This window comes from Bos javanicus, chromosome 4, assembly GCF_032452875.1.
Source record: "Bos javanicus breed banteng chromosome 4, ARS-OSU_banteng_1.0, whole genome shotgun sequence".
NCBI classification, from domain to species: Eukaryota; Metazoa; Chordata; class Mammalia; order Artiodactyla; family Bovidae; genus Bos; species Bos javanicus.
In genome coordinates this window covers 46,030,381-47,137,602 of record NC_083871.1, presented here as the reverse complement: position 1 = coordinate 47,137,602, position 1,107,222 = coordinate 46,030,381, and the positions used below count along the sequence as shown (strand labels likewise).

The following is a 1,107,222-nucleotide window of genomic DNA, read 5'->3' as shown; positions in this document are numbered from 1 at the left end:
TGGACGTGAGTCTGAGTGAACTCCGGGAGTTGGTGATGGACAGGGAGGCCTGGCGTGCTGCAATTCATGGGGTCACAAAGAGTTGGACACGACTGAGCGACTGATCTGATCTGATCTGAACTCTACATATTGCAAGTACATTCAGTACTTCTGCATTTATAAATTTACATTACCCCCCAGAAAAGAAGTGAGGCTAAACTTATGGTTTCTTCATTTTTGAAATACGTATGGCTCTTTGTGACAAGTTAAGTCTCCTGGCTGCATAAGCCGATTACCAGTTTGTATATGTCTCCTCTTAAACACCAGTGGGAAATAATGGTTCACGGCAGACTCTCAGAGCCGTTTTGAGACTCGGGGACAATTAATCCTAGGGACTTGGTTGACTGGGAGAAGTCATTGCCTTAGCATTTTGTTCTTAACACTTGGAGGCGAGTGACAGGATTCCTGAGGCAGATTAATGAAGCCTGGCAGCAACTTCATCCTTAACATAAAAGTATCTTTGGAAAAAAAAAAAAAATCTTTGTTTCCTAAATTTTTACCTGAAAGTAATAATAAATGATGAATATTTCTTATTATAATGTGAAAGCAGTCTATTTACTAATAGAAAAGTAAGCTCAGTAATCGTAGTCTGACCAACTGTTTTGTTCATGGTTTTATGTAGTAGATAATAACTAGACAGCTATGACACTAATAAAAATTGTTTTTTTCCTGGTTGATTCTTGAATCAACTGAAAAATTGGTAGCAGCTGCAACAGCCCATCCATACTTAAAAGTCTACCAGTTGTTCCAAGCTGTACAGACTAGCACAAACTGGTATGTATTGGCCCTGAGATGCATTTTGTGGCCAGTTTTGAACTAAAAAATAAGGGTATGGGTGTGGGTACATAATACAAAATAGAATATATGTAAATGCTACACTAACTTTTTATCTGTGCTAATGTGTGTACATGTGGTATTTTGAGACATAAAAGCAGTCTAGGAGCATTGTACTCTATGGTTAGCATGGGTGAAAATATAATTGAAGAATCTCAAAGCCATGGATGGCCAGGTTTTGCCCTTCATAAATTGAAGAGCGTACTTGCAAAACAAAGGATAATTGAAAGGTTTTTCTTTATTCAGTGAAATCTGCTTTCCTATTTTATGGGGCTACATTCCTGTAGGATAAAACTTCTGTTTTGAATGGCAAACTCCGTGGAAAGTCAAGGAAAAAGTATGGACGTTGTCTCCAGGGGAAAGAAAAGGGTAAAGCGTGTGTACACTCAATGCACACACACACATGTGCCAACTTTGCATACACTTTTCTGCACTTCAATGTAATATTCAGCTAAGACCCCCGACTCTGAATAAGTGCTTTCCAGACCTTAATGTGCATAGGAATCACCTGGTCTTGTTACAGTGCCCGATATTTCAGCAAGTCCAGGTAGATTCGCGTTTCTAACAAAGCTCCAGAGGTGCTTACGCTACTGGTCTGCACGCCACATTTGGGGAAGCAAGACCTGTGTGCTGGGCAGTACGGCAGCCACTTGCCACGTGTGGTTAATTTAAATTTAACTGAAAATAAAACGTAAAATTGAGTTTCCCAGTCACACTAGGCACAGTTCAAGAGCCCCATAGCCATATGTGTGGCTAGTAAGACAGCACTGCTCTGGATAACAAATCTGCCCCTCAAGATACACGGGAGGTACAACACCCAGTGATGCTAATGATGAAAGGCAAATGCTCAGGTAAATACATTCCCCAGGTGCAAGTGGGGTTACAGTGCTGCTAGATCCGGGGCTTACACTGATGGCTTAACCAGAAAAAAGTCTTAACTGCTGTCATTAAAAACTTTCCTTCTTGGCTGGCACACATTATAGCTTCTTATGAAAGCAGCAGCTACAGAAAGCAAGAAGGGTTGAAGGGTTCATATGATCTGTTGTCTTGAGGAGTACTTGATGACTGTTACAGCTTTTTCACCCATACTGAAGACTCCTGCCAAGTGACCAGTATATAAAAGGTGACAACAGAGAGCTGTAATGGGAGAAGTTATTCAGAGCCCTGTTCTCTGATACATACTTACCATCCCCAGAAAAGCTCTAAATGTTTTTCTAGAGCAACTCTACCCAATAGAAATACCGTGTGAGCTGCATGTGTAATTTAGAATGTTCTAATAATCACATTGGTTCTGTTTCAAAATACCGTGTACATTTTACACTTAACAACACATCTCAGTTTGGATTAGCCACATTTCAGTATTCAATAGCCACTTGTGGCCAGTGGCTACCATATTAGACAATAAGGTTTTGAAAGATCACTTCTTTATTGCATGACATTGGTATAGTGGTAAATTTGTCTTGAGTACTCAGGTTTAACTTGTAAAACTGGGAATATGTAAGTTTGGAGTAAGACTGGTTAAATGTGATTTTGAAATGCTTAATAGATGATTACATTTTATGGTGATTGGGAGTAAATATTTTTGCTATGGGAGCACATAACAAACATGACTGTTAATAGATGCGAAATATTTCAGGATGCTTGAAATTTTCCTTAAGCAGTTCTGATGACACAGTGTAATTTTCTCTCCTCTGAATAATGCAGAGCTAATCCCTAGTGCAACTTCTTTTTAGATTTTAGATTCCAAATATATGGAATGTGAATTGAGCTTTCAGGGACGAGAGTGAGGATTTTGTGACTGGTTAGCATATAAAGCGTGGGAACTCAGGTTGTTTGTACAGACGTGGTAAGGTGATTGAAGCAGGGCTGAAGTTTTTGCCTTGTTTTTGCTTATAGCTTTTGTTGGGATATATTTCATATATTGTACAGTTCAGTTATTTAAAGTATATAATTCAGGGGTTTTTAGTATATTCACAGTTGTGCAGCCATCCCCACAATCAATTTTACAATACTTCTATCACCCCAAAAAAGAAACCCCATACCCATCAGCAGTCACTTTCTATGCCCCGCCCCTGGCAACCACCATCCTGGCAAGAACTACTTTCAGTCTGTATAGATGTGTCTGTTCTGGTCATTTGTATAAATGAAATTATACAATATGTGATCTTTTGTAGCTGATTTCTTTCACTTACCTTGTGTATTCAAGTTTCATGCATGGTGTAGTAAATATCAGCACTTCATTCCACTTTGTTACTGTCATTCAGTCGCTAAGTCGTGTCTGACTTTTTGCAACCCCATGGACTGTGGCACACCAGCCTTTCCTGTCCTTCACCATCTCCCAGAGTTTGCACAAACTCATGTCCACTGAGTCGATGATGCCATCCAGCCATCTCGTCCTCTCTCCCCTTCTCCTCCTTTTGCTTTCAATCTTTCCCAACATTAGGGTGTTTTCCAATAAATCGACTCTTCAGATGACTAAAGTATTGGAACTTCATTGTCAGTCCCTCCAATGAATATTCAGGGTTGATTTCCTTTAGGATTGACTGGTTTGATCTCCCTGCTGTCCAAGGGACTCTAAAGAGTCATCTCCAGTACCAAAATTTGAAAGCATCAATTTTTTGGCTCTCAGCCTTCTTTGTGGTCCAACTCTCACATCTGTACCTGACTGCTGGAAAAACCGTAGCTTTGACTATATGGATCTTTGTTGGCAAAGTGATGTCTCTGCTTTTTAATACATTGTCTATGTTTGTCATAGCTTTTCTTCCAAGGAGGAAGTGTCTTTCGTGGCTGCAGTCACCATCTACAGTGATTTTGGAGTCCAAGAAAATAAAATCTCCCACTGTTTTCACTTTGGGACTGGATGCCATGATCTTAGTTTTTTGGATGTTGAGAGCCTTAAGCCAGCTTTTTCACTCTCCTTTTTCACCTTTGTCAAGAGGCTCTTTATTTCCTGTTTGCTTTCCGCCATTAGAGTGGGTATCATCTGTATATTTGAGGTTGTTGATATTTCTGCCAGCAGTCTTGATTCTGGCTTGTTATTTATCTAGCCCAGCATTTTGCATGATGTACTCTGCATGTAAATTAAATAAGCAGGTTGACAATATACAGCCTTGACATACTTCTTTCCCAACTTTGAACCAGTCTGTTGTTCAATGTCTGGTTCTAATTGTTGATTCTTGACCTGCACACAGGTTTCTCAGGAGGCAGGTAAGATGGTCTGGTATTCCCATCTCTAAGAATTTTCCACAGTTTGTTGTGATCCACAGAGTCAGAGGCTTTAGTGCAGTCAATGAAGCAGAAGTAGATGTTTTTCAGGAATTCTCTTTCTTTTTCTGTGATCCAATGATGTTGGAAATTTGATCTCTGGTTCCTCTGCCTTTTCTAAATCCAGCTTGAATATCTGGAAGTTCTCGGTTCACATACTATTGAAGCCTAGCTTGAAGGATTTTGAACATTACTTGCTAGCATGTGAAATAAGTGCAATTGTGCAGTAGTTTGAACATTCTTTGGCATTGCCCTTCTTTGGGACTGGAATGAAAGCTGACTTTTTCCAGTTCTGTGGCCACTTCTGAGTTTTCCAACATTGCTGGCATATTGCGTGCAGCACTATAGTATCATCTTCTAGGATTTTAAATAGCTCACCTGGAATTCCATCACTCCCACTAGCTTTGTTCATAGTAATATTTCTAAGGCCCATTTGATTTCACACTCTAGGATGTCTGGCTCTAAATGAGTGACCATACCATCATGGTTATCCAGGTCATTGAGACCTTTTTTGTATAGTTCTTCCTGTGTATTCTTTCCACTTCTTAATATCTTACACTTCTGTTGAGTCTTTGCCATTTCTGTCCTTTACTATTTCTTTGCATGAAATGTTCTCGGTACCTCCAGTTTTCTTGAAGAGATCTCTATTCTTTCCCTTTCTATTGTTTGCCTCTGTTTCTTTGCATTGTTCACTTAAGGCTTTCTTTCTTATCTCTCCTTGCTATTCTCTGGAACTCTGCATTCAGTTGGGTATATCTTTGCCTTTTGCTTTTCTTTCCACAGCTATTTATAAGGCCTCCTCAGACAACCATTTTGCCTTGTTGAATTTTTTGTTTCCTTTGGGATGGTTTTGGTCACCATCCCATTGTTGCATTGTTGCAAACTTCCATCCATAGTTCTTCAGGCAGTCTGTCTACCAGATGTAATCCCTTGAACCTATTCATCACTTCAACTGTATAATCATAAGGGATTTGATTTAGGTCATAACTGAATGGCCTAATGGTTTTCCCTACTTCCTTCAATTTAACCCTGAGTTTTGCAATACGGTGCTCATTATCTGAGCCACAGTGAGCTCCAGGTCTTGTTTTTGCTGACTGTATAGCATTTCTCAATCTTCGGCTGCAAAGAATATAATCAATCTGATTTTGACATTGACCATCTGGTGATGTCCTTGTGTAGAGTCTTCTCTTGTGTTGTTGGAAGAGGGTGTTTGCTATGACCTTGGCAAAACTGTTAGCCTTTGCCCTGCTTCATTTTGTACTCCAAGACCAAATTTGCCTGTTACTCCAGGTATCTCTTCCTACTTTTGCATTCCAGTCCCTTTTGATGAAAAGGACATCTTTTGGTGTTAGCTCTAGAAGGTCTGTAGGTCTTCACAGAACCTTTCAACTTCAACTTCTTCCACATCAGTAGTTGGGAAATAGATTTGTATTATTGTAATGGTAAATGGTTTGCCTTGAAAACAACTGAGATATTTCTGTTGTTTTTGAGATTGCACCCAATTACTGCATTTGGACTCTTGTTGACTGAGGGCTACTCCATTTCTTCTAATGGCTTCTTGCCCACAGTAATAGATATAATGGTCATCTGAATTAAATTTGCCCATTCCCATTCATTTTAGTTCACTGATTCCTAAAATGTCAATATTCACTCTTGCCATTTACTGCTTGACCATGTCCAGTTTACTTTGATTCATGGACCTAACATTCCAGGTTCCTATGCAATATTTATTGCTCTTTACAGCATCGGACTTTACTTTAGCCATCAGACACATCCACAACTGAGTGTCACTTCTGCTTTGATTCAGCCTCTTCATACTTTCTGGAACTATTTCTCCACACTTCCCCAGTAGCATATTGGACACCTGCCAACCTGTGAAGCTCATCTTCGGTTGTGATATCTTTCTGTCTTTTCATACTGTTCATGGGGTTCTTGAGGCAAGAATACTGAAGTGGTTTGACATTCCCTTCTCTAGTGGACCATGTTTTGTCAAAGCTCTCTACCATGACCCGTCTGTCTTGGGTGGTGCTACATGGCATTACTCATAACTTCATTGAGTTATGCAAGCCCCTTCACCAAGACAAGGCTGTGATCCATCATTCCTTTCTGTTGCCACATAATACTCCATGTGTGAATGTGCCACATTTTGTTTATCCATTCATCAATTGATGGATTTCTGCGTTGTTTCCATCTTTTAGCTGACATGAATAATGCTACTATAAACAGTTTTGTTCAAGTTTCTGTTATGATGTATGTTATTATTTCTTATGAATATATAGCTAGGAGTTGAATTGCCAGGTCATATAGGAGCTCTGTGTTTAATCTTTTGATAAATTGCCATACTGTTTTCCAAAACATCATTTTACACTCTCACCAGGAGTGTAAGAAGATTCTAGTTCTCCACATCCTCAGCAACACTTTTATCTGATTATGGCCACCCTAGTGGTTGTGAAGTTATATCTCATTGTGGTTTTGATTTGCATTTCCCTCATGACTAATTCTGGAGAAGGCAATGGCACCCCACTCCAGTACTCCTGCCTGGAAAATCCCATGGACGGAGGAGCCTGGTAGGCTGCAGTCCATGGGGTCGCTAAGAGTCGGACACGACTGAGCGACTTCACTTTCACTTTTCACTTTCATGCACTGGAGAGGGAATTGGCAACCCACTCCAGTATTCTTGCCTGGTGAATCCCAGGGACAGAGGAGCCTAGTGGGCTGCCGTCTATGGGGTCGCACGGAGTCGGACACGACTGAAGCGACTTAGCAGCAGTAGCAGCAGCATGACTAATTGGGCTTCCCAGGTGGCGCAGTGGAAAAGAATCCACCTGCCATTGCAGGAGATGCAAGAGACATGGGTTCAATCCCTGGGTTGGGAAGATCTCCTGGAGAAGGGAAGCCTATCCACTCCAGTTCTTGCCTGGAGAATTCCATGGACAGTGGAGCCTGACAGGCTACAGTCCCAAGGGGTGGCAGAGAGTTGAACAGAAATAGTTTTCAACATAGAAGATCTGATTTTAACCAAGACAAAATATTTCACTCTCAAAAACCTTAGTCTAGAAGACACAGTTACTTCATTTGACAAGGAAGCCATCATCCACTGACTTAACCCTTTGGAAAGATGATATTGCCTTAGTTGATTCTAATACTCTGTCTAATGATGTGGAGCTAAAGCCTGTCTTGTTTCTTTTCCTGGGCCATCTTGGCTTTTTAGAGCCAGGCCCTTGTGCTTTAGAGAGGAAGAAGTAATGATGTGAGTAAGTCCAAAAAGTAAAAACTCAAACTTAGACATTGCTTACTTTAAATATAACATAGCTTACTGATACCTCTAATTCTGTAAAGAAAATGTATGCATTATTCGTACCCCAGATATTTATTGCATTCCTGGTACAGGCATGCCTCATTTTACTGTATTTCACAGAAACTGTGTTTTTTACAAATTGAAGGTTTGTAGCAGCCCTATGTGGATCAAGTCTATTGGCGTCATTTTTCCTACAGCATATACTCATTTCATAGCTCTGTCACATTTTGGTCATTCTTACAATATTTCAATTTTTTTCATTATTATATTTGTTATGGTGATCTGTGACCTTGATGTTACTCTTGTAATTGTTTTGGGATGCCATAGACTACAACCATGTAATATACATGTTATATATATGTAACATGTTATATATTTATATATAATATAACATGCTTATAATACATGTTATATGTGTTCTGATTGCTCCACTGCCAGCTGTTCCCCCATCTCCCTCCCTCTCCTCAGCCTCCCTATTCCCTGAGACACAACTATTGAAATTAGGCCAGTTAATAACCCTACTATGGCTTCTAAGTGTTCAAGTGAAAGGAAGAGTCATATGTCTCACTTTAAATCAAAAGCTGGAATCAAATAAACAGCAAGGAAAATATGTTTAAAGTCGAAAGCTAGGCCTTCTGTGCCAAACAGCTAGCCAAGTTGTAAATGCAAAGAAATTTGAATGAAATTAAAAGTGCTACTTCAGTGAACATGTGAATGATTAGAAAGGGAAACAACCTTATTGCTAATAGATAAAGTTTTAGAGATGTGGCTAGAAGATGAAGCCAGCCACAACATTGTCCTAAGCCAAGTCTAATCCAGACCAAGGTGCTAACTGTCTCTTTGAAGACTGTGAGAGGTGAGGAAGCTTCAGAAGAAAACTGAACCTAGCAGAGGTTGGTTCATGAAGTTTAAGGAACGATGCTGTCTCCATAGCATAGAATTTCAAGGTAAAGCAACAAATCTTAATGTAGAAGTTCCAGCCATTTTCCGGATCACGCTCAGGTAATTAATGAAGTTGGCTACATTACGCAACAGATTTTCAGTATAGACAAAAACAGCCTTTTGTTGGAAGAAGATACCATCTAGAACTGTCAGCTATGAGAGAGGCGAAGCCATTGCCTAGTTTCAAAAGACAGGATGAAGACTCTTGTTAAGGGCTAATGCAGCTGGTGTCCCTAAGTTGAAACCAGTGTTCTTTTACCATTCCAAAAACTCCTAAGGCTCTTAAAAACTATGCTCAGTCTACTCTGCCTGTGCTGTATAAGTGGAACAACAAAGCCCGCATGGTAGCACATCTGTTTACAGCGTGGTTTACTGAATATGTGAAGCACACTGTGGAGACTTAACTGCTCAGAAAAAAAAAGATTCCTTTCCATAGTTAGGAAGCTTGGGATGGACATGCACACATGACTGTATTTAAAATGGGTAACCAGTAAGGACTTAACTGCATTGCACAGGGAACTCTGTTTAGTTTCACGTGGCAGCCTGGATAGGAGTGGAATTTAGGGGAGAATGCTACATGTATATGTATGGCTGAGTCCCCTTGTTCACCCAAAACTATCACGTTGATAGCTTATACCCCAATACAAAATTTTTTTTTTTTTAAAGATTCCTTTCAAAATATTACTATGTATTTACAAAACACTTGGTTATCCAAGAGCTCTGATGTAGATATGTGGCAAATTTAAAAGTTGTTTTCATGCTTGCTAACAGAACATCCATTCTATGTTCAAGGAATAATTTCAACTTTTAAGTCTTATTATTGAAGAAATACATTTTGTAAGGCCCTAACTAATATAGGTTGTGATTCCTCTGATGGATCTGGCCAAAATAAATTGAAAGCCTTCTAGAAAGGATTCACCATTCTCGGTGCCATTGAGAACATTCTTGATTGGTGGGGATAACCAAAATATCAGCATTCACAGGAATTTGGAAGAAATTGATTCCAACACTCAGGGATAATTTTAGGAGGGCTCAAGACTTTATAATGGAGAAGTAATTGCAAACATGGTAGAAGTAACAGGAGAGCTAGAATTAGAAGTGGAGGTGGAAGATGTGGTTGAATTGCTGCAATCATGATGAAACTTCTAACAGTTGAGTTGCTTCTTATGGATGAAAAAAGAAAGTAATTTCTTGAGAATGGAGTCTATTCCTAGCAAGGAGTAGACTGAGAAGATTGTTGAAGATTATTGAGAGGATTGTTAAAATAATAACAAAGGATTTAGAATATTATATAAACTTAGACAATTAAACTGGTGGCTCAGACGGTAAAGAATCTGCCTACAATGCGGGAAATTTGTGTTTGATCCCTGGGTTGGGAAAATCCCCTGAAGAAGGAAATGGCAACCTGCTCCAGTATTATTGCCTGGAAAATTCCATGGACAGAGGAGTCCACCGGGCTACAGTTTGTGGCATCGCAGAGTCTCGTGCATGACTGAGCGACCAACACTTCGACTTTTTGAAGGTTTGAGAGGAATGACTCCAATTTTGAAAGAAGTTCTTCTGTGGGTAAAATGCCATTAAACACCACTTGCAGACTACAGAGAGATGGTTCACAAAAGGAAGAGTCAATGTGGCAGACTTCATTGTCGTCGTCTTTTTTTTTTCTTTTTTTTTTCATTGTCGTCTTATTTTAAGAAATTGCCATAGCCACCCTTGCCTTTAGCAACCACCAGTCTGATCAGCAGCATCAACATCCAGACAGGACCTTCCACCAGCAAAAAGATTATCTAAAGACTCAGATGATGGTTAGCATTCTTTAGCAATAAAGTATTTTTCTAATTAAGGTATTTACTTTTTTTTTAAGATATGATGCTATTGTATACTTAATAGTACAACACTTTTATATGCACTGGGAAGCCAAAAAACTCATGTGACTCATTTATTGCAATATTTGCTTAATTGCGATGATCTGGAATGGAACCCACAGTATCTCTGAGTATGCCTGTTTATGGAAAGCACTGTGTTCGTTTACCTTTAAGGAGACCTTGGCCTTCAAGGAGCTCTTGAAATTAGTTTGTCCAGGACTTCCTTCCTGTGCATATACCAACTGATGGTAGGAGAAAAACTGCCGTGCATCCTAGTCCAAAAGCATGCTAGAAAGGGAAGCCTGACTGCATAATAAAACTGGAAAATTAATCAGAAAATGGACATTAAGTAGATAGTCTAGAAACTGGAGATGAATGTGAAGTTTGTAACATTAGACACATGAATAATGTATTTCTCTTACAAACTAGTATATATGAAGTAAGCAGCAAAGATACACTGCATAGCACAAGGAATTATACCAGTTATTGTGAAATAACCTGTAATGCAGTGTAATCGCAGTGATGTTGGATCACTATGCTGTACTGAAACTGACAAAATATTGTAAATAAACTACACTTCAATTTTTAAAAATTGAGCGAGTAAAAGAATATATTTCTCCTTAGATGAGCAGTTTCCTAATTTTTTGATCAGCAAAGACATAATTTTAAAGACATAACTACACAGATCGGCTGTGTTAAGAAAACCAGAGAATTTGTGGTCCAGTAAAATACTAATGGCAAGGTTAATGTTAATACAAATAACTACAAATGATTTTTTCTTACAGCTCATCTTCTAAAGGCTTTCTAACAAAAACCATCAAAGCTAGTGTTGAAGAATTCACTGTGTATTTTTTTTTCAAAGAATGAGCTTTTGATTTCATTGCCTTTCTCGATTGTTTTCCTGTTTTTGGTTTCATGGATTTGTGCTCTGACTTTTCAATTGTTTTTCTCTCCTTGTTCTAGGCATAAATTGCTCTTTCTCTAGTTTCTTAAGATGGAAGCTTAGGTTATTGACTTTAGATTTTCTCTGAAATGCACATTTAATGTTATCTCCTACTAAGTACTGATTTTGGTACGTCCCACAAATTTTGAAAAGTTGTATTTTCACTTTCATTTAAGTTCAAAATATTTTTTTCTTCTGACTTCTATTTTTGACTGATATGTTATTTAAAGAATCTTGTTTAATCTCCAAATATTTGGAAATTTTCCTAAACAAAGCAAAAAGCCTGTGGACTGGGTGAAAATATTTGCAAATGACGCAATCAACAAGAGCTTAATTTCCAAAATATACATACAACTTAGTAACAAAAAAGCAAACAATTCCATCAAAAAATGAGCAGTAAACCTAAATGCACATTTCTCAGAAGATATACAGATGGCCAAAAGGCATATGAAAAGATGCTCAATATCATTAATTATTAGAGAAATGTAAATGAAAGCTATAATGAGTTTACCACCTCACAGTGGTCAGAATGGCCATCATTATAAAGTCTACAAATAAGTGCTAGAAAGGGTGTAGAGAAAAAGGAACTCTCCCACATTGCTGGTGGGAATGTAAATTGGTACAGCCTCTATGAAGGATAGTATGGACGACCCTCAAAAACCTAAAAGTAGAGTTGCAGTATGATCCAACAGTCCCACTCCTGGGCATATATCCAGACAGAATTATAATTCGAGAAGATACATGCACCCCTGTGTTCGTGGCAGGACTATTTGCAATAGCCAAGACATGGAAACAACCTAAATGTCCATCAACAGATGAACGGATAGAGAAGAAGCGGTACAGATACAACGGAATACTACTCAACCGTAAAAAAGAAGAGCAAACTGCCATTTGCAGCAACCTGAATGAAACTGGAGATTTTCACGCTAAGCGAAGTAAGTCGGAAAGAGAAAGATAAATATTATATCATTTTTATGTAGAATCTAAAATATGACACAGATGAGCTTATTTACGAAACAGAAACTAGACATAGAACAGACTTGTGATTGCTGGAGGCTTGGGGTGACTGGGGAGGGATAGATTGCGAGTTTGGGACTAACAGGTGCAAAATACTAGTAATATATATAGAATGGATAAACAAGATTCTGTTGTTACAGCACAGGAAACTATGTTCAATATCCTGTAGTAAACCATAAGGAAGACGAAATATATATATATAAGTTAAGCTGAATCACTGCCTCAACTGGAAATTACCACAATATTTTAAATCAAATATGTGCTGTGTTGTGCTTAGTCGCTCAGTCTTGTCCGACTCTTCATGACACCATGGACTGTAGCCCTCCAGGCTCTTCTGTCCATAGGGATTCTCCAGGCAAGAATACTGGAGTGGGTTGCTATGCCCTCCTTCAGGGGATCTTCCCAACCCTAGGATCTAATCCAGGTCTTCCGCATTGCAGGTTGATTCTTTATCATCTGAGCCACCAGGGAAGCCTAAGAATACTGGAGTGGATAGCCTATCCCTTCTCCACGATACACTACACTTCAATTTAAAAATATTTTGGAGTTTTCTAGCTATCTTTCTGTTCTTAATTTCTAGATTAATTCATTTTGAAGTGAGAATATACTTAGATTTTTCTTTTACTCTTCCAGTTCCTTCAGGTGTATCCTATGACCCATAATGTGGTTACTCTTGGTGAATGTTCATGTGAGCTTGAAAAGATATAGGAGCTCCTGGCATACAGTCATTCACTATATAGTAACATTTTCAGGCTCACTGATTCTTTGATTATGTCCACTCTACTGATGAGCTCATCAAAGGCAGTCTTCATTTCTGTTACAGTGATTTTTTAAATTTCTGGTATTTTTTTTTATTCTTTCTTAGTGTTTCTCTTTGCTTACATTACCAACCTGTTCTTGCATATTATCTACTTTTTTCATTAGAACCTTAATCATAATTATTTTAAATCCCAAGTTTGTGCCATATCTAAATCTAGTTCTGATGCTTGCCTTAAAGCTTAGTATGCCTTGTAAATCATTGTTGAAAGCCAAACATTGTGTATCAGTTAATAAGGACTGAAATCAATGTGTTCCGTGTGAAGTTTTATATTAATATTGCTAAGAGTTGGATTGTATTTCATATTTGCTGCAGCTGTAGGTGTCAGAGACTCATTTCCTCCAGTGTCCTTGTTTCTGTCTTCCCTGTTGTCTCTGTGATGGAATAGAATCTGCACCTCACCCCTCTTTCAACTGTAATCCACTGTTACAGCCGTGGCCCTGTTGACCTGGTAATGTATTGGCCAGAGAGGAAATGTTCTATCGTCCTATGTTTAAATCTCAGTCTTTTAATGGGCCCTGTGTCCCTAAACTTTCACAAGTGTTTCTCAGCATTTTTACCCCTAAGGTGAAAGAAGAAAGCTGTGGGGTGGTGTGTTAATTTGGGTAATTTCCCTTCCACCAAATCAGATAAGGCTCTGGTGAAGTCTTTTCTCCCTGCTGAATAGGTCTTTGTTAAGGAGAACGCTGGGCATATTTCAAAATGGTTACTTTTCCCCTCCCCCTGCCAGCAACACAAGTGTTTCTTCTTGGCTCTTCATAATGAGAACCTAGTGGGGTTCCTGGAAGTAAAACCCACTGAAGAATGGAGGCCTCTCTCAGAAACAGCCCCTCAGAGTTTTTCACTCTAATGTCACTATCCAGTTCGTCAGTGTAGCAATTCCTACTGGTTTATGGCTCCTGCAGCTTCTTTTTCAGGTAAACTGATCTTCGTCTGTGATTCACTCTGTTCTCCTCTCTCTCCAGATTCTGAGGTGACAGTTTGTCCTGCTGCCTCGACTGTCTGTTGACTTCAAATGAAGCCATTAAAGTCATCGATTTTTCAGTTTGTTCATCCTTTCTGTTTTAATGATGTGATAGACAGCTTCCAAACTCAGCGTATCAGAGCTGACTCTACAAGCCCGCCTGTCCATGTGTATTTTTTCAAATTAAACATTTATGTAATTAATCCCTCTTACTTGAAATAAATTTTTGCGATGCTGGTGCTTCTCAAACATCCAAACCACCTAAAATAACTTGTTAACAGTTTGCTGTGATTTGATTTTTTTCTCTGTTTAGTAAAGTGAACTCGTTCAGTCGTGTCTGACTCGTTGCGACCCTGTGGACTGTAGCCTGCCGGCTCCTCTGTCCATGGGATTCTCCAGGCAAGAATACTGGCGTGGGTTGCCATTTCTTTCTCCAGGGCATCTTCCCAACCCAGGGATCGAACCCAAGTCTCCCGCATGGCAGGCAGGTGCTTTATCCCATATGTGTGTATATACCATATGCCCCTATAGGTATGTACTCACATATATATGTACACCGTTTTTATGTGATGGTAATGTGTGCATCATATTATGCTACAACTTCTTTTTCCACTTAATATTCTCTGTACTTCCTTTTTCTTTAAAAGCTAAATTTATTTCAAATGAGGTTTATATTCAACTGAGAAAATTGGACTTTCCCTCAGGAGTCCTGAAATTTCATTTATATTATTAATATATATATTATATTTAGCATATATTAATACACTGTATTCATACTATATTAAAATGTGATTCTGATAAATACCAGAACATTTTAATTCATTTCTCACTGCTTTTAATACAAGTATTCAATTATTATGTTCCTAATTTCCAAGTAAAATAGCTCATATAATAAATAGAAAAAGCTGAACTAAGTTTTTCTATTTTCCATCTCCTAAGAGTCCAACAAATGTTTGAAAATAAATTTCTTTTTGTAGCTTTCCTTTCAAATATATTTCTGGTTTAATATGGCAGACTGAACACACATATATCTTCTTTCTCTCCCAAGGTCTCATTAAATTATGAAATTCTGGAAGAGAGTGAGCAGGTGGGATCACACTGATAGAGAAAAAGAAGAGAGAATTGCACCTAGTTCCACACACTGTATGTAATGAGGGAAATCCTGGCAGCTGGCTAGTTTGAGGTCAGTACACGAGCAGGGCTGGACCAGAAAGGCCTCTTTAGGACCATTCACTACCAAAGCATGCTTAGACTCGCAGGGAGATGTGGGTCCCTCCCCACTCATCTTCCATCATGTATTTATTCAACAAAGATTTGTTGAGCACATTGCAAAGCACTAGGCGCTGTTCCAAGTGTTTTTTCCTGAAGAAAGTGGGCAGATAGACCGAGGAGGGCACCCAGTGAAGTGCTTCAAGCCTGGGCGAAGGAGAGCGGAGCCCGAGCCTCAGAACTCCACGTCAAGCAGCTGTGGGTGGGGAGAAGGAAAGGCAGCTCAGAGGGAGAGAAACACGCTAAACCTGCTCCATTGCAAAGTACAGCCCTCCTTAATTAGGTGACTGTGGGCTTCCCCAGCCTGCCTGCTGCCTCTGCACCGGCACATCTGGTGAGGCAGGCTGGAAGGCAAGCCCTGCCACTTGCTTCCCTTGAGGGAGGCCAGCTAGGGAACAGAGAGCTCCACTACTAAAGAAACACACCCGCCACGGTCTAGGCTAAGCAAGGAGGCCTTTCTTTGTTCCTGCATCTGAGTGAATGTCAGGGCTCACCAGACGAGAGGAAAAGCAGCAGTAGCATGGAAGAGAAGGACCCAAACGAACTCACTGAAATAACAAGCCCTGTAGGAGACATAGATAACTCTAAAATCAGAAGAGACTTTCAAATTGTCCTAATTAGCATACTCAGAGGATAGTGCATCTATCACACACAGAGTCTGCCATGAAAGGGAATCAGTCAGACCACTGAAAGATTGATTGCCAAAATAACCTACTGGATCAGAAGAACGATAAAGTAGAAACCTGGAGGCTGAGTAACAGGAAGGATAAAGGAGAGGAAGCCTCTCAGAAACCAAAAAGCCTCCAAAGCAGATGGAGGATATGTTAATGTAAAGAAAGAGAGAACAAAGAGGGGAGAGGAGGTCCACACATTCCGATGACATTTCAGAAATTTTCCACAAAGGGAGGTGAAAAGCCATGACACCTGCAAAACATCCAGATCAGACCAATTTCAGATTTCTCATCATCAAATGGTAGAAGACACTGGAGCAATGTTTTCAAAATTTGGGGAGAAAAGGGTTGGACCATGAAATTTTTTTTTTTTTTAAGCTGGATTTATTTTTTTTATTTTTATTTTTAAACTTTACATAATTGTATTAGTTTTGCCAAATATCAAAATGAATCCATCACAGGTATACATGTGCTCCCCATCCTGAACCCTCCTCCCTCCTCCCTCCCCATACCATCCCTCTGGGTCGTCCCAGTGCACTAGCCCCAAGCATCCAGTATCGTGCATTGAACCTGGACTGGCATCTCGTTTCATACATGATATTTTACATGTTTCAATGCCATTCTCCCAAATCTTCCCACCCTCTCCCTCTCCCACAGAGTCCATAAGACTGTTCCATACATCAGTGTCTCTTTTGCTGTCTCGTACACAGGGTATATTCTGTATTTAGCTAAGACATACCAAATGTGGAAGCAAAATAAAGATATCTTAAAGCGTGAAAGTGAAGTTGCTCAGTCATGTCCTACTCTTTGCAACCCCGTGGACTGTAGCCCACCAAGCTTCTCCATCCATGGGATTCTCCAGGCAAGAATACTAGAGTGGGTTGCCATTTCCTTCTCCAGGGGATCTTCCCTACCCAAGGATCGAACCCAGGTCTCCTGCATTGCAGGCAGACTCTTTACCATCTGAGCCACAAGGGAAGCATCTTCAGGCATAGAGATATTCAAAAAGTCTGTATCCCTAATGAGAAATTTTTTGAAAAGATTCTCTAGCAACATCAAAATAAATCCAAAAGAAGAGGATGACATAGGTGTAGCAGAAAGAAATCAAAGTATAATACAAGACTCCATGGACTGCACAATCTTTGGAACTCTCCAAGCCAGAATACTGGAGTGGGTAGCCTTTCCCTTCTCCAGGGGATCTTCCCAACCCAGGGATTGAACCCAGGTCTCCTGCATTGCAGGCAGATTCTTTACCATCTGAGCCACAGGGAAGCATCTTCAGGCATAGAGATATTCAAAAAGTCTGTATCCCTAATGAGAAATTTTTTGAAAAAATTCTCTAGCAACATCAAAATCCAAAAGAAGAAGATGACATAGGTGTAGCAGAAAGAAATGAAAGTATAATACAATATGGTTAATGATAGAGAATATATTAGATATTGATATTAGATTCTTGTTTGATTGCTATTAGTATGTTAATGACATTGGGTTATAGTTTCCTTTTTTCCATTGGTTGGAATATACTATTTGCTTCTGTAATGATATTTGGATTTTCATAGCTTTTATGACACTACAATTTTCCACTTTTAGGATTTATTCATTCCTTCAACAATGTTTATTGAGCACCTATTTACCAGGACCTGTTCTTGGCATTGGGCATATTCAGGGGAACACAACAAAACTTCCCACGTGGGCTTACATTCTAGTGGGGAAACTTATAGATACTGTTAAGTCATAAATGCTGTTTTTTTGTTGTGTGCATGCTCAGTCGTGTCCAGCTGTCTGCAACCCTATGGACCATAGCCCACCAGGCTCCTCTGTCCATGGAATTCTCCAGGCAAGAATACTGAAGTGGGTTGCCATTTCCTCCTCCAGCAGGATCTTCCCAACCCAGGAATCAAGACCTGCGCCTCTTGTGTCTTCTTCACTGGCAGGTGGATTCTTTACCACTGCGCCACTTGGGAAGCCCTTGGTAAATGCTGTGAAGAAAATTAACTAGAGGAAGAGAACAGAGAGTGACTGGACTGAAGAAGGGTTGCTCTTTTAGATAAGTTAGTCAGGAGAGCCGGCATCTGAGCTAAGATCAAAATCCAGTGAAGGAGTGAGCCATGGAGAGCAAATGTCCAGGCCCTGAGGCAGAAACATAAAGGTATGGCTGCAGCAAAGAGGAAATTTAGCTCTAGGTTTAAATAGATAAACTAAATATTATGTCAACAAAGTAAAATAATAACAAAAAGATGAAAAAGAACAAGTATATCAACTTACTGATTTTCAGAGAAGGATCAGTAGATACAATCTGACATTGATCATTTAAGAAATAAATGACTTCATAAAATAAAGACAAAAAGGTAGCCACTAAGAGAAGGAGAAATAAAAGCAACTAGACCTATTGGAAGGTAAATGGGGAGAATCAGGGATTTGTCACAAGGGTAATAACTCACCATATATACTGGGAAGTAAAAAAGTCTAAAGTCTGATAATTCAGAATACAAAAGCAAAGGGACTTAACTATTATAATAACTAAAGAATCCAACAGAAACTATGAACAGTGGTTGTCTTTGTCTGTGTCCCTGAGCGTGAGGGAGCGCTTTCACTTTTCATTTTCTACCCTTCAGTACTACTTCAATTTTCTTCTGCCTTTTCTTTTTTTTTTTTTTACCTTGCATGTGCACTGTAATTTTAAAATAGTTTAAAAATAGTGCCAAATCTTTTGTGTTCCAAAAGCATTTAAAGAAACTTACAAATACACAAAAAGCGACAAAAATAATAGTAATAATTAGATGAATATGGGAAGGAGCGAAAATCATCATAGCAAGTTTGAAGCTAAGGTAACGTTAGTCTTTAAAAATTATTTAACATATGTAACAGATTTCTCATGGCTTAGCCATTAAGAGATTAATGCTCTGCTAACTATTTTTCGTATATTGAATATTTCTCTGTTAACTCCAGCAGAAAATTCCCTATTTTGGAGATGGTGACCCACTGGAGACATATGAGAGAATGAGCCAAATAATTCCAGCCAAAAGTCCTTGACCAATATAATATGTCATAATATGCTTTTCTAAATTTAATTTACCTGAAGAGAAGATGGACACTTGTGTGATGGACACAAAGGACCTCAAAAACTGAAGATGGTAACCAAGATTTGAATGTAGTCTGTCTTTTTTTAAAGTGGTTAACATTTTGTGTGTGGTTTATAAATTCTTAAAGATGACAACTTCAACACTTAAAAGAATAGAAATCTTTTCTTTTTTTTTTGACATTTATGACATGTTACTCAGCCAGCAGAGGGAGACAAGGCTATACAGCTTTTAGCAGCTACACTTTTTTTTTTTCTTTTTCTTTTTAAATTGAAGAGTAGTTGATTTACAGTATCATGTTAGTTTCAGGTGTACAGCACAGTGATTCAGGTATATATTCCTTTCCAGATTCTTTTCCCTTATAGGTTATTACAGAATATGGAGTATAGTTCTCTGCGCTGTACAGTGGTCCTTGTTGGTTATATGTTTTGATATGTAGTTGTGTTTAGTCACTCAGTTGTGTCTGACTCTTTGCAACCCCATGGACTGTAGCCTGCCAGGCTCCTCTGTCCAGGGGATTTTTCAGGTAAGATTACTGGATTGGGTTGCCATTTCCTTCTCCAGGGGATCTTCCTGGCCCAGGGATCGAACCCGTGTCTCCTGAATCTCCTGCATTGCAGGCAGATTCTTTACTGCTAAGCCACTGGGGAAGCCCATATATAGTAGTGTGCTTATGTTAATCCCAGCCTCCGAATTTATCCATCTCTCTACCTTCTTTCCCCTTTGATAACTGTAAGTTTGTTTTCTACATCTGTAATTCTCTCTCTCTCTTGTGAATAAGTTCATCTGTACCATTTTTATAGATTTCACATATAGGCAATTTCATATGAAGTTTGTCTTTCTCTGTCTGACTTGGTATGATCACCTCTAGGTCCATCCATGTTGCTGCAGATGGCATTATTTCATTCATTTTTATGGCTGAGTAATATTCTGTTGTGTGTGTGTATATATATATATATAACACATCTTTATCCATTTATCTGTCAATGGTCCTTTTAGGTGGCTTCCATATCTTGGCTATTGTAAATAATGCTGCTGTGAACATAGGGGTGCATGTATCTTTTCAAATTACGGTTTTTCTCCAAGTGTATCCCCAGAAGTGGGATAGCTGGATCATATGGTAGCTCTATTTTAAGTTTTTTAAGGGACCTCCATACTGTTCTCCATAGAGGCAGCACCAATTTACATTCCCACCAACCATGTTGAAGAGTTCCCTTTTCTCCACACCCTCTCCAGCGTTTATTTTTTAGATTTTTTTGTTGATGGACATTCTGACTGTAGTGCGTGGTACCTCATTGTAGCTTTTATTTGCATTTCTGTAATAATTAGTGATATTGAGCATCTTTTCATGTGCCTTTTGGCCTTCTGTATATCTTCTTTGGAGGAAGTGTCTATTTAGATTTTTCTACCCATTTTTTGATTGGGTTGTTTGGTTTTTTGTTCATTTTGAGCTGTTTGTATATTTTGGAGATTAATCCTTGGTTTGTTGTATTGTTTGCAAATATTTTCTCCCATTCTGTAGGTTGTCTTTTGATTTTGCTTATTGTTAACTTTGCTGTGTAGAAGCTTTTACATTTAATTAGGTCCCAGTTGTTGATTTGTGTGCTTATTTCCATTACTCTTGTAAATGGATCTAAAAAGTTAATGCTGCAATTTATGTCAGAGTCCTACCTGCATTTTCCTCAAGGAATTTTGTAGTATCCAGTCTTACTTTTAAGTCTTTAATACATTTTGAGTTTATTTTTTGCATGGTCTTAGAGAATGTTCTAATTTCATTTTTTTTATGTGTAGCAGCTATACTTTTCAACTAGCAAAAAGGATATCAGTCTATGATGAATCATCAGAATTCAGAAATGGTCTTAGAGACCATTTTCCAGATGAGGAAAATGAGACCCAGGGTAACATTGACTTGGGCCACAGTGAGCTCCCCTCTCATCTTCAACACCTTTCCAGCACTTTTCAGTGCTCTTTCCTCTACCTTGGCTTCTCAAAGTGGGCAGCAGTGCCCTCTCAGCATTCTGAAAACGTGTGAGGGCATTGTCAATTGTCACAATAACTGGGTGGTGCACCCCACTCCAGTACTCTTGCCTGGAAAATCCCATGGACGGAGGAGCCTGGTGGGCTGCAGTCCATGGGGTCGCTAAGAGTCGGACACGACTGAGCGACTTCACTTTCATTTTTCACTTTCATCCATTGGAGAAGGAAATGGCAACCCACTCCAGTGTTCTTGCCTGGAGAATCCCAGGGACTGGGGAGCCTGGTAGGCTGCCCTCTATGGGGTCGCACAGAGTCGGACATGACTCAGGCAACTTAGCAGCAGCAGCAGCAACTGGCATTTTAATGCATGGAGATTGCAAATACAAGATGTCTGCCATACAGGGACATTCACATTTAATGAAGTCTTGTCATTCACCCCGTATAACTTCCAAATGTCCTATCAAACGTAGGTTAAAAATCTGTTTATAATTATGTGACCTTAGAAATAAACTTCATTTTACGCATAAACACAAGTATTTTTTACACATTTTAAAATATACCCTGAATTTCCCAAGAAAACAGTTTTCATGTATATTCAAGGAAGATTTGACTGTGTTATGGTCTGATCCTTAGCAAGAATTTTTTACCCTTTCAACATATCACCTATGTCAGCACCATGCAGGATATTCAGTTCACTATACAACACACTTAAGTTACTCTGTAGTTATAACTGACCTCTGGTGGCTTAGCTGGTAAAGAATCCACCTGCAATGTGGGAGACCTGGGTTTGATCCCTGGGTTGGGAAGATCCCCACAAGAATGAAATAGCGACCCACTCCAGTACTCTGGCCTGGAGAATTCTATGGACTATATAGTCATGGAGTCGTGAAGAGTCCAACACAACTGAGCAACTTTCACTTTCACTTATAACTGATCATACTTACTTTGATATTACATTGAGATTCAACTGTCTGATTTATTTCATTAAGCTTTCTTGTATAATGTCTGAAATGCAAATGTATATCTCCTTTATTTCTGGTTTATAATATAGTTGGAACAGTCATTATCTTGATCCTTTATGAAATTATATTTGAGTAAAAATTATATGATCAATAAATTTCATTTATGGAAATATAAGAGACTCTGGTGATCCAGTGGTGAAGACTCTGCACGTCCACTGCAGGGGGCACAGGTTCTACCCCTGAGTAGGGGACTAGGATCCCTCATGGCATGCGGTGTGGCCAAAAAACAAAAGAAAAATGCAGGGAACTCCATGGGACTTCCCTGGAAATCCAGTGATTAGGCTTTGCAATTTCATTGCTAGGGATCTGGGTTAGATCCCTGGTCAGGGAACTAAGATCCCACAAGCCCCATGGTATGGCCAAAAAGAAATGCAAGTGACTCCAAATGGCTAAAACAGTCTTTTTTTTTTTTTTTTTAACAGTCTTGAAAAAGAAAATCAAAGTTGGAGGACTTATATTACTGATTTCAAAACATCCATAAAGATCAATGGAATAGAATAGAAAATCCAGAAATAAATCCATACATCTGTGGTCAATTCTTAGCATGGGTGTAGATCTTTATTATGTTGAATTAGGCAACAATTTCTTTGATAGGGCATCGAAAGCACAAGAATAAAAGAAAAAGTAGATAAATTAGACTTTGTCCAGATTTAAAACTTTTTGTGTTAAAGGGCACTATAAAGATAGTGAAACGACAACCCATAAAATGTTTGTAAATCATGCATCTGATAAGGGTCTGTTATCCAGAACATATAAAGAACTCTCACAACTCAACAACAAAGACAACCCAATTGAAAAATGGACAGGGAATTTGAAATGACATTTTTCCAAATACAGATGGCCAAAATGCACATGCAAAGATGCACGGGCATCATTGATCATTGGGAAAACACAAAGCAAATCCACAACGTGATAATACTTTACACCCACTAGAATGGCTATAGTTATAATAATAATGTAATTGCAAGTGTTGGCCCAAATGTGAAAAACATTTGAACTTTCATGTATTGCTGAGGGGAGGCTAGAATGGCATAACTACTATTTAAAGCGATTTGACACTTTTCAAACTGTTAAACACCAGAGTTACCATATGAGCCAAAAACTCCATTTCTAGCTATGTACCCAAGAAAAACGAAAACATTTCACACAAAAAATTGTACATTAATACTTAAAATAACAAAAAAGTGGAAACAACCTAAATTTTCATCAGTTAAATATCAGCTATATATGGAACATTATTCAGCCGTAAAAGGAGACGAAGTATTGGTGAACAAAAATGTGAAAATATTAGTCGCTCGGTCGTTTCCGACTCTTTGTGACCCCATGGACTGTAACCCACAAGTCTCCTCTATCCATGAAATTCTCCAGGCAAGAATACTGGAGTGGGTAGCCATTCCCTTTTTCAGGGAATCTTCCTGAACCAGGAATCAAACTTGGGTCCCCTGCATTGCAGGTGGATTCTTTGCCATCTGAGCCATAAGGGAAATACTGATACATGTTGCTATATGGGTGAACCTTGAAAACAATGCTAAGTGAAAGATTTGGGATATAAAATGTCACATATATGATTTCATGTATATGAGATGTCCATAATAGTCAAATCCATAGTGACTTAAAATATACTAGTGGTTTCCGGGAGCTGGGAGCTGATGGAATTTGGAAGTTACGGGGTTTCTTTTTGGCTTGATGGAAATACTCAGGTTTAGATAATGATAGTTGCACACCATTGTGAATATAATTGAAAAATACTGAGTTGTGCAGTTCAAAGGGTTAAAATGGCGAATTTTATTTTGTATGAATGTTATCTTTAAAACATTTTAATAATGATAACAAACTCTTTACAAATTATATTTTAATGGGAAACAACTATATTTTTCTAAGATACAAAGTACTAAGGGTATTGTTTTACATTTTGGCAAGCCTCTTTGATGTCTGGTCTAATAGAAAATAGTTAGATTTCATATCTGCTTTTACATTCATCCTGTTGCAATATATTGTTTTGGTTGAAGATTATCTGGCCTTAAACAAATGCAGTTAGAAAAGTGGGAGCTCACCTTTCAGAATGTTTAAAATTTTAATATTTAAACTTTAAAGGACTGACCAAATGTTAGTGAGAATCTGGAACTTCACAGTTCTCATACTCTTACTGGAGAGACTGTAAATTGGTAGAACCACTTTGGAAAACAATTTGGTGGTTTCTTAAAAGTTAGAGTCACTGCAGAGTGGCGCAGCAGAAGCATGCTGGGCTCATAACTCAGAGGTGGATGGATTGTAACCATTCTCTGCTATTGGTGTATTTGCTTCCCTTGTAGCTCAGTTAGTAAAGAATCTGACTGCAGTGCAGGAGACCCGGGTTTGATTCCTGGGTGGGGAAGATCCCCTGAAGGAAATGGCAACCCCCTCCAGTATTCTTGCCTGGAGAATCCCATGAACAGAGGAGCGTAGAGGCTACAGTCCATGGGTTCTGCAGGTAAAGGTATACCCCACCATATGACCCAGTAATCCCATCCCTATGTATTTATCAAAGAAAATTGAAAGCACAGTACCTACAAAATCTTTTGCATAAATATTTATAGCAGCTTTATTTGTAATAGCCCCAAACTAGAAACAGCCCAAATACCCATCTACAAGTGAATAGTTATACAAATTGCAATATAGCCATTCGACACAATTCTGCTCAGAAATGAACTGATGGTACATGCAACAATACTATGAATCTCAAAATAATTATGGGCCTTCCCAGGTGGAGCAATGGCAAAGAATCCACCCACCAACCAGGAGATGCAAGAGATGCAGATTTGATCCCTGGGTTGGGAAGAGAAGGAAATGGCAACCTACTCCATTGTTCTTGCCTGGAAAATTCCATGGACAGAAGAGCCTGGTGGGTTACAGTCCATGGGGTCACAAAGAGTCGGACATGACTGAGCGACTGAACACACACAGAAAATAATTATGCTGAGGGAAAGAAGCCAGACCAAAAAAGTATACATACTGTATGATTCCATTTTTAATAAATTTTAGAAAATGCAAACTAATCTGTAGAAAGCAGGTCAGTAGTTCCTTAATTTAAGAGTGGGAGTGTTTCAGGATATTGGGAAGGAGGGATTTACCAAGGAACATGAAAAAATTTTGGGAGGTGATGGATATATTCATCACCTTGGTTGTAGTAATAATTTTTCAGGTGAATAATATCTTAAAAGTTATCAAATTGATCATTAACATGTACAGTTTATTGGTAAGTCAGTTTCACCATAGTAAAGCTGTTATAAATAAATAAATGTTTACAAAAAGAATCAACCAAATATACACAGAGGTCTTGTTCAGATCCTGTTTCAAATCATTTGTAAAATGATGCTTAAGAAAAGGGGGAACATTTAAATCCTGACTAGGTATTAGACTATGTTAAGGAATTATTAATATTTTTTGTGTTTGATAATGGAGTTGTTATCTTAAAAAGTATCTTATCTCTTACAGATATATGTGAAGTATTTATGGATGAAATTATATAATATCTGGGATTTACTGAATTGGGGTAAATGATGGGTATGTATGAAGCAAGATTATCCAAATAACTAATATCGCATTTAAATGATGGTTACATTGGGGGTTTATTATACTGTTCTTCCTACAGATGTGAATGTTTGAGATTTTCCATGATAAATCATTTGATTTTCTAAAAGAAAGTTTATTTTAGTCATGCTCCAAAGTAGCGGAATGGACTCACTGGCTTCTAATCTTCCCATCCAAGAAAACATGCTTTTTCTATTAAATGATAATCTCTATCATAAAACTTTCTACTTCTCACTAGAAGCAAAAAATCGAAGTCTGAAGGACTCATGGGGTTTTTTGACCAATTACTCATAAATCTCTGTGCTGATCTACTGTTGGAAGCATTGCTTAAAAGATGAAAAAAAGAGCCAGTGGCATCAGATAAAAATGCTATTTTAAAACTTACTTCTTAACTCACCCAAAAATCTCACAGAAATGACCCTGTCACTGGAGAGAAAGTATCTTATCATTCTTATCTTTACTTTGAAACTCAAACAAAGCAAATTGCATTTTTATTCGGACTGGAAGAGAGCAGATGTGGTCTGATCTTTTCTGACTACATTGAAGTTTTCTGAATAAAAAACTGAGCCAACTGGAAACTATCTCTAGGGGGCAAACAAGATAAGCAATTATATCAAAGTATTATTTTCAAAAGTTTCAGGTATGACTCATACAAGTAGAGAATGACCAAATGGAAAAGTATTTCTTTTCACGTCATTAGTGAAGGAAAAACCAGAATGATATGGCTGGCTCAAAGAGTGTTTGAGGAACTACGTACCGTGAGGCCTTTCCAAAGGGAAATTTTAAGTCAGGGTGTTCGACTTTCACCTAGATGGATCTCCAGAGAATTAGGCTCTGTGAAAAAAGCCAATCCCAAAAGGTTACATACTATACAATTCTTTTAATATTCTTGAAATAACCAATTTACAAAAGTGGAGAATAGATTAACAGTTGCCAGGGGTTAAGAAGGAGGTGAGTGGAGGCCTGAGAAAGGTGATGTGACTATTATAAAATGACCACATGAATGAAGTGAGTCAAAAAAAGAAAGATAAATACCATATTCTAATGCAAATATACAGAATCTAGAAAAATGGTACTGAAGAATTTATTTACAGGGCAGCAATAGAGAAACAGACATAGGGAGTTGACTTATGGACATGGGGAGAGGGGAGGAGAGAGTGAGACGTATGGAAAGAGTAACATGGAAACTTATATTAAAATATGTAAAATAGATAGCCAAAGGGAATTTGCTGTATGGTTCAGGAAGCTCAAACAGGGGCTCTGTATCAACCTAGAAGGGTGGGATGGGGAGGGGAATGGAAGGGAGGTTCAAAAAGGAGGAGATATATGTATGTATGTATATATATATATACACACACGTATGGCTGATTCATGTTGAGGTTTGACAGAAAACAAAATTCTGTAAAGCAGTTATCCTTCAACTAAACAAAAAATGATCACATGAGGGAGATTGATCATGATGGAAATATTCTGCATCTTAACTCTATCCATGTCAATATCCTTGCCGTGATACTGTATTACAGGTCAGTGTTGCCACTGGAGAGGTGTTACCACTGGAGAGACTGGGTAAAGGATGCACGGCAGCTCCGTATTATTTGTTACAACTGCATGTTAACCTGAAATAATCTCAAAATTCAAAGTTTAATGTAAAAAAGATGGTTCTGTTAGATACAAAACTAGTTAATATCATATGACAATAAAATAATAACTTTGCTGTTATATTTTTACCAAATCAACTTTACCTTTACTGGACAAAAACCTGCAAGTTAACATGTAAATTCATAAAATCTAAGCCTTTGGTCAGTAGTGAATAGTGAAACAAAGGGACTTCCTTTAGAGAAGGGTCCACAGACTGTGGTCACCTGGCTAGTTTAGCTGCTGGTCTGATTTAGTGTAACCCGTGAGTTAAGAATGGCTTTTACATTTTTTAAAAAGGATTGTAAAAAACAAAAACAGACAAAAAAAACAAACCTAAAACCTGAATATTTGCTATCTGGCTCTATAGAGAAAAAGTCTACTGGCCCTTAGATTCCATAAATGATAATGAAATAACGCTTTGGTGAGCCTGTTAAACAGTACTTCGATGTGTCATTGAAAAGACATGCTGACCTCTCTATGCCTTATTTCCGGGTTTTGAACAATATTTTTTAACAATTAATACTAAAATTATATGAACCAGTTTGCATTCCTTCTGCCTTAATCACCATATTTTCAGAAAACCTTCACACTATTTTCTTTAAGTAATTCCTCATGTATTTCCTCAACTGAATTAATACTGATCTTCAAGCAGCTTCTCAGAACTCAATGTAGAGTAGTCTGTTCCTATTATAGCTTGCCCAAGTCAAGGGGAATCCATCCTTGATTATATTTTTGTAGTTGCCATTTTTTTATACAAATTATAATTTTAAAATGTTTACAAATTTTACCCCTCCCAACCTACCAGCTAATAAAAGGCTTATCCATTCCCACTGTTTTATTCGTTTTCAAGGATGAAGAACTTCAATTTCAAATGTCAGAAGAAAATGTATTTTTGTTCCATCCAAAATACTTCTCATTATAAATGTTTCTTTGGTTAAAGAACAGATGATATTTAGATATTTTATGTCATCAAACAAGTCCTCTATTAGACTAAGTTGGCTCTAATGTCTTGGTAGCCTTCTTAAGCAAACCTGCAGCTACTGCTGTCACTTTAGTCGTGTCCGACTCTGCGACCCCATGGATGGCAGCCCACCAGGCTCCCCTGTCCCTGGGATTCTCCAGGCAAGAACACTGGAGTGGGTTGCCATTTCCTTCTCCAATGCATGAAAGTAAAAAGTGAAAGTCAAGTCACTCAGTCATGTCTGACTCTTCGAGACCCCATGGACTGCAACCTACCAGGCTCCTCCGTCCATGGGATTTTCCAGGCAAGAGTACTGGAGTGGGGTGCTATTGCCTTCTCCATAAGCAAACCTAAGCCAGAGTAAATGCCTGTAAATGTCTCAAGCATAAGAAATCAAAACCTAAGAACAACCAACTACAAAGCCAATGAGGCTTTCCTGAAAAAGGCAATTGCTTAGTCAATCAAATAAGTTATTTGCTTTGCTTCCAGGCTGTTCTCTCAAAGTCTCTCCCCTAACTACTGTCACCAGAACACTTCTAACCACTGTTGGTTTGGCACTGCCAAGTATTTGCTAAGATGAACTCTTCGAAATGTTAATATAGCACAGTTTATCTTTTACATCTTTCATTCAGATATTCTCCGTTTATAGGTTTCTTTTTCATAAGTTTAATTAATAAAGACCACCACCTCATTCCTGTTTAAAATGTTTTATGCCTCTAAGAATTACACATTATGTATGTATTATTTATTATATATGCCTTACATGTACCTATGTATACTGTAAAATGTATGTGCCTCTAAGAGTTATAAACACTTCTATTTCAAACCAAAACCCACTATTCAAGTATGTAAAAAATTCAAGAGATCATTTTGGTATTCTTATACACACAGTAATTGTTTCCATGGAAGAGAGTTTTTTTTTGTTTGTTTGCTTTCATTTGTTTGTCCACTTTGCTTTTTGGCCATGCTGTGTGGCATGCAAGATCATAGTTCCTCCAACAGGGCTCCACCCCATGCCCCCTGCAGTGGAAGTGTAGAGTTTTAACCACTGGATCACCAAGTAAGTCCTTGGAAAACAGTTTATATTTTATTAATCTGAGCTTACTTCAGTTCTTCCTTTGAGCTTGCTTTTCTTTTTGCTTCAGTACACCATTTATAATTATTTCAGTAACAGTATAAGAATGAGAACATTTTTATGGTTTGAAAAGTTTTGTTTAGGAATAAAAAAACAGAAGTGCTATGTCACAAAGCATGTACATTTATGGAGCATATTACAAATAGGGAGTATGATGATCAGAATTCCATATATGATGAAGAAGTCAGGGAAATTATAACTATAAGAGAGCCCCAAACTCTAAATGTGTTTAACCTTTTTGACAGAAAGTCCTGGCAAGTGTTTTATGTAATGTCCTTTACTGTTAGGACAAATACCCTCACTAGCTGAATGGGTCATTGTTCTCAAGTCCTGTGGCACTTTAAGAATTTCACATCTTGTCTTTGAACTCTTAATTGCGTTGATACTGTTATTAATAATGTCCTCTTATTGACAGTTGCTATGTGTTAGGCACTGTGCTACGTGCCTTTCACATATTTAACTCCATTTTTTACAAAACCACAAAACCCCCAGGAGGCAAGTATTGTTAATCTCATGTTTCAGAGGACAAGACTGTAAGACCCAGAAATACTGAATTACTTGTCTACAGTCGGTGCTAGGGAGTGGCAGAGCTGGGACGGAAATCAGTTGGCCTTCTACTGGCCAAGGTTCAGACACAGTGTTGAATTCAATATGATTGTTTAAATGACACTTCCTTCCTAGTGTTAATTCCAACTACCATTTCTTTATAAATATACACTTATGCTATGAACTTATTAAATGAATAGTTAATATAGCACAGATTTTAAAATGAACACAGTCACAACTATTTGTAGAAACTTGTGTGAACTTATTTGCCCATTTTGATGAAAAGTTTAGGCTTAACTGCACACACATGCAAAAATCATCAGATTTGGCACTTTGTTCTTAAAAATCTCTTTTGAGCAATTAGTTTAATGACTTCAGACTATATACATAAAGATAGGACAAAAGAACAAGTCTTTGTGTTTTGGGCTCTAATAGATGATAAAATAGTTTAAATGCTTTATTTCATTTGAAAAATGACAGATTTGATATATTATAAACAATGAAATTTATAATAAATTTATACCATTTAAGCCATTTTGAAATACCCTAAACAAAAAAATACGTAAAATTCTTATCAGTTGCAGAGTGTTCTACTCAAATTTATTGATGAGAAAAATTAACACATATTCAGCATAAAAAGAATTTTTTATTGACATGTAATTGATTTGTAATATTGTGTTAGTTTCAGGTATAAAGCAAAGTGATTCAGTTATTTTTTTAGATTATACTTCAATATAGGTTATTATAAGGTATTGAATATGATTCCCTGGGCTATGTAGTAAATCCTATTGGTTGCTCATCTATTTTATGTAGTTTGTATCTGTTAAATCCTGCACTAGGAGTTTGTCTCCTCTTCTCTCCCTCTCCATTTTGGTAACCATAAGTTTGTTTTCTGTGCTTGTGAGTTTATTTCTGTTTTGTATATACACTCATTTTATTATTTTTTAGATTCCACATATAAGTGATATCATGTAGTGTTTGTCTGATTTACTTCACTAAGTATAATATTCTGTAGGTCCATCCATGTTGCTGCACATGGCAGTAGGATTGAGTAGTATTCAATTGTGGGGCTTCCCTGGTGGCTCAGATGGTAAAGAATCTGTCTGCAATGCAGGACACCTGGGTTCAGTCCCTGGGTTGGGAAGATCCCTTGGAGAAGGAAACGGCAACCCACTCCAGTCTTCTTGCCTGGGAAATCTCATGGACAGAGGAGCCTGGCAGGCTACAGCTCATGAGATCACAAAGAGTCAGACACGACTGAGTGACTAAGTTTTTCAGTTTCAGTAGTTCATTATATGTATGTACGTATCTTCTATCCATTCATCTGTCAATGGACATTTAGGTTGTTTCTCTGTCTTGGTTATTGTGAATAGTGCTGCTGTGAACATTGGGGTACATGTATCTTTTTGAATTAGAGTTTTTGTTTTTTCCAAATGTATATCCAGATTTGGGAATGCTGAATCAAATGGTAGCTCTATTTTTAATTTTTAAAAGAACCTCCAGCTGTTTTTCACAGTGGCTATAGCAATTTACATTAATCAGACTCTAAGCTGCAGAAATTTAAGACTCTCATAGATATATATCCTTTAGAAGACCTTTCTTATTTCTTACATTAGTTAATAAATATTTATTGATATTAGTTAATAAATATTATTTATTATTGGTTAATTGGGAAAATCCCCTGGAGAAGGAAATGGCTACCCACTCCAGTATTCTTACCTGGAGAATTCCATGAACAGAGGAGCTTGGTGGGCTACTGTCCATGGGGTTGCAAAGAGTTGGACATGACTGAGCATCTAACACATAATAACTATTTATTGCAGTTCATTTATTGCCAGGTCACACCAGTATATTTGAAATACATTAAGATAAAGAAAAAATATATATATAAAATTAATAATCGCTCTGAATGTGATATATAACTAGTTGTACTAATAGATTTGAAAGACAGAGCTGGAGAACACCACCTGAAATTTGTTTTTCCTCTCCTTATTTTCAGATCTTCTCAAAAACTCGAAAGACCTCTCCCATTATGGGGCCTATCTTCATGTCTTCTATATTCCTATATCCAAATTTCTGTCTTCTTGTAAGGACACCAGTCACTGGCTTAGGGTCCAGCCTAATCCAGTATGACCTCATCTTAACGACATCTGCAAAAACTGTTTGCAAATAAGGTCATGTTCACAGATATGGGGGTGAAGAGTAGGTTTGTTAAGATAGTAACATATCTTTGGGAGGACACAACTCAACCCACTCTAGGGCCCTCTCCTAGGCTCTTCTCTTTAGGTAATACCCCCAAATACTACACCTAGTGGTCTACAGTAGAGTGCTGGTTGCTTGGGATTTGAAAGTGAAAGTGAAAATTGCTCAGTTGTGTCCGACTCTTTGCGACCCCATGGACTGAGGCTTGCCTGGCTTCTCTGTCCATGGAATCCTTCAGGCAAAAATACTGGAGTGGGTAGCTATTCATTTCTCCAGGAGATCTCCCAACCCAGGTATTCAAGCCAGGTCTCCAGCGTTGCAGGCAGATTCTCTACTGTCTGAGCCACCAGGGAAGCTTGGGATTTGAATAAGTATTACACACTGTATTTATATTTATTTGTACATAAATGTAAAATTCAGCTCAGCCAATGTTTAGTGTGTGGATTTTTGACTCTGGCACCCTGTCGGTTCATAACCTCAGTCGTTCAGTGTCAAATATGCTGTTCTGAGGAGAGAAAGAGTTCCTTGACATGGAGGTATTGAGAGTGGTGCTATCAAACTTTAGACTGTTGGGCTAATTGCAGATTACATAAGCCTAGCTTCAAGATTTGTAGGTTTTATTATTTCGTTTAATGAAAGCAACCCTTACAAAATCAACCTTGGCTTTAAAAAGACTCCCCTAGGCTACTGATGCTCAACATGTGGTCTGGACACCCACAGAAGATCTGTAAGTCCCAGATACATAGCACTAAGGAAGCATGTGCCTTTCTCCACTCTCCATCTCTCCTGAGTTTATAGTGGAGTTTTCCAGAGGCTTTGTGACTTGTGATGACATCAGCACTCTGGTGCAAATAGAATGTGTACTTGTGGATTCTTGCATTTAAAATTTGCTGTTTTTATTTCCAGTACGATGAATATTAGTAGATATATTGTTGTTGTTGTTGTTGTTAAGTCACCAAGTCATGTCCGACTCTTTTCAACTCCATTGGCTGCAGCATGCTAGGCTTCCTTGTCCTTCACTATCTCCTGGAGTTCACTCAAATTCATGTCCATTGAGTCAGTGATGCTGTCTAACCATCTCATCCTCTGCTGCCCTCTTCTCCTTTTGTCTTCACTATTTCCCAGCATCAGGGTATTTTTCAGTGACACATCAGGTGGCCAAAGTGTTGGAGCTTCAAGCTTCAACATCAGTCCTTCCATTGACTATTCAGGGTTGATTTCCTTTAGGATTGACTGGTTGGAACGCCTTAGCCACACATTAAAAGAAAAGCTCAGTGTTTACAATTTTTAAGAGTAGGAAAGGGTCCTGAGACTGAAAAATCTGAGAAATTACAAATTGAAGATAACACTAATATGTGGGCAAAAACTAATAACAGACAAACTAATAAGTGTATATTTAGCACAAACTCTTAGAAAGCTACTTTACCAGATAAAAACAATGATCTACTCAGATTTAAGAACAGGGTTAAAAATAGAAAATTATGAGTACTATTTGAAATAAGCATTTCTATCCATTATCATTATTTGATAAACTTTTCCATATGTGTTTATTATATTTTAGACCTTCATGGGATACCCTTTTGGCTTTGATAATGATAAAAACCAAGTACCAAGCTAAAACTTAAGCACCAGGATGAAACGAAAGACGATATTTTTAGTAAAAATGAAAGTCTTTTCATTTTGTGACTAACAGACTTATTCTAAGCACCTGACATATTTTGACTCCTTTAATTTTCTCAGTAACCCATTGACATAAATACCATTATAATCCCCATTTCATACAAGAAGGAGGAGCTGTGGCACAGAAAAATTAAATTTCTTGCGCACAGAAAATAGTGGAGCCAGGATCCCAGCCCAGAGCAGCCTGGCACTCCTGTCTGTACTGAATGTCCTTGTGTGAGGCGGCCTTGTTGAGGATGCTGGCAAACAGAGAATAGGTACTGCTTGTGGAGTGAGTTTCCAGTGTGGACAGAGCTTATGCTTTTAGCAGAAGATGAAAATCTGAACTCCTTTTCACAAAATCTTTCAATATTTGGATGTAGATAGCAAAATCATTTTAACCATGCTTCATCACACACTGTGTGGGCCAAGAGAGCACGTCAGTGTGACAAGCTGGATATGGTCTTAGCACCCCCATGTGGCACCCCTGCCTCCTCCTTCCTCCTCTTCTCCTTCCAGCGAAGCTCATACCCCATGGCCTCTAGCCTAGGTGTTGCAGGGGACAGTAGTTTGAACATCTAATGCCTCTTTAAATGTTAATGGCTGATAATTTCTTAGTATACAACCCTCAAGTAAAGTATTTGTAATTTTTTTTTTTTTTTTGGCTGTGCTTTGTGCCATGTAGGTTCTTGAGTTCACTGACCAAGGATCTAACCCACATCCCCTGCACTGGAAGTGTGGAGTCTTAACCACTGGACCACCAGGGAAGTCTCAAGGGTGTGTAATTTTCAAGGTGGTTTTTTTTAAGGTGATAATATGAGGAATTTCAAACATATGCAAAAGAAAATTTTTGTTTTACTCCTGTGTACCCATTACCTAGCTTCAGTAATCTTATCCACTCATGGCCAGTTTTGTTTCACCTATATCCCTACCCACTCTTCATCTGCACCACTGGGGAATTTCTTAGCAAATCCAGACATTACATAATTTCACCTGGAAATTAAAAATGACTTATTGAGATTAAAAGCCTCAAAGAAATGATTTTCTAATGGTGAAATCTCTGTGCAATGGCAGAAGGATATTTGAACTAGAAGCCTTCAGTAAACCACCAAACTCTTAACCATTTAAGTAACTACCTCATATCTCTAAAAATAAAATAAGTTTGGTTCTTCAGAGAAACTATATTTTAGGAGGATTGTAGCTGAGATTGAAAAGGGAAAAGGCAGGTTGTTTATTTCATGCATAGGAGAACATAAAGACAAGCCCTTGAAGACAGAAGAAGACTAAATAGGAAAAAAAGGAAAGGTTGGGCGAAAACTCAAAATGGTTTTAATAAAGAGATTTGTTATCTCATATAGTGACAAACCTAGAGATAAGCAGTTTCAAGGTTTGTTAATTCAGTAGCTCAATCATGTTGTCAAAGGCCCAGGATCCTTCCCCACTTTCCCCTGCCATCCTTCGTATGTTCTCTTTTCATGAACTCCCTCTTAATTCCCCTAGTGGTTGCATCCTGCAGAAAGAAAAGGATTATTCCCTTTTTTAAAATTAATGAATTATTTGTTCGGCTGCATCAGGTCCTAGATGTAGCATGCAGGATATTTGTTGTGGCACATGGACTCTCCAGCTGCATCATATGAGGTTCAGAGCAAGTGGGGCTTCGGTAGTTACGACTCATAGGCTTTGTTGCCTCACAGCTTGCAGGATCTTAGTTCCCTGACCAGGGATCGAACCCATGCCCCCTGCATTGCAAGGCGGGTTCCTAACCACTGGACCACAAAGGAAAACCCAGAAAAGGGTTTATTCTTGTTTTGCCTTTTGTGGCAGATCCTTGGACTGGTTCTCTCAATATCCGTTTTACTTCTTTTCTCTTTGGAGAGTCTAGAAAGCTATAAGCTGTATTTTCCATATTCCTTGACAATAGAATTCTGGAAAGTCAGGTCCTGCCAACTAGATGAAGTAGAGAGAGGTAAAAGATGGGAATGAGAAGGAAGCCATTTCTTGTGGCTGAAATGACTGAGGCAGAGTTTACTGTGAATTCCCAAGTCTAATTGCCAGTTCTGTGAATGTGAGGTGCTTGATAACAGCTTTCTTTTCTTTGAATTGCAGCTACAGTGATGTGACGTTGAGCTAAAGTCCAGTGGCAGCCTCTTAGTCTGCTCTCCCACCCCTTTCAGTGACTGTCTAAGCACCTTATTCCCTGTATGAAATCTGTTTTTGTTTGATATATTTAGAGTAGTTTCTATTCTTAAACCAGTCACTGATTGATAAACATCTGTCTCTCTCTGTCTTTTTAAGGGCAAAAAAGCCATTCCCAAAAGCCCTCTAGAAAAGTTTCTTCATATTTCATTGAGAACTGGGTCACATGCCTCATTGAGGAGATCTTGGTCATGTGCTCACCCCTAAAGGACCACCATGATTGGTTTAGATCAGTGATTCCTAACATGCAGTCTGGGAAGCCCTCTTTAGGTAGTCCAAACTATTTTCATTTCTCGTATTTTTCTTTTCATTCTCATATTTCTTAGGAATGTGCAAAGGAGTCCTCCAGAGGCTCTGTGACTTAGGATGGCAATGGATTGAATGCACACACGGGTGTGAAAATCTCTCTTCTATTAAGTCAGACAGTAGAGAGATTTGCATAAATGTAAAATAGTGCCATTCTTCTAACTAAATATTTTATTTTGGAAAATAGTTACTTTTTCATTTAACATGTTATTTAAATGACCATATAGTGGATGTATTGTTACTTAAAGTCAATTGATACATAAATATTTTTCTGGTTTTAACTTCTAAAATGATGGGGCAGAATATAACACAAGATTTCTTTGAGGTTCTTAACCATCTTTAAGAGTGTCAAGAAATCCTGAAATCAAAAAGTTTGAGAACTACTAGCTTAGATCAGTTTAAATATTCTCAAATCATGGAGGGATGATGGATACAGAAACAAAAGCTAGAGCCCTGCGAGCATGGAGAAAAAAGAAAATGGTTTCCAGTTGAGCAATGATGTCTGCTACTGGAGGGAGTTGGTTTGGATCTGGGGTATATTACAGATGAGGAGAGACGTGTAAGAGTGACCCAAGAAAAAGCAGAACAAGTAAATTTTGGGACTGTCCTGGTGGTCTAGTGGTTAGGACTCTGTGCTTTCACTGCCAAGGGCCTAGGTTCAGTCCCTGGTTAGGGAACTAAGATCCCACAAGCTGCATGGGAAGGCCAAAAAAAGTAAACTTTTTCTTCTGTTATGTCTATATGAAGCAAGAAACAAGTTTCTAGAAGGCTGTGATTAGCAATGAGAAGTCTGAAGCAGGGGGAAAGACTGGCTATGGTGTTAGTAGCTATAAGTGTTAGTAGCATAGACTATTTGTAGTGAGGAAGGCTGATTATTAGGAGACTAGTTAACCACTGAGAGACTATATTAATAGTAATTTTGTACCTTAAGTGTGAAATATTTTTACCTTTCTTCCCTGGATTATGTGTTTTTTGAAACCACAATTTTATATAGTCAAAACAGCACAATATAAGGAAAAAACTGTTTAGAAGACATCTGCACTCCTAGGTGAAGACGCTGGGGAGTGGGTTCATAGGCCTCAGAGGCTCTAAGGTAGAATCCTAAACCAGGGCCCCAGAAAGCTGCTGAGGCCGAGAGAACCACCTTCTCCTCTGTCCAGGGTGCTGCACGGGACCGGGGAGGGGCCCCCAAACTGCTTTAGAGTATTACATGGCAGGACAATGCTCTATATCTGCAGATTGCCATTATATAATACAGCTACCGATCTGTGCTTTTAAAAGACTTAGGTCTATTCGTAGACCTTATCCTACTGAAAATATTCATAGTAAGCATTTTTTATTTGTTTGTTTTTAGTGCCTCAGCATAATTCATTTCCCGGACACTTCCAGCATCACTATCTTCTCTAGACTGATTTTAATGCTTGCCAGGAACTATAAGCAGATATGTTTGCTTTCGTGATATTCAGTTTATTTGTTTTCAGACAGCTTAGATGCCTCATTTCTAGTGGTGCTGTATGTGCATATACATAAATATGTGTCTGTCAACTCAATTTTCTCCTTGGAACTTTGGACTGGGTTGTAACAGCTTTGATTGCCTCCAGAAAGTTTTGCTACAGCTGGAGAGTTTGATGTGGCTATGAGAACTCTTATTCTCCAATTTCTCTCTTTGGCCTTAGGTTTAATGTTCTCTAGTTCTTTCACACATACAAAGAGGGCAGAGGCAGTCTCTTGTGATTCATGAAAAAAAAATTTTTTTTTTTTTGAGGAGCAACCAATGTAGAAAAAGAAGTATATGTTGACTAAAAAGAGTGTGTGTGTGCCCTAGCACTTCTTCCTACTGCAAAATGGGGACTCCAGGGTGTTTTCCAAAGCGAATAACCTGTTCTCTGATTCTCCAGACAACAACTGAAATAGTCATCATTTCAATTCAGTTTTAATACCAGCTACCCGGAGTCAATGCAGATCCCAAAGTTCAAGGGCTCAGTCCCACGAGACTGCTCCCCTCCCAGCTTCAGGCACTAGTCGCATATCCTGGAGAGACCGCCCTTGCTTCCGACTGGACTAGCTGTAAACTATGGCTTCCTATAACCCCCTCCTCAGATTTGATAATTTGCTGAAACAGTTCATAGAACTCAGGAAGGCATTTTATGGATTGGTTATAAAGGATATGACCCAAGAACACCTAAATAGAAGACATGCATAAGACTAGGAATTGGGTGGTGGGGTGCAGTTTCTGTGTCCTCTGTGGGCTTTTCATCTCCCAGCACCTTCACAGCCTGGAAGCTCAAGTCTCCTTCGAGAGTTTTATAGAACGGTTCTCCTCTCCTCCCTAGAGGTGAGAGATAGGGCTGAAATTTCCAGCTTTCTTATCATTTGTTCTTTGATGTCTGGCCTCATCCTGAAACAATCTAGGGACCCTAACCTAGGTTAGCCAGGCATATATAAAGGGGCTTATTATGAATAAAAAAAAGCACTCTTGTTACTCAGGAAATCTCAAAGGTTTTAGAAGCTCTGTGCCAGGGACAGGAATCAAAGACCAAATGTATTTCTTATTATATCAGTACCACCAGGATATACAGCTTTACCTATTTCACAGTATGGGTTTTTTAAAAATTTATTTTTATAGTGGACTTGAGCACTTCCCTGGTGATACAGTGGATAGGAATCTGCCTGCTAATGCAGGGAACACTGGTTTGATCCCTGGTCTGATTTCCCTGAAATCCCTGGGAGATTTCACATGGCGCAGAGCAACTAAGCCTGTGCACCATAACTACTGAAGCGTGTGCGCCTAGAGCCTGTGCCCCACAGCAAGGGAAACCACCACAGTGAGAAGCCAGTGAACTGCAACAACAAGTAGCCCCTGCTCGCTGCAACCAGAGAAAGCCCATGTGCAACAATGAAGATCCAGTGCAACCAAAAAAAAAAAAAAAAGGATTTGAAGGCATTCTTTTAGCCAGAAATTGATAATATATATTCCTAGCCTATTACTTTGTTCTTTGTGGCTGCTCAAAAAAAATTGTTAGACTGACTGACCTTACAGAGGCTTAGGTGCACTGGCAAAAAAACATGCTTCAAAGGAAGTCCAATGGGATGATACAGATACGCATCTGTGGTAGATTGTTGTAAAATGACCTTAATTAATCTTGCCTCTCTGAATTCTGAATTCATGCCCTAGTGTGGCTGCCTTTCACAATTAATCTGGCCATAAGTTCAGTCTCTCAGTTGTGTCAACTCTTTGTGACCCCATGGACTGCAGCACACCAGGCTTCCCTGTCCATCATCAACTCCTGAAGCTTGCTCAGATTCATGTCCATCGAGTCAGTGATGCCATCCAGCCATCTCATCCTGTCATCCCCTTCTTCTCCCAGCTGCAGTCTTTCCCAGAATCAGGGTCTTTTCCAGTGAATCACTTCTTCACATCAGGTGGCCAAAGTATTGGAGCTTCAGCTTCAGCATCAGTCCTTCCAATGAATATTCAGGACTGATTTCCTTTAAGATTTAGTAGTTTGATTTCCTTGCATTCCAAGGGGCTCCCAAGAGTCTTCTCCAATACCACAGTTCAAAAGCATCAATTCTTCGGCGCTCAGCTTTCTTTATGGTCCAACTCTCACATCCATACATGACTACTGGAAAAACCATAGCTTTGACTAGATGGACCTTTGTTGGCAAAGTAATGTCTCTGATTTTTAATATGCTGTCTAGGTTGGTCATAGCTTTTCTTCCAAGGAGCAAGTGTCTTTTAATTTCATGGCTACAGTCACCATCTGCAGTGATTTTGGAGCCTAAGAAAATCAAGTCTGTCACTGTTTGCATTGTTTCCTGTCTATTTGCCATGAAGTGATGGGACCAGATGCCATGATCTTAGTTTTTTGAATGTTGAGTTTTAAGCCAGTTTTTCACTGTCCTCTTTCACTTTCATAAAGAGGGTCTTTAGGTCCTTTTTGGTTTCTGTCATAAGGGTGGTATCATCTGCATGTCTGAGGTTATTGATATTTCTCCTAGCAATCTTGATTTGGCCATAGCAATCTTGAATCTGGCCATAGAAATTGCCTAAACCAATAGAATATTGTCAAAACAATGTCATGTGAGTTCTGGAGTCTACACAGCTTATGCTGTAACTCTCCTGGGACTTGCCATGTAAAGAAGCTCAGATAGAATAATTAAGATAATGAAGAAAGATAACCTGGGGACAGAAAGAGGTCTGAGTCTTCTAGTCCCTTCAAGGCCCCAGATATATAGATGGAGTCACCTTGGGCCTCCAGCTCTTGCTGACCTACCAGCTGGATGCAGTGGCATGAATAACCAAGATGAGATCAGACGAAGAACCACCCAGTAATAATAAATCATTGTTTTAAGCTGCTGATTTTGGGTGGTTTTGTAGCCATAGACAGCTGAGGCAACACCCAACTTGTGATGACCAGATTATTTAGATGTTAGGTGATGATAAATATAGCATTAGACAGGAGGGGAAAGAAGAGAGAAAGAATGAGAACTAAAGAAATGTCTGAGGAGTTGGAAACAGAAGGTACTTACATCACTTTGCATGATGACAACTTCTTCTCAGGTGACAAATAGTGTGTGAGAGGAGACATCCTTTTGCTATAAATCACTGCCCGTGATGAGTCAGAAGAACATGCCTTATATACCCAGAGAATAAGAGATATAATTGTCTATAATTCATAATTAGGTATATCTGCTTCCTCACCACTTTGTTAATCAGGTTATATTATTTATAACATCTGAGTGATGTCACCTTAACAATCCTGTATCATACAGAAACAAACTTGCACAACTGGAAACTGTGTGGTCAGAGAAAGCATGAGTATCTTATAAACAAGTGTATGTGTTGCCTTCCCTCCTCTTTCCCCTACCCTAATTTTTGTTGAGTGGTTTTAAGAGTACTGATGGTGGTCAGCTTCCTATGTTAATATCTTCTAGCAAGCATTTGCTTTTTCTCCAGGGTCTGCTCGAACCCTGAGTTCCCAGCAGGTGCTAGAAACCCATTGGTTCTTGAGAGCTCCACTTGTGAAAGTTTCAGGCAGGGTGTGCAGAAGCTGGTTGTTTGTATAGGTGGTTGTGTGGGGTTTGCGTAGGTGATTCTTACGACATCCCAGACGTTTGGGCATCCTGAAGTCTGAGTCACTCTAAGAATAAATCTCAAAGGGATTTAATTCAGTTTGAGATCACCACCAAAGATTCTTGAGAGAGGGTTTGATTGATAGAGTTGATGTGCAGGTGTGAGGCTGCCCATAAGCAGCCCCCCACCACTCTGGTGCTGCATCTGTTCCTGTGTCAAGTCATTTAAGCTGACTGTGAGGAGAAGAGCGGGTCTTGCAGGGCAAAGGAAGCAACCTGGGGAAACGGAGGCCTGTTTATCTACAGCTGCCCAGTGGAGTATGTGCTGGGGTGACTGAACATCCCTTAGATGGGACTGGCCTCAGTTTACATTGCTGTGTCACATTAGTCCACCTGTATAGGAAAACAGATATAAACTTCCTCTCATTATCTGTTCAACGTCATCTACTATGTGCCAGGCACTGATATGAAGGATACAAACTATGTTGTCAAGCAATAGAATCTCATTTTCTTTAGCACTGCAACATAAAACTTCTGAAGCTAAGATTAAATTAGAATAATGTGGAATTTATTGACTTCTAAATTTTAAAAGTTCTGAGGATTAGGTGTGAGATTCTGAGACTATCTTAGAATCAATGCAATTATTGGTACAACAACTTCAGAAAACATTCTGGCAGTACCTGCCAAAAGTGAACACACATCTACCCTGTGACTTAGCAATTCCATTTCATGTATATACACATTTCACCAAAAGACAGGTACAAGAATGGGCACAGCAGGACTACTCATAATAGCCAATCATCCATTGCTGGTAGAATCATGTGTCCATTAGAGAGAAGGCAGGAAGTATTTACTTTTGTATTGCTGCTGCTGCTGCTGCTAAGTCGCTTCAGTCGTGTCCAACTCTGTGCAACCCCATGGACGGCAGCCCACCAGGCTCTTCCGACCCTGGGATTCTCCAGGCAAGAACACTGGAGTGGGTTGCCATTTCCTTCTCCAATGCATGAAAGTCGAAAGTGAAAGAGAAATCGCTCAGTCATCTCCGACTGACTCTTCGTGACCCCATGGACTGCAGCCTACCAGGCTCCTCCATCCACGGGATTTTCCAGGCAAGAGTACTGGAGTGGGGTGACATTGTCTTCTCCGTTTTGTATTGCAGATTGGCTTAATAACAACAACAAAAAAATAAGTTATTGTCTGGTTGAAGAGATATTAGAGAACCAAAGTGTAAAGGGGAGACAGGTAACACAGTAATAATGCAGGAGTCAGGGTCCACCCCAAGGGCTGGGGAACAGAGTGCAGAGATAGGGTATTAGACTTCAGAAGCTTAGAGAAGGGAGCTGGGACCCAGATGTCTGAGGAAGGACTATGGCCTGGCACTGACTGTCCTTCTAAGGGGAGACAATGAAGCTGGTTTGAGAGCACCACAAAACTTTAGACTGGAAGCGACTGCTGCTATAAAGACTGTGCCAAGGGTGTCAGGAACAGCCAGCAAACCGAAAGGAGCAAGTCCCTTCTCGGTTCTCCAGCCTTCCAGTCTCACCCTCTAGCGCCCCCAACTGGCAGAACAAATGGGAATCCGCTGGCAGAGGAGAAATGTTAGCGTTTCTCCTCACAGCGCCCTCATTACAAAGCTGAGAATGGAAGGGTGAGTTTGGGTTTGCAACAGTAATTTAATCAATAGCACCAGTGGATTAAAAAAAAAAGTGGTGTATTCATAAAATGGAAGAATATACAACATTGAAAAGATTACTGAACACAACGCATGACTCAGTCTCACAATATAATATCGAGCAAAAGAGGCCAGATGCCAAAGAGTACCTAGTGTATGATTCCATTTCCTATAAAACTAAAAACCAGATAGCGTTAATCAGCAGTGTTAGAAGGTAGAATAGAGGTTACCTTGGTGGGAGCAGCGATTAAGGAGGGACAGTGGGGGCTTTCAAGCTCCTGGTATCGATCAATATTTTTAAACAATGCGTGTTCACTTTACTGTACTCTTGTGATTTATTAATATTTCGTATGTACATTATGTAATGATAAAAAGTTTAAAAAGCAAGTTCAATTAAACACTATAATAATGAGGATTATAAAGCTGCTTTTTAAAGGTAAAAGTATATTTTGTCTCCAGATAGAATGCCTAAACCTACTTGAAGGTGACAAATATACATTTTGAAGAGCTGATTATGAATTATGCTTGAACAGAATTTGTGTTTAACTGTGAGAAAAATTATATTCAGTTTATTTTTATAGTGGATTTTATATTGGATTTCTGAACCAGTTACAGTAAAGTGGAAAGCCCAATTCTTATATGCAGAGAGTTCAAGTATTTGAGAAATGAATATTCTGTCATGGCTTTATCCATGTCTAAAAGCTTGAAAGAAATGGAGCCCAGGCTTTGGGTAAGTTCAACATAGTTTGTTATTGCCAGGCCATTTAATCTATTTAGATATGTGTGGACATAGTGGCCATTATTCTAAATCCATCCTACCACAGCCCTGCACAAATCTTCAGGAGTCATTTTTTAGCTGGTTTATGTAAGAGTGACATACAGAAGGCATATTATTCATAGTAAGTTTATTACTATTGATGTTTTTCCCTAGACAATCTTTCTAGTCTACATTGCTTTTACTTTAGTCTGAATGTTGGACTGAAAGTTCCCTTTCATTTCTACTTTTTAGACAATATGAATGAGAGGTCTGGAAGGATTCTCAGTTGCAAATCAGAAACACCAAAGGAAAGAAGGAATGACCCCTTGTGGTGGTTTATAAATACGTACACACACTCTCCAATAATCCTCCCTATAAGAAGTGGCTTCATTTCCCTCCTCTAAGCCTGTGCTTTATTTGTTTTCAATAGATAGAATGTTGTAGAAATGGAGGATTGTGACTTCTGAGGATAGGTCATAAAAGGCATTGCAGTCTCTTCCTTGCTGTCTCTGGGGCCACTCCCTCTGGGGGAAGGCAGACACTCCAGCAGCCCCATGGAAAGATCCAGGTGGGGGGAGTAAGGCCTCTCTGAAACAGCCAGCAAGGACCTGAGGCCTCCTGCTGACAGCCATGTGAGTGAACCATCTTGGTGACAGATCTCTCAGCCTTCCTCAAGCCTCCAGATGACTGCAGCCCCAGATGACATCGTTTTCCAGCTAGACTGCTCCCAAGTTCCTGACTGCTCCCAAGTTCCTGGACCACAGAAATCGTGAGATGATAAATTCTTGTTGTTTTAAGTGGCTAAATTTGGGAGAGGTTTGGTATGCAGCAGTACATAAGTAATACACATTTTAATGTGCATATACATGTAAATAGCTAATTTTGTGGGGGGACACTTGTATCCTTCTCTAAGCATTTTATGTGCAATGACTCATTTAATCCTCACAACAAATGTATAAGGTAGGTAATATTACTCTCTGCATTTGCAGATCAGGAAACTGAGGCAACAAAGAAACTAAGAAACTTGTCCAAGATTACCCAGCTACTGGCAGAACTAGAATTTGAACTTTGACGGTTTGGCTCTATTCTGTACACTAATTTCTGTTATTATGGTGCTAGTACCATGGAGAAATATGCTGTAATGAAATAACAAGAGATAGGCTTAACCTTCATAATAGAAGCTATAGATTAAATATAAAGAAACTTTCCTAAAAATTGAAAAGTTTTGGGGAATTTTTAGAAGGAGGCTAGGTTCTCATCCACTAAAGGCCCCAAGATGAATTACTTGATCTCTCAAGTCTATTTACAATTCTATGACATACCCAATATACCTTCTAAGATATATCATGATTCAGTAACTCTCCCTGGAAATACTGAAGTTGGATTTATAGCATTTTTTTTTCTATAGTTGATAAAAATTAATATGATGTGTTCATATTGAATTCCATTGTGCTAGATGGGGGAGAATGCATATGTACTACCCTTTTCATTTATTTTGGACTGGTATAGAAACCTACATTTAGTTTTAATACTTTCCCTTTTAATTATAATATTCACATAATTAATTTGATTTATGTAGAAATGATGGTAGAAAAAATTAAACTCCTACTCTATTACTTTCTTTTTTTATTTCCTTCAAATGTCATTCTAAATTTTCATGCATCTCAAAGAAATTTTTAATTTCCAAATTGACAGAGGTTCATAATTTGTCATTCTTTAAGCATCTAGTATAGTATGTGTAAAGTTGTTCACTAATGATTAGGTTGGTGTATTTTAATTCAATAAACTCATAAATATTCTTGGTGGCAAATGTAGTTCTCTTCTAATTTATAGAAATAAAAAGATTGGCAAAATCACCTTTAAATCTTTAAATAAGTGTTACCTTCTCAGTGGGGACTTCCCTGGTGGCTCAGCAGTAAAGAATCTGCCTGTAGTGCAGGAGACCTGAGTTCGATGCCTGGGTCAGGAAGATCCCCTGGAGAAGGGAATGACAGCCCACTCCAGTTTTCTTGCCTGGAGAATCCTATGGACAGAGGAGCCTGGAGAGCTACAGTCCATAGGGTTGCAAAGAGTTGGACATGACTGAGTGACTAACACACACACACACACACCTTCTCAGTGAGATCCTTCCTAAACACCATCCCAACAGGTTACTGTTTTTTCTTGTCCTAGATGCTATTACCATCTAGTAAACAGAGTATATATTTTGCATATTTATTGGGTTTACTTTCTATCTTTTGGCTGTAGAATGTAAGCTTTATGAAGGCAGGATTTTTGTGTGTTTTCTATGCTGTCAATTTCATATCTAGAATAATGTCTATTATATAATAGGTGTTTGATAAGTATTTGTTGAATGAGTGTAAAAGATCCAGCAGATTGGGTATGTGTCTCCCAAATAATGTTCCTGATAATTGCCATCTATTGATTATTTGATTTTCATATTGATCTGGGAAGATTGGTATTGATATTATTACTGTTTTCCAGATGTTGTGATTAAATAACATACCCAAGGTTATGCAAAGTTAAGCCGCAGATTTGTTTGAACATTAAGCTGAGAAAGAAGCCAGTCACAAGGCCACATATGGTAGAATTGCATTTATATGATCTGTTCAGAATAGGCAAGTCTTTAGAGACAGAAAGGTGATTAGTGGTTGGTTAGAGCTTGGCATCACTGACTTGATGGACGTGAGTCTCAGTGAACTCCGGGAGTTGGTGATGGACAGGGAGGCCTGGCGTGCTGCAGTTCATGGGGTTGCAAAGAGTCGGACACGACTGAGCGACTGATCTAATCTGATCTGAGAGCTTGGGGCAAAGGGAGGTTGTGGGGAATGGGGAGTGACTGCTAACAGCTATGAAGATTCTTACAGGGGTGACAAAAATGCTTTAAAATCATTGTGGTCGTTGTGCAGTCATGTGAATATATTAAAAAACATTGAATTTTGTACTTTAAGTGGATGAATATATGATATGTGAATTATTTCTTAATAAAGCTGTTAAAAATAATAAAGTGGTTTCAAACTCAGATTTCTTTAGGAACCAAAACTGGAGAAAAGACTGGTTCTGAAGACCCAGTTAGGGATAGCACAAGGTTTCCTGGAACATTTTGTGCCAGAAAGTAAAGAGGTGCTCAGAAACTGACTGGAACATATCCAAAGACACTGAAATTTGAAAGTGTCTTCCCTGGTCAAATATGGGAAAATTCAAGAAGCAAAAATCAAAGAGACAGTAATTACTGTCAATACTGATACCAAAGACAAGAAACAAAAATTAAGACAAAAATAAACAGAAAACAAAGGGGTAGCAGGAGAAGTGAAAGCTCTTTCTTACATAAGCACGTCACCTAATTCCATAGATGGAAGGACAGGATTATAATATCATTATTCTCCAGCCATTATAGTAGTAATTGATTCAGGCAAACATCTTGGATAGATGCTAGGCCATGGAGTGAAGGATTCTTGGAAAAGGGTACTCACACAGTCCAAGTATTACCCCAGTTTTGTTTTTTTTCAAATGAGATGAAATTCACCAAACATGTTAATCATTTTACAGAGAACAATTCAGTGGCATTTAGTACATTTGCAATGTTTTACCACCATCACGTTTCCCTAACTCCAAAACATTTTCATCACTACAAAATAGAACCCCTTATCCATTGAGCAGTTGCTCCTTATTTCCCCTCCCCCCAGTCATGGACCATCACCAATCTCCTTTCTATGGATTGGCTTATTCTGAATGTTTCATATAAATGGAATAGAACACTAGATGGCCTTTTGAGTCTGGTTTCTTTTACTTGGCGTAAATGTTTTTGAGGTTCATCCACATTGTAGCATCTACCAGTACTTCGTTCCTTTTTATGGCTGAAAAATATTTCATTGTCTGTCAGTACCACAATTTGTTTACCCATTCATATACTGGTGGATATTTGGGTTGTTTCTAATCTTTTGGTCACTATGATTAGTGATGCTCTTAACATTTGTGTGCAAGGATTTGAATGCCTGTTTTCAATTCTTTTGGATATACAACTAGGAGTGGAACTGCTGATAATTGTATATTTAGGCTTTTGAGGAATTGGGAAACAATTTTCCACAGTGATTGCACCATTTTACATTCCCACCACTAATGTATGAGTATTCCAACATCTCTTTATCCTCACTAACACTTGTTTATCATTACAAAAAAATTATAGTCATGCTTGTAGATTTTGGTTTTGCTTTGCATCTGTCTAATGATGCTGTACATCATTTCATGTTGATGTATCATCTTTTCATGTACCCCTTAGCCATTTGTTAATCTTCTTTGGAGAAATGTCTAAGTCTCTTGCTCATTTTTCACATAGACTACTTTTTAAATACAAAGGAAAAAAATGTATCTTTACCATGGGGTAAAGATTACAATGTAACATCACCATTAATAGTATAGACATTGTATCTCTCTTGATGAAGTATACTGCTGCTGCTGCTAAGTCGCTCCAGTCATGTCCAACTCTGTGCGACCCCATAGACGGAGCCCACCAGGCTCCCCAAAATGAACTTAATATCATCTATTTAGTGTAGATGACAAAATTATTTAACTTGAATCTGATAGGGAGCAGATGAATACAAACTGAACAGCATTCTGCAAACAGTAGAATTCTCCAAAAAAGTGAATGTTATAAAAGCAAAAAACAAAACTAGGGATTATTCTAGACTACAGGAGCTTAAAAGGCATGGCAATTAAATGTAATGCATGATCTTTGATTGTATTCCAGATTGAGAAAAAGGTCCACTAAAAAGGACATTTTGGAGATTTGAATATTGGTGCTGTATGTTACTTATAACGGTAACTAAATTTTCTTGCAGTGATAATGGAATTATGATTACGTCGGAGAGTATCTTTATTCTTAGTAGATACTCATGGAAATATCTAGGGGAAAAGAGTAACAAAGTCTACAAAAAACTCAAATGATTTATCATAAACAACACACCCCCTCCACACAGGGAAAGCAAATCTGGGGAAATGTTCAAAATTGATGAATATGGGTTAATATGGATGTTCACGATATATTTTTCTCAACTTTTCTGTACTTTTGATATTTTTTAAAATAAAAAATCAAGAAAGTATTGTAAAAAGCTCTTTAAGTTCAAGCAGCGCTGTTCAGGTTGGTTTAAGGATCTCTAAAATACAACTAGCTCCTCTGATGAGTTAAGAATACAGTTGACAGAGTAAATGATCAGGATGAGTATCTTTCAAAAACATTTTGTTCCCAATCAAGTTGATTAGAGTCAGCTAGGCCTAAGTTTGAATCATTGTTGGGTAAACTCTTTAACCTCTTCAGGAGTCAGTTTCCTCTTAGTAAGGAATAACTCATTGGTGGCTTGTGTTAAAATTGTTATACACTTGGCATTTATTGAACTGGACTTTTAATTCCTGTGCAAAAGCTTAATCCTACTTAATCCTACTGTTTGCATCTTCTTCTTTGCACTCAAGCAATCCTGTGGGGTAGGTAAAGATGAGAAATAAAATGACTTTTCCAAGGTCACACAGCTAGTGAAAGACCCAGGTTTCTCAGCTCTTGGTCCTGTGCCCTTTCCACACCCGCCGGAGAGGAGGAAGTGGCGCTCATGGGGATGCAAGGATGTAGAGGAGCAAAGGGGGAGAAGAGGCCGCGTGAGGAAAGGTGGTGTGAGACTCGCGGAGGCGCCGGCCAGGGAAGAGCGCATGGAGAGACGTGTGGCGCGACCGGCCGGGGTGGGTAGGGGAGGCTGTGGTAGGAGGGGGAGGGTCGCGCGGGCCGGGTGCCCGGGAGAGGCAGGAGGCCTGGGCCAGCCGCGGGGGCGCAGAAGACGGAGGCCCGGGCGGCGGGCTGGGGCGGGGGAGGCGTGGGAGGGAGTGGCGGTGGTCGTGTGTGTGGGGTCACTTCCACACAGGTGGGCCAGTCGCGTGGGTGCGGGGTGCGCGGGCGAGACCGGCACGGGGGTCTCGACCCCACCGGGCGAGTGGGGGCGGGGGCGGGGGCGGGGCCGCCCGGGGGCGGGTTTTTCTGGGCCCCCCGCGGGAGCGGCGGCGGCGGCGGCGCAGGCGCGGTTCCCGCCTCCTCCCGGCCGGCGGAGCGAGTGAAGGCTGCAGCTCGGCTTGGCTCCCGCGTCGCTGCCGCCGGCGCCGCCGCCGCCGCGAAGCCCCCCGCCCCTCTGGCGCCGCGTCGGGATGAGTTCCCGGAAAGGTGAGTGGCCCACGGCGTCCCCTCCTCTCCGCCACGTGGCCCCACAGGCCGGCCTGCCCGACCGTTAATGTGTGTCTTCTTTCCTCAGTGCTGGCCATTCAGGCCCGAAAGCGGAGGCCGAAAAGGGAGAAACATCCGAAAAAGTGAGTCCACATAGCGCTAGTCCCCAGACGCCCGTCCCCGCCCTGTCGGGGGTTGCCTGCGACCGAGCAGGGGAAAGTTGCCCGGATTCCTGGAGCCGGCGGGCGGGCGGGCTGATCCCCCGGGACGCCGGCGCTCGCCTCCTGCGCGCCCCGCGGGCGGCCCGGGGGGAGGGGCGGGAGGGCGGGGGAGGGGCGCACGCAAGCCGGCCGGCGGAGCATCCCCGGACCCCAGGCCTCTCCGGCCTCCTGTCGCCGCGGCCGTCAGGGGCGGACGGGCGAGGAGGCGTGGGGCGTGCGCACCCTCCCCTTGCTCTCCTAGCTGGCCGGGGGGTCGCGAGCCTTCCAGGAAGGGGCGCTGGCGTCCGGCGCCGCGTCCGGGCGTGAGGCTGCGGCATTGCTCCCACCTGGGCGCCGGGGTGCTAGAGGAAGAGGAGCCGAGTGTGTGTATGTGTGAGTGTGTGTATGTATGTATATGCATGTTGCTCCTCTTCCTCCTCGGCCCCCGCCTCTCTGCCTTTTTGCTGAAAACCCGAGCTGGTTGTCAAGTGGTTTGCCTCGGGCGTGTTCCTGGCGCGAATTCAGCTTCGAGACCTGTGCGTTTCGGTGCTTGGATTCCCCCCCCCGAAACTTTCTGCCCGGGCCGAGCGTGACTTCGCTGAGCCGTGGCTGCGCCCGGGTCTTGGGCTGCGCGGGGCGGGTGGGCGTGTGCGCAGGCGGTCCCCGAAGCGGCTGCCCAGCCCCTCATTGTGCCGGGAGGAGATGAATAGGGTGGTGATATTTCAAACGTGCCAGCCGCCAGCCACCTCCAGCTTGGCCGCGGACCGGAGTGGGAGCGGCCGGCGCCCGGGAAGCCTTTCCTGGAGAGCTGCTCCGAGACCGCAGAGCGCCGCCGCGTCTCCTTTACCCCCCTAATTTTGAAAAATCTACTAGCGTTCAGAATTTTACTCCTCCTCTTAGATTTGTGGCTTCGCTCTTCCATTTGAACAAGAAATACTCTATGGTTTATTTGGTATTATAGGGATAGTCCGTGATCATCTTTAAATAAAATCACGAAGCATTTCTCGTTGGTTTGTTTTCTTTGGGGCACTAGCCTGCAGCGTCTTAGACTTTTCCCCTTCTCATACACTTTGGTGCCTGCCTAGCGAATTTCATAACCATTGGTGGCGTCTATGAAAGCTGCGTAAGTCATTACTAATGTGATGTATTATGATATTTACTTGAATGTATGTTCAGGATGTCACAAAATGTTTATCTGTATAATAAAGCCTTTCTTAAAAACAAGCACCCCGCCCTCAAGCCTACTACTAGAATGAGGGAAACATATTTATTAAGGGCTTAAATTGATGGGTAAAAATTGAATTCTTAAGATTTTAAATCGCAGTGGATATTTGATAGATTTAGGTACTTTAAAAATTAACGCTATCAATCAATCTTATATTTGAGGTTTCCTTTGGTAAATGATGGAAATTTAGCCCATAAGTAAGGAGAACTGTAGTGTTTTGGCTCTTGAGTTTTGGTCACAACTTTCAAATTTAAGCATTTCTTCCTACATAGCCATTTTGTTCAGAAAAGTTAAAAGGAGTTGGATAAAAGCGTGCCCTTAGTTTTGGGGATGGCTCTTTGTGTGAGGGTGTGTAGATGGATGTATGTGTATGTAGATCTGTTTGATTGAGGCAGTGTCATTTTTCACTTAATTCTTTGAATCATGGCAGTATTATTTTAAAGGAATCCTTGATATCATTGCTTTATTCATATATTCAACAAGTATTTGTACCACTTTCCTAGAATACATTGGTGGAGCTTTGAGCAAGAAAAGCAAAGTTTATGAAGATTTCTCTCTCCGGGGGCTTCAGAACCGATGACAAGATGATTCCGGATAATGCTGTGAAGATAGAAAGTGAAGATGGGGTGCATTAAGTACAGTGATAGATAACATTTGAAAACTGTGCCAGTCAATTTGCGGCTCCATTTTCATGTATCTATCCCTGGTGGTCATCCTGTGAGGCAGACACTGTAGTTATCACCACTTTACAGACGAAGCAGAGGCATAGCATGAGTAAGCAACATGTCCAGCTATTCAGTTCAGTCTAGGCAGACGGAGACCAGAGCTGACACTCAGTTCTCTGAGGAGGTGGCATTTGAACAGAATTTAGAATAAAGAGAAGATGGGAGTATGGCAAAGGCCCTGGGGAGGAATGGGCTAGGAATGTTGGAGGAACCCAAAGGTCTGAGTGGCTAGAGTGCTACTGGAGAGGATGGTGATTTGGGAGGAGTCGAAATGGGTAGGGCCTGGCCTTGTAGGCCCTTGATAGGCACACAGGAGTGGCAGTATCTGATTCCTATTAAAAAGTATACTGGCTGTTAATGTGGAGAGTGGATTATGAGTGGCGAGAAGAACTACACACTGAGAGCTTGCCTTCCATGGTAATAGGGGAGAACTCTGGTGCCTTGCTTGACTTGAAGTGGTGTGGGGGGAGAAGTGATGGTGGAGGGACTTCCAGGAGACTGGTAGCCTCAGAGGTTTTCCTCATTTTACAGACATCTCCGATAGAGAGTAAGGTCACACAGTTAGCTTAGTTTGAACCAAAATTCGGGTCTCCAGATGCCCAGTGTTTTTGGTTTTTACTTTGTTTTCCAGAGCGGGAGAGGGAGTATAGATCTAATTTTAAACTGTATTAGTATAGTGACTGGCACACTTGAATTTTATGACTATATAGGCCTGGCTTGATGCAATATGATCTACTTCTATCATTATCTGCTTGTATGTACAAGTGCCACTTCATTCATTTTAATTCAGTTCAGTTCTGTGAGTTTTTATGACTTGAACCACTTCCTGTAGGCTCCTTTTTTAGGATGCTAGTATTTGTAGTTGTGAGAAATGAGATTAAGATATTTCAACTGAGATTGTTAGCTTGTCAGATTGTCACTGATTTTAGTTTGCTGATTATTAATTGTGCTGCTTTGTGAGTAACAGGCAGCAGGGAAGAGCTACAGTGTCATTCAAGCACAAATCAAACCTTAAGAATTGGCTAAAACACATGTCTTGTGATAGATTTTAGCTTTGGGGCCTGAGCAACTGTATACAGTTTTTTAATTTAAAGAGTAAAAGAATTTTTTTCCTCATGTGCAACTTTTTCTTGAAACATAATTCACATACCATAAAATTCTATTTTTTAAAAATTTAGTTTTTCAAGTACGTAATTGTTTTTTAAAAATATATTTACAAAGTTGTGCAACTGTTATCTAATTCCAGAACATTTATGTCACCTCAAAAAAGAAACCCTGTAGTTGTTGCTTCCCATTCTCCCTTGCCCACAGCAGTCAATAATTTGTTTTCTGTTTCTATAAGCTTAGCTATTCTGGATGTTTCATATAAATAGAATCATCAATATATGATCTTCTGTCTGCTTGCTTTCTCTTAGCATAATATTTCTAAGGTTCATCTATGTTATAGCATGTATTGGTGTTTCATTCCTTTCTATTTCCAAGTAGCATTTTATTGTGTTGTTATACTGTGTTTTGGTTGAACATTTGTGTTTTAAACTTTTTTGGCTAAAATTTTTTTAACACATTTTTTTAAATTAAAACTTTTTATTTTGAAATAGTATGATTTGCAGGAAGTTGCAAAAACAGTACAGAGTTCCCAGTCTTCGCTTTGTCCATCTTTCCCCAGTGGTAATATAGTCTATAACCTAGAACATTGTCAAAACCAGAAAATTGACTTGGACACAGTACTGTTAACTCAGGTAAGGTTTTGCTGGTTTTTACATGCACTGTGTATGTGTGCAGTTCTGTCAAGTGTTATCACTCATGAAATCATCACCACGATTAGAATGTAGAACTGTTTTATCATCACAATGTAACTTCTCTTGTACTTTTTAGTAATCACACTCTCTCTTTAGCCCTAACCCCCCGTAGGCACTGGTCTGTTCATCACTGTAATTTTGCTACTTTGAGAAAATTGTATAAATGGAATCATATAATCTACAACTTAAAAAATTATTACTATTTTTTAAGTTAATGGAGAAGGCAATGGCACCCCACTCCAGTACTCTTGCCTGGAAAATCCCATGGATGGAGCAGCCTGGTGGGCTGCAGTCCATGGGGTCGCAAAGAGTCAGACATGACTGAGCGACTTCCCTTTCACTTTTCACTTTCATGCATTGGAGAAGGAAATGGCAACCCACTCCAGTGTTCTTGCCTGGAGAATCCCAGGGATGGGGGAGCCTGGTGGGCTGCTGTCTGTGGGGTCGCAGAGGGTTGGACACGACTGAAGCGACTTAGCAGCAGCAGCAGCATGTATTTTGGCTGCACTGTGGGGCATATGGGATCTTAGTTTGCTAACCAGAGATTGAACCTGTGTCCTTGCATTGGAAACATAGAGTCTTAATCACTGGACCACCAGGAAATCTGAGTATGTAACCTTTTGAAATTCACTTTTCTCAGACAGCATAGTGCCCTTTTGTCTCATCTTTGTTGCTGGTATATTGGTAACTTCTTTCTGTTGCTCTTGCTGAGTAGCATTTCACTGTATGACTGTACCACAGCTTGTTTATCCATTATTCATTCATCTGTTGAAGGACACATGGATAGTTTATAAATCTGCTAAACATTCCTGTACAGGTTTGTAATGTGAACATGTTTTTTCCACTTACGTAGGGTACAGAAGGCAATGGCACCCCACTCCAGTACTCTTGCCTGGAAAATCCCATGGACGGAGGGGCCTGGTAGGCTGCAGTCCATGGGGTTGCTAGGAGTCGGACATGACTGAGCGACTTCACTTTCACTTTTCACTTTCATCCAATGGAGAAGGAAATGGCAACCCACTCCAGTGTTCTTGCCTGGAGAATCCCAGGGACGGGGGAGCCTGGTGGGCTGCTGTCTGTGGGGTTGACAAAGTCGGACACGACTGAAGCGACTTAGCAGCAGCAATAGTGGCAGGGTACCCAAGAATATGATTGCTGGAGGACTTACTTTGCATTTTGACTTTCTAGCAAGTTAGCAACTTGGTCTCTTGGTGTCTGTCTGTCTGTCTGTCTCTGTCTCTCTCTGTCTCTCTCTCTCTCTTCTCCTCTCCCTGATATTTGTGATCTGTGTATATGGTATTGGTGATGGGATTCTGTATCCTTTGGGCTCTTAACTTTCTCTTGGCTGGTGGAGCTGGTTGGTTATCTATATTCTTACAGTATGTATGAGTTCTGACTGCCACAGAAAATGGTAGGCATGGGACTGGTGGCATTGGGTCAGTAAATCTCAGGTGAGGCAATTTAGGAATGCTGTCATACAAGTTTATGTCTTACTAGGTAAGCCTCAAGTGTACCCTGTGGTATAAACTCAAGCTCACAAGCCTATGACTTTGAAATTCCTCCTATGGAAGGAAATCACTTATTTTTGACTTCTTAACTTTATTATACTGTTGTGTATTTAACAATTATTTTTATATACCAACAAAGCTGTTCAATACAACAAATATATATGAAGCAGATACCTAGTGCTGCAGATACCTAGTGCTTGCCAGTGTGTTGGAAAGAATAAGATAAATCCCTATGCTAACTGGCAAGTAGGGGAGATTACCTGGGCAACAGACCATTGCAGAATGGTGTGATGAGTGCTGTAAGATTTAAGTACAATGGTGCTTTGATTGTTAAGGGACTTTGATTGTTAGGAAGAGACCTTGTTGGATTTTAACTTTATTGTTATTTTAATGAATAGCTTAATTTTAAATGATAAAATAATATGGTCATGGTAGAAAATTCAGGGAATTCCCTGGCGATCCTGCGGCTAGGACTTGGAGCTTCCATGCAGGGGGCACAGGTTCGATCCCGAGTCAGGAACTTGATCCTGCAAACTGTGTGGCGTGGCTAAAAAGGAAAAAAATGGTATAAAACTGTTTAAAGAAATAGACATCCATTGTAGTTCCACCAGTTATTTTGGTGTGTTATCTTTTTATATGTCCATATTTTTGTCTTTAAATAATTGAATTATATGTGTATATTTGATGCATTATCCTTTTATCTGTGCATATTTTTTCCAGCTTTATTATTATTAAGATATCATTGCCATATAATGTATGTAAGTTTAAGGTGTACAACATGATTTGGTGTATGTATATATTGTGAAATGATTTGTTGTTGTTTAGTTGCTAAGTCCTATATCCGACTCTTGGTGACTCTATGGCCTGTAGCCTGCCAGACTCCTCTGTCCATGGGATTTCTCAGGCAAGAATATTGCAGTGGGTTGCCATTTCCTTCTCCAGGGAATCTTCCCGACCCAGAGATTGAACCCTTGTTTCCTTCATTGGCAGGCAGATTCTTTTCTGCTGAGCCACCAGGGAAACCTCTGTGAAATGATTACCACGTTAAGATTAGTTAATACCTCCTCCATGCTCTCATATAATTACTTTTTTCTTCTGTGGTGATAACATTTAAGCTCTTTGCTCTTGACTTTCAAGTATATAATGCAGTACAGTTGATTATAGTTTGCTTATGCATATTTTTGTTTTTTCAAAATTGAGCTATAGCATATATACATTCATATGTGTATAGAAATGTAGTAAAGAGCTCTAATCTTCAGTGTATAGCTTGATGATTTTTACATTCATTTATATCTTTGTCACCAGCACTCAGATCAGAATGCAGACCCTTCCAGTACTCTGTGTGTGCTCAGTCTTGCAGTGGTGTCTGACTCTTTGTAACACCCTGTGCAGCCTGCCAGACTTCTCTGTCCTTGGAATTTTCCAGGCAAGAATATAGAAGTGGGTTCCATTTCCTACTCCAGGGGATCTTCAAGATCCAGGGATCGAGCCCACTATATGGTTCCTCAGACCTCTCCCCAGTTTATACCCTGCTGCCCAGAGGTAACCACTTCGTTGGTATGTGTCATTATTGGTTAGTTTTGCCTGTTCTTGAACTTCTTATAAGTGGAATATATGGTATATACTTCAGGTTCTAGCTGCTTTCATGCAACATTGTATCTGTGGGATTTGTCTGTATTGTTGCAAGTACCAGTTGTACCCTTAGTCTGTTGTTACTACTTTCTGATATTCCATTGAATGAATATACCACCATAATTTTTTTTCCTTCAGTTTGTAGTCATTATTAATAAAGCAGCTACAAGTATTCTTGTACACGTCCCTTTGTGGACGTTTGCAGTTGTTTCTCTTGGGGATATGTTCTAGCAGTGGGATTGCTAGGTTATAGAAGAGGTGTATGCTTAGTAGTACTTGCAAAGATATTTTCCCCAACTTCATGAAATAGTTCTGATTGAACTGCATTACATTCCCACCCACAATGTATGCAGTTTCAGTTGTTCCACGTCTTTGTAATATTTGATCGTGTCCTTTTTAATTTTAGCTATTCTGGGTGTGTACTGATGTCTCATTGAGGTTTTAACTTGTATTTGCCTGAGTGATGCTTTTGAACATCTTTTTGTATGTTTATTGGTCATTTGAATTTTCTGTTTTGTGAAGTGCCTGTTTGGTCTTTTGCCCATTTAAAAAAAATGGAATGTAAGCCTTATTTCTTACAGAAAATTATGAATTTTGTTGAGATCAGATTTACATACCATATAGTTCATCTGCTTAAAGTGTACAGTTCAGTAGTTTTTAGTAGATTTACAGAGAGTTGTATTAAACTGGATCTTGAAGAGCCAATAGAAATTTGCCAAGTAAATAGGAGGGGGCAGAGTGAGGGTCTTCCAAGCAGAAGCTTCGTTGCAGTTGATGTTAACATGTCGGGGTGTAAGTGGCATGCTTGAATTCCTGAAATACCAAGCAGGGAGGTAAGACTGGGGTGCAGGTGTGGTGAGTGCTGAGTGGGGTTCTTAGAAAGCTGTGTTCTACTCTAGCTGCTGTGTGGAGAATGGCTTAGAGGCAAGAGATCCATTAGGGGGCCATTGCAGGAGGCTTCAGGAGACTGGTAGGTATTCAGGGAGTAGAATTCACTGGATTTAATGTCTAATGTCAGAGGAGAGTGAGAGGAGACTGGAATGAACCCCAGGTTTCTGAATTAGCTAATTTGTGGATGATATTGCCATTCCTCAAGATAGAGAACGTGCAGCAGTTTTGGAAAAAGCTAATGATGGCTTTTGTTAGGCAGTTAGAGGTGTCTGGTTCACTTCCAGTTAGAGGTATTGGTCAGTGTTGACTGCTAGAGCACTGGGAGAGCTCCGGTTAGAAGTGGTAACTGGAGTTGTTGGTGGCAGCTGGCTGAAGGTGTTGAATGTGTAGAAAAGAAAGCCATAGGTAGGGTAAAGGAGGAGGCAGAAGGATAGGAGAGCCAGGAGAAAGCTGATTCAGTTACCAAGGACATTTCAAGAAGGGAGTGGTCAGTAGAGCACAATCTGCGAGGGGCAAAAAAAATTCAAGTGAGATGAACCCTAGTGTTGGCCTTTTGACTTTGGCAAGTAGGAAATTGTTAGAGCCCACAGCTGGAGCAGTCTCAGCACAGTGCGTTTGGACACAGTGACCTGTAGCCCCATGAGTGAATGAGATGACAGGGTAATCTTTTTTTTTTTTTTCTTTTTAAAGATTACTAGTTAAATAAGCTTTCTTTGTGTCGAGGAGAAAAGGTAAAGAGAAAGTGGTCCTTGAGAAGTGTTTTTTTCCCCCCTGCCAAATGTAAGCAAATGACTAGGAGCTAGTAGAAAATACTAACGAGGTATTTGGAGCAGAAGCCTTGAGTTGACAGGAGGGGATGGGATTAGAGCACAGGTCTGTTTTGTACAGAAGGAGGCTATCTTCTTCCTCTGAGAAGAGGAAGGCTGTAAGCTGCCTATTTTAAAAGCGTGCTCCTTAAAAAATAAATAAATAAAAGCATACTCCTAGACTTTGTTGGAATCTTACGTGGTGCATGATACAGGCACCATGCCATATTGTCTTTGGAAAATCCAAATAGAGAAGACCTCTGGCCCTAAGGTTGTGTACTCGTGGTAAATGTTCAGTAAAGTTTGGCTGCAGTTATTAGGATTTGGTTATCGGTGTCTTTTTTTTCAAAATGATTTGTCTCGTCATCCCAACTCTTTTGCAGCTCTCCATATATTAGTATTAAGGTGTTGACTTCTCTGTTCCTGCTTTAGTTCCCTATTCTAATTACTGTAATTCTGAGTACTTTTTAGGCTTTTGTAGGGCAAGGGCTCTCCCACATATCCCATATACACTTTGTCATTCTTGGTTTCAGAATTTTTTTGGCTGTTCTTGCATATTATTAAGATTATATTTCTAAGTTCCTCCTCCAGTTTATTTTTGCTGTTTAGTTTAAAATAATACTGAGTTCACTACCAGGGCCTGGGTTCCATCCCTGGTTGGGGAACTAAGATCCCTTATGGCAGAGCCAAAAAAAAAGAAGAAAAAGAAGACAAAAATGACTCATGTTGTCACCATTTAGCAGGATACTCACACATGAAAAATTGTTAATATTTTGGTATTTTTCTTTCTAGTTTTCTTTTAATCCTTGTTTCTTTTTTGTATTATAATTATCTCATATATGATTTTGTATCCTGTCACTGCTGTTTTGTCATTAATGTTTTTAATATTCTTAATATTTTCTCATGATCAATTATTAATGACAGTACTTAACTGCTTAATTTGTTTGAATATTTGTTGCTAGAAAATGTTTACTGTCAGGCATTATAATATTTCAGTGAACATCTTTGCATTTCAGATTTTCTTAGATTATATGGAATCTTAGAAATGGAAATATTAACTGAAAGATAGTGAACCTTTTTAAAACTCTTAATTTTGGAACATTCTTAAGAGTCACCAGGGCTGGAACTAGCTAATTATAGGATGTGAAGAGGAAAGCAATAAAAGAACAATGACAAAATTTGACTGAAGATGTTATACCTAATGAGGATTAAGAAGGTTGGGAGTTGTCTGGAGATGGGCAAGAGATTTCGTTTTTGGCACACTGTATTTGAAGTGACATCTATCCAAAGGGAAGTGCATTATGGGGGGTTGGTATACGGGTGGGAAGCTGGGACTTAGAATATACCTTTGAGGACAGTTGGGACAACAAGATCAGCTTACTGAAGAGAAGGGAACGGAGAGAAGAGGGCTGGAGCCTGAAACTTGGAGAATGCCACTGGACAAAATAAGACAAAGGAAGCTAAAGATCAGTTTAAAGAGGATAAATAAATGGGAGAAGGAAGTTTAAGGAAACCGAGATTTGAGAAGAGTTCATTACATTTGTTAATTTAGTTCATCATTGATGGCCTTTATATTTCAGAGGTGAGTATTTCTTCCTCCTGCCTCCATCTCTCCCTCCTTCCTTCTCTTCCTTTCTTACCTATCATTTTCTCATCGTCTGGCCCAGGTAGATAAAGTATTTTTTGTGTTGATGACTAAGGATTAAGAAATTTTTTTCTAGCTCTGTTTGTATCAAAGGTCTAATAGACCCCTAGATTTTTATTACCAAATCTTATATTCTCTCTCTTTTTTTTTTAAGTCATTACCTGGAGTTGCCAGGTTTTTAAGCTTGTACCCTGCCTTGATTCCAGGAGCACTGTTAGCCAAGGATAAAGGTAGCACAGCCTAATCTAGACTCCTGGTTTGTGTGGATAGCTATTAGCCATTTTTTTTCTTTCTTTCCTTTGTTTTGGTGTGGGTGCTCAATTTTGTTGTGTATGTCTCCAAGGGAACATTTCAGATTGTTTGTATTACAAAATTCTTCATGTACCTGACTATAAGACAGCTTTGGTTATAAGTCCCCTAATTCCCCAATGAGAAATTTTAAATTTTATACAACTTGGAAATAAAAATTTTATAGATATAGATGGAGTAGTTAAATGTTCACTTATGATATTTAATCTCTTAATTACAAATACATTTAAATTCACACATTATATTGGGTTGGCCAAAAAGTTCATTTGGATTTTTCTGAAACATCTTCCCCAATACATTAGTTTAGAAGTACCTCATGTTTCATGAAGTAGTTTTATTCAGACATTTCACATTTGTAACATCAGTGACTTATCATTAGAAATGGTTTTTCACTCACCACACAAAAAATGGAAATATATGTAGTGATGGCTGTGTTAATTAACTTGATTGTGGTAATCATTTCACAAAGATATGTATGTTGAATTATGTTGTACACTTTGAATATATACAATTTGATCAGTTATGTACCTCAGTAAAGCTGAAAAAAGTTATCAAAATTGTGAAACTGCAGAAGCTGAGTACTTGGTTATGGAGATTCACTACTGTCTTTATTTTTCTGTTTATAAAAATAAATTTAAAAAAAAATTTTTGAAAAGTGCTTTTTGAATCAGTTTTTTCCAGAACACATGATACATATTTTTAAAAACTTTCCCCCTAGTTTTATTGAGAAATAATTGACATAAATTTTTGTGTAACTCTAAGGTGTACAGCAGAACAGTTTGATATACATAATTGAGTAAATGATTACCACAGTAGATTTAGTTAACTTCCATCATGTCATATAGATAAAATAAAGAGAAAGAAAAAAAAATTCTCTTTAAAGAGAAAGGAAAAATATTCTCTTTGTGATGAGAGCTCTTAGGATCGCTCTCCACAGCTTTGCTGTATGCCATATAGTCACGCGTGCACATGATTAACTAGTCGTCATGTTGTACATTACTTCTCTGTACTTATTTATCTTATAACTGGAAGTTGGTACCTTTGACATCTTCCAGTTCACTCTCTCCCCATCCCTTGCCTCACAAATCTGATTTCTTTAAAAACTTTATTTCCTAGAACAATTAAAATTTATAGAAAAGCTGTGAAAGGTAGTACAGAGAGAGCACGTGGTATTTATGTCAGTCCAAACTGAGATGTATCATCCTTGAATCCATAGATGATACTATCACTGGATATTTTATCCACGTGTAACGAACTTTTTGCAAAACTCTGAGGCTTTTTGTTTTTCCTTCATTTATTGTTTGGAATTGCATTTGTTACCATTTAACGATTGATTTACTTTTCCAAAAAATTCTTAAAAAGATTTGTGTATGGCAAAGTCATGTCCGACTCTTTGCCACCCCATGGACTGCAGCACAGGACCAGGCTTCCCTATCCCTCCCTATCTCCCAGAGTTTGCTCAAACTCATGTCCATTGAATTGGTGTTGCCTTCCAACCATTTCATCCTCTGTTACTCTTTTCTTCTGATGCCCTCAATCTTTCCCAGCATCAAAGTCTTTTCCAGTGAGTTGGCTCTTTGCATCAGGTGGCCAGAGTATTGGAGCTTCAGCTTCACCATCAGTCCTTCCAATGAATATTCAGGGTAGATTTCCTTTAGGTTTGACTGGTTTGATCTCTTTGCTGTCCAAGGGACTCACGGTAGTCTTCTCTAGCACCACAGTTCAAAAGCATCAGTTTTTCGGCACTCAGTCTTCTTTATGGTCCAGCTCTCACATCTGTACATGACTACTGTAAAAATAACAGCTTTGATTATATGGACTTTGTCAGCAAAGTGATATCTCTGCTTTTTAATATGCTGTCTAGGTTTGTCATAGCGTTTCTTCCATGGAGCAAGCATGTTTTAATTTCATGGCTGCAGTCACTGCAGTGATTTTGGAGCCCAAGAAAATAAAGTCTGTCACTCTTGGCGTTTTTTCCCCCCATCTATTTGCCATGGACCAGATGCCATGATCTTAGTTTTTTGAATGTTGAGTTTTAAGCCAACTTTTCCAGTCTCCTCTTTCACCCTCATAAGAGGCTCTTTAGTTCCTACCTCACTCACTTTCTGCCATTAGAGTGGTATTATCAGCACATCTGAGTTTGTTGATATTTCTCCCAGCAATCTTGATTCCAGCTTGTGCTTCATCTAGCCTGACATTTTGCATGATGTACTACTCTGCAAAGAAATTAAATAAGCAGGGTGACAGTATACTGCCTTGACCTACTCCTTTCTCAATTTTGAACCAGTTCCATGTCTGTTTCTGTTAATTCTTGACCTGCATACAGTTTTCTCAGGAGGTAGGTAAGATGGTCTGGTATTCCCAACTCTTTAAGAATTTCCCACAGTTTGTAGTGATCCACAAGGTCAAAGGCTTTAGTGTAGTCAATGAAGCAGAAGTAGGTATTTTTCTGGAATTCCCTTGCTTTTTCTGTGATCCAAAGGATGTTGGCAATTTGATCTCTGGTTCCTCTGCCTTTCCAAATCCAGCTCATACATCTAGGAGTTCTCAGTTCGTGTACTGCTGAAGCCTAGCTTGAAGGATTTTTATAATTCCAAAAATATGTTGGAATTATTTGCCTGTTTTTAAATTGATTTTATTGGGTTGATGTCTCTAAGTCTCCCAAATTAGTATTGATTAAAGTGATTTCAGACAGTTCCCCAGTTGGTCATCAGTAAAGTGTGTTTTGTCCCTTCCCTCTCTTCTCGGTCTGACCAAGACTCATCTGAGTCAGGCTTCTCTAGGAATGATCATTATGTCACCCTCTGCCATCAAACCTAGCATTCCTATAATCCTGATTGTTCATTTCCTCTGGAAGATTCTTTTTTTTTTTTTTTTTTGCCTTATTATGTTAAAAATAAGATACTTGAGAGCAGTCTCTCTCTTTAAAGACTTTATAAGGACTAGAATCTAAGGCAACTACCTCTTTTTTTGAGGGATAATTTTTGTGAAAAGACCATGGTTTATACTTGGGCTTATATGATACTTTATGCCGAGTCCTTAGCCTTACTGGATAAATCCTACAAAATGTAGTTTTGTTCCTGATACTTGAATTCAGTTCAAAATTAATTGACCTATCAATTCCAGAGTGTGTGTTTTCCAGCTATTTTTTGGATATATTCTTAATGTAAATATTTTTAAGCTTTATAATTCTCAAGTTAGGGTCTTAGAATGTAGATCCTAAAAGGATAGGGACAAGAGGGACTATCTGTATGAGATTGTTGATTGCTTTAAACTTGGCTGTGTGTCCCACAAGAGCATAGAGTGTGGGTGCCGTGTCCCCTGTAGTACCTCAGTGTAGTGGATGTGCCCCTAGACAGCTGTGGGCACAGACTAGGCAGGGTGGGTGAAGGAGTAAAGACAGATTCCAACTCCAGGAAGCAGAAGTTTGAGATACGGGAGGGACAAGAAGGACAGTACACTGAGAAGTACGCCTGACTCTTGGGCCTCCCGTGGCTGGGGCTTCCTTTGCTCACCAGGTGCTGCTGTTGCTTCTGGCACAAGGAACAGAGCTTGCTGCCACTGTTTTGCTGTCAGTCAGCTGTTCCCACCGGTTACACAGGGAGTCTTCGGTTATTTTTACGTCTAGAGTATGCCAGTGAAAGTTTTTTTTCGGGAGATGGGTTGCATGATGTGTTTTATTCTAAAATAGGATGTACAGTAAGTCTCCTACATACGAACGTTCAAGTTGTGAACTTTCAAAGATGCGAACGTGTGTGCCATCAGTGTCAGATGTGAGTGAAATTGCAGCTTGCTGTTGGTCTTCTATTGCTGACGGTCCTTCAGCTCCACCATCTCCCACCTCCTCTCCCTCCTCCAGTCAGTTACTCTTCTTGCCTGTTCACTTGATGCCAGCCAGCCCCTGTATGCCAGCTGTTGTAGTGTACTACTGTACTTTCCAAGATTAAAAATGTTTGTTGTTCATTTATTTTTTGTGTATTAATATTATTTGTGTTGAGAATGTTATAAACCTCTTACAGTTGAGTACTGTGTAGCTGATTGGGTTGGTTGCGCACCAAGGCTAACTTTGGACTTAACGTGCTCTTGGAATGCAACTTGTATGTATGTATGTAGGGGGCTTTCTATAAGTGTTATTGTATCACTGATGTAAAATTGACTGTGTTCTTTTCACAACTGAAATGTATTGCCTTAGGTTGTGGATCTGAGAATGCAGCAAAATAGCCAGGACTTTAGAGAGCACCTGGACAAGTGTTTTTCAGTCTTTGTAGTAGGAGAACGTTTTTTGGGCTGAGAGCCATGCCATGCAGCTTGTGGGATCTTAGTTTCCTGGCCAGGGATTTAATCGATGCTTTTGAGAGTGGAAATGCAAAACTCTAACCACTGGACCACGAAGGAATTCCTGCAGAATGCTTTTAAAATAAAATTTTTACCTAGAACTCTATTATATGTAAAGTGGAAAAACTATCTCTTGGTCTTTCCCTCATATACTATAGTGCTTCTTCAAGGCAGCTTCTTGAAAAAGAGCTTAAAATTCTTCAGTCCTTTATTTCTTCTTTTGTCCTTCAGTGCATAAGTTCCAGTGAAGGAGTAGTGAGGGGGACTGAAGAAGCAGGTACTTAGTTAAGGTCACCTGTCTTTAGTTTCTGAGCCGGTTTAGTGCTGGTTAGGCTGCTAGATTCTGATTCACTGGCCTTCAACATTACCATATAGTCTGCAGAAAGCAAATCTTTTGGGACTAACACAGAAGGTAAAGTTTTTAGCCCCTAGAGATTGTTGCAAGAACCTTATTTTTATTTTTTAAAATACATATTTATTATTTATTTAATTACCTTGGTTGCACCGGGTCTCAGTCATAGCACGCAGGATCTTTCAGTTGCAGCATTTGGTGTGCTGGACCTTTAGTTGCATGTGGGACCTAATTCCCTGACCAGGGATCAAACCCAGACACCTTGCATTGGGAGTGCACAGTCTTAGCCACTGGGCCACCAGAGAAGTCCCCAGAAATCTATTATTTTCCAGTTCTAGATGCTGGAAGTTGAGATCAAGGTCTCAGCATGACCGAGCTCCTTCTGAAGTCTCTAGATGAGGGTCCTTCCTTGCCTCTTCCAACTTCCGTGGCATTCCTTGGCTTGGGGCTGCATCACCTAACCTCTGCCTCCATCATCACATGATGTTCTTCCTATGTGCCTGTGTCCAACTTTCTTTTTTTTAAATTTAATTTATTTGTTTTAATTGGAGGCTAATTACTTTACAATATTGTAGTGGTTTTTGCCATACATCGACATGAATCAGCCATGGCCGCACATGTGTTCCCCATCCAGAACCCCCCCCCCCCACTTCCCTCCCCATCCCATTGCACCAGCCCTGAACACCCTGTCTCATGCATCGAACCTGGTCCGACGACCCCCTTCACATATGATAACATACACGTTTCAGTGCTACCCTATCAAATCATCCCACCCTCGCCTTCTCCCAGAGTCCAAAAGACTGTTCTTTACATCTGTGTCTCTTTTGCTGTCTCACACAGAGGGTCATCGTTACCATCTTTCTAAATTCCATATATTTGTGTTACTATACTGGTATTGGTGTTTTTCTTTCTGGCTTACTTCACTCTGTATAATAGGCTCCAGTTTCATCCATCTCACCTTGAATGAGAACTGATTCAAATGGATTCTTTTTAATGGCTGATAATACTTCATTGTGTATATGTACCACAGGTTTCTTATCCATTCGTCTGCTGAGGGACATCTAGGTTGCTTCCATGTCCTGGCTATTATAAATAGTGCTGCAGTGAACATTGGGGTACACATGTCTCCTTCAGTTCTGGTTTCCTCGGTGTGTATGCCCAGCAGTGAGATTGCTGGGTCATATGGCAGTTCTATTTCCAGTTTTTTAAGAAATCTCCACACTGAAGAACCTTATTTTTAAATTCTTCCTTTTACTGTGAGAAAAACAAAGGTGAAAATACAGTTTTTTTCCTTTGAATGGAAACTGCTCTTAGCATGTGACATGGACGTGAGCTGTTTTATCATATGGATATATGGTAGGAGTGGGATAGAAATTTTAGTATACAGTAAGATAGTTTTCTATTTTTTAAGGGTTAGTTATGTTTTCTGTCTTAGTTTTAGAAACTTGATTTTTCAGTTCCTACAACACTAAGGCTTTCTGTATCCTTTATCTACGTAATAGACAGCCAGCACCCTGTAGGTTTAACAGTAATAGCAGATCTGTTCTCTTCCCCTTGACTCCACTGATGCCCACTACCTTCACTGTCTTTGCGATCAAGTTAAGGGACACCCGAGGATACGTTTACCTTTCAGAGGATCCTAGGGGGTATAATTTTACTCTTAAAGTTTGAATCCTGATACTTGGTGTAGGCAAAACCTGTCTTAGCTTAAAAGAGTCATAGTTTCCTCTTTTTCTGAAGTCTGGTTACTCTTTGAATATTCTTTGCTGAGGCTGATCCTGCTGTCAGAAGGAGGTGACTAGGGTTCAAGTTTTGAAGGCATCACTTTCCTCAGTGGTGTAAGATAAATTATTTAATTCTTCTAAGTCTTATAGTTTTCTTCTTAAAATAGAGCTGATAATATGTCTCAGAGAATAAATGTAAGGAATCAATAATTTAATTATATCTGTGTAGTACATAATAAACTGTAAGTAGCAGCTGTTAGTTATTTTATGGTGTTTCAGTTGTATTTTAGGGTTTTTTATAATAGGCAAAAAGAAAAGCTGTGGAATTAGTATAAAATTTTATTAAGCATCTAAATATGAACATGTCTTTAGTTATTTTGGCCAGCTTAATTTTTTTTCTCATTAATAATGCCTGCTAGTTATGGATAGGACATATGTTGTCTAAGGATAAGTCCTCAAGGTGAATTAGAGCAACAAAATTACCATTAGATCTAGAAATCATTGTTTGTAGCAGGTGATCTCTAGGTCTATAATTTGAAACTAGACTAAGGGAATGGGGGGGAGATTAAGACATGTGATAAAAGGAATGGGTAATCCTGGTAGTGGTTTTAAAAATTCATTTTTTATTTTTTAATTATGTTTAGGCTGAGTCTAGGGGCTTCTCTGGTGGTTCAGATGGTAAGGAATCTGCAATGTAGGAGACTCGGCTTTGATCCTTGAGTCAGGAAGATCCCCTAGAGAAGGGAATGGCAACCCCACTCCAGTATTCCTGCCTGGAGAATTCTCATGGACTGAGGAGCCTGGCGGGCTTTAGTCCATTGGGTCACAGAGTCAGACATGACTGAGCGACTGACACACACACAGGCTGAGTCCAAGAGGGTAATAAACATTTAGTATTTCTTGTTTTATGAGATAAAATTATTTTGGGCAAGATTGAAAAATTACTTCTTGTTCAAGGAATTCTAGTTTCCTGTTAGCTTATATTAGGAAATCAAAGTGAAGTTTTCCCACGAAAAGAATTCTTAATAAACTGAGTTGAGAACTTTGGCTAATAAAGGATTAAGGTGGCTGTCAGGCCTGAACCACAGTATGTATTGTTGTTAGCATAGGAAATGCTTCGCAGACTACCGGTCTCAGAGACTTCCCTTTCCCATACCTTGCCTCCCGTGTTTTCCACAAGACCAGAGAAATTACTCTGACTCTATAATCTGAAGTTTAAAAAATTTTGAAAATAAGCCCCATTCCTTATGTTTGATATAGTTGCAGTCTTAACACTGCATTATGGAAGAGCAGGCTGAACATGATTTATTATGTTTAATTTTTATCAACCTTAGATTGGGTTTTTGTATTTAGAATTTCCTTATTTTTAAAAATTGGGCTTTAAAATTTTTCAGCTATTTAGAATCCATTTATCCTCCCAGAAAGAGGCCTCAGTTTTGTGTGGGGTTTATCTCTTATGTTTTTTTGATTCACATACTTTGGGTCCTTTCCACATTTCCCAAGGATAGATCACAGCCTATTTCAGTTGTACAGTCTAGGGCCACAGTGAGACTGTCCATCCAGAGCTAACTCCAGGGCTTTGCTTTCTCCTATTGGCTTGACTGTTAGAGAATGTGAAATGGAGTTCTGAAGCCATTTTGTCACCAGGCAGATCTCAAAAATGAGCAGAGAACAGAGCCTAGCCAAGAAATGGAGAAAAAGTCAGTCCTGATGATGATGTTTAAACGTGTGCTGGAGCATGGACTGCCTGCTGGGCTTTTAGTTATTTGCTTAAGCCAGATTGAGTTGCATTTTCTGTTACTTAAGACTGAAAGAGCAACATTATTTCTAATGACCAAGGGATAGAACTGAATGTCCATCAGCTGATAAACAAAATGTAGTATTATATCCACACAGTAGTTTATCAATTAGTAATAAAATGACTGACGTCCTCTTACAACAACATAGATTTACCTTGACAACATTTTGCTAAATGAAAGAAGACAGTCATAAACATATTCCATTGACATGAAATGCCAGGCATAGGCAAATCCATAGAGTGTTTGCCTAGGGCTATGGGAAAAGGGAAATGATTGTTGATGGATATGCGTTTCTTTTGGGGGTGATGAAAATATTCTAAAACTGATCATGGTGATGGTTGTACAGCTCTGTACCAAAAGTCATTGAGTTGCATATTTTAAATGGGTGTGAATTATGTCTAATATGGCTATTTAAACAAAATTGAAAAACTGAAGTAATTCTAAAAGCTAACACTTATTATTCTCATTTTGCATATGAGGTACTGAGGCACAGAAAGCAGCAGGTCTGTTGTTGAGAGATGGTAGGTTGTAGAGCTGGGATTCAGAACCACTGGTCTGATTACCAAGGCCAAGCGTACAGTTGTGCTGTTCTGCCTTTTTCAAAGACAAGGCTCATCTGTATGGAACTTTGAAATTGGGAGTTGCTTAGCACTTAGTCAGTCTAACCTTTCATTTTACTGATGAGAAAATTAAACCTTGGATAATGCAATGACTTATAAGATTGCCAAGTAAATTAGTGGCAGCCTGGGATTTGTGACCTACCCAAAGAGACAGGCAAGTGAACAACCAACAGTGGCAGAAGGTGGAGGGGTTAGTGGCGAATCGAGATGCAGGCCTTGTGCACGTAAAATAAGGGAAGGGCCGTTTAGTTCGGATGACTGCACGAGGGGATCTTCATAATAAAGGCCGTGACGTTCTGAGAGGATTGCTGGTGTAAACAGATGTGTTAGGGAGAGAATGAGGGGCCCTAAATATACAGCGGGGTGCAGGTGGTTCCCAGTGGGAAAAATCATGAAGTGCTATCAAGGTAATGTGAGGGAATTCTGACTTGCTGTAAGCAGTGGGAACCATTGAAGATTTTTGGGAAGCTGAATAGCACGAACACATGCTTGAGAAAGATAATGGGCACCTTATGTAAAGGATGGGTTGAGGTGGGAGCAAAAAGTGAAGAGAGAAACTTCAGCAGGTTGTCGCCATGGTCTAGGTGCGAGAGGAGGGTGGTTGTGGTAGAAATGGAAAGGGGATGGATATGAGAGTCTGCACAGGTGGAGTCCCTGGGACTTGGCAGTTAATAGGAAGCAAGCTAGATTATAAGTTCTTGCGCGGGGGCAGTGTGGCCAGCTTGCAGTGTATCCCTGGCACCCAGCACAGTGTCTCATACATTTATTGAAAGCAGAAGGGGTAAGATTTTAATAAGACTTTGGACATCTTCTCTGACTTCATAGAGTTTGGTTTGTTAATAAATAGAGCAGGACTGGAGATGGGAAGAAGGGAAAAAAAGTATAAGGAATAACGGGAAATGCAAAAAATTCAGGTTTTGTTGAATTTGAAGTATTTGTGAGACATTCACGTGGAGCTGTTAAGCTGGGGAAACTGGGATCCTGACTCAAATGGGAGGGAGAGCTGCAGTAGGTTTTGGAGCATTTGCAAAAGGGTCACCATTGAGGCGATGAGAATGAATAGGAGAGAGCTTTGAGGATAACCTACATTTGGAAGGGGCAGGCAGAGGAGCAGCAGCAGTAGCAGAGACCAGAAGAGGACCCTGTTATTATTAGTTCCTTCTCTGGAAGCCAAAGGAAGGGACAGTTTTACGTGAGCTTTAGGTACAGCCCGGGAGTGAGTGAAGTAAATGAAGACCAGTGAAACAGGCTGTTGGACAACTTAGAGTAATGGAGGTGTTCCCTGCTGAGAATTGGTAACTTTTTAAAAAATCTAGAGAAAGCTGCTAGTAAAGGGCAGATAAAAGAAATAAGATTAGTAACAGTGCATATTTACTGAACTTTCACTGTGTATTGGGTACCATGGCAAGTGCTGGACCCATTTTTTGATTTAATCATAGTTGACTCTAAGAGGTAAGGTAATGGAAATATTATTGTAAAATGGAGTGTTTTAAAAATAATTTAAAAAATGATTATGTATCATGTTACAGATGGCCAAGTGAGCCTGAGAAATTGCTCTTAGTCCAGGTCACAAAGCTTCTTTTGACAGGTGACCTGCAGAGCCTACACTCTTTACTGTTAATTGTTTTTTTTAATTGAAGTATAGTTGAGTTTTCACCGGTAGTTTTGATAGCAAAGTGTTAGTCACACTTTGTTGAGAGACTTGTTTTCCTTCCTCTTTGTTTTATTTATTACTGTGTAACAAATTGTCTTAATTACCAAGATGTACACATTAAATATCTTAGAGTTTTTTGTTTGTCTGTTAAGCTTAGAGCCAGAAAAAAAAAACCCCAGCAAACCATGGTGTCTTAATACAACAAACATTTATTGCCTCGTAGTTTCTGAGGATTAGGAATTCAGAAGCAGCATAGCTGGGTGGTTCTGGCTCAGGTTTCAGTCATTTGAAGGCCTGGCTGGGGCTGGAGCAGCCGCTTCCAATCTGGCTTGCGATGGCTGTCGGCAGGAGGCCTTGCTTCTTTGCCATGTGGACCTCTCCTTGAGTGTCCTCGCATCATGTCAGCTGGCTGCATGCAGAGTGAGGAGTAGAGAGAACAAGGAGGGCCCTACAGTGCTCTTTATGACCTACTCTGGCAAGTCTCACACCTACCCTTGGAAGTCTCACACATGTCACTTCTGCCACATTTTATTTGTTAGAAGTGAGACAGTTGAAATTGGAACACAGTTAAAAATAAAAGCTATCAGAAAAAAAGGTGAGTTACTGAGGAGAGCCTTAGGTTCTGCTCTTTGAGGAGAGTTGTATTAAATAATTTGTGAACATATTTTTAGAGCTACCACACACATCAGGTATACTGCAGAGGAAAGGCCCTGGATGAGGAATAGGAAGACTTGGGTTCCAGCTAGTTCTGCTGATTGCTGCCGTGTCTGCTGACGACGTGATTTACTTTCCCTCCATGTCTGTCCGCTCTAGGGGAAAAAAGGGTGTAACACTGCAGTCTACTGCACAGCGTGTCCTAAAGGTGGTAGCAAGTAGATGGCTTCTGTGTACTTCAAAGTGGTGTGGGCGTCTGATCCCAGTCCTGCTGCTGGTGACTGTACAATCTTGAGCATGTTATTTAACCCATTGGTTCTCGTTTCCTTGTTTGTGAAACAGGAGATAGATTTGTATCTCCTGGGGCTACTCTGAGAGTTAAATGAGAGTTCATGTGACTTACTTAGCATGATGCCTGCATGTTTTAGGCCAGGTGTTACTTAATAAATAGTGACTTTAGGACTCTCTTGCTTGTGTGCATCCTCTCTTTCTTGGCCTTTACCCAGTACTTGGAACTTTCTCCTGGTTATTCATGAAGAATCTCTGTTTTATAGGGTATTAAAGTATGATTATAGTTTAAAGCTGCCATTATTATTGTCACTTTCATATATGTTTTTGGCAAGCTCAAGTGTGTTTCTTTAAATAAAACTCTTTTTAAGAATTTATCACCTGATTGTGCAGAACTGATTTGGTTAGAAAGTATTTCAAACTATTCTGCACCACATAGTGACTTAATAAAATTGTCAAGTAATTATAGTCTCATTAGTATTAACACATATCATTTGTGTGAACCAGTTTGAAACTGTTTTGGTTTTCTGAACTTTCTTTTTCTGAGAGACATTTCCAGTTGTGATGTAATTGCATCTTTTATGCATAATTGAGACCTTTGAGATGTCTTTGCTAGTGGTAAGTTAGGATTAATTGAGCAAATGATCACATAAGTTTTCTTAATAGTGGCTCATAAACTGTTGAAGATGATATACATATAACCTCTTACTGAAACTTTAGGTTTTATTATGTTAAAAAATATATATCGTAAACTATCTTAACCATTTAAAAAATATTTCTATATTAGTATGGCTGCACACATGGATCTTGAATCTTAGTTGTGGCATGTGGGATCTTGTTCTCTGACCAGGGATCAAACCTGAGCCCCTGCATTGGGAGTGCAGAGTCGTGGCTACTGGAACACCAGGGAAGTCCCCATTTTAATCATTTTTAATTGTACATACTGTTCAGTGGCATTAAGTACATTGGTATTGTTATGCAGTCATCACCACCATCCATCTCCAGAACATTTTCATTATTCCAAATTGAAACTCTGTACTTGTTAGAATCTGGGATTTTATTAAACATTTTTTAAACTAGATGCCATTATGAAAACCATCTGATTTTTAATTTTTTAAAATGACTGATGCAAGATTCATTGCACCTTCATTTGCTACAGTAGAAAATAACAAGTGGACACTACCTACATAGAGTAGCAGTGTATTTGTAGTAAAATATCTTTATGAAGGTCTTAGATAGCTCATTTGATATAGTAGACATTTTCAATAGCAGCAAAATATTATGGCTTTCTCTTTGAGATGATTGTAAATAATTTAATACATAACAGCATACAGAACTTTTGCTTTAAGTTCTCTTTGGAAAAAATTTGTATCACATTTGCTGTAGAACCAGTTTCCTATCACATGTAGGAAGTGTGGTTGAGGTGAAAAGCTGAAACCCTTTCTGCTAAATTCAGGAACAAGACAGGGATGCCCACTCTTACCTCTTCTATTTAACACCTTGGAATTCTTAGCCACAGCTGTAGAGAAGAAAGAGAAATAAAAGGTAGCCCAATTGTAAGGGAACAGGTAAAAATGTCACTATTTGCGATTGATAGTTACTTTCTATATAGAGAACCCTAAAATCTCCACACAAACACTAGAACTAATAAATGAATTCAGCAGAATAGCAGGATATGAGATTAATATACAGAAATCTGTTGTGTTTCTGTATACTAACAATGAAAGAGAAAGTAAAAAAAAAAAAAAATCCTGTTTAAAATATGCCGTGAAAACCACCCCAGAAACTTAGGAGTAAACAAACTTAGCCATAGAGATGGAAGATCTGTATGCTGAAAGTTGTAAATCACTGATAAAGGAAATTAAAGATGATTTAAAAAAATAGATATTTCATGCTCTTGAATTAAAAGAATATTGTTAAAATGGTATACTACCCAGAGCAGTCTACAGATTTCATGCAGTCCCTATCAAATTACCTTTGACATTATTCACAGAACTAGAAGAGATAATCCTAAAATTTATATGGAGTCACAGAAGAACCAGAAAGCAGTTCTGAGAAAAAAGATCAAAGCTGGAGGCATAACATTTCCAGATCTCAGACTATCCTTCAAAGCTGCAGTAGTCAAAACATTTTGGTATTGGCACAAAAACAGACAGTAGATCAGTGGAACAGAATAGAGCCCAGAAATAAACCTGTCCACACTCCTGTGGTCAATTAATTGTAGACAAAGAAGACAAGAATACACAATGGAGAAAAGACAGTTCCTTCACCTAGGGGTGTTGGGAAATGAAATTAGAACCCTTCTTTACTCCATGTACAAGGATAATCTCAAAGTGGTTGAAAGGCTTAAATACAGGACATGACACCATAAAACTCCTAGAAGAGAACATAGACAAAACATTTTCTGTAAATCATAGCAATGTTTTCTTAGGTCAGTCTCTCAAGGCAAAATAAATAAAAGTAATGATAAACAAATGGGACCTAATCAAACTTAAAAGCTTTTGCATAGCAAAGGAAACCATCAACAAAACAAAAAGTTAACTGATAGAGTGGGAGAAAATATTTGCGTGGTATGACCAAGATGTCATACCAAATGGTATATGACCAAAATACGTAAACAGCTCATACAACTCAATATTGAAAAAATAAATGGGCAGAAGATCTAAATAGACATTTCTCCAAAGAAGACATACAGATGGCCAATAGGCACATGACAGGATGCTCAGCATCATTAATTACTAGAGAAATGCAAATCAAAACCACAATGAAGTATCACCTCACACCAGTCAGAGTGACCACCATCAAAAAGTCTATATAAATAATAAATGCTGGAGAGGGTGTGGAGAAAAGAGAACCCTCCTGTAGTGTTGGTGGGAATGTAAATTGGTGTAGCCACTAAGGAAAACAGTATGGATGTTCTTTAAAAAGCTAAAAATAGAGCTGCTATATGATCCAGCAGTCCCACTCCTCAGTATATATTCAGAAAAGATGTAAACTGTTAATTCAAAAAGATATATGCACTCCAGTGTTCAGAGCAGCACTGTTCACAATAGCTAAGACAATGGAGGGTGTCTATGCCCCAACCCCTGAATTGTTCAAGGGTTAATTTAGTTTGTACATATTCACTCTTTTATTGTGATAAAAAACCACAGTGTAAAAATTTTCTCATCCTAACCATTTTGCCTGTACAGTCCAGGAGTGTTAACTCATTATTGACAGTGTTTTTTTTTTTTTTTTGCAATAACTAGTGCCTTTGGCCAGTGATTTGTTATGTAAGTGAATATTGAAACATCTCTGGTGAATAACATTTGGGTCACAAAAGACGCATTAATACATCTCTGGTCAATACTGTGTTAATAACTTAACAAGTTGTGTAAAATAACTCTAGAACTTTTTCATCTTGGCAAATGGAATTGTCTACTTACTAAACAGCAACTCCTCCTCACTCTATACTTCATTCAGTTCAGTTGCTCAGTCGTGTCCGACTCTTTGCGACCCCATGAACCGCAGCATGCCAGGCCTCCCTGTTCATCACCAACTCCCTGAGTGCACCCAAACCCATGGTAGCTGTCACCATTTACTTTCTGTTTCTGAAAGTTTGACAACTTCATTGTTATTCAGTGGCCAAGTTGTGTCTGACTCTTTGCAAACCCACAAACTGCAGCACGCCTGGCTTCCCTGTCCTTCACTATCTCCCTAAGTTTGCTCAGACTCATGTCCCTTGAGTCAGTGATGCCATCCAACCATCTCATCCTCTGTTGCCACCTCTCCTGTTGCCCTCAATCTTTCCCAGCATCAGGGTCTTTTTCAATGAGTCAGTTCTTTGCATCGGGTGGCCAGAGTACTTAATCTTCAGCTTCAGCTGAATATTCCAATGAATATTCAAGGTTGCTACTTTTTCTAAATGGTATCATGCAGTATTTCTCTTTTTGTGACTGGCTTATTTCACTTAGCATAATATCCTCAAGGTTCATCCATGTTCTAGCATGTGACAAGATTTTCTTCTTTTTAAAGTCTGAATAATATTCCAATGTAAAAAATAAATCCATTGTATTTATATATATATATTTAAGAGTTAGTCTATTTCATAGATAAGTAACTGAAAATTTTATATTAATTTTGTAGTTCTGGTGTGGTATGTAATACTTTATTTCTCCTTGTAGACTTTTCACTTTTTAGTAAGTCCTTGATTTTTAAGAAACAAAAAACTTGTGTCTACAAATGTGTTGTGCCATTTAAATCCTACAGTCAGCAAAGTGCTTATAAAATAATCAGCAAAAGACTTAAAGCTGCTTCATTGGTACAGTCACTATGGATAACAATATGGAGCTTACTTAAAAAGCTAAAAACAGAACTATCATATGATCCATTCATGGGCATCTATTCAGAGAAAACCATACTTGGAAAGGATACATGTGTACCCCAGTGTTCATTGCAGCACTGTTTACAATAGCTAAGTCATGGAAGCATCCTAAATGTCCGTTGACAGATGAATGGATAAAGAAGATATGGTACATACACAATGGAGTATCACTCAGCCATAAAAAAGAATGAAATAATACCATTTGCAGCAACATGGATGGACCTAGAGATTATCATACTGTTGCAAGAAGGGGGACCCCTTCCAGGGCCTGAAACTGGGTTCTTGTCTAACACTCGGAAATGAATTGTCCGAGGAGACACATGTACTGACAAAGCAAGAGATTTTATTGGGAAAGGGCACCCGGGTGGAGAGCAGTAGGGTAAGGGAACCCAGGAGAACTGCTCTGTCAAGTAACTCATAGTCTAGGGTTATGGTGATGGGATTAGTTTCCGGGTTGTCTTTAGCCAGTCATTCTGACTCAGAGGCCTTTCTGGTGGTGCATGCCTTGTTCAGCCAAGATGGATGCCAGAGAGAAGGATTCTGGGAGGTGGTCAGACGTGTGGCGTCTCCTTTTGACCTTTCCTAAGCTCTTCTGGTTGGTGGAGGCTTACTAATTCCGTGTTCCTTACCAGGTCCTCCTGTCTTAAAACAGCTCATGCAAATAGTAACTATGGTGCCTGGGCAGGGTGGGCAGTTTCAATCAGTGTACTTCCCCTAACAATACTAATTAAGTCAGACAGGTAAACACAAATATATGAAATCACTTATATGTGAAATAAAAAAAATGATACAGAAGAACTTATTTAGAAATCAGAGATAGTCACAGATGTAGAAAACTTAAGGGGGAAAAGGGAAGGGATTAAATTGGGAAACTTAGGACTGATACAAGTACAGTACTATACATAAAATAGATACTAAATACGGACCTACTTTATAGCACAGGGAACTGTACTTAATACTCTGTAATGATCTATATGGGAAAAGAATGTAAAAAAGAGTGGATATCTAGATATATAACTGATTTACTTTGCCATACAGCAGAAGCTTAACATTGTAAATTGACTATACTCGGAAAAAATTTAAAAAGAAAAAGGTTTAAAGCTGCTTAAATATTAAATGCACGTAGTTAGGCAATGGAGTCTGGCTTTTTTGTTTTTTACAATTCCATAGAGACTTAGAGTTCATTGAGTTTTCATGAAACAGTTATTTGAGTGCTGGCTATATTTCATGCTCTGGCCAAAGGTGACAGGAAGGAGCTGTTTTCCATTTGAAAGAGAATTGTGTGATAATCAGAGTGATATAGAGAATTCTTCACTTTCCAGAACAATGAAATGTTGTAGTTGAGAATGTTAAAGATGCAGTTGAGAGTGGTTTAAAGCTAATAAGGAGGCTGAAATAGTTATTAATGAGCTATTCATTTTTCCAGAATGTTGTAAAGCTTTTAGAACCCTGGTAAAAGCATTCAAGATGATTATTTTGCTTTATGAGTTCTCCTAGGAAGAAGGTTTTTTCCAGCTTTTAATACAGTAAATACTTGTATCAAAAGACTTACTTGGTACTTCCCACATGGTAGGTGGCAGGAAGTAAGCATTTTACACTTTCCTTTTGAAGGAAGGGAGAAGTTTCATTTTTATGTTTATTTTATGTTTATGAGGCAGGGAAATATGTAACAGGGCTGTCTGATAGAACTTTGTGTGATGGGTGATGGTAGAGATGTTCCGTATCTGTCTTGTCCAATATGGTGGCCACAAGCAAGCTCTTGAGCATTTGAGATACATAACTAGTTTGAGGAACTGAAGTTTTAATTTTGTTTCAGTTCTGTTCAGTTCATCAGTCGTGTCCGACTCTTTGCGACCCCATGAATTGCAGCATGCCAGGCCTCCCTGTCCATCACCAACTCTCGGAGTTTACCCAAACTCATGTCCAACAAGTTGGTGATGCCATCCAGCCATCTCATCCTCTGTCGTCCCCTTCTCCTCCTGCCCTCAATCCCTTCCAGCATCAGGGTCTTTTCTAATGAGTCAACTCTTCTCATGAGGCGGCCAAAGTATTGGAGTTTCAGCTTCAGCATCAGTCCTTCAGATGAACACCCAGGACTGATCTCCTTTAGGATGGACTGGTTGGATCTCCTTGCAGTCCCAGGGACTCCCAAGAGTCTTCTCCAGCACCACATTTCAAAAGCATGAATTCTTCAGTGCTGTGCTTTCTTCACAGTCCAACTCTCACATCCATACATGACCACAGGAAAAACCATAGCCTTGACTAGACGGACCTTTATTGGCAAAGTAATGTCTCTGCTTTTCAATATGTTATCTAGGTTGGTCATAACTTTCCTTCCAAGGAGTAAGCATCTTTTAATTTCATGGATGCAATCACCATCTGCAGTGATGTTGGAGCCCCCCAAAATAAAGTCTGACACTGTTTCCACTGTTTCCCCATCTATTCCCCATGAAGTGATGGGACCAGATGCCATGATCTTAGTTTTCTGAATGTTGAGCTTTAAGCCAACTTTTTCACTCTCCTCTTTCACTTTCATCAAGAGGCTTTTTAGTTCCTCTTCACTTTCTGCCATAAAGGTGGTGTCATCTGCAGATCTGAGGTTATTGATATTTCTGCCAGCAGTCTTGATTCCAGCTTATGCTTCTTCCAGCCCAGAGTTTCTCATGATGTACTCTGCATAGAAGTTAAATAAACAGGGTGACAATATACAGCCTTGATGTACTCCTTTTCCTATTTGGAACCAGTCTGTTGTTCCATGTCCAGTTCTAACTGTTGCTTCCTGACCTGCATACAAATTTCTCAAGAGACAGATCAGGTGGTCTGGTATTCCCATCTCTTTCAGAATTTTCCCACAGTTTATTGTGATCCACACAGTGAAAGGCTTTGGCATAGTCAATAAAGCAGAAATAGATGTTTTTCTGGAACTCTCTTGCTTTTTCCATGATCCAGCAGATGTTGGCAATTTGATCTCTGGTTCCTCTGCTTTTTCTAAAACCAGCTTGAACATCTGGAAGTTCACGGCTCACATATTGCTGAAGCCTGGCTTGGAGAATTTTGAGCATTACTTTACTAGCGTATGAAATGAGTGCAATTGTGCAGTAGTTTGAGCATTCTTTGGCATTGCCTTTCTTTGGGATTGAAATGAAAACGGACCTTTTCCAGTCCTGTGGCCACTGCTGAGTTTTCCAAATTTGCTGGCATATTGAGTACAGCACTTTCACAGCATCATCTTTTAGGATTTGAAGTAGCTCTATTGGAATTCCATCACCTCCACTAGCTTTGTTCGTAATGATGCTTTCTAGGCCCATTTGACTTCGCATTCCAAGATGTCTGGCTCTAGGTGAGTGATCACACCATTGTGATTATCTGGGTCGTGAAGCTCTTTTTTGTACAGTTCTGTGTATTCTTGCCCCCTCTTCTTTATATCTTCTGTTAGGTACATACCATTTCTGTCCTTTATCGAGCCCATCTTTGCGTGAAATGTTCCCTTGGTATCTCTAATTTTCTTGAAGAGATCTCTAGTCTTTCCCATTCTGTTGTTTTCCTCTATTTCTTTGCATGATCGCTGAGGAAGGCTTTCTTATCTCTCCTTGGTATTCTTATATTATATTCTTAATATAAGCATTCAGATGCTTATATCGTTCCTTTTCTCCTTTGCTTTTCGCTTCTCTTCTTTTCACAGCTATTTGTAAGGTCTCCTCAGACAGCCATTTTGCTTTTTTGCATTTCTTTTCCATGGGGATGGTCTTGATCCCTGTCTCCTGTACAGTGTCATGAACCTCTGTCCATAGTTCATCAGGCACTCTATCAGATCTAGTCCCTTAACTCTATTTCTGACTTCCACTGTATAATCATAAGGGATTTGATTTAGGTCATACCTGAATGGTCTAGTGGTTTTCCCTACTTTCTTCAATTTCAGTTTGAATTTGGCAAGAAGGAGTTCATGGTCTGAGCTACAGTCAGCTCCTGGTCTTGTTTTTGTTGACTGTATAGAGCTTCTCCATCTTTGACTGCAAAGAATATAATCAGTCTGATTTCAGTGTTGACCATCTGGTGATGTCCATGTGTAGAGTCTCTCTTGTGTTGTTGGAAGAGGGTGTTTGCTATGACCAGTGCGTTTTCTTGGCAGAACTCTTATTAGTCTTTGCCCTGCTTCATTCCGTATTCCAAGGCCAAATTTGCCTGTTACTTCAGGTGTTTCTTGACTTCCTCCTTTTGCATTCCATTCCCCTGTAATGAAAAGGACATTTTTTTTGGGTGTTAGTTCTAAAAGGTCTTGTAGGTCTTCATAAAACCATTCAACTTCAGCTTCTTCAGCGTTACTGGTTGGGGCATAGGCTTGGATTACTGTGATATTGAATGGTTTGCCTTGGAAATGAACTGAGATCATTCTGTAATTTTTGAGATTGCATCCAAGTACTGCATTTCCGAGTCTTTTGTTGACCATGATGGCTATTCCATTTCTTCTGAGGGATTCCTGCCCACAGTAGTAGATATATTGGTCATCTGAGTTAAATTCACCCATTCCAGTCCATTTTAGTTTGCTGATTCCTAGAATGTCTATGTTCACTCTTAATATAAACCTCCTATTTGACCACTTCCAATTTGCCTTGATTCATGGACCTAACGTTACAGGTTCCTATGCAGTATTGCCGTTTACAGCATCGGACCTTGCTTCTATCACCAGTCACATCCACAACTGGGTATTGTTTTTGCTTTGGTTCCAACCCTTCATTCTTTCTGGAGTTATTTCTCCACTGATCTCCAGTAGCATATTGGACACTTACTGACCTGGGGGGTTCCTCTTTCAGTATCCTATCATTTTGCTTTTTCATACTGTTCATGGGGTTCTCAAGGCAAGAAAACTGAAGTGGTTGGCCGTTCCCTTCTCCAGTGGACCACATTCTGTCAGACCTCTCCACCATGACCTGTCCATCTTGGGTGGCCCCACAGGACATGGCTTAGTTTCATTGAGTTAGACAAGGCTGTGGTCTGTGTGATCAGATTGGCTAGTTTTCTGTGATTATGGTTTCAGTGTGTCTGCCTTCTGATGCCCTCTTGCAACACCTACCGTCTTACTCGGGTTTCTCTTACCTTGGACATGCAAAGCACAGCAGCTGCTCCTTACCTTGGACGAGGTCGTCCCTCCTGACCTTGAATGTGGAGTAGCTCCTCTTGGCCCTCCTGAGCCCACACAGCCACCACTCCTTGGACGTGGGTTGCTCCTCTCGGCTGCCGCCCCTGACCTTGGACCTGGGGTAGCTAATTTTGTTTAATAATAGTTAAATGTTAAAATTCCCTCTCCAGGGAATTTTTCCCACCCAGGGATTGAACCTTCATTTTTTGTCAACTGCGTTGACAGGCTGGTTCTTTACCACTCATGCTACCTGGCACTACAGTTGGAGCTTAGCAAAAATACTTGCAAATAAAATTATTGGAATGCTGTAGTAATAAGGAATAATGGAAGGGTTGTACTATTGAGCCTTTAAGAGGGCCTAGGTAGGAGTCTGCTGGAGAAGGCAATGGCACCCCACTCCAGTACTCTTGCCTGGAAAATCCCATGGATGGAGGAGCCTGGTGGGCTGCAGTCCATGGGGTCTCGAGGAGTCGGACATGACTGAGCTACGTCACTTTCACTTTCCACTTTCATGCACTGGAGAAGGAAATGGCAACCCACTCCAGTGTTCTTGCCTGGAGAATCCCATGGATGGAGGAGCCTGGTGGGCTGTCGTCTATGGGTCTCACAGAGTCGGACATGACTGAAGCGACTTAGCAGCAGCAGCAGCAGCAGGTAGGAGTCTGCAAACTGTAGAAGTCTGGCTAAATACAGCCTGCCACCTGTGTTAGCATGGCCTGTCAGGTAAGATGGTTTTTATATTTTTAAGTGACTGAATAAATTCAGAAGAAAATTTTGTGACATATGGAAATTATATAAAATTTGATTTTCAGTGTCCACAAATAAAGTTTTATTGAAGCACAGTCACACACATTTGTTTTCATATTAAGTGTGTGCTTTTGTGCTATAACAAAGGCCATTTGCCTACAAAGTCTAAAATATTTGTCTGGTTCTTGCAGAAAGTTTGCCAGCCTCTGGTCAGAATGTTACTGAAAGATAGGGGAATATGAGACTGTAAGCTAAGTAGTTTTTTGAAAAGTAAGAGGCACATAACCCGTACTTAAAGCCTTAAATGGAAATACACTCATAGTGAGTCAACAAATGTGTATGAAGTGAGAGATGAATATGGGTTTTTTCTTCACAGAGCCTGAGTTCTGATAGAAAACTTGACAGGTGAATGCAAATTTCTGCAGGTTTTCTGGCCTTTACTTTCTCCTGTTAAAATTTAAGACTCTGGTACTGCTGAAATACTGTCTTCATCGTAATTCATCGTAAGTTTTATGCATGTTTGCTATTTGGCAGTAGCTCCTTTGAGTCACATGTGGCACCTAAGGCCTCCTCATAGGTTTCTACTTACCTGACTTAAGCATCTCTTACTGCTTCCTACGGAGAAGGCGATGGCACCCCACTCCAGTACTCTTGCCTGGAAAATCCCATGGATGGAGGAGCCTGGTAGGCTGCAGTCCATGGGGTCGCAAAGAGTCGGAAACAACTGAGCGACTTCACTTTCACTTTTCACTTTCATGCATTGGAAAAGGAAATAGCAACCCACTCCAGTGTTCTTGCCTTGAGAATCCCAGGGATGGGGGAGCCTGGTGGGCTGCCATCTGTGGGGTCACACAAAGTCGGACACGACTGAAGTGACTTAGCAGCAGCAACTGCTTCCTACAGGTATTTTTTTTTTAAATGAACTTGTGAACACATCTTGCCCTCAAGATTCTCCGAAAGTAATTCTAGGCTTAAAGAAATTATTTTTCAGTTCCTTAGCAAAGGCCTGTTCTTGTTCAGTCACAAACTCATGTCTCACCCATTGTGGCCACACAGACTGCTGCATGCCAGGCTTCCCTGTCCTTCACTATCTCCTGGAGTTTGCTTAAACTCATGTCTATTGATTCGGTATTGCCATCCCACCATCTCATCCTCTGTCACCCACTTCTCTTGCCCTCAATCTTTCCCAGCATCAAAATCGTTTCCAGTGAGTTGGTTCTTCGCATCAGGTGGCCAAATTGTTGGAGCTTCAGCACCAGTCCTTCCAATGAGTATTCAGAATTGATTACCTTTGGAATTGACTGGTTTGATCTCCTTGCAGTCCAAGGGACTCTCAAGAGTCTTCTCCAGTGCCACAGTTCAAAAGCATCAGTTGTCTAGGTTTGTCATAGGTTTTCTTCTGTGGACCAAGTGTCTTTTAATATCATGGCTGCAGTCACCATCTGCAGTGATTTTGGAGGCTAAGAAAATAGTCACGGTTTCCATTTTATCCCCCATCTATTTGGCATGAAGTAATGGGACTGCAACAGAGAGTTCCAGAAAAACATGTACTTCTGCTTTATTGACTATGCCAAAACCTTTGACTGTGTGGATCACCACAAATTGTGGAAAATTCTGAAAGAGGTGGGAATACCAGACTACCTGACCTGCCTCTTGAGAAATCTGTATGCAGATCAGGAAGCAAGAGTTAGAACTGGACATGGAAAAATAGACTGATTCCAAATAGGTAAAGGAGTACATCAAGGCTGACATCATATTGTCACCCTGCTTATTTAACTTATATGCAGAGTACATCATGAGAAACGCTGGGCTGGATGAATCACAAGCTGGAATCAAGATTGCTGGGAGAAATATCAATAACCTCAAATCTGCAGATGACACCACCCTTATGGCAGAAAGTGAAGAAGACTTAAGAGCCTCTTGATGAAAGTGAAAGAGGCTTAAAACTCAACATTCAGAAAATGAAGATCATGGCATCTTGTCCCATCACTTCATGGCAAATAGATGGGGAAACAGTGGAAACAATGACAGACTTTATTTTTGGGGGCTCCAAAATCACTGCAGATGGTGACCACAGCCATGAAATTAAAAGACTCGTGCTCCTTGGAAGAAAAGTTATTACCAACCTAGACAGCATATTAAGAAGCAGAGACATTACTTTGCCAACAAAGGTCCACCTGGTCAAAGCTTTGGTTTTCCAACAGTCATGTATGGATGTGAAAGTTGGACCATAAACAAGGCTGCTGTTGCTGCTGCTGCTGCTAAGTCGCTTCAGTCGTGTCTGACTCTATGCGACCCCACAGACAGCAGCCCACCAGGCTCCTCTGTCCCTGGGATTCTCCAGGCAAGAACACTGGAGTGGGTTGCCATTTCCTTCTGTAATGCAGGAAAGTGAAAAGTGAAAGTGAAGTCGCTCAGTCGTGCCCGACTCTTAGCGACCCCATGGACTGCAGCCTACCAGGCTCCTCCGTCCATGGGATTTTCCAGAGTGCCTAAGAATTGATGCTTTTGAACTGTGGCGCTGGAGAAGACTCTTGAGAGTCCCTTGGACTGCAAGGAGATCCAACCAGTCCATCCTAAAAGAATTCAGTCCTGAATATTCATTGGAAAGACTGGTGTTGAAGCTGAAATTCCAATACTTTGGCCTTCTGATGCGAAGAACTGAGTCATTGGAAAAGACCCTGATGCTTGGAAACATTGAAGGCAGGAGGAGAAGGGGATGACAGAGGATGAGATGGTTGGATGGCACCACCAAATCAATGGACATGAGTTTGAGTAAACTTCAAGAGTTGGCGATGGACAGGGAGGCCTGGTGTGCTGCAGTCCATGGGGTTGCAAGGAGTCGAACACGACTGAGTGACTGAACTGAACTGAATGGGACTGGATGCCATGATGTTAATTTTTTGAATGTTGAGTTTTAAGCCAGCTTTTCAGTCTTCTCTTTTACCTTTATCAAGAGACTCTTTAGTTCTTCTCTTTCTGCCATTAGGGTGGTGTCATCTGCATATCCGAGATTATTGATATTTCTCCCAGCAAGCACTTGCCATTCATCCAACTCAGCATTTCGCATGATGTACTCTGCACATAAGTTAAATAAGGAGGATGGCAGTATTCTGCCTTGACATACTCCTTTCCCAAAATTGAACCAGTCTGTTGTTCCATGTCCAGTTCTAACTGTTGCTTCTTGACCTGCACACAGATTACTTACTTACAATCAGATCAGATCAGTCGCTCAGTCATGTCCGACTCTTTGTGACCCCATGAATCGCAGCACACCAGGCCTCCCTGTCTATCACCAACTCCCGGAGTTCACTGAGACTCACATCCATCGGGTCAGTGATGCCATCCAGCCATCTCATCCTCTGTCATCCCCTTCTCCTCCTGCCCCCAATCCTTTCCAGCATCAGGGTCTTTTCTCATGAATCAACTCTTCGCATGAGGTGGCCAAAGTACTGGAGTTTCAGCTTTAGCATCATTCCTTCCAAAGAAATCCCAGGGCTGATCTCCTTCAGAATGGACTGGTTGGATCTCCTTGCAGTCCAAGGGACTCTCAAGAGTCTTCTCCAACACCACAGTTCAAAAGCATCAATTCTTCAGCGCTCAGCCTTCTTCACAGTCCAACTCTCACATCCATACATGACCACAGGAAAAACCATAGCCTTGACTAGACGAACCTTTGTTGGCAAAGTAATGTCTCTGCTTTTGAATATACTGTCTAGGTTGGTCATAACTTTCCTTCCAAGGAGTAAGCGTCTTTTAATTTCATGGCTGCAGTCACCATCTGTAGTGATTTTGGAGCCCAGAATAACAAAGTCTGACACTGTTTCCACTGTTTCCCCATCTATTTCCCATGAAGTGGTGGGACCGGATGCCATGATCTTCGTTTTCTGAATATTGAGCTTTAAGCTAACTTTTTCACTCTCCACTTTCACTTTCATCAAGAGGCTTTTGAGTTCCTCTTCACTTTCTGCCATAAGGGTGGTGTCATCTGCATATCTGAGGTTATTGATATTTCTCCCAGCAATCTTGATTCCAGCTTGTGTTTCTTCCAGTCCAGCGTTTCTCATGATGTACTCTGCATAGAAGTTAAATAAACAGGGTGACAATATACAGCCTTGACGAACTCCTTTTCCTATTTGGAACCAGTCTTTTGTTCCACGTCCAGTTCTAACTGTTGCTTCCTGACCTGCATACAAATTTCTCAAGAGGCAGATCAGGTGTTCTTGAATTCTCATCTCCTTCAGAATTTTCCACAGTTTATTGTGATCCACACAGTCAAAGGCTTTGGCATAGTCAATAAAGCAGAAATAGATGTTTTTCTGGAACTCTCTTTGTTTTTACATGATCCGGCGGATGTTGGCAATTTGATCTCTGGTTCCTCTGCCTTTTCTAAAACCAGCTTGAACATCAGGAAGTTCACGGCTCACATATTGCTGAAGCCTGGCTTGGAGAATTTTGAGCGTTACTTTACTAGCATGTGAGATGAGTGCAATTGTGCAGTAGTTTGAGCATTCTTTGGCAATGCCTTTCTTTGGGATTGAAATGAAAATGGACCTTTTCCAGTCCTGTGGCCACTGCTGAGTTTTCCAAATTTGCTGGCATATTGAGTGCAGCACTTTCACAGCATCATCTTTCAGGATTTGGAATAGGTCAACTGGAATTCCATCACTTCCACTAGGTTTGTTCGTAGTGATGCTTTCTAAGGCCCACTTGACTTCACATTCCAGGATGTCCGGCTCTAGGTCAGTGATCACACCATCATGATTATCTGGGTCGTGAAGATCTTTTTTGTACAGTTCTTCTGTGTATTCTTGCCACCTCTTCTTAATATATTCTGCTTCTGTTAGGTCCATGCCATTTCTGTCCTTTATCAAGCTCATCTTTGCATGAAATGTTCCTTTGGTATCTCTGATTTTCTTGAAGAGATCCCTAGTCTTCCCCATTCTGTTGTTTTCCTCTATTTCTTTGCATTGATCGCTGAAGAAGGCTTTCTTATCTCTTCTTGCTATTCTTTGGAACTCTGCATTCAGATGCTTATATCTTTCCTTTTCTCCTTTGCTTTTCACTTCTCTTCTTTCCACAGCTATTTGTAAGGCCTCCCCACACAGCCATTTTGCTTCTTTGCATTTCTTTTCCATGGGGATGGTCTTGGTCCCTGTCTCCTGTACAATGTCACGAACCTCATTCCATAGTTCATCAGGCACTCCATCTATCAGATCTAGGCCCTTGAATCTATTTCTGACTTCCACTGTATAATCATAAGGGATTTGATTTAGGTCATACCTGAATGGTCTAGTGGTTTTCCCTACTTTCTTCAATTTCAGTCTGAATTTGGCAAGAAGGAGTTCATGGTCTGAGCCACAGTCAGCTCCCAGTCTTGTTTTTGCTGACTGTATAGAACTTCTCCATCTTTGGCTGCAAAGAATATAATCAATCTGATTTTGGTGTTGACCATCTGGTGATGTCCATGTGTAGAGTCTTCTCTTGTGTTGTTGGAAGAGGGTGTTTTTTATGACCAGTGCATTTTTTTGGCAAAACTCTATTGGCCTTTGCCCTGCTTCATTTCGTATTCCAAGGCCAAATTTGCCTGTTACTCCAGGTGTTTCTTGACTTCCTCCTTTTGCATTCCAGTCCCCTATAATGAAAAGGACATCTTTTTTGGGTGTTAGTTCTAAAAGGTCTTGTAGGTCTTCATAGAACCATTCAACTTCAGCTTCTTCAGCGTTACTGTTTGGGGCATAGGCTTGGATTACTGTGATATTGAATACTTACTTACAATACTTACTCTATTTCTCAGGAGGCAGGTCAGGTGGTCTGGTATTCCCATCTCTTTAAGAATTTTCCACACTTTGTTGTGTTCCACACAGTCAAAGGCTTTAGCATAGTCAATAAAGCAGAAGTAGATGTTTTTTTGGAATTCCTTTGCTTTTTCTGTGATCCAGCAGATATTGGCAATTTGATCTCTGTTTCCTCTGCCTTTTCTAAATCCACCTTGTACCTCTGGAAGTTTTCGGTTCATGTATGGAAGCCTAGTTTGAAGGATTTTGAGCGTTACCTTGCTAGCGTGTGAAATAAGTGCAATTGTGGGGTAATTTGAACATTTTTGGCATTGCCCTTCTTTGGGATTGAAATGAAAACTGACCTTTTTCAGTCCTGTGGCCACTGCTGAGTTTTCCAAGTTTGGTGGCATATTCAGTGCAGCACTTTAACAGCATATCTTTTAGGATTTGAAATAGCTCAACTGCAATTCCATCAGCTCCTCTAGCTTTGTTTCAAATAATATGGAGAGCTCCAAAATAACTTTTGTTTATATGGATTATGTCTATCAGTACTTACTCTATTAAAATTTTAAATTGAGTTAAAAATTTATTTATAAGTAAGTTTATTGTTACTTAAAAATGATGGCACCATCGTCACATTAATAACATTTTAAAAAGAAAAGTAACTTTTCCAAAATAAACATTTACTGAGAAAAATGGCATTGTTTTACATTTTTTTACAAGACTCAATATTTGACTTAACAGAAGACGGTTGGATTCTCACATTTACTTCTTCTTTCGGTCTATTGTGCGGTACTGTTTGAAGTATATGTGAAGGAAATCTGGCCCTGGACAGATTTATTGTTAGAAAAAAAGTGTGTTTTTAGAGCCTTTCACAAAACTGTGGATATTTTTTGTTATCACACTGAAACTTGGCAAATGTTACAAAAGGTTGGTGGAAGAAAGATTGTATTGTGGAATCTGAACCCATGTTGATGGACTTAGCATAAGTCTTGTTACTTAAAAATGTTAATTTTTGTCATCAGCTACAAATACTTTTATCTTTTTTTCTTTAATTGGTAGGCTTGCTTCACTCACTTTTTAAGAAGATGTCTACCATACCCAAGTGTGAATAAGTACAGTTTGTATATGTGTTCTTTTAAGTAAAAATTATGTGTCATGAAAAAAGTAGCTTGTTTAGCTGACAACTCGGTGGTCAGAATGCTTTTTCTTGAGTGATAATAAATGATATCTTGAATGATAATATAATATGATATCATACTATTCTATGATAATATTTTTGTGAGCAGCAGTAGTTTTTGGTGTGTATTCTGTCACAGAATTTTAAAAGTATAAGGGTGAAGATTAAAACTATTTTTTTTACTTCTTCATTAAAGACCATCTTAAGTGAAAAGCCTTTTTTTAAAAAACAGTGTTGATGTTTACACTGACTAGTACAGGTAGGGCTTGTTGTGTTGATTCCTGCTAAGGCACTGGCATTTTTATCTACCACTGTTAGTGCACCATCAGTGGAAGAAAGCAAACAGCATTTTAGTAGTATTCTGAGGGCCCACAGGAGTCCCTTAAAATACATCATCTGAACATAATCAGGTTTGCTTCTTTCTAATTTATGTGTGTTTTGTTTGGGCCCTGCTTTGAGAACTGCTGTTGAACAATCTCACTCAGTATTTGAGACTCAGTTATTACTGAATTTTTCTGGAAATCTCAGTTTGATTTTTTTCTTCCTTCAGTATTTTGTTAGACTATTTAACACAATGTGATGATGTGAACTTCTTGAGAATATATACTTGGTGCATAATCCCTGGATCATAGTATATGACCAAAAAAATGCTTGTGGAATGATTGAGGTAGTTGACACAGATATTTAAGAGAACTTCTAACCTAGCCTGAAATCTTTACGAAAAGAAAAAATGGCCCTGCATACCTCTGTTTAGAATTCTTGAAGAAATGTTTTTGCTCATAGAACATTAAGTATTATTTACAGTGATGACCCACAGTTATACTACATAAAAGATAAAATTATACTTACTAGTCTGTGTGTGAGAATAGGACTTCCATTACTAGTTAATGCAGAAATGGATCAAAGGAGCAAGTTTGAATGTCTCTGTTGAAAACCCTTTTAAATTAGGAATAGAAAGACCCTTCCTTAAAATCATTTTAAAAGGGGACTTCTTGGCAGTCTAATGGTGAAGACTGTTCTTCCAAGGCAGGGAACGTGAGTTCCATCCCTGGTCAGGAAACTAAGATCCCACATGCCTCACGACATGGGCCCCCACTACCCTCCCCGAAAATAAAATAATCAGTCTTAACCTGATAGACTTGGTCTTATTAAATGTTGTAACTATACCATTCCCATTAAAATTAGGAAACAGATTGGGTTGACAACAGTTGCTTGGTGTTAATTCTGTTAGTGCAGTCAGATAAAGTACTAAACATACACAAATTAGAAATGAGCATAGTTTATTTATTTTCAGGTTATATTGTCCACTTGAAAAATTTGAGACCATTTTGAAAATTATAATCATCAAAAAGAGTTAAAGAAAATTAGCTGTTCTAAACAGAAAAAATCAAATTTTACAAGTATTTCAGGAGTAATTTATTGGACATATAATGAAAAACCCTATTTACAAAAGGATCTCAAAGTTATGATTTCTCTTTTGTAATTGAGGTCATTTATGCAGATAAATAATTTGGACAAGTTTTTTACTTAGAACATGGACATTTAATGTCAGTGCTTTTAGCTTGAGACTCTTAGGTGAGACCTGTTATTTGAATAAATTTGTTACAGAATTAAAAAAAAAAAAGTGTTAAGTCAACTCTTATTTCTACCTCATAATACTTTCAGATTAGTGCTTTGTTTATCTTAAAATATTTTTAGAACCTCCAATTAAAATAAATTTATATTAAAAAACATTTTTAGGTTTCAATTACAGGAATTACATTGAAAAGCATTTTCATAACATTTCTTTTTTAAAGTTTTTTTTTGGTTATGAGAAGTTTCAAACTTAGAATTTGAGCTAATAGCATATCAAATCCCAAGCATCTGTTAACCTAAATTAAAAAAATTACTAGTTTTGCTCAATTCTATTTTCCCCCCCTTTTGTGAATGTTTTAAAGCATAAATCAGATATATTATTTCACTCCTATATACTTCCATATGAATGCTGCCATAAGAAGATACTATAGACTGGGTGGCATGAACAGTAGACATTTATTTTCTCACATTTCTAGAGGATAGAAGTCTACGATGAGGGTACCAGCATGGCTGGGTTCTGGTGAGGGCCATCCTCCTGGTTTGCAGATGGCTTTCTTGCAGAATTCTCACTGCGGGAGAGAGAGTAAATTCTCAGATTTATCTTCTTTTAAGGGTACTAATCCTCTCATAAGAGCCGTATGCTCATGATCTCATCTGAACCTAATTATTTACCAAAGGCCTCATCTCCAAATACTGTCACAGTGTTGGTTTTGGGTTTCAGTGTATGAATTTTGGGTTGAGGAGATGGGACACAATTCAGTTCATAGCCGTGTCTATAAGACTTGTTTATGTTCTTATACATAATTCCAATGCTTTATCGTACCTAACCGAATTAATAAAAATCTTTGTTGTCATCTAAAACCCAATCTATATTCACCTTTCCACAGTTACTTAAAGGTTTTTTTTTTTTTTTTTTTTTTTACAGTGGATTTGTTAAAATTGGGATCCAGAAATAAGTCTATGTGTTCTGTTCTTATGCTTTTCAAATCTGGGTAACTAAAAGAATGATTTTAAAAGCAGTGCAGTGGGACAACTGACTTTTTATTCCATCAACAGTTGTGTAAAGAACACAATGAGGAAGGAGAAGGGGGAGGGACTGCTGTGGAGTAAAAGTTACTTAAAATGTAACAGAAATCAACCTAATATGTGAGCCCCCCTTTGGATCTTTATGTTAATAGCTCAGTTGTAAAAAGGTGGCAATATCATGAGTTCTCTAGCTCCAATAGTCTAGAAAATAGGAGCATATAAACATTTGAGTTCTGAAGAAGAAAAATTCTGAAAGTATCAATGTTTTAAATAAGCATTTTTGTAGTTCTCATAGGTTTATAACAGTCCTAACACACTAATGAAAATTTTATGTGAGGATATTGTTAAAAGCCAAGGTACTGTTAACTCATGATACAGCTTTAGAAATTTCTCCAAAGCTGAATTCATCACAGTAGTTTTATAAAATTTTACAAAGAACACTAAGATATTTTTGACTGTAGTGAATATTTGAGGTGAAATGACATTATCGGACAAGACTCAGCAACTTCACTTTCACTTTTCACTTTCCTGCATTGGAGAAGGCAACGGCAACCCACTCCAGTGTTCTTGCCTGGAGAATCCCAGGGATGGGGGAGCCTCATGGGCTGCCGTCTATGGGGTCGCACAGAGTCGGACAGGACTGAAGCGACTTAGCAGCAGCAGAGATTATCCAAATATGATTTTAACCAGTAGGTGGCAACAAATCAATATCTGAATTTAGTTTTAAAAAATTGTTAGAGAAATAGTTTGTCATTGACAAGGTACATTTGATTTTTCCCCACAAATATTTTGTGCTGATATCTTTAATATATGATTTTTAATTTTAAAAATTAATATAGATTTTATTTTATATGATATGCATAGTGCATTGTAAAGGTGTGATTGATTTTTGATAGTTGAATGATTATAGTTGCATTTAAAAACTGAGCAGTATTACAGTTACTTGGTTTATTACTTGATAGAAACCAGTAATCAATGATTTGAAGAATTATTTTTTTGCCTTGCATTTTTTAAAGTTTAATGATATTTAACTTAATGCAAATAAGTTTATGCTTTTAAGGAAAACTTTGTAGAACTCTGTGACAGAAAAAATTGGGGAAAATCAGTATTTTATTTATCAGTAAGGGTTATATTTCTGTGGTTATTGTAATGTAAATGCTCTAGATCTATTGGCATTTTTATCAGCTATACCTAACAGCATTGCATCAGAAAGTTTGACACATGATACAAGAGTTGTAGCATCCTGGTGAAGTTTTCCAGTGACTCAGTTCCTTATTTTGTTGATGGATATGTGTATATTTTCTTCTTCCTATTTCTCTCTTATAAAACTCTATGAAAATGGATTGGCAGGGTTACACCAGAAAGTTAACGGTGTAACTTTGCAAGTAGAAGAGGAGGTTGGGGTTCAAGAATTTGCTTTAAAGAGTTAACTTAGCTATTTTTTGTAATATTAGCAGTTGTTCATTCTGAAGAGGGAGAATGAATCTTTGTTAAAGTACTGTTGGTTTTTTTTCTGTGTCATTTGAATTAAAATAGACACAGTTGAATGTAAATAATTCTGATGAGAGCAACTAGTGATTATAAAATGTTAATTGTGATTTCATATTAAAAATGTAAAGATATATACATCTTGCATTTTGTCCATTGTATATATAAACTAAATGTCAGTATTTGATACTTGATAGAGTAAACATTTTGGGCTATTATTAAATCTATACTCATCTTTTTGATGTAAATTTAATGCATCATAATTTATATGGATAGACATTTGTAGAATTTTGGTAGTTTCTTATTTTATGAATGTAACTTCTGTACATATCTTTTGTGCAATTATCCTTTTTTTAAAAATTGAAGTATAGTTGATTTATAATGCTGTATTTTTGCTTTCCAGTGAAGTAATTCAGTTATATATACAGTCTTTTTAAAATATTCTTTTCTGTTATGGTTTATCATAGGATATTGAATATAATTCTCCATGCTATAAGTAGGACCTTGCTGCTTATCCATTCTATATATAGAAGCTTACATTTAAATTGTCTTTATAAAGGGTCAGGTAATGTATAATTCTGCTGATTGTGTGTATGTACTGCCCTTTCCCCATCCCTGGCAACTTTTGGCTTCATACTTGAGTTAATTTTGTTAGTTGGATAAATGCAGGTGGCCGTCAAGAATGTACTTTACTCACTTAATGATGTATTGTGTAGGAACTTGTGTGCTTCTTCATACTTTAAATGCCATCTTATGTAACTTACCTTTGTTTTGTTTTCTCATTCACGGTAACCCTGGGTTCTTGGCTGCCTGTGGCCTTTGCATTGCTGTTTTACCTACCCTTCATTTGGCTAGTTTATTTCTTTCTTTTAATATTAAAAAAAATTATTTGTGCTAGGTTTTAGTTGCAGCACTGGGATCTTCAATCTTGGTGTGTGGCATGTGGGATTTTTTAATTGCAGCATGTGAGGTCTGATTCCCTAATCAGGAATCTAACTCAGGGCCCCTATATTGGGCACAGTATCCCAGCCACTCAACCACCAGGGAAATCTCTTGGCTGGTTTCTTGTTCTTCCTCCTTGCATCAGCTTTGATGTGCTTTAAGAGAATTTTTTATAACCATTGCACCTACAGTGCCTCTTCAGTTGTGTTCTCTTGTAGCAGTGCGTCTTTTCCTCTGTAGTGTTTACAGGAAAATTCCATTGCTTTTTATGCTTTTTGCCCATCTGCCTACTAGACTTGAGCTCTGTGAGAACAAGGGCCTATGCAAACCCTATGTGCTCTATGCAAACCCTACAAAATTTCAGGGCCTACAGCACTGCTTGAAATGTTGTGTGCATTTAATAAATAGTTGTTGAATGAGTGAACTTGAAAGATTTAAGATTTACATGTCAGAACTCATTTAACTGTCTTCTGTTCTTTTGTATTAATGAATATTTCTCTCTAAAGTTAAGAGTATGCTCTCAGGATCAAAATTTTGTTTTATGAGTTATTCTTTATGTTTAGCTCTCTGACACATCTGGAAGTTATTGTAGAATGTCGTGTTAGGTATAATCCAGAGTGATAATGTAATACTCATTTGCTGTAAACTACACTTACTGTGCATTTCTTATTTTTAGTTACCGAGGACTTAAAATGTAAATCTGTAGAGAAACCATTTTAGTCCATTGATTAATATCTTTACTGTTTCAAGAGAAAAATCTATTTTTTGTTATTGATTTTTTTTTTTTTTTTTTGCCACGTGGCTTGGATTTTAATTCTCTCCCAGGAATTGAACCCAAGCCCTCTGCAGTGAAAGTGTGAAGTCCTAAGCCACTGGACCACCAGGGAATTCCCTAGAAAAATCTACTTTTAAGCTAATAGATTTTGAATTAGCATGGTAGCATGAATATATAATAATTACCATTTAAATTATTTACTTTTTATCAAACCCATCTAAATTTTACCATCAAAGGAGCAAGTTACAGAAAATATGTAGTTCCAGCCTGTGTTTCATGTAAGCTCTAAATTTATAGTATTGTCCTTTTCACATTTGGATAGGTTTCATGTTTTTAGGTTAAGTAGTACTTTGTATTTTATCTGTTCATACATCCTACAACTTTATTCTTTGCTCAGCTGTTGGAGAGTATGTTATAGACATATTAACTTCACCCCTAAGTAATTCAGCATGTCTCCTAAGAACAGAGACTTTTCCTTCAATTCAGTCACAACGCAAGTGTGACTCTCAGGAGATTTAGCCTTGGTAGTACAGCATTTTCATCTCATGTCTCTGTTGTGTGCTCAGTTGTGTCTGACTCTTTGCGACGTCATAGACCAGCCTGCCAGGCTCCTCTGCCCATGGGATTTCCTAGGCAAGAGTACTGGAGTGGGTTGCCATTTCCTGCTCCAGGGGATCTTCCCGACCCAGACCCACGTCTCCTGCACTGGCAGGTAGATTCTTTACTACTGAGCCACCAGGGCAGCCTCTGTGCGTGTGTGTGTACCCATAAAATTTAAATCCAAGATTACACATTGCGTTTAGTTGTCATGTTTCTTAGTTCTCCTTAATATAGAGTAGTACTTCTGAAATTCTCTATGATGAAGGACCAGTTTTTCCTTTTTTCCATTTTTTATGAACCTGTAAAATTGTAAAATATTTTTATTATATAATTGTATCTTATTATATGTATCTTTATAAAATACAGTAAAAAATTCTTAGGAAAATAAAATGAAAGAAATAAAGACTTAAAAATGTAACATTTTAAAAATTAGATTCTACTATGAAGTTGTTTTAAAAATCCCTGACCTGTAATTTTTTTTCTAAATGGTCATGAGAGTTTAAAGAAGTCCAGGCCAGTTGTTTTATAGGTGCATCTTTTCATTTAGATTTGAGTGGTTGTTTTGTCATGATAAAAATCAGATTAAATACTTTGACAATAATACAGCATAGAGGATTTTATATCCTTCTCAATGCCTCACAGATGGGGTACATAATTACTACAAATGTTAATAACCACTTGATTAAAATGGTATCTTCCAGATTTTTTGGTATTGTAGTGGTTTCTTTTCCCTTTTAAAATTAGTAAGATACTTTGAGACTGTTTGAATATCTGTTCTTTTATTTATACTGTGGCTTTAATATACCACGATGTTTCTTGCCTGATTCAGTCAGCTGTGGGTTGCAGGTGATAAATGTGTAATTGTTATTCTTTTACATTGACTAGTTGTCATTCTTTTGAAGAGAAGAGCTTTTTCTGGTCTAACAGAGTTTTTAAGCCACTGAGTAAGAGACAAGCCCTGTCTTTTTCTTTTCTGCAGGATGAATGTCTGACATGAAGATAGAATTGGATATTTGTATTGGACATCTCCTACTTCCCTTTCTTTATTTTTTCTATTATTGCTCTTTGTTCTGTTTGCTAGTGTTCTTTGTTTTCCCTGAACTCCCTGGTTCAGAACTGTATCTAGGTCTGTGAGGGCTCTATCTCCTTAAAATATCTACCTGTCTCCTTTTTTTTTCTCACTGTCAAAATTGATTTATTCAGTCTGCATTAATGCATGAGGTTTTGTTGTTTTCTTTAACTTTTCATATCTGTTTGTATTTTTTAAGAGATTTCTAATAAGGTGAGTGAATAGATTAGATGACTACTAGCCAGTGTGACATGGTGAAATATGAAGGAAAAAAAAAGAAAATTTGTAAGGGGTGGTTAATGCTGGGAAGCAGCCCATCCTGTGATCAATGTCATGTAGGCTCATTTCTGAGACTGGGACCCTAAGTCTTGCCTTTTTTGTTGTTAATACCTTTTACTACCGGACTGCAGATTAATTTAAAGCTCCTGACCCCTCACCCCTAATCTCCTATATGATCCCAGTCTATTTGTATGATGTCGTTACAAAGGTCCGTATAGTCAAAGCTATGGTTTTCCCAGTAGTCATGTATGGATGTGAGATTGAACCATAAAGAAAGCTGAGCGCTGAAGAATTGATGCTTTTGAACTGTGGTGTTGGAGAAGACTCTTGAGAGTCCCTTGGACAGCAAGGAGATCAAACCAGTCAATCCTAAAGGAGATCAGTCCTGAATATTGACTGGAAGGACTGATGCTGAACCTGAAGCTCCAGTGCTTTGTCTACCTGATGCAAAGAACTAACTCTCTGGAAAAGACCCTGATGCTGGGAGGGATTGAAAGTAGGAGGAGAAGGGGACGACAGGATGAGATGGTGGGATGGCATCACTGACTCAATGAACATGAGTTTGAGCAAGCTCTGGAAGGTGGTGATGGACAGGGAAGCCTGGGATGCTGCAGTCCATGGGGTCACAAAGAGGCGGACATGACTGAGCGACTGAACTGAGCCAAGAGGTAGATACAGATATTTGTGTGGCTCCTTTGGAAAGTAACAGTCTGTATATCTGGTGTCTTCTAGAAGAAACTCTTGTATGAGAGTTCTTTAAATTAACTCATCCAAATTTAGTACATCTGTCTTCCTCCTATTCAGCAAATATTAGGGACTTGGTATAAGTGGGCATTGCTTGGCACTGGGGGTACAATAATGGGCAAGCAGATGTGGCCTTACCCCCAGCATTGTGTATTCTAGTTGGGGAGTCAGATGAGTAAGACAGTTACACTTCTCAAATGAATGAAGAGTGATGGGAGTAGAATAAGATGCTATGGGAAAACTACCTGAATTCGGCATGGAAAAGGAGCATTTCTTGAAGACCAGGATGGTGGGGAGAGGTGACAAATCAGGACACTATGGTACTTCTGTGAACAACCAGATAGTAAGTATTTTTTACTTTTCTGGTCACATCTCTCTTGCAGCTACTTGACCCTGTGATTGTAGTGCAGAATTGGCCATAGACAGTGAAAAAAATGAATGAGTATGGTAATGTTTGAGTCAGACTTTATTTCTGGACAGTGTACTTTGAATTATGTTTAATTTTCAGGTGTAATGAAATATTCTTTTTATTTAATTCCCCCCCCCCACAACCATTTAAAAATGTAAAAACCAGCCATTAAAAAGAATACATTTGAATCAGTTCCAATGAGGTGAATGAAACTGGAGTCTATTATACAGAGTGAAGTAAGCCAGAAAGAAAAACACCAAGACAGTATACTAATGCATATATATGGAATTTAGAAAGATGGTAACGATAACCCTGTATGCAAGACAGCAAAAGAGACACAGATGTATAGAACAGTCTTTTGGACTCTGTGGGAGAGGGCAAGGGTGGGATGATTTGGGAGAATGGCATTGAAACATGTATATTATTATATATGAAACGAATCGCCAGTCCAGGTTCGATGCAGGATACAGGATGCTCGGGGCTGGTGCACTGGGATGACCCAGAGGGATGGGATGGGGAGGGAGGTGGGAGGGGGTTCAGGATGGGGAACACATGTACACCCATGGCGGATTCATGTTGATGTATGGCAAAACCAATACAATATTGTAAAGTAATTAGCCTCCAATTAAAGTAAATTTATATTAAAAAAAACTGGAAGTAAAAATTAAAATCAATAATTAACAACAAAAAAGGAAAAACCATTTTTAGCTCACATGTAAGAAAAACAGATGGTGGGCTGTAGGTTCCTAAATCCTGGAACATGGTGCTAAAAATCCTGTTATCAGTTCTATAAAAATGATGCTGTTATGTCATATATCTGTAGTCAGTGCATGTGTTAGTCTGTTAGTAAGATATACATTTGTAGGTAGGGTTGAAAACTATGGTATTTCTGCGCTTCTTGCTATTTTTTGAAACATTTCCATAATTCTTTAAGTTGAAAGTAAAGGATGTTGAGTATTAATGAAGGTACACATGCAGAGACACTTGCCTGGTATAATTAATAGTAAATTTAGAAGGCCCTGATTCCAGTCATGATCTTGTCAGTTATTGGCTTTGTAATGTTGAGCAGGTCATTACACTTTTCTGAGCCTTGTTTGTGAAAAAGAGAAGCTTAACACAGATACTGCTCAGAATTACTGTAAATAATAGCATACTTTAAAGCACCATGTAGTGTCAGTATCTTAAAATTACATAGCCATTTCTATTATCTTCACATACCATATAGATGTAAGATGACATTGTGATTGATTAGTTTATGTCATTAAGATGTGTTCTTGAAGAATTCAGGCATCATGCAGATATTCAGTGTCTGCTATGTGTTAGGTACTATTCTAGGTGTTTGAAGATACAACAGTAAACAGAAGTTGTTCTGTCCTTGTGGGTTATAAATCGATGTGATATAGTATCAGTCATAAGTGCTGTGAAGAAAGGGAAGGGGATAGGTAGGGATTGTGGGGATGGTGGATGAGGAAGAAACTGGGAAACTGCCTCTGGAAATGATGTTTGAACCAAGACCTTGTGGATTTGGAAAGTGGAGGAGCTTTCAAAGAGATAGAACATACAGTGTAAAGACCTGAGGTAAGAAAGAGTTTACTATATTTGAAAACCAGAATAAAGGCCAGCAAGCATAGATTAAATCAAGTGATGTAGGAAGGTAGGGTACAGATTTATAGGGCCTAGTGGACAAAGAAGAAGAGTTTGGATTTTATTCTGAGGTTAAAAAGCTATTGGAGGATTTTGAGCAATGGAGTGAAATAACCTAAGTCCATTTAAAAGTGATAAATCTCTCTTTCCCCTTTCTCCTCAGCAATTTTTTTGAACTAAAGCCATTAGGTAATGCATGGCAACATAGGTACTCACAGTGTGAGAAGGGGATATGGGAGGCTCTTGTGGCCCCTGAGAAGCTTGTGTGTGCTAAGTTGCTTCATTTGTGTCCAACTCTGCGACCCCATGGACTGTAGCCCGCCAGGCTCCTCTGTCCCTAGGATTCTCCAGGCAAGAATACTGGAGTGGATTGCTATTTCCTTCTCCAGGGGATCTTCCCAACCCAGGGATTGAACCTGTGTCTCTTACTTCTCTTGCATTGGCAAGCAGATTCTTTACCATTAGTGCCACCTCGGAAGCCTGAGCAGCTTATTTGGTCCCAATTGGGGTGAGAAGAGGGTGGCCTGGAACAGAGTGTCCATGTCAGAGGGCCTGACAGCTGTCACAAGAGTTAGAGGCCAAGCAGGGTGAAGACAGGATTTCTCCTACCTGGTGGCCTGATATGGGATGCCACAGCTCAGTCAAGGTTAGGATAGGGTGTTAAGGGAGAGCAGACTGGATGGGGAGTCCAGCCATTGCCTCCACCATGTATAAGGGGTGGCCTGGGATTAAGTCATAGTAGTTTTAATTTTCTGATCTTGATGATTTTATTGTATTTACATAGACCATCCTTGTTCTTAGCATTTGAGTATGATGGAACATCAACATTGGCAACTACCTCTGAGGTGGTTTGGGGAAAACATTTCTTTGTACTGTACTTTAGTGCAATTTTGTTGTTTCAAAACTGAAAAAGAGAAAAGAAAACCAAAACCCAGTAATGTCACTCTGGTCACTGTGTAGGATGCGGACTGTAGAGTGACAGGAGTGAAAGTGTGAAAACCAGGGAGGAGACTGTTGCAGTCTAGTCTGGGCAGATTGTGATAGCGGAGTGGACAGGTGATTTCAGTGGAGGAGGTGAGAATGGTCCGATGGCAGACTTCTTTTGAGGTGAAGCTAACTGGATTTGCTAATGAAGTATGGGATAAGAGTCAAGGATAGCTTCTTAGTTTTTCCTTGTGTGTGTGTGTGTGTGTGTTTGCTTAGTTTTCTTTAGGAGTGAGGATCTAGAAAAAGATGATGCCATTAAATAATGCAAGAATTCTTTTTTTTTAAAATGGGGTTTATGAAAGCAACTGATTTCTAGTCTTAGCTTATCCACTGAGAATGGTGTGTGAACTTAACTTCTGTCTTGACATTTCTGGTTCTCTGTTACTTCAATGTGGATAGCATAGTATAGAATGTTTACAGTGGGACCATTGGGCTACTTTAGCCATGGGAGGTCTTGATAATGGATTAATTGCTGACTTTTAAAGAGCTAGTTAAGCCTGCATGGGTCAAACTATAAAGAGGGAGACCTGGATTCAGTCCCTGGGTTGGGGAGATCACCTGGAGAAGGAAATGGCCCACTCCAGTACTCTTTTTTTTTTTTTTGAAGCTTGAACTTTTTAATTAAGAGAGAGAAGTAAAGGAGCAAAAGACACTAAGGGAAGGAGAGAGCATGGAAAGAATAGGGACTATAGGTGTGAGTGTGCAAAGAGCAGATAAATAACAATTCTTAGATTTTCCTACTTTTAAGTCAGGAGCAAAATCTATAAAATGACAAAATCTCTTTCTTGTTCTTTTGGGAGTGCAATCAGATGTCTATTTATGCTGATTAACATTATGAGTATCTTATATTTCACAAGGTCTCTAAAAGTCTTCTTTAATTCAAGGTAAGACATAAGAGACCCACAGCTATTCTTTTTTTTTTTTTTTCCCACTTGAAGTCAGTTTCTATTGGTTGTTTTTATTTTTTTATTTTTTCTTCAATCATGTAGTTTATTCTTTTTTTTTTTTTGCACATTTTTAATTTTTAATGTCAAGCTTAAAGAAAAGTTCCAAAAATAATACAAATAATATCCATATAACCTCTGCCCAGATTTTTTCACTTGTTCTTATCATTTCACCCCATTTCTTTATTATTTGTCTGCTCCCCACCCAAAAAGTTTTTTTCTAAACTCTTGGAAGGCCTGCTGCAGATATCATGGTTTTTATTCCCATGAAGTATCCCACATACTTCAGTACATATTTCTGAATTTCCTAAGAATAGGGATATTCGGTTAATAACTGTAATAGTGCAGTTGTCAACTTCAGTAATTTAACATGGATAAAATACTTTTATTAAATCTACTGTCTGTATTCTAATACTGTTAACTGACCCTCAGTGTCCTTTTTAGCACTTTTTCCTTCTAGTACAAGATCTAGTCCAGGATCAGATACTGCATTTCATTGTCATGTTGATAAAGTCTCTTTTAATCTGGAACACTATTACAGCCTTTCTTTGTTTTTTATGATATTACTTGTTAGGATTTGTCTTACATACTGCAGTGCTCCCATGTTGGGTGGATATATATTTATAATTGTTATATCTTCTTCTTGGATTGATCCTTTGATCATTATGTAGTGACCTTCTTTGTCTCTTTTCACAGCCTTTGTTTTAAAGTCTAATTTATCTGATACGAGTATTGTGACTCCTGCTTTCTTTTGGTCCCAATTTGCATGGAAAATCTTTTTCCAGCCCTTCACTTTCAGTCTGTATGTGTCCCCTGTTTTGAGGTGGGTCTCTTGTAGACAACATATGTAGGGGTCTTGTTTTTGTATCCATTCAGCCAGTCTTTGTCTTTTGGTTGGGGCATTCAACCCATTTACATTTAAGGTAATTACTAATAAGTATGATCCCGTTGCCATTTACTTTATTGTTTTGGGTTCGAGTTTATACACCATTTTTGTGTTTCCTGTCTAGAGAATATCCTTTAGTATTTGTTGTTCCAGTACTCTTGCCTGGAAAATCTCATGGATGGAGGAGCCTGGTAGGCTACAGTCCATGGGGTCGTAAAGAGTCGGACATGACTTAGTGACTTCACTTTCATTTTCAAAGAGCTTGTTAGTGATGAACTGAAATACTTTGTCTTTGAAACTATTTTGTTAAATATTTTTATCATTGACTTAGATAAAGACATAGATTACCTAATTGTTAAATTAGCACATGTAGGGATCTTGAGAGCTGCCCTTTGAGAGAAGATGCAGTTGTTACCCACCCCCAAGGCGACCACTAGTCTGCAGTTTTTCTCTATGAATTTACGTATTCTGGATGTTTTATGTAGTAGAATCATAAAATATGTGACCTTTGGAGTCTGGCTGCTTTCACTTTGCTTAATATTTCTAAGGTTCATCCCATTGTAGCATGAATGAGTCTTCATTCCTTTTTATTATTGAACAGTATTCCATTATTTGTATATGCCACAATTTGTTTATCCATCCATTGAAGGATATTTGGGTTGTTTCCACCTTTTGACTGTTACAAATAGTGCTGCTATTAATGTATGTATATATTTGAGTACTGCTTTTCACTTCTTTTGTTTATGTACCTAGGAGTGGAAATGTTGGGGTCATATTGTGATTCTATTTTTAATTTTATGAGGAACCATGGGCTTTTTCCCCCAGAGGGTATGCCATTTGACATTTCTTCCAGCAGTGTATGAGGGTTTCTCTACACATTCATCAAATGTCTGTGTAGTCAAGGCTATGGTCTTTCCAGTAGTCATGTACACATGTGAGAGCTGGACCATAAGGACAGCAGCGCACTAAAGAAGGCAGAGCACTTAAAAATGGATGCTTTCGAACTGTGGTCTTGTAGACGACTCTTGAGAGTCCCTTGGACAGCAAAGAGATCAAACCAGTCAACCTTAAAGGAAATCAATCCTAAGTACTCATTGGAAGGACTGATACTGAAGCTCCAGTACTTTGGCCACTTGATGGGAAGAGCCAACTCAATGGAAAAGACCCTGATGTTGGGAAAGATGGAAGACACGGAGGAGAAGAGGGCAACAGAGGATGAGATGGTTGGATGGTATCACCAATTCAATGGTCATGAACTTGGGCAAACTCAGAGTTGGCGAGGGACAGGGAAGCCTGGCATGCTGCAGTCCATGGGGTTGAGAAGAGTTGAACAGGACTTGGCAAGTTTACAACAACAACAACGTGCCAGGTACCCACGTTTGAATAACCATTGCTTGTCTATCAGTCAGTTCCCAGGAAAAGGGACTGTTTCTGCCCAAATATAAAACAATAAAACAACTGCCAAATATTTTTTATCTTGAAACATCCATTGATGCAGTGCAAGTGCTTTCTGTTTTATCAGACAGACTAGGTACTCAGCATTGAGATTTAATAAAGTTAATGTTTTACTCTTTCATTAACACTCCTAAGTGAAACTGGCATTGCCTTAACTGCAATCCAGTAAAGAATACAGTGACTCTTAGTGCATTTTGGGGTCACTGCCTTGGTTGGTGCAGTGGTATCAGTGCTTTTACCCATTGTTTTTACATTGTCAGTTGCAATTGTCAGTAGTGAAAAAGGCAGTTTCTTGGTATTGTTATGAAAATGGTTTTGATATTGTGGATTTCTTGGGATTTGTGAACTGCACTTTGAGAATTGCTGGAAGGGATGGACATTCCCACTATTGAATTGCTATGGCAGCTCTTTTTCCCAGAAAAAAGAGATCAGAGTTGAACTTTCAAGTATAACGGAGAAGTTGTTGCTTAATCACTCAGTCTTGTCCAACTCTTAGATTGTAGCCCTCTAGGCTCTTCTGTCCATGGGGTTTCCCAGGTTAGAGTACCGGAGTGAGTTACCGGTTCCTTTCTCCAAGGGGTCTTCCCTACCCAGGGATCGAACTGCAGTCTTCTGCCATTGACAGACGGATTCTTTCCTTCTGAGCCACTGAGGAAGAGGGGGAAACAAATCCTTACGGCTGTGCTGTTATTCATTCTTATTTAAGACTCTTGACTGCCCTATAATTCTAGATATTATTGTCACTTATTTGCAGGTGAGGTAACCAGATCCTGAGAGGTTAAATAGCTTGACCAATGTCATAAAACTAGTACATAGTGACTAATGAGCTGAAACTAAATTCTGGGTGAAATTGAAGTCCTTAGGCTCTTTCCTAAGCCAGACATGTCTCCAGATGGATGTCATGGATCCTGGAATGAGGAACAGTTTAATGAGAAGGTCAAGTTATCTGTTCCCCTATCCTTGTACCAGTTTCTTATCTCGTCATTAACCTTTTGCTGTTAATAATAATAGGAATCTTAATTAGAAAGATGCTCATGGAAACAAGTTATAATTAATGGTATTTGATCTCATTTGTAAGATTGGAATAAAAGCAAGGAATGAAATACTGCCAAAGCTAAAAGCCTGAAGCTTAGTTTATCTGGTCAGTTCTCTGGGTTTCAGAGTTATTTATACTGGTTTGCTCTTGAAGGACTTAACATGAAGGGAAAGTTGTACAAGTGAATATTGTGCTTTACCTAATTCTTGAGAGTGTCTTGATTAGTAAACTACTCAGGTAATGCTGCCTTCAGTTCTTTCTGAATAGTTATTTGAGAGGTAGATTTCGTTGCTTAAAGAGCCCTTTTGCTTCAAGTTAAAAGACACCTTTTTAAAGATTACCTGAAAGATGTCTTTTTATTTTTGCTTTGTGTACAAAGGCAGGAAGTTTCAGGATATCAGCTAGGAAGTACTTTCAGGAAACTTCTGGTAAGCAATGTCTATAATTTGAACACAGATGAGGAAAATGATGAAAGGGTCTCGGAATTACAGTACAGTATATTAGAATCATGCAAATACAGTTGGACTGGAGTTTTATTTGTGTGATCATCAAGAATATTTCTAGGCTTGCATAGGGATGAGAACACAGATGCATATTGTTTGGAATGCCGTAATACTACCAGAAACTGTAGGGGGGTTATCTGATCAAGTGGTTTTAGACCAGTAAAATTTTTTCTTGAATAGAAATTGTGGCTAGGAGTCTTACTTTTTAAAAATAAAAGGCAGATGATTGAAATGAGAGTTGTGGGTCTGAAATTCTGCTGCTTGTTTGGCAGGTTCTGTTTGTTGCTGCTGGGAACCATTGGTTAATAAACAACATTAACAGGGACTGAGTGTTCATTCTGGTCCAGGTACTGAAACACTTTACATGCATGATTTCACAGTTGGAAAGCTGCTCATCTAGCTCAGCTTCTGAATTTTATCTCTGAAGCAGCACGCCCACAGAGCTACTATGAGTTGCCCAGGGTCTGAAACTCTTTAGTTCCTCTGGGGTCTGAAACTAGTTTATAGTTATTGTTATTAAAATCCTTTTAGTCATTTTATCTAACAATATGTCTGTGTAGTGTGTTATTTTTCCAAATGTGAAACTAATACGTGTTCATTGCAAAAAAGCAAAAACAAACTACAAGAGTATAAAAGGGAAAAAAAATAGTTAACCTCAATATTTAGGGATTAATCATATTTTGGTGTTGATTTGTCTAGTCTCCTTTATAAGTTCTTACAAAATTAATATACCTATCATACCATCTTGTTATGAGTCTTTTATGGTTAACAATATATTCTAAGCATATTCTCTTTTTTCAAAATGTTCTTTGTGAGAATGATTACTTAGTGAAGTTTTACTAAAGTTGAGCAGTTTATTTAATGTTCCCAATATTGGACTTTTTCAATCTCCCCATTTTTGCTATTATATTCAATGCTTATTTAATAAGCCGCATATCATTTCTGGAGTACTAACTTCTAGATTTCAAATTACTGGATCATTTAAAATATATACTTTGAAATTTATTTTCATATTGATCTTTGGAAGGTGTTGCTAGTTTATACTTTCACAAGTCAAAAAATATTTTAACTCTTATGTTGGAGTGTAGTTTATTGACAGTGTTGTGTAAGTTTCAGTTGTACAGTAGTGATTCAGTCATACATACACATGTATCTATTCTTTTTCAAATTCTTTTCCCATTTAGGTTGTTACATAATATTGAGCAGAGTTCCCTGTGCTATACAGCAGGTCTTCCTTGGTTATCCATTTTAAAAAACAGTGTGTACACATCAGCCTCAAACTTCCCCAACTTTTCTTTCCCACATTCTTCCCCCTGGTAAACCATAAATTCAGTCTCTTAAGTCTGCTTCTGTTTTGTAGATAAGTTCATTTGTATCTTTTTTCATTTTTTTAGATTCTGCATATAAGAGATATCATATATTTCTCTTTGTCTGACTTCACTCACTGTGACAGTCTCTAGGTCCATCTGTGTTGTTGCAAATGGCATTATTTCATTCTTTTTTATGATTACGATTCCATTGTATATGTGGACCACATCTTTATCCATTCTTCTGTTGAAGGGCTCACAAGTCATTATTAAACTCCCATGAGTTCTAGACAGTGCCATTAAAACAAATGTCATTATTTAAATCTGCATTTGTTTGATTGTAAATGAGGCCAAACTTCCTTCTTTATTAGCTATTTCTGTTTTTTCATTTGTAAATTCCCAGTATTTTTACTTTGCCTGTCTTTCTATTTGGATGTTTTTTTTCTCTCTTAAAATATAAGAGTTCAAGAAACACATATTCTTTTGACTCGCTACTCTGCACCTCCCCACCCCCACAATATTTTAATTTTTCAGTGTGTGTGATGTCTGATTATCCCTTCTTTTATGATGTTGTCAGCTACTGATGACCATTGACACATCCATTAATTCGTTAGGTGTTCCAAAATGCTGATATTGTAGTTTCGTCGTTTTTCTCTTTTATTTCCTGGAGTATTTTGTAAAGAAAAGTGTCCTCATTTCAGCTGTTTGAATACATCATGTATGGTTGGTATAAGCAAGTAAATATACATGCTTGATTCTTTACTATTACTTAGCATTTTTGAAATAGTTGATTTTACTAGTTTCTTCCAAAAGGACTAAAAGGATTAAATCAGTAGGTTTAAATATGTTTGTGTATTATTATATTTATTAATGCATAAACTTCCATCTGTGGCCAGCAGGAGCTCCTTGAACACAGCTAATAAGAGACAGGGCTCTGCTTTCCACTTGCTCTGACCTCTGCTCTTGCTTTTCACTGGCCACATACAGTCTGTGGAGTTGAGCTGGATGTTCTGAGAGGCCTAGAAGAGAGGGGAGGCTCACTGAAGGTTCCTGGGGTTTAGAGTTAACTAACTTGTTGCTAATCAGCACAACAGATACATGCCAGGGATACAGTAGTGACCATGAATAATTAGTTTCAGATAAATGCTCTGGAGAATATGAAATAGGGTGACATGTTAGAGAATTTACTGGTTTAGGCATCAGTGAACGGAATAGTTTTTAGCTGTTGTGCACCTGGAGTCTGTAAGATAGAATCTTGCCTTTTATGACCCCAAAACAAACCATGGAGTCATTGAGTGGGGCTGTGCTACATGATTTTGAGTAGAGAAGGAACCATCTCCTGAAAGAGCAGTTGAAAATTGAGCTTAGAAATGTGTGTTTAAAGCTTTAAGGTGGATTTAAATTTATTAAGATTTGGGAGACTATGTACTTCTATTAATAATTCCTCAATAATTCCTCTAATTACATGTGGTAAAAGTAATTCTGTAGTTAAAATGGCAACCTGTCCTCCAGTGACACCTCAGGAGAGAAATCTCTTGACTGTAAAGTAAAAGCCTCCATATTTATAGTCTAAGTTTTGTAGTCTTTGAAGAACTAACTTTTTGACTTTCTTTCCTGAGGTAATGGCTGTTAGAATTTACTGGAGGCAAGGAGAGGGGCATGGTACTATCTTCTTTTAGGAAGGCACTTCAGTTACAAATTTGAACATGTTACCGTTTTGGTGGAAGCACTGTTCATTGAGCTTTTAAAAATCCGTACCATGATTCACTGTATGAAGCTGGATACATGCTACTTCTAACAAGGATTTCACTCTTCAAGGTAGCAAGATCATCATCAGTATCATGGATATACCTGAATGAGTAGACAAGGGCTCAATAAATATTTTAAGCAAGCTACTTTAACCTTGCTAAAGTAGATGATGAAGTTCACCCCTTTTCACTGTCTTTTTTTTTTTTTTTTTAAGATTATTTATTTATTTGGCTGCGTGGAGTCTTAGTTGCATCACCTGGGCTCTAGTTCCCTGACCAGGGATCGAACCCCAGCCCCCTGCATTGGGAGCTCAGAGGCTTAGCCACTGGGCCACCAGGGAAGTCCCTCACTGTCTCTTTTTGTTCATATTTTGCCCATTTAAAAGAAAACCAAAATTCTTGAACTTTTCATTCCTGCCTATCCCATGGGTATTACTCTCCTTCTCTTAAATTGTCTGGGGAAGGATAATCCGATGGATTGTTTTTACAGTATTAATGTTTTGGTTCTTATATTGGGGGTCCAGTCTTTGCCTTATGATTGTGCTGTTAACTTGCACACATGTATGTATTCTTTTGTATATTGCATATGTTGCATATTTTTAAAAGTATAAGCTGTTTATTTACAGTCTCCATATTCATCCATCTGCTTCTCCTGCCTTCCATTCTAGTTGTTTTCTATTTATTCGCAGTGTGTGGACCTACGCATGTAGATGACGCACACAGTATTATGTAATGGCGAGGTTAGCAAAGTCAGAAGGCCTTCCATCCGGAAGTTGAAGGTGGTGATGCTCTCTCTTTTGCCTGGAGTCGTTGTGAAGCGCACATGAGAAATTTTGCAAACTGTAAAGGGCCATACAGATGTAAGGACTTTGACGGTCCTATTGGTATAGCTGCAGCAAGGCTTTGACTTGGCTGGAGTAACACAAGTAGTAGACTTACTTGGTTGGCACATGAGAATGTTTGATTTTTTCAGCGATTGGAAGCTCTCTGAAATAAGACAGTGTACTCCTCTATCACTTGAGATTTTTCTTCTTGACTCCTGCTTGTCTTGTCTTGAGCTGTCACTGTGATTAGGTCCATGTGTCATGCCTGCGCACACACCCCGGTGTCCGAACGGGAGAACTTGTTTCCTTGAGGGTTGCCTTTTCCCAGACTTCCCCCTCCCTTTTTTTCTGTTTCTGTTGCTTCTCTCTGAGCTGCCTGATACCTGGTAGCTGGCCTTTTGTATTCCTTGGTCATTTAGAGATTTAGAGTGCTCTTGCTTTGCCTTGGTTGGGTGAACAGGGTGTCTCCTAATGTTTGGACTTTCCATTCTGTTTTTGTGGTAACTTACAGTTTCTTCATGTCCCTCCCTTGTCTTTCTCTTACTATCTCCCTTGCGTTTTCTTTTTTTAACCCTTTCTCCTAATATCACAGCTCATTAAACTTGACAGTAACTAGAACAGCTCCTGAACACAAGCACCAGTGGAAATAAAAAGGCTGAGGTTGTGTCTGGGCTGTGCAGTAGTTAGGGCCCTGGTTCTAGCACAGGGGTAACAGGCTAGAATAGAAAAGGAAAGTTGATAGGAAGGCAGAAGAACTTAATGGAGATGAGGAACAGCAGTGCAGTAAGTCTGTGGCATTGGACAAGATAGAACAGAGCAGCTGGTAGGTCAGTGAGGGTGGCCCCTAGGCTGTGGACACACGCCTGTGGGTGGGCCTGGTAGCGCCGGGGAGCACCAGGGTGCGCATGCTGCAGAGCTGCGCCCACACCGCCTGCACTCTGCTGTTCCCTCGAGTGGAAGGTAACTAGGATGTGTTAACCTAAAACTGATAACTCACAAAGGTGGAAATGGGGGAAAATCTCATTTGACTAGTGGAGTTTTGATTTCATTGTTTTATATGGCACTGTAAGTTCAAAAAAATAGCTTCTTAAACAAAACATCCGTATTGAAGTATAATTCACACACTATAAAATTAATCCATTATAAGTGTAATTTAGTACCTCACTGGGAGAAGGCAATGGCACCCCACTGCAGTACTCTTGACTGGAAAATCCCATGGACAGAGGAGCCTGGTAGGCTGCAGTCCATGGGGTCGAGAAGAGTCAGACACGACTGAGCGACTTCACTTTCACTTTTCACTTTCATGCATTGGAGGAGGAAATGGCAACTACTCCAGTGTTCTTGCCTGGACAATCCCAGTGACGGCAGGGCCTGGTGGGCTGCCGTCTTTGGGGTCGCACAGAGTCGGACACGACTGAAGCGACTTAGCAGCAGCAGCAGCAGTATCTCACCTAGTGCCACCATCACTATGGTCTAATTCCAGAACATTCTCATCATCCCATAAAGAAACCCATATCCGTTAGCAGTTGCTCCTCTCAGCTTCTGGCAACTACCAGTCTACTTTCTGTCTCTATGGATTTGCCTATTTTGGACAGACCATACAATATGTGACGTTTGTGTCTGGCTTCTTTCACTTAGGGTAGTGTTTTTAAGATTTGCCCACTTTGTAGCATGTATCAGTACTTTATTCCTTTAAAAATTTAAAAAACATTGCAAAAATACGCATAAGATTCTCCATCTTAACCATTTTAAAGTGTGAAGTTAAGTACATTCACTTTGGTGTATAACCAGTCTCTAGAATTATTTTCATCTTGCAAAACTGAAGCTCTGTACCTGTTAAACAACAATTCCCCATTCCCTCTCCCCAGACTCTGACAACCACTATTCTGCTTTTTGTTTCTATGAATTTGATTACTCCAGTTATCTGATATAGGGTAGAATCATACAGTATTTGACTATTTGTGACTGGCCTATTTCACTTAGCATAATGTCCTCAAGGTTCCATGTGGTAGCCTGTGTCAGACTTCATTCTTTCTTATGACTGAACAATATTCCATGGTATATGTACACACCACACTTTGTTGATGCAGACTTGGATTATTCATACTTTTTGTCTGTTGCAAATAGTGCTGCTATAAACATTTATGTACAAGGATTTGTTTGAGTAGCTGTTTTCAGGTCTTTGGGGGTATATACCTAGGAAAGGAATTTCTGGGTCATGGGATAATTCTGTGTTTAACTTTTTGAGGAACTGCCACACTGTTTTTTCATAGTGATTAAACCATTTTACATTCCCACCAGCAATGTATAGGAGTTCCAGTTTCTCCACATCTTTTATAACACTTATTTTCCCTATTTTTGATAGCTTAATAGGTGTGAAAGAATATCTTGCAGTTTTTATTTGCATTCTTCTAATGACTAGTGATGTTAATCATCTTTGCATATGCTCATTGCCCATTTTTATATCTGTTTTGCAGAAATGTCTGTTGCTCGTGTGTTAATTGGCTTGTCTTTGTTCTGAGTTGTAGGAGTTATTCTGGGTGGTAGACCCTTATCAGGTAGACGATTTGCAAATATTTTTTTTCCCATTTTATAGGTTGTCTTTTCACCTTCTTGATAATAATTCTTTGCACAAAATAGCTCTTCACTTCTGGAAGATGTTTTTTGTCAACTAAGACAGTTAGGCAGGGTTATGCTATGTACACAGCCAAAACTTTCCTAGTTTGTGGTATCTCTGGTGGAAAAGAATAAAAAGTGTTTCTCTTTCTATCCTGTGCTATGTGAAAAGGCTGAAGCAGTTGACATAAATATTGTGTGTTTGTGGAAAGTTGGGTTTGGCTTTTTAAACTGACACATAGTTTTTTTATGCTCCATTTCATTCCACAAAAGGTTTGAGAAAGCTTATAATGGATAAGACAAAATGGAGAAGTCTAAGCAGATAAAAATTAGAATCAAAGGAAAAGTAAGTAGATTAAAGACTGGACAGAAGAATGTCATTGGATATTTCTAGATGGAAAGAAAATGCATAGCAGTTGCTGTAGGATTATGGGTGATACGAAGTGTTTTTCACTGTATGTGATGGTTTTTATTTTTTCCCCATTTAGTATACATTAAAAGGGATAACGTTTTACTGCATTATTATTAAAATTCTGAACACATTTTTCAGACTTGCTGCCTTCTTTGCACTGATACATGATCCATCTTCATGGTTTTATCTGCTTCCTGCATTTGTGTTCAGTTCATCCCTCTTCCCTGAACTTCACTTGGCTTAACTGCTCAGGAACCACCACCACCACCACCACCACCTCAGCCCCCTCCCAAAATCCTGTCTCAGTCATGGACTCAGCAGGTCTCATGGACCCAGCAGGTCTGAGATGTTCCAGTTTTATTTTCCTAGCCTCACACTTTACATTTCTTTACATCCGAAGTGTCAAGCTGCAGCCTGGCCTCTCTGCCTCCCCCCGCCCCCACCATTTGGCTCAGTCCTTCTAGTCAAATAGCCCCGGGGAAGAAGACTTCCCTGACCTCTTGGACTATTTCTCTTGCAGACTCAGGAGTCTTTTCTCACTGCTTCATGCCCTCTACCTGCTCTGTTATTGCACTGACCACAGTGTTCATGGCATTATGTCTGTGTGCTTTTCCCTTCCACTGAATGAGGACATAGAGTGAGATTCAGTGCTTGTCCCTGTGCCTAGTAGAGTATGTGGTGCAAGGTTGGCACCATGGAACCATGCCTGTCTATTAAATGAATAAATAAGACCTACACTATCACGTGGAGAAGGAAATGGCAACCCACTCCAGTATTCTTCCCTAGAGAATCCTGTGGACAGAGGAGCCTGGTGGGCTGCTGTCCATGGGGTCGCACAGAGTTGGACACGACTGAAGTGACTTAGCATGCATGCATGCATTGGAGAAGGAAATGGCAACCCACTCCAGTGTTCTTGCCTGGAGAATCCCAGGGACAAAGGGGCCTGGTGGGCTGCCGACTGTGGGGTCACAGAGTTGGACATGACTGCAGGGACTTAGCAGCAACTCTATCATGAGGTGAAAAATGGTGCTTGTGGGTTGGATCACACCTGTAGATGTGTTCATGTGCCTGGCAATGCTTGGAAGCTTGAGATATTTCACATAAAAATTCCTTATTTCTGTATTCTGAAAAAATGAGACTTTCTGGCCACCCTGCATCTGCATTCTTTTATGATGGCTGTGCCCTAGACCTAGGTTGTGGTTTGTGCCCCTTTTAGATGGTCTGCCATAGTCCCACCCTGCTCATCTTACAGGAGGCCTGGCTGTCCCCTTAAGACATTTGAGCTTAGAGCTCTGATCTAGTGGATGGATGGATGCTATAGAACCAGATCTCTCTACATCTGTCTCTGGTTGGCCTGTTGGTAGAAGGTAGACAGCAGTTATTTTGAAGTTTTGGTCTTTGGCATGTTTCTTCAGTTTTATATTTCTTTGAGTTGGTTAAGGATACTGCCTAAAACTTTGATACATATATATACAACTAAAACAAAAGTGCTGATGAATTGAATTTCCAAGGACATTAGCAGAATAACTGTGCTAATGACACAAGCTTGAATAAAATGAAGTGTTTCGCTACTGGGAAAGTTTATCATTCTGAAGTTCCTAAATTCCTCTAGAACTTTTGATATGTAATCTGTACACTGCTCTATGGCTTTTTGGTTACACTTTTCTTACATTCAGGAAATATTTATGGATTTGCCTGGAAATATCTTTATGAAATTAGAGATGGAATTTTATTATTTATGTTTGGAATTTTAAGACATTAAGTAAATTGTTTTCTCTGTGACTATGCAAAATTTATGTGCAACTTTTGGGGAGATGTGGTCAATAATTCTCATTTTTTAATATATACTTTTATAGAGCTGTTAAGAAATGCTTCTTTTGTTTTCTAATATTTATTTATTTGGCTGCATTGGGTCTTAATTGTGGCACACGGAATCTTCTTTGCATCATGCGGCATCTTTCTATGTGGCACATGTACCCGCTGGTTGTGGCCTGTAGACTCAGTAGTCTTCCAATTTGCTTTGATTCATGGACCTGACATTCCAGGTTCCTATGCAATATTGCCCTTTATAGCATTGGACCTTGCTTCTATCACCAGTCACATCCACAACTGGGTATTGTTTTTGCTTTGGCTCCATCCTTCCATTCTTTCTGGAGTTATTTCTCCACTGATCTCCAGTAGCATATTGGGCACCTACCGACCCGGGGAGTTCCCTTTTCAGTATCTTATCATTTTGCCTTTTCATACTGTTCATGGGGTTCTCAAGGCAAGAAAACTGAAGTGGTTGGCCGTTCCCTTCTCCAGTGGACCACATTCTGTCAGAACTCTCCACTATAACCCTCCCGTCTTGGGTGGCCCCACAGGGCATGGCTTAGTTTCATTGAGTTAGACAAGGCTGTGGTCCATGTGATCAGATTGGCTAGTTTTCTGTGATTATGGATTCAGTGTGTCTGCCCTCTGATGCCCTCTCACAACACCTACGGTCTTACTTGGGTTTCTCTTACCTTGGTCGTAGGGTATCTTTTCACGGCTGCTCCAGCAAAGCTCAGCTGCTGCTCCTTACCTTGGACGAGGGGTATCTCCTCACGGCCACTCCTCCTGACCTTGAACGTGGAGTAGCTCGTCTCGGCCATCCTGCGCCCACATAGCTACCCCTCCATGGACGTGTGGTACCTCCTCTTGGTCGCCACCCCTGACCTTGGGCAAGGAGTAGCTCCTCTTGGCCGCGCTTCTGCTCGGTCCGTCACAGCCGGATTAGTCAGACGGTTTTCCAGGAGAAACTGTCTTCAAAGAGGATACATTGATGTGATATAATCCTTACTAAGGAATGTAGAAAAAAAAGTATGTCCTTTCCTCCTCCTTGAGAATTCCAGACCCCTATCTCCTCAAGAGCCCCATACCCCTCTCTGCTCCTTGGGAGGAGAGAAGAAGTCCTCCTGGACTTCTTATCAACCTGCCTAGGAATTGACTCTCAAAGTCATCTAGATTTCTGTGTTGCCTCACATTTACTGATATTTATTAAAGACTTCTGCGAGACACTGTGCTGTAGCATTGTACAGGTATGCCTTTGGTATTTATCCTCAAGAAGAGTCTTTTTAATAAAAGTATAATGTAAAAAATGAGATTTAGGGGCTGCCAGTGGCAGAGGGGCTGGGGTGGGCTGCAGTCAATGGGGTCACTAGGAGTCGGACACGACTGCGCGACTTCACTTTATTTTTTCACTTTCATGCATTGGAGAAGGAAATGGCAATCCACTCCAGTGTTCTTGCCTGGAGAATCCCAGGGACGGGCAAGCCTGGTGGGCTGCCGTCTATGGGGTCGCACAGAGTCGGACACGATTGAAGTGACTTAGCAGCAGCAGCAGCAGTGGGGCGGCTGAGGGGCAGGGTTGGGGCAAGAGTGGCCTCTCTGCCTCATTGTGCCCTAATGCCGCCTGGACACTGTGGTGGCTGCTGGCACCATTAAGATCTGGACTTTGGAGCACGTCTTTGACCACCCATGGGAAATCGTTACAACAGCTACAACACAGAAATACCCAAACCCTGTGAACCTGAGTGTGATTTGAGTTGATGTACTAGACAGACACATAGATCCTTCTGAAAAGTTGCATAGCCATGCACTTCTCAGCACAGAGTAGGGATTGCTTTCCATTGTGAAATTTATTATTGGTGCACCAAGAACCAAAACATATGTGCAAGAACATTCTGTAGTGGATGCCATAGAGAAAACAGTGGAACTTAACTCTGCAAATATTTCATTTACAAATAAGGTTTCAGTAGATGAGAGATTTACATACAAACCACATCCTTAAGCTCCAGAAAAAGCTATTTTGATTCAAGAAGCAATAATTACTGTGACAGGAGTCAGTCTTGGCAGTTACCTTGAAGAGCTGATGGCAAGTACGATATTGTCCAATGCTAATAAAGGCCAAGAAGCAATGGAGTGTTTAATACATAAATTAAATGCTGAAATTGAGGAATTGACAACTCTGGCAAGAGGAAGCATATGGACACCAATGGCGGCAGCAGCATTTGTGGAGAAATGATTATGAAAGTTGATATATGACACCTAGTTTCCCAGGTTTCTACAAACTGACAGTGTATTTATTTGTTATTTAAAAAAACACAACTCTATTTTAGGTGGAATTTTTTAAAAAATAAGCTGAAGAAAAGCTATGTGACTTGATCAAAACAAAGATGTGCAGGGATCAGTTGAAATTAGTTTTTTCTGAAATGACTGATTTTGAGGATTCATTATTTATGCTGAAATTTAACAATTTTTGAAAAGTATACTTGGAAATTGGTATTGGCAGATGAAACCTGCATAAGGGAGAATTTTAAAGCTTTTCATGCATTGGAACTCTACCTCACTCTGGACCAATCCCAGGAGTCCCTTCTGCATATGCATGACCGCTGTGCTGGGGTAAACTTGGAGAGCTTACCTGAGGGAACTCACTTTTAAAGGAGAAATTGTATCATTTTAAAAATGCATTAAAAAATAAAATAAAAATATATTAATTGTATAAAATAATTTGTTCTGCTCTGTTGCTGCTGCTGCTAAGTCACTTCAGTCGTGTCCGACTCTGTGTGACCCCATAGGCAGCAGCCACCAGGCTCCCCGTCCCTGGGATTCTCCAAGCAAGAACACTGGAGTGGGTTGCCATTTCCTTCTGCAATGCATGAAAGTGAAAAGTGAAAGGGAAGTCGCTCAGTTGTGTCCGACTCTTTGCGACCCCATGGACTGCAGCCCACCAGGCTCCTCCATCCATGGGATTTTCCAGGCAAAGTACTGGAGTGGGGTGCCATTGCCTTCCAGTGCCAACCCCATAGATGGGGGCTAATGGCCACCAAATTGCCATTGCCTTCTCCTAAACCACCATTAAAAATGACAGTGTTTTAATTTTGTGCTCGAATAACATTTTTGGAGTAAAAATAATCACAAAAGTAATGACTCCAACAAAAGTGAAGAAAAAAAGGTGAGATTTAAATAATATTTTGAAACAACAGAAGAAAAAAAATAGAATTACGCCTATTGGCAAATGTATGGCACTGCCAGTGAGTGCTATAAGCGGGTAGGAAGCTTTTCTCATCTTTTTGTTCTTATTGGTATTTGTAGGAGTCCTAAGTCACCAGCTTCATAGACTTAAGTTCTAAAATAAAGCACTTATTATACATTGGAAACTGATTCTTTATGCTTGGTTTTGATTTATCATTTGTTTATCCTTTTTAAAAGATCATAAAAATTTTTTTTTAACAATAAGACCTTCTTGCATGAAGAAAAGCCTGTTTGTATTCACCATGGCAGATGTAATGACATTTTTACTTCTAAAATTTTCAGTAGTAAGACTACTGTAGCACTAAGACTAATTGCTTCAGTTGATCCCCCTTTTCCCTACTAGGGAAATAATGCTTAACTCTGCCTCCAAGATAGTTCATGATCTCTTTTACATTTTATGGTCCAGCCCTTACACTAAAACCTCCTTTTGAGCTGAGACCCTTTGTTTCCAGGCCATGTCCAGTTGCACCTGCCTGATATTCAAATCTCTTTTTCCAGTAAGCATAGAGGGAAAAGGTTTATGTTCCTTTTTTCAGAGCTAGAATGGTATGATGATTTGATACCTGACCATTAATTTACATTTTGCATTTCTATAATCACATTGTGTTCCAGCATTTCTTTTTTCAGTATCATAACTGTTGATACATCGCCCCCTTTTTAGTATTATTTTCTTTTAAGTAAATGTTCCTGTCATAGTGTTTTAATTTTAATCCTGTGAAATTTCTGACTTTGTTCCTCATTTTCTTAAAAGTTGTTTTCTACTTAAGTTAGAGATGTATACAACATTAAAAATGCATCACAGCTAGAGACATTTGTAAATGAATGTTTTGGTTAAATGCTTTTCCAGCTGAAGGGTGGCATCTTGCCAGCCAGAGGGCGGCCGTTAGCCAGCAGTCTTTCTGCATGACTGTTTCTTTTTTTTTTTCTTTGTTCAGGCAGAGTAGTATCCTGCTTCTTTAAGGGTAGAAAACTCTTGTCCTCTTTTCTCCATGAGATTTTAAATCAATGTTTTTTGCTTGGTTTAAAAGAGTTGACCAGATGATTGTGGTGTGGTCTCCTGAGGTTAAAATTTCTAGCTAAACAGTTTGGTTCTAGCAATATGTCATATGTAATAATAATTATTCATAGTTGTTATGAGTTTCATTAATGTTTTGAAACTTTGGTATTTTTGGTAAATGTATTTGAAGACAGACTGAGAGTACAGAGATAGATGACTTTCTGTGGCCTGATGAAGTCCTTTAAAAGCCTAAAACACTGCCTCTTTTTCTCTCCCTGCAAGCTGAAATCTGTACTGAATTGCAAACTAAAGAAAAGAAATCCGGCACAGTTCTCATCATTGCCTCTGGCTCTTAAAACTAAATAATGTATGGATCTTGGCGAGAAGTATTCTGATTTTTTGGGGGCCCCTCTTTTGTTGGTTCTCAGCATGTTAAATGAACAGAAGAATGGATTAATAAAGCATAAGAATGAGGAAGAGAGCATATTTTATCTGGAAGAATCTTTTTGTTTTTAAATGTTATTTGTCTAATATAAACTGTATATGAATTCCTTTTCATGATCTTTTATATACCGCTGTAGTAATGTAACAGGCAACAGGATTTTTGATAAGTAAATATCCTGTATCTTCTCCAAGCCTTTAGAACCCCAGGGAACAGAGAACTTTATTAAAATAGATACTTGATCCTAAAGCATTTTGAACAATAGTTATTTGTTGCCACAGTGTAGATGCTTCTAGGGTTTAGACTAGAGTGATAGTTTATATTTTTCCTTTAGATCAGGAATCCGTGTTGTAGTTTGATTTTACAATCTTAGTGTCGGAAGGCTTTTAGTTTTTCTTTTAGCAAGGAGGTGTGTGGGTCTAGGTTGAGATCTGTAGGCCTCACATAGCAATTACTTATAGCTACTTGGGGCTAGGGCAGTCCTTAAGTGCCTAGAATGGGTTGCTGTGTGTATCACTGGTCTCCGGATTCCCACAGTCACAATATTGAAAAGGTAGAGCAAATATTTTAGTTTTTCAGTTTGTCAATTTTCTTACCATTAGTCATATTAGGATATTGCCTAATGGGAATGAAGGGTTAATACAAAAGTCTGTCTCAAGTCTTTGAGCAGGACATTTCTGTTTACTTTAGCATGCGTACATGCATATCCTGCCTTATTCCAAGAAAGAATTTAAGGTGGCACTTTCTTGTAGTTTTTATGATCTGAGTAAGTCTTACTTATAAATATGCTTGCCAGTCTCAAGTTGAAATGAATCTGGCTTCCAAATGGTGTGTACTTGTTCCAACAATGCTTCCATTGTACTGTAAAGTCTTCTTACACCTTTAGGGTTTGAATATGTTCTCTTGTCATAAATCTTTATCCTTTGATGTTAGAATCAATTTTTGGCATTGGCTGAAAGTCATTGAGTGCCAAGCCTGGTGAATAACCTGGATAGGCAGTCTGGGTTGTTAAAGCTTTTTGGTTTATTGTTTTTGACTCATGAACTATGAGCCAGAACAGTTTCAGGATGATGAAATGAGTTTCTGAGCCACAGTTAACTCGTTGTTACATCCAGCAGCCTTGAACAATGGGTCTAATTGACTCTTGGTCTTTGTGGGATGCGTCTACATTAGCAGTACCATTGGTATCAAATAAACAAGTTAACATTGTCCTCACTGTGATTTTGATATGAATGTTCTCTTGCATTGGAACTGTAGCAAAGTTTTCCATTGCAGATTTCATGTTTTCAGATTATAGTGAAAACTTTTATCATTAGCTCTAGTTATTTTCTTAAAAATGTCATTTGAAAAAGCTATTTGTGAAAGGTGCAAAATAGAGAACAACTTTTAACTTATAGTATAAATGTTTGAAACAGTCTTCACCAACTTTCTGTATCTTTATTTGCCACTGTCCGCTCACCACCAGCACCCCTCCCCAACTTTTCCTGTGTTCTGATTTTCCTGAGTAATTACCTAATTGGATGAATCAAATTATTACTTTGACAACATTTTATAGAAGATGAAACAGACTTATGGAAGATGTGACTGATTAGTTTGAGGAATCAGAGATACTAATGAGTCAAAATTCAAATCTCAGTTTTCTGATTCTGAATACCTTCCTTAACAATAACTTGAAAATTATGAGTTTTCTCCCTGTATTTCCATATATTTTACTTGTGGATTTAATGCCACACAAAGTTAAATGTTAAACTTTTTCTTAATGAGGTAATTTTAAATTTTATATTGACACGGAGCTAAACATGCATTAATCTCAACTGATTGTGTTTTGGCCTTGAAAATAATTGTTGCATATGAAAAAGTTACATCCCTCCTATGCCTGTGCCTTTGTTGTTTGCCAGAAAGTTATATTTTATAATCATATTTGTGTTTGTATAGAAACATTTGTTTGTAGCGGTGTTAGTCATGATGATGCTATGCAGCTGTAAAAGTCACATTTTAAATTTTACTACATGAAATAGTTATTGTTCTACTATTTTTTCTTATAAATTTGTACATTTAAATTAGACTGAAGCATAAAGTTTACTTGTTAAATACTGTAATTCAAGTATGATGGTATCCTCTTGTGCTTGTGAATTGAAGAAGTGATCATTTTTATTTTGGAAATGTTTTAGAACTGTATAAATATTTGTATGGTAGTCTTAAGTTTGGATTGCAGTAGCTTAGGTCACCTGCCACTGAATTCATTCCCTGGGGAATGTGATATGGACATTCACCTTGACACCTCTGTTGGTGTCAGCTTCATTGGAAACTGTGTGTGTTCAAGACCAGTGGGTCCCCAAATAAAAATTAGAATGCTTGTGGGAAAGGAGTTTCCTGTGACCTGCCACTGCCTGCTGATAAACATGAGTTTAATAGCTGTGCTCCAGGTTCTTATGAGCAACTGTCATGTTAAACTCTGACACACCCAAATGCTCGAAAGCTCAGAGGGAATGTTTATATGAAGGATTGTGTGTTGGATGTGCAGTCCGACCATCCTGTAGTATTCTACATTTTATGACTGTATTAAACTGAGCCATTTTGGTGACCTGCATTCCTGAAAAGCATTGTATCAAAGTGGGTTATGCTTCTTTCCGTATGAAGGGGCCGTTTCATCTCTCCTGGCTCATGATACAATATAATTTCTAATTTTTAAAGTTCCTCTTAAAGGAAAGTAACCACAGTGTACTGATTTTCCTTAACTAGAGATAGGTTAGCTGTCATAATCTTTTAGGTTCTGATTTTTAAAAAATGACAAGGTAAAGGATAATAGTAGAAAGAAAGCATTAAGTTTAGTTAAACTTAATGAAAAAATTATAGAGCATCAGAGTACCAAATCTCATATTTTAAATTTCGGAGGACTGAGACCTAACAAATTTCAGCATCTTTCCCCCAAACTAATGAGGGCTTGGGGTTCAACACAGGTTTCATGACTCCAAGTTCAGTCCTGAGGTTTATTACTGAGATTTTTTGAGTGAAGATGCTTGATACTTAGATTGTGAAAGGAGGAATAAGGACTAGAAGGGAGGGTCGGATGCTGCAGGAGTTGGGAAGAATGACAACTGAAAGTTACCTGTTAATCTGGTATCATTATCAGCAGCTTTTATTGGGTGCCTCCTGTGTCAGGGACCTTGTGTTTCAGTTCTTAGGAACAGAGAGAGGAGGACCTTGCCATCAAGGGTTTGTGCCAAGGGGAGGGAGAAGGAAGATGAACCTTTGCAAACATAAGAAATGATAGATATGGTCAGATGACCTCTCAGGTCTCCTTCACGTGTGTGTGTGTGTGTGTGTGTGTGTGTGTGTGTGTGTGTGTATGTGTTTTAATCTCGTCATGTGGCTTGTGGGATTTTAGTTTCCCAGCCAAGGATTGAACTCAGGCCACAACAATGAAAGTGTCAAGTCCTACCACTGGACTGCCAGGGAATTCCCTTAAAATCTATACTTCTTTTCTCCAGCTGCCAGTCTCTGGACTACTCTTCCAGAGTAGAAACTGTAGAGTGTGTTCTGATGTGTGGAGCATGTGGGATAGGATAGAAGAAAATGATATAGTTTCACTGAAGAAAGTGTTATTTATTCTGCAAATAATAAGTGTAATGGATATAGATGCAGTTTTATCCAGACAGCAGTTGACTTTACAAGATTTATTATTCTTCTCTATTCTTAATATCTGATATTATTTTACCAATATCTTTTTCAAAAAGGTTAATATGAAATTCTTAAAACAGGAGTTTTAGCCATCATGTTATTGTATGGGATCATAATGTATTATGTGGGAAATATGTATTTCCCATATGGAAACATGTATTATCATGTGTTATGTGGGAAATATTTCATTCAAAAAGTTATGTAGATAAAATGCTTTTCCAAATGGGATGAAACCTTTAGTTGAGGGTTGTGGGAAATTTAAACTTTACTTGGAAGAACTGTGCTCTTCCATCCGAACCCAGTAATAAGTTGTAAGAATGGGAAAGTCTGAGACAGTAGTAGCTCCACCTCCATCTGGCCCTGCAGAAGAGGGACATTGGAAGAACAAGGGCCTCCATTCCCAGGATCTGCAAAAGCAGTTGTGTTCTCAGGGCCACCAGTTCTGTTAGTGCAAGAAACAATCCTTTTAGAGACTTGGCATAGGATCCTTAAGTTCCAGTGGGCATTGGGGGAGGAGTCCCCGAGGGCCGGAGTAAGGACTGGGAACGGAGAGCAGATTAGTGTTACTGGTGATGTGCCTTGCCTGATTCTAACTGGGCTGAACAGGGTCTGGGAAGGTGGCAGTTCTAATTTGAACAGGTGCTGTTGCTGGTTCCTTGGTGGTAATGAAAGATCCCTGTGTGATGGAGGGTCAAGTGAAGGCCTCCTGAGGGAGGCAGGCTCTATTGGGTGCCTTTGTCTCCTCTCCTGCCTGTCTTGGGGAGAGTCAGTTGGAGGAGGGGCCAGGGCAACTTCTAAGCTGGGGGTTGTCAGCTTATTCTGAAGGCCTTTTTACTTAATGGTTTCACTTGCTTTCATTGGTGCAGAAACATTATACAGTAGTAGTGATTGGATAAATTTTTGTTGCTTTTTTGTTTAATGAGATTTTTAGCTTTTTAGTTCCCTAAAACATCCTGCCCAAAATGCTAGCATGCAGTGGTGTCTGCTATGAATACAAAGTGGTTAAGAAGAATTCCTCCCCCTACCCCATAGCTATTTCCTGAATAAGCCTTGTTCTTTCAAATCTTTGTATATTGCTTGTGGTATTTCCTCTTCCTAGAATGTTATTCTCTGCCTGGTGAACTATTGCTTAGTATAAATAACATCCCTCCTAGCTGTTAGCTGTTCAGTCCCTTCTCTTGCCATTGTGCATGAACTTATTACTCTTTTTTTAGCCTGCTAACTGTGTACTTTAGTGACTTGATTATGTTGTACTGTCTTGTTTACTGTTACATTCTTCGGCAAAACAGAGGTGTTTAAAGAACAGTTGTCAAAAAAATACTGTCTGTGATAAGTGCCAGAACATCGGATCAAGTAATAAAAAGAAAATAGTAATCAGTACTTAGCTTCACAGTGTGCAAAAAAATTAACTCAAAAGGGATTATAGGCTCAAATGTAAAACTATAGACTATTAGAAAAAACACTAGGTGAAAATCTTTGTGACTTGAATTAGGCAAAAATTTCTTTGATAGGATATCAGAAGCATGATCCATTAAAAAAAAAAGTTGGACTTCCATAAAAGTCTGCTTTTTAAAGAGCCTCTAAAGCTATCAGAAAGAGAAGCTACAAACTGACAGAAGTGAAGTGAAGTCACTCAGTTGTGTCTGACTCTTTGCGACCCCATGGACTGTAGCAGAAAATATTTGCAAATCGCATATCTGACAAAGAACTGTTACCCAGAATATATAAAGAATTTTGCAGACTCGTTTAAAGAATGAGCAAAAGAAAATGCTGACAATTAAAAAATGGACGAAAGATCTAACATTTTCCTAAAGAAGATAATATAGATGAGCCCATAAAAAGATGGTCTGTTTTATCAGTCATCAGGGAATGTAAATTACCATGAGGTACTTCTACACACGTTTGTTATGGTTCAAATACATAGAAACTGTGCCAAGTGCTGGAGAGGATGAGGAACCACTGGACCCCTTCACACATCAGACCATATGACTCACTCCTGGGTTTTACCCAAATGAAGTTAAAACTTATGTTCATACAAAAACATGCACGCAGGTTTTATAGCAGCTTTTCTTGGGTTTTGTTTACAAGTGCCAAAAATGGGAACTATTCAGTTTTCTCTCAACTGGTAAATGGATAAGCCAACTGTGGCACATTCCATGCAATGGAATATTGCTGAGCAATAAAAATAAATGAACTACTAAAAATAAATGAAATTGTTGCAACAAATGGATGGATCTAACATGTATTATGCTAAGTGAAGGAAGCCAGATTCAGAAACACACAGACTGTACAGTTGAATTTGTATTGGAAAGAGCAAGGTGCTGGGAGCTGTGGGTGGGGGGGTTGGATGGCAGGGAGTTTGGGGAGGGGGATTGCTCTGCACCATGAAACTCGAATGTATTTGGTTCGTGGGGCTGCTTACACAATTGTCTGTTTCTCACAGAACATCTGCAGAACTGAACACTTAAGGGTGAATTTTTCTGTATGTAAAATTTGCCTTAATAATGAAAACAGAAGTAATTGTACAGATGATTTAGTAAAGTTTTTGTTGACTCTAATAAAGCTTGATTAAACTTTGCAGGCTTGGATGCGATGACAATTTGCCAGAACGTGATAATCTCTGGAGGCCTCACAGGTGATTGCAGCAGGGACCTCTGCACCTAATGTTTTCCCGAAGTGCACAACTACAGAGGCAGGCCTTCGGATGTTGACACAGTGTGTGGGTGTGATGGTCCCTGTGTAGGGAAAGCCAGTGTCTTGAAAAATCCACGAATGTCGAATCAGAGACCGTGTAGTGGAGCTTATTAAGGAGAAGAAACTCCAGGATTAAGGAAAATGTGGCAAGACACAGCCCTGCATCCTCCCCCCTTGCCTTTCCCATAGTTGTTTACCACTGGGTGTGGTTTGTGGAGCAGCGCTTCATTCTGTTCAGTATGTTACTACTGAACTCCATATAAAACTAAAGATCTGTGATTGGCAATTGGTTTGCAGTTTTTAGGCATTCCATTTGTTTTTATTTTTTAGCTGTAAAGTAAAATTGGTTTATTTCATTTTGACAGTTTTGCCACACTTCTGAGTTATTGTTACTGAAGTCTCCCCAGAGTATTGCCCAGTGGATGGAGGAGGGGCTCAATAAGTATGCTTAGTTTCTACATTTTTTAAAGTTCGTTTATGACATTTGAAAGTGAAAGTGTTAGTTGATCAGTCGTGTCTGACTCTTTGTGACCCCATGGACTATAGCCTGCCAGGCTCCTCTGTCCATGGAGTTTTCAAGGCAAGAATACTGGAGTGGTTGCCATTCCCTTCTCCAGGGGATCTTCCTGACCCAGGGATTGAACCTGCATCTCCTGCATTGCAGGCAAATTCTTTACCGGCTTCACCTCTGAGCCGCTGGGACCCACCATAAATATTGTGACAACGCCCCCATTGCCCCCCTGCCCTGGCTATTGTGAGAATCGGCAGTATATATAGTAGTGGCTTCTGGAGCCAGGTTGCCTGGGTTTGTCTCTTCATGCTACCAATTGTTTACTAGCTGTGTGACCTTGGGCAAAGTTACTTACTTTCTCTGTGCCTCTGTTTCCTCATCAGTAAACAGGGATGATATTAATAATTACACTACTGACTCCATGGAGGGTTTATGTAGATGAAATAAGCTAATAATAAAGGGAACGTCCTCACAGCAGATAGCAGGCAGGGAGTTTGATGTCAGTGTTACGGCTGTTACTGTGGTTGTGCGTGCATGTTCAGTCATGTCTGACCCTTCTGCGACCCCACAGACTGTAGCCCGCCAGGCTTCTCTGTCCATAGGGTTTTCCAGGCAAGAATACTGGGTTGCCATTTCCTCCTCCAGGGGATCTTCCCGACTCAACGATCGAACCCGCATCTCCTATCCTTGCTGCATTGCACGCAGATTCTTTCCTGCTGAGCCACCAGGGAATCCTGTGGTTTTGTAGTTGTTATTATTTTTATTTTATGTTAGTGAATAGCCTTATAAGCCTTCTTTAAATGTTGAAATCCAAGAAAGACTATGATGCTATTTCTACTTTGACTTCCTGAAAGTAGGTTTAGTTCTTGTAAAGTCAGCTGAGTTAAATACCCCCCCCCTTTTTTTTATCCTTGTTTCCCTGAAATTCCTCTATCTTATATTTCATTTTATATTTGATTTTTAGTTAATATGCTTGATACATTTGGAATCTGCCTTCTGACAACTCTTATATAAATTGCAAATCATTTGCTACAGCATACCCTCTTCTGTGTTCAGAGGTTCAAAACCAGTTCATTGTCTTAAATATGCAACAAAACTAAATGTATCTCTTAAATTAGAAGCCAGGGTATTGTTTTTGTGGTGGTATTCAGTCGCTAAGTGGTGGCTGACTCTGCAACTCCATGGCTTGTAGCCTGCCAGGCTCCCCTGTCCATGGCTATGGTATAAATTGAGACTTGGAAACCTCATTAAATTTAGAGGACTGAATCCTATAAATCAGAAGAACATTGACTTGTTTGCTTCTCTGTGTACTATGTCACCTTTGTAAAATTGTGTCTTTTATGTAGAGAAGTGCTCTCAGCACAAAGCTGATTGTATTTGTCAGAGTATTTTGAAGGTGTTTGTTAAAAAGCACTTGTGGAACGGTTTGTGGAAATGGTTATGAGGTTTCAGATTATTCTTGTCTTCTTCAAATCCATTCTTAAGCAGGAAAAAATAAGACTTGTCTTTTAAACTTAATAGTAGCAAACTGGTTTGCTAAGACCTTTTTCCTTGTGGGGTTCTATTGGGTAGTTGTTCATTAGAGTTACTTTAAAAAACCATAAACTGATTCGCTAGCAGCATATATGTCCTCTGTACTGAGATTTGAGGTGACTCTCACAGCCCCTCTTCCTGCCTTGAGTAAGGCACCTTTCCAGCAGAGCCTGAACTGTATGGTTTCTCCTACCCAGTGCCTGGTAACCTCTGTTCTGTTTTCTGTCTTTCTTAATTTGCTTGTTCTAGGTATTTCATGTAAGTGGAATACATAATATTTGTCCTTCTTCTGTGTTTGGCTTTCTTCCCTTAGCATGTATTGAAGTTTCATCCATGCTGCAGCATGTGTCCAGTTTCATTCTTTTTTACAACTGAATAATATGCCATAAATTCAAAAATATAAATAATGTATCGAACCCAGCATATCTAAAACAGTATCATATCAACATGCAATCTGCATAAAAGTACTAATGAAATATTTTCCATTAACATGTCTGCTCAGATTTGCCACATTTCAGGTGCTTGGTAGCTAACCGTGGCTGGTGACTGCTGTATTGGACATCAGAGAACTAGATAAGGGAAGGATTACTTAAGATTGTTAAGCAGCACAAACTTTCTTTTAAAAAAAAATATTTGCTGAAAGGCAATATTAGAGATTTTAGTCATTAGCCAGGAGCGGGGGTGGGAAAGGGTTTTACAAAAATGATAAAGACCCAGACATAGCTATTCCTTTATTTCAAATCTCATACAACATAGGAACCTTTAGAGGGAAAAATAGTTCACTGTGAGATTTTTTTCACCAGAAGTCCTGGTCTCTTGACAGTATTTTTTTTATTTGATATTCACACTGTCCTAAATACAGTGCTAGTAAGCATCAGGTAATTAATGTTTTGAGTAGAAAAATTTGAATGGTGAGTTGAACTGGAACAGAAACTTGCAATGGGTGCTATCGGATTTAATGAAAACTCTTTTCCAAACTGGAATTTTTCCTTTCCAGGCCCATTTTTTGAACTTTGGAAATTGGGCCTGATTTATGTCAGTCACTCATTCTTCTAACTTGTTGGACTGTCAGGAACTAGGAGCACACAGATGAGGATATAGAGAGGAGATGCCCATCGGCAGCCATTTTGGATGTGGCTTTGTTGTATACTATGTCCCATGAAGGGCTTGGATTAGAAGCAGACCTTCAGCTACCTTTCAGAGGCCTTGACAGTATGAATGTAGTGCCTAAAATGAAAGACTCTGAGATAGCCAAGAAACAGTATATTTACCTCAGCATGAATGCTTTGGTATAGAATAATTTAAATGAGGTAAGGAATGTTTCAGCTGTGATGAGCATGTGGCTGTCAGCGATCACTCGTTCCTTTAAGCTTTGGTATCTGAGGTTTACCTGTATTGCAGAGGAGTAAATAAGAGAATATGTGGTGAGACTAATGGAAAAAACTAAGAAGTGAGTGACTAGGCAGTTGTTATAAGATAAACAAGTGTTTCACTTTTGTCCTGGCACATCTTTCAGTTATTGTTCTGGTTAAATAGGTCTTTTGAAGTTATAATATCTTTCATGTCTGTTTTGTATGAATTATGAATGTAAGTTTGTTGTTTAGTTGCTGAGTTGTGTCCAACTCCTTTGCAACCCCATGGACAGTAGCCTGCCAGGCTCCTCTGTCTGTGGAATTTTCCAAGCAAGAATATTGGTGAGTTGGACATTTCCTTCTCCAGGGGATCACCCCGACCCAGGGGTTGAACCCATGTCTTCTGCATTGGCAGGCAGTTTCTTTAGCACTGATCCACCTGAGAAGCCCGAATGAAAGTTTAGGAAACAATAAAATAGGCACCTGGATACCCACACCCTAACTCAAGAAATAGAATGCTGTGAGTCCAAGTCCTTGCCACCATTTTTGTAGTCTCAGTCCATATTTCAGAGTTAGACTTTAGAAGAAAGTTGGTTATTTTAGACAAGTTAAAATACATTGGTCAGTATATTTCACCAGAAATTGAGGAACTATTTGTTATTAAAATGGTTAATTATGTGTCTGGAAGGAGGTTATTTAGTTTTTTTTAAAGGCAAGAGTAGAATTTCTTGAAGCTCTCTTCTGAAGCCATTTCATACTTCCTCCTCTTGCTGTGGTTCTTTTGTGGAAAGGGCTTTTTGCTCTGTAATTGCACTGGCACTTGACTCTAGCTTCTTGAGCATATGCCTTCCTTCCTTCAATGGTCTAACAAAAGCATCTAATAATTCAGATGGCTCTACTTAAAAAAAATTTTTCTTTAATCTTAAACTATCATCTATGGGATTCTCTTTTTCTGCAGCCGTAGCATATCTTTCGTAAACACGGTTTATTCATTAGTTGAGACTTGTTCATTTCGGGATTGCTGAATTAATACCTATGTTTTTAGATAGGTTGCATTTTTAGTTCATCAATTTATTTCAGCAATTTTATTTTGTTTTAAGAGATTGTTCATGATAAAATTAGAAGGAACAGACTGAATTTAGTTTTTAAAACTAGTTTTAAATGGCCAATTTTGTACAACCTCCATGAGACTTCCCTTTCTTGTGATATAGCAGTATCAGAATAATTCAGCTGTTCTTTTTTCCCTTTCAGTATAACACTCTCAAAGTTCCAACAGAACATTTCTTTGACCTTGATTAAACTGTGAATTTTATTTGAAAGTGAAAATTGGCATTTTGGAGGCTATTTATAACGGTGTGATGGCAGTCTTTTTGCAGACTGTCCATTTGAAAGCTGTGTAACTACAAAAGAGATTTATTCGATATTTTAAATTGCATTTCCTTTGGTAATGCTTAACATTATTTAAGAAAATTATTTTTAATTATACAAGTAATACCTATAAAAAATCCAAGTTCAGATAATCCCCTCTGACTGCCATTCCTCATTCCCTGTCCCATCTCCAGAAGTGAGGAAGCACTTCTAATCATTTTGAGATCAATGTTCTCCCCCAACTTTATATATGTGTGTGTGTGTGTGTGTGTGTGTATGCGTATGCATATATGCCCCTGAGAACATAATACTTGTGTAATAAAAGAAGTATATTGTGTGCATTCTACAAGTCGTGGGCTTCTTTTAGTTTTGAGGATGGTTCAGTACATGCAGATCTGCCATGAGGCTTTCTGTTGTGAATGTGCCATGATTCTTTTAACAGTTGCGTTGCTGCATTACTTTCTGTTGAACACAGCTTCATGTTGAGTGTCTGTTTCTGTGTGGTTCTCCTAGGACACATGTGAATCTTTTTCTAGCTTAGATTTGTAGCAAGTGGAATTCCTAGATTATAACTATCTAGTATTCCCTACATGAAAGTTAATAAATAGAATATTTGTGGGCATGATTGAGTATTAATTGTGCTTCTGAAATGAATTGTGTATTTGTAATATTGGCATTTTAGTTAGATAGGGAGGATAAGGTCCAAGTATAAAACTAGTGATTCTCAACACTGGCTGTGCATTAGAATTGCCTCTTGACTTTTTAGGCATAGTCACCCCCAAGAAAATGATTTAGTAGGTCTTCAGAGCAGTACAAATAGCTCCTTGGCATGAAGAGGAAAGTTAAATACAAGACATACATCTGAGACTTTTCTTAGACTGCCCGTTACCTGGCCCCAATGTAGTACCTAAGTTACACCTAAGATGCAGTAAAATATAGTAGAAAAAATTTCATTTTCTTTAGACTCTTAATATAAGTTAACAACTCTTTCTTTCTCCAGACACTTAACATAGTGTATTAGTGTAATAAATGATTACTTTAATATTGATAGAAAAAGACCATTTTTTAGAGAGGAGAGGAATAGCAAGATTATAAACACGAAATCTGAATAGGACTGAAGTTGTAGGATTGTGGTACAGTTTTCATAAACATTATTAATAAAAAATGAATGTTTAAGCTTAATTTTTTTCTTTTTATTTTTTTAATTATGAAAATATTTACAGGACACTTTAAAAATATAGAACAAAGTGACATACAGTTCCACTATATATTGGAATTTTTTTTAAGTAGGTAAATTTTATAGTAGTAGTAGATAATAAAGTTTTTAGTTGAAGTTTTAATATCAAACTCTCAAAAATTAACAGAATGAATATACAGAAAAGTAGAAGGTTCTGCTGCTGCTGCTGCTAAGTCGCTTCAGTCGTGTCCGACTCTGTGCGACCCCACAGACGGCAGCCCACCAGGCTCCGCCATCCCTGGGATTCTCCAGGTTCAAGTAGACCTGAAAAGCAGCATGAACCAATTCAACATAATTAAGATTTATACAATTTTCACACAAAAATAGAATACAAATTCTCTTCAAGGTCCCACGGACTATAAACTGGGAGACTCTGAAACATATCTAGGGACATAAAACAAGGTGCAAAATTCATGTTTTTTAAGGCATTGAAATCATACAGAGTCTATTCTCTTATCACTATATAATTGTTAGAAATCAATATCAAAAGATATTTGAAAATAACCCACATATTTTAAAGTGCAATGTGACATCTACCAAGAGAGGTCTTTGAGTTAACCATTGAAAGCCTCCTGATTAGCTCTTTAATATGGTTGAGGGCCCAGACCCTATGCATAGGTCACCTCGGTCTGTATTTTCCTACTAGTTCACATACTAGCTCTGTGAACTGTGGTGAGTTAGTTAGCCTTTCTATACCTCAAGTTTCCCTTTCTGTAAAATGGGACACCGATAATATTTATTTTACAAATATATGGGATTATCAAGAGAATTATTACATATCTTAAAGCAAGCAGAAGAGTGCCTGATGCATTGCAGTTGGTATGAAATGTTAACTGTTATCGTTGTTGTTTTTCATTACAAATGCGATTCATACTAAAGTTTCAGTCTTCAGGCATTCATGTTCTAAGTGACCAGAAACGAACAGCTGAATACATAGCTGAAGATGATGAGGATGAAGTTCTTGTACTCTGGTGGATTGATTCAAAGTCGCTTTGATAGGACAAAGCTAAGATTCTTTGTGTGTCTTTGATAGGTTTAAGGCCCTGTCTGTTGCTTCTCGCATGTTAAATGGAGAACTAGTTCAGATTTCCTGTTCATATAATTGGTAGGAAATCCCACAGACAGCAAGACAAGAATAGAGTCTGTTTCACTGAGGTGTTTGTGGTATTTCCTAACATTTTGTAAAGCAGTGGAGCTTGGAAGTACACTTACTCTTGCTAACTTCTGTAAAGATTTTTATAGAACTAAAGGACGACTTACACTTGAGGTGAGAATTTTAGGATTAACAAACAACAGGAGTGATAATTGGCAACATTCCTTAGGGGGTACTGTGTGGGCATACAGACAAAAAATTTGTGAATTGTGGAGAATTGACAAGTCTTACAGGTACCTCCATGAAGTTTGGTATTTTTTCCTCAGCATGACGTAGATTGAAAAAACTTGTATTTTAATCTCATTCACCTGTTGGATGTCTTATTTTGGTTTTGGCTGTGTGGTTCTATATCTACCCTACATTTAGCCAGGACTTCTTTGTATGGCATGGAAGATGCTCCTGGGAACAGTCTACTGCCAGTATCCCTGGCTTCTTTCCTTACCAGTACGTACTTTACTCTTGCCAGGCACCAAAACAGTTTAGATGGCTAGTGTGATAGGGTTCTCTGTAGCTTTGTTTGTGCCATTTTCCTGTTCGGCGTGGACTTCTCTTCACCTGGCAAAGTTCTCCTAACCCCAGTCGCCAAGCCCAGCTGCCTTCTCTGACTGCTTGCTTTCCCCAGACACACTGCTTGTGTCCTGCTTGCAGGCTTGCTGCACACCTGTGCAAGTAGGCTTTTGGCTCTAGACTGTCTGGGTTGTCATCCTGACTTAGCCACACACTGGCTCTAGGATCTTTTTTTGTTGTTAAATTGAGATATTATTTAAGTCACCTTTCTAATCATTTAAAAGTGTACAACTCAAGGGCATGTATCATATTTATAATGTTATAAAATGTCTCCATTACCTAATTTTGAACATTTTCATCCCCCAGAAAGGAACCACTGTGTGTTAGCAGATACTCCCTATTTTCCCACCCCTCAGCCCCTAGAGTTTTCCCTCTGTAAATTTCCCTATTCTGGGTCTTTCATGTAAATGTAATCATACGTGTTTTGTGTCTGACTTGTTTCGCTCTCTGTGATGTTTTCAAGATTCATCCATGAGGTAGCACGTGTCAGTATTTCGTTCCCTTTATGTTTGGATATACCACATTTTGTTTATCCATTCATCTATTGAAGGATGTATGGGTTGTTTGCATTTTTTGGTTATTATGCATAACACTATTAAGAATATTTGTGTACAAGTGTTCTATGAACATGTTTCCTCTTGGGTTTACATGAAGGAGTGGGATTTTTTAGTCATATGGTAACTCTGTTTAACTTTTTGAAGACCAGATTGTTCTCCAAAGCAAAAGTACCATTTTACAGTCTTACCAATAACGCATGAAAACTCCAAGTTCTCCATATCCTCGCTAACACTTGTTATTGTCTTTATGATGATAGCCATCCTGGTGGTGATAAAGTGGTATTTCGTTGTTACTTTGGTTTGCATTTCCCTAATGACAAATAATGATGAACATCTTTTCATGTGCTTATTAGCCATTTGTATTTCCTCTTTCAAGAAATGTCTATTTAAATTCTTGGCTCAATTTTAAATTGGATTGTTGGGGTTTTAATTGCTGAGTTGTAAGAGTTGTTTGCATATTCTGGATGTTAATCCCTTATGAGATACATGATTTTTTCAACATTTACTCTCATACTGTGAAGAATTTGCTTCTCAATAGCGAAGTCAGCTGGGCCTTAGGAAGCATCACTGTGAACAAAGCTCTAGTGGAGGTGATGAAATTCAGTTTGAGCTATTTCAAATCCTAAAAGATGATGCTGTTAAAGTGCTGCATGCAATATGCCAGCAAATTTGGAAAATTCAGCAGTGGCCACAGGACTGGAAAAGGTCAGTTTTCATTCCAGTCCCAAAGAAAGGCAATGCCAAAGAATGTTCAAACTACTGCACAATTGCACTCATTTCACACACTAGCAAAGTAGTGCTCAAAATTCTCCAAGCCAGGCTTCACCAGTATGTGAACCGAGAACTTCCAGATGTTCAAACTGGATTTAGATAAAGCACAGGAACCAGAGATCAAATTGCCAACATACGCTGGATCATAGAAAAAGCAAGAGAATTCCAGAAAAACATCTACTTCTGCTTTATTGACTACACCAAAGCCTTTGATTGTGTGGTGGTTTAGTCGCTAGGTCATGTCTGACTCTTGTGATCCCATGGCCTGTAGACTGTCAGGCTCCTCTGTCCATAGGATTCTCCAGGCAAGAATACTGGAGTGGGTTGCCATTTCCTTCTCCAGGGGATCTTCCTGACCCAGGAATTGAACCCGGGTTTCCTGCATTGCAGGCAGATGATTTACCAACTGGATCACAGCTCTTCAAGAGATGGGAATTCCAGGCCACCTTATCTGCCTCCTGAGAAATCTGTATGCAGGTCAAGAAGCAACAGTTAGAACTGGACATGGGACAACGGACTGGTTCCAAATTGGGAAAGGAGTACATCAAGGCTGCATATTGTCACCCTGCTTTTTTAACTTATATACAGAGTACATCATGAGAAATGCTGGCCTGGATGAAGCACAAGCAGTTATCAAGATTGCTGGGAGAAATACCAATAGCCTCCGATACACAGATGACTCCACCTTTGTGGCAGAAAGAGAAGAGGAACTAAAGAGCCTCTTGATGAAGGTGAAAGAGGAGAGGGAAAAAGCTGGCTTAAAACTTGACATTCAAAAACTAAGATCGTGGCAAATGGTCCCATCGCATCATAGCAGATGGTCCTATAGCTAAATGGCAAATAGACCCATAGCTTCACGGCAAATAGACCCATAGCTTCATGGCAAATAGATGGGGAAACAATGGAAACAGTGACAGATTTTATTTTCTTGAGCTCCAGAATCCCTGCAGATGGTGACTACAGCCATGAAATTAAACGACGCTTGCTCCTTGGAAGAAAAGCTGTGACCAATACTAGACAGCATACTAAAAAGCAGAGACATTACTTTGCCAACAAAGGTCCATCTCGTTAAAGCTGTGGTTTTTGCAGTAGTCATGTATGGATATTAGAGTTGGACCATAAAGAAAGCTGAGCGCTGAAGAATTGATGCTTTTGAACTGTGGTGTTGGAGAAGCCTCTTGAGAGTCCCTTGGACTGTAAGGAGATCAAACTAGTCAATTCTAAAGGAAATAATCCCTGAATATTCATTGGAAGGACTGATGCTGAAGCTCCAATACTTTGGCCACCTGATGTGAAGAACTGACTCATTGCAAAAGACCCTGATGCTAGGAAAGATTGAAGGCAGGAGGAGAAGGGGACAAAGGATGAGATGGTTGGATGGCATCACCGACTCGATGGACATGAGTTTGAGCAAGCTCCAGGAGTTGAGGGACACGGAAGCCTGGTGTGCTGCAGTCCATGGGGTCACAAAGAGTCGGACATGACTGAGCGACTGAACTGATGACTCTCATTCTGTATATTATCCTTTTGTTTTCTTGATAGTATCTTTTGATGCACAAAAATTTTTAATTCTTATGTTCAATTCATCTATTTATTCTTCTGGGTTTTGTGTGTGTGTGTGTGTGCTTTTGGTATCATACTTAAGAAACTCAAGGCTAACCCAAAATCATCAAGGTTTACACCTATATTTCCTTCTAAAAGTTTTATAGTTTGAGCCTTTATATTTAGGTCTTTGTTGCAGTTTGGATCAATATTTTGTTTGTGGTGTGAGGCAGGAGAGCTTTATTGTTTTACATGTGGACATTCACTTTTCCAGCACCATCTTTAGAAGACTGTTCTTTCTCCCATTGAATGGCTTTGGCACTCTTGTCAGAAATCACTTGACTATAATGTGAGGGTTTATTTCTGGACTCTTAATTCTTTGGCATTGATCTGTATGTCTGTCTTTATGTTAGGTCCCCACTGTTTTGATTACAGTAGCTTTGTAGTAAGTTTTGAAATCTATAAGTGAGCCTTCCAACTTTGTTCAGTTTTTTTAAAGATTGTTGTGGTTATTCAGGGTCTCTTGCATTTCCATATGAATTTTAGGGTCAGCTTGTCCATTTCTCCAAAAAAGGCAGTTGGAATTTTGGTAGGGATTGTATGAATCTTTAAATCAATATAAGGAATATTGACACCATAACAGTAGTAAATCTTCCATTCCGTGAACACAGGATGTCTTCCCATTTATTTGGGTCTTCAATTTTTTTCAACAGTGTTTTGTAGTTTTCAGTGTGTAAGTCTCTCACCTTGTAGTTAATTTTTTTCCCCTAAATATTTAATTCTATCTCTGGCATCTTGAGCAAATTTCTTAAACTTTCAAATCTTCAGTTTTCATGCATATAAAATGAAAATATTGAGTACTACCACTGCATTTATTGTGAGGATTAAATGAGGTAATTCACATAAGAGGCTTAAATAAACCAGATTGTTCAAGCTAAATGTTAAGTATTGTGAACTCCGAGAGGAGGAATTTATGTTACATATTTTTGTGTTATATTTTTTCTTCCCCTTGCTCAGGTAGCAAATCACTAACTGTTGATACTTGAAGGAATGTAGAAGGGTGAGAAAATTGGACTATATCACAAATTTCAGTTCCTAAGTTTGAAGGTTAATGTTGGTTAGGAGTTAGGGACACTAATTCTTGCTTATACTCACATATTTTGATATGGCTTGTTTTCTTACACATTTCAATATGCCTTGCACGATAATCTTGTGACTTCTTGAGAGAGTGATTTGGTTTTTTTTAAGAAGTTAAGGGGACCTTGGCTTCTTTGGTGAACCCACAGTTCTTTATGTGCCAAAATTGTGAGTGAAATGAAACTATCTTAATATAGGACATTGTAAATCATTGTTTTAGAGAACTAAGTAGTTTCGGTTGTATATTAATATCTAGTATGGAAAACTATTTTTAAGTTAGAATTATAAAAAATGAAAGTGAAAATCATTCAGTCATGTCTCTCTCTTGTGACCCCATGGACTATACAGTCCATGGAATTCTCCAGGCCAGAATACTCCAGTCGGTAGTCATTCCCTTCTCCAGGGGATCTTCCCAACCCAGGGATCAAACCCAAGTTTCCCACATTGCAGGCAGATTCTTTACCATCTGAGCCACAAAGGAAGCCTGAGAATGCTGGAGTGGGTAGCCTATCCCTTCTCCAGTGGATATTCCCGAACCAGGAATCAAACTGGGGTTCCTGCATTGCAGGTGGATTCTTTACCAACTGAGCTATCAGGGAAGCCCTAGAATTATAAAAATACTTCCTTTTTCTGGGTACTATTCTGATATAATTTCTAAAATTCATATAATATACAGTTGATAATTATTTTCTAAGCATGTTATAAAATAGAGAAAACTTTAAACCTTAGCATCATGGCAAATAGAGCACTAGATCTCATCCTGAGTGTAAACATCTCAGTTATCTAAGAACTTGTGTTACTTCTTCTGTCTCCCCAACAGAGCAAGGGTAAGAGTTTAGTGGCTAGATTAACTGTTAATGATACTCTGCCATGGTGAGAAACTGGTAGACCGTTTTCAGGGATTAGTTTCATTACATTTCATTGCTAATAGGGGGTGAGGCTCACAGAATTAGGAATTTATTTAAAGATTCATGTTTTCACACTTTAATGCAGTTTTGTATTTCTGAAATACCTCAACATAAAAATAACAAATCAACAGAAAAAAAAACTGTGTGATGAACGGTGCTCAAAGTGTTAGGATGGTCTTGACCTGGTACAGAGATAGTCCTAGCATTGGTCTCTTCCCTCTGCCTTCTTGTTTGATGGCTTCCAGGGGGTGGGTGAGAATGGGAATCCAAATTTTAGAGATTGACCCACTTTTCTTGCTAGGATTTGGAAATCAGAAACAAATCTTTTCTTTTAAAGTAGTATTTCTTTTGGGTTATACATTGTACTCAGAATAGTAATTTTAAAAGTGATCGAAGGAAAAACATTTACTTTAGTAAGGGAAGTTTCTTGTAAGTGGCAGCAGAAGTTATCTTGAAAGTTTTAAACCAGAAACCTAACCAGCCTGAAATCACCTCCAGCCCCCTCCAATTCCTTCCCACCTCCCTGCCCCCGCACATACTCCCTCCTCACTCCATTGTAGAGTTTGAAGTGAACACATTGTTGTTGGTTGGCATTGTGCCGTATTCAGGATCATAAAGTAACCTTGTTTTGGAATTACAGCAGGAGAAAATTTGACGCCAGAAAAATAAGCAACAAGCTAACTTTTAGGGAAGAGAGTGAAATGGAGACTTCACCTTGAAAAATAAAATCAGTACACTTATTTAACCAAAGTTCAAGTTATGGTTGAAAAATATGTACTGAGTTTTAGAATGAAGACAGGATCAAGTGTTGATTGTTTTGGCATAAACATTTTCATTTTATGTTTAGTATATAGTTGATTCAGGGTGATTCCAAATCCGTGGATACTCAGGGCCAACTAAGGGACTTGAGCATCCATAAATTTTGTTACTAGCAGGGTGTAAGGCAGAGGAACCTGAGATCAAATTGCCAACATCCGCTGGATCATCGAAAAAGCAAGAGTTCCAGAAAAACATCTATTTCTGCTTTATTGATTATACCAAAGCCTTTGATGGTGTGGATCACAATAAACTGTGGAAAGTTCTGAAAGAGATGGAAATACCAGACCAACTGACCTGCCTGTTGAGAAACCTGCAGGTCAGGAAGCAACAGTTAGACCTGGACATGGAACAACAGACTGGTTCCAGATAGGAAAAGGAGTACAATAGGAAAAGGAGTGTATATTGCCACCCTGCTTATTTAACTTATATATGCAGTATATCATGAGAAACGCTGGGCTGGAAGAAGCACAAGCTGGAATCAAGATTGCCGGGAGAAATATCAACAACCTCAGATATGCAAATGACGCCACCCTTATGGCAGAAAGTGAAGAAGAACTAAAGAGCCTCTTGATGAAAGTGAAAGAGGAGAGTGAAAAAGTTGCCTTAAAGCTCAACATTCAGAAAACTAAGATCATGGCATCTGGTCCCATCATTTCATGGCAAATAGATGGGGACAGTGGCTGACTTTATTTTTTGGGCTCCAAAATCACTGCAGATGGTGATTGCAGCCATGAAATTAAAAGATCCTTACTCCTTGGAAGGAAAGTTATGACTAACCTAGACAGCATATTAAAAAGCAGAGATATTACTTTGTCAACAAAGGTCTGTCTCATCAAGGCTATGGTTTTTCCAGTGGTCATGTATGGATGTGAGAGTTGGACTATAAAGAAAGCTGAGCGCCGAAGAATTGATGCTTTTGAACTGTGGTGTTGGAGAAGGCTCTTGAGAGTCCCTTAGACAGCAAGGAGATCCAACCAGTCCATCCTAAAGGAGATCAGTCTTGGGTGTTCATTGGAAGGACTGATGTTGAAGCTGAAACGCCAATACTTTGGCCATCTGATGCGAAGAGCTGACTCATTTGAAAAGACCTAGATGCTGGGAAAGATTGAGGACAGGAGGAGAAGGGGACGACAGAGGATGAGATGGTTGGATGGCACCACCAACTCAATGGACATGAGTTTGGGTAAACTCCGGGGAGTTGGTGATGGACAGGGAAGCCTGGTGTGCCGCGGTTCATGGGGTCATAATAGAGTTGGACACAACTGAGTGACTGAAATGAATGGGGTGGGAGTCGGAGAACCAGTCACCCCTTATCCTGTGGATATCAGGGGATGACTGTAATAATATGATTGGGTATCTTATAAGTAATAATGGAATTGTAATGTTGGATATTTTTGCAGACTATTTAAGAGTATTATTATTTTCCCCTGGTAGTCTCTCAAAATCAAATAATTATCATTCTTGAGACACTTCAGTTCAGTTCAGTCTCTGTCGTGTCCAACTCTTCGCGACCCCATGAATCGCAGCACGCTAGGCCTCCCTGTCCGTCACCAACTCCCAGAGTTCACTCAAACTCATGTCCATCGAGTCAGTGATGCCATCCAGCCATCTCATCCTCTGTCGTCCCCTTCTCCTCCTGCCCCCAATCCCTCCCAGCATCAGAGTCTTTCCCAATGAGTCAACTCTTCGCATGAGGTGGCCAAAGTACTGTAGTTCCAGCTTTAGCATCATTCCTTCCAAAGAAATCCCAGGGCTGATCTCCTTCAGAATGGACTGGTTGGATCTCCTTGCAGTCCAAGGGACTCTCAAGAGTCTTCTCCAACACCACAGTTCAAAAGCATCAATTCTTCGGCGCTCAGCCTTCTTTACAGTCCAACTGTCACATCCATACATGACCACTGGAAAAACCATAGCCTTGACTAGACGGACCTTTGTTGGCAAACTTAGCACCAGTGAATCAACTTACCTTGATTATTCCTAACGATAACTAAACTTCTTAACTCATTTTATATTGTCATTTGTCAGTGGATTTGCCTGAGGTTCAAACTTTTTTTTTTGTATTGTCCCATCAGTTTTGTCTAAAATTGCATACTCTGTTGCCGATTTTCAGTGTTTACTTTGCTCTGGAGTTTCATTTTATAAATAAAATGAAAACACTTATCTTTTTTTTAAAGACTTATTGGAGAAGGGAAGGGCTACCCACTCCAGTAATCTGGCCTAGAGAATTCCACGTAAATAGTCCATGGGGTCACAGAGTCAGACACGACTGAGTGACTTTCACTTACTTACTGATTGATTTTGTTTTTTTGGCTGTGGTGTGTCTTCATTGTGGTGTATTCTCATTGTTGCAGGCTTCTCATTTGGGCTTCTCTTATTGCGTAGCACAGACTCTAGGCACACCACCAGCTCTAGTGCTTGGCTCAGTATTTGTTGCGTGCATGGACTTAGTTACTCCAGGCATGTGCGATCCTTCTGGACCAGGGATTGAACTGATGTCTCTTGCATTGCAAGGCAGATTCTTAACCACTGGACCACCAGGGAAGCCCTGATGGTTATTTTTGCTTGCACAACTTTTGCTTTTTTGTGCATTCTCATCACAAAGAAACCTGGAATAATAGGGACTCCTTTTTAGGCTAGACTGATCTTTCAGATGTTGGGCAGTTAATACTTGATGGACCTTCGTAGATGGCTCAGAGAGGCTGCTTCACTCCTTGCCCCTTTGAGAAGGGTATCTTGTGTGTCAGTCTCCTGAATTTTCAGTCAAGACCTCAGCACTTGGTCTTAGGTGGTACAGGGTTTGACACCTGAGCCAGAAAAGTGTCTGCAGGCCCTCTTGTGGACTTAAACAAAAGATACTCGCTTAAGTTGGAGACACCAAGAGAAGGCTATAAGTGTGCATCCCAAGGCAGTAGAATCTGCAAATGTGTGAAGTAAAGAGGAGAAGCAGTTAATTGGTAGTGAAGGAGAAATAGAATTAGAGTCAGAGGTGTTGACCACCAGAGTGGGAAGCCTTAAGGTGGAGAATAGTCCCTTTGAACACTTGGTACCGTAACTGGGTTTCAAAAGCTGCCCTGTTTTCTGAACAAGATTCTGAGACCTACTGAGGCTTTTTCTTCTTCTAGATTTATTCTTGCTGTATTATCCTATCATCTGAAGTAACCTGAGCACATACCTGTTTCTTGTAGCCTGAAAGTCCTCCAAACTTGACAAGTGGGAGGAAATTTAGTAAATCTGTTGGAATAACACCTGTGTTAAAAGGATGAAGGCCCTAGAGTTTAGGTAGAACTGTTTGTCCAATTGCGATGTCTTATTTAATTTCCATGTCATAAGAGTTAGGGGTCCTGTCTGAGCTCATGCTTGGTGTTGCGTGATCTTAAAGGACATGGTAGTGGATCGTCTCCATTACAGCCCTGTGTTACTCTTATGCTGCTGTTGCTCTTAAAATTCTAGGTGGATTCAGGACTGCTCTGTTTCTCTTAGGGTCTGAATCTTTGAAGCACCTCCTTTACTGTACTTTGTTTCAGTAGTACTTATCAGTCACCAATATTCCTTGTCAGGGATCTTAGGAATTGGTTCATCTCTGGACCCTAATTGTTCTATGAATCTTCACACTCATGGTATTGAATGGAAAATGAAGTATTAGAGATAGTAGGCCATTAGCTGAAGAGTTGAACTATTCATCTTTACAAGAAGTTTGAGTATGTTTTAAAGTGTGAGTGTAATAAGAATAAACATCATAAAGCAGGTCTGTAAGTTGGATAGAAGAGAATGAATGGGCAAAGTCTCAGTGAATTGGTTTTTCTTCTTTGTTATATATATTTAGTCATGAATAAGAAGAGTATGATATCATAGACCAACCAGTTTTACTCAGGAAAGTTGACTAATCGTGATGATTTTAATTTATTGGATGTATGAGAAAATTGTCTCCCCTAATGGCTCAGTGGTTAAGAATTCGCCTGCAGTGCAGGAGATGTAAGAGACATGGGTGGGTTTGATCCCGGGGTGGGAAAGATCCCCTGGAGGAGGGCAAGGCAACCCATTCCAGTATTCTTGCCTGGAGAATCCCAGAGACAGAGGAGCCTGGCGGGCTACAGTCCATGAGGTGGTAGAGTCAGATATGACCAAAGTGAGTTAGCACACACGCACACATGAGAAAATCACATTTAAGAAGTTGATTTAGAAGAAGGCTGGAATATTCTGCTTGGGTTGGTAGGTCCTTGGAAATTAGCGGTAGTTCTCAGAGACAGCAGTAATCCTTTGGAGAAGATGAAGAATGTTTTTGTTACCAGTTGTTTAACTTTTCACTCCTCAGATTCTTCTTTGTAGACTTCTGTGATTCAGTGGTGTGATGATCTCTGCAGACTCTCCTAGCTCTACTAAATTCTAGTTGCTGGAATCTCAGAGTAATTTTATCTGGAAATATTTATTTAAGAACTAGGAACTTAACTATATTTTAACTTTAAATTGAGTAGAACAGCTTAAGAATAGTATGAGAGTGTCAAGAAGTAAGTGTGAATTGAAGTGAAAATTCAGGTCTTTATCTCTAAGGAAGCTGTGGTCTCAGAGAGAGTGACCCAGTGTATGTATTTTAGTAATTCTGTAATGCAGGTACATGTGATAATGTAGAGGGGCAGAGGAGACAAACTGTATTTTGTCTGGGAAGATGTCAGGGAAGAGGTACCGTTTGGGCTGAGATGAGAAAAATGAGTTGGGGGGCTTCCCTGGTGGTTCAGTGGTTAAGACTGAGCTTCCACTGCAGAGGGCAAAGGTTCAATCCCTGGTTGGGGAACTAAGATCCCACATCCTCTGCAGCATGGCTAAAGAAAGAAAGAAAGAGTGAGTTGAGTGTTTAACAGAGTAGACAGTGGCATTCTAGGGAGAGGAAAGTGCATGAGAGAAGACTTGGTGGTATGAGAAAACATGATCCTTGGAGAATCACAGACTAGAGATCAATATTCTGGAGCATTATATATATATATATATATGTGTGTGTGTGTGTGTGTGTGTGTATGTATATAATATATATATAAGGAGAATGGTGGCAGTAATATTCCAAATGAAACACGGGTGCTAGTCTGGGATCCCTCAAAAATGTCTGTCTTAGTGGGGCAATGATGTTGCTGCTCACTGAGGTAAAGCCTGTAACAGGACACATTAGACTGGTTAAGTTAGATTTGTTTTGTTGTTGTTGTTGCTGGCTGCACTGCATGGCTTGTGGGGGTCCTAGTTCGTTGACTGAATTGAACCCAGGCCCTGGCAGTGAAAGCACTGAGTCCTAACCACTGGACCACCTGGGAATTCCCAGTGAGGTTAGTTGTAGACATTGTGTTCACAGCAAACCGGGGATCATCCATGTGAAAATGCCAAGTAGGCCTGGAAAGATATATAGTTCTAGGGTTCAGGAGACAGTATTGGGCTAGAAATTCAGATCTGGTCATCATCAATGCCTTGATAGTTATCCATGTCAGGGGTGTAGATAGAAGAGTCAGTGAGTGGAATCACCACCATTTAAGGTCCAGGTGAAAAAACGATCCAGCAAAGAACCCAGGGGAGAATCATAAGAACCCAAAAGCACTGAAAACAAAGCTTGCATTGTTCTATAATGTTGCTTAGAAATTAAAACAAACTTATGACTTAAAAAGAATCAACTTAATTATAATTTTCAATAATTTATTCACACTTCCAGATACTACTAGCTTAATTCTTTGTGAAATAAGCAAATGTGGCCATCTTTGTACTCACTGGCCTGAATGTATAAATGGAGATTGTGGATGGTTGAATATGTGTTTGCAAGGTTGTAAAACTGCTGCTTTGGAAGTACCAAGGAGGGATGGAGAAGAGAGTAATTTAAAATTGAGGGGATGGGCTGGATGTAAGGTTTCAAAATGTGAACTTATAAAAACAGACCAGATCTCTATGTCAATTCATAAACCAAAGTAAATTCTAGAAGGCAACATATTGGAGAAAATAGGATGACAATTTAAAATTTTTGGTGTGAGGAAAGTTTGTAAAGAGATTGGTGGAATTAATTGCAGAAAAATAAAGTGTAGGGTCTTGGATACTGTGAAATATCCAGTATGAATATAGAAAAACAACTAATTTGGGGGACAGATTTGCAGTACATGTGAGAATGTGTCCTGTGTGTGGTCATGGTGGTAGATGACTCAGGTGATCAGGGGTTCAAGACACTTGGGGAGGCCAAAGGCCATGGGACTTAGCCAGGAGTATTTGAAATCATATTGACATGAGCATCAAAGCCCCCAGGACTGTGTCGGATATTGTGGTGGAATGAACATAGGGATAGTCAGGCCCAAGAATGGTATTGATAAGGATTAGATAGGAGTGTTGAAGGAATGTGTGGCTCTCAGTGGATACAATGTTATCATGGTATTTGTGAACATTCCGGAACCTTTCAGTCCTTCTGGAGCTATAAACAAATCTGAAGGTTTGAAGAAAATGTGAAAATCATTTTGGAAGCCTTCTCATGAATTATTTGAAACTTTTTTGATTTGTAGTTTCCAAAATCACCAGCCAGAAACTGGTTTAGAGCTTTGACTTTCCTAATACATGTGTAAGATGGGGATATACTTCATTAGAGCTATGCAGTTTAATCTTGGAGACTTTGAGCTCAAGTGCACAGGAAGTGTGAACTTTCTGTCTTTGTGGAATGAAAAACTGCGACAACAAAAAATGCAAGTGTCACCCCATTCCTGCAGTGGCTAGTTGATAAACTGAGAATAATTCTCTAGGTATATAGGAAGGCAGAGATACAGGTTAAAATTTAATTTCCACTTATAATAGTACTGCAGTGATAGAAAGATGTATGTTATGGGTGGCAATAAGAAAGAGAAGGTGGATTAAAATTATAGAAAAGCTCTTTAAAGTGGGACAGACCTAGTCTACCTCATTATGTTATTCAGCAAATATTTATTTAGGATCCCATCCTTTTCTGGGCACTTCCTAGTAAATAGCAATAGGCAGAAATGGCTTATTACTTTGTGCCGAGCACAGCACTGTTTGCCTTTCATGAGCTTTGTCATTAAATCCTCACAGTAACGCTTCACATAGAATTATTATCCCCATTTTATAGGAGAGGAGATAGAGGCTTAGAGAGTTTTAAGTAATTTCCCCAAGGTCGTATCACTATTAAAAATGACGGAGGAGTCCGCTTTCAGATCCAAGGCTGCTTGGCGGTGGAGCCTGGAGCCTGAGTCTTAAATGTCTTTTTAAACGGGGCGTTACTGAGCGTTCACTATGGCACCAGGTGCCAGGCTCTGTAATCCACGTAAGAATCCTCAAGGTAAGTTTCGTTATCATCATCTTCAGTTTTACCGCTGTGCTGTGTGCTCTCCCCAGTGGTAGTTTGGCTGTAGCCTGTGGTAGATTTTATGCTCTCATCAGATATTCACGCCAGCTTTATAATGCCCATTGGATGAAGCTGTTAGCTTCAATTTGGAAAAACTATTTTAGCAGCATTGAGAGGGTATTTTTGTACAAATCCATTGTATTTTATGCAACTATTTATTTTCCTTTTTCCTTTACATCTCATATTCCTTGTATTTCTAGAATTAAGATTCTTAAAAAGAAAAAAATCGTTTTACCCTTTAAAAAAATCTGAAAACTATTGAGGTCTACTTTGAAATTTCATGACTGCCTGTAGATTTTGGTGGCACTGTGTTTTATGTTTGATATGTGAATTTTTAAGATTTTGAATAGGAAAACATTTACAAATAGGAAACCAGCTTTATATATATGAAATAGTCTGGGTAATAGGACCATGTCAATTTTTTTTCACATAAAATTATGTTCTTGGGTTAGTGGTTAGTATTTTAAAGGAAATGTGTTAGGTTTTCCCCCTTTTTCCTCTTTTATTTTTATCTGACTTTCCCTTTTAGTCTGTGATCTGTTTTTCCAAATCAATATGAGCAATGATCTTTTAATTAAATAGAATTGGTGCTTACATTTCTGTTGCAGATAGCATTGTCAGTCCTCTCCTAAAAGGACAAGTATATTATCTGCTCGGTAACTGGGTGTTGCTGTTCACTTGTGCTGTACTGCAAAGGAGGAGGGGAAATTAAGGTGTAAAACAGAAATGTTTTTCTAAAGAGTTAGGGAGTAGGTACTAAATGTATCTTTAATTAAAAGTCAATCAATAAATTTTAACAAAGATTAAAATATTTTAATCTAAAAATTTGGGTTCTGGTTTAATATTTCATTCTTAAGTGACAAAAATGATTCACTGAGCCATATTTTTCAGGGCTGGTGAAATAGAAGTAGCCAAGGGTTGCCTGTCTGTTCATTACAGTCTGTAACTTTATTATTCCAACTTCTCAAATTATCTAGTAAATTGAATCCAGTTGTTAGCACTTTTAGTTTGTATTTTAATTTGCCTCATTTAAAATCATCTTGGAGAGCCATGCTAGTTCTACCTTAAAAAAGAAAACACCCCTCTGCTTGGCAGAAATGGTACTTCCTGCTTTCATAAACAGTCATGTGCATAGTTTAGCAAGGCCTGATGCCTCTGGAGCTTTTTCCCTTTATAGCACCATTGAATCCCAGTCCTGACAGAAGTACTGCGAATCTTGTGGCCTCATTCTGAACAAAAGGGATTAGAGAAGAAAAATCTCTTGATATAAGGCTTGAAAGCAAGGGCAGGCAATCTTGGTTGTGAATATTTTCTGATTTTTCCAGAAATCAAGCAGAAGATTGAGCTGCTGATGTCAGTTAACTCTGAGAAGTCGTCCTCTTCAGAAAGGTACAGCTACATCTCTTGCATGAACAATTAATGGTGTAGCATTGCTAAGAAACAAATCAGGGCATATTGTTTTCTTGTCAAGTTTGCTATATAACGTATGGTACTGCATGCTGGTCATTGTGCTGTTTTGAAGGTGTGTATTGGGTAAGCTGTTCTGCTTTTACAAAAGGGGTAATTGATTTTTTTTTTTTAATAGTGAAGCCTAATCAGCTGCAGCATGCACACCATAACACAGCAGAGCGCTGGCTTATGTGTGACAGCTGTTGAAGGCTTTAAAAAATAATTTACTTAGCTAGAAAATAAACAAAAATCTTGCTTTCTTTAAGGAAATAGTACTAGGTTTTCTTCCTATGTTTTGAGGAAATTTTGCTACACAAAATTTCCAATATTGTTTGTAAGGTCTAGGTTAAAAATACTTAGCTTTTGGTTGTAATAAATATTTTCTTGTGTGGAAAGGGAGTGCCATTTGTAAATAGCTTAGGAATTGCAAACCCACATATTAGTCACATTCTGAAAGAGAGATACGATGCTTCTTCAAGTCTGTGCTAGGAAATGGAACAGTCACTGCATGCAGTAATGGTTCATGCCTGCAGGTAAGGACAAAATGACTCAGAAGTATTTTTAAAGCGATTATTTTATCTGTCAGTCAAATGATTATACCTGTAAGGAGATATTTCCATAAAATGTCTGTTTAACTTAATGAATAGAATTAAGATACATTTCTCTCAAGTCAGAAATGAGACTATAGTTGCCTATTTTTATATGTAAATGTGTGTTCACTTCTGTTTACCAAAGGTTTATACTACATAATATTTTAAATTGAAGTTCTTGGGCATACAATTGGTACTTACTTTTCTGTTGGTTACCTAATAGTTTATACCTAATGTTGATATTTTTATATTTAAGATGTGTTGATTTATCTCTTTCCTGGTTACTCTTCAGGGTTGTCTTTTTGTTCATATTTAATATTTAGGAAGATATTTTGGAGAAATAATTTGCTAGATAAAGAATGATGTAGGAAAAACACCAGAAAGAAAATAGGTGAAGAACCCAGCATGGTAAAATGAATTTAATTATAGTACACTAGTGTATGGAGGACATGATCTGATGGCAAAATGATGACATTAAATTGATTTATTAGTATAATTGGGTGAAAGGCCTCTGGCTTTAATTTAGGGAATTATAAATAAGGAAGATATTACTGCTTTCTTTAGAGGTTGAAGATAGAAAAATTTAGACACATTTGTGTTTATTTTTATGTAGCTTCTAACTTCTCGTTTGTGCCTAGCTATCCCATTTTAAGCGTTCTTTTTTGCTGACATAAAAAACAATCTTCAGCCTTGTGAATATTCTGCCAGTAAAATGGTGGTGATGGGAATGGGAGAGGATGGTGGTGTAAATAGTGATCGGACTGGGTGCCAACTGTAATGTTAGAGTTTTGTTACTAGGAAGAGCATTCTTAATGGCATGACAACAGTAATTATGTTGGCTTTTTGAGTATCATGTTTTCTCTATTGAGAAATTGAAGGTTGAACAGAATGGATGAGTATTACCAAGAAACAAGTTTGGAATGGGTGAGGCTTTTATGGTTAAAATATACTCTTATAAGGAAATATTCTAAAATATTTTGGTAAAGACATTTATTTATTTTAAAATTATTATTACTGTCTCACCTAAGGTCTTGTGGTTAAATCTGATGAAAGGGAGGATGAATGCAGACATGATTTTAAAGTTTAGAAATCAGCCACTGTGCTTATGACAGTTCTATACACATTTTTACCAGAGCTTGCTTGCTTTATTATTCTTTTGGGGGTTGTTCACACATAAATTTAGCAATTGTGATATGCTGACCTAATGGATATTAATGTAGTTTATGGATCAGCCAACACTTTGCTAACACAGAAGTTGTTTTACTAATGTAGGCATATTAAAAATAGAAATTACTCTTCCCCCCTCATTTAAAAAGTTATACAATGATAAATAGTCATTCGTTTTGTTTTGTTTTGTTTTTTTTATCTGGATGAATTTGAAAACCAAGAATCTGAAGTTTAAAAAAAAATTACGGCCTAATTATACTATATTCGGCCTACAAATTTAATATAGTATCCTGTAGCATTGCCACTACACTCTGCAGTTCCTTGTTCTCTAATCACCTAAATTTTTAACATATTTGACTGTTTTATTTTAAATTATTTATTTGAAGCATGGCATGAGTCTTAAAGATATTTGGAATTTACCTCTGGTCAGTATTTCCATGTATTTATTGGTTAAAAAAAGAATGAAGAAACCTTTTTTCTTTAAAGAGAGTTATCTTTTCTTACGATTGGTTTTTGTTTACTGTCTGCAGTGTAGCATGCTCTTTCAATGTTTGGGAGAATCAAGTGGAGGAATGATGTTTTAAGTACAAAATACAATAGGTACACAAACAGTGATGTGATGTTCCTAATAATCTTAACAGATCTCGATACACCTTGAAATTTATTTATTTATTTGTAACACCTTAAACAGAATGAGGGGGATCCATCCAATGTCATTTGGCCAGGGAGGTGTGGAGCACTTCTTTTCAGAATGGCTGACTCATAGGACAAAAACCAGTTGGGTGACAAAAGTTACAATTTATTTTTTGGTTTTATATGTTGGATAGAGAGGAAAAAAAAGTTAACTTACCTACTTAAAAAATTAAGGATGGAGAACACTATTGAATGAATAAAAAACCAAATGATCCTAATTATTGCCAGTTAAAAGGAACACATATGTGGCAAGAGTGCCCTTCTGCAGATTTTAGGAATAAACCTTACACTGAGTATTTTTCTTTTAATGGAGCTGCTGTTGCATAGATGAATTGTATTCAGCTTAAATATGATAGAGACAAGGGTCAGGCACAATTTTACTTCTTCATCTACTACTACTTCCTATTTTTAAAAAAAAACGTGTATTAATTTGATGCAAAAATTAAATTTTCAGATATTTGCTTCTTCTTGCGTTTTCCTAGCTAGAACACTCCAGGCAAGTGGAAATTTATGGGGTTACAGTTGGTGGGGAAGAAGAGGATGGTAATAATGATAATACCTAGGAAAAAATATAATGATCATTTATTCAACATTTGTAGATGATCATTTATTAAACATTTTCAGATACTAGTTCTAAGTGAGGAAAATGTGTGTGTGAAGGAGTGGGGTGCTGTTGGAAGGACTCTGATAAATCATTCCCAGAAAGGTCCTGAGTGAACAGAAAGCACTTTGCTCTACTACAAATTTTTTCATTCTATTACTGCTTCTTCAGTGGGCTCATGAACAAATTCAGACCATACTTAATACAGAAGAGTTGAGCCCAGAGTAATGAGAGCTATGATCCCCAGTCCATCTAGGCTGAGTTCAGAAAGAGTTGAGGAGGTAAGAGATAAGGGGCTTGAGAAGCTGAGAATCCGCATCCGCCATAAACATTGCCCACATCTGCTGTTATATGTGAATGAATGATGTGATTAATAAGGTTCACAGTCACTCAGAAATTAAAGGTGTGTCAGTGTGTAGGAAATGTAAATATCAGTGCCTTGTAGGAAATCCATTTGCTTTTCAGGAAATGGATACCGAAAGGACCATTTCTTGTTGTGTATGTGTTTCTTACTATTTTTCTTTTTTTGCTGTCAAAAGGGGTTTTTATATTGGAATAGATAAGTAGTATCCTAGATCTTTAGCATCCCACAAAGCTAGCACATACTTGGCAAGTTGCTGCTGCTGCTACTGCTGCTAAGTCGCTTCAGTCGTGTCCGACTCTGTGCGACCCCACAGACGGCAGCCCACCAGGCTCCCTTGTCCCTGGGATTCTCCAGGCAAGAACACTGGAGTGGGTTGCCATTTCCTTCTCCAATGCATGAAAGTGAAAAGTGAAAGTGAAGTCGCTCAGTCGTGTCCGACTCTTAGCGACCCCATGGACTACAGCCTACCAGGCCCCTCCGTCCATGGGATTTTCCAGGCAAGAGTACTGGAGTGGGTTGCCATTGCAAGTTGCTAGCTACCTTTTAAAGAAGAGAGAAGAGGGAGGGTATGGGGAGGGAGGAGGGGGGAGGGTTCAGGATGGGGAACACAGGTATACCTGTGGCGGATTCATTTCGATATTTGGCAAAACTAATACAATATTGTAAAATTTAAAAATAAAATTTAAAAAAAAAATAAAGAGAGAAAGGGAGAGGGAGAAAGTATCATAAAAATAATTATGCTGTGGCCTATATTCTACCAATGGTATGTAGACAGAGTTGGTAAGAGGTGGTGGAGATTGGTGTGTTGCTCCTCCATTCATATAAGGGCATTTGAAATACATATGGAACCCTTGCTGTATGGCATGTGGGATCTTAATTCCCTAACCAGGGATGGGACCCGTACCTGCTGCAATGGGAGTGTGAAGTCTAAAGCACTGGGCCACCAGAGAAGTTGCGAATTTGTGCTATTTTTGTGTATATATTTTAGTTCCTCTTCTTACTTTGGAGCCTATTCAGTGAAGAGAAAAAGGGCATATGATAATAATGCGTGGTTGCAGAAAGCAAAAAGAGAAGTCTGGAAGAATCAGGAGAATGGAAGGGAAAGAATAAATAAGGATCTCACCATATGAAGAGAGAAGAAAGTAAAGGATGTTCAGTGGAAAATGATCCAGGATCAAGGGGTCTTTTATTTGCTCTGATGTTGAGTTTATTTTTCTCCATGTTGCTGTGGTGAAGTAGTTGTGAGAGGAGAGCCAAATTTTATAAGATTCTCTCTTCGTTGAACCTATCCCCTTCCCATTCCAATACAGAGGGTAGTGGGCCTCAGTGATCACTATTTTTCCCCTTCGCACCTGTCACTCTGACATTCTTGGCTTTGTTTCTGTATTTGCAGGATAGGAGCATTTGAAACATTTTTCTTGAGTGTTGAGGTAACTGTGGCTTACTGGGTTGTCTTTTGTCTATTCTGTCTTTATGCTTGCTTCTGCTTTTATTTATTATTTAGTAATATTTAAATTGTAGTTGTATATGGGAAAGTGTACAGATCATTATCAAATTCAGTTTGATTTTTTTTCTTTCTTGCGTAGTTTATGTGTTGTATCTAAATCTTGGCCAAGTCCATGGTCACTAAGGTTTTCTTCTAGATTTGCATATAGAAATTTTCAGCTCTTAATATTTAAGTCTGTGATTAATTTTGGGCTTTAGTATTAAGGTAGAAGTTGCCATTGTTTCTGTGCATGACTAGTCAGTTGTTTCATCTCTTTTTGAGTAATATATGTATGTATGTATACACACACACACACACTCTGCATACTCTTTTGGTGTGTCTTCTCCCAGTGTTACGTATGTGAGATTCGTATGTGTTTTCCTGTGTAATTGTAATTGATGCAGTCTCATTGCTGTACAGTATTCAACATATGAATATACCTAACAGTAGATAAATAATCTGTTCTATTGATGAGCTTGTGGAATGTTTGCAGTTGATAGTTATTAGAATTAGTGCTACTGTGAGCATTTGTATACATGTCTTTTGGTGAATGAACCTTTGCATAGCATTTCTGTTGCGTGTATTCCTAGGAGTGCAGTTGCTGAACTTTGGTGGATATTGCCAACTTTCCGAAGCAAATGTGCCAATCTGCACTCCCACCAGCTGTGCTCCAGGTCTTTGCCAGCTGGCTTCTGTATATTCTTTCTCTCTTCCCTTCCCTTTCCCTTTCTCTCCTTACTTCCTATTTCTTTTACCATTCTGGTGGATGTGCCAGGGTGACCTAGAGTTTGAACCTTTTTGAAGAGGACTAGAGGCAGATAGGGGACTATTTCTGAGTTCCTAAGGTGGCTCAGTTGGTAAAGAATCTGACTGTAATGCAGGAGACCTGGGTTTGATCCCTGGGTTGGGAAGATTCCCTGGAGAAGGAAATGGCCACCCACTCCAGTATTCTTGCCTGGAAAATCCCATTGGTAGAGGAGCCTGGTGGACTACAGTCCATGGAGTTGCAAAGAGTCAGACACGACTGAGTGGCTAAATCACCAGCAAAGATATTTAGGAAGAAGATCAGAATGAGAAGTTTAGACCAAACATGAACCAGAGGATATAGCCATATGAGGTACTGCTCTCCCACTCATGACTTCTAGTCTTTTACCTGGGTGTTAGAGACCATAGGTATTAATATCAGTTTTCAGATTTGGTTTTAGTAACAAAATTTTTTCGTCAGCTGAACCTTCTTTGAAACCTTTCATGAAAAACATAAAAAAAGAAAAGTGTGAACAGGGAAGCAGGAAAGTGAGCAGAGCCCCACAGTTTTGACACTCAGCCACCCCAGCCCTGAGAACCCCTCCCTAGAGTTCTAGTCCCTGCTACTTTAAAACCCTTGATGGAGGTAGGCCCCATAGGTCTGATGAAGAAATTATGACATTTTTTATATGTTTTGGTCTAAGTGTAGTTGTTCCTAAATTATTTTTTTCATTTGTTACCTATTTAAACTTTGATTCTGTATTCTGATGCCTCTTGAGAAGGTTGCCATATTACAGCCATTTCAAACCTTCCAGAATGCAGATCTTCTCAGGTAGGTAACTCCACTTTACAGACTCTTCTGCTGTCTTCCTGTTGTTCTTGGCCTAAAGGTGAACCATTGAGCACTGGTACTCTTCAGCCTAGCCTCAGACTCCTCCACTTTGGGCATGTTCCTCCTGCCTTGCTATTTTGCACCTCCTAACCCTATCATCTCAAGGAAACCCTGTCTCGGTCAAAGTATGCCTATTATAAGCCATTACAGAACCGTGCATCTTTCCGTTGTAGAATTTGTCACAGATGCTGTTTGCCAACTGCGATTGTCAGTGACATTTGGTTTACTTACTGGTTTACTTACTATTAGCCCCAAATTATGATCTCAAATGCAGAAGTGCTCTCATCACAAAATATTTTTTATGTCATCATTTTCAGCTTATAAATTATGAACTTTGTGTGAAGGTTTTTTTTTTTTTTTTTGGTGTAGGGAGTTACCAATTTCTATGGTACTGACATAGATTAAGTCAATTATATATATATATGTGTGTGTGTGTGTGTGTGTGTGTGTATATATATATATCAGTTCAGTTCAGTCACTCAGTTGTGTCCTACTCTTTGCGACCCCATGAATTGCAGCAGGCCAGGCCTCCCTGTCCATCACGAACTCCTGGAGTTCACTCAGACTCACGTGCATCCAGTCAGTGATGCCATCCAGCCATCTCATCTTCTGCCATCCCCTTCTCCTCCTGCCCCCAATCCCTCCCAGCATCAGAGTCTTCTCCAATGAGTCAGCTCTTCGCATGAGGTGGCCAAAGTACTGGAGTTTCAGCTTTAGCATCATTCCTTCCAAAGAAATCCCAGGGCTGATCTCCTTCAGAATGGACTGGTTGGATCTCCTTGCAGTCCAAGGGACTCTCAAGAGTCCTCTCCAACACCACAGTTCAAAAGCATCAATTCTTCGGTGCTCAGCCTTCTTCACAGTCCTACTCTCACATCCATACATGACCACTGGAAAAACCATAGCCCTGACTAGACGGACCTTTGTTGGCAAAGTAATGTCTCTGCTTTTCAATATGCTATCTAGGCTGGTCATAACTTTTCTTCCAAGGAGTAAGCGTCTTTTAATTTCATGGCTGCAGTCACCATCTGCAGTGATTTTGGAGCCCCCCAAAATAAAGTCTGACAGTGTTTCCACTGTTTCCCCATCTATTCCCCATGAAGTGATGGGACCGGATGCCATGATCTTCGTTTTCTGAATGTTGAGCTTTAAGCCAACTTTTTCACTCTCCACTTTCACTTTCATCAAGAGGCTTTTTAGTTCCTCTTCACTTTCTGCCATAAGGGTGGTGTCATCTGCATATCTGAAGTTATTAATATATATAAAATCATATGATCAAGTATATGTGTGTGTTAAGTTGCTTCAGTCATGTCTGACTCTTTGCAACCTCATGGACTGTAACCCGCCAGGCTTCTCTATCTATCCATGGGATTCTCCAGGCAAGAATACTGCAGTGGATTTCCTTGTGAAGGCAATGGCACCCCACTCCAGTACTCTTGCTTGGAAAATCCCATGGACGGAGGAGCCTGTTATGCTTCAGTCCATGGGGTCGCTAAGCGTCAGACACGACTGAGCGACTTCACTTTCACTTTTCACTTTCATGCATTGGAGAAGGAAATGGCAGCCCACTCCAGTGTTCTTGCCTGGAGAATCCCAGGGACGGGGGAGCCTGGTGGGCTGCCATCTATGGGGTCGCACAGAGTCGGACACCACTGAAGTGACTTAGCATAGCATAAGCTAATTTAACTCTTAATGTCAGAGTTACAAATCTTAGCTTTTTCTATCACCAAAAAAATACAGTTTATTATTATATATATTTACATTTGTTTTAATGCAAAATAGAAATTAAAGTAAATCTGAACATGTTCCACTTGGTTCTGTACTGGTAACATCAAGCCATATAGCCTTTTGTTTCCAAATGTTAGTATTTCAAATGTCACCCTGGTGCTTTTTGTCATGGTTTACACTTCACCTTCTGCTGTTAACATCTTGTTTTTTTGTTTTTTTTAGTGGTTTACGGTGATAAAATACATAACATAAAAACACAAAATTTTATAATCCTTTTTAAATGCTAATTTTCTTTAAAAGGGAATCTTTGTACCCCTCCCACAATGGGTGAACCAGTATCAATTGCTTTTAAAAACAATTGCTGTTAAATTCTGTCTAGATTCTGTTGTCTGATAAAGCCTTCAGGCCTGAGCCATATGCTCTTTCTGTTTACAAGGGAAATTAAATTGGCGGTGTCATAAAAGAGCTTAAATATGTGTGAGTACCAAAGTGAGGCTTGCTCTTTGATATATTCTGATAAATTTAAAGAACCTTGGGAGAGGGGTCATTTTCTCAGTATGTGATTCAATACCTAGTCCAAAGTATCATCTCATCATTTTATGTACCAGCAGTGGCACTTCCTCTTCACTTTGGGAACTCCTCCCCCAAAATGGTAGTTCAGGGAAGTTTTTAACTAATGTGAGCTGCAATGACAATAATAAAAAGTAATTCTAAGCAATCATATTGCAGATTCCCTTTGAGGCAGAAATTAATGTGCCACTAGTTGGAAGAAATTAAGACTAACTTTGGTATAGATTACATTTGTCATGCATCCATTCTCAGTTCTTGGAATAGAACCTGATGCTGGGAATGATTGAGGGCAGGAGGAGAAGGGGGCAACAGAGGATGAGATGGTTAGATGGCATCATTGACTCAATGAACATGAGTTTGAGCAAACTCCAGGAGATACTGAAGAACAAGGAAGCCTGAGGTGCTGCAGTCCATGGAGTCACAAAGAGTTGGATACGACTGAGCAACTGAACAACATCATCATCATCAGGTCATCCAGCCAACATGGATCAGCAGCTGCCATGTGCTAGCCAGTCAGTTATTGGGAGACCAGGGAGCAGCAGTGGCAACACAAAAGCAGAAGAGATTTTGGTGGGTGGCTTACGCCAACATACCCTGGTTTTTGGGTGTGCAATGCTGAGTTACTGCATCATGAATGACTCTATGGTGGGAGGCCATTAGCACTCTTTGAAAGGATTATAAATAATCAATAGTTGCATTTTTAGGGAATGTATAGTAAGACTATAGCTGTGGTGAAGGGTTGCAAACACAATTGTCTACTGAAGGCCACTGTAAAGGAGCTATGAGGGCCTGGTGGGGACTTTAGCAAATTGACAACCACAGCCCCATCTAAAGAGATGGCACTGATCAGCTGTTGCTGATTGCTGCCATGTTAAAACACAGACCAAGTTGTGTGAGTTTCTGTGATTTTCAGGAAAAGTTGAAAATGTGGTTTTCATGTAAGGTGTCTCTTATTTTAATTGAGAGTGCGGATTAGAAAACAAAGCAGAAACTTGTATCAGTCTTTATTTATTTTTTTTTTAAAGAAACTATCTGTTTTCTAAATTCAGTTCATGGTAAACATTTTTTCTACTGTACTGTAGCACATGGATTTACAATTTGTGAGCCACAGACCTGTGCAGATTTATTTTCAAGGAATTTCAAATCATATGAGTACTAAGCATTATCTATAGAATATAAGTCAAACAATTGTCTTGTTAAGGGATATATTTATAGGTTTTCTTGACATTTCAAATACGCAGAAATACTGATGACCTCTCCTCCAATAACCACATGCTAATAAGATACCTCAAATTCCATGAGATATTAACTGATATAGAGTAGAAATGACCTCCAAAAGAGATGCATTTCTCTGATGGAACTTAAACTATAATAAGTAATAAGTAAACTTAAACTATAATAAGTAATCTGAAAATTACAGAGGTAGAACAGTGTTCTGTTTGAATGACTGTCACTTCATCCTTTCCTCCTTTTTCCTCTTTGCTTCCATCTCTCCCCACAAAAAGCATTTTAAAGCTAGTTAGACATAAGAGAAGGGTGTTTGATCCCTGGATTGGGAAGATCCTCTGGAGGAGGAAAAGGCAACCTACTCTAGTATTCTTGCCTGGAGAATCCTATGAACAGAGGGTCTCAGAGGACTCCTGGCGTGTGACAGTCCATGGGTCTTAAAGAGTCGGCCACAACTGAAGCGACTTAGCACGCACGCATGCAGAATACCTACAGTGCAATAGAAAAGGGTCAGAGAAAATACATGTCAGGATAGAAAGTTACGAGGGAGGAGATTCAGATACACACGCAGATATGTGGCGTTTTGCTGTGCAACTTCTGAAGGTGACTAACAGATTTGGCCTTATGTTTTCTAACAGGCAAACTAAAGGAAAAAACATAACATTGCTCTCATTACCTATAAAGAAAAATATACTAATTTATGCAGGAGAATCAAGCCTTAATTATGATTATTATCATCTAACAATCTTTCCCACATATCTCAGAAGATACACTTACTCATTTTAGAATATTCAGATTAAAAAGAAAACAAAGTACTGTGCTTTTATCATTAAAGGTCGGTTATTATTAATGTTTTTAAGGTTAACTTTTGTTTCAGCATAATGTATATCTATAAAATTCAAGCAGATGTATGTTAATAACATCACCAACAAGAAAAACCAGTGTTATACTGACAAATTATTTAGGAATTAACATTTTACACTTAACATATGCAGTTTTTCTTATGTTATGACAAACTTTTTTGCTTACACCCTCATTTGGGATTTTTGTATTAGTCTCTTTTTGAGTGTTTTATAGATGACTTTAGGCAATATGCTAGGCAGTGTCTACTTAGTAGTCTCTTTGCTCCTTGTCTCTTCCTTCTAGTAAAGTCAAATATTGTTGTGGTACCTTTGGTGTTTCTTCTGGTGTTTGTGAGTGATAGTGAAGTGAAGTCTGTATGATCGACTTTAACGAGATACAAGACTCAGTAGATTGTTGTATTCACTTCATTTCAGTTCAGTCGCTCAGTCGTGTCCGACTCTTTGCGACCTCATGAATCGCAGCACGCCAGGCCTCCCTGTCCATCACCAACTCCCGGAGTTCACTCAAACTCATGTCCATCGAGTCAGTGATGCCATCCAGCCATCTCATCCTCTGTTGTCCCCTTCTCCTCCTGCCCCCAATCCCTGCCAGCATCAGAGTCTTTTCCAATGAGTCAACTCTTCGCATGAGGTGGCCATAGTACTGGAGTTTCAGCTTCAACATCATTCCTTCCGAAGAACCCCAGGACTGATCTCCTTTAGAATGGACTGGTTGGACCTCCTTGCAGTCCAAGGGACTCTCAAGAGTCTTCTCCAACACCACAGTTCAAAAGCATCAATTCTTCGGCATTCAGCCCTCTTCACAGTTCAACTCTCACATCCATACATGACCACTGGAAAAACCATAGCCTTGACTAGATGGACCTTTGTTGGCAAAGTAATGTCTCTGTTTTTGAATATGCTGTCTAGGTTGGTCATAACTTTCCTTCCAAGGAGTAAGCGTCTTTTAATTTTATGGCTGCAGTCACCTTCTGCAGTGATTTTGGAGTCCCCCAAAAAACTTAGGCATTTATTAAATTCCTTGAGTGTACTTAGTATTCATGCTAATGAATCTTAACTTTGTAAGAGATTTCAGGAAGTTAAATGATCCAAACTTCTCGCTCCAGACAGATAACCTTCAACACAGATGGTTGGTTTTTCTCTCTTTATTTTTTTAAAAAATGTATAGGAATTAAGATTCTCTAACCTTCCTTGTTAAACCAGGGCCTTGTTGATGTGCAGTAAGTCTTCACTGACGATTGCATAATTTAATCATCTTTTTATTCAAGATCTTCCCTTAGACAAAATGCACTTTTCTTGGTGGAATTTGAATCTTTGGGGAGGAGTAAGGGTAAGGAGTATGCTTTGTACAGGAGTCCAAATCCTTAGTTTAGCCTAGAAGTAGCATGGGAGAAGTCAGAGTGAAATGAAATGTTGTGGGACCATCTGGGAGCTCTAAATATTTGCACATGGCTTGGAATGAGGTAGAAGAAAGGATGGGAAAATAGGTGAGAGAGAGATGTTGTACCCTGATGGAAATGACTCTTCTATGTAGCAGTAAGGGTTTTGACTTTTATGCTATAGTTTACAAGAATCATGGAAAAGTTTCAGTAACAGAGATGTTCTGCCCATGTTGAGAACAGATGCATGCTGCATAAGGCTAAAAGTAGGGTTTTTTAAGGAAGTTCAAAGAAACACATTTTATCTTCTAGGCTTGAAGGTTGTAGCATGTCCTGTAGAGTTGATAATTCATTTGTTCTGGAAATGGGTAAAAAAATTATAGCAGTGTTTTCCATTTGAGTGAGAGAGGGCAGATGAATTCCTTGATGCTGGGAGAATTACCAAGAGAGGCAGTCAGGACTTCCTGGTGGTCCAGTGGCTAAGAATTTGCACTCCCAATGCAGGGGCCCCAGTTTGATCCCTGTTCAGGGAACTTAGTGGAGTAGGAAATGGCAGCCCACTCCAGTATTCTTGCCTGGAGAATTCCATGGACAGAGGAGCCGGGAGGGCTATAGTCTATAGGGTTGCAAAGAGTCGGACATGACTGAAGTGACTTAGCACACACACACTCAGGGAACTAGATGCTACAACCAAGACTCAGTGCAGCCAAATAAATAAATAATTTTTTTTTAAAGCATAATCACGCATGTGTACCTGTGGCTGATTCCTGTCAACGTATGGCAAAAACCATCACAATGTTGTAATTATCCTCCAATTAAAATAAATTAATTAAAAAATAAAATAAGCAATGAGGTCCTACTGTATAGCACAGGAAACTATATTCAATATTTTGCAATAAATTATAAAGGTAGAGAAACTGAAAAAGCATCTAAAGTATATATATATGTATATAAAAGTATATATATGTTTATATATAAATATATATATAACTGAATCACTTTGCTGTGCAGTAGAAACTAACAGAACAATGCAAATCAACTATACCTCAGTTTTTAAAATTTCTTAATAAATGACCTAAAAAAATAAAAGCACACTCACACTCTGCTTTTTTTTTTTAAAGGCTATGAAATACATTTTTCTTCAAGGCTGTAAAAGGAGGTAATTCCGTATTTGTTTGGATGGGTAGATATGCTCTAAAGACAGATAGTTTGCCTGTTGGACTTTCAGTATTTTTTCTGTGTTATATATGGTTAATCATGATTGCAGGATACCCAATAATCATGAATATGAAATATTAAAATATAAAATGTTTGCCTCAAAATTTTCTGTCAACAGTTTGTGACAGAAGTCTTTGTATGGTGTATATATAAAACTTCACTTCTATAATTTATCTAAAATACACCAAGCCAGGCCTGTACAGTGGACTTTCTGTAGTGGTAGAAGGTTCTATAATGTGGTTATGCCTTACTGAGCATTTGATAAGTTGCTCTCATGACCAAAGAATAAATTTTAAATTTTATTTAATTTTAACTTAAAATTTATAACCACTGAATAATATTTTCAGATGGAAATGCCAGTGAACTCTGTTGTCTTAACCTTTCTTTTTTCATTTAGAAAAGATTATTATTTGCTTTATTATTTTTCTTTCCTGACCTCCGCTCTATCCCTTTCCATTTTCTTGTTATTTTGCTTTTTATCCTGACAATATTACAGTGTATGGGTAAAAGAATTTATTTCCTTTTCTTGAACTCAAATTGATAATACAAAGGCATTCACTAGTTATTTGTCGTTTGATAAAGGTGTTTCTTGGAGAAGGCAATGGCACCCCACTCCAGTACTCTTGCCTGGCAAATCCCATGGATGGAGGAGCCTGGTAGGCTGCAGTCCATGGGGTCGCTAAGAGTTGGACACGACTGAGCGACTTCACTTTCACTTTTCACTTTCCTGCATTGGAGAAGGAAATGGCAACCCACTCCAGTGTTCTTGCCTGGAGAATCCCAGGGACGGGGGAGCCTGGTGGGCTGCCATGTATGGGGTCGCACAGAGTCGGACACGACTGACGCGACTTAGCAAAGGTGTTTCTAGTGCCTCTTTCTCTTTTAAGGGCAGAAAAATATCACTTAATTATTTGCCATTGCACCACTTAACTAAATTTTAAATCCTCTTTTTAATGTTGTACTAACGTAACAGTGTTACGTTAGTACAAGTCTGTGTTCCATCTGATTTTATGGTTTAAGGTATCTAGCACATACACACATACACAGATTATTCTCAGATTGTTCTTGGCCTTGTTTTAGCCAGAATTTAAACGAAATCCAAAGACTTCTATAGCGGTCCAGTGGTTTAAAACTATACTTGCACTGCAGTGGGCATGGGTTCAGTCCCTGGTCTGGGAATCCCTACATGTTACCAGGCACTCCCTTCCCTCCTCCAGAATCTGTTCTTGCCCTCTTCAACAAGCCTTTTTGCCCCTCAGCAGTTTTGTATTGATTGTGATAGTACCCCCTGAATTCTGAATGAAAAAGGGTATTTTATTTTAGGGGTCAAGATAATCCTTTGCAGGATTATCTTGCAGTTTGCAGGAAGAGCCTTTGTTTAATGCAAGGCTGAAGAAAGTTTACAAAATTATACTTACAAAATTATACTCACATACAAAATTATACTCACTTATGAAAAAAAATTATACTCATTTATGGAAAAGGAAGTCTGATGGAATTAAATACAGAATTGTGGGAGAAAGTTTTTTTATTTTGTTGCTGAGCTCAGTCATTTTCTTAAGAGATTAAATGTTTGCTTTTATAATTTGACAGTCTGTGTTTGGATAAATGAAAGACTTCTCTAGCGGAATCCTTGGCTGCCTATGATGCAGTTCAACACTTTGGTCTGTTACATGTGATTTTCTCTTTAGTTTAGGACTGTCAATTTTTTCTGGGCTTTTGTAGATGAAGGAAGAGAGTGTATTGATTTATTCATTGCTACAGTGGTACCTTGGTATACTTCTGTTTCACTGTAGATGCAAGTATTTATTTCAAAGTGAACAAATCAAGAATTTGTGTTTGGGTATAATGAGCTGTGCAGTGTCCAGTTCATTCTCGCTCTGTTCCTCCACGGTCATGTGCCCCCAAGGAGCTTCTGCTGCTGTTGCTGCCCTGAGGTCAGCTATGTTCCCTGTGGCAATGTGGCCCCTATTTCACGGTCTCCTGACGTTAACCAGTTATTATCCCTTGTTTCTCAGAGTTACTATAAAGTATTTAATGACTGATGGCAAAGGTGGAACTGATTTTCATAGTAGTAAAACTTCCCTGCTGTTCACCCACCTGATTGTTTAATGGAATCACAGATTTTTGTGGAGAACATTAAAGGCTTTCTGATTCTTAGGACTAGATGCTATGAAGTATCTGTAGAAATATTTTCAGGTGAATGCAAATCAAGTGTTTTCCAAGAAATTCTTCAAATTTAATGTTTTAGAAGGGGATCCACAGAAGTTGACTTTTTCTAAAGATGAGGCTCGCTCTAGTTACCTGATGTGATTTGGTGCTTTTTGTAATTCTAAACTTTTAAATTCCCATGGCATCATTCAGTAGCATTGCTCCTTATATGCATGTAACTTAAAACCTCTATATCTACAAATGTGAAATTGTAGAGTGACTGACATCATGTCCCCCAGTAAGCCTAACACAGCCCATAGCAGTCTTTTTCTAGTCATACAGCACATCAGTGTTTCTTTTCTTGCACTTTTTGCATTTAAGTGCATGTTGTACAGAATAATGTATTTCAATTTAAACACTAGAATAACATTTAGCTCAATGATAGCCTCATGCTTTGAGAAGCACATAGACAACAAGAGCTCATATGAAGAGCTTGAAGATCTACTGTCATGTCTCATTTTATTCCAAGTCATAGGCTTATTGAAAGGAATGTTTGGAGCAATCATCACATTATCAAAAGTATTATTTTCTCTCTAACTTTAATGTATCATAGTTGAGATGATAAAGGTAGAAGTGTACTTATGAATGATGTGGCTCAGTTATAAGAATTTGTTTTTATTAACTAATCAAAAGCATTTAACTCATTTTTTGGACCAGGCTTATATGGCTGAATGTAATGATGAAAATTATCATAGCAAGAAGGGAAATTAGAGATCCAGTTTATCCTCCACCGTTATTTTCTGCATGAGAAAAGCCAGTGCCTGAAATAGTGAAGTGATTTATCTAAGAGTCCAGATAGGATTCTTGTAAACTTTCAGTGTTTATAAAGTTAAGAAATTTGGAGTCTTGGAACATTGCACAAGGCAATTGGTTTGCCTAGTTATCTTCTCTTAAGAAAACCAAGAATGATTATTTTAAATTATACTAGTACTGTTCTTTAATATCTGCTCAAGCCAGAGCATGGAAGAAGTAATATTAAATGCCTTTTGTTTTATAGCACATTTTCATATTCACTATTAATTCTTCAAGAAATCCTTACAGATGTATACTATAGATGGTTCTGTTCCCACTTCATATATAAGAAACCAGTATGTTATGGTTTAACAGTGTCATACCTCAGTTAAGTCAAAGAGGTCCTCTCAAAGCCATATTTTGCAGCTCCATCAACTGTGCTCATGTATTATCTGACAATTTTGAGTATTTTTTGGTAGTAGGTGTCCTGAGTCAGGTCGCATGCATTTAATAATTGAGTTTGTACTCATTTCTTTCTCCACTGACTTCAACATACAAGCAACCAAGAAGGAAAGAGATTAAGAGTGCCAACCTTTGCTTTGAAACAGAACAAATAGAACTAGGACACACAGACAGAATTCAGACTTTTGCTGTCTAGTACTCTAATGCTTGTCCTGATTTACTGTTGTGTGTCATAGTACTTCACACTCAACTACCTGATTCTAGAAGGCGTTTGAGCTACAAACCATTCACATAAAGGGAAAGTTTCCCTTATCTGGAAATGCTTCTCATCAGCAGATTTCACTCATATGGAGTCCCTTTTCTCCTGACAGTCCAAGGCAAGTGAAAGATTGTTGTCACTAACTGGCCACCTCTCAACACTAGTAAAATTTATAGTTAATGTATTCAGTATTCAAAATATCTGGCTCTGAAATAGATAGGCTTAATACAGAAGGTTTCTTTGGTTAGTGAAAAAGTTAGAAGAAAGAGAAGTGAAAGTGATCTGTCTCAGTTTCTTTTTTGATTTCTTCTTTATCCATATGCTGACCCTTCCTCAGAGTCTCTGTCCAAGGTCTGTGCTTTTCTTGGTGTTCTCTCTCTGAAGATGATTTCATCTCTCACGTTTCATTTCTCATGTTTCTATGGTGTTGAGTACCATCTGTGAGCAGACTTTTGAACATATACCTCCAGTTCTCCTTTCTGAGCTACAGACACATATATCCAGCTGCCTGCTTTATATCACTACCTAAAATCTACTGAAATGTCAAATTTAACCTACCCTATACCAAACTCATTATTTGTTAAATTTTTTCTCACTGTGCTGGTAGATAGGTTATATGGCCAATCTGTGCTTCACTTTTCTGTCTTGTAAAATGTATTTGTTGTTGTTGGTTAGTTGCTCAGTCACGTCACATGTCAGACTCTCTGCAAACCTGTGGACTGCAGCATGCTAGGCTTCCCTGTCCTTCACCATCTTCTGGAGCTTGCTCAAGCTCATGTCCATTGAGTCAGTGATGCCATCCAACCATCTCATCCTCTGTCTTCCCCTTCTCCTGCCTTCAATCTTTCCCAGCATCGGGGTCTTTTCCAATGAGTCAGCTCTTCAAATCAGGTGGCCAAAGTATTGGAGCTTCAGGTTCAGCATCAGTCCTTCCAATGAATATTCAGGATTGATTTTCTTTAGGATTGACTAGTTTGATCTCCTTGCAGTCCAGAGGACTCTCAAGAGTCTTCTCCGACACCACAGTTCAGAAGCATCAATTCTTAGGCACTCAGCCTTGTTTATGGTCCAACTCTCATCCATACTGTTCAGATCAGTTGCTCAGTCATGTCTGAGTCTTTGTGACGCCATGGACTGCAGCACACCAGACTCCCTGTCCATTTCCAACTCCCAGAGCTTGCTCAAACTCAAGTCTGTCGAATCAGTGATGCCATCCAACCATCTCATCCTCTGTTGTCCTCTTCCCCTTCTGCCTTCAATCTTTCACAGCATCGGGGTCTTTTCTGATGAGTCAGTTCTTTGCATCAGGTGGCCAAAGTTTTGGAGCTTCAGCATCAGTCCTTCCAGTGAACACCCAGGACTGATCTCCTTTAGAATGGACTGGTTGGATCTCCTTGCTGTCCAAGGGACTCTCAAGAGTCTTCTCCAACACCACAGTTCAAAAGCATCAATTCTTCAGTGCTCAGCTTTCTTTATAGTCCAACTCCATACATGACTATTGGAAAAACCATAGCTTTGACTATATACGGACCTTTGTTGGCAAAGTGGTATCTCTGCTTTTTAATATGCTGCCTAGATTTGTCATAGCTTATCTTCCAAGGAGTAAGCATCTTTTAATTTCATGTCTCAGTCACCATCTGTAGTGATTTTGGAGCCCAAGAAAATAAAGTCTGTCACTGTTTCCATTGTTTCCCCATTATTTGCCATGAAGTTTGACATTAGATGCCATGATCTTCGTTTTTTGAATGTTGAGTTTTAAGCCAACTTTTTCACTCTCCTCTTTCACCTTCAAGAGGCTCTTTAGTTCCTCTTCACTTTCTGCCATAAAGGTGGTGTCATCTATATTTCTGAGGTTATTGATATTTCTCCCAGCAATTTTGATTCCAGCTTGTGCTTCATCCAGCCCAGCATTTCAGATGATGAACTCTGCATATAAGTTAAATAAGCAGGGTAACAATATACAGCCTTGATGTACTCCTTTCCCAAGTTTGAACCAGTCTGTTCCATGTCCGGTTCTGTTGCTTCTTGTCCTGCATACAGGTTTCTCAGGAGGCAGGTCAGGTGGTCTGATAATTCCCATCTGTTTCAAAATTTTCCACAGTTTATTGAGATCCACACAGTCAAAGGCTTTAGGGTAGTCAATGAAGCAGAAGTAAATGTTTTCCTGGAATTCTCTTGCTTTTTCGATGATCCAGCGGTTGTTGGCAATTTGATCTCTGGTTCCTCTTCCTTTTCTAAATCCAGCTTGAATATCTGGAAGTTCTTGGTTCACGTACTGTTGAAGCCTAGCTTGGAGAATTTTGAGCATTCCTTTGCTAGCATGTGAATTGAGTGCAGTAGTTTGAACATTCTTTGGCCCTGCCTTTCTTTGAGATTGGAATGAAAACGGACCTTTTCCAGTCCTGTGGCCACTGCTGAGTTTTCCAAATTTGCTGGCATATTGAGTGCAGTACTTTAACAGCATCATCTTTTAGGATTTGAAAAGTATTTGTAGGGGAAGGGAAAGAATAAGTAATCCTTTTGTTTATGGTTGCCCTTAGGGCTTTTGGAGTTATGGATAAAAATTACCTTATCTCTCTGTAAGTTTGTAAGTGCATTGTAAATATCTTTGAAAGAAAGCAGAAGACAACAGGAAATTTTGAGAGGCCTCTACAAGGATAGAAGGAAGTCCCTTACCCCTAATGTTACTCTAGCAAATGGTGATGTTTTGCTTATGTGTGTATGTAAATTTCAAGCTTTTCTTTTAGCAGCTGCTGGAGCCACTGTCACCTCTGCTAGACTTCTTGCTCATGTTACTTCTTAACTGCCAGGCTCTACAACTCTGGGCCCCACTGTGACTAGGAAAGGCTCTTTTGGCTCTCTGCTATTATTTTGTCACTCTGCTAATTTTAATTTTTAAAAGGGAATGTTTGTAACTTTCTGTAGACTTAAAAGCCTCAGCATTACTATATCTCATTTACCTCACAGTTTACATCCATTTAGTCACTAGGTCCTGTCTGCTCCCCTGCGACTTTATTGCACTGCTCTCTCTTTTCAGCCATTCCTTGCCTCAGGCCTCAGATGCTGACCTTCTTTCTGACCTCTGCTGGCCTCTCCCCTTTGCACCACCTCCAGGATCACCTTCCTTGAGAGACTCTTCAGTATAGCTTAAGGTCTTTCACAGTCTGGTGCCCCTCATCTAGATTCTTAGTGGTCTGCCATCGTCGGTGCTTTCACCCCTTTATCTTCCTAATAGACTCTTCCTTTGCCTTGACCTCATGACCTTTTAGGCGTCATCTCTGCTTTGAGCTGCACTTCTCTCCTCCTGGAGAAGGAAATGGCGACCCACTCTAGTATTCTTGCCTGGAGAATCCCATGGACAGAAGAGCTTGGTGGGCTACAGTCCACAGGTCGCAAAGATTCGGACACAACTGAGCGACTTTACTTTACTTCTCTCCCCCTGAGGGCCCTTCTCCCTGTTTTTGTCCCTTAGTTTGCTGTTTGTATTTCTGTACTAGATGAGAGAGACAAGTTTTGTGTTCCTGGTACCACGAATGTCTTCTGACCCATATAGTAATAGACTTAAGTGTTTAATGTTTATTTGAATAAAGGTTTTAAAGTTTCTTTCCTAACTAGTAAGAAAGTTTTCTCTAAGAAAAAGTTATTTCTGTCTTTTTTATTAGAAAAAGCTGGTCAGTATCTTCTTGTTTCACTTTCTTCTAAAAAGCTTTGCTGAATGTTCTTTCTGTAGCTCTTTTACTCCACCTCCCTGTCCTTAGAGACCTCAAAGGCTCTCTTGCTGTCAGTCAGCTCTCCAGCAGCCTCTCTGGTATACCCTCTGCTTCTGGAAACACCTCCCTGATGTTGGGTATCCCGTGAGCTACGAGCTTTGGTGGCATACTCAGTTATTAATGTCAGAGTTGGGACTTGAACTTACGCTGCTGCTTTGTCTAGTGTTATTTCCTTTGTGTCTGACCGAAGGCAGCATCCAGAATAGTAGGCAAAGCTCCCTAGATTGGTTTGAGAAAACATTGTTTGGCTGGTTCTCACATTTAAGTTTAGGTGATCTGCTGCTGCTAAGTCGCCTCAGTCGTGTCCATCTCTGTGCAACCCCATAGAGGGCAGCCCACCGGGCTCCCCCATCCCTGGGATTCTCCAGGCAAGAGCACTGGAGTGGGTTGCCATTTCCTTCTCCAATGCATGAAAGTGAAAAGTGAAAGTGAAGTCGCTCAGTTGTGTCGGACTCTTAGCGACCCCATGGACTGCAGCTCACCAGGCTCCTCCGTCCATGGGATTTGCCAGGCAAGAGTACTGGAGTGGGGTGCCATTGCCTTCTCCGAGGTGATCTACTGAACTGCATATATTTATTGATAATGCTCTAGTTTATAGATAATTTGAAAAGTGAAATATAAAGTTTTATACCTTTTCTCAAATCCAGAATTTATTGAAATTCTTACCTTTGTTCACAGCCCTAAATTCATTGTTATTTAAGGTTGTTTTGCAAGTGATTTTAGATTAATTAATTTTTAATTTATATAGACAAGTGATTAAAATTAATTAATTTTAATCTTGCCCCCTTTGCTCCTTCTCACAGCCCTCTGCTATAAAGTGACTCAGTTAGACTTGGAGAATTAAGATTGGAATGTAAGGATGTCCAGACTTTTGAGTCTTGGCCGACCTTTCTTTTGATACCGGAAGAAATGAGATACTGAAATAAATGTGTATATTTGAAATGCTACTTTCTTGGCAAACTGAAAATCTTTCTAGCTTTCTTTTCTTATGTTCAAGTTATGGATGCAGTCAAGCCAAAGGTTACTACTCTTAAGGACCAAAGATTTGTCTTGCCTTAGAGATTCATTGGTGAGCCAAGTTGACTGTTCAGCAGTTAAGCTGGCTATTGCAGACCAGTCTAGGCCATCTCTTGAGTGGATGTAAGCTAAAAATAGATGATTCTTTTGGAATTGGCAAAGCACAAACTCTGGATTGTTTTTTGTTGCTTGTTTCAGATTGGACTTTGTGTGCCTATGAGTAGATCTTTGTGTATACATTACAAGCTAATAATGGTTATTTTGCTTTAATTACTGTGGAGTTTTATCTACGTTCCCCGACCCTACCTACCCACCCCATACTTTCCAGCTTCTTCCCCAGTGAGGCAGAGGAAGAGAGGATGTGTATCAGATAACTTAGAGCTCTAAAATGCAAGATGATGCTGTTGATTTTATAGATGAAGTAGCAGACCTAGAAATGCCTGTCATTCACCAGGTTGATAATGGCACAAGATGGAAGTGACAGTGGGAAACATTTCATTTTTTTATTTTAAAAATATACCAAACCTAATTTGGTCCTTGGAGTAAGGTTATCATACAAAGTTCAGAGTGGTCCTGAGGACTTTTTCTGGGGTGAAGATTTCCTTCTGCTATCTTTAAGCATTTCCTGTTATGTGTTTGACAGGGGAGGTAGTGGAGTAATTGATGATAATCCTTGAGAAGTTGTTGGTCATTTTGCTGAGAGAAATGAGGGGGCCTGTGAAGAGAGGAAGAGGAAAGTTGCCATGGTAACAAGAGATTCTGTCTGACTAGATCTTCATCCCAAATAGAATACTTCTTTCCTGTAAAGGAAGGGATCATCTTGTGTTAATGCGTTTATTCAGTTTCAGAACTGGAAAGCAGCATGGTATATTGAAAAGAGTTTATGGCCTTTACAGCAATGAACCAGAAAGTAAATCCTAGCTAGCTACCTAACTTCTTTAAGTCTTAGTTTTCCTAATCTTTATAATAAAGATGATAATGCCCACCTCACATGGAGTTGTAAGAATTTCAGGAGGTAATGTATACAAAATGGGTGCTCAGGAGGCAGTGGTTGGTGGTGTTTTAGGAAAGGAAAGGCTGCGTAGAGAAGTCGTCATGTTTTGGAATCAGGCCAGAGTTTTGGTACAGCTTGGATCAGTTGACTTACTGTTTACCTCCGGCAAGTAGGTAACCTTCTTTGGGCCCCAGTTTTTGTATCTGTATAAAGCAAATCTAATAATGCATATCAATTGTGTATTTATGAGCTTTAACTGAGATAATGTATATGAAGATAATGTGCATAATGTACATGAAGTTCAGGGCAAGATAGGAATTCAGTAAATGGTCTAGGAGCTGGTAGATGCCTCAGAACAGGAATGTCTAGATTTAGTCCCTCAGGATTTTTATATACTTCAATTTGCCACCATCAAATTTTGGTATCGGGATTAGAATTCTTCAGGAGCAAAATTTCAAAAGTAATACATGCCAGTTTTCCCATACAGTCTTTTCTTGATAGTTAATATTTTGTATTCTGACTGCATTTCTGTTTTCAGTTAGAGCCCTTGCATCTTCTTTCCTTTGAGCTCTTCCTTCCAGTTTGACAAAATGATTCTTGAACATTTAAAAAAACTGAGACAAAATAATAATAAAAATAAAGGTTACAGACCATGAACTAGAGTAGTGTTGCCAGAGATTACTTTTATTAAATACCTGAAACACTTAAGTAAATATTCAGTAAATATATCTGACAGAAATATTTGATAAATATTTTGGTAAATATCAAGTAAACATTTTCATTTGTAGTAAAGTCCTGCAACAAATCGTGAGCATATTTAAAATAAAACACATGGAGAAAATGTACTTGAGAAATTGCTGTTTCAAAGCAATATTCTCATCACCCAGAAATCTTTCCATTTTTGGAGACTATGGAGGTTCAAAGATCAGTTGTTAGTTTACCCTGTACTTTCTGAAACTACACTGTATGTTTAGGCTATTAAAGTTAAAACATTTTTTTCCCTTCTCCCTTCATTTGTCCCTGACTATAATTTCTGTTCAGGATATATAAACTAGAAATATTGTATGTTGCCTTGCATGGTTTTTATACCTTTTCTGTACTCTTGGGACTCAGTTTGAAGAAATGTTTTAAAGTATGTTCATTCGATACTGGTTCTAGATAAAATGATTATTTCACTAATTATCCATAAAAGGATAAAAATAGTAAGTTTACAGAAAATTTACTTTTGGCCTTTTAGATTTGTGCACAATGTATTTGATCTAGAGATTGAATTTACTGTAAGTAAAATATGATGCATGATGATGGGGAATGCAAGCACGATTGATTTTCAAAAGAACGCTTGTAGAAAAGAGGTAAGGCAGTAGCTTGTAGGTAAGGAGCAGTTACTGTCTAGATCAGAAAGCCAAAAGTGAAGGTGCTACAAAGCAAGATTCTGGTTTAAAGAGGGGAGAAAAAATTAAAAGCTCACTATCTCTGGTTTTCGTACTCTTAAACTAGTTCAGTTCAGTTCAGTTGCTCAGTTGTGTCCGACTCTTTGCGACCCCCTGAATTCGCAGCACGCCAGGCCTCCTTGTCCATCACCAACTCCCGGAGTTCACTCACACTCACGTCCATCGAGTCAGTGATGCCATCCAGCCATCTCATCCTCTGTCGTCCACTTCTCCTCCTGCCCCCAATCCCTCCCAGCATCAGAGTCTTTTCCAATGAGTCAACTCTTCGCATGAGGTGGCCAAAGTACTGGAGTTTCAGCTTTAGCATCATTCCTTCCAAAGAAATCCCAGGGCTGATCTTCAGAATGGACTGGTTGGATCTCCTTGCAGTCCAAGGGACTCTCAAGCGTCTTCTCCAACACCATAGTTCAAAAACATCAATTCTTTGGCGCTCAGCTTTCTTCACAGTCCTACTCTCACATCCATACATGACCACTGGAAAAACCACAGCCTTGACTAGATGGACTTTTGTTGGCGAAGTAATGTCTCTGCTTTTGAATATGTTATGTAGGTTGGTCATAACTTACCTTCCAAGGAGTAAGTGTCGTTTAACTTATCTGTATTTAAATCTGTATTCAGATACTTTATATTTTTCTCTTGCTTTATGTATAGAATAGTACTATTTCTATATCTGGTTCTAACTAGATTTTGTTAATCATGGTTTTATTTTCTGCTCTCATCCCATTACTTCTTATCATCTCCTAGGAGTCTGTTTGAAACAGTGTATTTTGATGTTCAGGCTCTTTCCTCCCTCTAGCTTTCTTAAGGCCTCTGACCCAATTATAGGAGGGAAAACCAGAAAGATGTGTTATTTTATTTTGGGTGTGAAAAACTGGATGTACTGCTTTAGTGGTGCCTTGATAATCAGGAAAGAAGTCTTATTCTGTATGTGTTTTTTATTGGGTGACTTCTTATGCAAAGATAAATTGTATCATTGTTTTTGCTAACTTAGGCAAGAGATCTATATTTTGTACTGTTTGATGCTAAGTATATTGTAGGTTTTTGTTTAAAAATTTTTTTTCATTAAAATTTTCAACTTGTTAGAACTTGGTTTTATCGTCATCATCATCATCATCATCTTTGTTGTTTTTGTTTTAGTTTTCTCTTTTTGACAAGTTATAAAAATAAGCTGTGCTGAGTAAGAAATAGTAATTCATAGCCTCTTTGGGACTGTTTCTTAAGTAAGGATTCCTAAACTGTACGCGCAACTATTCTGATATGAAGGGGCAGTGTACACTTGGATTGGCCAGGGATAACCCCAATTTATGTATGTTTTTTTGGCTAACTTATTAATAGAAGGAGGGAAAGAAGCCCTTTCACTCTGAGTGAATTGGATGATGAAATATGTGGTTGCCCTGCCCTGGCTTAATGACTTTAACAAATCTCCAGTGTGGTCACTGTGTCTGTGCTTTCTTCTCCGGGGTCAAGATGTCCACTTCCACTGAAATCTTGGAGAGGTGTGCTCTAAAATGATTGTGGTTGTTTGTGTCTATGTGGTGGGATTATGAATAGTGTCACTTTTTCCCCTGTACTTATTTCTCACTTCTAGCTGTCTACTAAACGAAAGTGAAAGTCGCTCCATCATGTCCAACTCTATGCGACCCCATGGACTATATATAATCCATGGAATTCTCCAGGCCAGAATACTGGAGTGAGTAGCCTTTCCCTTCGCCAGGGGATCTTCCCAACCCAGGGATCGAACCCAGGTCTCCTGCATTGCAGGTAGATTCTTTACCAGCTGAGCCACCAGGGAAGCCCAAGAATTCTGGAGTGGGTAGCCTATCCCTTCAGCAGATCTTCCCGACCCAGGAATCAAACTGGGGTCTCCTTCATTGCAGATGGATTCTTTACCAACTGATTATCAGGGAAGCCCACTAAATGAAATTATTTGTTATTAAAACCATAGCAAAACAACTGAACATGTTTTCAAAAATCATTTGTTTTTAACCCCCCAAAATGGAGACTGTGCAGTGGTGAAGCCTATCAGTCAAGCTTCTGAGTGCCAAGCGATACAAACTGGCTATTTTAAATAGAAATAGAATTGGAAGGGTTAAAGAAGGTGATGGAACAACAGAAAAGCTAGAGAACAGCTAACAGAGGCAGTAGATAACCTCATGCCACGGGCTCAGTCTTGGGATCCCATGGCTACTGGGCACACCATCACTGTAGCTGGACTCTTCCCACTTTGATTTTGCTGAGTCCTTGAGTAACTCTTTCAAAGTGGGAGTGTTACAAGCTGAACTTGTACCCTAGCCTCCAGGTAGCAGGAACAGACCACATCTCCCACTCCAGGAAGGGAAGGCAATGCTTTTTGGTGATTTCCGTTTGAGTTTTTTTTTTTTTTTTTTAACCATCAGCATGATGCTGATGATGAAAATAGTAATGATGATCTACTTATCTTGATATTTATTAGGAATTTAAATGAGACAGGCTGTACATTTAAAGGCAATCTGCTTTGACTTGAAAATGATTGTTAATTGCCACTAGTTGGAGTCGCAAGTAATGGTGCTTTGCTATTGTTTACCCTGCATAATTCAGCCCTTACTTAGAACCTTTTATCATTTCTTTGTCTGGTTGGAGGAGTTTGGAATACTAATTATTTTGACACAGGGGTTGATTTAGATACATGCCTTGCCTTTAACTCAGGGTTATTTTGCTTCTGAGTTGTGTCAAACTTAATAATATGGTAGCTTTTTAAGTGCTTTAATTGTCAGAATGTACTGCCGCTGTTATGGGCTGTTTATAAACACTTAAATGCATTTCTGTAAATCAGTCTAGACCTTAAATGTTTATAATGAACCTAAAACCAAGTGGGAAAAATAGAAACATCTTCTGTTTATTGCTCTGGCCATGTTTCCCTGGGTTCTTAAAGTTTGGCTTGGGATTTAATAGAGCACCCAAGTGGTAGACAGCATCTGTGTGACAGTTCTTCACTTATCAGAGTCAAGATATTCCAGTGTGCTGAGATTGTAGAATTTAGTAAATGTTTTATTAATAGACCTGCAGTAGGGAGTGGGAATATGTAGAATGTTATGACCAATAGTACTTGTTAGATTTTCTATTTTAATTTTCTCCTTTAAGTATTAGAATTGAAAAATAATTTGGCAGTCTACAAAATGGTATTTCAGAAAGTCACAGTTTTCAAATCAAATTTAATCAAATGCATACAATTTTTGTTTTTTGGAGTCATTTCTGTTTGCCGCTGAAATACCTTGGGCTTGTGGCGTCTCTTAGAAAGCCAATCATGCAGTGTTCTGGCAGCTCTTCATGCCCAGGGCCTGTTTTGGCAGAAACCTGACTTCAAATGGTATCATCTCCTATAATTTAAAGTGGATCCTCAAACCAATGTCTCTCCTCAGAGAAATTATGTCATTCATATTCTGCATCTTGCAGCATGATGTGAAAGAAACCATGTTCACAAACTGCTGTTTGATTCTCTCTCTATATTTGTGGAGGTGGTTCACTTAGCTGTTTTCATTTATTTGCAGTTTAATAATAAAAGTCTTGAAGAGATTGATCTTAGTTTCTTAAATTTGGTGTTTCGTACCTGGTGCCCATAAAAATCTTTCTTGGCTCCTGTTGATGTGTTTCGGTGCCCTGGTTGGCCCTCATTTCCTTTCTCTGGCATGTGAACTATATAGGTCATTAGTATAAGCAGTATCATATTATGGGATAGATGCTTGGTTTTTTGTGTCAAATGATTTTGGATTTTCTAATCTTGGACCTGTTGTTTAGTAACTGTGTGGTCTGGATTGAGTCTCTTAGATTATCAAATCTGTTTCCTCATCCTCATAGAATAGAAATAAAACTCACTTTCTCTTTTATAGAATACTGCTTTCCTGGTGGCTCAGTGTTAAAGAATCCACCTGCTTATGCAGGAAATGTGGGTTTGATCCCTGGATTGGGAAGATACTCTGGAGAAGGAAGTGGCAACCCACTCCGGTATTCTTGCCTGGGAAATCCCATGAACAGAGAAACTTGGTGGGCTACAGTTCATGGGGTTGGAAAAGAATCAGGCATGACTTAGCATCTAAACAGCAACATGAGAAGAAATGACATTACCTTTCAGAGAATCAGCCACTTAACAAATTATAATGCACCATTATTTTATGTGCCACTAAGAAAGAAAATTCATTGCCTATTAAACTGTGATATACCAATGGTTGCAAAAACGCATCCTGCTTCCAGAAATTATAAATGTAAAAAAGTAATGTGCATTAGAATCAATGAGAGATATTACCCATTCTCCTTAGTGATGTAAGAGTGGTATTTTAAAAACCACAAATCTTATGATGTCATTTCCCTGCTTGAAATTCCTCAGTGACACCTATAGCCTAAGGATAAAATCCAAACCCTTAACAGGATGAACAAGGCATGGCAAAATCTGGATCAAAGTGTGATGTCCAGACTAGCAGCATTGGCACCACCCAGGAACTTTTAAAAAATGCAGCAGCTCAGACTATCCCAATTCTGCGGAATCAGAAATTGCAGGACAGATCCCAGAAATATGTGCTTTAACAATCTAATCTCTTTAGGAACTTCTGATATATCCCACAGTTTGAGAACCACTAATCTAGGTCAAACTTATTTTAAGTTTCTCTTTTTCCCCTTCCTCTCATGTGCAGATAGAAGTTAATATAGAAACACTGTGACTGCTAGAATAGAAGGTGAGTATTCTTCTCAAGAAATGATCTCCCAGTGAAGAGCGCTTGCACTCATATGAGACGGGACTATCTCAATAACTGTTTTGAATAGATTCTTTGTAATGACATTATGAGTTGAAAAGATTTCAATCAGTGCTTAGTTTCAGATATTTTTAGAATTCAATGGTGGCAAGTAGTTGGAAAAAAAAAGCAAAGGCATTTAACACCAATTTTACAATTATTCCTCAGAGTTCCAAATACTGAGTGTCTTTCTAAGGCCTTTTAAAGATCACGTAAAAAAAGTAAAACAATAGCTGACTATAATGTGGAGATGATATGTGTATAAGATCAAATGGGATAGTTAACTGACCTGAATGAAATAATTATTTCTGACTTGGTATAGCAGTTCTGTGGCCATATCATATATACTTAAACAACTAAGGCAACTTAAAATGAAGATGCTATCTTTTGGAAAACTGACTTTATGAAGTGGCTTTTTTGCTGGAATACAGTAATGACCAACATGCATGTGAAACATTTGAATGAACTTGCTTCATGAGAGGAAATAAACCTTTCCGAGTAATAAATATTTATATGAATTAAAAACCATCAAATATTTAAAATAAATCATATACTTAAATATTCATTATTATTATAAGTAAATATTTGACTGTTCCATGTCTGTACCTGAAAGTTCACTTAAAATTTTCAGGGAGCAATTGCCAAATAATAGTGGTAGTTTCCAAAAAAAACTACATCATTTTCTCTGCCTGAAATGGTTCTACCACATGTTTCTCCTCATTTGGGGATTCTTGTGTTCTTTGAAACATGGGTACCATCATCTCCCCATATTGACTGGGCCTGTTTTCTTTCCCACCCCAAGGTTAGCAGAACCTTTCTTTTGCCTCCTGTAGCATCTGACACATGCTGTAGCGTCAGTGCACCTGTCTGCATTGCTTTGGTGCTTTCTGTAGCTTTTTTATTTATTCTGTTAATGTGTTTGTTATTTTAAGGCTGTGTCTGTATCTATAGAGTAACACATAACTAAGTGTAGTAAGCATGGACTTTGTAGACAGTCTTGGTTTGAAGGATGGCTTATTCATTATTTAGTTTTATAACTTGAGGATATTTAATTTTAGTCTCCAGATACTGAAACTAATAATTAGTTTGTTGAATTACAGTAAGGAGTGAAGGAAGTGGCACATGGGAGCCTTTACCAAATGCTTATTATTCAATTTTGTCACATCATAGGAACCTAGAATATATTTCTTAAATGATAGAGAGAGATTTTTTTTTTTTATAACTTAGACCTCACTGTCAATGGATAGATCAAAAAACAATAGTAATCCACGGATATAATTTAGCATATGTTTCAAAATTTTATTTATTAACGAATATTATTTGTATCATTTCAAACAGTATTAGTTTATTCTATCCCTTTGAAAAAATACCACCCACAGTCTTACCTTTCAGTGGCAACTACTGGTATATATGTTTATATCCTTTTCATGTCTACTTTTTATTTTCGCATAACTGAATTTGCTAAAATACAGTCTTATTTTACCTTTTATAACTGGAATAGGAAGTCTTCTTAAGGTGAATCTGTTTTAATTAAGGACCTAAATTTCACATAAAGGGTGAAAAAGGTTTCAGTTCAGTTCAGTCACTCAGTCGTGTCCGACTCTGCGACCCCATGAACTGCAGCACGCCAGGCTTCCCTGTCTATCACCAGCTCCCAGAACCCACTCAAAGTCATATTCATTGACTCTATGATGCCGTCCAACCATCTTATCCTCTGTTGTCCCCTTCTCCTGCTGCCTTCAATCTTTCCCAGCATCTGGGCCTTATTTTGATACAAAAGTAGTATAAGCTATTAAATTAATTTTACCTTATACTTAACAAATATATATTGTTGCATCTGTAGGTCAGTTCATAGAATGAACAAAGAATTACTCAAACATTATTTCTGTTGTAATATTCCCATTTCCGTCCCCCAATATACTTTTTACTTCCTATTTGAACTTTACAGGAATTATTAAGAGGGCCTTTATTTTGTCAAAGTAGTGGAGAGTTTCATCTCTTCTCCCAGTGATCTCTCCTAATTCTTGTATATACAAGTTTTCCTCATTTGAAGAGTCTTAATGCGTTATTTTTGTTGATCTTATCATCTGCAGGTGTTAGTTGGTTGACTAGGTTCTCATTTGTCTGGAACTTTGTTATTATTTATATCTGTTTTATTGTCACCATGAAGTCTTGTTTATTTTCAAGGTTTTTAGTTTCATTGAATTGTATCTGCATTCTGTTATCAAATGCTTAGTTTTCAGTGAAAGACTAATCTGTGCCTCCATTAGATAATTCTATGTTTGTTTGTTTTTTTAAAGTAGGGAGAGATACTTGAATTTAATTTATGACTTTGAGTATTTTTGTGTTACTTTTGCAAAGTCATTACAAATTTGTGATTGATGACAAATTTTTAAATACAGCTTTTTACATGGCCATTTTTGCTTTACTCCTGACTCTTTGTAAGCTTCATTAAAAAAAAAAAACACCTTATTTTTTAATGAATTCAGGTATACTGGATTCATATGGTCTTATGTTTGCTTCTATGAACAGTGATTCTTGATAGTAACTGGTATGTGCTTTTTTAATTTCAAAATGTTTGGATTGTTTTCTATGAATAAATTCCTAAGGCAGGATCACAAAATAAGTAAGGTAGGATTTTTCTTTTTGCTACATATACTGTGCAGCTTGCAGGATCTTAGTTTGCCAACCAGGAATTGAACCCTGGACCTTGCCACTAAAAGTGTGAAGCTTTGATTACTGGACTGCCACAGAATTCCCGGGATGGGACCATTTTAAAGGTTCTTGATACATATTGCCCAGTTATTTTAGTATTTCACATTGAGCAGCAGCATGTGAATTTCAGTACACTTTTATCTATATGCATTTTTTTTTTAAGAAAGCAAATTACAACAAATGTGAAAAGTAAATCAAGAGTATCCCATTGGTATATATGCCTTTTATAGGAAAGTAAATCCACTTTCTTGGTAAATTGTTTGGCGCATCCTGTGTTCTTCCATTCATTTTATTTAAGTGTTCCAGATTAATGCTGAAGTACAGGCAGGTATGTCATTTCCTTATTCCCCATTTTTTGCTTACTTGCTTTTCTACCAATTTCAGAGCCTAGCAGTGATCTCCAACATCCATCTCCACCATCTTTGCAGTTGAATTTATTCTGTCCCACGGATCCATGCTGCTGGCAGCCTGAAGCCCTGCATTTGCCCGTGTTCTCCTTACTGCTTTTCCTTTGCCTGAGGTGCTCCACCTCCATCTCTGCCAGAGCCATAACACATCCTTAAGGAGCCATTGTTTATTAAAGGAGTACATTTCTCTTATTAAAGAATTTCGTGGTTTTGGTCACTCATCCTTAGGTGCTCGGGTGGAGATTGAGCCCTGCAGCAACCAAACCAACGTGTCGGCTGTGTTCATTCCTAATCTAGTCTATTCAGGCTGGTACAGGGGCTCAGTCTTTCATTACAAAATGCCCTCCCCAAACCTGCCTGTATTCTGCCTTCAGGTCAGGAGCAGTTAAATCCTACATCCCATGAAGCCTTCCCAGATCACTAAGTCCTCACCATTTTCGTCAGAACCACTTTGTTCTTAAAATCTTTAGTGCAATTTTTATCTTGGCTCCGGGATTCAATCTCTGTGACACCAAATCTACTTTGACTTTTTTGTTACCACTTGTACTTGATAATATATTCAAATATTTTATCCTATATGTGCTTGACTGATATTTCTTGGCTCTTGGCCTCAGTACTTACCTCAGTAATCTTACCAGGACTTATTCCTTTTCTGTAATCATGGAACTTGACTCGAATTTTATTCCTGAATGAGGCAGTAGGAGAGAAATATCTCTGTCACAGCAAAGAGTTGTGATTAGGGCTTTATGTTTGATATAATAATGATGAGATATTTAGGTATCTGGATTTTTGTATGTTAGCCCAAAAAGAAGGACTCTTTAAAGTAACAGTCTCTTAAATTTTTGAGGTGTTTGTATTTGCTTGCTTTGTTGAGCTGACCTTGCTGCCGTTTTCTTGCTCTCTTGGGTATCTGCTTTTTAAACAACTGTTGGTGGGTTAGCGTCATTCCAGCTTCATTTCCGCCATGAAACGGCAGCAGAGACTGTTACTTCTGTGAACTGTAAGTTTAATATAAGCAGAAACTAAAGTATTTCTTTGTAAAGTACAGTGTTTCTATATAAAAAGGTACTGATGACAGTACATATTAGTTTGACTCCAAAGTAGAAGAATAAAAAGATGTTTTGGCATCATTTCTGCACCTTTACTTTGGACTCATCATTATATATCTAAAGAATTTTTATTGCATTTTTCATATTCCCTTTACAGATACTGGATTATCAGAAGTTTTTGTGAGAAACATTTTGAAGAGAAATATTTTCAGAAAGTTGATGTGCTTTTTGCAGCTTCAGATAGAAAATTTTAAAATGTTATTCAAAGATCTAAATCCAGACAGTGTATTTTTCTAGTAACAACCAGTCAGTTTTACACTTATAGTGAGTGAGCTTTATATATTTTTCGTCATCATTTTTCACCTATCAACTTAGGATATTCTGGCCACTATTCATACTTTTATTATTAAAATCTTCCTGTTTTAAGAATAGTCAGCTAAAAATAGCTTGTGGATCTGGAATTTTTACCCATGTCAGTTATTTCCTTCTCCCTCATTTCTCCGAGGGTCAAGGTAGGTTGTTAGACATTTGCTGCGATTTTTTTCTCCTTTTTTGTTAATAATATTTCTTTAAATGAAAGAGGAAAAACTACTTCTTTGGGCTCTCAGAACTGTTTTGTATTAGTACAGAACATTACATTTTCTGTGTAATTGAGTACAGTAAAGTATAGTAACTCAGTTTTTACTTCATCTTTCCTGACTGAATATACAACACAGAAGTGGGGACTGAAGTACTGTATTTTTAGGGCCTTTACTGCATTTACCTCTTTGAGAAAAGAAATGTGACAAAACAAACACATTAAAATTGAAAATGTTTTTCCTTAACAATACATTTTGTACTTTAAAAAGTTCTGTTTAGAGTTACTGGTTCAATTAATGGCAGTTGTTCTAGGTACACGTTTTCCTCTAACTAGTAAATGGATTTCCTGTGGTCTGTGGCGTATGGTGTTAGTTTGCTTGTTTGATAGCACATGAGGTAAGGGTATAAAATGACTTCAAAGGACTGTGGGTAGGAGGGCAGGATAGGCCTATTAAATACCCTTGTCAGACTTTTTATTTTTCTTAGTTCTTTTCCTTGATATGAGGGTTAAATCAAATAGGCCCCAGTTTTCTAGTAGTATTCTGTAAAATGGAGGATAATAATAATATCCATCATAGAGTTGTAAGAAGGATTGAGTGAAAGTACGTAAAGTGCTTAGGACAGTGGCTAGCACGCATTTAACTCTCCCTTGTTATTATTACATTTAATGCTATTTTTAGTTGATTGTTCCCTGTACAGAAGCTTTTTAGTTTGATGTAATCCCACTTGCCTGTGTTTGCTTTCATTGCCTGAGCTTCCAGTGTCATCTATGAAATCATTGCCATAACCAGTGTTATGAAACCTTTCCCTTATGTTTTCTTCTAGGAGTTTTATGTCTTATATTTAACTCTTTAAACCATTTTGAGGTGATTTTTGTGTATGGTGTAACATGAGGGTTCAATTTCATTCTTCTGAATGTGGATATTCAATTTTTTCAAGACCATTTGTTCAAGAGACTATCATTTAACAAGACAGCACTTTAGTTAGTGTTAGTCACTCAGCCATGTCTGACTCTTTGCGACCCCATGGACTAAAGCCTGCCAGGTTCCTCTGTCCATGGAATTCTCCAGACAAGAATACTGGAGTGGGTAACCATTCCCTTCTGCAGGGGATCGTCCCATCCCAGGGATTGAACTGGAATCTGCTGCATTGTAGGCAGATTCTTTACTTTCTGAGCCACCAAAGAAGACTGTATTTTATCCCATAGCAAAATAACTTTTGTTATTTTTTTTTTTTTTACTTGTAGTTTGGCCACAGAGGTTCATATTTTTCTGATACTTGCCTGGAATAGGAAGTGGAGAAATGGGTGAATCTGTTTGTTTTTTTCTTGCAGATGTCTGTGCATTTAGTAGTAGACAATAGGTAAATTTCTTGAGAACCCCTCTGGATGCAGTAAAATGAATCTAAATGGGAGGTGAATAACATATGTGATATGATGGTTACTGAGTTGTGAAAAAGAATTCTGGATTTTGAGGCACAGTTAATTTGGCTTTTGGAGTTTCAAGAATAGGAATAGTTGCATTATTGACAGAGATGAGAGTTTTTAACATTGGGAGGGGGAGCCATAGGATCTGCTGGAGTGTTGAGGAGCCTGAGGGTGGTTTTGCATTCTTCCAAATTCATAAACAGGTGTTTCTGAAAAGCTTTCTGTTTTCTGAAGCTAAGTATGAGCTTGGAACCCAGGGGAGGAAAAACAGAAGAAAAAGAGGCTCTCTATGTCTAATGTCCATTCAACAAATAAAACTTATCAGACGTGTACTGTAGCTTTTGATTATGTATCAGTGCTTTAGCTCTTCTGTATAGACTTGGGGTCTTTGTACCTTGAGATTTCCTTGGATGAGGTTGTAAAATAACAAAGATGTTTTAAGTCTGGGGACTCTGATGGAATAACTAGTGGGGGATTGTCTTCAAACTCAGAGATAAGGATTTGAGGAAGCATAGCTGGAAAATCCCATGGACGGAGGAGCCTGGTGGGCTGCAGTCCATGGGGTCTCGAGGAGTCGGGCACGACTGAGCGACGTCACTTTCACTTTTCACTTTCCTACATTGGAGAAGGAAATGGCAACCCACTCCAATGTTCTTGCCTGGAGAATCCAAGGGACGGCAGAGCCTGGTGGGCTGCCGTCTGTGGGGTCGCACAGAGTCGGACACGACTGAAGCGACTTAGCAGCAGCAGCAGCAGCCTCTTATTCCCTAATAAAGCATGAGGATAAAGCCCAATCAAATCCTGGGCCCAGATCCTTCTTGATTTTTGTCATGGCTCTGTGGCTTCTTATATAATTCACTTGACTTCACTGGTAGTCCCATCTCTCCCATTTTTGAGCCTGAAGTAACCCTTATGGTTAACCTTTTGTAGAAGCTTCCAGACTGCTTTTCAAGGCAGCTTGCCATTTTTCATTCATACATGCATTATAAGAGATTTCCACTTTCTCCACATCCTTGTCAACACTTGTTATTATCTTTATTATTATAACCATCCCATTGGGTGTGAAGTGGTATCTCACTGTGGCTTCTGTTTATATTTACCTGATGGCTGATGAGGTTTGATTGTCATTACTTATTGCCATGTGCTATTTGGTCAAACATATATCATCTTTGGAGAAATGTCTGTTAAGATTCTCACTTGTCTCACTTGTAAACTGCGTCATTTATCTATTTTATCACTGAGTTGTGAGAGTTTTGTATTTGCTTTCAGCTATTGGGTTTGAACCTAACATGCCTTTTTTGATTCTGGGAGAAAAAGGACCTGACAGCAGTTAATAGCCACAGTTCTCATTACTAAGATGTTTACAGTAATCTTAACATAAAAGGTAGAGAAAGCCAGAAATGAGGAATGACTTGGTCCTGAGTGCAGATGAAAGAAATCACTGTTCTCTTATCCTTATATCCCAACCGGTATATTCTTTTAATTTAACTCTAAACTTTCCATTCAATTCAGTCGCTCAGTCATGTCCGACTCTTTGCAACCCCATGAATCGCAGCACACCAGGCCTCCCTGTCCATCACCAACTCCCGGAGTTCACACAGACTCAGGTCCATCAAGTCAGTGATGCCATCCAGCCATCTCATCCTCTGTCGTCCCCTTCTCCTCCTGCCCCCAATCCCTCCCAGCATCAGAGTCTTTTCCAATGAGTCAACTCTTTGCATGAGGTGGCCAAAGTACTGGAGTTTCAGCTTTAGCATCATTCCTTCCAAAGAAATCCCAGGGCTGATCTCCTTTAGAATGGACTGATTGGATCTCCTTGCAGTCCAAGGGACTCTCAAGAGTCTTTTCCAACACCACAGTTCAAAAGCATCAATTCTTCAGTGCTCAGCTTTCTTCACAGTCCAACTCTTACATCCATACATGACCACTGGAAAAACCATAGCCTTGACTAGATGGACCTTTGTTATTTTCTTATTTTGATATTTTCTTATTTTTTTTTTTGATTTTGTAATTACAGTATAAAAAATGGTTGTGCAGTTTTTCACCAGATTTTCACCAGATTTAAGATGTTCTGAGTGAAAATGAAGGCTGTGGGTCATACTTGGAGTGATTTGGGGAGTAAGATGGCCATCATCTGTGAGAGAGGCTGGGGGGTGATTTGGAAGCCCTGCCACACTTATCCAGGATGTGACACGGGAACAACTTCAAGTGTGAGTTCTAAACAGGAAGTTACCAGGAAGATGAGCTTAAGTGCTGGTTGGCAGCTGGCTCTAGCCTGCTCCAGGGTTGGTAGCAGCAGTGATTCGCCATTGCAGATGGAGAGAAGCCAGCTGCTTCTCTTAAATAAAATCCATCATTTACTGATTTTATAGGCAAAAAAGCAAGGCATATTTTACTGACAGTTTTCGGATGATGGCAACATTCTAGGAAAGGGGGATCTGTTCAGTTGATACTTTAGCACCCTTTTTATGTTTAAGCTCATGTGTCTTTTGAGATTAGGACCTTTTCTCATGAAAAGGACTAACTTTGATTTGGCAAATAAACATTTGAAACTTTTGGGGGTCAGGGAAGATGTTCAAGTTCACTTTAAATAACAGCACAACATACATAGTTCATAAAATCAGGTATAATGGTAGGACATATTTTCACTGACAGTTTGCAGTTTGATTTGGAATTCTAAATGTTCCAAAATGGAAGATGGTAGCAAACTACAAGTAGATAACATTGACCAGATGATACTTGAGGGGTGTGTTTACTAGGTAAGTTAAAAGTGTGTTAAGATCTTTTGTGAGTAAAGGACAGAGATTCTGAATTCCTAGAAATAACTCGTTACAAAGCTATGCCTGTCCTTATGGAAAAAATGACAAAATATTCCTGAAGATGTAAAAGCGCTCTTGAACATGATGTGAACAAAGGATGGAATGATTTTATATTGTGTGGAAGCCATTTCTTCTGAAATAGCCTGTAAATTCGGTGAATGTGTGTAACTTGATAATCTCATCTAAAATAAACAATTGCTGGGACAATTGGTTATACATATGAAATGAACCAATACCAGAGCTTTACCTCACACATTAAAGGAAAACTCCAAGTGGGTAATTCTTTGACCTCTAGATTATACACTTTTAAGCAGGGAGTTTCATATTTTTTCTTTCGTGACCCAGTGTGTACCCAAACCTATCTTTGTATAACTGAAATGTTAAAAGAAGCAGTACTCTTATACCTAAATGCATATTTTCTACTTTATTTCTTTTTTAATAAAATACAGTCTGTGACCCAGTACATTGGTTTCATGAGTTGCTGAGTATAGCTTGACAGAAGTGACAGGCTGCCTTTGAGAAGCTCTTGTATGTGTGTACAGGGAGATGTGTGTGAAAATGTCAGAATGTTTATGATAATATACATCCTGGACATTCATTGAGAAAAGGACTCAATATACTGATAAATATTAAGATGACGTAATACTATATGACAGTTACAGTGAGAACTGGAGTTGGAGTTACCTCTATCAACATAGATAAATCTTGGAAAACAAACTGGGAAAAAACTGTAAAATGTTGTATCATACTGTTATTGGTACAAGCTGAGTCTTAATTTCCGGATAGCTGTTAACTGTCGAAGGACGAACTGAGGCGGGGGAGAGGTTGGGCTTCAGCTCTGTAGTAACTTGGTCATTCATTTAAAAAGATCTGAAGCAATTATGACTAAATGTCAAGGTTTGTTAATATGCAAGTGAGTGTACCTGTTTTGTTTTGTTTTGAATAATGGAATATAATAAATAAATATGAGGGAGACAAAAAGGAGCAAAGGGGTTGGATGAGGCTGGGGCCTTAAGCAAGGCCCAGATCGTCAGAGTTGTATTTATCATGTTAAGAATATTTTGCCTTATCTTGAGGGCAAAAGAATTTAAGAAAGAAATGAGATAACATTTGTGTTTTTGAAGACTTATTTTCACTAATGTGTAGGACATAAATTGGGTGAGTGGAGGTTGAGGGTAACATCATCGTAATTGAGTGTTGAGGTATTTGTGGTCTGAGCACAGCAGGGTGGTAGGAGTGGGAGGAAGGTCTGTAGATATCAAAGAGGCCAATTCATTGGTAGCCAATCACATTTAGGGGCAGGGGCTGAAGTTGAGGATAACTCTTAGGGTCTCTGTTCACCACTGTTGTATATAAATGGTGGTGATTGTGATTGTCCCTGGAAGGGGAAACAGAAAAGCTGAATCAGATTATAGGTGATACATGCAGAGAGGACTGGATAGTAAGTCAAATTTTTCTATGGGAAGGTGGTTATGCTAATCATTTTCAGCTTGAATTTCGAAAGAACTAGAACTAAAATTTTATAATTATAATTTTTATGTTCACACAGGTGTATTTTGGTTTTTGTTACATTGTTTGGTTTTGATTACCAAGGTAATTTTCTCTTTAAAGATGCATGCATGCTAAGTTGCTTTAGTCATGTCTAACTCTTTGTGACCCTGTGGACCGTAGCCCACCAGGCTCCTCTGTCCATGGGGACTCTCCAGGCAAGAACACTGGAGTGGGTTGCCATTTCCTCTTCCAGAGGATCCTCCCAACCCAGGATCAACCTGCTTCTCTCACGTCTCACTTTGGCAGGCTGCAGCTTTACCACTAGCGCCACCTGGAAAGCTTTCTTAAAGACGGAAGAGGGGGCCTTTTCATGAAGATGGCGCCGGAGGCGAAGAAGGAAGCCCCTGCCCCTCCTAAAGCTGAAGCCAAAGCAAAGGCTTTGAAGGCCAAGAAAGCAGTGTTGAAAGGTGTCCACAGCCACAAAAAAAAGAAGATCCAGATGAAGCCCACCTTCTGGCGGCCCAAAACACTGCGGCTCAGGAGGCAGCCCAAATATCCCCGGAAGAGCACCCCAGGAGAAACAAACTTGACTGCTATGCCACCATCAAATTCCTCTCACCACCAAGTCAGCCATGAGGAAAATGGAAGACAACAACACACTGGTATTCATTGTGGATGTCAAGACCAAAAAGCACCAAATTAAACAGGCTGTGGAGAAGCTCTATGACATTGATGTGGCTAAGGTCAATACTCTGATCAGGCCTGATGGAGAGAAGAAGGCATATGTTCGACTGGCTCCTGACTATGATGCTTTGGATGTTGCCAACAAAATTGGGATCATCTAAACTGAGTCCAGCTGGCTAATTCCAAATATAAAAGTTTTCACTTAAAAAAAAAAAAAAAGATGGAAGAGGGGAATTCCTTAGCTGTTGGATTCGACCCATGTTCAGTCCTTAGCTGGAGAACTAAGATTTCGCAAGTCGTGTGCCAAGCCCAGGGGAATAAAAAGATGGACCAAAAGGTGCTATGATTGTCTGACAAAGTACCAGCTTGAATAGTAATGGAGATACTAGAAATGATAATGGAAAATTGGGTTTGCATCATTATACAGTTTGTGTATGTTTATCGTACTTTCAGACGTACCATTGGGTATGGTTCTTTTTATCTGTTGGGTTTTTCCTTCATGATTTAGCATTCTTAAACATTATAAGAATTTTTAAAGTAATACCACTGTTTCTTAGGTTTATAATTTTAACTGTTTCAGTTGCAGCTGGTTCAGGAAGCCAGCTTTGTGTTTATTCTGTTATTACTTTATTGTCTTCCTTTCACATGAAAGAAATTTCGTAAAACCCAAAGTCAGCAATTCCACTGAACCCATAAATGGAAACCATTTTTCTGTTGGGGGCATGCTGGGATGCACCTGCTGGTGGAATAGAAACCTACTTTGTCTTTCTATATCCATCTTTATATGTTGGAGATGTTACTAAAAATCTTCAAAGATGAGACACCCTTGTGTGTTTCATCATCAGAGATTCTGTTCCCTTGTTTGTAAATCAGTGTATACCTAGCACAATGCATGGCATGTGCTGTGCTTAGTTTCTCAGTCATGTCTGACTCTTTGCAACCCCATGGACTGCAGCCCACCAGGCTCCTCTGTCCATGGGGATTCTCCAGGCAAGAATACTGGAGTGGGTTGCCATGCCCTCCTTCAGGGGATCTTCCCAACTCAGGGACTGAATCCAGGACTCCTGCGTTGCTGGCGGATTCTTTACCATCTGAGCCACCAGGGAAGCCCAAGGATACTGGAGTGGGTAGCCTATCCCTTCTCCAGGGGATCGTCCCGACTGAGGAATCGAACCAGGGTCTCCTGCATTGCAGGAGGATTCTTTACCAGCTGAGCTACCAGGGAAGTCTGCATGGCATGTAGTTGGTCTTTAATAAATACTTGTTGAATGAAAGTACCATCTTATTGAATGTTTGAATCTTTTACAGTTTGTTTTTAAAGTTCAGTTATTGCTTTGTAAAAATAAAGGCATCACTCCTGAAAGCATGTTTTTACTTAGAATAAGAACACAGAAGTGGTTCACAGTGAGCAGGATTATATGAGAGGTTTGGGTGTTCTGTGATGTAATTCATGGTAGAATGAGCCTTGTTTGTGCTGAGCCTTTCACTGGTCAGGCAGTCTTATAAAGTACAAGTAGGGTTTCCAGATAAAGACATTTTTATTTGTTTAAATTTACACGTATATTATCCAGAATTATATGGTAAATAATTTTATTACTTTGGGGCATTGAATTTATTTTAGAAAAGGGTTTAGATAAATAATATTAAAATTTGAAAATGGTGGCATATTTTTAAATTAAAGAAAGTAGATGTTTGAATAGTAGCTGTCTTCTTGAGCTATCTTCTATAGTAAGAACTCAGGGTTTTTTCTTCTTTATTTCAACTGTTTGAAATGCAGGTGAGAAAAAATACAGAGTATTGAAATCTTGTGATATGCAAGACACTGAACCAGAAATTGGATGGTGTGGAGAAGGTGGTGCCTGGGCATGGGAGAGGAAAATATGTCTGCAGGTGATTGAACTGCCTGAAGGCTGAGCTCTGTGGAGGAGTGCAGGTCCTTCCGCAGACTTGCCTGTTGAAGGGAGAGTGCATCTGCTGAGATAGAGTGAGTGAGGAAGCATGGCTTTTTAAGGCAGACTAGATGGTCTTGCGGAGAAGGCAATGGCACCCCACTCCAGTACTCTTGCCTGGAAAATCCCATGGACAGAGGAGCCTGGTGGGCTGCAGTCCATGGGGTCACTAAGAGTCGAACATGACTGAGCAACTTCCCTTTCACTTTTCACTTTCAAGCATTGGAGAAGGAAATGGCAACCCACTCCAGTGTTCTTGCCTGGAGAATCCCAGGGACAAGGGAGCCTGGTGGGCTGCCGTCTATGGGGTCGCACAGAGTTGGACACAACTGAAGCGACTTAGCAGCAGCAGCAGCAGCAGATGGTCTTGAGTCCTACTAGGAGATCCACTCGGGTAGGGAGGTATGCGAGGATGACAGACGCAGATTGGGAAGGAATGGGCTTCAGTTCCACCTTCTGCCTGGATTATTAAAATGTAGAAAGAAAGCCTGTGACTAACTGGTCAGCACCTTCCTAATCTCTTCAGAATAAGCTTTTTCATTTTTGCGTACATTAGTTCAAGTATAGTTGTTGCAGTTGATTTTTTTCTTTTTAAGCTGAAGCGATGTGCAGATTATTCTTGGAGTTATGGCTGTTGGGCCCATCTGGACAGGTAGAGTTAAGGTTGTGAAACCTATTTTTCTGGATGGAGAAGCCCTGGGTAGAGGTGGGTCTGGCCCCTCAGGTGTCTTTGTGCAGTCAGCATAGACTCAACAACTCCCTTATCCTTGGGTCATTTTGAACAAAGAATTGCATTAGTAGTGGAAATTTTATTCTGTGCTCTTTGTTCCTTTAAAAAAAGATTAGTTTAAAAATATTTATTTGAATAAATGTGAAAGCTTTTAGATAATGCCTGCTTCATAGCAGGAACTAGAGTTTAATTTGGCTTTTTCCTCAGTAAAATTATAGACTTCTCTTTTCTGTTTCCCGTGTAGTTTCAACAAAATAAAGTCAGCAGGGCCTTATCACTCTTGTTCATGATGAAGCAAATACACAATGATAACATATAAGGTAGGTCTGTTGGAAGTGTGTTTTAAGATTCATGTTATTATTCATTCTATTGCTGCATTTACACTAGAATACTTTCTCAAAAATGTAATTTATGAAGGAAAACATGTAAGGGATACTGCAGAATAATAGTGTTTAAAGAGTTAGCAGTACTCAGAGTAGATACTAAAAGCAGGTAAGAAAATAGAAGTTTTAAAATGGCAATTTCACTGTTAAAAACTGTTTTCTGCTTGAAATGCTTAAATTGTTGGGAATATTGTTTTCAGCTACTGTTTGATCAAATTTTACTTCATATTTTAAGTTTCAAGCTTTACTAATGATAGTGCCTTTTTTGTTTTGATAGCATGGATTGTTACTTATTAGAAAAGTTAATGAGCCATTGAATGAAAATGGTGTTTTCTTTGGTGTCTGGGTGTCTGTAGAGGAATATTTGTAGGAGCTCATCTTAAGCAGTTAAACTATCAGTAAAGATGTTGCCTAATGTTGGCGGTGTAACTTATACAGATTTTTGTATAGCAGTTTCTTAGTATGTTTGGTTTTTAAATGTGGAAAATCTTTGACCTGGTAAGTTACCTTGAGACTGTGTTTCAGGACAATAAACTATTGAAAGAGATTTTTTTTTAAGCTTGGTATCACAAGTCAGACTGTAAAAACTATAAGGATCCAAGAATGAGGAGAAACAAGTTGACTTTAAAGCATTCAGTGTATAAAACATTAATTTTATTGCCACATTTAAGCTCCACCTTTTGTCTGCTGATTTTAAAACAACCATTTAAGTGAAAGCTTATTTCACTTTTTCAGGATTTAAGTCATGTTATTTGAGTTCCTAAAATTCTCCCAAATAAGTAGTGATGGATAGACTAACTTGTATGCCTCTCAGTCAGGTGTACACCAGCTGAGAATTTTTGCCTGTTCTTGCCACCGGTTTGTAATTGAGTCCTTACTAAGATTCTTTGCTCATGAATTCCTAACACATAGAAATAGTATATCTGTTCAACAAAATTTCTTGTACTTTCAGTTCAGTTCAGTCGCTCAGTCGTGTCCGACTCTTAGCGACCCCGTGAATCGCAGCATGCCAGGCCTCCCTGTCCATCACCAACTCCCGGAGTTCACTCAGACTCACGTCCATCAAGTCAGTGATGCCATCCAGCCATCTCATCCTCTGTCGTCCCCTTCTCCTCCTGCCCCCAATCCCTCCCAGCATCAGAGTCTTTTCCAATGAGTCAACTCTTTGCATGAGGTGGCCAAAGTACTGGAGTTTCAGCTTTAGCATCATTCCTTCCAAAGAAATCCCAGGGCTGATCTTCAGAATGGACTGGTTGGATCTCCTTGCAGTCCAAGGGACTCTCAGGAGTCTTCTCCAACACCACAGTTCAAAAGCATCAATTCTTCGGTGCTCAGCCTTCTTCACAGTCCCACTCTCACATCCATACATGACCACAGGAAAAACCATAGCCTTGACTAGATGAACCTTTGTTGGCAAAGTAGTATCTCTGCTTTTGAATGTGCTATCTAGGTTGGTCATGACTTTCCTTCCAAGGAGTAAGCGTCTTTTAATTTCATGGCTACAGTCACCATCTGCAGTGATTTTGGAGCCCAGAAAAATAAAGTCTGACACTGTTTCCACTGTTTCCCCATCTATTTCCCATGAAGTGATGGGACCAACTGGTACTTTATTACTTACTGCATATTTGGGAAGAAGAAAGGAATAGTAAATATATTCTTTAATACAGAAAATTTTCATTCATTGAATCAATGTAAGATAATGAAATCAAAGTTTTAGATTATAGGCTTGATGAATTTATAAAGAAGTAGGCGTATACTTCTTCAATTTAGACTTTTAAAATTTATTTATTAATATTTTATTTTGGCTGTGCTGGTGGGCTCTTTTCTGGTTGTGGTGAGCAGGTGGGGCTACTCTAACTGCAGTGTGTGGGTGTCTCACTGCAGTGGCTTCCCTTGATGTGGAGCTCAGGCTCTTGGGTGCATGGGTTTCAGTAGTTGCGGCATGTGGGCTCAGAAGTTGCAGCTCCTGTGCTCTGGAGCACAGGCTCAGTTGCTCCGTGGCATTTGGGATCTTCGCAGATCAGGGATCAAACCCATGTCTCCTGAATTGGCAGGCGGATGCATTACCACTGAGCCTCCAGGAAAGCCCCCAATTTTGATTTTTTAGTCAGCTTATGTTATTTAATATCTCTTAGTAAAATGACACTTGCTAATAAGCACACAGGCACTAAAGCATAGCTCTTGTCCTCAGTCATCTATTCAAAGTCACACCTAATGAAGAGTCTTTGACACCCCCTGCCCCAGTAGTGGAAAGCCTAAAACAGACCTGGGTTATAGGAGCTGGATGTCCTTCATCCCAGTGTAGAGAGAATCCAGTGGCTGATATGTAAATGCTCATTAGTTTTTAAGTGAAGTATTTTTAAAACTAAATTCTGTTGTAATTGTATGTGGGCCTGGCCTGGATGTGGCTATTCAGTTTCTTCCATAAAGAATTCTCTTCACGCCTCTAAAGGGAGGCAGAGTGGAGTAAGGAGTCTGAGATTCTATTAATCATCAAATTGGTTTCTCATCACAGTACCTTACCATAACTTCTCCAAAATTCTGTAGCCAGATTACAGTCTTTGACCGCCCTGGGGTTAGGGTGAGCGGAGAGGGAGCTGTTGCTGTGTCCAGCTGCTCTGCGGATTCAGTAGCATACCTCCCACAACCTGGTGCTTCCCCAGCCCTTGGTTTTCATGCTCTGGTTCTAAGGAGGTTTCTGATCGATGTCTGTCACTTTTTGTTGTAGCTTTTGTTCTTCCTAGTTGTTACCTCTTCCATTCAGTTTGTTGTCTTTCTTGTTTCTTGATTTTTACTGTTTTGTTGTCTGTTATTTTCGACTTTCTTGTTTTTTTGTTTTTTACTAAGGGAAGGAGGGGAGAAAAATATGTTAATAATCAGTCATGTTAAAAGTCTGTTAGCTGTGCTTTTCTGTTTGAACTCTTAATTATTTATTTATATTTTGATGGAATTAACTAAAATTTGGTTTTACTTGAATGAAGTAGATGATTAAAACAGACTGTGATTAGTGTAATGACTTTTAAAGAGACATACATTTACTAGAATGGAGCATCCTATTCCTGAAATCTTTTGGAGCATCAGGAATTCTTATTTCTATCTGCCTTTCTTTGCCTGTGTCTGTTTGTATCTGCTTTCCTCACTTGTATTTGAGTCATAAGCACACTTGGATGTGTTGCCAGTAGACATCTGTTAGATATGGTAATGACTGCTTATAGCAGAAATTCTTAACCATGGGTGTGTGTCAGTCTCCTAGTGACATGGGCCGAGGCCACATTTGAGACCTGCGGAGTCAGAATCTCCTGTTCCTAGGCTTTTGTCTTTTGAAAAAGCTTCTATGTGATCATGGTATATAGTTCTAAGAACTACTATATATCTAAAGTAAAAATAGATTTAGTTTTGCATGGCATTTTATATCCTACTAGAAATAAACTCCATATTCTTAATTCAAGGGTGTTAAAATCTGGTCCCAACCTTTCTTTCTAGCACTTCTGCCCATATTCTGCTCTGGGGACCTTGTGTATCAGCAGAAGCAGACTTTCCTGTTGCCATGCCTGGGTCTCCTTCCTGAGAGTCCCCCTTGCCTCCAAAGCCCTCATAGGTCAGCCTCAGAGGCCACTTCTTTCCAAATTCCTTGGGACTAAACTAGCCAGAGAGAGCGTCTCTGCCTTTCTGGATATTTTCTTCTGTCACTGTATTCCTGAGCCATGACTGTGTTGAGGTAATTAAGGTTAGCAGGGTTTCTGAACCAGTGTCTGCCTTGTTTTGTGTTGTTATTTGTATGCTCTAATCTGGTAAACACCTGGTTCCACGCATGAAGACACATTCTACTCATTTTAGCAAGAAAAAAAAAGTTTGATAAATACTTCTTGAACAGATGTGAGGTATTTTCTCTGTAATTGGGTAGTCAAGCAGAATTTGGAACTAGAGGGTAGAATCAGAAAATTTATGACACGGGGAAGAAGAGAATATCACAGTCCCTGAGTTCTCTTTGAGTTGGTGGGATGCTTAGACTGGTGGAGTACCTTAGTTCCTGCCACATCAGTCTGATGAGATACCAGTTTGATGTTTTTCAAGCAGTCCTCAGTTGTGAGATAAACTTGAACTGGGATGGTACTGTGCCGTGTGAATACAAGGGAGAGTTATTTGTAACATTTGGTTTAATGGGTGCTCGGCTCAGCACCATCTTATATTTTGAATTTCTGTTCCACCTTAGGTAAGACTCTTATACATTCAACACTAAAGTTTTGTTCTCTTAATCTGTGCAGTACTGCCCTTGTAAAACAGTGAGTGGTTTAAAACTAGGCAATGAGTTTCCCATGTGTTCATATCTATGACTTGGAGGTTTGCAGAATTTCATATTTGGTAGTAAAGAGTATTTGACCTGAACCAATTGGGAGTGTAAAAAGAGCATAGGTTAAGAGTTAAGGTTAAGAAGTTAAGAGCATGGTGGGCTCACTAGGTTAAGCTCACTGGTGGCTATGATGATCTGTTTTGTTTTGTTTTCCTTTTAGTCAGCTTTATTAAGATGTAATTGACATTAAATAAGTTTCACCATTTTTAGGTATACAGTTCAATGACTGTTGTACATACACATGGTGTAACCACATTGATGAGGTAACATTTCATCAGCACCAAAAGTTCCCCTGAGTCCCTTTACAGTCGGTACCCTTTCCCCACTCCTTAGCCTCTGGTGACCATTGTTCTGCTTTTCATCACTAAAGGTTTGCCTTTTTAAAATGGAATCATATGCGTTATAGTTTGACTTCTTTCTTAGCAGAGTTCTTTTAAATTTATTCATGTTCTAGGATTTATTGTTCCTTGTTTAGTATTGTTGAGTGATTATTCCATTGTTTAGCAACAGTTTATCCTTTTTACTGGCATCTTTTGGTGAGCTTTAAACTGGCACATTATTTGTTTAAGGATTTATTTGACATCTAGTATCCAGACTGTAGAGAAGGATTCTTGCCTGAAAAATCCCATGGACAAAGGAGCCTAGTGGGCTACAGTCCATGGGGTTGCAGAGTCAGACACAAATGAGCGACTAAACAACAGAAGCAATCCAAACTACACATGAGCATAATTTTTCTTGCTTGTGAAAGTGAAAGTTGCTCAGTCGTAGATCATTAAAATCAAGTAGAAACAGACAAAAGGACTTGAAAGTAGTGTTTACAGTGGTTACATATGGAGTCTCTGAAAGTGGTCATTCCTGTAAGAATAACATTAATGTGCTTCAACATCTTTGAAGAACTATATACACAATTCCTATAGTAAGGTTGGCATTAATGCTAATTGAAACAACAGTCTTAAAAAATAAAGCCATTTATCTAAAGTTTAAGAATGTGGATGACTGAAATTATGAAGTTTCAGAGAGGCAGAATATTGCAAAATTCTCAGTCAGCCGTTGTAAATTGTTTTCCCTCTAGGGGAAACAACTTTAAGATGAGAACATTTCTGTTGTGTAGTCCACTGAAACTAGGTTACAAGACGGCCTGAGCACTGGGCTTAAGTTTGTACTTGTCAAAAAAAAAACCTATGTAGAACAAGTCATGTGTTACCAGAGAATGTTAGTATGCAGTTTGCTTACTTGTTAAAAAAATTCCATGTTAGACTCTTTTTTAAAAATCTAGATGTGTTTGTAGCAGCAGTACAACAAACTTTTGTCATTTTGCTGTGTAGAAGTATATGATAATTAACGAGGGATCCTTCTGAAACATCCTTAAATCTCATAACCAGTTATGATTATAAAATACATGAGTTTAGAAACAGAGGTTAAGAGGTAGACTGATGCTGACCTTTGCATTAGGATAGTCACAGATGAGCAGAGGGCCAGAGAGGTCTGGTCGCAGTATCATGCATGATATATCAGGGTCAGTCAGTTCAGTTCAGTCGCTCAATCGTGTCCGACTCTCTGCGACCCTATGAATCACAGCACGCCAGGCCTCCCTGTCCATCACCAACTCCCAGAGTTTACCCAAACTCATGTCCATCGAGTTGGTGATGCCATCCAGCCATCTCATCCTCTGTCGTCCCCTTCTCTTCCTGCCCCCAATCCCTCCCAGCATCAGAGTCTTTTCCAATGAGTCAACTCTTCGCATGAGGTGGCCAAAGTACTGGAGTTTCAGCTTTAGCATCATTCCTTCCAATGAACACCCAGGGCTGATCTCCTTTAGAATGGACTGGTTGGATCTCCTTGCAGTCCAAGGGACTCTCAGGAGTCTTCTCCAACACCACAGTTCAAAAGCATCAATTCTTTGGCGCTCAGCTTTCTTCACACTCCAACTCTCACATCCATACATGACCACTGGAAAAACCATAGCCTTGACTAGACGGACCTTTGTTGGCAAAATAATGTCTCTGCTTTTGAATGTGCTATCTATGTTGGTCATAACTTTCCTTCCAAGAAGCAAGTGTCATTTAATTTCATGGCTGCTATCACCATCAGGGTATACTTCCTTATTAGTCATAACTGGAGCTCTGAGGAAACTAGTTCATGGTATCCACATACCAGAAGGATGGGAACTGGACGTGAGGATTAACCTTCATTGACTGCCTACTACATGCACAGTTACCATACCAAAGAATTTATGTATCATCCCTTTTAATTATCTTAAACCTCTGACTTTCATTAGAGGCTCAGGGAAGTAGTCACTGACTTGAGTTCTTGTGGATTTTTAAGTGATGAAACTGGTTTTCACACCTAACCCACAGGCTTTCTATCAGAAAACTGTGTGTTATTTCTGGTGTGTTTCTACCAGAAAACTGTGTGTTGTTTGGACTTGGACTTTTATCCTAGCTCTCTAGCCCTAGACGGTTCACTTTGTTGTTCTTTAGTAAATTCTCCTGAGGCAGCAAGGATTGGGGAGGGGTGGAGTGGTGTTGGGGTCAGAGATTGGAACCACTTTCCCACTTTCCCAGCATCCTCTTTTCTCTTTCTTGTCTTTATAAATGAATAATTTATTTTGGTACGCATGTGTGTGATACCCAGTTGAAAAGGTATCAAAGGAGTTTAAGGAATATTTGAAAAGTTAATTCTTCTCCTTGACCATCAGTCATTGAGTTCCTTTTCCTGGAGAGAGCCATTATTGTCAGTTTGCTGTTGCTCCTACCAGAAATAGTCTGTTAACGGGAGGTGCGTGCTTTGTATCTGTAAAACAAACGTTACATGCCATACACAAATGTTCTGTGCCTTTGTATTCATCAGTGGCATATCTTCCATAGTAGAACATAGAGGACAGCCTCTTTTTTAGCATGTAACAACTTTTTTAGTCTACATACAGAATTGTGCAACCATCACCAGAACATTTTCATCATCCTTAAGAGTAATTCTGTATACTTGAGTAGTTACTTCCATTTCTTCAAATCCCCTCAACCATAAGCAGCTACTAACCTACTTTCTCTCTCTCCTAGGGATTGCATATAAATGGAATCATGCAATATAATCTTTTATGACTGGTTTCTTTCATTTACCATAATCTTTTCAAGGATCATCCATGTTGTATCATCTATCAGTACTTCCATTACTTTTTATTGCTGAGTAATATTCTGTTATATTACGATTTTCTTCTATTTATTCATTCATCAGTTAATAGATGTTAGATTGTTTCTGCTTTTGACTATTTTGAATAATGAGGCTAACAACATTTATCTGCAGGTTTTTTTTTTTTTTCTAATTTTATTTTATTTTTAAACTTTACATAATTGTATTAGTTTTGCCAAATATCAAAATGAATCCGCCACAGGTATACATGTGTTCCCCATCCCGAACCCTCCTCCCTCCTCCCTCCCCATACCATCCCTCTGGGCCGTCCAGTGCACCAGCCCCAAGCATCCAGCATCGTGCATCGAACAGGTTTTTCTTTTGAAGTACATTTTAGCCTCTCTTACATATATTTAAGAATAGAATTGCTGGGTCATATGGTAACTCTGTTCAACCTTTTGAGAAACTGCGTCTAGTTTTTCAAAATGGCTGTCTCATTTTCCTTTCTTATGAACAGTCTGTGAGGATTCTAATCTTTGCACATTCTTGCCATCCCTTGTTGCTGTCTTTTTGACTTGCTGTCCTAGTAGGTGTGAACTCATGTCTCGCTGTGGTCTGTGTATTTGGCTGCGCCAGGTCTTAGTTGTGACACTCTGGACCTTTGCTCTTTGTTGTGGTGTGAGGGGTGTTTATTTACAGCATGTGAACTCTTAGTTGTGGCATCATTGTGCTTTTGATTTTTGTTTTTCTGATGGCTAATGATGAACATCTTTTCTATGAGTTTTAAATAGTTTTAGCTCTTAATATCTGGTTCTGTGATCAACTATGAGTTAATTTTTTTTTTTTAATGGTGTGTGTTAGGAGTCCAAGTTTATTCTTTCGCATGTGGATATTCATTTTCTCATGACCATTTGTTTAAAAAAACACTTCTTTCCTTATTGAATGGTCTTGGCACCTTTGTTGAAAAATCATTTGACTGTAATCTGAGGGTTTATTTCTGAACTGTCTATTCCACAGAGTTGATTCCTGTACCTTTTTTGTAAGTTTTGAAATCAGGAAGCATGGGTTTTCCAGTATTATTCCTTTTCTATATTGTTTTGGCTCTTCTAGGTTGTTGCATTTCCATATTAATTTTAGGAATGGCTTGTCAATTTCTGCAAAGAAGCCAGCTGGTATTTTGATAGGCATTGGGTTGAATTTGTAAGTCAGTTTGGGGCATATTGTCATCTTAACAGTATTAAATCTTCAATCCATTAACAAGGGATTTTGTTCTATTTATTTGATGGTAGTGGTTTAGTTGCGAAGTCATGTCTGACTCTTCAGACCCCATGGACTGTAGCCCGTCAGGCTCCTCTATCCATGGGATTTTCCAGGCAAGAATACTGGAGGGGGTTGCCATTTCCTTCTCCAGGGGATTTTTCTGACCCAGGGATCATACCCAGGTCTCCTGCATTGTAGGCATATTCTTTACTGACTCAGCCACTAGGGAAGCCCAAGATCTGTTTATTTAGATCTTTAATTTCTTTCAGTGGTATTTTTTAGTTTTCATAGTATATGTTTTGAACTTCTTTTGTTAAATTTATTTCTATGTACAGTTTACCCTTAACACAGGTTTGAACTACTTGGGTCCACTTACATGTGGATTTCTTTTTTACAGTAGTACCCATGTATACGGAGGGCCAGCCATAAGTAATATTTGGATTTTCAATCTTGCCCCAGCCCTCTCTAATTGTTCAAGGGTCAACTGTATTTTTTTTCCCCATAGAAAGCAGAAAAAATAATTTACTCCAAAAAATGGCAGAAATAAATTCATTTTGAAAATATACTTTGGTATAATTCTGGTGAAACAGATTTTTTCCCTCTGAACATGTTCCCCTACTGGCTGTCCCACTGAAGTTTTATTGTCTTGTAATTTTTAAACATTTCTCTGATTCCCATGTAATGAGCTGGCAGTAGCCATCTTCAAATCCACAGGTTCCAAGGAGAGAGTATTGTTGGCTATTTTTCAGAAGAATAGCACTTTGTATTTCAAAAGACTATAAAAACATTTTATGGAGGCAGCACAGTTTAGGGTAAGTAGGCACATCTTTTATCAAAGTGTAAGAAAGGTGACAGGAAAAAATGCTGCAATGTAGAATAAGGCTTTCAAATGTGGTGGGAACCTTTTCAAGGCTGCTGATGGCTAAAACGGTCAAGTCAAGGAAAGTGGTCTGAGTATGAGGTGATTTTTAATGTAGAAGAGTTCTGTTTGTGATCTCAGTGACTGGTGTGCAGGTCTTCTTTCTCAAGGGCAATGATGCTTGAGGTACCATATGGTTCCATTTTTCAGTTGTGGTCCAAAGAGAGGGTTGAGTTGGGCCAGAATTGTAACCAGCCAAAAGAGATAGCAGCAAACCAAACAGGTCACCAAAATGGTGGTGATAACTCCCCAGCTGGGAATGCTCAGGTGGAACCAGGACACCAGGAAGCTGATGAAGCCACAGAATTCATTGATCACATTGAGAGGCACCGTGAAGCTGGTATCTGCCATGATTGCTGCCAGAGCTTTGTATATATATATATTTTTTGACACTATTGTGAATGAAATTTTCTTTATTTGCCTCATTCTTTATATTGTCTGCATGTGCCATAATCTATCATTAGGTTATTAACAAATCTCCCCTTGATGGATATTTAAGTCCCCAAACATTGCTATTTGTAGACATTGTCACTGTATTTGGTAAATTCCAATAAGGAGGTGTGCTGAGCTAAAGGATGCTCCAAAATATTGAAATCATCAAAAATGAATATGCTGTCCTTGTTTATAATTTTATGGTAAAACTTTCAGAAGTGGACTATATTAAAAAATGGTTCCAAATGCCTTTTCAGTTTTTTTTTTTTTTCTTTTTAACTTATTAAAAGTAATGATATGCTAGAGGAAGTTCATGCTGCTAAAGTATTGGCTAGAGCAGCCTGTCCAGTAGAACTTTCTGGGATGATGGAAATGTTCTATCATCTGCACTGTTCAGTAATGTAGCCACTAACTGTTGTGTGTAACTGTTGAACACTTAAACTGAGGGAAGAGTGACTGAAGAACTGAGTCTTAAATTTTAATTCTGCTTAATTTGGCTAGTGGCTATTGTGTCATATAATTGTAGTTGCTTTTAGATTTAAGCTTGCAGAAGGGACTCCCTGGTGATCCAGTGGTTAGGAATCCACCTGCCAGTACAGGGAATGTGGGTTTGATCCCTGGTCTGGGAAGATCCCACATGTCATGAAGCATCTAAGCCTATGCATGGGCCACTACTGCTGAGCCGCGAGCACCTAGAGCCTGTGCTTCACGACAAGAGAAGCTACGAAAATGAGAAGCCCAATTCAGCAACTAGAGAAAACCCAGGTGCAGCAGTGAAGATCCAGTGCAGCCAAAATTAATAAATACATAAAATAAATTACCAAAAACCCCTTACCAAAAAGAAAAAAAGCAACCTTGCGGAGGCGTGCAAGAGCCATGTCCAAAGTGGGACATCTTGCATTATTTCCTGAGTAGCATGAGGCAATCATTAGTGGTTCTAGTTAAGTTTCATCAATATGGATCTCAGTAAACAAGTTTTTTTTTGGAGGGGGAGGGGGAATGGTGTTTGCAGTTTACCTTATACCCAGCTGGCTTCATATTGCCTACAAACAGATTTAGATAGAAACATGTGGGTCCTTAGTTCGCTAGTTTTTATATGTGTATCTCATCTTGATGTAAAAGGTATACTTATACAAGGTAAAACTTGTGTATTCTCTAAAATCTGTTTTTAAATTTATGAATTTATCTCAGTGATTATGCCTTGGGTCACTGACTGAAGATCAGGAACCGGAGAAGGCTAGAATCTGTTGGTGGTTTGACTAACCTTGTATGTTAGCTCTCAACTAAAGCTCTGCTCTTGGCTCTTTAATTCCTCAGTTCTTCCTGGCACTCACACATGCTTAGAAAGGCTTTAGCTACCAACTGCTTGGGCTTCTGAGGTGGCTCAGTGGTAAAGAATCTACCTGCCTATGCAGGAGATGCAGGTTCAATCCCTGGGTCGGGAAGATCCCCTGGAGAAGGAAGTGGCAACCTACTCCAGTATTCTTGCCTAGGAGATCCCATGGACAGAAGAGCTTGGTGGGCTATAGCCCATGGGGTTGCAAAAAGTCGGATGCCACTGAGCATGTACACACCAGCTACTTAATCATGACCTCTGATTCTATTTACAGCCCAAACCTTTGTTTTTTAGCTATGCATATCAAATAGTCCACTGTATTTCTACAATGCTAGACATCTCACATGCTCCTCAAACTCTGATGAGATGAAACAGAAGTACACTTTCACTGAAAACCATTCCTCCTCCTCCTCCTGCTCTGTTCTCCATCCAAATTAATGGCACTCAATATGCCAGCAAATTTGGAAAACTCAGCAGTGGCCACAGGACTGGAAAAGGTCCGTTTTCATTCCAATCCCAAAAAAAGGCAATGTCAAAGAATGCTCAAACTACCGTACAATTGCACTCATCTTACATGCTAGTAAAGTAATGCTTAAAATTCTCCAAGCCAGGCTTCAGCAATACATGAACCATGAAATTCCAGATGTTCAAGCTGGTTTTAGAAAAGGCAGAGAAACCAGAGATCAAATTGCCAACATCCGCTGGATCATCGAAAAAGTAAGAGAGTTCCAGAAAAACATCTATTTCTGCTTTATTGACTATGCCAAAGCCTTTGACTATGTGAATCATAATAAACTGTGGAAAATTCTGAAAGAGATGGGAATACCAGACCACCTGACCTGCCTCTTGAGAAACCTGTATGCAGGACAGGAAGCAACAGTTAGAACTGGACATGAAACAACAGACTGGTTCCAAACAGGAAAAGGAGTACGTCAAGGTTGTATATTGTCACCTTGCTTATTTAACTTATATGCAGAGTACATCATGAGAAACGCTGGGCTGGAAGAAGCACAAGCTGGAATCAAGATTGCTGGGAGAAATCTCAATAACCTCAGATATACAGATGACACTACCCTTATGGCAGAAAGTGAAGAGGAACTAAAGACCCTCTTGATGAAAGTGAAAGAGGAGAGTGAAGAAGTTGGTTTAAAGCTCAGCATTCAGAAAACTAAGATCATGGCATCCGGTCCCATCACTTCATGGGAAATAGATGGGGAAACAGTGGCTGACTTTATTTTTCTGGGCTCCAAAATCACTGCGGATGGTGACTGCAGCCATGAAATTAAAAGACGCTTACTCCTTGGAAGGAAATTTATGACCAACCTAGACAGCATATTAAAAAGCAGAGACATTACTTTGCCAACAAAGGTCTGTCTAGTCAAGGCTATGGTTTTTCCAGTAGTTATGTATGGATGTGAGAGTTGGACTAGAAAGAAAGCTGAGTGCTGAAGAATTGATGTTTTTGAACTGTGGTGTTGGAGAAGACTCTTGGGAGTCCCTGGGACTGCAGGGAGATCCAACAAGTCCATTCTAAAGGAGATCAGTCCTGGGTGTTCATTGGAAGGACTGATGTTGAAGCTGAAACTCCAATACTTTGGCCCCCTGATGTGAAAAGCTGACTCATTTGAAAAGACCCTGATGTTGGGAGGGATTGAGGGCAGGAGGAGAAGGGGACGATAGAGGATGAGATGGCTGGATGGCATCACCAACTCTATGGATATGGGTTTGGGTGAACTCCCAGAGTTGGTGATGGACAGGGAGGCCTGGCGTGCTGCGGTTCATGGGGTCACAAAGAGTTGGACACGACTGAGCAACTGAACTATCTTATATCTTACTATGAGCAACCTAGGAGACAAACACTCACTTCCGGTTAGTGAATTACTAAGTTCTGAATTCAGGTTTTCAGCATCATCAACTCCTTGGATACCTCACTAGTTTTCCTGCTTCTGTTTTTTATCCTTTGTATCCATTCTGTATACCAATTCCATATATTCTTTGCAGAGAACAACTCTCTGGTCCTGAAATTGTGTTTCAGTGGCTCCTATTTGCCTTCAGGATAAAGCCCAAATTCCTTAGAACTGTAAATTTTTTTCTCTTGTCAGCTGACTGATGCTGAACCTTTATGCCTCTGATCACCCTGTTTCCTGGGCTGTGGCCACCCTCTTCCACCCTCTGTGCCTCATTCTGGTCTATATCTAAAATCACCCCCAACATGTAGATGTTTGTGGCTCAGCCCTCTGCCACCTCACCTTCCATGACAACACTGAGAGGAGCTAATTATGTTCCCATATCCACGTGTTTATAGGAATTTCTCTCCCTCTTGTTAGACCATGCATTCCCTCAATGCTGGGCTCCTTTGCACTCTGGTGTATGTCCTGGTACTTGCTGTATGCTTGTCTGAGTATTTGTGGAATCAGTGGATGCCATTTTTACATGCTTTTTGTGCTCTGGTTTAAAGTTTTCTCTTTCTGTACTTCAGTAGTAATAACATGTTCTGCCAGGCTCCACAACTTATATATACGGTGTTAATAAAGTGGATAAGAAGTATATAGCTCTGCCATACATATGTTGTCAGGTGGTCAAACGTTCAACTCATTTGTTATGTAAGGTGTAGTTTACTTTGATTAACATCTTCACTAACTGTGTTCTGTGTTCTAGAAGACAGTGTACCCTTAGATATAAAATCGTCTAAAATGTCTGACTTGATTGTTTCTGTTAGAATTGGGAACATAAAGTTTTGTTTTTTTTTAACCTTCCTGTGCCTCAAGGAGAACTAGTTCTCAATTCTTAATTCTTCTGATCATTTCAGTTACTTAAAAAAACAAACCCAACCCAGATCTCACTGTTGAGGCCAAAATCTGATAATTTAAAGTCAACTACTCTCTTACTTGGCAGCTCTGTTCATTTTCTATTGCTGCATAACAAATTACCACATTCTTAGCAGCTTGAAACAATACCTGTTTATCAGCTCACAGTTCTGTAAGTCAGAAGTTAGGGCTGCACACTGGACTGAAACCATGCTGTTGGCCAAGGCTGCTGTTCTCATTTGGGGATTCAAGCCCTCTTGTAAGATGTCTGGTATTGACAGATCTCATTTCTTTGCACTGAAGTCCTTGTTAGCCTTCTGGCTGTTGGCTGGGGACCATGCTCACTCCTAGAGGCCACTGGCAGTTTCTTCCAGTGTGGCCCTAATAGGCAGTTCATGACACATTTGCTCTTTTCCAGGCTAGCTCAAGCACATCCCTGACAGCTTCTGTGACCAGAGAACTCACTCTCCTTTAAAAAGGTTCATTTGATTAGATCAGGTCCACCCAGTGTAGCTGTCCTTTTGCCATATAACATAATTGAAAGAGTGATATCATATTCAAGGGCTGCCTACACCCAGAGGAACAGGGAATTACACAGGGTAAGGGGCTTTGGAGCTCATTTTAGAATTCTACCTACCACCACAGACACTTCACATTTAGGTTTAATTTACAGAAAGATTAGAAATTCTCTTTTCATTGGAGAGGAATACATGAAATCATTGTGGCTTTTTACCCCCTAGCTGTGTGACTTTACCCAGTGCTATAGCAGCTAGCCTTTTAAGATAAGCTATTTTGAGAGAAAGTGTATATTGATTGATTCTATCCTTAAGTAGAAGTGCCAGATTGCATGTTTCTCAGGCTGACAGTAGCCACCAAGAGAGGGAGAGTAAGAAGGAGGGTGGGAAGAAGAGAGTGAATTTTAAATCCGGGTGGTCAACATAAGAAAGAAAAAGAAATTTGACTTTATGTGAATGTCCCTAGAATAATACCTGAAGAAATTGGTTTGGAATTTCTTTTTTATGTTTTGGTTAATGATTAAATGAATTAATTTCTAAAACTGTGTCAGTTACCATTTAAGCTGATAACAAAGGAACGTACTTCTTTTTCTGCCAAATGTGAAGTTTACTAGTCTTTTTCTCTGCTGGAATAGAAAAGAAATAGCAGCTGGAAGGAAATCGAAACTCCTATCTGGTTTCCTTGGCAAAATAGAGCAGATGATGCATGCGTTTTGCTAGGGTGGTTCAGTGTTTTCCTCCTTTTTCTGGTAGAGCAAATGTACATGAAAAATATAATATGGTGTAGATGATAATCTTAGAATTCTATGTATTTATGTATGTATCTTTGTTTCTAATGTAATATTAAAAGAAAAATATTTTGTGTTTTTTTTTTTTTACTATTTTTATGATAGCCCTATTTGGAGTAATGATTAGGATATTTAGTTATATTGTATGTAGGGCAAAGTAAATATAGTTCTTTGTGAAAAGTATGAATGACAAATTGGGACTGTGCTTTCTAAATTTTTTATTCTGAAATCTCTGAATTGGTACATTCTTAAATTACTGGGGCTTCCCCAAATGCTCAGTGGGTAAAGAATCCGCCTGCAGTGCAGGAGACACAGGAGATGTGGGTTTGATCCCTGGGTTGGAAAGACCCCCTGGAGGAGAAAGTGGCAACCCAGTCCAGTATTCTTACCTGAAAAATCCTATGGACAGAGGAGCCTGGCAGGCTACAGTCCAAAGGGTTACAAAGAGTAGGACATGACTGAGCAACTAAGCAAGCAAAAATAACTTGGGCCTTATGTAAACTTCAGACTATTATTAAATAGATAGACTCTCAGACTACTTTTTATAGAACTGCATGTTACTTTTCACTGTAAATGTACTGGGCAGTTGTAAAAGAGACCTTGCATATAGATTGCTTAAATTTAAATGTCGATATTTCTGATTTTTCTTGGAAGTGTATGCTTTATTAAAGTATAAAGTGGATATTAAAAGGCATTATATAGTTCTGTAGGCTTCTGCTTTTTAAAAACCAGCTTTTTGAGGTATAATTCACATACCATATATCTTGAAGTATGCAGTTGAGTATTTGTTAGTATATTCACATGGTTGTGTAACCATCACCACATTAGAACATTTTCCTGCCTCCTAAAGAAGCCCTTGTACCTGTTAACAGTCTCCATTTCTCTTCTCTCTTTCCCTTGCTCCCAACCCTAAGCAACCATTAATTCACTCAGTCTCTATAAATTTGTCAGTTTTTCATTTAGTATAATGTTTTCAAGGGGCATCCATGTTGTAGTGTGTATTATCAGCACTTCATTTCTTTCTCTTGCTGAATAATATTATATTTTAAGGATATACAGTTTTATTTATCCATCTATCAGTTGATGCACATTTGGGTTGTTGCCACTTTTTGTCTATTATGAATAACACTTCTGTGAACATTTTTACACAAGATTTTGTGGGTCAAATGTTTTCATTCCTCTTGAGTATATACCTGTGAGTGGGATTGTTGGGTTTTAATGGGCTTCCCTTGTGGCTCAAAAGGTAAAGAATCTGCCTGCAATGCAGAAGACCTGAGTTCTATCCCTGGGTTGGGAAGATCTCTGGAAAAGGGAATGTCTACCCATTCCAGTATTCTTGCTTGGGAAATCCCATGGTCAGAGGAGCCTGGTGAGCTATATAGTCAATGGCATTGCAGGGAGTCAGATATGGCTGAGCAACTTTCACTTCTCTCATGGAAACTCTAAATTCAGCCTTCTTCAGAACTATCAGATATTCCAAAACAACTGGTGCTGTGTTACACTCCTGCTACAGCGTACGAGGGCTTCAGTTTCTTCATTCTTGACAGTACTTGTTACTGTGTTTTTTATTATTATTATTATTATTATTATTATAACCTTCAAGTAGGATGTGAAGTATTATCTCATTGGAGTTTTGAATTCCCTTGCTCAAATGATTAATGATGTTGAACACATTTTCATGTGCTTATTGGTCATTTGTATATCTTCTTTGGAGAATTATCTGTTCTATTTCTTTTCCTTAATTTTTAAATTTATCTTTTTAAAATTGCTTATGCTTTTAGTATCATGTCTAAGAAGCATTGCCTAGCCTTAGGTGATTGAGATTTACTCATTTTTTCCCACAAGTTATTCATTTTGAGTTAATATTATGTGTTTATGTGTGGTAGGCCTCACACAGGTATTTTTCTGTTGTTTTTTGTTTTGTTTTGTTTTTATATACAGATAATCATTTGTGTCAGGATCATTTGTTGAAAAGAGTATTTTTTCACCATTTAGTTTTGTTGGCACTGATGTTGAAAATATTAATGTCCTGTCCTATCTCTCCCCCACTGCATCTGACATGATTCTAATAATTTTTGGCCACTGCATGGATTGCAGAATCTTAGTTCCCCAACCAGGAACTGAACCCAGGGCATAGCACTGAAAACACTTAGTCCTAACCACTGGGCTGCCAGGGAACTCCCTAGTAATTCTGAATAATTTTTTCAGTTTGTGTTTTGAAATAATGTCTTGATGGTTATCAGTAGGATTAATGAAATTTTTTTTAATGTCACTTGATGTACTTCATGATTATGCACTTGATGAGATAATCTCTTGATTTTTTTTTTTTTTTTTTAACAGTTGAGATTTTAACCAAGCTTTTAAGTGTGGTAGAAACCACCAGAGACCACTTTGAAGAAGTCGGCCTTAAGAACAATATGGCATCATTCTCTCTTCTGTACAGTTGCTCTAAGACAAATGATTATGCCTTTTCTGTGTGGTAGGCAGTAACAAGGCTGGATGGGATGAGAAGGAGTCAGTGACTGGGCTGTAACATTTGGCAATTACAGTATATTGACCTTACTATGATGAACTGGGTAATTTGAGAATTGGTGGTTATTGGTGTGAAGCAGATTACTGGGAGACACCTTAGAAAGAAATTATTCACTGGCATGACCACTGCCAAGCCACTCCTCTGCTGTTGTTGAATCTGAGGGTCTAGACTAGTACCATCTAGTAGAAATGTAATGTGGGCCTCATTTGTAATTTAAAGAGTTCTAGAAGCCACATTAAAAAAATAAAAAGTAGCTGAATTTCATTTTAATAATTTATGTTTAAAACATTATTTTAACATGTAATAAGTATAAAATTATTCAAATATTTCACTTTTTGTACTAAATCTTGGATACTCAGTATGTATTTTACATTTAGAGCACATCTCAGTTAGGACAAGGCACAATTTAAGTGTTCAGCACCCACATGGGGCCAGAAGACAGCACAGTTCTAGATGTTTTGATGTGATAGCCGGTCAAGATATTACATGAACATTACTCAACTTCCTCTGTGTTTCAGGGTACCCTGACTCATCCCTTTAACTTGATAGGACTGGCTTTCGGGTAACTATCTGCCTGCTGTTCAATGTGACCCTCCCTGAGACCAGAGGGTCTGAGAATTTTGTTAAGTGATATGGCAGCTCACCAAATGGGTCATGAATAATTGAGAGACATATATTATGATAAAGATACCTAAGCCTCTCAAACTAGACAAAATGGGCCTGTGAAAAACTAGAATCTTGCCTCCTGTATCACAGATACAATGTACTCCATTGCAGTGCAGCTGTGTATAACAAATACTACTGATGAGAGGTGCTCACATGGGCATCATTTTGCCCCTGCATCCTTGGATTTGTCAGTGTCTGGACATGTTTTTTTTGATGATTTGAAAAAATGTTTTATTGGAATACAGTTGATTTACAATGTTGTGTTAGCTTTAGGTTTACAGCAAAGTGAACCAGTTATACATAAATTCACCCTTTTCTTTTTTTAGTTTCTTTTCCTTTGTAGGACATTGCAGAATATTGAGTAGAGTTTCCTGTACTATAGAGCAAGTTCTTGTTAGTTACTTATTTTATATGTAGTAGTGTGTGTATGTCGGAGAAGGCAGTGGCACCCCACTCCAGTACTTTTGCCTGGAAACCCCATGGACGGAGGAGCCTGGTGGGCTGCAGTCCATGGGGTTGCTGAGTCGGACACAACTGAAGCGACTTAGCAGCAGCAGCAGCGTGTGTATGTCAGTCCCAATCTCCCAGTGTATCTCCACCCTCCCCACATCCCCTGGTAACTGTAAGTTTGTTTTCTATATTCATGACTCTACTTCTGTTTTGTAAATTGTTTGATTTGTACCCTTTTTTTTTAGATTTCACGTATAAGTGGTATCATATGATATTTGTCTTTCTCTGACTGACTTCACTCAGTATGAAAATCTCTAGGTCTATCCACGTTGCTGCAAATGGCATTATTTCATTCCCTTTTTTTGGCTGAGTAATATTCCACTATATATATGTACCACATCTTCTTTATCCATTCCTCTGTTGATGGACATTTAGGATAGCTTTTTCTTGATGTGTTTTGACGATCACAACTGGCATGCAGTGGCTTGAGACCAGGCTGATAGCATTCCACAAAGTAGGAAGCAGCACCCACAACAGTGAGCTATCTGGCCCAAGTTTCAGTGGTGTTGAGCATAGCAGTACTCTGCCATCAGTGAAACAAGATCCTTCAGTTTTACTAATTGTTACATAGTCTCCACAGGTAACATGCAGTGTTGTTTTTTCTTTGTTCTGTTTTTTAAATTTAGAGAATCTCTTTCTTCTTTCATGTAAAATTTCTAAGGAAGAAGCAGTCAACTTGTAAAGTATTTCTGATTGAGCCAATTTGTCAGATAGATTCCACCCATGCCTCCTTTTCTCTAACCTCTGCACTTTGGGAAGTGGTGAAACTGGTGAAGTTCCTCTCCTACATCCCCTTCCTCAGACCTCTCTTCCCTGGAACCATTTTACTTTCACTAAAGAAAGTCATGTCTGTTAGAAAAGAAAATAAGCAGTTGCAAAGCTGCCAGAAGGATGGTTGCACTTCCATAAGGTCTCCTGGGGGTTTTTTTGGATGTTCTGTCAGAGATGTGGGTGTTTGGTTGTGATGACTTCCTTTCAGTGCTCCGTCATGAGGCACAGTTAACTCAGAATGCTATCACCACCATTGTCCTAATGTCTGTTACCCAGGGAGCTGTAACTTTGAGTCTTCTTAAATTCTAGCAAGTAAAAATCAGTGCTAGTCATTGTCAGATTATAAATGTTCCTTAGTTGTTCTGTCAAAGGTAATCATACTTGCCATTGTTGGCCTTTAAGGTTACTGTGGGGTGTGATCCCCACCCCATCCTTATGACTGCTGGTGTTTCTGTTGCCTTCCTTCATCTGCTGTGGCACTTTTGAGTTTTTGATGACAAACCACAGATGAGCTATAACAACCTTAGGTTGAAGGCAACGTAATAAAGGCTATTTGGGGCCTATCTTAGATTTGGCAAGAATTTAGGGTTTCAGCTTAAAAGAGGGCAGCTTCTCTGTCTCTGCCTCTTGCTAGCAGCTGGAATGAGCTTGCACCCTGTGATGGCTGACCTTCTCAAGCAGGTTTTCAGGGCTCTACACCCTAGGCTGAACCACGGTGAAGAGAGAGGATTTAGAGCCAGCCTTTCATTCTGCAAGGAGTAACCGTGTTCCAAAAGGTGCTTTTAGAAAGGGGGCATCAGTACTAGGCAGCCCCGCTCCCTCCAAAAAATGGCTGTTACCTGTTGGTGCCTGTGAAGTACTCCTTGCTCCCCAGACTAGAGGCCCTCTGCCTATCCCACTGAACCTGTTTCTGGGGACCAGTTTAACAGCCAAATCCCATTGTGCTTGTTACTTGGCATCAGTTCCTTCCCCACTTTATACCTGTAGAGCTATGGCCAGCTCAGGGAGAGCAATGGTGGTCCTGTTGTTAGGGTAGCTTGTAACTCAAGGGACATTCTGCATCCAGTTGAGTCTTGAGGTTCAAGATTTCCCATTGGGATATGGCTAGAAATTGCAGTTAAATTTTATAAGTGGAAACTTCATTTTATAGAGTTGCATTATGAATGCCTTATTTTTGAGCAAATTTAATATATTCTTGAGGTATTCTAGATACTTGAAAGGTTTACATCTGTAACCTCTTAAGTTTTTTGCTTCTTTTTAGTGTTATAGGTTTTCCTATCTTTTGTAAAGAGTATACTAAATATTTAGCTTTATGTGACAATCAGAAATGACCCATGGAAACTTTGCATTGATGTATGAATTGTATTTGTATTAGACTACATTCACATGTTTTCTTTGTTTAATTTCCAGTTTGGAACAATGTTCTTGTCTTGATAAGTAAGGTTGATAGATAACTGAATTGTTTAATGAAAATATCTATGTATCAGTTACAGTAAACATTAGTTGGCTTTTATGAGTTATCCAAGAATCCTAACCACATTTCTATGGTTTCAATGGGTAAATGAATTTTGATTTAAAAATGATGGATAATAAACTTTTTTTTTTTTTAATGTCCAGGATTGTTGTCCTCTTTTTTCTAATCTCTGGGAATGTGTTCTAACTAACAAGATTACATGTCATGGGGGGCTGATTGTCTTATTTCACTTACAATTCATGATATTAGTATATATCTAATTGAAGTATTGAAACTCTTGAGTGAAAATGTGCCTGCAAAAATATTCGTCGGCTAATAGGACAGCCAAGGGTAGCCCTCTTGTGATTTGAAACTTTACTTGAATTCACCTAAAATGAAATAACATTAATCAGCATCTCCTCTTAGTGTGTGAAAAGTTATATTGTTTTCCATATTAAGAAACTCTAAAGTGTGTTCATGACGCAGGATTTCCTTCTGAGTCAATAGGAATTCTCCCTCCTCTTGTTTCAGGCCGGAGCCTCAGCAGAAAGCTCCCTTGGTGCCTCCACCGCCGCCTCCGCCACCACCGCCGCCTCTGCCGGACCCTGCCCCACCAGAGCCAGAGGAGGAGATTCTGGGCTCAGACGATGAGGAGCAGGAGGACCCCGCAGACTACTGCAAAGGTGATGTGCTTGCCTTCCCCCCCGGGCCATCCCATGATTTGTTGGGGGTAAGGACAAAGGGAGTTAATGATGCAGACTACTTGATGTCAATATTGTTAAAAATTTTTTAGATTGTTTAGTATAAAATGATACCAGAAAATATGAGAGATATCAGAAGGAAAATTTTCTTAAGAGAGAGAAAGTGAAATACATAGGTGCACATACATATACTGAGTAATTTCAAGATTTAAATCTGCTGACAGAATTAAAGATGGTATACAGCAGGATACTTAAATATAAAAACAAAATAAGCCATCTGAGAAGAACATAGAAAATAGGTTGAGAACTGAAGAACTGATGCTTTTGAATTGTGGTGCTGGAGAAGACTCTTGAGAGTGCTTTGGACAGCAAGGAGATCCAACCAGTCAATCCTAAAGGAAATCAACCCTGAATATTTACTGGAAGGACTGATGCTGAAGCTCCAATACTTTGGCCACCTGATGTGAAGAGCTGGCTCATTTGAAAAGACCCTAGTACTGGGAAAGATTGAGGGTAAAAGGAGAAGGAAATGGCAGAGGATGAGATGGCTCGATAGCATCACCAACTCAATGGACATAAGTTTGCCAAACTCCGAGAGAGAGTGAAGGAAATGAGTGTGCTGCAGTCCATGGGATCACAGGGAGTCAGATCTGACTGAGTGACTGAACACCTACCACTACCAGACTCCTACTGGGGGAGCCAGTCTGTTGTTCATTACATTGGATATAAGTTTCCTGGCTGCCAAGACTATCAAGGAGCTCTTCCTTTCTCTGTATAGCATTGAGTTACATAGTATTTTGTCTGTGGAAAGAAAATCTGCCCGTTTGTTTATGGAGACAGGGTTTTCCTGGCACTGTACTCAACAAAAAACCTATTTTGTGGGTTCTGCCATTGTGTGACATAGTAGATTATGTTTTCAGCTGTGATTTCACAGGATGCATAGAAATTATTCAGGTGAAGTGTTCTTGTATTTATGTTTTGTAAAGACCAAGAGCATACAGCTAAACTGCTAAAAGGCAAGCATATTGTATGATGAATATTGAAAATAATTTGATCCAGACCTCATACTCTGTGTAGACTGGATCCCAAGAATCTAGTAGAAAGGAAAGGCAGTCCATTTGTTACTTACCTTTCTCTCTTGGACTTTAATTCTCTGTAACAGACAATTATCACAGTTTGAATTCTTAGCTTCTGAACAGTTAACAAGACATTTATTTGCTACAAATTATGGGAAATGTTAATCAGATTTTATATCTTAATGATGCTGCTAAGTCGCTTCAGTCGTGTCCGACTCTGTGCGACCCCATAGATGGCTTAAGGATAGATGGCTGGAAATACACACTGTTTAGGCCATAAAGTGTTAATGCCTCTCTGTCTCTCTTGTATCTTAGTATCAATTTAGCTAGTGATTTCAGGTCATTTGTGTGTTGGTTGAAGAATAGTGTACTTTTTAATTACCAGGAAGCGAAAGTTATCATTCTGCTATGAAACTTCAAGAAGGAATCTTCCTGTCTAACGTGATTTCTTCAGCGTTTTCTTTAGAAAATGAAATATTTATCTGTAGCATTTATATAACTAGTGATTATGACCCCACAGGTAAAGGTCTGTGCCTTCTAATATGGAAAAAAAGATGTTTTCCTTCCTCTCTCTTGTAATCTGCATTTCTTGGTTTGAAAATGAAGTTATATGAAGAGAAGATGTGGACAGCTGTCTTTAGATTGTGCTTCTTAGGCCAAAGTATCAGGCTGGTGTGAAAGAACTGTTCTCTGCAGAATGTTAGGCTCCACCCTACTGGAATGAGATCTGTTTGCCTCACACCTGGATCTTTTATGGTATAGATCATAACATGTTGTTTAAGATAACTGATAAACACTTTCAAGGAGCTGATGGAGTTGATTGGCAATGTCTGGGAAAAGAACTGTGGCTCGCCCCGCCCTGCCCCATCCATTAGAATAGATAACTTTCTCCCTGGAGGTGGATGAGTTTCAGTTACCAACATGGTGCTTTATCACCCATGAGTACTTTAGTATATTTTGCCGGCAGTCAAGTACGTTCTCCTGTGTTAACCACTACACACCTGTCAAGAAGTTAATGTTGATATACTTCTACCATTCAGTCCTCGGACCCCACTCAGGTTTTGCCAGTTGCCCAATAGTGTTGTTTATGTGAAACCAATCCATTGCAGAATCACATTATATTTATTTTGTTTTCTTCTTCCTTTGATCTGGAACAGTTCTTTAGTTTTTTTCTTGACTTTTATGACTTTGACATTTTTGAAGATGTGGGCCAATTATTTTGTATACTCTTTCTCAATTTGGAATAACAAAATAGTGTTGTTCTGTGAGAAGTGTTCTTCTCATTGCATCATATCAGATAGTACATGATTTTGATTTATACCAGTACTATTGATGTCAACCACTTGTTCAGGATGGTGTTTGCCAGATCGCTCTATTGTAAAATTGCTCTTTACCCCCTCATAGTTAATAAGCAGTCTGTTGAGAGTAACTTTGAAGCTGTGTAATATTCTTTTGTCAGAAAATTTATTTGCTTCTTCCTTTCCCTCTATCCTATCTCTCCTTCCCTCCCATCCATCCATCCATTTATCTGTCAGTTTGTGTATCTTAAATTTACTCACTCATGGGTTTTCTGTTTATTCAGTGGGTTATAGTCAGTTACTTTCCTTATTTGTCTTGATGCTTTGATTTTCTCAAATTGGCCATTAGAAGTCCCTTCAGGTTGATTATGTGTCCTTTTGAAAAGTACCTATCATTCTTTTTTTGTTCTATACATTATTTTTTCACTCAGTGTGTATTAGAAGTCACTCTGTAAACTACCTATGAAGCTGTGTCATTTGTTTCATTTAATGTTTTTTAAGTTTCGTGTAAACCCTTTTAACTAAAAAAATTTATACAGTTTTAAAGGTTATACTTTACAGTTATTTCAAAATTTTGGCTATATTCCTTGTGTTGTACAGTACATCCTTGAACCTGTCTTATATCCGGTAATTTGTACCTCCTAGTCCTACAGCTGTGTATCTTCCTCCACCCCAAGCCTGTAACCATTACTTTGTTCTCTGTATCTATGAGCCAGCTTCCTTTTGTTTTTTTAATTTGCTGGTTTATTTTTTAAGTTTCTCATATAAGTGATATCATTACAGTATTTATCTTTCTCTCTTATTTCAGTTAGCATGATGCCCTCCATGTCTGTCCATGTTTCTACAAATGGCAAAATTCCATTCATTTTAGTGGTTGTATAGTATTCCATTGTGTGTGTATGTGTGTGTGTATATATATATAAGACGCCATGTGTTCTTTATCCTTCTCTTGATGGAAAAAGTCCCTTTCATTCTTAAATCCTTTCTTATTTTCAAATAAGATGTATTCATCTTGTAATTTTCCTACTCCAGGCCTGGAATCAGCTTTCTCCACAATGCACCCTGGAGATAACAGTATTTAGAAAAGAAGATCTGAGCATTAGAATGAGACTATTACTTTTTGGGTGTCCCTGCTTCTCAGTCTCTTAGCACAGAGCTAAAGACACACACTTCCTTTAGATTTGTATTTCTGTTTTTATTTACAGATATATTAAAATCCATGAGTTTATTATATCTCATTTCCACTCTTAATACCAGAAGATTCAGCTCATTTTTCTCCTTAGCCTATCTGTAGTTTCTTTCTTTGGCAGTAAGAGATTTGGCTGTCATTGTCCTCATTATATTTACTTATTCAACTTCCTTGTATGTAAGAGTCACCAGTCATTGTCACTGCCATTTTGGACATGTCTGCCCTTTCCTTATTACCTAGCTTGTTCTTAGACATCCTTTGTTGCTTGGCACTATCTAATGGCTGTGTACTGATGTGTTCAGGAAGATGGAAGGAGAGAGCTGCCCTTCACAGTCTAAGGGTATGTTTTGCTTAGTCTGTGTATGTGGCTTCTCTCTCCTCTGTCACTTCACATCTTCACTTGTTTCCTTCATCTTCATTCTTAGAGAATCTCTGCCCTGCCAGCCACTTCTTAATAGTCCTGAAGTAAAAGAAAACATCAACAGAAACAAAACACACCACACCTTTTCTCTCTCTTTACAAAAGACGTTTTTGTTCATTATAGGAGTTATAAGTATTTTGGGGGTCATGGTGTGGAAAGTCACCTGGAATCCCACCACCCACCTTTTGCTGCAGTAAGCTTTTAAGTTCCTGCAATTTTGAATCATTTATGACCAACCAACTTGTATCTTAACTTTTTACCTTTTTTTAACCTCTTAAGGTAAAGATAAAGCTCTTTCCTTATTCAGAGCATGTGCAGTGTTCGTTGTTTTAACAAAAAAGCCACTGTTTAAAGGTCTGATGTCGCTAATGCATTATTCATTGCTCCCTTCTATTGTGCTTGGCAGTCTCTGTGGCCTGGGACTCTTTCCCTTTCTTCACAGCTAACATGTTCCTGCCCATGAGTCCCGGGGGAGTATGGACTTCAGCATCTGCAAAACTTGGGTCAAAACCTGGCCCTGTTGCTCTCCATTTCTGTATCCTTGGACAAATCCCTTTGTTCTAGGCTTGAGTGTCTTCATCTCTCCTATAATATCATCTGTCTGTATAATAAAATATGTAATGGTATCTATCACCTACGATTTTATGAGGAATAAAATGAGATAAATATGCTTCTGTGTATCAGGGCATGTTACCTGATACCTAGAGAGAGGATTGTTCTGAAGTACGAATTCTGTTTTTGCCAGTCCTTTTTTTGTTCAGTCATCCTCTTCTTGTGTGTATTACCATCTGTACTTACATACTGGCCCCTGAGTGGTCTTAACTGCCTTACTTGTGATGGACTTGCAAAGACAGTGGTCAGCACTGCTTCTTTCTCCCCTTGTTTTTTATCGGTTACCTTTGGTCAGTTGTCTGGGGCAGTAACTGTAGCAGCAGGCTGTGTGGTTTATTCTGGATTTTACTTCCAAGTTCAGAGGATAACAGGGGTCAGGTATGGAGTCAGCTTATAAGTAAACAGTTCCAGGAGGCCCTTGTGTAATACTTGCTCACTTTGTTTATTTATTTTTTTTAAACTTACAGCTTCCTTGTCAGTGCAAAACTTCCTCCTCTGGGGAGATTTTAGTCTAATGTGGGTTTTCAGAGCGTGACCTGTACCCCCTGCATCAGAATGTTCCTAGGCTGGACTCTGAATCTTGAGTTGGAATCCTTGGGAGTAGGACCTGGACTCTTAAGTATTTAACAAGTTCACTTAGTGATTTTTTCTGCACATTGAAGCTGAAGTTGGCTCACATGGGGCACATACCATTTGTCCAAAACTCCAAAGCTATAACTGCAAGAAGTGATCCTTCTCTTCACTTTACTCTGAATTACTGATTTACTGTGAAAGAGGAATTACTGCTTTGAACTACATTATCTTCTAAAATTTCCCCAGAACTCTGAGCACACATGTACTCCAAGGACTAGTAAATGGTGAAAGAAGGAACATTGCTTTGATATATCATGCTGCCTGCACCGACTGACTTCCTCAGAGATCCTGTTTTGTAGCTCTCCTAAATCATTTTTAGATTAAGTTGGCACATTCGTTATGCAGTTTGTCACTTAACATTATTTCTGGAGACATTGGTTTCAACATAGTTGTGGCCTGACTTGGTACTAAAACATGTCGTTTCCTTATTCCTTCTTCAAATCCCTGACACATCTTATTTAGGACCCTTGATCACCCATAGTAGTGCCCACGCCACCCCATCCCCCTTAGCACTCATGATGTGTGATTATACATTTATTTTTGTGTTTCTGATCTCCTTCTCCTCAATCTGACTGATTTCCTATAGTCAGGAGCAGTATGTTTTGTTAATCCCACTGCATTTGAACCATCTACTGTGCAGTAAGTGTTTTTGGTTGGGTGAAGAAATTGTCTCTGGTGTTAAGCTTCAACTAAGGGCAAGAGAGTACTGGTGTTACCTGTGTGTCTGAGAAGGCATGTCAGAGTGAGGAGGTTGACGTGCCATGGAGGACATACAAATCAGAGTATAGATCCTTCATTTCTGCTCTAAGTTGTCTTAAAATCATCCACGGTGCTTCAGAAAGCTTCAGTAGGGATTTGGGAATATCTTCTTCCAAACATAGGGTAAATAATATGAATAGTTGCCTGCTGAAAATGTGGACTGGCTTCCTTATATACAAACTCTCCTTACCATGTGTTTTTACTGTCCATTTGTGAACAGTTTAGGCTGGTTGAATGTTAGTAATTCTCAAAATTTAATGTTGGTTACAAGTTCATATTGGTCTTCTCTCCGCACAATCTGTGATTTATGACTATTTTATAGTTTTAAGGTTTGCTTGTTTTTTAAGGAAAAAAGGCAATATTCATTACACAAGTTGACTTAGAAATGGTGTCATTTAGCTGCAATATTTTATTGAAAGTGTAGTCTTTTTTTTTTCAGGCACAGCTTTATTGTTATTTTTTCTTTTGTTTTGAAATCAGTAAAGGAAACTGGGTTCTAGAAGCAGCAGTAATCTAATGCAGCAAGTTTGTGCATTTGTCTTTTTTGTTTATGTTTAAATACATCTAAATTATCACACTGTTGGCACACCTCATTTGTATGAAACTCTGCACCATACCTACTAATTGTAGTAAAGTTAGCCTCCCATGCCAGTTAAAAAACTACTCTGGAAGATAATTTTCACTGAAATCTAACCAACCTTGGTTAAGTGGACAGTGACAAGATTATAAATGATACAAAAAATAACATTTTAATATTTGGGCGTCAACTTAAAGAAATGGTTTGCCTATACAAATTTTTGTAATTTTTAATATGTTCTACCCTCGTATGGTCCTCAGAATTAAACCACAATGAGCAGAAGAGGAAAAAGAATGCCACTGAGTGCCAAGGCAGAACATCCTGACAGAAGTAATGAAGGTAGAGTCTATCCTAAATATCAAGTGCAGAATTTCATAGGGCCAACAGGTTAACAGTCTATATTTTTCACTTACACAGGTGAAGTGGATTTTGCAATTGTCACTTATGTTAAATGCACCAAATAAAGCTCCTAAAATTGATACTATAAGGCTCCACCTTAAGTTTTCCAGACGCAACTGTGCAGAAGTATAGTCTTTTTTATTTAATTTATTTTTTGCAGTAGGTCCTTGTTGATTGTCTGTTTTAAATATAGCAGTGTATACTTGTCAATCCCAAACTCCCAGTCTATCCCAACCCCTCACCCTTCTCCTCCATAACTATAAGTTCATTTTCTAAGTCTGTGAGTCCATTTCACAGATTTAATTAAACTTAATTAACTTAAGTTAATCTTTTTTAAGATTCCCTATATAAGTGACATCATAGGATATTTTTCTTTCTCTGTGTGATTTACTTCAGTTGGTAAGTCCAGGTCCATCCAAAAATGTAGTCTTTAGTTTCTGTTGTTTTTAAAAGTAAAAAATAAACTTTATTCATTCACAGTTCTTTTCCTTAAAACCACTAACGCTGCATACATACTGAATTCACCATGGTAGTCTGTGTTTTTAAAAACTACTTGGCTTAATTTGGCTTACTTGAAGCCTTGAGAAGAGATTCTGCGTATCTATATGAGGAAGGTAATATGCCTGTGAATTTTTTACATGAGGCTTCATTATATTCCTTTTGCGGAGACTGAGGTGATTCCAGCACTGTCAGGCCTGTTGCTGCTGTGAATCACTAATGATGTGGCTATTTATTGATCACTAAGCTTTAGTTGCATAACCAGGGAATTCTCTGAGGCTTTCCTATATGTATTGTATTTTACTACAGTGATTGGAAGGGTAAATGAGAAACAGCCTGTGTTTTCTAGGAGTTCAAGGCCTTATAGACTTCGCTAGTAGAATATAAGCTCCTTCACGGAAGAGTCTGTCTAGGTTCCCGTTCCATGAATAAATCAGAGGGAAAACAATCTGTGGTCTGCTGAATATGGAGTGATTGAATGGACCAGACTAAGAAACTACTGAAGTGCCTTTCTTTGTATTTTTTTGTGTGGTTAATTATAAGAGGAGGAAAAAGGAAAATTTGTGAGGATTTTAAAGGAATGAGGTTGTATTTGATTAGAGGTAAAAGAAAAGACTTCATAGAAAATGAAAAGGGGGCCTTTCCAGTTAAGAATAATTGAACTTTGTTGTTGAGGGTGGGCATTTCTCTGGTGTTTTCAGTGCCGAGGGTGCAGGTTAATCCCTGGTCAGGAAATGAGATCCCACAAGCTGCTGGACCAAAAAAAAGAACTCTTGTAGTGTGATCACCTCTCTTAAAAATGTGTTTAAGGATGAAATAGCTATACCAAAATGTCAGCAGTAGGTATGAGGTTAGTGTGGAGGCTTCTTTCTATACTTTTATGTCTAGTTGTTGTAGTACCGTCTGTTGAAAAAACACTTTTCTTTCTCCCTATGGAATTGCCTGGTGCCTTTGTAAATAAGTTTACCATATGTATTAGGGTCTATTTATGGACTCTTTTCTGTTCCATTCCACTTTTGGTCTGTTCATGCTCCTACTCTGTGCTGCCTTGATTTGTGTAGCTTTATATAGTAAGTCTTGAACTGGGTAGTGGATGCCCTCCAACTTTGTGCTTCTTTTCCAGAATAGGTTTTGACTTAACTAGTTCCTTTGCATTTATGTATAATTTCAGCCTCAGCTTATACAGTTAATTTAGATGTCTTTCTTTAATAGCATTGAATCTTCTTATCTATTGCAGAAGAGCATAACTTACCACCCCTAAAGTCTTTTTTGGCGTGTGGTTTATTTTGAGCTGAAAAGGGCCAAAAGACTCAGGAAGACACTTTTGATCTTGTGTGGCCTGTGCCTGCAGCGGCTTGGGTTCCCAGTCAGAGACTGAGACTGGGTCGCAGTGTTGAACACATCAAATCCTAGACTGGATTAATGGTGAGTGACAAGGGCTCTGGCTTTTCAGCTTTACTTGGAAGAATTTCCACAAAGATGGAAAGTAGTGAGGCAAGTAAAGTATTTCTTAGGAGGAAAAGAGTACAGTATGTGTGAATAGACACACGGGCAGACTGAGAGGCAGAAAGTCCCTGAGTTGTGCCCTCTTGGCAGTTTAAATCACTTTTCTGGTTATCATGGCAATCACCAACTGTCAAGGCCCCGAGGGTTGTGTTATTTAGCATGCTAATGTATTACAGTGAGTGTATAATGAGGCCTATGGTCTCCTGGAAGCCACACCTTCCATCCTCTTGAGGCTTGTTGGTTCTCACCAGTTCTTTTTTTTTTTTTTTTTCTTTCCTCTTTGCTGCTTCTGCCTGAAACTTAGATAAGAGTAATTGATTTCTAGAAAAATATTTTTAAAAAGGAAAAAAGAAGAGTAATTGGTTTCTATTTGGAGGAGGGACTGGGATATGATTCTGGGGCCATAGTCTTGGCAACATGTTTGTTTATGTCTTTAATTTCAGCGATTTTTTTTTTTTTCCCCCTAAGTTTTCAACGTGGAGGTCTTGTGCATATTTAATTTTGGGTTTTCTCTCTCTCTTTTTTTGAATGCTGTTGTTATTAGAAGTTGTTTTTTGATGGTGTGTAAAATGTAATTGAGTCATTGACCATGTGTCCTGTAACTGCTGAATTTGTTTGCTAATTCTATTGGCGTTCTATGTGCAGATTTTTTGTATTTTCTGCACAGTCATTTATCATTTCAACACAGATAGTTTTCTTTTCCTTAGCATTCATTATGTTTCTTTCTTTGCTTCATTGCTCCACACACAAAATTGAATAAAAGCGGTAGGACTGGACATCCTTATCTTGTTTCTGATCTTACAGTAAATGTGTCGACTTTAAAAAAATACATCTCTTTATTAGGTTATGATGAATCCCATGAATTTAAAAGTAAAATGAAAAGCATAAGGCTTACAAAGGAAAACAGTAGATGTCTTCACAACCTTGAAGTAGGGGGAGATTTTGTAGAGAGAATGCAGGAAGTGTTAAGGTTAAAACAATTAGAAATTGGATTTCATAAAAAATGAAACTGCCAGCTTCGGATTAGGAGAAAATAATTGCAATGTATGTAGTTGACAAAGACTAGTTGGAGACTATATCAGAAAACTTTCTGAAATTTTAGAGAACTGTTCTTTGTATTAATTAGGGCATATACATTTGTCAAATATTAGGAAATTGTATATCTAGATTGTAGGATTTCTCTCTCTAGCTTCTTTGTCTTTTATTTGTTTTCTGCATTGAGCGTATATTTCTTTGTAGGTAGAAAAAAAAATGTTTGCAGAAAAAAAACTTAGCAGTGAGGAACCATTGCAGATTTTGACCAGGAAAGTGCTGTATATACTTAAGGATGATTAATTTAAAATCTTAAATTACTTGATTTGGAGAGAGAGAAAAGGTATATAAAATAGAAGATAAAAGCAGAGCATTACAGAGATAGCATCTTTATCATTGATAAACTATTGGACATAGAGGGCAGCAATGTCCAACAGTTTCCATAATGTCTGCATAGCAGATCCCTAATGAAAATTCCAGACCCTAAGACTTGGGTGACATTCTCTGGTTGGCAATACTAGGTGTACATTGTCGTGTGTCATTAACACCGACACTGCGTATTGGGAGAGGACGCTTAGAAGCTCTGAATTTGAGACCCTCCTTGATTCTGCCCTCGGTGTCTCTTTCCTCGACTGACATTGATTTGTAACCCCTCTGCTGTAATAAATTGTAACCACAAGTATAACTGCCCTTAGTGTCTTTGGTGAGTTCTTGCCACATACTGCTAATTCCTGGAACTGAGCATGGTGTTGGGACCCTCCAAAGCTGCACCTGGTGCCAGTAGTGAGGGTGATTTTGGGGACCCCTCGACCCTGCATGTTCTGTCAGGCGTGAGGGTGCTCTTGTGAATGATTCTGAACCTTACACAAATATTATAGATTTCATAGGGAAACAAATGGTATAAGGAGTATTAAATGAATAAAAAAGATGTAGATAAGCTGTTCAGAGAGAAGCCTTTGAGAGATTCTGTGGGGCCAAGAGGAGAAAGAACAAGTGGGAGAACAGAGCAGTCAGGCAGGCAGGAGAGCAACTAAAGGGTTCTGTTCCCCTCGACGTGGGGCAGATTGGGGAGCTCTGAAGGTACAGCTGTTAATCTCAATGAAAATTTCATTCTTGGATATAGATGAGGGCTCGCTTGCATTTTGTACATGTCAGTGGCCCTTGTTCCCATGCGTCGGCCCACTGCATGGTCTGCCCCTCTGGATCCATTTGTCCCAGAAGAGGAGTTAGCACGTGGTTTGTTGCAATATTTGCCACTCCTGGTTCCTGTGGTGCTGCCAGCACCCTCTGTGAGGTGCTATGGTCTGTGTACTCAGTACCAGAACAGGACTGTGTGGGGCAGGCAGTGAGAGTGCCCAGCCTGGATGCCCGCATGCCTGTGCCCCTGCACTGCCCTTCGTGGGTCCTGCAGCTATCCCGCAGCTCAGCCGTCCCACAGCCCAGCTCTCCAGCAGCCTGCAGGCTGGTTCAGAAAGGGCCCATAGTCCATGAGATGGCTTCACTTCTACTCCTTCTGTGTCCCGTCCTCCCCCACCCCTTTATGGGCTCACTGGAGCACAAAATCCCTTCCTTTGTGCAGCTTCAAACTGAAGCATTCTTACCAATCATTTCTCCTAGTTTGACTCTTTAGGAGCTGTTCAATGATTTCCTAGGTGGACCCACATGTTTGATTCTTATGTGGTATCTAAGGTATAATTCTAAATATGTTTACAAACAGAACCTGGTAAGGGGGCAAGTTTTTCTCTTTCTTAAAATTTATTTTTACTGAGATATAATTGATATGTTGTGTAAGTTTTAAGGTGTACATTGTGTAGGATAAGGTGTTTATTTGATAGGTTTACATATTGCAAAATGATTACTACTATTCCTCTGTCATGAACTTCCCTGGTGGCTCAGATGGTAAAGAATTTGGCTGCAACGTGGGAGACCCAGGTTCGATCCCTGGGTTGGGAAGATCCCCTGGAGAAGGGAATGGCAACCCACTCCAGTATTCTTGGCTGGGAAAGTCCACGGACAGAGGAGCCTGGAGGGCTACAGTCTATGGCGTTGCAAAGAGACATGACTGAGCGACTAACACCTCTGTCATATCACATAATTATCATTTTACTTCTTTTTGTGATAGGAACGGTTAAGATCTTGTCTCTTAGCAGTACTGAAGTTTATAATACGTCATTGTTGTCTATATTTTCTCTTTTGTTTTCCATCTGAAACTAGGATAAAAAGGGACTGTGTTTCTGTTGTTGTTATTTAGTTGCTAAGTCATGTCCAACTCTTTGCGACCCCATGGGCTGCAGCACACCAGGCTTCCCTGTCCTTCACTATCTCTCGGAGTTTGCTGAAACTCAGGTCCATTGATGGTGATAGTATCCAGCCATCTAAAACTCTGTCACCCACTTCTCCTGCCCTCAGTCTTTCCCAACATCAAGGTCTTTTCCAATGAGCCATCTCTTCACATCAGGTGGCCAAAGTATTGAAACTTCATTATGAGTACTTCCAGCGAATATTCAGGGTTGATTTCTTTTAGGATTGACTGGTTTGATTTCCTTGCAGTCCAAGGGACTCTCAAGAGTCTTCTCCAGCACCACAATTCAAAAGCATCAATTCTTGGTGCTCAGCCTTCTTTATAGTCCAACCCTCACATCCATACATGACTACTGGAAAAACCATAGCTTTGACTAGATGGACCTTTGTTGGCAAGGTGATGTCTCTGATTTTTAATATGCTGTCTAGGTTTGGCATAGCTTTCCTTCTGAGGACCAAGTGTCTTTTAATTTCATGGCTGCAGTCACTGTCTGCAGTGATCTTGGAGCCCCAGAAAAGAAAATCTGTCACTGTTTCCACTATCTCCCCATGGAGGGACTGGATGCTATGATCTTTTTTGAATGTTAAGTTGTAAGCCAGCTTTTTCACTATCTTTCACCTTTATCTAGAGGCTCCTTAGTTCCTCTTTGCTTTCTGCCATTAGAATGGTATCTTCTGCATATCTTAGGCGGTTGATAATTCTCCCAGCAGTTTTGATTCCAGCTTGTGATTCATCCAGTCTGTGAAATACATTTCACAGGATGTATTCTGATGGAGAAGCTGTATACAGTCAACAAAAACAAGACCAGGAGCTGACTGTGGCTCAGATCATGAACTCCTTATTGCCAAATTCAGACTTAAATTGAAGAAAGTAGGGAAAACCACTAGACCATTCAGGTATGACCTAAATCAAATCCCTTAAGATTATACAGTGGAAGTCAGAAATAGATTTAAGGGACTAGATCTGATAGATAGAGTGCCTGATGAACTATGGACGGAGGTTCCTAACATTGTACAGGAGACAGGGATCAAGACCATTCCCATAGAAAAGAAATGCAAAAAAGCAAAATGGCTGTCTGAGGAGACCTTACAAACAGCTGTGAAAAGAAGAGAAGCGAAAAGCAAAGGAGAAAAGGAAAGAGATAAGCACCTGAATGCAGAGTTCCAAAGAATAACAAGAAGAGATAAGAAAGCCTTCCTCAGCAATCAATGCAAAAAAATAGAGGAAAACAACAGAATGGGAAAGACTAGGGATCTCTTCAAGAAAATTAGAGATACCAAGGGAACATTTCATGCAAAGATGGGCTCGATAAAGGACAGAAATGGTATGGACCTAACAGAAGCAGAAGATATTAAGAAGAGGTGGCAAGAATACACAGAAGAACTAGTCAAAAAAGATGTTCATGACCCAGATAATCACGATAGTGTGATCACTGACCTAGAGCCAGACATCCTGGAATGTGAAGTCAAGTGGGCCTTAGAAAGCATCACTACAAACAAAGCTAGTGGAGGTGATGGCATTCCAGTTGAGCTATTTCAAATACTGGAAGATGATGCTGTGAAAGTGCTGCACTCACTATGCCAGCAAATTTGGAAAACACAGCAGTGGCCACAGGACTGGAAAAGGTCTGTTTTCATTCCAATCCCAAAGAAAGGGAATGCCAAAGAATGCTCAAACTACTGCACAATTGCACTCATCTCACACGCTAGTAAACTAATGTTCAAAATTCTGCAAGCCAGGCTTCAGCAGTACATGAACCGTGAACTTTCAGATGTTCAAGCTGGTTTTAGAAAAGGCAGAGGAACCAGAGATCAAATTGCCAACATCCGCTGGATCATGGAAAAAGCAAGAGAGTTCCAGAAAAACATCTATTTCTGCTTTATTGACTATGCCAAAGCCTTTGACTGTGTGGATCACAATAAACTGTGGGAAAATTCTGAAAGAGATGGGAATACCAGACCACCTGATCTGCCTCTTGAGAAACCTATATGCAGGTCAGGAAGCAACAGTTAGAACTGGACATGGAACCACAGACTGGTTCCAAACAGGAAAAGGAGTACGTCAAGGCTGTATATTGTCACCCTGCTTATTTAACTTCTATGCAGAGTACATCATGAGAAATGCTGGGCTGGAAGAAGCACAAGCTGGAATCAAGATTGCCGGGAGAAATATCAATAACCTCAGATATGCAGATGACACCACCCTTATAGCAGAAAGTGAAGAGGAACTAAAAAGCCTCTTGATGGAAGTGAAGAGGAGTGAAAAAGTTGGCTTAAATGTTGAACTTTCAACATTCAGAAAACGAAGATCATAGCATCTGGTCCCATCACTTCATGGGAAATAGATGTGGAAACAGTGTCAGACTTTATTTTTCTGGGCTCCAAAATCACTGCAAATGGTGACTGCAGCCGTGAAATTAAAAGACGCTTACTCCTTGGAAGGAAAGTTATGACCAACCTAGATAGCGTATTGAAAAGCAGAGACATTACTTTGCCAACAAAGGTCCGTCTAGTCAAGGCTATGGTTTTTCCAGTGGTCATGTATGGATGTGAGAGTTGGACTGTAAAGAAGGGTGAGCGCCGAAGAATTGATGCTTTTGAACTGTGGTGTTGGAGAAGACTCTTGAGAGTCCCTTGGACTGCAAGGAGATCCAACCAGTCCATTCTGAAGGAGATCAGCCCTGGGATTTCTTTGGAAGGAATGATGCTAAAGCTGAAACTCTAGTACTTTGGCCACCTCATGCGAAGAGTTGACTCATGCTGGGAGGGATTAGGGGCAGGAGGGGAAGGGGACGACAGAGGATGAGATGGCTGGATGGCATCACTGGATGGACGTGAGTCTGAGTGAACTCTGGGAGTTGGTGATGGACAGGGAGGCCTGGCATGCTGTGATTCATGGGGTCTCAAAGAGTTGGATGCGACTGAACTGAACTGAACCAGATGTACATCAGTGTGCCTCCACTTAGCACTATTGTCTTTAAATGATATCTCCAGTAATCTCTTTGTTTTTATTTTACTCATTTGATTATTCATAAGACAGTCCATTTGTATTTATTATTTTTAAAATATTGTGTCCTTCATATTATTTTTGACCATTGAACTTCTAAAAACTTGCTTTTCTTCTTTTTGTGTTATGTGACCTTGTATTTGGTTTTTTTTAAAGAAGTTTTAGTTCTTTGATTATAATTTCTTAGCATCTTGACTATACTCTTTTTTGTCCTATTATGCTAAGTAAAATAATTTCACCTATTTTCCTTGTGTTGATCCTGTCAGCAGCCTACTTAGCTCTGTTTACTATACCGTCCATATTCACTGTGACCTATCTCATCAGGCTACCAAAATTCTTCCCTAGGGAAATAGTAATTTTTCCTGTATTGCCAGCACACTAAGATGGTGGTGTTCTTTCCAATACTGAGGCATAAAAGAGTATTTTCAAGAAGGAAGGATTTAATAATAGCAGTATTCAGTTAAGCCACAGTTTCAGGAAGATGAAGGCTAAGAGTCAATGAATTACTTGGGCTGGGGTCCATAGGGAACCATTAGTTGGGCCCAATGATAGGTCAAGGTAAGGACGCACTAGAGCGAGCATAACAGATTCTTTGGTGAAATTTAGCAGTGAAATTGAGAGAGAGGACTGTTGCTTGTAGGGGTTGAGGTCAGATATGGGCAGGAGAAAGTATACCTCAGAAAGGGTACCTGAGCAAGTTTCTAGGCAGAAGAGAAGATATTTGAGGAAATAAAAAGATATTTGAGATTCTTGAAGAGCCGAGAAGCACAGAATGAAATGAGTGATTTTTGGATGTGGTGGGTTAATCTTGGAAAGATTGAAGGCACATCTTTCTTGCTGAACAGTGGAGGAGGTTTCATATGGCTTTTGGGTTTAGGAGAATAAGGACAGCATAATGTGTTGTGTAATGCATTGCTCCAAAACTTGGCACACTGGGCCAGCTTTTAATTTTACTTATAAGTTTATGGATCAGGAATTTAGAAAGGGCAAAGCTGAAAGAGGTTTGTCTCTGCTTCATGAAATATGGGGCCTCAATTGACACATTCTCAAGGCTGGAGACTAGAATCATCTGAAAACCCATTATTTGCAAGTATTGCAAGACCAAGACTGCTGATGGGTGTGCCTCTCTGCATTTTTTCCACGTGGCTTGGCTTCCTTATAGCATGGCGGCTTTGGGGTGGTCTGTCATCTTATCTGGTATCTCAGTTTCAAAAGGAAATGTCTCCTTTTCAGAATGGAAGGTGTGTGTTGCTTTATGACTTAGCCTCAAAAATTGCACGTCCATTTCCATTATATTCTATTGGTTAAAAGCACATCAAAAGCCCATCCAGATCTACAAGGAGAATTAGAGTCTATTTCTTGTAGTAGAACTTCAAGTTTCCATAAGAGCCAGTGGTTTGAGAGATGCTGTTGTGACCTTCTTCGGAGAGTACAGTCTGCCAGAAGAATGCCATATGAAATTAGTAAAAGGATGTTGTGCACTTTACATTATGTACAGCTATATTTTGATATAATTACTTAACCATTTTTCCTAAGACGTAAATTCATCTAATAGGCTTTTTGTCTGGTGCAGATTATAAGATCTAAAGCCCACTGACTGTATCTAACTTGCTATGTTGGGTACTTACCGTAGGAATACGCACAAGCTGGTACATGAGTTAGGTTTTCTGATGATGATTAAACTGGAAAATGATAATTACTCTTGAATTGTAAAACTAGGTGGGGCTTTAGAATGAGGCTTGGAAAGCAGTTCTGTTTTTCATTTATATGTCAAAGCACTTTTACTTACTGCATTTGTAGTCACTCATCTATAAGACCCATGTTCTTTTCCTGTTTTTTAAATTCCTTTAGAAATAATAAGAATTTGGATAATTCACAATGAATTATTCTTCATTGTTTACAAGAGGTATGACGTACACCTGGGAACATGCCTGTAGTTGTGTGGATGAGTTAGATGTTGCTGTGTGCTGTGATTAAACCTGCTCATTCATGAACGGTAGAAGTATGAAATAACAATAGGTCTTAACTTATTGAAGGAACTTAGTCTTTCAGCTGTATTTTGATGTCTGAGTGTATAATTATGTCCTTTGCTTTTATATGGACAGGTAAGTGTTGTCAGTTCTTTTATTTTAAAAATATTTTTGTTCCTAAAAGAATGTTTTATTTTGTTTTTAGTTGTGAAAGAAATCTCAATATTTCTCAGGTATCTTCTGATTTCTAAACTCTACTTTTATCCAGTTCTCATTGCAAGATCCTTTGTCTTCCCAGTTCATAATTCAATATATTTTATTTTTGCTTATCCAGAACATAATTAAGAACTGAGAAATGAGCCCCAAGTCTTTGAGTTCACATGAAGTGTCCAAGTTCATGTACTAAGGCTCATGTTTACTGTGGAGGAAACCCCCTGTTAAGATCTCAAATAATGTCTGTTTACTCTTCCTCTGCCTACCAAGCAAGTAAAGATAAGGCTAAGAATAAGAAGGAAGACATTAAAGCTATGAAAATCATTGTAAAACCCGGTGAACATTGCAGCCTTAGCTTGTTTGATGTAGTGATAAATTTTTTTAGGCAGGTAGACTCATCAGGGGTTAAAAGTCAGATTATTATCAAGCTTTTGTACAGCAACATTTGGGCAAGAGGTCAGTGCAAGTAAATTTTATAATACCTTTATTGGAGCAATGGTTGATTCCTCTGTCAAAGATACATTGATAAGACAAATGGCTGTGACTGGCACTGTGTACTTAAACAATAGAAAGTATTGGCAATGGATACGAAGTGTGTCCATTAACTATCTTTAATTGTAAATTCTAAGATTTATAGAGTATTTATATACTCAGAATACCTTCAGTGAAATTGAACACTTAGTTGTATGTGTATGTTTGAGAAAAAAAGTCCGTAACTCAAATTAGAGAGTCAAGTAAATCTGTAGACTGGACCACTTGAAAACGGCCACTAGCAATCTGATCTGATGGTAACTCCTGTGCATTTTAAGAACTCCTGCCAATAACCCACCCACCCCACCTGCCCACCAGGGTGTATTTAAAATGCTTTTCTCTAAAGCCTTTTTCACTGGATTTAGAAATGATTCAGGACTGCTCTAGACTATAGAATGTAGAGATTGGGCTTTGAGATTCTGGCCTGACCCCCACGATGTGAATTGCATTTCCACTGTGAGCTCTGTTTTCTTTGAAGCTCTTTTCTGTCAATTTTCGGTGTATTTTTTTAAACATTTACTTATTGCTCTAAAGTTACAGTACTAAAAGGAGAAGAAATCTAGATTATTGATCATAAAAGCAGAAGGAATCCTTATTTTTATTTTATGCTGTTTAGAAGCAGATTCTAATTTTGCAAACATATGGAGCTGTTAGTGCACTTCTGCCCCTGAAATGTTTGTAGATCCCCTGATCGTTATGTTCAGCATCTTATGGACATTTTCATAGCTCAATATCTTTCTTACTAGTTCGTAAGAAAGATTTACTTACTTACTTACTTATTTACTTACTTACTACTATACATTTTGATTTTGCAGTGTGACAAATATAATTTTTCATATATGCCATTCTCTTGGTAGTGTTTTTATATGATACAATTTTACATTTAGATTATTAGTTCATTTTTCTCCCATCTAGTCTAAGAGAAAATTATATCTTTAAGGATATCCTGTCTTGTTAAATTGCTTTTCACAAATAATAAAAGTCTGGAATTGTACAACTGCTCTCATGGCTCTTCACAAAGACCATCAGTGTGTCTCTTCAAAAAATATGCCAAAATTTTGTTGATGTGGATCTGGTTCTCTCATGACGTTGCAGTCAAATCATGAGCTGGGGCTACTGTCAGCTGAAAGTTTGACAGTCCCAAAGGATCTACTTCGTTTCCCTGCTCTTGCCTGCTCAGGTGGTTATTGGGAGGCCTCACAGGGCTGGTCGCAGCAAAGTAGCCAGTTTGGCGGGGGTGGGGAGGGCACCCAGGGTGCCTAGCAGAGAAGCCACAGCCTTATCTCTTGGGAGGTGACATTAAACTTGACTGCTGAATGTCTTGATTCTCTTATAAGAATATTTCAATCTTTGGATAAGTCATTAATAAAAAGGTGAGTTAACTGTCATGTGGCCATTTTGTTTTATGTAGAAATATCAAATCATTGTGTTCTGCGCCTTGAACTAACATACTGTTGTAGATCAGTTATACTTCAATAAAAAGAGAAAAGATGAGTTAGTGTCTTTTCCTTCCTTTTTCACTTTGGGTCAGTTAGTTGTACCATCTTAAGTGCTATAGACAGTACTCTTAACACTGGCCTCAGTTCAGTTCAGTCGTGTGTGACTCTTTGCAGCCCCATGGACTTCAGCACGCCAGGCTTCCCTGTCCATCACCAACTCCCAGAACTTGCTCAGATTCATATCCATCGTATCAGTGATGCCATCCAACCATTCCATCCTTTGTCATCCCCTTCTCCTCCTGCCCTCAGTCTTTACCAGCATCAGGGTCTTTTCCAATGAGTCAGCTCTTCGCATCAGATGGCCAAAGTATTGGAGCTTCAGCTTCATCATCTGTCCTTCCAATGAATATTCAGGATTGATTTCCTTTAGGATTGACTGCTTTGATCTCCTTGCAGTCCAAGGGACTCTAAAGAGTCTTCTACAACACACTTTCAAGAGTCTTCTTAGATTCAAGGGATTAGATCTCATAGACAGAGCGTGGCCTCTGACTCACAATCTGTGTCATTAGTCACAGTGGGTTTGGGTAGTGGTGAAACAGTAGTCAACACTTATGGAGCACGTAATATGTGCCCAGATATGGTTTTGAGAAAGTGAGGTGTAGGGGCAAGTACCCAGAGAGATAATTTACTCAGTGTCACTTAATGAGTAAATGCTACTGCTGTGGTTCCAAGTCAGCATCCCTGAATTTAGGCACAAGTCTGTACAAGTAATTGATAAGGAGGCAAAGGCCTGAAATTATTTGTTGGCCTTTGTATTAACATTTCAAATGTTCAAGGTCTCTTATTCTGTTTACTGCAATCACCGTAGCTCAACTGCAAAAATTGTTTCTCCATCTGTCATATTTATCTTTTTAAGGTCATAGATAAATAAGGATCCTTTGTCTCTGGAACATTTGTCTCTGCTCTTGTTTTCCCTCTACAGCCCTCTCCCATTTATTAGTGTTACAGGAAATAGTTGATGTAATAACAGATTAATCTACATTCAAGAGTATTTAAATAAGTTTTCCCTATTGAATCTCCCCCAGTCAGAAGGGAGTTTAGCAGTTGTGTCATAGGCTTCATAATTGCTTATTTAGGGATAGATTTCTTGGGCTATTTTTTATACATTTACACATCCTGCTTTGTGTGTGTGTGTGTGTGTGTGTGTGTGTGTCCATGCCACTTTGTGGCATGAGGAGCCACGGGGTCTTATTCCCAGACAAGGGATAAGACACTGTGCCCCCTCGGTGGAAGCACAGTCTTAACCATTGAACTGCCAGGGAGTCCCTGCCTTTTTATATTCAGCATTATTATTAGTGTTTCTACTGAGGTTCATATAATCTCTACTTTACTTTAAATTACTAAGGAAAATAGTGTTTCCTAATTTCAACAAATTTTTAGTTGATATACCCTACAAACATATTTCTTAGAACTGTTATGTATGATATGACTGTCAAACATTAAGAAGTTTGTGTATGATATGATTTTAAAGCAGTAATCTATTTTCTTATTTGTTTTATAACCTGAAAATCATGGTTACTAAAGAATGGTTCAAAAATTTTGTTTATTAAGGTCAATTACAATAGATACTTATGTAACATTGATGAACCATTTACAACTTCTTGTATTGAGAAAATCCATTCTGCTTAAAATGCCAGTTTCTATTTTATATAAGAGTTTTTCTGTATTCATTCACAATTCCATACAGTTAATTCATACTTAAATCATCATAAGGAAAAGGGGTACATATTTTAGCTATGCAGGTCAAGAAGTGACAGTTAGAACTGGACATGGAACAATAGACTGGTTCCAAGTCAAGAAAGAAGTACGTCAAGGCTGTATATTGTCACCCTGCTTATTTAACTTACATGCAGAGTACATCATGTGAAATGCTGGGCTGGATGAAGCACAAGCTGGAATCAAGATTGCTGGGAGAAATATCAATAACCTCAGATATACAGATGACACCACCTTTATGGCAGAAAGGAAGAAGAACTTAAGAGTCTGTTGATGAAAGTGAAAAAGGAGAGTGAAAATGTTGGCTTAAAACTCAACATTCAGAAAACTAAAATCATGATATCCAGTCCCATCACTTCATGGCAAATTGATGGGTAAACAATGGAAACAGTGACAGACTTAATTTTGGGGGGCTCCAAAATCACTGCAGATGGTGTCTGCAGCCATGAAATTAAAAAACGCTTACTCCTTGGAAGAAAAGCTATGACCAACCTAGACAGCATATTAACAAGGCAGAGACATTACTTTACCAACAAAGGTCCATCTAGTCAAAGCTATGGTTTTTCCAGTAGTCATGTATGGATGTGAGAGTTGGACCGTAAAGAAAGCTGAGCACCAAAGAATTGATGCTTTTGAACTGTGGTGTTGGAGAAGACTCTTGAGAGTCCCTTGGACTGCAAGGAGATCCAACCAGTCCATTCTAAAGGAAATCAGTCCTGAATATTCATTGGAAGGACTGATGTTGAAGCTGAAACTCCAATACTTTGGTCACCTGATGTAAAGAACTGACTCAATGGAAAAGACCCTGATGCTGGGAAAGATTGAAGGCAGGAGGAGACGGGGACGACAGAGGATGAGATGGTTGGATGGCATCACCAACATGATGGACGTGAGTTTGAGCAAGCTCTGGGAGTTGGTGATGGACAGGGAAGCCTGGCGTGCTGAAGTCCATGGGTCACAAAGTGTTGGACACAACTGAGTGAACTGACTATTTTAGCTGACGGGTGAATACTTCATCATAATAGAAAGAGCACAGTGTTTGGAATCTGGCAGAGCTTGATTCTAATCCTGACTAATGCTTCCATCCTGGGTGATTGTGGACTAGTGTGTGTAACAACCCCCCCACCCCCCACCACTACCAACACACATACACGTTCAGTAGAAATGGTGATAGAGCATCCCAGTGTTGTTTGCCTTAGATGGTATCATAAACAAGAGTCTAGAGTGGGCCCTGAGCAGGTTTTTCATTTATTTTCCCCTTTAACCTGCTTTTTAGAGTTTGTTTCTGAGCATCTGGGGTCCCACCCACATGCATTATCCAGGCCTGCGACAGAGCCTGTCTCCCCTGCCCCAGTGGTTGGAGCCTGTCTCCACCTGCTCTGGGATTGCCTGGTCATCCAGACAGCTCCTCACACCACCACACATTTGGAATGAGCAAGAGTCAGGTTGAAAAATGGCATTCTTTTTTATTATGGAAATTCTCAAACATAAAGTAATTTTAAAGAATAATTTGGGGAATCCCTGCATTTCATCTATTTAATTGTCTTAAGAAATGACTTTGTTTATGCTTTTTTCCTTTTTAAATTTAAGGCAATTAGCATTTGCTATTACATTGGTTATTATGCTGCTTTAATCCTTTTCTTATTTTTTAAAATTTTTATTGTTTGGGCCACACCGTGTGGCTTATAGGATCTTAGTTCTCTGACCAGGGATTGCAACTGGGCCACAGACATGAAAACACTGAGTCCTAGCCACTGGATCACCAGGGGAGATCCCTTTCCCATCTTTGGTTAGATTTATTCCTCAGTATTTATCTATCTATCTATCTATATATATATATTAGGATTATGTCTTTGTGATTTATCTTTTTTTAAAATTTATTTAGTTTTTGGTTGCTCTGGGTTTTCGTTCATTCACACAGCTTTCTCTAGTTGCGCCAAGTGGAGCCTTCTCGTTGTGGTAGCTTCTCTTATTGCGAAACTAGGGCTCTAGGTGCATGGGCTTAGTTACTTCGTGGTATGTGGGGTCTTCTCAGACCAGGGATTGAACACATATCTCCTGTATTGGCAGGTGGATTCTTTTTTTTTTTTTTGGCAGGTGGATTCTTATCCACCGAGCCACCAGGGTAGTCCAAAGTATCATTATATTTTTAACATTTCAGTTTCTCATTGTTTATTGCTGATATCTAGAAATACAGTTGTTACATCTTGAGCTTCTATCCTCCTATTCTCTTACTCAGTAGTTTTAGTAACCTTTTTGTAGATTCCTTCACCTTTTCCTATTGCCATTCAAGTTGTCTATGAATAGAGATATGTTACTGAACACAAGCAAGTTCATGTGCTCCACACAACAGTGAGACCAAACAGACTGAAACAGAGTTTCAAGTAGAGAAAGGTTTATTGCAGGGCTGAGCAGGGAGACTTCAGGTCCTTGTGCTTCAGAAAACTCTGAATTCCCTGAGGGATTTCAGCAAAGCATATATTTAAAGGCAGGGTAAGGCCAGGCTGTCCCAGGGTGTGTGATCTCCTCACGCACAGTTCTGTGGTTGGTTGATGGTGACCACGCCTTAGGCACCAATGAGTGTGGGGGCTACCTGCTCTTGATCATCAAGTAGTTAATTTCTGACATTTGGTGGTGGTTTTAGCATCTGAAAATCTTAGGTATATGCTTGAGGTACTATTATCTGGGTACTTCAGAGAAGAGTTGTGGCACAGGATATAGGGGAGGGGTCTGTCCCAGGAAGGCCCCATAAGGGCCTCTTAGGTTACAGATAGTTTTACATCTCCCTTTCCGTTTATTTTGCCCAGGTGTGCTGACCAGAGCTTCCAGGCCAGTGTAGAGTAAAAGTAGGGAGAGTAGTCTCACTCACCTTGTTCCTGATTTTAACAGTTAAAGCATTCATTCTTTCACAGTTAGGACTGATGTTATCTGTAGATTTTTCATAGATGTTCTTTTTGTCCTGCTTTGTTGAGAATTTTCATCAGGAATGCATGTTGAATATCGTGAAGTATTTTTTGTGTGCTTGTTGATCTGATATATAGTTTTTGCTCTTTTGGTGTGTTATTTGTGGTGAATTACATCTATTGATTTTTTAATATTAAACAACTTTTAATTCCTGGAGTACTCCCTACTTGATCATGATGTATTATCCTTTTAATATGTTGTTTAATTTGTTACATCACCATCAGAGGGCTAAGAAACTAGGGTCAGTGAAAAAAATGATACTTAATATTTTTTGCTAGAAAATAGTTTGCTGAAAATTCTTCCAGGCTTTTGTCTATGAGAGAGTTCTGAACTTTTGATTCACTGTTCAAATTGAACCTGTCTTGTGCTCAGCAAGGAAAAGGGAGTCATCTTTATCCTGGCCAACAGTTCGCCCCAGATAGCTGAGAAGGATAGTTTCAGAATTGTTTCTTTTGAAGCTTTCCTAATAAATGGTGCAGGTAGAGCTTTAGTTATAGTTTTTTGGGTGTGCTTGGGAGATAGGAATCGGAGTGGACTTAAAAATTGCTTAACAATCCATTCTTGCTCGCTTGTATTTGTAATCCAATCTAATATATATTTTTAAAGACTAAAAGGAAAACTTTGGGAAATTCCCTGGAGGTCCTGTGGTTAAGACTACTGCCGAGGGTGTGGGTTCAGTCCTTGTTCAGGGAATTTAAGATCCTCCAAGATGGGTGACATGGCCAAGTTTGTTTTGTTTTTTTTTAATGAAGAATAAAAGGAAAACTTTTAAGTGATGAATGCATGATTTATAATAAATAGTGTAAGTCATGAAGTACAGTTGTATCAGCCAAACCCCTAAGTCAAGGGAGTCATCCATTGCTGGACCCTTTCTGGTTCTCTACCTGATGCCGTCAGCAGGGTCCTCGTGTGGCACTGCTGTTACCCTGTGCTCCTGTACTGAATGCTGGTGAAGAAGCAGAAGGAGGGGGCCTTGTCTAGCCTTTGACTGTTCTCAGGATTCCTTTTGTGTGGACAGTGTTGTGTAGGACACAGGGTTTCCTCTGCCAGTAGCCACCATGGTATGTATTGTTTGCTCATTGCAGGGAAGTGGAGAAGAGAACTCATTTTCTCTTAATTCCCTGGATGCTGAGGCAGTTGGTGAGGTCTGCTGTGCGAAGATGTGCTCCACCCTCTTGGCAGACTGAGAGTTACCATTCTGTGAGAGGAGACTGAAAAATGTTTGGAAAGACTGTTGCTTCCTGTAGAAATCAGGAAATTAGGATTTGAGAATGCATGGACTCAGATTTGAAATTGTGTACATCAATTTTCAAAATAAAAATTAGGATCAGAGCTAAGATTTTGTATGCTGCGTGGCAAGGCCAAAAAGAAAAAAGTTAGGATATGTTTGATACTTTCAGTTGTTTTTATATTTTTGTTTTAAGATTTACTTTTATGCCCCTCTTGTTTAGTTGGCCTTTTTTTTTGCATAGTATTCTTAGTGTAAGTGCTCCTGAGATAATGGGACCACGCTAGTAATTTCTTCAACTTTCAGTCCTATTGAGAAAAGGAACAGCTGCGCTTCTGCTGTGATTATTACTGGAAATAGTGCCCGTTGACTGTAGCTCACATGAACCCACCCTGGCTGTTCAGGAATTCAAATCTGAAACATACAGTAGTGGTACAGGTTTCTTCTCTTTACACATAATTAAATTAGTTTTAAATTTAGAATCTTTCATGTTAGCGATAATATGCAATTAAATGGTAAATAGCTTTCAATTAAACTATCAAATGTTCCCGTGTAATAAGACTGGGAAACAGTCCTCTGGGTATTAAAAATGGAATGCATTTCTTACTGGTGAACAAAGCATGCTTTGGAGTCAGACCCAACTTCCAGCCCTGAACCAGCTACTTATGGTCCCTGAGACTTTTGTCCAGTTCAGCAGTGTAGAAATTACACTGTCTGCTCTGAGTGGTTGTAAGAAACAGTAGACATCAGTGTTTCCTAAATACTTTGTGCTGCAAAATGTGTCTAGTTTCTTGACGAAATGGTTTTGTGTGTCTGGAATTTGTAGCATCTTCTCTGCTCTTGGAGGTTCCCAATGTGTGTTAAGACACTGGGCTCTGAGGACCCCTTTGGTCAAGAAATTTACTCTCTTTGTTCAGCTTAGCATTTCTCAGACAGAACTTCTCCTCCCTTCCTCCTTCCTCACCCCTGCTTGCTCGCATTGTGGAAGGTCTGCAACACATGTTTCAGTTTACTTTTGTTTCAGTGGATCATGATTTTGGAAATACAGTGCTTAGCACAGTATCCCTAGTTTACTTGAATAGTATTCAATTTCTTTTCCTCCTTTTCATTGTTAATTTGAATGATTTAAACACTGTTGTGAACTCAGAGCCCACTTGAATTTGGTGTAGCCTTGTATGTAAGTAATAAGACATTTTTTCTTCCAGTTTTATTGAAATAGAATTGACTTAAGCACTGTGTGAGTTTAAGCAGTACAGCCTAATGGCTTGACATGTATATATTGAGAAATGATGACCACAATAAATTTAGTTACCCATTCATTCATTTAATAATTTGTTATGTTTTATTCCTAATTTATTATCTTTCATTTCAGTTCTTCTTTTGCCCCAAATGTTGTTACAGACTTTGAAAGTTCATAGAAAGTTCTTATCTAGTTAAATTCCTGCTTTAATAATTCAACGCAATTTAAATAATGATAACATTTATAATACTTCTTGAACTACTACTCCTGCCCTCCGACAGATATATTGAGGGTGTGGTTTAGATGCTTCCTGTTTTGAGCACGAACCCTAGGCATGAACCATCCTTACCTTTCTTGAGGGATTTGTAAGAATTCTGAAGATTTAAAAAATGAGAACATCTTTGCAATTAAAAAAGAAGCAGTAGATATTAAAGAATAAAATGTAGAAAAGTTTTTTTTTTTTTTTTAGGAAAAAATTGGAAAAGATAGAGGAAAAAAATAAAATAGAGATAAAAAGAATAAAAGAGTAATTTTATAATCCAGAGATGTTTGCTGCTAAATATCTTTATCTTTCCAGACTTTTTCTTGTGTGTTTCACCAAAATGGTATCATATTAGGCATGCTGCTTTGTACCCCGATCATCTTATTTACAATGCAAAGTGAGGTCATGTAGACGCCTATGAAGCATTCTTACCTCCCCAAGCCCACCTTAACACTGAGTGCTCTCTCTTGCTCTCCAACCTGTTTCCTGGCAGGAGCATGAGGTTGAGGACAAGTGGTGAGAGAAGCAAGTTGTTTTGGTGGGTAAATTGTCATATATCGTATACTTCCTTATTGGTATGCAGAACTATGCTGAGTACACATCCTTTGTTTTGGTGAGTTGTGTTACACTGACCCCAAAAGATGTGCATTTAACTTACTGGTTAGAAATGTCCAGAGTTGGAATATACATAGTATATGCACCTAGACTTTAAAACCTCCAGTTACTGTTACGGTGTGTTGGGTTGGTTCATTGCTTTTTTAAGGTAAGTTTTTAAAAAATGAAGAAGCCTGAAAGAAAGACATAGGGCATTTTTCTCCTGATGAAAGATGCTCTTGAAAAAATGTTATATTATTAAACATGTTTCAAATCCAATTTTACTATTTAGAGATTTATTTACTGGTATGAACTGATAAGGAAGAAAGTGTTTCTATTACTATTTTTCTGAAAAAAAAAAAAAAGAAAAAAAATTTTCTTTTTTTTTTTTAAACAATCATAGGTGGCTATCATCCAGTGAAAATTGGAGACCTCTTCAATGGCCGGTACCATGTTATTAGGAAGCTAGGATGGGGCCACTTCTCTACTGTCTGGCTGTGCTGGGATATGCAGTAAGTGCTCCTGGTCGTCTGTGCTGTTGATTCCTGGTCTGGTTCAACATCTTTATTTTATAACAAGCTATTTAAATATTAACTTTCTTCTGCTTTTATATCTGAGACTTATTCTTTGTAATTGCACCACACTCAAGTCATATAGTAATTCATCCATACCAGAAAAACATTTCAAATATAAAATAATAACATATATACCTTTCAAATTCGTGGGTTTTAACTTTTTTTTTAAGCTATGATCCATAATATGAAACTGTCTTCTTATAGTACACATACACATGTGTAGTGTGTGTAAATTGAAATAAAAGTTTTAGAACAATACTTGATCTTAACCATATGTGACGATGAACTCTGATATTTATCTAGTGTGCCATATTTTTATGAGGACAGAACAGAAACAAAAAGCAAAAAAGATCTACCATGAAGCCACTGCTTAACTTTGGGCCCACAATTTGAAAAGTACTATTTTAAAGGAAAGTATTAAAAGTTTCTATTAATTAGAGCTTATTAGAGTTCATTATAATGTTTAGTTTATTAGTCTAGTTTATTAGTTGTTACAGTTAACACTTCTGCTGTTAATATTTTTTAATGTATTTTTTCAAAGGGGAAAAAGATTTGTTGCAATGAAAGTTGTAAAAAGTGCCCAGCATTATACAGAGACAGCCTTGGATGAAATAAAATTGCTCAAATGTGTAAGTACTACAAATACGTGAATGATATAAGAAAGGTTAATGACAAAATTTTACAGAGAAGTTTTTCTGAATTTTACGAAAGTAATTGAATTTATTATTTAGAAATTCAAATACTGAATCTTTTATTTTTTAAAAATTTTCTTTTATTAAAATAGTTTTGGTTGGTATAGTGGAAATGACTTTCAGTCTTAAACACTTCTGTTCTTGAATTTTTCTTTCTTTCTCTAGGTTCGAGAAAGTGATCCCAGTGACCCAAATAAAGACATGGTAGTGCAGCTTATAGATGACTTCAAGATTTCAGGCATGAATGGAATACGTATCCTTTCTGACAGTTCTGTTGCTGCTTAATGGCTGAATTAATATTCTATTTTTCTTCTCAATTAAAAAAAATGTAAATATTTCAAGCACTTATAAACTTCTGTTTGCTCTGCTGCATCACTCTCCACATGAAACCTCTAGTGTCACCGTATTATATGATTTTTGAAAGATGAAAGCTTCTTAATTATAAAGATGAGTTGTTCCTTTTGCTTTTTGAATATGGCAGCCTTCTAGTTTTGGAGAAGAAATGTGTCTTACAAGTGGAGCAAGGGCATCTCATGACCTCTTTTTCTTGCTTCTGGTCAGTTGTTTGCACGCTTAGTAGTTTTGGAGGTGAGGCTCAGCAGGGTGAATGGGTGTGGAAGGACTTATTTTCTCCTTCTGCCTGGGGCATTACTAAAGGATAGCCCAGGAGTGGCAGTGACAGCAGAGTAACCTGTAGCTTAGTGTTGTTGGCACAACTGGAGAGAAGAAATAATGTCTTTAGTTTCCAAAATGCTGTTTCCATATTCTAGTATTGGATCCTCTGACTTAGCTCTTTGTGTGATTGACCTAGGCAATGCCTTCATTTCCCAAGGTTCAGGAATACTGGACTGTGTATTCATAGTCCTTTGAGGGATGAGTGCCAGGAGTGTGTCAAGAGGGTCTTTTCCTCCTTCCTGACCTTTTATTCTTTCCTTTATCATCTTTGGAACAAATCCAACATTTTGATGTTTGACCTGTTGAAGCTTCAGAAAGCTGAGGGCAAACCCTCTCCCAGCTTTCACCCCAGAATGACATCCTGTTTGTGCATCTGCTGGGTCCTGATTCCTCCGGGAAGCACTCCCCTCACACCTTGTGATTTGAGGAGGTTTTTATATTTCTTCTAGGGATTGGTTTCGAGGACATTGGCAAATTCTGGTGACTGCTGATGTTGCCTCTTCCTTTGCCGTAAGATCCTTTCTGTTAACTTCCCTTTTGATAGATGGAAAGATGGAACTGGTCCTCTGTCCTGCTCTCCAAGTGAGCCTGTTTATGGTAGGCAGGGCGGCCCTTCCTCTTGCATAACATTTGGAATGTTGTTGTTAAAACAGCTGATAGAGAGTTTCTTTGGAGGAAACACCTAATTTGTAGGTCAATGGAGTTGATTTTTGATATATACACTCCAGCGGCTATCAGTGCTTTTAGAATACTCTGGTGATAATTTAGAAACCTTGGGCTGTGGCTCTGTGTCTGCTATTAAGTTTAGACCTTGGTTTCCATTTTTTTTTTAATGAGTTTGGGATATAGTAAGGAACTTCTCATTTTAGATCATCTATACATAAGTCTGTAGCACATTTGTTTTCCAGTATTGTAGAAATATTTTTCTTATTTTTATTAAAGATATTTAAAGCAATAGTTACTATGATGATGTGGTTTTAATAGATCTAGATATTACATAAAATATTAAATGACCTTTTTATAGTCTATATATAGGCCCTAAAGGGTTTCAGAGCCATTCATTTCTGTATGAATGACATGTTTATATTTATATGAGAGACTTTGATGGGACATAGTTCTGGAGGGCCAGTGGTTGACTAGAATTTCTGTTTTTTAAAAAAATGACAACAGATGCCTGAAATTTCATTATTATAGGTTGTTCTTATGACCATGCCATGTCCTAAATTGTGATCATACATTCTTAAAAACGTAATTAAGAATTTGATCTAGTGACCCAGTGAAAGATATTATTGAAGGAAAAGTTTACTGTGTTTGGTAAATTTCTGTTTTATAAAATGTTTTATGTGATGATTGGATAAAAATTTAGGTAGGCAGGCAGGACACTTAAGAGGGGCGAATTCTCTTGTTCTTTCGCTTATGGGTTTCTGTGAGGTTTCAGTCTTGCTCATTTTCGTTAAGGCTTATTGTCAGGAGGAGTGTGCTGGACAGAGCAAGCCCACAGGTAAGTATTGTCGAGTCATGACTCTGCCACCTTTACCCTGTGTCAGGCAGGAAGGGTTCTTTAAACTCGCTGAGGTTTACTTGCCTCATCCCTCCCATTGTTATGAGTACACATTAAATCCTATATGGTACATAGTAAGTATACTTAGTAAATGTTAGATTTTTCTGTTTAGGTGAGAAACAGTAAGCAGCCATTTTTTTCTTTTTAAATTATTTATCTTGGCTGTGCTCGGTCTTCGTTGTGATATGCGGGCTCTGTAGTTGTGGTGCACAGGCTTAGTTGCCGCATGAGGGATCTTAGTTCCTGGACCACGGAACGAATCTGTGCCCCCTGAATTGGGAGCATGGAGTCTTATCCATTGGACCACGAGGGAAGTTCCACACTTTTGTTATTATTGATAGTATTGATGTTACACTTTATAAAGAACTAATTCTTTTGCCAAGTACCACAGTGATTCTGCTTTTAGTAAGTGTGTCACTCCAGGAAATGTATCTAGAAATGATCCTTAACCCTGTCCCAGATGTCTGCATGGTCTTTGAAGTGCTTGGCCACCATCTCCTCAAGTGGATCATAAAGTCCAACTACCAAGGCCTCCCAGTACGTTGTGTGAAGAGCATCATTAGACAGGTGAGACTTATGACCTCAAGCCCCATCCTGCATATACCTAACTGGTCAGCCTTTCCACACAAATTACTGTTTGTTTGTTTAAAAATATTTATTTATTTTGCTGTGTTGCGTTTTAGTTGAGGCACCCAGGCTCAGATAGCCCCAAGGCATATGGGATCTTAGTTCCCCAACCAGGCATTGAGCTGGCATTTCCTGCATTGGAAGGCAGATTCTTAACCTCTGGACTGATAGGGAAGTCCCAAATTACTGTTTTGTTTTAAATAAAAATAAAAAATACATACACAGACACATATCTCCCATTTTAAAGATACATATATTACAGCGCTTAACACTGTGAACTTGTTAAATCAATTTTATATTGATATTTACTTAATGATAAGCTATTCTGTCTTATGAAGAGAGTAATATGTAAATGTAAAACACACGTTTCTTTTGGTATCTGAATCTTTTTTCACATAAATGATTCAGTAAAATAAATTGTTTTATCCAATATCATTTACAAAATGTTCCACTTAAAAGATAACACAGATAGCTCTCTACGCCAGCCCTTCAAGATGCCGAAGGGAAAGAAGGCCAAGGGGAAGAAGGTGGCCCCGGCCACGGCCATGGTGAAGAAGCAGGAGGTCAAGAAGGTGGTCAACCCCCTGTTTGAGAAGAGGCCCAAGAATTTTGGCATTGGACAGGACATCCAACCCAAGAGGGACCTCACCCGCTTTGTCAAATGGCCCTGCTACATCCGGCTGCAGTGGCAAAGGGCTATTCTCTATAAGTGGCTGAAAGTGCCTCCTACAAATTAACCAATTCACCCAGGCCTTGGACCGACAAACAGCTACTCAACTGCTTAAGCTGGCCCACAAGTACAGACCAGAGACAAAGCAAGAGAAGAAGCAGAGGCTGCTGGCCCGAGCTGAGAAGAAAGCTGCCGGGAAAGGCAACATCCCCACCAAGAGGCCACCTGTCCTTCTAGCAGGGGTCAACACTGTCACCACCCTGGTGGAGAACAAGAAGGCCCAGCTGCTGGTGATCGCTCACGATGTGGATCCCATCGAGCTCGTGGTCTTCCTGCCTGCCCTATGCCACAAGATGGGGGTTCCCTACTGCATCATCAAGGGCAAGGCCCGGCTGGGGCGCCTGGTCCACAGGAAGACGTGCACCACCATAGCCTTCACACAAGTCAACTCGAAGGACAAGAGTGCCCTGGCTAAGCTGGTGGAAGCCATCAGGACCAATTACAACGGCAGATACAATGAGATCCGTTGTCACTGGGGAGGCATGTCCTGGGGCCGAAGTCAGTGGCTCGCATTGCCAAGCTGGAAAAGGCAAAGGCCAAAGAACTGGCCACCAAGCTGGGCTGAGTGTACACTATTGAGTTTTCTGTACATAAAAGTAATAAAAAAGATTCTTCAAAAAAGAAAAAAAAACAACAACACAGATAAACATGTAATGTGTTGTTTTTATTTGCTATTTCTTAGTATTTGGATGAAGGGTAAATGAAAGATAATATAAGGAATGCTTAAGTTATGTAGGGAATATTTGTACTTTTGCCTTGACAAAAAAAAAAGACCCTTCAGTTAGGATCTGTTTGAGTGATGATACTTAAGCAGATGTTTATAGAATGGAAGTATCCACATATGGAAGATCTCCTTCTGATAGGAATGTTTCCCAGATTCAGTTTTCTGCATGGAACATACCAGTCTTTGACTCATTGTCCTTAAAGCCTAAGGTAGGAAAGTTGTAGATATGTCTTATTCTGGATTACCTATTCTGATGTAATGGATAATATCTGTGGCTATTTCTGCAGTGTAAGTAATATCAAGGAGGTTGCTTGGTTTGCTTGAGAAGAGGACTAGGTGGTTTGGTTCTCTTTTTTTGGTCCCATGGCCTAAAACTTGAGCTAGATCTGCCGGAAGATTCTATACCTGAAATATGGACCTTGATCCAGAATTCTTAAATAAGAAAAGAGTCAGGGAATGATTCACAGTTAAGGAATTGTGAATTTTAAGATGTGAGTGTCTGAAGAAGAAGCTTCCTGACAGTTGTAGAGGTATTTGCATGTTGGCATATGTGTGTAGGTTTTTAAATTTTTAAAAAAAATTTGAACCTGAATTTGTTTTGTTAAAAGCACCCTAGATACTGCTTTTGAAATTGTGTATAGGTCACTCTGTTTATTCAGTATGTTGTTCATCTCTTTATTTACCTTTGCCTTTTTTGTACTGCAAATTGGCAGTGTGTCTTCTAACACTGTAGATGGTACTTGAGAAGAGGGGCTATACTGGCTTACCCGGGAGGACTGCACTCCCACACTGTAGTGTGCGTGTGCGTGTGCCTGGTGTGGATCCATGGGTAGCTTTTGTTTAATATATCTGTTCCCTTGTAGGTTTTAGATAGTAGCATTTTAACTCATTATTTTAACATGCCTAACATCTCAAGTGAAAAAAACAATAACTTTCCTTTGATTTAGACGACGATTCATGTTAAGGGAAATGTTAATTGGAGTTTTTTGATCCCCAAATGTCCCTTTGGTATATATAACTATTAGTGTCAAATCTAAACTTTAAAAAAAGAAATCTAGTTAAAATATTGAAAAAATTTGTTATCTAATGTAAATTTCCTACTTTATCTCTGATAAATCCTGGAAATCTTGAAAGATTTACATATTTTTTATTTTGATGGAAGAAAAATGCCCATTTATTTTTCTTGTAGTTAAAATTAAGAAAAAATGTACATTAAGAAATAACTTACTATTTATGACAATTCTTATTTCTAAATATGAAGTTAAGAAAGCATGTGAGTATAGTTTTTTTAATTGGAGTATAATTGCTTTACAGTGTTGCATTAGTTTCTGCTGTACAACAGCCTGAATCAGCTATACATATACATATATCTCCTCCCTGCTGAGCCTCTCCCCCCACCCCCGTCCTGCCCCTCTGGTCATTACAGTGCACCGAACTGAGCTCCCTGCGCCGTACGGCAGCTTCCCACTAGCTGTCTTACACGTATGGTGTATAATGTCATTGCTACTCTCTCAGTTCCTCCCCCCGCTTCTTCCCCCACTGTGTGCACAAGTCCATTCTCTATATCTCTATTCTTCCCTGCAAATAAGTTCATCAGTACCATTTTTATAGATTCCTATATATGCATTAATATACAATATTTGTCTTGCTCTTTCTGACTTATTTCACTCTGTATAACAGACTCTAGGTCCATCCACATCACTACAAATGACTCAGTTACCTTCCTTTTTATTGCTGAATATGTACATCTTCTTCATCCATTCATCTATTGATGGGTATCTAGGTTGTGTCCATGTCCTGGCTATTATAAATAGTGCTGCTGTGAACATTGGGATACAGGTTTTACATATTTTAACAAAGTACATAATTTCAGAAATAACAGCTTTGCCTACTGTTGCCTTAGGTGTCACCACAACTTAAGCTTGGCAGTGTTGGGAGAAGATGAATTAGCAGAGGAACTGTCAATATTTATTTTGTATTCCAGAATGGAAAACCAAAATCTTGCCATTCTTAGCTAATAAAAGTGTCTCTAAATCTAAATAAATTGTTCTTGAAGTGTATTGAAACTTTAATGCATACTTACTGAACAAATGATTTAATGAATGTAATCCTCACTTTAATTTATGTACACTGCTCCTTAGAGAGTAAGAACTCATGTAGTATTTTATTGGTCTAGAATAATTTCAAGATGGAATTTTGATTTTATGTGGTCTGCACTTAGTTCTTGTAGGCATTGTTAATAGAAGCTTTGTTTTGCTTTAATTTGATCCCATCTTTAATTTTCTTTAAGAAAAATACCATGAAATCTGGATTTTTTCCCCCTCTAAACTTATATCTCTCAAAGTAGTACATTGTTATATACCCCAGGCAATAATCTCTCTGTCTGAATTCCCTTTGAGTCATCCTCTGGGCTCAGTACTTTTGATTCCAGGAGGATCCTTTATTAATAGACCCACTCATCTCTGTCACTCCCCAGGATACAACAGAGTGGGCCAGCTTTCTAATATTCTTTCACTGTGCGGCCTCCTTCACCTCCGAAGTCCAGTGTGGCTAACAGTGTTTCACTCATCGCTGTTGCACCCAGCCCTCTCCCCTGGTCACCTACCATTGATCCCTTCTGGCCATGTATGTTTCTCGTGGTATTCTTTTTGTTTCCAGCACCACCTTCCTTGGTGGTCCTTATCACCTCACCTTTTCACTTCAGTTTATTCTGTTGACAGTTATTGTCCTCAGTAACACTTCACTTTAATAATTCATATCCTTATGTAGAAACCTTTAGTGGCATTCTGTTGCATGTTCTGGAAGATCAATATTGTTGGCTTTCATGAAGCAATGTATAGAGTGATGTAGAACTTGGGTGTTGGTGTCAGAAATAATTCTATGTGTCCTTAGGTTTCTGAATCCATGGATTCCACCAACCATGAATTGTAAATATTCAGGGAAAAAATTCGAGAATGTTCCAGAAAACAAATTTGAATTTGCTGTGCAGACAACTATTACATAACATTTACATTTTATTTACAATTATTTCTGTAGTAGTTACATTGTGTAAAATACTGTAAGTAATCTAGAGATGATGTAAAGTATGTGGGAGGATGTGTGTAGATTACATGCAAATACTGCTGCCCTTTCACCATAAGGGACTTGAGCATCTGGGGCTCTTGGTATCCTCAGGGGAGGGTGGATGTCCTGGAACCAAACCCCTGTAAATTCTGAGGGAATTTACAACTGTATACGCCACTCCAGCTAAAGAACTTTGGCCAAGTTACATAATCTTTTTAAGCCATAGTTTCATTATGAATAAAATGAGAATAATAATGGTACCTTCATTATTATTGTTAAGGTATAAAGGGATATTGCTATTAATAATTATGAATATTTGTTCAGTGCTTACTGTGTGTAAAGCATAATTTTAAGTACTTTGTAAATTTTAATGTATTGAATCCTCACAATAAGCCTGTGATACTGGGTTTTTGTATGCTTTTTCTTTTCTTTTTTTTTAAGGAAGTGGAACCTGCGGTTCAGTAATTTAGCCCCAGTCAAGAAACAACCAGTGTTTGTGGTGGAGCAGGAATTCAAACCCAGGTAGTCTGGGTTTGGAGTGTATGTGTTTACCATTTTTCCAAGCAACAAATAATATTTTTGGACTAGTACACAGCTCATGTCCAATAAAAGTTAAACCATGGCTCTTCTTATGAACCTGTTTAAGGTCTTCTACCATCTGATGAAAGTCCATGTTTCCCTTACAAACCCTGAATCAGCTCTTATTCCCTGGCAGGTAAATCTTTCCTTATTGATTAATTAATTAATCGTCTTTTAAATAGAGATTTGTTAGTGTCCTTCAGATACACAGTTTCCTTTCTAGAATCACCCAAATTAGAGTTTTCTTATGAATATTCAGAGATGTCCCAAGCATTTATAAACATACGCTGCTTTACCAGGATTTTTGTACATGATTTTTTTTTACTACTTTTCTCTAGGTTATTTAGAGAAAGTGCTTACTTTGCCATTTTTTTAAGCACCACATCTTTGATTCATTTCTTTTGTCCTAGTCTGTAGAAAATAACAATTCTTTATTTTCTACCATGTTTATAAAGACGCAACCAAAATTCCACTTCTATGACAAGGCTTCCCATACTCACCCATTAAGAGTGGTATTTCTTCCCTCCCCGGGGAAGTATGGCTGCAGCCTGCACTTGGTTCTTTCTTAATGATTGCAGAGCCTTATAATGTAAGCTAATGTTTCTTACCCCTGGCACTATTGACATGTTGGACTGGATAGTCCTTTTTTGGACTGGATAGTCCTGGGGCTTCCCAGGTGGCTCAGATGGTAAGAGTCTACCTGCAATACAGGAGACCTGAGTTCTATCCCTGGGTCGAGAAGATTCTCTGGAGAAGGGAGTGGCAACCCATTCCAGTATTCTTGCCTGGAGAATTCCAAGGACGGTGGAGCCTGGCCGGCTGCAGTCCATGGGGTCGCAAAGAGTCGGACATGACTGAGCCACTCACACTTTCACAGTCCTTTTTTGTAGGGGCATGTCCTGTGCGTTGTAGGTTGTTTAGACATATATGTGGCTTCAGCCCATTAGATACCTGTGTCAGCCGGCACCACCCCAACCGTGACAATTAAAGAATGTCTCTGAGCTTTGTGAAATACCCTCAAGGAGGCAAACTTTCCTTTCACTGAGAATCATTGCAATAGTGGGAAGTGTGACGAGTACAGTTAAGTTTTAGCAATAGATTTAATTTCAAACTCTGACCTTGACATTTGCTACTTTGTGACCCTGATCAAATTACTTAGCTTCTGTAGGCCTGTGTCCTCATTAGTCACATCAGGATGATAATACGTAATTTGTGGCTTTCTTGTGGAGATGAGTTTGGAGGGATTGCTGATAAAGCTTTTGGCATAGTGATCAGCACAGGATAGCTGCTTTGTCTGCCCAGCTGTATTGTGAGCACCCTGTGTCCCCAACCATGTGTTACGGGTTCCATATCTCTTTGTAGCTTCCTTCATGTTGTAGGCAGTCTGGAATGAGAGGTTATCTTTCCTTAAATGAAGTAAGAAATGTATGTTCCTCTTACTGTACCAAGTGGCTGACCTTTCTGTGATCTGACAGGCTTGTAGATAAACGTTCCCACTTAGTTTTGAAATGTCCCAGCATAATTGAATCACTTGCTTTTCCAGGGTTTCCCATACACTATTACCAATCCTTTGATCATTTTTTAGCTGTCCTCATTTAGTCCTGGTGACCTTGTGCAGGGTCGGGAGGGGCCATCCTCTGGTGGTGATGGTGAGAACACCCCCTTGCTTCCGCCCAGGCTGCTTCTCTGACCTCAGGTGGGGTCTATTCCCTCCCACCCCCAGCTTTCATTTCTTTTTCTTTTAGAATCAGCTTTATTGAAGTCAATTTTATGTTTAGCTTTTATTTCTAAAGCTGAAAGAAGAAATGGTGCTATGATGGCAGTATTTGTTATTTGTGGTGCATTCAAGATATACCACAAGTGATGGGGTTCTAAATACTGTTGCTGTTCTTTAAACACAGCTTTTACTTTCCTATGTAATCGAAAGGGTAGCTGATATTTTACTTTTTAAAACTTTATGGTTTAATTCATTGCCCTTTCCAGAAACCTTTTGAAGAAGTGGCGGCTTACCATTAAATGGGGCTTGGTAAGGGCATGGTGACTTTGCTGTGATACACAGGTACAGCGTGTAGCCTGGGATTTTTGAATCATTACTCTTTCAGTCATCATGATTATCACAAACATGCATTATGCTCTTGCGGGCACTCCCTGTTTTAAGTGCTGTCTTTGTGTTATGCTGTCTAGTCCTCACCACAGCCTTAGGAAGCTAGGGGTGTTCTTACCTCCACCCTGAAGGAGGTATTAAAAGCTTCTCCAGGTTCCACAGTTACTGTGGGAATCAAGGCTGGAATCTGGATGGTGTGATCCAGAGTCCATGCTCTTGACTGCGGGCTAGTATTGTTAAGGAATGTCTACTCAGGAAGATTTGAAGCATTTTACATTATAGCATGTCTTGTAAAAAGTGTGCATTCATGTTTCTGGAGATGGTCTACTTTTACATTAATAGTGGAAGTAGCAATTAGATCATTTTAAAGTACATTACTTAATTGGTGATATGTACTGCAATATGTAAGCTAAGGGACTTTCCAAACGCCTTGCTTTTTCAAACCCACCTTCTGGGGGGTGGCTCACTTTGCAGACAAAACCAAGAATCAGGTCCCCACCCAGCAGGCTGTTATCATGAATTTGTCAACACCTGTTACTTATTTACCATTTAAATGATCTCACCGGTCCTGCTTATCAATGAATTCATTATGATCAAGCCAATATTGTTCAATTTTTAGAGTAGAAAATTGGTTGGTAAGCATTTTTATGCTCTTGGATTTGCCCATGTGGTAGTACAAATGATTCTCTACTAACTTGAATTCTCCTCCTCAGAGTGCTGGGTATGCAACTCAGAAATTCAGGGAAGCTGCTCCCTTCAAGGGAATCGAGCCCCTTCCCCAGCTCATTCCTCTGCGCTGCTGCAGTGCTAGGCAATGTTTTATCTTTTGTCCTGACTGTATTCAGAAGTTAAGTACAGCTACTTAACTTTCTCATTAATTTTCGCTGTCCAGAGTTGGAAAGAACAAGGAGCAGGGAGATTTCAGGACAGAGTGGATGAGGAAAGTGTCCGTGGCTCTCGTCGTCGGTGATTGTGGCAGGTGTTCCCCACACTTCTCCTTCAGTCTAGCATGTGCTTGTCGGAGCAGCTTGTAGCATTTACCTCCTGTCTGTCCTCTGTCCTCGTGAGAAAGAGAGATCCTCTGGGAGCTTTAGCTTTCCCAGGAGCGAAGCCTCTGGCTTGAGGAACACTCTCTGCTGTTGCCCTCCATGTCCACAAGGACCAGTGTCCCCATGTGGTGCTGTTGCCCTGGGCGCTCCCCTGCACGGCCAGCCCCTCTGCTGCTGGTCGGGTCTCCCTGGTGCTGGTTACGAGGCCTTGCCCATGTCATCAGAGGTCACCCCCTCTCCTTGCCCTGCGTCCTTTGTTCTGGTGTGGCAGAAGAAAGGCGCCCATATTGTGACCAGAGTCAGAAGAGAATGTGCAGAATTGCTCTTGTTCTGTTTCTCTGTTCAGTTTAGAATTTAGGGGGAAGCTTTCTGTGGGTGGTGAGCAGACCCTGGGAGATACATTCAGGTGAAACCTCCATGTTATTCTCAACTTACTCCTCCCTTTCTGTATGTGACAGGACCGATTTCTAGCACACCGAGGTGGAAAGGGAGTTAGTTTATGTTGTTAACACCAGTAATAAATGGTCTTTCGCATGGTTCATAGGTGCCTAGACAGAAATATTAGAGACTGTCCTAACCAAGTGCCTTATTTTATGGCTGAATTTGAGGTCAGGGGAGGGAAGAGACAATCTGAGCCATAGCTAGTCAGTTCCTGAACCAGAACTGAAATCTCCTGGCTTCCAGCCCAGAGCTCTGCCTGCAGGCCTGCACTACTGCTGCCTCACACGGAGAGAACCAGCCCCTGCCCGTGGGGTGGGAGCCGCCTCCCTGGAGTGGGATGCAGCCTGTTCCTGGCCCGTCTGTGATTACTTGACCTGGGGTCTCATGATGGAGCAGATGGCAGCGAGGATCTCTGCTGCCTCCTGCTGATGAGGCCAAGTATGTTTTTTAGGCAAGAGATATACACGTTCTGTGGTAAGACAAGGGAGATCTATCCTTGAGTGTGAAATTTGATTCATTGATTGTTTTTTTTATTGTTATAATATTTGGCATAAATGTAAGATTGCCTATCATTTTTTGATTTTGGATTTTGGGATGCTTTAACTTCACTGGCTGAGAACAGAAATGCTGTTTTTGAAAATAAAATCATTCTTATAGCTATGTATTTTAAAAATGTATCAGTATTCATTAAAAGAATCATCAGGTAGATCCAATTCATATTATAGATGGGAGAAATGAGACCCAGAGAAATTTAATAAAAGACTTAGCGAAGTTATGTTTATTAAGTCAGTATCAATACAAATCTTCTGACTTAGTTCATTTTACCATTTAGTTAGAGCTTCTTGTGAGCTAGACATTGTACTGTGAAGTTTTCATACATTATTTCTAATTCTTCTCACATTTCTGTCTAATGGATAATGTTCCCCCTTTTATAGATAAGAAAATGGAAGGTCAGGCAGCTTAAGTACCTTGCCTTGTGAATGAGTGATTGAGAAGTAATGCAGGGGTGGTCTGTGTCCCAAGATCATGATTTAACAGTGTTCCATGCTGTCTCTTAGCTGTTTTCTTCAAGATTTGCGTTATCATAGTTAGTTTATCCCTGAAAGCAATAGTCTTTTCCTTGTGTTCAAGTCTTCTCTTTATGTTTGTTGTTAGACATAAGCAATATTTCTTGAGGAAGGTTAACTGTGTTGAGTGCGGTTGTTGTTCAGTTGAGCAGTCATGTCCAACTCTGTGACCCCAGGCACTGCAGCATACCAGGCCTCCCGTCCCTCACCGCATGGAGTTTGCCCAAGTTCATGTTCATTGCATCGTTGATGCTGTCCAACCATCTCATCTTCTGAACGCCTTCAGCTCCTTCTGCCCTCAGTCTTTCCCAGAATCAGGGACTTTTCCAATGAATCGGCTGTTCGCATCAGATGACCAAAATACTGGAACTTTAGCTTCAGCATCAGTCCTTCCAGTGAATATTCAGGGTTGATCTCCCTTAAGATTGACTGGTTTGATCTCCTTCCTGTCCAAGGGACTCTCATGAGTCTTACCTAGCACCACAGTTCAAAGGCATATATTCTTTGATATTCTACCTTCTTTACAGTCCAGCTCTCACAACAGTATGTGACCACTGGCCAAGACCATACGGACTATACGGACTATTGTTGGCAGAGTAATGTCTCTGCTTTTCAACACACTGTCTAGGTTTGTCATTTCTTTCCTGCCCAGAAGCAGTCATCTTCTGATTTCATGGCTGCAGTGATTTTGGAGCCCAGGAAGAGGAAATCTGTCACTACTGCCACCATTTCCTTTCTATTTGCTATCATTACGAACAAAGCTAGTGGAGGTGATGGAATTCCAGTTAAGCTATTTCAAATCCTGAAAGATGATGCTGTGAAAGTGCTTCATTCAATATGCCAGCAAATTTGGAAAACTCAGCAGTGGCCACAGGACTGGAAAAGGTCCGTTTTCATTCCAATCCCAAAGAAAGGCAATGCCAAAGAATGCTCAAACTACTGCACAATTGCACTCATCTCACACGCTAGTAAAGTAATGCTCAAAAGTCTCCAAGCCAGGCTTCAGCAATACATGAACCGTGAACTTCCTGATGTTCAAGCTGGTTTTAGAAAAGGCAGCGGAACCAGAGATCAAATTGCCAACATCTGCTGGATCATGGAAAAAGCAAGAGAGTTCCAGAAAAACATCTATTTCTGCTTTATTGACTATGCCAAAGCCTTTGACTGTGTGGATCACAATAAACTGTGGAAAATTCTGAAAGAGATGGGACTACCAGACCACCTGACCTGCCTCTTGAGAAATCTGTATGCAGGTCAGGAAGCAACAGTTAGAACTGGACATGGAACCACAGACTGGTTCCAAATAGGAAAAGGAGTACATCAAGGCTGTATATTGTCACCCTGCTTATTTAACTTCTATGCAGAGTACATCATGAGAAACTCTGGACTGGAAGAAGCACAAGCTGGAATCAAGATTGCCGGGAGAAATATCAATAACCTCAGATATGCAGATGACACCACCCTTATGGCAGAAAGTGAAGAGGAACTAAAAAGCCTCTTGATGAAAGTGAAAGAGGAGAGTGAAAAAGTTGGCTTAAAGCTCAACATTCAGAAAACGAAGATTATGGCATCTGGTCCCATCACTTCATGGGAAATAGATGGGGAAACAGTGGAAACAGTGTCACACTTTATTTTGGGGGGCTCCAAAATCACTGCAGATGGTGACTGCAGCCATGAAATTAAAAGACGCTTACTCCTTGGAAGCAAAGTTATGACCAACCTAGATAGCATATTGAAAAGCAGAGACCTTACTTTGCCAACAAAGGTCCGTCTAGTCAAGGCTATGGTTTTTCCAGTGGTCATGTATGGATGTGAGAGTTGGACTGTGAAGAAGGCTGAGCACTGAAGAATTGATGCTTTTGAACTGTGGTGTTGGAGAGGACTCCTGAGAGTCCCTTTGACTGCAAGGAGATCAGCCCTGGGATTTCTTTGGAAGGAATGATGCTAAAGCTGAAACTCCAGTACTTTGGCCACCTCATGCGAAGAGTTGACTCATTGGAGAAGACTCTGACGCTGGGAGCGATTGGGGGCAGGAGGAGAACGGGACGACAGAGGATGAGATGGCTGGATGGCATCACTGACTTGATGGACGTGAGTCTGAGTGAACTCCGGGAGTTGGTGATGGACAGGGAGGCCTGGCGTGCTGCGATTCATGGGGTCGCAAAGAGTTGGACACGACTGAGTGACTGAATTGAACTGAACTGAATGGGGGTGGATGCCATGATCTTAATTTTTTAAATATTTAGTCTTAAGCTGGCTCTTTCACTCTGCTCCTTCACCTTATCGAGATGCTCTTTAGTTCCTCTTCACTTTCTGCCGTTTAGAATGGTATCATCTGCATATCTGAGGTTGTTGATGTTTCTCCCTCCTATCTTGATTCCCGCTTGTAACTCATCCAACCCGGCATTTCTCATGATGTGCTTGGCATACAGGTTAAACAAACAAGGTGACAGCAGACAGCCCTGTCATGCTCCTTTCTGAATCCTGAACCAATCATTTGTTCCATACAGGGTTCTAACTGTTGCTTTTTGACCTGCATACAGGTTTCTCAGGAGACAGTAAGATGGTCTGGTATTCCCATCTCTCTAAGAACTTTCCACAGTTTGTCATGATTCATATAGCCAAAGGCTTTAGTGTAGTTGATGAAACAGAGATAGATGTTTTTCTGAAATTCCCTTGCTTTCTCTATAATCCAGTGAATGCTGGGAATTTGATTTCTAGTTCTTCTTCCTTTTCTGAACACAGCTTGGACACCTGGAAGTTCTTGGTTCGCATAATGCTGAAGCCTAGCATGTAAGATTTTAAGCATGATTTTACTAGCATGGGAGATAGCTGCAATTGTCTGCTGGTTAGCACATTCTTTGGTATTGCCCTTCTTGGGAATTGGGGTGAGGATTGACCTTTTCCAGTCCAGTGGCCACTGCTGGGTCTTGCAGATTTGCTGACATAATGAATGCAAAACACTGATGGCATCCTCTGTTGGAGTGAAGTCGCTCAGTCGTGTCCAACCCTTTGCAACCCCATGGACTGTATGTAGCCTACCAGGCTCCTCCATCCATGGGATTTTCCAGGCAAGAGTAGTGGAGTGGGTTGCCATTTCCTTCTCCAGGGAGTCTCCCGCATTACAGGCAGACACTTTACCATATGAGCCATCAGGGAAGTCCTGTCCTCTAGGGATCTGGATAGTTCTGCTGGAATTTCATCACATTCACTAGCTTTATTAACAGCAGTGCTTCTTAAGGCCCACCTGACTTCATGCTCCAGGATGTCTAGCTCTGGGTGACTCACCACACCATTGTAGTAATCCAGTTCATTAAGATCTTTTTGATACAGTTCTTTTATGTATTTTTTTCCATCTCTTCTCAATCTCTTCAGTGTCTACTAGGTATCTACCATTTTTATCCTTTATTGTGCCCATCTTTGGGCAGAATGCTCCCTTGATGTTTCCAATTTTCCTGAAGAGATCTCTAGTCTTACCTCTTTTGTTGTTTTCTTCCATTATTAAACACTGTTCATTGAAGAAGGCCTTCTTGTCTCTTCTAGCTGTTCTTTGAAACTCTGCTTTTAACTGGATGTACCTTTCCCTCTCTCATTTTCCCCTTCTCTTTGTTCTTCTGCTGTTTGTAAAGCCTCCTCAAATAACCACTTTGCTGTCTTGCTTTTCCTTTTCTTTGGTATGGTTTTGTTCACCGCCTCCTGTACAATACTACGGACCTCTGTCCATAGTTCTTCAGACACTCTGTCATATAGATCTAATCCCTTGAATATACTTGTTACCTCTACTGTGAATTCATACAGGATTTGATTTAAGTCATACTTGCTGGCCTAGTGTTTTTCTCAGTTTTCTTTAGTTTAAACCTGAATTTTGCTATCATAATATAAGCCACAGTCAGCTCCAGGGCTTGTTTTTGCTGACTATATACAGCTTCTCCATCTTTGACTACAAAGAATGGAATTGGTTTGATTTTGGTATTGACCGTTTGGTGATGTCTGTGTATAAAGTTGTCTCTTGTGTTGTTGAAACAGAGTATTTGCTATGACTAATGCAGAATTCAGTTAGCCTTTGTTTGCCCCACTTTATTTTTTGTTCTCTAAGGCCAAACTTGCCTATTACTCCAGGTATATCTTGACTTCCTACTTTTGCATTCCAATCCCCATTGATGCATAGAATATCTTTTTTAGGTATTAGTTCTAGGAGGTCTTCTAGGTCTTCATGGAACTGATCAATTTCAGTTTCTTCGGCATCAGTGGAATGGGCATGCATGCTAAGTCGCTTCAGTCGTGTCTAACTCTGTGCGACCCCATAGACAACAGCCCACCAGGCTCCTCCATCCACAGGATTCTCCAGGCAAGAACACTGGAGTGGGTTGCCATTTCCTTCTCCATAGACTTGAATTACTGTGAGGTTGAATGGCTTGCCTTGGAAACAAACCGAGATCGTTTTATCATTTTTGAGGTTGCACCCAAGTCCTGCATTTCAGACTCGTTTGTTGATTATGAGGGTTACTCTGTTTCTTCTATGGGATTCTTGCCCACAGTAGTAAATACAATGTTCATCTGAATTAAATTTGTCCATTCCTGTCCATTTTAGTTTGCTGATTCCTAGGACATCGTTGTTTATTCTTACCATCTCCTGCTTGATCACTCACAACTCACCTTGATTCGTGGAGCTAACATTCCAGGTTCCTATGCAGTACTGTTCTTTGCAGCACTGGATTTTACTTTCGACAACCAGACAGATCCACAACTGAGCGTTGTATCCACTTTAGCCCAGCCACTTTATTCATTCTATTAGTATTTCTCCTCCACTCTTCCCCAGGAGCATATTGGACACCTTAGACCTGGGGGACTCATCTTTTGGTGTCATATCTTTTTGACCTTTTTAAATAGCTCATGAAGGTTCTCATGGCAGGTATAACTGGGGTGGTTTGCCAATCCCTCCTCCGGTGGGTCATGTTTTATCAGAACTCTCTGCTATGACGTGTCCATCTTGGGTGGCTCTGCATGAGATAGCTCATAGTTTCATTGAGTTATGCAAGCCCCTTCGCCACAACAAGGCAGTGATCCATGAAAGGAATTAAATATCTGAAACCTTAAATTCTTACTGAGAACACTTTGCTCATCTCAAGTGTCTCATTTTCATTGAAATTCATTTTAACACATTTGGATACTGGATCATATTAACTCTTACTAAGTAGCTTCACACACAGTGAAACAACCTAAGAACTATGAAAGAACTAAGGTGGAAAGTTAGGAGCAACTTGTTCATGAGGTGGTAGTGAAAGATACTTTTGGAAAGATGCTGACATTTTAACTTTGAGTTAATATTTGATGATTAAAGTGAAATTTTAGTTGAAATAATTTAAAATAGTTTAAACTTTCTAAAAGTCTTATTCCTTGTACTTCCACAGACTGGAAGTCATCAGTGTACTTGTCCATTAATTTCTTGTACTTCTCAGAATTTCTCTTACTACTCATATATAAGAATTCCATGTGGTACTTCAGTTTGCACAAAGAAGATGCATGAATGCCAGTGAATATATACAGGCTCATTGAATTGTGTTCCCTTCAGAATTATAACCTTATTCTCTATGGAAACATATAATGATATATTTCCTACTGTTGGTCTTTTGACATTTTAAACATAATTTAAACATATTCTAGTTGAAGCATTATCTAAAACATTAAATATTAATTTTAAGGTAAAAAAGTCAAAGCCTTGTGGAGATGGGGAACTTTGTTTATTGCTATGTATCAAACATCTGTAAGCGTCTGCAGCCTGTTATAGGAGCTCAACTGATGCTCAGTCAGTGAAGTCATGTGAAAGTATTTCCAAGGAAAAGTTTTTTAAATGAATGTGAGGATTTTCATCTTGGTTAAGAGACTCATGTTCCTTCTACTTTCCTTGCGAAACCTCTGTGCCTTCACTTACTAATATTTTGTCATCTTAAGATTGTTTGGGCTTCCCTGGTGGCTTAGCTGCTGAAGAATCTGCCTGCAGTGTGGGAGACCTGGGTTGGATCCCTGGGTTGGGAAGATCTGAAGAAGAGAAAGGCTACCCACTCCAGTATTCTGGCCTGGAGAATTCCATGGACTGTATGTATAGTCCATGGGGTCGCAAAGAGTCGAACACAACTGAGGGACTTTCACTTTCAAGATTGTTTAGCCAGAAACTGAAGGTAGACAGAAGCATTGGGTTTTTGCCGAGAACTTTTCCGAGTTGTTCAGTATTAGATATCTTCTGCTTATCTTTTCCTCACTTCCTTGTCTAATGTGATCAAGACCACCAAATGAATTAAAATGTTTGAATGAAGATATTTATCAAGTGCTAATGTTTATTGAGCATGTAGAATTTGTAATATATGGGAACATGAACTGTATTTTAATTTTAAAATATTTTTTTCCTTATGAAAAGAAAGAATTCCCCTCTTATGGAAATAATTCCAGAAAAACTTTGGCCTGACATTTAGGTCACCATACTCTGTAATTTTTATATGTATATATATATGTAATATATATATACACACATAATATACACATATATAATACATTATATATATAAAATACATATGTCATATATGTATATTACATATACATATATATGTAATATATATAATGTAATTTTTGCTATATATGTATATTGATGTTCATAGGAAGCAGTTGAGTTAAATGTGTACATGTATGTGTGTGTGTATGTGTGTGTATATATATATAGTTTTACACACACACACACACACGGTAAGTATGTGAATATCTTGGTTTAGCAGTTTCTTTTAGTTCAGTACTATAGTTTATTGCCTGGGTACCAAAGCTACCTAATTCTCCTTTCCTACAATATTAGAAATGTACAGACATCATTAGCCATTATGGGAATGCAGATCAATGAGATACACACTTCACACCCACTAGAGTGACTAAAATGAAAAGACAGATAGCAAGTATTGACCATCACGAAAAAATTGGAATCCTTGCACATTGCTGATGGGAGTGTAAAATGATGCAGCCATAGGATAAAACAGTTTGGCAGTTTATTGAAAGACTAAAGATAGAGTTACAGTATGACCCAACAATTACACTACTAAGAAAAATAAAGACATGTCTACATAGAAACTTGTATATGAATGTTTATAGCAATATATTTATAGTAGCCATAAAATGGAAAGAACTCAAATGTTCATCATTGAATGACTAAACAAAATGTGGTATTTTCAGTGGAAAATTATTTGGCATTTAAAAGAAATGAAGTATTGCTGCATGCTACACATGGATGAATCTTGAAAGTATTGGGCCAGGTACAAAAGACCACTCTGTATCATTCCACTTACATAAAATGTCCAAACCCAGAAAGTAGATTAGTGGTTGCCTAGGGCTAGAGGCGGAGAAGGCAATGGCAACCCACTCCAGTACTCTCGCCTGGAAAATTCCATGGACGGAGGAGCCTTGTAGGCCGCAGTTCATGGGGTTGCTAAGAGTCGGACACGACTGAGCGACTTCACTTTCACTTTTCCCTTTCATGCATTGGAGAAGGAAATGGCAACCCACTCCAGTGTTCTTGCCTGGAGAATCCCAGGGATGGGGGAGCCTGGTGGGCTGCCATCTATGGGGTTGCACAGAGTCGAACACGACTGACGCTACTTAAGGGCTAGAGGGGTTGGAAGGAGATGGGGAGTGACTGCTAATGGGTGCAGTATTTCTTTGTGTGATGAACGTGTTCTAAATTATATAGTGATGACCATTGCACATCTAAGAACCATTCTATTGTACACCTAAAAGGGTGAATTGAAAAAAAAAAAAGGTGAATTGTGTGACATGTAAATTACATCTCACCACAGTTGTTATTTTAATAAGCGTATGTTTAAATGCATTTGCTTCTATGAGCATAAATTATCTCCAGAATGATATCCACTGATTGCTTATGGGAAGGAGCTGGGTTCCTATCGGGCCCAAGTTCCTATTGTGCCTTGTAATGACTGTAACTATTTTACAAATAAATGTTGAATAATAAAATTATTAATAACTCCTTTGTGATTTTATGTGATCAGGTCCTTCAAGGGTTAGATTATCTCCACAGTAAGTGCAAGATCATTCATACTGACATAAAGCCGGAAAACATCTTGATGTGTGTGGACGATGCATATGTGAGAAGAATGGCAGCCGAGGCCACTGAGTGGCAGAAAGCGGGTGCTCCTCCTCCTTCAGGGTCTGCAGGTGAGAGGCTGGGCCAGCTTTGTCTGTGTAGGGGCATTGAGAACCTGCAAAGTTGTTCATAGGAAGCAGTTGAGTTAAATGTGTACATGTTAAGAAGTTGCGTAAGAGCCCGATGACTGGTAATAAGTAGACCTTTTTCTTGAGAAGGAAGATGCCCCAATTAAGTTGTACTTTAATATTTGAATTACTTAGCTTTGTCCTCCCTTAAAAGGTCACTGAACTCTTCTTACCTGCTGCTTCATTTCCATTTGAACGTTGTCTGCGTTGGCCACTTCTCTACAGAGGAGTGTATAGTAACAGGTTTCCTGTAGCCGACCTACAATCAGCAGAATGCTTCCTTGTCTCCATTGAGCATAGTTACATCAGTGTAACTGGTGCACTTAAAATTAGTTACAAGAACTTCAGGGTGAAAGAAGATCAACTGACTTGAGCATTGGTGTATGAAGTTTTATTTCTGGTTTTCACAAGGTGTCAAGGTGGCCGTGAAGTGTGGATGATGCTTTCATCCTCTCTTCACGTGCTTTCTGCCCTAGTGTGTTGGCAGGTATACACAGGGACTGCAGAGTGAAGGCCCTCAAACTGAGGCTGTTGGCAGATGAACCACTTATGAATCTTGTTTTGTACCATCAGGTTGCTGTTTAGATAATGGAACCATAGTATGTTAAGCTTTTGACATTGGCCAAGTCTGTTCATGTCATTTCTAGACTATTTGCAGTAGTATTGGATCTATTTTAGTTGTATAAACTTGTGAAATAGTTTTCAAACATAGATGTGTAAATTAATTGTTCGTCTCATTGTCTATAAACAAGTTGGGTTGTGTCACTCTTCTCCATTTTCTTATCAGTCAGTGTTTTGTGATTGTGTGTTTTTGAAATGAATGAGTGTTTAATTTCAGATTAATAAGAGAAATGACTCCATGTGAACCACTATGGCTTTGCTTTTTAAGAGCCAGTCATTTGTTTGAGTTAGATAAACTTTCTTTAGGGCTCTATGATTAACAAGCGTTAATATTTAACAGTTGTTTAAGGTGCATAGCCATTGAAAGGCAGTAGTTATTTCATTTTACAGTTCAGATTACCTACAAAAAGATAAGTATCTGTTTCACTCTAAATGTTCGCTTTGTTTTGTTTTGTTTTTAGTGAGTACTGCTCCACAGCAAAAACCTGTAAGTACTCACACACATACTTATATTACCTCCTTGTCAAAAGTGACTAGTCATTATTGAACTTTTCTAATTGTAACATTAGTTTTTGTTTCTTTCTGCAACAACTTTTCTTTAAGGGTTGTTTGAGGCAATTAGTTTTACTTTTTGTTGCTGCTGTTCCTTTCTCAATCACAGATGTTGTCATGTATTTTAGTGTAAAAGACAGCCATGTTTATAAATGCTGTGCATCCTTAAATATGCAAGACAATGTTTTGAAAAAGTGAAGTGATTTTTAGAGGTGGGATAATTAGAGCTGTCCCAAATTCTGTGTTTTCCTCGTGTACTTTCTGGAGTGCTGTTGGCTGAGTCTGATAAAATGTGAGGTTATAGAGATAGGGTTTTAAGTGTGATTATTCCACAAACACTTTCTATTATTTCTAATTTGCCTCTAAGTTACCTATTTTTTCTGAAGCTGCTGTTCTAATTTTTTTCTAGCTAGTAGTTAAATGTGAAAGAGCGTTATCTGTGTGGTCCTATCAAAATATGAAGTGTGAGCAAATAAAGCAGGCTGTTTGAAATTAAATTCTAGCCCAGAGGACCTAAACCTGGTTTAGTCTTGGTTCCAGTCAAGCATAGAATATATGTATATCTCAAGTTAATGGGTCACCTGCAAGTTTTAAAGATCTTTATGACCCGAAAGCCCTTGGAAGGAAATGTGCAGAACTCCAGAGTGCAGCCAGCAACCCTCAGTCTGGAGTGGGAGTCCCAGCAAGAGGGGGAGCTGTAAGAATTCTGCCACCTGGCCTGCTGAGCTCTGCCGTGGCTTGAGCAGCTTACTTTGATTATTGGTTCTGTGAAAGACTGGAGGATCCCATTGCCAGTACTTTCCAAGTCAGATGGCCATGACTGGAGGCAGACTGAAACCATGGCTTTCTCTTTTTTTCCCTTTACTTCATATGCTCATTTCTTACAGTTCCTGCTGTCTTGGCTGTTGTTAACAACTTTGTGAGACCCAAGCACAAACAGTGCTGTTGACCAAACATGAATGAAGTACACCTGTTTTGGCAGACAGTTGAGTAAGACAGTAGAGAAGGGAACATTGTTAATACTTTGTAGACAGGCAGCAGCAAATGAAACTTGTAAGAGACGCTTCTTGTCTAAAGGCAGGAATGCCTCAGCATATTTAGTTCTTAGAATTTAAAGGGAAAAGGCTTGCTGGATTTAAGCTGTATCTCTCCATTGGCAGGAGCTGGTAGTAGTCCCGCTACTTGATATCAGCACTGGTTTCTTTTTTTTCTGGCTTTGCTGCAACGCTAACCATATTGTGGATCTCATGTCTGGGCATGTGATTTTAATTGAATAGACCTGAGAAAACAGACTGTGTTGGTATTTGCCATGTTGCCAGCACTTAGACGCTGCTGCATAGTGCTTTAAAAAGAAGCAAACTGACCTGTGCTATTTTCTTAACATGTTGTAGATAGGAAAAATATCTAAAAACAAAAAGAAAAAAATGAAAAAGAAGCAGAAAAGGCAGGCTGAGTTACTGGAAAAGCGCTTGCAGGAAATAGAAGAATTGGAGCGAGAAGCTGAAAGAAAAATAATAGAGGAAAACGTCACGTCAGTTGTACCTTCCAATGAGCAAGATGATGAATACCACCCAGAGGTGAAGCTAAAAACAGCAGGACTGGAGGAGGTGGCCGAGGGAGAGACTGCAAATAACAATGGTCAGTGAACGCTGGAGAGCGGGCTGCACCCCAGGGCCTCACGCAGGGCGACTTGGCGCTGCTGTGTTTCAGACCTGAGGGTGATTCCAAGTCTTCCCTGGAGAATGTAGGAGCTGTCTGATACTTGCTTTGTAAAATATGCACCAGAAATAGGTTTCAAAATAGTTTTTGTTTTTTAATGGAAAGTGTCTGAGAAGCACCATGTCTTTATCATGTTAATGATTGTCCTTCATTTTGTAATTAAGCTTTGACTTAACAGTAATGTACCCTTAGACAATCTCTGAAGATTATATAGGAGAGGGTAGAAAATGGAAATACAGCTCTGTTTATGCTCATTTTCTCTAAGAGCTAACTTTTTCTAATAAGAGGAGGCTAGTTATTTAGTAAACGAAAAATAAGATTTAGAGAACCTGGAGATTTACCTTGAGAGCCCAGAGGTGTTTGCTGTGTAGCAAGTGCAATTAGCATGCTCAAACGTGTCTCTTGTTGGAGAGGATAGATGCCTAGTGCACTCTGTTCAGGAGAGTGACAAGCTCTAATTCTCACCCTTCCACTTCGTAAGGTGAAGCTGAGGACCAGGAGGAGAAAGAAGACACTGAGAAAGAAAACACTGAGAAAGATGAAGACGATGTTGAACAGGAGCTCGCGAACATAGACCCTACCTGGATAGAATCACCAAAAACTAACGGCCATATTGAGAACGGCCCCTTCTTACTGGAGCAACAGCTGGATGATGAAGACGACGATGAGGAAGATTGCCCAAATCCCGAGGAATGTAACCTCGATGAGCCAAATGCAGAAAGCGATTACACGTATAGCAGCTCCTATGAACAATTCAATGGTGAATTGCCAAATGGACGACATAAAATTCCCGAGTCACAGTTTCCAGAATTTTCCACATCATTGTTCTCTGGGCCCTTAGAACCTGTGGCTTGTGGCTCTGCACTTTCTGAGGGATCCCCCCTTACTGAACATGAGGAAAGCAGTCCATCCCATGACAGAAGCAGGACAGTTTCAGCCTCCAGCACTGGGGATTTGCCGAAAAGTAAGTGTTCCTTCCCATGAGCTCTGCTTTCAGTCCCTGAGTGTCATGCCCCTGACAGATACTGGGAAGGGGATTGCCTGGAGGAGGTATAGCCATGTGTGTATGCAGTAAGCACTTTTATTTTATTACTTTTGTAACCGTGAGTAAGTTAGTATAATTTTAAAAATATCCTGGGCCACTAGGATTTCTCTTGCCCTCTGCATATCAGATCCCATTTCTGAGTTTTTTTTTCCTTCTTCTGTCTTAGTGATGATACCTTTGCAAAAGTTTTCCAAGTCTAGCATTTTGCCCTGTAGCTTTCTATAGTGTACTTCCATCTGATAAAAATGCTATGTTTAGTTTTTGTTTTTTTTTTGTTCTGCTTCATTTCTAGTCAAGGGAAGATGTGCCTGCTCTCTATCTGTATTGAGGAAAAAATATCTTTATTTTGATAGCTGTTCTTGATTACACCACTCTGCTGTTAAAATTTTAAAGGAAGTGACGTAGGTTTAAATGTGGTGATGGTGTATATCAAACCCTGATTTTGAGGGTAGATGCCACATGACATATCTCTGCCTGTAGTGTGCTGGGGGACTTCAGGAGGCAAACTGTCACAGTTGGCTTGCACTCTGGCCCACAGAGGAAAAGCTCAGAAACCTCCTCTGCTCCCTCTGCTGACAAGAATGTTAACACATGGCGAGTCCGTTGATGAGCCAGTCCTGCAAATAGCTCAGGATGTTCTGCAGCCCCAGAGACCTGCAGAGTCCTCTGTTACTCACTGGCCACAGCTAGTCATCCTAAGGGTGTGGTTTTTCCTGTAACTTGGATAGACGTATTCTCCTGTCTACCTTTACTCTGACCAGGTTTAAAAGTGCTTGAAATGCTTTCACAAGCAATGTGGCTTCATCTAAGGAAAAACTCACCTCTTTTTCTCCTTGACCCTCATTCTATTCCCGTACTGCTGCTGACACTTCAGGTACCAAGTGTATGTGTAGGGGCTTTCCTACGCTAAATAGCTCTCCAGCGCCGGCTCAGTGTCTCGCAGTTTAAGTAAAGTTTGACACTGCCTGGAGATAGTGTCACATGCCAGGGTCTAGGGCTCAGTTTCATCAGACTGTATCAATCTCCCACCCCCAACCCGTCACAAGTCCCAAGTCATCATCTCTGCTTCTGGTAAGTTCTGAATTGGAGGTTTCCATGATGCTGTCCTGGGGTTAGATTAATTTGTTAGAGCAGCTCACGGAACTCAGGAAAACAGTCAGCTAGCTGCTGGATGGTCTGTTGATGAAGAAAGGATGTAAGCAACAGCCGGATGGAAGGGATGCGCAGGGCATGGTGTCTGGGGAAGGTGCGAGGCTTTCATGCTCTTTCCCGAATCACCCCCTCCCTGACATACCTCCCGTATTCCTCTGTGGTACGGACTCACTGATTCTTTTTTCTTTCAATTAACACATCCAATTGTGTGTTGTTATCATTTACAGCTTTTTTTTTTTAATGCCAGAATTACCCCAAATTTGGCCTTTGTCAGCCTCTTCAGGTTGCTTCTTAGGTCCTTTTGACACAATCGCATTATTCTCCAGGTGCCTCCTCGCTCTTCTAGAACCACGTGTCCCAAGTTCTTACTTGGTGCAGGACCCAGGCTGGATTCAGACTTGTTGCTGAGTAGTTTTTGCTGTTAAGATCTTGTAAATGTTTTATAATGTACATAATGTATAGGAACAGTAGTATGTAAGCTTTATAAACACGCATATATTGAAATGAATGTTCAAACATCTTTTGTTGATGGAGTAAACAGCATAAAAAGGTTTAGTAATCTCAAGTGTAGCATGGTCTCTTCCCTATTTATTTTTAAGTCCTAATATCGAGTGTCTGTGTGAACGTGGCATGCTTGCTGATGCTTCTGGGAGAAAGAGCAGGTCTGGTTTTCCCTCTGGTGCCAGTCTCTTACCAAGCTGACCTTTTCGTTCATCCAGTCATTTGTTTGAGGGCACTCAGTTTGGGTTTTCAAAGCCTGGTCGTTGAACTGTGGACAGCCTCTGCACGGAGGTGCTTTGTTTCCTGTTGGGAGGATCCTGTCCTGGAGGCTGGCAGTTGGCCACGGGGCACTGAAGAACGGGAAGTGGGAGTAGTACCCTTCACTCAGTTTGTGTGGATCCTTGTTGTTGCAGCAGAGGGCATATATCAGGAAATAGTAGAAGAAATGCTGGGGCTGGAATGAGAAGATTGAGGATCACCTTATGTGGCAGGCTAGAGAATGTGAACTTCTCCCTGGAGTAATTGTGTAGCCACTGAAGGTTGGGAAGAGGAGGCAGGGTTCCTCTTGGATTATTAGCTGCTGGATATATATATATACACAAATAATATTCTGGATATATATTTTACTATTATATAGTATTAAAGAGTCCTGGGAACAGGGTGGCGCTTGCAGTGCACACGTCCTGTCGCCCTCACCTCGTGGTGGCCGTGTCGTCGGCAGTGCTTGGCTGGACGCTGGACCACAGCTCCACGCTCTTCTCTTTCCCACTCTTGCTTCCTAGACTGTTTCCTGCAGAGCAGTTCTGAGAGGGCTTTTTAAAGCATGCCCCCACCCCCCATCTCCAAGATATTTCCACGTCATTCTCTAAAGCTGACAGTCCCGCACAGTCCGTCCCTAGCGCCTCTCCTTCTGATACCGTCCCCACCCACCTCTGTCTCCCCTGCTGGTTCTGCTCCTCCCACACGGTCTTCTTTCTGAAGTTTCTCAAGGGCGCAAGTTTATTTCTGCCTCTCTGCGCTTTGGACTTGCTGTCATGTCTGCCCAGAGCCTCTCTCCTTCATGCTGCCCTGCGTTCAGACCTCTCCTCAAACATCACCTTCTCAGAAAAGACCCCTTGGGCTGAATGCCCTCATCAGTAATCCATCTCTGTTCTCTGCTTTTTTCTTCTTAGCATATAGAGTTACTTGACATAGTATGTGAATCAGTCGTTTTATTTACTTTATCATCCATATTCTCAACGAGCATGTGAGTTTCCTAATTAGGGTGTGGTGGCAGAACCTTGCTCTTCTGGTGCCCGGACGGCATTCACCACGTGGAAGGGACTCGTAAATACTTGGTGAACAGAGAGGTAAGGTTTGAGTGTTAAATCTTATAGTTCTGCTCTTTCCTTGGGCTGGCATTAAATCTCCTGCATATAAAGAGAATACTCATGCCTTCCTTGTAAGGCTGTTTTAAACTTAAAGTATCAGTGAAGGCCTGCACAGTGCCTTGCAGATAAGTGACGGTGGCTGTTCATCATGGCGGCCCCGCTGGGCGGCATCTTGCTGGCACCCAGGCTCACTTGATGGCATGAATACAGTGTCACTCAGAGACTTAACAGCCCCAGCCCTTCCTAAAGCGAATTCTTCCTGCCTTTCTCTTTGCACTTTTCATTCCCTCCTTAGTAGCAGAAAGCAAGGATAAGCCATGATATAGTTGCATAATAGTGACTGAATCAGGAGAGGTGATCTGATTTTTGGGCAAAGCAAAATCTCTATGATTATGTAGTGAGTGTGTGTGTCCCTGTATTTAAATGGGCCTTTTTGAGTGTTGTAGTCTGGTAACCTTTCACAGGCACTTAGAGCAGGAAACTGTCACACTGAGAAAAGAGATGCAAACTGATTCTCTTTTACCTCCTGTGTGTTCTGAGTATGGTTAAATTTTTGAGGTAGATTTCCGAGTATCATTTGGAAGGCATTGTGTGCTGGGTAACTATGCACAGACAGAAACCCGGAGGCTAACAGCAGTCACCAAAGAGACTTTGGTGCTCAGAAGCCAGGAGTATTAAATGCAAAGAAACTGTACCGGTCGTGCCTGGATTAACAATGGTTTGACTTTGTGATGGTTGCAAAAGTGAAATGCAGTCTGTAGAAGCTGTGCTTCACGTTTGGAGTGGTGGCACCTACCACGTGGCCTCTCATCCTTGGCTGGACCCTCTCTGGCCTAAATAGAAGCCTTGGCCTCAGAGGGCAGGTAGAGTGGAGCCCCTAGCTCTCCTGTGTTTGGTCTGCTTTTGTTTTGGGGGGTGAGGATGGTCCTTTTCTCTTCCTCCTTTACTGAGAACTGAGCCTCATGGTGTTTAAGTCATTTGTAACTTGTAGATGTTGAAAATTAAATTTGAATCCAGTTCTGCAAAGCTCTTATTCCACTGTTGTGCCTTCTGACTCTCCTTTATTTAGTGACAGGAGGGATTCATCTGGCCATTTCCAGTGCGGGCCATCGGTCTGTTGGGTCAGCATTTTTGTTTTCTCTGGGACTCAGTTTCTCAGCCCATTCCCTGTTCAGTGTGAACACCTCACATGTCTGTGTGGGTCTCTGTGCTGCCGCCCTTATCATTTCTGATTTCTGTGTTTCTTCTCCTTGGCTCATACCTGGCCTTTGGTGAGACCTTATGGTGTTACAACTTCTTCATAAAGAGGGATGTGGGCCTAGGGCAGATAGAGAAAAGGAAAACACCCGAGTCTGACTGACTCGGGTTGATCCATCAGTCCGAGGAACAGGTCTTGAGGGCTAAAATGTCACCCAGAGTTCTCTCGCATTTTCTGGCCCCTCCTGGGAAGCTTTGTGGGCGCCCCAGGTCCTGGATGCCTCACCCACTCGCTGCCCTGTTCATGGTACATGCCGCCTGGCCTTGCTGCCTGCCTGGGATGCCAAGCTTCATACAAGGGTCTGCCCAAAAATGGTTGTTCAGTCGCTAAGTCATGTCTGACCCCTTGCAATCTCATGGATTGCAGCACGCCAGGCTTTCCTGTCCTTCACAGTCTCCCAGAGTTTGCTCAAACTCATGTCTCTTGAGTCAGTGATAAAATCCAACCATCTCAACCTCTGTCACCCTCTTCTCCTCCTGCCCTCAGTGTTTCCTATCATCAGTCTTTTCTAATGAGTCAGCTCTTCACATCAGGTGGCCAAAGTATTGAAGCTTTAGTATCAGTCCTTCCAGTGAATATTCAGGGTTGATTTCCTTTAGGATTGACTGGTTTGATCTTCTTGCAGTCCAAGGGACTCTCAAGAGTCTTTTCCAGCACCACAGTTCAAAAGCATCAATTCTTTGGCGCTCAGCCTTCTTTATGGTCCAACTCTTACACACACACACACACACACACACACACCCCTCTCCGCCCCACATGCATGCACGCACACATACACCTCTCCATCCTGCAGGGGAATCTTCTCTCTACCCTTGAGTTTAGTAATATCACACTTCCGAGCTAGACGGAAACCAGTAGGGAACTGACGTGATCTAATGAGGAGCAGCTAAAAGTTACAGGAACTGAGTGGCCTGACCCAGAGGTGAAGGAGGGGGAGAAAGGAGAATGGGCAAGTCAGTGTGCATGGGGTCTCTGGGCAGCTTGCCCTCTTATGAAGTATTTCCCTGAGATGGAGAATTTGAGAACTTAAATTTGTTGAGGTCAACTTACAGGATTCCAGGCCTAAATGATCATGCCACTACTTTTCTAGAAAAGGAGTGTGCCCTGCAAGCATTGTGTACACACATGCAAACCACTTAACCCAGGCGCTAACTGTCCTGCTGTTTACTCATGCCAGCGAAAACCCGGGCAGCCGACCTGCTGGTGAATCCCCTGGACCCCCGGAATGCCGATAAGATTAGAGTTAAAATTGCAGACCTTGGAAATGCTTGTTGGGTGGTAAGTAAAGTGTTTTTTCTTTCTTTGGTTGTGATCATGTATTAGACGATGCTTTTTCTCTTTTTTAATGTCTGTGTTCCTCCACAGTAATGTAGTCTGTTCCCTTCCAGCATAAACACTTCACAGAAGACATCCAGACGCGTCAGTATAGATCCATAGAGGTTTTAATAGGAGCAGGTTACAGTACGCCTGCTGACATTTGGAGTACGGCATGTATGGTAAGAGCGGCCTGTGCCCTTTTCCTCCATGTAAGGGCTCATCCCTTTAGTCCCCACAGTAGGCCAGTCTTACGAGTGCCCGTGGCCTAAGCCTTCTGACAGGAGGTTGTCCAAGGAGGGGTGGGCGGGCAAGGTTTAGAGTTGGCAGGATCATTCTCAGGCGTGTCCTGGTGTATGTTTTGATTTGGGCTTGTGAGAGACAACCTCGCAAGGCCCTCTATAGCCCCCAGCTACAGACCTCCGCCATGGTGATGGACTTCACGTAGTTCCTCTTGGCTCTTGAAGTCTTGTGGGCTGTACACAGCCTGTGTTTCCCTCACTCAGGCTGGGGAGGAAGATGAAATAGCTGTGATTTAGGGGAAGGTTTGAGGAGGTCTGACAGACGTGTTACTGGAGAGGAGAGGCTCTCCCCACATACCACTGTTTACGCTCTCTCCTGTTAAGTACAGTCTAGAAACCGTTCTGGCTTACGGCTCTAGGCCGTCTAGCCTCGTCGGAGGTACCAGCAGCTGCGTATGCTGTTTGAGTGAGTCTGGTCCCACAGGCAGCTTGGAGATGGTTTTCCTCAGATTTTCCTGTGTATATAGATACATAGAGAGATAGCAGAGCCTTTTTGCTGCCACTTGTGTGCATCAAAAGTCTGGTTGTGTCTAAACTCTCCCAAGTTCTGCCAGTGTCTCTTCTCACTCTCTCCTTACCTGTGAACCAATGAGCATGAATAGTCCCTTGTCTATAAGCCAGTTTCAGTTTCTTTCTTGGTCCTGTTTCCTGGCCAATTTCTCTTAGTGAGCTGAGCTTGGTGGTCTTTTGTTGGAAACATGGATGTATCTGTTGCCTCAGGTGGTGTTTCATGATTTTCTTGTATCGTCTCCCCCGCCCTCCCCCCCAAATTCTTCTTTTCTGTTTAAAGTGAGAGAGCATGTGTGTAAACCTTGGTACTTGTCTTCTCACTAAAAAAAAAAGAAAAAAAGAGTGCAGAATAAATACAACTGTCTGTGATTTAAAGGTTACTGCAGCGCTCCTTGTGTGTGTGTCCTTTGATGCTAAAACTATGAAAAAAGAAACTCTGTCTTTCAAATTTGCAACCAGTATGGCCAAAGAGGTCTAGAACAGAAAGTATGCCTTTCTGTTCTCTGATGGGTAATGCCAGAGAATAATTTTAAAATTACATTTCTCAATAAGTATAAAAAACTGAGTCCTTGCTGTGCTGGGTATGGAGACAAATGGTTAGAAGAGCTGGTGTGTGTGTCATGGCTCCTTTGAATGTAAGGAAGAAATCAGGCTCCCTCTGCAGGAGTCCAGGGGCAGGATGGGGTGGAAGGGCTGGGAGGCAGTGGGAGGCAGAGGCCAGGTCAGGAGAGGGAGGGCACTTCCACCAGTTGGAACTGCGGGGGAGCAGTGTTCTGTTTCCGGACATGTGAGGTCAGGCCTTACTTGTCTTCAGCTACACAGAAGGGGCCATATGTGGGTTGTCCTGAATTACACTCTGAAAACTCTTTCAACTCTGAAATCTTGTACTTCTAATTTTGGGTGTTAAATTTTGGTGATATAACCAGGAAAAATAGGACAAGATCACAGATGCAGTAGCATAATGCTGGAGCTGCCAGTACAGTTTTTACCAGATTATCTGTCTTGCTCTCCGTGAGATGAGTGTACGCCTCCACACCGGCCCCTGTCCTTCCAGCCCCTGTAATCACTGGGAACCCGGGCGTCAGTGTCACGCTCAAACTCCTAAGACAAAGCACTCTCTCCGTCCCCTTCTGCCTCCTCCCTTCCCAAGAAGTGAAGTCCCTCAGTGCTTCTAGAGCTGCTTATACAGTTCCTTATAATTAGGGGTGATTTTCTGGGAGTGGGGCAAGTCTTCATTCCCATCCCATTCGTCCCTGGAGGTCATGACTGAGAGGTCCAGTCTTGTTCTCCGTAGAGAAACTGGTGAAAGTGAGGCAGTCGTCACCCACCCCACTTCTGTTAAAGTTTAAATACATAGCAGTGTATTAAATTCGTGACACCAAGCTGTAATAAAGCTCTGGATTGCTCTTAGTGGTAAAACCCAGGGTTCTTTGTTGTCAATGGCATTACGTCTTAGAGACTCCAGTGGAGGGAAGAGTGGTGGCTGGTGCCCGTGTTCACTGGCTAGTGCGTTTGCCACTGGCAGGGCAGAGTGCTCTTGCAGCTGGACAGGGTGAGGCGGGATAGCTGGGATATGTCAGTGGCTGACTCTCTTGTTCTTTTCTTGAGCTTTAGCACTCCTTCAGATGTAAGTGTGCATGATCTAAAAATTTGGTGTGGATCCTGACATTGGTGGTTCTGCATTTGTGTGTCAGAATCCTTGAATAGGGCTCCATGGTGACCCCCAGTCAGTGCCATAAAGACAGGAAAACGTGCCAGTCTTGACACGTTTCACCAAACTGCTCAGGAGTGTTCACATCATGGAAGGAATTCGTGACCTTATGTATTCAGAATGGAGTGCTTTGCTATGCGATAGCATTTCAGGAAAGGGGTACCTGGTCTCCCCAGAGCCTAAAGGCAAATGCTCTTCCAGGGGAAAGCCATCTGAGGGTACTGGGCCAAGTACCGAGGGAAGAACCCAGAGTTCTCCAGTATTAAACATGGACAGTAACAATAAAGGTTATATTGAGAGTAACTCAGAGAGTTGAAACCTGTGGCAAAGTACAGAGGCTAATGTTTCATTATGGTGCACGTTTATCCTGTTGTCAATGTCCTATTTGTTAAAATCTTTTAAGCATAAATCCTGCAATGAAAGATACTATATTTACTAGACTCTGGACAAAAGATATTGTATACAAAGAGATTTTTTGTGTGTGTCTTTAAACTGATTTTAGAAAGAAGTATTGAGTTTAATCAGGTTGTAACTTACATTGGAGACAATTTGATACATAATAAAAGAGAACGACAACATGCAGAAAAAAAGAAAGTCTAGTCATGATTCAGAGAATCAGGACCTGATAACTTGTTGGGGAGCCTTCATCTTGCCTCTTCCTTACCATTTCATTGACAGGCTTCTTCAAGTTGTATTTCCTTGGAAATACATGGATGCTAATCAAAATGGCCATCTTTACAAAATGCTGAGCTGATGTAGCTTAGTGTTAGGCTGACAGAAATGCATACAACCAGATTGGAATGGTTTTAGAAATCAATTAGAGGAATGAGGCGAAACCAAGGATGGTAAAGAGCAGTTGATGCTTTCCATGGATCCATCCCTCAACTGCCGGAGTCTTCTGACTGCATTGGGCTTTTACCCTTTTCTCTTGGCTTGTGTCCCCGGCGAGAAAGACGCTTCTGGACATTTAGTGTGTGATCCACCTGTTGCCCTTGGACCTGTGGCCAGGCATGAGGTTTTTCACCCTGATCTGGGATTGCCAGGAGTGTCCTTATTGTTTTCTGGGTGCCTGCCCCCTTGCTCCATACCAAGACCTGGCACATCTGGGTTCAGCTCAGACCCAGGTCTGGTTCAGGGCAGGGATCCTGAGTTCATGAACTAGTGCTCACCACAGGGTAGCTGGCAAGAGGCTTGTCATCCTACTTCCCTCCTTTCTTTAAAAAAAAATAATAATGCAAGAGGAAGAGATGTGGTCCTGGGCTAAGTGCACTTGCCTTGGTTTGTGCGGGACCCCACCCCAGGCAGATGAGCCTTCCCTCGTGGGTGCCCTCGTTGCACGTTGGCGATCATCAACGAAGGGGAGAGGGTGGGCCAGTTCGGCCGGGTCTGGAGAGGGAGTGGGCAGTGCAGCAGCCACTGATCCCTGGGCATCGGTGAAGCAGGGACGGGCCCCTGAGGGCCTCCACAACAGCGCACTCTAATATACAAGAGAAGTAAGTATGGGGGAGATCAGAAGTGGGGTTTGGCTTGTTCTTTTTAAAAAGAATTCTTTTAATTTGTTTAAATTCTTATTTAAAGCATATTTTTTTAGAAAACATGATATTTGAACAATAGAGCAGTAGCAGTTGTCATCTTTATTTACTGTTAGCAAATTAAACTCATGGTCCTTAGACAATTTTATAAATAAAAGATATAGACTCAATGGCAGAAATGGAAATAAATACCTCTCCTGTCACCTCACCAGCACCCTAACCTGTACCCTTGGGGGCTGATCCTGTAACCAGGAAGCTCTCCTTGCCATCCACAATCGGCCTATACAATGATCTAGCACCTCCTGGCCCAGGGTGACAGCAAGAGGGGTTTCTTTGGTTCTAGAAATTTCCTTTGGTTGAATCAGAAATGAATGAAGTGGTGAGAGTTGTTGAAAGGAGCCCCCAGTTACCAAGGCACAAAGATCTTCCTTCAGGAGGGTGGCAACATCCTCGGTCCAGGCCCAGGCCAGCCTGCAGGTTGCGGGCAGGCTCTGGGTCAGACAGCCCTGGTGCCTGGAGTGTTCCAGCTAGGCCCGCACACAGCTGCTTCTTCGGAAATATATAAGAATGTTTCTGAAGCTTCTTTGAACTTTTGGGAAGAAGAAAAATAGCCTGATGTTGAGCCTTTAAAGGAAGACTCTGGTTTGATTCAGATCCTCATAAAATGTAGGTCTCTTGTACCAGAAAATATTGCTGGCTTGGACCCAGTCTCTGAAGCGCTTAGCATGTCATCTGTTGTATCCTAGGCATTTGAGCTGGCAACGGGAGATTATTTGTTTGAACCACATTCTGGGGAAGACTATTCCAGAGATGAAGGTAAGTATTGTTGCCTGCTGAATACCTCAGTATGGGTCTACAGAGAGTCCGGGCCTTCTGGAGAACATTGTGTTTTTGCACAAAAATAGAACTGTGTTTGGTTTTCAAACACCAGATTCAGATGCTTTCCCTTAGAGCTTGAAGCCCCCTCAGTCACAGTGACTGGGCAGAGCCTCCCGGCACAGGTGACCCTGCGGGGAGCTTGTGGCCTCAGCCCGCCCCCTCGCAGGCTGGGAGAGGACAGGCCGGACAAACCCGAGGCCTTTCCGTGGTCCTTATGTCCACTGATCTGCTGCCCATTTCTCTGTCCTGTCGGGGGCTGAATTTAAAACGACGGAATTCTGGCTTGAATTCCATCTGCAAACCTGCCCATCTCCATGCTTACTTGCTTGCAATGCTGGGGTGACCTGGGGTGAGCTGGCCTCAGGTCAGCTGATTAACTGGCTGTTAACACTCCAGTCCTGAGGCCTGCCATCCCAGAAGCCTCTGCATGGATGTGCTGCAGACATTGTTGATTTGAATCTATTTCTGATTTTTTACTAATTTCGATTTCCCCCCCCTCTTCTTTTATCCCATCCTTCCCTCTGCCCCTCCCATTCCCGTATCCTTTTTTTTCTCTCCTCCATAGACCACATAGCCCACATCATAGAGCTGCTAGGCAGTATCCCAAGGCACTTTGCTCTATCTGGAAAATATTCTCGGGAATTCTTCAATCGCAGAGGTAGTACCTCTTCTTTTTGAAAAGCGCCACGATGCAGACAGAAACGGAATAGCAGCTGCTGATGGTAGCATTAATGGTGACAAAGGCATTTCTCTTAAATTCCCAAAGCAACCCAGCAGAATTCTTGTGCTGATCTCAAAGTTGGGAAGGAGACCGCATTTGGCCCCAGGCTGCGGCCCCCTGTGCATCTCCTCCAAGGGGCCTTCAGACAGAGCCTGTGCTCTGTGCGGGCGGCGCTCTGTTTCTGTCTGCGCGGGCGATAGCGGTGTCTGCATGCAGTGTACTGATTAAACTGTCGTGTGTTTCTGTTTTGCTGGCAATGTTTCCCAATGCAGATCACATAGCATTGATCATTGAACTGCTGGGGAAAGTCCCTCGAAAATACGCTATGTTGGGGAAATATTCCAAGGAGTTTTTCACCAGAAAAGGTAACGGTATTTACGTAACACTAATTTTCAGCATGATCCTCTCCCTAAGGAGACATTGTGCATTCACATTGGGCAGTGGATACAGATCTGGACTTTTACAGCTGCGGGATTCTGCTGAAGAAACCTCTCAAGAAATAATCATCCGATATTTGTGGGATAAGAATTTGAGAGAGAACAGTCTTCCGAAACTCCTTTGATCTTCTCCACACCTCTCCTTTACGCTAAGCACCAGCCCATGTATTCAAGTATTTATAAAAAGAGTTTAAACGATTTTTAGAAACCAGCTATACTTGCCTTTCCATTTTCCATGTTGTTCCTGGAGCCAGAGTGCTTTTGCAGTGGAGCAGAGCCCTAGAGAGTGGACTGAATGGCAGTCCGTCTGCATCCTAATTCATGGGTCTGAGCTGGTTCTGTAGGGGAATGGGCCTGCGACATCCTGTGTACCTCACATTCTTGAAGACATCAGATCCTGTTCTCCCTGGGCCTTACCTCACACTGTACTGTAGGTGATTTATTTTAATATTATACTTGTTTATCACCCCTTGGCATGGCCTAGAACACAGCTCTTTGCCCTGGATAGTCCCTAGTTAATGATCAATTTTTAAAAACACCCAAAAGCCCCAGGGAATTTATTTTTATAGAACCTTTCCCCAGTGCCATTGTCTTTCATGTGAGCATGGATAGCCCTCTTAATTCATGTTTTTTCAGCATAGATTTTTTTTTTTCTTTGCAGGGGTGGAGTGCAATTTGCTTTAAAAAAGAACTTTTTAAAGTTGATGTGGGCAGGACATGGAGTTTCTAGAAATTTTTGCAAGTACTGCTGAAGTCAAATTGATTCTCCAAATTTGGCTTATTTTCCTGTGAGATAAGGCATTCTTGTATAGTAGTGATGCTTTATGATTCACTTTGGTGATTTCCAGCTAACCAATCCTGTCTTATCTTTTGAATTTCGTTTCCCTGTTTTTGCATGAGGCCTGGTTGCTAACCATGCCAAAGATGATGTTTTCCTACTCCACTTACTCTGAGTGCATTGACCAGACTCTCAACTTTATTGCGCCCACCTAGTGGGTAACGTGTGAAGTATGTTAACTGGATGCAGTATTTTTTCTTTTTTTAAATCTCATCACAGGAGAAAAAATTGGGGAAAATGTTCTTCAGACATGTATTAGTTTGGTTCTGAGAATCTTGTCTTTGAGTCTGGGTCACTCCAGCAGGTACAAAGGTCCCCTCGCTACACACAGACTTTCACTTGGTCTCAGGTTGTACTCAGGGCAGCACATTCAGTGGCAGAGCTGGGGCTGGAGCGCAGCAGCGGACTGGGCATGGCGTGTCGCATTGTCCCCCAGGCCACTGGGGGTCCCTTCTGGGGGTGTGCCCTCCCTCCAAGGAGGTGTGAGAGGGTGTCTGCAACCCGGGGTATGCTGAGAGCTGATGCCTTTATTATTATAAACAGGAAGACACTGTGTACATTGTGAATTTCTGGACAGCAGTATTGCTGAGAGTGGACAGTTTCCTAGGAGATTTCCAGAAAATGTTATTTGAACATAGTTGAAGCAAAGGAAAGCTCTGGATTATTTTGGCCTGGGATGGCATGACTTGGGGAATTGTGTTTATTTTAATCAAGGTAGACTCCTTCCACATTTTGGAACATTTTCAGAGCCTGTAGATGGCCTGAGCCCCATGGGGACTTGGCTGGGAGATGACCTGCCCCAGCCACAGCCTTCCCCCACGTCAGGTGTGGGTGTGAGGGGAGGGCGGCCAGAGCAGCAGCCTGATGTGCTGTGCAGTGTGGGCCTGCGGGCGCCCCAGAGGGGGCAGGGGAAGGCCCTGGAGGGCTCTCATCCCCGTCCCAGGCATCAGCTGTGCTGACAACCAGCAGCCAGCAAGGTGCACAGGGGCTTTTCCTTTCGTTGTGCTGCTGCTGCGCTTGGCTCTGTAGCGACAAGGGACCAGCACTGTGCGTGGTGGGGAAGAAGCTGAAGAGGGACAAAGGGCGGGGCCTTGAGTGGTGAGAAAATGAAGTGAGGCAAATGATTTGAAGGTGCCTCTGCCCACAGCCTGTGTACAGGTTTGCTCATGGAGACCCTGCTTGGAGACCCTTGCTCCTCTGGGGCTTTGCCTCTGATCTGAGCTCCAGGCACAGGCGGGTGAAAGCTGCCAAGTCCCAACAGAGCCAGTGGTGGGCCTGAAGCCCTCTCCTCACCACACCTGTGGGGCTCCTTCAACAGGTGTTGGTAAGTGACCCTGGGGTCCTGATGTGCCCCGTGGTTGAGTCCGGCTCAGAGCGCTCTGTCCAGGGTCCTGGCTTTCACACCGGCCTTCCCGTAGTGCCCTTACTCCTCGGACAGTGGGAGCACTGCCCGCACCCAGAGGGGAGTATAAAGTGCTCGTGTGGACCTTGCCGCTCCATCGTTACATTGTCATGTGTGTGTGTTGTGGAGATTGTGTGGCTGGGCTCTTGTTTGAAGAGCATGTTTGAAGGTGGCCTGCAGAGTTGAAGGGCATCTGGCGTCCTCGGTAGAGGTAGACTGACCCGGAGCTGACTTGTGTTACTCTGGCAACTAGAGTCTTTTCTCCTTCCTTTGAATGATTAGGTAGGAAATCCCCTATAATGAATGGCAATGGGGACTTACATTCTTTCCTGATTATTATTGATTTGTAGTAACTCTGAAACTCATGAGGGATTTGGGGCTTTCACAGAACTCATGGGAATAGTATGATGATGAGTGAGAGTCTGTCATGAAGTTGATTTCACCGTGTCCCTTGGCTGTAGTTAAAATGTGTGCTGGCATGCCTCCACCAGTAAGGGGAGTGTATATATGTTCTAGAAATAATGGGATCTTAAATGGATCCATTTAAAATTTCTTCTCAAGTACCTTTGTGCCAGAACTGGTAGAGAAAGGTGAAATTGAAAACTGCCATTCCTTTGCTTACGCCTCTTTGGAAAGCAGGGGGCTCGAGAGGGCTGAGCAGCGGCCTCCCGCTCTCTGTCCTCCCCGTCCTCCTGGGCGGGAAGCACATCTCACCCCCACCCGACGCTGGGGAGGAGGAGTGGGCTGTGTGCCTTACGGCTAAAACTGTTGCAGCTAAGTGGCATCATCTTGCTTAAAATTCAGGATAAAATAACTGCTAATAGTTTGAATTGTTTCTTGGTCAGGCATTTTGAAATTGAGGTGCATTTTTTTGGCCAGAAATGTTATTACTGTTCTCACCATATTAGGATTTAATCTTCCGGTCTTTGAGTGTGGGACTAGCCTCAAAGATATATAAGAAAAGCCATCTTGGTTTGTGTGTCAAGGTGTGGCCCAGCAGAAGTGAGCGCCTCTGTGGATCTTGTCCCCCTGCTGGCTTGCATTGGTCTGGGTGTCAGTATGGGTTCCTCCAAACCTGTGCCTGACCCCTAAAGGTGACAGTGTTAGGAGCAGGGCTGTTAGAAGACGCATCAAGTTATGAGTGGTGTAGCACCTTATGGAGATACCTGGAGAGCTCGCTGGCCCCTCCGCCACCAGAGGACACAGTCTCTGCCCTGGAAGAGGGCCCTCACCCGCCCACACTGGCGCCTGCCTCGAGGACGGTGAGAAGTCAGTTTGTTGCTGTAAGCAGCAAATGGACTAAGATACGAACCTAGGAAAGTGGTGGCGAGAAAAACAGTCCAGTCAGGAGCACACCTCGTTGTTCTGCCAAACAGGTGGCGCCATCATTTTAGTAAAAGTTGCTGTATTGAGGATGGAAATATCAGAGGAGATGGTTATCTTTAAAAAGAAAAAGCTGCTTGATTCTAGATGAGGATGTTGAGTGTGTTGTAATATATGTGACTGATAGTACGTGTCAGACCAGAGACCTCGTAGGTACAGTGGGAAATTTCAGAGCATGCAAGAAACTCATGTGTAGTCAAAGGACTACATTTGCAGGCAACCTCAGGGTAAGTGATGTCCAGTAGGAGGAGGAGAAAAGTGCAGGAGAGGGTGAAACTCAGGAGCTGGGTTTTCAGTCTTTTTTTGTTTTTTCCTCTGGCTGCATCTCTCCGCTTGTGGGATCTTAGTTCCATGACCAGGGGTAGAGGCTGGGCCCCGGCAGTGAGAGTGTGGAGTACCAACCACTGGACTGCTAGGAAATTCTCAGGAGCTGGGTTTTAGTAGAGGTACTATTCTTGATTTTTAATGTTCAGATGAAAGTTTTTAGGTTGATTTTTAACTTACCTCCAGAATTACCTAAAAATCATCACATTCTCTTATTTCTGTGAAGAGAAAAGCTCCTGTATGCTGTTTGGCCTGCACTGGCTGGGCGCTGCCCCATGTGATCTGCTTGATTTCAAGTTTAAAACCTTATTGATCATAGCATTTCCATGAGGCATACGCAGTGAAGACAGGAGGTAGCCCAGGTAGGCTTACAGTGGTTTGTAAACTTGAGGGCCGCCCGGCCTGGCAACACTGGGGAGGAAGGACGAGGCATCAGTCGAGGCCCTGCTCTGTCCTGCGGGTGCCAGATGCTGAGATGGGCCTGCAGGCGCGTGTCGGCTCGGCTGAGCTCAGTGGGCACTTGATTCTGCAAATAACCAGAATAAAGTGTCTTCATACTTGTGAGTCTTAAAGCCTTTGAAACATAAACTGCTTTAACTCTGATTTTATCGGGAGCATTAATTCTGTGTTATAAGAAGTCTGGTTTTTCCTCTCTGTGATAAACTCTCTCAGGACCTGAGCTCCATGTGAGCAGGGGCTGGGGCTGCCAGAGGAAGTGGGGTTCTGTCTACGGTGGGTGCATTTGAAGTCTTCACTGGAGTCCTAGTCTTTGCTGTAGGTGGCCTTTGTGAGCTGGAAGCAGGGTGGGAACGGTCCCTGCGCTGGGCCAGTCCTGGTGATGCCTGTCATCCCACAGGTCCCCGCAGGGAGGCTGTGTGACAGAGCCCCGCTGCGAGAGTTGCAGCAGGAGTTGGTATGAGGATGTCAGAGGTCATCTGTATGATGCAGCACATAGCAAGGGCGCGAGGAAGATAGCCAGCCACGGCCGAGACTAGGTTTCAGTCACTGTTTAACTACTTCAATTTGAGCATGTGGTTTAAAAAAAAAATGGCAATGAAGTTGCTACAGCATGTTCAGGTAAATTCTGTCATAGCTCATCCCATTGATTCCTGTCATTTATTCTGAGCTCTTCAGTAGTGAGTTGTTTTTACCGCATCCTTAAACAGCCTTGGAATTCTTTTTTAATTTTTTGGTAAGCTTTGTGCCAGTTTTTCAGTATCAGTTTTATTGAGATGTAATCTACATACCATACAATTCACCCTTTCAAAGTGTGCATTTCAGTAATTTTTAGTATATTCACACAGTTACGCAAATGTTACTGTTGTCTAATTTTAGAACGTTTTCATTACCACAAAAAGAAACCCTGGGCCTGTTAGCACTCCCCCTCCCTCCCCCCACCATCAGCCGCTGGCAGTCCTGGTCTCCTTTCTGTCTATGAATTTGCCTATTCTGGATTTTTTCATATAGTTGGAATCATAAAGTATGTTGATATTTGTAATGGCTCCTTTCATTTACTCTCATGCTTTCCAAGTCCATCCATGGGTAACATTAATCAGTGCTCCATCCTTTTTTTGGTGTAACTAGACCACATCGGCAGAGAAGGCAATGGCATCCCACTCCAGTACTCTTGCCTGGAAAATCCCATGGACGGAGGAGCCTGGTGGGCTGCAGTCCATGGGGTCGCTAAGAGTCGGACACGACTGAGCGACTTCACTTTGACTTTTCACTTTCATGCATTGGAGAAGGGAATGGCAACGCACTCCAGTGTTCTTGCCTGGAGAATCCCAGGGACGGGGGAGCCTGGTGGGCTGCCGTCTATGGGGTCGCACAGAGTCGAACACGACTGAAGTGACTTCAGCAGCAGCAGACCACATCGGATTTTCCTGTTCACCAGTTGATGGACATTTGGGTTGTTCCCACCTTTTGGCTATTAATAATGCTGCTGTGAACATTAATGTACAAGTTTTTGTGTAGATATAATTTTTCATTTCTCTTGAATGTGCATGTGATACTTGAGTATCAGTTTTCTGTTTCTTAATTTTGTTACTTGTGCTTTTGATATTTTAATCTAATATCTAAGAAACCCTTATCTACTTCAAGGTCATGAAAATTTTATTTTTCTGTTTTCTTCTAAAAACATATGGCTCTAGCTCTTCTGCTTAGGTCTAGGATCCATTTGAGTTAATTTTTATTTGTGTGGGAGGTAGGGTTCATTTAGAATTTGACCTCAAATATTTACTTACATGTACTTTGTTTTTTTTTTTTTTTCTTACATGTACTTTGTAGGAAATTATTCAGAATTTTTAAGTTTTTTGTCTTCCTTAGTACCTGTATCTACTGATAGGTTTCCTTTCTCTGTGTATGCTACTGAAATTTGTCCTAATTTATTTTATATCATGGTTTCTTTTTTAGTTACCAGTAATACAGTGCCAGGATTTTGTTTTATAGTCCCCTGTGTGTGGTGTAAAACCTCACATGCTTGTGTGTTTAATTCTGGAATGTTATAACCTCATAGGCAAAATAATATATTTTCCTTCATAAGTCACCTAAAATAATACTCCAGAGAAGAGGAACAGAAGTGCTTAATATTTTTCCTTAGCAAGAGCTCATAGCCAGGGGCTGGCATGTGGAGTGGCCGACCCGAACCTTTACTCCGAGGGAGGACCCCTCCTCAGGCCTGCTGCCGGCAGTCTCCTCGTGTGTACGTGTCGGGAGGCTCTGCCCACAGAGCAGGTCAGGAAGCCTGAGAGGCAGCGCTGCCTTGCTGGCACCCAGGTGGCCTGCATGTGTCTGAGAGCTCGATGCTGAGGGACAGGTATGTGTTACTCGGCATTCTTTAAGCAAGAAAGGGTTGGAAACGGTTTAAGAAGTAAAGACTGTCACAGTCAAGTGTTTTGGTATTGGCACAATTTGTTTCAACAAAACATATCTTGATATATTTTCCTAGGGGGAAAAATTGCCAAGGTGTAAAAGCTATTTGTACAGTAGGACAGATAGTAAAAAAATATTTTAAAAATGTTTTATTATCTGATAGTTTTATTTTTGTTTTGTATTATACGTGATGGGAATGGGGGTGGCTGTGTTTCTTGAGTGTTATGGGTCAGACTGGAGCTGATGAGTGGACTTGAGGCCCTCCCTTATCAAAGGAGCCTTTTCTTGGCAGTTCTAGGAATGTGTGTGCTCAGTCGTGTTCGACTTTGTGATCCTGTGGGCTGCAGCCCATCATCCTCCTCTGTCTGTGGGATTTTCCAGACAAGAATCCTGGAGTGGGTTGCCATATCCTTCTCCAGGGGATCTTCCTGACCCTGGGATTGAACCCATGTCTCCTGGGTCTCCTGAATTGCAGGTGGATTCTTTACCCCTGAGCCACCAGGAGGGCCACTGCATGTGTGAATTTGTGTGAGTTTGGGCGCTTAGGGTTTGTTTTTAAGTAACTTCTGTCAACTGTGTATAAGATAGTGCTGCTGCTGCTTATGCAGTTGAACATAAGTTGTACATATGATGACAGGGTGAGGTGAGTACATTACCTGTGTTTCTTGGCATTGTAGCGTTTTCCCACCTACCTTCTAATCCACATATTTGTTCATTTTAGAGGCAACACACTGTTTTATTATTGCAATATTGTTATGTATTCAGTATCTTTGTACATACAGTTTTCTGTATGGGTTTACCTGGTCAGAAGTGTGTCAGATATTCTAGGATTTCTTTTGGAACCATCTTTATCAGTTGATAGTATAGCTTTCCTGCCTTGTGTGGTTTTCCTGTTACTATGCAGGTTTTAAGGCATCTCGTGATGAAGCAGCTCTCCTTTCATGGAAGATTGTGTGTACTTGGATGCCTGTTCATGGAGCTTAGTCTGAGAACAGCATCCTCAGGAGTAGATTCCCAGTTCTGAGCAGCTTGTGCTCAGCAGTTGCTCTTATTGGCAAACCTGGAGAGCGCTTACCCCACTCGGCACAGAATAGTGTCCCCCGTGGGTGGGTTTTGCCACGTTGCGTGTGTGCTTCCGTAGTTTGTGCTAACGTTGTCCCGGTGACATCAGCAGTCACTACAGAATCAGGGGAGCTGCGTTAGAGAGGATGCGGAAAGAGGAAGAAACAACCTTAAACAAAGCTGATGTCTGGGGGCGCCTGCTTTCCATCTTTATGGCTCTTTGAAAATTACTTTTGGGATCATTTGTAGAACATAGTTTTGGTTTTTTTGGCCATGCCAGGCAACATACGGAACTTAGTTCCCTGATCAGGGTTTGAACCCATGCCCTCTGCACTGGGAATGTGGAGTCTAACCACCGAACCGCCAGGGAAGTCCCTAGAATGTAGTTTTGACTTTTGTTACTACTTAACATGTGTCCATACAGTTTCCACCATGTTACTGAGTAATATTAAATAATATTCACCAAGTATATGTACTGGGTCTGGCTGTGTTTTTGGCCACAATTCTCTGATGACTGAACACTTAGAATTTTGTGAGTATATAATATAATTTTGCAGTGAGCATATTTGGGGGCCAGGGTTTATTTCCTTAGGTAGGATTCCTACAACAGGAGTTTCTGGGTAAAGGGGTGAACATTCATTGGTTGCTCCCACTTATTCTCGTGGAGACTGTCTGTTGCCAGGAGAGGAAACACTTGCTCCTCTCAGATGGCAGACAGCTGCCTCTTGGTCTCCATGCTTGGCTATGAGCCCTGTCCTCACGTGGAAGTCAGGAACTTACTTACACCCTCTCCCTTTCCCAGAGATATAGTCTTGTGATTTCTTTGTTCAGAACTGTGTGCACATCATGACAACCCCGTAGACAGACCAGTTCATAAGAATGTAGGTTGAAAGCATCTAGGCCAAAAGGAAGTCATCGTGGGGTAATTACAAGTGGTTTTTCCTTTTGTTATTTTACATTGTGATACTGTCTTTTGGGATATTCTTTTACCTTATCTATGATTAAAGAAAGAGGAGGGGTGTGCATCTACTCTGAGTCACACACCAGGCCTCCTGAGAAGACCTTTGTGAGCGCAGGACTGACCCTCTGGGCGTGATTTGTGTGCTAGCCCCTCTGCTCTGTTCAGGCCACAGCGGGCATCCCCGGAGAGAGGAACTGGCCCAGCCCGTGTGTGAGGTGCCTGTCAGCAGCCTGGGCCCCAGGGCATGGAGGTGGCCTCGCGGTGTGCAGGTCCTGTGGGACCTCCTGTGAACATTTCCAACAGGGAAAATGAGTTATTCTTCATGACAGTCATCCTGTCCTTTTGACTTAAAATGACTTTTTTTTCCTATTATGAAAAAGGCTATTACAGTTCTCAGACCATTTACTAGCATGTCAGTCACTCTGACATGAAGAGGGCTGTTCATGACTGGCACTTTTCATACTGCAGTTAGAAAATTTTGAAAAGAATAACTTAAGGCTTTTTATAAATTGATGTCTGATAGATTTAAGAACAGATTTGTGGAGATCAGTGGGATTTTGATTTGGGTGGACTCTAGAGTTGTGCTGTCCAGTAACAGTAGCCAGTGGCTACTTGTAGCTATATAAACTAAATATTAAACTTCTGTTCCTTAGTCACCAGCTCCATCCTGAGTGCTCAGTAGCTGTGTTGAGCTGGCAGCGACCATATTGGACAGTAGGGATAAAGTATTGATACATCACCCAAAGTTCTCTTCATTAGCACTCTTCCAGATAAAAAGATTCCCCTTTCTTTTCATGGTAACCTGCAGGAAAAAAAGTCTATTTTAGGGAGTTTAAAATAGCATGTATCTTAAAGCTTTTTCTAAGCAAATAAGCAAATTGCAAAGAGTCCCAAGTTGAAGAGTACCTGGATCCATCTTAGCAAATGAAAACACTCTGAGTGTCCTCAGCGTGCTCCACTTATTTAAAGAAACCTGGAACTGATACAGATGAATTTTCCCTTTAAATGAACCCGTTTACATTCACCGAGCTTCCTCAGTGGGGAAGCTGGCCCTTGTTGTGTAGTGTTGCAAAGGTAAGTATCTGCTTTATTGTAAAGAACTCAGCTGGACCAACAATGGGAAATGCACTTGAGAAGCTTTCTTGACGTTGCCTGTTCTTCCCTGTAGGAGAGCTGCGGCACATCACCAAACTGAAGCCCTGGAGCCTCTTTGATGTACTTGTGGAGAAGTATGGCTGGCCCCATGAAGATGCTGCACAGTTTACAGATTTCCTGATCCCGATGCTAGAAATGGTTCCAGAAAAACGAGCTTCAGCAGGCGAATGCCTTCGGCATCCTTGGTTGAATTCTTAGCAGATTCTGCACTCACCCATTCTGATCTGGCACATGTTGTCCAGTGCATTGGCCCTAAAGGGGGACTCTCATTCTTAACAGGATTACAAGTGAGCTGGCTTCATCCTCAGACCTTTGTTTTGCTTTGAGGTACTGTCATTTGACGTTTCGCTTCTTGTGCACTGTGATCCTGGGGAAGGGCAGTCTTGTCTTCAGCTTAGTAGTTTACTGACCCACTTTTCTTCTGAAAACAATAACATGTCTCTAAGCATTGTTTCTTGTGTTGTGTGACATTCAAATGTCATTTTTTTTTGAACGAAAAATACTTTCCTCCTTGTGTTTTGGCAGGTTTTGTAACTATTTATGAAGAAATATTTTAGCTGAGTACTATATAATTTACAATCTTAAGAAATTATCAAGTTGGAACCAAGAAATAGCAAGGAAATGTACAATTTGATCTTCTGGCAAAGGGACATCATTCCTGTACTATAGTGTATGTAAATGCACCCTGTAAATGTTAATTTACATTAAATATGGGATGGGGACTCAAATTTCAGAAAAGCTACCCAGTCTTGAGTGCTTTGTAGCCTAAGTTGCATGTAATGGACTTTTAACTGCTCCAAGGAGTTGTGTAAACTTTTCATTCCATGACAGTCCTTTTGCATTGGATTTTAAACAACTGGCTCTAGGTTATGTCATTCCCTGTATGGCACTTTAAAGAAAGGACATGCTTCTCGTTCTGAAATACACATCATAGTTTAGTGGTCCCATTCGTATTTTTGCATATTTTTTATTAAAAGTACTTTTAAGGAAAAAGAGCAATTTCCCTTTAAAAATGTGGTGGCCCAGTACCACGTGCTGTTGCTTCCTCCAGGCACTGTAAGGTAAACTCTACATAGATTAAATTGGACATGAGAAACATGTTCAGTGTGTGGGATGAAAAAATACACGTATATTTTTTGGAAAAGCTTATTCATGTCTGTCTAGAACCAAGGTATGGTATATACAACTTGCAGTGCAATGGGAAGAAAGAATACTAACATCTCAGAGAAAACAGGGACTGCATTCATTCCAGAGACAGTTCTGTGTGTGGCTACAACAAATTTTACTAGCTTTTTCATTGTCTTTCCACACATTGAAGTTGAGAAAATGATTTTCCCTTTGCAGGTTGCACACAATTTTGTTTAAGCATTTCCTTAAAATTGTAGAATCCAGGACACAAACCATAGTAGGCAATACAATTTTAGAATGTAATATATAGAGGTACATTTAGCCTCTTTTAGAAATCAGTGGATTGAATGTTGTTTTTTTTTTTAAATTTTACATTCCTAAAGGTGCCTCGTTTTTCTTGACTTTGTCCATTAACATTTATCCATATGCCTTTGCAATAACTAGATTGTGAAAAGATAACAAGTGTTGTAACAATAATCCATTGTTTGAGGTGCTTGCAGTTGTCTTAAAAATTAAAGTGTTTTGGTTTTTTTTTCCCAGACATTGCCTTGGTCATTGGCCTGTATTTGAAGTGATAGAAACAAACATTTGCTATCCTTTTAATGTAGTATAACCAGAATTAAAGGAAGTATCAGCATTCCTGTTGAAAGAAATGTAGAACATGCATCAAGGCTTAATATGAGGAAAACATTCATTGTTTGTAAGGGGTATGACAAGGGTCTAGAAAACATGCTGTACTATAGATTCAGTACCTAGAATCTCTGTGAACCTTTTCCATTCATATTTCATCAAAAACATGCTGATTACATTTTGAGCATTGTCAGTTTTATTTTTTTAAACTATTCACTGTGAAGGAATGAGACACGCAGTTCTCTTCGGAGTCAGCATTAGATCGTATTGCTGTGAGGTGGAAGATCGCATTCATTTATGTGATATGAATGCTAAATTTTTCTAATGAGGCTGCAGGTTACCTTGTAGGTTCTGTGAAAGATAGTGGCTGTAGACCAGTGATGCCATCCATGACGTGCACAGGAACCACTCTCATGAGAACCACGGAATACATGTATGTCTTCCCTAAGTCTGTAAGAATTTTTATCAGGGTTATAGCACACTTGAATAGTTTGTCTAATACAGTTTTGGCCCATGTTAGAAAACAGTCTAGGTTATTATTACTTTTGTTAGGATCTGTCACTTATAAAATAGCCTACTAGTTTACAAATGTAAAAGCAATTGTTCTAGAAATATACAAGGGTATTAGGTATACTTTGGTTTTTAGCATATTCTTGGTGGCTTGATGATGATGAATGCATATAAGCTCAATGAGAATCACTGGTTATGCAAAACACTATAGCCAGCTCAGTGATTTTAGTTGAATGTCCTATCTTTTCCTTTCTCTAGTCTGTGTGAAGTCTTCATGGAAAATGACAAGCAGTGGATCACATATGTGATTATAGCAGATTCACAAGCTGGCTGGCTGGAAATTAGGACTGCCCCAAGGCAGAGGAAAAGTGGATATAGGAGCTTCAGAAAAACATAAACTTTCTAGGTGAAAACTGATTTACTAACTTGCTTCTTCCTGTACTTGGATCATCTATAGCTAGCTAACCAGGATAAACTACTGTTTTTCTATTGAGATACTTCTTAAATTCCAGTTTTCTCCCATTACTTTTTTAGAGATTAATGGAGTTTACAGAAAGGCTTCTGTATACTTATGTAGTAGGCAAATATAAAACTATGAGGAATTAAATCTTCAGAACAGTCCTTTTAAAGAAGTGTGAATACTGATAATTCATTATGGGACTTTGTCTTCTGTTTAAAACTATCAGTCAGGCGGTAGATGATGTAAAGCTGTTTCTTCTCAGATGTTTCTTTAGTGAATACCGTAAGTAGAATTTTGTCTGCTGATCAAAGAGGGCAAAGCTGACCTAAGTTCTTTTAAAATTTTAAGATGATCAGGATTGAGCCCTAAGCAAAGCTATGTTAAGGTAGCTATTTTTAAAAGGAAATGGAAATTAAAAGTGTAAAACATATTACTTGTCAATCTTAGTCATTTTTAGTCTGTCTACTTTTTTGTCCCGTACACAGATTTCATATACTGTGCCAAATTAAGCAACTGGATGATGAAAGATGTGTTGACAAATACTGTCCTTTCTATTGGTTATACTTACTCCTCCTGAGAGGTAGATGATAATAAGTACTATTCCAAAATAATATATTTCAACAATAAAATGTTCACTTGAGAGGCCGTTTTCATTTTGCTTAGCTAAGAAATACTACTTTTCCTTTAGTTTCGTACACCCAAAACAAATTTTATTTCCTACTAGTCTTTTAAATACTATAGCTAGACAGTATTGTGTTAATTTAAGGTTTTCACATAGTTTTGATTCATCAGCAGGACACTTCAGTCATGTGCTAACATGTCCAAGTGAGATATTCCTGTTTTTAGGTGAGATACTCTGTATTTTCAAAAGGCTGTAGTTTATAACTGAATCATGTGCTGCTTTAATGAAATGGATTCCTTTCGTATGATGTCAGATAACTGAATGTTTGTACCATTTATGTAGCATGGTAGTTTCCTATGGCTCTTGCTCCTGCGAAATGACATGTAGGAACATTACAGGAACAGGCCTTTCCTGCTTCCTGACGCTTGTTGTGCTCCAGTCCAACTGAGGTAGTAGTTGCTAAAGAAAATGGAAGGCTCCTTACAAACTATCTGGAAAAGGTAACTTTTGTAGAAACAAACAAGCGCCTAAACAGACCCCAATCTCAGAAGTTGTTCAGGACAGTTTGGTAAAACTGACATAATTGTGGTTTATTAACATGAATTAAAATGCCCAACCAGTGCTTCAATGTGACAGTATATTTAAAATAAAGAAATTAAAAGCCATAGACTGTACTACTTTCACAAGGATCACACAGTTTTGCAGACTTGTCGTATGTACAATGCTATATATCAAATGAGAAAAGCTGTAAGCAATTATGTACGCAAAAGAAATGCAGTATTTACAGTCAGGAGACATTAAAAATCATTTATACATTAAATTACATTTTGCTCGCAAATAACCGATAAAACAAAATGAGCCATGTTCACAGCAAACTAGAAAAATCTGTATTGCATTTTTTATACCTAAGATGCACTCACAGAACTGCTGATAGAAAGAAAATCCTCATACTGCCATTACTTAGCTGTGTGGTTAATGCATATGTATAAAATAATATAGAAAACATTCACTAAATGAATTTTAACTGCAACAATAAAATTTAAAGATCATGTAGCATCAAATCTACTGCCAGAAAAACAGCTGGAATGTTCACTTACAAAATAAAAGATACTAACACTGGCTTAACAGCACATTTTTTAAGGAATTTAAAAAGCAAAAATGGGAAAAATACAATGAAAGAGCACTGGTGTTTTTTCTTTTTTTATACAAAGGTTCATGTACAAGCTTTAAAAAGTACCATAACAGGTACATATGAAATATACAGTTTATCTTACAGAACATTTTAAAAAATGTTTTTGAAGTCCGTTTTAATGCCACCCCGAACCATGGTAATTGTTCTGAAATGTCGGTGGCACCTGTGCTCTGTGAATTGGAATCTGTCCAGGCACTGGAGATGCCTGCTGAGGTCCTTGGACCCCATGTGGCAGGGCCACAGAGCCAGGGTGAGGACAGAACCCTGAAGCGGTAGGTGTCGGAATACTGTTTGGTCCTTGGGGCTGGAGATGAGGACCTGCAACTGGTAATGGACAATGTGGCCCTGTTCCAGAAGGCTGGTGTTGGGGTCCCAGTCCCAGAGTGGTGTGATGTGTAGCTTGTGAGGGATACGGTGGTACAGCTGGATGAGCACTTGAAGGAAAAAGTGGCGGTCCTTGATGAGGTGGATGGTGTAAGGCTTGAGCTGACGTGGTGTGATGCCCAGAAGCCAGAACACTGGAAGGCGGAGGAGGAGGGGGAGGTGGAGGGGCTGAGTTTACCACATGCTGGTGTTGTGCTTGTAGACCTTGGAGTCCTGTGGAAGGGTGGGGCGGGGGGTGGTGATGAGGGGCAGGACCAGGAGGGGGAGGGGGTGGTGGCAAATGGTGCCCAGCAGTTTGAGAATGAATATGCGATCCAGGGGTGACAGCGTGAACAGGCCCCACCACATGTGCTACTGAGTGTGGCTGATGGGAGCTTGGCTGTTGTACGAGGTGTGGTCCTGGAGCAGGTGGGGGTGGAGGAGGGGGTGGGACCACAGCAGCAGCAGTCTGATGGTGAACAGTAGGGTTCTGAGAAGGCAAAAAATGCCCTGGAGTAACGTGGTGTCCTGGAACTGTTTGCTGGCTTGTGGTGCCAGGAAGTGCTTGATTTGGTCCTGATGTAAACACAGTTTGTTGGGAAAGACTACCTTTAAGCTGATTATAATTCTGAAAGTTTGCAGAGGGCTGCTGGTTTTGATAATAAGACGAAGAAGAAGGGGGTGGAGGGGGTGGAGGGGGTGGTGCCGTGCTGCTCAGACTTGTCTGATTAAACTGACTGTATGTTGCCGAAGATTGTCCTGAGGGTGTCTGTGTAAATAATGCTCCAGAAGTTGCCTGCTGAGTACTGGCTTGAAGGTTCTGTGCGGCTGGGTAAAAATTTCTTTGAGGCTCTCGCTGAGGTGTTCCAACTTGAGGTGACTGTGAATGGTGAGGCCTATAGGGAGAGCCTAACTGCTGTGTAGGAGGCTTTGGTGAGAGATAGCCATGCTGTACAGGCGTGTGAGGCGTCGATGACTTTGGAGGATTTTCTACGTGAGGTGACGGAGGACAGTGCAACTTCATGGGTGCAGAAGGCAGCTTTTGTGAAAGTTGCTCAGATGAACAGCGAACGAGTGGCTGTGGAGGATGGTTCTTTGAAAGTGCTTGGGGGTTACTTGACAGCTGTTTTTGATGGAGTTCTGTTTTCAGGTGGACACCATTCTCAGCTTCAGATACAATAACTGTTCCCTCCCAATGGGAATCTGGTTTTGTAAGTATTTTCCCATGTGGCTGAACAGGAATTACAGGTCCAGGTGAACCAGGCTATGTAAAGAAAACAAATTATCTAAAGTTATGAAACATTCTGTATACATTGAGGTTTGTTGTTACTATAACATTCATTTTATATATTTAATATATGAATGTTTATATTATTCATTTTAAAAGGGGCAGGGAAAAGGATAGGTCTGAAGACAACTACAGAGGTTTCAGATACTAAAAAGCCAGTTTTTTAAGTAGTTCAACACATTCTGCTAATAAGCTTCAACTGAATTCCCCAAATTTTCATTGAACACAAATTAAGGACATTAATCTCCATTTTTTTCCCCTAAGCACCTTAAACAATTGAGGCAAGTTTCAATTTTGTAATTTAAATGTCTATACTCAAAGTAATGACAAATCTGCTTAGGGTTGATAAACTTGCTCCCCACCCCCAACTGTTTTCATTCGTAATACCTTTTCAATGTTCAAATACAGATAATCCAAGTATGAGAGTATGTGAATATATAATGATGTTCTTTAAGGAGAAAGAAAAAATCAGACTGCCTCATTATTAGTTTACTGCCCTATTAGGTTATCATGTATTCATGATCCAGGACGGAGGTAGCATTTCTTTCACATGAATGTCATCTGACCTTTTGTTTTTAGAGAATTAATTGGTCAAATATTTCATGAACAGACTCTAAATTTCCTAGACACTAGCATAAGGAAGGGGTGAAACTGATGAAGCAAACGTAAGCTGCTGAAGTGTGTTTACCACGTTGGAACTTTAATAGGACAAATGTCCAGAAATCACAAATTGATACTTGGGTACAGCAGAAAAATCTCCAGGTGCGCTTTACCATCCACTTTTCAGAATGGCCATGTTCAAAGGTCAATGTTGTTATTACCTTGCTCATTTTTGAAGGACTTTTACAAGTATTTTGGGAAGTATCTGGGGATGGGCATTCATTTGTAGTTGTGGGTTCTAGATTTTCAGGATCAGGATCTGTAAAGCATAAGGAATCACAGAAAATGTAAAATTACATGATAAATATTTCCTTTTACTAATACTTCAATGTACATTCTATTAATTCAAACCAATGTCTAGAAAGGCTCTCTCCTTTATGCTTTTAAAAGGTATTTAAAACCACCACCATGACAGGTCATCTGCTTACTGACCTTCCGTAAGTTCACTGAAAGAAGGGACTGGGCCCTTGGGTTGCAACTGGGGAATGTGATTTGAATGAGATGAAGGAGAAGACGGAACATGATTCGGTGAACAGGGGACACATGGTGACTCTGCCCCTAGAGACGAAGCAGAAGCAGAGCCGGAGAACATTAGGAGCAGAGGACGGGCGCGGGGCGGTCAGCTGACTCCACTCTTTGGCAAAGGAACAAGCTCACTTACCACTGTCTTTATCTTTTCGGTGATCACTGAGAAGCAGAGCTCTCTGATAACTCCTCTCTCTCACTTGCTCCACTGAAGTTGAGGCCGTCCTTTAAAATCAAGTCATATCATCAGTTTAAAAGTTATTGCTGGGTAGATCATTTTTTGCCACTTGATGGTCAACATATCCTCCCAGGTATAAAGGCTTTGGCTCTTTAAGGAAAATACTTCGATGTTAAGTTTTGAAAATAGTACCCCCAACACCTCCCCAAACTGAGATTTTTATCCTTTATTTGAAGAACCCAAGCAGACTCATTCCTTTGTCTTAAGCAAGTTCTTGGTGAAGAGGAGGTTGTTGAAGGGTAGCATGGTAACATTCAGACCATCACTTCAGATTACCAAAAGAACCAAATATACCCCTTACAGATTTACCTTGTGTCTGGATTATAAGGCTAGCAGGAAGCTCAGAGGTAAGAGGACCAAAATGTAAAATGCATGTGGCCTCCTGCCCTTTGCCAAGACCCTCATTAGCCAGCTGCTTCTATTGCTTTTGAAGAAACACTAAACATGATTGTTGTTTCAAGGTAATGATAAGGGTGGTAAACAAATTGTGAGATGCTTTGGAAAGGAGTATTTGTTTGAAAAACGTGAAAATTATCAAGGAGTAGATACAATGGACCTTTAACAACACAGGCAAATATCTTGGTTAAAACCTTATCTATCAGCAAAAAGGATCTGTCAAAATTAATATTACAAACCGCTATCTGCTTAGCCTTAGGAGAACAACAACAAACAGGAAGTAACTGATTAACAAAAATCTGTTGTTTTGCAGAATAGCATAGTTGAAATCTTTACAGGTATAGGTCCATTCAAAATGAGCCAAGATACTGACTGGGAGATAAAATAACAAAGACTACTTTCATAAGAAGGTATACTGTTTGTAATTCTAACGTTACCAATTAGGTCTGTGTTTTGTTTTTTTTTTCAAACAGGCAGCTTACCATTGAACTTCTGGTTCATTCTTTTCACTGGCAGACACTTCCTTAACAGTACTGTTATTGCTGGTTTCTTCCGAAGTAGCATGATAAACTGTAGCTGGTGTTGGTAAAGGTAGGCTAGCAGCGCTTTCTACCTGCTCCCCATTTTCACTCCTGGGGGCACACCCATCACCAGTGCTGCTGCTCAAGTTGCCACTTGTGTGAGGTGATACACTAACCAGCGCAAAGTGCTCCGTCTTAGAGCCGCTCTTCCTAGCTTCACGTTGTCTCTTCCGGTATTCTAATAGAGAAACCTTAAGCAAGAAAGATACGGAAAAGCACATCTTTAATTCTTGTTTTAAATATTAGAAACAATCTATTCTTTTTTCTAAAGAGAATTATTATATTTACATTAGGAAAATTATGTAAAATAATTTGATTCTGAACAAATAACAATAAAAAAACAATTAGCAAATGCCTACTTTATGCCAGGCATTGTATTTAGATGATTTTACATACATTATGTCATTTAAGCCTCACAACAACCCTATGAAATAGGTATATATTATCATCCCCATTTTACAGATGAGGAAATTGAGTAACTCACTCACTCAAGGTCACACAGCTGGTGAGTGTTGGAGCCGGGATTCGAACCTAGGTCTTACTTGAAAGCCCGTGCTCTTTCCACTATACTATATTGCTTCCCACAAAGTTGCCAACTGGACTCTGTTATAAAAATTAAAAGCACACATCACTAAAATTCTTTGACTTGAAAAGCAATAAGCCTATTAACAAATAAATACGTGTTGTAGTTTCTCCCACTGCTCTGAAATAAGGCATTCTTATTGTTTCAGTAGGTCTGCCAACCAAATAATGGTGGTAAATCAGGGAACTATTTACTTATATAATACTTAATTTCTTAGTACAATACTTTTCAAGATACCTCTTAGTACAGTACTTTTCAGAATACTTTTATATCCGTGGCCTAAAAATACTATAGATATTACTGATGAGGAAAGAGGCCATTTCTTCCATTTAGGGCCTCATGTTCTATGTAAAATAAGGGTAATAACACAAATGGGGCTTCCCTCATAGTTCAGTGGGTAAAACAATCTGCCTGCAGTGCAGGAGACCAGGTTCAATCCCTGGGTCAGGAAGATCCCCTGGAGAAGGAAACAGCAACCCACTCCAATATTCTTGCCTGGAGAATCCCCTGGACAGAGGAGCCTGGCAGGCTACAAGCTACTACAGGACCGTAGTCCATGGGGTCGCAAGAGTCGGACACGACTTAGTGATGAAACCACCAAGAAGACATAGTACTCAGTTCCATTTATTTGGTTGGGAAGTGGTTTTTTTTAAAAGTTACTCAAAGTGAAGTAATCACCTTGAGTTTTTGATCTCTGAAATCATGATCCTTATAATTTAGTTCTCTGCAAACAATATCTAGTCAGTGGAGCACTGACAAAAGGTTTAAAAATGTACACCATCAATAATTTAATATGAATACAGTATGAATGCCTTACATAATACATAACTATTAATTACCCTCAGTAGTAGTATGAATAAAACACTATTAAAAGGACTATAAATTGTTAAATTTGTAACCTTTTTCTTTTGTGGTGGATTCTGGGGTGTGCAACTTCCGTCGATCAAATTGTCATTAACAGTCCGTCCGAAACCAGATACAAGCCCATCTTCTGAAGTACAAAACACGGGTGTTTCCATAAACATGCCTCTAGTATCATCCTGCATCAGGCACTTTGACTCACTTATTCGGAAGCCGCCTCCAACCTCCAACTGATGTGAGGGTGTCAGGTCCCTCAAGTTGGAATTTACTGAGAAGTTAACGCCTGTTCTCTCAGGACTCTTTACCCAGGAGGAATACAGAGGGCCCCGCCCCGAGTGAGCAGTCTCCAGCTGGCTGGCAGCCTCAGTCCTGTCGTGTGCAGCTGCTTCCATGGTTTTATGTAAGGCGGTCTGCTCGACTGCATCGAGTCCCAGTTGAAGATCTGACACCGGTTCCTTTTCTCCAGGGCACTGCCTGCTGATTTCAGTCCTACTCCTAGGGCTGCCATAGCCAATAGTCTTTATTTCTTGCAGACCCAGTTCAGTTAAGTTAGAATTTCTAAAAGGCCCCAACGTTAACATGGTTGACGATCTGTCATATCCCTGTTTACAGAATTAAAAAAAAAAATTACACAAATAATCACATTTGGAAGCTACTTACATTAAAACTACCAATAATTTAAGCAAAATAATGATACTAAGAAAAAAGCCACCAATTTAAAAAATCTTTCTTAATATCTCCTTACCTCTTGACTATAAGTGCGTCTCTTAATTTCTGGAGAACTTTCTGGGGAAGAAATATTCTGCATAAAAGACAGAAGCAGAATTGAAAATTAAAATATATAACTAAACCCATATTTACAGAAATGAAAACTTAAGAGAAACTACTACACACACTTTGGTTTTAAACTTTTTTATTTCTATTGTCCTTATAGTTGGCTTTAAAGTCAGTTTGATATACAGGTATTTAGTCTGACTTCTGTAGATCAATAAAATGAAAGTTATGTTCATTTGAATTAAAAAAAAGTTTAAATTCACATAAATGGATGTTCAAAGTTTTCACTTAGTTCCTTAGAAACTATTATTAAAGGTTACACTATTTATTAAAAGGAGAGAAAAGCTATTAAAGAAACCCCGTCCCCATGGGCTCTTGTTTTTGCCATGTAAGTTTCTCACCTCAAAGTGCATGGTATTTCCTGGTGTGCCAGGAGTTACTGGGGTAACTGGTGAATATATGGGCTTATAACCATTTCTACAAGCTTCATCATCTGACTTTATCCGTGGAGGAGTGGAAAATGATGGGTCTGTAGGAGTAATATCTGTGTGAGTTGGTGTAGCATATGGTGAAGGAGTAGGTGTGGAGGTTTCTGAGTAAGCAGAATCTAGCAACTGATAAAGTCTTCGTTTTTTCAGTGGTGTAGTTAAATCTGTTGGTAAAATAATAAATTATAAATTATACTGCTAACATTTGCTACAATCTGTAATACATTCTGGGAAAGCACAAAACATTGACAATCATAATCATGATGGTTTTCATCCCAAAACTAAATTTGAAGGTTTTTAAAGATAATAATACTAACATGAAGCAATCTTTACTCACCCCCATTTCCCTCCCCCCAATTTCACCAGTACCAAGCATTATCTTGCCAGAAGGCTTACAGGCCTAGAGGTTGCCAAGAAATCTTGGAAGTATAGCTGTTAATTTAACTGATTTCTAAGAGTCCTTTTGAATCTGAAAAACAGATGGCTAACTAGGCCCAAAATTCAACCATAAGCCCCAACATACATGGTACTGCAAATTATAGTTTTCATGTGTATATCTATCTTCATCCAAAATGTTGGAGGCAGAAAAGGGGGGGGGGGAATATATATATATATATATATATATATATATATAAAACAATATGCTACTTTTGGGCTTCCCTGGTACCTCAGATGGTAAAGAATCTGTGCTGCTTTTGTGAGGTACATAATAATTAGAATAAATATGCATATATATTTTATTTATATATGTGTGTATGCCAAATACATCCTGCTACATTCTCCACACTAAAACAACACTGAAAAGAAGTTCTACCTGGAAGGGAACAGCTATCATTTAATAGTAGTGGACTTTTATTTTCACCATTGACTGTAGGACTTCTGGATCTTTCTTGACAGGGCGAATTAAATCTATGTAAAATTGCTGAGTTTTCCTCTTCCAGAGCTTGTTTCAACCACCGCTGAAACACACAAAACAATAAGTGAACAGAAGTCAGTTTGCAGCTATAAAGGTACAGCCAATTCCCAAAGTATTTCACTCCCAAGAATGGTAGTATGGAATGAGAATGGCATTGGCTCATACTAGATTTTCATATCCAAAGAAAAGTTTACCTTCTTGCATGAGCCAGATATGTTTTCAGGAGGTTCTTTTCTTCTCCTTTTTTCCGAAAGGAATGGTGAAGTGAATCTAATATAGTGCTTAGGAGTAGAGTATACATGTGGACTGTAAGTGAGACCTGGCAAAGAATTGAGCTGTGTAGCTAGCACTTCAGGATCTGTAGTTATGCGCAGCGGCCTCTCTGAAAGGCTGTCTGAAGGTTTTCCTGTCTTCTCATTCTTCTCACTTAACCATTCACTGACCAAGTGCTAGGCAGAAACAAAATTTGGATCACTATATATGTAATTATACAGTTTATCCTATACAGTATTTGAACAGCAAGTTGAAAACTGACATATTATCTAAAATGATTCATTTAAATCACTCATATACAATGTTCAAAAAGTCAATATAAGTTATTCTGCATTTCCTTGGTTATCCACTCTTATTACTAAAATTTTTTACACAGTAATACTTCTATGAATATTTTTATAAAATAGTAAAAATCTAGGACACCTCAGTACCACCTTAAAAACAACAAATTCTAAAGTTAGGTTTGTTACCGCTTCTGTATTATGTGGAAAATGTCTGTCAGACATGAGGCAGTGCTCTTTACCCTGGCTACCCCAGTGCATGTGATTTTTCTTTTAAAGCTGTTGGCATTGACAATCACTGTTGATTTATGGGGTTTGAAATCTTTTAGTATTAAGTTCCCATGCTTTGAAAATTCACAAACTTCTTTTAATTCTGTTGAAGTTTTTGGATCTACACTGTACATAATAATTCAGTCTTTACTGGCTATATGAATATATCTGAATACCCTCACCTTCTTTAAAAAACAAAAAACTAGTAAAGTTCAGGTTTAATGGTCATGAAAATAAGGATTCCAGTTTGTCAGCATAAGCACATTTTCTTTGCTGTGTGGGCATTTATGTCTTTTCTATCTAGTTATTTTCTACAAATACCATTTATAATAAAAAATATGTAGAAAAACTAGTGTATATGTATTTAAACATACATTCTCACACATACAGAAACACACACATTAAATAATATCTACCCACATCCTCACTTCTAGAAATAATCACGATAAGCATTTTGGCATCTTTTCTCTCTCTCTTTTTCCATGTATTTAAACTTCCTTTCTAGGACAGGCAACAGAATGCAGTGCTAAATCAGGGTAAGACTGAACAGAGATTAATAACAGCAAAAGACTTTGCTGGGGGACTTTGTGGGGGAAAAAGAAAAAGAACCGCAGTGCTAAAGCACTTGGGATTCTGCAACCAGACTGCCACTTACACCATGACCTCGAGCAAGTTATGTAACTTTTTTCCATCTTAATCCTGACCTATATAAAAGAACGGTTATAATAGAAACTAGCTCTACAAGTAGGGTTATTATTAAAAGAGTTAAATAACCAAAGCTCTTCTTACAGTACCTGGCACAGAGTAAGCGCTGTGTACTAAATGAAGGACGCTTTTACATTATGGGAATCCAGGATCATTTGCTACTCTTGTCAAACAGTATGTTGTTTAAAATAATAGTATATATTGTAAGCAAAACCTGTGGGGGAAAGGTGTTTTTTTTTTTTTTTTAACAATATCAGGATATAGGAATCTGTATCTCAGACCAGGAGATAAAATCTCTAGCCCCACAGCAGTCTAATAATTAAAGGGCAGGGTTTAAGTCATAATTTGTCATCAAGAAAGTAGTTTTTTTTTTCTGCACCACATGGCTTATGACTAGGGATTGAACCTGGGCCCTCAGCAGTGAGAGCTCAGAACAGCTAGAGAACTCCCAAAGATAGCTTTTACTTTGAAACATGAATCTGTTTTCTTCCTCACTAATCCAAATTATAAAGAAAATTTGCAGTTACTTTTTGTCCTTCCAAAGTGGGAAAAATAATGGTCATTTTCAAAAGTAAGTACTGGCTTGTTTGTTCAGGATCCAAAGTGCAAAAATGTGAGTACAGACTTCAAATCAGAGCTCTAATTTTAGCTCTTACCTCCATCCAGCCATTACAGTATACTTGCAGATTCAAACTAGGTTTTTACTACATTTACTAAATTATTTCTCATGGTTTCATAGTACCTATAAACTATATTGAATTTGGTAAGAACAAAAAGGAGATAAATTGGGTTTCAAAGTATTTTGTTGCAAACAATATAACAAGGATTCATTTATGATCTACCCCACTCCCCAAAGAGCCTAAGGATTACCACTTTGGTATTCCGCTCCAATCCACTATACTCAGAATGGGAGTAAAACAAAGCTTCATAATGGTGGTATGTTATTTCTGAGGTTACTATAAAGCTCCAGGTGGTGGATCTCAGTGAACTATTTCCCTCAATTGCTTTATTAAAACTGACTGACAGTAGTTTTTGAAAGATTTTTATTAATAAGTTGATGTAAAACTACCCTTCCTGGAACCTTCCTACAAAGTTGGTGAGAATATAAATTGGTACAATCACTATGGAGATTCCTTAAAAACCTAGAAACAGAGCTACCATATGACCCTTCAATCCCACTCCTGAGCATATAACTGCAGAAAACTAATCAGAAAGGATACATGTACCCCAATGTTCATAGCACTATTTACAACAGCCAAGACATGGAAACAGCCTCATGTCCATTGAATGGTTAAAGATGTGTGTGTACACACACATACACACACACACACACACGATGGAGTATTTACTCAGCCATAAAAAAGAATGAAATAATGCCTGCAGTAACATGGATGGATCTAGAGATTATCATACTAAGTGAAGTCAGTCACAGAGAGACAAATATCATGTGTTGTCACTCATGTGGAATCTAAAAAAACAAATGAACTTATTTACAAAACAGATTTACAGATACTGAATTGAAAACAAACAAAATGGTTACGGATGGGGAGGAGGTGTTAGTTCCTCAATCATGTCCAACTCTGCGACCCCATGGACTGTAGCCTGCCAGGCTCCTCTGCCCAAGGGATTTCCCAGGCAAGAAGAATGGATTGGATTGCCGTTTCCTTCTCCAGGGGGTTTTCCTGACCCAGGGATTGAACCTAGGCCTCCTGCATTGCAGGCAGATTCTTTACCATCTAAGCCAGTGGTGGGGGGCATAAATCAAAAGCTGTGATGAATACACACACTACTGTGTCTGTGTATACAGATTGTCTGTCTGTACATAAAACACAACAAGGACCTACAGTATAGCACAGGAAACTCAATATTCTGTGATACTCTATATGAGAAAAGGATCTTGAATGAATGAATGAATCACTTTGCTGTTCATTTGAAACTAACACAGCATTGTAAATCAACTATATTCCAACAAAATTAAAACTACCCTTTATACATTTCCACATCCTTAGTACATTCTATGAAAATCAATTTAACATTTAATTCTTGTAATTACCTATATACCACAAAATTTATTTATATATTATATATATAAAGAAAAGATAACGTCTCAAACCAGTCGTTTCTGAGAAATTTAGTTTAAGTACATAAAGTAGGCAAAAGGAAATCATTAGAAATCATAATTGTAATACCAAAAAGAAGTCAATATATCAAATATTTTTGTATTTTTACAATTCTCTTTAAAATGTTTAGAAGGATAAAAACTATGACTTTAAAAATAACTATCAGTCTGTTCCTTATGAAATGTTATAGCCTTAATTCCTAAAACATGAATACATGTAACATCATGGGAACTTGTTAGACAACAGTTTTACATTCAGACAACAGTTCTTCACGTTCATTAAAAATCATACCTTCTTTGTTTTAGGGTACTTTGTTGGACATTTATTAAGTACTGGAACTTCATTTTCAGTAATTATTTCTGTTAGTGCAGTTTCAGTTTCTGGTTCTATTGCAAGTACAGTATTTTCCACATCGTTTTGTTGTGAGGTAACTTCGATGTCAGGAGAAGACGGTTGGATATCCGAACACATACTGACAGTCCTGTGTCTCCGACGCTGCTGTCCAATGTGAGTCCTGCTCCGAGAAAAACTTTTTCTCTGTTTAGTTCTATTTACTTTGGCTGGGGTTGGCTTGCTAGCAGTTTCTTCTTTTGCTTGTTCCTAATTCAAAATACAGAAGAATGGAACTTTGAATACCATGTTTATAAAAGATAGTAGTTGAAATCTAATGGTATCAATCTGCTTTAGAAGCTAACTTCCTCAAATTTCTTTATGAATACTGTAAATTGACATAAAAATTCCCTTACTCAAAAACGAAGCAAGTCTCATATCTGAAGCCCAAGTTCTCAAAGGATTTGAAAAATGCTGTTGAAAGGCTAATATCGCATCAAAAATTCTTTAGAGATGTAATTGAGAAGATTTTATTAGAAAGTGGTTAAGTGTAAAAATAAAAGTAGACCTGAAAAGTAATACCTGAATAACTTCAGCATCACTGACAGTCTGTGCATCTTTACATTCAGTTTTAACTTCAGTTTTGGCTGTGCTGATTCTTTCCAAAGCTTGTTCTCTTCTCTTCTCTCTTTTTTCAAGTCTGGCAAAAGCCTGCAGAATTGCTTCCATTTTCCTTTCTTCTCTTGTCTGTGAAATTTAAATTTTAAGAGACATACTAAATATTTCTCTGAAGAAAATTCAAAATCCAAATGTTCATAGCAAATTAAAAAAAAAATTTCTATGATTGTGTTAGCAAAACACTTCAACTGATGGTAAATAAGGGATAAAAAAACATTTATGTTCATTTCTGAGAATTCTGAACATCTTGGTAAACCCTGTCATTACAAATGTATTTCATAAAGATCAAAATTCCTAAGGTAATATGTTGAGAGTTAAATTCATATAAATATAAGAAGTGAATATATTGATATGTCATAGCAGGATATTGTGGGGTGAAGACTGGGGTTAAAATCATGACTCTATCCATGACCCCAGGCAACATAACAACCCTGGGTGGGTAACAATACTTCACTGAATTGTTAATGAGTTCAAATATAAAATCTCTAAGAAGTTTTCCAACCTTACTTGAAAAATGGTAGGCATTCCGTAAGTGCTATTTATTATTTCTATTTCGGTTCTCTTGTCTTCCATTATAATTCCTATAAGGCATTCCTCTACCTTCTACTCTTCCCAGGGCAGACTGGGGAACAGCACAAATTCCTTTGAGCATCAGTTCTCTTTGGAGAGAGAGCATTAAAAGCAAGACCCAGAGCCTTGCCCAGTGGGCCTGGTAAATGCTTCCCGTTTCAACCAGAAACAAGAAGCAGGTCGATCAACTGTCCAGTTCTCCAAATGAAGAAAACCAGGTCCTGAGGTTCAGATCCATTTGTCTTTCTTTCTTTGTCATCATTGACGTAGGAAAGATCAGTAACTCAAGATCTGGCTGCATGATCATCTCAACATTGGAGCTTTAGAGTTGGAGTAATTAGCAGATATTCAAGCATCAAAACACCTACACTAAGGAAACTATTAACTCTTTCCTGTATTTTTTTTTCCTTTATTATACTTGATAAGGGAAATATACAAACAAAACCCCTCTGAGAACTTTCTAATTAGTTAAGGGCTTCACTGGTGGCTCAGATGGTAAAACAAACTACCATACTGCAAATGTGTTGGCCTTATAAATGCATTATCCTCACCCTCTTTTACAGGTAAGGAACTGAGATCCAAAGAGGTAAGGTTACTTGTTCATGGACAGATATCTGCATCTTTAGCTTTCTTGGTCTGGGATGGTTAGTAAGACACTAAAATAAAGATCACAGGCAAAAGATTATCTTTTTACTGGAAGTTTCAAAGCTGCATTCTTCAGCTAATTCATGTCTCTCAAGTCTTATAACTCACACTTTACTCAACCGCCATTCATCTATGGCTCTCTATAAAAATCCTTTCTCCATATATTAGGACTTTTCTAAACCCTAAACTTAGAAGTCTGGAGTAGCTGAAAAATGTGATTTTCATAATTGCTTCACCTGTTGAATGGGAGTGGGTAGAAAGAGACGGGGTTCATTATTGCGCTTATACATTTAAAAATAAATCTAAGAAAAGTATACTTTTCCAAAAGAAATAGACTAGTCTTAGCAAGGATCATTTTATATGTAAAACAATTTACCCACGAGCCAGGCACCCAAAAAAGGTATTTTCTAATCCACAATTATTCAAGGTTTTCTAAGATAAATATGAATTTATGCAAAAAGCAGTGTCTTTGACATAATCCATTTTTCACTTGTTTTAGAGTAAGAGAGATAAAATTATTTGGTGTAAAGACAAAATTCATTCATTTAAAAATTGAACAAATAAAAAAAAAAAAAATTGAACAAATATAACTGACAGTAAAGCAAAATCCTTTATTTAAAGATGATTCAATTTTTTTGAGCTAGTCAGGATCTTAAAAATAATCAGTCTACACTGCTGAAGAAACCAAAGCCCATGTATATTAAGTGAATTTCTAAAAGGCAGAACCATAATTGTTATCCAAGTTTCCTGGCTTCTGATTTTCTCTTCTTCCCAATTACCAACCGCTGACATATTACATAAAAAGCATAACTCTTCCTATAGTTACTTCAACTATTAACTGAAAGCACTAAACAGCTATCCTAATAGCTTTAACCTAGGTTTGTCTTAAAAAACACACATTAGAAAATGTAAACATACCTTTGATTATGTGAAAAAAAAAAAAGTTACTAATCTACTTTTAAACTCCACATGTCATTCAGCTTGTATATTCAAGAATTTAATACACTGACACACAACCAGATATACAGTATCTAATGACTGAAAACTTACCATCCACTTTATAGATCTAACTGAAAAATAAAGTTTTATATGTTACTTGAGATAATTATAGCTGTTTGTACAGGGGACTAGAAATTAGGAGTCTTAATTAGCCCCAGCAGACTGTCTATAGCCCCTAACATCAGGGCTTGATGTAGTTTAGGTAATACTTGTCATGTGAGTCTACCACTAGGATGTGGTTGTTAAATTATCCAGACTTTCCAAGCCAATGACTGCTGAGACCTCAAAAAGTCATTTTTATTCTCTGTGAGCTTGGCAACTGTTAGACCCTGATATAGAATCAGAATCAGACAGGGTTGAATTGACACACTGTTATTGCTGGAGGGTTAGGTGCTAAAGTAAACTATGAGAGATCTCTGATGAGATCTACAGATGACTTTTATGACTTCTTTCTCAGTTTATGCACTTTACAGTAAAGCATAAAGAGTAGTTTTTGTCAGCAGAAAACTTTGTAAGAAAGTCTGCTTAATAATATCCCTTTATAGGATTTTAATCATTTAAGGAATGGGTTTAGTGAGAATTTTTATTCCAACTTAGTGCTTCACTAAGTGTAAACACTTAAGTGTTTACTTCAGTGTAAACACATTGGAGGACAACTGTAATTTGGAATCACTTAACTTTGTACTTGGAACAGGTTACAGAGATCTTCTTGTCTAAGCCCCCCTATTCAACAAATGGTGAAAGCCTAAAGTCCATATAGTTCAAGAATTACATAAATAAAGAAGATGAATTAAAGTTGTATACAATATCACAGTGAAACTATAAACTGAGTAAACCATTAAAATTCACTACAATTAGAGACATTTGGTAATTTGAAGCAGAGTGAAAATAAGTTTATGCACTGCAGACGCCTTACAGTATCTTTGGAAGGAAATCTGCTAGTAGGATGTAAGAATTAAGAAGGATACAGAAAATGAAGACATTTAGGTACTTGTGGTGTACTTTTTTCTTTTTTTACCTTGCCACCAAGTAGGAAGTAGCTCTTTAAAACAACAAAGTTGCCTTTTAAAGGAAAGGGAAATGGCAGGGCCAACCTGCCAAATTACTCTATTACAATCTTGAAATAGAGAAATGAAAAGACTTCTTACTCAACTAAGGGCTTCTCTGGTGGCTCAGACAGTAAAGAATCTGCCTGCAATGCAGGAGACGCGGGTTTGATCCCTGTGCTGGGCAGATCCTCGGGAGACACGAATGGCTACCCACACCAATATTCTTGCCTGGAGAATTCCATGGTGAGAGGAGCGCAGCAGGCTACAGTCCATGGGGTTGCAAAGACTTGGACACAACTGAATGACTAACACTTTCACACTTTATTCAAATAACTTCCCTTATCCTTTCAAAAAGGAATTAGAAACTAATTTTTTTTAAATGGTAAGATTATTGCTTACCAATAAAACTGTTCCATAAGAATATCTCCGTTTCTTCTCTACCACATGATTTACTTTAATCTCACAGTGCTGTTTCTTGTTTGATGTTTTTCCTTATACCCCATCCTCCATGAAAGCTGCTCCAGAATAGGACCCTTGCCTTCTTTGTTCACCAGTACTTTAGGTGGTGCTCAGCATATAACATCCAAATTTTTGTACTGTATATACACTATATACACAATATAAACAGTATATAAACCACGTATATCACTATTATTTGAAGGCATGTAATGAAATCTTTAAGCAAGATTTTGGAAATCTTGATTTAAGTAAGGCAGCTGAAGCTGCATATCCTCATTTTGTATGAACAGAAAACCTATACAAATAAATAGGTTCCTTTTTGCTATTCAATACTGTGATTAGTTACCCACTGACTATTCATATTTGAAGATATAATTCCTTAACAGTAATGAGAGAAAATGGGACCTTAGAAAATTAAAACTAGGAGAGAAAAATGAAATGAACAATACATGTCAGATGACTTTTCTGGCAGATTTACCCTGCTTATATTTTACTATTTATTATTAGAAATCCTTTTACATCTTCTAAAGTGATCTAAACCAAGTCACTTCCTGGAGGCATTAGTAAGAGCATGGATTCTACAGAGCACTGTTTTCTGAGTGTGTTTTTTCTATGGAATGAAAACTTGTGGTATGACAAAGGTGTCAACACCAAAACAAATTGCAAGGGTGTATTAATACAAATTTAGGAAATGCTGACAAACAATTTCTCAAGAGCATTTAAACACACCACGTATACTGGAAATCTCCAAGTTGGGGACAAGGTAGATTGTTTACTAAACTCAACTAGCCACAAAGCTCTTTCACAAAACATCCACGGGATACTTTTTGATGTGGAAGATCAATACTGAGAAAACTGGGGAATCCTGCATCCTGGTAAGACCTCCAGGGCACTGCCTGGACTATAAGGAAGCTTCACTTAGTTCACACTCATGGGCCTACCTATATAGCTTTCTTCAAATGGCAGCCAGGAACATTTAGTGTTTAGCTCATTTATTGACCACCTACTTTTACAAAAGCAGACATCTTTTATTCCCTAGAAGCTATGGCTGTGACAATGAATAAAACTACAAATCCTTGCCCTTATGCAATTTTTATTTTAGTGATACACAGTTAATTTTAGATTGTCCTAAATGCTTAATAGGTTCAAGAACTTCACACCTAGGTGACTATTCTTTCATACCCTTTGTTGGTCTCAAATTTCTCTCCTCCTAAGTGTGAAGACCACTGGAACCACAGGTTTCCCTGGTAAAGAATCCGCCTGCAATGCAGGAGACCCTGGTTTGACTCCTGGATCAGGAAGATCCGCTGGAGAAGGGATAGGCTACCCACTCCAGTATTCTTGGGCTTCCCTGGTGGCTAAGCTGGTAAAGAATCCACCTGCAATGCAGGAGACTTCAGTTCAATTCCTGGGTTGGGAAAATCCCCTGGAGAAGGGAAAGGCTACCCACTCCAGTATTCTGGCCTGGAGAATTCCATGGACTGTATAGTCCATGGAGTCGCAAAGAGTCATCAAATATTATCCAGACTATTCCCAAGGTACAGTCTTTCCATAAGGTTGTAAAAAATTACTTTGAAAACAATATTAGAAGATACTATATATAAAGGAGGTTCTTTTAATTATAAATGGGGCAGAAGAGGGGAAGTAAACCTCCTTTTTAATTTAAACCTTTCAAAAGTTTTATAGTTTTTATCACCTGTTAGTTCATCAAAATAAGGTGAGCTTCCCAATATCAAACCCCCTTCTATACACTTAACCTTTCACAAGGTTATGACCACCTAAACTCAACTACCAAGGAACTGGGGGAGTCTATTCAGTAGTCCCAGTTTTAGAACCAGGTAAGTATAAGCAACCAGATGAAGTACAACTTACTGTATTTTAACCCACTGTATTTCAGCTTAACTAGGATCACTGTTGGAGAAGGAGATGGCAACCCACTCCAGTGTTCTTGCCTGGAGAATCCCAGGGACGGGGGAGCCTGGTGGGCTGTCGTCTCTGGGGTCGAGCAGAGTCGGACACTACTGAAGTGACTTAGCAGCAGCAGCAGCAGGATCACTGTAAGATCCTCCCAAGTCAGTTTCAACCCACTGACAAAGAAGTATCTCTTGCTCAAGAGAAAATGTCTAATAACCATCTGTTCAGTTCTACACCATTAGCCACAAGTTAGCTTTTGTAAGCAGGTAATAAATTCTTAAAGGGCGGGGATGGGACAAACCATAATGAAGGAAAAAGGAAACTGTTAATAAAAGAATGGCTTCCTATCTTGGACATATAATGATTTGAATATTCTTCCATAAAATCTTAATCATTCAGCATTTCATATGCTCTACAACCAACCAATCTTATTACCCTATATCCTTCCCCACACCTCACCCAAAAAACCAGCCTGCAAATTCCAGCCAAATGTGATTTATCACATAACCACCTCCAGGCTATTTCCCCTAGAGAAATAACCACCCATTCAATTCCACACAATTGAGCCACAAACTAATCTGTACTTATTCACTAAACATCATAAGGTCCATTGTAAATTCTACCTAGTTCATAAAATGGCCTCTGAACCCTCCAGCCGTAAGTCACCAGTCTTGTATCTCCTTTACCACACTTCCTGCTGCACTATAACTGTTGAAGGCAGAGACATTGTCTTAAGTAGCAACCAAAATACATAAGGACACTGGTGCTATTTTTGGAGACCAAGCAACATACGAATATTAAGCAACATACTAATATTGTATGGAACTGCCATTTATGTAACTAAAAACTATCCTCAAAAATTTCATATGGTTCAAGCTGTACTACAAAAGGATAGGCTGAAGTATATTTGAATTTGGTTATTACATGGTACTTATAGGGGAGGAAAGTCTGACTCTTTTTATACCCCAATCTCATGAGGACTGGTATCTCCTATTATAATGATTTAAAGTCTGTTCTGTCCAGGAGAAAATTTAAATGAGATTGACCTAAGTTTTTCAGGAGTTGACCTATCTTTCTAATTAGTGATGATAACCTAGCCTATAACCTAGTATAAAAGGCAAACACTAGACTATGAAGAAAGTGAAAGTCACTCAGTTGTGTCCTACTCTTTAGGACCCCATGGACTATACAGTCCATTGAATTCTCCAGGCCAGAATACTGGAGTGGGTAGCCTTTCCCTTTTCCAGGGGATCTTCCCAACCCAGGGATCAAACCCAGGTCTCTTGTATTGCAGGCGGATTCTTTATCCACTAAGCCACAAGGGAAGCCTGAGAATATAGGAGTGGGTAGCCTATCCCTTTTCCAGCAGATCTTCCTGACCCAGGAATCGAACCAGGATCTCCTGCATTGCAGGCAGATTCTTTACCAACTGAGCTATCAGGGGAGTGTGTAAATTAATAAAGGCTGATTAGCATTTTCTAAGCAAACTTTTCTAAGCAAAATATTTCACAATATACTACAAATAATAATACTTGGGGGATCATGGCTGCTTATAAATTCTTAAGATGCATGCTTTTGCATTCTCATTTGAGTATAGCAAAAATTCTATAATTAAAACATCAAGGCAAATATTGAAATTACAACAAACAACATTACAGTGACTTTGAAGGCTACAGGTTACAGAGCCAAGGATTTTAAATGAACTTATTTCAAAAGGGAACTCTAGAAGATCCTCTGGAAAAGGGATAGGCTACCCACTCCAGTATTCTCAGGCTTCCCTTGTGGCTTAGCGGATAAAGAATCTGCCTGCAATACAACAGACCTGGGTTCGATCCATGGGTTGGCAAGATCCCCTGGAGAAGGGAAAGGCTACCCACTCCAGTACTCTGGGCCAAAGAATTCCATGGACTGTCACACTGTTATGTATGACAAAAGGGAATTCTCATACACTGTTGGTGGGAATGTAAATTGGTGCAGTCACTAAGGAAAGCAGTACGGAGGTTCCTCAAAAAATTAAAACTATGATCCAGCAATTCTACTTCTCAGTATTTAAAGGAAACAAAACCACTAATTTGAAAAGATACATGTACCCCAATGTTCATAGCAGCATTATTTATAATTGTCAAGATACAAAATGAACCTAAGTGTCCATCAACAGATGAATGGATAAAGATGTGATATAGATATATGCACAGGCATACACACATCAATGGAATACTGCTGCTGCTGCTGCTAAGTCGCTTCAGTCGTGTCCGACTCTGTGCGACCCCATAGACGGCAGCCCACCAGGCTCCCCCATCCCTGGGATTCTCCAGGCAAGAACACTGGAGTGGGTTGCCATTTCCTTCTCCAATGCGTGAAAGTGAAAAGTGAAAGTGAAGTCGCTCAGTCATGTCCGACTTTTCGCGACCCCATGGACTGCAGCCCATCAGGCTCCTCCGTCCATGGGATTTTCCAGGCAAGAGTACTAGGGTGGGGTGCCATTGCCTTCTCCGAATGCAATACTACTCACCCATAAAAAATGAAAATTCACCATTTATAGCAACATGAATGGACTTGGAGGATATTATGCTAAGTGAAGTAAGTCAGAGGAAAACAAATACTGTTATGTTATCACTTATATGTGGAATCTAAAAAATACAACTGGTGAATATAAGAAAAAAGCAGACTCACAGATATAAAAAACAAACTAGTAGTTACCAGTGGGGAGAGAAGAGGAGGAGGTGGGGAAATATAATGGTAGGGGATTGAGAGGTACAAACTGCTAGGTATAAAATAAGCTATAAGGATATAATGTACAACACAGGGAATATAGCCAATGTTCTATAATAACTATAAATGGAGTTTAACATTTAAAAATTATGAATCACTATATTACATACCTGTACTTATGTAACACTGTACATCAACTATACTTCAATAAAAAAATTTCACACCCCTTCAAAATACCAAATTCTAAATACTGACATTTGTTTATTCCTATGAAAAATACTGATATTAAAATTAGTATGCTAAAATACATATAAAAACATGAAGTATTCATTTGTCAATATACCATACTAGTAGACAAAATCAGGACAAAAATGGATTCCCAAGAAAGCATTTTTATCTACCTATTTAAAGTTCCATCATGTTCAATAAAAGGCATTTGTATTTTCTACTGGGATCTGAAAATGAGGATGTTATGGGTTTCCCTAACTTGTGCAATACTAAAAGAAGAAAGTATTTTTAAATCAGCTCCAGAGTTATATAACAAATCTCCAGGTTTGAGTTTCTTTTTTTTCCCTTTCCCCATTGCCTATCTCCAGCCCCCATCCCCACCCCGACTGTCCCCAAGCACTGTTATATCCTTTAAAGCCATATTTTTACCAGACACATGCCTCAAACAGAAACCAGTTATAGCATAAAGTGATCTTCTAAAAGCTTCTCCAGGATTATTACAAAGACAAAGCTATGACAATTGTGGAGTGAAATAGGCCAATATTGAAAATCAAGTCAAAAAAGGGCCATAGGTATTTGGGGTAGGTACAAGTAATTTATTAGATGTAACTGAATCTTTGAAAAGGGTCAAGATAATTTCTCTAGGTAGAGGTAAAACTCCTTTTTCTTTATATGCAACCACCAATATTTTTTCTCCTGTGTTTTCCTTCTCTCCTATTCCTAACACTACCCTTGTCCTATCAGAGCAGTGCTTCTGAAACCCTGAGGCTGTGGAACAGTTTGGCATCGCTTTTGCAGTTTTGAATATCAACAATACATCAATGTTAGAGTAATGACCATCAAGGCAACAAAACAGTTACATTAAGCAGGCCTACAAATGACCAAAATCCAAAGATACTACCACTAAGTACAGTGACACTTGAGAGTCCATGAAACACAACATGAAGATCACTGAAACAGGAAATGAGGAAGCATATAAAAAGGGAGTGGGGAAAACCCACACCAAGATCATCAGTTGATAGATAAAGACATTTTCAAATCTTAAGGCAAACTATACCACGATATTTTCTTAACTGGCCTAGACATTTTATCAATTGCTAAATTACCATGGATTTTTAAGAAAATATCTTGTCCTAGTTTTTATACAGGTATTTGCAAATAAATAATACAAGGAGTATAAATGCCAAACTTTTTTTAATGAAAACCTTATTTTATGATAGCAGCATGAGATACAGAAATAGCAGTTGCCAGTATCTTTTTGCATAAATCATGTTAGTGCTATTATCTTTTAAACTCCATTTCTGTTTTACATTAAATTATGAAGAGAAAAAATACATTTAGTTAAATAATGAAAAACATTTGAACAGTAATTCTGGCATTAAAATTTATTAACAGTACACTGCTTCAAAAATGTTAAAAGTATTTCATAAATGTTACAAATTCTAAATTGTCTAGTGAATATACAGTAAAAATACAAAAGATTAGTGGAAGTTACTTGAATGGTAATGACAAAGCCAAAGAGAAATGCTCCGTGACACCATCCTGTTTGCTAATTTCAAAGAACAAGGTAAAGGCCCACCTAAAGGCAGCAACTTTTACTCTGGGAAGAACAATGTCACTAAACACAAGTGACAGCGTGAAGCTGCTACTGGCCTTCCAACTTACCATCTTCCTTTTCCTCTCTGCAATCTGTTCCTCAGACTCCATTTCTACCTCATTGCTGATGGGAGTTTTTTCTTCTATATCATCAATAAAATCTGGTTCCTGAAAGATGGAAATAACTGCTTTAAGAATCTACTCCTCCATCTACAAACTACAGACACTGAACAATGTATTTTAAATAACTGTCATCCTGAACTAATTAAACATAAAAATTGCTCTTAAATTCATTTCAGAAATTTATAACTGGTTTCTTAATTCAGGAAACTTTTAAAAATCCTGCAATCAAATAATGTTGTTTTTAAAAATTCTAGTCAATAATATTATTTTATCTAGAGAGACCACAAAGCCTGAGGTTTATATTCTTCCCAGCACATAAACATATATATTATTTCACAAAACCTAGTGCCTACAAATACCAAGTGCTCAGTAAATATCTGTTCAATTTAAAACTTAAGGGAAACTTATGAAAATAAGACACTGGAGATAAATAAAATCTTACTTAATCTTCACATTTAAAAGGTCTTTCCACTTGTTTAGACGGCATATAACAAAATACTTCCTGGTGAAGCAGAAGAATAGGCCAAACTCTTTCCCCAAATTTATCTTACATATTTCTAAGAGAATTTCCTCTCAAAAATCTTATGTCACACTTACAGAATTTACTTCATTATGTCCCGAATATTGGGCTTCCCATGTGGCGCTAGCTATAAAGAACCTACTTCCTGCTAGCCAATGCAGGAGACCTAAGAGACAGGGGTTTGATCTCTGGGTCAGGAAGATCCCCTGGAGGAGGGAATGGCAGCCCACTCCAGTATTCGTGCCTGGAGAATCCTATGGACAGAGGAGCCTGGCGGGCTACAATCCCTAGGGTCGCAGAGACTCAGACACGACTGAAGTGACTTAGCATGCACACATGCATGCATGTTCCAAATTAAAAGAAACATTATGGCTTAAGATTTTAGAGTTCTTAATAAATAAGAACATTTATTATAAACATAAGAACAGTGTCATCTGGAAAAAATGTTTAAATTACCCAGTCTTAGAAAAATCTTATATTCAATTCTACAAGGATTTCCTGTGTGAGTTGTTCCTTAATAGTTTAACAAATATTGTACAAATTCTAGCAGAATCTGTGTTTTATGTTTATAAGTATACTTCCTTAAATAATAGAATGAACTTAATTTTAAGCCATTTTACATTAAAAAAGTTTAAAATATCACAAATTAATTTTCTTCCATTACTTTCTATCATCAAGAGTCAGTAGAGAACTTCCCTGGTGGTACAGTGGATAACAAACTGCCTGCCAATGCAGAGGACACAGGTTTGATCCCTGGTCCGGGAAGATTCCACATGCCGTGGAGCAACTAACCCCAGGTACCACAACTACTGGAGTCTGTGCTCTAGAGCCCCCCAGGCCACAACTACTGAGCCTGTTTGCCTAGAACCAATGCTCCACAAAAAGAAAAGCCACTGCAAGGGGAAGCCCATGCACCACAATGAAGAGTAGCTCCCACTCCTCATAACTAGAGAAAGCCTGCACTTATCAACAAAGACTCAGTACAAGCAAAAATAAAATACATAACTAAAATGTTAAAAAAAAACAACAAAAAAACCCAGTACCTGATTATTTGATACTGATAGTCTCAGTGGAGAAAGCTTTCTCTGTTTAGTTTCTGGGCTCTTCATTTTGTTCGTTGTTCCTTCACAATCCAGAGTAATATTCTGATTTTGTGTGTCTTTTTCTTTTGAAATATCCTTTTCTTTTTTGCCTTTCTTCCTTCTGGTCTCATAACCGCTATTGATGTTCTCCGTGGATTCAGAACTACGTTTCAGAACAGGGCACTCTGAATTTTCTTTGAGGCATGCACAATCCACCTTGTACTTACTGGAAAGAAAATCACTTAAATATTTATTCAAGACATAAACTGTAAAATTTTCTAATCCATCTTAAGCTGTATCTCTACAAAACTCTATGCTATTACTGATTGTAAGCACTCCTTTTCACTAATTTTCATCCCTGGTAACTATGACAAAATAAATTTTATTTTTTCATAAAACCAATATAATAATTACAAGAACCAATCGTAAGGATCACCAGTGATGGTTTACAGAAGGAAAAAAACAAAACTAAGCTAAAACTGAGTTTTTTTTAAGTAAAATGATACCATGGCTTATATCAAGGCCAAAAAAAAAAAAAAGTTTACTTCAGTGTGTTATAAAATATATATGCGGAAAATGATAAAATACTCTAAATCTGACTTAAATTAAAAAATGCTAGGTAAATAAATATCAAACCTTAATTAGTTTGTTTTATACTTAAAGGAATGATTTCAATAACCAGAGTTCTTTAAAAAGCTACCTTGATAAAAAATTGAGTCTTAATTCCTTTTGCCCTTAAGTATTCCCTTTCAAATAAATGGAAGCTTGAAAGATAATTGCATTCTCTTATCTTCACAGCAGTGATAATTATTACTCCTATTTTACAGATGAGATTAAAACTCAGAGGGTTAGTTTTATCTTGTCCAAAGTCACACATTAAGTACTAGGGAAAACATTCAAATACATGTCTGTCTGAGTCCAAAGACCAAAGCCTGGTGGGCTGCCGTCTATGGGGTTGCACAGAATTGGACACAACTGAAGTGACTTAGCAGCAGCACAATAAAAAATAATTTACTCTTCCAAATTTCTAATAATCCTGCTCATTTCATGTTCAACACCAGTTCAGTTCAGTTCAGTCGCTCAGTTGTGTCTGACTCTTTGCGACCCCATGGACTGCAGCACACCAGGCCTCCCTGTCCATCACCAATTCCCCGAGTTTACTCAAACTCATGTCCATCAAGTCAGTGATGCCATCCAATCATCTTATCCTCTGTCATCCCCTTCTCCTGCCTTCAAATTTTCCCAGCATCAGGGTCTTTTCCAAAGAGTCAGTTTTTCACATCAGGTAGCCTAAGTATTGGAGTTTCAGCTTCAACATCAATCCTTCCAATGAATATTCAGGACTGATTTCCTTTAGGATGGACTGATTGGAACTCCTTGCAGTCCAAGGGTCTCAAGAGTCTTCTTCAACACCACAGTTCAAAAGCATCAATTCTTCGGTACTAAGCATTCTTTATAATCCAACTCTCACATCCATACATGACCACTGAAAAAACCATAGACTTGACTAGACAGACCTTTGTTGGCAAAGTAATGTCCCCGCTTTTTAATATGCTGTCTAGGTTGGTCATAACTTTTCTTCCAAGGAGTAAGCATCTTTTAATTTCATGGCTGCAGCCACCATCTGCAGTGATTTTGAAGCCCAAGAAAATAAAGTCTGCCATGGTTTCCCCATCTATTTGCCATGAAGTGATGGGACCGGATGTCATGATCTTAAGTTTTCTGAATGCTGAGCTTTAAGCCAACTTTTTCACTCTCCTCTTTCACTCTCATCAAGAGGCTCTTTAGTTCTTCTTCGCTTTCTGTGATAAGGGTGGTGTCATCTGCATATCTGAGGTTATTGATATTTCTCCCGGCAATCTTGATTCCAGCTTGTGCTTCATCCAGCCCAGTGTTTCTCATGATGTATTCTGCATGTAAGTTAAATAAGCAGAGTGACAATATACAGCCTTGACGTACTCCTTTCTCTATTTGGAACCAGTCTGTTGTTTCATGTTCAGTTCTAACTGTTGCTTCCTGACCTGCATACAGATTTCTCAAGAGGCAGGTCAGGTGGTCTGGTATTTCCATGGCTTTCAGAATTCTCCACAGTTTACTGTTATCCACACAGTCAATGACTTTGGCATAGTCAATAAAGCAAAAATAGATGTTTTTCTGGAACTCTCTTGCTTTTTCCATGATCCAATGGATGTTGGCAACTTGATTTCTGATTCCTCTGACTTTTCTAAAACTAGCCTGAACATCTGAAGTTCATGGTTCATGTACTGTTGAATCCTGCCCTGGAGAATTTTGAGCAGTACTTTACTAGCATGTGAGATGACTGCAATTGTGCGGTAGTTTGAGCATTCTCTGGCATTGCCTTTTTTTGGGATTGGAATGAAAACGGACCTTTTCCAGTCTTGTGGCCACTGCTGAGTTTTCCACATTTGCTGGCATATTGAGTGCAGCACTTTCACAGCATCATCTTTTAGGATCTGAAATAACTCAACTGGAACTCTATCACCTCCACTAGCTTTGTTTACAGTGATGCTTTCTAAGGCCCACTTCAGTTCGCATTCCAGGATATCTGGCTCTAGGTGACCGATCACACCATCGTGATTATCTGGGTCATGAAGATTTTTTTGTACAGTTCTTCTGTGTATTCTTGCCACCTCTTCTTAATATCTTCTGCTTTTATTAGGTCCATACCATCTCTGTCCTTTTTTGAGCCCAACTTTGCAGGAAATGTTTCCTTGGTATCTCTAATTTTCTTGAAGAGATCTCTAGTCTTTCCCATTCTATTGTTCTTCTCTATTTCTTTGCACTGATCAGTGATCAACACTGGTAGAAAGATACATATCAAACTGCCTAATTCTGTGAATCAAGGATACAATTCAAACATTATGCTCTACCCTTTGACTCTCCAAATCAGGTATTAATAGAAACTAACTCTTTCTGGGTATTTTCTTTGTGATTTTAGGATAATAGAACTGCAAATAGTAACAATGGCAACAGGTAATATTTATTCAGCACTTATTCTGTACCAGGAACTGTTTGAAACCTTTTATATGTGTTAACTTATTCTTCTAAACATTCCTGTAAGGTGGTGTTATTCTCATAATGAGGTAATGAGGCAGAAAGATGACGAAACTGGTTCAAGGTTATGTAACTAATATAAGTCACTGAGCTAGGATTTGAAACCAGAGAGCCATATTATAAAAAGCTTGTGTTTTTACCCACTACGGGAAGAGTCTCTCAAAGCAATGAGTAAAGATCCATTACGCTAAATTGGGAAATTTAACCTTGGGGCAGAGTGGGGGTGGGGAGAAAGAGCCAAAAAGCAAATACTTTAGTTATCAGGATAAATCTGACTCCAACAATCAAGTAGAGATGCATACTGAAGAAACAGAGATTTCACTGACAGATAACGTAATGGGCATTAAAAATGTCTCCATGTAAAATAGATACCACACAAACTTTTAAAGATACTACATGGATTAACTTTGATTAAGTTGTACAGTAAAGAAGTGCTGCAAGGAAGTAAAGCTATGGGAATATAAACTGGTCATTCATCCGTATCTGGTAAAAACTGAGTTTGGATACATTCTACAACCGAACACATTCTACCTCCAGGTGCCTATCATGGGGAGAACATGTACACATGCAGCATTTTTTGTAAGTCTAAAGGTCCACCAATGGTGGAATGGATAAATAACATCAGCAGTGAAACTAATGAACTAGAGCTACACATAACAAAAGAACTGAATCTCATGAAAAGTAATGAATGAGAAAAGATAAATGCAAAATAATACAGATTGTAACTTACATAAATTTTTAAAACATACAAAATTACTGGTTACTATTTAGGGACATCTAAAGACATTGTAAAAACATTAAACTCACCAAATTAAAGGTGGCAGTTATCTCTAGTGAAAGAGGGAATAGAAATGCAATCTGGCTGCTAAACATGAGGGCCTTCAGTGGACAGTGTTTTGTTTTCTTAATTTGGAAAGTAGGCACATGGACTTTTTTGGGGGGGTTCACACAGCTTGCAGGATCTCCGTTCCTTGAACAGGGACTGAACCCAGGCCATGCCAGTTAAAGCCCAGAATCCTAACCACTAGGTTACCAGGGAACTCCCTACATGGACCTGTGTATTATTATTTTTTACAGTAAGCTTTTTGAAAATTTAAATTGAAGTTTTTATACTCAGAATTAACTTTTCTTACCCCCTAGTGTTTCAGAACAATAGTTCTCAGAGTTTCCTTGCAGGATCTCCACAAACCCTTTCAATTTATATTGCAAAGAAAATTTGGCACAATTTTTCTTTTGAGGGGCAAAAAGTGAAATCATCCATTTCTATTGATTAACCAAATTAACTGAATGACTAAAATTGCACACCCTACCTAAAATACAAGAAAGAAAAGGAAAAAATTCTTAAACAATGTCAGTATTGCTGAATTAGGATTACAAATTATTATACTATAAGCATTATATAACAATAAATAAAAAAATTTAGAATTTTAGAATAAAATTTTATTTTTTAGAATAAATAAATAAGAAAAACTTAGAAGAGTTAAGCAACCATGCTATAATGGAAGCTGATACCAAAATGTTGGTTTCCAAGTATTTTAAGTTGCCTAATGGTAAGTAAAAATAAAATGCTGTAAAAGTAATGACAATACCTATATTTTTATAGGGACATTCAGAAATTATTTCAGAACAACAGACTTGAACTTACCAATTCCCATAGTCAAAATCAAAGGCAATAGTAATTTCGGTTCCCTTTGGAATACTTTGTATAGAATAAATATAAAGATGTATGGTTCCATCTTCAATTTCATGCCTCACCTGTTAGTTAAAAGAATAATTTTATATTTCCAGAAGTAGTTTTGTATCTCTGTAAATTATTTTCTACCTTTAGGAGCATTTCATCTTGCAATTTTGAAAACTATTCTTTTCAAAGTAATTCAAAATACAACATGGAAAATACACTATTAATTATAAGACTTGTACATAAATCAGTGATTATCAACTGGGAAGGAGGTATACATCAATTTAACTTTGATACAGGCTCAAGTAGCATCAAAATGAAAATACTCTATTTCATCAGTTCTATGATGCACATTTTTTCATCTTTTAACATCTCTGAATGAGAGTTTTACAACTGATGGCATCTTTGATTTAATGAAAAGAAGTAATGATACAGTTTTTAAGTAAACAGTTAGAACAGTTTAACACTATACTTTTCTACGGTACACACTGTTCCAGGTACGTAGACACGCATTAAATCCTTTAGTCCACATAACATCTTTTTACAGATAAAACTGAAGCACAGATAAGGATACAAAGCTAGTTAAGTCAAATAGAAGACATGAACCTACAAGTCTGGCTTCAAACCCTACACTCTTAACTGTAACATTATGTAACTATAAAATGTTTATTTTGGTATGAGAAAAAAACAAACCAGAAATATTTTATATACCACTTCTAAATCACAATTAAAAAAATAAAACTTTAGAGAAGCACATATAAAATCAACTTTAGCTTTCAGCTTTGTCATCAACTTTGATCAAATCAGAGCATATATTTGACTCATAGAGCTTCCAGAACAGAGAAGTCCAATATTTTCTCTTAGAATGAACATCACTATTTCTTCAATATGTAAAGTAACTGAAGACCTCACAGCCAGTATCATCTTAATTTTTGTAATGGAAAGACGCTAGGCACTAGAAAATGCATCAATGGATACAAACTGTTGATCTTTTCTGGCCACCAGACTTCTGTGCTTAATTTAATACTCAGATTCCACACATTCCCTACCCATGCCTCCCCAAAGGATTTATGTATGCTAACCTCTGCATTGGGTGTACAAGAACGCCTGATGAACCGAGCTTCATTCCCAAAAGTCCTTGCATCAACACACATTTCTAGGCCATGAAATTTAGAATAGAATAAAACAAAAGGGTATGGTCTACAAAAAAAGAAATACATTATAAACTATTAACATTTTGAATTTAAGAAATTTCTAAAAGACTCATATTAAGTAGGGAGGCCAAGATTTGAATACAGGCAATCTGATACCAGAATCCATTCGTAACCACTAGGCTAATTCATGCTAATATGATTTTTACCTGCTCCTATAACCTTACCTAAGCCAAAGAAAATTAATTAGTTCAAGGTGGGAATTCAAATTTACAAACAATGATAGAAAGGGAATGACTACTGCTTTTACATAAGGATTCATAATGAGATGCCATTAAAGTTCCTATCACTCCATTTAAGTGTTTGAGTCACAGCACTGTTTCAGATCAAATCTGTTAAGTAAAAGGGAAAGATTCTTGTGTATCTTTCATAAGTAATACAAGTTATAACAATACAAAATACTTAAATAATTATAGTATATAGGTTGAGAATGTTATTTCCCTAGAGAGAGAAAAATACTTCCAGACCTCAGGGATGCAATGGCTATCATAAGATCACATCAATTCCCATTCCCCAAATCACAAATGATAGAAGAGGCCTCCAAAGTCCTTCCGGTACCAAGAAAGCCAGAGCTGAAAGTGGTGACAATAAAGACCAAATCTAACATACTCTGATAAAAGAAGGACATGGTCACCAATGGTCTTTGCAGGTTCTAGCAATCCTAGATGGAAAGGGTTCCTCATAACATCAGGTAATCAGAGATTTTCATTATACTATACTGCTACAGTTTATCTTTAAGTAGATTGTTTTAAGACTGTCAACAAAATAGGATGGGTAAGATTCTAAGGAATGCATCTGCATCTTTTTTGTTGTTATATTTTATCATGGTTCAAAAGTTATCATCAGTCACTGTTCAACCACACTATAGTTTTAAATATTAAAATGATTAGAGAACAAAATACACATTATAGTTAAATTAGTCAAAAATTCAATACTTAACTATAGAAAACTAATATGGGAAAATAAATATACCTCTTAAAGAAATATCCATTTGCTTCAAACTGCTCTCTCAACATAAACTTCCCTCTGTATTCAATGATAAGTGCATCAGGAGGCAAATCTTTTGCAGATTTCAGAATCTTCTTATTTTTTTGTATATGGCTCTACAATGGGAGAAAAGTTGAGATTAACTAAACCAGATTGCTTCTGGACTTTCCTGGTGGTACAGTGGGTAACAATTTGCCTACCAGTGCAAGGGACACGGTTCAGTCCCGAGTCTGGGAAGATTCCACATGCCTTGGAGCAACTAAGCCCATGAACCACAACCACTGAGCCCATGTACTGCAAATACTGGAGCCCGCTTGCCTGGAGTCTGTGCTCAGCACTAACAGAAACCACCGCAATAGTTTCTCTTTGAGCACTGCAATGCAGAGTAACCCCTGCTTGCTGCAACTAGAGAAAGCCTGTGCGCAGCAATGAAGACCCAGCACAACCTAAATAAATAAATAATATAAAACCAGACTGCATTCAGTCTAAGTACTTAAAATACACAGTAGAAAAACATTTTTGTTCTATCATCTTTTGGCAAATGATATATTTACCTCTACAGGGGGTTTGAAGATCAAATTGTTGGTATTCAAATCTGATTTAATCTCTTTTTTGTCATTTCCATTGCCCAATCTCAGAGCTATTCTTTGTGCCTCCCTCTGAACACTCTCACTATATTGGTTATTATTTGCCTCTTCATATTGATCCATCCATGCTTTGATTTTTGTCTCCCATCCAAAATTTGAAACATCAGATGAAGGATCAATCTCCGGAGCTGAGCCCTAAAATCACAGCAAACTGAGCATTAATATCTAGATTTTAAGTATTTATACACACACACACACTAAGACAATCTATATAAAAGAATATAAACTAGAAATAATGATAGGCTTTCTAAGTAGGTCCCAGTGGGGGAAAAAAACCCACAAGTGAGCAGCTTACTACATTTTATACTGATGGCAGACACACGACTTGGAAAACTGAAGGAAGGGGAGTTAATCTGAACAGCAGAAACTTTTTACTACTGTAGCCAAATTGGAGCTATCAATAAAACTGCAACAACCCAAAACAGTCTACGGTTTAAAAAAGACAGTATACGAAATACTTTTTTGAATCTACCAATATCTAGTGTACGCTCACAGTTGTATTTAACCAGAAAAAAAATTTGCAATTATACGTAAACTATACATATTGCATATTAAGTATAAACTTATTTTCTGATATAATACTTCAACTTTTACCATGTTTGTAACAAAAATATACTCTGATACCTTAATTTTGTGTAATTCCAAGATCTGTAATGAACTGTCCACATGATAAATTTTACATGAGAATAAAATGTCTCACACAGTGGGAACAAGGACCTTTAAGCTTAAGTGCTTGCCCCCCTCCATATCCCCTTTTAAAAGGTTTGAAAGTGAAAGAAAAGTGAAAGTGAAGTCACTCAGTCGTGTCCGACTCTTTTCGACCCACGGACTGTAGCCCACCAAGCTCCTCCGTCCATGGGATTCTCCAGGCAAGAATACTGGAGTGGGTTGCCATTTCCTTAAGAATGCTAAATGCTACACCACAGCAATATCTTTTTTGATCCACCTCCTAAAGTAATGAAAATTTTAAAAATTGAACCTAACTGAATTTAAATGCTTTTGCGCACCAAAGAAAACCATAAACAAAATAAAAAAGACAACCTATAGAATGGGAGAAAATACTTACAAATGAAGTGACTGACAAGGGATTAATCTCCAAAATAAACAAACAGCTTATGCAGCTCAATTGAAAAAAATAAAAATAAAAAATGGGCAGAAGATCTAAATAGACATTTCTCCAAAGAAGACATACAGATGGCCAAAAAGAACGTGAAAAGATGTTCAACATCACTAATCATTAGAGAAATGCAAATCAAATGAGGTTATCACCTCACACTGGTCTGAAAGGCCACAGTCAAAAAGTCTACAAACAATAAATGCTGGACAGGGTGTGGAGAAAACGGAATCCTCCAATCCTGTTGGTGGAGATGTAATTACTACAGCCGCTATTGAGAACAGTATGGACATTCTGTAAAAAGTAAAAATAGAGCTACCATACGATTCAGCAGTCCCACTCCTGGGCATATGTCCAGAGAAAACCATAATCCAAAAAGATACAGGCACTATATTGTTCACTGCAGCACTATACACAATATCCAGGAATGGACAACCTAAATGTCTATCTACAAATGAATGGATAAAGAAGATGTGGTACATATATTAAATGAAACATTACTCAGCCCTAAAAATAACAAAATATAATGCCATTTGCAGCAACATGGATGGATGGAGAGACTGTCAGACTGAGCAAAAAAGAGAAAGACAATTATGATGATATCACTTATATGTGGAATCTTAAAAAATGGTACAAATGAATTTATTTATAAAACAGAAATAGAGTCACAGATGTAGAAAACAAATTTATGGTTACCAAGGGTGAAAGGGTCAGGGGAGGAATAAATTGCAAGATTGGGATTGACATATATACTAATATAAAATAGATAACTAAGAAGGACCTATTCAATATTCAATACTCTGGGAACTCTACTCAATACTAATGACCTATATGGGAAAAGAATCTAAAAAAGAGTGTATATATGTATATGTAAAACTGATTCACTTTGCTGTATAGCAGAAGCACACCACAGTAAAACAACACTCCAATAAAAAAAAAAAAGGATGCTAAATGCAAAGTAGTGAAAAGTTACAACCTCTCAATAGGTTTTATGAAACAAAAAGGGAATCCCTTTTCTCGCTGGAATAAAATTTATAGAAAGGCATAATTACCACATATTTTTAAAATTTATTATAGCCAGACTCCCTCAGTTATTTGTAATCTCAGGATGAAAATGAATTAATGCAGATAACAAAAACATATATTGTATCTTACTGATAGTATAATTCAAATTTATAGTGAATTTATAACGGACTTAACACAAAGTTTCAATTAAGCTGTTTGTAAATGCTGTTCTGATTTCTACAGAACTGAACATCTTTATGAGAAGATAATTCCCATAATGTGTACAACTTGATGTAAGTATGAAATTTTAAAATCATGTAAAGATTTCAAGAAAATTTTTATATATACTGTTAAACATGTACATGTGTACAGTTAACACTTAACTAAAATTTACCATCAGTCCACCTTACGTATAAGTAAGTAAACTATCACAAAAAGTATCTCCTCTATAATGCAACAAACTATAGTAAGTTGTCCAGCTACTTGATAGGAGTAGGTTTATTTTACTAATTGATATTTTATGGGCTCACGTATTCCACATTAATAATTGATCACTTGATAAATAATAGATTTTTATACAAATATGAAACATTACATATTTTGGCCTTTATTTTTATTTATTTTTCAGAGTTTTTCACAGTGAATATAGTTTATGTAATACAAAAATGTTTTTCATATATTATATAGACAAGTCTACAAGCAGTTTTTTTTAACTACCCATTATTTATTCATAGAGGTACAGTTGATTTACAATATTATATTAGTTTGAGGTGTATGTCAGTGGTTCAAAATTTTTATAGATTATACTTCACTTAAAGTTATTATATAATAGTGGCTATATCCCCTGTGCTTCTTATTATCCTTGTAGATTATTTATTCCATACACAGTAGTTTGTAACTCTTAATCCTCTAACCCTCATCTTACCCTTATCCCCTCTTCTCCCACTGGTAACCATGTGTGTGTTCTCTGTAAGTCTGTTTCCATTTTGTTGTATTTATTCATATTGTTTAGATTCCATATGTGATAACAATGATATCTGTCTTTCTCTTACATGACACTACATATTAAGATTTTTATCACCTTTATTAAAGAAATCTAGTCCATTTAAATTTTCTTTTCTGTTCCCCTTTTAAAAAAAACAAAACAAAAAATTCCTCTACAGAAGTGGATCAGAGCTCTTCTGTATCTCTTGAACTTCTTTCATGTATGACAGAATCACTTACTGGAAATGTTATGATCATAAACAGACATCTTCCTTGAAAAGGAAAAGATTTTCAAAGATGCACAAAGCATTTTTAAAGTTTTAATTTCTTAGTCACTTCCTTACACAATAAATGAAAACATATTTCAGTTAAGTAAAGATGCTCCTTCCTCATTAAGTCTGATATTCAGATTAGATAAAATGGAAAGAAAGGAAAACCACTGAAGGATCAATAGATCCAAGAGTTTAATATAAAACCCTTTTCCAGATCTCTTTACTCTGGCATCATAAAAAATACCATAAATACAAATTTAACATGGTAAACATAAAATACCCAACTTTAACATATAAAGAACATTTTATAAGACTTTGGACTTGCAGTATGTTGAACAACACCATGTATTAACATTCTTAAGAAAGAATAATCATTTGACAGCTACTTAATGATCTGTTTTTCAGGAATGTGGGATAATTAATTATTATACTTTATACTATGGGGACAACAGATACATTTTAATATTATTCCCACATCCCATTTTAATATCTGCCAACTTGAGACACTTATTCTCCTTTACTACCTATCCTAGAAACCTAAGAGTAACACTGTGTAGCTGATCTGTATCATCCAACACAAACCTATCTTTTAAGGGAAGGCAGAGTTGGAGGAGGGTGGGAGGGTTGGGGTTTGAGGGGCAGGGCTTGCTTCTCTCAGCAATCCTGGCATCTACAAAATTAAGGATGTATACTAATTATTCAAGGTACAAGTAACAAGTTTGTACTTACATGGTGAGTCTATGGTGATTTCAAAGTATTTTATAACTACTGACTTGACTAAATCCCTAGAATTCAAACTATGTAGAAGAGCAAAATTTCAAATTTCAAGTGTGATTTTGCATTTATATGTCTAGTATACTATAAAAAGTGGCACTAGAGACATGGAATACAATGATAAATGAAAAATGAATCAATATTAGAAATCATTTATGTTATCTCCTCTTGTTTAATATTAACAGTGTTAATAAACTCCAAGAATGGTATATATTAATCCAATTAGAATTCTCTATGGTCCCACTTCTTCCCACTTTATTTCATAAAGATAATAAGCAATGAAATGACACAGAATGCAGAGAGCATTAATGAAAGATTATGACCAAGCAACCACTTAGTAAGTTGTTAGATACTTGACAATTGATAGTAAGGGCTTAGATTCAATGTGTTTACCTTAACTCTTGATGATTTCCTAGATCCTTCACGAAAGGCCTGAAATAACACAGAATTCTGAGTTAGATCTTTAAAAACTGGATAAATTAATATTTAAGAATGATCTCACTCAAGCTTTTTTTTGAAATTGCATAAATTACACAAAATATGGTAAAAACCAATATAGTCAGAACTAAGGGAATACTGAAGTAAAATCATCTACTAGAACACTAAACTATTAAAAATAAATACAGACAATGCAAAAACATGAAAATATGTATGCATATAATGCTAAGAAAATGTCTAAATTTTCTATTTGCTCAATATTAAAATACAATCATGGAAAAACACCTGATAAAAGTTGGAAGGTATTAAAAATATTATAGAAGTTTTAAATCATGAGCCAAGATTTGGCGTGGGGATAAAACAATTTTGTTATTACTTTAATTTTCTAGGTCAACTAGCAAGTAGTATTTGAGCACCTATTGGGACTCAAATAATAAGCAATGTGGTAAACAGAATTGTACTTAACAAATATTTAATGGGAACTCTCTATTCTGCCACATTCTAAAGTGGAATTTAAGACTCACTTCACCACTCCACAAAGTGAGTATATTTAGAGAGATTAACTCTGTATTTAAAGAGATTAACAAACATTAAACCTAGAGTAAGCACTATAGTTCCAAATTTAAGTTCCAAGTTTGTGTGTAGACTGTCTGTTGGAAGAGAGCAAGTTTTGTTAAAAGAGAGGAGGAGGAGGAAGAGAAGCAGCAGCAGTAAGAGCAGCAAAGAATCTTCACATAAAATATGGAAAAAGAACCAGGAACACAGAAAATGGATTTGTTCAGCCATGTGGGAAACTGAACACAATTCTGGTACTAAAGAAATAAGAAAGAAGGCATGCAATAAGCAAAAATATGTTGCATTAAAAAAAAAAACAAAAAAACTAGCATACCACACTTGTACCTACTAAAAACAGTATGACATAAGACTGGTTAAAAAAATGTAAAATTAGGTCATGAAAGTCAGTCAGATTTTAAGATTCTGGCTTAAATACTTTAAGTTCTTCATTATGATGGAGGAATCTATGAAATACCTCTCAACAGGGAAGGGCTTCCCAGGTGACGCTAAGAACCCGCCTGCCAACGCAAGGGGCATAAGAGACATGGGTTTGATCCCTGGCTTGAGAAGATCCCCTGGAGAAGGAAATGACAACCCACTCCAGTATTCTTGCCTGGGAAATCCCATGGACAGAGGAGTCTGGCAGACTATGGTCCATAGGGTTGCAAAGACTTGGACACAACTGAAGTGACTTAGCATGCAGAGAAGTGATATAAAACAATATTTGCAGAAAATGTCATAACCAAGTGCAGAGTGACTGAAGTGGAAAGAGGATAAAGTTGGAGAAATTAAAGAAGGTATTACTATACTACTATCAGGGCATACTGGGTTTGTAGAAGCAAAAATGAAGAAAAATAAGAAAACAGAGAAGAGACATTCCAAAGGAAAAATCAATAGTGAATATCAAAGACTGAAGATGATTTACAGATTTTAAACCTGCATAATGGCTGTGCAGCTGAAACAAAAGAAAAATCTGAAGTATGATGAAAGAAGATACAAGTTTGGTTTACAGAGGAAACACTGAAAGAAAATAATAAAAGAACATTCATAAGTTAATATGTGCTGACAATCATTTTATGAAAAAATATCAAGTTTAAAAAATTCAAGTAAAACTGGAAAATTTTAACAATAAAGTTTTAAAACTCCTAATATATGGGTCACAATACACAATCTATGTCTTTAACAGTGTTAACACTTTATGTCAAAGCTCTGAATTGCTAAAACAGCAACCAGCAACACCTTACTAGGTGTTTATGAGTATTTTTAAAAAGTCATCTGTCCAGAATGTCCACTGTGAACTCCATTCACATTTTTAACAATCAGCCACAACAACAGGTTGAATAAAAAGCAAAATTAGATGCATCTTTTTGCTATGTATTTTTAACTACATACTGCCCCAACAGTAGTAAAAACATAACAGCAAAGCAAACTAGATCTTTACGCCCAGTTCTTAGATTTTTTTTTTCCTAATCCTTATGAAGTATTACTAACTCAACATGAGAGAAAAAAACCGTTAATACCTAAACATGACTTCCTAAATTGTAAAATGCACTTAATAGATGATCTCTTCCTCTGTACATTACACTCTGAGATGAGGAAAGTAACAATGAAATAAAGCAGAATGTGATTAAGTGCTATAATAACAGGTTCAAGTGCTATGGTGAAATACAAAGAAAGATGATCATATTTGATAGGAGAAAAGCAAATTTCATTGAAAAAGAAGTGCTTCAGATGGGCCTCAAAGTAGAATAGGAGTTTAAAAGATAAAGATGGAGAAAAGAATAGTCTAGTAATGAAGGGAACAGTGTAAGTAAAGATAACATGTCAGAAAACAGAGGTAGAATTTGGTTATAGTTGTATAGAGAAGCAAAATTAGAGAGACATATATGTGAAGACTATTAGCATCAAGACTTACTTTAAATAGGAAGGTGAAATTAGAAAATGGAAAAATGTATTTAAAAGTACATGCTGCCTATTAAGTAATCAAATATCATGAAGAATTACTCCAAAAAAACACAATGTTTTCTGGGGGTAAAACTTCATTTTATATCTAGGTATAATTTCACTCTTTACAGTTTTCTGTATTTTAATACAAAAATTTAAGTGAGAAAAATCTAGATAGTAAGAAACTCAACAAATGTGTATATAGCCTTATTAAAATGATTAAACATGATTCAGAAACAAACAGCTACAAACCTCTACCCATTTATAAGCTACTAAAAATTTAGCACTCTTATTTCTGTTTTATAGAACAGCAACCTTCACTAAATCTTACTTTATCTTTTGCATTTTTATAACTAGTCTCATCACAGTGATGATTTCAAAGCAGTTTGCAAACATTTTTCTCCACTCCATTTCAATCTATAAAACACATTAAAAAATTTTAATGTTTTTTTAATTAAACTTAGATCCTGCTACCTTTTCTAGCTATTAATACTATCCATAATTCTCCTGTCTTTCCTGTAAAACTGTCACTTCCCTTCTAGTCATCTTCATAACAGAAAAAACTTACTTTTTTACATTTTGAAATATTTTGTTCTTTCTCCCCACTTTTTTTCCTTCTTTTATCATTAACCTTAGAAACCCTTGAAGCAGTTAAAGTAATCGATGTTGGGGTATGCTGAAATGCAGTATATAATTCCACAGGAACCTCATCACCACTCTCAGTTGCACTGGTATCACCATCTTCCAAGGCAAAATAAAAATTATTGCATAAATAATATTTCTATTTCAAACAATAAAATAACATTCTACATAACAAACTATTATGTCTCTATCTTTCTGAAGAATAAAAGTTTTTCCCCCACTTCCTCACTCATAGTAAGACACATTTAAATGCAAATTACAAATATATTTCTTATACATTAATCTAGAAAGGATACAAAATCTGACAAGGTACTCAGATGGTGTGACCATGGGAAACAGACACCTACAAACATTGCCAGTGTCTGTAATTAAAACTTCTTTATGAAGGGGAATTAACTGAGCCATATCTAGCAAATTTCTATATACACTTACCCTTTTCACCCAGCAACCCCATATCTAGGGATCTATCCAAAGATAAAATGGGACACGTACAAAAAAAACAAAAAACACTATCTAAAAGGGTTTCACTGACCTTCCTATTTGTAATAACAAAAACAAGACAAAACAAAAATGCTAGAAACAATTTAAATATTCATCAAACAATTCAAAAAACTTATCATTATTCAAAACCACTTGTATTGGCATCAACATGTTTTAAAAGCCGCAGTGAAAGTTTAGCATATGTTACACCTTTAAATCCTATTCCTAAAAATAAAATATATACTATTCCACGTGATCAACTAATGGATCGCCATCTTTCTAAAGAACAAACATATTTTACTTCTTTAAACCAAAAGGTTATCTATGTGCACGAAAATATGATTTTAAATTTTAATTTTGTTTTCCATATATTCTAAACTAAATACTACTGTTCTATAAAATCTATAAAAAAGAATATTTAAAATGTATACCTGAGATAGTAAATTATACATATAACCAATGTTCATTAGCCAGGGGTTTATATCTGACTAAAAACACGCAGGCCACTTATTCTCTCAGTCATACTAAAGTTCATTTACTATAGATCCTTTTTACCTACCTGACATATTTTCCCTTTTCCGGCGTTGTAGTAGCACCGCCCTCTCTTTATCCAAACTCCTATAATTAAAATATTAACATATTTATCAAGCTTTCATAAACTTAGATACAAAGCAGATCTGTTTTAAATGTGATAAAAACTTTATGATTTCTCTAGTATTCTTATTGAAAAACGAACAACATAAATTATGTGTACTATCACTTGCCTTGCAGTTTAGATTTGATTAGCATAATTTGCAGTAGATGCCAATTAACTGACTCTGTTGTGTTAAGAAAACAATTTTTTACTTAGAAAACCAGACTCCTCCGTCCTTGGGGATTCTCCAGGCAAGAATACTGGAGTGAGTTGCCATGCCCTCCCCCAAGGGATCTTCCCAATTCTGGGACTGAACCCAGGTCTCCGTTATTGCAGGCTGATTCTTTACCATCTGAGCCACCAGGGAAGCCCTACTTTTTCCCAAACTGAATATTTAAAAGCAGAAGTTTAGGGGGAAATGGTAATATAATTATTGCACTATTACTATCTGCCTAAATTATTTCCATTTTTGAAATGATAAACACTAAATAATTACTATTTGCCTAAATTATTTCCATTTTTGAAATGATAAACACTAAATATTTAACAACTAAAATATTTTATTAACCTGTTCCAGCCTCCACTCATGAACTAGAACATCCATAGTAATTGTTTTATTTGCCCCCCTCACCACCCTTGCAACGTTTTCCCTGTCTAAACTTATTAGTCTAAAGGTCAGATACCTAGATACAGTTATTTGGGAGAATAAGGGCTTTAGACTGAAGTACCTGCTACTCAGACTTGCCTTAATGTCTAGTAGGTCAAAACTATCCTAGCATTACTGATAACTCTAGTTATCACAGAATGCCAGCCAGTTATTGCTGACGTGACTATCCTCATTAATGGTCAGTTTTTAACTAACTCTTACTGAATTCATCAGTAGATATTTACCTCATGATTAAAAATAAAAGAGTCTAATATGTTAAAAAAAAAAAAAAAACAACTCTCTGGCAAAAGGCTGCTGCTGCTGCTGCTGCTAAGTCACTTCAGTCGTGTCCGACTCTGTGTGACCGCAGAGACGGCAGCCCACCAGGCTCCCCCGTCCCTGGGATTCTCCAGGCAAGAACACTGGAGTGAGTTGCCATTTCCTTCTCCAATGCATGAAAGTGAAAAGTGAAAGTGAAGTCGCTCAGTCGTGTCCGACTCCTAGCGACCCCATGGACTGCAGCCCACCAGGCTCCTCCATGCATGGGACTCTCCAGGCAAGAGTACTAGAGTAGGGTGCCATTGCCTTCTCCTCTGGCAAAAGGCTAGTAACTATTAAAGGTGAAACAAAGTCACATAGAAAAACCTCACTCATAAGCAATGAAAAGTATCACAGTGAGATTACCATTTCTCATTTAGTTAAATCAGCAAAAATCCAAGTCTATCAAAAACTCTGTTGTGAGGCGGGGGAAAATAGGCACGCTTATCCATGACTGGTGGAGATTCAAAATTGAACAGTTCCTACTGGAGGGGAATTTGGTGGTATCAGACAAAATTTTACACATACACTTACCCTTTTACTGAACAATCTCACTTCTATTTGCAATTACAAAAGACTGGAAACAACTCAAAGGTCCACTCAAAGGGCTAAAGTATACAACATGTAAAAGATGGAGCATCTTGAGTTATAGGAAGAAGTTAATTTCTATATTATTAACATGAAGTGATCTTCAGAACAAATTTTTAAGACAAAAGACTACTGTGGCAAAAACTCTATGTGCCACTGCTTATCTAAGTAAGGAGGGGAATACAAATATACATGTTCATATCCGTACTTCCCTGGTGGCCCAGTGGGTAAAGAATCCGCCTACAATGCAACAGACCTGGGTTTGATCCCTGTGTCAGGAAGATCCCCTGGAGAAGGAAATGGCAACCCAATTCAGTATTCTTGCCTGGGAAATCCCATGGACAGAGGAGCCTGGTGGGCTACAGTCCATGAGATCACAAGAGTTGGACATGACTTAGTGACTAAACCACCACCATGTGCATATCTATTTCTAGTATAACAAAAATTGGAAGGAATAATTGATTTTTTTAAAAACTGTTCCTTTCAAAGTCAAAGGAACAGGAATGATGGGACTACTTCTTACATAACTAAATAAGCATATGACTATACAAGTAAGATATAAAAAGTAATTCTTAAAAATAAAATTATTACTCATCCATTTCTCATAGGAAGTAAACTGATACAACTACTCTGCAAAATAATTTGACACTTTTTTGAAAAGTTATTTTTAATTGGAGGATATCTGTTTTACAATGTTGTGCTGGTTTCTGCTGCATGACAACGTGACAATTTCTTATAAAACTAAACATGCAACTGGGGCTTTGCAAGTGGCCCAGTGGTAAAGAACTCTCCCGCAGTGAAGGAGATGGGGTTTCAGTCCCTGGGTTGGGAAGATCCCCTGGAGAAGGAAATAGCAATCCACTCCAGGGTTCTTGTCTGGGAAATCCCATGGACAAAGGAGCCTGATGGGATACAGTCCAGGGTCGTAAAAGAGCTGGACACGACTGAGCAACTAAACAACAACAGCAAACATGCAACTACCAAATGATCAAGCAACTGCACTCTTGGGCATATACCAGAGCAAGCAAATCTTAGGTTCACACCCCAACCTGTACACAAATGTTCACAGCAACTTTATTTGTAATAGCCAAAAAAGTGGAAATGACCCAAATGTCCTTCAGTGGGTGGTTAAACAAACTCTGGTACATATATACCATATAACACTAATCTGAAAAAGGAAAAAAAAAAACACAAAATACTGATAACATGCCACAAATTAGCTGGTTTTCCAGGGAATTTTGCTCAGTTAAAAAAAAAAGCCAATCCCAAGAGGTCACATATTATGTAATTTCATTTCTGTCTTTAAATGACAGAATTACTGGAATAGACTATAGATAGATTAGTGGTTGCCAAGGGTCAAAGATCGGAGTGGAAAGAGGTGGATACGTCTAGAAAGGCAACATGAGGGATCTTCGTGATTGAAATTTTTTGTATCTTGACTATACCAATGTAGTATACTGCCTGTGATATTGTATTAACAGTTTTTCAAGATGTTACCACTGGGAGAAATTGAATAAAGGATGCAAAGGATCTCTGTATTATTTCACATATGCATGTGAATCTACATTACTTGAAAAGGTTAACTTTTAAAAAATCAAAAATAAAACAACCAAAGCCTGAAGTGTGTAGTGTGTAAACAGTAAAATTCTTTCAAAAGAACTTAAACACAATAAATTAACTATACATCCCTATGGAAAACATCTAAAGGGGGAAAAAGTTATAAACTTTTTATATAATCATATTGTTGGTGATAATGTTGGTACTGTTACTCTGAAACTGTTATATTCTTCTATGCGATTAAGCAGTTGAGAAAATTATGTGATACTCTAATTACACTACTGACTGCATTGTTGAAAACTAGCATAGAAGGAGACACAGATGGAATATAGAAACAGTAAGATGAAAACCTTGTACAGTTGACCCCTGAACAATGAGAGGGTTAGGGGTGCTAAAATGCAGCATGTGTAGTTTTGTAGTACTTACTATTGAAAAAAATTCACACATAAGTGGGCATGCATAGTTCAAATCCATGCTGTTCAAGGGTCAACTGTATCCCTAAATTTAAATTGCAATTATCAATATAAGCACCTGTATTTTATCTTAAAAATAAACAGACAAAACTTATAGTAGACTAGCTTGGTCTACTAAAAAGACATAGGAACACTGAGAAGACCAGTAGGAAGGAACATTACTAACTCTCAGATTCTGGTCTTGAAAACCTATTCTGAGCTTGGGGCACAGAAGTATAAATAAGCCTGAGATATCTTGTCATGCTGATAACTGCAATATGCTGATACTCAATATGTTTAAACCCCTGACTTCTTAAAATTCTTTTCATTATTCTAAAAACAGATAAACACTACAAATCAACAAGCATTTATCCTGCCATTCCTCAGTAAAATATAAAAGAACGGAACAGTTAATACGGGGAAGTTCTACAGAAACAGTCCAGCTAATAAGTGATAAGCAACAGAATTAACACATCACTTAATTTGCAACCAACCCCTAATAAATTAATAGATCTTAAAAATGACTACCAATGGGTCCCATTCATATATTACGTGTCACCTGATAGAATACAGTCTATGTCTATGTCTTACCCCCAAAAAAGGAGGGGGATCTAAATCTAATCACACACTATTTACAGAAATATAGAGAGAAAACTGTTAAATCATGAAAATGGAATTGGTAAACTCACCAGGATAAACAATTCATTCCCTTAAAGAAACAAACTGCAAAGGAGATTGAGGTTGGTGGGGTAAAGAGTATAGGTTTAGATTACTAGAGACTTAAAAGAGATGTATATCAACGATCAATACTTTAAGAAAGGCTGGGGCCTTTCCTGAGGGCTCAGTGGCTAAAGAATCTGCCTGCAATGCAGTAAAAACAGGAGACTCAGGTTCAATTCCTGGGTTGGGAAGATTTCCTGGAGAAAGAAATGGCAACTCACTCCAGTATCCTTGCCTGTAGAGTCCCATGGACAGAGGAGACTGGTGGGCTACAGTCCAATGGGTCACAAAGAGTCAGACACGACTAAGCACGAGCATGAATGGGGGCTTCCCTAGTGGTCCAGTGGTAAAGAATCCGCCTGCCAAGGCAGAGGACACAGGTTTGATCTCTGATCTGGGAAGAGCCTACAAGCTGCAGAGCAACGAAGCCCATGTGCCACAACTATTCAGCCTGAGTTCCAGAGTCCTCGCGCTGCAACTACTGAGCTCATGTGCCACAACTACTGAAGCCCCGACGCCCTAGAGCCTGTGCTCCCAACAAAAGAAGCCTCCACACTGCAACTGAAGAGAAGCCTCTGCTCACCTCAACTAGAGAAAAGCCTATGCAGCAATGAAGACCCAGAATAGCCAAAAATAAATAAATAAATAATGTTTAAAAATAAAAAGTGATCATGGTATCTCCCCTGCCAGGTAAGTATAATATTTATTGTAAGTTTGTCTTTTTCACTTGCATCTCTTTTCTACCTTAATACAGTTTTAACTTATGAGGAATCTATATGTAGCTTGGAATTGAAATGACTTGAATACACACTAATTCCACTTTGATCTGACACCATGAAGTACTAATTAAGTCTCAGGTATTGCCTGTTTCTTAACCCTGAAGTTGAAACTCAATATCAAGAATTTGAAACAAATTAACTTGGGAAGGAATGTAAAGATAACATTGTCTGGTTTGGCCAGAGCATTATTAGTGTGTTAAATAGTAATAAAATTTTTTGATGTGCTGTTTCAGTTTTCAGTAGTGAATAGATGTGTTTATAGAAGATCTTAATAAAACTTGAGACTTATTTGAGTAAAAAAAATAAATAAATAAAAATAAAAAGTGGTTAAATGTAGCAGATTTTGTTGCAAGTATACTAATCGTTTTGTGATTACAGATTTTTGTTAAGAATTCTTTTATCGATACATACTGAAATATATAAACAGAAATATATGTATACTTAAATATATATACGGATACATATGAATGGAATAATATAGTTGAGATTTGCATTAAAATACATGAAGGAGAAAAATTCACAGCAGTGTAAATGAAAAGATTATTGAGAACTTTTGAAGCAGGGTGGTAGAAACATGTGGGTTCCTTATACCAGTACTTTTATATAGGTTTGAAATGTCCATTTAAAAAGATTTTTTAAAAACACAGAAAAAGAAACGGCAAGAAAACACATTATTGCCAATAGGTGGAATAATAGTATAAGCCCTACAAAACTGTGTATTAGAAGGGAAGGCCATTGTAATAACTTTTTAACATAATGTGCAGTCCACTGAAAAAAGATGTTACTTAGAAAATGCACTAGGATTTTATGCATTATTAAAAACCCTAGATAGAAAATAAACCATGACACATTATCAATGGAAAGATTCTTCCTGATTTTAGGGATGTCAGAATGAAAACAAACAAAACCCCAAATCATAAAAATGAAGCCCATATTAACACAGTATCCACTAATTGCTTAATCTAGAATTCATATATAAACTTCTAGTAACTAAAGATTACCTCGGTAAAATTACTGGCAGTTTTACTACATGCACAACTTACCTAGGCTGACAACGTTCACAAAGATATGTATCAGGAATATGCTGCCTGTCAATCCCCATGCAGTCAATATGTTGCCAAACACTTTAAAAAGGAAGGGGGGAAAAAAAGCAGAACATACAAAATATTATTAAAATCATACTTAAATTAAGATTTGACATTCTATTTAACTATCACTTAATAAGTGCCTATTTTGAGTTTAGTAGTATAAAAGGTAATGTGAAGAATTCATAGAAATATGTCCTCGGGAAGATAAAACTTTGAGATGTAAAAGTAAGAGGACAAATATGGGATATCATCTACATGATACAAATTTCTAAAGCAAATATAATATTAAAATGTAAAAGGTACATATTTTATTACAAATCACAAGCTGCAGATATCCACACTATTTGGTATTAATGGGAAAAGCATCCTGGAGAATAATGGGACTTGAAGAGAACCTCACATGGGAAATTATGAAGACAGAAATGTCACATAGCAACATTTTCTCAAGTAGATGGATATAGAGAGCAACAGTCAGAGGCAGTTAATGTATTTGAAGAATGTTCGTTTTGAGAAACAGAGGGGAATAAAATTCAATTAGTAAAGTGTATTTACAGTATATAGAACCTGGAATGTCAAAGTGTGTGTAGCACTCCTCTAACTGGCAACAGGTAACAACCAGAGGTTGTTTTGATGGTATATAGTATTTAAAAAAATTTAAAAAACTGAAAGTATAAAAATCAACTAAAAGGCTTTTCCAACATTCCAGATCTAAGTTAAAGAACCGAAAGAACTAGAATGATGGCAGAGAAGATGAAGTTAAAGAATCCAAGAGTCATTCCATGAAGATAGAGACTAAATTTATTATGAACTCTATTTTTAAGAGTAATACATGGAGCAGCTTGAGGCAGACTTCTCAAGTTTGAGGCTATTTTATGGCCAAAACTTTAATTGGTCTATAGCTGATATATATGCCTGTTCTAAAAATAATCTTATTCCTTATACAGTAATGAGCTACTTTTAATATATATAATTTATACATAAAAGCTACTAAGTTAACTGCTATGATCTTGCTCTTTCTTAACTGAGGATGTTGGGACAAGAATTGGTAGAATGTAAAGATAACTGTCTATATATCAAAGATGATAGGGGAAAAAAGTTTAAAAGAAAAGCAAAGCACTTGATGAGAGTTAGGATAACAAATTATGTTAAATTTGGGGGGTAAGTAATTGTGTCATGGAGACAATAGAAGAAATAAAACTAGGAAATGAATAAATATCAGAGCTCTAGTTGGCAAACTTGAAAGAGAGTATGGGCAGCAGCTACATGAAAATACATAGAGCCAATGTAAAACAAGAATAGAGGAAAAAAGATTAAGCCTGGTAGTATATATTATACTCCAGGTTAAGCAGTAGAAAAGTAGAATAACAAAAAATTCATAACAAATAGACCAGTTGCTAAAAAGCAAATACCTTGAATAATCCAATATATGTGAACTGGTCCTTCAAGAGTTTGTAGATAGGTATAAATCCTAAGAACTATTTCACTATTTTCTAATAGATATAATTATATATTATATATAGATCATTGCAATTAATCAAAAGAAAAACACTTTAGATTATGCATTAGAATAAAAATACTGTCAAATGGTATATAATTTATCACATAAGACAAAAATCAGCTATGAGATATTTTATATGATTGGTTAAAATATGAATTGAGAGTTGCTAAGTAATTAAAAAATAATGAGGAAAACAAGTTACCAGTGAAGTTATGTTCTTTGATTTTAAATTTACCTCCTGAATTAACTTACTGAGGTGATTGCTCATGGTAATAGTATGTACCATAAGTTTAGTTGTTAATTTGAAAAAGTATCACAATATAGTATTATTATTAAAATTAACTCAAAGTATTAATATTACAACTTTCCATAAAAATAACATCAAATTTCACATTTCACTTAAGACTAATTTTCCCCATTTTTGGCAAAGGTAAATCACCTTTTTGAAATATAACCCTAACTGCATGTTTGTATCAATTACATCTCACTCCTAATCACCTAACTTAACAGATGGGAACAGATTACAAATAATGCAAAGTAATTTATATTTGGCTCAACAAGGCCAAATATTATACTCACATTCAAATATGAATACTATTTCAAATAAAATAATGAAGCTATGCCTTAAGGACCAGATCCAGGATATTCTGAAAACTATCAAACTTTCTTACCCCCTACAGTGCTTAAATACTGCTTAAATACTCTCTGCTTCCCAGCCTATGCAGGGGATGGACTCAGTAACTTTCAGGTTGAAATCCTACTATTCCCTCTCCATCCTCCCCAACTCCCTCCCACCAGAAAAAAAGATAAAGAAAGAAAACAAAACCCCACTTTCTGTCCCAATCACACCTTCTCTAGGGGAGGAGGCCTTTCTTGGTGGTTGAACCAGGGTTGGGGGAGGGGAGACTGTGGTTCTGGTTCAAGGAGACTCCAGAGTGCTGCAAGGTTCAAGTCAAAAGGAGGTGAGAGAGTCAGGTCAAACAAACATCAATCAAATGTATAATTCCCCCAAACTGGAAAATCACAGTTGACTATACAGCACAAATAATTCCAAAGGAAATACACAGGACTCAATTCTCCTCTCATTTGTATCTTGTCTACTTTATGTAGTGTATTACTATTGAATGAGTGAAAAGAGAGGTGTGATTCTGTATACAGTTTAGAACTGATTGCCTATTACTCAATTAACAAGGATTTCCAAAAAAACTCTTAAGATAGTTTTTTTTTTCTTTCTTTCTTTCCCATAGGGGCACTTTCTAGGAGCAAAACAGATTGCAATGATAGTAGCAGAAGGATCACTTTAAAAATTCATTTATCAGTTCCTTTCAAAGCAACTTTAATTATCTTTTCCAACATTAACAATCACAAACATTAGGAGCATTCAAGAAAACAAGCAAACAGCATGAAATATTTTACCTGCATTTGTCACAACAGATCATGTATCCATCATCATGTGTAAAACCACATATGCACCTGGTTACATCAGTACCATAACTTCCATCCTCAGATGTGCTGATCGTAGTAGCACTGGAAGTTTCATCAAAATTAGGAGTGGTAAAGATGCTTACTTCATTTTTGCTAATAAGAACTGATGGAGGAGGGGAAGCTGGAGGTGTTGGAGGAGGACGAGCACCATAATTATGGTCCTGGATAATTAAACACAAACACAGCACAATGTAATTTCAGTAACAGTATGATCTAAGCAACTTAAATAAAATTCAGTCTTTAACCTATTTGAGAGAGATGAGATTGGCCCATTTCTTCCTTAATATCTTTAAAATAGTGACTTGCTGAAACTAAATTTTAAACCATAATAAATGAAAATATCTACCTACAACCTTGGTCATCTTCACAATACAAGATGTGAGAATAGTGATGGTTAAAAAAAATAAACACAAAACCCTTAGAAAATAGAGGCCAAAGAATAACAAAAACAATTACAAAAGACATATTGTCACTAGACAGTATACAATAGGGATTTTTAAAGTTTGGGTATTTTTTATTCTGGTCCAAGTGGTAAAAATTTCTTTTTTTTTTATATTTTATTTTGTTTTTTAACTTTACAATATTGTATTGTTTTTGCCATATATCAACATGCATCCGCCACAGATATACATGTGTTCCCCATCCTGAACCCTCCTCCCTCCCCGTACCATCCCTCTGGGTCGTCGCAGTGCACCAGCCCCAAGCATCCAGTATTGTGCGTTGAACCTGGACTGGCGACTCGTTTCATATATGATATTATACATGTTTCAATGCCATTCTCCCAAATCATCCCACCAGTCCAAAAGACTGTTCTAAAAATTTCTGATAATGGCAACTCGATAATACCACAAATGTGTTCAGTTCTGCAGCTGTTTCAGTCTATACTCTGCCTCTTACTAGCTATGCAACACTCGATAAGTTAACTTAGATAAGCTTTCATTTTCTCAGCTATGAAATGGGGATGAAAATTATACCTATGAGGTTGTTTTTGAAAATTAGATAATATATGTAAAAATACATATTAGTCAAGCTAATATATATATATATATATATCAAAAAATATATATATATGTCAAGCTCAGCACAGAGCTTGACATATAAGAGCTAAATCAGTGGTAACTATATAATTTATCATATAAATTACTATATAATTTAAAATCAACAGTAGATAGTATAATTCTACCTACAATCTTTTTATAGAGAAGGTAAAGAATTATAACACAACTAGTAAAAGCATAAAAAGCAAAATAATAATACTATAAAAATTTCTAAGGAATTCCTCTTATAGAATTTTAATCCCTTGAATAAATATAATTAGATCAATGACAAATTAAACTACAAATTATATACCTAATTGTTTAGATAGTATAAAAAGTCTGCATTTTAAATATTCAGTTTTAGGCATAACACCACATATATCAACTTTCAACTTTTAGATGTAAAAAATACAGATTTATATACAGATATAAAAAAACCTTCCAAAGAAATGTTTGACACTTACCGCATAGGGCAAACCAATGTAACTGTGTGAATGATGCGAGCTGCTGGTATATAACTGGTGGGGATAACTGTTGGATTTCTCAACTACCACAGGGCTAGCTTCTACGGATTCTGGTCTGGAAGGAAAAACATTGCATCAAAGAGAATTCCACTCTAACACTTACTATATTGGCTATACAAATAAAATGTCTTTAAAATGTCTAAAACATAGACACCCTGCAGATATGACATACCCTATCTAGAGTCCATGATATAAAAAAAACTTTTAGTTAAGTACAATAAATGTCCCATCTTCAAACTCTGATATAGTTTCCCTATCACTGAAAAAATTACTAGACATTAAAAATCACTTAATGTACTCAGTGGCACTGGGGACACTATGCACAGGGGTGGACAAAAGTGGTAGAAATAATTTAAACAAGACTGAGGACATACTGAATCCACATGCATGGACCCCAATTTGAATGTGAAGTATACATTTCAATGTTCAAAGCTTTATGTGTGTGTTACTATGTCAAGATATAACAAAGTCTTGGAACTATCAGAAAAGCTAAGGAAAGGAAACCTTACAATGAACCAAGACTCGCTTATGAAAAAAAATGCAACCAGTAGCTGTGGTAGTGTCAGATTAGCAGTTCTGGCCTCATAATGACTAACTGATGATGAGCTCACCAACCACTGACAGTAACAACTCACCTACTATGGTTGACTTCTAAGTTCCCTGGTCTAGCATTTTATGTACATCACCTGCCCAGATTCTTCACTTGTATCAATCCTCCTGGAGCCCTCATCTGACAATTCCTATTGATCAATGTGGCAGTGAACCTACTTCTGAGGGCAATTCACACTGAAATTAATTTCTCCCTTGCACAAACACAACATGACTTATTTCCATGCCTTTATTCTTACCAAGCCACTGTTTGAGATGATTTTTTCAAAACCTTTATCAAACCTCTTAATCAAAACCTTTCCTTAGAATTTAATACTATTTGAATTCTTCATGGTTTAAGGCTGCTTAACGCAGTTACAATCTAACTGGTCAAATTTCTGTTGTCAACTACTTCTCTCCTCAACTCATCCCTTAAGCAAATTCTCAGTTTTGCTCTAAGTGACTATTACTTGGGATCCAGTGTGCTACAATCAGGAGAGAGAGAGAGACATAAACTAAGGTCAAGCAGTTCTGAAGGAGATTATAAAAGAAGAGTCTCCAAAATATTCTGAATCTTTAGAAAACCAGTACTCACCTAATAGCTATGCTGTGATGTTAAAAACTGACTTGTTTAATCTTTTAAAGAGACATGTGTTTAATTCCAAAATTAATTCACGTTTACTGTACAAACTTTAAAAGAGACATAACAAGAAAGTGAAAGATCATGTCTTCATCCAAACCTGATAGACCCATGTTAAGATGCTTTGTATCCTCCTCTATATTTGTCTATCCATAAACACATCTCACCGTTTTTTAAAAATGAGAATATACAATATGTATTCCCAATTTGGTGCTTCCCTGATGGCTTGTGTGTGCGCTCAGTTGCTTCAGTCATGTCCAACTGTTTGTGACCCTGTGGACTGTAGCCTGCCAGGCTCCTCTGTCTGTGGAATTCTTCAGGCAAGAAGACTGGAGCAGGTTGCCATGCCCTCCTCTCCAGGGGATCTTCCATACCCAGGGACTGAACCCACATTTCTTAAGTCTCCTACATTAGCAGGCAGGTTCTTTATGGCTAGCATCATCTCGGAAGAATTCACCTGCCAATGCGGTAGACCCGGGTTTTATCATTGGGTGGAGAAGATCCCCTGGAGAAGGAAATGGCAACCCACTCCAGTATTCTTGCCTGGAGAACTCCATGGACAGAGGAGCCTGGCCAACTACAGCCCATGGGGTCCCAAAGAGTCAGACACAACTTAGCGGTTAAACAACAACAAATTCACAATTTGCTTTTTCAACCTTCCAATGTTAACACATAGTGCTGTCTTATTTTTTATAACTGCTTATTTCATTATATGAATGTACTATAGTTTATTTAATAAATTCCCTACTGGATGTTTATATTGTTCCTATTCTTCAGTGTTAAGGCATCATTGCAATTGTATACTGTTCTATATATAATTTTCTGTTTATATAATGGTATTTCTACAACATGGATTCCTTGAGGCAGACATACTGAACAAAAGGATAAAATTCACATAAAATGAATAGATAAACTGCTTTGATTACAATATAGATTCCTTTCAAATTATTTTAAAAATACACAGCAGGAGGACTTCCCTGGTAGTCCACTGGTTAAGAATCCACCTGGCAATACACAGGATACCAGTTTGATATCTGATCACAGAACTAAGATCCTATAGGCTCCAGAGCAACTAAACCTGACTGCCTCAACTACTGAACTCATGTGCTCTGGGCCCATGCATCACAACTAGAGAATCTGTGTGCCACAGTGAAAGAGCCAATGCAGCCAAGTAAATAAATACATATTTTTAAAAATACAGACTGCGACAGCAACCATGTCTGGTCGTGGGAAGGGTGGCAAAGGCCTCGGCAAGGGGGGTGCTAAGCGCCATCGCAATTAAAAAAAAAAAAAAGAAAAAAAAAAATACATAGAGGGAAAAAGTAGAGTTTTAGCAATTCCTGATTATTAGAGCAACATGTAAGAATTATGGCCATTATAGAAAGAATCACTTTTAGGGATTTAGAATGTGGCAAGAAATTTGTATTTTGGAGTAGATAACGGGTGTGAATTAAACAAGACTTTCAGCCCAAATACAGATAAACTCAAGCACGTAAACAAGCCACAAATCCTTTGCATAACCTCATGATTCAAATTAAAGCTATACAGTACTATTCACAATTGCTAAGACATGGAAACAACCTATATGTCCATTGACAGATGAAAGGGTAAAGAAGATGTGGCACATATTATACAATGGAATACAACTCAGCCATAAAAAAGAATGAAATAAACTATTCGCAATGACATGGATATAACTAGAGATTATCATACTAAGTGAAGTAAGTCAGACAGAGAAAGACAAATAATGCATGGGGTCACTTATATGTGGAATTTAAAACATGGCACAAATAAACCTATCTATAAAATAGAAGCAGACTCACAGACATAGACAACAGACTGGTTGTCAGAGGGGGAGGGAAAGAGAGAGGGATAGACTGGAAGTTTGAGGTTAGTAGATGCAAAGTACGACCCAGAGGGATGGTATGGGGAGGGAGGAGGGAGGAGGGAGGAGGGTTCAGGATGGGGAGCACATGTATACCTGTGATGGATTCATTTTGATATTTGGCAAAACTAATACAATTACGTAAAGTTTAAAAATAAAATAAAATTTAAAAAAATAAAATAAAATGGATAAATAACAACATCCTCCTCTATAGCACTTAGAACTATATCCAATCTCCTGGGATAAACCATAATGGAGAAGAACACAAAAATGAATGCATATGTGTATAACTAAGCCACTTTGCTGTACAGCAGAAATTAGCACAACACTGTAAATCAACTATACTTTAATATTTAAAAAAAAAAATAAAGCTCTAAGTACTGAAAAGTTGGCAATGCAAGAAGGCAGAAACACTTCATCAAGATCTTCATTTCTATGCTGATACTTACTAAGAGTAATTTTAAAAGGCAACAATGTAAAAAGAAATGGGTTGACACAGTTTAAGAATTTTCCTGAACTGTAAGATAGTATTTAACAGAAAACGAAAACAAAAAATAGGGCACCAGACATTCTTAGAAATGTTCTTTAAAAAGTCCCATGGTGCTAAATATCCTCAAAGCACACAGTAAATCTGAAAACAACTTTGTGACAAATACCAACAGTCAAACATCCTTTAGATCCAGTAACCCCGTTACTGGAAATTTATTTTAATAAGATTAATTTCCACTAATCAATTACTCACAGAATTGAGATGTTCTTTGTAATTCTATTCCTAAAACCAGGTATACAAGTAGAAATTATTTAAATGTCCAACTAGTAGAAAATGATTAAATTTGAGCAAACCTACTATATTTACACAAGGACAATGCACAGCAAGAACTCACAGTAAACAAAAATTACTACATTATGGTTATGGGAGCTTTCTCAAAATCTCCTGGAACATTAACACAAAGCTTTAATAATTTTTTTATACTGCATGGCTAAAGAGATAATATACAACAGGTTTTTGTGTAAATAGTTGTTACAAGTTTTGCCAAGAGAACACACTGATCATAGCAATACCCTCTTCCAACAAAACAAGAGACGATTCTACACATGGACATCACAGGTCGTCAATAATGAAATCAGATTGATTATATTCTTTGCAGCTGAAGATGGAGAAGCTCTATAGAGTCAGCAAAAACAAGACCTGAGCTGACTGTGGCTCAGATCATGAACCCCTTATTGGAAAATTCAAACTTAAATAGAAGAAAGTAGGGAAAACCACTAGGCCATTCAAATATTACCTAAATCAAATCCCTTACAATTATACAGTTGAAGGGACAAATAGATTCAAGGGATTACATCTGACAGAGTGCCTGAAGAACTGTGGACGGAGGTTCGTAACATGGTACAGAAGACAGTGATCAAAACTATCAAGAGAAATAAATGCAAATAGCTTAGAAAAGAAGAGAAGCAAAAGGCAAGCAAGAAAAGGAAAGATAAACCCATTAGAATACAGGGTTCCAAAGAATAGCAAGGAGAGATAAGAAAGCCTTCCTCAGTGACCAATGCAAAGGAACAGAAAAACAAAAGAATGGGAAAGACAAGAGATCTCTTAAAAACTAGTTACCAAGGGAACATTTCATGCAAAGATGGGCACAATAAAGGACGGAAATGGTATGGACTTAACAGTAACAGAAGATAATAAGAAGAGGTGAAAAGAATAGACAGAAGAACTATACAAAAGCAATCTTAACGACCCAGATAACCATGATGGTGTCATTACCCACCTAGAGCCAGACATCATGGAGTGTGAAATCAAGAGGGCTTTAGGAACACGAACAAAGCTAGGAAAGGTGATAGAATTCCAGCTGAGCTTTTTCAAATCCTAAAAGATGATGTTGTGAAAGTGCTGCATTCAATAGGCCAGAAAATTTGGAAAACTCAACAGTGGCCATAGGACTGGAAAAGGTCAGTTTTCATTCCAATCCCAAAGAAGGGCAATCCTCAAACTACCACACAATTGCACTCATTTCACGTGCTAGCAAAGTAATGCTCAAAATTCTCCAAGCTAGGCTTCAACAGTATGTGAACCGAGAACTTCCAGATGTTCAAGCTGGATTTAGAAAAGGCAGAGGAACCAGAAATCAAATTGCCAACATCTGCTGGATCATAGAAAAAGCAAGAGAATTTCAGAAAAACCTCTACTTCTACTTCACTGAGTATGCTTTATAAAGCCTTTGACTGTGGGGAACACAATGAACTGTGGGAAATTCTTAAAGCCATGGGAATACCAGACCACCTCACCTGCCTCCTGAGAAACTTGTATGCAGATCAAGAAGCAACAGTTAGAACCGGACATGGAACAACAGACTGGTTCCAAATTGGGCAAGGAGTACGTCAATGCTGTATAGTGTCACCCTGCTTATTTAACTTATATGCAGAGTATATCATGCGAAATGCCTGTTTGGATGACTCACAAGCTGGAATGAAGATTGTTGGAAGAAACATTAATAACCTCAGATATGTAGATGACACCACCCTTATATCAGAAAGCAAAGAGGAACTAAAGAGCCTCTTGATGAAGGTCAAAGAAGAGAGTGAAAAGGTTGGCTTAAAACTGAACATTCAAAAAACAAAGATCATGGCATCCGGTCCCATCACTTCTGGCAAACAGATGGGAAAACAATGGAAACAGTGACAGGCTTTATTTTCTTGGGCTCCAAAATCACTGCAGATGGTCACTGCAGCCTCGAAATTAAAAGATGCTTGCTCCTTGGAAGAAAACCTATGATATAAAAAGTTGTTTAATGCTAACGTCTTTGCCAACAAAGGTCCGTATAATCAAAGCTATGGTTTTTCTAGTAGTTCTGTATGGACGTGAGAGTTGGACCATAAGGAAGGCTGAGTGCTGAAGAATTTATGCTTTTGAACTGCGGTGTTGGAGAAGGCTCTTGAGTCCCTTGGACTGTAAGGAGATCAAACCAGTCAATTATAAAGGAAATCAATCCTGAATATTCATTGGAAGGCCTGATGCTGAAGCTCCAATACTTTGGCCACCTGATATGAAGACCCAACTCATTAAAAAATTGATGCTGGGAAAGATTGAAGGCAGAAAGAGACGAGGACAAGATGGTTGGATGGCATCACTGACTCAATGGACAGGAGTCTGAGTAAACTCTGGGAGATGGTGAAGGACGGGAGCCTGGCATGCTACAGTCCGTGGTGTCACAAAGAGTCAGACGTGACTGAGTGACTAAACAGCAACAATAATTTCTAGTTGTTACATGATATCCTGAACTTCTTTGAGTTGACTTTTCCACTTAAGACTGTTCAGAATTCTGAAATAAACTTTTTATTTGACTATTTAGCCACACACAGCTTGAGTCATCTCCAAGGGCTTGTTTTTGATTTATAGCACATTACTAAAGAGCTTCCAAAAAGACACCTTTACATAGACTCTAGAGTTGAGAAAATAAAATTGTATTTTAAACTCCTACTCTTAACTGTGAGATTTGCGAACTTAATATTCATTGGTTTAAGATAATATGATTTAAATTTCCTAGTTAAAATCTATCACTTAAAAAAATACCATCACTTGTTAAAATTTTTATACTGGAGAACTTTATATCCCTCCTACTCCTATATTTTGTCTCAATGTATTCTATCATGGTCAGTACTCAGTCACTCAAATAATACAGCAAATTTCAATCTCTGTCTTGTTGCTGTTTTAATTCTGCTAGTTTCCAGCTGCCTGAATTAGGCACTAACCAGAACTGTTAAACAACAAAGAATCTGCCTGCAATGTGGAAGACCTGGGTTCCATTCCTGGGTCAGGAACATCCCCTGGAGAAGGGCATGGCAACCCACTCCAGAATTCTTGCCTGGAGAATCCCATGGACAGAGGAGCCTGTGGCTACAGTTCATGGGGTTGCAAAGAGTTGGACACGACTGAGTGACTAACACTTTCACTTGAAGTAGGCACTACCTGGAACTGTTACTTTAAAGAACTATACCATTCAACTTATTGAAATCACATTATTATTTTTTACATATAGGGGCATTCTGTTCAACTCTATAGTCCCTTATATCTGTCTACCATGAAGAGGCTATAAAAATTTTGTAGCCTTAGTTCTACCTCTCCTAAACAAATGAAATAGAATTAACTTAAGATAACGAGCATTCAACAATCATTTGTATGTAGTAAGTTTCAGGGTTCACAAAGAGACCTTCAAGCCTTATGATTCATGTCTTACTACTGTTTCCAAACTTTTTCATCCTCTCAGACAGACACCTTGTTCTCAAATCTCTTACCTTCTCCAGGTCCAGTCGCCTGGTAACCTTTACTATTTATCTCTATTTGCCCATTCTAGAAAACTTACATCAGTTCAGTTGCTCAGTCATGTCCAACTCTTCGTAGCATACATAACTCTTCGCAACATAAGACAATGTACACAAATGGAATCATAAAATGTTTGTCATTTTATGTCTGTTTTATTTTACTTAGCATAGCATTTTCCAGTTTCGTTCATTTTACACCATGTTTCAGAATTCTATTCTTTTTTATGGCTAATATTCCATTGTATAGATGGGCCACATTTTTGATTTGTCCATTCATCTGTTGATGGACACTTGAGATGTTAGACCTTTTGTCTAACATAGACATTTTGTCTATTGCGAGTAATGCTGTTATGGATATTGGTATACAAATATCTGTTTTGAGCCTTTGATTTCAATTCTTTTTCTGGGCCATAAGGTAATTCTGTTTAACATTTTGAGAAAGTACCAAACTGTTTCCCATTTTTTTTAATGCCTTAATCTCCTTTTTAAATTTTTCTTTTCCCTATCTCCTAAATGTTTGTTTTCTAGGTGTCTGTACTTTATACCTTGGAGGTTTCATCCACTACTATAGTTTTCACCATTTCCTATGTGTTCATGACTTCCAAATCATCCTTAATCTAATTCTATTTCATTAGCTCCACCCAAATAGCTCTCCATATTACTAGACCTCTTAATTTAGATGTCTCATGACTATAAAGTAGATGTTTGTTGTAGAAAGCCCTTTTTTACATCCCAGATTTTGGAATTTAAAATTAAACCAGGGACTTCCCTGATGGTCCAGTGGCTAAGACTGGGCGCTTCCAATGCAGGGGGCGTGGGTTCAATCCCTTCTTGGGGAACTAAGATCCCACATGCCGTGCAGTGCAGCCAAAAAAAAAAAAAGAATTAAATTAAATTTAGAGCTGGAGCCAACCAACTTTTTCTGTGAAGAACCAGAGAGTAAATATATTCAGGACCTCAAACAATATGGTTTCTGTTGCAACTTCTCAGCTCTATTGTACCTGGAAAGCCAGAAACTATAATTAAACAAGTGGGCATGACTGAGTCTCAATAAAATCTTATTCACAAGAATCAGGCAGCAGGCTGGGTTTGGCTCAGTAATCCTAGTTTGCTGACTGCTTGTTTAGAGAAAGCAAATTTGGGGGAGGAACTGATTGTAATAGAGTACCATTTTTCTCTGATTTCAATGGCTTTAGCAAGTGCTACTAGTGTAACAGTATAACTTTCTTTGAAAATGTAACATCAACTCAACAGGAATTTCTTTTTACTTTATTAATAAATAATTATTGAGGGTTTATTATATACCAGCTACTGTTTTAGGTACTGGGAACACAATTCCATATCTAAAATCTACTATTTACATTTAAATTGTTTTTCTTTTATAAAAATGGAAAAATGCCACTTTGTATTACAACCCTATTCTTCCACTTGCTCTCTGGACCTTATCCCTTCTCACATTTTCAAGATCTGTACACTTTACTCTTGCTGGCAACTATTCCTTGTGTCTTACATCTTTAGTCTACCTCTATATTAGATCACTGCTGTCTTATTATTCCATTAAAAAAAAAAAACTCCTGCCCCCTTTCATTTGTCATTTCTCTGTTCCTCTTTTTAGAAAACTCCTTAAAAGAGTTGTTTGTGCTCAACATCAGGCTGCACAACACCACAATAACTATCCATATTGTCAAACTAATTGGTAATTGTAGTTTACATAGACTTTTCAGCATGTGATGTAAATGTTCCCTTCCTAAAAAGACTTAACTTTGCTAGCTTTCTAGATCGGAGAAGGCATTGGCACCCCACTCCAGTACTCTTGCCTGGAAAATCCCATGGACGGAGGAGCCTTGTGGGCTGCAGTCCATGGGGTCGCTAAGAGTTGGACAGGACTTAGCGATTTCACTTTCACTTTTCACTTTCATGCATTGGAGAAGGAAATGGCAACCCACTCCAGTATTCTTGCCTGGAGAATCCCAGGGACGGGGGAGCCTGGTGGGCTGCCATCTATGGGGTCGCACAGAGTAGGACACGACTGAAGCGACTTAGCAGCAGCAGCAGCAGCTTTCTAGATACCACACTTAACTGGCCACTCTATCTCATTTTTGCTTGATTTTCTTTTCTGCCCATGTTTTCTCTTTTTCCCTGGCTCATCTTTTTCTTTAAACAACTCTCCATCCAGTTACTTAATCCAAAACCATAAAGTATCATTCTTGATTATTCATTTGCCCTCACCCACCACATCTAATTCTTTGATCAATTCTGGCTCTTCTTCCAATATACATTTACAATCAGTACACTTCTCTCCCTAGTCCAAGTCTTTGTCATCTCTTGCCTGGACATTGCAGTAACACTATGAATGTACTGAATGCTACTGAATTGTACACTTAAAACTAGTTAAAACGGTAAACTTTATGTTATGTATATTTTACTACAATTTTTTAAAAGAAAGAAAGAAAACGACAAAAGGCTAGTTTCACTAAAGCCAAAGGTACAGAGAATCAAGAGTAATAAATCCTCTTGAGACAACAAACAATATGAGGCCTGAAAACTATGCATTAGCTTCAACATGCCAGTAGTATGGTCAAAGTAAAAGTCAACTTGTATGGAGCAGCTGGAAGAAGAGTGAAGGACACAAGCGTTCAAGGATCTGAATAGACTGACAATTCAGACAGTGCCCAAGGAACCAAAAGAATGACAGGTGGAGATAATACTGATACAGGGTCAAGATTTAATCTGAAATAGCCACTCTCAGAACCTACCTCTGACCCTGTGAGGTGATACTGGGTGTTAGAAAAGGTAAAATGCTGTTGCTAAGACTCGTTTAGTGGAGCAGGTAGAGCAAAGATGTAGTGGGGATACTTTGCAAATGGCTCCAAGGGAGTGGTAGAATATGGATTTCTTTCCCTCAGATTGGAAGTAGTTTTGTTCTGGCCTAGAATTAGTGGTAATAGATCTGCTTCTGCTGAGTCTATACAGGTGTAATGTGGAGGGCAATTCTTGGATTCCCAGACAATGCTACCATGAAGCAAGGGGTGGAGTAGCAGTCGCTGAGTTTTGCTTGTTGTGACACGGAGTATAGTAGGACAGAACTATTCAGGGAAACAGTACCTGCTGCTCCAAAGTGATATTCAGGAACTGTTCTAGAAGGTATTTTAAAAATCACATTGTTCAACCTCCAGTATTACACACCAGGAGTTGACTGATCTAAGTACCACAAACTGATTATCATTAAGTCACTGTATAGTCATGAGACATGAAACATAAGCTCTCTGGATCTCAGATTCCACATTTACAAAATCAAGTCTTAATTCTAAGTCACATGGCATTATAATAACAAAGTAAATACTAAAGCCTAGATCTCTTAGGTTGGTCTAGTACTATTTCTATCAAACTGCATTATCCCCACTTCCTGTGAGATTTATCAGAGTGCTATTTTTTCTATGGATTAATGACCTAATGATGTAAACAGCTTTACCTCATTTCTGTATTACAAAATGGTTCCATGTATTATTTTATTAGAGTTACACAAAGCCTGATTTCTGGTAATTCTGAATCTATACCACTTTAACTGTCATTACTTCATAAACTTTACAAATACGGAGAACACATTTGGGCATTAAAATTTAAATTATTTATGTAACATTTCCATTCTTAAAAATGAAAAAAGGTTATTTTCAAATGTGTTACAGTCCTATATTATTGTTGAAAAACTCAAAAAGCAGAACAACTACCATTTTGTTTGCAGTAATCTACCTGATGTTGCCACATTTTCCTGGAACCACTTTACAAATTTAAAATTGTATTTGTTTATACCAAAATATCCTTATTCTTTAAAAAGCCATCATAAATTATCATTCATTATATATTTTAGTGTAGACATTTAAGCAGTCAGGTGAATTGAAGATCTAAACAGAGAGAAACACTAATCATAAAATGAAGAGAGGAATTGAGAGAAAAAGAATAGGCTAGAATGATTGATTAAATAAGCTCTGATTCCTCCTGAAACTGGACTTTTATGATTTCCTTTTTCCTCATCAAAATTTTAATTTCTTCCCTATATAAACCTTCAAAATACAGTTGTATTTTAAGGAGAAGTTTATATGAGTATTTTAAGTGAAACCTCTAGTTTTTCTTTCAATGTTAAAACATTCGGTAACGTCTAGACACTTGGGTATCAGTAACTGCACATGGATAGAATGGCTCCCTGTTACAGTAATGAATATAAAAGATATCCTCATGGATATCCTCATGGATAGTTCTCACTATGCTCCTTCAGATTTGTGATCAAAACATTTCTATCATTCTTGTTACACCTAACACTTTTTAAAGATATATTAAAATTAAACACATTACAATGGCATAAAAGAAAAATTTTTAAATGGAGAGATTTGGTGTGACAACTGTCCGCAGTTTACCACATGTGGCATTTTACTTCATTTAACTCATCAATTAACAAAACTTAGCTCTTTTGATCGATGTGGCAAATGGATCTGGAGCCAAGCAGCCCTGGAATTAACTCTTTATTTTTTATTAACTAACTATGTGGCCTTAGGGAAGTCTCTTAATCTCCTTGAGCTGCATTTCTTTTGTAAAATGGGAATAATAGCTGCTTACACACTATGTTACAGACAAGAAAAAAAACTAGAGAAAAACTTCATTATTAAGTATAAAGCAAATGAGAAATTTCAACAGTTCTAAACAATGCTAAGAACAGTATTTCAAAACATTCTTTTGAGTATTAAAACAAATCACATTTAAATGAAAGCACTTCTAAATTAGGATAAGTAAATTAACACTTTTAAGGGCAGCAGAAAGTATTAGTTTCTTGACAAATAAAAAGCGTAAAGAAATCATGAACAGAAACATTAAATACTAGTGGAACACAAGTAAAAAGCTACTGAAAACATTTCATTATACATTAAACATTTTAGTATCTTTAATTACATAAATTCAGACTACAAGCAGCCAAATATTTCAACAAACTAATAATGAATTCTGTCAGCAGATGGCTCTAGTGACACTGAGATAACCTAATATTAAATACTATAAACAAAATACAGACAGTAAAAATGTACTGAATCTCAGAAATCTGGAGTCAAAAAGAGCCACATTAATACTTCAAGCCCTCTTTTTCAAATGAAGATATCAAAGTCTACAATAATTGTCTTAAGGGCTCACTGGTATATTACTGGCAGAACAAAACTGAAAACCCAGATATCTCCCTTTAGTACTCTTAGTCAACAGAAAGGCATTTACTGTATTCCCAGTTATAGCACTAAAAGCCCTCTTCCAAAGTAATTTACCTGTAACTCAGATACGTCACATTTACTAATTTGTCTACCACATCCAAAAATACACATATTTATCCAAAACCTCATTAGAAAGATTTCTAAAGTAATATTTGGTAGTAAAAATAATGTTAAAAGGAATAGAATGTTAGTAATTATGTTCCCAGTCTCTGAGAATAAAAGTAATTTGATTTTCCTTTTTTAAAAAGACTAGGGAAAAAAAAAAAAAGACTAGGAAAGAATCAGTTTAACACTTCCTATTTAATACCTCTTCCCACTTCTCAGCTCTAGAAGGGTTTCTCACCTTTGCTTCTTTAACCAATTTAGTAATTCAGATAGAATGCCTGACATAAAAGACAGAAGAAGCAGTACAAGAAGTCAATTTATATCAATTAGGATAAAAACATACAATTCTAATAAATGCTGAACTCTGGCTCAACTTTCCTATTTATCTACTGGTAACTGAGTCTAGGTTTTCTTTCATATTCCTTATCTTCAAGCAGAGACCTGAAAATATCTTTGTTATATGCAGTCATTGATTATAATAAATTTACTACCCCTAAGTAAAGCTACTATTTACACAAACCATATATCAAAATAAATTACTTAAGTTATGTAAGTCATTTTTTGTAATAGTACTAGGAAAGAAGCTGTAATAGAAAAGGCCTAAAATTAACACATCAATAAGTTCTGCTTCTGCCATTTAACTGCTCTGTGACTCGTTTCCTCATCTAAAATTTGAAAATAATATCTATCTCATAGTTATATCTTTATTTTTCTTATTCAAAAAGAAATAGATTGTTATGATCTCATAATTTTCATAACTAGCAGAGGCTTCACTGTTCTTTTCTCTTCTGAGATCCTACAGATTGTAATTTAGCCTAGAATTTCTCTATCCAATACAATGGCCTCTAGACATATATGCTATAGAACACTTGAAATACGGCTAGTTTGACCTGAGAGGTTCTGGAAGTATAAAACCAACTTGTGGCAAGGTAATGGGAACAGAAAAAAACAAAATACAAGATTCCTAACTCTGCAGGAAAAGCAAGACAAACCCAAGATGTTTAAAAACTTAGTAATGAGAGGAAAACAAATATGTAACAAAGACTAATGAGTTTTATTTCAGAGACAAGATAATCCAAGAAGAAACGTTACTGAATATGGGAATACTGGACTAGAGTTTAGCAAGTCCATTATTATAGATCCTGAACCAGACCTTCAATTTCCTACTATAAAATGCGACAGATAGCATGTATTCTATCTAGATGAACTGTAAGTGATTAAATAAATTCCCCTTTATAGTCTTAGAAATGAGTATAAATTTGGTTCAGTAAACTAATTCACTCAATAAACAATCAAGTATCTCCTAAACTTTATAGTAGTATAATTTATTAATGATATATTTTAGCAGTATTTTTAAAAAATATAACTAATAGGGACTTCTCTGGTGTGTCCGTTGGCTAAGACTCCACACTATCGATGCAGAGGTTCTGGGTTCAACACTGGTCAGGGAACTAGATCCCACATGCCACAACTAAAAGATGCCACAGACATGGCTACTGAAGACCCTGTGTGCTGCATCGAAAATCAAAGATCCCACATGCCACTATTAAGAGCCAATGCAGCCAAATAAACATTTACATATATATGAAACTAATATATAATTAATAACATCATATAGCTACATGAGTATAACAAAATTCAATACTTTAAAAAAAAATACTGTGGAATAATTATGTAGCTGCACAGGACGTTAACAAAGAAACATATGGGGGAGTCCCATGTGCCCTTTCCCCAGCATCTTGCATCAATAGAAGTACAGTATCTTCTGATTACATATTTGAAATAAAAAGGAAATGTTAATTATATAAAAATTTCTTATGAAAATAGCTCTAAAAGCTTTATATATAGTTTTTAAGTTTGAAAATTTAGCCACAAAAATTCTGATAGTTGTCTCACAGTAGAAATTGGTACCAGCTATACTTTTTGTGTCCACTGAGTAAGGGATACCATACCCAAGGGACACATACTTGTATGTGGAATAGAAAAAAATAATTTCCTAAAACAGAAATGTTCTTTTAAAAAAAACAGTCATTCTGTAATTACCTACAAGTCGATCATTTTCTAATAATAAAAATGTCCATATTTGTACCAGGAAAGATTTGGCTCAACAATATAAATCGTAATTATTCTATAAACACTCTTATAGATGCATTTAATAAAGAACACAGGCAGAAAGCTCTCCCCTAAACTGCTGTCAATATATTATTCATTCTTTTTTAACTGTATAATTAATATGTGGCTTTTATTCTGTTTGTGCATTGCCTTACAACATACATACTAAACATGCAAACAAGACAAAGGAGCATCTCACACTGTATGCTGGACTAATTCCTATTTCATACATAAATAATATTTCATAAATTACATTTTGTAGTAAGTGCTTATGAGGCTAATTTTAAAAAAACTGTCAAGGTGAATTTTTTAGGAAGTAAAAAATCTTTATTACCAATAAATGCCTATAACTATTATCAGATATAGATTTGCATCTATCAGATGCACTAAGAAAAACTGGTACTTTAGTCTGGGACCCACTTGCCTGTCAAGCCCACTTCCAGGTTCTTTTTTCTTCGTTAGGAGTGTCCCTATCTGGGCAGAAGGAATGTCAATCAACAGTCACAAGGGTACCCTTGTTTGGGAATCCCTTATTTTACAACAAAAATAACTTAAACATAGTGCAAAAAAAAAGAGGCGTTTAAAAACTGTAATAATCATACAGTTAAATGCACTATGTAGCATATTATAGGAATATTAGAGAGCACTCCTGAGTCTTTCCTAATGGCAGAAGCAGGAGAGGTGAAAACATTTCTAGACCATTTGAAATGCCAGCAAACAGAGTATCAACTGTTTTTTGTCCTTTCTACACACCAGTTTTAGAAGCCCTAAAAGAAAGAAATTTCTTTTTCAAAAAAGTTAAATTCAGCTTTCTGGGCAATGAGTGTCCCATTTAGCACAATTCAACTATATACTGAATCAGAGAGCAAACATACATCTTTCTGTTCTTTAGGTATTCCAACACTGTTACATGAACCTTTTGCAATTTTCGAAAAACAATCAATTTTCATACCAATAATTCAGTGTTAACGTAGTGATCTTTCAAAATCAAAATAAAAGAAAATCTATCCAACACAACTGTCAAGACCAAATAGTCTTAAAGGCAAGGTAAAAACCTTTCGCTAAATCCCTCAGAAATGGCTCCCACAAAAGCAAAAGGTGCCAAAATATTCATCTAGAAGGAAATACTCCCTTTCTCTTATTTAAAACTGGCTGGAATTTTATTTTTCAACTCAACTTAAAAAAAAAAAGGGCAACTGTGTTTAAATGGACATTACAGTTTAAAAAGATTAAAATTGAAAACCAAATTAATTTTCCAATATAAACAAGACAGATTCACAATTTTAAAAAACAACAACCTATTATCTTAATACTTGCTGTCGATAATCAGCAAATGGAAGAGACAAAAAAGAATCAGAAAAAGAGAATTTTGGCTCAAAAGCTCCTTACAAAAGTAATTTTAGTTACAGGAATTTTTGCCTTTAAACTTCTGACATTTACTTTAGCCAAGAGTCTAAAATGATAAAAATATAAATGCAAATCAAGAACTGCTTGGTTGTGCTAAAATAATTATATGAAGTATTTTGCTCTTCCCTATCCAAAGTACCTATGATTTAAATACTTACTCTGAGCCTGCAGCCATCTCCAAGTATGACGTTTCTGCTGTATCAACCCCCAATGGGATCACTATGCTCATGACGTTCGCCTCTGGTAAATTCGATTACTATGGAGTCCTATGCATTGGTATCCAAAACACTGGGGCATGCCAGCCACAGTGCTCATTGCAAACATCTAAGTGCATCCACAAACCCTGTTTAAAAGAAAAGGAAACCAGAAGTTAAGAATCATCTTCATATTCCCAGAAATACTCAACCTATAATAAAGAAAAGTAAAATACATAAAGAAAGCATTCTTTATTAAAATATCAGTATCAGTGCAATTTGCTCAGGGAGTCTCTATTTTGTTCATCTTTCTGGAATTCAGTAATGAGATTATGCTTAAAAGAAGTTTCTGAATCATAATCTTTCTCAGGGAATGAATTTATTTAGGGTGCCATAAGTGGGATTACTAAGGCATATTGCTTAGTAAGGAACCAATAAATATTATTCATTTTGAAAGATGAAACAGAATTTCTTAAAGCACTTTCCAAAAATAAGTCTTCCTGGTTCAGTGAATGATCTAACAATAAACTAACAAACATTGAGTACTTACTGTGAACTAAGCACCACACTAAGCTTTTACATAGATAATCTATTTAATCCTCACAACTCAAGTAGGGATCTCCATTTTATCACCAAAGAATTCAAAAGTAACCATGGGTAAATAACATAACCAAAGCTGCTCAGTTTAAGGGATAAAACCATAATTTGAAATAATTCTACTCTACTGTTTCTATATTTTTTTTAAAAAGCTATTTGTAATAAAATTGTTTTACAGTGGTTGTCACTTTCTATTCTACATAAATACATGTATACTAAGGGAGTTTCTCTTATTTCTCCAGTTTTCTTCCATGAGTTAATGATCCCTAATACAATTAAAAAACTAACATACTTGAATTATGTTTAAAGAAATTTACCATAGTAAAGAAAATATATTCAGCTTCAATATCAATTTTTCCAATTTAAATTCATTGTTTGTGCGTGCGTGCTCAGTTGTGTCTGACTCTCTGCGACCCCATGAACTGTAGCCCACCAGGTTCTTCTGTCCATGAGATTTTCCCAGCAAGAATACTGGAGTGGGTTGCCATTCCCTCCTCCAGGGGATCTTCCCAACCCGGGGATCAAACCCGCGTCTTCTGCATTGGTAGATGGATTCTTTACCACTGAGCCACCTGGGAAGCCCAAAACACCTGCTGTATGTTCTGTGTGTGAAATATCTACTTAAAATATTTCAGCAGTGATAGAGTACAACTTGGAACAAAGCAGATAATCATATAAACAAGAAAAACAGTCAAAACTGTCCCTCTCATGTTATACCTGAAATACTGAAGACAAGTATTTCTTCAAATAGCAATTCTTTATTTATCCTTAATTTTTACAAGTAAGCTTGAGAATATCTACTCAGGTTAATTCCTGTTTCACAATGATACAGATTGTGAGCTCATATTTTATGGGGGAAAAAAAACACCGAAATAGGGAAATAACGAGGTGGTTTGAATTCTCCAAAAAAAATAGTGGTTTGAATTCTCCAAGAAAACTAGCCTTTACTTTTAAACTGTATATAACTGGGGAAGAGATACTAGATTATAAATTATAATAAAAATATACAATAATAGGCAATTGCATTTGAAAGTTAAAAACATAAACACTGGAACCTATCTCTAACACTCTAACAGTAGACGTGTGAGCTAGACAAGTTATTTAACCACTCTAAGCTTCAGGTTCTCTGTTTATAAAATGGGGATACATCCTCATACAGTTTCTGTGGAAAAAAATGAAAAAATGACTGTAAAGCATTTCATACACGGCACTATGCATATTTAGCAATCATTAAGTGGTAGTCACATAAGAGTCGCTCTTATTTCATAATCAAAAAACTATGTGGATTAAAAAAAAACTCTCTAGCTCTCATTTAAAGAGAATCTTCTAATAGTTTTTTTTAAAATAAAGTACGTAATTATAGCTCACTGTTTGCTATGATTTTACAGTTTTCAACAAATTGAAATTATCCTCTAAAAACAACTGCCCTATCTACTTTTCTGCACCTGGGACTGTTGTGGAGTTACTTCATAAAAAGCTGTATTTATTAACCTGCACAAAGGTATAAAATTATAAAATTTCTAAATGATAAAATGCAAGTAATATATAAATCAAATGTTATATTATTCTGTATTTCTTTAAAATGCTGAAGACCTGGACCTAAGAACAATTACAATTAAAAAAATTACTCCCTGATGGTAGCATCTAGTTGGTAGAAGCTTTCTTCAGCTCAGCTTATCTTTCGACTCATAGGAAACCTTATTTTTTAGGTGTATGTTGCTAAATATATAGTTGTATGCTTTTTTTTTCTTTTTTAAACCAGAGGCAGAAACTGGAAAACAGAAGTCAAATAATTATGTATTATTTTAGGTAACTGAGTAGTATTTCCAATCTAAAACAATCTATTTGAGCATGTATTTAATAACAGTACAGCCCATTTTTACATAAATATACAATCTTCAATATTTAACACTATACTTGAGCTGTTTTTAAATAGCAGTGAAGAGCATGCCACAAAAACCTATTTCAGACAATAGCTTATATTTGTGTCATTACTGTCTCTCTCTCAAATCCTGCACAGTGCACGGAATGAAACAGGTACTCTACAAAGAACAGGTAAATGAATTAGAGCACCCGGGATGAAAATGCAGCTCTGGCCTCATTAATCAAATGAGTTGTCAACCTATGCAAGTGCTGTAAGAACAACCACATGACACCTTTTCCAGAAATGCACCTCTCTTCTAAAATCACAGAAGCTCATCCCCAGGATAAACACAGCATTACATCTGTAAAAGAACCACAGACGTTTGAGTTTGATTCAGCAGAGAAGATGATATCAGAATTTACTTACAAGAGGTCAGAAGGCAAGAGGTCATAGCTATTGAGATAATAAAAATGGCAAATACATCACTATATTCGTTAATATCAAAAACTACATAGCCAGAAAACTCACGCTGCTTAAAAATCCAGCTGGTACTTAAATCATAAATTCATTAGGGTCAAATCACTGTGTCTTCAAAAATAAGAAAAGACAAGACAATATAGTATACAGATGTAGAAAAGATGTGAGCTTATAACACAGGCATAACTAGAGAAAAACAATTCAACAATCGAAAAAACTACCACAAAGGTTTCATATCTTATCTGTGAGTCAAAAACCTGGTTTACCCAACTGGCAAGTTAAATACATACAAAATATATTGAGAATAAATGGTGGCCATTAAAGAAATAATATAAAAGGAAATACCATGAGATGTCTGGTAAATCTGAGGTCCAAGAAAGAATATAGGTCTTCACAAAACCTGCTATCCAGAATAGACCTAGAAACCAAGTGAACATAGGAGTGTTGAGCTATTTATTAATGGCATAAAAGTATATATAGTACTTCTAACATGGAACCTAAAACCAAAGGGATTCATAAAGACAGCAGCTAATTCTTAAAATGATAGATTTATTCTTCACTCTTTAATACAGATGAATGCAAACAGAAGCAAAGGAAACAATGCTAACTACCAAATCAAACTGGAAAGAAACTGGGAAGACAATATTACAAAGAATTTCCTGGTAGTCCAGTGGTTAGGACTCCGTGCCATCACTGCTGAGGGCATGTGCTCAATCCCTAGTCAGGGAACTACGATCCCAAAAGCTGTGTATCATGGACAAAACAACAAAAACAAATGAGAACAAAAAAATGAAACAACCCCACAGATTCAGCACAGTAAAGGCATCGATACCAAAACAAAAACAAGCAAAACCATAAAGTAGGAAAAATGAGATAAAAGGCAAGTAGGAAAAGGAATTACATTAGAAATGTCTATCAGAAAAACAGGAAAACTGAGGCTGTGACCACATTTAAAAGGCTCAGAAAACAAACAAAAAAAACACTGAAAAGATGAATATGATACCAAACAGGCAAAAAGGATGAAAATAAGGAAAATTGTTTTCCTAAAATTACAAATAAAGGGCCCAGCTCAATTTAACACAATCTCTTTGAGGTAAGGGTCACTTATTATTACCTTTCAGTCCTTAATAACACCTTACATACACAGAACTCAATAAACATGTAAAATTAGATCCATGTTGGACACTTTGAACATGTAACACTAAGAGAATAAGTGGGTGAATTTTGGGCCCAATTACTAATAGAAAGGAAACAAAGAAACTTGCAAGAAATTATGAGGCCACATAACTAAGATTTCCTTATAAATCAGAAGTTAAACTGTCTTCATTATTCATATAAGATTTTAAGTTTATTTACATCTATTGACTAAGGTATAATAAAAAAGAATACTAGTTGATCAAAATCTATTACCAAGTTACTACCTATGAAACTCTGGGCACCTCATTTCACTATTGTGGGCTTCAACTATAAATGGAAGTAGGTTAGGCTGATGATCTTAGAGTTTAAATTTTAGTCTTAAGTACATTAACAGATAATTCCTGATAATCAAAATGACAGATACATATCAGATTCTAAAAACCTACAAAAAAAAAAATAGAATCAATTATATATTTCTCCAACTGGCTTAATGTATCAGTACAGTGCTCCACGAGCACTCATATGCCCTGAAAACAGGTTATAATAATGATATAATGATACAAACGATGATAAATACTGAGTGCTTTCAATGCTTAATCCTCACAATGAGCCTATGGCATAGGTACATTTATTATCCCCATTTTACAGATAAGGCAGAGACGCTGAACTTATCCAAAGTTCCACAGATAATAAATTAGAAGAATCAATTTTGAACCCTAATGGTGTGACCCTAGAACCTACACACTAGTTTCCCTGAAATTAAAATTTCCCAGATGACTGGTAAAATAAATAACCTAGAATTTACAGCTAGAGGGAGAGACACTGACAACTGCCTCTCTCAAGAAGAAGAGAAATTAAATAACTACGTAAGTGTTTCACTGAAGAACATCCGGACTATACATTTATTCTGGCTCATTAAATAACAGTTAACAAAATCTACTTAGCTTCCCTCCCCCCCCACGAACCTCATCTACTTCATAAACTTACACCTATCCCACAACAATGCATTAAAACACTATGAAATATTAGTAAACAAACACAGGCTCAAAGCCTAAAATTTGTGTTAAAAAGAGTATTTCAGTGACAGTACAAAGCATACACAAGAAGGATGAAAATATTCAAACTGCCTATTATTTTCAGGAGCAAACACATGCCTTGCTAGTGGGTTGAAAGCAACCCAAAAGTTAAGGAAACCAGGATCCAAATCTGAGATTACTCCTGGTGCCTCAGTGGAAAAGAATCCGCCTGCAACCTGCTCCAGTATCCATGCCTGGGAAGAATGGAGAGAGGAGAGGGTGGGCTATACAGTCTCTTTGGGGTCACAAAGAGTCGGACATGACTTAGTCACTAAACAGCAACAATGCATACCTAAGTATACTCATTTCCTTATACAAAATTATATTAAGCAAAGACCACCTATCTAACCAGTTGAATTTTAACTTGTCTCCTTTGATAACAATTTTGTTCCTAGAGATAAAAAATTTCATCAATTCAACTTGCACTATGATAGTTTTGGCGCAAATAAACTCTTCATTTAGAAAAATCTTTCTTCTGGTAGTCAGGATTAATGCAGATGGGCCTACTTGAAAAATGGAAACCTATATATAAAATTCAGTGTTCAAAAAGCACAGTTTCTGTTTCTATTTGAGAGTTCCACAGAGTTTCACTATATATTTTAGTACTAAATTCAGTATCAAATTACCAATGCTTTAGTTTTCATATTCTGCCACTTATTAATAATGGTTACTTATTCTCTTGAAGCATTAGCTTCTCATCTGAAAATAGAAATAATCACAGAACATATTTCTGAATTGTTTCAAGGATTCTGTGTGGCATTCAGTTAAGTATATGCTATGATTACCAGATAATATTTCTAGGAATTAAATATTTAGGGAAAGTCTTTAGAAGATGAGTATTGGACCATATGGCATATGTGGAAGCTAAAATATGATACAAATGACCTTATTTACAAAACAGGAACAGACTCACAGACATAAATTTAGGGGAGATGGGAAAGGAATAAATTCGGAGTTTGGGATTAGCAGATACAACTTACTGTACATAAAATAAACAACAGGGTCCTACTGTATAGCACAGGGAACTATATTCAGAATCTTATAATAAACCATGATGATAATTTAAAAAAAAATATTGTAGAACAATTCTCAGCTATTATACAAAAGTCAATTAAAGAATTTTTTATTAAGAATTTCTGATCTATTCTAGAGTCCATTTTTGTCAGTAAAGGAGAAAGGATGCTTCTGGTAACAAACTGCAAATTTAGAGAATGTGACAGAAGTACTTGCACTTAAAAAGCCAACAGCCAAACCTCTTTATTACAAACTCTAAACATACTGTTTCAATTATTTTCTTAAAATAAAAACCTGTACAGCCTAATGGTTAAAATAACTAAGTCATCTGGCCCTTGAAATCCTTTGTACAAAATTTTTGTCAAAACAAGATTGGCTTTAATAAGATTAAATTCTTTAAAGAATAAGCCAATACCAGCCCTCATGATACTTCCCAACAAGCACCAGACCATCCCTATAGTTAAGAATGAGGCACTTTTTCAAATCAGCTATTTGGCAGTACTCCACGATAGCTCACCTTGCAACCCAGTTTACCTTATCTTTAGCTCTCTAGAGATTCAAAGAGCTCAAAAAAAACCAAAAAAAAAAAAAAAACAAAAAAAACACAGCAACATGAATACAAAGAGTGAGCCCTAATGTAAATTTTGGTTGTTAATGATGTGCCAATGTTGGTTCACAGAATGTAACAAATATACTATAATGATGAGAAATGTTGATAGTGAATATGATATACTGAACTGTCTGGGGTACCACTCTTTCTAACAAGGTCTGGAGAAGCTATTCTAAACACCAGTTCTTCAACCTGTCGAACTACTGGTATACTCCTCTATTACCACCCTAAAACAACCTTGAATTAAAATAATTTCAATACTACCCAGTTTTTTAATGCATGCTATTACTTTAAAAGTGTTCATCATTCCTTAAAGTGTTGGATATCGCTAAATTCTAATGTAAAATCTAGTAAAATTTAGCCTTTATGCAATTCAGTGATTAGCATCTGGTTAATCTCCAGGTATAAATGTACAGCTTCTGTTTCCTACACACACACAAACTATTCTCAGAATGAGTTTAGTCTTTGTTCATACTCCAGTAAGTAAGTAACAAAAGTATTTCATTCTAAACTGTTACCTAATCCCACTTTCTACTTGCCATGTGGCCCATGACTTTAGAATGCACTGCTTGATATACAAACACAAAAGAAAAATAAATCTTCAAATTTAAGAATCACATCTTCCCAATTTCTTAATATCTTATTTTTATGTACAAAAGTAATGAATACTATACTCATTACCACATGCTTTCAATGGGTTCTAAACCTTCCTTAAGTTAGAAAAAAAACACTGTTATTTACAACAGTAGTTTTAAAACTGTGCGCCCAATAGTCCTAACAGAGCTGGGGATTGAGATAATAAAAGAAAACAGGGAAGCAAACGAAAGAAAATGAGAGACAATACATTCTGTAGATTTAAAAGGAAAAGTCTGAAGCTGCATGTTCTATGTGGTAGCTACAAAATGGGAAAATAACATTAACACTACTTAGCAATATAAAGGAATGGACTACAAATACATGCAACAACTTGGATGAATCTCAAAGAAACTGTGCTGATTTAAAAAAAAAAGTCAATCCCCAAAATGTCACACATACTGTATAATTTCATTTATCTAACATTCTTGAATGACAAATTATAGAAATGGAGAACAGACTAGTGTGGCATTAATTCTAAGAGAGTAACACCAGGGATCCTTGCAGTGATAAAACGTCTTAATTGTGGTGGTGGAGATAGGAATGTACCTGTGATAAAAATGAAAAGAACCATATACACACACACAAGGACAAGTAAAATGGGATATCTGAACATAATGTGTGAATCAATGTCAATATGGTGCTCATACCTTACTATATACAGTTTTGCAAGAGGTTACTACTGAGGGAAACCAGGGAAAAGACACACCGAATTTCTATTGTTTCTTACAACTGCATGTGAATCTACAATCACCTCAAAATTTAAAAATTTTGAAGTGACATTAAAATTGTGACCTTCAATTTTTGAGTACTGATAGAAACTTTCCTGCAAATAAATAAAATCTTACACAAAAATCTAATCATCTATTTTTATTCTAGGATAAAAGACAGTTTTAATCTCCTATGCTTTTCCCAATGATTGCCAGCGTCAACTTCAAGTGTTGTGTCAAGGAGGCTACAGCCACATACAAATGGGAAGTGGCCACAGTGATTAATGATACTTGCTAATGGGCACAGCAAACATTTTTACTTCATTATTTGCTAAGTCTGTGGTTAAATAGAGTGGCAGGGAAATGTCCCTGCCTGCACATCCTCCCACTTACCAGTTAAGTTTCATTAAAAACCTAAGAATTCCTGGAGAATAGTTTGAAAATCATTAGCTAAAAGGAAATACTAACTCAAAATGTGACATGAAAAACATATTTCATTGGTGAATTCTCTTATCCAAAGGCAAAAAACAAAAGCAGTCATAAAAAAAGTAGTATTAAGGTATAACAACTAAAAATCAAAATAATACAAATCCTGCATTTATCTTTAGTCTCTCAACCTATACAGACTATCAAGCAAGTTCATTCTCGCTTTTTTAGCCTACAAAAAGTATGTCATCAGGAAAGGGCATAGTTTTGACTGAAAAAAAGTTCGCAATAATTTTATTCTCTCATTCTTTATCCTACTCGCAAGCAAAACAATGTTCTCACTCTTCATGATGAACTAAGTATTCCTTCTATCACTATTTTCAGTCATTTCTTTTAGACTGAGAATTGAATCCTCTCATTTCCCTATATAAAAACAATGTGCATCAAATCAAATTAACAGGATTTGAACAAATCTTTCTGATCCTACTGTCTACATTTTACTCTATTAGACTAGGCTAGCAGAATAACTTTCTAAGTAGTTGCTCTTATTCTGACTTGACCTTTAATAAAATCAGTGATTCTCAAACATATATCCACAAAGTGCCCCTTTTCATACACATGGAGTTAGGAGTTGAAAATAACAGATTTGTAGGCCTCACCCCAGAGATTCTGATTAAGTAGGTCTGGATGTGATCTTAAAATATATATATATATATATATATATATATATATATATATATAAAGGATCTGCTTCAGTGCTCTATTTTAGAACACTTGCTTAAATACTGAATATACTTCAAAGCCCACTCTAGTTCCCTAATTTTGCCCTCTTTAAAAAAGCATTTAAAAAAAAGCCTAATAGCTCACAGTAATAACTGGTTCCTAATCTTGGCATTATCAGGTTACCTTGTTCCATTCTAATATTCCAATATATAAATCCACTGATTATGCCAGTCTTTTTGTGATTGTTGCCATAGCCTTGCTCATTCTTCTTCATTTCCCTGTATTTATATCAATCCCACCCAATAATAAAAATATTATTAAACCTTCCAGGATCCTTTAAGTACCAACGCTTCCTTGAAGTCTCAACTTCCCAACTTTGACATCTCTGCCACAACCTAGCTTTAAGTTTGTCAGCAGATCAACCTCCTGATCACTGTTTTCCTTATCTGTAAACAATAATGTGACTAGGTTAACTCAAAAAACTGTTACAGCTATAAGGTCTCTTACACACTAATCTCTTCCCTTCTTAACTTCCCAAAGAACATATTACTTACATTTTTTAACCACTGGTTTATATTCTGACACACTTTTAAGTGTTAGATATACAGATTATCTACTTCACTCTATAGCAAGAACTGAGATATTTATATCTGAGAGAGGGATCTAGCTTTCAAAGCTTAGAACAAAGTGGCTAAGACATCATCTAAGCTATTCTTTCTTTAAAAAAAAAAAAATTATTATTAAGTTTTTGGCTGTGCTGGGTCTTTGTTGCTGCGCGGGCTCTTGTCTAGTTATGCATGCTGGCTTCTCACCGCAATGGGTTCTCTTGTTTGGGAGCATGGGCTCTAGGGCACTCAGGCTTCAGTAGTTGCAGCACATGGGCTCAGCAGCTGCAGCTCCCGGGCTCTAGAGTAAAGGCTTAGCAGTTGTGGCACTCAGGCTTACTTGCTCCTAGACATGTGAGAGCTTCCTGGACCAGGGATCAAACCTGTCTCCTGCCTTGGAAGGCAGATTCTTATCCACTGAGCCACCAGGGAAGTCCCACCTAAGTTATTCTTGTTTAAACCACACTTTAACACATTTAATCCCTTCCTCCCCCTTTAGATAAACATATCTTAAAAACAAACAAAAAATCTGCCATTGAAGAATGTTAGTGATTGATTTCCATCTGGAAACATTTTTTTTTTGGTTTTTTAATTGCTTCTTTTTTCTTTACTACTCGAAACTGTGGTTGTCCTCAATATTCCCCATTATTAGTCTCCAATCTTGGATTTAACCATTCATTTCTGATTCCCTATTCCTAGCCATCTACAGGTTGTATATTAATTCAAATACCTGCCATCACTGCAAAAACCAAACTTTCCAACAGAATCTTTTCACATTATCTTCTTCCATTCCATTATTTTTATTAGTATTCTATTCTCCCAGTTCTATTTTTAATCCTTCTTTTCTCTAGTCATTTTAGTCACCCAGTCTTTTGTGTCTCCCCAGTATTTCAGATTCACTCTTTCTCAATTTTCATGCCCACCTCCACCAATCATTGTCATCTGAATAATTTCCAACAATCAACAACCCTTACAGCTTATCACCATCGATTTTAGTACTTTGTCTCCAAACAATAGAAGAAATCTTGAGTGTTAAGCATTCCCCCTCTCCACATCATGGCAACTATTTTGTTACTTCAAAACATAATAAATATAAATGCAAATTCATTCATTCAACATACTTATTGAGCATATATACTTTCTCAATACTATTCGATGTACTGGGGAATAAATAGTGTATAAAATTAAATTGCCCTTGAGACACCTGAAATGAGTTATGACAATCTAATTTAATCAATGGTATCTTAAGAGTAGTTTTCTCAAGTAACTGCCTTGGATTAATAATTTGTATATTCTCATTACCTTGTCAAGAACTAGTCTTCTTTAAGGATTAATGGAAAGCTATGATGATTTTCAAATGACTTAAAATTCTTGATCACTCTTTAGCTCTGTGACCCTCAGTCTCTCTACGTCTCTCATGAAAAATGGGTGAAAGATCTATATTGCAGAGTTGCTGCACAGAGAAAATAAGATACATAAATACACTGTAGATACTCATTTATGGACATTAGTGTTGTGCCTCTTAGAATTAAAGCCATCAAGTTTATATTTTCCAACTCAACGATAATTTAATTAATTCCAGTCAAAATTCTATTGAGTATCAAGGTCACTCAAATGGTGAAAAAACACATGAAGGAACAAATGATGGGACTACCTGGGGGTCCAGTGGCCAAGAATCTGACTACCAATGCAGGAGACAGGTGTTAATCCCTGGTCTGGGAAGATTCCACATGCTGCGGAGCAACTAAACCCATGTGCTACAACTACTGATGCCCGCATGCCCTGGCGCCCATGCTCTGCAATGATAAGCCACTGCTATGAGAAGCCCACTCATTGCAACAGAGTAGCCCCCACTTGCTCCAACTAGAGAAAGCCTACATGCAACAATGAAGAACCAGTGCAGCAAAAAATAAGTTAAAAAAAAATTTTTTTTAACATCAAATTGATAAAAATAAATGGTCAAAGAAAATAAATACATGGTGAAACAGTTTAAAATAATTTACTATCAAAATCTTAAGTATAAAGTAAGAGTACTTTTGGGACTTATCTGGTAGTCCAGTGGTTAAGAATCTGCCTTCCAATGTAGGGGACTTGGGTTTGATCCCTCATCGGGGAAATAAGATCCCACATGCCACGGGCAACTAAGCCCACATGCAGCAAATATTGAAACCGAGCTCCATAACAAGAGAGCACCTGCCTGCCACAATGAAAGACCCCATGCCACAACTAAGACCCGATGCGGCCAAATAAGTGCATTTTTTTAAAAAAAGAGTACCTTACCTTCTAAGTATTTAACAACCAACAAAGTCAGCGAGAGAATGAATAAAAAAAGGGAAAATACTTTCCATGTTTAAACTGTTTACTTTTATGGAATTTTTCCCAGTCTTTTGATTCCAGAGCTTACAGTATTCAAAGATCAACTTCCTCTTCATACTTTAATATAAAAACAAAATCTAGAAATGGAAGACTAGAGTATTACAACTAGACAGTTGAAGCTCAAGAGAAAAAGTCAATGCATTTCACCCTCAAAAATGAATCATGACACTAACAGATCTAAATCTCTATCAGGAAAGCTTTTAGAGGCATATACTCACTGAGAAATTTTACAGTAAAGAGAAAAAAAAATCAAGAACAAAGCTGGTAGATATGAGTGCTACAGTGACTAGTATTATATGCTAAAAGACAGGCTACGTCCACTTTTACTTTCAAATTTCACTGTAAAGATTTTTATGGAAAAGTACATATAAATCAAAAGTAATCCACATGTACTGAGCTGATCAGCCACTCTTATAAAAGTCATTTGAACATGGAGAAAGAAATTACTATGTAAAGTTGAGGACTGAACTAGAAATATTTTTCCCCAAATCCATAATGAACCACTTACTTTAGTACATAAGAAGCTTCTTTTAAGTTATAGTTTAGGCTATATATAAAAGCAGAACGTCTTTTAAAATCTCCATCACTCTAGATTAAATATCACACAGGCTGAAATTTGAAAACCACACAAACTGATCCCACGGACATTAGCCAACACAATCATCAGTTACTTTCCATAGGAAATATGTACAAGATCAGCAAGCCAAACTTAGTAGCTACCATGATACTTCCATACAGAGGGCATTCAATTCTTTGCCGTTAAATGAATCTAGTTTATAATATTATCAGAGATAGAAAGGTCCTTAAAAAAAAAAAAAAAGTAAAATTTAAATCTCTCAAGATAACAAGGTTTCTTGGACCTTAACATGTTAGTGTATCTGTTAAATTCCAGAATCTGTCATTTCATTTAGGAAGGGTCCTATAAACCCCACTGGACAAACCAGGGTCTAATTCTGAAAGAATATTTTTAGATCTCCAAGATACTAAGTAAAAAAATAAAGTTACAGAACACTGTAAGATCCATCCTCTTTTGGATTAAATATAGAGAAATATATATTTATATATAAAAAAATGTGCTGCGCTTAATTAGTTGCTCAAGTCATGTCTAACTCTGCAACTCCATGAACTGCAGTTTGCCAGCTCCTCTGTCCATGGTGATTCTCCAGGCAAGAATTCTGGAGTGGGTTGCCATGCCCTCCTTCAAGGGGACTTCCCAACCCCAGGTCTCGCACACAACAGGCAGACTCTTTACCAAGCGAGCCACCAGGGAAGCCACAGAACACTGGAGTGTGTAGCCTATCCCTTCTCCAGGGGATCTTCCCTATCCAGGAATCGAACCAGATCTCCTGCATTGCAGGCAGATTCTTTACCAGCTGAGCTACCAGGGAAATCCAGGGACTAGAAATTCATGAGTTCAAAGTCCATCATTTAACATAGAGAATAATGCAAGATTATATACAAATATATAATATAAACCTGTATTTTTAATTTAGGCTATCATTCATCATTATTTTTGTGTCAAGCCAAAGTATTTTTTGAATATGGCTCTTATAATTTGAATCCTGGGTTCTCATTATTGCATAAACCGTATCTATAATGCATTATCCATGGTTTTTGGTTTTAGATTATTCCAAGGTAAGAAATGGAGCAATGTGAGACTTCCTTCTAGATTTGTATTATTTTTCCCCATAATCTTTTGTCTTACCAATACCTAACTTGACGATTTTCTTCAGCAATTAATTTGCCTTTATTAAGTTTTCCAAAGCATTTAACTAAGGTTTCGTCTAAACAGTTCTCTCTTCACATTCACTTATCTGATTCATGTAATATCTAACTAATATAAGCACAATACAATAAGCACTCCATGTAAATTATACATGTGGGCCCTGAGCCACAGTAAGATTATTTAAAGAAAAGATCTCACACATTAATTCTAACTCTAGATTCTTAACTTCAGTCAACATGGTGATATTTTACATGTCTACAATGGGGATTTGGGCCTAAAAGAAAATCTAATTCATCATGGGACTTGTTTTTGCACCTTTTCACTCTATACTTTTTTAAAAATAGGATAAGATTTGGTGATGCTACAAATAAACTTTCTTTTAATGCAGTTGTATACAATTGACTCAAATACGTTTTAAATCAACAAAGTACCTCTAAAATGCTTCAAATCCACTGTATCATTTTACTAATTCTCACTATTCTGAAATATGATCATCTTAATTTTCTCAGAAGGGAATTTTAAGTTTTATAGAATTAAATCCCCACTCTGCAAATGTTTACAACACTTTCCTTCTCATAATCTCTCTGAAAATTTCCAAAGAAATTAATAATTTTCATTCAATATGTTATCCAGGACCTGAATCAGTATAACATTCAAATTATCATCCAAATTCATTACCAAGATTTTGCTATCACTGAAAGGAAATATGCCAAGTTGATAAAAGTGTCATCAAAATGTAATCAAAGTATAAATGTGTGTTTTTTCTGTTTCTTGTCCCTCTCTTGTCCTTCTGAACTTTTTGAGTACATATTTCTTTCACTACAAGGTTCCAAAGATCATACACTGCTTCGTCCTAAGAGCTGTAGATGTTTGATGCTCTCCTGTATTACTATCTTACCAATGCCTTTTTAAAAAGTACTGGCATGTATATATGTAAAAGAAGAACCTGTCTCAATGTTTTCAGAAAAAAAATACTTTACTTGTAAAAAAATTACACAAAGGAAGAATTTTTAAATGGAGGAAAAGAAACAGCACAATTAAAATAAGTTATTTTCAGCCTTGCCTTAGAAATCAAATTGCTAGCATTAGGAGCAAATCATAAACTGTAACTCAAGGTTCATATAACAATAACTCTAAAAATTAAACAATGACATGGAACTACACCATTAAAAAAAAAAAAAAACTACCAATCTAAGTACTTAATTTTTATGTTCTGAATTTAAAATTAGACCAGATTCGAGAAACTATTTTAAATCCCATTTGTATGGAAAACTGTGCAGGAATCTGTCAATACTATCAAAATTACCTATACTTTTCTTCCTTAAAATTAATTTATTGTTGTGATTATGAAAGCAAATTATATGCATTACAGAAAAACCAAAAAGGAAAACTCCCATAATGCCAATTACCTTGAAACAAACCACAAACTAAAAACCTTGTGCAGTCACCAGAGTAAAAACTGCACTGCACTTAAATGTGCAGTCACCAGAGTAAAAACTTACTCAAGCAAGAATCATCAATAGATGCTAAATCTAGGAGAGGAAAGTCTGATGAGGAACAGAATATTTATACAATCTCAAAATATCTCTTTACAAATTACTTAATAATGGCAAAATGAGAAACAATTTACTATAAAATGGAGAAACTACTCAATACCTTAGCAAGCAATCAAAATGAACATACTAGTAGTGGGCAAACAAATATCAAGTACCTCCAGATAATAAAAACAAACACAACACTTATTACTTATCCAGCATTCCAGCCAAAAATGCAAAATCTGAATTTAATTATGAAGAATCCTTAGATAAACCCAAATTGAGGGGAACTGGATAAATAACTAGCCTGCCAATGTCATGACAAAATAAAAACTGAGGAACTCTTTTCCAAATTATTGGAGTCTAAAGAGATCTAAGAACTAAATGCAATCTATGATCCTGGATTGGCTATTGTATCAGAAAAAAAAAAAAAATACTAATAAAGAGCATAATTGGGACTACTGATGAAAATGGAATATGGCCAAAAAGCTAGATAAAAGTATTACATCTCTGCTAATTTTCCTGAATTTAACACTCTGGTTACCTAAGAAGGGATGCTTGTTCTTACGAAATGCATACTTAAGTATTAAGGGCTCTAACAGGGCACAATGTATACAATATACTCTCAAATGTTTAAAAAACTTTCAGAGAAAACAATATAGTATATAGTGAAAAAAATGTTAAAAATCAGGGGATCTGGATGAAAGATATAAGGGCAAGTTTCGTACCATTCATGTAACTTGCCTGTTGCCTGTAAGTTTGACATTATTACAAATTAAAACAAAAATGAAAACCCTGGTTTTTCTGGGGAAATTGGTCAACATACACATACATATTTATTTACATGCAATATAGCATTTTTAAATTAAGAAACAAAATCATCAGTTTGATAATATTTAGTTTTAGAAATCTTCCCAGATACATCTGGGTATCTGGGGGAAAGGCAGTTATTTTCAGATGAATTAGAGGTGTTTTTCTCTTGCCCTCCATCCAAGGAAACTATTCCCCACCCTACCCCCTACACACACACCATAAAAACTCAAACCACTACCATCTCCTTTACCGGTCACAGCTAATTAGAGCGATCAAGATGGAGAATACTGGCTCTCTGACACCTTGCCAATTCTTGTGAGGCCCAAATGCACTTTCTTCAAATAAGTTCTGTGAGATTTCCCTACAGCCTTATAACAAATCGTTTACTTCAGCTAGCTGGAGCTGATTTCTGTTCCTTACATCCAAACAAATCCTAAAACAGTAAGCTTTTGAGAAGTAGAAATAAATGGAACAAGGGAAACAGTAGCTACTCAAATTAATCTTTTGTCTGTGCTTCAAAAATAGTGTTTAGGTGGAAGTTTAAAGCCAAGATGTAATAAGGCCCTGTCAAATTCAACCAATTATGCAACTTCATTTAAGGAGAAATGCAAACAATTCCAAAAGAAACAATCTTACTTTCAAACTCACTTTCTCAAGAAGAGTTACTATGTATCAGACTAACCTCAGACTTGTCCCCAACTCCATCAATTTATGGCTACTGAAGTAAAGTCCTAACCATTCAAATCTCTCACATCAAGAGAGTCTTTTGCCACATGATTAAAGATGAAATGAGCTTTCAAATTCTAGAAAGTTGTCTCTCTCTAAGTGACATACAAAATATGAGGAATACAAAAGATCTCTCTGTAAAATCAAAAATAGAAACTATCACCTCACTAATCTGTGGGGGGAAAAAAAAATTAGAAGGGTGTATCTTTCTCATATAAGTCTCCTGACAGACCAAACAGTAAGAAAAATGGAAAACATATTATTAAACTTATTTAACCCTAAAGTTTAAATTATTTAAATTAATTTATCATAGTAAATTCTATTTAAGCCTTTAAATAAAAATTACATTTTAAATATCTTTTGAGAATAAAAGTCAACATAAATCTTTAAGTTTGTTTTTTTTTTTTTAATTTCTGGTCTCAGATAAAATGTTAGATAACTATGTAAACTTGAAATTATAAATACCACAATCCAAAACTAACTCAATCTCACTGTTTTATTATATATTTAGCTTCTGCCACAGGCTCAGACCTTAAATGCTGCACCCATGTTGGTTATAACACAGGTATGATTACTCAATATTATCTTTCTCAATAATAAGCCTCAGAACCAAAAATGTTTGTTTGTTTGGATTAGCTCTAAATTGAGCAATCTAAGAGTTGCTAGAAAATTATAATCTTCTCCAGTTGTATAAATAAATAAAGAAAGCTGTACTTATTTTGCTTCTCATGTTAAACCCAGATTTCACATTTGAGATAGTTTTAAAATGCAAAAACAAACATTTTAATTTAAAATTATGGATGTGTAATTATTTATCCACTAAATTATAAATCAATTATTTATTCATTAAAAGGCATAATGCCTGTTTTGATGACATCTTAATGCAACACATCACAAACAAATTCTGTGATTGACCTGTTGCATGGAAAATATTCAATACCCCCAAAAGCTTAAACAATTCTGGTAAATAACCCAATGACATCTGATAAGGGTGTACATTTTACCTAACAATAAAATACGGCTTTCCAGTTTAAATAAAATTTGACTTATAAGCCGTCCACAAGAATTCATTTCAAATCAAAAGAAATACAAGTGAAATACAAGACTGACTACCTTCTTTATAGTTTTGAACCACAAATACTGCTCTTCATATTAAATTGTTAGGTAACAAAAATATTTTAAAGAAAAAATGAGGCTCCTCCCAACATTATTACAAAAGAGGCAGTTCAAAAAAAAAAGGGGGGGGGGGGATCCACTCCAATTTTAAACCCAGCCTACAAACTGAATAAAATTTACACAGCAATATCTCAAATAGTATCTGTCTTGTTACTCTGCCAATCAACACAAAAAACTTTATCACAAAATAAAAATAATGTTATACTCAATATTAAAAAGTCTCGCAGAATACAAATATTTAACATTTATTCTAATACATGCAAGGAATGTCCCTGATCACTCTGAATATGTGAGATGTAAACATATTCACTTAAACAAAAGCTTTAAACTGAACAAACAAATGAGCACCTACTATCTGCTAAGAATGACTCCCTTGGATACAGACACTATTATATATTATTAAAATATTTTTTAAAAATAAACATTTCTTAAGATTCCATACTACTATTCTTTAAGGCAGTTTTTTGATAGCTCTTCAAAGTTCTGTGATTTTATACAATACTTTAAACACACAGTGATAGTACACATTTTATGTCCCAGCAATAATTTCCAGAAAAGAGCTATTAGAATAATACACTTTAAAAAATAAAACCATACACTTCTTTAGGAGTTTGATGCATTAAAAAGGGTATACTATTCTTAGAAATCAACTTAATAAATTACAATTCCATTAAGACCACCATGGTATGTATTGAGAAGAGTTTTTCCTAACTTATTAATTGGCTTTTTGCCTCACTTTTTCATTTTTGGAGTCAAGAATTCCTAGGGTTAACTGTGGTATATAGGGTAAAAATTCTCTGGCTGGAAGCTGTGAGGAAAATAGACAAGGCAAAATTGTAGAAGAGTTATCAGAGAGACCTAAAGAGTTGAAGAGAAATGAGAAGCCCTGTAAAGGTTCTAAACTTAAATTGATATCAAAGGGATCCTATAACTTATCCTGACAACAAAAAAGAAACATGATCAAAACATAGTCTCTAAAAGTAAAACTTGCTCTCCAATTATGTTATGATTTTCTACAGATCCATTTAAACAGATAAACAACTAATCCCTCAAACTTGGCCACCTTAAGAACAAAGACCATTTGACTAGCTTTGCCCCAAGGGCCAAATGTTTCAAAACTCTCTGTGAACAAAAATCATGCCTCACCTTTTAATAAATTTGCCTTAACAATCCAAAATACACATAGTCAACTGGAGTACACAAGAATCAAAAGCAAACATCTACAACCATGTTTTTTATAAAGGGTAATATACAAACAAATAAAAAGCCAGACTCATTTTATAGAGACCAAAAACATATCAAAAGAAAACAAAAAGAAACAAACCCCAAAGCAATGAAATAGGCCAGTATGAAGAAAGCTCATACAAGTGAAGGCATCTTTTCTCATAATCTCCAACTCTGTATTGTTTCTTTGAAGCCAAATAAATCCAAATGCCTTATATGTCTAGACTTGATCAAGGTCAAGATCAACAAAAACACAGGTACAGACAGCATTCCCTCCTATGACTACATAAACCAAGTTTTCCTAGGAGTATACTTATTTCCTACATTAGGTAATAAGTTTAAAGTACCAACCCTCTGATCTTAACCCACAGATCTTAATCACCTAAGTCTATAAATGCGCAATCTTTACACAGCAGTTGAGGATCTGAATGAAATGCTCACTCAGAACATAATACAAATGAATAATGACCCCAAATCCCTACACAAACTCTCCCACTACCCACCAACATTTCATCTTAAAACATTTCAAAGATTTTAAGCAAGGCAGTGTGTTCGGTCTTCCATGATGAAACTCCCTAAGCTAGTAATTTCTACTATTTTGTAAATTAGAAATTATCAGTCTACTTCACACGAGCTTCATAAATCTCTTATCCCACTCTAAATATTTTAGAGCAGAATTTACAATGGAATAAGAGAATCATTAGATAGTGGACACTCTCCAACCTCTTTAAGTAGTACTGGACTGAAAGGCACTCATCTTCCAGTTGCTCCACAATCAGAATGGTCATTAAATACCATTAATGACCCACTCATATCTCACTGCTTACTTCAGGCCAAAAAAGATCACCCTCCCACTAGACAGATGAATTCTAATCATTCACACTTGTAAAGTTAAGTGACATCATTTCATTTTCTGCCCAGATTCAAGGCCTTATTATATGACTTTTATTTAAAGTCCCACTAAAACAGACTAAATTTCACATCCCATAGCCAGTAAATAAATGGACATGTTTGGCAAGGAACAATATCAAGAGCTAGAGCTTTACTTTTTTACTTACATAATTGTGACAATATGTTATAAGACAATTACAGGGCAGCAAAGCACAGAGCTCTACTTTATCAAATACACAATCAACTTACAAAATTCCTAAGCAACGCTTAAATATATGGGGAAAATGGATGCAAAATTTAATAGTGAGAAGAACAAGCACCTCCACACCCAGTGAAGTAACAGGTTTAGGCTTGTTTGTACAGCTCCCTAAAAATTAATTTGAAAGAGTACAAAAACCAAAATTCACAAAATTGGTCAAAGGTTGAATGAGAAACGTTCTACTGTAGATTAAAACATCGATTCTTACAAAATAGGCTGTACTTGCACACTTACTAAATATTTTAATTTACTTTAGCTTATTGAACGAAAAACGCTTGGATTAAACCAAACAAAAACTATTATTTGCCCCCTAATAATTTTATATGTAAGAGCACCTGACCTCACTGCTGAAATTTCTAATAAAAACACCTGAGTGCTTTTTAGTTTTTGAAACGTGGTGTCATTTTACTTGCCTCTCAGGAAAAACCCGTAAAACTAATCAACTAAAACACAGCATTTGCAATTTGCAGTAAAATCGACACATCTTTGTAAACGGTTTGGGGAGGTGAAAAAAGGCCCAGCCTCTTCATGTAAACATAATAAGCCTGTAATATGCTGCAGACAAACGCACTGCAAGGGGTGTGGAGGACCCGAGCTGATTAGATTACCACAACATCAGCCTGGGGCCGCCATTTTTAGAATCTGTAAAGGACAAAAGAGGGAAATTTCACTTTTTACTGGCCATCTAGGAGATTAAAGGAAAAACTGACTGTTTTCCAATTAGGTATTGATGTCTCCAGCCTAGAGCTGAATGCACTTCACTTAATTCTCTCCAAGGTCTCCAGAACTCCTAACACCTTATGTTATTCACATCTCTAAAAGGTGAGGAGAAACGGGCAAAACGGGGCTCTCTCTGAAGCTAACTCTAGCGATTCCCCCTTGACTTTAAACTGTATCGTTCGTAAAACACAGTCCAGCAAGAATGCATCTCTAAGGAGCTAAGGCCGATGGAAGAGAGCCCTCCGGATTGTTTGCTCTCTCCTCCTCCCCTGTTTAGCACAGTGAACCGTTTGTTTCTCTTCTGTGTCTGCTGCCACAGTGTTTGTGCCAATCCCTTGGTCAAAATCAGCTTTCCTGAAATGTGCCATATTGTGGCTTCTAAGCCTCCGCTACAGTAAAGGGCGACGATAATGCAAGCGGGGAGGGGGCGGGGGGCAGACTGAGACGGCTGGGTGCTGGGGTGACCACCTCAGGGGCGGGTTTACCCTCTCCCGGAGAGGATGAGGAGCTGACTTGTTCTCCCACAAAGGGATATACCCAAGGCGTTCTTGCCACCCCCTTCGTATTTACGAGAAAATTAAACCAGAGACTGCCAGGCGACAAATGGAAGCAGCAGAAGAAAATGGGGCCTATACGGGTTCCCAGCACCTGAACAAGATGCGGTAGAGGAAAGGGAGAGAGCTGGCAGCTTCTGGGACCACTTCGACACAAACCCTACTAACAACAGTCACAAACCTACCTCCTTACCCAAGCGGCTCTAACCCGCTGCCGGCGACGAGTGCGCCCCCTCCCTAACTCCCACTCTCAAGGGGGTTTAACTGCCAGTTTCCCCTTCCCCAACCCTAAAACCCGCCATAATACTCCCTTCCTAGGAACAAGGAGGAAAAAGGATATATTCAAATCAAACAAGCAACGTCTAGCCCCCGCCAAGACACCTGAGTCGACGTCGACTCCCCCACACCGTAAGGATAAAGATGAGAAAGCCCCCTCCCCCTGGAAACACACGTCCCTCCACCCAGCAAACCCCAGGAACTCCCAAGGAGACGTCAGGCACTGACCTGTGATGTTCACACACCAGACACCCGAACCCCGTTATTTGCTCGACCCCCAAGGAGTCTCTCCACACCTCCGCGGTCAGACGATCCCCCGACAGCAGCCACTGCAGACACAGGACCCGGCTCCACACACCCCCTCCCCAAACAGCAGCGCTCAGCCTCTTCGCCAGCAAACGAGGAGTAGGGGAGGGGGCACAGAGACAATCAACAGGAACGCAGAGGCTACGGCGAGGCTGCTCACAGTGTCTATACCCCCTCTATTTGCCGCTCCCGAACTCAGGTACCGTCTCCGACTCAGCCCCCTGCGCCCGCTCAGTGTCACTGCCTCTCGCTCTGGGAAAATGGCGGCTGACGGCGGCGGCCGCGGCGGCGGCGGCGGCGGCGGCGGCGGCAAGTGCACGGGGCCCGCCCGCCCCGCTCCGCAGGGGCAGAGGGGGAGGGGACGAAGCTGCCCGCCGCCATTTTGCTTATGGGCTGCCGCCCGCCGTTGCCTCTCCACGGAGGCTCGAAGACAGCCAACTGGAGGCAGAGCGGTCAACAGAATCTCCGTCTATTTCACAACAGATGCATTCAACAATTCACCGAAGGTTTGGGAAAGTTTCGGTATTTGATGGGATTGGTTCTTTATCCCCTTTCCCTGAGTAGCCCTTAAGTCTGGATATCGGTGAGCTTGGGCGCGACACTACTGGGTGGAAGGATAACGATTGTAGGCCTTGGAAAGAGCCCCCCTCTCTCCCCGCAAGCACTTTCTCCCACTCCCAAAACCACCTCTGTCCTATTCTTTCCTCCTCCCCTCCCCCCCCCCCCCCCCGCCAAGTCTGGCCTCCGGAGCGGGGTGAACTTGGTTAGGGTGTCACTCGACGCCCACTAGGGGCTGAGGCGGCTTCAGTGCGCAGGCTCCGAGCACCGGATAAAAGCGGAGCTGTTGAGTCCAGCGCCGTCTCGATGGAGGAGCCAGAAACGGAAGAGGTCGGGGGGAGAAGCAGCTGGAAAAATACAGCCACCGTCAGCGCCGCCTCCCTGCCACCGTGTATCGGGGTAAAAAGCTGTCGTTGCCGTCGGTGCAGTTGCCGTCGCTACCTCCTACTTCTTTGGCCCGGGGGAACGATTTCCCCGCCGCGGGATAATGTGCGGGGAGGGCATCGGGAATTCCTTTAGATGGCAGTTGACTAAACGGGGGAGGGTCAGACAGACGGTTATCTAAGAACAAAAGGGTAGGCCAAAAAATAAAGGGTTTCCCCAGTAAAATGACACGGTGATTGCGGTTCTTGTTTTCGGGGTCTTTCCCCGAAATGGCGGTTTCCGTCTTCTTGCTCCACAGCGACCCGGAGCGCTCGGTAAGCTGGGTGGGGAGAGGCAGAGGTGGTCCACGCAGCCAATCAGTGTCTGATGTGTTGGGTCGAGCGCGTCCTGATTGGCTAGCAGTGACCTCATGCTGCAGCAGCGGGTGGGGCCAGAGCCGTCGGGGGAGGCTGTTGCAAAGGCCGAGAGGGAGAAGTGACGATGGTGTTCGTTGCTGCCGCGGCCGACTCCGAACACAAGCTGTGGCGAGGGGAATCTAAAGGCTCTTCCTTGACCATTTCTCCTGTCCCTGCGCGAGGTGAGGGCCCCGGCTCGGCCTCTGCGAAACTTTGGGGCGCTGGCGCGGACGAGGAAACAAATTCTCCCGTGACTTTAGGAACTGCGTCAGGGCAAGATGGCGCTGGGTCTCCTTGGGGCGCGGGGGGAGAGGCACGTCCACCGTCGCCGCAGCGCATGTGACCGGGCTGCATTCCTGTGGGGTTTGGCTCAGACCCAGGCGGGGGCGGGGGAGGGGAAAGGGCTGGGGCGGAGTAGTCTGTGGTGCGGTCGGCGTCGGCGGCCTGAAGAGGAAGAGTTGACTGAGGGCGCTTCCCCTCCCCCATACTGCTTAGCAGCTGCGGCTCGCTGGGGAAAGCCCCCCGAGGGACGCTCCTGATGGGGATGTGACGGCTGTTGTGAAGGGAAAGGCTTGTCGCCCTATTTTCTTATCTGCCTTTCTCCTTACGAAGTATACTTACGTAAGGTGGCAGATCCCTAATGTGGGAGCTGGAATCAGCCACGAGTCGGGAAAGGCCACTGGACTGAGTAAAGAGTCTAGCTTCTGGGCCACAGCGCCAAGGAATATCGATTAATTTCCGAGAGAACTTAAGTTTTTCAGATTCGAATAGCAAAATAATCCTTAAGTTTGGAATCAAGTGTAAAAAGTGTGATGATAAATACCCAGGAGCACTTGTAATTTCCTGAAAGTTAAAAAGAAATCAAGGAGTATACCATCTGAAGTTTGAGGGCCCTTTTCAAACTTGTTGCTTCTATCTGTATTTACTTTCTTCCCGTTTTCTCCCTGTCTGTATACCCCACAAGAATGTGAAATTCTATAAATTTTTTTTAATTTAGACGTGATTAGTAATACAGAATAAAAACTGCTAGTATTGTAATATACATAAGTTGTAAGGGTGTTTTCAGTATTCTTGGTCTTCTGTTGTTTTTCTGTCGTCCTCTTAACTGGTTTTTTAAAATAAAAATGAAACTGTAATCATTTTTGGTATATATTCATTAAGATTCCTGCACCATTATGAAATATTAAAACTTGCCTCTTTAAATCACTTGTATAAGTATGAATTTTAATTTTAGTATTTGAAGCTTTGCTAGGTGAAGATTTCCAGCAGCTCAAAAGTTCTTATGGTCAATATTGGCAGATTAAGTAGGGAAGTCAATTTTATTTTTTTATTATTCCCACTTGCCAAAGTAGTATAGCAGCCATTAACTGAACTAGAGAAGAAAAAGGGCTTCTCACATTGGGTGGTGGTGAGTGAGAGCTGGGAGTTATTCAACAAAGACTTGTCCATCTAAAACCTGACTTGCTTTTTTACTAAATATCTATATTTGGTACTATGAGAATGTTTGTTGGTCCTAAAAAGATAACTTTAACCTGGAACCAAGGTTGAGCTATTTCCTTAGTCTTAGTTATAGACTTGGTAGTTTGAAAACAAGACAGAATTTTTAATACTTTAAGTAGTACAAAGATTTTAAAATTAAACTTTTTTGTCCACTGTCAATATAAATTGGGCCTTTTTCCTATAAGAATTCTTGAGTAATTTCAGGGAACTGTATGACATATAAGTAAATGTTTCATTCCCCTTAAAGGAATTTTCTGGCTTAGAGGGACTGAATACAAAGTAGATTTAAATGTAATTTTCAAAAATGTTATAACTTCACTGTGCCTTAATAAGGAAAACAGACCATATTGCAAGCTAATGGAACCAAATCCTTGTGCTTTTAATCAATTTGTGTCCTTATTGTTCCTGATTGCCAAATCCATGAACATATTTAGCTCTAATTTTTCTTCATGTTCCTGTGATTCTTGAAATAGTACTTGCAGTTACTTGTCTTTGTCTGCCTTCTTGCATTTTATGTTCTCCCTGGACAATTTCATTTGTGCCCATTCTCTAATTAAACATCCAGGTTTTCATCTCAGAGCTGCAGATGCAGTGTTCAGGTTTACCAGGGGCCACAGGCTTCCTGAAGGTTGCAAAGAGTTCCACACAACTTAATGACTGAGCAACAGGCTTCCTGAACTCATTAAAAAAAAAAAAAAAACTATACTTGGTACTTGATCTCAAACTGTAAAGTACTAGCTTTCAGACTAAATCAACAAGCCAAAAAAACCCCCCAAAACCCTCTTTTGACCCTCACAGAGTTTCTAGTAGAGGTAAAGGGCTGATTATGCTCAGCAGCAAGGTTTCCTCCCCTTTCATGTGTGAGATGGGGAGGGAAGGCTGCTAATGGGACAGAGAGAGTGCTGCCCCTGCAAAGATGGGAAAACAGCAAATGGCCTTAGATTTTTGACATTCATATTTCTCACTTATTAATGGACATTTTAACCTACAAACTTCAACGATATCTGAACACCAGAAATTATTTGTGTTTTATAGTTCCTTGATATATTTGGGGCTTATGTAGTACTGCTTGCTCTGATACAGAGGACCCAATAAGTTCTGCCCTTGTGTTTTTGTCACTTGTCATTTTATGCGTTACTGGGTCAGCCATTAGCAGTTACGTATGTTTTATGTGTTATAACATTGGCATTCCAATAAGGGCTTATTAAAATGATACGTAAAATGAAGCCCTGCAGGAAATCAAATTTGAGCTTTTAGCATAAACACTGATAACCCTTCTGTCTTAAAGCTTTTGGGGGGATATTTGAATAGTCATTGTCTATTAACTTTATTTTTTGACATTTGCTGAAACTAAATTCATAGTAAAGAAATCATCTTAATTACATGTGACTTTCAAAGGATTTTGTTTTTATATAAAACTCTTCTGCTCCACCTCTCCCTGATTTTAATGGCCTTTAAATGCAGAATGGAAAGATTTATATCTGAGAAGTGTTTGAGTTGAAACCGTTAAATATACCTTAAAATAATATTAACATACACAGCTTGCTTAGTTTAACTTCCTGGGGTGGGTGGGCACAGATTAAGTACTACCTCATTCTCCCTAGGCAAGGTGTTTATTTGTGTTAACATTGAAATTCATATTTGCAAGTGTTGGTCAAAAAAACTTGCCAGGGTTGTGGATATCTTAGGTCAAATTGATGTTTTTCTCTTAAGGAGAGTTAATAAGTTTGTTCCTTTAAGTATCTAAAAGAAAGTTACTTGCTCTCTGCTGTTGAAAAAGATCAGGTCCACAGTCTTCTTCCCTGTTGACTTGTTTATGTTTAGTTCAAGTCTGAAACATCTGTAAATATGGCATTTCACGTGGAAACTAGAAAAATTGTGTTGTTCTATCTACGTGAAGCAAATAGGAAATAGCAAAAACTTATAGACCCCACCTTCTCTGAGTGATCTAGGAAAAGTATTTTATGCCATTTTTTTCTTCAGTGCTTGTTTGCCATAAATTCTGCTTGCTTCAGTGTTGATCTTGCACTTACATTTCTTACAAAAGAAAACTGGGTTTGGAGTTTTTTTGTTTCTCCTTTATTATATGTATACAGCTTAACAAAAGGGCATGGTCAACCTTGTGTTTCTGAGGTACAGAATATACCTTCAGTAAACAATCTTTTATATGGTGCTGGTCCTATTAAAAGTAATTTGGTTATGGACTCAGGGTAAATGGTATTTCATACAACTGAAAGTTAAACCAAGTTAAATTATGTGACAGTTTGTTCCTAGGGATTATATCACTTTAATATATTTTATTCTCAAAAGTATTTATTTTTAAAGGTGATGGCAGTTTAGTCACTAAGTTTTGTTTGACTCTTGTGACTCCATGGGCTCTTAACTTGCCAGGCTCCTCTGTCCATGGGATTTCCCAGCAAGAATACTGGAGTGGGTTGCCATTTCCTTCTCCAGGGGATCTTTACCCAGTGATCAAACCCAGGTCAGGTCTCTTGCATTGAAGATGGATGCTTTACCAGATGAGCCACCAGGGAAGTACCCTCTCAAAGTATGTTAATATTTGTATCTTAGATTTAAAATCATATTATGGTTTTCTCTCTGCAGTTGCTTTGTTCTTGGGATAGATTGGAACTCTAGCTCTAATTTCAAATAATTTGCATTCCTACCATATTTAGGGCTTCCCTGGTAGCTCAGACAGATGGGAAATCCAGGTTCAGTCCCTGGGTTGGGAAGATACCTTGCAGAAGAGAATAGCCACCCACTCCAAGATTCTTACTAGGAGAGTTCCAAGGATAGAGGAGCCGGGTGGGCTACAGTCCATGGAGTCACAAAGAGGTGGACACGACGACTAAAACTTTTCACACCATATTTAAGATAAATGGAAACACGGAACATAATTCCTAACTCTTACATTTTTCAGTTAGGTTGACAAGATAATCTCCTTTCAAAAATTATATATGACTGAAGAGATCAGATCAGATCAGTCGCTCAGTTGTGTCCAACTCTTTGTGACCCCATGAATCGCAGCACGCCAGGCCTCCCTGTCCATCACCAACTCCTGGAGTTCACTCAGACTCACGTCCATCGAGTCAGTGATGCCATCCAGCCATCTCATCCTCTGTCCTCCCCTTCTCCTCCTGCCCCCAATCCCTTTCAGCATCAGGGTCTTTTCCAATGAGTCAACTCTTCGCATGAGGTGGCCAAAGTACTGGAGTTCCAGCTTTAGCATCATTCCTTCCAAAGAAATCCCAGGGCTGATCTTCAGAATGGACTGGTTGGATCTCCTTGCAGTCCAAGGGACTCTCAAGAGTCTTCTCCAACACCACAGTTCAAAAGCATCAATTCTTCGGCGCTCAGCCTTCTTCACAGTCCAACTCTCAAATCCACACATGACCACAGGAAAAACCATAGCCTTGACTAGACGCACCTTTGTTGGCAAAGTAATGTCTCTGCTTTTGAATATGCTATCTAGGTTGGTCATAACTTTCCTTCCAAGGAGTAAGCGTCTTTTAATTTCATGGCTGCAGTCACCATCTGTAGTGATTTTGGAGCCCAGAAAAATAAAGTCTGACACTGTTTCCACTGTTTCCCCATCTATTTCCCATGAAGTGTTGGGACCGGATGCCATGATCTTTGTTTTCTGAATGTTGAGCTTTAAGCCAACTTTTTCACTCTCCACTTTCACTTTCATCAAGAGGCTTTTGAGTTCCTCTTCACTTTCTGCCATAAGGGTGGTGTTATCTGCATATCTGAGGTTATTGATATTTCTCCTGGCAATCTTGATTCCAGCTTGTGTTTCTTCCAGTCCAGCATTTCTCATGATGTACTCTGCATGTAAGTTAAATAAACAGGGTGACTGACCTTTTTTCTCTTAGCTTTTCTCCTTCTGTTTCCTTTTAATGGTTCTCCCCTTCTAGGTAAATTTATATAATCAAACATTTTTCCAATCAATCTTTTTTGCTTAAAACACTCCATTAGTTTGCCACATTTGAGGATCAAGCTAGAATACACCCTATGGCATGCAATGTCCTTCATCTGTCTCCTGTTTACCTCCAGAAAATGAGATGTTCCCTTTTCTTTGTTAATTCTATGTCTATCACACTGTCCTGTTCATGTTCTTCTTTTCCATTATAGTTTATGAAATATTGGTAGGCGGTGTCTCATCTTTGTAGTGAAAGTGCAGAGTTCCTGGCATTTAACAGGTACTCAGTTTTGTTGCAGGAATAACAATATGCTCTGATGCTAACTGCCTGAACATTGTGCCATAGCATGTTTTTATGGTAATGATAGCAAGTCAGTTGGATATATAAATGGATGGAAAATATTCTGGTTGATTCTATACCATCATGTTAAAAACTTTTGGGGTTCTCCCACCCACCCATCCATTTGACACCTATTTTGCCAGTGTTGTTAGTCCTCAAATCTGCTTTATGCCACCTGGTCCTCTTCACTGTACCTGTTATTGTACAAGCTAGGGTTTCCCTGGTGGCTCAGTTAGTGAAGAATCCGCTTGCAATGTGGGAGACCTGGTTCGATCGCAGGGTTGGGAAGATCCCCTGGAGGAGGGCATGGCAACCCACTCCAGTATTCTTGCCTGGAGAATCCCCATGGACAGAGGAGCCTGGCGGGCTGCAGTCCATGGGGGTCGCAAGTCCCCATGGGGTCCAAGAGTTGGACACGACTGAGCGACTAAGCATAGCACAGGACTAGTCTGTATTCTATTAATTTATAATCTGGTTTGGGATTGGGCTTCCCCAGTGACTGAGATGGTAAAGAATCTGCCTGCAATGTGGGAGACCTGGGTTCAGTCCCTGGGTTGGGCAGATCCCCCAGAGAAGGGCATGACAACCCACTCCAATATTCTTGCCTGGAGAATTCCATGGATAGAGGAGCCTAGTGGGCTACAGTCTATGGGGTGCCAAAGAGTTGGACACAACTGAGCAACTAACACTTTGGGATTAAGCCTTGTAGGTATGTACTGTAAGCATTCACCCAGGAGCCCCAGTTAACAGGTACAGTGCTTTGTAGAGGAAATTGAATTTTTGAACTAGGGAGGGACAATGTGGATTTCAATAGTGGATGGGGTGGGAGCAGTGAAACAGTGTATTTGCAGTCAGTATGGCTTTATGTGCAAAGGCAAAGAGCAGGAGTAGAGAACATATGTTCTAAGTATAAGAAACCTGTTTGACTAGTCTTACATGAAGTACACTGAGAGATGAGACTGGAAAAGAGGGTGAACTGGAACCAGATGATTTTTTTTTTAATCTAGAGTCCTTTTGTCAGTGAAGCTCAAGCCATTTGTTCCTCTCTTCTTTCTCTTTTATTTTGAGGAAATAGTTTCAAAGAGGGAAATCACTGACTTGTCTCACAGAAGTCCTCAGGGACTTCACAGGGACCCAGATATTGCTTACTAACTCCAAATTGAAAACTGGGCATTTAGTAAAGAGTCTGATGTAACATTTTAGATATCAGAGTCATAATTTGTGAATGTCCACAAGTAGCTAAACATCAGACCAAGCTAAGAATGAATACCATTTATAAGGGATCTTGATATCTGTGGGGCAAGGATATGAAGGGACAGCTGTGCTTCATCTGTCACGTGCCTTTGTGCTGTGTCTTGCAGAAATTAGTTTTTAGTGATAGAAGCGACTTGGTTTTGATTGTCTTTTTACAAGTGAGGAAATATCCATCAAGATAACTTGGATTTAAGTACTTTGTTTTTCTAGGTATGACTGAATTTGATCATGTTTTCTTTTTTTCCTTAATTTTTATATGAATCCTAATCAGTGAGTACTTACGTTAAAGAAGTCATTCATGTTTGTTTTCAGTATCTTTGTCTTGCTCTCCTATATGATCATTAGCATAGAGTAGACACTTAATTTTTGGTTCCCATTCTTACTGTCCTCCCCCTTTTTTCCTTTTCTGTATTCTCTAGACTTCCCTCTTGATTACTCACTTGATTAATTGCAGTTTCTGTAATTAATGTAACAATGTATACTGTTGAAATATGTGTATCAAAGTGATCTAAATTTATCCTTACCTCTGTAGGCAAGAATTAGTATAACAAGTCAGACTTTGGTATTATTGAAATCCTCAGCCTCTGTAAAGATGACCAGTTAAATTGATGGGGAGATTAAGACTCTCTTAAAATTTCCTCACATATTAAGCTACAGAGTAAACTGAGCTTTAATTGAAGTTAGGTAGTAGATTACTTCCTAATTCGTAGCTTTAGGCCCAAATAGCCTTCTCTGAAATTAACAACAAAACAGAAAACATTGAAAGAAGCAGGTTTATGTCATGAAAATCAAAATTTCATGATGATGAGACTATAATAGCTATGGCATAGTTATTTCTGTGTATCCGTACCTTTTTTTAATCAGCCAAATGGGAATTATCAAATTATGTTCAAGGATGAGGTCTAAATTCTGACAGGAATTTAATTGGAGGCTTAGATCAAAGTGAAAAAAATTAAGGTAAATTCTTTGAACAAATGGTTAAGTTTTCTGAACCAGGTACTTAGTAAAATCAACTATTTGTGGAAGCAAAGCAGCTGCTTGCTTTTCTATGCATAATCTTTTTTTCTCCCACCAGCCCTTGCCATCATGTGTTCCAAAAATACTACTAATAAACAAAACTTAGGTTATGTCTTCCATTTTTCAAACAGTAAAACAAATCATATGTTCCCACTGGAATAAATGTTTCATTTATAAATGCAGTTTTTTCCTTGCTATGCATTTTTGTGAAATAACATAATTTGTGTGAAGTTAAAATATAATCATTCTGAAATGAATCAGCAATGTAAAATGAAGAAATCAGATTATAAAATCAAATGAGGTAAGGCTTAGAAGATGGGAAGAGGATAGTTAAGCATTCATATGTGGATTTTTAATTTCGTTCTTTGGAAAGGAATTCTCAGTGAAAAGAAGATCTTCCTATCAATCATAAAATGTGGTATTTTAGAACTCAGTAATTAAGCCAGACCAGCAAACTTCTTAGAACGTGGGGCCACAGATCGACCCAGGTGAAGTACATGTGTTAGGTATTGGTCCCCTTTAGATTGAGAGAGTAAGGAAGAGTTTTGACATCACAGGCTATTTTGACTTAAAGCATGAACTTGAAAGTAGTTTCATTTTTTAGACTTTATTCATTCCCTTGCAGCCTCTCCCTCTCACTGGCAAAACTTACTTCCTTGCTTGCTCATTCTTTTACTATGCATCAAAGAGGTATTGTGTACCCAAAGTTGTTAAGCTACTTGGAAGAAAGGTACTTACAAGAACAGGGTAATTATTAGTCATAATAAACTGTCTTTGTAGAGATACATGGGTAACTCCCTTACATATTAGTAGCAGTGAGCAGCTAGATAGCTTCCCAACAAGCTGGTTAGATTTGTTCTAAATTAAGGACTTCTGCTTCATAGTCTAGGTCTAATGTCTTATAGGAACCTAACAGAGTCATTGTTTTGAAGATAGGATAACAAAATTTAGGACAGATCAAACAATGTGTGTCCACGGATCTCTAAGATATGAATCAACAAAGCAAAATAATCATGAAATTTGTAGGGTTTTTTTGGTAGAATGTAGCAATTCAATTCAGTGTGTATGAGAGGCAAACAAAAGAACTTGTTGGCAGGGGTTTGCTGCTGCTAAGTCGCTTCAGTCGTGTCCGACTCTGCGACCCCATAGACAGCAGCCCACCAGGCTCCCCCGTCCCTGGGATTCTCCAGGCAAGAACACTGGAGTGGGTTGTCATTTCCTTCTCCAATGCATGAAAGTGAAACGTGAAAGTGAAGTCGCTCAGTCGTGTCCGACTTTTAGCGACCCCATGGACTGCAGCCTACCAGGCTCCTCCGTCCATGGGATTTTCCAGGCAAGAGTACCGGAGTGGGGTACCATTGCCTTCTCCTAGACCTAATCAAATACACTATAGAGTTGCTAGATTAGTTGTCTAAATAGCAACACTGTTATTTTTCAAAAATAGTTACTAACAGCAAATAAGGACATGGTCTCTTGATTTTAGAAATTGTTACTTTGAAAAACTTACTGTGCTGCTTAGTCCCTTCAGTCTCTCCAACTCTGTGTGACACTGTAGACTGCAGCCCACCAGGCTCTTCTGTCCCTGGGATTCTCTAGCCAAGAATACTGGAGTGGGATGCCATTCCCTCCTCCAGGGTATCTTCCCAACCCAGGGATCACACTCAGGTCTCCTGCATTTCAGGCAGATTCTTTACCACTGAGCCACCAGGGAAGCCTGAAAAATTTGCTATGCTATGCTATGCTAAGTCGCTTCAGTCTTGTCCGACTCTGTGCAACCCCATAGACGGCAGCCCACCAGGCTCCGTCGTCCCTGGGATTCTCCAGGCAAGAATATTGGAGTGGGTTGCCATTTCCTTCTCCAGTGCATGAAAGAGAAAAGTGAAAGTGAAGTCGCTCAGTCGTGTCCAACTCTTAGCGACACCATGGACTGCAGCCTACCGGGCTCCTCCGTCCATGGGATTTTCCAGGCAAGAGTACTGGAGTGGGGTGCCATTGCCTTCTCCAGAAAAACTTGCTAATTGTTCTTATTCTCATTTTGCTGCGGAATAATGAAAAATGGTCCAGAATTCATTTTGGATTATGATTTGTTAATCATTCATGTTATCTCAACTCTCATTTTGTGACAAGTCAGTCCTAGAAGTAGACAAATGTGTAAAAGGATTATAAAATTCCAACAGTCTATTTAAAGTAGAATATGTGCATAAGTACAGCCATTAAAATTATTTTTAAAGAATCCATTAGAGAGCATTGTATACTACAAAGAAATGGTAACAAAAACATGAAAATTTATCGTTCATAGGGCATTTGTGTATTGTGTGTGCTTTCACAGAAATGAGGGTAAAGGAAATAGAATGGTTTCACTGGTTCTCTCTGGGTTGTATGCTTACAGATGAACTTTCTGCAACAGACAAGTATTCCCACAAAGCATTTTTATTCAGAGTTCTAGTTTGTAGTGACAAGGCAAAATGCTTGTATTTTATCTTTAAAAATATGATGCAAACAGTATGATCTACAACTTGTCAAAACCCAGGAACCATCTCTCATTTCAACAGCTGGTGTCTGTTATGTCCATAAGTATGTCCGTTATCTTTTGGTTCACCTCCCCTTGATGAAGGGGAGGTTCACCTCCTCTTCATGACCATTGCCACTATTTTAGCTCAGACCTGGCATAGAGTAGCCTGTCACCCTAAATATTCGTCAAATAAATGAGTGTATATATAAAACTGTGTAGTGATGTAGCTTACTCTGGCTTTAATCTTGCCCCTTCTAATCCATCTGTCATCCTTCAAAGTGATTTTCCTAAAATGTGAATCTGATCTTACTTGAAATGCTTTAAAGAAATCCATGCTCCTAGAGTGGCATAAAGGAAGGAACTCTCTGATTTGGTGGCTCCTCCCTTTTTTCCAAAGATTCAGTTGCTTTTCCTTTTGCTTTCACCCATATTGCTGCTTTCAGTTCTCCAAACTTAACTTGTTCTGTCAGACCTTTCTCTTGTATCATCCTTTCATGGAATATTCCTACTCTACCCCCTTGTGAATGCATCCTTCAGTTCAAGTGTTCTTTTCTCTCTGATGTTTTTTCTGGTGCTCTCCAAGAAGTCTGTTGTTACAATTCCATGTACCCTTTACCCAGTTCTATTAATATCATAGCAGTTTGTTATAATTATTTAGAATCTCCTAACCCTGCTAGAATGTGAGCCCTTGAAGGGCAGTATTTAACTTGCATTGTCTCAGACAAATACATAGTCCCTGCATTAATTCCCAGGGCATAGTAAGTGCTCAAGTAAATGTTTTAATTAATTAGGTCTCTTCTCTCTTTGTTGTAAGTATGAAACTGCAAAATAGCTCTTGAACTTTAATTGTGAAGAGAAGTAAAGAGGGTTAGAGATGAATTTTTGTAGTTAAAAGCTAGGAAAATGGTAATGGTTGTGCCCAAGAGCAAAGCCACTATTTGGGGGTGGAGGTGTATGAATAATTGAACATCAATTCTATCTTTGACAGATTAACAATCCCAAGTGAAGGGTGTCCTAGTACTCTTTGTCCATTGCAGATAAAAGCCTCCTCAAAAAAAAGTGTTCAATTGTGTTGATCAAATTGAAAATTCCTGTCCAACCTCTGGCATTTGGTTATAAATTCTTATTTTTCAGGTTAAACTTGCCTTTCTATAGCATAATAATAATAAAAAGACAACTGTACAGGTACTTTTGCTTAATTACATTAGAAAAAAGAACCTTTCCATTGCAAACTTTTCTAAACTGATCAACAACCCTATTAACAGGATAGAATTTCAGGACTAGACTCTGGTATCTCATTTCAAAAGAATAGGTGTGGTCCCACAAATAATGAATGGAGATCATAAATGCTTACCAATATGCAGCAACAGTTGTAGGGACTAAACATCCCAAAAGGGCTTTGATAAAAAAAGTACATGTTTAAAAACAAAAACAAAAAGTACATGTTTATCTCTGCACAGAAAGATACTTAGTCTGAATTCTTAATAGTTTACAATCAACATGATATTGTTGATATTCATTTTTATAAAGTTGAATCCAGTAATGTGTTGACCAGTCCCTTCCACAACACAAGCAATTTTACAATATTCAGGCAGGTTTGGCACTGTTAAAAATCAATTCTAAGATTTGTAACATTTTTATAAGTTGATAACATTCTGTTATACAGATCCTGAGAAATTTTTTTCCTTCTTTGCCTAAGTGTTAGGTGAAAATCCTACGTAAAAAACTGGTAGAAATATCATCACACATTTAATTCAAGGCAGACTTAAGGTTGGTCATCCATTTCTAACAACTTAATTGATCTTTCATTGAAGACAAATTCTTAAGCCCATGGTCATACTCATGGCTACCAAGCCTTTAAAAAAAAAAAAAACACTTAAAAAAATTAGCATCTCTACTACAGGCATGTTAAAATGTTGCATGTCAGTAGTTCCCAAGCTAGTTTGACTACTATAATTATCTGGGAAGCTTACTAACTATACATTCCAGGACTCCACCCCAGTTCCCCCAAACAGGTTGTTACATATCATTCATAATTTTCTTAGAATGTAGCGATTCCATAAGAACCACAATTGCTGGACTTCTTAGTGTGACCCAGGAATCTGCATTTTGCAGAAACTTCTCATGCTCAGGTACTTTGCATGCAGGTGCTACTTTGATAAACACTTACATGGAATGAAGCATTTCACTAAAATGTTTCTATAAAACTACAGTGCCAACAGTTGTTCCCCATCCCCTATTTCTTTTTTGGAGAGCTTTATTGTACCTCCAACCTAAGAAGCTTGAAGGTATTATTGGCATGAACCATTTAGTTTTCTTCTTGGAGATTTCTTCAGAATAGCGACATAATTTGTTTCCTAAAAAAATCATAATGTTCTGATGGACTTTTTCTGTAGTAGATAAGGGTCAAGTCTTGTTAGCCTGGGAATCAGTCTGTCTTTTTAGGAGTGCTTAGGTTTTTTGTGAAAAATATCTTATTTCTATACCCTTTTAATATATAGGAGCATTTTAAGTGGGGAGGAGCTATCGGCTGTTATTTTAAACATAGTGACATTTCATCCTACTACTTTTACTGAGATATTTAGACAGTGATCTTTCAACCACAGTTACTGTTTTCTCTTAAAGGTAAAAGGAGGAACTTTAAATCCCAGAAGTGCAACTCAAGAGCAGAAAGAAGCATCCTTTCATTTAATATTAGTAACTTAAGAGTAGTAGGTTTTAAGAACTTCAGATTTCATGAGCTAGGACTTAAGGACCCACTTCAACATAAAAAATCCAGCCCCAGTACCAGTAAATATTCTCATCATGTAATTCCACATGTATCATGTTCACCAGGCAACTTTATGGACACTATTAGACTTCCTGTATAATAACCTCCTTGAAGGAAATTACTGGCTAAAGAGATAATAATGTGTCTTTTCTTCATAAACTGATAAATGACATTTTTTTCAAATACACCTGCTCCTTGGTTACTCTGTCTTCCAAGAGATACCAGTTTGCTTATTAACAAAAACAGGTTTTCTGATCTTATATTTAGATTGTTAAATTAGTATTCTTTTGACTTAAATAAATGCCAAGTACAAAGAACTACAAATGACTTTAGCAAATCCATAATACAGCATGTGGAGAGATATATATATAAATATAGTAGATAGTATACCAAGAATTTATGTTTCCATCAAGCTGGTAATAAATGTTGTGTGTGGGTGGGTGGGTGTGTGTGAGGGAGAGAGGAAGGTGGTTTCTGAGAATGCTGACATAGTTTGACATAGTTTTTAGTCTTGATATGGTCACCATATTGTCCAGAGGATTAATCTGGAATAGGATATGTAGAATTTAACTTACGCTGGATCAGAATTAAGCTCAAGGAGGTCTTTGCCTGCTGATTGTGCCAAGCTAATTGTCTTGGCAGCGTTTCAGTGGATAGTGGGTAGGGACAGTGGGAGTTGCATTCATAGGCATCACTGTTGAGATGATGAGGCATTTGGCTATCTGAAGAGTCATAGTTGGAGAAGGCAATGGCACCCCACCCCAGTACTCTTGCCTGGAAAACCCCATGGACGGAGGAGCCTGGTGGGCTGCAGTCCGTGGGGTCGCTAAGAGTCAGACACGACTGAGTGACTTCACTTTGACTTTTCACTTTCATGCATTGGAGAAGGAAATGGCAACCCACTCCAGTGTTGTTGCCTAGAGAATCCTAGGGACGGGGGAGCCTGGTGGGAGGGCGTCGTGGGGTCACACAGAGTTGGACACGACTGAAGCGACTTAGCAGCAGCAGCAGCAAAGAGTCATAGTTACTCCTTGTCTTACCCTCACTTCACTTATTTCTTTTTGATTTTTAATTAACTTTTATTGGTGTATAGTTGATTAGCAACGTATTAGTTTCAGGTGTACTACAAAGTGAATCAGTTGTACATACACATATATCAATCTTTTTAAAATTCTTTGCACATATAGGTCATTACAGAGTGTTGAATAGAATTCCCTGGTCTTTATTATCTATTTTATATACAATAGTGTGTATATCTCACTTAATTGAATTTTTTTACTTTTTTCCCCCCCAAATTAAAGCACAGATTTGCCTCAAATGGGAAACCTAAGTGGTCATGTCATTAATTATGGGATTCTTCAACTTGAAAAGCATGACGACATAAATGCATTTAGAATGTATGGATAAGATAATTTGTAGGGTGAGAAGGAAAGAAAATTTTTTTCAGATGAGTGTATTCCAACACATCCTGCCTAATGAATTCAAGTCTGAAGGGACAAATGAGGTGTGGAATTGAGTCCTTCCAACATTCCACTATGTTGAGCATTCTTCCTGTTCAAAGAGGCAGTGAGGGATAATTTGTGAGTTGCTGCAGTTAAAAAGAATGTGCCATACAAGCACCCAAGGGCAGAGAGAAGGATGGAGTTACTGGTCGTAAGAAGAGAGCTGAGTTTACAAAAGTGCCAAATACATGAACAAGAACACACCATTAAATTCCTGTCAGACATTGTATATGAGAATAGGTACATCTGTGGGCTATCACAATGGTCAGTCTTACTCCATGCAGCATAAGCATAGCAGATGTTAGCAGAGATCGATAGAATTCAGATTAGCCTAAAAGCCTCCAATATACAGTGTTACCTCTCCCTCCCTCTTTATGCATGCATTAGTTTGCCGAACAAGTGACTGACTTCTGTTTAAACAGCTTCAGTGATACTGGGCATCTCTGTGGTCCGCTCTTTTCCTCTGCACCTCTGGAACTGAATACATTATTCCAAATGGGTTCTGTCCCACAAAACATGAAGAGTAAAATGAGGAACTGGATAGGTAGGTGGCAAACAGCAAAAGTTATTTGGGCATGTAACTTGTAAGTAGACTAACCAAGTAAGCAAGAACTATTGGAAAAATTTAACCTTAATTTTTTTTTATGTTATTTTTAAATCTTTGGGAATATTCAAAAGTAACTTACTAGAATCACAGCAAGTTTCAGAAGTTACTTGAGATAAAACATGTTACATGTAAAACTAAAATTATATACAAAGTATATAATTATACACATTACAGTAAACTTAAATCTCAGTTTGAGTTATTTCTTCATAATCACTGAGTTTCTTTTTCCCTAAGGTAAAATGTATGTTTTAATACATGCTTTATTAATTGACCAAACAAGCACTTGGTGATATTTTCAGGTGCCAGAAAGCATTATGATGAAGACCATGTTGAAATAAATATTCAGCCAGCACTTGTAAGTTACTGTGACCATACATGCTTGCATGAAGTTGAGGTTTAACTACCCTTTATCCCATTAAGGACTAGAATAAGACTAGGCAAACTATAGCCAGCCCTGCCTGTGTCTTTATAGCTGAGGAGTTAAGAACGTTGTTTATATTTTTGAAGTGTTATTGTGGGGGTACAGGCACCCTATTTGAGACTGTGGTTTGAAAAGCCTAAAATATTTCCTTTGTGACCCCCCTATTCAGAAGAAAAAAAAAAAAGATTGTGGATTCCTGAACTAGAGCAGTTAAAATATTCTGAACTTAAGACTTCTGAAAACAAATAATGTTCAAATGGTAACCGGTAAGCCAGAGAGCCTGCTGGTCATCAAGGGATCAGTTGGTACACAGAAAAGGAAGCCAGGAGGTCAGACTACACATACCAATAAATGGCTAAGGAATAGGCAAATAATTATATACCCTGTGTCTGAGCCAGTAGATGGAATAATATGCTGTGATTAAAATGAATTTATAACAACATGTAAAAAATGTTCTTAATATATTTAAACTATTAGTATAATGCTTTATACCCTATATCTTAGTGACATACAGGAAGAAAATACAGGCAGTATGCACATACAGTGCGTACTTCTTTTGTGGGGGTAGGGTTTTACTTAGTCCTCTGCTGAGTACTGCATAGTTGGTCATACAGCAACACTCTCTGAAGTATCATGTTGTTGTTTAGTCACTCAGTCGTGTCTGACTCTGTTCCAGCCCTGTGGACTGTAGCACACCGGACTACTCTGTCCATGGCATTTCCCAGGGAAGAACACTGGAGTGGGTTGCCATTTCTTTCTCCAGGGCATCTTCCCGCCCCAGGGATCGGACCTGCATCTCCTTCATTGCAGGCAGAGTCTTTACCGCTGAGCCGCCAGGGAAGTATAGTGTTGGCTGTACCTGTATTTTAAAGAGAAACAAGCTAACGCGTTAAGGAAATTGTGAGTCAGGGCCTGAATCATGCTCAGTATTCAAAAATAATTAATTAATGGGGTAGGTGACATTAATAAATGGAAAACAATTATTTGTCTCCTCACTAGGAAAGTAACCTTCAAATAATGGCACTAACCAAGTAAAAGTTTTAGTGCTGTGGAACCACAGATGACCATGAATACTTGATTACTTGACAGACTACTAATAAAGTTAATTGAAGTTTAATAAGCATTGTCAAGATTTTCTTTTGAAATGATGGACTCTTTAGTAAGGTGCTGGCATTTTATAAAGCAATTAACAAAGCTGTATTGAACCTAAAAATTGGTCACCAATTCAGTACATCCTATGTGTAGTTGCCTTCCTTGGGCAGCCATTGACATATTAAAATTTAAAACAGAACTGTGCACTTAATCACATTCACCAATAAGAGAATTTAATTTACTTCATGAGGCATTAATACATAATACGTACTCTACTGACAGTTTCACGGGGGGACTGAGTAAGTTTAAACTGCAAAAATTACCCTATAAGATTTTCTTCTAATTGTGGTAAAATACGTACATGAGGTCTGTTATCTTAAATTTTAAAGTGTGCAGTACCATATTGTTTCTCCTAAGCTTTTTTTTTTTTTTGCTTCTTATTTTCCAGGTGCCCTGTCTTTCTAAAAATGTCTTCCTCTTAAGTCATCTTTCGTTTTGCAGAACAATTTAGCACTTGTCAGCAGTATACAAACTTAGCAAGTATATTCTTATACTTGTTGAGGAAGTAGCATTACGATCAGATTGCATGTTCTTCTACCTTGTGGCACTGATCTTGGTGCAAGGTCCCACTGGGTTGAGGACTGGTAGTATCAAGAACGCTGTAGCTGTTTGTCATAGATGGACACGGCTATAAAAGCAGCAGCATCTGTCTGTTATCTTTGAGAAGTGTCTCACTGGTTTTAGCTAACTAATTTTACCAGGTATTTGGCAAGGTGTGACTGCAGTACAGGGCCTTTTATTTCACAACTTGATTCAGGTCCTTGGCCTGCAAAGGCTTGGTCCACTTCAGTGCTTTCCGTCAACCCCAGGCCCTTGGTCGGCAATAAACAAGGTAATAAAGAGTTGTACTTTTTTTTTTTTCCTTAGAGTTGTACATTTTAATCATAAATAGGTGAAAGAGAGCTTAAACTGGTTTAATAAACTTGTCATACATTGTCTCTGGGCCTAAAACATCTTGAATAAATAACAGCATTTGTACAAACTGGTTTTTCTATAAAAAGGCCACATTTCCATCCAGGACATTTTATTTGGCTGTGTTCCTTTCCTCTGATAGGACAGAACTTAAAGAATTCCAAAGCAAATTTGCACTTTCGCATAAATTACTCAGTTTGGTGACTGTCATGCCTCCATAGGTATTTTCTACCTGATTGTATAAAATACGGATAGCTTGAGACTAACCAGAGAAATGATTCCAAGCAACCATGATGTATTTGCTTTTAAGCCAGTAGTTCCGGAGAAGGCAATGGCAACCCATCCCACTGTTCTTGCCTGGAGAATCCCCAGGGATGGGGGAACCTGGTGGGCTGCCGTCTATGGGGTCACACAGTAGGACATGACTGAAGCAACCTAGCAGCAGCAGTAGTTCTTAAAATGGGGATTCTGGGTCAACCTATAGCAGAATTAACTATGGTGCCTGTTTTTGACAAACCTACCAAGTTAAATCAGTCCTGTATTGTGAAAAGGTATACTTGAGAAAATTTAGCCTTTTGTGAGGTACTAAATTTCAATGAGGATGTCAGAGAATAATGAAAACACTTTGAAAGATTAGTTGTGGAGACAGGAGAGAAGGATTTTGCCTGGCTGGGTGAGCTTAAATATTATAACAAGGAAATTAGCAATCTTTAAGAAAATTGGTATCTAAAAGGAAGTTACTTGTCTGCACAGTAGGTTCACCATAAACAATCTGATATTGCTAACCTTTGGTAGGCTTTTAAAAAAACTTTGCACAGTTACATTTGTAATCTGTGAACCCAACCATTAACTGGAAAATAGTCAAGGGGAAATCAGGTGCAAAAAGCAAGATCTTTGTACATAGGGAATACAGCTTCAAAACACGTCCAGAGTGTGCATTAAAGTAGTGCGTCACAATCCTCCTCTTTCTTACGGCGTTTCATGAAACCAAATTATTTGGGCTAAGATTGTTTCAGGCTCCCAGAAAATAAGCTTCAATGACCTTTAACATCAGCTTCTTACAGAGATATTCCCTAGATTCCAAATACGCAGATTCCTAACTAATTTTGTGCCATGACCTTTTGATAGCCCCATGAAGTGAAGTGGCAGTCGCACAGTCGTGTCAGACTCTTTGCGACCCCATGGACTGTAGCCTGCCAGGCTCCTCTGTCCATGGGATTCTCCAGGCAAGAATACTGGAGTGGGTTGCCGTTCCCTTCTCTAGGATCTTCCCAACCCGGGGACTGAATCCTGGTCTCGGCATTGCAGGCAGATTCTTTACTATCTGAGCCACCAGGGAAGCCCCATAAAGCCTAAGAATTCTCAGCATGCTGTAAATGTGCATTACAGAGTGCACACACGACTCTCAGGGCCATCTCCGGACTCGTGGTTAGTAATGAGGCCTTTAGCTACTGTTAGCTCAGCACCCCGTTCTAGCTTAGAACAGCCTCTTCCCTCAACAGTCCTTGGAGAAACCAGCTGACTTCAAAGTGGAGGTGAGAAGCCACAGTGAGGAACTTTAGTTGGAAACGCTAACGGAAGTTAACCCTCTTCAAAGTCGGGCCGATAAAGAGGAAAGAGGTTCTGTCGTCCAGTTTTGGCCTTTTGTGGAAGTAGGCCCTTTCACTCTATATATGATAAACGGGCTTAAGCATACAGTGGACACACCCAAGATCCCCTTTCTCTTCATTCAGAACTCCCTCGCTCCTGGTGAGATGGAACTTGCCCTCGTGAACTCTACCCAGCCGTCCAAACATTGGCTCCCCGTCTGGAAGAGGGAGCTGTGGGTGGCTGCGCAGCAGATGCAGCAAGCTCGTGGCTTGGCCACCGGCCCCAGCGAGTCGGGGCCTGGCGCTATAGTCCAGGCAGCCGGCTGGCCTGCGCCGAGAAGGGCGTAGCCGGGCGGCTGCGAGCATCACATGGGCACCGCCCTCGCGGAGGGGGAGGGGTCGGGGTTGGCCCCGGAAAGCGGCTCTTGCGTCTCCAGAGGCCCGCCGCCCCTCGGCCCAGGCTGCCGGCAGCCAGCAGTTCCACGGGAGGAAGAGAGGGCAGGCCGCGCAACTGCTGCCCGGCTGGAGCTGCCGCCCCGCCCGCGTCGTCGCGGAGGAGCCTCAAAAACGCACTTCCTCCGCGGCCGAGCCCACTTCCGCCTGGCGTTTCCTGGGGCCCCGGAGCCCAGAGTTTTAGCCTTTTCGGTGTTCAGTGACCTAGTTGACACACTTTAAGGTCAGCTTCTCATTCCTTCCAAAAAGTATATAATGTATTTTACAACTTCCTGCGGTGCACACTGCTCAAAGTGAACCTGGCCTTAACCACCATTTTCGGAAATACTGGTAGCGATCCGTCTGTCCATTGTCCTACGTGCCGAGTGGCAATGATTGTTCATTATGCTCTGCTAGAGGAGGCCAGAACGGTAATGTCCCTGCCATGGGAAGGATCTGTATTTGAATTCTGAGTCCCCTGTCACCGCTTACCAGCTGTGTCCAAATTTAAAAGATGAATGTCGCGGAGTCATTTGTTGATGGATCAAATGAGGTAAAGCATACAAACCCTTTAGCATACCTAGCATAGAGTTGTATCTAGCATAAAGGCTAAATAAAAATAAGGAAATGTATAAACTATTTATCGAGCATCTCTTCAAATTATGTCGGTTGTGTTAGGTAAGGCTTCTCCCCGTCCCCATAGGAATGGCCTCCTCCCATCTGAAAGAGCTGGTGTTTCTTAGTATGTTACCAGCTCCCAGGCATCCTTTCAAGCTTCTGGTTCTGAAGAAGTTCCAGTTCGTATTCAACTTGACCATTATTTCAGAGCTTAGTACTGGATGAGTATTTTGTAGGGATGGTAGACAAGCCTAGGTTTGGTATGATTATAGCACCGCTCTGTTTTTTTATTTCAGAGGAAAAATGTAGTAGTAGACAGGCTTCCTCCCAAGTACATTTTAGGCTGCTAACTGACCCAAACCATAATACTTCCCAACCCGTGCCCCCTACCGTTTGGAGTCAGGTGCAGATTGGAGATGGGTGGTGAAAAAAGATCTAAACAAAGATGCTAGATTTTTTTGTTGTTGTTAGTTGCACTAATGACTCTAGCAGTTTTCTGTGCAGCTTGTGATAATTTACAAGGAAATGATAAGAGAACTAAGCATACAAAAATTATTTTCCACCAAAAAATTGACAAACTCCAAACTTGTGACTAACTCATTCATGATCCATTTAATCTTGAGATGTTGAGGAGTAATTAGAACTTTTCTAGGATGAGTTGTTAACTTGTTTTGATTGATTTCTGCATTCCCAGCAGGACTCTTTAAGTCTTGCCCCTTCAGACACTATTCTTACCGCTGCATAACTAAGACAAGATCTTCAAATATCATAGTTTCTACTGTGGAGTGAAATGATCTTATCTTCACGCTGGTTAAAGAGGTGGAGGTTCCTTACACTTTAGAACATGTTTTATGTAAGTTACAGTACAGTTTTTTTTTTTTTTAAATGCTTAATGACATGGAAAGATGAGCATCGTGTTTAATTTGATGAAATCCCATATACAAAGTAATCTCGTTATTGTAAAAAACATTAAATGTTCTGCAATGCAGTTATTCCTCTCTTAATATGGGGAAATAAAAGTTATTTTGTGAACTGGGGTGGGTTGCTGTGCCCTCCTCCAAGAGATCTTTCTAACCCAGGAATCGAACCTGCATCTGTTACCTCTACCTGCATTGGCAGGCAGGTTCTTTACCACTGGCACCACCTGGAAAGCCCATAAAGATAAATAATGTCAGTTTGATAAATCAAGAAATAGAAACATAAACATTATTTAGGAATCTGGAGTTACCTCTCAAAGATGTTGTCTCTTGAGGTTAAGAATGGGGTGTTGTTCCTTTTAATTTTAAGCTCTTGGATGTAAGGTGGGGTATTTGTTTTCTTTAAAAAAAAAAATGCATGATTTACTTTGCTAAAATAAATATTAAACAATATCTCAGTGTTTAATTTTTAAAAATTTATTTTCATCCAGATTACCCTACCCTTTTCCAGGTTACTCTTCACCACTCAGCTCGCAGAGCAAAGAGAAATTTGAAAACCCAGCTGAAAGGCACTTTGAATAACAATGAGTATCAGGTAGAGACAAATTATAAATTGCTGAATATAAAGCATGAGGGGTTTTCCTTTCTTTTAATTGCGGGGCTAGAAATAAAGCTGTTTAATTGTCCTAAACTGCATCACTCTCTTTCTGGGATGGGCTTCTGGCTTGAATCTGTACTGATTGTATGTTTGGTTGCACTATGGGAACTATATTAGCAAAACAGTTCTAGAGTCACAGTTGTGTATTTGGCGCCCTCTAGTGCAATTTTTAAATGACAAAAGCATAGTTTATCTTTGCTGAGCTGTTAACTGGAAGAGAATAAAATTTAAATTTCAATTTACCTTCTCAGTGTGACTGATCTTGATTTTTTCCGACATCCGCCAAGACTGACCCCCCCCCCCGCCCCTGTATCTACACGTTATTTCCTAGTCATGACACTCACTAGGCTGTGACCTTGCACTAACTAGTTCCTTAATCTCTGCACTTCAGTTTCCTCATCTGTAAAATGAGAATGATAATCATAAGAATGCTAACGTGAATGCCCTGCACATACTAAGAACACAATAATTGCTAGCTATCTTTGTTTTACACTTACTAGATCAGTTAGTACTAAACATACTTAAAGACAATAATTGATCTTGACTCATCATAATCTGCTAGTTGGAGAATGTGAAGAATGCTAATGAGTAGCTTAAAAAATAAAGAATAAAAGCCTAGATGTGATTCTCCTCTCTGGTCCCATCTTACTGAGTCAATTCATGCCAATTCTGAAGTCTGGAAGCATGGTGGATATCTGCATCCCTATTTCTTAAAGGGTATATAAATTACAGGCACTGTACATTACTTCTAACTCTCAAAACCACAATCTAGTTAGGCAAAGGATATTATTCCCATTTCCCAGAAGAGAAAATATGCTCTACGTCACCCAGATAAATGTCAGAGCCACACTTACAACTTGAGTCAGCCTCTAGAGCCCATGGCCTCAAAGGACATCAGAAAAACTTTCCAAAGGGAGAATTCTAAGTTATGTAGTCTTCAGAAGTGCAAGGAAAATCTTGTAACTCCCTTCAGGAATTCAGCCATCAGTTCAGAGGATTCTTCCTGTCAAGAAAGCCCATCTATCTAGCCCTGCCATAATGATATTATTTTTTAGATCCCTGATGGTTCACTTTTGCTTGGCAGCTTGCAGTTTTCAAAGATTGGCCCATGGGGTATCTCATTTTCTATTCCGGAAAGCTTTTTGCACTCAATCATCCACTGAACCTCCAAGCTAGGGCAGTAAGTTCTTTCTTGGCAGGAGATTGCAGCTGCTTTGATTTACTCTCCAGGGAATACACTGCACACCCTAAGCCTTATAGCTGGGAACACAGATCTGGCCATGCAAGCATATAAAATAAACTCGATGATGGGGAGAGGTGTTCACAATCGGATCAGCCTGGTCACCCCACGCTGGGCAATGAGCTCTCTCACTGGAAGCCATACTGCAGAATCAAAGGCAGGGTCTTGGCTATCGAAACCACATTCAGCAGCCCTTCAATCAGCCAGGCCTCCCCAACATATGTGCTCATTTGCTTGGGGCAAGTATACGATCATGTAATTGCTTTTCCTCTTTTACCTTTTCTCCCATCTTCCCCTCACTCCCAACTCCCTCTGGTCCTTAAAAACTTCCTCCAGGTTTACACCTTAACCTCTTTGTTAGGATCCCAGTGAATGCCTAGACTTGTGTGGGTGCAAGGTTATGAATCAGCCATAGACACAGGCCCGGGGGATGGGCCTCCTGGAATGTAGAAGGGCCACAAGTTGAAAACAAATGAACCTCTTTTATCCCAGTGGGATTTTGGTGGTTTTCTAAAGCCTGCTGTTCCAGCAGGGCACTTCACCAGAAGCTAGTTTCTGGATCTTTTAGAAAGCATAAGCCCACATGTATGTCCTCTACAAGAATTTCAGCAGAGCCTGGGGGCCTGGAAAAGTTCTCTTTTAAACAAGCCTCAGTTTCTTCCTTAGGAGAACAGACTTTACATTATTTGAAAAGTAGCTTAAAGCATTATCACTCACCATCATTTGTTCCATAATGAGAAGTTCACAAAATGATAGAGGGGATCAGATTTGAGAGATCTGACTATAAATTTAAGAAAAATAAAATCCTGTTCATTCTCAATTATATGTGCTGGTGGAGGGAAGCAGGAGACAGAATTCCAGTGCGATATCAATACACTGTTCATTTCTATTGGTTTTACAGGGCATTTTAGTCATTAACATTTTTATATGGGTGTGTCTGTGGTTCTGGAAATCTACAACTGTTTACAGCAAATAAAGCTACCCAGGGAAGATGCTGAAGGGGCTAGAATGCTGTCAAATGACTTTTCCACCCTTTGGACCAACTCTGCTTAGTGAGGGGTGGAAACAAAATGGGCTTTGGCCTTAGAGGATGAAAGGTTTAAATCCTGACGCTGCTATGTGACTTTTTACACTCCTTACTTGGAAAATGGGGGAAATGCTTTATGGTATTAAGAGAATAATCTTCCAAGTTGTGAGGGAATTCTCAAAACACAACCATGAAATGTCTCCAATATTCATTCAGGCATTTTAATCTAGAGGAGCCTGGATAAGTTACAAATGTCCAAGAACAGACCAGAGCTGCTAGTTAACTTGGATTGGGGGACTTTAGCAACCTCTCTCTGAGATTCTGGCTACAGAGTATAAAGGGGCTTCCAGAGATGACCCAGGAAGGTCACAGACTAGAGTCTCAGCTTGGAAGATAAGCATATTTTGTGTCCCCATAAGAGAAATCAAAAAAGCTCAATTTCTTTCAAGTTGCTGCTCCATCAGTTTATCCTGATTAATTTCCAATATTTCCAATTTGAATTGGAAATTCCAAATTTCCTATTTGAATGTATATTAAGTGACAGATGGCAAGAAGGCTCATTTGAGCAGTTGTCCTAAACAAAATCCTGGCACCATATACACAAGTTCTGAACTGGGGTGGCAGAAGTGGGTGGTGGTGGTGGAAGGATGGAATAAAGGCAGGGATGAGTTGGTTAGTATCAGGTAGAGAGAACTGGAAAGTGAGAGAACCCAAGTATATATGATCTGCTGAAAATACCAGATAAATTTCTGCATCTGTATTTAATCATACTTATGATGTAACTACCATGTTCTGGACTAAGGACCCACTCTTGATCACCAGGGTAGAAAAGAGTCCTTGTGCCCATAATCAAAAGAAAGCTTGACAAACTCAATTGTATGTTCTTCCCAAAGTACATTTGTCTTCAGGATCAGGAAGCCTGAGCACTGTTCTACTAAATGTTTAGATCTGTATTCCTTAGGATATAGGTTCAACAACCAACAGAGAAAAGTTGAGGGACTTCTCTGGTGGTTCAGTGGCTAAGACTTGGTGCTTCCAGTGTAAGGGGCCTGGGTTCAATTCTTGGGTCAGGGCACTAGATCTCACATGCTGCAGCTAAAGGTCCCACGTGCTGAATGTAAGACCTAAATAAAAAAATACAAGTTCACATAAAAAAACAAGTTCAGACAGTAGGGCAAGTAGCATTTTCTGCCATGATTCCCTTCCTGTGGTTTCCCACTCCAAATCTACTTGATTAATAATTCAAAATGTTGAACTAGAAGCCGACTAAATTCCCTATACACAGAAAACACTGAAAACTAGAGGCAGTATTACCTTCTCTGTTGTTTTTTAGATAGCATAGGTATATGTTTGTTCTTGGGACAAAAAGTAAAAGAGTAAGGACTTAAGAACTGGCATTGTAAGACTATGCCCTAGTGATAATGATACTAGGATCTTGATGTCTTTTGTAGACATAAATTACATAGAATCTCTGGATGGTAATTTACATGATGGCAGTGATGATAAATGGTCTGTATGGTTATATGGGGTGGGGAGAGGACTTTTAACTGGTTAAACAATTAAAACAGAAATTGGGAGACTTGAATTGTAGTTCCACTTTTTAATTGACCCTGCATGACTGAGCAAGTAACATATTCTTAATGTTTCCATTTTTCCATACATAAAATAGAAATTATGTTTGATTTTCTCATTCAAATCACTGTAGTGATTATCTCACTATAAAAATAGTTATGAGAATCAAGTATTCCCTCCTGTATTCCTGCGAGCACTCTTGGGTACCCTCCATGTGGTGGGTACTAAAATGTGTTCTCTGCCTCCATGTAGCAGAATCTAGTGGGTGAGGCATATCAGAATGTTTCGAGGAATGTCCACTGGGTCACACAAGTCAAAGGTTATTATCAAGGGGTGACCACTATCATAATGTTCCTTGGTCCTTCACTTCTCTCTTCATTCTTCTTTGTCAAGGCTGAAGTGATTGAAGAGGTAGGAGATTAAGTGGTCATTTGGGAGGAGGTGATCTTTGGACAGGCTGCCATTCTCCCAGCCACACCCCCACCCCACCCCCTGCTCCCCAAACCCAGTCAGCCCTAACTCTTAACTACTGACAAATCAGCATTTTCTGGTTACATCTCTTCTCTTCCATTTGCCCCACCCTCTTAACAGGGAAGTAGGAAAATTGAGATTTGCAGAAGTTGGTAAAAACTCATGTCAGAAGGCAGAGTTCCATTTCTAGATCCAAGAAAAACTTCCTGTTTTGTTAAGACCCTTCTTAGGAGTGGAAACTAGCTCACTCAAATGAAAACCACAATGAATAATTTCACTGATTTGTACCATATGTTTAGCAAGCCTAAAATCCCAAGAGGGGGTTGGTGAATCAGAAGAGAAACCATCAGAAGGGAACTGACCCATATCATCCCCTCAACTGACCAGGCTCTTCCTCACTTCCTCCTGCAACACACCCTGCAGGAACAGCCACAGGTCACAGAGTAGAATAACTTTGGGAGCACATGATACAAAGGCAACCTGGCAGAGCCTCCTAGGTTGGTTCAAGCATGGCACCACTCAGATTGCTCATCCCTTCTCCAGATGGATTTTCGGTTTTTTGTTTTCGTTTTTTTTTTTTTTTTTACAAAAAGATCTAGAAAAGCAGCTGTATTAGCTTAGACTATGCTGTAGTAACCAGCTAAGCCCACAATCCTGGCTCAACACAATTAAAGTTTATTCTTGCTTTTTTTATGTGACTGATGCAGGCTAGGAGGAGAGCAGGAGGTACGCACTAGGGAATCCTGCTCAACAGCCCTGGCTGATACAAGCTCTGACATTTGGAGTCTTGGGCTTTCACCATCGTGGCAGTAGAGGAAGAGGATGCTTGGAGAAGGCACACGTGTGTGCTCTCCTGTGCACAGCCTGGAAGTGACACCGTTTACTTCTGTCCCAGTGGTTGGACAGGGCACACTACAGAGGGGCTGTGACTGATGCGGAAGCATGCGGATATTTGGCAAGCGTTCAGTGCCTCTGCCTTAGTAGCACTGAAAGCTGAGTGCGTGCTGGAACACGTAGCAACAGTTCAGAATCCCAGACCATGGAAGAACTGTTTGAATCCGAATCCACTGAGATGTACCATCTCTGGGTCTTCCTTGTGGATTTCCTGAGTGCCTAACAAGCAGTTTCAGGTCACAGATGGACCACCCCATTTAAGGAGTGTTCTTCATGAGGGTTTTGCTGGTATTGCCTATTAATTTGCCTAATTAGCCAGTTCACAAGACCTGATTGATTAGCATAGCCTCACCAAAGGTTGTTGGGGGCCTGACTTAGCTTGGTGTCCCTGAAGCATGGACACATCAATCACTGGAATCAAAGCTGACTTTTTAAAAGTCATGGAATTTTAAGCTGTTCACATTTAATTCCACAAACATGACACCATAAAACTGGAAGATTGTTCTCTGAAGGATTGTTGACCAAAATTGTTCAAAATATGATTCAAGCCTCCTCTTGCAGTTGACTCATGTCTGATTCTTGTCCAGTGTTTTTATGCCAGGGGAGCAATTAAATATACATAAAGCCCATACATGGATGATGGAGTTCTCTTAAACGATTTTGTATGTCCTTGCTGGGGGACAAGGAGTCACTTTCTATGTAATAGCTTATCCAGTACTAGAATTTCTCTGCCTCCCCTCCACTCTTGCTCCTTGCTCTGGGGACATCTTGCCATCCACCAAAAATGAGAGCAGCAGAGAAGCAAGGGAAATACAGCTCAGTTTGAGGCCAGCTGACTTCACAGGGTGGTTCGCAGTCGGTCTGTTTTACTTGGCCTGCTTTGAAGCTGTTTTGGGACACATGAGGTTCTTCAACCAAGAGGTCTTTTCCAGGCCTGATTTCCCCTTGGAATGACACATTATTCTCCCTTCCAATGTAGCAATTGTAATTCCTGCCTGGGGAGCAGCAATTGCTTTGAATTACACACTATTTGAATAAACCAGTATGGGATTAACAAAGGCTTATTGTTCTGCAACCTTCTACTGAAACTTGCAGGAGTAATTTCTGGCGACATTACTTTTCCCTGCCTAGCATTTGACTATTCAACTAACACTTCTCCAGTCTTTAATTGATCCTTCTTAGTTGAATGTAATAGAAAACTTTTTTAGCATTCTACCAACACTGAACAGAATGAAATAATACTATCAGGATTTTCTTAGTTCACCTTTTTCTCCCTTTCCCTCTCTGGCATGTTTACTATAATTCCATATCTTTAGAGTTTCTCAGATTTCTTGTGCCCCCAAACTACTTCCTGACCGCTATATATACATGCAAGTACACACACTAACACACAATTTAGGATTCTGTCCTTTACAATATGTGTATCGTGCTGTTTTTTAAGTAGACCTCAGGAGCACAGAATATAAACGGTGATTATCCCTGATCTGGGACGACTCTCATTGTTGAGCTGGAAATGCTATTTTAAACATGTTTTTATGACGACTTGAAGAAAACACCTACCTACATTAAAAAATTCTCATTCACTTTTTAAATCGTTTGCAAATGAAACTCAGTAACTAAGAATAAATCTACCAATATTCACTTCCAAACCAAAATTATTTCTAACAGTACCAAAAGAGGATCTCTTTACAATGACAAGGTATAAAGTTACAACTATGAACATGCTGAGACCAAGACATTATTGACTGATAGACTAGATCTTTATAAAAGCTTCTGATTCGGCGAATGTGAAATCAATCAATTAGAGCTCTAATGGATTTTTTTTCTAGCAGGTTTTAGGCCAGTTAAATCTAATAAAGATCATGAAGATATGAAGCTAACTTGAAACCAAAATAACTACCAAGAGCACTTTGTACTCCATTAATAGGTAATAAAAACCTATGCACTGCTAAATGAAAATATAAATTCTGCTTACTTATTTATGTAAAACTTTAGGCCCACATAATTATTGATCTAAAAAACAGCTTAATAGCACCATATTTTTAAAATCGGGTTTGATGAAATCCACAAAAAATAATCTTGACTCATTTGTCTCCAAACTGTCTTCTCAGATCCTATACCTAAGTTGAAATTTTTCTTCCAGAGGGAGTTGGAAGATATTTCAGATACAGTTATAAGAAGTATAATAAATTAGTATTATTAAATTGGATGATGATCATGAACTCAGCTAAAAGAAAAAAAAAGTCAAGTCTAGAATCTTCACTGAAAAGATTTCAATATATAAAAATATAAGCCAACTTTTCTCCTTTTTCAATCCAGAGACTGAAGCATTTCCTCTTAGAAAAATGAATAAATAAAAGTAAATGGTGTTGGTGTTGCTGCTGGTGATAATTTCATTAGCAAGGAGACAAAACTAATTCATTTAGGAAACTTGTTTCAAAGGTGAAGTGTAGATGAAATCCAACAACACACAGCTGGAGTTGAGTGGGCCTTATATAGACACTTGGCTCACAGGCAGCATAAACAAGAAATCCCAGTAAGTTCAAACAAAGCTGAGGCCAAAATCATGCGGTGATCTGTAGAGGAGCAAAAGGTATTTGCAACTGTACTATAAACAGACATTAAAGTAAATGAAAATCTTAGGAGCAGGTTTTTAAAAAAAAAAAAAAAAATGAAGAGCTTTAGAAAACCTGCATCTATCCCAGATTTATTTTTTTTCCCCTCATAAGTAGTGAGTGCATGATTACAAACAAGTGAGTAACAGGGAACTTGAAGTATAAACTTCCAGACTTCTGGTAACACAGTTTATAACAGGCTCAAGTATTCAAGCTTCTAAATTAAAAAGAAACAAAAAAATCCCAGTCTGAGCCTAAAACATTTCATATTTGGTAAACTATTTGGGGAAATTCCACCAAATCTTTAGGTCAAGTAATTTTATTTATTCTTACCCTCCAGCCTGTCCATTTCATTTTGCTTCAGCAGTTGTTAAAAAACTGAGTAGACAGCTGGGATAGACCCAGGAGCTCTCTTTTCTAAGAAAAAAACTACACGTGCATCCTAGGCAGATAAGAAAAGTCGTTTTCTTCCAGGTTTGGGCCCTTGTCACTGTTCAGGAATGTTCTCCTTACTCCTATCTCCCTCAGTGCGCCATATACTGACCACTCACCTCCCTGGGCACCAGGTGATCACATTGCTAGGAGCTGTGCTGAGTGCCAGAGTCACTGGTGGCCATGATCAGTGAGGCAGAACTCTGAGCATCTGGGTGGTCACCCAGATCATAGCTTTTCCTCCCCTTCCTTCCTCTGCTGGATGTTCACCCTGCAGTGACCTAGTTGGTTATGCTGCCCTGGTTCCTCAATTCTCTTCATTAGGACTGAAGACCTGCCCCTTAGAGGTTACTCCGTCTTGCTCTTTGCCAGCTATATGCCTTCCTATCCACCCTCCCACAGTCCACATGGGCTGGGACTCTGCAGGGAATGAGTCAGTTGCTCAAGAACCAGATACAGTCATTTCCCCTGAAGATACTGATGGCTGCCTGGACCAAATCCTAGTTTGGGGACTTCCGTGGTGATCCAGTATCTAAGACTCTATGTCCCCGACGCAATCGCTCCCAGGGTTCTACCTCTGATCAGAGAACTAGATCCTACATACCAGAACTAAAAGACCCTGCCTGCCACAACTAAGACCTCACACAGCCAAATTAATTAACGACAGCAATGACAAACCCTCCAAATTCTAGCTTGCCTTATCTACTGAGCCCACCTGAGTACCTTTTCCAGAGCCAGTCTAACTGACAAAGTTCGCCCTTTGCCTCCCTCCTCCTACCTGCTGATGATGCTAAAATGTAGGTGATGGTAATAGTAATCAATGATAGTTATTAGTAAAAAGATTAGTCTCAGGACTTCCCTGGTGGCCGGTGGTTAAAGAAAATCTGCTGGCCAATGCAGGGGATAAGGGATTGCTAGTCTGGGAACTAAGATCCCACATGCCACAGAGCAACTAAGCCCGCGAGCTGCAACAGCTGAAGCCCATGTGCCCCAGACCTTGTGCTCCAAAACAAGAAAAGCCACTGGGCAAGAAATCTGCGTACCACAACTCGAGAGTAGCCCTCACTCAGTACAACTAGAGAAAGCCCATGCACAGCAACAAAGATCCAGCAGAGCCAAAAATTAAAAAAAAAAAAACACAGTTTCTCTCAGAAACTGTCATAGGTGTTTAATATACTTACTTAATAATGACTATAGCACTTGGAGAAACCAACACTAGGAGAGGTTAAGTGACTTGCTCAAGGTCACCCAAAGAATAAATAGCACAGCTGGAATGTGAACCTAGATCTTTCTGATGCCAGGTATATTTCTGCTCCCAATTCCAACATGTGGGTTTTGCCACACACCAAGCAATTTTAAGGCACCAACTGGGTGTCCTATAGTTCAACTCAACTCTGACACTATCTATCTGGAGAGCATCAAATCCCACAGGCTAAGGGCTCAGTCCTATGAAAATTCACACCCCACCCCACTTCAGACACAGTCAGGAACAGTTGTCACCTGTGCTTCTGGTCATAGATTTGAGGTTCCACCAACTTCTTCCTTGCGATCCATTAATTTACTACAGTGGCTCATGAAACACAGAAACATTTTACTTTCCAGATTAATAGTTTACTCTGTAACTCAGGAACTGCCAGATGAAAGAGCTGCATTGGGCCAGGCAGGGGGAAAGGACACAGAGAGCACGCCACTCTCCTCAAGTCTCCACCTGTTCTCCAGCCCGGAAACTCCCCTAAGCCCGTCTTCTTAGCTTTTCCTTGTTCAGTCACTAAGTCATGTCAGACGCTTTGCAACCCCGTGGGCTGCAGCACGCCAGGCTTCCCTGTCCTTTATTATCTCCCAGAGTTTGCTCAAACTCATGTCCATTGAGATTCGGTGATGCCATCCAATCATCTCATCCTCTATCATCCCCTTAGCTTTTTCTGGAGGCTTCATTACTTAAGCATGATTGATTAAATCACTGATCACTGGTGACTGAGTTCAGTCTCCAGTCCTTCTCCCCTCCCCTTAGGTCAAGGGCATGTGACTGAAAGTTCTCTCTAATCATGTTGTTGGTTCTCCTGGTAGGAAGCCCCCATCGTCAGGTGGGGTCCAAAAATCATCTCTTTGAAAAAGCCACCTTTATCACTCTCATCATTTAAGAAACTCGAAGGGGCTCTGGAGCATTATGCCAGGAACAGGGACAAAGATCAGATATCTATTTCTTATCCTAAATCAGCATATCACACCAGATAAGTACTCTTACCCGCAGGTCAATGGTGCTCAACATTCACTTTGTCATTACATCATCCCCACACGCTGAATGTTTGTTGAAGGGAGGCACCCCTCTGGGCTGTGCAGCATCTCAGCTATGCCTCGCAGTAGGCCTTGGATACCATCCATTAGAAAACTGATGTCTTTGCCCCTCTCGTTTATGTTTCTGTTACGTAAGCTGGCTTCACCACCAGCTGACATGGCTTGTTCACAATGACTGAGCTTTACACCTAAGTGTGGTTATCCATCTACTCTCTGGGGCCTGTGTAGGTTTCCCCAGGATCTAGGAAGCTCCAAATCCTAGGGTTTGAGCCCAGGCCTTTACTTTTACTATTCAGAGCTGAGCCTCAGAGAACTGAAGTGAGACGTCCCACATCAACAACTAGTTAATGGCAGGGTCAGGACATTTTATATGTAGTATTACCTTTTTCAACTCCCATAACAACCCTATGAAATAGACGCTTTATCATTGTCATTTAACTGTAAAGAGATTGAGCCACAGAGAGATCAAGTAACTTGCACAAGATCACACAGCTAGGAAGTGGCAGAGCCAGGATCTGGATGAAGATGTCTATTTCCTAACCATACTCCTAACACCTGCACCAGATTGGCTTTCATGGGAAATGGGGAATGGATGTTTCTGAAACCCCCCCGAAGACACAGGGATCTGAAATTTTTGGTGCAGGAAGAGCAAGGACCATTTATCATAGACATCCATATTCCTAGGCTCAAGGCTTGCCTGGTAATGGCCAGGGGATCAAGGATGACCTTTACTGTCCGCAATTAGCTTTTCAGAGCTTTCACTTTGCTCCAGGAAACTTATCCAGCCCCATGTAGTCTCTAGGCCATTCTCTGCATGCTTTATGGTCACTTCAATTCCTAGGTTAAAGTTCAAAGCAGATAAGATGCAAGGAAACATAGAAAAGGAACCAATAAAACTACCAATAAAACAAAAGTTTGGCAATTTGGAAATCTTGTTGCATAACTCTTTGCTTGGGAAGAAATGCTCAAAAATCAACAAAAGGAAGAAAAAACAGGATGTTAAAAAGTACTTTTATTATGTTTTTAGAAGCTTACTGCCAAAGTACAATTATTTCTGCCAAAAATAACATACTTACTCCTTGCAACCTACAAGATTTGGGGTTTGCTTGGAATTTTGTGGACTTTTGGGGAGTGAAACCATAAGTTCCCACCAAGTTCATTTTCAAAAAGAATGTGCCAGAAATGAAGCTGTGTCCAGGGAAGGAGTCCCCAGGGTGGAAACAGAGGTCCAACAGCCCCTACTATGAGTGATGGGTCCCAGAAAGCTTTGGCCTGGAGACCAGCACCTTCCATGGGGTCCCTTCAGTGCACGCACCTGGAGTGACTGCAGGGCTCTTTTGGAAGGCCTCTGTCCTATGGGCAGGGGATGCAAAATGACACAAAATCTAATGATGTAGGAAGGGCCCAGGATCAGGAGCCAGACAAAGCTGGGCTCAAATCCTGGATCCACCAACTCCTAGCAGTGTGACCTCTCTGACCGTCCATCTCATCGGTGAAATGAGAATAACACACCGTTCTGCAGGATTGTTGTGAGGGTTAAATGAGGTATCAGATGTGCATGGCTCAGTGTCCAGAAGTGTCCAGAAGTAGTAGGTTAAGCCCTTCCACTTGGGAGAAGCCTGGATAGGGCCACATCCTGCCAGCCAGGAACAGAGGGAGGGGAGAAGCAAGACCCTGAGGGGGCAGAGAGCTGACGGGTGACTCAAGGGTTCAGGAGGGAGAGGAAGAGGAGAGAGAAGGGCTTGCTCCCTTTTGTCCTCCAAGATATACTTGGTGGAGACAGATGAAAGATTCCAAGGGTAAAGAAACAATTACTTTGCACCATCCAAGAGTCAGGTTTTTCAACCACTTAAGCACCACTCTTCCAAATACAGAAAGCATAGAAAAGTGGTCCGCATTATTGTTACTAATGGTGGGATTTTTTTTTTTAATGTTTTTAAAACATTCTCTGCATTTGCTTGGTCAAGCTTCATGTCGCTAGCAGCAGGGGGTTCCTGATCTAACTTCCACATTTCTCAAGTATAGCAACTGTAATGTGTTCATGAACTCAGTAGCTGCAGGGACAGCGCCCGGTCCCCCACCCTCCTAAGTTGGGCAGAGATTATAGCTCCTGGGGTGCTTTCTGGGTGGGGGTCAGTTCTCTGGGTTTTCAGGGAGTCACTGCAGAAGGCACCAGCCCAGAAGCCTGTTCCTTCAGTACTGCAAACTATTTTATAAGTACCAACTTTCCTAATTCGTTTTGTGCTTAAATCCTAGTTTGGTACATATTTCTGTACTAAGAGTATACTACTCCAAAAACGAGGGCCGAGGGGGCCTGCCTTTATTTTAAGTGGAGAATCAGGACATTTGTACAGAAATGTTTATGATTCCAGAAAACCACGCAGTGTGCCAAAGGAGCAACAGGACAGCATGTGTCTGAGAGGCTCCCAGGCAAAAATCTTCACCATCCCGGCTTTCTTAGGCTTCGCAGCAGGGTGGGACTTGAAGGAAACGTCTTCAAAGACCAAGCAGTGTGCGTTCTGGCTGACTTTCCTGTTTCAGCTGGCCATGGCCTTTGCCTTGCTCCTGCTTCCTTGTTTCCTCCTCCACACCTTCCTTTGTGTAACTGCCCGTGTGCAGCTCCCTTCCTTTTCTCCTGAATACCAAGCCCCTTTCTCTTGCCATCTTTTTTACCAGCATGACTCCTTTCAGAGTGTCCATGTGTCTGTATGTTTCAAAGAAGTTCACAGTCTGCAGCAAGCGTGACTAAATGGATGTCATTTATTTATTTCAGGATATGAGCCCCTGCTGATTGCCAAGCATTGTCCCAGCACACGAGGACTCCACAGAGTTGCTGTTTGTTATTTGCTAGGGGAGCCTCCACTGTCTGAAGGCGGCTCAAGAAGCTGAACGTGGAAATTTCTGTTGCTGCCCGTGCCTAATGAGCATTTGATTAGCTTTGTCGAAAATAAACAGAAATTCAAAATGACCCATTCCAAGCCTGTAGAGTCAACCTGGACTGACTCTCCCTATAAGAAGCTTTCAACATGAAGATTCCAGCTTGGCAGGCAGGAGATGCTTTAGTATTTCAGTTGAACCCACTCTAGTTTTTCCAGGGGTAAGACCAGCCACGGGTACAGCTCAGAAGGTTGGTGTTCTAGCACGTCTTCTCTAGGTGGAGGCACCATGAGCGTTTCTCAGGTGGCTCTCTCACCAGCGGTGCTCACTGAGCCACTGCACTGAGGCCTCAGCTCCCACTCAGGAAGCTCCTGTCCCTGGTCTGCCATCTGCTAATCTCCTGTTGGTGAGATCAAAGTGGTACTTCTGTTCTGCTTCAAGTGTCACGCCTAAAGAGAGAGTACTATGGGCCTGCGTCAGTCAGGGTGTTCAGAGAAATGGAACTAAGAGGATCTGTATATATAGTGAAGGAGATTTATTTTAAAGAATTGGTGCATGCCATTGTGGAAGCCTGGATGTCCAAAATCTGATGGCAGAGGCCAGCAGCAGGCTGGAGACTCAGGAAACAGTTGTGGTTTATATCCACAGGTTCTGCTAGCAAGCCAGGGATAGCTGATGCTACAGATGCAGGGGTAAGGCAGCCTGCTGGCAGAATGAGCTCTTGCTTTGGGAAGGTCAGCCTTTTGTGCTATTTAAGCTTTTGACTGATCCGATGAGGTCCACCCACATCACAGAGGACAATCTGCTTTATCTAAAGTCCACTGATTTAATGTACACCTCATCCAAAAACATCCTCACAGAAATATACAGAATAATATTGGACCAAATATCTGGGCACTGTGTCCCAGCCAAGTTGACACATAAAATTAACCATCACAAACCCTTTTTACTAAGTGACAGGAGGGAGCTGTCTCATACTCTGTTCCAGCTGCACCCTTTCTCTGGTGCAGTCACTTCATCGTAGGTACCCTCCACGCAGCTTCCTATGTCCCTGACCTGGTATTGTTTCCCTTGGAGGTCAGTGACGGGGGGTTTGAGGTAGAAGAAGGCGTGCTGGACTAGAAGATAGTTAGAGGGATACTGAGCTCAAAATCTACTCTCCTCATCAATTCCCAGCCTCTGTGTCCAGACCAAGAAAGAGAACTCTCTCTGCTCTTGGGTTTCCTTCCACAGCAGCCTTCACCCCCAGGTATTTCCCACCCTTCACCAACATCCTGGCTCTGGAGCCCAAGTTTAAACAACCACTGTCTCTCTAAGGAGATACATCTCCAGCTGGTCAGCCCCAGCAGCCCGTGGTGTGAGCACAAAACTTCCTGATTCCATGTATGTTGTTGAGTTAGCTATGGGGACATTAGTCATGTTTACCGCTGATGGAAAACAAAGAAAAGCTGTAACCAAGGCCTCACTGTGGTTCTTAACTCTTGCTTACTGACTGTAATAAGATTATAAAAAGGCCCCAAATAGAAAGTGTATATATAGTCAGAGTAAACAGAGTCAGAGACCAGACTACTCCTACAGGGACAGATGGTGACTTGTCTCCTTCACTGGAACACTTTGTGTACACACCCTCCCTGATGCTGCCTGTATATTTCCTGTTTTATTGAGATACAATTCACATTTCATACCATTCACCCATTTAAAATGTATGACTCAATGGTTTTTAGTATAATCACAGAGTTGTGCAACCATCACCATGAAGAATTTGGAACATTTCATCATCCCCCAAACAAACCCCATACCCGTAAACAGCCACTCTGATTGCTTCTTTCCCCCCCAAACTTCCCAGATCCCAGGCAGCCACTAATCTACTTTTTGTACCTTATGGATTTACCTCTTCTGGACATTTCATTAAATGGAATCATACAGTATGCGGTTATGACCAATTTTTACAAACATAAAATTAGCTTAGATCTTGTCATGATAATTAGACCAAAACCTCACTTCCCAGAGATACCAGTCACATTGCTCATTTCAGTACAATAGGCAAATAAGCATTAAGCAGTAGGAAAGTCAGGTTCTGAATTTCTAGCAGCACTAAGCAGGCAGAAATCCTGGATTCCGTGTAAATCTGACTTACAGTCAAAAGAAATCTCAAGGGGTGTTTAGTAGACAAGGTACTTGTGATCACATGAAGAGCCTACTGAACAGTTCTGTCCAGCGGGCCAGGTGGCAAACTTCCTGGAGTCCAGCTGTACCCTTTAAGATGTGTTTCTTGGGAAATTAGTTCTCTTACCTCTTGTAATTCTCTTCCCAAGGAGAATTCAGTAAATATGAAATAGGCATTTTATGTCTATGTCCTGACTGAATAAGAGGAGGACACAGAGGGTGTAAAATCAAATGTGTACAGTATCAGAGCTGGACCCCAGGACCAAAGATCCAGAGCATGCTGCCCCACAATGCAGTGCATTTGGCAGATTCCAAGAAGGAAGTGCCGAGAACTGGAGTCAGTGCTTTGAAATGGTGAGAACAGCTAGCTATTCAAAACAAAGGAAACACTCACTAGCCAGCTCTCAATCGCCTGTTTCTGAGGCCTGTGGTATGATTTTCCATTCTCAGAGTCTGAGAATTATAAAATGTGGCTTAAAAAGAGATGAGTTCTTAAACATAAGAGTTTAAGTATCCTTCTGCCAGTTCATGACGTTAATTAGGACCCATGTTTGTGACAAAGCTCCCTGTAGAGGTTACAGAAGGCTGGTCCATTGGAAAAAGGTACTGCCCAGATGAGCAAACTTGAGCTTGAAGGGAAAGAATGACTGAGTTTACATAACAGCAATGACTGAAGTGAGAGTGAAAGGAGAGGAGGGTGGAGAATGTCCCTGACGACAGCTCATTCCAAGCACGGCCTGGAAGTCAAATCCTCTCAATAAAGAACTCCGATGACGCCTAAGCTTTGTGCAAAAGTTTCAGTGACAGATCACAGTTATTCCCTCTCTTTCATGCAAATTTATACAAAGCTCAAGTTATCTTCACAGGCCTTAGGAAAATGCCAGATTGCCTTCCCTGATAGCCCATGCTTGGTCAGAGGAATGAAGAAAACAAATCACTCAGTTTATCTAGTCAATTAAGCTGGCAGACAAATACACATTCTAAAAGGAATCTAAACAAGGAAAAATTTGGAACATGGTCATTACTTTATAAACTGCCTTACACTGTTTTTATAATCCCTTCTGATTTCTTCTCTCCTCGTATGCATTTTAATCCTGACAGTGGGGGATGTGTATTTTCCTTCTTGCTGTCATTCACTGTGCCCGGCACACATGGGACAGAGAACTCTCATCATTTTAGGCTGCTGGTTTGAAGCCAAGAACTCACATACAGGCAGGCAATAGTGACACAAGGCAGAGGAAGCAAAATTTTAACAAATTAAGCAAATCAGTTTGCGACTAGTCAATAGTTAGTTGTAGCATCTTGAAACCCATTCCAAGACCCAAAGTGTTTTAGAAATTAATCCCATGAAATGTGTTGCACATTTTAGTGAACTGAAAGCAAAGTCACGGTTTTACAAGGAATGTATATTTTAATAAATCATGTGTGTAATCCCTTGAAACAGTCTAGAAAAAAATTTTTTTTTCTTGGGTGGGTGCAAACATGTTAAATGAAGTTGAAATATGAGGAAAGAAAATGCAAAGGTCCTGAAGAAGAGTTTTCTCATTCTGGGAAGGAAAAAAAACCCACCCCAAAACGTCATGTGGCTTTCTGAAGTGCTGCAGCCAAAGAAAATACTGCAGATACAAGCTGGACTAACCAAAAAATGGGCAAAAGATCTAAATAGATATTTCTTCAGAGAAGACATACAGATGGCCAAGAGGCACATGAAAAGATGCTCAACATCATCACTAATTATTAGACAAGTGCAAATCTAAACTTACAAGGTACCACCTCACACTGTCAGAATGGCTATCATTTAAAAAATCTACAAGCAATATATGCTGGAGAGGGTGTGGAGAAAAGGGGACCCTCCTACACTGTTGGTGGGAATGTAAATTGGACAGTCGCTAATTTAAGAAACCTGCATATTGCTAATAACAGTATGCAGGTTTCTTAAAAACCTAAAAATGGGAACTTCCCTGGTGGTCCAGTGGTTAAGAATCTGCCTTGCAATGTAGGGGACATGATTTCAATCCCTAATTGGGGAACTAAGATCCCACATGCCATAGGGCAATTGAGCCTGGGCACTGCAACCATAGAGCCTGCACTACAACTGCAGAGCCTGTGCACGAGTAGAGAGGAAAATTAATATTTTCCTCTGAAAATGAATATCCTGAAATGAATACACTGAAATGAATATCCTGAGAGATGCAACGAAGAGCCAACACAACCAAACAAATATTAAAAAATAAAACTCATTAAGAGTCAAAGAAAAAAAAGCTCAAGAATATTAAAAAAAAAAAAAAACTAAGACTACCATATGATCCAGCAATCCCACTCCTGGGCATATATGAGGCGAAAACCATAATTCAAAAAGATACAGGCACCCCGATGTTCCCTGCAGTACTATTCACAGTTGCCAGGACATGGAACCTGCCTAAATGTCCATTACAGAGGAATGGTAAAGAAGATGTGGTCCATATATATAATGGAATACTACTCAGCCGTAAGAAAGAACAAAATAATGCCATTTACAGCAACATGGATGGACCTAGAGATCGTCATAGTGAGTGAAGTGAGTCAGACAGAGAAAGACAAATATCATACGATACTGCTTATATGTGGAATCTAAAAAACTGGTACAAATGCACCTATTTACAAAACAGAAATAGACAGTGACAGATGTAGAACACAAATTTATGGTTACCAAGGAGGAAAATGGGGGCGGGGAGGAGGGATAAGTTGGGAGACTGGGATTGACATATACACACTATTATATATAAAAAAAATTACTAATAAGAACCTACTGTTTCAGCACAGAGAACTTTACTCAATACTCTGTAATGACCTATATGGGAAAAGAATCTAAAAAAGATTGGATATATGTATATGTATAACCAATTCACTCTGCAGGTACAGCAGAACCTAACACAACATTGTAAATCAACTATATTTCAATAAAAATAAAATTAAAAAGAGTGAATATATGTATAACTGATTCACTTTCTTGTACAGTAGAAACTAATACAACATTGTAAATCAACTATATTCCAATAAAAATTAATTTTAAAAACTTAGAAAGTAGAAATTGGGGGATGGAAATACTGACCTTATGGAATTTCATGTTGCCCCTCCCCCCACATGTGGCAGGCCATTTCCAAGTCAGTGGTTCTCATCTAGGATGCTTGAGATAGTTACTGCTGCTGCTGCTAAGTCGTTTCAGTCATGTCTGACGCTGTGCGACCCCATAGACGGCAGCCCACCAGGCTCCCCCGTCCCTGGGATTCTCCAGGCAAGAACACTGGAGTGGGTTGCCATTTCCTTCTCCAATGCATGAAAGTGAAAAGTGAAATTGAACTCGCTCAGTCGTGTCCGACCCTCAGAGACCCCATGGACTGCAGCCCACCAGGCTCCTCCGTCCATGGGATTTTCCAGGCAAGAGTACTGGAGTGGGGTGCCATAGTTACTAGAAGGTTATTAAAAAGTCAGATGCTGGGGCTCGACTTAGACCTACTGAATCTGGGCCAAGATTTCTGATACTGAATATTTTTAAAAGCTCAACAGGTCATGGTGTTATAGCTGGGTCTGTGCGTTATACCTTGAAGATACATTGAAGTTGACTGCTGCTATGGACTGTTTCCCTTCCATATGGCTATGCTGACGCCCTAACTCCTGTGATGATATTTGGAAATGAAATCTCTAGGAGGTCATTAGTTTAAGGTGGCAGCATTGAGACTGGGGCCCTCATGATGGGATTAGAGAAGAGACACTTAGGCACTCATGCTTTCTCTCCACGTAAGGACACAGCCAGAAGGCTGCTATTTTTGAGCAAGGAAGAAGGCAATCATCAGGAACTGAATCTGCTGACACCTTGATCTTGGACTTTCAGCCTCCACAACAGTGAGAAATAAATGTTGTTTAAGCCACCCCATGTATGGTATTTTGCTGTGGTAACCCTAGCTGACTAAGACAAGCATGCAGTAGATACATGGAGTTTCCCTGCTCTGTAATGCTGGAAAAGCTGCAGTCATATCGTAACACAGGGTTTTTCAAATAGTTTGAGGTCACATTTTGTATACACATTCAAACTTTTATTATGCTAGGCCTTGGAACACTCATATGTAAATGCTGAGTCGAGCATCTAAGCCATGGGTGGGTGGGAATGGATTCAGTAAAGATAAATGCTTTTGCAACTGTTCTAGACAGTCTATTCCTTTTGTAATCCTTAGCATGTTTTCGGTCCTGTACTTCATTTGTGTACAGGCTTTCTTTGCCACTAGACCAAAACTAGATTCAGAGGCAGTACCGTGACAAATCCACATCTTACTGTGACCAATCCACATCTGCAGCCTCAGAGTTTAACTGAGTGCCTGCACACAGTAAGTGTTCGATTAATATGGAATGAAATGCTTCTTCAGTGAATTGTACCTCCAAACATTTGAAGGATAGCTTTCTGCTCAAAAAAATAAGCAATAACATCAACAACACTTTTGATTACTGGACATTTTCAAACACGAAATCATAAAATAAGCTCCTATACACTCATCACCCTGCTTAAAACATTACCAACCTATGACCAATTATGTTTCAACTATACCTACCACTCCATGTGCCCCCAGATTACACAAAACACACAATTACTTTGACAAAAACCCCACACCTTACCTCATTTCATCCATATTCTTCAGCATCTATCTCTTTACGATAAAGACCCTTAAAACAAAAGAAAACAGGACAAACTATAATTACAATAACATTATCAAGCTTGAAAATATTAACTATAATTTTAATTACATAAAATATCCAGTTAGCATTCAAATTTTTCCAATTGTATCATAAATAAATATTTTTGTTTTGGTCTGTCTGAATCAGGACCCGATGCTCCCAAGGCAAATTTACCTCTTGATCTGTCTCTCAAGTTTTTTAACCAACAAATTTCCCTTCTTTTTCTCTTCTTGCAACTTTTTTTGTGTGTTGTTGAAAAAGCCAGTTTGTTTGTCCTGTAGAGATTTCCACATTCTGGACTTTCCTGATTATATTTTTGTGACATCATGTTCCCCTAAAGTGTTCCCTAATCCTGCAAAGTGGTAGGTAGAATGATATCTAGAAGACTGATAAAATTCAGGCCCCACCACCTACCTGAAAACTGCTTTTCTTTGTAGGGGGTGAGGACAAGAAAGGCTTTTCTTTTTGTTACTATTGTTGCATAACAAATTATCACTTAGCTCAGCAGCTTAAATAACTACATTTTTTAAATTAATTATTTTTAATTGGAGGATAATTGCTTTACAATGCTGTGTTGCTTTCTGCCATATATCAACACAAATCAGCTATAGATACACGTATGTCCCCTCACTCTTGAACCTCTCTCCCACCTCCCACCCCATTGTACCTCTTAACTTTTAAATTTTGCTCATGATATTTTGGGTCAGGAATTTGGAAAGGAAAACAGGTATGGTTTATCTTTGCTTCAGGGTGTCTAGGAGCTTAGTTCAGGCTAAAAACTATACACATACCCCAATACCAATATTACCACTGCAGCATGGAATATAGTTTTAAATTTCTTTATAGTCTGTTATGGGCTGAACTGTGTGCCTCCAAATTTATATGCTGAAATACCTCAGAAAGTAACAATATCTAGAGATAGGGTCTTCACAGGGGTAATTAAGGTTGAATTCATTAGGGTGGGTCCTAATCCTATGACTGGTGGTGTTATAAGAAGAGGAGATTAAGACAGAGACTGCACAGAAGACTGTGTGAAGAAGGAGAAAATAGCCATCTACACGCCAAGAAGAGGAGCCTCAGAAGAAACCGATCCTGCTGACCCCTTGATCTTGGACTTCTAGCTTCTAGAACTGTGAGGTAGGAGAATTCTGTTGTGTAAGCCACCCAGCCTGCAGTATTTTTTCATAGCAGCCCTGGCAAACTAAGACATAGTTCCTTTTATCTTTAGGATATATCACAGTAGGGATAGAGTTAGCTTACTTTATTATAAAGTTATTAGAAATAATTCCTTTCTGTATCAGTTCAGTCAGTCATGTCCAACTCTTTGCGACCCCATGAATCACAGCACACCAGGCCTCCCTGTCCATCACCAGCTCCTGGAGTTTACCCAAACTCATGTCCATCGAGTCGGTGATGCCATCCAGCCATCTCATCCTCTGTTGTCCCCTTCTCCTCCTGCCCCCAATCCCTCCAAGCATCAGGGTCTTTTCCAATGAGTCAACTCTTCGCATGTGGCGGCCAAAGTATTGGAGTTTCAGCTTCAGCATCAGTCCTTTCAATGAACACCCAGGACTGATCTCCTTTAGGATGAACTGGTTGGATCTCCTTGCAGTCCAAGGGACTCTCAAGAGTCTTCTCCAACACCACAGTTCAAAAGCATCAATTCTTCAGCACTCAGTTTTCTTCACAGTCCAACTCTCACATCCATACATGACCACTGGAAAAACCATAGCCTTGACCAGACGGACCTTTGTTGGCAAAGTAATGTCTCTGCTTTTTAATATGCTAACCCTAACCCATGAACAGTATGAAAAGGCAAAAGTATGATACGATACTGAAAGAGGATCTCCCCAAGTCAGTAGGTGCCCATTATGCTACTGGAGATCAGTGGAGAAATAACTCTAGAAAGAATGAAGGGATGGAGCCAAAGCAAAAACAATAACCATTTATGGATATGACTGGTGATAGACGCAAGGTCTGGTGCTGTAAAGAGCAATATTGCATGGGAACCTGGAATGTTAGGTCCATGGATCAAGGCAAATTGGAAGTGGTCAAACAGGAGATGGCAAGACTGAACATCGACATTCTAGGAATCAGCAAATTAAAATGGACTGGAATGGGTGAATTTAACTCAGATGACCATTATATCTACTACTGTGGGCAGGAATCCCTTAGAAGAAATGGAGTAGCCATCATGGTCAACAAAAGAGTATGAAATGCAGTACTTGGATGCAACCTCAAAAACAACAGAATGATCTCTGTTCGTTTCCAAGGCAAACCATTCAATATCACGGTAATCAAAGCCTATGCCCCAACCAGTAACACCGAAGAAGCTGAATTTGAATAGTTCTATGAAGACCTACAAGACCTTTTAGAACTAACACCCAAAAAAGATGTCCTTTTCATTATAGGGGACTGGAATGCAAAAGTAGGAAGTCAAGAAACACCTGGAGTAACAGGCAAATTTGGCCTTGGAGTACAGAATGAAGCAGGGCAAAGGCTAATAGAGTTTTGCCAAGAGAACACACTGGTCATAGCAAACACCCTCTTCCAACAACACAAGAGAAGACTCTACACATGGACATCACCAGATGGTCAACACCAAAATCAGATTGATTATATTCTTTGCAACCAAAGATGGAGAAGGTCTAGACAGTCAGCAAAAACAAGACCGGGAGCTGACTGTGGCTCGGATCACGAACTCCTTATTGCCAAATTCAGACTTAATTGAAGAAAGTAGGGAAAACTACTAGACCATTCAGATATGACCTAAATCAAATCCCTTTCTGTATAGCTGCCAGTAATTCAATACACAGATTCATTTCCTTTGCTCTCAATCTTTAGGAATTTCTTTTTTTAACCCATCTTGTAAAATTTTTGCTTTATAGTATTTAAAACATAGACATGGTTCCAAAGTCAACTCTACAAAATAAAGAACATTGGAGAAGTCAAGTCTTCTGTATATTTTTCTCCTCTTCACTCGACCCCCTTCTCCTTGAAGATAACCAGTTTTACTAGTGTTTGGTTTATATTCCATACCTACAAGTATTTCCCTTCTTCAGATAATACTAGTATACTCTACATGCTGTTGCACGTCTTGTTTTTGTCACTTAACAATATATTCCAGAGATCATGTGGATACACAGAACCGCTTCTTTTCCACAACTGCACAGTATTCCATTTGCGTAGATTCCTTTCTAGATGGACATCTGTGTTGTTTTCAGTCTTGTGCTATTACATAAAGTAGTTTCTTTGGCTGACTGAGACTTTAGGATAAAATCTGATTAACCCTGCCAACATCCTACATCCACCCCTGTCTCAAAGTGAGTTACTGCTAGTTTACCCTGATTGCTAAGATATTCCATCTTCCATTCTTTCTTACCTTATTTGGCATAGGAAATCCTTAGCATGAGTAACTCAAAATTCTATATTCAAAATAATACTCACTGGGTGTTTGAAGGAAAAAAGCAGCAATTTCTAGTTCTGTGGGTTACTTACTATTTAGCAACTTTGTCTCCTCGCCCTCCGTCCCTCCTTCCTACCCTAAGCAAGACCAAAGTCAGGGATTGTAGGAATGCTTCTGGTTCAGCATTCCTTACATCTAGATGAGGAGTCAGACCACATCTCAGGTACCATCTCCCCATTGCTGATGTGGAGAACAATCTTCCAGTTCACTTACTTATTCAGTAAATATTTAATGAATGTGTGCTGTGTGTCACACATCATGCTAGGTGCTAAAGACAAAGTAGTGAACCGGACAACCTCATTATCTATCTTCCTGGAGCTCAGACAGCGGTCCTTAGGTTCTGGACCAAGCCATTTTGGTCCACACATAAAACAGCACTTAGTTATCCTTCCCAAGGAGCTCACAGCTTCGAGAATATCATCATCTTCCCAAGGTCAACACTAGACTGAGACTTTCTCCTCTTTGTATGAAAGTGATGGCATGCTCAGTCCTTTCAGTCATGTCTGATCTTTGCAACCCCATGAACTGTAGCCCACCAGGCTCCTCCATCCATGGGATTCTTCAAGCAACAGTACCGGAGTGGGTTGCCATTCCCTTCTCCAGGGGATCTTCCAGACCCAAGTCTCCCACATTACAGACAGATTCTTTACCATCTGAGCCACAAGGGAACCCGGAAAGTGACAGGAAAAGGCCCAAAAGGTTTGGCAGTACTTTCAAGGCTTCACTCTCAGGTGGCCAGATTGTAGATCCAATGGGAGCAATTGCTCTAATTTTTATGGATAGTAGTGAGGCTTTCCTTTATAGGCCTCTTCTAAATCAATCATGTTTTGGTCTTAATTTTGCATTTATTTTGCTCTGGACTCCCAGATTCTTTTTATAAGAGCAACAGTCACCATTCATTGAATATTAAATATGCTCCAGGCTTCATGCTAAGTCTTTTCCACTTAAATCATGTAGTTACCTCCAATTATAAGGTAGGTATTATTATTATTGGGTTTCCCAGGTGGCTCAGTGGTAAAGAATTCACCTGCCAATGCAGGAGATGTGGGTTTGATACCTGGGTTAGGAAGATCCCCTGGAGAAGGAAAAGGATACCCACTCCAGTATTCTTTCCTGGGAAATCCCATGGACAGAGGAGCCTGGCAGGCTACAGTCCATAGGGTTCCTAAAGAGTCAGATGTGATGAGATTAAACAACATTACTGTTATGAGGAGCACATTGAGGTTTAGAGATGTTAAATAACATGCCAAGGTCACACATTTAATAAGGGCAGACACAGAGAAATCAGACTGTGCGGCAGGTAAGGCAGTCTCTACTATGACTAATAGGCTATAACTAGAAAAATAATAGTAACAACTAAGTTTTATTGAGCATTTACTATTGTACCAAGGACTAAGTGTGTACGCATATTTATGGGGCTTCTAGGGTGGGAAAAAAGTTCTTCCTCACCCCTGATATTTCCTTCCACATGGCTGAAGCACTTCTGGCATAAAATTTCTAACCTCTCCTTTTTCCTTGACTCACTCCTCCCTAGGAGTGGGGAAGGACAGGAGGCCAGGAAAGGGGAGGAGCAGCAGTTTCTCCGTGGTGAGTATGTGGGTAGGAACCCCAAATGCGTAGCTCAGCCTCTCTCTTCTTTCTCTCTGCAGCAGGTCTCCACCAGGGCCCCTATTGGTTCTCTTCTCCCCTAAAGCGTGGTTTTCAGGGACAGTTCACAGCTGGGCGGCCTGCCCCAGCCTGCGTGGGCACCTTGCCTAATTCTGGGGTTCACTTAACCACACATATAAACCACTGACTTCAATAGAAAACCTAGGAGAGTAAAGTTGATATTTTTATTCCATTTATTTGACTTGTTCCTCTCCATTCCTTAACTACTCAGAGCTTTGTAATGGATGAGGGGTGTCTTTATTATATCCTCTTGAAACCTCAACATTTTCAACCCATTTAATCCTAGTAAGACTTCCTTTAGAAAAGTACTCTTATCCTCTCAGATGAGGAAACGAAGCAGTCCTCATTTGGCCTCTCCCTTGAAGGATAAATATTTGCTCTTAGTTCAGGATCAGAAGAAACTAAAGCACGTGAGAAAGAAAGTCTGCAAACTGTTAAAGCTATACAAACAGAAGGCCATAGAGCGGTGGTTCTGGCTCTGACGCTGGCAGTGGGACTCTGATTAGTTAACTTTCCTGCTTCCGGTTCCTTTATCAGTAAAGCGAGGGCTACGAGCGGCTGCCGGTTGCAGCTTGGTCCTGCTCTCCCGTTCAGACTGTGAATCAATGGTGACTCGCCATTGACTGTTTCCCCTGGCTTCCTTTGCGTCATTGTGGACTTTCGGATGCTGACTTTTCCTTTGATCGAGCTGGGCCCAGTCTCTGGGGGACACGAAGTGCTTGAGGCTCCCCCTCCGTAACCGGCTGTGCCTTCTGAGGTTTGCTGCTTGGTTGCCTTTGGTTGCGCGGCAACATAACACACGCCCACACTTCCGGTCCTGAGAGCCGGATCTGCTGTCGTCGGGCTGTCGTTGAAGGGGCTTCCCCCACCCTGCTCCATTTCCTTGCTTCCTCACAAGGGCCAGATAATGGCGAGAGAGACCCTCTAGTCATTCCTAGGAAGTTGTGGGCACTGAAAAACATGCACACCTACACCAGGTCACCATTAGGGAAAAAACCTCAAGAGATCCAGGCTTAAAGCCTGGTTTGGGACAGTGAGTTCTGCCGTTGCAAAAGCCTGTCCTTTCAATGGCACCGTGAAATCTCTTTGAGTCACCAGGTTCTGGGGGGATGGAGGCCATGTGGCAGGCCTACACTATGTTTCATCTGATTCCGAAACTCTGGTGGTTTAACACCGGAAGACAGCAAAATAGCAAAGAACGGAAGTGGAAAAAACATTTTGCCTAGTGGAAACTACCTCTGCTTCACCTGCATTCCTCCAAAACAGCAGTCAAATTAGCACAGATACCTCCTTTTGGCGGGGGCGGGGGTGGGGGTAGGGGGATGGGCATCCCCAGATGGTGCCTCCCCAGAAAGGACTTTGTTGATGAATTTGATACCCCAGTTCTTCAGAGGAGTTCTAAAGGCTTAATTAGAGGAACCTGAGGTTGTGTCTCCCTGCTTCCATAACAAGATAGGTCACTCTCTTGCATTTTTTAAGAAAAGAAATTGCAGTGGGGTTAGGAGACAAGAATAGAGCCAGAGCCAAGTTCTAAACCAGCCAAAGGAAATGTTTACATGCTGGGAAGTATTGGGACTACTCCTCCATAGGGACGAACAGTGATGTGTTTGGTTTGACCAAGGGGAACAGAGGAATAAGACAAGCACAGGTTTTGAAAGTGCAAAAGAGTGGGGAGGTCAGTGTGTACCAGAGGGAAAAGAACAGGCAGTCAGGATAAGAAAGACTCCTCTGTCCTTCCGAACTTTGCCCTCATAGGACCTGTCCCCACCCGCCACCAGCAGACACTTCCTCACTTGGGTGGGGGAGGGATGTTGTGACCCTCTGTGGCATTATTCCCAGGATGAAAAATATGGGTGTTGGCAACCATATCAAAGGCCTGGAATTGTTCAGAAATCTTTACACCTCTGATCACCAGACTGCAGAGCCCAAGGGCCATTCAAGGCCTGTGGAAACTTTGGAACAATGGACTTGGCCCCCTGCCTATCTGTTTCCCTGGCTTTCTGACAGACGTATTGGGCTCCAGACCAATCTCCAACTTGCTGATCTCCTTCAAGCTGGTTCTCACTAGTTAAAGTCTGTGCTAAAGCCAACAGCAGTTAGAGACGGAGAGCTGAGGTTAGTGCACTCCACTCTTCTGGGACTGAAACTGGCCTGACTGAGTGAGGTACTCGCCTCAGTACACAATTTAAGGGACTGCCAAGAAACTCAATAACCAAGATAAATAATATTTAATATAATTAAAATGTTTTCTGATATTTTGTTCATCATGGATTATTTTGCATTAGTTCTGATTTTTTAAAATGATTAATCCAAATATTACTAATCTTAAAATTACTGAGGTTTTTGGTGCCCCCTTAAATTTTATACCTTGTGGGGAGTACCTTAAATCATCTCACCCTAGACTCTAGCCCTGATGAGAAATGATTGACAAAGGGTTAAAAATAGGAGATATGGAAAAGCTCTGTGAAGATTAATCAGGAGGTGAGGCTCCTTCAGAAGGTGTGGAAAGTGTGGCCCTGATATCCCAGGCCTGGATACTGAAGTTGGGTGAAAATATGAGAAAAGTCAGCCTTGTTACAGAGAATTCTGCCAGGGAATACAGCTGGAAAGTTCTCCCCCAGGGCTCTGTCCAGTCCACCTGAAACTGTTCACAGGGAGGCTGGGGCAAGTGTTAGCAGTAGGTTGTTGCCTACTTGTATCATCTGAGAAGGATTGAAAAAGTTCCTTTTCCACAAGATCACAAAGGGTACACCATAGTAGAGTGGTCAGTCCTTTGGCTCTTGAAGTTATTTTGGTTTGAAAGAAATTGCCATTGTTATGTTTAAAAACGACTGGACTATATAATGATCTTTTACTTTTATGTAGTTTGTTTCACTTTTTTCTATTTCATATTCAGTGCTCCCATTTCATTTCATTTATGTTTTCCAACTTCTCCATCTCTCTCTTTTTTTTCATGTTCTTTCTGAAGCCTTTATCAAGCATAGTAGAAAAGCTTTTGTATACCTATACATACATAATAAATATAATATATATATTTTAGAAAACTTAGGAATTTTTGCCTAACTAAAAATTTATGACATTTTGATTCTACTTGTTTGACTTAGTATGAATAGAATGCTAGATTTCTAATTTGAAAAATACATGCAACAAGCGACAAAGGTTTACTGTATCGTGCAGGGAACTATAGTCATTATCTTGTAATAACCTATAATGCCAAATAATATCAAAAATAATATATGTGTATATGTATAACTGAATCACTTTGTTGTGCACCTGAAACATTGTAAGTCAACTATACTTCAATAAAAAATATATATATTAAGAAAAAATAAATAAAGAACCTGCCCTTATAATACAACAATCTCTGTGGCAAACAATTATTGGTAGAGATCTTAGCAGAAACAGACTTACTCATTCATTCATTCATTCAACAAATATTTACTAAGCACCACAAACCAGACTAGAGTAGGATCTACCTTGCCCAATATAACAGAAATGACAGATAGGAATGTGAACTGAGTATACCAAGGTCAGGATCAAAGGCAGGGCAGGATGGCAGAAGGACCTCTCATTCAGTTCAGATCTCCTTCCATCTGGGACTATGGTGTGTAAGGAAGAGGAGGACTCAGGGAAGGCACCTGCCTGGGATTACAGAAAGGGACAGAGAGAACTCTCAAAACACCCTCCATCCGTCTCTCAGATCTGTGCCTGGGCTTTGCAGGACTAAGCATGACCTTAATTCGCAGAGGTCTTGCTGCACAACTCCAGGGGTGCCATTCTCCTAGAATATAGTGGCTTTGGACAGGATGGAGGGTTCTGTCCTGGCACAGTGAAGACAGTCTCTGAGAGGCAGCTGAGTTTGCCCCCAAAGTTATGTCACTGAGCATCTGTGGGCCTGTGCACCAGGAATCCTGACCCTTGTTGGGGGGCGGTCAATGGGGGGGCGGGTGGAAGAGGAACCTAGATGGGTCCCACCTCTTGGATTTCTTCCCAGGGCTGACCTGACACTATGAGAGTTTTTTGGGCTTTGTGGCCCTGGCCTAGCTTCTTGGGTGAGACAGGGGCTGTGACCCTAGTTAGGCAGCCTCCCTGGGAGACAGAAGCCATTCCACTGGTGCTCTCCAGGATGTGCTTCCCAGGGGAGGTGGCCCGGGACCTAATCACTGGTCAGGAAGCCTGGGAAATGACAGGAGAGGGGACGCCAGGAATGTTTTAGGTCCCTGAAACCTCTCTCTTTTTAAACAATTAACCAACAACGTATGCAGTGCTTTTATATACACCTTCCTGTTCCCTTTTCATGACAACTCTGTTATGAGAGGTTCTATTATTTTATTCCTGTTTTCCAGCTGCGGAAATTGAGTCCCAAGAGGTGACATAATGTCCAGATAAGACAGTGAGTAAATGGAAAAGTTGGGATTGAATGTTACATTGGTGCCTCTTTCCCTGTGTCACTCAGGTCCTGTGACCCAAATACTCCTAGACCTCAGACCAGAACCCGGGGTCACCCTTCCCTCCTCACACACGACCCCTGGCGGAGAGTGTTTCTACCTGAGAAAGGGGCTCCATCTGCTCATTTTCCCTCTCTCCCTGCCACTATCCTAGTGCAAGCCATACTCGTCATTCTGCTACCACTCCTGTAGTCCCTTGGTTTTTGTTTATTTTTTTCCTCTTCTTGCTGGCTGTGTGTCTTTGAGCAAGTTCCTCAACCCCTCAGGGCCTGTGCATTATCTCCTTAAAAGGGAACTGAGACTAGGGCCGCCACTGGGCTATGCTAAAGATTAGGCACAATGCTTCGTTTACAGGAGTTCCTTCCAAGAGAATTATAAATGTGAGACTCACGTGTAATTTATAAACTTTTCTAGTCACCATATTTAAAAAGGCAAAAAAGAAATAAGTGAAATTAATTTTAGTAATATAATCTATTTAACACCACATATATACACAGTATCCATTTTAAAGGGGCTTCCCTGGTGGCTCAGATGGTAAAGAATCTGCCTCCAATGCTGCAGACCTGGGTTTGATCCCTGAGTCGGGAAGATCGCTTGGAGAAGAGAATGGCAGCCCACTCTAGTATTCTTGCCTGGGAAATCCCATGGACTAAGGAGCCTGGTGGGCTACAGTCCATGGTGTTGCAGAGTCAGACACCGCTGAGCAACTAACACTTTGACTTTAGTATTTTAAAATATTAACATTTATGTTCATTTATTTCATAACTAAGTTTTCCAAGTCCAATATGTATTTCACTCTAACAATGTGTCTCAGTTTGAAGGACTAGTCACATTTCCAGTGTCCAGTAACCACTTGTGGCCAGTGGCTCCTGTCCTGGGCAATTCAGGCTTCAAGTGCTCAGAGCAAGGGCCTGCTGCGTCCGTGTGTGCTCAGCCAGGGGCCTGCTGGCTGTGTACAGTGTCACAGCTGTTCCATGGCCCTGGGCCCCAGGCACACGCTTCCTCCTGAGATCATGGCTTCTGCTCTTGCTGTTCCCTGCCTGCTGCCTTCACCATAGGAGGTTATGGGGCTGACTCCAGGGGGCAGAAGTTCTGTCTCGTTTCCTGCCAGCTGTCAGCCTGAATGCGAGGCCCAACACTCCTTAGTTTTCTTGTCTGCTCATGGGAAGCCCTTCCACTAAGCGAACCTAATTATAACCAATCAATCTTCAAACAATGAGTGTGTCTGGTGAGGCTCCCGGGGTGGGAGAGCATATTTTGGGTAAGGAGGTTCAGGAAATTCCCCTTTGAGTCAGGAGAAAAGGCCTGTCCACATCCCCAGCCCCATGATGCAGAGGAGGGAGGTGCCAGAATCCACAGTGGAAGGAGGTGATTAGGAAGCGGTTTCTGGGCAGAGCGCCGAGCCTCTGCAGAGTTTAGGCTGTCCTTCCATTTCTTTCATCTTAAAAGAGTTTGCCTAGAAGCATCTGGAGCCTGGAAGGACACTCTGCCCTTCAGCGGGGTTTCCTGCTCCCATCCCCAGTGCTGCCTGCCTCTGCCCAAGCACAGAAGCGGAGTACTGTCTTCAGAGAGCTGGGTCCAGCGGGCCAACTGCTGGCCCTCAGCCTCGGCTCAGCTGCTGCCAGGGGCTACTCATGCTGGGGGGTCCACTGAGCAGTGCTCCTGCCCAGAGCATCTCCGTGGCTTGGCTTTGCCTTCCTCCTGTTGCTCAGGAACCCAGCTGTAGACATTTGCTGGGGCTGCCCTAGCAAAGCACCACAAACTGGCTGGTTTATCTTAAAAGAAAGTTACTGTCTCCCCATCAGGAGGCCAGAGGTCAGAAATCAGGGTGTGGGCAGGGTGGGTTCCTCCTCTGAGCTGTGAGGGAAGGACCTGTTTGAGGCCTCTGTCCCAGCTGCTGGCGGCCTCTGGAATTCCTTGGCTTATGGGTGATGTCCTTTCAGTGTCTCTAGGCTTGACTTCCTCAGGGTCCACATATCCTTTTACAAGAAGCCCAGTCAAGCTGGATTGGGATCCACTCTAATGACCTCATTTAGCTTGTTTATCTTGGTGAAGACCCTATCCAAACAAAGTCACTTTCTGTGGTACTAAGAGTTAAGATTAAACGTGTGAATTTTGGCGGAGGGACGCAATCCACTTTATAACACCAGCCTAAGCTCTTCTGGAAGAGAAGAGGGAACGTGGGAACCAAGGAGGTGACTGAGCCTCTGAGCTCTCCAGGGCCAGTGACCGTGTCTTCAAGCCTGTAGTGTATCCCATAGAGCTGCCAGGATAATTACCCATAACTACCAAACCAGCTCACAGAAACTCAGAATTGCCTGGGGCTGCAGCCATTACAGTGACCAACAAAACTCTGCCCCTTCCCTTTAGAAAATGTAATCCAATAGGAGAGATAATCAAGTAATAAAATACAGGGCAGAGAAAGGTATGGAGAATAAAGCCATAGAAGTGGGAGTACTTTCTTGCGGTTCAGAGATAAGTGAAAGATTCATGGAGAATTGCTTCGATGACAGAAGCTTGGCAGACCCTTTGAAGGCAAAGATGAGACCAGCTGGGCACTCCTGGGGTGGAATTCCAGGGAAAGGTGGGCATTCCAGGGAGGACTGGACTGCTTGGACGTGAGTGGAAGCGGCTGGGGACAGGGTGGGAGAGTAGGACAAAGCCTGCTTGTGGTGGGCTTTTCTTGCTAGGCCAGGAGGCCCGTGGGGTGTTTTGTAGCAGGAGCACCACATAAAGCAAGTCACTCCTTAGGGATATACATCTGGTCGGTGAGAATGGGCTGGGAGGGCTTAAGGTGGTGGAGGAGGGCAGGGGAGGGCTTGCAGGAGTCTGGGGAAAGGCCTGAGTTAGGGCAGGTGCCATGGAAATGCAAAGAGAGGGTTGGGAGTGGGGAAGTGGAAAGGAAGAGCCCAGAGAACATGATGCCCAGGTGTGGGAGAAAAGAGAGCAAAGACAAAGATGGCTTCAGCTTTTCAAGTCTGGGCAATTCAGAGAGGGCGGGTACCCTTCAGAGCAGGAAGCAGAGAAGTCAGGGTGTGGCTGTGCTGCTCGGTGCAGACACACCCTGCCTGGGGGGGCGGCGGAGGGCGGGGGGAGACTTCCCCTCCTCCCGCCTCCCTACAATTGCCAAAAGCAGGAGTAGCCTCCCCTGACCCCACTTCGCCTCTTTTTTTCCCTCAGAAGCTGTGTCTTAATCAGTTAAAGGTGCTCTGTTGTCTCAAGGGTGTTCTTAATGTCATAACGAGGAAATGAGAGAAGGGAAGGATGTGAAAGCAATATCAGGGAGACTATGAAAAATGACGAGGTTTCTGTGGTGTAATATAGATATCTGACAACATCAGCCCACAGCTGGCTCAGTATCCACAGAACACCTCTGACACTGGCATCCTCCTTTTGAGGCAAAACAGACACTTGTATTCAGTCCCCAGGTCCTGGTTTTTCTCCAGAACCTGAAATGTATGAGACGTAACTTGTGTCTCCTTATGAAAACTTCTCATCTCCTATGTGTATAGGCTCTGGAACATGCCTGTGCAGTGTGTGTGCACGTGTGAGTCTGTGTGTACTGTGTTCCCTGCTTAGTATCTCTTTGTCCCTACCCTATCTCAGCCCTCTCCCACTGCTAGCAAGTTCCAGGGCCCCCAGCCTAATTGGGCAGAAACTCTAGTATGGATAGGGAGATACCAACAGTGTAGCTGGAAAATCACTCTCTGCTAATAAAGATGCTGAAAATGAGATCTAGCTGACGCCACCTTTTTTGTCTCAGCCGTGATCTGTTATCTCTGAGGGCTGAGGTGTGGGGTGAGCCCAGTTAAGAGATGAGGTTGGGGCCCTGACCACACCTGTTTCTGGACGGGGCTCACACAGGAAAACATCTGGAAACATCATGAGGTTGAGTATAACGCAGCACAGTGTGAAAAGGCTAAGCAGTCAGCCTGATGGAGACAATGGGGTTGAAAACTATAAAAGGCTGGGATATCACCCCTTCTGGTTTCAGCATCTGCCACTTCATAAAAGGATTTAAATGCCATAAGAAATGATCCAAATGGACTGCGGTAGGGGAGTGGCGAAACCATTACCTTTTATCCATATAATAAAACATACTACAGTCATTAAAAGGGAGTGGCAAAAGTGATTATACTGACATGGAAAGATGTTTATAATCTATTGTTGAGCATATACTGTAGTAGCTAATTTGTGTGTGTGTGTGTGTGAAAAGCATATATAAACTCAATGTTGAAACTGTTTGTGACCTAGCCGTATTGGGGGTGACTTATGTCCAAGTTGTATTATGGGTGATGTTTCTCTCTTTTTCTTCCTTTTTTTTTTTTTTGTTCTTCAATGAAAATATAGTACTTGTGAAATTTGAAATAGATATAATGACTTATCAGTTATTTAAAATTATTTAATATATGCCCTCAGAAATACTTTGTTGGTGCTTAATTAGAGAGTAGCCTTAGGTGAGGAGCATTTCCTGACTACGCAGGGGTCCCCCCGCCCAAGGCCCTCTCCTCAGGGCTTTCCATCTCAAAGCTCCTGTCAGCAGGACTGCTCTCCTGAATCCTGCTGGGGAGGCTGTGGGGATAAGCATCACTGCCTTCATCAGGAGAGGAAGGGGGTCTTAGGCAGGTTCAGTGACTCTTACTGCGAAATCCCGTTACTCGGGTCCTATAGGAGGTAAGGATTGGCCTTTCTTTCTCTCTTCTCCTGTTTTCCAGCTGCTTCTCTCATGAATAGGTTTCCTTCTGGTTTCAGTCCCATGACTCTTCTCTCCCAGTGCTATTGTACCCAGGCCAGCTGGTGAGCAGGACTGGTTTTTAGGGTTACAGAGGCTTCAGGTCACACTGGGGTTAAGTGCCACAGGAAAGGCAGAAACAAAGTTAGAAGGTCACCGGGAAATCAGGGGGCCGGGGCCAGGGTGAAAGGAGGTGGGCCTCCCTGTACTGCATGATTGGAGGGCCTGTGCTAAGGGGGCAAGTCACGCTCAGGAACTTGAATGCAAGGTTCCTGCAGCAAAACTCTTAGGGCCGGAGGAACATCCAGCTGTTCTTCAGACAGCTGTGCAGATTTTTGTCGCTGCTCTGAAGGGTTAGTCAGACCCACCTGTTCAGCCCCACCTTGCCCTCTATGGGGCACCATGGCTGCAGGTGAGGATGCTCTGCTTTCTGTAGCACCTGCAGTGAGTGGAGCCAGAACTTCGGTGCAGCCTTAAACACTGTTGGGTGGTAGGATGGCTTGTTCTTTGTGAGCTTTTACTATGACCCAGCTATCAGTGTTTCATCTGGGGAAATCTGACCTGGAGAAAAGGGGCCACCCGAGGATACCCAGATTCCCCAGGGCCTCGGGCTGCAGCCTCTCGACTCTTCTTGACTGCTCTGCTTTTTCTTTTCTAAGGACAGAAGAATTCCAACCAACCAACTCCAGGGGGTTCAGCCAGAAAATAGGGAGCAGTGGTTACAAACTCTGCCTGCGACCCTGGGTTACTTATATAATTTCTCTGAGTCCCAGTTTCTTCATATATAAAAAGAAAGACTAATGATATATGATTTGGAGTTGTTGTGAAATAATGTATCTTAAAGAATTTAGAGGACAGCACTGGGAGGCACTAAACAGGGATGGACTAGAAAAACATGTAGCAACTGGTAAGGGCAGAGACAGCTGCTCTCATCAGAACAGAGGGCAGGGCTGCTGGAGCAGGCTCCAGAGAACCACTGGGTGCCAGGTGTTAACTCATTACCTGCTGGATTGTGGGGAGACTCCAGAAACTAGCTGGGGTGATGAGAAGGGTAATGCTGTGTGTCCACAAGTATGAAGTTACTTCAGTATTTGTAACTGTCAAGTATGCGAAGAGTTGACTCATTAGAAAAGATGCTGATGCTGGAAGGGATTGGGGGCAGGAGGAAAAGGGGACGACAGAGGATGAAATGGCTGGATGGCATCACCGACTCGATGGACGTGAGTTTGAGTGAACTCCTGAGGTTGGTGATGGACAGGGAGGCCTGGTGTGCTGTGATTCATGGGGTCGCAGAGTCGGACACGACTGAGCGACTGAACTGAACTGATGGCAGTATACCACCTGAATATAGATTGTACTTCTGAATGTCAACTGTTAATTATTCATTAGGATAAGTAGATATTAGCTACAGGACTTTGAAAGCTATCAGGTTGTCCAAAAATTTCACTTGGGTTTTTCTGTAATATGTTATGGAATAGATTCCCTCCTCCCCACTATATGTGTGTGTGCACTGACAGACAGACAGACAGACAGACAGACAGACACACACACACACACACTCACAGAACATCTTAACCTTTAAGGCAGAAAACCCAGAAAAGTAAAGGACCGACATGTGTGAGACTTGGACTGCTGCTGCTCAGATGTGCGGTCTCAGGGTCTGGAGCGTGTGGGTGCCCGCAGCCTGTCCAGAAGGTATTACCTTCTGACGAGCCTTGCAGGCCCGCTCTGCCTCGTGTGGGTTCTGCAGAGTTCACACTGCAGTGCCAGGGAAGGTTGGGTGGGATACAAGAAAACCTCCCTGGGCTCTGGCGGCAAATCAAAGTGTTTTCTGCTAGTTTGCTGCTGCTGCTGCTAAGTCACGGCAGTCGTGTCCGACTCTGTGTGACCCCATAGACGGCAGCCCAACAGGCTCTTCTGTCCCTGGGATTCTCCAGGCAAGAACTCTGGAGTAGGTTGCCATTTCCTTCTCCAATGCATGAAAGTGAAAAGTGAAAGTGAAGTTGCTCAGTCATGTCCAACTCTTCGCGACCCCATGGACTGCAGCCCACCAGGCTCCTCCTAGGATTGCCTTAACCCGGTATCACACACTGGGCGGCTTAAACAAGAGGAAGTCATTTCCTTGCAGTTGTGGAGGCTAGAAGTTCCAGATGAAGGTGCCCACACGTTGGTTCCTTCTGGGGGATCTGTTCCCGGCCTCCCTCGTTGTGTTGCAGATGGCTGTGTTACACACCATTTTCCTTGGGTGTGTGTCAGCGTCCACACCTTCTCTTTTTACAAGAATTCCAGTCACCTTGGATCAAGGCCTTTCTTAATGACCCCACTTTAGAGCCTATCTCCCACTGTGTTTACATTCTTCGGTTTTGGGGGTTAGTACTTTAATATAACAAACTGGGGGGAGACATAATTTGGTCCATAACAAGTTCTTTCCTCCTAGCCTGGTGTACCCAGCATACTTTGCAGGCTTTTCTCTCTGGCACATGTAGGGTACATGCTACTCTGAGATTTCTCCCTGTGTCTTCTTTTGCTTCTTGTGAAAATACTCAAGCACATAGTAGGATATCTGCTGATACATGTATACCTCACTAAATTCAATACAGCTTACACATTTTGTCAGATATCATTATTTGTATGTATGTATATGTATTTCCCTAAAGGTAAATATTTAAGTTACCTCTAAATGTTGTAGGATGCACTTCTAAATATAAATGATAAAGAAAACGATAGTCTTTCACACACCACTGTACCATCATCAGGTGTGTATGTGCTATGCCGCTTCAGTCATGTCCAGCTCTTTGAGACCCATGGACTGTATCCCACAGGCTCCTCTGTCCATGGGAGTCTCCAGGCAAGAACACTGGAGTGAATTGCCATGCCCTCCTCCAGGGGATCTTTCGGACCCAGGGACTGAACCCACGTTTCCTGTGTGGCTCCTGCATTGCAGGCAGATTCTTTATCACTGTGTCCTCGGTTCTAACAATAATTCCCTATATCATCTAAATATAATCAATCCATATTCATAATTCTTAGACTATCACCAAAATGTCTTACAATGATTTTCTTCACCAACCAAGCAAGATTCATGCATTGAAAATGGTTATGTATCGTCATTATCTTGCCTCTTTTTAGCTTAAACATTTCTCCCTCACCCTTTCTTTTCAGGATACTGACTTTTTGAAGACACTAAGCCACTCATTCTGGAAGACATTCCAGCCACTAATATTGGAATGTCCCTTGTTCTGGTGTTGTCTGACATCTCCCTTGAGGTCACTGCAATAAACAGCTGTTAAAACCATTTATTTACTGTAAAACAGCTGTTGAGGACAGACCTGGCATGACTCCAGCTCCTTATGTATGTTCTATATGAGCAATTCTCACCAGATTTTAGTACCAGGAAAGAGTTGTGCCTCCCTCCATGAATAGCATTTTATTTTTTTCTGATGAGAGCTAGGAAATGTTCTGTCTCTCTTTTTGTTCAAAAAGTGCAGAGTGAAATTTACAGCTGTGGTACTTTTTAGGGTTATCACATCTGCTTCCCCTTTTCCCCTTGATCCTGAGTTCTACTTTGTTCACTCTTTAAGGTATTGTGAGTCTTTCATTGTAAATTCAAATTCTTTTTTTGTTTGCTTTGAAGATTTGGGATATAAGTAAATCCAGCTGATTTCCCCAAGGCCTTTCCTAACATCCAAGCTCAGAGATGAAGGGCTTGCCCAAAGGTGCTCTATAGCCAATTCCTTTCAGGGAACCAGAGGGTTGCAGAGAACTTCTGAAGACCAAGCCTCTCCCCCACACACAGTGTTCTTCAAGGCAGTTATAATTTAACACTAACCTGGCCTTCTTGTCTTGTTAACAGTAAACAGGACATCTGCTCCACTTATTGATTTTTTAAGGGGATCCTGGCTCTCCCATAGTAACTTGTGGCCCACATGTATCTGCCATCATTCAGCTGTTCACCAAGCTCTGTGCCAAAAATGAAGAGAAATCTAAGAAAGCAGTTATGGCCTCTGAACTATCGAGGTTAGGATTTATGGCTCTTTTATATTTCCTTGAGATCACAATAGCTTTTGATGTGCTAGGACTTATGCAAACCCATCCAGTGGGGCTATTAATCTCAGTGTAAACTTGATAGCCAGAAATACAGATACCATGAGGTCTGATTCTAGTGGCTGCTTACTAAGTACTTATTATGTGTCAGGAACATAAGTGTATTGTCTTATCTAATCCTCACAACAATTCTGTAAGATAAACACTGGTGTCCACATTTTCTAAAACAGAAATCAGAGGTTCAGAGATGCTGAGTAACTTGCCTGAGTAAGTTGTGAAGCTAGGATTTAAATCTACATCTGTCTCCTAAACACATGTTTTTTTTTACATTATACCACATTGTCTGTGTTTTGTTCCTTGCCTAGAAAAAAAATTAAAGAGGAGAAAAACACTGCTGCTAAACTCAGAGTGAGGGGAAAGGAAACTATTTATTATACTTTTGACCTCCTCCAATACACACGGGGCAGGGCTGCTCCAGGACGGGAGTTCGGTTAATTCTGTTTGTTTATTTTCCTGGTCCCTAGGGTGGAAGTGACTTCTGACCACCCCGGCACCTGACAGTGTGTGAGGCATCAGCAACAGCATCTGGTCACACAAGCTTCTTCCAGAAGGCCCACCCACGGCCTGCTCCCCTCCACACTGGCAGAACGAAAGCATCAGCATTCCCAGACCATGAGGCTCGCCAAGAACTCAAATGCTTATTCAATAGAACAAATATGGTTGAAGAGAGTTTATGATTTGATTACATGTTGGCAGCCCACTCCAGCATTCTTGCCTGAAGAATCTCATGGACAGAGGAGCCTGGAGGCCTTTGGTTAATAGGGTCGCCAAGAGTTGGACACGACTGAGTTACTGAGCACACAGAGGCAGGGCAGCTGCGCCAGCAACCTTGATGATCTGTGCTAATGGGGGGGATGCTGGGACTGAATGTGACACCCACACCATCTGCACTTGGAGGGGCTTTTCTGGGGTCTGGAAGTGTGAGGTCAAGAAGTGGTAGCTTAAGGCTCCTCCAGGGCTCCAGGGAATCATCACTTTGAGACTAATTCAGATAATGTTTTATTACTTAATATTAACTGGAGCTGGTTTAAAATTAGTTTACCTTCCTGTTCGGTTATCTAGGTGGTGGGGAAATGCCAAGAGTGAAAACGGTGTCACTGATTAACCAGAGGAAGTTTAATCCAGCAGTTAAGAGCCAAGGTTTGGAACTTTGCTGTTCTCTAGCAACATGCTCTTGGGCACGTTACTGAATTTCTCTGAGCTTCAGTTTAGTCCTCTGTAGAATGGGTTGAGTTCTACCTCATGATGTTTCCAAGTGGCACTAGTGGTAAAGAACCCGCCTGCCAATGCAGGTTAGATGTAAGAGACGCAGGTTCGATCCCTGGGTCGGGACGATCCCCTGGAGGAGGGCATAACAACCCACTCCAGTATTCTTGCCTGGAGAATGCCATGGACAGAGAAGCCTGGCAGGCTGCAGTCCTCAGGGTCGCACATGACTGAAGCAACTTAGTACACGCACACGTCATGATGTTATAAGGGTTAAGCAAGATAATAAACACAAAGTCTTTAGCATTACCTAAGGTTAGCCATTATTTGTTTTTATTATTTTGTTTCTTATTTAACAGAATGGAATCATTACTGGTGGCAGAGTCTTTGTGGTAAGAAGCTGCCAAGGTTGTCCTTCCAATTCTCCCACATATTCAGCACAGGCTGGGTCCTCCCATATCATCCCTTCTCTCTCCTCCCTAGATCATTTAAAGCTGGCTTAGTCTTGAGGCCAATTCAAGAACCACCTTCTCAGTATCTCCCAGCACATTCCATATTCCAGCATGGTTTATTATTTCTTCTTTAAAATTTTTTACTTTGAAGTATAGTTGATGTATTATGCCTGGTGGCTCAGACAGTAAAGCGTCTGCCTGCAATGCAGGAGACCGGGGTTCAATTCCTGGGTTGGGAAGATCCCCTGGAGAAGGAAATGGCCATCCACTCCAGCACTCTTGCCTGGAAAATCCCATGGACGGAGGAGTTTGATAGGCTACAGTCCACGGGGTCGCAAAGAGTCAGACTCAACTGAGCGACTTCACTTCACTTCATAGTTGATGTACAATATTATATAAGTTATAGGTATGTAATATATAAAAATTCACATTTTAAAGGTTATACTATATTTACAGTTATTACAAAATATTGGCTATATTCCCTCTGCTGTACAATAAATCCTTGTAGCTTATTTTATATACAATTGTTTTTATCTATTAATCCTCTCCCCCTATATTGTCCCTCCTGATTCCCTCTCCCACTGGTAAACACTAGTTTGTTCTCTGTATCTGTGAGTCTGCTTCATTTTTCGTATATTCACTAGTTTGTTGTATTTTTTTAGATTGTACATGTAAGTGATATCATACAGTATTTGTTGTTCTCTGACTTATTTCACTCAGCATAATGCCCTCGAAGTCTGTCTATGTTGCAGCAAATGGCAAAATTTCATTCTTTTCTTTGGCTGAGCAGCATTCCATTGTATGTATGCATGTGTGTGTGTGTGTGTGTGTGTGTATACACATTTTCTTTATTCATTCATCTGTTGATAGACAGTTAGCTTGCTTCCATATTTGGCAACTGTAAATGCTGCTTTGAATATTGGAGCACATTTATCTTTTCAAATTAGTGTTTTGTTTTTTTGGATATATACCCAGGAGTGAAATTGCTGGATCATATAGTAGTTCTAGTTTTTTGAGAATCCACCATACTGTTTTTCACAGTCCATTTTAACCATCTTTAAGTGCACAATTCACTGACATTAGGTACATTCACACTATTGTGCAACCAAGATCACTATTTCATATCCAGAGCTTTTTTCTTATCATCCTGAACTGGAACTCTGTATCCGTTAAATAATAATTCCACTTTGCCTCTTTCCACCAGCCGCTGCTATCATTCTGCTTTCTGTTTCTGTGAATTTTACTATTATAGATAACATATATTGTGAATCAGACAGCATTTATCTTTTTCTGTCTGACATAATGTTTCCAAGGTCATTCACATATGCATCCGAATTTCACTTGTTTTGAAGGCTGAATAGCGTTCCATTGAGGAGAAGGCAATGGCAACCCACTCCAGTGTTCTTGCCTGGAAAATCCCATGGACAGGGGAGCCTGGTGGGCTGCCATCTATGGGGTCGCACAGAGTCGGACACGACTGAAGCGACTTAGCAGCAGCAGCAGCAGCAGCGTTCCATTGACGTATTAATATATATCTCATTTTGTCTATCCATGCATTTGCTGATGAATATTTGGGCCGTTTCCACCTTTTGGCTACTGTGAATAATACTGTGATGAGCACTGGTGTACAAAATCTGTTTTAGTCTCTATTTTCAATTCGTTTAGGTATTTACCCAGAATTATCGGATCATACAGTAATTCTAGTGACCAGAGACCTGATCTTGGATCTTCCTCGTGTCCAAAGATCTACCTGCTCATGGAATGGGACGGGCTGTTCTATCTCTGCATCCTGGGGGGCTATGCAAATTAGGCTGCCTGTGATCTGCCAATACAATGGTACCTTGTGTTCCCACTGGGCAACTACTTTGTGGCAGTTTCTGTGCTGAGAATAGTGTCTTGCATGACTGTGAGATAGATTTGATTATTATCCTTCTTTTGCAGATTAGGAAACTGAGGCCTGGGAGTGTTTCATAACTCTCCAAGGGCACACAGTTGCAAGTTCTGAGCCAGGATTTGAACCCAGATAACATAATGTAGCTTTTGTGTTTAACTGTATGCAATTCTACTTTTCCAAATGGAGTGACCATTAAATTAGTCAGTTAGGATTGAATTTCTTTGCCTAGAAGGAGTAAACAATTTACGTAGGATAATTATGGTTAAAATAAAAGATATAAATAAAAAAGCTAATCCAAGCCTCTGTGGTTTAAGAGAACCTCTCTTGGGGACCCCCTTCTATATCTATGTTAAAAATTTTTTTTAGCCTTGTATGCTGTGTAGAGGAGCTAATTTGCTTTCTATCTGCAACATAAATCCTCAATTCTACAATGTTTAAGAGTAACTCAGCGGACCTACAGAAATGTGCTCTAAGGTGTTGAAATTTGCAATGAAATGTATCACTAGATGGCAGTACAAATCAATGTTTAAAAATCTAACTGCTTTCTAACTCTGAAAAATGAAGCTCTAAGAAAGCACCATCATTTTTGACAAGATCAGGGCAAGTGTATTTAATTCAAGATGGATTTTAATTATCAAGAAGAGAATTCACAAGCTTTTTAAAGGTAAAAGACCTGAAAAGTGTAAAGACTTTTATAAGGAAAGATACTTCTAAAATTTTAGAAATTCCTGCTTTGGAGGAAATCAAGGTTTTAAGTAAGTATTTTGACTTGGGAAACTGCCATCAGCAAGGTAACATCACATCCGCACACTTCTGACAGTCTTGCAGTGCACCATCTTGGTTTGGATAAGAATCAGTCTTTAGTCCATAAATGAAAACAAGGCTGTCAGTTTAGGCCTTGGGGAAATTCCTTTCAGTTAATGCCAGAGAAAAACCCAGTATTTAAGTAATTCAAGAAGTCAGAATTGACCTACAGGTTGGTTTAACACCTAAGCCCCTGGGTCTGTCAACTTGTGGTTAAGATAATGAAATAGATCTCACCCATCAGAAGGGAATGCCCAGCTTTTTATTTGAGAAAGTGGCAGGCAGTGAGAGGTGAAGTAAACACATTTTCTCATCTCAGCTCATCAAGATTTGGCTTTCATTGGATGAATTTTAATAATCTAACTGGTATCCTGCTTAGGAGAGAGGATTAATGTTTTATTTTACAGAAGGCCTAGAGTCAAAATAGGAAACTTTCTTTTTTTTCTCTCAAGCTATCATATGCAAATTATAGCCTCTTCCAGAAAGTTCACAGGGAATTGGCATCAGAGAAATGGAATTGAGCTAGCACCTCCAAGAACTGAAATTTCAGGACATGCCTTTCAAAAGGCACACACCAGCTGACTCCAGCCCATAGGCCACCGAGAGTCAGAATACATCTGGAGGGCACTGTCAAAGCACAGAGTGACAAGACCGTCCTTTGCGACCGTATGGGCAAATCATTTAACCTCTCTGAGTCCCAGATTCCGCGTTTGTTAAACGGGCATAATAATAGCTCACAAGGGCGTTGTGAGGGCAAATGAGATAATGGATGTGAAAAAACTTGTCAGCTATATGGTGCCATCATATATGGGCTACTATGGCTTTTGATATATCAGCCCACCTAACTCCGTAGTCATTCACACACACACACACACACACACACACACACACACCCACCCAATAACGTAGACTGGAAACCCGAACATTGTCTTTGTTCTCTGCTGCCCCATACCCATCAGTCTGCACCTCTTTGTCTCCATTTCCACAACCAGAAGAATCTCGTATGTGGAATTTCTGCTCCTCACCCAGCCTTGCTTGACTCCTGCTCACTGCTGAAGAAATAATCCTGTTAAAAACTCACTTTGATTAGATCTTTCCTCTGCAAAACTTTCAGTGGTTTCCTACTGTCTGTAGAATAAAGTCCAAACTTCAAAGCAGCTGAAATGAAAAGCCATTGACAATCTGGCTCTCCTACCTAAATAGCATCAATGAGAGGGCCACCCAGAAATCAAAATGTAAGTGTTATATCAGAGGATAGGTGATATAACCACAAATGTTTGCCAGCAATTCTTTCTTCCTCCTCTTTCAATCTTGACCTTGAGAAAGTCCATCTGAGGCTTGAGAAAGTTTAAGGGAAACTTTCTGCCCCTTCTAGCCTGCCCAAGTTCCCTGTACTCTGTCCTAGAGCATGCTCTGCCATGATATACTTGGCTTACTTTGTGAGAGTTCACCCTCTTGCTGGAAGTCAGAAACTCATAACCCGTTGGCTGAACCCGACTCTGAGATGTGCTTTTGACCCTCATAATGTTGGTCTGCACTGTGCTGAACAACATACTAACTTATTGGACAACTGATATTATAATTCTGCCTTGTCTTGAGAATCTAGGAAAGCTAAGCAGCCAACCCTAGCGTCTCAGATTCAAATGGCTACAGTGGCCTTCTTGTAAAAGTTGTCTATAAAGCTGTCTCCACCTTCTCAATTTCAATCTTTCCCCCTAATTCAATACTTACATATCTATTATTCCTCAAAGACTGCTCTTGTCAGTGTCATTAGAAACCTCCATAATTCCCAAACCTAGTGGTCTCTTGTCAGTTTTGTCTTACCCCACCTTTCAATATTTGACACTTTTACTTCTTGAAATACTTTTTTCCTCCTCCTGGCTCTCATTATATCCCATGTTGTGGGTTCTTCTCACTCTCCTTTGCTGGCGCCTGTCCTCTGTCTCACTTCTAAAGTCAGGGTGGTTGGGACTGGCTCAGGGTCTTCTTCTCTATTTGTACATTCTTCCTAAATTAGCCTATGCAGTCTCAGAGCTTTAAAAGCTATCTATTTACCATGTCTACTAACTTTTTTTTCTAACTTGGACTTCTCTTTAGGAGTCCACATGTCCCCATCTAACTGCCTGTCTAATTTGCCACTGCCTTCTGAATTTTTAATAAGCATTTTGAACTTCACTGTCACAAAACATAATTTTTGGATTTCTGTCTTCCAAACCTCTTCCTTCTCCTCTTCTTCCTACCTCAGTAAATGGCGCCACCATCTGCTCTCAAAGCAAAAAACCAGTAGCCCTCTTCCCACACTTAGTCCTATTCCCTAAACACACATCTGTAGTGGATACTGTGACGTGCCCAGGTGCCCAGCAGAGGGGACGAGGGGATGTATGCCTACAGCTGCTGGATATGCTGACAACCCACAGCCCTCTGCCTTCTCTGGAAATTGTCCTCACCTGGAAGGAGCTACCTCACTTAAGGTCACCCCCCTTTCCTAGGGGCAAGAAGCCATACAGAGACGGATGTTTGAGGCCTAACTCCTAACACAGGGTTACTCTGGAAAGCCATCCCAGCTTCAGTGTCCTCCCCACCCCCACCCCAGGGAATCAGCTGAGGCTTCACTGAGACTGAATCACAGCCCAGCTTCTCCTTCTGCCCAGCCTGCTTCCTTCCTTTCCCTTTACTTCCCTGCCATGGGTGTTGACCCCAAGAGCCCTAAATAATACACTTATTTCACCCTGATCTCACTCTCTTAGAGTCAGCTTCCCAGGAAACCCAATCTGCAACACCATCCCATATTTATCCACCTTTTTCCATCTCCACTGACTATTCTAGTTTAAGCCACCACCTTCTCTTACCTTGACTACTTAAATAGCCTTCCCCCCATGACCCTGTTACTACTGTTTTCCTCACAACTGTAAGCTATTTTTAAATATTCAACTTGTTTTATCTTATTTCATTAGATGATATTTGATACAAAAATGTAGTATATATGTGTGTATATATATATGTTTTGAACCTTTAATAAAAGTAAAAAATGAATGCAAAAAAAGCCACGATGCAGAAAATTTAGTATGAATGTAAATCTCACTAGATGTTCAAATTTGGTATAGTGCAAGTTTTGTTCATACTATTTTGCATTTTTAAAAACTCAAATCACTTTGGTTTATATACTTGCTATAAAGTGTTGGCCACAAAATTCTTCAGATTCACAGTATTTTGGCTACATTATTTCTAACAGATATAGATTTACTTCCAGTTTAAAAGAAAGGAATATTTTTAAAATAGACAAAAGAATATTTACTGTTTGTATATAATCAAGTAGAGACTCAATTAGTGGTTTCATCTAAAAATTTGTTTTTCATAAAATGCTGACATTGTCATTGAAATACATCTATACATATGCATGCCTTCCACTTAATTAAGATCTGGAACTACTGAAGTTGCTGGTATATCTTTCCTTGATGATAATCCCTCCTAGATCTCCAGAAGTGATCACAATTGTGAGATTTGTTTTTATCATTCCTGTACTTAAATCTTTATAGCTTTACCATATAGGCACTTATCACTAAATAATAAAGAGTTTAGCTTTGTTTTTGATTTTGAGATTTATAAAATGGAGCCATAGTGTACCTGCTGAGCTTGTGTTTTTCCCACTCAAAAGTATATATCTAATATAATGTAATCATTTATGTTGATATTACTTAGGTTTATTCATTTCCATAATTATGGTAGTATTAATTAATAACATTTAATAAATTGATTATCTACATAAATAAATCCACTATTTATATATTCTCTGATGATAAATATTTGTATTTTCCATTTTTTTACATTTTTCTGGTGTTTATAGTTAAGAATGTATCAGGCATATATAGCTAGAAATAGAATTGATGAATTTAGTATATGTAAAATGCTCAATTTTATAACATAATGACAAATTCTTTTTCAAAGTGATTATATCAAATTTTACTTTACCAACAGCATAAGAAGCCCTATTGCTGTACATCATCAGTTCAGTTCAGTCGCTGAGTCGTGTCCGACTCTTTGCGACCCCATGAATCGCAGCACGCCAGGCCTCCCTGTCCATCACCAACTCCTGGAGTTCACTCAGACTCACGTCCATTGAGTCAGTGATGCCATCCAGCCATCTCATCCTCTGTCGTCCCCTTCTCCTCCTGCCCCCAATCCTTCCCAGTATCAAAGTCTTTTCCAATGAGTCAACTCTTCGCATGAGGAGTTGTACATCATAGTAGTGCTTTAAATTTATGCCAATAAAATGGATATTATTGTTGTGCAATTAATTTTAGAATTACTAAGGAAGTTGAGTATCCTTCAATGTGCGTACCATTTGTTTCTTTTTCTATTAAATTCCTGTACATATCTTTTGCTTATTTTTTTCCATTTTTTTGGCTTTTAGGAGGTTGATTTTCAAGTTCTTATATATTCAGTATTATTATTTCTTACCAGTAATAAAGTTAGTAAATACTTTCTACCAGTTTGTAGCATCACTACAAACAAAGTGGAGTGATGGAATTCCAGTGGAGCTATTTCAAATCCTGAAAGATGATGCTGTGAAAGTGCTGCACTCAATATGTCAGCAAATTTGGAAAACTCAGAAGTGGCCACAGGACTGGAAAAGGTCAGTTTTCATTCCAATCCCAAAGAAAGGCAATGCCAAAGAATACTCAAACTATCGCACAATTGCACTTATCTCACACGCTAGTAAAGTAATGCTCAAAATTCTCTAAGCCAGGCTTCAGCAATACGTGAACTGTGACCTTCCAGATGTTCAAGCTGGTTTTAGAAAAGGCAGAGGAACCAGAGATCAAACTGCCAACATCTGCTGGATCATCGAAAAAGCAAGAGAGTTCCAGAAAAACACCTATTTCTGCTTTATTGACTATGCCAAAGCCTTTGACTGTATAGATCACAATAAACTGTGGAAAATTCTGAAAGAGATGGGAATACCAGACCACCTGACTTGCCTCTTGAGAAACCTGTATGCAGGTCAGGAAGCAACAGTTAGAACTGGACATGGAATAACAGGCTAGTTCCAAATAGGAAAAGGAGTATGTCAAGGCTGTATGTTGTCATCCTGTTTATTTAACTTATATGCAGAGTACATGATGAGAAATGCTGGGCTGGAGGAAGCACAAGCTGGAATCAAGATTGCCAGGAGAAATATCAATAACCTCAGATATGCAGATGACACTACCCTTATAGCAGAAAGTGAATAAGAACTAAAGAGCCTCTTGATGAAAGTGAAAGAGGAGAGTGAAAAGTTGGCTTCAAGCTCAACATTCAGAAAACTAAGATCACGGCATCTGGTCCCATCACTTCATGGCAATAGATGGGGAAACAGTGGAAACAGTGAGAGACTTGACTTTTTTGGGCTCCAAAATCACTGTGGATGGTGACTGCAGCCATGAAATTAAAAGACGCATACTCCTTGGAAGAAAATTTATGACCAACCTAGACAGCATATTAAAAAGCAGAGACATTACTTTGCTAACAAAGGTCCATCTAGTCAAGGCTATGGTTTTTCCAGTAGTCATGTATGGATGTGAGAATTGGACTATAAAAAAAGCTGAGTGCCGAAGAATTGTGGAGAAGGTAATGGCACCCCACTCCAGTACTCTTGCCTGGAAAATCCCATGGATGGAGGAGCCTGGTGGGCTGCAGTCCATGGGGTCACTAAGAGTCGGACACGACTGAGCGGCTTCACTTTCACTTTTCCCTTTCATGCATTGGAGAAGGAAATGGCAACCCACTCCAGTGTTCTTGCCTGGAGAATCTCAGGGACGGGGGAGCCTGGTGGGCCGCCGTCTATGGGGTCGCACAGAGTCAGACACGACTGAAGCGACTTAGCAGCAGCAGCAGCAGTCGAAGAATTGATGCTTTTGAACTGTAGTGTTGGAGAAGACTCTTGAGAGTCCCTTGGACTGCAAGGAGATCCAACCAGTCCATCCTAAAGGAGATCAGTCCTGGGAGTTCATTGGAAGGACTGATGTTGAAGCTGAAACTCCAATACTTTGGCCACCTGATGCAAAGAGCTGACTCATTTGAAAAGACCCTGATGCTGGGAAAGATTGAGGGCAGGACGAGAAGGGGACGACAGAGGGTGAGATGGTTGGATGGCATCACTGACTCAATGGACATGAGTTTGTGTAGGCTCTGGGAGTTGGTGTTGGACAGGGAGGCCTGGTGTGCTGCGATTCATGGGGTCGCAAAGAGTTGGACAAGACTGAGCGACTGAACTGAACTGAACCAGTTTGTGGATTTTAGTTTTCTTTATGGAATATTTTGATGAACAGAAGTCTTTTTAATCTAGTTGTTTATTGTGTTTATTGATTATTTCCCTTATGATTTTTGTGTTTTGTTCAATAAATCTTTCCCGCTTTCCTCGGTTTTATTTTCTACCAAAAGTTAAATTTTTCCTTTTCACAGTTAAGCCCTTAATTCACCTGGAATAGATTTTTGTGTACAATGTGAATAGATATCCAATTTCTTTTTTTTCTCCAAGTGGCTAACTGTGAAGAACTGTGAAGGGTCTGAGACTTATCCTACTTGCAAATGGAGAAGCTAGCCTGCCACAGTCTTGTTGACACTGGCAGAACACATAAGACTGGATCTCAGACAAAGGGCAGGATTTATTACTCACAGCACAGCAAACAGTGTGTTGGGTGTTGGTTTCTTTTGTCATGTTCCCAGACAGAGGGCTTGAGAAGAGAGCTGGGTGGAACCTGCAGTGCTATGGGTTGTGTTATGGGAAAGGAAATGAAGTTTGAGAACCTGAATCTATAATAATGGGCAGTGAGTCAGCCTGATCTTTACCCCAGTGTGTGCTGAGTCGCTTCAGTCATGTCCGACTCTGTAGCCCCATGGACCATAGCCCGCCAGGCTCCTCTGTCCATGGGATTTCCCAGGCAAGAATACTGGAACAGGTTGCCATGCCCTCCTCCAGGGGATCTTCCTGACCCAGGGATTGAACCCGTGTCTCTTAACGTCTCCTGCATTGACAGGCAGGTTCTTTGCCACTAGTACCACCTGGAAAGCCCACTAGGGATACATTATCTTCTTAGAAAACAATAAACAAACCTACTCTCTTGTTCTGTAGGAAGAACGTATCTCTGTCTTCCCAGGTTGTTAGCTATACAAAGAGTCTTGAAAAGACAGCCTGGAAAAAGGCAGTCAATATCTCTGCTCACAAGATGTTCAGAAACACAAGAGGCTCATGTAAAATTGTCTCCTAATAACAACCAATTTGGGGAGAATCAGATCTTAATGATATTGAGTTTTCCTATCAGTGAATATACCTCTGTACTTGAAAACATGTTCTTTCAAGTTTTTCACTGACATTATATAATTTCCGCCATAAATGTTCTATATATATTTTGCTTGATGTATTCTTGGGTATCATAGGTTATGTTAATGTTATTTTTTTTTGAAATTATGTTTTCTAATTGCTTGCTGCATGATAGAGCAATGCAGCTGTAAAAAAAAAAAACTTTAAAAAACTTCTAAATTGTAAAGTAAACAAATGCAGAGCTTAGTGGATAACTATAAGGTGGCTACACTAGCAACCATCTGGGTCAAGAAACAGACCTTTTCTAGTCATATCACAAGTCCCTCTATATGCCCCATACAAGTCAGTGCCCCTTCTCTTCCTCCAAGATAACTACTATCCTGACTTTCATAGCTCTCTCTCTCTTTTATTTCTTTATGCTGTACTTTAGTTTGCCTGTCTTTCTTTTAAAAAACACCTTGTTATGTCTTTTAACTCTCTTAATTTACAGATTCCCCCTCCATCCTTTCTTTTCCTTACACCTCATCTATTGCAGAACTCAGTCTGTTGGACACAGTTTTACAATCTGGGTTTCGCTGTTTGCACACTTGTGCTGTAGTCTATCGGAGAAGGCAATGGCACCCCACTCCAGTATTCTTGCCTGGAAAATCCCATGGACTGAGGAGCCTGGTGGGCTGCAGTCCATGGCGTCGCTAAGAGTTGGACACAACTGAGCGACTTAACTTTCACTTTTCACTTTCATGCATTAGATAAGGAAATGGCAACCCACTCCAGTGTTCTTGCCTGGAGAATCCCAGGGACGGGGGAGCCTGGTGGGCTGCCGTCTATGGGGTTGCACAGAGTCAGACACGACTGAAGCGACTCAGCAGCAGCAGCAGCAGCAGCAGCAGCAGCAGCAGCAGCAGCAGCAGCAGCAGCAGCTGTAGTCTATCATGTTCCTGTGTCCTCTGTATTTCCTAGAAACTGGCAGCTCAGTTTGAGTTAGGTTTGATTCCTTTATGTTTTTTCTTCAGGAATTCTGGTTTTCACTCTTTTTAAAAAATATCAGCAGCCACTGATATTCAGTGTTTAGACTCATTAACTGTCAGTTGCAAAAAGACAATATTCTATTTCTCCCATTTTGCTTTTATGGATTACTTTAAATAACTGAGATGCTTCCTTTTATCTATTAGCTGGTTATTCAATGGAACAGTTTATACAGAATAGGCAGGAAAAGCACTTGAGTTTTCTCTTTTATTTCCCCAGTTTTGTTTTTTTTTTTTAAGAAATATAATTTTATATACTGATCTTAAATCTAGTCATTTAATGAATCTCTTACAGATTCTAATAAGTTTTACCTGTATCTTTTATGAGGGCAGTTATAATTAAGAAATGATGACAGTTTCATTTTTCTTTTCAAATTCTTATCCCTTTTACTTCTATTTTTTTTTTACTCTGCTGGCAAAGATAATACAGTGTTGACAGAGGTAGTGATGGTGGGCTTATCTGGCTTATTCTTTATTTTAAGGGACTACTTTTTATATGTGATAATTACAAGCAGAAGTATCTTATTTGCTAGAAATTGTTTCTTAGGTAAAGGAAAATTTTCCTCATTCCTAGTTTTGTAAAATTTCTTATTATCATCAATGAGTTTTAAGTTTTATCAAATGATTTTTTTTGCACTTATCAGGTAATAATATGGTTTTTATCTTTTAGCCTCTTAATGGGATGATTTAAATAAATATATTTTAGAAAGCCATTCTTATTAACATATAAATGGGTCTATAGTTTTCCTTTTTCAAACTGTCCTCAAATTGAGTTGTAGAGGCATTGCTTCTGTCTAGCCTCTGGATAACTTGTACTAGATTTAAATAAATAGATTGTTTATTGAAAGTTTGATACTTGCTTTCTTTGTGGGAGATTACCAGTTTTTTTTTTTTTAAATCTGCTTTTTCTACATTTTTCTGTTTGCTTTTTTTTGGGGGGGCCTTCTTTTGTATTGATTTAATGTTTTTTCCTTCTTATTCTACTCCCCCTCATTGAAGCTATATATTCTTATTGTTACTTAACATTTATATCATTGCTATTTAACTTTCTAAAAACAGCAGAGAATACTATATAGTGGATCCACTTTGGAGTTATTTTACCTGAGTTTGAACCCAGCTCTTTGCTTACAAGCTGTGTGATCACTTTCTTTGCCACTTCATCTGTAAACTGAGGATAACTATAATATCTAACTCAGAAAGTTGTTAGGAAGGCTAAATGAGTTAATACATACGCCTGGTGCATTATAAACAATCAGTGGCTAGCTATTATTCATCTATATCTCAGCTCTCTTCCCAATTTAGACACATTTCTTAAACTCTGATCATCTCAATTAACAGGCTATTGTTATCCAATATTTTAGTTGTCTTTCTTAATCCCACAATTTAGATGTTTTATTATTATTTTGTACTATATTTGTTTAGATTTACTCATGTATGTCCCAATTTCTTTGCTCTCTATTCCTTTTTGTATCTCAAATATTACTTGTTGACTCATTTTCAGAAATTTTTCCTGTGTTAGTTTATTGTGAGTAAATCCCCTTAGGTTTTGTTTATCTGAGAATGACTATATTCCACCTTTGGTCTTAAAAAACAGTTTTGATGTATAAAATTCTACATCAACTATACTTCAATTTTTAAAAATATAATAAAGTTTTGCTGAAACAATTTCAGGCTGACAATTATTTTACTTCAGCACTTTGAATATATTATGCTAATAGCTCTGGGATTTATTATCAGTCTAGAAATTATTCTTTTGTAGATGGTATACCACTTCTCTGTAGTTACTTTTATGGTAGTTCCTCAGTGGATTGCACTTTTACCATCATGTTTGAATTTACTTTTCACTCATCTTGCTTGATATCTTTTATGATTCCTATATGTGTGGATTCATATTTTTCATCATTTATGGAAATTTTTCAAACAACTTGGATTCAAATATTACCTTTCCCTTATTCTTTATCTCCTACTGGAACTCTAATTAGACATATATATCTTCCCTGATTCTGAACCTCTTTTCATTTTCCGACCCCTTGGCTTTGTGTATTTCATTCTGGGTAATTTCTTTAGATTCATCTTCTAGCTTACTACTTTCCTCTTCAGTTACACTTAATGTACATTTAATTTACAAACATATTTTAAATTTCAGTGATCATATTTTTCTAAGCATTTTTCTTCAGATCTATCTGGTTATAGCCAATGGATTCTTTATATGTATTTTTAGAAACCACTTTTATTTCTTTTACATATAAAATGTTATTATTAACATTCTCTATCTAGTGATTTCAATATCTAAAATCTGTGGGGCAATAAATATGTTGTTAATTATTTCTGATGATTCTGTCTGATGGTTTATTTGTGCGTTTAGTAATTTTAACATCGTGAGCACTTACTCTGCTGAGCATAATTGGTGAGCCAGCTACCAGTATTCTAGCAAGTTCACAGATTTCTTGGTTTGGAGTTTCTTTTGACTATCCAGAGTCTGTAAGATTGAATTCTAGACTAGAGTTGGCCAATTTCATGGGTTAAAAGTTTCAGAGAGTGTCTATTCCTCTTTTTCTCTTCTCTTTTTCACCCTATCTAGAATCAGTGTGGAGACAGAATTCTTGACAGGCTTCTTTGCTTTGCTAGCTTGAATATTCTTCCTGGGCCACGTTTATCTAATGTTGTAGCCATCTTCAAGGATACTGGTTTAGGGTGTGGGGATTCTCAAATTTAGTCCATCTACTTCCTGCAGCCCAAAGCTTAACCTCCCATTCCTTTATCCAATATATGGATTTTGCATATGCTTACACTTTATGCTACTTTTTACTCTCTTTCTTTTTTTATGCCTTTGGGATTTCTCTTACTTCCTTGCAGGCCAAGCTATGTATTAAAACTAAGCGCCCTGTAACAAAAGTAAACAAATGGGACCTAACTAGGCTTAAAAGCTTTTGCACTTCAAAGGAAACCATAAACAAAACAAAAAAACAACCTACAGAATAGAAGAAAATATTTGCCAACAAAGCAACTGACACAGGATTATTCTCCAAAATATACAAATAGCTCATGCAGCTCCAGAAAGTCAATGGCACCCCATTCCAGTGTTCTTGCCTGGAGAATCCCAGGGACGGGGAAGACTGGTGGGCTGCCATCTATGGGGTCGAACAGAGTTGGACACAACTGAAGCGACTTAGCAGCAGCAGCAGCATGCAGCTCAATATGAAAAAAGAAACAACCCAATCAAAGAATTGAGTGGAGGATCTAAATAGACATTTCTCCAAAGAACTCATACAGATGGCCAAAAAACATGAAAATATGCTCGACATCACTAATTATTAGAGAAATGCATATCAAAACTGCAATGAGGTATCACCTCACGTTGGTCAGAATGGCCATTATCAAAAAGTCTACAAACAATAGACTGGAGAGAGTGTGGGAACCCTCCTACATTATTGGTGGGAATGTAAATTGGTGCAGCCACTATGGAGAACAGTATGGAGGTTCCTTAAAACACTAAGAATAGAGCTACCATTAGATCCAGCAATACCGCTCCTGAGCATATATCTAGAGAAAACCATAGTTCAAAAAGATACTGCACCCCAGCGTTCACTGAAGCACTATTTACAATACCCAGGACATGGAAGCAACCTGAATGTCCATCGAGAGGAACAGATAAAGGAGATGTGGCACACAGACACAATGGAAAATTACTCAGCCATAAGAAATGATGAAATAAGGCCATATGCAGTGACATGGACAGACTTAGAGATTGTCATGCTGGGTGAAGTAAGACACTTCACTTCAGACAAAGACAAATATATGATACTGTTTATATGCAGAATCTAACAACTGGGAGTAAGAAACCGATTTACAAAACAGAAATTGAATCACAGATATAGCAAACAAACTTATGGTTACCAATTGGCCAGGGAAGGGATAAATTGGGAGATGGGGATTCATATGTACATACCACTATATATAAAGTAGATAATCAACAAGGACCTCGTGTATAGCACAGGGAACTATACTCAGTACTCCGTAATAACCTTAATGGGAAAAGCATCTGAAAAATAATAGATATAGGAATATGTATAACTAAATCACTTTGCTGTACACCTGAAACTGACACAACATTGTAAATCAACTATGTTCCAATATTAAATTAAAAAAATAAGGTCATTATAATATCAAAGACCTGGTAGTATTGTGTAAGGAAGGGCTTTAGAGTATCCAGCTGATACCTGCTAGGAGCACAAGCAAAGAATAATCTTTTAAAAATATAAAATAGTTTCCACCTCTCCCCTATTAAGACCCTCAAATGGCTTTCTCTAACACTTAAAAAATGTACCAACCATTCTGGCCTACCAAGCCAGAAGCTGGTTTCTGACGCTCCTATCCCCTCCCTGCCGCCTGCTGCTCCTCACCTGTAGTGATCTTATTCCTGCCTTAGAGCCGTTACACTAGTGGCTCCCTCTGTGTGGCATATCCTTCCCTCTTTCTTCACATGGCTGGCTCTTCCTATCATCCAGGTCTCACCTTAAATGCCACCTTTTCATAGTAGCCTTCTTTGATTCACTTCCCTATTTTTGCATCACATCACCTTGTTATAATTCTCTCTAGAAAGCCTCCCCTTCACCAATCACAGCCTTTTCATGGTGAAGGGACTTGTATAACTCAATGAAGCTATGATCCATGCCATGCAGGGCCACCCAAGACAGACAGGTCATAGGGAAGAGTTCTGACAATACATGTTCCACTGGAGAAGGGAATGGCAATCCACTCCAGTGTTCTTGCCTCGAGAACCCCATGAACAGTATGAAAAGGCAAAAAGATATGACAATAGAAAATGAGCCCCCATATTGAAACATGTTCAATATGCTACTGGAGAAGAGAAGAGGGCAATTACTAATAGTTCCAGAAAGAATGAAGCAGTTGGGCCAAGGCAGAAATGATGCTCAGTTGTGGAAAGTAAAGTCCTATGCTGTAAAGAACAATACTGCATAGGAATCTGGAATGTTAGGTCCATGAATCAAGGTAAATTGGATGTGGTCAAGCAGGAGATGGCAAGAGTGAATATCACTATCTTAGGAATCAATGGACTAAAATGGACAGGAATGGGCAAATGTAATACAGATGACCATTATATCTGCTACTGTAGGCAAGAATCCCTTAGAAGAAATGGAGTAGACTTCATGGTTAACAAGAGAGTCTGAAATGCAGTACTTGGCTGCAATCTCAAAAATGACAGAATGATCTTGGTTTGTTTCCAAGGCAAATCATTCAACATCAGAGTAATCCAAGTCTATGCCCCAACCACTGATGCTGAAGCAGCAGTTGACCAGTTCTGTAGGTCAGTTGAAGACCTACAACATCTTCTAGAACTAACACCAAAATAAGATGACCTTTTCATCATAGGGTATTGGAATGCAAAAGTAGGAAGTCATGAGATATCGGGAATAACAGGCAAGTTTGGCCTTGGAGGACAAAATGATGCAGGGCAAAGGCTAACAGAGTTTTGTCAAGAGAACATGCCAGTCATAGCAGACACCCTTTCCAACAACACGAGAGATGACTATGACTCTACACATGGACATCACCAGATGGTCAATACCAAAATCAAATTGATTATGTTCTTTGCAGCCAAAGATGGAGAAGTTCTATGCAGTCAGCAAAAACAAACCTGGAGCTGACTATGGCTCAGATCATCAGCTCCTTATTGCAAAATTCAGGCTTAAACTCAAGAAAGCATGAAAAACCACGAGGCCATTCACATATGACCTAAATCAAATTCCTTATGGTTATACAGTGGAGGTGATGAATAGATTCAAGGGATTAGATCTGATAGATAGAGTGCATGAAGAGCTGTGGACAGAGGTTCATAACATTGTATAGAAGGCAGTGACCAAAACCATTCCAAACAGAAAAAAAATGCAGGAAGGAAAAATGGTTATCTGAGGAGGCTTTACAAATAGTTGAGGAAAGAAGCAAAGTGAAAGGCAAGGGTGAAAGCAAAAGATGCCCAACTGAAAGCAGAGTTCCAGAGAATAGCAAGGAGACATAAAAAAAAAAAAAAAGCTTTCTTAAATGAACAATGCAAAGAAATAGAGGAAAACAACAGAATGGGAAGGAGTAGAGATCTCTTCAAGAAAATTGGAGAGATCAAGGGAACATTTCATGCAAGGATTGGCATGATAAAGAATAGAAATTGTAAGGACCTAACAGAAGCAGAAGATATTAAGAAGAGGTGACGAGAATACACAGAATTATACAAAAAAAAGTCTTAATGACCCAGATAACCATGATGGTGTGGTTACTAATCTACAGCCAGACATCCTGGGCTGTGAAGTCAAGTAAGCCTTGAGAAGCATTAGTACGAACAAAGCTAATAGAAAGGATGGAATTCTAGCTGAGCTATTTAAAATCCTAAAAGATGATGCTCTGAAAGTGCTGTACTCAAAATGCCAACAAATTTGGAAAGCTCAGCAGTGGCCACAGGACTGGAAAAGGTCAGTTTTCATTCCAATCCCAAAGAAAGGCAATGCCAAAGAATGTTCATACTACCATACAACTGTGGTCATTTCACATGCTAGTAAGGTTATGCTCAAAATCCTTCAAGCTACGCTTCAACAGTACATGAACTGAGAACTTCCAAATGTACTGCCTGGGTTTAAAAAAGGCAGAGGAATGAAAGATCAAATTGCCAACATTTGTTGCATCATGGAGAAAGCAAGGGCATTCCAGAAAAACTTCTGCTTTATTGACTACACTAAAGCCTTTGACTGTGTGGATCAGAACAAACTGGAAAATTCTTAAAAGAGATGGGAATATCAGACCACCTTACGTGTCTCCTGAGAAACCTGTATGCACAGTTAGAACTGGACATGGAACAACAAACCGGTTCAAAATTGGGAAACAAGTATGACAAGGCTGTACATTGTCATCCTGCTTATTTAACTTGTATGCAGAGTACATGTGAAATGCCAGCCTGGATGAATCACAAGCTGGAATCAATATTGCCAACTTGATGTTTATATATCAACAACCTCAGATATGTAGATGATACCACTCCAATGGCAGAAAGTGAAGAGGAACTAAAGAGCTTCTTGATGAGGGTGAAAGAGGAGAGTGAAAAAGTTAGCTTAAAACTCAACATTCAAAACACGAAGATCATGGCATCTGATCCCATTACTTCATGGCAAACAGAAGAGGAAAAAGTGGAAGCAGTGACAAATTTTATTTTCTTGGCCTCCAAAATCACTGCATATGGTGACCAAAGCCATGAAATTAAAAGATGCTTGGCTGATGCAAGTTGATGTATGGCAAAACCAATACAATATTGTAAAGTGAAAAAAAATAATAATAATAATTAAAAAAAAACTACTAAAAAAAATAAAAGATGCTTGCTCCTTGGAAGGAAAGCTATGACAAACCTAGACAGTATATTAAAAAGCAGAGACATCACCTTGCTGACAAAGGTCTGTATAGTCAAAGGTATAATTTTTCCAGTAGTCAAGTATGGCCATGAGAGTTGGACCATAAAGAAGGCTGAATGTCAAAGAATTGATGCTTTTGAATTATAGTGCTGGAGAAGACTCTTGAGAGTCCCTTGGACAGCAAGAAGATCAAACCAGTCAATCCTATTAGAAATCAATCCCGAATATTCATTGGAAGGACTGATGATGAAGCTGAAGCTCCAATACTTTGGCCACACGATGGGAAGAACCGAATCACTGATGCTAGGAAAAATTTAAGACAAAAGAGGCGGGTGGCAGAGGATGAGATGATTAGACAGCATCATCAATCAATGGACATGAATCTGAGCGGATTTGGGGAGATAGTGAAGGACAGATGAGCCTGGTGTGCTGCAGTCCATGGGACACAAAGAGTCGGACACAACTTAGCAAGTGAACAACAACTAGAGCATCTGTTATTATTACTAGCAGACATTTCCCTATTTATTATCTGTTTTCCTACCAGAACATGAGACCCATAGGAACAGGGATCTTATGTTTCTGGCTCACTACTATCTTTCCCTGGATTTAGAATAATTCCAGACACACAGTAAGGACTCAGTGCATGTTGGGTGAATGGCTAGAGCCGAGTACTGGCAACATCATCTCTGTAGACACGACCTAGGCTTTCCAGTGCTCCACTGTGCCCACTACTTCCTATTATCTCGGCAGCCCAGCTTGCTTTGCTCTGTAACTTACTTATCTCCCTGGCTCTAGTAGGTATTTGACTTTTAAATCCCTACTCATAGTTACTTTATCTTCAACATTTTGAGAGCAGAGCTCATGTTTATGTTTCTTTTCTTCTTCAATGTCTTGCAAATAGTAGGGGGAAGGAATTAAATTCATAGAGTATATTGCCTACTAGTCAAGCACCAGCATGGCACTATACCTTAATTTATAGCCTCACAACACCACTGTAGGGCCAGGCTTTATTATTTGTGTTCATTTAATAGGTGAGGAGCTGTTTAGAGTTATGCAGTAAATGAAGGATCTGGCATTAGGACCTACCCAGACAACACACACTCAGTATGAGCTACTGCAGAACTGCTGCTCGCGTCTAGGGCACAGGTGGCTGTTTTAATACGCAAGAGCCCAGGTGGAACAACTAACTGGGTATTTCAGAATATTTCAGGCCAGGTTTTACTTAACAGTCTGGCTATTCACTTCTCAGTTTCATTCCACTGAGTCTATGAAGGTTTAGCTTGCGGTGTGTCTCTACTTGGTGAGAAGAGGCTTTGGGGGTTATTAACCATGCCTTTCGCATGATGAGGGTCCTGCACATCCAACAAATGTCTGCTCTTGGCAAATATTATGGAATCTGACAGCACAGAGATTTTTCAAAGATGGTTATTTCAGTCAAATCATCACCTGTCACTGGATCACTGAACAAAGACAGATGCTGAATACAATGAATGCACGCCACAACACCAAACAATGTTTTAAATAACAAAATCTTATTTTTATTTTTTACAGAAATTCAGATATTCCAACAAATTTCTTTACATTTCCTGGACCTTAAAAAATTACACACAACTTTTGGACGCAACACAACAGAACAGAATGAGAAAGGGAGTCACTTTTTTTTTAAAAAAGATAAAAACATACTTCTTATACTTCATTAACATTTGGTGATTTACATGTGTTTTACCTATGTACAAATGGTACACGTCAATGACCCACCTTCAGAGCACTATGGTATGCTAAATTACACTTAGGTTTTTTAGAAGGAAAACAACTTCTTAAAAACACTTGCATGTGGACAGGAAGCACTTTTTCATTTTCATAAACACCACTATTAGTGTTGTGGGACTCCCAGTGGAATCTACAATTTACACGGATTAAGAAAGCCAATACCTTCTATTTTTATTGTAGGTAAAGTAGAGCAGTACCTCCCCTTAACTAAAAGATGAATTCTTGAAAAGTTGTGTGTAATTAAATTTAGTAAGTAGAGTGTTTTGAATGCAGAGGGAGAGCTAATATTTAAAGCAACAAATAACTCCCAGAACAGCTAATACTTTAGAGATAATAAGTACTCCCCTAATGTGGTTCTTTAGAAAATCCATATCTTTGTGAATTGTGTTTCGCTTATTTGACTGTATCTGTAATATACTTTTTAGCCATTTGAAACATAAAACTCATCTGGGGTGAAAAGATGCTAATACCAGAGACATTGACAGAACTAGAGTGTGAGACAGGATAAGAGAAATCAACCATGATCTGTGTCTTGGTTGATTCTTCTTGTATTACTCTTCATTGTTCCAATAATATATACTAAACGGATCTTAATTATGAGTTCAAAAATGAAGGCATTCTACATGTTCATGTTTTCTGCTCAGGTATAGAATATGGTTTGGCTTATACTGATGATTCCTGCACGTACATTTTAGCTTGTGTCATTCTCAAGCAATTGGCTACTTCAATATTAAATATTTGTCTGTTGCTGCATATTGCAGGATATATGATGAGGGTGATGGTGGGGGATGCCTGGGAGCAAAAGATTGTTGAAGACAACTGATCATTTGTCACTACTTCTAAATGCCAATCAACTAAAAACAAACAAGCAACAAACAGAGTGTTCTTGAAACTAAAATTAGTAAACAAAAAGGCAACTTATTCCTACCAAGTTTCTTTGACCTGTATTAAGTATATATTCATTTAGTTCTAAGGCTATTAAATTATTATTTATTTTGTTAGTGCCACTTACTATCATTTAGAAATAGGTTTAATGGAATGGCGTTAGTAAGGGAAAGTAAGGGAAAGAAAGGATATGGATTTCTGATGATATGACAAAGAAATAGAAAAAGAAGATATTTTAGATGTTTATTTGTAAAGTATATTAAATTCTTATACATATTACTAGGGGCAATTAGAAAAAGTGTTTATTTGATAGCAGCCTATATATTACATGTGAGCATTCAAGGTGAAAATGAGCTTTCTATATTTTTCAGAGTTCCTTGATGCTGTTTCCTGAAAGACAGGGAAGTCTGTGTTGCTCAGGAACCTGTGATGTAAAGATGTACTTCCTGTAATATACAGCTTGATGGAGTAATAGCGTATGTCAGAAACACTTTCTCAGTAATAACTGGTACAGACAGATTAAACTGAACAAAGACTCGGTAAAAAGTTTGAAACGCTAACATCTCTTAACTGAGTGGTTGTAACTAATTACACAGTGACATAAATGAACGGCAGAGATGGGAACCAAAAGTCATGGCTCCTATGAAAATATTCAGAGGCATTTTCTAAGACGCTTCCTCAATAACTGATGGTTGATCAGCCTCTTGGCTATTGAGATAGGAATAATTTAGGATGCACTGCCTTTTTTAAAATAATGTTGAAAGAGTAAAGCTTTTTGTTTTCTGTTTGATTAAAAAAGGACAGTTTACAAACCTCAGTACATATATATTTTACATGTTAATTCTAGCACATTTATATTTCTCTTCCTTAAAATATTTCCTGAATGTGATTTCTCATGAGTGTCATTTGCTCTTATTTAATGATAGTTTCCAGTGAGCTGGTGTTTACTCCGTGATCATATCTCCTTTCAGGAAAATCACTCCCATCTCTGCCGATCTAGGGTTAGTAGGTGCTTTGACAGCTGGATGCTTCATTCTCGCTGGTATCCATCTCGGTACTCTGATCTCTCCCAAGCGTCTTCCTTCTCGATGCTGATGTACAAAAGCTGTTATTCAATTAATTTAGCTGTTATTTGATTTGTTTTGTGCTCATTCTAGAGAATATTGGCTTAGCAGAACTGCAGAGGGGGGTGGGGGGATGGGTAAGAGAAAGAGAAAAGAGAGAAAGAACAAATGCATCATTTTCTATCCTCAAGACTTTTGTGCATATTTGTCAAGGAAAAACCATACCAACAAATGTACCTTAGATTTGTTATCAAACAAAACTGGAAGGAGTGAGGTTTCTGGTCCATTAAACAAACATCACAGCCTTCCTGGTGAGGGGGGTCCTCTGATAATTCAGGCATGCATATTCCCTACATGTGGATGAAGATTACAGGCTGCTTTGAAGGAGCAAGGAAGAACGCAAAATGATCCCATGCATCACTGATTTTTCTGCCTGGCATAGAAAATGCCTCACTTGAGTGTTTTCCTTTTCCTTCCAAGTTTTATTTATTATTGAATGAACATTATAACAGTTTTAAAAGGAATGACTACAGAGATGAATCATCCACAATCCAACCACTTTTGAGACACCAGCTGTTTTCGTCCCATGTCTCTTTCTATTCCTTAGCTAAGGTGTGCACTTATTTGATATAGTTGGAATCAGAGTGTAGATGACCTTTTCAACACAATATTAAGAACAATTTACTATATTTCCACTCTCCGCATCATCAGCATCAGTTTCTCATGACTGCATTATAATTCCATTCCATTCTCATTCCTCTCCAGGCCACGCTCGATATTCCACTCTCAATGGTTTCACCACTGTCAGATACGTAGGTACGTTTCTGTTCCTTTTGTTACTGTCGAAAATGAATATTTTTGCATATGAAACTTGACTTGTTCTTTTAAATTCTTTTCTTTAGGACAAATGCTCAGGGGAAGGCTGGTTTTCCTTTTCTGCAACATATTAGGGACTGTGCCTGTATTGACAGAGACCACAGATGATGTGACCTACTCCATCCTCTGGCTAATTTTCATAGATTTTGGCACTGCTAACCAGGAGTTAGGGGTACCTTATACATTGTGAAGATGGGCCAATGCACCTAGAAGCTCAGATTGGGGCTGACAGAAAACAATCTGTTGGGTTTTGAATCACAGAGCGCTTAGAAACACAAAGTATAATAAAACAATTGGCCCATTATTCAGTTATAGTCCTCATCCCACATTTTAAGATAAGATTATGCTTTCTGCATAAGTGCAAGAGAAACCCCTAAAAGATTCTGTCGTTTCTAGAATTTATCCCCTTGTTGGCTTCCAACAGGCTTTAAAAAATCTTAACGCACATTATGATTTTTAACGAACTTCTCTCAGTCAGAGAAGTTGTTTTAATGTACCCAGACTACACAGGGGATAATTGAAATGTGATCACGCCATAATGATGATTAGTCTGTAATGATTCTCTTAGCTTGAATCATGCTGGCAGAGGCCCTCTGGAAGGGAATGCTTTCTTCAGATAAGCAACATAAGCCAGCAATCCAAGGATCTGACATAGTGCCACAGGCACTTCTGAACTTGAGTGGTCTCTGCTACAGTGTCATGGAGGTGCTCTGGCTCGACGGAATCCAAAATTGGGCTTGTGGGTCCATGATTCCACTGCTCCAGCTTATAATTCTCTCATTCTGCATCATTTTCTATTTAAAATCCACAAAACTGAATGTCTGGGTTTTCCAGCAAGATTTGTGAAAGGTGCTACCTGGGGAGGGAGAAGGGGAGGAGTGGATGGGCTTGCAAATGTGGGAAGGAGAATAGGGAAATGGTGATGAAATGGTGACCCTGTGTGCGGAAGTGTACTTCTCAGGGCTGTACACATGTGATGCAGGGGATAAGGGAGCCAAGAGGGAGTCCCCGTTGTATTGAGGTTCACAAATGAATATTCCCCTGATTTAATGATAGAAAAGTCTGCTTTGGTTGAACCATTTGTTTCCAGGTAGAAGTAGTGGTAAAGAACCCGCCTGCCAGTGCAGGAGACATGAGATGTGAGTTCGATCCCTAGCTTGGGAAGATCCCCTGGAGGAGGGCATGGCAACCCACTTCAGTATTCTTGCCGAGAGATTCCCATGGACAGAGGAGCCGGTAGGGCTATGGTCCCCAGGGTCACAGAGAGTCGGACACGACTGAAGTGGCTTAGCACACACGCACACAGAACCCAAGACTCCCACTTTCTCTCTCCCCAGTGCTAAGCTGCCTGGTTTGGCCTTATAACATCACACTGGGCTGGGAAGAGAGCAGACAGTGGAGGAAGGGCTTCAGATCAGCCCCTAGAGTGCTGACATCCAAGCCTGGGGAGAAAGGAACTTTCTATAGGCAAAGCACCTCCCTGTGAAGATCCTGAGCCTTCTTGTACGAAGGGAACCTCTGTGGCCAGTCTCACAGGGTTTCCTATTTACACCCCACCATCTTGGCCCACGGCCGAGGGGCAGACCAGGACGTCTTCCATCACCAACCCTTCCTGGATCTGCTCTGGTCTTGGGTCACACGTAGCCACTGTGTAGCCAAATGCCTCATTGGATCCCTCACGCAATCTCACCATCAATTTCTCAGCGCTTCCTTCTTAAAGCTCTCTTCTTTGTTGACCACTGTTGGCACTGGGGCTACACTCCCCACCCCCAGTGCTAACCTTGGGCAGGGAGCTGAGGAATGAACGGGAAAAGAGACAGTGAGGCCTCTGAGCCAGGCCTGGACAAAGGAGGCCAGTGGGTCTCTTTGCATACGAGATTCAAGGAGGTGCTCACTCTCAGGGTTGTGCAAACACAGGACAAGGGCCTCCTTAAATTTTGCGTGCTAGGCTCCTCATTGGCCTCACCCTAGTCTCAGTCCTGCTGTGAGGGCCGGCTGCACTGTCACCAGATCCCTTGGGGAAGCTGCCTGGGCTGGGGTTACTCAGACATGGCCCGCACTGTGTATTCTTTCTTCCAAGAAAGACTGACTCCACCATGCAACAGGAACCCCGGGGCATGCAAGAATTCTGCAGCATGTGCTGGGCTGAAAGAACCGGCACTTGTGTTCCAAGGTGACCAGAACACCAACACTCCCCACACGATGCCAGGACAACACTCTGCAGAAGCGGTCCAGTGAGGATGCTGCCATGATTATCTAAATGACCTGCACAAAGAATTTTCCACCTGAAGGCTTGGAGGGGCTAGCCCTTCCAACAGATGTGTGAAGCCGGCAGGTTAAGAGGGTAAAGGGCAGGGTTTTTCCCTCCAGATGTTGCTATCACTCCTAGTGATTCTGAGACACCAGGACCGTCTGCAGAATTTGGTGGCAGCATAAGCATGGTTACACTGTGACCTTTGCTTTATAAAACTTTCTGCTTTTTTCAAAATGCTTGCTAACATTTCCCACGCACCATGGATGCTGCATAGCTCAGGGGAGTCAATTTAAAAGCTGTCATCTTCTCCTAGGTTTGTACAGAGCAGGACTGAATAAATAAGTCATTCAGTGCTGCTGTGGATCTTTGTTCAGTTGGGTTTGTTCTTGTAACATGTCATGGGCTCTGAGGCACCCATGTTCCATTTCCAAAGGGCTCTTTGCAAACCCTTTTCGAAGCTGTCATTTGAATCACTGCTCATGAGAGCAGCATTCATAATGGCCACGTTGTCCACACTATCTAAATGCTGTGGTATCGCTGGATTTTCTACGTGTCTGCCAGCTCTGAAAGGTCTCCTGTGACCTGCTTCTGCAGACTGTTCCCATCTGACCTATTCCATAAGGGCTTGGAGCTCCCACTGTCAGGACAGCTGAGGGTCAGGCGCTGAGCAAGAAAAATACTTGGTGGGGCCACTCAGGCTTTTAGCAGAATGGCACGCTATATCTTTGTTGTGAAAATGAGTAAGGGTGGGATTCCAGGCTGTTTTTTCCTCATTGGCCCTACAGGCTTTGTCAGTTTCTCCCACTCTGTTGTTCCAATCTGTGCCCATCTCTAACAACGCTTTCTGACACCCTTCATCTTCCGGAGGTTGAATATGGCCCCCTGGAAATAACACCTCACCTTCTAGGCCCTCAGGAGCTCTACAGGATCTGCCCCACGGTAGGGATGGCAGGGGGAGAGCTGGCTGCAGATTCTCCGCATTTCCTCCCACTGAGAGGTGGGTTTATGTTCCCCTCCCCTTTAATCCGGGCTTTAAGAGTATCAGTGGTTTGCTTTTTAATGTGGTAAACACACACACACACACACACACACACACACACACACAGAATACAATCTACCGTCTCAGTCATTGTGGAGTGTGTAGTTCAGTAGTGTTCAGTAAATTCACATTGTTGTGAAACAGATCTCCAGGACTTTGAATAATGCAAGCCTGAAATTTTATACCCATTACACAAATCCCCTCTCCCTCAGTAACATACCCTCATCCCTCAATAATCGCCATTCTGTTTTCCCTTTCTATGAATTCGATGTCTTTAGATAGCTCCTGTAGGGGGAATTATACAGTATTTGTCTTTTTGCAACTGGTGCATTTCACTTAGCATGGTGTCCTCCAGGCTTATCTATGCTGTAGCATGTGACAGTATTTCCCTACTTTCTAAGGTGGAATCGTATTCCACTGTGTGTGTGTGCCACTTTCTGCTTGTCCGTTCATCTGCTGATGGGCATTTGGGTTGCTCCCACCTTTTGTGCATTGTGCACAGTGCTGCTATGACATGGGTATGAAGACACCTCTTCAGGACCCTGGTTTCAATGCTCCTGGATACACACCCAGAAATGGGACTGTGGATCATATGGTAGTTCTATTTTTAGCTTTTTGAGGAACCTCCATACTATTCTCTTTTTTAGTTTTTTTTTTTCATACTATTTTCTGTTGCACTGTTTTATAATCCCACCCACAGTGCACAAAGATCTAACTTCTTCATATCTGTCTGACATTTTAAAATTTCTGTTTTGACAGTAGCCATCCTGAGGGTGTAAGGTGATAACTGTGGTTTTGATTTGCATTTTTATGGTCATTGGTGATGTTGAGAACCTTTACAGCACTGGCAGTTTCCAATCTCTCTGCTGGAGTGACCACATGAAGAGGTCCTGGTAGCACACAGACAGGGAAAGTGGTCCAGCTGAGCCCACTTCTCCAGCCATCCCTGCAAGGGGCCTACCTGTGAGTGAGCCTTCTTGGACCCTCCATACTACTGATCCCCAAAATGACCCTAGTTGATGTTACATGGAGCAGAAGAACTGCTCAGTTAAACCCTTCCCAATTTCCTGATCCACACAATTGTGAGAAATAATAAAACTGGTTGTTAGGAGCCATCCTAATGGGTGTGAGGTTTTTCAACAAAATTTTGACAAAGTTTTAAGCCACAAAAATTTGGGATAGTTCCTCATGCAGCAACAGATAACTGCAACAGTGGGCAGATGCCCTTTCTCTGACTGTGGTTTAGATCTGCTGAGTTAAATATTCCTTCATGACACAATTTCTAGAGGAGCAGTACCCGAAACCCCATCCTCTGATTACTGGTTTACCTGTATCCTTTCTTTGGGCAATCACTGGTTTGTCCCTCAAGGGGTCTAACTGTAGTGGGTTTGGATTTGTGCTGAAAATAAATGCATGGTCAAAATATACTTCTGTGCTGAATTAAGGTCTAACACTGATTTTGGTTGCAGCTGATTAGCACTAACACTGTAGGTGATGAGAAGGTCTGAAGTTGTTGAGGTTGCATGTATATGTCCATTGCTCATCTTGACTTGCAGGCCACCTTCCCATTCATCAATCCCCACCAGCATACTCTCTGGCCCCTGACTGCAGTGATGCAAGAGAACAAGGGTGTTAAGCGGATGAGCACGTCTATAACCTTTGACCGGCTGACTGTAAATCCATGCGCATACCGACCCGGTCGCTTGGCCGAAAGGCACAGACTGGGCAAGGAATCTCAAAGGGGAAGCTGAGAGGATCACCCAACTGCTCAGGAGTGTCAGACTCCGTCCTCCGGAATGGCCTTGCTTTGGTGCCCCCTGGTGGCCGCTAACCTGTAGTGCTGAGAAGTGACGGAAAGACCCATCACTGAATTGAGTCCTGGCTTCCAAGGTCACGAGTATGATTCTTAAAATACAACGCCTTTCACCTGGTCAAACATGCAAGCCCTTGACTCCCTGTATCTATGCATTTCCAGGGAACTCGCGTTAGAGCTACGTCCCTCATATTCTGCCTCAGTGACACATGACATGCTAATTTTCAAATTACAAGCCACAGCCTTTTAACCTGATCACACGGCGGCACACACCTTCCCTCCAACCATTTGGGCTCAGCTGCGGCTGCTGCTGCTAAGTCGCTTCAGTCGTGTCGGACTCTGTGCGACCCCACAGACGGCAGCCCACCAGGCTCCCCCATCCCTGGGATTCTCCAGGCAAGAACACTGGAGTGGGTTGCCATTTTCTTCTCCAATGCATGAACGTGAAAGTGAAGTCGCTCAGTTGTGTCCAACTCTTAGCGACCCCATGGACTGCAGCCCACCAGGCTCCTCCGTCCATGGGATTTTCCAGGCAAGAGTACTGCGCTCAGAGGATCGGCTTACTTTTCATTAATTGGTAAGGAAAAGCACTCCTGCTTCTCTACTCTACTAGACCTGTTTCTATTTTTAACAGCCTGTCTTCCAAAACACTGCTGCTGCTGCTGCTAACTCGCTTCAGTCGTGTCTGACTCTGTGCGACCCCACAGACGGCAGCCCACCAGGCTCCCCTGTACCTGGGATTCTCCAGGCAAGAGCACTGGAGTGGGTTGCCATTTCCTTCTCCAATGCATGAAAGTGAAAAGTGAAAGTGAAGTCGCTCAGTCGTGTCTGACTCTTAGCGACCCCATGGACTGCAGCCTATCCGGCTCCTGCATCCATAGGATTTTCCAGGCAAGAGTACTGGCGTGGGGTGCCATTGCCTTCTCCGTCCAAAACACTAGTGGGCTAAAAGTAGACTTACTTACAATACAGTTCTTCATGTACTCAGATGCCAGGAGGAACTAGTTTATGCTTTATCCAAAATGAAACACTTTAAAGAAGCACATTATTTCATGTAACTATTTATTAATATCATTCTTAAAGAGTCCTCTGACAAGAACCCTTTGCAGTAGACCTTGGAAATGAGAGAACTTGAGGCAGAAAGTTGTGAAAAGAGATTTCTGAAGAACTACTTGGTAATAGTTTTGGCCAAGGTTCTAAAATGCTTTGGGAGCTTTCTTCCTTAACTTCAAACACTATAGGTCTCTTAGATTTAAACTTAATTCTGGATCTCTGCTTCTACATGATCTAGACAAATTGGATCATCCTGTAGAATTAGGGTTGCCAGATTTAGCAAATAACAATAGAGGATGCTTAAATTTCAGATAAACAATGAACTTTTTTTTTTTTTAACTGTAAGTATGTCCCAAATATTGCATGGATTGCCTAGGACTTTTCTAGTTTTAGCACTGACTGTTACGTTTGGGAATGCCTTCAGTCCCAGGCAAATGAGAACAGTTAGGTACCCTAAATAAAATATAAACCATACACTCCTCTTGAGGATTTTACCACTTACGGAGAAGTCTTGTGGAAGAGAAACTATTTTCTTGCTAATAGCTTTACTAAGATATAACTTACATACCATAAAACACCACTTAAAGAATACATTTCATTGATTTGTGATATATTCATAGAGTTGCACAACCAGCACTACTAACTAATTGTAGAATATTTTCATCACCACAAAAACATCATACCTCTCCATTCCCCCCTCCCTCTGGTCTTTGGAAACACTCATTTATTTACCTTCTGTCTCTCTGGATTTGCCTATTCAGGACATTTCCTGTAAAAGAAATCATGCAACACACGACTATCCTTTGTGACTGGCTTCTTTCACTTAGCAAAATGTTTTGAAGGTTCATCCATGTTGTAGCATAATTCAGTACTCCATTCCTTTTTATTGCCAAATAGTATACCACTGTATGAATATGCCACATTTTGCTTATTTGTTCTTCAGCTGAATAGTATTTGTTCCTAACTTATGGTTATTGTGAGTAACACTCATTCTTGTACAAGTTACTGTGTGATGTAGGTTTTCATTTCTCTTGGGTACATATACCTAGGAGTAGAATTCCTGAGTTATATAGGAACTGTGCAATTTTCTGAGGAATTTCCAAACTGTTTCTAGAGTCCACACCATTTTACATTCCCATCAGTAATGTATGTGATTTTCAATTTTTTCTATATCTTTGTTAACACTCATCTCTCCATCTGATCACAGGCATGCTAGTAGGTGGGAAATGGTATCTTTCTGTGGTTTTGATTCATATTACTCTAATGACTAAAGATGCTGAGTATCTTTTCATGTGCTTATTGGCCATCTATATATTTTATGTATATCATTTGGAGAAATTCTGAAATCCTTTGCTCAGTTTTTAAACTGGGTTACCTGATTTTCTTTGGTTGAGATTTAAGATTAATAAAGGAAACTAAAGATGATTCAAATAAATGGAAAGATATCCAACGTTATTGGAAGAATATTGTTAAAATGGCCATACTACCCAAAGCAATCTACAGATTTAATGTGATCCCTATCAAACTACCCATGACATTTTTCATAGAACTAGAACAAATAATCCTAAAGTTTATACAAAAACATAAAAGACCCAGACTTGCCAAACCAATCCTGAGGAGAAAGAACAAAGCAGGAAGCACAACCCTTCCAGACTTCAGACAGTACTGCAAAGCTACCCTAAACAAAGCAGTGTGGTATTGGCACAAAACCAAACATACAGATCAATGGAACAGAACAGAGTCCAGAAATAAACCTGCACACCTGTGGCCGATTAATATTTGACAAGGGAGGCAATAATATAAAATGGGAAAAAGACAGTCTCTTCAACAAGTGGTGCTGGAGAAGTTCGACAGTTCCATGTAAATTAATAAAGTTAGAACACATCTTCATACCATGCACAAAAATAAACCCAAAATGGCTTACAAGACTCTATAAAACTCCTAGAAGAGAACATAAGCAAAACATTCTCTGACACTATCATACGATATTTTCTTAGGTCTTCCAAGGTGATAGCGATAAAAACAAAAATAAACAAATGAGACCTAGTCAAACTTATAAGCTTTTGCACAGCAAAGAAAACAATAAACAAAATGAAAAGACAACCTACAGAATGGGAGAAAATATTTGCAAATGATGTGACTGACAAGGGCTTAATTTCCAAAATATATAAACAGCTCACACAATTCAACAATTAAAAAAAACAACACAAAAAGTCTACAAATAACAAATGCTGAAGAAGGTGTGGAGAAAAGGAAACCCTTCTACTTTCTTGGTAGGAATGTAAATTGGTACAACCACTGTGGAGAACAGTATGCAGGTTCCTTAAAAAACAAAAAATAGAACTACCATATGACCCAGCAATTCCACTATTGAGCATATACCCAGAGAAAACCATAATTCAAAAAGATACAGGCACCTCAATATTGCAGCACTATTTACAATGGTCAGGACATGGAAGCAACCTAAATGTCCATCAACAGAGGAATGTATAAAAAAAGATGTATGTATATATATACACAATGGAATATTACTTAGCCATAAAAAGAACAAAATGATACCATGTGCAGCAATATGGATGAAGTTACTCTAAGTGAAGTAAGTCAAACACAGAAAGACAAATATCATATGATATTGCTTACATGTGGAATCTAAAAAAGGGGCACCAATGAACTTATTTATAAAACAGAAGAAGAGTCACGAATGTAGAAAATAAACTTATGGTTACCAGGGCATGGGGAGGGGGATAAACTGGGAGATTGGAACTGACATACATATATTACTATAAAGCAGATAACTGACGAGAACCTACTGTATTGCATAGGGAACTCTACTCAATACTCTGTAATGGCCTACATGGGAGAAGAATCCAAAATACAAGAGTAGATACATGCATATATGTAGCTGATTCATTTTGCTATATACCTGAAACTAATGCAACATTGTAAATCAACTATATTCCAATAAAAATTTTAAGACAGATTATGCATATGTGAAAAAGAAAAAAGTACTAAATGTATTAGTACTGTACTTAAAAAAAAAAAAAAGATACATGTACCCTTATGTTCACAGCAGCACTAGTCACAATAACCAAGTGATGGAGACAATCTAAATGTCCTAGATGAATGGATAAAGATGGTGTGGTGTATATACACAATAGAGTAATACTCAGCCATAAAAAAGAATGAAACAATGCCATTTGCAGCAACATGAATGCAACTAGAGATGATCACACTAAGTGAAGTAAGTCAGAAAGAGAAGACAAATACCATATGATACCACTTTTATGTGGAGTCTAAAATATTACACAAATGAACCTATCTATGAGATGGGAACACCAGACCACCTGACCTGCCTCTTGAGAAACCTGGATGCAGATCAGGAAGCAACAGTTAGAACTGGACATGGAACTACAGGGTAGTTCCAAATAGGAAAAGGAGTACGTCAAGGCTGTACATTGTCACCCTGCTTATTTAACTTACATGCTGAGTACATCATGAGAAACGCTGGGCTGGATGAAGCACGAGCTGGAATCAAGATTGCCAGGAGAAATATCAATAACCTTAGATATGCAGATGACACCACCCTTATGGCAGAAAGCGAAGAAGAACTAAAGAGCCCCTTGATGAAAGTGAAAGAGGAGAGTGAAAAAGTTGGCTTCAAGCTCAACATTCAGAAAACTAAGATCATGGCATCTGGTCCCATCACTTCATGGCAGATAGATGGGGAAACAGTGGAAACAGTGTCAGACTTTATTTTTGGGGGCTCCAAAATCACTGCAGATGGTGACTGCAGCCATGAAATTAAAAGACGCTTACTTCTTGGAAGAAAAGTTACAACCAACCTAGACAGCATATTAAAAAGCAGAGACATTACTTTGCCAACAAAGGTCCGTCTAGTCAAGGCTATGGTTTTTCCAGTGGTCATGTATGGATGTGAGAGTTGGACTATTGAGAAAGCTGAGTACCAAAGAATTGATGCTTTTGAACTGTGGTGTTGGAGAAGACTCTTGAGAGTCCCTTGGACTGCAAGGAGATCTAACCAATCCATCCTAAAGGAGATCAGTCCTGAATATTCATTTAAAGGACTGATGCTGAAGCTGAAAGTCCAATTCTTTGGCCACCTGATGCGAAGAACTGACTCATTTGAAAAGACCCTAATGCTGGGAAAGATTGAAGGTGAGAGGAGAAGGGGATGACAGAGGATGTGATGTCGGATGGCATCACTGACTTATTGATAGTGACTCTGAGTAAACTCCAGGAGTTGGTGATGGACAGGGAGGCCTGGCGTGCTGCGGTCTGTAGGGTCACAAAGAGTCGGACACGACTGAGCGACTGAACTGAACTGAACTCATGAAACAGAAACTGACTCACAGAACAGACTTGTGGTTGCCAAGGGGAAGGCGGATGGACTGGGAGTTAAGGATTAGTAGATTACATATACAACAGATGGACAAGAAAATCCTACTGTATAGCACAGGGAACGATATTAGTGTCCTGGGGTAAACTATAATTTAGGAAAAGAATATAAAAAGGAATGTATACATATGTATAACTGAGTCAGTGTGCTGTAGAACAGAAATTAACACATTATAAATTAATTATACTTCAACAAAAAATAGTGGGAAAAAAAAGAATTCTTAACATATTTTGGATACAAATCCATTATCAGGTACATAATTTCCAAATACTTTCCCTCTATTTGTGGTTTGTCTGAGAAATCTCTTTTTCACCTAGTGTTCCCCAAATGGAACACTGGAATTCTTTAGTCCAGCCATCTTTCAAACATTGAGTTTACACTGTGCCAGGCAGTGCGGTTCCCAGGATGAAAAGGAGCTGCCAGGAGGAGCTCACAGTCTTGCCTGTCAGGGGTGGGTGAGAAACATGCAAGGAAATGATTTTGGGCAAGACTAGGGTGGGGAAAGCTTTAGAAATACAGATATTCAGCTATCTCTAGTATTTGGTGAAATTCAGAACACACAGAAATGATTGATAAATATCTGAAATAAAGATTCAATCAGTAGCTAGATAAACTTGGGATCCTCTTGCCTCTCTTTTTTGAGTTGTGATGTTTTTATTTGCCACATAATTGAAAGAATTCTAAACGGCTTGTAACAAGCAACATTTCCATCACCATTAAACATCCCTAAGACTTTGGTCTTGGTTACAATGAAGACATGCTATCTGGGACCTATTATCAGTTGGGTAACAGATTTAATGACCTGCCAGAACACAGGAGTAGTAAATTTTGAAAGACTCAGGCCAGGAAGCACAGAGCCCGCATAGATCCATAGATCTGGTGAGTTGGAGGGAGGGTGGCAGGAGTGTGAGGATGTGAGGGTGGGCAAAGGGTGCACTGATGAGGCGGGAGTGGCCAAAGAAAGGAACACCCAAGAGCGTCAAAGATGAATCCTGAGTGCACAACTGTGCCCCAGGCCTGCCTTGTTATGGGGAATGAACATTTCACCTTATAAGTTGAAAGGATAATTCACATAAAAGTATTCTCTGCAAGAAAGATCAAACTACAAAGTTTGAATGTCATGAGATAAGGGGCAATGAACAAATGTGAATTCACATGTTATTATGATTCTGAGGGCCTCCTGAAAACCAGCTCATTTGAACATAAGAAAGAATTACTTTAATGTAAACAGCCTCCCTTTTAGGCACTAAAACACTGTCAGCAGAAAGATACTCTTGAAAAATCTCTCCCATCTCTTTTTATATACGTCAAATATTAATTAAAGCAAATAAATTAGGTTGCAATTATGTGTAACTGTGAACTGTAGTATTAAGAGGAAATGCTCTTCAGCACAGCTAATTGGCATCTACTGCGATTTGTCCAAATTAATTTAATATCCAGAGTGAGGTTAATATTTTGAACATTCTAATAATAAAAAGAATTAGAGAAATGAGATTAGAGCAGCTGCCAGCTATGGATGACATTTCTTGGGAGTTCTATCACATTTCTGGGGTTACCTTCTGCTCACCCCAACATCAGTGGTCTCATCAGTGAGAGAAGACCCCACAGACCAGTTTCAATTAGGGATCTCCGAGCTTACAAAACGACTCATCCTTCCCTCCTCTGCCATCTCCCCCACAAAAACCCTGTCAGACTTTATTGTGATATTCTGAGAAGACCAAGACTAGCTTTGTAAAATGAACACAGTTAAAAGTCTTGCCAAGGGCCATGTCTCCCATTCTGAGATCTCCCACTCTATGAAGGCAGTTTGCTCTAAATACCAGAATCCCCTTGGAAATATGCAGGAGAATAAAATTGTGAGTGTGTGTGAATGAATGAGCACATTCACATATTGTTAAAAATCAGAATTTAAAAAATTATCAAACTGGTTTCAGGTTTTTCTTTCCCTTAATAGGATCACCTGCCACCGTTTTTCTTTGAAAATAATCTTAGTAACAACATGTTTATGTGACACATGATCCTTTGGGAAGATGAGCTGAAGACTAAATAAACCTGATGGAAATACTCATGTGCACACATATGAACACACACACACTCCTATTTTCTCTTTGTTTGCAAAGTTTAAAGCAGCCCAGTGCTTCAACCTGCACGGCTATTAAAAGGACACCCTTATCCAGTATTTGGGTGGCCGGGGGCCTCAGCCATTGAGGCTGACTCAGTCCACTGCATTACTTGCTCCCACCCCACGCTGAACTGGAGAACTGGGGCCTCTCAGGACTGGGTACACCCACACTGCCCATACAGTGCCTCCTGGCCTCACTCTTCAGTGAGAAAAAGAAGTCCCAAGTGAGATCCTTTCCTCCTCTTTGCAGGGTTTTTGAAGACACATCTTTTACACAGGAAGGTGTGGGGATGGCCAAGTCCTCCAGACACCCAGGTTCTAAGTTCCAGTTTGGATACATCTCAAGTTGGCCATCCAGGAGGAAGTCAGAGTCCTTAAGGAAACTGCCCTGAGGTTCTTTCCTCGATACACAAACTGGGCCATTAGTCTTGGGTGAAGTTCCTGTTGTCCCAGGCCCCCTGCTCTAGGACTGGTAGAATTTTCTGCTTGGGCTTTTCCACCTAGCTGAAATTTCATAAAGTCATTTCTTGGACCTGGGACAGTGCCTACAATGACATTAGCATTTAGTATTTACTATTTATTTTGCTTTTGCCGTGAGTGAGGCAGGCTCTCGGCTAACAGCCTTCATACATTTTCACCTGTAACCCTTGCCCCATGAGACATGTATCAACATTCCCATTTCACTGGCATGCAATCAGGCTTACAGAAGGGAACTGTGGTCACTGAGTTGGTCAGTGGCCCCGCTAGGATTTGCACATTTTCTGTGCGATACTAACTACCAAGCTGTTAGCTATTAGTGGTTGTTGCTTCTCAGATTCAGGGCTGTTTCCTGCACAGAACATTTGCATACAGGGTGGCCCAAAATGTTTGTTGACTGAGTGAAGGGGAAGAACTAACAGTTTTATACTGCTAACTTTATGCCAGGCAATGATCTGGGCACTTTATGAACATACACACCCAAACAATTCCAAGAGGCAAGTATCATTAACAACCCCATTTTACAGATGGACAAGGGAGGCGTGGAGAGGTAATGTAACTTGTCCAAGGTCCTATGGCTGGCAGGTGGTGGACTTGGGATGTTATCATGGGCGGTTTGACTGGTCCAGAGTCTGTGATCCTGAACATGACATATATTCCCACTCCTGAACGAGCATCAGCACATCCAAAAAGTGGCCGTGAGGCTTTTATTCTGGTGGTGTAAGGGAGAGTTATTCTGGATGAGGAAACTATTCTTGGAAGCTATCCTGGCCCCTGTAGACCTGCTCAGCTACTTCCCCCGCTGGGTTCCAGGAGCATCTGGTACTTAATGGCTTTCTTGTCTATTGCTCCTTGGCATGTAGTATGTGATTTGGTACATTTTAAGCGAATAATCAGCTAAATGCAATCTCCTCCACACATTTCTTGACTGTGCAAGAAATTAGCTAAAAAGGGGAAAAGGGAAATTGAGAAATAATTTTAGAGATGAGAAGGAGAAGGACAAAAGCTGACAGGAAAGATAAAGATGAGATTGTGAGAAAAAGAATAGTAGGACCTAAATTAAAAATAACACTAAGTGAAAAGATGGAGTTTTGTTTTTCCTCCCAGAAAAACACGTGTCCACATCAGGGAGGAGACCTGCTCAGCAAAACATGTGAAACTTGCTCTCTAGGGCTGCCTGTGTACCATGAATGAGTGATCCCAGTTTTATGAAGTTCATTCCCCCAGAGATGAAGTGGAATGAAGAGCATGGCTGAAGGAAGAGGAAATGGGCTTCCTAATCAGAGAAAACTGGGTTCAAATCCTGACCCAGCCAGTGACTCACGGTTTGAGCTTGAGCCAGTAACCTGATATCTCTGGGCCTGTGTTATCACCTCTCCAATAAGGATAATAACCTAACCCATAGGGTTGGGTTAGAACTAAATGATGACAATTGAAGGAAAGTGCCTGGCACGCAGTACTTATTCAGTAAAAATGTCATCTGCCTTTTCCGCTGCACCCTGACATTCTGACTACAAGCTGCCCCAAGGCAGCTCAGGGTTTCTGCTACACAGACCTCAACTGAAGAGGAGCTGGTATAAGAGCAAAGATCCTGCAAACACAGTGCTTGCATTTTAGACAGGCTTTGATGTCAATGAAGCAAATGCAGAGGTGGCAACTGTGCTGCTTTATTTGTCATTAGTGACCACACCTTTTGGTAGATGTGCTTTGAAAATGGAGGCAGGGGAGTCAATTTCGTTTGGCCAGAATGAAATTCAATACACTCTAAAAATAAATCGAAATGTTTCCAACTAGAAGATCAACCTTCTACTCATCATTTGCATTATTCACTTTATAGGATTTTTGAGAGGAAGAGAGAGAAGTTAAATGGAGGTCAAAGAAAACGAGGGAAATATGATCTAGAATCAATAATGCAAAGCCATTTCTATTCTTATTTCTTTTCAGGGCAGTTTAGGGGTTCCAATTAGAGAAACCCATTAAGCCAAATATGAAGGGCAATTAAAGCATTATCCAGCTCTGCATAAATGGGCTTTGCTGTCCACCTCTGAGACAGTGAAGGTTGTTTGCAGACTTTCAGATGCTGTACAGCATCTTCCCACATGTGCTGTCCTGGGATTGGGCTTCTAAACAGCTGGGCTCCTCTCCCAGCTCTGACACTAGCAGCTGCTCACGTGTGTGTGTGTGTGTGTGTGTGTGTGAGAGAAAGAGAGAGAGAGAGAGAGAGAGAGAGAGAGAGAGAGAGAGAGAGAGAGAGAGTTTACCTCTGACCCTCCCTGGATGAGTGTTCTCTGGCTATACCTACTTCCAGGTTGACCACGGGGAGGTGTGGATAAAGTGCCTTGAAAAGCTGGCCCTGGGGTGCTGCAGGTTCAGATCCATGACCAGCTTTGAGCTTTGCAGGAGGAGGCAGTCAGATCTGGGACCCACTCAGGGACCAGGAACCTAGGGCAACACTGGCAGCTCATACACAGAAAGGTAGAGCCTGCCCTTCTCCAAATAACTGAGGCCAGAACATCAAACCTTCTGTTGGCTGGAGGGGAGTGGCAGTGTCATCCTGTGCCTGAGGTCAGAGAAAGCTGGGTTCCAAAGCAGCCCTATCAGTGTGTAATGAGAACTGTGCTTACTGATGCCAAGAAGCTCAGAATCAAATCTGACGCTCTGCTGCAGCAACTTTTATGATTAGCATATTTGAATTGGTTCCATTCCTTGGTTCTGAGTTTTCTCTTTTAATAATATATGTATCTTTTATTGTATATATATCCTTTATTATAAGTAGTATATAGACATGTATGCATGTATACTTTATTATAAGTGGAGTCAGATCCTTTTTTGGAGATGTAATTTTTGGCCCAATAGAAGTGGCTGGGTGATGATAACATTTAAGATTCATTGAACTTCCCTGGTGGTCCAGTGGTTAAAGAATCTGCCTGCCAACGCAGGGGACATGGGTTCTATCCCTGCTCTGAGAAGATCCCACATGCCTTGGAGCAACTAAGCCCATGCATCACAACTACTGAGCCCGCGCTCTAGGGCCCGCAAACTGCAACTACTGAACCGGTGAGCCCAACCTACTGAAGCCCGAGCGCCTAGAGCCTGAGCTCAACAAGAGAAGCCACTATAATGAGAAGCCCAAGCATTACAACGAAGAGAAACCCCCACTTCCCGCAACGAGAAAGGCTTAGAGCAGCAATGAAGATCCAGCACAGACAAAAATACATAAAATTTAAAGCAAGATTCATTAATTAACTCAAAGAGTTCATCCTCAAATAATCTTTTTTAGCATCTATCTCTTTGGGATAATTCACAAGCCTAATAAATCTGGGTTATAGCCTTAGACCCTCTGTGGTCTTTGAAGTTGTTTAATCTCAAGTCTCAGGATAAAAATCACTGCCCCATTTACTGAATAAAGTGCTACAGGGATCAAATAAAATAATGAATTCCTTTGAATTGAGGCTTTTTTAAGAAGTATAAGAATGGTTCAGCCATTCTTAATGTACAAATCATTGTTGCTTGATGAGGAAGATCAACTGGGAGGAGTGAGGAAGAAGATGAAAGTGTATTACACACTTTGCTTGATATTTTCTAGTGGCTCCTCTGGATCCCTTCTCCACCCAGCCCTACATCCTAGGAGGCTGATCCCCTTGGACTGCGTTAATCCACCTGTTTCGCCCTCTTAGCTGCAGCCAATAGGAAACACTGGCAGGAGACTAGAAGAGAGAGCAGTTAGGGGATCTTTTCTCTTAGGAGCCACAGGTTTGTGGTAGCATCCTTCTACTGAAAGCCACAGCTCCTGGGAGAAGCCCTCTCCCGCAGCCAGCTACCAAAACACGTATCTCCAGCTCTCGCCAGCTTTTTGTAACCACTCCCTACGTAATGGCTCCCTCTGCTGGTAACGCCTCACCACCACTCTATGTTCTTTAGTCCTCCCCACTCTAGTCAAGGCTCTGGTTTTTCCTGTGGTCATGTATGGATGTGAGAGTTGGACTCTGAAGAAAGCTGAACGCTGAAGAATTGATGCTTTTGAACTGTGGTGTTGGAGAAGACTCCTGAGAGTCCCTGGGACGGCAAGGAGATCCAACCAGTCTATTCTGAAGGAGATCAGCCCTGGGTGTTCCTTGGAAGGACTGATGCTGAGGCTGAAGCTCCAGTACTTTGGCCACCTCATGCGAAGAGTTGACTCATTGGAAAAGACTCTGATGCTAGGAGGGATTGGGGGCAGGAGAAGGGGACGATAGAGGATGAGATGGCTGGATGGCATCACCAACTCAATGGACGTGAGTTTGAGTGAACTCTGGGAGTTGGTGATGGACAGGGAGGCCTGGCGTGCTGCGATTCATGGGGTCGCAAAGAGTCAGACAGGACTGAGTGACTGAACTGAACTGAACATCTTTGTAAATAGTTGCTTGAATAAACTCTCTTAATTACTCTGATGGAGGGCGTCTGTTTCCTTTTGGAATCTGGTTGTGTCCCCTCAGAGGCACAGCCATCATAAAACCTCCTTAGGGTAGATATCATTGCTCATTTTATAGATGAGAAAAAGACACGGTTAAATAAATTTCCCAAGGTCCTGTAAACTGTAACCTATACAGCTAGGTATCAAACCTTTGTCTTACGTCCTTTCTATCCATCTCATGTACTCTTCTATGGGTAAAGGGTTTTCTTTTTTGATACTTTATTAGGACCTATAGAATAATGCTCAATGACAGCTTGTGGTGAAGACATCTTGTCCTTTACCTTAAAGGGAGGACTTCCAGAGTGTCACAGTTAAGAATGATGTTTGCCATTGATGGATTTGTAGTGGATACCCTATATACAGGGTCACAACGAAGTTGTCCTGTATTCCAAGTTTTCCAAACTTTAAACTTTTCTTAGATCGCTGAATACTTTCTTTTTCTGTGACTACATGAATGAATGTTGGCTTTTCAACTTCAATGTGATATATGACGAGTTTAGTTCCGGGCAGGTGCATATCATCAAAGATCTTGGTGATGGAAGAGATGTGAAGAGAGGAAGCTGGAATTTCCATCTCCATATCCACTGAACTTGGAAGCTTGAACCTAATCACCTCCCCAGAAGGTCCTTCCATGCTCTGCTGTTAAGAGAGTGGAGAGTTTCTCATCGGCCTTGGGGGAACCAGTCTCCTGTGGTGCCTCTTCTGGCCACTATATAGCATGGGGCTACAAAAACCTGTCTGATCTCTCTTCCTCTGGAGAGCCCTTAGGACATGGCCAGAGGACCTGTGTCAGGTATTTTCATCATCTCAGTTCTTTCTGAACGCGCAAGGAATGTTCTCTAGGCTTGCTTTAAATGTGATGTCTACAGCTGAAGTCAGCACTGCAGGCCTGGTTCAAATACTGTTAAATGGGGGGACACTCCCTTCCTCGCTCTAGACATTTTATCTTTTACAGCCTGAGATTCCATCAGCTTTTTTTCCCCACAGTATTGTTGCCCAGTGGCCCTGCCATTTAACTAAATTCCCGTGGTTTTCCTCCATATAGGTCTTGACTTATGACCTCCCTGTGTGGTTGGATGGTAGGAACCATGGTCAGGTCCTTGTATTGACCTTTGTTGAATTTCATGCTATTAGAGCCAACCTGTCAAAATCTTTTGGATCCATATACTGTTATTCAGCAATATGACATCCCACACAGCTTTGTTGTCTGATACAGTCGTCAAAATCATAGAGGCAAAGAGTAGAATGGTGGTTCCCAGGGGCTGGGGGCAGGGGAGAGGGAATAGGGAGTTGAAAGAAAAAGAACTCAGGAGGAAGAGGAATCTCTGGGATAGAAATAGGATGGATTCGGTGGTGAGGGGATAAAAAGTGTGCCAATAAAGATCTGAGATGGACAGGAGGGGATCTGAAGTTGTTACTGGATGAGCATCACGCCAGCAGAGGGGCTGGTGGGGTCCAGCGGGGGTGGAGGTGTATTTTGAACCTGAGCAAAGGCGAAGCAGTTTGGAGTCATTTCTGGAAGGGAAACGTGAAGGACCAACAGGGAACAGGTGAAGGAGGTCCCCATGGGCGATGGATGAGTTCTCAGGGGTGGTTAGTCTTGGGTCTTTCTCCAGCAGTGCTTGGCTACCTAGGAACAGAGGTGGGGAAAGCAGACGGGGTGTTGGTGGTGATCCTGCATGTGGGGTTCTCAATGTGGGGGAAGAAGCTTGGGGTCCTGACAAGGTCTGAGGAGGGCAGGGCAAGACACCCTCTCTGTCTACAGTTAAGTTTAGGAGGAGGGCTCTCTGGATGCAGCTTTGCTTTCAGGAACCAAATTGTGAGGGGTGGCTGGGAGGCTTGTGAATTGTAGTTTGCTGTAAGACCTGAGTCTGCCCCGGGTCAGGGACTTGAGCCCCGAGGGCTGCTTTGCCCCCATAGGAACACCTGTAATGTAAGAGGGGTGAGAAAAAGTCTTACAGATTGGTTAGGGTGGTTTGGGGTGAAAAACATCTGCAATGCTTATTTTCAGGGCAAGTCTAAAGGGTCTTCAAGATACTTTCACAGTTTTCCTATTGACAGTGAGATAGTCTGGTTGGTATTCAGTCTTCACAGCAGGCTGGGACATGGCTAGAATTTACCAACTTATTTTAAGTAGACTTTAACTGCCACAGAAGCTGCTACACAGTAATGACTGCAAACCACATGCACCATTTCTTTCCTGCAGAACCTTCAGTCAGAAAATCTCCCTGCTGTTCTCAGGCGTAGCTTTGCTCTTTGTTTTTAGGAATGAGAATGAGGGGGGCAGTTTTGGGAGCCAAGTAAATTTTTATCAGTATTCAGGAAGGAGGAAAATGATGGACTTTAACACACTGAAAGATGTAAAAATTACATTTATCTTTGCATGACAAAGAGGCTTCAGTTCCAAATTTACTGCCCCCAGGAGCAGTTTTGCTTGAGTAAGAACAGCTAAACTGGCAATTATTCTGACATCACACTAATGCAAGGGAGCTCGAAGCTCTGTCCCCTGAGAGAATTTTAGGAAGGCAAGCCATGCAGCTCAATGGGCTCAAAGCCGCTCAAGGAAGTTGGGGATTCTGAGTTTTAACTCTGGACTTTCTATATGATTCAACATTTTGGTAACTGGGACCATCTTGACAATGATTCATTTTGTATCCCCAGAACCTGGCATGCACTGGTGCTTCATGGGTTTAAGACACAACACCACCACTGGAATAGAAACTGGGGGGCACATGGTGGTACACACTTCACAGCGTCACCTCCTAGTTTCTGCGTTATTAGGAAAAGGAAAATAACCACGATGGCTGGAGTGGTGGTGAAGAGCCTGTGTTCTGGAAGTAGACGGTTGAGAGTGAATCCATGTTCAACTGTCAACTCGTCAGAGAGCTCCACTGGGCTATCTTCATCTGTAAAGTAGGACAATATACTTGTGCCTACTTCACAGATGATTTGGAGGAAGAAATGAGGTAATACAGGCAAACCCTCTGGCATATGGCAAAATCACAACGATGCAAGGGAGTGGGAGTCTTATAGCCATTATCATGGTTACATTTTTCTCTAATCCTCCTAAAGATTGACTTCTCAATCCTGGCTTGCACCCTGAGGTTTTCCTAAGTACCCCAAACATGCAGGATGTCCCTGTTCAGAGAGAAGGCATGAGGATCAGCTAACTCACAGAAGCCGGCACCATGCGCAGGTCACGGTACTTCCTCAGTTGGTGTTTACAGAGAGGACGAATGTTGAAGGAACCTGCTCTTGACTTCTGGGAACTACAGTGAGTTGCTCAGCTGTGTTCAACTCTTTGTGACCCCATGGACTGTAGCCCACCAGGCTCCTCCATCCATGGGATTCTCCAGGCAAGAATACTGAAGTGGATTGCCATTTCCTTCTCCAGGGGATCTTCGCGACCCAGTGATCAAACCTGGGTCTCCCACATTGCAGGCAGACTCTTTACCATCTCAGCCACCAGGGAAGTCTCCTAGTTAATTAAAAAATGCCCAAAGAATCAGAATTGGTAGATCTGGGCAGAATGCACGCCATAGGATTTTAAACCAATTCCCCCAGTGGTTCTGACGCAACACTTTAGGGCAGCCTAAAGGCCTCCACTGAGAAACTCCAGGGGTTGCTTAAAAGTGTGATTTGTGCTGATGTTCTTTTACCTTTAGGTTTCCTTCTGCTTTCAGTGAGTGAAAGAGTGAAAGAAATGAAATCACCTTCAGTCATGTATTGGGTTGGGAAGGTCTGAGCCCAAGAAAATTCTGGGGCTCAGAACTTGAGCCCTAGAAGTTGGGTGGTACAAGCATGGACACGCTTAAAGGGTTTGCCACAGAGATCTCGAGTTATGTGGACATCCTGTTTGTCTGGAAAACCTCCAGAAGGGCTATTCTTTCGATTGTTAAGCTAGAAGCCTATCTGTTTCTCGGTCTGACATTTCAGGATGACTGAATTTTCCACTTCAGAATTAAAGGAAGAAATGCTCTGCAATGCCATTATAAATAATTCAAAATCCAAGAGGGTTTATGGCCTGCAGTCACACTGGAAGTCCAGGAAGGATGTGTCTAGATCAGCAATATATGTATATTACTAGGAAATACATGCTAGGCTCATCAGTCTGGAGGGGAGACATGTCTGTGTATTTCTATGATCTGTTTAAGGAGTTACACTTTGCCAGAGTCTGGCTACTACCTCTCACCTCCAGTTGAGGTCACCAGTCTGTTTTATTACCACACGGTGCTACAAGGTACCACTCTGCCTTCCCCACTAATCTCTTATTGTAGATGTTGCCTTGAACTGGTCTTAAGATTCAATTATTAATCAGAACTAATTTAACAGGCTGTTGATGCCAGGAATGAAATTTTTTAAATTTGCAAAGCTGGGATAAGCTGATCAAGGAGAATGGTATGATTTCACAGGAAATACATTAAGCTTCCCGTGACTGCCTAAAGAGCTTACCAGGGTTCATGGGAATGCAGAGAAAGGTATGTTTGGGTGGATGGTTACTGGTCCACAGAGAGTAATTAGGAGGAATTTGCAAACACAGCAGGCCTCAGTTTAGCCAAAATTTTCTTAACCTGTAAGGATCACAATGCTACTATACTCTTTAAAAAATCTTGTTTAAAATGTAGCACCACAAATTTTACTTAGACAAATGGTACTCCAGAGATATTTTCTGCACTGAAATCTGTTTTATTTCCTTTTATCATACCAAAGTGGTGAGATGTTATAATCTTATTATCTCTGAGGCACCAGACTTCAGACAGGAGGCTGATAAATGACCTAAATCATTTGCCATATACTGGAAATACAGAGGAATCTGTGTTAAGTGTGAGAAGCTGTTTTTGAAGACATTTTCTCATCAATTAATGAACTGACCTCACCCCAGAACTCTCACACTGCCCTGTGCTTATCTGAGGTTACCTAGAAATGTGATGGGTGCTCATCTAAATGCAAGAATCTGTTTTTTTTCATTTTTCTGTTTCCTCCTTTTTTTTCCGCCTGTAGATGAACGTTGAGGAAGGTTGACATTACTTTTAGTCACAGACGGGGACCTCCCCATCCCGTCGCAGGATTAGAATTTGTTCTGTAATATTGTGCAAGCTTTAAGTGGTCATGTGCAAGTCAGGAGGGACTGCGAGCCGCACCATCTGCAGACTCAGTGTTAGACGAAAATTGTTCAAAAAGCAGAAAAAAGGGCCATTCAAGATATTAAAATACAAAGTTTTTTCTTTTTTTTTTTTTCCTGTGGTCGCTCTCTCTTGCCTCCTCATAAAGTTTGTTTCCACTCTTTCTTTTTGCTTATTGTGGTAATAGACATGTAACATAAAATTTGCCACTTAACCTCTTTTACATTTACACATTCCATGCACATCTTAAGCAATACAGTTCAGCTGTATTAAATACATTCCCATTGATGAGCAACCACCACTGGCCATGGTGCTTTTTACTTCCAATTTAATGTCCCTCTGAGTAAATAAAAATTAAAAATTTAAACAGCATGAATTTTACTATGTGTTTTTACATCGTGCAATGCCAGTTTTAAATGCAAATATCAGAGCATTTAACTTTTTTGTGCAATCACTTAAATCACACAAATATATTTTGTCCCTGAGGGGTGCCTTGAGCTAGCCAGAAAAAGTAAATACAGACAGATTCAGGAAGACTGGGAAGGAAGAGAGGGTTCCCCAGGCACAGAGTGGGCTCCAGAGAGTGGCGGGGTTGGGCCTCTGGCTCGGGGACACTTCAGAGCCTCACTGGCACCCAGGAGCCTTGTCCTGCATGCTTCTCATCCCTGATGGCTGCTGCTGTTCCCCCTCTCGCCAGCTGAGGGTCACACTGTTCCCTGGCTCGGGGAAGGCCTTGGGGTTCTCCTCTTCCCGTCATGGGATACACAGGTGGGAATCTCCACCCCTCAGCAGATGGGTGGACCCCCCCACCCCAGGTACTGCAACCTCTGCACTAGGTAAATGGGTCAGGGCGGGCAACAGGTTCTTCCCTCACTGAGTTGCGGCCTCCTATCCACTGTCCACCAGACACGCTGCAGCAGGACCCAATTTCAAGGTGGGGGCTGCAGAGCTTTCAGCCCTAAGCATGGGGCCCTTCTGAGCCTGGGACCCTGTGGGACTACACTGGTCGTGCACTCATAGTGCCCCGGGTACAGGAGCAAGAACAAGGAAGCAAGAGGAGGCTCGGCGCTCCCCACCTGCGAGGCCGGCCCCACCCACCCCAACTAGCAAATGGGGTCCTTCCTGACCCAGGGGCAGCCCTGGGAAGAGCAGACTTATTCTCTGGACAAAAGCTTTCTCTTCTCTTTACTACTGCCCTGTTGGCAGCATTTTCCCCTTTTATTCTTCCTCTTGCTTCCTGCCGACTTAAGCCTGGTGCTTTTACCAGACCCCAGGGCTGGGGACAGTGTGGCTTGCACTCCTTCTGAACACAGAGTTTAAAATTCGACACTGTTTGTGGCTTCTTTTTGAATTTTCCTTTGCTGCTCTTCCCCTTCTTTGCTTCCCTGCTGTGTCCCTCTGTCTGAGCGAGGGGAGACGGGAGATCTGTCTTTTAATTATGCTTTACAGTAAATTAAGGTGACATTCCCTGCCTGGCAGGATGCCTGTGGTTTCAGCAGTTAATGCTGGTGAGGCTCTTTGGGCTCCTGGGGTGGGGTAGGGGAACTGCTTTTCAGGACTATGGGAGGCCCAACAAGAAGAGGAGAGGGGAGAAAAAGCTGGAGAAATTCACAGAAGCACAGAAAACACAGGAAAAGAAATGGGTGAGGGAAGAAGATGGAACGAAAATGTCAACAAAGGAAGGGAGGAAAGGAGGAGGGGGAGGAGGAAAGGGAGTGAGTACATTTGCCTGCTCTACCCACGTGGTTTGAAAGACTAGAGGCTTGACTTGGTAAAGATGCTGCCCCAAGCAGACATACTCGTGCACACAAGCCTCTTGACAAGGACTGAGAATCCTGGGTGGAGGCAAGGAATGTCAGTACCACATCTCTCACTCTGTTCCTGTCAGATTCTTGAAAATGTGAGTGCTTAGGGGTCCTGAAATGTGCTTAAGAGTCTTCTCAGAGCACAGCCCAATGAATTAGCACCCCATGAAGGTGTGGGTGCTTGGCAGAGAACTGGGAGGGGGATGTGTGTTTAAATGGGAATGTTCAATGGGATAGAAGAACGCTGGCGAATCCCCCCCCTGGATCTCCCAATAGGGCCCACAGCTGTGATGAGAAGACCTGGGACTTTTCATTCACAAGAATCTTCACAACAAATGAACTCTATTTTTCTAGAGTGATCAAGGCAGGTGCCATAGAAGCCAACTGCACTCATAACCTCAAGTCTTGAAAATTCTTTCCTCCTAACAGTATTAAAATGAACCGAAGTCTTGGGCCTCACTGAGAAAGTACCACTAAATCTCGAATTGTTCAAGAAGGGAAAAGAAAAGGGCAACTTGCTATTTGATGGGCTCATAGCCAAGATGGCACACAGCTTCTTGGTCGAGTCTGACATAGCACCCAGAGATCCAGACCCACAAGGATCTGCAGGCGTCCTGCTCTTGCTGTTCCCGCAGTAACTAGTGTCTCTTTCCAGAGGAAGGGCTTGTGTTGAATTATGATACAGACCCCATTGAGATCTTCCTCACAGCTGCAGCAACACCTCATCTGCCAAGGGAGACCTCCGTCAAAGACCCGGAGTATCTGATAGGTTTACTGAGGTTTCTCTCACGACCGGGGAAATATGAGAACACTATTTATCTCTCATTCAAGAGAGGAAGCTAACCCGTGCTGGCGAAGCTGGCTCTGCTCTTTTTAGAACAGACTTCCTCAACACGGTGGTGTGTGGATCTCTCCCATCAGAATTATACGGAATGATGGCTTATGAATCATCTTTCTGTATCCTCACCACAGAACTACTAAATCCCTGTGGGTGAGGGGGTCAGCACCCACATTTAAATAAGGTGAGAGTTTGCCATCACTTATATACTGATGTTTGTGAATCACTGCTTTTAGCGGGGGGCCGCAAACCAGGGCAAGTCTCACTGTCACCTGGAAGCCTGAAAGACACAGGTGGCGGGACCCCTCTCACAGAGCTTCTGATTCAGTAGGTCCAGGTGGGGCCTGAGCATCCGCATCGCTAACAAGTTTCTGGGTGATGCTGACACTGCTGGTCTGGGGACCACACTTTGAAAACCACTGGGTTAAACAATTAAAAACAATTTAGCCTTGTGTCAGTCAGGTGTAACCTACTTACTGCTCCCGGGAAGCCCTGAGGAACAGTGTGGGAGGCGGTGGCGGGCTGGTGTTCTGTCCCTTTGGGAGCTGAATGCCTGGGAAACAGTATAGGGTCCCCTGACCCCAAAGCCAGGTGGGTCAACACTGGGGCCCCGGGGGACAAACGTGGGCACATGTGCCGGTCAGATGCCCTTCAGACTCTAGGGAACTCAGTTTGGTTTCAGGTAACAGTGGGCTTAGGGTATTGTCTTAGGGCAAGTCTTGAAGGGTCCCGCAGATCCCAGAACTAAGCTGGGATAACCAGAGGCAGACAAGAAGGCAAAATCACCATCACCATGGCAGACAAGAAGGCAAAATCACCATCACCAACACCTGAGCATGTTCCCACATCGACAGCCTCCATGGAGCGCCAAAGTCGTGTCTGGCTGTGTTTTGGGGCTGTCCACAGAGTCTGACTTTCTCCCCTCCCACCACAGTCTCCTGTAGTTACCAGTACGGCCACTAGAGGGCTCAGCAGGACAATGATTATCCCGAAGGGGCCGGGAAGGAGCTGGAAGAGGCCTGAAACACAGGCCTGAATTTCCAAAAGCTGCTCCCTCCCATTGACAAGGTCTACTGGCATTTTTCAACCTTATGTGAAGTGCCATGCAAATGTGGCTTTAAGAGTCCGTTAGAGCAACCCTTCCAGCCAGGTTTGCTGCCTACAAAGCCTCTACTCCACCAAAATGCTGGAGCTGAAATTCTGTCCCAGTAGTACTTTTCAAGGTCACAGCTCTTAGCAGTTCTCCATTTTGTCCAGCAGCATTAAGAACCTAAGACATGCACAGGAAGTTATCCACTTCTGTATTTCCACCTCCCTGTCCTGTTCTTCCCACCCAACTCTAAATCAGCATCAGATACAGGGAAGACGGCTGCAGACCTGATGCACTATCTTGGAAATAATTGCGTGTTAATCCAGACTGGATCTATGGAAACCAAAATGGGCCAAATGTTAAATCAGTGATGATCCTTTGCTTTTTAACAAAGATTCATCATAAAATGCCTTGGATTTACCATGGAAAAAGAAATCTCTATTAACATGACACGGCACATTTGGTTAATCTCTGTATTTCTAATTTTACATAAACAAGGAGTGTATCTCAAAACTCTTCTGGAAGTTTGCACACATGGGTCTCTACACTTGCCTTAAGTGACTTTCAGATTAGGTTTGGACAGCCTCAGTGACTTCCCTGGCCCCATTAGTTCATTAAGCAATACACTAAAAGGAGAAAATGTGACTTAATTCAGCTACTGAGTGTCCTTAAGTTCCAGAGCTCTAATCACCGGCGTCTTGGAAAGAAGTGGATACCAGCCAGGTAACCTCAGACTGCAGAAATCAGCGTAACCGGGATGACTAAACGTGGGGTTAGCCACGTCCACCTATGATGTGGTAGGTCTGTGTGGGGAGGGCAGGCTATCTGCCTTTCTCCTGCACCTTGTCCCTCCTGCCCTCATCGTTCCTCACTTAATAACAGAGACTCACAGGGCTCTTGTTCCTCTGGGCTGTCTCTTTGCACATAGCCCAACTATAACTTTCTCCATAATCCTACAGTGAGAAATGAATACTGCTGGGAGGAAGCTGCATGGAAACAGCTGAGTTAGAAGCAAACTTATCACTTACTTTTTTGAAGCTGGCTGTTGTCAAAGTCATTTTATAGATGAGGAGCCCAAGGTCCAGAGAGGCAGTGTAACTCTCCCAAGCTCATCCAGATGTAGTGGCAGAGCCAGGACTGGAACCTAGGGTCCTTTCTTGGGATGAAATCAAAGTGACTCCTTCACTTCATTCATTTCCTGGTTGTGTACAGGAGATGTATACATTTCCTGTACATTTCTCATTTCCCAAAGAGAAATGAGCTAGGGGCAGCACATTAATAGGTGCTCTGATGGGAAGAGAACTGAGTTGCAATACAGGCTCTGCCCCATTTGGCCAGGGTGCTTTCCCTCAGTCATCTGTGAATTAAGGGTTCTGGAGTGAATAATCCATCTCTAAGGACCCTTAAGCTCCACAATTCTTTGTGTGTCTAAATGATGGGTAGGGGTCCCAACACTGCAGGGGGAGTCTTAGTCACATGTGCTTAGTCACATCTCATGAAAGTCCGTGCAGTTTCCAATTCTTGTTACCACGACAAGTAACTTGTAAAGTTTCCTCCTACCCAATTTTTCCCTTTCAACACACATTTGAAACTTCAGGGAGACTGAGAAGAGGAAGTTCCATCCCTGAAGTCACAGTCAGGTGGGGAGGCTGCACTGGAAGTCAGGACTCTGTGTCAGGTGCAGATTCCTTCTCCCCAACTGACTTATTCGGTAAATCTAGTTTATCACATTGAATTCACTCAAAGTGGAAATACAGTTTATGTAGATTCAAGGAACACCAAAAGAGAATGTCTATGTGTGCACATGCGTGTGTGTGTACAATGAAAGGCCAATATAACCCATATGTGGCTTAAACACCATTCTCCTTTCTCATTCATAATCATGTTTGTTCAATATATTTATATGTGTCCACCATATACACAGGTACAGAGAAAACAATCAACAAAGGAGAAGATTTCCACTTTTCTCCATAGCTCATTTTAACCCTGTTGCATGGTATTTATTTTCACATGGCATTCACACCTGTGAAGACTCACAGAGCAATTATCTGTTTAGGCTGGTGGCCCCAGAAGAACACCGCACAGCAAAGATGCGCTGGTGACCACCGCCTGCATGAGGAGCCTACACACGTTTTCACTCTGTGGAGTAGAATGCTGCCGTGAGAATGTGGACACACGCCCAGAATCCTAAAAGCTGACAATATGAGGGCTCATTGTCAGAGAACAATAACCACACGCTTTCCCCAGGTGTCCCCAGCTCCTTCCCAGGGAGGTGCCAGGCTGACAGCGGCAGTTCTCTGGGCATTGTGAGAGAGAGAAATACAAATACAGAATCAGGAACAAAGACAGGAGCTCTATGGCTTAAAAGTGACGGTTCATGCGGCCCCACTGCCAAGCGGCGGAAGCGGGATCAGAGCAGCAGAGGAAGCATGCGGGGATGGCAGGCGGAAGCGCACGCAGCACAGCCGGCCACAGCAGCCATGCTCACACTCTGGTAGGCGGAAGCGCACGCAGCACAGCCGGCGCCACAGCAGCCATGCTCACACTCACATGGCGTGGTCTCACACTACCTTAGTGTGCTTTAAGCATGTCCATCATCTGAGAGTTTAGGAGGGAAAAACAGAAGGGTTAAAGGCACAATAAATTAAGAGCTCGCACTTTTATTTTTAAAGGTTAAAAATCACAGTGTCATTCCTGGCCATTCCATTCCCAGTGTGAAGAGAGACTCGTGACGATTCACAGTGGTGAGAAACACAGTTCTGAGAGCCAGAGTTTAGTTTCATATCTTGGTTTTGCCACTTGCAGCTGTGTGACTCCATGCCTCAGTTTCCTCATCTGTAAAATGGGTCTAATAATAACACTTACCTCATAAGACTGTGGTGAGGATGGAATAAATTAACACATGTGAAATACCTAAACAGTTCTATTCAACGCTAAGCATCATTTAAGTATTAGTTATCACTGTTGTTATTTTGATCTTTGGCTTCCTCAGGCAATACCACCCAGATTAGATGATCAAAACTTTACAGAAAGCTAATGACTCAGTAAGAATTTTAGATGCTCAATAAGAAAAACAATTAAAGAAATAAAAAACATTTAGGAGAAAAAAAGAGACAAAGTTAGAAATGCACAGGTTGAGCGATAGTTTATAAATGTTATTATAATTCTTTGAGGGCATTATTTCAAATTCCAAAGCAATTCAGAGTTGCTTTTTAAGAAAGATAAATAAAAATTAATGGCACACACACAGATCGATTAGAGCCCTGAGGCCTGGTTCACGTTGGACAATGCCAGGCTATGTACACATCACCAGGTGTTACGCTTCAGGCTGCTGGCATTTTACATGCTTTGCCTTGTTTTTGCCCCATGTCTCACACAGTAAAGGCCAGTGCAAGGACAGGGGTGGGCCCTGAGCACCAAGTCACACAGAAGGACACACATCTCTCCTCTGTTCTTTTCCAGATCCATTCTGTCAGCTTTGACCTCACTGGCAGGATACCGTGGTCAAGGAAAGTATGAGACCTTAGCCTGAAAGGAAGCTGCAAGTAGTGTGCTCTGAGGAGGATCACACTGCCTTCACCGATGACACTGTGTCCCTGAGTGAGCAGAACTAGTGTCCTGCCAGTCCTTCACCTGCCTCCACAGCGAATTCCCTCCTCCACCTCCATCTCCTAGTGCTGTATCTGCTTACAGAGACAGGTCTTATTTAAAAACATGGCAGATGGCCATGAGGCACATGAAAAGATGCGAGAAATGCAAATCAAAACTACAATGAGGTATCACCTCACAGCAGTCAGAACAGCCATCACCAAATAATAAATGCTGGAGAGGGGATGGAGAGGAGGGAGACCTTCTAAACTGTTGCTGGGAATGTAAACTGCTAAGAGCCACTATGGAGACAATATGGAGGTTCCTTCAAAAACTAAAAATAGAGCTACCATATGATCCCACAATCCCACTCCTGGGCATATATCTGGAGCAAAACATGGTTTAAAAGGATACATGCACTCTTATGTTCACAGTGGTGCTGTTTACAGTAGGCAAGACTTGGAAGCAACCTGAACGTCTACTGACAGATAAAATGGATAAAGATAAAATGGATATGTATATGGTACATATACAATGGAATACTACTCAGCCATTAAAAGGAATGAAATAATGCCATCTGCAGCAACACAGAGGACCTGGAGATTATCATACTAAGTGAAATCAGACAGTGAAAGAGAAGTATCATATGATATCACTTACATGCAGAATCTTAAAAAAATGATACAAACAAATTTACAAAATAGAAACAGATTCACAGACTTAGAGAACAAACATGATTATCAGTGGGGGATGGGTGGGAGGGGAGGGTTAGACTGAGAGTTTGGGACTGACATGTACACATTGCTATATTTAAAATAGACAGGACTTCCCAGGTGGTCCAGTGGTTAAGAATCCACCTGCCAATGCAGGGGATATATGTTCAATCCCTGGTCTGGGAAGATTCCACATGGTGTGAGCCAACTAAGCCCATGCATTACTACTGAGCTGGAGCTCTAGAGTCCATGAGTCGTAACTGAGCCCATGCACCGCAACCACTGAAGCCCGTGTGCTCTAGAGCCTGAGATCTGCAACAAGAGAAACCACTGCAATGAGAAGTCCGCGCACCACAGCTAGAGAGTAGCTTTTGCTTGCCACAATTGGAGAAAGTCCATGTGAAGCAAGGAAGATCCAGTGCAACCAAAAAACTAATTAATTTAAAAGTAAAATAAAATAGATAACCAACAAGGGCCTACTATATAGCACAGGGAACTCTAGTCAATATCCTGTAATAACCCAAATGGGAAAAGAACTTGAAAAAGAATAGATACATGTATATGTATAACTGAATCACTCTGCTGTACACCTGAAACACAACCTTGTTTTTTTAGGACCATCTTACTTAACACAGCTGCTAAGTCACTTCAGTCATGTCCGACTCTGTGCGACCCCATGGACGGCAGCCCACCGGGCTCCCCCGTCCCTGGGATTCTCCAGGCAACAACACTGGAGTGGGATGCCATTTCCTTCTCCAATGCATGAAAGTGAAAAGTGAAAGTGAAGTCGCTCAGTCATGTCTGACTCTCAGCGACCCCATGGACTGCAGCCTACCAGGCTCCTCCATCCATGGGATTTTCCAGGCAAGAGTACTGGAGTGGGGTGCCATTGCCTTCTCCGACTTAACACAACATTTTCAATCAACTATACTCCACTATGAAAAAAAAAAAAGATGTGGCATTCCATGAACCCAGAGTAATGGCTATCCCATCCTTCTGACCCCGGGACACCTGATTCCTTCCCCTCTGACACCTCGCATCTTCTGCTTCCCATTTCACCCTTTCCTGACTTCTCTTGTCTGGTAGTTACCTGACTATGTCACTTCTTATTCATCACTGGTCTGAGAAAGTCTCCAGGGTGGAAGCTGGAGGCCTCTCCCCCGTCACTCTAAGTTCCCTCAGGCCCTTTCTCACTTCTTCAAAGGCAGGAAGGATTGTGTTGGCATTCAATGGGATGTGAGCATTTGGATGAAGCAATGTGATTCTTTAAAGCTGGAACATTCAGCACTAAAAACATCATTTCAAATGAAAAATTAAAAGCAACATTGAAGTCTTCAGCTGCTCAAACACAGAAGGGAAGAATGACAAGGAAGATGCCAGGGAATGTTCAGTACCCTGGCTTAACTGACCTTTGCCAGAAAGGGTGGGTCATAGGCTTCCTGGGCAGGAAGCATACTCACCCCTGGAGCACAGATCCCACCATGGTTCTCAGCTTCCACAGGAGTGCATTCTCCCACCATGCAGTGTGTGTGTGTCTCTGTGTGTGTGTGGTGTGTGTATGTGTGTCCAGCCACAGACTGCTGTGCTCTGAGAAGGCCTCTGCTCTGCTGGTATTCTTTGGTGTAAATATAACCCCAGCTGCCAGCTGGGCTGTAGGCTCCTAAAGGCTGGGCTTGGGTTCTTTCTCAGGCAGCCTCTCTCACTCTGTCAAGCACAGCAGACCCCCACTGCAGGGGTGTGTCAGGGTTGCTGGTGACTGCAGTTTTATTTGCCTGGCAGGAAAGCTAGCTTCTTAAAGACACACTCTCAGATCTTTCCCAATCACAGGTACTGCTTCAAGAACATAGAATACAGAGCCTGGGCTCTGGAACACAGAGAGACGCCCTGATGTGTCCAACACCTCTTTTAAGGGATGCTACTTATGTCACATGGAATGTTGCTCTGGCAAAATTACAAACAGGAGAATGAAGCAGCGAATATTTAGGGGAGCAAAGGGATTTCTATCCAGAAAAAGCAGGTCTAATGAATTGATACTTGCAGCAAAGGAGACATTTAAATAGAATTATTAAGCAATTAGCCAAATTTCCCTGGTGGCTCAAACGGTAAAGCGTCTGCCTGCAGTGCGGGAGACCCGGGTTCGATCCCTGGGTTGGGAAGATCCCCTGGAGAAGGAAATGGCAACCCACTCCAGTATTCTTGCCTGGAGAATCCCATGGACAGAGGAGCCTGGTGGGCTACAGTCCACGGGGTCGCAAAGAGTCAGACCCGACTGAGTGAGTTCACTTTCACTATAATTAGAATGGGAACTACATGATGATTTCGAAAGGAACCATTTGAAATAAGTCACTCTTTTGCCTTGGAGGGCTTTCATTCCATGCTGACCAGAAGGGCGTTATTTTAACAGAAGAGACAGAGGCAATCACATTTTTCTTGCCAATGGGACAAGCAATGCCATGAATCTCAGAGGAACAGTGATCCCATCAGACCATGGGACCACATCTGGAGGGCTGGAGTCCTTGGTGCGGGACAGCTGTGGCGTCGTCATTCTACATGGGGTGAAGTTTAGGGAAGAGTTCAACTGCAGTGACGTCTAAATTCTGCTCTGGATCCCACAACCCAGTGCTTGCCTCCCAAGGTATGATAGGTATTTCCAGGTATAAGTTTCAGGCTAAGTTTTAGTGGGTAGCCAATGTAAGAAAAGGTCAAAAGAATGGGTTCTATTGCTGGCTGAGGAGATGATGCCAGAGTAATCTTTAGAGTATTTTGATGCTCTGTGCTGTGTCTTGGCTGCGCAGATCTCAAGGGAAACCTCTTCTGGATCCCTCTGAACTCTAAGAATTATCCCATAGATGACAGGTATGATATTCCAATCACGGCTGAGGCAATGGGGCATACTTTTTGTGCATCCTTCCATAACAGTGGGAGAGGACTTCTTAGAGAAAAGGAATTGCGTTACCTCTACCAAAAGGCAGCAGTGGCTTGGTGGTTCCATGTCCATGTGTGGCCATCATGCTTTTCTCTTTGCTGTAGAGGCAGACAGGCCTTGTATACCATCACTGCTCATATGCGGCACCTTTGTCCTGAGAACTCACTAAATATGTGTCACTGTCAGAGTGGAAGATCAACCAGCAGGCTGAGAGTCCACTCATTAAGCAATTTTAATATTTATAATACTCAAAACATAAAAGCAGACATAGTTTTTGTGTTTCTATTTGATTTACTCACACTTGAATGAATATCTGTCTCATTCACTGGAAACTTTACAGAAACCAGCCCAAATGTCCCTCTGAGTATTTCTTTTTTATCTGGGTGATTTACACTGAGTCCTTGGAGTTTGGGTTCTATAGTTTAATTTCCCACTTCCTAGGTAGTAGCAGATAATAGATGGAAGGCTGAATGTTGACTGATTTTTTTTTCCCCTTCAGATGCATCACCTCCTGACCCTTTGGTGCTCTGTGGTAGACTGCAACAGTGAAAAGAACAGAAATGAAAGGGAGTCTTAGCATTTCAGCTGAGAGGCCTTTCATAGAAGATATATGAGATGATGCTGCAATTTATTGTGAGTATCAAAGAAATCTAGGCTGGATGTGACCTTGGTAATTAATTATCCAGTCCCCTGCTTCATTTTTCAGATGAGGAAACAAAAGCTCAGAGAGGACAAGTGAAAGCCAATTGGGAGAGTCAGGGTTAGAGGCAGAGCCCCTGACTAGTGATCTAGGACCACCCCACCTACCACACTGCTTCCCATTTGCAATAGAAAAGTACACAGATATCCATCAGGGAATATAATAGGAATATTATGTCCAGCTTGCCTTCTGAGTTTGTAAAGATTTAACCTCTTCACAAGCAAGCTACGGAGAAGGCAATGGCACCCCACTCCAGTACTCTTGCCTGGAAAATCCCATGGACGAAGGAGCCTGGTAGGCTGCAGTCCATGGGGTTGCGAGGAGTCAGACACGACTGAAGCGAGTTAGCAGCAGCATCAAGCAAGCTAAGGGCAAAGTTAGAAAACTGCTTTAACTCCTCCAACAAAATACAAATCAAAGGGTTTGTGTGGTCTGCCACTAGGTCACTGATCCCCAAATTTGGATAAACTATGGACTTCTTTAAAGGAAAATAATTCTATAGGACCTATGGTAAATTTTCTTAATCAGCACTTGAGAAACAGTTACATAAGAAAGCTGAAGTCTCATTCTTTGAATAAGATTTTCAATTGAGAAGTCTCACCGAAAAAAGACAAATTTTATCTTTATAATAGGTAAAATGAAAGCACAAAAACTAAACGTCCTTATTAAACTCCAAGACCCCCATCTCTCTGCAAGCATACGTGCCCGAAATCTGATTTGAGAAATCCTGTCCTAGCTTAGAACTCATCACTGCTCTCCTGTCTGGCCCGTGAATAAACTTCTGTTTACATCCCTCCCATCTTTGTTCCTTTGGTAGCTACTTCGTTTGTACAGAATGATTTTTTTTTTCTGGTTCACATTTTTGCAATGGAGCCTGTGTGTCCTGTATTCCTGTTTTCTCTCCACTCTATCTCTCTCTTTCTGAAACCGGGGTCATTTTCTGATTTTCCTAATATTTGATTTAGATGAAAATTCAGCATGTTCTATTTTTGTGGCATGGAATTTTTAATGGAAATGCTGGTTTTCTAAGGTGAAACAGATGCAGGTTTCGAATCTGCCATCTAGGAAGCATCAGTCTCTGTCTGGATTTCAGCAATGAAGTTGCATTGGTTAAAATGCATTTAAACACCTCAGCTGGCCTTGTATAGTTCCTTGTTTTACAACCTTACCAATTTAACATTGCCATCCTGTCCTCCCTCTGGGGTGACAGGTGGCTAAAAACACATTTAGATTTTCCTCTGAGGGGGAATTTCTCTCTCCTTGACAATCTTTCTATGCTCCATGTCTCATAGACAACTCGGAATTTGCCAGGGAGCTCCCCTTGGGAATGCCTCTTTGCTTCCTATCTCCATTTGTCTATCCTGGGTCAGAAATTTCTTTTTTTGTTAAGAATTCATTTCCCAGTGGAAATGTAAGCATGGTAGAGTTTCTTCTAGGTTTTTACAGTATCATTTTTGCTTTGGCTTTTATAGAAACGGAATGGGTCCTAGCTCTACATTATTTTGGCTTAAAAAAATGGAAGGATGTTTCTTTATACTGTACTTGTACATTCCAATATGTACTGCAAGGAGATCAAACCAGTCAATCCTAAAGGAAATCAGCCCTGAGTTTTCATCAGAAGGACTGATGCTGGAGCTCCAATACTTCAGCCACCTGATGTGAAGAGCCAATTCACTGGAAAAGACTCTGTAGCTGGGAAAGATTGAAGGCAAAAGGAGAAGGGAGTGAGAGGGTGAGATGGTTAGACAGCAGCACCAACTCAGAGGACTTGAACTTGAGCAAACTCTGGGAGATAGTGGAGGACAGGGAAGCCTAGCATGCTGTAGTCCATTGGGTCGCAAAGAGTCAGACACGACTTAGTGACTGAACAACAACAAATTGCTAGATACAGGATGCTATTTATATTTAATTAAAATAAAAACAATTAAAAAGTTTAGCTCCTCAGTCTCGCTAGCTATATTCCAAATGCTCAGAGGCCACATGTGTCTAGTCTAGGATACTGTACTGGACAGAGCAGATAGAGAACATTTCTATTATTGTTCTATGGGGCAGTCCTGCTCTACATTTCTTAAGCTCTCGTAAAACTTTAATGTAAGCTGTGTATTATGTGATAGAATCTAATTCTGAAAAAGACACAATGAAACATAAGTATATAAGTCTGTAACTCCATCTTCCGTGAAAACCCACCTGTAAAAGTGTGGAGGATAATTATTTATTTTTAATAAGCGGTACAGTAGAAGTCTGGATGTCTTTATGTTCAAGTCAGCCACATAAAGCCTCATCATTTAATTTAAATTCTAAGAAGATCAGCCTTTATTTAAATGAAAAGATAAAACTGACTTTCTCTAAACGGAGATGTGTGTGTGCAGAGGTGGGGATGGTGGAAGTGTTTGGTGAAACATATCAGAAACACCTGGAAACCTGTATCAACTTAGACCCTCTCCTACCCATCTAGGATGAGGATTTGTTGGGGGAGAGGAGGTGCTGCACTTGGAACTTCTGTAGTTTTAAAAAATTCATCAAGTGGTTCTCATGTGTCTCCTCATTCCATCCTTCTAGTTGGGAACCACTGCTCCCCAAAATGGTTAAACTAGTTGGGGAGACATGCCTAATCAGAGAATATCAAGGAAAATTTATTAAGTCAAGTATATAAGTCTTTATATAGGTTGTATTAGAGTTCTCTAGAAAAGCCAAACCAATGGAAGATAGATACACGGTATAACTGATGATAAGAACTGATTCATGTAATTATGGAGGCTGAGGAGTCCCATGATCTGCTGTCTGCAGCCCGGAGAACCAGGAAACCCAGTGGCGTAATTTAGTCCAAGTCCAAACGCCTGAGAACCAGGGGAGCTGATGGTGTTAAGTCCCAGTCTAGGTCTGAAGGCTGAGAACCAGGCGTGCTAATGGTGCAGGAAGAGATGGACATTCCATCTAAAGCCAAGAGAGCAAATCTGTCCTTCCTGCAACTTTGTGTTCTATTCAGACTCTCAGCAGATTGGATGATGCCCACTCACATTGGTGAGGGTAATCTTTTTTTACTCAGTCTACTCTCTTCTGGAAATATCCTCACAGACATACCCAAAAATGATGTCTTACCAGCAATCTGGGCATCTCTTAGCCCAGTGAAGTTGATCATAAAATTAATGATCACATGGGTGGCTCCAGTTATAGGGACAGTCTCATGGACAATTCTGCATAACATAAGTAGAGTGAGTACAGCTTTCTGGTGAGCAAGGTTACAGTGCTTCTACAAAGCAGCGTGAGTGATGACTGAAGGGAAGTCAGCAGAGCATTAAACATTTATTCATCCAACAGTCACCTATTGAGCATCTAATAATATCTGTCAAACATCTTGACATGTATTGTGAATATGATTAAGTAATAAACAAGGGATGATGCTGCAGTGTGGCAGCTAAATTTTTGCATAGGTTTTGGAGTCAGTGTGATTTAAATCTGGTATGCTCTAGCCATGATCTCAGGTAAATTAATTAACTTTTCCAAGGTTCAGTTTCTTGCATTAAATTGGAGATAATAATAGTGTTTACAAATGGGGTTATTATGAGAATTGAATAATATACATTACATAGTCAACATTAAAGAATATATAGTTTAGTAAGGAAGATAAACTCACTTGATCTGTACACTTCAGGGCAGAGATGCCTGGTTCAACTGATATGAAATGGTGCTAAAGAAGACAAAGGTATAGGTTTAATCCCTGTGTGGGCCAATCAGCTGTATGGCAGACCAGATGTCCCTGCCTTTAGTCTTACCATCTCACAAATGTGGGCCTCTGGAAATCAAGATGATGGTATATGGACAGTTAGATGTGAGAGCTGAGAATGATCCAAGATGGAGTCAGTTCAAGTTCCTTCAGAGATGAGCAGACTAAGGTTCAGAGTCAGAGTATTTTGTCAAACTTTAAACATAATCCCTTGGTATTCCTGATTCCCTGTCCAGTGTTCATCGTATACATATTGATAGTTCCCAAAAGGAAGAGAAATCTTTATCACCATGAAATATTAGGAAAGATGCTTATCTTACTATCACTGGGTTGTGGGTTTTTCCCCAAACACTTTGCATTAGCTCCAGAACCCAGATACCACACTGAGTACAATTTTGATTTGTCCTCAGAAGTACACTGACATTCTATGAGATATCACTCCTAGGAGGGTCTCTATGCAGACTCACAATCTATGACGGCCAAGTGTTCTTGGGATCCAGTTTGGGGTACATTCCAAATGTCAACCTGGTTCATCACTGGTCAGCAGGAGTAAACCTTCAGTTCTTTCCAGAATACTGGAATAAGTGTGACTGCACACTGAACTAATGAAAAACAAGGTGCAGGAAGGCAGAATCTGATTTCATGTTCACTATAGCCCTGATACTAGCTTTCTTGTTTTTAATTCTCAGGGTAGATAGTCAACTTCCTGCTTCCAGTCAGTCAGTTCAGTCGCTCAATCGTGTCCGACTCTTTGCCACCCCATGGACTGCAGCATGCCAGGCCTCCCTGTCCATCACCAACTCCCAGAGCTTGCTCAAACTCATGTCCATCGAGTCGGTGATTCCATCCAACCATCTCATCCTCTGTCGTCCCCTTCTCCTCCTGCCTTCAATCTTTCCCAGCATTAGGGTCTTTTCCAGTGAGTCAGTTCTTCGCATCAGGTGGCCAAAGTATTGGAGTTTCAGTTTCAGCAACAGTCCTTCCAATGAATATTCAGGACTGATTTCCTTTAGAATTGACCAGTTTGATCTCCTTGCAGTCCAAGGGACTCAAGAGTCTTCTCCAACACCACAGTTCAAAACTTGCTTTCATTTTGTCACCTCCTAAAAGCATAAATAATGAAAGAACCATCGGCTTTTCAGAATGTGGTAGCCTCTTGGTCTGCTGAGTACTTCTTCCTGTGTGACTGTAGGGGATATCCTCTTTCAAAGACAAGAATGATTTCAGCGAAGAGGGCCAGCCATGCACAGTGACAGTAAAGAGAGGCATAAGACAGCCAGGATGTATCTTTAAAAATTTAAGTCAGATTATGCCACTCCCAGTTTACAGTCACTCAATGGCTCCCATCATACCTGGAATAAAATCCAAACTCCTTTCCCTGGCTTATGAAACCTTTGGAGCTGGCCCTTGCTTACCTTCCAGCTTCATTTCACATCATTCTCCCTCTCACAAAGTACTGTCCAAGCTGACCTTCTTTCTGCTTCTCATTCCCATCTTTGGATCTTTGACCTTGTTCCTCTCACTGCCTTGAAGTCTTTCTCGTGACTGCTGTTGGGTCTCTTCAGATTTTGACTTAAATGTCACATCCTCAAAGGCTCTTCCTGAACAACCAACCCAGGGGAGCTGCTTGGTTACTGTCTACCATACTGTGTGTATGCAGTCATTGAGTTGTGTCTGACTCTGCAGCCCTTTGGACTGCCAGTTTCCTCTGCCCATGGAATGGAATTTTCCAGGTAAGAAAACTGGAGTCAGTTGCCAATCCACATCTCTTGTGTCTCCTGCATTGGCAGGCAGATCCTTTACCACTTATTACCTAGTTTAAAAGACAGTCAGGGTGTACCTTTAAAAGTTTAAGTCAGATTATATCACTCCCAGTTTACAGTCATCAAATAGCTCCCATTCCCTGGAAAAGGAAATGGCAACCCACTCCAGTATTCTTGCCTGGAAAATCCCATGGACAGAGGAGCCTGGCAGGCCATAGTCCATGGGGTCGCAAAGAGTTGGACACACAAAATAGCTCCCATCACAGCTCGTTCAAAATTGGGAAAGGAATATGTCGAGGCTGTATATTGTCACCCTACATATTTAACTTATATGCAGAGTACATCATGTGAAATGCTGGGCTGGATGAATCACAAGCTGGAATCAAGATTGCAGGGAGAAATATCAATAATCTCAGATATGCAGATGACACCACCCTTATGGCAGAAAGCAAAGAGGAACTAGAGAGCCTCTTGAGGAAGGTTAAAGAGGAGAGTGAAAAAGATGGCTTAAAATTCAACATTCAAAAAACAAAGATTATGGCAACCAGTCCCATCACTTTATGGCAAATAGATGGGGAAACAATGGAAACAGTGTCAGACTTAAATTTCTTGGGCTCCAAAATCACTGCAGATGGTGACTGCAGCTGTGAAATTAAAAGACACTTGCTCTTTGGAAGAAAAACTCTAACAAACCTAGACAGCATATTAAAAAGCAGAGACATTGCTTGGCGAACAAAGGTCTGTATAGTCAAAGCTATGTTTTTTCCAGTAGTCGTGTACAAATGTGAGAGCTGGACAATAAAAAAGGCTGAGCACTGAAGAACTGATGCCTTCAAACTGTGGTACTGGAAAAGACTCTTAAGAGTCCTTTGGACAGCAAGGAGATCAAACCAGTCAATCCTAAAGGAAGTCAGTTCTGAATATTCACCAGAAGGACTGATGCTGAAGTTAAATCTCCAATACTTTGGCCATCTAAAGTGAAGAGCTGATTCATTGGAAAAGACCCTGATGCTGGGAAAGACTGAAGGCAGGACGAGAAGAGGATGACGGAGGACGAGATGGTTGGATGGCATCACTGACTTGATGGACATGAGTTTGAGCAAGCTCCGGGAAATAGTGAAGCACAGGGAAGCCTGGTGCGCTTCAGTCCACGGGGTTGCAGAGAGTCAGACATGACTCAACAACAAAAACAACCTAGTTTAAATTCTCTGTGTAGCACGTTTCACTCTGACATCTTCTTGCTTCTTAATTAAGTCTGTCTCTCTCCGGTAGAAAACAAACTCTAAGAGAAGTGGGATTTTTGTCTACCTTGTTCGCTACTTTATCTCCATCTTCTAGAATTGTGCTAATACATAGTAGGTGCTCAATAGGTGTTTACTGACTGAAATGAACGGGTGAACAGTGACGACCGTTTGAGGATCATAGCTCATCTCAGCTTGCTTGTTGGTGCTATTTGTGCCTACCATGAATTTCCTAGGCTGTGGATATTGGCTGCCTAGATGCAAAGTGTGAAGCACCCTGAAGAGCAAATCTAAAGCTCACTCTTACCAGCAAAACACACAGCAAATGTTGGTTGACTGAATAATACTCAATGAGTGCTTACTCTGTATCTGATAATAGGGTCTTTATGAGCACTCATTCATTTCATCACAATAAATCAATCAGATAGGCACTATTCTCATTTCCATTATAAAACGAGGATCAGTAAACTGAAGTCCTTACAGTTAAATATGTCACCCATGGCCACACAGATAGTAAATGGAAAGGTCAAGATTTGAACCCAGGGCATCTGACTCCAGAGACAACACTGCTTAACTGTTACAGAAAATTCACAGAGAACACACACAAGTGAAAAGAATGCAAGGGATGAATAAATGGCAAAAAGGAAATGCCAGAGAATTCAACTTATACTTGTTTAATGCATATAAATCTGGTTGATAACTGTCTTCTACCTGCATCAAAATAAAAACTATCCCTACCTCTCCAAGGCTACGATGACCGTTTGTGGTTTGGGAACATCTGGTGAGATGTACAAACATCTCAGCAGTATGGAGATCTGTTAAAAGAATTCACTGGGCAAGATCCACCCAAACCATCATGTAACTGAGGCTGCCTTCTCACCATCCAGACCTGAGTAGGTTATGCTGAATGGATTGTGCACATGAATGTTGATTAACTAATCATTGTTACATTGGGAGCCTGTCAGCTAGCTTTTGGCCCTGTTTTCCTTCTGTCCCCTTTCTTCATGCAAGAGTTTGTCTCTACTGGACAATGGCAACTGCCACATCTTTCTGTCACCCGGACTTGCCATCTTGATCCCTCCTGCCCAGCCAGACCCCACTGATATCTACTAGGCCCAGACATGTAATTTTAGGAAGCAAATGATGCTACAAAATATTTAAGGTCAAATAACAAAAGCACTGGAGTTCTCCAAGGGCATCCGGGAGATACAGGAGAGAAAGAGAATGAGAGAGAGATGAGGATTCAGAAGGAGTTTGTGGTTCAGCCCAGAGTGAATCCAGAGACAGGAAAGTCCTCCTGAGGATTTAGTTATTCTCACCATCTGGTCTGACCTTTGCATCAAGTAGAAATACTGAACACAAAGCTCCTAAGACAAGGTGGTGAGCTATGACAGGGAAAGAGCTTTTCGAGGTAGATGAAAAGTATTCTAAGTGAGAAATGACAGAGTAAAAGAAATGCTTTAGGACTCAATTTGCTGGGTTAAATATGCTTTACAGAAGTATTACTCTGTGACACATTTGGACAGAATGAACATTGGTTATGAAGAAAATTATTCTCTCCTCAGATATATGTACTCAAGCCCTATGAATTAGAGTCATTGAGTAGCTGGGAGCAAAATTTGGTCCTTTGCAGCTATCTGGGTGTTTTTTTTGTTGTTGTTGTTCAATAGAGAGTGCAACACTATGGGCACTAATAGCATCCCGTAGGATGATGGACAGTGCAACCAATTTTAGATTTTCCATCATGAAAGGCCTAGGACAGTTTACTGCACAGTTAAACTCACAAATGTTCACGTTTATCTTCTGTGCCAAGCTCTTTAACTGGAGCAGAAAATAACAAAGGACAATGCTGATTTCTGTAAGTTTCATTCCGTTTCAAAGTTTTCTCACTGTTCCAGCTTGGTTTTCATTAATATATACTGAAATTGCAAAAGAAAGGAAAATAGGAAGAGAGAAGGGACTGGAAAAAACTTACATAGAACACACACCATTAGTCCCTAAATAGCTGGAGGGCTGATCAAGCAGAGGGACTGAGACTATTTACTGTATGACAGGCATTTCCTTGTGCCATCTTAGTCCATTTCCATGACATCTGTGAAGGCAAGTATTATTAATCCTCCATTTATAGATGAGGATAGTAAGTCCAAATATAGTCTCTTACCCAGAATGACCTAATTAGTAAGCAGTCGTGCAGATTCAGTGGGTAGTGATTCAAATTCAGGGCTGGCTGCTCTTAAGACTACACTCTATCAAGCAGCCCCCGTCACCCTCCCCCCGCCCAATGCCCCTTGTGTTGCACAGCATTCCAAAGCACCTTTTTTCTTATGAATTAAGCAGTGGCACCCCACTCCAGTACTTTTGCCTGGAAAATCCCATGGATGGAGGAGCCTGGTAGGCTGCAGTCCATGGGGTCGCTGAGAGTCAGACATGACTGAGCGACTTCACTTTGACTTTTCACTTTCATGCATTGGAGAAGGAAATGGCAACCCACTCCAGTGTTCTTGCCTGGAGAATCCCAGGGACAGGGAAGCCTGGTGGGCTGCCGTCTATGGGGTTGCACAGAGTCGGACACAACTGAAGCGACTTAGCAGCAAGGTGGTCTATGAGACTTGACATCACTAAACTTCACAATTGTTTTGTGAGCAGGAAAATCCCCGCTGCATCTGCTTTTTTTTCAGTGAGGAAATTGTGCTGAAGGGAGGCTCTCAGAGAATCTGGGAATCTGGCTGGGGTGTCTGGTAGGTTTGGTGTAGGCAGGCACTCGTGGGGACTGAATGGGAGAAGGTGACAAGGGCCTCCTGGAGGAGAGGGGCTACAGGTCACTCTCCTGTATGACAGTGCTTTAGCCCTGATTTTCCCTGATACAGGATGCGGTTACTCATAGGGCAACATACACCTACCTCCAGGCTCTAATATTTGCTTTATGGTTCGAAAATTCTGATTTTTCTTTCAAAAGAAACAAGCTCAGTTTTTCTCAAGGAAAAATTTTTGATACATTCTTGCCAAAGTTCTTTTTACATGTCCATAGATGGAACCACCTGAATTGGGAGGGAAAAACCAGAAAGCCTGCACCTTCACCAAAACTCTCTCTGCTTAGGTAGATACTGGAATGCTGTCCTGCCATAGGAAGTGGCTGTGACAGGAACATGTTATGCTTAATCAGACTTCTGCTCTGCCAGGCACAGTGACGAGCTTCACACACTTAAGTCCTCATAAAATCTTCCTCGGATCCCCTTCAGATAGGCAACAGCACACAGTGGTTAAGAACTCAGGCATTAAGGATGAGCTGTGTGATCTTGGGCAAGTGCCTTAACCTTTTGGTTTGCTCTGTGTAAAAAATGAGGATTATTTAACAGTACCTCCCTCACCAGGTTGTTATGAGGATTAAATAAGTTAATATATGTGAGCCACTGAGAACAGGGCCTGATCAGCAGTTCACAGTTGATAAATATAAGCATCCTTATTTTCATTCCCATATTATTAATATAGAAACAGAGGATGATGTTGAATAATACCGCAAAGAGAGATGAAAAACCGGACTTTACACCCAGCTGTATTGAGTCTAAAGTCTCTACTCCTCTATGCTGAAATGCCCCTCCTTAAATATCAATAAGTCTGGGAAAACATGAATCCATCTTTTGAAAAAGCAAAAACAAAGTTAAAAATAATCAAAAAGCCATGAAGATATTGAATTGGCTTCAACAAAAAATATTAAACCTATTATAATGATTTGTGGACTCAAACTATTAAACTCTCTCCAGTTAATTTTAGTATTACCACTATGCATGGATAATATTTTTTTTTATTAGGAATAAAAGTGCAGATTGATGACATATTACTTTGATTAAGAGAGCTTAGATAAGAATATAATTTTTAATTTATAAAGATGAACATGGTCACATGGTAAAATGGTCAGTGTGTAGTTACAAATATGAGTTATAAGAGAAAAGCCAGAAAAAGAGTAACTTTTTATTCTTTCTAGTCCCTCTCCAAGGTAAAGCCAACATGTCATTTATTATTCAGTCAGGTTCATTTTGAGAATGAAAGTGGATGCTATTCATAATTATGTCAGGTCAGTAGGTATAAACCAGGCTGTCTGAGGAAAGTCAGCATGGATACGCATGCTCATCAGTTCAGTCGCTCAGGCGTGTCTGACTCTTTGAGACCCCATGGACTGCAGCACACCAGGCTTCCCTGACCGTCACCAACTCCTGGAGCTTGCTCAAACTCATGTCCATCGAGTCGGTGATGCCATCTAACCATCTCATCCTCTGTTGTCCCCTTTTCCTCCTGCCCTCAATCTTTCCCAGCGTCAGGGTCTTTTCCAGTGAGTCAGTTCTTCGCATCAGGTGGCCAAAGAATTGGACTTTCAGCTTCAGTATCAGCCCTTGCAGTGAATATTCAGGACTGATTTTCTTTAGGACTGACTGGTTTGATCTCCTTGCAGCCAATGGACTCTCAAGAGTCTTCTCCAACACCACAGTTCAAAAGCATCAATTCTTCAGCACTCAGCTTTCTTTATAGTCCAACTCTCACATCCATACATGATTACTGGAAAAACCATAACTTTCACTAGATGGATCTTTCTTAGCAAAGTAATGTCTCTGCTTTTTAACATGCTGTCTAGGTTGGTCACGCTTTTCTTCCAAGGAGCAAGCGTCTTTTAATTTCATGGCTGCAGTCACCATTTGCAGTGATTTTGGAGCCCAAGAAAATTAAGTCTGTCACTGTTTCCATTGTTTCCCCATCTATTTGCCATGAAGTGATGGGACTGGATGCCATTATCTTCAGTTTTTAAATGTTGGGTTTTAAACCATCTTTTTCACTCTCCTCTTTCACCTTCCTCAAAAGGCTCTTTAGTTCCTCTTTGCTTTCTGCCATAACGGTGGTGTTATCTTGCATATCTGAGGTTACTAATATTTCTCCTGGTGATCTTGATTCATTCCAGCTTGTGCCTCGTCCAGCCCGGCATTTCGCATGATGTACTCTGCATATAAGTTAAATGAGCAGGGTGACAGCATAAGCCTTGACATACACCTTTCCCAATTTGGAAGCAGTCTATTATTCCATGTCCGGTTCTAAGTGTTGCTTCTTGACCTGCATACAGATTTCTTAGGAGGCAGGTCAGGTGGTCTGGTATTCCCATCTCTTTAAGAATTTTCCAGTTTCCTGTGATCCACACAGTCAAAGTCTTTAGTGTAGTCAATGAAGCAGAAGTAGATGCTTTGGATACCCATGCTAGCCAAAGGAAAACCACTTTTCGTCCATATCTTCCATGAAAATCCAGCAATCCGTGACTTAAAAGGCACCTGTGACTTCTATCACTCCTCACAGCACGAGTGGGTCATTTTATATTTTTTCTATTCTCTCCCTTTATAATTTCCCATTTCTGCTTGCCTTGATGGTAGGCAAGCCAGGCTGCAGACCCTTGGTCAGTGAGAATAGAACTATTCTAGGAGGCTCTTGACTGGGGGTGCTCTGTCTTTCCAGAAGGCAAGTCCTGAGGCCAGGAGCTTGGGACCGAACTGCAGCCTGGGCCTCATAAGGATGAGCTTTGGGAATCAGTATATTTGGTGACAATTTTTTCCCCTTACCTTTCTACTTATACCATCTGTCTGGCTAACTTCTTCCGCTTCTCTGGCCTGGGGAACCTTCACCCATCTTTCCTGTGGTTGGAGGACAGGAGGGCTGATGGCTATGCGCTCCTGAGCCCTGGGAAGGGCCATCAGGCCAGTGCCCTCAGGCATAAGTTCTACACTCTTAGACACTGCTCCTTTGCTGGAAGGATATATGGGCATCTAGGTCTCTTGGTTTTAGACAAGAGGGCAGGGAGGGAGCTAGATTTGAGTTAGAGTCCTCTGCTTGCTAGGGCAGGGTTCTCCCCTCCTCATGCTGTGAGGTTATGTCCTTAACCGTTTGCCTGCTAATTCTCTGAACAGACAGCACCCTCCTCTGGGAAGTCTGAGGGCAGTGGGAACAGAGACCCAAAGGCCTTGTTTCTCTGCTCTAACAGCATCAGCACCCAGGGAGGTCAACTGTATTTCTTAGACCATCCCATAGAAAGAGGCCTGAGCTGTCTTAGAACCTCTGATGAGAGTTTGCCAGGGCTGATTTATGAGTCAGGAACAGCAAGAGTGGGCTGCAAAAGCAGAGTCTGAAACTAGGAAACTGACAGAACTTCTCTGTTTCCTCTTGGGTTGCCCTCACCTGGATCATTTGGTTCTGCTGTGTGAAGCCCTGCTAAAGAGAGATCTGGTTCACAGCAGAATGTTTAGGACTTCTGACAATACCATCTGACTTTAAGGATCAGGGGGTGGTTGGTCTTGGGCTGAGACAATCTAATAAGCACAGGCAAGTGGCTTTCAAAATGCCAAGGGTTGTCATCTGGAAGAGGGTCTGACTTCTTTTGTGAAGTCTCCAAAGGGTAGCAGAGGCCTCTGAGAGGTGGGCCTTGACCCAAAGATTGAATAGGCCTTCTAAGGGAGACAGAATAATGAGAGGGGCCAAGCATTTCCAAAATAGTTTTAAGAATACATTAAATAAAGATTCCCTGGAGAAGAAAATGGCTATCCACTCCAGTATCCTTGCTTGGAGAATTCCATGGATAGAGGAGCCTGGTGGGCTACAGTCCATGGGGTCAGCAAAGAGGTGGACATGACTGAGCAACTAACACAACACCACATTCATTAAATAATAGCTTTTATTCACTGATAGATTCCTTTGGCTAGGTGCTTTACATACCACGCTGCTGCTGCTGCTAAGTCACTTCAGTCGTGTCCGACTCTGTGTGACCCCATAGACGGCAGCCCACTAGGCTCTCCCGTCCCTGGGATTCTCCAGGCAAGAACACTGGAGCGGGTTGCCATGAGAGACTGCTAATTAATTACCCAATCCATTCTTTCATTTTGCCTTAATCCCCTATCTTGTTGAGGGTAGCAGTGTATCCATCTAAAATCCTAACTCTTCCAGTCTCTCTTCAAGATAGGTAAGACCAATGAGTTAAAAATAAAAATTGTTGGGTGGGGCATCTAGTGTATTATAGTGTTAAGTTGTTCAGTTGTGTCCAACTCTTTGTGATTCCACAGATTGTAGCCTGCCAGGCTCCTCTGTCCATGTGGATTGCCATTCTTTTCTCCAGAGGATCTTCCTGCCCCAGGGATTGAACCCAGATCTCCTATGTTGCAGGCAGATTCTTTTATCATTTGAGCTACAGGGAAGACTTGGGGCATCTAGGAAAATGTTTTAAACAGTTAGCTGGAAGACGAGCTTCTTTTGTCCTTCCTTCTTCTTCCTTCTTCCTATCTGAAATGCAAATGTGATGACTGGATCCGCTGCAACCATCCTATGATCACAAGGTAATCTCAAGGATACAAGCCACAGCTAAACATAATACAGCAAATTAAAGAAGGAAACTGGGAGATTCTTGATGTTGTGGGGCCCCCTGGCCAGTCATGAACTGCTACAATTAGAATTCATACTCTATGAAGGAAAGTCAATGTCTCTGTGCTAAAGGCATTCTTATTTAGATATTCTGTTATATGCAGCTGACTCAGTCCGGAAACACACATTATTTCATTTAATTCCTCACAACAATTCTGGATTATAGGGCTTATTATATCCATTTTATAGATAGGAAAATGCAATCTCCAAGAGGTTAAATAACTTGCCCAAGAACACATAACTAGAAAGTAGTAGAGGTATGATCTTGGATCAATCTGACCCCAAGTTCATCACATTTCCGTGTTGCTTATTTCTCTCTCTCTTTTTTAACAGAGTAGCTACTGTGTGACGGCACATTCTGTAGCAATCCATACCATGAACTACTCTTGTTTTCTAAAGATGCTTCATTAGGCTCACTGTTGTTATGCCTGACCCATGCCAACCTGAGTGGAGAAGGGAGTGATCATTTGCAGCCTTCTAATCTCCATGCCACTTCCCTCTATAACCCTCCTACCTTACCATATCCTCTCTCTTTCTCACTCACTCAATCTCTCTCTCTCATACATGCCTGCTTGAAATGGATACTCAACATTAAGTGCTATTCTGTTTTAAGGTAGTGGACCAACTGCTTCCAATGTCCATTCTCTGCGTGTCTAGACACCAGCCAAGTCACACGAACATGAATAACTCAAAGAAGGCAAGTCACAAGCTGAGCCCTGTGCTTTCCAAGCTCCTAAATCTTGTTTGAATAGTTTATTAGCTATATTTCTTTTCTTCATCTTTTTTTTTTGTTTGTTCAACTTAGTGGCCATACTAGCAAATGTGAAGATTGATTTATAGTTTGTACTTTGTGCACTCTCTGAAGTGGAGCAAAAAACTGAAAGGCTTATGTCAAGCCCATTCACTCACAGACACATTTAGGATCAAATTATTTTTAAAGCACAAATTAACTTTAAAGTCTATAAGGGCTATTAAATGTTTCGGAGTTTTGCTTTACAAATCTATAGTGATCTCCAAGCTAAAGCTATTGCAGATTTGCAAATATGATTTTTTATATAAAACACTGTGGATGAAATACTTCAGAGGATGAAATACTTCAGAGGATGAAAAATTAAGCTCAGAGTGGAGTAAACCAAACCTGCTCAATAAACAGTCACCTGGAGACAATGGCCCAAAAGGCCTCAGAGTCACAGAATGTGGAAGGTCTGAGTGATCATCCAGTCTAGCCCTCTCATTTTAGGGAAGGGAAAACTGAGGCTTAGAGTGGTCATTTGGCTGTTGTCTAAACACACAGAGAGTGGACACTGGTAGCCATTGGTCCAGTAACTCAAAACAGAACAGCACTTAATGTTGAGTATCCGTTCAAGCAGGCATGTATGAGAGAGAGAAAGTGAGTGCGAGAGAGAGGGAATGAGTTAAGGTAGGAGGGTTATAGAAAGAAGTTGCACAGGTCGTAGGTCACATAGCTGGTGTGAACTAGTCCTTGAACCTGGGCATTCCAAACTCTTCATTCAAATGAAAAATACTTATAAAATAAAAAAATTTTGGTAAGAGAAATTTTTTGGGACAAATTTATCTTTTTTTCTGAAATTATTAATCTGGGGAGCTATTAATAACATTCTCCACATACCTTGCTGCAGGACCTATGGAATATGCTATCATGTATCACTATTTCTGTTCATCACATATTGCTTGGATCATAATCCTACTGATGTACATGTCTATGCTCATTTCTTCATGCACACTCTAAAGTTCTAGAGGCTTGGGGCTCCGTGTTACTTTGATTTTGTATTCCTTGCTGGTATAGCACCAAGACAGTCACATAGCAGACACTTAACAGCTACTTCTTGGTAGAATGAACAATGAGAACAAAGCAATCTTTATGTACAAGCCCACAGTCCTTAAAATTCTTTACTTTTACTCTCCCATGTATGTCCTGCCTTTGTTAGCCCTTTGCTGAAGGTTACAGCTACTTTGAACCTCTCTTCAGTCTATGATTCCCCCAAGCTGTTATGGCTTACTTGGTCTTAGGGGCTGGACAAAGACGGGTTTGCTAATAGGCTACTGATAGCCCACAGGCTGCCTTTATGTGAATTAGAAAAAGATGACTCCTTCTTTGCCAAGGGTTCTCAGTCAGGGGGAAAGTTTGGATCCTAGGGGATATTTGGCAATAACTGGACACATGTTGGTTTATTACAACTGAAGAGTGCTACTGGCTTAGAATGGGTACAGGTCAGGGATGCTGCTAAACATCCTGAGATGCACAGGAAAGCCCCTGAGCCCCAGAGAATTAGCTGGTCCAAAATGTCAACAGTGGTGATGCTGAGAAATGCTGCAGCAGGAGGAAAACATTCAGAACTAGACTAGAATGAAGAGGGACCTTGTTTTTACTTAATAAATGTGCTGTACTAAGAATTTAGCATTTTCTGCATCAAATATTGATTTGGACCAAGACTGAATACTTCAGAACATCTGCATTTAGGAACATCAGGACTACACTAGAGTTTATTTAAGCTCTATGTTTCCACCTTCGAGAAAGACCCTTCAGACTAGGATCACTTCTGGAGCACAGTGAGCCTTGGACTACAGACGTCTCATCCAGTCATTTGGTATCACGGAAAGCTCCTTAAATGCACAAAGCCCCAGTTATGATTGATGATTGTGAATTATTGAGAGATCCTCCCCTGTTCCTCCTCCAGGTGATATTGTCACCAAATCCTAAGTTCAGCCCCTCATGCTTCACTCAATAAGCTTTCTCTCGCTGGTATTGATGTCTTCTTGATATATGCAGGTTGTTATCATCTCCACCCTAAAATTCAACAGAGCTAAGGAGCTCTCTAAAAAACTCGTAGTAAATTTACCAACCTTTGATTATACCACTTAATCTGTGTTTGCAAAGTGCTTCACCTATATTCTTATTTAAGCAGTTTATTGCATCTAAATGAGGTTTCACTTGGAGCTGGGAGAAGTGGTTATTTAATTTGTTCCTCTGTGAGCTCTGCTTTTGCAACTCCAGAAGCCCTGCTACTTTAGGCCTTTAAAGATAGCAAAAACAAGGTTATAAAGAAATGTAGGGAGCTGGTCGCACTGTAGGCTAAATCAGATCTCCTGAGTTCAGCATCACATGGAATGACTTTAATGGGTTTAGTCTTTGTTTTCCAGAACATTTGGGCTGACAAGGTTATACCCCCTGGAACTTGAAGACTTAGCTTTCTCTGAGGAGCAGGGACAGTAAAATGTACTTAAGAATAATTCAGGATTTCATTTCAGAACCAAGATGATTCTCCCCACTTCAGAGTGTATCTGCATTAAACCACCTCCTGTCCATAGCTCCAAGTGCTTCTGGATCAGAAACCTTCATTTCCTGTCTCTTCTGCTCCTATGGAGGCAGCCTATCTGACCCTGGGATGGACACTGTGAGCAGGGGGCCTCTGCTACTCTGGAGGGAGGTGGAGGATGTTGTGCAGCCCACTCAGCCACATTTCTGCATGACCTCACACCTACGTACACTTGCTAAAATCCATGGAATAGATTTTCTCTGGCAGGTACTCCCTTGCATGTTTATTAAAAATTCGCTACAACATAATAGTATTGTTTTAGAGACAGAAAACTTGCAGAAAAGATTAATCTAGGTATCCAGAATGAGAGACATCAGCAAGACGGCTGAAGAAGATGTTTGTTGCTTATACCCTTCCTCAACAACAACAAAGTGGAATCCATCCATGGACAAAGTACCTTTGTGGGAACTGTGGAATCCAGGTGGAGACTATGAAACGCCAGTACAGTCTAAGAATGAGGAAAGCTATTTTAGGAGAAAGACTCTCATTCAGGCATCTAACTGGCTGACCACAGTCATGCCTATAGACCCAGGAACAACACTGTCCCCCGAAGACTAGGCTACAGGCCCTTTTGGCTTTGGTTCTGTCTCATGGATCATGGGCTTCCCTCAATGCTCAGTTGGTAAAGAATCCACCTGCAATGCAGGAGATCCCAGTTCGATTCCTGGGTTGGGAAGATCCCCTGGAGAAGGGATAGGCTACCCACTCCAGTATTCTTGGGCTTGCCTTGTGGCTCAGCTGGTAAAGAATCCACCTGCAATGTGGGACACCTGGGTTCAATCCTGGGTTGGGAAGATCCCCTGGAGAAGGGAAAGGCTACTCACTCCAGTATTCTGGCCCGGAGAATTCCATGGACTGTATATAGTCCATGGGCTCGCAAAGAGTTGGACATGACTGAACGACTTTTACTTCACTTTCATCTTCATGGATCATGTACTCAGGGACCTGGAACAAGTTTCATCCATCTGTGGGCTGAGTCTCCTGTGTGCTTGGCCTTGGCTGTGGACTTTGTAAAGTGCCCTGTGAACTGGCTCCAGCTACTCTTGGCCATGGTCCAGGAGCCCCTGGTAAGCACTGACTTAGACAATCACCCATGGAGGAGAGCACATTTGTGGAAGTCTGCTTTTCTAGAAGAGAAATTCTAGCAGTTCACTGGAGCAAAACAATTCAAAACTGGATTCAGTGGAGAGGAAAAAAGGGACAATTTGACTTGACCTGTGTCAACCTTCCCAAGGTGGAACTGCTCAGAGCCAAGAGCCCTTCTCAGCCTGTGGTTACTCCTGTGGGGCAAAGGAGGGTGTGTGCATGAGTGCTTAGCTTCCCCAGCCATGCAGGATGCTGCTGGAGAGGCTCACTTCTCTGTGTCATTAGCTGCAAGGATGGAGGCTGCAACATGTCAAGGGGATGAGATTCTAAAGACAGTATTAAGGACTCCACAGGGGATGCCTGCCCATGGGTCAGTGGGGAGCTCTTACCTGTAGATCTCCTCACCGGGCCCCTGCACATCCCCAGTGCTCTGCAGGGCCCATCCACATGCCCCATTTCCTCATGCCTGATTCCCTGTATGTGTTCCTAATGAGTGGCAAGAGCAAGCTTTTGCAGATGGCTAGTGGAGAAGGCAATGGGCACCCTACTCCAGTACTCTTGCCTGGAAAATCCCATGGATGGAGGAGCCGGGTAGGCTGCAGTCCATGGGGTTGCTAAGAGTCAGACACAACCGAGAGACTTCCCTTTCACTTTTCACTTTCATGCATTGGAGAAGGAAATGGCAACCCACTCCAGTGTTCTTGCCTGGAGAATCCCAGGGACGGGGGAGCCTGGTGGGCTGCCATCTATGGGGTCGCACAGAATCAGACGCGACTGAAGTGACTTAGCAGCAGCAGCACTGAGCTTGAATCAGTGGGTCCAGGAGATTGACGAACTCGAACATTTAGCACTATCCTTGGAAAAGCAAAAGAGAGGTTGTCAGCACCTGGCATGGCTCTGTAGGGTTGAGAGAACTCATTCCAATGTAAGAATTCTACCACAAGAGGAGGCAAGAAGTGTGGAGCAGGTATTGCTATAGAAGATCTGAGAAAGCCTCAGATCCACAGAAGGGCTGACAGAAAGTATTTGTCTCTTGAAATCAGTTAGTAAAGATGCAAGAGGCAACTACAGATGCTAAGAGAGCAATGCAAGAGTTCAAGGAACATAAAGAATCAAGGACACATGATATTACCAAAGAACACAAAAATTTCCAGTAACTGATCCCAAAGAAATAAGGATACATGATTTACTTGACAATTCAATAGCTGTTCTAAAGAAGTTCAATGAGCTATAAGAAAACACAGAAAGATAAACCAAAGTAAAAAAAATATATATATAAGAAAAATGAAAAGTTTAGTAAGTAGAAGCATTACAAAAAAAGACAATAGATCAAGCAGAAAAAAGAATCTGTGAATTAGAAGACTAGAACTTTGAAATTATATCAGAGAATAAGGAAAAAGAATAGGAGAGAGTGAAGAAAGGCTGTGTGATCTATGGGCTAGCATCAAAAGAAATAATTGGTGAATTATTGGAGTACTATAAGGAGAAGAAAGGGAGAAGAGGGCAGTAGTTATTTAAATAAATGATAGTTGAGAACTTCCTAAATCTGGGGAGTGATTTAGACATCCACATTCATAAAGCAGATGGGTTCCCAAACAAACTCAATTTAAAGAAAGACACATTACAGTAAGACACACATTACACTAAAAGTATCAAATATCAAAGACAAAGAGAGGACCTTAAAAGAGCAAAGGAAAAGAAGTTTATAACTTACAACAGAATCCCAGTAAGACTAAGAGTGGGTTTATCAGCAGAAACGATATATCACAGGAGAGCTTGGAACAATATATTCAATGGGCTAAAACTTTAAAAATTGCCAGCCAAGAATTTTCTACCCAGCAACGTTGTTCTTCAGAAATGAAGGACATAAAGACCTTCCCAGGCAAATACTTACATTAAACAAAAAGAAAGATTTCAAATAACCAAACTTTACACCTCACAGAACTAGGAAAAAAAAAAAAAAAGAACAAACTCGCCCCAAAGTTAGGAGAAGTAAAGAAATAAAGGTTAGAGTGGAAGTAAATGAAACAGAAATGAAGATAATACTAAAAAAAAAAAATCAATCAAACTAAGAGCTGGCTTAAACAAATTGACAAACATTTAACTAGACTAACAAAGAAAAAAGAGAGGTGATTCCAATTAATAAAATCAGAAATGAAGGATGAGCTATTAAAAGAGGAGATACACCACAGTAATAAAGAGGATCATAATACTATGAAAAAATATACACTGCACACTGGACAATCTAGAAGAAATGGACAAATTCATAGAAATGTGCCACCTACCAAGACAGAATCATAAAGAAAAAGAACATCTGAACAGACCAATAATGAGTAAGGAGGTTGAATCAGTAATAAAAAACCTTTTGACAAAGAAAAGCCCAAGATCAGATGGCTTCCCTGGTGAATTCTACCAAACATTTAAGGAGGAATAAATGCCAATCCTTCTCAATCTCTTCCAAAAAATTAAAGAGGGAGCACTCCCAAACTCATTGTATAAGTCCAGCATTATCCAGATAACAAAGCCAGATAAGGATGCTTCATGGGGGAAAAAAAAAATACATATATATATATATATATATATATATTTATATATGAGCCAATATCTCTGAGAAATACAGATATAAAATTTCTCAAAGTATTAGCACACTGAATGCAACAGCATATTAAAAGACTCATACACTATGACCAAGCTGGACATATCCCTGGGGTGCAAGGATGGTTCAACATATGCAAATAAAAAAATGTGATATACCACATGAACAGAATGAGAGCTAAAAATCATATGATCATCTCAAAAGATGAGAAAAAGCATTTGACAAAATGCAACTCCCTTTCAAGATAAAAACTCTCAACAAAATTGGGTATGGAAGGAATGTACCTCAACAAAGTAAAAGCCACATATGACAAACTCACAGCAAACATCGTACTCAATGGTGAACAGCTGAGATCTTCTCTAAGATCAGGAACAAAATAAGGATATCCACTCTCACAACTCCTATTACATAGTACTGAAAGTCATAGCAAGAGGAATCAGGTAAAGAAAAGAGATAAAAAGCAGCCAAAATGAAGAGGAAGATATAAAAGTGCCTTTGCTTGTAGACGGTATTTTATATACATATATAATTCTAAAGACTCCATCATAAAAACTGTTAGAACTAATAAAAAATTCAGAAAAGTTGCAGGATACGAAACCAACATGCAGAAATCAGTTCCATTTCTATACATTAGCAACAAACGATCTGAAAAAGAAACAAAGTAAACAAAACTTCCATTTTCAAAACAATAAAAAAATAGTAAAATACTTAGGAATAAATTTAACTGAGGAAGTGAAAGATCTGTATACTGAAAACTATTAAGACTTTGATGAAAGAAACTGAACACAATACAAATGGAAAGATTTCCTGTATTCAGGGATTGGAAGAATGAATATTGTTAAAATGTCCATGCTGCTGCTGCTGCTAAGTCGCTTCAGTCATGTCCGACTCTGTGCGACCCCATAGACGGCAGCCCACCAGGCTCCCCTGTCCCTGGGATTCTCCAGGCAAGAACACTGGAGTGGGTTGCCATGTCCTTCTCCAATGCATGAAAGTGAAAAGTCAAAGTGAAGTTGCTCAGTCTCGTCTGACTCTCAGCGACCCCATGGACTGCAGCCTACCAGGCTCCTCCGTCCATGGGATTTTCCAGGCCAGAGTACTGGAGTGGGGTGCCATCGCCTTCTCCAAAATGTCCATACTACTCTCCAAATGATCTGTAGATGTAATACAATTCTTATCAAAATTCCACTGGCATTTTTCATAGAAATAGAAAAAACAATCCTAAATTTTGTATGGAACCACAAAAGACCCCCAAATAACCAAAGCGATCTTGAGAAAGAACAAAGATGGAGCCTCATACGTCTGCTGTTCAAACTATATTACTAAGCTATAATAATCAAAACAGTATAGTCCTGACATAAAAATAAAATAGACATAAGACTTGAAAGCCCAGAAATAAACTCATGCTTTTATGATCAATTAATCTAAAAGCCTGGCATGCTGCAGTTCATGGGGTTGCAAAGAGTCAGACACAACTTAGCTACTGAACAACAAAAATCTACCAAAAAGGAAGCAAAAAAATACAATGGAGAAGAGATGTGCTGGAAAAACTGGACATCTACATGTAAAAGAATAAAACTGGACCATTTTGTTTTTACACCATATCCAAAATAAAGTCAAAATGGATTAAACACTTACATAAGACCCGAAACCATAAAACTCCTAGAAGAAAATGTAGTCAATAAATTCTTAGGCATTGGTCTTAGCAACAATTTTTTTGGATCTGTCTCCTCAGGCAAGGGTGATTAAGCAAATATAAACAAATGGGACTACGTCAAACTGAAAAGCTTTTGCACAGTGAAAGGAACTATCAACAAAATAAAAAGGCAACCTACCGAATGGGAGAAGATATCTGCAAACGTTACATCTAATAAGGGGTTACTATCCAAAATATAAAAACAACTCATACAAATCAATATAAAAACAATCTAATTTAAAAAATGGATATTGAATCCAATAGTTTTCCAAAGAAGAAACACAAATGGCCAACCGATACATGAAAAGATGCTTCTCATTACTAATCATCAGGGAAGTGCAAATCAAAACCACAAGATATCACTCATACTTGTTAGAATGGCTGTTATCAACTCTATAATTTCAATACCTTTAGAGCATGAAATTTTTGCACCTTGTTTTATGTCCTTGGTTATGTTCCAGTGTGTCCTAGTTTACAGTCTATGGGAACTTGAATAGAATTTGTATGCTACTATTGTGTGAAATTGGAGAAGGCAATGGCACCCCACTCTAGTACTCTTGCCTGGAAAATCCCATGGACGGAGGAGCCTGGTAGTCTGCAGTCCATGGGGTCGCTAAGAGTCAGATACAACTGAGCGTCTTCACTTTGACTTTTCACTTTCATGCACTGGAGAAGGAAATGGCAACCCACTCCAGTGTTCTTGCCTGGAGAATCCCAGGGACGGGGGAGCCTGGTGGGCTGCCGTCTATGGGGTCGCACAGAGTCGGACACGACTGAAACGACTTAGCAGCAGCAGCAGCAGTAGTATTGTGTGAAATGGAGAAGGAATGGCAACCCACTCCAATATTCTTGCTTAGAGAATTCCATGGACAGAGGAACCTGGTGGGCTGCTGTCCATAGGGTCTCACAGAGTCAGACACGACTGAAGTGACTTAGCATGCATGCATGCATTGGAGAAGGAAATGGCAACCCACTCCAGAATTGTTGCCTGGAGAATCCCAGGGACAGAGGAGCCTGGTGAGCTGCTGTCTATGGGGTCGCACAGAGTTGGACACGACTGAAGCGACTTAGCATGCATGCACGCACTGTGTGAAATGCATGTATAAATGCATTTTATACATTTTAAACGCATTGTATAAATCTTAATTATGTTAAATTGGTTCACTGTGTTGTTCAGGTCTACTATATCCTTCTACCTCCCTGTATATTCATTCTATTAATTTTTGAATGGTTGATATTGAAACTCTAACTAAAAATCTTACCTACTTAAAAAATAATTGTATATATAGATAGTGGAACTATATGTAACCTTGTTCTCTATTTTCCAAGTCTCCTGTAAATGTGTTATCATACTTTCATAATTAAAAAAAAAAGGAATGGCTGTTATCAAAAAGACAACAAATAACAAGTGTTGGTGGGGATATGAAGAAAAGGGAATCCTTGTGCACTGTGGGTGGGGAAGTAAATTGGTATGGCCACAATGGAAAACAGTATGGAGGCTCAATATATTAAAAATGGAGCTGACATATGATTCAGCAATTTAACTTCTGGGTAGATATCCAAAGGAAATGAAAACAGGACACTGAAGAGATGTCTGCACTCTGAAGTTCATGGCAGCATTATTCACAATGGCCAAGACATGGAAACAACTTAAGTGTCCACCACTGGACAAATGGATAAAGAAGATATGAAAAAAAAAAATATATATATATATATAAATTCACCCATAAGAAAGAAGGAAATCCTGTCATTTACAAGAACATGAATGGACCTTGAGAGCATTATGCTAAGTGAAATAAGTAAAACAGAGAAAGACAAATAGTGCATGATCTAAACAGACAATGCAGTTGTAGACTGGTGGCTGCCTGGGGCTGGGCAGTGGGGGAAATGGGAAGATGTTGGTCAAAGGGTATAAACTGCCAGTTATAAGAGGAATAAGTTCTGGGGATTCAATGTACAGCATAGTTAATATTGTATTGTACACTTGAAAGCTGCTCATTTAAGATCTTAAATCAGTTCAGTTTGGTCTTAAATACTCTCACTTTAAAAAAACAGATGAATATGTGAGGCAATGGAGTTGTTAACTAAACCTATCCTGTCAATCACTGAATAAACAGATAATCTGAATCAAATCATCACATTGTACACCTTAAACTTAATGCTACATGTCAGTTATGCCTCAGTAAAGCTGAGGGAAAAGAAAAAAAGATTAATTGTGGAGATGCTTTGAAGGTTCTATTTTGTAAATTAGCAGCATAAGGGTTAATGTTGGGAAGAAGGCTCCTGGAAGATGTGTGAAGCTCCCAGGAAAGGGAAAATGCAGGCCAGTTTAAGCAGGGAAACCCCGGGGGTGTCACTCTAGGCTCCTGGGATCAAATCCTGAAAATGATCAAAAAGCCTGACATGCTGCCGTCCATGGGGTCACAAAGAGTTGGACACCACTTAGCGCTTGAACAACAACAATCTCAGGACAAACTGGTTGAGAAGTTATCTATTTGCTTTCCTTGGCAGGGGGCTCATTGCAAAGGATCAGGAGGCATTTCCTCCTCTTCTGGAGAGGGTGTGGCTTGGACCTTCTGGAGGTCTTTGCTTCTTATGCTGGCAGGGGAGGCAAGGTGTCTCCCCTAAGTCAGTACTCACTAAGGCAGTGATGGTCAGACTGTATGAGTGAGGTGGGCTGCCTGAACAGAGGGAAAAATAGCTTCTACCTGACGGTGGGAGGACACTTTGTTTCTGGTTCCATATGTGGTAGACCTCTGTTTGTAAACTGAAGAAAACTGGGCATGAGGTAGTTAGGCAGCTGGGGAGCCTCAGTAAAGATCCCTGGAAACACCGATTAATTTGCCTCACAATTCTGCTAGCTCATCTCTGCTACCAGTTTGACAAGGCAAGCTTGGCTTATGAAAATGTATTCTGGACATTCAGCTCACATCTCTTTCAGTATCTTCCTTTTGCTAATCAAACTCAGAAAAGCATTTCAGCTGCTCAGATGCCAAGCAGAAGCACTGACACTTTAATCTGGACCGTGGCACATTATTAGCACTGCGCTCACCCTTTCATTCATTTGCTTCTCTTGCAGAAGAAGCCGCCTGAATGATTTTTTCACTGAGAATGATAAATGGGCTTGGCGTTTCCCGCTCTCATTTTTGGAATGGTCTGTGAATGTACTTGCATTTTCCAATTTTCAAATATAACATGTCCAGATGTGTATGAATGAAAAGATGCAAATATCCTGATGAGCTTAATTTTCCTGGAGAGAATTTTGCAATAATATGAATATGGAGCCCAAATTGTTAAACACACAAGGGAAAAAGAACAGAGAAAGAGCTTTCTCATTAAAAAGAGTTGCAATCAGCTCATTTTTTGTATTGCTTTGATCCTAGAGTTTCCCTCCCATCAGGGGCCTGGTGACAGGGAGTCTATTGTGGCAGCTGAAACCTCTCTATATAGCCATGTTTGTTTCTTTGTAATTTTTGAAACTGAGTTGTTCCTTGACAAACTGGGTGCTTTCAAATATATGGGCTGCAGTGGTGAACTCAGAGAGATGATGTGGAATCCCTATTAAAATATGCAAATATCAACAAGCTCTGATATAAAACAACTGGAATCCTGAATGGTCGTGATTATTTTTGAGCAAAGGGCTTCCCTGTGAACTGCATTTAAAGGGATTAATTTAACTGCTATAACATGGGGTATTAGTGTTGAAGGATATATACTTTATAATACAGGAGTAATACAACTGCTGTTTTTTTATGAGAAAAGAGGGAAAAGAGGCACAAGCTTCCTACTGCAAATTATTTTCTGCTAGGATATTGAGAAATCATTCAGAATCCAGGGTCAGAGTTTTTTGTGTGTAATCATATAGGAGGCTCTGGTGCAAAACTGAATGTAAGTGGTTGAGGGAGCAGAGAATAGAGAATAGGGTTTTTTGTTTTTATTTCCTCAGAGCCAAATGGACTAGAGAAATGTATCCTTTTGATGACAGACAAAGGGCAGAAGAAGATGTTTGCATAAAAATAAACTGTCGTGAGCTGTGGTGGATTCCTAGTGGTGCTTTGTTAATTGTAATGGTTGTAAATATGGACCATCTGTTTGGAACCATTATTAAAAATGCAAGCACATTCCCCACCATTCACATGATTTACTACTTTCTTAGCAGGATCAAGATGAAAAATTTTCAGTTGCATTTACAGGGATCAAATTAAGCTGATATTAAATCCATTTAGTAATGCTGGGAATGGTTTGGAGCTTTGCCTAATGCATGTAAAATAAAAATTATGAATACCAACAGGAGGCCATAATATATTTGCTCTTAAATTTCTACACAGCTATGAATTGTTTCTTCTATGTAGCAGACATATAATGAGAAGAGAGCATCTCAATGTTGGTAATGGCATTACCAGAGATTAAAAAAGAGGAAGAAGCCTAAACATTAGCACTTAAAGATGATATCTCAAAGATCTTTAGTTTGTATAGGAAATTCTTCTTCTTTTTTTTTTAATAACATTTGAGTCAGAGAAGAGAATAAGCTAATAAATTCACAAATCCAACCCATGTAAATAACCACATTATAGGAAAAGTGAAACATCTTTATTTTTCTGACTTTGCTCCAGTTTCCTTCTCTGAGTGCTTCTGAACATTTGAAATTTAGATTATCAATTATTTCACTTATAAACTTGATTCCATAATGATATGCTCACTCAAGGTCAAGTACAAAAGAATCTCAGTAGAACATAAAACTGGAACTGCAATTTAAAAAATCAAGTAGATATTTAAAGATCACATATATTGGGCTACCCAGGTCAGCTGTCTCAGGCACACTAAGAAATCCACAAGTAAGGATAAACTTCGGGGAGAATTTCCTACTTGTGTGGATTGTGATAGGTTCAATAGATTACCCAGAAGGTGGTAAAAAAGACTCTCCTTGTAATTGACAGAAAATGAAACAGAACAGGAAAATGAGCTAGCATATTCCTCAGAAGTTTAGGCACATTCATCCCTAAGAGCTCAATCCTTCCTTCCCCTGTCTTCTCATCACTCCTCTGGCTTGCTGTAAATCAGCACTGCCCAATACAACTTTCCATGATGCTAGAAGTGTTCTGTATTTGTGCTGTCCAATATGGTAGTCACTGGCCACATGTGGCCAGTGATCATTTGATCACTGATCATTTGAAATGCAGCTAGTGTGACTAAATTGGAAACTTTAGGAAACAAATTGTATTTTAATTTTAATTAGTTTAAATTTAGCCAGTGTAAGTCTAAGCCCTTAATATTACAACTGAAGACTTCATGATGAGTCAGCAGTGGGAGGATTCCAAAGGACAGTTGGTGATGTGGTGTGAGGGAGGGATTGTTCTGAGCAGGAGGGTGTTACGTGTGTGGTTAAGGGAATTCATATGAGATTAAGATGATACAACTGGTGCCTTCCAAGGGAGAAGGTTTCTGTGAATCTATACCTAAAGCTCTCAATAAGCAAATTAGGGAAGGCCTTTGAGTTCCTCTGGAATGTGAAGCCCTCGGGGCTATATAATAAAGCACAGGCATGGTTTTTCCTTAGGATTCTCCCAGTCTAATGGAGAGAGATGAAGAAGAAGAAAGATTATACTATTGACCAAAACACAAGTAAATACATTTTGCAAGAGATTGGGAAAGGGATGGAATCCAGAGATAGCACTGGAAAGTAAGGTTGTTAACAATGGCAGCATCTACACGAGAAAACTTCCCAGGAACAAGAAAGCCATGATTTTCTCTGATTTGTGGTTGGGCTGGGTCAAGGTTAACCTTAGAGAAGATTAGAGAAGGTCAATCAGATGAAGAGGAAAGGATTGAGGGGGCTGTGTGGGCTGACTGAAGATTATGAAAGTAAAAGTGAAGTCGCTCAGTCGTGTCCGACTCTTTGTGACCCCATGGACTGTAGCCCACCAGGCTCCTCCCTACATGGGATTCTCCAGGCAAGAGTACTGGAGTGGGTTGCCATTTCCTTCTCCAGGGGATCTTCCCGACCCAGGGATCGAACCCAGGTCTCCCGCATTCCAGGCAGAAGCTTTAACCTCTGAGCCACCAGGGGACCCCCAAAGATTATGGGGTGAGGTTAAAAACTCAGAGTCTTTACCTGACATATCAATATTTAATGCCCAGCATGAGATAGGCATCGTTTGTGCATGAAGTATTGAACAAGGTTCCACCCTCAGGAAATTATAACAGATGGCAAACCAGCTCTACCTAAGCTGCGATAAACAACAACACAAAGCAACACGTCAATGCAGCGCCTGGAGAGGCAGAGCAGGAGACCCCCAGCTTCAGAGCAGGCAGAGACCCCTGTGGGTTAGGGTGGCCAGAGTGCAGCGGGGTAGGGCTTGAAGAGTTTAACTGGGTGGAAAGCAGAGGAGGGAGAAGGGACAACAGTCAGAGGGAAAGTACAGAATGACTGGAGGAGCTGGCTGTCCGAAAGTTAAGGTGGTCATGGTCAAAAGTGTGGGCTTGACCCAGAGGACCCTGTAAAAGTCAGAAGACAGAGAGCTGATACGGCAGGCTTGGCAAGGGCATTCTCTTGACAAATGCAGTGGTGCGAAAACAGCCCAAGGCTGGGAGGCCCCAGGGAGGCAGTGACTGGAGCAAGATGAGCTACTTCTACAACCGGGCAAAAGCTGTTTAGGACCGAGCCCACTGCCCAGCTGAATGGTCTGAAAATCAAACTGTTCAGCTCTAACAGCCCTTGTCTGCCTGGGAAAGCAGGGTCCAAAGTTCATTTTATATGTGAGTTGCCACCCAGGTCAAGGCAGAAATTTCAGAGGAGGCTTAAGAGATTAAACCCAACGTCTCCTTTATGTAACTGCTCATAGTAATTGGAAGAAGGATTCTGAAACCATGGTTACCATAGAGGACTAAAATTAAGATCAAAGGTGATGATTTCAAATCCAAGGAAATAGAATAGGTTCAAGCTAGAGCTCACATTTATGCTTTGTATAGACTATCTGATAATCCTTTGCAAATGCATCCTTTTATGAAGCAATCTCAGGAGACAGTATAGCGGTTCACGCAGCCCTGAAGCTTAGTGCAAACCCTCCCAGTACTGGGTAACAGGACGGAATCCTAGGCTGAAAGGATGTGAGGTTTATAACAGGTATGAGGTTTTTAGACATGATTTTTACAGACACTGCTGATTCTTGTTGCTCCTGCTGGGCCTAGTTGAGAATTGGCATCTATTAGCAAAGGCAGTCACTGTAAAAAAATATTTTCCCAGGAGACTTCAGAGTAAAGATTTTCTAGTAGAGCTCAGTTCTTCAAGTTTTTCTTTCAGTCAGGGATAACCATTTCATTTATAAGGAGGGTGAAAACTGTTGTGGAATGTCCTAGAACGGGTGACAGGAAGGATACCCAAGGGCTAGTTCTCCTCATTGTGAAAGGGGTACTGGCCTGTCTGGAATGTTGTGGACAGCTATGAGGCCTCTCTACTCTGAATAAACACAGCAGTTCCCCGCATAAAGGCTTCCCTGGTGGCTCAGATGGTAAAGCATCTGCCTGCAATGCGGGAGACCTGGGTTCAACCCCTGGGTTGGGAAGATCCCCTGGAGAAGGAAACGGCAACCCACTCCAGTATTCTTGCCTGGAAAATCCCATGGACAGAGAACCCTGGTAGGCTACAGTCTATGGGGTCACAAAGAGTCGGACATGACTGAGCAACTTCACTTTCTTTCCCCGCATAAATCCCTCATTCTTCAAAGAGAGGGGTACACTGCCAGCTGTTTTCACCACTGAGCTTCTTTCCTGCATTGCTGCTGTCAGGCAATGTGGTGCTTACCCAATGTCTTCCAGCAGCCACAGCTGCAGCCTGCCTTGTGTCAGAAACTGAGATGGGGTTCAGACGTGGGAACCAACTATGGGCGGGGTGGGGGGTAGGGAAGAAGTGAGTGGAACTAAAAGCAAGGGCCATCTGAGAGGGAGGTGGCTTTGGGGAAGTGTTCTGAACAGGAGAAAAAGGTAGTACTGGAATAATTCTTCATCTTTTGGGGATAAATCCCTATAATTAGAATTTTAAAATTTTATATTTTAAGTTCCCTCAAATTGTTACTCAAGTAGTCTCTTTATCTTAAAAAAATTTTGTGTGTGATATAGAGTACACATTCAGAAAAGTGCATAATATACAAATGCACAGACTAATAATTTATTATAAAGTGAACATTGGTGTCACCACCAGTCAGGTCAAGAAATAGGACATCCTAGAAATCTCATGTGCCCCTCCCCAGTCACATGCTTATGTCTTGCCTCTGGGGGTAACACCATTCTACATTTTTTAACAATCATTTTTCATTATGGCATTATGAGCTATGAACATATTCCAACAATATTCTAAGTCCAACTTTTGATACTAGAGTAATACTAAAAATATTCTTTTATATTTTCTTTCTCTCAGCATTGTACATTGTAAAGTTCATCCCTATTGATGTGGGTAGCTATGTTTCTTTTATTTTCATTTCTGTATTCCATTGCATAAATACACCAATTTATTCATCTGTCATAGTAGGGATGGCCATTTGGGTCATTTCCCTTTCCTTTTTGAGATCATTGTTCTCTCAGCAGCTGCTGGCTCCCCATCAGTAGTGGTCGTGCCAAAAAAATAATTAAAGTTCAGAAGGAGACTTTCCAGATTATAATAAAGTTCAGTCACTGAGAAAGTGTTATCGATCACTTTCCAAGTAAGACATCATACACAATGCACAATAGGGTTCACAGAGGCTCCAATACTGAGAGGAATTTGAGTCTCTATATTAGCAACTCAAATTTTTACCTGCTCTAATTTTATCAATATTAGATAAATAACTTTCTGTATTGGTACATTCAGGTTACAAATTATTAAATAATAATTTAAACATTTTTTTTTGTGAGCTGTATTAATTTTGCAGACTTAACTATCCAAATCTTTCCTTGTTGTGTGCATTCTCTAAAATAGCTTTCTCTCATGATGATATAATCAGCTAGTAGGTGACAGCAATAATGTCTTCATGTTATTTCAGGTTTAGCCTTCAAAATGAGAATGAACTAAAAGTGGAAAGCATTTTAATATATGCATTCATTTATGCTAGCATTGACAAAGACTGATGCCAAGCATCAGTGTGGCATCTGTCATAATAATAATAATAATCATAATTGCTAATGATTATAACAACCATGGCAAAGCAACAACATGCTGTCATCCATACATAAAATGATGCCACTAATCCAGAGTCAGTAGACTGTAATTTTAAAGGTTTATCCCCTCCAGAATTGGGAAATATATGTCCCCAACCATCTCTGCTCTCTTAACTAGCTCCCACTAAAAGTCTGCCCTCAGGCAAGTTGCCTTTGATCATATTTCATCCTGACTCTAACTTCAAACTAGATAGAGTTCTCCTGGGCACACTCAGGGTATTCCTGGACCACCTGATACAAGAAATGCTATAAGGGAGAGGACAGAGTGCTAATCATTTGCTGCCAGTTTATTTTGGCAGCTATGGTGACAACAGTCATAAAATGTGCCTTAATTAAACATCATAAAGCAATGGGAAAGAAACAACTCCCTTAATTGTTTTCCTAGTGGAAAACCGTTTGGTCACGGATTCCATATAAACTCAGGCCCATATATATCTGCTGTCTAATAGATATCTTGACTTGAATATCTTCTTGGTAGCTCGCACCTCAATACGTCCCCAAACTAGAATAACCACGTCTGGTTTTCCAGCCACAGGCTCAATTTATATTATTGTCCCAGTAGCATGAACAGTACCTCCCTTCCTTTCCAACTGTGTGCTGGTCTGAACAATAAACAATATGCTCACCCTACCCAAAATGCACCCTTGTCCTCCCTGTCTCAATTTCCCTCCACATCTCCAATTTACTACTTCACTGATGTTCATTTTATCAGCTACTGGCACTATTATCCTTTCTATGGCTTAAAGTGGAGAAGAATGATGCTCTCTCATGAAGCCTTGTGGATTCTACCTTGGAAGCCTCTCTCCCACCAAGCACTTCTCCAACTGCCACTGTGCTTCTCCACATACCATTATCTCTTGCCTGGGCGCTTCCATGAAGTCTCTCCTCTGCTTCCTTTGTGTCTAGTATTGCTCCTCTGTAACTTGATTTTCACCCTCTTTGAACCACAAGACTGATCCTGTCACCTCAATTAAATCCATGCAATGGCCTCTCACTGCCCCTGGATGAAGTCCATGGTTCAGGGGGCCCATCACAGCTACCTGCAGGCTGCTCCTTTTGGCACTGCTCACGTCACCCTCTACCCTCCAGGAGTGCAGGACCTCAGGTGTCAGGAGCATGGTACCTACACTCTCTAGATACACTTCTCCTCTGGTACCTTCTTCCCCTTCACTTGGCTCACTCCTCCAGATTTCAGCTTAGTTGCTGCTTCCTCCAGGAAGCTTTCTCTGGCCCTTTTAGACTAGAATATGTGTTCCTGCCGGGCATAGCCTGCGTCTTTCCTACTGGAGCATTGACCATAATTTATCCTCATTGCTTACTTATAGACTATATGGTCCAAGTGGCTAGAACTGTGTTCATCTTGTTTATCACCAAAACCCAACACCTGACTCAGTGAGTATCACTGGTGCTCACAAAGGGTTCATCAGTGAAATGACTAACATTCAAATCCAGGGTATCTGAGGCACAGAAGAATGAACCCTTTCTGTGCTCTTTGGGTCAGACACCTTTTATCTTCCATAATAATCTCCTTAGCAAAAATAAAGAAATAGGACCTATTCTAACTTACAAGTTTACGCATAGCAAAAGAAACCATAAACAAAATGAAAAGAACCTATGGAGTAGGAGAAAATATTCGCAAAAGATGCAACTGACAAGGGCTTAATTTCCAAAATATATAGACAGCTCATACAATTTAATAACAACAAGAACAACTCCAATTGAAAAATAGGCAGAAGACCTAAATAGACATTTCTCCAAAGAAGACACACAGATGCTCAATATGTACATGAAAAGATGCTCATCGTTGCTAATTATTAGAGACATGGAAATCAAAATTATAATGAGCTACCACCTTACACCAGTTAGAATGGCCATCATTAAAAAGTTCACAAATAGTAAATGCTGGAGAGGGTGTGGAGAAAAGGGAATCCTCTTACACTGTTCGTGGGAATGTAAATTGAAACAGCCATTATGGAGAACGGTATGGATGTTCTCCAAAAAACTAAAAATAGTTACCACATGATCCAGCAATCCCACTCCTGGGCATATACTCAGATAAAACTATAACTAGAGGGGCTTCCCTGGTGGCTCAGTGGTAAAGACTCTGTCTGTCAATCCAAGAGACATGGGTTCAATCTCTGGTCCGGGAGGATCCCACATGCCAACAGAGCAACTGTACCTGTGCACCACAACTACTGAGCCTTGTTCTAAAGCTGGAAACCACAACTACTGAGGCCACACACCACAATTACTGAAGCCTGTGTGCTCTGGAGCCTGTGTTCAGCAACGAGAGAGGCCACCACAATGAGAAGCCCATACACTGCAACTAGAGAGCAGACCCCGCTTACTACAGCTAGAGAAAGCCCAGCACAGCCAAAAATAAATAAATTATGATTATAAAAAACTGTAATTTGAAAAGGTACAGGTACCTCTATGTTCATAATAGCGCTATTTACAATAGTTATAAGACATGGAATTAAATGTTCACTCTTGCCATCTCCTGTTTGACCACTTCCAATTTACCTTGATTCATGGACCTAACATTCCAAGTTCTTATGCAATATTGTTCTTTACAGCATATTATTTTACATCCATCACCAGTCACATCCACAAGTGGGCACTATTTTTGCTTTGGCCTAGCCTCTTCATTCTTCCTGGAGCTATTTCTCCACTCTTTTCCAGGAGCATACTGGGCACCTAACGGCCTGGGGAGTTCATCTTTCAGTGTCTTTTTGCCTTTTCATACTGTTCATGGGGTTCTCAAGGCAAGAATACTGAAGTTGTTTGCATTTTCTTCTCCAGTGGACCACGTTTTATCAGAAATTTAATTCAGATGACCATTCTATCTACCAGCGTGGGCAAGATCCCTTAGAAGAAATGGAGTAGCCCTCATAGTCAACAAAAGAGTCTGAAATGCAGTACTTGGGTGCAATCTCAGAAACAATAGAATGATCTCTGTTTGTTTCCAAGGCAAACCATTCAATATCACAGTAATCCAAGTCTATGCCCCAACTGCTAATGCCAAAGAAGCTGAAGTTGAATGGTTCTATGATGACCTACAAGACCTTCTAGAACTAAAACCAAAAAAGGAAATCCTTTCATCATAGGGGACTGGAATGAAAACATAGGAAGTCAAGAGATACCTGGAATAACATGTGACTTTGGCCTTGGGAGTACAAAATGAAGCAGGGCAAAGGCTAATAGAGTTTTGGCAAGAGAATGTACTGGTCATAGCAAACACCCTCTTCCAACAACACAAGAGACAACTCTACATAGGGACATCACCAGATGGTCAATACCAAAATTAGACTGATTATATACTTTGCAGCCAAAGATGAAGAAGCTCTATACAGTCAGCAAAAAACAAGACCGGGAGCTGACTGGCTCAGATCATGAAATCCTTATTGCAAAATTCAGACTTAAATTGAAGAAAGTAGGGAAAACCACTAGACCATTCAGGTATGACCTAAATCAAATCCCTTATGATTATACAGTGGAGGTGACAAATAGATTCAAGGGATTAGATCTGATAGACAGAGTGCCTGAAGAACTACAGACAGAGGATTGTAACATTGTACAGGAGGCAGTGATCAAGACCATCCCCAAAAAGAAGAAATGTAAAAAGGCAAAATGGTTGCCTGAGAGGCCTTACAAGTAGCTGAGAAAATAAAGGAAGCAAAAGGAAAAGGAGAAAAGGAAAGATATACCCATTTGAATGCAGAGTTCCAAAGAGTAGCAAGGTGAGGTAAGAAAGACTTCCTCAGTGATCAATGAAAAGAAATTGAGGAAAACAATAGAGTGGGAAAGACTAGAGATCTCTTCAAGAAAATTAGAGATACCAAGGGAACATTTCATGCAAAGATGGGCACAATAAAGGACAGAAATGGTATGGACCTAAAAGAAGCAGAAGATATTAAGAAGAGGTGGCAAGAATACGCAGAAGAACTATACAAAAAAGATCTCCATGACCCAGATAACCATGATGGTGTGATCATTCACCTAGAGCCAGACATCCTGGAATGTGAAGTCAAGTGGGCCTTAGGAAGCATCACTACGAACAAAGCTAGTAGAGGTGATGGAATTCCAGTTGAGCTATTTCGAATCCTAGAAGAGGATGCTGTGAAAGTGCTGCACTCAGTATGTCAGCAAATTTGGAAAACTCAGTAGCGGCCATGGGACTGGAAAAGGTCAGTTTTCATTCCAATCCCAAAGAAAGACAATGCCAGAGAATGCTCAAACTACCTAACAACTGTAGTCAATTCACATGAGAGCAAAGTAAAGCTCAAAATTCTCCAAGCCAGGCTTCAACAGTTCATGAACCGTGAACTTCCAGATGTTCAAGCTGGATTTAGAAAAGGCAGAAGAACTAGAAATCAAATTGCCAATATAAGTTGGATCATAGAAAAAGCAAGAGAATTACAGGAAAACATCTATTTCTGCTTCATTGACTATGCTAAAGCCTCTGACTGTGTGGATCACAACAAAACTGTGGAAAATTCTTACAGAGATGGGAATACCTGACCACTTTTCCTGCCTCCTAAGAAATCTGTATGCAGGTCAAGAAGCAACAGTTAGAACTGGATATGGAGCAACGGACTTGTTCAAATTGGGAAAGGAGTATGTCAAGGCTGTATATTGCCATGCTGCTCATTTAACTTATATGCAGAGTACATCATGTGAAATGCCAGGCTGGATGAAGCACAAGCTGGAATCAAGATTACCAGGACAAATATCAGTAACCTCAGATATGCAGACGATACCACCCTTAAGGCAGAAAGTAAGAGGAACTAAAAAGCCTCCTGATGAAAGTGAAAGAGGAGAGTGAAAAAGTTGGCTTAAAGCTCAACATTCAGAAAACTAAGATCATGGCACTAATCTCATCACTTCATGGCAAATAGATGGGGACACAATAGAAACAGTGACAGACTTTATTTTCTTGGGCTCCCAAATCACTGCAGATGGTGACTGAAGCCATGAAATTAAGACACTTGCTCCTTAGAAGAAAGCTATGACCAACCTAGGCAGCATATTAAAAAGCAGAGATATTACTTTGCCAACAAAGGTCCGTCTAGTTAAATGTATGGTTTTTCCAGTGTCATGTATGGATGTGACAGTTGGACCATAAAGAAAGCTGAGTGCCAAAGAATTGATGCTTTTGAACTGTGGTGTTGGAAAAGACTCTTGAGAGTCCCTTGGACTGCAAGGAGATCAAGCCAGTCAATCTTAAAAGGAAATCAGTCCTAAATATTCATTGGAAGGACTAATGCTGAAGCTGAAGCTCCAATACTTTGGCCACCTGCTGTGAAGACCTGACTCATTGAAAAAGACCCTGATGGTGGTAAAGTTTGAAGGCAGGAAGAGAAGGGGATGACAGAGGATGAAACAATTGGATGGCATCACCAACTCGGTAAACATGAGTTTGAGCAAGCTCTGGGTGTTGGTGATGACAGGGAAGCCTGGCATGCTGAAGTTCATGGTGTCTTCATGGTGTTCAAGAGTCGGACATGACAGAGCGACTGAAGTCAACTGAAGATATGGAAACTACCTAAGTGTCCATCGACAGATGAATGGATAAAGAAGATATGGTCCATATATACAATAGATACTACCCAGCCACATAAAAGAATGAAATAATACCATTTGCAGCAACATGGATGCAACTAGAGATTATCACACTAAGTGAAGTAAGTCAGAGAAAGACATATCATATGATATCTCTTATATGTAGAGTCTAAAATACAACATGAACATATCTACAAATCAGAAACAGACTCACAGACACAGGGAACAACCAACCTCCCCTTTGGTTGCCAACAGGGAGGGGAGTGAGTAAGGGAAGGACTAGGAATTTGGGACTGGCGTATGCAAATTATTATATTCAGAATGGATCAACAAGATCTCTCTGTATAGCACAGGGAACTATATTCGATATCCTGTGGTAAACCATAATGGAAAAGAATAAAAAATATATACATACACATATAACTGAATCACCTTGCTGACTGCTGAAAGTAATATAACATTATAAATTAACTACAATAAAATTTTAAAAATATTCATCTGGCTTTAAATATGACAGTACATATTATACAAGATTAATGACAGGAAAAGCTATTTACCAATAATTCTAAATTAAAAATATTGTGAGTTTTCTGATTATTCATTTTAAAAAAGAAAATGTATCAAGAACTGGTATACACAGTTGACATTAGATCGACGGCCTCAGGACTTTCCCTCACAGGAAACCTGTCGTGTTTCCGGGCTCAGTCCCTTAGAGGCAGATGTGCATCGTGCCCCCAGCACTCACTGCAGCATCCACTAATCTGTTCTCTTAGACAGAAATTGGAAAGGGCGCTTTCCATTTTGTCCACTCCCTTCAGCACATGTACTAAGGAAAGAATCTGAAGGCATATGTTCATCTTCTGCCTGGCTTAGAAAACTGAATTTATGAAAAAGGAGTTCAGTGATTTATAAACTTATGAAGAGCTCCAGGCTGAAGGACTTGAACTTCATTTTTTAAAAAATACTTTGCGTCCAGCTTTATTCAGATATAATTGACTATTTAAGGTGTACAACATGTTGGTTTGATGCATTTACCTATTGCTAAACGATTACCATCATAGCATTAGCTCACACCTCCATCTTGTCCACAATTATTAACATCATTTCTTTTTTATGGTGAGATCTACTCTCCTGGCAACTTTCAAGTATATAACACTGTTAACTATAATCACCATGCTATCCATTAGACTCCCAGAACTTATAACTAGAAATGCATACTCTTTGACCAACGTCTCCTCATTTCCCCCACCCCCCAGTTCCTGGTAACCATCACTCTATTATTTGTTTCTATAAGTTTATTTACATTCCACATATAAATTATATTTTCAGTATTCACTTTTCTGTAAGACCTGTGCTTTAGATTCATTCCTAATCTTTTTGTAAGATGATCCAAGGTCCATGGGGTTTGTGTGAGACAGCAGCAATGGACCAAAGAGTGATGAATAAATATTTTGTGAGGGATTTTCCCAGGCAGTGCAGTGGTAAAGAATCTGCGTGCCAAAGCACAAGACACAAAAGACATGGGTTTGATCCCTGGATCCAGAAGATCTCCTGGAGGAGGAAATGGCAACCCACTCCAATACTCTTGCCTAGAAAATCCCATGCACAGAGGAGCCTGGCAGGCTATAGTCCATAGGGTCACAAAGAGTCGGACACGATTGAGCATCCATGAATGTACCCTAAAATCAACAGACAGTCCTAATAATAATACCCTTTTTTTTGTTGTTGTTGTTGTTGCCATATACCTGTTTTAAGACTCATTAGCTTTAAGGTATCTAATAATAAATATTGCCTTGCAGTGTGCGTAATTATTACAACTTGGTAGAACCAGCCACTCGTAGAGCAAAAAGAATGAATATCTTTCCCTCAATATCCAGACCCCAGTCACCCAAAGCTCTGGCCTTGAGTTTCTGTCTTCTTCACCTCTTCTCTTCCAGTTCTAGAGAATTTCTACCATGTTGTAAAGAGTGTGGGCCTTGGAGTCATTCAGGCCAGAAAATACTTGTTGAACCACTATGACGCACCAAGCACCATTACAGGTCTGGCTTCTAAGCAGGGAATTCCTGAGGCATAAATTCAAATCCTAGTTCTGTCAGTTCCTTGCTGGATGATCCTGGGCAATCCAGCCACCTTTGAAATGAGAGGTAATTTTTGAAATGGGAATAATAATTCTTCCATGCTGAAAGTGGGGGTTGTGGGATTGACTGGAATAATGATTATGTTATAAGTGTCTCATAATGTTTTAAATACCTAGTAGGTACTTGATTGGAGAAGGCAATGGCACCCCACTTCAGTACTCTTGCCTGGAGAATCCCATGGGTGGAGGAGCCTGGTAGGCTGCAGTCCATGGGGTGGCTAAGAGTCGAACACGACTGAGCGACTTCACTTTCACTTTTCACTTTCATGCATTGGAGAAGGAAATGGCAGCCCACTCCAGTGTTCTTGCCTGGAGAATCCCAGGGACAGGGGAGCCTGGTGGGCTGCCGTCTATGGGGTCGCACAGAGTCGGACATGACTAAAGTGACTTAGCAGCAGGTGCTTGATAAATGGTACCATTTAAAATAACCTGGGCACTCTGGTCCCTGCAGGAGGTCGGCATAGCTTGCTGTCTCATGCCTCCTCATGTCTACCGGAGGAAGACTGTGGAAGGGGAAGAGAGGAGGTTGCAAGAGCACAAAGGCATAGGTATAGCCCTTGTGTGAACACAGACCACCTCTCCCCCTAGGATGGAGTACAGTACTGGCTGAGGTGGAGATCCAGACCATCTGACCATAAGTAAACACTTCTGTCGAGTGTACACAGGGGCCAGGAACTATGCTTTCCTCTAAAGGACTATCCGTGTGTGATTAAACACCAATGTCTACCAATATAATTAGTAAGAATAAACATTCAGAAGATTAAATAATGAGTCTGCTTTATTCTCTTTGGGTGGATGACTAAAATACAAAGTTAGAAAAAAAATACATATCTTGTGGAGACTGTTTACATTTTTTGTATTATTACAGAGGGGAGCCAGGCTCAGTTAATTCATTCTCTTCTTCGGCCTGCTGATTCTTTTGCTTCTCCTTTCACTGCTTGGCTTCTCCTCCCCCTTCTTCTTTTGCCACTTCACCAGCATCATCACTATCATCATTATCAGCAGCAATAGCAGTAGCAGCACCATTAACTTTTATTGAAAACTTGTTATGGTTGAGGCATTAGGCTACATAAGCCCTTTGGGATGCCTGTGTATCTCTTGTCAAGCAGGCAGTTTAGAAGAGAGTTTTGAGCTGGAAATAGTAATTTGGGAGATGGGATCTGTATTCATTTTCTAGGGTTGCCATATGTACTGAGTGGCTTACGTAATAAATTCATTGCCTCAGAATGACAGAATTCTGCACTGCTACCAGTCTAGGATTCACATGTTGGCAGGGTTGATTCTTCCTGAGGGCTGCAAGGAAAGATCTTTTCGAGTCCTCTCCCCTTTGGTAGTTTGCTGGTAATCTTCGGCTTCCTTGAATAGAAGCATCATCCCGATCTCTGCTTTCATCTTCATACAGCGGTGGTGGTGGCAGTGTGTGTGTGCACACACGCATGTGTACAAATTTTCCTTTTTATAAGGGTACAGTCACACTGGATTAAGGCCCACTCTAGAACTGCATTTTAACCTTACTACCTCTTTAGAGACCCTGTTTCCCAGCAAAGTCATATTCTAAGGTACTAGGGATCCAATATATCCTTTTGGGGAGGGACAAAATTCACCCCAACAGGGTAATGGGAATAAGTGAAATTATTAGGAAGAACATGTAGAAGGAGGAGAGGACTGAGAAAAGGAGCTGAGAATTTCCAGAAGCAGTGTTTACTGCCTGCCTGTGAGGCATCATGAGGCCCTTGGCTCTGACAGTCAGGAGGGTGAAGGGCAGATGGCTGATCCCAGGCAATCCCATAGTAGGACTTGGTTGGGTGCCCTTTCTTCATTCCAGAGCCCAGCCCTACAGATAAATGTTTTGTTCAAATTGAATGAAGAAAAAGGACCTGCTTGCATTAATAAATAATATTAATTCTAGGAATGTCAACAGAATTTAATCATTTTGATTTTTTTTTCATGTTATAAACATTCAGATGATGTTCAGATCAAAGAACATAATGGACAAACATTCTAAACAGATCCTAAGTGCTCTCCATTTTAGTAGACACTTCAGAGAAAATTTCACAGTCATCCAAAGAGCATCTACGATTACTAAAAAGAGAGTTTTGATGCTTTGGTTTTGAGAATCCAAAAGCTGTATTTGTATCAAAGACAACTTTGGGGTCAGTGCAATCCCTTTGTTGGTTTAGGAATCTGCTGAGATCTAGAACCATTTGAGGATGCTGGGAAGAAACTGCTGCAGAAAATTTCCCCCTAATAGAATGAATTTTATTCTGAGTTAATAATTCAAAACACACAATGCATCTCTAAACAATCTATGAATAATTCAGTCCTGAAAAACTTAATATTTTAAATATGAGAGAATCATTATGCTTTGCAACAGTTAGCATAGGAACTCTGAAAAAAAAAATGAAGTGTAACTAAAACCCAGAACCTTCAAGTCATTTTGACCCAAATGACCTAAACATCAACTAGGAAAAGTTAGCGAGCTTTCCCCCAGAACCCTGCCCTTTGCCTGAAAGCTTGCACCTCTCAATGCCACGTGCCAGGCAGAGCTGTGTCTTCACCCAGGATTGCTGTAATTCTGTGCTGTCGGTCTCGGTCATTATACATGGCCTGCAGCAAGCTTTAATTACCCGTAAAGGCACCACCTGTCGCCTTTTTAGTGCTTAATCACAAAATATATCACGGTTTACTGTGTGACAAGCCTGAAACACTATACTGAGTCGCAGAATCTCAGAACCCATGGAAGAATAAAGCCCAGGTCTGAGATGAAACTGAGGGGCTGGGATAAACCTGGTGAATCTTATTCCCTGAGGGGTGAGGGATCCAGTCTAAAGCCTGTGGACTGGGCTAGAGGAAATGAGTGTAAGTAGAAAGGGTGTTTGGGGGCGACCTAAAATTCCCAGAGGAAAGAGGAAATATGACTGTCCATGTGGGATGATGGTTCTCCAAAGAACTGAGAGACCCTGGGGCCCAACTCCAGGCTGGACGCTTTGTGCTTTGGTGGCTGGAAGCCTCTCTGTGGTGCTGTGAATCCTCCTTCAGTGCCACTGCAGTCCAGGCCCCACAGGGTTGCAGCTGAGGGCTCCTGGAAAGAGTGATGGAGGGGAAGAGGAAGGGACTGAAGACAGGAGGAAGACGGATGTGGGGCCATTCAGGTCAACTCTGGCCATTGCATGATGGCTCCAGATAGGAAAGGATGTCAAACACAGTAACAGGTGATAACTGTCCCCATTATCATAGGCAGTCATGACCTCCATTCACAAGGACTGTTTTCATTTGAGTCATTTCTCTATTGAAAAGCAGTTACTGGGGCTCCAAAATGCTTCCTTACCCTTTAGCTCTGCACCATCACATTATATGTGGAGCTGATTTCTGGAGCTGAACTTAAAAGATGCCAGAAAGGACCCCAGATATCATCAATGAAAAATGTCACTGAATGTCCTTTCCTTTGGGTTAAGACCAGGAATCTGTGATAACTGGCCCAGTCAGATGCTTTCTCTGAACAGTAAACTGAGGTTAGTGTATAGATGAGTGAGGAGAATGTATGGGGAGCAGGAGTCCTAAGCCTTCCCTAGGGTCCTCAAGGAGAAGGCATTACAAAAGGGCAGAATGCCAGGAGTTGGGGGTTACTTAAGAGGAGCCACTTAAGAGGCCGCCTACCATATGGAATCAAGAAGGATGGTAGACACCTATTGTTTTTTTTTCTGCTTTCTATCCTTTCATCTTTCTTCTGGTACTTAGAATATCCCTCTCCATCATCCCCAAAGTGATTCTGGCAGTCCTAGCTGCAGAGTTGGACATGTGAGTCAAGTCTGGTCAACTAGAATATCACACATCTGGTGATAGTTGATTGGCTTAGGGTTGCATATATGGCCCAACAAGAGCCGATGAAAAACAATGAAACTTTCTTGGGAATCCTGGAAGGATATGTCCCACTAGATCTCTCTAGTTTTAAGTCAGTCTAAAAAGTGGTCTTCATACCCTGTGGCCTCTTTGTATAGAGCTCAAGATTCTGCTAGACTACTGATGTTCTCAGAATCTCTCTGGCCTCTCCTGGGACAAGCAGGAACTTCTGAGATCCCTATACGCCTCGAGCAGCTCTCAGGAAACTGGTAGCATATCCTTAGGCCCATCTGCCTGGTCACCCTCCTTCAACTCTGTATAGTCTATGGCTCAGGGAACAGATGATATGGCTTTCTGTACAAGGCTCGTGGTCTCATAAAGAGAAGCTGGGGCAAGGTCCTATCTATTCAGGGGCCTCTGGAACTTATTTGGAGCTTCTATTGTACTCTGACTCCTGTCCACTCCCTGGTTCTGGTCTCAGAGTTGGGTGGGTGGGTGGGTGGGTGGGTGTGTGGGTGGGTGGGTGGGTGTGTGTGTGTGTGTGTATGTGTAGAAACTAGATCTCTAAGAATACTCAAAGAGGTTTTGAGTAGGTAGGTTGATAGTGGGGGTAGGAAGCAAAGGTTTGGGTGGGAGATAAAGGGACATTTAGTTCAGCTTAGATTGAATTTGAGGTGTCTAAGTGCTGCACTCAATATGCCAGCAAATTTGGATAACTCAGCAGTGGCCAAGGACTGGAAAAGGTCACTTTTTATTTCAATCCCAAAGAAAGGCAATGCCAAAGAATGTTCAAATTACTGCACAATTGCTTTCATTTCACATGCTAGCATGATTAAGCTCAAAATTCTTCAAGCTAGGCTTTAGCAGTACATGAATCGAGAACTTCCAGATGTACAAGCTGGGTTTCAAAGAGGCAGAGGAACCAGAGATCAAATTGCCAATATATGTTAGATCATAGAAAAAGCAAGGGAATTTCAAAAATATATCTACCTCTGCTTCACTGACTATGCTAAAGCCTCTGACTGTGTGCATCACAACAAACTGTGGAATATTCTTAAAGAGATGGGAATACCAGACCGCATTATCTGCCTCCTGAGAGACTTGTATGCAGGACAAGAAGCAAGAGTTAGAACTGGACATGGAACAACAGACTGGTTCAAATTGGGAAAGAGGTACATCAAGGCTGTATATTGTCACCCCACTTATTTAACTTATATGCAGAACACATCATGCGAAAATCTGGAATGGATGAGACACAAGCTGGAATCAAGATCACAGGAGAAATATCAATAACCTCAGATATGCAGATGACACCACCCTTATGGCAGAAAGTGAAGAGGAACTAAAGAGCCTCTTGATGAAGGTGGAAAAGGAGAGTAAAAAAGCTAACTTAAAACTCAACATACAAAAAATGAAGATCATGGCATCTGGTCCCATTACTCTTTGGCAAATAGATGGGGAAAAAGTGGAAACAGTGTCAGATTTCATTTTCTTGGGCTCCAAAATCAATGTGGACAGTGACTGCAGCCACAAAATTGAAACACACTTGCTTCTTGGAAGAATAGCTATGACAAACCTAGACAGTATATTAAAAAGCAGAGACGTCACTTTGCCGACAAAGGTCCACGGTTTGACCAAGTCAAAGCTACGGTTTTTTTCCAGTAGCTATGAATGGATATGAGAGTTGGACTACAAAGAAGACTGAGCACCTAAGAATTGATGCTTTCAAACTGTGGTGCTGGAGAAGATTCTTGAGAATCCCTTGGACAGCAAGGAGATCAAACCAGTCAATCTAAAGGAAATCAACCCTGAATATTCATTAGAAGGTCTGGTGCTGAAGCTAAAGCCCAATACTTTGATGACCTGATGCAAAGAACTGACTCATTAGAAAAAATCCTGATGCTGGGAAAGATTGAGGGCAACAGGAGAAGGGGGTGACAGAGGATGAAGTGGTTGAAAGGCATCACTGACTCAATGGTTATGAATTTGAGCAAACTCAGGGAGATAATGAAGGACAGGGAAGACTGGCGTGCTGCAGTTCATGGAGTTGCAAAGAGTAGGACACGACTTGGCAACTGGACAAAAACAAGGTATTTCAAGGGGCTTCCCTGGTAGCTAAGTGGTAAAGTGTCCGCCTGCAATACAGGAGACATGGGTTTGATCCCTGGGTTGTGAAGATCCCCTAGAGAAGAAAATGGAAACCCACTTCAGGATTCTTGCCTGTGAAATCCCATGGACAGAGGAGCCTGGCGGGCTACAGTCCATGGTGTTGCAAAAGAGTTAGACCTGACTTAGCAACTAAACAACAACAAGGTATTTCAAAACACCCTGCACTGGCCATTGGAAACAGGATTTGGAGCTCAACAGTGGTTGTGGTCAGAGTGGTTGATTATGGGTAGTCAAAATAATAGGAGTGGATGAGTGTAAGGAAGAGAAGAGAAGAGGTTTGAGAAACAGAAGCTGGGAGGATCCTGGGAGGGGGTGTTGGATAGGCAGGAGGCGAGTTCTCCATCCTGCTTGACAATGAAGCCTGAGATCCCACACATACATACATACATATATATTCATACAGATCCATCCATTCATCCATCCATCCAGACCCCAGAGAGCTTGATGCCTTTTGGAAAGCTCACAAAAATCTACTTAAGCAGCAATACAAATTTCATTTTGCCTTTTAGTAAGAGAGAAGTATATCTGGCAAACTGAGATGTAAACTCAATTATCACTGAGCAAAATTCTCAAAGGGAAGGCACTGTCAGCCTTAGGCTTAGAACATCACTGGATTAGGGACAGCAGCCTCTTCATGATCTGCCTTTATAACTGTTTAAAATAGCAACAAAGGACAAAGCCTGGACCTTGTGTCCTGAGAAGAGCAGAACAAGAGACTCCAGCACCAACTGGTTGTGGGTCAGGAGGTAGAAGGCTGCCAACTCAATGCCAGGAAAGAAGACGGAAGACAACTCCTGGAGATCACGACAGCTAAGTTTATGCCTGAGCAGCTCCTGCAGGGTGAGTTGTGGGAAAGGCAAACTTATGAAGGGCATTAATCAAGTAAGAGCAAAAGGAAAATGAGGCGCTTCAGGGCACAGTGTGTGGGAAGCAAGGGCGTGATGGAAATCATCAGGAGAGATGCTGGGACTCCCTTGCCCAGCAGGCCCTTTTGTTAGCACTGTCTGATTCTAGCTCCTAAGGTTAGATGCTGGGATTGTCAATGCCCAAGGGTGGTCCTCAAGGAATCTGATTCTTCCCTACCGTGTCATGAAAAAAGTGGGAGGCCAGGGTCTGGGAGCTTTGGGATGCTTTTCTCCCTGGACTAACTATTAGGGGAGGACTGGGTGGGACATGGGCCATGCATCTCATGTTGACCAGACAGACCCACGAGGATCATTTGTCAAAGGGAAGGGAATCTCTTCTTGAGGTGAGGCTGGTGCAGCGGTCTGGATGTGAACATGCTGTACGTGTTTCCAGCACATGTCTGAGACTCTACTCCCATCCAGACGTTGCTGACTGCAGCATCAGCCAGCCAGGTCCAGAACCCAGAGCCCAGACCTTCTGGCTTCCGGGCCAGTGCCCTTTCACGAGCCAGTAGACAGCCCAGTAACAGTTTATGTGCCTGACCATTTTCACCTCTGAAATTATGATAGTAAAAAATAGCTCTAAAGCACAGGATTTTAACTGCATTTTAGAATAGGGCACAAAAAATTTAAACTTGTCACTGAAATCATGCCATGTTTTGAAGATTATGACCTAATCAAAACTATCCAGATATGCTCTTTTGGAAGCTCTCAACAAGCAGACAGGGTGTTTTTGAATGCAGCAATGTTTATTTATATGAGGGAAAACCACCGAGTCTTAAACATTACTCTCAAGGGGAAAAAAAAAATCATCCTCCAAACCATTCTCAGATTATATTTCAGGGAATTCCATATGATTCATTATATACTGGGGAATTCCATATGATTCAGGGACTTCCATATGATTCCAACCAGTTCATTTTGAACTAGTTAAAAAAATTTTCAATATATACAGGTTAGAGTCAATTCAGAAAAAAAAGCAGTGACAGAGACAGGAGTTGGTTTTAAAAGTTTTTTTAAGAAAACATATTTGAATATATGGAAGAGGTATTTTAATTATTAATCACTAAAAATTTGAGACTTTTCTTCTGTTTTATTTTTCATTTGACAATGAAGCTTTCAACAATCAGAAAATATCCACAGACTTTATAGCACTTACCTTTTTGGTACTAGGATAATCTATATTATATGCCTATCTGTTCATACTTTAAAAAATGCTGACATTTTATAAATAAGGGAATTAAGAGTGAATGATGATTACCAGGGTTTGGGGGAATTAGGGAGATTTTAAGGGTACAAACTTGTAACCAGTGGATAAGTCCTATAGATCCGATACATAGATAAGTCCTATAGATCCGATAACATATTACAAACTTCAAGTTGCTAAGAGATTAGATCTTAATTGTTCTCACCACAAAAAGAAACGATCATTAAGTGATGGAATATAGATGTTAGCTAATACTATAGTGATGATCACATTGTGATATATAAATATATCAAATCAACATGCTGTGTACCTTAAATTCATACAGTGTTATGTCAATCACATTTCAATAAAAAGCCAATTATATGATGAAATGGTACCAAATTATACTTGTTCGGTAGATTATACATTACAGCAATAAGCGACTTCACTTTCACTTCTCACTTTCATGCATTGGAGAAGGAAATGGCAACCCACTCCAGTGTTCTTGCCTGGAGAATTCCAGAGACAGGGGAGCCTGGTGGGCTGCCGTCTACGGGGTCGCACAGAGTCGGACACGACTGAAGTGATGCAGTAGCAGCAGTATGTATAGTAATATATACATATCAATTAGCGATACCTACATATTTCAAATGCATTTCAAAAACTAAAACTTATTTTAATAAATGTAAGACTTAAATTTTTTTTTTTTCTATGTTGCAGGTTGTTTTTTCCATGAATACATTTCTGATCCTAAGTAACTATTTATATTAATTCAGATTTCCTTCATTTGGGTAATCCTTTTTTCCCCAAATTTCTTGAGTAACTTCTTTAATTAAAAAATACAACAGAAAGTAAATTCTTTTTTTTTTAAATTTCTTATATGCCAGGCATGTATTTATGCCCTTAAGATCATTAGATTACTTAAAAGAGATGAATTAGGAATAATCTTTTTCTCTCATTTCCCTTGAGGACAAGAACTATAACTGGCAGCTCTGTCTGTAGAAGGGGATTCTCAGGACAATGTTTTATTTTGTTTTGTTTTTCTGGCACAGACTTGCTCACCCTGGTCTGCTCACACTAACTGATATGGGATACTGATGTCCACCTCACCTGGCCTCCTTAGCTAGGACAAGACCCCAAGAGCTAATACTAGCTGCTGTCATGGATGTTGTTTATAGAGGTATCGAGGACGGATATGTTGGAGTAGAAAAAAAGATCTTAGTGGATTTTAACAACAAAGTTTATTTCTTATTCATCTTCACATGAGTTGGATGGGGGCTCTGCTCTATGCCTCTTTATTCAGAGACGTGGACCAAATCAGCAGCCACAATTTTGAGCATTCATTTGTCTCACAAGCAGAACTGAAGATAGGTCTTGAGGCATCACATTGTCTGTTAAAAGTGTTCGGTCTGGACAATACTTGCTACTCATTGACTACAACAGTGTCATGACCTCACTCAATCTCTAGGAAGCAGAAAGTACAATCTCACCATGTGCCAGGAGGTGGGAAGCCAGAAACACTTGGTGGACAGCATTAATGATTATTATAGTCACTTACACAATATGCATTCACTGTCTCCTTCCTAGGAGAATGCCGACTTTGATGAGTTATCTATCTCTCCCAGGCTGCCCATGGAGTTAGGCAAATCTGACCCCATTTCCTATTCCAGGAATCAACCTTGATGTATTTAAGTGAATCAAAATAATCTCAACCTGGTTGTAATAGTTCAGGAAGGAACATGAAACATAATTCAGGCCAATGAGATGCAGTGAGAGGTTGTAGGGCCTTTGGGGAAAGGTTCTTCTCATTTTTCTGGGACAGCTTCTAGGAATGATTCCCTTGTTCTCTCTGGATATGAAAGAAAAAGCATGAGAGCCCAAATGCAACTTGCAGCCATTCTGTGACCAAGAGGAGAACCAGTCTCAGGATGGAGTTGACACTGAGGATGGTAGAACAGAGAGACAGAAAATACCTGGGGCCCTGATGAAATAACTGGCCTCTGGGTCAGCCAAATCTAAAGCCTATCCTACCTTTGGACTTCTAGTTATCTTATCCAAGCTATGCCCTTTTTGTTAAAGCCACTTTGAGTTGGATTTTTCTGTTACTTGCTGCCAAAAACATCCAAATGGATACATCTGCTTAGACAGGCCTCCTATCATATTCTTCCTGCTTGATCTGTAGCTCTTTTTTTTTTTTTTGTCTCTTATAACAGTCTTTATTTTATTTTTAATTTTATTTTATTTTTAAACTTTACAATATTGTATTAGTTTTGCCAAATATCGAAATGAATCCGCCACAGGTATACCTGTGTTCCCCATCCTGAACCCTCCTTCCTCCTCCCTCCCCATACCCTCCCTCTGGGTCGTTCCAGTGCACCAGCCCCAAGCATCCAGTATCGTGCATCGAACCTGGACTGGCGACTCGTTTCATACATGATTTGACCCCAACCTGGCCTTCTTATTCATACCCTACTGTCACAGTTTCTCTCTTGTCACAGTTCACTCAGATATAGAATATAAATTTGCCTAAAATTCCCAATATCTTCCATAAGATATTGGGATATCCTCCCCTTGCTTTCAACTTCATGACCTTTATATGTAGCCTGCTGATATTTTACTTTCTGCCTCCAACTACGTGGACCGTTTCTGGTCTCCCTTGATTAGCATCCCCCCACACCAGTGCTAAGAAGGACACCAGCTTCTTGAGGACATTTTTGCTTCTTGAAAACATGTCCTTTGTATTGTTAAATTGTATTTTACCTGCACAGTGGTTGAAACTAAAACAGCCTACCTGGTCAACTGCTATCCAACACCAAAGGTCAGTGGAGCGGTACCCCTACTCTGTCAGCAGCACATACTATCAAAGAGCTGCCAGCTTTGTGATTTAATGACCTGGTTGAGTCCTAAATTGGGGTTGCACTCCCAAGGCCTCAGCCATCTGATTTAAAGCTGCCACTGAAGCATCCCATCACATCTCATACATGGGCTGAAGGGTGACGGCAGAGCCCATTCCTATGGCACTTGTCACAGCAAAAGGCAGAAGCCCAGCACTCAGTGAGCAGGGATGTGCTTTTAAGGTTCAGGTTTTAATGGGAATATTTTAGGAGAATTCTAATAGGACCGAGGTTAACACATCTTGTATGTCTCCCAGCCTGGCTCATTTACCACCATAAATATAAGAAGCTGTGCCAACATAACTTACCTCAAGTAGTTCTGGAGAAGTCAGGGATGAGGCAAAGCTGTGAGTGATTTAAGAAACAGAAATATTCTAGGAGCTGTCAGAGTGGAGGGCCTGGTGTGACTGGACACATAGGGTCTGAATTGGTCCTTTTCTGAATTATTAATACTTCCCAAAACCATACCATGAAAGACCTGGACCTCTTATATTTACTGTCCTTGTATCAAACAGGGATGATTCCAAAGAGATCTCTGGCAGATTCTAGGAAAATACTCAGAGACTGACAGTTGCTTTGGGGAATAGAGAGAGAGCATGTGTCTGCTTTTTTCTCCCTATTCCTTTTCTTTAGCTCATTTTATTGAGTCATGCAAGGCTTTCACTAATACAGTTGAGGCTTACAAACTGTCAGAAGAACCATTGTCTTAATGAATATCATTTAAGGAAGAGAGGAAGAAAGAAAGGAGACGAGGGACAGGGAGAGAGAACAGAAGGCTGTTATCTAGCCCTCTTGGCTTCCTCTCATCCAGAAGGCTGACTTTCCGGCAGTGGAAAGGAGGATGGGTCAAATTATGGTAATTAGAATCTTATGTGGCAGCTCATGATTTGCATTTCCTTCATTTCATTGTTTCCCTTCACGTTTGCTGGAGGATGAAATAATACACTTCTATGTTTGTACCAAAGGATTATTCTTGGGACTCAGAAGAGGGATGGCCATCAGCGAGCATGTCTGGCCTGGTTTCCCAGAATGGTTTTCAGGAGGACAAGGCAGGTGGCTTAACAGAATCAGGTGACCTATCTCTAGGGGACTTTAGAGACTTGAGAAAAGGATCATGAGATTTTTAAGAATTTCCCTGTGCACCCAGGTGCTAATTCTTTTGTACACTGGATTATCAAAATCATTTATTTTTCCTTTTGGTGCTCTGCTAAACATGTTTTGCCTTCCAAGAGACTCAAGTTGTAGGAAAAGCCCACAGGGAGTTAGGTATAGCTCATTTTCTTATCAAAGGGAGGCTGCAGTCTTTTCTTCTATCGATACAGCAAAGACCTTCCAGCCCAGGCCCTGGGCTTTCCCCGTCCATTGTGAGGTGTGATTGGCAACTTCTCACTGATGACAGAGACTACCAATTTTCCCTAGCTGACAGTCACAGGTCACCTTCAAGCTCACTTTATACTAAATAAGAAAGGAAAGAAAGTGCTTGAAACACCAAACCGGAGGATTGGTTGGAAGTTCCTATAATATATTTTAACAGAATCACATTTTCCAGCAGCTACTTTCAAGAAGAAACTATTAGAGAAACATTGGTTCTCGGATGTAATGTGATTGCAACATCACTAGTTGTGGGATGAATATCTGCTATTAAAAGCAGGGGCTCACACTGACAGCCACCTGAATTCTCCATCTTTGCTATCAACACGAGCCCTGTAGTTCCAATTATTATTCTACATCACTCCCCACGCAGAAAATTTACACAGCCTTCAGTTCATTCCCTCTTCTGGGAGGCTCTGTGGCAACCCTGCCCATGTTGTGATTATTATTCGAGTCACTAATAGCAGGAAAGTGAATGCTCTGCATTCATCATGTGCCAAGGATGATGGCCTGAGAAGCTTCAGCACTGGGATCATTTGGTCCATTTTCTTGTTTTGCACAAGAAATTGGGGATCAAGTGACTTCCCCCAAATCTGTTGGTTATTTAGAGAAACTTTGGCAAGGGAATGCAAAGGTTTCTTAATGTAAATGTCTTATTAAAGTCTAATGTGTACTGTACTCTGCAGTATATGTAGAAAAGTATGCATATCATCTATGTAAGCTTAGTGAATTCACAAAGCAGGAACACCTAGCCAGATGGCACCCAGTTCAAGAAACAGAATCCATACATCTGTACTCCCTTCCCAACAATATTGTGCCCTCCAGAGATGACCTCATCTTGACTTCTAACACCCTAGACTAATTTTGTCTGTATCCAGACTTTATATTAACAGATCCCAAAGCCTTTAACTCAGTGCTCCTTCTGCCACTACCAGAGTTTCTTTGGAAGAGAGATACCTTCTAAAGGAGATAACAAAACTTTAGAGCTTTGGAAAATGATGCTGGAAGGAGAGTCCAACTTTATTCTGAGGTCAAATTTCCATCATATTCTAGTTGGCAGTGCTATAATCTTTAACAGTTAGGGAAAATACCACTTTAATGGGGCCAAGTTGTTAAAAAACAAAAAAACAAGAGAAGCCCAAACCAGCTCCTGTTCAATCAGCTGTGGAGCGCAGGGCCACCTCTTTTCTTCGTGGCCACTCTGATGACAGTTATAAGTCTGTAAGTGTAGGTTCTAATCATTCTTTAGAAAAATTTATTACCTTTTTGTGGCTGCTATTGAGTTTCACCCTGACATATTACTCTCCTTGACAATATTGCTTTTTCATTGCTGATCTTAGTAGATCCAGAGACAGAAATATCATTTGAATACATTGTGAATTTCTTCACAATGAACAGCCAACTTTCTAAGTCTCATTTCCTACAATGCAATGTTAGTCTTTTTGTTTGTTTTCATTTTGATTTAAACACTTAGTTTCTATGACAGACATCTACCATCCTTCCTCTGTTTTCTCCATTTCCCCAGGAGGTAATGAAAATCTACATGCTTCATTTACCATCCCATTGTACAGCTGACTGCAACTTATCAATGTGAGCAAATAGCAGGGTCTGAGACAGACTAATGGTCAACTCACAAAATATTCGTGAGACTTAAATCTTTGGTCACACATCCCTTTGTTCATAGTCAGAAACTTTTTCCAAAACAGTTTTTTATGTATGGAAATGTAAGTGGCTAAAGATTCAGTCTATTAGCTGTTCAGACTTTTCAGCTTATCTGTGGATCATCTTATTTTTCTGCTCTAAAAGTTTACTGAATACGGGAGAAACAGAATAGATCCTCCTTGTCTAGTAAATGAAGGAGATCAAGTTACAGTAGTAGAAACAAGGTACAGGATCAAAGTGTGTGGGTTTGCTCTTCAGAGAGCATTTTATGCAGCCTGTGCCTTCTTCCCCAGAGGCAGCAGGATTCTTTTGCCATTTGAGTCCTGAAGAACTCTGAAAGAGCCACTAGTGAACAAGCTATTTAGTCATGGATTGTACCATGTAAAAGTGAACTGAAATAAGTAGCCGTGACAGAAGTGATTAACTCATCTGTAATAGAGTTTGGACTCACAGAGAATTCTAGTAGTTTTTGATTTCAAATGGGGAAGAGAGATGTTATGGTTTCTAGGGAAGAAGCTAGCCATAGATAGTTCTTCCCTCAGGTTAAAAAAAATTATAGGCTACAAGTCTTCAGCTAATAAGGGGACTAGAGGCATACACTTCTATCCATTCTCCTTCCTAAGATGTCTCCCTATCCACTGGATGGTTGTAGGCCCTCTTGCTTTTGTGGGGTGAAGGAAGAGGGAAAAGGGAAGTGGGAAAGAGGGCAAGAATGATACAGATGGGGAAATGCTCTATCCTTGACTTTGAATGGGAATGTGATGTTTTCCTTCCATCAGCAGTATGGACACTTTGCTATTTTGAACTTCTTAAAGATCCAGTATCTTTCTACAATCCATTGGGAGACTGGGAGTGTGAGCTCTCTCAGAGAAACTCTCAGGTTCCGAGAGCATAGTATCTGAAGGAAGAAAAACCTGAAATCATCCTGTAGCTACTACTGAAGACTCGTAAAAGCTAACTGTCAGATAAAGATTGTCCTAGTCTGATAGGCCAGGTGAATCAGACATAGCTGCCTTGGAAACCAAGAATACCAAGGCTCTGCACTCCTGAGAGAATATTATTTCTAATCAGGCATGAAATATATCCCTTAAGATGCCTGAAAGTTAGAAACTACCTCCAACTTTGATTGGCAAAAGTGGCAGTAGCCCAAAGAAGCTGAGGTCCCCAAGGATGGCAAGGCAACCAGCAGTTCCGGCTGTGCCACCAAAGATGCAGGCAGGTGGGAAGACCCTTGAATTGTAGGGATCACATGGCTGGAAGCTAATAATATCAAGAAGCCTGTGATGTAAGGCTGCCAGAAAGTCTTTCTCTCTACTTAACTCCATGATTAATTGAATCTTTTTTCATTATGCCAGAAATAGCCCTGTCAATAGAAAAATTGCCCAAAGGCTCAGTGCCCAGCCTTTTGAAATTTCCTTTGTACTTCTTAGTGTTTGTTTTGAGCAATGAGAAAGTTTCTCTGATGCCAAGAAAGTCTAAGCCAGTGACACCCTCCCCCTTTTTCAGATCAGATCATGACGGTGATGATAACTTGGTTACTCGAGAGGAAACAGCTCAGAAAGACAGTTCCAGTTACAACATGAAGCATTAAAAAAAGGGAGCAGGTTATAGCAAAAATAACATACTATCAATCAGAAAATCAGTGGTAAAGCCTTAGATTTGTGGAAGATCTAGAACGTTCAAGATGCTCTATCCACACTTTCATGTCAACAATGCATAGAAAAGCCAATAACTTGCTACTTAAATGTATGTGTTTCAGTGTTTTATTGATATAAATTGCTTTGCTTATTCTTTTCTGATCCTTATTTGAACCTTGGAGACAGAAAGGTATGTAATATATTAATTTTGTATATAAGGAGAATGAGGCTCAAAAAGATTATGTGACTTGTCCAAAGTCACAAATAATTAGGAATCTTGTCACTTAGCAGTCAGTCAGATATGAATTTCAATGTACTAGAATGTCTTGTTCAACACATTTCAGAAAGGTGAATTCTAGAAGATGGGCTCGGCATCCTAACATAATCAAAGAATTACTCAGATTACTATAGCCTGAACCATGAGCTTCAAAAGGAAAAGAGGATGTGACGCTGTCCATACACGGTTTACAATCTAGTTGGGGAGAGTGACCCTGAAATAAGGGATGAACAAGACACCGCAAAACTGGATGGTATCAAAAAAGCAAGCGAATTCCAGAAAGGAAACATATATATGGCTAGGCAATGCTGGAAGGTCTTCAGATAGGAAGCAAGATCTATAGGAACCAGGCGCTGTAGAAAAGTAGTGCTTGTGGGGAGACCAGTGATTCTGTGATTTGGACCCAGAGAGCAAAACGTCAACTTGAGGAACATCTTGATTTTAAGTTGTGTACAAAGAGATTTTGGAATTTGCAGGGAGAGCTGCCTTGGGGTGGTGAATAGGTCAGATTTTTGTTGTTCAGTCACTAAGTTGTGTCTGACTCTTTGTGACCCCATGGACTGCAGCATGCCAGGCTCCTCTGCTCCACTATCTCACTGCAGAGTTTGCTCTATTTCATGTCCATTGAGCCAGTGATGCTGTCTAACCATCTCAACCTCCGCTTTCCCCTTCTCCTTCTGCCTTCAATCTTTCCCAGCAAAAGGGTCTTTCCCAATGAAAATAGGTCAGGCTACAAGGACTCAAATCATTTAAAGCTTCAGGCTAAATTTCAACACTTGGAATTGCATTTGGAAGCAGTCAGGGAGCCAGGCTAGAGCACAGAGCCCTGGTGAACACACAAAGTCCATCTGGTTTATGCTACTCAGCAAAGTGCCATCACCAGCTTTCTTCTTGTCGTGAAAGGCAGTTTTGAATAAAAAACCTAGCAGGATAAATCAGGAAATTCAGAAACCCAGAGACATACTTGCCTGGATGGCAAATTCTATAATATATAATGTAAATTCAATGCTTTCATTATATTACAGAGAAGAAAAGAGCTCCTAGAAATAGTTAGGGCCTACAATCAGTCAGAAAGTTGACAAAGAGTCTTGTCAAGGCTTCACTCCTCCATTGAGATGTGTATGGAGGGGAATTCTCTTGAAAAATATCTAAGTCAGCCACAGCCACCTGAACCCAGGGCTTGTAATAGTCAGTGTTGAAGACTAATACTTTAAGGAAAATCATAGTTTATGAATACATGGCTACATTAGGTACTTTTCTGTTTTTTTACTACTCAATGATTTGAATTGTCCAAACCCATTTTAAGGTACAAATGGATTTAATAGAAAACAGTGGGAAAAGAGTAATTGATGCTTGAAAATAGGAGTCAAAGCTTTTTACTCCTAGTAGGCTGGGCAGTGGGCAGGAAGCCAGAATCTATCAGTTCAGTTAGTTCAGTTGCTCAGTCGTGTCCGACTCTTTGCAACCCCATGAACCGCAGCATGTCAGGCCTCCCTGTCCATCACCAACTCCCGGAGTTTACACAAACTCATGTCCATTGAGTTGGTAATGCCATCTAACCATCTCTGTTGTCCCCTTCTACTCCTGCCCTCAATCTTTCCCAACATCAGGGTCTTTTCAAAGGAGTCAGCTCTTCGCATCAGGTGGCCAAAATATTGGAGTTTCAGCTTCAAAATCAGTCCTACCAATGAACACCCAGGACTGATTTCCTTTAGGATAGACTGGTTGGATCTCCTTGTAGTCCAAGGGACTCTCAAGAGTCTTCTCCAACACCACCACAATCTATGCTGTTATATTAATTTTATTTCCTTCATGGTGGCTTCCTATGCAGATAGTTGAAGGCTGGTTGGGAACATGGGAAACCCCAGAAACCCAATCCATATAAAGATAGCACCTTAGCGATCCTCTTTTCTCTGGGAGTATACTAGCCTTAAAATCCACTTATTCCCTGACCTCTGTTCTTAGGACTGTGCTAAGTTCTCTCCATGTATTCACTAAGAACACCATGTGCTTATCAGGTGTAGTGTGAGAATGTATACGTGTGTGTGCGAGAGAGAGAGAGAGAAAGAGACAGACAGACAGGGAGACACAGGGACAGGGAGTTGGGGGTGAGGCAGGCAGAATGAAATGGTACAGAGTGGTTACTGACTTCCAGAGTAGTTCTGGAAGGGAAGCTGTCATGAGCATGTGATGGGCTGTGAATCCCATTCTTTACTTTGTCCCTCTCAGTTCCCCTGTGCTTTTCACACTGGGAGCATCTTGGTCTATTGTATATTTTGGAGTTTAAAGATTTTTTTTAAAGCATAGTCTATAAATACAAGAATGGCATTCAACCAACAGGCAGCAATCGCTTTCCATACCAGCAGAAAGCAAAGTTGGATGTGTTGGATTTAGAGATACAGTGCTTTCCTAAAGGAGTTTTCCAGGGTAATTCTGTCTATAATTTTTGTTCTGCTGCTGACTTTCACCACAATTCCCATGAGCAAGCAGTCTTGCCCAAGAATGAGAGAGAGACTGGTGAAGGTGAAGAGAAAGTCAGAGGAGGTGGGCAGTACAATTTGGACGCTTCTTCCACAAACACCTCAGGAAAATGCCTCCTTGCTCATGAATGGCCACATCTCTATACACTGTTGACACAGTATCTTTCTCCTGGGCTTCAGCAATCCTCACAGCATTCACCTGAAGAAGGCCGGGAGAAGACAGCCTTAGCCTCAGTAGAAAAGCAAGAAAGTCACGGTAGCAGCTGGCCTTAGTCAGTGAGAAAGCATTAGACTTGGAACTCCAGGCTCAGTTTATCTTCTCACATACAAAATGTAAGCATAAAATAGAGTACTGTGTGCTTTCTCAACAGTGTGAGAGCAAAGTAACAGGAAAAGGCTTTACAGTCCCATTGGATAAAGCCCTACAGTAGATTGAAAAGATAAAGTGTGAAATGGTGTGTGAAGAGAATGAGCAAAGTTAACGGAGGAGTCAGTCTGAGAGGCTGCAGCTGACAGGATTTGGGATGGAGCATCTATGATGCCTTGTGGAGAACAGTCTTGAATAGTTTGTTCATATCTCTGGATACACATACACTGAGCTCCCTAATAGGTGATTCTGTTCTGCGTTTTAGAGTATAGTTGACCTACATCATGCATCAGAGATTATAAGAACAGAACCAGGGAAACTGCTGCTGGGAAGGTTCTCCATCAAGGAGTTAAATTTCCTATGTGTGATCAGAAAGAAATGGTTTCTCCTCCTCCTATAGTACTGTACACAGTCTATCAATACAAAAGCCTCACTAGGGATAGGCTGCAATGTCCAGGTTTTAAAAATTCAGTGAAAAGAATGCAAGGTAGATAACCATCCAAATCTATTGTTCTCATTCTATTGTTTTAGGACATGTGACTACCCTGGGAATGAACTAGCATTAATTTTTGGCTTCACAGCCGCTGTGTTCCAACAAGTCACCCAAATTATACTGAAAGGAATTACAAGACTCTTCTATACTTGAAGGGGCTTCCCTGGTGGCTCAGACAGTAAAGAATCTGCCTGCCAATGCAGGAGATGTGAGTTCAATCCTTAGGGTCAGGAAGATCCCCTGGAGAAGGGCATGGCAACCTACTCCAGTATTCATGCCTGGAGAATTTCATGCACAGAGGAGGCTGGCAGGGCTCATTTCATGGGGTCACAAAAAGTCAGACATGACTGAGCAACTAACACTTTCACTTTCCTATACTTGAAGGGCAGAGAGCATAAGATGAATAACATGAGGCTTCAGTGATGAAGCTGAGGGTTTCTGAGTGGTTCTCCAAGCAACTGTGAGAACAAGCCCCTTTTAGAAGTGGAAGAGTATGTGCCACAATGCCCAGCAATGAAAATATTTACAACAAAACAAAGCATAAATGTTAGGTGGCTTGTGATAGCAAAGATCTACCTGAATAATCATACACTGCAGTAAGGCTGAGACATATACAGGGTGCAGTGAGAGAATTTTCTAGAACTATCTTGGTTCTGAACAATACTGGGCTTTTAGAATATATTACATTGTTTCTTTAAAACTTATTTTTCTAATAGTACAAATGCATTCATATGATCTGGGTAATTAAATTTAATTGTGTAACCAGAAAAAATGAGCAGAATTAACTGCACTAACCATATATAACAACATTATTAGGCATATAAATCTTCTGTTCAAGTTTCATACAATGTACATGATCCTGCTCACACACATACATACACGTCTTCCCCAGGATCATGAACCTTCATCTTACCATGTTATTCAGTATGGCACCTATTATTCCAATCCCTCTTACTCCCCTACCTGCTGCAGCTAAGTCGCTTCAGTCATGTCCGACTCTGTGCGACCCCATAGACGGCAGCCCACCAGGCTCCCCCGTCCCTGGGATTCTGCAGGCAAGAACACTGGAGTGGGTTGCCATTTCCTTCTCCAATGCATGAAAGTGAAAAGTGAAAGTGAAGTCATGTCCGACTCTTAGCCACCCTATGGACTGAAGCCTACCAGGCTCCTCCATCCATGGGATTTTCCAGGCAAGAGTACTGGAGTGGGGTGCCATTGCCTTCTCTGACTCCCCTACCTACAAGGAAGTAACAGTACTCAAGATGTTAGTGAGGTCTGTTAGTGAGAACACGTGCTAAAGTAGCAGAATAAGAAAGTTCATTCTATGATAACAATAGTGGCCATTTATTAGGTATTACATATGTCTCCTATTGGGTTAATCACTTTATGTATCATCTCGTCTAAACTTTGACAACTCTATGAGGTATGTATTATTCTTAATCTTATTTGGCAGATAAGGAGACTGAGCAAATAGCAATCTACCTATAGAAGATACCAAAGTTTGGCTCCTAACCACTATATTAATTTGATGTTGATAATACTGATTATCTTAATTCTAAATATTGTGAGCCAATCCCTACTCCTACATCTTTCCTTGTGGGTATGTGAACTTTGTATAAACATTTCAGTCTGTAGTCAGTAGCTAAGCTGGCTGGACTACTGTGCTCAGGGGGGAGGTTTTTCAACGTGAAATTGTTTATACCTCATCTATCTTGCTCCTTTGTAAGTGTTCACCTAATATCCATGAGGCATGAGTTGTTTCCACGAAGAGAAGTTCGGGGTGGGGGAGAGTTTGCTGCTATGACACAGAAGGATGTAGACCTGGAGTTAGAGATGGGCCTGGTGGGTGAGGGGAAGTGTGTCTGCAGCATGGGGGATCTGGGGTCAGGGAGGAGAAACTGACAGAGCATGTGGGGGGCCAGAACACAGGTGTGCTACTGGCCTAACCAGTGTGTGTGGAATAACTCCGTAGGCAATAGGAGTCCATGGATGTGCTCATGGGGTTAAAGCCTAAGCAACCTTGCTACATAATGAGATATGCCCTCAGAAAGAAAAATTTGGCACTATTGCATGGAAGGAACTTCTTGGAGGAGCAAATGGAGACAAGGAAGAAGTTACCACCATAGTCCACTTGAGAGATGATGTGGCCCTGGGGAAGGAAAGCAGTGGTCAGATTCTCAAGACATCTCTAGTTTGAGATTAACAGGGTTTGGGTATCAGTGTAAAAGAAGGTTGGGAAAATATGGACAATATTAACCAAGATGACAAGGAGGAGCTTCTTTATTTCCTTGCATGCATGCTAAGTCACTTTCGTTGTGTCCAACTGTGCGACCCTGTGGACTGCAGCCTGCCAAGATCCTCTGTCCATGGGATTTTCCAGGTAAGAATACTGGAGTGGATTGCCATGCCCTCCTCCAGCTAATCTTCCCAACCCAGGGATCGAACCCACATCTCTCACATCTTCTGCATTGGCAGGTGGGTTCTTTATCATTAGTGCCACCTGCTGCTGCTGCTGCTGCTAAGTCACTTCAGTCGTGTCTGACTCTGTGCGACCCCATAGATGGCAGCCCACCAGGCTCTGCCATCCCTGGGATTCTCCAGGCAAGAACACTGGAGTGGGTTCTAGGAGAAGTTAAATAAATGAAAATCTGGATATGCTGGGTTTGCCAGACCAGTGGGACAGTCAGCTGGCAGGGTCCACTGAGTAGAGCTAGAGCTCTAGATGCTCACTGACTTAACAAATTTATTGAGTGCCTACTTTAGCTCCAAGCCCTCTTTTAGAGACTTGGGCAAGAGCAGTGAATAGTCATCATCATTGTCAGCATCTGGTAAGGTCACAGGGGTGGCTGAAATCCCAGGAGTGTTAGACAAGCAGAGAGGATGGCCAAAGACGGAGTCCTAAACAACCTCAACCAGAGGGCAGGTGGGAGAGGAAAAGGGGGCAGCGAAGGGAGCTGAGAAGGAGTGGTGACAAGGGCAGGAGCACACAGTTTTAGCTGGAACAAAGGGAGGGGATCAGGTCTGCTTTTTAAGTTTAAAAAAATTTAACGTGCTTAAAATACACACAACCTAAAATCCATCATATAAACTATTTTAAGTGTACAGCTCCATGTATTAAGCGTATTCACACTGCTGTACAAAGGATTTCCAGAACTTTTTCACCTTATAAAACTGAAACTCTATACCCTTTAAACAGTTACCCATTTTCCTCTCCCCCAGCCCTTGGTAAGTGAAAAGTGTTAGTCATTCAGTCGTGTCGGACTCTTTGCGACCCCATGGACTATAGCCCCCGCTCCATGCAGTCATGGACTGTAGTTCCTTCGTCCATGGAATTCTTCAGGCAAGAATACCGGAGTGGATTGCCATACCCTTCTCCAGGGGATCTTCCCGACGCAGGGAGTCTCTTGCATTTAAGGCAGATTCTTTACCATCTGACCCACCAGGGAAGCCCCCAGATCCTGGTAACCAACATTCTAATACTTCCTGCTTCTATGAGTTTGATTACTTTAGATTCCTGATGTAAATGGGATTGTACAGTATTATCTTTTTGTGGCTGGCTTATTTTCTTAGCATAATGTTCTCCAAGCACATCCATGTCATAGCATGGGATAGGATTTTCGTTTTTTAAAAGAAGAATAATATTCCACTGTATGTATATACCATATTTTATTTATCCATTTACCTGTAGATGGATGTTTGGGTTGCTTCTACCACTTGGTTATTATGAATAATGCTGCTATGACACAAGTGTGCAAATACCTCTTGGAGTCTCTGCTTTCCATTCTTTTGGATATATACCCAGATGCAGGGCGGCTGGGTCATACAGTCGTTCTAGTCTTAATCTTTTGAAGAACCACCATACTGTTTTCCATAGTCTACTTGGTTTTTGATATCTCTCTCTAATTCTGACTGCAAAGAATAGAAAAGAGAGCTATTTTATCATTAACTGTGTGTTGAGGAGAATATATGTATTATCTCACATAATCCTCAAAATAACATTATAAAAGGTATTATTACCATATTTTACAGGAGATATAGAAACAATAAGTAGTCCATATAGCTAGTTAAGACATGGGACTTGACTTCGGGTTGCTCTGATTTTCAGATATAGCCATTTTGTTGTTATATTTCTAACAAGAAGGGCTCATTTTTTCAAATTTCCTATTGATTCATGAACAGTTTTCCATAATTTGGGGAGTATTTTGTTAATCACATAGTTACACTGAAAAGGATCGAGAGTCAGTAATCATACAGCCACTCTGATACTGTGGGCCCCAAATTCTTAAATAGTCATATCCTTCTATGCAGAAAATAGAAGCAGTTCATTCCTAGGTATCACCAATAGTACTCCAGGCTAGCACTACACTGAGCCTCTCATCTCCAGCTTGGTGTCTGCCTTGTACCCAGTTGCTGTTATTGTGCAAAATTAATGAATAGTTTGTAAACTAGCATCACTTCTGTGAAAGTTGATGGACATGTTAATTATACCTTATTTAGATTTCACAGTTGCATGACCCAGATTCTTCTTTTCTGCCAAATTTCCAAAGATTCAGGCATTTTAGAAACTCCAGTAAACACAGTGCATTACAATGCAAGCAATGGAGGAACTGGCCACACAGAGGCAGGATGATGATGAGCTTGGTTTATCTGACTGGAGGGCTAGAGTCAGGTAGTCTGTTTACGGGATTTTAAGTTGATTCAACAGTGTGTATCTTTCCTCTCTGGGGTTTTATTAAAGTCTTTTGTAGGCACTGTACCTACTCAGTGTCTCCTTTCTATTAGGCAAGGATGAAAGCATTTACTTGAAGCCTAATCCTAGCTGCTCATTACCAATTTCCTCAGTGCATTAACTCTCTTTGGTGCTTGTAGTCTATCTTTCTAGAAGATCAATATGCACACTTAGGTTTGAACTCTGGCTTCACCACTTTTCATTGAGCTACTAATATGACAGGCATTATGAAACAGCAGTAAACAAGATACAGTCCCTGTCTGCGGGAGCTCAGAGAGAGCCCACTGGGGCTTAGCAAGTGAGGAGGCAAGTACACTACCTCATGGCCAGGAGGAAGCAAGGGGACTGTGGAAACACATGGAAGAGATCCCTATTCCAGGAGTTAGGTGGAGGGTTATGTTTGGGAAAGCTGCCTGGACAAAGTGTTGTCTAAACCAGTGTTTCTCAGATTTTATTGCACACTAGAATCACCTGAGGGGATTGTTAACCAGAGATTTCTGGGCCCCATCTTTATAATTTCTGATTCAGTACATTTAGGGTGGGGCCTGAGAATTTGCATTAAGTTACCAGTTGATGCTGTTGCTGCCTATTCTGGGGGCACATTTTGAGAATCACTTTTTAAAAAAAATTTAGCTGCACCAGATCTTATTAGTGGTTGTTGCATGCAGACTCTTGTTGCGGCATGCAGGCTTCTCTCTAGTCGTGGTGTGCAGGCTCTCTTGTTGGGTGCATGGGCTCAGTAGTTGAGGCACACGGGCTTAGTTGCCCCACAGCTTGTAAGATCTTACTTCCCCAACCAAGGATCAAACCGTACCCCCTACACTGGAAGGCAGATTCTTAACCACTGGACCGCCAGGAAAGTCCCAAGAATCACTTCTTCAAGTCAAGATATGAAGGAGGGTGAAGATGGAAAGACTGTGTGTGTGTCTGTGTGTGCACATGTGTGCTTGTGCTCACCCATGGGGTGGCTGAAACAAAGGGAGTGCTGGGTAGAAGTATTCTAAAGGCTTTGTGATAAAGAAGGCATGACATGCTTGGGGACATTAATGCTGTAGAGTGTAGAATGTACAAGTGCTGAGAGGGAGGTGTCAGCAGTGACACATTACAAAGGACTCAGTTAGCTGCCGTCTCGGTGGATTTATACAAGGACAAGGATTTGAGGCAAAGGATTGAAGATGTTGACAAAGAAAGGACTGAAGTGAGGGTCAGAAAGCAAGTGATGACAGATAAAGTCAAGCCTGAGGGATCAAGGTCTTGATCAGCTTGAAGGACAGAGAATGGATATCTGGGTTTTTTGCTTTTTTTTTCCCCCTGGAGGCCAGAGGTAATGGCAGAGTCCAGGATCTAGATTGGGTGACTGGAGTGGCAAGGAACTGAAGAGCATTAAGCAGAGGAAACCAAAGAACTGAGTCCACACTTGTGTGTATGATCACTGATAAGCTCTTTATGAAGGTGGCAGGGCTTGAAGGTGAAGGAAGACTGGGGAAGCTGGGACCAGGGCTCAAATGCTCAGAAAGCATGCAGGTCTGAGAGGCTGTAAATTACAATGATGAGGGACTGGGAAAGAGGAGGCTTGGTGACACAAATCTCAAGTCTTTTTATTTTTTGTGTCTTTTTTTAAACCTGGGGGTGCCAGAATATGCCCTGGAATCTGCACTCGAAACCAAGGAAGGCAGTGTCCTTAAAAGGCTGTGGGATGATGAGCAGGAGCTTCAGAATGGGGCTCTCAGGGCAGAGCAGGACTTTGGTTGAGGCAAGGAGGTGGAGGAAGATTCAGGGAGGAAGTTGAAGGAGTTTTTCTTTTTTTTTTAATCATAGGGGAAAAAAAGAAGGACAGTGTGCAAAGTCAGATGTTCCTCGCATTATGGTGGCTCCAGGGTCTTTCTGACAGTGGGAGTGGGACCCCTGCCTGGGACACAGCTATGGCTCTCTCCCATCCAGGGAGTCCTGGTTCCCATGAAGGAAAAGTAGACTTCTGCATGAGCACTTGCTCAGGAGGAAGAAGTGGCCACCAGTGTGTGGGGTGGGATCTCTTTGCTCAAGGATGAAGCCACACCTATACAGATTTGTAGAAGAGGAGGGGCACTGGATCCTGCAAAACTGCAAAATTCCTTCATTTATAGGCAACATTATAAGTTATAAAATAGATTAAAGATTACTTTAAAAACAACAAATTTCCCTGGAGATGGAAATGGTAACCCACTCCAGAGGGAAATCCTATGGACAGAGGAGCCTGCTGGGCTGCAGATCCATGGGGTTGCAGGTCCATGGGGTTCCAGAGTCAGATGTAATTTTGTAACTAAGCATGCATGCATATTGAAAAAAATAATTTAGAATATAATTATCTGCTTTTCATACATTTTCTGAGAGAACTATATGGCATAAAATTGAAAGTTGACAATCAATAACCTGTAAGTACCTAATTTACTAGATTCTTTCTTTCTTCCAATTCCTTCTGTAGAATCTTAAAAAAAAAATTTGCATTATATTCCACAGTAACAACAGGCCCAACTTTAGTTTTAAATTTGTTTAAATTCTGAATATTATAGCTTACTAGAAAATCTTTCTTATAGTGTTTTATAGGGCTTCAATATTTTCTATGTAAAGCACATTATAATACATTTTTTCAAAACTGAAAAAAAATAAAAACAACAAATTTATACTATTTTGAAGAATTCCACTTAGGGATTTTAGTCATGAAACTGTGCTGCAGGGATGGATTCTTAGAGATCAAAGACTGTTATGATAAGAAGCCTATGAACTGCACATGCCTATTGAGCTTGTGTAGAATCCATGTTCCAGGAGAAATGAAAAGAGGAAGGAAATGAAAACTAGTGTTCAGGAGTCCTAAACTATAATCTGTTAAACTATATTTTAGGTACAGAAGATACAGAAAATCAATAAGGCGTCTCCCTGTCCTCAAGTAGCTCCAAGTTTAATGAGAGAGACAGGTAAGTGAGTCCACACCGATTAGAGGCTCTGCTTATGTGGCACTTACTAGGCCCTGGTGATGCTTTACATGTGTAACTTATTTTATCATCACAACCACCCTATGAAGTTAAGACCTATTATTCATTCTACAGAAGAAAAAAACAAAGGCGCAGAGATCATACAGTTGATAAGTGGCAGAACCAGACCTTGAACCCAGGGAGTCAGGCTGAAGACTTTGTGTTCTACCACAGCAAGCTGCCTGTAATTATAGTATGTGTGAAAATAGTTATAGAAGGCTCATGAATAGGGAACAAAAGTGGGAAGGAGGGCTCCCAGAGGACATAGTGGCATTTGAATAGGCCCCTGAAGAAGAACAGCTCACATTTATTGAGTCAGGCATTATGGCAAATATTTATATTCTACATAAAATAACTGCATTGAATTGAACCCTCTTGGGAGAAGGCAATGGCATCCCACTCCAGTACTCCTGCCTGGAAAATCCCATGGACGGAGGAGCCTGGAAGGCTGCAGTCCATGGGGTCGCTGAGGGTCGGACACGACTAGCGACTTCACTTTCACTTTTCATTTTCATGCATTGGAGAAGGAAATGGCAACCCACTCCAGTGTTCTTGCCTGGAGAATCCCAGGGATGGGGGAGCCCGGTGGGCTGCTGTCTATGGGGTCACACAGAGTTGGACACGACTGAAGTGACTTAGCAGCAGCAGAACCCTCTTGACATCCCTCCGTGGAAGCTCAGTTATCATCATTCATCCCCATTTTAGAGAAGATCACACTGAGACACAAAATGCTTTAGCATATTTTGGAGACTGACTTCACCAAGGCAGTCTGGTGCCAGAACTGGGGCACCCTGCCACTGCACGGCAGGCTCTCCAGAGGGGAGAAATGGCGCGTAATGGTGAGAGGGGACAGGGATCTGGAGCAGAGGGAGAGTGTTGGCCAAAGTAGGAGGAGGTGTGTGTGGGAAATGCCCTGATGCTAGTGGGTTCAGGGACTTCCTGCAGGGAGCACATAGCTGGGAGACTGGACAAATGCAGAGTGAAGGATTTTGATTCCACTTGGGAATGAGGATAATTGTTCCTTCCGCATGAATACACAGAGCTCAAGAGTGCCTCTTGGATAAATTTGTGAAGTGGTGAATCTGTGGTTGGTGTGCTCCTGCCGGCCCCCTCCCCACACCAAGCATACATCCCTAACTCATGTGACTCAGCAATTCCAATAGTCAGCTGATTCTGGCTTAGAGAGGGAATGGCTGCACAAGGCACTCAAGCCTTGTGGGTGAGGTGGGTATGGTTGCCAACTCTGCACAAGGTTGTGGGAGAATGAGCTACTCACAGTACCGTCGGGCTGCTAGTGACTCGAGGAGGGACCACAGAGAGCCCACAACTATGCAAATCCAAACTCAGTCAATCTGGTTTGAAACATGTATGAAGGACACTGTGAGAAGTACGTGGGCTTAGGATCTCTCCAGCCATAGCACCTCTGGCTCTGCCACACGGATAGGAACCTGGTCTGCTTCCTTCTCAGTCCTTCCCCAAGACAGTGTTCTAGTCCCAGGAAGCTGAGCCCAGGTTGTTGTGGAAGGAGCTTGGGTAAGCACTGCCTGGGTAAGGAGAACAGATTAAACACATGCCAGATTCTTTCTAGACATCAAATCCTACACAGGCCAATATGCATCAGGGGGAGAAAGGCTGCTGAACTGATTTATTTAAATTACAAGGGACCCCCATCCTCCCTTCTTTTCATGGGAAGGAATTTCTCAAGAGAAAGTGATTTCTGCTGTTTCTGTCCCAACTTTGCCTCCAGCTCAGTCATTCAGATAGGGAAGGAGAAAGAGCAAGTGGTTAATCTACAGCCACTGAGCCGCATATCAGTGAGCCATAGAGGACGGGTGCAGTGGTCCCCTCAGGTTCTGCAGAGTAATTAAATAAGACAAGTGATGTGATCAGGCACTGGGGATTTCTGGGAATGTTGCCTTTGGGGATTTGGATCAGGGCAAGGGAATAAACAGCTGCAAAGGACAATAAGAAACTGCAAACACAGCAACTAGAAGGTATCCTCAGGAAAAGCCTTGCGGCTCCTTATTCCCATCAGAGCCTGAGCCGGCAGCACTCCCTGACTTGATACCACAGCAGCAACAGAATCAGGACCAATGGGCCACATAGGGATTCTGCTAAAGGACTTCAGGGCTTATTTGAGTGCCATTCCTTGCTAACTTCTTAAATCCTGTGTTCTAGGAGGCCCTGGAAGGAAAATACCAAGTGCTCAAGCCTAAGGCCATCTCCAAACATATCAAAGAATCTTCAGAGGTGATGGTTTAGGTGCTAAAGTCATGTCCAACTCTTGCGACCCCATGGTCTTCAGCCCTCCAGGCTCCTCTGTCCATGGGATTTCCCAGGGAAGAATACTGGAGTGGGCAGCCATTCTCTTCTCTAGGGGATCTTCCTGATTCAGGGACTGAACCCGGGTCTACTGCACTGCAGGCAAATTCTTTACCAACTGAGCCACCAAAGAATGTGCAGAGATCCATTAAAAATCATACATGGAACACTGCTCCCTCAAAGCAGAAAATAATAACAAGGGAGGTGGCTTCTTTCTCCTAAGGCCACACTAGAAGTCTGTGGGGCTATATTTCTCTCTCTGCAACTCTTTCCTTTGGCCCAGACAACTTGAGACTCCTAGAGGTCATGGCACCCAGAATCAGACAGCACAGGGCCCTCTGGATGATGCTGGAACATAATGCTCTTTTTCAGCAAGGTGGTCTTAGGACACAGTTCACTAAATTAAGCATCATTTTATTTCTCAAATGGAGCTTTTTGCAGCTGAATCAGGAGTGAGGGGTATTCATCCATAAGTAGATATGTCTGTTCCCTTTGTTATTAAAAACCTATCACAGATTTTCACAATGTGGGATTAGTTGCCCTTCAGTCTGGCAGCCCACCCATCCAATGTGATCTTCATAGCTCTACATGCTGTAAAATAAGAAACCAAACACTAGGGAAATTCTCAATGAAAATGCAGTATTTAACTGTCAATACAAATATTTGGGATGTTAAAAAAGCTATTTCTGGTTGGATTAAGACCACAGATTCTCCAAGTGTGGACCCAGGACCTGTAGATCCATATGACCTATGAGCTTGTCAGAAATGTACATCCTTGGCCCCACCTCAGACCTTCCAAGTCAGAAACTTCAGGGTGAGACCCAGTGGAGCAGAAGGCTTGGAAGGTGGTTTTGGTGTGTACTGCTAGGTGAGAACCATTGGTTTATGCTGACCTGAGAAAAAGAGGGAGCAGGCAGGGGGCTCCTGTACTTGAACTAGACTTCAGGGCCTTTCAGACACAGGCTGTCTGAGCTTGGGAGGAAGGGAGGAAAGAGGGGTGACTTGCCAGTGGGAGCGGGGAGACCCATAGGTAGCGTGGTAGCATGTATATTCAGTATGAATTTTTAAATTTTGCTTTATTTGACATTATAGTCATGGCAATAGGCTAAAGTGTCATATTTCCAAATACACTTTTCTTATCAGTATAGGCACAGAGTTACAGCTGTAGCCTGGGTGACTCTGGACACACAGAGATGACTTCCCTGCTACTGCTTTGTATCTATCATGCCCACCATGATGAAGCCTTGATGTTCTCAGGAAAGCCTTTAGGGCTATATCCACTGGATTTATCTACCTCTTTGGCTTTAGTCGGGTACTAACCAGTCTATACCTTCACCCCCTACTAGGAAATATGGACAGAGGCTGTTTTTGGAATTATATTTTCCTTCTTTTCTTCTCAACAAAGCATTCTAAGATTCTGATACAAATCAGATGCATTTTAGAGTACATATGGAAAATCAAGATTTAAGAAAAATGTAAACATGCATTTTTTCATATTCTGGTAGGCTGAGAAAAAAAAAAGATGGGAAAGACAGTTCAGAGAATCTAGAAGAAGAAACCCTGAAGAATAAGCCTTTTGGCCAAGAAAAAAGATTGTTGGTTGTTGGTAACATTCAAAAGATTTGCATTTTTAAAGTTAATGACTAAAGTAATAAAAGGTTCCAGTTAAATTATTACAGTGACTGTTTGCTTCAGGGCAAGCAAAAAACCTTTGAGGTTTTAAATCACATTTTTCAGTCTGGCAGGAAAGGGTATTTTAAATTCCTACAAATGATTTCTTTAATCTTTGTAACTTTTCTCTACCTGGCCCCTCATTCTCACACACCTGGCAGGCAAATGAAAAAAAAAAAATTGTACAAAAGAATGTTGGTATTTGGATATAAAGGTAGAGCTGAGGCTTCCTTGGAGATATCCTAGGTTAATAACCTATAAAAAATTGGTAGCTGTATTTAATTGCCTACAGGACATCATGTTTTGGTTATCCTGTTTTTGAGCTTTGGTGTGATCCAACCTTTGACATGAGCATTGACAATGGGGCAGGACCCTTGAAATTGAACCTGCCCCAGAAAAGCCCAGCGACGTGCAGTAACTGTAACACCAGTGCTGACATCTCAGCATTTGCATCAAAGAGGCAGGGCAAGTGGAAATTTTACAGTACAGTTCTGCACTAATGCATAAAGATGCTAAGACTCACATATTTTGCCTCCTGAATGAGGTCTTTAATCCAGCATGCTCCTTGTACTGCAAACAGAGATCCTCAGAGCAAAACTCCATTAAAGAGCATGATCAGAAAGAACTGAATGCACAAAAGTTTTTGAATAAAACAAAACATATCTCAATGTCCAGAATATAAGTAATCAAAGCACTCTTTGTCAATAAAGCCCACATTCTGGAAAAACATTGGGGCCTAGTGATGGGCATTTGCTTAGAGGCTTTACTGAGGTTTAAGCCCTGGAAAAGCAAAGGGTTTTATTTGACCTCAGATTGCAAAGACTCTTTCTACACTGTCTGAATAAAGGTACAGAAGTGAACAGCAAAATGGCTGGAACTGGGATCTGGAGACTGACTGACTGGGACCAAATTCTGACTCCATTGCTTATTAGCTGAGTGACACTGAACAAGTTATCTAAAAATCTTTTGCATTCATTCCTTTATTTGTACAATAGGGCCAACAGCAGTATCTAACTCAAAGGTGGGGTTGGGTAATGATGTAAAGTGCTTAGAACCATGGCTTGCACATAGCAAATTCAGTAATTTCAGCTTCTACTACCAATATTATTTTAATTTTTATGAATGAGAGTCCTGTAAGAAGATGAAAGAAGCAGCATTGCTTTCTTCCTTTCTTTCCTCCTTTCTTTCTGTCACCGTTCTTTCTTTCAATTTCTAGTTCTTTGCCACATTCCAAAAGGGATCTGAAGCTGAGGAGTGACATTGAGCATGTTTAGAGTGATGTCTGGATGCAGCCTTGGTCTGGAGGCAAAGAGGCTGAGTTCTCTTCCTGGCTCTACTGTTAACTACTAATAGCCATGTGACTGCGGGGAAGTTTGCTTGCCTTCTTTATTAGTTTGCTAGGGCTCCCTTCACAAAATATCACTTCCTTAAAACAACAGGAATGTCTTGTCTCACAGTTCTGGAGGCTAGCGGTCCAAAGAAAGGTGTCCACAGGGTTGGCTCCTTCCAAGGCTGTGAGGGGGAATCTGCTCTAGGCCTCTCGCTGGCTTCCAGGGGTTTGCTGGCCATCTTCAGCCTTCCTTGGCTGTTAGAAGCATCATTCTGCTCTCTGCCTCCATAGTTACAAGGTGTTCTCCCTGTGTGGGGGTCTGTATCCAAATGTCCTATTTTACAAGGACTGGATTAGAGGCCCACCCTACTCCAGTGTGACCTCATCTCAACAATTATATCTACAAGGACCTTATTTCTGGATCAGTTCACACTCTGAGGTACTGGGGATGACAACTTCAACATATGAATACGGTTATGGGGGCAAGACACACAATACAACCTATAATAAAGGGGACACTTTTCAGAGTCTTCTCGATGTTGCTGTGCTCTGTGATTCTCTGAGAGGGGCATAAAGCTTGTATGGTATTTCTCCAACTTAACTAGAGAGCACTTTGGTTCTGCTCTGGAGAATCCTGATGGCCTCATGCTAATCATCACAGCCTTGTGGACAATGCTGATGGGGCCGGGACTTCCCTACCGTGAATATGGAGAATCAGGGCTGACCACAACCCAGCTTGGAATGTCCACCCTCCATCTCAGGGCAGAGTCCATCCTGGCTCTCCTCCAGCGGCACCCCGCCTATCTGTGGCTAACTTGCTGGGATGATGGGTGAAACCAAGCCAGCAGCCCCTCACTGCCTTGTCAGTCTTTGGTTGGGTGAGAGCCCCCCACTCCCACCCCCACAGAGGACCTTTCTGGCTCAGAGACAGCTAGTGTGGGTGACAGGGAGACTGGGTGGCTGCATTTACATTCAAGCAGCTATGATCCCATGCAAACTAGAAAGGAAAGCCCATAAGGGAGAAAATGACTTACTCATAAAATTTAGAAATACCTGCCTCAGCTTTGCTTTGTGTTGCTGTCAGCAAGCACATCTTTCATAGCAAGCTGACATTCTTGTCAACAGTGCTGTTAACAGCATTCTGAATAAGGTAATTGCCCAAAAAAGTTAGTGTTAGTCAAACTGCACAAAACTTGAGTTAAAAATATATCTGATTGCAGGACGGAAACCTGAGTCATGTGTCTTACCCACTGAACCTGTGATGTTCCTGCCTTGAGAGGAGGAACCGTCTCAGGAAGGAGACTGTCATTTATATTCTGGACGTGAACCCACTCTTGGAAGGAGGAGCCTCAAGGATGCTTTCTTCTCTACCTTAAGGCAGCAAGAAAACGAGATTTTTGCTTTCTATTTTATCTCTGCATGATGTTTCTGCTCACTTTGCAAGGCACAGTGCAGTTTAGCACAGCCTGCCCTCTTCCTTGAAAAGTGAGCTAAGGTGGCATCAGAATAGGAATTCATACCACTGTATGGGTTTCAATGTCCTTGTAGGACTGGTGCAAAGAAACAGTCTGAGTGCTGTCTGAGCTGTCCTATCTGCATGCCCTGGAACTGCAAAGTTGTGAGACAGCTCACACAAAGGGCATTAAGTTTGAGCAGAGGGAGTACAGGACTTAGGGTCAAAAGAATTGGGTTCTAATAGCCAGTGTGTCATTAATAATTGATTGATTTTTGGCAAGCCAGTTTCCTTTTTCATGCCTCATTTTTCTCATATGTCAAATGGAGGTAAAAAAAAAATTCACTCTATCCTTCTGGGATGAGATAATAGTAATAATAGGCATGGAAGTACCATGAATATAAGTAGTTATTTTTAGCCTAAATAATTGGCTAGCAGGGAAGTTGTCATTTTAGGATATTAAAAAAAAAAGATAAAATAGGAACTAATAAAAATCAAAAATACAATTAAGGAACTTCCTAACAAACATTAAGTCCATGGCAGATAGCCTCACTAATGAATTCTACCAAAAAAAAAATCAAAGAAGAATTAAACTAATTCTAATCAAACAATTCCAAAAAAATAGAAAAGGAAGAAGCACTTTCAAACTTCTTTTACAAGGTCAGTGTTACCCTGATACCACAACCAGACAAGGGTGCCATAAGAAAAGAAAATTAAAGGCAAATATCTGGGATAAACACAGATGTAAAAATTCTCAACAAAATATTAGCAAGCCAGACTTAACATTACATTAAAAGGATCATATATCATGATCAGGTGGAATTTATTCTAGAGTTGCAAGGATGGCTCAACATCCATAAATCAATCAATGTGATACATTAACAAAATAACGAATAAAAATTCTATGACCATCTCAAGAGATGCAGAAAAAGCATTTGACAGAATTCAACATCTATTTATGATTAAAAACTCTCAACAAAGTAGGTATAGAGGGAACATAAATCAGCATAATAGAAGTCATATATGACAAGCACATAGCTAATATCCTACTCAATGCTGAAAAGGCAAAAGCTTTCCCTCTAAGATCAGGAATAAGACAAGGATGCCCACTCTTGCCACTTTTATTCAACAAAGTATTTAAGTCCTAGCCCTAGCAATTAGACAAGAAAAAGAAATACAAGGCATCCAGATTGGAAAGGCAGAAGCAAAACTGTCACTGTTTGCATATGAGATGAGATGATATATATTAATAGAAAACCCTAAGTACTCCACCCAAACCCCTATTAGAACAAATAAATACATTCAGCAAAGTTGCAAGATATAAAATTAATAGGCAAAAATCTGTTTCTATACACTAGTAATGAACTATCAGAAAGAGAAATTAAGAAAATAATCTAATCTATAATTGTGTCAAAAAGAATAAAATACCTAGGAATAAATTTAACCACAGAAGTGAAAGTCTTACACAGTGAAAACTATAAGATATTAATAGGAGAAACACTACACAAATAAGTGGAAAGATATTATGTGCTCATGGATTAGAAGAGTTCATATTGTTGAAATGTCCATACTACACAAAGCAATCTATAGATTCAATGTAATCCCTATGAAAAATTTCACAGAAACAGAATAATCTGAAATTTGTGTGGGGCCACAAAAGAACGCAAATAGACAAAGCAATTTTGAAAAAGAAGAACAAAGTCAGAGGCATCATGCTCCCTGATTACAAGCTATGTTACAAAGCTACAGTAATCAAAACAGTGTGATATTTGCATAAAACAGATATATAGATCAATGGAACAAAATAGAGAGTCCAGAAAAAAAACACTCATATATGATTTATGACAAAGGAGTCAAGAGTATGCAATGGGGAAAGGACATACTCTTCAATAAATGGTGTTGGGAAAACTAGATAGCCACATGCTAAAGAATGAAATTGGATCAATATCTTATACCACATACAATAATTAATTTTAAATGGATGAAATATTTGGATGTAGAAAGTAAAACTATAAAACTCCTTGAAGAAAACACAAGCAGTAAGTTCCTGACATTGGTCTTGGTGATTTTTTTTTTTTTTAATTTGGCAATGAAAGTAGAAATAGGTAACTGGGACTACATCAAACTAAAAAGCTTTTGCACAGTAAAAGAAACCATCAACAAAATGAAAAGGCAGCCTAATGAGTGGGAGAAAATATCTTCAAATTATATATCTAATATGGGGCTAATATTATATCTATATGTATAAAGAGGGCTTTCCTGGTGGTTGAGTGATAAAGATCCACCTACCAATGCAGGAGACATGGGTTCAACCCCTAGGTAGAGAAGATCCCCTGGAGTAGGAAATGGCAACCCACTCCAGTGTTCTTGTCTGGAAAATGCCATAGATAGAGAAGCCTGATTGCAGTCTGTGGAGTTGCATGACTGAGCACTACTATTACTGCTACTTTATATATAAAGAACTCATACAACTCAACAGTGAAACCTCAAACAACTTGATTTTAAAGTCATCAGAGTAATTATCCTCCAACTAAAATATATTAATTACTTAAAAAAATCATCAGAGGACCTGAACAGACATTTTCCCAGAGAAGACATACAGATGGTCAACAAGCATATGAAGATATAGTCAGTAGTCATCATGAAAAAGCTAATCAAAACCACAATGAGCTATTACCTCACTCCTGTCAAGAATGGCTGTGATCAAAAAGACCATAAATAGCAAGTGTTAGCAAGGATATGGAGGAAAGGGAACCCTTTTACAGTGTTGGTGGAAATGTAAATTGTTGCAACCACTCTGGAAAACATTACAGAGGTTTCTAAAAAATTAAAAATATATCTACCATATGATCCAGCAATTCCACATCTCAGAATTTATCCAAAGAGGATGAAAACACTAATTTGAAAAAAAAAGTTCAAATATCTCAGGTGGAAGGGCTGAGAACAGTTCATTATGGAGGTTATGGGTGAGCTGCCCCTGAAAAGTGTGAACAAGCAAAGACTGATTGATTAAATCAGTGACTGCAGAGCTCCAACCCTGTGCCAAGCATTGTTCCAGGGATTTGAGAGTTCATCAATGAACAGAAGGAATATCCTTGCACTTAAGAAACTTACTTTCTAGTGGAGGAAGGTCAGGGCCAGGTGAGTCAGAAGATGCAAGTCATGAGGGTGAGAGATGATCCTGGGAAGACAGCAGTGTTAACAAAGATAACAGAAAAGAAACTCACAAGGGCAACAGAAAATACCAGAAAATTCATTTCTGGTTTTGTTTCACATTATTTGGTAGTGGCTGTCTGGAATTGATGCTGAGGAGAATTCTGAGACTTCTTTCTGGCTCAGGAGGATGAGGGACAGGGTTGATTAATGATGTGTGGAAAGGGAGAATTGGAGGATATGTGTTGGATGTTTGCCATTCTCACGTGGCTAGATTATACTTGCGCCATTACGGTCTGTGCTCTTCCAGTCTCCTGAGAATGTTTTGAAGTTCAATAAGTAAGTACTATGAAGCCCAGCACTTGGATATTCTCACAGCAAGGCTTTCATACATACATGGAAGTGTTACTGGCCTACTTCTCTAATTTTTATCTCCTCTACATTGAGATCACAAGTAGGTGTGTAACGCAGCAATGTTTCATAGAATCTGTTTCTGTTTGCAGTTTCACTTCTTTGGCTCCCTGGACCCCAGCTCAAAGTGATCTTCAGCCTCTAAAGATTCTCAGAATTTTAAGTTGCTTATTTTTTTATTCCTGTCTTCTGTTTGGAGTCATCTAATTTATCCCATTCATAGCACTTTAGAGAATGATATATTTCTTTCCTTTAAGTTTCCTAAAGAAACTATGCAGCCCTTCTTGTTGACTCATCTTTGCCTCATAACTCTTACAGTTAGTTGGGGTTTCAGAATATCTTATACTAGAATGACTCCAGCTGTCTAGATGGGCCTCAAAGGAGGAAACCCTACTACTTAGGCTTTGATGAGTCAAATAAATAAATTTAGAAAATCCTTTCTCTGTTGAGATTGTACTGCTTTAAGGCTACCATGTTAGTGCAAAATTTATTTTGGATATCAAGAGTGTCCATTTCTTCCTTTTGGAGCGGACTACAGGAAATTGCCATATTTCAGGTCAAAAAGGCTGCCAAAAATTTCCTATGGTTCAAGGTATGTTTGCATAACTTCTTCAGCAATCCTAATCTGGAGCATCTGAGCTTTAGACTATATTAGGGAAGACTGTCTTGTTCTTAGAAAGGCAAAAGAGAAATGAATGTTAGTATTTTGTTAGAACATGTCTTTCTGCCTTTAAAGCCCATTCTTCCTGTTACCTCATTATGACAGTAAGAAAAGTTGCTCAAAATCCTTTCTTTCAAAACTTGAAGACTTGGATGCCCTTGAACTCAGCTTTTGTAAATAACTTAAAGCCAAAAGGCAGATTTTCCCCTTTAGTATTCACTGGTTGGATGGAAAAAATAAAGCATTTAATGAGAAACTCGGATATTTGAAATGATATTAACAACTCTGTTTGTTTCCCAAATGCCTGAGGGCAATTTGGTTCCTGGATTAACTACTGAATAGCATCCTTGTTTAATAGCTGACAGAACCTTGCAGGCTGGTGTTCAGGGAAGTTCTGTCTGATCGTGTCTTTTTATTTCATTCATGTAATCCAGTGACTGTTTGTGCATGCAGTTATGGAGGTAACTGGATGTTTTGATAAACATTTGTATGAAGGATTGCAGGGCAGCTGAAGACTGCAACATAACAGGAAATTGGAGAGAGAGATGTTTCAGTTTGCTAGAAATTGGCAACTAACCCATCTTCTTAAAGGGGGATGCTGGGAGTACTGATCTGTTCCTGGAAATAAAAGCCAAACCTATCTCTTTGTGCCATGGACTTTGCTCACTGGACCTACTTCTCATTGTCTGAAAACCGTCAGTCATAGAAATAATGCAGCCAGTTGGCTAATTAGCAGGGATTCTGCTGCAGGAAGGGGAGCATCTATGGATGACAAAGGGACACTAAGAGACCTTGGCTCCCTGCACTGTCACCTCATATCATTTAGTCACACGTATGAGATGTGCTGAGCAAAGGAGCAGGCTGAAGCCCAGCTCTGCTGATGTCACTAATAAAAATGGCAGCACTCAGAGAGGTTTTCACTCCCCAGAGACAGAGTATGTTTGAAGTCAATTCACAAAAGGCTAGTGAGACGCTGTCCTTTGGTGTCAACTTTTTCTCACTGTGCCAAGAAGAGGGTTCTCAGCAAAGTCTCAGACTCCCTCTGCCAACTGACCAGGTCCTGGTCCTTAAAGATGATAGACGATCTGAAGCATGAGGATCAAAACTAAAGATCTGAGATATTCCCAGTAACAGGAAGAAGCATTGTTCCTGGTTTTGTTTTCTAGTACAAGAATCACAAGAGTGTTTGAATGACTGCTTCAGTCTTCAATGAGCATTCTCCTTGGAGGTTGATGTGAAAGATAGCAGAAGCTTCTTTTTCTTTCCTCAAAGAGTCATTGTCTCAGAGCTTTAGGTATTAGAGAACAGAAGATGCCACGTGATGGGGATAAGAGGTAGAAAGCAATCTGGGAGTGCTTACTTTTAGGTAAAGATGAAATCTCATGTCTTCTTTTTCTGCTTTGTTCTACAATTTTCTTAAAATTCCTGTCACATAAAGACAGTATAAATAAAAATTATTTTGCAAGTGGGGAAAAAGAACTCAAATTTGGAGGTGTGATGTTAGAAAGGCATAGTCAGAAGCCACTGAACTCTGAGTTTTTATTCTAAAGCCAATCTGTGGATCTGGTGATATATTTTGGTCCATTCATTTAACTTTCATGATTTCTTCAAGAAAATCACTCCCTGCCACCTGTGGAAGTTGCAAGTTGGTTTAATTAGGGTTTTTTACTTTGAGAGGCTCATGAAAGGTGTTTAGAAATACAAGGTAGTGTAACAAAGTAAGCTGAGGACATCTTATAAAAAGATTAAAAATACACACAGGGTACCTAAAACTCATTTCAGAGAAGCCTAAAAGCAAACTTTGCCCAGAGGCTACATAAATACCAACTGGAGAAAGTAAGACCAGCTTTTCCAGGACTCAAAATATCAGAGATAGGGTAATTCTGTTAATCCTGTCCCTTTGAGTATTACCAGAATTTTCAGCCGCTCTCTCCAGTTCCTCTCCAGGATGGAAGCACCTCTGGGTTTACAAATCCTCCAGCTTCCCCATTTCTTCCAGAGCTCATTCCCTGACTGCTGGGCGAAATGACCTCTCTTAGCCCCATCCACTCCCCAGCAGCTCTGGTTCTAACAGTTTCTATACTGAGGGCACTAAGTGAGAAGACTGCAGAGAATGAGCATGATGGTTATCTTGACAAATAGCAACTTCAGAAAGTCCCAGTTTACCCCATTTCATCAGAACTTTGACCCATTTTTAAATTGGTTTGGATTATAATTTCATCATTCAAAAGCTGGAGACATTCAGTGATTTTTGCTTTTAGCTTTCTAAAAAGAAAATCCAAGTATCTTAAGTTAAAGATAAGCAATTACAACGCTTTCCATAATTACAAGCTCTGTTTAATGCAAATAATAATGGAAATAAAATGTATGAACTTGGTATCCAAACCAAGACTAAGCTACCTTGGATTTGGTGCCAATCAGAGATACTGACTGCAAACACTTGAAATGAGTTTCCCTTCCCCAAACAGTCTTCCCTGGTGGTGCAGAGGTTAAAGCGTCTGCCTGCAATGTGGGAGACCTGGGTTTGATCCCTGGTTTGGGAAGATCCCCTGGAGAAGGAAATGGCAACACACTCCAGTATTCTTGCCTGGAGAATCCCATGGACAGAGGAGCTTGGTGGGCTACAGTCCATGGGTCGCAAAGAGTAGGACACGACTGAGCGACTTCACTTTTTTTTCCCCCAAACAGTGACTTTATGTGTTCTGCGTATGAGTTTCCTGGACCATCTGGTATGGTTTCCCAAAGCCACAGTTTGAACTCTGCCAAAGATTGACAGAGTGATAAAGGCAAAAAAACTGAGAAGAAAGAGGCATCAGAAAAACAATGGGAGCAGGACGTTGGGGAGCAGAATAAAAATGGATGGTGAGGAGTGGAGTGAAAAACTGACTGCTCTCTTTCTCATCCTCTGATGTCACACTTTGCGACTCATCTTAGGGGCTCAGAATCAGGGGATCACACACAAAGCTAGAAGTATTGCAGTCGTTTTCAAACTGCAGGCCAAGGAACCCCAGCAGTTCTTTTCTGGGGCTGCCTCATAGACGGGGAAGGGAAGAAAGGCTTCATTCCACTTTTCCCAGATCGTTCATGGACTTGACAACAAAACAGAATCCTAAAGGGAGAGCCAATTATAGTTTTCCAGATGAAATTTAACCCATTTAGCATTTCGGTTTTAAAATTAGGATCATCGCAAAATGAGCAAGGTGGAGAAAGTCAGTAACGATTAGAAATGATCCAAGTGAAACATTCTGTCATTATCGGTTCACACCCATCGTGGCTGGACTTTCCAAGCTGACAAAGAGGGTACTCCTCACACTGGCCTCTCCAAAGTCTCGTTCCTATGATATTCAGACTCACAAGAAAATACAAATTAGCTGTAGATCACTCCACTTCTCACTCCTTACATCATCTCCCACCTCTCCTAAGTTTCTTTTGTTTTCTAGAAAACCAAGATAACAGCAAATCTCAGCTTAATGATCCGCACAAATTATTTTAAGGTCATTCCAGATGGTCTCCATGGATTTCTGTGCCAACTCAAGAACAAAGAATTTTTGTTACACAATGATGGGATAATAGAAAAGATATTGAAGCAAGCCATAGACCAGGGTTTAGAGAATTACCGGAGCTGACTATAAAATATGGAAGAATGTGCTGGAGTTTTAAAACAGTTCCCAGGTAGTGTAAGAAGTGCAGGGGGATAGACAGAGCCTGATGTCAACCATGAAAGAGCTGCCAGAACTTTTCCAAAGTGCAGGATTTCTGCCCAAGAGATTGGAGGCTGGACTCCCACTGCTGTGCCAGTCATCACACATTCGCACTGCACATAAATGGTGGGGAGTGGAAACACCTGCTGAAAGCTCTGCTGACACAGAATTACAATAATTGAATCAGGGGGCTCTGCCCTGCTGCCACAAGGTCATCATGGGAGGAATGATGGGGCAGCTTACAAAACTAAGAAGTATTTGGTCTTTTACATGCCCTGCACTGCACTTTATATGTGACAGCAGCTTGGTAACTGTTAAAGATGGTGCAGGAAATGCCTTTGTAATTTCTCTTAGGAAATGTCTTTCTTTGCAAAACTTAGGTTGAAAGGAATGCATAACTATTTCTAAAAGTGATGACAAGAAAGCAAGAATGAGTCCTTTATGCTAATGCTGTCCCTCCCTAACATAAATAATTCCCAAGGTCTATTAAAATTGGAAGGTCATCTAGGCATCTCTTTGAAGTATAGCAAGAAACCACAGCAAGGTCATTTTGGTCAAATACCAAGTTCAACAGCATTCTGCAGCCTATGCCGAACTTTAAACTTATAAGAAAATAATCTAACCTGATTTCAGATGTGTTTTATCAGCTCCCTAGTAAACTACTGGTGACATAACCTTTCCTCTTCCTTGTAACTAGGCTGGAATCCTTTCCCTTAAAATGGTCGTTTATTTAAACCTATCAAAATTTTAAGAGTTCAACAGAATTTTCCCCACCCACTTCATCAAAAACCAAAACAACAAGCTAAGTGTCATCTTTCAGATGCTTTTAAGGAACCCATTATACGAAGTGTCTTTGAAGTTTCAGATCTGATAGCCTATGAAATTGTGCTCCATTTACATTTTAGCTTCCCTCACCCATACCCCAACATTATTTCCTCTAAGAACTAGAAGATGGAGGTGTGAACCTTGGCACCAGCTCTTATGAAATGTATGACCTTGAACATGTCACCTAGCTTCTGTGAGCATGAATTTTATTTTGCCTGTAAAACGAGGACAATAAAATGAAGATTGCTGGAAGGATCAAATGAGATAGAGGATATAAACACACATAAATTGTAGAGTGCCCCACAGATATAAATACTGAAGAAACAGTGATAGTACAGTGGGATGAGCATCAAATTTGACATCAGGAGACATAGGTATAAATCTGGAATCTTCTGCTTAACAGTTGTGTGATTTGGGGCAAGTCTTGTAAACCAGGGAAGACCCACTTTCTTCAAATGTAAATGTGGATTATGAAACTACCAAAAAAACTTTGTAGTTGAAATAATAGCCAAGTGAACCAGGGGGAGACGTCTAGCCTAACCCATGCCAATCAGTTATTTTCCCTTGGGCATTTGGGATTAGGATTAAAGGACTGTCATTCATTTCTGAACAAGGATGTGAGACAAGAGAACTCAAACCACCTGGTATAAAGGGCTAACTAGTAAAGAAAGCAGGTTTACTGATGAGGAAGAATGAAATGCGTGAGAAAGACAGAGATACACACATACACAGAGCACTGTGTATGTACTTCTTTACTCTTCCATTTCTAGGTGACAGCCCTAAGTATGCTTTTTGTAAATTCCTCCTGGATTAGTCAAGGTTCAGTGTAGATAACAGAATCCATTCTAACTAGTTTAAGTGGAAAGGGATTTAATGCAGGAATTGGGTACTTACTAGGTTGTTGGCAGGGAGAGGAGCAGGCTTTAAACCAAACTTTCAGGAAAATCCCCCAAATGACCCCTCAGAAGTGGCCCAGTGGGGGAGTTACTACCCTTCCAGAAAGCTGGTAAGCAAGAAAGCTGGGGAAGCAAGAAGCTGCTCCCACAGCCACTGGCTTTGGACCGCACTGGTTTTGTCAGGAGGCACACCAGTAAGATTCTTTATACTTGTGAAGCTGAGAACTGGTCAAGGAGATAACTGCTACCACTCTCAACTTCCAAACCAACCCCATAAATTCTAAGGACCTGAGCAATGTGAGCTCTCTTGCTTCAGTCTGTGGCATGCAGCAAACCAGGCATGGGATATGATAGTGTTCAGTGGGCTAATCTACATATCCCCATCATATCTACTTTGACTCTTTCTCCTCAAAGGTGGTCCAGTCAATTTCTGTTCATTTGAACCGAAGAGCACTCATCAACACACCCAAGTGAAATTGCCAGGCTCCTGGATTTGCTAACAATGGAGCCATTAGGTTTCTTTCAATGAGATGTTCAGGGATGGCCACTTCAGAGACCAACATAAAGAAATAAGGACAAGGTCTGGCTCTGCTTGGGAAGTTGTGATCATTATGATGTCTCTTCTGTCCTCTTTCAACAATATTTTGTCCTGAATTATTGTTGGCAAGCCCAGAGCTTAAGATGTGGGTACTTCCTACATGAAATGATATAACTGCAGAAGAATTAACACCGACAAGAACATTTTTGGCATCATCACAAGCCTGAATTGAAGTCTTAGTAAAACAGCAGGTCTTTCTGTGTCCCACAATGCCAGGCACCTTACCCTTCCCTCACTCCCCCACCTTCAGCTCAGGCCACCTGCCACACTGAAAGCCCACCTTCTGAGGATCTGGGGGCAGATTTCAGGAGCCCTGGGCTAGCCATTAGTGTGGTGCTAGGCCTGCATAGGGTCATGGAAAGTACACAGAATGTGAGTCATTTGCTTTGGCACTTCAGTAAGGTAAGGGACCTTCAGCTCAGTTCAGTCGCTCAGTCATGTCTGACTCTTTGAGACCCCATGAATCGCAGCACGCCAGGCCTCCCTGTCCATCACCAACTCCCGGAGTTCACTCAGACTCACGTCCATAGAGTCAGTGATGCCATCCAGCCATCTCATCCTCTGTCGTCCCCTTCTCCTCCTGCCCCCAATCCCTCCCAGCATCAGAGTCTTTTCCAATGAGTCAACTCTTCGCATGCGGTGGCCAAAGTACTGGAGTTTCAGCTTTAGCATCATTCCTTCCAAAGAAATCCCAGGGCTGATCTCCTTCAGAATGGACTAGTTGGATCTCCTTGCAGTCCAAGGGACTCTCAAGAGTCTTCTCAACACCACAGTTCAAAAGCATCAATTCTTCGGTGCTCAGCCTTCTTCACAGTCCAACTCTCACATCCATACATGACCATAGGAAAAACCATAGCCTTGACTAGATGAACCTTTGTTGCCAAAGTAATGCCTCTGCTTTTGAATATGCTATCTAGGTTTGTCATAACTTTCCTTCCAAGGAGTAAGTGTCTTTTAATTTCATGGCTGCAGTCACCATCTGCAGTGATTTTGGAGCCCAAAAAATAAAGTCTGACACTGTTTCCACTGTTTCCCCATCTATTTCCCATGAAGTGATGGGACCAGATGCCATGATCTTCGTTTTCTGAATGTTGAGCCTTAAGCCAACTTTTTCACTCTCCTCTTTGAGGCTTTTTAGTTCCTCTTCACTTTCTGCCATAAGGGTAGTGTCATCTGCATATCTGAGGTTATTGATATTTCTCCTGGCAATCTTGATTCCAGCTTGTGTTTCTTCTAGTCCAGCATTTCTCATGATGTACTCTGCATAGAAGTTAAATAATCAGGGTGACAATATACAGCCTTGACATACTCCTTTTCCTATTTGGAACCAGTCTGTTGTTCCATGTCCAGTTCTAACTGTTGCTTCCTGACCTGCATACAGATTTCTCAAGAGGCTAGAAATTAATCCCTCTGAATCTCAGATGCTTGTCCAAGATGGAGCAGTAATGCCTGATATAGATATCTGTAAGAACTATGTGAGATAGTAATTACACAGCCCTCTGTAACAGTGCTCAGCACACAGACCACATGTATTAAATACTACCTTTTTTAGGGTTGGAGCTTTGATATTTTTGGGCTCAGCCATGTTTCTGAAGCCCTACTTTTGGTCAATGGAACCCTGTCTTGTTGCCCTCAGTATGAGTCTGTGTCTCAGTTATAGAAATCTGCTACTCAGCTGCTTGCCACGCAGACATCTGACAGTTTTGAGATTCTGCACTATATCAATCACCCTCTTTATGGTCATGACATCCTTAACTGCCACTGCTGGCTTCAGGTGCCACCTCCTATTTGTCATGTTGTTCTCTGGATGCCAAGCTCTACCTGGCTTTCCTCACGTCACTTTTAGTTGGGTCCTTACTTTTCCTCCTTGCTACCTGTATCTCCCTCTCTTTCTTTCTGGCTTCAGTGAACATATCTGCTCTCAGAGTCTGTATATTAACCTTCTCATGTCAGGCATGAAACAAAGTCCTCCAGGTCCCTGCTGCTCAAACTGAGGTGTACTGGCATCGCCTGAAGCTTACTCTGAATCAGAATCTGCACTCTAACCAGACACCAGGTGATTACAGGCACATGAGAGTTGAGAAGCACTGAACTACAGCAAGGAAATGCAGCTAGCTTAGAAAAGCTTTTGGTAGTGTCTGGCAAAATCTTTTAATCTTTTTCCTTGTGATGTTCTAGAGACTGCTGTTTTCTAAAAGAGCTTGCAGGCACCTCCATCAAAAGGACTGCAGTATGGTATTTCATGCCTTTTCATTCAGGGCATGGGCTTTTCGTGCTTTAAGGATGAAATCCAGACTTAAGTTAAGAAGCCATTAAATGAAAACTCTGGTAGGATGTTGACTCTAAGCCAGTTCTACTTGCTTCTGGATCAAATCAAATGAAGGAATTCCGCATTTGTGAATTATACTATAAAGAGAAAGCTCCTGAAGTCCATTTTTTATCTTTGGTTTGAAAGTGAAGAGGAACTCAAAAGCCTCTTGATGAAAGTGAAAGTGGAGAGTGAAAAAGTTGGCTTAAAGCTCAACATTCAGAAAACGAAGATCATGGCATCTGGTCCCATCACTTCATGGGAAATAGATGGGGAAACAGTGGAAACAGTGTCAGACTTTATTTTTTGGGGCTCCAAAATCACTGCAGATGGTGACTGCAGCCATGAAATTAAAAGACACTTACTCCTTGGAAGGAAAGTTATGACAAACCTAGATAGCATATTCAAAAGCAGAGACATTACTTTGGCAACAAAGATCCGTCTAGTCAAGGCTATGGTTTTTCCAGTGGTCATGTATGGATGTGAGAGTTGGACTGTGAAGAAAGCTGAGCACCGAAGAATTGATGCTTTTGAACTGTGGTGTTGGAGAAGACTCTTGAGAGTCCCTTGGACTGCAAGGAGATCCAACTAGTACATTCTGAAGGAGATCAGCCCTGGGATTTCTTTGGAAGGAATGATGCTAAAGCTGAAACTCCAGTACTTTGGCCACCGCATGCGAAGAGTTGACTCACTGGAAAAGACTCTGATGCTGGGAGGGATTGGGGGCAGGAGGAGAAGGGGACGACAGAGGATGAGATGGCTGGATGGCATCAGTGACTCGATGGACGTGAGTCTGAGTGAACTCTGGGAGTTGGTGATGGACAGGGAGGCCTGGCGTGCTGCGATTCATGGGGTCTCAAAGAGTTGGACACGACTGAGCGACTGAACCGAACTGAACTTCCTACTCCAGCTTCCCCCAAACCTTCCTTTTACCAGTCCTTCAGGACTAGCACCCAGGCACACAGCAGAGCCAGGAAGTCCTAAGGCACATGGTAGAGAAAAGCTTTGAAATGACATGAATGAATTGGCATCCTGTGTTTGTATTCAAAACATGTCTTTGTGATACTGGGGTATTATAATTTTAACCTTTTTCAATTATCCAGATACACCAAAACCCTGCCCTTTCCCTTCTTAAAAGCTCTCAGTGGCAAAAGGATGAACTATCTTAAACATAAGCAAAAAGAAATCATCTTATGAAAGGTATAGAGATACTGAGAGACATAGTGGTCTTTCCCACCTAACTGCCCCACACCACCTCACTTAGACCTACAATGTCATTAGGTGACTGAGGGAAAAAAAGAACACAGCCTGTCCTTCATTTTGGCTTTGTACACATAGTTACTACCCATTTTTCTGATGAAGCGTTTAAGGGAAATAAGTTTTCCATTCTCAGTGCCGATATCAGTTTGACCTGTTCCTATCCAATCAGCACATCTGGGTTGGCTGTCATCTTCTGAAAATGGTGGGCTCCATGATGTGCATGAGGTAATCTGCTGTTTTCCTTCAGATATTGACAGGGTTTGGGAGTTGGGTTAGAAGAAAGGGCTTAAAAGTCATTATAAATAAATAAGAGGAAAGAAAAGGGCTCTCCTTTGCAAGCCTGAAAAGGTCTAGAGGTCAACGGCTAGAAAGATTCAAAATGCCCCCAAGACACTTAATAAATCAAGAGATGGTGGAACTTGCTGTTAGTAGAAAGGTAAATAATTTCTTGCTTCTTAAGCACAGCAGTGGTGGTTAAAATACAGAAAGTTAAATTTCTGACCTGAATAGGATTTTTCTAATCTGTGCCTAGTGCACAGTGACTATCACTTGCTTTTAAAAAATGCCACCAGGAAAATATCTAATGATGCAGCTCCATCTTAAATAAAAGATACCGTATGAATTTTTCAACAATAGGGATGACTTAGAAGTAAGTGCTTTAGAAAAGACTACCCGATGTGTACATGATGCAAGACATCTTCATGGATCATTTCCTCATCCCTGAAGGGTAAAGAGGTGAATGTGCCCCTGCTTGCAATAAAATACTTATGTTCAATGGTTAATTACAAATTAATAAAAAGGGTCATAATGAGTAGATGAATCAAGTGGGCCTTAGGAAGCATCACTACGAACAAAGCTAGTGGAGGTGATGGAGTTCCAGTTGAGTTATTTCGAATCCTAAAAGATGATGCCTGTGAAAGTGCTGCACCTAATATGCCAGCAAATTTGGAAAACTCAGCAGTGGCCACAGGACTGGAAAAGGTCCGTTTTCATTCCAATCCCAAAGAAAGGCAATGACAAAGAATGCTCAAACTACCGCACAATTGCACTCACCTCACACACAAGTAAAGTAATGCTCAAAATTCTCCAAGCCAGCCTTTAGCAATACGTGAACCGTGAACTTCCAGATGTTCAAGCTGGTTTTAGAAAAGGCAGAGGAACCAGAGATCAAATTGCCAACATCTGCTGGATCATCAAAAAAGCAAAAGAGTTCCAGAAAAACATCTATTTCTGCTTTATTGACTACGCCAAAGCCTTTGACTATGTGGATCACAATAAACTGTGGAAAATTCTGAAAGAGATAAGAATACCAGACCACCTGGCTTGCCTCTTGAGAATTCTGTATGCAGGTCAGGAAGCAACAGTTAGAACTGGACATGGAACAACAGACTGGTTCCAACAGGAAAAGGAGTACGTCAAGGCTGTATATTGTCACCCTGCTTATTTAACTTATATGCAGAGTACATCAGGAGAATTGCTGGGCTGGAGGAAGCACAAGCTGGAATCAAGATTGCCAGGAGAAGTATCAACAACCTCAGATATGCAGATGACACCACCCTTATGTCAGCAAGTGAAGAAGAACTAAAGAGCCTCTTGATGAAAGTGAAAGAGGGGAGTGAAAAAGTTGGCTTAAAGCTCAACATTCAGAAAACTAAAATCATGGCATCCAGTCCCATCACTTCATGGGAAATAGATGGGGAAACAGTGGAAACGGTGGCTGACTTTATTTTTCTGGGCTCCAAAATCACTGCGGATGGTGATTGCAGCCATGAAATTAAAAGACACTTACTCCTTGGAAGGAAAGTTATGACCAACCTAGATAGCATATTCAAAAGCAGAGACATTACTTTGCTAACAAAGGTCCATCTAGTCAAGGCTATGGTTTTTCCAGTGGTCATGTATGGATGTGAGAGTTGGACTGTGAAGAAAACTGAGCGCAGAAGAATTGATGCTTTTGAACTGTGGTGTTGGAGAAGACTCTTGAGAATCTCTTGGACTGCAAGGAGATCCAACCAGTCCATCCTAAAGGAGATCGATCAGTCCTGGGTGTTCATTGGTAGGACTGATTTTGAAGCTGAAACTCCAATACTTTGGGCACCTGATGTGAAGAGCTGACTCATTTGAAAAGACCCTGATGCTGGAAAAGATTTAGGGCAGGAGGAGAAGGGGACGACAGAGGATGAGATGGTTGGATGGCATCACCAACTCAATGGACATGGGTTTGGGTGGACTCTGGGAGTTGATGATGGACAGGGAGGCCTGGCGTGCTGCAGTTCATGGGGTCACAAAGAGTCGGACAGGACTGAGTGACTGAATTGAACTGAACTGAATGAGTGGATCTTTCCCAGTGCACATTACAGGGTAGCTAACTTTAGCTAAGAGAACAAAAATGCAGATTTTATAGAACAAATTTCAGTTTCTGGCAGCATAGGGAAGCATCATTCTTAGCTTAAGACAAATGCCTATTAAAGATATTACATCCAGATGGTATAGCAGAGTTTTTCAAATTGTGGTCTCTGGGCCGGCAACATCAGCATCTCCTGGGAACTTGTCAAAAATGTAAATTCTAAGGTCCCACCCTGACCTGATGAATCAAAAACTCTGGGGGTAAGAGCTAGCAACCAGTGTTTGAACATGACCTCTGAGCAATTTGCGTGCTCACCAGTTTGAGAACCACAACGGCACCCCACTCCAGTACTCTTGTCTGGAAAATCTCATGGATGGAGGAGCCTGGTAGGCTGCAGTCCATGGAGTCGCTAAGAGTCAGACACGACTGAACGACTTCACTTTCACTTTTCACTTTCACGCATTGGAGAAGGAAATGGCAACCCACTCCAGTGTTCTTGCTTGGAGAATCCCAGGGACGGGGGAGCCTGGTGGGCTGCTGTCTATGGGGTTGCACAGAGTCGGACACGACTGAAGCAACTTAGCAGGAGCAGCAGCAGCAGCTACCCAGCAAAGTCTAAGCAGGGACTGTGATACAGCAGAAAGTGCCAGGGTTCTGGAGCCAAGACTGAGTTCCTCTCCTCCTTGCTTTGTCTTCACTAGCTGTGTGATGTTGGTGAGCCATTGGCCTTCCTGATCTTGACTTTTTCTTCTGAAAAATAAGGACCATTTCCCTTCCCCACAGATCTGTTGTGGGGCAAATGAGATTACCTAAGTCCTTGTTCATGCAGTAGCTCAGAAAACACTGATGCTTCTTTTCTTCCCTTCCCTGAAGCTGGGTTCCTGCTAGGAATCCAGCAGGTCAGATTCATCAATATTTGTGGAAAGTTAAGAGCATTTTCATATACTCATGGACATTATAATGAAAGTCAGATAACTTGTATTAGGCAGGCTATTGCTGCCTTGGCCTATGTTGTCCTATTCAGGTCTCACTGCCATGTGTGGCCACTGAGCACTTGAAATGTGGCTCCTTGAACAGAGATGAGCTGCAAGAATAAAATACACACAAAATTTTTAAGACTTAGTATGAAAAAATGTAAAATATTAATTCATATTTTTTCAATATTGTTCACATATTGAACTTAAAGTTTGGATATCCTGGATTAAATAAATATATTCTTAAAATTAATCTCACCTTTTTTAAAAAAAAACAAAAAGCAACTTTTAAAATTGTGAAGTGAAGTGAAGTGAAAGTCGCTTTGTTGTGTCCAACTCTTTGCAACTTTATGGACTATACAGTCCATGGAATTCTCCAGGCCAGAATACTGGAGTGGTTCACCTTGCCCTTCTCCAGGAGATCTTCCCAATCCAGGGATCGAACCCAGGTCTCTTGCATTGCAGACGGACTGTTTACCAGCTGAGCCACAAGGGAAGCCCATTTAAAAGTGCAGCGACAGGTAAATGTAGAAGTATTTTTGTGGCTCATATGATATTTCTGTTGAACAGTGTTGGTCCAGGCATCCCAGGGACTGGCATGGCACTGTCCTCATGGCAGACCCAGGAGACCAGGGACTAAAAACTGCTGATAAAAACTGCTTATTAGTTTCTTGGCTACAAAATTTACAATCTCTGTGGAATTGCTCCTCATTAAAGTCTTTGCAGCGTTTTGTAGCTGCAAAGGATTCCACAATCTTTTCATGAGTTATTCCTCAGGACATAGTTTGTGAGGCAGGTCACTGCTAATTTATGAGGCTCGTTAAAATGATCTTCATCATTCAAAGGTCAGTGGAGGCCTCCACAGACATATACCCTCACACAGTGGAGAAGTGGAATAGCAAAGGAATGGGAAGAACACAAAGGAGAGTCTGCGGTGGGGGTGGGGCTGACTTAGAGTAATCTGCCCTTGTTAGTAATGTCCTCCCCCAGGGAAAGCTCACGGAGTGGTCCCTGTATCCCTTGTGGCATCGCCTCTCCCCACTCCACGATGCTTTCTTACAGGTAGAATCTAGAGACTTGATTTAACGCTTCAGGCATTTTAAAGTCAGTTTTCAGGAAATGAGAGTTCTTTCAGCATTCAGCCCACTCTATCTTCTCTTGCTTAACAAAAGATTGTGAAAGGCAATTCCCTCAGATGTCTATTTGTCCTCAGATCGACTTAAAAATCAGTTCAGGAAATCATCTGTCAATCAAGTATATTATAGAGAGAAACAGTCATGGAATTACGTGAGCTGAGATGTTTCAAATGACAATTTTGTACTTGCACCTCTTCAATTATTCAAGACAACACAAGTCTGCTCTAATCCTTAAAAAAAAATTAGGATTAAGGAAACATGGCACTCTGTGTTTCAAATATTTAGAGTTAACTGAAGAACCCAACTCTTACATGAGACTCAGGGAGGGTTCTAAAACTGTAAAGAAGACCCCCAACATGAGAAAAGCACCAGGCAGTAAAGACAGGTGACTCCATGTATGTCTAATACGTGTAATATCTGATCACTCTTTTCATTTCAAGGGTTTGTTTTGATGGGGTGCAGGAAGTTCCCAGCTAGCTAAGCTGAAATAATATTGAACACCTGCTGATGCCAGACACTCTGCCAGGCACTGAGGGTACAGAACTGAAAGAGACACAGTCTGAGGTCCAGCTTGGCTAAAACAGAAATAGAGGACAATCCCCTTTATATATCCTTGATTATTATTTTATTGATTTTCATCTACAGAGTTCATTGTTTTCTTTTTTTCCTTGCTTGCAAGGCACCATTCTAGGTTAATTGGCCCTTGGGACATTTTTAGAGTATAAAGGTATATTTAAATTTAATTTTAGCAACAGAGAAAGGATATTTTACACACAATAGTGAAAAGGCTTTAGAGTCTATATTTAGTATTTAAAACAAAAATGCCTTTTTTGAATGAATGAATGCTTCTTTGAAGGTAAAATTGTTGCATTATATTGTAATATGAATGCACATTTCAGGCTGCTTAAGCAGGTTTTCCCCTACCCTAGGGCAAATGATTCATTTTTTTTTTCTTAAGAGACTTGAGGATACTCGTCCATTTCATCAACCGATAATTTTGCATTTAAAGTTTATATATGCCAGACTGTAGGTATTGATATTAGTATGAATATCAACATCAGTCTATGACAGTCTACCAAAGGTTCAGGGCAAGGTACTGTTAAAGTTTTCTAAAAAACTTCTAATTTCATCTCAGAACTTAGTTAACATGTATACATTTGTTCTGGATTCAAGAGAAGGTTTTTCCCTCTTCATTTCTTAAAACAATACCCCAAATAGCACTTTCTACTCAGTTGTCTACTTTAAGGATAGATCTCCAACCCTCTGCACCTCCCACCCTCAGAGCCCAGAGTAAGACTTACATATCTTTGGTTACTTTAGTTACTGTATTAAAATTAATACCACACTAGTTACTGGGCTTCTGCACTACTGTGTGTGGGTATTTCTGTCTGTGAGAGAGACTTGCTCAGGCCCACTTGAGCATCCAGTTTTCCTGCTTTTTCAGCTAGGCTGTGTTCCCTCTCTCCTGTCACTCAGGACTACCTGTCAGAGTCCATACAACTTGCTTTGACCAATGGAATGTTGCATTGTGACACAGCAGAGGCTCAAACATCCTGAGCTGTTGAGCTTGATTTTCCTGTGTCTCTGTCATCACCTCGCGAAGGACATGCTGGCCTATTAGTTCCAGGAAGAACAAGAGGGACACATGGTGCAGAATACCCCCAGACAAATCTAACCCAGATGCTCCAAACCCAGGTAACCCACTGACTCGTAAGGAATAATAAACGATTGTATTGAGCCACTGAGTGTCGGGATGGTTTGTACACAGCAATAACTCCCATCCTTCCCACTCTGTCATTATCACAAGAGACAGCTCTCCCCTTCTCTATTTCATAGGCTTCTTTCCCACCTAACTTCACTATGTCCCAGCAACCACTGGTAAAAAGTGCGACGTTCTATGGCACTGGGGAAGTGGAAGAGGAAATCAGGGGAGGATATAAGGGCAAAGGAGAAGACTGATGCTAGTTTTGAGATTCCTATTAGGAAGATGAAAAACGTAATTGTCACCATACTCAGCCTGCTCCTGCCTCAATTCTTCCATCTCCTTTCTGTCCTTGAGTCCTAATTTCTTACCCTTAATAAACATCATTCCCACAATCAATCTTCACAATGAGGCTGAAGTTTTATTGTATTTATTGCTAACATTTATTCAATACTAACCAGATATATTAAGCACTGAGCTAAGTACCTTACTTAGATTTTATCTTTTAAACCTCACTGTGATGCTGTAAGATAGATAGTATGATCTACATTTTACTTCTGAAGAAGCTTAAGAGACATCAAGACCCACAGCTAGTAAGTGGTGGTGCTGAGGCTCTGATGCAGGCAGCCTGATGTCACAGCCCGGGTTCTTTCCCCCACACCCCACTGCCTCCTTGTGCTGAATCCCCTTGTCCCCATGTCCCACCGTCATTCTCCTCACCCACTCTACAGACACACAATAATGAGTATATTTTTATTCTAATATGTTTTATATTACACTGTGGATCACTGTTTGATGTGTATTATTTTTAATTTTTGTAAATGGTATTTTATTACTAATCATATTATTTTTCTTTTTCACTAAGCATCTTGTTTTTGATACATTCATGTGGTCATGTGTTGATTGCCAAAGCAATCTTGACAAAAATGAACAAAGCTGGGGGTATCATCTTTCCAGACTTCAGATTATACTACAAAGCTATAGTAATCAAAACAGCATGGTACTGACACAAAAACAAATACACAGATTAATGGAACAGAATAAAGAATTCAGAAATAAACCCACATGCCTATCGTCAATTAATCTATGACAAAGCAGGCAAGAATATATAATGGAGAAAAGTCTCTTCAACAAGTGGTATAGAGAAAGCTGTACAGCTACATGTAAAACAGTGAAATTAGAACACTCCCTCACACCATATATAAAAATAAACTCCGAATGGTTTAAAAACCTAAATGTAAGACACGACAGCATGAAACTCCTAGATAAGAACATAAGTGAAACACTCTCTGACATAAATCATAGCAATATTTCCCCAGATCAGTCTTTCAAAGCAAAATGTAAGTAAAAGCAAAACAATTTTTAAATGGAATCTTATCAAACTTAAAAGCTTTTGCACAGCAAAGGAAATCGACAACAAAAAGATAACCTTGGAAATGGGAGAAAATATTTGCAAATAATGTAGCTGACAGGAGGTTAATATGGAAAGTATACAAACAGTTCACACAACTCAATATATATATATAAATAACAACAACACAATAAAAAAAAAACGGGCAGAAGACCTAAACAGACATTTTCCCAAAGAACACACAAAGATGGCCACCAGGCACAGGAAAAGATGCTCAACATCACTAATTATTAGAGAAATGCAAAATGCAAATCAAAACTGCAGTGAGGTACCACCTAACACCAGTCAGAATGATCACCATCAAAAAATCTACAAACAATAAATGCTGGGGAGAGTGTGGAGAAAAGGGAGCCATCTTACACTGTTGGTGGGAATGTAAATTGGTATATATACTAGGGAGAACAGCATGGAGGTGCCTTATAAAACTAAAAATAGAGCTACCATATGATCCAGCAATCCCATTCCTGGGGTATATATTTGGAAAAAATAAAAGATACATGCACCCCAATGCTCACAGAAGCACTGTCAACAACAGCCAAGATATAAAAACAATCCAAGTGCCCATCAACGAAAGTGGCTTAAGAAGCTGTGGTATACATGCACCATGAAAGAAGGCGTGGCGTATGTACATGAAAGTGTGAGGGAACTCAGACTTTCTGTTTGGTTTTGGTATAAACAGAAACCTGCTTTAAAAGATAAAGTTTATTAATTTGAAAAAACCACTTCTTAGAGCTGTTTCTTGGAATTACTGAGGCCATCTTTTCATTTTTAAGTTTTACTTAAAATGAGTATCCCCAGGTACATATTCTTCTCAGAGAAGTTTGATAGCTACAAGAGACTGAGGGCAAGAAAAGGGGGTGACAGAGGATGAGATGGCTGGATGGCATCACTGACTCAATGGACTTGAGCTTGAGCAAACTCAGGGAGATAGTGAAGGACAGGGAAGACTGGCCCACGGAAGTTCATGGGGTCGCAGAGAGTTGGACATGACTTGGTGACGGAACAACAGCCTGAAATGTATAGTTTTAATAATAATAAAGCTTGTTATCTAGTGGTTGTAAATTAGCTGGTGAGGGAAAGGATCAATCTCTCTCCTGAGTGTATCAGGAGAGACAGCCAGAGAGGAACGGGTTTCGAATACTGAGGGAGGATTTCTCTCCATTTTAGCTTCGAATAAAATGTTATTACTTATGTTTGTTTGACTCATGGCTTGTATTTGCCATGTGTATGGTGAGGAAAATAAAGATGTGCTCTGATCCAGACATAGTCACTCACTAGCCTAGTGGTGCGAAATTTTTATCATCCTGTGGACAAACTGAAGGGACTATGTTCTCCTATATTCAGCAGATTCTTGTCTTTACTGCATTTTCTGCCTTGGTGGAATCCCTTCCCTCTATCACTTCTGAAGGACACCTCTCATAGACATTTTTAAGGCCCTGAGTTTGCCTCTCATTGTTCCACAATGCAGTGAAGGACTTCGCAGCCAGGTTGGAATTGGGTAACATGGTAAAGAGTGAGTCTCATTTCCATCAGGGGGTCAGGGACTCTCCTTGGTGACGGCCACTGTGTTTACAGAGCCAGCTATAAGGTTTGAGCTCTTTGAGTAGCACGTGTAAAGGAATAACTCCTCCCACATCCCACCCCTGCTTATCCTGAGATATGAGTATATACAGGAAGATTATAAAAAACAAAGGAAAAAGAAACTTCCAACCAACCAACCCTCGCCAGTCGTATTAAAAATATTTGCAAGCTACCAGATAAAAAAAGTCACATTTAAACATGTGGAAGGAGCAAGCTCTAGATTTTAAAGAGGTCCCCATTACAACACAGAGTTGGTAAGAACAGAGGGAGACCCTGGTACAGTGGTTAGAGTGTGGGCTCTGCACCACACAAATAAGCTCTATATTATGTGTTAATTAAAATTATAAAATCAAACTCTCAAAATAAACACAGTTGATAGGAGTCAAACACTGACAGACAGTTTTACATGCATTATCTTATTTTTAAATCTCTGTGAGGCAGGTACTATGAATATCCTTACAGAGGAAGACACTGAGGCTTACAGAGGTTTACCCAAGTTCCCAGGGCCAGCAGATGGCACAAATTGATTTCCCAGGGCTGGCAGACAGCTCTGTTTCCAAAAATAGTAGCAAGAGAACTATATTGTGGGTACACGCTCACTCGTGTCTGACTCTTTGTGACCCCATGAATTGTAGCCTGTCAGGTTCCTCTACCCATGGGATTTTTCCAGCAAGAATCGTGGAGTAGGTTACCATTTCTTCCTCCAGGGGATTTCCCTGACCCAGGAATTGAACCTGTGTCCTCTGCATCTCCTGCATTGGCAGGTGGATTCTCTACCAGTGCGCCACATGGGAAGCCCAGACTGTATCAGACAGGTGATTATTTAGCCTATTATAGAATGAAATTACTTTTTTCATGGGTTACCTGCTGATTTCCAATTATAATAATTAGGAATGATTTGAGACAGTCTTTATCTCCCTACTCTGTGGCTCAGCTTCCTTAGCTGTAAAATGAGGTGCTGGATGAGGCTATTGGTCCTTAGCCCTGGCTGCACATGAGAAACTCCTGGGAGTTCTTGTACTTGGATCCGCCTCATGCCAACTGAAGTGGAATCTCTGCAGTGGTGCCCAAGCACTGGAATCTACTTTAAAGCTTCCCAGGTGATTGTAAAGAGTCAGTGATTTATGCCTCTAAAAGTCCTCACTCTTTGTATTTCAGCACTTCTTTAGCTTGATCACCCCCTGCCCAATACATGAGAGGGGAGAGTTGGTCATTCACTCTACATCTGAAGAGTTATGAAGCCCACCACTAAGACTTTCTCTTAGGTTGATTAAAAAAAACCCAAAAACTAACCAACCAGTCACTCCTGTTTTTAGAAGATTTTTCTGAAAATGAGACTTCAAGACAGTGTCATCTGGTAATCTGCTGCTGCTAAGTCGCTTCAGTCATGTCCAACTCTGTGCGACCCCAGAGATGACAGCCCACCAGGCTCCCCCATCCCTGGGATTCTCCAAGCAAGAACAATGGAGTGGGTTGCCATTTCCTTCTCTGATGCATGAGTGTGAAAAGTGAAAGTCAAGTTGCTCAGTCGTGTCCGACTCTTAGCAACCCCATGGACTGCAGCCTACCAGGCTCCTCCATCCATGGGATTTTCCAGGCAAGAGTACTGGAGTGCGGTGCCATTGCCTTCTCCAGGTAATCTGCTACCTTGTACTAATCAACATAGTACCTTTGAACACCCTCACCAAGGTCAGGGAAGGGTTTAAATTTTTTTCTTTTTTTAAATGGGTGAACTGGAAACAAAGCTCCCAGAGCCCAGATAATTGTACTTCTCCTGTCAGTACAGTCAGAGAATGTCTCATTTTGTGCATTGGCATTGGCACCAAAAGGCCAGCCCCTGGTGAGGAACTATCTGGCCAGCAGATGGAGTTTGCTCATGTGACTTCTGGGCTTGTCACCTTCTCTGGGACGAGGGACAGTGCTCTAGATTCTCTGTGGAGAACTGCCGCTTATAAGGGCTCTGGGTCAGAGCCCTCCTTCAGTGAGGGCCGCAGCCTCACCTGCTGCCCTGAGGGGCCGTGGCTGGCTTTTCTCCAGTGACCAACCAGTCTAGTGGCTCTGTCAGAACACATGTTGGGGTGGCTGACACCAACACCACAGCTGCTTTTTCTCCCTCGTTGAATCCTGCCCTCCAGATCTCTTGACAATACTGTCACTCTCACTCTTGTGGGCTCGACAGCACATCAACCTGCAGACAGCGTTGTGTGGCAGTTGCCAGAATGCACATTCACCTCCTGGTTATTCCAGGCACATCGTCAAAGGTGACATGGACGAATTAAGCTAGAGAGATGATATCTAGTCACGCCAAACTGATCTTTCTCTACCAAATCCAAGGCCCAGATTACATGTGCAGTAAAGCAGGAAGAAAAAGTCAGTGAAATCATAAATAGCACTTGCTGAGGATCAGCTGGCTGACTGACTGGAAAGACATGGTTCAAGGGTGACAATGTTGGCAGTTACAAGGGATTTTCCTCAGTTTCTGAAGCTTAGATTTTCAACAGGCTGCTCTAAAACGAATGTTTTAGCAGTAAGAGAAAACTCCCCACCTCTCCATTCTGACTTGGCCCTGTCCACAACACATCTACTGCAGTTTTTCATTTCTTCACAGTTGTGTTCTCTTTTGTTTATCTAACACTCACAGACTCGATGCTTTTCTGCAAGCTGATTTTTTTAAAGCCTCTAAGCAGATGAAACCTTGTCTACCCAGTTGTCCTTGGGAAGCAGTCTCTGCTTATTATAGCATTATCTTTCACTGGCACTGGAGTGAGGTAGCTCAGGGATGGGCATGCACTCATTTTACAGAGACCAGGTACCAACAAAGTTACCTGCCAAAGCCACAGCCATGAGAATGGGATTGGACTTCAGAAATATAACCTAATACATGTAACACTACCTGTTCTCCCCAAAGAGACAGAGGGCAGACCCTGCCCTACTTATTCTGGAACTCCTGGTGTCTATCATGAGGCTTGGCATACACAAGGAGAGGAAGAAATGTTGATGAGTTGACTGCCTTGGTTTTTCCCATCACTCAGCACACAGCAACTGCAATTTTTGTGGCTGTTGAAATAAAGCCTAAAGAGGTGCACTTGTGTGCCACAAGTGGCAGAGTTACAGTACATTGTTCTAATATGCCATTCTTTGATTCTTGAAAAATACATGTGAAGGAAAAACTGCTTCATGTACAGAAAACATGTTAGGAGGGGACATTGCTTACAATTTTTTTTCATGTAATTGATTCAATAAAAATAGTGTTTAAATTTATTAAGCATTTACTATTTCCTGAGAACTACAATACTGGAGATAAAAGATAAATAAGATATAGTTTTTATTTTCAAGAAACTTAGAGTAAAAAATGTTGTTTGCAGGGTTTTTGTGAGAGGTGGTCATATTCTGCGAAGCACTGTTAGCCCACCAGACTCCTCTACCCATGGGGATTCTCCAGGCAAGAATACTAGAGTGGGTTGCCACGACCTCCTCCTGGGGATCTTCCCAACCCAGGGATCGAACCCAGGTCTCCCACATTGCAGGTGGATTCTTTACCACCTGAGCCACCAGAGAAGCCCTGAAGCACTAACAAAGAACTCCTATTTCCGCAAGTAATCTCAACATTTATTTATCTCAAGAGTATTTTCTTGGAACTGTGTCCTTACCTTCCTTGCTGCTGCTAAGTCGCTTCAGCTGTGTCCGACTCTGTGTGACCCCATAGACGGCAGCCAACCAGGCTCCCCCGTCCCTGGGATTCTCCAGGCAAGAACACTGGAGTGGGTTGCCATTTCCTTATCCAATGCATGAAAGTGAAAAGTGAAAGTGAAGTTGCTCAGTCGTGTCCGACTCTTCGAGACCCCATGGACTGCAGCCCACCAGGCTCCCTCATCCATGGGATTTTCCAGGCAAGAGTACTGGAGTGAGGTGCCACTGCTTACCTTCCTTACCAGATATTAAAAACAACACTCTTTCTCCTTTGTCAGGGCCAAGTGAAGTATCAGGTTACACTTAGGGTCAAGTGAAATGACAGGTTACATTTTCAGTGTGTTCTCTGACCGCGCAATTGAAGATCAGTGCCGCGCAATTGAAGATCAGTGAGCATGTAGCAAGAATGTAAACATCATTTGACAAAAAAGTTTCATGTATACTAAAAAAAAAGTCTGAGTAGGGAGGCTGAGGCCCAAGGAGATTTAACTAGAATTAAAGTTAAGAACACTAACATTTCATTTGGTACCTATTCTTTTCCAGGTAGGAAACATGAAGAGAATTAGAGACTTCAGCATGAATAAGAGAAAAAACTAGAGGGGTTCATTGTTAGGAAACTAACTAGATAAACAGGAAGAAACTAAACTACTTGAGCATATTTATGGGGGAGAAAAAATTTTCAGAGGTATATTTGTGGCCTAGAAACTTAAATGTGTAGATGAGACCAGAAATAAGAGATTTTCCCTGAAATAAAGTTTACTTTAATGACTGAGTCTGTATTACATGTTAAAAACAGCAAATTTAGGAAGAGATAATGGATCTTAATTAATTTATTGGATCATTAATTTCAAAGACTGAGGAGCCTACTGATGCAATCTAGAGTACATAGATCTGAAATTAGACTCAGTCTTAATAAAATAAAATTAAAAAATAATTGGCCACAGATCAGTAGCTTAGAAGTTAAGTAAACATAATCAATAAACTTGGGTGGCCCCTCAAACTTGGGATGTGGGGTTATGATATTCCCTAAATTTTCAGCTCTCATGATGATACTGTTAAATGGGGAAGTAAGGGGTAGGAAGAAGCAGGTAACTTTTAACCTAACTGCAGGACTTCATTTAAGTTTTGCTGGAATGTTGAAAATTTACTGGTAGGACTAAGTGTTAGATTTCATGTTTTTGTTGTATACAATTTCTTTTTCATTTTTCATTCCCTCCTTCTTCCTTTCTTTTAGCTGTTTTGATGTTTCCCTAGAGATTCTTTCTCAGGGACAGAAAAGATCAATCCTGATTTCAGGGACTGAAAAGATCACTGAAATGTCAAAATTGTTTTGGATATGAGTAAAGTAGTTAGAGATGGAGCCTGTGTGACAGCCATTCAAAGTCAGCCCTGCCTTTGCCCTCAGATTCTTAAACCACTTCAGACTGGCAGTCTAACTGGGGAGGGCTGAGAGGAAGACACTTACTCTGAGGGCATCATTTCAGGTTGGGTACCCATCAAAGGGAGCGCTTCCTCTTCAAGCACACGATGGTATATTCATGATCTCAATGTGTATTTGTTGGATGGACTAGAGTCAGTCTCACAACAACATCTTAGATGTTGTCCAAGTTACCTTGAGGCATAGAAGGTCAACTGAAGGAGACAATCTCTAGCAACACATCCATGAGCAACTGCAAAGTTCTCTTTCTTCTCCCATACTTTTGGATGACCTCCCCTCCCCCTCCCCAGTTGTGCACTCTGCCCTGGTACCTAGGGTAGACAGTGGACAGCACTGACTACATGGGTGCCTGCAGATGCCCAGCAAGACATGGAGTATCATGCTATTGGGTGAATGTGTAACTTTAACCATTACAGACATAATAACTGTTTCCACATAAATCAAGACTCTAAAGTAGAAGAGGGGTTAGCTATGAATATTACAAGGTTGTGGGCTTCCCTGATGGCTCAGATGGTAAAGAATCTGCCTGCAATGCAGGAGATGCGGGTTCAATCCCTGGGTCAGGAAGATCCCCTGGAGAAGGAAATGGCAACCACTTCAGTATTCTTGCCTGCAGAATCCCATGGACAGAGGAGCCTGGTGGGCTACAGTCCATGGGGTTGCAAAGAGTCTGACATGACTGAGTGACTAGCACTTTACTTTTACTTTAAACATTACAAGGAGGCATGTTTCAACTTAATAGAAATAAAAACTTTCCAAGGTTAAGATATGTGTAAGATTGGAATGACCATCTCATGAGCTAGAGATTAATTCATTAATTCACTCATTCAGTACATAATTATTGTGTACTTACAAATGCCATGCATTATTCTAGGCACTGAGAAAACAGTAGAGAAGAGAGAAAAATCCCTGCCCCTGTGGAGCTTTTCTGGGGAGACAATTAACAACAGCAGCAGCAACAACAAGAAAAGCAGAATATCCAGTGGGCTGGATACAATGCATGTGTCAGAAAACATTTTAGAGAGGTTGGCCAGGGAACAGCCCACTGAGAGGGTGATACTTGGGTAAGACATGAAAGATATGAAGGAGCGAGCTTTGAGGTTTTGAGGAAGAACATTTCAGGCAGAGGGAACAGCAAATGTAAAGACCCTGAGATGGGAATACCCCTGGAGTGTCTGAGAAACAGCAAGAAAGTTAATGTGTCTGGAGCAGAGGAAACAAGGAGAAAAAGCTCAGAGGAGGTCAGAGTGGCCAGGATGGAGGCAGATCTGCAGGGTCTTGTACACCTTGGGAAAGGATTCTAGCTTTCACTCTGAGTGCATCATCCAGTCACGGGAGGGTCCTGAGCTGAAGAACAGCATGATCCAGCTACCCTTCTTTAACAGGATCGCACTGGTTTTGCTCTGCTAAGACTTGGCCTGCACCAGGGTAGCAGCAGTGATGGGACAGAGAAGGGTGAGGATTCTGGGTGTCTTTTGACACAACTGAGCAACTAAATGACAACAACAGCAAGTTAATATAAGGATTGACAACTGACTATGAAATCGAGCAGTTAGGATACTAGGGGTGCTCTTCATATGACAGGGTCCGTGTAGTGCCGGGGAAGAAAATGTGAATGAAGTGAGCTTATGAAAGAGTGAGAAGCTGCAAGTATATAAAATCATTCTGTGAGCACTGAGGTCTGTTTCAACTCTCAGATGGATTTGAGTCCTTCTGAAAAAGTGTCAGGATATATGTTATTTTTTCGATGTACACTCTGAGATACTTCAGTGACCACAAGGACTTCATTCAACACAAATCCCATTGGGAAACACAATTCACTACGGCCTTGCTAAAAATTCAAAGTACTGGAAGGTTTCCTGATCTTATTTCACTAGGTTTTTATAAAGTTACAGAGTCAAACAGAAGGATGAGTTTTAAACCAAGGCTATTCCCTATTCTCAAGTGTATTAAGCTTTTGATTGAATACCATTATCTAAAAGCTACCGAATGAGAATAAGACTAAACTCTTACTTGTACAGGGCTGACTAGTCAGTGGAAAGCAACAGAATCAGCATGCACTAAGAGTTGATTACATCATGTTGTGTAATAGAACTTGAAATTCTGAGTAAAATGATTTGTGTTTGAGTCCTGAATCCATTCCTTCCTAGCTGTGAAAATTTACACAAAATATTTAACTTTTACAAGCCTCAGGTTCTGACATGTAAAACTAGGATGACAGTAACTATCTCACAGGATCATTCTAAAGATCAAATAAAATGTCATTTGGAGGAAATGATTAGCAATAAGTAAAGCCTGTATCAACATTACTGATTATAAATTGCTTCTATACCCATGTTTTTGTCAGATTCTCCTAACTCTATAGAGGAGGCAGAGCTGGGTGTTATTGTTTTCATTTTAAAGAAAGTGAAGCAGAGGCTCTGAGGTGTTAAGACACGTATTCAAAGTCACATGACTAATAAGTGCCAAAGGTGGGACCAGAAACAGAGTTTGAGTCTGTGATCTGGGCCTCTGTTCACTGTCAAGGCGTCCACATGGAATCTAGTGGGGCAAGGAGCCGCCTCTGCATGGGACTGAGTTTCTAAATCTGATTCATTCTCTTCTTGATGGTATGAATGAGTGGGGCTGTGGGGAGGTTCATGGCTAAGGAAGAAACACTGAGGCATCCTCAACCTCCTTCCTTGAACTTTCTTTCCCTTCTAGTCACTCCTGCATTGCTAACAACCCCCTAAAGAAGCCTTTAAGGGCCTTTAAGTACATTCTTAAAGGACAGTTCTGAAGGTGTCCCTTGAATTGGAATATTTTACAGCTGGAAGAAGCCTCAGATGCCATTTAGGCAAGCCTGCACTTTACAGACAAGGAAGCTGAATTCTGGGACTATTAAGATATGAACACAGGGCCCCTCAGGTTACTCACACCAGCTCTCGGCAGTGAGCGTTCTATCCACAGACCACACTGGCACCCACAATGACGTCGTGGCACGGCATGGTACCTTCAGTCAAAATTCTGAAGTGTTTCTCAATTATTTACGTAAAATGAATTTATTGTAACTCCCCCTATTATAGCATTAAAAAGAGCTTAAACCACTTAATAAATGGTAGCTGAAGTCATCTCTTGATGAATAATGTTTTCTCATTTGCAGTTAAAGTGCTAGAAGACAAAGTGACTTTAAAACTGCTTGAGAGGCCCCAATTATCTGATAAGCAGTTCCAAAGACCATACACACAAATGCAGAAACAGACCTCTTTATGAGTGGTGTCTGACAAGGAAAGAGATATTTGTGGCAAAGGACCTCTGGAAAATGTAATTATTTATCCTTTCACAATTAATGAAAGAAACTGAAAATGAAGCTTTCATTTCAAATCCTTTTTATCTGGATGAAACTTTAATTTTACATAATTAAATTGACTTCACAGTTCAGTGTGTTAAAATATGCAATTAAGCAGCATATCAAGGTTAAATGCCTAGTGTTGTTGGCTCATTTAGAAATCACACTGTCCAACTCCCAAACAAGAATGAACACCTATCTGTCTGCATCTATCCCTAGAGCCAGGACAGCACACAGCCAGCAGGGCTGGCTCCCCAGATTCAGGGGACACAGCTATGTTTTCTCGCATATGCTAACTCTTGTATACAGTGAGCTGGGTATTTAAAGTTTTCACTCCTTTTTTGTTTTTCAGTGGAAGCTTTTGTGGGGCATATAAAAATATTCCAGGAGTCTGACTGACTGCCACAAAAGATTAACTTTATCTCTTGCAGAAGTTTCCTCTAAGATAACACTTGCATCGTCAAAGCTGTTGCTTTTGGTTTGGTCAAAGAACGTAACAACTTCTTTATTCAAGTTTTGCCATTTCACAATTTATGATAAATTTCAGCTAGGGGTTTTTCAAATTATGTTTACATTCTTTGAAAAGGAGGGCCTTATGAAATGCTGTGAGAGGTGTGGTATGGGGACATGGAAATGGGATCGAGGTGAGGTCACTGGAAATTGAGAGGCAGAGGTGGACGTGTTCATCTGAGCACCTCTCCCTCTTTTCTCTTTGAAAAGCACCTTCGTGAAGATTATTTCATGATTTTGGAGCATACAGGTCAACAATCAGAACTGAGTTTCCTTCCCTTCTTTGCTATAGTCTGTAACAGTGATTCTTGTTTTGACCACTGGGGTGAGTGTTGGGAAGGACTCATAGATCTAAGCAGTATCTTACGATACTGAACCCATTTGGTGGCTTCTCTAGATGTACAGGGCAAGCGTGTTCTTATATTAATTATAAAAAACAAATGAAGAAAAGCGATAAGGCCTTTCAGGACAAACTTCTTTGAATTGGGGGGCATATGCCACACTTGCAGGTTTATTCTTCCTATAATGGTCCCACTACTTGCTATAGGGTGTGGTTTGTTATGATGATTGGCAGGTCATAAACCTGGAAGGCTGTAAAAAGTATTACAGTGCGTGTGGCGATATAACCTATACATGAATGTACAAAGGTTTCTTCTTCTGAGCCAAAGCTTCAATTATGGTACTGTCTGCTTCCATGATACTAGAAGGCATCATGTAGTTTATAAAATCTCCTACAATTCCATGAGCTAGATCTGCCTCTTGTTTTACTGCATTGCCTTGGAACCCAAAGGAGGCTTTAGCTATCAAAGGACATAATGTTAGTTTTATCAGGAAAAAAATGTATCATGAGAAACAGTTTCAATAAGGGAGAACTTATATTAACATAGCCATGCAAATTGTAAAAGCCCCTATTTGTATATAACCAATTTCATAATTACAAATTATTTTTATAGATCCTCATGGAAGTGAGATCTAACAGAAGGCAACATCAAGGTATTTGGTTTTGGTTACTGCTTGCACTTGAAAGCCATTAAACTACTGGTTAGTGAAACTGTGTCTACACACAAACATACAAACAAACCACTGATAGGCTTTCTCTCAAACAACCTGAGTTTTTGCAAGTTTTAACACTGAACAAGTGTTTGAACAATAACAATAAAGGCTACTTTGTACAACTGTAAATCTATCATTTCTCGGAAACATTTAGGTGTCATTACATTTTATACAAGGCTTAGAAATCTTGCTCTGACTTTAAACAGACATTATTGTTTAAGAAATGCCTGGGTAATAAAACTGTTGACACATTCTCAGAGTTCTAGGAAAAGGAATTGCAGCTGTGAAATAAAAATGCAGTAGAATTGAAGTATTTTATCAGTATGGCCTGATGTTCTCTGCTGCTTTACTAGATCTATCTGATGTGATACAGATGAACTGCTACAGATTCTAGTTCTTCAGAACCAGATGGAAGAAACTATGGTCTACACCCACATATGATACATCCAAATGCAGAAGAAGATCAACACAAAAAATTATATACAGATAGTCCCTAAACCTTATACTGGTTTATTTTCATCTTCTTTCCCATTAAAGCATTTACTAAGGTGTTTCCAGTATATCGAGTTGAAAATAACACTTTCTTTAATAAAGACCTAGATGGAAGGGATCAGACATCCATATTTAATTGAATCAACTGGAAGGAAAGATTCATCTTAAAAACTGTTTTTTTATTATTCTATAATCCTCCTGTTCCTTCCTGAGGTATGAATTCAGGAATTGTCAGATTCTCATAATATGAGATTATGAGTTAGAATTCTCAGCAGTCAAGTGAAAACTTTCCTGGTTTTGCTATTTTTTTTTTTTCTTCTTGTTATATGTGGTCAAAGAGTACCTGGAAAGTTAGAGGTTTTTAATGTAACTTTGATTTGTACAGTGAAAAAATAGCATTCTGGGTGGTGGTCAGAAATAAGCATTTGCAGAACAAAGTAGTATCTTTAAAATTCATTCTATAGGGAAAGTTATTCTAATATTAAGTTATCTTTACCATAAAATTTGAAGTGAAGTTAACAGGACAGAGACCTATGTACATACAACAAGTCCCAAAGACAATAGCCAAGGGCACCAAATTAATGAGTACATGTGAAAGCACTTTGAATCTGCAACATGCTTTATAAGTGTAATTACCATCTTCACAGGGTCCTTTCTACGTAGAATAGGCAACTTTGAGAGGGAAGTAGTTGTGTTTTTAGGAAGTCCAGCACTACTCCCTTACGAAAGGATTATTTTTGTGTTTAGAATATTCTTGATAGAACTGAGTAAACCGTTATGTTTTCTGTCTATAAATGAGGGAGATAAAGGGCTCATGGGTGACTGCTGCTCTCCTGGCCTTCTCTATTTATCTCTTTAAGTTCATGGTTTACCAGCATAAAGAGTGATGCTCTAAACACAAAGCTTACTACACGATCATTACATGTGACGTTCATGCAGGTGCTAACGTGCGCTGATATCTGAGGCAGTAAAGAGTTCTCAAGTAAACACTACTCGAAAGAAACGGAATTTCATAATTCAAGGATAGATTTAGCTCTTAATTAGGGAAAAAAGCTAGAAGGCTGCGCCACTTAATTGAAGGTGGCTCCAAAGTATTAAAGATAATGTAAAGATAAAACAGTTTAAGGAAACTAAGGCTTTAACAAAACAGAGACAGTAAAATTCTATCCCAAGAAACTGGTTTAGAATTCTGGAAAGAAAATGAAAAGATTCATCTTGAGTAATGACTTGTTACCTCTTACCAGGATACTGTGATATTCATGTATTGTTCACTAGTCCGTGTGTGTGTGTGTGTGTGTGTGTGTGTGTGTGTGTGTGTGAGATATTCATGTATTGTTCACTAGTCCGTGTGTGTGTGTGTGTGTGATATTCATGTATTCTTCACTAGTCCGTGTGTGTGTGTGTGTGTGTGTGATATTCATGTATTCTTCACTAGTCCGTGTGTGTGTGTGTGTGTGTGTGTGTGATATTCATGTATTCTTCACTAGTCCGTGTGTGTGTGTGTGTGTGATATTCATGTATTCTTCACTAGTCCGTGTGTGTGTGTGTTTCAGAAGGCATTTTCTCTTTCAAAAGAAATTTGAGGACTTTGATTACCCAGATAACACATTTAGAATTCAGCTAATTAAGCAAATACTTAAATAGCTTACTGTAACTATCTGGGGTATCTCTACCTCTTTTGGAGAGACTGAGTCTAAATTAAAATATAGTGAGTAGCTGAGTAAAGATGCTTATAGATGATTCTCGAAGATTCCCCAGGCATTTATTTCACTTACTGTTTAGCCAAGTAGAGAATGCTCTCCTCTCTCTCTATACATACATATATATATATGAACTATACTATATATATATAGTGTGTATATATATATACACATACATATATATATCATGAACTCAGAGAGGGAAGGAAAAAGAAACTGGAAAAAGTTGAAATATAATGGACTCAGAGAGCCTCAGAAAGATAAATGCAAAAATACACTATTTTAGTTGCGTAAATATCTTGAGTTATGCTTGAAAAGTCTATAAACTAGACACCATGAAAAGATGCAGCATCCGCTTGTGTCAAACTCCCAAATCATCCCTTCTCCAACCCTCCACCTCCTTGGTAAGGCCTAAGGTTGTAATGCATAGCAGAGGGAATTACATTCAATATCCTGTGATAAACCATAATGGAAAAGAATATGAAAAAGAATGTACACTTGATGTACAGTAGTCATAAGTCAACTATATTTCAATAAAATAGATTTTTAAAAGCATGCACAGTGGATAAACATCAAGGTCCTACTGTATAGCACAGAGAACTATATTCAGTATTTTATAATACACCATAGTGGAAAAGGACATGAAAAAGAATGTAGATACATTGTCTAACTGAATCACTTTGCTGTACAGCAGAAATTAACATCGTAAATCAACTATACTTCAATTTTTTTTGTTTTTAAAAGCAGCAAATTAGACCAAGAGGGGATGCTACCAGATGGGAAAGGATGGAGAATGCCATTTTTTGTGCTTTGGGGTAAGAGTTCCCCAAAGCAATCTTACCTTTGTTTTCTGCCTTCAGTTCCTCTGCCATCAAGCTGTCTTGTCGGTTACCAAGCACAAATGCCAGAAACGAGAGGATGAGGGCATCCAAAATCCCAATGATAGCCAGGATGTAGGCCCAGCGGACTGAACAAGCCCCAAGAGTGTACTTGTCTGTCTTTTCTCCACACATCCGTTTTACTTCATCTGAATCCCAGCCATCAGGGAAAATCATACAACCAAGCACAAGGCAGGCAGCTTAGAGAGAGGAAAAAAAGAGAAAAAGACTTAACATAAATTTCATTTTAGCAAATATTGCCACTGTGTGTCAAATCGTTGTCCAAACTCTTGATGTGAAGAACAGCATGTCTTACTGCTGTCGACCCCTGAGTGGTTCTCCCCTCCCCACCAGTTAACTTCAAAGCAGCCCATCACTCTGCAATGAAAGGGGCTCTGGGAACACTCTTTACAGTAGGACAGCACATTAAAAGAGAGGCCAAGATAGGTTGATCAATAAGAAAAAAACTAAAAAAAAAAAAAAAAGTCGAATTGTGGCGTGCGTTTGTGAGAAGGCTTCCACTGCAAATAGGCCCACAAGCAATCCTAACACTGCAAGATGACAATTCAATTCTGGCTTTTAAGAACTATGACAGCAGTCAGATAAGGGATTAGGTGTGGGATAACATGGAGACACAAGAGCATATATTGACTCTGAGTCACAGTAAAAAAAATAGTTTCATATTGTGACCAACACACACTATGAAGTTTCTTGAAACTATACTTGCTGCATGCAATGTACTCTGATATTTTCTATTCTGTTCTCTGTTCTATTTCATTTTTTAAAAGGTTGAAAATCATGGCAACACAGTGTGGCACTGCAGAGCTTTTATTTAATATGTAAATTCAGGAATTTAAGGAGAATGCTTAATACTTTTTCTATTTCCCAAAAATCACCATGTGAAATATACAAATACTTTTTAATAAGAATATGTTGATTTGAAGGCTACCATTGCTACTCTCCTCACATTTAATCAAATTATTTTGGAGTAAGTGGTGACAGTGTTAGGTTATATTCTGAATAGGTGGTTCATCCATTAATTCATTCACTCATTAATTCAACAACCACTTACTGAGTGCCTCTGAAGGAGTACCATAGTTCTTGGTGCTAGGGATACAGGGATCAAGAAGAGAGACATGGCTTATGCTACCATAGACTTTATGTTTTCTCAGGGAAAGAGGACAAAAAAAATGAATAAGCATGCAAATAAAGTAATTTTAAGTTGTAATAATAGGTAGGAAAGAAACCAAGGGCTTAGGGAACAGAGAGTGGAACCTTCTTCAGAGAAAGTGAACAGGTTAACGCCTCTTGAGGGGATGACATTTAAATTAAGGCCCCAAACAAGCAAACCACTAGACATATGAAATGGCAACAGCATGTGCAAAGGCCCTGAAGTTGAAAAGGTGTGTTTGACAAGCTACCAGGAGATTAGTCATGGGGCTGGAGAAAGTGATCATGTTGAGGCATCCTTGCAGGTTATCTACTTGCAGGGGATGTAACTAAAGAAAACTATGATGGCACAACCAAGTTAAGAGTTCTGTGACTGTCAGAGGCAAACAACCCCTGAGGCTGGCAAGAGGAAGTTAGCTCTTGCCTCACTGCTACTTACTGAACAAGCCAGAAGTAGACAACTACTTTCTCACTTAACAGAAGAACAGGTCTACAAGGCAGGTCTGGAGAAGACAGATAGCAAGGTGGGTGACAATTAGGAAGATAGCCTGGGAGAACTCTGCTTTAGTGTTCCTTCTGATTTTACAGAATGACAGTTCAAAACTTCAGGTCACACTTGGTTGCTCTTTTTTCTTTGCCCACATCCCAGATGTTAACATGCTTGCCTTATCTATCTGTGCAGTATCTCTACATACACGCACCTACCTTAAGCCTTTATTATCTCTCAAAGAGAACCCTAACTTCCCTCTGCCTTCTGTTTGCCTTCACTCTATTTCAGATCAGACACTACTGCTCATACTCAAAATGTCATGCTGGTTCCCACTGGTGCTGAAGAACACTGAAACACTCAGCCAGGTATTCAAAGCTCCACAGATCAGCCCCTAATTATGTTTCCAGTCCTCCTCCCCTTTATACTCTCCACTTCACATGGGCTGTAATATGCATGGTTGCCTGTCTACGCACCAAGTTTTTGGATCTCTGTTTTCTCTTTTGCCTAGAATATTTGCCACTGCTGCTGCTAAGTCACTTCAGTTGTGTCCGACTCTGTGTGACCCCATAGACAGCAGTCCACCAGGCTCCCCTATCCCTGGGATTCTCCAGGCAAGAACACTGGAGTGGGTATATTTGCCACTGCTATCCCTAAATATTCTACCCTTAAATATCATTTTTTGTTGTGGTAAAAGTCATATAATACAAAACATATTGCTGCTGCTGATGCTGCTAAGTCGCTTCAGTCATGTCCAACTCTGTGCGACCCCATAGATGGCAGCCCACCAGGCTCCCCCATCCCTGGGATTTTCCAGGCAAGAGTACTGGAGTGGGGTGCCATCGCCTTATCCAATAAAACACACTGCTTTAACCATTTTTAACTGTACAATTCAGTGGCACTAAGTACATTCACACTGTTGTGCAACTCTCACCATCATCCCTTTCCTGTGTTTTTCACCTTCTTTAACCGAAACTCTGTCCCTGACCCCCTGGCATCTATCAATGTACTGTTTGACCTAAGTATTTAACTAGGTAACAAGTGGAATCAAACAGTATTTGTCTGCACCTAATGTATGTGTTGTGCTTAATCGCTCAGTCATGTCTGACTCTTTGCGACCCCATGGACTGCAGCCCACCAGGCTTTCTGTCCATGGGGATTCTCCAGGCAAGAATACTGGAATGGGTTGCTATGCCCCGCTCCAGGAGATCCTCCCAACCCAGGGATCAAACCCAGGTCTCCCGCATTGCAGGCGGACTCCTTATTGTCTGAGCACCAGGGAAGCCCACACCTCATGTATACTGGAAAGCATTTTTAAGGTTAACTTCATGTCCTACAAACATACTGCACCTTCTCTTCCCCACCCTGTACTCTACAGGAGGCCCTCACCAGGCGTCTACTTCACACACAGTAGTGTACACACGTCAACCCCACTCTCCCAACCCATCCCACTCCCCTTTCCCCTTGGTGTCCGTACGTTTGTTCTCTGTGTCTGTGTTTCTTTTTTTCTGCTTTGCAAATAGGTTCACCTGTACCATTCTTCTAGATTCCACATATATGTGTTAACATACAAATAGCTCATGCAGCTCAATATCAAAAAAACAATTAAAAAAATGGGTAGAAGACCTAAATAGACTTTTCTCCAAAGAGGACACACAGATGGCAAAAAGGCAAATGAAAAGATGTTCAATACCACTAATCATTAGAGAAATGCAAATCAAAACTCAATGAGGGGACTTCCCTGATAGTCCAGTGGCTGGGACTTCACACTCCCAATGCAAGCGGCCCAGGTTCCATTCCTGGTCAGGGATCTAGATCCCACATGTCGCAACTGAGACCTGGTGCAGCCAAACTAAATAAGTACCAAAAAAAACCTACAATGAGGTACCACCTCACACTGATCAGAATGGCCATCATCAGAAATATATTTACAAACAATAAATACTGGAGAGGGTGTGGAGAAAAGAGAATGCTCTTACACTGTTGGTGGGAATGTAAAGTGATGTAGCTCCTATGGAGGACAGTATGGAGATTTCTTAAAAAAACTAAAAATAAAACTACCATGAGATGGTTGGTATCATCAACTCAATGGACATGAGTCTGAGCAAACTCTGGGAAACAGTGAAAGACAGGGATGCCTGGAGGGCTGCAGTCCATAGGGTTGCAGAGTCGGACACAACTGAGCGACTGAACAACAAATGACTTAGCAATTTCACTCAAATATTTTTAAACTAATTTATTTTTTATTGAAGGATAATTGCTTTACAGAATTTTGCTGTTTTCTGTCCAACCTCAAAATTTCACTTAAACATTTAACATTCAGTCAAAAGCAACATTCTTCACAAAGTGAACCATCTCAAATTCTTCTTGACCTTCTCTGAACTCACATAGCTGTTGACTGCACTGGTCTTAAACACCTTGTTTTTTTTCTTTTAACATGTTCTATAGTTATGTATTTACAAGCATTGTCTCAATCACAGACTAAACTTTCTAAGGAAAGACTCCTGGGTTAAGTCATATTTATAGAACCTAAATCAGAACCTTGTACAGACTGGCATTAAAATACTTTTGAATGGGAAAGTGAATAAAGGAATAATTAAATTATAGCACCTAGACAGTATACTCTAAAATACAGTTTATAAAAGTCAATATCACAACTACCAAAGGTCACAAATCTCGTTAAATATGGATTCATATTTCAGTGACATTTAACAGAAACAATTTTGTTATAACTAGACAATAGATTACAAGTGCTTGGGAGATAAGAAAAAAGTGAAACTAATGATTTGAAAAATATTTCAAACTCCCATTCCTTCTGTAGTTTCTAGCATTTGGTACCAACATGCTCTCCAGGGCATTTCTAGTAGTAATCATTTTTGCATTTTAAAAATATGTGGTTTCCATGAGTGAAAATTCATTTTATTTGCAAAGACCCAGATTTTTAAATACAAACTATATCTCAGAAAAACACCTCCAAGGAAGCTACATTACTTGGAATATCTTTTAAAATATCCTAATTGGTTTTTAACAATTTTTATTAATGAGACAATTACTTTCCTATAAGAAAAAGAGGAAAATTAAAAAATTTAATGAATGAGAATCACTTGGAGAATGGTAACTTGTAATTTTAGCTAAACTTAACAGACATCACCAAGTGACCCAGGCTCAGGCAGGGTGTTGGATATTATAGGTCAATTTTGCTAGAATAGGATGTTTGTGGAATGCTGACATCAACAAAGACATCTTTTCTCAAGGTCTTTCTGCACTGAAGGTAGACTATCTTAAAAGCTTCCATTTCTGGAAACTCTGAATATCATACTGGGATAAAAAGAGCAAAGAGAGAATTCACACTCTGAAGCTAAAACCACAGGAGAATATGAGTGGCAATTCATTATTCCCCCTCTTCAAAGTATACGATTTTCTTAATCAAATTTTAAGTAAAGAACCTGGGAAAACAGAGGCTATATAATATACTGTTGTGCTTCATTTTATACAATTGCTATTCTCCTGAATGTAACAAAAATACAATTTTTGAAATGCAATTTTCATTTTCTATACAGTTTAAGCGAGTTGGCTATTCAGAGAAATCTTAAGATAAAACCTGTGCTGATAAGGTTGGGTTTTGGCCTCCCAGGGTCGGGGTAAAGGCTTAGGTCCCCCCAACCCACCCCACGGTGTGTCCTTCAGGCCAGGGGACACTAGAATTTGTACTGGATTCTCTAACCTTTTCTTGCTGGCTCTCTCTTAAAGTGAAAGGTCTGATCTTTTAAAAAATTTGTCTGGTTTGAAAATCTGAATGGTTATATAGTAGGACAATAAAATATGAAATTCAACTGCATTTAAATGCTTTTAAAACTCTGTAAGTGAAGTCTGTGATTAAAATCCAATTTTTACAGAAATAAATCCTATCTTTTTGAAGCTGTACTACTTCAAATGGCCACTGCATAGCAAATTTTATCTTCTGATGATATATTATTAAATACACATCTTCTTCTCATCCTATCTGAACTTCTCCAATTTGGCTGTTTTATTTTTGAAAGGTAAATCTCCCCCAAATTACAGTGTATTAAGATTAATTTAAACCATTAAGATAGTTTGGGCTCTATTGGTTTCTTTAGAAAGGTATGGATATCACATTCTGCATTGATGCATTGATGCTATTAAATTCTGCTTCCTGGCATTCTATTAACCAGAACCTTACCAACCTGCACAATTTGAGAGCTGCTGGAAACTAACAGCTATTTGTAATCTTGACTAAGAAGTACCTACAAGATCCTAGGCTAATGTCTCAATAAACGAAAGATTAAATAACATTCCTCTTGGTTCTATAATTATTTCTAATTCTTTACAAATTTATCATGTTGTGTGATGCAGCACCATCATTACACTAAACATTAGAGTATACTGGCACCAGAACATTTGATTAATTTGGACATGCTATTTCCTGACTGGGAGGGATAGTGGAGAATTAGTTCCAACTGGGCTGTTATCCAAAAACGGGGTTCTTATTAGGATGTCACCTAGGAAATGACTAAGTTACTTGCAGTTATATATTCCTTCATTTCGGCAGCAGGTTTTCCAGAAGTGTATCACAGAATATTCTTGAATGTTAAAGAGAAATAAGAGCTCACAAGCTGGAGGTGAGCAGAGAAGAATGATGGAAAGAAACCCATGTCCTTACTGAATGCTGCCATGACATCTTCTAATCTGGAATATACAATCAAGGCACCTTTGTGAAGGCAGGATTGTTGATTTCAATTTTAAGCATACTCCAAATAGTGAGGAAGCATTCACATTCTAAAAGGAACCTCTGTGTAGAGGCTACTGCTGCCCACAATGGGTCCTTCTGAAATAGTACATAAACAACTAGTGGTTCCCTGGAGCCACTAATTGCTCTGGCATTTTTCTTTGCCAAAGAGCTGAATGTAACCTCTGTGAAAGAAACAGCCTTAGAAAAATCCACAAATGTTTTTAATTGAGTCTTTCTCCAAAGGGAAATGAAGCAAGAGGGAAAAAGCAATAGAGGGGTCTATGATTTGGGTCACTTTGGCCTGCTGATATTGCTGGACCAACTATCCAATCAGGACTTTCAACACTGCAAACCTGAGAATTGCTTATTTTTTGGACAGGAAGGGAAAGTCTAATTCATTCTTTAAAAGTTTATGCACCGGTGCACAGAAAGCATGATAAATTGCCTCATGTTGCTGAACCACTCAAGGGGAACGCAGTGAAAAAAAAGAAGCTGCACTCACTTAACTCTATCAATTATTGAGGCATACAGTAATTGAAGAAACTGATGCCAGCAGAGCTGGCAGGCTATGGAGGGGGCACTCTCACACAAGGACTGTTCCTCTACACACTTGCTAAAGGAGAGGCAAATCATCCCTACAGTTTCTTCATTAGCACATGGCCAACAGAACTGAACTACTGTATGAACTACAGTATTCATACACCTGGAAAAGGTACTGTATTTATACCTCAGTTTATCTCTGGAGGACTGAGTTGCTAGACAATCCAGGACATGAAATACTGTGGTTTAGAGTCCAGCGAAGAAAACAAAACTTTCTCCTGATCAGTTCTGATTTTAAACCTACTATAATTTTGTGGCATTTAACTTTGGGTTGTAGCACAAAAAGATACAACATCCCTTAGAAAGGGGAGAAAGAGAAAATGTAAATAAACAATGGGCTCTCAAAAGAAGAGCATTAGAAAGTTGTGTGTAATGAAGAGAGGAGCTTCTCTACGCAGGTGCTCAGCCCTAATCGCCCCAGTAAAGGGAGCCATCCATTCACCTGTACCTTGAGCTCAATCACCTGTGGAACCTACACCACGGGGTGGAATCAGAAAGGGGAGAATCAGGAGTCCATCCACACCTGCACTGGGTGCTAAGGGGTGGAGAAACTGCTTTTCTGGAATAGGATACCAGACAAGAGGAAAAGCATTTAACTAAGTACAATGTAGCTTGATACTTTGCTCAGATTTTGAGGGTTACTAGCCAGATATAATATAAAACAGAATGTAGGACTTAAAAATACAATGCAGTTCTGATCTCTAGAATGTCAACAGATGGCTTTTGATGTCTATCTTGGATCCAATCAGACTCTGTGAAATCTGACTATGATGTAGTTAATAACAGTATGCATCATAATAATTGCTAACATTTATTATATGAACATCTTTAGTGGGGTTCACTGCACATACATCATCTAATTCTCAAATAAAGCTAAGACAAACACAAGAGCATGACTTCCTGGCTTCTCTAATTTCCAGAAAGAGGGATTTTTCCTGAAATATCCTTGGCTTTTTATCCCATTCTTTCTTCCTTCCCATGGAGATGAAGTGAATTCCCCAAGGAACACCTGGAGAATTACTGGCTGTACCAGCCCAGCCCTTTCCTCTACTTACCTTAGGAGCAGTCTGCCCTCATGAAGCATATATTCCACTCCTCTGTGCTGTACATTTTATACAGGGTGAACTTGATTTTCCAGTGCTGCCCAGGAGTAGAAGATGACTATGCTTAATTCTGGGGTTGCAAATTAGGGAGTCCTTTTAGCTCAGAGACTCAGAGTCATTTCTTCAGTCATCATCAGTCATTTCTTCTTTCTCACATAAAGGGCATATTTGGCTTTCATCTGCCAGCTCTCTTCTCTCTCAGTTGGTTCAGAGCTTGAGAGTGTTCCATAGTTCGGGAGGCTGGAAGTCTGAGATCAGAGCACCAGCATGGTGGGTTTGGTTGGCACCCTTTTCTGAGTTGCAGAGAGCTGGCTTCTCTTTGGATCCTCCCTCACACACAGCGGAAAGGGAGCTAGCAAGCTCTGTGGCCTCTTCTACAAGTGAATCATGGGAGCTCCACCCTCAGAACCTAATTACCTTCCACAGGCCCCACCTGCTAATACCATCGCACTGGGATTAGGGTTTCAACCTATGAATCTTAGGGAGGCATAAACATTCAGTCCTTTGCAGAGCAGAAACAGAGGGTTGTCATTCATTGCTTCTCTACCAACCCCAAGATTATTTTGTTTTTTACATATAGGAAAAAAGGAAGCTGAAGCACAGAAATTCATATAGCTTGCTCAAGGTCATACAAAGCCCTCAAGTGGTAGAACAGGATTTGAACTCAGGTAGTCCAGTATTCTTGCCTAGAGAATCCTGTGGACAGAGGAGCCTGGTGGGATGCTGTCCATAGGGTTCAAGAGTTGGACACGACTGAAGCGACTTAGCATGCATGCATGCATTGGAGAAGGAAATGGCAACCCACTCCAGAATTTTTGCCTGGAGAATCCCAGGGACAGAGGAGCCTGGTGAGCTGCCGTCTATGGGGTTGCACAGAGTTAGATACAACTGAAGTGACTTAGCAGCAGTAGTCTAGCTTTGGAATCTATGCTTTTAACACCACATACCCTATCATCCTTTACTTATCAACAATAATGATGCATATGAAATTACTTTATCTTAGAGTTCAAGATTTGTTTCATTTTTCTTTTTTTTCAGCCATGCAGCAGGGCATTATGGGATCTTAGTTCCCTGACCACAGATGGAACCTGTACCCTCTGCAGTTGAAGCACAGTCTTTACCATCAGACTACAAAGGCAGTCCCCAAATTACTTCAGAGTATTGTTTTTTCTTAAAATGAGAACACTTACAGAATCTTGGCAGTGCTTATTGTTTATAATTAGACATTTATTTTTTGAGTGTAAGAACTACTAAAATGATCCTTAGAAACTGCTAGCTTTTATATGAATACTTTGTTTACACCAGTATTTCACCTAATCAGAATTTTACCTTTTATGTAGTGCCAAGAACATTAATTATAAATTCTAAATGTGTGAAATGGGAATTAATGAGATTAATTATAAATAAATATAGGTATATTTTGGTTTTATACATATTTCACAAAAAATGTATCCTTTTTTTGTTTGTTTTGGCTTGATATTTTGAGTTAGTTTTTGGCTTGATATTTTAAGTTGGCTTCGTGTTAGCCAAACATTTTATGTGTTCTTAAAAGGCATATATTCCTTTTAAGAGTATATATGTGTTTATGTGTATACATAACTAAGAATATATGTATCTTATTCATTTATATATGGCTCTATACATGTAGAATAATTTCTGCTTCAGGTACAAATAAAGACATGAATCAATCCAGTTCTATTTAAGTTTCTGTGAAGCTTTGCTTCTTTTAAGTAACTCCCTGGGTGTCAACAAACACATTGTTTTAATTAACATTTCAATCAACAGGATACCAAACATGCTGGCAGGTCACAAACTTGTCTGAAAAATTGCAGGAGAGCTCTTGACTCAGGCAACATTTTCAAGTGCTAAAATCTATATTGCATTTCAGACACAGGATCTTAATAGAGGAAAATATCATCTTTCCCCACAACCGTATGAACCATACACCAATCACCGTTCTCCCAGCAAAATCTGCTTCAGCCATGATAACACCCAAAGCAGAGACCAATGATTATCTTGCCAGCACTTTTCCAAGTGGCTCTTTGTGCTGAGCCACTTTATTTGTAAAACAGGGAGCCCTGGTCTAGATGATTGAGTGGTTATCTGCTATTTACCTTATAGCATTCATATTTAGAAATACATTTGTATTCACCTGATGCTCCATACATACACACATGATGGGAAATAACTGCATTTGTAGAAGTGATTCCTGAGTGGACTCAATGTGGTACCCTCACTCTCTGCCCTAACTTGGGAAAAGTTGCCACTGGCTGGAGACAAAGTCAGGAATCTCATGCCAATCCAGCTTGCAACACTTTATTTCTCAGTAAAAGGGATAAACTTAGGAGCAACTGAGTTCCTTGTCAGTGAGGACAAGCTCTCCTAAGCCTGCTAGACTCCCTGGAAACCATGTGCCTATTTGTACACACTCTCCTGAAACAGACTTTGGCACCAATATAGCTTTAAGGTGGTGAGCTTTTCTTTTACACAGCTTGACTACTTTTTATTCTCCTGAAATAACATTTGAATGCTTTAGAAACTTCAACTGGCAAAAATCAATTGTTCAAAGAAAACATATGGAAAAACTACTACATACTAAAGATGTTAAGCAGTGGAACCAAGCTTGAGCAAGATGGGTGCTTTCCTAACCATCCTTTGTAAGGATGGCTCTTACTTTCAAGGAGGCATCAGATACACATTATTAATAGGCTCCCAGATTATGTTTTTTTTTTTTCACAGTTTAGCAGATATTTCTTTCATTCTCTTTCCCTTTCTTTCTCCCCCACCTCTTTACTCTCCCTCCTTTTTTATATCTATATCGATATTAATATCCATATTGATCTATAGAGATCTACCTCTGCTTCACTCCTGGTGCGTATACAGCTTAAGAACAGTCATATCTATAGAGTGCTGTCACCCTCTTTGCAGAAAGTGCTTGTAACATCACTCAGGACAGACACGATATAATCTAGGCACTGAATTATTTTTTCACCATGTTGAAAAAGGCAGAACAGCAGAATGGGGCTCTGAATTTGGATAGCAAAATTTTCGAACTGACTGTACCTGACGTCTATTCTGGTCCTCTTTAGTGTCACTCCCTCTCTTCCAGCCCCTCAACCCCTGGATGCTTAAGATCAAGGTAATGTGGATTCTGAGGAATTCTTTATTACATCTAAAACAAAAAAACTGCTAAAGAAAAAGACAACTACGGTAAATTGAGTTCCCTTTTTTTTTGGTTCTTTATTTCTTGTTCCCTTTCCCCATTAGATTTTCCTTGAAAAAAAAAATAATGTCTTTTAAAGGCTTCCATTCTTTTGCTCTGTCTTTGAAACAATTTATTAGACTTGGGGAAATTCTGTGAGATATGTCAGGCTTTAACCAATCTATAGTAAAATCTTCCAGTTATTTATATGTTTGTGAAGAATGCTTATGATTTAGAACAAGAAACTGTACTCCAGAGAAACTGAACTGGAATTGGCAATAGGTATCAAAAGAAGAATAGGAGAAAAACAGGTCAAGGGAGGGTGAAATAAGTCAGCATGTTAAATGTTCTGTCAAAAGATTTTCACACATCTTTCAACTTTGAATTCTGAAAGCCAGAAGTTTGTAGATAAAACCTTGACCGTTGTGACATTTGAAGAACAATGCCTGAATCAGAACAATGCCTTCACTTGACTAAAACAAAGTGTAACCCAGTCTTAACTCGCCAGAGGTGGTTTTGCTTTGAACTCAGGTGCCAGAATGGCCCGAGGCAGGGCTGTGTGGAAGTCTGGAACCTCAGCGGGTAGCTTGGGCTTTTGCTCTCTGCCCTTGGGGATCATTCCTCCTCTCAGGGTTCAATACTTTCACCTTTTAACCACCACCCCAGGTTCCTGCTTGGGGGTTAAAAAATCTATTGTGATTCTTTTGCCACTCTGATAACCAAGACTGAGGTATGCTGATGGAAGTACAGGACTATGATGATCTAAAGTATTTTGAATTTTGAGATGATGGCCACATGAATTACTGATAAACTCTGCTAGTTAGAAACATTTCATAAAGTGATAGGATGGTAGAATTGTTTCAAGATGTTTCACTAAAGAATTTCTTTGTTCTGCTTTCATTTTTTAAAAAAACCAGTATCTTAATCCAGAATACCAGTTTTCTATGTGTCCAGACAGAGTAGGGGCTATCAATTTTTGATAGAGATAAATAAATGACCAGGGGAAGAGCTTAAAATTTCTGAAAGGAAATAGAACAGTCTAGAGCAGACATGATCTGGGCTTAGGTCCTGGTCCCGATCTTAACTTGAGCCCAGCTCTAGGCCAATATTCTGGCCATGTGGTGCGAAGAACTCACTCACTGGAAAAAGACCCTGATGCTGAGAAAGACTGAAGGCAGGAGGAGAAGGGGATGATAGAGGATGAGATGGTTGGATGGCATCACCGACTCGATGGACATGAGTTTGAGCAAGCTCTGGGAGTTGGTGATAGACAGGGAAGCCTGGCGTGCTGCAGTCCATGGGGTCACAAAGAGTCAGACATGACTGAGCGACTGAACTGAACTGACCTAAGGAATAAGAAGATGAACACACATTCTCCACCTTACAACCCTGCCTGCTCTCTCTCTTCAAGGTATTGCATTCTTCAAAGAGAAGTCAACACATCATTTGGAACAAATTGAGGGTTTCTTGATTCTATAATCAAACACAGTTGATTAAACATTTCCTCATTTGCAGTGTGTATTAGTTTTCTGTGACTACTGTAACAAACGCCATGAACTTTGTGACTTAATACAAATATTTTATTTTATCATCCTGTACATCAGCATTCTCATTTGCACCTCAATGGGCTATTTTAGTTGTTTGAGGGCTGCATTCCTTTCTGGAAGCTATAGGCAACAATCCATTTCCTTGCCTTTTCTTGCTGGCTCTCCTTGGCTCCTGGCCCCTTAGTTCTCTTCAAGGTCAGCAATGGCAAGTGAAGTCCTTTTCATGTATCATCTCTCTAACTCTATTGCCTCTTCTTCATCCACTTTTATGAATTCATGTGACTAGACTGGAGTCACCCAGATAATCTAGGATAATCTCCCCATCACAACATCATCTGATTAGTAAACTTAATTTCCTATTTCCATGTGACCTAACATATTCAGAGGTTACAGAGACTAGTGTGTGGACATCTTTCTGCGTATGTGTATAGTGTGGTATATGATGTGACACAAAGTAGTGCGTCATTATAATTTTTTAAAACTAAAGTCTAGTTGGTCTATATTTCAGGTATACAGCAGTGATTCAAATATATATATATATATATACACACACACATATACGTTTTCAAAATTCTATTATTACAAGATATTGAATATAGTTCCTGTGTTAAAAAGTAGGTCCTTTTGTTCATCTATTTTATAAATAATTGTGGCTATGTGTTAATCCAAAACTCCTAATTTATCCCTTTCTCCCACCTTTCCCCTTTGGTAACCAGAAGTTTGTTTTCTAAGTCTGTGAGCCTGTTTGTTTTATAAATAAGTTCTTTTGTATCACTTTTTCAGATTCCACATATAAATGACAACATATATTTGCCTTTCTATGACCTACTTCGTTTGGTATGATAATCTCTAGGTCCATCAGTGTTGCTGCAAAAGGCATTCATTCATTCTTTTTCATGGCTGAGTAATATTCCAATGTTCATATGTCCATCAATAGATGAATGGGTAAAGAAGATGTAAAAAAGGACTGCTCTTTACCAGGGTTGGAATGTCATATAGGACAAAACACAAACCACCTTGCCTCCTGTGATTTTCTCTATTCCAGGGCTCAGCTACTGGGGTACTGTGTCACCTCTCTACCTCTGCAGTCAAGCCATCAAGTTACCATGTAGCTTGGGTTCAAACTCCCCAAGGAACGATCTGGTTAGTCACTATCTAGTATACAGTGTCTTGTTGATCAGAGCTTCTCCCCAGTCTGCCAGTTGGCTGTCCTGTTTGTAGATGGCTGCCTTTGGCCCCAATGTCCATCCCTGGCCCATAGCTGTGATCAGTTAGTGGGACCACATGGTATGCTTCATTTGTGCATGAAGGACTGCCATGGCTCATGGCCTTGGATGGGTGCTTTGCATATGGCCATTCTTATCATATTTTGCCCAGTTCTGGGGAGGCAGTGTTGAGGTAGGAAGTTAGGGTAAGGGTTAGGGGTGAAGGTGGTTGATTGCTAAATACTCTGAATAATTTGTGGCACCAAAAGTTTGGTTTTGGTCCTCTTTAATGGTCACTCAAAAGTAAGATGAGGAGCACTTTTCCAAGTCCAGGGACAGACCCTTAACAGCTTTGGCATATGGGGAATTTACCCCAGAGGTAAGCTTTAGCATTTCAAAGATGTCAGCACCTCAAGGTGAATGTGGCCCGCATGAGGGATCAGAGGTAGTGAAAGCGGTGGCCCTGGAGAGGCCAAAGCAGGAGAGGGCTAGGATATTTAGTGGTTGAAACTTGAAGAGACTGGTCTGTGAGAACACAGGAAAGCCTATGATGACCCTATTATTTGGGTTTTCTTCTCTGGTTGCTGTGGCTAGAACTCCAAAACTATGCTGAATAAAAGTGGTGAGTGTTGCCATGTTGTTATTATCCTGTTCCTGTCCTCTGATTTGTAGTTGCTGTGGTACAGACTGAGGGACATAAAGTCAACTGCAGATGTGCTGTGTGAGATAAACTCGGAGTACCTGTGCCTCACAAGGCTGGCCTTCCATGGATCTTTGTTGGGTTTTCTCAGTATGACATGGTTCTGTCTTGATTTCTTACTTAGCCTTACGTTTTCCTCTTGGGACCAATCTTTGACTTTGAGTCTGCTTGTCTGAAGTCCTGATACTTTCCCTATCTCTGACTGTGTACATCCTTTTGCTTAGGCCCTCAAAGGCAAGTCTGAGTCATGTTTCAAGAATATGGGGTATCTTGACCAAAGCAAGTGATGCTTGGAAAGGCCATGACTTGGGGGCCTTCTTGCTATAGGATCAAATCCACTGCTCAGCCACATCTCTGCCTTGGATATTGCCTTCAGCTTGAATCATGCCTAAATTTGAAATTCTTTGGGCTATCTGCTATTCCTCTTAGTGACTCTATGCAAGCACAGACTTGCTAGTCCCTACTTTTTCTCTTTCAGTCCTGGCTCCCCACTGGGATCACAGCATACTATTTGGCTGAACCTATCTAAATTGCAGCAAACAAGTCCATTTCAAAAGCTCCAAACTTGTAGAGGTGACTACCAAAGACTATTATTTTCTCCTTCCTTCCTAAAAATGTGGGTGATCAATATGAGTACCTCTGATGTCTACAGGGTGACAGAGCTAAACAAAAATTTCTTAAAACTTTTGCCATTTAACACATTTGGAAGTTTGAATAAGAATGCATATGGGCCCTGTAGCCTAAATCTAGGTATTGTTGCACTCAACCTGAGGGCTCAACCTTCACACCTCTAATCTATTTTCACAAAGACAGGCAATATATTCTGAGGTTCAGATGTAGTTGCATGAAGTTAGTGATTGGTCTAGTGTGTAGTATGAGCTCAGTATCTTAGTTTTTACCCATTATTCCCATGTACTAATCTCTATTAAAGGATAAGGCAATGGCAACCCACTCCAGTACTCTTGCCTGGAAACTCCCATGGACGGAGGAGCCTGGTAGGCTGCAGTCCATGGGGTCTCGAAGAGTCAGACACGACTTAGTGACTTCATTTTCACTTTTCACTTTCATGCATTGGAGAAGGCAATGGCAATCCACTCCAGCATTCTTGCCTGGAGAATCCCAAGGACGGAGGAGCCTGGTAGGCTGCCGTCTGCGGAGCTGCACAGAGTCGAACACAACTGAAGCGACGCAGCAGCAGCAGTAGCAATCTCTATTAATGTATTGATAATACATTAATAGTATTATTATTTTTATATAAAGCCAAAGTCATCATTTAGGTTTCTGAGAATTCAGAATCCTCAGTGAAAACAATCAGTTTGCACAATTGTTGAAGAAAATAAATTTGTCAGAGAAACTGGAGCAAACACCTTTAGTTTCCTTATTTTCCTAAATTTTAATACTGTAAAAATAATAGCTAACATTACTAACCACCTGTATCAGACATATATGAATCAACTCATTTAAACCTCATTCCAACCCTATGAAGTGGGTATTATTATCATCCCCATTTTAAAGAAGTTGAAACAAGAACAGAGAGCTTAAATTCTTTAAAAATGCCACAGTTACTGAGACTGACACCTTTGGCAAGCTGATTGTTGTTCTCTTAACCAATCTACAATGATAGAGTTTAGTTTTTGCTATTTCAGGAAAATATGGAGCTTTCCTCTGACAATAAAATCAGAATACCAAAAAAGAATTAGAGTCACCTAAGAACTGATGAGACTGGTGTAGATAATATGACAAAAAGACAGGTTTGTGACTTAATTAAATACAGTCAACAATTAAGGTCAAAGCAGGCTGGAAAAAAGGCAAAAATGGACTTATCAACAAATACTTGTATTGCAGCACATGGCTGCTGCTACTGCTGCTAAGTCGCTTCAGTCATGTCCGACTCTGTGCGACCCCATAGATGGCAGCCCACCAGGCTCCACCATCCCTTGGATTCTCCAGGCAAGAACACTGGAGTGGGTTGCCATTTCCTTCTCCAATGCATGAAAGTGAAAAGTGAAAGTGAAGTTGCTCAGTTAAGTGTCCAACTCTTCGTGACCCCACGGACTGCAGCGTACCAGGCTCCTCCGTCCATGGGATTTTCCAGGCAACCGTACTGGAGTGGGGTGCCATTGCCTTCTCCAGCACATGGCTAGAAGTCTGTTACTAAGAAATGGTCTTGTGGTGCAACAGTACTAGAGTTCTTATGAACTTCAAGAAATGGACCAACTTATCTTAAAGTATTGGCATTGTGAGTTGTCAAAATGACATCTCTAGAAATAACTGGCAGCAAAATCAAAGTAAACTGAAATGAAGGTCTTTCATCGATTTTTGTTATTGTCGTTGTTGAACTTTAGAGCAATATATTCACAGTTAAGGGAGTTCCCGTCAACAGCTGATGAGAATCTTAAGAGGTGCCATTTTTTGTATGGCCAGACATAAAGTTATTTTAATTTCCTTGGCAAACAGCCTCTTCAGTCATGTACTGTTATGTATGTTCCTGTTCTGGAGATAGCAGGAGATTAAGACACATCTAAATCCTTTTCTCAAGGGACTTTTAATCTAAAAGGGTACCCAGTTTAACTGTTGTAATTAGAAAAAAAGGGAAATACAGGCTTCTGAGTATACTCATTGGAAAAGACTCTGATGCTGGGAGGGATTGGGGGCAGGAGGAGAAGGGGACGATAGAAGATGAGATGGCTGGATGGCATCACTGACTCGATGGACATGAGTTTGAGTGAACTCTAGGAGTTGGTGATGGACAGGGAGGCCTGGCGTGCTGCAATTCACGCGGTCGCAGAGTCGGACATGACTGAGCGACTGAACTGAACTGAACTGAGTATAATTGAACATATACTCCAAAATCTGCAATCTATGTTTTGAAATCTCAAAATTTACTGGAAGGGGATTTAAGATATTTAGTCCCACACCATTATTCTTTCAACCAGATTCAAGAGTTGGAAGAATACTGGAACACAGAGGAACTAGCAGCTGGAGATGAGAAGTGAAACAGTATGTGTGTGAATGTGTGTTGGGGCATGGTTGTTTAATTGCAGTATATAAAGTAAAGTATAGGTACAGATACAACTGTTAAGAATAGGAAGATAATTAGTACCAAAACAGGAATATGCAGTAAAACTTACAATTACCAGTGGAAGTCTCTGCTATATGACAATAAGATTCAAACTCAAGTTCCCTACCACTAGTGTGGTATGTTATTCTTCTACTGAAAGTACAGTAAATATCAGGACTAGATGTTTTCAGAGTGAAAATTATGTTTCCTCTAAGTAGCAGGAAAAATGATTTACAATTCCCATACTTCGGATGAGAATACTTCATGTATTTCCTCAGTGCCAGATCCTAGAATGTTGCCTAGAAACCTGATGTGGTCTATGGTTTACATGATCTATAAAAGCTGACAAGAACCTCACTCTTAGGTGTTTCTTCATGGTGATGGGTGTTTGGTTTCTACCAGCCCTCCAAGTTGGCCCTTGGAAGCAAGCATAAGAGTTCTAGACACTGATACTCCTGTTCTCCCCTTACCGTTTCTTTATTTTTGGCACATTCTAGGTCTTTGGCCTCTCTGATATCCCTGTAGACTACATTATTAGCATTTCTTGGAATCAAGCACCATTCCATAGCTTTAAATTATACTTGCTTGCCTTTACTTTGCTGGTAGTATCATGGCTGAATATGCCCCTCAAAACCCGAGTTCTTCTCCTTGAGCATCCCTCTTCCTGCACTGGGTAGGGGGAATCATACTGGTTCCTTAAATTCTACAGGAAGTGTTTTCAGTCATGCAGATACAATCAATGGAGAACTCAGCACAGCCTTTATAAGCCAGAATGGAGCCAGTATACAGAAAAATCTAAAAAAAAAAAGTACTAGAAAAAATGGAAAAGGCACACAGTTCTGTATCTAAAACTACTCAGGGGTCAAAGAGAGAGAAGCAACATCCTCCTTGTGGTTCCAGCAAGACCTCTATCAGGGATGATTAAATCCTTAAGTTAAATGTTCCTTAAAGTTTCAGCTGTCATGAAGCTATTGTAGACTGGTCTTCCCAAGATAATAATAGCTGCAGTATTACACATTATTCTTATAGGTGGCCAGTGCATTCTCATGGTTCTTACTAGGTCCCAATTTTGTACATCCACCTGACCAGAAAGTTTCCACACCTGAGGAGGGGGTATGTGTTTTATTTTACACATTCCAGGCTGATATAATGTTAAATTTGATAGAATATATTTTTCAGTGAACTGGCTTGAAACCCTAAGCTCTTGGCTCTTCCCTGACTGAACACTATGTACCCTGGGAAATGGTGAGCTCTGGAGTGAATTAAGCCTAATGGAGCATGAACTTAGGTCTCCATCCATCTGCTGTCAAGCACATTCATATATTTGGTTTGACTTGAAATGGTGCTTTAGATGTGGTTGAGTGATGATGCAACTGCTCCTCTGGCACATCTGGGATGTTCAATGTTTGGTGTCAAGTTTAGAATGAAGACCTAAGGCTTCTTTTTGTTTTTTTTTTTTAATCATCATGCCCTGAGGGACCAGGATATTGGTTAGCATCATACATTAGTCAAGCTGGGCATTGGATTCTGTAGCTATTACCCACCCTTGCACCCTTGCCCCACTGCTGCTGACCCTGACCCTGGAAAACTCTCATAATCACAGCTTCTCACATTTTTTTTTTGGTCATTTTTTTTTAATTTTATTTTTAAACTTTACAAAATTGTATTAGTTTTGCCAAATATCGAAATGATTTTTTAAATTGTTGCCAAAAATGAGAATTGTGGCTGGGCCACTTAATTTGGAATGGTATTGACATCAGTACTGATCATCGAAATTTCATCATACAGACAAACATCATCCATGATGATCTTTCTATTTGAAGATTAATAAAAAAGGAGGCCAGCATGGGGTATTGTAAGATATGTCCTACCAAACTGAAAAGTTGACTTCTAGTAAATAGCTATTACCTATAATTTTTTATTACCTCAATGCAGTAAGTTCATACATCCTCAAACAATGTAGTTTGGGGATACAATCTTTACTGAACTTGATTTCTGGCTCTGCTTCAATCTAGAGTAAGAGCTCTATTATGGATGCCAACTGTCTTGAATATGAGATCTTAATGGCCAAAATACTGAGAATACTGCCCACCTGGTCTGACTTGTCCAGCTGTAACAATGCCCACAGTAGTCCTTTGGGATGCTGAGTCATAGGCCAGAGCTAGATGTTATGCAGCAGTGTCCCTGTTGAGGCCTGTTGGTGATAGCCTTATCTGGTTTATGTGCCAGTGGTAGCATTTTCTGGCAACAGTTGATGTCTTGGAATTTTTAAGGGAATGCCAAGTATCATGCCTGTGGTTACTTTGGTCTGATGATGTTGACTAGTATAATCATGAAATACAGTTAGGCTGTATGCCTATAACATGCAGTCTACTGCTCTGCCACTAAAATAATGTACTGGAAGACAAAAGCTTGACAACACATCCCTGACTCATTCCTCCAAACAAAATGAACAAATTGAGAGTGTTGGCAGAGACAGGAGGGTGTGTGCCAACCTGAGTCAAAGTTTTTGCTCCCTATTGAGGAAGAGTGGAGAGGGCTGTGGAGATGCTAAATTTCCCGCTCCTGGAGGGGGTCAGACCAGCCTGCTTGCGTGTGCTGCTTATATTCCTGGGAGAACTATCAGATTTCACATCCTGGAGGAGAGATATTTGGTCGCTGAAAAGAAGACTGCTGTTTGTTCCCAGAAATGCCTCCTTCCTGCCTCAGCCCAGCAACTGCCAGCTCAATGCTCATCAACTGACATAAGCAGAAGTTTTCATGACCAACATCAAGGGCTGAGGGAACCTTTTATCCTCAGCATCAGTGAGGACGAATAAACCATGAAGAGACAAAGGAATGATAATTCTTTTATGGGGAATCAGACACCCAAGGAAGGAAGGCAAAGCTGAATTGGACCTGGGGGGTGTATTCCCATAGAACTGAAAAAAGTGGAAGAAAGACAAGAGATTTGAAGTTTAGAAACCTAAAATATAAGTAGTAATAACTCTGAGAATATATGGATACATAAATTTTTTAAAAAGAAGAAAACTTCTTTGGATAGACAAGTTCTTAAATTATTAATGGTTACCAAGACTCAGATGGGATCAATGGGAAAACATTCACATACCTAGTTATACCTTGGGGAAGCTTACAAATTCCTTGGACTAAAAAAATCATATAAATTTCCACAAAGAATATTATGACAACAAAAATTAGTTAAAGCAACAGTTACTATGTGCTACAGAATTCTGAAACAAAACATATACTGAAAGGGAAAATAATAATTCCTCAACTAAAATTCTGAAGCAGTCTAGCAAATCCTACACATTTTAGTGGAAGTAGAAATGCAGTGGTATAATGCAAATGATTAACAACTGACTCTACAGAAGAATGATAAACAAAAAAATGAAGCCTTGCTTTGTAGTGCTCGCCAATTTCACGGTGTAAATACTCCCTCCATGGTCAATTTCAAGCTATCAAAGTGATGTCATTGAACACAGAGTTGAAAAGAAATGAGTCAGTTTAAACCAGCGCTAGGACATCCCTCTACAAGAGAGGTAATGCAGACAAGAGAAGTTACAACAGCTTAAAAATACCATTTTTGAGGAATACTGGACGAGTAAGCAAAGAAAATACCTTAGTGGGAGGACACTTTTAATATGTTAATAGAGAAATGCAGAAATGCAGGTGTGATTATCACTGTTGGGCTGAGAAGGTAAGCCTTTGAAGACTTGAAAATAATTAATCTGCACTTCCAAATTAATTGGGCCAAATGCAATAAGGAGAGAACTAACCAAGTCAGAAAAGTAAGAAGAGGGACTTCTGGTTTCCAGTCCACCATACAAGGAGCTTGGAAGTCACCACTTAACCCGAGCCATAAGTAAAAATTTGAACTAAAAAGTCAATAAGCTTTCTTAGATCTGTCAGGGAAGGGAGGTCACAGGGCAAACCACTGCTTCCAAATTTGGACAGACATACAGGTGGACACAAAGATTCACAATAGATAAGAACAGAAATCCATGAGTGGAAACCTCAGATACCAGTGCTGGGGTAGGAAAACCTGAACTGTGGACAAGTCTGAGGGTTAAAACCCCCAGGGGACCCTGTCATAAGACGGCCCCCACACTTCGGTGAGTTTTACCTCCTTGACCTCTGCCAGATCCCCACCACGAAGGCTGGAGAAAAATCACTGCATGCTTCTGGCAGAAAGATGGGAGAAGGGACCATTCTGAAAATCATCAGAGCGTCTGTTCATCTTAACAGGACCTATCTTCAAGGAAAACTATTTTACCAGAGTCTAAACCATTAGGATTTTATCAGAGGTTAATAACCCTTGGGGAAGGAAGGAAATATTCAACACTAGCCTCTTCTAGCCATCCTGTTCCACGTAACACTAGAGAAAAATTGTAAACACTTATAAAGAAAAAAAAGTAGAGGCAAAAAGAAAATATGATGTACGATAATATTAAACCTAAAATAAATGGAAGAAACAACACAAAGAATATCAGTTATGGAACAAATATGAAAAGTCTGAATTTCCCTATCAAAATACATTATCATACTCAGACAAAATCCAGTTATATGTTAATAAAAATCAAAATTAAGATAAGACAAAGATACGTCAAACATATGTGTGAATATGTCTCCTTAGGTAAGAAAACAAAAGCAAAATTAAATACGACAAATCAAACTAAAATCCTTTTGCTTTCAAGAAACTATAAAAAAAAAAAGAGAGAGAAAAGGCTACCTACTGAATGGAAGAAGTTATTTTCAAACAATATTACCCGATAATTTTGGTTAATAGCCAATATAGACAAAAAGCTCATACAACTTAACACCACAAACGACCTGATTAAAAACTGGTCAGAGGATCCAAATAGACATTTTTCCAAAGAAGATATACAGATGGCAACAGGCTTATGGAAAGATGCTCAACATAACTAATCATCAGAGAAATGCAAATCAAACCCACAACGAAATATCATTTCACACCCATCAGAATTGCTATTATCAAGAAGACAACAAATAACCAGTGTTGCCAAGAATGTGGAGAAAGGGAACCCTTGTGCACTGTTATGGGAATGTAAATTGGTGTAGCTTCTATGGAAAAGAGTATGGAGATATCTCAAAAAATTAAAAATAGAACCATGACACAATAAAGCAATTCTACTCCTGGGTATTTATCTGAAGAAAACAAAAACACTAATTATAAGAGATATATGCTCCTATGTTCACCGCAGCATTATTTACAATAGCCAACCCAAGTACCCATTAACATATGAATTGATAAAGATTTGATACATCTTTATCCATTAGACTTTATCCATAACTTTATACTTTATCCATTAGTATACAATAGACTATTACTCAACCATAAAAAGAATGAAATCTTGCCATTTGTATCATCATAGATGAACCTAGATGGTATTATGTTAAGTGAAATAAGTCAGACTGAGAAAGACAAATGCTGCACTGGATGATTTCACTTACATGTGGAATCTAAAAACCAAATCAACAAACAAAACAGAAACAGAGTTACAGATACACAGAATAAATAGGTGGGGGAAAATAAAAAAGAAAGGTTGAAAATAAGGATATGGACAAAGTTAAATCTAATTAATGCATACAAAGAAAGCAGAAGCAGCACAATTCAAAGTCAAAAGCATTTAATGGGACCTCAGCCTCTGGTGGCTAAGAGGGTAAAGCATCTGCCTACAATGCGGGAGACCTGGGTTCGATCCCTGGGACGGGAAGATCCCCTGGAGAAGGAAATGGCACCCCACTCCAGTACTCTTGCCTGGAAAATCCCATGGATGGAGAAGCCCGGTAGGCTACAGTCCATGGGGTTGCAAAGAGTCGGATACAACTGAGCAACTTCACTTTCACTTTCAGCCTCTGATAGCTCAGTTGGTAAAGAATCCTCTTGCAATGCAAGACCCTGGTTTGATTCCTGGTTCAGGAAGATCCTCGGGCTTCCCTTGTGGCTCAGCTGGTAAAGAATCCGCCTGCAATGTGTGAGACCTGGGTTTGATCCCTGGGTTGGGAAGATCCCCTGGAGAAGGGAATGGCTACCTACTCAAGTATTCTGGCCTGGAGAATTCCATGGTCTGTATAGTCCATGGGGGTCACAAAGAGTTGGACAGGACTGAGCAACTTTCACTTTCTGCCTCTGGTCACTTGCCTGGCCAGGGTCACCTCCCAGCTCAGACAGTCTGTACATTCATGGAGACCTCTACCCACCTTTGGCCACGTACAGGCTCATCCGTTTGTCATCCCTCTCCACAGGGCCTTCTGTGGTCGCCTCATCAAAGTCCAGGAAGAACTCCCAGGACAGATCAACAAAGTGCCCTACCTCCTTTATCTTCCTGGTTTGCTGAGGTCAGCCCTGCTCCTCAAACAGCCCAGTCTTGGCACATTTGTATATGGCTGTGTCCTCCTCAGAATAAAGTCAGGGAACATTTCTGAAGATACTGAGCACAGCAAGCTGCCTTGCAGCCATGAGCTAGTGATGTCTGGGGTTTACAAGAATTCTTCTTGTGTGTATTTCTCTTACACACACACACGCACAAACTTCACACACTCTTTAGTGCACGGCCTCTTCCATAGCCACCCTCACTCTTCTGGTCTAGCTCTTCCTCCTTTCCATGCCCGTCCCCATCCATGCACCTTTTCACCTCCCCACCCCTCCCAGTACCTGGCCTTTCTGAGCACCTGTGCCTCCTGTCTTTACACTCAGGTGGAATGCTCTCTACCTGATAACTCAGCACAATCCTGCCTCCTTCCCATTTAGGTGTGACATAGGGAGCTGTAGCTGGGTCACACGTGAAACCAAATTGCCTGCAACACAGCTCCTCGCACAATTCAAGGCCTGTTGGGGGCGAGTTAACCGCCCCCCACCTCCCACCAGTTTCCACCTGTGGAGAACACAGACACCTTTGTCTCGTCTTTCCACAGACCAAGTTCTTGGTATTTCAACAGTTAAGTCTAGACTGACACACAGAAGAATGTGAAAGCTCCAATATAAAAAGATAACCACTTTCAGTGAAAAAATTTTTTTTATTTTGCTCACCATTTGATTAAAATTTCCTTTCTTTTGATGAAATATCAGTAAATCTCCACCATTTTCTTAATTCTCCTGGGCCCCACAGCCATTTTCAAGTTTTCCTGAGTGTTCTCCCCAAAGATGAGCATAGCTTCCAAACCGCAGTTCTGAGGAACTGAAGAGAAACGAGAGACCCCGAGAGAAAGCCCTCTGCACTAGCGGAAGCGGCGCGGGTCTGGCCACAAGATGCACGCGAGGAGTGCGGAAGTTGCCACACTCCCCAGAGCTCAGCGGGAGAACTGCGTCCACAGGGGCCACATGACCAGTGACACTAACCTTCTGTACTCCAGTCAGAGGGAAAGGGACTCTGGAACCACAGGGGTTGAAAACGAGGCTGAGCCCTTCTGCTGCAGGAAAGGCCTGTTCCGAATGCCTTTTCCAGCCGGTGGCTCCACGTAGGCGAGGCACACGTGCGATCATGTCACGTGGGCTTCTATACTTCAGGCTGATTGGTCGATTGATGGAGGGCAGGCTTATGCTGGCTGGCTCTGGAAGCCAAAGTGGCATCAGGCGCCTCTACGGAGATAGGATTTTGAGGTGTTTTTTTTTTTTTTTTCTTTCTTTCTTTCGTATGCCTCAGAGTAGGGGCTGATATCTGGAGCTCACTTAAAATTTTGGATTAGGTCACACTGAAACTGTCTTAGTTTGCAACGAGTCCATTTCAAGAAGCAATTTATTAAATGGTGAGGCCAGAACTATGCTAAATCAGTGTGGGTTTTAACTGGGTTCTGGTTTGCACAAAAGACGTTTTGAGAAACATGAGGTATAGTTTAACATAAACTGAAAATCAGATTGTGTTGGGGAATTATTGTTTTGTTAGGTAGTCAGGGAAGAGGCCAAGGAGGAAAAAAAATTCCAGTTTTCAGCGAGGCATGTTGAAGTATTTAGCCAGCCAATGATGTTTGGAATTTGTTTTATAATATTTAAAATTTTACTAAATCAAGGATATGGGGTAAAATGGAAGGAGAGGAACTATTATAGAATAAACAAAGGAAAAATACTTAAGACCATGTGAACCGAATGCAATAGAATGGACCTTACTTGGATCAAAATTTCTGTCTGTGACAAAGTGCCATCACAATCAGGGGAATTCAACAATGGGTTTTTATTAGACAGCATTAAAAAAATAATTTTATCAGGTAATAAGATTTTTTAGGCATGTATTTTTAAGTCCCCATATATCAGATAGATATATGAAAGAATTTATCATTAAAAATGTTATCTGGGATTTGCTTTAAACTATTCCAGGAAATATGTTGGTAGGGGAATAGATGAAACAAAATTGGCAGTATTGATAATTTCTAAAGCCAAGAAATGGGTACATGGGCAGGCTTATTATAGTAGACTGGTACAAAAGTAATTGTGGTTTTTGCATTGCTGAACTTTGTCATTTGTTATTGGAATACATTCTTAAATAAATGTGGTTATATTGTACCCCATTTTTATGTGCATTTCTAGCTTTTTTTTTTTTGCTAATGACATTGCTTGCTGTTTATATTTATTTCAGACTATAGAAATGATGTTAGACAAAAAGCAAATTTGAGCAATTTTAAAATTTGAATTCAAAATGGGTTATAAAGCCGCAGAGACAACTTGCAACATCAACAAAGCATTTGGCCCAGGAACTGCTAATGAACATACAATGCAGTGGTGATTCAAGAAGTTTTGCAAAGGAGAACAGAGCCTTGAAGATGAGGAGCACAGTGGCTGGCCATCGAAAGTTGACAGCGACCAATGGAGAGGATCATGGAAGGTGATCCCTCTTACAACTACATAAGAAGTTGCCAAAGAAGTCAACATCAATCATTCTACCATCATTTGGCATTTGAAGCAAATTGGAAAGGTAAAAAAACTCGATAAGTGGGTGCTTCATGAGCTGACCAAAAATCAAAAAGTTGAATGAATTGGGCTACACAGTTTTGCCTCATCTGCCATATTCACCTGACCTCTCGCCAACGCACTACTACTTTTTCAAGCGTCTCAACAACTTTTTGCAGGGACAATGCTTCTGAATGTGTAGCAGACCTGGAGACAGACTGGTACAGATTGGATCCTGGGGGTTGGAGGGCTCTAGGGAAAAAAAAAAGTTGACAGAAAACATGATGGATGTTTAAAAGAAAAAATAAAGATATAGTAAAATCAAATAGTAGAAGACAAAAAGGCAATTAAAAATAGAAAAATCAAAACTATAAAGTAAATATGGCATGCGTTTAAACCTCTGGACTGTAAGAAGAATGAATCTATTAACTTCAATGCTAAAAATACTTTCCTTTTGCTTGCTGATAGAGGAAGGAAATATAATTAAACATACCATGTGACCCAAGACAAAAGCATATTTGAAGCCTTATTAATGTAAAGGCAGTTCAGCCATTTTCAACTTTTAGAGTCAACCAATGGACAAAGTGGAGATGATTAATAGTGCTTGCAGGATATGTCACATAGGAAGTTCCATATACTCATCCCCCAAAGAAAGAGTGGAGAACACTTCCTGCTGGTTGAATCAAGAGAGGGAGTTTCATGGTCAGTGAGTAAAGAAGAGTGAAGACCCTAACTGGGGTCCTCATGAATCCAGTAGCTCACCAATCTAGCTCACGCCCTGGCCAAGGAGGGTGAATGGGTAGAGAAATTATAGACTTTGGTAGGCTAAGAGGAAAACCAAAAACAGAGGGGATCAATTAGCTCTTTCCTGATTATCTTTGTGCCAATATTGAGAAATGACAGGAAAAAAATGAAATGGTGGTATGTTGATATTAAGAGAGGACTCAAGGCGGCTCTTACTGATTCTACATAGCCTGTAGATCTTGCATGGTCCTCACACTGGGGGGTGTGTAAGAAGCCTAAAGATGTTGTCTGGTGGTCTTATGGCCTGGTGCTGGGGGGCTGGGGATCAATACAGCAGGGAAAGAAGTGACCTTACAGCTAAGGACTGAAGGGTAGATTCCCAGACTGGGAAATGAGTAGAGATTGGAGCTGACCCCAGGGAATCTGGGAGGCCTACTCATTAAAGGAAGATAGCAAACTCCTTGGGAGAACAGACCAAAGATATTATAATGCTGGAGGCAGTATGGCCAGAACTTCTTCAGGTCAAGACACCTCAGCTGACGTCAGAATGCAGACCAAGGGTGTTGCGCCAATGCTATGAAGATATCTAAGTTGCCTGAGGGAGAACCTGTAAAGTAGGGGAAACTGCTCTTATAATAAAATATGAGTGAATATCATTGGAAAAGACTCTGATGCTGGGAGGGATTAGGGGTAAGAGAAGGGGACGACAGAGGATGAGATGGCTGGATGGCATCACTGACTAGATGGATGTGAGTCTGAGTGAACTCTGGGAGTTGGTGATGGACAGGGAGGCCTGGCGTGCTGCGATTCATGGGGTCGCAAAGAGTCGGACACGACTGAGCGACTGAACTGAACTGAACTGAATACATAATATAAAATTTATCATTTTAACCATTTTTAAGTGTACAGTTCTGTAGCATTTGAAGTTCATTCACATTGTTTTGCAACCATCACCACCATCCATCTCCAGAACCTTTCATCTTCCTAAAATGATACTTTCCCCATTCCCCTATTCCCCCAACCCCACCCCAACTTATGGCAATGACTATTCAACTTTCTGTCTCTATGAATTTGACAACTCTAGGAATTTCACAGCAGAGAAACCATACAATATTTGGTTTTTAGTGCTGGTTTATTCCACTTAACATAAGGTCTTCAAGGTTCAACCATGTTGTAGCATGTGCCAGAATTTCCGTTCTTTTTTAACACTGGGTAACATTCAAGATTGCTGGGAGAAATAACAGTAACCTCAGATATGCAGATGACACCATCCTTATGGCAGAAAGTGAAGAACTAAAGAGCCTCTTGATGAAAGTGAAAGAGGAGATTGAAAATGTTGGCTTAACGCTCAACATTCAGAAAACAAAGATCATGGCATCCGGTCCCATCACTTCATGGCAAATAGATGGAGAAACAGTGAAAACAGTGGCAGATTTAATTTTGGGGGGCTCCAAAATCACTGCAGATGGTGACGGCAGCCATGAAATAAAAAGACACACTCCTTGGAAGAAAAGTTATGGCCAACCTAGACAGCATATTAAAAAGCAGAGACATTACTTTGTCAACAAAGGTCCGTCTATTCAAGGCTATGGTTTTTCCAGTAGTCATGTATGGATGTGAGAGTTGGACTGTGAAGAAAGCTGAGCACCGAAGAAATGATGCTTTTGAACTGTGGTGTTGGAGAAAACTCTTGAGAGTCCCTTGGACTGCAAGGATATCAAACCAGTCCATCCTAAAGGAAATCAGTCCTGGGTCATCATTGGAAGGGCTGATGTTGAAGCTGAAACTCCAATACTTTGGCCACCTGATGTGAAGAGCTGACTCATTGGAAAAGACCCTGATGCTGGGAAAGATTGAAGGCTGGAGGAGAAGGGGATGACAGAGGATGAGATGGTTGGATGGCATCACCAACTCAATGGACATGTGTTTGAGTAAACTCTAGGAGTTAGTGATGGACAGGGAGGCCTGGCGTGCTGCAGTCCATGGGGTCGCTAAGAGCCAGACATGACTGACCGACAGAACTGAACTGAACTGAACTGAACATTCCATTGTTTGTGCACCACATTTTGTTTATCCATTCATCTGTCAGTGGACACTTGGGTTGCTTCCGCCTTCTGTCTATTGTGAATCATGCTATAAACACAGGTGTACATGTTCATCAGATATTTTTCAAGTCTGCTTTTTTTTTTTCATCATATACCCACGGGTAGAACTGGGATCATATAGATTTTCTATGTTTTTTTATTCTTTGTAAAAAATGATACTATTTTAGCAGTTGCATCATGTATTAGGTTGGCCAAAAAGTTTGTTTGGGTTTTTCTGTAACAGCTTACAGGAAACACTGTAAGTGAACAAGTTTTTTGGCCAACCCAATACATTCCTACCAGCTACATGCAAGAGTTCCAGTTTCTCCACATCCTCACCCACATTTGATATTTTGATATTTTCCTTTTCTGTCTTCCTTTCTTTTCTTTTCTTTTTTTTTGATAGTAGTCATGTTAATGGGTGTGAGGTAATGCTGTGGTTTTGATTTGCATGTCCCTGATGACAAGTGGTATGGAGCATATTTTCATGTGCTTATTGGCCATTTATATGCCTTCTTTGAAGAAATGTCTATTCAAATCCTTTGCTCCTTTTAAAATTGGGTCATTTGTCATTTTGTTGTTGTGTTGTAGTAGTTCCTTATAAATTCTAGATATCAATTCCTTATTAGATACATGACTTACATTTTCTCCACTTCATAAATTGCCTTTTCACTCTGTTGACAGTGTGCTCTGATGCATGAAAGTTTAAAATTCTGAAGAAGTTCAATTTATCTACTCTTTGTTGTTGTTGTTGTTCTTGGCTGTGCTTTTGGTCCTTATAGAGTTTTAAAATTAGAATTGACAGAGACCCCAAAGAATCTGTCAACACACCTCCAAAGCTTAATGAGCAGAAAGAAACATGGCTAACTTTAATTGGGAAATTCATACCTTTTTTAGTTTTTATATTTTGCTACTGAGTGACATTGGGAGCTCTACTGTAAAATATGATCATGTTGCTTTTTTGTTGTTCTTGTATATCTGTATTTTAGTGTGTACATTTTTGGCCCTTAATCAAAAAGGTGGCAGAAAATTCAGAAGCAAAATGTGACAAAAGCCTCATGAAAACTTTGATAGAATATCAGTTCACACCAAGAACGAGCCCTGGCTGACAAGCACACTGCTCACACACAGGCCCTGTGATGTTGGATGAGGATTTGGAACTTGTTTACATTAGTTTGGTTTTCTTTCTCAAGAACATGAAAACCATCACCCTGGGAATAAGAAACCTGTAATACAACCACGCTAAAGATGGGAATTTAAATTGAAAGTCATAAAAGGCAAAACAGAATTTCAGAAGGAATCAGTGCACTGTTGCATCCATTACCTTCCCACCAGATCCATGGGACACAAGTTCATTAAGTGGGTGTTCTCTGCGCTGCTCTGCTTCCAGGAATGCCACTTTAAAGAACCTGACAAACTGGCTTTCTTTCCCTTTCGTATTTGAGAACATAAATATTGCATTGGCAGTAGGGTAAAACTCAATTATAAAGACAAGTTAGATGAAAAGCTCAAAATAAAAGCTTTGCTCTTTTAGTTTTGTTAGACTTCTGCAATCGGGTATGGAGAAATTGTTTTAATCTCCAAAGAATACTACATGCTCATTGTTTTTGAAAAGGCAAATGAATTATTACACTTACATTCTTTGGCTTAATATAACACAAATCTGATTTCTGTTCTGTTGATGCTTCTAAGAAGGCTATAAACCTCCTTTTGGCAGGAAATATCACTGTATATTTTATTTATTTTTTGATCATGTGCTATTAATATTCTTAGGCAGTATATTTGTTCTATCCTTGTTTATGGATTCTTAAAGCATATAAATCATGTGAACCTCCTCATATATCTGCCAATTTGAAATAAACTCGGGTTTTCACATAGATTCTCAACTCAAACTGTTTGAAAAGTCCTTGCTCAGAGCTTATCTCTTTAATGCTTGTCTTTATTTTGGGAGAGTATCTTCTTTTTGCATCATTACCCTTTTTTTCCTGACCTGATAACTATTTCGTTGTTGTGGGAAAGATTCCGTTGACATGGAACAGAGAAATCCTACCCAGAATGACTTGACCTGCCTCTCCCAGAGCTTGTTATTTTCTTTTTTGGCTGCACTTGGTCTTTGTTGCTGCGTGGGCACTTCTCTAGTTGCTGGGAGTGAGGGCTCCTCTCTAGTTGCAATGCACGGGCTTCTCATTGCAATGATTTTTCTTGTTGCAGAGCACGGGCTTTAGGGTACGTAAGCTCAGTGGTTGCAGCGTACAGGCCTAGCTGCCCCACTGCATATGGGGAGACAACATTCCTGGACCAGGAAGATTCTTAACCACTGAACCACCAGGGAAGTCCTCTTCCAGAGCTTGTTGATGGAAACAGTTTCTAATAAAAGGATAAAATGATGGATTATTTCATTTTAACTTTACCAGCTGATTTGGCTTTAAAGAAAGACTCTTATCTTTCCTTATGCTTCCTATTCACCTTTTCCCAAAGAGTGGCATTTTTGCAAGTTCATTCCCACCCTTTGAGACCCCTCTCCAATGAGCCTGTCTACTGCCCTTTACCCTAACACTATGCATTTAATTTTTATCAAGCAACTTCAACACCAACTCCCAAAACAAATTCCTGGGTTGGAACTCTACAGGAACACCCAGTTTGCCAGATGCTGAAAAATCCTCAGAGCCATCGATTTCTTTTATCTTTTGTGGCACACGCTTGAATGTTTCGGTTCTTGCTGTGTTCAGTCCACTTCTTTAGTGATGGTGAAGCAGGGACCTAGACTTGTTTCTATCTTCCCTTCTAAGACTTCCTCCCCACTCCCTTAGCTAATTTAGCTAATATTCTCAGTAGCCTTCATAAAGTAAATTTGGTAAATTTACAGAATTTAAACTTGTACATGCAAAGTATGTACACACACACACACACACACATAAATGCTCAGTGACACTATTTTTTTCTGTTTTGTACTTTTAAACTTATCTCTTTTTAAACTCTCATTTGCTGAGCACATTTTTTACACCCTGTTGCTTTGCAGTGCACATTTAACCCTCAAAATGATCTTGTAAGTAGGGGTTAACCCTGGTTTAAAAGTGAGAGGTTTGAATCTTGGGAGTCAAATCATCTGGCAAAGAGCATGCATATTTCAGAAGTGGGCAAACAAGAAGGTGAGCCCAAGCCTGCTCCTGTTTCTACTCTAGCCCACGACATTTGTACCTGGTGTTCTGCACAATTTCCAGGCCTTCGGCTCATTGCTAGCCCATGTCTATCTAAGGTAGACAAGTGCTGGATTTAGTACATTTACTGCTAGTGCTGTAGGTCCCTTGGGTAAGTGGTAAGTTTATTCTGGATGTTTTATATTCCTCCTGTCACCTTACTTCATCTTTTGTTACATAGATCTCACTCAACAGAAATAGTGTGTAAACATTCCAGTTGTGAAATATGCAGATGCAAAGCCCTTGACTTTCTTAGTCCCAGCAGCTTTTTGGCCTTGTTTACAATTAGGATATTTGCTCCTTTTCATCTGCATTTCTCTCCAGCTAATTGTCCTTACCAGAATATTGAGGATTCAAAAATGAAGGAAACCCAACCAATAAGGTTGTACCCTTTTGATAAGAGTCTCTCTGTCTTCTTACTTCTTTGTTGCTTTGCATCTTTCATTGTATCACTCAGTTCTGGTTGGAGACGACCCATCAATGACAATTGCATTGAAATAATACAGTTAAGTGATTCAATTACTCAATTAAAAACCTGACAAACTATTTCCCTTTCTCTTGGGGAAGGGGTGGTGGTGGTGGTAGACCTCCATACAAACCTGAATTTTTCACTCTATTTTGACATTAGGCCTCTAGTGACACAGATTTCTATCACCACTGCTTCCACTTTCAGAAAAAGAAAAAAAGGGGGATTTTAGGCTTTTAATTGAATAAGTGAATCAATTTGTTAATTCAATACAATTGTCACAGTGCCTTTAATAATTGTTATTCTTTTGGGTATACTTGGGTTAAGACTATTAAATCTGGTTCCCAAGGCTTCCATACTGCAATAGATCAGTGTTTCTCAACATTTGTTTTTTATTATTCCTGTCTAGGTTGGAATCAAGATGGCGGGAAGAAATATCAATAACCTCAGATATGCAGATGACACCACCCTTATGGCGGAAAGTGAAGAGGAACTAAAAAGCCTCTTGAAAGTGAAAGTGGAGAGTGAAAAAGTTGGCTTAAAGCTTAACATTCAGAAAACGAAGATCATGGCATCTGGTCCCATCACTTCATGGGAAATAGATGGGGAAACAGTGGAAACAGTGTCAGACTTTATTTTTGGGGGCTCCAAAATCACTACAGATGGTGACTGCAGCCATGAAATTAAAAGACACTTATTCCTTGGAAGGAAAGTTATGACCAACCTAGATAGCATATTAAAAGGCAGGGACATTACTTTGCCAGCAAAGATCTGTCTAGTCAAGGCTATGGTTTTTCCAGTGGTCATGTATGGATGTGAGAGTTGGACTGTAAAGAAAGCTGAGCACTGAAGAATTGATGCCTTTGAACTGTGGTGCTGGAGAAGACTCTTGAGAGTGCCTTGGACTGCAAGGAGATCAAACCAGTCCATCCTAAAGGAGATCAGTCCTGGGTGTTCATTGGAAGGACTGATGCTGAAGCTGAAACTCCAGTACTTTGGCCACCTCATGAGAAGAGTTGACTCATTGGAAAAGACTCTGATGTTGGGAGGGATTGGGGGCAGGAGAAGAAGGGGACGACAGAGGATGAGATGGCTGGATGGCATCACCGACTCGATAGACATGAGTTTGGGTAAACTCCGGGAGTTGGTGATGGACAGGGAGGCCTGGAGTGCTGTGATTCATGGGGTTGCAAAGAGTTGGACATGACTGGGCGACTGAACTGAACTGAAGGAGCATTTTTAGATCTTTTTCTTAATTGCCCCCCTTCACAAGACATTTTAATATCAAAGTACATTATGTATCTGTTTACAAATTGCAGCCCTTTGGGAAGGGCTCACAGATTGCTGTAAATTGATATTGCCCCCATTGATAATGAATGCAGAGACCACCAAGGTAAATTTGACAACATTATGGTTAGATGTTAAAAAATTCTAGAACAGTTTTTATGATCCTTGCTGTTTCTGAATAGGGAAGGAGAGGCAAACACTCCTTATTTCTCCCTCTGTTTCAAGACCCTACCACTAGACCTAGCTACTTCTCAGCTATGTAGACTATAAAACCAATTACTAATTATGTGTGTAGTTATTAAGAATCTCAGATGATAGAAATCCAAATCAAAACTTCAGTTAGGTACCAATTCACTGGTCAGAATGGCTATAATGAAAAAACCCACAAGCAATAAATGCTGGACAAGGTGCGGAGAAAAGGGAACCTTCCTACACTGTTGTTGGGAATGTAAACTGGTGTAGCCACTATGGAGAACAGTATGGAGGTTCCTTAGAAAACTGAAAATAGAGCTACCAGATGATCCAGTAATCCCACTCCTGGGCATACATCCAGAGAAAACCATACTTTGAAAAGATACAGGTGCCCCAGTGTTCATTGCAGCACTATGTACAATAGCCAGGACATGGAAGCAAACTAAACGTACGATGGTGGAGGAATGGACTAAAATGTGGGACATATATACCACGGGATATTTTTCAGCCATAAAAAAGAATGAAATGATGGCATTTGCACCAACATAGATGGACCTAGAGATTATCATACTAAGTGGAGGAAGTCAGACACAAAAACACAAATATCACATGATATCACTTATATGTGGAATGTGAAAAAAAAAAGGGGGGTATAAATAAACTTATCTACAAAACAGAAAGAGTTACAGATTTGGAAAAAAAAAACAAACATGGTTACCAGGTGGTAAGGTGGGAGGGGAGAGATAAACTGGGAGATAGGGATTCATGTATGCATACTGTGCTGTGCTATGCTTAGGCACTCAGTCATTCATGTCCAACTCTTTGTGACCCCATGGACTGTAGCCTGCCAGGCTCCTCTGTCCATGGGATTCTCCAGGCAAGAATACTGGAGTGGGTTGCCATGCCCTCCTCCAGGGGGTTTTCCCAACTCAGGGATCGAACACACTACTATATATATAATAGGTAACTACCTCGTGTATAGCACAGGAAACTCTACTCAGACCTCTGTAATGACTAATACGGGGAAATAATCTAAAAGGAAGCAACAGTTAGAATTGGACATGGAACAACAGACTGGTTCCAAATAGGAAAAGGAGTTCGTCAAGGCTGTATATTGTCACCCTGTTTATTTAACTTGTATGCAGAGTACATCATGAGAAATGCTGGGCTGGAAGAAACACAAGCTGGCATCAAGATTGCTGGGAGAAATATCAATCACCTCAGATATGCAGATGACACCACCCTTATGGCAGAAAGTGAAGAGGAACTAAAAAGCCTCTTGATGAAAGTCAAAGTGGAGAGTGAAAAAGTTGGCTTAAAGCTCAACATTCAGAAAACGAAGATCATGGCATCTGGTCCCACTGCTTCATGGGAAGTAGATGGGGAAACAGTGGAAACAGTGTCAGACTTTATTTTTCTGGGCTCCAAAATCACTGCAGATGGTGACTGCATCCATGAAATTAAAAGATGCTTACCCCTTGGAAGGAAAGTTATGACCAACCTAGATAGCATATTGAAAGGCAGAGACATTACTTTGCTAACAAAGGTTCGTCTAGTCAAGGCTATGGTTTTTCCAGTGGTCATGTATGGATGTGAGAGTTGGACTGTGAAGAAGGCTGAGCACCGAAGAATTGATGCTTTTGAACTGTGGTGTTGAGAAGACTCTTGAGAGTCCCTTGGACTGCAAGGAGATCCAATCAGTCCATTCTGAAGGAGATCAGCCCTGGGATTTCTTTGAAAGGAATGATGCTAAAGCTGAAACTCCAGTACTTTGGCCACCTCATGTGAAGAGCTGACTCATTGGAAAAGACTCTGATGCTGGGAGGGATTGAGGGCAGGAGGAGAAGGGGACGACAGAGGATGAGATGGCTGGATGGCATCACTGACTCGATGGACGTGAGTCTGAGGGAACTCCAGGAGTTGGTGATGGATAGGGAGGCCTGGCGTGCTGCGATTCATGGGGTCGCAAAGAGTCAGACACGCTGAGCGACTGATCTGATCTGATATGTATAACTGATTCACTTTGCTGTACACCTGAAATTAACACAACACTGTAAATCAACTATACTTTAATAAATTTTTAAAATTAATTTTTAAAGAAGGAAAGAAGGATATCAGATGAAAAACTGAGGTGTACAAGAAACCCAGCTTTCTGTATTTTTCTATAATGAACTGAATTTTTATTTCTTTCTCCCAATTGCTGTATGGTAGAAATTTGGTATCAGGCAACCCAAGGCCATCACTCCTCTTTTCTCTGGGGTTTCATTTAAACTCCAGGCAGGCTTACAGACCTCTGGTCTTGAATTTCCTATCAGGGCTGGTATCTGTTGAGATGCCCTGTCTTCCAGCTGCTGGTTTAGGTAGGGCACTGTTATATTCTCTTTGTGTGTGTGTATGCTCAGTGGCTCATCATGTCCGACTCTTTGCAACCTCATGAACTGTAGCCCACTAGGCTTCTCTGTCCATGGAATTTTTCAGGCAAGAATACTGGAGTGCATTCCTATTTCCTACCCCAGGGGATTTTCCTAATCCAGAGATCGAACCTGCTTCTCTTGTGTTTCCTGCAATGGCAGGTAGATTCTTTCCCATTGTGCCACCTGGGAAGCCCATACTTTCTTGATATCCACCTGCAAAGCTCTCTGTCCTCAGCGGATCCAGTCAGTGCATAGGATGTATAGGGAGGCTCCCTCACGGTGGTGCTGCCATGAGTCCACCTCTCTATTCCAATCTGGCATCAGGGCTCACCGGGTATGCCTAGCAGCTGGTGCAGGGGACCTGGACTTGTCTGGGATCTGTCTGCTATTTCATGCTGCTTGTAGGACTGGGCTCTTGCTACCTCTGCCCGCTTTGAGGGTCTGAGGACTTGGTCCTGGGGTGTGATAAGGAACAGGAAGTCTCTTTAGGGGCCCCCTTTACTCCCTTCAACCCTTCTTACACCCTGAAGGCACTTTGCTCTCACTATTCACAGTGCTCCTTTCACATCTTTTGTCTTATACCAGGGCTTAGGCTTTTGAAACTCAAAAGCCAAGAATTTGACTCTTGTTATCTGCTAAACTGTCCTTTATCTGAGGGAGTGAAGGCAGAGTTCTGCTCAGCTGCCCCAAATATGGAAAAAGCAAGGGTAACATAAAAGACTAGAGGAGCAAATGTAAGTTACCATTCTAAACAGGATCTCACCTATTCTCAGGTGCATTCTCACTCTAAAGGACTAGTTCTTAACTTTTTTGTCTATAACCATTTCTAAACTTAATACATTTCCATTGGTAAAAGTATTTCAATAGAGCAAGGCATGACCTACCCATTTAAGAATCAATGGTAACCACTGATTGGTGAATTTAGTAAGGTGTGCCCATTTATATCTAAAATGCATAAACCACACAAGAATCCTTCTTTCCTTATTGCTTTCTGAGAATCTGTTGTGTTTCTTGGACTTTAAATTTATCCTTGGAACCCAGGTTTTGGAAGCAGAAGCCTAACTTCAGTCTGAGGCCTCAGATGGTGGCGGATTTGGCCCATTTGCATCTGATCATTCTTAAAGATATTTATGGAGTGCAATCTGGAAAGAGACAGACTTCTTGTGGTTGTAGCAAGACTGAGGCGAAGAGCATAATGATGGCCATTCACATTTAGAGCCTGGTTAATCTTGGACATACCAGTTACATGGAGAAATTTATTCTGAACCTGGCCTTGAAGATCAAGCAGAACTTCTTGTACCATCTACTGAGTGTTTGGAACTTTGCTTTTATAGCTCTTCTCCAAAGAGGGGCAAGGCACTAAGAAGTGCAGAGTGCAAGGAGTTCAAGTAAAAATTTATTCCCTTAACCAAAAATTTCAGAATGTACCCATTTAAATAGACAGTCATTTCAGAAAATACTCCCCTATGTTTAAAAATACTTCATTCAAGTAAAGGACAGAAATGGTTTGGACCTAACGGAAGCAGGAGATATTAAGAAGAGGTGGCAAGAATACACAGAAGAACTTTACAAAAAAGATCTTCAGGACCCAGATAATCATGATGGTGTGATCACTCACCTAGAGCCAGACATCCTGGAATGGGAAGTCAAGTGGACCTTAGGAAGCATCACTATGAACAAAGCTAGTGGAGGTGATGGAATTCCAGAAGAGCTATTTCAAATCCTAAAAGATGATGCTGTGAAAGTGCTGCACTCAATATGCCAGCAAATGTGGAAAACTCAGCAGTGGCCACAGGACTGGAAAAGGTCAGTTTTCATTCTAATCCCAAAGAAAGGCAATTCCAAAGAATGCTTAAACTGCTGTGCAATTGCACTCATCTCACATGCTAGCAAAGTAATGCTCAAAATTCTCCAAGCCAGCCTTCAACAGTACATGAACCATGAACTTTCAGATGTTCAAGCTGGATTTAGAAAAGGCAGAGAAACCAGAGATCAAATTGCCAACATCCTTTGGATCATCGAAAAAGGAAGAGAATTCCAGAAAAACATCTACTTTTGCTTTATTGATTATGCCAAAGCCTTTGACTGTGTAGATCACAACAAAGTGTGGAAAATTCTTACAGAGATGGGAATTCCACACCACGTTACCTGCCTCCTGAGAAATCTGTATGCAGGTCAAGGAGCAACATGGAACAATAGACTGGTTCCAAATTGGGAAAGGAGTACGTTGAGGCTGTATATTGTCACCCTGCTTATTTAACTTTTATGCAGAGTACATCAGGCGAAATGCCAGGCTGGATGAAGCACAAGCTGGAAACAAGATTGCCAGAAGAAAATATCAATAACTTCAGATACTCAGATGACACCACCCTTATGGCAGAAAGCAAAGAAGAACTAAAGAGCCTCTTGATGAAAGTGAAAGAGGAGAGTGAAAAAGCTGGCTTAAACCTCGACTTTTAAAAAACTAAGATCATGGCATCCAGTCCTATCACTTCATGGCAAATAGATGGGGAAACAATGGAAACAGTGAGAGACTTGATTTTTTTGAGCTCCAAAATCACTGCAGATGGTGATTGCAGCCATGAAATTAAAAGATGCTTGCTCCTTGGAAGAAAAGTTATGACCAACCTAGATAGCATATTAAAAAGCAGAGATATAACTTTGCCGACAAAGGTTCATCTAGTCAAAGCTCTGGTTTTCCGGTAGTCATGTATGGATGTGAGAGATGGACTATAAAGAATGCTTGGCACCGAAAAATTGATGTCTTCGAACTGTGGTGTTGGAGAAGACTCTTGAGAGTCCTTTGGACTACAAGGATATCAAACCAGTCCATCCTAAAGGAAATCAGTCCTGAATATTCATTGGAAGGACTGATGCTGAAGCTGAAACTCCAATACTTTGGCCACCTGATGTGAAGAACTGACTCCTTGGAAAAGACCCTGATGTTGGGAAAGACTGAAGGCAGGAAAAGAAGGGGACGACAGAGGATGAGATGGTTGGATGGCATCACTGACTCTATGGATATGAGTTTGAGTAAGCCCTGGGAGTTGGTGATGGACAGGGAAGCCTGGAGTGCTGCAGTCGATGGAGGTCGCAGAGTTAGACACGACTGAGCGACTGAACTGACTGAAGTTTAAACACAGACAGTATCAGCCCTAATTTCCCTTTCCCTTCCTCTCTGGCTAAAGAGCTCACTTTGGACCTCCATTTTCCTCTGCAACACCATGGTTGCTGCAATAGTAAATCTATTTATCATGCTAACATGGAATCATCTGACTGCAATATCTCCTGGATCTTGCCTGGAGTTGCTGTCCATTTTCTCAGTTCTTATTCATCTAAGCCTTCAGAGATATTTAAACACGAGGAGAAACCCATCTTCATGTGGGGAATACCTACAAGTTCCCTGGGCAGGTCTCAGAAGTGATCATGCATAGTGAGTGTATCATAGAATCTTTGTTCTCAGCACTATATTCTGTCTCTTGTTGAATGAACAAAATCTTAGAGACTGAGGGTGCTGGTGATCAGTTGATCGCTTGTGGCTACAGGTACCTGGTTACACCTTTTGGAGGCTTTCCATGATGAGCACGGGAAGGACATCTCCTAGGGGCTCTTACACTCTGACATTTAAAAATCTAGTCAATTGAGTAAGGCAAGGAAGATATATTTTGGAGGAGATAGTGTGGAAGAGGACAAAGAGTACCTTGATATGGCTTATGCTACTGCTTCAGAGAATTTCTGTGTATGTGTGTGTGTGTGTTTTTTAAATGAAGCATTCTGGGTTAGGCTTCATCTGAAAAATGGAACACATGAATTAGACCTACAGTATCCTAAAATTCTATATCTAATGCTTTCCTCAGTGGTCACAAGAATAAATAAATGAGTTTCTCTTTGAGAAGAATGACTTATTTCTCTTCTGGAAGTATCCACAGAGGCAGGATACCCTGAGATGATGGATTCGTGTTTTGTTTTTACTGCTGTCAAAGAAACAACATGAGTATAATTTCCCCTCTCACCCAGAAGAGGACAAAGAGAACCCTGAGTGGTGGAAAGCAGGAAAATCCTTAACTCCAAAGTTCTCAAATAAGGATGAAAATTATCTAAGAAGTAGGAGCCAATGAGGTCTGAGCTGGGTGTGCTTCGTGTCTCGGGTCCAGGCAGCACATGGCAGGGTGGAGCATCCAGGGCTGCCTGGCAATGGGTGCCTGCATTCTAGCCTGTGTAACCACCTTTCTCTGGGGCACCAGGGAGGTTTTACCCTGAACACATCAGTAGCATCAAGTGTGGACAGAAGATTAGAGCAGGAGTTGGAAAATCATATACCCTGCTGCCTGTCTTTACACAGCCTAGGAGTAAAGAATGGATTTTACATTTTTAAATGATTGAAAACAAATAAAAAACAATACTTTTTTATGACTGTGAGATAATAGGTGGGGGAATGTATATATTGGTCTCTGTCCCTGGATCCTAGAACAGAACTTCTCAAACCCTTGTGATTTCCTATGTGATAAGAACCCTAAGAATATCAGGACCCTGGTTCCTGACACAGAGTTCCCAAATCCCTAGGAATTTTCTGTGTGATTGGAGTGTCATTTGTTCTACTGAGGTGACTCTTCATGGACTCTTAGATGAAGTTGGTCACCAGAAAAGACCAAGTCATGATTAGAATCGGAATTTTCAGCTCCACCTTCCATTCTCCAGAGAGGAAATGGAGTTAATATTGATAACTGATCATGCTTATATGAGGAAGCCTCCACAAAATTCTAATAGTATGGGGTTTGGAGAACTTCTGGATGGCTGACCGTATGGAGGGCTGGGAGAGTAGTGTGCTCAGGAGAGGGCAAGAAGCTTGGCACCCCTTCCCACATATCTTGCCTTATATATCTCTTTCATTTGGATATTCATTTGTATCCTCATCATTTCCTTTTATAATAAAGTGGTAAACAAATAAATAAGCTGTTATTTCTGAGTTCTGTGATCCACTCTAGCAAATGAATCCAAATCAAAAAGGGGGTCATTGGAACTTCTGTCTTATCCAGTCAATCAGAAGCACAAGTGACCACCTGGATATGTGACTGGCATCTGAAGGAGTGGGGAGTCTTGTGGACTCAGCCTTTAATCTGTGGATCTGATAATATCTCCAGATAGATAAAGTCAGAATTGAGTTAAATTGTAGGACACCAAGCTGGTGTCACAAAATTACTTGGAGTGGGAAAAAACACACACGCACATGGTGTCAGAAGTACTGTGACTGTGTAATAATGTGAGAGCAAAGGGGAAAGACAGGAGGAAGGAGGACTAAGCTTTCTTTTGCATGCATGTGTGCTAAGTCACTTCAGTAGTGTCCAACTCTTTGCAACCCTATGGACTGTAGCCTCCCAGGCTTCTCTGTCCATGGGGATTCTCCAGGCAAGAATACTGGAGTGGGTTGCCCTCCTCCAGGAGATCTTCCCAACCCAGGGATCAAACCCGTGTTTCTTACATCTCCTGCATTGGCAAGCAGGTTCTTTACTACCAGCACCACTTGGGAAATCCAAGTTTTCTCCTATACAATGACAATTGAAAACTACATGAAATTCAAAGTTTCAATGTCTATAAATGTTTTGCTAAAACACAACTACATTCATTTGTTAACATATGTATTGTCTATGGCTGGTTTCTACAGTATCAGAACCAAGCAATTCCAAGGGTGACCACTATGGCCTGTAAAGCCTGAGATATTTATTATCTTCCCATTTATAAATCATGAACCCTTGACTAGAGAGCCCTAGGAGATTTTCACTTATCTCTGGTGAGAGGATGCCCATAATGATTGAGGTGAAATTTACCATCCCTTGGGGTTCATGGTAAACCAAATTAGATCTAGAGAGATAAAATAAATGTGATGTTTATTATATGAGTGATGCAGATTGACTTACACTTATTATTATTTTATTAACTGAACAACAATACAGTAATAAAAGGAAATAACTAGAAAGCAAAACTTAAATTTAGAGTTGTGGATTAACAAACTTGGCACCGATGTATGTATTCTAGAAACTAAAACTTCAAAAGTAATCTAGGGCTTCCCTGCTGGTCCCAGAAGTTAAGAATCTGTCTGCCAATGCAGGGGACATAGGTTTGATTCCTATGTCTGGGAATTCCCATGTCCTGGAAGATCCCACATGTTGTGGAGCAGCTAAGTCCCAGCGCCACACTACTGAGCCCTTGCTCTAGAGGCTGCAAGCCGCAACTACTGAAGCCCTCGCACCTAAAGTCCATGCCCTGCAACAGGAGAAGCCACCGCAATGATAAGCCTGAGCACTGCTATGAAGAGCAGCCCCTGCTTTCTGTAGCTAGAGAAGCCCACACACAGCAATGAAGACACAGTCCAGCCAAAAATAAGTAAATCCTAAAAAAACTAACCTGGCATTTACTATAGCATTTTCTTTACTATAGGGGGTTAAGTACGTCCCCTAAATATAGATGTGTCTTTTTTACAAACATTACAGAGAGAAATAGTTCTTTATCGATAATAACAGCATACATAAAAGCCAATAAATTTTTTTTTATTAAGTCTTTAATTTGAATAAATGGAAAGAAATGTCAAGTTCCTGGCTAATGAGGCTAAACGTTGTAGAAATGTAAATTCTTCCCAAACCAAATTAAAGGGGCGTGGACTTTTGATAATTGTTTTTGTTTTAGTAACTTGGTGATAATGTTGAAGTTTACTAAGAAACAATGAAAGCAAGTTAAAATAAGTAAGTGTTATATTGGTATTACCTCCCTATTTGGAGAAGGCAATGGCACCCCACTCCAGTACTCTTGCCTGGAAAATCCCATGGACGGAGGAGCCTGTATATACTAACTAGAAGTTAGCTGGCTCTGAATTTAGATTAGTACTTAAACCGCTCTGGGGACCAGGGATTGGCATAGTCTTTCTGGAAGTTGACATTATGTTTCAAAGTAAAGGTATCAATTTCCTTTGACTCAGAAAGTGGGGTGGGAGAACAAATACTAAGAAATCACCAATCATGGACAAAGATTTATAAAGAAGAACATTCATCATACAATGATTTAAATAGCAAACAAAATTAGAAACCATATACCTTTTCAATTAGGGGTAATTAAATTTTGAAATAATCATAAAGTAGAATAATAGAGATCCATTTAATTATCTTCAAATTATATGGGGTGGGAAAGTGTTCAGGACAAGTGAAAAAATCAGGTCACAAAATCCACCCATATAATACCACTTTTGCTTAAATTAAGATAGATAAGAAATGCATCTTAGCAGCAGTGGTCTGTATTTTCTAACTTGTCTACAATAAGCATGTATTATTTTTGTAGTCAGGTATAAATAAGTACCATAAGAAGAAAAAACATTCCATCTGAATTAAATATAAGCTTGAATTCAAACTGCTGCCTATTAAAATTAATGTCAAAGCACATGACACAATCAAATCCTAACAACGGCTCAGCAGTTGAGAGGATAAAAATAAACTTGCAAATATACATTCAAGCAGAGGAAAGGGGCCTAATTATCTAAAAATTGCCCTCCCTCTTGGTGAAGTCCCATTCCAGGACCCTCTAAAGCAAGCCCCTCGCTTTGACTCTGTAGCACCGGAACACTTGATCTTCCCAGAGATTCAAGGTTTCCCATTATTGTAGGGAACAGAATGGGGTATGAGGAACAGAATTCAACTGAGCGCTGTCAGACACTATGTTGACAGATGAGGTTCTTCAGTCCTACAGCTGTGTTTCTCAAAACTCAATGTGTCCGTGAGTCACCTGGGGCTCTTAAAATGCAGTTTCTGATTCAGTGGGTCTGGGGTGGGACCAGAGGGCCTACATTTCTAACAAGCTCCCGGGCAAAACCTGCACTGCCAGCCCCCGCCCACCCCCTTCCCCTCCACTCCCCCAACAGTGATACTTTGAGGAGCAAGGGTTTCCAGAGGGAGGTCTCTGGTCCAAGTCAAACAGCCAGTATAAAATGTGTGTGGGTGTAGCTTTCTACTTTTTTCACTGTTTTAAAAACAAATGTGAAATAAGTTTGAAAAATGGATGTGTGAAACATTAGCTTTCCCAGGATGAATTATTTTCCATAATTATTCAGGCTGCTAATAACAATGCTTGACAATTATGTAGTTCATTATATTTTCAAAGCTTTTCTGTAACTATTAATTTGCTCATCCAACAATTTATCTTGAAGGGAGGTAACTATTATCAGGGCTCAGTTAATTGTACACCATATTTTCAGTTCTTTACAGTAGGCTGATGGTGGAATCTGGATTTAACTTACACTGTGAAAGTATTAAACACAAGTATTATACACAGACGTGTATGAGAACACAGACCAGGATAATGTGGGTGAGACCTGGCCCACAGGTGCCTTAGTGTTGTCTTTTAAAGATTAGAAGAATGGTATTTGTTGAATGTTAGAATCAAGTCCTTCGGTAGCTGTGTGGTTTAGGCAAGTTACTTAACCTCTCTAAACCTTAATATTCTTATTTGTAAAACAGGGGTAAAAAGGTCTTGTGGGGATTAAATGTGATGATATTTCCCTCCTCTGTTAACCCATCCTTTGCTCCCTTCCTTCCTTCCTGTCTCTTGCTTCCTCTGTTTTATCCTCCCTCCCTCTTTTATTTCCTTCATCTTACCCCCCAAGTGTTAAGATATACGTAACATGTAACATTTTATAAGTTTAAGGTATACAATGTGACACTTTTATACACACATATATTGACAAATGATTACCCCAGTAATGTTATTTAACATATCCTTCACCTCACATAATTATCATTTTTGTTGTTCTGGAGGACAGAACATTTAAAATCTACTCTCTTAGCAACTTTCAAATACACAATACAGTATTGTGAACTAAAGTCACCATGCTGTACATTAGACGTCAGGACTTATTCATTCTCTCACTGGATGTTTGTGCCCTTTGGCCCCTTTCCTTCTTCTTTCAATAAATAACGTTGGCAAGCATACTCTATGCCAAGAACTGTTGTACACGTTGCCTAGAGATATGGCAGTAAAATGAGACGGACAAGAATCCCTGTCCTCATCCTCATGGGCTTTACATTCTATTGCAGGAAACAGACAGGGCACACCCACCCCCCAACCCCTGCCAAAGCCAAACAAGCAAACAAGCCAGCCTCTCAAAACCAGTAAAATATGTCAGCATGTACAACAGTGCCTTTCACTTAATAAATGCTTATTAAATTAAAATATCATCAGTACACTGGGGAATGAGGCTATGTCTCATGGAACACAATCTGTTCAAGTACATGCTCACTTTTCCATAGGAAACAGCAATATTTTATAAGCTTAAGCTTAGTTTAGGTTGGATGGATACTATCATTCTATGTATTCAGTCAGTAACTCTTTCATTCAATAAACATTTAAACCAGACTGATTTTTCCTGCTTTAGATGCTTCCCTTCCTATGTTTTTGTCCTCTGATAGAATTTACCCTGTGTGGGCACCCCCAAGCTTCCTTTCTTTACTTCTTCTTTCATCTCCTTCAAGTCCATCTTTTTTTTTTTTTTTTGGTCCTGATTCTTCCAAGCAAGGATCTCTTAGTGATTACTGTAAGCATTGCATATTCAATTGTCCTGGCTAACGTATACATTTACAGCATGAATAGTCTTTCCTATACTCACAGAACAAAACCTATGATAGGCCTTTGGGACAAACTTCCCTGGAAGGACTTGAAAATTGTTAGGTCCCGCAAGGGGAGTTCCTTTTTATGGAGGTATGAATGATATGGTAAGAACCAGAAAACGGTAGGACTTAGGGAGGTATTTTTGGAGCAAAGAGAGTTTCAAGTATCCTCAAGTCACACCATCAGAATTTCTTGATCATGTCACTCACACAATCCTGAGCATAAATGATTGATGAGTAATCCCCTGCGTAGGCAAATATTCCTGTAGCCACGAGGGGTGATGAATGCTGTCACATAGGCAGTGCCATGACATCCAAACAGGGGAAATCTGTTTTCAGCATGGAGACCAGTCAGGACATTACTCTTACTGTCAAAGGAGTGGGATACATCTCCTCCCGTCCCCTCTGCATGGGGAGCAGCATGGTGGGGATGGCAGGCTGAGTAGCCATGACTCCACATGGGCAGAAACAGCCCATTTTCAGGTGAAGCAAGGAGGGCTCATTGTCCTGCATGCTTATCTCACCGCTTTTATTCTTCCCTGTGACGCTGAAGGAAATATTCTGCTTTGGACATGGCAGGTTTGAGAAGCCAATTAATCATCTCAGCAGAGATGTTGAGGAGGCAGCTGGATATACAAGTCTGAAGATCAGGGAGATGTCTGGGCTGGGAATAAAAAAATTGAACCTCATTGAATTGCATTAAATCACCCAGAAAAAGAATACAGATAGGGAAAAACAGAGGACAAGGAGTTATTTCAAATAAAAGGTCTTCCATTTGCCAAAGCAAAGCTGTAGACCATCCACTGTGAGACTTTTCTGCCCCTGTCCTTCAGAGGCAGGGAGACCTCTCAACTCTCTCTCAGAGTTGAGAGACCATCTGAGATTTCTGTGAGCTCTTCTTTCACAATGAGCCTAGAAGAAGTCTTAGGAAACAGACAGTACCATGCGGTTTTGAACTTTTGATCTCACAAAGGTACATTCTTAGTGGGAAAAATGTGTCAAGCACAAAATTACAATTACTGTGTAACAGAACCTTAAGAAACATGGGGGAGAAAAAGTATATTGTAAATCTGACATTTGACTATGAACCTTGGCTTGTAAATTCTATTCAGGTTCTAAGTATGGCTTTGTCTTTTGCTATTCGACAAAAGTATAATAAACACAGACCAGTCAAGCTAGTTAACAGGCTAATTTCATGTGTGTTTTGCTTTAAAGTACACACGTCCCTTGATACTGCTTTAGAGCCTTCAAGAGGAGGACTCTCGTTCCCTCTCCCTTCAATACAGGCTGGACTTAGTGACTCTTCTAATGAACAGAATAAGGCACACACATGGCTGTGTGACTTCAAGGTTGGTCCACAGAAGATGAAGTTTCAGGCTTTCTCTTTTGGATTACTAACTGCGGCAGCAGTCAACTGCCATGTGGTGAAGACAGTCAAGCAGCCCTGGGGAGAGATCCACGTGTTGAGGTCTTTGTTTCTGCCAGTGCCCTGAAGGAACTGAGATTTCTTGCCAACAGCCATAATGGAAGTGGATGCTCCACTTGGAGGCTCAGGTTAAGGTTTCAGATGCCTGCAGCCTGGCAGAAAGCTTGACTAACATGAGAGACCTTGACCTAGAACCACCCAGCCAAGTTGCCACAGGATTCCTCATCTTCAAAACTGTGATTAATACATATTTTATGTTGCAACTGCTACTGCTAAGTCGCTTCAGTCGTGTCCGACTCTGTGCGACCCCAGAGACAGCAGCCCACCAGGCTCCCCCGTCCCTGGGACTCTCCAGGCAAGAACACTGGAGTTGGTTGCCATTTCCTTCTCCAATGCAGGAAAGTGAAAAGTGAAAGGGAAGTCACTCAGTCGTGTCCAACTCTTAGCAACCCCATGGACTGCAGCCTACCAGGCTCCTCCATCCATGGGATTTTCCAGGCAAGAGTACTGGAGTGGGATGCCATTGAGTTTTATGTTAATTTTTTACACAGCAATGAATAATGATTATAATGTACAATTATCAGTCATAAAGTATATTTCTTTTACTTTTTTGCTTATTTTATAGAAAACTTACTTAGATTTTAATAAAATTTTCCACGAGTATCCTCACATTAATACGAAAACAAAAAGAAAAAAAGATTTCCTATGTTATTTCTGAAAGCAAGAAACAAATGAAACCTAAGGCCACACAAATGTCAATGTTCAGCAGAATTAACCTCAAAATAAAGAAAGTCTAATTTAAAGTTTTTCATGGCTATATATCTAAATGCTTCCACTATAATTTCATTATTTTAAAACATTATTCTCCCATTAGAGTATAATAATTAATTACCTTAAGTGCTACGAAATTTTATAATCTTGATGAGAATTAAGAATTCTGCCTTTTTCTTCTAGTTAAAAACAGAGATGGCAGTAGATTGGGGGGAAGCTTTTAAACATGTTAACAAGAAGAAAATAGCTCTTAAAACCCGAGGCACAAAGCAAAATATCAGAAAATAAAGGTTTTTTTCCTCCTTCTTTTAAGAGGGTAGTTCTTCATCTGTAACTCTAACATGTAGCACATGCAGACAGAAACAAATCTATTTATTTATTTTAATTTAACTACAGTTGATTTACATTATGATGTTTGTTTCAGGCATGTAGCTTCAGATTCTCTTCCATTATAGGTTATTAGAAGATAGTAATAACCTTATACAGAGTAAATCTTTGCTTATCTATTTTATATATAGTGGTATGTACCTATTAATCTCATACTCCTAATTTATCCCTCCCTCTCCTCTTTTTCCTTCTGTAACCATAATGTTTTCTCTTTTCTTTATTTCATTCTTTTTTATGGCCATGTAATATTCCAACACACACACACACACGCACCCACCCACCCATATGTTCTTTATCTATTGACGGACACTTAGGTTGGTTGCTCCCATGTTTGGCTATTGTAAATAGAGTAGCTATGAACATTAGGGTGAAAATATCTTTTCAAAGTAGAGGCTTTTGTCATATGCCCAGGAGTGGATTGCTGGGTCATACAGTGACTGTTTTTAGTTTTTGAAGGAATCTCTATACTGTTTTCCAGAGCGACTGTACCAATTAGCATTTATCCCAACAGTGTAGGAGGGTTCCCTTTCCTCCACACCCGCTCCATCATTTATTATTTGTATACTTGTTGATGTGTCCATTCTGACTGGTGTGAGGTGATACTTCATTGTAGCTTTTTGTTGTTGTAAATATTGTCTTTCTTTTCTCCAGCTGTGCCACACAGCTTGCAGGATCTTAGTTCCCCAACCAGGGATTGAACCCAGCCCATGGCAGTAAAAGCACCAGATCCTAACCACTAGATCACCAGCGAACTCCACACTGTACTTCTGATTTGCAAGAAATAAGCCTATTAAAAAAAAAAACACTTGAGAAGCGCTGTTGTCTTCCTCCTCTGAGCATTAGACTCTTGCCTGTAACATTAGGATAGTGTTTACCCTGTACAGAATTCTATCTTTACCAGGATCCAGAATAATTCCATAATTATGCATTTAATGACAACAACCAACTATAGAAATTAAGGAAAAAACCTATAGAAATGAGAACTCTATATGGTTTATTTAACAGTTAATTTACACCTAAATTATGTGCATCTATGAATTCCATACAGTGGGGTTGGAAATAAACCTCCAGTTTCTCATAGGAAACTGATGGGATCCAAACTCCAAAGGGGTTGATAGTCTTGAATCTCATCTACTCTGGATCTTGTCTCTTCTCATACTGAACAGGGTCTGCAGAGCCTTTCCTTCATGCCCCATGCCAAACTGCCATAGAACCCCACTGGCCAATACCATGGCCATTACCTGTACCTCGGTTCTGCAGATTTAACTTAAACTGAAGAACAGGTTTCTAAGTTGGACTAGCTACATTTTAAGTGCTCAAGAGCCACATGAGGCTGCTGCCTCAGCACAGGGACAGAGCATGTCCATTGCTGTAGAAGGTTCTAATGGATGTGCTACCCTACAATGCTGCTTCTGTGCTATTCCATGAAAAGTTCCCAGCCTTGTCTTCTGTCATTGCTCCACGTGCTAATGTAACTAATAAATGAAAAGCAGAAAAACAGAAACAGGCAAATTTAAGAAAATTAAGATCATTTATCTGACCCCACCCAGAGATGAACATGTTTTGGCTTATTTCCTTCCAGCAATGGAAGCAAATGTAAACAGAAGTAGGTCATAGTGTGTGTGTGTGTGTGTGTGTGTGTGTGTGTGTATAGAGAGAGATTTTTCTATGTCATTTCTATGTCAATATTTTCATTTGTCCCTAGCATGACATCATCTCAATTGCTGCACAGGATTTTATCATATAGATGTTTCTGTATTGTTCATGCTGTTCCCAACTTTTCACCACCCTAATTTTAGATATATTGAACATTCTCATAGTTAACTTATTTATTGTTTGATAAATCAATTATTGTTACCTTTAATACATTTCTAGAATCAGTATTTCTAATGTTAGGACTGCTGAGTCAAAGAATACCAAAGTTTTCAGGTTTTTGATACAAACTGACACAATGTCTTCCAGAAAATGTCTATTAATTGGCAAACCCTCCAACATTATTTCAGAAGGACCCTGTCTTTTATTTCCTAGTAAGCTGTGGATTTTTTAAAATTTTGTGTTCTTTGCCACTTTGGTAAGAAGAAAATTAAATTTCATTCATATGTATTTATTTACTAGTGAGGCTAAACATCTACAAGTCTTTACCAATGGTATGCCTAAGATGCTTTTCTTCATCCATTGTGGTTGTCAAATAATTTTTAAAAAGACCAGATATGCTACCAGAAATATCATCTACCAGAAAAGAATTTGTACATCATAAATGCATAATATGATAAGTTTCTTAATGAAACTTTTTCTACATCTTTGCTTTTATATGCTTAAAATACTATTTTTTTCACTCCTTTGGAAGCCAAAAGTGATTTTTTTAAAAGGTGAATAAGCTTGAAGCTATGACTTCCTAAATTCACATCTGTTTACATGTATAACCTTTTTTTTTTTTTTTAACCACTGAAGTGTTAGTGTTTCTCCTAGACATTTCTGAGTTTTTAAATGTATCAGGACTCTTAACCCTTTGTTCAAAAATTTCTCCTCTAATCTTGGTTTTTGCCTTCAGACTTAATTAGCAATATACTTAGAAGTAGAGAACTCTTAATAAACATAAAATGATTAAGTGGACACCCCACTAAGTGATGGGACTTCCCTAGAGGTCCATTGGTTAAGAATCCATCTGCCAATGCAGGGGACAGGGTTTGATCCCTGATCCGGGAAGACCCCACATGCCGTGGAGCAACTAAGTCTGTGCAGCACAACTGCTGAGTCCATGCTCGAGAACCCGGGAGCTGCAATTAGTGAAGCCCGTGTGCCCTAGAGCCTGTGCTCTGCAACAAGAGAAGCCACTGCAATGAGAAGATCACGCACCACAACCAGAGAGTAGCCCCTGCTTGTTACAGCTAGAGAAAGGCCCTCGCAAGCAATGAAGACCCAACCAAAGCCAAAAATAAACAAACAGATAAAAGGAGCATAAAAGCAACAGGGCAAATCACGAAACAAACCTTGACACATCTGACCACATAAAATTTTTACTCTTGTATAGTTCTGTTTTCTTTGCTGGCTGCTCCTCATTAGTTGGCTCTTAAGGTTAGGGTGCCCCAGGCTCAGCCTCAGACAACTTTCCTTCTCTCTACCTCTTCAGTACTTGCCAAAGATCACATCTGGTTTCAGCTTTAAAAATACACCCATATATTGAGGATTCCCAGTGTCCACCTCTAGTCCCATCCTTTCCTCTGAACTCAAGACTTATATATACAACCACTTTGGAGGGACATCTCAAATATAACATGTGTAAAAGGAAACTCCTGGGTTTTCCTCCCAAACCAGTTTTCCCCACAAACTCCCTCATGCTACAAATTACTGATCTAGCTACTCAGGTCAAAAAACCCTTGTGTCATTTTGAGACTCCTCTCTCTCTCTCACTCCCACATTGGATCCTTCAGCAATATCTGCTGACTCTGCCTTCAAAATACGTCCAAATTTGATTATTTCTCACAACTCTTTATTATCACCCTAGACCTAGCTACTTTCATGTGCTATCTGGATTGTTGCAATTGCTTGCTAATTGCATTTTCTTCTTTAGACTTTGTCCTCTCCATCTCTTTTCTACATGGCAATCAGAATGATGATCCTTTTAAATCTTAAGCCATACTATGTCTCTCTTCTGTTCCAATCTCCCAAATGCTTTACATCTCACTCAGAGCAAAGGCAGAGGGGAGCAGGAAGATCCTGCAGAACTGTTCTTATCTACTGTCTTTCTGACTTCATTGCCCATTGTTGTCCTTTCTGTCCACTCTGCTCAGCCACACGGGTAGCTCTTACATTGAAGACACTAAGAACTCACTGCCTCAGGGCATTTATAGCTGCTATTTCCTCTCCAGAAAGCTCTGTTCTTAGATATCCAAATAGTTCCTTCTCTTCTCTGCTCAAATGTCATCTTTTTAGGCACATAGCCTCCCAATTCCTGGGATTCCTTACCATTTCTACTCTGCTTTATTTTGATTGCCTTGTTTAATTAATACATTTCTATTTCTTCTTCTCTGAATTGCTCAGATCTTTGATTCCTTTTTCTTTCAAATTTTTAGTGTTTCTGTTTAAATGACTGATTTATATTTGGGATACATTTACCCTTTGTGGGCAACATTTTCTCCTGATTTTGATTTGCATTAAAATTTTATTTATGGTATCCCCTGAAGTATAGAAATATTAAAATTTTATGTTGTATATGTCAATCTTTCTTCCTTATCATTTATTTAGCAGTTTTTATGCTTTATGATGGAGAAGGCAATGGCACCCCACTCCAGTACTCTTGCCTGGAAAATTCCATGGACAGAGGAGCCTGGTAGGCTGCAGTCCATGGGGTTGCTAAGAGTCAGACACGATTGAGCGACTTCACTTTCACTTTTCACTTTCCTGCATTGGAGAAGGAAATGGCAACCCACTCCAGTGTTCTTGCCTGGAGAATCCCAGGGACGGGGGAGCCTGGTGGGCTACCGTCTATGGGGTCACACAGAGTCGGACATGACTAAAGTGACTTAGCATAGCATAGCATATGCCTTATGAAGTTTTTTGCCCTTTCAAATTTAATAACATAATCACATATGCTTTCATGTAGAGTGTTCTTAAATTTTTTAACTTTTCAGTCTATCTGAGATCTTTGCTGTATGGTGTAATTGACAACAGGATTGAATAGCTGACAATAAGACCAAGGTATGTGAGAACTGACCAGAACAGGATGAAGAAACCAGGGCTTCTAGAACATAATTGGTTTTGATATTTAAAAAGTATGCATTCTGAGCTTTTCCTAATCATGGACAAATTAGAAGATGCCCCTGCTACTGGATTCTCATCTCTCTAAGCTGATTTAGGAAAAGCCTCAATGTGGCTGAGAAGCCTTGCTGAAGAACTGAGCTATTTCCAGTTGGTGTCTGCTCATCAGGAATCTGAAGAGTCCTGCAGAAGTCTTCGTTGGCAACCCAGTTTCTTCCATTATTAAATGGGTTGAGCAATATTATTGATGAAATATATAGACAGGCAGCAAGTATCACACAGACATAGCTCCAACACAGAGTGGCTAAGGGTGTTATGCTTTCCCAGGTCTGAGGATCTAACTTCAAAACGAAAAACTGTCTTTACTGTTCTCACCCAGTTCTGAGCTTTTGCCACTGATTAAGGTTGGTTTGGCTTCAAGCCATCCACAGCTTATAGTAAGCAATGTCTCTAACTTTACACGACACTCACAGTCTGTAGTAGGCAATTTTTTCTCTCATTGCATCCTCTTTTCTGGATTGTTATCTCATTGTTCCATACATTTATGTCCTATTGTCCCAAAGAGAAAGGTTTTTTCCTCCAGTTTAACGCACACAGCTTTTGGAAAGTATCAGAAAGCGTCACATCTGAGTTGATTTGACCTAACATTTCACACAGTGCATGCAACAAAGGCGCTAAGATGAGCAGTAACTACCAGCCAGAAGGGTCCCTGCATGTTGCCTTTGATTACAAAGCTCTCTGATCATGCAACAGTCGTTTTAATCTTAAAGATAAGATTACACAAAATCAGTGACTCTCCAACAAATGTCACGGAAGAGCACATAACAGATAGAGGCAAATAATTTTATACTTAATATTTTATTTTGGAACTTCTTAAGGCAAACCAACAAGATAATGCTAATTTAGTGTTTCCCAAGAACTTCAAAAAAGATGTCCTTTTTATCATAGGGGACTGGAATACAAAAGTAGGAAGTCAAGAAACACCTGGAGTAACAGGCAAATTTGGCCTTGGAGTACGGAATGAAGCAGGGCAAAGGCTAAGAGAGTTCTGCCAAGAGGATGCACTGGTCATAGCAAACACCCTCTTCCAACAACACAAAAGAAGACTCTACACATGGACATCACCAGATGGGCAACACCGAAATCAGATTGACTATATCCTTTGCAGCCAAAGATGGAGAAGCTCTATACAGTCAGCAAAAACAAGACCGGGAGCTGACTGTGGCTCAGATCATGAACTCCTTATTGCCAAATTCTTAAAGACTTAAAGAAAGTGGGGGAAAGACTTGAAGAAAGTGGGGGAAAGACTTGAAGAAAGTGGGGGAAAGACTTGAAGAAAGTGGGGGAAACCACTAGACCATTCAGGTATGACCTAAATCAGATCCCTTATGATTATACAGCAGAAGTGAGAAATAGATTTAAGGAACTAGATCTGATACACAGAGTGCCTGATGAACTATGGACTGAGGTTCATGACATTGTACAGGAGACAGGCAGCAAGACCATCCTCAAGAAAAAGAAATGCAAAAAAACAAAATGGCTGTCTGAGGAGGTCTTACAAATACCTGTGAAAGGAAGAGAAGTGAAAAGCAAGGGAGAAAAGGAAAGATATACCCATTTGAATGCAGAGTTCCAAAGAATAGCAAGGAGAGATAAGAAAGCCTTCCTTAGTGATCAATGCAAAGAAATAGAGGAAAACAATAGAATGGGAAAGACTAGAGATCTCTTCAAGAAAATTAGAGATACCAAGGGAACATTTCTTGCAAAGATGGGCTCAATAAAGGACAGAAATGGCAGGCACCTAACAGAAGCAGAAGATATTAAGAAGAGGTGGCAAGAATACACAGAAGAACTGTACAAAAAAGATCTTCACGACCCAGATAATCATGAAGGTGTAATCACTCCCACTCACCTGGAGCCAGACATCCTGGAATGTGAAGTCAGGTGGGCCTTAGGAAGTATCACTATGAACAAAGCTAGTGCAGGCGATGGAATTCCAGTTGAGCTAGTTCAAATTCCAAAAGATGATGCTGTGAAAGTGCTGCACTCAATATGTCAGCAAATTTGGAAAACTCAGCAGTGGCCACAGGACTGGAAAAGATCACTTTTCATTCCAATCCCAAAGAAAGGTAATGCCAAAGAATGCTCAAACTACTGCACAATTGCACTCATCTCACACTCTAGTAAAGTAAGACTCAAAATTCTCCAAGCCAGCCTTCAGCAATATTTGAACCGTGAACTTCCAGATGTTCAAGCTGGTTTTAGAAAAGGCAGAGGAACCAGAGATCAAACTGCCAACATCCGCTGGATCATCGAAAAAGCAAGAGAGTTCCAGAAAAACATCTATTTCTGCTTTATTGACTATGCCAAATTCTTTGACTGTGTGTATCACAGTAAACTGTGGAAAATTCTGAAGGAGATGGGAATACCAGACCACGTTACCTGCCCCTTGAGAAACCTGTATACAGGTCGGGAAGCAACAGTTAGAACTGGACATGGAACAACAGACTGGTTCCAAATAGGAAAAGGAGTACGTCAAGGCTATATACTGTCACTCTGCTTATTTAACTTATATGCAGAGTACATCATGAGAAACTCTGGACTGGAAGAAGCACAAGCTGGAATCAAGATTGCTGGGAGAAATAGCAATAACCTCAGATATGCAGATTACACCACCCTTATGGCAGAAAGTGAAGAAGAACTAAATAGCCTCTTGATGAAAGTGAAAGAGGAGAGTGAAAAAGTTGGCTTAAGGCTCAACATTCAGAAAACTAAGATCATGGCATCCAGTCCCATCACTTCAGGGGAAATAGATGGGGAAACATTGGAAACAGTGGCTGACTTTATTTTTGGGGGCTCCAAAATCACTGCGGATGGTGATTGCAGCCATGAAATTAAAAGACGCTTACTCCTTGGAAGGAAAGTTATGACCAACCTAGACAGCATATTAAAAAGCAGAGACATTACTTTGCCAACAAAGGTCTGTCTAGTCAAGGCTATGGTTTTTCCAGTAGTCATGTATGGATGTGAGAGTTGGACTATAAAGAAAGCTGAGCACCAAAGAATTGATGCTTTTGAACTGTGGTGTTGGAGAAGACTCTTGAGAGTCCCTTGGACTGCAAGGAGATCCAACAAGTCCATCCTAAAGGAGATCAGTCCTGGGTGTTCATTGGAAGGACTGTTGAAGCTGAAACTCCAATACTTTGGCCACCTGCTGCGGAGAGCTGACTCCTTTGAAAAGACCCTGATGCTGGGAAAGATTGAGGGCAGGAGGAGAAGGGGACGACAGAGGATGAGATGGTTGGATGGCATCACTGACACAATGGACATCATTTGGGGGGACTCCTGGAGTTGGTGATGGATAGGGAGCCTGGTGTACTGCAGTTCAAGGGGTCGCAAAGAGTTGGACATGACTGAACGACTGAACTAAACTGAGCTGAAGAACTTCATAGTATGTGTGGCTGGTCACTTTTGACCCATGTATAGACCCTTTTTATGTTTTGCTCAAGTGTTTAAAAAAATTAAAGATTGATTTAGGTCATAATTCAAATCATTCTCAGCCTTTAAATTTATAGAGACAACTTACAGGGCAGGCTGTGAACTTGTAGGGGGTCTGCTGAAAGTCATTATAGACTAGACATAAATATAAATTAATCAGTAAGTGAGCTAGTACTGCAAGGAATAAACATCTAAGGTCAAGTAAAAGTGGGGGAGAACATTATTTCATTCACATTGGAATAAAATGTCTTGAGACAGTCATGCAGAGAAATGACCACATTTTTTCCTTTACTGATTGGGTAGAGAAAAAATAAATGGGGACCCTGAGGGCCCAGTTATTCCAAAGAAAAGGGTAGCAATTCATTCCTGGGATCAACCAAAATGTTGGGAGAAGAAGCAAGGTGAAGGAAATCAGCACAAACTCCTTGAGGATTCAGGATGAATTGAAAGGATGTGCTTCTCCACAGAAGCCAAAACTAGATTAAGTTGTGATCAAAAACTGGTCTGGGACTGAGATAATTAACAGTACTTTGGTAGAGCAGAGGAAGGGAAAAATCCTTTGAGTTCCCACTAAGTGTAAGGCATATCCTAGGCACATCACAGTCTTATGATGCTGGTTCTTTCATCAAGAGAGGAGTGGGGAGGAGAGTCAGAGTTGGTACTGCCATTTCTTAGCATTTGACCTTGAACAGATTGTTCATTTCTCTGAGCCTTGTTTTCATGCATGCCAGTCACTCTTTAGCCACTTACTCATTCATCCAACATTTATTGATCATATTCATTGTATCAATCAATGTGCTTGGAATCAACAACACAAAGATGAATAAGGATATGGACTCTGGTCCCAATAAGCCCTCAGTCTAGAAGAGGGAAAAAACCATACCTAGCAGGTAGATTATAAAACAAGATGGTTAGTGCAACTAGGAGAGAGGAACTCTTGTGGGCTCAGACCATTTATCCTGTGATGATATTCAAAATATTTACCATCTTATTAATATGGTTTTATTGAGTCACAGAGGAGGCAGCCATAAAAAAATCAATCCATAACCCATCAGTTAGGTCCTTCCTCTGCCTACTGGCTGGATGTCAGCCCTGAAAACATCCCTCCAAGTAGGAAATTTGTATGAGTAATTACAGCAGCAGCAGCAATACAACAAAAAAATGCATTTGGGAATTAAAGAAGGGAAATTTTTTACAAAAAAACCTCAACACTATTCCACTTGCTTTTATAAATTGCTCTTTAGTACTACCATCATAATCAATAAAAGTAATGAAAAGAAAGAATAATTCTTTCAAAAGGAAGAAGAACATTGATATTAGTAGAGAAAAAAATCAAACATCAATTCTTCAACTAAATTGTAAAATGCATATAATAACATTTTCTGGGTTATTAATAGGAATAAACTAAATAAAGGATGTAGGCCAGCTATTTCCATACTTAGCAGTCCTGAATAAATGGAGACTCGAAGTCTTTTTAATGGATGAGGAAACAGACTCAAAGAGGTTAAGTGATTTGTTCAAATTTACATAACTAGTTAGTGCTGAAGCCAGAATTTGATATTACTATATAATCATACAATGGAGAGCCCGTAATTTTTCCTTGTATTTGTTTAATTATTTCTCTAAGTTGTAAGTTGCAAATATAATCATATGTTAACCTTGGTCACTATTTACCTTTAGCTGTTTTGACAAGTTCAGTGTTGTACACTAAACATTCATTAATGCTGACATTTGGTCCAATTACAAGGCTTTGGAGGAAGATTGGTTAATCTGACTGCAAGTTCATCACTCAGAAAACATTGATCCTGCTGGGGCAACTAATCTAAATTATAAGCATAAGCACCCAGGATGATGGAAGCAGCCACTGGGTTGTGAGCCCTGAAAAGTCAAATCTATAAAGTGACAGCAATGGCCCATGGCATGTGATGATGTTTAATACAGGCAGGGAGTGTGAAAGTGATTTTTGATTACAAGAATGTGACATAGCCACCATGAAACACCTTTATGCACTCACATATACCAGGTGCCATGTAAGCCAACTAAGGATTTTCCCCACACAAAAAAAGGATAATTGTAGGAGGAGATATTTTCATTGAGAATTTGCACCTTTAAAAAAGTTTCACCTAAAATCATTTAGAAACTATAATGGAATATTTTAAATAGGATTTGTAAAAATAAAGCAAGGTATACCTGCAATGCATTTGGAGTGTGTGATTTTTATGCCCAGAAGGAGAACTCCATGCAGAAACAGAAGTGAAAAGCAGGAGACCTCCCCTCCTCACACTGTCTGAGTCAGGCAGTCTCCTCTGATAGTTAAGAGATTAGGAAGATACCTGTCAATCTAGGCACTGGACAAAGTGAAAAATAGCAGAAGATCAGTTCTTTCCTCAATTGCAAGTCCATTAGCTAGGTCATTCTTTCCTCATGCATCTGAAACAACTCACCTTTAAGCAGAGATAAAACCTATGGAAAGCTTCACTAAAAAAATAATCACATTTTCTTTCATTCAAGTTACGAACAATGGATACATGGGAATTAGGGTGTCTATAATTTAGCTCTTGCTGCCTTGGACACAACTCTATCTTGACATAATTGCTTTGCAGTTATGCAAAGCAGAGTTTCTGTACAAAGATAAGTCAAAGTGACCGTGGAGACTACAGTTTGGACTTTCCTGGATTTTTTTTCTTTACAAATAAAATCTCAATATGGTTTTATTTTTAAATTGAATGGATTAAATTTAAATCTGCATTTAAAATCTCCGAACCATATTTTCCTCATCTTCTGAAGAAAACATTTTAACTTTGGAAACAATTCAATGTCCAGTCTTCATTTATGGACCCACCTACTGAGAGTTCTGATGAAAACTATACAGAAAAAGTCACCAGTTAATTATAGATATGCAAACCACCACTTTCCAATAGATGCTACACTTCGAGATAACAAAAAATGTTTCCATAAAAACATGACCTATTATTTCAACACAGAATGAATTAACCTCTTTTGAAAGTTAGTTTTATAATAGCAGTCTAGGGGAAGAAATTCATAACTAGTAAATTAGTAATTTAGTGCTAAAATTCATCCCATGAATTGTGTTGCTTTTAAGAAATCTGAAATTCAACATACATTCCTTTTACAGGACCAGCAGAATAGTAGCTATGTGTATGATGATACACCTATGGCTGTGGTGGCTAAATGTCTATCAGGGACCCATATTTCATTTCCATGATGTAAGAGTGTTGCCAGGAAGTGACTCCTCAGCCAGGGACTACATTTCCCAAGCACCCCTGCATCTAGGTGGAGCCCTGGATTAATTCTCACTAATGGAAGTGTCAATGATGACACTTTCAAGGCAAGATGACTCAGTAAACAGTGTGTGTGTTCTCTGCATTTTTTGAGAAGATTCTGAGACCCAAGGACAGGGGTCAGCAAAATATATCCTGGTGGGCAAATCTAGCCTGCCACTTCTTTTTGTAAATAAAGTTTTATTGGAATAGAGCCTTGCTTAGTCATGTTATGGCTACTTTCTGTGCTACAACTACAGAAATGAGGAATGGCAGAGGGGTATGTAGCCATAAAAGCCTAAAATACTTACTCTCTAGCTCTTTAAAGAAAAAAGTTGCCATTTCTTGTCATAGGGAATACTGGAGACAAAGTATGAAAGGAGCCTGTGTACTTGCATCATCATGAGGAAAAGTGCCTGATTAGAAATACCCATTTTGGGTCTAAAGGAGTGACAGAGAAGTAAACTTTTACATTTGAGGCACTGTAAAATTTTTAAGTAAAAGTTTTTTTTTTGGTATTATTTTAGCATATGTTCAAAGAGAACCGGAAGGCCAAAGTTTTTATATGGCTGAAAGAATGCTTAAATGAAATTTGGTGCAAAACTAGCTAATGTTTTAGGACAACAAAAATGTAACCTTTTGGAAAAGAAGAAGTAAAACTGTCACTGTTTGCAGATGATATGATACTAAACAGAAAATCCTAAAGATGCTACCAGAAAACTGCAAGAATGAATCAATGAATTTGGTAAAGTTGTAGGATATAAAATTAATACATAGAAAACTCTTGCATTGCTATACACTAATAAGAAAAGATTATAAAGAGAAATTAAGGAAACAATTTCATTTACCATCATAGCAAAAAGAATAAAATACCTAGGAATAAACCTATCTAAGGAGGCAAAAGACCTGTACTCAGAAAACTATAAGATATTGATGAAAGAAATCAATGATGACACAAACAGATGGAGAGAAATATATCATGTTCTTGATAGGAAGCATCAATATTATGAAAATGACTATACTTCCCAAAGCAATCTACAGATTCAATGCAATCACTGTCAAATTACCAATGGAATTTTTCACAGAATTAGAGCAAAAATTTTTACAATTTGTATGGAAACACAAAAGACCTTGAATAGCCAAAGCTGTCTTGAGAAAGAGAAATGGAGCTGGAGGAATCAGGCTTCCTGGCTTCAGACTATACTACAAAGCTACAGTAATCAAAACAGTATGGTACTGGCACAAAAACCGACACATAGATCAAGGAAACAGGTTAGAAAGTCCAGAGATAAACCCATGCACTTATGGTCACCTAATCTATGACAAAGGAGGCAAGAATGTACAATGGAGTAAAGAATGGAGAATGTACAATGGAGAAAAGATAGTCTCTTAAATAAGTGGTGCTGGGAAAACTGGACAGCTACACGTAAAATTAGAACACTAAATAACACCATACACAAAAATAAACTCAAAATGGATTAAAGACCTAAATGTTAGGCCAGACACTATGAAACTCTTAGAGGAAATCATAGGCAGAACACTTGATGATATAAATTGCAGCAAGATCATTTTTGATTCACCTCCTAGAGTAATGAAAATAAAAACAAAGATCTAAGTAAACAACTGAGATCTAATTAAACTTAAAATTTTTTGCATAGTAAAGAAAACCATAAACAAAACAAGAACACAATCCTCAGAGTGGGAGAAAATATTTGCAAATGAAGCAACTGACAAGGGATTAATCTCCAAAATATACAAATAGCTCATGCAGCTCAGTATAAAAACCAAGCAAAAGAAATAATCCAATCAAAAAAATGGGTGGTAGATTTAAATAGACATTTCTCCAAAGAAGACATTGTTGTTCAGTCCTTAAGTCATGTCTGACTCTTTGTGACCCCACAGACTGTAGCCTACCAGGTCTCTCTATCCATAGGATTTCTTAGGCAAGAATATTGGAGTGGGTTGCCATTTCCTTCTCCAGGGGATCTTCTTAACCCAGGGATCGAACCTGCATCTCCAGGGAAGGAGGTTCCTTTGCAGGTGGGTCTTTACCACCTAGCCACCAGGGAAGTCCAAAGACATACAGATGGCCAAAAAAGCACATGAAAAGATGCTAAAAATAGATACTTATTAGGGAAATACAAATCAAAACTACAACGATGTGTCACCTAACACTGGTCAGAATAGCCATCATCAAAAAATCTACAACCAATAAATGCTGGAGAAGGTATAGAAAAAAGGGAACTCTCCTACACTGTTGGTGGGAATGTAAACTGATACAACCGCTATGGAGAATAGCATAGAAGTTTCTTCAAAAACTAAAAATAGAACTATCATATGACCCAGCAATCCTACTCCTAGGCATATACCTGGATAAAACCATAATACAAAAATATACATGCACCCCAATATTCATTAAACCAGGACATGAAAGCAATGTAAATACAGAGGAATGGATAAAGAAGATGTAGTACATATATACAATGGAATATTATTCAGCCATAAAAAGAATGAAATAATGCCATTTGTAGCAACATGGATGAACCTAGAGATTGTCATACTGAGTGAAGTAAGTCAGACACAGAAAGACAAATATCATATGATATTGATATATGTGGTATCTAAAAAAAAAAGATATAAATAAACTTATTTACAAAACAAAAGTGGAGTCATGCATGTAGAAAACAAACATAGTTATTAGGGGATGGGAGGCAGGGATAAACTGGGAGGTTGGGACTGACATATATACACCAGTATATATAAAATAGACAACTAATAAGAACATGCTGTATAGCAGAGGGAATTCTATTCAGTACTCTGTAATGGCCTATATGGGAAAAGAATCTAAAAAAGAAAGAGTGGATATATGTATACATATAACTAATTCACTTTGCTGTACACCTGAAATTAATACAACACTGTAAATCAGTTATACTCCAATACATTTTTTTTTAAATGTAACGTTCATCTTTTCTATGGGACAGAATAGGGGACATAAATTAATTTCTATCTCTATAAAATTAATTGGATTGCCATCAGATAAGAATCATGTCCATCACTATCAATTTTCTAAAACTTATTCTCTACCTACTACTAATCAACAATAAAAAGGAAATTAAGCAAATAAACACACTCTTAGAAAATCAGATAATCCCCAGGCAGTTTTGCTTGCTAGCATGTCCCCTAATGCTGAAAACACATGCAGTAAAAATCTTTTGCCTGTTTCAAATTGTGTTGGTCTTACAGGCAAGGTGAATGAATACCTAGAGTCTGAGTCACTGACTAGTTGAATATCCAATTCCAAAGACCTTAAAAAACTAAAAATAGAACTATCATATGACCCAGCAATTCCACTCCTAGGTATATACCTGGATAAAACCATAATCCAAAAAGATACATGCACCCCAATATTCATTAAGCCAGGACATGAAAACAACCTAAATACAGAGGAATGGATAAAGAAGATGTAGTACATATATACAATGGAATATTACATGCAGTATTATATTTAATGGAATATTACAATGGATACAATGGATCCAATTCTAGAAATGTGACATTCTATGATAGTAAATACAAATTTATCTTGGTAATACACCATGAAATCTCAGCTGTTTTAGTTTTCTGGTCATTCTTTTTTTTTAGCATAAAATATGTAGTTTCCTAAACTGATCTTCCATATGGTAACCTAGAAAATTTTGGCATATACTCTAATTCTCCTTGGTTTTCCCATGACAGTAAGGCTGTTAGCAGGGCATATGAATTTTTACAACTCTGTGAAAGATACATGTTGTTGTATATGAATTCTCCAACCAGATGGTATAGCCATGTTTCATTTGAAGTTAGCAGTCTGGATCTATACTCAGTTAAGGGTGAGTGAGCCTTGGATCCTCCTGCAGACAGGGAGCTCCAGTCAGAGCTGACGCATGGTTTTCTTTTGTTGAATCTCTTCAGATAAAAGTTCAGTTCTTCTTGGATTGGAATGTTAATATTTGCTGCCCATCGATGTTGAGGAAAACAAGAAAAATTCATGAAGATTCTAGGTGTTGGATATATGTTACTTCTGATGTTTCTTTTCTCTCAGTGTTTGAGTTGATCTCTAGGATATAGTTAAAATAACTTGTTTTAAAAATCCTTAAAGCATTTCAGATTCAAATTCACATGCATGGTAAACAAGTTTGGTTATATAACTCAAGAGGTTGAGCTTTCAAGTTCTTGAGTTTCTGATCAAGGTTATTATTTTCTTTTATATTCTGAAGTTAACACTGGAAGAATAAACATTCAATTAAATATATATATTTTAAAAAGTACTAGTCATGACTGGATTTGTGAAGAAAGTTTACATGAGGAATTGGGACTTAAAATGTGTTGAAGAGGAAAATACTTTTAAACACAGAAGAGCATGACTTATTTGAGATAACTGAGAGAATCAATTAAAAATGTCTAAAGACAGGGACTTCCCTGGTGGCTCAGTGATAAAGAATCTGTCTGCCAGTGCAGGAGACATGGGTTCGAGCCCTGATCTGGGAGGATCCCTCTGCAGAGCAACCAGCCTATGTGCCATAACAATTGAGCCTGTGCTCCAGAGCCCATGTGCCACAACTACTCAAGCCCATTCACTCCATAGCCCATGCTCCAGAACAAGAGAAGCCACTCATTGAGAAGCTCACACACTGCAACTAGAGAGTAGCCCCTGCTGGCCACAACTGGAGAAAGCCCATGAAGCAGCAATGACCCAATACAGACAGTAAATAAATAAATAAAAAGTGTTTATTATTTTTTTAAATGCCTAAAGATTCTTTCAGGAAAACCATATATTTTGATTTAAAACTTTGAAGATTGATGATCTAATGGTAATTCTTCAGAGTTTTTTCTTTTATTAAATTATTTTGATCCAATATTTGAGAAGATAGGTTCTGTCAACAGTTACAAGTCCTAAAAGAAGAAACTCTTTGTTTTCTTTGCAAGCTGGTTGAATATTCCTTTGTTTGTTCACTCACTTGTATCATCCCTCCAACAAATACTCATTAAAGTGCCTACAAATCACCGTCATTACTCTGGGAGTTGGGTATCACTTATCATACCTCAAGGAGCACATAGTTAAAGAGATCAGGTTCCAGAGTCAAGCTCCCTGAATTTGATTCTAGACAGCTCCGTTTATTAGCTGTGTAACCTTGGATGAGTTACTAAAGATGGCTGTGCTCACTGTCTTCATCTGCGAAATGGAAATTAATAATTGTACTTACATCACTGAGTCTTTAGGAAGATTCAACGAAATAATCTAGTTTAAAAATCTGGAGTGGTGAAGGTAAATAGTGAATACTAATGTTGTTGTTTTTAGGTTGTGTCTGACTCTTTGTGACCCCATGGACTGCTGCATGCCAGGCTTCCCTGTCCTTCACTATCTCCTGGAGTTTGTTCAAACTCCTGTCCATTGAGTCAGTGATGCCATCCAACCATCTCTTCCTCTGTCATCCCCTTTTTCTCCTGCCCTTAATCTTTTCTAGCATCAGAGTCTTTTCCAGTGAGTCAGCTAGTCTCATCAGGTGGCCAAAGTATTGGAGCTTCAGCTTCAGCATCAATCTTTCCAATGAATATTCAGGGTTGATTTTTTTTTTTTTTTATGATTGACTGGTTTGATCTCCTTGCTGTCCAAGGGACTCGCAAGAGTCTTCTCCAACACCACAGTTCAAAAGCATCAATTCTTCAGGGCTCAGACTTCTTTACAGGCTCACTCACCCTAAGTATATAGATCCAGACTGAGTATATAGATCCAGACTGCTAACTTCAAGTGAAACATGGCTATACCATCTGGTTGGAGAATTCATATACAACATATGAAAGATATATGAAACATATATCTTTCATAGAGTTGTAAATATTCATATGCCCTGCTAACAGCCTTACTGTCATGGGAAAACCAAGGGGAGTTAATTAGAGTATATGCCAAAATACACTCGCATATCTTTACATGACTACTGGAAAAACCATAGCTTTGTCTATATGGACCTTTGTTGGCAAAGTGATGTCTCTGCTTTTTAATACACTGTCTAGGACTGTCATGGCTTTCCTTCCAAAGAGCAAGTGTCTTTTGATTTCGTGGCTGCAGTCACCATCTGCAGTGATTTTGGAGCCCAAGAAAATAAAATCTGTCACTGTTTCTACTTTTCCCCCTTCTATTTGCCATGAAGTGATAGGACTGGATGCCATAATCTTAGTTTTTTGACTGCTGAGTTTTAAGCCAGATTTTCAATCTTCTCCCATAACCCTCATCAAGAGGCTCTTTAGTTCCTCTTTGCTTTCTACCATAATAATAATCTGTAAGATGATTCAGTTCAAATATATCACCAGAACTGAACCATAAACACAAGCCATGCTCTGGCATCACAGTTATTAGTATCTACATATTATGAGGTAAACTCATATTGGATTTATCATCTATTTCTCCCTGTCCCCATCCCAAAATGGCATACAAATACCTTTTTCTCTTCTCAATCAAGTAGACAAGACAAAAAGTCAGGATACAGGCATTTTGGATTCCTGAATTAATTGCCTGTCATTCGGGAAGATCCCCTGAAGGAGGGCATGGAAACCCACTCTAGTATTCTTGTCTGGAGAATCCCATGGACAGAGGACCTCGTAGGTTGTGGTCCATGGGGTCAAAAAGAGTTGGACATGACTGAAGGGACTAAGCATAACAACAACACAGAGAAGAGCCGTTCAGATGGCTTGCTTTGGTCTAATATGAGTTAGCTCAATTAGTTACTAATATTGTCATGGATATTGTAACTATTTGGGGAAAAGACTCCATGGAAAAGTGTACTTGGGTAGAATGGTTAGGGCAACCACCTTCCCCTCAGTCAGCAGAACACTGCTTCTGGAGGCTAAGGAGAGTTCTCTGTAGTTTACATCTTCATATACAGCTGCCATCACCACCTCACGGGAACCTGAATTTCCTTTGACATTGTCTTAATTAGGTTTACTGTGCTCTGGGTCCAGCAACTTCAGGGACCATTACTGCACCATTCTTAAGCCTGGTTGATATCAATGTTCACATGATCTCAATATGGAAGCATCCACTTCCTTAAGAAAGCTAGTTGTACTACTAAAAGAAGTGTGATGTCTCCATGACCACACTGCCAGTCAGCACAGCACCACTTTTAAGATTTAACCCCATCCAAGTTTACCTTTGTAGGTATAGTATGGAGATGTATGGCATCTAGTTTTAAAGAATGTGTTTGAGAGTAATGAAAAGGGGACCAGACAAATGGTGTACAATAGAGTATATGACCTTGGGAAAACCATTTGACTTCTATGTGTTATGAAAGAAGAGATGAATATTGATGCCCAAAGGGCTGCTGTGACGCCAAATGTGGAGGTTTTTGAAAACAAAAAGAGCTATGCAAATGTGACTATTAATATAACCTTCAAAGCAAAGATAAAAGTCTTCAACAATGGTTTAATTGACACTGACTAGAGAGTAATCTATTTCCTTAACACCTGTACATACATAGAAGGTGACTAGGAAGTTCACATGGGGTTGTTTATACAGTAACTTTCTAACCCACTCTGACACGGAAATCATGTACCTTCTGCTAAATTTGCATCTAGTTGATAGAAATAGACAATTTGGCATAGTAAAAACAGGCAGCATGATATGACTAACACTCTCCCCCACACTGTCTGAGGGAAGAAAAAACCCCCCTTTTTTTTTTAGTCCAAGCCACAATCAACTGGAAAGAGATCTCAGCCTGAGATTGGAGATGGACAGAGTTGGGCTGGTTGTGCTGACAAAGTGGATGGTAAACGGATCACTTGTTGCACTTGTTGTTACATTAGGTTCAATTAAACAAAAAGAATTACTGTGGGAAACTTGAGGGCCAGGAAACAATCTGAAACATTTCATGGTGATTAGGAAGAAAGTGACAATGAGGACCTTCTCTGGGGGGCAGTGGGCCAGCAGGGCACAATAGGGGACCACTTCTAACTAAACCCTTTCTTGCTAATATTAGTGTTAGTTGGCTCAGAAATAGGGTTCCTGGCTAATTCAGATCAAAGTAAGACAGCTTTCTATGGTAGCAGTGCAGCTTCTTCCCTGACTTCACTGTCTGAAGTTTTGAGAAGCAGCACCATTCTGTTCAGTTGCTTATTTAGAACATTTCACTAAGGTACCCATGTTAATGGTTTCAATTTTTGTGCTAAAGGGTAGTCTCTTTGGTCTGTTACAGGGCCTCAAATCATTTCCCAAATCCTACTAAGAATTCCCTACCACCACCAGAAGCATCCATAAAAAGCATATGGCTATTCTGTGTGTTATGCAGCACTCCTAGCTGGCATCTGAAAGTTCCTGCCCTGCTGGTACAGCCTGGAATTTCCTGGTGAGAGGGAAAGAGCCCTGAAGGGCTGACAGAAGCTGCTGGTTCAGATTCTGGCTCTAAAACCTGAGTGCTTTATGTAGGAAGTACTCTCTATGCTCTAGGCACAGAGGGAGGCGCAGGGTATCTCAGATGAAGCTTTCCATGGAGGAGTTGACAGTCTATAGGGGCACAGACAGGTGGAGAATGAAACACGTTAAATGTGGCATCTACATACCAAACCATCAGAGCAAGCCAAGGGCAAGGAGTGGATGATGCACTCTGCCCACATAGAGCCATGGGTGCTGAAGGATGAATGGGGTTCCAGTCACAAGAAGGTTGTGTGCAAAGGTATGTGGTGGGTTCAGGTAACCAGATGGTGCGTGTAGTGAGACCTCACTGAATCTCAGATTTTCCACTGGTAAATTTCCACCTCACAGGCATGTATTGAGAAACAAATAAGATAATGTAATGTTTGTTATGCTAGCTCCTATATCTCTTCCAGTTTTTCTCCAAGTAGGGTTTGGGGTTCACCTGTGTCAGAATTATTTGGGTTACTAGTCAAAAAGGCAGACATCTGGGTTCCAACCCAGATATCCTGAGTTTGAATCTGGGGTGCAGCCCAAGGAGATGACATTTCAGTAAGTACTCCAGGTGCTAAAGATGGAGAACCACTGATGCCATCTATAGTGATTCTGAGCAATTCTGAAAGAGCTAACCTGACTTCACAGACTCACTGAGTAGCTAAAGGACTAAGTCAGCATGTTTTCAAAGTTGGGCTAAAGTGAAAAAAAAAATCAGAAAGATGTCTGTGTAGATAGATTGGGGAATGTATTTCCCTAAAGTCTTTCTTTTCAGTCTATTTTGAGATATTTAAAAGAAGTTTGATATTTAAAAGAAGTCAGAACTGAGAACTTGTAATAATACGTACATATATACACACACACACACAGATATATTTAATGGTGCATAAAGTACTATATGCATATTTTCTTTTTTCGAAGTCAGCATTAAATACCAAGCAATTCTAACTGCAAGGAAGCAAGAAATTTGAAAGCTCTCCATAATTTTACTTCAAATCATGTATTATTTTCTTTCAATGAACACTTGGTGATTTAATATTATGGCCCTATTTTTTTTCTGCCAAAGGCGTAGCATTGAAAATAATTGTACTAGTATCTATGGAAAAATACTTGATTAAATGGGCCCACATATCACTGTAATTGCTTTCTACTGGCAAGTTAGTAGCCAAATAAAATGGGATATTATTCAATTGTCAAGACTCAGGATTTACTATCATTAAAGCCATTCAAGTTGACTGTGATTGTGGAAGTTCTCAGTATGGTGGAAAGAGAGAGTTTAAAGCCGTGACCCAGGAGCTCGGGGAGAGGAAGTCTGTAAGGGGCTGAAACAAAGCTCCAGAGGAAGGAAGACAATGGACAGAAGGGTGAGTGAGAATGAAATGCATCAAGGGAGAGTCAATTATACCAGAAAGAGTGTGGGATTTGGAATCAAATCCATACTCACACTCAGGCACCTTCATGCATTTGGCAAAGTAATTAATAATAGCATTCTCAATTTATTCAGTAAAGTGAGAATATTATTGTCTATCTAATATCCAACAGAAATGTAAGAAAAAAAGACCTTAGATTTTATTTTTAATCCTTAGAATGAATTTCAACCAATGCTTTGTTGTTTGAAGAATCAAACTTAAACCTGACCTTTCCAAAGTCATTAGCTACATATGACGTAGAGAAGTTGAAAGCACTGCTAGGTGGGCTTCGCAGAGCATGCTTTCGGGAAGCAGGGTTCCCTCCGGCAGCATTTCATCTGGTTTGAATTCTTCAAAGGCTAGGTTGTGCCAACAGCTACCAGTTTTAAAATATACAGAGTTGGAAAATATGTTGATGATGGGATATTTTGATTCTTAAGAACCACTTGGAGAGGGATCCATAAAATTAATTAGCATACACATAAGATTGCTGAGCATGTATTATGTTCCACTAGATTATGCATGATTGAAAGAAAATAAAAAGGTGAATGTAGAGAAAGTGAGTCATCACAATCAGCCAAACCCCTATTCTTATCCTTAAAAAAGGGTAAATGGGAGGCCAGTGCTCTGTTTCTAGCCAGGCATATTGTTCTGAGGCATGTGGACTTGTGGACAACCACACATAAGTTAACACGGGCTCCAAAGGGAAGTGGTAGACACCCATGACCTTTTTAAAAAAGATGCCCAGATAGAGAATGAGAAGATCCATATAATATCTGAGAAAGAAAATAAAATGTGATTGCAAATGGTCTTACAGTCAGCAGCTATTCATCCAGACAGGTCCTCCTCATCTCAGGGAGTCCTGAAGAAGTCTGAGAGGTAGGAGGAGAATGCTGTGAGGACAGTGGGCAGAGGAATCCTGTTCAAGGCCAGTGGGTTTCCTGTGGGCAGGCCCATCTCAGGCTGAGCGATGTCTAAAGGGCCACCCTCTTCAGGAAGCATGAAGAGGGAGGAGTCCTCTGTGTGTCAACTCCTCATGAGGGATTTATATCTGCCTATGCCAGGAGACTGGTCATTAGGTTTTAGACAGCATCAAGAAGTGGGGCTGGGAGCAGGGGATCATCAGTATCACATTGCTGAAAGTAGCCCCCAGATTAGGTCACAGACATTTATTTCCTAGCAAGACCCACTCCAGCTCATGTTGCCCTCCTCTATGACCTACAGCAGGCCTCACCAGACTAATGGATGCATCTGAATTAAGCTCATTTCCATCTAGTCAAGGCTATGGTTTTTCCAGTGGTCATGCATGGATATGAGAGTTGGACTGTGAAGAAAGCTGAGCGCCGAAGAATTGATGCTTTTGAACTGTGGTGTTGGAGAAGACTCTTGAGAGTCCCTTGGACTGCAAGGAGATCCAACCAGTCCATCCTAAAGGAGATCAGTCCTGGGCGTTCACTGGAAGGAATGATGCTGAAACTCCAATACTTTGGCCACCTCATGTGAAGAACTGACTCATTGGAAAAGACCCTGATGCTGGGAGGGATTTGGGGCAGGAGGAGAAGGGGATGACAGAGGATGAGTTGGCTGGATGGCATCACTGACTCAATGGACATGAGTTTGGGTGGACTCTGGGAGTTGGTGATGGACAGGGAGGCCTGGCGGGCTGAGATTCATGGGGTCACAAAGAGTCAGACACGACTGAGTGGCTGAACTGAACTGAACTTGTGTAGAACAGTATGTGGTGATTATGCAAAAACAAAGAAATCCTCAATGGAACAGGCTTTTACCCTGCACACCCTAGCTCCAATCTCATCTATTTTCCCCTGGAATCATGTAAAATACAATTAGCCAATTCAGGGATGTTGGAAGGAATAAAAAAAAATTTGCAGCAGACATCTTGTTTACTTTACTTAGGTGGAGAAGCTCAAAATTACTATTTTGTACAACTAGATTGATTATACAGTGTTTTAAGTAAAATGTCTCAATTCTAAAATCTGTGACAAGAGATATTCCAGAAGATGGTGGAGGAATAGGATGGGGAGACCACTTTCTCCCCTACAAATTCATCAAAAGAACATTTGAACGCTGAGTAAATTCCACAAAACAACTTCTGAATGCTGGCAGAGGACATCAGGCACCCAGAAAAGCAGCCCATTGTCTTTGAAAGGAGGTAGGAAAAAATATAAAAGATAAAAAGAGAGACAAAAGAGGTAGGGATGGATCTCTGTCCCGGGAAGGGAGTCTTAAAAAAAGAGAGAAGTTTACAAACACCAGGAAACACTCTCACTGGCGAGTCTGTGGCGAGCCTTGGAATCACAGAGGGCAACATAACCAGGAAGAAAAATAAATAAATAATTAAAACCCACAAATTACGAGCCCAACGGTAACTCCCCCAGCGGAGAAGCAGTGCAGATGCCTGCATCCACCATTAGCAAGGGGCGTCTGGGCAGGGAGGCACAGGCTGTATTGCTTAGAGTAAGGACCAGGCCTGAATGCCCCAAAGGCAATCTTGGGAACTAACTTGGGATAGCAAACCAGATTGTGGGATAGCCACCACGCAAAAAGCCCTAACCTAAGACACCTCTAGGCCCGCTCACAGAACAAAGGACTGAGCAGAGATAGCCAGCTGCAGGCCGGCCCATCCCCCTCCGGTGACAGGCGGGCGAGGGCAGCCAGAGCTGGAAGGGGCAATCATGGCCCCAGAGAGGTATCGTCTACCAAACTGCAAGCAGGCTTCATTGCTAACCAAGACTTCTTGGGATTCTGGAGAGTCAACATCCACCTGAAAAGGTGTGCTGGTTGTACCCAGAAAACCGAGAGGCAGGGACCAGGGAGGCGATAAGTCACAGCGACTGTGCTCGCCAAACACCTGGTCACCTGAGCTGCTCGCACCTGGGAAGGGCACAAAGCGCAGGCCCAATCGAGTCTGCGCCTCTGAGGACTACCCGAGAACCTGAACCTGAGTGGCTTAGACCTGCGAAGTGCATACAACCCAGGGCCGGCCTCAGACAGTTCCAGGCAGAGCAACCTAGAGGTTAAGCAGTGTAGACAGGGAAAGCACACACGCCATGAGCGGGGGCAAACCCAGTGTGGCCAAGATACTGTGAGCACACGCCAGTGTTATTTGTTTGCAGTGTCCCTCCCTCCCCACAGCACGACTGAACAAGTGAGCCTAAAAAAGTGTCCACCAGCGCCCCCTTGTGTCAGGGTGGAAATTAGACACTGAAGAGACCAGCAAACAGAAGAAGCTAAACCAGAGGGAACCTCCTTGGAAGTGACAGATGCAATAGATTAAAACCCTGTAGTTAGTACTGACTACATAGGAAGGGGCCTATAGAACTTGGAAATATAAGCCGGATCAAGGAACTATCTGAAAATGAACTGACCCCACACTGCCCACAACACCACCAGAGAAAGTCCTAGATATATTTTTACTATTTTTACTATCATTCTTTAATTTTTTAAAATTTTCTTTTATTTTAAGTCATCTATTATTCCTTTAATTTTCATTTTTATAACCTACTATTACTTTGCAAAAAAAAAAGAGACCTTATTTTTTACAGCAAACTTCATATATATATATTTTATAATTTTTGTGACTTTTTTCCCTTTAATATTGTATTTTTGAAAATCCAACCTCTACTCCAGATTTTTAATCTTTGCTTTTTGGTATTTGTTATCAATTTTGTACCTTTAAGAACCCGATCTTCAGTACCCATTTTGACAAGGGAGTGAGATCACTGGCCTGATTGCTCTCTCCCCCTTTGGACTCTCCTTTTTCTCCACCAAGTCGCCTCTATCTCCTCCCTCCCCCTTCTCTTCTGTACCCAACTCGGTGAATCTCTTTGTGTGTTTCCAGCTGTGGAGAACACTTAGGGAACTGATTACTGGCCGGATCTGTTTCTCTCCTTTTGATTCCCCCCTTTATCCTCCTGGTCACCTCTGTCTCCTTCCTCCCTTTTCTATTTTCTATATAACTCCGTGAACATCTCTGAGCGGTCCAGACTGTGGAGTGCACATAAGGAATTGATTACTGGCTAGCTTGCTCTCTCCTCTTCTGATTCCACCTCATCTCATCCTGGTCACCTCTATCTTCCTCTTTCCTCTTCTCTTCTCCATGTAACTCTGTGAACCTCTCTGGGTGTCCCTCACTGTGGAGAAACTTTTCATCTTTAACCTAGATGTTTTATCAATGGTGCTGTATACATGAAGAAGTCTTGAGGCTACTGTAAAACTAAGACTGAAAACTAGTAGCAGGAGGCTTGAGTCCAAATCCTGAGAACACCAGAGAACTCCTGAGTCCAGGGAACATTAATCGACAGGAACTTATCAAACACCTCCATACCTACACTGAAACCAAGCACCACACAAGGCCAACAAGTTCTAGAGCAAGACATACCACGCAAATTTTCCAGCAACACAGGAACATAGCCCTGAGCTTCAATATACAGGCTGCCCAAAGTCACTCCAAACCTATTGGTATCTCATAACTCATTACTGGATACTTCATTGCACTCCAGAGAGAAGAAACGCAGCTCCACCCACCAGAACATTGACACAAGCTTCCCTAACCAGGAAACGTTGACAAGCCACCTGTACAACCCCACCCACAGCGAGGAAACTCCACAATAAAGAGAACTCCACAAACTTCGAAATACAGAAAGGCCACCCCAAACACAACAATATAAACAAGATGAAGGGACAGAGGAATACCCAGCAGGTAAAGGAACAGGATAAATGCCCACCAAACCAAACAAAAGAGGAAGAGATATGGAATCTACCTGATAAAGAATTATGAATAATGATAGTGAAAATGATCCAAAATCTTGAAAACAATATGTAATCACAGATAAATAGCCTGGAGACAAGGATTGAGAAGATGCAAGAAAGTTTTAACAAGGACCTGGAAGAAATAAAAAAGAGTCAATATATAATGAATAATGCAATAAATGAGATCAAAACACTCTGGAGGGAACAAATAGTAGAATAACAGAGGCAGAAGATAGGATTAATGAGGTAGAAGATAGAATGGTAGAAATAAATGAATCAGAGAGGAAAAAAGGAAAATGAATTAAAAGAAACGAGGACAATCTCAGAGACCTCTGAGACAATGTTAAATGCCACAACATTCAAATCATAGGAGTCCCAGAAGAAGAAGACAAAAAGAAAGACCATGAGAAAATAGTTGAGGAGATAAGTTGAAAAACCCTAAAATGGGGAAGGAAATAATCACCCAAGTCCAAGAAACGCAGAGAGTCCCAAACAGGATAAACCCAAGGTGAAACACCCCAAGACACATATTAATCAAATTAACAAAGATCAAACACAAAGAACAAATATTAAAAGCAGCAAGGGAAAAACAACAAATAACACACAAGGGGATTCCCATAAGGATAACAGCTGATCTTTCAATAGAAACTCTTCAGGCCAGGAGGGAATGGCAGGACATACTTAAAGTGATGAAAGAAAATAACCTACAGCCCAGATTATTGTACCCAGCAAGGATCTCATTCAAATATGAAGGAGAAATCAAAAGCTTTACAGACAAGCAAAAGCTGAGAGAATTCAGCACCACCAAACCAGCTCTCCAACAAATGCTAAAGGATCTTCTCTAGACAGGAAACACAAAAAGGGTGTATAAATTGAACCCAAAACAATAAAGTAAATGGCAACGGGATCATACTTATCAATAATTACCTTAAACATAAATGGGTTGAATGCCCCAACCAAAAGACAAAGACTGGCTGAATGGATACAAAAACAAGACCCCTATATGTTGTCTACAAGAGACCCACCTCAAAACAAGGGACACATACAGACTGAAAGTGAAGGGCTGGAAAAAGATATTCCACACAAATAGACACCAAAAGAAAGCAGGAGTAGCAATACTCATATCAGATAAAATAGACTTTAAAACAAAGGCTGTGAAAAGAGACAAAGAAGGACACTACATAATGATCAAAGGATCAATCCAAGAAGAAGATATAACAATTATAAATATATATGCACCCAACATAGGACCACCAGAATATGTAAGACAAATATTAACAAGTAAAAAAGGGGAAATTAACAAGAACACAATAATAGTGGGAGACTTTAATACCCTACTCACACCTATGGATAGATCAACTAAACAGAAAATTAACAAGGAAAGACAAACTTTAAATGATACAATAGACCAGTTAGACCCAATTGATATCTATAGGACATTTCACCCCAAAACAATGAATTTCACCTTTTTCTCAAGCACACACAGAACCTTCTCCAGGATAGATCACATCCTGGGCCATAAATCTAGCCTTGGTACTTTCAAAAAAATTGAAATCATTCCAAGCAGCTTTTCTGACCACAATGCAGTAAGATTAGATCTCAATTACAGGAGAAAAGCTATTAAAAATTCCAACATATGGAGGCTGAACAACATGCTGCTGAATAACCAACAAATCACAGAAGAAATCAAAAAAGAAACCAAAATATTTATAGAAACCAATGAAAATGAAAACACAACAACCCAAAACCTGTGGGACACTGTAAAAGCAGTGCTAAGAGGAAGGTTCATTGCAATACAGGCATACCTCAAGAAACAAGAAAAAAGTCAAATAAATAACTTAACTCTACACCTAAAGCAACTAGAAAAGGAAGAAATGAAGAATCCCAGGGTTAGTAGGAGGAAAGAAATCTTTAAAATTAGGGCAGAAATAAATGCAAAAGAAACAAAAGAGACCATAGCAAAAATCAACAAAACCAAAAGCTGGTTCTTTGAGAGGATAAACAAAATTGACAAACTATTAGCCAGATTCATCAAGAAACAAAGAGAGAAAAATCAAGTCAATAACATTAGAAAGGAAAACGGAGAGATCACAACAGACAACACAGAAACATAAAGGATCATAAGAGACTACTATCAAGCACAATTGCACTCATCTCACACGCTAGTAAAGTAATGCTCAAAATTCTCCAAGCCAGGCTTCAGCAATATGTGAACCGTGAACTTCCTGATGTTCAAGCTGGTTTTAGAAAAGGCAGAGGAACCAGAGATCAAATTGCCAACATCTGCTGGATCATGGAAAAAGCAAGAGAGTTCCAGAAAAACATCTATTTCTGCTTTATTGACTATGCCAAAGCCTTTGACTGTGTGGATCACAATAAACTGTGGAAAATTCTGAAAGAGATGGGAATACCAGACCACCTGATCTACCTCTTGAGAAATTTGTATGCAGGTCAGGAAGCAACAGTTAGAACTGGACATGGAACAACAGACTGGTTCCAAATAGGAAAAGGAGTTCGTCAAGGCTGTATATTGTCACCCTGTTTATTTAACTTCTATGCAGAGTACATCATGAGAAACGCTGGACTGGAAGAAACACAAGCTGGAATCCAGATTGCCAGGAGAAATATCAATAACCTCAGATATGCAGATGACACCATCCTTATGGCAGAAAGTGAAGAGGAACTCAAAAGCCTCTTGATGAAAGTGAAAGTGCAGAGTGAAAAAGTTGGCTTAAAGCTCAACATTCAGAAAACGAAGATCATGGCATCTGGTCCCACCATTTCATGGGAAATAGATGGGGAAACAGTGTCAGACTTTATTTTTCTGGGCTCCAAAATCACTACAGATGGTGACTGCAGCCATGAAATTAAAAGGTGCTTACTCCTTGGAAGAAAAGCTATGACCAACCTAGATAGCATATTCAAAAGCAGAGACATTACTTTGCCAACAAAGGTTCGTCTAGTCAAGGCTATGGTTTTTCCTGTGGTCATGTATGGATGTGAGAGTTGGACTGTGAAGAAGGCTGAGTGCCGAAGAATTGATGCTTTTGAACTGTGGTGTTGGAGAAGACTCCTGAGAGTCCCTTGGACTGCAAGGAGATCCAACCAGTCCATTCTGAAGGAGATCAGCCCTGGGATTTCTTTGTAAGGAATGATGCTAAAGCTGAAATTCCAGTACTTTGGCCACCTCATGCAAAGAATTGACTCATTGGAAAAGACTCTGATGCTGGGAGGGATTGGGGGCAGGAGGAGAAGGGGACGACAGAGGATGAGATGGCTGGATGGCATCACTGACTCGATGGACGTGAGTCTGAGTGAACTCCGGGAGTTGGTGATGGATAGGGAGGCCTGGTGTGCTGCGATTCATGGGGTCGCAAAGAGTCGGACATGACTGAGCAACTGATATGATCTGATCAGCAATTACATGCCAATAAAATGGACAACGTGGAAGAAATGGACGAATTCATAGAAAAGTACAACTTTCCAAAACTGAACCAGGAAGAAATAGAAAATCTTAACAGACCCATCACAAGCACAGAAATTGAAACTGTAATCAGAAATCTTCCAGCAAACAAAAGCCTAGGTCCAGACGGCTTCACAGCTGAATTCTACCAAAAATTTAGAGAAGAGCTAACACCTATCCTACTCAAACTCTTCCAGAAAATTGCAGAGGAAGGCAAACTTTCAAACTCATTCTATGAGGCCACCATCACCCTAATACCAAAATCTGACAAAGATGCCACAAAAAAAGAAAACTACAGGCCAATATCACTGATGAACATAGATGCAAAAATCCTTAACAAAATTTTAGCAATCAGAATCCAACAACACATTAAAAAGATCATACATCATGACCAAGTGGGCTTTATCCCTGGGATGCAAGGATTCTTCAATATCCACAAATCAATCAATGTAATACACCACATTAACAAATTGAAAAATAAAAGTCATATGATTATCTCAATAAATGCAGAGAAGGCCTTTGACAAAATTCAACGTCCATTTATGATAAAAACTCTCCAGAAAGCAGGAATAGAAGGAACATACCTCAACATAATAAGAGCTATATATCCAAAACCCATAGCAAACATTATCCTCAATGGTGAAAAATTGAAAGCATTTCCCCCAAAGTGAGGAACAAGACAAGGGTGCCCACTTTCACCACTACTATTCAACATAGTTTTGGAAGTTTTGGCCACAGCAATCAGAGCAGAAAAAGAAATAAAAAGAATCCAAATGGGAAAAGAAGAAGTAAAACTCTCACTGTTTGCAGATGACATGATCCTCTACATAGAAAACCCTAAAGACTCCACCAGAAAATTACTAGAGCTAATCAATGACTATAGTAAAGTTGCAGGATATAAAATCAACACACAGAAATCCCTTGCATTCCTATACACTAATAATGAGAAAATAGAAAGAGAAATTAAGGAAACAATTCCATTCACCATTGCAACGAAAAGAATAAAATACTTAGGGATATATCTATCTTTAGTTTCTTTAAGAAACTAAAGACCTATATATAGAAAACTATAAAACACTGGTGAAAGAAATCAAAGAGGACACTAATAGATGGAGAAATATACCGTGTTCGTGGATCAGAAGAATCAATATAGTGAAAATGAGTATACTACCCAAAGCAATCTATAGATTTAATGCAATCCCTATCAAGCTACCAACGGTATTTTTCACAGAGCTAGAACAAATAATTTCACAATTTGTATGGAAATACAAAAAACCTCAAATAGCCAAAGCAATCTTGAGAAAGAAGAATGGAACTGGAGGAATCAACCTGCCTGACTTCAGGCTCTACTACAAAGACAGAAATCATACCATCATCAAGACTGTATGGTACTGGCACAAAGACAGAAACATAGATCAATGGAACAAAATAGAAAGCCCAGAGATAAATCCATGCACCTATGGACACCTTATCTTTGACAAAGGCGGCAAGAATATACAATGGAGAAAAGACAATCTCTTTAAGTGGTGTTGGGAAAACTGGTCAACCACTTGTAAAAGAATGAAACTAGAACATTTTCTAACACCACACACAAAAATAAACTCAAAATGGATTAAAGATCTAAACGTAAGACCAGAAACTATAAAACTCCTAGAGGAGAACATAGGCAAAACACTCTCTGGCATACATCACAGCAGGATCCTCCATGACCCACCTCCCAGAATACTGGAAATAAAAGCAAAAATAAACAAATGGGACCTAATTAAAATTAAAAAGCTTCTGCACAACAAAGGGAACTATAAGCAAGGTGAAAAGACAGCCTTCAGAATGGGAGAAAATAATAGCAAATGAAGCAACTGACAAACAACTAATCTCAAAAATATACAAGCAACTCCTGCAGCTCAATTCCAGAAAAATAAACAACCCAATCAAACAATGGGCCAAAGAACTAAACAGACATTTCTCCAAAGAAGACATACAGATGGCTAACAAACACGTGAAAAGACCCTCAACATCACTCATTATCAGAGAAATGCAAATCAAAACCACAATGAGGTACCATTTCATGCCAGTCAGAATGGCTGCTATCCAAAAGTCTACAAGAAATAAATGCTGGAGAGGGTGTGGAGAAAAGGGAACCCTCTTACACTGTTGGGAATGCAAACTAGTTCAGCCACTATGGAGAACAGTGTGGAGATTCCTTAAAAAACTGGAAATAGAACTGCCATATGACCCAGCAATCCCACTGCCGGGCATACACACCGAGGAAACCAGAATTGAAAGAGATACGTGTACCCCAATGTTCATTGCAGCACTGTTTACAGTAGCCAGGACATGGAAGCAACCTAGATGTCCATCAGCAGATGAATGGATTAGAGAGCTGTGGTACATATACAGGATGGAGTATTACTCAGCCATTAAAAAGAATACATCTGAATCAGTTCTAATGACGTGGATGAAACTGGAGCCTATTATACAGAGTGAAGTAAGCCAGAAAGAAAAACACCAATACAGTCTACTAACACATATATATGGAATTTAGAAAGATGGTAATAATAACCCTGTATGCGAGACAGCAAAAGAGACACAGATGTATAGAACAGTCTTTTGGACTCTGTGGGAGAGGGGGAGGGTGAGATGATCTGGGAGAATGGCACTGAAACATGTATAATAAATGTACATATGTAAAACAAATCGCCAGTCCAGGTTCAATGCATGATACAGGATGCTCTCGGCTGGTGTACTGGGATGACCCAGAGGGATGGTATGGGGAGGGAGGTGGGAGGGGGGTTCAGGATGGGGAACACGTGTACACCCGTGGTGGATTCATGTTGATGTATGGCAAAACCAATACAATATTGTAAAGTAATTAGCCTCCAATTAAATAAATTTATATTAAAAATAATAATAAATAAATAAAATAAAATCTGTGACAAGAGAAATAAAACCTCCCCAGTAAAGAAAACCCCTACCAGTCATTTTCTGGTTTTTTTTGTTGTTGTTGTTGTTACTGTACTCGTTTTATTGAAGAAACAAAATGCGGTGCTTCTCTGGAGACAAAAGCACATCATTACTTCTAACCTTTGTCAGTGCAGCACAAAAGCAGACATATTTTGTTTAACATCAGAAACCCACAAATGAAAAACTGAAAGTCATTGGTAACCAAGGAAACTAACAGTGAATGGCTGGCTGTCTTTCAAAGGAAGATAAGAAGGGGCAGGAGAAAGATAATGGAACACAGGTTAAATCCCACTGCAGGAAAAGATGTCCTGTGCCCAGGTATCCTGTTAGTACCATCTCTATTTGCATTTTGCTGATTTCTTGTAGCAAAATCCCCTGCCACAAACAATTCAACACAAGGAATGCCTATTTTTGGTCTTTTTTTTTTTTTTAAACTTTACATAATTGTATTAGTTTTGCCAAATATTGTGTTTTATGATAAAAGTCATTTAATATTTCATTTTGCCTGTGGCCCTTTAGGTATCTCCAATTTTGCCCTCAAGGGCTGTCACCCCAAAGTGCATACCAAACACTATTTCCTGCCAAAATATTTATTTGCTGTGTGATTGCCAAGTTATCGTTCCTGGAACATAATAACATTGTCAATTGCACCTATTCATGATGCACACCCAGATATCTGCCACAGAATCATCTTTCTCCAGTTTTAATTATCAGTCAAATGCATTCACAGGATGCCACCATACACTGAGAGAAGAAATAAGATGTAGAATTCTGGGCCAAGATAACCTTAAGAGACGGAACAGACATATGGAGTGAAAAGATAAAAGACATCCAACTGGAAAAATAGCAAGAGAAAACAGCAACTGCATTTTGCCAAAACCAGCTACACAGCATGGTACATACATGTGGGAGAGCTGGAACACGAGTTGTCATCACTCACGGATGGCTTCCTGAACCAGTTGGAGACAGAAAAGGAAGCAAAGATGGAAAGAAGCATAAGAAGCCCCTGAGGTAGGGAATGTGTCAGGTGTGAATGCTCGCAAATAGGAGAGAACAATTTGTACTTAGTGTAAGAGAATGAACGTATGTGTGTCTGTATGTGTATGTGTAAGGTTCACTTAGCTGGTATATGGAGTATAGCTGCCCTATAAGAAAGAGCTGGTGGGGTAAAGAAGCATGTGGTTAGAAACCTGGAGTTTATAGAACTAGAACTAAAACAGACTTTGAAGAAAAGTCACATTGCTTAGTTGACTCAGATCCAGGCAGATGAATATCCAGACTGTTGGGAATAGATGGCATTTAGTTTCTTTCGGCAGGTTCTGAAATGAGACTCTTTGACCTTACAAATATTATTACAACCATATACGGAGTGCCTTCTGGGTGCCGGATGCCTCACTCAAAGGTTACAGATATTATGTCTAATCCTCATGATAATCCTGCAAGGTATGCACAGTCATCCTCATGTCACAGGTAGGGAGTCTGGGGTCAGAAAAGTTAGGTCACTTGCTCAAGGTCACACAGATACTTGAATCTGGAATTCAGATCCAAGTCTGATTCCCAATTTCAAATGTTCCCAATATAACCTGCTGCTTTCCTTAGAGGTGCATTTCAGAGGGTACAAGATTCAGAAAATTATTTACTCATGGCAGCCCACCTATATCCTCTGATACTAGAAACATGTCTGAATATTAAAATAAACAAAAATGCTCAGACATTATTACCACCAGCTGAAAGGAGCAAATGCTTTGGGTCAGTTCTTGCATTTTCTGCCAATGACACGGGGCAGAAGGACCAGCATGATGCTGTGGATGGCTGTCACATCTACTTTCCTATTCCTGTTCTTAGGTAATGCAACTAAGAAACCGACTAATTAAATCGCATGTGGAGTTGCAATCCGAGGGGAACTGCCTACTTGTGGTTTCTCTTTGGAAGCAAGTCAGAAATTTCTTGGCACACAGTGAATGGGCAGACCTTAGGTACCATCTGAAGATATTTTTAATGTGAGCATTGTCATGCAGGAAGTTGCTCCCAATTAAGCTTAAGTAGTGGGCAAAAAAAAAAAAAAAAAAACCAGCCATCTCCAGGGAGGCAGCATCACCTGGCTCTGAATGGAGGCTGCTAGCATGCAGCTTAGGAGAATGAATTGGGCCTGAGGATTTGGAGAGATGCCAAGCAACAAATTAGTTCTGCATCCAGTACATGAGGTTGTAATTTCCTTTTCTTGGCGGGGAGGAGGGGATGAAATTTTACAGGTGAATGGTCTGAGAAAGTCCTCACAGATGGGGGAATGTCAAAGTGTTCTGTGTAAATTTGAGGGGTGAAAAGGGTGACCTCCACACACATATGGGGTCAAGCCAGAGCTCAGTAAAGGGGTCAGCAAGTGACAGCTGGTTAAATCTGGCTTGCAACCTGTTTTCAAACAACCAGAATGGCTTGTACATTTTCAAAGGTTTAAGAAGAGAAGAATGTTTGACAGAGCCCGTATATGGCCTGCAGAACCTAAAATATTTACTATCTGGCCTTTTACAGAGAAAATTTGCTGACCCCTAGTTTGAATGTCACTGGCAAGGGACTTAGGGCTCCTCTGTGCCTCAGTCCCATTCTGGGGATTTGATCATTTGTGCTTTTTAGTCAATCCTCAATTTCTGGTTCAGTCTTGCTTCTCTCTTGGATCTTTCCACTCAGCTTAAAAATATCTTTATGTTTCCAAGACCCTGCCTCCTTTGAAAGACTCTGCCCTTGGCCAAACTCAAGCTTCTCTGAGCCTTCTTCTAGATGAGGCCTCAATCTTGGCCTATAATGATGGCATACTCAGAGTGAAGGACCTCATCCTCCCCTGCTCCACCAAGAGACTTGAACCAACTCTAGTTTCTCACAACTCAAGGCCTCGTCTCCATCCACTCTTAAGTTCATGTCTGAGAAAGCTCAAGGCTGCCAAAAAATTTACTGCATACCAGCCAACACCAGAAAACCTGCCTCTGATAAGCATCACTCAGCGAATCCAGATGCCCTAATTACATGGAGCAGCCCCTTTACCTGTGTTTAGTAATTTTCCACTTTTCTAGCTTGAGCCCTAATCATTGCCCTTGCCTAGTCCTTCCTTCTACCTTTAAAAGACCTAGTCACCTCTGCACAGATCAAAATTGAGCTCACCTTACACTGGACTCGCTTCCCTACTAGGGTAGTTATTGAGTAAAATCAGTCTTATTTGCTTTTTAATAACGTCTAACTTCTCTTTCTGATGCCTCTCAAAACTTTCATCCATCAGCCAAATGGCCCTTGCTTATTATCTCCAAGATCCTACCTCCCAACCACTCCTCAGTCCCCAGAAAACAGGGTGCTATCTCCATAAAGTCCCCACTGTCCTCCTTGTTTGTATAAGTTGCTAGTCATTTCTGACTCTTTTGTGACCCATGGACTGTAGCCCGGCAGGCTCCTCTGTCCATGGAATTCTCCAGGCAAGAATACTGAGTGGGTTGTCATTTCCTTTTCCAGGAGATCTTCCCCGGTCCAGGGATCGAACCCAGGTCTCCCACATTGCAGGCAGATTCTTTACTGACTCAGCCATCAGGGAAGTCCCAACTGTCCTCCTCAGTTCAGTTCAGTCACTCAGTCATGTCTGACTCTTTGCGACCCCATGAACCGCAGTACGCTGGGCCTCCCTGTCCATCACCAACTCTCGGAGTCCACCCAAACCCATGTCCATTGAGTAGATGATGCCATCCAATCATCTCATCCTCTGTCATCCCCTTCACCCCTTGCCCTCAATCTTTCCCAGCATAAATGTCTTTTCCAATGAGTCAGGTCTTCGCATCAGGTGGCCAAAATATTGGAGTTTCAGCTTCAACATCAGTCCTTCCAGTGTACACCCGGGACTGATCTCCTTTAGGATGGACTGGTTAGATCTCCTTGCAGTCCAAGGGACTCTCAAGAGTCCTATCCAACACGACAGTTCAAAAGCATCAATCTTGATTGCAGCTTGTGCTTCCTCCAGCCCAGTGTTTCTCATGATGTACTCTGAATATAAGTTAAATAAGCAGGGTGACAATATACAGCCTTGATGTACTCCTTTTCCTATTTGGAAGCAGTCTGCTGTTCCATGTATAGTTCTAACTGTTGCTTCCTGACCTGCATACAGGTTTCTCAAGAGGCAGGTCAGGTGATCTGGTATGCCCATCTCTTTCAGAATTTTCCACAATTTATTGTGATCCACACAGTCAAGGCTTTGGAATAGTCAATAAAGCAGAAATAGATGTTTTTCTTACCCATGCCTGAAATAAGGAGCAGTGGCTGCACTTTGCCAGAGCAGCTGTGAAGAGAGACCCCACATCCAAGGTAAGAGAAACCCAGGTAAGACGGTAGGCACCGAGAGAGGGGATCAGGGGGCGTACAGACTGAAAGTACAGTCCCGGACAACTAGCCAATCTGAGCACATGGACCACAGCCTTGTCTAATTCAGTGAAACTAAGCCATGCCGTATGTGGCCACCCAAGACGGACGGGTTATGGTGGAGAGGTCTGACAGAATGTGGTCCACTGGAGAAGGGAATGGCAAACCAGTTCAGTATTCTTGCCTTGAGAACCCCATGAACAGTATGAAAAGGCAAAAAGATAGGACACTGAAAGATCAACTCCCCAGGTCAATAGGTGCCCAATATGCTACTGGAGATCAGTGGAGAAATAACTCCAGAAAGAATGAAGGGATGGAGCCAAAGCAAAAACAACACCCAGTTGTGAATGGGACTGGTGGTAGAAGCAAGATTCGATGCTGTAAAGAGCAATATTGCATAGGAACCTGGAATATTAGGTCCATGAATCAAGGCAAATCGGCAGTGGTCAAACAGGAGATGACAAGAGTGAACATTGACATTCTAGGAATCAGTGAACTAAGATGGACTGGAATGGGTGAATTTAACTCAGATGACCATTATATCTACTACTGAGGGCAGGAATACCTTAGAAGAAATGGAGTAGCCATCATAGTCAACAAAAGACTCGGAAATGCAGTACTTGGATGCAATCTTGAAAATGACAGAATGATCCCTGTTTGTTTCCAAGACAAACCATTCAATATCACAGTAATTCAAGTCTATGCCCCGACCAGTAACGCCGAAGAAGCTGAAGTTGAACAGTTCTATGAGACCTACAAGACCTTCTAGAACTAACACCCAAAAAAGATGTCCTTTTCATTATAGGGGACTGGAATGCAAAAGTAGGAAGTCAAGAAACACCTGGAGTAACAGGCAAATTTGGCCTTGGAGTACAGAATGAAGCAGGGCAAAGGCTGATAGAGTTTTGCCAAGAGAACGCACTGGTCATAGCAAACACCCTCTTCCAACAACACAAAAGAAGACTCTACACATGGACATCACCAGATGGTCAACACCAAAATCAGATTGATTATATCCTTTGCAGCCAAAGATGGAGAAGCTCTATACAGTCAGCAAAAGCAAGACCGGGAGCTGACTGTGGCTCAGATCATGAACTCCTTATTGCCAAATTCAGACTTAAATTGAAGAAAGTGGGGAAAATCACTAGACCATTCAGGTATGACCTAAATCAAATCCCTTATGATTATACAGTGGAAGTGAGAAATAGATTTAAGGGACTAGATCTTATAGAGTGCCTGATGAACTATGGAATGAGGTTCGTGACATTGTACAGGAGACAGGAATCAAGACCATCCTCAAGAAAAAGAAATGCAAAAAAGCAAAATGGCTGTCTGAGGAGGTCTTACAAATGGCTGTGAAAAGACAAGAAGCGAAAAGCAAAGGAGAAAAGGAAAGATATACCCATTTGAATGCAGAGTTCCAAAGAATAGCAAAGAGAGATAAGAAAGCCTTCCTCAGCGATCAATGCAAAGAAATAGAGGAAAACAATAGAATGGGAAAGACTGTCCTCCTAGTGACCTCCTCTAATCCTTTTCCTCCCAGGTCTGTGCAGCACCTGACCCCATAAAAGATCTTCCTTCGGAAACTTCCCAAGAAACCAGGGCAATGCCATCAGCTGGTTCCATTCCTACTTTGCTAACTAATCTGGCTTTCTGTTCTCCAATCTGTCTTTCAGTGTTAGCAATCTCTAGGGCTTTTTCCTTAACCTTTTCTCCACATGCTACTCACCCTTGTTAATGGCTATACAACCAACATCATCTACTGTCCCAGGATATTGATTCATCTTTTCAAGTGTCTCTGGACATTTCCTCCTCTTAATCTCAGTGATGTGTCAAACTAAACATCTCACCCAGACTTCCTCCTCCTCTTCTTACATTTCCTTTCTCAGTTAAAAGTAACTCCATTTACCTAGTTGTCAAGCTTAGAAACTCAGACACCTCTCTTCTGCTCCTTTCCCACATCTTATCACAAAACCTCCCCATCATCCGGGTGATATAGATAAGGTAGCTGACATTTACTGAACATCTGTTTTGGGTCAGAGAAATGCTAGACACCTCACCTAGGTGATGTCATTTAATCCTCACAACCTGTTATCAACATTCATAGATCAGGAAACTGAGGCTGAGATGTTACTATTAGTACCTTCCTCAAGGTATCGCTGCTAACGAGGGCAGAGTGATTCTAGAACATATGCCCTGATGTGCTTCTTAGGCAAAATCAAGGTGGTGCTATATGCCAGAGGCACAGAGAGTGGAACCAGAAATGTATCATCTTACAGAAGGAAGAAGACCTGGCTGAAATAATTTTTATTTCTTTTGTACACCTTTATGGAAGAATCCCCTGGAGGAGGGCATGGCAACCCACTCCAGTATTCTTCCCTGGAGAATCCCCATGGACAGAGGAGCCTGGTGGCCTACAGCCCATGGGGTTGCACAGAGTCAGATACTACCAAGAGAGTAAGCACAGCACAGCACATGAAAGAATCACGATGCTGGATTTCTTGTGTCTAGCTCAGCCCAGTCTGAATAAAAAGCAAAGGCAAGTGCCCCTTTTCCCTTCCTTTCACAAGCTACACTGCTGAGGGCATGTGAGCATCTGATCAGCTGCCAGGCGCAGAGGCACCTGGAAGCAGGCGCCAAGGCCCCGGGGCTCAAGGTTGCACACAGACATGTTTTCCCAGAGATACCTAACCCTTGGGTTCCCAGAGCTCACAGTGCCATCCAGGTAGATAGCTTATGGCTTAAAATGTTTATTTCAGAATAATAGCCATAAGGAGCCCAGACAATCAAGGCTTTGTTCAAATTTATACCAGTTTCAGAGCTTGAGGAGGCTTGGATTTCTAGCTCAGGGAGGAAACATCACCAGGGACGATGCTTCTCCTTATAAACCATTAAAGGGCAGCCTTCTTCCCACTTACCAAATATCTTCCCTCACTGGCTTGGCTCAAATTCACCCTGGTCCTGCACCCCACGGGGTGTTACATAGTCTGACTGATTATTCTCACAGCAGCTGCTTCCTCACCCTCTACTACATTCAGAGGTGACCCTGTCACATGAAGACAATTGGATTCTTATAAGTCCTTTGAGATGAAGATAGACTTCTATCGAAGTAAGTCACTGTTGAGTCAGTTTTTAACCAGACTCTCTTTCAGAGTATGAATCATTCCTTTTAGAAGTTTCACTGTGATGCCCCATAGAAATTTTGAATCACCTTAAGTGACTGTCCACTTTGCTTTCACAATCTTACCCTCTTTTCCTGCCACAGACCTCTATTGCATCTCTCTGCAGTGTCAAGGGCAACTCTCCCTCCACACTGTGGATTTTCTACCCCTCTCTAAACGGGCTTGTGTTGGCAAGAGGAGGAGTACTCAGAAGTTTTTTGTATTGAAGAGCTCACTTTCTTCAGATTGTAAATGCTTTCTGAAGGTTACAAACTCTTTGGGCACTCAGGCATAAAGAAAATAATGCTTTTAGCCAGGGATTCACCAATCTGAATGAAATAATCTGAATTTTGCTTATGTAAAGTTCTGCATTGTCATTATTAGCCCTGTATGAAACATTCCTCTAATAACTTCAGAATCATAAAATCTTGAAGCATTTAACTGGCTCACTCCCACAAAAGGGACTGTTCGCTAAAGAGGAAGAAAGAAAGAAGTAGTGAGGATGATCTCTACCCTCACCCTTATTATCTGGGAGCTGTCTGCCAGAGTGCCTCTCCTGCCCCATTTTGTGGGCTTTCCAGCAACTTCTGAGGCTGTTGGGGATGTGTGCATCCATCTCAAAGGATGTCTCAGTCACTCCTGGGAGAAGCTGTGTCTTCCGGTTTCAGTGGCTTAATTGCAGCCTCTTATTATACACATCTTCTCCAGATCACTGTGCAGGAGCACATGGCATCTGATCCTGGCATTTCAGGCTCCTTTGCACTTATGTGGGCAACAGGCAGATATCTACTCTTAGTTGCTGTCTCCCCTCAAGTAAAAGCCTTCTACTGGGGCTCATTCTTGGATGGGATTTAAAACAGATTCCTTGATAAAAATTTTCTCTCTTGCCCATTTACTAGAGCAATGCTTCTCAAATGTCAAACAACTTGTGGGTTACTTGAGGATTTTACCAGAAGTGCAGATTGAATAAACAGATCTTAGGTGGGGCTTGGGATTCTACACCTTTTTTTTTTTTCTAATTAAAAAAATTATTTAGTTATGGCTGTTCTAGGTCTTTGCTGCTATGCGGGCTCTTCTCTAGTTGTGGCCAGCAGCCTTCTCATTGTGGTGGTTTCTTGTTGCTGATCCCTGGCTCTAGAGCACAGGCTCAACATTTGTGGTAATTGGTCTTAGAGCTTAGCAGTACATGGGATCTTCCTGTATCAGGGATCAAACCTGTGTCTCCTGCATTAGCAGGCAGATTCTTTACCACTGAGCCACTGGGGAAGCCCAAGATTCTACATCTGTAACAAGCTTCCAGGTATTGCCAATGTGAACCACCAAATATACTTTTGAGTATAAGACATTAGCTTCAGTGAAATTAAAATTTTGTGACAGCATCTCAAGGGAATCCCTCCCAGAAGCTCATGGTCCCACTGGGATGTACAGGCACCTTCTTTGCTCTTGGTGCTCTCCATCACTCACACCTGTGTTCTTGTTGTTGTTCAGTCATCAAGTCATGTCTGACTCTGCAAACCCATGGACTGATGAATGCCAGGCCTTCACGTCCCTCACCATGAACCCCATGAACCTCTGTGCTAGTCACACACAAATCCATCCTCCACCCTGGATTACCCAACTTTGGCAGATGTGTACCCTCTCAGCAAGAGCTTGTATTCAGTTTGTCAAATCCTAAATGCAGTGAACATCACAATTTATCTTTCTGGGCTGGTCTCTTTTCTCCCCTCTAGTCCTAATCGCCTACTAAGTGACTGATCCTGGCTGAGAGGTTGCTACAGGCCAGGTCCTGCTCCTCAGACCCTGCAAACTCTCCATGCTCTGTCATTCCTCAAGGCTCTTGAATACACTACTCCTTTTCCAGGAGTCCTCTCTCCCTTCCTCTGCTGTTAGGTGCACGAGGGCCATGCCACCTCCTCTGGGAAGCCCTCCTAGATTCCTCCAGGCAGGGCCGCCTGGCATCCTTCTCTGTACTCCAACAGCTTCCAGGAAAGATCTGCTTTATTTTGTTCATTTGGCGGTGTCTATTCCCCAATGTACCCTCCAGACTGTGAGTTCTTGAAGTGAAGTGTTAGTCATTCAGGCATGTCTGACACTTTGTGACCCCATGGACTGGGCTTGCCAGGCTCTTCTGTCCATGGGATTCTCCAAGCAAGAATACTAGAGTGGGTTGCCATTTCTTTCTCCAGGATATATTCCCAACCCACGGATTGAACCTGGGTCTCCTGCATGGCAGGTAGACTCTTAACCGTCTGAGCCACCAGTGAGTTCTAGAGGGGCCTGCAAAGTGTCCTGTCATTCCTAGCATCAATCCCAATGCCTTTCCCTGATCTCCAAATTAATGCAATAGAGTGAATTCTGCTAGCTAACCTATTTGCTCTTCAGAACAGTCAAATCCTTTCTCAACTCCTAGATCATAGGTAAACAACATCTAAGTGATGCTGTCCACTGATCCACTTTACTGAAGCTCAAAGAATAAAGAGAAATGGGAGGAGCTCTTCAAAGGATGGAAGGCCAGGGTATGTTCATGAAGTTCCCTATGGTTTGGGCTGGGCAGTTGACAAGACATGTCTCATACAGCAGAATGTGCTACTCTACGACCCACTACTGCATCATGGTGAAGAGTATGGGGCATGGGATTAGACATCCTGGGTTTAATCTGAGTGAGCAGGTTTACTTTCCGAGCCAGTTCTCCCGACAGGACTAGTACTCACCAGCACTAGTAGTCACAGGAAGCTGTTGTGAGGATGGAATGGGCTTCTCTAAACCAGCACTTAGTTAGTGCCTGGCACCAAGCAAGCACTCTGTGCATGGCTGTTACCACATGCTATATAAGCACCATGCTAATCTGAGGAAGAAAGGCAATGCCAAAGGATGTTCAAACTACTGAACAAGTGCACTCATTTCACACGCTAGAAAAGTAATGCTCAAAATTCACCATGCTAGGCTTCAACAATATGTAAACTGAGAAATTCCAGATGTTCAAGTTGGCTTTAGAAAAGGCAGAGGAACCAGAGATCAAATGCCAACATCCATTGGATTACAGAAAAAGCAAGAGAATTCTAGGCCATCCCTGATAAGCTCACTCCTGAGCACAGTGCTTGGCAGTGGGGAAGTGCTCAGTACACGGAGATGCTATTATCACTATTAGGAGTAGAAGCAGCCCAGGAATGAGAACAGCACACTTCAGGACTTGCATCTCTGCCACTGGCATCCTACACAGGAAAGGTTCTACAGGGATAATTATACTGATGTTTAGATCTGTTAGATGGAAATGGCCCAGTTACTCAGTTAAGAACGTGGAGAACACATATCTAAATAATTAATAGAAATGGTAGATATTTTACTCTCCAATCATTAGAATAGAAGCCTTCCTCAGAAGTCAGGCATTACTGCTGATACGAGTCAATTTGCTTTAATTAGTAGATATGTGAGCCCACTTATGCACTTATTTCAATATCATCCACTACAACGATGAGAGGGGTGTACAGCAGACACTGGTGGTTGACTGACTCATCCCTTCCCAAATCCCTTTCCCTTTCTGGCTCAATGAATTGCCAGATGAAGTCTGTTGTAGGTTTCCATGGAGCTTTATTTTTCTGATACAGATGCTGCCCCTTCCTCTTCATCCTTCTTCCTAAAGGAACATGAAAAAGATGTCATGAACTGCAGCAGCTATTCAGTGATTATGAGGAAATGACAAAGAGAACCCAGGAGATTTCTGCACTGGCCTTGTAGAGTTGTTGAAACACATTCCAGGACTGTTACATGAAAACTCTTTGCTTAAGTCACTCTAGTGCAGGGTGCTGCTTGTGCTTGTGCGTGCTCAGTTACTTCAGTTGTGTCCAACTCTTTGCGACCTATGGACTATATAACCCACCAGGCTCCGCTGTCCATGGGATTCTCCAGGCAAGAACACTAGAGTGGGTTGCCGTGCCCTCCCCCAGGGGATCTTCTCAACCCAGGGATAGAACCTGTATCTCCTGCATCTCCTGTATTGCAGGCTGCTGCTGCTTCAGTCGTGTCCAACTCTGTGCGAACCCATAGACAGCAGCCCACCAGGCTCCCCCATCCCTGGGATTCTCCAGGCAAGAACACTGGAGTGGGTTGTCATTTCCTTCTCCAATGCATGAAAGTGAAAAGTGAAAATGAAGTCACTCAGTCGCGTCCAACTCTTAGCGAGGTTCTTTATAAACTGAGCTACCTGGAAAGCCCTGGAGGGTGCTGCTACTTGAAGCTAAAAGAATATCTAAATGAGGCAAAACACTCTCCAACATAAATCACAGCAGGATCCTCTATGACCCACCTCCCAGAATACTGGAAATAAAAGCAAAAATAAACAAATGGGACCTAATTAAAATTAAAAGCTTCTGCACAACAAAGGAAACTATAAGCAAGGTGAAAAGACAGCCTTCAGAATGGGAGAAAATAATAGCAAATGAAGCAACTGACAAACAACTAATCTCAAAAATATACAAGCAACTCCTGCAGCTCAATTCCAGAAAAATAAACGACCCAATCAAACAATGGGCCAAAGAACTAAACAGACATTTCTCCAAAGAAGACATACAGATGGCTAACAAACACATGAAAAGATCCTCAACATCACTCATTATTAGAGAAATGCAAATCAAAACCACAGTGAAGTACCATCTCATGCCAGTCAGAATGGCTGCTATCCAAAAGTTTACAAGCAATAAATGCTGGAGAGGGTGTGGAGAAAAGGGAACCCTCTTACACTGTTGGTGGGAATGTAAACTAGTACAGCCACTATGGAGAACAGTGTGGAGATTCCTTAAAACACTGGAAATAGAACTGCCATACGACACAGCAATCCCACTGCTGGGCATACACACCAAGGAAACCAGAATTGAAAGAGATACATGTACTCCAATGTTCATCGCAGCACTGTTTATAATAGCCAGGACATGGAAGCAACCTAGATGTCCATCAACAGATGAATGGATAAGAAAGCTGTGGTACATATACACCATGGAGTATTACTCAGCCATTAAAAAGAATACATTTGAATCAGTTCTAATGACGTGGATGAAACTGGAGCCTATTATACAGAGTGAAGTAAGCCAGAAATAAAAACACCAGTACAGTATACTAATGCATATATATGGAATTTAGAAAGATGGTAATGATAACACTGTATGTGAGACAACAAAAGAAACACAGATGTATAGAACAGTCTTTTGGACTCTGTGGGAGAGGGTGAGGGTGGGATGATCTGGGAGAATGGCATTGAAACATGTATAATAACATATGTGAAACGAATCGCCAGTCCAGGTTTGATGCATGATACAGGATGTTCTGGGCTGGTGCACTGGGATGACCCAGAGGGATGGTATGGGAAGGGAGGTGGGAGGGGGGTTCAGGATGGGGAACACGTGTACACCCGTGGTGGATTCATGTTGATGTATGGCAAAACCAATACAATATTGTAAAGTAATTAGCCTCCAATTAAAATAAATAAATTTATATTAAAATAAAGAATATCTAAATGATGCAACATGGATGCAATTAGAAATGATCATACTAAGTGAAGTAAATCAGAAAAAGACAATTACTACATGATATCACTTACATGTGGAATCTAAAATATGACACAAATGGAGCTACCTATGAAACAGAAATAGAATCCTAGACACAGAAAATTGACTGGTGATTGCCTACGGGGAGGGATGGAGTGGGAGGTTGGGATTAGCAGATGGAAGCTTTTATATATAGAGAATGGATAAACAACACAGTCTTACTACAGAGCACAAAGAACTGTATATAATATCCTATGAGAAACCATAATGAAAAATAATACAAAAAGAATCTATTTATATATATGTATAACTGAATCACTTTACTGTATAGCAGTAATTAACACCACACTGTGAATCAACTATACCTTAGTAATAAATACAGTACAATAAATACATTGTGGTGCTTTAAAAATTAATATTTGTCATATAAACCCTATGAATATGTGCTAATACAACAATAGGAAGACAAATTAACTACTTATTCCAGACTCTTCCTAGATCCCTGCAGAACTCATATTCATAAATCCAGCTCCAATTCACTCTATTTCCTTGGAGGCAAAATGAACACTTTCCTTAGGCAAGAACCACTAGCTCAAGCTAAACTCAGCTATCCAAGGTCCAATCTTAAGTTGACATATGTCAGCCTTACTTAGTTCAGATCATTTCACTTGGGGTTGTGGGTGACCTGAATCCTTATGAACTAAGGAGGAAGCTATCTAGAGTTGATCCAAACAGATGAATTCCTTCTTTCTGAAAAACTCAGGTTCACAACTTGTACATCTTAGCAACTATATTATGAATAGTAAAAGAGACAAATGAATAAGGAGACTTGTGCTTTCATCAGGCTGAATGAAAAGAAGTAAATAATCGAGACTTCCCCTAAGACTCCTAGCTTGTCCTGGGTGTCCCAGGGCGATTTCTGATCCTTCTCACGAGGCAGCACTTGGGGTCTGTGATTCCACAACAATCAATCTTTCTAAGAGCATCTACTGTACTCAGCGGACTGAATCAAGGTATTCATGTTCACAACTCCATGGGGGGAGGGTCCTGAGGGCAGGAGGCTGCGGGGAGCAGGCACTGTGTTTATTCAACTTTGTATTTAAGCAGTTAGCCCAGAATCTGGTACTCCACAGAAGTTTGCTAAATGCTGAATAAATGGAGTCATTTCTATTAATAGTGAGTTGGTAATTCAAATCTCATTGCTGTACTCTAAATGTATTATATTTGCAGAAAATCATCTTAGTGACAAATGATTTACATTATATAAACATTCAATAGCGCAGTCCTCTATAATTATGTTTATCTTTGATTAGGACAACTACAATTTGTGCCTGCCCATTTAATTTGTTTTAGTACAATACATACTATGAGTAAACTCCGAGTGTCGTCCCAGGTAAAACAATTTTCTTATTGAGTTTTAGGATCTGTTTTTCCAGTGGAAACTAGATAATGCAGCTAAAAAGATTTCAAGTCTCTTTTCTTGCTGTTTGCCAATTTTTATATTCTATTTCACAGAAATATAACTTTGAATCATAATTCCTCATTGCACATATACAGCACTATTTTCCTTCACTTACAATGATACTGGTGATCATTTAAAGAATGTTCCAGAGTGTGCTACAGAAAATAAAACTTAGAGTCCTCGGTGAGCAACTAGCAACCAAAGTGGAAGTGAACAAATTCTCTAAAATACAAGTGTATAAACTGAACAACTGATTTATTGACTACAATCCACCTGGCATTGGGGCTGTTTGCTGTACAAAATTTACTCAAGTCTCATACAGTCATTGAAGGGGATCAGGATATGCCATCCCCATATATGCCTTTTGACAAAGATAATTTTGAACTGAAGGCAATTAAGAAACAACAGATATGGGGAGGGTTTTTGTCTGCCTAAGAATAGGGCACACATTTTCCCCTTTCCTGCTCTAGGATGAGGGGAGTGCTTATTGCTGGAGATGGAGAGCTGGCACTAAGAGTCTCATGTGTTTTTGAGTCTCCATTAACTAATCTTCCATTAATCCCCACATATATTTCCTAGTTTGCTTTGTTTTGTTTAGTCACTAAGTAGTGTCTGACTCTTCGTGACCCTATGAACTGTATGTAGCCCACTAGGCTTCTCTATCCATGGGCTTCTCCAGGCAAGAATATTGGAGTGGGTTACCATTTTCTTCTCCAGAGGATCTTCCTGACCCAGGGATCGAACTTGGGTCTCCTGCATCTCCTGCACTGCAGGTAGATTCTTTACCACTGAGCCACCATGAAACTGCATATTTCTTAGTTATACTGTCTAGCTCTTCCTGTGATATACGGTAAATTTCCTGACATTTCTGCTCAATGGGGGTAGGTTTTCCATACTATTGCTCTTCAAAATCAGTATCTCTCATCCTCAAAAAGCAGGGCAGTGCCTGATGCAGAGGCTTTTTCATAACCCTCCAGACACCATGGCTTAGGGGAATATGAGGGCTAGGTTTGCCTCCAGGCAGCACTTTGTACTAGCCAGCTAACCAAGAATAAGGGAATTAATCTCTCTGAGCCTCATATTCCTTGGTTATCTAAGAGAGGGGTAATAGTATTGTTGGGGAGTAAAACCTTTCCCTCTATCCTCTTATGTTCAGTGAACAGGGGTCTGTAAATTTAACCGATAGAAGACTGATAGGAAGACATGTGCATTAATATTTTTACATGCATGGGAGTTCACAGAAAAAAAGTGAAACTCAAAGAAGTGGTTAGATGAGGTTATATACCCTTTTTAACAAAGAAAAGAGGATCTAGGCTTCAAGAGAATAATTGTAGAGAAGTAATCAGTCTTTTGTACTGGAGAAGGCAATGACACCCCACTCCAGTACTCTTGCCTGGAAAATCCCATGGACGGAGGAGCCTGGTGGGCTGCAGTCCATGGGGTCTCGAAGAGTCGGATACGACTGAGCGACTTCACTTTCACTTTTCACTTTCCTGCATTGGAGAAGGAAATGGCAACCCACTCCAGTGTTCTTGCCTGGAGAATCCCAGGGACGGGGGAGCCTGGTGGGCTGCCGTCTATGGAGTCGCACAGAGTCAGACACAACTGAAGTGACTTAGCAGCAGCAGCAGCCATCAGTCTTTTGTCCATTAAATTTACAGATCCCCGTTCACTGAACCTACCTCTTAGGTAGATGGAAAGCTTTTACTCCTGTTGGATGTCACACACTGCCAGATATCAAGGAGTCTTTCTACTGAGAAAACTGTCTTGATCACCGTAAAGTGCTCAGCTTGGCAGATGAAGAAAATGCTGTTAACCCAGTTTTATTATGACTGATTCTAGATGTTGCTTTCCCAAGAGTGAGCATGGCTGCTGCCAGTTGGTCCATGGTGTGTGTGTGTGTCTGTCTGTCTGTCTGTGTGCTTCCTTTTAAGCATCCACTACTATTTATATGGCAATGGCTATGTTATGGGCAGTGTGAAAAGAGAGATTTCTTGGGAACAGTTGGGTTTAAGAAAGTTAGTAAAGAACTCTCACAGTGCTAGCAGTTTGAGCCTGGGTTGGTGTTTGAGCAAGAGCTCTAGGTGAGAGGGTGTGGAAGACAAGTGAAGCTCTCAACTACAGCAGCAGATCATTCTACAGACATAGGTCCCCAAGCCTGTTAGAAACAGCAATTGCAATTTATGAGTGCCTCAGTGAAATATTTGTCTGGTGATGAAGGAGAAACTTGATAATTAGTATTTTGACTAATCTGTGAAATCAATGACAAGTTATTTTGACTACTGTCAACGCAAAAACAGGAAATGTTTTATCAGTGGCTGCAGTCTCCTGGTACAGGTTAACATTCAGCAAAGAACGAGTAGCTGACATCCATTAACGGGGCTTGGATTTGAACTATGTTAGTGGATAAGAGCTCATTAATAGATTTTTCAGGGTTTCTCATGGATAAGATCATAGTTCAATAGCCACACAAGGAAATCCTACAATTTTTACCACAAGTAGTTGGAGTATTCCTTTGTGAATGGGCTTTATGCTGGCATTTTTACAAGCTGTTTGCTGAAGACAGAACCCCATTCTGGATTTTGCTCAGATTGTTTGAATCTAAGTTTAAACAAAAATAGAGTTTTCAGGGACTTCCCTAGGGGTCCAGTGGTTAAGACTGTGTTTTCACTGCAGGGGCTGCTGGGTCAATCCCTGGTTGGGGAACTAAGATCCTGTATTCTGTGTGGTGCAGTGAAAAAAAAAAAAAAGTTTTTTAAAAAAGAGTTTTCAGCCTTGGCTGCCCATTAGAATGACCAAGGGAGCATTTAAAAGATCCAGGCTGTATTCCAGGCCAAACAGTTTAAGTACCTCTGGATGTCGGGCCCAGGCATCAATACTGTAGTTTGTAAAACTCTCCAGGTGATTCCAACGTGTGACTAGGGTTAAGCAGTAATAGCCTAGAGCTCTCCATGGGTCACTCAATTTATCCCACTGCTCCTGCTTTACCCTGGAGATAGCAAGATACATGCAAAAATTGCTAGAAAATTTTCAAGACATTCTATCCAGAAGAATCATAATGTGTATGATAATCATAGTGTATATAATGTATATAGAAGGTATTTGATTCTACATATAACAGGCCCTGTAGTACTAAGTAGTAGAAACAGTTAAGAATAACAACAAAAATAACTAATACTATGAATTATCTCATTCAGTCATAAGAAAAGCCACGTGAGGTAGGTACTATTTTATAAGGGTGTAAGAGTCTGCAGGAACGTTCTGCTGCTGCTAAGTCACTTCAGTCGTGTCCAACTCTGTGTGACCCCATAGACAGCAGCCACCAGGCTCCCCTATCCCTGGGATTCTCCAGGCAAGAACACTGGAGTGGGTTGCCATTTCCTTCTCCAATGCAGGAAAGTGAAAAGTGAAAGTGAAGTCGCTCAGTCGTGTCCGACTCTTAGCGACCCCATGGACTGCAGCCTACCTGGCTCCTCCATCCATGGGATTTTCCAGGCAAGAATACTGGAGTGGGGTGCCATTGCCTTCTCCGGCAGGAACGTTCAGAGAAGTTTTTATTTGGCATGAGTGCGTGCTAAGTCACTTCAGTCATGTCCGACTCTTTGTGACCCCATGGACTGTAGCCCGCCAGGCTCCTCTGTCCATGGGATTTCCTAGGTGAGAATACTAGAGTGGGTTGTCATTTCCTTCTCTAGGGGATCTTCCCAAACCCAGAGATCAAACCCACATCTCTTGCATCTCCTGCATTGGCAGGCAAGTTCTTTACCCTAGTGCTACCTGGGAAGCCCTTTTATCTGGCATGTCCCTCTTTTATTTCCTGTGTGAGAACTTGGTAGAGAAGGGGTCAGAAGGAGATTAGGCCAGGAGAGCTGTCTTCTTGCGGACGGAGCCCAGAAAAGAAGTCAAGGCTACACCGACAGAGGAGATCTGATGGGTAAATGCCTCCCTGATGAGCCAATTGTACCTGATGTTTAGACATTAGATTCTTGTGGGCATACCTGCCCTCCACCTCCCTGTAAAGATTAAGCTGAGTTTTTGCAAAAAATAAATTATCAAAAACAGTAGAGCTTACAAGCAAATAAGCTCACCAGTCCCTTGGCTAAGTATCACTGAAGTTGAACTAAAAAGGGGGTAAGCTTTTAATTTCAGGAAACTAAAGAAAAATCACTGTGCATTATGGGATTTTGAAAATAACAGCTCAAGAGACAGTTGCTGGGTTATAGTTCGATAATCCGTTAGTGTTCAGAATGCCAGGTGGTAAGGAGGAAAAACCTCTAGAGCTGAGACTTACGCTGCATGTCTTTTAATCAGATCTGACAGCTGGTGGAAGCAAGATGCTCCCCAGTCCTCTCCTATCACACCCTGCATGGGAGAGTGGGAGTCCAGGTTACTGAGAAGAATGTAGGAGGGGGTAAAAAGTGGCTTTTATTTTCACTTGGAGGGAAAAAAAAAATACCCTCTTCCTATGACTAACAAGGAGGAGGAGGAAGAGAGAATCTTCACAAGCAAGAAGCTTCATTTTGTAAACATGAGAAGTACTGCGCTCTGAAAATTGAAGCAAGGAGTAAAACAAAAATTTTCGGTTGGAAACATTCTTATTTATGCTTGTTCTCTACCATATTTATTCCTGAACAACCAAATTACTCTAGGGGAGGAATAGAAAATAAACTAATTTGTGAAACTTGGAAGTTATGGACCAGCAGAAAAATCTCAGTGTGAAGCAATTTAAATATTGTTCCCGAGGAATCTTTAAGAGCAATAACCAAAAGATTTATTATTCTTTGTGTCTATTTTGTTATGTCTGGTTATAAAAACTTAGGTTGTTTTTCACCATTTACATATTGCTTCAAAAACATTGGCTAACATAATGAGGTGCAGAGAACAGATAACCATCACTTTCATAAGATCTTTCTATGCCTGTAAATAATAATAATTTAAAAGTTCTGATATGTACAATACTATGGTAATTAAGAAGTGCAACATGAAAAAAACATCATTCAGAAGCGAATCTTCTGAGGATGTGAATGAGTGGTCTTCCAAATATTCTATAATCTCTCCCATCTATTTCTCCTTTCATATAAAACTTTTCCCACTCAATTTAAGGAGGAATTTGTCACTGAAATGACAGGCCAGAGCAAAAAAGAATAATTAGTCACCTGAAGGAAACCGCTCATGTTTTACTTAAAAGAAACAGCCAAGAAAGAGAGGTATCTAAATAAGTTCTGATTCTCAAGTTTACCTGAAATGAAAATGGACTAAAGAAGGATATTTACTGAGAAGTAATTATTGCATAAATAATCAGCTGGATCCTCTTTTATAAAAAACTAGCTCATTCATGTATCCTCTCTATAGAGTTCACTGAGCATGCAATATTTTCCAAGGTGCATTAAGAGAGGGAATTGCATAGTCACATTCAAGTGAAGCTACTAGTGATTCTAATTTAACTCATTGGCTGATGATCTAAAAGTCTGATATTGCCAGCTTTCCCTATCTTGTGCATTGCTGGTAATCAAAAATAATGCTTGATTTATTTTGACATTCACACTGTTATTGATATTTCTCAAGTTATTTGGCATCTCACTTGGAAATAAGATACTGTCCAGGAAAATACATGGTACCAAAATACAGTCAGCATGCTTACTATTCCTTGAACTACTTTCAATGCAGTGTGCCTTATTCTTGCCACCCCGCCCCCGCCACAGGATATGTTGAGGAGCAGACCTGTCTTTAATATGAGTCAACCTAAGGAAACATTGTATAAGGGGAAAATATGCTTCTAAAATCAAGTAATACGGTCCAAAACCAAACATAAAAATTTTCCCCATCCCTCAGAGGTAAGGCCTTTCAATTCTTTGAGCTGTTTCTTCTAGCATTAACTTCCATGTTTCTAGGTATATACATATACTGCTACCTCTTAATACATTTGCTTTAGACACTGACTTTTGAAAAATGCTTAATTTCCTTTATGATGGGTAAATATTCTTCTTCTCCTGCTAATATAATTATGGCTAGGTCCATATGTATTCAGTGTTCCTATTATAATGACAACATAAGGATTGTTCACTGCTGAACCAGTTAATATTATTCCATTTCCTTATTTGAATTATATTTTATTGTTCATGTAGTTCATAACTCCCTTATTATTTACTCATGTGGTGGGGGGCATCTGATTAAACGTTTCTCACAACCTCCAACAGCTCTATAAAATGCCTGTCAGTATGACCTCCAACATGGTCAAACTGTCATTTAATTTATGGGTCCATCTCTCTCTCTCTTGCAGATATACCTATTAGGGTCCTCTAGTTTCCTGCTCCAATCTTGGATGGCTGTGTTCTGGCTGGTGGCAGAGATACCATGCTTGGACTTCCTTTTACTCTCATATGCTCTCCTTCATCTCTTTCCCATTATCGATCTCTACTTGTCTTCCTCCTCCTTGGTTTACTCCCTTTGGTTTCAGGGGACACGTGCTTTAGTAACTTCTTGAATAATGGTGCAGAGAGAGAAAAATTTTTGTGTGCTTGCCTGTCTGAAAATGTCTTTTTTTCTATCTTCTTCTTTACATGATAGTCTGGTTATAGCATTCTCTGTTAAAGATCATTTTCTTTCAGTATCTTGAAGGTACCGCGCTATTGTCTTTCCAGCTTCTAATGCTTCTGTAGAGAAATTCCATACTCCTGAATTCCTTTTCCTTTACATTTTGTCCCTTTATTCTCTCCAGAAGTTTTTTTTTTTAGCATACTTTCTTTCTCCCTGGTATTTTGGAATTTCATTATCATGTACCTTGGAGGATACCTTGTTTTCATTCATTGTCTGAGTACCTGGTAGCTTTGCAAACTAGAAACCAACACCATCCTTCTTAGAAATTCTGTTCCATTTCTTTGAAAATGCCTTCCTCACTGTCTTTTAAGTTCCTCTTTCTATAACTCTTATTAGTTGGGTGTTGGGCATTCTGAGTTGATACTGTTTTGTTTCCTTTCCTCTGTCTCTTTTTTTTTTTGTTGTTCTACATTCTGGGGGATTCTTCCATTGAAGAAAATTATTAGGGCACTGATTATCTTAACCTCTTTGACCTTAAGTTCTCTGTATTATTACTAAATTCAGAGTTGTAGTAAGGCTAATGTGAATATATGTAAAATTTTTAGTACACTGTCTGGCACTTTTCAGTGAATAGTATGGGAATCCTAAAGACACGATGTTATGGACTGAATTGTGTCCCTTCCTAATTCATATGGTGAAGCCTGAGCCCTTAGTATAACTATATTTGAAGATAGGGTCTGTGAGGAGGTGATAAGGGTGGGGCCCTAACCCGATAGACTGGTGCCCCTATTAGGAGAAAAAGAGACACCAGAATTCTCTATGTCCACCACATGAGGTCACAGTGGGAAGCAGCTGTCTACAAAGGAAGAAAACTCACCAGGAGCCAAAATCAACCACGCTGGCACCCTGACTTCAGATTTTCAGCCTTCAGAACTGAACATAAATTTCTGTTGTGTAAGTCATCTAGTCTATGGGATTTGTTATGGCAGCTCAAGCTGATTAATATATTTATAGTGACTATATGTTTTATTAAAAATGTTAATTAGCTATTGGACTTACATATTTACTTCAGAAAATAAAGAAGGTATCAGTGAAGAAAGATATCTGTTATGTAGCCATGAAAGTTTAGGATGTTAGTGGTACTTAGTGCTATTGTAGAATCACTGAATTACATAGGTGAACAGAGGAGAGGTTAACACTACTAAAGTGGTCCTTATATCCAACACCAGCTGTCAGGTATCACAAGTGGGCTGGACCAACAAGGTCCAGCCGGAGAAATGAGTGTAGAATGGGTAGGAAAAATGACTACTCCATAGTGAAATAAATCAGCCTAATGATGGCAGCTTTAGCATTACTTTAATACAGATGAAACTTTTTTAAGAAGATGGAAATATACAGATGGCAAGTTTTCCCAAGTGAGAAGGTTTATATCTGGGACAGATTAAAAAGATGAATTAAATATTGTTTCCACTAATGTAACTATGTAACACAGTAACAAGCTGTACATATTGGAAAAATGACCCCTTACTGCCACAGTCTAATAAAACATGTGGCCAGTCCATCTAGTATCAAGTTTTAGGAAGGAAGCTACAATGATGAAAATATTGGGTGGTTTCTATGCTTATAGAAACAAAATTAATAGAGAACAGATGTATAGACACCAAAGGGGTAAGGGGAGGCAGGGTGGATTGGGAGATTGGGATTGACATATATACACTATTGATATGCTCTATAAAGGACATAACTAATGAGAACTGACCATACAGCACTAGAAATTCTCTTGGATGCTCTGGTAACTTAAGTGGGAAGAAAACCCAAAAGAGAGGGGATATATGTATACATAAAGCTGATTCACTTTGCTGTATAGCAGAAACTAACACAGCATTATAAAGCAACTGTACCCCAATAAAATAAACAAAAACCCCCAAATTCTTCCTGCTTCATTATGGTGGTAACCTTCAGCCAGTCTGTTGGGGATGGAGGTACTATGGGCCACTTATGGTCATCACCCTGGGGGAAGGTCATGAATAGACTTATTTAGTCCAAAAGTATGCTTGCTTTCAGTTTACCAGTGGTTTCCCCAGTCACCTGAATAGAAACAGACAAACAAAATGTCCATCACAAGTTAAGTACTGAGGTATGGGTTGTGGAACCAATGAACATTGTTTCTCTAGAAAGTTGTTTTTATTGACTATAATCTTGGGAATTTACAATGGAAGATAAATCACTAAATTATTCCTCCAAATGTTTAAGTAGTATTCAGGATTGACTGATATTTTCAAGTATCTGACACTGATAAATTGAGTAACTTGGTCAATAGTTACTTTAAACTATTATAACAAGTCATAATAGTTGGAAATAGTTATAACAGTTTTATATTTATTTTTATAATGTAGTTATAAAAATAGAAGGCTTAGCCAGGGCTGGAAAAGTTTCAGAAGCCCCTCACAGCACTAAAAATTGTCTAGATTTCATGATTAATATCATCATCATCATCACCCTTTGTGCTTACCAAAAAATGCCTGTTTTGAGGTGCTCAAAGCATTAGTGAGGCTATATGATTACTTGGATAATATTCACATTTTTCATATCTATATCTTTAACATTTAACCTGGTGCCCTGGATTAATTTAAAAGGGTTATCTGTATAGAAAACTAGAGGCACTGAGTCAAGTTTCTTAGAAAACATTTCTAAAATAGCCATTGTTCACCTTTTAAAATGTAACTAGGTTATTTCACAATAGTTGTGTATTATAAATTGTTCACATTATAATACGGTAATAATCTTTAGGCTAAGAATTTGTATAACAGTTTAAAATGAACCACCAAATCCTTTCCTTTTGTTGTAAGAATAATATCTATACTCTGACGACCACATCAAGTAGTGGTATTAAAATGGTCCTATGCAAATGAATTATGTACAGGAATTTAATCATTTGCGTCTTTAGGACTAGGAAGACTGCAAATCTTATTGCTGTCTCTAAGTGAAAAGCTGGGCTTAGTGATTTCTTCATTGTTTTCTTTCTAAAAGAGCTATGACCTCATCAGGCATTAATAACTTAAAGGATGGGTTAAATATGAGGTTTGAGCCTCGTCTCTTTGGAGGAATATTGGGATAATAAGCAGGGTTACTTTTGCCTGTTCATAGAATCTCATAAAGGGCTAGAGAAAGAAGGAATCTCAAATAAATGCGTTCCATCTCTATCCAAAGAGAGATGACTCATTACCCACTAAATCAGTCTCTGATTTTTCTAATCAATGCCAGTGTTGAGAAAGTCCTCCTTGGATTAAATCTCAGGTTCCTTTCTATAATGTATTCCTGATGGTTCCTCTTCTGCCTTTTAGGATGATAATGCATAAGTTAAAATTCTTTTTTGATATGGGTACTTATAAAGGCTGGAACTGTGTTTTCCTTCTGCCTTCTTTTTCTTAGGCTAATATCCCCAGGTCCCTCCAGCGTTCTTAGCTTCTTCATCATACTATTTTGCAACTGCCATAGTTCCTCATTTTCTTTTTAAAAAAGTAATTAATTTATTTTAATTGGAGGCTAACTACTTTATAATATTGTAGTGGTTTTTGCCATACACTGATGTGAATCAGCCACAGGTGTACATGTGTTCCCCATCCTGAACCCCCGCTCCCACCTCCCTCCCCATCCCACCCCTCAGGGTCATCCCAGTGCACTGACCCTGAGTGCCCTGTCTCATGCATTGAACCTGGACTGGAGATCTATTTCACATATGGTAATATACATGTTTCAATGCTATTCTCTCAAATCATCCCACCCTCAACTTCTCCCACAGAGTCCAAAAATCTGTTCTTTACATCTGTGTCTCTTGCTGTCTTGAATATAGGGTCATCTTTACCATCTTTCTAAATTCCATATATATGCATTAATATACTGTATTGGTGTTTTTCTTTCTGACTTACTTCACTCTGTATAATAGTCTCCAGTTTCATCCACCTCATTAGAACTGATTCAAATGCATTCTTTTTAATAGCTGAGCAACCTAGAGCAGATGAATAGATAAGAAAGCCGTGGTACATATACACAAGGGAATATTACTCAGCTATTAAAAAGAATGCATTTGAATCAGTTCATTGTCTTTCTTTAAAATGTGGTGCCTAGAATTGAATGGAGTATTTAGGCTATAGCAAAAGCTCTACAAATAAAAGCTAGGCCAATATCTCCCTTGTTTTGAATCCCATTAATGCATCCTAAGATTGCATTTGCTTTTTTTTAGGGATCACATCATTTTGTGGGCCCACAGTGTACTTTCAGCAAACTAACCCTCTACTCCCAGATATTTATCACAAAAACTGACAAATCCATTCTCCCTCCATCCTTTGCATGTAGAGCTGATTAACAGTCCTATTGAATATAAGCATGTTAGTTTAGACTACTGATTCCCAGTCATGAGTTATGCTCCCTTCCAAGGACTAATCAGGATCTCTGGAGGAGGCAGAGTTGGGTGACTGGGTGACACACAGGTGGCTAATTTAAAAAGCATAGTCTATATGGTTGTATATTTGAAAAGTAAAAAAGAGACACTGGAAAACCCTCAGGAAATGAGACGTCAAGGTATTCCAGTTACCAATTTATTACTCAGCTGCAAATTCATATTTATCACCTGCTTTGCAAAAATTGAGCTGGACCTTTTAAATATTTTATTTTGTCAGCTAGTAAGATGTTAAGCTTTGTCAGTAAAAGGTATTGTAGAGATACTGAGGGGGGTGAGACATCTTGTGAACAGCTTTTCTTGGTACTCCAAGAGCAGATTTCTAGCAAGTCCCATCATCATGGTACCCCAGTGACTTCTCTGCCATTCAGAGAGCCACAGCTTGTCCCTCTTCAACAAGGTCTGGATTTTAATCCTCAGGCAAGGGTGGAGGATAGGGAGACTTTTTCTTGGACACTCTAAGCTCTAAGTGGAGTGGCTACTCCTTATATCTGATTTTCTTATCTTCTTTAAAGCTTTTTGGGCTTCCCAGGTGGCTTCCCAGGTTTAGAATCCACCTGCCAATGCAGGTTTGATCCCTGGGTAGGAAAGATTCCCTGGAGAAGGAAGTGGCAACCCATTCCAGTATTCTTGACTTGAGAATCCCATGGACAGAGGAGCCTGGAGGGCTACAGTATATGGGGTTGCAAAGAGTCAGACATGACTAAGCATTTTTGTTGTTGTCCAGTTGCTTCTAAACAACAACAACAACAGTAGAGCTCTTTATTTTTATTTTTTTTTTTTTTACTAGTCAATCTCTTGTTGCTCCAATCCCCTTTAGAAATAACAGTTCTTTATGTTCAACATTCCGGTTCAAGTTACTGTGTGATTTTTTTTTTCCTAATTGGAACTTGACTGTAATATGAAAAGTGAAAGAAAGTGAAAGTGAAGTCGCTCAGTCATGTCCGACTCTTTGAGACCCTGTGGACTGTAGCCCACCAGGCTCCTCCGTCCATGGGGTTCTCCAGGCAAGAGTACTGGAGTGGGTTGCCATGGGTCATGAAAAAGAACTGGTTCCAGTTTGTAAAGATCAAGCAAGTAAGTATCTCCATAATACCTGACAAATGCAAAAGAAAATAATGGAGCTGTTTCCTCTCCTGAATCAAGTGGTTCTGAGGTGCTAGTTTCAAATCCTGTGCATGGTGCTCCAGGCCTCCCATTGATGGTCTCTATTCTTGCTCGACCATCTTAGAAATCTTAGTTTTCAGATTTCTCCTGTCAGCAGTCAAATCTGTATGCTGGTCTCTACGAGGTGACCTCTATTCAAAACCATCTCTGCCTTTTTTTGCATGTGGTTACCTCCTTCTTGAATGCTTGTTTGCCTCCTCTGAACCAGCCTTATTTCCTTATAAACTTGGATTACCATTCCATTCCTCTAAAAAAAAAAAACCTTCTAATCAATTTTATCACATTTTAATTGCTCATTTGTCCTGCATCTGATGTTGCTATTTTTGTGGCTTTGGTGTACATGTACAATGTAAAGTATGGATTTTAAATGTTTGAAGTCTCTTTTTTAAGTCTGTTGAAACTCTGACAGTAAATCACAAACTCCTCAAAGGCAGGGACTTTGTCTTTTATTTGTCCTGTATGTCTTTCTTGGGGGGCCTGGTACAGAGCTCATTGGAGGTTTCTCACTTAGTCAGAGCTAGCTGAATGACTAGGGACAGCCAGAACCTTCAGTTCTTTGTCAGTTCTTTGACAAATGATGTGCTGACAACTGCTGCAGGAAAAGGAATATGCCCAAAGACATGTCCATTCCTTGGGGTATATGTGACATTGAGGCAGTGCATATGGTCCAGTTTATACATTTCCTACTTAAGAGTACAGGTCAGAAATAACCCCATTCAGTGTAGCATAAGGGCTTCTCAGGTGGCACTTTTGGTAGAGAATTCTCCTGCCAACACAGAAGACTTAAGAGATATGGGTTCGATCCCTGGGTTGGGAAGATCCCATGGAGGAGGGCATGGCAACCCACTCTAGTTTTCTTACCTGGAGAATCCCATGGACAGAGCAGCCTGGTGGGCTACAGTCCATAGAGTTGCAAAGAGTCAGGGCATGACTGAAGTGACTTAGCATGCATGCAGCGTAGCATAAACACGGTGTCAAGCTAAAGAGTCAGCAAAATGTTATAGAGTAGGGAACAATCATGTTTAAGAGACAATATGGCTGGGATACAGACTGGCTATAGCTACTATAAGTAGTTTCTTAAATGGTTTACTCAACACATTTTATTCAATAATTGGAAAGTCTGAGTCATGAGTGGTGAGCTGGAACACAGCCACTCTATCAGCACTGAAGCCAGGCTTGGAATAGCATCAGCTCTGCAGGATTGGAAATGTACAAATGACAGATAACACAAGGACTGCTAACCAGCTTCCATGTGGGGACATGAAGGGCAGGCAAAAGAAATGTGGTAAAGACTTCTTAAGGAAGAGCTGAGGTGCTACTACCTACACTGTAAGTACGGCAGAAGCTAATCAGCTTCACTTGTGGCCCTCAGATGCCAAGTAAATAACTTTAAACTGTGGGACCACAAACTCTAGAGAGTAAATAAGCAGAATTGTGAACAATGACCAAGTCAACAGCTAACTTTCCAGAAAATGCAATAAGTAAGGAGCTGCTGGCCTCTATCAGTCTTCATCACCATGTGAAAGCACAGGAGCCTCAGAGTTGTCAACAGCATCCTTCTATGAATACAAAGGGAAGTGAGGAGACAGGTCTAAGATGTCAGAAGAAATAAGAGAGAACTGACATTGTAAAGGAGAGAGGAACATTGCCAGTCATCGGCAAGTAATAATACATACAAGATATTTTTGGTGGCTTAAATGGCAGTACTACAATTACAGAAGAAGAAAAAAATCTAAACAAAATTTATGTGATAGAAGGCAAGATGTTATTTTATTTAGCAATATTTTCAGACACTTGATCTGCCTCTTTAGAAACCTATATTCAGGTCAGGAAGCAACAGTTAGAACTGGATATGGAACAACAGACTGCTTCCAAATAGGAAAAGGAGTACGTCAAGGCTGTATATTGTCACCCTGCTTATTTAACTTATATGCAGAGTATATCATGAGAAATGCTGGGCTGAAAGAAGCACAAGCTGGAATCAAGAGAAATGTCAATAACCTCAGATATGCAGATGATACCACCCTTATGGCAGAAAGTGAAGAGGAACTTGGTGAAAAAAGGTAAAAAGCCTCTTGGTGAAAGTGAAAGAGGAGAGTGAAAAAGTTGGCTTAAAGCTCAACATTTAGAAAACTAAGATCATGGCATCTGGTCCCATCACTTCATGGGAAATAGATGGGGAAACAGTGGAAACAGTGGCTGACTTTATTTTGGGGGGCTCCAAAATCACTGCAGATGGTGACTGCAGCCATGAAATTAAAAGACGCTTACTCCTTGGAAGGAAAGTTATGACCAACCTAGATAGCATATTAGAAAGCAGAGACATTACTTTGCCAACAAAGGTCCATCTAGTCAAGGCTATGGTTTTTCCAGTGGTCATGTATGGATGTGAGAGTTGGTCTGTGAAGAAAGATGAGCGCTGAAGAATTGATGCTTTTGAACTGTGGTGTTGGAGAAGACTCTTGAGAGTCCCTTGGACTGCAAGGAGATCCAACCAGTCCATCCCAAAGGAGATCAGTCCTGGGTGTTCATTGGAAGGAATGATGCTAAAGCTGAAACTCCAATACTTTGGCCACCTCATGCGAAGAGTTGACTCATCGGAAAAGACTCTGATGCTGGGAGGGATTGGGGGCAGGAAGAGAAGGGGATGACAGAGGATGAGATGGCTGGATGGCATCACTGACTCGATGGACGTGAGTCTGGGTGAATTACGGGAGTTGGTGATGGATAGGGAGGCCTGGCGTGCTGCGATTCATGGGGTCACAAAGAGTCGGACACGACTGAGTGACTGAACTGAACTGAACTTAGACACTTAAGCAAAAACATTTTCAAGATATCTTAAGGTTAATATAACTGGTGCTGAGGACAGTCATTGATCTTCTGGATTTGAGAAGTCTGCTTCAAATCTGAAATCAAGAAACATTCCCATAGAAAGTGAAATTGCTCAGTTGTGTCTGACTCTTTGTGACCCTGTGGACTGTAGCCCACCAGGCTCCTCCATCCATGGGGTTCCAGGCAAGAATACTGGAGTGGGTTGCCATTTCCTCCTCCAGGGGATCTTCTCGACCCAGGGATTGAACCCAGGTCTCCCGCATTGCAGGCAGACGCTTTAACCTCTGAGCCACAGGGAAGCCCATTTAATGCACAAGCCTGCCCAAATTATGGCCTAAATGTCCAAAGGCACCATTATTAACCATAACAGTAGGACTGAGGTCAGTTCTTAAGTTCTTTAAAAAGAACCAAACTTCAATTAAAATTACATAGAAAAATTCTATAAAAATTGTTCATTTAATTTTAACTGCTGCTACTGCTGCTGCTGCTAAGTCGCTTCAGTCATGTCCGACTCTGTGCGACCCCACAGACGGCAGCCCACCAGGCTCCCCGTCCCTGGGATTCTCCAGGCAAGAACACTGGAGTGGGTTGCCATTTCCTTCTCCAGTGCATGAAAGTGAAAAGTGAAAGTGAAGTCGCTCAGTTTTAGCGACCCCATGGACTGCAGCGCACCAGGCTCTCCCGTCCATGGGATTCTCCAGGCAGGAGTACTGAAAAAGCCTAAATTTAACTCTAGGGAATCTCAGTAACATTAATCTCCTTATCTCACTACACACAGTCACACACACAGCCACTTATTTCCACTGAACAGAAAACATTGCCACTCGTTGCAATAATTTAGCAATTCTGTACATGCAGTAAGATCCTTGGCAGTTTTCACCTGATGGAACCACAAGGGAAGATTTATTAAACAAATTTAATATTCTAGCATCACAGTCTCAAAGTAAATATTATTTACATCATCTCTGATATCTTCCCAAGAGATATTTTGTAAACATAAGAGGATCCTTCATACATCATCAGATTAAAACAAATCATTGAGCATTGGATTTTAGGTGTTCATCAAATTCTACAGCTTGATTTGCCAGTGTCTGAGGATTGTGTATTCCAGGGCAGTGCTGTGTTTTGGCTTCTGGTGCTTTATCTTAGCTGAATATGGCAGTGATTTAGGAAAGCCTTAGTCTAGGGTAGTCACTGTAGCAATAAAGTACTGTTCTATTTAAAGTTTGCTCAGTAATGTACCTAATACAACATTACCTCCAATGAGGTTTTATACTCATGCACAATTATCAGTATTGATGTAGACAGGAGTGAGCCATGTGTATCTGATTTTCAATGGACAAGAGAACAGTTATCACTGTCATATACCCCAGACATTTGCTTCCCTCTCTCTACAAGCCCTTCCATCTAAGGTATTCAATCAAAAGTCACCTTGACTTCAAGATTAAGGGCATTGCATCCCTGACCCCAGAGGAATGTTACGAACCTCCTCTGCTCTGAAGATTCCAGATGAAAAGAGTCATAAATTTACTAGCTTTAACGGATTAAGACATCTGATTTGGATAATTCATGCTTACAATTATTTTCTGATTTCCTTTATTGAAGTCAAGTGCCGAACAAGAACATTAGATTTTTCAATAACTCTCTCACCACAACACCACACGAGACAAAAGTGCTGTCTTTGAATTTTGCCTTGGAGGCAAAATAGGCTGGCAGTTTGTGGATCAAATTTTAGAAACCAGAGTTCTAATGCCAGATTCCCAACATACAGCAGCTGATGTGTATGCAAGGAACCATCCTGGTACTGAACTCTTCCTAGTCTGTTATTCACAAGAACATTCAGTGCAATAATGAAAGCGATGGTATCTTCATGAAAGTTAAGCAAAATCAGTAGGTCTCTACATTGGAAAAACAGCTCAGGAGGAGAGCTAATTTTGTGGTGAATCCTGTTCACCCCAGATCTGTCCAATATTACAATATCTTCTTCTAGTTCTTCCTGAAGATGTCCCTTCTCTTACCATAATAACCAAAAGGTAGTTTGGTTATAAAAGCAGCAGGAATAGTGGTCTATCAACTAAATAATTTAGTTTCCAGATGTTCTCAACCAAGACATTCCAGTACCTACAATATCTCAAATTCTTTTGCATCTTTACAGTGTCCAGCATCCATATGTCAAAAATTCTATATTACACAGATTTGTATCCTAGACTGAGGACCCCAGATCACAACAAAGGAAAGGAAAGTGAAGTCCTTCAATTGTGTCCAACTCTTTGCAATCCATGGGCTGTAGCCTGCCAGGCTCCTCCATCCATGGATTTTCCAGGGAAGAATACTGGAGTGGTTACCATTTCCTTCTCCAGGGGAAACTCCCCAGTCAACTGGGATCGAACCCTGGTCTCCCGCACTGCAGGAAGACCTTCACTGCAGGCAGACCGTCTGAGCCACTATGGGAAGTCCTGGAGACTGAGGACCCCAGATCACAACAAAGAGGACCAAATGAGGGATGGAGGGGAGGTAAGTATTTTAAAGTGCTTAAATAAGAGAACAGAGAGAGTACATTATGCAAGTCAGAGCAACTCAGTTTATTGTAGATTCCTATTTGGGAAACAGAAAAAACAGAATGGAAGCTTAAAACCGTCTGCCTCTAACACTGACACCTGTAACTGTGAACAGCTGGACTCTAAAGGCAGGAAGTCTGATGCTCAGAGCCCTGTTTTTGGGGTTGAAATGAATCACATATACCACCCTTTCTGGAAAGCAGTCTTGTAAGAAACAGGCACTCAGGTCAAATGTATGAGGCTCTGGAGTTAGCATATATATTGATTAAAGTGAAAAAACTACATGAGTGTGGAGATGTTTTCCCTATAATATTGCTGTCTTATTTATATGAAAGGAATGACTACAATACGTTTGTGTTGTTTATTCTTACTGACTACATGCCAAGTGTGAAAGTGGAGCTTATTAAGGCCTGTCAGGAAAATTGGCTCTGGCAGGGCCATGGGAGGGAAGATGACAGCTAGTTGGCTGAGGTGTTATTTTGGAAACTTGGAAGAAGCTTCATGATGTGAGTACTATGTGAATATTTTAAACATTGCCATTTCTGTGTGGGCAAACTTGATTGCATTTGGTTGATAAAGTCACATCCAGTACATGAAAGACCCCAGGGAAGAATTCACAGATTGGTAAAAATTTCCTCTTAAGATTTCAAGTTTAGGTGGACCTTTGTGACTCAAAGTTATTTGTAACTGGGGGACGGAGGACAGCCAATGCGCAAGGGAGGCGGCTGTCCACACCACGAATGCCTGGTGATGGTAGCCTTCACAGAAATCATCAATGATAAAAAGAAAAATATGGTTTAATGGATAAGATATAAAGGCACAAAACTAAGGCAGGTACGGTAGATACTTTGAAGAGTGCGCGCGTGCGTGCGTGTGCTCAGTCGCTCAGTCGTGTCCACCCCATGCACTTTGCCACCCCATGCACTGTAGCCCCCCAGGCTCCTCTGTCCAGAGAAAATGCCAAGTGTGGCTACTTTCTCTGCTGGTTTGCCACACTTATTATTGCTGTTGGATTTTGGGTCACGAATGGGAGGATTCTGGTCCCCTGTACTGTGGAACTGAGATATGTGGCATTATGCTTAAAGAACAAAAAGGTAAAAATTTAAGTTTGTTGTTTAAGTTACCTGTTTCATGTGATAGGCCACAAAATGCCAAATGGAATTATAGTCATTGTTTTTAAATACATGTCACACTTAGGTCAGAATTGTCACCTTTTCCACACTTTTTGTTTGGTGAAGGGAGATAACATATTCGATGTAATTCCTGTCTTTGCATGATACTTAAAACTAGGTGGAAACTTAATGCAAGGACTATCTTAGTGAAGAGCTTATCTGACTATGTACGATTTTCAGGGATGTTTTAATAAATTAGAAGCAGGAAGGGGCCTCTACATACAAATGTCACATAAATGATTATGGGAAGATGAAAAATGAATATGGGAAGGCTTCCCTGGTGCCTTAGATGGTAAAGAATCTGCCAGCAATGCAGGAGACCCAGGGTCAATATCTGGGTTGGGAAGATCCCCTGGAGAAGAGAATGGCTACCCACTCCAGTATTCTTGCCTGGAGAATTCCATGGACAGAGGCGCTTGGTGGGCTATAGCCCATGGGGTCACAAAGAGTTGGACACAACTGAGTGACTAACACACGAATATTTAATTCATCATAATCTTTAAGGAGGTGAAAACACAGTGCTTACTATCTATAAATCAACTTAATGATTTACACTACATATGACGAGAAAGTTCAAGGTTATACCAGAACTCAGATTTATTCTCCTTTTGCTCTTTAATCAATCTCTGGAGATAAGTGTCTCTCATATATGATAAACCAAAGACACTTCCCACTAGGGAAAGACATTAGAAAATCTCATAAATTTCAACCTTTTTTGTAAAGCTTCATTTTTATTTAAGTTGAAGGGATACTACTAAATGGTCTCTCAAAGAATATTATTTTTCCTTCTATCCATTCTCCTATCCATTCAGACATCTACCATACTCTTATCCACCTTTCTATCTATCCTTCCACCCTCTCTCTCTTCAAAATAATAATAATTCAAAATGACTCCTTCTTTATTCCAAAGTTTAAGTCAGAAAAAAAGCAGAGCTGCTTTGGCTAAAGGGATGGTGATGAGGAGGCCCACCCACTGGCCTCTTCCTCCTTTCTCACCCCTTCTTCCCCCTGGAAGCATAGCTGAAGCACTACCATACATCCTATGGGACTCTGTGAAGTTCAGGAGGAAGATGAGTTCCAAGGAGATGAAGTGACTTATCCATGAGTGACTATTAGAATAGCTAGAATTCTATAGGAGTTCCTGACTTTCAGCAGTCCTCTTTTATATACAAACCACAGAATTTAATTAGAGGAAGCCTCTGATTCTCAATATTAGGTATTTAGCTAGTAGCTGGGTTGTTGACCATAGCTACAGATCCACAACCTGCACCCTGAATTGTTTTTAAAAGTAGATGCTCCATTTTCAGATGTGTGTAGAAGTCTCAAGATATTTGGTTTAAGTTTGTGGTGACGTTGCAAGCTGTTGAGGGATCATTACTGCCTAAAGGCCTGAAAAACTTCCAGCATCCACAATATTCAAGACTCAGGATCACAATCATAACACCAAAGAACATCATTTTTTATAGTAAATTCTTCAGTAAACATAACCTTTTATTTGTGAACTAGACACAGTCACTTCCCCAGTGTTTCAGTTACCTACGTTTGCAGAACAAACTATCTCAGAACTTGGTGGTTTAAAATAACATCATCTTATTTTTTAATGACTCTGAGTCAGGCATTTGGACAGGGCACATCTGCCTGGTTCTCCTGCTTCACATTGCCGCGGAATTCCCAAAAGATCCAAAATGGCCTCACTCACATGGTTGGCAGTTGATGCTGACTTTGGCTGGGAGCTTAGGTAGACGTGTTGGCTAGAGGCCTCAGTTATCCTTCATGTGGACTTCTCTGCATGGCTATTGGGCTTTCTCACAGCATGGCAGCTAGGTTCCAAGAGGAAACTTACCTGTATTTGAAGGCATAGTCTGAAAATCTTTTAAGATACAGACTCAGACTCAGAAGTTGCTCAGAGTCACTTCTGCTATGTATCAGTCATATGAGCCAAAGAGTCAGCCCAGATTGAAAAAGGAATGTCAAAGTCACATTGCAAAAGAGTTTGTGGGAAGAGAAAATGTCTGCTAATCATATATATGATTTATATCTAAAATATATAACAGACCCCTACTCAATAATAAAATACAAATAACCAAATTAAAAATGGACAAAAGGATTTAAATAGGAATTTCTCAAAAAGAGATATATAAATGGCCTATAAACACACAAAAAGAAGTTCAGTGTTATTAGTCATCAAAGAAATGCAAATAAAAACCACAATTTGAGAATACTTCCTAAATATTAAAATGGCTACAGAAATAGAGACATAATAACAAGTGCTGGTAAGGATTGGTGAAATTAGAACCCTCATTCAGTTCTGATGGGAATATAAAATGTTGCAACCACTTTGGAAAACATTCTGGTAATTTCTCCAAAGATTAAACATAAGAGTTACCATGTAACCTAGCAATTCTATTACTATAATAGGTATACAACAAAGAGAAATGAAAATATATGACCACACAAACTTGTTCATAATATCCAGAGCAGCATTATTCATAATAGCAAAATATAAAAGTGGAAACAACCAAAATATTCACTAGCTGATGAATGGATACATAAAATGTGGACTGTCCATATAATGGAATCAGTTCAGTTCAGTTCAGTCTCTCAGTCATGTCTGACTCTTTGAATAGTATTTGACAATAAAAATAAATGAAGTACTGAGGCATGGAATAACATGGATTCATTTTAAGTGAAAGATACTCATCACAAAAGAACACATATTGTATGATTCCATCTTATATGAAATGTACAGAAATATACATTAGTGAAATCTATAGAGACTATAAATAAATGAGTGATTGCCTAGGTCTGTGGTGCAAAGGATGGAGAGGAAAGGGAAAGTGATTGGGTATGAGGTTTGAGGGGGGGAAGGTAATGAAAATGTTCTAAAATAAATTGTGGTGATAGTTGTACACTTGTGACTATATTAAAGCCACAGAATTATACAGTTTAACTAGGTGAGTTTTAAGGTACATAAATTATATCTCAATAAAGCTTTTAGTGGCATGAGGGATATTGTTGCAGCCATCTTTGAAAACGCAATCTACCACTCTCAGAGGGATTCACTGTTTATGCCACAGTAAGTAGAAATCTAGGGAATTTAGTAAGTTGTAAACACATATGCTTTACCATCTTGAGTGGGAAGAGTACTTTTTGGTAGGTAGAAGATGACATTTTCTGTGTCAGCATGGATTACTAAAAGGCCAGAAGACTAGGCATGAGAGGCCTATTTAAAAAAAAAAAAAAGTCTTTGGAGACCTAGAATTCAAAGTTGCTATAAAGCTAAAGTTTTGTGACCTCTGTGAGTGGAGGGATCCTCTCTTCTTGCCCTCCTTCCTTTTAACATTCTATGATAAAATGAGGGCACTGAAGTTGGAGTGTACATGCTACCATCTCTTACCCTAGTTACAGATGCAACTAAAAAGCCAATTTCAATCCTCTTGTGAGAGAAAGAACAATTCCTTAGTCTGTCATTATCCTCACAGATGGCAGTAAGGTTAAGTGATCTGCCAGCTTCAGGAGGGAAAGGTGTCAATGTCATCACCTCTGTTTGGAAGTACTTGGCGCCCCCTCTTGCCCAGCTCACTCTTCTCTGGTTTTCGTCATCATTTTGTAGCAGCTGCTTCTTTTCATATGAGTCTGATGGAGTGGGCAGTAATTCAGTTTGCAAATGTGTTAACTCTGGGAAATGACATTAGCATCGTGCTTTTAGGAAAGGCCACATACAAAAACATGAGTATCCTTGTTTCTGGAGTGGCAAACTCTTTCAGTGAAACCTCTCTCATGGAATATTAGGCTTTTCTCCTAATATTTCAAGAGGGTGGAAAAAAAAAAAACAACAACAACAACCCAGTTCAACTAAACCTCAAGAGCCCTCAAATTAATTTTCAGGGCCAGATCTCATTTGACTTTTGGATGGGCAGAGGATGCTTCATGGGATTATTTAATGGGTAGGGTTGGAGACTGAAAAGTTGGAGATCTGGGGATGGGTCCACAGATTAGAAAGATAAAGAAACTTGAAATTGTAATCCTTACTTTGCCACTTGGATTGTCTGTGTAAGAGCAGACATGGAGGGCAAATGCCTGAGCAGAGCTGACTTCTGGGAGCAGAGGATGGGTTTTCCTAAAACGGGTAGAGATGTATCATGTGAAGGACTGTACAGAGGGCTTTCTTTCTGAGGAAGGAAACAAGACAGGTTCCTCTACCTCAGGGCATTTGAAGGTCAACCTCAGTCATGATCACATGATATCTTTCTCTATATTTGCACTCTGGCTATGAAAAAAATAGTCAGATACTTCATTTAGCCTTCTTGTTAATCATAAACCCCCAAACTGAGCTCCGACACACAGAAAGTATTGGTTTCAAGATCCTCAGTGATGAGTCTGGACTATTATGTAACTAAAAGTCGAAAATCGCTGGAGGGAAAAAGTGCTACACTAAAGATAAAAAGTATTTCTATTTGGCTAGAGTTGCCATGTGCAACAAAAGACCAAATTGGAGAATTAGATGAGGGGTTAAAACTGATAAGGAGTCCCTGTAGAAATGAAATGAATGTTGATTTATGAATATATTCAAAGAATCACAGACTTGAAGGAGTAAAGTACAGACTGTCACACAGTGATAAATGGTCAAAATGGAAGCAAAAACTGCACAATTTGATACAGCAAAAGATGAGGTAGAAGCCAAAAATATGTAACACAATCTACACAGACAAAAGGGTTTTTGCATAATTGTTCTATCTAAAACTCGTAAACACTTCTATGAATCTATGCTAGAGTGACAACTGTTTCTAATAAGTCTAAAGCACTATTAGACGTGTAAGTGTCCTTTGGGTCTTCCAGGATTAAATTGTACTTAACAAGATTTTCCTGCTTCTCTAATTTCCCAAGCCTGGTCACAGGCTTGTCTGAAAGTCCCCTAAGTGCTGTGTTCTTACCCTCACCATATGACATTTGCCATCTCGTATGATGCTTGTGTAGCATCATACAAGTAGACCACACACTCCCTGGATAGGGACGTTATGACATTGTTAATTTCTCAGTATCTAGAACACTGGTTGATTCAGCTAATACATATTTTCTGATTAAAGGAAAAATTAGTGAGCATTAAGTGGTTGCCGCTGCTGCTGCTAAGTTGCTTCAGTCATGTCCGACTCTGTGCAACCCCATAGATGGCAGCCCACCAGGCTCCCCCGTCCCTGGGATTCTCCAGGCAAGAATACTGGAGTGGGTTGCCATTTCCTTCTCCAATGCATGAAAGTGAAAAGTGAAAGTGAAGTCGCTCAGTCGTGTCCGACTCTTAGCGACCCCATGGACTGGTTAGGTATATTTAATTTGCAGTATTTGAAAACTGATACCTCAGCATATTGATTTAATAAATATGTAGCATTCTACCAACTAGAATAAATACATATTATTCTATTAACCAGAATATCTCTCACTCAAATAATTCCAAATTAATAGAAATTTTAATTAAATTATAAAGCTAATATGGTGAGCACTGGCCGAAAAAATTCTAAAACTAGAACAAGGACTACAATTTGCAACCTGATATGTAGCACTAAAATATCAGTGGCATTAGACTAGAAATTTTAGAAAAAGTCATGGTAAAAGGAGTACATGAAAAATAACAGAAGAGGGTTTTTTTTTTTTTTAAGATAATGAACTTAATGAAAGAACAGTTTTCACACTGTGTTCTAAACATAGTATCAGAAATAAACATTAATAGTGGCAAATAAAAGAGACTGTAAGTTGTGACTACATATGAGAGACTGAATATTATTCTTACTAAAGTCATTCACATATGAGAGACTGAATATTATTCTTACTAAAGTCATTCACATCTGAAAACACCCCTTTGTACAATCTTAAAAGCCTCCAGTTTCTTACTCTCCACAGTACACACAGCACGCTGCCTCATTTCTCCTGGAGTCCAAAGGGAGGGCATTAAGCCTAAACAGTGCTCCTGATACAACCACAACTGATGGTTTTATTTGATCACCGAGTAAAAGATTACTAGGTGGGGATGAGTTGAGAAGCTACCAAGGGGACTGTTGTTTCAGCTGTCCTGAATTCTAGTGGTCTACTCTGCTAGTGGAAAGGGGATTACACATCATTTTGAACTGAAGATAACCCTCCCTAAACTCAGCAAAGTAGCTGGCGAGATATTTATGTACTAGTCCTAGCTCTACTATTAAGAGGAGTGGGACTCCTTTGGCTATCATATGACCTTTCTGGATCTTAAAGAGTTTCCCATTTGAATCAAATAATCTGAATCTAGTGATTTTTTTATATTACACTTCCTTTTCAGAATCTAGTATAGAGCTCCTCTCTCTGAAAATAAGAATTATTTTTAAAAGAAATAGTAGTTACTCTAGTTTATTAAGGTCTATGACGTAGTCCAAGTGAATCATTAAAAAATGCGATGACAAGTAAAGCCAACATAATCAAACAATATACAATGAATCGGAAGAGGTAGGGCCTTAAAAGTGGTGCAAGCGGAGGCAGCCAAACCTGGTGTTTAAGAACAAGGGCTCCAGAGCCAGACTACCTGGGTTTGAATCCTGGTTCTGGCACTTACCAGCCATGAAACTCTGGACAAGACACTTAACCTCTTGAAACACCAACCTCCTCATCTGTACAATGGGGAGGATAATTTATAGTACCTTACTAATAGGGTTGTGATGAGGATTGTATGAGCTTGTGTTGTAAAGCCTAGAATAAACACTGCATAGAGTGGGGGTTGTTAGTCAAGCATCTGTTCACAGAAGCACTGATGGTGTTATTTTTTTCATCACAGAATTTTTTGTCAATTTTTAAAATTGATGTATAGTTGACTTACAATGTTGTGTTAGTTTCTGCTGTGCAGCAAAGTGATACAGTCATATATACACACATACTTTCTTTTTCATATTCTTTTCCATTATGGCTTATCATAGCAATTGAATATAATTCCCTGCTCTATACAGTAGGACTTTGTTGTTTATCCATTCTAATATAATAGTTTGTGCCTGTTAACCCCAGACTCCCAATCCATCCTTCCCCCAACACCTTCCCCTTTGGCAACCACAAATCTGTTCTCTACATTACAGACTTTCTGTATTCTTCACTTTTTTCATGTTTATAAAACATAATCTTTATCAAAGTACAGTAACAGGTATCATATTGCAGTAAGAAGCCAAGATGAAAAAAGTTTCTGGCTATAAAAAGGAACAGCTGTTTTATGGAGCTAGTATGAAAAGACTTTATGGGAAAAAAAAACCAAAAACAGCAAACAAGGACTGAACATAATCCTTTCAGTCACACCTGGGAGTCCTGTTGTGAAGAAACACATATTCAGTCAACAAATATGTACTGAAATACTACATTGTGCCGGGCACTGTTCTAGTTGCTGGGATACAATGGTGAATAGAACAGGTAGCACAGAAGAAAATAAAGGAATTGCTCATGATGCTGTTGGGAAAGTGGAACCCCTGTTAAAATAACAATACCATCACTACCAAACCACTGAACAATGGTGCAAGATCCAAATGTCAACTTCAGGATGTGCTGTTGGTTTCTGCAGACATCAAGTGTTTCGGCTGGAGAGACATGATTTTGACCTATGTACATTACCAGGCAGAGTGTTAACTGAGGGGCTTGTCTTTTCACTACTTAAGTTTTCGTAACATAAAGTTGTCATTCTCAGAGTCCCATTCCATAGGAGGATGCAGGTGCTCCAGTGAGACGTCCATCCTCACCATTCTACCCAAAGAAACACCTCTTGTCAAAGTCACCGATGAGCTCCTTGATTCTAAGCCCAATGATTGGTATCCAAACCTGCTCCTATTCCCCCGAGGCTGGTCCCTGAACAATCTTTCTCATCTCAGTTAATGGTCATCCTGTCCACCTGGTTGCTTAGCCCAAAGTCTCTTGAATCATCCTTGATTTTCTATATTTCTCACATACCATGCCCAATCCTCCAAAAGTAAATGTGTCCAGAATGCCACCACTTCTCTCTTCTTCCTCCACTGGGCCAGACTTTCATCATTTCTCATCTCAGAATGTCTTTGGTGTCTTCAGAGTGTTCCTACATTGCCTTTGTCCACTTATTATTTACTTTCTAAAAATACTAAGTCAGATCACATCACTTCTCTGTACAAACCCTCCAATGTCTTCTCATCTCACTCAGAAGTACATCCCAAGTCTCTGCTCAAATGATGCCTTATTCAGTGAGGTCTTCCCCAAATGTCCCATATAATACAGCAGTATCTCCCACCTCCCGTCCCCAGCGTGTACCTGTTCCAGAAATCCCCCAACCCCTTCATCCTCCCTTTTCCCCTCCAAGGCACTTATCTCTTTGACTACTTGCTTTTTATTTTGTTTCTGTTTTTAAATATTTCCTGCCTTTAGACCATAAACTTAACATGAACAGGGGTTAATCTGTTTTGCTCGCTGTTCTATCCTCTGTCTCTAAAGTAGGCACTCAGAAAATAGTTGCATATGTATAGGATGTCAGAATATCCAAAGCCATCCCCTCCTTCTTTGATGGCAGAACCTGGACATCCAGTTAGGGAAACTCCTGATTATTCCTTCATCCATAGTCTCATTCTTCTTGTCAGTGACTAGTATAGCCCTGCATAAATGATTAAATAATATGATGCAATATGAAAATTGCTGGGAAAAGTTGGCTGATATAAAGGGACATGTAGGAAAAGAAGTCCCTTCTCCCTCAACATAGTATCTGGAGCTGGGGCAGTTACCTTTTGTTGCTGAGGACAAGGAAGACACCTGGAAGACTGAAGAACATAAACAATGCACAGTGATGAAATTGTGAAGCTGCAGATTCAACTAGTCTGGAACTGCGTCACCAGTGAGTTCTTGTTCAGTGAGATCGTTTGATTCCTTATTATCTAAAGCTTAAGGCCAAAGTTATTCTGAGTTCATTTTCTGTTGCTTGGCAGGAAAAGCACTGTAACTGATACAGTATGTATAGATTGCAAATTTCCTCCACATACACAGACATTGGCTAGGATTTTGTCTTCAACAAAGTAGGGATTACTATTGTCATGAATATGTTAAAGAAAGCCATAAAACTCCAAAGTCTCAGCTCGAAGTCATTACTGGAGCCATAGGAGTAGTAAACTCAGGGGCTACTCAAAGTTAAACCATTTGGATGAAAGGCAAACCATTTATTTAATTATTATTTCTTGACATCTGTATATCACTGTGATTCAGGTATCTGGAAATATCTGGGTAGTAGATATTATCTAGGAAAATCATAAAACTATTAATTGGATTTTTTATATCTAGGAAAAACAAAAGAAATGTAAGATGTCATTATTACAACTCTTCCAAATCTGAAGCTTTGGAAAGAACCAATTAAATACATAAAGGAGTAAATTAGCTTTGTTGTCTTTACAAGGCCCCTGAGAATCCTAGAAGAAGAAAGCCTTTACTTTGTGTTATGTTTTAAGAATGCTGTTGTTTCATGTCATGCATGAAAAGCTGATTCTTGGTGGCTAGAAAAAAATTTTAAATTTCTAGATTTGTTTTACTAAAGTCTGTTTCATGGCTTCACATTCAGTTAACAGTCATCTTTATTTTATTTAAAAGGCAGCTGAATCACTGACTTAGGGGAAGTATCCTTATTGAGGAGGCTGTATTCCAGGGTCTGTAAACAATTTAATTCTTCTATCAGAACTCATTCTTCTAGTCCAGGCTAGACTTGAGTGGTGATTTAAAATGTTTATAAAACTACAATGACTATTTCTGAAAAACGATGATGAATGGGGTGACTGCAAATGCTTTTACTTGCTGTGGGGAAATATTTTTGAGAGAAGAAAAATGACATAAGTACAAATGTTTCCAAGTAAATTTTAAAAGAGACATATGCCATTTATCTCCTGAAAGCATCTTTATACATTTGAAGAGGGTATGCAAAATCTTTCCACATTTATTAGGGCTCATCTATTAGTTTGAGCCAGCTCATACATATGAAAAAAAAAATATTTTGTGCATCCTTTGTGTAGACTTTTGTTCTATCAGTGTTTACTTGACTTACCAAGGGAAAATCAAGTAAAAGCCATGCTATTCAGACATGACAGAGCTGTAGTCATGGGAATAAATATTTATAAATTAACAAATGAAGTCCTTCTTCTTTCACCTAATATCCAAATGAACCTTTAACCCTGTGATAACAAAGAAGAGCAGGGAAGAATTCTGAAGAAACCGGATTCTTTTAGAAATTTTTCCTTTTCCCACAAATATTAAATGAGAGCCTCGTATGTGTCACGTACTCTGTACTAAGGACATAGTGGTAAACAAAAGAGTGACCCTGTTCCCGTCCACTAAACATACTCAAGACTGGTACCTTTGGGGCTCTTATCAAAAACTCTAATTAAGTTTTTAAATTCACAAACTTTAAGAAGCCCAAACAAGTAACTGTAAGTGAAGCAACTATTATGAAAGTGCCATGAAAGCATAGAACATACATAAGGACCATGACCAAGATATTTCTAGTGTTCTTCCTAACTGGTCTAAACTTTAGACAGGCTGCCACGATTTTCTTAGAACATTTACATCAGCATTTACCTCTTGCCAGTTTAAGGTAAGAACGTCTTTCTCAAGGACCTAGGAGCCATCCCTTGGAAGTGTAATAATCAAGAAAGACAGCACCCCTATCTCCCAGTCTGGGTCCTGAAGGGGTGTAGAAGCCTAGTTTAACTGCCAATTAGCAAACACAGATGGCCTAATTCACATTCACCAACCTTCCCTCTAGCTCGCTTGAGTACTTGAAACATCTCCCTCCTTTTCTCTTTATAGAACTGAGTTCAATCCCTTGCAGTAGTCTTGAATAGTCTTCTCTGCCAGTTCAACTTGTCTGGTCCAGTTTTTCTTTGAGGGAATGATCTAGTTTGAGTGGCAGAGTGGCTGGTGACACTTCACAAAGGAACTGATGATTAAGACAAGTCTGAAAGTTGGATTATCTAGGCAAATGCTGATGGGGGATGAGTGGAGTGTAGGTGGGTTGTTGTTGGCGATGGAGGAGGTATGCAAGGCAAGAAGGGATACATTATTCTTTGTCACAGCCTTTCATCAGCCTTGGTCAATTTCAGGCTTCCCACTGGTTCTGAAGAGGTAATTTCAAAAGCATGATCATTTTATAATCCCTGGATTCCTTTCATTGACAGCAGCAATTAAATGGCATTGAGGCTCATTTACAATTACACAGGAAAGCCATTTTAAGATTCAAGGCAATAATGGTTTTGTTCTTAAAATTCTTAAATAGCTCAAGTTGCTTTTCACTTAGCTGATCTTTGAAGTTCCCATCTGGGCATTGAGCTTTTAAAAAGTTCTGGGGCTCTAGCATCATTTAATACTGACTCCCTTCACCCCACCCCCAGCCTTATTGAGGTATGACTGACAAGAAAATTTGTATATGTTTAAGGTGTACAACATGCTTTTATATACATATACATTGTGAAATCATTTCCACAAACCAAGCTAATTTACATACCCACCATCTCACATAGTCACCTTATGTATTTGGGGGGTGAGGTATGTAGTGAGAAGACATGAGATCTACTCCCTCAGCAAATTATAAGTATCAGATCAGTCGCTCAGTCATGTCTGACTCTCCGCGACCCCATGAATCGCAGCAGCCAGGCCTCCCTGTCCATCACCAGCTCCCGGAGTTCACTCAGACTCACATCCATCGAGTCAGTGATGCCATCCAGCCATCTCATCCTCTGTCGTCCCCTTCTCCTCCTGCCCCCAATCCCTCCCAGCACCAGAGTCTTTTCCAATGAGTCAACTCTTCGCATGAGGTGGCCAAAGTACTGGAGTTTCAGCTTTAGCATCATTTCTTCCAAAGAAATGTCAGGGCTGATCTCCTTCAGAATGGACTGGTTGGATCTCCTTGCAGTCCAAGGGACTCTCAAGAGTCTTCTCCAACACCACAGTTCAAAAGCATCAATTCTTCGGCGCTCAGCCTTCTTCACAGTCCAACTCTCACATCCATACATGACCACAGGAAAAACCATAGCCTTGACTGGATGAACCTTTGTTGGCAAAGTAATGTCTCTGCTTTTGAATATGCTGTCTAGGTTGGTCATAACTTTCCTTCGACACACTACTGTTGACTATAGGCACTACGTTGCACACTATGTCCCCAGAACTTATTTGTCTAATAACTAAAAGCTTGTATGCTTTGACCAACATTTCCCCATTTACTGTACCCCTGCCCCAGTCCCTTGTAAATACCATTTTATTCTCTGAGTTTGACCTTTTGGATTCCACATATGAGGAGCTTTCATTACAAGCACTGTTATCATTAGATACATTTCTTTGCATATTTATTTCTGAATGAATTACTCAAATTCCACCTCTCAATCATACACATGAGAACTGAGTGTGGTATGAAAAAACACTGATATGAAAAATTTAGGAACAAAGAAGCAGTAACTCACAGCATTTGGGTTCTCAAAGATAGCCTATGGAAGAGGAGGAAAAGAATCACTGTGCAAGGCAGTTAGGAAAATGAAATGTCAGTCTCTCTAAGTAAAGCAGTGCCTTCGTCCTTCATAGCCCTCCACTGCCCTGTATTGGCCCCAAACTACATGATTAATTGGTTGAGAGGTGTGAAAATTTAGATCTGAGCACATGTCACAGTGGGGCTTTCATCAAGAACTCTTTTTAATTCATAGACAAATTTTAGAAGCCCAAACACATTGTGTGGGCATTCAAATACTTCTAAAACTACTAACGGCTATAGTAGAAGGACTTCTCTTTATTATAAACTTTGGTATTTGTAAGTGCACTCAATTCTTTTTGAGGCATTCATTGTTTTGTTCTGCTTCTTGGCAATTATCCATCAGACCATCCATCCATTTATCATCACTACTGAATCATCAGGATAATACTTAACATAATTATTCACTCATCAACAACCTGGCAGTTGGCTAAAATCAGCACTAGTTTGCAGATGTGGAAACTGAGGTACAAAGGATTAAATAACATATTTAAAGTCCTATAGCTAAAAGGCAAGGGATCTGGGATTAAAAATGTGTTTGACACATTAAGACACATAGAGCCTATATTCTTAATCTCTGGTTTTGAATTTCTAAACCTACTTATGTAATTGTTCCCTAATGTTTCCCACACCATGTAACTCCAAAAGAAGAACAAAATCAGCTTATTGCCTAATGATGGAACAGGAGTTATTGTGATAATTACCCAACTCAATGTTGGAGAATGACAATATTTTACTGTGTACTTACTGTAGGCAAATTACTATGTCAGAAGCCAATGTCAGCAGTGGATGACACGCTTCCAAAAAGCCTACAGACAAGCTGACGTGTACAAGGCAGCCCAGGATTGATCATCTAATTGTACAAAACTCAGCACTTTTGTATTCTTTCTTTCTTTTTTATCTAATTGGGATTTACTTCAGATACTTATAACTACCCTTATTCTAGCATTATCCTTATATAGAAGCCCATCTAAATTTTGTTTTCTAACATTTTCTGCCTTTTAATCAACTCTCTTATTTTGACCCCATGTTTCTCTTTCCTCTTTTATAATTAATTTCAAGTATGAGGATGGGGAGATTGAGCAAAGATGATTCTATTTCTCTTTTACTCTTTTCCTTTATTTTTCTTTTGCTGCAATCAACCATCTGCACTGCCAACTTCTCTCAGTTAAGGTAAACATCAGACCCTAGTCTTCTTTGTTTGCCTTTTAATTCAGACACTTTCAAGTGTTCTAACAAATACACCTTTCCTCTAATTAGCTAAGGCAAAACTGTGTAGAGGATGACGTGTGCCCTGGAATAGTTTCTGCTTGGATTTCTCCCCATGCAGCCTGCTGCTTGGTATTGATATCTCCTTCCAACAGTATCACATGGTAGATTGGAATTCCAGCTCTGTAACTCACCTGTGACTGGATCTAACTTTCAGATATCTCACGTTCCTTGTTTGTAAACTGGAGACAGTAATAGTACATGCCTCATATGGTTGCTCTGATAATTAAATAAAACTTGTGTTATCATCTTATCTTAACTCATTATGATCATTTAATAAAGTATCTGCTATCCTTACCACCACTACCATCACCCAGCACTTATAATCATCATCCTAGGGTTTTCCCCAACTCCCTTATCAGCCTATGTTGACATTTCCTGGTCCATACAGCTGTGCTGGAGAAGGCAATGGCACCTCACTCTAGCACTCTTGCCTGGAAAATTCCATGGACGGAGGAGCCTGGTAGGCTGCAGTCCACGGGGTCCCAAAGAGTCGGACACGACTGAGCAACTTCACTTTCACTTTTCAGTTTCTTGCATTGGAGAAGGAAATGGCACCCCACTCCAGTATGCTTGCCTGGAGAATCCCAGGGATGGGGGAGCCTGGTGGGCTGGCGTCTATGGGGTTGCACAGAGTCAGATACAACTGAAGCGACTTAGCAGCAGCAGCAGCAGCAGCACAGCTGTGCTAAGTTGCTTCAGTCACATCTGACTCTCTGCGACCATATGGACTGTAGCCTGCCAGGCTCCTCTGTCCATAGGATTCTCCAGGCAACAATAGAGTCACCGTGCTCTCCTCCAGGGGATCTTCTAGACTCAGGGCTCAAACCTGCATCTCCTGTGGCTCCTGCATTGCAGGCGGATTCTTACCGCTAAGACACCAGGGAAGCCCCACATACAGCTAAGAGCTGCTTTATTTCTCACTCTTCCTGCACTACTGGGTTTTTTTTTTTTTTTTTTTGGCCTTTTCATGCAGCTTGCAGAGTCTTAGTTTCCCAACCAGGTATTGTGCCCTTGGCAGTGAAAGCAGGGAGTCCTAATCACTGGACTGCAAGGGAAGTCCCTTTATGGTACTTAAAATCATACTCTTTAATATAAAGAGTTGGCTTTGCTTTAGTCAATTAAAAGGGGAAAAAAAACCAAACCTGACTAATTCAATCAAAGATACCCAGATATGTAGTGAGTCTTTTAGAAGATTCGGGATACAAGGAGGATTTCTTATTTACAAGTCAAAGTCTAACATTTACTCCCAAGCTTTAATTTGTTGTATTGCATCTCCAGTCACAGAAAATAGTTATACAGCCAACTTGAATCAATACTAGAATGGGGATCAGCTAACATGATCAGTTCAGTTTAGTTGCTCAGTCCTGTCTGACTCTCTGTGACCCCATGGACTGCAGCATGCCAGGCCTCCCTGTCCATTGCTAACATGATAATGAGATATAATTTTGATTTTGGCAATAATTCTGTGAAGGAATTATGGCAAAATGATGTCTATTTAATCTTAGTTGGGGGAAAGGTGTTTATTTTTGGTACTTAGTTTGAATAGTTTCATTATGAAAAATTAAAGAATAACTATGCTTCCCTCATAAGCCCTAAATGTCTCCACTGGCAATGTCCGGGAATGTAATATCATATCTTCCCAGAATAGTCTCCTCCTTTTATCTCCAGAATTGCATTATTTAATTACTGTGCTATTTAACTAAAATATTTTAAAACTAATTAGACACTGTTTTGTTTTAACTATTTCTCCAGATGTCTGCTTTGCTTACCAGCCAAATGTAGGAAATGATGGCAAACAAAGCTTGGTGGAAGCTGCATGTTTAACTGTTTATGGGTGCCGTATAATACCAATACTGTCATTTTAAATGTACTTTACTGTTCTTATAGGTTTTTACACTCTCTGCCATTTCTATTACTGATGCTTCTGTGCTTCTTCCTGCTCATTTAAGCTGAAACCCCTTGTCATACCCAACCTCTAAAATCGAGATGATATTTATTTTGAATATTTACTTCAAAATAAAAAAATATCTATGTATCTCAAGACATATCTCAATTACTGAAAAAATCCTCTACTTGCAGGAGATGAGACGTTTCTTGCATTTATATTATAGATGGACAAATAGAAGTGCAGGACTTTAAACCCCAATTAAGATAATAAAAAAAATAACTGTAGCTAACATTTATTGAAAACTCACTCTGTTGCTTGTTATAAATTTTTTTTAATCCTTTCAACAACCCCATTGTTGTTGTTGCTGCTCAGTCACTAAATTGTGTCTGACTTTTGTGACCCCATGGTCTGCAGCACACTAGGCTCTTCTGTCCTCCACTATTTTCCAGCATTTGCTCACATTCATATCCATTGAGTTTGTGATGCTACTTAACTGTCTCTTCCTCTGCTTCCTTCTTTTCCTTTTGCCTTTAGTCTTTCCCAGCATCAGGGTCTTTTCCAGTGAGTTGGCTCTTTGCATCAAGTGGCCAAGTTATTGGAGCTTCAACTTCATTCCTTCCATTAACTATTCAGGGTTGATGCTCTTTAGGATTGACTGTTGATCTTCTTGCAGTCCAAGGGACTCTCAACAGTCTTCTCCAGCATCACAATTCAAAAGCATCAATTCTTCAGCACCCAGCTCTCTTTATGGTCCAAATCTCATATCCGTACATGACTACTGGAAAAACCATACCTTTGACTATATGGACCTTTGTCAACAAAGTGATGTCTCTGCTTTTTAATTCGTTGTCTAGGTTTGTCAAAGCTTTCCTTCCAAGGAGGAAGCATCTTTTAATTTCATGGTTGTGGTCACTGACCGCACTGATTTCAGTTCAGTTCAGTCCAGTCTCTCAGTCGTGTCTCACTCTTTGCGACCCAATGCACTGCAGCACGCCAGGCTTCCCTGTCCACCACCAACTCCCAGAGCTTACTCAAACTCATGTCCATCGGGTCAGTGATGCCATCCAACCATCTCATCCTCTGTTGTCACCTTCTCCTCTTGCCTTCAATCTTTCCCAGCATCAGGGTCTTTACATATGAGTCAGTTTTTCACACCAGATAGCCAAAGTTTGGAGCTTCAGCTTCAGTATCAGTCCTTTCAATGAATATTCAGGACTGATTTCCTTTAGGATTGAGTGGTTGGATCTCCTTGCAGTCCAAGAGACTCTCAAGAGTCTTCTCCAACACCGCAGTTCAAAAGCATCAATTCTTCGGTGCTCAACTTTTTTTATAGTCCAACTCTCACATCCATACATGACTACTGGAAAAAACATAGCTTTGACTAGATGGACCTTTGTTGGCAAAGTAATGTCTCTGCTTTTTAATATGTTGTCTGGGTTGGTCATAGCTTTTCTTTTAAGGAGCAAGCATCTTTTAATTTCATGGCTTCAGTTACCATCTGCAGTGATTTTGGAACTGAAGAAAATAAAGTCTGTCACTGTTTCCACTGTTTCCCCATCTATTTGCCATGAAATGATGGAATCTGATGCCATGCTCTCTGTTTTTTGAATGTTGAGTTTTAAGCCAGTTTTTTCACTCTTCTCTTTCACCCACATCAAGTGGCTCTTTAGTTCTTCTTCACTTTCTGCCATGTGTTATCATCTGCACATCTGAGGTTATTGATATTTCTCCTGGCAATCTTGGTTCCAGTTTGTGATTCATCCAGCCCAGTATTTCACATGATAGAAACTAAACAGACAAGGTGACAGTATACAGTCTTGATATACTCCTTTCTCAATTTTGAATCAGTTTATTGTTCCATGGCCAGTTCTAACTTTTGCTTCTTGATCTACATACAGGTTTCTTAGGAGACAGTAAGGTGGTCTGGTATTCCCATCTTTTTAAGAATTTTACACAGTTTGTTGCGATCCACACAGTCAAAGGTTTTAGCAGAGTCAATGAAGCAGAAATATATCTTCTTCTGGAATTCCCTTGCGTTCTCTAAGATCCAGTGGATGCTGGCAATTTGATCTCTGATTCCTCTGCCTCTTTGAAACCCAGCTTGTACATCTGGAATTTCTTGGTTCATGTACTGCTAAAGATTAGCTTGAAAGATTTTGAGCATAACCTTGCTAGCATGTGAAATGAGTGCAATTGAATGGTAGTTTGAGCATTTTTTGACACTGGCCTTCTTTGGGATTGGAATGAAAAATGACATTTTCCAGTCCTGTGGCCAGTGCTGAGTTTTCCAAATTTGCTCACATATTGAGTGCAGCACTTTAACAGCATCATCTTTTAGGATTTGAAATAGCTCAGTTGGAATTCAGTCATGTCCACTAGCTTTGTTGGAAGTATTGCTTCCTAAGGCCCACTTAATTTCACACTTCAGGATTTCTGGCTCTAGGGCAGTGACCACACCGTTGTGGTTATCTGAGTCATTAAGACCTTTTTTTGTATAGTTATTCTATATATACTTGCTACCTCTTCTTAATCTCTTCTGCTTCTGTTAGTTCTTTACTGGTTCTGTCCTTTATCATGCCTATCCTTGTACGAAATGTATCTCTAATTTTCTTGAAGAGATCTCTAGTCTTTCCCATTCTATTCGTTTCCCCTATTTCTTTGCATGTTCATTTAAGATGGCCTTCTTATCTCTCTGTCCTCTTCTCTGGAACCCTTCATTCAGTTAGGTATATCTTTCCCTTTCTTCCTTGCCTTTTGTTTCTCTTCTTTCCTCAGCTACTTATAAAGCCTTCTCAGAAAACCCTTCTTGCATTTCTTTTTCTTTGGGATGACTTTGGTTACTGGCTCCTGCACAAATAGTTCTCCTGTGTCCATAGTTCACTCTGTTCACTCTGTCTACCAGATCTAATCCCTTGAATCTATACATTACCTCCACTGTATTATCATAAGCAATTTGATTAAGGTCATACCTGACTGGCCCAGTGATTTTCCCTACATTCTTCAAGTTAAGCCTGAATTTCGCAATAAGGAGCTTATGATCTGAGCTACCATCAACTCCAGCTCTTGTTTTTGCTAACTGTGTAATGCTTCTCCATCTTTGTGTACAAAGAACATAATTGATCTGATTTCAGAATTGACCATCTGGTGATGTCCATGTGTAGAGTAATCTCTTGCGTTGCTGGAAAGGGGTATTTGCTATGACCAGTGTGTTCTCTTGGCAAATTTCTGTTAGCCTTTGCCCCACACTCCAAGGCCAAATCTGCCTGTACTCTGGGTGTCTCTTTACTTCCTACTTTTGCATTCCAAAGTCCTATGATGAAAAGGACATCTTTTTCTGGTGTTAGTTCTAGAATGTGTTGTAGGTCTTCATAGAAACAGTCAATTTCAGCTTCCTCAGCATCAATGATTGTGGCATAGACTGGGATTACTGTGATGTTGTATGGTTTGCCTTGGAAACGAACCAAGATCTTTCTGTCAGTTTTGAGGTTTCGCCCAAGTACTGCATTTTGGATGCTTTTATTGACTAACAACCCCATTAAATGTGCATTATGATTATCTTCATTTCACAGATGATAAGACTAAGGCACAGGGAGGTTATGTAACTTGCTCACAAAGGTAGATCAAGCAGGATTCACTTTCTAAACTCTGTTCTGTACAAGACTGACTTAATTACCATGCCTAGACGTGCATACATTTGCTTAAAAGGTTAGATTTCTGCCAGAGGTGTCCTAACGCTTCCTATAGTACTGACAACGTTCACAACAGCGTCAGCATCTTTTACTCTTTGTACTCACTCTAAGGAAATATTGTTCTTTTAAATGCTAGCCGTGACGCCTCTGGCCTCAGGCTTGGCCCTCTGTGGGTGACCCTCTGCCATGAGCCCTCAATCTTCAGTCTTGCTGGACCTAGCCATGGTGATGGTTTATAGAGGGGACATCACACAGGGAGCTTTGCAAAGCCTTTGGCAGACATACAAAGGCCTCTGATCTGAACACAGGGGTTTGCAAATAGTTAGGTTCAGGGATCACTTGGTGCATTTCAGGCAGACAACTCTCCTGAGACTGTTAAAACAAAACCATACATTTGTGCAGTGTTTGTGGTTTTCAAAGTCCCTTAATATATAGAATCTCACTTGACCTTCCCAATCCTTTGAGGCAGGCAGGAGCAGTATTACCATTATCTCCCTTTTTTACATTTTTAGAGAAATGTGACATTCAAAGAGGATAAGTGATTTGTCAAGCTCACAAAATGTGAAGCATTTCAAATACAGAGTCAAAGCAAGTCAGCCCTGGACACCTGTCAGGCTGCTTAAAACAACAAAGCTAGTTTTTTTCTGTAGACACTAACAAATGATGGATTTGAAAATAACAAAAACAACATGATCAAAGCAATACTGCTTTCTGATATCTCTGTTTATCTTCTTACTTCCAAATCCCACTCACTACTGTCTGGTCAAAAACCAACCATGCTGACAGAACCTTATCACTAAAGATGGATAATTATGATGGGCGTGTGGTTCATACAGTACGTTTCCAGTCCCCATGAGCCCCTAGTTCTGTCATCTATAGTGTTCTTCATTGGCTCTAACCAACATGTTTATATTAAAAAACAAGAGTCTGACAAAATCTGCGGTAGCTTTTAAATATTTTTTATGATGTTTCTTTTCAGTAACTGACATTTTGATTTTGATCAGCTTCAAAAGCAACTTGGATTTTCTGCTCTCTTAATATGAAAGTAAGTTTGGTGTCATTTCTGTATCAAGCAACAGTGATAAATATTGCTTTATGTGTCGGGGATGTTCTGGAAAGTTATCTGTAAACTGAATCACCAAAAATGTGATTGAGGCTCTTAAAGTGAAGACTGCTTTGATAAGAAATATCACTTACTGATGTGTTATAATTTCACAGTCAGCTTTATCAAACCAGAGTAGACCTTAGAATTTTTCTCTCTCTCTGTGTATGCAGGTGTAATTTTTAAGTACATAATGATAAAATAGTTTTTACTCATTACTCTCTCATTACTCTGTAGCCAGAATTCTTAAGTTACAAGTTTGTGCTACTATAGTAGTTATAATATGAGTGAGCATGATTTTGAAAGACTTAACCAAACACAGGTTGGATAGCCATTTAGAAAACTAATATACATGCTTATCACTGTCACTGGAATTAGAGGAACTGACCATTTTATTTACTTGCTTTGATAGGAGAAAACTTTTCATTTCTTTTTATTCCATTACTAAGAAGGAATTCTTTGTAGAGTAGGATTATTAGAAAGGATAGGCACATAAAAAGATTGCCCTTATGAAACAAAGTGAAAGCTATTATTCTGACTGAGACCTGTCAAAGGTTTAAGAACTTTATTAGATGTGTAGGCTTTTTCTTACGGGTTAAAAGAAAGGATAGTTTCTGAATTTACATTGCCAAAACCCAGGTTATTTGAGTATTTAGTTATCAATACCTTGTATAAACAGCTGAAAATAACAGAACTGTGTTTAATGAGAGACATTTCAGAACCTTAAAGGATGAAGGAGGTGGCTGGTAAATCCCAGTAGGAAAACAACTGTTTCCCCCCAGCAAAGTCCGTTTAATTCTGATGGTCCTTTGTGACCATTTTGAAATAATTCATCAGCTCCCTGGAGACTGACAATCCTGATAGCTTCATCTGGCAGGCGAACAGTCTTGAAACCAGTTCTGCATGGCCCAGCAGCTTCAGCAGCTGAATAATTGAGTGGAAAAATCCATTATTGAAGGAATTTGATCTTCCTGCTATTTGCTTTTCCAAGAAGTTGAAAAAAAAAAAAAAAAAAAACCTATCATTGTGACCGACACATTTTTTCCTGTTACCCTGGAGGAGCTTATTTCAGAGCTTCTGTCAATCCAGGTAGATTCAAATTATACACTTACGCATTTTAAGTCATAAAAACCTTAAAATTAAATCATCAGAACTTATACAGATTTCAAAAAAATTAACTGTTATATTTTAGTATGCATTTAAAAATCTATGGGGTGTAAGCTGATCAACAAAGTACATGTTAATGAATACTTGCTGAAGGGATGAATAAACCAATTTAGCGTCCAAGCCCCATTTGAGAAGCTTATCTTAGAAATTCAGAATTTTGTCCAAATGCAGAAATTTCTATGGGTCTGAATATAAGAAATTGTATTCAACAAATCTTCAGCATCTACGTACAAGGCACTGTGGGAAAGATAGTAAGTGCCGTGTAATATAGAGGTGCCACTGTAGACCCAGCAAGTATTGTGGAAGGGTGGGAGTGTGTTATTCCAACTTGTGGTCATCAGAGAAGATTGTGTAAATCCTGACCCTGGCCTGGCAGTTTCTACAAGTTATAATTTATTTAAAGCTTGGTTTTGTGAAAAATGCTCTTCAAATAGGTTCCAGAATTTTCTTTCTGCTCCAACACAGACCATGAATAACAGAACTGAGTATAATGACTATTGTCAAAGGAATCATATCCCCGGTATATGCATCACAGTTTTTTACAAGGCAAGAATGGAGTAATTTGAATAATTTCCTTAAAGGTCATCACCTCCTTTACTACCCCCTCCAGTTCCCCAATTTTTTAGATTATGGTTTAAAGTCTATTTTTCATTTTTATACAAACATAAACTTTTATACCAACATTCACTGTAAGTCCTAGACTGATGTATTTCAGTGATAGGTTTGTACGAAACACTTCTACTGACATCATTTTGAAGGCACCACTGATTCTGTGTCCTTGATGTTTAATTATGGGGAACTTCACCACTCAGCCTTCCTCTGTAATAAAAACTGAATGGAATCATGGTTGCCAGTCACCTTACATGCAAACCTTACAGGACACCAGGGACAGACACGTCAAGCAAGGACTCAAGAGCCCAACTGCTTTCTGGAATCTTCTAGTTCCTATCCACTCCACTTGCTGCTTGTCTCCTGTATATTAAGTTCCATTCAGAAGGCAATGAAAGAAAAGAATCTGGATCTTTAACAAAGGCAAATTGCTTACAGAAAAATAAGCCTCCAATGTAAATGGTTTTCAGTTTTTAAAAAATGGACATTTTGACAGTTGACTATCACAGGAGTTGGGGCTCTCTGTGTGTAGGTTCCCACCCTTGCTGAAGATGGAATGGGTTTTTCTATGGGTTTGGGGAGCTGTGGAGCCAAGTGCAGGACAGCCACGATTTCAGGTCATGTGGCCCAGAGCCAGCTGTAGGCTCTGGCATAGAGAGTGGCTTGTGACGACCAGGCTGGCCTGGTGCTCTTGGCATTCCGGCCCTAGCTGGGAGTTGAGTAGTCTGAGTTCATGCTTGGTGCTTCTGTGGGATGAGGAAAAGCATTGCCAGTGCCAGCTGTAGGAAAAAAAAAATGCCCAAGACCTGACTCCAGCTCTCCACATGGCTGCCTGCTTTTTCCCAAGTTCAGGCCTTGGTCTGATTCCTCCTCAGAGAGGACTTCTTGACCACTCTATCCAGCAGCCACCCTCCCAAAGTCTATCTCCTTATCCTGTTTAATTTCATTCAGAGAACTTGTCACTGTCTGGAATATATGCTTCATGAGTGCTGGAGCCATGTGGATTTTGTTTACTGTTGCAATTTCAGCACCTAGAACACACCTGGCACATGTAAATACTCAATAACTTTTTGTAGAAAGGATAAAATTAAGTTGGATTTTTTTTCTTTTTATAAAAATAGGCTTTTTAGCCTATTACAAGAGTTAAGAGATAAGTTTAGTCACTAATAGGGAAGGGAAGAATCTTAAACTATCCTGTTTCCTGAATGCCCCTCTCTTCACCCCCTTCCTCTACCAACAGATTCTGATATATCTTTCAGGTGACCAAATCCTTTATGAAAAAATCTCCGTAGTGTAAAAAGAGACATTATCAGCGACCATGTGCTCTGCTTATAAATGGATTGGAAATGGGAAAAATACTGCAAACCTCTGGCTTAATGGAAAGAACATCAGAAATGAATTTCAGCACTGCATCTACTACCAGTAAATGGAGACTTGGGTAATTAATTGGTTTGTTCTTCCATCAGATATGGATAATAGTACCTACTTCATAGACCATTATGATTTAGATAAGACATTATATATGAATGCACTCAGCACAGTGTCTGACACAAAGTAGCAGCTTTATACCTCTTAGCCAGATATGAATATGCATGACTTTGGGCAGCTATAGCCCTTCTATGTACTTCAGTGTCCTTATCTGTAAAAGAGTACTAACTCCAACTCATGGGGAAACTGTGAAGAATGAATGAAATAACAGTACACCCCCTTATGAATGTTCAACGTGAGGCTCTATTTCTGGTTTTGTCATGAGCTAAGTGACTACATCAGTCTTTGGTGTCTTTAAATCTTTATCAGTAAAAAGAGGATTTTATCTTCATTATCTACTTTTTCATTTTGAGGATAAAATGAAATAAAGGTTTGGAAAATGCTAAAAGTAAAAAGTACTATGAAACATGAGTTTTTTGTCATCACCCCCATCAACATCAAAATGATGCTTTCAATGGCTCTGATAACAACTCAGATAAACAGTAAAGGTCCTATTAGAACCTGCATGACAATAATCTTTCAGTCATAAATCAACTTGGTGACTTGGAAAGTATATAGCATGAAAGTTCCATATACTTCTGAGGGTTTGTATTCTTCACAAAACAGAGCTCACTATTTCAATAAATATTTGTTGAATGGAAAGAATGGGGGCTTAATTCTCAAAAGTAGTCAGCTCAGAAAGTATTCAATAGTGAAGTAATGTTATGGTGAGAAAATCTCCTAAACAATTCTTTTACTATGAATTCAGATACCTTACTTTTCCCTCACTTCCCAACATTATGTGTGGGTCAGTGGGCCAGGAGTTACAGTTACAAGAGTTAAACACAAAATAAAAGAGTGGCAAGGAAGGCTGGGTGCATTACCCTACACAGTCATCAGGCCAAGGGCAAAGAGTCTTGAGTCCTTTCTTGTGGCCCCTGGTATAGGATGGGGAGTCTACTAGCCTGGCTGGGGCCAGAGCTTGAGGATCAATGCCATGGTGCTCCCTGGGGCTGCAGTTGCAGGACAAGGGAAACTCTTGGTGGTGTCTAGTTTAAGAGGTATAGGGCTTTTACAAAACTAAGCTAGAGCAGCTCAGGACTGCCTGTGTAACCAGACTATGGTTATCATGGGGCTTCACATGAGTCATTGTTGATGTTTGGCACTTGGTTGCTTGGGAAAAAAAGAGACTGGGTCCCTGGGTCCTTTTCTCACCACTGCTACAAGGAAAAGAAGCCTGGTGTAAGTCCTCTGTGATGTTTCCGTAACACCTAGTACACATCTACAACACAGACCTTCTTCAGCATATTCAAGTATTAAATTTTTGATGTTTCTGTCATTAGACAGTGATAGGTGCTTAGTTAATCCTTACATCCCCAGTGCTGGACAAAGTCTCTGGCATAGAAAAGGTTCTATACTGGTTAAATGAATGAGGGAGAGAACAGATAAAACGTGTGACAGGTTCTTTCACTCTCAAACCCCAATGCTGCTCTCACTTTAAAGAGAGGACAAAGGATTCATCAGTCAATTAAGGAACATCTAACATCATTACTCTGTCCTACTACTTCTTCCCCATTAGAACCAGTCCAAGAATTTCAGTTACACTTATAAGAAAAAGTTTATTTCCAAAATAGTACTTGAAAGCCACATTTAACTGAAATGATAATAAAAGGAAAGTAAATATAAAACCCTTTTGTGATAGAAACTATTAGTGGTAATTATGGTGATTCTACGTACATAGGTTTAAAAATCACACAAACTAGGAGAAATCTATAGGAATTACTCTCATTTATTATGTCACTAACTCTCAACTTGTGATCATTCAGATCGGAGTAAGAGCAAAGTTTTCTCTTTTAAAAGTAAAAAGTAGACACAGTTGGGAGAATATTTACCTATTAAAGAAAAGCCTTCAAGGCCTTTAGAAGCATTCACATACATGCAAAAGGGGCAATCACAATGCTAGCAGAAGCCAGTATGGTCAATATACAAAGCAATTTTATATACTGACTGAAAGAGGACAAATTCTAGTCAGAATTTCAGCAAAGATAATGCCAGTTCCTTTAAAATTAAGTCTATTTCAAGCTTTAATTAATTACTATTGTATTCCCTCTGAATTAATGCAAGTAAGTAACCACATTTTATTTTCTTCCACATATGTCAGTAGATGCAGGCTCTATTTGTCTATTTATATGTATAGTGAAGTAAAGTAAAGTAGACTTGAATAATCTAATGAGAATAATAAGCATTTAATTTCTTCTGGTATGACTATTATCGCAAGCCTGCAATCTACCTTTAATCAAGGGAGATCAATTTAAAGATGCATCTGCAAGTCTTAACTAAAATGCTTAATGATTCAGTTGTATCGAAGCTTGAAATATAAAGAGTGGAAACTTCATTTTGTAGTTAATTCTAAAGGCAACTTTAATGAATATTCACAAAAAGAATGACTGAGTTGAATTAAGCAGTGTGCACAAGACATACAAAATGAACAATTATGCAAAAACAAGTTTAAATGGTAAGAAATACCTTAACATGCTTTGTATACAAATTAATAAAAGAATGTTACTTCTATCAAGCAAAGTATTATTGGCTGTGTCGCCTCATATATCCATTTATCATGCCATAGCTTTGTGACTTACACCCTGCATGAATTTATCTGGCAGGCAGATGACTATACTTGCTTTTAATGAGGGAAGAACAGAAGTGATAGTATTTGTGAATTCTTTAGTTCAACTAACATTGTTATTCAGTACTCAGATATGGGTTAGACATTGGGATTGATCCTGGGGATAAAACAGAAGAATAAGATAAGGTCACTGATTCCCTCAGGGAGCTTATAGTCACTTGGGGAGGATGGACATACAAAAAGATAATGATTTAGAGCTCATTAGTCACTGCAATAAAGAGTGCAAAGGTCTAGCCATTTATCTTCTGGCAGTGAATGCTGGCCAAGTCTAAGAGTGTAAATCTTAGATTGTATTATTAGGTATTTGAATGCAGCCTTCATCTATAACAGTAGATCCTAAGATCACCAAGGCAGGTATGAAGTTCAGTGAAGAGCTTTGTGTCATGAGCTATGTTTTGTCATTAATGTGCCTTTAATCTACCTTGATACAAACAGATCTGAATAAAGTGATTTTTATTTCCTAATCTTTGATAACATTCTAAAAGATACAGGATTGCTACTGTTCTCTCTTTTTCACATTGGACAAAGAAACCTGGAAAGTGCTCACTTAGACTAGTAGCTACTCACCAATCATATTGAGATTAAAACCACAAATGGAGGAAACTACACTGGATGAAGACGCTGTTCCTTCTGAGTAGGATCTATGTGATCTGTCTCAACTGATCAATTCTACATATTTAAGTACGTCATGGGCTCACCGTGGAACTGGAGTTCACAGTGAAGGTCTTCGTTGACACCTCTTGACTAAACACATGCTTATGAGCCCTGAGAAGGTCCTACGCAGGGAGACTGGATCCTATGTGATGAAAATTAAAGAAGCAATTAGAAGTTTGGGCACTGTCATCACAGCTAGATAGAGGGCTCTTGCCTGCAGCAACAGGGAAGCCTAGGGAAGGCTTGCTCCAAACCATTTGCAGAAGAATCAGATAAACAACTGTCCTCATATCTGCCATTATTTTCATACATGCCAGCAAAGGATGTTTGAAACAGATTCCACAAGAGGAAGGGGCATTTGGTGGGAGTATTCCATTAAAAAAACTATTTAAAAAAAAAAAAAAGCCAGTTTCTATCAAAGCAGTTCATATCACCCAGCATTTAGCAGTCTTGATTGTTTAAAAAATAGAGAGTCATATGATGCACCTTAGGATTCTCTGCTACTTATTACAACATTACTCATTGGAGATATTGTAATCATAATATTACAAATGGAACTTAATTACAAAATAAAATTCTCATTTTTCACTCTTGATACGTCACTGTTCCTATTTACATCCTAACCAGATGCTATTAAGTGTAAAAAAACACAAATGATTCCCATTAACACAAAGCTTATAGTCTGGTGGGGAAAATGGGCTTCCCCATCTGAATTACAGAAAAAAATTCAAAATTTTAATAGTGCTCAGTGTTTTTTTTTTTAACTTTATTTATTTTTAATTGAAGTATAATTGCTTTACACAATTGTGTTGGTTTCTACCAAACATCAACATGAATCAGTCATAGGTTTACCCATGTCCTCTCCCATCTGAACATCCCTCCCACCTCCCTCCACATCCACCCCTTTAGGTTGTCACTGAACCCCAGTTTGAGGTCCCTGAGTCATACAGCAAATTCCTATTGGCTACCTATTTTACAGATGGTGAGGTATGTTTCCATGTTCCTCTCTCCATACCTCCCGTCTCCTTCCTTCCCACCCCAGGCATGTCCATGAGTCTGTTCTCAATGTCTGTGTCTCCACTGTTGCCCTGCAAATAGGTTCATCAGTGCCATCTTTCTAGACTCCATATATATATGTGTTAATATACAATATTCGTTGTTCTCTTTCTGACTGATTTCACTCTGTATAATAGGCTCTAGGTTCATCCAACTCATTGGGATGGACTCAAATAATTCCTTTTTATGGCTGAGTAATATTCCATTGTGTATATTCACCACAGCTTATTTATCCATTCATCTGTCAATGGACATCTAGGTTGCTTCTTTGTCCTAGCTATTGTAAATAGTGCTCAGTGTTTTTAAGAAGAGTTGTAGAGGGCTAAGAGAGCACCCATCAGGAATCCTAAATTTGGTCAAGAGGGCTGAGAGAAGTTTCCCCTGATGTTTAGGTAGAGACCTGGAGAATGACTAGGTAGAAGTGGGGTTGTCAGGGAGGCACAGAAAACAGCCCATGGAACAGTGCCTGTCACATAGTAGGCTCTTAATAAATGATTGCTTAATTAATAATGCAACAGCATGGGCTCTTTAGCCTTTTGCCAAAGCTGACAAGGGTACCATGATATCATCAAGGCTATGATTATAAGTTTTCACTGCTGGAAGCTATGCTGTGAGGTCTACAGCAGCTTCAAAGACAAGTTTCTATTTATTATGAGGTATGCCATGGAAGTCCTGCAGGAATTGTTTCACACTGCTAAGAGTCAATTTCCAAGAAATTCATGCCCTTAGAGCAACTTGACCCTGAGAAGTTGTCAAGAGATTTCTGAAGCTGTTCCCCACAGACTGAGAGCATACAAGGAGAAACTATACCATTGAGTGTGAATTTAGTCATATGTACTGCAGATTACAACAGTCTAAACCTGTGGCAATGGCAACCCACTCCAGTACTCTTGCCTGGAGAATCCCATGGATGCAGGAGCCTGGTGGGCTGCCGTCTACGGGGTCGCACAGAGTCGGACATGACTGAAGTGACTTAGCAGCAGCAGCAGCAAACCTGTGGCAAATGATCCATACGCAGCATGTCCGAAATATGATTCCCTTCACTCCATGTGCAGCACACCTTTCGCTATAGTTTAATTTACCAAACCAAGTAGGAAAGATTTGTCAGGAAATCAAAGGTACCCTCTTACTCAAGTACGCTCTCTGTACTGGCTTGTTATCCTATTATAACAAGGCTTAAAATAGAAAAAAGATGATTATAAAATAATATTTCTTTGGGCTTAATGACTCCTCTTACCCTCACACCATGTTTTATGATTTTTATCTTTCTCTAATACTAAGTGAACCAGTGGCTTATGTAATCAAGTCTGCACTCTGATTTTTGCTTGAGTGGGTGGTTTTTCTAGCTACTAAAACAATAATTAATATGTTAACCTAAAACTCCATTATGGGCATCTGAAGCTTTTGAATCCTTGAGAGACAGAGTGGTACACAGAACTTTTTGCAAATTCATATATAGCAAGCTTGTGAAAAGCAGAGTCATCTTTTAAACTATTTAAACTGGTGTATGAGGCTCTGGCTTGCTAGTAGAGCATTAAGAGTCCCCTTACTCAACTCTCCTACCCCTCCAATAGCAAGTCTCTCTCATTTTTAAAAAATTGAGGTATAGTTGGTTTACAATGTTGGGCTAGTTTCAGTTACATAGCAAAGTGATTCACTGATACATACATATCTATTCTTTTTCAGATTATATTCCCCTGTAGGTTATTACAAAATACTGAGTACAGTTTCTTGTGCTATACAGCAGGTCGTTGTTGGTTATCTATATTTTATATAGAGTAGTCTGTATATGTTAGGGCTTGCCAGGTGGTGCGATGGTAAAGGATCCACCTGCCAATGCAGGAGATCAAGAGACCTGGGTTCAATCTTTGGGTTGGGAAGATCCCCTGGAGAAGGGAATGGCAACCCACTCCAGCATTCTTGCCTGGAAAATTCTGTGGACAGAAGAGCCTGGTGGGCTACAGTCCGTGGGGTTGCCAAAGAGTTGGGCATGACTGAGTGACTGAGTACGCACGCAGTGTGTATATGCTACTGGCAACTCTCAAAATGGAACTGGTCGCTGTGGTTATTCCCAGTTCATCTTCTCACTTTTCAGTTGGTGCACAAAAATGATGTTGCAACAAATGAAACTGACTTTGTGAAGGTAGAGGGAAAGCTCAGGTGTGGCTACATGAGAAGGAATGAGATTACGACACTTCATGGACCATGTTTGGCTCCAGAGAGAACATCTGGGGATGGCCCCAGTGAACATCTGCTGAGCAGGGACCATAAGCTATTTTGTCTCGCCATCTCCAGGGCCCATTGTAGGGTCTGGCACACAAGCACTCACTGAATGAATGAATATTATGTTTGTTGAGCTGGGTGGTGGAGAAGCAATAGGAAGTTAGGCAGCCTTAGAACTCCCAGGTGAAGGCAAGAACACTGGCAAGCAGCAAGGCTTCTGCAGTCATGGTGGGTATTGTGACTTGCCCGCTATGTCACTCAGATGACTTTCACAGTATGATTGCTGAATGTTTAATTTCTGGTAAAAATAAAATATGTTTAAACATTATTGCTTATATTTAAGTCCTCTTTTCTATCACCAGAGTTGTCTTCATTTTATAACTGATTGCATTACTCCTCCTGCTTAATACCTTCAGGACTGTCAAATGCCTACCAGATAAAGTCCACACCTTGACAGAGCTTAAGACAGCTTTCATAATTCGAAACTTACCTAGTTCTCCAATTTGTCATCGCCTTAGAGACTTGACTCTGCATAAACTCAGCTACTTGTAATTCTACAACTGGGCCATTTCATGGGGCCTTAGGCTGCTGTTTATCTGTCTCCTTTGCCTTCCTCCCTTTGCTGAGCAATTGAACATCCACTTATCTTGTAAGACTCAACTCTGAACAAGTCTGACTCTACCTTTCTGGATGGCCTTGTACACCCTTCTTCAGTGGCATGCATAAGGTGTCACTGAATTTGTTAGTTAACATAGATATCTCTGAATTTTAGACAGAGGCCTACAGGCCTCCTGTCTGGGGCCACTTTCATATTCATTTCTGTATCTCAAGTGTATATCATATGGTAAATGCTCAAGCAGACTAAATGAATAAATAAATAACCCAATGAGCATTTCTCTCCGTGTTATTTTTGGCATCAAAATAGGAATAATTTGTCTCTTTTTTTCACACACAAACTAACCTCCAAGTTTTATGTCTTTGAATTGGAAAAGAATCTCTCAATAAGATACATTCGAAAAGAAAGGTCTTTTTCAACATTTCACATACTGCCAGAAGTGCCTACCAACTTTTCCAGTAGTTTTCCAGTTGATTCATCTGGGGCCTACAGATTGGGTTACCGTGCTCTGCTAGAAGAGCTTTTTTATAAAACACCCCTATATTGCCTGGCATATAACATAGGAGACTTATAAAGTGAAAGGAAAAGGAAAGAGAAGTCGCTCAGTCGTGTCCGACTCTTTGAGACCCCATGGATTGTAGCCTACCAGGCTCCTCCGTCCATGGGATTTTCCAGGCAAGAGTACTGGAGTGGGTTGCCATTTCCTTCTCCAGGGAATCTTCCCGGCCCAGGGATCGAACCTGGGTCTCCCTCACTGCAGGCAGACTCTTTACCCTCTAAGTCACCAGGGAAGTTATGTTTACCAAATCAATCACTTTTTAAAAAGTTACTACACTCATCTGTTGAGACTGCCTTCCATAAAAATGAAGTGAGTAGATAATGCTAATTCTAAAATATTTAAGATGTTTTCACTCCTTGGAAATTTTAATAGAATATTTAAATTAAATTTTCTTAAAAAGTATACAACTTTTAAGAAAGGGAATCTGGGGACTTTCCTGGTGGTCCAGTGGCCAAGACTCTGAGCTCCCAATGCAAGGGGCCCAGTTTCAATCCCTGCTCAGGGAACTAGATCCCATATGTTGTAACTAAGACCCAGCACAGCCAAATAAATAAATATTGAAATAAGAAAGGGAATCTGGGACAGGGGAGATGAAAAAAACATAATTTAAGTCATTTCAAATTCCTACTTTGTAATACTTTGTACAATCAATTATTTTTTGAGCAGGAAGGATAATTTATGTTGTGTTATCTCTTCTCTTTAAAATACAGAAGAAAAGATGGGGGCACAGATAACATCAGGGAAGAAAAACTAGTAGGGGGGGGGCAAGTGGTATGTGAATTATAAAAGTTGCTTTTGTCTCTCTAAAAGATGGAAGAAGTATATGTGAGAAGAAAGAATATTTGCTCTTCTCTAACTTGCTTTCCCCATGATCCTCAACTCCTCCTTTCTCTTTCTCCATTAGAACTGTCTAATTCTTAAGGCTTCTCTAGGTTCAAATTCGAACACACCTTCTTTTATTTCCCCCTTCCAAATGAACATAAATGAGTTTTATTTTCATGCTTCACCTTCCCCATAATTTATACATGTTCTGATATCCTAATTCAGATTTTCATTCTATTCATTTTTCACATTAATTCTCAACTGACTGACCCTCTTCATCTGTAATTATTACCATGAAGGTTTTGAATATCATTAAACTCTTCTCAATGGCTGTGTTAACTTTAAGGTAATTTGATTAATTCAGCAAGTCACTGGTAGATGCAAAACTAACACCTCACTGAATTTGTGCATTATCAGTATTTTGCAGTAACTAAGTATGAAAGATAAATTAAATCCTCAGGGACCAGATTTTTAAAAGGCTGGTTGTTTCCCTGCAAGATTTTAAGTAATTCTGCTAAGCTTTAAAAAGTACGTTCTAAATTGTTTTCCCCAGAATTACAAACAGAACAATCTTCTGAATTCCCCTGCAGTCTTGGTTTAATAACTTTTCATTTCTGTGCAGTGTGTATATTTGCAGGGCTCGGTCAAAGGTTCTTCACTTGGGAAAACACAATGACTTGGAGGCAGCAAAAGTTATCAACTGATAAACTGTAGAACAATGTAACCTGCCAAGGTCCTCCTCATGCAAAGGCTTCTGCTTTCTTCATCCCTTCAGTTCAGTTCAGTTCAGTTGCTCAGTCGTGTCCGACTCCTTGCGACCCCATGAATCACGGTACGCCAGGCCTCCCTGTCCATCACCAATTCCCGGAGTTCACTCAAACTCATGTCCATCGAGTCAGTGATGCCATCCAGCCATCTCATCCTCTGTTGCCCCCTTTTCCTCTTGCCCCCAATCCCTCCCAGCATCAGAGTCTTTTCCAATGGGTCAACTCTTTGCATGAGGTGGCCAAAGTACTGGAGTTTCAGCTTTAACATCACTTCATCCCTTATCCCAGTACAAAGCCAGGTTACTATGCATGTGTGTATGTGTGTGTGTCCGGGACAAAGCCAAGTTACTGTGTATGTGTGGGTATGTTTCCCTAGTACCACTTCCTACATGAGCTGCATTATGTTCAAATACAGTAGCTTTGGATTAAAATGATAAGGCAAGTGATGTAGAGTGCTGAAGAGCCCCATGCAGATCTTGACAAAAGTAAGGCCTGTTCATGGTGTGTGTGTGTGTATGTGTATGTGTGTGTGTGTGTGTGTGTGTGTTAGTTGCTCAGTCATGTCCGAGTCTTTGTGACCCCATGGACTGTAGCTCACCAGGCTCCTCTGTCCATGGAATTCTCCAGGCAAAAATACTGGAATGGGTTGCCGTGCCCTTCTCCAGGGGATCTTCCTGACCCAGGGATCGAACCTAGGTTTCCTGCACTGCAGGCAGATTCTTTACCATCTGAGCCACCTCACGGTAAATGTCAACATCTTCTTTTAGAGGAACAAATAGTTAGCTAAAATGTTTTTATGGGTAGAATGGGACTCACCAGGTGCTACAAGAATCCGTGACAAGCCCATGGTACAGAAGAGACAGAAGGCAGATAATAAAATGAGGAAAGGAAGTGCAGGTAGCAGATGATACAGGATTGTTAGTAGCAGAGAAGGGAGAGTATATGAGACATGAAAAAGTGCTAATCATGGCAGACACACATGAGGCTCAGGAGCCACTGAGGGATGACAGTGAGATGTAATTGCTGCTCTTTATGTATATTCATAAGACTTTAGTGTAAAAATAAAACATAAAACCAAAATAAAATCCAAAATATGTCATCTACATTGGTAAGCCTACTCAACATTTCCTAGTTGATTTAGGTTCATCAAATTCATTGAGTTACTTTGGTGACTTCTGTTTATTCTGCGGACCAGTATGACCGGTGAGTTTTTTCTTCTAAGTACCTACTTAAATGATAATTTTAGTTAAATGCTAGGAAACAGAATAAAATCATGTTAAAATTTTATTAATAAAGATTTAGTACATTATTTTCTATTTACCTGCTTGACTAAAGGGGTAAAAAGGAATGTGTGCAATGTTTTGGTTTGGACAAGTCTATCTTGGCAGTACTTTAAAATATCACCTATCCAGATACTCTGTAAAATGGTTCTAGAAGTGCCAGACCAGCTACTGAATGATTTTCAGTTTTTTATCTGGTTTTATTAAAAATAATATACAATAAATGGAAAAAAAAACCCTTACCAAAATAATGTGATTCATCATATTACAGGTCTCAAACAGACATATAATCTCAATAGATATAAAGAAGCATTTGATAAAATTCAACAAATGGGAAAGATTAGATATCTCTTAAAGAAAATTAGAGATACCAAGGGAACATTTCATATAAAGATGGGCACAATAAAGGGCAAAACTGGTAAGGAACTAACAGAAGCAGAAGATATTAAGAAGAGGTGGCAACAATACACAGAAGAACTATACAAAAAAGATCTTCATGACCCAGATAACCATGATGGTGTGATCACTCACCTAGAGCCAGACGTCTTGGAGTGCAAAGTCAAGTGGGCCTTAGGAAGCATCACTACAAACAAAGCTAGTAGAGGTGATGAAATTCCAGCTGAGCTATTTCAAATCCTAAAAGACAATTTTGTGAAAGTGCTGCACTCAATATGCCAGCAAATTTGGAAAACTCAGCAGTGACCACAGGACTGGAAAAGGTCAGTTTTCATTCCAATCCCAAAGAAAGGCAATGCCAAATAATGTTCAAACTACTGAACAATTGTACTCATTTTACACGTTAGCAAAGTAATGCTCAAAAGTCTCCAAGCTAGACTTCAACAGTATATGAACCATGAACTTCCAGATGTTCAAGCTGGATTTAGAAAAGGCTGAGGAACCAGAGATCAAATTGCCAACATCTGCTGGATCATCAAAAAAACAAGAGAATTCCAGAGAAACATATACTTCTGCTTCACTGACTCTGCTAAATCCCTTGACTGAGTGGATCACAGCAAACTGTGGAAAATCCTGAGAAATGGGAATACTAGACTACCTTATCCACCTCTTCAGAAATCTGTATGCAGGACAAGAAGCAACAGAGAGAACAGGACATGGAACAATGGACTCGTTCTAAATTGGGAAAGAAGTACATCAAGGCTATATATTGTCACCCTATTTACTTAACTTACATGTAGAGCACATCATGCAAAACTCTGGGCTGGATGGAGTACAAGCTGGAATCAAGATTGATGGGAGAAAGTATCAATAACCTCAGATATGCACATGACATCACCCTTATAGCAAGATAACAAAGAGGAACTAAAGAGCCTCTTGAGGAAGGTGAAAGGGGAGAGTGAAAAAGTTGGCTTAAAACTCAACATTCAAAACACTATAATCATGGCATCTGGTCCCATCACTTCATGGCAAATAGATGGGGAAACAATGGAAACAGTGAGAGACTTTATTTTCTTGAGCTCCAAAATCACTATAGATGGTGACTGCAGCCATGAAATTAAAAGACACTTGTTCCTTGGAAGAAAAGCTATGACCAACCTAGACAACATATTAAAAAGCAGAGACATTACTTTGCCAACAAAGGTCCGTAGAATCAGAGCTATGGTTTTTCCAGTATGGATGTGAGAGTGGGACCATGTAGAAAGCTGAGCACCAAAGAATTGATGCTTTTGAACTGTGGTGTTGGAGAAGACTCTTGAGGGTCCCTTGGAATGCAAGTAGATCAAACCAGTTAATCACAAGGAAATCAGTCATGAATATTCATTGGTAGATTGATGTTGAAGCTGAAACTCCAATACTTCGGCCACCTGATGCGACATACTGACTAGTTAGAAAAGACCCTGATGCTGGGAAAGATTGAAGGCAGAAGAAGAAGGCAATGACAGAGGATGAGATGGTTGGATGGCATAACTGACTCAATGGACATGAGTTTGAGCAAACTCTGGGAGTTGGTGATGGAGAGGGAAGACTGGCATGCTGCAGTCCATGGGATCACAGAGTCAGGTACAACTGAGCCACTAAACTGAACTGATTCATAATGAATATTAGCAAAAATAAAAATAGGAGAGTAATTCTTTAATCCAGTAAAGAGTATCTATGAAAAACCTACAGGTAACATCATACTCAGGCTTCTCAGGTGGCACTAGTGGTAAAGAACTGCCTGCCAATGTAGGAGACATAAGAGACAAGGGTTTGATTACTGGATCAGGAAGATTCCCTGGAAGAGGGCATGGCAACCTACTCCAGTATTCTTGCCTGGAGAATATTCAGGACAGAGGAGCCTTTTGGGCTCTATAGTCTATAAGTCTATAGTCTATAAGGTCACAAAGAGTTAGACATGACTGGAATGATTTAGCACACACAACATCACACTCAGTGGAGAAATATGGAGTACAATTTCCAATGATCAGGAACCAAACAAAGATGTCCATTCTCACTGCTTACATTATTTTGGAGACTCAGTTCAGTTCAGTTCAGTCAGTTCAGTCGCTCAGTCATGTCCGACTCTTTGCGACCCCATGAATCGCAGCACGCCAGGCTTCCCTGTCCATCACCAACTCCCAGAGTTCACTCAGACTCATGTCCATCGAGTCGGTGATGCCATCCAGCCATCTCATCCTCTGTCGTCCGCTTCTCCTCCTGCCCCCAATCCCTCCCAGCATCAGAGTCTTTTCCAATGAGTCAACTCTTCGCATCAGGTGGCCAAAGTACCAGAGTTTCAGCTTTAGCATCATTCCCTCCAAAGAAATCCCAGGGCTGATCTCCTTCAGAATGGACCAGTTGGATCTCCTTGCAGTCCAAGGGACTCTCAAGAGTCTTCTCCAACACCACAGTTCAAAAGCATCAATTCTTCAGCGGTCAGCTTTCTTCACAGTCCAACTCTCACATCCATACATGACCACAGGAAAAACCATAGCCTTGACTAGACGGACTTTTGTTGGCAAAGTAATGTCTCTGCTTTTCAAAATGCTATCTAGGTTGGTCATAACTTTTCTTACAAGGAGTAAGCGTCTTTTAATTTCATGGCTGCAGTCACCATCTGCAGTGATTTTGGAGCCCCCCAAATAAAGTCTGACACTGTTTCCACTGTTTCCCCATCTATTTCCCATGAAGTGATGGGACTGGATGGACTAGTCAGGGCATTAAGGTAAGAAAAAGAAATAACAGGCTTAGAGTTTGAAAAGAGTTTAAAAACTTACTTCTATTTACAAATGGTACAATTACTTTAGAAGGATATATTAACTAATTTAAAAAATAATTATTATTAAAGAATCAATAGATCACTGATAAAATCAAAGAGGAAATCAACAAATACCTGGAGATAAATGAATGAGCACACAATGATCCAAAATTTATGGTATACAGCAAAAGAAGTTCTAAGTAGGAAGTTTATTGCAATACTAGCTTACCTCAGGAAATAAGAAAAATATAAAATAAACAACCTTACCTTATATCTAAAGAGGCTAGAAAAAGAATGACAACAATAACAACAACAAATTCCCTAAAGTTAGGAGGAAAGAATGAAACAAATCATAAATATCAGAGTAGAAATAAAATAAAGGTGAAAAGATCAATGAAACTAAGAGCTGGTTCCTTAAAAAGATAAAATTAAATAACTTTTAGCCAGATTCATAAGGAATAAAAGAAAGAGGGCCTAAATCAAAAAAATCAGGAACAAAATAAGCAAAGTTACAACTGACACCATAGAAATACAAATAATAAGAGACTATTAAGAGCAAGTATGTGCCCCCCCCCCCAAAAAAGGACAATCTAGAAGAAATGGACAAGTTTGCAGAAATGTACAATCTTCTGAGACCGAACATGGAAGAAATAGAAAATATGAACAGACCAATTACCAGTAGTTAAATTGAATCAGTAATGAGGAAAACTTCCAACAAACAAAAGTCCAGGACCAAATGACTTCACAGGTGAATTCTACCAAACATTAAGAGAAGAGTTAACACCTCTTCTTCTCAAATTATTCCAAAAAATTGCAAAGAGAAGAATGCTTTCAAATTCATTTGAGGAAGCCAGGGTCACCCCGACACCAAAACCAGACAAAGATATCATAAAAAAGAAAATTACAGGCCAATATCACTGATGAACATAGATGTAAAAATCCTTAACAAAAATGATAGCAAACCAAATCCAGAAATACATCAAAAGGATCTTATATAATAATCAAGTGAGATTTATCCTAGGGATGTAAAGATTTTCCACTATTGGCAAATCAATCAATATGATACATCATATTAACAAATTGAAGAATACAAATCATATGATCATTTCAATAGATGCAGAAAAAGCTTTTGAAAAAATTCAACATTTATGATATAAAACTCTCCATAAAGTGGTATAGAGAAAATATACATCAACATAATAAAGGTGATATAAGACAACATAGTAAAGGTGATATAAGACAAGCTCTTAACAATACCCAGCTGTGGATGTGACTAGTGATAGAAGCAAGGTCCCATGCTGTAAAGAGCAATATTGCATAGGAACCTGGAACGTTAGGTCCATGAATCAAGGCAAATTGGAAGTGGTCAAACAGGAGATGACAAGAGTGAACGTTGACATTCTAGGAATCAGCAAACTAAAATGGACTGGAATGGATGAATTTAACTCAGATGACCACTATATCTACTACTGCGGGCAGGAATCCCTTAGAAGAAATGGAGTAGCCATCATGGTCAACAAAAGAGTCCAAAATGCAGTACTTGGATGCAATCTCAAAAACGACAGAATGATCTCTGTTCATTTCCAAGGCAAACCATTCAATATCACATTAACCAAGTCTATGCCCTGACCAGTAACGCTGAAGAAGCTGAAGTTGAACGGTTCTGTGAAGACCTACAAGACCTTTTAGAACTAACACCCAAAAAAGATGTTCTTTTCATTATAGGGGACTGGAATGCAAAAGTAGGAAGTCAAGAAACACCTGGAGTAACAGGCAAATTTGGCCTTGGAATACGGAATGAAGCAGGGCAAAGGCTAATAGAGTTTTGCAAAGAGAATGCACTGGGAATAACAAACACCATCTTCCAACAACACAAGAGAAGACTCTACACATAGACTTCACCAGATGGTCAACACCAAAATCAGATTGATTCTATTCTTTGCAGCCAAAGATGGAGAAGCTCTATACAGTCAGCACAAACAAGACCAGGAGTTGACTGTGGCTCAGATTATGATCTCCTTATTGCCAAATTCAGACTTAAATTGAAGAAAGTGGGGAAAACCACTAGACCATTCAAGTATGACCTAAATCAAATCCCTTATGATTATACAGTGGAAGTGAGAAATAGATTTAAGGGACTAGATCTGATAGAGTGCCTGATGAACTATGGACTGGGGTTCGTGACATTGTACAGGAGACAGGGATCAAGACCATCCCCATGGAAAAGAAATGCAAAAAAGCAAAATGGCTGACTGGGGAGGCCTAACAAATGGCTGTGAAAAGAAGAGAAGTGAAAAGCAGAGGAGGAAAGGAAAGATATAAGCATCTGAATGCAGAGTTCCAAAGAATAGCAAGGAGAGATAAGAAAGCCTTCCTCAGCAATCAATGCAAAGAAATAGAGGAAAACAACAGAATGGGAAAGACTAGAGATCTCTTCAAGAAAATTAGAGATAACAAGGGAACATTTCATGCAAAGATGGGCTCGATAAAGGACAGAAATGGTATGGACCTAACAGAAGCAGAAGATATTAAGAGGTGGCAAGAATACACAGAGGAACTGTACAAAAAAGATCTTCGGGACCCAGATAATCATGATGGTGTGATCACTTACCTAGAGCCAGACATCCTGGAATGGGAAGTCAAGTGGGCCTTAGGAAGCATCACTACAAACAAAGCTAGTGGAGGTGATGGAATTCCAGCTGAGCTATTTCAAATGCTGAAAGATGATGCTGTGAAAGTGCTGCACTCAATATGCCAGCAAATTTGGAAAACTCAGCAGTGGCCACAGGACTGGAAAAGATCAGTTTTCATTCCAATCCCAAAGAAAGGCAATGCCAAAGAATGCTCAAACTACCGCACAATTGCACTCATCTCACACGCTATTAAAGTATTGTCCAAAATTCTCCAAGCCAGGCTTCAGCAATATGTAAACCGTGAATTTCCAGATATTCAAGCTGGTTTTAGAAAAGGCAGAGGAACCAGAGATCAAATTGCCAACATCTGCTGGATCATGGAAAAAGCAAGAGAGTTCCAGAAAAACATCTATTTCTGCTTTATTGACTATGCCAAAGCCTTTGACTGTGTGGATCACAATAAACTGTGGGAAATTCTTAAAGAGATGGGAATACTAGACCACCTGACCTGCCTCTTGAGAAATTTGTATGCAGGTCAGGAAGCAACAGTTAGAACTGGACATGGAACAACAGACTGGTTCCAAATAGGAAAAGGAGTACGTCAAGTCTGTATATTGTCACCCTGCTTATTTAACTTCTTTGCAGAGTACATCATGAGAAACGCTGGGCTGGAAGAAGCACAAGCTGGAATCAAGATTGCTGGGAGAAATATCCATAACCTCAGATATGCAGATGACACCACCCTTATGGCAGAAAGTGAAGAGGAACTAAAGAGCCTCTTGATGAAAGTGAAAGTGGAGAGTGAAAAGTTGGCTTAAAGCTCAACATTCAGAAAAAGAAGACATTGCATCTGGTCCCATCACTTCATGGGAGATAGATGGGAAAACAGTGTCAGACTTTATTTTCCTGGGCTCCAAAATCACTGCAGATGGTGATTGTAGCCATGAAATTAAAAGACGCTTACTCTTTGGAAGAAAAGTTATGACAAACCTATATAGAATATTCCAAAGCAGAGATATTACTCTGCCAACAAAGGTCCATCTAGTCAAGGCTATGGTTTTTCCTGTGGTCATGTATGGATGTGAGAGTCGGACCGTGAAGAAAGCTGAGTACCAAAGAATTGATGCTTTTGAACTGTGGTGTTGGAGAAGACTCTTGAGAGTCCCTTGGACTGCAAGGAGATCCAAGTAGTCCATTCTAAAGGCAATCAGTCCTGGGTGTTCTTTGGAAGTAATGATGCTAAAGCTGAAACTCCAGTACTTTGGCCACCTCATGCAAAGAGTTGACTCATTGGAAAAGACTCTGATGCTGGGATGGATTGGGGCAGTAGGAGAAGGGGATGACAGAGGATGAGATGGCTGGATGGCATCACTGACTCGATGGACATGAGTTTGAGTGAACTCCGGTAGTCAGTGATGGACAGGGAGGCCTGGCGTGCTGCGATTCATGGGGTTGCAAAGAGTCGGACACGACTGAGCGACTGAACTGAACTGAAGACAAGCTCACAGTGACTATCATACTCAGTGGTGGAAAGGTGAAAGCATTTCCTCTAAGGTCAAGAACAAGACAAGGATGCCCACTCTTATCACTTTTACTTGACACATTATTGGAAGTCCTAACCACAGCAATCAGAGAAAAAAAAAAAAAAAAGGAATCCAAATAGGAAAGGAGGAAGTAAAACTATCATTGTACATCAACTATACCTCAAAAATATATTAAAATTAATAATTAGAATTTAGTAAGTTAGTTAGTTATAAGGTCAACATACAAAAATCAATAACATTTTTATATATTAGCAATGAAAAATGAGATTAAACAACATTTCTCCTAATATGAGTTTCAAAAAACAATATAAAAAGGATTGGAAAAGAGGAACAAATTTTTAAAAGATGTACAAACCTCTGTACTAAAGACTACAAGGTACCATCATGAGAAATTAAAGAAGACTAAACAAACAGGGGACATATGTATGTTTAAAGAAACAAACAGTTGGCCAACCAGAGGTGTAAAATTGATATAGAATTTAAAGGCTCAAGAGACAGTTTTCTATGACAGTTAACCTGGGGTATCCTCTAATGCACATTAATGAAGTCTCCTTTATGTACAGTTGGGAAGGTCCCCTGAGGAGGAAATGGCAACCCACTCCAGTATTTTTGCCTAGAGAATCCCACGGACAGAGGAGCCTGGCGGGCTACAGTCCATGGGGTCGCAAAAGTCGGACACGACTGATCAACTAATACTAATACTTACTGTGTGTTTGGATTGGAAGACAGGTAAGATACCAATATTCCTTAAACTGGTCATAGATTTAATGCGATTTTTATAATAACACCATTGAGACTTTCTTTGACAAAATGAACAAGTTAATTAAAAATTTTGTATGGACATGCAAAGTATCTAGACCATCCAAAGCAACATGGAAAGAAGGAACAAAGTTACTGGACTTTAATACTTTAAAATCTACTATCAAGCTATATTAATTAATACAGCATAGCATTTCATCAGAACAGACAAAAACAGATCAATGAAACAGAAGAGAGAGCCCAAATATAGACCCACATTTATATAGTTATTTGCTTTTTGATAAATTGTACCAAGATAATTGAACAGGGAAAAGAAAGTCTTTCAACAAATAAGACTGGAACAACTGGATATCTGTAAACTTCATCACAAACAAAAATTAAATCAAGATGGATCATAGCCTCAAATATAAAAGCTAAAACTATAAAACCTCTAGAAGGAGACAAAGGAGAATATCTATATAAACTGGGGGTTGGAAAGGTTTCTTAGATTGGATACAGTACATATGCATAAAATTGTAAAAACTGATAAATTTGTCTTCATTAAAATTGAAACTTCTGTTCATCAAAGGACACTGCTAAGAAAATGAAGATGCCAGCCACACAATGGGAGAAATATTTATAAAACGTGCATAAGACAAGGAACTTATATCTAGATTATAAAAAATCTTCTACTCAAAAATAAAAGTCAAACAAATCAATAAAAATGGGAAATATCTGAATCAAAACCTTAAAAAGGAAGATATATGAATGGCCAATAAGCACATGAACAAATGCTCAACATCATTAGGCTTTGGGGATTTGCAAATGAAACCATATCACTAAACATCCACCAGATATCACTACACATCCACCAGAATGGCTGACACTAAAAAGACTGATGATTTTAAATGTTGGTAAAGATGTGGAACTCTCATACTTTGCTGATGGAAGTGTGCAATAGTCCAACCACTTTGGAAAACATTCTGGCAGTTTCTTATAAAACTAAACATACCTTACCCTGTGACCTAGCAATTTCATTCTTAGTTTCTTACACAAGGGAAATGAAACATATTCACACAAAGATGAAGAAAAATTCATGACATCTTTATTTGCAATGTTCATTAACTGGAAATAACCCAGAAGAGTATGCAGGAATGCTAATCAACATAAAAATAACTAGGATACATGCAACAACATGAATGGATCTCAAAAACATTACACTTAGTGAAAGAAGCCCTATACAAAAGAATTCATCCAATTTTTTATATGAAGCTTTAGAACACACAAAAGTAATCTGTTGTGGAAAAAATCAACAGTGGATGCCTCAGACAGTAGAAGTTAGGACTGACTGAGAAGAGTATGGGTGAACTTTCTGGGGTGATAAAAATGTTCTATCCTTTTTATGGGTGTTTGAGTTACAGGGGTATGCATTTGAATGGTATGCTTAAGACCCATACTTTATAATGAAATATTGAACTCTAGTTAATGATATGCATGCTGAAGTGTGTAGGTGTGGAAGTCACTGACATTTACAACTCATCTTGAAATATCTAAAAAGTAAGAGGATTGATAGATGGAAAGGTATATGATAAAGCACAAACATGTTAACAATTCTAGAATATAGATGGCAAGTACAAGGGTGATTACGGCACAATCTTCCGTAATCTTTTGCTTATGTTTGAAAATTTTCATAATAAAATGTGTAGGAAAAAATAATAACATGTATTACAGTTGTTGCCTGTGATAGATTGTGCTCCTGGGCTACATGAATAGTCACTGATAATTAGCTTATGTCAGCACTTCAGAGGAAACCTGACTGGTCAGCTGAAAGGCATTTATTAAGCATGAAAAGATTCTCAGAACTTACTTTGACTAAAGATGAGTGAGCGTTTTAATTTCCATGAGAGTCTTTGCCAGTACATCCCTGGGTATATCACCTTTCAACTTAGGACTGAACATTGAGAGGTCTTATGGCACAGAATCTAACATGAACAGTTAACAATTTAAGGACCCCTGGCTGGGCAGTGGGGCTGTGGATATAACAGCCAAAGGCAGAATCTGTCTGTGAAAGGTGGTAATCCGTGTTCAGATGTCTCATGAAGTGGGATGGAAAGTGACAAGGATTATAACTGAAGTGGGCTCATCACAAGGCGGCTCCACAGGGGCCTCTCAGTAGGGGAGCTCACTAGGAGTTATCTGTGTCTGGAAGAAACCTTTTCAGAACAAGTCTATAACACTGCGAATCTTCAAACATAAAACACAGTGACTCTTTCTGAAACCTCTTTCCCAGAAAAGCTAACTGACTATAACTTTTTATTGACATCTGACACACAAACAGCCAATATTAAGTGATTTAGAAAAAATGTCTTAAATAATTATCCTTTATTGCATTTCTTTATCTGAGGTACCGTTTTTCCTGATACTCTATATATGCCACAATAGAAGATGATATGCCAGCAGAATTTCTTTTTGTTTTTCCATAGAAAAACAGACCCAAATGTATTTTTCTCACTTCATGGTTGAGGGCAGGAGAATCTGTATTACTGTGGAAAAGATTTAAGTATTTATTAAAGATGTCAGAATGCATTAGGGGTCTTGAGGCAAAATGGACACAGTGATGGTTTTCTAGAGAATACAAGGTGATAATGAGAGTGACCACTCACAGAAGCCACAGCTCAATATGCCTCGCATTATGGAGAATAAACTCCACCTCCAACTTAGTCATTAGAATTTATAGAAGGCACAGATTATGAAATTTCTAACAAAACCAATTATCAGAAAGAAAGCAGGTGATACCATCTATAGGTCTAAGAACTTCTATATGAAATAATTGGTTTTGCACACACACATATTCACTTATACACATGTACCCATATGTTTACATATATACATTTATAAATATACAAACTATATATATTCATATTTATATTATATAATGCTGGAATTGAAACCACCATAGCCAATTCTCCCAAATGTAGAATATGATGTGTTTTGAAACAGAAAGTATATTGGACTAGACTTTTAAAACTATTCCAAATTAAAATCTTAAACAAGTGTTAAAAGCTATATTAAAGGTGAGATAATAATAGTACAAATCAGATTTACATTGGTTGGAAACATATTTGAGCATGGACACAAGAGAAAGTATGCAGCTACTTTGCTTGTGTCCTGCTTCCCCTACTTCCATGCTCTTAGCTTGGAGAATTCTTCTCAAGGCATGATTAGAAAGACCCTCCAAGTACTTATGAAAATTTCATTTACATGAGCTATCTAATTTTAGTTGCCCCTAGAAACACTTCCACAAAACTACATTTTAATGCCATGATCACTAGTTTCAGTTCTCTAAGGGTTTAGGTTACTACTACCTTGGCACTGAGCTTCCCAGGTGACTCAGCGGTAAAGAATCCACCTGCCAATGCAGGAGATACAGAAGACAAGAGTTTGATCCCTGGGTTGAGAAGATCCCCTGGAAGAAGAAATGGCAACCCACCCCAGTATTCTTGCCAGGAGAATCCCATGGACAGAGGAGCATGGTGGGCTGTACTCCACGGGGTCGCAAAGAGTCGGACGTGACTGAACATGCATGTACCTTGGCTCTACCATCTCAGTTATCACTTCTGTACCTGCTTGACTTCCTATCTTGTGAAAATATGTTGAAACCTTTCATCTACTGGAGTGGCCTTTCTAGTTTTTTTGCACAGAGTGTGTAGGTGGTAGTTGTACTATTTTATTCCTGCCCTGCCATTTTATTGGGGTTTCAGGGGAAGACTGCTTCACTTAATTGGTATGTTTTTAGAAAAACCTAGAGTCAAATTTGCACTTGCATTGCAGCAGCTAGCCTTAGCCTCAGTTTTTTCACTTCTAATTATTTTTCATCTATTTTTTAAAATCCTTATTATAATTTTCCTAATTTACTTTATTTCGTCAATCTAAGATTATAAAACAATATTAGTCTATGAACCACAAAGAAAGAAAAAATTCTGTCAATTAGCCTAAGAAACTATGTTAAGATCTGTTGATATTAAAACACACATTGACTTCAGAGGGACAAAAATGAGAAAAAATGCATTTTTAGAAATGATAAGACATGGTATCTGTTTTGTATTGTTTGCTCCTCAAATTCTGTTTGGAGGCAGGTGGAATGTTTATAACAAATGACTGAATGAGCCTGCACATTGCATGGGGGTTCCACTTGGTTGGGTGAGCTATTGGCAAAAAGGACAGAATGACTATATCTCTGGCACTTGTGTTGGTACCCTGGTCACATAAGAGACACAGACCGGCGATTCTGAGGTGCACATAATAACAATCTCTCCTCTGATATCTGTATCTTTAAACCCCACAGCAACTATAGCCCTTCCAAATGATATACAGAGAATAAAAATTTATGGAATTAATCTCCAAATAAATGATGAACTTACAGAAGAAAGTTTTATGTGAACCTTTATTGGCTACTTTTTAAATAAGAGGCCAAGTTAAACCATCGATTAAATTTAAGGTATTTTGATATCATTTAATGAGACTAAATAAGGCATTGAACATAATGCCTGATACAGAGTAGGTCTTTAGTGAACATCTGCTGAATAATTAAACAAAATGAACTAGTTCTTTCTAAAGTTATCATGAAATAGAAAATTGAAATGTCAAGTGGTATAGTTGAAACAGAAAAAAAAAATACCTCAATTAGTTCAATCAGATGACTCTATGGTCTTGATTCTTAGCTTAGAATATCAAAGTGCTGTGTGGATGATATTTTAAAAGACTAATCAACACAGTATGGAATTCAGGACCAGGTTCTCCCCTGGGCTGAAAGCTTGCCAATCTGCAGCTCAGGCTCTTCATTTACAAAAGAAAGTAAACAAAGTGAGCTCCCAGGCTCCTACCAGCTCCTAATGTTGATTTGTTAAAACTAAAAGAAATAAAATCATGAGGAGGTCCATGGCTGAATCGCTGTGCAATCCTGACTCTTCTATCCTTGGAGGAAACTACAAGGACATAACTTCACTGCCTTCAAGGATGCCTTTTCTCATTCATATTCTTGGGAAAGCCTCTTATGAAATACACTGCCTTTGATAATAATCATAATTTTCTTGAAAATGGATCTACTAAATAAAAAATCAACAGAAGTAATTCCAGGTGAGTAAACGCTATTTAGCTAACAATAAGGTATTTAGTTATTTATCAAATAAACCAGAATGACATCATTTAAAGGGTGGTGCTACATAACATACCTTTGAGCCTAATGGGACCATTGAGCAGTTTGTATGTAGGGAAATCTGTTGTTTCTCTGATATGACAGCCTATTTTCCCACTCTTTGAAGCACTTCATAAGAATAAATTTATTTGGAAAACATCTTAAAGTTTTTAATAGAAATATAGTTGATTTACAATATCATATTGGTTTCAGGTGTACAGCGTTTTTACCATTTGTATAAACTGTAAATAAAAGTTAAAAGCTTTAAATTATTTATTATCCAATAAAAGTTATTACAAGATAATGCTATAATTCCATGTTATATAATATATCCTCATTGCTTGTGTATTTTATACATATCCGTCTGAGTCTCTTAATCCCATTACCCTAATGTTCCCCACTCCCTTCCTTCTCCCCACAAAAAACTTCCAGTTTGTTTCCTATGTCTGTGAGTCTGTTTGCTTTGATATATACCTTCATTTATATTATTTTTTTAGACTCCACATACAAGTGATATCATACAGTGTTTGTCTATTTTTGCCTGACGTTTCACTGAAGTACGATATTCTTTAGGTCCGTCCATGTTGCTGCAAGTGACAGAAGTTCATTCTTTTCTATGGCCATTTTTTCAAATTCATGTTTCCGTATTCTCCAAGAGTAGAATTGCTGGGTCATATTGTAGTTCAATTTTTAGTTTTTTGAGGCATCTCCATATAGCTTTCCATAGTGGCTGCATCAATTTATATTCCCAACAAGAGTATATGAGGGTTCTCTTTCCTCCCTGTTCTCACCACATTTGTTATTACATTCTTTTTGAAGACAGCCATTCTGGCAGGTGTGAGGTGATATCTCATTGTGGTTTTAACTTTTGTTTCTCTGAGGATTAGTGATGGTAAGCATCTTTTCACGTGCTTCTTGGCCATCTGTATGCCTTCTTTAGAAAAATGTCTGTTCATATCCTCTCCCCAGTTTTTAATCGGACTATTTGCTTTTTAAAATTTTGAATTGTATGAAGTGTTTATATATTTTGGATATTAACCCCTTGTTGGTCATATCATTTGCAAATATTTTCTCCCATTTAGTAGGTCATCTTTTTGTTTTCTCAGTGATTTCCTTTGCTGTGTAAAAACCTTTAAGTTTAACTGGATCCCATATGTTTATTTTTGCTTTTATTTCTTTGCCTTAGGAGACAAATCCAATAGAATATTGCAACAATTTATATCAGAGTGTTCTGCCTATGTCCTATTCTAGAGTTTTCTAATTTTAGGTCTTACATTTAGGTTTTTAACACATTTTGATTTTATTTTTGTATGTGATGTGAAGAAATGTTCGAATCTCGCTAATTTACAAACAGCTGTTCAGTTTTCCAACCACCATTTACTGAAAAGATTATCTTTTCTCCATCGTATACTTTTGCCTCATTTGTAATAGACAAAAAGGCAAAATGGTTGTCTGAGGAGGCCTTACAAATAGCTGTGAAAAGAAGAGAAGCAAAAGGTAAAGGAGGAAAGGAAAGATATACTCATTTGAATGCAGATTCCAAAGAACAGCAAGGAGAGATAAGAAACCCTTCCTCAGTGACCAATGCAAAGAAATAGAGGAAAACAATAGAAAGGGAAACACTGGAGGTCTTCAAGAAAATTAGAGATACAAAGGGAACATTTCATATAAAGAAGGGCACAATAATGGACAGAAATGGTATGGACCTAACAGAAGCAGAAGATATTAACAAGAGGAGGCAAGAATACACAGAAGAACTTTACAAAAAATATATTCACAATGCAGATAGCCATGATGGTGTGATCACTCACCTAGAGTCAGACATCCTGGAATATGAAGTCAAATGGGCTACGAACAAAGCTAGTGGAAGTGATGGAATTCCAGTTCAGCTATTTCAAATCCTGAAAGATGATGCTGTGAAAGTGCTGCACTCAATATGCCAGCAAATTTGGAAAAGTCAGCAGTGGCCACAGGACTGAAAAGGTCAGTTTTCATTCCAATCCCAAAGAAAGGTAATGTCAAAGAATGCTCAAACTACCGCACAACTGCACTCATCTCACATGCTAGTAAAGTAATGCTCAAAATTCTCCAAGCCAAACTTCAACAGTACCTGAACCATGAACTTTCAGATGTTCAAGCTGGATTTAGAAAAAGCAGAGAAACCAGAGATCAAATTGCCAACATTAGCTGGATCATCGAGAAAGCAAGAGAGTTCCAGAAAAACATCTACTCCTGCTTTATTGACTAGGCCAAAGCCTTTGACTGTGTGGATCACAATAAGCTGTGGAAAATTCTTAAAGAGATGGGAATACTAGACCACCTTACCTGCCTCCTGAGAAATCTGTATGCAGATCAAGAAGCAACAGTTAGAACTGGACATGGAACAACAGACGGTTCCAAATCGGGAAAAGGGTACGTCAAGGTTGTATATTGTCACTGTATATTTCTTATTTAACTTATACGCAGAGTACATCATGTGAAATGCCAGGCTGGATGAAGCATAAGCTGGAATCAAGATTGCCAGGAGAAATATCAATAACCTCAGATATGCAGATGACACCACCCTTACTGCAGAAAGCAAAGAAGAACTAAAGAGCCTGCTGATGAAAGTGAAAGAAGAGAGTGCAAAAGCTGGCTCAAAACTCAACATTCAGAAAACTAAGATCATGGCATCCAGTCCCATCACTTTATGGGAAATAGATGGGGAAACAGTGGAAACAGTGACAGACTTTGTTTTTTTGGGCTCCAAAATCACTGTAGATGGTGACAGCAGCCATGAAATTAAAAGACACTTGCTCCTTGGAAGAAAAGCTATGACCAACTTAGACAGCATACTAACAAGCAGAGACATTACTTTGCCAACAAAGGTCCATCTAGTCAAAGCTATGGTTTTTCCAGTAGTCACGTATGGATGTGAGAGTTGGACTATAAAGAAAGCTGAACATTGAAGAATTGATGCTTTTGTACTGTGGTGTTGGAGAAGACTCTTGAGAGTCCCTTGGACTGCAAGAAGATCCAACCAGTCCATCCTAAAGAAATCAGTCCTGAATATTCATTGAAAGGACTGATGCTGAAGTTGAAACTCCAATAATTTGGCCACCTGATGTGAAGAACTGACTCACTGGAAAAGACCCTGATGCTGGGAAATATTGAAGGCAAGAGGAGAAGGGGACGATAGAGGATGAGATGGTTGGATGGCATCACTAACTTGATGGACATGAGTTTGAGTAAGCTCTGGGAGTTGGTAATGGACAGGGAAGCCTGGTGTGCTTGCAGTCTAGGGGTTCGCAGAGTCGGACATGACTGAGCAACTGAACTGAACTGTCAAAGACCTGCATTTATTTCTTGGCTCTCTAATCTGTTTCATTGATCTATGTGTCTGTTTTTGTGCCAAAACCATGCTGTTTTGATTAATGTAGTTTTTACAGTATAGTCTGAAGTCCGGGAGAGTGATACCTCCAGCTTTGCTCTTTTTTTCTCAAGACTGCTTTGGCAATTCAGTTTTTTGTGGTTCCATGTACATTTTAGGATTATTTGTTTCTGTGAAAAATGTCATGGATATTTTGATAGAGATTGCACTGAATTTATAGATTGCTTTCGGTAGTTTGGGTATTTGCTGCTGCTGCTGCTAAGTTGCTTCAGTTGTGTCTGACTCTGTGCGATCCCATAGACGGCAGCCCAGCAGGCTCCCCCATCCCTGGGATTCTCCAGGCAAGAACACTGGAGTGGGTTGCCATTTTCTTCTCCAATGCATGAAAGTGAAAAGTGAAAGTGAAGTCACTCAGTCGTGTCCGACTCTTAGTGACCCCATGGACTGTAGCCTACGAGGCTCCTCCATCCTGGGATTTTCCAGGCAAGAGTACTGGAGTGGGTTGCCATTGCCTTCTCCTTGGCTATTTGAACAATATTAATTCTTCCAGTTAAAGAGTACAGAATATCTTTCCACTTCTTTTTATTGTCTTCTATTTTCTTTCCAATAGTTTTCTAGAGTATAGGTTTTTCACCTCTTTGGTTAAGTTTATTTCTAGGTGTTTTATTCTATTTGATTTGTTTTGAAATGAAATTGTTTTCTTGATTTCTCTTTCTGATAGTTCTTTATTGGTGTCTAGAAAAATGATAGGCTTCTGTATATTAAACGTGTATCTTGAAACTTTGCTGAATCCATTTATTAGTTTTAATAGTTTCTGTGTGGAGACTTTAGTGTTCTCTCTATAAAGCACCATTTCATTTGCAATTAGAGTAGGAAATGGCAACTCACTGCAGTATTCTTGCCTGCAGAATCTCATGGGCAGCAGAGCCTGATGGGCTTCAGTCCATGGTGTCACAAGAGTCAGACATGACTTAGTGACTAAAGCACCACCACTACCATCTGAAAACAGTGACAGTTTAATACCTCTCTTGTAATCTGGATGACCTTTATTTCTTTTCTTCTTTGATTGTTATGGCTATGATTTCTAGTACTATGTTAAACAGAAGTGGCAAGTGTGGGCATCCTTGTCTTGTTCTTAAATTTAGTGGAAAGACTTTCAACCTTTCACTGTTGAGTATATTATCTGTTGGTTTGTCATATTTTGTTGAGATATGTTCCCTTTATTATGCTGAGATATTTTTCCTCTATACCCACTTTGACAAGAGTTTTTATCATGAATGGATGACATTCACATGTGGCTCCTGACTTGTGCTGGCCACAGAAAGAGTTCTGATGCTTTGCTGTGCCTGCACAGGTGCCTGTCACTCTGCTAAGACACAGTGTTAAGTGCAAGTCCCCTTTATCCCTCACAGCCAATCACTGGCCCCAGCCTCTGCCACCATCACCCTCTATGGAATCACAGGGAATGAGCTGTGGTAGAGCAACTACCATCAGTGATCTGGGCTGCTTCTGGGGCTCTGTTTGAGGAAGCACCAAGAGTGGCCACTGCCACTCTACCCTGGCTCCTTGTTGGGAACCAGTTGCCTCTATGTCCTATAGTTGAGTCTTTTATTCAGTCATGGCTGCCCCAGATCCAGTGCTGCAGTGTGACAAGGAGCATTTGCTCAGTTTGAGCTGGGGTGTTTAGCCAAGCAGTTGTGGGAAAACTGGAAGACACTAGATCATGCCTTTCTCTGCCCTGCCTCAGAGGCAAGCCAGCTAGCTCGAGAGTGGCATCTGTCCTCTTCACTGCCCTTCTCTGTGGTCCTCCAACCAAACAAGGGGGCTTGTCTATCTCATGTTGGACCCAGAAATGGTGCACCAAATCTGCGTTTTGGACTGCTCACTCCATAGGGTAGGTGTCTGCCTGGGTAACTCTCTCTCTTTTCCTCTGAGTCTCCTCCCTGGGGTACAGGTCAGATCTGATCCCTTTTCTTCCCTTTCTCCCCAATTACATGTGGATCTTTCTTACAGGTTTGGTTGTACATGAGTCCTTCTGCCAGTTTGCAGTTTGTTTTCAGTGAGAATTGCTCTACATGATGTACTTTTGATGTGTTTGTGGGAAGAGGTGAGCTCCATGTCCTCTTACTCCACCGTCTTGATCTGATCCCCCTTAAAAGATCAATTGCTTATTTCTAGTCACAATCTATTGAGAGGCAAGAGTGGATTTTCACAAATAAAACAATATAGCTTAGGAATACAAAAATAAATTTCTCTGACATGAAAAAAAGGGATCAAACCTCTTGATTTAAGTTTTGGATAGTTCATCATCCAATATGAGTTAATTCACACTTGGGAAGTACTGATTTATAAGGCAGAAGGGACTAGATAATTAAGTTTGCAGACACTGAACAGAAAGAAAATCCTTAGAAAAGGTTAAAATATTTGGGAGCATTGAAAGAAAGTAAATTACATGTGGTTCTATAGTAAAATGCAGTGGCTAGAAGTTTAAGACTCTGTAAACAGAAAGGTTAAACTACACAGTAGAGGTTATGATTATTTTCTTCACACACATCAAGAAAACTCTAAGTAGAGCATGGAGCTTTCAATGTCAAATGAGGTAAAAATATTGGCCTGAATTCAAAGAACTACAGCAGCAAAGTGATTAACACAAGGTGATTGAATGATGAGACAAGATTAAGGGTATTTCTTGTGTATAGGCTGGTCATGTGTAACCCAGTGCCATGGAAAAGAACAGCAGGCAGAGGATTTTATCTGAGACAAGACAGCAGGGGCTCCACTGCCATTTCACATTAATGCTGCATAGAAACTGAGGCTCAGGGGGACTGCCTGAGAGCTTCAGTCCTTTGGGTGGTGATGATGGAGATTTAGCCCTAATTTTCAGTTCTGTAGGCATCCCATCAGGTGAGATAATCAGAAAATCTAGTAAACCATTTTCTTACTAAACTGTGAGGGGATCTTCCAATCCTGATCATACTACCTGTTCCTGGGTAATATCAGCCAAGGGCTTATGCGTCTTGGCTCTGGACCACTTAAATTTCTAAGGAAGAATGAGTTTTTCAGAACAGAAATCTGATGGTGACACTATCACTTCTTTCCCCAAACATCCTGCTGTCACAGCTGTCATCACACACAAGGACACGGATGGGGCCACATCTCTCTCCCTGAAGCCTGGCTCCTGTTTTGCTCCCCTTCACATCTCATGCACCCAGTACACAGTCTGGCACATGCCAGGTGTTCATAAAGGTTTGCTGAATAATGGAACTGATAGATATTTTCAAAGAGGATATTTCAAGGAGGAGTTTAGCTAATTAACTAAAGAAAATACAGCCTACATGTATGGAAAGTTTCCAGATCATGAGTTCCAAAGGAGAAACTCTCCCCAAGGACTCTGGTGGAACTCCCATTCTTTGTTCTTATTTTCTGATGTTTTTGATATGAGGGTAGATGGCTTATATAACAATTAAACTGACTTGAAGAAACCTTCTCTACAGTCATGCTTACCCTTGATTATGACTGATGTGCAAACTACAAAGTCAACAGGACCAGAGATTCTGAATTTTTCAAGTATTCTCACAAGGGAGAACTGCTCAAGTCAAACAATCTCACTTGTTCCTTTTGTGATGGTATCTGACCCACTAAGTAAAAAGTGTCTCTGATATACTAGCTATTTTGCAGCGAGGGACAGGCCAGGTCACAGTTGCGGAAGAAACCTTGTGCAGCTACTGCCAGCCTGCAGCCCTGTGAAGGCTGATGCTTGAATTTTAACTGCTAGAGTTCAAACACTTTCTTGGACATCAAATACTTTTCTTTGATATCATCGAAAAATACATTTGACATTAGAACAAAAATGGTTTAAGCTCTTATTTTCATGGTGCAGGGAATTAAGAATCATAGAACAAATTTAGATCCAGAAGAGGAAGACTCAGAAGAAGGCAGGGAAAGAAGGGGTTAGAACAAAGAGAGGAGAATAAGAAGCGTACAACATTAAACTATGTTAAACTACATTAAACTCAACTCAACTAGTTAACACACAAATACACAGACACACACACACACTTCCCACTGACAGCAGATCTTCAAAACATCACCATAAAAATAGGTTTATTTCCCCACTGCCAGCTTCAACTAAATTTCCCTCTCCTGGGGCACTAGTACTTTCAGAAACAAGGGAAAGTGACTTGTGCATCCCAGCCCCAACCCCGACCCCATCACAGCTTCTCTGCTACCATCACCTGCTGGGATGTCTTTGAAACTAGGAAAACCACTCTGGCCCTTTATTTACTAACTGGGCCCAGCATCAATATCCCTGCCTCCCAAGTGCCTAGAAATGCCCAGGGAAGTATCCCCCATCAATCTCTTGACTTGTCTTCAGTCAACTCCTTCTCTTTTTCCCCCTCAGTTGGAATCTTAGACTCACCTCACAAGGGGCCAGTTAGTGGGAATGATCTCAAGCAATAGGGTCTCCTTAATGTCCCCCCAACTTACCTGCATTCAACTCATCCTCATATGCATATGCAGGTTTCAGAGAATGAAACAGGTCAGGTCCTATACTCTATCTGTGCCCCTGACCATATCTTCTCCAGTAAACTCTAGAACCATATTTTATCTTCCATTCCCTATCCCTTGCCCCTATCTTCAATCATTACAATTCTTTTCTTTCCTTTGGTTTTCTTCTAGTTACAAGATTCATCTTTCTCTTCCCTTTTCATTAAAACTCTCAAATACACCCTTAGTTTTTTTCCACCCCCATTCACATACATGCCCATTGCAGTCTGGCTTTTATCACACACACTCTCCCCACCCACCCTATTTAATCCTCCTGCACTGGCTTGCAAAATCTAATGGGAACCCTTCAGCCTTTAAAATACTCAAACTTATTATTAAACATCAAACTGGTGATACTTCACTTTTCCAAATTCCTTCCTCCTTTAAGTTAACTTCCCCTCTTTCCTATTTCCCTGGTGAGGAGTTTCACCATCTACTCAAATCTTACAACAAGCAGGGTCCTAATTTCACAACTGCTTTTTTCTCATATATCCCAAGGCCAAATAATCACAACAGCTTGCCTATCTTGAGTCTTATATAGCTCTTATATTTGTCTTTTCCCTTGTCTAGTTCGGGCTCTTATAATTTTATCTTTAGATTATAACCACAGCCTCCTCACTTATCTCTCTACTTCCCACTTTGCATATCTCATTCTTTAATATGAGCTTCTGGACTATTCCCATGCTTAAAACTCCCCACTGATCGACTGGTCATTCTTGTCCTCTTAATATAATAGTTTATGTTTACAAACACTGAATGAGTTGAAATTCTCCATATTCTCTGTGCAGATTCTTACATCCAGACCTTTGCTTATGTTGTTCTTTCTGCCTGGACACCTTTCTCTCGCTAACCTTTATTTCATGCAAGTTTATCCCTTAAGAATCAGATTACCAGTGACTTCTTCCAGGAAGCTCTCCCTGACATGCCCATGCTCCCACTTGCTTCTCTACACACTCCCATAGCTTCTCTGAGAGCACCTTATCTTTGATGATTTAATATGCCTGCTGCTGCTGCTGTTAAGTCACTTCAGTCGTGTCCGACTCTGTGCAACCCCATAGACGGCGGCCCACCAGGCTCCCCGTCCCTGGGATTCTCCTAGCTCTCCCATTTATAACATATGTCCCTCTTCTGAGGGCAAGAACTGAAGTTTATATCCTTAGAACTGCCAGTTCCTGATTCATGTTTAAAGTTCAGTAAATGTATATTGAATGAATAAATCAATGAACCGCTGGAGCCTTTTCATGAAATACAGGAAAGCTGAGGCTATATGGATTCAACTGATTTTGATGGGCTTCATAAAGGTAAGAGTCTTCAGAAGGCAACCGATTAAACAGAAGATTAAGCTAAAGCCCAGGGCCCAAGGAATGTTAAGCAGAGAATCTTTGGAGACAGATTTATTATGGACAAGAACTCAGTGAGAGAGTGTCAAGAGAGATTAATACATACATAAAAACCCGTAGGAAGTGATGGCAGATTAAACTGATGGCTTTTGGAAATTTGGTGCTTGTCATTCTCTTGTTTAAGCTGTGATATGGATATAGCCACAACTTACTTATTTCTCAAGGAAATTGAAGTTCAAGGTTTAAAACTGTTGACTAAGGGGTGCTGGAGAATGAATGTCCATGAAACAGTATAGTGTGTCTTAGTCATTCAGTCATGTCCAACTCTTTGTGACCCCATGGACTGTAGCCTGTCAGGCTCCTCTGTCCATGGAATTCTTCAGGCAAGAATACTGGAGTAGGTAGTCATTCCCTTTTCCAGTGGATCTTCCTGACCCAGGGAGCAAACCCAGGTCTCCAGCATTGCAGGCAGATTCTTTACCACCTGAGCCAGCAGGGAAGCCCATGAAACAGTATAAGTCATGTAAAAAAGGACAACAACTTTCTCCAACAGGACAGAGGATCCACAGGTCTTCCCTGGAAGGAAGAACCATGTTTATAATGGTGGTGGGATATAGAAATCTAGCCTTCATTTAGATAGGAAGGCAATCTTGAAGCTTAAGAATTAATAACAATGTCTAGCAATGGAGGGATATTGGTGATTCTTGAGACTGCCTATAATCATCATCAGTTTTCTTCCTCATACTACTCAAAATGAAAATACAGCCTAAATATAAACCATTGTATTTGCAATCTTTGCTACAAGACAAATTCCTTAACCACCCATTCTAAAAGAATGGCCTCACTCAAGCCCCTTCTGTTTGGAAGTTCTGGAGATAGTGCTTTCAAGAGCCACAGATCAAGAACAGCTGGGGTAGGGGAAAGTAGTTTCCCTCTTCATGGTTCAAGGATAATGTGAAAAAGCCTACCATAGGGGCCTAGGCAGCTTGTTTGCTTCTGTTTTTTAAAATTCTTGGAAATATTATCTGCTATTTTATCACTTACTTCCCAAATGTTAAAAATAGGCTTATTTGTCAACATTAAAAATGCACATAACCCTTTCAGTGAACTTTAGTCAGAATTGTGTAGCTAGTCATAGTCAATTTCTATTACTATAGTCTTTAAGTAAAACTAATCTCCAAATTTCTTTTCCAGGTTGATTTTTTTCAAAGTAGTTAGGAGCATATGATAGACTTCAGGGCTTTCCAGGTGGCTCAGTGGTAAAGAATCTGCCTGCTAATGTAGGAGATGCAGGTTTAACCCCTGGATTGGGAATTCCCCTGGAGAAGGAAATGGCAACCCACTCCAGTATTCTTGCCTGGGAAATCCCATGGACAGAGGATTCTGGCCAGCTACAGTCATGGGCTTGCAAAAGAGTTGAAGACAACTTAGTCACTAAACAACAACAACAAAGTCTTACTGCTCTACTAAACAAAAATTAGTAGAGCAGTAAGACTCTTCTGTAAAATAATCCAGGAGAAATATAATATAGTAGATCACAGTTTTCAAAGAAAGATAGAAAATGTTCTTGTGACAATGGGTTATATAAAAAAAGTTGGACAACATATTATGAATGTTCTCAGTATGTGAAGAAAAGGAAATCTCCCTATGCTTGATTTGGACACTTCCAATTGAATCCGTGTGCTGTAAAATTCTTCTTCTCAAATAGAATATTGTTTTGAACTAAGACAGTCTTGATCACTTGCCAAACCAAGTTCCATATTTCTCTCTTGCTTCCAAAATGACAGCTCTAATAGCTGGACCATGCTGCTGCTGCTAAGTCGTAGATGATCCTAAAATTATAATTGTATGTTATTTTTTTAAATAACAAAATATAGATTTATATCTGTGAGAAAAATACTCAAAAACATCACTACAGTTTTTCTTTTCATCTACCAGATTTCTTTCTTTCAAAACTCTTATGGTACATCTCTTGAGAGGAACATAATTACTCAGTTAAAAGCTGTACTTTAAGCTAAATTGACAGCCAGAATACCCACCAAACCAGCCAATGACTCAGAGCAGTTATCCCTGGGTGGGAGGGGTATTCAAGATTTTACAAAGTTTTTATATTCTTTTTATGCTGACTGTGGCTCAGATCATGAACTCCTTATTGCCAAATTCAGACTTAAATTGAATAAAGTAGGGAAAACCACTAGACCATTCAGGTATGACCTAAATCAAATCCCTTATGATTAAACAGTAGAAGTGAGAAATCAATTTAAGGGACTAGATCTGATAGAGTGCCTGATGAACTATGGATGGAAGTTCATGACATTGTACAAGAGACAGGGATCAAGACCATCCCCATGGAAAAGAAATGCAAAAAGCAAAATGGCTGTCTGGGGAGGCCTTACAAATAGCTGTGAAAAGAAGAGAAGCGAAAAGCAAAGGAGAAAAGGAAAGATATAAGCATCTGAATGCAGAGTTTCAAAGAATAGCAAGGAGAGATAAGAAAGCCTTCCTCAGTGATCAATGCAAAGAAATAGACGAAAGCAACAGAATGGGAAAGACTAGAGACTTCTTCAAGAAAATTAGAGATACCAAGGGAACATTTCATGCAACAATGGGCTAGATAAAGGACAGAAATGGTATGGGCCTAACAGAAGCAGAAGATATTAAGAAGAGGTGGCAAGAATACACAGACGAACTGTACAAAAAAGATTTTCATGACCCAGATAATCACGATGGTGTGATCACTCACCTAGAGCCAGACATCCTGGAATGTGAAGTCAGGTGGGCCTTAGAAAGCACAACTACAAACAAAGTTAGTGGAGGTGATGGAATTCCAGTTGAGCTAGTTCAAATCCTAAAAGGTGATGCTGTGAAAGTGCTGCACTCAATATGCCAGCAAATTTGGAAAACTCAGCAGTGGCTACAGGACTGGAAAAGGTGAGTTTTCATTCCAATCCCAAAGAAAGGCAATGCCAAAGAATGCTCAAACTACCACACAATTGCACTCATCTCACATGCTAGTGAAGTAATGCTCAAAATTCTCCAAGCCAGGTTTCAGCAATATGTGAACCATGAACTTCCAGATCTTCAAGCTGGTTTTAGAAAAGGCAGAGGAACCAGAGATCAAACTGTCAACATCCTCTGGCTCATGGAAAAAGCAAGAGAGTTCCAGAAAAACATCTATTTCTGCTTTATTGACTGCGCCAAAGTCTTTGACTGTGTGGACCACAACTAACTGTGGAAAATTCTGAAAGAGATGGGAACACCAGACCACCTGACCTGCCTCTTGAGAAATCTGTATGCAGATTAGAAAGCAACAGTTAGAACTGGACATGGAACAACAGACTGGTTCCAAATAGGAAAAGGAGTATGTAAAGACTATAATTTGTCATCCTGCTATTTAACTTATATGCAGAGTATATCATGAGAAAGGCTGTGCTGGAAGAAGCGCAAGCTGGAATCAAGATTGCCGGGAGAAATATCAATAACCTCAGATATGTACATGATATCACCCTTATGGGAGAAAGTGAAGAGGAACTAAAAAGCCACTTGGTGAAAGTGAAAGAGGAGAGTGAACAAGTTGGCTTAAAGCTCAACATTCAGAAACCTAAGATCATGGCATATGGTCCCATCACTTCATGGGAAATAGATGGGGAAACAGTAGGAACAGTGTCAGACTTTATTTTTTGGGCTCCAAAATCACTGCAGATGGTGGTTTCAGCCATGAAATTAAAAGATGCTTAGTCCTTGGAAGGAAACTTATGACCAACCTAGATAGCATATTAGAAAGCAGAGACATTACTTTGCCAACAAAGGTCCGTCTAGTCAAGGCTATGGTTTTTCCAGTGGTCATGTATGGATGTGAGAGTTGGACTATAAAGAAAGCTGAGTGCCGAAGAATTGATGCTTTTGAACTGTGGTGTTTTAGAAAACTCTTGAGAGTCCCTTGGACTGCAAGGAGATCCAGTCCATCCTAAAGGAGATCAGTCCTGGGTGTTCATTGGAAGGACTGATGCTGAAGCTGAAACTCCAATACTTTGTCCACCTGATGCGAAGAGCTGACTCATTGGAGAAGACCCTGATGCTGGGAGGGATTGGGGGCAGGAGGAGAAGGGGAAGACAGAGGATGAGATGGCTGGATGGCATCACCGACTTGACGGACATGAATTTGGGTAAATTCTGGGAAGTGGTGATGGACAGGGAGGCCTGGCGTGCTGTGATTCATGGGGTCGCAGAATCGGACACGACTGAGCAACTGAACTGTATTGTTTTACGTATTGCATATTGTTAGATTTTCTAAAAAATGAAATATAATTTTTAAAAAATAACTTAAAAACAAAAATAGAATGCATCCAAAGAATTATCAGGGTGGTAAATATAGTTAACACCTTTCCTTTGAGGAAGGAATGAGAGTGAGAGAATATTTACCCTTGGGAAGACTTAGTTGTCTGTGAATACCTAAGATGGAGTGGTGTTTCTTCTGAAGGTAGAACTCAGGTTAATTGGTAGAAATAGCGTGGAAACAGGTTTTTGTTTCTATTCAAGGAATATTTTTCTTATAACCTGAGCCACTCATCAGTGGATTTCACTTCTTTCAAAGGAATGAGCTTCTGTTCACTAAATGTACTTAAGAAAAGGCTTGGGAACCACAGGCCAGGGACTTAAGAGATGAGGCAGCTGCACTGTGAGGAAGTTAAGGGGGGAGAATGGAGCATGAACTTCGAGGCTCCTTCCAAATAGCAGATTTTCTGATTTGTGCTGAAACACATAGCTTCATTCCACATCTTATCTTCTGCCATTGATAGAAGATTGAATAAACAGAGGAAGGAGTTTAATTTAATGGAAAATCATTTTTGGTCTCTTAACTGGATGAAATGACAAATTCTTAACTTTTTCATGGCCATTTTTATTATATAGTCTAAAGTAGACACTTGAGGGAATCATGTAAAAATGAGAAGTATGAATTACTGACATCATAAACCATTTAAGATGGAGCTGCTGAAGGAGATTTTGAAACACTGAGGCAAGATGAATTTAAGCAGAATATGAAATAGAATCAAGTTAATATTTTAATTCAGATGCTACTCTGATTCACATTTGCTGGTTTCTCAAAAAGAGCTCTTTTTACCAGGGGAACACTGAGTGCAGGATATCTGACGAGTGTGAAAATGTCTGATAAATTATATGGTAAGAACAGCCACTATTTCAGAGTGATTATTAGAAGGAAAGGAAGGGTTATTTGGGTAGGGTATATATTTATATAGAAGAGTTCATAAGAAAGCAGCATAGAGTTTATTAGGAGCAATTCTATTAGTGGAAATTGATGATAATAAAGGCAGTGCAACTGCTAGGCCCTCATTCCTGGATAAACAGGGACAGGTACTGGAAATAAATTTTTGCTTTTACTTGCTTTGCTTTTTATTTTATTTGCTTCAGATAGAGCATCTGCTCATTTATCAAGGAGACTGAAATTCAAGAAAATTGCTCCATCTTTTTGGCTTGTGACATAATAAAAGATGCAAATTATATCATCAGGTTCAAATTTCAGTTTGAAATTAGTTGCCTGGAGAATCTCCAAGAACAGAGGAGCCTGGCAGGCTACAGTCTATAGGGTCACAAAGAGTCGGACACGACTAAAGCGACTTAGCGTGTATGCATGCACTACCAAACGTGTGGACTGAGTGTCACTGAGGACATAGCCAGTTGAGCTCTGAAATTTCACTGCAGAAAGTCCTTCTTTCAGTTGAAGCATTCTTGTAATATGTCTCCAGGAAAGGTACGAGCTGTCATTAGCCAAAGTGTGGTGCTGTCATGAGGCATGTAAGCAATGCTGATGACTGCTCAACATGGGCAAGACTTGACAAGAGCAGGCAAAAGGTAGAAGTGGAAAGGCTTCAATCAATCAATTATCAAAATCAATTGAGTATTTACTCTGTAAGATATATTTTACCCATCCCACAATATTTCACTGGTTTTGGAAAATAGAGCTTTCATAACACAGAAACAGTCTAATTTAATTTAAGTCAGCACTTTAAACATGTAAGAGCAAACAGGTTTTGGAGAAGTCAGCATTTTCATATAAGACTCTGATGCTCCAAAACACAGTGAGTCATGTCTCTGTTACAGCACATATTTGATTCTTATAAGCTTGTCTTAAGATTACCCTTGAAGATAATCAGGAAAATTGGGTGGTGGCAAGGAATGAAAGACAGTATATACAGCACAGTGGTTGAGAAGATAGTTTTTAGTCTCAAACAGAAAGTAGAGTTTGTTTGGATCTTATTTACAGACTATGTAACCTGGGAAAGTTACTTAACTTTTCTAAGCCTTTTTTGTATTATGTACGCAGGGGAAACAATGGCATCCCCCTCACAGGGCCTGCTATCAGAACTGAATGACATAACATTCCAAACTAAGCACTGTGCCTGACACATAATAAACACTCTATAAATAGATGTCATTATGAATACCGCATTTACAATTGTTGCTTTTAAGAGATGATGAATGAGAAGGTATGGACAGTCATGTACAATTCTTTCTACCTTTGCCATGAAAGTAAGAATATTTATTTTTAGTTTACAGGTCAAATGTCATCCATTCATTTGAATATGTATTGAGTATCAGCAAGATGCTGGTAATATAAAGACATATAAGGCATTTCTTTGTCCTTATGTTCTTCAGAGTCTAACAGAGGAACAAACACAGTCATAAAAATACTTGTTGTACAGTGTCATGGGTGCTACCCTGGAGATAAATGTCAGAGATCCCATGGTCCAAAGAAGGAAGGTAAGGGCAGAGGAAAACTTCATCCTCTGCTTCTCTGTTCTTCAGTCACTGCACAGTCTATACTATGCAGGGCTACAACATAAAAGATGAGTTGAAAAACATTATTTAATAAAAATATGGCATTAGAGGTGTTGAATCTTTTAATGAAGACTAATCATCAATCAATTAGACAGAGGATGAGATGGTTGGATGGCATCACCAACTCAATAGACATGAGTTTGAGCAAGCTCCGGGAGGTGATGATGGACAGGGAAGCCTGGTGTGCTTCAGTCTATGGGGTCACAAAAAGCCAGACATGACTCAGCGACTGAACTGAACTGAATCATCAATTCTATTAATTCTTAGGGGGATTTTTTTGTTGTTATTAAACTATATTTATGTTAGCCTGTCACTTTCATGTATGTTGATTATATGTTTCATTCAAAACAAAGTTTCTTTCTCCATTAATTCACATAACTTAAAAAAAAGCCCACTTTTTAAAAACCAACATTATGTTGTTTTACATCTCAAGGAATAGAGCCATGGGAAATTGAACAGGAATCTGAGGAACTGATTGAAAAGTTTAGTTCTTGATTTATAATGTTTTAGGGAATGAATTCTGGTTTCTCTGGCCTTTGGTAGGAAACTACCACTGAGTTTTGGGGACATAAGAATCTGTACCATATCATTGGTGGTAAGAAGGCAGAAACAACCAGAAAGGAAAAGGAAGCTGCCAGATAGGTGGTATGATTTTTAGCATGTCTTACAGGCTACAGCCAGGCATCAGTTAGGTCCTACAAGAGAGAAGCTCAACGGATACTATAAGGTTACAGGGTAAATGTAAGATGTCAGTCCTGGAATAATAGAAAGGAGAGTGGACTGTAAGTGAGATGATCACAGTCCTAGTATTAACTGTGCAAAAAGTCCATATGTGACCTTGGTTAAGTCATTTAACATTCACCAGTCTTGGCTTTCTCAGCTGAAGAAATTTCCATCTCTTCTATAGCGCAAATACTGAGTACTTACCACAGGAAAAATAGTAAGATGCAAAGAATAGGACATGGTCCTTGCCTCCAGTTTAGTGAGGGAGATGGGAAAACACAAGTACCTTTAGCACAAAAGGAAGAGTGGTACATGGCATCAGACGCTTAACTGGGACTGCGCATCAGAATCCCCTAGGGATTTCCATTTTGAATGGAAACCACCAAGTTAGCCTCTCTCTGTGGAGCCCGAGTTTGAAAATCCTCCCCAGGTTAATCCTAAGGTACATACCCATTAAGGATTCTATTAGTGTTTTGTTTTTTTTTTTGTCTCCAGGGTTTCTTGAGGGCCCATAGGTAGGATGTGGAGAATGAAAAGGAGGGTAATTTAGACAAAAGTATGAGCCTCAGGCTCCTTTGAACCTGATACCTTTGAACCTACAGAAGAGCCAAGCACAGCTCCTGGGGAAGCCATTGTTGGTACTACAAGACCTGATGGAGAGGGTAACAGATATGCATTAGGGCCCAGGGTTTAAAGGGATTGGAGGAAAAGTGTCATAGGTGTGAAAGGGGTGGGAGGGTCCACAGGACAATGCAGCTGGCATAACAATTAGTTCAATAGCAGGGTTCATCTGTTTGTACTGAAGGTAAGGCCTCTACAAAGCCAGGATCCATAGGCGCATGTGGAAGGATGCACTAGATCCTTGAGGCGCATTCATGATACAAATTATAAGGAAAGAATCCCCCTCCCTTATCATCGGCACCAGTCACTTTCTTCACTGTGGTGTGGTCTCTGACAAAACAGCTTTCTTATACTGTCTAAAAGGATTCCTCTCCAAAGACGAGTGGACAAACATAGTTTTATGACTAGAGGAATGCTTTTGTCCTAGTTGTCTATTGGTTTTGACCCTAAAGCTTGTCCAGATCCTCATCTGACACCATAGAAGGACTGACATATCAGTTTTGGGGATGTCAGTACATTAACAAGAAGAACATAAGAATGTCTACATCTTTTGATACAATGTGGGCATAACCAAGGTGAATGAAAGCTGTATTGGAACCTTCTGAAGACATGTCAAGTCAGTGGCATCTCCCGGGAATGACTTATTTAGAGAGTCTAAAGCATTGGTATGATTAAGCACTGCATTACTGCATGTGTGTTCCTTTGGATATGAGTATTGAGAAGAAGTCACTGAGTTCATTGGTAAAGGAAACAGAATAAGCATGGTCTCTCTCTTTGGAAACTGCTGTCACAGAAGTTAAGTGAAAGACTTTACTACCTAAAAATTTTAGTTTGATATAAAGTTGACTCCATTTTGTATACAAAATACAGAAAATACATAGCTGTCTGAGAAGAAGTGATGCAAATAAAACCAAATTTGACTAGAATTAGTTCAGTCATTGGGGGAAGACTGGCACAAAAGAGTGTGAGGAGTGAGCTACAAGCACATTATCTGGAGAACAGAAACCCTAACAGAAGATCAAGGAGAATTTTTGGTTTCACTTGAAAGTTAGAACCTTTTATTCCTTATGAAGTACGTCATACAGCATAGTTATGAAATGGAAAACTGCATGTAAGAGATAAATAATGTTTTTCCTTGATGCTTAGAGAAAGAAATAAGCAAATGGTATAGAGCTGACTTGGCTCCATCTCATGTTGTTCTTCCTCAAAACTTTTCATTAAAAAAAATACAAATATAATTCTCATTAGATAAGGTACACAACTCCCCCAGTGTCACCACTGGGAATAAAGGTGAGACTTTTGGGGCCATGGATTGACTAGTGGGAAAGAGGTCAGAAAAAAGGCCGTGTGTCCTCTCATGGTCTTCTGTACAGCTCTGTTTTAATAATATGCATAACCTTTGGATGTTACTTGAAAATTCATCATTTTTCCCTCTTTTAAAAAGAAACCCTGAAAGCCCTTGGATAAAACTTATGATTGACAACTCAGTTTCTAAACATGAATAAGATGACTTGTCATGACCAGTCAGAGTATTTTTATTTCCAAATGTGGAAGTTGAGGGTAGGTGTTGAGTACAGAGAGGAGGCAGATTCTGAGTCACCAAACTGATTAGAGCTTACCTCCCAATTCCTACCTCTGTTTAGCTCTTCTAATTAAAATACATTTTCCCGTTTGTGAGTGGATGGCTGTATGCCTTAATGCAGCGTGTTGTTGGCCCTGCCACATACAGTCCCAAATGATCATCACTCACCAGCAGCTTCCTCAGAATGGGAGCCTAAAGGATCTGTTGACTGATAATATAAATGTTACTAAAAGAATGGACTAGAAATGTCTTCAATACCTGTACAGACCAAATTTTTATATAAAACCCACTTACTATCATTTCTCTAATGAATCAAGATGCCACATGAGACACACCTTTTTCCAGAATTGATCTTTTAAGTGGTAGGTCACATGGCAAGATTATTGGAAATTATATTGAGACAGGATGGTAAAGCAGGGTGTCACTTATACAAACTCAGGGTAACATGAGAAATAAAAGGAGGGTATCTATTATTTATGTTCATCTGGATGAAGTGCATGGATATGCTGAATGACTTTCATTCAAGTGCCAAGCAATAAGTATTTGATTTTAAGTTAGTATTTTCCCTGGATTTAAACACTTACACAGATTTCACTTCTCCTCCTGTCTTCCCTGTCAATTTTCTTCTCCTCTCTCTTCTCTTAACACAACCTTCCCTCATATCTACTGAACAAATCTGTTTAGACAAGTTAGACCAATTTAACTGATAGGCCAGTTTAGTCCTGATTCTTAAATACAGTTTTTTTTGTTTTTTTTTAATGTAGTCAAGTAAATAGCAGCATTTCATCTTCTGCATTAGTCTCTTCCATGTATTATTTAAAGCACAGAGCTTTCTAAACAGGAGGTAGACTGAAATTTATGATTTTCTGGAGGGCTTCAGTTTCTTTCAAAATATCTATGAGTCACAACACTAAATAAGGTTATCTCCACAGGATTTAAACATTTTTTCATGAAATATGTTTCATATGTTTGAATGCTTAGGTGATTGTAAAGACTTATTTACACTTTTCTAAAAGTCTACTAGTTGGCTGTAATTTTAACTCATTAATAATATTTTCTATTGATGATAAGCCATCTGAAAAATGAGTTTCTAGATATGCAAGCTACACATTGTTATTTAATTTTCCATTTTTGCAAGATTCCATCACTGACTTCTTTCAGCCTATGTTTCATTGTCACTACTGGAGAGTGGTTACTAACGGGAGTAGTGAGCATGAATAATTCACAACACACAGCCAGCACCCAAGCCTCTGGTTCCAGCACCGAAAGAAACACGGCGCCCTCCTCCCCAGTCTTCTACCCACTTTGGGAATCTGGGCACACTTTTCTCCTACACGGACACAGGCTGGGTGTTATGGGGTGGCCCTGCCAGACTTCAGAACCAGAGAACTCAGCAATGTCTGTTAACTCAAGGTCAACCTTCCCATCCTCAGCTTCTTCCCCTGCCTTCTGAAATTGACTGGTTGCACAGTCACTTCTGATTGTCTTGGTCATAGAACATAACCAGACTAGAGAGACATTCAGGAAAATACATTAATTTCTGTCTAATTTTTCCTGTTTTGTTTCTTTCTCACATAAAAACTTTTATTTAGGTGATCAGATTCACTGCAGTATCTAGATGAGTTCATTACATTATTCAAATATCTTGTTATCCTTAACAATAATCAAATTTTATAGCTTACACAGCACAGGCCCTTGGTAAATATTTGCTGAAATAAATGAAATATAATTTAATGTCATGAGTTCCTACTCCTGGCTAATTTACCTGTCTTAGTAGTATATTTTGTAATGCAAGGAAGGATTTTCTAAAAGTGGTATCACATCAAGAATTACTAAGTCTTGACTATGACAAACAAAACTATGACTGTAATTTTGACATCTGAACATCAACCAGTAAAAGCAGACCCAATAAATCACATAACCTAGGGGTTATGAACACAAAAGTTAGACAAAAAAAGTGCAAATTCTTTGATTCTATCTGGTGCGTGACTTTGGCCAGATTACTTTATCTCTCTGTTCTTCTTATATGGAATAATAGCAGCTATACCATAGGATTGTTGAAAGGATCAAATGAGATATTACATATGAAGTGTTGAACATAATGCCTGACATAATAAGCACATAATACTAATGGTAAATTAGAACTTATAATTGGTAGCTAGTACTATAGTTACTAGAAATCTTTTATGACAGCAAGATCAATTATTGCAACTCCATTTACCTAACAATCATTAAGTTCTTGGCCAAATGCCAGTTTTAATATTTCTGCTTAGCCAGATGATTTCTTTACAATTATTGAGTTTTATATATAAAAAGCTATACTTGAAGGCAATAAAACATAACGCAAGGATCTTCCAATCAGGTTGTCAGCTTGAAATTTGGTTAGTTGCCTTGCAACTAGTGACAAGTCAGATTTGGAAAACATCTAGAAGGCATGATAAGAAAAATAAATATTAATGAAAACAATTATAATGTTATTATAATCCTTTTCCTAGATAAAGACAGGAATGTCAAATCAACTAAGATTGGTTAGAACAATCAAAAATAAAAACAAACTGGAGTCTATTATACAGAGTGAAGTAAGCCAGAAAGAAAAACACCAATACAGTATACTAACGCATATATATGGAATTTAGAAAGATGGTAACAATAGCCCTGTATACGAGACAGCAAAAGAGACACTGATATACAGAACAGTCTTTTGGACTCTGTGGGAGAGGGAGAGGGTGAGATGATTTGGGAGAATGGCATTGAAACACGTATAATAACATATATGAAACAAGTCACCAGTCCAGGTCCGATGCACGATACTGGATGCTTGGGGCTGGTGCACTGGGACGACCCAGAGGAATGGTATGGGGAGGGAGGGAGGAGGAGGGTTCAGGATGGGGAACACATGTATACCTGTGGCAGATTCATTTTGATATATGGCAAAACCAATACAATATTGTAAAGTTAAAAAAAATAAAATTAAAAAAATAAATTAAATATTACAAATTAAAAAAAACAAACAAAAACCAAAAATATTGACTTATTTATCAAAATTAAATAGACAAAAATAACTCATTGTAAGACTGATGGACAATATAAAGTATGGTGCAAAAGATCAGAGATTTTTTAGATGAACTGTCATCAGCAGGAAATAGACACATCATAAAGTACCTTAGGTATCACATGGAAAGAACTCTGGAACAGAGGCATCACAAGTGAATACTAGGGGACACAGTGAATGAGAATGAATACACAATCCACAGTAATTCACATTCACACAGTCAACAGCTGAGCCTCTAGTCAGTCTGCCCAGACACTAGCTACTGGAAAAGGAAGATTCCTCCAAGGCTAGACTAATTAAGTTCCAGTGTTTACTTCTCAGCACAAAATGTTAATAACAGCTGGGATGTTAATATGCCAACAGAAGGGATTTCATTATTTTTGGGGGATGGAATAATCTCAATATTCTGTGGTTTTAATTTGTAAATCGCCTTAGTCTCATGAAAACTGTGATACGTATCAGTAAGGCACAGCAAAGCAAAACTTAAATTGAAATGAGAAATGAGAACAAGGTGACCTCAAGCCACTTACATTTTAGATTCACACTCCTAAATTCACTGGGCCTAGGGGCAGTTTCATATTGAATGGGGAGAGTTAGGGTGAAAATTTTCTGAAAGATGTTCAAAGGTTAAGAAGCAGTAAATGGTCTCAAGTCATTCCTTCCCATCTATGTTAGGAAAGGACCTAGCTCTATGTAGGCTGAGGATATTGGGTCCTTTATAACTTATTATCAAACAGACAGGTGGCAAAGCAGCAGAGGAGAGCATATTCTTGTGTTACAACAGTTTTCTGTGGGCTGCTTTCTGCCCTGAGTTATTAATCTGAAGGCCAAACTCTGGCTTCAATTCAAAAGGTGTGAACTCTGAGAATGTGAAATGTTGTTTCTCTTGGGCAAGGATATTGCAAAACATTTATAGAACAAGACCTGAATTCTTAGTTTAGATTCAGGGTCAAAATAACATAGTAGAAAGCTACACACCGAGCTGAAAGTGTGGACAAGCACCTTACAATAAAGAAATCTAATATATAAATAATCATAATTATAATACAGATTAATGTTTAATGAAGCAGCAGTCTAAGTGCTTTATGGATACATCCAATTTGCAAAATAACACACAAAATACGTACCACTCACATAATCATTTAAAGAAGGAAAGCTAAAACAGAGAAGTTAAGTAGCATGGCCAGGTCACACAGCTAATAAAAGGGTGAACCAGGATCTGAAACATAAACTTTATGTGTTTTTCCATATTTTGAGATAATAAAAATCTAGCTTAAGAAAGAAGAAAAGTAGGAGATGGTAATTTTCATCATTGGATTCATTAGATTACAATCATTAACCTTAAAAATATGCTACACTTAAAGATATATCAATTATAAAATCTACATATACATAAATTTTATAACACAGATTAATAATAGGTAATATATGCACTTTCTTAGAAATGGTCAAGAACTGAATTTGTTCCTTATAAGGCTCCAATCTTGATTCAGACCTCTATTGTTTAATGCAAAAGCAACATAAGTCCCCAAAATAAATTTTCTGAGGGGAAAAAGAGTTGCCTTCCTATTCCTACTCCCCACTGAGGAAACTTAAACCCTCCTTGCAGGACCCTCAGCAACATCTGTCAAGTTGGAAGATCTCAAACAGCCCAACCATGGACAGGGTGAGGCTTAATCAATTAGAAGGAAATCACTGCAGTGGTAAGTCATAAAGGCAACCATTCTTTTCTGGAAAAGGAATTCAGAGCTGGCTCACATGGAGCTGTCTATGATGCTGATCTCTTTTTGAGCCTGGCTACTCACATTGGTCTTGCTGGTATTTATAATTCTTCATCTCCATTACTTGGTTCATGTCTTGCTGCCTGATACCTTTCTAATGTTGCTGCGGACTTTCATCCCTGAAGCCTATTTAGGCAGGGCTTCACAGATTAGGAAACTGAAGCACAAGGAGGTTAAGTAACTTGCCAAGGCATATGGCTAGTAAGTAGTGAAGCTCAGATTCAAGCCCAGCCAGGCCAGCAGCAAAGATCATACCCTCAACCTCCACATAGAATCACTTCCATGAATAAAGGTCTACAAGGCTTAAACACTGCATAGAAGCAGGCAGGAAGAGCCATACTGTGTAACTGAGAGTTCTGGAGCAGATATGGTGGCTATTGATGAGAGAACAATACAATTACAAAAGTAATCCTCAAAATTCTCCAAGCCAGGCTTCAACAGTATGTGAACCGTGAACTTCCAGATGTTCAAGCTGGATTTAGAAAAGGCAGAGGAACCAGAGATCAAATTGCCAACATCCTTTGGATCATCAAAAAAAGCAAGAGAGTTCCAGAAAAACATCTGCTTCATTGACTATGCCAAAACCTTTGATTGTGTGGACCACAACAAACTGTGGAAAATTCTGAAAGAGATGGGAATACCAGACCACCTGACCTACCTCTTGAGAAATCTGTATGCAGGTCAAGAAGCAACAGTTAGAACTGGACATGGAACAACAAACTGGTTCCAAATAGGGAAAGGAGTATGTCAAGGCTTTGTATTGTCACCCTGCTTATTTAACTTATATGGAGAGTACATCATGAGAAACGCTGGGCTGGATGAAGCACAAGCTGGAATCAAGATTACTGGGAGAAATATCAATAACCTCAGATATGCAGATGACACCACCCTTATGGCAGAAAGTGAAGAGGAACTAAAGAGCCTCTTGATGAAAGTGAAAGAAGAGAGTGAAAAAAATTGGCTTAAAACTCAACATTCAGAAAACTAAGATCATGGCATCTGGTCCCATCACTTCATGGCAAATAGATGGGGAAACAGTGGAAACAGTAACAGACTTTATTTTCTTGGGCTCCAAAATCACTGCAGATGGTGACTGCAGCTGTGAAATTAAAAGACGCTTGCTCCTTGGAAGAAAAGCTATGACCAACCTAGAGAGCATACTAAAAAGCAGAGACATTACTTTGCCAACCAAGGTTCGTCTAGTCAAAGCTATGGTTTTTCCAGTAGTCATGTATGGATGTGAGAGTTGGACTATAAAGAAAGCTGAGTGCCCTAGAATTGATGCTTTTGAACTGTGGTGTAGGAGAAGACTCTTGAGAATCCCTTGGACTGCAAGGGGATCCAACCAGTCCATCCTAAAGGAAATCAGTCCTGAATATTCATTGGAAGGACTGATGCTGAAAATAAAACTTCATTCTTTGGCCACCTGATGTGAAAAACTGACTCATTTGAAAAGACCCTGATGCTGGGAAAGATTGAGGGCAGGAGGAGAAGGGGATGACAGAGGATGAGATGGTTGGATGGCATCACTGACTCAATGGACCTGAGTTTGAGTAAACTTTGGGAGTTGGTGATGGACAGGGAGGCCTGACATGCTGCAGTGCATGGGGTTGCAAAGAGTTGGACACGACTGAGCAACTGAACTGATAAGAGCACACCATGAAAGGAGCAAATGGCCAGCTGGCCACATTTCTATAAAGAAAGAATCTCCTCTTGGAGACCAGTGTGCTTCAAAAGGAGTCCTTCTTCCCTTTCTCATGCTCTTCCCTGGGAGAACTACCAGCATTTCCTCTGATTATGCAACCTTCCTTTATTTTTATTTCCAAGAATCACCAACACCTAAATTTTAAATAGGATTGTCAAGTTTAGGTTAATTTTTAAGTATTAATGTTGCCAAGGATAGGAAGGCATGCTTGTTTTCCCATTTTGTCACCAACAGTGTAATTACTATTACTATGAATACTACAATAATAAATAAACAGTAGAGGCATTTATGGGGGAGATAAAAACTTGATTCTGCATTCAAAGTACCTTGACAACATGACAGGTGTCTCTCTGAGCAAAATCAATCCACAGGAAAAGTGCAGCAAAGTCAGGGGAGGGCACAAACAAGAGGGAAGGAATCATGTTTCTAGGAGGAACACTACACTCCTGCAGGTCAATCTCTGCGTGTAGATCCTGACTGCAAATCAAACCATACCTGAGAAACAGAAGCCAAGGGTGAGCTATCCAAAATTTATAGCTATTATAAACATGCCGACATTATTCAAACAGAGAAATTTCCTGTGAAAAACGAAACGCAAATCTATGCTCGCGTAAGCTCAAAGAAATAAAGACTATTTGCTTTTGGACTCTGTGGGAGAAGGAGAGAGTGGGATGATTTGGGAGAATGGCATTGAAACATGTATAATATCATATGTGAAACGAGTCACCAGTCCAGGTTCGATGCACGATGCTGGATGCTTGGGGCTGGTGCACTGGGACGACCCAGAGGGATGGCATGGGGAGGGAGGAGGGAGGAGGGTTCAGGATGCGGAACACGTGTATACCTGTGGCAGATTCATGTTGATATATGGCAAAATCAATACAATACTGTAAAGTTTAAAAATAAAGTAAAATATTAAAAAAAAAAAGAAATAAAGACTATTTAAAACCTATGTTGTTACCCAAATCACAAAACATCTGTCTTCCTCTGGACCAACTTAAAAGCTGTTTTTCCAAAATACTCCAAAACATGAATGAGTGTGTGCATGCATGCATGTGGACAGGGCTGGGGTTGGGGCCACTAACCTCATTCAAGTCTATTAAGAAATGTTCTGATTAGTATATCAGGTTGTGCAGTCTATTGAAAAGGTCAAGGTCTATAGCTGAGCTAAATATAACCTGGTAAGAGGGAGTTAGGAGCACTCTGGAAAATTTTGAGAGGCTTTCCACTGTTTAGAAGATACGAACATTTTGTGAAGGGATTTTATTCTCTTTTTATGAAGTGTGTGATTGACAAAAAAGAGGTATCAAGGACAACTGAAACTTCTTAGACAAATAGCTTTAGAGAGAAATCTAGAATAATTTCTCACTGTTGAAAAGCATACAAATAATGCTATGTTCCTCTTGTCTATCTTTTCTCTAAGAAACTTTAATCATCTTCACAGGTTTATATAGAACTGGTAATCTTGCTGCTTTTGTGAGAGCCAAGGTCAGGGTGACCTTCCTGAAACAACAGCTGACTAGTGTACTTTGCTGCTTAAAACCCCAATGACTCCTCATGGCTTGTGGGATGAAGTCCAACAACCTTCTGCCACGTAATCAAGGCTTTTGGTTTTCTGGCCAATGCTTATGTTTCCAGCTCCCTCTTATGTTGTTTTTCTCCCACTCATTCTGTGGTCCTTCAAATGACCTGTGATATAACTGTGAGCTTTGGACAGGTGAACCCACATTGTCTGTATACTCTTCCTTACCCTTGAACGGTTATTTCCTCAATAATACCACCACCTACAGCTCTGTCTCACCCTCTGTTCCTCTTTCCAGGTCAAAAATGATTGTCTCTTCCCTTTGGCCACCATTGTACCTTTTACAGGCCCACAATATAACACCCAGAATATTTATCATATTTATCAACATCCTTGTCCTCCCCTCAGCTGTAAATTCCAAGAGGGCAGTGTCCACCCACCACAGTGCCTGCTACATAATAAGTTGAACTGTAAACAATCAAGATCTCCAGATAGATAAATACAGAAGTTAAGCAAAAAATTTCTGCATTGTGTAAAGACATCCTCAGATTAATCAAAGCTGCTATAATTTTTCTGTTTTTAAATCTCATCCCTTCTTCCTCACTATGTGCCAAAAGCAAAACCCTTAAAGCAATGTCCCTTGTGGGTTCCTACCATCCCAATACATATTTGGGAAGAAGAAGTACATACCAAGAGAGTATCGCTTATGTAAGCATGTCAGGGGTGCTGAAAGAGTGTACCAAAATACTAGGCTGGTGACTCCTCTAGCCCTGTTTTAATCAGTTTCGATTTTCCGTGCCAAGAAACGATAGTTATCACGTGCCTAGCACTGAAGAATACTAAAAACAGTTGCACCTTCATCTTATATAATTTTACATGGCAGGAAACTGAGCTTTCATTTGCACAAGATTATTTTTATTAAGATTCTTCAGGTTTCCTGGACAAGTTTCCTACTCATCCCCTATATCAAACTGAGCTCAATGACAGAAAATCACCACACATCATGTTCCTTCCAGCACTTCACTTCAAGCGCCATAAGACAGTGGCTGAAAGTTGGAACCAACTGCCTGGATTCAAATCCTAACTCCATTATAGGTTAGCTGTACAACCTAGAGCAGTTTTCTTTACCTATCTGTGCCTGAATGCTTATAAAACGGGGATTAACAATATCCGCTTCATTGGGTTGTAGTCAGGAAAATGATTAAAACAAAATTAAAAAGCATACATATATGCCTATATATGTATAGTATATGTATACTTACAATATAGTAAGGACTAGGAAGTATCATTCCTGATCAAGAAACTTCAGCAGCCCACCTTGATTCCTGCATCAAGTGTGAACTTTGATGCTACTTTTTAAAATCTTTGCCATTTATTTGTTTTTCCACTCACACACCAGGTTCCCCCATTATTTCCTATTTAGAGCTCATTAACTCGCATCTCAGCCTATAGATGTCTCCTTCCCCCAAAGGTCCACCTACCAGATTCTTCAAAGCTGAAGTGAAGTCCAGTTTTCCCAAAATATTTCTTGACTCTACAATTCAGCTCTAAGAATTCCTTGAACACTATCAAACAATTAAAATAATGCACTGAGTTACTGTCTAGCTGTTTTGTATAGGAAAGCAAGAACAATGGCGGCTGCCTCATTTCCTCCCAGGTGGGTTCCCAGTCTGTGCTAGAACTTGTGTGCTAATTGTCAGACAACTGCTGCTTTGTGTCTCTCTCACAGGAAGACAAAGAAAAGAGTTGTGGGCCCCACTTTCTTCCTACCACTCACTTGGGCTGGCTAATCAGTGCAAGTTTGGCCAAACTGTATCTCTCCTGGGCAGGGATTCCTATTGAGGCAGGAGATACATGGGCTCCAGGTGAGACATCTACAGCCAGCCTCTTGATTATACTTGTAGATAGGAATAACAGGAACAGGGTAGATAGCTGGACTTTGCCTTCCATGGACACTTTAACAGTAATGGCAGGGGCAGAGAGGAGCTGAGTCCTGCCTAGATAAATATAAACAGACCACATAATTTCCATTCTTGAAGTCAAGGAGACCTTACCAACTGCACATACACAGAAAGGCTCCTTAGAGGTCAAAAAGGGAGGGGGTGCCACCCCACAGTAGGTGATGTCAACCTACCCATAGGCCTCTTCACTAGAATCCATCTTGGCCAAGAGATTGTGGATACAGGAGGATCCTGAGATAAACCAAATACAGTCTCAGAATCAGGCAAAGCAAAAAGACTGGCCAGAGGAAACTCAGAAGAAATATTTCATATAAGTGATTCAAACTACCAAAAAGGCCTGACTAAGTCTGCCTGTGTGTGCATATCCACATGCACTCTTTTTCCTCTTTAACACTTTACTTGCTTCGGCACTTTCTGTCTCTTTGTGGAAATTCATGAAAGCGGACAGGCCAGGGGCCTTGCACTGGCCACTGGCCCTGGAGGCCTAGTGGCTAGGATTCAGCACTCTTGCCGCCACAACCTGACTTCACTCTCTGGCTGAGGAACTGAAATCTTGCTTCAAGTCACTGTAGGCCACGGTCACCTGAGATCACTACTGGAACAATTACAGAAGGGAATTTTCTACAATAATACAAATATAATGATTAGCTTAAGAAGTCACCAGTTTTTAAAAAAAATTTCCAGATATAGATAGATCATACAAATTTATATTTGCAAGAGCTCTCCATTTGCTCCTTTCCCTCTGTTACTTTCATTTTGCAACACAGAACGATTTATGTGTTCATACACAGACATGCAACTGGAGAACAAATGCTTATAATAAAACAAGTAATCAAGACTGAGAGGAAAACTGCATTAATTATTCAAAAGAATTTTATCATTTAGAAGAATATTGGTTTCAGACATTTTGATTTTTATTTAGTTTAAGCATAGGATGAAATGTTACCCAGAATAAAATAACACTCTAAAAACTTTTAAATCACTGTTGCTGCTGCTAAGTCACTTCAGTCCTGTCTGACTCTGTGCAAGCCCATAGACGGCAGCCCACCAGGCTCCACTGTCCCTGGGATTCTCCAGGAAAGAACACTGGAGTGGGTTGCCATTTCCTTCTCCAATGCATGAAAGTGAAAAGTGAAAGTGAAGTCCCTCAGTCGTGTCTGACTCTTCGTGACCCCATGGACTGCAGCCTACCAAGCTCCTCCGTCCATAGGATTAGTTTAAATCACTAAGTAATAATTAATTGTGTATATGTTCTCACAGTTGCCTAGATGTATTTATATTTCTGAAAAGTCATGTAATATTAAACCATTTTCTCTAGACTTGCAATAGCTGGAATTTAACTTGTATTTGCTGATATTTACAGTGAGAGCAAATGAAAATATTTTTTCTAAAATACTGAAAATCTAGTTGGTTGTCATATTACTTATTATTGTTGTTGTTTTTTAGTTGCTAAGTCTTGTCTGACTCTTTGTCATCCCATGGACTATAGCTCCTGCCAGGCTCCTCTGTCTGTGGGATTTCCCAGGCAAGAATACTAAAGTGGGTTGCCATTTCCTTCTCCAGGGGATCTTCCCAATCCAGGGATTGAACCCACGTCTCCTGCATTGGCAGGCAGATTCTTTACCCCTGAGCCACCAGGAAAGATGTATTTAATATAAATGAAAATTAAAGAAGGATGGCCCAAATATTCTTTCCATAAGCTTTTCAGGCTCCTGAAACTTGGAAAGGTATAAATCTCTACTTTATTCTCCTACTTTCCTCATGTCCTGTGGAATGAGAAAGGCCAATGAACTGGAAGGTCAGTGTACCATGTAGAAGTTTTCTAAGAGGAGTTTGTCAGAACATGTCCCTCTAGACAGCCAAGGAATCCTGTCTACTCTTACCATCATCACAGTCATGATTTATTTATACAGGATATGTGTGTGTACAATCTTTCAGTGGTGTCCAGCTCTGCAACCCCATGGACTGTGGCCTGCCAGGCTCCTCTGTTCATGGGATTCCCCAGGCAAGAATACTGGACTGAGTTGCTGTGCCCTCCTCCAGGGGATCTTCTTGACCCAGGGGCTGAACCCATGTTTCCTATGTCCCTGCACTGCAGGCGGATTCTTTTACCCACTAAAGCATCAGGGAAGCCCATAGAGGATATATATACATACAAAGTGCTTATATATTCAAGAGGGAACCTTGAGGGATCATTCTGGAACCACATCATTATAATTCAAATAAATGCCCATTATAATTTTCATGCTCCCTCCCAAGTCCAGATTCCAATTCCTGGAATACACTATTGAAAAAGAATTACAACATACCCCTCAAGTACTGTAAAGTAACCAATGCAGCTATCTACACTGACAAGTGAATAAATTAATTCCACCTGGAAGCAGAAGAATTAAACTGGCATAGACTATACTTCTTTAAAGCCAGCATTTGTTGAATTCTTATTAGTACATGTGCCAGAAACCTTACATTACCTCATTTAATCCTCTCAACAACCCTCTGAGGTCAGTACATATTACCACCTTCACTTTACAGAAGAGAAAACTATGACTCAGAATAATGACCAAGGTCACATAGCTTTCTGAGACCAGGCAATGGAGCCAACATCTGAACCCCAACCTCCAAATCCAAAGTAAGAACTTTCATAACTCAGTTACACGCCTTCTAGAGGACTCATGAATTTACTGTAGGTGTTGAGGCCCTATACAATCCTCTGTAGCTACAGTGGATCTTTAATTCAGTGTGTTACCAAGGACATTAGCAATAGTAACAATTTGTACTAGAATGAATTCTACATTGTCACTTTCATTACAGGGAGGAGCCCATTTATTAAAAGATCAGTGTTCATGTCAATTATTAGTTTCATTACCTGACTTTATTTGAGTGACTTTCATCTCTCCCTGCCTCTCAAAACACAAAACTCCATTTGTTATCTGCTGCCTTATTAACCTTTATTCTGCAATGTGTGATTAATAATAGTTGGCAACGAGTCTGGGCTACATATCAGGGGGATTTCGAAGATAAATTTACTGACCCAAAGGTGCTAGGTTAAATATTTTGTTATGGATTCATGTATTTCCACTAGAAATATACAATTAAATACAAACTACAAATGAGGTGTTAAATCAAATTCCATGGTTCTTTCCCTGGGATACATTTTTTTTAAAGTCAAGCTGCAAACAGCATGCATCCACTAAAGACCCATTAAGTACTCCAGTTCAGAAAGTTGTGTTATAATGAAACACACTGCAATACAGCTTGGAAACAGACTCTGAAACAAAAATTTCATTTGCTATTACCAGGTCAAAAATTTCCTCCTTTGCAATGTGCGAGCGCGCGCGCGTGTGTGTACATGTATTATCCTTTGTAAGAGTTTTGGCTCACAGAAGGCTCAAAGGCAACCAGGAATCCATTGTTTCAGTGTCTGAATATTTTCACACAAGTTGAGGAGGAAAGAATATTGCCTGCATGTTCCATATAAAAAAGAGGTGCTTGCCTATTGTAAACTTTTCAGTTTGCAATGCCCTAGTGGAAGAAGGCCAGGTGGAGGCAGGAGGCTGACCCAGGAAGACTGAATGTGTAATTTCCTTGCTCTTAGACTTTTCAAATAGATTTGCTAAAGCAGTACGCTCCAATTATGGGACCCTTTGGAGAGTGGTAGGAAGGAGCTGCTGGTTGGAAAGATGCAATAGGCTAAATTAAGTCTCCTTGACATCTCTGGGGACTACCCATCCAACTGGAAGGGAGGGAGTGGCTTCCATAGTATTCTACCAGAAGTCAACCCGATCGAACTCACCTTGAAGAAAGCTCTTGAAACATTAGAACCCCTCTTCATACTCTACTCAGAGCAAGCAGGAAAGATGCAGATGAGTTGACTGGTAACAAGATCTGGATATTCCCTGAAGGTCAATATTAGAGGAGAACAAGAATCTAGGGAGTGATGGAAACTGGCAGGGACGAACATTTAAAAGAGGCCCAGAGCAGGCCATTCAGAAATTAAAAAAAGCCCAGGGCTGGTACCATTTGGTGAGGCTAATTTGATATTTGATCATTCTCTTCAGTGACAAAAAACAAAGCCAGACAAAGACAAAAATTAAAAGGTAGTGAACTACAGGAAAAAAGGAACCGAGCACGTCCAAGATGGCAGTGTCGGAAGATCCTGACCTCACCTCCTCCCACATACTCACTGGATCTATAAGCCACACACGGCACAATTCTTTTTTAAAAACACTTGAAAAATAGCTGAACAGTTCCTTCACAACAAACAGTAAAGGGGCCACACCAAGACAGGTAGGAGAGGCAGAGATGAAGTCTTGCCAAAACTCCACCCTAGGCATGGTGAGCTGCAATCAGGAGGGAGCTCATACATTTGGGTTTCTCTCTGAGGAGCAACGGGTTTGTGCCCCACATCAAACATGTAACCCTTGGGACCTGCAATGGAGAGATAAGCCCCAGGAACATCTGTTTTGGAAAACAAAATGGAGCTCATGACCAGGAGACTCAAAGTGCTGTAGGGAACTGAAGCTTCTCTCTCACTGGGGAGACCAACACAAAAGCAGCAGTTTGAAAAGTGACTAGACTATATGTGAAAGAGATTCATTTGCTAATCTCAGTGCCTGCTGAAGTATCAGGGGGGCGAATGGGGCTCTTCTCACGGATGAAGGCACTGGAGGGCATCATTTTAAAGCCCTCAATCTGCCCTATAGCACTGGCAAGTGTGCCCAGCCCTGTGTTCTCCAGGCACCTTGCTAAAGCCAGCAGGCATGCAGAGTCCATGCAGGGCATGCTTCTTGATCATCTGGCTCTGGTTCCATATGTGTAGAACATCTTTTTCCATTGCTAAACTTTCAGTCTCTGTGTGTCCTTATTCCAACCAAATGAGTCTCTTAAAGGCAACACATAGGTTTTTTTTTTTTTTTTTTTTAATTCATTCTACCACTTTACGTCTTGATTGGAGAATTTAGTACATGTACATTTAAATTATTAATAGGTATGTTCTTATTGCCATTTTGTTCATTGTTTTCTGGTTGTTTTATAGTTCTTCTCTATTTATTCCAAGGATGAAAACATGGTTTAATATTCACAAATCAATCAATATAATGCACCATATTAACAAAATGAAGGCTAAAAATCATATGATAATCTCAACAGATGCAGAAAAAGCCTCTGACAAAATTGAACATCCATTTATGATAAAAAACTCTCAACAAAGTGGGTATAGAGGGAACATATTGAAACATAATAAAAGTCATATATGACAAGCCCACAGCTAACATAATAATTAAGGTCAAAGCTTTCCTTTAAAACCAGAAATAAGACGAGGATGCTTACTCTTGTTACTTTTATTGTGGAAGTCCTAGCCAGAACAATTAGGCAAGAAAAAGAAATACAAGGAATGAAAACTGGAAAAAACCCAGCAAAACTGTTGCTATTAGTGGATAACATGATTTTATATACATAAAACTGCAAAGACTCTGCTAACAAATAGAACTAAAAAACTCAATAAAGTTGCAGGATATAAAGCAAATGTACAAAAATCTGTTATGTTTCCATACACTAACAATGAAGTATCAAAAAAAGAATTAAGAAAACAATCTCATTTACAATCAAAAAGAATAAAATACAGAGGAGTAAATTTAACCATGGAAGTAAAAGACCCATATATTGAAAACTCTAAGACATTAATGAAATAAATTAAAGAAGACTCAAATGGAAAGATAGTCCTTCTTCATAGACTGGAAGAATTAATATTATTTAAATGCCCATATTACCAAAGCAATCTACAGATTCAATGCAATCCCTATCAAAATCTCAGTGGCATTTTTTACAGAACTAGAACAAAGAATTCCAAAATTTGTATGGAACCACAAATTATCATGAGTAGCAAAACAATCCTGAGAAAGAAGAATAAGGATAGAGGTATCATGCTTCTTGATTTCAAAGTATACTGCAAAGCTACTGTAATCAAACCATATGGACTGGCACCAAAAAAGACATAGAGATCAGTGGGACAGAAAACACAGCCCAAAAATAAACTCATGGATATATGGTTAATTAGTTTATGACAAAGGATATAAGAATATACAATAGGAAAAGGATATTCTCTTCAATAAATAGTGTTTAGAAAACTGGACAGCTATATGCCAAACAATGCAACTAGACTTTTCCCACTGTATATTCTTGTATCCTATCTTGCACCATATACAAAAGTTAATTCAAAATTAATTAAGGACTTGAATGTATAAACCATAAAATTCCTAGAAGGAAACATAGACAGTAAGCTCCTTGACATCACGCTTGGAAATGATTTTTTTTTTTTCTTTTTTGGATCTGACTCCAAAAGCAAAGGCTATAGAAGCAAAAAGAATTTTAAAAAGCATGAAACAGGCTACATCAAACTCAAAAAGCTCTGTACAGCAAAGGAAACTGTCGACAAAATGAAAAGGCCTACTAAATGGGAGAAAATATTTGCAAATCATATATCTAATAAGGAGTTAATATCCAAAATATATTAAAGAACTCATAAAACTCAATAGTAAAAATACACAATCTTATTTTTTTTTAATTGGCAGAGGAACTGAATACACATTTTTTTCCAAAGAACATATACAGATGACCAACAGGCAAATGAAAAAATGTTCAACATCACTAATTACCTAGGAAGTACAAATCAAAACAACAATCAGATATCATCTCACATTTGTTCGAATGGTTATTATCTAAAAGATAAGAAATAACAAGTGTTGGAGAGGATATGGAGAAAAGGGATTCCTAGTGCACTGTTGGTGAGAATGCAAACTGATGCAGCCACTATGGAGATCAGTATGGAGGTTTCTAAAAATTAAAACTAAGACTACCACATGATTCAGCAATTCCACTTCTGGGAATATATGCACCCCTATATTCACTGCAGCATTATTTACAATGGCCAAGATATGGAGACAACCTGTGTCCATTGGTAGATGAGCGTATAAAGATGTGGTATATACAATAGAATACTATTAAGCCTTAAAAAAGAATGAATGCTTGCCATTTGTGACAGCATGAGTGGACTGTGAGGGGACCCTCAAAGTGCCCTTACATGAAATAAGTCAGAAAAAGAAAGACTAATACAGTATGATCTCACTTATATGTGGAATTAAAAAAAAAATCCAAGCAAGCAACACATAACAAAACAGAACTCATAGATAACAGAATGGTAGTTTCTAGAGGCAAAGAGTTTGGGGGATGGGCAAAATGGGTGAAGGAGGCCAAGAGGTGTACAAATGTTCAGTTATGAAATAAATAAGCTAAAAGGATTAATAATATTGTAGTGCACATCTGAAAGTTATCAAGAGAGTAAATCTTTAATGTTCTCATCACAAGGAAAAAATCTTTTTTTGTATAATACCAGATGCCACCCTTATTGCAGAAAGTGAAGAAGAACTAAAGAGTCTCTTGATGAAAGTGAAAGAGGAGAGTGAAAAAGTTGGCTTAAAGCTCAACATTCAGAAAACTAACATCATGGCATCCGGTCCCATCACTTCATGGCAAATAGATGGAGAAACAGTGGCTGACTTTATTTTTGGGGGCTGCAAAATCACTGCAGATGGTGACTGCAGCCATGAAATTAAAAGACACTTACTTCTTGGAAGGAAAGTCATGACCAACCTAGAGAGCATATTAAAAAGCAGAGACATTACTTTGTCAACAAAGGTCCATCTAGTCAAGGCTATGGTTTTTCCAGTAGTCATGTATGGATGTGAGAGTTGGACTATAAAAAAAGCTGAGTGCCTTAGAATTGATGCTTTTGAACTGTGATGTTGGAGGCTCTTGAGAGTCCCTTGGACTGCAAGATCCAACCAGTCCATCCTAAAGGAGATCAATCCTGGGTGTTCATTGGAAGGACTGATGTTGAAGCTGAAACTCCAGTACTTTGGCCACCTGATGCGAAAAGCTGACTCATTGGAAAAGACCCTGATGCTGGGAAAGACTGAGGGCATAAGGGGATGACAGAGGATGAGATGGCTGGATGGCATCACCGGCTCAGTGGACGTGGGTTTGAGTAGACTCTAGCAGTTGGTAATGGACAGGGAGGCCTGGCACGCTCCGGTTCATGGGGTCGCAAACAGTCAGACATGACAGAGTGACTGAACTGAACTGAACTGAAGATGGTAACTAGACTTATTATGATGTCCAGCGTACACCAATATTGAATCTTTACATTGTAGATATGAAACTAATACAATGTTACATTCTAATTACACCTAAAACTTTTAAAAAGCTGTGACTGTGGAGAAGAGTGCATTTTTACAAGAATGATGTATGTGGGAATAATTTTCACATTATTCAGTGACCCTAATCACACCAAAGAAGGAGTTGGACAACTTTCAAAGGTAAAAATTATTTGAGACCTTTTCAGGGGGAAATAAGAACACAAAGGGCATCTTTTTTGCATGTTAGTTCTAGAAGGTCTTGTAGATCTTCACAGAAATGTTCAACTTCAGCTTCTTCAGCATTACTGTTTGGGGCATAGACTTGGATTACTGTGATATTGAATGGTTTGCCTTGGAAACGAACAGAGATCATTCTGTAGTTTTTGAGATTGCACCCAAGTACTGTATTTTGGACTCTTGTTGACTGTGATGGCTACTCCATTTCTTCTAAGGGATCCTTGCCCACAGTAGTAGATATAATGGTCATCTGAGTTAAACTCACCTGTTCCAGTCCATTTTAGTTCATTGGTTCCTAAAATGTCGATGTTCACTCTTGCCATCTCCTGTTTGACCACTTCCAATTTGTCTTGATTCATGGACTTTACATTCCAGGAATGCAAAAGTAGGAAGTCAAGAAACACCTGGAGTAACAGGCAAATTTGGCCCTGGAGTACAGAATGAAGCAGGGCAAATGCTAATAGAGTTTTGCCAAAAGAACGCACTGGTCATAGCAAACACCCTCTTCCAACCACACAAGAGAAGACTCTACACATGTACATCACCAGACGTTCAATACTGAAATCAGATTGATTCTATTCTTTGCAGCCAAAGATGGAGAAGCTCTATACAGTCAGCAAAAACAAGACAGGGAGCTGACTGAGGCTCAGATCATGAACTCCTTATTGCCAAATTCAGACTTAAATTGAAGAAAGTAGGAAAACCACTCAAACTTTCAGGTATGACCTAAATCAAATCCCTTATGATTATACAGTGGAAGTGTATAGATTCAAGGCATTAGATCTGATAGACAGACAGAGTGCCTGAGAACTATGGACGGAGGTTCGTGACATTGTACAGGAGGCTGGGATCAAGATCATCCTCGAGAAAAAGAAATGCAAAAAGGCAAAATGGTTGTCTGAGGAGGCCTTACAAATAGCTGAGAAAGAAGAGAAGCAAAAGGCAAAGGAGATAAGGAAAGATATACCAATTTGAATGCAGAGTTCCAAAGAATAGCAAGGAGAGATAAGAAAGCCTTCCTCAGATCAATGCAAACAAATAGAGGAAAACAATAGAATGGGAAAGACTAGAGATCCCTTCAAGAAAATTAGAGATATCACGGGAACATTTCAAGCGAAGATGGGCTCGATAAAGGACAGAAATGGTATGCACCTAAAAGAAGCAGAAGATATTAAGGAGAGGTGGCAACAACACACAGAAGAGCTATACAAAAAAGATCCTCACAACCCAGATAATCACAACGGTGTGATCACTCACCTAGAGTCAGACATCTTGGAATGTGAAGTCAAGTGGGCCTTAGGAAGTATCACTATGATCAAAACTAGTGGAGGCGATGGAATTCCAGTTGAGCTATTTCAAATCCTAAAAGATGATGCTCCTAAAGTGCTGCACTCAGTATGCCAGCAAATTTGGAGAATTCATCAGTGGCCACAAGACTGGAAAAGGTCAGTTTTCATTCCAATCCCAAAGAAAGGCAATGTCAAAGAATGCTCAAACGACTGTACAATTGCACTCATCTCACATGCTAGCAAAGTAATGCTCAAAATTCTCCAAGCCAGGCTTCAACAGTATGTGAACCAGGAATTTCCAGATGTTCAAGCTTAAAATGCAAAGGAATCTGAGATCAAATTGCCAACATCCGTTGGATCATTGAAAAAGCAAGAGAGTTCCAGAAAAACATCTACTTCTGCTTCATTGACAGTGCCAAAGCCTTTGACTGTGTGGATCACAATAAACTGTGGAAAATTCTTGAATGATGGGAATACCAGACCACCTGACCTGCCTCTTGAGAAATCTTTATGCAGGTCAAGAAGCAACAGTTAGAACTGGACATGGAACAGCAGACTGGTTCCAAATAGGGAAAGGAGTATGTCAATGCTGTATATTTTCACTCTGCTTATTTAACTTCTATGCAGAGTACATCATGAGAAACGCTGGGCTGGAAGAAGCACAAGCTGGAATCAAGATTGCTGGGAGAAATATCAATAACCTCAGATATGCAGATGACACCACCCTTGTGGCAGAAAGTGAAGAAGAACTAAAGAGCCTCATGATGAAAGTGAAAGAGGAGAGGGAAAAAGTTGGCTTCAAACTCAACATTCATAAAACTAAGATCATGGCATCTGGTCTCATCACTTCATGGCAAATAGATGGGGAAACAGTGGAAACAGTAACAGACTTTATTTTTGGGGCTCCAAAATCACTGCAGATGGTGACTGCAGCCATGAAATTAAAAGATTCTTGCTTTTTGGAAGAAAAGCTATGAGCAACCTAGACAGCATATTATAAAGCAGAGACACTACTTTTCCAACAAAGGTCCATCTGGTCAAGGCTATGGTTTTTCCCATAGTCATGTATGGATGTGAGAGTTGGACTATAGAGAAAGCTGAGTGCCATAGAATTGATGCTTTTGAACTGTGGTGTTGGAGAAGATGCTTGAGAGTCCCTTGGACAGCAAGTAGATCCAACCATTCCATCCTAAAGGAAATAAGTCCTGAATATTTATTGGAAAGACTGATGTTGAAGCTGAAACTACAATACTTTGACCACCTAATATGAAGAACTGACTCACTTGAAAAGACCCTGATTCTGGGAAAGATTGAAGACAGGAAAAGGGGACGACAGAGGATGAAATGGTTGGATAGCATCATCGACTCAATGGACATGAGTTTGAGTAAACTCTGGGAGTTGATGATGGACAGGGAGGCCTGGCATGCAGCAGTTCATGGGGTCACAAAGAGTTGGACATGACTGAGTGACAACTGAATTGAACTCAAGAACAGAAAGGCTTGAATTCAAGATAAGACAGAGGCACTATTCATTTTAGTATAAGTCGCAATGGACAAACCGTCAGGTTTTATCTAATGTAACTAATCCAGAAATCCTATATTTGAGGTTTAAATGATGTTATCCTCAATTAAGCCAGATACATTTTCAAATGGCTAAATCTCTTTGTTTTTCCAGAGCCTGTTTTATAACAACAGTTTCGTTTCTGGGGAAGAGCAGGAAGATGATCTCTCATTTTAAAGAATTTCACAATTGGCACACTCCTTATCCTCAAATCACTATCTATTTACTACATAAAACAGACCTCTTTCCCTTCAGAAATCATTTTTGCAGATAGATTTGCAGTATGAAGGGATGGAGTGGCAGGGAACTGACCCATGGTGGGGGTGTTTTTGTTTGTCAAGAGCTCTCATTCATCATTTCTCATCTAAAACTTCTGGTTGTCCTACAAAGAACTGAAAGAGAAATGACTTCAGGCCTTGGGGTTATTGGGAAAAGAAAATGTTACGTTTCTGAGTGAGGAAAACAGATGTCCCATCAAAGTACATCTGACCCTATAATATTCCAAATTTCTGTCTTTGTGAAGGCAAATTATAATCTTGTGGTTGCTTGCCTAACTACCACGTGTTACTCAGTGACTTGTGTGCCTGGTTAGCTTTAGATAACTTTAGATAACTCTAGAGCCATGCACATCTTCCCCCAAACTTGTAAATGTGAGTTTGAATTTACTATTGGAGTTACCTTCATCCTCTAAAAATGGGATCTTAAAATTCACTGGAAAAGGGTTGAAATTCCAGTTATTAGTAATGTTTTATAACCATCAGCATTTGGATATAATATACTGGTTTTATTTCCATTTTCTCTGAATGGAACTTAGTCAACTTATATTAACTAGAAGAACTAAAATCAGACAATTCTGTACTTCCTCACCCACTTTTTGGGGTTGGATGAATTGAACACTCCAAAAAGAAGATATTTTAAAAGAGTTCTTGCACTGAGAAAAGTCAGTGAAAAAGAAAGCAGCATGTCTCTTCCCTTCCTGTTGCACTGAGGTGGTTCTAGCAGCCTCCCATGTGGGAATGGGTGCATCTGGGGAGGAGGCAAGGGCAATGTCTCACTGAAGACCATGACTTGTCTGGGCAGAGTCTCTTATCCAAGATTCCACTTGGGGGAAGACAGAACGATAGAACTGGGGTATCAAAGCATGTTCTGTATGGGACTTACTTGGGAAGTCTCAAAGAGCAGCCCGGGGCTGAGATTGGGTCTCAGGTTTTTTATGGCAGTTCAAATACTGCATCTGTTCTTCAGAAGATGGGGCTACTCCTCACTGGCTTTTTCCATTAAAATTATGGAATAAGTACTCTCTGGCTCCTTAAGACCATTCAGACCAGTGAAGAGCTTTAATCTTCACTAGTTGAATTGCCTTATCTTGTTTAGGGGAACAAAGTCAAAGTGATACAAGAAAGGAAAATTTTCAAAACTGAGTTTTTGTGACCAAGTCCTGGAACTGGGGCCAAAAAAATACAAGTTGCCTTCCCCTTGAGCTGTCATCTCTATTCTCTCCAAGTCTGCTAGCACTCCTGGTACTACTCCTTACCACGAGGGAAAGCTCTGTTGAATAGTCACCTCTCTCCCTTATCTTCCTCAGGCTATCAGCTGCACTGCAATGAGACGATCACTTCTTTCTTCAAACACGCCCCTCTTCTGTCTTCCACTGCAGGCTCTCACTCTTCTGGTTTTCTCTGATTGTTGGGCATCTGCTTTTTCATTGCCCTTTCAGGCTCCCCCTCTAGGACCTATGATTGTTGGCATTCCCTGTGCTTCATCTCAGGCTCCTTTCTCTGCCTTGCTAGATGTTCTCCCTAAGGGATCCCATTTATTCCTGTGGTTTTAAATGTCATCTATGTTTTATTTAGATGGTTCTAAAATTTAAAGAAAAAATGTTGATGTTTATTCATTTAACATTTATTGAGATTATGCAAGGCAGGAGCTTGCTTCTATATTATCATTTTGACAACCTTAACATCCTTAATGAGTTGTACACACTCATTCACTTAAGAATCCTCCTCAGTACTCTCGCTCCATTAGCCCACATTGCCAATCTGTCAACACATCTTAAAAACGTGCTTCTTTTGTGTTTTTCACACCTCCTCTTTGCTTCTTCCTGGGCAAAATCTTATCTAAGATCCTCATCACCTTCTGCCTATGGGGAGAAAACAGAATCTTATCTGGTCCTCTGGTGTGGAGAATACTGAGCCCAAGTCAATGTTCATACAGAGTGATGGTGGGGGTCATTCACTCAACACATATCATTTGGGCCTACAGAGGCAGAAAAATTAACAAACCACTAGAGGATGGTAAAGGCGATAACGGAATATGCACAGGTGCCATGGGAACACATGGGAAGGGCACTAGCCTCAGCCTTGGGGATCAGAGAAGTTCTACCCCTGAAAGTGAGCACTGAAAGAATCGGAGCAAGAGTTAGCCAGAGGTGTGAGTGTGTGTGTGTGTGTGTGTGTTGCAGCGAGGATGTGCATACGAGGAAAATGAGCATCAGCACGATGAGGCAGAGAAATTGCCAGTGTCCTCACCACAGGGTTTTAAGCAGCAAAGTGATAAGGTCAGAAGCACTCTTTAGAAAACTCCCTCTGACTATAGTTAGAAAAAGGATTGAGAGGAAAGTCATTTGGAGGCTGTTGAATTCAGTAACCAGCTACAGATAATGGTGGCTTTGAACTAAGACAGTGGCAGTGGGGATGGATGGAAGTGGAATGATCAATAATTGACTGGCCTTGGAGAATGATTAAATGGAACAGAGCTAGGTTCAAATCTGATCTTGATCATTAACTGGATGCAAGCCAATCACAACCTTCCCTAGCCTCAGTGTCCTCACTGTATGAGGGAGATAACAATAACTAATGCCCAGGATCATTATGATGGTAAATCAGGATTTACTGCATGTGAGAATGCCTGACATAGAAAGTTGTCAATAAATTTTCGCTTCTTTCCTTCTTCAAACATTTTATTGATTTTATACTACCTTATTCCAGAACACAGCAGTTCTCTGCTATTTTATTATATTGAAATTAACTTCCTGTAGAGAAATGTTTCTCAGTCTGGGCACTACTGAGATTTGGGGCCTGGTGATTCATTGTTGTGGATGCTGTCCTGTTCACTGATTAGGTGCCACAAGATGCCACAAGTACCCCAACCCCAGTGATGACAATCAACAATGTCTCCAGACATTGCCAAACTTCCCCACAACCTGAAGGGGGGGAGTGGGAAATGGCTGTAGTTTAGAACCATTATTCTAGGATTTCCTGTCCCTTCACCAGCCAAACTTGCAATACCACCTCCCATCCCTCCAAATGCAGATTTTTTGGTTACTTTCCTCCATGGACCACCACTCTAGCCAGGTAAGTATATTACAGTCTCATTCTCATCTCATACCACCTAATTTTTCCCACACCATACACAATACCAAGAACACAGCACTGAATATCACTGAATGATATTTTCATCAACTCTATTATCAAGAGATTAAAGCCCAAACTCCTAGCATACAGTCAATACTGCAAAGGCCTAGCCCCTCTAACTCTCCAGTTGGATATCATTATCTCCTTTTATTACCCTCCCTCCCCAGTTCATCCTTTGCCATAATACTCTGCCTTCCAGACTTTAACATTTTGTAGATTAGGCCTCTCCCCTGCCCCACCTTCAACCTCAGCTCACCCACACAAAGAAAACCAACATAGATTTTCCAACTTTATTTATCTAGGTAGTAACATTTCAACAACAATGACAGCAGCAAGCATCCCACTATCACTTTGTGAAAGGAAATTTTCAGAAAAATAGAAAAGAACATAGTCTCGGGATAAAAGAAAATAATTTAAATGGATTGAATTTAGTTTTATGAAAGGACTCAAAACATGGTTCTTATTTTCCTCATTTCTGAGAAAACTGGTACAGATTTCATCATGGACCAGCTTCCAAAAACCACCAGTCTCATTTCCAGGTTACTAGGTTACTTTCTTCTTTGACCAGACCTTCCTGGCCCATGGGCTTCTGTATGCAACCACCCAATATGCTCTTCCCACCCATCTCTGCTGGAAACTTCCACTCCTTCTCCAAAATCAGCATATAGAAACTAAGTTATGTCCAAATCAGAGGCAATCTTTCTCTTACTTAACTTCTTGGGGAACTTCCATAGTCTACCTATTGGAGGTGTGTTTACACAGGCTACAACCAGCAGCGTCTCCTCACCTTTGACCCTGCAGGTAAATAGCAGGCATCTAATAAATGCATGCTGTATCAAGTGATTGGATAGACTCTGGCTTTGGATATTCCACTGCTTCCACCAGGAATATCTACTCTACTAGTTTTCTATTGCTGCCATAATAGATCGCCACAAACTGAGTGATTTAAAATGGAACAAATTTACCACCTCATAGTTATGTAGGTTAGAAGTCTTATACAGGTTTCACAGGGCCTAAATCAAGGTGGTGGAAGGGCTGTTTTCCTTTTTGGAGGCTGAATTCTATTTGCTTTTTTCTCCCCAAAATTCCAGCTTGTATAAGTCACCTGAATGTCTTGGCCCAGAGCCCATTTCCTCCATATTCAGAGCCAGCAACGTTGCATCTTACTGACCCTTCTTCCATAGTCACACCTTTCTCTGACTCTGACTTGAGGCATAACAAGTCCTCTGATTGTAAGTATCCATGTGATGATATAGAGCCCACTTGGATAATCTAGGTGAATACCTCTACCTCATGTTCCTTACATTTAATCATACCTGCTAAGTTACTTTTACCACAGAAAGCAGCATATTCACAGGTTCTGAGGATTTGGCTGTGGACATTTTTTAAGGCTATTATTTAATCATCTTTACCCACTTTCTCTGTTCTTTATCAATTCACATTCCTCACTCTTTACTCATGATCTGAAACTTGCTCACAATCACAAAAATAATAGATGATAGAATCAGGATTTGAACCTAGGTCTATGTGGACACAAAGCTCCCTCTAATACCTTTGTGATGAAGGAAGTGATGGAAAACCTCTGTCTTGCGCTGTGGATGGCCACCATGTGGAGCAGGTGACAAGGCAATGAAGTGCCTTATTCTGAGTACATTTTAGATGGCATTTGAAAATGCACTGATGCTTTCCACCAGCCCCTGTATGAGTCTGTGGTTCTGTGTTCAAAGACAAGTGTTCATGGTCATACGAGACATCTGAAAGACACTCTTGTAAAATGGATTCCAGCTTCTGTAATTCATCTCTGCATGGTAAGGTGACACTCATCCCTAGTTGCCAATGTATTTTTAGCATCTTGGAACCTTACACAGTTAGGCTTCCTAAGCTTTGATCTAAGAACACATTTCTCACAAGCTTCCCTTTAGGTGTCACAGGGTTCTGATCTGCAAAGCCCGTGTGGAGTTTGAAGGGCTATTTTTGTTTAAAAATTTAGCATTGATTATACAGTGGTAATTCATGGCTTGGGTACTTCAAGGCTTAATTAATATAATAGTGCATGGTAAGTAAGGTCTCTGTGGCAGAATTCATAACTAATTGGCCCTGAACTAAAATCCAGAGTTACTGTACTTTTTTTTCTCTAGCAGGGCTTAGTAGAGACTGTTTCTTACAGTAGAAACCTTGCCATGATTTCTACTCACCAAGACCTACAGACTGTTGAGCCAGTCAGACAATACTAAAAACTGCCCCTGACTTCAGAACAGTCTTTACCTACCTGAGGAAGACCTTGGTGGCAAGGTTCTAAAGAAATCATCTGTTTAGAGGCAGGGCTGTATATCCTACATAAGTCTCTCTAATTTCTCTCATCCACTTGCATTAGAGACTACTAGGGAAAGACAGCTCTTTCCTTTCCCCCCAGCCTTGTTGAAGTATAATTAACAAGTTTGTTTTCATATATGTATACTTGTGAAGTGATCAGCACAGTCAAACTAATTAACATATCCATTACTTCACAAAGTTACCATTTTCTTTCTGTTTCTCTCTCTCACTTTTTTTTTTTTGGTAGGATGAACACTTAAGATCTACCTTTTAAGCAATTTTAAGTATATAATACAGGTTTGTTAGCTATAGACACCAAGCTGTACAGAAGCTCTCCAGAACTTACTTTTCTTGCATAAATGATACTTTATACTCTTGGATCAATAACTCTCCATTTCCCCTGCCCTTCAGCCCCTGACAATCCCCATTTCACTCTCTGCCTCTATGTGTTTAACTATTTTCGTTTTTAGATTTAAGTGAGATCATGCCATATTTGTCTTTCTGTATCTGGCTTATTTCACCTGGCACAATGCTCTCCAGATCCATCCATATTTTTGCACATGGTAGAATGCCCTTCTTTTTAAAGGCTGAATAATATTCCATTGCAAATATATGCTACATTTGAGAGTGCTGTCTTAAGTAGCAAGGTGTCATTGATGATAATCCTCCATCTATATATGATTATCTGAGCTTCAAAATGTTCATCCGTGAAGGAGAGAATTCAACAATTTTATCCATGCTAATTAAAACAGATGCATCATAGATTCACATGCACAACTTTTATTGACCATCAAGACAGATAAAACAGCTAGAGGGGCTGAGGTTCAGATGTAGGCTTACACCCTGTTTCATCATGTGCTTCAGATATGGGCATTCTCTCTAGCAAAATCAAACAATTGGGCTGGAACCTACAACAATTGAATAGTAGGGATAACAGATAAACTATCAAAAAGCAAAACCAAAGTGGCCTAAAATAGGAAGTTTAGCATAAGAATATCTTTCTAATAAATAGTCCAAAGACTCTACTAATAACCTCATTTTCTAAAAGTTCTCCATGGGAAACGGAAGTGTCAGAAGGAGGAGGTAACGTGAAAAGAAGCTGAGAGCCTTTAGAAATAATTACTGCTAAGTGGAAATGTCACTCTCTCCCACATTCCCATATCTTTTTAGATTAGCAAGCAGCAGTGACCAGATGGAGGCTGTGTATTCAAATGCCTTCTGTGATGCTTGCCAAACAATTGCAGGAGTTAAGCTCCTCTTGAACAAATGGACCACTGATTTCTCAGGTTAAAGATCAGCCAGGCTCATTAAAGAAGTTGCAAGGGTTCAGCAGCTAAATTCCTTTTTAGCCTCCCATCCTGAGGGACAGAAGCATCTTCTGCAACCAAAAAAAAAAAAAAAGGTTGACCAGAGTTGGGTGATTTAATAGCCCACAATATTGATATCAAGGACTACAGGAAAGCATGTGGAAGACGTTTTGTGTAAATTCAAGCTTAATTTATTACCATTCTGAAATAACCAGCACAAGCTGGATAAGGGAAGTCAACAATAGGGGCATCTTATCATCAGTGTAAAAGGATTACATTAAATGGAAAATTTGAGGTCAGCACACCAGGGGAAACACATGAGGAACCAAAGGTCAAAAATTACATTTCATGTTTCCTGAGCAAGATCAGATCACAGAAGATTAGATCAATAGCTTCTCTGACTGAACAACTTTAATTGATATTGAAAAAGAGCCAATTATTTACTCCTACTTTACGGAAAGACTTGATTGATGTAATAGTCTGGGAAACTGTGTTTGGAAAAATTTTTTTCAAATTGACCTGGAGATGAAATGTCAAGTATTCCCAAGTCAACCATTAAAAAGCATGTGATTTAGTTAAAATTTGACTTCACTGTCCTCTTACATTCATCTGCTTTCCATCTTCATTTACTGCACTGTGGAGTTACAGATGTCTACCAGTTTCATTAGAGACAGTTATTAAGTATAGTCATGCTGCTGCTGCTGCTAAGTCGCTTCAGTTGTGTCTGACTCTGTGCGACCCCATAGTCATAGATCAACATAAATGAAACCAATGATAACCAGAAATCAAAAACCTATGACAGATACACGAAAACTAGAGAGAAAGGAACACAAGCACACCACTACTCGAAATATTTTTATAATTAGAAATCTTTAGAAAGGTATAATACATATCAATACATCTACACTTTCCTAAGCAGGAAAACAAATGTCATTTTATCTTGGTTTGACTTTGGGTCCTCTTTACGATTATGAATTATTTATGACACCCTCTCTTCTTTCTTTCCATGGTTTCCATTCCCAACATCTATAAAAAGCTTATGATTTCCACAGCTTGTTATCCCTGTTGATTTTAATATTCACCACTCTCTTCTCTCTGTATTTTTCTTTCTTGTCTCTTTAGATGCCCATGCTTCTCTCATGTTCCTTAGCTCTCAAATGTTGATACATTACTGCACAGGCATGGGGTTCTTTTTCCTTTACTTTGTAATATGCCTAACAACTAATCTCAGTGTTCCTGTCTGAAATTTAGGTGTTCTGTGGATTTCACTGTTGCTCGGCTCAAGGGTTACTCGTCTGCTGGTAAAGGCCCTTTTCAACTTGAAACCATGTTCAGAGCAGAAACGGACTCTTGAGGGGGCTCTTGGTGAGGAGGGTGTCTATAGGTTACCATGGAGTTATTGAAGTGGGTCCTTTATTATTTCATTCAGTAATAGAAAATGAATATTTTCCAGATATTCCATGGGCATGCACAGAATAAAATGAAGGGTACATTTCTGAATGCCTTAGAAATTGCATTTGGGTGCTTTTCATTGGATTGTAGCCAAATACAACTTCATGTAATACAGATGCAGAATGACGATTCTCACTGCCTCACAGAAGCATCATTTGGATTTTTGGCAACTTCTCATCAAGTAATATGATCAATCCTTTCTGAGAGATGTAAAATAACACAAAGTATTCCATTTTTCTCCTAGGTTTTCTCTCTTATCAAAGAATAATTTATCTTGAATAATTCATTTGCAGCTCAGTCAGAGAAATACTTATGCCTAAAACACCTGGTGATAGGAATAATGAGCATCTTAAGTACAGGTTAACAGGACAAAAAGAGGACAGAAAGGGAGTCAAGACTTACTGTCTGTATATAGTCTTGGTAAATTGACTCTTTCCTCCTCTCCCAATATTTTATGCCCAGGTCTGTGTCCAGCATGGAAGAGGCAACAATGGAACAGAAGTCATAATTGTAAGTCCTGTTTGCTATCCTCAATGGGCTTGCAGTCTAGTTATTCAAAGCAGAAAAACCACAGTTTAAGAATAGCATAAAATAATGGAATAATTTGGGAAAGTTATCACCTTATAGAGAAACAGATTTCTAAATTAATAGTGTAGAAGCAAAATACATACTTCTTAGTTCAGTGATGACTAAGTGAGGGTATAAAAGCAGCCTATAAATACTTTAAAGGTGTAAATACCAAGTAGGGTGAGGAATTATTTTGTCTAGTACTCTCCAGAAATAGCACTGAACACAGAATTAAGAAAAGGAATCCGCTGAATTATATTGTGAATAATTATAAAGGAATACTTAAACTGTAGTCCCAGGTTACTTAATGACCTGAAGAACAGCTCTGGCTCTTTGATACTACCTGTTGTTATCCTACAGTTGTCCAGTCAGGTCAATGAATATCAAGACTAAATAGACCCCAGGATAGAGAAGGGTAAGAAATACTCTCCAGCTCTTTCAGAACAGAAGGTGAGGTGGAAAGGTGGGTAGAGGTAGGTCATGGTAGATTTGGGGAGCCATGCTAAGGAAGCTGCACATCAGAGTTATCCAAGAAGTGCTACCAGTACATTGGTGCCAAAGTCCTGTCTCAGACCTACCAAATTAGCATCTTGGAGTCAAAGCCAAAATCAATATATTTGAAACATTTCATGGAATTTCTTTTTCTGATGAGATATCAGGGTTGCAAATATTTGCTGATAAGTTTTAATCAAAGTAATAATCAGTGCTGCCTTTTAGAATAATCATTCTGGCTGCCATGTGGGGATCAAAATTGGAGACTGGAAACCACATGGAAGTTGCTGGAATAGCCCAGGGAAGAGGGGATGAGGGCTTAAGTTAAGGCAGTGTCAGAAAGAGTGTAAAGGAGAATCCAAAACACGTTCAGTGATGGCTTAGCAGTTTGAGGACGTGAAGGAAAGTGAGGAGCCAAGACTTCAAGTCAAGTCTGGAAGTCAAGACATCCTTCACCATCCTTCACTAGAAACTAGTTAGGGAGTTTCTTCCAAGACTGTATGGGACAAAATAATCAGAGAGATAGAGTCAAATATTAAAAGAGAAGTTGAAGTCCAAGAAGCAAAAAGGGAGACCAAAGACTACCAAGCTGCAGGGGAAGAAATAAAGAATGAAACTAAACCTGGCATCCCAGAGCCAGCTGAGTGACAGCACAGAGACCGGGAACGTCGCAACTATTTAGAACAGGTATAAATTTTGTGTGCTTGAGTGGACTGGTCAAGATTAAGAAGGAGGGAGGGGAATTATAATCATGTGGAAGATAAAAAGAAGCCTAAAGTGAGATACAGGTTAGAGGGATAGAAATTGAGGCAATCTGCTCTGGAAAGATCAAGCTTGAAGTGTTAGGAACCATTCAAATGGGGGTATCCAGGGCACATTTGGAGGTAAGGGTCCAGAGTTCACTGGGCTGGGCAGGAGTGAGTCATTAGCAGATGGTTGGTGGTTAAAACTTGGAGAGTGAGTAATATCACCTTGTGAAAGGAACAGAGGACCAAGAATGGAAGGCGGGATTTGTACATGGATAAATATACAGATGTTGATAAAGGGAATAGTCTCATGAAGGATTTCAAAGAAGAAAGATTGGAAAACACAGGACAAGAACTGTGAAACAGTGCTTCTCTGGAGTCTGTGGGAGAGAGAGTTTCAGAAAAGAGTGATCACTCATGTGCAGTACAGTCAAATGTCACAAGAAGGCTCATTTTTTTATGGTGTTTCTCTTTATATACATGTACCTCTATTAAAAAACAGTATGATGTAGAAGACTTGTCTAAACCTAGTAGATAAAAGATGACTATAAAAATCATTGCATTATATATAAAATCATGGGCTTCTCTGGTAGCTCAGCTGGTAAAGAATCCACCTGCAATGTAGGAGACCTAGGTTTGATCCCTGGGTTGGGAAGATCCCTAGGAGGAGGGCATGGCAACCCACTCCAGTATTCTTGCCTGGAAAATTCTCACGGACAGAAGAGCCTGGTGGGCTAGAGTCCATGGAGTTGCAGAGTCAGACACAAATGAGTGACGAAGCACAGCACAGCATGGCATGTATAAAATCATATAAATAAAACAATTAATTTGGAAGTGGAAGCATGGCAATTATAAGTACCTGGGAAGATTACTGGGAAGCTGATCTTCTTTTCACCTTCTCCTCACTGACACACTAAACTAAACTTAGTTCCTCTTTTACCTTGGACACTGTGACAAATGAATAAATTACTCAATGTGATGAGATTTGTAGGTTCTTTTGTCTAGTGTTTTGTTTGTCCACTTGCTCAGTGTAAAAATGAATCAATCAGGCATCTACTTTTGAGAATATATGTACGTGTCTATGGTAGGATAAGTTTTTTGTGATACTAATTTATAATTTTCACTCCATGTTTCCTATTTCTTCTTCCTCTACAGATAAAGAAACAAAGACTGCCTATAAAAACTTCGCTTCTTGGCTTTTGTTTTCAGAAGCAAAATCCATTGAGAGTAATGGGGTGTCAGAAGATAGGGGTATCGTGAAGAAAACATGAAGAGAGAAAGATTTTCCCAAGTTAAAGATAGGCTCCCCAGAGTCAGAGGAACAAGAAAGAAAAGTCTGTGTGCATGCTTCTGATGGAAATAGGAAGAAAGGGAAATATTTTCCAAAGCCAAGAACATTATCTCTGCTGGAAGGAAGAGACACATGTATGGCTTCTTGGGCATTAGACACTATGAAGAACAGGTATTGAATAGAACAATAGAACCTAGAAGTCAGCCCAGGACTCCCAGCCTTGACATAGCTTCTTGTGTGCTCAGTGTCAGACCAAAGCCATCAGTCAATGCACTTGATGACATGAGCTGGGATAATGTAGGGACAGATATATCATGGCTGAGGGACCTCCCTGACTCCTGGCAAAACCATGGTGGGAAAAGACTTGTGGATAGCTGAGTTTATAGTCCAGCAAAATGTAGCGTATCATGTGTTGCATGCTAAGTCACTTCAGTCATGTCCAACTCTTTGCAACCCCATGGACTGTAGTCTGCCAGGCTCTTCTGTCCATGGAATTCTCTAGGCAAGAATACTGGAGTGGGTTGCCATGCCCTCCTCCAGGGATCTTCCTGACCCAGGAATCAAACCCACATCTCTTAGTCTCCTGCATTGGCAGGTGGGTTCTTTAACACTAGTGCCACCTGGGAATAGTCAGAATTAAATTGCTAACTGAAAAATAAAGGAATATGGTATCTCCTATACTCATGAGTTTGTGGCCCTCTATTCATACCCACAACATAAATCATTCCCCACACAAATCCCTTTGTTATATGTCTAGATATGATCCTTGGGGAAATCCTAAAAGACAGATTTTCACACAACAGGTGGGCCAGGTTGTCTTTGTGAAGGTCTCAGGCTCCAGAAAAAAGTAAAACACTTGCCTTTGGAGCATCTCTGAAAGTAAGAGTTTCATTTTAAGGCCAATTATGTAATTATGTTAGCTTCATGCCACAAAGTTAATCGGGATCCTGAGTGTGTTAATCAGCAGAAGCTTAACTCTCCCGCTAGGAAAATAATCAGTTCAGACCCAATGGCCTTTGCCAACTCTTATTTTATCTAGCGGTTAACAGATGTTGTGGTTGTTGGCTTGTGAGAGCTACTTGTATCTTCACTGGAGTCCTACTACTCCCTGAAATTCTCAGCTGACAAAGTGAACTGATTAGTTTGGACACTTCAGGGAAGAAGAACGGGCTGTTGGGGGAAAGAAAATAATACTCAACACTGACAGGAATAAAATCAAATGAAAAGAGATGCAATAATTGTTGTAAAAATGAACATCAGTGGTTTAGAGCAAGAAGTAAACATTAAGTGGGCATCCTTCGGGGCTGGCTTAAGACTTTGTAACTCAGACCCATTCCAGACTGTGTTTCTACTTCTGGAATTTTAATTTATCTTTTAAATACAGGCAATATTTTTGTTTCATACCTTACATAATTGTAAAGCACTTTCTACTAGAACAACCGAAGAGCATTATGCCCCTGCCATGGAGAGAAAGTATAAATGTAAATTGATACTGGGTATCATAAATTATTTTTTATTACAAGACAAATAAATGACTGCCTCTGAAAGTGGACTTGCTTGTGTGGTAAGAATTAGAAGAATGTTTATTGTTGCAACACAAACCTTTAAAACAAAACCCTTGGAGGTACAAAGACAGATTTTAGTGCTTCTATTACTACTCTACAATTTGCTGTAAAATCAGTCCCCTTTCTTAAAGCAGCTAGTAATTTATGGCCTAAAATATGTTGGCTGTTGTCATCTGTGAATTCAGAGTCACAAAACTGTTAAATTTAATGAACTATGGTTAAGAAATGAATGAATAGATATGAGCATCACAAATCAAATTCTCAAATCTACACTTCGCTTTTCTTGAATTCTAAGTATGTTTGCAGCAAGCACAGCTCCACCCCTCATTGGCTTGTCACGCTCAATTTTACAAGGACAAGCGAACAACCAGGCACACTAGCTGTCTGCCAATTACAGCTGTGGCTGCTCTGGGCCTCGGGTGGACTGGAAATATTACTGCTGGGTAGGAAAGTGCTCTCTAAGCCATATGCTTGATGTTTGTGGCCATAAAGAGCCACATGGCCTCTAGTGCGAAGTGATTTGGGCTTTATTTGAGTCATTGGAAAACAGAACTAATATCTCATGCAAGTCTGCGGCAATTCACTTGCTTTCATTTCTAAGGGATATAAAATGACTTAGATCTAGAACTATAGGCCCAAATCTCAAACTGACTTGCAATCAATAATGATTATTAGTGCATCACCTTTTCCTTCCTAATGTCAGGGCCCCCTTCAGATGTTACACTACTGTTAACATTTCAACAGAAGTTGTACTGAGGACCATTTAGTCTGGGAGGATAAAATCACAGAACAGGTACATTTTTGGATGAGAAGTAACCAAAGCAATACTCTCATGGACCGGTTTTGTAACTGTACATCCTCACTTCTCTTGTGTCTATACTCCCTTCAGAGCCTGACTCATGCTACCTGGGTCTCACTCTCAGATTTGCCATTGTTGGGTCACCCCAGCCTCATTTGAGGCTGTTACTCAGTCTCAGTGTCATAAGACACTGAGCTCCCATCCAGTATCTCCACCTCCTGTGCCGACTAAGCCTTTTCTGGAATGACCCTGCACAGATACTTTCCACACTTGTTCTGGATCATCAGGCTATGCTCCAGCTGAAGAATCTGCCTGGCTTCTTGCTTGCTACTTCTTCTATGCTTCTGGCCCTCAAACTGTGGGTCAAATCTTTCAATGTGACTTTTGGCCTTCTGTAGAGAAAGAGATCGGAGAAGGCAATGGCACCCCACTCCAGTACTCTTGCCTGGAAAATCCCATGGATGGAGGAGCCTGGTAGGCTGCAGTCCATGGGGTCGCTGAGGGTCGGACACAACTGAGCGACTTCACTTTCACTTTTCACTTTCATGCACTGGAGAAGGAAATGGCAACCCACTCCAGTGTTCTTGCCTGGAGAATCCCAGGGACGGGGAGCCTGGTGTGCTGCCGTCTATGGGGTCGCACAGAGTCAGACACGACTGAAGTGACTCAGCAGCAGCAGCAGCAGAGAAAGAGATGTCACTACCCACAGACAGGACATGGGAAGCACTTCACAACTACTTTCACTGAAGGGGGTGTTATACCCAATATTTGATGTGTGTTCTTTATCACACTTCTTGCAAGACCCGTCACCAGCTCTGGTCAGGCAGGAGCTGGATCTTGAACATGAGACTGAGTTTTCCTAAAAAAGGAGATGACAACACAGGCAGTGGCAACATATAAACACAAGTTCATCATTCTGAAAAGGGCTTGGGGTTCTTAGGAGACAGGAATTAACTCCTTGCAATAAGAACACTGGGGGTTGAACAAGGAACAGCAAGAAATGAAGTTGGGGATATAAGGCCTAAGGGAGGATCTTGCATTTAAGATGTGTGGTTTTGCTATTGCAAAGACCACAAAAGAATATCCAAGGGAAGCTGTGTTAAAAAGACCTGGCCAATCAGAGCATCACATCCTTCTGACTCTTGTCCTTGGTTCAGAGTTGGACATGCGATACAATCAGAATCAAGAGATGCGGTGAACCTTTTGCTGAACCTCTAGAGAAGAAAGCACATGCTCTTTGTTCCCTGGGACTATGAGCCTGGGGCTGCCAGGAGCTAACATGTAGGGTCAGACACTGAAAGCAGTGAGGGAGAAGGCCTCATGGGGAGAAACTGAGCTCCTATATGAAGCCATGAATGAAAACAGAGCCAATCTTAGATTGGTTATATGAGCTAACAAATTTCCTTTTCTGTCAAAACCAGAGCTGGGTTTCCTATCCTTTACAATGGTTCCCAACCTTTGTGGCACCAGGGGTCAGTTTCCTGGAAGATAGTTTTTCCATAGACTGGGGTGTGGGGATGTGGGGGATGGTTCAGGCAGTAATGCAAGCAATGGAGGGCGATGGAGAACAGCAGATAAAGCTTCGCTGACTCACCCGCCTGCCATACTCCTCCTGTTGTGTGGCCTGGTTCCTAACAGGCCACAGACAGTACTGGCCCAAGGCCCAGGGGTTGGGGACCTCTGCCTTACACCCCCAAAAGTCTTCACACATATGGCTTGGATGCTACACTAAGGTACTTAGACTTAATTCTCTAGAAAATAAAAAGAACGTGTGAGAGTATGGGATCTACATAGTTCAGTTCAGTTCATTTCAGTTGCTCAGTCGTGTCCGATTCTCTGCGACCCCATGAATCGTAGCACGCCAGGCCTCCCTGTCCATCACCAACTCCCAGAGTTCACTCAGACTCACGTCCATTGAGTCAGTGATGCCATCCAGCCATCTCATCCTCTGTCATCCCCTTCTCCTCATGCCCCCAATCCCTCCCAGCATCAGGGTCTTTTCCAATGAGTCAACTCTTCACATCAGGTGGCCAAAGCACTGGAGTTTCAGCTCTAGCATCATTCCTTCCAAAGAAATCCCAGGGCTGATCTCCTTTAGAATGGACTGGTTGGATCTCCTAGCAGTCCAAGGGACTGTCAAGGGTCTTCTCCAACACCACAGTTCAAAAGCATCAATTCTTCGGCACTCAGCCTTCTTCACAGTCCAACTCTCACATCCATACATGACCACTGGAAAAACCATAGCCTTGACTAGACGGACCTTTGTTGGCAAAGTAATGTCTCTGCTTTTGAATATGCTATCTAGGTTGGTCATAACTTTCCTCCAAGGAGTAAGCGTCTTTTAATTTCATGGCTGCAGTCACCATCTGCAGTGATTTTGGAGCCCCCAAAATAAAGTCTGACACTGTTTCCACTGTTTCCCCATCTATTTGCCATGAAGTGATGGGACCAGATGCCATGATCTTCTTTTTCTGAATGCTGAGCTTTAAGCCAACTTTTTCACTCTCCACTTCACTTTCACCAAGAGGCTTTTTAGTTCCTCTTCACTTTCTGCCATAAGGGTGGTGTCATCTGCATATCTGAGGTGATTGATATTTCTCCCGGCAATCTTGATTCCAGCTTGTGTTTCTTCCAGCCCAACGTTTCTCATGATGTACTCTGCATATAAGTTAAATAAGCAGGGTGATAATATACAGCCTTGACGTACTCCTTTTCCTATTTGGAACCAGTCTGTGGTTCCATGTCCAGTTCTAACTGTTGCTTCTTGACCTGCATATAGGTTTCTCAAGAGGCAGGTCAGGTGATCTACATAGTTATGACTCTCTTAATATTAAAGTTATAATTAACCTTTCATAATCCTGAAGAAAGGCCTGGTGATCTTAGGGAATGATAAGCCATTCCTTTTAAATAGAAATTTCCTTTTAAAACTAGATTTGTTTGATTTACATTTGTTACCATGGTCTGTTGTTCATGGTTTATAGCCCTTCACTATATGTTACCTTAGGCAGTTTATCATTGGTTCTTAGACACCTGTCTTGTTCACTCAGCTAGCTCTTCTCTTGTTGATACTTGGGACCATGACTCTGTGTGCAACACACAGTCCTGAGGATACAGTAGGTGTTTTTTCAATTGCTTAACTGCCTGGGGTAAAAAGAATGACAAAAAAAGGCAAAATTCTTTTATTGGAGACTGTGAACCCTTCTCACCAAGTTCAGTTTCAATTTCCTTTTCTCAGCATAGCTTATTCTCCAAGAGGAAGCTAAACGACTCTATTTACAGAACTGCTAACTTTCCTGCTCTTGTATATGCTTCTGCCAATCAAAGCAACTCACCTAATTGCATTGAAATGCATTGATGAATCTGCTGATGATTGATGAAACCAAAAGGAAAACATCAATCCCTATGAAATGATCAAACTAACAGAGTTTCTGATGTAAAAGCAACTTATTTCATTTTCTTTTGTGAAAAATGGATCACAATATCTAAGGAGCTATTAATCTAATTATCAGCCTTCTGCATAAATCCTCTACTCTCTTGAGAGTTTAATTAATTTGGAACATTCATTTCCAAGAGATAGAGAAGGACAGAGATCAATGTTCCCAAAGATAACCATGAATAAATTTTGTTATTTGATTTACACTTAAATAAACATGGTCACCTTTTTTTAAAAGTACAGTTTCTGCCCTTGTCACTTTTTTTTTTTTTTTTGAGTTCCAAGCTATCCTCTATCAGGTGGGGAGGCACAACTAATAGATATTCTTTAAAGAGTTTAGAAGATAAGAAGTGAATTTTCCCCTGTATTCCAACCTATAACTTCATGGCCACAGCGAGGCCAAAACCTTCACCGGGGACACCTCGGGCCTGCTGCTTGATCTTCCTTGTCACCTGCGGCTGCCCTCCCACCGCTCTGTCTAGCTTCTTCCCCAACGTTCTACCTGTATCTCTCCCCAATCAGTACTGTTATTCTTCTTTCTATTTAAAAATAAAATTGACCATTGTCTAATACAAGGCCCTTTTCTCAGTCTTGACTCTCCCTATTTGGGGGATTCTTAACATTTGTTACTGTCCTCTTCTTATTGAAACTCCCTTCTCCTTGGTCTCCAATCCAGTTGCATCGTTCTTCAAAATACATCCAAATCTGTCCAAGCTAAACACCATCTCCATTGCTACCACCTAAGGACAGCTTTTATGAAAGCTTCCACCAAATCATTCATTCAGACTATGCCTTACGCAAAACCCAGAGAGATCTTAAAAAATTGTAAAGTTTTCTCACCATGCTATGCTAAGTCACTTCAGTCATGTCCGACTCTGGTGCGACCCCATAGACGGCAGCCCACCGGGCTCCCCGTCCCTGGGATTCTCCAGGCAAGAACACTGGAGTGGGTTGCCATTTCCCTCTCCAATGCGTGAAAGTGAAAGTGAAGTCGCTCAGTCGTGTCCGACTCTTAGCAACCCCATGGATTGCAGCCTAACAGGCTCCTCCGTCCATGGGATTTTCCAAGCAAGAGTACTGGAGTGGGGTGCCATAATCACCGCCAAATCTTCCAGTGGTTCTCCACCACATTGAGAGCACAACTTCAACTCCTTGCAAAGGACTAAAAGGCCCTACAGTATATATTCTCTTCCTGCCCTTCCTACCTCGTCATCCACTACAGACTGCGGTAGCCACAGTGCTGTGAACCTTCTGAGACTGTTTTCAGAACAAGGCCTTTGCTTTGTTCCCTCACTTGGTTCCTGATTCATCTCCTTGGAAGAGCCTTCCTTAACCCTTCAGCTGAACTAGCACCCTTCTTACTTTTATTACCCTGCTTTATTCTTCCTCATTGTACTCAGCATCATTGAGCATTTTATTACATAGGTGTGTTTAGTTACTGTCTCTGGACTACAGCGTATGTTCCATGAGGGTAGAGATTTTGAGTCTTCCTCATCACAGGATAGTGCCTCTCACTTACTAGTTATTCAGTACAACGACTGAATGAGAGCTTGCCTGTCTTCATTGAGAAGAATCCCTTGGTATTAATCCTGAGTCCACAGAATCAGAACTAGTTTCTGAGATTTAAAACTGCTTCCTAGCCTCTGATATCAGCACACCAAGAAATCTTAAATGCAGTGTCAACAAAAGTCTAGATAACATTTCTCAAGTGGGTCAATAGGATTGTTTACCAGTATCTTAAACAACAGAAATTTATGTCTCACAGTTTGGGAGACTGGGAAGCCCACATCAAGGTACCAGCATAGTCAGGTGAGGGGCCTCTTCCTGTTCCATGGCTGGTGCCTTTTTGTTCTTTCCTCACATGATGGAAAGGGCAAGGGAGCTTTCTGGAGTCTCTTTCACAAAGGCATTAACACCACATCCTCATGACCTAAGCACCTCCAAAAGGTACCACCTCCCAATACCAGTCAGGCACTAGGATTTTCAACATATGAATTTGGGAGGGAATATAAACACACAGAAGACAGAAACCAACATTTTAAAGAAATGCTTGTGCATGCATGCTAAGTCACTTCAATTGTGTCTGACTCTTTGCAACCCTATGGACTATAGCCCGCCAGGCTCCTTTGTACATGGGTTTCTCCAGGCAAGAATACTGGAGTGGGTTGCCATGCCCTCCTGCAGGGAATCTTCCCGATCCAGGGATTGAACCCGTGTCTCTTATGTCTCCTGCATTGGCAGGCAGATTCTTTACCACTAGCGCCACCAACTAACATCAAAAAGGGCTGTGTCACATTTTCAGCTTGACACTGGTCATTATATACTCATGTTACTTAAGTAAATAGCTAATGAATTTGTCATTTTTAACTAGAGAGATGAGGACTGTTACGACACTTACATACAAAAAGCTCCACATCTTTTGCCTACCTCTATCTTTCTATGGTCTCACTGCTGTGCCATAAAGATGCTTGTAGACATTTTCATAGTCACATATCCTAAGTAAAATTCTTTTACGGATACGTTCTCTGTGTTTGTTTGGTTACTCTCATTATGTTTTGGAAAACTACCTCTTCCCCATTTCATGTGGTTTTCCTAACAACTGAAATTAGAATTTCTGCTGGTAGGGACTGGGAATCTGAATTTTCAAAAGTACTCAAGGTAATTCTTATGCATAGTAAAAGGTCAGAAAACTTGATTAGAGGGGTGGGCAAAGGGTTCATGAGGGACCAATCCAAATCTTGCTTTGGATTGCTAGATGAAGTTTGAGAAAAAGATGCTCTTTATACTAGAGTTGCTGATCTAGAAAGAATGAATCTGGGTCTTCCACCAACCCTCTTTTTCACACATGGGGAGACGCTCCCAACCTGTGGAATAAAGCCAAGGAGAGATAAAGAGATTCAAGAGATTTGGAGGCAATTCCTGTGGACTAGTCCATGAGACTTGATTCCTTAAGGTCTTCTTCCAGTCTTGTGAATCCTCTCAGGGCCCTCTCTGCTGTAGGAGCCAACACTTTTCCTTAAAAGCATTAAATTCTCCTTTTGTTTAAATTCATTAACTTGGGTTTCTGTCACTTCCAAAAGAATCCTCACTACCCTAGAGTAAAATAATGTCCATAAGAATCAGAGTAAAATAATGCTCAGGAGGCTCCAGAAGGCTGCTAGAATCTTTATCATATACATTAAAATTTTTTTTACATTTTATTTATTTTTGGTGCGCTGGGTCTTCACCGCTGCGCAGGCTTTTCTCTAGTTGCAGAAAGTGGGCGATACTCTCTAGTTGTGGTGTGCGGGCTTCTCACTGCTGTGAATTTTCTTGTGAAGCACAGATTCGAGGGCATGCAGGCTTCAGCAGCTTCAGCTTGTGGCCTCAGTATTGGTGGCTCCCAGGCTTTAGAGCACAGGCTCAATAGTTGTGTCATACAGGCTTAATTGCTGTGTGGCATGTGGGATTTTCCTGGATCAGGGATCAAATCCGTGTCTCCTGCTGTGGCAGGAAGATTCTTTACCACTGAGCCACCAAGGAAGCCCTTATCATATACATTTATACTGACACTGTTAGTCCTCAGAATGCCTAATGTCATTATGTTTCATTACAAGTGAATAAGTACATATAGAAATGGTGACACGAGCATTTGGAAAAGGAGAGAAACTGCTTTTCTTGGAATGATTTGGGAGCTAAAACAGTGAACAGCATATTGAGATTTAGGATGTGTGATACACATCGAGGAGCTCAACTCTTGAGTGGGAAACAAACACCCACTACTACTTTAAGGGGAGCTGTTAAACTCCAACGCAAGCTGAAGGAGTGGAGTGGTTGAATCAGTACCACCTTCTCATATTTCCAGGATGATGCATATGTCCACAGCACAGTCTGCTTCTCTAGAAAGCCAGTATCACAGCAGAAATATTGGGTGTATATAATTTTTCAGTAGCTTGAAGTACTGCAGAAGCCAAACCAGAATAAAATGAATGAAGACTTTTTAAAAAAGTAAACTGTGGAACATAAAAATGAGATTAACAGGGATAAAATAATACTTTAGGAGAGGCACACTATCTATACATTTTGGAAGAAATCTGAAGAATTGTGGGTCAAATATGACTCAGCACTGAGTCCCATTATTCTTGGTCTTATCCAAAGTAACATTGTAATGAGTGTTCCACAATTTTTTCTTGTGGATATTATAAGACTCTTGAGCAATACCATGTGTCAGAGTCTATCAGGGTCCTAAAGTCAGTTTAATTCAGTTCAGTAAACACTGATAAGCATAAAGCTAATGCTGGGAGAGATGCTATAAGACCTTGACAATTGAAGAAGTCCAGAGAAAAAGTCAGGACAACTTTCACAAGGGCCAAGGGCAACCATACGTATAATTTCTAATTCTTTGCTTGTAAAAATGATGCTCCTGACCACCTTTCAATACATCTACAGTTGTTTCTCCAGAAATACTTGGAGGCATGTGTGCACAGCTGGCTTCTCTCCTCTGTATTGATTATTGTCTATAGTTTCCAAGTAACATAAGATTAATAGTCAACACATAATCAAAGCCATAATCTTGGCCTGCTTCTTGGATTTTTTTGTAATGGAAAAAAAAAATCAAAGGTGTTTTCTTGACACACAGTACAGTTGGGGGAGGACTGAGTTAACACAATTTAAAAAGACAAACAAACCCAAGGACACAAATGATCAGCTTCTTTTAAAGGTGCTGGTTTCCCTTTTACTCCCAAACTAAATTAGTTTCAATCTTATTTGCAGTATATATAAATATCCCTGGTGGCTCAGATGATAAAGAATCTGCCTGCAATGCAGGAGACCCAGGTTCAATCCCTGGATCTGGACGATCCCCCGGAGAAGGAATGGCAACCCCACTCCAGTATTCTTGCCTGGGAAATACCACAGACAGATGGGCCTGGCAGGCTACAGTCCATGGGATTGCGAAGAGTCGGACACGATTGAGCTACTAACACACACACATATACTGGAACAGTCGTATCAGAAATATCATGGTTAAAATACTAAAAGCAACACATATATAGTGAATTTAATTTTCTTAGCCATGAATTTAGCCAAAATTTGATTTGGTACATGAAGTTGCCAATGGATCCTGTCTGTGTGGTTGGACAATTCTGAACATCCTGTATTACCTGCAATCAGAGAAGGCCCAGCAAATCTCAAAACACCCGTATAAGATTTGGGAACTTTCCTTCTTCCCTCAAATGCCTTTATGTCTGGTTGAAAATTCTCATGGAAAAGAACCTAACATCATTCTTTCAGGTTACATCATTATTTCCAGGAAGACTTTGTACAGAACAAATGCTTTTGGGGAAGAATAACTGATTAACAGTTACCCACACCAGAATGTAAATAGGAATAGCCAGCCATGATGGAGAACAGTATGGAGGTTCCTTAAAAAACTAAAAAAAGAGCTAACATATGATCCAGCAATCCCACTCCTGGGCATATATCTGGAGAAAATCATACATAGAAAAGATACATGCACTCCAATGTTCATTGCAGCACTATTTACAATAGCCAAGACATGGAAGTGTCTATCAGTAAATGAATGAACAAAGAAGATGTGGTATATATACACAATGGAATATTATTCATCCATAAAAAATGAAATGATGCCATCTGCAGCAACATGAATGGAACTAGAGATGATCATACTAAGTGGAGTAAGTTAGGCAGAGAAAGGCAAGTAGCATATGATATCACTTATAGATGTAATTTAAAAAAATGATATAAATGAATTTATTTACAAAACAGAAATAGATTCATAGACTTAGAAAATAAACTTATGATGACCAAATGGGAAATGTAGGGGGAGGAGGGATAAATTAGGAGGTTGGGATTAACATATACATACCACTGTATATAAAATAGATAATCAACCTGCTATATAGAATGAGCAACTCTACTTAATACTCTATAATAACTATATGGGAAAAGAGTCTGAAAAAGAATAGCTATATGTATGACTACACACTAAATCGCTTCAGTCATGTCTGACTCTTTGCAACCCTGTGGACTGTAGCCCGCCAGACTCCTCTGTCCATGGGGATTCTCCAGGCAAGAATACTGGAGTGGATTGCCATGCCCTTCTCCAGGGGATCTTCCTGCCCCAGGGATTGAATCTGTGTCTCCTATGTCTTCTGCATTGGCAGATGGGTTCTTTACCATTAGTGCCACCTGGGAAGCCCAGATATACATATATATACATATATGTTAAAAATTATATATATATATATATATATAATTCAATCACTTTGATGTTCACCTAAAACACAACATTGTAAATCAAATATACTGCAATATAAACAACCACAACAGCAACAACAAAACAGTCACCCACACCAAAGTGGGTGCTAGCATGTCAGGCTGGAAGGAAGCAGTGAGGGTCCTGAGGGAACAGGAGGAGGTGAATTTTGTTGGAAGAGAAAAGAAAGCCCTAAGACAAGGGTCTCCAGAACATTTTTGCTCATATATCCCAATCCCTCCAAATTTTGAAAAATTATGTGCCCTGTTGCAAATTTTTTGATTAAACATCTAAAATAATTTATTATAAAATGAAACAGCTATGAAGGAAGTATATTACTATTCTAAAACAAAACACTCTCATATTAGTCTTTTAAACATATCCAATGGAATTTAAGTAGCATAGAGACTGGATAACCTATTGTCATTTATTTAGTAAAACTAGACCCAAATTCTTAGTCAAAGTTTTTATGCCGTTCCTTTGCTCCTTTAAGTTGTTTGTTCCTTTGCTCCTTTAAGTTTGCCTTCCACTTCTCCTCTAGTCATTATTCAAAAATATTATATTTTCATCTTTAGAAAGCTTTTATGATTTTATCATAGCTGTCTGAAAAAAAAAGTATATGAATTAGAATTTTTTAATGTCCTATTACTACAGGTGGCAACAGGTTTAAAAATTTTCTCTTGAATAAAGAAATAATATTGATAATTATTGGTAGTAATACATAAATATTATCAATATTATAAAAGAGATCAAAACAACATCTGTAGATTAAGTTTTGATAAAATATCAAAGTAAAATGCTTCTGGAAATGCAGCTCTAATGGTCTGTTATTTTTACTGTTGATCTAGCTCATACATTCCTAGATTAATATTTCTTATTGGAATGAACAGAGCTCATCATCAATTTGATTCCTCTTTTTCACTTTATAGACATATACTGTGAAATGTTGCTCACGTAAATAAGTGGATGGGATTGTATTACAGTAATTCCAACCAATTATTTAAACAAATTTTGAGTCATATGCCCCAAATCCCAGGGTGATTTATTATTAAAGTTAGTTAATAATTTAATTAATAAAATTAACCATTAACATTTTGTCAAATAAATTTAGTCAATTAAATTTAATGTTAATAATTATTTAAAATAATGTAAATGCTTATTATCTTTTAATCTACTTTTTAAATTGTGGGATACTGATATACAGTATTAGTTTCAGGTGAACAACATGATGATTTGGTATTTGTATATATTGTGAAGTGATCACCACAGTAAGTCTAGTTAACCTCCATCTCCCTTCATAGTTACAAATGTTTTCTTGTGCTGAGAACTTTTAAGATCTATTCTCTTAGCAATTTTCAAATATGCAATTCAGTAGTATTAACTATAGTCTCCATGCTATACATTACATTCCCAACACTTAGTATTTTATAACTGGAACTGTGTACCTTTTGACCTGCCTCACTCACTTCACCTACCACCATGCCTCTAGCAATTTTTAATTTATTTTGGAAAACAGAAACTCGCCTTACAAAAGCATTTGATACTTATTCATTAGAGTAATTAACTTTATCGGGTTCTGGGAAGTATACCAGAAAGATTTTACCAAGATTCTTCAAATAACTATCAATTATAACTGTTTCTCTTTCACTAAAAGACATCTTATCCATCTCAGTGTACTCAGAAATGATTGGAGAAGGTAAACTACCATCAATTTCAAAACTCATTTGCCAACCAATTTTTAAAAAATAACATGACAATTAGATTTTTGGCACGACTTTGGAGCTGCAGATCTAGCTCACTCAATTTATGGAAGTTGGCTTTGATATAATGTAATTGGCTAAGTAGTCCTTATTGTCAAACAACTGGCTTGACAGCCACGCTTTTTGTTAGATTCACTTTGGCCTCATGTTTACCTTCTAACAAATGTGTTAATACGTATAGCCACCTCATTCCGGATTCTTATTTCTCAGATTGAGAGGTAGATAGGGCATGGAGCTCTGCCAAGAGTTTGTTGCAAGGATGAAATAAAATACTGCCATCTTCACCATTTCTTTTTATGCTCTGTTGGCTTTGTTCTCAAAGAACTCTCCCTCAGGAACAATGCTTTCTTTAATAATAGTGGGGGATGGAAACAATGAGGTCATTAAAGAAAGATTACCATCACTTTGAGATCCAGACTATCTCAACAAGGACTAGCACACTTGCCTCTAACACTATGCTTGGCCTGTAACAGAAATGTGTCTAAACAGGGAAGATGCCCTACCTAAGCGCTTTGATTAAGGGAAGTTACCCAACTTCAATATGTCCAGTTGTCCTTTTGTTTGACATTTTGGGGGTTACCACAGTGAGATTTTCAAGGGCTTAAAGAGACTTTGTTTTATAAAGCAGGAAAAGAGTGAGCATGATAGAGGAGATGAGAAAGAAGAACTCTCATAACAGATAGACATATTGGCTACAAGTCTCCTGTTAGGTAGATCAGTTTTAGTAAAGACTGTACGGACACTCCAGAAATTGATACCCTTGTATGTGCTTACTGCATAGACACCCTCTGCAAGTCCTAGGAGCATGTGAACACAGGTGTGGAGCTCTCTTTCCTTAGGAAACCAAAGGAAGGCTGGAAGGCAGTGCTACAATCAGAGAAATTGTGAGGGCAGTTTGGTACATTCTGGCCAACTGCATGGGTTTTCCTAAGGAAGTCATGCCTCCTAGTTTTCAGGTTAAGAGAACAAAACCTCTTTTTTTGCCAGCAGCAAAGTACACACTCAGTGTATCAGGAAGTATGTTTTTTGCAGACACATAGTTCAATGGTTAAATTTAGGTAAAAGAACCAAGTAGACAAATCTTATTTAAAAGGCCTCCAATTTGCCCTGAGGGTAACACACCCAACTCCAGGACCACAGTCCCATGGCTAATCCTCAGGAGCTCTCAGACTGCTTCTAATGATTTGAAATTCCCTACACTGGGGCCCCATTCAAACCTACTTTCCTTATGTCTTGAAATTAACCCCACTCTTCATCTCCCTCCCAATCCAAACTCTCAGTCATTCTTTATGGCTGCCTTCCCTGAGGAAGAAGGTGACCTGATTTTCTAATTCATGGTAAAGTGTGAATGATTAAAAGGCTTAATTCTCCTTGACATTGCATTCATTCTCAAAGATGAGTTATTGGTGGATTATGAACAGAGCTATTTTGCTTGAGACATAGAAGTAAAGAAAGGGGTGTTCTCCTCTTTTGCTCTTCCTTCCCAAATACAGAACTGAAAATCAGCCCTTAGCCTGATTCCTTCCCACTCACCAAATAAAAGATTGACCTAACCTACTGGGAGTATGTTCAGGCCTTTATCTTTTAACTAGTACATCAAACACTTAGGGAGGCATGATACAAGTAACTGAACTGGAGAATGGGCTCAGATAGTATCCTTCTGATTTCAAGAAATGAACAGGTTTCCCAGACACTCACCTGGCTATCAGTGACTCAGGCAGAGATGGAAATATATTTGTCTGCACTGTTCAAGGATGAAGAGGACAAATCTTCCTGATAGAAGAACAACTTAAATTGTCCTGGCATTTTCCTCATGCGCCTTGTGAATGGACCATCATGGAAGTACACTTAATTTCAAAAATTCTTCCTCTTCATAATGTTTTTGTTTCTTATGCCAATGAACTTTTCTAATTAGAAAGAAATCATATAATTTAAAGCACAATTTTTTAAAAAAAATTCTAGTCATTCTACTAATCATAGCTGAGATTTATTTCACAATCCCAGTAAACAACAGCAAAAAATAATACAACTTGGAGGAAGCTGGAGGGTGCAGCCCTGGCTTTTTACTTCAGGAGCAGCCTCTCCTATGCCTGGGTAACAAGCTCTTTCCTAATTCGCGTCTTGTGATTCCAGTTCTTTGAACAGGGCACTGCTCTGTTATGGATAAAAGTCATGGAACCCAGTGAGTTCTTTTAGATCTTAGAGTCAATTACAGCTAAAAAGTGACAACAAATGAAATTTGTCATCAGACTTTATTTTTAGTGCCAAATATTAAAAACCGAACCAGGAGACTGTTAAAGAGTGAAATATCTCAAGAAATTAATCTTCAATGCAGATTAGCCCCTCTGGGCATTTGGATAGAAAGATGTGTTTTTAAACTGCTATTTTGAAAATCAGAAAGTTAAAAATCAAAAGAGCAGAATTTTACTTGCTCTGTTTTTATGTCAATAATTAATTCCCAATTTACTTATCTCTCACACAGCACCATCCCACAATCTCACTTTACAGAATCCCAGCAAGCCAAGTCTGTTGAAAGATGGCAGTGCAAACACTACCACTATTGAAGGTAAAAACAGCAAGAAAATATTACTGTGATAGGTTACAAAGACCTTTCACTTTAAGTATGTCCCTGTGTTACCATGGGCTTGGTTTTATTTTGGGTGCAGATAATTCTAACAGAAAAGAAGGTCTATTTGCCAACAACAACAACAAAAAAAGTGGAAATGGCTATTTTATATGATCTTAGAATCACTGTGCCAGATTTTAGGCATCATTAAGCTTAGTCCAGTGGTTTTCAATTTTGATTGCATATTCAGTCTTCCTAAAGCATTTCAAAATGTCTAATACCTGGGTGCAACCTCAAATCAGTTAAATGAGAACATCTGTGTTGAGTCTTCCACACCCTGGTATTTTAAAAGTTTTCCCAGTTCTAATGTATAGCAGAGTTTGAGAACTATCTCTCTTTCACAGATATATACATGGAGCCCCAGGGAGAATTAGTGACCTGTCCAAGGTCACACTAAATGGTTTTCAGTGGAACCGTTCCTAGGCAACAGCTCTTTTGACATCCTCTGTCTCTGGTGAACACTCCCCAAGTTTCTAAATAAGAGACTAGCTGGTTCCTTCAGGCTATGAATTATTCATAGAGCATCTACAATATGCCAGATGCTGGGCTAGTAGCTGAGGATAAAATAGTGAGCGAAACAGATGAGATTTCTGCCCTTATAGAGTTTATGGTCTAGTGGGAAAGACAGACAATAATGGATTAGTGATAAAATAATTGCAAAATTATCACTGTAATAAGTATTGAGAAGGAGAGGGTCATGGTAGCAAAAGAAGCTGACTTTTCTGAAGAGGTGAAGACTGAACATGATATGAATGAGACCAATTTGGTACAGGCGAAAAAGAAGAATGGGTTGGGAAGGGGGTAGATAAAGAGGGGGGACAGGTGGCAGGGGGTGAGAGAACAAAAGGGCAGAGAAAGGACTTCCTGATCTGTGTAGGAGAATGGCATCTGTGGCACAAGAGAACAGTTCCAGGAACTGAAGGAAGGCCAGAGAGACAGGAAGGGAAGTCTTGGGGGAGCTAACAACCAACTCTGTTTATTGATTTCATTTATAATATAACGCCTGCCTTAAAACATGGACTTAACCTGTTCACTGTAGAAATAGTGCAGAGAGTCACATGTACCATGGCATTGTCCCTTTTCTTTCAGTTTGAAACAAACACAAGATGTGAACCCATAAGTAAGATTCAAACAGACTGTGGACCTTGGATTGGGCACTGATTCCCAGCCTCTGGCTACCAGGTCCAATTACTTCAAGATTTTAAAAAACACTAAAGCTAAAGAGAAACCTCAGATAAATTTAATCAGAATTTAGGGAGGGGGTGAGAGGGTATTGGTCTTTTTTAACATCTTGTCATCCCAGTGTACAGCCAAGATTGAGAATCCCTGTTCTAGGTTGAGGATTTGATCAGGGGAAATATAAGGAGTGAACAGAAAAATTGTTTGCATTTGCTCTTCTCCATCTTCAATTACTGCCTCCACTGGATGCATTACAACTCACCATGTAATGGAGTTCTCCTCTGTGTTAAAACTTCTTAATGAACAGCTGGATTGGAATTAAAACTGCAGGAACACCAGGAAGAGCTCCTAAATGAAAAGTAAAACTCCCTGCTCCTGTTTCTCCCTCACATTCCCTCTTCTCATCTTTAATCTTGCCCTTTCTACTGACTCAGTGCATTTTGTTTTAAAAACTAGAATTGTATATTTTGAGATCACTATAGATTAATATGCTTTGTAAGAAATTACGCATAGACTTCAATACCCATCACACAATTTTCCCCAAAGGTAATATCTTACAAACTGTAGTACAATATTGCAACAGGGATACAGTAAAGACAGAATGTCCATCACAAGGATCCCTCATCTTGTCCTTTAATACCACAGCCCCTTCCCTCTACCCTCACCTACTCCTTTACCCTTGGCAACCACTAATCTGGTCTTGATAGTTACAATTTTGTCATTGAAAGAATGTTATGTAAATAAAATCATAACTTTCTGGGATTATCATTTTTCACTCTGGAGATTCATCTAGGTTGTTGCTTTGAGTTTGTTCCTTTTAACCGTCAAATGGTATTCCATGCTATGAATGTACCACTGTTTACCTTAATCATTCACCTATTAAAAGACAACCTGAGTTTTTTCCAATTATTGAGTGTTATGAATGATATTGCTCTGAATACTTGTATGTAGGATTTTGCGTGAACATATGTCTTCATTCCTCTGGGAGAAAAGTCTAGGAGTACAAGTGTTGGGGCTTATGGTAGTTAAACATTTAGTTTTATAAGAAATTGCCAAACTGTTTTCCAAAGTGGCTATACCACCAGTTTATATAACCATTAGCAATGCTTGAGTGATGCAATTTCTCCATATCCTTGCCAGAATTTGATGGTGTCATTATCTTTTTATTTAGCCATTCTGAAAGGTGTCTAGTGATGTCTTGTGTTTAATTTGCAATGTCATTAGCTGCTAATGAAGTTGAAGATCTTAAATGTCTATTTGCCATTTGTATATCCTCTTCAATGAGATGTCTTTTCATGTCTTCTGATTATTTTCTAATTGGATTGCTTATATTTTTATTGTGGAATTTGAGAGCTTTGATTGTTCTTTATTTGTTCTAGATACTAGTCCTTTGTCAAATATGCAGTTTGCCAAATGCATTCTACTGTGTAGTCTGAATTTTTGTGCTCTTAACAAGTCTTTCACAGAGCAAGAGTCTTACATTTTGATGAAATCCAATGTAAATTTTTCCTTTTATGGATTTCATTTTATGATGTCAAGTCTAAGAACTCTTTGCTTAGCCCTAGATCAAAAAGATTTTCTCCTATGATTTTTTTCTAAAAGATCTTATAAATTTTCATTTAATTCCATAATCTAGTTTGAAATAATTTTCCTATAAGGTGTGAGAATTAGGTCAAGATACATTTTTATACTTATGGAGGTACAACTGCCTCATCATTACTTGTTGAAAAAGCTATCTTTCTTCATTAAATTGCTTTTATACCTTTTTTCAATACGAATTTCTTTATTTTATTCCATCTATTCCTCTGCTAATATCTCTCTGCCAATCTTTTATTTGCTGTGTTTAGACCATTTACATTTAAAATAATTATTGATATCTTAGGGCTTAAGTCTGTCATTTTAATCTTTTGTTTGTTCTCTCTAGTTTTTACTTTTTGTTATGTTTTTCCTGGCATCTTACACTCACTTGAACATCTGTTTAGAAGTCCATTTTAATTTATCTATAGTGATTTGGAGTGTATCTCTTAGTATAGATTTTTTACTGGTTGCTCTGGGTATTCCATTATTTATACATAACTAATTGATAACAGTCTACCATTATCATCATTTCATGAGTCTGACTGAAGTTTAGAAAATTTACCTCCTTCTATATCCCTTTCAGCTCAGTTCAGTTCAGTCACTCAGTCATGTCTGAATCTTTGTGACCCCAGGAATTGCAGCATGCCAGGCCTCCCTGTCCATCAGCAACTGCCGGAGTTCACTCAAACTCATGTCCATCGAGTCGGTGATGCCATCCAGCCATCTCATCCTCTGTTGTCCCCTTCTCCTCCTGCCCCCAATCCCTCCCAGCATCAGAGTCTTTTCCAATGAGTCATCTCTTCGCATGAGGTGGCCAAAGTACTGGAGTTTCAGCTTTAGCATCATTCCTTCCAAAGAAATCCCAGGGCTGATCTCCTTTAGAATGGACTGGTTGGATCTCCGTGCCGTCCAAGGGACTCTCAAAAGTCTTCTCCAACACCACAGTTCAAAAGCATCAATTCTTCGGCGCTCAGCCTTCTTCACAGTCCAACTCTCGCATCCATACATGACTACTGGAAAAACCATAGCCTTGACTAGACAGACCTTTGTTGGCAAAGTAATGTCTCTGCTTTTGAATATGCTATCTAGGTTGGTCATAACTTTCCTTCCAAGGAGTAAGCGTCTTTTAATTTCAAGGCTGCAGTAACCATCTGCAGTGATTTTGGTGCCCCCCAAAATAAAGTCTGACACTGTTTCCATTGTTTTCCCATCTATTTCCCATGAAGTGATGGGACCAGATGCCATGATCCTTGTTTTCTGAATGTTGAGCTTTAAGCCAACTTTTTCACTCTCCTCTTTCACTTTCATCAAGAGGCTCTTTAATTCCTCTTCACTTTCTGCCATAAGGGTGGTGTCTTCTGCATATCTGAGGTGATTGATATTTCTCCTGGCAATCTTGATTCCAGCTTGTGTTTCTTCCAGCCCAGCGTTTCTCATGATGTACTCTGCATATACGTTAAATAAGCAGGGTGATAATATACAGCCTTGATGTACTCCTTTTCCTATTTGGAACCAATCTGTTGTTCCATGTTCAGTTCTAACTGTTGCTTCCTGACCTGCATATAGGTTTTTCGAGAGTTAGGTCAGATGGTCTGGTATTCCCATCTCTTTCAGAATTTTCCACAGTTTATTGTGATCCACACAGTCAAAGGCTTTGGCATAGTCAATAAAGCAGAAATAGATGTTTTTCTGGAACTCTCTTGCTTTTTCCATGATCCATCAGATGTTGGCAATTTGATCTCTGGTTCCTCTGCCTTTTCTAAAACCAGCTTGAACATCAGGAAGTTTGCGGTTCACATACTGCTGAAGCCCGGCTTGGAGAATTTGAGCATTACTTTACTAGCGTGTGAGATGAGTGCAATTGTGTGGTAGTTTGAGCATTCTTTGGCATTGCCTTTCTTTGGGATTGGAATGAAAACTGACCTTTTCCAGTCCTGTGGCCACTGCTGAGTTTTCCAAATTTGCTGGCATATTGAGTGCAGCACTTTCACAGCATCATCTTTCAGCATTTGAAATAGCTCAACTGGAATTTTATCACCTCCACTAGCTTTGTTTGTAGTGATGCTTTCTAAGGCCCACTTGACTTCACATTCCAGGATGTCTGGCTCTAGATGAGTGATCACACCATCATGATTATCTGGGTCGTGAAGATCTTTTTTGTACAGTTCTGTGTATTCTTGCCACCTCTTCTTAATATCTTCTGCTTCTTTTAGGTCCATACCATTTCTGTCCTTTATCGAGCCCATTTTTGCATGAAATGTCCCCTTGGTATCTCTAGTTTTCTTGAAGAGATCCCTAGTCTTTCCCATTCTGTTGTTTTCCTCTATTTCTTTGCACTGATCGCTGAAGAAGGCTTTCTTATCTCTTCTTGCTATTCTTTGGAACTCTGCATTCAGATGCTTATATCTTTCCTTTTCTCCTTTGCTTTTCGCTTCTCTTCTTTTCACAGCTATTTGTAAGTCCTCCCCAGACAGCCATTTTGCTTTTTGCATTTCTTTTCCATGGGGATGGTCTTGATCCCTGTCTCCTGTACAGTGTCATGAACCTCATTCCATAGTTCATCAGGCACTCTTATCTATCAGATCTAGGCCCTTAAATCTATTTCTCACTTCCACTGTATAATCATAAGGGATATGATTTAGGTCATACCTGAATGGTCTAGTGGTTTTCCCTACTTTCTTCAATTTCAGTCTGAATTTGGCAATAAGGAGATCATGATCTGAGCCACAGTCAGCTCATGGTCTTGTTTTTGCTGACTGTATAGAGCTTCTCCATCTTTGGCTGCAAAGAATATAATCAGTCTGATTTCGGTGTTGACCATCTGGTGATGTCCATGTGTAGAGTCTTCTCTTCTGTTGTTGGAAGAGGGTGTTTGCTATGACCAGCGCATTTTCTTGGCAAAACGCTATTAGTCTTTTCCCTGCTTCATTCCATATTCCAAGGCCAAATTTGCTTGTTACTCCAGGTATTTCTTGACTTCCTACTTTTGCATTCCAGTCCCATATAATGAAAAGGACATCTTTTTTGGGTGTTAGTTCTAAAAGGTCTTGTAGGTCTTCATAGAACTGTTCAACTTCAGCTTCTTCAGCATTACTGGTTGGGGCATAGACTTGGATTACTGTGATATTGAATGGCTTGCCTTGGAAACGAACAGAGATCATTCTGTTGTTTTTGAGATTGCATCCAAGTACTGCATTTCGGACTCTTTTGTTGACCATGATGGCTACTCCATTTCTTCTGAGGGATTCCTGCCCGCAGTAGTAGATATAATGGTCATCTGAGTTAAATTCACCCATTCCAGTCCATTTTAATTTGCTGATTCCTAGAATGTCTACATTCACTCTTGCCATCTCCTGTTTGACCACTTCCAATTTGCCTTGATTCATGGACCTGACATTCCAGTTTCCTATGCAATATTTCTCTTTACAGCATGGGACCTTGCTTCTATCACCAGTCACATCCACAGCTGGGTATTGTTTTTGCTTTGGCTCCATCCCTTCATTCTTTCTGCAGTTATTTCTCCACTGATCTCCAGTAGCATATTGGGCCCCTACTGACCTGGGGAGTTCCTCTTTCAGTATCCTATCATTCTGCCTTTTCATACTGTTCATGGGGTTCTCAAGGCAAGAATACTGAAGTGGTTTGCCATTCCCTTCTCCAGTGGACCACATTCTGTCATATCTCTCCACCATGACCCGTCCGTCTTGGGTTGCCCCACAGGCATGGCTTAGTTTCATTGAGTTAGACAAGGCTGTGGTCCTAGTGTTATTAGATTGACTAGTTTTCTGTGAGTATGGTTTCAGTGTGTCTGCCCTCTGATGCCCTCTTGCAACTCCTACCATCTTACTTGGGTTTCTCTTACATTGGGCATGGGGTATCTCTTCACGGCTGCTCCAGCAAAGCGCAGCCGCTGCTCCTTACCTTGGATGAGGGGTATCTCCTCACCACCGCCCTTCCTGACCTTCAATGTGGGATAGCTCCTCTAGGCCCTCCTGCGCCCGCGCAGCCACTGCTCCTTGGACGTGGGGTTGGTCCTCCCCACCGCCGCCCCTGGCCTCGGGCTTAGGGTAGCTCCTCCCGGTTGCCGCCCTTGGCCTCGGATGTGGGGTGGCTCCTCCCGGCCGCCTCCCCGATCTCAGACTTGGGTAGCTCTTCTCAGCCGTTCCTGCGCCTTCGCAGCCTGGCACTCTCGGCTGCTGCCCCTGGCCTCGGATGTGGGGTAACTCTTCTTGGCCGCCGCCCTTCGGGCATGGGGTCCTCCAGGCTTCTGCCCCTGACCTCCGACGTGGGGTAGCTTCTCTTGGCCGTGCTTCTCCCTTATTTATAAAATTGTCTTCAATAGCTCCTCTACATTCATTTATAACTGCATCAGTATTTTAATTTTTACTTCAATTGCCAAATGTACTTTAGAAAACTCAAGAGGAGAAAACAAGTCTATCATATTTATCCACATTTTTGCTTATCATGTTCTCTCCTTCTGAGTGCTCTAACACTCCTCTTGTTTTCTTTCTGTTCTAAGAATTTCCCTTAGCCATGCTTTTAGGATAGGTCTACCTTTGTTTCTCATTATCTGATATTGTTTTCATTTCTCTTTCATCCTTCAAGTATATTTTTGCAGGGAACAGAATTTGGGGTTGACAGTTTGGTGTTTTTTTATTTTAGCACTTGAAAAATAGTATTTCAATACCTTCTTTCCTCCATGGTCTCTAAAAAGAAATTCACTGCCATTTGATTTTTTTTTTTTTTTTTTCTGTATAGGTAACGTGACATTTATTCTGGCTGCTTTAAACATTTTTTTCCTTAGTTTTCAGAAGTTTAATTATGAAGATCCTCATGTGGCTATCTTTGGGTTTATCCTGTTTACCCTGCTCAGCTTCCTGAATCAATGGGTTTATGTCTCTTGAAAAATTTGGGAAGTTTTCAACAAGGTTTCTTCAAGTACTTTTTCAGCCCCATCCTCTTTCTCCTTTTGACTGAGACTCTGATGACATAAATATTTGATTTTTTGTTATAATCCCATGGGTCCCTGAGGCTCTAATCATTTTTTTTTCTTTTTCCCTCTGTTTTTTAGATTTGGTAATTTCTGTTGTCTTTCAGTTCACTGATACCCTGATCCCTACATTTTGCTGTTAATTCTATCCATTGAACTTTTCATTCCAGTTGCTGAGTATTTCAGTCCTAAAATTTCTACCTTTTTTTTTTTTTATAGTCTTTATTTTTCTGGGACTTTATACTTCTTTCCTGAGGCTTTCTATCTTCACATTTGTTTCAATTTTATTAGTATTTATTCATTGAAGTATTTTATCATTGTTGCTTTAAAATCTTGGTCAAATAATTCTAATATGTCTGTAATTTTGATGTTGGCACCTATTGATTGTCTTTTTTTCCCTTGGTTTGAGATCTTCCTGGATCTTGTATGACAAGTAATGTTTAGTTGGAATCTGGACTTTTCATGTTATGTTATGAGGCTTTGGATCTCATTTAAACCTGTTTTAACTGGTTTTCTCTGTCATCACTCTGGCAGAGGTAGGGGTAGTTGCAGGTAGAACTCCATGTTCCCTACTTAGATCTGTTGACACCCAAGGGTATGGGTTCTTTGTTACTACTGGGTGATGATGGAAGTTCTGACTCTAGACTAGACCTTCTCTGATACTACATCAGTGTGGAGGGACAAAAGCACCTGGTTACTGCTGGGTGGAGATGGAAGTCCAGGCTTCCTGTGTGGTCTCCACTGACACTGAAGCAGTTTGAGGTAAGGACTTATTAAAGCGTGGATAGAGTGGAAGTCTAAGCCTCCAACTGGCTGTTGCTGGCATGGGTGGAGGTGGAGCCACAGTTTCCTCTGTGATTTTGGCTGCAGTGGATTGTGCATGCATGCTAGGTTGCTTCAGTTGGGACTGACTCTTTGCAATCCCATGGACTGTAGCCCTCCAGGCTCCTCTGTCCATGGAATTCTCCAGGCAAGAATACTGGCGAGGGTTGCCATCCCCTTCTCCAGGGGATCTTCCTGACTCAGGGATTGAACCTGCATTTCTTACCTCTCCCACACAGGCAGCAGGTTCTTTACCACTAGTGCCACTTGGGAATCTAAAAGTTTTCTGTCTTGCTGGGCTGCCCCATGGTGCTTTGGATATATTTGGAAAATAAATCTAATGCATTTGGAAAATATATTTGGAAAATGTAATAAATAAATACATTATAAAATAAATCAAATGTATTTGGAAAATCATCTTCTCTGAGGTGGAACTTGGCTCTGTACTTTAAATATGTACCATGTCTCTCTTTCTAAAGAAATTTCTTAGTATATCTCAGTAACCTTCACATTTTTATGGCCGTGACCAGAAAACTTTTGAATTAGCTATGTCTGTTACTTCCACTTCATTGCAATTGGTTTTCCTTAAATTTCCTGGATTTGCAGTTCTACTGAGACTGCTCTCAAAGATTACCAGTTCACCTCCAAACCCTTTGTCTTTAAAGTAAATCCAAGTGTCTGCTGCACTTAGTATTGTTTGGTTACTGCTGTTAACATTATATCTTCCAGCTCTTTCACTGTCGATATGACTTTGTGCAAACTATAGTCTCATTTATCTTCATTAAAAAATGAGGGTTATAATCTGGACCTATACCTTTTAGGATTGAACTGAGGCCCAAGTGATATCATGTATATTTATTTAATGAACATTAATTAGTGTCAGACACTATGGTTGACTCTGGATATACAACACCGAATATAATACAGCCTCAAGGACTTGAACTGATCTAAGAGATAAGTGAACATGTCATGGGATAAGTGGAAGGGAACATTATATGCTCAGCAATGTCATGGGTACACTTAGGAAACTTGAGGGCTCAGGTAAGGCTTCTCAGAGGAAGTAGATATAAGCTGAGATCTGATGTATGAGTAGGAGTTCAGTGATGGGATAATATATGGGATATGTTCTGCATACTTTGAGGTACTAGGAAAAAGAGAATCTTTTCCTTATAAAGTCGGGAAAATAGCTTTAATGCTATTCCAACAAGCTGAAAGTGAGGTTCACTTTCAAAGAAATGTATATGTATTATGTGTAATCAACTCGATTCTCAGCTTTGGAGGAAGAAATACATACAAAATGTCTTTTCACTACGTAATTTTGGTCTACAACCATGATCTTTGAAAACGGAGAAGAGAAACTTTTTAAAGACTTTTCATTAATCTATTTGAGAGAGATTAGCTCTTCTATTACAATGACATACTCTGATAATTATAATGGTGACTAATTCCATTAATTGCATTTATTCATATTTGAATATTTGATTAGGTTCTTTTACTATCATCATTCATTCATCATTTTGTGTTTATCTTTTTTGGATATATAAATATGTCATATATATGATAATTGGCCAATTTAAATATTCCCAAGGTGTTTTAATTTTTTACTTCTTGAACAAAACAAGAACAAAACAACTCAGTCATCTATGCTCAGACAGGTTTCTTTACAACATCCAGTACCACTGTTATACCTTTTTCATCCAGAACTCACCTACAGTTCATGATTCTCCATCTTAACCATTTCCAACTTTTTACCCTCTGCTCTCTCATCACCTCTAAGTACATATAGGAGAATGCACAGTTGTGTTTGCAGTTATCATCATTTGCTTCTAACTTGCTCTTCAACATTGGCAATATGAAAGCTTTTCATTTCCATATCTCATTTTAATGTGATGGCTTTAAAAATAAATGCAGCCCAGGTAAAATGTTTTTTCCCCATTGATGACTGAATGTAGTCATGGAGTTAGAAGACACAAATTCCACTAGTAGTATGATTTATATCCCACAGGGCAGAAAAATAACATATATTTTCTTTAATGCCCATCTTTCTGAATATTGATTTGTGGGGCCAGTGTCACTCTGATACAACTGCAAATGTTGAAGAGTTCTGCTCTGATGCACTACTTCCTACATATAAGCAGTGTGACTTTGCAGTTCTTGAAGACTAGGGAAATTTCATCAGGTCATTGCTGAGGATCAGCCAACAGAAATCTACCACAATAACTCTTTGAGGACTAAAGCATGCTAAGCCAATTAAATTTCTTTTTACATCAATGCCACACAAGAAAAACAAAGAAATAGTGACACAAGTAATTTATCTCAAAATATGGCAATGATTTTAATGCCATTACACGCCATTCTCATCAACAGGGTAGAAAGTAAGGTGTTTATTGTCCTCTTTTAATGGGGGCAGATACCTGAATCAAGGATGGAACAGCATGGAAGAGGTGGTATGGTATGTATTGGAATCAGTCCTGAGGCCACTGTATTTATATTCAACATTTATGACCCAGAATCAGAAATGCACTTACAGACCTGTGGCGAATTCTCACTCAGAAGAGCTGTTACTGCTCTCAATACCACTGACTGCATTCAAAAATACTTTTGAGATATTTTAGTATCAAAAGAATGCAATTTAATGCCATAAGGGTAAGCATATAAATAAGAGAACATTTGGAACAAAAATCTAGCAGCAGATATTAAAAATCAAAAAAAGAATATCCTGGGAAATATTAACTGTTTATAAGTATAAAGTGAATGCACAAGTAACAATGATTATAAAAAAAAAAAACATGTTCATGAAGAGCTAAGGGTTAAGGATAATTCCTTCCACTGTAGTCTGTTTTTGCTACATTTTTCTATGAATACCTCTAGTTCAGTTACTACATTTTAAATTCTTTGTGAAGGAAGTAGGGAACAGTTAGAGAAGAGCAACAAATCAAGATGAAAGGAATAGAAAACTGGTTCACAAAGAAAGATGAAAGAAATGGGGTCACTTTAGGCCTGGGGAGAAAAATAAGTAATAGGTGATTTGATTACTATTTTCAAATACAGGCTGAATTATGTCAGTGTGCCGAAGAGTTATTTTCAGTATTAATCAAATGAAAATAAAACAAGACTCTAATGAAAAGAAATGGGCTAACATGAATGCTAAAGAAATATTGGACAGATAATTTGTTATTAAATATGGAAAATATCAAACTACGAAATAGAATTACATTTTGCAAATCATTTCCTTGAGCACATAAAAATATTTTTTGTTTTTTATAAGATAAACAAGTATTCATCATAGAAAATGTAGAAAAAATAGTGAGCAAAAGAGATGATTATAAAAAGCATCTATTCCACAAGCTAGAGAGAGCTAAATCCTTCCAGTCTTTCTTTTTTCACGTGTGTGTGTGTGTGTGTGTGTGTGTTGTGTGTTTTTAGCAAAACAGGGTACCTTTGTCTGTTCTATTTTTGACCTAATTATCCCTCTAGTTAAAATCATATGTAAACACTTTTTCACACCTTTATAGTATTCTACTGTCCTGTAAAATGAAAGCTTAGTCGTGTCTGACTGTGATCTCATGGACTGTAGCCTGTCAGGCTCCTCTGTTCATGGAATTATCCAGGCAAGAACACTGGAGTGAGTTTGCATTACCTTCTCCAGGGGATTTTTCTGACTCAGGGATCGAAGCTATATGTAATTATATTTCTAATATAAATTTATATATATATAATCTAATATAATTTTCTGACCCAGGGATCAAAGCCATATTTCTAATATAAATTTCTAGAAGCAAATTGTTGAATCAAGCATTTGCAGAATTAACATTTTTTTAAATTAAAAATATCAACATGCATAAACACATGTGGCAAAAATACAAAAGCATGTACTTTAAAGGTATATAACTATCTAAGATGTTATTTGACTTTGTCTAGCAAATAGAAAGAATGTAGAAAGACACAAATAGAACTTCAGCTTGATTTGGAATTTTCTATGTCCAAAACATTTCAGCTAAAGAGAAAAGACATGTTTATAATTCTCCTACTAGGTGACAGAATGCATGGGAACTACTCTCTCTATATATTTCTATAATCAAAAAACTCTTCAAAATAAAATAACTATTGTTGAGAAAAAAACAAATTCTAAGGGCATCAGTAACTGTTTCTTAATTATCTTTGATAAAATCTGAAATGATTGATAATAACACTGACGGTGTGAAAGAATGATTATTTCTAAAAACTCAGATATAACTATTACAACTTTAAAACATAATATACTGAAAACTAGACATACCAAAATCATCCTATAACCGTTAGTATAGAATAGAGTTGAATAAACAGTAAGAAATATTAACTATGCCTTAACAATACTGACATTGGAAAAATAAAGGTTATTAGAAACCCGTTGAGTTGTAAGGGTTAGAAAGACACTTTTAGACAAATTACACTACATTAGGGCATTTCATCTTCCTTGTAAGGAGCATACTCAAACACCTGAGGAGGTGATCTGTGTGATGAAGACAGGTAGAACACAGCATCCTGGATCCACCCTGGACAATAGGAACAATCTTCTGTAATCTTAATGTGAGGCAGTTATCATTCATGCCAATAGAATCAAGAACTCTGTAAATACCTAGCAGGCACGTGACTTAGCCTACACAAGGACTCTGATTCTGTGGTCTTTTTCTGCACATCTTTATGACTTCAAGTAAGAAGAGCTTAATACCATTTTTTTCCTCAATTTGGTGGTAAGCATCATATCTTTTAAGAATTAAAGCTTTAAAAACTGACTTTTTCCTTACTTTTTAGGTAAAAGTGGCATTTACTTCCAAATTACAAACTGTGGACAAAGATAACAAATTTTCAGGTGTAATTAATAGCAAGTCAATTGTGTTTTACACTATTATATTTCATATATAACATAGAAAGTAAAGTGCTATACTGGTCTGGGAGACATGAACAATTCTGAATTGTTTCAATACTCCTAAAATCTCAATAATGATATGTGAAGGTTTGATGATTCATGTCTATTTTCACTGAATCATTTTCTTTATAGGTATCTTTAGGAATCTAATTTCCATCCCTTTGACCAAATGCATTTATAATAAGCAGACCTCAATCTGATTATTTTTAAATTCTTTAAATTAATCCTATTCCAAGCACAGTAAAATTGATCTAATTTATTGTTCAGAAATTCAGTTACTACAGCAGAAAAAGAAATGAGAAGAAAAAGAACAACAACCATGAAATCAACTATGCTACAGCTAGTTGAATAGCAGAGTGTAGACAGAGCTCCAGAATAAATTTGATTTTCTTTGAGATTTTCCTGGAGTTACAATCTTTCCTTTTCCTTCTATTTCAAATTGAAACCTGTCATTTCCAGAATTATCTTTTATTTCTGTTAATATACCTGAGCCCTAGGCTCTGACAGATCAATTGGCCTAGAACTTCTGAACTCACGGTATATTATGGTAGACATCAGAGAGGAGCAGGGCTTGGGAAATACAACCCCCATACCTCCAGAAAAGGAGTGAGTGGCTTGTCAATAAGGTTCACCCTTACATTTAAGGGATAGGGGTATATGTCTTCAGTTCTACAGTTCACAACAATAAAACCACAGGAAAAAATTCCATTTAGATGCAGCTCCAAATTTTATTAATATCTTATTTGCTCTTAACTTCAAATATAAAAATGTTTGCCTTCAGTTTAAACCACATTAGCAATTGTATAGAGCAGTTACTGCTCCAAGTGACCGGAGTGGTTTAGTTGACTAGTTTTGAAGGCTTCATCTTACTTAATAGCTTTTAAATTAGTAGAATGAATGTTGTTGAAAGAAAAACAGCATTAAAGAAGTATATGGAATTGGATTACAATTTTGTAAACAGTCTTTATGATTAACGAAGGAATGATATTTGAAATTCATAGTTAAGTTCAGTTCAGTCGCTCAGTCATGTCTGACTCTTTGTGACCCCATGAATCGCAGTATACCAGGCCTCCCTATCCATCACCAACTTGCGAAGTTCACTCAAACTCACATCCATTGAGTCAGTGATGTCATCCAGCCATCTCATCCTCTGTCGTCCCCTTCTCCTCCTGCCCCCAATCCCTCCCAGCATCAGGGTCTTTTCCAATGAGTCGACTCTTTGCATCAGGTGGACAAAGTATTGGAGTTTCAACTTTAGCATCATTCCTTCCAATGAACATCCAGGACTGATCTCCTTTAGAATGGACTGGTTGGATCTCCTTGCAGTCCAAGGGACTCTCAAGAGTCTTCTCCAACACCACAGTTCAAAAACATCAATTCTTTGGTGCTTAGCTTTCTTCACAGTCCAACTCTCACATCCATACATGACCACTGGAAAAACCATAGCCTTAAATAGATGGACCTTTGTTGGCAAAGTAATGTCTCTGCTTTTGAATATGCTATCTAGGTTGGTCATAACTTTCCTTCCAAGGAGTAAGCGTCTTTTAATTTCATGGCTGCAGTCACCATCTGCAGTGATTTTGGAGCCCAAAAAGTAAAGTCTGACACTGTTTCCACTGTTTTCCCATCTATTTCCCATGAAGTGATGGGACCAGATACCATGATCTTCGTTTTCTGAATGTTGAGCTTTAGGCCAACTTTTTCACTCTCCTCTTTCACTTTCATCAAGAGGGTCTTTAGTTCCTCTTCACTTTCTGCCATTAGGGTGGTGTCATCTGCATATCTGAGGTTATTGCTATTTCTCCCAGCAATCTTGATCCCAGCTTGTGCTTCTTCCAGCCCAGCATTTCTCATGATGTACTCTGCATAGAAGTTAAATAAGCAGGGTGACAATATACAGCCTTGATGTACTCCTTTTCCTATTTGGAACCAGTCTGTTGTACCATGTCCAGTTCTAACTGTTGCTTTCTAACCTGCATATAGGTTTCTCAAGAGTCAGGTCAGGTGGTCTGGCATTCCCATCTCTTTCAGAATTTTCCACAGTTTATAGTAATCCACACAGTCAATAGCTTTGGCATAGTCAATAAAGCAGAAATAGTTGTTTTTCCGGAACTCTCTTCCTTTTTCCATGATCCAGTGGATGTTGGCAATTTGATCTCTGGTTCCTATGCCTTTTCTAAAACCAGCTTGAACATCTGGAAGTTCATGGTTCATGTATTGCTGAAGCCTGGCTTGGAGAATTTTGAGCATTACTTTACTAGCGTGTGAGATGAGTGCAATTGTGTGGTAGTTTGAGCATTCTTTGGCATTGCCTTCCTTTGGGATTGGAATGAAAACTTTTCCAGTCCTACACCCAATGAAGAAGTTTGTTCTTTCCTTTATTCTTTCCTTCCTTCAGTCAATACACATTTAATTAGCACTTTTGCCAGACACTGTGAAAAACCGTAAGGATATATTAATTAATTAAAGATGAGAAGGCAAGAGGTAAATACAAAGTTGCAATATGAAATGATAAATGTATAGACCAAGACAACTAAATGTCAAGTAAGCTAGAAGGTAAAGCTACTAGAAGTGTAGGGTTAGATGGGGCAGGTTTGAGAAGGCATCTCAGAAATATGTGACAGCTTAAAGATGACAAGATATTTGAAAGGTCAATAAGAATATTCCATGGAAGGGAGGCTGGGAGACATAAAGGAGCATAGACCATTTCCAGAACTGTGTGTGGTCACATATGAACAGAAGAGAGGTTTTATCCCACGGGCAGGGATTTGCTCAAGAATTTTAGGCCAGGGATTGATTTGATTTGCTTATAGAAAATTAACTCAGTATTCTGTGGAAAGGAAAGGGTGTAGAAGAGCAAAAGATGTGAGGCAGAGGGACCAAAGGGCTAATTACAGTGGTTCAGGTGGGAGAGGATGAAAGCCCAAGGCAGCCCGGAAGGTACAAGGAAAGAGAGAAGGTGGGTGGATTTAAGAGATAGTGCAAAACCTACAAGGACTTCAACCCGCATCCACATATGAAAGGATCATTACATATTAATATGTAATTATATATATATAATATGCATATTTTTATATTGTTATATAATACAATTTTATATTGTTATAATATATATATTATAAATGTTAACATTCTTTCAGCTTTATGAAGCAAACTTTAGTAGCCATACTTTATAAAATCACAAACTAGGTTGTAACAAATTATTTCCATTTTATGTTTCAAAATATCTAGTGTTGATTTCCACATAATTAGAAGGGATCACAAAAATATTGATAAAATCAGCAGGCCTACTGTAATAGATTTCAAGAAGCTGTCTAACCCCCTCAACTATCTTTGAGAACAAATCTCAGAAGAACTCTGTCACAAAGACTTATGATTACCTGTGGAATCTTTGAGGCACCAATATTCACCCACATTTCCATTTCTTCTAGGACTGAATCAGTCCTGGAAACAGCCATCCAATGAGGGATGATGTACAGTCTGAGTTTACCCTTTTACATGTACTGTACTCATCTTTATGATTCAATCCTCTATTATTCTGTTAAAGAATTCTTTGACACAATAATATATTTATTGCATTTGGAAGAATAAAAATTGCAAAACATCTTCCCTTTGATTCATTTCATTATTTTTTTTATTTCTACCAGCATTTCCTTTTTCCTTCTACATTAAGAAAGCACTATTAAAATATAATGGAATCTTTTAAAGCAATTTACCAAATTCTGAACAGTTTTGGTGTTAAATATGATTATAACTGCATGTGGTTTATTATCTTGCTTCAAAATATAGATGAGATCATTAGTTTAATGATTTAAACCTCCCAATAAAAAGAAATTAACATAACAGAATGAGCTAATTCATCTTATTACTACTCAATAGGCCTCTATGGGGAGGGAAAACATTCTGTAATTAATGACACAATATTGGTACGCTGAAAGCTAACACAAGCACAACATACTCCCTCATTCTCTTGAACGCCTTTCTCCAAAGGCCTGGGAGCCACTGAGACTAGCTGGTGGAAAAACTTTTCAACAGGACTTGCCAGGGTGCTATTAGGAGAGTATAAAAGAATAAGAGCTGGGTCATGCTTCATTGTAAACATAATGGGCTTCTTCCCTTAAGAGCAAATACTGACACAAAGTTAAACAATGAAGGTTTGAAATATATTAAAAATTATTTTTTCGAAGTATATCACATCAGTCATTTTACAACAAGAACTCTGCTAATATGAGTAGGGAAATTTTGATTCATTTTGTAAATGAGGAAACACGTAAATAAGGGTTAAGTGGTTTTCCCAAGATCACCCATAAATTTGATGTCACAGTGGAGACTGGATTTCATGAATCCTGACTCTTATCCTTATATTTTTCTTTTCCCCATAAAGTGGTTAACATGACACTACTCCTTTCAGGAATAAGATTAAGACAATAAGAACGCTTTCTAACTATGTTCTATCACTTTTGGAGTAAAAAATGACTTTCATTCATGCTTCCCTGAATCTGACCTTCTATGAGTTATTGTACTTGGAATGTTCATGCTGAAAGCCCAGACCCATTGTTCTCATGGGAGGAAATTCACTGAACAGTTTTGGAACTGATCCTCAAAGGAGAAATAGATAAATACACCTTTCTATTTAAAAATTTACTTACACATTCTATTTTTAGCTTAGAATTGACAGTGGATGCCTTTTCAGCCTACCAGCTGGTGTTTTTAAGCGTTCTTATTGCCAAGGGAAAAGAAAATTTTATTAAACATTCTTGCCATGTACAGATAGTGAAGCATAAATGAATGCAACAAATGAAGACTAAAATTCATTTCAGATGAAAAGATTCTGGACCAATTATCTTCCAGTGCAAAGATAAGACATCTGGAATACAGAACAGAGGCAGTTAACAAAGAAGACTTAGGGCCCAATGTTTGATAGAACACATGGGGATTTTTTTTCACCCAGTAATGGTAGTTGTGGTTGATTTTGTTATCATAATAACAACCATGAGCACAACGATGAAAAACTGCATTTTATAGTACTGTAAGTCCATAAAAAACATCCATGGTGATTACCTCACTTAATCTTTACAATAACTGTATGGTAAGTATTATTTTTCTGTCCTGTTAGAGATTGAGAAACTGAAGATCAAAGATAAATCTGACTTAAAAAAAGAAACTTGGCAAAAATCACTTGGGTCTTGGGCACCAACGCCTACTTCACCCCATGCCTAGCTCTTCTGTCTTCCTTAAAACCCAGGCCTTTGGATCCTGACTTTTCACAGGGTGTCTGTGCTGCTTATGACAGGTTAGGACTCTGTGACTCAGGCGTCCAGACTCTATCAACATGAGCCATGCAGGGTTCTGGCTCTGCCTCTCTGCCCCGAGGCATCTGCTGCTTTCTCTGGTGGCAGTAGAGATGGGATTGGTGGAAAAGACTGGGACATCAGAGTTAAGAGATTTCTGCCCATCAGAGTTAAGAGTTAAGAGGATCCAGGCAGGTTCCAGCAAAAGGCACCATTGGAAGGAGGAGTGACCAGCACTTTCCATACTCCAGCATATCTTGTATCCAGTTTTGCACGTTTAGGGAAGGGTGTTAATATTGAAATTTATGTTTATGATTTCTTTCCCTCCTTTTTTATTGGTGTGTGCAGAAATTCTGTAGGAGGGTTACCATAGTAACAGAAAAGTAAGAGAAATGATATTTCACCTTGAAAATGAATATCATAGGCTATTTACTAAAGTGGCAGATCTGCTTACCCTCACAGATGAAGACAAAGCCTTCTAAGGTTACTTCCAGTTGGCTTTACTATTGTTCCAATATATATATACACACACACATATATTTACATTATGTATTCCTGTGTATTTTTTATTAATAATGTTCAAATGGAAATTTTACTTTTTGAGGTTGAAATCTAAGAATCTTTCTTAACAGATAAATTAGCAATGCTTTTTGACTATATATATGTATCCTCACAATGTATATATATTTTTAAATAATAATGTTCAAAAGGAAATTTTACTTTGAGAGGTTGAAACCTAAGAATCTTCTTTATGAAATGAATTAGCAGTGCTTTGTTCTAACACACAAGTAAACCTTGCAAATATATAAAACATGCTGAGGGAAGAATGCTTTTGTTTTTTGTTTTGTCAGTCATACTTGATGACTATAATAATGGTAATCAGATCATTTTCTCTTCCATTCTCACACCCCTGGCAGCTCAGCTAACCAGCAAATCACCTATAACAACCAGTGTCTCTCATCACAGAATAGTCCATGGGATGATTTCCCTTGGTTCTATGGAGACAGGAAGATGTTCAGGACAGGAATGATAGAACGAGCAAAAGAAATCTTGTTCTTCACTTAGGGCTTTAATTTTATGTCATAAAAAGGCAGAAATGATATCTGAAAAGCAATTTGGAAAAGTTCATAAGAACAGGAGAGTTTATAAGAATCTAGACTAAAGTTTTTCTAGGTTTTTCTAGGTTTCTACTCCCTCCCTTTCTGGGAATGCTTTGTATTCACGTCCTATTTATGGACTATTAAATTACATTTAAATTGAAGTAAAACAGGTTAATGCCTTAACACAGACTTTGGAACCAGAAAGATTCCAAATATTGGTTAAAATCCTGGGTCTTGTATTTACAAGCTGTGTGATTCCTGACCATTAGTTTATCATCGCAAAGTGAAGTAATAAGTGAAGATTAAGTGAGTTAATGTACACAGTGTCTGACGTACACTGAGAAACAACAACGAAACGCTGCTCAAGTAAGGTGTCCACAAAATCCAAAGAAGGTAGTAACTAGCTGACAGGTAGGGGAAGAAGAGAAAAGGGGTGAGCCTTCCCTGAAGAGATGTGTAAACTAGATAAACACCTTACAAGAGAAAGAAGTATAGAGAAAACAGGGTGACAGATTGGGAAACCGACCGTAATCTTGGCTTCCACTTCTTGCTGTGGATTTTGAAAGACAAAGGGATCTGCAAGCATGATCGTATTGAGGATTATGGAGCAATTTGCATACACTGCATAGAGCATTAAAGAGGCTGTGCTGTCACTTCAGTTGTGTCCGACTCTTCCTGACCCCATGGACTGTAGCCCACCAGGCTCCTCTGTCCATGGCATTCTCCAGGCAAGAATACTGGAGTGCGTTTCCATTTCCTTCTCCAAAAGGAGCTGGGGGGCATTTTTTTTTGGCATGGGAAACACGGAAGATTTTATTATGGAGAGATATGGACATGGAGGGGTTTTAACAAGATTACTGGTAACCTCCAGGATCCCAGGTCACAGGGGGAACTGTAGCCAATTGTAGAAGGTTAAAGGTCATGTGGAAAATGAAGTGGAGCAGGGCACATATATCACTCTTTAAATAAATTTGAATAATAAATAGATGAGGAATACAGGAGAATTGCTTGAAGGAGAAAGTGAAGGTTTGATGCTTTGTCTTTTAGGATTAGTGAAACATGTTCCTCTTTAGAGACTCAAGAGAACGATTTGATGGCAAAGAAGAAATGAACGAGTGATGATGGACAGATGAAGGCCCTCAAAGAGGCAGGTGGGAAAGGGAACAAAGATGCAAGTGGAGGGAACAGGTGAACATCTACATTGTTCTTTAAGACAGAAAAGAAGGGAGAGAGGGTAGGTTAAGATACAGCCATTTTAAATTGGAAAGCAAGAAATTTGAGGGCTCTCACAAGTCATAGATCCTTTAAATTGGTGGACATGGTAGTTATAAATGAATGTGAGAACAGAATATATTTTCATGTGATTTACATAAGAACCAGAACCATATGTCTTGAATATTTATTATTATACAATATTTATTAAGCTCTTCTGTGCAACTGTACAAGTTTCCAAATGGAAAGCACAGCCAAGAAAACAGTTTGCATGCGCCAGGCAAAGCCTGAAGACACAGCTATTGCCCAGTACTCCCTGCAAAGCACCATTTCTTTGGTAAATTCAGTATGATCTATGGTCTGATGCTAGGTTCAGGCATGCTCTGAATGAATTCCTTTCAGAGATAATCAGTTTGAAACTGAAACAGTCTTCCTAAAATGAGTCAGTAAACAATCTGGGGTAGGACAGTCCAGTGATTCAAGAATTCAACCATCCTGTTTCTATCACAGGAATTTCGATGTTGTTTCCTATCAACTGTTGTAAATAAGAAAAGAGAAACTATCAATGAAACAAAAATGCAAAACCAAAAATTTTACAATAAAATCCAATTCCTAATAGCATTATTATTCAAATGACCCTATAGTTCTCATTTGCTAGTTGAGAATTCATGCAGGAACAAAAAACCTATAATAATTTTAAACTAAATTAACTCCTGATGAATAAGCACATACTAAAGGAAAGAAACATTCAAAGCTAATGAGAATATTGTTTAAATGTGATGGTAATGAAATTGTAAATTGGTAAGCATAAAACATTTCTAATTGGAAGATTTGTATTTTGTGTGCTGTGTTGATCATATTAGTTTGCATAGGAAAAGTTATTGATTATTTTGGATATAGTATTAGAATGTTTAATTTGGATAAGATAAACAGACTACAACGGAAATCACTTTTACATGTAAAAGGAATATAATTCTGTACTTTAATTTACTGTATACCTCTAGGCCCCCACCTCTACACTGAAGGCGGGTGGTGGAGGAGCCCTGAGCAGCTGGTCTTCCCGGGTGATGTACTGCTCCCTGGCATGTATCTGGTAGAGCCCTGATATCTGCCTGCCCTCCCTGAGGCAATGTGTGGGTTGCTGTTTTTAATGCCTCTCAATTTACAATGTGTTTTTGCACATGGAAAAGTTCTTGCTATCTTGCCATGCTTGATAGGGTCATCTCTTTACTTGCAATGCTAAGGGAAAATACCTACAAAGGAATAGGAATGTGGAACTTCAGCTGAAATAGACCTTGATCTACAGTGGGAGACACACACCTATGAACACATCAAAAAGCCCCTAAAACTCAGCTGAAAGTGATCATTTTCCAGTCCATTTCCCTCAACTGTGTATTCTGTGGGGCAGCAGAGTATTGCCAGTATTCCTATTTAACTGACTGCTAATGCAAAAGGTAAATCTTAGGAGTTAGGATAGAAATCAAACAAGAGAGCTGCATATCTGAGTCTCTGGTCCAATCTAAACCCTGTATTATCTGCCAGAGCTACAGCTGGAGTGAAGCCCAAGACTCCTGTTCTCTGAGATCTACTCTTTAGGATCTGAGCCCCCTAAGCATAAATTCTGGGTCCCCAGGATCTAGATACCAATATTTACAGGAACTTTCACTGAGTGTCAGATGAACTCGGCATGTAAATGAATGTAAATTCTAGAAACTCTAAAGGGGTCACCAACGCCTAGGACACAGCAGGAAGATGACCAGGCACGGGTATCTGTGGCCATTGTAACTGCAACTCCATAAGGAGTTCTTAAAAGCAGGGGATGGCACCCCAAAAGGAAACATGTGAGAGGAGGAAAGAATGAATTCCAGAGAGCAGTATTTAGATAGAAGAGGCTTAGGTTTTATATTATACATTGTTCTACCTGGAAAAAGAATTAAAGCAAGCTTTTTGGCAAAACATTTAAATCAATTTTTCCTGCATATTTTTCTGATCATTATTAATATATTTTAAATATACAGAGAATTATTTTTTCTTATTTTAATAGCTTTAGGTCTTTAGGCCCTTTTGTGGTTTTCTGTGCACCCAGTGGAGAGTGGAGAACTCAAAAAAAATTTAAGGCTACCTAATACAAGCAGCTGAAGCTCTAATACTTTGGCCACCTGATGTGAAGGACTGACTCATTGGAAAAGACCCTGATGCTGGAAAAGATTGAAGGCAGGAGGAGAAGGGGACAACAGAGGATAAGATAGTTGGATGGCATCACCAACTCGATAGACATGAGTTTGAGCAAGCTCCAGGAGTTGGTGATGGACAGGGAAGCCTGGCGTGCTGCAGTCCATGGGGTTGCAAAGAGTCGGACACAACTGAGCGACTGAACTGAACTGAACTGAACTGAATATGACCAGGGGAATTGTTGGATCTGAGTACTCAGGGGTTGATTTTCAGATATTCTGCTGGGGTCAAGAAGAATTAACATCCCCATGCATCTCCTACTCCATCTGGTTTCTCTAAAGAAGGGTCATTATTTATTTGTAAAATCTCTTACAAATTCAGAGGAAATATCACTCTACTGGGGGTGATTTGGACTGTTTCCATGTATCCCATGGTAGTACAGGAACAAAAAGGAAGTACCTAAAAGGATGGGGGAATGTTGATCACTCACTTGTGGATTCTGTTTATCTTACTTGCTAAAAAAAAGAAAAGACAAGAGGGTTAGGCAAGAATATCTAGTTTCTAAAGAAAAAGAAAGTGGGCTGCTAGGAAGGTTAACAGTGGGACTGATTATAAAACTGCAGAAACTATCTGAAAGTTAGCTACAAAACCACCTAACAAGAGCTTGATAATGAGGCAGACATAGAGATCTCAGTGCAAGTCCCATACCGGCCCCGCACTCTCCTATGGGATGTGAAGTGAAGTGAAATGAAGTGAAGTCACTCAGTCGTGTCCGACTCTTTGCGACCCCATGGACCGTAGCTTACGAGGCTCCTTGGTCCATGGGATTTTCCAGGCAAGAGTACTGGCTGCTGCTGCTGCTGCTAAGTCGCTTCAGTCGTGTCCGACTCTGTGTGACCCCAAGAGTACTGGAGTGGGTTCCCATTTCCTTCTCCAGGGGATCTTCCTAACCCAGGGATCGAACCCAGGTCTCCTGTATTGCAGGCAGACGCTTTACCATCTGAGCCACCAGTGAAGAATGGTTGGGACATATAAAAAGGCTCCCCTGATAAGCACACAGGAAGCCTACACTGGGCCACAGTGTGAAAATACTTAGGGCATCAACAGTGAAGAGGCTTTAAACTGCAGAACTATTTGCACCAGCCACAAGGAAAATAAGAATAAGCTAATCCTCCACAAAAATTCCTCATCTCCAAACTTTTCTACTGAACTAGAGTGCTATATCTACCTGGATTTGGGGGCAAGGACCCTACTAGTCAGGTACTAGGGTACCACATACATCACATACATGGTACCACCATGGCATCACTCATCTGTGCATCTTCAACGGGCCAGCTCCTGGTCCTCACACATCTCACTACCTAGAGCTGAGAAACCTGGGGTTTATTCCCAACTCAGCTTCTGAGTTCCATCTTAGTCCTGACAAAGGGGAACTGAAAGAGCCCAAGGGCAATTACCTGAACCTTGTGCTCCCCCTCTGGTGACCACTACACTAATTTATTGAATGTTTACTGAGGCACACCAGATGATGAGGACAAAAAGTAAGATAGGAAATATTTGAAGACTTGAGCTGAAATATAAAGGATGAATAGGAATTCCCTGAGCTCTATCCTGAGTTACACATAGCACCTGCCATGGAATTCACAAGGTTCAGTGCAAATGAACATTCAGAGCCCTTTGTTCAGAAAGTATTAAGAATTTCAAGATGGTGACAGTAGAGCAGTAAGTCATGTGGGGCCCCTTCTGAGCCTGAAACACTGTCATGACACAGGTTGCATGCCCAGGAAGCCAGCCCTAATTATACAACCTTTATTTCTTTGCCTAAAGTCCAATCTCCCAAGATCTCAGAACATGTCTTTTATCACTTGCCCCTCATTCCCAGTGGAGACTCTGGATCCTGCTAATGCTGGCAGACTTAGCTGCCTGCCTGGGGCTTTGTTGCATGCTCTGGACTCTCAACAAACCTGCGTCATTGAAGCTGGGGTTCCCTGACACTACATTCCTACAGAACCACCCCTGCAACCTGTTGCTATATGTAGACCTGACCTCTCACAGCCCCGTCACCTGGACCTCTCTCACAGTCAGATGGATGGACTTTCTCTCCTCCTTTGACCATCTGACACCCGCCTGAGGAGGTGAAAGGGTAGGTATAATTTAGGTCCTGGACCTTCCAAATTCTTCAGGCTCTGGGGGTGAGAGAGGGAGGTATCATGAAGTCATTCCCCTAGGCTGAAGAGAAATGACTCAGGATCCCGAACTCAAGGGGACCAGATGAAAAGTAGTATGATGGCCTTCTTGGCCCTTTTATATTAGTAAAGGAAAAGTGAATCAATGAAAACAGCATTGCTCCCCAAAGATCAACACGGAGTTTTGATACGTACATGATTTTAATATGTACATGGTCAGCATTTTCCTTTCGCCTCTTGAAAGTCATCCAAAACCACACTCAATTTTTGGCAAAACTAGGAGAAGAAACTCTAAAATATTTGTAGGGGTTACCAAAAGCAATCAAGTTCACTCAGAAGCTGCATGAAAGAAACTGGAGAGGAGCCAAGCAGCGATTTCTATGCAAGAACTCAGGTATGGTGGTCTCAGAAAGTATTAACAAAAATACACATTCTTAAGTCAAGAGGCCCATTCCAAGAGGACTGTGCTTGCAGCACTGTGGGTAGAAATGGGAGTGAGCTGATCTGGTTTAGTTCACAGAAGCAAAGGAGAAGGACATCAACCTACACCATCAACCATGGACACAGCTATATATACAGGAAGCCAAGAAGAAGACCCATAGGTCTGTGAATCCCAGTTATCAAGCAGTACAACTCCTATCCCTTCCTGCCTTCAATTTTTAAAAAGGCAGTAGAAAATCTATAGTATCTATTTTTCACAGGAAGGTGTCAAAGTATTCTCCCCCATTCCTAAAAAAGAGTCAGGCCAACATGCTTCTACCAGAAAAGTTTACCAAACCCTGAAAAGGAATATAATTGTGATGCTACTTAAACTGTTCCAGGAAAGAACAATAAGAGGGACATTTCCAAATTCTTTTAATATAGTAAGCATAATATTAATACCAAAAGATGATAGAGTATCCACAAAAAATTCCCAAAGGCCAATGTCTCTTATGGATGTCAATGTAAAAATCCTAAATAAAATATTAGTAGATGTAATCCAACAGTACATTAAGGAATAATGATAAAAGATGGTCTAATGTTTAGAATTATGTTAATATAATTCATCATACTAGTAGTTTCAAGAAAATAAAAATATAGGATCAACACCACTTTCAATTTTTTTAAAAAAGAACATTCCTTGAAATGAGAATTAAAGATACTGCCTTTCACAGTAAAATATATTTCTCTTAGTGTAAAAGTCAACATCACATCCAGAAACTGAAAGGATGGGAATAAGGTATGGGAGACAGACTTTTCACTGTCTTCATGATGTTTAAATTGCATGAATGAATTACCTATTAAAAACTGTATGAATAATATGTTAAGAAAGAAAAGACCTTCTCATCAGGCTTTCTGTCCACAGCCCCATTCTCACCTGTAGTAAACCCTCCAACCATGTGTGAGGGGCCTTAAATCCTCTGCCTCACCTGCCTCAGTAGAGAAGACAGACTTCAGGGAGGTAAGTCCAAGAGGAATCGAGAAGCCAAAGGGATCAACAGGAGCACGCTTCCTGCAGACCCAGAGCTTTTAACCTCCTCCCCTCCCCACCTGCTATCATGCTGCATCCCCAGCACTTTGGCCCAGGAATGTCCATGCTCTGAGGGATGGCGCGAAGGAGGTGGAAATGTCTCTATGTCAGGGCGGGTGAGTGTGGAGTGAGCTTTGAGACCCTCTGGGTCACTAGTGCTTGTCTGCTCAGTCCTGCTTCCCTTGATCTTTTGGAGCCTGCAAGTATCATTCAAAATCAGATGGAGGAAGAAATGGAATACCTCTACTTTCACAGATGAGCTTTCTTCATAGCGAAAGGACATGATAACTTAACGAGCCCCAAATCACTGAATGAGAGGAAAGGGGGGAAGGAATTAAAAATCCTAATCTCCAGACCTACTATAATTAATAAGATGTGAAAATCTCAAAGATACTGTGTAGAGACAAATCAATAAAGTTGCCACATAAGCCAATTCTGCTCATTTACTGGCACCAATTATCTTATGTAAAATGACTATGTCCAAAATAACAAGTTTAAGATTTTTTTATTTACTAAGTTACTTGGAACAACTACTAATATTTCAAAATATATCAAGGGTATCTCACCCACATATTCATTCTTACATCTCCTTTACATGATACACATTTTTGGGGGAGACAAACAGTAAAAAATTCTATAAAGCTTTAGAAGTCTGTGGATCATTGATTCAAAAACCTTGTCCTTTTGTTAAGAAAAGATACTATAATTGAACATAAAAGTTATAAAATGGTAAATGAAGGTGGCATCATCATGATTCATACCTTTTCTATATAATTCCATCATCCCCAATTTATCAACAATTAATTAAGCGTTACCACTTGCTGAAGATTATTTGCCACCCTACTTTTGGACAAGAAGGGCATATGAAGGAACAGAATCGATCTTGCAAAACAAATAAGGAGTAAGACTGGAATTAAATGACTGGTTCCTGTCCTTTGATCAGTGGATGGACAGGTCCTCAAACTTTTGTTTTGATCACCGTGAGCACATTTTCATAGAATATAATGATGTCCACCTCTGGAGTCAATATCTCAGTTCAGCGAACACTTCAGTCTCTCTGCAAAACCAAGGTTGAGAGTATCCATGTGGTTTCACATGTGTCTATTTCATCAGTTCACAAAATATATACAGCATACTTCTTGTATTCCCATGTACATTTCCTTCCCTTTGGGCAGATAATAAATAGTGTCCAACAAATTAAAACCCAGATGGAGACCTGGTTCTGCAAAGAATGATGCTGAGCGTATCTTCCAGGCCTTTGCTAATCCTCAGCCTGGATCACAGCCAGCCCACAAGCTGCCAGTCAAGAGGGGGCACACCTAGTGTGGGAAGAATGGCAGATGGCACACTGGGCAACCTGCCAGCTGCCTTTTGGGTCCTAAATCTGTTCAGTGTTCATGAGATGAAAGCAATTGCTGTTTCAGGGTTTGAGGAGGTGGCAAGGAGAAGGGACAAGAAAAAGCAAAGCTCAGAAAGGCAATATCTTCTTTCAGCCCTTTTCGTGATGAATGACTGACTCATTTACCTACTACACACATTGCAGCAGGGAAAGAGTCACCAGAGTGTAAACACCTAAGAGCCTAAAAGGACAGATCCAACTTAGAAAAGAACTTTGCTAACTACACCACTAATGGGATGAAAAGAGTAGCTTGAAAGAGGCTCCATCTAGGCAAATGCACAATTGACAGCAATCCTCTGGCGCCCCTTGATCAGGTAAGTCTGCCTCCATGAGAAGGTTAGACTGGGTCCCTAGAAGCAGAGCCAGAGCTAAGTAATTTTGCAAGTGATTTATGAGGAGTATTCTCAAGAGACACACTTGTAAGGAAATGAGGAAGGAAGGAGATGACGGGGGAGGGCCACCTATGAGGGGAAGGAAGCAATTATCCTCCAATAAGGGCAGTTCTCCAGGGAAAGGTACAAATGTGAGTTCATAGCAGCTAACATTTACAGACTGAGACGGGTAGGTGGGTGCAGCATTACCGATGTGCTACCACAGCATGGCGCATCCTAGACTTGCAAGGTCAACCACTTAGTCCTTGACCCTACATCCTTTCTAAAACAGCCATCTTGGACTTCCCTGGTGGTACAGTGGATGAAAATCCACCTTCCAATGCAGAGGACACAGGTTCAATCCCTGGTCTTAGAAGATCCCACATGCCAAGGAGCAATTAGGCCCGTGTGCCACAAATACTGAGTCTCTGCTCTAGAGTTCACAAGCTGCAACTACTGAAGCTGTGCACTCTCGAGCTCATGCTACACAGGAAAAGCCACTGCAATGAGACGCTCACACGCCACAACTAGAGAGCAGCCCTGCCGGCCACAACTAGAGCAAGCCCACACGCAGCAACGAAGACCCAGCACAACCAAAAGTAAAGGAAATAAATAAATTATTAAAAAATAAATAAAAGAGCCATCTTCACAAGCAATGGCTCTTTTTCCACTCAATGGTTGAAGTGTGGCATCATATATCTTATACTCATGAGTTATTTATTATATAAATTTCAACTTCCCATTATGCACAGCTATACTGTTTCAAGTCACTCCAGTATTCTTGCCTAGAGAATCCCATGGACAGAGGAGCCTGGTGGGCTGCTGTCCATAGGGTCACACAGAGTCGGACACGACTGAAGTGACTTAGCAGCATACTGTTTCAAATACTTTCATGAACATGTTAGATCTCTCACCAGTTCACATGCTCTCATCCTCTTTTCTGATTCCTAACCTCCCACTATGCTTCATTTTCCATGTCATCCTGGACTCATGAGACTTACCCTGCCCTGGCCTACTTGATACTCATTGGCAGCATCCACACTTTATAAAGAAGGAAGGATAAGGAAGCAGAACAGAGCTCGGTACTTTCCCCACAGAGAAGGCATCTCCTTTCAAAAAATATTCATCTCCACAAAATTAACTGAGTTTGGTCTCTGGGTTCTGAACTGCCAGTTATATGTATCCAGGTGTGCTGGAGACCTGCAAGTATGGATAATTTTATGTGGCTGAAGCCTAGGTGGAGTGAAAGTGAGAGAAGAGCAAGAATAATAATTGAAGAGTCTGATCATGGAAGGCCTCGTATGCCCTTATTCACAGACCTTATTCATAGAAGTGCAGAGTATGTGTTAGGATAGCCTCGCATTTAATAGGTGAGAATCATGTCCCCTAGGAAGGCAAAGTGACATGATTGACCAGTGGCAGAAATGAGACTAGAGTGCTGGCTTCCTTGCTTCAGTCTGGTATTTTCCCCACAAGTGGCTCCTTAAAAGACTAGACCTAGTGCTTTATTTCATGAATGGGTAAATCTCATGGTTTTTCTAAGTAAATCAGAATTCCCAACACCCCCATCCTCAGCAACTCTAGTTTAAATGTCAGCTGCAAATATCTACTGAAAAAAATTCCTAATTTTGCCCATGGGTTATTCAGAATTTCATTATTGTTAGCTTTTTTGCATACTGAATACCTGTTTTATGCATGGCCCCGTTCTGGCCATAGTTTCAGCTCTGGGACACTCTATGTGTAGAACAATTGTACGACATTTCATAATTTGTTATTTTTTTTGCGGATACTTAACTTTGTAATGAAGTGATTCAAAATAGCCTACAACAGAAATCTGTACAAAGGAGCAACTCTCAACTTGGCAATTGGGCATAAGCACACATGTTCGGGCCTCACAATTACTCATCCTGGGAGTATTTTCTCAGAAGAGTCCACTCCAAACTGTCCAAATAAAGTTGTTTATTCTCTTTTCTATTTGAGATACATTTTCCCTTCCATGGAAGGGTATTTTCTCTATAATTTTTCACCTGCAGGTGAAAAGGACTACCTGCAACCAGCTACTCACAATTAAGCACTGAGTATCTTGTCATTTTATGCCTTTTGGAAATTGGGGAGATGGTAGGGAAGGATCGGGAGGAGGAATGTCCTTTGATGAGCAGCTGCTATGCATCAGGCACTGAACTAAATGACTTGCATGTTTAATCTCATTTGATCCTTATGACAATTCTGTGAGGCAGAATCATTATTCTGATTTTACAGTTAAGGAGCATGGCTCAGAGAGTCAATGGTTAACCAAAAGTCCCAGAGCGCCAGGATTCACACTGGGGCCCGTCTTGCTCCAGGGCTTTGATTTCCCTCCTATGTGATATTTTCTTCTCTCCCTACTTGTTTCCATGACAGAATGCTTCAAAATTTTGTTTGGTATAAACCTGTGATGAGTAAATACCAAACACCACAAACTTCATCCTAAAGTTCTACTTTCTGTTTTGCATGTGACGATAATGAAACCTGTTTCATTACAATTTACAACCTTACAAATTAATTGTGAGGAACAAATGAGATGATCAATAAAAAAGTCTCAGAAAATAATAAACTGCTACACAAATGGGAAGCGTTATTCTACGTGTAGTTACAGTAGGCTCAACTGTGGGGGCTGGGAGTAGAAAGCAGATGCTAGGGGCACGGAGAGCTCAAAAACCTGGCAGGTTTGGCAGACACAGGAAGTCTGGGAATTGAACAGATTTGCCCCTTGGGGCTGCTGAATGTCAGCAGAAGTGGAAGAAGCACCCAGGATGACACTCAACATCCTGAGTTAGTTCAAGGGTGGTACAGAACTATCAGACCTAAGAGCTCCTACAGAACCCTTCAGAATGGCCTTTAGAGAGTTAAGCACCTGAAGAAAGTAATAACTCCTTAATGAAAACTGCTTATATGTTACTGTCCACTATGAAGGATCCACGGTCACTAGATTTGAGTAAGTCAAATTCTCTCCTTTCAGATAATGCACCTATGGACTCTTAGAGCTTTTTTTCCAGTATGAAGCCTTTCTGTACTATGTGAGACAATAGCCGAGCCCAGCCTCAGCCAAGCCCAGCAGCAGTGCAGACTCCAGCCAAGGCAGGCTTTCTTGAAATGGTTCTACTCAACAGTGGAGGGATATCTCCCTGGACACCACAAGGGTGTGGTTTCACCTGTCACTTTGCACAGCTCTCAAAAAGTTATTTTAGCCAACAACTAGGTCCAACTGTATAGCACAGGGAACTATATTCAATATCCTGTGATAAACCATAATGGAAAAGAATATGAAAAAGAATATATATGTATAACTGAATCACTTTGCTGTAGGGCAGAAATTAAAACATTGTAAATCAACTACACTTCAATAAAAATTTTTTAACAAGAAAAAAAAAAAACACCTGCTTTCATCAGATTATGGTTTTCTAATCTGGGTTCTGGGGCAATGTTGTCCTGTTACCACCCCACCCTCAGTCAATGCTCGCTGTCTCCACTGAACATTCTTGCTACCCAGGGTACATTTATTATGCTTTGGAGTTAAGACTAATAATAGCTGAGAGCTAACTGTGCAGCAGCATACCAAGGGAGTGCCTGAAACTGGAGAAGGCTCCTTCACTAGTAGCCTTTAAGTATCCACCTGAGTTTCCCTAGGAGGGAGATTTAAGATGCAGGGACAGAACACACAGAGCATACCTGTCAGCAGCACTCACAGGACAAAGTCCAGCTCAACAGGACCTTATACCAGGGACATGAGTGAGACAAAGACAAGTAAAGGGGTAAACCACTGGCCAGTTAGGGATGAAGATGAGCTGAGGTGCCTGTTTGCTCCCAATCCCCCACCCCTGCCAGTTTCCCTCTGGAGGATTCATTAAGACTTTCTGGGTCCAGGGAAGTGCAGCAGTGGAGAGAACACTAAAGAAGGAAATACCAAAAACTGCCCTAAGGTCCATAATCTTGGCTTTTACTCATTCAGGAGCTATGGCTTCTAGGACTCCTTAGAGACCAAAGACCCAGAAACCAACAAGACTACACATTTTCTCATGCCAGGTAATTTTGTGGAAGTTAAAATAATTCCTCAACCAGTCAGAAGTTTGTTTAAAGATAATGGAGCCTCACAATGGGTTCCTATAAAAATATCAATCTAATAAATGCCCATTTTGATTCATGAGAATTTTGATAACTTTCAACTTTAAAAATATTATCTTCATTATTATAAAATGATAAAAACAGAAAGGTTAGAATTTACACTTAACCTTGTATTCTTGTTCTGCCAGTCTTTCCTCCATTGCAAAATGTAGAGAGAGCTTTGGAGATTTCAGTAATTAATTCCCATGGCATGGGGCTCAACATGGACCAGCCCCTAGTGCTTTTCATAAGCTGTTCATAAGTCTGGAAAGCTTTTCTTCCCCCTCAGAAATTCAGCAGGTGAATTTCTGCTGCTGCTGCTGCTGCGTTGCTTCAGTCGTGTCCGACTCTGTGAGACCCCATAGACGGCATCCCTCAAATCTCAGTTAAGTGTCATTTTCTCAGTGAAGCCGTGGGTGTACTGGACTCCTTTGTCAAATCCTCAGGGTAGGCAGGGTAGGACACCATTCCTTCCTTTAAAGCACATCCCTGTGCTCATAATCACCCACTCTTTGGTATGATCACTGGATTAATGTTCATCTTCTCCTCATGGAAGGCTGCATGAGATCAGAACCCACACCAGATTTGCTCACCAACTTATGCCTATTGATAGCACAATGCTGGGCACATAGCAAACACCTGATAAATATTTACTGAATGAGTGAAAAAATGAATGAAAGTACCTATAAGAAATTATAACCTATAGAGACCAGGATCACAATGAAATGCTCAACACAAATCAACAGCAGTTTATCAAATGACCTCTCATCTGTTTTAAAGTTAATATTGCTCCAAATGTGTGTGCCTATGAAGGAGATCAGCCCTGGGATTTCTTTGGAAGGAATGATGCTAAAGCTGAAACTCCAGTACTTTGGCCACCTCATGCGAAGAGTTGACTCATTGGAAAAGACTCTGATGCTGGGACGGATTGAGGGGAGGAGGAGAAGGGGACGACAGAGGATGAGATGGCTGGATGGCATCACTGACTTGATGGACGTGAGTCTGAGTGAACTCCGGGAGTTGGTGATGGACAGGGAGGCCTGGCATGCTGCGATTCCTGGGGTCGCGAAGAGTCAGACACGACTGAGTGACTGATCTGATCTGATGAAGTGTATTTGTTTTTAGCTTATCTAATAATGAAGACTTGAGTGAAAATAATTCCTCTAAAACTTTACTTTTCCTTTAGCAATAAAATGGAGAGGGAGACTAAAGAGTCATTTCAAACTTTCAGTGAAAGTCATTTATATACATCCATTCCCTCCAACATTTGGATCTTAGAATACTCAAGGGGTGACAAAAGCCAGGAACATATCAATGCTCAACATCATCTGAAATCTAGTTTCCAAATCCGTTCACCAGAAAAGTCCTGCCACATTATTTTGCTATTTTATGTCTCCCGTGTGGTATTTCCAAGTCAGAAAACCTTTTGATGGGATTTTGTGTTTGTTTTCTTTTTCTATTCATAATAACAAAGAAGCTCCTTTGGGCATGTCCATTCTACATAGAAGAAGATAGAATGAAAACATTTTGTCAATAAAAAATGCTTGGGAGAACATCGAATCGATGTTTGCAATAATAAACACATGTTACCAGTCTAATTTCTCTAAGCTCAATACACACAGATTCAAGACATGCCACACTCAGGCAGGAAGAAAAATTACTTCTAAGATAGACAAGTGTCAGTGACAATACATATTAAGAATTTTTCTTAAAATTAAGACTAAAAATTAACAGAAAAAAAACATTGATCAATTTCACATATTCCATTCAAGAAAGAACATAAAACTATTTTCTAGTCACAGCATCTAGATAAGATTTTCCTGAATATTTTGAGAAAAACTAGTGTGTGCTACTATATTTCAAAATTTAGCACTAAACAGAATTAAATGGTGTCCTGTATTGCAGGACTTATCAGAGCCTTTGTGAACTGTTATATCACCAAAATGGAATTATAAACATGCATATTTCACAAACATACTTGACCACAGAGCCCTTTCTGTAAGACATGATTTTTTTAATTTAAAAATGTAAAATGGTTGTTAAAAACATATAACATAAAGTATACCATTTTAAACATTTTGAAGTGTACAATTCAGTGATGTTAAGTATATTCACATTGCTGTACAACAGATCTTCAGAACTCTCTCATTTTGCTAAACTGAACAACTACTTCCCCATTTCCTCCTTCCTTAGCCACCTTTCTGGCAACCACCTTTCTATTTTTGTAAGACATGATTTTTAATATACCAAAAAACAAGAGTTTTCAAGTAATATGCTAAAAAAAATATCTGGATTAGTTACAAGATTAAAACTATGAGGACAGATGTAGTAGATGATTAAAATTATTTAGTGGTTTTCTTTGACGATAATGGGTCACATCTTTTTGAATCCCCATCTGCACCATTACTTCAAAGTTTCTATTGATTATCATTACTATCATGAGTTTCAGAACCCACTTCAGTATTCTTGCCTGGAGACTCCTATGGACTGAGGAATCTGGCAGACTACAGTCCAAAGGATCGCAAAGAGTCAGACATGACTGAAGCGACTTAGCAGGCATGCATGCATGCATGAGTTTCAGAGAACAAAAGTAGGGAATAATGTTTTGATATTATTAGAAACAATGGTTTTTCCATCTGTACTAAGAACTTCTTGAGAGGAAGCTTATAGTTTACAAGGGCTGTTTTATATATACAAGGAAGAATTACCATGGAAAATTATTGTTAAACTTATTGTATCATGTTTCTTCTCTGCAGTGACTCTCATGGCCTAAAACATGAAAATAAGTTTCTTTGTAAGTATTCTGTGGCTCCATGATTTTGTCCAAGTTTAAATTTCTAGTCTTTTTTCTCAATACTCACTGCTTCATACATCCCACTAGTCCTCTGCCTGCTGTATGCTATTTTTAGATCTCTGTGCCTTTATCTCTTTTTATGACTTTATCTGAGCATGGGCTTCTTCCATGTTCTCCACTAAGAAGAAGCCAGCTTCTCTCTGCAACAGGAAGTAAAGCCTCTCCATGATATCTCGCTTATTCTTTCAGCACATAATTCATTCTGCTATAACATTCACTATTCCAGAGCCGCAGGCTCTTTGAGGTCGAGGATAATGCCTTAATCTTTTTATTCACCTTAATCCTAGCATAGTGTCTTTTCATAATAAATACTCAAAAATTAGTACAACTGAATCCCCAGATAGACCTCCTCTGAAGGTCTTTTAGAAGCAGATTGAATTCTAACTGTTCAGGGATGACTTATGGCTTATATCTTCCACAAGGCAAGGGATGAGCTAAACCAGCTGCAATGATTTTCTTGTACTGTGGTGAATGTAGGTAGAAGAAGAGGTCTTATTTATTTATTTTATATGACTCTGCTGAGTAGATCACAAGTGTCTCCTGGCTTGGTATGTTTTCCTGTCCCTCCATAATGGCAGGTTTGAAGGAAGCATGGTGAGCTTGTGGGCAAATACTGAACAGTGTGTGTGTGTGTGTGTGTGTGTGTGTGTGTGTGTGTCTAGGTGGAAGAAAGAGGATGTATACGTCACAGAGCTTTATAAATATTTTACCTCAAATAAATATTTTACTTCTTTCTTTTTTAGTGAAGGGTGACTATTTAGATGCCATTTGTCAAAATCAATTTCTAAAATAAATTTACTCTAAGATTTATTTCATGCTTATTATGTGCCAGGCACTATTCTAAATGCTTGGCATGGGTATCTAATCTGATCACCACAACAACCCCACGAGATAAAGACTGTTTCATTGTCATTTTACAACCAGGAAAAACAAGGCACAGAGTGCTTATATAATTTGCCCAACATCACACATAGAGAAGGGATTTAAAACCAGGCTATTTTGACTCCACAGCCTCAACTTCTGCACCACGTGCATGAATAGAAATGCACAAAGTTAGGATTGAATAGATACCTGTTTTCTTGGCAAATAGTTGAATCAACTGATAAGACAGGATGATTATAAGATAAGCACAATTGTGTTAAATCTTTTATAATGTTAGTTGACTTGCCTGTCATTTGCTATTCATTCTGTACGTTGGGTGCTTGACTGAAAAGTCCAAATGGGAATAATCCTCATAAAGAAAATCTTAATAAAGATTAATAAATAATATAAATAAATAAATCTTAATAAAGAGGAAAGCTTTAGAAAGACCAGCCATAAGTTGCACTGGAAAATATTTTAACAGGTTGTAAAACTTACATTTGAGAAAAGCATTTATTCCCTTTAGGGTTCTGGTAGTTCTTCTCACCATGGACAATATGTTGGTTGGATTTTTTATTTCATAGAATGTCAGTATAATTCTGAGCCATTTCTTTGAAAACAGTTCTCCATTTCACCGCCTCTAGGTCCACAAAGCATAAAATCTTAGTTTCATTAAAATTACAGCTATTTGAAATTAGAAATCTCTTTTATTAGAATCATTAATACTTGTTATCAGTCTCCTAGAAGGTTTAACATAGGAGGCTCCTGTAATGCCACATCAAATTGTCCTTTGATCAGGTTCAAAATCTTCAATCAAGGGTTGGATTGTGACATTTTACAATGAAATTGCATTTTTTAAATCAAGCCAGTGTCATAAAAAAAGGACTGTGTTAAATTAAAAGAGACTTAAAGGATAATAACCAAATATAATGATACTGGTTTAAATAAATACAGAAAAAATATTGGGTCAATTGGAGAAATATGAATATGGACTTGATTTAGATGAAATGAAATTTTATCTAAATGAAAAGGAAACCACTGGTTGTAAAAGTAACAGATTACATAATAGTGGGCATAATAGGATAACATTTTGATTAGTTAAAAATGAATATTTGCAAATACTCATACACATATCTGCATGCAAAGGGATTTGAAAACACATGCAGGAGAATACTACAGTGATGATTTCTGAGTTCTAAGAATGTCATATTTTTTTTATTTTTGTCTGCTTATATTTTCGAATATTCTAGAAAACCCCTAGTGTTTAAAGGCTATTGAAAATAGAATGAAGTAGCTTTTTAGGACAGAACTTCATATTATCCATTTCATGGAAAGTGAGACTGGATTTCTAAAAATGTAGCTTCTCTCCACCTCTCATCTTTCCCTCTTGAAAGCACATAAAATTCATCAGCGGCACAAATCTGATCTATATTGTTTTACTCAGTTCTAGTGACTAAAACAGTACACATTTACTAACCCTGAGTAATGAAAATGTTACATTAAGTAAAATGTTTGATCAAAACATTAACAATCCAACTTCAGTGTAAGATTTCTCATAATATCTATACACATTTATTAATATAATTCAAATTCAATATATTAATCCAAATGAAAAGTATTAAATGTGAAATTATATTATGCAGCTCTTAGATTCTATTAATAAAAATAAAATGTAGTCAGGAAAAATGAGGTACAGAGTGGTTATGTAACTTGCCAAAGGTCACAGAGTAGAGAACCTTCTATCTGAGGTTGATTAAGGTTTCTGTAAACTATATACAGTAATTGTCAAGATCACAGATTTTGAAGCCATTGTCTTGATTTTGATCCTTAGCATTGCTGTATACAAACTAGGGCAAGTAACCTAAACATCTGTTCACTCATGTGTAACACAAGAGTAATGACATTCATCTTATATTGGTGATGAAGGTTAAATGAAACAACTTATCACTGTGGCTGGTACAGTATAAGCTCATGGTCAAAATACTGAAGGACAGGAAGGAAGATAAGATAAAAACAAAGAAGGAAGCCACATAATTTTGTTTCAACAGTGACAACAAAACATCATATCCTATTCTGAAACTGAGTATTGTCACTGTTGATAACTATTACCATTGCCATCAGAGATATGTATTCAGAATATTCCATGGAATGCTCTAAAGTGAATTACAAAGACTATTCCTGACTTCTAGAGTCCAGCAGACCATTAATAAAAACACATAGAAAATAAACCAAAATAATCAGGCATATCCTCTAGAAAGTAGTACATAATTGTCTTATTGTGTATAGCATAATGATCATTCACCAGGAATACAATGAATAAGAAAATTGTGGGACCTTGACGTTTATGAAGAAAAACTGTCTTCTTATTGCTGATGGATGTCTTTGTAGAAAAGCTGAGATTTCTTGGAATTACTTTAAACTGAGAAAGCTTCAACAAGGCAAAGGGTAGAAATAATTACTCTGTTAACTGGGCTGGGAACTGACTGGGGAGGCAGTATTCTGGCTGTGACACATAGACTGGACAAAAAGATCCCACCAGAAATTAGATTATGGAAATGATGGCTGGGATGAAAGGGAAGAGATGGAAAAGCCAGAGAGATGGCTGTGAAGAGAAAGCATCAATGAGAATATAACAAGTGTCTTTTCACTATGTGACCCTGATCAAGTTCCCTACTTTCTTTGTTTCTCAGTTTTCTCATCTGTACAACAGAGAGTAATAGGGTTGTTATAGAATTCAGCAAATTAGAATTTGTAGTGCGGTTTGTGATTGCACAAAGCGAGCACTTAAAGTGCTGGGTAAATGTGGCATGTTGGGACTGTTCCCAGGCCAGGCATGGAGAAGGCCACAAAGATGAGCTGCTCTCTCAGTCAAGGTTAAAACACGCTGAAATCTTGTTTTATACACGGTATGTTATATGAATGAGATCATGTGGGAAATAGAGGCTTACAAAGAGTGAAATAACAATAAGAGGATCAATACGGATTAACCCATTTGTGAAACAGTTCATTTTCTCAAATTCAGAATAATCCTGCAAGAGACATGGCATGGAATTATCAACAAAGGCCAATTCTGGCTAAGAATACTACTGTAATTGATCATTTTTCTTTTTCTTGCTTTTGAGAATATGGGGACAGACACTAAGAACAGAGAAGGGGAAAAAAGCCAACAATATACACTTTCTCCTTTTCTCAGTATCTCCCAGCTGGTCCATTCTTCAACCTCTCATCAGCTGTTCTGTCCTTTCAAAAATAAGCACAGAGCAATGAATGTGCTAATCTAACACTTGACCCCACACAGTGCCCTCACCTGGGGTGTGGGCATTCTCAGAGTGTACAGCCACTTACTTCACTACACTATTCCATATCTGTGCTATAATTGTGCTCAAAGGGAATGTCAGATTAGGGATAGATATTAGTACATTATTCATCTCACATATAGAATATGGACTGTACCTCATTCGTGCTCACAAAGTTAAGAAATGTCACCTTTCTCTAACCAATGTCAACAAAAAAGGCTACATTGATTTGAGTTGGTTAAAGTTTCTCTGATAACCATTTTTTTATGGGCTTCTCAAAAACAAGAAACAAAATTTAATGTTTACTATTAGGGAATGGAGTTCTATCACTGTTAAAGGTAATTTGGAAGAGGGTAACATCAGGAATACTGGAAATCTTCAAGAGCTAAATTCAAATAGGACAGGCAGGAAAACGGATGGAAAATGCAAATTTTCAGTTAATGTGTATCTCAGTCACATGACCAGCCTTTGGAGAAGATTTATACCAAGTTTTATGAGCTATTTGAACCGTTGTAAATAATACTAAGAATAGTGAATAGGCTATTTATTTGGGAAGGAGCCAAATGAAGAAAAAATAAGCCAATTCACTAAGATCAGTTCAGTTCAGTCGCTCAGTCATGTCCAACTCTTTGCGACCCCATGAATCGCAGCACACCAGGCCTCCCTGTCCATCACCAACTCCCGGAGTTCACACAGACTCAATTCACTAAGATACAAGTAAACAAAACCCAGTTTGGCACCACTTCCAGTTAATGCGTCCCAGGAAATACAAAATGAAGCCCCCTGCACAGTGCTGTAAAGCTATATCAGTCAGACATGATGGTTTCACATGACAGGGCACAGAAGGTGGCAGGGGTTTAAAAGGGTCCTATCCTTTCTCTCAGAGAAGGCAATGGCACCCCACTCCAGTACTCTTGCCTGGAAAATCCCATGGATGGAGGAGCCTAGTAGGCTGCAGTCCATGGGGTCGCTAGGAGTCGGACACCACTGAGCAACTTCACTTTCACTTTTCACTTTCATGCATTGGAGAAGGAAATGGCATCCCACCCCAGTGTTCTTGCCTGGAGAGTCCCAGGGACGGGGGAGCCTGGTGGGCTGCTGTCTCTGGGGTCGCACAGAGTCGGACACGACTGAAGCGACTTAGCAGCAGCAGAATCCTTTCTCTACTTGAATAAAACAATGCTGATGAGCTGAGGACAGGATGGAGGTCTGCTTTGAGCCCCTCTGCTTCTCTGTTTCTACACAGCACTTACAAGGATCTGCAGCAGCCATTTCTGACATTAATCCATCTGTTCTGAAGCTGTCAGACACTCACTTTATTTACTCCAGTGACCAGAGGTTAGATCAAACCATCCCTATGTCCAGAGGGCAAAGGTTTGATATGAGCTCATTAAGTTGGAGTCTCCCATGGAATGAATGACAGGAGAGCTAAGTGAATCAAAGTTCTCTTTCCTGGGAAGCACCTCAATGGTTAAAGGTAGTAAATGTTTTGACAAGCCCTCCCTACCTTGGGAATTTGTCATTCTCCATGGAAACTGCTCCATGTTGAAACATGCCTATACATCTCTCAATCTGAGAGCAGATCTTCACATCTTTGCTCTCAACACATAGGAGTGCAAATGATGCATCCATTTTATTATTTTCTTTTTTTTTTTTATAACTGAAAGTCATTATTTCCCCCACTTTGTTTCTGAAAACTTCAGGATGGCCTGGCAATATAAGCCAGCCAGCCTCCCAAGCTGAAGCTATTGCCAATAGCTTCCATTTTCACCCCATTCTTGAAGAAGGTAGAAAGTTAAAAAGTACATTTCTAGACTCCTTAGAAGCTAAGGTTTTGGATGCAATATATATTCTGCCAATGAGATGCCTTTGCTGGCAACATAGGTCGTTAAAACCTCAGGAACTGGATTCCATATTCCATATTCCACAGCTTCAAGGGTGTAAGAAAATTGAGGAAGGGGGCAGGCGGGGTAGGAGAGCAGCTGTGCTTCTTGACCTCTGGGTTGCAGCTATGGTATTTTAACCTCAAAATCAATTGTCCAGTTGATTTCTGCTCCTCCAGCTCTTCTGATAATTTTGTAAACACCTAAGTCTCTATACTAAATTCTTCTCTTTAAAATATCTCAAGTACACTGAAAACCAACAAAGCCATCTCTCCTGGGTGAAAGTTGGACAAAGACCTGCCCTCTACTACTAATGTTATAGGAAAACAAAAACACTGAACACTAAGAAGATTCATGGGTCAGTCTGCCAGTGAAAGACATCGTAAACAATCTGGAGAAGAGAAAAAGAGTCGTAGGGCAGGGAGACAGAGAGAAGGAAGAAGAACATAAAGCAGGGAGAAGGAAAGGGAGGAGGAAAGAAAGAAACCAAATGACTTGGTGTCCAAATTGATAATTTGCTCAATGCAAACTCTCAATTATTGCCAATCTGTGTTTTCAGTCTGTCCCTTCTCAAATATGCTCCTGTCCAAATGCATCTAATTTCTTGACTGGGTGAGGAGAAATCAACCCAAGAAACGTTATTAAATTGAATATGCATCTAAATGCCATCTGCCAAATAACAGAAGATGGCTTGTTTGTCATGCAGCACAATCTAATACAGGGATAATGAAATGGATTAGCTCCACATAGTTAATTTGCCACTTTTTTTCTGAACAGAGATAAGCCTGTATAACCTGAATTTTTAGCACTTTACAGTGTATTAATACAAACTATATTCATATACCCTTTCTCATTTGCTCCTAATACAGTTTTGTGAAATAGACAAGTAGGAATTATTTTTACTCCTGTTTGACCATGGAAGGAATAGATACTCAAGGAGACCCCATGTTATGGAGTGGCAGAAATGTGAGTTAAGCTAAAGATTTTTGTCCTTTTCCCCGATCCTAAGAGCATCCTATTTACTCTTGCTTGACCATCACACCAACCATGTGAGACAGTAAGGGCAAGGAATGACTTTCCTGGCATTTTTACAATGAATCTTATTGACACCAACAAAGAGCAAGTCACTGCCTTTATCCTGACTTACAATTAACTTTAGACACCACTGGACTTCACAGATACAAGTGCAAAAATAAAAAATGATGAATTCTATACAGAATGTTAGGAAAGAGGGGCATTGATGTGTGTGGTGATGTTAATAATAGAGGTGACCATTGGAGAATCATTAGGATGGATTTATTCCTACTGCAGTGAGCATCCTAGAGGGTGGATGAACTAAAAGAGAGCATCAGATATATAGTTCTTGAGTAACAAAAAAAAGAAAAATGGAAATAGGATCCAAAACTCAGATGATAATTCTGGGTAAATGCTATGCTGTTGGAACATGTGGAGTCCTAAAACATGGTTTTGTTTGATTCTCATCAGAAGATTTTTAACTCCAGCTAAAGTCCTTTATAATCCATAGACAGGAATTAGAGCTAGGTCAAACATCCAGTTCCACTTATCCATAAAGTCTTGACCCAACAACAAAACAACAACATAAAAGCCAGTTTGCTTCAATCAAGTAGAACTGATGGAAATACTAGCAGAGCTATGACTGAACAAGAATTGACAACACCATGGACACTCAACCAGACTCTGTAGATTTTGCAAAAAAACACAACAGTTGCTTTTTAGCAATGGAAGAGCAGATTGTTCCCAAATTACCTGGGTATTTTTAGTAGTGGCACTGGTGGTGGTGGTTTAGTCGCTAAGTCATGTCCAACTCTTTGTGACCCCATGGACTGCAGCCTACCAGGCTCCTCTGTCCATGGGATTTTCCAGGCAATAGTACTGGAGTGGATTGCCATTTCCTTCTCCAGGGGATCTTCCCAACCTCCACGTAGCCCTCCAATGTAGCCCTCCACTCTCCTCTGTCCATAGGATTTCCCAGGCAGGAATACTGGAGTGAGTTGCCATTTCTTCTCCAAGGGATCTTCCCAACCCAGGGATCAAACCCGTGTCTCCTGCTTGGCAGGCAGATTGTTTACTACTGAGCCACCAGGGAAGTCTAGCAGTAGCATTAGTGTAATGCTACAGAATAAATGCTTGTGTCTCCCCCCATTCATATATTGAAATCTTAACCTCCCAAGTTGATGGTATTAGGAGGAGGTAGGGCCTTGGAAAAGAAAGAAAGAAAGTGAAGTCGCTCAGTCGTGTCCGACTCTTTGCAACCCCATGGACTGCAGCCTACCAGGCTCCTCTGTCCATGGGATTTTCCAGGCAATAGTACTGGAGTGGATTGCCATTTCCTTCTCCAGTGGATCTTCCCAACCCAGGGATCAAACCTGGGTCTCCTGCATTGTAGACAGACGCTTTACTGTCTGAGCCACTAGGGCCTTGGAAAGGTGATTCAATTATGAGGGCAAAGCCCTCGTGAATAGGATTAGTGCTCTCATAAAAGAAACCTCACTGAGCTCCTTTGCCACTTCTGCCCTGTGAAGACACAGTGAGAAGACACCATCATGAATCAGGAAGCTGATCCTCACCAAACATGGGACCAGTGCCTTGACCTTGAACTTCTCAGCCTCCAGAAATGTGAGAATTAGTTTCTGTTGTTTATAAGCCACTCTATCTGTGGTATTTTGTCAGGGCAGCCTGATTGGACTAAGACATGCCCACAGTTGTTTGAAGCATGGTAACACAGTCCACTTATTTCTTGTTTCCAATGTTGGCATTTCTTGCTTTCCTGAGGAAGGACAAAGATGTAAGTACTGTCTAAAAACACATTAATGTGATTTCAGATGAACTGCAATGGATCCCTAACCTCTAGGAAATCCCTCAAAACCACTTTTTAGTAGGCTGAAATCAGAAACATACCTACAATTTCCAACAGCACTAGGAATTTTTTTTAATTGAAAGATAACTGCTTCACAATATTGTATTGATTTCTGCCATACATCAACATGAATTATCCATAGGTGTATATATATATATGTCCCTTCTCTCTTGGATGTCCCTCCCACCCCCCATCCTATCCCACCCCTCTAGGTTGTCACAGGGCATGGGTCTGAGCTCCCTGAGTCATACTGCAAATATCCATTGGCTATCTATTTTACATATGGTAATGTATATGTTTCCATACTACTCTCTCCATTTGTCTCACCTTTTTCTTCCCCTTTCTGGGTCCACAGTCTGTTCTCTATGTCTGTGTCTCCACTGCTGCCCTGAAAATTGGTTCATTGGCACCATCTTTCTAAATTCCATATATATGTATTAATATATGATATTTGTCTTTCTCTTTCTGAATTACTTCATTTTGTATAATAGGCTTTAGGTTTGTCTACCTCATTAGAACTGACTCAAATGCATTACTTTTTATAGTTGAGTAATAGTCCATTGTGTATATGTACCACAACTTCTTTATCCATTCCTCTGCTGATAGACATCTAGGTTGCTTCCATGTCCTAACTATTGTAAATACACTAGGAATTTTTTTGTTTGTTTGTTTGTTTTTTTTGCATACTCTCGATAGCCATAGTTAAACAGATGTTAATTTTCAGATATGTCAATTATTGTTAGGTAATAACCTCAGATATGCAGATGACACCACCCTTATGGCAGAAAGTGAAGAGGAACTAAAAAGCCTCTTGATGAAAGTGAAAGAGGAGAGTGAAAAAGTTGGCTTCAAGCTCAAGATTCAGAAAACGAAGATCATGGCATCTGGTCCCATCACGTCATGGGAAATAGATGGGGAAACAGTGGAAACAGTGTCAGACTTAATTTTTTCAGGCTCCAAAATCACTGCAGATGGTGATTGCAGCCATGAAATTAAAAGACGCTTACTCCTTAGAAGGAAAGTTATAACCAACATAGATAGCATATTCAAAAGCAGAGACATTACTTTGCCAACAAAGGTCCATCTAGTTAAGGCTATGGTTTTTCCAGTGGTCATGTATGGATGTGAGAGTTGGACTGTGAAGAAAGCTGAGTGCCAAAGAATTGATGCTTTTGAACTGTGGTGTTGGAGAAGACTCTTGAGAGTCTTTTGGACTGCAAGGAGATCTAACCAGTCCATTACAGAAGAGATCAGCCCTGGGATTTCTTTGGAAGAAATGATGCTAAAGCTGAAACTCCAGTAGTTTGGCCACCTCATGCGAAGAGTTGACTCATTGGAAAAGACTCTGATGCTGGGAGGGACTAGGGGCAGGAGGAGAAGGGGATGACAGAGGATGAGATGGCTGGATGGCATCACCGACTCGATGGACGTGAGTTAGAGTGAACTCCGGGAGTTGGTGATAGACAGGGAGGCCTGGCGTGCTGCAATTCATGGGGTTGCAAAGAGTTGGACATGACTGAGCGACTGAACTGAACTGAACTGAAAGGTATCACTGATACAGTTTTTGGTAAATCTGTTTAAGCAATAAAGATGAATTCTTCTTTAAAATTAAAGTTAACATGTCCCTGGAAAATAATATGCAAAAAAGAGGATACCTTGCTCAAATGTTAGATTCCATTATTAATTCTGGAACAAAAAGACAAGTGTATCACCCCCTAGCTACTTATCTCCTCTCCAGTACCTGTCATCAACAGGACACTTCTCTTTCTCCCACTTGTCAAGGCTATAGCTTGGGGGTGATGTGATGTAGCCAGGAACAAGATGGGTAGAACCAGCTATAAAAGTACTTGGATCCCTATAAATTCTTGCCTTCTACACTCTTCACAGCCAAACATTAAAGTATTCTTTAGATGGTCAATGGTGGCTGTTTGTAAGAATTTCGATCTCCTCCAACCAATATTTCTGCCCTCTCCATCTTGTTATACAGGCCTCTTTGAAGAAGACTCAGAGTGAAGCCTTATGAATGAAGCCAAGGTTGTAATTTTCTTTCAAGTTTAAATCTGTTACTTCTGGTAAAATTCACTTAGCATACCTAAAATACTACTTAGCATACTAGGATTTGGACACATTAAGAAGTAACAAGTGATACTTAAATGTGGGGCTGAACACAGTACATTATGAACTGATCTGAAAACAGGAACCACTCTATATATTTTAAAAAGAAAAAATTTAATATTTGGTTATGCAGTTGTTGGAAGCATCTTAGAAGCCAAAGCAGACACAGTTAAGTTGCTCAAAGATTAACTGCTGCTCAGGGCTGGAGAAATGAGAACATTCTTGGAGCCAGGGCTCCATGTGGTATTTTTCTAGCTATCCCTGCAACTTGGTTATGGGTGCAAGAGCCCAGGAACCTGCTGCCTAGACAACCCCTCACCCCTGTGGCCAAGGCCATGATGCTGTTACCCATCCTGCACTGTTAGAAATCCTCCCCTCTTCCTATCTCCCCATCTCCTAACAATGTCTTTCATTAGCAGGACCTCATGGAAAGCCCACTGATAACAAAATATGAGCAACACAGTCTGAGTGCTGGGACCTAGAAAAGCACAGGTTAGTTGAGAGCAAACAGGCCAATAACAGAATACAGGGTTTTTAAAATATAGCAGAAGAGAGACCCTTTAAAACTGAGTTGGTGATAAAGTTGAAAACAGTCATAAAGTATTTAAAGCCTAAATGTGAAGCCACTGTATATTTCTTTCCAGATCTTTGGTAACATCTCACAACTTAGTTTTTAATACTGGAATTTTTTATTTTTGAAACTGCAGTCTGAACACACATATATTTCACTACTATTTCAATTTTGTAAATATATTATTAAAGTTATATACCATTAGTCCTCTATCTATGCATTATCCCCTTCCACCCTTCAATCTTTCAGGTAAACATAAAGTTTTTCTGAGAGCATCTTAATAGCTCTATTTTGAGTTAACTATTTCATCATAATTTTTGAGCTTACAAATACTTAAAGCAGCACATTGTATAAATACAACTTTATAAATTAAATGTATATTTATATTATTCTTCACTAAGAGAGTAAATAAAATTGCAAAAGACAATGTTCATTTATATATACAGAACTGTAATAGTTAACTCACTAAAACTGACTCTGCAATTGCACTAACAAACATAGATAACAAGAGTATTCCTGGCACTTAGAAACGCCATGCTCTGTTGGACAACAGAAAACAAAAATGAAACCAAAATCTTCATAATCAACTAAATTCCCAATGTGAACACTTAAAATATAAATTAATTATCAAAATAATACATAAAATAATTTATGAAAATAGAGGTTGCTCTGACTTTTTGAATTTCTTTTTCTTACAAATAAGCTAAATATTTGAACAATCTTATAAGTAGTATACTTGGTCATTATCTTGAGCTGCTAATTCTTAGCAGTTTGAGAGAAATAACCATTAATACATAGAATTCAAATTCTAAGTCCTTCTTTTTTATGAATTGAGTTTTAGATTTGAAAGTGTTTGCCATACACTGTCTGAATTTTCAGATCATAAACGTTTTGATTAGTTGTGAATCAACTAATGTGCACATTATAGATCTGAGATAAGCATTCTTTGACTCAATTAATTTACCTCATCACCAGTAACTCAATAAAGGAAAAATGATAATTAATGTGATTTTTAAATCACAAAATCCATTTTTGGTGAACAGGGCTGCCTATAGTCAATGCTGGTAATGATGATGAAGTGAAAAGTTGCAATCCACACCTAGTTTGTAGATTAAGATTAAATGGAACTACAAAGGAAAATCACTGAGGAGGCTCTGAGGAAAAATGACAGAGGCACAAGGAAGAGATCAGCTAACTGATCACACCTAATAAGGCAAGATGTAAGAAGCGGGTTACACACCTCATTTCCTTTTCATTCATCATTCACATAGTATAGACTAGAACATGACACCAAAGGGTAGGGTTTCCACATAATTTATACATATATAGCTGGGCAATAGAGGAATTAAAGAATAGAACAGTTAGGCAATTATGCCCCTCATGTCTTTTCATCAAAGCAGTGGGATGGCATTAATGGGTTGGGGAGGCAACAGAATAGGAAAGAAACAATAATTATTTGAGCTCATTCTATGTGAGGGATTTGGGCCAGGCATTCTACATATAAGATCCCACTGAATTATTCTAAAAGTCTTGAATAAAACTCTCCATTTTACTGGGAAGGACACTGAGTCTCACAGAGGTTAAATGACTTGTCTACAGGATACTAATAACAGAGCTGTGCCCAGAGCTTAGGCCTGCATGTCTCAGGACTCCGGCTTTTTGCTATGTTATGCATACCCCTGACAGCTACAATGCATGGCAGATAAGGATATAGTAACTGAGTAGAAACTAGCAGAATCCCTGTTCTGAGTGCCCAAGGACAGTAACAATTCTCATTTCTCAGAGGTTAGAACCAATCTTACAAGATAAATTTTGACTGCCTTCTTTATTTACCACAACTTGACCTTGGTAGAGGGTTTCAGAGGATAAGCAAGGGGTATGACTGTAACTGTTGTCTGACTGATACCCCTCCTCACCATCTTCCTTTTTCTTCAGCAACCATTTGTACACATATGACATGAATTTCAGTCCTAGCTTCTGCCTGAAAAGTACTTCAACCAGTAAATGGAAAAGTCAGAACTATTCATCTCATCCCTCTCTTTCCTTGATCACCTTCCTTAGGCCTGCGATGGGTGTTACCAACCAAGACAGTCTTAACAGCCCCTTCAGCTTTACTAACCATTAGACAGGTTTCTTCCTGATGATAGGCCCTTTAAACTTCCCTTTTCTTAGGGCATCTACTCTAGAAAACCTGTAATTGTGAATTTTTTTTTTCTGCCCCTTTGAGATGTTAAGTCTTCTACAATGCAGGAACGTCTTTCTCAAGGGCCTGGGAGCCATCCCTTCAATATGTATCATCAGGAAAGATACCACCCCCATCTCCCAGTCTCTGCGGGAGTGCAGGAGCCTAACATAAAAAAGCACCAATTAGCAAACACGTATGGCCTGAATCACAGGGTCTAACTCCTCTCATCCCAGAAGTCCTCCAGTACTTTTCCACTAGCTCATTCTAGTGCTTAAATTCACCACCTTTTGTTTCAGTGAAGTTGAGTTCAATCTCTCTGCCATACTGCAACAGTCTTGAATAAAGTCCTCCTTGCCTATTTAGCTGATCCAGTTGCAACTCTTCCCTTATGTAAGCAAGTCTTATTTAGATCAAGAGCCAGCCAACTGTAAAGGCTCTATTATGTAAGTTTTCAAGACAAATTACAAATCAAACAAATATTTGAAATGCATATGACAAATGCAAGGTTAATATCTACTAAATAAATAACTTTTACATATTAAAAAAGGTACAAATCCTCCTACTCTGTTGGTGTGAATATACATTGGCACAACCACTATGGAGAATATTGTGGAGGTTCTTTCAAAAACTAAAAACAGAACTACCATGATCCAACAATCCCACTCCTGGACATGATCCAGAAAAGACAATAACTCTAAAAGATACATGCACCTCAGTGTTCATAGTGGCACTATTTACAGTAGCCAAGACATGGAAGCAACCAAAACGTCCATCAGCAGAGGAATGGATAAAGAACATGTGGTACATATATATAAGGGAATGTTACTCAGTCATAAAACCAAATGAAATAATGCCATTTGCCCCCACAGAGATGGACTGGGGGAGATGATCATACTAAGTGAAACAAATTAGAGAAAAACAAATATCATATATCACTTATGTGTGGAATCTAAAAGTAAATGATACAAATGAACTTATTTACAAAACAGAAATAAACTCACAGACCTAGAAAACAAACTTAAGATTACCAATGGGCAAAGGGAGGGAGAAGCAAGGGATAAATTAGGAGTTTGGGATGAACAGACACATATTACTGTGTCTGTTTATATGTGTCTACACATATAAAGTAGATAGGAAGGACCAACTTGTCTGGCACAGGAAACTAAACCAATATTTTGTAATAACCTATAAGGGGAAAGAATCTTACAAAGAAAATAAAATAAAGAATGAGCTTTAACAAAAAAGGTGCAAGGATGCCTACTGTACCACTCCATGAAAACTATAAATGACTTAAATGTACATCAACAGTGTCATGGTAAATTAAAATTCCCCACCTGTTGATTAAGATACAATGCATCCATTAAAGCTGATACTTGAGGTGAGAAGTTGCCTTGTTACACTTTGAGTTAAATAAGCAGATCCCACTTGTGGAAAGTCACATAACTCAATTCATACCTACACATCAATAGGGGGAGGATTCTGAGGAAAGAACACCAAAATGTTAATAGCGACTATTTCTGGGTGACACTTATAGGAAGACTTTTACTTTCTTTTTTTTGTATTTGACTATATTATTTGAAAATGTTAAACAATGAGCATCATCATTTTTGCCAACACAATAAAAATATTTTAAATATAGAATATATATTCTAAAACCAATTTTATCATATATATTCAGGCATAGAAAAACAGATGTTTTAACCAAAGTGTTGATAGTTATCCATCAATAAAATGATTACTAATTTTTACTTTTCTCATATTTTTTCTATATTGTTTGCTTTCATAAATATAGTACTTTTAAAATTGGAAAAAGCCATTGCATTAGAAAACAAACAGAAAAAAAAAAAACAAACTCTTCATCACCAGCAAAGCAAAAAGACATTTTTCCTTCCTTATTCATACCCTAGTACTTTAAAGATTAGGTATGCTTAAATGAATTTATAATTGGTTGGCTTGCCTTACTGACTCCAATTCCTTTAGTTATCTTAACTTGAAACATGGAAGCCACGTACAGTTTCCAGTCTTGCCAGCTTATCACCAGGAAGACATTCTAAAATGTATGAGTCATAAGACACTCTCTCTGACATTCTTCATGAAAAAAATAATGAGCCATTGCATACACATGCTATCTGGAAAAAGAAAATCTAAAGTTTTGATTTCACTTTCAGTTCTCTCTGGTCCTAATCCCGCTGGATTTTAAGGAGTTCTGGGCTCTGGTCCACCTATTATAAGCCCTCCACCTCTGAGAACCTGCCCTGGATAGAAGGGTGAAGCGAAGGAGTAGAGGGTTTATAGGAGCCTGATCTTTTCATTTCCACGCTACTTTGTCTCTTCAATTTAGTAAAGGCTTTTCAGAGAGGGGTGCGGGCAGAGAAAGAGCTCACCGTAGAATGGAGACAGGGCATACTTAGGGAAGTCACGAGGGTAAACACAGAGTCAGAGGCCATTCCTTTTCTCTTTGTTCCTTTCGAGAAGATTGACTTCGTGTCCATAAACTGCTTTTTAAAAAACATTATTTAAAATGTGTAAGTCAGGAAGGGTCTTTTAACCCCAAGTATAGGACTTTTGATGCTAAACTCCATAAGCAGAACATCTTTTTTCTTTCATTTCTGCCTCACCCTACTCTCTAGATTTCTCAGATAGGTTCAGGTGATTTTTTTCCCCTCAGAGTCCTCAGAAAAACTCAGAAGACCACAGATGTTTCTGAGGAAACAAACAGAAATTTAATTGCCTTAAAGTATCCATCCATCATGAGGGGATTTTCTTTTGCTCCTTTTCCTTGACTATTTCCACTCAAATGAGGGATGAAAATACAAAACCAGAAAGTTGTATGAACTGAAGGAAGCAGCTGAATGTGAAGGAACTAGCCTCCTCATATGCACCTACCAAGAGAATTCAAGCAGACACCCAAGCAAGCGGTCATCCGAGACAGAAAATGTTACTGACATTTCACATTCTAAGGGAAAAGAGCCTAGAATCACTAGCTGGAGAGATAAAGAAGAGTTTAAGGCCATTATCACTGTGAGGGATGATGGGAAAGCACCATGGAGAGATGCTCTTTGTCCTCAAACTCAGTTTTCCACCCTGATTAAATCACACATGGATTAGCAAGATGGACTGAAGGACTTTCCTTGGAAATGTAAAGGGATCAAGGTAGACCCTCACACTAAGGCCTAAAATGATACACTGAGATACCACAAACCACAAATGTGAAGAGCAATCAAAATCTAATTCTTTGCCCTGTCCTCATAGAGTTATTGAATGCAGCAAGGGCTGATGTGACTTATGGGATTCCATTTCAGAATCCTTACATGATCCCATTCTAATTCCCCACTTCTGTGCCCTGCAGAGACTTGCTAAATATACTGAGATTGTCACACCTGTACTCAGTATATGTATCATGCCATCAGGGGAAGAAGCAAGAAACAGCATGACATTTTCCATCAAAGCCCAGCAGCACAGTGTGGCAGGGCAGTTATTTTTGGCTCTCGGGGGGGGGGGGGAATTACATTGGACAGGGATTCCTTGTACATCCTAATGCATGGCTTTGTTAGAAATCCTCACATGATGCATCACTACAAAAACAAATGAGCACAGATTCCTCACCACTGTCGCCATGGAATTCTGTCTTTGAATTCTGAAGTTTGCTTCACATTTGTCTCCTCAGGAAGCCAGACCAAAATCTCCACAACATAATTTCATCTGAAAGGAAATGAACCCTTTCAAAAGATAAAGACATCATCTTAATTTTAATATGAAAGGCATTTTTGTTTGTGAAACTACATCTATTAGTATTAAAGCTCCATCTTGCCAGTGCACACCTCCTTTCAAAAAGCAACAATAGACACTTCAGTATATCTTCTTAAAAGGGTTTTATACTTCTGTCATTGCATGAATACTCAGTCTCTTCTGTTGTGTCCAACTCTTCATGATCCCATGGACCTTAGCCCACCAAGCCCCTCTGTCCATGGGGATTCTCCAGGCAAGAATACTGGAGTGGGTTGCCATGCCCTCCTCCAGAGGATCTTCCCCACCCAGGGATCAAATACATGTCTCCTGCATCTCCTGCATTGCAGGCAGATTCTTTACCTGCTGAGCCATCAGTGAAGCCCCCACTTTTGTCATTAAGTTATTTCAAATTTAAATGATCGAATAAAAATTGTGTTAGGGCCTAAACATTATAAAATCATTTCTTCCCATTCTTTAAAGGCAATCAAAGCCATTTTCTTTTCTATCAAAGCAATTCACATTAATAGTCTGAGCATTGTGTCCTGGTATCTCTGACACTAAGAGATTCATAATAGAAATATCTATAAAAACAATCACACTAAGTGATTTTTTTACATTGAAACAGAGCCTTGTACAATGTTCATTTAGTACAAGGATGGTTTTCAAAAACAGGTTCCAAAATATTCATAACGGGTGATAGGGAATTAACTGAATGCTGTGGATTGACAGGCTATCAACAAAATAACACATATTTTTCATGAAAATGGCTAAATCACTATTTACTTGATGAACTGCAATGTAATGGCTCTGAAGGAGCCATTCTGCTGTATTGGCTAAATAATATGTGTTTACCAAAACTGAGTAATTATAGAGTCATCATATAAAGCACTGTCTGTGCCTGCCAAGGAGCAAGATGAACCTGCTACAGGATGAGACCTTGAAATTTGGCTACAGTTATTTCTAATTCTGGCACTGCAGACAGGAATGAATAAACTATATCCTGAAGTAAAGTAAAAGAAGGAAAAGAATTTCCCTGTCATTTTCACTATTCAATACTTTTTAGGAGGAAAAAAAGTCTACCAGTTAAGACTGTGATTCCAATAAATTATTTTACTGAGAAAGAACCCAAGGATGCCATCTTCCTTTGCAATATTTGTACCATATTAATGATAATGGAAGTTACCCACATGTCTTGAGGAGGAAAATATAAAATTAAAATAAATCAATTTAGCTGAAAATGAGAATTTTTTCATTACCATGAACTGGAAAGCCTAAAGGTAAATCATATCTCAACTTATACAGCAGAAGATGGATTTCCTACATTGTAGGAGAAAAACAAATAAAATATAAGAGAAAAAAAAGAGGAAACTGCCAGTATTTGACCACTTCTGACTTACAAAAATAGTAATTTTATATGGTTCAACTTATATCATACATATGTCCCAAATTTTTACTTCCAGATAAGTGGATACTTTCATTTATCTAAATTGACTGATAGAAAGAAGAAAAAAAGTACAAAGTAATGTTTTTAAAGCACTTTTATAAAAACAAATATGTGTTTCAGGGAGAATTGAAAAATACCTAAGATATGAACTTTGATGAAATCTCTATTTAGGAAACACAGAAGTGAGAAAGGTAAGAGATTGTCAGCTTGCTGCTGCTGTTGCTAAGTCACTTCAGTCGTGTCCGACTCTGTGCGACCCCATAGATGGCCTCCTACCAGGCTCCTCCGTCCATGGTGTTTGCCAGGCAATAGTACTGGAGTGGGGTGCCATTGCCTTCTCCGGAGCATGCACTACTATATATAAAATAGATAACTGAAAAGGACCTACAGTAGAGTACAGAGAGCTATATTCAACATCTTATAATGGCCTATAATGGAAAGAATTTAAAAAGAATAAACATATATTAAATATTATAGTTTTTATGTATATATATATAAAACTTAACCACTTTGCTATATACATGAAACTGAAGGCAATGGCACCCCACTCCAGCACTCTTGCTTGGAAAATCCCATGGACGGAAGACCCTGCTAGGCTGCAGTCCATGGGGCCGAGAAGAGTCGGACACGACTGAGTGACTTCACTTTCACTTTCCACTTTCGTGCATTGGAGAAGGAAATGGCAACCCACTCCAGTGTTCTTGCCTGGAGAATCCCAAGTATGGTGGAGCCTGGTGGGCTTCCGTCTATGGGGTCGCACAGAGTCGGACAAGACTGAAGCGACTTAGCGGCAGCAGCAGCAACACAACTAACTCAACTACAGTGTAGTGTTAGTCACTCAGTCATGTCCAACTCTGTGATCCCATGGACTGTAGCCCACCAGGCTCCTCTGTCCATGGGATTCTCCAGGCAAGAATACTGGAGTGGATTGCCATTCCCTTCTCCAGAGGATCTTCCCAACCCAGGGATTGAACCCAGGTCTCCTGCATTACAGGCAGATTCTTTACTGTTTGAGCTACAGGGAAGACCAAAAACTTCAATAAATTAAAAAAAAAATTGTTTTATCAACCAGTTAGAGAAAGCATTCTCTTTTTAAATTCATTATTTATAGAATGAATCCCAAAGACAACTGGGGAGTGAAACTTTCTTTCACTGCTGATTAAAGTTATCATCAGAAGTTTTAGAGAAAGAAGGTGGTTTTTCCCCCAGTGTTTATCTCCACAATATGGTCAAGTCCTCACACTCTGAAGTCTGAGAGCCAAGTTCAAAGGCAATTTGATATTCATTTATATCAACATAACACATTAGAAAAAGTTGTAGAAAAAGGACAAAACATACTATAAAGTTGCAATCAGAACCCAAATGCAAAATAACAACTACAGATTTCAATACTGCTCATAATGTAACAGCTTTCGTATCTTTGTGTCTGAAAACTAATATTCTCCTAAAGTTAAGAATTTACTTATCTATTACTATTAACCAGTCGGAGGAATGCATGTTATCATGTAACTGATAGCTTAAAAAACAGTTGATTAAATTTGAAAAAAAAAATTAATACTTAAGATGTTAAGATCTAAATATGATATGCATGCCAAATAAAACTGTCATCAATGAATAGCTCTGATGAAGAATCTTCCTATTGAAAGGGTTTATAGATACAGAAAGAAAATAGAACACTCAGTGTGATCTTCTGGTGGCCACATCTTCACTGATTTGGTTTTTAATCTGCTTTTCCACCTGCCCCCTTCCTTCTACAACACAAAGTATCATTCTAAGTGATTAGAAAGTGGAAAACACAAACAGAACTGATTTCCCTTAAGTCAATTTCTACAGAAGATTACTTCTCAAGTCCAAAGAATTTTTTTCATTTCTGGGATAATTCCAGTCCTCTTGAGAAAAAAATGATAGAAACCAACCTACAAGGCATTTTATGAAATAAATATCCAGCTTTGTCCAATCCCTTGTGTCCCTCTGAGAAGGCACTAACTAATAAACCTTCCTGGTGATTAAAACAATATCATATAAGACTTGACTTTCATTAGCAGCTCCTGCAGAAGATGAAATATCCTGCTCACAGGGTCAAGAGGCTCAGATTAAATCAAAGGACAGAAAAAAATGGTCTTCATTCTCTCCTTTGCTACTATTAACATTCAGGAGAGATATTAAGTGAAGTGGAATTTGAAAAATTAGTGCAGTACTACAATACGCAAAACTCTCTTTTTAAAAGACATATAAAAAAATGAAATCAACTGTTTCCATGTCTGATATCATCAACTCTGTCTACATACAAATTTGATTGTTACAGATGAAAAAGTTATCTGTATAGAAAGGAGGCACTAGACTAGAAGCCTGATTGTTTTGTGTCTCTTCCTTAAAAGAAATGCAATAACCAGAAAAGGGAGAATTAACTCTAGGGACAGGTACCATTTCTCAAGCTTTGAGAATGTTAATAGATGAAATGATAAAAGTTTGACTTCCCTGGTGGCTCAGACGGTAAAGCGTCTGTCTACAATGCGGGAGACCTGGGTTAGATCCCTGGGTCGGGAAGATTCCCTGGAGAAGGAAACAGCAACACACTCCAGTACTCTTGCCTAGAAAATCCCATGGACTGAGGAGCTTGGTGCAGGCTACTGTCCATGGGGTCACAAAGAGTCGGGCACGACTGAGTGACTTCACTTCACACATACAAATTTGATTGTTATAGATGAAATAGTTATCTATATAGAAAGGAGGCACTAGTCTAGAAGTCTGATTGTTTTGTGTCACTTCCTTAAAAGAAATGCAGTAACCAGAAAAGGGAGAATTAACTCTAGGGACAGGTACCATCTCTCAAGCTTTGAGAATGTTAATAGATGAAATGATAAAAGTTTACTGGACATTTACTGTATTCTGGGTCCTTGTATTAAGTGTATTACTTATTTTAATCTTCACAACAACCCTATAAGGTAGATGCTTTTTGATATCCCCATTTAACAATGAAGAAACCAAAGATTAGAAAGATTAACTAGCTTGCCCAAGGACATACCTAGTAAGAAGGGAAGCTGCGGTTGGACTCAAGAAGGCTGACTCCAGAATCAACGCTCTTATCCATCATGTTATACCATTACCATACACTAATGTTTGTGAAATTGATATTTCAGTTCCATAAAACGCAGGGAGGGGACATATGCATACATACGGCTGATTCATGTTGATGTATGGAAGAAACCAGTACCATATTGTAAAACAATTATCCCTTAATTAAAAACAAATAAAAAGTTAAAAAAAAAAAACAAAAAATTTAGAATTGAGATTTTCACCACTAACAAAGGAACTTGGACGAGTCACTTTGTTTTCTAGTTCTGTATGTCCTGATCTACAAATTCAGTAGAACAGAACAAATCTTTGTGAGGAATTGTTTTTCTTTTGTTAGTGGTCATTTAGGAAAAAATAAAATTGGTATGCAAGTTTCTTGAAATGAAACTTTTTATTATTTCATGTGATTATAAAATATTTATCCTTAATGTAAAATTTCATGAAATGTAAAAAATTATAGCAGATACTTTAAGATGGACAATAAAATTATTGACAAAAAAAAAAAAGAAATGTAAATGATAAAAAAAAAAAACAAAAAAAAAAACGCCTACCTGTGTTTTAATGATATAAGGCACTTAAGTGTCCTAGGAACAAATAAATACACAGGACTACCACATATTGGCCAGATGACCAATATAGTATTAAAAACAAAAACAATAACTACTATAAACCAAAAACAAACAAATCAAAAGCTACCTAGGCAACACAAAACTTTAGAGCAACTATAGACCATTATTAACAAATATCTGAAAGGTCCCCACATTTAAAATATTCTTTAAAAAGAACCATCACCTACCTAAATCAGGTTCCTTGTTGTTAGGTTCTGCCAGTCTATATTTATGATTCAGAATTATTGGAAAAGAATAACTTTGGGTTGACAGAAGGTATTCTATAAACCCATACAGTGGAGGTACCCCAAACCTTCAATGAAAAGTTCTAAAATTTCTTTAAATATAATCCATAAACAACAAATCTCTTAAAAGAATGGCTTCTAAAACATTCACGAAGTGGGTCAATTGAAATAACACTTAATACAAGGGATTTCACAGCAAACATAACCTAGCACTCACTTCATTGACACACATATTAATTGTCCTGAAAATGCAAAAAAAAAAAAAAATGCTATTGTTTGCTTTCTATAGGGACGTGCACCTGGCTAGAATACACACATGGATCTCCCTTAATGAGTGGTGAAGTCACTCTGCAGGCATGTCACAGATACTCTGCTGGTTACAAATGGCCCCTGGCTGGTATCTCTCTCTCTACTTCTGTTCTGAATCATGCCTGAGAAAGGAAGTGCACTGAAGGAATCCAGTTTCTGAGTTAGTTGTTAACTGCAGGTGGAATGACGGTTTCTCTATCCTCTCTAAAATGCCCAAAGGTTGTGTTAATTTGCCAACAAACTTTTTTTATGGTAATCATCAGTCAACTTTAGTGGGGATGAATACTGCATTAATCTACATTTCAGTTCAATAAGTCCATCAAGATGCTTGATTTTGATACATCATCTTCCTATTATTATAATTTTTCTTTTTAAAATTTTATTCTTTCTTTCATGCTCCTCTGTATCTTTTTTTAAAACATAATTTTATTTATTTATTTTTGGCTGTACTGGTTCTTCGTTGCTGTGCAGGCTTTTCTCTAGTTGCAGCAAGTGGAGTGAGCAGGGGCTACTCTTCCTTACCGTGCGTGGGCTTTTCCTTGCTGTGGCTTCTCTTGCAGAGCAACAAGAGAAGTGGGCTTCTATGGTGTGTGGGCTTCAGTAATTGCAGCACATGGACTCAGTGGTTGCAGCTCCTGGGTTCTAGAGTTCAATAGTTATGGCACATGGGCTTAGCAGGTCCATGGCATGTGGAATCTTCCTGGATCAGGAATCAAACCCACATTGGCAGGTAGATTTTCTACTATTGAGTCACCAGGGAAGCACCCTATAATTTCTCCTATCCACTCTGTATGCTCCTCTACTACTCTCTTCCAGTTTCCAAAGATAATATACCCATACCTCTTTTTCTGACCACTGAAGAATATCTCTGACATTGCTCTTGCAAAAAACCTGCAAAAGTATAGACCACTAGTATCTTCAGAATATCATGGAGTAGCCTTAGAGTGAAATGGGGTGGAGTTCCAGACTCCTCACCTAGACCCCTTACCAGGAGTCAAGAGTCACAGTGGCTTTGGGATTAAGGAATTTTACAATTACACATCCTTGGTGGTTGAACAGAAGCATGTGGGGCCAGCCTCCATAACTTTTATCTTGAATGCTTCTGAATTTTCTCGTGACATTTATGGAGGGTCTTTTAAGATGTTTTACCAGCTGAGCCACCAGGGAAGCCCAAGAATACTAGAATGGGTAGCCTATCCCTTCTCCATCACATCTTCCCAATCCAGGAATCAAACCAGGGTCTCCTGCATTGTGAGCAGATTCTTTACCAGATGAGGTGCTAGGAAAGCCTTAAAAATTCTAGACATTTCTGAACCATTTGCTGATCTATGAGTGGTGGACCAGCTTGGTCAGGGGACTCATGCAAAGATGACTAATGGTGTTTGTATCCTTCAGTGCTAATGGTCAGTCACAAAATAATCAGAGCTCACAGAACACAGACCCTGGAGGTCAAGCATCCGCACGTTGGAAATAGTGGTCATGGACTCCTCCTGACTCCTCTTGCCAATTTACACTCAACTGTGCCATCCAGGGTGGGTACTATCCTGATAAATGGGTATTATTGGGGGACATGAGTATTGTGTAACACTGTGTTGTTTGCTTTGGGGACAGACTTAGGACTACATCTTGCCTGTCTCTCACCCTCTTCACTAGCTAAAAGAGACCAAAAATTCTCCCAAGTTTCTACTAGCCATAGTGATCTTTGTCTTTTAATTTCCTAACCACACTTTCTGAAAATGGGGTCCTGACATAGTTCCAACTGTTAGGTATAAACTTTCTTACTCTCCAAGATAACCCAAGTCAACAAGGGCGATTCAAGATTTAATTACCAGTCATTAGATCACCTATGACAATCACTCCAAAGGACAACTCCAAATATCACAAAAATGAAAGATTGGCTTAAAAATAAAAAGCATCTCTGCAGAAGTACAGTGAGGTCTAAAGATAAGGAAGTTCTTTTCTTTGGCATTGTAGAGCAGAGGAGAGTAAGTAGTGACCTCTGGCAGCCTCAGTGATATACTTAAAAAAATAATCACCACCCAAACTCAGCAGTTTGCCAAGGAGACTCTAAAAAAAAGTACAATATGCTGCCAGAAAGAGCAAGGTTTAATAAACACACAATTAAATAATCTAACAAACATTGCCCGGTCAGATGGCACCCAGCCTGCAGAACCATCTGGCTGAAGAAATATTCAGAGAACCATCAACCTAAAAACCTACATTCTACCCAGTAGGCTACAAATCTAGGTTCCTAGATATAAACTGCTTCATGAAAAAAAAAAAAAAAAGATTCACAAAACCTCAGCAATCTACTCTTTTAGATACTTTTCCCTTAGCTTCTATATATTTATCATTCAGTTCATTCAACATACAATGTGCCATTTCTTTTATCTTTTAAAAAGCAAGAATCCTTGTACCAAAGCTTCATGTCAATGTCCCTTATACATAGGCTGAAATGGAGAAGAATTACAGTAAGGCTAAAATTTCTTTTTAAAAAGAAGTGCAACAGATAAGGGGTTAATAGCTAAAACATACAAGGAATTCCTACAATAGCAAACATTATATATAACTCAAACCTTGGCTAATGACTTGAATAGATGTTTCTCCAAAGAAGACAAATAAATGGCCAATAGCTATATGAAAAGGTGTTCAAAATCACTAATCATCAGGAAAATGCAAATCAAAACCACAATGACGTATTATCTCACATCCATTAGTTGGAGGAGAAGAGGTGTGAGAGAAAAAGAAGAGAAGTTGTATAAACTGTGATTGCATGTTGAATGAATTAGAATACTAAGTAGAGAGTTCAGGAAAGATCGTGGGATTTTCAAAGGATTGCCATTTCCTCCTCCAGGGGATCCTCTTGACCCAGGGATGTCAAGCCCATGTCTCCTGCGTCTCCTGCACTAGCAGGTACATTTTTTACTACTGAGACCCTGGGAAGCCCACACAACTTCATGTTATACTTAACAACACTGTTTGCACAATTAAAAAATTTATTAAGAAGGTAGATCTCAGGTTAAAGATTCTTACCACATACACAAAACAAAGAAAGAAGATGCATAAGGCAACTATTAGAGGTAACTGATATGTCTTGATTGTGGTGATGTTTTTATGGATGTATTTATCTCTCTAAACTCATCAAATGATAGTTATTAAATTTGTGCAGTTTTTTGTATATTAATTACATCTCAATAAAGCTGTTTTTAAAAATGTAAAAAAAAAAAAAAGGAATTCAAATGAACCACTCACATGTCTAAGTAGTAAATCAGATATTAGTGTATGTAAATATTCAGTAAGTAGATACTCAGTCTTTCTTAGGATTCATGGTTAATCTATTCAGTCACACAATTCTTTAGAAATAGAGTCCCATAGTTCATATGTCATGAATCAATCAGAAAGTCTCAGTGGTCATGATCTTTCCTGAACTCTCTACTTAGCATTCTAATTCAATCAACATGCAATAATAGTTTATGCAACTTCTCTTCCTTTTTCCTCATACCTCTTCTCCTCCAACTAGTTTTCTGCTAAAGAGAGGATATTTAAACTGTAGGTTGAATGTCATTTGCTTATGTGTCTATGAATATACACACACAGGCTCCCCTGGTGCCTCAGTGGTATAGAATTTGGCTGACAATGCAGGAGACATGGGTTCGATCCCTGGCCAGGAAGACACCTGAGAGAAGGAAATGGCAACCCACTCTAGTATTCTTGGCTGAGAAATATCATGGACTGGGAGCCTGGCGGGCTACAGTCCATGGGGTGGCAAAAGAGTTGGACATAACTTGGTGACCAAACAACAATAATATGTTAGCTACGTGCAAATTTTCAATTTCTCAAATTTCCCTTCCCCTCATTATTAGGCTGTTCCATATAATTGCTGTTCAGGTAGCTCAAAATTTCATATGCCCAAACTTATACTTTGGTTCATTTAAAACCATACTCTATGGGTGATGAGGTTATGGGTTATGATGAGGGTGAAAGAGGAGAGTAAAAGGCTGGCTTAAAACTCAACATTCAAAAACCTAAGATCATGGCATCTGGTCCCTTAATTTCATGGCAAATATAAGGGGAAAAAATAGAAGCAGCAACAGATTTTATTTTCTTGGGCTCCATAATCATTGCAGATGGTGACCATGGCCATGAAATTAAAAGATGCTTGCTCCTTGGAAGGAAAGCTATGACAAACCTAGAGAGTGTATTAAAAAGCAGAGACGTCACTCTACCGACAAAGGTTGGTATACTCAAAGTTATGGTTTTTCCAGTAGTCATGTACAGATGTGAGAGTTGGACCATAAAGAAGGCTTAGCACTGAAGAACTGATGCTTTCAAATTGTGGTGCTGGAAAGGACTCTTGAGAGTCCCTTGGACAGCAAGCAGATCAAACCACTCAATCATAAAAGAAATCAACCCTGAATATTCATTGGAAGGACTGATGCCAAAGCTGAAGTTCCAATACACTGGCCACCTGATGATGCAAAGAGCTGACTCACTGGGGAAAGATTGAAGGCAGAAGGAGAAGAGTGGCAGAGGATGAGATGGTTAGACAGCATCACTGGTTCAGTGGCAATGAATTTGTGCAAACTCCAGGAGACAGTGAAGGAAAGGGAAGCCTGCTGTGCTTTAGTCCATGGGGTCACAGAAAGTCAGACATGACTTAGTGACAGAACAACAACAATAATTGTATACTGACTTGAACTGTGAAACATATAGTAGTTTTACTATGATCTGTCATGGTGGCTGAGATTGTGGTTGCTTCCTTAGAATTCTCTGTAAATCATGTTGTTTATATACAGGGATAGTTTTATTTCTTTATTACCAATTTTGTTTTACTTCTTTTTTTTTTTTTTAACCTTATTCATTGGCTAGGATTTCTACTACTATGTAGAATAAAAATGGTGACAGTAAACATCCTTGGTTTGTTCCTGATCTGAAGGGGGGAAACATTCAACTTTCATCTTTTATTATTTTAGCTATATGTGTGCTGCATGCCAAGTCACTTTACACTTTTTGAGACCCTATGGACTGTAGCCTGTCAGGCCCCTCTGTCCATAGAATTTTCCAGGCAAGAATACAGGAGGGGGCTGTCATGCCCTCCTCCAGGGGATCTTCCTGACCCCCTGGATAAAACTCGCGTCTAATATCTCCTGCGTTGGCAGGTGGGTTCTCTACCACTAGTGCCACCAGAGGCTTTTTGGAAATGCACTTTATCAGATGGGGAAGTTTACTCTATTCTGTGTTTACTGACTGTTAATTTTTTTACATCATGAAATGAACATTGAATTTTGTCAGACGGTCTTTCTCTATCATTTGAGATAATTGCATGATATTTAACTTTTAGTCTGTTAATACAGTAAGTAAAATTTTTTGATTTTTGAATCATTCCTGGGATAAAGCCCAGATGGTTATATATATATATATATAATATATATATGTATACTGTGTCATACATATACATTTGATATTCATCATCTATCTATACATATACATACACACATATATATTAGTATATTATATATATTATATCATAAATTCATCAGGAAGTATTTATTTTTCTTCTGTTTTTCAAAGCTTTATATATATATATATATATATATATATATAGCGTGTGTGTGTGTGTGCGTGCATGCGCGCATATGCTCAGTCACTCAGACATGTTTGACTCTTTGCAAACCCCTGGACTACAGCCCAGCAGACTCCTCTTTCCATGTAATTTTCCAGGCAAGAATACTGCGGCAGTTTGCCATTTCCTTCTCCATGGGATCTTCCCAACCCAGGGATTGAGCCTGCGTCTTTTGTGTCTCTTGCATTGACAGGCAGATTATTCAACACTGTGGCACCTGGGAAGCCCATATATATCTCATATATATTCTATATCTCATACATAGTATTTTATATGTATTGTTGGATTTGATTTGCTAATTTTAAATTGATTTTATGTCTACATTTATGAGGGATTTCATTTGTAGTATTCTGTAATATCTTTGCCTGACTTTGGTATCCAAGATTTCTCTGGCTTCATAAATTAGTCAGGAAGTATTTCTTTATCTTCTTCTGTTTTTCAAAGCTTATTATATCTTCCTAATTCTTTGATAAAATTCATCAGTGCTATTACAAAGATCTGAAATTTGCTTTATGAGATTTTTGTTAATAAATTTAACATTGTTTATTGATATAAGCCTGTTCATATCTTCTACTTCATCTTGTGTTAATTTTGATAAATTATAATTTTCAAAAAATGTTCATTTCATTGAACTTGTTGAGTTGATTGACATAAAAATGTCCATTTCTTTGAACTTGTTGAGTTGATTGACATAGACTTGTTCATATTATTTATTTCTTATTCTTTTTAGTTTGCAAAATCTGTAGTGAAATCCCCTCTCCTTCCTGATATTGGTAATTTGCATTTTCTCTCTATTTTCTTGAACAGCTTTGCTAGAAATTTACTAATTAACATAATTATTAAATTATAATAATTAACATAATTAAATGTAATAATTTTGTTGATGTTTTTGAAAAACAGCTTTTGGCTTTGTCAATCCTCTCTGTTGTTTGCATTCTACTTAAGTTTTATTATTTCCTTTCTTGTATTGATACTTATTTTTGGGTTAATTTTCTCACCTTTTTCTGCCTTCTTAATAAGGAAATGTAAATCATTGATTTTTAAGCTTTTCCTTTCTTTTTTAAAAAAATTATTGAAGTATAGTTGATTTACAGTTTTGTGTTAATTTCTGTTATCCATCAAAATGATTCAGTTCTGTATTCATTTACATACTTTTCTATTATGGTTTGTCATAGGATGTTGAATATAGTTCCATGTGCAATATAATGCCTTTCTAATATAAGCATTGAAAACTACAAACTCCTCTTAAGCACTGCTTTAACTGTATCCCCAAACTGTTATGCTGTGTTTTCATTATCATTCAGTTTTAAATATTTTCTAATTCCCTTCATGCACAAATTACACCTCAATGACAAAATCATGAAGAGTTATTTTCATAAGCCTCTAAAGACAAGCTATACAAGAAAATCTATACACTCACAGTATGTGAATTATTTGCAAATCTATGCAAGTATAACCAGCGGTGGAGTAACTTTTTAAATTAGAATTTTTAAAGAAAATATTTCCAAGGTCAAGTTTCAGAGAAAGCACCAGACAGGAAAATCATTCACTGCAGTCAAACTAATGCCACTAACAAGAGCAGCCCAGGTGCACAATGTATCAGTGTCATCAAATGCAGTTCATTCTGAATAAACATTTTTTCTTTTTTTTTTTAAATTTTATTTTATTTTTAAACTTTACAATATTGTATTAGTTTTGCCAAATATCGAAATGAATCTGCCACAGGTATACCCGCGTTCCCCATCCTGAACCCTCCTCCCTCCTCCCTCCCCTACCCTCCCTCTGGGTCCTCCCAGTGTACCAGGCCCAAGCATCCAGTACCGTGTATCGAACCTGGACTGGCGACTCGTTTCATACATGATAATATATACATGTTTCAATGCTATTCTCCCAAATCTCCCCACCCTCTCCCTCTCCCACAGAGTCCATAAGACTGATTTATGAATAAACATTTTTTAAAATGTAGAACCTGGTAGAATCTTCACAATACTTTGGTAAAATCTTCCTAATACTCTAAAATAAGATTGCTGCTAACCATAAAACTTGTTTCATCTCTGGTATCCTGTGGAAAAATGCAGAACTGAAGAAAATCGTCAAACATAAAGATGTTGCACATTTTTTTGACAAAGGACAAATGTTACAAATCTTCCAAGTTTCTCTGTAATGACAAGTAGTATGTGACATAGCAGATACTTTGAAAAAAATATAATTACACTTAATCTGTCTCTTCAAAGCAAAGGTGTCATTTTTAGCAATGAGAGCAGAAACATTTGAAAGACAAACATATGGAAATGTTTAAACATATGGATTTTAAGAAATAACATATGGAAATATTTTCATTTTTTTCTTCATTAAAATTATGTGTCACCTTTAAAAAGTCTCACATCATTTTAAACCTGTTTTAAAATCTTTTAAAGAATTTTAGTAGGAACCATTTGAAATATAAAACTGCAACATCATCCAATTAGTGTGCCAGAACAACTTAATGACATGAGAAGAGATAGAAATCTACTAGCTGAATTTCAATAAAAGCCTTTGCATAATTAATGAGTAGATGAAAAAGCTGAGCACCATGCTTTAGTAAGTGCACTCAGTCAGTGATGCCCCTCCTCACATGATGCACATGTTGTTGTAGATCTGTATTTCAGCCATCAGATCCATTAAATGCACACATCTTTAAAATGAGACTTTCAAGCTGCTCCATCACAAAGTAAGAAACCAAGATTTAAAAAAATAAAGAAGCCTATTCAATCACATTGCTGTCGCTGGTAGCAAAAAAGAACTCACAGGTGATGCTATCAAAAAGCTTAGAGACTACTGGTTAATAACACAAATTGGGTTTGTGTACTGGTTCTATCATAAATAATCCTAGGATAGTTATTTAACCTCTCTAATAATCAGTTTCCTTCTATGAATGCTAAGAATATTAAAAATATATATCTCTTAGGATTGTTGTAAGGATTAAATGAGACTAAAATGCATTTAAACTACCTAGATCACTCATAGTCAGTTATGTAATTTTATTTTAAAAATATTATTACATATCATTATATTAACAATTATGTTATATTGTTATTATAATTAACATTATATAACTTCATATAATGTAAGTCACTTATATAACTTTGAAATACTCTAGTAGCCTCATTAAGAGAGTGAAAAGAAACAGGTGAAATAGCTTTAATAGTATAATTTATTTAACCTTATAACTCCAAAATATTGCATGCATGCTAAATTGCTTTGGTCATGTCCAACTCTTTGCAACCCTATGGACTGTAACACACCACGCTCCTCTGTCCATGGGATTCTCCAGGCAAGACTACTGGAGAGAATTGCCATGCCCTTCTCCAGGGATCTTCCTGACCCAGGGATGGAACCCACATTTCTTATGTCTCCTGCAATGGCAGGCAGGTTCTTTACCACTAGCACCACCTGGGAAACCCTCCAAAATATTATTTTTTGACATGTGGCATGGGGTCATATTTCAAGTGATCAGTAGCTACATGTGGTTAGGAGCTATCATATTTGGTCAGTACAGGTCTAGAAGATAATAAACATACAATAGGTATAATTTGAAAATTTTTATTGTTATTACTACTATAGTTTTCAAAGCACCAGTCATCCTCACATTCAAATTCAAATCCAAAACATATTCCCAGATCAACTATTATAGTATTATCTTTGCCACTTCTCCTTTTGGATCTTGGCGATGGCCTTATTTTGTCGTTTGAAAATCATAAGCAACCCAGTTGACCTTATGAGGTTGAATCACAGGCCATGGGCCTAGTTTGTAAATAATCAGTCAGAAGGAAAAGTATATTTAGACAGGAATTCAATAAGAAACAGACTTTCTTGAGGTGAACTTTCAAAATAGGTAAAAAAATAAAAGATATTAAACAATCCAAGCAAGGAGCCATGATTAAGGACACTTTTGTTCTAAAAAATCCAGAATATATTCCAATCATAAAAACTAGTGTGTAAACCTTAGGTGGGAAGGGGTGATAAAAAATAAGTAAAGAAATCTAATCTGGGAGGGAAAAAGCAAAGTATAAAGGCTTTTAATAAATAAATACTGAAAAGAATATTATAGAAAGCATTCAATCCCATTTTTTTTCCATTCATTTTTATTTTTAGATGCTTACTCTTCTTTCATTTAATGTTGTTGTGCTATCAAATGAGAAAATTATATCTTTAGCAAAAAAGATATATCCAAGATGCAAATAAAATATTTAATAAACACTGAATATACTCAATAAACAATATGTTAATAAATTAATTGTTAAATAAATATCTAATAAAGTGAATCAGATTGTTAATGAAAAACATTATTTTTAAAAAATACTGTTTTTTTGAAATAATCTGTCTAAAGAATTGATCAATAACTGAACTCTGTTCTTACAAAATAACTTTCTGAGCATAAGGCTATTTTGAATGTGACTTAATAGCATTAACCTGAAAATTTAGGTCTTCATTTTCCTCTAATCATTTTCAAATGTAAATGTCTAATTTAGAAATACTCACATCCTCAGTTTACATTACATACAGTACAGAATTCTACAAATACAATACAGAATCCTCACAGAATCATAGTAGGTATGAATATGCAATTGTAAAATGGACCTGGGATACTGATAGATCTTGCACTAAGTTCACTCTTTTTTACTGAAAATAAAATAGCCCATTACACACTGAAAAGCAAGTCATTAATTGTAAAGTGTCTCTCAGGATCCTTGAGCCTTTTCTGAATCCTTAAGCCCTTTCAAAAGGGAAAGCTATTCATGCCCTTCCCAGAAAAATTGACATATGCAAAAAAGCTATTGTATGCAATTTTCATTGTGCCTCCTCGCTCCTCCAACCCTAGATTAATCTACTGGTGGCACAGAAAGATCACCCATAAGCAAACATTCCATAGTTCTACCAGCCAAGAAAGTAGTTACACACAGGAAACTGCTTCTCCTTATGCGATAGCCCCAACATACCAATTACCTTGTTTAGGGGGAAGGTAGACTCAGTCAGGGACAGTTAGTTCTCTGTAACCATCAAATAAGTTGGTCCATAGTATATACCCAGTAGCATCACAACTAACATCTTATTGGTGTTTTTATTTTTTTAAGTTTTATTTTAAATTGGAGGATAATTACTTTACAATATTGTATTGGTTTCTGCCATACATCAACATGAATCAGCCATAGGTATAATATGTCCCCTCCCTCTTGAATCTCCCCCATCCCCTCCCACCCCTCTAGGTTGTCACAGATTTGGGTTCCCTGCGTCAGACAGCAATTCCCGCTAGCTATCTATTTTACATATTGTAATGTATATTTTTCAATGCTGCCCACTCAAATCATCCCACTCTCCTTCTCCCCCACTGTGTCCACAAGTCTGTTCTTCATGTCTATGTCTCCTTTGCTGCCCTGCAAACCAGATCATCAGTATCATCTTTCTAGATTCCACATACATGTGTTAATATACGAAATTTGTTTTTCTCTTTTTTTCACTCTGTTTAGTAGGCTCTAGGTTAATCCACCTCATTAGAACTAACTCAAATGCATTTCTTTTTTTCTGATTAATAGTCCATCGTATATATGGACCACGTCTTCTGTATCCATTCATCTGTCAATGGACATCTAGGTTGCTTCCATGTCCTAGCTAATGTAATGTTGCAGTGTACATTGGGGTACATGCCTTCTTTTCAATTATGATTTCCTTGGGGTATATGCCTTACTGGCATTTTTAAATTGGAATGTTTTTAAACAAAAGGGGTGAATTAATATATATTATAGAAAACCATAATGTCAGTTTACTAAGCATCTAAAGGAAAAATACATACGTCAGTTATACAAGCCTTATATTACGATACATCTGTTTTTTCATCCAATGATGCAGCAGTGCTTTTGAACTCATACTGTCTGGCACTAGAAAGCTACAGCAAAGACCCAAGGAGCTTATAGTCCAATGAAGGAGACATAGTAAACAACAGTTATAAAAGAAGGAAACCAGAGGAGGGGCCTGGTTTTCAGGGAAGGTTTTAGGCAAAACTGAAGATGAAGCTGAGCCCAGAAGAATGAGTAGGGACACAAGGCATCCCAGGTCATGAGAAGAGCAGGAGTGACAGCCTGCAAAGAGAGGAAGTGCTGAGGCTGGCAAGCTCGTCAACCTGGCTGACACAGAGGTCAAAATGGGGACATCATAAGAGCTGGGTCTGGAAAGATGGGTAGAGGCCAGATCATAAAGGATTATACATATCTTGCTGGAGCTTTTGGACTCCATCCTGAAAGACTGTGGCAAGGTAATAAAGTGATTGAAACTGGGAAGCAAAGGGATGAATGGATTAAGAAGTGGTTCCTACAATGAGGTCTACAAAGCCCTAGGACATTGCTAAAACCTTCAGAGGTTTGTGTGGTCAAAAAATTTTCATAGTAATAGCAATACATTGTTTACTTTTCTCACTCTCATTCTCTCATGTACCATGGAGTTTTCCAGAGGCTACAAATTGAGTGATGATATCATTGATCTGATGCTCCTGGGTTATTCTTATGTTTTTATTCACTTTTGTTTCTAATGAAGTAAATATCTGTAACTGTATCTATATCTGTCCATTGCACATAAACAAAGCCCTCAACAAATTTTAAGAATGTAAAGGTTTCCTGAAACAAGAATATTTCAGAATTGCTGAATTAAAGGTTTCACTCCAACTATATAGGATGGAACAGGTGTGGAAGGAGAGGAACAGTTAGGAGGGTCATTTGCATCACTGGTGATTGATGATGATGCCTGGATTAAGGCTTAAAGTAGGAACAGAGAAAAGGAGATAAGTCTAAGATATGTTGAAAAGGCATAATCAACAGAATTTAGTAATTAATTAAATGTAGGCTATAAGGGAGAGATCAAGAAGGACACTCAGATTCTGGCTTTGAAAGTTAAGTGGAAGCCTCACAGAGCGAGCAACCAGGAGGAGCTCTCAGGAGCAGGATGATTTTTTTGGATGTGTTTTACATCTATTTGGTCATGTGCACTAGAGAGCTGGCTATACGAGTCTGGAGAACAGTAGTGTCTAGAGCTAGAACTAGATTGTTAGGTAGCCTCAGCGTGTAAATGGTAACTGAAGTCTTTAAAGGAGATGGGATCATCTCTAGAGAATGTGGAACATGACAAGAAAGCAGGACTTAGGAGAAACAGGAGTGGGCAGAAAAGGACTCTTAGAAAAAAAAGCAACTCATAAATGTACTATCAGGAAGGTAAGGCGAGGATGTTTTAGGAAGAAGATATGAGTCAGTTATACAAAACACTGGTGAAAGGAGTCTTCCAGTTCTGACAAGATGACAAACCAGACCTGGTCGGTGAACTCCTTCCCCTAAATCAACCCTGGAGAAACTACATAGGTATCAGGAACATTAAAACTGAGAAACTCCTGGGAATGCCAAAGGCTATCATGAATCAGCAAGGTCAAGTGCAGTCTGGTGCAATGGGAGGACAGGATGAGGTGAAGCTTTTAAATTCTGCTCTAGTCTCCATCTGGCAATGTTGTGGAAGACCACAAAAACCAGCACAAGTAGCCTGTTTCTGGGGTACAACATCATGCACTCAGAATCCTAGTGGGGCAGGGAGCTGGAGTACAACAGTGAAGCTGATTGACCCTGGGACATTTATTCCTCCACTTCTCCCCTTTAAACCTCCAGGACTAAATGATGACAAATGAAGGAGACTGAGATGATGGTGAAATTAAACATAGGAGAAAACTCTAAAGCCTTGAAGAAAGAGCTTATCATTTCCAAAGGGATAATGAAATCATATCTCTAAATAGGAAAAAAAAGGATGTAGAAAGAGAATAAAGTAATATTTAAAAGTATTGAAAGGAAAAACTTTTAGCCTACAATTTTATGTCCTACAAATTATTATATACCTGTGATGGTAAAATAAATATGCTCTCAGGCTGATAAGGTCTCAGAAACTGCACCTCAAAGGCCCACTTTGGAAATATTCTTAGAGGAAGTACTTAAAAAAGACAAGAAATAAATTCATGAGAATCTTCCAAGAGATACAGGAAATAAGAATGATCAAAAAATTAGAAAAATGTATTACCCTCTAAAAAAAGATGGACCAAGGAAAAGAAACAGAAGAACAAACTATAGCCCCAAAGAATCCAGTTCTAAATATCAGAAGATATCAACATGGTGTGGGGATGGAGCAGGGGGCACTAAAAGGATGAGTGTCTCATTGGAGAAACCTGTAGGTGATGCTAGGTTAAGAATTCAACAACTCTGAATACAATAAGAATGGCACAATTATGGCAGAGAGGCCAGGAGAAAGTCTGAGAGGTGTCTGCTGACAGAGTCATTCTTGACTATATATATGGATAATCAATTTAAGACTACTTGGATGATCAATTTAAGAAAAGCCAGACAGCAGTGGATTTAGGAAAGACCAAGAGATGAACAAACAGACAAGTGCAGAAAACTCTTGTGAAATTGCCTTTATGGAACAGACAGAGGAAACCACACATAGGCGAAAACCCTGAGTTGAGGCAAGGCTTCCGAGATGGGAAGGAAGTGAGCATTTTTTATTTTATTTATCATCACAAAATAGATTTAAGGTGTTTCTGAAAGACGTACAAATCAGATGAGCAAATTAGGATAAAGGGGAAGGGAAAGGGGGAAATTAAGCCATCAGATGTACACCATGCATACCTTATACACATGTAAAGTGGAGGAGTGTGCTGAGCTTGCTTGCAGACAATCAAAGAGAACAATGTGCTTAAAAACAAACCCACATAAACATGAATTTCAATTAGAACCTCTATCTGCATTCACACAGATGCTACCATAGGCCCTAGAGGAGCTGGCCAAGTCCTTGCCTTGGACCATCACTCTTCCACTCTCATGTTTTCATCATCTTCCACAGAGAATAAGATGTTGCCTCGATAAGGCATCAGTTACTCCAACTTGAAAGCAGACAAGACAAAGATTGAAAGGGCATTTTTTGCAAACCAGATTTTTAAAAGAATATCTTAAATTTAGTGTTTTTTTTCCTATCTTGTTTCCACTGTTTTTTATTTTTTCATGTTTTCTAAATGCTGTCACCATCACATTCAGTTGATACTGAAGCCCTGCTAGGAGTAATGACCAGAGCAGTCTGAGGAGCCATTGAGCCATTTCTCCTTGATTTTGTCCTTCTGTATCTCAAGTAGAGATACACAAGCTGGATGAAGCACAAGCTGGAATCAAGCTTTCTGGGAGAAATATCAATAACCTCAGATATGCAGATAACACCACCCTTATGGCAGAAAGCGAAGAACTAAAGAGTCTCTTGATGAAAGTGAAAGAGGAGAGTGAAAAAGTTGGCTTAAAACTCAACATTCAGAAAACTTAAGATCATGGTATCAGGTCCCATCACTTCATGGCAAATAGATGGGGAAACAGTGGAAAGAGTGACAGACTTTATTTTGGGGGGCTCCAAAATCTCTGCAGATGGTGACTGAAACCATGAAATTAAAAGACACTTGCTCCTTGGAAGAAAAGCTATGACCAACCTAGACAGCATATTCAAAAGCAGAGACATTACTTTGCCAACAAAGGTCTGTCCAGTCAAAGGTATGGTTTTTCCAGTAGTCATGTATGGATGTGAGAGCTGGACTATAAAGAAAGCTGAACACCAAAGAATTGATGCTTTTGAACTGTGGTGTTGGAGAAGACTCTTTGAGAGTTCCTTGGACTGCAAGGAAATCAAACCAGTCAATCCTAAAGGAAATCAGTCCTGAATATTCATTGGAAGGACTGATGCTGAAGCTGAAACTCCAATACTTTGGCCACCTGATGTGAAAAACTGACTCATTGGAAAAGACCCTGATGCTGGGAGGGATTGGGGGCAGGAGGAGAAGGGGATGACAGAGGATGAGATGGTTGGATAGCATTACTGACTCAATGGACATGAGTTTGAGTAAGTTCCAGGAGTTAGTGATGGACAGGGTAGCCTGGCGTGCTGCAGTCCATGGGGTCACAAAGAGTCAGACACAACTGAGTGACTGAACTGAACTGAACCAGTCTGAAGTAGAACAAGAGCCTTGTCTTCAAAGAATAGTTCAAATATCAATAGGCATGTTCCTTTTCATAAACCATGCATCCACCTTAGCTACCTGTTTTCTTTCTTTCCTGGATTAAAGTTCTAAGTCTACCTTCATTTTGCTTTGTTGATTTGCCTCATTTCATGTCTCAAATTCATATACATATATAACTTCATTTATGTTACCAAACATAAATGAGGGCTTCCCTCAGAGTCCAGTTGGTAAAGAATCCACCTGCAATGCAGAAGACCCTGGTTCGATTCCTGGGTCAGGAAGATCCACTGGAGAAGGGACAGGCTACCCACTCCAGTATTCTTGGTCTTCCCTTGTGGCTCAGCTGGTAAAGAATCTGCCTGCAATGCGGGAGACCTGTGTTCGATCCCTGGGTCGGGAAGATCCCCTGGAGAAGGGAAAGTCTACCCACTCCAGTATTCTGGCCTGGAGAATTCGGACTCGACTGAGCGACCTTCACTTTCACTTTCATGTGTCCAAACAACTCTGTTATGTACTATTACTCTACCTTTATAGATAAGGAAAAATAAAAGCAGAGTAACTTGCCTGAATTGTACTGATTATAGCCCAAATAGCAGTGCTGAGATTCCAATCTTTTTGTAAGAAACAATTAAGGAATAACACATATAGACCTCTGAGTGTACATCCCTGGATCTTTTCCTGGATCTTTAAATGGTTGTTGCTCTGCTCTGGTATTTTCTATGTTAGTCTGTTTGTTTGTTGTTGGTGATGGTGGTTGAAATAACATCAGGGATGGTTAACATAAATTTCTAGCTGGAAGAGCAAGTCTATTTCACAGTACCTAGTGAGAATGTGAAGGGAAAATGTCCATCCCACAGTTGTTTCAGAAGGCACTTTTTGTTCGCTTCAGAAAGTTGAAGGAAGACTAGGGACACATTGATAGATGCTGACAACTTTTTCTGTAGGAAAGAGTGAAAACTTGCCCCACTCTTGGGGAAGATGGAACATGAAATATTGTGTTATATTATCTTTATATATTAAAAAAAAAAAGCTAGGCTGCTGTTTTAAAATAGGGCAGATGTGACCCCAATTGCCTTTTGGGAGGTTAATTTTTAAATGTTTGCACACCAACAATTTCATCAATAAAAGCATATATCTGTGACTAAAATGAGAAATACTCATACTAAGAAGAAAAATAGATAACATCACTAGTAGCTATTGATTTTTTAATGATTTTCAGTTTATCACAGGGATTTTTCTTTTGGTGCAAGCATTTTGCTTGCTTATTTTGGGTCAAATTCTAAACCTAGCTCTGACACCAGTAATTAATTCCCAGAGGCAAGTATATATGCACAAAGAAATCTTCCAAAAATATCTTCCTATTAAGTGAGTTATTTAAAATAATAATCTGTGCCTTCTTTGGTGGCTCAGTGTTAAGAATCTTCCCAACAGTGCAAGAGTCACGGGTTCAATCCCTGTTCTGGGAAGATCCCACATGCCGAGAAGCAACTAATCCCATGCACCCACAACGGCTGAGCCTGTGCTTTAGAGCCCAGAAACCTAACTACCGAGCCCGTGAGTCGCAAATACTGAAGCCAGCATGCCCTATAGTGTGCGCTCTGCAACAAGAGATGCCACTGCAATGAGAAGCCTGCACACCACACCTATAGAGTAGCCCCCTCTCTCCACAACTAGAGAAAAGCCCACAAAGAAATGAAGACTCAGCACACCAAAATAAATAAATAAATAATTATAATCTATTTTCCTGCCAGAAAAAAAAAAACATACTGATGTCACATTTCAGCTAGACTTTTGGATACGGAAAGTTATTTTCTTATTCATTTCTAAACAATTAAAAAATAGAAATATGAAAATAATTACAAAATAAAATTTTCTAGAGTCATAAAATTATTTTATAATCTTGTGGTTAATTATTTTTAATTAATTAATTAATTAATGCAGAATATTTGATTTACAATATTGTGTTAGTTTCAAGTGTACAGTTAAATGATTTAGTCATATATATATATATATATATATATATATATATATTCTTTTTCAGATTCTTTTTCCACCTAGGTTATTACAGAGTACTGAGTAGGGTTCCCTGTGCTATACAGTAGGTCCTTGTTGATTATCTATTTTATATATAGTAGTATGTATAAGTTAATTCCAACCTCCTAATTTATTCCTCCCCTCTATCTTTCTTCTTTGGTAACCATGAATGTTTTCTGAATCTGGGAGTCAGTTTCTATTTTGTAAATATATTCATTTGTATATTTTTTTTAGATTCCACATATAAATGATATCATATGGTATTTGCCTTTTTCTGTCTGACTTCACTGATTATATGAAGTCTAGGTGCATATGAATCTGTAGGTTCATCCTTGTTGCAAATGGCATTATTTCATTCTTTTTTATGGCTGAAAAATATTCCATTGTATATATGTACCACATCTTCTTGATCAATTCATCTGTCGATGGACATTTAGGATGCTTCCATGTCGTAGCTATTATAAATAGTGCTGCAATGAACATTGGAGTGCATGTGTCTTTTTGAATTAAGTATTTTTCTGGATATAGCCCAGGAGTGGGATTGCTGGATCGTATGGTAGTTGTATTTTTAGTTTTTTAAAGAACCTCCATACTGTTCTTCATAGTGGCTATATCAATTTACATTCCCCTAGCAGTATAGGAGGGTTTCCTTTTATCCATACCCTTTCCAGCATTTATTATCCGCAGATTTTTTGATGATGGCCATTCTGACCAGTGTGAGGGGATATCTCATGGTTTGATTTGCATTTCTCCAATAATTAGCAATGTTGAGCATCTTTTCATGATTTTTGACCATCGGTATGTCTTCTTTGGAGAAATGTTTATTTAGATCTACCGATTTTTTTATTGGGTTGTTCATTTTCTGGGTATGGAGCTTTATCAGTTGTTTGTATGTTTTGGAGATTAATCCCTTGTTGGTCACTTCACTCACAAATATTTTCCCCTGCTCTGTGGGTTGTCTTTTCATTTTGTTCATGGATTCCTTTGCTGTACAAAAGCTTTTAAGTTTAATTAGGTCCCATTTTTTAAATTTTATCATCACTCTAAGAGGTGGATCCAAAAAGATACTGCTGACATTTATGTCAGAGTATTTTGCCTATGCTTTCTTCTAAGAGTATTATAGGGTCCAGCTTTACATTTAGGTCTTTAATTCATTTTGAGTTTGTTTTTGTACATAGTGTCAGAGGATGTTCTAATTTCATTCTTTACATGTAGCTGTCCAATTATCCCTGTACTTCAAGTGGTTAATTCTAATAGTTCCACAAGGACAGGTTATAAGCAAGAAACCAGAAGCCATGACTTGGACTTGAGGTAGATGTTTTAGTACTATATGAAGCTCTGTGAACATCTGACTAAGTAAACATTTTAGATTCCACATTAATCAGACAACATAATCAGGACAGCAATTGTTAATGTGTCAACTACACATACACAAATACTGGTGACAGAATTGGCTAAATTATCAAACCTGAAAAGAAAATGCCTACTTTGGTTATTTCCTTAGTTTTCAAGAAGATCCAATTGTTCTCGTCTTTGAAAAAAGAATATTGTCTCTGTACAAAAAAATGTACAGAGACAATAGTGTGGATTCTCAGATATGATGAAACAATTTAATTAATGATTATGTTAGGATCCCATTTTCATACATGCATTGTTCTATTGTCTTTTCCTAAGTGAGGAAAAGTTGGTACTATGGGATCACACTGGTGTGTTATATATCCAGATTTTAACATAATTGTGGGCAGACATCTACAAGACGGCCATCATTTAGGATGATGTTAGGCAAAGGCAGCATAATATGATTGCAACGCCAAGGGGCTAAATGACCATTTAAAAACGAGCAGGGTGAAATGTTATCATTACCTACATGATGCATTATGACACAATGTATTATCTGCTGCTTTACTGGGATAACACTTTCCATCGATTGTCATTAGACAAGTTGTATCCTGGCATATGCTGCATAACCTCAGCTTTTATACTGTGAAAGAGCAGTTGGGACTGCTGGGCAATAGTCCTCATCCCTGATACTCATCATAGCCAAAACTGATGCATGAGGTGTTTCAAGTTGTGATTGCTTGAAGTGAACAATCGAAGCTACTTTGTTCATGACCCTGCATATAAAAATGTCAAGTACTTGAAAAACTAGATGATTTAAATTTGAAACAGGGTTTAAAACTGATTCCACACAACCCTCTGGTCTGCTTATAACCCCAGATAGAGAGAGTGCAAATGATTTCAACTCACAGGAAAGAAGAGCCCTAACGCAGAGCAAATCAATCAGGATACAAGTCAGGCAAAGTCAGTACAAAATCTGATCATAGAATGTTTTGTAAGTTATGTAGTTTGCTTCTTTTAAATTTACATAGGAATTCAAATTACATGTTGACAAAAATGACCCTGCCAGGCCTGCTTTAAAGGATGATCTGACATTAGCACGGTTCATTTCATATAAGCAACTAACAGATTTAAAAGAATAATTTGCTTCCTTTAGGAATTAGGAGGGAAGCTCTCTGATGGTGAAGTTCTTAGCAAACTCTTCCACTTAGATAGTTTAGTGTAGGCTGTAAGAGATATAGGAATAATGATATTTCACTAATTCATAAAGCCAGCTTTTCAAGTTTAAGAGGTTTCATGGGAGAACTGGACTGGTCGCTGTGAAGATATTCAAGGACACTGTTTTTCTCCACACCCCGCCCCCCCTTCTACCTTGCCTTCCATCTCTCCATAAACATTACTGAATGTTGACAATGGACAAGTCTCTCCTGGATTTGACTAGACAGACTATGAACACCTTGAGATAAAATGTTTGTGAATCCCTAGCACAGTACCTAGAACATAGTAGGTACTTTACAAAGGTTTGCTAATTATTCATCACTTTAATTTTATTCAATAAAAATTTGTGAAAGTTTATTATGTGTCACATATTGGGCTGGGGGGTGGCTGGGGTGACAGTGAGAGCAGTGAATAATACATAGTTCCTCCTCTCTCATCTAGTAAAGAAGAAAGATCACAGAAGTTAATTATAAAGTAATGTGGAGTTCAATGCTAACCCATTCACCAAAAAGTATTTTTTAACACAATAATGTAAATAAAAGCATGAAGTTTGTCCAAAGAACAAAGGATGTCTTGTAGAAAGAGAATTCTTAGGAAAATGTATATAAGATAGAGAACTAACAAAATTACCCCTGGCACGCCTATTTTTTAATTCTCTGATCTGCTCTTATTTGGGTCCCTTTCATAAACACTGGGCTTCCCTGGTGGCTCAGCTGGTAAAGTGTCTGCCCACAAGGCGGGAGACCTGGGTTTGATCCCTGGGTCGGGAAGATCCCCTGGAGAAGGAAATGGCAACCCACTCCAGTACTCTTGCCTGGAAAATTCCATGGACGGAGGGGCTTGGTGGGCTACAGTCCACAGAGTTGCAAAAGAGTCAGACACGAGTAAAGTGACTTCACTTTCTTTCTTTCTTTCCTTCATAAACACTGACTTCATTTTCTTAAGAGCTTCACTATGTTTTGGAACATAGTGTAGAACACAGGAATAAAAATTAAAATGTAACATATAAGTTAGCTGATGAAATTCCAATATTTAACAAGCAAGACAAGTTAAAATTGAAATCCCTCCATATATTAGAATAAAATGCTAAAATGGACAGTGGAGAAAATGCCATGCCAATAAACTGGGAGACATCCTAGTGTGACACTGCGCCAGCATCAATAGGGCAATGGAAATATTTTACACTATTTTATGGTGTTAAGTTATAACTTTACCATTGTGAACAGAAGTAATGGGTACTGTTGGTGAAAAGGCAGTTAAAATGACACAGAAGCTTCCCTGAAATGTATCTTCTAAGTATAATGATTTATTTTAAGAATATCCAGCCCAGTAGAAGGGAGAGCTGGGAAAGGATAAGAATGTGTCTATTTTCTAAGTAAAAGGTTAAAAAGAAGATGGAAGAAATACTTCATTTAGTCCTCTCTATGAAAAATCTCCAGAAAAACTTTCTAGGAAATAATTTCACCAAATCATCTCCCAGAGTTAAGATAATCCCTCAGGCATTCCCAACTGTGAAAATACAAAAACAACTTCATTACTAAAAATAGAAATTAGTAACATAATTAATCACCTACAGATGTGACATTAGAACTAAGAAGAAAGCTGAATCTTTAAGAAAAGCATTTCATCTAAACTCTTTTTCTTTCATTACCTGTCCTTTTCCCCTCAGGTAACAGATAGCAAAAAACCATAGTTGTCTTTCTAATCATCATCATAACAGTGATAATAAGAACTTATATTTATTGAGCACCTAATATGTGCCAGGTAGTACCATATTAAGAGCATGCATACATTATTTCATTCACTATTCCTAACAAGCAAATGAGGCAATTTTTTTTTCAGATAAAATCTTATTCTCAGTGCAGTTAACAAGATCACAAACTACTACGTGTTGGAATAAACACTCAAGTTGAGGTCTATGTGTATGTGGCACACAAACGTCCTTTGTCAATATCAACACCTGGACAATCCCTTTGAACATCCCCATTCCAAGCATCCCCGGTCTCCAACTTCACATCGGCTTTCCATCTCATCTCCTCCTCTACCATGATTACAACATGCCTTTCCTCTCACTGGACCCTACAATCTACTGACTGAACAACATTTTACTCCCCTACCTCACAAATTCCATGTATCTTAACTATAGACACAAAGCTCTATTATTAGATCCCCAGAACCTATTCATCTTATAACCAGAAGTTTTTATCTTTGACAACCTCTCCCTCTTCCAACAAATCTGTTCTGTTTCTATGAGATGGGTTTTCTTAAGATTCCATATATAAGTGAGATTACAGAGTATTTGCCTGATTTATATCCTTGTGGTTAATCCATAATGTAGCAAATGACACAGGATTTCCTTCTTTTTAATGACTGAGTAATTCTGTTGCATATATATATATATATATACACCACATTCTCTTTATCCATTCATCATGGATGTTTAGGTTTCCACGTCTTGGTTATTGTAAATTATGCTGCAATGAACATGGGGGTGCAGATACATCTTCAAGATAATAACTCCATTTCTTTTGGATTTATATCCACAATTGGAATTGCTTCTATTTGCAATTTTTTTTAAGAACCTCTGTACTGTTTTCCACAGTTCTGCCAGCCTTTCTAACCATCACTAACCCTTCCTAATAGTTCAGCCTTTCCTCCAAGGCTGGGCCAAGTTAGATAGCTCACCTCTTTGCTTCTATAAGCAGCAGCCTTCCTGATGACTTCAATATAAATGTCCCAGTGATAACCCCCAAACATCTTGCTCAATGAGGCCTACCTTACCCTTAATCTTTATTTTAACTGGCATCCCCACCACCTCTCCCACACTGGTCTCTATCACTATTACCTTATTCTCCTTTCCTCTCACAACACATAATGCATCCTTCCTAATGGACTAGAGTTATTTACTCTAATACTTATTTTTTTCTTTCTCTCAGTAGAATGCAAGTTCCATGAAGGCTGAGAATCTTGGTATGTTTCACTCACCAATGTATCCCCAATACCTGAAACACTGTAAGGAGCTTAATAACTATTTGTCCAGTAAATCAATTAATTTGATTATAACTGTTGATTCACTCAAAGGTATTAATATATTTCCCAATAGCCCTTGAGTCCTTGGGTTTAAGGATCCATCTTATTCATCTCTGAATTCCCAATGTATTTTTCATCACCATAATCATCATCAGGGTAATGGGGGATAATAATGAATGTGTACAAGTTGCCAGCTCTGAAACCCTTTTTTTTTTTTTTTTTTGGTACAATACCATATTTCATCTTCACCATGAGAGAGCTATTACATTATTATCCCCTTTGTACAGGTGAAGAAACTAAGGCTTACAGAGATGAAGTAACTTGTCCAAGTCATATAGACAGTTCATGACAGAGTTGGGATTCAAGTCCATACAGTTTCACTCTAGAATTCTTGTTCAACCATTGTGTAATAAAACTTAGTTGAAGATAAGTAAATCTCTATAAGCCACATAGCTCTACTTTAATGTATTTGGGGAGAAGGAAACTAGAGAGACCAGCATTAGGAAGACTATGGCAATCTTTGCTTTCTGCACTTGAACAAATTCCAAATCCATTTCTCCCTCCTTTTCATCTTGGCAACTTAACTTATTAGTCCTCCTTTTTATTTTTCTGTAGCACTTTTTCTCTTCCAGTGCTTTGATCACCAGTGTTGACAGCCATCATCCTCTCTGGCTTCCCTGGCTGAGCCTCTCCAATACTCAGGGAAGACTTCATTTCCTCTAGTTTAAGATGCTGCAGAAAATTTTTCTTCATGGCCTCTTTCCAAGAAGATTTTTAAGTGACTTGCCCCCATCATTATGTAATGTTCATTGACGTCATCTCACATTTGCAGTCCATTTTCTTCTCTCCAGTATACTCCTTTGGGTCTTTTCTTTCTGACTCCTGAGATTCTGATAACATTCCATAAAAATTAGCTGCTAACAGGTGGCCATCTGCAGCACATCCAGTTTTCCCCTTTCCCAGTGCCTCTCATCTGGTTAGGACTCACTTCCACTTTTTCTCTTCTCTACCCTCAACCAAATCTGCCTATATCTTATCTTTCTTCCTTTAATCTACTTTAGCAAAGCTATTCTTGCTCACCTACTACAATTATATCTCAAACTCACAGCATTTTCCTTTTTAAAAAAATTTCAATGACAAATCCTTTTCTAATGCTATCTTTTCTCACGTTGTCCAGCGTCTTACTTCTTACAGTGTGTATTTCTCTTTTGCACAAACGTATTACATTTATTGTTTTCTCTCTCTGTCAGTCTTCCTGATCTTTCAAACAGTTAACAACTACAAATGTCTGTCATACTGTGCCCTTGAGTTCCTGGCCATCTCTCTCATTCTTCTTAACTCAAATTATCCCAAAGTGTAATCCACATTACTCTTCTCCATGCTTCCCACCTGATTATTCTCCAATCCTGTCAATATGTTTTAAATATACTATTCTACTAAATCCAACCCTTGAAGGCTACCAGCAGCCATCTAAATTTTAATTTTAGATACCTTAAATGCAGCATGTCTTCAATTTTCATCTTCCTCCATCCTTATATGGAATTCAACACTTACCACTACCTCTGCCTCTCAGCTCTTCTTTTCTTCTTTGACAAGCCTCTTTGTTATCTACTTGTCTTGTTTCTTTATTAAATAAAAGGCAGAAGATTGTGATAACGATTCTATCTGGTGCCTCTACTCCACTTGCAAGGGAGAGAGGCTGCCACAGACATTATGCTGATTACTGTGCCAGTGGGTTGGGGCCCGTTACTAGTGTGGCTCCCTCCAGTTCTCTCCTTCCTGTGTAGGAGAAGCAGTAAGAAGGTCTGGCTGTAACCCCTGGAAGAAAGTGCAGAAAAGTTCTTTCCATTCTGCTTTGCTTCTTGGCTCTTATGGCTTATCAGCCAAGGCAGACACAGTCTTCTATATGACCAAGTCTGGGCCCCTGAAACTCTCACTGGGGTCAGAGCCAAAGCTCTCTACTAGTAAGTGTTCCTCTGCCTTTCTTTGCCTTCTCTGAACTTTTTTTCCACTTGGAATTTGAGGACGAGAGTAAACTTGTCAAGGATAGGATGGGGAAATTTCTAGTGCCCTACACCAGCTCAATCATATTTTCATGCCTTCATAACTCAGAGAAGATGATTACTTCTCTGTGTTCCTCCTTCCCCTTTTCTTCCTCCCTCCCCTCACTGTGATATTCCTGAACTTCTAGCTTTGATATGATCCTATTCTGCCTTTCCTTCAGCAAACATATATGGCCACTGACCTCAACTAAAATCTCCACTCAGAGGACCCCTAAATCTGTAGCTTTAGTTTCATTCTTCTTCCCAGTTATAGTTTGGAATCTTGAACTTTTTGCTGAAGATATCCACCTCAAAATAAGCATGTCTAAAGTCAAGTTTATAATCTTCCCCCTAAAATCCACTCTCCTTTTTAATATCTAGATCTATGTTTTTAGTGGTACTATAATCCTCCAGTTACCCAGATGTGAAACACAAATCCATCTTTGACTTCTTCCTTTTCTTTCCCTTTCCCATTTTCCATGGGTCACTAAATTCTGCTCACTCATCTTAGGAGTGTCTTTCAAATTCACAACTGTTCTATATCAATCTGTCAACTGTATTTCAAGCTCTTGTAACCTTAACAATGACAATTTCTTTCTTTAACTGATCTCCTTAACTCTGGTTTCTCTTTCAAGTAATCCTATACAATGTCACCAGATTGCCCTTCCAAAGTAACACTGTGAACCTATCACTCTACTAGTCAGAACACTGACGGCACTCTAGTCTCTGCTGAATGAAGTTCAAACCTCTTCATCTGACACTTTGGCACCCTGCATGGTTTTTCACCAATATACCTCTTCTGTTTTCTCTTTCGTCACTATCCAACTTGCATTCTAGACTGCAACCAAATTGGATCTGCTGGTTTTACTATTTGAAGCAATTTCCTCACACAGAGTAAAGAGCTTGGGCTCTAGAGTTAGACAAATAAGAATTCAAGCTATGGACTTCATCATTTGTAGTCTGTATAACCTTCCTGAGCTATGGTTTTCTCATCAATAAAATGGAAACAATCATGGCATTTGTCTTATAGGCTTGCTGTAAGGATTTTTAAGTGCAGAATTAGCACAGTACCCAACACATTAGAAGGGATTCACTATCTTTTAGCTAGAATGAAAAGTGAGAGTAAGTCACTCAGTCGTGTCCAACTTTTTATGACCCCAAAGGACCAGGCTTCTTTATCCATGGAATTCTCCAGGCAAGAATACCAGAGTGGGTTACCATTTCCTTCTTCAGGGGATCTTCCTGATCCAGGGATTGAACCCAGGTCTCCCACATTGCAGGCAGACTCTTTACAACTGAGCCACCAGGGAGTTTTTTAGCTAGAATACTACTAATTATTTCTCCTTCTTGGAGCATGATTTATGCTTTCCTATCTATGTCTTCTCTATGCTATCCCCACTGCATGGAATGCTTCCACTCCATCTCTGTTCATTGAAATCACACTCTCATTTAAAGGCTAGGTTGAAATCCTTCCCTTCTATGAAGTGTTCTGGACTCATTAAGCTCTGAAGTGACTTACCCCTTCTCCAAAATCCTAAGAAAATCTGCATAACTTTTAAGAGGCTTATCACATTGTTTCACAGGTCTTCATTTTTAGAAACTATCACAATGTAAACTTTGCAAGTTTTCTCATTTCTTACACTCAATTCAAAGCCACTTGATCCATGTTCATTGTTGAATCATCTATTGTGCTGCTGCAGTCTCTGCCTCATTTGTTTAAACAATGAATTAATAAAGTTTTGATTTCACTTTCCTTAAGAAAAATAGAAAATGCCCACAACATAAAAATAACATGAAAGTTAGGCTTTATTGATATTTTATTGAGCATGTCAATGTACTTCCCCTAGGTCAGGCACTGCTAAGCATTTTATGGCATATTAGGCATGATGTAAAAATAGGACTTCCTCATATATTTTAATTAATACAACTTTGGGGAAAAAGGATTATTTTCTTAGCTATTTCACATAGAACTTGGTTGATTCTCAGCAAAAACACTGGCAGCAACTTAAAGCCTCTTAGGACTAATACATAAAAAGTGTTTGTTTAAATACAGCCTTCAAGAAATAGTGAGGCACCAATAAAATCAGATCAGAAGAAATTCAAAGTGTAAACTATGTATTTGGGAAGATCCCCTGGAGAAGGGAAAGGCTACTCACTCCAGTATTCTGGACTGGAGAATTCCATGGACTATATGGTCCATGGGGTCACAAAGAGTCTGACACGACTGAGTGACTGGCACTAAACTATGTATGGAAAAACATTTATCTTTTCTAAAGGTCAAGTAAATGCAAGTCAACACAGCCTTGAGGAAATGATGATGATGATTATTATGCTCAGTTGTGTCCAACATTTTACAACCCCATAGACTGTAGCCCACCAGTCTCTTCTGCCAATGAATAGGATACTGGAATGGGTTGCCATTTCCTACTCCAAAGGATCTTTCTGACCCAGGGATCAAACCCATGTCTCTTCAATAATCTGCCTGCTAATACAGGAGATGTAAGTTGAGACTCTGGGTCAGGAAGATCCCATAGAGAAGAAAATGGCAACCCATTCCAGTATTCTAGCCTGTCCAGAAATCCTGTGTACAGAGGAACCTGGCGAGCTACGTCCGTGGGGTCGCAAAAGAGTCAGACACGACTTAGCAACTAAACCTCAGCAATATAACCTAAGATAATGATCAGACAGGCACACACATATACTATCCATTAAGTTATAAAATGAGAAGACATTTTTTGAAAAGAAATCTATGAATATGTAGCTGGGAGTCATGAAGGCTCTAATATTCCATTCAAGACATGGCCCAACAGAAGCAAAATCATACAGGCAAACATATGTTACCACATAAAATAATACCAATCTGGAAGTTACTTTGCCCAATAAAAATAGAAAAAGCTTTTTAGAAATGGCATCAACATGATAGAATATTATTATAGCCCTTAAAATTCATAACTATAAAGTCAATTATATCAGACTCCTGTCCTTCCTTTTGGTTGCCTGGCATCTGAGCCCCTCCCTAATGTTGGGAGAATTCCATATCTTATGAGTGTCAGTAAGAGGCTATAGAAATATAAAATGCCACATCCTCATTCTCCAGGCCTTCCCTAGAGCTGGGGCATGGACATGTGTCCTACAAGTTACTGTTCAGATGCTCCTGCTGTGCTTTAAAGAGGAGCTGGTGAGTCAGAAAGAGGAGCCAGGGAAGGTTTCTCTCTAGAGACAGTGGTGGTCGGTGGTGTATTAGTTTGCTAGGGCTGCTATGTCAAAGGCCCATAAACTAGGAGGCTTAAAACAATAGAAATTTATTGTCTAATGCTTCTAGAGGCCAGAAATCCAAAATCAAAGTGTGGGCAGCACCATGCCGCCTCTGAAACCTGCAGGGGAAAATAATTCCTTGTCTATTCTAGCTTCCAATGTTTGCTGATGATCCTTGGCCCACACTCTCTGCCTTCATCATCATGTGGCCATCTTTTCCTTGTGTGTCTCTCTCCTCTTACAGGGGTTCCACTCATATTGGATTAGGGCCCCCTACTCCAGTCTATGGAGAAGGCAATGGCACCCCACTCCAGTACTCTTGCCTGGAAAATCCCATGGATGGAGGAGCCTGGTGGGCTGCAGTCCATGGGGTCGCTGGGAGTCGGACACGACTGAGTGACTTCCCTTTCACTTTTCACTTTCATGCATTGGAGAAGGAAATGGCAACCCACTCCAGTGTTCTTGCCTGGAGAATCCCAGGGACGGAGGAGCCTGGTGGGCTTCCGTCTATGGGGCTGCACAGAGTCAGACACAACTGAAGCGACTTAGCAGCAGCAACTCCAATCTGACCTCATCTTAACTACCTACATCTGTAACTATTTTTAAATGGGGTCACTTTCTGAGGTACTGGAGATTAGGACTTCAACCTCTCTTTTTGCGGGGCCCAATGCAACCCCTACAGGGGCTTCCCTGTGGCTCAGCTGGTAAAGAATCCTTCTGCTACGTGGGAGACCTGGGTTCGACCCCTGGGTTGTGAAGATCCCCTGGAGAAGGGAAAGGTTGCCTGGTCCAGTATTATGGCCTGGAGAATTCCGTGGACTATATAGTCCATAGGATCGCAAAGAGTCAGACACAACTGAGCGACTTTCACTTCACTTCACTTCGCTTCAATGCAACCCATGACAGGTGGTATCTACCAATCAATGCCAGTCTATCTGCAGTGCAAGCTTTAATGTCTAGTGCTTGGTGGCTTCCTCCTCATGCTGGAGACCTGACTGGGACCTTGCTTGGGGCTCTCTAGCCAATTACATCCCTCCTGGTAATTTTAGAAGTTATCTAATATCCTTTAATAGTTATGTTCTACTTAAATTAGCTACATTTCTGTTGCTTTCAACCAGGAATGCTGTACACTATTTAGAAGTATAACAATTATGTGTCTATGGGTTTTGATACAGTTTAATGACATGTATCTACCCTTATGGTGTCATACAGAAAAGTTCCACTGTCTTAAAAATCCATGTGTGCACTCATTCATCTCTCCCTCCCCCCTCTCCTCTGGAACCACTGATACCTTTTTAAACTGTGTCCATATTTTTGCCTTTTCCAGAATGTCATAGAGTTGGAATCACACAGTGTTTAGCCTTTCCATATTGACATCTCTCCCTTAGCAATATGCATTCAAGATCTCTCCATGTCTTTTCTTGACTTCTTTTTACTACTGAATAATATTCTACATGTACCACTGTTTATCCATCAATCAAAGAATACACGTACACAGAGTAAGCCCCAACATATCCTGTGGACTTTAGTTAACAATGTACCAATATTGGCTCACCAATTGTAACAAATGCACCTTACTAATGCAAGAAATCAATAGAGTAAACTGTAAGGGGCATGGAGTGAGGGTAATATATGAATTCCCTATACTTTTGCCCAATTCTCTGTAAACCTAAAACTGTTCCCCAAGAATCTATTAATTAAAATGTATAATTATGTATCACATCAAGTGAAAAAAAAAGGCAGGATAGAAAATAGAATATGTTATATGATTGTAAGCATATGGAAATATCTGTACTTAGGTAGCCAAGAACTGGAAATTAGGGAAATACTATATTGGGGTTGGGGTGACAGATAGCTCTGCTTTATTAATTTTTCACAACTGTCTTCCATATTTTTATACAATTTTCTTAATTTTATATAATGTTCAAAATTTCTTAATTTTATATAATTTTCTTAATTTTCAAAAATTTCTTAATTTTACATAATTTTCTTAATTTTCAAAAATTCTGGAAGAAGTGAGAAGGAAAGAAACAATGAGTCAAAATACCTCCAATCTAATACTATAATTTATTATTTTTTTAGTAGGAGTTTCAAAACAGTGTTTGGGGATAGAGAATCCATCTACCACTTTGGTATTAAGAAAAAAATATCAAGCATCATTATAGAATAGTTAAGAGTGACAGCCATTTAACCAAGCTCTCAAGACAGAAATTGAATCTTAACTATTTTGTTGTTAGTACCTAGCATACTTAAGCAGAACATGCTTAAGTATTTGCTGTTGAACAGTTAAATTACATACTTGTATGAGTGAGCAACTGTCCTTGATGTAGGAGTAAGAATTTATTCTCCCACTTTTCTACTTCAATTTCCAATTTCTTGGCTCTGCTCAAACTGACACTAGTTGATGAATAAAAATTTATGCTCTTAAATCAATTTCTGCACTCATTGTTTTTCATCATGATCTCAAATATATGCTAACCGGAGTTAACATTTACTAGTGATATCATGATATGGGGCAATCTGTTTTCTTTTCAGGCTGACTCATGAGTGAATGCTAACAACCATTAAATCCAAACACATCCTGGGCAATGCCATTATTAAACATTGGAAATACACTCATTTGAAATGGTGAATAAAAATTTTTAGACAGCAACATTATATGAACTTGTCAAAGTTCTTTTTAAATCAGTAAGAGAATTCAACCCTCAAAATTGAAATGTAAAGGCTGCTGGTTGGTAGCATGAAACTGTATGCAACAAGCCTGTTTTGGATCACTGCTTAGCTACTAAGGTCAATAAGACTTTGTTTGTGCCATTTACAGTTTGTGCATAAATCTAACAGCATAAACAGATACTCTAGCCAATTTACATTCTCAGCAGCAACTCTGCTTTTACAATTTGTTTGTCTTCTGAAAAGGGGAAAAGAACAATTTAATTGATTGCACATAGTGTCTCCCTTACAATTTTCTTAAAAATATCAGGCCAGCTGTGTTTCATTTCAGAGTTCCCTGTCCTCGGATTGAGGCACAATCATGTTTTGCTCAGAATATAGAGACTCCTAAGAAATTCTATGAAATGCTTAACAATGTTCCTTCTACAGAATCCTTTAAAAAAATCCACACAGAAATTCCTCTGCTAGAGATCCTGAAAAACTCATCAGCTGCAATTTCCTCTTCTTATTCCTGAAGCTGTATGTGTTTCTTAAAAAGCAAAAGAGAAATTCTAATTAAGAGCATTGTTTTTACATGGATAAAATATGAAAGCTACTATGTCTGATGGTTAACCATTTTTGGTATAACTATGATTCTCCACCTACTGTTCACACTAATGCCCTCAAACAGGTTTCAAAGAAAAAATAAACTTTTGTGTGATACACAGTTCACACACTGTGTATCACACAATCTCTTTCACTGATGTAATGGAGAAATACAGTGCCACATTTAGAGGAGATAAAGGGATTCATTTAACTCTTCCATCTCTACTGTAAGTTGTACTTTTTAAAATGTCTCTATCTAATAAGCAAGAGAGATTTATATTTTAAATCACTTTTTCTACATAAAAGAAATGAATCAACCAGCAGGTCAAGTGGTAAAAAAAAAGAAAAAGATTCCTAGACGAAAAGAGGTGATGCCACGAATAGGACACTTTGCCTCGTGTTTGACTATGATGGGAATAGAAAAGAGTTGTAAAAAATGACCCTAAGATACTAAAACCAACATGAGATGGTGTTTTTATGAGTAAACACTGTTTGTAGTGCTTACAAACACTGCTGCCTGGAGCATCCCAGAAAGGTTTTATTGGAGGAGGGGCACACAGAGCTGTCCTCATAGAGAAAGCAAGAGCACAGTGCTCAAAAGCATGGACTCTAGAGCCAGACCACCTGGGTTCCAATTTTCACTCTTCTTCTGATTGACTATGTGACCTTAATGCAAGCAAGTTATCTTACTGCTTTGTGCCTCAGTCTCCTTGGCTATAAAAGAGGTATAATAGCATCTTCCCCATAGGGTTGTTCTGAATACTAAATGAGCTATTGTAAAAAGAGCTTGGAGGAGTACCTGACAAATAAGCACTTTCTAAATCTTAGTATAATTACTTGTGGACATTGAGGATTCAGAAAAGAACCAAATGGCAGGGGTGATCACATCCCTTTATGCCAATGCCGGCTTAACAACATCAAATCCATTTGAGAAAAGAAGTTGGTCAGCACGACCTGGGATCTCACTCTGACTGGTCTGATGAGGAAGGAATCTGCAGGTGGCAATAAGCCAGAGCCTACCCTTTTCCTTTTCTTTGCCTGACGTATTCTAAGCCTGTAGTTGATTTTGAAATGAGAATAGTAGCTACCTTTTCTTCCTCTAAGCTTGCAGGTAGAAAAAGGATAAAGAGAAGGTTTGCAATCCATTCTCTTCTGTTATTGTGTATGAACTGTGGAGTGGACTAGAAGGGGATGAAGAAAAAAATCTCCTTGTCAACACGCTAATGACAGACCTCTGATGACAAACGGTATTTACTTAGAAAAAAAAAGATACATACGTATGTACAAGTGAATCCCTTTGCTGTACACCTGAAACTAACACAGTTTAAACAACCATACTTCAATTAAAAAAAAAAAAAACAAATGGTATTTACTAACAGAAAAGTCCTTATCTATAGAATACTTATAGGAGGATGTACCTGGACTACCCAGGACTGCTTATAGTGAACAGACTTGGAATCTATAGATTTATGGGATAGAAAATGTCACATAAACTATGGAACTCTCTAGCACACAATGGAGATTTTTCTAAGTGATGCAAACTGCACACATCACTTACACACCTGTTTATCTTGGCCCAGGATATACATACTGGTGCAGCAAGAAAAGACCTGGGGTGCAAATTGGAGGTTCCAGACCACTTCCTGCTTTGTCTGTACCCTGCAACTACTTGAATCCTTACAATTATTAGTGCGTGCATGCTAAGTTGCTTCAGTCGTGTCTGACTCCTTGTGACCCTATGGACCATAGCCCGCCAGGTCCATGGGATTCTTCAGGCAAGAATACTGGAGTGGGTTACCATTTCCTTCTCCAATTATTAGTGTAACTGATACTAGATAAGATTTTACTACTTTTTCTACAATGTGTAACATTTCCCTATTTGTTGTTTTGTGTTAATCTGGCTGTATTTTGAATGATTGATAAACAATTCTAGTTTCATTTGTTTCCTCTCTATGACAATCTTTACACAGCAACCACACACAGGGAAGTGGGGGAGCGGAGTGGATTGGAAAAGAGCAGGGGCGTTGGGTGTGACACCACCTTTCACAACTCTGCACCAGCTATTTAATCTGTCTTCATTTCAGCTTCCTCATCTGTCAAATGGAGAGAGTTACTCTAGGGACTGCTGTGAGGATGAAATTAACTATGTGTATGTGTGTGTGTGTATAGATAAATATATATATGGCTTAATATAGCACATAAAACTACAGTAAACACTTGCTAAATCACAGTTCTTGAAATTAGGGAGAGATCTTACTAAATTTTAAATCAGTGCCTCTTGTTGGCAGACAAAAGGGAGGAAAGAGATAGTAAAATGAGAAAGACCCTGTTCCTTTCACCTTAATTTTATGCTAATGTGCTTCCTGTTCTGATTTGAACAATCAGAAAAGAAATTTGCATGTAGAACTTCAGTCACATCTTTTGAAACAGATTTAAAATAAATATATATAAAATATTGCTACTTGCCTTGTATCTGTTTTCTGGAGTTAGCATATCTAGTTCAACAGATTGCCACCAATTTAAATAAATGCTTTTACTTTCTAACATCTGAATTGCAGTACTGCAGTATTACTTCTAAAAGGCAAAAAATTTCTTTGGTTTGTTTTTAATATTGCCCTTGTCTGAACTGCTTTTCATGTGTGTGCTATTTGTCCTGCTGATATTCTGATAGACTCAACAATGAAATTAGAACAAATCCACAATCATTAAAGGAGTAGAAAAGAGCAAATTTAATTTTCTGAGGACTTCTTCTGGGCAGCCTATTTCTATTTTATTGTTCTGAAACTTACTTCTAAGTTTCAATTAGGTCTATAATGGATGACTTTAGGAAAAGAGTGGTGAGGGTCCTTTATGAAGATCCATGTTACCTGCATATTTCAAAGAATTAAGACTATTAAATTTCAAAGAATTAAGACTATTAAATTTCAAAGCATACAAAAGCCGTATAAACTATCTTTCCATCCTATCACCTTCTGTCAAAAAGTTGTACTAATAAGCCTTTTTGGTTGTTCTCCTGTGAAGGATATACCTAGCCCAAATGCCATTCTGAACAACGACGTCAAGATATTCATAATACGGCCAATGGCTCCATAACTATCTATTATCTTGCTAATCCTTTCATAAACATAAGTAACCAACATTAAATTAAAATTAAATGTTAATTTTTAATTTAAAAAACTACTAGAACTGAGAACTGAAATTATAAGTCATAAATTGAGAGGTTAACACATTCTCTTGATGAAAGTGAAAGTGGAGAGTGAAAAAGTTGGCTTAAAGCTCAACATTCAGAAAACGAAGATCATGGCATCTGGTCCCATCACTTCATGGCAAATAGATGGGGAAACAGTGGAAACAGTGTCAGTCTTAATTTTTTGGGGCTCCAAAATCACTGCAGATGGTGACTGCAGCCATGAAATTAAAAGATGCTTACTCCTTGGAAGAAAAGTTATGACCAACCTAGACAGCATATTAAAAAGAAGAGACATTACTTTACAACAAAGGTCCGTCTAGTCAAGGTTATGGTTTTTCCAGTGGTCATGTATGGATGTAAGAGTTGGACTGTGAAGAAAGCTGAGTGCTGAAGATTTGATGCTTTTAAACTGTGGTGTTGGAGAAGACTCTTGAGAGTCCCTTGGACTGCAAGGAGATCCAACCAGTCCATCCTGAAGGAGATCAGTCCTGGGTGTTCTTTGGAAGGACTGGTGCTAAAGCTGAAACTCCAGTACTTTGGCCACCTCATGCGAAGAGTTGACTCATTGGAAAAGACTCTGATGCTGGGAGGGATTGGGGGCAGGAGGAGAAGGGGACGACAGAGGATGAGATGGCTGGATGGCATCACCGACTCAATGGACATGAGTTTGGGTGAACTCCGGGAGTTGGTGATGGACAGGGAGGCCTGGCATGCTGCAATTCGTGGGGTCACAGAGTTGGACATGACTGAGCGACTGAACTGAGCTAACACATTCAAAACCAACTTATCACCAATAAGCATGGGAACAGAGTGAAGCACTTAAAAATTGATGCTTTCAAATTGTGGTGATGGAGAATACTCTTGAGAGTCCCTTGGAAAGCAAGGAGACCAAACCAGTCAATCCTAAAGGAAATCAACCCTGAATATTCATTGGAAGTTCTTATGCTGAAGCTGGAGCTCTAATACTTTGGCCACCTGATGTGAACAGCCAACTCACTGGAAACAACCCTGATGCTGGGAAAGATTGAGAGCAGAAGAATAGGGCAAAAGAGGATAAGATAATTGGATGGCATCACCAACTCAATGGACATGAGTTTGAGCAAACTCTAGGAGACGGTGAAGGACTGGGAAGCCTGGTGTGCTGCAGTCCATGGGGCTGCAAAAAGTCAGACACAACTTAGCAACTGAACAAGCTCATATTACCTTTTAATTAAAATAGCCTATCCCTTCTCCAGGGGATCTTCCCAACCCAGGGATCGAACACAGGTCTCCCACATTGCAGGCAGATTCTTTACTAAAAGAGCCACAAGGGAGGCCCAAGAATACTGGAGTGGGTAGCCTATCCCTTCTCCAGGGGATCTTCTCGACCCAGGAATTCAACCAGGGTCTCCTGCATTACAGGTGGATTCTTTACCAACTGAGCTATGAGGGAAGCCCTTAAATACCATCACTGAAAACAACCCATTTGGAAAGAGTCTATTTTTATGAGGGCATAGTCAATATGTCTTCTCCATTCTGCAGTGTTTAAAGCACAGAAGAAATTTTCCATTAAAATAATTTCTGGTTAGGTTCTATAATACTCTTACATGATTGAGGAAATGAGTCATTTCTGAAAATCACTCAAAATCACATTGAGATGCTCAATATACTTCACTATTAGACATTTTGTTTTGCCAATCCATCCTTCAAATGTTTTAATTTACATGTTTACTAATATCATTTTTAGCTGCTTCCTTGTAGAGTTAATACGGAGAAGGCGATGGCACCCCACTCCAGTACTCTTGCTTGGAAAATCCCATGGATGGAGGAGCCTGGTGGGCTGCAGTCCATGGGGTCGCGAAGAGTCGGACACCACTGAGCGACTTCACTTTCACTTTTCACTTTCATGCATTGGAGAAGGAAATGGCAACCCACTCCAGTGTTCTTGCCTGGAGAATCCCAGGGACGGGGGAGCCTGGTGGGCTGCCGTCTATGGGGTCGAACAGAGTTGGACGTGACTGAATCATTTGGTGATTATCTTTGTATGATCCATATTAATCAGCAAAATATTATGTACATTGTTACACATACTTGTCTCTCTGCTGCAAAATAATACATTGTTTATGTCCTTTGCATGACCTTGTTTGAATCTTTAATAAGATGTGTTATAACCAAAAATGACTTAATCAGCCAGTTTAATGGTGAATCATTTCAATTTATGGATTATTACTCTCCTCTGCCACTAAATTTGTTGACTTTTAGCTTGTTTACACATTCATTATTTTAGTTATCCAGTTGATTCTCAAACATACAGGCAAAGATCTATGTCCAAAGATACTTATCATGTTATTTATGACAGCAAATAATTGAAATCACCTAGACATCCAAAAATAAGGCAATAATTACATATTCTAATCATAAATACAATGAAATAGTATGCATTCATTTTATTTCCAAGACTATTGAACAAATGAGAAAATGTTTACAAATGGCTAACAAGAAAACACGTGCTCACAGTACTTAAACCTGGATAATAAGATGATGAGAGATGCTAAACTTTTCTTACCTTCTTCAGTTCAGTTCAGTCGTTCAGTTGTAACCCATTCTATGTGACCCCACGGACTGCAGTATGCCAGGCTTCCTTGTCCATCACCAACTCCTGGGGTTTACTCATACTCATGTCCATTGAGTCAGGGATGCCATCCAACCATCTCATCTTCTGTCATCCCCTTCTCTTCCTGCCTTCAATATTTCCCAGCATCAGGGTCTTTTCCAATGAGTCAGTTCTTTGCATCGTGTGGCCAAAGTATTGGGAGTTTCAGCTTCAGCATCAGTCCTTCCAATGAATATTCAGGATTGATTTCCTTTAGGATTGACTGGTTGGATCTCCTCACTATCCAAGGGACTCTCAAGAGTCTTCTCCAACACCCCAGTTCAAAAGCATCGATTCTTCAGTGCTCAGCTTTCTTTATACTCCAACTCTCACATCCATACATGACTACTGGAAAAACCATAGCTTTGACTAGATGGACCTTGTTGGCAAAGTAATGTCTCTGATTTTTAATATGCTGTCTAGGTTGGTCATAACTTTTCTTCCAAGGAGAAAGTGTCTTTTAATTTCATGGCAGCAGTCACCATCTGCAGTGATTTTGGAGCCCCCCAAAATAAAGTCTCTCACTGTTTTCATTGTTTCCCCATCTATTTGCCATGAAGTGATGGGTCCAGTTGCCATGATCTTAGTTTTCTGAATGTTGAGTTTTAAGCCAACTTTTTCACTCTCCTCTTTCACTTTCATCAAGAGGCTCTTTAGTTCTTCTTTGCTTTTTGCCATAAGGGTGGTGTCATCTGCATATCTGAGGTTATTGATATTTCTCCTGGCAATCTTGATTCCAGCTTGTGATTCATCCAGCCCATCATTTCTCATAATGTACTCTGCACATAAGTTAAATAAGCAGGGTGACAATGTACAGCCTTGACGTACTCCTTTTCCTATTTAGAACCTGTCTGTTGTTCCATGTCCAGTTCTAACTGTTGCTTCCTGACCTGTATACAGTTTTCTCAGGAGGCAGGTCAGGTGGTCTGGTATTCCAATCTCCTTCAGAATTTTCCACAGTTTGTTGTGATCCACACAGTCAAAGTCTTTGGCATAGTCAATGAAGCAGAAGTAGATGTTTTTCTGGAATTCTCTTGCTTTTTTGATGATTCAGTGGACGTTGGCAATTTCATCTCCTGTTCCTCTGCCTTTTCTAAATCCATCTTGAACATCTGGAAGTTTTTGGTTCTCATATTGTTGAAGCCTGGCTTGGAGAACTTTGAGCATTACTTTACCAGTGTGTGAGATGAGTGCAATTGTGCAGTAGTTTGAGCATTCTTTGGCATTGCCTTTCTTTGGGATTGGAATGAAAACTGACCTTTTCCAGTCCTGTGGCCACTGCTGACTTTTCCAAATCTGCTGGCATTTTGAGTGCAGCACTTTCACAGCATCATCTTTTAGGATTTGGAATAGCTCAACTGGAATTCCATCACCTCCACTAGCTTTGTTCGTAGTGATGCTTCCTAAGGCCCACTTGACTTCACATTCCAGGATGTCTGGCTCTAGGTGAGTGATTACACCATCATGATTATCTGGGTCATGAAGATCTTTTTTGTATAGTTCTGTGTATTCTTGCCACCACTTCTTAATATCTTCTGCTTCTTTTAGGTCCATACCATTTCTGTCCTTTATTGTGCCCATCTTTGCATGAAATGTTCCCTTCGTAGCTCTAATTTTTTGAAGAGATCTCTAGTCTTTCCCATTCTGTTGTTTTCCACTATTTATTTGCATTGATCACTGAGGAAGGCTTTCTTATCTCTCCTTGATATTCTTTGGAACTTTGCATTCAAATAGGTATATCTTTCCTTTCCTCCTTTACCTTTTGCTTCTCTTCTTTTCACAGCTATTTGTAAGGCCTCCTCAGACAACCATTTTGCCTTTTTGCCCTTCTTTTTCTTGCAAGTGCAAATCAAAACCACAATGAGATATCACCTCATATCCAAGTTGTCCAATTTTTACTTAAAATTTCCAGATGATTGCCATGTAAGACAATGTGATAATTTAAATAAAATTATTTCACCCCAAATGGGAAATGGGGCACAAAGAACTTAGTTGATCTCTACTGATTATGTTCCCACCATCTCTCATGTTGAAATCTTAAACATCCTTCAAGACCCCATCCTCCATTTCTTTTGCTTCTTAAGATCCACATAGCAGTCTTTGTGCCCTTCTTATAGAATTTATCTTATCTGCCATTAGAGCTATTTTTGCTCTTGACTATCCCCTCAAAACTTTAATTACATAAGGGCAAGGACTTCTGTAGTGGTCCAGGATTGGTCACTGGTCGGGAAACTAAGCTCCCATATGTAGTATGGTATGGCCAAAAAAAAAAACAAAGAAAAGAAAGAAAGAAAACCCACTTAAGAACAGGGATTATGTATTATAATCTTCCATCAACCACAGAACCTAACAGGGTGACCTGATCTTTTAGAATTAGCATCCAAGTGAGAGTAAGCTGAAGAAAGGAAAAGAACTTCTTGTATCCAGCAGAGGGTCAGACGTGGTTATTTATATGGGATGTCATTGAACCTTCACTTCAACCTCATGAAGTAAGTCTTTCTGATTTTACAGACTGTGGATCAGAAGGGTTCCTCAGGGTTCCCACAATCCAATAGCTATTAAATGACCAGGAGGAATCCAACCCACTTCTTGGACTCCAACGTGCAAGGCCTTTCTAACTCTAACCTCTACCAAGAGATAGAGGTTAATAAGCATAGGTTTCTAGAAAGACAAACAATATGGATACCCTTAAATATTCCTTAAATTATAAATCTCTTGAAAGCAGGGTGTGTTGCATGTCTTTTTGAATCCCTCTGGTTTTTGTACACTGCCTTTAACTCCAAGAAAAAATCAGTGAGTATCTATTGTCTCCATTTCATTTCACCTGGCATATCTGACATGAGTTGGCTTCCACGCAGCATCAATGACATCACATTTTCTTCCTGCACACCTGTCCATGTCTTTCTCCAAAAGAATACATTTAGTTCAGTAGAAAGATCATTGGCTTCGAGTCTGACGGCCTGAATTTGAATTCAACTACACAACTACAGGAATGTTATTCGCTCTCTGACTTTAATTCATGTATCAGTTAAATGAAACAATTTCAATTAGTGGACATAGTTATAACCACATCCCAGGGTGATTCTGAGGAATCAATAATAAATCTGATTGTAGAATTTGATACATGAATTCTCTGGTACCTGATAGACCGGCAATTGTCTTAGTCTGTTTGGGCTGCTGAAAGAGTACTATTAACTGGATGATGTATAAATGATAGAAACTTATTTCTCACAGTTCTGGAGACTTGGGAAGTCCCAAGATGAAAGCACTCACAGATTTGGCATCTGGTAAGGGCCTGATTCCTGTTCATAGAAGATCATCTTCTTGCTGTGTCCTCACATGATGGAGGGGATGAGGGAACTTTCCAGAGTCTCTTTTCTGACCTAATCATCCCCAAATGACCCAACCTCCTAATGCTATCACATTGGGGATCAGGTTTCAACATATAAATTTGGCCGGTGGCAGGGTGGAACACAAAAATTCAGTCTATAGCAGCAATACATATTGGTTATCTCTTTGACCTTTCCTTGGATAACCACTGCTAATGTCAGCTATGAAACTGTTCTCTTAACATGTCCAACTCAGCCTATATTCTGCAGGTAAAATGCTCCCTCTCTCTCCTGCCTACAAAGATGCTTTGCTTATCCAAGTCTATGATCTTTGGACTCAGTCTCCACATAAACAGGAATATATCTGCTGCACAATTACACCTCCATTCAGTTGGGTCCCAGCTCACTAGGAAGCTCCCAGCTGGCAAGGACCTGAGTGGAGTGGCTGGGTTATAAATGAAAAGCTTTAAATTTGTGAATGACTATGACTTGACAGCATGCTTGTGAAAAGGGTTGAATCCTTATCTAAAGGACAATAAAGGAAAAAGAAATTCCTAGCCAGATTCATCCAGAAATGAGTCACTCTGTGCTAGAATTCTAGCTGTCACTTTACCTGTTTAATTCAGGGAAACTTGTTAACCTCCTAAAGGTTCCATTTCCTATTTCATAAACAGGAATTATGAATCTTACATTTCAATGCTCTTGTGAAAAATAAAGGGAATTATAAGAAGTGAATGCCACAGGCCTACAGTCTAACATCTAATAAACTCTCAATATATGTCAACTATATCTTCTCAAACATATTCATGCTTTAAATATTATGTTTTGTTCCAAAGATCTAAAACCAAAATTTATGATTAAAAAGTTGCCAGGAATGATTGGTAGGCAATATAGTATAGTAGTTAAAATCTTGGACTTTTGATTTAAAGAGTTTGAATTTGAAACCTGAATCCACCATTACTGTGTGACTTTAGACAACTTACACTCTTTGCCCAGCTTATAAAATGAGGATAACAATAGTACTTGGTTCATTAGATTATTGCTAGGATAAAGTAAAATTTTATGTTAAGCACTTAGGAGAATGCCAGGTATGTAATAATGCCCTAGTTAGCTGTCATTATTTGGGAACACTTGTTTTTTTTTAATTGAGGTAACACTGGTTTATAACATTATATTAGTTTCATGTATACAACATTCTACTCATATTTCTATATATACTAAAGCATGATTACCACCAAAAAATTACTTTCCATCCATTACCATACAGCTGATCCCCTGGATTTTATTCCTTTTTTTTTTCTGCTAGAAATTTAATTTTTTTTAACTTTATAATGTTGTATTGGTTTTGCCATATATCAAAATGAATCCGCCACAGGTATTCATGTGTTCCCCATCCTGAACCCTCCTCCCTCCTCCCTCCCCATACCATCCCTCTGGGTTGTCCCAGTGCATCAGCCCCAAGCATCCAGTATCGTGCATCGAACCTGGACTGGTGACTCGTTTCATATATGATATTATGCATGTTTCAATGCCATTCTCCCAAATCATCCCACCCTCTCCCTCTCCCACAGAGTCCAAAAGACTGTTCTATACATCAGTGTCTCTTTTGCTGTCTCATATACAGGGTTATTGTTACCTAGATGTCCATCAGCAGATGAATGGATAAGAAAGCTGTGGTACATATACACAATGGAGTATTACTCAGCCATTAAAAAGAATACATTTGAATCAGTTCTAATGAGGTGGATGGAACTGGAGCCTATTATACAGAGTGAAGTAAGCCAGAAAGAAAAACACCAATACAGTATACTAATGCATATATATGGAATTTAGAAAGATGGATTTTATTCTTACTTTGCCACTCATTTGATAAATTAAGTGTTTAAATGTATTACTAAAGGCAGCAATGAAAAACACTTTATTTCCCATAAATCCTACATTATTACTAAAAGTGTAAGGGAGGAGAATAGTTTTTATACCATGAAATATAAACAGGAGAAAATAATATCTCAAGTGTCATTTTTTCTTCATTCTCTAATTCTATAGTACTGAAATCATTTTGCAAGGCTCAAAAATTTAATCACTAGAAGAGTAGATGGAGAAGGAAATGGCAACCTACTCCAGTATTCTTGCCTGGAGAATCCCATGGACAGAGGAGCCTGGTGGGCTACAGTCCATGGGGTTGCAAAGAGTCAGGCATGACTGAGCAACTGAACAGATTGACAAAGCCCATTATGATTTTACCTTAGGTGAAAAATAAGATCTCACAAAAAGGATCAATACTATTTTGAAAAACTATACATCTGAATTTAGAAACATATAAATCACACATATGTACACACATACACTCACCCACACACCCCTCCTTAAAAACTCAAGTAACTAAAGTAAGTGTAAAAACTTGTTGACTAGTTTTGATGGATCTGATCTGTTAATGCCAAATATCAATAAAAGACCAGGGTGAAACAACCAATTTGAGAACAACCTAGTTTTCATCTTCTTTGCATTGGTAATTCTAGAGAAGTTTATTTTTACTTAAACTATAGGAATACTAAGCTATGAAGTCAAGTAACTTTGAGTCCCTATAAGGTAACACAGGATGAAAATACAAAGTATTTCAATATAAATATTTAGCTAGTTAACAAGTAGCTGGTTTCTAGCAAAAAAAAGAAAAAAAGCCACCTACTCACTTGAGTTTTTCAGGTTAGATTCATGGAGCTCAGCTCCTCTACCTTCTAAAAAAGTTCTTGTCTGACACAGAGGCAGAAAACCATGGAGACAAAGTACTTGTTTGAACTAGTGCAGTCTGTCTTATACTTTTACGGCTCTATTCTGATTCCTTTTATGACCAAAGAGGTGACTACAGTGATTTACTGCTACTAACCAGAATCAAAAGTCAGTAACCTTGATTTTCAAGCCAGACTTTACCTTTTAAAATACTCTCTCTGAAATATACTGTGCATTTCTCAAACAATTTTACTTTAGCAAAAATGGACCAGTAATCACATCATTATTTATCTCTAATGAAACACATAATCACTTTTTTTAAGAAATCTTTGCTTCATTTGGGCTGAGTCTAACTCCAAAGGCATTCAATTAAATGTAATTATATTTTGAAAATTTTTAAATGTTTAGTGTCAAATTTAAGCATAGTTATTCACCCATATTACAGAAAGTAGGAAAACCAAAAAATAATTGTCTAAGTGATCTCATTAAAATAAATGTTTAAAGGTTTAATTTATCAACCATGATATAACATATTCTTTTCAAGAGTATGTGCTGTGCTTTGTCGCTCAGTCATGTCTGACTCTTTGCGACCCCATTGACTGTAGCCTGCCAGATTCCTTTGCCCATGGGGATTCTCCAGGCAAGAATACTGGAGTGGGTTGCCATGCCCTTCTCCAGGGGATCCTCCCAACCAGGGATCGAACCCAGGTCTCCAGCATTGCAGGCAGATTCTTTACCATCTGAGCCACCAGAGAAGCCCTTTTCAAGAGTATGGTAAAACTATTCTCTAGAACAAGCATCAGCCAAATTTTTCTTTAAAGGGCCAGAGAGATCTTTGAAGTTTTGGGCCATATGATCTCTCCCACAGCTCCTCAAATTATGCTGTTACAAAAGCACCTACAGATAATATGTAAACAAATGAGCAGGGTTGTGTTCCAGTAAAACTTTATGTCCACTGAAATAAGAATTTCATGTAATTTTCACATATCACAAACTATTCTTTTGATTTTTTTTTCAAATCTATAAAAATATAAAAATCATTCTTAGACATTAAGCCATGCCAAACCAGGTGGCAGACCAAATTTGGCCAGGTAGCTATAATGAGCCAACCCTGTTTCTAGCCATCACAAAGAAATGTGATGTTATAGATTTACTGTCTGGTAATAACAGAAATTGAGCACCCAGGCTCACAAAGGACATGCTTTGATCCATAGTGCCATCAAAACCACAATCTATTCTGGAGAGATCCTGAGGTTCACTTCATATTCTTTCTCTTTTTCTTTCCCCTCCAAAGACATCTTTAAGCACACTTGTAAAAAATGTTATCAAAGTTATCCAAAGACCAAAGTAATGTACTCAAAAGGAGAAATTTAAATAGCTCCATCATTAATTATATATTTTTTCTCATTCATTCATCCAGGTGATAAAATTTCTCAGAGTGCCTACTCTGTGTTTGATGCCTTGAGAAATGTCAGGAGGGCAGAGAGGTATAAGAACACAGTCCTTGCCCTGAAGGAGACCAGGGTGCAGTGGGTGAGACAAGCAAGTAAACTCAGATGCCACACTCTGTGCTCTGTGCTAGGGAGCAGGGATCCTCCTTTGCCTTGGGAGGATCCAGGTCAAAGGCCCTCTCCTCGCCTGTGTGGCAAAGCCTTCTTGTAGGATATGTGAGCTGAGCGTCAAATAGTTTGCCAGATAAGGTGAACCAGAACAGAGTAAGCAAAGGCTAATGGCAAAAGCCCTTGGCTAAGCAAGCCAATTCCCTACTTTAAACTTTATATAAATTTACTTTAATTAGATTGTGGAATCTCCCCCAAGTGAAGAGACTAATAAGTAATAACAAAGAGGAACTTTTCTGCTTTATTTGCTCAGAAAGTTCACTGTTTAAAACCTGAAGCACTTCTAATGGGAGTAAACATTGAGTCATCCACAAGTATTCACTGATTGGAAGCTTTTTTCGATAACCTTTTTGAGTTTATCCTGTTATTTTTAATTGTATCCATGTGGCATAATGCTAAATAATTCTTCTTTCTCTCAGTGTTTTACACCTTTTAAATGTTTGTATACTGCTATTATCATTCCCCTGAGTCACTTCTAAGCAAAGATAGACATTCTTTGCTACTTTAATCTTTCCTCGTAATTTAATTCCATTGTTCCCTTAATAAAAGTAAAGTCGCTCAGTCGTGTCTGACTCTTTGCAATCCTATAGGATTTTCTACTAGGCTTCTCTGTCCATGGGATTTTCCAGGCAAGAGTTCTGGAGTGGGTTGCCATTTCCATCTCCAGGGGATCTTCCTGACCCAGGATCGAACCCAGGTCTCCTGCATTGCAGGCAGACACTTTACCCTCTGAGCCACCAGGGAAGCCCTGTTCCCTTAATAATTCTTATTATTTGTTTTCTCTTCATGGTGTTTTATCTTCAGTTTTCTGAATCTTTCTCTTAATGAAATGTCCACACCTGAGCCACTCAAATACCAGTAGCAGAAATAGAGAACATAGAAGTTTATTGATGGCTGCTTTTAGTATAAACCTAGTTTGTCTTGATTTATATTTTCTAAATATTCTCCTTTCCAAATTGAATTTGTGAAAAATATCTGGCACTGGGTAGCTTCTTTTTCCTTAAATAAAATATGAGTTTAGGACTTTTGCTTTCGTTTCTCAAATTCTAAATCATCCAAACAGCTATGCTCACTTTTTTTTTTTTTTTTCCTTCCCCACTGGTCATTTTCTATTTGGTAAACACAAGTTACTTTTTGGTCTTCTGAATACTGCTGAAAGTAATATGGCTATTTTTATTTAATGAAAATGTTAGCTTAAATATTATGCCAAATACATTTCTAAAAATTCCATCCTTTGAAAAATGTTCAAAAATAATATTTTCTCTAAGGTTTTCTTTTCCTTCAAGAATTTCAAGAATCTTTTTAAACACATTTGGGATAAATACTAGGAATGAGCCAATAGTAGCCATGCTATACTGTGTTTAGAGTTTGCAGCTGAGAATTTTGATTTTCTCAACATGTAATTCACTACTTAGGCTACTTCCAAACACTACACAGGGGGTGAGAGTCCTTTCCAATGAGAGGGGAGAGGTGAAGTGGCCCAACAGCCACACCTAGGACTGGAGCCCAGCCCCAGACTACAAATGACCCTAGAACTTCCTCTGTACATAACAGACAAGAAAATACACATTTCGTTACTTCTACAGGACTTAAGTGAGAGGCTTCACAGGTGGTGAAGTGGTAAAGAATGCAGGAGATGCAAGAGATGTGGGTTTAATCCCTGGGTGAGAAGTGGCAACCCACTCTCCAGTATTCTTGCCTGAAAAATTCTATGGACAGAGAAGCCTGGTAGGCTACAGTCCATGGGGTCGCAGAGTCAGACACGACTGAGTGACTTAGCATGTGCACGCACACACACACACACACACACACACTTCAGTGCAGATATCAATATACAACAATGTAATGAGACACATAGATAGTCCAGTAAACCTTTACAGATGGTGGCTGTCCTTCACCATCAGGGAGTATTTATGAGAATGATGTAAAATGGAAAATTCATAAATAGTTCTCATGAATGGTTTGGAGAAGAAGAGGGTTAAAATTTTTGAGCTAAAAATATTGAGAAAAAATTTGAAATGTCTGTGTGTTTCACAGAAATTATAGAGGCTGGGCTGCTTTAGATAGTGTTAAAGCCTATTTGAATTTGTTAATTTGGTTCAGTGGAAAGGATATTGTCTTTGAGGTCAAATGTCTAGATTTTTTTTTAACATTTATGAAATCTGGTAAAAACCAGATGACAAGTAATTGAAATCTGGAATTTTTCAGGCATGACTCATAAACTAAGGAACCTTGGTATACTCTATGTAGAATATTTGATTTTCTTTAGCAAAATGGCAACCAAATGACTTGTCAATATGAATAACCTTAAGAATATGCCCCTAAGTAACTGAAAGAATTACCTACCAGATAGGGCTAATCATATTCTCCCATTAAGTGATGAACAAAAATCTGCCAAAAACAACTTCTGTTACAGTATAATTTATGCCAAATTGTTCTTTTTAACAATAGTTAATTGGCAGGTTGAGACACTTCTTGTGTTCATCATCACCACTGAGAATACACATCTTCTTAGAGTGTCAGTAAAGAGCTTGACCCTGGATGACTGCTGAAAGACATCAATCTGTGAAAACACATGGCAGATCAAGTCCTAATTCTCTCAGAGAGTCCTTCTATAGCCCTCCAGATAACCCCTGGGCGGGGTAGCCACTTCAGGGTAACATAATTGCCTTAAGAATAGACAAACACAATGGAGTTCTCAACTGTGATCTCAGTGAACAAAGCAGATGTGGAAAAACATCATTAGAGCAATAATAAATGATAAGTGAAAGTCTTAAATTACCCAGCAAAATTAAAACTGTACAAAATACCAACATTCACTCTGGTTTCAAGCAACTTAGTACCTAGATGCTTACTCTAGCATCTTAGAGCTATACCACGGCCTTGCCCACCCAAGGACACAGGATGTCCAGGGATGTGAGAGACAATAGGCCTAGCAGCTTTTGGGCCCACTTACAGAAATTCTCCATCCCTCAGAAAACTCCACAGGAAGTGACTTCTTCCTCCCAGTACCTTGCCATCTTTCAGCAGTGCAAAGAAGCTTCCGGAAATTGGTGTTTTTACTCCCACTATGACCTATGACTAAAACTCCAGTCAATAGAAAGGGAATTTACCATTTGTAAAGTGAAAGTTACTCAGCTGTGTCCGACCTTTTGCAACCCTATGGACTATACAGTCCATGGAATTCTCCAGGCCAGAATACTGGAGTGGGTAGCCTTTTCTTTCTCCAGCAGATCTTCTCAACCCAGGGATCGAACCAGGATCTCTTGCATCGCAGGCGGATTCTTTACCAACTGAGCTATCAGGGAAGCCCCTTACTGTTTGTAAATATCTACTATATGTCAGACCCTATGGGAGGCACTGGGGACACTGAAACAAATAAGACCTAACACATGCTCTCAAGGCACTAAGGCCAGGAAGTGTCTTGGCCACTAAAGTCAACAACAACAACAAAAAGGACAAACAAATCATAGCAAAACAGTGTGATAGGAGCTGTGAAACAAAGACAGGTAGCTTCGAGTACCAGTGCATGTTAAGTCACTTCTGTCGTGTCCTACTCTTTGCAATCCATGGACTGCAGCCCTCCAGGCTCCTCTGTCCATGGAATTCTCCAGGCAGGAATACTGGAGTGGGTTGCCGTGCCCTCCTCCAGGAGATCTTCCTGACCCAGGGATCAGCCGCGCTGTTCTTAACGTCTCCTGCATTGGTGGGCAGGTTCCTTACCACTGGTGCCACCTGGGAAGCACCAGGAGAATACCTAGGGGATGCTCTTTTTGTCAGGAAAGGTTTCCTGAAGGAGGGAAAAGAGAAGTTTGCCAGTGAAGAACAGAGAGTAAGGGAGAGGAATGGGATATGGCAGCTGTCGAGCAGGCTCACCCTGTCTATCATCATAAGAAACTATTGAAGTGTTTCTGGTTTTTGCCAGAACCCCTTTTCCATGGGGCTCAAGATAAAGTTTTAACTCATGGGAGCCTTTATTTGTGCTATTTGCTTAACATGGAACCCTTATTCCCCGTCTACTATCAAATTCCCACTCTCCCTTCAAGACTCAAGTCCCTTTGGAGCTAAATGCTCCTTGGTTTAGTTCAAAGCACCTTGGTCTAGGACACTGCTTCTTTTCTGCTTGCTCACACTCCTCCTTCTGCCTTTCAAATAACATATGCTCTGTAAGTGTTTGCTGAATAAGTGGGTTATTGGAGGGTAAGAAATGTGCCTTCTTTTCATACCATGAGGCGCGTATCGGGGAGAAAGACAGATTGTAGAGAAGAGGAAAACAAAGGTCAATGTGGTAACTTGGGTGAAGTAAGGGGATAATGTGATGAAGTGGCTGAAAACTCCCTGATCCACAGTTACATTTTTCTTCCTATGTTTCCACTGTAAGCATTCCACTGTAAGCCATGGCATCCCAGGAATTCCCAGAATTTCTCAAGGGTCTCAGATTTTCTTAGGTGGTATGGGTGATGAGACAGCCAAAAATTAATCGAGATTTATATACAGGCATGCCTCCTTTTATTTCACTTTGCTTTACTGTGTTTTGCTTTGTTTTTTACAAACTGAAAGCTTGTGGCAACTCTGCATTGAGCAAATCTATTGGTGTCGTTTTTCTAATAGAATTTGCTCACTTTGCTTCTCTGTATCAGATTTGGGTAATTCTCACAATTATCAAAACTTTTTCATTATTATTATACTTGTTATGGTGATCTCTGTTTGGTGATCTTTGAATTACAAAAGATTATGACTTACAGAAGCCTTAAATGATTGCTAGCATTTTTTAGCAATAAATTATGTTTAAATTAAACTATTTACTTTTTTAGACATAATGCTATTTACTTTTCTAGACATAATGCATTTTTAGACATAGAGTACAGCATAATATAAAGATAACTTTTATATGCATGGGGAGATAAAAAAATTCATGTGATTTGCTTTATTGCAATACTCACTTTATTGCCATAGTCTGGAACCAAACTTGCGATATCTCTGAGGTAAGCCTATGAAAAATATTTTTTTAAATGAAATAACTATGGAAGTTAAAAGGAACATGGTGAAATGATTTATTGGGTAACAAAATCCAAAAAACAATAATAAGATTCTCTACTCTTAGTGTTACAGCTCTAGAGAAATGTTTTAGATGAGAATATTACATGATATAAAATTATAGTCTATAATTCTTACTTTAGTGGAATCTGTACAATTTTATTAGAAAATTCACTTGTTACTAATTACTTTAAATGTGTTTCAAGTGCTATAAGAATGTTCTTTATGCTCTAATAAGTTTACTTTTGCATTTGATTTTATTCACTCTTCTTTGGTTTCCAGAGTTTTATTGGGACTCCTTGGATACATTAATCTAATGATTTTTAACTCAACCAAGCAAAACACTACAAAAAAAGACTAAGATCTCTGCATATTTTCCACCTTTCTTTTTCTTAACTCTTCAGTATTGTGCTTTTGTACCATATTTCACTGTAGAAACATAGAGGATCTAATAAAGAGCATGGGTTTAAGAAAAGAGGATGTCTTTGATTTTCCTAGATTGAGCTTTGACAAACCTTTAATGTAATAGCTCTGTCATTCCTTCCCTTGAGAAACTCAGATTTATAGCATCATAACTCTACCCTTGCCAGCTAAACCCTCTGCTTTCAGTCAACATCAACTCTCTCCGGTACCTTACCATAATCACTGCCATGGAGCCTTTCATTTCCAGACTATTATTTCTCTTATGTCAATACCATTTTCCGTCATTTTGTACCATCTTTATTTCACTATATTTGACCTCCTTCATGTCTCCCTGTAGAAATGGTTTCTGAATGCCATTTCACACAATGTAACCAGAGTTCCAAAGAATAGCAAGGAGAGATAAGAAAGCCTTCCTCAGCAACCATGCAAAGAAATAGAGGAAAACAATAGAATGGCAAAGACTAGAGATCAGTACTCTTGCCTGGAAAATCCCATGGATGGAGGAGCCTGCTAGGCTGCAGTCTATGGGGTCGTGAAGAGTCGGACACGACTGAGTGACTTCACTTTCACTTTTCACTTTCATGCATTGGAGAAGGAAATGACAACCCACTCCAGTGTTCTTGCTTGGAGAATCCCAGGGACAGGGGAGCCTGGTGGGCTGCTGTCTATGGGGTCGCACAGAGTTGGACACTACTGAAGCAACTTAGCAGCAGCAGCAGAGATCTATTCAAGAAAATTTGAGATATCAAGGGAACATTTCATGCAAAGATGGGCTCAATAAAGGACAGAAATGATATGGACCTAAAAGAAGCAGAAGATATTAAGAAGAGGTGGCAAGAATACACAGAAGAACTGTACAAAAAAGATCTTCACAACCCAGACAATCACGATGGTGTGATCACCCACACCCATCTAGAGCCAGACATCCTGGAATGTGAAGTCAAGTGGGCCTTAGGAAGCATCACTACAACAAAGCTAGTGGAGATGATGGAATTCCAGTTGAGCTATTTCAAATCCTAAAAGATGATGCTGTGAAAGTGCTGCACTCGATATGTCAGCAAATTTGGAAAACTCAGCAGTGGCCACAGGACTGGAAAAGGTCCGTTTTCATTCCAATCCCAAAGAGAGGCAATGCCTAAGAATGCTCAAACTACTGCACAATTGCACTCATCTCACATGCTAGTAAAGTAATGCTCAAAATTCTCCAACCCAGGCTTCAGCAATACATTAACCATGAACTTCCAGATGTACAAGCTGGTTTTAGAAAAGGCATAGGAACCAGAGATCAAATTGCCAACATCCGCTGGATCATCAAAAAAAGCAAGAGAGTTCCAGAAAAACATCTATTTCTGCTTTATTAACTCTGCCAAAGCCTTTGACTGTGTGGATCACAATAAAATGTGGAGAATTCTGAAGGAGATGGGAATACCAGACCACCTAACCTGCCTCTTGAGAAATCTGTATGCAGGTCAGGAAGCAACAGTTAGAACTGGACATGGAACAACAGACTGGTTCCAAATAGGAAAAGGAGTACGTCAAGGTTGTACATTGTTACCCTGCTCATTAAATTTATATGGAGAGTACATCATGAGAAATGCTGGGCTGGAGGAAGCACAAGCTGGAATCAAGATTGCTGGGAGAAATATCAATAACCTCAGATACGCAGATGACACCACCCTTATGGCAGAAAGTGAAGAAGAACTAAAAAGCCTCTTGATGAAAGTAAAAGAGGAGAGTGAAAAAGTTGCCTTAAAGCTCAACATTCAGAAAACTAAGATCATGGCATCTGGGCCCATCACTTCATGGCACATAGATGAGGAAACAGTGGAAACAGTGGCTGACTTTATTTTTGGGGTATCCAAAATCACTGCAGCTGGTGACTGCAGCCATGAAATTAAAAGACGCTTACTCCTTGGAAGGAAAGTTATGACCAACCTAGACAGCATATTAAAAAACAGATACATTACTTTGTCAACAAAGGTTCATCTAGTCAAAACTATGGTTTTTCCAGTGGTCACGTATGGATGTGAGAGTTGAACTATAAAGAAAGCTGAGTGCAGAAGAATTGATGCTTTTGAACTGTGGTATTGGAGAAGACTCTTGAGAGTCCCTTGGACTGCAAGGAGATTCAACCAGTCCATCCTAAAGGAGATTAGTCCTGGATGTTCATTGGTAGGACTGATTTTGAAGCTGAAACTCCAATACTTTGGCCACCTGATGTGAAGAGCTGACTCATTTGAAAAGACACTGATGCTGTGAAAGGTTGAGGGCAGGAGGAGGGGGGGACGACAGAGGATAAGATAATTGAATGGCATCACCGACTCAATAGACATGGGTTTGGGTGGACTCCGGCAGTTGGTGATGGACAGGGAGGCCTGGCATGCTGCAGTTCATGGGGTCGCAAAGAGTCGGACACGACTGAACGGCTGAACTGAACATAAGGCGAGCAACTGAAAAAACTGAGTAAGCCCAAGAGAGAGAATTGGTTCCTATTTTAGTGTCGCTGAATATATAGGATTAAGTTCAGTTCAGTTCAGTTTTTCAGTTGTGTCCGACTCTTTGAGACCCCATGGACTGCAGCACGCCAGGTTCCCTGTCCATCACCAGCTCCCAGAGCTTACCCAAACTCAGGTCCATCAAGTTGGTGATGCCATCCCACCATCTCATCTTCTGTTGCCACTTTCTCCTCCTGCCTTCCATCTCTTCCAGAATCAGGGTATTTTCAAATGAGTTAGTTCTTCACATCAGGTGGACAAAGTATTGGAGTTTCAGCTTCAGCATTAGTCCTTCCAATGAATATTCAGGACTGATTTCCGTTAGGATGGACTGGTTGGGCCTCCCTGCAGTCCAAGAGTCTTCTCTAACACCACAGTTCAAAAGCATCAATTGCGTTCTGTTTTCTTTATAGTCCAACTCTCACACCCATACATGACTACTGGAGAAACCATAGCTTTGACTAGACAGACCTTTGTTGGTAAAGTAATGTCTCTGCTTTTTAATATGCTGTCTAGGTTGGTCATAGCTTTTCTTCCAAGGAGCAAGCATCTTTTAATTTCATGGCTGTAGTCACCATCTGCAGTGATTTTGGAACCCAAAAAATAAAGTCAGCCATTTCCACCGTTTCCGCATCTATTTGCCATGAAGACTCTTGAGAGTCCCTTGGACTGCAAGGAGATCCAACCGGTCCATTCTGAAGGAGATCAGCCCTGGGATTTCTTTGGAAGGAATGATGCTAAAGCTGAAACTCCTGTACTTTGGCCACCTCATGCAAAGAGTTGACTCATTGGAAAAGACTCTGATGCTGGAAGGGACTGGGGGCAGGAGGAGGAGGGGACGACAAAGGATGAGATGGGTGGATGGCATCACTGACTCGATGGATGTGAGTCTGAGTAAACTCCGGGAGTTGGTGATGGACAGGGAGGCCTGGCGTGCTGTGATTCATGGGGTTGCAAATAGTCGGACACGACTGAGCGACTGAACTGAACTGAACTTCCCTTGTAGCTCAACTAGTAAAGAATTCGCCTGCAATGTGGGAGACCTGGGTTGATCTTTGCTTTCTGCTGTAAGGGTGGTGTCATCTGCATATCTGAGGTTATTTGGCATTTCTCCCGGCAATCTTGATTCTAGCTTGTGTTTCATCCAGTCCAACATTTCGCATGCACTCTGCATATAAGTTAGCTAAGCATCCTATATATAAATATATATATATATATATGATTATGAGCACATTAATTCAAAGGTGCAAAAAATTAATAAACAGAAACCTCAATTATTACAGAGTTCAGAAACCAGAAGGGGGAGCTCTCACACCCTGCAACTATAGCAGAGTCCAACTGGAAGAACTCTTCTTCCCTGGCAAGGACTCCACCAATGAAAAACCATGGGCTCTTTGTTTACTGAGCCCTCCCAACTTCCTTTTCCCCCCTAAAAGAGAGGCTCCTTCCCTTGCCCTTGGGAGACTTGCATGTGGCTCATCATAATTGCAGACCCTGACTGCACTTCTCTGCTGATCCCAAATAAACTCTATTTTGTGGGAGAAATGTCAGCAGTTTATTATTATTTCAGGTCAACAGAGGTGATAGAGTTGCTATGCTTTCTATGTGGACTCAAGGGCAGGAAAGATGGCCTACAGAGTAAGAAAAGGAAGAAGAGGAGCCTTGGTGTTCTTCCAATATGTCATTCTTTCAGGCCCATCTGCCTTCCTGTGTTGTGGCCAGTGAGACAATGTGGATCCCCTTTGGGTTTTAGGTTTACTTGCCTATTTGTACCATGTTTAGCCAGAGATAGCTTTTATTAGTACATGTACATTTATAAAAAGCAAAGTTATTTTTGAGTGTTTGCAAAATCTAAAGCTTGATGAACACTATCCACATTAGGAAATAAAGAGCAAATCTCATTATGACTTAATCCAGTATATGAAATTACCTGGCACCCTAGAAAAACCCAAGGTGAGGAAATTTACTCTCATAAAGTATTGAAATTTATTCTCATAAAGTATATTTGAGACAGAGCCGAAATTGAGACAAAAAATGCAGAAGAATGTCAGTATCTCAGTGGCGGGCAATTTATTTCTTCCACCTGTTGTCCAATTCCTCCCACGTCTCCTAACTATTGCTTCTCTTGTCAATCAATGGGCCCTTCTGGTAACTAAGTAGATAAAACCTGTGGAGAGTGTCTCTGGGGTAGGAATGGAAGAGGAAGTCTGAGAGTGGGTGGCAAAGAAACTGGCTGCCAGTTTCAGAAAAAAAAATTATTGCCTGTAATGATACGAGTGACACTAAGTGGCAGAGCGGCTGGAGCAAACAAGAAAGTCACTGCATGTACTCAAAGAACGAGGGGCATGTCAGCAGATGGCAAAATACAGCTATGTCACAACTAAACAGCTCTGAAGTCAGCTTTGTTAATGGACTAGACACACATATTTAGGAAAAACTAGAGTTAATTTTCGGAGAAGCCAATGGCACCCCACTCCAGTACTCTTGCCTAGAAAATCCCATGGATGGAGGAGCCTGCTAGGCTGCAGTCCATGGGGTCGCTAAAAGTCAGACACAACTGAGCGACTTCACTTTCACTTTTCACTTTCCTGCATTGGAGAAGGAAATGGCAACCCACTCCAGTGTTCGTGCCTGGAGAATCCCAGGGACAGGGGAGCCTGGTGGGCTGCCGTCTCTGGGGTTGCACAGAGTCAGACACGACTGAAGCAACTTAGCAGCAGCAGCAGCAGCAGAGTTAATTTTAAAATCTCCGTGTTTGTTGATCATGCTAAAATATCCATCCAGTACTTAATAAAATATCTACAAGCTCCTTGTAAACCAAACCTTTAGAATCTCTTCCTTTCTGATGTCTTTCATGGCAATGAGGCATAGAGTAGATGTGGGGTAATATTGTAACATAAAATTAGCTCTCTGGACAAAAACTAGGCATAGCATGTGGCAGTGTTGATCCTTAGACAATGATGGCTTCTAATTATAACTAATTAACCTCAACTGACTTATTAATGATAACCAGAATGTTTAAAAAGTAATATAAAAATAATAATATTAATTATATACTTAAATATTCATCCATAACTTCTTTACAAAATTAATTATCCTGACAGAAATGTAGGACAGAAGGAAAACTAATACTAGCCTAAAACAAGTATAACATGCTTGCAGAAGATTTCTTTTCCTTTTTAGAAATAGCTATTTATATCTTTCTGATTATTTAAAAAAAAAAACTTTCAAAGAATCAGAAAACTTAGAAGGGTATAAAAAAGAAAATTTAAATGACCTAAATTACATCACTAGGTTCATTAATTGATACTCCTGAAATTATCCTTCCCAGACTACACTAAAAAGTTGAGAACTACTCTACTAGGTAGATTTTTCAGTCTGCTTTGCTAAAAGGTTGAACCAGAATTTTTAATAACAGTTTTATTGAGATACAATTTGCACGCTATATAAATCAACCTTTTAAAATATACAAATGGGCTTTTTGTATATGCATAGAGTTGTCAAGCCATTGCTAATATATGACTTTAGAATATTGTCATTACCATTAGCAGTCACTCCCCACTGCTCCTACCCTCAAGTCTCCAGCAAACATTAACCTATTTCTGCCCCTAAAGATTTCCCTATTTTGGAAATTTCACATAAATAAAATCATATAATAAGTGATCTTTGTGGCTAGCTTCTTTCACTTAGCATGCCTTCAATATTCATCATGTTGTAGCATGTATCACTACCTCATTTCCTTTTACTGATGAACTGCTGCTGCTGCTGCTAAGTCACTTCAGTCGTGCCCGACTCTATGTGACCCCATAGATGGCAGCCCACCAGGCTGCCCCGTCCCTGGATTCTCCAGGCAAGAACATATACCCCATTTTATGGACACATGCCATTTTGTTTATCTATTCATCAGTTGATAAACATATTTTTTCATTTTTTGGCAATTATGAACATTCATGTAAAAGCTTTTGTGTGAATGTATATTTTCATTTCTCTTTCGTAGAGTTGCTAGGTCATAGGGTAACTATGTTTAATTGTTTGAGGTCCGGCCAGACTGTTTTCCAAAGTGACTCCACCATCCTGCATTCCCACCAGCAGTATATGAGACTTTTGATTTCTTCACATCCTCAACAATACTTGTTATTATCTGAATTTTTTGATTCTAGGCATCACAGTAGGTGTGAAGTGGTATTTTGGGGTTTTGATTTGCATTTCAATGATGGCTAACAATGCTGAGTATCTTTTCACATGTTCACCAGACATTTGTATATCTTTCTCAGAGAAATGTCTGTTCAGACTCTGCCTGTTTTTAAATTAGGAATTCTTAAAGAAATGGGAATACCAGACCACCTGACCTGCCTCTTGAGAAATCTGTATGCAGGTCAGGAAGCAACAGTTAGAACTGGACATGGAACAACAGACTGGTTCCAAATAGGGAAAGGCATATGTCAAGGCTGTATATTGTCATGCTGCTTATTTAACTTATATGCAGAGTACATCCTGAGAAATGCTGGGCTGGATGAAGCACAAGCTGGAATCAAGATTGCCAGGAGAAATATCAATAACCTCAGATATGCAGATGACACCACCCTTATGGCAGAAAGCAAAGAAGAACTAAAGAGCCTCTTGATGAAAGTGAAAGAGGAGAGTGAAAAAGTTGGCTTCAAGCTAGCTCAACATTCAGAAAAGTAAGATCATGGCATCTGGTACCATTACTTCATGACAAATAGATGGGGAAACAGAGGAAACAGTGTCAGACTTTATTTTTTGGGGCTCCAAAATCACTGCAGATGGTGACTGCAGCCATGAAATTAAAAGATGCTTACTCCTTGGAAGGAAAGCTATGACCAACCTAGATAGCATATTCAAAAGCAGAGACATTATTTTGCCAATAAAGGTCCGTCTCATCAAGGCTATGGTTTTTCCAGTAGTCACGTATGGATGTGAGAGTTGGACTATAAAGAAAGCTGAGTACAGAAGAATTTATGCCTTTGAACTGTGGTGTTGGAGAAGACTCTTGAGAGTCCCTTGGACTGTAGGGAGATCCAACCAGTCCATCCTAAAGGAAATTAGTCCTGAATATTCATTGGAGGGACTGATGCTGAAGCTGAAACTCCAATATTTTGACCACTTGATGCGAAGAACTAACTCATTTGAAAAGACCCTGCTGCTGGGAAAGATTGAAGGCACGAGGAGAAGGGGACAGAGGATGAGATGGTTGGATGGCATCACCGACTCAGTGGATATGAGTTTGAGTAAACTTTGGGAGTTTGGACAGGGAGGCCTGCGTGCTGCAGTCCATGGGGTCTCAAAGAGTTGGACATGACTGAGAGACTGAATTGAACTGAATTGAACTGATTTGTCTTTTTTATTACTGAGTTCTTTAAAAAAATAGACCCTTAACAAATAAATGATTATTTTCTCTCATTCTAGGAGTTGTAATTTCACTTTCTTTTTGATGTTCTTTGCAGCAAAAAAGGTTTAAACTGATGAAATTCAATTAATACATATATATTTTTCTCTTGTGTTTGTGCTGTTGGAAACATAGCAAACAAACTGTTACCCAAGGACAGAAAGATTTACAACTATATTTTCTTCTAAAAATTTACAGTTTTAGGTCTAACATTTAGATCTACAATCTATTATGAGCTAATTGCTGTATATGGTGTCAGGTAGAAGTCCCGACTTCATTCTTTTCCATGAGGATATCCACTAGCCCCACTACCATTTCTTGAAAAGACTTATTTCCCCATGAAATACTGCTAACATCATTTTTTTTAAGTGGACCATAAATAGATGTATAGGAATATTTCTTGACTCTCAATCCTATTTCCTGATCTATATGTCAATTCTTATGCCAGTACCACATTGTGTTGAATAATAAAGCCTTGTAATATGTTTTGAAATTGGGAAGTGTGAGTCTTTTGACTCTGTTCAAGATACTTTTGCTTTTTTGAGTCTCTTATACTTACAGGACATTTAGCATCAACGTTCCAACTCTTGCAAAGAAGCAAATAGATGTTCATAGGAATGGCATTGTCTGCAGATTAATTTGGGGAGTACTGCCATATTAACAATATTATGTCTTTGGGTCCATGAATATGGGATGCCTTTCCATATTAGTCCTTTAATTTCTTTCAACAATGTTTTGTAGTTTTCAGTGTACAAGTCTTAAATTTATTTTGCTAAATTTGTCCCTAAGTATTTTTTGATGCTATTAAAATGGAATTGTTTTCTTTATTTCATTTTCATCATGTTGGTTGCTTGTGTACAGAAATAAAACTGACATATATTAATTTTTTATCCTACAACTTTGATAAACTCATTCATTAGCTCTATTTTTTCCAGATTCCTTATGTTTTTCAATATACAAGACCATGTTATTTGAAAATAGTTTTTCTTCTTCCATTCCAATCATGATGCCTTTTATTTCTTTTTCTTGCCCTATTTCCCAGATTAGAACCTCCAGCAGAATGTCAAAGAGCAGTTGTAAGAGTAGACATTCTTGTCTTGTTCCTGATCCTACAGGGAAAGCATTCAATCTTTTAGGGCTTTTAGTAGTCTCTGGTGGCTCAGATGGTAAAGCGTCTGTCTGCAATGCAGGAGACCCGGGTTTGATCCCTGGGTTGGGAAGATCCCCTGGAGAAGGAAATGGCAGCCCACTCCAGTATTCTTGCCTGGAAAATCCCATGGACGGCGGAGCCTGGTAGGCTACTGCCATGGGGTCGCAAAGAGTCAGACACAACTGAGCGACTTCACTTCACTTTAAGTATGATGTTAGTTGAAGGCTTCTATTCCAAGGTTGTTGAATGTTTTTTCTTTTATCATGAAAGAATGCTACGTTTTATCAAATGCTTTTCTTGTGTCTATTGAAATGCTCATGTGGTTTTTGTCCTTTATTAATAAGATATATTACATCACTAGTATTTTGTTAGGGATTTTTGTGTCTGTATTTACAAAGGATATTGGTCTATAGTTTTCTTTTGAGTCATTGTCTGAGTTTGATATCAGGATAATATTGCTCTCATAGAGTGAGTTGGGAAGTATTCACTTCTTTTTTTAAAAAAATTTATGAAGGACTAATGTGACATTCATTGGGCACTCTGAATACATCATTTTTGGCCTTCCAGTTAACAGTTTCAGTGAAAAGTGAGCTGTATATCTTACTGAATGAAGATCCATTATATATAATAAATTGTTTTCCTCTTGCTACTTTCAAGATTCTGTTTCTCTTTGTCTTTCAATGATTTGACTAATTTGTCTAGGTGTAGATATCTGAATTCATCCCACTTGAATTCGCTGAGTTTCCTGTATGCTCAGATTGATGTTTTTCATCAGTCTGGGGGCAAGTTTGCCAATATTTCTTGAAATATTCTGTCCCTTCCTCTTTCTCTCTCTTCTCTCATAGCTCTCCTGCTGGGACTCCTACTATGCATGTATTGATACATTTGATAACAGCCACAGGTCTCTGAGACTCTGATCATTTTCCTTCATTCTTTTTCTTTTTGTTTCTCAGGCTGGATAATCTCAGTTGGGCTTGCTTCAGTTCTGCTGGTTCTTTCTTCTGCTAGCTCATATCTGCTTTGGAACTCCCTACTGAATTTTTCATTTCAGTTATTGTACTTTTCAATTCCAAAGTTACTATTCAGATCTTTATAATCTAGCTCTTTATTTATAGCCCCTATCTGGTACAATATCATCCTTCTATTTTCCTTTAATTCTTTAGACATGGATTTCTTTTAGTTCTTTGAATATATTTATATAGCTAAAGTCTATTAAACATAATAGCTAAAGGAATTGTGCTCAATAATTCCAGCATTTTGGCCTCCTCAGGAATAGTTCCCGTTGACTGCTTTTCTTCTTTTGTAGGAACCATACTTACTCATTTCTTTGTGTGTCTTACAAGTTTTTGTTGAAAAGTAAACATTTTAAGTAATATAATGTGGCAACTCTGGAAATCAGATTCTCACCCCTATCCAGGGTTTGCTGTTGCTCTTTTTGTTTCTGCTGTTGTTGTTTGTTTACTGACTTTCCGGAACTAATTCTACAGAGTCTGTATTCTAGGTTATGTGTAGCTACAGAATTCTCTGCTCAGTTAGTCTAATGGTTGGTTAATAATTGGACAGGGATTTTCTTAATTGCCTTAAACTAAGTTTCCCAGCCTTTGTTGAGGGCTTCTATGTGTATACTGGGGCACAGCTGCAATGCACTGGAAGTTTATAACTCTGCCTTTAGTGCCTTCACTTCCTGCTTGTACAGAGCCTCAAAGTCAGTCAGACATGATAATCAGGACATTCTCTGGTCCTTCCTGGCATGATCACAGCCTTACACATGTGTGTAGCCTTGTATGTCCCCAAGACTATGGAAAAGCTTTTCAAAAACTCCTATGGACATCTTGCTTTTCACATCTTCCTTTTAAGTTTGTAGTCAGGCTCTTGGTTGCCCCAATCAGCATTGCAGCCTTGGACAGCAGTATCATTAAACAATTGCCAATGATTATCTTTCACACGCTTCTAGAGGACAGTGATTTTCCTAGATAGTAAGCTCCAAATCTGGAGAAGGCAATGGCACCCCCACTCTAGTACTCTTGCCTGGAAAATCCCATGGATGAAGGAGCCTGGTAGGCTGCAATCCATGGGGTTGCTAAGAGTCGGACACAACTGAGTGACTTCACTTTCACTTTTCATTTTCATGCATTGGAGAAGGAAATGGCAACCCACTCCAGTGTTCTTGCCTGGAGAATCCCAGGGACAGGGGAGCCTGGTGGGCTGCCATCTATGGGTTCGCAGAGTCGGACACAACTGAAGTGACTTCGCAGCAGCAGCAAGCTCCAAATCAGTCAATTACCAATGCCCTGTGAAGAGAGCTTTTCCAGGTAACTGTGGAAAAAGTCAAGTAATGACAATGCTCTGGAGAGAGGATGTTTTGGAGAGTTCCAAACCCATTAGCCCAGTGGCTACTAGGTTGTTAATTGTGAGACTCCTAGTAATCAAGGCTACCACAGAGCTGGGTGAAGGGGAATGAGTACAGGATAAGTAAGAATGCCACAAAGGTTACTGTTACTACTGAGATTCAGCTGTTTTTCTTTAACAGATGCTTCTCAGATTTTTGTAAGCCTTTGGTTACCTTCTAGAGCTTTGAACAATTTGATTTTGATAAACTTGCTAGCTATCTCACTGCTTTTATGGAGGTGTAATTTTTAAAGACTCATTCTCAAAGTTCTTCATCCCTTCAAACTTTTAAAAATAAGTATTGTAAAACTTTTTCCTGTACTAAAAATAACAAAAAATGAGAACATGACATTTGAAGCAATGATCTTCAATTTAGAACCACTTATAGTTCACAGTATTCTAATCCGGGTAAGAAAGTACAGTTGCCTTAGCTCATCCTAGCATTAAAGTAAAACTCATTCTACTATTTCTTGAAGGACAGAATAACAATTGGTGCCTGACTAAATGAATGAATGAGTGAACACATGCATAATTGATGAATGTCCTTCCTCCCCAGAAGCTCAAGTGTGACCAAGCGAGGCAGGCTGGCAGCCTACCAAGATGCCTTCTAGGGAGGCAATTATTATCTTGGTGATTTTACCCTGATGCCAAGTCTGGCTTTTGGATTTGCAGACTCAGCTTAAAGCTAGTCTGTCAGCTTATAAGTGGGGCCACATCCCTCCGACAGCTTCTCATTAACCCAGCTGAGAAAGATCAGAAAGTCAACTTATTAATTTACTATATAAACTATAAATTCCATGAGGACTACTATTCAGCAGGTCTAGTGCATTTCCTCCCTGGAGGTAGATCTAGATGGAAAGACAAATCCTTTTGAGATGTTTGCCAGGTGAGCACAGAAACACAACAAGAATTATTATAAAACACAAATGTTTAATGACAGTGAGCTACTGAGGCCTGAGAATCTATTAAAACTTAGCTTCTGCCTTGTTCCTGTTGCTTAGGAGACTAGAAATAATGAAAAGGTAATCTCACCATATAAGATCTAAGATCTTTTTATCTGGAGGAGGGAGTTAGTAGAGAGGTAAATGAAAGAAAGGCAACAAATGCCTTCTTTTTTGGGGGGTGGGGTGGGGGAGGGGGCACCACCAGTCTTTGTTTGGAAAGTTGAGCCTAGCATGGAGTTAGGCTGGCATGGCCCCAGTTGTGATGGAAAGGGAGATAGATACTTACATGAGAAAAGGAAGTGGTCTGACCTGAGGAGAACAAGATTTCCCTGAGCCCGAGAAAGGTAAAGAGGGGACAGAGTTTGGGAAAGTGGTTCTACAAGTAGCCAAGGCCTACAACCCCCTTTCAGAAAGCTGTACATTTAGTACCTATCTGCTCAGAAACCCCAAGTTTTCAAATGGACCGTTCCAGCTATGAGAGTAAAGGCAGACTAAAAATGGGAGGCCCAACTTCTCTAGAAGCTGGAGAACTTCCCTGTAACCTGTAGAATTCCTCAGTGGAAAATATGATTAAGATTTAAATTCCCAACTGCTCCTTACTTTTCTGGTGTGAAAGACTTCCTTCTGGGCAAAGTTTAAATGGTTCTCATCAAGGTCCTTTTTGCCGATTCCCCTTTTAATATGTACCATTTCTGAACAATCCCTCATTTGATATGTTCATTCTTTAGTCTTACTTTGTTTTCATAACAGAGCTGCTCCAACCCAAGCTCTAGGAGGTGTCTCATTTTATCAGCACCTCTTGATTCTGCTTCCCAGTTTTGTACTACTGCATCTGCATCAAACAGCTTCCTGAGGCATTTAGTCTCAAAATAACTGTCTAAAAAGACTTCTAATCTTTCTCTTTCCCATTTGTGTGAGTGCTCAGTCTCTTCAGTAGTGTCCGACTCTTTGCGATCCCATGGACTGAAGCCCACCAGGCTTCTCTGTCCATGGGACTCTCTGGGCAAGAATACTGGAGTGGGTTGCCATTCCCTCCTCCAGGGGATCTTCCAAACCCAGGGATTCAACCTGTGTCTCTTATGTCTCCTGCATTGGCAGGTAGGTTCTTTACCACTAGCGCCACCTGGTACCCTCTGTTTAGTCTTCTATGTTCCTTTTATTGGGGTTCCTTGGTGGCTCAGTTGGTAAAGAATCTGCCTGCAATGCAGGAAACCCAGGTTCAATCCCAGGTTGGGAAGATCTCCTGGAGAAGGGAACCCACTCCAGAATCGGAGTGGCAGGCAGATTCTTTATCACTAGCGCCACCTTGTACCCTCTGTTTAGTCTTCTTTGCTTTTTTTATTCTTAAATCTTTTATTTAATCTCCCTCAGTTGCTGGTGTTGATAGCACGTCCTAATGTGCTTATTCACTAGGTCTTCTCCTTCTTCCTTCCTCAACATCCTCACAGTTGGCTTCACTTGGTTTCCTTTGCCATCATTATTGCTCACTTTTTAACTTATTCTCCCCACACACTCTGCTCTAATTATTTAAAATGTCCCTCACTTCCATTTTTCCCACTTGCATAGGTTGCAGATGGAAAAGAAAAAGTGAAGTGAATAGTACTCACATCCACCATGATTCCAGGATTCACAAGACACCCTCTTAAACTGCTGAAAGGGGCTATGGCTAGAAGTCAAACAACTGATGATTTGCCTCAAAAATAATTCTGCAAGACACACAGAAACAAGCCTTACTGACATTCAAGATTCAAAACTAACCTTTAATGAGGGCCCATGGACTTTTTCCATTTCCCTGATGAGAAAAGAATGAAAAGAGTGTCACTTTCTTGCATATTTACAGCAATTTTTTTTCAAAAATAAAAAAACAAGACAGCAATTCCTGCAATCTTACTTCTAGACTTTAAAGACTGTCAAAGAGAGCAGCAAACTTGCAACAAGGTCCAGGCTTACTGAAAGCAATCTTTTTCCATCTAGAAATCAAATGCATTTAAAATGTTGCTCTTTAGGAGAAAAGACCATTTCCTTCACAGAAACACTTTGAAAGAGAAGCCAGGTGCTGTGTATTTAATCAGCAAATGCTAATGAAATGCTAAGATCTCAGGGCATAAACTGTCAAACTGAAGACCTTCAAATGCTGATTCAACTACCTGAATATCTAGTTAAAGGAAATACACTCACAGGGGCCAATTAGCATGGACATTTTTAAACATTAACTTTAATGATGATTGACAAGGCCAGCCTATGTCTAAACAGATTAGGAAAGTGCTAATTTGTGAGGGATGATGGCAATCCTGTGTTTAAGACCCCAGCCACAGATTATCTTGGCACTTGAAACCTCCACACGTTGTCACTGTGTTGTGTTGTGCTTAGTCGCTCAGTCGTGTCTGACTCTGTGATCCTACGGATTGCAGTGCACCAGGCTCCTCTGTCCATGGGGATTCTCCAGGTAAGAATACTGGAGTGGGTTGCCATACCCTCCTGAAAGGGATCTTCCCAACTCAGGGATCAAACCCAGGTCTCCCACATTGCAGGCAGATTCTTTACCGACTGAGCCACCAGGGAAGTCACTGTGTTAGGAGCCACCATAAGAACTGACACTAAAATATGAACAATTGACAAAAGGAAAGAAAAGGCACAGGGAGGAAAAGCATAGATACTATAGTCCTATGAGGGTTTTTTCACATTTGTGACTACAAGTGATCCTATCACTACATAAGATATTGACAAAAAATCTCCCGAGATGCAACTGTTACTATCATTAAGACAAGCCATTACAGCATGGTGGTCAGGAGCACAGGCTATACAAGGAGACTAGCTGGACTTGAACCCTGGATCTGTCATGTCCTAGTGCACAGAGTCAGACACGACTGAAGCGACTTAGCAGCAGCAGCAGCAGCAATGCCTTACTTGGCTCAGTTTTCTCAGCTGTAGTGGTAGTGAAAGTCACTCAGTTGTGTCCAACTCTTGTGAGCCCCTGGACTGTAGCCTGCCAGGCTCCTCTGTCCATGGGATTCTCCAGCCAAGAATACTGGAGTGGGTTTCCATTTCCTTCTCCAGGGGATCTTTCCGACCCAGGAATCGAACCCAAGTCTCCTGCATTACAGGCAGATTCTTTACCGACTGAGCTATGAGGGAAGCCCTTCTCATCTGTGAAAGGGGGCAAATAATGTACTTTTAGCACTGCTGTGAGCAGTAGATTAATTATTACTGATAAGTTGCCTTTAGGAGTGGCTAGCACATGGTAAGAACATAACCAGTATTTCGGTTATTATTTTTCAGATGAGAAAACTGAGCCATAAGGAAGTAAGGTGCTTGCTGAAAATCACACAGCAGTTGTGCCAGATCCCTGAGCAGTAGTAATCAGGGCCATCTGTCTCCAAACCCGGGCATGCACTTTGCCTATCATCTCCCCATAGTAAGATCTTATGAAGCTGGCTGCTATGTTTTTCAGATTTCTTTGTGGAAATGGGACACAGGATATGTAAACTGTGGTCAGATGTAGGGTATAAAGAGAATGATAATCCAAAAAGATCTAGGTCAAGGATACTCAAATCTCGCTGCACAAGTTCAAAGCTCTTGATAATCAGGCTACATCCAAGAACAGTTAAACCCAGTATCTTTGGAGGTGGGACCCCATTCATCAGTAGTTAGTAAAGCTCCCACCCTTGTCAGGTCAGAATCACCGGGAGAACTTGTTAATTCAAACTTCTGCCATGCATACCCCTCCCTCCTGCCCACCGCCCCAGAGTTTCTAATTCAGTGGAGATGGGATAGGACCTGAGAATGTGCATTTCTAGAAATTTTCCTGGATAAGTCTGAGGAGCTGCACATAGTAGGAGGATGAGTGTATGCAGAGACAGGAGGAGCTGATTATTCCAGACTGGAGTCTAGAGACACAGGGGGAACAAAACACACTCCTGCCCACCTTCTTTCCTAAAGCTCATTCAAAAAGGTTGACATTTTTATGCCCATCTTTGGTACTTTTAATCAAATTAGTGTGTCTTATCATTCCAGTGCCTCTATTCTGGTGAAAGCAGTAATATTTCATTCAACACCAAACTTTCAGATTGGATATTTTTAAAGTCACAACCCACTTACTGCTATTCATTTACAAAAATGTTTTGTATTAATGGATGAGCAGAGATTCATCCAGCAAATAGTGAAAAGAGGAGTTACAGTCCTAACTTGTCCTTGAATTCTAAGTTCCATGACAGCAAAAACATATCTGTTTTACTTACACTTCATGTCCAGAATAAGTGCAGTGCCTGATACACAGCAAACATTCAAGAGCTGTACACTGAACAGAGGAAAGAGGAAGAGAGGACGGTAGGAGGAGAAAGAGAGGAAAGAAACATGATGCAAAGCAAACAACAACAAATGGAGCAAAGATCAAGTTAATATTGTTCACAGTAAAGAGAAAACAGTCATTGACCTTTATATAGTGACATGCATAACATGTAAATATGGAAAAGAAAAACTTTTAACATATAAGGCAGAAATACTAGAAGCTCAATAATAGTAGATCTTTTTGAGTCACCCTATTGAAGTCTCCTCTTATTACGGTATTCCATTGAACTCTCCTGTTAATTGACTTGACCTGTAAATCTTGGTCAGCACACACAGAAATGGCATCCACTTTAATTTATAGCCAAAAGTGAATACAGTCATATGTGAACACTGGATTTTAATCCTGTCATCAGGCTTTATGTCTTTTACTTTATATAGTAGTTTAATATTTCCTTTATGGTCTGTTTTTGCAACATGGATTATGTTTCATTTTTCTACACTTAAAAAACAGCTTTATTGTAGTATAATTTATATTACTTAAAATTTACCTGTTATACATGCCTATCTGCAGTCTCTATGTTTTTTGGAAGGTATAGTTCTATTTCAAATTCTACTTGTGAGTAGCTTTCAGCTTTAGAAAACACACTGAGTCTATGATACTAATTATCAGTAGGAGAGTGAAACAGTATTAACTCCCTCTCTTCAAGTTAAAGTGTTAGTTGCTCAGTCATGCCCAACTTTTCGGGACCCCCTGGACTGTAGCCCACCAGGCTCCTCTGTCCGTGGGATTCTCCAGGCCAGCATACTGGAGTAGGTGGCCATTCCCTTCTCCAGGGTATCTTCTTGACCCAGGGATCGAACCCCTGTCTCCTGCATTGCAGGCAGATTCTTTACCATCTGAGCCACCAGGGAAGTCCAAGAATACTAGAGTGGGAAGCCAGTATAAAGGGAAGCCCTTTATTTACTAATTTTCTCCTTACTATTCCTCACACTTGCTATTTTAAAACTAATTTAGGATTTTCCACCAAGCTTATAAATAATAAACTAGTATTTGTTTTCTTTCAAGATTTATTACAATTACATTCTCAGTAAACACATTTTCAACAATTAAGAATTAAATCTGCACAAATCAATTTTCTTAGTGATTCTTTTTATGACATGAATTCCCCTTTCTTGTTTTCTTTGTTTTCATTCATTTATTTCTTGGCTAGAGAATGCCTGTAAGAAAAATTTTCAGCATTATATATAAATGACATATTTTCTAAGCCCTAAATCTGAGAATGTCTTTCTGTTTCTTTCAGGCATATATGGCTTAGAATTCCTCTGTCACAAATGTGTCTCCTAAAATTCCGTTGACACATGGTTTTCATCTTATGGAGATTCTAAGACTTATTTGACTTTTTATTCCACTGTAGGAAACTTATTTTTTTCCTTATTGAATGTTTGTCAGAATTTTTCTTCACTCTTGGAATTCAAAACTATCACACAGATATGTTTAAACTACAGCTATTTTCATTAATTTTTCTTGAAACACAATAAACTCTTTCAGTAGATTCAGATCTTCTTGGACCTTGGAACACTTTCTTCTATTTATATCTATGAATTTTGTTGACATTCCATTTCTTCATGAACCTTCTGTTAGAAACATCAATTACTACAAGCTAGACTGTGGTTTCTCATTTCCACCTCTAACATCTCTTAATTCTCATTTCTCTATACACACACACACACACACATACACATACCTACAAGGATATTATTTCAAATAATATAATGGTTAATATCTAGGAAGGATTCACCACATGCTGCTGCTGCTACTGCCGCTAAGTCGCTTCAGCTGTGTCCGACTCTGTGTGACGGCAACCCACCGGGCTCCCCAATCCCTGGGATTCTCCAGGCAAGAACACTGGAGTGGGTTGCCATTTCCTTCTCCAATGCATGAAAATGAAAAGTGAAAGTGAAGTCGTTCAGTCATATCCAACTCTTAGGGACCCCATGGACTGCCGCCTACCAGGCTCCTCCGCCCATGAGATTTTCCAAGCAAGAGTACTGGAGTGGGGTGTCATTGCCTTCTCTATTACCACATGCTAGGCACATGAATTATCTGAATGAATCTTCATAAGATAATTCTATAAGATTGGTTCTGTGTATCCTCATTTTGCAGTTGGGAAACTTAAGGCTCAGAGAAGATATAGGCTACACAGCTGGTAAGGGATGGAGTTACGATGGGAAGGCAATTATTCTGGATTTTTGATGCTGTGCTCTTAACCACTATGTTTACTGATAAGAATATGATATATATCATAATGAAACAGATAAGACTTTACAATATAAGAAGAAAGTATTTTTCCCATTAGGTCTATGCCATCAGCAGAATTTAATATTTCTGCTCTAGTCAGAGAATTTCATATAATCAATCCAATAAATATAAATGTAAATATAAATATATGGCAATTCCCATCATGATTAACATGAGATTGGGTAAAACCTAGGATAGCACTATAGGAGAAGGAAACGGCAACCCACTCCAGTGTTCTTGCCTGGAGAATTCCAGGGATGGGGGAGCCTGGTGGGTTGCTGTCTATGGGGTCGCACAGAGTTGGACACGACTGATGCAACTCAGATATGCAGATGACACCACCCTTATGGCAGAAAGTGAAGAGGAACTAAAAAGCCTCTTGATGAAGGTGAAAGAGGAGAGTGAAAAAGTTGGCTTAAAGCTCAACATTCAGAAAACAAAGATCATGGCATCTGGTCCCATCATGTCATGGGAAATAGATGGGGAAAACAGTGGAAACAGAGTCAGACTTTATTTTTTAGGCTCCAAAATCACTGCAGATGGTGACTGCAGCCATGAAATTAAAAGACGCTTACTCCTTGGAAGGAAAGTTATGACCAACCTAGATAGAATATTCAAAAGCAGAGACATTACTTTGCCAACAAAGGTCCATCTAGTCAAGGCTATGGTTTTTCAAGTGGTCATGTATGGATGTGAGAGTTGGACTGTGAAGAAGGCTGAGCGCCGAAGAATTGATGCTTTTAAACTGTGGTGTTGGAGAAGACTCTTGAGAGTGCCTTGGACTGCAAGGAGATCCAACCAGTCCATTCTAAAGGAGATCAGCCCTGGGCGTTCTTTAGAAGGAATGATGCTAAAGCTGAAACTCCAGTACTTTGGCCACCTGATGCGAAGAGTTGACTCATTGGAAAAGACTCTGATGCTGGGAGGGATTGGGGGCAGGAGGAAAAGGGGACGACAGAGGATGAGATGGCTGGATGGCATCACTGACTCGATGGACTTGAGTCTGAGTGAACTCTGGGAGTTGGTGATGGACAGGGAGGCCTGGCTTGCTGCGATTCATGGGGTCACAAAGAGTTGGACACGACTCAGCAACTGAACTGAACTGAACTGAACTGAAGCGACTTAGCAGCAGCAGGATAGCACTATGACTAAGAGTCCCAGACTTTGGCTTCAACCACATCCACTGCGTCCTCTACAACGATGCGCAGCCCTGTTCCCCCATCTTTATTTCCCCTAAAGTTGAAAATGGATCTACACATACACATGAAGACTTTTGTGACTTCCTGTGATTGATAGTTCAGTGGCTTTCTTCTCTATTAGATCTTGTCTTACAAGCATTAACTGATGCACCTCCAGCAAAGTCCATTAGCTAATGTGTCTGTCTATTAAACCACTCTCCTTCTCAGATGTCCTACTTCCTCACCACCAGCTTGGAAAATTAAAATAGTTGACTTGTCCAAGATTTTAGAAAAGAAGCACTTTTTTATTTCAGATAGCTGCTTCTCTCAGATACATCTTTCTTAAGAAACCTTTACTGGCCTCTTGAAATAAGGAAGGAATTCCATTTTCATGCTCAAGAAAACATCAAAATGGACAGGCACATTTACAAACGTACACAGGAAATACTCCCAACATCAGCAGGTAGTTTGTTCTGGTTCAGGCCAGTCTTCAATGAGCAATGCCAGGGAATTTTACAAAGTTTCCCCAAATTACCTCAAATTCCCTGACAGATCAATTTGGCAACCTGTTCTTGTCCTGCAGCAGCATCAGGGACCTGTGAATCTATCTCAGTTTTCAAGTCTGCTCTAGAAGTTGAGTTGGTTGCACTGAAGTTGGCAAGAAGGAGCAAGGTCTATACTTCCAGGCCATCTGGCACTATTTTTTTCAAAACTTCTATGCTAAGTTTATAAAATGAAAGTCAGGATTCTTGCCAGACATAATTTGGTTCTTGGTTTCAGTATTCAGGAGCAATATATTGGATGAGAGACAAGAATAAATTGAACCCAAAGCATGAAAGAAAAACACTGATAAACTGAACTGAAAGACTCCATTAACAAAAATGAAAAAAGCAATTCACAGACTAGGAGAAAACATTCAAGATCTACATATATATCAAGGGAGTAGTACCAAGGGTACATGAAGAGCTCTCACACCAAACTCTTACAAAAGATTTGAAAAGATACTTCACTGAAGAAGATACACTAGTGGCCAAGAAGCACATAAAATGATGCTTAACATCATCATTAGTCATCAGAGAAATGCAAATTAAAACAATGAGATATCATCATACATCCACTGAATGGCCATATACAAAGGACTATCAATGCCAAGTGTGAATGAAGATGTGAAAAAGGTGGAACTCTTGTACACTGCTGGTAGGAATGTAAAGTGACACAGCCATTTTGGAAAACAGCTTAGAAATTTCATAGAAGTTAAACATGCACTTACCCTTATGTCCAAGAAATTCCATCCACTAGGTATTTACCCAAGAAAAGTGAAAGCATGAGTCATTATACCTTGCACATGCATGCTCATAGTAGCTTTATTCTTAACAGTTAAAACTTGGAAACAACGTAAGTGCTCATCAACAGAAAAACAAAAAGTAGTACATCCATACAAAGGAACACTATTCAGCAATGAAAGGAAATGAACTACTGATTAACACAATCATTCTGATGAATTTGAAAAGGCTCTGCAAAAGAAGCACAAGACTACACACTGCATGTTCTAATTCTCTAAAATTCAAGAGAATATCAGCTCATTTATAATGACAGAAAGTAGCTCAGTGGTTACCTCAGTCAAGGATGAGGGGAATGACTGCAAAGAGGTGAAAGGAAAGATTTGAGGATGAAAAAAATTGTCTACCTCTTGATTGTGATAAGTATTTAGGCATACAGTTTGTCAAAACTCACAACCGCACACTGGAAATAAGTGCATTTTGTTATATGAAAATTATACCCCCAAAGAGTTGAATTTTTTTTTAAATTTTATTTTATTTAACTTTACAATATTGTATTGGTTTTGCCATATATCAAAATGAATCCGCCACAGGTATAAATGTGTTCCCCATCCTGAACCCTCCTCCCTCCTCCCTCCCCATACCATCCCTCTGGGTTGTCCCAGTGCACCAGCCCCAAGCATCCAGTATCGTGCATCGAACCTGGACTGGCGACTCGTTTCATTTATGATATTATACATGTTTCAATGCCATTCTCCCAAATCATCCCACTCTCTCCCTCTCCCACAGAGTCCAAAAGACTGTTCTATACATTGAATTTTTTTTTAAACTAAGCTGAAAGTAAATTTCATTCAGGAAAGCTCAGAATTCTATTGCAGTGCTCCACCCATTTCATTTTTTAGAATTTTTATAAGAATGAGTTTGCCCAAACTCCAGGAGATAGTGAAGGACAGGGAAACTTGGCATACTGCAGTCGATGGGGTTGCAAAGAGTCAGATATAACTTAGCAACTGAACAACCACAATAAGAATTGAAGAAGCCACCAGCAAGGAAACTCTACATTTCTAAGTTGAAGGCAAATAAAAACTTAGCTAACATTATTGAGAAAACACAGGAAAAGTCAGGAAGCATTACTGCTGCTGCTGCTGCTGCTGCTGCTAAGTCGCGTCAGTCGTGTCTGACTCTGTGCGACCCCATAGACGGCAGCCCAAACAGGCTCCCCCGTCCCTGGGATTCTCCGGGCAAGAATACTGGAGTGGATTGCCATTTCCTAGTTTTGTTTTTTTTTTCAGTATGCAGATTTCTCCTTCCCAGGGGTCATGTATTGCTGAGAAGACACTGAGATGATTTGGGAAGGGGATAAATGTGAAAGGTGGAGCAGTCACTATTGTGCCAACTATCACAGAAAATGGTGAAAGAGACAACTTATGCTAATCGACCCAGTTCTCACAGGTGCAAGCTGATTCTTTAGAAAAGCCAATAGACAGTTTTAAGTATTCCAAGCAATGAGGCTTCTGTCATTTCTTTAAAAATTGATTCCAAAGAATAAAAAGATATTGTGATGAAGAGATGCTTTTCCAAAGCATTTGGTTTGAATTGCTTCACTCCTTAAACTCTTCTGTTCCTTTCCTCCTACCTATGTGTGCATTTGTGACACATCAAAATCTGATTTCTTTCCTTTTTCTATAAAGAACAGAGCGATGTCTCCCTTCAAGTAACAAAAAAGCAGGGAAACTAGGACATTTTAACAATCAAGTGTATTTCGCAAGAGGTATTCAGGATTATCAGCACTCCAGGATCCCTCTCTGGGTCACCTTTCATAGCAATGGTTTAAATCAGGCACCTGCGAGGTGAGTCAGCAAATTCTTCCCTTCTCTCCCGTGGAACTTTACAAGATGTCACGGTGAATTCATCCCCTGCCACCCACAACAACAGGGATATTTTCGACCTTCCCCCAGTCCTAACAGAGTTAGTCAGGAACTGGAAACTGTCCAGATATTTGGGGAAATGTAGCCAATCCGTGATATTTCCTTTTTGCCCTCACCAAGCAAAACTTCCTTCCTACATCATATATCAAAATTTTAAAGTCATAACCCAGGTATACTACATAACAATGACAATGCTATCTTGCTTTGTAGGATTCCTAGAACTTTTAAGGAAAAAACTGCATATTCTGAATTGTAGATGTATAAATATTACTGGGAAGATGACTAAAATAGCATAATTCACCAATATATTCTAGCAATGGGGAGGAGGAGCATAGCCACAACTTCCCTGCCAGCCTTGAGTAATAGAGAATGGCCTGCAGACACTTCACCAACTTTATTTTCTTCTTGATGTCCACCCAAGGAGCATATTTTGACAAAGCTTTTTTATAGGGCAAAAATTCCTTCTTACAATGTAACTTTTCACAACCCCCTGCCAGTTCAGCCTTATCACCATGACAACGTTATCCCAAGAAAAGCAGCAGGGATATCATCAGGAGAATGGAAAGGAGACAACTTCTAATGTTACCCTTGCCCTAACTGGGGAGATGACTGACTTCAGAGATCTCATCTAACAACACCCTTCCTGTAGGCTCTTGGTATTTGATGATACACTGATAGGTTCTATATGAAAACTTCCTTATACTTCATTCATGGCAGCTAGCACTATCTGAAAATATATACTTTTTACTTGTGTATAGCTTAACACAGAAGATGAAGGCAGGCAGCTATGATAATGGTAAGACAGTGCAGGAGTACTAGAAAGCGGTAATAATGCACGCTCTGGAAAATAGAGTGAGAAAAAATACTAGTCCATGCAGGTTTGCCTCCAGAAACACATTACTGAAGTGGTGGACCCAGGATAGTGACTATGAGGTTTCCTTTGCACACACTGTTTCTACTAGATTCTGGGGTCAAATCTTACAAATCTAAACGTTGTCAAGCACTCTCCACCAATAAAAAATTGAAACGTGTAGTTTTCAGTCTCGTTAGTTTTATATTACTTTGATTACTTTTCATCAAGTCCAGTTTTTCCCAGGTCAATTTTTACAAATTTCAATTTTACCAAACAGATTTGGTCCTACAACTTGCTTGCCAAACATACCAAATTTTACCATGTGCAGTGTTTATCACTTTCATTTTCACTTTGAATTTTTATTTCATTGTGAATTTTCAATAAACAAATTGTATGTATTTATTGCTCAAAGAAAGTAACATTAGTAAGGGAGACAAATATGATGACAAGTGGGGATCAAAACGTTCTGCTCCCAATTCTACTAATTTATTGAAGATTCAGAAAAATAATTTCATGTTTACCACGTGCCTAGGACTGTGCTAGGATCTAAAAGACAAAAAATCCCACATAAAGTCAGTCCTAAGAAGCTCATAGTCTGGTGGAAGAATCCATACTTCTAGTGGGCTCTAAACTATTTGCAATAGCATTAGTCCCTCTGATACCATTCACCGGAATTTACTACAAAACCATCCCATTAGATCAAGGCAAGGCCCTGTGTGTTTTTAACATCTCAGACAACCTCCAGATAGGACTTCTCATGCCATCTTATTTTCCATTTTTCATATGTGTCTCCCACCCACCCATCCTTATTCTACAAAGAAACTTTAATATTCATTCATAGATAACAGAATTATTCAAATAAACAAATATTCAAGACATGTTTGGGAGCTGATGGGATAGCAGGTTATAACACACCATCAATAAACAGAAAGTCAATTAAGTGAGCACACTGGATTAACAAAATTCACCAGCACTAGGTACTGTGGGACTTCTCAGAACCTTTAAGATATTAGTGTGCTTTATGAATTATTAGTAGAGCAAGAGAGCATGCAGCAATTCACAAACTCATTTGCCTATAGAAATATTTTTCTTAAAAAGTATCTCTTAAGAAAAAAAAATTGCATGTTTAAGCCATGGACATTTTCCTTCACTCAGAAGTATAGTCAATGTCAGGCAGAGTGTTTTATTTGTATTAATTCATTATCAACCATTCACTGGTAAATGTATAATAAAATCACAATGAGCTGACCCTAGGATGAATCAGATGTGAACAAGATCCTGGAAACATTGAAGCCAATGATGAATCATGAACTATGCTAATACTCAGATGCAAGTACCAAATTTACTACTCCTGTTGGGCCCACATAGACATCATATATTCAGAACCTACAACCCTTGAATTTCCTTTCACAGGCTCCCTGGCCAGAAAAGGACGAAATCCTAAAAGTTAAAGTATATGTGAGAAAGTAGCTTCCTCACCATCTCCCAGACCATTAGCGATGTTTATGCTGTGGGTGGACATCTGAGTATTTCCAGCTATAAAACTAAAGTTATCTTTTAGGTCCTGACTGCTCTGGCTGAATTCATATTGTTTTTAATGGCTGTTTGAAACGGTAACAATTTATCACCAAAGGGGAAATTATTCTGAAAGAGCTAGATTATTCTTAAATGGACTGCAACTTTCATTGAAAGGAAAAAGGAATTAACTGACCATTAACAAGCCATTCACCAAATTAAATTTTTTTTATCCTTTCTGATGTTTTCAATGTGTTGTGAGATAATTCTGGTCCAGATTTTGGTCTGGATAAATCCTACAGGTAAATTCATAGAATTGGGGGATGCTCATTTACTATGTGCATATTCCAGACACGTCACTTTATTTTGTTGCAACACTATTTTGTCTGTGCTAAAGTATGTACCTGTACTCTTATAAGTATTCTCTAATGTCCCTTTCAAAATCTTAGCATAAAGCCACCAAACAACCTATGAACCAATTATGTATGTATAACATCTATATTGTGACTCATCTGGAAACAAAGAAAATTTGCCAAATCTCTCATTTGGGGAAATTGATGGTAATATTACTACTCTAGAACTTGCAAGTTAAGGAATGAAAGCATCAAGTTCAAGTCCAAAGTAAAAACAGTGAACTATATTCTGAAACTCAGAGAACTAGAAAGCAACTAAAAAACAGGAAAGAAAGACATGATCAACTGGAAAACACAGAACCAAGTGAATTAGACTCTTACCCTCTGAGAAAATCATATCCAAATGATATGATATCCTCTAATGCTAAGTTCTCCCAACCCCCATGAGTCATTCTGGGAGAAAAACATTTGCTATTGTTAGTAAATCATTTTGATGTTGTAGGAAGCTGAGAGTTGAAAGTAAAAGACACAGGGTTTTTTTTTTAAAAGGAATAAACCAGGTAGATTGGCTTGTTTTGAAGGCTGAAGCCAAAGCTCACTGTCTGGGGTCTCTCTAATAAGGGTCTAGAATTTTATAATTCTCTTATGCATTCAAGAATTCCAGAAAACTATAGTAGCTTTTCTCAGCTAACAAGATCACAGGATCACAGAAGATCCAAGAGTACAAAACAGAAAGGAAAATTGTTTGCAAATGGCATGCCTCATTAAAACATGTGGTTGGATGAGAGAGGCAGAATAATTGCTGTTAAGAAAATGGACTAGTTGCAGTTAAGAAATCTGGAGCCAGATATGTGAGTTCAAATCCAGCTCTGTTCCTTATCAGCTTTAATATCTTGGGGAAATTATGTAATTTCTTTGCTCCATCTACACATGCTGGTTACTAAGCTACTTTCTATCAGCCCTCCCTAATACTCTAATCTTTAATGTTAGGGATAGAACTCTGCAAACCACGTTTCTGCTTTGTCATATTGCTCATTTTAGGCTCTGGCAATATGGAAGGGGGAGGAGCCTGGAAGATCAGAGGAGGAAAATGGGACTTCCTGTTGATCTTCTTGTCAGTTGCTCTAATCTTTTTCTTCTTCTCATCACTGGCAGTTAGTTTCAAAACCTGCAGTTGACTCCAGTTTGCAGTTTTCCAACATTCCAAGAGCCTTCATTGTATTTCCACATAGAGACTAGCACCAACAAGGAAGCATCCTTTCCCAAGAGGACTAAGCTCGTTCTCTGGGCTTCTAAGTCTTATGATTTTAACCTCTTCCCTTTGTTCTCCATCCTTAGAGGTGTTTGCTGCTTTTTGCAGTGGTTGCCTCCATGAAGCCTTTGCGCTCTTTTTTTGCCTTTCAGTACATGGTTAATGTGTAGGTTAAAACGGTTAATAATTCTTCATATTAAATTTTCTCAAAACAATTGATGTGTGAAAAGATCATCTAGAGCTTGGGAGAAAGCATTTGCAAATTATATATCTGATAAAGGATTTACATTCAGGATATATAAAGAAGTCTTTCAACTCAAAAATAAGACATTAAGGGCTTCCCTAGTAGCTCAGTGGTAAAGAATCTGCCTGCCAATCCAGGAGATACAGAGTCAATATCTGATCTGGAAAGATCCCACATACCATGGAGTAACTACGCCTACCTGCCACAACTACTGAGCCTGTGCTCTAGGGCCCAGGAGCTATACCTACTGAGCCGATGGGCCACAACTACTGGAGCCCAAGCGCCCTAGACCTCGTGCTCAGCAACAAGAGCAGCCACGGCAAAGAAGCCAGTGCACCACAACTAAAGAGTAGTCCCTGCGCTCTGTAACTAGAGAAAAGCCTGCGCAGCAATGAAGACCCAACCCAGCCAAATAAATAAATTAATAACCAGCAAGAGATTTTAACAGACAATTTACCAAGTAAGACATGCTGGAATCAAGACTGCCAGCAGAAATATCAATAACCTCAGATATGCAGATGACACCACCCTTGTGGCAGAAAGTGAAGAGGAACTCAAAAGCCTCTTGATGAAAGTGAAAGAGGAGAGTGAAAAAGTTGGCTTAAAGCTCAACATTCAGAAAATGAAGATAATGGCCTCTGGTCCCATCACTTCAGGACAAATAGATGGGGAAACAGTGGAAACAGTGTCAGACTTTACTTTTGGGGGTCCAAAATCCCTGCAGATGGTGATTGCAGCCATGAAATTAAAAGACGCTTACTCCTTGGAAGGAAAGTTATGACCAACCTAGACAGCATATTCAAAAGCAGAGACATTACTTTGCCAACAAAGGTCTGTCTAGTCAAGGCTATGGTTTTTCCAGTGGTCATGTATGGAATGTGAGAGTTGGACTGTGAAGAAAGCTGAGCGCCAAAGAATTGATGCTTTTGAACTGTGGTGTTGGAGAAAACTCTTGAGAGTCCCTTGGACTGCAAGGATATCCAACCAGTCCATCCTAAAGGAGATCATCCCTGAGTGTTCACTGGACGACTGATGTTGAAGCTGAAACTCCAATACTTTGGCCACCTCATGTGAAGAGTTGACTCATTGGAAAAGACCCTGATGCTGGGAGGGATTGGGGGCAGGAGGAGAAGGGGATGACAGAGGATGAGATGGCTGGATGGCATCACTGACTCGATGGACGTGAGTTTGGGTAAACTCCGGGAGTTGGTGATGGACGGGGGGCCTGGTGTGCTGCGATTCATGGGGTCGCAAAGAGTCAGACACCACTGAGCAACTGAACTGAACTGAACCAAGAATGTACAAGAAACTGGAACTCTCACACATTGTTCATAGGAATGTGTAATGGGACATGCTGTGCAGTGCTTAGTTTGTGATCCCATGGACTATAGCCCACCAGGCTCCTCTGTTCATGGAATTTGCCAGGCAATAATACTGGAGGGGGTTGGCATTTCCTACTCCAGGGGATCTTCCCGACCCAGGGATTGAACCCATGTCTGTCTCTTGCATGTCCTGCATTAGCAGGTAGACTCTTTATCATTGTGCCACCTGGGAAGCAAAATGGTACATACACCGTTTTGGTGTATGGGAATAGCTTGGAAGTTTCTTTGAAAGTTGTTTATAAACTTATCATACAACCAAGTAATTCCAGGCCTAGGAATCTATCTGAAAGAAATGAAAACACATGCCCACTCATTATTCATAATAGTCAAAACTAGAAAAACATAAATGTCCATCATCTGGGGAGTTAATAAACAAAATGTAGTAAGTATATCCTTCTAACAAAATTCAATTCAGCAATAAAAAGGAATGAACCTGTGATACATGCAACTACATGCATGATGTTTAAAAGCATTATGCCAGTGCAAGACAAGGGATTCCCAGGTGGCTCAGTGGTAGAGAATCTGCCTGTAATGCAGGAACACAGGTTCAATCCCTAGGTCTGGAAGATACCCTGGAGAAGGAAATGACAACCCACTCCAATATTCTTGCCTGGAAATCCTATGGACAGAGGAACCTGGCAGACTATATAGTCCATGGGGTCACAAAGAATCAGACATGAGTTAGGAACTAAACAACAACAATAGTGAAAGACAACAACACAAAATACCGCAGACTATAGGGTTTCACACTTATGAAATATCCACAAAAATATATCTATACAGATACAGAGCATATGAGGCTGGAAATGGGAGCAAGTACAAACTGCAAACAGGCTCTAGGGAGTTCTGGGGGGTGATGGGAATGCTCTAGAGCTGGATTATAGTGATAATTATACACATCTATAAATTTACTAAAAATCACTTATATAAACTTTTATGATGGTGAGTTTTATGGTATATAAAACTGTACCCAACAAAGCTATTAAAAAGGTATGGTTTCTGTCTCCTGGACAGATCTGACAGATATAACTTTCATAGGATCTCTGTGAATATAAAACAAATTGATGAAGGTGAAAGAGGAGAGTGAAAAAGCTGGCTTAAAACTCAACATTCAAAAAACTAAGATCATGGCATCTGGTACCATCACTTCACGGAAAAGAGATGGGGAAACAATGGAAACAGTGACAGATTTTATTTTCTTGGGCTCCAAAATCACTGCAAATGGTGACTATAATCATGAAATTAAAAGATGCTTGCTCCTTGGAAGAAAAGCTATGACAAACCTAGATAGCATATTAGAAAGTAGAGACATTACTTTGCCAACAAAGGTCCACATAGTCAAAGTTATGGTTTTTCCAGGAGTAGTGTATAGATGTGAGAGATGGACCATAAAGAAGGCTGAATGCTAAAGAATTTACGCTTTTGAACTGTGGTATTGGAGAAGACTCTTGAGAGTCCCTTGGACTACAAGGAGATCAAACCAGTCCATCCTAAAGGAAATCAGTCCTGAACATTGGAAGGACTGATGCTGAAGCTGAAACTCCAATACTTTGGCCACCAGATGTGAAGAACCGACTAATTGGAAAAGACCCTGATGATGGAAAAGATTGAAGGCAGAAGGAGAAGGGGGCAACAGAGGACAAGATGGTTGGATGGCATCACTGACTCAATGGACATGAGTTTGAGCAAGTTCCAGGAGTTGATGAAGGACATGGAAGCCTGGTATGCTGCAGCCTATGGGGTCGCAAAGAGTTGGATATGATTGAGCAACTGAACAACAACAAGGAGGCGTGTAGAATAGCATCAGGCATTTAGTAAGTGCTATGTAAGTGTTAACTCTTAATTATATTACTTTGTCCTACCGCAAATTAAACACTATATGTATGCTGCTCTTGGCAAAATGTTTGGCACATAGTAGGTATCAGTGCAGAACAAGCTGACCATGCCCTTGTAAAAGGCCAGTATGGAGGTATCCATATTGAAATGACAGAATCACTAGTCTGTGGGAATGCTATGCAAAGAAAATCAAAACAGCACATGCATACACACACACCATATTTCAAAACAGGACAAATACACTGGGCTAGGAGTCAGAGACAGGAAAGGAGAGGAAAGATTTAGGCAGAGGCAGGAGCAAAGATGTAAATGAAAGGCAGGAAATACTGGTGAGCATAAAGGAACAGACTGCAAACCAGAAAAGTGGGTCCCCCACCTCCCTCCCCGCCGCTACTCAGGCAGGTACATGTCTACAAGCATCTTGTCTTGGCCAAGGGTCTTGCAGCTTCTTGCTAAGCTAAAATCAGAGCCTTGAAATTTCCAAACTAAACCATTAAGTTTCCTTTCTTCCTTCCTTTTTCCCCAACACTTTTTTTTCCCAAAAGAAGCTGGAGGAAGGTTTTGACCACAAGGAAAATGTTATTTAAACCCAAATTGTCCTGTTGGGGAAAATAAAGTGCAGCGCCCACAGCGAAGGCTGTCTGGTGAGGTCTCCTAATACAGCCCTCCTGAATTCCACAGCACACCTAAATCACATGTCTCACTGCTAATGAGCTGACTCTATACTACTCTCTATGGATAAACAACCTAGCAAGAGCACTGACTGCCCAATGAGAGGAAAGCTGGGTCCACAGGCAAGAAATGATAGCCAGAGAATTACAATGACAAATTCCTAAGTGCTCCTGGACTAAAGGCTTAAAGTTCAGAAGTACAAGGGGAAAGTAAGCACTGGGGATATAGCTACTTCTAGTAAATGGACAATTACAGAGATGCAATTTTTCCTTGTGTCTTTACATGAAATTCTAAAAAAAAAATTTACTGTGGGATACTCTCCCTCCTTAAGTTCCATCAATCTCTCAGCAATATCCACTTTCATCTGCAAGTCATAATAACTCAATTTTATTTGCCTGGGTACCCAATAGCAAACAAATAAGCCAAAACACATTTTTTTCTAACATGATGTGAATAGCTCTAGAATTTCCAATTTGGAAAACACACATCCACTGTGCTGATGTTTCCAATCCCACTATTTCTAACCGTGGCCCTGACTATGACAGCAGCTTCCCTCTTGCACCTGCTTAAAATTCAACAATCGATATCCCAAAGCTACAAACAGCCCATTTTATCTGGCCTAACATTAATACTAGATAGAAGTTAAAGTTGAATCCCATCTTAAGACAAAGCTTGAGTATAAAAATGCACCAATTCTCTAATAGAAATAGATTAAGAAATAGAATAAGAAAGATGTGGTGGATTCATTTTGATATTTGGCAAAACTAATACAATTATGTAAAGTTTAAAAATAAAATAAAATTAAAAAAAAAAAAGAAAAGAAAGATGCTTGTTCAGGTTATGACTTAAACACAGGGTATTTAGTCCCCAAGCTGGAAATAAAAGTGCTATACTTACATTTATAGCTAATAAAGCCCTCAGAACTCAGCATCAAAATAGTTCTGCCTGATGATCAAACATGTTACTTGTATGCATTAAAAGTAGAGACTTCATAGATTCTCTCAAAAATTAAAAATGTCTCCCTGGTACTTTAGTTTGATTGTCAGAACCTAGCTAAACCTACTCCAATATAATTAACCCATAAGTGAAGTGAAAGTTGCTCAGTCATGTCTGACTCTGTGACCCCATGGACTATAGCCCATCAGGCCCCTCTGTCCATGGAATTCTCCAGGCCAGAATGCTAGAGTGGGTTGCCATTTCCTTCTCTAGGGGATCTTCCCAGCCCAGGGATTGAACCCAGGTCTCCTGCATTGCAGGCAGATGTTTTACCAGCTGAGCTACCAGCAAAGCCCCTAATTAACCCATAAATTCCATATCAAACCTAAAACACTTCTCAGATATATTTTAAGGGCAGAATAATGGAGCAAGAGGGCTCCATGCAGTCCAGATTTCATTACATATAGAAAAAATGCTTCACAGCATTCACAACTAAGCTATGAAGTATTTTCATAAATATGTAATTAATAATCATCCACACTTAGCAAAATAAATGGAAAAAAAATCTTACATTTGGCAGTGCTGGCTGTTTGATTTGTCTTTTCTTTCCTGGCTATCTTTCAAAATTCAACAATACACAAATGGATTCACCCATCTCTAATATAAGTTAGTTGGGTTCTCACTTCTGTTTCATCTTTTATATCTTATCTGAATCTCCTGAAATGACTATCAAAAATGTATTCAAATCCATAACCATAAAATGTATTCATACAGGCAAGTAGAAGAATATAATTTTCTATCAAGATGAGAGCAGAAACCCTTCCTATAGAAGTAGGGCTGCTATAGTTAGGGAAATTTCCCCTTATGTGTGGAGCCAGTCGTAGAGAGGAAAGGAAAGCCCATGATGGGGTACTTGCCAGGATAAACAGATCACCTCCTCTAAATGAGACAAGAACTTTGCGTGTCAACCTACATCCCAGTCACTGCAGAATTCTTTTTCCTGATTTCATCTTCTTACATCATCATAGATAACATTCAGCTTACTTTGCTTCCAAAATGATCAACTGAGCAACTACTCTGTGCTTGACAACATACTAAGGCCTGGGATATCAAAATAAAAGCGACTTTGGCCTTGGCTTTACTGGGCTCATAGTTGAGCCCTCTGCGTTATTGCTCAATATTCTCAAAAGGAGAAAGTTATTTCCATTCTATTTCAGTCACTCACAGGTCTTAGAGCATCTTTGCTGAGTATTATTTTGCCTCTAGTATTTCCTGCATGTTCAAATTATCCTTTCCTTTCAATTGATCCTTCTCTACCCTCTTTTAGAGACCACAGGAAACTTCAAACTCTTCTGTTTCCCTTCCTAGCCAAGTTGCCAAGGGCAATCATTTCAAAGTGGCCCCGTCTTTCATTCATACCTCCTCAGCCCTTGTTCTTGTGTTTTGAAGCGTGAAAATACAGTAAATGATTATACTGCCATTCCTGTTGTTTAGTTTCAGGTGAGTCCATGATGTCCTCCAAAATGTTGCTATTCCCTTCTTGGTAACTTTCTTGGTCTCTCCACATAGTTGTCCTAAACTTTTTCTCTACTATGTCCATCTTCCCTCCCTACTCACATATCCTAGCAGATGACCAAGCTAGTGCAAGACCTTTTATCTTCTTGACGCTGCCTCATCCTCCTCACTACCTGTATCTCCACCCACTTGTCCCCACACCAGCCTGCCTCAACTTTCTGTACTGAGTCTTTCAGAGTGATCTCCTGATGTCATTTTCTCCCACCTCTTTCACAAGCTTGCTATGGCATAAATTTTCTCCTACACCTTCAGTAACTCTCTCAACTAACTCAGAGTAAGTAAAAATACTCTAAAGTCTCTTCTAGCCTAAAAAAGAAATTTCTCAGTTCTGCTGTACCTCTAAACTCACAATCCCTTCCTTTATTTTCATTGCCAATTTTAGAGCTTCAATCTTCTACAGTTTCACCTTACAAGTGAAGAAAGCAAAGTTAAATGTCCTGGTTACATAATCTGTGCATGTGAGAATGGACCCAAACACAAGGATACTACTACAGGTCTTCACCCTGATAACTTCCTTCCTCCTAACACTACTCTCTCCTCCAATGCCTAAATTCTAATCATGATTGTGAACACCATTTTCCATGCCTAGAACTTGCCTCTGAGACAACAGTACAATTTTGGTAGAGATCTGGGTTCTCTGGACTTCTGAATAGGGCTAAACAGACATAAAAGTCTAATATCTACTATCAGCTTTGCTGTTACTTGTTCAAAGCCATTTTTCTTCTTGCAAAACTTCTTCAAAATGTGTGTGTTGTGTGTATGGTTAATGTTCCTTTTACATTTATTCTGTTTGGTTGTGTTTCCGACTCACAGAAAAAACACAGCTCACAACAAAAGAAGTTACTAGACCACAGGCTGAAAAGGGCAACCACTCATAAACAAGCCCCCCACCACCACCATGCAGTAATATTATCAAACTGTGCCTATTGCCAAAGGCTATTATTACATGTTTAAGACAAAATCTTTGAGTAATAATTGCCTGTCTGTATCCTCTGTCTTCAGGCAATCTTGGAAATGGCTAAAACCTAAGATTAGCTGTGGGTTGCTGATCTGGGGGCAGGAATTTTTACAGAGCAACCTCTTTGTTACTCAACTTCTAAGACTGAAATATAGGAATTTCAGCTGTAGCACTTGGTTTCTCTGAATTTACATGATATCACATAGGAAAGTCAACATCTGAATTAAAAATATACCTAGCTGTAATGATTTCTCTAATAGCTTAAACTAGTTAACCTATTAACAAGAAAAGGAGGAACCTTGTGAAAATGAATTAAATCAAATCTACTCTGGGAGACTCTCATTATCATTCTCTAACATCTGGGTGTTTTTTTTTTTTAATTTTTTTTCTGGTCTTCCCATTTTTTCAATGGGAAGAGAACAGAAGCAGCTCTGCCACCCTGGAGGAAAGCATTAAGTGGCTACATATACTTCACCAGACCCTCTTCCCTCTGCCACTTGGACTGGACTATGGTAAACAAAGTAAGAAGCCTATGGTGTAAAATCTAGGAGGCACTCACAGAGCCACGTAAATGTAGGGTTGGCACTTATATGATCTGAGAGTGAAAGACAGCACCAACAGAGAGGGCTGCCCCATCAGCCTGGATCCCTAAGGGAAGATGCTTCCCATGTAGCCACACTGCCACCCACATGGACATTAGCGAGAGGAATAAGTTGTGGTTAAATCACTGAGATTTTGAGGGTTATTTGTTATTGTAGCATAAACTCCCAACATGCACCCATCCTCCCAACATTACAAATTTAAAACAACTTAAAGTTTTTGTAGGAAGACACTATATTCTAACACAGCATAGAGAAAAAGCATGAGCAGGGCTTTTAGGTAGATCTGGACTTGGATCCTTGGCCTAATGCTTACCAGTAAGTGACTGTGTAATTTATACTAACTCCTCAGTGTTTGGTTGTAAAATATTACTAAAGATACTTTTTCAGATTTTTTTTTCCCCAGAATTAAACAAAACTACTTAGTCAAATATCCGGCCACAAAGTACGACCTCAAAACTTGGTAATGGTCATATCTGTCATACATGATTAGTTTACTAATTTCAACATTGTTAGGAATCCGAGGCTTAATCTAGAAGATGGAGTCCAGGTTGTCCACAGGTTAACCATCCCTGAATAGACTTGAATAGAACACCTGGATTTTATCCCAGGAAAACACCTTCTATTGGCTTTTCCTCTTCCTTCTCCTAATCTCCATTTTCCTTATTTTTATTTCCCAGGAGTACCTCCCCAAAACTCTCTTTTTACCACTCAAGACAGATTTATGTATCTTGAAATCACAGTAGTCTCTCTCATGCCTCCAAGATTTCCTTGCTAGTTTGGCCCCATTACAAACACGCATTTAATCAGGAAATCTGCACTGTTTTACTAGAAACCTATTATTTGGAGTCAGAGATGAAGATCATTACCTCAAGGCCCTCTGTGTGTCATTAATAATAACATCTTATACTGATCACCACTTTTCCTCGAGAAGCAAAAACACTGCCTATACATTATCTCATTAATTCTCATGACAGCCTGTGAGGTAGTGTGGCGCGAGAGCTGCTAGTAACCATCCCTCCTTTTCTCCTCTGTGCCTACTTTCAGACGGAAAAGCTCAAAAGCAATTTAAAAATTAAAGTTATTTTACCAAAATCAATCATGAGAGATTTTCCAGATGCTATTAATATTTAGAATGTACCTTCACAATATGCAACAATTATTCCAGACTTTCATGCCAACACAGATTAAAGTTACACCATAAAATCAATAGCAATCTATAAATGAAATCATTCTACTCTGCTGGAAGATTCCTGCAACAATGGAAACAATGCAATTGCTTTCCCACCAGCCTTATAAGGGGATGACACTACTCTGGCTTCAAGCACCAGTTAGTAAACTTTTCTGCAAAAAAACAGTAAATATTTGAGGCTTGTGGGCCATAACATCATTGTGGCAACCACTCACCTCTGCTCTTGTAGCAAAAAAGCAGCCATAAATGAGTGGACATGGCTGGGTTCCAATAAAACTATACTTATGGACCCTGACATTTAAATCTCATATAATTTTCAAGTCATGAAATAGTTTTCTATTTTTTTCAACCACTAAACAATGTAAAATCATTTTTACCTCAGTTTCTGTAGAACTGTAGAAAAACAGATAGCAAGAATAATTTGGCCCACAGGCTATACAGTTGCCCAACTATTAGCTTAGAGACCAAAATGGGGATTTTTGAATCTTCAGTACAGATGATCTCCACATCTTTACTCTCCCTGAAGTCTTTCTCCACACTGTTTCACTGTTTTCATCTTGGGCAAAAATGTTTGTAAATGTTCAAACACACACGCACACAAAACAGAAAGCACTTATTTAAAATATATATATATCCACTGTGGAAATCAACTTCCTTAAAGCTGAAAATACAATGAACAGAAAAGCTGGGTTTCGTCTTCCAGTCTGTCACTGCATTTATATTTCAGGTGCCAGCTGATCCATCCTCAAGCATAGAAACTGGTGGCTTGTCTTCAAGTCCGGTTAGAGGCGTCTGGTTAGAGGTGTCTGGTCGCCTACTTCCCCTGCCCAGTCTCCCTCTGGCCGTCCCTTCCACCAGAATTCACCTGGATGCTTTCACCTGATTAATTCAATAAGCACTCATTCAGGTTTTCTTCTATGATTGGCTCTGTGCCAGGCACCATATAGGATGACAGGTGTGTACTACAGACACATGGTCAGGTGTACAGCCAGTATAGAGGAGGGTGTGGTTAACTGTTGGACATGACACCTGGGGATGCAAAGCTCCAAAGAGGAGGTTATGCTTAACCTGTGCTTTCTAAAGAACCAAAACCCTTCAAATGTATCACTAGCCATTGCCCTGGTCTTCTATCAGAGAACATCTCCTGGACTGCCCTGTCTTCTTTAAAGCTGTAGGTGCCCTATATCTTGTTTTCTGGTGAAAAACAAGCTGCTATGGAATGAATGTTTGTGTTCCCCTCAAAATTTATATGTTGAAATGGGCCTTTGGATGGTGTTTATGGGTGGAACCCTCATGAATGGGATTGCTGTTGCTAAGTCGCTTCAGTTGTGTCCGACTCTGTGCAGCCATAGACAGCAGCCCACCAGGCTCCACCGTCCCTGGGATTCTCCAGGCAAGAATACTGGAGTGGGTTGCCATTTCCTCCTCCAATGCATGAAAGTGAAAAGTGAAAGTGAAGTCGCCCAGTTGTGTCCGACTCTTAGCAACCCCATGGACTGCAGTCTACCAGGCTCCTCCATCCATGGGATTTTCCAGGCAAGAGTACTGGAGTGGGTTGCCATTGCCTTCTCCGCATGAATGGGATTAGTGCCTTATAAAAGAGGCCTCGAGCTCTTGCTTGCACCTTCCACCAAGCAGGGATACACAAAGAAGTCTGTGATCCTGAAGGGAGTTACCACTCAACCATACTGGCACCCTAGTCTTAGATTTCCAGCTTAGAGAACTGTGAGCAATACATTTCTGTTGTTCATAAGCTATCCAGTCTGTGGCATTTTGTTACAGCAGCCCAAAGAGACTCAGACATTAGCTTCATAGCTAAAACTTGTTAGCATGATGCAAAGCAAAGTGACAGGGTTTGAGAATCAGACTGTCCTGGGTTTGAGGCCAACTCTAACACTTAATATCTGTGTGGCTTGGCAAGTTATTCACTTTTATGAGTGTCCAGTTTTGTGATATGACACATAGTGCATAAAATGTTAGAAAAAGTAAAATCAGAGGAATGTCAACTACTCAACATGGAGGCTGAGGTGGATAAACTGAAACTGATGCTGTTACCACTGCCTGAAGAAGAGAAAACTCTGGCAGAGCAATTAAGAGCTCACATGTTAAACTTATGAAGAAATGGACTTGCAAAAGAGAACTCTAATAGGGAAGAGATCAATTCCAGAGAGATTTACGAAGATGTCTTAATAGCACTTAATGACTACCGGAGTGGGGGGAGTGGATGACAAAGGAAATTTGGCTTGGGTGACTGGATAGTGATGCCTTCCACAAGAGAGAGGAATATAAGAAGAAGGATAGATATTGTATTAATAAAATTTAGCCAAAAGGATGGAATGGAAATAAAGAGATTTTTTAAATATATGTACACATGGTTAGTCTTGTAATTTTAGACAAGGGAGTCTCAACATTATTTTGTATCTATTTTTGTATAATCAGGATAACATAGACATCCTGGCCTACTGTAAAAGAATATCCACATCAGTTCAGTTCAGTTCAGTTCAGTCACTCAGTTGTGTCTGACTCTTTGCAATCCCATGAATTGCAGCACACCAGGCCTCCCTGTCCATCAACAACTCCCGGAGTTCACTCAAATTCACGTCCATCAAGTCAGTGATGCCATCCAACCATCTCATCCTCTGTCGTCCCCTTCTCCTCCTGCCCCCAATCCCTTCCAGCATCAGAATCTTTTCCAGTGAGTCAACTCTTCGCATGAGGCGGCCAACGTACTGGAGTTTCAGCTTTAGCATCATTCCTTCCAGAGAACACCCAGGACTGATCTTTAGAATGGACTGGTTGGATCTCCTTGCAGTCCAAGGGACTCTCAAGAGTCTTCTCCAATACACAGTTCAAAAGCATCAATTCTTCGGCTCTCAGCTTTCTTCACAGTCCAACTCTCACATCCATACATGACTCCACTGGAAAAACCATAGCCTTGACTAGACGGACCTTTGTTGGCAAAGTAATGTCTCTGCTTTTGAATATGCTGTCTAGGTTGGTCATAACTTTCCTTCCAAGGAGTAAGCGTCTTTTAATTTCATGGCTGCAATCACCATCTGCAGTGATTTTGGAGCCCCCAAAAATAAAGTCTGACACTGTTTCCACTGTTTCCCCATCTATTTCCTATGAAGTGATGGGACCAGATGCCATGATCTTAGTTTTCTGAATGTTGAGCTTTAAGCCAACTTTTTCACTCTCCTCTTTCACCTTCATCAAGAGGCTCTTTAGTTCCTCTTCACTTTCTGCCACAAGGGTGGTGTCATCTGCATATCTGAGGTTATTGATATTTCTCCCAGCAATCTTGATCCCAGCTTGTGCTTCTTCCAGCCCAGCATTTCTCATGATGTACTCTGCATAGAAGTTAAATAAGCAGGGTGACAATATACAGCCTTGACATACTCCTTTTCCTATTTGGAACTGGTCTGTTGTTCCATATCCAGTTCTAACTGTTGCTTCCTGACCTGCATACCTGCATACCTCAGGTAGTCTGGTATTCCCATCTCCTTCAGAATTCTCCACAGATTATTGTGATCCACACAGTCAAAGGCTTTGGCATAGTCAATAAAGCAGAAATAGATGTTTTTCTGGAACTCTCTTGCTTTTTCCATGATCCAGCAGATGTTGGCAATTTGATCTCTGGTTCCTCTGCCTTTTCCAAAACCAGCTTGAACATCTGGAAGTTCACGGTTCACGTATTGCTGAAGGCTGGCTTGGAGAATTTTGAGCATTACTTTACGAGTGTGTGAGATGAGTGCAATGGTGTGGTAGTTTGAGCATTCTTTGGCACTGCCTTTCTTTGGGATTGGAATGAAAACAGACCTTTTCCAGTCCTGTGGCCACTGCTGAGTTTTCCAAATTAGCTGGCATATTGAATGAAGCACTTTCACAGCATCATCTTTCAGAATGTAAAATAGCTCAACTGGAATTCCATCACCTCCACTAGCTTTGTTCGTACTGATGCTTTCTAAGGCCCACTTGACTTCACATTCCAGGAATATTCAGATACTGTCAGTCAAATGTGAATGAGCATGCTTAGGAAATTAAAGAATAGAAAAAATATTTGTTTTATATTTTAAAAAAGAAAAAGTAAAATCATGTGTAAAGAGTGTCTAGCACATTTTAGACATCCAACATACATCACACTCAAACAGTCATCTTTTAACAGATGACTCCTAGAGTTAGGCCATTCTGAAGCATGGACCCTAATCGTGGCCACCAGTGATATAGCTGGGCAGAACTCTCCCTTTATAAAGCTGCTCCTTAGGTCCCCGTGTGCAGGACTCAGGGACCTGAATAAGTCAATGGAGGCCTAAGATGTGTAAGTTTGCTGATTCAGTTTTGTGGAAAATTGTACATCTAATTGTACTTATCTTTTTGATATATTTATAGAGTCATGAAGGATGGGAACATTCACATCTCAAAAAATTAATTTTGTCTAAAATTTGCTTTTTTAAGGCTGAAATCAGCTATTATGAAATCAGCAATATGATGGTTAATAGTATCTTTTACATTTCATTTTTAACTTGTAAAAATGACATTAAAAAGTCCAACATAAGACTTCCCAAAGATTCTGTCAGTTGTCTGAAGTCCCACTTACACTAGTAAATAAATTCTTCCTTCAAGGCTTCAAATACTTAATGTTGTTTCTAAAAAAAAAAAAAAAAAGGCTGGAAACATTTCCAAGGAGAAATCTCTGTATTGAGAACATTAGGCATGCAATATGTTGTTTCCAGTTAAGAAGGAAGAAGCATGAACATGAACAGAAGGACATCCCAGGCTGGCCCTCTCTGTGCAGCTCTGCACATCGGCTCTGAACATATGCCCCATGCAGCCTCTTCCAGGGAAGGCCTATTTCACTCCCTGGCCCCAGGGCACTGTCAGAGCCCATTTTCTTGGTGATCCATAACTCTGGTTGGGAATTCATCTATGTCTGTCAGTAGCAACAAATTTGAAAAACATTTCTCTGAACTGTCACCACTGCAAAAGGATCATTATGCTGACATCCACCATACACCAAGCAAAAGCTCATGCTATACACAGAGGAAAGGACACGCACATCACAGTTCCCAATAAAAAGCAAGTCTCAAAAGCATTTATTGAGAATAAAAGAGCTATTGCAGTAAAATATTCCCAGGAACCCAAGTATAACAGCCAAGCTAAATCTCAGTTTTCTTTCTGACAGCCCAGAGATTCATGACCATCTTCCCAGTTAACACACTCTAAACAGAAGCTCCTTGTATCTGAAGATCTCCATCACTGGCCCTGTGAAAGCCACCCAATCTTGTTTTATCTTTATTACTCAATACACTTATAAGTAGTCTAAGCAAAGCCTACCTGTGCCCTCACATTATAAGCTGGGAATTCAGAACAATAGACTTGAACAATGTCCATCTCAAGTGCGTCAGGAAGCTGAAACTGCCAATTGTCAAGAACCTGAATTCTTTGCTTAAACAAAGGTAAACACACTAAATTGGCACTTCTAAATTACATCCTACCAATCCACAATGACAGGTGTGTTCCAGTTTTCCAACCCTCTGCAATTGGCTGTGCAGAGCACTGTTTAATGACAGTTCCTTTTAATTATTTTTATTATGGTAAAAATACACATCACATAAAATTTATCATTTTAAAACATACAATTCAATGGCATTAAGTACACCCACGAGGTTGTGCAGCTATCACCATGCCTCAGTTCCAGAGCTTTTATATCGTCTCTAAGTGGAAACTTGTACTCATTAAGCACTCACTCCACATTCCCCACTACCCCCAGTCCTTGGCACCCAGAAATCTGTTTTCTATTTCTGTGGATTCATCTATTCCAGATATTCTGAGGAATAGATTCACATAATACTTGGTGTTTTGTTATCTCTGATTGAATCCTCTATGCCATTGCTGTAAGATGACTTATTCCACTGTTAATATTACCTGCTCTCCCCTTAACATTGGGGCTCATCTAAAGGAGGTGTGATAGTCCATTTCACTTGTTGATTTGGCTAGGCTACAGCCCCAGTTATTCAGTCAAACATTAATCTAAGTGTTGCCATGTAGGCATTGTATAAATGTGATTAAAGTCCATAATCAGTTAGCAAAGGCCTTAAGAGCATAACTGAGACTTACCTGAAGATGACAGAGAAATTCCACCATAAATAGCAGCTTCGGCTCATGCCCAAGAGTTACTGCCTGTCCTTCCTGACAGCCTGCCCTATAGATTTCAGACTTGCCTAGTCTGTCCCCACCATGTAAGCCAATTCTCTGACTTATATACTTTCTTAACATGTATCTCCTACTGGTATTGATTCTCTGGTTGAACCCTGTTGTGTCCGACTCTGTGCGACCCCATAGACGGCAGCCCACCAAGCTCCCTCATCCCTGGGATTCTCCAAGCAAGAACACTGGAGTGTGTTGCCATTTCCTTCTCCAATGCATGAAAGTGAAAAGTGAAAGTGAAGTTGCTCAGTCGTGCCCGACCCTCAGCGACCCCATGGACTACAGCCTTCCAGGCTCCTCCGTCCATGGGATTTTCCAGGCAAGAGTACTGGAGTGGGGTGCCACTGCCTTCTCCATTAAATAACATAGAATTCTGAATTTTCTAGTCTACTGAAGTTGGCTACCTAAAAGTTAGTGCTTACAGAGCTATAAAGATGCCCTATCTTAAATGGTTGTTTTACATAGTCTTTGTCCAGATGCCTCTGTCAGTAACTATTAATTGACATTAAGAGGAAGAAAAAGGTCTGAGTCTGTATTCCTGGTTTAGATTCATACTTGGGGTGCAGGTATCTGGCCAATACTACACACAACTTGTTTCAGAGCTCTGAGATTACTCTGGGTTATCGTCATGAAGCTATGAGACACACAGGGCACAGATATGAATGCCTTCACTCGTTAGCCCTTTACTCCACGTACAGTAAGCAAAGAATTCAGGCTTCATAATACCACTTGGAACAAGAAGCCTCACATGCTTTTTCCAGCTCATCTTTGTCTATGGAAATTTGACTCATTTAAAATTCACCTCAGAGACCAGTCTACTCAATAGTTCATTCCAAGTCTCCAAATTAAATTAAATGTGAAGGCTTCCCATTGAACTCCTACAATACACTATGCCTCTCTTAGACCACACAGCATAGTCTGCCCTTGATTTTCATTGTCCATGTGAAGGTGCCATCTCCTCCCCATCAGATTATGTGAGTGATGGATCACTCACCTCTGGGATCGCATGAAGACTAGCACAGTGTCTACTAGGAGCCTGTCTGCTGAAGTGAATTAAGTCCTAGGAGTCTGGGGAGAAATGAGAGCCCATCTTTAATCTCTCTGGGTCAGAACTGGGTTGTCTTTTCTTCATTGTTTCTCTCTTCCGTCACTCCTTTACCTGCTCTCCCTGTCACCTGTTTTTACCAAGACTAAAGGATCAGAGATATTACTTTGCCAACAAAGGTCCATCTAGTCAAGGCTATGGTTTTTCCTGTGGTCATGTATGGATGTGAGAGGTGGACTGTGAAGGCTGAGTGCCGAAGAATTGATGCTTTTGAACTGTGGTGTTGGAGAAGACTCTTGAGAGTTCCTTGGACTGCAAGGAGATCCAACCAGTCCATCCTAAAGGAGATCAGTCTTGGGTGTTCATTGGAGGGACTGATGCTGAGGCTGAAGCTCCAATACTTTGGCCACCTCATGCAAAGAGTTGACTCACTGGAAAAGACCCTGATGCTGGGAGGGATTGGGGGCTGGAGAAGAAGGGGATGGCGGAGGATGAGATGACTGGATGGCATCACCGACTCAAAGAACATGAGTTTGAGTGAACTCCGGGAGTTGGTGATGGACAGGGAGGCCTGGCTTGCTGTGATTCATGGGGTCACAAAGAGTCAGACACAACTGAGCGACTGAACTGAACTGAAGTGAAAGGAAAATACTTGAATCCCACAGCTACCATGATCCAAATGAAACTCTTCCTGGAAATGACAAAAAGAAAAATGGGAGATTTCAAAAGGGTCAAGGAAGGATGACTCGCACACATATCTTCCCATTTTCTTGATTATTCCTTTCCAGCACCTGTTTCTCAAACTGGTCCTCACCAAGTTTAACAGTTAAAGTTGTTACCCCTTTTTCTGGATATCTAGTCAGAGAAAGTCTGTGGTCAACATTAAGGATTAGAGAAAACAAGGAAGAATATTCTTTCATCTGTTATATTCTTGCCTTGAGTCTGGATTCTGAACCTTTCTCTTCACCCTCCACAGGCTAAGTAGTGACTGCAAGTTGCAAGCAACCACATTTTTCATCCTTTTTTTACAGCATATTTCCTTTGTTATAAAAGCTATATCTGGATACAATCATTTTACTGATATGGCATTTATCCAACAATTTTTCAACCTCTCTTTTTTATTAACACTTGCCATATTGCATATCATTATTTCTTAATTTGGTACATCTGTGTAATGAACTATATCAATAATATCAAGATGAAAATCTATCTCTCTATATCATATTTCTCTTAGTAAAATAAGATTGTGCACTGGCTTTGCCTGTGCAGTAAAATCCTCTAACTAATCCTTATATCAGATTAAAATATTCAAAGATTGTTCTACTAATTCATTCTGGATAGATGCTGGTAGAGGAAGAGGTTTTCTACTAATTTAATCTCCAAGAAATTTCTCTAGTCATTTAAGACACACTATAGTTATTTCTGAGAAGAGGTCTTCAGAAGATTTGGGGGGGGGTTGCTAGTTAATGTAGGGGGTATTATTATTTTATTAAACAAAATTTATTTTTATAAGCTTAATTCCCTTCCCTTAGATATTGTGAGTAGGAGGTCACATATGATCTACACTTCTGTATTAAACATACAGTGGATGCTTGAAAAATATCAACAGAAGAATTATCAGAGAACAAGAAATTGTTAACCAAGGCCAAATGTGATTGGACTAAAAGCTAATTTAATTTTGGGTTACTCTGATGGTAGCAGAGTGTCTGGGTCAGAGGAGCTAGAAATCAGCTGGAGACTGCTCCATCCATCTAAAGAATCATTCTCCTTCCAGTGCCCCATCTTAGAAATAAAATGGACAATCTGGAATGTAATCAGCCGAAGGATCCAGTGTGATTAAATGAAAGAACTATGTCATGTGAGGCACAACTCAGGGAAATGGGGATGACGAGAACCAAGAAGAGAAGCTGTCATGAGGAAACTGAAACTCAAGATCCAAGGGTCATCAGAATGTCCTCTCAAAGACAGATTACATATTTTATGTGTGGCTGGGAAAGCAGAATTAGACAAATGTATACAAATTAGAAAGATGCCAATTTGGACTCAATATAAGAAGGACTTTCTAAAATCAGGACATCCTATATTTTCTTAAGAATGTAAAGTATTTTTCCATTATACAAAACTTTACTTATATAAAGTGACATTTAACTTCAGTCATTGAAAATTTAGCATCTGAATAGTGCTTTCACTGTTAAATACATATGAGATTCTGAAGATTTATTATGGAAAATTAATATTATATATCTCATGAATAATTTTTCTCAATTACATATGCAAACAATAATTTATACCTATTGAGTTAAATAAGATACATTACTGAAATTAATTTCATTCATTTCTTTTTTTTTTTTTAGGTATTCAAACATCATTCACTTCTTTATTTTCTATCAAAGTTGTTGTTCAGTTGCTAAGCGGTGTCTGACTCATTGTGCCCCCATGCCAGGCTTCCCTGTCCTTCAGTATCTCCTGGAGTTTGCTCAAACTCATGTCCATGGAGTTGGAATTGCCATCCAACCATCTAGTCCTCTGTTGCCCTCCTCTCCTCCTGCCATCAATCTTTCCCAGAATCAGGGTCTTTTCCAGTGAGTCAGCCTCTGCATCAGGTGGCCAAAGTGTTGGAGCTTCAGCTTCAGCACCAACACTTCCAACGAATATTCTGGGTCAATTTCTCAAAGATTGACTGGTTTGACCTCCTTGCTGTCTAAGGGACTCTCAAGAATCTTCTCTAGCACCACATTTCAAAAGCATCAGCAATCTTTATGGTCCATACTTGACCACTGGGAAGACCTTAGCTTTGACTGTATGGACTTTTGCTTTTTAATACACTCTAAGTTGTCATAGCTTTTCTTCCAAGGAGCAAGTATCATTTAATTTCATGGGTGCAGTCACTGTCTGCAGTGATTTTGGAGCCAAGAAAATAAATTATATCACTGTTTTCACTTTTTCCCCATCTATTTGTGATGAAGTGATGGGATTGGATGCCATGATTCATTTTTTTGAATGATGAGTTTTAAGCCAGCTTTTTCACTCTCCACTTTCATCCTCATCATGAGGCTCTTTAGTTCCTCTTTACTTTCTGCCATTTGAGTGGTATCATCTGCATATCTGAGATTGTTGATATTTCTCCCGGAAAACTTGATTCCAGCTTCTGCTTCATCCAGCTGGGCATTTCACATGATGCACTCTGCATATAAGTTAAATAAACAGGGGTCTTTGCAACCCCATGAACCGCAGCATGCCAGGCCTCTCTGTCCATCACCAACTCCTGGAGTTCACCCAAACCCATGTCCATTGAGTCGGTGATGCCATCCAACCATATCATCCTCTGTCATCTCCTTCTCTTTCTGCCCTCAATCTTTCCCAGCATCAGGGTTTTTCAAATAAGTCAGCTCTTTGCATCAGGTGACCAAAGTACTGGAGTTTCAGCTTCAACATCAGTACTTTCAATGAACACCCAGGACTGATCTCCTTTAGGATGGACTGGTTGGATCTCCTTGCAGTCCAAGGGACTCTCAAGAGTCTTTTCCAATACCACAGTTCAAAAGCATCAATTCTTCAGTGCTCAGCTTTTTTTATAGTCCAACTCTCACATCCATACATGACTACTGGAAAAACCATAGCCTTGACTAGATGGACCTTTGTTGACAAAGTAATGTCTCTGCTTTTTTTTTTTTTTTTTATTCCCAGAAAATACTTTATTTATTTATTTATTTTTTTATCCTCTTTATTTTTTTTAATTTAATTTTATTTTTTAAATTTTACATAATTGTATTAGTTTTGCCAAATATCGAAATGAATCTGCCACAGGTATACATGTGTTCCTCATCCTGAACCCTCCTCCCTCCTCCCTCCCCATACCATCCCTCTGGGTCATCCCAGTGCACTAGCCCCAAGCATTCAGTATCGTGCATCGAACCTGGACTGGCAACTCGTTTCTTACATGATATTTTACATGTTTCAATGTCATTCTCCCAAATCTTCCCACCCTCTCCCTCTCCCACAGAGTCCATAAGACTGTTCTATACATCAGTGTCTCTTTTGCTGTCTCATACACCGGGTTATGCTTTTGAATATGCTGTCTAGGTTGGTCATAACTTTCCTTCCAAGGAGTAAGCAAGCGTCTTTGAATTTCATGGCTGCAATCACCATCTGCAGTGATTTTGGAGCCCCCCAAAAAATAAAGTCTGACACTGTTTCCCCAACTATTTGCCATGAAATGCTGCAACCAGATGCTATTATCTTAGTTTTTTGAATGTTGAGCATTAAGCCAACTTTTTCACTCTCCTCTTTCACCTTCATCAAGAGGCTTTTGAGTTCTTCTTCACTTTCTGCCATAAGGGTGGTGTCATCTGCATATCTGAGGTTATTGATATTTCTCCCGGCAATCTTGATTCCAGCTTGTGCTTCTTCCAACCCAGCATTTCTCATGATGTACTCTGCATAGAAGTTAAATAAGCAGGGTGACAATATACAGCCTTGACATACTCCTTTTCCTATTTGGAACCATTCTGTTGTTCCATGTCCAGTTCTAACTGTTGTTTCCTGACCTGCATACAGGTTTCTCAGGAGGCAGGTCAGGTGGTCTGGTATTCCCATCTATTTCAGAATTTTCCACAGTTGATTGTGATCCACACAGTCAAAGGCTTTGGCATAGTCAACAAAGCAGAAATAGATGTTTTTCTGGAACTCTCTTGCTTTTTCCATGATCCAGTGGATGTTGGCAATTTGATCTCTGGTTCCTCTGCCTTTTCTAAAACCAGCTTGAACATCTGGAAGTTCATGGTTCACATATTGCTGAAGCCTGGCTTAGAGAATTAAGAAAGTACTCAACAAGTAGTATTTTCTTTCTTTCTTCTTTATTTTAATTGGAGGGTATACTTTACAATATTGTGGTGGTTTTTGCCATACATTCACATGAATCAGCCATGGGTGAACATGTGTTCCCTATCCTGACCCTCCCTACCACCTCCCTCCGCATCCCATCTCTCAGGGTCATCCCAGTGCACCAGCCCTGAGCACCCTGACTCATGCACTGAAGGTGGACTGGCGATCTATTTCACATATGATAATATACATGTTTCAATTCTATTCTCTCAAATCATCCCACCCTCGCCTTCTCCCACAGAGTCCAACAGTCTGTTCTTTATATCTGTGTCTCTTTTGCTATCTCACATATAGGGTCATCTTTCTAAATTCCATATATATGCATTAATATACTGTATTAGTGTTTTTCTTTCTGACTTACTTCACTGTATATAATAGGCTCTGGTTTCATCCACCTCATTAGAACTGATTCAAATGCATTTTTAATAGCTGAGTAATATTCCATTGTGTATATGTACCACAGCTTTCTTTATCCATTCATCTGCTGATGGACATCTAGGTTGCTTCCATGTCCTGGCTATTGCAAACAGTGCTGTGATGAACATTGGGGTACATGTGTCTCTTTCAATTCTGGTTTCCTCAGTGTGTATGCCCAGCAGTGGGATTTCTGGGTCATATGGCAGTTCTATTTCCAGCTTTTTAAGTAATCTGTACACTGTTCTCCATAGTGGCTGTACTAGTTTGCATTCCCACCAACAGTGTAAGAGGGTTCCTTTTCCTCTGCACCCTTTCCAGCATTTATTATTTGTAGACTTTTTGATAGCAGCCATTCTGACTGGCGTGAGATGGTACTTTATTGTGGTTTTGATTTGCATTTCTCTGATAATGAGTGATGTTGAGCATCTTTTCATGTGTTTCTTAGCCATTTGTATGTCTTCTTTGGAGAAATGTTTGTTTAGTTCTTTGGCCCAGTTTTTGATTGGGTTGCTTATTTTTCTGGAATTGAGCTGCAGGAACTGCTTGTATAGTTTTGAGATTAATTCTTTGTCAATTCCTTCACTTGCTATTATTTTCTCCCATTCTGAAGGCTGTCTTTTCACCTTGCTTATAGTTTCCTTTGTTGTGCAAAAGCTTTTAAGTTTAATTAGGTCCCATTCATTTATTTTTGCTTTTATTTCCATTACTCTGGGAGGTGGGTCATAAAGGATCGTGCTGTGATTTATGTCAGAGCACGTTTTGCCTGTGTTTTCCTCTAGGAGTTTTATGGTTTCTGGTCTTACATTTAGATTTTTAATTCATTTTGAGTTCATTTTTGTGTATGGTGTTAGAAAGAAGTGTTCTAGTTTCATTCTTTTACAAGTGGTTGACCAGTTTTCCCAGCACCACTTGTTAAAGAGATTGTCTTTTCTCCATTGTATATTCTTGCCTCCTTTGTCAAAGATAAGGTGTCCATATGTGCATGGATTTATCTCTGGGCTTTCTATTTTGTTCCATTGATCTATGTTTCTGTCTTTGTGCCAGTACCATACTGTCTTGATGACTGTCGCTTTGTAATATAGCCTGAAGTCAGGCAGGTTGATTCCTCCAGTTCCATTCTTCTTTCTCAAGATTGCTTTGGCTATTCAGGACTTTTGTAATTCCATACAAATTGTGAAATTATTTGTTCTAATTCTCTGAAAAATACCATTGGTAGCTTGATAGGGATTGCCTTGAATTTATAGATTGCTTTGGGTAGTATACTCATTTTCACCATATTGATTCTTCTGATCCATGAACATGGTATATTTCTCCATCTATTTGTGTCATCTTTGATTTCTTTCATCAATGTTTTATAGTTTTATATATATATATATAGGTCTGTTGTTTCTTTAGGTAGATTTATTCCTAAGTATTTTATTGTTTTCATTGCAATGGTGAATGGAATTGTTTCCTTAATTTCTCTTTCTGGTTTCTCATTGTTAGTGTATTGGAAGGCAAGGGATTTCCCTGTGTTGATTTTATATCCTGCAACTTTACTGTATTCATTGATTAGCTCTAGTAATTTTCTGGTGGAGTCTTTAGGGTTTTTATGTAGAGGATCATGTCATCTGCAAACAGTGAGAGTTTTACTTCTTATTTTCCAATCTGGATTCCTTGAACTTCTTTTTCTGCTCTGATTGCTGTGGCCAAAACTTCCAAAACTATGTTGAATAGTAGTGGTGAGAGTGGGCATCCTTGTCTTGTTCCTGACTTTATGGGAAATCTTTCAATTCTCTCTTTTACCTTTTTATTTACTGTGGATACTACAAAATTAGAAATTATATATATGGCTTACATTCTGAATGGGCAGTGTTTGTCTAGAGAGATGGGCAGGGCCCTGACCATGACCTTTATCTCATGAACTGGAACACAGTATAACAGTAGAAAAAGTTCAGCTAACAAACATATGAAAAGATGAGCTTTAAAAACCATTAAAAATCTGGAGAAAGGTAAAACATGAGATATCAGTTGCATATACAGACTGACCAAAAGAAGAAAATTAGAAAAATGAGAAAACTGAAGGTACCAGTGGAGATGAGAGGGTAGAGGAGAGCTCTCTGAAGGTGGATGTGTGGACTGGAGCAGTCGGCCTAGACAGCAAATCGACCCAGTACAATCAAAGTTAGTATATGCATACCCTATGGACCTCAGTTCCCAAACAGTCCCACACAGGGGCATCAAGGGATGTGGACAAGATGCTCAATGCAAGGTGGAGATCTAAAGGCAATCCAGGTGTCACCAGATAAAATGTGGCGAATACTGCTGTGAAGTATTGTGCAGGTGTCAGCAACAATGGACCACAAGTCCCTACAGCCAATGGATGGATCTTCAGAACCTGGTGTTCCACGAAAAAATGTTTCACCTAGATAATGAGTAACAGAGAGAAATCTATAGCAGTATACCTTAGAAAGCATCACTACGAACAAAGCTAGTGGAGATGATAGAATTCCAGTTGAGCTATTTCAAATCCTAAAAGATGATGCTGTGAAAGTGCTACAGTCAATATGCAAGCAAATTTGGAAAACTCAGCAGTGGCCACAGGACTGGAAAAGGTGAGTTTTCATTCCAATCCCAAAGAAAGGCAATGTCAAAGAATGCTCAAACTACTGCACAATTGCACTCATCTTACATGCTAGTAAAGTAATGCTCAAAATTCTCCAAGCCAGGCTTCAGCAATACGTGAACCGTGAACTTCCTGATGTTCAAGCTGGTTTTAGAAAAGGCAGAGGAACCAGAGATCAAATTGCCAACATCTGCTGGATCATAAAGCAAGAGAGTTCCAGAAAAACATCTATTTCTGCTTTGTTGACTATGCCAAAGCCTTTGACTGTGTGGATCACAATAAACTGTGGAAAATTCTGAAAGAGATGGGAATACCAGACCAACTGATCTGCCTCTTGAGAAACCTATATGCATGTCAGGAAGCAACAGTTAGAACTGGACGTGGAACCACAGACTGGTTCCAAATAGGAAAAGGAGTACATCAAGGCTGTACATTATCACCCTGCTTATTTAACTTCTATGCAGAGTACATCATGAGAAACTCTGGGCTGGAAGAAGCACAAGCTGGAATCAAGATTGCTGGGAGAAATATCAATAACCTCAGATATGCAGATGACACCACCCTTATGGCAGAAAGTGAAGAGGAACTCAAGAGCCTCTTGATGAAAGTGAAAGAGGAGAGTGAAAAAGTTGGCTTAAAGCTCAACATTCAGAAAACTAAGATCACGGTATCCAGTCCCATCACTTCATGGGAAATAGATGGGGAAACAGTGGAAACAGTGTCAGACTTTATTTTTGGGGGCTCCAAAATCACTGCAGATGGTGACTGCAGCCATGAAATTAAAAGATGCTTACTCCTTGGAAGGAAAGTTATTGCCAACCTAAATAGCACATTCAAAAGCAGAGACATTACTTTGCCAACAAAGGTTCATCTAGTCAAGGCTATGGTTTTTCCTGTGGTCATGTATGGATGTGAGAGGTGGACTGTGAAGAAGGCTGAGCGCCGAAGAACTGATGCTTTTGAACTGTGGTGTTGGAGAAGACTCTTGAGAGTCCCTTGGACTGCAAGGAGATCCAACCAGTCCATTCTGAGGGAGATCAGCCCTGGGATTTCTTTGGAGGGAATGATGCTGAAGCTGAAACTCCAGTACTTTGTCCACCTGATGCAAAGAGTTGACTCATTGGAAAAGACTCTGATGCTGGGAGGAATTGGGGGCAGGAGGAGAAGGGGATGACAGAGTATGAGATGGCTGGATGGCATCACTGACTTGACGAACATGAGTTTGATTGAACTCCGGGAGTTGGTGATGGACAGGGAGTCCTGGTGTGCTGCAATTCATGGGGTCGCAAAGAGTTGGACACGACTGAGCGACTGAACTGAACTGATACCATGTACTGAAATTTAAAAAAATAAAGGAATACAAAAGAGAAATCTTTTTTTTTTTTTTAAGAAGAATCCATACATTCCAAAGGATATACTGCAGATTTCTTACAATGGTTTGCCAGTGGGTGAGGAAGACAATGGGAGCTGGAAATGAGGGGAAAAGGAGTTAACAAAAAATATATATCAGAGAAAAGAGACAATCAAGTCATGTTTCTGCACTTTCCATGGTGCCTTGGGCTTCCCAGGTGTCACTAATGGTAAAGAACCTGCTAGCCAATGCAGGAGACATAAGAGACATGGGTTAAATCCCTGGGTTGGGACGATCCCCTGGAGGAGTGTATGGCAACCCACTTCAGTATTCTTGCCTGGAGAATCCCATGGACAGAGGAGCCTGGAGGGCTACAGTCCATGGGGTGACAGAGTAGGACATGACTAAAGTGACTTAGCATACGCTTATATGGTGCCTATATAAGACAAGTGACATAAGCTCTCTGAATTTCAGTTACATCGTCAGCAAATAAAATCTACTTTGAATGACTGCTAATAAAAGTAAAGGTGCCACAAATAAAGCACCAAGCACAGTGTTGGTATATCCCGGGGCTCCTTAAACAGCAACAATGATTATCCCTTGGAGTTTATACAGGTTCTGCACACCCTCTGAAGCACATCCTCTTACTCTTTATTAGGCACTGATGGTCACAGATTGTTTAACTCCAGGCTAATCAGGCCTCGATGAAGAAAATAAGGTGCCATGATTCAGATTTTAGATAGTTCGAAAGGATTATCCTTGGTCTTACAGGAATTACTCTCCCTTTGCAAATACTTCTTCCATCCAGAATTTGCTCTATTTATAACTATACAAATGAATAATTTATCACTGTATCTATCAGAAACACAGACCCAAACTAAGGCCTGAGGAAACATAAATAAAAAGAATTAATGTTATTCAATGACAGAATATTAAGAAGTTTTGAGAAAATGGTGATCCTTCCCATATATTATGTTCTTCATTTAGTCTCATCTAACATCCCCAGCAGGATGGCACACCCTGATTTACTCCTCTTCAGTGCCACTGCCTATACACTCAGGTAGCTTTAAAATGTGAATTCTTCCAACTTTGGCTCCTGTTGCATACCTTATCCTTCCTCACAGAGTGGTCCATAGTGTTATAGTGTAACATAATGCATATATATTACATATAAATGATACACATATGACATATAATAATATAAACTAGAAAAAAATGCCTGGTTTCAGAGCTTTTATTGCTTCCTCACAAATTCACTGCAAACAGAAATCAGTACATTTCAAGCCCTTCAGAGCCTTTGTCAGGCATCCAGAACTGCAGAGGAAAAACAGCCTTTCTGCATAGCCTTCACAGGCACCCCACTGAAATCAGGCACCTGTCCAGTGCAGTTGGAGATGCACCTCCTTTCAGCTGCCAACTTTCAAGCTTTTATAGACTGTTTTTAAATGGGGTTGGGGAGCCCCAACTGTTACTGGAAGATTAGCCAGGATCATGTGGCTGGTTCTACCTGGACCCCTCCTCACTTGCTAGACCCAGACTCACAGCTGGAGTCCTGGTTATGGGCCCACATGATCCTTCCCCTACATTGAGGGAAGGATGGAGAAAGCTCCACTCTGGAGAAACAGGCTTATTGTCTTCTGTCTTGAGGTCTTCCCTTTAGATTATAAACAGGTGAAATCTTAACAGTGCACGATACAGGATATCAGAGAGTTTTCAGGGTGCAGGAACTGCCATTAGCAGGACAGGTTAGGAGAATTAGGAGGAAAATCAGTGCTCACCGAAGGAGATTTGCTCTGTGTGTAAGCTATCAGGGACACAGGGCCGGGACGGAAGATATAGGTAGGCTACAGTAAAAAAGGATAGGATGCTAGGTTGTTTAAGGTCTTAAACAACCCAGAGGACGGGATAGAGTACTGGGAGTAATGATGACAACTAACACTTAAGGAGCTCTTAGCATTATAATAATACCAATGTATTTGGTACTATGCAAATAATTTTGCATGTAAAAGTATCTTACATGTAAAATGCTTGGAATATAAATATAAAATTAATACTTTATATTAATTCATTAATTTGTCTATTAATTTATTAATAGGAAGAGAAAGGAGTAATTTGTACTAGATCTTAACAGAGAAAGGGGAAGTATGTACTTGGACTTACAGGACGTAGAGACCAAGGGAGGAACAGTGCCATAGTCAAGAAGGGATGGTGCATGGAAATTTCTAGGAATTGCCTTAGGAATTCAAGCTTTCCAAATACTTGTCAAATGAGAGGCTGAATGTATCTTTATGGGGTGTCAAGGTAGCAGCTGTCTTAAAAAATTCAAATTTACTCAGAAGCTTGGGATTCATTTTCTATGTTTGATGAAACTATAAACAATTAAAATCATAAGACTGTTGATTCTAGAAGCAAAATTTTAGACTATGACTCAGTTTCTTTTCATCTTAATTTCCTTTTTGTAATTTTTATTTTATATTGGAGTGTTGTTTATTCACAATGTTGTGTTAGTATCAGGTGTACAGCAAAGTGACTCAGTTATTTATATATATATGTGTGGGTGTATATACATATTATTTTTCAGATTATTTCCCATATAGATTATTATAGAATAATGTGCTATACAGTAGGTTCTTGTTGATTATTTTATATAGAATAGCATGCATATGTTAATTCCAAACTCCTAATTTCTCTCTATCCCAGTCATTAATTTTCTTTTAAAAACAACTGTATCTGGCTTTATATATAGTAACTTGTAATCTGGTAGGCTTCTCTCTATTTATTGGGGAGAAGGGACCATGATAAGCAGAAACATTTTTCCAACAAATGTAATCCTTTAATCCCATTGAGACAAGGTTAATCATAGAAGGGTGTCAAGATTTGCTTTCTGTTGCAAAGTTTGCCAACAGCAAAATCAATACTATCTGACTCAAAGGAAAACGTACAGAAACTGGGGAAGAAAGGTGACATAGCACCAAGTATGAGATGGATCCAACAGGATCCAATAGGATCCCTGCTCCCATTGCCTGTCTTGTTCCTCTCTCATCTCTCTGTGTATCTTCTTTCTCCCAGGTCTCTTTTTAAATGGGGTCTTATCAGACAGACTTTTCATCAGCACTCCCCATCATCATCCTTACAATGCTTGGCTTTCTCCATAGTGCTTTTCGCCACCTAATACAGTATGTTATGTATTTAGTTGTGTGTCTGTCTGCTCCCAGTAGAATGTAAGCTCTGTGAGGTCAGAGAATCCATCTGTTTGATTCACTGCTGCATCATCAACAGCATCTGGAACAGCATCTATCACTCCACAGGGGCTCTATTAATATTTGTAGAATGAATGGTGACCCATACCATCTTTAGTCATGAGCTTTCCTTTATCCTTCAGGTTAACATCAATTCATAGACTCTGGGTACCAGTCCCTTTATTGTTGATGGAAAGGGGAAAAGAAGACAGTTCAGTGTAGTTCTGAGTGTGGACACCAGAACAAAACCACCTGGTTTCAAGCTTGGCTTCACAGCTTCCTTGACAGCACTGCCCAATAGAACTTTCTGCCATGATACAAGTCTTCTGTTCTACACTGTCCAGTACAGTAGACATTAGGCACGTGGCCCTACTGAGCACTTCAAGTGTGGCTAGTGTGACTGAGGAACTTAATTTTTATTTCATTTAACTTAAATGTAAATTTAAGTAGCTTCAGGTAACTAGCACTTACTGTACTGGATAGCACAGTTGTAGCTGTGTAACCCTAGAGAAGATTTCTTAATTTCTCTGTGCCTCCATTCCCTCATTAGTGAAATGGCAATAATAGCAATTGCAGTAACAATAACAGCAGCAGCACCCATAGGATTTTGTAAGAAGTAAATCAGACAATATGCAGTACCATAAAAAAGTACCTGATACATACTGAGCTCTAAATAAGTGGTACTATTGTGGGCAGAAAGTGGTACTTATGGCAGAAAGCGAAGAGGAACTAAAAAGCCTATTGATGAAAGTGAAAGAGAAGAGTGAAAAAGTTGGCTTAAAGTTCAACATTCAGAAAACGAAGATTATGGCATCTGGTCCCATCACTTCATGGGAAATAGATGAGAAAACAGTGGAGAAACAGTGTCAGACTTTATTTTGGGGGGCTCCAAAATCACTGCAGATGGTGACTGCAGCCATGAAATTAAAAGATGCTTACTCCTTAGAAGGAAAGTTATGACCAACCTAGATAGCATATTCAAAAGCAGAGACATTACTTTGCCAACAAAGGTCCATCTAGTCAAGGCTATGGTTTTTCCAGTGGTCATGTATGGATGTGAGAGTTGGACTGTGAAGAAAGCTGAGCACAGAAGAATTGATGCTTTTGAACTGTGGTATTGGAGAAGACTCTTGAGAGTCCCTTGGACTGCAAGGAGATCCAACCAATTCATCCTAAAGGAGATCAGCCCTGGGATTTCTTTGGAAGGAATAATGCTAAAGCTGAAACTCCAGTACTTTGGCCACCTCATGCGAAGAGTTGACTCATTGGAAAAGACTGTGATGATGGGAGGGATTGGGGGCAGGAGGAGAAGGGGACGACAGAGGATGAGATGGCTGGATGGCACCACCGACTTGATGGACATGAGTTTGAGTGAACTCTGGGAGTTGGTGATGGACAGGGAGGCCTAGCGTGCTGCAATTCATGGGGTCGCAAAGAGTCGGACACGACTGAGTGACTGAAATGAACTGAACTGATTGTGGGCAAAAGGAGCTGGCTTTGTAATAACATTGAATCATTCAGACATAAAAACAATATTAATCTAACATATAAATAAGCAAATGGAAACATAGGCATTTCCAGAAAGTAAGATTATATCAACAGTGTGATAATTCAGAAAATAAGGTAAATGTAAAAGAAATCTAGGATCACATGCCAACAAGTTGACAATTTTAGTTGACTGTAATGTTCAGTTCAGTTCAGTCACTCAGTCATGTCCAACTCTTTGCAACCCTATGGATTGCAGCATGGCAGGCTTCCCTGTCCATCACCAACTCTCAGAGCTCGCTCAGACTCATGTCCATCGAGTCGATGATGCCATCTAACCATCTCATCCTCTGTCATCCCCTTCTCCTCCTGCCTTCAATCATGTGCAACATCAGGGTCTTTTCTAATGAGTCAGTTCTTCACATCAGGTGGCCAAAGTATTGTAGTTTCAGCTTCAGCATCAGTCCTTCCAATGAATGTATAGTTCCAATGACTGTAATGTTACTCTTTAATAAAAGAACAGTTACCATAGCAGCCAGACATTACAAAGTCATTTCAGAATCAAAGACAATGAATATCTTCTTAAAGAATCCTTGTGAACAATGTTAACTAAGCAATATCATAAAAGGGCTCCCTTCTATGTCTGGTGTTTATCACTGAGGATAGTTCACTTCCCAATACTTTTCTCCAGTTTCCCATCTCTACTGTATACCCAAGATTCTACACATTTTTCTTATTTCTGAGGGTCTATTTAGATGACTTTTAAAAACTCACAAAAGTGAAATGGTAAAACGATCATTTTATAAGAAAATAGGATTATGAAGGATAGCTTATCACATCACTTTATTATCGCCCAAGGAAGCAGCAAACTGACATTACTGTATTTTGAAGGAGGTTTGAATTAATTTTTTTAGTATTTTGTATTTTTGTGAGCCTCCAAATAAGATGACTTTCACTACCTCTGCAGGTTTTATTTTCTTTATACACTTCATACTTTTCTTCCTTCCCAGAGAATTTGAATGTCAAGTTAAAATTGCAAAGGAGAAGAGGATGGGGGAGAGGAGAACTAAAAAAGGTTATTTTGCTCCTTGATTAGACTTTACCTGATCAGCTCTTCTCTTGCTACCATTATATAAATGTCTGTAACCTGAGCAGGGATGGCAGTGACCACACATGATTACTAATGCCTCTTTCACATGCCAGACCCATCTGTCTAGTTCCTTGAACTATATTGCTCTCTCTTATCTTTCTCCTTTGTCCTCTAGAATATCTCGCCTTGCTCTACTCTCAGATTTGATGGTCGTTACCTTAAAGGCTGAGAGCTGAAAGAATTTCTTTTGGAAAACTGTTTAAAAATAAGGTTTATACTCACATATGTTAACATTTACTTGGTTTGGTAATGTTTTCATCCTTAATGTTAAGGTCAAAAATCAAAATCATAGGGCCCACAGATCTGATTTTAATAAAACATCTGTTTATTCAGTGCCATATTTCTCTGGTCAAGGTGAGCTGTTTAGAATGTGTCTTTCCATATTTACACACATAAGATATAAAGGTTTGGTTCATGGTTCATTGTTTTGAAACTTGAAATAAAAATAGGACCTATTCTTCCAAATTATTAAATCATATAGAAGTGATAAGATCTCTAATTGCACTGACCCTGTGTGGAAATCACTATGTTGATCCCTCTCTAAAAAGAGCTAAGAAGCTGTCATTAGATCAGTTCCTAGGACAGAGCTTTGAGTTGTGGCATCAGTTTAAAGCAAATGTAAAGCGAACTTAAAACAACAAGTATTACTCAGCCATTAAAAAAAAAACATTTGAATCAGTTCTAATGAGGTGGATGAAACTGGAGCCTATTATACAGAGCGAAGTAAGCCAGAAGGAAAAACACCAATACAGTATACTAACGCATATATATGGAATTTAGAAAGATGGTAACAATAACCCTGTGTACGAGACAGCAAAAGAGACACTGATGTATAGAACAGTCTTATGGACTCTATGGGAGAGGGAGAGGGTGGGAAGATTTGAGAGAATAGCATTGAAACATGTAAAATATCATGTATAAAATGAGATGCCAGTCCAGGTTCGATGCAAGATACTGGATGCTTGGGGCTAGTGCACTGGGACGACCCAGAGGGATGGTATGGGGAGGGAGGAGGGAAGAGGGTTCAGGATGGGGAACACATGTATACCTGTGGTGGATTCATTTTGATATTTGGCAAAACTAATACAATTATGTAAAGTTTAAAAATAAAATAAAATTAAACAACAACAACAACAACAACAAAAAAGAATAATCACCCCTGGAGAAAAAAAAGAAAAAAAAAAAAACAAGTATCCTAGGCACTGAATGCAATGGTGAATAAAACAGCCATGATCCCTGTCCTCAGGAGGCTTCCAGTAAGAAGAGCACAAGAAGCTAAATTGCTAATTGCTACATTTCTGTCTGAACCCCAAAGATGTGATTCTACAGATTTCAATCTTCAAACCCAAAAAGAGGGCTAAAAGGGAATCCACTTCAGGCAGGTTCCACAACCTTCTCTGTTCTTCTTTTACTATCATAAAGCTCCCACAAAGGCCTAGAATGCAAAGGGTTAACCTTACTGAACAAAAAATGGACTAACAATGAATTGACAGCTTCAAAATGTACATGATTCCCTTTCTAGTTTAAAAAAGAAATAAAATTTTGAGGTCATATAAGAGTTTTATGAAACAGCAACCTACTATATACTTTCCGCTTCTAGAGTGATGATGATAAGACAGAGATGATGATGGTGATACTATTATCTAACACTTGAGACTCTCACAAGTTCCACCAGGACTTCCCTGGTGGCTCAGACGGTAAAGCATCTGCCTACAATGCAGGAAACCTGGGTTCGATCCCTGGGTCAGGAAGATGCTCTGGAGAAGGAAATGGTAACCCACTCTAGTACTCTTGCCTGGAAAATCCCATGGACGGAGGAGCGTGGTAGGCTACAGTCCATGGGGTTGCAAAGAGTCGGACACAACTGAGCAATTTCACTTTCTTTCTTTACAAGTTCTAGATGCTGCTGCTGCTGCTAAGTCGCTTCAGTCGTGTCCAACTCTGTGTGACCCCCATAGACAGCAGCCCACCAGGCTCCACCATCCCTGGGATTCTCCAGGCAAGAACACTGGAGTGGGTTGCCATTTCCTTCTCCAATGCATGAAAGTGAAAAGTGAAAGTGAAGTTGTTCAGTCATGTCTGACTCTTTGCGACCCCATGGACTGCAGCCCACCAGGCTCCTCCGTCCTGGGATTTTCCAGGCAAGAATACTGGAATGGGTTGCCATTGCTTTCTCCGAAGTTCCAGATGAGAAAGGTACTATTTTTATCCTCATTTTACAGATACGGAAACTGAGGCATAATAGGCTCAGAAATTGGTCCAAGTTCTTCTAAGTAGTGCAAATTTCTTTCCAAACTTGAGAAGAAAATCAATCACAAAGAGATCCTTAATATTAGAGAGCATTTTAGTCTTCATATTTTTCTAATACATGTAACAGGCATGTAACAGGGAAGGATAAATGAATAAATGAAATGATAAAAGAAAAATTGAGAAAATCACAGTATTTCTATATTAAATTTGGTACTTTTATATTAAAACTAAGAAAATCTACATTACATGCATATGTCATTGGAAGTGGAGACCTTCACTTCCTTCCTCCTAATATAGAATTCATCTTAAAAAATATGATGTGAGTTCACATTCATGAGTTTAGAGTAGTTGGTTCAAAAAATAAAACTGGCGTACATGCATCCATTCACACTTCACCAATCATGGCCCCCTTCAGCAATGGCATAAATTGTTTGACTTGGCACTTTGAAATTTAGATTCTATATGGACAATGAAAGTGAAGTGAGGTGAAAGTCATTCAGTCATGTCCAACTCTTTGAGACTCTGTGCACTATACAGTCCATGGAATTCTCCAGGCCAGAATACTGGAGTGGGTAGCTGTTCCCTTCTCTAGGGGATCTTCCCAATCCAGGGATTGAACCCAGGTCTCCCACATTGCAGGCAGATTCTTTACCAGCTGAGCCACCAGGAAGGACATATGGCCACAGAACTGAGAAATGTTAACTGAATATTATCCACAACATTCACATTTTGGGCAACATGACAGATCAGATATCCCCCACAAAATGGCACAAATAGAATACCTAAAAATGTTGAATAAAATTTCAAAATATTTTTTAATGTGCATAACTTACCAATAGTTAAGTAAGAGAAATACTTAGAAGTAAGAAAAAACTTCAGAGAAGCAACTGAATACTAACACTGATCTTGGTGGCATTCAGTTCAGTTCAGTCGCTCAACTGTGTCCGACTCTGCGACTCCATGGACTGCAGTACGCCAGGCTTCACTGTCCATCACCAACTCCTGGAGTTTACTCAAACTCATGTCCATTGAGTCGGTGATGCCATCCAACCATCTCATCCTCTGTCGTCCCCCTCTCCTCCCATCTTCAATCTTTCCCAGCATCAGGGTCTTTTCAAATAGGTTAGTTCTTCACATCAGGTGGCTAAAGTATTGGAGTTTCAGCTTCAACATCAGTCCTTCCAATGAAAATTCAGGACTGATTTCTTTTAGGATGGACTGGTTGGATCTCCTTGCAGTCCAAAGGATTCTCAAGAGTCTTCCTCAACACCACAGTTCAAAAGCATCAATTCTTCAGCACTCTGCTTGCTTTGTAGTCCGACTCTCACATCCATACATGACTACTGGAAAAACCATAGCCTTGACGAGACGGACTTTGTTGGCAAAATAATGTCTCTCCTTTTCAATATGCTGTCTGGGTTGGCCATAGTTTTCTTCCAAAGAGCAAGCATCTTTTAATTTCATAGCTACAGTTACCATCTCTAGTGATTTTGGAACCCCAAAAAATAGTCTGTCACTGTTTTCTTTGTTTCGCCATCTATTTGTCATAAAGTGATGGGACCAGATGCCGTGATCTTAGTTTTCCGAATGTTGAGTTTTAAGCCTACTTTTTCACTCTCTTCTTTCACTTTCATCAAGAAGCTCTTTTTAGTTCTTTGCTTTCTGCCATAATGCTGGTGTCACCTGCATATCTGAGGTTATTGATATTTCTCCCGGCAATCTTGATTCCAGCTTGTGCTTCATTCAACCCAGCATTTCTCATGATGTACTCTGCATAGAAGTTAAATAAGCAGGGTGACAATATACAGCCTTGACGTACTCCTTTTCCTATTTGGAACCAGTCTGTTGTTCCATGTCCAGTTCTAACTGTTGCTTCCTGACCTGCATACAGATTTCTCAAGAAGCGTGTCAGGTGGTCTGGTATTCCCACCTCTTTAAGAATTTTCCACAGTCTGTTGTGATCCACACAGTCAAAGTCTTTGGCATAGTCAATAAAGCAGAAATAGATGTTTTTCTGGAACTCTTTTGCTTTTTGCAATGATCCAGTGGATGTTGGCAATTTGGTGGCATTAACTGACCCTTAGTGACTGAGGTTTTTTCCCTCATATTTTTCATATCATGACACACATAGAAAATGAAATCATTATAATAGCAATTGCTAGAAAAAAAGGGAGAGTATTTGGGAGCATTGATATGTAACTGCAAAAACATTCATCATATTTACTTCACATAAGAAAAATAAAATATAAAGTATTAAATATACTGAATAAATACTCAATGCTAAATATACTGGATTTGTATAAACTTGACATTAGAAAATTTGTAGATATTTTAAAATTTAATTTACTTTTTATTTTTCCCTGTACTATGCGGCTTGAGGGATCTTAGTTCCCTGACCAGAGACTGAACCTGTGCCCCCTGCAGTGGAAGTTCAGAGTTTTAATCACTAGACCACTAGGAAGGTCCCTGCAAATATTTTTAAAGTAACTTGAACTTTCTTTCATGAACGTATATATTTTTTCATTTTATGTCATGCTTGAGATAGTTGCATATAATTCTTAATCAAATCTTTTAAAGATGATCTTTTCAAAAGTCTCACTATGGATAAGCCATTTTTTCTACAACTTTGTAGCAGCTAAAAATCAGTGAGCTTGGTAATCAATTAAGAAGTTAGAGGAAGAATAAAAGAATATTCCCAAAGAAAATGGAAAAAAGAAATAAAACATAAAAGCAAAAGTTAACGCCACATGGGACAGAGGAATGTAATGGAGAAGAAGAGCAAAGATAAAGTTGGTTCTTTTAAAAAGACTCATAAATTTGACAAACGTTTGGCAAAGTTGACTTAGAGAAAATAGAGAAGACATCAATGAAGAACTTTTCAATGATTTTGAAGTATAGTGTGAACAACTTTATGCCAATAAAGTTGACAAGGTAGATAAAATGGACGAATCCTTAGAAAAATATATCTTTAAAAACTGAAGATGAAAAACCTGAATAATTCTATAACAGTTAAAGAAATGCAATCAGTAGTTTAAAGTCTTCCTAAAGGAAATACCAGGCCCAGGCAGTTTTACACAGTAATCCTATTAAACATTCAAAGAATAGATAATTCCAATGGTTTACAAAGTCTTTCAAAGAAAAGAAACAGATTTTCTCAAGTACTTTTATGAATCTTACATAACCTTGATATCAAAACTAGATAATGACAGTATGACAAAGCAAAAAATCAAAAATCTTACTCATGAAAATACTCTAAAAATAATAAATAAAATGTTAGAGTCTGCTAAGTCTTATCATATATGTGAAAGTTGGCTGTGTTTTTAAAAATACATTATTTCAGCATTAGAAAATCCAGTATTATAATTCATCTCATCAGTATATACTAATCAGAAAAGTCATTTGATCACCTCAATAGATGCAGAAAATTCATTTGATAAATTTCAATATATATTCACAATCTAAAAACTTATCAATGTAGGAATATAAGAGAATTTCCTTAACCTAATAAATAGCATTTGCAAAAAAAATCTATGGCATATGTCATAGGGAATAGCGTCATAGTGAAAATTTAAAAACATTTCCTTTAAAAACAGAAAAAGATAAAAATTAAACATGTTACTTGGGAATATGTACTTTAGTGATAAAACTAAGAAATATAGGGTAGTAACACAAAACTCAGAGAAATGGCTACGTCTGGGTGGTTATAATCAGGAAAATGGACAGTAGGTACACAAAGGGTCATTATAGACAAACACACACAAGCACATATACACAATACAAAATATATTATTCATAACATGTTTGCAGATGAACTGAAACAATGATTCATTCTGCAAATGTTAAACAAATCCAGAATGATGGCTAGTCTAAATAACATTATAACTATAATAGAAATTTACATCACTTTATCTCCCATTGTACAAGTTCAAGCTTGTCTTCATATGTCATATTTGTACACTAAGGTCACAGTTTAACATGTTTGGGAATAAATTTCAAATGAACTGCTCACATCTCCATGAAGACTTAGAAAGAATTAGATGTGCAGACTCATTCTATTTCCTGAGTAAATCCATCACAATTAAAACTTTATGTTTAGGGACCACTTTCCACACATTACGTTGGTTTTTTTAGAAACCTTTTGCAAAGAAATCAATTCTTTAACAGTACACAAAGGAAAGGAACAGCCTTCATCAAATGAACTCACATTGATTGCATAATTCTTCCCCTTTGTTCTAGGCACGTTATATTCAGCCCCCAAGTTCTAAGAGGCCAAATTCTAAGAGCAATGATAGTGTGATGTATCGAACCACAGTATTCGGACAGTTCAAGATTTTCTGCTTTGTCTCTTCAGGCACAGACACTTTAGTGGGAACTGGAGCCAGAGTGGAGCACTGGGGCTAATGAGGGGGAACTCTGAGGAGGATTAATAAGAATGTTTTCTGAGTATGAGATGGAAAAGGGGGCTTGATATTGAGCAGGGAAGTGTGCTTTTCAAAAGCCTTCCTCTAAAGAACTTTCTGAACTTCTGGTCCCCAAAGTAGAAATAGAAGACAAAATAGAAACCACACTGAGTTCAGGTTCCATTGTTTTTTTTAAAAAAAAAAAAAGAAAAAGGGGACAAAAAAACAGAATTTGTATGTTCTCTGAGTGGCTTCCAGCAGAGTAAGGTATATATGAATATAGTAGGCACTCATTCATTCTCTCTTTTTTGTTGTCATTGTGTTTAAGGACTAGAATATGTGGGTAGACAGTAGTAATGAAATTAGGTGCTCAAGTTTTCATTCTGATCATATGAAGCATGACTTGCTTATGGCTGGGGCCCATGTTCTAAGTTACTGTAAACATTATTTTTAAATTCTGCAAAGTCCCTAAAGCTTCCCAAGAAATGCTATTTCCAACTTTACTTTTTTTTTTTTTTAATTTTCAAAACATGATCAGGCTGCTGCAGATGCAACAGAGCAGAACCTTAATGGAGTCTCTTCCTGGGAAAAGCCCCTCCCCAATATTCTCCCCTGTAGTTCCTCTCTGAAGCACCTAATATCTGATACACATTTCCTGAATTATTTTATAGACACTAAAACCACCACCAAATGGAAAAAATTAACTACTTGATGATCATGAGCATGTAGCCCCCAGACCTACTGGAGCCTAAGGATTGATAAAGTTAACCTGTGACACAGCCCTGTTAGTCTTCATGTAGTCCAGTTAGTCTTCCCTGTAGCTCAAACAGTAAAGAATCTGCCTGCAGTGCAGGGGATCTGGGTTCGATCCGTGGGTCGGGAAGATCCTCTGGAGAAGGAAATGGCAATCCACCCCAGTATTCTTGCCTGGAGAATCCCATGGGCAGAGGAACCTGGTGGGCTACAGTCCATGGGATCACAAAGAGTCGCACAACTGAGCAACTTACACTACACTACTACAACCCTGTTATCTTACCATCAACCACTCAGAGAATTGCACATAAGCTGATAGCATGCACTTTCCTCCTTCACCTTGCCTTTAAAAATGTTTTGCTGAAATCATCAGTGAGTTCAAGTGTTTTGAGCACTAGCTATCCTGAACTCCCTGCTTGGCACCTTGCAATAAATGTTGTACTTTGCTTCACAACAACCTGATGTTAGCAGATTGGTTTTACTTTGTGTGGATTCATTAGGTTCAGTAACACAGAGATACAACCCACAACTATAATGCATAGTTTGTGACACCAAAATCAAACAGCTATTTAGAATCCTCCAGTTCTAAATTTCTCAACTTTTTTTGAATTCTACAATAACCTACTATAAGCAGGTCTCCAGTGAGCTGCTAATTCTCCAGGGGTGTCCAAGTTATTCCAAAGTGTCCATCTCCAAGCTGAGAAACAATAACCAAAAAGTTCAGATGGGAAAAAGACCAATTCATTGAGTCCTCTGAAAAACAAAGGCCAGTGGAAAGCCACAACAGATTCTTAACAAGACAGATAAGTTGTCAGTTCAGTTCAGTCACTCAGTCGTGCCTGACTCTGTGACCCATGGACTGCAGCACGCCAGGCTTCCCTGTCCATCACCAACTCTCAGAGCCTACTCAAACTCATGTTCATCGCATCAGTGATGCCATCCAACCATCTCATCCTCTGTCATCCCCTTATAGAGAGTAGTTTAAAAGAATTTATATCAAGGCAAAGGACTGCAAAAAAGTCCAGGAGGAGCTGACCTTTTCTGAGTGTTTCCTTCTACTGCCCGGATTCTGGATGAATGCCTTTTCTTATTCTTTTTCACCCTTCACATTTTATCCTCCACCCTCCATCATCAAAATGCTATCTTATACATAGCGTTAGTGGGGAAATGACTCTGGATCTGACTCTATAAAAAAGAGAGTTCTGAGAGGCACAAGATGACAAGACTGGAGCTCCCTCTAGAGCCCATCCTGCAGTGCATGGAGGGGTCTTCAGTAAAGTGACCTAGGGCTGGACGGATCCTGGCCCATTTCCCCATCCCAGCTCACCTGCTGGACAGCCCTTTCCAGCAGATGGAGAGGTCTACAAGGGCAGAGCTATTCACCATGCCCTGAAGGATGTAGTTTGGAGGCTGCCCAGAAGAGATTAACCAAAATCTCTTCACCAGCACCTTTAGAAGCAAATGGTCTGAGCAAGAATGCTTATAAGTTCTCCTGTCAATCTCAACTCTGGATACTCACCACAAAAGGGATCTTGATACTGTGGATATAGAACAGAAAATGTTCATTTGTTCATTATTCAATCTAGCAGTCTGGGTCATAGTCACAGATATAGTCATAACAAATGAATACTCTAATTTTTCAATAAGCTGATGACTTCAAATATGAAAGGAAAATATTAATAAGAAGCAATTTGGGCTTTTAAAAATATTCTTTAGAAAAGCTAAAGAAATACAAAGAATTAACATGTTAATGAAAGAGCAACACAGTCTTTATTTGAGCATAAATCACTAGTTTTTTTGCCTAGGAAGAAAAATAATGATTCACAGATATATTGAGAAACCTAATTTTCAGTGTATTACAGTTATTTTTAAAATATCAGATAATAAAATGCAGCTTCTGATTTGTTCCTGTAACATGATGTTATTAGAGATAAAGAATATTCAATTTTTTCTTTTGATAACTGTGAAGAGGGTAACACGAATAATATTTCTCTGTCATTTGGTGAAACTTCACAAGAATGCCTAAGTATTTGACATAATCAAAAGATTGTCTGGTCCACATTGCCTTCAAAACATGGCTTCTGTTTTTTAGATTAGTTCAGCTGAACTTACTAAACAGTTCAACATATCTCCCCAACATCTTCTTGTTACTTCTGAGTCACTATTGTAGATAAATAAAATGGAAGAGCTAGACCCTGTCAACACAAAATTAAATGAATATGGTATTTTCTTAGTAAAGTACAAAATTCATTCTAGGAATCACAATGGCATTTATATAACAATGCGGTTTCTGAAAGGCTTTCATAGCCATTATCTTTCTCAATCCTCAGGACAAAGTAGATGTGAAATATAAAGTTGTGAAATGAAATTATCCTTCTTTAATTTGTGTATTGTGAGTCCAATTGTTCTGTCTACTAAATTTTCTGAATACTAACCACTCCTCTAGACCTGCACTCTTTAGTGCAGCAATTATAGCTAACATTTATTGAGTGCTTACTGTGTGCTGAGATGGTTGGATGGCATCACCGACTCGATGAACATAAGTTTGAGCAAGCTCCACAAGTTGGTGATGGACAGGGAAGCCTGGCATGCTGCAGTCCATGGAGTCGCAAAGAATCAGACACGACTGAGTGACGGAACTGAACTACTGTGTGCTAGGTCCAGTTTTAAGTGTTTTACATGAATTAATTCAATAATCCTAAGAGCACAGCTCCATGCCCAAGGTCGGGGCAGCGGCCGAGAGGGGCTACCCTATGTCTGAGGTTAGCGGCTGCATGGAGGGCAAGAGGGCCGAGAGGAGCTACTCCACATTCAAGGTCAGGAGAGGCGGCCGTGAGGAGATACCCCTCATCCAAGGTAAGGATCAGCGGCTGCGCTTTGCTGGAGCAGCCGTGAAGATACCCTATGTCCAAGGTAAGAGAAACCCAAGTGAGATGGTAGGTGTTGCGAGAGGGCATCAGAGGACAGACACACTGAAACCATAATCACAGAAAACTGGCCAATCTGATCACATGGACCACAGCCTTGTCTAACTCAATGAAACTAAGTCATGCCATATGGGGCCACCCAAGACTGATGGGTCATGGTGGAGAGGTCTGACAGAATGTGGACCACTGGAGAAGGGAATGGCAAACCACTTCAGTATTTTTGCCTTGAGAACCCCATGAACAGTATGAAAAGGCAAAATGATAGGATACTGAAAGAGGAACTCCCCAGGTTGGTAGGTGCCCAATATGCTACTGGAGATCAGTGGAGAAATAACTCCAGAAAGAATGAAGGGATGGAGCCAAAGCAAAAACAACACCCAGTTGTGGATGTGACTGGTGATAGAAACAAGGTCTGATGCTGTAAAGAGCAATATTGCATAAGAACCTGGAATGTTAGGTCCATGAATCAAGGCAAATTGGAAGTGGTCAAACAAGAGACGGCAAGAGTGAACATCGACATTCTAGGATTCAGCGAACTAAAATGGACTGGAATGAGTGAATTTAACTCAGATGACCATTATATCTACTACTGTGGGCAGGATTCCTTAGAAGAAATGGAGTAGCTGTCATGGTCAACAAAAGAGTCCAAAATGCAGTACTTAGATGCAATCTCAAAAATGACAGAATGATTTCTGTTCGTTTCCAAGGCAAACCATTCAACAGCACATTAATCCAAGTCTATGCTCCAATCAGTAACACTGAAGAAGTTGAAGTTGAATGGTTCTATGAAGACCAACAAGGCCTTTTAGAACTAATACCCAAAAAAGATGTCCTTTTCATTATAGGGGACTGGAATGTAAAAGTAGGAAGTCAAGAAACACCTGGAGTAACAGGCAAATTTGGCCTTGGAGTACAGAAGAAGCAGGGCAAAGGCTAATAGAGTTTTGCCAAGAGAACCCACTGGTCATAGCAAACACCCTCTTCCAACAACACAAGAGAAGACTCTACACATGGACATCACAAGATGGTCAATACCGAAATCAGATTGACTATATTCTTTGCAGCCAAAGATGGAGAAGCTCTATACAGTCAACAAAAACAAGACCAAAAGCTGACTGTGGCTCAGATCATGATCTCCTTATTGCCAAATTCAGACTTAAATTGAAGAAAGTAGGGAAAACCACTAGACCATTCAGGTATGACCTAAATCAAATTCCTTATGATTATACAGTGGAAGTGAGAAATAGATTCAAGGGACTAGATCTGATAGACAGAGTGCCTGATGAACTATGGTTGGAGGTTCGTGACATTGTACAGGAGACAGGGATCAACCATCCCCACGGAAAAGAAATGCAAAAAAGCAAAATGCCTGTCTGAAGCCTTACAAATAGCTGTGAAAAGAAGGAAGAGAAAAGCAAAGGAGAAAAGCAAAGATATTCCCATTTGAATGCAGAGTTCCAAAGAATAGCAAGGAGAGATAAGAAAGCCTTCCTCAGCGCTCAATGCAAACAAATAGAGGAAAACAACAGAATGGGAAAGACTAGCGATCTCTTCAAGAAAATCAGAGATACCAAGGGCACATTTCATGCAAAGATGGGCTCGATAAAGGACAGAAATGGTATGGACCTAATAGAAGCAGAAGATATTAAGAAAAGGTGGCAAGAATACACAGAAGAACTGTACAAAAAAGAGCTTCACAACCAAGATAATCATGATGATGTGATCACTCACCTAGAGCCAGACATACTGGAATGTGAACTCAAGTGGGCCTTAGAAAGCATCAGTACGAACAAAGCTAGTGGAGGTGATGGAATTCCAGTTGAGCTATTTCAAATCTTGAAAGATAATGCTGTGAAAGTGCTACACTCAATATGCCAGCAAATTTGGAAAACTCAGCAGAGGCCACAGGACTGGAAAAGGTCGGTTTTCATTCCAATTCCAAAGAAAGGCAATGCCAAAGAATGCTCAAACTACTGCACGATTGCACTCATCTCACACGCTAGTAAAGTAATGCTCAAAATTCTCCAAGCCAGGCTTCAGCAATACGTGAACCATAAACTTCCAGATGTTAAAGGTGGTTTTAGAAAAGGCAGAGAAACCAGAGATCAAATTGCCAACATCTGCTTGATCAGTGAAAAAGCAAGAGAGTTCCAGAAAAACATCTATTTCTGCTTTATTGACTATGCCAAAGCCTTTGACTACGTGGATCACAACAAACTGTGGAACATTCTGAAAGAGATGGGAATACCAGACCACCTGATCTGCCTCTTGAGAAACCTATATGCAGGTCAGGAAGCAACAGTTAGAACTGGACGTGGAACCACAGACTGGTTCCAAATAGGAAAAGGAGTACGTCAAGGCTGTATATTGTCACCCTGCTTATTTAACTTCTATGCAGAGTACATCATGAGAAACTCTGGGCTGGAAGAAGCACAAGCTGGAATCAAGATTGCCAGGAGAAATATCAATAACCTCAGATCTGCAGATGACACCACCCTTATGGCAGAAAGTGAAGAGGAACTCAAGAGCCTCTTGATGAAAGTGAAAGAGAGTGAAAAAGTTGGCTTAAAGCTCAACATTCAGAAAACTACGATCACGGTATCCAGTCCCATCACTTCATGGGAAATAGATGGGGAAACAGCGGAAACAGTGTCAGACTTTATTTTTTGGGGGGTTCCAAAATCACTGCAGATGGTGACTGCAGCCATGAAATTAAAAGACAATTACTCCTTGGAAGGAAAGTTATGACCAACCTAGATAGCATATTGAAAAGCAGAGACATTATTTTGCCAACAAAGGTCCATCTAGTCAAGGCTATGGTTGTTCCAGTGGTCATATATGGATATGAGAGTTGGTCTGTGAAGAAAACTGAGTGCCAAAGAATTGATGCTTTTGAATTGTGGTGTTGGAGAAGACTTTTGAGAGTCCTTTGGACTGCAGGGAGGTCCAATCCATCTATCCTAAAGGAGATCAGTCCTGGGTGTTCATTGGAAGGACTGATGCTGAAGCTGAAACTCCAACACTTTGGCCACCTGATGCGAAGAGTTGACTCATTTGAAAAGACCCTGTAGCTGGGAAAGATTGAAGGCAGGAGAAGTAGGGGACGACAGAGGATGAGATGGCTGGATGCCATCACCGACTCAATCAACATGAGTTTGAGTAGACTCCAGGAGTTGGTGATGGGCAGGGAGGCCTGGTGTTCTGCGATGCATGGGGTTGCAAAGAGTCGGACACAATTGAGTGACTGAACTGAACTGAACTGAAGAACACAGCGCTGTGCTATGTGATTTTACTTAAAGTCCCATTATATTGAGGAAATCTAACTCTAGACATTTATCACCTATAATTGTTTCCTACTTGCTTTCTCTTCTAATTTCACCCTGTCTTTGATGGTTTTCCTAATATTTAATTTATTGGTAAAGGTAGCAACACTTGGTTAGCAGATGACATGCTTTTAATGTCCATAAAACCTGCAATCTCTGTGTATCCCAAATACAATTAATGTAAACTTTAGAAAAATAACATCAAGAAAATGAAAAAATCAAGAGTAGTTAGACGACTTGCCCCAAATAATCCAGCCAATAAACCATCAAGTCAAACTATAAATCTACACCCAGTTCCCTAATGCCTCCTGAAGCTGCCTAAGTCTATTTTTACCCTTTTTGGAACTATGTCTGTGACCTGGTAATCCTGTCTACCGTCACCACCTTTATCATCACCATCAATAAACAAATCTACTAAGAACATTTCTACATTTGATGCAGGGCAGAAATGGATGTCACAGAGCCAGCAATGCCACCACTCCTACAGGAATTCACACTCTAATAATAGCGAGGAGATCAGAGGTACAACCAAGGGGATATAATGGGTAAAGAACCACCCAGGCTCTAGGTTATGAAAATGAATAGGACGAGGAGTACCTCATCTCACCTAAGCATGCTTGAAGAGAGAACCCTGATAAACATGTACTAGATATTTCCCTGTAAATACCAGCTCCTTTTCTTCATGTTGATACAAAATGTTGCAAATGCATACTGAAGATTTAAGTTAAGCAAACGAACATTTAAGTTAGGAGGCAAAGAAAGTGATAGAAAAGGCACTGCACTGGAAATCAGATGTGTTCGTTTCAACTCTATCAAGGTAAAATTTTGCCAAGAAAACTTATCTCAGCCTCAGAGGCAAAATATTCTGTTGGATAGGGGGAGAATCTGATTTTGGCTCAAGCCATTTACTGGCTTTGTGACCCTGAACAATTTTTAACCTTCACTTTTTTCATATACAAAATGGATAAAATAATTCTAACCTTGTAGGTTTACTGTAAAGGTTAAATATACTTGCTCCTCGGAAGGAAAGTTATGACCTACCTAGACAGCATATTAAAAAGCAGAGACATTACTTTGCCAACAAAGGTCCGTCTACTCAAGGCTATGGTTTTTCCAGTAGTCATGTATGGATGTGAGAGTTGGACTATGAACAAAGCTGAGCACTGAAGAATTGATGCTTTTGAACTGTGGTGTTGGAGAAGACTCTTGAGAGTCCCTTGGACTACAAGGAGATCCAACCAGTCCAGTAAGCCAGAAGGAAAAACACCAATACAGTATACTAACGCATATATATGGAATTTAGAAAGATGGTAACGATAACCCTGTATACGAGACAGCAAAAGAGACACTGATGTATAGAACAGGCTTATGGACTCTGTGGGAGAGGGAGAGGGTGGGAAGATTTGGGAGAAAAAAAAAAAAAAAAGACCATATGTATTGTACTATGTAGTTTTCCAAAGAGCATTGACAACGTATATATTTCTGTATAACTATTTCCTATAGTATATTAATTGTGCCAGTGGTATGATATACTTGACTTATGACTGTGAAATCAAAAAAGTTTATATTTAAGTGAATGAGTCTGCTACTATACAATGTTTTACATAATTAAAATAAATTTCCATGTGTATGTAAAAAAAAAAAAAATAAAGGAGATCAGTTCTGGGTGTTCATTGGAAGGACTGATGTTGAAGCTGAAACTCTAACACTTTGGCCACCTGATGTGAAGAACTGACTCATTTGAAAAACCCTGATGCTGGGAAAGATTGAGGGCAGGAGGAGAAGGGGACGACAGAGGATGAGATGGTTGGATGGCATCACCGACTCAATGAACATGAGTTTGGGTAAACTCTGGGAGTTGGTGATGGACAGGGAGGCCTGGTGTGCTGCGGTTCATGGGGTCACAAAGAGTCAGAAACGACTGAGCAACTAAACTGAACTGAACTGAAATATACTAAGGTCTTTGCAAATAGTAGTTGCTTAATAGTATTTACAGTTTTATCTCTTTACTGAGAAAATGAGGAGACTACTAAATAATTTTTATATCCCTCCAATTTTTAAAAGCCTATATTCTTACCCGGAGAGTCCCAGGGACAGAGGAGCCATGCAGGCTACATTTCATAGGATCACAAAGAGTCAAACACGACTGAAGCGATTTAGCATGCACACACACATGAGTCTATATCTACTTGGCACTGGGTTAAGTACACTTGTTTAAATGTTTGCTTTAACAGATTGTTGCTTAATAACCATGTCATTTTTATAGCATGAAAGGCCAATCAAATCACATCTAGAAAAAATAATTCTTATTTTCAATCAACCCACAATCCAACTGGGGTATATTAGCATTAAGTCGTTAGTGGAAGTGAGATAAGAAAAATGTCTCAAATTACTTAGATTAAGTATATTTTACCTAATCTATCCTCTAGTGAAAAATCGCCTATGAATTGGTGCAAACCTTTCACAATTTTCCAAACAAGAAATAATTATTTTTCTAAATTCACACTATATCATCTTTTCTCTGGAATAGTATCTTTCATACATTTTGACTACAACCCATTGCAATCTAGTCCACACACACATATGCAAATATTTTTAAAAATAAAAAAGAAATAAAGGTTTCACAAACTATCTGCATTGCATTCACATTCTATTCTTTTTTAATTTAAGGATTAATGCTGATCATTATCTACTAAACTGATATTATGACCCATCGAAGGGTCACCAGCCACCATCTGTAAAACACTACAGTACAGCAATTCTTTCTCTATGAAGATTATTTAAAAACGTCAACTAGTCAGTACTACTTCTTGTCCAGTCAGCTGCTTAAAACATGTACATTCAGTTAAAAAATATGTCACACATAGATCACAATATTGCTGGTCATTAACAACTGGAATTTAGACAACTTCGATTAATCTAGCTTATAACTATATTATGTTCTTAAAATGCTCTAGAAATATATTTACCCTAAATGCTCACTATAAGTTCCCTTTTCTCACTAAAGGCATTCAGTTCAGTTCAGTTCAGTCACTCAGTTGTGTCCGACTCTTTGCAACCCCATGAATCGCAGCATGCCAGGCCTCCCTGTCCTTCATCAACTCCCGGAGTTCACTCAAACTCATCTCCTTTGAATCAGTGATGCCATCCAACCATCTCATCCCCTGTTGTCCCCTACTTCTCCTGCCTTCAATCTTTCCCAGCATCAGGGTCTTTTCAAATGAGTCAGTTCTTCACATCAGGTGGCAAAAGTATTGGGAGTTTCAGCTTCAACATCAGTCCTTCCAATGAACACCCAGAACTGATCTCCTTTAGGATGGACTGGTTGGATCTCCTTGCAGTCCAAGGGACTCTCAAGAGTCTTCTCCAACATCACAGTTCAAAAGCATCAATTCTTCTGCACTCAGCTTTCTTCACAGTCCAACTCTCACATCCATACATGACCACTGGAAAAACCATAGCCTTGACTAGACGGACCTTTGTTGGCAAAGTAATGTCTCTGCTTTTGAATATGCTATCTAGGTTGGTCATAACTTTCCTTCCAAGGAGTAAGTGTCTTAATTTCATGGCTGCAGTCACTATCTGCAGTGATTTTTGGAACCCCCAAAAATAAAATCAGCCACTATTTCCCCATCTACTTGCCATGAAGTGATGGGACCGGATGCCGTGATCTTAGTTTTCTGAATGTTGAGCTTTAAGCCAACTTTTTCACTCTCTTCTTTCACTTTCATCAAGAGGCTCTTTAGTTCTTCTTCTAAAGGCATTACAGATATCAATTTAGCTTCACAATCTGTAACTAGAATTTCAAAGAGAAACTGTAGGAATGCTCTTTATCAAAATTTACAATGACTTTTTCTTTCTTAGGTTATTTTAATCCTCCATGTTTGCATCTATCATACAAGAAGTTCTATCATCTTTCTGTGTATACCTTTATCCCAGAATCTATGGCAACTTCTTATGGGGAAAAAGGGGGTGTAATCATAATTTTTCTTTCTTGATAATTGGGATTAGCTCTCAGTTTTGGACTGTAACACATAATTCAGCTCTCTGCTTGTCCTGTGTCAATATATTTTTAAGCTATGGATAATATCAAATTAGCCATGAAATCAAAAGGCGCTTACTCCTTGGAAGGAAAGTTATGACCAACCTAGATAGCATATTCAAAAGCAGAGACATTACTTTGCCAACAAAGGTTTGTCTAGTCAAGGCTATGGTTTTTCCTGTGGTCATTTATGGATGTGAGAGTTGGACCGTGAAGAAGGCTGAGCACTGAAGAATTGATGCTTTTGAAGTGTGGTGTTGGAGAAGACTCTTGAGAGTCCCTTGGACTGCAAGGAGATCCAACCAGTCCATTCTGAAGGAGATCAGCCCTGGGATTTCTTTGGAAGGAATGATGCTAAAGCTGAAACTCCAGTACTTTGGCCACCTCATGCGAAGAGTTGACTCATTAGAAAAGACTCTGTAGCTGGGAGGGATTGGGGTCAAGAGGAGAAGGGGACGACAGAGGATGAGATGGCTGGATGGCATCACTGACTCGACGGACGTGAGTCTGAGTGAACTCTGGGAGTTGGTGATGGACAGGGAGGCCTGGCGTGCTGCAATTCATGGGGTTGCAAAGAGTCGGACACAACTGAGCGACTGATCTGATCTGATCTGATCTGAATATCAAATTCAACAGGCTTTTGATGTTATCAAGTTTCACAGGCTTTCAGCCTTGAATTTCTATGTCTTCTCTCTTTGTATTTCATTTATTTTTGCTGTCACTCTTCTACATCCCAGTCATTCTTCATTCTGGATGTATTTGCCTATGTTTCAAATACTGAGCCTTCTGTCAATGATGATACACATTTCCCATTCTGATTTTTATAATTTCTCTCATGACACCAAAAATACCATGCAGCACACCCTGCCCCAGGAGTTCCCAGACACTTGAGTAAATGGGTTTATGATACATTCTATACTAAATCCAAAGCTGAGTTCCCTTGCGACTCCTGTCTGCCATGATTTTCTAATGTGAAGATTTTTCTTATTAAGTTCTTTCTTAGTTAAGTTCTTCATGTATGCCTTTGAGCTAAGGCCTTTTTTTTCTGATCTACAACTATTTATCTTTCATTTTACTACCTTTCACTACTCTTCGACTAGCCCTTTCATCGATAAGTCATAATCTCAAAATTTCATGCAATTAGACTAACTTCACACAACCTATCATTTAGGATCTTTTCTCCTACTAAGAACACATATACAGTCCCTACACTGCTGGACACCTAGTTTCATTAGGAAAGATAGCAGAATCCAGGCACAAGAGACCCATTCTGGTAACTCTATGTCAGCAACTCTATTTCAAAAAGGTTTGCTATTTTCTTTCATTGTGCTCAATAGTAATTAGATATGGTTCATGTCTATATTGATCAAAAAAGTATTTATCTTTCTCTTGCAAGCTACTCATTCTTCTGTTTTATTTTAGTAGAAGCAATGAGAAATGTGCTCAAGATTACACTTAGGACAATTTAACAAGGATAGTGCTGTGATCCTGTGCAGTACATGTGTCACAGAATTGTAATCATAATTTGAGAGCTGTATGATAATAGTTGCATAAACATGTAGGATGCTGGGGGAGGATGGTTTGCTTATTTCTTTTCTTGAAATGCCCTGGTGACTTTTCATAACAGCTTTATGTTTAAATCACCAAATAACTTATCTACTATTTGCCATGTGAACCAGCCTCTTAGCTTTCTGTTGTCGGTAATATCTTCTTGTTATTATTAAGAATAAAGGTCAGTTTCTTAGTCTTTCCTCATATCAAATAAAAACTCCAGTTGACTCATTATAAGGAAAAAAAATCACATTAATGAAAGTTTGTGTTGACCCTCAAAGTTCATATATATCATGGAAATTATACTTTAAAACTTTCCCAATTATCGTGCTATTAAGCCCCCCAATTAGAATTCTCCTGGAGAGTTCTTTGCTTCATGCCAGTGTGCGATGAAGTTCTCTCTACTCCTGTCCCCATGGTTTATCTCCTCACACCACACACAGAAGGGCACTGAGCCACAGGCTGCAACTACAGCTATATGCTCTGCTAGGTTTGGGTCTGTTTGTTTTCATCTAAAATTTTGCTCACTTTGAAAAGTCTCTAAAGTAAAGATATAAAATGTAATACACTGGCCTGGCAATCTGGATTCTTTTTACTGCATGATATCGTCACACCAAACATAAGCACCAATCACTAAAAATTCATTTTCATATTAATCATCTGATACAATGTTCTAGTTATGTATGTATACATATTTATTATTTATAAAAAATATATAAGCACCTTTTTAACATTTTGACAATGGAAAAAAGCTTTTACATGTACATGTAGCCTCACACCAAAGAAAATACCTAATAAGATATGATATGGGTTATATAGGGCCCATTATTTCTCACAAATGTTTGCTTAAAATCTCACAGTTATAAAAATTAATTTGATATTCACATTACTTATTTTCCAACATCTCTTCAATTCTCACACTACATAAAAGCAAAGGAAAAAAGTTTCAAAATTCTCATTTAAAATCATTTTCTTGTAAGTTTGGCTTGGCAGATCGAAAATTCTTGTAAGTGAAATATGTTGTTAGAAAATGAAAACCACCTTTCCTGAGGGTACACATTCTTCTCTGCATCTGGGGGAATATTTGAAATGCTCTAGCGGAGGAAAACCCCTCCTCAGGGCCATTCCATAACTCTGAACTTTGGATGGATTAGCATCTCTAAGAGGCAAGACCTTACTTTGTCATATGCTCTGCTACTGCTGCTGCTGCTAAGTCACGTCCGTCGTGTCCGACTCTGTGCGACCCCATAGACGGCAGCCCACCAGGCTCCCCTGTCCCTGGGATTCTCCAGGCAAGAATACTGGAGTGGGTTGCCATTTCCTTCTCCAATGCATGAAAGTGAAAAGTGAAAGTGAACTCACTCAGTCGTGTCCAACTCTTTGCGACCCCATGGACTGTAGCCCATCAGGCTCCTCTGTCCATAGGATTTTCCAGGCAAGAGTGGAGTGGGTTGCCATTGCCTTCTCCTGTCATATGCTCAGCACCAGCCAAATGGTGAAACCTGGTGACTGTTCTGAACTTGAATAAATCCTGACCTTGTCTATTCAGAGTTCCGCCATCGAGCTCTGCACATGCTGGGCCACACAGCTGAGCAGGCCTGCATATCCCAGAAGAGCACATCTACAATGATGCCCAAAATTATGAAAGGAAAGCTTGGAAGACATACCCTCTTCTCCTGTGCTGACTGCTCCTACAGGCGTGTAAGGAAATCCAATATGGAACTCTTATGAAAGAGAGTAAGTCTTTCATAAGTCCCCTCTTATGAAAGAAAGTCTAGCCTTTTGATTCTTACATAAAACCTCTATTTTTAATAACATGATATTTTTTCATGAGAAACTAAAAGGTAAGGGGAAATTTGCTGGATCCTAATATATAATTGATTGTATCCCAGCATTGTAATAAAGATCATTATCTATGCATCAGAAAAACCCTTGATTTAGGAATAAGCTCATCATAAATTAGGCCATCAAAAAATTCTGGAAGAATTCCTTTAGTGCAGTTACTGCTGGGGTCACAAATCCAAGAGAAAAATGAGTATCATGGCTTTCAAAGTATATGGTATTATTCACTTCACAACTTGGCATGTGGCACATTTTAAGTAACTTCCTTTTTTTTCCATTCTTCATGCCATTAATCATTCATTTTTTAATTCATTAACTCAACAAAAATGAATACCTATTATGTGCTATACATATACATACTACTGTGTGACAAGATACAGCAGTAATAATAACATAAGAACAGTAACCCTACCTATTGGCTCAGCTGGTAAAGAAACCGCCTGCAATGAGGGAGACGTGGGTTCAAGCCCTGGGTTGGGAAGATCCCCTGGAGAAGGGAAAGGCTACCCACTCCAGTATACTGGCCTAGAGAATTCCATGGACTACAGTCCATGGGGTCGCAAGGAGTTGGACACAGCTGAGCGACTTTCACTTTCCCTATGTACTGAACACTGTTCTCCTATACACCTTGGCTTATTTAATCCTTGCAGCAATCTCCTGAGGTAAGTACAATTATATGCTCACCTTGCAGATGAGCAACTGAAGTACAGAAAGGTTAATTCCCTAGGTCATATAGTGAATGAATACCAGAGCAAGGGTTCACATCTACCTCTTTTTACTCCAGTGTCCATGATCTTGACCACTATGATATATGAGAAAAGGACATGGGTTTGTAGAACTTTCAATGTACTGGAAAAGACAGACATTAAACAAATAAATACATTTGTAATCCCAAATGCTGATAAGATATACAAGAAAAGAGCACAGTGCCTTGAGATAGGATGGCATAACAATGCCAAGGCTCTTCCTGTTGCCTAAGAAGTATGATAATTACCTATGGTGATTCTCAACTCACCAAAACAGCAAAGGTATAAAACTGAAGAATGCAAGCTGATTAAAAAGACCTGGGGAAAAACTAAGACTGGGAAGCTGGGGAAGGTAAGTAAGCAATTCAGTCTTCAATCCTTGCCATACTTGCTATACAATCAAGGCTCACTATCTTGGAAGCCCTTCTTGTTGGTACAATTCAGAATGACTAGCGACAGGGATCTGGTGAATGCAACACCCCCCTTCCCATCTTACCCCTCCCAAATACCGAAATCCAATCAGGATTAGGTGCTCCTTCTTCCCAGGTGAAACCAAGACCCTCCTCATCTGCTATATTCCACCAAAGTTTATGGTAGATGTCTAAAAATTTCAAATTCTGCCTCAATGCTTTAGCTTATTAAAAAAAATAAAGATGGAGAAGGAAGGAAATAGCAACCCACTCCAGTATTCTTGCCTGTAAAATTCCATGGACAGAAGAGCCTGGCAGGCTGCAGTCCATGGGGTCACACATGCAGGAGAGGGGCTGGAGGGAGATGGGTTGGGAGCAATAAACAGAGGAAGAACTAAAAAGGAAAAGAAAAAGAAAGATCTCATTGGCTTGTAATTGGTAAAACTTGCATTTCTGAAAATAAGATAATGGCTTATAGTCAACAAAACAAAAAATCTCCACCTTTACGAGACTTGGCTATTAACAGACTTGGAAACAGAGACTGAAATACTGATTTGAAAACAAAAACATGAAATCAGAGAATCACGCTCCCAGGAAGACAAAATCCCCTTTCCATTCAGATTACAAAAAAAAAGATTTGGACTTTATTGCCCTTCTTGCCAATTACAGATCTACCTCTTTTATTAGTAGAGAAATTAAAAAAAAAAAAGAAACATCTCTCTTCTCAAGAAATTTCCTTGTGGATTTGGGGAATTTTTCACCTCTAATTGTTATTATTTATTTTACACATTATTTTTATGTCTTCACTCTTTATGTTAGGCACAGTCCCTAAGTATAGGATTACATCTTGAAGAAGTGTGACATATTAGCTCCTAAGTCTGTAGTTTCACTCCACTGAGGTTAATGATGATTCAGAGGGGAGAGGGAGAGGGAGAGGGCAGGTGTTCATAATAGCACCATTAATTATGGTCGTTTCACACATCTAGGTAGAAAGCAACATCATTTTCAGGTCCAATAAATTAAGTACATTTTCTAGTTCATTGTTCAGAATCATAAAAGAATAATTCTTGATGTTGTATTGCCACAAGAAAGTCTTCTGCTTTCATCTTAGTGTATTATTTCATATGGGATATTATAGTCTACCTGGCTCTGATTTATGAGGTTACTATATTAAAATGCTTAGATAACTAAATACACAACTTAATAATTTGACTTCCAATGAAGGTTAAACAGTCTCTGATAAGCAAATGGCACATTAAGTCTCATCTTTAATAGTTAGCAAATTACACTTCAGAGAACTAGGTAAATTATAAGAAGGCTTCTTAATATTAAAGAGGAACAGTCTAAAGGTGAGAAACTAAACTTTGACAGTAATTTACAATTATGTCAAATATATTGTTAGTATTGAGACTTTTGTAAAAAACCTGAAAAGGACATTAAATGTGACTTTCTTCAGAAATACCTTCTTTATCCCATCTTTTAAAAAATCTGTGAATACAACTGATTTTAACTGTTAATATAATTGACTTTGAGTCATAATCAATTCTTTAACTAATATACTTCATTAATAAATAAAATTATGTCCTTCGGTGGTTTACCTAGAAATAAAATACCATATAAACGGCAAATAAGTGCCAAGAACTTAAGGATCTGGATTTATCTGAAAATGAAGTAAACATCCTTATAGCTTCATCAGTACAAAGGTTATCATCACATTTTACACTGATATATGGGAAACAGGATAGCATACTAATGTCAAATTTCTGAAAACATGACATCACATTTCACTACTGCAGAATAAATGACTTTTTTTTTTTTTTTGTATTCTCTTCCAGGAAGAGAAAAGAAAAAAACATCGTAATAGTTGCAATTTGTATTAACTTCAAAGCTGGGAATTCTTTCCCGGAGATAGTTTACTTTCTTTCCTTTTTAAAACAACAATGTCAGCTTAGACACAAAATCTCATAAAAGTAAAACATCTTGTAATATGTTGAGAAATCACCCACAAATCACTTTCAGACCTTTGAAAAAACAATCTAATTTGAATCACCAGTCTAAATAGGTCATTTAACTCAGAAAAATTAAAATTAGAAAAAGAATTGACCCTGTATAGCTAAAGCATCTGCATCCTCAATGTCCTGCTGTCTTCAAAGTCAAACCAGAGCTAAGTGTCAAGAACAACAATAATATATTAATTTATTCCAAATCTCAAAGTTAGTCTGCTCTTGAGATGGCCATAAAAGACATTATATAGAAAAATCATGGGGAGGGATGCTTGAAGAAGTTGAGAGTGGAAGTACAGAAGAAAAGCAGAAAACTCTATATTTAAGAATAACAGTGTATGTATATGCGGGGCCGGGTCTCTACTAGTGAGACCCCCTTTCACATGCATATGTTCACATTCTATGGCAAATGGAAATCAGCTGCAGCACACTTAACACAAAGCAAATAACTTCCAAACAAGTTTATTCTCCCACAAGCTTCTCCTATAGTTAACTAGCAGCATAAGATCATGAACCTTAATGCTCTTGTCTGGCACCCTTCAGAACTTAATCAGCCTGTAACATTCTGGTAAATACAGGTATCAAAGCCCTACTCCCTAGAAAACCTTCCCAGGCATAGGAAAAACTACAAAATCTTAAAGGTAACGCCTTTAAAGAAGGAGAACAATAAACTAAAACACAAATGAGAATGTGGCTGCCTGAGATATCCTCTGCTTTTCCAACCAGATCATCCATAACATCAAAAGGACCCCCACCATACTGGAACAAGAAGGTGTCAAGTGTTGGAGGATGGAGTCTACCTTTAGAAGGCAGGGCATCGAAGGTGGCTAGCAGAAAGGGAATCTCTGCTGGAGGCAGAGAAAGGAGTCAGTTTCAGGACTCTCCAGAGCCACCAGGAAATGCACCCTCCGTCTCTTTTGGGGTTAAAAGTAACTCGGATGCTCAGAAAAAGTACTTTCACATTCTCCAACTAGCAACAATCTATCATCCATAGTCAGAGTGATCAGAGACACCAAAGAAACAAGCTTTCCTCTGTGTCCATCTTCCTAAAGCCACTTCCTCAAAACTGAGATCTTGAGAAATCTTGATTCCCTCAAGATTTCTGTTTAAGGATGGAATGGAAGGACCTTTGCTCTGACAAGGAAGCAAACAGAAGACTTGACATTGGGGAATTACAAAGGAACATCCTACGGTACAGTTTTCTTAAACGGGTAAATCCAAAAACAGAATTCGGGTTTATTCACCTCCAGACTGATGATAAAAATTTTATAACTTCCTGGGACAGAGAGAAACAACTTCACTCTAGCCCCCAACCCTAATCACGCTCAGAAAGCAATGACTGAAACAGTCCTAGAGAGGGACTGAGCAGGCTGACCCTCCTTCCACTACAATCGCTCCAAATCCGCTTTTCGCCTGTCAGCCCCTCTAGTTTCTCTGCTCGCGCCTTAAGCGGCCGCTTCCTCTCCCCACCTCGAGTTCTTAGCGGACTCGGCCCAGCAACCGCCCTGTCCCTGACATGTCCCTCTGGGTGGCGTCCCCCGCACTTGGGAGGTTCTCGAAAGCCCCAGTCTAGGCGCTGATGCTGAGGCTGAGGAACCCTGGGGGTTCCAGCCTCCCAGGGCTCCCGCCAGAGCGGATTAAGTTGCTCGGCCCCCAGAGGCGCGCACTGCCCGCGTCGGTCCCACTCCCGCCCCTCCCGGGCTCCCGCGCCCCGGGTCCCCCAGCCTCCGCTGAGGTGAGCGCGCACTCACCGGAGGTGAGCTGCATCCAGGCACAGATCTTGTACACCGTAGCCGTGTTGCAGAAGAAGAAGAGGGTAAAGCAAATGATGCAGGCAATGATGAGCATCATGGAGAGGCCGATGAAAAAGGAGGCGGCTTTGAAGGCGCCCGAGGGCAGCGTGGAGAAGTCCGTGAAGCTGCCCCTGCAGGTCAGCTCCCGGGAGAAGCCGTTGCCGATGCAGTAGTGGAAGAGCCCGAAATAGCCAGCTTGCGGGGTGTCCACGCCGTCGCCGATCCAGTAGGGCTGGATGAAGCACACCACGTTGACGATGGCAAAGCAGATGGTGAAGATGGCCCACAGCACGCCGATGGCCCGCGAGTTCCGCACATAGTTGGTGTGGTACAGCTTGGCAGCCTCCTGAGCCGGGAGCATCGCGGCGGCGGCGGCAGCGGCGGCGGCTCCGGGCATTCTCCCCCTCCTCCTCCTCCTCCTCCTTGTCCTCCGCCTCCCCCCCGCCTCTCCGCGCTCAGGAGACACACTCACCGAGCCGCGCGAGCTGCAACTCCCCTGCCTCCTCCTCAGCCCAGTAGCGCCAGTTTCAGAGTCTGCATCCTCGCTCCCGGAAGGAGGGCGGGGGAGCGCCGAGCACCCCTCCGGATCGCCTGGCACAGCCTCCCGGCTCCCCTCCCTCCCTCCCTTCTGGCCGGGGCTCCAGCCCTCCTCACCGCCCTCCGCCCCTCTTCCCGCCGCCGCCGATGCAGCTGCAGCCGCTGAAGGCGGCAAATCCAGCGCGCGGCGTCGCGGCGCGCGAGCTCCGGCGCCCCTCCAGCCTTCCGCCCCCCGGCGACCCTGGGACGCCCCTCGAGTGCCGGGCGTGGGCCAGGGAAGCTGGCCTTGAGTTGCAGATGGGGGAACCTTAGAAGAGGGTGGGAGCACCCACAGGGATCCCCGAGGCGATCCCAGGATCCCGGTTGGGGTTGGGGGCCGGGCGCCGAAGACTGATTTTGGAAGACTTTCAAGCACCGCACAGCAACGTGCTTCGACCTCTGCATCTTTTCAGGCGTACGAGGGGCAACGTGGCAGGTGAAGGCGAGAGAGGCCGAAGGAAAAGAGACGTGCTGCCCCAAGAGAATAGCTGGTGACAACCACAGAAAGACTGCCCCTGGCTAACTCCTCGACGGGGTGGAGACAAGTTGGGCAGGAGCCTGGCAGACAATAACGTAAAAGACACACCTCATGAGTAGTCTCATACCACCTAAGCTGGACTTATTTCTTCTTGGCATTCCCATTCCCTCCGCCCCCATTGGGTCAGACGAACCGACGCTTATACTTTCCTTTAAGTAAGGTCGCTTCCCCCATAAATTCTGCCATAAATGGGGCCTGTGGGGCATAGAAGTGACTGTGTCACCGAAATGTATAGTTTTTCTCAAAACATTGGTTATTTTGGCCAGTGTTCTACTTCTTATACAAATATTCATTGGCACATATTTTGTGCCCAGGCACTAGGCTGCGTGCTAAGGATACAAAGCCACAGCAGATGGTTGTCTTCTTTCCCTGTCCAGGTATTTCTTCCTCCCCCGCAACTAACCAGAAAGTTGTTTTCAGAGTAATTTCCTCTGAATTATCCATGTATAATCCCTTACATTTTCATGTGGCATTACTGTTATACACCCCTACTTGGTGCTGTTTCCTTAGCTTAATGTTTTTCCTTTCCAGACTTTCTATTGCTCTTTTAACAGTCCCTGCCTTTTAAACTCCTTTATTTCCATTTGTTACTCTTTTGGTTCCTTCTGACTATGAGATGAAACCCGTAACCCCTACACAAAACAATGAAACCAGAATGTTCAATAGCAGCCTCAGATACGGGTAACAAATCATTTTGAACCCTATGATCACTGAATACTCTGAGCAGAAAGGAGGGGATTCTGTTAGAATTTGATCCTTAAATCTACACTTAATTGCACACCTTACTATAACCCAAAAACATATGTAAGCTCCTTGACACCATCTTGCCATTATGTCCAATCTGCCCAGCTTCTTCTTAGAACAGTGAAAGACGTGAGATACCAGGTGGAAAGTGAAGTTAGCAGGAAGAGGTAAGAACACTTACTAATATAATGGTTCAGTTTGGAGGGGTGGCTGCTCAGCAAACAGGAAGGAAAGCTCCAAAAGGTATTCAGCTACATAGATAGCAGTTATGTGGAAGAGGGGTCATACCCTAAGCGGTGAAAAGCAACCACGCCCCTCATCTATTAACCTGAAGATTTGAGATTTTATGGGAAGAGAAAGGGGAGTTTGTGGAAATAAGGGTATGGGACACAAAAGCTAATGAAGGAATTGAAACTAGATTTAAAAGTGTGAGTGTTGAGTACTGGAATTTTGGACTTCCCTGGTGGCTCAGATAGTAAAGAACCTGCCTGCCAATGCAGGAAACATGAGAGATGTGAGTTTAACCCCTGGGTTGGGAAGATCCCCTGGAGGAGGACATGGCAACCCACTCCAGTATTCTTTCCTGGAGAACCCCATGGACAGAGGAGCCTGGCAAGCTACAGTCCATAGATTCATAAAGAGTTAGACACAACTGAAGTGATTTAGCAGGCACACAGGCAAGAACTTCTTACAAGTATGCTTGCAGCCTCTCAGAAGGTCTTTTAAAAATCAGAAGGATTGGGGTGTGGGGTGGGGGTGTGGAGAGGAAGGAGGATGACCTAAATATGAGCCAGCCCAATTTAACACTTGCAAGTCTCTAAAAATATAATTTGTGATGATATATCATCAGTGCATTGGTGGCAATGGAGGGTCAGAACATCTGTTAGGTTTCATTTGTTTTAACTTCCCTGAACTTGCTGTTAAATCAGAAAAGCAGAAGAATTTTAACATAGAAGGATGAAGAGGAAAGGTGAGGGTAATCGGATTTATGGGGCCATCTGGCAGGCCATGTGTCCTAGGGGCAGTGATAGCTTTATAGCAAGAACTACGGTAATTTCTAGTGACTCTTTCAAGCCTTCAAATCCCCCCAAACCTGCTTGTATAAAGTGATCTTTCTTTAAAATCAATGCCTAAAAGTGATCTTACTGTTCCCCTGGGGTAGTTGAGATGGAAGGTTGCTGAGAGGGGAAAGGCTGAGAATCAAAAAGCCTGGTTTAGATCTCAGTGCTTAAATTGCCTTTACCGGACCAAGAAAAGACTGGTGAGTGACTCAGATTCAAATGTTGTGATTCAAAGAGCTTTTCTATTTGAGTCATGCTGAAGGAGAGCCTTATTCTTATTCCCATTTTGGAAATGCCTCTGTGTTCAAGCTCAGAATCACTATGCCAAGGGGCATACTCAAGGTGTCCCCTCTTATCAATAGCATCTAGGGACAGACCAGTGTTTGTGTATTGTGACCTAAAGTGATCCCTTCCTCCTGAGAATCTGAGCTATCACAGATGTATTGAACACTTCCAATGGTCTTTCTACTCACTTTTATCCTTCCCTGAAGATTTCCAGGATGAATAAGGATCTCCCAAGACTACTGGAAATAGGGATGACCTGTAGACTTTTCAGTTACCATCAATGAATGCAGATTGTCCTTCTGCATCTTCCCAAATCCACCCCCTCCCCTGTTGCACATCTCCAAACTCGCCCTTGGCAACCAGAAATCCCAGAGGTAAGGCTGTCCCTATCTTTAATCTAAAGCTTTAGTCTCAAACCATGCAGACTTTAGGAGTTCAGACAGTCAAGCATCTGGACAACTAATTACATTCATCAAATGTTATATGACCAAGGAAGTTGTTTTGGGGAGGAGGAAATAATACTAGCCTGGTTCATGCTAAGAAGTTACTATTGATAGAAAAGTATTTTGAAACTAAAGCATGATTCATATGTGCTAAATAACTAGTAGAAGTCAATGTCATTGACAGCATCAAATTAGAAACACTGAATACTCAAATCTCAAACTTCACTGTTTAAAATGTTTTTCTCTTACTGCCACAAAGGGTCAGTAGTGAGATCCAGTTACTCCCCAAACTGTTTTAATGTTAGGGCTATAAAAGAAAAACAACTGAAGAATAATTGGACTATATAACACTACTAAAAAGATTCCTGGTGAGTTAAAGGACTGACTGTTTTCACTCCATGCTAGTCTGTGATGACTTGGGAGAGTGTAAAAGATTTGCAGGGCAAGGAACTTGGGATCCAGACCCAGTACTATCTTCATCTAATAAGAGATCAAGGCTCTTGGGGTTCTTTTCCTCATTTCAATAATTATAGTGAGGAAGAGGGGACATAGAGGAATTCTAAGGCCCCTTCTGCAGTAAAATTCTATTTTGTTCTACAAAGACTATTTCTGGATGACTTTGCAAAAATAGATAAAATGCAGAACTTGGGAAAAAATGGGGTGAGACCTAACAAGAGATATCAGACTGACAATGCAGACATTTTATTTAAAATTGAAAATCCTTTCTGAAATCCAATTGTTATATTAATAATTTTTCAGGCAATGGGTACTTAGTATTTTCAAGTGAGTCACTGCTATGACCTTGGGAAATGCAGAAAAAGATGATTTCCAAAAACTGTTACTTAATCAGTAACTAGGACTATTACCAAGGCCAATATCAGAACCTAGTCCAGAACATGAAGATTCTAGGAATGAAGCTCTTTTCACTCACCAAGGGTTTCCCTCTGCTCCTCCCCCATCTTTTTCTCCTTTCTTTTTTCTTTCTTACTTTTTTTTAGGGCTTTTCAGAAATTGTGAAACATCTCTTAGTTAAGCAGTCACTAGGTTAGCAGTGGCAATCAGATGGACGGAGTGTTTCAACACCCCATACAAATCAACATCAAATGATCACAAAGCTCCAGTTTCATTGCACCTATACCCTTTGCAATGACATGTGGAATTCCACATACACAAAGAAATGGGAAATATCATTCTCTTTCTTAACCTTTTCCTCTAGTTTGATTTGCATTTTGTGTAAAAGTTATCCCTTTTATAAGTACTCTTCACTTTTCCAGAACCTAGCTAAAACCATAAGTTATTTTCTTGTAAGACTGAACATATCCTATGTTACAACTATCTTTCTGGTAACCCTTTTAAGCCCTTGATAATTTCAGAACAATTCTGTCTGAAGGTAAGTAGTAACCTGTACTGAGTAAAATACTATGGAAACATGACCATCACTTTAAGGATGATTTTTTTAAAGTCTGTCATGCAGTGATACTAAAGTTTTAAGTTCAGTATGTAGGTTCATTTCTCTTTCAATTTAGTGCTGATTCATTTTCCTGATCTTTAAAAAAAAAAAAGAATTCTATCTGCTGTTCATTCTGACCCTACTTCATAGAGTTTCCCATTCAATATGTACCTTGATTGAAAATCATTTTCATTTTGAAAATCTACACTTATATTTTTAGTATTGGGCTCATATTTGAAACCACTACTTGAATTCTCTGCTAAAGGCATATTTATCGACAAAACTTGTCTCTCCTACTTGGCAATCACTTGAGTCTCTCAAATCTCAGGTTTGGCCTTGGTGAGGATCTTCCCCAAGACACATGGTCTTATAGTCCCAAACACCCTCTAAATGTGAAAAACAAACAAACAAACAAACAAACAGATGCTTTCTTTTACTGCTGTAGAGACACAAAAATAATGATTTTGATAATTTAGTGCTTTTATTGAAGGGTCACATTTTCATGTTGATATAGTCAGGTTTTGCTAGAGAAGCAACCCAAACTCTGAGTTGCTTATAACAGCAAGCATTTTCTTCTAACCCACATCACATGATGGTTGTTGGCCAGCTAACCAAAGACCAAGCAGTAGACCTGAGTGCAGGTCTGCTTATATTCTTATTCTGAGATCCATGTTGAAGAAGCAGCTCCTCTCTGGGACATGTTGGCAGAAGTATAAGAGGCAGAGGCAAATTATAAAACTGTATCTAAAACTTCTGCTCAAATATAGTATGCAGCATGTCAACTCATATCCCATTGGCCAAAGCATATCATAAGAAAAATCTGAGAATTGATGTGCTAGGGATATATGATCCTCTTATAAGAAATAAATGAGTGAAAAATTAAGAACTTTAATCAAATTCATCATATCCATCCTCTGATAAAATATTAATACCAACTTACTTTTCAAACAGATTTGGTTCCTAGAAAGATGTTATATGCATATATGATTTTTGTTTTAAGACCATCAGTCAGTCAGTTCAGTTGCACAGTATGTCCAACTCTTTGCAACCCCATAGACTGCAGCACACCAGGCTTCCCTGTCCATCACCAACTCTCAGACCTTGCTCAAACTCCTGTCCATTGAGTTGGTGATGCCATCCAACCATCTTATCCTTTGTCATCCCCTTTTCCTCCTATCTTCAATCTTTCCTAGCATCAGAGTCTTTTCTAAGGGAACAGTTCTTCACATCAGGTGGCCAAAGTATTGGAGCTTCAGTTTCAGCATGAGTCCTTCCAATGACTATTTAGGACTAATTTCCTTTAGGATTGACTAGTTTGATCTCCTTGCAGTTCAAGGGATTCTCAAGAGTCTTCTCCAAACCACAGTTCAAAAGCATCAGTTCCTCAGCCACAGACTATTTCATTTTGAATAACCACTTCATTGTAATGAAAATACTCTTTTAAATTTATTTTTTACTGTGCTGTGCAGCTTATGGGGATCTTAGTTCCACAACCTGGGATTGAACTCAGGCCATGGTGGTGCAAATGCCAAGTCCTAACCACTGGATCACCAGGGAATTCCTCCACTCATTATTGAATTATTTGCCCTTACTTGCTTTTTTTATGTAATGAATTAATAAACTGAAAAAATTCCCATGAGAAGCTAAATTCATCATTGGGTTCATCATTTTACAAAATTCATAAATGCTATACAATTCTCCCTTTTAAAATATGTATCTTCAGAAATGGCATTTAGTTTCAAAGTGGATTTTACTTCATGAATCCTCATGCACCTACAGTGTTTTCCAAACTTGATTATGAATTCTTTCAAACAAACAAAAAAACCCTACTGTAACCACAGTAATGACTTACAAGATTATTATTGTAATGTTACTTAAATGTACAGAGTAAATATTAAAAGCATAAAATTTAATCTATTTTCAACAAAGAAAGTATAAAACTGAACAAAATGATCAAAACAGCCATTTGAAGGTTTGAAAATGATAAAAAAAAAAAAGACAATTCATGAAGAACTGCTGGGATCTGGGTAAGAAAAGTAGAGTTTGTGGTCTTTTTGCCTGGGGAGGCTCCCTTCCTACTCACCCTTAGCTCAATGAGCATATTGTTTTAGCAGACCAGGGCTGACAGTGAACTCCAACAGCTTCTGCCAGAAGGAGAAGACTTCATTTGGAGTAAAGTACAAGAGTCCATGCCAACCAATATTATCACTGAAGTTAGCTAGTTCAATAAGAAATGAGTATGGAAAACCCATGTCTCTGCTAGCCTGAGGTCCCACTTAGGGCAAGTTGTGGACTGGTCAGAAATTTAATGGGGATACCATGGAAATGAGAAAGCCATAGAAAAGCTAGATACGCTCTACACACATCTCTGGCCAACTGAGAAATGACATGCACATTTAGAAGAGACAAAAAATGATTTGATAGTTAAAGCTAAGGAAGACGTGAGACATGCTGGAAAAATTCTCTGTCAGAGGATTGAAGCCTTACTGGTTTAATGTATTTGAGCACCATCTCTACCTGTGGCTCAGCTGGTAAAGAATCCTCCTGCAATGAAGGAGACCAGGGTTCGATCCCTGGGTTGGGAAGATCCCCTGGAGAAGGGAAAGGCTACCCCACTCCAGTATTCTGGCCTGGAGAATTCCATGTTCGCAAAGAGTTGGACATGACTGAATGACTTTCATTTCACTTTACTTCTACCCAAATCACTGCCTGACCACAAAGTTATGCACATCTAAAGGAAAACTCTAGGAAGCCAGGCTAAAAAATGTAATAATAATAATAATAATAATACCTGAGCAGAGATACCAGGAGCTATGAATCAGGGAAACGGGTTCTGCAAGCTAAATCCAGGGAAATTACTAAAAAAAAATTCTTCAGGAGGGAGAAATGAGAATCTTTGTAGCAATGAGAGTTGCTATAATTTATTATTTAAAATGTTCAGTTTTCAACAACAACAAAAAAAGAGACATGCAAAGAAATAGTAAAGTCTAACCCTTACTAAGGAGAAAAATCAGTCAATAGAAGGTGACTTTTAAGTAGGCCCAAAGGTTAGCTTTAGCACACAAAAACTTCAAGGCAGCTATTTAAAAAGATTTAACCATACAACTGACAAGGGGATAAAATCCAAAATATACAGACAGGTCATACAACTCTATTTTTAAAAATGCTAATCAAAACCACAATGAGGTATCACACTGGTCAGAATGACTTTTATCAAAAAGTCTACAAATAGTGACTGCTAGAGAGGTTGTGTTGAAAAGATAGCCCTCCTCCACTGTTGGGAGGAATGTAAATTCCTGTAGCCACTATAGACAACAGTATGGACGTTCCTTAAAAAAAATAAATATAGAGTTACTGTATGATCCTGCAATCTCTCTCTAGGGTATATATCTGGAAAAGATGAAAATTAATCCAAAAAGATATATGCACCCAATGTTCATAACAGCATTATTTATAATGGCCAATATGTGGAAGCAAACTAAACATCCATCAACAGATGACTGGCTTAAGAAGATGTGGTGTGTGTGCATGTTTGTGTATGTGTAAATATGTATATACACATTGTATATATACAGTGGAATATTAGTCATACAAAAGAATGAACTACTATACATAAAATTCATAAGCGACAAGGATTTACCGTATAGCACAGGGAACCATGAAAGTGAAAGTGTTAGTTGCTCCACTGTGTCCAGCTCTTTGTGATCCCATGGACTGTAGCCCTCCAGGCTCCTCTGTCTATGGAATTCTCCAGCCAAGAATACTGGAGTGGGGAGCCATTCTCTTCTTCAGGGGATCTTCACAGGGATCAAAACTGGATCTGCCTCATTGCAGGAAGATTCTTTACCATCTGAGCAACCAGGGTATAATAATCTATAGCAGAAAATAATCTGCTATATATATATGCTATGCTATGCTAAGTCACTTCAGTCGTGTCCGACTCTGTGTGGCCCCATAGACGGCAGCCCACCAGGCTCCCCCGTCCCTGGGATTCTCCAGACAAGAACACTGGAATGGGTTGCCATTTCCTTCTCCAATGCATGAAAGTGAAAAGTGAAAGTGAAGTCGCTCAATCATGTCTGACTCTTAGCGACCCCATGGACTGTAGCCTACCAGGCTCCTCCGTCCACGGGATTTTCCAGGCAAGAGTACTGGAGTGGGGTGCCATTGGCAATACAATATTGTAAATTAATATAGTTCACTAATAACTTATTAATTATAGTCAATAATACAATAATGTTTAAAAACTAATATAATATTGTATATCAACTATAGTTCACTAAAAATTTTTTAAATGTGTTTTAAAAAAGAAAGGAAACCATGTTTAGAGACCTAAAAATATAATAACAATTACACAACAAATAGAGAATATCAATAGAGAAATAGAAACCACAAAAGAGAACCAAATGGTGATTCTCGAGTTGAAAAGTTCAGTAACTGAAATGACAAATTCATTAAATAGGTTCAACAGCAGATATGATATGATACCAGAAAGCATCAGTAAATTTGAATATAAGTCAAGAGAAAATATACAATCTGAAGAACATGAAGAAAAAAGAAAAAAGATTTTAAAAAAAGCATAGCTTCAGAGATCTGTGGTACAATATCAAGTGTACCAAAGATGTGCAGTGAGAATCCCCTACAGGGACAAAAAGCTTATCTGAAGAAATAGTGGCAGAAAACTGTCTGCATTGGATGAAAAACATTACAGATCCAGGAAGGTCAATAAATTCCAAGTTGGGTAAACACAAAGAGATTCATATCAAGGCATATCATAGTTAAACTGCTGAAGCTAAAAAGGAGGAAATATTGAAAACAACAAAAGAGAAAAAAACTTCATAGGAACACTGGAACTATATAACTTATAGCTGATTTCTCATCTGAAAAAAATGGAGATCAATGGCATTGGGATGACATTCAATAAGCTGAAAGGGAAAAAAAAAAAAAGAAACTAAACCAAGAATTCTATATCCAGGAAAATTGTCCTTCAAAACTGAATATCACCCAGCAATTTCAAAAAAGAAACAAATTATTGATACATGGAATAGCCTAGGTAAATCTGCAGTGAATTAAACTGAGTGAAGAAAGCCAATCCCAGAAGATTATATACTTTGTCATTGTATATAACATTGTTAAAATAAAAATTATAGAAGTGGAGAACAAATTAACAGCTGTTAGGGGTTAAGGAGGGAGTGGATATCTGAGGGAAGTAGGTCGGCTATAAAAAGATAACTGGGGTTGGAGGGGATTCTTGTACTGATGGTAATGTTTTGTATCTTGATCTGTATCAATGTTAATATCTTAGTTGTGCTGTAGTATTATAGTTTTGCAAAATGTTACCAATTGGGGGAAAATCAGTGCAGGATATACAGAATATTTCTGCATTATTTCTTATAATTCCATGGGAATCTACAATTATCTCAAAATAAAAAGCTTAGTTTTAAAAATTACATATAAAGATAAACACTGTATTTTTTAAACTTCAGAAAACAAAGTGAATGGACCAAACACTCCAATTAAAAGACAGATTGGCACACTGGCAGGAAAACAATCTAAATGTCTGTGAACTGAAAATGGATAAACAAAATGTGTTTTATCCATACAACACAATTTATTCAAACACAAACATAGAAAAACTATTAATACATACTTCAGGATGGATGAAGCTTAAAAGCATTACACTAAGAGAAAGATGCAAACAATTCCATTTATAAGAAATTTTCAGAAAAGGAAAATATCTAGAGACAGTAGATTATTGATAGTCTGAAACTGGAGGTGGGAGAGGGACTGATTCAAAGGGGTACAAGAGAGCTTTGGGGGGAAACTTAAATGTTCTAAAATTGGATTATGATGATTATTGCACAACTGTAGACACTTACTTAAAAAGAAATCATTGAACTGCACACTTAACATACTTGAATTTTAAAGCATGTAAATTACACTTCTATAAAACTATTTACCAAGTTATGCTTAATTAAGTCTTCATTCTCATACTTCTTTTGAAACCTACTCATACAATTATCAATCCGAAAGTCTTTTACAAATTAAATATAATCAAACCACCAAACTCGTAAAATTCAAATTAACATTTCTAGGACACAACTGATAAACTTAAAGATACCACCTTTTCCTTAAATAAGAAGTTTTCTCACTCTTACTGTGAATATCGCCATGGTTGATCTAGTGCAGGCTTTTAGAGGCTGAAGTGTGCCTTATGGTAAATCAAATATCTTACCAATTTTCCCTCCAAACTACTGCAAAATTCTCACTTGCATAGTTGGACCAGAATGTGCTTTGACTTTACTTGGTGCTTAGACATCATTCACTAGAGTGTAAGCCCCACAGGACTGGAAAAATTTTTTAATTCACTGCTGTGTCCCCAAAGCATAGAACAGTAGTACATGGCATACTGCAGATATCAAAAGAATAAATGAGTGACTTCACACGTGAAGACCACTTCCATTATGTGTTATAACTTCACAATATTTTTCCAGTTTACTGTATCATTTTCACATGATATTATCATAGTCACTAAACAAGAACATCTTACTCTAAGAAAATGATTTTCAATTGCAAATTATCACTGTAAAAAAAGAAGAGCAAACTTTTTCCCCTGTATTTGAAACTAGTAAGAGTTGTCTATTCACTGGTGGCTCAGTGGTAAAGAATCCCCTGCCAGTGCAGAAGACAGGGGTTTGATCCCTGGGTTGGAAAGATCCCCTGGAGAAGGAAATGGCAATCCATTCCTGTATTCTTGCCTGGGAAATCCATGGACAGAGAAGTCTGGTGGGCTACAGTTCATGGGGTTGCAAAAGAGTCGGACATGACGTAGCAACTAAACAACAATAGTAGTTGTGGGATGACTGTTCTCATTTTGACATCAGGACATATAGTAGGACTGGACATTCTTACCAACACATTCAAAATTAAACTCTGGGGGATCACTCAGTATCAGCACAGTCATAAATATATAGCCCTCCTCTGATCTAAAACTGTTTGTCATTTCAGTTTTTCGGCCTGTTTCCTCAGTAAACAGTGTTTTTGGTAATCTGAAATGTTTACATTAATTTTTAAATAGCATCTAACTAAAAACTAAAATGAAAAATTCTCCTAGAAAACTCATAAATGCTGAAGCATGTGTTGTGTGGATCTCAGTTTAGGAAGCACTGGCCTAAATCATTACATGTTTGACCTGATGTTTCTCAATTTGATAAGCATTTCTATTTCATTACTGTCTTCACTAAAAGCATGAAATGCTCCAACTACTTATTCTGTTGGGAGGTATATTCTACTTAATACTTTTTTAAATTGAAAACATCTGTTTTTAACTATTTTTCAGGCTCAATTCATTCCTACACTGTTTTATTATGGAGAATTCTGAAATCTCAACTATTTCTTTAAAAGCTGAAGCAGATTCTTGGCCAAGGGTAGAGGAGTGGCTGTACACTAGAGAGGGAGAAAGGAGAACAAAGACAGTTTATGGGGGAATTCCCTGGTTGTCCAATGGCTGGGACTCCGTGCTTTCACTGCTAAGGGCACAGGTTCAGTCCCTAGTCAAGGAACTAAGACCTTGGCAAGCCAGTCAAAAAATAATTTTTTTTTTTTTAAAGTGAAGATCAAAAAAAAAAAAAAGTGCAGTCGTAACAACAACAAAAGATAACTCATTGGCAGCCTCCCAGTCTGTTCCCTGGCAGAGGCCATGGCAACCTTTTGGGAAAGAAAACTAGTTTCACTACTAATCTTCCCCCACAGAATATCAGCTCAGACACCTTTGCATTTGGGGGTCTTATACACAGAAAATTAATTCCCTTCCTTCATTGACATGAACAAATATTAGTGCCTACTGTGGTTGTACAATATGTTAACTGTTGGGGTTATGGATGTAAATGAGACACAGCTCCTGCCTGAGAAGGCACATGCTATCAGGTAAAAGAGAGACAAACTGAGTACTACATACAATGCATTGTGTAAAGTTCTGGCATCAATAGAAGGGCTTTCTGAAGGCATAGAAGGGAAGCACCTGATTAGCCTTAAATCCAAGAAAGCTCCCTTGATGAGGAATAGACTGATGAAGGGATAGAGAGAAGTAAGAACAAGCAGCAGGATGTTACAAGAAGAGGCAGCAAAAGCAGTAAAGGCACTTAGGCAGGAAAGAAAAAAGGAACTTGGAATTGAAGAGAGATGTGTCCGTTTTCTTATTTATCCCTCTACCCATCCATCCACCATCCAACCAACAAATACTCAAAGTTAAATTATCTCTTAAATTCCAGATGCTGGGCTAAGTGATATGAAATCAAAAATTATTAAGATTTGACCCCCATTACTCTAGAGGAACTGGAGTCAAATGGTTCAGGAGAGACCTAAATAACTGCAGGATCTCCTCATCTATTTCTTGAAGCTGTTCAGTTCTCTCCTTCTTTACTGCCAAACTAATCTATTAGGTTGGTGCAAATGCAATTGCAGTTTTGGACCATGAATTTAAATCATTATAACTAGTCTCAAACACATTTTAATTTATTTTTTAATAAATTTGTTTTATTATTTTATTAATCAAAATAGGAGCCATTACAATTAACACATTCTTTTCCAACAAGAAATAAGTTTTTTTATGCCTATAATGTGAAAATCCATGCTTCAGGAAAGGATTTTCTGCCTCTTGCTAGTTGTGGAGCATTTCCCCTGAAAAAAGTTGTCAAGATGCTTGAAGAACTGGTAGTTGGTTGGCGAGACGTCAGGTGAATATGGAGGATAAGGCAAACTTTCATAGCCCAATTTGTTCAACTTTTGAAGGTTAGTTGTGCAACCTACAGTTGGGTGTTGTCCTGGAGAAGAATTGGGCCCTTTCTGTTGACCGATATGGGCTGCAGGTGTTGCAGTTTTTGGTGCATCTTATTCATTTGCTGAGCATACTTCTCAGATGTGATGGTTTTGCTGGGATATAGAAAGCTGTAGTGGATCAGATGGACAAGAGACCACCAAACAGTGACCATGACCTTCTTCTGGTGCAAGATTGACTTTGGGAAGTGCTTTGGAGCTTCTTCTCGGTCTAACCACTGAGCTGGTTGTCATATAAGATCCACTTTTTGTCGTACATCACAACCCAACTGAGAAATGGTTCATTGTTGTTGTGTAGAATTAGTGAAGACAATCGTGCAAAGTAACTATTTTTTTTTTGGTCAGCTCTCGAGACACCCACTTATCCAGTTTTTTCACCTGTCCTGCTGCTGCTGCTGCTAAGTCGCTTCAGTCGTGTCCGACTCTGTGCGATCCCATAAACCGCAGCCCGCCAGGCTTCCCCATCCCTGGGATTCTCCAGGCAAGAACACTGGAGTGGGTTGCCATTTCCTTCTCCAATGCATGAAAGTGAAAAGTGAAAGTGAAGTTGCTCAGTCGTGTCCGACTCTAGCAACCCCATGGATTGCAGACTACCAGGCTCCTCCGTCCATGGGATTTTCCAGGCAAAAGTACTGGAGTGGGGTGCCATTGCCTTCTCCATTTCACCTGTCCAATTTGTTTCAAATGCAGAATGACCATAAAATGATCAGTGTTGAGTTCTTTGGCAACTTCTCATGTAGTTGTAAGAGGATCAGCTTCAGTGATCACTCTCAATTGGTCTCTGTCGACTCCGATGGATGGCCACTAGGCTCCTCATCATCAAGGCTCTTGTCTCCTTTGTGTAAGTTCTTGAACCACCACAGCACTGTATGTTTGTTAGCAATTCCTGGGCCAAATGCATTGTAGATATTGTGAGTTGTCTCCACTGCTTTATGATCCATTTTGAACTTGAATAAGAAAATCACTGGAATTTGCTTTTTGTCTAACTCTTATTTATCCTTCACACTGAGGACAGTATACTTTTTCAAATGCAAATCTGATTAGGCCAGTGCCTCTGAATTCTCACTGCTATGTGATGAAATGAAAAATGTCTCAGCATGCTCCTGCCTGGTCTGGATGCTTCTACCAACCTCTCCAGTCTCAATCTTGTCCTTCTCACTCACTTCTCTAGCCATACAGGCCTTCCTGTCTTTGTTCTTACCATGGTCCTGTCCCTCTGTGACAGGACCTTTCTTCATGCTGTCCTGTGTGTATGGAATACTCTTGGAGAAATGTATCCTTCCTCATCCTTAAGACTTCAGCCTAACTCTTACTTGTTCTTCAGGAAAGAAGCCTTTACCAACCTCTTAGACCTCTGATAGTCCCTTATGATCTCTCATTTGCACTATTCACCACCCTTATAATCCTGTATCTATGTATGTGATGTTCAAATAAGGCCTATTTCTCTCACTAGATATAATAGTAAATGTATATTTTTCCTCACCTAATCCAGTGCTCAATAAAATATTCATTGATTGAATGAATGAATATATATAGTGTCATTCCCAGGTGGTGTTAGTGGTAAAGAACTCACCTGCCAATGCAGGAGACTCTAGAGGCGCAGGTTCAGTCCCTGGGTCTGGAAGAATCTCTGGAGGAGGGAATGGCAACCCACTCCAGTATGCCTGGCTGGAGAATTCAACGGACAGAGAAGCCTAGTGGGCTACAGTCCATGGGGTTGCAAAGAGTCAGACACTACTGAAGCAATTTAGCATGCATGCATGCACATATAGTATGCTAGTTGCACTTTCCAAAACTGGCCACTACAACATCTCCCATTGCACATGTATTTCTTAATGTGTGGCTTTAATGCACCTCCTATTGAGAGGTGGTAACTGTGTTCTCTTCCCTTGAGTCTAGGCAGGTGTGTGATTACAGAAGTGATGCTATGTGACTTCTGAGGCTTGACTATAAAAAGGCAACAGCTTCTGCCTGCTTCTTCTGAGACTTTCAGACTAGGAACTCGGCCACGGGGAAGTCTGAGATGAAGAACTGAGACCCTTCCCTCTGTTCCACAGCCATGTCTGTACTCCCAGCTGATAATCCAGCACCATCTGTTTTTTCTCTTTAAGATTTAATTAATTTCTTTATTTTTGGCTGTGGTGGGTCTTTGTTAATGCATATGGGCTTTCTCTAGTTGAAATGAGCTCAGGCTTCTCTTGTTGCAGAGCACAGGCTCTAGGGCTCTCATCTTTAGCTGTTGTAGCACATGGGCTCAGCCGCTCCCCCGCATGTGGAATCCTCCTGAGGTGGGGACTGAACCTGTGTCCCCTACATTGGCAGGCAGACTCCCAGCCACTGGATGACCAGGGCAGCCCAGCTAGCACCATCTTATATCACATATGAGAGCTATCTTGAAAATAGGTCCCAACCTCCAGTTGAGCCACACCAGCTAGTACTATGTGCAGCAGTGATGTTATGTCTGCAAAGCCCTGCACTGTTTTAAGGCAGGAAATGTTGGGGTAGTTTGTTACACAATAAGAGATAACTGGAATATATGTAGTAAAAGGGATTCATACTTAACTGACAAAATATCCAGATTAGGTTGTCAAGATCAGTAAACTGGATTGATTTTTGGTCACTCACAAAGTGCTTTTTCCCAGTCAACTATTTAACTAATGGAACAGAGCAAAGCAACCATCAAAATAGTGCATCAAAGATTCAAAGAGGACTTCCCTGGTCATTCAGTGCTTAAAATTTGCTTGCCAGTGCAAAGGACACAGGTTCAATCCCTGATCCGGAAATATTCTACATGCCGCAGGGTAACTAAGTCCATGAGTAGCAACTACTAAGCCCAGGCACCAGAACTACTGAAGCCTGAGCACCCTACAGCCCATGCTCTGCAACAAGAGAAGCCACCAAAATGAGAAGACCGCACACCGCAACAGAGAGTAGCCCCTGCTGGCTGCAACTAGAGAAAACCTGCATGTAGCAAGGAAGACCCAGCGCAGCCAAAAATAAATAAAACTTTAAAGAAGATTCCGAGAGTACAACATTGTAATTCAACTATACTTCAACAAAAAATAGTCACAAATTAATCATAGTAATATAAGTGATTTGTGCCCTTTCATCCACTCTAGACCCCAGCTCTATACTTTATTTCTGCCCATTCTTTAGTCTTTCCTATCTTCATTTTCCATTATTATGCTATTTAAATCTACTAAATTGCCTTGTTCTAATCTTTGTGGTACAGGGTTTAAGCCAATGAGAATTTTGTGATTGGTAGAGAACAAACTTAAGAGTATGACAAGAATAATAAAAATACCTGATCAAAGGAATTTGCAGTGACATTTATTCTGAACAAAAATGTCTAAAATTGTTTAGGTTCTTGATTTTCCTTATGCATGTTTGTAGCATTTGTCTTACTGGATAAACAAAAGTTGAGGAACTTTGTGGATCCTCTATAGCATGGCTACTGATTAAGCTGATAAGGTTATCATGTTTGTGATAGGGGGAGTGTAACTAATTTCTCTCTGGAGTGCACCTTAAGAAACCCTGCTCCCAGTATCCCCTCAAATGTTACATGTCTACTGACAGAATGCAAAGACAGCATAGTACACTGTGAATAAAGAGCGCTAGATCTTCAGTCTGGTGACCTGGGTTTGAATCCTGGCTTATCATTTATTAATTATGTAGCTTCGGCCAAATCACTTATTTTTTCCAAGGCTCAGTTTCTTTGGCTAAACAATGGGTACAAATTGGTATCCATTCCAGAAGGTTGTTGGGAAGGTTGAAAGAGATAATCCTTGAAGCATTAAAGAGGTGCTTGGCCATAAAAAGTGCTCAGTAAATCCAACTCTTGCATTGTCTCCATCATGATTCATTGTTTCTGATTTTATTCTACATGGCCAATCTTTGCTTGACCTTTAGAGAAAAATGGTGTGTGTGAAATAATCTTCAAAGAAATGAGTCAGTTTATAATTTTTAAGATTACTTATCACATCAAATCATTCCCCTACCAGAGGCAGAGATCAAGATGGTGAAGGAAAAGAACACAGAGCTCACCTTCTCAACAAACATACATGCGGGACAAGTTTCACCAAAAAAATGACAGAAAACTAGAGGAAGATCTCTTATACAACCAAAGCTGCAAGAAAGATCTCCAGGTAACCAGGTAGGATGAAAAAAAAAAAATTCCTCTTCCCTCTTCTGTTGTTTTCCTGTTTATTGCAGTTTTATTACAAGTTCACTTGGTGAAGAACAACCCTGCTTAGTGTGCTAATGAATCTATATACAAAATGGAAACAGACTCACAGACATAGAAAACAAACTCATGGTTACCAAAAGGGAAAGGGAGGAGAAGAGGGATAAATTAGGAGTTTGGGATTAACAGATACAAACTACTATATGTAACACAGGTAAGCAACAGAATTTACTATATAGCACAGGGAAACATATTCAATATCTTGTAATAACCAACCTATAATGGAAAAGAATCTGAAAAAATGTATATATAACTGAATCACTTTGCTGTACAGCTGAAACTAACACAATATTATAAATCAAGGATACTTCAATAAAAATAAATAAAACAGGTAATGTTATAAAAAGATAATGAAAACCAAAACCATAGTGAAATAACACTGCATTGAAATACCACTGCATATCCACCAGAAAAGCTAAAATTAAAAAGACAGACACACTAAGTGTTAGTGAGGATGAAAAGCATCTGGACATCTCCTGTTATGCTGGCAAGAGTGCAATTTGGCAAAGCCACTTTGTTGAAGTAAAGATATTGATTTGCCAGTATCTGTTAAAGCTAAACACTTGCATACTCTTGTGATCCAGCATTTCCACTCTTAGGTATGTCCCCTAACAAAAATGCAAGGGATTCTGTGTAAGTTCTTGTATACCAAAAGACATATACAAGAATGTTTAGTGTACTACCCTTTGTAAAACTCCCCAAGTGGAAATAACCCAAACACCCACCAACAGTAACTAGGTTTTTTAAAATTTATTTTGTATTAATACAATGGAATACTGTATAGCAATGAGAATAAACAAGCCACAACTGCACACAAGTGTGAATCTTTAAAGGTTCTAGTCACCAATTCCAATGTGAGTTGTGAAAAGGGCATTTCCACACAACGAGAAGAAACTCTCTGAAACTACAATTTAACTCAACTCTGACACTATGCTGAAATAGCATCAGAACCCACAGGTTAAGGAGTCACTCCTACAAGACTGCCTCCTCCCAACTTCAGATGCCATTTGCAAGTCCAGATTGTCACCTGTGCTTCTGATCTACTTGCTACAGATTGGAAGTTCCAATGAATCCTTCTTTGGGTTCAATTTGCTAAAGCAGCTCACAGAATTCAAAGAAACATTTCACTTAGAAGACCACGGGTTTATTATAAAAGGTTATAACTCAGGAATAGCCAGAGGGAAGAGAGACACAGGGCGAGGTACAGGAAAAGAGTGCAGAGTTTCCCTGCCTTTTCCACGGACATTACTCTCCCAGAACCTCGGTGTGTTCACCAACCAAAAACTGTATGAACTCTGTCTTTTGAGGGTTTTATGGAAGCTTCATGACATAGTCCTGACTTACTAAATAATTGGCCACTGGCAGTTGAGTCAACCTCCAGCCCCTCTCTTCTCCCTTGAGATTAGGGGTGTGGGACTGAAAGTTCCAACCCTTTAATCCTGTGGTTGGTTCCCCTGGCAACCAGCCCGCATTTTCAGATTACCTATGGGCTTTCTGAAAGCCACCTCATTAACATAACGAAAGACACCTTTGGGGCAATTCCAAGAATATTAAGAGCTCTGTGCCAGGAATGGGTTGAAGACCAAATACATATATTTCTTATTGTAAATCCCAATATCACAGTCTCATAAGAATATTGTTGATGAAAAGAAATCAAGCTCAAAAGTACATATTGTCAGGTTCTGTCTACAGAGTTAAAAGATAGGCAGATCAAATTGACAAAGATAAGAAAATGGTTACTGTTGAAAGCAGTAATGACTGGGAAGGGCCTAAGACAGATAATGTTTTATTTCTTCCTTTGTTTACAGGAGTGTGTTCATTTTATGAAAATTCATGAAGTTGTACAAAAAATACTTTGCTTCGGTGTGTACATTCAGTTCAGTTCAGTCGCTCAGTTGTGTCCAACTCTTTAAGATCCCATGAACTGCAGCACACCAGGCCTCCCTGTCCATCACCAACTTCCAGAGCCTACTCATATCCATTGAGTTGGTGATGCTCTGCAACCATCTCATCCTCTGTCATCCCCTTCTCCTCCTGCCCTCAACCTTTCCCAGCATCAGGGTCTTTTCAAATGAGTCACTTATTCACATCAGGTGGCCAAAGTATTGGAGTTTCAGCTTCAACATCAGTCCTTCCAATGGAAATCCAGGACTAATCTCCTTTAGGATTGACTAGTTGGATCTCCTTGCAGTCCAAGGGACTGTCAAGAGTCTTCTCCAACACCACAGTTCAAAAGCATCAATTCTTCTGCGCTCAGCTTTCTTTATAGTCCAACTCTCACATCTATACATGACTACTGGAAAAACCATAGCCTTGACTAGATGGACCTTTGTTGGCAAAGCAATGTCTCTGCTTTTTAATATGCTGTCTAGGTTGGTCATAACTTTCCTTCCAAGGAGTAAGCATCTTTTAATTTCATGGCTGCAGTCACCATCTGCAGTGATTTTGGAGCCCAGAAAAATAAAGTCTGACACTGTTTCCCCATCTATTTCCCATGAAGTGATGGGCCCAGATGCCATGATCTTAGTTTTCTGAATGTTGAGCTTTAAGCCAACTTTTTCACTCTCCTCTTTCACTTTCATCAAGAGGCTCTTTAGTTCTTCTTCACTTTCTGCCATGTAAGGGTGGTGTCACCTGCATATCTGAGGTTATTGATATTTCTCCTGGCAATCTTGATTCCAGCTTGTGCTTCATCCAGCCCAGCGTTTGTCATGATGTACTCTGCATATAAGTCAAATAAGCAGGGTGACAATATACAGCCTTGACGTACTCCTTTTCCTATTTGGAACCAGTCTGCGGTTCCACATCCAGTTCTAACTGTTGCTTCCTGACCTGCATATAGGTTTCTCAAGAGGCAGATCAGGTGGTCTGGTATTCCCATCTCTTTAAGAATGTTCCACAGTTTATTGTGATCCACACAGTCAAAGGCTTTGGCATTGTCAATAAAGCAGAAATAGATGTTTTTCTGGAACTCTCTTGCTTTTTTTGATGATCCAGCAGATGTTGGCAATTTGATCTCTGGTTCCTCTGCCTTTTCTAAAACCAGCTTGAATGAACATCTGGAAGTTCACCGTTCATGTATTGCTGAAGCCTGGCTTTGGGAATTTTGAGCATTACTTTATTAGCATGTAAGATGAATGCAATTGTGCAGTAGTTTGAGCATTCTTTGGCATTGCCTTTCTTTGGGATTGGAATGAAAACTGACCTTTTCCAGTCTTGTGGCCATTGCTGACTTTTCCAAATTTGCTGCCATATTGAGTGTAGCACTTTCACAGCATCATCTTTCAGGATTTGAAATAGCTCAACTGGGATTCCATCGCTTCCACTAGCTTTGTTCGTACTGATGCTTCCTAAGGCCCAGTGGACTTCACATTCCAGGATGTCTGGCTCTAGGTGAATGATCACACCATCATGATTAACTGGGTTGTGAAAAGCTTTTTTGTACAGTTCTTCTGTGTATTCTTGCCACCTTTTCTTAATATCTTCTGGTTCTGTCAGGTTCATACCATTTCTGTCCTTTATTGAGCCCATCTTTGCATGAAATGTTCCCTTGGTATCTCTAATTTTCTTGAAGAAAATTACATTATACTTCAGTTTTTTTAAGTGTGTACATTATACTGTGAACATTATACTTCAGTTTTTTTAAGGCAAGCCTCCCGGCTCAAGTTTATAGTCCAAATTCACAGCTATTAGCTAAAGGTTTTATTTTGGGGCCAAGACAGTCATCGTTTGTTCTTCAAATCCTGTTTTACTTTCAAAATCTCTGGAACCAAATGACTAGGATCTTAGTTGGCTGGTTATGACCTTTCTTAAGGCCTTCTAGAATGACATCTAATGACATAATCATTAGACTTTACCAAGCCTTTCTGCACATTTTTGACTAGTTTTTGCAGGATTATTATCACATATTATTGCTATCGTTTTGAGATTTTTTTTGCCAGCTGTTGCCTGTTCTTTTTAATACTCATAGACATGACATGTCTATACCCTCTGCTTACCTCACTTGCAAAACTACAGCCAAAACAGGAGTTAAACTAAACCTTGTCTCTCAGAACTTGCCACTCTTAATTGTGATTGAAATCAGGCTCAAGCAGAAGCATCATAAAGCAGTAAGAGCTACAGAGAAAGGCTGACTGGTCCAAATAGTAACTGAGAAATAAATCATACTAAATCAGGAATAGAAACAGAAGTAGAAAAAGTGGCTGAAATTTTTTTCTGTGACTTTCAAAAACTTCTTGAAATATCTGTGATTATAGGCCACAGACAGTAGTATTTTATATATAATAATAAAAAAATTAGTATTTACAGTGCTTAATGTGTGTCAGATTTTGCACTGTGTTTTTATACTTATTGTCTCTGTTAAGTCTCACAACTACCTATAAGAGTGATTATAATTATAGTTATCTCCATTTTACAGGTGGGGAATTGGAAATTTAGAAATATTATTAACTCACCCCAGACCATCCAGTAAATGAGTGGCAGTGTTGGAATTTGATCTTAGGTCTCTCTGGTCCCAAACTCCACTATCTTAACCAGTCTCCTCTACTATTTATTGTACACTAGATAGTGTATGCTGATTGGAGATAAGGGCTGAAAGTTTATATAGGAGAGCTGAAATGACATATGTTACGGTAAAGTGTCATAAACATAGATCAAAATACAAATATTGAAAGTACACATCATGCTAATCATGCCCGGAATAGACAGGCCACCAGTAAACCCAACCATATGCCATATTATTTTATTTTATGGGACCTGGATGCATTGTATATTCACCAAAGATGTCTCTTACTCTCTCAACATTCATCAGCATGTTATTTGTTTAGATACTCAAGGTTGTTGGATCTGTTAACTGAGATTAATTTATAAACACTATGGGTTTTACACATCATCCGGGACCATTCTTTATTATTTTGTGCCCGTACAAGGAAAAAGAAAAAGAAGACTTGGGGACTACAGGTTCACTTTCCTGTATTACCGTTGCCATGACAACTCCCAGGCTCTCTCTGATGATCTGTTGCTATCACTCAAAAAAAAAAATTAGTAAGTTTTGTGTTTTTATTTTCTACCATTGACTTTTTCTGAAGTATTTTATTTCTTATGTCTTATGACCCATGACCAGACAAACTACAAGGCATGAATAATCATCTTAGTTGCTTTGGGATCACATTCATTGGTTTGTGTAATTCAAAAAAAATTTTTTTAATCATGAAACTAATTACTGTGCTTTCAGTTTAAATTTATGATGTATTATGGTTGAGCTAACCATAAAATATAACATCATACAACAGCAGGTTTGGCTGGTGCTGAAAGATTATGGCAAAATCAATGGACCAGGCTTTCTAGGCTAGTGTGGTAGATTGTGGAGGACAAGATTGTCTATCTGAGCAGCAGAATAGATAAACTGGGTGTCTAATGTGGTTGAAGGGACCATTAGTTTGCTACTTTACCCCAAAATATATCTTCTGATACTCATCAGACATGATGCCTGAAATGCCACTATTAGAGCTTTATTTCTATGAATCTTCAAAAGTTTTATTAGAAAAAAAAATCTTGTGTGAAATAAAAGATACATATTTAGAAGTGCATAAACCATAAATGGAGAAGGCAATGGCACCCCACTCCAGTACTCTTGCCTGGAAAATCCCATGGATGGAGGAGCCTGGAAGGCTGCAGTCCATGGGGTCGCTGAGGGTCGGACACGACTGAGCGACTTCCCTTTCACTTTTCACTTTCATGCATTGGAGAAGGAAATGGCAACCCACTCCAGTGTTCTTGCCTGGAGAATCCCAGGGACGGGGGAGCCTGGTGGGCTGCCATCTATGGGGTCACACAGAGTCGGACACAACTGAAGCGACTTAGCAGCAGCAACAGCAGCAAACCATAAATCAATTTAACAGCTACAGTAATTACTAAGTAAACACCTGAGAAACCATCACTGAAATCAAGAAATAAAACACTGACAGCACTCCCCAAATTCTCCATGTATCTTATCCAATTAACAGCTCCTTCTCTCTTTCCCAGAGATAACAGCATTCTTGATATTTACAGCAACAATTCTTTTCTTTATAGTTTTACCAGCTGGGTATGCATTCCTAAACAATATAATAACATGTTTTCTGTTTTTAAAGGCTTTCCATAAATGGAATTATGTTATAGGTATTTAATGTTTTCCTTCTCTTGCTAAAATTATACGTAAGATTCATTTATTTTATTTTATTTTATTTTTGTAAAGGAACTACAGCCTCATTTATTATTCGTAAATCTTGAACTAGTCTCCATTTACCATTTGATTTCTTTATACCCAAAATAGGAGTGTTGCAAGGACTGTTACAGGGAATTAATAGTCCCTGCTCCTTTAAATTTTCGATGATGGGTTTTAACCCTTCCTTAACTTCAGGTTTCAGTGGATACTGCTTCTTATGTGGAAATACATGTGGGTCTTTGAGCTTAACAACTACAGGAATAGCATTTTGTGCTCGACCCACAGATTTTCCATCAGCCCATACTCTAGGATTTACATTTTGTTCAACCAAAGGGAGAGAAAGGAAGGGCTCCATATTCATGAAAACAGAGGCATGGACCTTGCTCAGTATATCCCTTCCCAAAAGGGGTAAGGGAGATTCTGGCACGATCAGAAACTCGTGTGAAAACAGCACAGAATCCCAGTTGCAAGATAAAGAATGACTGAAATAATACCTTTTGGCTCGTCCAGACAGTCCCATTACGGAAGCGGATCGGGAAGAAAGTGGGCCAGGGGCTTCAGTAAGCACAGAATAAGTTGCCCCAGTAGTAAGATTCATTTAGGCTGTGATAATTAACTACAGTTAACTCATTACCATTAGTGTATAGTATTCCATTGTACTCTACTGTTGATGGACATTTGGGCTATATTTTCTTCATCTTTTGGGTTGTTCAAATAATTTTTCTACTTCAATCTTTTACTGTGATGAATTACACTGATTGATTTAACGTTAACCCAATCACACATTACTGGGGTTTTAGTTCCTGAGCAACTCTTTTCATATGTTGAGACTGTGGTTGTGCTGTGCTTAGCCATGTCTGACTCTTTGTAATCCCGTGAACTGTAGCCTGCCGAGCCCTATCCATGGAATTTTTCAGGCAAGAACACTTGAGTGGGTTGCCATTTCTTACTCCAGGTGATCTTCCCGACGCAGGGATCGAACCTTTGTCTCTTGTGTCTCCTGCACTGGCAGGCACCTGGGAAGCCCTAATGTTGAAACTAACCTCTATTTTTCCTTTTGCTTAAAACCCTTGCTGAGTTTTGGAATCAAGGATATACTAACCTCACAACAGGAATTGGAAAATGTTCCCTTTCTATTTTCTGGAAGAATTTGTATCTGTTTGATTTCATCATTGACATATTTCATTATTGAACATTTGGTAGAATTTTCTGGTAAAGAACTTGATTTCTGCCCACTACCCCTGAGAGTGCTGAATCAAAGCTCAAGGTTCCTATAAATGTTTTTTAACATTGGCAAATGCTCTCAAGCAGTATTGGTGCTCAGTGACTTTACTAACCTCTTTGGGATCAGGTTATCTCTCAGAATTTGTCTGACATTTCCCTCAGAATTTGCCTGACATTTCCCCACAATTTTACTTATTTTAAACTAGGTTTTTATTTCTTTTTTGCTGTACTGGATCTTTGTTGCTTTGCACAGTTTTCTCCAGTTGCAGCGAGCACAAGCTACTCTCTAGTTATGATGCACAGGCTTCTCATTGTGCTGGCTTCTCTTGTCGCAGAGCACAGGCTCCAGGTACATGTGAGCTTCAATAGTTGCAGCACACTGGCTCACTAGTTGCAGCATATGGGCTCTAGAGCTTGGGCTCAGGAGTTGTGGTTCACATATTTAATTGCTCTACAGCATGTGGAATCTTCCTGGACCAGGGATCAGACCCATGTCCCCTGCATTGGCAGGCAGATTTTTATCCACTGAGTCACCAGGGAAGTCCTCCCCACAATTTTAAATTCTTTAAGGTTTAAAAGTAAATTTAAAAGTTTTTATTTGCTTTGGCTTCAAGTCTGCATTTTTATTTGTTTTAGAGTCCAGAGAAAGTAGATCTGAATAAATGTTTAAAAAGGAATCCTCTATAAAATGCAAATGTGCTTGGGAGAGTATAGAACAGTCTTATGGACTCTGTGGGAGAGGGAGAGGGTGGGAAGATTTGAGAGAATGGCATTGAAACATGTAAAATACCATGTATGAAACGAGATGCCAGTCCAGGTTCGATGCACGATACTGGATGCTTGGGGCTAGTGCACTGGGACGACCCAGAGGGATGGTATGGGGAGGGAGGAGGGAGGAGGGTCAGGATGGGGAATACATGTATACCTGTGGTGGATTCATTTTGATATTTGGCAAAACTAATACAATTATGTAAAGTTTAAAAATTAATAAAATTTTTAAAAAATGCAAATGTGCTTGGGAGAGTAAACTCTTTGACTACTTCATTGATTCAGTTAAGTTCATTGTTTTCCTAGTATATTTCAGAACTGAACTAGGAAAAATGATGGGACAAAAGTGAAGGGAAAAGTCTTTTGTCCTAGTAAAGACAGATCATAGAAGTGGTTTACTGCCTATGCCACACAAGCTCCAACTTCTACTGGAAGAAGTAGTAAGAACTGCTATTGTACCCTGACCCACTCGCTTCACCATTTATGTTCTGTTGACTTCACTCCTGGCTCCACATCTGCTCTGGTCCCAGCACCACCAACCAGCTCTGCTCCCATCTTTTCCACACCTTTGGTCTCTAGTGTGTCATGGTTCATTAGTCTCTGGAAACCAGAGGCACCAAACCTTCAAATGTTCACTTCAAAAGTAGGTCCTTGGAAAGTTCAGGGACACAGTTTGACAAGTAACCACATGGTGCCCTGGGTATAGTAAACCACCCTTAGAAATTACATTGTTCTTTGAAAGAGGTCACAGGCTGTCTGAATGAGATGAATTTCCTGCATTATTGAGGGAATAATAATCTCTCCTCCTTAGGCAAGTGTTAGATGTTCAGTCGTGTGTGACTCTTTGTACCCTCATGGACTGTAGTCCACTAGGCTCTTCTGTCCATGAGATTTTCCTGGAGTGGGTTGCCATTCTCTTCTCCAGGGGAATCTTCCTGACCTTCTTGAATCTGGGTCTCCTGCACTGCAGGCAGATTATTTACCATCTGAGCCACCAGGAAGAGGATGCTTTATTCACTTATCTACCTGAGATCTGAGCAGTCTACCTGAGATCTGAGAGGTCTACCTAAAATCAGAAAACTAATTAAACTGATCACATGGACCACAGCCTTGTCTAACTCAATGAAACTATGAGCCATGCTGTGTAGGGCCACCCAAGACAGGTGAGTCATGGTGGAGAGTTCTGACAAAACGTGGTACATTGGGGAAGGGAATGGAAAAACACTTATTATTCTTGCCTTGAGAACCCCATGAACAGTATGAAAAGGCAAAAAGGACACTGAAAGATGAACTCCCCAGGTCAAGCCCAATATGCTGCTGAAGAAGAGTGGAGAATAGCTCCAGAAAAACTGAAGAGGCTGAACCAAAGTGAAAATAGTGCCCAGTCGTGGATGTGACAGATGACTGAAGTAAAGTCTGATGCTATAAAGAACAATATTGCATAGGAACGTGGAATGTTAGGTCCATGAATTAAGGCAAATTGGAAGTGGTCAAACAGGAGATAGCAAGAGTGAACATCAGCATTTTAGGAATCAGTGAACTAAAATGGACTGGAATGGGTGAATTTAATTCAGATAACCATTATATCTACTAGTGTGGGCAAGAATCCTGTAGAAGAAATGGAGTAGCCCTCATAGTCAACAAAATAGTCTGAAATATAGTACGAGGTACAATCTCAAAAATGACAAAATGATTTCTGTTCATTTCCAAGGCAAACCATTCAATATCACAGCAATCCAACTCTATGCCCCAACCGCCAATGCTGAAGAAGCTGAAGAGGAATGGTTCTATGAAGACCTACAAGACCTTCTAGAACTAACAACAAAAAAGAGGTCCTTTTCATCACAGGGGACTGGAATGCAAAAGTAGGGACTCAAGAGATACCTGAAGTAAGAGGCAACCATGGCAAAGACTAACAGAGTTTTGCCAAGAGAACACTCTGGTCATAGCAAATACACTCTTCCAACAACACAAGAGAAGATTCTACACATGGACATCATCAGATGGTCAATATCGAAATCAGATTGATTATATTCTTTGCAGCCAAAGATGGAGAAGCTCTATACAGTCAACAAAAACAAGACCAGGAGCTGACTGTGGCTCAGATCATGAACTCCTTATTGCCAAATTCAGACTTAAATTGAATAAAGCAGGAAAAACCACTAGACCATTTAGGTATGACCTAAATCAAATCCCTTATGATTATACAGTGGAAGTGAGAAATAGATTCAAGGGATTAGATCTGATAGACAGAGTGCCAGAAGAACTACGGACAGAGGTTCATGACATTGTATAGGAGGCAGTGATCAAGAACATCCCCAAGAAAAAGAAATGCAAAAAGGCAAAATGGTCATCTGAGGAGGCCTTACAAATAGCTGAAGAAAGAAGAGAAGATAAAGGCAAAGGAGAAAAGGAAAGATATACCCATCTGATCACAGAGTTCCAAAGAATAGCAAGGAGAGATAAGAAAGCCTTCCTCAGTGATAAATGCAAAGAAACAGAGGAAAATAGAATGGGAAAGACTAGAGATCTCTTTAAAAAAATTAGAGATACCAAGGAAACATTTCATGCAAGGATGGGCACAATAAAGGACAGAAATGGTATGAGGACCTAACAGAAGCAGAAGATATTAAGAAAAGGTGGCAAGAATACACAGAAGAACTATACAAAAAGATCTTAATAACCCAGATAACCATGGTGGTGTGATCACTCACCTAGAGCCAGACATCCTGGAATGGGAAGTCAAATGGGCCTTAGGCAACATCGCAACAAACAAAGCTAGTGGAGGTGATGCACTTCCAACTGAGCTATTTCAAATCCTAAAAGACGATGCTGTAACAGTGCTACACTCAATACACCAGCAAATTTGGAAAAATCAGCAGTGGCCACAGAACTGGAAAAGGCCAGTTTTCATTCCACTCCCAAAGAAAGGCAATGCCAAAGAACACTCAAACTACTGCACGATTGCTGTCATCTTACATGCTAGGAAAGTAATGCTCAAAATTCTCCAAGCCAGGCTTCAACAGTATGTGAACTGAAGACTTCCAGATGTTCAAGCTGGATTTAGAAAAGGCAGGGGAACCAGAGATCAAATTGCCAACGTCCATTGGCATCATCAATAAAGCAAAAGAGTCCCAGAAAAACATCTACTTCTGTTTTATTGACTACGCCAAAGCCTTTGACTGTGTGGATCACAACAAACTGTGGAACATTCTTTAAGAAATGGGAATACCAGACCACCTGACCTGCCTCCTGAGAAATCTGTATGCAGGTCAAGAAGCAACAGTTAGAAGCAGACCTGGAACAATGGCTGGTTCCAAATTTGCGGAGGAGTATGTCAAGGCTGTATATTGTCACCCTGCTTATTTAACTTATATGCAGAGTACATTATGTGAAATGCTGGACTGGATGAGGCACAAGCTGGAATCAAGATTGCTGGGAGAAATATCAATAACCTCAGACATGCAGATGAAACCACCCTTATGGCAGAAAGTGAAGAGGAACTCAAAAGCCTCTTGATGAAAGTGAAAGAGGAGAGTGGAAAAGTTGGCTTACAACTCAACATTCAGAAAACTAAGATCATGGCATCCGGTCCCATCACTTCATGGCAAATAGATGGGGAAACAATGGAAACAGTAACAGACTTTATTTTCTTGGGCTCCAAAATCACTGTAGATGGTGACTGCAGCCATGAAATTAAAAGATACTTTCTCCTTGGAAGAAAAGCTTTGACCAACCTAGACATCATATTCAAAAGCAGAGACATTACTTTGCCAACAAAGGTCCATATAGTCAAAGCTATGGTTTTTCCAGTAGTCACGTGTGGATATAAGGGTTGGACCATTAAGAATGCTGAGCACTGAAGCATTGATGCTATTGAACTGTGGTGCAGGAGAAGACTCTTGGATGGCAAGGAGATCAAACCAGTCACCCCTAAAGGAAATCAGACCTGAATATGCATTGGAAGGACTGATGCTGAAGCTGAAGCTCCAATATTTTGGCCACCTGATGTGAAGAACTGACTCATTGGAAAAGACCCTGATGCTAGGAAAGATTGAGGCAGGAGGGAGGAGAAGGGGGCATGAGAGGATGAGATGGTTGGATGGCATCAATAACTCAATGGACATGAATTTGAGCCAGTTCCAGGAGTTGGTGATGGACAGGGAAGCCTGGCATGCTGCAGTCCATGGGGTCACAAAGACTTGGACATGACTGAGCAATTGAACTGACTGACTGACCTAAAATCACTGATTTTCCAGGTAACAAGAGGGTTTGGAAGGCCCCTAAGACATGCTAGGTTGCTCTAGCTGCTGAAGATGCCTCCAATGTCTTTGTTTTCCAGCAGTTATTTTACAATGTCATTAATATATCTTCTGAATAAGTTCATACATCTCCTATGGATTTTAAAGCTAGTCATTGCAACAACTCTGTTTTCATCTAGCCACTTGCTTTGGCTTTCCAGTCTACTGCAGAATTTTCATGGAGATGCATACATAATAGAGCTTTGTGTGATTTATTTTTGATAACTAACAGGACAGTATGATATGAACTTGTGTAAGACATGAAATCAGGTCACAAACTCAGGTACATGAGAAATATTATTCTTCCCTTTTTCTTTTAATATTTCATTTTTAATTCTATCCCTCAGACCACCAAGTTGGGAGGAAATTTTGCTATATTAGTAGTTACTTTGGTGTTCTATTTCCAGTCCCCCTTCCTCTATCCCTCCCTCTAAATTGTATCAAGACTTCAGAAGCTATCACAATGAACAGCACTAGGTTTAAGAAGGAGCAGGAGGATACTTGTTCATCAGTCACTGGTTTCCAATGCTCATGTCTTCACTTACCTCCTCTGAGTTGGACGCCATCTTCTCCAGATCCACAAGCTCTTTGCACTTGCATATCACTCATGAGCAAAGCCAGGAAACTCAAAGCTTATGGTTTTCCTAAACTAGTGGTTCTCAGCTAGGGCAACTTTGTCTCCAAGGAACATTTGGCAATATCTGTAAACCTTTTTTATTGTCACAACCTAGAATAGGCGGGTGTTACTTAACACTAGTTAATAGATGCCAGGGCTGCTGCTGCTGTTGCACATCTTGCAATCAAAGACAGCCCTCCTATCCCATGCACCACCTAAGAATTATCAGTCCAAAATGTTAATAGTGCTGAGGTTGAGAAACTGTGCTCTAGACCAGCAACTTTGACCACTCATTAAAACTGGAGAGATTTTGAAAAATATCTATTCCTGGGGCCAAAGTAGACTATTTAAATTGGAGTCTTTAGAGGTAGACTTTGGTACTGGCATAAAAAATATAAAACAAAAAAAATCTCCAGATAATCTGATATGAAGTAATTGTTGAGTACCACTGTTTTGAATGATTCATCCACTTATTTCTCTCTGGGATCCAGCACTCCCTGTGTGCTATCAGGAAATGAAGTATTAAGAAACCTATAGACCTCGCAGTTCTCCATCCCAAGAGAGTCTTCTTTGAATCTAAGGGAGATCCTCTCTCCCTTCTGTTTCTTTCAGCCCACTTTTCTTGCTTATGTCACTTACAGATTTATGCTTGTAGATTACTAGGTCCCATAAATCACTTATGTACTTTCTACCTGCCCCTTACTTTCCCTTAAGCAATGAGTTAGTGAGTAAGTGAGTTAAGTTGCTCAGTCGTGTCCGACTCTTTGTGACCCCATGGACTGTAGCCCACCAGGCTCCTCCATCCATGGAATTTTCTAGGCAAGAGTACTGAAGTGGGTTGCCATTTCCTTCTCCAGGGGATCTTCCCGACCCGGGGATCAAACCCGGGTCTCCTGCATTGCAGGCAGACGCTTTACCATCTGAGCCACCAGGGAATCCCCTTAAACAATAAAGCATTGCTGAATTAATGGGAAATGAACAGGAAAATGCTGTGTGTGTGTATATGTGTGTGTTTGGAGTAGGTACCAGTGTTTGGGGGGGGTGGACATGAATTAATGTCTCCAAATATTATCCAGGTGTAAACTTCACAAACATTCTATAACTTCTTAAAATCTACCACTATCATTCCTCACTGAAGCACCTGAATATGTCCCAGTTGATCCCAGTAAAAGAGTTCGTTTATAGTTTAAACGTTTCTAGTTTTGTTGAATAATTATCTGAATCTATAACTTCACATTTACAATTGTTAAGGGACAATTCTAATAGGATATTTTACCATCAACTCACACTCAACCTTTCCAAAGCAAACACATCCTCATCTGTTTTAAATGTCCCATTTTTCTACTCCATCCTCTCCTTCATTTCTGAATTACCTTAAAGAGAACAGCATTCCTTCATCACTCAAGGGTGAAAAGGTAGAATCACTTTCGATAACTATCTTTCCTCCATCCCTTGATCCTATTACATTATCAAGATCTTTTAAAATATTTTTTGAATGTATCTTATTGCAATTTCATTCTTAAAATTTCCACAGCTACCACCTTAGTTCATGACCTTATCATTTCATGCCTGCTTTACTGTAATATTTTCCATCATACTTGGCTCCATTGATTGCCACACTCCATTCATTCTGCAGCCAGGATATTGATATTGAGTCCTGCCTTCACAAACTCATTGTTCTGCATAAGAAATTGCAAGGGTTTCCTCATTGTGAGTTGAATCAATTGCAAGTTCCTTTATGTTGCCTTCAAGTCCTCCACAAGCTGACTCTTTCATCTGCCGACCCTCTCTAAAGCCATAAATCTTCTAACCTATCCAGGCTATGACCTAAAAATCACATACCCACCATGGCCAATTCTAAAATTGATGTCACAGGCAATCTGGTGTACAGATGGGACCACAATTCCTGCCACTGCACTGGGCTGCCTGCCTCTCTGGAGACAAAATTTTCAATCAATCCTCCACACAGAGATCAGAGGTGAGTTTTCTGAAGGTGAAAGCATTCAATAGTAACAGTAGAACTGAGCCTTCAAGAGTCCTTCTTCCCCAGCCAAGAGATAAATAAAAAATACTATCCTTCCTGGATGGAATGGCCAAGATTACTCCTATCCTTAAAAACATAAAGGATGCAGGGGCAGAGGTTCCCATCGTATTATCATGCCATTCAGCAGTTTGGTCCCTACAGAATCAAATATTGATATATTGTGGTGGATGAAGGAAGACTACTGCAAACTCAGACACATAGGAGTTGTAGCATTAGATGTTGCATCCTTGCTGGAGCAGATTAATGCAGCCTACATATATGGTATGTAACCATTGATCTGGTTGAATGCATTCTTTTTCATCCCTTGTCAGAAAGAAGAATCAGGAGTGGTTTGTATAAATGTGGCCTAGACCACAGTACAATTTATGTCTTCATCTAGGGCTATATTAACTCTCTTTTCTCTGTCATAGTCTGAAGGACCTAGAGCATCTGGACATTCTGTAGAATATCACATAGGTCCACTGTTTCCATCTATCAATGAGATCATGTTCATCACACTGCTTGAACAAGAAATGCCAAGTATATCGGGAGCCTTGGTAAGACACAGAAACTCCAGAGTGAGAGTGATGATGAAGTACAAAGTCCTGCCCCCCTCCATTAACTGGGGAAAACTCTGAAAGAACGTCTCAACTCCAGTGCTTCTCCTGGAATGAGCTGAAGCCTCTCTTGAGGCTATATCATAGATCAATTTCTCCTCAGTAAATTCCGCTTTCTTCACTGCTTTATAAGGATTGTTTCATAGTGCAGTTCCCAGTAGGTCTCCTGTGTACAAATATCCCACTGAGAGTCTGTTTCATGGGCAACCTGAGCCTTAGATAAAGCCTGAGGTAAAGTTTTAAATAATGTGGGGGAATTGGTAGGTGATATCAGCCACCAAGGTAGTGAGTAGTAGATTCTGATGGCAAAGTTCTAACCTGGTTTTTGGTGGGAGGGAGAAAAGAGGAAGAATGGCCTACCATCTACAAGAGACTGTGAGAAGCTAGGACCACCTCCAATTCCAGCTGCATAGGAGTGTGGGAGAGAAAACAGCCTTCATTTCAGAGGACGAAAGCAGAAGCAGAGACCTGAGAGGATTACTGCCTTCTGATGAGCTCTAGAAGGTGAAGAAAATGTTCAGAGCAGAGTGAGGGGATTTTCTGGTAACAGAACATGAGTTTCAGATTGCTGGTGTAAAGGGAAGGAGTAAGATAGAATCTAAAAGGGGGATGCAAAGAATTGCTTGCTGATTAGAGTGGGTGGGAGGAGAGGCATCTTGGGTTATTACCAGTAATTAAAGTAAACAGAGATGAACATAATGAAATCAACCTTGGGATTGTTAAAACAGAGCAGGGCAGGAAAGGCTGTGCCTGAGGATGAAGAGGACAGGTGAGGGCATTGTTGGGAATGCAAAGTGTCAGGATCCCCTTTCCACTGGAGTTTATGTGAAGGCTGGGAGGAGTGGCTAATATTGAGCATTAGACTCTCTGAGGCTTTCCCTTCAATCCTTGCATAGGGGAGACTCTATCTTTGCCTAAAGTAAAACTCCCAGCACATTTGTGAAATCAGGTGAATTATTTTTTTCTCTTTCTCACAATAGCAACTATGAGAGATATACTCCTCAATCATAAAATCTTTCCCTTCCTAATTACTGATATAGCATTAAATTAAAGATGTTTGGTTGTAATAAAAAGGTTCAGAAATTGAAGCTGTCAAGCAAAAATATCCGTGTTAATCTCAGCACCATTAAACATACACACATAAAGAAAAAAAATGATTATCTGACAAGTGGGAAGAATAAAATCATCAAGAAATGAAAACATGTTCTGTTTATAAAAAGCTGAGGTGAAGAATAGACAGGAAAAAATAGTGAATTTCATTTTTTTTTTTTTCTGAACCCTCCTCCCTCCTCCCTCCCCATACCATCCCTCTGGGTCGTCCCAGTGCACCAGCCCCAAGCATCCAGTATCGTGCATTGAACCTGGGAGAATGGCATTGAAACATGTAAAATATCATGTATGAAATGAGATGCCAGTCCAAGAGTGAATTTCAATAACTGCTGAACAAATCTTTCTCATTTTGTCCAAAAAACTGATTAAATGCCTATGGAAGAAAGACTCTAATTCTAAGCCCATCTTTAACCTGAGTAACTTTGGGGGAAAGTCATTGATTTATTCATAAAACAAATATGTGTGTGTTTGGCACCTACTATGTGTCAGGCACCAAACTTAATCTTGAAGATAAAGCCATGCAGAAGATGAAGAGGATCCTTTCCTTTATAGAATTGGGGTTCATAGCCAGATACAGACAGAGCAACAGTAGGATAGTGTGGTAAGGGCTGATGGAGAAAGTACAGGCATTTTTGGGGAGCACTTAGGAGGGGTCTTACCTTAATTTCAGTAGGAGTCAGAATAGTGAGATGACTAGAAGGGAAACACCTCAAACAGAGGCAAAAGCAACAGCTCCTTAGAGGCCTAAGGTAGAGATCTTGGCAAAACCGGCTGGAATTGTTGATGAGTGATAGATGGGGAGCAAGGGAGCAGCTAGAGTGTTAAACAAGGTAAAACAATTAAGTCTTTACCTTGGGGAGGATGAGTCATTGATCACATCTGCATTTTAGAAAGATCACTCAGTACTGTGGGAAAAAAAAAAAAAAAAAGGATTGATGAGAGGTTTGAAGCGATTAGACCAGGTGATTTTTAAGATTTTTTTCCCACCTCAAACATTCTATGATTTGTTTAAGGAAATTGTAATCACCAGATAATTCAAAATAGCCACAGATTATAATAAGGACTAACATTTACTATATCCCTTCTGAAAGTCAGGACCTATTTAAGCATTTTATATCAATCAGTAAATTAAAATCCCACAACAATGCTATGATATATGTTCTATTATTATTTTCATTGTCTTACTTTATAGAAAAGGAAACTGAAATGCAGTGAGGATCCTTGGTTAAGTGGCAAATCTAGATTTGCATTAGATTTCAGTGCCCAGACTTTACCTTGGGATGCACATATAATAACTACTCCACTTCCCATTATTCAGAAATCTCATGTCCTGGGAATTTCCTGGTTGTCAAGTGGTTAGGACACTGCACTCTTATTGAGAAGGGCCCAGGGTTGATCATGCCTGTTGAGGGAACTAAAATCCCACCTATCTTGTGGTGCGGCTAAAAAAAAGAAAAGAAAGAAAGAATTCTCATTTCCTACAGGAAGCATTTCTCAGGTGAAATGACAAGGAATCTCTCTTTGTGACCAGGAGTGACAAATCTATAATCTGTACCTAAAGTTGGGATGTACTCCAAAGAGAAAGCAGGACAGTAACCAAGCTGATTTCTCAACGTCTGGACTCAGAGATCAACTTTGTTTTGTCATAAATAAAAAGGTTTCTAGCTTTCATAATATTTTTTCCCCAATCCCACCATCATCACACTTAAACTGGTTAATCAAATGCCTTCTCTTTTTTAAGCAATAAATTGGAGGAAAAAAGTATAAGAAGCAGTATAAGCCTATGATCATATCCTTTAAAAATAATTAAAGACGTTCTTTTCTCTTTAGCTAGAGTAATTATTCCTGTTTTCAACTGAATTAAAAGTGGCTTGAGTTTAAAAAATGAATTAAATGCGCAACAGATGGGAAATAACTTTGATGTTCCAGGTTTGGTAGTTGAAAGTGTTCCAGATCTTGTCTAAAATTACTATTAATAACAGTTTAAGGAAACTGGTAGTTTTTGAGCAGCTTAATGGTTGAAGAAAATAAACTTTTCATTTTGTGATTTCCAGAGAAGATGGTCCCTTCAAAATGGGAGTGACTAATATACTAATATTGTTATTATTGTTCAGTTGCTAATATTCTAACATTGTTGTTGTTCAGTTGCTCAGTCCTGTCCCACTCTTTGCAACTCCATGGACTGCAGCATGTCAGGCTTCCCTGTCCATCATTATCTATGGGGTTTGCTCAAGCTCATGTCCACTGAGTTAGTAATGTGATCCAACTATCTTATCCTCTGCCATCCCTTCTCCTTCTGCCTTCAATCTTTCCTAGCATCAGGGTCTTTTTTATTGAGTCAGCTGTTTGCATCATGTGGCCAAAAGACTGGAGATTCAGCTTCAGTATCAGTCCTTCCAATGAATATTCAGGGTTGATTTCCTTTGGGGTTAACTTGTTTGACTCCTTTCAGTCCAAGGGACTCTCAAGAGTCTTGTCCAGCACTACAATTAGAAAGCACCAGTTCTTTGGTGCTCAGTCTTCTTTATGGTCCAGCTCTCACATGCATACATGACTACTGGAAAAACCATAGTTTTGACTATATAGACCTTTGTCAGCAAAGTAATGTCTCTACTTTTTAATACTCAGTCTAGGTTTATCATAGTTTTCCTTCCAAGGTGAAGCGTCTTTTGATTTCATGGCTGTAGTTACTGTCTGCAGTGATTCTGATGCTCAAGAAAATGAAGTCTGTCACTATTTCTATTTTTCCCCATTTATTTGCCATGAAGTGATGGGACTGAAAACCATGATCTTGGATTTTTGAATGTTGAGTTATAAGCCAGCTTTTTCACTCTCCTCTTTCACTTTCATCAAGAGGCTCTTTAGTCCCTCTTCACTTTCTGCCATTAGGGTGATATCATCTGCATATCTGTTGACATTAATCCCAGCAATCTTGATTCCAGGTTATGATTCATCCACCCTGGCATTTTGCATGATTATTCTGCATAGAAGTTATATAAGCAGGGTGACAATAAAGAGCCTTGATGTACTCCTTTCCCAATTTTGAACCAGTCTGTTGTTCCATATTGGGTATAACTGTTGCTTCTTTACCTGCATATAGGTTTCTCAGAAGGCAGGTAAGGTGGTCTGGTATTCACATCTCTTTAAGAATTTTCCACAGTTTATTGTGATCCACAAAGTCAAAGACTTTAGCGAAGTCAATGAAGCAGAAGTAGATGTTTTTCTAGAATTATTTTGCTTTCCCTATGATCCAAAGGGTGTTGGCAATTTGATCTCTGGTTCCTCTGCCTTTTCTAACTCCAGCTTAAACATCTGGAAGTATTTGCATGTACTGTTGAAACCTAGCTTGAAGGATTTTGAGCATTACCTTACCAGCATGTGAAATGAGAGCAATTGTGTGGTAGTTTAACATTATGGGAGAAGGCAATGGCACCCCACTCCAGTACTCTTGCCTGGAAAATCCCATGGCCGGAGGAGCCTGGTAGGCTGCAGTCCATGGGGTCGTGAAGAGTTGGACATGACTGAAGTGACTTAGCAGCAGCAGCAGTTAACATTACAGAGCTCTATACAGTCAGCAAAAACAAGACTGGGAGCTGACTGTGTCTCAGATCATGAACTCCTTATTAAAAAATTCAGACCTAAATTGAAGAAAGTAGGGAAAACCACTAGACCATTCAGGTATGACCTAAATCAAATCCCTTATGACTATACCGTGAAAGTGAGAAATAGATTCAAGGGATTAGATCTAATACAGAGTGCCTGAAGAACTATGGACAAAGGTTCATGACATTGTACAGGAGGCAGGGATCAAGACCATCCCCAAGAAAAAGAAATGCAAAAAGGCTGAATGGTTGTCTGAAGAGGCCTTCCAAACAGCTATGAAAAGAAGAAATGTGAAAGGCAAAGGAGGAAAGGAAAGCTATTCCCATTTGAATGCAGAGTTCCAAAGAATAGCACAACAAAAAACATAGAAATACAAAGGATCATAACAGACTACTATCAGCAATTATATGCCAATAAAATGGACAACGTGGAAGGAATGGACAAATTCTTAGAAAAGTACAACTTTCCAAAACTGGACCAGGAAGAAATAGAAAATCTTAACAGACCCATCACAAGCATGGAAATTGAAACTGTAATAGGAAATCTTCCAGCAAACAAAAGCCCAGGTCCAGACGGCTTCACAGCTGAATTCTACCAAAAATTTAGGAAAGAGCTAACACCTATCCTACTCAAACTCTTCCAGAAAATTGCAGAGGAAGGTAAACTTCCAAACTCATTCTAGGAGGCCACCATCACCCTAATACCAAAACCTGACAAAGATACCACAAAAAAAGAAAACTACAGGCCAATATCACTGATGAACATAGATGCAAAAATCCTTAACAAAATTCTAGCAATCAGAATCCAACAACACATTAAAAAGATCACACACCATGACCAAGTGGGCTTTATCCCAGGGATGCAAGGATTCTTCAATATCCACAAATCAATCAATGTAATATGCCACATTAACAAATTGAAAAATAAAAGCCATATGATTATCTCAATAGATGCAGAGAAAGCCTTTGACAAAATTCAACATCCATTTATGATAAAAACTCTCCAGAAAGCAGGAATAGAAGGAACATACCTCAACATAATAAAAGCTATATATGACAAACCCACAGCAAACATTATCCTCAGTGGTGAAAAATTGAAAGCATTTCCTCTAAAGTGAGGAACAAGACAAGGGTGCCCACTTTCACCATTACTATTCAACATAGTTTTGGAAGTTTTGGCCACAGCAATCAGAGCAGAAAAAGAAATAAAAGGAATCCAAATTGGAAAAGAAGAAGGAAAACTCTCACTGTTTGCAGATGACATGATCCTCTACATAGAAAACCCTAAAGACTCCACCAGAAAATTACTAGAACTAATCAATGACTATAGTAAAGTTGCAGGATATAAAATCAACACACAGAAATCCCTTGCATTCCTATACACTAATAATGAGAAAACAGAAAGAGAAATTAAGGAAACAATTCCATTCACCATTGCAACGGAAAGAATAAAATACTTAGGAATATATCTACCTAAAGAAACTAAAGACCTATATATAGAAAACTATAAAACACTGGTGAAAGAAATCAAAGAGGACACTAATAGATGGAGAAATATACCATGTTCATGGATTGGAAGAATCAATATAGTGAAAATGAGTATACTACCCAAAGCAATTTATAGATTCAATGCAATCCCTATCAAGCTACCAACAGTATTCTTCACAGAGCTAGAACAAATAATTTCACAATTTGTATGGAAATACAAAAAACCTCGAATAGCCAAAGCGATCTTGAGAAAGAAGAATGGAACTGGAGGAATCAACCTACCTGACTTCAGGCTCTACTACAAAGCCACAGTTATCAAGACAGTATGGTACTGGCACAAAGACAGAAATATAGATCAATGGAACAAAATAGAAAGCCCAGAGATAAATCCACGCACATATGGACACCTTATCTTTGACAAAGCAGGCAAGACTATACAGGGATTAAAGACAATCTCTTTAACAAGTGGTGCTGGGAAAACTGGTCAACCACTTGTAAAAGAATGAAACTAGAACACTTTCTAACACCATACACAAAAATAAACTCAAAATGGATTAAAGATCTAAATGTAAGACCAGAAACTATAAAACTCCTAGAGGAGAACATAGGCAAAACACTCTCTGACATACATCACAGCAGGATCCTCTATGACCCACCTTCCAAAATATTGGAAATAAAAGCAAAAATAAACAAATGGGACCTAATTAAACTTAAAAGCTTCTGCACAACAAAGGAAGCTATTAGCAAGGTGAAAAGATAGCCTTCAGAATGGGAGAAAATAATAGCAAATGAAGCAACTGACAAACAACTAATCTCAAAAATATACAAGCAACTCCTACAGCTCAATTCCAGAAAAATAAATGACCCAATCAAAAAATGGGCCAAAGAACTAAATAGACATTTCTCCAAAGAAGACATACAGATGGCTAACAAACACATGAAAAGATGCTCAACATCACACATTATCAGAGAAATGCAAATCAAAACCACTACGAGGTACCATTTCACGCCAGTCAGAATGGCTGTGATCCAAAAGTCTACAAGCAATAAATGCTGGAGAGGGTGCAGAGGAAAAGGAACCCTCTTACACTGTTGGTGGGAATGAAAACTAGTACAGTCACTATGGAGAACAGTGTGGAGATTCCTTAAAAAACTGGAAATAGAACTGCCTTATGATCCAGCAATTCCACTGCTGGGCATACACACTGAGGAAACCAGAACTGAAAGAGACACATGTACCCCAATGTTCATCGCAGTGCTGTTTATAATAGCCAGGACATGGAAGCAACCTAGATGTCCATCAGCAGATGAATGTATAAGAAAGCTGTGGTACATATACACAATGGAGTATTACTCAACCATTAAAAAGAATACATTTGAATCAGTTCTAATGAGGTGGATGAAACTGGAGCCTATTATACAGAGTGAAGTAAGCCAGAAAGAAAAACACCAATACAGTATACTAATGCATATATATGGAATTTAGAAAGATGGTAACAATAACCCTGTATACGAGACAGCAAAAGAGACACTGATGTATAGAACAACAGTCTTTTGGACTCTGTGGGAGAGGGAGAGGGTGGGATGATTTGGGAGAATGGCATTGAAACATGTATAATATCACATATGAAACGAGTCGCCAGTCCAGGTTCGATGGACGATACTGGATGCTTGGGGCTGGTGCATTGGGACGACCCAGAGGGATGGTATGGGGAGGGAGGAGGGTTCAGGATGGGGAACACATGTATACCTGTTGTGGATTCATTTTAATATATGGCAAAACCAATACAATATTGTAAAGTTAAAAAACAAAATAAAATTAAATGAAAAAATTATACTCCGATTTTATATTAGAGTATATATACACCAATTAAAAATTAATTAATTAAAAAAAAACAAAGAATAGCAAGGAGAGATAAGAAAGCCTTCCTCAGTGATCAGTGCAAAGAAATAGAGGAAAATAATACAATGGGAAAGACTAGAGATCACCTCAAGAAAATTAGAGATACCAAGGGAACATTTCATGCAAAGATGGGCACAATAAAGGACAGAAATGGTATGGACCTAACAGAAATGGAAGACATTAAGACGAGGTGCCAAGAATACACAGAAGAACTATACAAAAAAGATCTTCACGACCCAGATAATCATGATGGTGTGATCACTCACCTAGAGCCAGACATCTTGGAATGGGAAGTCAAATGGGCCTTAGGAAGCATCACTACGAACAAAGCTACTGGAAGTGATGCACTTCCAATTGAGCTATTTCAAATTCTAAAAGATGAGTGCTGTAAAAGTGCTGCACTCAATATGTCAGCAAATTTGGAAAAGTCAGCAGTGGCCACAGGACTGGAAAAGGTCAGTTTTCATTCCAATCCTAAAGAAAGGCAATGCCAAAGAATGCTCAAACTACTGCACAATTGCTCTCATCTCACATGCTAGCAAAGTAATGCTCAAAATTCTCCAAGCCAGGCTTCAACAGTATAAGAACCGTGAACTTCCAGATATTCAAGCTGGATTTAGAAAAGGCAGAGGAAATGTTGGCAGATCAAATTGCCAATACACACTGGATCATTAAAAAAGCAAGAGAGGTCCAGAAAAACATCTATTTCTGCTTTATTGTCCATGCCAAAGCCTTTGACATGTGGATCACAACAAATTGTGGAACATTCTTAAAGAAATGGGAATACCAGACCACCTGACCTGCCTCCTGAGAAATCTGTATGCAGGTCAAGAAGCACAGTTAAAACTGGACATGGAACAACAGACTGGTTCCAAATCAGGAAAGGAGTACATCAAGGCTATATATTGTCTCCCTGCTTATTTAACTTACATGCAGAGTACATCATGAGAAATGCTGGGCTGAAAGAAGCACAAGCTGGAATAAAGATTGTGAGGAGAAATATCAATAACCTCAGATATGCAGATGACACCACCCTTATGGCAGAAAGTGAAGAAGAACTAAAGAGACTCTTGAACTAAAGACAGTGAAAATTTTGTCTTAAAACTTAACATTCAGAAAACTAAGATCATGGCATTTGGTCCCATTACTTCATGGCAAACAGATGAGGAAATAGTAACAGACTTTACTTTTTGGGGCTCCAAAATCACTGCAGATGGTGAATGCAGCCATGAAGTTAAAAGATGCTTGCTCCTTGGAAAAAAAATTATGACCAACCTACACAGCTTTTTAAAAAGCAGAGACAGTACTTTGCCAACAAAGATCCAACTAGTCAAAGCTATGGTTTTTCCAGTAGTCGTGTATGGATGTGAGAGTTGGAGTATAAAGAATGCTGAGCACAGAAAAATTGACGCTTTTGAACTGTGGTGTTGGAGAAGACTCTTGAGAGTCCCTTGGACTACAAGGAGATCCAACCAGTCCATCCTAAAGGAAATCAGTCCTGAATATTCATTGGAAGAACCAACGCTGAAGCTGAAACTCTAATACTTTGGCCACCTGATGCTAAGAGCTGACTCATTTGAAAAGACCCTGATGCTGGGAAAGATTGAAGGGAGGAGAAGGGGACAACAGAGGATGAGATGGTTGGATGGCATCACCAACTCAATGGACATGAGTTTGAGTAAACTCTGGGAGTTTGTGATGGCAGGGAGGCCTGGCGTGCTGCAGTCCCTGGGACCGCAAAGAGTCGGATACAACTGAGGGACTGAACTGAACTCGAATATTCTTTGACATTGCCCTTCTTTGCAATTGGAATAAAAACCTACCTTTTCCAGTCCTGTGGTCATTCCTGAGTTTTCCTAATTTGCTAGCATATTAAATGCATTTTACAGATGAGAACAGTGAGATACAGATCAATCAGGTAACATGAACAAAGTCAAATGACTTGTAAATCGCTAAGGTAGGATTTGAATCTAGTGAGTCTGGCTCCAGAATTGTGACACTTCATTGCCTCCAAGGAAAAATCTCCTGAGGAGAGCATCCTTCCAAAATACAAATACAAAGCCCAAGAGGAGAAAATCTAATGCTTCATCCCTTTCTTCTTGCTTTAAAACTAGACATGATTCCTGGAGGTGCAGTGGTCATTATGGCATCATGAGGAGTCAAGAAAAGCATGAATTAATGATGGAGAGAATTCAATGATCTAGACCTTTCCACTGAGCACCACTGAACCAATGGCCATAATAACCTGCCTCTGGATTTTATATTATATGAGAAAACAAAAATCCTGTATGTTTAAGCCACAGTAATTGGACTTGCTATATATTGCAGCCAAGCACCTTTCTAATCAGTGTACTTGTGTACTATTCTATTACAGCACTTTTCAAATGCCTGCAATCATTTGGGCCCTCATCTCCCTCCCTTATAAGACTGGGTGTTCCTTAATGGCAGAAGAAGTCCAGTCTAATAATTAGTTCTTCACAGGAATGGCTGCCAGTGACCACCCCGCCCCACCACTCTTGGATTAAATGCCCTGAGTCCTACAGCTCTCCATGAACTCAATCCTGCTAACAAAAGTGAGCCTGAAAGCTAATCCTTCACCAGTTCAATCTTAAAATGACTGCAACACTGATGACATCTTAACTAAAGCCTTGTGAAAGATGCTGACTGAGCCAGAGAACCCAGCTAAGCTGTGCCCAAACTCCTGACCTGCAGGAACTATTGTTTGATAAATATTGTTTATACTACTAAATTTGGGAGTAATTTGCTATAAAGTGATAGGTAACTAATGCAGTGTCCAATAAATATTCAATTAATAAAGCAATAAGCATTCGTTGAGCTGAAAAAAAATGGGTAAAGAGCGGAAATACAGGAAATATTAGGGAAGAATTCTTCCACAGAGAAGGTGATAACTGAGCTGAAGTTTGAAGGGTGAACAAAGGGGAATGGAATATATCTAACAGAGGGATTGGTGTGTAAAGGGCAGAGAGAATGTAAGGAGATTTGAGTTAGGAAACTTTCTAGTAGAGCCTTAAGAATGGAGGGCAGGATGTCTGTGGGAAAGAGCTTGAGATAGAGGTAAAAGCTTTAGTAAGAGGAACACTCAGAGGCTTTGTATGCTGTGCAAAGATGAGAGCTTTGTTTTCTAGACAATGGGGAGCAGTGAAGGCTTTCCAATAGGGAAGATGCTTTAGATGGTAGTTATGGAGGGTGATGGAGTGGGAGTAGTTGTGGGGATGACTGGAAGGAGGCTGGCTAGAATTCTAGTGGGGAAATGTGAGGATAGTTGATTCAATACCTTTCAGAGCAATGCAACTCCATTTGAGAGAGGGGTATAGAGGATAGGATCTAAGGTGACTTGTAGGTCCTGTAGGTATACTTCACTGAGAGAGGTCTCTGCTAAGCTGCAGACTTAAATGAAGGCTTTATCAACACAGAGGTGGTAGGTGAGGGATGATGGACATTTAACATGCACATACCCTGGGGCAGATCTGAGATTCTCTTATGGTTTCATATTTATTTCTTACAAGGACTTGGTGAGTTGTGCATGATTCACTCCATTTTACAGAAGACAAGGAAACTGAAGTTCAGAGAAGTCAAATAACTTGCTCAAGAAAGTGAAAAAAAAAAGTGAAAGTGTTAAGTCACTCAGTTGTATCTGATTCTTTGCAACCCCATGGACTATATAGCCCACCAGGCCTTCTGTCCATGGGATTTTCCAGGCAAGAATACTGGACTGGGTAGTCACTCCCTTCTCCAGGAGATCTTTCTGACCCAGGGATTGAACTCAAGTCTTCTGCATTTCAGGCAGAACTTTATCATCTGAGTCACCAAGGAAGCCCAGCTAATAATCCCAGCTAATAAAGAATCAATGTTCCCACCCACATGACTGTCTCAGAGGCCCAGATAATTTCCACTTCCCATAGTGCTCTAGGAGACTGACAAAGTGACAGGAACAAGAGGGGAATTTGGGGAAAGAATGGTATTGAAGAGGTGGATGAAGAAGAGGAACCTGTTAAGTGGACCACAAATAGGTAGTCCGAAGCAGGGGAGAAGATTTGAAAGGGTGGTGTCATGGAGGCAGTGGTAAGAGAGAGATTCAAGACGAGGACACGGTCAATAGGATTAATGCAGCACTGAGATGAACGACAGGAAAGCAATTATTATCAGTCTTAAAAGGGCAATCTCAATAGCTTGGTGCCAGATTGCTCGTGCCTGGGGAAAGACTTAGATAAACAATCAGGGGCAATGAATGCAGACAAAAATCTGGCTATGAAGAAAAGGAGAAATATTAAAAAATGTGGACAGGGAACTCAGGGTTCAGGTAATATTTTGCTTGTTTACAGGAAGAGTTTAGACATCGGGAGTTGATCATATTCTGTGCTCAGAAAGACCTAGTGGTTAGGAAGAGGACTGGTGGTTACAGGAGAGGGAGATTATTGATAGAATCAAGTTTGTCAGCTGACACAAGAAATCTCAGTCTGGAGAGAGATGACAGCCTCCACCTTGGTCTCCAAATTTAGTCTCCCCTCCATGTGACCTGGAATGATTCTTCCTCTGCTGTCTTGAAGTGATCTACTTGGTTCCATTATTTTTTATGTCTGCTCTTGAAAACAATTTGAGATCTTTAAGAACTAATTCAAAATTCTGCCCCTGAGGGGCAGCACCAGACTACAAAAATAAGTTCTAACAAGATTTCTGGGTTTACCATAAATGTTCTGTGTGACCCTTGTTTCTTAGTTTTTGCTCTGTCTTATCTCCTTAGATCCCTAAATTATTGTAAGGATTCAAGAGATCACTGTGTTCTTCTATCTGCTGAGTACTGAACACAGTTTTGTGCATACAATGGATGTGTAATAAACACGTTGATTTGCATCTGCTTGATTCTGAGAAAATCAGGTCCATATAAACCTTTTAAGGAAGACCCCTGCAGTCCATAGGCTAGAGTGAGGTCATAAATTTATATCTAAGTAGCCTTTGTTATTTTTCTTATTAGGTAAAATTGTAATAGCAACAGCTAAATAGACTGTGATTCAGAGGTTAAACCAGAAACTGCTGGCTCCCTTCTCCTTCAGACCATCAAGATGTCCTTTCCTTAGCATACAGGGGCAGAGTAACTGTGAATTCTATATGTACCAGTAAGTTGCTTGCAAGCAGCCATTACCAAAACGAACGAATTGAATAATAGCATTACAATGGCTAGTTCATGTAGAAATTTGATCCAGAGACAAACCCACTAACATGTTTCTGCTTGTTTCTAATTTTAGAATTCTATCAGATTAAGGCAAAACTGAGTCAAATTATCACTCAGTTCCACATAAACTAACATTAAGAAGCTGTTCTTTTTCATTTCTACCTGGAAACCTATTTCATCCAGCATTTAAATTAAATGCAATATAATAGGCATATGGTTGGTACATGCAGGATGATTAAGCTAGTTTGTGGATGCAGAACAAGTTCACATCTAGAAGAAAGGAAGACATATTCAGTTCTCCATCCGGGCATGTTTCAGTGTCATGGTTGATATGTTCTACTCTACATAAGGTTGCTTTGATATTGTATAGCCACTCTCCAAATTACATCTCTACATATGGATGAAATCTCAGCCCACCTCAGTATCTCTGTGGTCTTCAGTCGCAGTGAACATGAAAATCACAGCATGAAGAGGTCAGAACGTTTCCCATTCCACTCAGACTCAGAATCGAGTTAAACAGCAGTGACATCCCTATTGCACTGGCTACGAATATACACTATGGCTGCATCACTAACACTGTATTTTGTTTGTGTCATTCAGTAGACAGGCTGATGGTCAAGTCTGATTTGGAGCCCAAGAATAGGAGAATCAGGAGTGAAGGATTGTGTTTTTGAAGTCCTGAAGCACTCCCTAGCTTTGTTGTGAATTTTCATCACTAGAGTGTAGGAGGCCATGTGCCTGAGGGGGCTGTCTGTCAGCAGAGGCATAAAGCAGTGTTCTTGGCTGCACGTGATCAATAAATATCCACTGGCCCTTCTGTGAATAGCAGAGTTGGTGACCTCAGTGTCACAGAAAATTTCTAATTTGGATAATTACATTCTGCTTCTCTCTATTGCTCCTGTAGCCTAAATAGAAAATGGAATTCTTCATTTTCGTTCGTCAACTGCTGCTTAACTCACACTGCTGTGAGGTGTCGCTGTGAGCTGTTAAACATCTGCTGTGCCCTACTTCGGAGGTGGTTGCATTTTAATTGAATTTCACTTTAATTGACCTGAACACACTATATAGGTAATAAATCTGTTTGCAAAATGCTTTCCAGTCTACCCAGATAGAAAGATTCCCGTGAATATTAAAACACAATAATTAGCTTCATGAAAGATATTTGGAGATTCATTTTTCTTAAAAGATACTTTGTGAAGGAAAGTCTATTTTTGAGTATTTTTCATGAACGTACAATAAAATAAAAATTATTTTTCTTTATAAAGCTAAGAGTGTTCAATTAAAAAATTAATCAGTGGGTACCTCCTCAATACCTGCTTAGCACAGGACTAGGTTCTGGTTCTTGTAAAGAAGTGCTAAACAGATCCAAGAATAATTAGTTTCCACTAGAGGTTAGGCCTATCTCATCAAAGCAAGCACTGGGAATCCCAAAATATAGAGGGAGGGGAGGAGAGCAGAGACTATATGCTCTGTCCCCATCACCAACCACCTCTCCTTCCAATCTCCCATCAATAACAAAACCCTCAGTTTTAAAGCTCTATGGAATATCCCTTGAAATGCGAATTTATGTCTTGAAAGGACTACTAAACAATCAAATATTCTTACAAGTTTTTTTTTTTTTTTTCAACATTTAATGAGAGCCCACTATGTACCAGAATTTATGCTTTTGAACTGTGGTTTTGGAGAAGACTCTTGAGAGTCCCTTGGACTGCAAGGAGATCCAACCAGTCCATTCTGAGGGAGATCAGCCCTGGGATTTCTTTGGAAGGAATGATGCTAAGGCTGAAACTCCAGTCCTTTGGCCACCTCATGCGAAGAGTTGACTCATTGGAAAAGACTCTGATGCTGGGAGGGATTAGGGGCAGGAGGAGAAGGGGACGACAGAGGATGAGATGGCTGGATGGCATCACTGACTCGATGGACGTGAGTCTGAGTGAACTCCGGGAGTTGGTGATGGACAGGGAGGCCTGGAGTGCTGCGATTCATGGGGTCGCAAAGAGTCAGACACGACTGAGTGACTGATCTGATCTGATGTACCAGAAACCTTACCTACAGTATTGTGATCACCCCTGGGTAGGTGAAAATATTCTGAGAGGTGTGTTAAATGGCCAAAGTTGCATGGTTAATAAATAACAGAAATAGCATTCAACTCCTTTGGCAAGTTGTCGCCGTTTCTACCTCCCCAGCTGGCCTCCCTGCTGATGAATTAGATGTGGCCCTTGTCCCACAGGCTGAGGGAAAAGCAGACCTGTGCATAACTACTATACAATGTCATGGGAACTACCACAGAGAAGTATACATTCTGGTACCTGAACTCAGAGGAGGGAATTACTAACACTGCCTTGGAGGGGGAAGGGTGGAGCAGGGCCAGAAAATGTTTTCATAGAAGAGGTAAAATTTTAGACTGGGTCTTGAAGGACAAAAAGGGGGTGAGTTCCAGAGCACAGGTTGATTAAGTGAAAAGTACTTGGGCTTTAGAATCAAGAAGACTAGAGTCTGAATCCTGGTTCTAGCTCAAACATTCCATGAACTCGAGCAAGCTTTTTAAATTTTGTCTAAACCTGACCTTTCTCATTTTCAAAATTGGAAAAACAGCTAAATTCTAGGAGTACAGGAGGAAGAAATAGATAGTACAATGCCTAGAATGTAGTGGACATGCAGTGATAACCATTTATCTTCTTCTTTCTCATGCAGAGAGAGTGACATGCACCAAAACAGGCTGATGTGAGAACCAGAAATTTGGTGTGGCCCCAGCAGAAAAAGGGTGAGGTATCTTGGTGGGAAACAAGGTTTATACAGATTCTGAAAGACCTTAGGTATCCTTTAAGGAGTTTGGATTTTATCCTATAGGAATTTGGGAGCCATCAGTCATTTTGAAGCCAAAAAATGTCATGATCAGATTTCTGTCTCAAAAAAACTCTGATTTTCAGTGTGAAAATTGAACACTAGAGTGATAAAGAGGCCAGTTAGGAGTCTGTTACAATGCAACAACTTACAAGATTTGAGACCCAAAATTCATATACTGAAAGTAAAGATAGAGAGTGACAGTAAATGCAATTGATGGAAATTTTTGACTGAAAAACATTAAAGCTAACTTGGAAATTTTACTTAATGGGTTTCTGTACACAGTTGCTACTAACCAGTTCAGGGGAGTGAACATGTTTTTGGAGAAAGGATTATTAATATTATTTATACAATAGAATTTGAGACATGTAGGACATACCAGTATACATTTCCAATGTAGTTAGAAGTTTGGCCTGATGCTCAGGATAGCGGTATGAACATGATTGTTAATGTTATGTAGGTGGAAGCTGAAGTCAGGAGATCAGGCAAAATCATCCTGGGGGAGCAGACAAAGCACTAAGAGAGGAGATCCATGGGAGGAACCAGGGGAGAACATATGTCTTATGCAAGCAGGTTATTACTGCCATTGGTTCAGTGACCTCTTACTGAGGTAAGAAAAAAGCTTGCCTGATAAATTTTAGGAAGCCTTGAGGGTTGGGTAAGGGTTAGAGAAAGAGAGTAAAGGTTAGCTAAGGGGAATCATCAAGGCAGGAAACCTAAAATGAGTTTAGCATAGATTAACTGATCCTATTAGCTGTCAGGGCCTTGGAAAGCAGAGATCATTCATGCACAGAGGGAAAGTTATTTAGAACAACTTTCTCAAAGAGCAGTAGATAAGACATTGGCCAACAGAAAGAAACCTCAACTGAACCCTATAAGGACACTTTGCCCTTGGGAAGGTGGAGAGGGTGATAGGAAGGAGATTTCAAAGAGGAAATGATACAAATGTTCTTAGAATGAGTGAATCTTGAGTTCAATAGGAACCTGGAGGCCATCAAGTCATTCAGAGAAGCATGGAAACACTTATTATGAGCTTAGTATGTATAACCTAACAATAATTCTCAAGTGAATGTGTTTTTTTCTTCTGCTTTCCTAGATATTTAACCTTCATTTCTTTGAGCCTGGGTATCCCAATGTGGGTAAAAGAATATGTCTGAGAAATTAGGAACTTTGAAGAAAGAATGCAGAGTAAAGATATGGTAATATTGTGAGATTCAGCTTCTGACATGCAAAATAGGATCAGACAACAAGACTATAGCTTTGCTAACCCAATTTTTGTCTTGAAAGAGAATTTCCTAAATCCCCTCATTCCCTATATTGACAAATTTACTACTGAGCTTGGGCAACAAAGTTCAAGATGGTGTCATACCATCTTGTAAGTGACATACTGTATCCTCCAACAGACCACAAGGTAAGGTGAAGGATGTGGCAGAGATACTGGTCTTCTCAAAACGTGAAAGAAGAGACGAGATAGTGTCTATCAGGCATCCCTGTTGAGTCCTGACCTACTATGAATTATGCATTGTGGAAATAAAACTTTTGTTTAAAAACGCATTATTATGAGTGACGTACAGTGATATTTTCTCTTCAGTTCAGTCGCTCAGTTGTGTCTGACTCTTTGAGAGCCCATGGACTGCAGCACACCAGACTTCCCTATCCATCATCAACTCCCAGAGCTTGCTGTTCAGTTCTACTTTATATGATTTTATTTTTAAAAAATCTTAGACACAATCTACTAAATTGATTTTGCAACCTAAAAATGGATTTTGATCAATAGTTTCAAAAATATTTAAGATTTGTAATGAAAAATTATATATTCTTTATTTTCAATATGATGGAGAAGTTTTACTGTGTTCTAACATCTTTGGAAAACACTGAAATGTCAAAGAAGTTGATGAGGAAGACAAAGAAGAAGTGAACTTAGAAATTAATGGAAAACAATGTCTTTGGATAAAGAGCCTCCAAGAGGCCTCTGTATCCTAAACCAGAAGTCTTTTTTCTTAATATTTATTTTATTTATTTATTTAGCTGTGCTAGGTCTTAGTTGTGGCATGCAGGATCTTCAGTCTTCCTTGAGGCATATGTGATCTTTATTTGAGGCATGCAAACTTTTAGTTTTGATGTGTGCGATCTAGTTCTTAAGCCAGGGATAGAAACTGGGTCCCTGTATCGGGAATGTGGAGTCTTATCCACTGGATACCAGGGAAGTCCCTAAACCAAAAGTCTTAATGTTAATAATATAGGGTTGGGGCTGGAAGACTTTGAAGGACAAGGAAGTACAGGACAAAAGAGGGGAAAAGAGAAGGTTTGAGGGGCCACAATTGGCTCTCATCAAGGTGGTTTCCAGGAAATCCCTGGAGAAAGTCTCCCACCTAAGCCTGCCTGTGCACAATTTTCTAGAGAGAAACAAACAGGAGCCATTCCTGAGAACAGTACAATATGCAGAGTTCTCTGGAGGGGTGCCAGGTGCTTATTTGAATTGCTGATGGTCGATGATCAACATCTTTATTTGAATTGCTGATGAAGTAGGATCCAATTTTGGTGTATCAGGGGTTCAGATGTGTAAGGAAGTATCTCCAATCTTAGAAAAAAAGGGATGTGACATCTAAAATACTAAATATTTGTTTAGTATTATTTTTCATCTCATTTCCTGCCCTTACTATATTTTCTTGAAGAATCTCCACTTAAGAGTCCCCAGGTCACTCACCATGTGTCAATTAGAGACTGTGAAGAGAACAGAGTAAACGGAGATTGGCCTTGGGGACTGATATTCTGAAAAGAAAATTTTTACAAGGTGAGAGGCATAGCTAAGTGAGTAGGGGTCTTTGTTTGCAAACACAAGAAAAAAAACCCAAAACCAATTTAAGCAAGCAAGAAAAAAGAAACAGTGTTGTTGGGGTGACTTATGAATTCAAGTCAGCAAGTATGCAGTGAGGACAGGGCCAGAGCAGTCTGAGGACCTCAATAACAAGAACCAATATGTATTCTCTTGAAAGTGCCATCACTGGAATGGGCCAGCTCTTTGTATCAGTCTCAATTCCAGAGTCAAATTCCCAGAAGACAGTCTCTAATGACCTAATTTGGGTCACAGTTTTATCCCTTGACTAGGGAATGACAGCACATCTTGATTGTTATACTCATCAAGTCTGTATCCAGTGAAGGTGAGAAGAATAATTACACAGGGCAAAAGAGGACAAATAACAGAAGAGGGATTGAATGTTGGACTGTGGAAAATTACAGAGTCCACACCATGCAGGTATCATGCTGATAAAGAAAGCAGCCTCAGGAGACCTACTGGGCCCAGAGGGGACAGAGCAGCTGACATCCGTTCTGAGAGGCCTGGGATCTGTGCATGGCTCATGTCCAAAGCAAATGCATTTGACTGCCTGCATTTCTTTCCAGGACTGAATTTGGAATTCAAATCAAACGCTATTTGGATGGAAGAGATATGACTTTACTGGACTGTTTCAAAGAGCACATCAAAGGAGCTCTTTGTAAATAAATCATACTGCTGTGTTATATAAATCTTGAAGGGCTGTAACTGCTCTTAAATATGCAACTGGGTTAAGTTACAATTAATGGCAAATGCCAGGACATTGTTGAATATATTTTTCTCCTTTTCTTTTTATCCTTTCAAGAGGTGAAAATGTTGATTCCATGCCTATGGGAATTATGGATCAATCTTGTCTATTCTTTTGCTCATCATTTGCCATGATATTCCATATTTGAACACTTTCCAAATGCAAACTGGGCTTTTTCCCATGCAAATACAGGTTTTTACTGAGAGCATTAGGTTGCTTTTAAATCAGGGAGAGCACAGATTATTGAAAGATAAAATACTGTCCTATGATGCCACTTTCTTAAATGAATAAACTTCACATACAACTTGAGATGTATCTCTTTAGTAAATTTAAGTAACATACTACACATAAGCCAGCATTCAAATCCACACATGCACATTATTGCTGCTGCTACTGCTTCTGCTACTGCTACTTCCTAAGTACAGAAGCCCATCTGATTTGTGTGATCACAAATGGACACAAAATGTCCATTTGTGATCAGCTCTTCTTTCTCCAGAGACCGGAATACCCGAGGGAAGATTGCCATTTGTAGAGCTTGAAATATATAAAATATGTGCTTCTTGCTTCATGGTCTTCCTTTACTAAAAACTTTCAACAGTCTTCTGGTCACCACTCGATTTGTGGCCCCTGCTGCTGTTACCCAATAAGCCACAGCTTTGGCTGGCAGATAGTGCAAATTCTTAAGTAAGATCAGCAGTATCTGGTCTTAATGTTAGGTTGGAGATGCTAAACTACTTATCCAGAAGTTCCAAAGACGTTTCAAACTAAAGAAACTTTAGAGTCCAATTCCTGGACCACTTTTGAGAAAGTACAAATGCTAATATCATAACAATAGAAACCATTTAAGTAGATCATCACCTTTTTAAATCTATGGATGCCAAATCTAGCTGGGAAAGAGAAAAACCCTGAGGGATAGTGAGGGATCTGAGAAGGTCACCTGCTTTAAGTGGAATTAGACATGTCAACAAATCATTTGTTCATTCCAATTTGATCACTAGGCAATTCCTACCTTCTGAAAGAATTTCAATTTCACCAAAACTGGACTTGTGTATTTATATAATGGATTTCATGTTTTTAGTTGCAATATCCTTGAAAATATGCCAATATAAAAGAATGAAGATAAATACATCTATGGATGTAGCTCATCACTACCATTCTAGGGAAGGATATTCCTAGAGATATTTGCTCAAAATGTCTAAGCAGAAGGATTTTGTGAGATCTATAAAAATTCTAGCAAAGTTTTATTTCATTTTCCAAAAATGGATTAACCAAAAACAAATACGAAGTTCCTAGTTATTCCTATAGCGAAATAGTGTAGTGTACTTCAAGTTACTAGCCTTCCCCAAACATTATATGTAATAATCATGGATCCTCACTGTGCCTACAAAAATCTTTCTTAATACTTTATATGGATTTATTTCCTTAGTTTTATATCTGAACAACCAACTAATTCTGCTTACACTAATGTCAGCCTGACTGATGTACCACCTCTTTAAAATGCTGTAAGTTCAGATTTGATTTTCCTAGATGAGATACTGCATTTTTCATGATGAATCAATTTGAGGGCTTGACTAATTTTTTATAAAGGAAAGACTGTTTTCATAGTTTCTGGTCTTTCTCTTTCCTGAATAAGATTGAACTTGTATGGAGAATCACCAGTGGTTTCTCATTATGTAGACAGCTACAGTAGAACCCTAGATTATGGTTGGAAGGATCACCTTTTGATCTTCAACTTGGCTATCTGTTGAAGTAGCCATGGTCATCGTTCAGTCCTGTCCAACTCTTTGCGACCCCATGGACTGCAGCACGCCAGGCTTCTCTGTCCTTCACTGTCTCCCAGAGGTTGCTCAAACTGGGAGTCAGCGATGCCATCCAACCATCTCATCCTCTGTTATCCCCTTCTCTTCCTGCCTTCAATCTTTCCCAGCATCGGAGTCTTTTCTAAGGAGTTGGCTCTTCGCAACAGATGGCCATAGTATTAGAGCTTCAGTTTCAGCATCAATCAGTGAATATTCAGGGTTGCTTTTCTTTAGGATGGACTGGTTGGATCTCCTTGCAGTCCAAGGGACTCTCAAGAGTCTTATCTAACACCACAGTTCAAAAGCATCAATTCTTTGGTGCTTAGCCTCTTTATGGTCCAACTCTCACATCCATACATGACTACTGGAAAAACCATAGCTTTGACTATACACATCTTTGTCAGCAAAGTAATGTCTCTGCTTTTTAATATGCTGTCTAGGTTGGTCATAGCTTTTCTTCCAAGGATCAGTGGTCTTTTTAATTTCATGGCTGCAGTCACCATCTGCAGTGATTTTGGAGCCCCCAAAAATAAAGTCTGTCACTGTTTCCATTGTCTCTCCATTTATTTGCCATGAAATGATGGGACCAGATGCCATGATCTTAGTTTTCTGAATGTTGAGTTTTAACTCTCCTCTTTCATTTTCATCAAGAGGTTTTTTAGTTCCTCTTTGCTTTCTGCCATAAGGGTGGTATGATCTGCATATCTGATGTTATTGATATTTCTCCTGATAATCTCGGTTCTAGCTTGTGCTTCATCCAGCCCGGCATTTCTCATGATGTACCCTGCATATAAGTTAAACAAGCAGGGTGACAATATACAGCCTTGATATACTCCTTTCCCAATTTTTAACCAGTCTGTTGTTCCCTGTCCAGTTCTAACTTCTGCGTCTTGACCTGCATACAGGTTTCTCAGGAGGCAGGTAAGGTGGTCTACTATTCCCTTCTCTTGAAGAATTTTCCACACTTTGTTGTGATCCACACAGTCAAAGTCTTCAATGTAGTCAGTGAAGCAGAAATAGATGTTTTTCTGGAATTCTCTTGCTTTTTATTTAATCCAACGGATGTTGGCAATTTGATCTCTGGTTCCTCTGCCTTTTCTAAATCCAGCTTGAACATCTGGGAGTCCTCGGTTCATGTACTGTTGAAGCCTAGCTTGGAGAATTTTGAGCATTACTTTGCTAGCATGTACCTGTCAGAGGGACCAATATTTTTCTTTCTCAGCCTATGTCGTGGAGAGTCATGACTTAATTATTTCATCAGAAATTACCACTGACCTTCTGTGGGACTTGTTCTTCCATAAGACATGCAGAATCAACTGTAGTCAAGTGTTGCCCACTATGCTATTGAAAAATGTGTAACTTCTGAGGTTTGTGAAACAAATGTATGATTCAATACAGTTAATTGTGTTCTTAGGGAATTACAGTCTCCCAAATTATAAAAGAAGTATGTGTTGTATGATTCCCTTTGGGATTTTCTAAAGCTTGAGTGGTAACTTCAGTTTTCTCTCGGCCCTAGAGACCTTTTGTGTTGGACCTCTCTGTAGATTACAGTAACTATCAATCTAAGAATTACATAATTGGTCAAATTAATTGCTACATATGACCAAATTTGGGGATGGGGGATACTGTGTTTATTTGTCTTCCCTAAACTTTGCCTTATAGCTTTCTTGAAATTGTTGTCTTAAAAGGGATTGACCTAGACTTACCGCCCATTCTGTCAATGCTCTCCTTTATCTCAGGTACCCTAAATAAATGACTCTGGGGCCAACCTTGGATAATCTGATTCAGAAGCAGAAGAAAATAACTCCTTCATCCAAAGTAAAATCTACTTCTTCCTGCTGAGTGTGACCTGAAACTCTTTTCACAGGAATGAAAGTGTCTCATTTCACAGCTAGAAATCAAGGACAAACACCCGGAAGATTTAAACTCTGGTGTAGATGAGGTTCAATCTAACTGCAAATGCTGCTTATGAGGGTTGATTATGTAGGCTTGGGAAGGTAAAAGATGGACCAGCAACAGTGAGAATGGGAGGTTGTTAGTGAGGAGAAAGGGACAGTAAAAGAGAAACTCCAGTGGAAATGCCACCTGGCAGTAGGGGTTCAGAAGCCTGAGGGAGTGACTAGCATAGTTTTGCCCTAGCGGGTAAGGTCTTAATGACAAACAGATCAGGGGAAGTCAAGAAGAGGTAAAACAAAAAGGTGATAACTTATACATGTGCATTTGCTTGGGTAAGATGTTTCTGGAAAGCTGTGACAATTGAGAGGAATGACTCCTCAACCATCAATTTTGAGGCAATATTTTAGAATGTGGAAAAATCTTGAGGCTAAGCATTTATACTCCAATCAAAGTGTTTGGAATGTTTGTAACAGAGTGTGAAATAAACCCATGATATAGCTAATCAGAGTTTCCTAAAATATGCTATATTCATGTGTCTGGGATTAAAATACTGAATGAAAATCACACTTTGAATCTCACTAACATACTTGGGAGACTCTGATATGCAAGGGATGATATAAAAGCATAGTTTTTATATTTTCAGAGACTCTCCAGTGACACAATGGGAAATCTATATATTTTTTTAGACTATAGTTTCTCATCACTATAATGAACCATGCTGAGAAAAGTGTCAGGAAAATACTCAGAACAGTGAAGCAATTTATACCAGAAGAATTCTCTCTGTCCAGTGCCCTGTCCTGACTAAGCAAGGCAAGTATACAAAGGGAAAAGGAAAAGGAAAGATAAATTAAAGTTTATCTCAAATTTGAAATAAAAATCAAGATAAAGTTTTGGACTTTCTCTATGATAAAGCAGAGTTCAATGAGACAATAATATTAAATTAATCTTTTCCTTTTTACTTAAAACCTATGGCTTGGTGGAACACAGAAACATCGTAGACATTTAACGTATCTTGATTTTCAATGCATATTTGATGAAAATTTCCACAACAGCCTCGTGGATGTGTTGTTGACATGACAGCATCACTGGTGTGTTATGGAGGTTTCCACAAACACAACTGTTGCTTGTGAATGACAGGGTGTGGGTCAGTCTTCTTCCAGAGCAAATTCTGAGCAAAGCACACAATGCTACCAGTGAGACAGCATCTTCAGAAAACGTGCTAGAAGCTCTCTTTGACTTCATCTGTTCATCAATCTCAGTGACTTGAATAAATTCCCAGAAAGCAAGATTATTCCAAATTTCACAGTGTAAAATTAGGAATGATGATTTATTGAATAGAGTAAACACAGCAGATTCCATGTTACCATTTATTATTTACAGCAGCTAGAATACTGAATTAAAACCTATAGAAAATTTAATAGAAATAAGTGACAATTCACGTATTTTTCATCAAAAAAAGTGTGGTTTGGAGACAGGTTGTTTTTCATGAAAACATCTCATAGAACATCATTCTATCTTAAAAAAAGAAGTGTCAAGACCATTAGACTAGCGATTTCTTAACTTATGGAGTATTTTTTAGTGGCACATTTTAAGAAAGACATTGATAAATAGTGAAGGATCCAGACGTGACTGAAGCATCCTGGAGACCATACCTACTGAGGAACAATTGGAAGGTAATATGCTTCTTATTGTTGATAAGTGAAAAGTAAGAGGTTCACTATAAAACTTTTAAAATATATTTTAAGAGTTTTCCTGGACAAGGAAAAGGATACATTTGTTTTATACTGCTACAACAACAGCAATAACAAAACCCCCAGAGCTGATAATGAGGCAGATTTTAAATCCTGAGAAAATATATATTTAGTTAACTAGGAAAGTGATGTAGGTTGCCTAGCAAGGCAAGGAACTCCTTTTGCATCATGGCAAAGAGGTCCTCAGGAGACTGCCCACAGCACAGAGGCAGTAATTAAGACATGGGAGTAGGTAGAAGGAGAGATATAGATTGTGAAGGGAAGAACACCAGGGATGGAACCCTATATGGAGAGTCCCTGAAGAAGGCAATCCAGAGGAGACTGAGTAAGAGAAACTCAAGACTTAGGATACAGAGAACAGCATCATTTTTTAGTAACCAGAGAAGGAAACCAAGAAGAAATAAAATGATCACCAGCATCGAACAACTCAAGAGAGATCAAGTAAGATAAGAACTGAAGAGTAAAGTTTGGATTTAACAGACAGGGCTCTATTGATCTTAGTGATTTCAGCCACTGTAAGAGGACAGAAGCCAAACTGTGAAGAGTTGTGGGAACATGAATGGTGATGAAGGGGAGCAGACAGTAATAGCTGCTCTTTCCAAAATGTTCCTTGAAAAATTCCAAAGGAAGACCAAACGTTTGTTTCCCCCACACCCAAATCATATGCTAAAGCCTCAGACCTCAGTGTGATGGTCTTTGGAGTTGAGGTGTTGGGAAGTAATAGGGTTAGATGAGGCCATGAGAGTAGAGCCTCATCATGGGATTAATGGTCTTATAAGAAGAGGAAGATAGAGAAAGATCCCCTTCTCTCTGTCATGTGAAGACACAGAGAGAAGGCAGCCATTTCAAGTCACCAGAAAGAGAGCTCTCATTAGAATCTGACCATGCTAGGACCTTGATCTTGGACTTCAAGCTTCCAGAATTATGAGAAAATACACTTTTGTTGCTTCAGCCACACAGTTTATGGTATTTTGTTACAGAAGCCTGAGCTGACTAATACAAGCAATATCCAAAATGAGGTTCTGGATCAAGGGACTGCTAGTTTATTTTTTTAGGATGGGCAAGGTTGAATGTATTTCCAGGCTTAGGTGAGGAAGGCAGTGAAAAAGAAAAGGTTGAGGATACAGAAAACAAAATGGATAATTAATGGAACAAAACTCCTAAGAAAGCAGTAGGAAGTGGAGCCAAGAGCATGACACAGGGATTGATCTAAAATAGGAAAAATACATAGTAGGTATATATGAAGCAGAGTTTCCAGAATCACTCCCTATAATTGACTGTTGAAGTGTTTAATATTCTGCATTCAGGAAGTGTTGGAAGACAATAGAGTACAAGGTTGAAGAAGAGGATTCCACAAAATGCTTTATTTATCAGGAGCCTTGTTGATTTACTACTCGCCTTTCAGAAACTATTTCCTCCAAGTATTTTGGGGAATAATGGGGAAATTTTTATTTCCATTGTAGCTATATGGTAAATAGAGTGATTTAAAAAAAATAAAAAAACAAAGTTTAAATAACTGCTTCTAGGTGAAGTTTTAAGTCAGGAACATACAAGTCCATATCAGTCAATGAAAATAAATAATAAACATATTACTAATGCTGCACAATACTCAGCCAAAAGCATTTTCTAAAGATTTCCAACGCAAATCTGAGTGTCGGAAATATTTTTCTATGAAGAGAATAATTTCACCTCTCCTGGAATTATTAAATGCCCAATTTTTAAGATATAAACTCTTATTTTACTATTGAGTTCTTTGAAAAACACATTTAAGGTTATCTGGGCTCAAGGAGTCTCCGCTGATGACCTTTATTAACACAATTTAACCCTGATTTTTTCTGTTCCTGCAGCTCAGGGAATTCCATGCACTCCCCAAGTAACACCTGGAACCTCTCAAGTACAAAATGTTTGTTAATTCAAGTTTCATTGCTTTTTAGCATTTTCCCAGGAAGTAATAAATGTGACAATCAAAGCATGACTGTCTTGCAGAGCCTCATCTATATATAATATAAATAGCCTGATTAAAGATTTAATCTTCTTGATTTGCAAGTGGAGGGTTTTAAAACACTGCCATCTATTGCACAAGCCACAAGTTGCATAGGCATTATTTTTAAGTTCTTTTTTTTTTTCTTTTTAAATATTTATTTATCTGACTGTGACAGGTTACAGTCTTAGTTGTAGCATGCAGGACCTTCGATCTTTGTTGCAGCATGTGGAATTTTTAGCTGTGGCATGAGGTATCTTTAGTTTGTTATTTAATTACTCAGTCGTGTCTGACTCTGAGACTCCATGGACTGCAGCACACCAGGCTTCCCTGTCCTTCACTATCTCCTGGAGTTTGCTCAAACTCATGTTCGTTGAATCGGTGATGCCATCCAACCATCTCATCCTCTGTCGTCCCCTTTTCCTCCTATCCTCAATCCTTCCCAGCATCAGGGTCTTTTCTAATGAGCCAGCTCTTCACATCAGGTATCCAGAGTATTGGAGTTTCAGGATCAGCATCAGTCCCTCCAATGAATATTCAGGGTTGATTTCCTGTAGGACTGACTGGTTTAGTTGTGGCATTTGGGATCTAATTCCCTGACCAGGCATCTAACCCGGGCCTCGTACATTGGGAGGGCTGAGTCTTAGCCACTGGACCACTAGGCAAGTCCCCGCATAGACATTTTATAAACTGAAAATAGATATAGAACATGTTTGGCTCTGCTGTATCCAGCTCTATCACTAAACTGTTGAAGATGATTTGAAATAGCAAAGTTAAATTTATATTTAAAGATAAATTTATATATGCACTACCATGGCACTTTCTAGAATAGTCAGGCTTGTGGAAAAGCAAGATTAGGGGGCATTTGTGTGTTCTGACATGGGAAGCGTAGTGTGAAACTAGTTTTTAAGTATACTACTTCTGCTAGTGGCTAAGAACCTATTGTTGTGAGTCACTAAGTAATAACCATCTTGAACATTTAACACATGCTTGATTTAAAGGGGAGACTTATAAAACCAGTGAAACTAAATAGCTTTTTGTCTGGCTCTCAGAGTCCTTGAAATTCTCAGTTCAAGGGAGGTCAAATATTTATATAATAATGTATAGAGTTAATTCATCCTTTTCTGCAGATTTTTATTATAAAAAAGTTGCTTTCAACAGAATAATTCATTGATTCTTTTTATATCTCATTTGAGTGTGTATATTTAGTAGAGAAATTTTTATGAGAATATAATCTATAGAGCCTCTATCACCCTAATACCATGAAAAAGTACCCTTGACTGAATTAAGTAAAAAGAATATGCTTTCATTGTTAAGTCTCCATTTGTCAAGGGAAAAAATGTTCTCTAAATCTCAATCATTTTATCCGTTTGCCTTCACTGAAGTGGATGATCTATTCTGTGATTTGCAGTTATTGTCTAGTATTACACATTAAAGTGACATATCTTAGGATTTCGATTGGCAAGGCAAATATAAACAAGCAAGATCAATAGCCTGATGACCCCATGGATCAGAACTTTGGAGTCTTAATGTTTACCTATTATCTTTCACAGGCTTCTATTTAGGTGTGTGGCGTGAATACCAATTTACCTGCTTACAATCTGTGAATAAAGAATATTGACCAAGAAAAAATAATTGAGAGTAAGCATGATAGACTGGTGCCCTGCTAATGTGACCATTAATCATTAGAACAAGCAATTTAGAAAAGTGTATAGTAGGGAATTCTGGTGCATTTAAATTCAACATTTTAAACTGGACTCGTTAGTTTAACTTAGTTCACTTTTTGGGTTACATCTATAGAAATAATTCTTGATATATAATGCAGATTCTCAGTAATCTTATAAACAGCTTTATTTTTCTGGTGTGATGGTTAATTTTATGTGTCAGTTTGGCTAGACCACAGTGCCCAGGTATGTGATTAAACATTATTCTGGATATTTCTGTGAGAATGTTTTGGATGAGATGAACATTTCAGTCAGGAAACATTTAAAGCATAGTGGCCTGCATTGGATGGGATTCATCCAATCAATTGAAACCCTGACTAGCATGAAGGAATTCTGTGGAAGATGGCTTTCAAACTTGAACTGTCAATTAATATTCCCACCAATAGTGCAAGAGGATTACCTTTCCTCAACACCCTTTCCAGCATTTATTGTTTGTATATTTTTGGATGATGGCCATTCTGACCAGTGTGAGGTGATACTTCACTATAGTTTTTATTTGCAATTCTCTAATAATAAGCCCAGGTGTTTCTTGACTTCCTACTTATGCATTACAGTCCCATATAATGAAAAGAACATCTTTTTTAGGTGTTAGTCCTAACAGGTCTTGTAGGTCTTCATAGAACCATTCAACTTCAGCTTCTTCAGCTTTACTGGTTGGGGCATAGGCTTGGATTATATTGTGATATTGAATGGTTTGCCTTGGAAACGAACAGAAATCATTCTGTCATTTTTGAGATTGCATCCAAGTACTGCATTTCAGACTCTTTTGTTGACCATGATGGCTACTCCATTTCTTCTAAGGGATTCCTGCCCACAGTAGTAGATATAATGGTCATCTGAGTTAAATCCACCCATTCCAGTCCATTTTAGTTCTCTGATTCCTAGAATGTCAACGTTCACTCTTGCCATCTCCTGTTTGACCACTTCCAATTTGCCTTGATTCATGGACCTAACATTCCAGGTTCCTAGGCAATGTTGTCCTTTACAGCATCAGACCTTGCTTCTATCACCAGTCACATCCACAACTGGGTATTGTTTTTGCTTTGGCTCCATCCCTTGATTCATTCTGGAATTATTTCTCCACTGATCTCCTGTAGCATATTGGGCACCTACCAACTTGAGGTCAAAATTCTCTAAGCCAGGCTTCAGCAATATGTGAACTGTGAACTTCCTGATGTTCAAGCTGGTTTTAGAAAAGGCAGAGGAACCAGAGATCAAATTGCCAACATCTGCTGGATCATAAAGCAAGAGAGTTCCAGAAAAACATCTATTTCTGCTTTCTTGACTATGCCAAAGCCTTTGACTGTGTGGATCACAATAAACTGTGGAAAATTCTGAAAGAGATGAGCATACCAGACCACCTGACCTGCCTTCTGAGAAACCTATATGCAGGCTAGGAAGCAACAGTTAGAACTGGACATGGAACAACAGACTGGTTCCAAATAGGAAAAGGAGTACGTCAAGGCTGTATATTGTCACCCTGCTTATTTGACTTATATGCAGAGTACATCATGAGAAACGCTGGGCTGGAAGAAGCACAAGTTGGAATCAAGATTGCCAGTAGAAATATCAATAACCTCAGATATGCAGATGAAACCACCCTTATGGCAGAAAGTGAAGAGGAACTAAAGAGCCTCTTGATGAAAGTGAAAGAGGAGAGTGAAAAAGTTGGCTTAAAGCTCAACATTTAGAAAACGAAGATCATGGCATCTGGTCCCATCACTTCATGGGAAATAGATGGGGAAACAGTGGAAACAGTGTCAGACTTTATTTTTGGGGGCTCCAAAATCACTGCAGATGGTAATTGCAGCCATGAAATTAAAAGACGCTTACTCCTTAGAAGGAAAGTTATGACCAACCTAGATAGCATATTCAAAAGCAGAGACATTACTTTGCCAACAAAGGTCCGTCTAGTTAAGGCTATGGTTTTTCCAGTGGTCATGTATAGATGCGAGAGTTGGACTGTGAAGAAAGCTGAGCGCCGAAGAATTGATGCTTTTGAACTGTGGTGTTGGAGAAGACTCTTGAGATTCCCTTGGACTGCAGGAGATCCAACCAGTCCATTCTAAAGGAGATCAGTCCTGGGTGTTCTTTGGAAGGACTGATGCTAAAGCTGAAACTCCAATACTTTGGTCACCTTATGTGAAGAGTTGACTCATTGGAAAAGACTCTGATGCTGGGAGGGATTGGGGGCAGGAAGAGAAGGGGACGACAGAGGATGAGATGGCTGGATGGCATCACCAACTCAACAGACATGAGTTTGAGTGAACTTCGGGAGTTGGTGATGGACAGGTAGGCCTGGCGTGCTGCAATTCATGGGGGTGCAAAGAGTCAGACACGATTGAGCGACTGAATTGAACTGAATAATAAGCCATGTTAAGCAGCTTTACCTATGCTTGTTGGCCATCTTTATGTCTTTGGAGAAATGTCTGTTTAGGTCTTCCACCCATTTTTGATTGTGCTGTTTATTTTTCTGATATTGAGCTGCATGAGCTACTTGCATTTTTTGGAGGTTAGCCCTTTGTCAGTTTCTTCATTTGCAATTATTTTCTCCCATTCTGAAGGTTGTCTTTTCATCTTATTTACAGTCCTTTGCTGTGCAAAAGGTTTTAAGTTTAATTAAGTCCCATTTGCCTATTTTTGTTTTTATTTCCATTACTCTAGGAGGTGGCTCAAAGAGGATCTTGCTGTGATTTATGTCAGTGTTCTGCCTATGTTTTCCTCTTAGAGCTTTACAGTGTCTCACCTTTAATCCATTTTGAGTTTATTTTTATGTATGGTGTTAGGGAGTGTTCTAATTTCATTCTTTCAACAAGTAGCCATCCAGTTTTCCCAGCACCAATTATTGAAGAGATTGTCTTTCTTCATTGTATATTCTTGCCACCTTTGTCAAAGATAAGGTGACCATAGGTTCATGGGTTTATCTCTGGGTTTCCTTCCTAGCTTGTTCTATTGATCTATATTTCTGTTTTTGTGCTAGTACCATACTGTTTTGATTACTGTAGCTTTGTAGTATAGTCTAAAGTCAGGAAGATTGATTCTTCCATCTCTGTTTTTCTTTCAAAAGCTTGCTTTGGCTATTCAGGGTCTTCTGTGTTCCCACACAAATTTTAAACTTTTTTTTGTTCTAGTTCTGTGAAAAGTGCCATTGGTAATTTGACAGGGATTGCACTGAATCCCAGCCTATGAACAATACTAGATTGTTTTGGGTAGTATAGTCATTTTCACAATATTGATTCTTCCAATCAAAGAACATGGTACATCTTTTCATCTGTTTGTGTCATCTTTGATTTCTTTCACCACTGTTTTATAATTTTCTGCATATAGGTCTTTTGTCTCCTTAGATAGCTTTATCCCTAGGTATTCTACTCTTTTTGTTGCAAAGATGAATGGGATTGTTTCCTTAATTTCTCTTTCTGAGTGTTCATTGTTAGTGTATAGGACTGTAGGGGTTTCTATGTATTAATTTTGTTACTTTACTAAGCAAAGACTAATAAAACTAAAAGCTGGTTCTTCGAGAAGACAAACAAAATTGATAAATCATTAGTCAGACCCATCAAGAAAAAAGGAGAGATGACTGAAGCCAATAAAATTAGAAGTGAAAAAAGAGAAGTTACAAAAGACATTGCAGAAATAAAAAGGATCATAAAAGACTACTACAAGCAACTATATGCCAATAAAATGGATGACTTGGAAGAAATGGACAGATTCTTAGAAAAGTATAACTTTACAAGACTGAGCCAGGAAGAAATAGAAAATATGAACAGACAAATCACAAGTACTGAAATTGAAACTGTGATCAAAAATCTTCCAACAAACAAAAGCACAGGGCCAGATGCCTTCACAGGTGAATTCTATCAAGTTTTTACCTATCCTTTTCAAACTCTTTCAAAAAACTGCAGAGGGAGGAACACTCCCAAACTGATTCTATGAGGCCACTATTACCCGGATACCAAAATCAGACAAAAATTTCATATAAAAAAGGCAAATATCACTGATGAACATAGCTGTA

The 1,107,222-nt window shown here is 39.5% G+C and overlaps 4 protein-coding genes, 2 long non-coding RNA genes and 3 pseudogenes across 32 annotated transcripts; 6 read left to right on the top strand and 3 right to left on the bottom strand.

The window, feature by feature from the left end:
- Window positions 1–10,056: 10,056 nt before the first annotated feature.
- On the top strand, window positions 10,057–14,186 carry LOC133246029 (uncharacterized). Its single transcript, XR_009735874.1, has 2 exons — window positions 10,057–12,120; window positions 13,335–14,186. It is a non-coding gene; the product is annotated as an uncharacterized LOC133246029 (long non-coding RNA).
- A 30,015-nt stretch (window positions 14,187–44,201) lies between these two features.
- Window positions 44,202–291,946, top strand: SRPK2 (SRSF protein kinase 2). Of its 20 annotated transcripts, none has more exons than XM_061413925.1 (18): window positions 44,420–44,489; window positions 50,008–50,062; window positions 147,577–147,640; window positions 213,112–213,263; window positions 241,210–241,318; window positions 241,923–242,010; window positions 242,239–242,326; window positions 244,770–244,876; window positions 262,736–262,901; window positions 264,041–264,066; window positions 265,523–265,769; window positions 266,332–266,814; window positions 272,354–272,454; window positions 272,565–272,672; window positions 277,292–277,361; window positions 277,990–278,082; window positions 278,418–278,510; window positions 288,592–291,946. In XM_061413925.1, the coding sequence occupies exons 3-18, from the start codon at window positions 147,603–147,605 to the stop codon at window positions 288,774–288,776; spliced, it is 2,154 nt and encodes a 717-aa protein (XP_061269909.1). In that variant the 5' UTR covers window positions 44,420–44,489; window positions 50,008–50,062; window positions 147,577–147,602; the 3' UTR covers window positions 288,777–291,946. The 20 variants fall into 20 exon arrangements, 17 of the variants coding, with proteins under 17 accessions (XP_061269903.1, XP_061269898.1, XP_061269908.1 ...); XM_061413913.1 differs by lacking the exon at window positions 44,420–44,489 and adding an exon at window positions 49,305–49,447; XM_061413928.1 differs by lacking the exons at window positions 44,420–44,489; window positions 50,008–50,062 and adding exons at window positions 190,975–191,050; window positions 220,107–220,185 and having other exon boundaries at window positions 147,386–147,640.
- Window positions 115,989–125,309, top strand: LOC133246726 (PRELI domain containing protein 3B-like; annotated as a pseudogene).
- Window positions 157,927–190,966, top strand: LOC133246027 (large ribosomal subunit protein uL23-like; annotated as a pseudogene).
- On the bottom strand, window positions 200,546–202,025 carry LOC133246028 (V-type proton ATPase subunit e 1-like). Its single transcript, XM_061413930.1, has one exon. The coding sequence runs from the start codon at window positions 201,193–201,195 to the stop codon at window positions 200,875–200,877; it is 321 nt and encodes a 106-aa protein (XP_061269914.1). The 5' UTR covers window positions 201,196–202,025; the 3' UTR covers window positions 200,546–200,874.
- Window positions 245,387–246,303, top strand: LOC133246026 (large ribosomal subunit protein eL8-like; annotated as a pseudogene).
- A 533-nt stretch (window positions 291,947–292,479) lies between the features above and the next one.
- Window positions 292,480–383,446, bottom strand: KMT2E (lysine methyltransferase 2E (inactive)). 7 transcript variants are annotated; one of them, XM_061413906.1, is made up of 28 exons: window positions 383,356–383,443; window positions 364,263–364,335; window positions 363,733–363,801; window positions 360,944–361,128; window positions 344,420–344,534; window positions 342,850–343,079; window positions 339,891–339,971; window positions 333,713–333,771; window positions 332,600–332,772; window positions 329,488–329,526; window positions 324,853–325,080; window positions 324,284–324,414; window positions 323,183–323,300; window positions 322,068–322,177; window positions 317,309–317,573; window positions 315,692–315,790; window positions 305,355–305,519; window positions 304,734–305,042; window positions 300,988–301,242; window positions 300,692–300,836; window positions 299,791–300,041; window positions 299,361–299,417; window positions 298,654–299,217; window positions 297,073–297,362; window positions 296,093–296,181; window positions 295,864–295,989; window positions 295,593–295,690; window positions 292,480–294,747 (listed from the first exon to the last, which is right to left on the bottom strand). In XM_061413906.1, exons 4-28 carry the CDS (start codon window positions 361,012–361,014, stop codon window positions 293,236–293,238), a joined length of 5,580 nt encoding a protein of 1,859 aa, XP_061269890.1. In that variant the 5' UTR covers window positions 361,015–361,128; window positions 363,733–363,801; window positions 364,263–364,335; window positions 383,356–383,443; the 3' UTR covers window positions 292,480–293,235. The 7 variants fall into 7 exon arrangements, with proteins under 7 accessions (XP_061269890.1, XP_061269888.1, XP_061269887.1 ...); XM_061413904.1 differs by lacking the exon at window positions 363,733–363,801; XM_061413903.1 differs by lacking the exons at window positions 363,733–363,801; window positions 364,263–364,335 and having other exon boundaries at window positions 383,356–383,446.
- Window positions 383,447–467,215: 83,769 nt separating this feature from the next.
- On the bottom strand, window positions 467,216–1,040,989 carry LHFPL3 (LHFPL tetraspan subfamily member 3). Of its 2 annotated transcripts, XM_061413901.1 has the most exons (4): window positions 1,040,370–1,040,989; window positions 614,289–614,525; window positions 499,350–499,377; window positions 467,216–469,532 (listed from the first exon to the last, which is right to left on the bottom strand). In XM_061413901.1, the coding sequence occupies exons 1-3, from the start codon at window positions 1,040,806–1,040,808 to the stop codon at window positions 499,361–499,363; spliced, it is 693 nt and encodes a 230-aa protein (XP_061269885.1). In that variant the 5' UTR covers window positions 1,040,809–1,040,989; the 3' UTR covers window positions 467,216–469,532; window positions 499,350–499,360. The 2 variants fall into 2 exon arrangements, with proteins under 2 accessions (XP_061269885.1, XP_061269884.1); XM_061413900.1 differs by lacking the exon at window positions 499,350–499,377 and having other exon boundaries at window positions 1,040,370–1,040,979.
- Window positions 718,092–753,192, top strand: LOC133246789 (uncharacterized). Its single transcript, XR_009736177.1, has 2 exons — window positions 718,092–718,281; window positions 753,010–753,192. It is a non-coding gene; the product is annotated as an uncharacterized LOC133246789 (long non-coding RNA).
- Window positions 1,040,990–1,107,222: the final 66,233 nt, after the last annotated feature.

Coding starts and splice junctions, on each gene's coding strand:
- SRPK2 (XM_061413910.1), top strand. CDS start 195,115: ATGCTTAGACTGGTGGAGTACCTTAGTTCCTGCCACATCAGTCTGATG. Junction 244,877..262,735: donor TGAAGAGCATCATTAGACAG/GTGAGACTTATG, acceptor TTATGTGATCAG/GTCCTTCAAGGGTTAGATTA. Junction 272,673..277,291: donor TTTGGAGTACGGCATGTATG/GTAAGAGCGGCC, acceptor GTTGTATCCTAG/GCATTTGAGCTGGCAACGGG.
- LOC133246028 (XM_061413930.1), bottom strand. CDS start 201,195: ATGAGGCAAATAAAGAAAATTTCATTCACAATAGTGTCAAAAAATATA.
- KMT2E (XM_061413903.1), bottom strand. CDS start 361,014: ATGAGCATAGTGATCCCATTGGGGGTTGATACAGCAGAAACGTCATAC. Junction 300,837..300,987: donor TATCTGGCTCATGCAAGAAG/GTAAACTTTTCT, acceptor TGTGTGTTTCAG/CGGTGGTTGAAACAAGCTCT. Junction 299,218..299,360: donor GACGCACTTATAGTCAAGAG/GTAAGGAGATAT, acceptor TTCTGTAAACAG/GGATATGACAGATCGTCAAC.
- LHFPL3 (XM_061413900.1), bottom strand. CDS start 1,040,808: ATGCCCGGAGCCGCCGCCGCTGCCGCCGCCGCCGCGATGCTCCCGGCT. Junction 614,526..1,040,369: donor CTGGATGCAGCTCACCTCCG/GTGAGTGCGCGC, acceptor CCTCTCTCTAAG/CTGCCTGCCTTGTGCTTGGT. Junction 469,533..614,288: donor ACTGAAGGCAGAAAACAAAG/GTAAGATTGCTT, acceptor CCCCCTCTGCAG/TTCTGCTAAGCCAATATTCT.